This window comes from Diabrotica virgifera, chromosome 7 (genome assembly GCF_917563875.1).
Source record: "Diabrotica virgifera virgifera chromosome 7, PGI_DIABVI_V3a".
Lineage (NCBI taxonomy): Eukaryota > Metazoa > Arthropoda > Insecta > Coleoptera > Chrysomelidae > Diabrotica > Diabrotica virgifera.
In genome coordinates, this window is record NC_065449.1 from 8682147 (window position 1) to 9702405 (window position 1020259).

At 32.9% G+C, this 1020259-nt stretch overlaps 12 protein-coding genes across 18 annotated transcripts; 4 read left to right on the forward strand and 8 right to left on the reverse strand.

Moving 5' to 3' along the window:
- Nucleotides 1-7718: 7718 nt before the first annotated feature.
- LOC126887684 (uncharacterized) lies at nucleotides 7719-9461 on the reverse strand. Its single transcript, XM_050655330.1, has one exon. The coding sequence runs from the start codon at nucleotides 9454-9456 to the stop codon at nucleotides 8401-8403; it is 1056 nt and encodes a 351-aa protein (XP_050511287.1). The 5' UTR covers nucleotides 9457-9461; the 3' UTR covers nucleotides 7719-8400.
- Nucleotides 9462-10243: 782 nt separating this feature from the next.
- Nucleotides 10244-53614, reverse strand: LOC114339857 (scoloptoxin SSD14). Of its 3 annotated transcripts, none has more exons than XM_028290550.2 (10): nucleotides 53465-53614; nucleotides 39123-39262; nucleotides 38078-38298; nucleotides 36501-36696; nucleotides 31738-31938; nucleotides 24109-24340; nucleotides 17845-18035; nucleotides 15456-15696; nucleotides 13840-13956; nucleotides 10244-10584 (listed from the first exon to the last, which is right to left on the reverse strand). In XM_028290550.2, exons 2-10 carry the CDS (start codon nucleotides 39251-39253, stop codon nucleotides 10420-10422), a joined length of 1695 nt encoding a protein of 564 aa, XP_028146351.1. In that variant the 5' UTR covers nucleotides 39254-39262; nucleotides 53465-53614; the 3' UTR covers nucleotides 10244-10419. The 3 variants fall into 3 exon arrangements, with proteins under 3 accessions (XP_028146351.1, XP_028146356.1, XP_028146343.1); XM_028290555.2 differs by lacking the exon at nucleotides 53465-53614 and adding an exon at nucleotides 43784-43941; XM_028290542.2 differs by lacking the exon at nucleotides 53465-53614 and adding an exon at nucleotides 40740-40870.
- A 30045-nt stretch (nucleotides 53615-83659) lies between these two features.
- Nucleotides 83660-621564, forward strand: LOC114339845 (putative uncharacterized protein DDB_G0282133). The gene is made up of 7 exons (XM_028290534.2): nucleotides 83660-84038; nucleotides 88978-89283; nucleotides 102096-103898; nucleotides 575999-576183; nucleotides 607056-607413; nucleotides 609905-610086; nucleotides 612013-621564. Exons 1-7 carry the CDS (start codon nucleotides 83698-83700, stop codon nucleotides 612282-612284), a joined length of 3447 nt encoding a protein of 1148 aa, XP_028146335.2. The 5' UTR covers nucleotides 83660-83697; the 3' UTR covers nucleotides 612285-621564.
- Nucleotides 621565-623885: 2321 nt separating this feature from the next.
- On the reverse strand, nucleotides 623886-651056 carry LOC114339822 (probable leucine--tRNA ligase, mitochondrial). The gene is made up of 11 exons (XM_028290509.2): nucleotides 650718-651056; nucleotides 650448-650663; nucleotides 648729-648952; nucleotides 646055-646569; nucleotides 640689-640881; nucleotides 639605-640110; nucleotides 636704-636895; nucleotides 634912-635144; nucleotides 632923-633150; nucleotides 631225-631495; nucleotides 623886-624027 (listed from the first exon to the last, which is right to left on the reverse strand). Exons 1-10 carry the CDS (start codon nucleotides 650802-650804, stop codon nucleotides 631253-631255), a joined length of 2637 nt encoding a protein of 878 aa, XP_028146310.1. The 5' UTR covers nucleotides 650805-651056; the 3' UTR covers nucleotides 623886-624027; nucleotides 631225-631252.
- Nucleotides 651057-653206: 2150 nt separating this feature from the next.
- Nucleotides 653207-660650, forward strand: LOC114339831 (U4/U6.U5 tri-snRNP-associated protein 2). 2 transcript variants are annotated; one of them, XM_028290526.2, is made up of 8 exons: nucleotides 653207-653546; nucleotides 653603-653638; nucleotides 653711-653962; nucleotides 654127-654302; nucleotides 655185-655410; nucleotides 656472-656758; nucleotides 659418-659608; nucleotides 660382-660650. In XM_028290526.2, the coding sequence occupies exons 1-8, from the start codon at nucleotides 653501-653503 to the stop codon at nucleotides 660626-660628; spliced, it is 1461 nt and encodes a 486-aa protein (XP_028146327.1). In that variant the 5' UTR covers nucleotides 653207-653500; the 3' UTR covers nucleotides 660629-660650. The 2 variants fall into 2 exon arrangements, with proteins under 2 accessions (XP_028146327.1, XP_028146322.2); XM_028290521.2 differs by having other exon boundaries at nucleotides 653214-653546; nucleotides 653603-653659.
- Nucleotides 660651-662154: 1504 nt separating this feature from the next.
- Nucleotides 662155-689033, reverse strand: LOC114339812 (tyramine beta-hydroxylase). Its single transcript, XM_028290498.2, has 10 exons — nucleotides 688949-689033; nucleotides 682092-682306; nucleotides 681892-682038; nucleotides 674987-675253; nucleotides 674689-674886; nucleotides 674361-674445; nucleotides 674045-674211; nucleotides 671664-671849; nucleotides 670108-670295; nucleotides 662155-662453 (listed from the first exon to the last, which is right to left on the reverse strand). Exons 1-10 carry the CDS (start codon nucleotides 689010-689012, stop codon nucleotides 662216-662218), a joined length of 1755 nt encoding a protein of 584 aa, XP_028146299.2. The 5' UTR covers nucleotides 689013-689033; the 3' UTR covers nucleotides 662155-662215.
- A 39700-nt stretch (nucleotides 689034-728733) lies between these two features.
- On the forward strand, nucleotides 728734-867017 carry LOC114340085 (titin). Of its 2 annotated transcripts, XM_050657199.1 has the most exons (18): nucleotides 728735-728997; nucleotides 783445-783520; nucleotides 789983-790241; nucleotides 791120-800454; nucleotides 804200-805238; nucleotides 805657-805871; nucleotides 806858-806960; nucleotides 807057-807170; nucleotides 810987-811133; nucleotides 811673-811857; nucleotides 834837-834935; nucleotides 834994-835069; nucleotides 837021-837077; nucleotides 849385-849444; nucleotides 852366-852468; nucleotides 859262-859394; nucleotides 864808-864959; nucleotides 865748-867017. In XM_050657199.1, the coding sequence occupies exons 2-18, from the start codon at nucleotides 783461-783463 to the stop codon at nucleotides 865872-865874; spliced, it is 12264 nt and encodes a 4087-aa protein (XP_050513156.1). In that variant the 5' UTR covers nucleotides 728735-728997; nucleotides 783445-783460; the 3' UTR covers nucleotides 865875-867017. The 2 variants fall into 2 exon arrangements, 1 of the variants encoding a protein (XP_050513156.1); XR_007699659.1 differs by lacking the exon at nucleotides 859262-859394 and having other exon boundaries at nucleotides 728734-728997; nucleotides 865748-865918.
- On the reverse strand, nucleotides 729371-740967 carry LOC114339801 (carboxypeptidase B2-like). Its single transcript, XM_028290489.2, has 2 exons — nucleotides 740241-740967; nucleotides 729371-729444 (listed from the first exon to the last, which is right to left on the reverse strand). The coding sequence occupies exons 1-2, from the start codon at nucleotides 740965-740967 to the stop codon at nucleotides 729371-729373; spliced, it is 801 nt and encodes a 266-aa protein (XP_028146290.2).
- Nucleotides 867018-873250: 6233 nt separating the features above from the next.
- Nucleotides 873251-909403, reverse strand: LOC114339790 (eukaryotic peptide chain release factor GTP-binding subunit ERF3A). The gene is made up of 7 exons (XM_028290479.2): nucleotides 909046-909403; nucleotides 900193-900630; nucleotides 899818-900118; nucleotides 895745-896066; nucleotides 887230-887493; nucleotides 883740-883908; nucleotides 873251-880581 (listed from the first exon to the last, which is right to left on the reverse strand). Exons 1-7 carry the CDS (start codon nucleotides 909275-909277, stop codon nucleotides 880538-880540), a joined length of 1770 nt encoding a protein of 589 aa, XP_028146280.2. The 5' UTR covers nucleotides 909278-909403; the 3' UTR covers nucleotides 873251-880537.
- A 1092-nt stretch (nucleotides 909404-910495) lies between these two features.
- On the reverse strand, nucleotides 910496-947832 carry LOC114339782 (ribonuclease Z, mitochondrial). 3 transcript variants are annotated; one of them, XM_050657206.1, is made up of 14 exons: nucleotides 947687-947831; nucleotides 947402-947632; nucleotides 947156-947342; nucleotides 936776-937000; nucleotides 936524-936722; nucleotides 933107-933373; nucleotides 931061-931205; nucleotides 929937-930117; nucleotides 925287-925441; nucleotides 924662-924868; nucleotides 921892-922204; nucleotides 919524-919713; nucleotides 915756-915979; nucleotides 910496-910743 (listed from the first exon to the last, which is right to left on the reverse strand). In XM_050657206.1, the coding sequence occupies exons 2-14, from the start codon at nucleotides 947560-947562 to the stop codon at nucleotides 910567-910569; spliced, it is 2631 nt and encodes an 876-aa protein (XP_050513163.1). In that variant the 5' UTR covers nucleotides 947563-947632; nucleotides 947687-947831; the 3' UTR covers nucleotides 910496-910566. The 3 variants fall into 3 exon arrangements, with proteins under 3 accessions (XP_050513163.1, XP_050513161.1, XP_050513162.1); XM_050657204.1 differs by having other exon boundaries at nucleotides 947402-947832; XM_050657205.1 differs by having other exon boundaries at nucleotides 936590-936722; nucleotides 947402-947828.
- A 6130-nt stretch (nucleotides 947833-953962) lies between these two features.
- Nucleotides 953963-993803, reverse strand: LOC114340076 (putative ankyrin repeat protein RF_0381). Its single transcript, XM_050656032.1, has 3 exons — nucleotides 993578-993803; nucleotides 970474-971714; nucleotides 953963-956917 (listed from the first exon to the last, which is right to left on the reverse strand). The coding sequence occupies exons 2-3, from the start codon at nucleotides 971684-971686 to the stop codon at nucleotides 955704-955706; spliced, it is 2427 nt and encodes an 808-aa protein (XP_050511989.1). The 5' UTR covers nucleotides 971687-971714; nucleotides 993578-993803; the 3' UTR covers nucleotides 953963-955703.
- Nucleotides 993804-997012: 3209 nt separating this feature from the next.
- On the forward strand, nucleotides 997013-1016718 carry LOC114339772 (nucleolar complex protein 2 homolog). The gene is made up of 8 exons (XM_028290459.2): nucleotides 997013-997366; nucleotides 1002298-1002572; nucleotides 1003176-1003365; nucleotides 1003532-1003698; nucleotides 1003942-1004607; nucleotides 1008835-1009050; nucleotides 1016042-1016345; nucleotides 1016445-1016718. Exons 1-8 carry the CDS (start codon nucleotides 997129-997131, stop codon nucleotides 1016636-1016638), a joined length of 2250 nt encoding a protein of 749 aa, XP_028146260.2. The 5' UTR covers nucleotides 997013-997128; the 3' UTR covers nucleotides 1016639-1016718.
- Nucleotides 1016719-1020259: the final 3541 nt, after the last annotated feature.

A 1020259-nucleotide genomic window follows, 5' to 3' on the forward strand; every position in this document is an offset into this window, starting at 1 on the left:
GGTTTTGCTTTAAATTGGAGAAATTGGAAACAGGTTAAAATTGAGTTAAAGATGAATAGACACCTATAATATTGTCAATTATATTCTGGTAATTACTAGGATGTTTTGATTATGAAAAATATTTAGCTATAGGATATTATCCAATTTTTCGTGGTTTTTCTGGGTCTTGATTTATTTCGGTGGTTTTTTACGTTTTTCGTCAATATTTCTAAAACTATGAGGTTTAGAATGAACAACCTTGTATACAAAAATGTTCTACATCAAATTTGAAATAACAAATGCTCGATACATAATACTTCTAAAATGAACGGTTCCAAAGTTACGGAGGTAGTACGAGTATAGTATAATTGGTCCAAAAAAGGGCCTAACCCAGACATCCAAAGTAAAAGTTTTCCTCCAACACCAAATTGTTCTATATGGTCCACATATTGTTCAGTAAAAAGTTACACCATTTTGAGCGTCCCGTTTGGGGGAGATGGGGGAGAAGTCGGTAAATTACTAGTTTTTTACGTTTTTCGTCAGTATTTCTAAAACTACATTTAAGCGTAAACAATATTCTATACAAAAACGTTTTACATTAAATTTAAAACAAAAATAGTTCTATCCATAATTGTTATAAAATCAACGGTTCCAGAGTTACGGAGGGTGAAATGTGGAGGTTTTCGATACTTTTTATATTTTTTGGGCAATTGATGATGATTTTGGGTGGTGAGGTTGACGTTTCTTCAAGGGCTTATCACTAACATACCATCGGCCACTGAAATAGCAAATCCTGTTAAATAAAATTTCTTTCAATCAGTAAAAATATTTTAAATTGCCCAAAAAATATAAAAAGTATCGAAAACCTCCACTTTTCACCCTCCGTAACTCTGGAATCGTTGATTTTATAACAATTATGTATAGGACCTTTTTTGTTTTAAATTCGATTTTTTTTTATTATTATAGGTTATTCACTACATGCAATCAATAAACAAAAAACAATTATAAGCATGTTAGTTGTTTGTTCAAAGGGGTGTTAGTATAAATTTGGATTTGTTATCCAATGATAACAAAGACTCCACTAACCTCTTAAATTATTGAACTGTGCCCTGAACGGGTAAATAGTTCACTGCACTGCACTGCACGACACTTCACTTCACTGCTGCTTAGAACCTATGTGGTAGCTCCAGTGGTTTGTGCCTCCTCAGTCTCCGAGTCTGCTCACTATTATCCAGCAGGTTTAGAGCAAGATTATTAGGGTGGTTTTCTAATTCACTGTCTCCTTTACTGTGGCTACTTGAAGATCGTCTCTGATTTCTCTGTTAGGTATAAACCAAAGTGCATTTGTTATGGTTCGTAGTACCTTCGACTGGAAGCGTTCCAATATCTCTATGTTTGAGTTTGCAGCCGTACCCCATAGTTGTACACCATATGTCCATATTGGTTTTAAGGCTACTTTATACACCAATAGTTTGTTTTTTAAATTAAGCTTTGACTGTCTTCCCAATAGTATTTGCTGAGTTTTAAGCCAAGTTGTTTTCGTTTGTTAAAAATGTGCTTTCTCCAGGTCAGTCCTTTATCCAAGTGCATTCCTAAATACCTAACGCTGTCAGATTGAGGCAGATCTTGTCCATTTAGTGTAACAGGTGGCACTGTACCTTTTCATTTGGTAAATGTAACCTGCACTGATTTTACTTCATTGACTTTGATTCTCCAGTTCCTTGTCCAGTCCTGAATTTTCACTAGATGTTGTTGGAGAATTCTTGCGGCTATGACTGGGTCTTTGTGTTTGACCATTATCGCTTTATCATCTGCAAAGGAAGCTGTGATTGTTTGGTTGCTTACTGGAAGATCAGCTGTGTACATAAGATAGAGAAGTGGACCAAGAACACTGCCCTGTGGTACCCCTGCCTTTATCAATGTGATTTCTGATGTTGTCTGTCCGTACCTTACAGTAAAATATCTTTCTTTTAGGTAGGATTCCATAATAATGTACAGTGTGTGGGGGAGTGATTTTTTTAATTTAAATAGTAGTCCATCATGCCAAACCTTATCAAAAGCTTGACTCACATCTAAGAAAGCAGTCGTGCAGTAACTTCTTTGCTCAAATGCTTCATTTATTTCGTCCACTACTCTGTGAATCTGTTCAATTGTGCTATGATCCTTTCTGAAGCCGAATTGGTGTTCAGTAATCAGGTGGTTTTCTTCTATTATGGGAGTCAGTCGGGTTATGAGTAGCTTTCCTAGGAGTTTACCAAGGACTGGCAGTAGGCTGATTGGTCTGTATGATGTTATTTCATTTATTGGTTTTCCAGGTTTTGGAATAAGTATAAGCTCGGCAACTTTCCATTGGGCAGGGAAGTGTCCTAATCGTAGCACCGCGTTGAATATTGTTGTTACTAGCACAATCCCTTTTCTTGGGAGTTCTTTAATAAGACGGCCTTTGATCAGATCAAACCCTGGAGCCTTATCTGGATTTAAATTTCTTCTGATTGTCTTATGTACCTCTTTGACTTTGAAGAGTTTTGGAATTTGGGACATTTGATATGGAGCTTCAAGAGTTTCTTTGATTTTAGCTTCTATTTCAGGCGTATGTTGCGATGGAAGAGGTTGAAAGACTTCCTCCAGATATTCTCGGAAGGTATTTGCTTTTTCCTCGTCAGTGCGTGCCCATGTTCGGTCTCTTTTACGAATCGGAGGAATTTGTTCATTTTGTCTTTTTAAGTTCTTAACCGCTTTCCATAACGAATAGTCTGTATCTTCTGTACTTGTCAGATTTTCTAAGTATTCGTTAAATGATGCATTCTTTATATTGCTAATAAGCTCTTTCAATTCTCTAGAAGCTTTGTCATAATTTATCCTGTTTGTCGGGTATCTATTACGCTGCCAAATCCTTCGGAGTTTTCTTTTTTCAGCTATTTTCTTTTTTATTATTACTGGGCAGTGTTGATTTTTTTTGTGATTTGATATTTCTGGTGTTGCATTTTTCGCAGCAGTGTGGATGATGTTTGTTAATTGATTTACTGCAGTTTCAATTTCTGTTTTTGTTTTTAATGATATTTTTAAGTCAATTTCTGCATTAATTTGGTTTCTATATTGTTCCCAATTGGTATTCTTGTTGAACAGCATTACAGGAAGTCCTTTTTCTATATTTGTGGCACTAACTTGTGCTATTATTGGTGTGTGATCAGAATAAAGGTCTAGATTTGATTCTACATTTAGGTAACCAGCTCCTATGCCTTTAACTATGAAGAAATCAAGTAGGTCTGGTATTTTAGCTGGATCCTTAGGCCAGTACGTTGGAGTGTATGTGGATAGGTAACTCAATTGCAGTTCTTGGATGATGTTATATAGTACTCTACCTCTACTTGGCGCTGTTAGTCTTGAGCCCCATGCTATGTTTTTCGCATTGTAATCACCTCCTGCTAGGAACCTGTGACCTAAAGACAAGAAGTATTCTTTCATCTCTTGTTTATTTGGTGGGTAATTTGGTGGGAAGTATGCCGCTGATACTGTTAATGGACCTAGCCAATCTTCAATTACGATACTGGTTGCCTGTAGAAAGTTTTTACTGAATTTAGGTAACTCATAGTGTTTAATTTGGTGTCTAATGAGCACTGCCGTTCCTCCTCTGGCTATCCTGTCAGCTTCTGGATGTGCTGTGTGGTACATTAAATAATTTTTAATATTAAAGTAAGAACTACTGTTAAAGTGGGATTCTGATATTCTGAAAGATGTACATGATATTAGAAGAATGTCAATGTCGTTGTGCGCAAGAAATACTTCTACTTCTTGTTTGTGTTTGGCAAGGCCGTTTGCATTTCAAAGGGCAATTTTATACAATTTTAAATTTGATGTAGAACATTTTTATATAGAACATTGTTTACGCTTAAGCATATTTTTAGAACTATTGACGAAAAATATAAAAAAACTACTAATTTACCGATTTCTCCCCCATCTCCCCTCCAAACCGTACGCTCAAAATGGTGTAACTTTTTACTGAACAATATCTGGACCATATAGAACAATTTGGTGTTGGAGGAAAACTTTTACTTTTAATGTCTGGGTTAGGCCTTTTTGGACCAATTATACTATACTACCTCCGTAACTTTGGAACCGTTCATTTTAGAAAGATTATGCATATGGCCTTCTTTGTTTCAAATTTAATGTAGAACATTTTTGTATAGAAGGTTGTTCATGCTAAACCGCATAGTTTTAGAAATATTGACGAAAAACTTAAAAAACTACGAATTTACGGATTTCTCCCCCCTCTCCCCCCAAACCCGCCGCTCAAAATGGTGTGACTTTTTCTGAACATTATGTGGACCATATAGAACAATTTGGTGTTGGAGGATAACTTTCACTTTGGATGTCTGGGTTTGGATCTAGTTATACCATACTAACAGCGGTGCGAGCTGAGAATACCATGTCTGAATATTAAAAAGTGGAAGACCACGTGCATTTACTGCACAAAGGTCAGAGATATTGGTGAGAAGAGCAAATAGCTAGATTGGAATATCAACGAGGAGATTGGCTCGTCAATACAGATCTTCTAAGAGTACGATATCGTTGACATTAAGGGGGATTCGAAAGAGAAATAAGTTCTCCAAATTCTCTCAAGCGCAAATCATCTGTATACCAAGATGCTGTCGTCAACTAAGGCGAGTACACTTTGCCACTGAAAAAAAATCCATATTTTAGATGACGAAAAGTATTTCACTTTGAAAAAATAAAAACCTTATCTTGTAAAAGGTATATTTAAAATCCCTAAAGAGGGCTGTATCACAACAAAACGTTTTCGGAATCAATATTTCATCATCAGTGCTATTACAAGTTTACATGCTTTAAGCCACCAAAATGTGTGGGTAAAAACCTTTAAATTGATATTAAACAGTTGGGGTTACATTATATTCTCTGATTTTAAAGGATGTTAAAAATACTTCCAGATTAACCCCTGGCATCACATGAAATCAACCATATTGGTTGGAAAATTGTTTAAAAAATTGGAAAAAAGTTTAGTTGTCACCTAAACTCTGCCATGTAAGGTTCTACCTACAATTTCCCAACCAATATGGTTGATATCATGTGATGCCAGGGGTTAATCTGGAAATATTTTTAACATCCTTTTAAATCAGATAATATAATGTAACCCCAACTGTTTAATATCAATTTAAGGGTTTTTACCCATACATTTTGGTGGCTTAAAGCATGTAAACCTGTGATAACACTGATGATGGAATCTTGATTCCGAAAACGTTTTGTTGTGATACAGCCCTTTTTAGGGATTTTAAATATACCTTTTACAAGATAAGGTTTTTATTTTTTGTGATTTATGGTATAATAATAATAATAATAATAATACTTTATTCATCCTTACAGATTATTTACATAATATAGGACATGTCAAAGTAAAGAATATAGACATTTAAAAAATAGAAAAGTTAAAGACTACCTATACAATATAAACATACACACAAACATAGAAACAACATACTAAGACATAAATTCCGAGACACTATAAAAACATGACTCAATGAGATAAGTCTTCAATTTATTCTTAAATATTCTAACATCATCTGCCTCACTTTTTATTTTGGATGGGAGCTGATTAAAAAACCTTATGCCGCTATATTCAGGGCTTTTTTCAAACATGGAAGTGTAATGTTTAGGAGCCCTAAAGAAATATTTTTGTCTAGTACGATAATTGTGTACATCTGAATTTGATGTCAATGAATTAATATTAGCTTTTGTGTACAGAATACATCTGTATATAAAAATTGAGGGAACAGTAAGTATTTGGTATTTTCTAAAATGGTCTCTACACGTATGTCCATATGGTAAATTAAAAATCAAGCGGATTATGCGTTTTTGGGCTATAAAAACTTTTGAGACATTTGTTGCACTGCCCCATAGAACAATATTGTATGACAAATGTGAATAGATGATAGCGTAATAAACATTAAGTATCTGTTCCGTTGTGAATAAGTATTTAAGTTGCAAAAGAGCATAGTATCCAGAATTAATTTTCCAACAAACATGATTAATATGTGCCTCCCAGCTCATATTACTGTTAAGATGTAGTCCCAGAAACTTTGTAGTATCAGATAAAGTGATAAAATCGTTGTCGACTTTGATAGAGAAATTTTCCTTAATTGGAGTTTTTATATAAAATTGCATACATACTGTTTTACTCGAATTTACTATTAAGGAGTTTTTTTCGCACCAAGACGTAAACTCATGGGCTAAGGTATTGAGTTTTAACCTCAATTCCTCAGCATTTTCTGCAGATGTCGCTAAAGTCGTGTCATCAGCATATAAAAAAATATTTTCCGTACTCATATATTTGGGCATATCATTGATATAACAAAGAAATAACAAAGGACCCAGTATTGATCCTTGTGGAACGCCAAGATCAACGTCATACAAATCTGATTGATAATGTCCAATTTTGACATACATCTGTCGACATTCTAGATATGATTGTAACCACTTTAAAAAATTACCTCGAAATCCAAGGCCGTTTAGTTTACAAATTGCTACATTTAAATTTATAGAGTCAAAAGCTTTAGTTAAATCAAAAAAGAGGGCTCCAACAAACTTCTTCTGATCTAATGAATTATAAATGAATTTAAAAAATGTTGTTGATGCACTCTCAGTTGATTTACCCGGAAGAAAACCATTTTGATATGAACTTATTATGTTATATTTACTAAGAAATGACAACATCCTTTTATGAATGCATTTTTCAATAACCTTACACAAGACAGTTGGTACGGTAATTGGTCTATAATTTTCTAACATAGTTTTGTTTCCTTTTTTAAATATTGGGGAAACTATACCAACTTTTAAATCAGTGGGAAAAACACCCATCTCCACAGATTTATTTATTAAATCAGTTAACGGTTGAATAATGTATACGCTCATATGTTTAACTAGCTTTGTGGAAATGCAATCAATACCCACTGAATTTACATTTTTTAAGGATGAAACAGCTTCAGCAACATCGCTGTAGTCTATAGGATAGAAGTAGAATGTTTGGCCAACATTTAAAGTCGTATAGTTTTTAAATTGTGAATCCCCATATTTGGTATTTAATGCATTTTTTGAAAATGATGTAAAGAATACGCCGAAAGCATTTGCCATCTCTTTTTTATCGTTTATAAAACTTCCTGAGTGCTCGATTTTTTCTATGTTGTTATACTGTCCTTTTTTTCCAGTTTTTATATTAACTGTTTTCCAAATAAATTTTTGCTTTTGATGGTTATTTTTGTTATGAAAAACATTCTGGAACCAGTGCTTTTTTGCTTCTTGAATTTTATGAGTATATTTCTTTTTGTCTTCTTTATATTTTAAATGTACATCAGGGTCTGTCGAATTTTTTGTCAACCAGAAAAGGTTTTTTAAATCAACTCCCATCTTCAAGATTTCTTTAGAGATCCAGTTATTATTATTATTTTGACCTAATTTTTTTACAACCATAGGACAACATATTTCAATATGATATAATAGAATATTTACAAAATCAGTATAAGCAGAATCAATGTTGTCGAGATTTTCATAAACACCCTTAAAATCCTCAAGATTCAACCTTGTTTGCAATGTTGATATATTTGGTTCAGACAAATTTCTAAATGTTATAGTATCAGTAATGTCACTTGTGTGGTGATTTGCTTTTGAAATTACATTTGGTATTATAAGTTCCAATCCACTATGATCTCCAATATGAAAGTCTCTAACTGTTTCCTCATATGGTAGGGGATAATTTGTAATAAAATAGTCAATTTTAGATTTTGTTGTTCTGCCGTTTTTATCTGTAAAAATCCTAGTAGGTTCTAAGTTTTGGCAAGTTAAATTAAAACTTTCAATAATGTCATTCAGTAAAGACTTTTCCCGAGACACACTCAGATAATTAATATTAAAATCACCACTTACAATAACATACTTAAAATGATCATAACAATAGTTTAACGCTAAAAATAATTTGTTCATGAAAATCTCTACATCACCACTGGGTGCTCTATATATGTTTATCAAACAGTATGTATGTACTTACATTTAAATTGAAGGTTATACAACAACACTCGAAATTAACTTCTTCTGCTAAACTATTTAAATACTTTGGTACTTTAAATGACATTGACTGTCTGACAAATATCAGGACACCACCGTGGATTTTTTCAATTCTATTATATGAGGCAGCTTGACAATAATTCTCAAAATTAATACTATTTACACTTAATTCATTACACCATGTCTCAGTAACACAAACAATATCCGGACAGTTACTATTTAAAATTAGCTCAAGTGCACTTGTTTTGTTAGCTATTGACTGTGAATTTACACAAATGATTTTAAAATGATTATTATTTATCTCTGAACTACTTGCCTGAAATACTGAAATACTTTTTACAGAGGATCCAGTTAAATTGGCACCCTCCTCTTCACAAAAAACTTAGACACCACTGCACCCTTTGGCCAAACATCTTTGTTCCAAGCTCTCTTTAGGTTTTCTTGATTAATGGTGACCTTCATAGAACTATATGCTTCTGGCATTTTTGATTTGTGTACCACACATTGGACTTCAGGAAATGATACAGCTAACATTTTATGTAGGTTATCAGGGGTTGTTTGCGGTTTAAGACGTGTGCCATGCAGAGACACAAATTTTGGGACGGTCTCCACCGATTTTTCCACCTCATTTCCACCAATTAAATATTGACGCCTACGCTTACGACGATTCTGGGTCAGCCACTCACCTCTCATAATTTCATCATTAGTTTCTTCTAAATTTTGTATTTCCAAAAACGTTTGTTGATTTACAGCATCATGGATAGCGTAGCTGACATCTTTCTTGCTAAATATATGCTTTCTATTATTGTTTACAACCTGGTTGTTATCAGCTGTTTTAAGTCGACTTTTAACCTCTCCGATATTATCACTAATGACAGTAATGTCAGGTGAAGTGGACTTGGAATGGCTAGGTTTTGCATCCATATCTGACACTGTGTTACCATTTTTAAAAACTTTAACGTTCATTGACCTTAAGCTTGGTTGGAGGTCACTTAAATTGCCAATGTCAACAGAGGTTTCGCCTGGCAGAGGGGAAAGGGGAAACTGGTTGTTTACGTTTTTTGCTGTATTATTTTGGATTAATTTAATTTTTTCTTGGAGTTCACGAATTATATAATTTTTGTGACTAAGTATAATTTTTAAGTATTCTACTTCCCTCTTTAAGATATGTTCTTCAGAAATATTCAGATCTTCAGTAATTACACTTTCAGCACTAATCTCACTGTCAACCTTTAAATTTGTGTCACAACAGATCATTCCTTCTTCAACAATTCTAACATTTTTCATTCGTTCAGCACAGCTGGGGTGAGCTAATAAGGCACACTTCACACATTTTAGCCCATTTCTCACTTTTTTAGAACACTGAATGCACAAACAACTTAACACATCTTTCTCAGTTGACGCCATCTTTTATACAGGAAGTACAGGAATTTTCCTTGTGATATATTTCACTTTGAGTAATTCTGAAATGAAGGTAAACTATGGATTTTATACGGACAAAGTAGAGGAAAGTTCTGACAATGTTAGATACAAACATAAAGTGAAATTTATATTATAGTAACAGTATATTATTAAAATCGCTTTATCATTTTTTCTCTTCTCTCGATTATTAGTTTTTATTGTATAGTATATAATAATCACTGAATACATAGATAGTAAAAAATAATCCCTTTAATTAGATTAATGAATAATTTACGCGATTATACAAGTAACTGTTATCCAAAAATATTCTGTAATAAACTGAACGGAATAGCCATCTGCCATCTCGTTCGCTGGTGATGACGACATCGCTGTCAACTACTGTTTACGTCTAGTGCATAGCTTATGCGAATAAACTGTAGTAAAGCGTCTAGTAGAATGATGGACCACTTCACCTAATTCGACAGTATAGTTTAGTTGTAATTGTAAGTATTGAGTTGTAATTTATGATAACTATACGTAAGTTAGCGTTGATCTAAATTTCTTCACGAAAAAAAATTCGATAAATATTTTGTGACAAAACTTTTAGGACATACGTTATTTTTTGTGTTTGTATAAGAATGTTTTGAAACAATTTGTAGATCTATTCGAAAACGTCAGCATTTTAATAAAAATTAAATATTTAATTGAATGTTAATATAGATGTAAAAAATATATTGAATAAACTTTTACCGTCCTTGGATTACAAGTCCCCTTGATCAATTAAAAAAGAGTAAACCTGGAAATATTAAATTTATTTTCAAGATTAAAACATTGTTTTTGCTGTTACGTGTTTGTCGTGTATATAATACTTTATTTAACAATTTTTTAATCTTTTAGATCACAGGAATCGCTACATCAATACCAGAAGCTGCCAATCACGAAATTCCATTTAATTATTTTTCAGTTTGGCTAATACACGTACGTTGTATACCCCGGTCGTCTCCTGTCACTCCACGCGCTGATTTTTTCGCCTTTATTTTTTGTCGTGATTCCAGTGACGGCGGCGAATCCATTATCGTCTCGAAACTCGTACTTGTGGCCGATTTTTGCTAATGCATCCACGATGTATTTGGCCTAAAAGAAATATCATTCAAGACATTCAAGAATGTACATTCTTGTAACTCTAGACATTTTAACCTAGACAGGCCAACAAAAAAAAATTTGGTTGGAAACTTTGTTTGACATTCATAGCTGATTTTTATGCACTGGTTCCAAGTACCAGATTTGTACCAAGTCTAATCTTAGTTTTTTGTATCACCCATACTGTTTAAATAGTTTGCTTCCCGTTCGAAGGACCATGAACAGGATCTTAAACAGAAATGTAATGAAGTTCTGGATGTGAATAAAAACCACCAATCTCAATAATGACCCTTTTATTGGCACAAATCCGGATTGTACCGACTTGAAGGATTAGGACCACTTTCGCAATTTTTACCTACTACCCCTGCTCTGATGTGTTGATTATTTTTATAAATGAATTACGAGGTCAAGTTTCACGCTTCAAGACATGTTACAAACATAATTATAAATAAAGTGTGTCACAGCATGACAAATTATGTATAGTCAATGTAGGTGACACATTAATTTACATTATTGAGATAAATAAGATTCTTACACGAGGCATTACAATTCATTGTTTAATTATGATGATATTACACATATATAGTTTAAAAATCCATATACGGTATGTGGCAAAATTATTTAAACGCTATGTTAAATCCCAAAATTTTACACAGTATGTAATTGGAAATAATAAATTATGTCCAATTGCACCGACAAATCAACTATTTTTTGATTTGGATTGTCCGCTTATTTTAAAATATGTTGCACCAACCATTACTCAATTGAAACAGACAGTTTTTGAACTATCAAAAGTAACCAGCCCATTTGCGGTTATTTAAATAATTGACTGTTTTTATTTTGGCAATTCAATTTCACAGCATAATAGGCCTGCATCCCGCGTACCAAAAAAAAGTTGATTAATAGCAAGCTGAAAATTTGTTAATAGCTTAACGGTGTCTAGTCCGACAAACTTTGATATATGGGAACACTGGAACAGGGAAAGTTTTAATTGTGGAACAGGTTAAAAATTTGGAACGTCAGACTACGAAAACATCCCATGTATTTTATCGGACAGAACTTCCAATTGATTTGTTACCCCTTCATTAAATTCTCATTCAAAAATCAGACTGCTATTTATCACCTGTCATAATTCCTGTCAGTTGACATGTTCTACGTGTCGGACTTATTAAAATGCCCAGTTGGTGATAAATACCAGTCTGATTTTTGCACGAGAGTTTAATGAAAGGGTAACAAATAATTGGAAGTTCTGTGCAACAAAATACATGGGACATTTTCGTAGTGTGACGTTCCAAATTTTTAACCTGTTCCACAATTACAACTTCCCCTGTTCCAATGTTCCCATACATCAAAGTTTGTCCGACTAGACACCTTTAAGTTATTAACAAATTTTCAGCTTGCTATTAATCAACTTTTTTCAATACGCGGGATCCAGGCCTATAACCTTGTAAAACTTACTTTAACAATCATCTTTGACAGACCAAACTCGGATTCGAATGGAATAATCTGTACGAATACGATGTTGCCACTTATGCATTGTCGGTTTGTAAACCAACAGTTTTTTAGAATGGTGCAACTCGTTTGAAAAATAATTATTGATCATTGATTTAAATTGTCGAATTGACGGTTAGCAAATCAGTTGTTTTACAGTCTGTTGGTGCAACTGGGCATTAGTGTAGTAGTAATTATGACTAATCAGATGAAACTGGTTTGTACTTCCTTCCTCTTTTTTCTTTGAAGCTTTTGTAGAACTCTGAGTCGTTTGTAGAGCTCCACGCTGAAGTGACCAACAGTAAGTAGTCCCCCATCATATTGGTGGTCCAGCGGCCCTGGTAGCGCTTCCATCAAGTTAATATCATGATAAAAACCCTCATCCTGCTCCTCACTAACGTCTCCCAAATTTTTCGGGAAGTAATCAAGATGACTGTTCAAAAAGTGAACTTTTAGGTTCTTGTTTTTTAAATTTTTAAAGTTGTACTTCTTTCGACACGAGGGTAAATTTTTTATTTTACTGGGCGCATGCGCACACCGACAGTATGGTATAAACGTTATACGGGATCTGATTGGGTGTTAAAATCATCTGTCAAGAATTGTTCAATATGGAGATTTTGGATAAACAAATTAATGTTGTGTAGGTATATTAGTTTTTATTGTTGTGATGGCAGAGAAAAAAGCAAGTTTATAATATTGTAGTTACTTTTTAAATAGTTTTTAAAAGCGACAGGTACGTAATAATTGTAAATGTTTCAGTATCCTAATAAAAAATTTCATAGGTACCTACCTAGGTATTTGGAAAATTTAAAAAGACCCTACCAAAATAGTATGTAATGCTTTGATTTACATAATTTGATTACCATCAAAATTTCTATCAATATTCACCTAATATATTGTTTTCCTACTCTATGTTTTGTTGTAATTTAATATTTCTTTCAATTCTAATTAATTTCAATTCAAAATCAAAATAACTTTGTTAAATTCAAAACCGTCAAAAGTTTAATCCGTTTAGTTAGTTGATCTTCGCATATGATGACACATGGTCTCCGTGGGTAAAAGTTTAAAATGAATGAATTTCAATACTACCTTCGCTGATAAGCGGGTTCGAACCCCAATGGAAACTTTTATTTTTTTAATACATTTAATGATTGTAAGTTTATTTATTATATAATTTTTTTTTCAGAAAATACGTATTTAGTTAAAAAAATTTCCTACATTGTTCAGAAATCATTTGTGGCATTTTTCAATGTGTTTGTTTGTGTGTGTTTTATTCTTTTATTATTTTAATTTTTGGCACTGTTTTAAGTATATTAATTTCGTTGACATCATATAATAGAAGTATAAGTTCTTACGTGCGTACAAAATACACACACATTCATTTTTTTTTACATATTAGCTACAATAATAGTATCTACCATATTTTGGGTCTTTTGCATTTCGCAAGAATTTTGTAACAACTTGCTTGAATGTTACCCATGCTTCTTTCTCATTTTTGGTGGTCTCTGTGAATATATCATAAATGTGATGTGATGCCAACTCTTCTACATGAGCATATAAAAATCACAAAATTTATTAATTTTAAGTATAAATGTAAATAAATGGTAGGTGATACAGCTTAATAAGTGTTTAATTTGCATTTGGCACAATAAAAAAAGGTTTTTATTGTTGTTTTTTTATTGTTGGCCTGTGTAACCAATACAATTTTTTCTTGTCTGTCTATCAATAAAGTTGTTAATGAAGGAAAAAATGTCTCACCTCGGTTTGATATTCGGGTTCGAACACAATTTCCATAGGAAACAGTTGATGGTGGATACGTTTTTCGTAAATTGCCGATTTTAGATCCATACCTAACCATAAGTGCCGAAGAATAACCTAAAACAGAAATTATGTAAAAAATTTTAACGAAAATCATTTAAAAAAATTTCTTTAGGTCCTAATAGGACAGAATAAATTTTTTTTTATTTTTAAAAATTCTTAAAAATTTTTAAAAATTCTTAAAAGTTCTTAAGGTATTAGTACACTTTAGAAGACCAAAAATAAGCATTTTTTCAAGATCTTTTTTCTCAGAACATTTATTAAAAATAAACAAAAAACTTTTTACATATCAATAACTAATTCTTAGAGAGTACAAAAAAATATATATTTTTCATTTATGCACGTACACTAATATTGTAGAGTGCGCCAAAGTCGAGGCCTCCAAAAAAAGTAATTCCGATGGCGGACAGTTAATCTTAGGATTGGGATCTCTGAAACAAATAAATCGTACGGCATTTGAAAAAGGAAGGTTTCTTACTTTACAATTTACCATCGCTAGTGAAAAATTCCGCAAAAAAAAGATTTTACGGAAATTTTAAAAAAATTTGTGAAAAAATCGCCCGGTTTTCTTCAATTTTTCATGGTTAAAAATATTTATTTTTTATTTTTTAGTCATAATATTGTGGTAAATTGTCACGTACGAAACCTTCCTTTTTCAAATTAAGTACGATTATTTTGTTTCAGATATCCCAATCCGGAGATTAACTGTCCGCCATCATTTTTCGGGGCCTCGACTTTTGCGCCCTCTACAATATTAGTGTAAGTGCATAAATGAAAAAAGATATATTTTGAGCGAGTTAAATATATTATTTTTTTCTTTGGAGTTGTATGACTACGGGCCCTTCAAGGCTCATTCGCCGATTCACCAATTTTGCTCATTTATTTTACAATATATTTTCCTATACCTATCTACTTAACATTTTCTATCCTACTTATTCTACATACTTTATAAGGAATGACCACTGCTCAGTGGGAATACCACATCAGGCAAAAACACAGGTTTACTTATATATTGTACGAGTAATAGATTTTAATTTCGGTCTTTACGTTAGTTAGTTTATAATTAGATATTTATATTTTTAATATGTTCTATAAATAATTGCATTAATTCTGTAATATTAATTTGTGATAATATATATGTTAAATTTATTGGGTGTGTTATATTTTATTGGGAGTTAGACATTAATATGCAGAAAGTTCTATGTTCATTTTTAATAAAGGTTTTGAGAAAAAAATTCTTGAAAAAAATGATTATTTTTGGTCTTCTAAAGTGTACTAGACCTTAAAAATTCTTAAAAATACTTAAAAATTATAAAAAATTCTTAAAAAATTAGGTTATTAAAAAGATGATATTGATTCTTTTGAGATGTTTCTGTTTGTGACCATAGTCCTGATTTTACAAAGACTTCCACCGCTTCAGCACTAGATCTGCATAAATCTAAGTGAAGATTGGACAATTTTTGAATCAAAATATGTCAGCTTCAGATAAAATGATGTCACAATTATATATGGTGCGTTTTTTTGTTGTAAATAAAATGTGTGGAATTTTTACCTACCAAAGAAACTGCAGTTGATATTTTCGATCCTCCTGCTCCACCTATAACCATCACCACATTCTTGTTTTTGTCTAGAACAATCGACGGACACATCGATGAAACCGGCCGTTTGCCAGGAGCAACAAAATTTTCGGATGAGGGGGCTAAACCATTCCCATTCGTTAAATTTGGGGATGAGAAATCACGCATTTCATTGTTAAGTATGATACCAGTACTGTCGGAGGCGACGCCTGACCCAAATCTATAAAAAAAATCAATTTTTATCGTTAGTTTAACCCTTAAACGCCCAAGGGTGGGTAAAAAATGTCCACCTAATGCGTACTCCCTTGTAACATATTTATTACGTGTTTAAAAATTTAAAAAAAATTATTTATTGTTAAAAAGACAGCCCTTTATCGAATGTTAAGTTGGTTCTACCGATGTTTTTGAAAATAAAAGTAGCATCTTGAGTTAAATATGGGTGGGCATAAAAAGTACACCCTCGGTAAAACTTGTTACTAAAGGTTTCTATATAATTTCTCGTTGGTAGGAAGATAATCCATATAATTATCGACGTATAATTACATAATCTACATAATTATCCGCCAATGAGGAGGTTGAAAGGAAGAATGTGGAGAAAATCGACAAATCTGAATTACTGGCTTTTACTGGTATGTTAATTTTGATGAACACTGTAATTTTGTTGTTAGGTTTGTAAATCTTTATATTAATATTTTAGAAGATGCTGTATTTATTAAGCATAAGATTCTTAAGTTTAATCAATTTCCAACAACTCTCAATAAATATATTAGCTATTTTCGAGGTGGACATTTTTTACCCAGCCTTGGGCGTACACGGAACCTAAAAAAGGTTGGGCGTTTAAGGGTTAAGGGGGAAAGTATGGTTTGATTATTTTAAAAAATTCGTTTTTTTTTATTATTTTAAATGAACGCACACAACTTAACAATACCCTCTGAAAATTTCAGATTGATCGGAGTAAAATTACCAGAAATACAGTATGTTGAATATCCCTACATTCGACTAGTTTTGCAGCAGGTTCGCGCCAGTGCGCTTAAGTGTAGTGAGAAACGTTCAACAGCCGTTCTCCTTTTCTTTTGTAAATTATTCCGCGATTCAAAAACATATTCCGGTGTGCATCACTTTAACATTTTTGACAGATAAAATAGAACTTGAAAATAAAAGTTGTCAAAACTTTAAACGCGTTTTTCTCAAAACTGCTGTTTTAAAAAGCGATTGATAATGTAACTCAAAAACTAAAGTGCTTTTCATGGGCATTTTTCAGTGCATCACAAATGCTAGAAAAAAAGGTAAGTCGGTGATAATACACATTTATAACATTTATTCTGACAACATTTTAGTTAAATCTGACAGTTGTCAAGTTTCATTTGCAATTTGTCATAAAAACAAATCAATTGTGTTTATTGCATTTATAAAATGGTGATTTCTTTGATTTGTATAGTCTTATAAATTGTACAGATTATATTCGTAGATATATTATATAATTCGTAAATAATTTTTTTTATTATAGCGCCATCTATCGACAACTAGAATAAATGTTATAAATGTCTGTAATCACGGACGTGCCTTTTTTCTGTCACATATATTTTAATGCGTTAGAAAGAAATCGAAAAACTGTGATGCACTGAAAGATGCCTATGAGAAAAAGAATACTTAAGACCATTCCACCTGAAATTTTTGCGAAGATTTTCTATAGACATTTCGTGAGGTAAGGCTTTCGAGATATTTTTTTTCTGCTTATTTTTTGTTTAACAACAATAGATATGTTGATTTTCACCTTTTTACAAAAAATGTCGTTACTTTCACTTCTGAGTGATGCCAAAAACTCAAAAATCGCTAAAACTACGGAAACTCAAAAGCGTTACCTCGAAAAACTCAAGTTAATAAAATCTTCTTGATTTTTTTGTTTCACATGATCCATGACCACTGTGAGTCTTCTGATGTCCACCGCAAAATCCATTTTCTTTAGTTGTCTGTAAAAATTTGATACCGTTGACTTATTTTTCAATATTTTTTCTTGAAATTGTAGAAATTTTTAGAAATTTGTAGAAACTTTTAGGAATTTTTAAAAAAATTTAGAAACGTTTAGGAATTTTTAGTAAAATTTTTTAGAAATTTTAAGAATTATTTAGAACTTGTTAGATAGTTTTAGAAATTTTTAGAAATCTTTAGAAATCAATACAAAAGCTTTTTTATAAAATTGTATAAATCCTTATTGTTATTTTTTAATGCATTTGTTTCTCAAAATATTAAAAAATATAAAAGAACGCATATCACACAAACCTTAAAAACTAATAAATAAAGGTCTATATAGATTTATCCCTATTTAGGGAAATTCCAGTAAATATACAAGAGAGGCATTTAAACTTACAAAAGATTTATCGTACTTGTCACAGCCACGGCATCCCCTTCTGGTGAGAGCACTGAAATATGAGCAGTTCCATGATCCTCTGGCCACGTGTATTTTGCTTTATAATGTTCGGGATCATCATACGTTTTGTTGTCAGATATTAATCTTCGAATTTGCTCTGCGTATTGTTTTGATGTAAAGCTTTCTATTAACTGAAATAAATAACCGACATTATTTTATATTTTTATTTTTTGAAAAAGATAAAAATTATTGATTAAAGATGAAAAATTATTCATGTTCCTCAAACATGGAAGAGTAATCTAATTTTCGAAATATACATTGTTCTGTAACAATATACACTTGCGAGCAAAAAAATCGGCTCAAAAGATAATTAAGTTATATTTTTTGACTACGCTGTTTGGTAAGTGTCGATCGACATAGTATATGTAAAATTAGAAGTAAAATATTGGCAACAGAAGTAATTTTATTCCAATGATACCAAGAGTAACTAAAGAATATAATAAATATAACTTAATATTGTATGTGACAAGACATATTATGAATGAAAGTCGTTACAATTAATGAATATAAAAGTAAATTACCATAAAAAATCAAAATAAATACTGAGTATTTCTTCCTCTGCGTCGTATTACACTTTCCATGCGATCTCTTAAGAACCTTATTGAATTTCTTACTGATTCCTGAGGAACCGCTTCCCACTCTTCATCTAATGCAGTTTTAGCTCCACCACTGTCGACGGGGCTGGATTACGGATCCGAACCCTGTGTTTGAGCTGATCCAATAGGCAACTGCCTGCAACCAATGGTCGGCAACTGCCGACCATTACACAATCTTATTCTTCTACTTTTTTTTGAGTTCACTTTCAATTTAGAGTTGGCATGGGACAAATATACAACAAAGACACAAACTTTTTGCTCTCAGGGGCAACTGCCGAGCATTACACAGTCTTATTCTTCTACTTTTTTTGAGTTTACTGGCAATTTTGAGTTGACATGGGACAAATACAACAAAGACACAAACTTTTTTCTATCAGGGGTAACTGCCGACCATTACACCAATCTTATTCTTCTATGTCTTTTTTGTTGTTGTTCTGAAGCTATTTTCTTGTGGCATTTTTACAATTTTAACTATTTAGAATGGGAAATAAGCCACAATATTATTAAAAAATGATTTTTATTAACGTTTCGACGCCCAAATCGGGTGCCATATGTACCCAAATCATAGTATTTTGTATTTTGACAACGGCACCCGATTTGGGCGTCGAAACGTTAATAAAAATCATTTTTTAATAATATTGTGGCTTATTTCCCATTCTAAATAGTTAAAAAAAGTATTTTTTGTTTACAGGCATTTTTGAGTTGGCATGGAATAAATACAAAAAAGGCACAAACTTCTCTTATACAGGGGCAAAACCTGACCATTACACAATCCCATGTTGTTACCACATATAGGTATAGTGAAAGACCCAGGTGATTACAGAATGTTTATAAAGAAACAAAATATTATATTATTAGTTTACTTAAATCTGAATTCTATTTTCGCGTGTACTTTTGACATATTTTTCAAATTATTTATTATTATATATATATATTTATATTCATTTATTTTATCTATTTATTTTCAATATTTTACTTTCCTCATAACTTAATTTTGTGTATATTCAAAAAATGTATTAAAAGTTTAATAAGAACCAACTGCGGTTTATAAAGAAGGGTTGTAAGGGATATGGGTGTTGGGCACCCATTTTTAGCTAATTCAGTATATAAATCAAAATTTTGCACAGTGTTAATAGGGCATTCAAGAATCACATGTAGTCCAGAAAGCCACTGCGCATCCGCTAGGAAAAATATTTTAACTCGGATTTTTTGCACAATCTTACTCAAAAAGGACTCCTTTTAACAAATTTGCATGTTGCCAGGACCAAAAGGTGGTCAAAAATTTTTTAAACGTTTTTTTTTGTTTTTTTCCTAAAATTATTTTTTTTTGGATCATTCCAAACAGAAAAGGTCTTTAGTGACTTTTCTCTAAAAATGATAGTTTTTGACATATAAGCGATTAAAAATTGAAAAATTGCGAAATCGGTCATTTTTAACCCTCAAAAACTATTTGAAAAACTGAAAATTTTAATGTTGCCAAGTTAGGTAGATATTCTTTAAACATCGATTGATGAAATCCCGAAGAGTTTTTTCCAATACAATATTCAAAACTCCTTTGTTTTTTAATTGCTAATCAAGCGTGCGCGACACTATTTTCCACCGACAGTATGGTGCAAATGAAAGGAATAAATTCGTTATTTCGTAAACCGGCGACTTTAAGGAAAAATCCCGAAACAGGTCGATTTTTATTTTTAAGTTATGATATTGTGGCATATATGGTATACTAGTGACGTCATCCGTCTGGGCGTGATGACGTAATCAATGATTTTTTAAATGAGAATAGGGGTCGTGTGGTAGCTCATTTAAAAGGTTCTTCAATTCAATTCTCTATTCAGTAATGTAAACATTTACATAATTATTTATACAGGGTGTCCTTCTACTTCTTTTTTGTCAAATAATTTACTTTAATAAAAATTTTTTGGATACCCTGTATAAATAATTATGTAAATGTTTATATTATTGAATAGAGAATTGAAGAACCTTTTAAATGAGCTAGCACACGACCCCTATTCTCGTTTAAAAAAATCATCGATTACGTCATCACGCCCAGACGGATGACGTCACTAGTATACCATATATGCCACAATATCATAACTTAAAAATAAAAATCGACCTGTTTCGGGATTTTTTCTTAAAGTCGCCGGTTTACGAAATAACGAATTTATTCCTTTCATTTGTACCATACTGTCGGTGGAAAATAGTGTCGCGCACGCTTGATTAGCAATTAAAAAACAAAGGAGTTTTGAATATTGTATTGCAAAAAACTCTTCGAGATTTCATCAATCGATGTTTAAAGAATATCTGCCTACCTTGGCAACATTCAAATTTTCAGTTTTTCACATAGTTTTTGAGGGTTAAAAATGGCCGATTTCGCAATTTTTCAATTTTTAATCGCTTATATGTCAAAAACTATCATTTTTCGAGAAAAGTCACTAAATACCTTTTCTGTTTGGAATGATCCAAAAAACCTAAAAAAAAACTTTTTTCCATGCAAAAAAAATAATTTTGGGAAAAAACAAAAAAAACGTTTAAAAAATTTTTGACCACCTTTTGATCCTGGCAACATGCAAATTTGTTAAAAGGAGTCCTTTTTGAGTAAGATTGTGCAAAAAATCCGAATTAGAATATTTTTCCTAGCGGATGCGCAGTGGCTTTCTGGACTAATGTTGTAAATCTGCTAATTGACCACATTCACAATAAGGATGTTCTACTATCCCCATTTTGAATAGGTGATTTGGAACTAAACAGTGACCTGTACGCATTCTGATAATAGTTGTTATATGTCTTCTATCTATGTAAGGGACATTGAGATACCAAGGACTATTTGTGAAAACTGGTTGTAGCGGTTGATACCAAATCCCTTTATATTTAAAAGATTCCTTCCACTCTGTTTTAAATTTATCCCAGGCAAACTGAGGTCGAGCTTGTTTCTGACGTGCATTCAATTTGGACCCTGTGTGCTCGTCTGGGTGACAAAATGACAGCCTTAAGTCTTTTCCTAAGTGTCTACTGAGTGACGGTGGCACCTCATATATTCCTCAAGGATTGTTGAAGCTCAACTCAAGACCATGAATCAATAGTCCCTCTCTGTCGTTACACGTCGTCAACATGAACCTGGTCTCCTGGTACGAGGACCGGTAGCTCTACAGTAGACTCTAGCTCTAGCTAGACAGTACTATATAAAATTTATAATCTCACATCTGATTTTTGCAGGATTGTTTGACAAAAATATTTAAAATTGACTGATAATATTGTCTGACAAATTTTTAACGGTAGCCCAGTTGTCGGACGCTCCAATGTTGACGATTTCATTTTCTCTCCGCCCCCTCCGAAAATTCTCCTTGTTAGAAAAGTTGTCCGACTCGACATGAATAACTGAATAAACGGAGTCTCATGAGGAAGGTAATCATGATTTTTTCCATTTCATTGGTCAATCATGATATCCATTTTCATTGACTCTTAAATTTATACTTTTAAGTAGTGTCGTCTACAACTTAAACCCAACCATTGTTTGGTTTTATAATTATTTGCGAAATTACTTCAAACTTCACTGAAGATGGACTGATAAGTCCGAAAAGGTTCGTTCTGAACAACTTTTGTAATCCTCTTTGATTTTTTATTTATTTTGATTTAAATACTTCTTCTTCTCTTCTTCTACGGCACTACAGCTCAAATTGAGCCTTGGCCTCCTTTATTTTTTGCCTCCACCCTTGCCTGTCTGTGGCTCCATACTCGGACTCCTAAAAGGAATTGTGCGTCGCTGTTTACTGTGTCTTCCCAGCGCTTTCGTGGCTTCCCAACCGGTCTCTTTCCTTGCATTCTAGCATTCAGTGCTCGTTTTGGTAGCCTATCCTCTCCCATTCTTATCACATGTCCGGCCCATTGCAATCTTTGTATTTTAATGAAGTCTGACAGGGGCGTTTTCTTATAAAGTTGATAAAGCTCGTTATTGTATCGATTTCTGAAGATTCCGTTTTCCCTCACAGGTCCTAGTATTCTCCTAAGTACTTTCCTTTCGAATGTGTCGAGTTTGTTTTTGGATGTTTGTTTCAGGACCCAGGCTTCACTGCCATAGCATGTTATTGGTCGAATTAAGGTTTTATAGATTCTCATCTTTGTATTTCGGTGGACACTTTTAGACCGAAATATATGGGAGAGGGCAAAATAAGCTCTGTATTAAACTCTGATTTAAATACTTACTTATACCAATTATAATAGAGGTTTTTTACTGCGATGTTTAGTTTTTTAACTAAAAGGTATACAGCCAACGCACAGGAACTATCCCGATTTAGCAGATAAATCATATATCTTTCCTTTCTTATCTTATTCATACTCATATACAGGGTGTAACAAAAATACAGGTCATAAATTTAATTACAAATTCTAGGACCAAAAAAGTTCGATTGAACCTAACTTACCTTAGTACAAATGTGCACATAAAAAAAGTTACAGCCCTTTGAAGTTACAAAATAAAAATCGATTTTTTCCAATATGTCGAAAACTATTAGAGATTTTTTATTGAAAATGGACATGTGGTACTCTATGGCAGTAACATCTTAAGAAAAAATTATAGTGAAATTTGGACACCCCATAAAAATTGTATGGGGGTTTTGTTCCTATAAACCCCCCCCCCCCCCCCAAACTTTTGTGTACGTTCCAATTTAATTATTATTGTAGTACCATTAGTTAAACACAATATTTTAAAAACATTTTTGCCTCTCAGTACTTCTTCGAAAAGTCAGTTTTTATCGAGATATTTTGAATATTTGTCAAATCCACCACATATTTTGTATATGGCTATGAACGATTATGGAGACTTGGTAATAATATGAAAATTTATTTATGATTTACATTTTTAGGTACATTTTGAACCATATTAAAAAAGAAGTAGCATCTCGATAAAAAGTGCCTTCTCGAAAAAAGACAAAGAGGCAAAAAAGTTTTAAAAACACTGTGTTTAACTAATGGTACCGCAGTAAAAGTTTAATTGGAACATACACAAACATTTGGGGGGTTTAAAGAACAAAACCCCCATAGAATTTGTATGTAAACATATTAAAAAAGAAGCCGCAACTCGATAAAAACTGCCTTATCGAAAAAATACTAAGAGGCAAAAAAGTTTTAGAAATATTTAATTTAACTAATGGTACCACAATAATAATTTAATTGGAACGTACACAAAAGTTTGGGGGGGTTTAAGGGAACAAAACCCCCATAAAATTTTTATGGTGTGCACAAATTTCACTATAATTCTTTTTTAAGATGTTTCTGCCATAAGAATGCCACATGTCCATCAATAAAAAATCTCTAATAGTTTTTGATATATTCGGAAAAATCGATTTTCATTTTGTAATTTCAAAGGGCTGTAACTTTTTTTATGTGCATATTTGGACTAAGGTAAATTAGGTTCATTCGAACTATTTTTGGTCTCAGAATATGTGATTTATTTTATGACCTGCATTTTCGTTACACCCTGTATAATTGAATTAGAGACATGTATTCTAACAATATAAACTAGTCATTACTTATGCAGATATAATATAATTCCGGAATCTCACTCGACATTAGTTTAGCAATTCCATTGCTGAGAAGCAAATATATTTCTTACCCCCGTCAAATTCGAGAAGTTTGGATCTCCCATTTCTCCCCTTCTTCCATAAGCGAACTTGAAAGTTTCCACGGTTCTCTGAGCAGCAGTAACGTTGTCAACATCCGAATTAACAAAATCACTTAAGGTATTTAAAATTAGAGCAATTAGGATTCCGCTGGCGGGTAAAGGGGAGGTGTAGAGGGTTTCGTCGTTGTTCATCGGGATTACGATTGGTTCTTCCCAGATCGGTCTAAAACATAAACGATAAACAAATTTGTGAGACGTTATAAATTAGATGTGAGGGAATATAATAATTAACTTTGTGAAGATACGTAAAGAAAGCGAAATATCCGATAATAACTTTGGCTTCATACATGGCAGATCAACAACAAATGCAATTTTCATTATAAGGTATAGGGGAGTGCATTTAGATTTTCACTTCGGAAAAAATCAAACAAGATAAAACTTTTTGTAATTTCATTAAGAAATGTTTAATAAACAACATATCAAAAAGTTCTACTCGAGAAGTGGTTGCTTCATTTTTTATTAAACAAATGAACAGCGAAGTTAGATGTTTTTTTAAATAACTCCGAAAATATAATTTTTAGAAAAAAACTGACTTAACCATTGAAAAATTCAGAAAATTTTACAAAAAAAACTTTACATAAAGATTTTTCTAAAATTAAATCTCTAGCTTCTGTAATTTTTTATTTATAACGCTAAAGTCACCCTTCTCACACATATTGGCGCACTGTAAACTAGCGTTGGAAGAAGTGCACGGTTGAGTTTTTTAAATGTAATTCTTTAACTAATGGATCAAAAGAAATTTTACAAATTGGACATGAAATAAGATGAAATAAGCTATCTTATGGTTGTAATAAATAGAAATAAAATGTATGGACATAAGTACGGTGTGGGCGGAAAGTGAGCCTTACATGAATTTTGTTTAAAAATGATTTAAAAATGTGTAACTAATACAATTTTACTTATAAAACTCTCAAATTTGCACAACTTAACTCTCAATTATCTTACTAAACGATATTTTATTCAAAAAAAATTTCAAAAATTTAATTCAAATAATACGATATCTCAAAAAATGTAATTTTTGAAAACTTCATAGTTTTACAGAATTCCCACCATTTTAAGACGGTATTACTCAAGTTTGAATAAATCTAATACAATTTTTTTGCTATTTTTTTAAAGCCTGGGATGTAGTCTTTAAAAAACACTGAATTATTTTTGTTTAAAAATGAAATAAACAATTTATTTTTGAGAAAACTAAGAAAGATAACAAAAATGTAATACAAAAACCGAAAATTACCAGCTGAAAAAATGTATATACAGAGTGATCAAAACTTTTTTCTGTAAAACTTACCCAAAATACATTTAACAATAAGCTTCAACAATAATAAATGTTCAACAAAAAAATTTTTTTTAGCTCTTATACAGTGTGTCTGCGTAACTTGGAACCTATTGATAACTTTTTTAATATCAGTTTTACGAAAAAAAGTTATTCTTTATAAAATACTCTGCATCGTATATAACATAAGATATATCAAATATCAAATTTTGTTAATTTTGTACGAGGTATGTCAAAAAATATGAATTTCACTCAAGAGTAAAGTACCTTTATATTTCACAATATCGAAAATTTTTATAAAGAAAAGTTGTTTGGAATTAAAAACTATGTTCCAATATGAAATTATATCCTTCTAATCAAAAATTTGTATTTTTTTTAATATTCTTTCTAATACATTTTAATTTTTAATATTATTGTGAAAATTTTTGTTTATTTTTTTTTAAGAATGAAATTCCATATTTGTTTGATTGGATTCTACTTGTTTTTCATTTAAATATCCGCCATTTTCGATCCGGCATTTTGAAATTTAAATTTTTAATTTTTAATTCAGATTCAACAACCTCTTAAAAATAAAGACAATAAATGTTTTAGAAAAATGTTTTTTTATGTTCTTTTTAGAAAATCCGCATTTTGGATCCGCCATTTTATATTTTATAATGTTAAAATTTAAGTTAGGCTTATCAAAGCACTCAAAAATAAATATATGTAGAAATAAATATATTTTGTAAAGAAATTATGATTTTACAACTATTTTTTAAGTTATTTGCCATTTTGGATCTGCCATTTTATAATTTAAATTATCAAAATTTGATTCAGGTTCAGCAACCTCTCAAAAATATCCACATATATGCAAACAAACACGTTTTATAAAAAAATTCGGATTTTACAACTACTTTTTAAGGATTTTTAGGAAAAATCCGCCATTTTGAATCCGCCATTTTGAATTTGCAAATTGTAATGTCAGATTCGGGTTTAGCATAAACAAAACTAAAATAAAAACATTTTTTATCAAAATAAAATGTTGAATTCACCCAAATTCTTAACATTATTTTTACAAAACAATTGTTATTGTTTAAACAATTAATAAACAATTAGCGGCGAAATTTGTGAGTAGAACTTTTTACTTTAACATATTTATAAACTAACAAAAAAGTTTTAGAAAAATATAACCTTGTTTGATTTTTTCCGAAACATTGTATCTTTTCGTTCTAATTGCACTCCTCTAGTAGTAGTTGTTCGTTTTTAATTAATATATTACAAATACGTAGTTTCTCTTTGTTTGCATATATCTGGTGGTCTCACAAGTAAACACCTTTGCCGATTGGGACTCTGAGATCTTACAAAATTAGTTAGTTTTCTCCCAGCAAAAGTATAACCGTTTTTTAGGCATCGATGTCAAATTTTAGCGAGATGCTGCCATTAGTAGATATATTTTGACAGCTGCATATAATTGACTTTTTTGAAACATGATGCATATGAAGAAAAACAATTTTTGATATTTCATTAAACGTTACTATTTAACAAATTAAACGGCAAAGTAACAAAAGAAAAACTGGTTAAATGTTAATGGAACTAATGGTCCAACGAGAATGGTGAACTTTACCGCGCTGAGCAGATGGGAGGTGAATTATAAATTGTAAAATTCCCTCATCCTCCTTAGTCTCAGCATCCGTTATGGCTTGCAAATTGTAGAAGCCTCGGAGGTGTTACCAGAGAAGGTTCCCATTGTTTTCAGTCTGGTAGGATATGGAACAACATTTTTTGGTGTTGTTTTATGTGCTTTAGATTGAAGATTTAGTCTTTTACTAGCAGTTGCCCCTAGCGCATCCCTGCCATTTCGTTCGTTGCAAACCGTGACTGCACGCCGGGGTTTGTCCTAGTTGGGTCAGAGAGCGCAGCATATGTACCTCCTCATGAGAGACTAATAAGTTTCGAAACCGGTAGAGGTGCTTGCTGCACTCTCTGATTGAACTGGAATAATGATGCGTCTGTAGTTTCGTGCTGCAACGAAATTGAAAATGGTCATTCATTTTTTGATAACAAAATATCATTCTAGACTTGCGATCATAAAAAGCGGGTCACTCGATGAATTATTCAAGTTAGATGTCTCGAATTTTCTAAACCTGTTGTCCGATTTGAGTGATTTTTTTTAGTATGTTACAGCCTTATTCTTTAACAATATCGCCATAATAATTTGCTAGACAGGTAAATTGTCATTGTATACCGGGTGTAACAATCATACTGTGTTTATTCCTCAAAGTTCGAAACACCCCGTGGAATGTTTTAGCATAGATACAATATTGAAATTAAAACTCGATTGTAGCCTTAGGCTTTCTTAACATTTTCTTTTTTGATTTATTTGTTTATGTTGGATAATAAAAAAGTTAGGCACCTTAACAACTAACCATATTCTTCATCAATACAGGGTGTTTCTAAATAAGTGCGACAAACTTTGAGGGGCAATTCTGCATGAAAAATAATGACCGTTTGCTTTATAAACGTATGACCGCAAATTCTTCGGTTTCGAGTTACGTGATGTTGAATTTTTTCTTACAAACTGACGATTTATTTATTGCTCAAAAACCGGTTGAGATATGCAAATGAAATTTGGTAGATGTTAAGAGGTAGTTATGGCGTATTTTTTGACATACAATTAAGAATTTTATATTCACCATTGGCGTGCACACGGCACGTATCTAAAATGTTTATACCCGTATGCACGCCAATGGTGAATATAGAATTATTAATTGTATGTCAAAAAATCCACAATAACTGCCTCTTAAAACCTACCAAATTTAATTTGCATATATCTATTGGTTTTAGAGCAATAAATAAATGGTCAGTTTGTAAGAAAAATTTCAACATCCCGTATCTCGGAAACGAACCATTTGCGGACATATGTTTATAAAGCAAACTTCATTATTTTTTCATACAGAATTACCCCTTAAGGTTTGTCGCACTTATTTAGAAACACCCTGTATTGATGAAGAGCATGGCAAGTTATTAACGTGCTTAACTTTTTTATTATCCAACACAAACAAATAAATCAAAAAAGAAAATGTTAGTAGAGACTAAGGCTACAATTGAGTTTGAATTTCAATATTTTATCTATGCTAAAACATCCCACAGGGTGTTCCGAACTTTTAGGAATAAATACAGTATAATTGTTACACCCGGTATACAATGACAATTTACCGGTCTAGCAACAATATTATTATAGCGATATTGCTAAAGAATAAGGCTATAACATACTAAAAAAATCACTCAAATCGCACAACTGGTTTAGAAAATTCGAGACATCTAACTTGAATAACTCATCGAGTGACCCGCTTTTTATGATCGCGAGTGTATTTACACCCTTTGCATGAGAAATATTTTTAGCATAATTTTTTTAACCCTAGAATACGGGACCGTTTTTGCCAAACGTAAATACGGGACTATCGTAAATTTTACTGCTCCATAGAAAAAAGCCTATATTTTTTACTTTGAATTTTTATTCAGTGTATAGAAAACAATTAAGATGCTTAGAATAAAAATAAAAGCATAAAATTATGAAATAAACATAATTTGGGTATTTTTAGGAACATAGGGCACAAATATCTCCTCGGTGTTATCCGCAAATTGGCTTCTTGCACTCCTTGAAATAGTTGGTGGTCATGCGTCTTTTTTTGCCTGGACAGTAGAAACAAGTCTTCCTCATCTTTTTCTGGGTCATATTCGCATCATCTCCTTTAATTATGTTGATGATTTCAGCTATGTCTTGGCGAATATTTTGACGTAAATTTGCGGGGTTCTATCTGTTTATCGCCATGACTATGACTGCTATCGGAGCTATAGGATTCAGTTTCCAAATTGTCCTCTTCCCAGTCACTATCACTATCTTCAAACGGATCTGGATCACTCTTTCCCTTTCATAATACGTGTTGCTTCCTCCTCCAGTTGTTTTGCGGAAAAAAACTTTGTATTTGACATTCTAATATGAAAAGCTCAAACAATAAATAGTATATTATGTAATGAGAAAGAAAAAACAATTTATCTTAATTTTTTGTTACTATTTACTTAAAATCAAAATACAAACAATAATAGCCAACTGATTTATTATATGACATAAACACGGGACTTTCGTAAAATTTACGAACCAAGCGACGAAAAATGGTCTTAGAATTGGAAATTATAACAACCGTCTGCTACATTGTTAAGCTCAATACTAATGTGGAAGGTACTCAATTAAGGAAATCGTTAAACTGAACGAGAGTGGACAAAAATTCCCAATGTATTATGAGCGTCGTGAAATTTACGAATGACCCGTATTCTAGGGTTCCATATTAGTGCAGTCACTGAAGGTGGATATGAGCTATTACCTCCGATTTCGTTGAACCTCCATCGATTTGCATGAAAATTGGTGAGTGGTTAGAGGATATCTCAAGAAACAAAGGTGACATGGTGCCAACTTGCGCTTTTACCCTGGGGGTGGATGCCACCCCTCCTCGGAGGTGAAAATTATTTTATTAAAAATAACCCCACAATTCGGTAGAGAGACAAATTATAAGCAAAATTTGTTATTTAAATTTATTAAAATAAATCAAAACTAAGTTATTAAAGATCAAAGATTTTAATTTTTCTTGAAAAAAATGCATGTTTTTAATTGATTTTTCATAAATAACTCAAAAACTATAAGTTTTTGCAAAAAAGATATTATCAAAATTGAGCCTAATAAAAAATCAAATAAACTCCTTACTAGAAAAACCTTTCAATGTTAACTTAAAGTGAGTTATAGGTAATTTAATGTATATTTCTTTTGTCGAGTACCCAAATCTAAGTATTCAAGCTTAAATACCGGGAAAATGGTGCATTTTATAACATAAACTTGTTAAACATTTGTCAAAGATTATAGAAATATCTATCAAATAAGCCCTCGAACAAGTTGATAACATTAAAATTTATGCACCAAAAATGTTTCAAAATGTATCTTTTAAAAAAATTTCCAAAAAATGTTATTGTTTTTTTGTAAATAACTCCGTTAATTTTTAAGATATAAGGTTCACCTAAAATCTAGTTAAAAGCTGATTCCAAGAGCTATTAAAAACGTCAAAAATAGCCTTTTAAACCTCTTACTTTTTTAAAAATAAAAGGTTAAATGGCCCCGGTTACATGGTTCTCGCAGCAAAATGAAATATTAAACGTTTCTATCTCGGTTATTTTTTTACTTTACGGAAATAGTAAAATGGATAAAGTATTTGGAACAGAAAAAACTAAAATTTAGTTATATATGATTTTTTACGTATATTGAGTATTTTTGGAGTTATTATCAAAAGAAAATAAAAAGTACGATAATTTTAAAAATTCTGATTTTTTAAATTATACCTTTTTTTCAAAAATATGCATTCTAAACCGGTCAAAATTGTTGAAATCATTAACTATGTTAACCTAAAGAAATTATTGTAAGGATTACTACAAATTTTAATTTTTGTGGAAATGGCGTATGTTTATTTTTCACTTTTTCCTAAAAAAAAATCGAAAGGGTTCTCTTATTTTTATCATAACTTGTTTAATTTTGATGCTATTAACTTCTACTGGAGCTCATTTGATAGGTATTCCGAAGTATTTTGACAAGTGCTTAACAAGTATATTATATAAAATGCATCGTTTTCCCGTTATGTGAGCTTGAATACTTAGATTTGAGTACTCGTCGAAAAAAATATACATTCAATTACCCATAACTCACTTTGAAATAACATTAGTTTAGTTTTTTAAGTGGGAAGTGTATTAAATTTTTTATTATCTTTAATTTTGGTAATAATAGCTTTTTTACAAAAGGTTATAGTTTTTGAGTAATACGTGAAAAACAGCTTTAAAACATGCATTTTTTTAAGTAAAAATAAAATTTTTGATATTTAATAACTCAAAAAGTATTGATTTATGTTAATAACTTTATATAACAAATTTTGCTTAAAAGTTGTCCCTCTATCGATTTCTGGTATTATTTTTAATAAAAAAATTTCACCCCCGAGAAGGGATGGCATCCACTCCCAGGGTAAAAGCGCAAGTACACATCATGTCACCTTTGTTTCTTGAAGTATCTTCTAACTACTCACCAATTTTTATGAAAATCGATGAAGGTTCAACGAAATCGGAGGTGAAAACCTTCATTGACTCCACTATATCTCAAATTTCAAATCTCCATGTGAACAATTTACAAATGTCAAAAAATGGAATTTAATTTAAGAAAAATCACGAATTTCCCTCTAATCACCCTATTATTTTTTAATTAGTATCATAAATCTTACTCGTAGGTCCGCATATCATCCTCGGTTATTATTCCTCCTTTGTCTTGTACGTCTTTAACGAATCTTTTTGTTAACGATCCATTATGCAAAGCGTCCCCTCCCTCCTTGGCAATTATTTTTAAAGTATATGCAAATTTCAGCAATTTCACGGACTCTCCCTCTTTGTACGTATCGTTGGTTTGCGAATTGATATAGATCGATCTGAAACAAAAAGAGGAATTTATTAAGAAATCCCAATTTTCAAAAAATAACATAGTTCTTGTATTGTAATCTATTTTAGATATATTTAGAGTTGTTCGTATGAAACAATGTCTATTATAAAAATAATTACTATTTGGTGGCACATTTGCTACCATGGAAGAAGACCGTCGTATCTCCAAAAAAAGTAAAAACGGACTATTTTAAAGAAGAGATTTCAAATATTTAAAATTGTTTAATTATTTTTTTTAATTTTTGGGGTGATAACGTCATAAAGTTAGTTTATGCCTATGGCTGACATATGGCAGAAGTGTCTATATTGTTATTCGAAAAGTTGGTTCGACATTTTGCACATTATTATCGTATTTCAGTTACTTCGCAGGTATTATGCTAAGTTGACGCACTTCTTTTGTGGAACGCTGCATTTTTTTTATTATGTCAGTATTAAAAAAACAAGCAAGTATTATATTTTATTTAAAGAACAATGTACTATTTCAAGATGTGCCATCCTTTCTCAAAAACATAATAGAAAATTATAATATTTTCTGAGGGGAATAATGCATTATTTTAAGTTGTGTCAGTCTTGTAAAGAAAATGAGGGTGTGTTTAAAGTGAGTTGTAGTATTCTTTTGAGATATGACAGTATTTTATAAAATTATTACAACTTTTTGAATTTTTGAACCTAGCTATCTCTACTTAACTTTAGCTCTGCAGTTATTTTCAGAATTTTCATTGTGTGCGATATTAAAATTATCTCTCTATAGTTCTTACGTACAGTGATACCATCACACTCTCCCTCCATGCATTGGCATCCTTTCTTCCTCATGTATCCTATTTATCATTTACCACAACACATTAACCCTTTCCTCTCCTAGAGCTTTCTAAATCTCCACATGCTTTATGCTTTTTTTAAAAAACCATGCGAACTATATCGGGCACAATCAAGGCCACGCCCACTTACTGGTTACCAGCTTTGAGTCATATAGCTCCACCACCCATCCGCCGGGAACATGCCCTTGTCTTAGAATTTACAAAAATCAATACTGATCCTGAGCTCCGCTCCCATGTCGGAACTTCCGCCAGAGACATAAATAGGCTCCGTTCAAGACACCCGCCTCTAAAAACAGCAAAAAGGCTAGTAGATCAAAACTTTAATGTAACTGAACGGTGGAGAGAACAATGGGAGAATAACGCTGCACCAGCTAACTGGAACATGCCATGTATTACAAGCAAACCTGAGGGCTTCAACCAACCGAGACGAATTTGGACCACACTCAATAGAATAAGGACGAACTGTGGCAGATGTTCCGACTCACTTTTCAGATGGGGAAAAATACAATCACCAAATTGCGACTGCGGCGCCGAAAGGCAAACAGTAAAACACATGGTAGAGGAATGCCCGATTAGATCCTATAACGGCAACCCTTCGGATTTCCTGGTTGCTACAAAAGAGTCAATCGAATATATTTATAATCTAGATGTTTGTTTGTAGAATATTTTTGTATTTACTGTTGTTTGTAATTTATATATATGTATATATATGAACCTGTGATGTAGCCATACGCTAAATAAAAATAAATAAATCTCCACAGGTATTCCATTAGGTCCTACTACCTTACCATTTTACATACTATTTAAATCCTCGATAACCTAGCGATGCTGTATAACATTTTCTTCCCATCTAGGTGTTTCTAGCTCTTCATACAGCTTTGAAGACGATCTTTCCTTAGCAGCAAACAACACGCTTTACTTTCTTCTTTGCTACCATATATGTTTCATTATCTTTCTTTCTCTTAGACCTCTCCCCAACTTGGAGTTAAGTTAGGATACACACAGGTGAGCTATTTTCGTCTAGGGATATACCCGACGTACCCAAAACCTATAATTGGTATTCTTTAACTGACTACAAGAATGTTTCTCTCAGTTTTAGGCAATGTCCAAAATACGAGCAGAAAAGACGGACTAACCTCGCCATCAAAGTCACAAGTGAAATCGTAGTAGAAAATTGTTTAAGTAATCATCATTATTAGCCCATTTTGTATCCAGGTCCTATTTGTATCCAGATTGAATGGTCTTGTGCAGTATGAACCCAATTTTTCAACATATTTCATAGATTATCTTGCCATCGTATAGATGATCTTCCTCTATTTTGTTTATGTGATCTTTTTTCCATTCAGTTAAACTGCATGTTCACCTTTCATCCTTTATCCTTGCTACGTGGCCAACCCACCTTTATTTCAATCTGCAAGTCCTCTTCACATCATCTGTAACTTTATTACAGATGTTGTGGATTCTGTTTCGTAGGTATTCGTGTGTGACCTTATCTTTCATTGTTACTCATATCTTTGAACGCTATATCCTCCTTTGAAAAGTAGAAAGAACATCAGAAGAATCCAAAAAGTAAACATCTAGTAAAATTCCTCAAAGGCATTAAGGCAATCGGAACATAATTCGCAAATATTTTACGGCTATCCCTACTTTTTCTGTCTTTACACGGCAAATTACGTGTAGTAAAATTCACACGTATGGATATGTAAACATTACTAGAATGTCAGTCTACTTGAAAATGTCATCATTAACTTAAAGAGATGGCTTTTGAATGTTCTCGGATAACTGTTATTTGTATAATTGCAAATTATTAACTCAGTTAATAAATGTGATAATTTTTTCACTAACTATGTATTCAGTGATTGTACTAATTTATATGTACAACAAAAACTAATACTCAATCGAGAAAAGAGGAAAAGTGTTAAAGTGATTTTTTAATAATATATTGTTACCATGGAACGCATACAATTTTGAACATCTTTAACAACAAAATACTTGGATCACAGAATATATTATCCTGATGTATTCTGTGCTTGGATCTTCCACAAATAATACACAATAAATAACTTTTTATTAAGTTCACGTCTTAAATCATTATTTATCAAATACACTATATTATATCAATATTATTTAATCAACAACTCAAAATATTCCCGATGCCATCTCAAATATTTAAAATTGTCACTGATTGTCACTGTCTGACTGACAATATGCTGACAATATTCTATTCGACTGAGTGCGTTGTAAGACAAAGATAGATTTGAAAAATATTACCACGGACATTGTGTTCATTTTTTTCGAATCCTGAAAAAACCAATAAATATTTTTGAAAAATTTAAAAGCAGAATGAAAGACTAAATTATTACCGAGGGCCGAAAGTCCCTTAGAATAAATTTATTTTGAATTAGATATTTGAAATTAAAAATCACACTAAATTTTCTCTTAGTTTTTCACCCCTGTAACTTATTAAAATAAACATTATAGAAGTTCTCAGAGACTTTCGGCTCTAGCTAATAACGCAATCTTTCATTCTGCGTTTAAATTTTTCAAAAATAGCATTTGAATAGCATTGCAGCCGAAAATACGTACCCATCCCCTTAATATATTAAACACAATTTGTGAGAAAATGTTCGTGAAATTAAAAAAATCTCTAAAAGGACGTATGTATTTATGAATGTCTAGCAGCTACATTACCATTTCTAACGTACATTTATTTTAAACAGCTCTATTTAAACACGCCACATATTCAATTCGAGTACAGCATCGTAGCTAACAAGTTAATACTCGTACACAAACACAAACACAAATAAACGCAGTATCACCCAAACGTAAACAGTTCTCTATTCGGTAAAACTGAATGTGAGCCAAATGCTAACGTTTATTGTATACAAGGCTTTTAACTACCGAAGAGATAATGCTACGAAGACCGTTAAAGTCGCCTTTGAAGCGACTTCCACGACCGTCTTAACGCTATAAAGCACAGATGGTTCAGTTTCCAACTTTGGTCATTGGATTATAATAATTGTGGGATATGGAGTAGAGAAAGTGGTCACTTGAATGCCGAGTTTCAAACATGAACTTTCTGGGTTATTTAGAACGTGGGACAAATAGAGAAATATTTTCTAGAGTCCGGGATACATAATATATAGAGCAGCTGTTATTTGTGGGTCATGACAAAGTTTTAATTTTTATGTATATGCTAAAATGTTTTTATTGTTTTGGGTTACTGTAGACATAAATATTTTTTACCGAAGATTCTGTTGTGTGCTAATAAGGTCTTTTTATTTTTGTGACTGCCGTTCAAATTTTTCTTCCGACTCCCTCCAATTTTTCTTCTGACTTACTCCAATTTTTTTAACTCCATCCAAGTTTTCCTGTCTCCCTTTAATTTTTTCTGACTCCCTGTAATTTCTCGTGACACTCTATTTTCTCTTGTCTCCTTCTAATTTTTTCTTAATTCTCCCTAATTCTCCCTAAAACTTTTCCCTTAAGTTATTTTTTGGATCAAGTGTTATTTTAAAGATATGGAAATTTCAAAAAATACGTAAAAATAAAAAAATTAAGTAGAAATATTAAAGAAATCATTATAATATGACTATAGTTGGATTGAATATTTGAATAATTCTACTCATCAAATACACAAGAAATATTGGAATTAATACATGGGACAAAACATTATTTTCCAGTGATATTATAGTATTTTTCGTTCTCAACATATAAGTGACAATTTTGTTTACCTGAGTGTAGGATCATTGTATAAATATGCCTTTTTTCTCTTATAGACATCGGCTAAAAATTTAGTAACTTTTACTCCTTCAGTGCACATCTTGATGGTCGGTTCCACCAATTTTGCCCATGGTACGCCTCCACCAAATCTTTTATACATTTGCCAGTAGCCTCGTAATTCGCCTGGTACAGCCACTGCTTTACCTCCTAAAATACACAAAAAGTGGTTACATAAACACGTTAAATGCCACACTGCAAACGTTTGCAGTATTAGTTTATGCTTTTTAAATAGTGCTTCTTCAGTTTGAAAACCAATCCTCCTCTTCCTTGTTGCTTTCTTTCTTTAACCAGATATTCACAATAAAACCGTGGACAGCGATGCGAGAACTTGGCTTTCCAAAAAGACTAGTCAATTTGATACAGATGTGTATGGAAGGGTTACGATGTAAGGTGTGATTTGGACAACAACTCTCGGAATCATTTGAAATAAACAATTGACTAAGACAGGGAGAGGCACTTTCACCACAACTCTTCAACTTGGCTCTTGAACACATAATCAGAATTGTAAAACTCGAATAACAGACTACAGTTTTCAACCGAAAGGGATCAAACTTACTGCTGACATTTGCAGACGATATCAAACTACTAGTAAACACCATAGAAATATTCATCTGCTTCGGGAAGAAAGCAGAGAAGATGGGCTCCTAATCAATGAAAATAAAACTATGTATATGAGCCGCAATCGCCGAAATAGAGATGGAATCAGACATGATGACTTTAACTTTGAGCGCGCCAGAGAATTTAAGTATCTTGAAACAATAATAACTGAACACAATAACGGATCACAAGAAATAAACAATAGGTCACAAGTCTAGGAAACAGATGTCTTTATATCCTTCAATACCTTATACAATTGAAATAAGTAATAAGGAATAAAAAGATACAACGATATCTATGTACTGATGTATGGTAGCGAAACATGAATGATAGCGAAGGTAAACTAAAAGCGACTACTTTTTTGGGAAAGACAAATCCTAAGGAAAATCTTTGGGCCTGTGCTTGATGGAGCAGCAGGACAATATGGGATCAGAACTAATAAAGAGCTAGAAGAACTATACCCAGACGCCAACATCATAAAAGAAATAAAGTCCAGAAGACTCCAATAAGCAGGGTGCCTCAGAAGACATTTTGACGAAAAAATAGTAAGTCTGGTATGAGAAGAAGTCTTAACTGGAAGAAGACCACGTGAAAGATCTCAATTCCAGTGGCACTATAATATAGCAGGAGACCTTAAAGTTATGGTCGTGAAGAATTGGATGAAGATTGCTCAAGACACAGAGGAATTTTATCACGTGGGCTAAAACCTACGAAGGGTTGTAATGTACGGAGAAAGTAAGAGCATTACATTTGATGGAAAATAACGAGAATTTAATAGATAATGCGTTGATTTTGACTTTTTTTATCTTGATAACGATGTCTAATGTGGAAATAAACATTGCCATTTAAAAATATGGTTAATTTTCTTGAAAGATCATAAATATGCTTATGCTTGACACTATAAAAAATTCCCCGATGTATTTATGCTTACCCCATTTGGAAGAATCAGGATCACTCAAGTACATGTCACGGTGCGCTGTCCCCGGTGCTGTTTCTCTGGCGTTCATCGTCAACACCTCTCCTGTTGTCTTGTTAAACGTTGTCAACAGAAACCCTCCTCCGAGTCCCATGCTTTGTGGCATCGAAACCCCTTCGCAGAATAGCGATGCGATCGCTGCATCTATGGCGTTGCCGCCTTGTTGAAGAATTGACCTACAAATCAGAATAAAATTTTTGTAATTGTTCTAAAAGTGTTTTGAGTTATTAAACTCTCATTAGGTGACACTTGTAGTAGATCGAACTGAAATAAAATACTCTTTCATCCTTCAATAGCTTCCACTAAGCTGGGATGTGTGGTTCAGCTAATCGGCTATGGAAGAGAAGTGGCCTGATTTGTGTTGTTATGAATAGAACTCGCTGCTAGCGTACTCAGGCATGTTATGTTACTATAACGGCCATAAAGATGAAGATTATTTTATTTCAGTTCGAGAGCTAGTAAAACAAGTCCATCTGAAAATAAGTTGGCCGCCTTTGAATTTTGGTGTTACAGAAGTATCCTATAAATATCATGGATTCAAAGAATGTCAAATGTGGAAGTAATTAGAAGGGTAGGAAATAAAGCATAAATAATATAAACTATCAAAAGACGAAAACTTGAGTACTTAGGGCATGTGATGAGAGGGCAAAAATACTCATTATTGCAACTTATTATCCGAGGCAAAATCCGAGGAAAGCGAAATGTGGGAAGACGAAGAACATCCTGGCTTAAGAACTTACGGGAATGGTTCGAATGCAGTAGTGCAGAACTATTTAGAGCGGCAGTCAACAGGGTCCGCATTTCCATGATGATTTTCAACCTTCTATAGAAGATGGAACTTAAAGAAAAAGAATTTCGAGCTACCACAAGTGTTCCTGATGAAAGCTAAAACATTGAAACACGAGTAGAAAAATGGTGGAGCTGGAATTGAAAATAAATGCAATCAGCTAGTTACATTTATTTGTAATATATTATAAAAGATAAGTTGACCAAAACTTACGCTCCTATTTCTGAACATCCATAACCATTTGTAACGACAGCTCCTTTTCTAACCTTTACTCCATGTCCATATCCTGAGTGGAGCATTGCTAATAATACTACTATCACGTTATTTGTACTAGGGATCTTCATTTTGAGATACTGTAACAAAATTTATTCAATAAATTGATCATAACTACAATTATTGGGGCTGCAGTTTACATTGATAAATATAGTATCAAAGAAAATAGAGAAAGATGTTAGAATTGTTGGAAGAAGAAGAGTATAAATGTGGTAGTTGAGGATAAAGTAAGAATACTAGTTCTTCTTTTTCTTTTCTTTCGCTATATTTTTATTTTTATATATTATTTCATTCAAGCAACCTGCGGCTCTGTTTGCTCTATTCACGCGTCCTTCTACTTCTGTTTCGAGCTTTCCGTAACTAGATAGTGTGATGCATAGATATTTAAACTGTATCACTTGTTCTATTATCTGACCTTCCAGCTCTAATTTACACATTTGCTGTTATAACCATGCAGTTTGTTCTTTTTAAGGAAGTCAACATGTTAAATGTTCTGGTAGTTATATTAAATTGGTGCAGCACACTTTGCAAATCATCTTCACTTTGAGAGATTAGAATTGCATCTTCTCCATAGCAGATCATTTTAAGTTATCTTTCTTGCATTAGGTATCCTTGTTTATGTTTAGTTCTTACTTTTTTTATTATTTCATCCATAATCAGGTTGAACAATAGAGTACTCGGTGAATCACTCTGTCTTATTCCACTGCCAAATTAAATTGGGCCAATTAGTTCTTCTACTTTTACTATTATGGTGTTGTTCTGGTAGATCTTTTCGATCGTTATTCAGAGCTGCTGTCAATAGTCACGAGAGCGAATATGGTAGCCAACATGATAACGAAACTAGCAAAAGAAAAGGTATCTTTTTTGCGTACAATAAATGGATAAAGTCCTTTAATTTGACCCTGTCAAATGCCTTCTTAAGGTCCACAAAACATAAATATGCGGTTAGTTTTATTCTAATGATTTCTCGTAAATATGCCTCGTTATAAAAATAGCGTCGGTGCGTGACTTTTCCTACCTAAAACCTTGTTCTTCTGCTAATGTTATAATTAAGAATAATATCGAAGACAGAAATAAACTTAGTGCTTTACGGAAAAATGTCTAAGGAAAAAAATATTTGTATTAAAATAGAAGGAGAAAGGTGGAAATTTAAGAATATGTGAGTAAAAAGTAGCATAAAATATATATATTCAAGTAATGAGAGCTATTAGTAAGTTAGATATTCTAGTAGAAACTAAAGTTCTAAGGAAAATTTTGAAGCGAAGTGTAACTTGTGAAAAAGTGAAAAATTACAAAAGAAAAAATTCAGTCGGAAATGATTTTCGTCAGTGGAAGAAAATGCAAAGAAGTTGGCTATTAGAATTTATAAAAATCAAGTTCTGAAAAATGGCAAAAAAAAAGAAGAAAAATATATAAATGTAGCACCTACATAATCAAAAAAAGTTCCTATTTGTTGTCAAACTTTGTTAATCACCTGATCGTAAACTGTAGTAAATAGTTTTTAAATATCAATGTTATAGTAAATGATTTAACGTAGAGCAAATATGTTAGACTTACATTTAAATTCGTTGATAATATTATTTGTTGTTTTAAATATTGAACCTATCCACCAATCGTTACGAAATACTAGACGAGACTGACGTGCCGCGAATCGAAGAATTTTAACCTTTAATTTAAAAATTTGCAAGTAAAATTCCGTAATCGTATTTTGTAATAATTTTAGGAAATACCGGACTGATGTGGTTGTCTTTCTATCTCTTATTAGATGTAGTGCAAATATATATGAGATTATTATAAATAACATAAGAATTTATTCATTGTAGTGAGTAATTATTTAAACAAAATAAAAAAATGATTACCAACAACACGTAATTGCAATTAATGCAAATATTTATTATGTATGTAGATTTTGTCGTAAAACTTTTTATTATGTATGTTTGTAGATCTTGTGGTAAAAACTGTATTTTTAGCCCAATAAATGATCGTTTTGGAGTGTAATTTTCAGGGGCAACTCCGAATTACATGAACATTTGGATTTAGGTTCTACTTACCCTCCACTTCAAAGTTGAATTTGTGCCGTTGGTTGCTTTTACTTGGCGGGTGACAGTCACCCCTTCTCGGGGGTGAAAAACGCGTGTTTAAAATAAGCCTGGAAATAGAAAAATTGATAGATTATAAGCAACTTTCGTTCTATAAAGTTTTTTACGTAAGTCAATACTTTTCGAGTTATTCGCGATTGAAAATATTGATTTTTCGACAAAAAAACTACGTTTTCAGACCGTTTGTCGCAAGTAACTCAAAAATTAAATATTTTATCGAAAAAAATATTCTTAGCAAAAGTGTAGATTATAAAAAAATGAAAAAAATGGTCTATCAGTAAAGTCTATACATTGAGTAAAAGCAAAGGTGTAGCTTATGAAAAATACGTTTTATTCGTCTAATTCCAAATCGAATAATTCAACGCGAAATCACCAAAAAATTAAGCACTTTTCGAGAAAAGCTTATTAACTTTTTTAAAGTATGTAAAAAAAGCTTTATATTTGTTTTTTAAAAAAGTTTCTAGCACCAAAAATAAACGAGTTACACTGAAAAAAAAGTTGGCCCCTTTTTTTGGTAAAAAAATCGTGAAAACCTCCCTCTATTTAGCACCCTAAATAAAATTAATCGTTACCGCTTTACCATTTGTTTTAACTGTATGTGTATTGTTTATATGATTTGTAAGTTCGATTGGGACTGGCTGATTGACATAAAGTCCATGCCATAACAAAAAAAAAAGTTTGATTAGTTTGAAGTGCTTATTTTTCAAAAAATTTGGTTTTATAGTAAAAAAAATTTTCTAAAAATTTTTGAAAAATTTCCTTTTTCAAAATAACTTAAAAAGCATTAGTGATAAGAAAAATCTTATAGAGTAAAAAAATGTAGGTTTGCTATTATAAATATGCCAGTTTCATTTGGTTTTTCCGTAAGACAAAAATTGGTTAAGATATGGCTGCTCAAAATTTGCATACACTCGTGATTAGTGACCCGTTCAAGCTTTTTCAACTATAACCCTTTCAAAAATAAGCACTTTAAACCGGTGAGACTCACAGATCATATAAAAAATAGATAAGTAAATAAATTGTTTGTAAAGCGGTAGCGATTAATTTTCATGATTTTTTACCAAAAAAAAGAGGGCCAACTTTTGAGCGTAACTCGCTTATTTTTAATGCTAGAAACTTTTATAAACAATCAAAATACAGCCTTTTATAAACACTTTAAAAAATTTTGAATGAGTTTTCCCGAAAAGTGCTTCATTTTTCGGTGATCTCACCTTGACATATTCGATTTGGAATTAGACGAATAAGAACGTATTTTTCATGAGCTACAACTTTGTTTTTACTCGATTGATAGACTTTGCTGATACACCATTTTTTTCGGTTTTTTATTAGCTACACTTTTGCGAAGGATATTTTTTTCGATCAAATAATTTACTTTTTGAGTTATTTGCGAAAAACCGTCTGAAAACGTAGTTTTTTTGTCGAAAAATAAACATTTTCAATCATAAATAACTCAAAAAGTATTGTTTTACATAAAAACTGTATAAAACAAAATTTGCTTAAAATCAGTCAATTTGTCCATTTCCGGTCTTATCTTGAACGTATGTTTTTTCACCTTTGAGAAGGGGCGACTGTCACCCCCCAAGTAAAAGCAACCAACGGCACAATTTCAACTTTGAAGTGGACGGTAAGTAGAACCTAAATCCAAATTTTCATGCAACTCGAAGTTGAACCTGAAAATTACACGGTGTCGCCGTATTTCCCGTTTATTTACTGGGCTATTTACATTTACGCGGAATTTGTGAAAAAACGTGTGGGAACTCAAATACTTAGTTTCTATCTCATACTAATATCAATTTTCTTTACCAACATGTCCTACATGCAACAGAATAGCGTCAGGAATATGTGTAACTTTGGTAAAAAACACGTCTCCTAGCCCAGATGGCATATAAAGCAGATGCCTTAAAAAAACTTTAGAGAGTATGATTCCGCTGTGTTAATATAATTAATGCCTGCCTCATGTTGAACTACTTTCCTGTCTCCTGGCCTTTGTCCAACACAATCATTATTCCCGAACCAGTGAAGCCCCATGTAACGAGAAGTCGCAAATATAGGTTGTTACAAAATATTATGCAAGGGAAAATAGCAGGCAAACGCAGTCCAGGACGAAGAAGAACCTCATGGTTGAAGAACTTGCGGGATTGGTATGGTGTTGATACAAGCATGCTATTTAGGGTGGCAGTGCTAAAATTAAGATAGCTATGATGGTAACCAACGTTCTGAAAGGACATGGTACATGAAGAAAAAGAAGTGAAGTCCCTAACCAGCACAGAATCCTACAGACCAGTATCTCTTCTAAACACTTTAGATAAAGTCTACGAAAGGATCTCTCAAGGAAAGACTTAGAATTCGTAAAAGAACGCCACATCATCCCAAACTTTCATATATCATTTACGCTTTGTACTATATCAGTTGCAATTAAGCAATTAAATTTATTTTTGTATTCTGTGTACTCTTACAACAAAAAGGAAGAGAAATTATATAGCATAGTATGAGTTTGTTTACCTTTCTTTTCAATAACAAATGTCATGGATCCTTTCTATTTCCACAAATTTCTCTTCAATCTGACCATCACTAAGGATAAATAAATATCCAAAAACAATATGATTTAGTAATTTATATGGTCTTAAAACATTCCTAGAACACAATTTATGTACAATTTTTTTATTTTTATGTGGACATTATTTTGATAAGCAATCAATGTCATAATATGATCGTTTTCATGACGATCTGGTAGCAGATATAAGCTAAGATTAGGTAACTCCCATATACATACGTATAGTCAAATTCTAACCGCAAACACAGATCATCAAAGTTACTAGTAAAACGACCATAAAAAACAGGAATAGAATAGAAATAGCTTCTATAAACTTTTAATTGCAGGTTGGCAGAAAAATAAACGAAAATATTGCATAATATCGTCGCAACTAAATGTTCGGACCAGTCAAGAAATTACTATTTCAATATGGGTTTAAAAGTAAACACAACACAATAAAAGTAAAAGTGGACGATGAATTAACTGACCCAATTGAAGCCGGCAATGGGATAAGACAGGAGGATTCTTTGAGTACTTTATTGTTCAACCTGATTATGGACGAAATAATAAAAAAAGTAAGAACTAAAAAAGGATACCAAATGGGAGAAAAACGACCTAAAATAATCTGCTATGCGGACGATGCAATACTAATCTCTCAAATTGAAGATGATTTACAACGTATCCAATTTCCTCACAAAAGACAAAATGCATGGTTATAACAGCAGATCCAATAAGATGTAAATTGGAGCTGGAAGGTCAGATAATAGAACAAGTGATGGAGTTTAAATACCTAGGCATCACACTATCTAGCTACGGAAGGCTCGAAACAGAAGTGGAAGATCAAGTGAATAGAGCAAACAGAGCCGCAGGTTGCCTGAATGACACAATATGGAGAAATAAAAATATCGGAAAAGAAATGAAAGGCAGAATTTACAAAACAGTCATCAGACCAATAATGACATACGCCGCAGAAACACGACCCGACACAGAGAGGACAAAAAGATTACTCGAAACAGCGGAGATGAAAACCCTTCGAAAAATCGATGGTAAGACTCTATGGGACAGAGCTAGAAGTACAGCTATACGACGGAGATACAAGGTGCATAACATTAATAACTGGGTAAGAAACAGAAGAATACAATGGAATGACCACATAAGCAGAATGACAACAAATAGGATAGTCAGGACAGCGAGAGACGGTTCCCCAATAGAAAGACGATCAGTGGGAAGACCACGAAAACGATGGAACGACAACTTATCAGAGGCACATTGAAAAAACAGACAGAGTCATGTCTATACAAAAAGAAGAAGAAGAAGAAGAAGAAGAAAAAGAAGAAGAAGAAGAAGAAGAATAAGAAGAATATGGGTTTACATCGCCACGCGCCTTTACAACCACGGCAATCCTGTCTGGCATTGTCCTTACTAAGGATTGACATAAGTCAGGGTCTCAACTATCCCATTGTTCACCTAATTTTCTCTTGGGATAGTTGGGACACTTCTCTTGGGATTATTTCATCATTTCATTTTCTGTTTTATCTTATGTTACAATGTCTCAATAACGTTAATATCTGTTCGAATGCCATGAGAAGACTTTGCTATTGTTTTCAAACCATTTTTAGTTGTTTTGCACCGTTCTGCATGAATATAAACTTCAGGTCCAGGTAGTGATCGTGAGACCGATCAGGGAACACCAAATTTTACGAAAACCTCCAAAAAACTAAAGGAAGGATGAAAATTTGGAAATAAGTAGTTGAAATTGTCTATTATATAAGAAAAAGTTTACAATTCTACATCCCCTCCATTTTGCAAAAATTGGGAAATACGGGGTGAAAAATATTTTCTCGGGGGTGAAAAAATATACGTTGAAAATAAGTCCGAAATTGTATAAAATGACTTATTCTAAGTAACTTTGGTTCTATAGAGTTTTTTCACTAAGTTAATACTTTTCGAGTTATTTGCGAGTGAATATGTTCATTTTTAACAAAAAAAAACGTGTTTTTGGACGGTTTTTCGCAGATAACTTAAAAAGTATTTTAGCGAAAAAAATATTCTTAGCAAAAATATAGCTTATAAAAAACTGAAAAAAAAAATGGTGTATGCATGAGGTCTGTAGACACAGCAGACGCAGAGTTGTAGCTAATGAAAAGGAGATTCTTCTTCGTCAAATTCGAAATCGAATATTTCAATTTGAAATAACCCAAAAATTTGTTTATATTATCCATAAGTTTCATTGGTTCAAAGTGCTCATTTTTGAAAAAAATTGAGTTTAATATTGTTCTGAAGCTATTTCTTTGTGGCATTTTTATGATTAACTATTTAATTGTGGCTTATTTCTAATATAAATATAAATTGGATTTAAAATAAAACATTTTTTATTTTGAAAAAAATGGAATTTTTATGGAATTAACTTAAAAATTATTAGTGATACCAAAAATCTCAAAGAGTAGTAAAATGTTCGTTTTGCTTTTCTGAATATTTTTGATTTTTTGTTTTCTTGTTAGACAAAAATTGGTTATGCTATGGCTGTTCAAAATTTGCCTAAACTCGTCATTAGTTACTCGTTCAAGCCATTTTAACTACAGCTTTTTCAAAAATAAGCATTTTGAAACGATGAAACTTACAGATCATATAAATAATACATAAGCAAAGTAACTTGTCAAGTGGTAATGATAAAATTTATTTGTGATGCTAATTAGGGAGTGATTTTCGCGATTTTTTTTAACAAAATATAAAAGGGACCAACAATATTTTGAGCATAACTGACTTACTTTTAATGTTAGAAGTTTTTTTAAAAAACAAAAATAAATCTTTTTTTAAACACTTTAAAAAAGCTGAAATGAATTTTCCCCGAAAAGTGCTTCGTTTTTGGATTATTTCACATTGAAATATTCGATTTGGAATTTGACGAAGAAGAACCTACTTTTCATTAGCTAAAGCTTGGCTTCTACTGGTTCTACAGACCTAATGCATACACCATTTTTTTTCAGTTTTTTATAGGCTATATTTTTGATAAGAATATTTTTTTCAATAAAATACTTACTGAGTTAGTTATCTCCGGAAAACTGTCCAAAGACATGCTTTTTTGTTAGAGATGAACATATTCACTCGCAAATAACTCGAAAAGTATTGACTTAACAAAAAAACTCTATAGAACAAAAGTTGTTAAGAATTAGTCATTTAATTTAATTCCTGTCTTATTTTGAATGTATATTTTTCACCTTCGAGAATGGGTATTCCCCTCCATTTTTGTAAAATGGAGGAGATGTAGAATTGTAACCTTTTTGTTATATATAATAATAGACAATTTCAGCTACCTGTTCCCAAATTTTCATCCTTCCTTTTTTTGATCAGATTGTTCTCTGATCGGGCCATTGGTAGAAAACTATTTTTCAAAAATACTTGATATTCTGCTGCGTTAATTGTGTCTTCCACCACGTCATATCTTCCTAGACCCGCTAATGACATACACTTCCAAACCATAATTTCTTTGGCAAACTCCACAGTTCTTCTTAGGCGATTTTTGTGGAATGCTTTTTCTTCTGATAACCCGTTTTCGAAAATTTTCCACGCAAACATCAAATTTCGATCCGTCACTGAATATGACTCTGGACCAGTAATCAACGGTCCATGAAATCTTCTATCCTAGCAATTGAATTCGTGTCATTAAAAATTTGTAATGGAATCAAACTGCTATCGTAAAAATTGGAGATAACTACACCGATGAAATCTCCATACAACGAGGAGTCAGACAAGGGTGCATTTTGTCGCCAACATTGTTCAATATTTACTCGGACCAGTTATTTAAAAAGGCACTTGAAAGACAGCCACATGGAATAAAATCAACGGGGAACTACTTAATGTGATTTGATATGCAAACGATACAGTAAGTCTGTCAGATAATATTGAAGGTCTCCAAATTCTGCTTGATCGTGTTCACGAGGTAGGAGAGGAAATGGGCATTAAAATAAACTCAAACAAAACCAAATTTTTAGTGTTTAGTCGTGACTCACATCCCGATGCAAAGCTTCAATTAAACGGAGAATGTTCACAAAATGACATATTTGGGAACTGTGATAACGGACCAACTAGATCCAGACATAGAAATAAAACGTAGAAAAGCAATGACTAAAACTACTTTTATGAAAATGAAATAATTTCTTTGCAATAATCACCTCAGTTTAGAACTAAGACAAGGAATGGTTAAGTGCTATATTTGGTCCGTACTCTTGTATAGTGCAGAAGTGTGGACGCTAAAAGTATCGATCATGAACAAAATTGAAGCATTGGAAATGTGGATTCATAGACGAATGCTGAAGATACCTTGGACAGCAAGGAAAACTAATGAAGAAGTGCTAAGGAGGGTCAACAAAGATAGAGAACTGCTAAAGACTGTTAAACATCGAAAAATGTCTTATCTGGGACATATAGTGAGGGGAAGTCGATATAAAATATTACAACAGCTGATCCTTAAAGGCAAAATAGAGGGCCGTGGAGGTGTAGAAAGAAAACAAGTTTCTTGGTTAAAAAACATTCGAGAATAGACTCAGATACCAAATACTGGACAATTATTCCATATTGCAGAAGATCGAGAAGCCTTCGCAATGGTGATCAGGCGCGGCCCCAGGGGTGGGCGAACTGGGCGGCCGCCCAGGGCGGCAAATGTAGAGGCGGCAAATTTTAGAGAAGAACAAATTTTTGAAATTGAAGAAATAATAAACTATGTTTTTAATATTATAAAAAATCAATATTATGAACAAGAGCGACAAAAATGCAAATGTAAAAACCAGAAATAAATAAGTGAAACAAATGCAAGGCTCATTCGACGGGAAATCCACAACACCGCCTTCCTCTTCATCGCATAAGAATAGTGGGATCATAACTACCCGTCCCCACCCCTCCCAGGATTGTTTTTATGGTTCAGGTGCAGTAGAACCGACTGATAACAACTGATATCCGTTGACTTGCGCTTTTCGTAGCCTTTTACCAAGTTTCCATAGATCATACATGTGCCTTTAACAATTTTATTGTGTCTTTGTATTTCGTTTAAGTGTATAGGTTTGTAGGTATTTTTACTGTGTTTTGTTTTTAAATCAATTTAGATCAATTGTTGTACAGTGTAGTTTCCGTACCGGTGTGCGTCAGGATACTATTAAGTGTTAAGTGTAATTAAAATATTTGTGTAAGTGCAATAATGGAGGGTAGAAAACGTCTTTCTGGTAGTTAGTACAGAAAAAAGAGAGCAAAGAAGGAGATTGAAACGTATTGCTTAGAATTTGCCTAAGTGAATTTTTATTATAGTTATACACTCATGCTGAAAATATATTGCTCAACCTAGGGAACATACAGCTGCTACCGCTCCCTTTGAGTCTGATAACATTTACCCAGATCATCTGCATCCACGTCTACTGCCACTCCCTCCCAGTCCAATTACAGTCACCTAGGACTATCATCAGCATCTACGTCTGATACCACCCCCAGTCCAAATTCGGTCACCTAGGACAATCATCAGTTACCTAGGACAATCATCTACGTCAGCTACTGATACCACTACTACTGTCACACTACTGTAACAATGTTATTATTGATTCTGATCCAGTAAAGTGGTCCAATAAAATTAATGATTTTGCTAGAACAACTTTAGTAACAGGAGGCCCCCCGCCAAAATTACCCATTGCAGAGGCTCAGTTGTACCCGAAAGATAATTTAGATCGCAGATTTACAACTAAATATTACAGCTACAAAATGTACAATGGTAAAACTCTTGAGAGAGTGGTTAATTTATTCTAACGCAAACAATTATGTGTATTGTTTTTGGAAACATATGGCTGAAGCTTTGTCCGGCCACGCTAAATCTCCAGCTCATCCACAGTCACAGCGACAGTGGGTAGAACTAGCAATTAGACTAGAGTCAGGCAAAACCTAAATAGACGAAGAAACACAAAAAGTTCCAAATTCAGAAACTCGTCATTGGACAAATGTAATTGAACGACTTATATCAATAATACAGTTCTCAGCACAACAGTGTCTTCCATTGAGGGCCGATTCTGATCAACTTTTTCATCACAACAGTGGTAATATTTTAAATCTTGTTGAGCTCTGTAGAATATTTGATTCTGTTTTACAAGAGCACATTAGGAGAACAACGAATGGTAGTAACAAGCAGCATCACTAATTGGGAAAACGTATTCAAAACGAAATTATTCAGCTCCTCCATGATCAAATCAAAAATAAAATTTTAGATTTGGTACCTACAACCTCGATTCGGATGTGAGTAATGAGTAATGGATGTATAGCAATCTAGTAAAAATTCATAAAAATATTGCAAATATAGTGTTTTTAAGCGTGTATCGTTCAAATAAAGTGGAAAATAGTGTATTAAATAATTCAGCACAAAGCACACATCAATAAAAATACAATCGTGGTTTACGAGTAAGTTGGCGATCGCTAAAGGAAGGTTGTGAGTCATGGGCCTACTAAGGGGGGCGGCGATCGCCAATTTTGACCAGGGCGGCAAAATCCCTAGGGCCGGGCCTGATGGTGATCACCAACGTCGGATAATTCTGATATGGCACGTGAAGAAGAAGAAGCAATTGAAGCGATTTGTTTCTAGCTTCTCTGTTAGCAGAGGTTTTTCTTTTACCTAAAATATTACGAGTAATGAAAAAAATCCGCATTCACTAAGAAATTACGATTCAAAATAGAAACTGGATCCTGATTTGTGTATCGATTTACTGCAGCACTCCCTTGATAAATTTTTTCCTGTTTGTGCGTTCCTCTTTGTTGTATTGTAAAGTGTTGCGACGGCCCAGTTTGCAAATTTTCACTAGTAATCCTCGATCTCTATCAGACACAATTCTGTACATAGTAGAGCAGGTAATAATCTAGTAGGTAATACTAATGTACCTGCAAATGTAGACTTCTTCAAATGCCATCTCCGCGACGAAGTTCGGTAATCAGCATCATAGCTATTCGGACGAAAATTTCTCGTGTTTTTTACCCTAACAATAGTTTTTAATTATCAATTGATGAAATTTAGTGTGTGTTGCACTTCATCCATTTTTGAATAAATTATAGATATAGTCGGTTCGCTAAACTCAGACACATAGGCCAGGGTAATAAGACAAAAATATACCCCGTTCGTGACACTCGAGCAGCCAGGGTACTGAAGCGTTTTTTCGACAAGTAATACCTATAGGAACAAATTGTAACTATTTCCTGCGTAGGATCTGGCGGCCTTTTTTATTTATAAACAATTAACTGTCAAAAAATGGCATTTTTCCCTTTTTTTTTCAAATCAATGGAAAACAGTGAAACTTTTGATTTTTTTAGTACAAAATATTTTTAAGATTATGGAAAAAGTTTTAAAGTGACATATTACAAAGTTTGATATACTCATTTATTGTTAATATAATTGCGAAAAAAGGTCGGAATTGCAAAAAAAAATATTTTCGTAATAACTGCTTTAAAAATTAGTGTACAGGTTTGAAATCTTTGTTAAATGAGGGTTCTTTGGTGCTTAATATGTGATAAAAATTTCAAAGCAATTAATTCAATTGTTTAAATTTTATTCGAATTGTTTATCTCAGTGAGCATTTTTTTTTGCACTAACATAAGTCAGAAAAAAATGACGTTAGAACCATTCCACAGGTGTCAAATGAAAGAGCATTCTCAACTTGGTTTAAAAAAAGCGAATAAAATAATTGTGCAAAAGTACCGTAAATCTTTCCTTATAAACTTTTTGAATAACTTTTTCCAAAAAAATTAACTTTTTTACCCTGTTTTAAGTGCACAACTACCAAGTAATGTTATTTATATCATAATTGATAAAAAAGTGTAATAAATATATATAATTTCTTATATAACAAAATAAAAAGTTTATAAAGAAAGATTTACGATACTTTTGCATAATTATTTATTACTAATAAATGCATTTTTCATTCGCTTTTTTTAAACCAAGTTGAAAATATAGCTCATGCTCTTTCATTTGACACCTGTGGAATGGTTTTAACGTCATTTTTTTCTGACTTATGTTATTGTAAAAAAAATGCTCTCTGGGATAAACAATTTGAATAAAATTTAAACAATTAAATGAATCGCTTTGAAATTTTTATCACATATTAAGCACCAAAGAACCCTTATATGACAAAAATTTCAAAGCTGTACACTACTTTTTACAATAGATATTGCGAAATTAATTTTTTTGCAATTCCGACCTTTTTTCGCAATTATATTAACAATAAATGAGTATATCAAACTTTGTAATACGTCATTTTAAAGCTTTTTCCATAATCTCAAAGATATTTGTACTACAAAAACCATAAGTTTCACTGTTTTCCGTTAATTTGAAAAAAAAGGGAAAAATGCCATTTTTTGACACTTAATTGTTTATAAATAAAAATGGCCGCCAGATCCTACGCAGGAAATAGTTACAATTTGCTCTTATAGGTATTACCTGTCGAAAAAACGCTTCAGTACCCTGGCTGCTCGAGTGTCATGGAAAAAACCTTATTACCCTGGACTACAACTGGCTAGTAATTTTAATGAGTAATTTTGCCAATTTGGTAATAATAGTTAATAATTACTAATAATAGTTAATAACTACTGAATAGTTAGTAATTTTACCAATTTTGGCAAAATTGGCCAAAAACAAAAAAATTACCGGCTAAAATCAGCAACCAGTTGTGTCTGAGTTTAGCGAACCGACTATATCAGAGCTTTTCGCTAGATGTTTGTTACTCATGACTTATGATGAATTAATATCTTCTTCTTCTTCTTCTTTTAATAGGACTATGTCTTGTTTCTTATGTTACAGTCTCAGCTGCGATCCGGATGATGGTTCGCTTGGTGTTGGGCTTCTGTGTCAGGGCCCATTTCTCCATACGTTCAGGGTCCATCCGATCTACGTGGTCTCCCCTATGCGTCGTCGTGCTCTTGTCCATCTCACTACGTCTTGAACGCATAGCTATCTCAATGTGTCTTCGTTATGTATTCTATCTCTGAGTTAATATCAAAATTATATATTTGATACACGGCAACTAGATAATACCGAACATTTAATTGCCACGATATTATGTAATATTTTAGTTTATTTTTCCACCAACATTTGAATAAGAATAATTTATTTCTGAATGTGTCATTAAATAACTTTTACATTAAATAGATAATATCGTGGGCTTACAACCAAAAGGCAGTAAGTCAAAATTTTAACTTTTGGGATAAATGGATTTAAAAGTTTGAACATTAATAATAATTCATACCGACATAATAAGCTATATGAAATAAATATTAAATATTTGAAGATTATTTTAAGCGTATTTCAAATAGCTTATTATGTCTGTATGAATTATCATTAGTATTCAAACTTTCAAATCCATTTATCTTAAAAGTTAATATTCTGACTTTGTGCGTTTTGGTTGTAAACCCACGATATTATTGACAACTAGGGCAAAATAAAATATATAAAAATATATCAACAATAATAGAATCATTTCTAAACTGTTGTCTTTTTTTTTTAGTTTATCACAGAATATTATCAAATATTTCTTTGAAAATCAACGAAAATTATATGAATAACACTTTGTTTTGGCATCCACATTGGAAATTACTAAATTGTTAATTATTAGATAATATAAATATTTATTTAAACTTACCTTTGGTACCTACACGCAAACCTTTAGCGTCACAGACAATTTTGAAACTGAATCGATTTCATTTCTATCCATTCTATTGAAGTATTTCATGAAAACTCCGTCACTTATTAAAGGCAATAAGATACAATACAGGATAGCTATTGAGTGTAATTGCTTGACATTTATTGATTTTATGATTTAAATTATTGAAGGTTACTATGCTACTCACACTACAATCTAGTATGATTTATTTTGATATATTATATTCAAATAAACAAGTTATCTATATACCGTGTGTTATTGCATTTGATCTCCTGTTTTTTTCTTCAAGTCCTGTCAGTTGGCATTGGACGTGGGCAGTCTGGAATGGATATTGCAACCCCGTGGGGAGAGTCATGTGATGTCTGGTAGTTAAATCCAAGAATACTTTAAACATCACATCTATTTTTATAATATAATGTAAACAATTTAAAATTTTATAACAACTAAAGGGTTTTTACCGACATATCTTCGTGGCTCAAACATGTAATGTGACCTGTAATGAGCACTGATTTTTTTCCTGGAAGCCATCTGTTATCAACCGATCGTACTGTAACAACTTGGCTTATTGTACATCTTCCATTCCTTTATGAAACCCATTTCAGAATGATGGAACCCTACACTAGCTTATTCAGGTCTAGTGGGTGGGTGCCATATATATTTTGAGTCACTTCGATGTCTCCAAAAAGTATTTGCCGCCTTAGATCCAATGACTCGCAGTCATGCAAGTTATGGTTGACTGTTTCAGATTTTCTGCTACATAGTCTGCAGCTCAAGTCTCTATTCCGGTGGTGATGTTGATTGAAAACAATAAGAATAATGTAACAAAACGAACGGTAAATATTTTATTTATTTTGGTAACAAAAAATGTGTTTCGCTTAGGTCTCGGAAAAGGGTCGATTGTTAGTGAGAACGGTCGGTGTGTGTGAATCGTTCACATGCTGAGTAGTGACTGAAAAGAAAGCCACAAACGATAATATGGTTGTGCTTCTTTCCTCTGACCAGATGAGCAATAAATCATTTAGGTCTGGCGTATATTTTTGCAGTTTTAAGAAAACAACTTCGAATGCATTAAGTGAGTTGTTGACATAATTGTCTGATATGGTAATTATTTATAGGGGTGCAGTTTGTTAAACCGCACAAACGAAAAACAGATGGTGAAGGATACATTCAGTTTTGTAAAACCATGTCCCTCTTAATACCTGGTTTGTATTTACATGTGAATTTTGAATGACTAATGTTGTTTCGTTTTTGAGAAAAAATAATTAAAAATTAAGAAAATAAAATTAGCAGAAATAGTAATTATAGCGTATCGCTATATCTCCATGAAACAGCCCCATTGTATGCAGGTGTTTCTTAACTGGCGCATGACCAGTAAGGAAACCTGTTATGACTCTGAGCTGATTCCTGCCTGTTTTCAGCAATAATTCAGCACATACCCATCCGATATATTATATCTTGCCATGTGTTTGACCGGGTACACCCTCCCAATGTGAGTTGTGTTGGTTTCGGATCCATAATTTTTCCGGTCCCGGACGATTCTTTTTGGCACTCCCATGGCCGGCTCTGGGCCCAGGTATTTTGTAGTTGGTGCTCTCCTGCCAAATGTACCAGCTCTTCGTAAATGCCCAGATGACCTGGAACTCATACCACTATAACACTGCGACAGTCTGTCGAGATCGTGTCGATGTTCCCACATTAGCCTAGAGTTCACCTTAGGGCTTATAAGAGCTCCAATGTCTTGCAAAATTCTCTTCCTGAAATACAGAGATATAATCTCCTAGACCCTTCTGCAGTTTTAGATCCATCCGTATACCAGAAGTAAGCCTGCAGTCTGGGTTAAGAATTTCCTCTGTCCCATTCTTCGCGTGCGCAAATGCCCACTTGAAAAGGTACTTCAATTTAACTATTCTTCTTTTTTTGTAACTTAGTGTCATCTACATAAAACATAATATTTAACTTAGACAGGCCACAAGCAACAGTTTCATCTCGTACTTATAATTACACTATTTATTCTAAAAATATACACGTTTAAACCATATTTCCGTGATATAGCCGTGCTAAACTTGCCTTTTTCCAAAATTAAATTCCAGATTTCATTTTTCGTATACTCCGAACTCAACTTAATCGCACTTATACACATTTGCGAGAAGTTGTGTTCCCGAAATTCAGCCAGTTCTTTATTTATCCATTCCTGCTTAAAATCTTAATCCCAGCCGCGTAGCAATTTCATTAGTTAATTTGGTACACCTGCTTATTCGGGAGTTACATTATGCTGGAAGTTCTCTTTTAAGCTTCTTAGTTACTGCAGATTTCGATTAGGAGACAGCAAGAGCGATTTAGAAGAGACTGAGAAGGCTGTAAGACGGGCCTTGATACTTAATCGTTGAGATAGGCGAGTAAACAGAAATATTTATAATTTAAATTTAAAAAGTAATTTGCTGTTTTTCAAAGTGCTTTCTATAAATATCAAGACATTTTCCAGTCATTTGAACCAATTTTTTAAGCATTTTCTTTGCTTCTTACGACGTCCAGAAGGTTTTAACTTGCAATTTTTTTGGATCTATGTAAATCAAAATTTGTATGTCGCTTATAGATATAGGTCGCTATTAAAATCTTCGTTGCCATAGTACCAAGATGCATCAACGATGTTTCTTAATACTTTGTTCTGGAATCGTTGAATAACTTCAATGTTATTGGCACAGTCCAAAAGCTGACTACGAGGTTTGAGCATTTTGGAGATCAAAAGTAACTTTGGCCGTAGTTTTGTTTGGTAATAGTAAGCAGTCATTGAAAAAATACGAGGTAATCAATATTTTTCTGGCAAGTTATAAAAGCGCTGAAGAATGGAGAGCCTCCGTATAATTTTCTAAATAGTCTTCAGAGATTTAGGTCGCAATATGCTAGAAAGACGTTGTTTTTGGTGAAAGCATAACATACTGTAAGTTATTAGTCTAAGAGCTAGTGAACCCTCTGACTAACGGTCGTCCTGTAAGGCTAGAAATTTTTCTAGTGATAATTCATAGCACACCAAGGCTAAAAACCATGACCTGGCAGGCATCAGCGGTGCACGTGTATCTACCAGGTGAATCGAAAAGTGCAAATTTAGGGGGTAAAATAAACTTTCTCCTGTAAGGTTTAAATTTAAGTATGTGTTTGAGTAAGTCATTTATAAGAAGTGTGTACAATGACAGGCGATTCTGAAGAGCATAAGACCTTGCCAGGCGAGGGGAAAGATTAGGGGTTTTTCCTAAAATTATTTTTTTTGCATCGAACAATTTTTTTTAAGTTTTTTGAATCATTCCAAACAGAAAAGGTCTTTAGTGATTTTTCTCTTAAGTTAATAGTTTTTGTTATATAAGCGATTGAAAATTTTGAAAATTGCGAAATCGGCCATTTTTAACCCTAAATCGGACATTTATCTAAAAGTTTCAAAGTTACCAAGGTAGGTAGATATTCTTTAAACATTGATTGATGAAATCCCAAAGAGTTTTTTGCAATACGATATCGGAAACCCCTTTGTTTTTTAATTGCTAATCAAGCGGGCGCGACACTGAAGTATAAGTGAAGACGTTTGAGTTGGCATAAATTCATTATCTCGAAAATGGGCAAATTTCAAGAGAAATCCTCAGACAGGTCGATTTTTATTTTTAAATTAGGACTTTTTGGCATATATATGTAATACTAGTGACGTCATCCATCTGAGCGTGATGACGTAATCGATGATTTTTTTAAATGAGAGGAGGGGTTGTGTGATAGCTCATTTAAAAGGTTATTTAATTCTCTATTTACTAATATAAACATTAATATAATTATTTATACAGGGTGTACAAAAAAATTTTTTTTATTAAATTAACTTTGACAAATAGAAGAAATTTTTTTTTGTACACCCTGTATAAATAATTATGTTAATGTTTATATTACTGAATAGAGAATTAAATAACCTTTCAAATGAGCTATCATACAACCCCTACTCTTATTTAAAAAAATCATCGATTACGTCATCACGCCCAGATGGATGACGTCACTAGTATTATATATATATATATATATATATATATATATATATATATATATATATATATATATATATATATATATATATATATATGCCAAAAAGTCCTAATTCAAAAATAAAAATCGACCTGTCTGAGGATCTCTCTTGAAATTTGCCCATTCTCGAGATAATGAATTTATGCAAACTCAAACGTCCTCACTTATACTACAGTGTAGCGTCCGCTTGATTAGCAATTAAAAAACAAAGGGGTCTTCGATATTTTATTGCAAAAAATTCTTCGGGATTTCATCAATCAATGTTTAAAGAATATCTACGTACCTTGGCAACATTGAAATTTTTAGATAAATGTCCGATTTAGGTTTAAAAATGGCCGATTTCGCAATTTTCAAAATTTTTAATCGCTTATATAATAAAAATTATTAACTTAAGAGAAAAATCACTAAAGACCTTTTTTGTTTGGAATGATTCAAAAAACCTAAAAAAAATTTGTTCTATGCAAAAATAATAATTTTAGGAAAAACCCCTAATCTTTCCCCTCGCCTGGCAAGGTCTTATGCTCTTCAGAATCGCCTGTCATTGTACACATTTTTTCTAAATGACTTACTCAAACACATACTTAAATTTAAACCTTACAAGAGAAAGTTTATTTTACCCCCTAAATTTGCACTTTTCGATTCACCTGGTAGATACACGTGCACCGCTGATGCCTGCCAGATCATGGTTTTTAGCCTTGGTGTGCTATGAATTATCACTAGACAAATTTCTAGCCTTACAGGACGACCGTTAGTCGGAGGGTTCACTAGCTCTTAGACTATATAATATAGTGTTTTGTTCCGTTTTCCTTTTCGATGAAACAAATTAATGGAGAAATTGAAGATGACTGATATGTTTTTGTACACACTTATGACAAATAAATGAATGGGAAAAGAATAGTTATTTATGAAACAGTTCGTGAAGTATGCTTTTTGCGAACGCACGCGATGTTTAGAGCAAACATTACGCTATACGTCGCTTAGCAAAAAGTACTTCACGCACAGTTTCATACAATATTTTATCTACGATAAACAAATAAAAAAAATTGTAACACTTCCTCACTGGAATTCATTTCTATTCTACAATTTTTAGAACTTTGACATTTAAAAATTCTAACTTCTTTCAAACTACAAAACTGTCAAAACTTTTGTTGTAATTTATTGCTCATTATGTGACAACGCGAACGTTAAGGATATTTGATAATATGAAAGTGTGTCAAAACAGTGCGAGAAAGTAAGTCCCATTTAAAATATATTGTTATTTCACGCACACTTTAAACCCTTCACGCACTGCTATCTATAATGACAGTTTTCACAAACTAAAAACTTATACATAAAATGACATAGAGTAGGTAAAAGTATTTTAATATAGTTATTTATGATATAAGTGTTAAAAATACAATTTTAAGGCACGCATGTGAAGGTTTGTAGAATGAGCGAAGCGAATTCTGCAATTCACATGAGTGCCTCAAAAATGTAATTTTAACACGTATATCATACAATATTTTTTCTACAAACGTCTTATATGTCAACAATTATAATTTATTCATTCTCAATTACAGGACAATACCTACAAAAACTTTTACTTGAACTTGACTGACATTCCATTTTTATATTTTTCTTGACATTACATCAAAACTGTCAATACTGTCAACCTATACTGTCAATACGTAAATCATAACAACTATAGAACAACATCCACTTTTATTGTTGTATATTTTAACAAATTTTAATAGTTTTTGCTACAAACGTGTTAAAAATACAATAATACAGTTTAAATTAAATTTTAAAAAACCTTCTAAAAAACCTTCTAAAAAACCTTTTTCAAATTGCGCAAGTTGTACTGTTAATATTAATGTTAATAAATGAAATATAAAAAATATTTTGACTTTTGTTTTCAAAATTTGACATTTCAATTTTAACTGCAGTGCCTTAAAATTTTTAAAGCACCCAGTGCTTTAAAGTAACTTTTTTAACGCTCCTATGGAGTGCTAAAAGTTGCATTTTTAACACGTTTGTAGAAAAAAGTGTCTATGATAAAATAATCGGTTACGGTGTTTGTTTAAATGTTACTTTATAAAGTTAACTTGTGGTTAAGAGATAACCAGAAGTTACGTCAAAATATGCGTTTTAGTTTCAGGTCAACGGCGAAGTATGGTTAACTCACAGAATTTTTAACCAGAGGTTGGAGTGGGTTACCCTTATGGGTATACCCAGAAGGGTAACAATTATGAAACTGAAACGCATATTTTGGGGTAATTTTGAGGTTATCTCTTAACCACAAGTTAACTTTACCTTGTGAAACCGGCCGTTATCGTCACTACCACTTACCCCTGTCAGCAATTTTTCAACCGTTACGGCCCTGAATTTGTCCTGAACTATCCTGACCAAAACCATTTAGCCGACGGCTATTTAAGAGAGAAGATAACGACTTTATGTCGATTGTGAAAAACCCCTTTTGTGCCCTAATACAGCCGTACCAAGAGAGTAAAAGAAGGAAATGTCCTATTTACGGGATTACTCGGTTTCCTTTACAGCTCCGTGGTAGACGTTTCTGGAAATGTCGAAGATTTGATATCGACTGTAATAAGGAGTGAAATATATTTGAGTACGTTGGAGGGATTTTATGTCTAATTTGCTGATGCTATCAAAATGAGGAGACGTAGTAAAGTATAGTCAGATTTAAAAAACGGACTCTCTTTTACTTTACCTTTATTACAGTTATGTATACATCTGAAGTATAGAGATAAGAGTAGCAGTCACTACAGTTAAGATTATCGTTTGAATAAGTAGTGATAACCTTTTTTCCCTTTTTATTAGATTTGCTAGTTATAAGGCCTTAATTTGGATAAAATTTAACCCGTATTAAGTCGGCATCCCATGGAGTGTGGCGTAGCATTCTTCGCCAGCTTATGTCGGCAAATCGAAATAGAAAATATATAATAGTTAAAAGAAAAGAGACAATAATAAAATAATAAAAATAGTCGGTAGGCACCCCAGGTTGCTGTGAAATTAATAAATATTTAAAAAAACGAAAAAAACTCCAGGGCATGATCTGATCAACGGGAAAGTACTGCAGCAACTAAATCTAAGGGGCTGGAAATGATTACGTAAGTATTTGATGAAATATTTGGGTTAGGGTACTACCCAAAACAATAAAAAGTTGCTCAAATTGTTCTCATACCCAATCCAGGGAAAAATAAAACTCATGTGACTTCATACAGACCAATAAGCCTGCTCGCTGTTTTATCAAAAATCTTGGAAAAACTTCTCCTTAAGCAATTATCCCCAATCTTAGAAAAATAAAACTAATACCCCAATTAGGGGAGTGCAATTAGAACGAAAACATGCATTGTTTCGGAAAAATTCAAACAAGCCTATATTTTTCTACAACTTTTTTGTTAGTTTTTACATATACATGTTAAAGTTAAAAGTTCAACTCGCAGATTTGGCCGCTAATTGTTTATTACAGTGGAACCCCGATAAGTCGGCCCCCGATAACCCGGAAGTCCGGCTAACCCGGACCGATTTTCATCAGACAAAAATTTAACAAATAAACAATTTAACAATTTTATCAAATAAAAATGTATGTAGGTCAAATAATATTTGAGAGATAATGTGTATTTGTGTAATTTGAACACATATAAGTATGTACAACAGTAAAAATGATTCATGCACACGGCGGCAGGCAGAGCGACAGTCTCAGCTTATCGGAAAGAACAGGCACCTGTCTGTATTCCTTTTCCGTTATTTATGTCAAACTGTCTTAGCATTGTTTAAAATAGACGTGACTATTTAAAAGTTCTTTTTTAAAACAATGGCCTTAGTCTGTTCTTAAATAACAACATTGTTTTAATCACTTCCGTTCTGTAATCGTGCTTCAGATTGTGTTTGCCTGATTTTTGTCTACGTAATGGTAACAAAACTGTAATGTTAACAAAACGTAAAAATGTTGTGACAATGGAAAAGAAACTAGAAACATTAGGTAGGATTGATAAAGGCGAATCTTTAAAATAAATTTATTGCAGCATCATAATATGATATTATGATACCATAGGTCTGGATCCCGCGTATGAAAAAAAAGTTGATTAATAGCAAGCTAAAAATTTGTTAATAGCTTAAGGGTGTCTAGTCGGATAAACTTTGATATATGAGAACACTGGAACAGGGGCAGTTTTAATTGTGGAACAGGTAAAAAATCTGGGACGGTCAGAACACGAAAATGGCACATTTGTTTTGTCCGACAGAACAGACATAAACTCTCCGAACAGAGATTAAACTCTCATGCAAAAATCAGACTGCTATTTATCACCTGTCATAATTCCTGTCATTTGACATATTCTACATGTTCCACTCATTAAAACGCCAATTTGGTGATAAATAGCAGTCTGATTTTTGCATGAGAGTTTAATCTCTGTTCGGAGAGTTTAAGTCTGTTCTGTCGGACAAAATACATGTGCCGTTTTCGTGGTCTGACCGTTCCAAATTTTTAGCCTGTTCCACAGTTAAAACTTCCCCTGTTCCAGTGTTCCCATATATTAATGTTTGTCCGACTAGACACCCTTAAGCTAATAACAAATTTTCAGCTTGCTATTTATCAACTTTTTTTTCGTACGCGGGATCCAGACCTACCATATTATGGTGTCGGTACATCTCTACAGTATGACTGAGTTTTTTACCAAGAAATGAACAAAACTCTACACTCTATACAACTATACGTAATTTAGATGTGTACTGTTCATATGTGTTTCATGTTTTTGTAATTATAATGGAGGTTATTTATTAATTTTTACTATATTCTCCGGCTAACCCGGATTTTCGATAACCCGGATCGGCCGCGGTCCCGATTAATCCGGGTTATCGAGGTTCCACTGTAATTGTAAATATTAATTATAAACAATAACAATTGTTTTTATAAATAATTTTAAAAATATCGTTAAATTCATCATTTTACTTTGATCAAATATGTTTCTATTTTGTTTTTGATTATACTGAATCCGAATATGGCATTGAAATTTGAAAATTCTTATACAAAAGCTCTTATATAGTATGTCTGCTTAGCTAGGACCCACATGGAAAACTTTTTTATTATCAATTTTACGAAAAAAAGTTATTCTTAATAAAATGCTCTGGATAGTCAAAAATCTAAAACTCAACCATCAGATATCAAATTTTATCAATTTTATACGAGTTATGTCAAAAATATGAATTTCGTTAAAGAGCAAAGTACCTTTATATTCCAGAATATCAAAAAATGCGATTATGAAAAGTTGTTTGAAATTAAAAACTATGTCTAAATATACAATTACATCATTCTTATCGAAAAAAAAAAAATTTTTAATTTTTTCTCAAATTACGGATACTCATCATCATTTTATTACAATTATGATAACTATTTTATTATCACTTTTATGAAAAAAAGTTATTCTTCATAAAATGCTCTCACTGGTCTAAAATCTAAGATACAACCATCAGATATCAACCTTTAATTTTATACGAGGTATGGAAAAAATATGAATTTTTCTTAAGAGTTAAGTGCCTTTATTATTCACAATATTTTAATTAGAAGGATGTAATTGAACTTTAAAACAAATTTTTAATTCCAAACAACTTTTCTTAATAACAATTTTCGATATTGTGAAATGTGAAGGTACTTTACTCTTGAATGAAATTCATATTTTTTGACATACCTCGTATAACGTTAATTAAATTTGATATTTGGTGCTCGCATCTTAGATTATATACGATGCAGAGTATTTTATAAAGAATAACTTTTTTTCGTAAAAGTGATAATAAAAAAGTTTTCAATAGGTTCCAAGTTACGCAGACATACTGTATAAGAGCTAAAAAAAATTTTTTTGCTGAACATTTATTATTGTTGAAGTTTATTATTAAATTTATTTTAGGTAAGTTTTCCAAAAAAAAGTTTTGATCACTTTGTATAAACATTTTTTTTAGCTGGTAATTTTCAGTTTTTGTATTACATTTTTATCTTTCTGAATTTTCTTAAAAAGAAATAGTTTATTTCATTTCTAAAGTAAAATAATTCAGTGCATTTTAAAGATTACATCATTAGCTTTAAAAAAGCCCTTATAAAATTGTAATAGATATGTTTAAACTTGAGTAATACCGTCTTAAAGTGCTGGTAATTCTATAAAACTACGAAGATTTCAAAAGTTACATTTTTTGAGACGTCATATCATTTGAATTAAATTTTTGAGATTTTTTTTTAATGAAACATCATTTAGTAAGATGCTTGAAAGGTAAGTTTTGCAAAATTGAGAGTTTTATAAGAAAAATTGTATTAGTTACACATTTTTAAATCATTTTTAAACAAAATTCTTGTAAGGCTTATTTTCCGCCCACACTATACTTATGCCCATACATTTTATTTCTTTCTATTATAACCATAAGATAGCTTAACTATTCTTCTTTCATGTTCAATTTGTAGAATTTCATTTGATCCATTAGTTAAAGAATTACATTAAAATAACTCAACCGTGCACTTCGCTGTACGTTAGTTTACAGTGCGCCAATGTTTGTGAGAAGGGTGACTTTAGCGTTATAAATAAAAAATTATAGAAAATACAGATTTAATTTTAGAAAATTCTTTATAGAAGGTTTTTTTTGTAAAATTTTTTGAATTTTTTAATGGTCAAGTCAGTTTTTTCTAAAGTTTATATTTTCGGAGTTATTTAAAAAAACATCTAATTTCGTAGTTCATTTGTTTATAAAAAATGAAGTACCCACTTCTCGAGTAGAACTTTTTGATATGTTGTTTATTAAACATTTCTTAATGAAATTACAAAAAGTATCTTGTTTAATTTTTTCCGAAGTGAAAATCTATATGCACTCCCCTAAATATCAGTTTGGGTTCAGAACACAACATGGAACAATATAACAAATACATAGACTGTTAAAATACATCAGAAGTGATCTAGAAAATAAAAGGTGTTGTTTTGCTGCATGTCTGGACATTGGTTAGGTCTTCGACAAGATATGGCATGCTGGTATCCTATTTGTGCTAAAGAAAAACTTTCCGCGTCCTTTCTACCAAGTCCTAAAACGGTTTATTTTAAACTGACGTTTCCTAGTCAAGCAGAATATTGAATACACAAACACAAGTCTAAGACCAATAAAAGCCGGAGTACCACAAGGAAGTGTTCTGGGACCAATATTGTACTTGCACTATACTGCTGACCTACCGACAAGTAACAGAACGAGGTGTGTATCTTTTTCGAATGACACTGCTGTACTAGCCTCTCACCATGACACAATCATAGCGTCCAGAACTCTTCAAGGAAACCTTAACAATATCCAACGATGGCTGAAAAAATGGAAGATAAAGGTGAATGAGGGTAAATCTACCCATGTAACTTTCACCATGAAAAAACAAACATGTCCAACTCTGAACGAAACACAGCTCCCACAAACCGACACTGTTAAGTACCTAGGAATCCACCTTGACAGGAGATTTACTTGGTGAAAGCACATTTTCACAAAAAGAAAACAACTAGGAATAAAATTCCGAGAAGTATACTGGATCATCGGTCGTAAATCTCAACTATCACTTGAAAACAAACTACTGATATATAAAGCCATATTAACACCAATGTGGACCTATGGTATCCAACTTTGGGGGACAGCCAGTCAAACAAACATAAAAATACTGCAGAGATTCCAGAACAAACTACTTAGAACAATGCTGAATGACCCTTTCTATTTGCCAAATTATATGATAGACCAAGACCCCAATCATCCATAAAAACAGTAATAACAGAATATTACAAAAAATACTCATAGAGATTAGAATCTCATCCAAACGAGTTAGCAAGCAACCTCATTGATGATCATAATGATGTACGACGCTTGAAGAGATTCGACATAGTAAGAAGATTCGAATAATCAGTAATAACTAAACTTGTTTTAACTTGTTTTAATTTAATTTATGTAAAGAGAGTTATCACTGGATCTCCCTCTATAGGTCAAATTTTCAATGTTCTGTCAAATAATTTACCTATTGTTCTGGGTTAGGGAAATATTGTATGTATAAAAAAATCTCAATTTTCCCAATTTTAATATCCTGCGATTACTTCCGTACAGATCTGTCCCACATTTTTACAAATATCTTGCTTAAACAACAGGCCAACACGTTCGGCCCCCTATTAATCTCCTCCATCCACCTCTGCTGTGTCCACAATGGCACATCGGTTGTGGCTGATGTGGGCTGACAGCAAGGACAAAAGGGAAATGAATTTTTCAGGAATTTCAGCTTGCCCGATCCTGCTATACGATATTTTCCTGTTATGGCTTGTTTCCGACCCATAACGAAGAGGTCATGCTCTGATTAATACAAAAAATAAAATAATAAATTACCTCAGGTTGACGTAAATATATTTTTAATTACTTTTTTAAGGCTGGCGGATGACAATATATTTTTTAACAGAACCGCTTTTTGGGCCTGCTGAAATGCGAAATATATTTATCATTTGATGAATGGGTTTGCTGAACATATTGATTATGTCATCTATTTACTAATTGTATAATTGAAAGTCTTATTTAAAATAAGATTTTTATAAACTCCATTCCTTGAGTACTTCATACAAAAATTGGATGTGATAGTTAATCCTCAACTTTTACTCTAATGTTATTTTCTGATAATGTATTAGTTTAACAAAGAGGACCGACAGTCCATCGTTCAGCTGACTCTTCAGTAGTGGGAAGTGCCAGGCTCATAGGCGTAACCAGGATGATCCTAAGGGGGGTTACAACTACCTGAAAGGGGGGGGGTTACAACTACTGGAAGGTCTCTGAGGGCTATGGTTTTAAGCGTATAGAGCTCAAAGTACATCCCAATGGGGGGGGGAGTTATAACCCCCAAAACCCCCCCTGGTTACGCCTATGGCCAGGCTTGGCCAACTGTCTCGAACTATCCCGTATAATTGATGGATATCATCTCGGATTATCTGTCTGGAGAAAAATTACGGTTGAAAGGCGTCATCATAGACGTTGCGGCTGGTGTGTCCCAAGGCCCTGTTAGCAGCCAAGTAGCAGCACGGAACAGGAATTATAAAGCCTAATATAGGTGGGCCCAAATTAGAAAGGAGGAGGATTCTACACATAGTTATGCAGTCTATCATCCTCTACGTGGTACTAGCCTGGAGTCATCATTCAATCTTCGCTTATCCACTGCTGGACATATACCTCACTCATAATTTTCCATCTATTTCGATCTTGTGCCTGTGCCTCTTGCATCCAATTCCTATCACAACGTTTTAGATCATCAGTCCAACGTGTTGGTGGACGACCTCTGCTTTGGTAGGCATCATCTCTTGGTCTCCATTCCAGTATCCGCTTTGTCCATTTGTTATCTGTCATTCGAGCCACGTGACCTGCCCGCAGTTCCATTTCAGTGTTGCTACTCTCTCTAGTGCATCAGGCACTCCTGTTCTTTGTCGCAGCTGGCGGTGCTGAATATTGTTTCGTAATGAAATGCCCAACATAGCACGCTCCATCGGCCTTTGAGACACTAGGATCTTTTGCACTGTTCTCTTTGTCATGGTCAACACCAGTAAAATACACTAATTAAAGATTTTTCTTTTAAGGCATATTGGTATGTCAGACGATTTGAAAATATGGTTCAGCTTGCCGAAGACTGCCCGGAGTGTGGCGGTAGAAATACAGGCGTTCAAGAGGCTGTGGGTACGCGCGGAGAGAACTAATCTGTTGCGGGTAGCAGTTGCTTCCAGGACTGTCTGCTGCAGTACTGTAGGTGATCACCAGCTAATTCCTCTTACTTGCTGATGAGAGAGAGAGAAAATATATTTCAGAAAGGTACCTGTGTCTGGACTTAGACACAAGCACCGAGAATACAAGTACTTAGAGGACAAAGGAGCTTCCGCAGCTACTCGCACAGGTTCAACTTGCTACTCGTTAGTGTTTCAGTCAGTGAGATAGATGGTAGAGAAGATGGTGACATCATATAAGCGATCGTGGAAGAAAATTCACAACTATGTGAGACAATTGCTGTCGATAAGAGAGAAGAAAAAACGGGAGCTAGATGCATTTCTAGTAAATTTTGAGGAGGCAGAGAGGGAGCTGCTGGAGTAGGACGAGAAAAAAGTTGACAACAGAGGCGTAATGTCTTGTATGAACGAGAGACAGAGGTAGAAATGGCGACAAGCGTGATGATTGGAAACTGAGGTGCAGACGGACAATGACAGCTCTGCCTTTCTCTTGGAGACTGACACAGCGACGGTCGGGATATACAGTCCGTCTAATATACTTACCGTTGCACGTCAATATCTAAGTCAGAGATCTAAGTTGACATTGTTGCCCAATTACAAAAAATTCTTGAATTCATTTTAAATCAAATATATTACATAATTTTTGCGGAAGTGAATTATACAACAAAACAAATTAATATTCAATGTAAATAAATAAAAACTTTAGAAATAGAAAACAAGAATTAAGTTATAATCTTACGTTAAAGTAAATAATAAAAACAGTAAATATAATAAAACAAATACTTATATGCTTTTTCTCATGAGGATCTTTCAGTGCGTCACAGTTTTTCGATTTCTTTCTAACGCATTAAATTGCATGTGACAGAAAAAAACGCACGTCGGTGATTACATTTCGTCAGTGACATTTATAACATTTATTCTAGTTGTCAATAGAAGGCTATAATCGAAAAAAAAATATTTACGAATTATATAATATATCTACGAATATATTATAATCTGTACAATTTATAAGACTATACAAATCAAAGAAAATACCATTTTATAAATGCAATAAACACAATTGATTTGTTTTTATGCCAAATTGCAAATAAAATGTGACAACTGTCAGATTTAACTAAAATGTCATGTCACTAAAATGTATATTATCACGGACTTACCTTTTTTCTATCATTTGTGACGCACTGAAAAATGCTCATGAAAAGAAGCATAGTAAAGAATAAAAACAAATATGAAGTGTCATCACCGCAACTGTCAAATAAATGTTACCAATTTATGCCAAAATATCACCTTCGTTCGATTACAGTTACAGTGTGTTCCGAACAAATGTGCTTCATAAAAACGCTTTATAATCCATTTATACAAATTAAATAAAACATATTATTGCGTATTTCTTTAGGTTAACATTAATCGAAATCTTCAAATATTATTTCTACGCGTATATAATAAAATATGCCTAGTGGCTGTAATTCCAGTGTACTCGGCAAATGGTTCTAAAAAAGGACCCTAAATATTTCATGTTGGTATCATGTGACATCACGGGCTATGACGCCGATGACGTGCAACGGTAAGTATATTAGACGAAGTATATGTATGTATGTATGAGTAGGAAAAAAAGCGAAGGGAGAATCCTGGTTTGACATTGGCGTACGTAGCGTTCGTATGAGGCGGAAAGCTAATGTGTGATGGAGAGCAACTGAGAATCTGGCAAAAGAAGAACATCGGGGAGAAGTTATGCTCTCATGGACGAGTCCACCGCAATGCCCTAGTATGAAAGGGGTGAGTTTAGTTTGGATACGACTCAGGGTCCAGCTGATCGACGTGACTCTGAAGTGGTTTTGGTAAACAAATTCTAGTCACAATCTAAATCCGAGCTTTGTTTTAGTTTATCAACATCTTTTCTTCTTTTAGTTTATCAACATCTCATTTAATTTCTGATTGTCACACTTCTGGTCCAATGTAATGAAAAAAACAAATTAAAAGTAGAGAAAATGGAGACGAATGAAAAAACTTATGTTTGTATTGTGGAGATGTAGAGATGAAGTAGAGATGTTGAGTCCTTGGATATAACACGTCCAGACAATAAAAATACTCGAGTTTTACAGCATTATTTTATTAAAAAAGTACTGATGGAACCCCGTTATCTGAGTTTTAATATTAAGTACGTTTCATCTATTATTTTAATGGCAAAATAACGGGAAAACGAACTATATAACTACACAAATAATTCATTCACTCCACCACTGCCCACATTTCTGTGGTCCTCAACTCTATATTTTATTTAATCAGCTTTTTATCCAGACATTTAAAATTTACTAGGTTCTGCGGGGCAACACGCCTTTAATGCTTTTGCGAAAATCTGATTTTTGCCCTTCTGGCCAGCAACGTAACGGAAACCGCAGAGATGAACTACTTTTCCGCTTATTTTCGAGCAGTAAAGAAAGGGATGAGAATAAAGGGATCGGACATGATTCCTTTCAAACATATTATTAGGCGTGTGACGTCCTAAATGTAGTTTAAGTCCTCATATTTAAATGTAGATAGTAACTTACCGACAGGAAAAGAAACGACAAAAAATAAACACTTTCAGAAACATGCAAAAATAGATAAAAATAAATAGACCATAAAAATAAATGAGACATAAAAATAAATGAAACCAAATCTAAATTCATGGAAAATCGATGGGAATCCGATAAAAAATATAAATTTAGAAATATTATCTTCTTCTTCTTATAACTCCATGACTGCTATCGAACGTTGGATGTCATGTTGGTACTAGATGAATAATGATGTTCGTATCTTTATTTTAAAACAATTATAAAAAATGCTGAGACCCATGAATTTTTAAATGTAATACATGTGCACTTTTTAAACATAAATTTAAATGTAGAGGGTGATTCTCGCAAGTTTAGCACAGTCTATATTCATTATTTTATTTTTAATGAAAAACCCTGTATATTTTTTTATTTTTATAAACAGCCTTACCTTAACAACCCAATCAACGAAGTACATATATCACGTAGGGTCTATTATAAATATTAGAGGGCCAAATTTTTAAATTATACAGTGTAAAAACCACTTAGAGAATGAAATTTTGTCCTTATTTTGAAAGATTATAAAAAGGCTGGGACTCATCAACTTTTAAACCTAAATATGGTCCTTTTACGCATAAATTTACATGTATGGAGTGATTCACTTAAGTCTAAGAGCATAGTTCATCATCTTTATTTTTAGGTAATTAAACACCCTGTATATTTTTGTTTTCAAAAGCTCCTTAATAACTTGATTAACTATTACTTTTACGTAAAATAATTAAGATTTTTACATCATTACATATACAGGGTGTGAGGTTGTAAAAAAAACTCAAACAAAAAACTTGTGAGAAGCGCTTTGACCAGACATGTCTATGAAAAGAATTGGTAGTATAATACAAGCTTTTTTTTTTCATTTTTAAAGAGGGGGGGTCTGGAATCTTCAAAAGACACCTCAGTCCAGAACGCCGCGCGCCGCCTGACTGACCTTAGTGCAGGATTCATTCTTCGTAGTACCAGCGATAGTTCCCGAGGTACTTTAAAACTCTCTCTCGTCGCCGAGGCTACGCCGAATGCCTACCTGCTAAACCAGACCCTCCTCTGTCATCCAGCGCTTCGAAAGCGGAATGGCCGCTGCAAGGTCGACATCGCTTCCGAAGCACTTTACGTTCATTTATCCACAGACTGTAAGCAAGGAGGCCCTTCATTTTCCCCGTTCCCCCTTTTTTGGTCCCAAGATTGGCTTTTTGTTGTTTTTTTTTTGAGCCTCTTTCTCACAGTCTGTCTCATACAATATATCTCACCTATTCGCCTCTTCTCGTCAAAACTTATTCCCTCTACCTTCTACTCACAATATATTTCCCTCTCACCCCTATCGTTGGTAGAGCTGTTTTTCCTCCTCTTCTTTCTTCTTGATCACTACACGGATCTAGTTGTGTATGCTAGTCCAACCAGTTTTATTTTCAATCATTCTCTCAATCATTTCTCGCACTGTCACAAAATTCACACTTGTCTCTCTTTCCATTCTATTTCTTTCTACTATCCATCTGTTGCACTCTAGCATCGTATGTGTAACAGTGTCCGGGTGTCTGCAGTATAGACATTCATCAGTGTCAGCCTTTCCAAACCTAGAGAGGTAGGCTCTAAAACACCCGTATCCTGTGAGCACCTGCGTCAAGAAATAGTCCAGTCGCCTGTGACCACAGTCCATCCAATCTTCTAAGTTAGGGAGCAACATCTTTGTCCACTGTGCCACATGCTCCACGTTGTTCCATTCTTGCTGCCATCTTTCAATTGACCTTTCACTTTCCTGTCTTTTCTCGGCCATAGTGAGCTCAAGGTCTCTTCTCTCATACAGTTCTTTTCTTTCTACTACCAACACATGCAGCGGAACACATCCAGTGATGACCCACAAGGCTGCGGCAGATACAGTCCTGTAGGCGCATGCCACTCGCAGCAGACTTGTTCTGTCCACTCGTGTAATGAGCCCCTTGTAGGCCCGTATCCCTACCGCCTCACTCCAGACTGGTGCCGCATAAGTATAATACAAGCTAGAAACTTGTGGAGAAATGGAATCAGAAAAGCAACTGTCTTATATAGATGAAGGCAGAGAAAATAATAATAATAACATGCATAAAATGTATTATATGGTTTGTTCTATTGTTTTTATTAGCTACTTAATCAGAAAAAGCGACTTGTTATCGATCGTATCTAAAATATGGTTCTACATATAATTTACTTTTGTTTGGTTTAACATACAGCTCAAAAATACCAAAAAAACAAAAGGAAATGCAATCATACAATTATTCCAACCTTTTCAATATTACAGATTTAAACTTTCGTTAATAAAGAGTAAATAAGTAGGTACTTACTTTTTTAGGTAACGATGTAGAATAACAATACTCGTAAAGCCAACTTAACCAAGATTTAACTAATTAACACTTAAAATTCACTACACAACTGATAAAAAAAACATTTGATTTGTAATAAAAATTAAGTATAAACAGAGGGTGTTAAAATTATGAATTTTACTCAAATGATAAATCATATAAGTAGATAATAATGATCAAAAATTATTACTCTGACACGTAAGGTACTCTTAAATCTCTTTTCATAAAATAAACAAAGCTTTTTGCTATAATCAAAACTAGTCGAAATAATATAAGCTTTTTAGGTCTATCTATGTTTTAGTACAATCCAATTTGCTACGGACCTCATTTTTGCTGGGTTTTGTGGACACACCTAAATTGCTGCAAGTATATATTATTATTGAAATTTCTACTGGAGCTATACTTACATTCTGCAGTTTTCCGGGTGTCTACTCTACGTTAAAAAAATTTGGTTTTGAGAAATACTATTGTTTGGACCATATTTCGGCACAGTCGCACTTGTCATTGTCAAGTCAGGTGTCTAGAGAAAATAACAAAAGATAAGATTGCCTCGTAGAACATCAAGAAACACAAAAAGACAACAGTTCTATCTCATCTAGAGAGAAACTGTCAAGATGTCCAAAACTTAACGGCCTACTCAAGGTACATAAGGCAGGATTACCAATGCAGCAATAGTTATTTCTATCGGATCTCCTTTGTTTGAAGATCTGATCAATAGTTAAACATCCACTCCTGAAACCTGCCTGATATTCTCCTAGGAACCTTTAGTTATAAGACTTCAAAGTGTCATGCAAGATATTAAACAGTATCTTATATGCTGTATTTAGGAGAGTTATTCCGCGGTAATTATTGCATTCTAGTTGATTCCCTCTTTGTGTAAAGAGCATATTATGATCTAAGCTCCATTTCTAAGGTACTTGCTCCTCAGACCAAATAGTACAAACTATTTTTTGCATCACATTGGTAATCTAAGGGCTGTATCATCGGCAGATGACACAGCCCTTGGATTACACAAGAGTTAATTGATATATATATACTACTGGTTGAAAACGAAAGTCAAATATTTGGTCTGCAGTTAAACATCTCAAAGACAAAAATCATGATGGGCTCATTGATCACAAACACAGGGTTATCACAGAAAGAAATTAAACGTAGATGTGATCTAGCAAAACTCGCCGTAGTAAAAATGGCCAAAATGTGGAAGAACTCTCAAATTTTACCAACTCTAAAAAGGAGGTTGTTTGTTGGAAATGGTCTGTTTGAGAAGAATGTTACGAATTCCGTGGACTGAGTACAGGACAAATAACTCAATTCTAAAGGAGCTAAAGGTTATCAACCGGCTCTCCAGCAAATCCCATCTCCAAAAATTAAAATACTGGACCTGATATTAAGAGCAGACACAGAAAATATGGGAAGATCTATTAACCAAGGAAAGGTAGAAGGTCCAAGATCACGAGGAAGATCCCTAACCAGATGGATCGACTAGATTACAGGGATATGCAAAATACCTACGCATGAGTTAAAAGAAACGACTAGAGCAGCGGTTCTCAAACTGTGGTACATGTACCACTGGTGGTACATATCATTATTTGCGGTGGTACATAAAACGCAAAAACAGCCAAAATCAGTACCACCATTATACTTAATTAGATTACCTGACTAGATGAGTATTTCAGTTAGGGGGTACCAAAAATATTAAAAAGTATTTTGTGGTACATGACTAAAAAAGAGTTACATTTTTGTGGTACATGACATTACCTCACTGAGTGAGGTAATCTAGGAAGTCATCTTGGAAGCTAATTGAACCTAAATTAAATTTAAAGTACGTGTGCCATGAATATTTTACTACCGTCAAATTTTCCGGATGATAAACGTTGGAATTGCATTGTTATTGCAGATTAAAAAACATAATTTACCGCTTAACAAAATTCGCGTTTGTGTACAATAGGTACGGCAATGCAGCAATAAAAATTAATTTTAATTGAAACGTGCAAGTTACGGAAATGCCAGTTTCATCCCGAATTTCATCGCAGTATAATTTATATTTAATTTATTACATCTACACAGTCACACTGCCACGCCATGTCAAAATTTAATGAAATCCAAAATTAAAACGTTCGTTTATTTTATTTTTCCGCGTTTACTATGCAACTACTTTTTATGAATCGCTAAAGAGTTACTGTTAGTGTTTTTGTTAGGAAGCTGTGGAAATATAACTTTGCACACACTGCTCAGTATGATTGAATTGAAATGTAAATATAAAGATGGTGAACTACAATTTCTTTCCCCTTTTACTGTAACTGTCTTTAAGTCAGATTAAGTATATTATGTATTTGCGGAAAACCTAGAAGACCTACAGCCTATAGGTACTTAAGGAGAACATCACGTTTTACAGTCAACAATATGGACAAAGTATGTATAATCGTAACGAAGACAAAGCTTATAATCATTATCAAGAAAAAGAAGATCAACTATATGTCAACTAAACTACCTAGGCACTATAATAAATGAAGAATGAACCAACGATCAGGAGATAAGACGCGTATCAGAAAAGTTAGATCCACCGTTAACCGAATACCGAATGGATGCCTTTTTCAAGAACCACAGTCCCTCTCTTGGTATAAAAGAAAGAATGTTCCGATGCTATGTCTCCGACTTTTATGGTATTGAATCGTGCTTGAAAGAAGATATCTGAAGAAAGTTGAAAACAATTGAGATGTGGCTATATCGGAGAATACTTGAAATACAGTGGACTGACTGAGTCATGAATAAAGAGGTTCTCAGAAGAATGTATAAGATCCTAGAGATACTGATCACTGTCAAATTTCGAAAGTTACAATACTTCTACTTCTGACACATTGTGCGAAATGCGTGAAGAAAAAATCTGTGTAAGGCCAAGTCCAGGAAGAAGAAGCACATCCTGGTTAAAGAATCTCAGAACATGTTTGAAGACTTCTGTGCTGCAGATTAAAGATTGCGGTGTTGATTCTCAACATTCGTCACGGAAAGACATATCAAGAAGAAGAGGATATGTCTACAAACACATCTCCATATAACAACGAGATTACTACAGTTACCACCGGTTCTCGCATCTTAGCTTCTAACGAATGCCAGGACTTTTCTAGCTTCTAACCAAGTGTTTTACGAACTTACCAATGAGAGAAAAATGACAAGAGCAGAAGAGTTCTGAGGTAGAAAGCGAAAGTGCCTCATGTACTTCCGGAATATCCTATTCCTATAAAAAACAACAACCTATAGAAACAACATTTATCATGTTTAATTAGTACAATTTTTGTTATTTACGTTTTTCTTTTGCCTGTTTTCTATACGTTACATCTACGATTTACGATTCTACGATTACATCTACGATTAAATCTACGATTTACTGGGTAATATCGTTGATTGAAATATTAATATGGGTCCAATACCTCAATCCAATACCGTCCAATACCTCAATCAACGGTAATATTTAGTCATACATATTTGTTATTCCGAAGATCAAGTGTATTGGCATTTTTTTGGTGGTATTCCTGGAAGTCTTTTATCTGTTGATATTGTCATCTAGTATAATTTTGCTATTGTGTTAAATGTGTAGGTATCTTCTGTTAGTTTGTCTATTACTAAGAGACCTGAATCCCGCGTAGCAAAAAAAAGTTGATTAATAGCAAGCTGATTTATTAAATGAAATTTATTAATAGCTTAACGGTGTCGCGTCGGACAAACTTTGATGTACAGGAACACTGGAACAGGGGAAGTTTTAATTGTGGAACAGTTTAAAAATTTGGAACGTCAGATTACGAAAACGTCCCATGTATTTTGTCGGACAGAACATCCAATTGATTTGTTACCCTTTCATTAAACTCTCATGCAAAAATCAGACTGCTATTACTTACCAACATGATTCCTGTTATTTGACATGTTCTTCGTGTTCCACTCATTAAAATGCCCAGTTGGTGATAAACACCAGTCTGCATTTTTCATGAGAGTTTAATGAAATGGTTAAGCTATTAACAAATTTTCAGCTTGCTATTAATCAACTTTTTTTTGGTACGCGGGATCCAGGTCTATAAGTTAGACAAAAATGGACTTAAGCTGTATCCTTTTTTGTGTGCTGTATTTTTATTTTTTTAAACTATATGTGCTTTTTTTAATTACATAGACTATCCCTAATTTCTTTTTTTAAAAATATATATACAGTGATGAGCGTGCTAATAACGGGCAAAATAGCTCAAAAGATGGAAAACATAATAATATGCTTCTTTTCATGAGCATTTTTCAGTGCGTCACAAATGATAGAAAAATAAGGTAAGTCCGTGATAATATACATTTTAGTGACATGACATTTTAGTTAAATATGACAGTTGTCACATTTTATTTGCAATTTGGCATAAAATCAAATCAATTGTGTTTATTGCATTTATAAAATGGTATTTTCTTTGATTTGTATAGTCTTATAAATTGAACAGATTATATTCGTAGATATATTATATAATTCGTAAATAAATTTTTTTCGATTATAGCGCCATCTATTGAGAACTAGAATAAATGTTATAAATGTCACCGACGAAATGTAATCACCGACGTGAGTTTTTTCTGTCACATGCAATTTAATGCGTTAGAAAGAAATCGAAAAACTGTGACGCACTGAAAGATCCTTATGAGAAAAAGCGTACATTGCGAAACAAAAAGAGATGAAACTAGTGAAAGTGGAAATTATCGTTATAAACGTATGAATTAACATTACATTACATATAGTCCGTCCGCTATAACTTTTCCCATGCGGTACGATTCATTTTCAATCAAATTAAGTCAAAACAGAAAGTGAAACGTACGCCGATGTGTGTAGTATATAGTATACAGTATACAAAATGTATATACACATCGACGTTCGTTTCAATTTATGTTTTGACTTAATTTGATCGTACCGGCGGTACGATTCATTTTCAATCAAATTAAGTCAAAACATAAATTGAAACGAACGTCGATGTGTATATACATTTTGTATACTGTATACTATATACTACACACATCGGCGTACGTTTCACTTTCTGTTCTGACTTAATTTGATTGAAAATGAATCGTACCGCATGGGAAAAGTCATAGCGGACGGACTATAGTTTCCCACCTTTAGACGTATCAGAGGAGTATGACAACTGTCACTGTGACAGCAGAATTTTATAAAATACTCCTGTCAACGTCTAAAGGTGGTAAACGTATGTATTGTAATGTTAATTAATACGTTTATAACGATAATTTCCACCTCCACTAGTTTCATCTCCTTTTGTTTCGCAATGTATTATGTTTTCCATCTTTTGAGCTATTTTGCCGGTTATTAGTGCGCTCATCACTGTATAATATAGTTTATCATCACTTTTTTAACATGCAAATGAAAGTTAACATTTAAGCCCAATACTGTCCTGCTTTCACATACAATTTAATCAAAATATAACATAAACATTAATCATAGGCAACACATGTTGTGTTTTGTATCAACGGTTGCCTATAATACAGGACTAAAATGTTAATAGAACGTTATAAAAAAAGTAAGGTCTTTATTAATAATTATACTGTTGATTGATAAATATGCAGAGTAGAACAAAGTAAAGAAGTAAAGACGTTATAGATAATTCCAACATTATAGATTTTAGTATAGAAATTATATTAGTCAGTTTAAGTTAGAAACAAATGAATCATTGTTCTTCTTGAGCTTGAAGCTTGAGACGGAGCTTGAGCTTATTGCCCTAACACCAGAGTAGTTACATCACATCTATTCGCAAACAAACAATTTGTCGGTTTATATGGGTAAACTGTTGATGCATTAGTGGAAGAGATTCCTAGCATCGCCCAAATTAATCATTGTTCTTCGTTGAAAAGATTATAGTAGGTATAAATCCAACAGGAATATAATAACAAAAATACTAAAAGCTTTGAGATTTCCGCTGTAAACTCAAATAAAACTTTATATTTTTTGTATTTGTAGGACGGAGCTTGAGCTTATTGCCCTAACACCAGAGTAGTTACATCTATTCGCAAACAAACAATTTGTCTGTCTCAAATATTCTCGCGCGCTATCTCAGCCGCCGTCCACGGAATAATCTTTTACACCGCAACAATGCTCCGCCTCATTCACCGCCGCTACATATTTCGCCACCGCTGAAAACTGAGAAACGTTGAGCACAATGTATTTTACAAGTGCACAAGAACGGCCATCCAGAAGGAAAGAAGTATTTATTCATAGCGCCTCTACGCTCTGGTAACTCGCTACAAACTATTCCTAGCTGAATTTTGAAATATTAAATCATAGCGGGATACTAACGAGAAATAAAAACAAACACAATAGAATATATTTTATAAAATAAGAAAATCAACTGCACAAGCGAATAGGGAAGTCTTGGAAATGGTAGATTTGATATTAAATCAGATTAGTTTTAAAATATATGCACCTTAAGAATCATCCCCGAACAAACTGATAAATGGCAGAAAGATATATGTAAGTTTTATCGACTTTTAAAAGGCTTTCGACCGCGACAATAGGAAACAAATGTGGAAAATTTTTAGACAGTATGGGACGCGTAGAGAGCTAGACTAGAACACGAGAGAGTGACCACAGAAGAAAGGCTATTGAAAGCGGTGTTAAACTCCTAATTTATTCCTAATCTTGGTAGACTGGATTAGGCATTAGATAGAACTTCTTTAATCAGCTTGAAGATCTTGAATTTGCTAACGACGTCTACCTGTTAATAAAATACAGAACACATGCAAACAAAAACCGATAAGCTAACACAGTACTCCGACATGGTTGGTCTCCAAATAAATGCAGAGAAGACAAATACCTTAAATAACGATAACCCGCAAATACAATAAAATAAAAATAAAAGGCAAAGAAATTGAAGAAGTAGAGAGAGTCACGTATTTGGGAGCAATCATGGAAAGAAAATGAGGATGGATAACTACTGAAGAATTATGGGAAAGAACAACACAAACCAATATAATAACAACAATTAGACAGAAAAAATGGAAATGGATCGGCCATACGTTAAGGAAAGATCCTAGTAACATCACACGACAAGCACTAGAATATCAACCTGAGAGGACCAGAAAGAGGGGAAGACCAGATAATACCTGGAAGAAAACAGTAACCAGAGAACACAACAGAATTGGCTTAAGATAGGGGGAAATGAACAACAAAACAAGAAGCAAAGAAGAATGGAAGGAACTGATACGCATAGTAACCAGAGGATAAACACAAAGAAGGTGCGCTGAGCTGGACACCACCGGTCAAGAAACACAGATGCGCCCAATACTCCTCGACTAGGGGTGATGGTCCGAGAGAGATAGAGAGAGAGAGAGAGAGAGAGAGAGAGAGAGAGAAAGAGAGAGAGAGAGAGAGATTCATCAATTTTCTTTGTTATTTTTCATATACGGAGTCAGTTTTCCTTATGTCTTATTCATTGCACAGCGATAATGTAATATGTTCTAAGCAAAACTAACGGTAACTCTATTGAACTGTTTAGAGCAGTAGTATAAAAGGTGAAGATAGCCGAAATGATAGCCAACCTTCTTAAAGAAGACGGCACTTAAAAAAGAAGAAGCCAAACTATACACATGGAGGTCACCAGCTGACAATAACAACACCGTAGTCAGAAATAAAATAAATTATATTATTACCGTCAACAAGCGATCTAGAAATTCTATATCATCCAAAACTTGTCCAGAGGATACCGGATCAACAGTATTATGAGAAGAAGTCATCTATCAAAAACACAAAATATGGAAATGCCACTGGACTAGGTAATGTGCCCATCAAATTATTAAAATTCATTGATGAAGATGTTATTGATGTAATGGTTGAACTCTTTAGTCTAATGTATCAGACTGCCATAATCCCCAGACAATGGCTACAATCAAAAGTTGTAGCAATTCCAAAAAGTGCAACAACCTGCTCGGATCACAGAACAGTAGCTTCAATAAGTCACACGCCTAAAACACTTTTGAACACAGGAGATTTGTTAAAACTGATGAATGTGGTCGAATCGATGGTAGACTATGGGATAGGGCTAGAACTGCATATACGACGGAGGTGCAAGGTGGACAACATTATTAACTGGGAAGAAACAGAAGAGTAGTATCAAAGTAGATAAAAATAGAGTAATAAAGACGGTTCCCCAGTAGGAAGACGACCAGTGGGAGAACATGACAACGATGGAATGACAACTTACTGGATGCATATTGAAAAGAAGCAGAATAATGTCTACAGGCAAAGGAGAAGGAGAAGAAGAAAACTTAAAATTGTAACTTAATATTTTATGATTTAAGACCTAGTGAGTTAAAAATATAAGCAAAATGGTGGACAAAGTACCGGGTGTCCACTTATATTTTCCCCCATTTTAACTACCTATAACTTCTAAACGGCTCAAGATAGAAATATGCGGTTTTCGCTTAAATGTTTTATTTTAGTAAAAGTTTTGTCTGAATGGATTGAATTTTTTATATCGCTTTCAAATACCAAAACAAAAATGGCGGATTTTTGAAAAAAAACGTTGTTGACTTTTTTTTAATGGAACACCCAGTATATTTTTTGTAAATTGAAAGAAAAGTTATTTACCTCTCCAGCGATATAAAGTTTTTCAAAATCGGTTGTCAAATCACTGAGTAATTAATTTTTAAAATGAGAGGTGCAACATGGATATCACATACCTAAATAACATAATTAAGCAAATTGATATTATGTTATGTGATTTCCACATTGCATCTCTCATTTTAAAAATTAATTGCTCAGTCATTTGACAACCGATTTTAAAATTTTTTATATCAATGGATAGGTAAATGACTGTTTTTTCAAGTTTTTAGGTAAATTCCCATTTTTTATATCGCTTTTAAATAAAAAATGGCGGATTTTTAAAAAAAAAGGTTGTTGACTTTTTTATTAAAACACCCAGTATATTTTTTGTTACTTGAAAAAATGGTCATTTACCTATCCAGCGATATAAAAATTTTTAAAATCGGTTTTCAAATGAGTGAGCAATTAATTTTTAAAATGAGAGATGCAATGTGGAAATCACATGATATCAATTTGCTTAGTTATGTTATTTAGGTATGTGATATCCACGTTGCACCTCTCATTTTAAAAATTAATTACTCAGTGATTTGACAACCGATTGTGAAAAACTTTATATCCCTGGATAGGTGAATGACCTTTCTTTCAATTTACAAAAAAATATACTGGGTGTTTCATTAAAAAAAAGTTATAGGCACAGTGGCGTAGCTAGGGTGGGGCGGAGGGGGCGGTCCGCCCCGGGTGTCACCCGTTCTGGGGTGACACCCGAGAGACCCGATCACAAGAGAATGAATCGTTAATTTGTAACTTTACACTCAAAATAAGATTCGATATTAATTTGTGAACACACGAAACCGAGAAAAGTCAAGGTCAAAGAGGCATTTCTTGGATTTTTCCCATTAAAAAGGAAAAAGCAGCTGATCTAACCGCTTGTTCATATGCAGGCGGTTTGCCAACGTCGACGCCGCGATTGCGTGAAAAACCTAACCGCCGCGATTCAAGTTAACTTAGAAACAAATGCAACCGTTCATCATCGTACACATGCAACCGCGAGTTTACCAGCGTTTAAACTGGTAAATTGCGGCGTTTACGTTGGCCAACCGCCCTATCTGAACAAGCCCTTAGTAACGAAATTCTCAAGAAGCTTGAAATTCATGGTTTAGAGTTTAGATAATTATGAAGTGCCGTTCACAGGGATACGATAATGCAGCTGGTATGAGCGGGGGATATAATGCACAAATGTTGCACAAAATACATTTTGTGTAACATTTTTTGGAACTGTAGATGCAATTTTTTTCTGCTGCCACTAGCTGATGGAAAGTGCTTATTAAACACAGCAAAGCATATGTTAAACGACTTTCCACAATGCGTTGAAGAGCTCACTATGCTGCAGTTAAAGTATGGGCAGAACATTTTAATAGTTTTGTTGTTGCAATTGAAGAATTATATCATCAATAAGAAAATTTAGACACCAGAGGTGCTGCACATAACCATATGCCCGATGTGTGTAATTCTACATTTATTTGTTATATTTTCTTTTGGAATGATGTACTAAGAGATATAAATTTTTGTCAGAATAAATTGCAAAGTAAAGGCATAACTGTTGATCAATCAGCGACCTAAATAGGTGCACTTTATATTGAAGAAAAACGTGGTCATAGTATAGCTGAAGCAATAGATATCTCCACGAAAATATGAGGACGACGGCCTTCCTACCGAAAAACGAATTCAGGACTCGCATTTCGAGCCGAACTTCAAAAGGATATGATGGAATATTTTGACCTATTCAATTTTGAACTTGAAACCGGTTTAAAGTCCATTCATGATCTGGCTTCATTGTTTGAGGTTGTGCAGACACACACTTTGCTTTTCACGAACAGTGAACAGTTGAAATTAGCTGTTTCAACATTTTGTAACTTTTACCATGAAGAGGTATCAGAAGCAGACCTTCTGCTAGAAATACCAACGCTCAGAAGACATTTACAAGCGGCCAATATTACAGCCTCTATTGTGGAATGGGATTTCATGGAATCCCTCCCAAACTTAATGGTCGCATGTCGCATTAAAATTGTATATGACCATTTGTATATCGGTTGCTTCATGTGAGAGAAGTTTTAGTGGGCTAAAATTAATCAATAATAATTACTTGCGGGTAGTAATGGCGCCAACAAGGCTAAATAACGTCAGCTTACTAACTATGATTCTTAATTTTTTCATAATTGACTATTTAGATGGGAAATAAGCCACAATTAAATTGAAAAAATAATTTTATTAACGTTTCGAGGCCCAAATCGGGTGTCGTTGTAAAAATACAAAATACTACTAAATTAAACAAAAATGTTGTTGCTTAGTAAAAAATTCTTCTAATAATTTATTTAATCTGACCCATTTATATCGGCAATTCAGACATATGTTATATATTTTAAAGTAGAAGACTTTAAAATGATATTGCCAATATTTATGAATTGCGTTCCTGGGACGACTTTACTGAAAGATAGTTCATTCAAAATATTATTTTTTCAATTTAATTGTGGCTTATTTCCCATCTAAATAGTCAATTATAAAAATGCAACAAGAAAATAGCTTCAGAACAACATTAATTTTTTCATTATTCAAAATATATCTATGTTTATCGGATTTTCGTTGATTTTACTAATCCTTATTTTTTGGATTTGGGGTGACACCATCGATTACCGCCCCGGGTGTCACCCATGTTAGCTACGCCACTGTATAGGCAGTTAAAATGGGGGAAAATGTAAGTGGACATCTGGTATATAAATCATTTATTTGATCAAAATTAAAAAAGAATGCTGCTCCCTACTGCTAATCATTTTAATTTTTTCATGTAAAATATGCTCTAAAGATCTATTATTAACTATATTCTTCTTTTGCAGATGGAACTATCATATATAGTCATCGCCATCGAATCTAAAATGACGATATAATGGCAACTTTCCACCAAAACCCCGAAGAGGGTCGCCCGCCCGATTCCCCTTCGTGTACAACGCCACTGAAACTGTTAAACCGGAAGTCATGCTCCAAGTCTCCGTGGCACACTAACCCCAGCGACAAACATCCCCCGTATCGTTGCTCCAACTCCAATCCGGTGCCCCCAAACTTCGATAACAGCGCATTCTTTGAAGTGGAGACGAGGCTCGTGGAGGATCTCAACAAGAATGTTCATGTTACTGTAAAGAAGTGTAATAGGATGGAAAAAAGTAGTTTAAAACAAAGTTTTCCGAAATTGCTTTGTTTGAAGAGGTCGCCTGTGCTTTTTAGCCGAAGGTGAGTAGAGGTCTAAGATTTAAATAGATTTTACCTTCATCTTATTTACGTAAATATAAATATCTTACTATATTCATCATCATTATCATCATCATCATTTGGCTCTACAACTATATGTGAGTCTTGGCCGCGTTTTCTATTTCCCTCCATTGTTGTCGATCCCGAGCAGCTATTTCTCATTGCTGTACTCCCATTTTGCGTAGATCACTGGCTACTGCGTCCTTCCATCTCTTTCTTGGGCGACCAACTGACCTTTTGCCATAGGGCCTTTCCCAGAATGTGGCGTTCAGAAGTCTTTCGTTACTCGATCTTAGCACATGGCCCGCCCATCTTATTCGGTTTGCTTTAATGTAGCGTACTATGTTTTCATCTTCATATACTGTCTGGAGTTCATCATTGTGTCTTCTTCTCTATTCTCCTGTTGGAGGTGGTCAAAAATAATAGTGAAGCGCAATACATGATGCTGTTTTCAATTAGCATCTCTAGCCTCTCCTACTTAATTCCTATCGTCACCTCCACGAAGTACGGCTTAGGCTGCACGGGCACATCCCGGAGAACCTGAGCAACCCTGTTGGAAATTGGGTAACCAACCCCAGTAGAAGGCAGGGTCAGGACAGACGAGGAAGGAAGAAATGGTCCTCCGAAAAGGGGGTTTTGCTATGGACCAGCACTCCATATATGGAAAGGGACAAAGAAAGACGCTACGAATCGAATACTATTGCTTCGGAATCTTACTATATTACACCTCCTTTTCCTCATTCCTTGAGCCTTTGTCTGGACATGGTGACATTCTAAGGATTGTTAGCTTTCTGTCTCCATTGGCTACGATTCTGTGCCAGTTGGACGGTTTCCTGTAGGGATTTTCCAACAAGAGTCTTCACTAGATCTACCAATTGTGCTGGAGGTCTTCCTCTAAGGCTTCGGTCTTCAGTCTTCTTCCTTTCCTTCTGCTAGCAATAAATCCCTGGTTCTTGTTCTTCTGGATATGTGACTGAAGTAATTTGGGTATGCTAGGTTTACTTCTTTCCTAGCCTCTCTTTTATATGAAAATCTTCCAGAATTGACAGGTTGGTTCTGTGTTTTGTCCAGCACACGTCATTCTTCTGTAGACCCAGATTTCGAAGGCTTCTATCTTCTAGCGATTTTTTGAGTCCATGTTTCAGTTGCGTATGCAGCAATGTGGAAATAAGGGCATTCAGCAACCTGAGCTTAGTACTCCGTAGTGTTGTTTAGTCTTTACATATTTCTATATATCCTAAGCTTTATTCTGAGGAGCTATCGCCATTGTTGGTGATCAGGATGCCCAAGTATTCAAATATGTGTTCTACTTCGAAATTTGCCACTTTTTATTCCATTCCAAGTTTTATTTGAATCTTCTAATATTTTTGGTTTTTCCTTGCTTTGGTTTTGCCTGCTGTATTGTTCTAGTTGTGTGTAGTTTTAACCTGCAGTTCACTTTTAGCAGCTTATGATGTGATCCACAGTATCCTCAATATTCAGTTGGAACTCTTCTTTTAGTGTCCCTCAAGAAGTAAATTATCGTCTGTGAGCAATTCTTTTGGTTTTATGCAAACCTAAATCAGGTCTTTTTAACGATTTAATCATTTGCATATAACTTTTTTATAAGTTTTGAACATTGTTTCCTGTTCTTTGCCATTTGTTTTCCATTTTGCCATACAGCTTCCTCTCTGCATTGTTACTGTTCCAGGATTCAACCGGACGTACTCTTTCATTTTTCTCTATTGGTTTTTGGCGACCACAATCTTTGCTGGATAGCCGTTGCTGAGCATTAGCCCATTTAAAATTAATTTATTTGTCCTGTGGTCGGTCCATTGCAGACCTAGCGATGGATAAAAAACAAGTAGGTCCTAACTAAGAACCTAATAATATGCTATACGCCTAAATGAAAATGCAGAAAACTATAAAGAGACTGAATTATTCTGTGATATACTAGAAGAAATAAACGATTATACAAATTATGATCATAGGAGACATGCAATAGTGTGAAATGAAGAAATTGCAATTAATGGTATCTATGGGACCGTATGGAAAAATGAGAAATTGTCATTGAAATTTTGTCTAGCTAGACCATAACTTGGCTACCAGCAACACTCCATTTTCAGTTTAAAAAGAGAGGATCACTAGAGAAGTTAGATAATATGAAGATAGGAACAATCAGTAATTTTCTACATCATAGTAAAAAAACCAAAGAAGTGGATAAGATATGAAAGGTAAAGAGGAGTAATGAAAGAATAGAAGAAAACAATTTAACAGTTATTTGTTAATATCAGAATAATACACAAAACAAGTAAGTAAGGTAGGGCTGCTGTATTTCTCCAACTTTCTTTCAATAACATATTTCGGGATTACACTGTCCACCAGTGCCGGATTAACCATTAGGCAAAGTAGGCAGTTGCCTAGGGGCCTCGCGGGGACCAAAACGAAAAAATGTTGAAAGATTCAAATATCGCGCAATACCATAAAAGTTATGGTGGGCGTATAAAGCTACATTACAATGCATACTTTTGTTCACATAGAAAAATATGCTGTGGGGATTCATCGCAAATGAATGCCCTTTGGTAGAAGGACCAGTACTACAGATGGAAACAAGAATCGAAAGTGAGCAAAAAACATAGTAAAATCAAGAGAAAGAAAAGATCCTTAATCAAAATCCAAAACAGAAGCAAAACGTATTTAAACTCAGTTTCACACGGAAATCCATAGCTATAGTGAAGCAGCAACCAATGAAAATGTACGTGATGGAATAGAAATAACTGAGGGAAACATAGCTTCCCTAACTGAAGAAGATGAAAAAACATGTAACGACAGTTCTATTCCAGTTCAAGAAGTTAAAGAACTAGAAACCTAAACTAAGTTAAAAATTGAAGTTAGAGATAAATTGGGTCCTAAATTCGAAAAAAGGCATAGGATTACGGAATACAGTAACTAAAGAAGTAAGGACATTTTGGAGTGGGAAAGGTCTTCAGAATGTAAAAACCTTGATGGAAGTGTTTCAGCGTCAAAAAGGAATTTTGAAGGCAGTACAAGATTTTCATACAATCTATGGTTTTTTGAAAACAAATCAGTAGAACAAAAATTAAAAGAGATTGGCTGACGTATTTTTCCTCAAATAGTATATCGTATTTTGGGTTTGTTCAGTCTGTGTACAACTTTTTTTCATCCTCTACCTACCGTTGGGAAGTTATGATCAAATGCTTAAATGAAACTCCACTAAGCAATCTCATTCGCCACGTTCTAGTCCTTATAAGAACAAGCAGCACATGCCATAAGACCTTTGCCTAAAGGTTAAAACGCTTTCAAATCTGCTCTTCATGCTCTTGCTGAAGACACTAATCAGCAAGCTGAAACAGTTCATGAGGCTAAGTATTTGTTGAAAGAAATGTCAAAAAAGAAACATTCATAATGAATGAGTTTTGGGTAACAATCTTAGAACGCATCAACGCTGTCAGTAAATCATTGCAGAGAGAAGAGATTGAACTTCAAACTGCAGTTCAGCTTCTAAATTCACTTTTGGAGTTCTTAAAATTCCAAAAAGATAATTTTGCTTATTACGAGTAGAGGGCCTGCGACCTACAATACTCTGAATATTCTCTACTATACTCTAATTACTGAGCTGAGTCGTCGCGTCGGTTGACAGTGTACGGGTCAATGAACTCAGTATTTGGTCTTTTGTGTTTTTCCAAAATTGAGTGATACTCAAATAAAAGAGTGTGCTTCAAAACTACATGAAAACTATCCTGACGATATTGAATCTGAACTTGAAAATGAACTAGAATAGTTCAAATATTTATAGCCCAGCTTCAAACTTGCAGGAAAAACAATTTATTACTGCTTCACAGTCATTTTGGGGTATTTCGCAACAGGCGAACGGACATTTTCAAAAATAAAAATTATTAAAAACGGAGAAAGCTAGGTTTCATAAGGGGCCTCATAGCTTGAGTTACCTAGGGGCCTCAGGATTCTTAATCCGGCACTGCTGTCCACCTATGGATAGCTGGAAAGGGATCAATAATAACACTGTATGGCGAAACATATTAACACTTAAAGGTAATTAAGAATTTATTATCAGAAATCTGACCTGATGCAGCCAAAACACAAAGGTTATCGGAAACTGCGAAGATGAAAATACTGAAAATACTGAAAAAGAAAACAAAAAATGCGCTATGAGATGGAAAGAAGGGTGAATGCATCAGAAGAAAATGTAACAACATTTGCACTGTATAAACAAGTGGACACTAAGGAGAAAAAAGAATGGAATAATAATATAAGTAGAATGGAGAAGATGAGACTGGTAAAAATAGCAAGAGATACATCATCAAACAGTAGAACAAGGGTCACTCTAGTAGCAACCTAATAGAGGTATCTATCAACCAACGAACAAGCAGAATTGTTTATAGAGGTAGATGACCAAACATACCAGAAACTTCTACGAAAGAATAGAAGTTCGTGGACCACTGGTGATCCAACAGAGAAGTTTCGGGAAGATGGGCCTGTTCTAGATAGCGTTCCAGGTCCAGCATTACAATATTTATACTGAGAGGAGCGTTTTTCTTGGAGAAGTTCTGGCTAACTTCTGTTGGAGTGTTTTTGCCTAACGTTCCTTATATTCAGTTGCAGAAGATGCCTGTCAGCCTCTCATAAGATGTTAAGTCGTGTCTTGGGCATAAATCGGCTCCCCTTATCATTTACAGTCCTCTTTTCTATACGTTTTTGAATGGCAATTACTTCATTTCCTGATGATAGACCATAACTCAGCTCAATATTCTCTTGGTTGACTGTACTGTGATTCTACCAATGCAGAGATTATCATTTGCATTTAGATTGTTTTATATAATATTTTCTACTTCACAATTGAACATGATTCTTAATGAGTCTTATTAATGAATACAATTCTAAAAATATTCTTTTATATTTTCAGAGATAGTGACCGAAATCCCTTAAAAACCTTAAACGTGAACACCTTAAGAACCGACAACATAAACTACGATCAATATTTGGAAAAAAGTGCCTGCAGTTATCTGAATAGCTCCAATTCAGAAAACGCTCAATGTGATAATTCAACAAATATATCGTCCCCTACTCACGATAATAGTAGATTAGAAAATCGGAAGAAGAATAGAAGCAGTTTTCATCAGAATGTCGAGGAAGCTTTGAATTCCTTGTTGTGGCAACCGTACGAATATCAGGAGACTACTAGGGCTTCCCCTTCGACCTCACCTTTCAGGTAAGTAATTGGAGACATATTATCTTCTTCTTTAAAGAGCACCCGAAGTCCCATTTAACGACAATGTTAACATTATGTCACATTGATCTGTTACCAAAGCACTTAAAGTCCTATTTTTTTTTATTTTGAAACATATTGTTTAGTCCCGCGTAAATCTTTGTAAAGTTAGAGTGAAAGAAACATTTATTTCAAAAGTTTTGAAAATACTCTTACAAAAAAAACCCAGAAAAGTTTATGATTTTATTTTTTAATTTACTTGTTTTTGTACATTTTTCAATAAAACTTCACTTGATATTATCTATCTACAGCTACTGTAAAAATTTGGACCTTCTCTCATCTAAGGATCCAGACATATTTGACATCAAAACTTAAAAACCTAATATTCGAGAAATTGCAAAAACATAAAACACTCCAATAGGCTATAAAGTTATCGCTACATGGTAAGTTGAGTGCAGATGTCCAAAAAACAAATAATTTTGTAACCATAGATATGTTTTACTATAATGTGTTATCGTTGGAAAGAGAAGATTTCAGAGAATAATTTTCAATCATAACCCAAAAAAATTTTTAAAATTCAATTTTTGAACTTTGGTTGTCCTTAAGTGCCATCTCCTTTAAGGGGGAGGGTATGGTTTTAAAATTGATTGGAGCAAAGTTACTAGAGATACAGCATGTTGAACATCCCTACCTTCGACTTACTTTGTTGTGGTTTAGCGCCAGCCCGCTTTAGCGTAGTGAGAGACGTTTAACAGCTGTTCAACTTCTCTTTTGTCGATTACGCCGCGATTCAAAGTCATATTCCAGTGTGCGTCACTTTACGATTTGACAGACAAAAAATAAGATATGAATATTGAAAATAAAAGTTGTCAAAACTTTAAATGCGAAACTGCTATTTTAAAAGGCGGTGGACATTGCAAGTCAAAATGTACTCGACCAATCCCCCTGAAATTTTACCAATTTTCTTTAGACATCTCGTGAAGTAACGCTGTCAAACTGTCAAGATATTTTTTATTTGAAGTTTATATTTTGTTTAACAATAATAAATATGTTGATCTTCACCCTTTTTTACAAAAATTTCATTTTTTTTACTTCTGAGTGATACCAAACACTCAAAAATCAGCGTTAAGGCCATCGGTACATAATTCGCAAATATTTTACGGCTATTCCTACTTTTTCTGTCTTTACACGGCAAATTACGTGTAGTAAAATTCACACTGATGAATATGTAAACATTACTAATAGAATGTCATTCTACTTGAAAATGTCATCATTAACTTTAAAGAGATGGCTTTTGAATGTTCTTGGATAACTGTTATTTGTATAATTGTAAATTATTAATTCAGTTAATAAATGTGATAATTTTTTTACTAACTATGTATTCAGTGATTGTAGTAATTTATATATTATGTACAACAAAAACTAATACACAATCGAGAAAAGAGGAAAAGTGTTAAAGTGATTTTTTAATAATATATTGTTACTATGAAACGCTTACAATTTTGAACATCTTTAACAACAAAATACTTGGATCACAGAATATATCTTGATGTATTCTCTGCTTGTATCTTCCATAAATAATACACAATAAATAACTTTTTATTAAGTTCACGTCTTAAATCAATTATTTATCAAATACACTATCGATATTATTTAATCTACAACTCAAAATATTCCCGATGCCATGTCAAATATTTAAAATTGTCACTGATTGTCACTGTCTGACTGACAGTATGCTGACAATATTCTATTAGACTGAGTGCGTTGTATGACAAAGATAGATTTGGAAAATATTACCACGGACAATATGTTCATTTTTTTCGAATCCTGAAAAACCAATAAATATTTTTGAAAAACTTAAACGCAGAATGAAAGACTAAATTATTAGCGAGGGCCGAAAGTCCCTTAGAATAAATAAAAAGTTTATTTTGAATGAGATATTTGAAATTAAAACTCACACTAAATTTTCTTTTAGTTTTTCACCCCTGTAACTTATTAAAATAAACATTGTAGAAGTTCTCAGGGACTTTCGACCCTCGCTAATAACGTAATCTTTCATTCTGTGTTTAAATTTTTCAAAAATACTTATTAGTTTTCTCAGGATTCGAAAAAAATGAATCCCCATTTGAATAGCATTGCAGCCGAAAATACGTACCCATCCCCTTAAGCAAATCGTAACCAACCGTAAATCACCAAACAGCGTTACCTCAAGAAAATTCACAATGCTTGAAATGTTGATTTCAATTATTTATACCTCGTAGGTACCCCCCTTAGCTAATATTACGGTTATCTTTACCTTTAATATTGCTGCTCCAAACCGCTCAACAGTTTAACAATAATTATTGTACCATTGTCTTAAATGAGTTAGCCAGAATATACGTCATAGGCCTATGCTTCGTCTGCCCAGTATCTTTCTCTTAGGGGAGTGCATATAGATTTTCACTTCGGAAAAAATCAAACAAGACAGAACTTTTTGTAATTTCATTTAGAAATGTTTAATAAACAACATAATATCAAAAAGTTCTACTCGAGAAGTGGGTGCTTCATTTTTTATTAAACAAATGAACTACGAAATTAGATGCTTTTTTAAATAACGCCGAAAATATAAATTTTAGAAAAAAACTGACTTGACCATTGAAAAATTCAGAAATTTTACAAAAAAAGAATGTGTGTGTACTTTGTACGCACGTAAGAAGTTATACTTCTATTATATGATTATATGATTATAAACGAAATTAATATACTTTTTATTTATATTTTATTTAAATATTAAATTAATTTATACTTACTACTTCTCAAACATTTTTATTAAAACAGTGCCAAAAATTAAAATAACAAAAAAATAAAACACACACAAACACACTAAAAATGCCACAAATGATTTCTGAACATTAATTGTCGGAAAAATTTTTAACTAAATACGTATTTTCTGAAAATAAAATTATATAATAAATATACTTACAATCATAAAATGTATAAAAAAAAAATAAAAAAATAAAAGTTTCTATTGGGATTCGAACCAACTTACCACGCGGCTGGTATTTGCGTTGTATTGTGATTCTCTCGCATTAAAACTGCGCCACAGAGACAGCTTGTCATTATGTGCGAAGATCGTCTAACTAAAGAGATTAACCTTTTGACATTTTTAACTTATGTAAATTAAATTATTTTGATTTTGAATTGAAATGATTTAGAATTTTAGAATTGAAAAAATACAACAAAACATAGAGTAAGAAGACAATATATTATGTAAATATAAATATAAATTATGTAAATAAAAGTATTACATACTACTTATGTATTTTGGTAGGTTCAAGGTAGGTATCGGAGCCCGTATAACGACTAATAAATTTCGCAATCACTTGCGTCGTGCAAAGTGGCTATGTTCAAATATCATAACAAAATTTGATCAACTATTTATAAAACACTTACCAGTGAAAGATTCTTTAGCTTTGAATAAGCGAGATCTGCGGCACTCATACTAGGCACAGTTTGATGAGCTTTCACATTGGCATGAAACAATCATCTCTTCTATGTAAATAAGTCCAAAAATATAATATGAAAACTATTTAAAAAGGCAGTATAACCATTAACTAACTTTTTGTTTGTTGTTTCTCTTCCTACAAATTTTAAAACGCAACAAGCATACATTATAACCAAACGCAGTCCCACAGCTGTGCCACAGCTGCCATATTGGATAATTTTTGTCATGTCATTTGAACATCCAATCAGAACAAAGTTATAATACGCATGCGCCCGGTCGCTAGGTTTTCCCATATAAAATTTCACCGTCATTACGCCCGTAAAGAAGTATAACTTCAAAAAAAACCTTATATAAAAAATTTTCTAAAATTAAATCTGTATCTTCTATAATTTTTATTTATAACGCCAGAGTCACCCTTCTCACAAACATTGGCGCACTGTAAACTAACGTACGGCGAAGTGCACGATTGAGTTATTTTAATGTAATTCTTTAATTAATAGATCAAATAAAAATTTACAAATTGAACATGAAAGAAGAATAATTAAGCTATCTTATGGTTATAATAAAAAGAAATAAAATGTATGGGCATAAATACGGTGTGGACGGAAATTGAGCCTTATATGAATTTTGTTTAAAAATGATTTAAAAATGTGTAACTAATACAATTTTTCTTATAAAACTCTCAATTTTGCACAACTTACCTTTCAAGCATCTTACTAAATGATGTTTCATTAAAAAAAAATCTCAAAAATTTAATTCAAATGATATGACGTCTCAAAAAAATGTAATTTTTGAAATCTTCGTATAGTTTTATAGAATTACCACAATTTTAAGACGGTATTACTCAAGTTTGAACGGATCTATTAGTTTTATAAGTGCTTTTTTAAAGCTTAGGATGTAGTCTTTAAAATGCACTAAATTATTTTACTTTAGAAATGAAATACACTATTTCTTTTTGAGAAAATTAAGAAAGATAACAAAAACGTAATACAAAAACCGAAAATTACCAGCTAAAAAAATGTTTATACGAAATGATTAAAACTTTTTTCTGTAAAACTTACCTTAAATACATTTAATAATAAGCTTCAACAATAATAAATGTTCAGCAAAAAAAATGTTTTTAGCTCTTATATAGTATGTCTGCGTAACTTGGATCCTATTAATAACTTTTTTTTATCAGTTTTACCAAAAAAAGTTATTCTTTATAAAATACTCTGCAACGTATATAATCTAAGATGCAACCATCGTATATCAAATTTTATTAATTTTATACGAGGTATGTAAAAAATATGAATTTCACTCAAGAGTAAAGTACCTTTATATTTCACAATATCGAAAATTGTTATTAAGGAAAGTTGTTTCTAATTAAAAAATATGTTTCAGTGTTCAATTACATCCTTCTAGTTAAAATATTGTGAATAATAAAGATACTTCACTTTTAAGAAAAACTCATATTTTTTACATACCTCGTATAAAATTGATAAAATTTGATATCTGATGGTTAAGTTTTAGATTTTTGACTATCCAGAGCATTTTATGAAGGATAACTTTTTTTCGTAAAATTGATAATAAAAAAGTTTTCCATGTCGTTCCTAGCTACGCAAACATACTGTATAAGAGCTTCTGTATAAGATCCACATGGAAAGAAAAGTTTTCCTGTAGTTGGCTGTATACCATCAATCAAAAAAATTGGAATAAATCCTTTGTAAAAGGTATAAAATTTATTAAAATCCCTAAAGGGCTACATCAGAACAAAACGTTTTCGATTTTATTACAAAATCATCATCAGTGTAAGACCTAAAAGTAAGTATGACCTATTTTATTAATGTAAAATTGATATTTAAATTCTGACTAAGGTTTAAAACAAGCGGTTATACTCACAGTCTGGCAAGGGCGGATCCAGGACCGATTTTCGGGAGGGGCCATGAACTTTTTTTGGGGAGGTGTACCGGGGGCCAGGGGGTAATTTTTAAAAATTACGGTTAAAATGGTGAGTTTGAAGGCACTTTTTACACACTTTTGAGTTCTATAAAGACATTCAAAAGGCATCGTTATTAAAGTATTATTAAAGTTGTTACCGATTCATCCACATTTCTTCGGATCCAAGTGCAGTTCTTTCAACAACTTTAATACTATTTTTTCCAATGCTTCTCCTGTCACTCTGTCAGGCCTTGTTCTTCCCCTTTTTCTTGATTTTCACTAATAATTGTTTTTATGTTCTCATACGCCTCAATTAACTTGACAAAGTTTTCACCAATGTTGTTATTGTGTATGTATTTCAAATTTAGATAAAGCTGTTCTACGTGGGATACGTCGCGCGTCGGATATTTCGTCAAATATGACAGAGTAATAATTTGCACTTTGAACCTGATTCATGTTTTGTTCAATTATTTCTTCACAACAACATGTATAATAATTATACATAATTAATATATGCTGCTGTGGATAGGTGTCGTTGAATAGTCTTATCTTCTGATGAGATTTTAAATCTTAACAATTTCCCTCACTGCTAGGTCCAGCACCTTCGTCGAGAAGCAGAAGGCCATCATCACGACAGCCTCTTAGAGGAATATTTTGTCGACCTAAGAACACTATAGACTCTACTATTGGTCGTAGTCTTTCTTTATTTTCTTGTATCTGTTTAGACCTTTGAGGGTCTTTCTGGTTTGACTGACTTTTGCGGGTTGTGATAACTTTGTAGAAAATCCACCTATACCTCAACGCACTCCTTGTGATATGATGTTTTTTCATGGATTTGTATGGATCCGTCTTTGCCCATGAGTTTGGCGAAAGATGTTTAAGGTTTCATGACAAGGCTTTCGGCTGTCATCCCTTTATTATGACCATATTTTTCATTAGAAAAATAAAATTCAATACTTGTAAAACACTCCCTTTTGACTGTTCGAAAATACCAACCAACTCCTTTGTTGTAAGTTCTGGTGATCCAAGTAACGCTTCATTTCTTTTTTATTCTTTGTGTGTATAGAATATGGAAATTGATAGGACTCTGATAGCTGCCAAGATCGTTCTAATAATTGGCACTTATCTATATTTTGATTTATAAAACATCCTATGTCATTCTTGAAACTTCTGTTACTGCTTTTAATCAATTCTAGTCCAGAAAACATATTTATCCCCTGTTTTATACATATTATATATGTTTGAAACTATTAAGAATATTTGAACTGCCAATATTTAAATTTATTTTTTTTTAAATTCTCGGAGGGGGCCATGGCCCCCATGGCCCCCTCCCTGGATCCGCCCTTGCAGTCTGGATGCTAGCTGAGCCACCAAAGAAATATAGGGGTAATAACCCTTCAAATATAAAATTTATGCTTTACAGATGCATATTTACTTAAAATTGCTTGTGATGGGCAAATGGCAACAGGAATAATGCCCTAAGGTAAGGTATTTAAATTCCCAACATGTGGGATGCAAAAAATTGAGTTGTTTACATTTCGATGACTTTATGGCAACTGAATGAAAGTTGAGTGATGTTTCTGAAAGGTGTCATTATCAAACCGAACAATGTGACAATGTGACATAATAGTTACATGTCACAATCAGTTGGCAGAGCTAACACAGGGTAACTATTATGTCACATTGTCACATTGTTCGGTTTGATCTTTGACACCTTTCAGAAACATCACTCAACTTTCATTCAGTTGCCACAAAGTCATCGAAATGTAAACAACTCAATTTTTTGCATCCCACATGTTGGGAATTTAAATACCTTACCTTAGGGCATTATTCCTGTTGCCATTTGCCCATCACAAGGCATTTTAAGTAAATATGCATGTGTAAAGCATAAATTTTATATTTGAAGGGTTATTACCCCTATATTTCTTTGGTGGCTCAGCTAGCATCCAGACTGTGAGTATAACCGCTTGATTTAAACCTTAGTCAGAATTTAAATATCAATTTTACATTAATAAAATAGGTTATACTTACTTTTAGGTGTTACACTGATGATGATTTTGTAATAAAATCGAAAACGTTTTGTTCTGATGTAGCCCTTTAGGGATTTTAATAAATTTTATACCTTTTACAAAGGATTTATTCCAATTCTTCTGTATAAGAATTTTAAAATTTTATTGCCATATTCGGATTCAGCATATTCAAAAACAAAATAGAAACATATTTGATCAAAGTAAAATGAGGAATTCAACTATATTTTTAAATTATTTATACAAAACAATTATTGTTATTGTTTGAACAAGTAATAAACAATTAGCGGCCAAATCTGCGAGTAGAACTTTTTCTTTCACATGTATATAAACTAACAAAACAAGTTGTAGAAAATTATAAGCTTGTTTGAATTATTCCGAAATAATGCATGTTTTCGTTCTATACTAATTGCACTTCCCTACTATAGTTATTTGTTTACCTTTTGTCACCTTTTTTGAAAATGGAGGACATGCATGATAGATTCCACTTATCTGGAATCTCCTCTCCTACTTCAATTTTATTGAACAACAGAACAACACTCGTAATAAAGGAAACAATCCGTGCGCATCTTGTTAATTATAAATGTATGTAAAATATCCTCTTGTCTGATTGAACTGTTATGATGAAAAAGTCTGCATAAATATATCACGTTTTCTTTTAGCAAGAATTTCTACATTTTACAATTACACGTTACAAAACCGCGACCGACCATTACATCATTTCGATTTTCTATAAATTGTTTATTAAGGCCTTGAATCAATTAAGCAGTGCGGTTACCGTTATTAAGTATATACCTAGTGTTAAATAATATGTGTAATGTGTAATATAAATTAAGTATTGTGCGATGGACGCGCCATGCCATGCATTTTAAATCACTACTCAGTCACATTATTTGTTGTTTCATTTCATGGTTATGACATTAATAATAATACAAATATAATATAATAAGTAGACATATAAAGAAATGCTCTACATAGTGTTTCAATCAAAAAGGGAAGATCAGGTTTTTTGCTTTCGTTATAAATACACTTAACGTTTTTTATTATTCTAAATTTTAATACTTACTTATTCCTCTTCACTCTCCAAAGCCAAACTGATAATCGGATATTTCGATTTGTAGTTTGTAGGTACATTTGTATATCTCCCTTGTTTTGGTAAAGAGGTACTAATACACTGCTTCTTCATTCGTCTGGCATTTGTGCAGACGAAGTTCCATAATTCTATTAAATAAATCCATTAGCCAACTTGTTTCTGTCTCTCCTAATGCTCTATACACTTCCCCAGGAATATTATTAAGTCCAACTGCCTTTATATATACAGGGTGTAACAAAAATACAGGTCATAAATTAAATCACATATTCTGGGACTAAAAATAGTTCGAATGAACCTAACTTACCTTAGTACAAATATGTACATAAAAAAAGTTATAGCCCTTTGAAGTTACAAAATGAAAATCGAGTTTTTCGAATATATCGAAAACTATTACAGGTTTTTTATTGAAAATGAATATGTGGCATTCTTATGGCAGGAGCATCTTGAAGAAAAATTATAGTGAAATTTGTGCTCCCCATAAAAATTTTATGGGGGTTTTGTTCCCTTAAACCCGCCCAAACCTTTCTGTACGTTCCAATTAAATTATTATTGTGGTGCCATTAGTTAAATTCAATATTATTAAAACTTTTTTGGCTCTTAGTATTTTTTCGATAAGGCAGTTTTTATTGAGTTGCGGCTTCTTTTTTAAGATGTTTACATAAAATTTTTATGGGGGTTTTGTTCCTTTAAACCCCCAAATGTTTGTGTACGCTCCAATTAAACTATTACTGCGATACCATTAGTTAAACAAAATGTTTTTAAAACTTTTTTGCCTCTTTGTATTTTTTCGAGAAGGCAACTTTTATCGAGATATGGCTTCCTTTTTAATACGGTTCAAAATATACCTAAAAATGTAAATCATACATAAATTTTCATATTACATATTACCAAGTCTCCACAATCGTAGTTAACCATATACAAATATGTGGTGGATTTGACAAATATTCAAAATATCTCGATAAATACTGACTTTTGGAAAAAGTACTAAGAGCCAAAAAAGTTTTAAAAACATTGTGTTTAAGTAATGGTACTACAATAATAATTTAATTGGAACGTACACAAAAGTTTGGGGGGGTTTAAAGGAACTAAACCCCCATAAAATTTTTATAGGGTGTCCAAATTTCACTATAATTTTTTCTTAAGTTGCTACTATCATAAGAATGCCATATGTCCATTTTCTATAAAAAATCTTTAATAGTTTTCGATATATTGGAAAAAATCGATTTTCATTTTGTAACTTCAAAAGGTTGTAACTTTTTTTATATGCACATTTGTACTAAGGTAAGTTAGGTTCAATCAAACTATTTTTGGACCCAGAATATGTGATTAAATTTATGACCTGTATTTTCGTTACACCCTGTATATACGGAGTGTCATATCGGCTGACGCCGCATCCCCACACCTAACCGCCATCCATTTCTATCCTGGGCATCTTCCTCTTCCAAATCTCGGTGTTCCGTGGCCTTCCTTATCGTATCATTCCAGGATGGTCTTGCTCTTCCCCTTTTCTTCCTACCTGGGGGTTTCCATTTCAATAGTTTCTTTGGCCATCGTTGGTCGTCCATTCTAAGTAAGTGACCGAACCATTTTAGGCTTCTTCTCTCTAGCCTGTCTACCGCTGTATTGTGTGCCTGCATCCTTCTTATTTCTTCGTTACGTACTCTGTTCAATCGGGAGATTCCAGCACTTCTACGTATGTAGTCCATTTTTCCACAGCATTGATCCTTTTTCTGAACTCTGCTGTTACTGTCCAGTCTTCGCTTCCATACATTACCACCGATTCCACAAATGACTTCCCTATTCTTAATTTTGTAGTTCTGGATATATTTTTATCCCACCACACGGAATTCAAGCAACCTACAACCTTCCTACTTTGTTCAACTCGCCTTTGGATTCGATTGTGGCCTAGGCCTTCTCTATTTATTACATTACAGCTCCCAGATATTTATCTGCCTTTCCTTTCTTTTTTTTTGAGGTAGTACTTGATTCCTTTCCTCGCTTGTTATTTTGGTGACCATACTATTACTGCCTCCGTTAACTCAACTCATTTTCTGTCAAATTTTTCATTTAATAAACTGTCAAAGTACTTTTTCCATCTCTTTTTGACATCCTTTTCGTGAATTAGTATTTTATTATGTTTATCTCCCTTTTCAACTACTTTCTTGCTGTCCATACAGCTTCTTTCTCCTCTTTTAACATCTACCACTTGATTTTTTGTTGTCCTGTCCGATATTTTGGTTTATTTTCGTTTTTACTTCTATGTCTAGCACGTAGCACAAGCAACTTATGTTGTTGGTTTACTGTCTCACTATTAGTCCAGAAAGCCACTGCGCATCCGCTAGGAAAAATATTCCGATTCGGATTTTTTGCACAATCTTACTCAAAACGGACCCCTTTTAATAAATTTGCATGTTGCCAGAACCAAAAGTGGGTCAACAATTTTTTAAACGTTTTTTTTTTGTTTTTTTCCTAAAATTATTTTTTTTGCATGGAACAAAGTTTTTTTAGGTTTTTTTGGATCATACCTCATACCAAACAGAAAAGGTCTTTAGTGACATTTTTCTAAAGTGATCGTTTTTGACATATAAGCGATTAAAAATTGAAAAATTGCGAAATCGGCCATTTTTAACCCTCAAAAACTATGTAAAAAACTGAAAATTTGAATGTTGCCAAGATAGGTGAATATTCTTTAAACATCAATTGATGAAACCCCGAAGAGTTTTTCGCAATAAAATATTCAAAACTCCTTTGTTTTTTAATTGCTAATCAAGCGTGCGCGACACTATTTTCCACCGACAGTATGGTGCAAATGAAAGGAATAAATTCGTTATTTCGTAAACCAACGACTTTAAGGAAAAATCCCGAAACATGTCGATTTTTATTTTTAAGTTATGATATTGTGGCATATAAGGTATACTAGTGACGGCATCCATCTGGGCGTGATGACTTAATCGATGTTTTTTTTAAATGAGAATAGGGGTCGTGTGCTAGCTCATTTGAAAAGTTCTTTAATTCTCTTTTCAGTAATATAAACATTTATATAATTATTTATACAGGGTGTCCTTCTACTTCTTTTTTGTAAAATAATTTAATTTAATAAAAATTTTTTGGACACCCTGTATAAATAATTATGTAAATATTTACATTACTAAATAGAGAATTGAAGAACCTTTCAAATGAGCTACCACACGACCCCTATTCTCATTTAAAAAAATCATCGATTACGTCATCACGCCCAGACGGATGATGTCACTAGTATACCATATATGCCACAATATCATAACTTAAAAATAAAAATCGACCTGTTTCGGGATTTTTCCTTATTAGAAATTAGCGTGATTAGAAATTAAAAAACAAAGGAGTTTTGAATACTGTATTGCAAAAAACTCTTCGGAATTTCATCAATCGATGTTTAAAGAATATCTACCTACCTTGGCAACATTCAAATTTTAAGTTTTTTACACAGTTTTTTAAGGTTAAAAATGGCCGATTTCGCAATTTTTCAATTTTTAATCGCTTATATGTCAAAGACTATCCACTTTAGAGAAAAGTCACTAAGGACCTTTTCTGTTTGGAATGATCCAAAACACCTAAAAAAACTTTGCTCCATGCAAAAAAAATATTTAAAAAAAAAACAAAAAAAAACCTTTAAAAAATGTTTGACCCACTTTTGGTCCTGGCAACATGCAAAGTTAAAAGGGGTCCTTTTTGAGTAAGATTGTGCAAAAAATAAAAATCCGAATCGGAATATTTTTCCTAGCGGATGCGCAGTGGCTTTCTGGACTTTATCGACTATCTATTTATTACCTTGCAGTCCTTACATTCATGCTCATGGATGTCTTCTTTACTTGTTATGAAATAAGTAATCTGTTTGGGAGTGATTTTGTCCTCTTTTGTAGGTACGTAAAGACATGACATTTTTACACATTCAGGACATTTTTTAGAAAAACATTATTGGCAACTGCTCAAATCGAATCGAACTAAAATAGTGTAAAATTACATTAATTTACTTTCATATTAATTTAACAATAATACTTGTAACCGCTGAGCGTCCTGTCAATTATTAATAAATACATTATAGTTCTGAAATTACCCGTATGTTGACAGTAAAATATTATTTCTGTGTGTATATTTTTTATTACCCAGGTCAGTTAATAATCTAAAAGATAAACTAATTCCCCAGTTTTTAAAACAAAAATTCCGCCTTAATTTAAAATGCAAATTAGTCGTTTCTATTCTAATCTAAACAAATTTTCTTTTCGTTTATTAATATAATACAATTCTCTTTCAGTTCCTACAGTAGTCCATCTTCATCCTATAACGACCTTGAAGAAATCACAAAGAATGATGGTAATTCATGCAGTTTTAGAGACCTACATCTTCAATCCTCGACTTCGGTTTCAGAAATGGTTATTAACCTGCAAGAACTCAACCTGACTGACCAATCAGAGGTTCCCTTTACGTCACATGACCCCCGTACAATTCGTTCAACAACTTGGCTGAGCGAGGTATTCAGTCTAACGGAGTCCGCGAGACAGCGCGTTTCGTGCGATAGCGTTTGCAGTGTTAGTGATGTAAATATAAACTGTTGTGATATGCAAGTTAGTGCACCGTTAAACACGTCCAGTGCGGCCCAGACAAACGTGCTACACATCCACGCTAACGATAATGGGGTGAATAATACCAGTGTTAACGTTAATCAACAAACTGTGTTTCAAAACATTAACGAAACTAACCTAAGTACCGCTAATGTCGTTGGATTACCGAACCATGCGAGGTATTCTTCTGTTCCCGTGAGTACTATTCAAAATAGAGCTACGAACAATAACAATTTAGTACCGAAACACTCGAGGAATGTGTCAGAACCATCCAACCACTTTTTTAAGTGTCAAAATAACAATATTTTGACTCCACAACCAGGAAGTTCTGTACCGATCCAATACAGACACAGTTCACAACTAGATCATTCGAATGTGCAACAAATTAACAATTTTAGAGGTACTTCCGTGCCCAAAAATGTGCCAATTATCCCTCGACACGACATTACCACAGTAACAACTACCACTACAGTCCCTAGTACTCATGTAAACAATTCAAGACTAACTCAGAAGGTTAATACACAGGATATAAGTAATATTAACGTCAATTTTTACAGAGCAGTACCCGTCAATGTCATTTCTTCAGTACCTACGATTCATTGTTTGAATACTTTGAGCAATGTGCAAGGTAATGAGGTATCTAATGTACAGGTACTTCCTTTAGGAAATCCAACGAACGTAGTAACTAGTAGTTCTTTGGTGGTAGGTACTACCCAAGTGATACTGCATAATACTCAAGCGAGTATTAATAATACCAACGATAGACCTACTTTTGTAAACACATCGACTTCTGTTTTACCATCTAATACATTTTCTACGAGTACTGGTACTAACACTGCAACCCACTTTCCCACTCAGGCTTCCACAAGTCAAGTTTTTATACAGAACCACAGACCTAATACCAGTACCGTACCATTTGTAAACATACAGCCTGTTTTAAGAACGAACGTTCAAGTGGAAAGTACTTCTCATAACGCCCAAACAAGACCAGTGAACACTCCTAGGACCTTCACGAGTACTGAAGCTCAAACGGATGAAATATCTATTCTTCCAGCAGCAACGAATGAACAAACCACAACTGATAGGGAACAAAGGAGAAAAGAACGAAGGGAAAGGAGGCACCAAAGGAGACTAAACAACAGATACTCCGTGGATAATGGTACTCAAGTTAGCAACCAGAATGATCGGTTGCCGGATTTGCTCAGCAACCATCTACCACCTCCGTACTCACCCATTACTAGTGCTTCTGGACCAAACATCGGGTCGGTCAGTCCTATGTCGCCGTTAATGACAAATTCCGGGATTTTGCCCCATCCTCACGGTACAGTACTCCAAACGGTTGTTCCTAATAATATAGTGCCTCCCAGTGGATTTGTTTTTCAAGGACCGCCTCCAGTGGCACAGGTGCCTTTAGTACAAGGACCGGCGCAAGTGGCAGTCCCTGTGCCGCCCCCTACTGGATTTAGGTTCCCGTTTCCTGCTACAGGCTTTAGAAGGTAAGACTTTCACATTGATTTTATTATTGTTAGTTCAACAGGTCTTGGAAGCTTCGGACTTAAAGCTTACAGCGATTTCTCTGTTTTCTTGCCTACTTCGTGTTTTTTCCTCTTCTGTCTCCAGCTTCTCCTTATTACACGTAGCATATAAAAGGCGTCCAAAGTCCAAGCTATTTATAGCTAATCTTTTATCTATTTCTTCCATTATTTCTTGCCCCTTGATCAATGTTTCATTTCGTCTGTCGATTTTCCTCTCTTCTTTCCTAACTGCTGTGTGCAAGTTTATCTTGGTTTCCTCTTTCTCCTTGTTTTTATTCGTTTTGTCCCAGACTTGCTCAGTTCTGCCTTTTTACCAAATTACTTTCTTCCATTTTGCATGTATGGCGATACCTTCCTAGTGTATTCTTTCATTAAGTGCTATGGGTTCTTGGTGTAATTTCTCTTTGATTATTTTCTTTCTTATTCTGTCTTGTTTTGTTTTTCCTGCATTAATATTCATTTAGAAACTTAATTTTCGCAAGATTTGATCTACTGCCTTGTTTTGTGTGCTTCTTCTTTTGTAAGTTTGTACTTATCTCCTTCCTAATGTATGTTAATATTATCACTGCGATAGTTTTCTTCTTTTCCTTTCTATTTCATTTTTCTCCAATATGGTTTTGTTTTGTTGGCACAAAGAACGATGGAAAGATCAATGCTCGGGGTGAGGCTTACAGAAAAAAAAAACAAATAAATGGATTAGAAGCAAAACTAAGGTAGAAGACGCAGGAGAACATGCTGCCAAATTAAAATGGAGCTTCGCCGGACACAATGCCCGACTAAAGGATAAAAGATGGAATCATGAAATACAACAATGGAGAGCATGGTCAGGAAGGGGAAGCAGAGGAAGGCCACAAATGAGATGGGCTGATGACATTAAGAAGATTGGAGGACACAACACTGTTATCCACCATCAATATCTCTTTACCATCGATTCTCACTCTCACTTCCTCTACCCACCTCTTCCTTGGCCTTCCTACTGTCCAATGTCCCACCATAGTTCCAGTAAGCGTTCTACTGGGTGTTCTGTTATTATCCATTCTTCTAAGGTGACCTGCCAGCGTAATCTTTGTAAAAATGTTTGCATAATTTGCTATAAAGGGTTCTTTGTAATATTGATACAACTAGAGTTTGAACCTTATTCTCCACATGTCATTGTCACAGATGGGTCCCAGGTCCCAATATCCTTATCAATGTCTTTCTTCCAAAAGCATTAATAAGATTTGTTATCTTTTCTGTCATTATCCATGTTTTCATGCCATATTATATGTTGTTATCGATCGTTTGATAGTTTTATATACTTTGAACTTTACTATCGATGTCTTTGGATCTAAACACCTGTGACAGAGAGCAGTATGGTTTGTTGGCAAGAATTATCCTTTTCCGCATTTCCGATCTCTTATAAAACGCTATATTTTCTTTTGCAGACCATAAAAATCATGTTCCATAACATATTTATCAGCTCCAAAGTATAATATAATATCCTTAGTATTTTTATACTAGGACAATTTTTATTAATATCACATAGTTACTTAAGTATATTTTTTATATATTTTCCTATACTTTAGATGGGATTATGTATTTAGTTATACATATAACTATTCCAGTAAATTGTCAGCTTGTTTATTTATGTTTGTTGATATGCTCACTGTCAACATCTGTTAAGAAGATAATAAATCAGTCAAGTGTGTATAATAAACAAACATGGCGAATGTAGCTACTGGTTGTCTGCATTAATACAAAACTGTAAACATTTACAAACTATAATTTTACCAGTGATATGTTTATATACAATAGAGATCCTTTTTACTCTATTACCTTTAGTATAAACATAAACAACAATTGGATATCATGGGATATTAAGGAATACCTAAGTGGAGCTTGTTGCAAAAAATAAAGTTTTAGATTACCTGGCAATAAACACGACTATCAATTTGTCTTTAACCCGCCGTTACACGCGTCTTCTATTGTGACGTGGTTGCACGCGTATGTGCGTCGCCCTCACCTACATAAGTTCGACTTATTTCGAGGAAGAATGAATGTCAACATGTATAAATATAAAATGGGTTGTACTCACATATTATAGAAAGTCTCGTAAACCAATTTTTTTTATTAATTTAACAAAACAAAAGTAAAAATAACATACATAGATCAAAAGCAAGTTTTACTTAATTTTCAATTTCAGCAAGCCACTGAAGAAATTAACGTTCTTTACGCGAATTCATTTTACTAAAATTACAAATTAAAATTAACAACTGTTCTGAAGCTATTTCTTTGTGGTATTTATGTAATTAACTATTAATATTTTGTATTTTGATAACGACGTCCGAGGTGAAATTCGAAACGTTAATAAAATCAATTTTTCAAGTTAAATTGTGGCTTATTTCCCAATTAGAATAGGTAAATTTAAAAATGGGTTCTTAGCCAGTGGCGCACCTAGAATTTTCGTCTGGGGGGGAGGGGGGATTAGCTTGGGCACTGAAAGTTTTTTGTATTATTTGTGAAAGACAAGTAACATTTTCCTACTTTCTTTTAGGTATATATATTTCTATATGCTCTGGGTGGGATTTTAACCCCCAAACCCCCCGCTCGGTGTGCCACTGTTCCTAACCTAATCCAAACAATACTATTTTAATTAAAATACCTAAATATTAAATAAAAACCTAAAAGTTTCTTTGAGATAACAGAAACGTGATTTCACCGTGATTGCACGCGCAGTGAGGAATTCCCTCACTTGAAGAGGGATGTCTCTTCTTTCAACTATCACACAGCACACTTACCGCCTGAAAGATTCTATAACTTTTTCATACCCTCTCATGAACCATGCTAAAGGTATTCCTGGGTGCTTAAGGTTATCGTATTAGTTTACACAATTTCATTGGTTATAAACAAATATGGTGAGGGATTCCCTCATAGCGCGTGTAATGGCGGGTTAAGTATTTCTCACCAGGTGTCTTTGTTTTGGATGACTATAATTTGCCTTTAGCAAGTCTTTGTAAAACCAATAAAATCCTTTATAAAAGGTATATATTTAGAATACATACCTAAAAGGGGCTACATCACAGAACTAGTTTTCGATTGGTTGACCAATCATCATCAGTGCTTACGTGATCTAACATGCTAACCACCAAAATATAATATTACAAAAATATGTGGGTAAAAACCATTTAAAAGTAATCCGTCAAGGAAACATCGATGAAATATGCGAACAAGCATGGATGTTTAAAATATTCCATGTAATACGCTCTACGTACCATCTCAGCTCTGATTTGACTTGTTCACATGATGACACTATGGTAGCAAGTAATATTGTATTTTGGTGGTTAGAATGTTAGATCACGTAAGCACTGATGATGATTGGTCAACCAATCGAAAACTACTTCTGTGATGTAGCCATTTTTAGGGATTTTAAATATTTATTCTTTTATTCTTATTCTTCTTCATGTGCCTTGTCCATTGCGGGCGTTGGCTATCATCATAGCAATTTTAATTTTGTTTGCGGCGTTTCTGAATAACTTGATCGATGTTAGTCCAAATCATTGGCGTAAGTTTTGAAGCCATGAGTGTCTTCTTCTTCCGGGTCCGCGCCTGCTTTCTATTTTACCCTGTATTATCAGTTGGAGTATATGATATTTATGTATGTATACACCGTTCTTAGGCGTCAACGCCCTTCGGTAGGGATCTATGGAGGAGTATCACCAAGCCGGAAGCCCTTATCCCTTCCCGTACCGCTCCTCCATAGGTCGATCAGACGCCAGTTTATTCCAGACCAAGCCGTAGACTCTATTGAGTTTTATACTACGGCGTTGGCCTTTTATAAATTTCATGACCTAGCTGAGGCTCGAACCAGCGACCGCAAATCCACTAAACTTGTCGATCGACTGAGCCCCAGCTAACTGGACCGTCAAGACCGACATATATACCGTATATGATATTTATCATGTCTCATAATATGACCGAGGTATTCAAGTTTCCGTTTCTTAATTATGAAACAGATTTCTTTTTGTTTTCCCATTCGGCGCAGTACCTCTAAGTTGGTGGTGTGAGTCGTCCAGGATATTTTGAGGATACGTCGATACACCCACATTTCGAATGCCTCCAGCTTTCTCATTAACGTTTCCGTCAGTGTCCATGCCTCTGCGCCATACAGCAAGACTGGAAATACATAGCACTTTAGCAGCCGTATTTTTAGTGGGAGGGATACACCTTTTATAAAGGATTTTATTGGTTTTTTTTTGTATTATATGGTATACAGCCAACTACAGGAAAACTGTTTCCTTGTCATTCTTAACTTTATCTTCATATCCTTTGAGTTCAACTGTATTTGTTTAAATAGTACTCCATGACTGTTATAAATAGTTTTGACGACAACGTATCTTCCTGTTATGGTTTACAGTTTTTCGTAGGTTCGAATAATATTCGCATACCTGACCTGAGGTCTGTTCTGCTTTTTGATAGTGCTTTACGATAGCGACCATTTCCACTATGTCAACTGCTTTGTGGAAGTCAACATATATAAGAACCAAGAGTCAATTATATTCGATAGACTTTTCAGTTAGAGTTTTAAGGTACTGAAGATGGTCATTTGATCCGTGGTCTGATCGAAACCGTGCTGGTTCTTCTTTTGGTACACATCGAGTTTTACTTTCAATCTATTTTCGAGTATTCGAGTAATGACCTTGTATAAGTGGATGAGTAAGCTAAGAGAACTAAAATTTTCAAGATCTACTTCATCTATTTTTATGAAGAGGAATTGTAACTGCGTTTTTCCAGTTTTGTATGTTTTCATTATGCAGACGTACCTATATTGATATTGAAAAGATTGGATTATGTACATCAAAAGTGGATCTCCTAGTCTAATTGCCAAAATAAATACACCATCTTCGTACATATTTGGGGACGAACTTTTCTTGGGCCTGTGTTATTATTATATCTTCACTACTATTTTTCATTTAGGTTGTTTACATCTCTTGTTATTGTGTTCTTGAGTAAAATACTTCGTCTTCTTAAGGGGCTATCCTAGTGTAAAAGTACGAAATTCATATACTTTTTTGGGAATTTCTAAAATTAAAAGTACTATACCAATTGTTTTGAAAATTTGCATGAGCATTTATTATAAAAAGAAGTAGGTACATGTAAAACAATTTTCATAAAAAAATATTGTAAATTAAATGATTTATGCGAAATCAACTGGCACCGTGAAAATAAAAACATAGCTCCACTGCTGCAGTGATTGGGACTAATAGAGATCCTGAAACATAAAATTTCAAAGTTATTATTGAAATAAGTTATTTTCTATGACGTCAACTTTGCAAAGTAACAAGACACTTACTCAACACACACACTATACATTACACCTGAGTTAGTTCTTAAATGTTCCACGTTACCCTTGGCAGATGCTTGAGGCACCCCAGGATGCCGCGTCACCCACTTTGAGAACCTCTGTTCTATACCATTCTATTCCAGTTCTATAAGTAAAGTACTGCTAATATATTTTTCGAAGTCAAATTCATTCGTTGGGCGAACTAAGGTTTCAGTTTTTTACTTTTTTATCATCTTCATTCTTCAGTCTTGCTAATATCGATTTCTACAATGGTAGGGGAGCCCAAGCGGGGATTTTTGCAGTTACTCGAGCGCGTCAGATTATCATATGGGGAGAAACCTGGTACCCTGCAGATGTACCTCTACCATATATTGGCTCTTAACACAGGGGAGTTCGTTAAGGGGGTCCCGAAATAAAAAATCTATCCTTAAAAAAACTCGAAATGGTCAGATTAAGATAAGGTAAATTAAGTACATGCAAAAGAGTGTATATTTTAAAAATCTGACGATTTGGACGGGGCGTAAGGAAATAAGTGAGTCCCAAAGTTTCACAAGGAAAAGCGAATATTTCGCGAAATGAATGACAGATCGAAAAACTAAAAAATACGTGCTCAATATTTTTTAAAAATCTATTGAATGATACCAAACACAACTTCCCACGGAGAGGGGTGGGGGGTAAATTTAATATTTTAATTACGAATCCCGCGATATTTCGCGAAAGGAACATCAGATCGAAAAACTGTAAAATATACTTGTTCAATATTTTTTAAAAATCTATCGAATGGCATCAAACACGACCCCCCGCGGAGGTGGGGTGGGGGGTTACTTTAAAATCTTAAATAGGGGCCCTCATTTTTTATTGCCGATTTGGATTCCTTACGTAAAAATAAGTAACTTTTATTCGAAACAATTTTTCGAACTATGGATAGATGGCGTTATAATCGGAAAAAACGATTGTTGAAAATGGAAAATCAAATTAAAAAATGGCAAGCGCCCACTAAAATGGAAAACTTTACTTAACTTTTTTTGATTTTAGGACCTATTCTTCACAACCCAATAGGTCACCAAAGCGCTCGAGTGACTGCACATTTAGCATACTTTGCTCCCCTACCACAAGTTATTCATACATATTGGGCACATACTTTTAGACAAATCTAGATTTTTGTTAATGAATCGAATAGTAAAAATGAACGTAATGCTTTTCATTGCATCTACCTGACATAAAACCTCAAAATAAAAACCAACAGTGAAAGCTTTCGGAAGTTAGTATTCGCTACGATAATAAAGTAGTAATTTTGCAACATTAATTGTTTTGTAATTTTTAGCTACCAGCATTAAATTTATGACATTTACATTCCGCAAAAGATGTAGGTGGAGGTCAAAGATCGTAGCATCAGATTAACACACTAAGCAAATCCATCTATGTCAAAAAATTTGTTTTCAATCATTTATATCACGTATCTACTTTGATGGACCCAACCCTTCTGTATAACAACATACTTTTGCTATGAGTTAACTAATTTTTTGTTCAGTTTAGCTGTTGGAAGATCAAAACAAATATGACTCATTCATTTTATTATTACTGTATGTACTTTAAATCTAAAAAGATGTTTGCTGCATCAAACGCATGTAATTCATGAGTTATTTTTGATCTTAGTGCAGACGTCAACAGTCTACAGCTATTAAGAATCAGTTGTAATGAACTGTCTACAGGTGCATTTTCGTATATACTTTGGTATTTAACTAGTAAGCAAACAGTCACGTAAACGGTAATAACAACTCTAGTCAGTAAAAAGTTTTCTCGAAATTTTTTTTCTTGGAACATACCTATAGATATTAGTTCCGAGAAATAAGGGAAAAAAAATATATGTCCATGAACCTAGCAGAGCAAGGTTAGCAGAATGGAATCAGACCAAGTGCATAATTAGGTGCTAATTAAGTACCCCGATCGCGAATTTAGTGCTCCTTTTTTTTTAAATTATGACGTGTTCTGCCATGTACATATGAACTCAGCAGAGCACAACCATAAAAAACATCAAATCGAAAAGTGACCAAGCTTATAATTAAGTAGTAATTAGGTGCTAATTTAGTACCCCAATCGCGAATTTAGTGCTCCTTTATTTTTTAAGTTATGACATGTTCTGCCAGGTACATATGAACTCAGCAGAGTACAACCATAAAAAACATCAAATCGAAAAGTGACCAAGCTTATAATTAAGTACTAATTAGGTGCTAATTTAGTACCCCAATCGCGAATTTAGAGCTCCTTTTATTTCTTGCTTTTATACCGTCATATGTACAGTTTTGTAGTGCGGTTATCGAGATACACTACATTATGTCTTTTCTAGATCTTATTAATAATTGCTTTTATTGCAGGTGTTTTTCCAGCAACTGTATTGATGATTTTTTCAACGGCTTGACTTTGTACTGACCTCGCATAAACTTGAATGCAGTACGCGCCAAAATTTGGAAAAAAAACTGAGCATGAAATTCGTTATTAGTGCACTTAATTAGCACCTAATTAGCACCTAAATTTAAGATAGGTATGTTTGGACTTTTTTGATTTTTTGAGGTAGTACTCTAATGACTTCATAATATGTACCCGGCAGAACATGGCTTAAAGGAAAGAAAAAATGGAGCATTTAATTCGCGAAAGGGGTACTAAATTAGCACCTAATTAGTACTTAATTATAAGCTTGGTCACTTTTCGATTTGATGTTTTTTATGGTTGTGCTCTGCTGAGTTCATATATGTACCTGGCAGAACATGTCATAACTTAAAAAATAAAGGAGCACTAAATTCGCGATTGGGGTACTACATAAGCACCTAATTAGCACTCAAATGTGAAATAGGCCAGCAACTCTATTGATGATGTTTTCAACGGCTTGACTTTGTACTGACCTCGCATGAACTTGAATGCAGTACGCGTCAAAATTTGAAAAAAAAACTGAGCATGAAATTCGTTATTAGTGCACTTAATTAGCACCTAATTAGCACCTAAATTTAAGATAGGTATGTTTGGATTTTTTTGATTTTTTAAGATAGTACTCTAATGACTTCATATGTACCTGGCAGAACATGTCATAACTTAAAAAATAAAGGAGCACTAAATTCGCGATTGGGGTACTAAACTAGCACCTAATTAGTACTTAATTATAAGCTTGGTCACTTTTCGATTTGATGTTTTTTTATGGTTGTGCTCTGCTGAGTTCATATGTACCTGGCAGAACACGTCATAATTTAAAAAAAGGAGCACTAAATTCGTGATTGGGGTACTTAATTAGCACCTAATTAGCACCTAAATTTAAGATAGGTATGTTTGGATTTTTTTGATTTTTTAAGGTAGTACTCTAATGACTTCATATGTACCTGGCAGAACATGTCATAACTTAAAAAATAAAGGAGCACTAAATTCGCGATTGGGGTACTAAATTAGCACCTAATTAGTACTTAATTATAAGCTTGGTCACTTTTCGATTTGATGTTTTTTATGGTTGTGCTCTGCTGAGTTCATATGTACCTGGCAGAACACGTCATAATTTAAAAAAAAGGAGCACTAAATTCGCGATTGGGGTACTTAATTAGCACCTAATTATGCACTTGGTCTGATTCCATTCTGCTAACCTTGCTCTGCTAGGTTCATGGACATGTTTTTCTTCAAAATTCCCATCACCCTTTGGAATATTCTAGCATTTATAAAATACTAAAATTAAAACTCAACTATAGCCTCAGGTTTTCTTAACATTCTGTTTGTTGGTTCATTCGTTTATGTTGGATAATAAAAAAGTTAGGTACTTTAACAACTAGACATGTTCTTCATCAATACACGGTGTTTCTAAATAAGTGCGACAAACTTTAAGGGGTAATTCTGCATGCAAAAATAATCAGGAATCAGAATCAGGCTATAACATGTTCAAAAAATGACTTAAATCGGCCAACAGGTTTAGGAAATATGAGACATCAAAAATGACCAAATTTTTAAGTGGGCCGATTTCTATGCACGTAAATTTAGTTAGTCTCAATGTAATAAATTTTTCAGTTATTCTTAGAAAACGGATCATTTAATCTTAAATGACATGCATACATACTCTATCAAATGCCTATTTAAAATCTATGAACATCTGATCAAGCTCACGATCAAACTCTCAGCATTTTTCCATTATCTGTTTTTTATTGTAAATACCTAGTCGATAGTAAAGCGGCCAGGTCTAAATCCGCATTGATAATCATCAACAAATTTCTTTGTGTGTATGTTTTGATTCTTTTTAGCAGGATGTTTGCAAGAACTTTCTAGGTGGTGTCAGTGACGCACCCAAGGGGGAGTTTGAGGGGACCCCAAGCCAAATGAAAAATATAGAAAAGGAAATGTAACTTGTCTTTCACAAACAATACAAAAAAATTTCGATGCTCAGGAGAGGCACCGAAGGTGGAGGGCTTATAGGAGGTGCACTACTGGGTGATGTTAGGAGCGTTATTCCTCGATAGTTAATACATTGCTTTCTGTTTCCTTTTTTGTTGAATATGCTATCAATAACTTTCAAACGGAGTTTAAGACGAAGTTTTTAGTGACTTCTCTATAAACAGAACAATACCTCTATTTAAACTAACATTACCCGATATCTTTTATCTTTCTATCATAATCTAAACATTCTCTCAAACCCATAACATTCACGATATTTATATAATTAAAGTCAATTCCTCAAGTCTTTGAACTGGTCCGCAACAATGGCTCGTTAATGCCTCGGAGGAATTCATATACCTACACAAGAACAAGAGAGCATCAAGCATCTATGACGGAGCTCATGAAATGATAAATCATCATTTATTTTTGTTGTGCCGATGCTGATAACCAACTGACGGGGTACAGCTATACATACATTTATACCATATACCGTTTCTGAAGAACTTGTTGATGTACCTACAGTGGTGCCAGGTGCTCAACAGGTTCAATAGAGGTGTATGTTCGTTTTAAGATTGAGAGAAATCTGGGTTAAAATAATAGACTCACATTCTTTATTTATCGGTCTTTTCTTTCGTAGTGGTAGGTACATCTATACAGAGTGAGCATCTCACTATTAACTTCAGTATTTAATTGCGATACCATTAAGAAAATGAGCTACAGAAACAAAAGATACAATTACAACATCGATGTCACAACTCGGGATATTATGATGATACCGTCACACTGATTAGCAGAAATTTAAATATTTAACAAGAGGACTCATTGAAGTTACATATTTAACGAAGAATCCAAGAGAAGCTTAGCTTATTTTTCTTAGTATGCCTTACTCTTTAATAGTCCAAGTAATGAAGTTTAAAATTGGACAAAACCTCGCAATTTTTACATAATGGATCGACTTGCTTCAAAATTTGAGAATAAGTAGTTGATAGTCCAAGGATCAAAATCTATATGAGGCCGAAAGGCGCTTTTACCATGGGGGTGGTTGTCCCGTATCTCGGGGGTGGAAATTTTTTATTTTATTTTGACCGCAAATGTTGGTAAAAACGTTCATTCTAAACAAAAAACTGTCTATACATTTTTTTGATAAAATTAATAGTTTTCAATTTATTCGCTATCGAAAGCGTTAGTTTTATATCGAAAAAATCAATATTTTTAATCAGTTTTCTGCTAATAACTCAAAAAGTTTTCGTTTTATCAAAACAACTTTACTTAACAAAAATGCATCTTTTGACAAAATAAACGAAACTGTTTTTTTAATTTTCTTTAAGACCAATACTAATCGAACTATACTTTATTATATGTTAGCTATTATTCGTCAAATGCTATATATTGTAGTTTCAAAGTCAAAAGACGGGAAAACTATGTATTTTCGAGGATAACTTGTTCAGACTAATTTAAAGTATTTAAAAATGTCTATCTCCAGGAATAACAAAAATAGTCTCTCGCTCAAACATTAAGTGACTTATAATAAAAATAATGTCATTCCTTTTTTTTTTCAGCGAAAAAATGATCGGAAACTTCCCCCTTCTTACCACCCTAATTAAAATTAGTCATTGACCTTATTTCGTCTTCTTTATTTAGGTATTAGTAAATGGGTTCTAAAGGTTTGACCGGTTCAGAATGATTAGTTTTTAAATTAGCATCAGAGATACGAAAAAATATTTAAATATAAAATTGTAGCTTATTTAGTTCCTAAGAACATTGTTTGCAAAAAGTTTTTCTACGTCAAAAAATGAGTAAGCTATTGACAATTGAAACTTGTAATAACATGCAAAAACCACCTTTGCCAACCCTTTCAAAGTCACCTCTTTTTGCGACTGAGGATTTTAAAAGGATTTCATATTAATAGCCTTATAGATTTTGTAAAAACCTACAAAATTATTTTTTAACAAACTTTCTGGGATAAAAAATAAAAAAGTTACGTTTAAAAAATCAATATTAAAAAAAAAAGGAGAAATCCAATTCGAAGCATAATAATGTAATTTAGCGGTGTTTTTAGTCATTGGCCTTATTTACGCTTCTTTATTTATGTATTATTAATAGATTCTAGAAGTTTGACTGGCTTACAATGATTAGTTTTAAAAAAACTGGAGTTAAAAGCGAATAACGAATTTTTGTAGGTTGGTAAAAAATGCCATTTTCTTCAGAATAGAAAGATTAGCATCAGAGATACGAAAAAAAGTTTAAATATGAAATTGTAGGTTATCTAATTCCCAAGAACTTAGTTTGTAAAAATTTTTTCTACGGAAAAAATTGAATGAATCGTAAATGAGTAAGTATAATATCGAAAAGCATTGATTTTTTCGAATAAAAACTAATACTTTTGAAAGCGAATAAATCGAAAACTATTAATTTTATCAAAAAATTATATAGAACATTTTTTGCTTAAAATGAACGTTTTTATCAACTTTTGTCGTCAAAACATAATAAACAATTTCCACCCCCGAGATGGGGTGGCAACCACCACCATGGTAAAAGCGCCTTTCGGCATCATATAGGTTTTGATCCTTGGACTATCCACTACTTATTCTCAAATTTTCAAGCAAATCGATCCATTGTGTAAAAATTGCGAGGTGAAAAGCTTCGGTTCCTGGCTTAGAACGTTAATTTGACTGCCTTTTCTTCAATGTAAATGGCTAAAAATTAGCACACATATGCATTCGCGGGAACAATACACGAATAGTCACTAAAAAATGTTTTTGATTATTAATTGTTTAAATAAAAAAAAAACGATTTTAACGGAAAATGCTTAAATTCTCTTGTTTTTTACAATGAAGAAAGTTGAAACTTTTACAGATTGTAGTTAATGTTATGAACTATATATAATTTCACTTTTTACGTTAATTGTTTACATTATACTTCATAAACCTAGACTTCCCCTAATAGGTATACTCATTTTTAATTTTATCCTTTCTTGTCACTCCACTCATCTACCTAAGCATTCTCATCTCCGCCACATGCATTCGTTGTTCCTCTTTCTTTTTCACTGCCCAACATTCAGTTCCGTACATCATAGCCGGTTTTATGGCTGTTTTATAGAATTTTCCTTTCAGCTTCATTGGAACTTTTCTGTCACACAACACACCACTCGCTTCCTTCCACTTCATCCATCCAGCCCTAATTCTACTGCATGCATCTCCATCTATTTCTCCATTACTCTGTAATACCGATTCCAGGTACTTAAAACTATTGCTTTTTACAATCAGTTCACCATCCAAAGATACCTTTTTATTTGTAGTAACTCCATCTTTAAATGAACATTCCAAATACTCTGTCTTTGTCCTACTAAGTTTTAAACCTTTTTCCTCCAGAGCTCGTGTCCACTGTTCCAGTTTTTGTTTTAAGTCTCTTTCACTCTTTCCTACTAATACGACATCATCAGCATACATTAAGCACCTTGGAATGTTACCCTGTAGTTTAGCTGTTATCTGGTCCAAAACTAATGAGAATAAATACGGACTAAGCACCGACCCTTGGTACAATCCTACTTTCACATGAAATTTATCAGTCTCTCCCACACCTGTCCTAACACTAGTCGTTACTCCCTCATACATATCCCTCACAATCTTTACATATGCACCACAGGGACTCCTTTCTTATTTAGTGCCCACCACAGAATCTCTCGTGGAACTCATATCATATTCTTTCTCAAGATCAATGAATAACATATGAGCGTTTGTTTCTTTACTCCTGTATTTTCCATCAACTGCCTTATAATGAAAATTGCGTCTGTTGTTGATCTGCCCTGCATAAAGCCAAATTGATTCTCGGATATGTCGGTCTCTTCACATATCCGTCTATCAATTACTCTCTCCCATATTTTCATGGTGTGGCTAAGCAGTTTTATAGCCCTGTAGTTTGTACACTGCTGTGTATCTCCCTTGTTTTTGTAGACAGGTACTAGTATACTGCTTCTTTATTCGTCTGGCATTTGTCCAACTTCCATAATTCTATTAAATAAATTTGCTAGCCACCTTGTGCCTGTCTCTCCTCTCCCAATGCTTTCCATACTTCCCCAGGAATATCATCTGGTCCTAACGCTTTTCCTTTCTTTATTTTTTGAAGCGCTTGAGCCACTTCCTCGTTTGTTCATAATTTCATCCATGATGAGGTTAAACAGCAGCGGGCTCAATGAGTCCTTGACGTATGCCTCTTTCAACTGGTATCGACTGTGCCATCCCATTTGTGCTTTCTGTAATTCCTAGCCTAGTTTTTTGTAGAAACTTTGGTCTGGAGACAAGAAAAACTTGAATTTACATCAGAAAAACTAAATCAAGAGAGCTTGTGTTAGCGACAACAAAATATCAAATAGACACCGAATATTGGTAAAATAATAAACATAAAGAAATTATCAACTTATCCCAATGAGATTGTCGTGTTCATATTGACAATGATATATCGAACTCATCTCCAGATGCCAACATTGGACCAAGATACAAATTCAACATAACATCACCAACACCAACACAGCGAGCATGAGACTTTATGTGGGCCCTTGTACTCCTCTGCATTCCCCAGGCATACGGTACACTATCAATAAAAAGGAATGAATTTCGGTATAAATTCTTTATTTTCTCATTTCTTTGGTTATAATTCAGGATCTGCATTATAGTCATTGTGAAGTTACTTTATATAAAAAAACTGTCTCTGCTGACAGGCAAGTACAAGATTCAATTAAAAACTTAGCTTGTGGTGTAAAGGCTACTTCCGGTGCTGTCCTAGGTTATCTACAGCTCCAGATCTTCTTCGAGAGGCGTCAGGTGGAAATTTGATGTACGGTGGTTTCCTCCGGAGCTAATTAACTGTTCGTCGAACCCATGGGTGACTGTCTCGAGGAAGTGCTACTTTACTATTCACGTGGTTACTTATCTGGGGAACATACTAATCTCAGGCCCAAAACGGACGTGTTAAGGCTAGGGCCACGCTCTTCTCCTGGGTGCCTAGAAGAGAAATCAAGATGTAGATAACCCGCAGCATAAATTTGTGAAGGGCCCCTACCACCCAAGTCAACGAAACCTTAATATTCCCCACCAGCAGCACAGAAAATCATATACGTGACTTCTAAACCAAATAGTAGACCCCAAATGTTTTAATTCGAACACCCCAATTACAAAATACAATTAAATAAATGAATAAAAATAAATTAATTTAATCCCACATATTTCTATAAAATTAACGTAATAAATTAAATTTGAAAATAATTAATATTTAACACAACTGCTGATGCTAATGAATTAGCATTCACGGAAAATAAATAAATAAATACCCCAAAATTATTTTCTTATTGGATGAATCAAATTTACAATACAAATAGGTAAAAATATAAATATATTCTGCAAATTCGAGTTAGTCAATTAATAAAAAATATGATTGGAAAACTAAATGATAGCACCACAAAAACAACTTACCAATTAGGTCTGTAGTTACTTGATGCTACCTACTTGGCGGATATTATAGAAATGAACCAGAAAGGCACCAGCATGATATTTATGAAAGTAAAAGAAATTAATTGAAGGTCAGTATTAGCTGATAACGAAAAAGACACTCTTATTGAAACTGGCAAAGTTGAACGTTTTAAAATTACAAAAAAATTAATGGCTTGATAAATAACTTTGCTTCGGAATAAAATATTTAAAAGAACGACTACTGGAAATAATTAAACGGTTTAAAATGAAAATGACAATATTTTGTCAATAAATACTATTTGAGAGAATGGAAATAATTTTTCTAATTTAAATCGGGCATCACTAACTTCATTTTAAAATTGAAAATGTATATACAGGGTGCACAAAAAGAGTATAGATGGAACGACTAATGAATGTTTGCTAAAAATGAAAAACAACAGCTACCTGGGAGGACCACTAAATGCAGAGTGGGTCTCATTAAAATAAATTCTACAAAGTAGCGGGTTTGCACGCTACAAGATTTAAACAATATAAATGGACTTATGAACTAAAATACCACTTTAAATAAATGAAAATGTGCACTAAAAACATTGGCCTTTCATTCTGAATCGAAACTGACTTGACAGAACGGGATTCTGAGTTACCAACAGACAAATAAATTTCGTATCGACTTCAATACAGAAAATTTAACACAGAAAATAAGCCAGCTAGGTACGTTCACAAAACAACTCATTTCTCTGTAAAAACTCACGATAATTTGTAAAATTTTCGGATTGATTCAATACATTCTTTTAAATTACACGGCGAACCGACTACGATTAGAAATTTTTCGCTTTGATCCTTTGCTGTGCCTTTGAACACAATTGATAAAAGAAAAATCTCCTAAGTATTTAGGTAATTAAAGTTTACTCGATCGTTCGTCAAAGGATTAAAAGTTTTTCAGTTGGATTCTGGAATGAATACATTGTATTAAAACATTCACGAGAGCGATTGCTAAAAGAAGATGTATAGGGTTAGTTTCCGATATGTTTTCTCATTTTGGTTTCGGTGTTTCGTACTTAAACTCTGTATCAGAAAATTGTGTATAGATGAAACGTCAGGTCCAACTGGTATCAATAAAATAAACTGGGAACAAAAATTATAAAAATAATAATCTATATATCTAATCATACAAGAACATCTATCTTTGAACATAGGGTTCCTCCAACCTTCCGTTCATCGTTTTCTATCCTGAAATATTTGCATCTATCTCTGTCCAGCACGTTATTTTATGTCATTTGACCATTTAAATTATGGTTGCCCTCTTTGTTGCTTGTAGATCCATGCTTTTTAATGTGTAAGTAATTTGTTCCATCTGTGGTCTCTTTCACATTTGTTGTATTGTTGTTTCTAAATATGTTGAAATATCTTTTATTTTGAAATGTATGTATAAACATTTTCAATTTTTTTGCAACACGAAAATGCAGCAGCTGCATAATATGTACTCTGGTTAAATCGGAGAGTGCAGGAAGAGTCTATACCGGTTTCGGAGGTTTTTTCCTCCTCATCAGTAGTCCCATACCCTCTTCTCTCCTATTTCCCCAGGCATCACACTTTGGGCCTTTCCGAATTGCAAAGAACGAAATGTCACGGATGTACTAGAGCCATCTACCGAAAAACAAAGTTTATCAATCGAAGTAGCACAGAAAACGACAATAAATATCGTTCCCATACCACCAGATTGACAACAGGTGGAGTACTTTCTTTGGTTACAACCTCCCGAGATTTTCAAAAATTATAAATCATACAAAATGCCGAGGAAATTAAGATGAGAGAATTTTAAATAATTCACATCCCATCTGCTCAGCGCGGTAAAAGTTCCAACAAGAAAGATTCCTTAGGACTCAACAAAAGAGTAAATGAATTAAAATGTATAAACATTTTCAATTTCTTTGCAACACGAAAATGCAGCAGCTGCATAATACTCTGATTAAATCGGAGAGTGCCGGAAGAGTCTATACCGGTTTCGGAGGTTTTTTCCTCCTCACCAGTAGTCCCATATCCTCTTCTCTCCGATTTCCCCCGTCATAGATCATTGACAAACTTTCCAGTTATATGTTTGAAAGTTATGTAAGAGAGCTAGGAACAGAAAGTTGAAAGAAAAAATGGTAACATCTTTGGTTATCTGACGAGATAAAGAAATTATTAAAAGAAAAAACTATTTTTACAAACAGTGACTGACAACTACGCTTGACCAACAGAGAGGAATATCAGAACAAAAAGTAGGGAACAACATGATATTCAATATCATGTTGTTCCCTACAGATATTCTATTTGTTACCATTTTAGTTAGTTACTTTTGCATTTATTTCGCTCTGTATGCTCAAAACATTACACATGTTACGTAAATTACTAGCCTGTCGTTTAGGGCTTTAAAATACAATGTAATAATTCGCCACCCCTATATATGTATTTATCGGCGGCACTAATGCAATGCATGAGATTGGATACAGATTATGACGGATAAATCCATTTTTATTACTTTCTTAATGTGTCCTCCATCCCCAAAATGGAAAATAAAGCCGAGGGGTGTGTTGTGTAAGCAGAGAGGGTGATTTTATTGGTCTACCAAAAAGAGATAAATTGTAAAGATCAACAACGTGATTTATCTAAGCTGAGAATTAGATTAGTGAATTTTTCTTGATGTTTTAATTGTTGCCTGTCGATCCAATATTATTTGTTACATACACCATTCTGGATATCGTCGGCCTCATATGAAAAGTGCCTAACTCCAAATTAACAAATTTTACAGGAGACGAAAAAAACTGATTTAAAGAATGATTTTGACTTAAAACTTTATCTTATTTGACACAGTTACTTAGAATAGTGTCCGTCAGTATTCTCATAAAGATAGATCTATTTTCAAAATAGTATTACTTTAAAAATGGAGTTAGGCATCTTTCATTTTTGAAATAAGGAAAAATTTTTGGAGTTAGGCACATTTAATAACGGAAAATTAAGAAGAAATATGCATAACTCCATAAAAAGTCGCCAAAAAAAACTGTAGAAAATGCTTAAGTACCACAAGAAAAACAAATGTGGGGTTTCAAGGATAATAATGGTACTTAAATGTAGTTAACACAAAATCTATAATAATATGATCAAATTGAACTTACCTTCAATAAGTTTACACTATTTCCATGAAGATATTTTAGCTTATAATAGTTTTCTTGAAGATATAACACAGCAGCGCAGCAAAAGTACATCTAACCTCAATGACAATGATGGATTTTGGCAAGTTTCATGTGATTCACCCAACGCCGTGGAGTTGGGTAGAATTCTTTTTTGTGGTTGTAGCGACATCTATTGACTTTTTTGTCTTGCTATCCATGCGTACCATAAATATTAATCAGATGGCGCAAAAATCTCATTTTTGCTTATTTTGGGACTTAGGCACTTTTCATGTTATGAGGCCGACGATATGCCTGCTTATCTGCGCAAAAATCCATTTCCAGTACATAAAGTACAAGGCTTTTAAAAACACATTTATACAGCTGTATCTTTTTCTGTTTAGAAATCGTTTTGACCAGAGTAGTGAGTTCAGTACACCTATCATTTTTCTTTTTTATACGCAAAGATGGTGATCTAAAGGCGGGATCCAATGGAGTGTGGCGTGGCGCTTCACCAGTTTACGTCGGCAAAGAGAAATAAAAAGTATATAATAGTGAAAAGAAAAGAGAGCACGGGTGGCACACCACGCTACTGTGAAATTAATAAATATCGGTATTAGCTTTTCTTAAGACCTCTTCATTTGTAATATGGTCGACACAGCAATGTTCTGATTGCGCGACATTTCGAAAGCTTCAATAAGATTTAGCGATCTTACTTTAAGTGACCATGTCACGCTACCTTACATTATTATTGACCATATGTAGCATTTGAGGACGCGAATGGAGCCAAAGGAGTTTCGCGCTGATAGAGGTAGTTGTGAATTTGATCAAAGTTTTTCTATTTATTGCTACTCGTATCTTCACTTCTTCGTCGCAGTCCCATGTACTGTTTAAGGTAACTCCAAGATATTTAAATTTCTCATATCTGTCTATAGGTTGGTTGTTTCTTTTCAACTGTGCTTGCATATGGCATTATCTACTGATTATTATCAATAACTTCAATTTTGTGAGCGGTCGTGGAGTAACGGCATATTCGCTGGCCTCATACGCCAGTGCACGTGGGTTCGAGCCCTGCCAAAGACAAACCATTTTCATTTCCAATAATGACACGAGCCGTCTCACCGTGCCTCGGAGAGCACGTAAAGCCGTCGTTCCCCCTGGGCTAGTGTACATCGGCACTAGTTACTTGAAACAGGGTTAAAGATGTAAATGGCGCCGAAACTGTCCGAAAGGATCTCCCCGGCAAAAATGCCATGCGATATTATTATTACCCTCAAGTGCAAAAAAATCGATCCACTAAAAATTTGGTCATTTTTGAAGTTTAGAATTTGCTAAACCTGTTGGATTTAACTGATTTTTTTACCACGTTATAGCCTTATTCATTGACAATATCGCTGTAATAATATTGTTGTTAGACAGTTAAACTGTCATAGTATACGGGGTGTACGAATCAAACTGTGCCTTTTTCTCAAAGTTCGCATCACCCTGTGGACTATTCTATCATTTATAAAATACTGAAATTAAAACCTAACTATAGTCCCAGGTTTTCTTAACATTTTGTCTTTCGATTCATTCGCTTATATTGGATAATGAAAAAGTTAGGTACTTTAACAACTGGCCATGTTCGTCATCAGTACAGGGTTTTTTTGAAATAAGTGCGGCAAACTTTAAGGGGTAATTTTACACATGAAAATAATGACAGTTTGCTTAATAGTCATATGTCCGCAAATGCTTCGTTTCCGAGATACGGGATGTTCAATATTTTTTTACAAACTGACAATTTATTTATTGCTTTAAAACCAGTTGAGATATGCAAATCAAATTTGGTGGATTTTAAGACGTAGTTATTGCACATTTTTTGACATACAATTAAGAATTTTATATTCACCATTGGCGTGCGTACGGGTAATATTATGGGTCATAATATAATACCCGTTTGCGCGCCAATGGTGAATATAAAATTCTTAATTGTATGTCAAAAAATGTGCAATAACTACGTCTTAAAACCCACCAAATTTGATTTGCATATCTCAACTGGTTTTAAAGCAGTAAATAAATCGTCAGTTTGTAAAAAAATATTGAACATCCCGTATCTCGGAAACGAAGCATTTGCGGACATATGACTATTAAGCAAACTGTCATTATTTTCATGTGTAAAATTACCCCTTAAAGTTTGCCGCACTTATTTCAAAAAAACCCTGTACTGATGACGAACATGGCCAGTTGTTAAAGTACCTAACTTTTTCATTATCCAATATAAGCGAATGAATCGAAAGACAAAATGTTAAGAAAACCTGGGGCTATAGTTAGGTTTTAATTTCAGTATTTTATAAATGCTAGAATAGTCCACAGGGTGATGCGAACTTTGAGAAAAAGGCACAGTTTGATTAGTACATCCGCTATACAATGACAGTTTAACTGTCTAGCAACAATATTATTACAGCGATACGCTCTGAGCTTCGCTGGTGGCGCTCCTAGCGGATTACTGGAATTATCTTTCACCTGTAATTTTTAAATTTATTATTTAATTGTTATCGCTTAACATTTACAACGCAAAAAATTAATTAAATTGTAATCGATTTTTTTAAGATTTTGCTAATTATTTTGACGTTCTATTGATAAAATATGAATTTCTTACTTCGGATACTTTCACAATTATCGTGTAGATGGCGCTAAGATTTTTAGATTAAATTATAATTACATATTACGGAACATTAAAAAAACTTAAATTCAGTATTTAAAACGTAAGTATATTTAAGGTAAAAATATATACCACAGCTTTGACCAACTAATATTTTTTATAATTAATGTTTTTAATTTTAATTTTACATTAATCACTTTGACATTTATGTCAAATTTCCGGTAAACGTTTACAGACTTGCCACTACTGGCGCTCGAGAATTTGTAAATATCCCCTCTACGTACGAGCTCACAGCGGATATTGTCAATGAATAAAAACGTGGTAAAACCATCGGTTAAATCCAACAACAGGTTTAGGAAATTCGAAACTTCAAAAATAACCAAATTTTTAGTGGATCGATTTTTTGCACCTGAGTGTACTACTTCAATTTTGTAAATTTTGCGATAAATTTATCATTGGCTTTTCTTTTTATAATCTAAACATCTTTTTATGTTCTGATCGTGATCGTACAAGTTCTTGGATTGTTATGTGGTCCATTTCATATGAAGGTTTTTCTGTACGTTCTATCAAACTGCTATTTTCTGTTCTATTCATTTCGTTTATTTAACTTTTTGTAAGCAAAAGTTTCGATTCCATGTGAATCATTTTAATTTAACTATAACTTTTGGCGTGACTCCTGACGTGTTTACTGTGAAATTATTTTTGTGCATTGTGAGCTTCCCTGTGCATTTATTTGTTCTTCTCTGTGATATTTTGCAAGTAGGTGTAATATGTATTCCGGTAGGTGTGAGTTGACGGAATCAATAAAAAATAAGTGTAACAACGAACAGTAATATATTTATCTATTTGATGGCAACAAAAAGTGTTTTGCTTATATATACATCGCGTAAGAGGGTTTGTTATTGTTTTCGGCCCAGCGAGCGGCCGATGTCTCTGGAGTGTTGTGACCGACTAAGTGGCTGAAAAGAAACCACAGACGGTAATCTGTTTGTGTTTTACCATCTGACCAGATGGGCAATAAATTATTTAGATCTGGCGTTTAAAGGTTGAAACATTTCTGCAGTTGTAGGTTTTCGAATGCATGTCCAATTGTGAATTATTGACATAAGGTCTGATAAGGTAATTAATTTATGGGGAATTCAGTTTGTTAAACTGAACACACCAAAAAATGGTTAAGGATACATTCCGTTTTGTAAAACTGTGTCCCTCTTAGCATCTGGTTTGTATTTTACATGTGAATTTATATGACCCATATTATTTCAAGTATCTCTGTCCCTGGCTGCTCACCTCCGGTTATCCATCCACCTCTTTTTTCTTGCCTAGGATGCAATAAGCAGTTTTTTCAAAAGATATTTTTAAATTTTTTCATTAATTACTTATATCGATTTTCGTTTAAATTTGTTCCACTTATTAATGTAAACGTCTATACCTAATTATGTGAAATACATCTTGCTCTCTTAACCCGTAATTACAGACATCCCAATATTACCACGTAACTACAGATCCCCGGTATTTTTTACCGGTCATTATAAAATAGAGTCAAAATATAAAGTTAATAATAAAAAACAAAAAAATATGCATTATGTGTTTTTCTGGAGTCTCTAGATATGGGAAAAATGGTAAAATGAGTGATTTTAATAATATAATACAAGATTTTTAAAGAATAATCTGTTAAACGAGAATTTTGGTGACATTTTTGGTATATAGAAACAAACGGCCATAAATGCTATGGACAAAAATTTAGACTTTTTTAAACAAATAAACGTAACATAGAATGACAAAGAAAACATAAAAAAGCATTTACGAAAATTTTTACATCCATGAGAAAAAATCTGCAAGGGGTAAAATTATCACAGAATTAAATGGCAATTCCATTTTTGCAAAGTGGCCTCAACATTTTTATTGTCAAATTTAACCTTCATTGAAGGTCCAGGATGACTTCCACAGTCCATTTCTTTACTTTTTTCCTAAAAACACAAAAAAATAATATAAACATTTCAGATTTACAAATATAGTAGGTACTCATATAAAAATACTTACTTAAAACAGACATCCGGTAATTTTCACCGGTTAAGATTTTTGATGTGTGCTATAGAAAAGAAAATATTGAAAATACACACTACACGCTTTGACTAGCATTGTTATATAAACTACCCGAGGAGACACATGAACTTGTAAGTGGTGAGGTTACCATGAAATTCACATTTTGGGAATGCCCTCCGGTAAAAAATACCGGATCTCTGTAGTTAAGGGTTAAGTCTACCTGAATTATTCTACTAGATAATGAAATTCAGGAAAATCCACTGGTTTTCCTTTAGTTTCCGTAGGAAACTATATTTTTACGACTGACTTATGCAATTCGTCCAAGAAATATTCTGTAGAAACTACATATTAACAATTTTTACATAATTTTACAACTCAGGCAAAAGAAATTTTATGGTAAATAAATAGCGAGGGTGTCTTTGTTGCCCTTTTACACATGGCCGAGGTATACCTTTCTATTCCACCCTCCTCCTCCCTCCCTTTCCATCTATTCAGACTAGTCTAGTCAAACAATTTACGGTTCTTTAGAAATTTGGTATCAGCGTGTATCGTCTGGCAGATGGTCAGAAAATTGCACCATGTATAGTAATTATATTGAACGGGAGAGTCAGATGTTCTCACTTTGTACAATTTAAGTGGTTTATTTATGGTTTTCTTTTTTATTTTTTAAATTGTACTGTTAGCTAAACGTTCACGAAAAAGAATTACTGTACTTCACACTACATAGTTATATGGTGGGTTTATTATAAAAAATGTTCAGTAGACATAGCTTGTCTTTCTTGGTTTTAAAACATTGATAGATTTTGCCATTTTGTCTATCAAAACAATCAGATGGATGTCTTAATAGATGGACAACTCTTCCATAAAGGCAACAATGGCCATTGCTTATAAAGGAAGAAAAAAGAGAAGTAAAAGTTGTGCACACATAATTATTGTTGTTTAAACTGTCTCTGTCCCTCGACACCAAACAAAGAGTAATCAAGTAAAAATAGTATTAAAGTATCTGTAATTTTAGATAGTTTCTGAAAACTGGAAACTTCACTCGGTAGTTAATGAATAAATACACCGATTGCACAGTTACTACTAGTTTCGACATCCAGAAGTTTTGACAACCCCATTTGATAAAGTTTGTGCTATTTTTAAGTTTAACTACTTAAAATAAAGTCCAGATCTTCGAAGTGCAAGCAAAATGTTATTCGAAAACATTTCTTTGTTATTTTAACTTCAAAACTTTATTACATACGAGTGCAGTACGAAAAGTTCATCGATTAGAAGTGAAACAATTGCTTTTTCATTAAACAAATAATTTAGAGAACACCGCAAACATGTCACTCAAATCAAATAAAATTTACATGAATAGATTTGTCTCGAAATTACAGTCATTTCATATCATTGCGCCAACTCTGAATTTTGATTAAAAACGGCATAAATATAAATAAATCTAAAATCAAATTGATATGTACGTGAGTAAGAGAGAGAAAAGAGATTCTGTGAAGCGGAAGTTCATAAGTATTTCTTCAGGTCAGGTATTAAGGCAGACGCTTTAATTCCAATTTGCGCCGTTATTAATCAAATTTCAAAGTTAGCGCAATGATATGAAATGATTGTAATTACGAGATGAATCTATTCATGCAAATTGTGTTGGATTTGATTGACATTACATTTTTCATAAGATGTGTGCGGTGGTGTAATTTCTGTTGTTTATACATTTCTTTTCTGCTATATTTGTAAATTTGGTATATTATTCCGATATGGAATAATAGAACAATATATTTCACCTGTTTTTAGGTGATATATTTCCCAGAAGATGTCCACAAAACCGGGTTGCCACCCATTAACTGCTTTTCCACTGTATAAAAAGTGTGTAGACTTTATTTCCAACGTCAAGTTTCTTTTCCTTTTAAGAGCCCGTGCCCTACTTGAAAGCTTTGATTTTTATTTCTGTGTATTTTTAATCCGTTTACAGACGCCTCGATCCTATTCCTTTGCAATCCACTTTTTCCCCCGAGCTTGATATTCGGGAGAAAACGGGTGAATCGTTGAAATTATTCGGGGCCCACAAGTTAGATTTGCTAGGTAAAATCAAACGAAACAGGGTTAAATAAATAATGCAGGATTGGGAAAGATAAGAAGAGGAAAGAGTAGAGAAAAAAGGATAGTGTCTTCCTTTTCGATCCGGCTCGAAGGACCAACAAAAATGGCAGAAGATGATCGATAAAAATGGAGGAAGATGAACAATAAATTCGATCTTTCTACCATTTAGAGCGTAATAAGCAATGTAATAAATTACAATTCAAAGCACCAACCACTAACGTGGGAATAGAATAATAAAAACATTAAGAAATATGTGATTTAATGACTGGCTTTGTTACTACATACATATTACTAAAATAAGATCTGGTCGAAGTTCTTTCACAAAGTTCCTATATATTTCCGCCACTTAATTCACTATCTAATTCATATTAGTCACCGAAACACAAACATAATAGTACTTTTACCGTTTATAAGTTTACACAAGGACATGAACTAAGCATGCTTTCTTTAGTACTAACAAACTTAACCCTTAAGTACTAACATCTTAAATCAATGACGTAAACACTAACTAACCGCCTGACAAACGGGCTTAACATTTTAGTGGTAATTTTTGTTTTTGTTAAATTCTTTAATGCAAAAAAATATCTCAATGACTTACTGAAAGTATTGATTATCTAAAAAATACAGTAATTAATCTAGTTTTTCTGTATTTATTAAAATAAAAAATATTATAACAAGAATGGAAGGATTGTTTGTGTACCTTTTTACTCCTGAAAAAAAGTGTGATAAAAATTAAACAAATTAAAGAATCTTAATAAAAATTTATAATCGAGTTAAACAAAGAGTAAGAAAAATGAAAATAATGTTTTTAAAAAATGTTAAAACAAAAAAAACTGACAGGTACTATAGTTAGTACAGTGTAGCAATGGTAGTCAGTGGCAACATTTTCATCACAAAAGGATTCCACTTCGCTTATGTCGTCTTCTACCTCATCAAACCATTTCAAAAGAGTTTCGTCAGGGTGTTTATTCCCTTATTTGATGTTTTTTTACGAACTGGGGCACATTATGTGTAATGACGAACTGGGCATAAACACTATTAGACGGAAATCACACTTTGAGCCTAAATATCTTTCGAATAACAACCTGCAGCAAATTGCCGAATTCAATACTACTAAAGAACAACCCAACTTGAAAAGTCATAAACGGGTGACCTTCAAAATTTTCTAGGAAGGGAAATATCCCACTTTCGACAAGCGATGCCGTCTGAGAGACGGGGTGTTAGTACTTAAGGGTTAATTAATAATAAGCGTTTGCGAAATATGTAGCTTTTAAACTGTAAGCGAGATACACAATAACTGTATAAAATAAGTGAGAGTTGTAACTCTAAACTAATAAATGCGACGTCCTGACTGGACGAATCCTAACATAATAGTTATTAGCGAAATACGCGAGAGTTTAACTCTAAACTATCAAAGGTGGCGTCGAGCTACTTTGGATTGCAAGTGAATAGTAACACTGGGATACATTTTTTACAGAAATGTATTCAAGGATATTGATTTATTTGCTGCTATATTTGTAAATCTGGTATATTCTTCCGATGTGGGACAACAGAACAATATACTTCACCCTTTTAGGTGATATAATTTCCCAGAAGATATCCAGAAAACCAGGTTGCCACATATTAACTGCTTTTCGACATTATAAAAAGTGTGTACCTATATATAGAGACTTTATTTCCAACGCCGAGAGTTTCTTTTCCTTTTAAGAGCCGTGTGCCCTACTTGAAAGCTTTGATTTTTATTTCTGTTTATTTTTAATCCGTTTACAGACGCCTCGATCCTATTCCTTTGCTATCCACTTTTTTCCCGAGCTTGATATTCAGCGAACATAATGCACTGGCAGCGCAAAATAAAAACGAAACGAAAACGGGAGAATCGTTGAAACTATTCGGGCCCCAGCAAGTTAGATTTTCTCGGTAAAAGCAAACGAAACAGGGTTAAATAAATGCGGGTTTGGCCGCCGGTTTTCGTGGCTCTAGGCACCCTAGGCCTGCAAAGCATAAATCACACCCTCTTTCTTTGGTGTCAAGCGCACACAGATGCACTTTTTCAAAATGCGGTAGTCTTCATAGCTCAGGAAAAGTTATCATTTATCCAGAAGCTACTTAGAGCAGGTACAAGTGGCCTATATTTTCATGATTTTATTACAGTCATGTTCTCTTTTATCTGTTTGTTCAATTTGTGACCTTTTTGTCTTTACAAATCTCTGATTTGATCACATCCATTCTCCGATCTATCTATATGCTTACATATCGTAGCCCATGTTATCCATTTTAGGACGTAGACCGTAGACCTTCCCTTCTTGTCTCCATTTGTGTCCGTCCTTAGCTAAGTTCATCGATATGGAGCCAACGTGCCTCTTCCAGTCACCATCTCATATGTGGTCTTCCTCTGGTACCCCGTCAAAATAGCCCCGTCAAAAAAGCTCCGACAAAATAGCCCCGACATAATATCCCGCACACAAAATAGCTCCGACAAAATAGCCTGCAGACAAAATAGCCTGCAGACAAAATAGCCGCGGAATAATAGCCCGCCGACAAAATAGCCCCGACAAAATAGCCCCGAAGCTCCCTTCAGAATTCATCATGAAATAATCCCTTAAAAATACATTTTTTCGGAAATGGTAATTATCCTCTATTCACATCTTAACTAAATCTTAACCACATTAAATAAAAATGGTCTTTTCAGAGAACTCGAGTCCTTTCTTCTCTGCCTCTTGGAAGTTTGAACATTTAATTTAAGCGAAAATCAATGTTTATTTGTGATATAAACATTTTTTTCTGTTTTCGGGCAACAGTAAAATTCATTTTAAATTAAATAAATTACATACATTCTTCATTTTTTGTCAAATAATCTAAATTAAAAAAATTTTTTTGGACACCTTGTAAAAATAATTATGTAATTGTTTATATTACTAAATAGAGAATTAAATAACCTTTCAAATGAGCTAGCACTCGACCTCTATTCTCATTTAAAAAAATCATCGATTACGTCATCACGCCCAGATGGATGACGTCACTAGTATGACATATATAACAGAATATCGTAATTTAAAAATAAAAATCGATCTATTTCAGCATTTTTCCTTAACGTCGCGGGTTTACGAAATAACGAATTTATTCCTTCCATTTGCACCATACTGTACGTCTGAATGGCCGATATGAATGAGAATGATTAGAAGAATTTTTTTACTGAGCAACAACATTTTTGTTTAATTTATTAATATATTGTATTTTAAAAAAACTCTAAAAAACTTTAAAAAACATGAAGTAAATCTAAAAAATAAAAAAATAAAGTAAAAAATCTAAAAAATCCCAATGGATTGAATAAAATGTGTCCAATTCAGAACGTTTTCAGACCTATCGGTCCATCATCAGTGAATCTACAATAAAATAAGTAATCCCACTATTAAAATTGAAAGATGGTTGAAATTTTGAAAGTTAGAAAAGTGTGGTTAAGATTACTTACGTGAATACTTGCTAAATAGCCCCAGAACCAAACAATGGTTGAATTTATAATTCGATTTACATTATTTAAAAGTAGTATTAAACAGGCTAAACGCCGATGTTACAAGATATAACCTCCGGGAAGCATATTTACAGATGCTAGCGTGTGTAGACACCAGGCTGTTGAAATCAGTTAGGGCTTGGAAAACAGTACATTTACAGATGCTAGCTCGTGTTGACACCACGGTGTGCCGCGGTGTTGAAATCAGTTAGGGTTTGGAAAAACAGTATGTTTACAGATGCTAGCGTGTGTTGACACTATGGTGTTGAAATCAGTTAGGGTTTGGAAAAACAGTACATTTACAGATGCTAGCGCGTGTTGACACCACGGTATTGAAATCAGTTAGGGTTTGGAAAAACAGTACGTTTACAGATGCTAGCGTGTGTTGACACTAGGGTGTTGAAATCAGTTAGGGTTTGGAAAAACAGTACATTTACAAATACTAACAGATTTGGACACCAGAGTGTTGAAAGCAGCGAGCTTTTTTAGTGGTTATACATGCATAGATGCTAACGGTTATTGACATTGATTTTATATACCTACTGCTGTGGAAAAATATTTAAGTGATTTAGGTATTATGTAATAAATAGTTAAACGTTGTTGGCATATAAGCAATAATATATTAACACAAAAAAACAACATTAAAAATAATGTTGTTCTGAAGCTAATTCCTTGTGGCATTTTTATAATTAACTATTTAGATGGGAAATAAGCCACAAATAAATTGACAAAAAAAATTATTTTATTAACGTTTCGACGCCCAAATTAGGTGTCATTGTCAAAATACAAAATACTACTAAATTAAACAAAAATGTTGTTGCTTAGTAAAAAAATCTTCTAATTTATTTAATGTGACTCATTTATATCGGCAATTCAGACATATATTATACATTTTAAAGTATTTTTTACTAAGCAACAACATTTTTGTTTAATTTAGTAGTACATATTATGTATTTTGACAACGACACACGATTTGGGCGTCGAAACGTTAATAAAATTATTTTTTTTTCAACATAATTGTGGCTTATTTCCCATCTAAACAGTTAATTATAAAACATAATACATATTAGATTAATGAGCAGATCCATGCCCTTTAGCGTTAGTTTGGTTCTCTGTGATGTTTCTCATCAGGTTTCTGCTTCTTCTTTTCCTTTTGTTGCCTCGGTTTTGGAAAAACAGTACGTTCACAGATGCTAGCGTGTGTTCACACTAGGGTGTTGAAATCAATTAGGGTTTGGAAAAACAGTACATTTACAAATACATACTAACAGATTTGGACACCAGAGTGTTGAAAGCAGCTAGCTTTTTTAGTGGTTATACATGCATAGATGCTATCATTACTCTTACTATAACTCATAACTATTGACATTGATTTTATATACCTACTGCTGTGGAAAAATATTTAAGTGATTTAGCTATTAATAAAAAAGAATGTGTGTGTACTTTGTACGCACGTAAGAAGTTATACTTCTATTATATGATTATATGATTATAAACGAAATTAATATACTTTTTATTTATATTTTATTTAAATATTAAATTAATTTATACTTACTACTTCTCAAACATTTTTATTAAAACAGTGCCAAAAAACACATTAAAAATGCCACAAATGATTTCTGAACATTAATTGTCGTAAAATTTTTTAACTAAATACGTATTTTCTGAAAATAAAATTATATAATAAATATACTTACAATCATAAAATGTATAAAAAAAAAATAAAAAAATAAAAGTTTCTATTGGGATTCGAACCAACTTACCACGCGACTGGTATTTGCGTTGTATTGGGATTCACCCGCATTAAAACTTCGCCACAGAGACAGCTTGTCATTATGTGCGAAGATCGTCTAACTAAGCAGATTAACCTTTTGACATTTTTAACTTATGTAAATCAAATTATTTTGATTTTGAATTGAAATGATTTAGAATTGAAAAAATACAACAAAACATAGAGTAAGAAGACAATATATTAGGTGAATATTGATAGAAATTTTGATGGTAATCAAATTATGTAAATAAAAGTATTACATACTACTTATGTATTTTGGTAGGTTCAAGGTAGGTATCGGAGCCCGTATAACGACTAATAAATTTCGCAATCACTTGCGTCGTGCAAAGTGGCTATGTTCAAATATCATAACAAAATTTGATCAACTATTTATAAAACACTTACCAGTGAAAGATTCTTTAGCTTTGAATAAGCGAGATCTGCGGCACTCATACTAGGCACAGTTTGATGAGCTTTCACATTGGCATGCAACAATCATCTCTTCTATGTAAATAAGTCCAAAAATATAATATGAAAACTATTTAAAAAGGCAGTATAACCATTAACTAACTTTTTGTTTGTTGTTTCTCTTTCTACAAATTTTAAAACGCAACAAGCATACATTATAACCAAACCATGCACAGTCCCACAGCTGTGCCACAGCTGCCATATTGGATAATTTTTGTCATGTCATTTGAACATCCAATCAGAACAAAGTTATAATGCGCATGCGCCCGGTCGCTAGGTTATCCCATATAAAATTTCACCGTCATTACGCCCGTAAAGAAGTATAACTTCAATAATTAAACGTTGTTGGGATCTAACCAATAATATTAACACAAAAGAACATTATTTATTTTTCCACAGCAGTAGGTATATAAAATCAATGCCAATAGCCGTTAGCATCTATGCATGTATAACCACTAAAAAAGCTAGCTGCTTTCAACACTGGTGTCCAAATCTGTTAGTATTTGTAAATGTACTGTTTTTCCAAACCCTAACTGATTTCAACACCATAGTGTCAACACACACTAGCATCTGTAAACATACTGTTTTTCCAGACCCTATCTGATTTCAACACCGTGGTGTCAACACGCGCTAGCATTTGTAAATGTACTGTTTTTCCAAACCCTAACGGATTTCAACACCAACGTGTCAACACATGCTAGCTAGCATCTGTAAATGTACTGTTTTTCCAAACCCTAACTGATTTCAACACCCTGGTGTCTACACACGCTAGCATTTGTAAATATGCCTCCGGGAACATGGTGAAACCCTATCAGGAAACTTAATCAACCATCTTAGGCCAACGCTGACTACCAAGTGTCAAAAGTGTGTAAGGAACTGTTTGGAGTGACATTGACAGTAGAGAAAAAGGTAGTCGATTTTCAATGGTTATAAGCAAAAGGTCATGATCCAAAACAATGATAATATGATAATGATTTTAATATCTGAAAATGTCTAACATTTTAAATCTATTGTTTTTTGAAAAGAAAATTGTGATTTACAATATTTATTTAGAATATAAGATTATTTAAGTTGACTATATACTATAACATTAAATTGATCAAATTTATACTTCAAGCTCTGTCCCATAGTGTCTGAAGCGTCTAATGAGCTTCTGATTGATGATTAAGGTCGCTGGGTTTAATTAGTTTAAATAAGTGATGAAAGCAAAGCAGTGGACAGTAAATGGTACAGTGGAAATAAGATATAAAGTACTGAGTGTGCAAAACTGAATAAGTATGTGTGTTCGTATGTAAGCATGAAGGAATTCATCTGGCTATATTCATAAATTGTATCAATTGTCAAAGAAGGATCGCACCTACCTTTAAATTACTGTAGTTGGACAGCATCTCCAGGAATAGCGAGGAAACCGCCGCGACGTAGACGGCCGTCCTTTTGATAGGCTAAGGCGATGTCATGTCGTCCGTTCAGCTTATAACTTCGTACTGTCTGATGTTGTCTTTCGTGCGATGTGACATTATGCGTTTTGACCGGATGCGGTGGAAACGCATCCGTTTCCAACGCAACCGGACCGACCTGTCACACTATTGCATTGTCTGATGTTTGTAAGCGCGTAACGATGTCTCAAAACGCATCCGTTTCCAACGCAACCGGACCGACCTGTCACATTATGCGTTTTGACTGGATGCGGTGGAAACGCATCCGGTCAAAACACATAATGTGGCATCGCCCTTCACTACATTAGTCCAAAAAAGCCGAAAAATATGAAAAACGGCATTTTTATTATATTGTTCAGCACTAGTTTTCCTGCACTAACAGCCATATCTTTATACAGAACTTCTTTATTCCTTAGCTTGTTGGGCTCGATGGCAAAAGCAAAGCAGGGAAGTGACCGTCCGTCGTGACGTGGTTTCTGTGTAATTTACTACCTGGTTTTCTTTTATTATATTCTACGAAAATCCCCAAAATAATACGTTTGGTGACTAAAATGATTGATCTCTGTTTGAGTTTTATAATAGAAAACTGTAATTCATAGGGGTAAAGAGTGAAGGGTTTAATAAGAAAATAATCAAAGATAAGAAATTAATTAACCTGTTATTATACATTATATTAGGCAGGTGAATGTTTTTTATCTGTGATTGTTGGATTTGAACGTAATCCTCAATGGTAGTAATCCTCAAATAAACAAAATGAAATTTTGTTTATAATATACCTATCATTGTTTACTACTATACATGATTACTTTTCTTATTTATTCCTCTATAGGTGCTTCGATTTTTTTTTCATTCCTTCGTTCCGTAAACTGTATATCTATTCTGACTCTCATCTTGTTGTCTCGGTAGTCTGTTTCTATGAGTCTTACTCTGTCGAACGCTTTCTTCAAGTAGATAAAAATATACTCGTAAATATTGTTCCAATATACATACAAAGTAAAGCTTTCGTGAATCTGTAACCTACTTTCAGTTTACAAATGACTATTAAATGACATTTTAATTTCAGTAATAAGTAAAGGACATCGTACACATCTTATGGAAAATATAATGTCACTCAAATTCAATAAAATTTATACCAATAGATTCGTTTTAAATTGACGATCAAATCTTATCATTGCGCCAACTCTCTATTTTCAAAAATAAGAGCAGAAATTGATATAAATAAATCTGAAATCAAATGGGTAGGTACATAAGTTAAAGAGAGAAAAAATATTTTAAAATACCCAGATTTTCGGTACTCCATAAATCAGCGGATTAGTTTCACTAATCCGCTTTGGCCCAGCGGGATTTAAGCTGTTATGAATAGCACTCAGAGCAATAATGATTGTAAACTAACATTTTATGGACTCCAAAAATGTGATTTCCATAAACTTTAATTGCAATTTGCGCCGTAATTAATCATAATTAAGAGTTGGCGCAATGATAAGAATTAATCGTTATATTAAAACGAATCTAATCGTATAAATTTTATTGAATTTGAGTGACATTATATTTTCCATAAGATGTGTGCGATGTCCTTTGTGACATTTTTTTTTTATTTCAATTAACGTGTCTCGGCTGCTGCGGCCATTGACACAAGGAACATTACAATAAAATAAATAATTAAGTTAAATTTACAGTAGGTGGTATATTGTCCTTTGCATGATCATTTTTCAGTGCGTAACAAATGATAGTCCGTGAATAAGTCCGTGATAATACACATTTATGACATTTATTCTAACATGACATTTTAGTTAAATCTGACAGTTGTCACATTTTATTTTCAATTTGGAATAAAAACAAATCAAATGTGTTTCTTGCATTTATAAAATGGTATTTTCTTTGATTTGTATAGTCTTATAAATTATACAGATTATATTTGTAATATTATTATCTATTTAAAAAAAAATTATTTTTTTATTATTGTGCCATCTATCGACAACTAGAATAACTAGAATAAATGTTATAAAGATGTCACCGACGAAATGTAATCACCGACGTGCCTTTTTTTCTGTCACATACAATTTAATGCGTTAGAAAGAAATCGAAAAACTGTGACGCACTGAAAGATGATCATGAGAAATACTGTACTTTACAATGTTTAAGGAACTCTATCACATTACACAATTTGTTTTTAGAATTTAAAATAGTACACAAATTTCCGTGGATGCCATATTTGGTCCGTCCTGCTGCGTAGTGGTTGCACTCCACAAGTAAGTGCAGTACACTTAGTCGATTGTTGCAGTGTTGGCAGTCTGGAGGTTCTTCGGGAACCATCAAGGATCCATGGCTTAGGCGGGTATGCCCAATTCTGAGCCTTCTGATGATGGTCTTCGGTTTCCTTTCCATTTTTACCAGTCTAGGTCCTAAAATGCTTGGTTGGATGGACTTTAATTGGGTAGTGCACTTGATCCACTGATTTTGCCACATTGAGGTAGATAACTTTTTGATTTCAGTTGTTATGTCTTGAAACAACTGGATATTTTCATCTGTAAGATCAGAGCGACGTGCTTCCTTTGCTGCGTGGTCAGCATTCTCGTTTCCTTTGATACCAACATGTGACGGATTCCATATTATAATCGAAACTGAAGTATTTGATTTAGCAAGTGCTGTACATTTTTCATGGATTTTAATAACTATTAGATTTGTTGTATAAATTTTTCTAATTGAATGTATGGATGATAATGAGTCTGTGCAAATTGTGAACATTATGTTATCAAACTTGCCTGTATTAATTATATCGTTAAAAGTTTGTCTCATGAGTATCGTTTAGGTTTCCATTTTCTGTGGCATTTTTTTGTGGCATTTTTTTGTGGCATTTTATTTGCACGGGTTTACTTGATATTGCCACAGTATATAGAGGTTCCATATAGAGGTTGTGATATTGCTTTTTGTCACATTTACCACTAAACTAAGGATTCTGCATTAATGTCTCAACATACAGAATTTGAAATCTTAACTGAAATAATTGACAATGAGAACTTTTAATTATTTCTAAAACTGGGCATTATAGTTCGCGTGAATTTCAGCTCCAAAATTAACGTGGAATAAAATAAAACATGAAAATCAAAACATAAATAATAATCAAAAAGAAGCAAATCAGTTCCCAAATATCATAAATAATAAATACCAGATTGAATCGATATATATTTTTGAATGCCCCTTTTTTGTCGATCAGTTTATTTATTTTTACTACAACAAAAGTGTCATACTATTTACATTTTTCTTCTTTTCCAGGTAAGGTTACAAACAACCAAGTCCAGTTTCGTAAGTAAATGTATATTTTTTAAGTTTAGACTGAATATAAAAAAGTTTTTTACAATTATTAAAGTCCATATAAGTTATTTTTAAATTTATTGCTCTATAGGTTTAAGGTTAAAAACCTTTTTCCTTCGCAACAATAATAAGTTTTTTCAAAAGAAATAAGTATTGGTTTGAAATCACATAGTGATTCCCTATAAGTTTACAAAGATACAATGGCATTAATAATGTTACCGAGATCTTCATTAATTTCTTTCTCTATATCTTCTGTTCTGATGTTCCTCAGTTCATTTAATTTAATATTTTTACCGTTTAATACATATCCCCTGTTACTTCTTAAACCTTTATATAGCCATATTATTTCATATCAGCATTTTTTTAGTTGTTTTAACTCTCTTTTAGTTATATCTGTTTTTAATTATGCGTTAGATCACAGTATTACTGCAACAAGTTTTGAAAATATGGGAAAAACATCACATCTAATGATTTTTTAACAAGTATCATCAGTTGAATGGTTTACTTCTTTAACTACATTTTTTTATCTAATAACTACGTTGACCCTACGCGGAATAATACAATAGCAAAATGATATTTTGAAAAGCCTAATGGATTCAACGACCTACTTTTCCTTTTCTAACAAAATCATTGTATAACACACTTAATGAATATGCGTGTCGCATCCGACTGCAGGTCATGTCTCATGTTCAAATGTTAGAACTTTATTACATGTTTCTAACATCGTTGAGTGACATTGTTCATCGGGATTTTAGGTTAAATGATAATTGGTATTCCGTCCAGTTACTTTGTGCTATTAAGTGTTTTACAACAATCACAACAATGCAACCATTATTGGAAATCAGTTTTTATGAGGTGTAATAATATGATCATAACGTCCATTTCGAGTGGGCTGTAGTACCTATACAAAAAGTATTGTTAGAGCATATAGCTATAAACTGTGAATAGCATTCCTATTCATAATTCTCGTATTGTTCAAGCAATCTATATAGTGTAATAGGTAAGATTTGTAGCTTCGGGTAGTTCTTCTTTAAGCTATTAGGCCGGCAGCTGGTTTTTTCTGGTAATTAAATATGTAGTTAAAAATATTCATTTATACTTAGGTAAATACCGTTAAAGCAGGACATAACTTGCATTAATAACTGATGTAGAATAGCTTTTATAATTAATCTTGTTATTGTTAGAATTATTGATACTAAAAGAACTTTATAAAAACACAGTTAGATCTAAAATTACTTTAGGTATACAGTTCAAAACTTTTAAAATTCAGCACAAAATGCAAGCATGTCCCCGTGTTTTTTTTATTTATTAAAAATAGAAAATCTAAAAATATTTTTTTAACCGAGTCTTTTCATTACTACACTTACTACTACACTTACACTTACTAGACTTATGCTTGGAAAATGAATTGCACAACACAACAATTAAAATACTGATACACTTAACTCATTTTCTCCTTCTTCCGTATTTTCTTCGTCACTATCATCGCCCAATTCAATAATAAATTTATTTCCATCATTAATGTGGAAGTGCAGAATCTTCTTATAATATTCTTCCACTTTGATCACTTTGGCGATTCTTTTCTGCCAGTCTACTTTGGTAATATTGGCTACTTCTTTTTTAATTATCTCAATTACCTTTTTGTCAAATATAAGGAAATGTATTTGAACGCCTTATACTTGGTTTGAATTGTCCCCAAATGAACTCAATAGGATTGAAAACACAAAAATAGGGGGGAAGTCTCAATATAGTGTGTCCATGCTTTTCGGCAATACTCTCTAGAGCGTATAATTTTCTAAATTGATTCGTGTGTAGAACTTCAATAAGTTGTTTTTTTGTGTAAAAATCTTCGAAATACAAATCATTTTCCATTAAAAATGTAGAACTTCAATAAGTTGTTTTTTTGTGTAAAAATCTTCGAAATACAAATCATTTTCCATTAAAAAATTTTGCAGGTCAGCTTTCTTTGAAGATGTATTTGGTATTTTGGTGAGCTGTCGGGAATGATAGGAAGCGTTGTCAAGCACTATTACGCTGTTTTTCTCCAAGTTTGGGATCAGCGAGTTTTCAAACCAATCTTCAAAAATGTCAGCTTCCATATTCTTGTGGTAGTCAACGTTACAATCTTCCATTTTCTTCCCACATACAGTAGAGCGTCGATAATCCGAACCCTAGTAATCCGAACGATCGCTAATCCGAACGCAAAAAAAAATTATAAAATTAAAAAATATGATCGCGGACCGAATTTTTGGATTTAATATGACAATATGGGCAAAATATGACCACGGATTTTTGTTTTGTTTATGCAGAAATACATACAATATATTTGTTTATTATGCAGGTGTTTTATTCCTTGTAACTAAAACGTATGTACATATGTACATGTACCTATGTTTATGAGCTTTGTATGTATTTTGAACATATGTTCGATAATTCGAACAATTTGATAATCCGAACTACCCCTGTATCAATTAGTTCGGATTATCGACGCTCTACTGTAATTTTAAAGCATTCGGAACCCATCCCTCACTTCCTCCGCAATGTACAATAATTAGCCGCGAGCCTTTATTTGCAGGCATTTCTGGTATGCACATGCTTGAACCATCTGTCCATCCTTTCTTTACTGTATCGAGGGTATCATACCAAGTTTCATCTAAATAATAAATTCTCCTATTTTATTGCCTATATTTAGTAATTTCTTCTAGGTACATATTGTCTGTTGACTATTCTTTGGCTTTCCATAATTATTGCTTGACGTTTATTTATTTTTTTTTTAATTTAAAGCCCATTTTTTTATCCAGTTTTGAAGAGTTTTCTCACAGCAGTTCATATTTCGACCGGTTGTTTCCAATTTCTTTCTTATTATTTCTATTGTAGGTATTCCATTGCTTTTGTAGCAGTCGTATATTGTGGTTTTCAATAGTTTTACAAGTGAAGGATTTAAAGGTCTTGAACATTTGTAGTCACATCGTTTCTTGCGATGATAGGGTTCATTTTTAACTATTTTATATACAGTAGAAAATGGAATTTCTGTTAAACCAGAGGTGGCTTGTGCCAATAGTGTTTCATCGAAGCCGAATTTCGTACGTAGATTTTTGTATACATTCAAACATACTTGCTGTGTTTCAGCATTTAAATGCATTCGAATCTTCTTTACGGGCACTTTTTTTTAATAATTACATTCACACTAGCACTGGCAATTTCTACAATATCAGCGTTATCGTACGCGATATTTACATTATCCTACGGGCGCGACATCACTATTCACATTAATTAAATTACAATAATCAACACTACACTCTCCAAACGAAATACTAAACCAATATTCAAAATAATTACAGCAAACAAAACACTCGAATCACTACACTGTTACCGAACTAAAACTACTATCGTTTTGCACGAAACTTGTGAATCGATGGGAGGTCTGGGCGTAAAAACACAGATGCGTTCAAAGGGCCGCTTCTTAAACGTTTCACCTGATATCTTTATTTGAAGAATATCATATTTCACCGGCTTAAAGCTATTCCACAATATGTTTTACTTGGACAATACTCGTTCATTCGTTACGTGTGAGACTCTAGACTCTCTAGAGAACTTCTGTTCTGTTCGCTTATTCAGTTGCCAGGTTTCACATCCATACAGTACCACGATTTTAAAAATGCTGTTATAATATAGCTGTGTGTTCTTTTCTTTTGATATGGTTTTTGACCAAAGTAACGAGTTTAAAGCTCCTATTATTTTATTTCCTTTCAAGGTATATAGTGTAGGAAACAGAGGTTGAACCTTGCAAAATGGACACAAGTCCGGTTTTATTTTTTTTCTGGCATATCAAGGGGTGCTTATTATAAGACTAACTTTTTCTGAAAAAATTTCGCCCCGGAACCCCCCTTTTCACCCCTTTAAAAGAGGTAATTTATGGTTTTTGCAGAACGTAGCCCTTCCTGTACCTTTTACAAAAAATTTCTTTTATAGAAATATGAAGAGGACTATATTTTCTACGATTTATTTCCAACAGCATCTCTCTATCATCGACCGTTTAGCAAGGGTGGCGCCCCAAAATTGACAAGTTTTTAAAAAAGATGTTTTAAAAAAAATATATTTTTCCCTAACTGTAACGGAAATTAAAAAGAAATGCTGCGGAGATTATTCACAAATAGATGATTGATTTTTTGGTATAGGTTTCACTTAAGGGTAATTGCCCTTTTTTTAATTACAGGGTGTTACATTTTAAAAAACCCCTTTTTATACCATCTGAACCGTTTATGCTAGAGTAAAAAGACTTTCAGCGATTACCCATGTACTGGTGTTATCTACAAATTTGTATAATGCACCCCCATTTTTTCCCCGGAACCACCCAAAAAAAAAAGAAGAATTAATAAATAAAGTGATTTTCTTGGAATCCTTCACACACAATGCCCTTCATTAATATGCTTCATATATCATTTTCTGCAAGTTATTATTACCCATACATGGACACTAAAAGCGATTTCCTAGTGCAACCCCTGTAGCCAAAAACAATAAATAAAATGGGGGGTTGAATTTTTTTTTTGTTTTTTACTTTTTGATCCATATGGGCATATGCTTCATCAATAGTGCTTTTCAAAAATATATATGGTTATTGCAACATCCCTGCGCAAACCACCCCTATCCTTGAAAATATACTGCAGAAACTACCCCTATCCCTTGGCGAGCATGTTTTTACGATTTTCTCATTACCTATGCATTCTTTTTAAACAAAACTTATACAAGGTTAAAGACCACTATTTACTCTAAAAATTATGTCCTATTCATTTTTTCGTATAAGCAACCGTTACGGCACAGTGGCGCCGTAAACATCATATATGCTTTGACGGGCTCCAGTTTTTGTTTATTTTTTCGTCATCTGTTTGTTTTATTGATAAAGTACTTATGTAAAATAAAACAACACAGTGTAACCTACAAATCATGACCTATGTACATTTTACATTCTTTGCTCCCCAAAGCTACAGTGGTGGCCCAAAATAAATTTTTTCATATTTTCGCCACCTACACGCATTTTATTGCGTTAATGCTACCTTAATAGCACAATATTCACCCCTAAGTGGCCGCTAACCAGTGGCGGATCCAGGGAGGGGTGATGGGGGCGATCACCCCCACCCCTCTCAAACCAAGTGATATTATATTTGAAGATTATAAAAATATTCATTTATTTTTATAGAAATACTTATATTATATTAATATTATTTTTATAAGAATAACTTTTTATGCTTTAGCGACAGTGGCGGATCCAGCATCGTTAAGAGGGGGGTGCCAATTGGTTAAATTTCTATAAAAATTAATGAATATTTTTATAATCTTTGAATATAATATCACTTGGTTTGAGAGGGGGGGAGGTGATCACCCCCATCATCCCTCCCTGGATCCGCCACTGCGTAGCGACCACCTAAGGGTAAATATTGTGCTGTTAAGGTAGCATTAACGCAATAAAATGCATGTAGGTGGCGAAAATATGCAAAAATTTATTTTGGGCCACCACTGTGGCTTTGGGGAGCAAAGAATGTAAAATGTGCATAAGTCATAATTTGTAGGTAACACTGTGTTGTTTTATTTTGCATAAGTACTTTATCAATAAAACGAACAGATGACGAAAAAAAAACAAAAACTGGAGCCCGCCAAAGCATATATGAGGTTTACGGCGCCACTGTGCCGTAACGGTTGCTTATACGAAAAAATGAATAGGACCTAATTTTTAGAGTAAATAGTGGTCTTTAACCTTGTATAAGTTTTGTTTAAAAAGAATACATGGGTAATGAGAAAATCGTAAAAACATGCACGCCAAGGGATAGGGGTAGTTTCTGCAGTATATTTTCAAGGATAGGGGTGGTTTTCGCAGAGATGTTGCAATAACCATATATATTTTTGAAAAGCACTATTGATGAAGCATATGCCCATATGGATGAAAAAGTAAAAAACAAAAAAAATTTTCAACCCCCCATTTTATTTATTTTTTTTTTGCTACAGGGGTTGCACTAGGAAATTGCTTTTGGTGTCCATGCATGGGTAATAATAACGTCCACAAAATGATATATGAAGCATATTAATAAAGGGCATTGTGTGGGAAGGATTCCAAGGAAATCAATTTATTTATTAATTCTTCTTTTTTTTGGGGTGGTTCCGGGGAAAAAATGGGGGTGCATTATACAAATTTGTAAATAGCACCAGTACATGGGTAATCGCTGAAAGTCTTTTTAGTCTAGCATAAACGGTTCAGATGGTATAAAAAGAGGTTTTTTAAAATGTAACACCCTGTAACTAAAAAAAGGGCAATTACCCTTAAGTAAAACCTATACCAAAAAATCAGTCAATTATTTGTGAATAATTGCCGCAGGATTTCTTCTTAATTTCCGTTACAGTTAGGGAAAAATATATTTTTTTTAAAAACATATTTTTTAAAAACTTGTCAACTTTAGGGCGCCACCCCCGCTAAACAGTGGATGATAGAGAGATAGTGTTGGAAATAGATCGTAGAAAATATAGTCCTCTTCATATTTCTATAAAAGAAATTTTTTGTAAAAGTTACAGGAAGGGCTACGTTCCGCAAAAACCACAAATTACCCCCTTTAAAGGGGTGAAAAGGGAGGTTCCGAGGCGAAATTTTTTCAGAAAAAGTTAGTCTTATAATAAGCACCCCTTGATATACCAGAAAAAAAATAAAACCGGACTTGTGTCCATTTTGCAAGGTTCAACCTTTGTTTCCTACACTAATACATTCATAATCAATTTTCGTTCCAAGGTATACATAATCAAAGCTTGGTTCGATAACCATATCATCCTCGTCCATATCGTCCTAGTTGTAACTCATTTTTTTCTCCTCCTATACACACATATATGGTTTTCTCTATATTGTCGTATAGGCCTCATTTTTTGTATCCTCGAAACAGCCGGTTTGTCATATACGTTAGATTATGTTTATCCTGGGCAATCATCACCAGATCGTAAATCGTCGTTTAGCTATATCTCCATGCTAACATGATTTCCGCTATTTATTCAAGACCTCATTTATATAGATTTTAAACAGTGTTAAAGATGTTTTCTGGGAAGAACTATCAAGAGCGACTGAAGGAAGCAAAGGATCCATATTAGTAGCGGGAGAGTAGGGCAGGGAGATCATGAGTACAAAGCAGTAATTGGAATACATGGGGAAAAGAAAAGAAATAATAATGGCAAGAGACTACTTCACCCACTACTGTCAAATACACAATTTAATCGTCACAAATACCTTCTCTGAACACAAAGATATTCATAAGTATACAAGGGAAGAACCAGAGGTGAAAAATTCATAATAGACTATGTGCTGATAGAAAAAGAAAAAAGAAGGAAAATCACTGATGTAAGAGTAAAACGCGGTCCAGATATAGGTAGTGATCATTATTTACTCGTGGCAACAATAAGAGACGAAGTAACAGAGGATCACAACCAAAGAGCAATAACAAAAGAATTTAGCACAATCAAATCATACAGATTAAGACACAAAACTTACCTAACAAATATGTAAATGTTTTGAACGAAGAATTAGGAAGGAAAAATTGGGAAAACTTACAAGTGGATCAGATGTGGCAAACATTCAAAAACACAATTATAAAAACAGCAGAGAGAGTTTGTGGAATACACAAAAGCAACAGTAAACAGAAATTAACAGCATGGTGGTCAGAAGAAATTAGGAGACACACACGCAAGAAAAAGATGTGGAGAAAATATCTAGGTAACCGAACAGAAGAAAATTATAAACAATACAAAGAGCAGCGGAAAAGAGTTAAAAATATAATAGTAGCAGCAAAACAAAAGTCCTGGAAAGATTTTGGAGACAAATTAGATCATGATAACAATCTGATGACATCAGAAATTATTTTATAAGGTCATAAGAGGAATAAGAGGTAATAAACATAAAGAAGTAACATCAATAAAAGATCAAAATGGAGATCTACTGACTGATGAAGTGAGCATTATGAGAAGATGGAAAGAGTATTTCCAGACACTACTACAACATGAACCACACAGCACAAGTGAAGAAGATGAGGAAAGAACGGGCGAGCAAGAAGTTGACTTTATACCAAACATTACAATGGATGAATTAACTGACGCGATTAGGAAGATAAAAAATGGAAAGGCACCAGGCCATGATAAAATTACGGCAGAAATTATCAAAAACAAGTGATATGGGAATACAAAAATTATTAGAAATATTTCAAATGATTTGGAGAGATGAACAAATACCTACAGACTGGGAAATTGGTCTGATTGTACCTATACATTTCATAAGAAGGGCGACAACAAGAATTGCAACAACCATAGACGAATAACTCTATTAAGTACAGTGATGAAAGTGTATAAGCTAATAGTAGAGAGTAGACTGAGAAAAATAATAGAACCAACATTAGATGAATCGCAAAGTGGTTTTAGACCTGGTAGATGTACACAAGATCACATTTTTACGTTGAAACGATATAATAAATAAAAGATTATCTAGGCAGAAAAAGAAGTACATCAGTTTCCTTGATATGGAAAAAGCATTCGATTAAGTACCTAGATTAAAAGTATGGAAAAGTCTGAAGAACAGAAACATACCAGAGAAACTTACACGGGTAACTACATCAATATACAGAGACACTAAAAACCGTGTGATAAGTAAAAATATGATATCCGACCAGTTCAGAACAACTGAAGGTGTAAGACAAGGGGGAAGCTTGAGCCCGTTACTGTTTATTACGTTTATGGACGAAATAATAAAAAAAACAAAAACAAAAGTCAGACCACTACACATAGGGAATGGAAATCTGAAAAGTACAGGGATAGCTGATTGTACATTTGCCGACGATGTAGTAATTTTAGCAGCGACTGAAGACGAGTTACAAAGATGCGTAAAAACATGGAACACAGTTATAAAAAATTATGGTATGACTATGAACAAAGAAAAATCGAAGGTAATGGTAATAGCCAAAGAAAGAGAGGATGTACATGTTCAGATAGATGATACAGAGATTAGACAGGTACAATCATTTGAGTACTTGGGAGTAACCATTGAAGAAACAGGTAAACAGGGAGCTGAGATCAATAAAAGAATTGATAAAGTGAATAGACTGTACCACGCAATAGGAAAAACAATTATTAACAAGAAAGAAATACCGAAACATACGAAAATAAGGGTATTCAAGGCTATATACAGACCAGTACTTACATACGGATGTGAATCCTGGGTACTAAATAGACAACAGAAAAGTAAGATACAGGCAGCAGAAATGAGGTATCTACGCAGAAGTCAAGGAGTCACTTGAAGGGATAGGGTAAGGAACAACTACATAAGAGAATAGGTAACTGAAAATCGAGACAATGATGGAGTATTTGAAAAAAAGACAATTAAGTTGGTGGGGGCATTTACAATGACTACAGAAAGAAGTACCAGTTAAAAAGATATGGGAAACGAAGGTGCAGGGGGAAAAAAGTAGGGGAAGACCAAGAGAGACATGGAACGAAGTGGTGGCAAGGATTCTTGACGAAAAAGGAATATCATGGAACGAAGCAAAGGCTATGGCACAGGACAGGAAGCAAAAGAGATTTGTGTACTGTTAACAGAGCACAAGTTAATACCTACACCCGAGGGGGTAGAAGGTTTAAAGATTATATAATTAAACAGTGTTAGCGATAACCTGCATTCATGTCGTAGTCACTTATTCACCATAAAGCTATCGTATAATCTGTTGTTGATTTTTATGTTTGATTAAGTCACTCTTGATCCTGTCCCTTCTAGTCTCAGCCAGCATCCACCGTAACATTTTCATTTTAGTTATCTCCATCTTCCATCCATCCAATGGCACTACAGCCCAAACCGGGCCTTGACCTTCTTCAGAAAGCTTCTCCAATAATTTCGATTTACTACCTCCATCTTATTTTCCTGTTTCTATTTCAACCTATTTCTCTCTCATACATCTCCACAGCTCGTGTCGTACCTATGTCTTCTCAAGATCTAAAAATATCAAATACCAAATGTAGCTCCTTTTGTTCTCACTGTATCTTTCTATCAACTGTCTTAAAGCAAACAAGGCATATGTTGTCCTTCTTCATGGCATAAACCCAAACTGTTCTTCTCCTACCAATGTTTCTCTCAGCCTTCGCTCTACTTCTCCCTACAAATTACGATGGGACGCTAAGTATGAGAAAATACAAAAAGTCGTCCTATTTAAAAATTATATCTTTGCTTTACAGTGTAGTTATTAATCATCCTGTAGAATTCGTCATATCATCCAAGCCTGCAGAATATCGTTGCCAACATTTTTTCTAAATAGCTTTTTTGGATATTTTGTACCATATTGGTATTGTGTACCATAATATGTATCAAATCCTGAAACCTGTAATGAAAAAGTACAACAGATTGCCCATTACAAAAAAGAAAGAAGTAGCAGAAAAAATCGATTATCGCATATTAACCGTATTGTCCCCGTATACATACCAATTCAATTACCAAAGCACATTTCGCATAATGTATGGGATTAGAGACAGCTTAGTTACCTGCTTAATATGTAAAGGCAAAGATAACTGTATCAAATCACTCACACATTAGCCAAGTGGGCGGTTTATAAGTCATTGTAAGAGAAAACAACTGAATCGATGTCGATGTCATACATTCACATGTTTATGACGTAAGAAGGACACTGTTGAACTGTGGATGACATTTACATTTAAGCCAATGTCCTACGGCAAACGGTTGATTGTTTATTTTTTAATTGTTGGCTATTAAGAACTACTGTGTTTGTGTTATCAAAATTGAATTTTCACATCAGTTTTTCTTCGTATGAAGCAAATTATATAAATTCGTTACAAAGAATGCTGTTCCCATGACAGATAATGAAACTACATCGACAGATAAAGAGCGCGACAAAAACAAAAATTTTCTTTATTTTATGTCCCATGCCGTTGACAGTCTTCACGGCTACTTGTATTTTTGATGCTGCTGCAGTAAATCTTAGCTTGGTGTCCCATAGTGTACTAAAGTTACTACGTATATATCATAAACTGGACATAGACAAATGAAACACAATTTGGGTTTCAAAAGGCCTAGGAACGCGTAAGGCTCGTTTTTCACGTAATTTATTGATTCAAAGGTGCCTGGATGTCAATCAAGATATACAGTATGTCCCTGTAAGTTGTATCCATATGGAAAACTTTTTTATTATTAACTTTACGAAAAAAAGTTATTGTTCATAAAAAGCTCTGCATGGTCCAAAACCTAAGATTTAACCATCAAATATCAACTTTTTTGAATATTATACGAGGTATGTCAAAAAGTTTGAATTTCACTCAAGAGTAAAGTAGCTTTATTTTTCGCAATATTGAAAATCTCTATTATGAAAAGATGTTTGGAGTTAAAAACTATATTCTAGTATGCAATTACATCATTCTAATTGAAAAAAAATTTTTTTTGAAAAATTATGGATTAACATTATTTTCAGTTATTTTAATTCAGATAACTTTTTTATAATTAATTTTACGAAAAAAAGTGATTCTTAATAAAAAGTTTTGCATGATCTAAAACCTAAAATACAATCATCTTATATCAAATTTTATCAATTTTATACGAGGTATGTCAAAAATATGAATTTCGCTCAAGAGTAAAATACGTTTATTTTTCACAATATCAAAAATTGTTATTATGAAAAGTTATTTAGAATTAAAAACTTCTGTTTCAGTATGTAATTACATCCTTCTAATTGAAATATTCTGAACTACAAAAATACTTCACTTTTGATCTAAATTTATCTTTTTTGACATACCTCGCATAAAATTGATAAAATTTGATATAAGATGATTGTATTTTAGGTTTTAGACCATCCAGAACTTTTTATTAAGAATCACTTTTTTTCGTAAAATTAAAGAGTTATCAACATTGAAATAAATGAAAATAATATTAGGTTATCTATAATTTTTCAAAAAAAAAATTTTTTAATTAGAAGGATGTAATTGCATATTAAAATATAGTTTTTAATTCCAAACAACTTTTCATAATAGCAATTTTCAATATTGTGAAAAATAAAGCTACTTTACTCTTGAGTGAAATTCAAACTTTTTGACATACCTCGTATAATATTCATAAAATTTGATATCTGATGGTTGAATCTTGGGTTGTGGACCATGCAGAACTTTTTATAAAGAATAACTTTTTTTCGTAAAATTAATAATAAAAAAGTTTTCCATATGGATACAACTTACAGGGACATACTGTATAAGCATGTTTAATTAACTATAATAAAGCATTCGATAAAGTTCGACATGAACAATTAATGAATGTTAAATCAAAGAAGATCGACAATGACCTTAGGATCATATAATATAATTTATACTATAAGCAGTAGACCAAATTACACGTTAATAAACAGCTTAAAAGGCATGGAGTGTGACAGGGATGCGTATTGCAGCCAATCCTTTTTAATGCATTTTCGGCATACTGACAAAAAGCTCTTGAGTGTGAAACAAGTAATAAAGATAGACGAATAAAGACGAAATTTATCACATATCATAAATCATTTAATATCAAAAACTCCAAAAAATCAACGCGAATATGTTCTTAGAAGGATGATTAATAGACCAGGAAAGATCTGTTTTTAGGTGGATGTGAGAGGTGGTATTCGGATTTTTGCGGATAAAGTTGGTGATAACTTCGTTAATAATAATTGACTTATGCTCCTTCTCAAATATGCCCGGAACATTAATAAAAAACTAAGATATTAAAAAATTTCAAAAAATTTCGTTCTTTTCTACTTTCTTTGCTTATAACTTTAAAACGATTCATTTTGGAACAAAGTTGTATAGGAATAAAACAAAAATAATTAAATTTTCTATCAGCTACGATTGGTTAAAAATGCCTTAATTTATCACCCTTGCTGCAAAATAGCAATAAATATAAAATAAGGGGGCAAAACAAGCCTGTCCTTATTCAATGTTTTTCTATCACTTAGGTTACACTGACTTGGAACCTTCCTAATTCGCTTAGAAAATTTTTGTAATGTGCTAAAACCGTCCACCAAATTGCATTAAGATTGATTTACTAGATTTTGCATAAAAATTTTGCAATCTCAACTTTTTTTTAAAAATTAAATTTTTTTAAAATCTTGCACAACAAAAACTAGAACATACAAAGATTTGTCAATTTTTTTACATATAAAGAAGCACTCCACATATCTAATGCGCTTTACAGAATTGAAATCGGATTATTTAAGCAATGTTTTAAAGTTATAAACAATTTTTTGGCTTATAAACAAATTAGTGCTGTAACCAGGAGGAGATGCTACGGGCTCCTTTATTTAGATGAACTTACCCAAATTTTTTTTATTTATTTTGACCCGTAGAACACGAATTTTTTGGGTAACAGTTGATCCGGATGTCGATAAGATTGTTATAAACAAAGAACTTGAGGAATTACATAACATCGGCTTTTCGCAAAATAAAACATTTTTTTGTATTTCTTGGATAATTCTAAGCAAGAAATGTTCTTACAAGTTTTTTCGTAGGATGCATAGTTTTCAAGATAAACGCGATGGAACTTTCAAAAAATCGAAAAATTGCAATTTTTGAACGCGAATAACTTTTGATTAAAAAATAAAATAGCAATTCTGCTGACAGCATTTGAAAGTTTAAATCAAATTATACCGGTTTTAATTATTTGCATTCCTAAAAATTAATTTTTTTATTATTAAACAAAGCTATTTTTTATAAGCCAAAAAATTGTTTATAATTTTAAAACATTGCTGAGGCCCCTTAAATAATCAAATTTTAATTCTGTAAAGTGTATTAGATATGTAGAGCACCTCTTTATATGTAAAAAAATTAGCCAACTTCTAAATGGTCTACTTTTTGTTCAGAAAGTTTTTAAAAATTTGAACTTTTTTAAAAACATTTAGATTGCAAATTTATTATGCAATATCTATTAGGTCCACCATGATGATTACTACTAGGGGTACTCTATGAGTCCTTAATGCAGTGGTTCCCCGTTGCCTTCTGCATCCTTATGCCGTTGACCATTCTGTAGGGTTCATCCGCCTTCGAGACCGATTTCTCAGTCTCAGGACAAAAGAGTGCCCTAACACTTACTAGCTCATCCACCCGAAGCTGTTGGCTAGTAAGTGGAGATTGCTTATACCGGCAATCGCTCGGTGGTTACCCTCACTTAGTTTAGCCTACAGACCAATGCAGTTGCCCAGGGTGTGGCACGTGGAGCCATAAGTGACAGTTGATTTGAGCCAGTCAGGGTAGCCTTGATGATTTCCAATCTCCGGTAGGAGTGGCACATGAAGAAGAAGATCTATTAGGTCGATTTTAATGAAATTTGGTAGACCATTTAAGTAAGTTATAAGAATTTTCTAAGCGAATGACTAAGGTTCTAAGTGCCACCAAAAGTGGTTAAGAATCATTGAATAAGAACAGGCGTATTTTGCCCCCTTATTTTGTATTTATTGCTTTATTGCAGAAAAGGTAATACCTTAAGACATTTTGTACGAAAATTCAATTATCTTTATTTTATTTCTCTACGAATTTGTTCCAAAACAAATCGTTTTAAAGTTATAAGCAAAGAAAGCAGAAAAAAATCGATGTTTTTCGAAATTTTTAAATATTTTATTTTTTTTTATTAATGTTCCGGGCATATTTGAGAAGGAGCATAAGTCAATTATTATTACTGAAGGTGTCACCTAACTTTATCTGCAAAAATCCAAATGCCACCTTTCACATCCAAAAATAGACGTTTTTTTTTACAGATTAGTCCTGGTCTATAAAGAAATGAAAAAAAAACGAATAAAATCCTTTATAAAAGGTATATTTGTTCAAATCCCTAAAAAGGGCTACATCACAGAACTAGTTTTCGATCGGATGATCGATCATCATCAGTGCTTACGTGAATCTAACATGCTAACCACCAAAATACAATTAGTGGAGTCACTGAAGGTGGATATGAGCTATTACCTCCGATTTCATTGAACCTCCATCGACTTGCATGAAAATTGGTGAGTGGTTAGAGGATATCTCAAGGAACAAAGGTGACATGGTGCCAACTTGCGCTTTTACCCTGGGGGTGGATGCCACCCCTTCTCGGGGGTGAAAATTATTTTATTAAAAATAACCCCATAATTCGATAGACTATCGACGAACAAATTTCAAGCAAAATTTGTTATATAAAGTTATTAAAATAAATCAAAACTTTTTGAGTTATTAAAGATCAAAGATTTTAATTTTTCTTGAGAAAAATGCATGTTTTTAACCAATTTTTCATCAATAACTCAAAAAGTGTAAGTTTTTACAAAAAAGTTATTATTATCAAAATTGAAGCTAATAAAAACGAAATAAACCCCTTACTACAAAAACCTTTTAGTGTTAACTAAAAGTGAGTTATAGGTAATTGAATGTATATTTTTTTCGGCGAGTAAAAAACTCTAAGTATTTAAGCTAAAATAACGGGAAACTGATGCATTTTATAACATAAACTTATTAAACATTTGTCAAAGTACTTAAAAATATCTATTAAACGAGCCCCCGAACATGTTGATAGCGTTAAAATTTATGCTCCAAATTATTTTCAAAATTTATCTTTTAAAAGTTTTTCCAAAAAATGTTATTGTTTTTTTTTTAATAACTCCGTTCGTGTTTACGATATCAGATTTATCTAAAAAAATTTTGAAAGCTAATTCTGTGTGCTATTTAAGCATGTTACACCTATTCTTTTAAACCCCTTACTTTTTTAAAAATAAAAGGTTAAATGACCCCGGTTTCATGGTTCCCACAGCAAAATTTAAGATTTAAACGTTTCTATCTCGGTTATTTTTTACCCTACAGAAATAGTAAAACAGGTAAAATATTTGGCACAGAAAAAACTAAAATTGGTTTATATATAATTTTATACGTATTTTGAGTATTTTTGGAGTTATTATCAAAAGAATATGGGAATTACAATAATTTTAAAAATGATGATTTTTTTAAATTATATCTTTTTTTCAAAAATATGCATTATAAACCGGTCAAAATTATCGAAAACATTACTTATGCTAATATAAAGAAGTTTTTGTAAGGATGACTATAAATTTTAATTTTTGTGGAAATGGCGTATGTTTTATTTTTCACTTTTTCCTAAAAAAATCGAAACGGTTCTTGTATTTTCATTATAACTTGCTTAATTTTGACGCTATTACCTTGCTCTGAACCTCATTTGATAGGTATTCCAAAGTACTTTGGCAAATGTTTAGCAGAAATATTTTATACATTGCATCGTTTTTCCGTTATTTAAGCTTGAATATTTAGATTTGAGTACTCGTCGAAAAAAATACACATTCAATTGCCAATAACTCACTTCGAATTAACATTAGTTTAGTTCTTTATATGAGGAATATATTCAATTTTTTATTATCTTAAATTTCAGTAATTATAACTTTTTTGTAAAAGTTTATAGTTTTTGATTTATACGTGAAAAACCGGCTTAAAACATGCATTTTTTTACGAAAATATAAAATTTTTAGTCTTTAATAACTCAAAAGGTGATGATTTATTTTAATAACTTTATAAAACAGATTTTGCTTCTAATTTGTGCCTCTATCGACTTATGGTATTATTTTTAATAAAATAATTATCACCCCCGAGAAGGGGTGGCATCCACCCCCAGGGTAAAAGCTCAAGTTGGCATGATGTCACCTTTGTTCCTTGAGGTATCCTCTAATTACTCACCAATTTTCATGAAAATCGATGGAGGTTCAACTAAATCGGAGGTGAAAACCTTCAGTGACTGCACTAAATAATATGTGGGTAAAAACCCTTTGCAATTGATCCGTCGTGGGGTAATGTGAACTTAAACATGGATGTCCAATGGTACCTCTAGGTACCATTGAGCTCGAAATTGACTTGTTCACATGTTGACTATATGGTAGCGAAACTGTCTTTTATTATTTATATCAAAATTGCCACAAAATTTTGATGACTGAAAATCTTCATAACAAAATCTTGAATAAGAAGATTCGAAACGAATTTTTTAGAGAAAATTGCCAATTATTCTAAACCAAAGACACTTTTGCTTTTGAACATCCGCGTATCTGTCGAGAACCTGCAGCTGATTTAAATACGCCATTTTTTCATTCGGTTGACACGGTTTCTTGAAAGCCTCGCTTATAATAAAAAAAATCCTCGTGAAAGTGTACAAGTGAGCCCAAAGTTTTGTTTTATCTGGTTTATAAGCATATTATTAACTTTCACTTGGCTCTTCCATGTGGCTGAACTTAAATAAATACAAATATGTTATAAATCTATACGGCGTGTTGGCGCCAACTAGACTGCGAGATGGCAAATGAGCCGTTTTAGAAACGGTGCCACTATTTATTATAGATGGATGCTGCATTTGCGTATCCAACGGATTTCATTACTCGATGACTTTTCTCTACATAAATTTATAATATGTATATGATAGCAAGCTAGTAGCTATTATTATAATGGGTTTATAAAATAATAATTCTTAAGTTGTCTAAATTTACTTGTTTTCATCGTTTTTTTTTATGTTTTATCTTATTGTCGTCGAATTCTTTTAGTCCGATTAGGGAACACAAAATTTTACGAAAACCTCCAAAGAAATAAAGGAAGGATGAAAATTTGGGAATAGGTAGTTGAAATTGTCTATTATTATATAAGAAAAAGTTTACAATTCTACATCCCCTCCATTTTACAAAAATTGGGAAATACATGGTGAAAAATATTTTCTCAGAGATGAAAAAATATACGTTCAAAATAAGTCCGAAATTCTATAAAATGACTAATTCTAAGTAACTTTTGTTCTATAGAGTTTTTTCACTAAGTTAATACTTTTCGAGTTATTTGCGAGTGAATAATAATATGTTCATTTTTAACAAAAAAAAACATGTTTTGGACGGTTTTTCGCAGATAACTCTTTCGCTAATATAGCTTATAAAAAACTGAAAAAAATGTTGTATGCATGAGGTCTGTAGACCCAGTAGAAGCAGAGTTGGAGCTAATGAAAAGTAGGTTCTTCGTCAAATTCCAAATATAAAATTTCAGTTTGAAATAACCCAAAAACGGAGTTATTTTCGGGGAAAATTCATTATAACTTTTTTAAAATGTTTAAAAAAGGTTTATATTTGTTGTTTAGAAAAACTTCTAACATTAAAAGTAAGTGAGTTCGCTCAAAATATCGTTGGTCCCTTTTATTTTTTGCTAAAAAAATCGCGAAAATCACCACGTAATTAGCTTCCCAAATTAAATTAATCGTTACCGCTTCATAAGTTACTTTACTTATGTATTGTTTATATTATCTATAAGTTTCATTGGTTCAAAGTGCTCATTTTTGAAAAAAAATTGGGTTTGAAATAAAACTTTTTTTTTTAATTTTGAAAAAAAATGAAATTTTTTATGGAATTAACTTAAAAATTATTAGTAATACCAAAAATGTCAACGAGTAATAAAATGTTCGTTTTGCTTTTCTGAATATTTTTGATTTTTGTTGTTATTTGGACAAAAATTGGTTATGTTATGGCTGTTCAAAATTTGCCTAAACTCGTGATTAGTTACTCGTTCAAGCCATTTTAACTACAGCTTTTTCAAAAATAAGCACTTTGAAACGATGAAACTTACAGATTATATAAATAATACATAAGCAAAGTAATATGTAAAGTGGTAATGATAAAATTTATTTGTGATGCTAATTAGGAGGTAATATTCGCGTTTTTTTATCAAAAAATAAAAAGGACCAACAATATTTTGAGCGTAACTCACTTAGTTTTAATGTCAGAAGTTTTTTTAAAAAACAAAAATAAACCTTTTTTAAACACTTTAAAAATTTAAACAACGTTTAAACAACATTTAAATGAATTTTCCTCGAAAAAATTTAAACAACGTGGTATGCGGTTTATCAATTATTGATGAACTAATTGAACATGGCGGCCAACTACTTCTAGCAATGTACAATGTCTCGCTTAGCTGTAGAAAACCCCTACATACCAGAGGAGTATAAACAGACTACGAGTCAGTTGGCACTGTTGGCAGAGACATATATGTAGATATCAAAATGTATTTAATGGCAATTGCAAAAAAACAAGAAAATTGTCCTCAGTAAATTCTCCCACCAGTCGGTGCGATTACCTAGCACTTGAAGAGAGTATGTATATCCCATTCCACGAATATACGAACCTCTTGAATTATCGCGACAACGAATATTTTACTGTGCAAAATATGAAGAACGAAAGTAAATTGCAAATTATATTGTAGCCCAGGGCTCATCTGTAAAAATATTAGCACATTTGGACGTTGAGAGGTGACTCAAATTTTTTTGCAGAAATTGCTTGAAAATAAATCAAATAATAATATTTGAGTTATCCTCCCTCTCAAAAAGGTCCGGAACATTGTTTAATAATCAAAATGTCAAAAAATGAAGGAAAAATTCGATTTTTTTCTTCGTTTTTTGATTATAACTTATAAAGTATTCATTTCCGAGAAAAGTTGTACTGACATACAAGTTGCGTAATTAAATTTCCTACAATATAGAATTGGTTAAGAATAATTGCGAAAAAAAAGAATGTGTGTGTACTTTGTACGCACGTAAGAAGTTATACTTCTATTATATGATTTAAACGAAATTAATATACTTTTTATTTATATTTTGTTTAAATATTAAACTAATTTATACTTACTACTTCTCAAACATTTTTATTAGAACAGTACCAAAAATTAAAATAATAAAAGAATAAAACACACACAAACACATTAAACAAGCCACAAATGATGTCTGAACATTAATTGTCGAAATTTTTTTTAACTAAATACGTATTTTCTGAAAATACAATTATATAATAAATATACTTACAATCATAAAATGTATTAAAAAAAACAAAAAAGAAAGTTTCTATTGGGCCTCGAACCAGCGCTGATAAGAGCGGTTGGTATTGGAATTCATTTGCCTTCTCCGCTTAGCCACGAACACTATGTGTCATTATTTACGAAGATCGACTAACTAAACGGATTAAACTTGTGATATTTTGATATTTTGAAAATTGATCAAATTATTTTAATTTTGAATTAAAATGATTTAGAATTGAAAAAATACAACAAAACATAGAGTAAAAAAACAATATATTAGGTGAATATTGATATAAATTTTGATGGTAATCAAATTATATAAATAAAAGTATTACATACTATGTATTTTGGCAGATCAAATAGGTAGGTTTATACCCATTATACATTAACAATTATTACGTACCTGTTGCTTTTAAAAACTATTTAAAAGTCACTACAATATTATAAACTTTTTTGTTTCTGTCCTCACAACAATAAAACTAATATATTATACATTTGTTTACCTTTACCTTTACCTCCAAACCACAGCTGCCATATCGGATAATTTTTGACATGTCATTTGAACATCCAATCAGAACAAAGTTATAATGCGCATGCGCCGGGCTGATAGGTTTTAACATATAAAAAAATCACCCTCTATCGCCGGTAAAGAAGTATAACTTCAAAAACATACAAAATCAAGTATTCGCATTTTACGTTTTTCAACCATTTATGCTACACTTAGGACCTTCATATTTCACCCAGAAAAACTTTATGATATAGTAAACTAACACTGTGAATTTCATTAAGCTTAAAATAAATTTTGCAATCCAGCTTTCGCAAAAAAAATTAATTTTTTCAAAATGTTACAGGACTGAAAATAAAGCAGATAACAAGTTGAAATTTTTTTTGCGTATAGAAGTGTACTGTTCCTTTCATTTTCAATTTTGCAAAATTAAAATAGATTAACTACCACGGCGTCAGGAATTTTCTTAAATAGACATTCATTATTGGTGCTACGCGCAGGACAGCGGAGAGTTTGGTCTTATTGGGCATTCCAATGACCTTTGATAATGATTGATACATTTTAATTTTTATTACATTTCGGTATAAATAAATAAATTTGTTTATTGCAAAATAAAAACACATACTCTATCCTTTGAAATAACACTTTTATTAGCAAAAACATTATTGTTTATATATTTTAACTTAGAGAATAAAAGTTTATTATTTTTAAACATATGCAATTGTTTAAACAATATTTCACAAACAATAATAAAATTAGTTTGATTTTTGTGGAATTAAAATATTAAAATACAACAAAATATAGAGTAAGAAAATAATATATTAGATAAAGATTAGAAGACATTTTGGTGGAAATCAACTTCTGTGAATCGAACACCGCTGTCCTGCGCGTAGCACCTATAATTAATGTTTATTTAAAAAAATTCCTGACGCCGTGGTAGTTAATCGATTTTAATTTTTTAAATTGCAAATGAAAGGTACAGTATACTTCTATATGCAAAAAAAATTTCAACTTCTTATCTGCTTTATTTTCAGTCCTGTAATATTTTGAAAAAATGAATTTTTTTTGCGAAAGCTGGATTGCAAAATTTATTGAACTGATCTTAACAAAATTTACAGTATTGTTTTACTGTATCGTAAAGTTTTTCTGGGTGAAATATGAAGGTCCTAAGTATAGCATAAATGGCTGAAAAACGTAAAATGCGAATACTTGTTTTTGTATTGTCTTTTCGCAATTATTGCTAATTTGCAACAAGGGCGACTATTTTTAAAATTTTTTACCAATTCTATATTGTAGGAAATTTAATTACGCAACTTTTATATCAGTAAAACTTTTCTCGGAAATGAATACTTTTACAGTTATATTCAAAAAACGAAAAAAAAAATCGAATTTTTCCTAAATTTTTTGAGATTTTGATTATTTAAACAATGTTCCGGACCTTTTTGAGAGGGAGGATAACTCAAATATTATTATTTGATTTATTTTCAAGCAATTTCTGCAACAAAATTTGAGTCACCTCTCAACGTCCATCTCAAAACAGATGCGCCCTGGACTATTGCTGTTTATTGGAGAAATTATTAGAGCAAAATACTTTCGTACTTCTTATGTTGCACACTAAAATATTCGTTGTCGCGATAATCCAAAACAGTCGTATATTCGTGGAATACACCATATATTATCTTCAGGTGCAAAACTAGCTCTATGGAGAGCAAAATGGCCTAAACTTCATAGACTGGGGATCGGAACTTACAGGAACAAACTTTAGTTCCCATAGAAATGACACAATTAAGTACCTACCTGGTCACCAAGCATCATGAGCATAACTAAAAATAATATATCGACAGGCAAAAAGATAAAACGGCAATTTAAATAAATCAAGATATATCAAGAACATAAAGATATTGCAATACCTAAAAAACATTTGTTCAAAATAGTTATCTTTCATAATAAATAAATGTAGTTTTATAATGAAAAATTTAAATTAAATATTTATTTACTGTGTAACCTAACAAAAAATGTTTGATGAATTTACATAACTTTTAAGACCGGTGTTAAATATTAAGACCGATATGGTAGATTGATTTAATATGTATATAGTGAAGTAAATAGATATAAGTCATACCAATGTATATCAAGTTAGAAAAATACTCAACCAATAGAGTTATAGCCACTGGGCGATCACTCTTAATGTAAATATTCTGTTCAACAAAAATGCTGAGTGTTTATGGTTTGAAATAAACAGATGGCGTTTGTAACCATATAAAAAAATATGTATATAATCGGGAAGACACAAAGAACAATGGAAGATAGTATAAAGGAGCGACATCTCAATAAGAAACGTCACATAAGCTCAAAACAATAAAAATTCAATACCTGGTATCGATATGAGCGAAAAATAAGATCACATTTTATCTGAAGAGATTAATCTAAAAAAACAACTCCAACCAAACCAAACATTCCAAAAAGGTAATGCATACCTATTCCATTTTATATTAAGGTCAGGAAATTTTTGGGTGTTGTACTAGTGGAGATTTATTGTTTTTAAATATAGTTCGTATTCACTAATCTTATAATCCAAGATTTGATTACCTTATTAGGGTAACTAGAACAAATATTAGAATGGGACAGACATTTCAGAATAAATAAACATCTGTCCCACACGTTATTGACGAAAACTAGAACAACATAGAATCACAACCACATAACATAAAATTCACACGAAATGTGATATATTATGTTACTGTCGGGATTATCTTGAGTTTGGGATAATCCATAAGAAAATACGAAAAAAAAAATATATCTGCCACCGAAACCAACCTAAATTTGCATAACGACCAAATCGGACAATTAAAACCAGCACAAACAAATATTTGATCCCATATGTTCTCATAAGAGCGACATCGTATTTATTAATTTAATCATCATTATGTTATTGTAACACAAAAAAAACTTGTTTTGAAACAGGTTTTAAGCGACCAGTCGGAGATTTACCTTTACCTGCGTGTAGTACACTCTACGAAGAATGTTGCCGTCTCTGTTATAATGTCTTGGTGTATAATTTCTCTATAAAAGATAAAATGGTTCCCGGTGATTGGGACGTACAAAACATTTATTAGGCCAGTGATTAAATACAAGGCAAACATATGTATACATACGCCTTGTTCAATCGCTTCCTTACACAATCACTGCTGGGGTTGGAGAGAAGTATGCTGCGTAAACGAAACTACAAACTACCCAGCTATCCTTCCCGTCTCATTCATCAACTATCGAACATCCAGCCCTTAAATGAGATAGTCCATTGAAATGTTACATTTAGTGTGCATTTCTTAGAGGAGTCAATTTTATTTTTTTAATATGTAGGGGGGTTCAGTAGAAGCTTAAGTTCAAGTTTTTGGGGTTGAGGCCCTTGTCCCCCGGCCGCCATCTTGGAAAAAGAGGTGCAAAGGGCTTTCGCGCTGTATCTCGTAAACTAGCTACCCTACAGAAAATTTAATTTCACATAAAATGAAGCAAATTAAATTTTCTACAATTTTATATCTATTACTTTTTATCGTAAAGTGACCAACAAAAAAGTTATAAACAAAAATAAGAGAAAATTTTGAAAGAATTTTCCTTTTGGAGGTTATAACTTTTTTTACGTTCATTTCACAATAAAATATCATAGCGATTTTGTAGAAAATTTTTCAATAAACAATTTTCACTATAAAGTTGTTTAATTTTATTTGTTATCTAGGTTTTACAGCGCTCCAAACTTGACCAGATTCTCGAATTCTCGTAGAAAAATAATGCTTTTCTATCTATATACAGTCAAAACCGTTTATAACGAACTTCAAGGGACTGGCGGTTTTTGTACGTTGTAGCCAGTGTTCTCTGTAAGCAGTTCTATCTGTTATAACGAACAGGTTGCTATAAACGATATTACACTGGTAGCAACAGTCAGTTCGTTGTAACTTTATGATGCAAAAATGTGTAACTTAATCTATAGGTACTTATAATATGTTATAACATATTACACATATGTTAATATGTTATTAACATATGTGTTTATTGTACTTACGTAAATCTAAATATGTACATACATACATATAATAAATATGAAGATATTGGAATTAGTACAGGTAGTCAATAAACAATACTCATAATTATAACGAGTTCTCAAAATCGTTGTATTATAAAAGTATGGGCATACATACACTATTTATTTTGTATGGGCCCAATTACACCATTGGGCCTTTTGGGCCAAATGGTGTAATAATGTTAACAAAATCTTGTGATAATGGACTAGGAAGTCTAGTGTCTAAAGCTAAAGGACTTACAAGTGAACCCTGCCCGGATGTACCATCATAACCATAAATTAATAAAACCTTCCTTTTCATTTCGTGGTAATATCGGTACCTCGGAGAAGTACAATACAATGCCCATTTTCGTAACTTTACAGGAAAGCAATTTTAAACTTTTTTCAACAGAAAGTGTTATTGCTAAAGTTATTTATTGGAATATGGAAACAACATTATTTTAGGACATTGTCTAATCTATTGTCATTTAAATCATGCATTTGTTATAATTGTTTATTATATAGTGTGTAAAAAGTCATAATTGAAAAAAAAATGGATGTTGTATCTCTCCGAGGTACAGATATGTATGCTGTAACCAATATTTCAACTGCTAGTGTTCCAAGAAATATGTTCGCTTTAACCGATTTGTTCGTTATAAGCCATGTAAATGCTTTTTTTATATGTCATTTCACGGGACCTACTATTTTGTTTGTTATATCCGATTGTACGTTGTAGCCGGTGTCGTTGTAAACGATTTTGACTGTATTAGACGAGCGGCATCAACCGTTATGCCAACCACGAAAATCAAATTTAAGGTGAATGATCAATTTTGGTCTATTTTTATGTTTTAGAGGTCGCTGAATCCGAATATAAAGTTTATTTTTATCTAGAGTTGGTGGAACATGTTAAAAAATAAATTTTATACAAAAATGCCAAAAACCAATTTTAATGATTTTTCAAATTTACCTCGCTGTATCTTTGGTCGCTGCAAATATTTCCTTTTAAAAATTTTACTGTGTCATCTTTGAAGTACGTAGATAACAATGAAATTTGTCCAAAATGTTTAATCACATTAAAAAAGGAGTTGTTAATTTATTAACATTTTGTCATCATATTTCGTTAGTTTCATGTTAACTTAAAAAAGTTGAGTGACAAACTTTGTAGTTTATAATTTTAACCAACACAACAATAAAATATAGTTCATGAAGAAGTTTTTTGGAAAATTTTAAGTCAAAATATATAATAGGATAAAAGTTATGTTACTTCATATACAAGCGGCACACCCCAAAAAACGCTTATATCTCGAGATCCTGACCACGGTATGGTGAATGGCTAATTTTTATCACACTTTATGATTTTGATATCAAAAATCGTTTTTTTGCTCTGATTAAGAATTTTGCATTTTGCGGTTGCGTCATTCTTCTTCTGAAGCGGCGAATTTGTCCTCAAACAACTTCTTGGGCCTTTTCTATAAGGTATAAGTTTTATAGTGGGAAGAAAGGTCAAAAACAGATTAATAATAGCATAGGAATGTTAAAATCATAATAAATTGTTTGAATAAAAAATATATATAGATAGAAAAGTAAGCCTAACTTTTGTTTTTATTGTATCCCTATGAGCATTCGAGAATCTGGTCAAATTTGGAGCGGTGTAAAACCTATATAAATAAATAGAATTAAACAACTTATAGTGGAATTTGTTCGCTGAAAAACCCTCTACAAAATTGCTATAATGTTATTTTATTTTAAAATGAACTGAAAAAAAGTTATAACATCCAAAAGGAAACTTGTTAAAAAAATTTACATATTTTTGGTTATATCTTTTTTGTTGGTCACTTGACGATAAAAAGTAATAGAAACAAAAATTTGGAAAATTTAATTTGATACATTTTATGTTTAATTAGATTTTCCGTAGGGTTGGTAGTTTACGAGATATAGCGAGAAACCCCTTTGCACCCCATTTCCAAGATGGCGACCGGGGGACAAGGATGGCGACCCCAAAAACTTGAACTTAAGCTTCTACTGATCCCTCCTATACATTAAAGAAATAAAATTGACTCCTCTAAGAAATGCAAGGTACGGCCTAAAAATGTAACATTTTAATGGACTAAGAGGCTCATCTCTCCGAATATGAGTAACACAACAAAAACAATCAACGGCCAAAACTTCAGAGCTCAAAACATGACAAAACATCACTGAAAACTGCCTGCTCATCCTTTGGCAATGGATTCATCAGACATCCCAAACGCAACTTCCTTCCAACTAAATTGCTGACCTCAGCCAGCAACAAACTCCCTGATAAACGCATGGACATCCTGGACGCAACTCCACTTTTTTTATCGTGCCACTCGTTAGCAAAAGTTATAAATTAATTTCTGTAAATTGATTGAAAATTTTGACAAAAAAGAGCCCTTTCTCGTCTGACTTAACTCTGAAAATTTGATTCTCCGCAGATAGAAATCCAGCCCACCAACAGACAATGATACCCGGTGCTGGTATAGCAATAATAGACAGTGCCAACAACCAACCAAAACAAACCACATTCTTAAGAGGTGGCGGACACCTAAAACAGATCTAAACTCAATCCACACAAAACCAGACACAGCATACAATTCGACATTGAATCTCGCAATAAGTGGGGGTGTATGTTGAAATGATTGATAAAGGATATTGCTTGCTTACCTTACAATCCATTTGTACTGCATTTGTCAGTCATTTAAAAAAATACACAACATTTAGAATACAATAATTGTTCTCAATCCACAAGGAAGAATTTCCTGTAGCTGACTGTATACCATTAATTACCAGTAAAATTTAATAAAAAAATTTTGGCTTGGTAAAAGGTACCTATAATAGTTTAAAAAGCTCCTATAGGGCTAGAAACATACAAACAAAACGTTTCCACACGTGGTAAGTGGGTCAATAGGTAACAATTAGGTCAACGTAGGTCAACATAGTTGCCTGTCACCTCTTGTAACATAATGACCTAATTGTTGCCCTAGGGCCGTAGCCATAGGAATTTTATCCATCCTTTGGATTTTGCTATGTTGGCATTTACGAGTATATTAGACTTTTAGTCTGTTTTTGAAAGGCTTTGACCTTTGTATTTTTTGGTTGGCTCACCATGTTCTTGTAACACTGATGATGCTCTTGTTACAGAGCGAAAACGTTTTGTTTGTATGTTTGTAACCCTATAGAGGCTTTTTAAACTATTATACCTTTTACCAAGCCAAAAATGTTTTATTAAATTTTACTTGTAATTATTCTCAAGACCAGTTGGTGGATTTGATAGCGCGTCATCTTGATGAAACTATGGATCATGTGACTCTACAAAACTATCATGATATAGATAGCTTATGCCAATTTCTACAAGTGCGGGAAGCACGTAGAAAAGAAATAAAGATGAGGAAAAGTCACAACATAAGTCGAACAACACCACATGAGAATATAATATACGACAATTCAATAGACCACAAGGACAATTTAATAATAATTTTGGACAGAATAGATTCAAGGACAATCATGAATACAACAGATAAAATAGAAATAATGGCAACAGAATAAATCCAAATTGACCCTCCAAAAATTTCACAAACATGAGTGCCGAAAATTTACCAGGAGACAACGGATCTCAAGGGTCGGCTTTCCACGAAGACGTCTACTAAACAAAAATCATAGCGAACTTGGAATTAATTCAAATTATGTATTATATTTATTACAAAGTGACAGAGATACGGTTATGATAAAGGAATAATTAGAAAGGAATAGAAATACCTGGGTGACACCAAAAAAGGTGGACTTGGAACAATCTGGAGGAGTAGAATATAAAAAAGAAACAGAAAAAATAGAACTAATAATGAATTCGGAGAATGTCGGATAGAAGACTATGGAAGATATAAAGAAATATAAAGAAAGTAGATAAAAGAGAATATGTAAGTGAAAAGATAGAAGTGGTTATTTTGCATAAACTAGAAGAAGATAATTATTATGAAATAAATGGTGTGCGCTCATGTGGCAGTGGTGTCTGACCAGTCTGATTTTCCCGTGACAGGGGAATTTTTTTATTATAGAAAAATGGATGACATGCATTGGCGACGAGAATCAAAAATTATGAATTGATCTATTTTTGATTTTTTTAAAATTATTATTTACTCTGGACAAGGAATGCTGACTGGGAGAAGTTTTCAGTATTTGCAAGTACAAATAAGTTTATCATTCATCGGGAAAACCATAGCCAAGGATATTTTGGCAGCCAAAACAGAAAGGAAGGATTGTTAGGACATTTGACTTAGATTTCGTCTAAGTAGATCAAAAGATCTACTAAAGATCAGAGGGTTTTGATATAACAACTAAATTTAAATATAAAAAAAACAAGAACATTTTAGAACAAATTTGAATTTTATTTATTTCCTTCTACTCCTGATCTTATAGAACACTAAACAAAAACGAAGGATATAATAAAATATATAATAAATGGGATATAATAAAAATGTAATTAATAATAATTTGGCATCTGTAATTAAAATTATTAGTACGTTCTTTAAGAGCAAACAGTAGCGATCAACAGGTAGCAACAAAAGCGTTCTAAGATTGCGGCTCTAATTTTGAATATTTTGTCGAGATATTTGGCACACATATTCGTAATATAATAAAGAATGGCGGTACAGAGCCCAATTTCAGAAATATGTTAGTATGTGGAAATTACTCTATAACTAAATAAAATATTGAAAAAGGAGCCTGTACCGCCATTAAGAAAGACAAAAAATACACTTTCTTCAAATAAACTTTTTATCCCGTGCTTAGATTTTGTGTCACATTGGAACTACTAAAAATCTATTTTTTTATAACAAGAAATCGAACGTCACTGACTTGGCAACATTTCGCGCCTATGTGTATAAAAATTTTGTGTTTTTGATAGTATAAACGTCACTGTCAGTGTCGAATTACCGACGCACTGTTGCCTCACTTTTGAAAGTTCGCAGAACTTTCGCAATCTTGGACCGCGTTTGTTGCTACCTGTTGATTGCTACTGTGTGCTCTTAACGGTAAAATATTGCAAAACCTCTAAATTTTAAAGAACCGCTTGGATTGACATGAAATTTGGCAAACACATAGCTAAAAAGTCAAAGAAAAAAAGTGATATTTTGCCGATGTGTGCTTTTGCCCTGGGGGTGAGTTTCGCCCCTTCTCAGGGGTGAAGAAATATACGTCCAAAATAAGTCCGGGATTCGATAATCTGACTAATTTTAAGCAACTTTTGTTTTATAAGGTTTTTTCACCAAGTCAATACTTTTCGAGTTATTTGCGGGTGAATATGTTCATTTTTCAACAAAATAACCACGTTTTTAGACGGTTTTTCAAAAATAACTCAAAAAGTAAGTATGTACTTTGTCGAAAAAAATATTCTTAGCAAAAATATAGTCTGTAAAAAAGTGAAGAAAATGGTGTATGTATTAGATATTTAGACCTAGTTCAAGCAGACTGAACAACCTAGTACAAGCTAATGAAAAATAGGTTCATATTCGTCAAATTCCAAATCGAATATTATAACCTGAAGTAACCAAAAAATTAAGCACTTTTTGGGGAAAACTCATTACAACTTTTTTAAAGTGTTTAAAAAAAGATTTATTTTTGTTTTATAAAAAAATTACTAGCATCAGAAGTAAACAAGTTACGCTCAAAATAAAGTTGCGTCCTTTTTTTGTTGGTAAAAAAATCGGGAAAATCATCCCCTAATTAGCATTTTAAATGAACTTATTTGTTACCATTTCACAAGTTGTTTTACTGGTGTATGTATTGTTTATAAGATCAGTAAGTTTCATCGGTTCAAAGTTTTTATTTTTGAAAGGGCTGTAGTTGAAAGAGCTTCAACGGGTCACTAATCACGAGTGTATGCAAATTTAGAAACACCAAATCTTAACCAATCTTTGTCTTACAGAAAAACAAAAAAGTACAATATATTAAGAAAAGCAAAGCCGACTTTTTATTGTTTGAGATTTTTGGTACCTTTAATAATTTTTAAGTTATTTAAAAAAAAGCATTTTTTTTAAGTTAAATTTTTTTTTTAAAATAAGCACGTTGAATCGATGAAACTTACGGATCATATAAACACAACATAAATAAAGCAACTTGTGAAGCGGTAATGATTAATTTCATTTAAGTTGCTAATTAGGGGGTGATTTTCCCGATTTCTTTTTTGCCAAAACAAAAGGGACCAACTGTATTTTGAGCGCAACTTGCTTACATTTCATGCTAGAATATTTTTGTAAAAAAAAACAGAAATAAAGCTTTTTAAACTATTTAAAAAAGTTGTAATGAGTTTTCTCCAAAAAGTGCCTCAGTTTTTGGTTATTTCACCTTGAAATGTTCAATTTGGAATTTAGCGAATATGAACCTATTTTTCTTTAGCTATAACTCTGCTTCTTCTGAGTCGAGAGACTTCATGCATACATCATTCTTTTCACTTTTTTACATGCTATATTTTTGCTAAGAATGTTTTTTTCGATAATATAGGTACTTACTTTTTGAATTATTTGCGAAAAAAGGTCTAAAAACGTGTTTGTTTTGTTGAAAAATGAACATATTCACTCGCAAATAACTCAAAAAGTATTGACTTGTGAAAAAACTCTATAGAACAAAAGTTGCTTAGAATTATGTAGTCAGTTTATCGAATTCCGGACTTATTTTGGACGTATATTTTTTCACCCACAAAAAGGGGTGAAATTCACCCCCAGGGCAGAAGCACACATCGGCACAATATCACTTTTTTTCTTTGACATGTTAGCTATGCGAGTGCCAAATTTCAGGTCAATCTAAGCGGTTCTTTAAAATTTACAGCAAAAACCGTCAAAGAATGTACTACATATATCCAGATATCTGAATTACAAACATTCTATTTTTTTTTGTTTGTTTTTAATGCTACTAAAATTAATTAAAATAGAAATTTTATTTGATTTTCAAAAATATTTCTTAAAATATGTCTGTGCTTTGTTCCTTTGGTTGACTTCAAAAGAATCTAAGTGCAAAAGTGCATCATTGTAAATCATCCTTTGTCTCAGCAAAAGATGACGCGCTGATTGAACCTCACGTGCTTTTTATGCCTTTTAAGATTTTTCAGATTATACACACGTGTTATGTACTTGTTGGCGTTTCCCACGGTTGGCAACACTGCGGTAAAGTTGTATTCATTCAAAATCACTCCATGAGTCACAGTCGTATGTAAACCGATGTGGATGAGCCCCAACAAACTGGTTTTGTAGACTACGAGCATTCTGCTGTACAGGAATTCTTGTTTGTACTTGTATAGGTATATTAGTCCATATTGTGAGGCAGCTCCCGTATGAAAACTGGTGCTGCTAGTATAGCATGCGGTCTACCCCGAGGATGCGGTCTACCTGTGCATATACCTAGCTCTATTACAGTGTGCGGTGTACCGATCGGAATCTGAAAATTCCTGAAGGATTTTCATAAAATAATGAAATGCAAGAAAACTCTTAAAAAAAATTTTATTTACAAGTAATAATCTGCCCAAAAAAACTCCAGGGTACGACCTGATCAATGGGAAAGTACTGCAGCAAGTAACATGCAAAAGTCTGAAAATGATTACGCAAGTATATAATGCAATATTTAGGTTAAGGTACTACTCAGAAGAGTGGAAAGTTGCTCAAATTTTTCTCATCCCAAAGCCAGGGAAAAATAAAACTCAGCTGACTTCATACAGACCAATAAGCGTGCTACCTGTTCTATCAAAAATCTTGGAAAAACTTTCCTTAAACAATTATCCCCAGTCATAGAAGAAAGAAAACTAATTCCCCAACACTAATTTGGGTTCAGAATACAACACGGAACAATAGAACAAGTACATAGACTGGTAAAACACATCAGAAGTGATCTAGAAAATAAAAGGTATTATCCTGCTGCATCCGTGTACATTGATCAGGTCTTCGACAAGGTATGGCGTGCTGGTATCCTATTTAGGCTAAAGAAAAACCTTCCCCATCCTTGCTATCACATCCTAAAAAGCTATACATATTTCCAACCGACATTTCCTAGTCAAGCAGAATAATGAATACACAAGCCTAAGACCAATAAAAGCCGGAGTACCACAAGGAAGTGTTTTGGGACCGATATTGTACTTGCTCTACACTGCTGTACTAGCCTTTCACCATGATCCAATCACAGCATCCAGAACCCTTTAAAAAGTCCTTAACAATATCCAAAGATGGCTTAAAAATAGAAAATAAAGACGAATGAGAGTAAATCCACATGTAACATTGACCATGAAAAAACCAACATGTTTATCTGTAACTCTGAACAAAACACAGCTCCCACAAACCGATACTGTCAAGCTGTGGCATATACCTAGCTCTATTACAGTGTGCGGTGTACCGATCGGAATCTGAAAATTCCTGAAGGATTTTCATAAAATAATGAAATGCAAGAAAACTCTTAAAAAAATTTTTATTTACAAGTAATAATCTGCCCAAAAAAACTCCAGGGTACGACCTAATCAATGGGAAAGTACTGCAGCAATTAACATGCAAAATTAACATGAAAATGATTACGCAAGTATTTAATGCAATATTTAGGTTAAGGTACTACTAATAAGATACTAAAAATAGAAAATAAAGACGAATGAGAGTAAATCCACATATAACATTGACCATGAAAAAACCAACATGTTTATCTGTAACTCTGAACGAAACACAGCTCCCACAAACCGATACTGTCAAGCTGTGGCGGCTCGTGATTTTTACAATAGGGGAGGCTATAATAATAAAATATTTAGATAAAGTACTAGCAAAAAATGCGCCAAAAAAAATGTAATTTAAGGCCCTATTTGTTTTTGACCATTTTTTATTTACATTTCATAATATCATCATAATTCACAATTTCATAATATATCATTTTAAAAATAGTTAGTCTAATTGTAAAAGTGTAATACCAATAATTGTGTTGTTTATTTGTTAACAATTCCATCTTTGTTAGTAGATATGCATGTAATGTTATTCTTATTTTGCTCATACTTTTGTTTTAATAAAATTGTAGTGCACATCTGATGAAGCGGTGCAGCGAAAGCACCAGTTAACGAAATATTAAGTGACAAAAAAAAAATAGAATTGTTTTAATACAATTAAATACAATACAAATAAATAGAATTTTAATAAATATAATAATACATTTTTATATAACTATATACAACTGTTGCACTGTCATATAGGTTGAAGGTTCACATTTTTTAAGATCCTCAACTGAAATTTAAATTTTAAACGCAGCCTACTGTGAATCCACAAACAACGTAAATTTCCAATATTTTTGTTCGCGTTAGAGATATCGAAAAAAAAAGTTATTTGAACAAGTTGTTCCAAATATTATTCTAACCCCATATACCAAATTTCATCACAAAATTCGCACTTTTAGTTTTTCATTATTTGTAGTCAGGATCCTAAAATTGATTGTCCCGAGAGCGGAGGCTGCCGGTCGGCCAGCCTCCCTTGGTAAATCTCCGGGCAGCGTGTGCTTTAAGCGATAATGCAGCGCTAAGGAGACCGGGTCTCCTTAAACGCTGCTGGGCTGCGCGGAGCATTAGCAAGTAAGGCTTCCCGGCCACATATTTACAGATGCTAGCGTGTGTAGACACCAGGGTGTTAAAACCAGTTAGGGTTTGGAAAAACAGTACATTTACAGATGCTAGCGCGTGTTGACACCACGGTGTGCCGTGGTGTTGAAATCAGTTAGGGTTTGGAAAAACAGTACATTTAAAAATACTAACAGATTTGGACACCAGAGTGTTGAAAGCAGCTTTTTTAGTGGTTATACATGCATAGATGCTAACGGCTATTGGCATTGAATTTATATAACTACTGCTGTAGAAAATATTTAAGTGATTTAGGTATTAATAAATAATTAAATTTTTTTGGGATATAATCAATGATATATTAACACAAAAGAACATCATAAAAATAATGTTGTTCTGAAGCTATTTCCTTGTGGCAATTTTATAATTAACTATTTAGATCGGAAATAAGACACAATTAAATTGAAAAAAATAATTTTATTAACGTTTCGACGCCCAAATCGGATGTCATTGTCAAAATACAAAATCCTACTAAATTAAACAAAAATGTTGTTGCCTAGTAAAAAATACTTTTTAAAAAATGCCATTTGGGCATCGAAACGTTAATAAAATTATTTTTTTCAATTTAAATGTGGCTTATTTACCATCTAAATAGTTAATTATAAAAATGTCACAAGGAAATAGCTTCAGAACAACATTATTTTTTATGTTGTTCTTTTGTGTTAATATATTATTGTTTTTATCCCAACGTTTAATTATTTATTAATACCTAAATCACTGCCCGGTTGCACCAACAGATCTTAAGCTTAAGTCGAGAATATCATAAGAATTAATATAATATAATTATAATATATTACAATAACAGTACCATAATATAATATTAGATATAATTGATAATAAGGTAATAATCTAAAATTATGGTGCAACGTAAGTGATATTCAAGGAGGCCCTATCTATAAGTAGAGCTTAGCTAAGTGGAGCTTAAGATCTGTTGGTGCAACCAGGCATAAAATATTTTTCAACAGCAGTAGGTATATAAAATCAGTGTCAATAGCCGTTAGCATCTATGCATGTATAACCACTAAAAAAGCTAGCTGCTTTCAACACTCTGGTGTCCAAATCTGTTAGTATTTGTAAATGTACTGTTTTTCCAAACCCTAACTGATTTCAACACCCTAGTGTGAACACACGCTAGCATCTGTAAACGTACTGTTTTTCTAAAACCGAGGCAACAAAAGGGAAAAAAAAAGAAGCAGCAACATCACACGAGAACCAACCTAACGCTAAAAGGCATGGATCTGCTCATTAATCTAATATTATTTTTTAAAATTAACTATTTAGATGGGAAATAAGCCATAATTTAATTGAAAAAAATAATTTTATTAACGTTTCGACGCCCAAATCGGATGTTGTTGTCAAAATACAAAATCCTACTAAATTAAACAAAAATGTTTTTGCTTAGTAAAAAATACTTTAAAATGTATAATATATGTCTGAATTGCAAATATAAATGAGTCAGATTAAATAAATTATTACAAGAATTTTTTACTAAGCAAAAAAATTTAGTAGTGTTTTGTATTTTGACAACGACACCCGATTTGGGCATCGAAACGTTAATAAAATTATTTTTTTCAATTTAATTGTGGCTTATTTCCCATCTAAATAGTTGAAACGTACTGCTTTTCCAAACCCTAACTCATTTCAACACCGCGGCACACCGTGGTGTCAACACGCGCTAGCATCTGTAAATGTACTGTTTTTCCAAACCCTAACTGATTTCAACACCCTGGTGTCTACACACGCTAGCATCTGTAAATATGCTTCCCGGCCGGCAGCCTCCGCTCTCGGGACAAACAATTTTAGGACCCTGACTACAAATAATGAAAAAAACTAAAAGTGCGAATTTTCTGATGAAAGGACATCGCACACATCTTGTGGAAAATATAATGTCACTTAAATTCAATAAAATTTATACGAATAGATTCGTTTTAAATTAACGGTCAAATCTTATCATTGCGCCAACTCTTAATTATGATTAATTACGGCGCAAATTGCAATTAAAGTTTATCGAAATCACATTTTTGGAATCAGTAAAAGTGTCACTATTGCTCTGGGTGCTATTCAAAAGGAGCTTAAACCCCGCTGGGCCTAAGCGGATTAGTGAAACTAATCCGCTGATTTATGGAGTACCGACAATTTGGGTATTTTAAAATATTTTTTCTCTCTCTAACTTATGTACGTACCCATTTAATTTCAGATTTATTTATATCAATTTTTGCTCTTATTATTGAAAATATAGAGTTGGCGCAATGATAAGATTTGACCGTTAATTTAAAACGTATCTATTCGTATAAATTTTATTGAATTTGAGTGACATTATATTTTCCATAAGATGTGTGCGATGTCCTTTGCTATATGAGATTAGAATAATATTTGGAACAACTTGTTCAAATAACTTTTTCCGATATCTCTAACGCGAAGCAAAATAGCAAAGTAAACAAATCAGTGTAGCATGTATAAAAAATTTATGGGGAGACTAAGCCTCCCTTGCCTCCTCTGACCAGCCGCCACTGCTGTCAAGTACGGAATCCACCTTGATAGGAGATTAACTTGGCAAAAGCACATTTTCACAAGAAGAGAACAACTAGGAATAAAATTCCGAGAAATGTACTGGATCATCGGTCGTAAAGCTCAACTATCTCTCAGAAATTTTCAGATTGCGATCAGTAGACAGCACACTATAATAGAGCTATATGCACAGGTAGACCGCATACTATAGTGGCATCATTTTTGTTATACGGCAGTAGCCTCACAACATGGATTATTATAGGTATATATCGACATCTTTCATTTCGGATCGAGAATAGCCGTTATTAGACTCTCATTTCATTTGAAGAGGTAAGATTGAGTGTGTTCTTTGTCTGCTTTCCACTAGCTGAAGCTGTTATTGCTATTTATGTACACTTGATCATACATAATATTTGCCTTTTTAATCAAATTTTAAATAACATTTATACATATAGCAAAATACTACTCTTAAATTCAAACAGTGTTTTATTTTGTACACCCTATTTCTTAGCGTCTGTCAACACTAATTAGATTAGGTAAGGTTTTCTAGGGAGTCTACAGCAGAAAAAATTAAAACATAAATTCATTAAAAATTGGTAAATGAAATGTTCCCAAGTTAATATAAAACCATCACCGCTGCGTTTCAAAGGTATCATCTTTTTTGTTTTTCAAAAATGTTTTTTATCTTTTTTGTTTAAAAGGTGTGAGAGTTGTTACCATATAGTAATAGTCCAGGGTAATAAGGTTTTTTATATGACACTTGAACAGCCAGGGTACTGAAGCGTTTTTTCGACAGGTCATACCTATAAGAGCAAATTGTAACTATTTCCTGCGTAGGATCTGGCGGCCATTTTTATTTATAAACAATTAAGTGTCAAAAAATGGCATTTTTCACTTTTTTTTTAATTAATGGAAAACAGGGAAACTTATGGTTTTTTAGTACAAATATCTTCGAGATTATGGAAAAAGCTTTAAAATGACATATTACAAAGTTTGGTATACTCATTTATTGTTAATATAATTGCGAAAAAAGGTCGGACGAAAAATATTTTCGCAATAACTGTTGTAGAAATTAGTGTACAGCTTTGAAATTTTTGTCAAATAAGGGTTCTTTGGTGCTTAATATGTGATAAAAATTTCAAAGCGATTCATTCAATTGTTTAAATTTTATTCAAATTGTTTATCCCAGAGAGCATTTTTTTGCAATAACATAAGTCAGAAAAAAATTACGTTAGAACCATTCCACAGGTGTCAAATTAAAGAGCATGAGCTATATTTTCAACTTGGTTTAAAAAAAGTGAATAAAAATGCATTTATTACTAATAAATAATTATTCAAAAGTATCGTAAATCTTTCCTTATAAACTTTTTATTTTGTTATACTATAAGAAATTATACATATTTATTACAATTTTTTATCAATTATGATATAAATAACATTACTTGGTAGTTGTTCACTTAAAACAGGGTAAAAAAGTTAATTTTTTTGGAAAAAGTTATTCAAAAAGTTTATAAAGAAAAATTTACTATACTTTTGCATAATTATTTATTACTAATAAATGCATTTTTTTATTCACTTTTATAAACCATGTTGAAAATGTAGCTCATGCGCTTTCATATGACACCTGTGGAATGGTTCTAACGTCATTTTTTTCTGACTTATATTATTGCAAAAAAAAATGCTCTCTGGGATAAACAATTTGAATAAAATTTAAACAATTGAATGAATCGCTTTGAAATTTTTATCACATATTAAGCACCAAAGAACCCTCATTTGACAAAAATTTCAAAGCTGTACACTAATTTTTACAACAGTTATTGAGAAAATAATTTTTTCCACCTACCTCTACCGAAAGTATACTTTTCCGGACCTGATTGTAGGGAGCAAAGTTTTACTTTTCTTCCCTAGGGAGGAAAATATTTTTCCTCCCTAGGGAGGAAAAGTAAAAGTGACGTCATGATATTTCATTCATGAAATATAACTTATTGACGCCCTGTACAATATCTGTTTTCTATTACGTAAGTATCTATACATTTTAACGTTTATTTATAAAACACCTTGTATTTTGCAGAATGGTAAAAAACAGTAAATTGTTATTTTGATTTAACAATGTTTACACTAATAACTTGACTTATATTTGACAGTTGACAGCTATATTGTACCTACTTGTTAGTTTTAGTTCTAATAAATTTTGTTGGTTAGTTACATAAATAAATTAAGTAAAAATGAAAAAATGACTTGTTATTTGAGGAAGGGGAAGGTGGAAAAACCATATGTATAACATGGGAGTAAAGTGCCTTTTCCTCCCTTGAATGATTACTGCCCTTCGCTACGCGTCGGGCAGTAAACTTCATTCTCGGGAGGAAAAGTAGCACTTTCCACCCTTGTTATACAAACAGCTATTTTGGCAATTCCGACCTTTTTTCGCAATTATTAACAATCAATGAGTATATCGAAACTTTTTAATACGTCATTTCAAAGCTTTTTCCATAATCTCAAAGATATTTGTACTAAAAAAATCATAAGTTCACTGTTTTCCGTTGATTTGAAAAAAAAGGGGAAAATGCCATTTTTTGACAGTTACCCTGGCCTATAAATATTATAAGTTTACTAAATAGTAATTTCTGCACATACGGGACAATTTGAAAACGATGTAACCTATGAAAGAGTATGTGTTTTTATTTTGCAATAAACAAATTTATTTATTTATATCGAAATGTAATAAAGATTCAAATGTATCAATAATTATCAAAGGTCATTGAAATGCCCAATCAGAGCAAACTATCCGCTGTCCTGCGCGTAGCACCAATAATTAATGTTTATTTAAAAAAGTTCCTGACGCCGTGGCAGTTAATTGATTTTAATTTTGCAAATTGCAAATAAAAGGTACAGTACACTTCTATAAGAAAAAAAAATTTCAACTTGCTATCTGCTTTATTTTCAGTCCTGTAACAATTTAAAAAAACAGATTTTTTTTGCGAAAGCTGGATTGCGAAATCTATTGAACCGAACCTAATGAAATTTACAGTATTGTTTAACTGCATCATACAGTTTTTTTGGGTGAAATATGAAGGTCCTAGGTGTAGCATATTGGTTAAAAAAACGTAAAATGCGAATACTTGTTTTTGTATGGTTTTTTTCGCAATTATTGCTTTTTTGCAACAAGGGTGAATAATTTTTAAATTTTTAACCAATTCTATATTGTAGGAAATTTAATTGTGCAACTTTTATGTCAGTACAACTTTTCTCGGAAATGAACACTTTTAAAGTTATAATCAAAACACGAAGAAAAAAATCGAATTTTTCCTTCATTTTTTGACATTTTGATTATTTAAACAATGTTCCGGACCTTTTTGAGAGGGAGGATAACTCAAATATTATTATTTGAGTTATCTTCAAGCAATTTCTGCAAAAAAATTTGAGTCACCTCTCAACGTCCAAATGTACTAATATTTTTACAGATCCGCCCTGGTCTACTTTCCAAATACCTAATTTCTAAAGAGAATTATGAATACATATGACAAATGTTACCCAGTACTACGGGTAAGAATGAATGTATTTTAATCTTTTAAGAGATTTCTGGAAAATAATTTACCCAAACTTTAAGAATGGTCTGATATGAATTTACATCGTAAAATAAAATCGAAAAGACTAAAATTAACTAAACCATGAGGAGACGGAACATAATGTAAGTTATCTACTCGACTTTTGTAGATTTCTTGTGCAATTTTAAAGCAAATACTTAAAATAACTCAGTTAGAGCAAACATCTCGTTGAATGTGGAACACACTGTACGTCGAATAACTCGGAATAGTGATTGTAGGAGAACGGGTCAGGTGAAAACGGTATTTACCAACGACCCGGCGCTGCGGAATGGATTTATAATCACATTTAGACTCTGTTGAAGGAATAAATTGCATGCTATCAGTATTCACCAGCATAATATATATTCGCCGGGTACATACACAATATGAACCGAATATTGCTCTAGATGTATGCAAGTTTGTAACAACAAACAAACGTTATTTGCTGGCTTATTGAGGTCGATCATTCGTAATTTTGGTGCATCTACGAGAATTATTTCAACAATAACATTTGAGCTATTTATTGTAAAATTAATTTTCATGCTATGATGACTATGCCATAACTAGATGGGCCTACAAGATGGCATTCAACTTTAGAGGTGCTAACAGGGGCTTAAGTGTAAAAAATGCTTAACACTATATTTTGTGACAACAACCAAAATCTAAATAATTGGAAAATGTTAGATAAATAATGTTTCTGATCAGTAAATTTTTTCAGTATCTGAGAAGGTTTAAAACACTTTCTTCAATTTTCGAAGGGGAAAAATGTTGCACACTCCCATTGGTGGAAATTGGAGTAAATTTACTTTTGGACAAACTGGAAATATGGGCTCATGAACTTAATAATAAAATTGATAGAGACGCTACCGATGAGCACTTAATTTACTGCATTCAAGCTGCGAGAGATAAAATACTGAAACACTATAACAAAACTAATTGGATGTATTTTATTGTTGTTATTTTGAATCCTCGCCATAAATTAGAGGCACTTTTCTCTTCATCTTGGGAAAAGCTTCTATAGTCAGAGGCAGTACAAAAATTTGAACAAATATTTGAAGCTAACCACTATCCCATAATGATCTATAGAATCTAATACCAGAGCCAGTACTTAGTCTGAAAAAAGAAGATAACGAATTTGATTTAGATATTACTTACCTATTTAAGTAAAGACACACAAATATCTAAGAATCTGGGTTGATGACAAAAATGACCAAAGCAAAGAAATTAAAGTCCGAATTGAAACTGCAAGGCAAGCATTTATAAAAACGAAGACACTGCTTACAAACAAAGAGCTTCAGTTGCCTCTCAGATTGAGGGCTTTAAGATGCTACATATTTTCTATATTACTAGACGGAATGGAAGCTTGGACATTGAAGAGACAACACATAAATAAAATAGAAGCGTTCGAAATGTGGTGTTACAGAAGAATATTGAGAATTCATTGGGTTCAAATTATTACCAATGTTGAAGTGCTACGACGTTTAAATAAGGAGTTAGAAATTATGAACAGTATAAAAACAAGAAAACTGGAATATTTGGGTTACATTACCAGAGGAGAAAAATATAGAGAGGAGTTGCTGAGAATTATTATGCAAGGAAGGATCCAAGGAAGAAGAAGCATAGGAAGAAGACGCATCCCCTGGCTCCCCTAGAGAATGGTTTAACTGTAGTTCATTACAACTGTTCAGAGCAGCAGCCAACAAAGTGACCATAGCCATTATGATATCCAATATGATATCCGATAGGAGTTGGAACTTTAAGAACAAGAAGACCTATTTAAGAAAGCCGATAATGATAACTTACAATCTTTGAAGTTTGAAATTGAAAAATACTTAAATGAGCCTAGGTCAGAAGATTCTGAGAATATACATACTTGATTGATGGAGAAGACACGAAAATATCTACCCGTCATTATCGAAAATGGCCAAGGATTTTCTCGGAACGCCAGCAACATCTGTACCTGCGGAAATGCTATTTTCAAGAGCAACTTTAACAATAAAAAGCCAAGAAATCAGCTAGGCGTTGATTCCATAAGAAGTGTTATCTGCCTTAATTCATGGCTTATCAATTCCGATTTAAAAATGTGATAAATTTGTTATTTAAAATAAAATCTAGTTTTTATTATTAGGTAGTCAAGATATTTCAAGATTTCTTGTTTTCTTGACAAGAAATCTTGATATTGACATAAGATTTCTTGTCTTGTCTTGAAATCTAAATTTACTTCTTGTCTTGATTTTGTCTTGAAATCAAGACAAGATCTTGAAATTTTCAAGAAGTTGGCGACCCCTAGTTTCTTGTGGTATCTTTTAGTTTTTTTCTTATTGTACGAGTTACTAAAGCATATTCGGTACATCAAATGTTATTATTTAAGGACAGATGTAGTATATGTCCGATTAACTAATACATTTTTCTAAACCTTGGTCCTTCTTGCCATTCCATTGTAGAGGAAATTGTAAAAAAATATGAACCTTCTAGCTCCACCACAGACTACGAAAAAATCAAAAGTATAAACATCATAGTATACACGTTCATTTAAATATGTTCATAAATCCTATTTTCGAATCTACGATTGGTTTGGCCTATGTAAGTTCGGGGGCAGTCGGCACAAGAAATTTCATAAACTTCATGTTGTTCATTTGCTGCGGAATGGATTTATAATCACATTTAGACTCTCATTATCATTCTCTTTGCCTTATCCCTATGCGGGGTCGGCTTCCCTAATTGCATTTGTCCACGCAATTCTATCTTGGGTCATATCAATGTTAATCCCCTTTACCAACATGTTCTGCCTTATCGTCTCCCCCTAGGTCTTCTTTGGTCTTCCTCTCCTACTCCTTCCAGGAATCTGCACTTCAGCTATTCTTCGTATTGGGTGATTAACGGCTCGACGTTGAACATGACCAAACCATCTTAACCTATGCTCTCTAATTTTAGCATCAATTCGTCGGCTTAGAGACACAAAAATATAACTACATTTTTCGTTTTGAAGTTCAATCTACGAAATTGAACTTACCTTAGTGAGTATCGTAGTGAGGAGTTTTCGTAACTCCTCACTGGGGTTTTAAGTGTTCAGAAAGAGGTGTCACTCAAAAGAACTCACTAAGGTAAGTTCAGTGGTGTAGATATCTCAAAACGAGACAAAATGTAGTTACATTTCTGTGTCACTAAGCCGACGAATTGGTGCCACACCTAGACTTCCCCTAATATACTCATTTCTAATTTTATCCTTCTTTGTCACTCCACTCATCCATCTAAGCATTCTCATTTCCGCCACATGCATTCGTTGTTCCTCTTTCTTTTTCACTGTCCAACATTCAGTTCCGTACATCATAGCCGGTCTTATGGCTGTTTTATAGAATTTTCCCTTCAGCTTCATTGGAATTTTTCTGTCACACAACACACCACTCGCTTCTTTCCACCTCATCCATCCAGCCCTAATTCTACTGCATGCGTCTCCATCTATTTCTCCATTACTGTGTAATACCGATCCAAGGTATTAAAACTATTGCTTTTTCCAATCAGTTCACCATCCAAAGATACCATTTTATTTGTAGTAACTCCATCTTTAAACATTCCAAATACTCTTTCTGTCCTACTAAGTTTTAAACCTTTTTCTTCCAGAGCCTGCCTCCACTGTTCCAGTTTTTATTCTAAGTCTCTTTCACTATTTCCTATTAACCCGACATTATCAGCATACATTCAGCACCATGGAATGTTACTCTGTAGTTTGCTGTTATCTTTTACAAAACTAATGAGAGTAAATACGGACTAAGCACAGAGCCTTGGTGCAATCCTACACCTGTCCTAACACTAGTCGTTACTCCCTCATACATATCCCTCACAATCTTTACATATTCACCAGGGACTCCTTTCTTATTGAGTGCCCACCACAGAATCTCTCGAGGAACTCTATCATATGTTTTCTCAAGATCAATGAATACCATGAGCGTTTGTTTCTTTACTCCTGTATTTTTCCATCAACTGCCTTATAATGAAAATTGCATCTGTTGTTGATCTGCCCTGCATAATGCCAAATTGATTCTCGAATATTTCGGTCTCTTCACGTATCCGTCTATCAATTACTCTTTCCCATATTTTCATGGTGTGGCTAAGCAGTTTTATAGCCCTGTAGTTTGTACATTGTTGTATATCTCCCTTGTTTTTGTTGAAATTACATTTAGACTCTGTTTAAGGAATAAATTGCACACTATCAGTATTCACCAGACCAGCATAATATATTATATTCGCCGGGTACATACACAATATGAACCGAATATTGCTCCAGATGTATGTAAGTCGTTGTAACAACAAAAAAACGTTATTTTCTGGCTTATTGAGGTCGATCATTCGTAATTTTGATGCATCTACGGGAATTATTTCAATAATATTGGAGCTATTGTAAAACCAATTTTTACTCAGTTTTTCTAAGAAAATCTTATTATAGAGTTTGATCCGTATCTGTGCAAAAATAATAAGTAACGAGGTGATATAGCTATATTTTCTTGTAGTGTCTTTGATTTTTCGTTCATTGTATGGTATAAGGTAGCTTTATTAGGTGAAGTTCTGTATTGTGCAGTAGAAGTCTGTCTGTCATTGACCACACATCTAAGAGTATTGAAGTGCTAAGTCTGTTCCATTTTGTTCTATGGATGTGAAGCTTGGACAACAAAAATGAAGAACCTTAACAAATTAGAAGCGTTCGAGTTGTGGTGTTACCGTCGCATGCTCAGAATCCCGTGGACAGCACACATATCCAACGAACGTGTGCTAGAGACCATCCACAAAGAGCGAGAATTGATCAACGTCATAAAAATGAGAAAGGTTCAATACTTCGGTACTTCGGTCGTTTAATGATAGAACCTAAATATCGCTTACTCCGGTTCAAACCTTTGGGAAAATATATTTTGTACCTAAACGCAATTGTGCATAGTAATTATAAAGTATTGTTTTATTTATTTATTTTTTCAATACCCGTATATTCGATATTTATATAATCCTTTGTTAATACAGAAATTAATAATGATCGGAATAAATTTCCCCAATAAATAATCCACTTGCGAATCCAACTACTGTTCAATTACCTTTATTCCGGCAAATAAAAATAATTTGCCACAAAATTGTTTCCGTATCATTTTACATACATATTTCATTTGCTATAATAATTTGTTTGAAAGTTTAATATGTACTGTACTAAATAAAGACGAATTTGTTTTCTCTCTGTAATCAATTTGGAATCTTTCACACAACGTTCAACACATGCTGGTCTATTCACCAGCACAAAGAAACAAGTGTTTCTACTTTCACAAAGAATAAAATATGTTTCCATTATAATGTGAAGATTTACTGCGAGAGATTAACGATTAAGTTTGACTACAAATAATATATTTATTAATCAAGTGGATTTAATGTCTTTCAAGATATTGTAACGTTCTAAACATCATATTATGTTAATTTTTATATTACTAAAATAATTATTTTATTCAAATTTCTGTTGATTTTATTCAGTTGTTAACTTTCTGTTTTCTTTTACTATTTTTATTCTAAAAATAGTAGACACTCAACGTTTCTATCCACTAACTATTCTGTTTTTATTCTTTATTCTTCAATCTCAATGTTCACTTATTTCGATTCTATTCCCCTTTTTCAGCCCCTGTATCTATTCCGTAGACATATACAGGGTGTCCAGAAACTCTACCGACAAACGAAGACAGGAGATTCCTCAGATAATTTTAAGACAATTTAACCCAATTCACCTAGTCCGAAAATGCTTCCTAAGGGAGCTAGAGCTCTTTGAAGATGGCGCCATGTAATTAGTTTTTCTTAAATACCTCCAGAACGCTTCTATATAGAAAAACGAAAATTTGTATACATATTTACTTTCTAGAAATGAATCGATTCCATCCATTGCGAATTTCTAGTACTGGTCATAGGCGTCCGTTTTGGGTAGGGCAACGATTATTTTATCGCATAACTTTTTTGTCTTCTACTTTTAAGCATTTTTGATACTGGATTATTAAATTCTGAGGTATTCTAGTACTAAAACGTACTCTTACTTTAAGTCCGTAGGACACACCGTTTTCTAGAAAAATCAATTTGAAAGTTTTTAGTTTTGGGAATTTGAAAAAAAAAATTGAAAAAAATTAAAAAAAAACGATGTATTTTACCAACTTAAAGCAAGAGTAACTTTTAGTACTCGAATATCTCATAGTTGAATAATCTAGTGTCAAAAATACTTAAAAATTAAAGACAATAAAATTATGCTATAAAATAACTGTTGACCTACCCAAAACGGACGCCTATGACCGTTTCTAGAAATTGGCCATTAATGGAATCGATTAATCTCTGGAATATAAATAATTGTACCAGTTTTCATCTTTCTAAATAGTTTTTTTTAATCTTTTTTTTTAATTCAAAGAACGAAAAATTTTCAAATCGATTTTTCTAGAAAACGGTATATCCTATCGACTTAAAGTAAGAGTACCTTTTAGTACTAGACTACCTCACAATTTAATAATTCAGAGTCAAAAATGCTTAAAAATTAAATACAAAAAAGTTAGGCGATAAAATAACCATTGCCCTACCCAAAACGGACGCCTATGACCAGTACTAGAAATTCGCAATCGATGGAATCGATTCATTTCTAGAAAGTATATACGCATACCAATTTTTGTTTTTCTAAATAGAAGCGTTCTGGAGGTATTTAAGAAAAACTAATTACATGACGCCATCTTCAAAGAGCTCTAGCTCCCTTAGGAAGCATTTTCGGACTAGGTGAATTGGGTTAAATTGTCTTAAAATTATCTGAGGAATCTGCTGTCTTCGTTTGTCGGTAGAGTTTCTGGACACCCTGTATAAAAGTCGATACAAAGTTTATTGTTACTTGACAACTCTTGATTTCCGTCTGTCAGTTTCGGTTCAAAAAACTTAAGCAAACTAATAGAAAGGAAATATTTTTATGTATATCTTTCATATATTATTTAAAATGGTGTTTTAGTTCATTTACTAAGAATTTCCACAGTTTTCAGTGTATTCCTTGACTCAACCGGTCTCTCCAGTTCTTTCTGTTTTGCCAGTCCCCTTCCTGCAGATTTCTTCTTTCTATTGCTTCGTCCACTTCACCTCTGAAAAACCTTCGGATCTGCTTCTCTCCTTCTTCCTATCGGACTCCACTCTGTTATCCTGTTTATCCAACGTTTTTTGTCTACTCTTCTGACATGTCCGTACCAGGTTAATCTCTTCGGTTCTATGTAGTCTGTTATATCTGAGTTCAAGTTTTCACATTTTTTTGCATTCTCTGAGAAAATTTGCAATATGTAGTAATGTATATTTTTTATATCATCAAAAAGTAGATTCCAATGAACAAAAATCGCACTGCCTTTAAAAGAAGCAGTGATATTTGTGAGAATTTCCAATTAAAAATCAAAGAGCTTTTTCAATAAAAATAAATATTTAAAAAAAAAATACAGTTTGTTTGGGACGTACAAAAGGGAGTTTTCTTCATATTTCGTAAAAAAATTTGTGGAAGACAAAAATAAAAAATCAAAAACTTGGATATTTTTATTTTTCGCATCTATTTTGAGCGTTTATGTGAAAACAGTGTAAATACAAAAGTTGTAGATCTCTAGAAATTTCCTAGTTTTTCCATTGGAGTTGTAGTTTTGCAGGAAATGGTGTTAAACCGTTTTTACTCTTAAATTTACCCTTCCATTTCCCTACTTCAGGTTGCATGCAAATTATTTTTTCTTTTTTCTTTAATTTTTGGTATATTGTCTTCTTTTGTTATATTTTTTCACCCTTACCTTCAGGTCTTAATTAATCATTAATTTAATATGTAATAATATACATTTATTTTATTTGATAAATATCTACGTATAAAGTACATTTAAGTATATGTTTGTTGAATATTGCTTATTTTATTATTTTTTTTCAGGTAAATATCAAAAATTCTGCATTCTTCAATTCCTTGTGTAAGTACTTACTTTGAATTTAATACCATCAACAATAAAAAAATGCAATGTTATCTACTCATTTGATTATTTATAAAGTCGATCAGATTTATGAGGTAAAAAACAATTAACGAAAATTTCGATCTTTTTGCGAGTAAACTAAATATCCACGAGGAAAATAAACTTCCTGTAGCTGGCTGTATATTATAAATCACAAAAATACCAAGTTTCTTGTAAAAGGTATATATTAAAATACCCTAAATAAGGGTCACAATACAAAACGTGTTCGTCGGATTAAGGAATCCATCATCAGTATTTAAAAGCCAAAATTTGCATGCCTGAGCCACCAAAATGTATTGGGTAAAAACCCTTTAAATGTAAATGATAAAGTTATTTTACTTATTTATATAAAAATCATCTGATGTTAAAGATAAACCTGGATGTTACCCAGGGCAACACAGGACTCTCCCCACGTGGTTGGAACTTTTTTTGGAGAAAACCTCACATATTGGATTTCAATGGCCAACTCCATTTGAGTTGGCCATTGAAATCCAATATGTGAGGTTTTCTCCAAAAAAAGTTCTTATTTCTCTGGACTATTACGAAAGAAATATGTTTTGTCGATATGTTTCAAAGGCATCTACAACTTTTTTACAATAAAAACAACCGTTTTCTGTAGCTTTGCAAACAGAATGCTTTGGCTTACAGCGATTAGATAGTTAGGTTAGGTAAATAAATTTGTTAGGTGATACGAGATCATATTAAAGAGATTTTGTTGAAAAGAACCGACATTTCTTTGTTAGGTCACGTAGTTTTAAGAAAATCCTTACATGTTGTATATAAACCGACGTCCTGGTTAAACTCTAACATCACAGTAAATGCACAACGTAATAGCAATCACGTGACGTACAAGCTTTATTTATAAATACTTTTTCTTTATGTCGCTTTACAAGCGCTCCCGATTACTTTGATAAATACAAAGTTTAGATCTAATTTTAGACACGCTTAGTCTATTCCCCTTACTCTAAAAGCACATCTACTAGTGCTAGACACAAAATTAATCTCGGGATATTAAAAGTGTTGACAATGAGAAGAGAAACACTGAGAAGACTCAAGTTGGTAGATGGCGGCTTTTGGATTTGAATAGAACTATTTTAGTTTTAGTTTGGGGACTAGCGCGTTACCCAGTTCTGTGATTCATTTATCATAGAATTAAAGAAGTCACGTGATGATGACATGAATACAGGGTGAGGCAAATAAAGGGCCTATTAGAAATATCTCGAGAACTAAAGGCAACAGAATCATGAAAATTGGAATAAAGGGGTTTTGAAGGATGATCTATTAAATGAAAATATTTTCATCTCTTTGCAACTTCCGGTTATACCGGAAGTTGCTTATAACTTCGTTTTTTTTAATGGGGCACCCTGTATATTTTTACATTTTTGGATTTTCTTTGATGTCTTCTTTCTTAAAATATCAGGTTTTGTAATATTATACAGGGTATTTTAAAAGATAATTACGTTTTTTTATTAATTTCGTAGCAAAATTAACACCCTGTAGAATTGTAGTAGGTTGACATCTAAAACTCTACTTACGTTCAAATGATTTTTAATATACTCTACTATTGTTAAGAATTATTAGTATAGCTAAATTTTTAATCTTAGTATACAGGGTTTTCGGAGTTTTCTTAAATGGAACACCCTGTATTTTAGTATTGTAATGAAATGATATTTTATGGTACTTTTTTATTTCTTAAGCATTCCCTATACCTAACTGCTTTAATTTGTGCTTAATTGTTAATCGCACCAACAATCTTAACTACGTAGGTATTTTGATAGCTAAACCATTATTGGTAATTTTAAGGACCAGTCTGGATTAATATGTATTTATTTCTGAAAAATTATTTGGGATTGAGTATTTTCACAGCCAACCTAATAAAATTTTACGTATTTTTTGTTGCAATTAATGTTTAGCTTGAATCACCAATAACTCACAAATTAAAGCAGTTAGCTATAGGGAATGCTTAAGAAATAAAAAAGTACTATACGATATAATTTCACTACAATACAAAAATACAGGGTGTCCTATTTAAGAAAACTCAGAAAATACTCATTCCGAGTTTCGACCAACCCTGTATACTCAAATTAAAAATTTAGCTATACTAATGATTCTTAAGAATAGTAGAGTATATTAAAAATCATTTGGACGTAAGTAGAGTTTTAGATGTCAAACTACTACAATTCTACAGGGTGTGAATATTGCTACGAAATTAATAAAAAACGTAATTATCTTTTAAAATACCCTGTATAATATTACAAAACCTCATATTTTAAGAAAGAAGACATCGAAGAGAATCCAAAAATGTAAAAATATATAGGGTGTCCCATTTAAAAAAACGAAGTTATAAGCAACTTCCGGTATAACCGGAAGTTGCAAACAGATGAAAATATTTAATAGATCATCCTTCAAAACCCCTTTATTCCAATTTTCATGATTCTGTTGCCTTTAGTTCTCGAGATATTTCTAATAGGCCAGTTATCTGCCTCACCCTATATATTTATGCTCAAATTGTGTCTTATAATACGAGATCCCACTGTGGACTGGACTCACTTCGTTCATAAATTAGTTAATTAAAATACCATTAGTAATTCATTTTTGAAAAAAAAAATGCAGTCATGCTGCAGATGTATGTTTTTTATATCAAATTAAAGCTAATCTTTTTTCTAATAGGATGATATATAGGGTGTCCCAAAAGTAGCGGAACGGTCGAATATTTCGCGAACTAAACATCGGATCGAAAAACTGAAAAATACGTGTTCAATCATTTTCAAAAATCTATCCAATGACACCAAACACCAATCCCCACTACACCCCCTGAAGGTGTGGAGGGGGGGGGGTAACTTTAAAATCTCAAATAGAAACCCCCAGTTTTTCTTGCAAATTTGGATTCGTTACGTAAAAGTAGGCAACTTTTATTCAAGTCATTTTTTTGAACTCTGGATACATGGCGCTATAATTGGGAAAAACGATTTATCCTGATACCATAGGTAAATTATAGAAACGGTCTAATATCTCGAGAAATATACTTCCAAATAAGAAAACAAAAAACAGATTTTAATCTATTTCGATAGCCTATCGAATAACACCAAACATGACCCTCCTGCAGCCTGGAGGTGGGGTGGGGGTAACTTTAAAATCTTAAATAGCACCCCCACTTTTTATTGCAGATTCGGATTCGCCATAAAAAATTAGGCAACATTTATTCGAAACATTTTTTAAAATTTCTGATAGATGGCGCTAATAAATCGTATTTTTTCAATTAAAGCGTCCTCTATTCACAATTCTAAAAAATGTTTCGAATAAATGTTGCTTAATTTTACCCCCATTTTACCTCCAGGGGGTGGGTTAGAGGGTCACGTTTGGTGTTATTCGAAAGGTTTTCGAAAAAGTTTAACAATCTGTTTTTTAATTTACCTATGGTGTCAGGATAAATCGTTTTTCCCAATTTTATTATAGCGCCATCTATCCACAGTTCGAAAAAATGTCTTGAATAAAAGTTGCTTACTTTTACGAAGTAAAATCGAATTAAACGAATTAAAATCTGCAAGAAAAACTGGGGGTTTCCATTTGAGATTTTAAAGTTGCCCCCCACCCCACCTCCAGGGGGTGTAGTGGGGGTTGGTGTTTGGTGTCATTGGATAGATTTTTGAAAATGATTGAACACTTATTTTTCAGTTTTTCGATCCGATGTTTAGTTCGCGAAATATTTGACCATTCCACTACTTTTAGGACACCTTGTATAAGGTTTCCTATGAAAAAAATGGCCACAGATTAGGGCTGCCAGCTGTTAAAAACGCGAGGTATCAGAGATGAAGTAAAAGAAAGCTAGCACGCAACACCACTGGTTTGACAAGATGACTGCTTTAACAACACACGTTCGCCATCGAACATTGTCAATCAAAACCTATTTAGGAGACTTTCCTACAGATAGAAACTACAACAATTAAAATACTTTAGAATGTAATGTAATAAGATAGGATAAAGACAATATGGAGAGACTCATCATTCATAGAAAGGTAGAAGACCACGAGGACAACCACAAGTCGAGATGAATAGATCCCCGAAAACTGCAAAAAATTATTAATAGAAATTACAAGAGATGGAAAGCTTTCCACCAGGAGATAAAGACTGAAGAAGAAAGCATTATACTGGTCATCATCATCATCATCATCTTTGACTCGAAAATCTTTTGTGGATATTGGTCTGTTATAAGATTTACCCCCATTTGCCACCACAGTTAAAATAAGCAATGGACTAAAACAAGGAGATGTACTTTCACCAAAACTCTTCAACTTAGCTCTGGAACACATAATCAGAAGTACAGGAATCGAAAAACCGACTACAGTATTTTATCACATTTTATCGAGAAGGACCAAACGTACTGTTGACATTTGCAGACGATATCGACCTAATAGGAAACACCAGATTAAGCAGAGACAATGGGGCTCCTAGTCAATGAAAGTAAAACTAATTATAGAGACTATGTGTTTGGTAAAGACAAATCCTAAGGCAGGTCTTCGGGTCTGAGCTTGATAAAGCAGCAGGACAATATAGAATAAAAACTAACAAAGAGCTCGAATAACTACCCAGACGCTAACATAATAAAAGAAATAAAATCTAGAAGATTCCAATGGGCATTTAATCAGAAGACCCTCTTACGAAGAACAGTAAGGATGGTATGTATGGGAGGAAGTCCCAACTGGAAGACCACGTGGACGCCCTGGACTCTGGTGACGAGATAATATAGCAGGAGACCTGAACACTATTGGCGTGGAGAGTTGGATGGAGGTTGCTCAAGACAGAAAATAGTGAAATTATGTTGTCCAGTCGGCTAAAACCCATGAAGGGTTGTAACGTCACAAAGCAAGTAAGTATCATCATCATCATTCTCTTTGCCTTATCCCTATGCGGGGTCGGCTTCCTTAATTGCATTTCTCCACCCAATTCTATCTTGGGTCATATCAATGTTAATCCCCTTTACCAACATGTCCTGCCTTATCGTCTCCCCAAGTCTTCTTTGGTCTGCCTCTCCTACTCCTACCAGCAATCTGCACTTCAGCTATTCTTCGTATTGGGTGATTAACGTCTCGACGTTGAACATGACCAAACCATCTTAACCTATGCTCTCTCATTTTGGCAGCAATTGGTGCCACACCTAGGCTTCCCCTAATATACTCATTTCTAATTTTATCCTTCTTTGTCACTCCACTCATCCATCTAAGCATTCTCATTTCCGCCACATGCATTTGTTGTTCCTTTTTCTTTTTCACTGCCCAACATTCAGTTCCGTGCATCGTAGCCAGTCTTATGGCTGTTTTATAGAATTTTTCCTTCAGCTTCATTGGAATTTTTCTGTCACACAATACACCACTCGCTTCTTTTCACTTCATCTATCCAACCCTAATTTTACTGCATGAATCTCCATCTATATCTCCATTACTCTGTAATACCGATCCTAAGTACTTAAAACTATTGCTTTTCACAATCATTTCATCATCCAATGATACCATTTTATTTGTAGTAACTCCATATTTAAATAAACATTCCAAATACTCTGTTTTGTCCTACTAAGTTTTAAACCTTTTTCCTCCAGAGCTTGTCTCCACTGTTCCAGTTTTTGTTCTAAGTCTCTTTCACTATTTCCTGTTAACACTATATCATCAGCATACATTAGGCACCATGGAATGCTACCCTGTAGTTTCGCTGTTTTCTGGTCCAAACCTAATGAGAATAAATAAGGACTAAATACCGAGTCTTGGTGCAGTCCTACTTTCACCTGAAATTGATCAGTCTCTCCCACACCTGTTCTAACACTAGTCATTACTCCCTCATACATATCTCTCACAATCTTTACATATTCGTCAGGGACTCTTTTCTTATTGAGTGCCAACCACAGAATCTTTGGAGGAACTCTATCATATGCTTTCTCAAGATCAATAAATACCATATGAGCGTTTTGGTCTCTTTATTCCTGTATTTTTCCATCAGTTGCCTTGCAATGAAAATTGCATCTGCATAAAGCCAAATTGATTATCGGATATTTCGGTTTCTTCACGTATCCGTCTATCAATTACTTTCTCCCATATTTTCATGGTGTGGCTAAGCAGTTTTAAAGCCCTGTAGTTTGTACATTGTTGTATGTCTCCCTTGTTTTTGTAGACATGTACTAATATACTGCTTCTCCATTCGTCTGGCATTTGTCCAACTTCCATAATTCTATTAAATAGACCTGGTAGCCAACTCATTCCTGTCTCTCCCAATGCTCTCCATACTTCCCCAGGAATATCATCTGGTCCGACTGCTTTTCCTTTCTTTATTTTTTGAACCACTAGAGCCAATTCCTCGTTTGTTATTCGGGTAACCATTGCTGTTATTGTCTCCGTTAATTCCACAGGCTGTCTGTCAAATTCTTCATTTAATAAACTGTCAAAATACTTTCTCCATCTCTTTTTGACATCCTTTTCGTGAATTAGTATTTTATTATTTTCATCTCGGATACATCCAATCTGATTAAAATCTCTTGCTTTCTTTGCTCTCTGTTTGGCTATTTTATATATCTTTGCTTCGCCTTCCCTGGTATCAAGTTGATCGTATAGGTTTGAATACGCTTCTGCTTTAGCTTTTGCTACTGCTACTTTCGCTTCCTTTTTGGCGACCATATAGTTTTGAAGATCTATGTCCGATCTGGTTTCTTGCCACTTTTTATATAATTTTCCCTTCTCTTTTATTTTTCCTTGTACTTCATTTGACCACCACCAAGTCTCTTTATCCTCAAACTTCTTTCCTGACGTTTTCCCAAGTATTTCAATAGCCGTCTCTCTAATAATATTGGCCATTTTTCTCCAAATTGTGTTAGGGCTTCCTTTCATGTTCCAACATATTTTTTCTACTATTCTTTCCCTGAATAGACCTTCTTTCTCATCTTTTAGCATCCACCACTTGATTTTTTGTGGTCCTCTCCGATATTTTGGTTTAGTTTCACTTTTTACTTCGATGTCCAGAACAAGCAGCTTATGTTGTTGGCTTACTGTCTCACTAACTATTACCTTGCAGTCCTTGCATTCACGTATGTCTTCTTTCCTTATCATGAAGTAGTCTATTTGGGAAGTAAGTATATATGTTTTAAAGGAAAAGACGAAACAACATAATTATACATTCTAGAAAAACAACAGAGATGAAGGTCACACCTTAGATATGAACGATGTGATATAAAGAACGCAAATAGCGGAAGATAGAGAAAGAGATATGGAGGAAGGAGAGGAAAACATATTATGTCCAAGGATGTATGTTATTGACGATTAGATACAAACAAAAAGATAATGTCTGAAACTTTTTTGTATTTTATTTCCAATGATAAATAAATTCCTTGATAAAAATGTTGTACAAGTAATTTCCTCCAATTACTAAAAGAATTTGACCTACTACTTAAAATTACTTCAATAAAGTACATGTAATGTATGTTAGTTACTTTGTACTTGAATATTCATTAGTGAGAATTGATTACGTGAACATACGAATACATAGACAAAATCGAACCTCAAAGTACCAATACAGTGCGAACCATAAATTGATGCATTAACTCCATAGATCAGTATTAATTAGATTTGAGTCACATTAGGAATTCATAATGAGCCATTCTTCATGTTAATTTCATCAAAATTATGTAACGCTGGTTGGTTGTGCCGTTTTCGTTGGTGAGTATGCAAATCAAGCATACATTGGAAGCTTTTGTATTTAAATTTTCGTAATGAAGTCGAATAAGTGTTTTTATTGCCGTTATAACTGAAGCAGTTTAAATGAGTTGATGATGTTCGTTTAATTAAAGTTTAAAATAGAACAGAAAATTGGGACTTTACGCTTTACAGTGCGCCAAAACGCTTTTACGGTTTTGTGACGAGTTTCAGACAAATATCACTACCAATCTTTATCCGAGGGATACCATTAATATTTGACGAGATAGAATATTCTTTTTACCTAATATCATTGTTTAATACATGTTAAAAATAAAGAAACAATTTGCTTTAAGAAGATATCGATCCAGACAGAGAATTAAACACGTCAATTACAATATCTTGTTGGTATTTTATATAGACTAACACTAAACAAAACAAAAATAACACGTGAAGACGCTTCCGTGTGATCACAATCCACAAACTAGGAAAAAAAGCTGCATTTTTCGACAGAACTACAAGCCAATAAGCTTACTACCAGCTGTCAGCAAAATTGATGAGAGAGTAATACTCTCAAAACTCGAAGAGAAAACAGAAAGACTAAAGGTTTTACTAGAAGTCCAATTCAGATTTAGAGCCAGACATTCAAGCAAACACCAGGTAGTGTTATGCTCACAGAATACATCGCAGCAGTCTCTAACGATAGACAGTACACCGAAGCAGTCTTCCTAGACGTCAGCAAAGCATTCGACAGAGTTTGGCACAAAGGACAGAGCTACTCTCCTCTTACTTCGCAAACCAAAAATTCAGACCAAACACCAAACCAAACACATAACCAAGACATTGCAACTAGAAACCTTCAGACAGCACTAGACGCTCTAGAAGGATGGTGCATACAGTAGACAATTACAGTAAATCCGGAGAAAAGCCAAGTAGTGATGTTTAGGAAGAGACTGTTGTTGTATACATAAAAGAAATACCCAGTGCTACGAAACTGCAAAAATAAATGAGTTCCATCGCAACACCAAACTAAAAATAAATTAAATTTTACCGTAAGGTATACCCTGTAGCCAGACGACTTGAACTAAAATGTTAATATAAACGTTTTTAATAGGTACTTTAAGAAAGAAAGTGAGTCTGTGTTTATATTACACACTTTTATACTGCTAAGAGTACCCATACTTTTTTATTTTGAGGACAGTTATTAATAGAAACATAAAAACGCTACAGTATAAAGAGCTAAACAAACGGAAATTGGCAATAGTAATTTTATATTGATTGATAATTTTAATGCTTTTAACTAATATTTTCAGCCCTTTAAATCGTCTTCGTAATCCATTAGCCTTATTGTGCTGCCATGACATGTGACATGGCTTCCTTATTTCTTACCCTTAAAATGCACGTGATACATACAGACACGTTTAGTCGAAAAATTAAACATAATCAATATTTACAAACAAAGCAACCTGAAATCCTTCAAAGAAAAATTAATCTTACACTTTTATCTTAGCGGATGCGTCTATTAATCAAAGTTTAAGGTTAAACAGGTATTTGGGTGCGTCCTGTGCACGCATACGTCATGCCATTAAACGACTAAAAGGGTGGGTGGGTGTACAAAGCACCAGTTTCCGAAACGACTTTTAATAATTGTGCCTCTAGAAAACCTAATCGCTTGGCTGGATTGTTGGTATGTGGTGTAAGCACTTAGAGGAAATTGATGATACTTTTTCTACCATACTTTACGTTTTCTACTTAATACTCGAGTGAATTTATTTATGACTTGTCGTTTGTATTCGACAAATGCACTTAAGGGATAGTCTATGAAATTTATTTTTTCTGTCAACAAACTGAGCATTATTTAAATGAAAAACAACTATTTTCATTTTTTTTTTTATTTTTATCAAGCCGAGTTCATACTTACTTGTTTTTACTACTATTTTAATACTTGTTCAAAAGTTGTCCATCTTCCATAGAAAATTTCCAATTTTTCATCAAAAAGAAAAACAATCAAAAAAATGTTACAAAAAACTTAGGTATAGTTTGTCCTGCTTTCACCGACTGCAAAAACAGTTTTTACCGATATACTGAAGTAACTGAAATAGAGAAAGCATTGGAAGGGGACAAAATTTGTTCAGCAGTATTCCTGGATATCGCAAAAGCATTTGACAAAGTGTGGCACGGCGGTCTATTAATGAAGCTAAAAAAAATATTTCCTATGCAACTCGTTGAAATATTGCAGTCATACCTACACCAGCGAACATTTAGAGTTAAAATGGAAAACGAGTACTCTGAGTTAAAGCAAATAAAAACAGGGGTTCCGCAAGGTAGCGTCCTTGGACCAATACTATACCTTTTGTACACATCTGACATTCCGGAGAGGGAAACATCCAACTGGCCACATTTGCTGATGATACAGCAGTTCTGACAATAGGAGCAACTATAGAGGTATCTACGATTAACTTACAAAATGCAATTAATGGCATAGAAGGCTGGTCCAAAAAATGGCGTATAAAGTTTAATGAACATAAGTCAGTTCATATTAACTTCACTAACAAGAAAATCAATAATCTTCCAATTATCCTAAACAACAACGTTGTTCCTAATAAAAAAACAGCGAAATACCTGGGTTTAAATCTCGACGTCAAACTAAAATGGAAGGAGCACGTTAAAAAGAAAACTGAACAGTTGAAGATAAAGTACAAAAATATGTATTGGCTAATAGGTAGGTACTCTCAACTTTCCATACAGAACAAAGTACTAATTTACCAACAGATATTGAAACCGGTGTGGACCTATGGCCTACAATTATGGGGCTGTACCAAAAAAAGCAATTACCGAAATTTAGAAACGCTCCAGAACCGAATATTAAGGAATATTGTATGTGCTCCTTGGTATGTTCGGAATGACGATTTGCGTAGAGATCTTAAAATCGAATCTATTCCAAATGAAATTAAGAAAGTCGCCAGGAGACATGAAGAGAGGCTCCATAAGCATCCCAACCATGAAGCACTTCAGCTTCTTGTCAACGAACCCCAGATTCGAAGGCTCAAGAGGACTAAACCGTTCGAGCTCGTGTAATGTGTGAAGTTGTGCCGGGCTTAGTTAGTGTTGTGCATTGTATTGTAGCCACAACAAAGACGTGAGCAATTAGTGAAAAGCAGAGTGAGTGCTGCGCTGTGTAGCCACAACAAAGAAGTGGGCATTTCATGTAAAAAAAGCTAGGATGGACCAGGTGACATCTATTTTACAAACATTTTTAGGGAAATTAGGTTAAAGAAAAAATACTGATTAATCTTGTAGATTAGGTGTATTTATATTGTGTAAAAAAAGGATGTGTGTGTACTTTGTACGCACGTAAGAAGTTATACTTCTATTATATGATTTAAACGAGATTAATATACTTTCTATTTATATTTTATTTAAATATTAAACTAATTTATACTTACTACTTCTCAAACATTTTTATTAAAACAGTGCCAAAAATTAAAATAATAAAAGAATAAAACACACACAAACACATTAAAAATGCCACAAATGATTTCTGAACATTAATTGTCGGAAATTTTTTTAACTAAATACGTATTTTCTAAAAATAAAATTATAATATACTTACAATCATAAAATGTATAAAAAAAATAAAAAAATAAAAGTTTTTATTGGGATTCGAACCAGCTATCAGCGCGATTGGTATATTGGGGTTCATTCGCCTTAAACGCTTCGCCACGGAGGCAATGTGTCATTATGTGCGAAGATCGACTAACTAAACGGATTAAGCTTTTGACATTTTTGAATTAAATTAAATTATTTTGATTTTGAATTGAAATGATTTAGAATTGAAAAAATACAACAAAACATAGAGTAAGAAAACAATATATTAGGTGAACATTGATAGAAATTTTGATGGTAATCAAATTATGTAAATAAAAGTATTACATACTATGTATTTTGGTAGGTTCAAATAGGTAGGTACCTATGATACATTTACAATTATTACGTACCTGTTGCTTTTAAAAACTATTTAAATGTCACTACAATTATAAACTTTTTTGTTTCTGTCCTCACAACAATAAAACTAATATATTATACATTTGTTTACCTTCATATTGAACAATTATTTATTATTGACAGATCATTTCAACACCCAATCAGAGCCCGTATAACGACTAATACCATACTGTCGGTGTGCGCATGCGCGCAGATCAATATAAATTCACCCTCAATCTCAATCGCGCCTAAAGAAGTATAACTTAAAAAAAAACCGATATACTGAATATTTGATTACCTATTCTATTATTATTTCATTGACTGCATACTTTCAACAAAAACACTACTGCCAAAGATACTTCTGATTTCCAAAGATAAATATATTTTCAAACAATTTTAGTTTGTGTAAACAAACAAGTAAATGTTTATTATATTCTAACAGAACCAATGTGTTTTCTTGCGAAATTTTTTAAACGCAAATTATAACATATTACAGGGTAGCATAAAAGTTACTGCTTTCTGAATAAAAGCTTTTTTGGCTCGTTACAATATATCGAAAACTCTGTGCGTGGAGAAAGAACCAAAGACTGATGGAATGGCTATTAACAATGTAATCATAATGACCAAAATAATACAGGTATATTAGTAAATTATGTTGTAAAACTCTTGTGTAATGTCCGACAGCTAATTATAATATGTTGTCAATCATTCCAAGCCTCACAAATCGATTCATCCTTCAGATTTCTCGTCATTACATTTACCATTTTCTAAAGAATTCAATTTTAAATTTAAATATCGACTGGCTAACCATAATTTGCTTCGTACAATAGAAAAATTGTGCATAGACGCGGAATATTAACGTAATCACGTAGGTAGAGGTGCATTCATTTATCCCCAACTTCCTCGTTAGACACAAATAATCGAGGAAAAAAAACGAGTGCTATATACTTAATTATTAATCGATAGTGAGGCGAGTGCAAGTGTGCAAGACTGCGTGAAAATAGTTAAGCGCGACTTCAGAGAATTACAAACAAAGATTGGTTTGATGAAGAGATACCATAATGAGTTGAAATTAAAAGAGATAGAAGAGAAGTTCAAAAACAAAGAGGTGAGGTAGTTCTATCAAGAAGTTAAGATAATGGGAACAGGTTACCATAACCACTGTTGTTATACGAAAGGCAAAGACGGAAATTTATTAGCGATCCCGTAGAAATAAGGAGGGAGTGGAAAAAAATTCGAAGAATAATAATTATTAAATGGTGACGTGAAGCACAAAACAGTAGACAACTGAGCAGTTGGAGAAGATGAGATAGTTGAAAGGCAGCCTATACAGAGGAGGAGGTGGTGACAGTAATACAAGAAAGGAAAAACCATAGAAGTCCTGGGAAAATAACATATGCTTAGAAATAATCAAGTTTAGAGGAGATCAACTGAAGAGAAGGATATGTCAACTGATAGTTCAAGTATGGGAAAATTTCTTCTTCAGGTTCCTTCCCCTATCGGAGGTTGGAAATCATCATCGCTATTTTAATTTTATTGGCCGCACAATAATTCTAATGAACTGCAACCGAACCACTCTCTCAAATTTCTTAGCCAGGATATTTTGCGTCGTCCTGAGTTTCTCTTCCCTTGTATCTTCCCTTGCATAATTAACCTAAGTAATACGTACTTCTCGCCCCTCATTATATGACCCAGATATTGAATCTTTCTAATTTTAACAGTTTTTATGACTTGACATTCTTTCTTCATTCTTTGTAACACCTCTATATTAGTTACTTTTTCAGTCCACGATATTCTGTGGATTCTCCTGTAGCTCCTTGAACACACAGATGGTGCAAAAATAATCCTATTAATCAAATTAATGAATAACTTACGCCGTTATACAAGTAACTGTGATCCAAAAATATTCAAAAACTAAATGGAATTGCCATCTTGTGTTGCTGATGACGATCTCTCCGTCAACTGATGTTTACATTTAGTGCATAGCTTATGTGATTTTAGTGTAGGTTTTACCGGCCTTTTGTGCGTATAAATTAATTAATTAAATAAATTAAACCATAATCCACGAGGAAAATGAACTTCCTGTATACCATAAATCACAAAAATACCAAGTTTTTTGTAAAATGTATATTTTAAAATACCCTAAATAAGGGCCACAATACAAAACGTTTTCGGATTAAGGAATCCATCATCAGTGTTTAAAAGCCCTAAAATTAAGTATAACCTAATTAATTTAGAGAAAAGTTGAAAATTGACAGAGGTTTTAAAAACAATAGGCCATACTTACAAAAATTGCATGCCTGAGCCACCAAAATGTAATGATCATCTGATGTTAAAGATATGCCTGGATGTTACCCAGGGCAACACAGCACTCTTCCCACGTGGTTGGAATTTTTTTTGGAGAAAACCTCACATATTGGATTTCAATGGCCAACTGACAACTGAATTCAAAAGCAACCCAAAATGACATTAAGAACTGTCAATGTAACCTAGTTGTGTTATTACTTCAGCCACAACGTTTAAAAATTTTATTTTTATTTAATAACGTTAAACTTTTATTTTTATTTAAAAACGTTAACACAACGTTAAAAAACATTTTATTTTTTAATTATAACATATTAATGGATTATTTCTAAGAAAAAAATTTTTCCACCTACCTCTACCGAAAGTAAACTTTTCCGGACCTGATTGTAGGGAGCAAAGTTGTACTTTTCCTCCCTAGGGAGGAAAATATTTTTCCTCCCTAGGGAGGAAAAGTAAAAGTGACGTCATGGTATTTCATTCATGAAATATAACTTATTGACGCCCTGTACAATATCTATTTCCTATTACGTAAGTATCTATACATTTTAACGTTTATTTAAAAACACTCTGTATTTTGCAGAATGGTAAAAAACAGTAAATTGTTATTCTGATTTAACAATGTTTACATTAATAATTTGACTTATATTTGACAGTTGACAGTTATATTGTACCTACTTGTTAATTTTAGTTCTAATAAATTTTGTTGGTTAGTTACATAAATAAATTAAGTAAAAATGAAAAAATGATTTGTTATTTGAGGAAGGTGGAAAAACCATATGTATAACATGGGAGTAAAGTGCCTTTTCCTCCCTTGAATGATTACTGCCCTCCGCTACGCGTCGGGCAGTAAACTTCATTCTCGGGAGGAAAAGTAGCACTTTCCTCCCTTGTTATACAAATAGCTATTTCCATCTTTTTCGAACATCTTTAATTCTAATATACATATTATTTAAATTGCATACTGTTTTTATCTTTAACATTCAAAATAATTTTTAAACGTTGTGGCTGAAGTAATAACACAACTAGGTTACATTGACAGTTATTAATGTCATTTTGGGTTGCTTTTGAATTCAGTTGTCAGTTGGCCATTGAAATCCAATATGTAAGGTTTTCTCAAAAAAAAATCCAACCACGTGGGAAGAGTCCTGTGTTGCCCTGGGTAACATCCAGGCATATCTTTAACATAAGATGATCTTTATATAAATATGTAAAACAACCATATCATTTACATTTAAAGGGTTTTTACCCATTATATTTTGGTGGCTCAGGCATGCAATTTTATAAGTATGGCCTATTGTTTTTAAAACCTCTGTCAATTTTTAACTTTTCTCTAAATTAATTTAATTTTAGGGTTTTTAAACACTGATGATGGATTCCTTAATCCGAAAACGTTTTTTATTGTGACCCTTATTTAGGGTATTTTAATATATACCTTTTACAAAAAACTTGGTATTTTTTTGTAAATTAAACCATAATTTGCGTCGTACAAAGGAAAAATTGTGCAAAAGTGATATTAACGTAATCATATCGAGTTACACACGACGCATTCTAGTCCAGAGAAATAAGGTTTTTCTCGTGACACATCCCCCTCCAGGCCGAAACCAAATTTTTTGAGTAGTATGGATATCTATATTATTAACCTATATGTTTCCTGCAGCTGATTTTGATGATATACATAGTTATAAACAAATGAAGATCGAAAAACGGTAAATTATCGCTTTTTTCGTCTATTACTAAAAAGTTAAGCACTTTAAACAAATTTGAGAGTAAGAAACTCATAAATCGTATAAAAAACTTCAATATGGCATTCGCTGAATATGTCCAACCTTATTGGTTGCTTAGAAAATTGCAAAATAAATCATAAATATTGAGTTTTTATAAATATTCGTAACTTAGGTAAAAATTAACTTAGAATCTTCTTATTACGCGGAATGCCGAGACTTCTTGTACTTAAATTATATTTTAAATTTCAAAGTAATTGGTCAAATAGTTTAAAAGTTATTTAATTTATTTTTCCCAAATTCATTTTTTTTGCAACACTATAAGTCAGAAAATTATGAGGTTACAATAATACTTCGGACAGTTTATGAAAGAAGAACATTTATACTATTACCTTAATTAAAAATAAATGACAAAAAATAATTTTAAACAGTGTAAAATTATTTTGCAAAAACATGTCCATTTTTTGCTTACTTATAAACAATTAGAATAACTTTTTAACCGTTACCCGTAGAAAAATTATTTTTTCATATTTAGAAAGACTGAATTTTTATACACATTTAGAAAGAAAAACAACTGTTCTAGGACATTTAGGGACAAAGTTAGCCCCCCCATTTTTTTAATTCACATGTTTTTGCAAAATTATTTTGCAATATCTATAATTATTTTTTGTCATTTTTTTTTAAATTAAATTAATACTGTAAATTTTCTTCTTTCATAAAATATCCAAAATATCACTGTAACTATATCATTTTCTGACTTACAGTGTTGCAAAAAAAAATTAATTTTGGATAAACAAATTAAATAACTTTTAAACTATTTGACCAATTGCTTTGGAATTTAGGGTGTAATTTAAGCACCATAAGTCTCAGCATTCCATGTAATAAGAAGGTTCTAAGTTAATTTTTACATAAGTTATGAATATTTATAAAAACTCAAAATTTATGATTTATTTTGCAATTTTCTAAGTAACCAATAAGGATAGACATATTCAGCGAACGCCATATTGAAGTTTTTTATACGGTTTATGAGTTTATTACTCTCAAATTGGTTTAAAATGCCCAATTTTTTAGTAAGAGACGAAAAAAGCGAAAATTTACCGTTTTTTGATCTTCATTTGTTTATAACTATGTATGTCATCAAAATCGGCTGCAGGAAACATATAGGGTATTATTATAGATGACCATATTACTCGAAAAATTTGGTTTCAGCCTGGAGGGGGATGTGTCACCAACACGATATTTTTTTTCCTTATTTCTCTGAACTATTCATTAATCCCCAACTTCCTAGTTAGACAGAAATAATCAAGAATAAAACGAGTGGTATATACTTAATTATTAATCGATAGCGATAGCGAGTCGAGTGCAAGTGTGCAACTCTGCGTGTTGATATAATTTTAGTGCAATTATGAGTTAAGTCTGTGCTAGTCTATAACAAATGATGGAACTTTCTAATTTATTAAGGCTCCCTTTCAGTCTAGAAAGCGCTTTTACACTTACGCCGATACTCTATCAACTTCAGATTATTATCATTGGCGTACTTATTCAATCTTTTTTCTTAAAAATCGCAAAATTCAAATTACATATTATAAATAGTCTGTTCTTTAACGGTAAAATATTGCAAAACCTCTAAATTTTAAAGAACCCCTTGGATTGACATGAAATTTGGCATACACATAGCTAACAAGTCAAAGAAAAAAAGTGATATTGTGCCGATATGTGCTTTTGCCCTGGGGGTGGTTTTCACCCCCTCTTGGGGGTGAAAAAATATTCGTCTAAAAAACGTCAGGAAATGGTTAAACTGGCTAATTTTAAGTAACTTTTGTTCTATAGAGTTTTTTCACTAAGTCAATACTTTTCGAGTTATTTGGCAGTGAATATGTTCATTTTTTCAACAAAATAACCACGCTTTTAGACGGTTTTTCGCAAATAACTCAAATAGTAAGTATTTTGTCGAAAAAACATTCTTAGCAAAAATATAGCCTGTAAAAAATTTTAAAAAATGGTGTATACATCACGTCTCTACACCTAGTAGAAGCAGAGTTATAGCTAATGAAAAATAGGTTCATATTCGTCAAATTCCAAATGGAATACTTTAACGTGAAATAACCAAAAATGAAGCAAATTTCGGGGAAAACTCATTTCAACTTATTTAAAGTGTTTAAAAAAGCTTCATTTTTGTTTTATAAAAAAAATTTCTAGCGTCAAAATTAAACAAGTTACGCTCAAAATAAAGTTAGTCGCTTTTGGTTTTGGTAAAAAAATCCAGAAAATCATCCCCTAATTAGTATCTTAAATGAACTTAATCGTTACGACTTCAGAAGTTTCTTGACTCCTGTATATATTGTTTATATGATCTGTAAGTTTCATCGGTTCAAAGTCCTTACTATTGAAAGGGCTGTAGTTAAAAGGGGTTGAACGAGTCACTGATCACGAATGTATGCAAATTTAGAAACACCAAATCTTGAATCAATTTTTGTCTAACAGAAAAACAAAAAAATACATGATATTCAGAAAAGCAAATTTGACTTTTTTTGTGTTTCGTGATTTTTGGCATCTCTAACAATTTTTAAGTTATTTTGAAAAAAAGCATATTTTTTAAAATTAAAATTTTTAAAAATTTTACTTTGAAACCAAATTTTTTCAAAAATAAGCACTTTGAATCGATGAAACTTACAGATCATATAAACACAACATAAGTAAAATAATTTGTGGAGCCGAAACGATTAATTTCATTTAAGTTGCTAATTAGGGGTTGGTCTTCCCGATTTTTTTTTGCAAAAACAAAAGGGACCAACTTTATTTTGAGCGTAACTTGCTTAAATTTAATGCTAGAAACTTTTTGTAAAAACAGAAATAAAGCTTTTTTTAAACACTTAAAAAAGTTAAAATAGGTTTTCCCCAAAAATGCTTAATTTTTCGATATTTCACGTCGAAATATTCTATTTGAAATTTGGTGAATATGAATCTATTTTTCATTAGCTATAACTCTAGTTCTACGAGATCCGGAGACCTAACGCGTACACCATTTTTTTTTTACTTTTTTATAGGCTATATTTTTGCTAAGAACCTTTTTTTCGACAAAATACTTACTTTTTGAGTTATTTTCGAAAAACCGTCTAAAAATGTGGTTATTTTGTTGAAAAATGAACATATTCACTCGAAAATAACTCGAAAAGTGTTGACTTAGCGAAAAAGCTCTATAGAACAAAAGTTACTTAAAATTAGTTAGTTTACCCATCTCCGGACTTATTTTGGACATATATTTTTTCACCCCCAAAAGGGGGTGAAAGTCACCCCCAGGGCAAAAGCACACATCGGCACAATATCACTTTTTTTCTTTGACATATAAGCTATAAGCATGACAAATTTCATGTCAATCCAAGCGGTTCTTTAAAATTTAGAGCAAAAACCGTGAAAGAATGGACTAAAAGACTTCTTGTTATAAAGGGACTTGTGTTATGCTGGGGCCACAGTAACGTTAACGTCTAACGTCCATTATCGCATTAATTAACACACCAAAAATGATGGAATAAACTGCGCGTTAAAGTGACTGTCCACACTTATTTTAGCGCGTAGTCAGCAGAAAACGCGTTTGTGAATCCAATAATTTCAAGATGGAAGTCGAAGTTGCTACGCTGTTATATTTTTATGAGTGCTAATTATTATTTTATGTCTTGTCCAATGTATAATGTGGCGTGTAAACGGCAAAACGTACGTCTTGTCGAATCGAAAAAATTAAATCCGCTTATTAACAAAACGTACGTTTTGTATGACACACAAAACGTTCAATAAAGGGTCGTTCTCACGCTACTTCTTATTGTACGTTTTGTGTGTCATACAAAACGTACGACAAAACGTACGTTTTGTCAATAAGCGGATTTAATCTTTTCGATTCGACAAGACGTACGTTTTGCTGTTTTCACGCTACGTCTTATTGAACGTTTTGTGTGATAGGACAAATCCTATACATTTTTCGATTCGACAAGACGTACGTTTTGCTGTTTTTACGCTACGTCTTATTGTACGTTTTGTGTGATAGGACAAATCCTATACATTTTTCGATTCGACAAGACGTACGTTTTGCTGTTTTTACGCTACGTCTTATTGTATGTTTTGTGTGTTAGGACAAATCCTATACATTTTTCGATTCGACAAGACGTACGTTTTGCCGTTTACACGCCACATTATACACTGGACAAAACATACGTTTTGTCGTACGTTTTGTATGACACACAAAACGTACAATAAGATGTAGCGTGAAAACGACCCTTAAGACGTAGCGTGAAAACGGCCCTTAACAGGACCCCTTTTTCTTTCGATCTTACCCTTCATAATCAGCTGTAAAGGTGCGTATCCATACAAGGGTGAACCCCGCTCCGTGTAGCAGCTCCACATAGTGGATACGTCGGTGATCGTCGCTCGGCGCTCACCCTCTTCGATTATCAACCGGTTTGCGGTTATGTAAGGAAGCGCATGCCGTATCCATTTGAGCAGCTACACGGAGCGGGGTTCACTCTTGTATGGATACGTGCCTTAACGGAAACATGCCGAGAAACGATTTTGCAATTGGTGCAGTCTCTGAAGGTGGATATGAGCTATTACCTCCGATTTCGTTGAACCTCCATCGATTTGCATGGAAATTGGTGACTAGTTAGAGGATATCTCAAGGAACAGAGGTGACAAGGTGCCAACTTGCGCTTTTACCCTGGGGGTGGATGCCATCCCTTCTCGGGGTTGAAAATTATAATATTACAAATAACCCCATACATAATTCGATAGAGGGACAAATTCTACGCAAAATTTGTTACATAAAGTTATTAAAATAAATCAAAACTTTTTGAGTTATTAAAGATCAAAGATTTTAATTTTTCTTGAGAAAAAAGCATGTTTTAACCGATTTTTCATCAATAACTCAAAAACTATAAGCTTTTTCAAAAAAGTTATTATTACCAAAATTGAAGCCAATAAAAAACTAAATAAACCCCTTACTAGAAAAACCTCTTAATGTTATCTAAAAGTGAGTTATAGGTAATTGAATGTATTTTTTTTTTCGGCGAGTAAAAAAATCTAAGTATTCAAGCTGAAATAACGGGTAAATGATGCATTTTATAACATAAACTTATTAAACATTTGTCAAAGTACTTAAAAATATCAATCAAATGGGCCCCCTAACATGTTGATAGCATTAAAATTTACGACCAAAAATTTTTTCAAAATTTATCTTTCAAAAATTTTTCCAAAAAATGTTATTGTTTTTTTTTTAATAACTCCGTTAATTTTCAGGCTATCAGGTTCATCTAAAAACCGTTTAAAAGATAATTCCAAGGGCTATTTAATCACGTTGAATTTATTATTTTAACCCCCTTACTTTTTTAAAAATAAAAGGTTAAATGGCCATGGTTACATGGTTATCCCTGCAAAATTTAAGCTTTATACGTTTCTATCACGGTTATTTTTTACCCTATAGAAATAGTAAAACAGGTAAAATATTTGACACGGACAAAACTAAAATTTGATTATATATAATTTTTTACGTATATTGAGTATTTTTGGAGATATTGCCAAATGAATATGAAAATTACAATAATTTTAAAAATTATGATTTTTTTAAATTATAACTTTTTTCAAAAATATGCATTCTCAACCAGTCAAAATTATTGAAATCATTACTTATGCTAATATAAAGAAGTTCTTGTAAGGATTACTATAAACTTTAATTTTTGTGGAAATGGCGTATATTTAATTTTTCACTTATTCTTAAAAAATTCGAAAGGGTTCTTTTATTTTCATCATAACTTGCTTCATTTTGACGTTATTAACTTGTTCTGAAGTTCATTCGATAGGTATTCCAAAGTACCTTGACAAATGTTTAGCAGGTATATTTTATACATTGCATCGTTTTCCTGTTATTTAAGCTTGAATACTTCGATTTGAGTACTCGTCGAAAAAAATACACATTCAATTGCCAATAACTCACACAGAACTAGCATCAGTTTAGTTCTTTAAGTGAAGAATGTATTCAGTTTTTATGATCTTCAATTTCAGTCATAATAACTTTTTTGTAAAAGCTTATAGTTTTTGATTTATACGTGAAAAACCGATTTAAAACATGTATTTTTTTTAAGAAAAAATAAAATTTTCGGTCTTTAATAACTCAAAAAGTGTTGATTTATATTAATAACTTTATATAACAAATTTTGCTTAAAATTTGTCCCTCTATCGATTTATGGGGTTATTTTCAATAAAATAATTTTCACCCCCGAGAAGGGGTGGCATCCACCCCCAGCATAAAAGCGCAAGTTGGCATCATGTCGCATTTGTTCCTTGAGGTATCCTCTAACTACTCACCAATTTTCATGAAAATCGATGGAGGTTCAACGAAATCGGAGGTGAAAACCTTCAGTGACTCCATTAAATAGCGAATTAAAACACTAGAATTTTTATTATCGCTCTCTACGCCACTGTATAGATAGAGGATAAGACATTTAAGTATTACGATAATAGAGTAGTGGGCGATCATAACTGCTTTCTCATAATTAAATCGTTAATTACTTCGGTCTTAACCATTAATTCGATTTGGTGAGTTTTTAATCTTAATCAAATTATGGAGTAATATAACTCATCATAACAATGAAAGCTTTAATTAATATCTTATAAACGAGTGTTTAGAAAGATCCACAAGATAACTAAGTAGATAAGTGTACAAATAATACAGAGTGAAATTTATCACACATGGAATGCTCACCTCAGTGTTACATTCTGCTTTTTTGCTCTAATATGTCTCCACAAATAGTTCAAGGAACTTTGAGAAGTCGAGGAATTTCTGTCAATGGATAGTATTTGAATCATCTTTGAGATTCTGTAGTTATATGATGATGCAGTTATAATAGCAACCAACTGGAACGAAAAGTTGTTAAATTGACAAAACTAACAATGGAAAACGTAAGCTCGTGCGTCAGAATTCAAGGAGAAGAGTCAGGCACGCAAATATTGGATTGAAAGAAACCATCTTGAACAGATAGACACAAATTCTCAAATATAGTTATAGTGAGTAGAAGCATGCGAGACGCAGTGCATTGTTTTGCAACGTTTATGAACATTATGGTTGCTAAAAGCTTCCAAAATGATCAGAATTAAAGAATCCAAATTAAGAACCAGGTGCGTTTATAAAACCGCAATTTATTGTGTGTGTTTGTGTTTTATTGGCACTGGTTTTAGCAACCAACCAGCCAGTTAATGAGTTCTGAGTTCTCTCTTTTACAAAATTTGTGCTTAGTATCTACATTTAAAACTATTACTGCTACTAAGTTTTTTACCCCGGTTTTTTTTATTATATTTTTTTTACAAAATTATTTTTTTATTATATTTTTTATTATATTTTTTTCTTTTGTTTTAGATTTTTTTCCTTTCGTTTAGTGTTATGTATATTTTTGTATATGTGTTTTTTTACTACGATAATACATAAACCCGATTCAACACCTAGGACCTCAATTTATTACTTTCCCCAATTTTTTGTTTCTATTTCCAACTTTTAATTTCCATTTTATTTTCTTCCTGGATCAGAAGTGTCTAATTGGCAGGATCGCCATAAAGTATAACGGCCTTTCATCATGTTTTGGGATAATTGGAGTCTTCTAACTGGATCGAATAGCTGGGACTGGATTGGTGGGATGGTTTCCAGTAATAATTATAAATAAATTAGCTTATGATGTTTTATTCAAACACTACATCTCTACGAGTTATACTGCACAGGAGATAACGTACTCAAATGGCCATACATCAGCCCTTAGCGTAGGATAATAATTAAGGCAATAATTAACAATGTTTCTAAAGTTACTGTGTTACCTCGCAACGCTTGTTTTATAATATTTACAAAACGTTACAATATATCGTCCTTATTTTGCCCTTTAATTCGTCCAATTTTGAATATAGACTTCCCCCAGTTTCCTCCATTCGCTTCTGCTTGTCTGGCGTTATAACCTGCGAAGCCCCATTTTAGCCTGGCTGTATGTTGTCCTGCATCTTTGTTTTATTTCTTACCCAGTTGTTTTGCTTTTTGTCTGTTAATTTTACTCCTAACGTTGCTCTCTCCATGGCTCTTTGTGTCTTCATCACTTTATCCATGTCTGCTTTGGTCAAGGTCCATGTTTGGCATGCGTATGTAAGAATTGAGAGTATGCACTGGTCGAACACTCTTTTGTTTTTTATGTTGTATTTTTTTATTCTTTAAGACCCATTTTAATTTCCCAAATCCTGCCCAGGCTAATCTGACCCTTCTTTTCACCTCCACTGTTTGGTTTTCCTTATTTATTTTATTATCTGTCCCAAATATATATAATCATTAAGTAACCGCTTCTATTGTGGTCTATACTACAATATATACTATTTTTAAATAATTATTATACGCAGGAATATTGAATTGATTTATCCTAAAATTATCTAATAAATAATTAATCTAATTTGAGGTAATATACAAGTTGTGATATATATTGGAGATATGCTTGATATCGGTCTTGTTATTGATACAATTTTGCGCTTTCTTTATGTGAATCATATCTAATGTACATATTTTGGCACACATTTTCAGCACATACAGAAAAGTGTATTATGTAATAGTTTTATAATTATTAAAATGCTTGGATGGAAATACCAAACGAACTACTGAAATATTGTGGAGCAGCAATGACAGAACAATTAACAACATTAATTAACAAAATCATAAAACACGGTAAAATACCGGAAGAATGGAGAACGAGCGAACTAATCCTACTATTTAAAAAAGGAGATAAAAAGCAGCCAGAGAACTACAGAGGTATCAACTTGTTAAATACTACCCTAAAACTTACAACTAAAATCTTACAAGACGTAATGAATCAGAGGATAAGTTTAGCAGATGAACAACAGGGTTTTCGTACTGGAAGATCGTGTACAGATGCAATATTCGTCATAAAGCAAATTACTGAGAAATCACTAGAGTATAATAGACCAGCATTTCTATGTCTGATTGACTTAAAGAAAGCATTTGACAGAGTAAGACTCAGGGATGTAATCCACCTTCTGTATAATAGAGAAATCCCTCTAGATATCATAAAAACTATTGAGAACATCTACCAAAATAACAAGATGGAAGTCAGAATAGATGGACAACTTACAGAACCTGTAGATATAGGCAGCGGAATAAGACAGGGAGACTCATTGAGTCCTCTGCTTTTCAATTTAATCATGGATGAAATCATCAAAAACGTCAACAAAGGAAGAGGATATAGAATGGGAAACAAAGAAGTAAAAATACTCTGCTACGCAGACGACGCAATATTGATAGCCCAAGATGAAGATAGTCTGCAAAGATTAGTCCACAGATTTAACATAAGAGCAAAAGAATTCAATATGACAATTTCATCTCAAAAAACTAAAACTTTAGTAATCAGTAAAGAACCAATCAGATGCAAAATAGAAATTGATGGTATCAGTATTGAACAAGTAATGGAAGTAAAATACCTTGGAATTACATTGTCAAGTTACGGAGACCTAGACAAAGAAGTGAGAAATCAAGTACAAAAAGCAAATAGATTGGCAGGATGCCTTAATAACACTATATGGCGAAACCTACATATTAACACTGAGATGAAGTCAAGAATTTATAAAGCCAGTGTAAGACCAATAATGACATATGCATCAGAAACAAGACCCGATACAGCCACAACACAAAGACTACTGGAAACGGCAGAGATGAGAGTACTGAGAAGAATTACAGGAAATACACTGAGAGATCGAAAGAGGAACGAAGATATTAGAAGACAATGTAACGTACAGTGTATAAACGAATGGACACTAAATAGAAAAAAAGAATGGAACAACCATATAACCAGAATGGGGGAGACACGTGTGGTCAAAATAGCACGAGATAAATCACCAATCAGTAGAAAAAGTATCGGCCGACCGCGCAAAAGATGGAGTGACAACCTTCCATAGAGGTATCAATCCGCCAATGAACAAGCAGAATTGCTTATAAAGAGGAAGAAGAAGAAGAAGAAAATGCTTATTGAAACTGGCAAATATCCGAAAGGTTTGAACAATAATAAACTATTTTATTTATAACAGTTCGACAAACCCAGGAATTACACAAGTTTCTATATTTTTTGTAGTATATGTATATAACATATACACACCCAAACTTATATGGAATCACTATGTATTTCAAAGTAATATTTATATCTTTTGAAAAAACTTGTTATTGTTGCGAAGATTAAAGGTTTTTATTGAAAATAAACAAATATATAAGATAATCGGATAGTATGTACAGCCCGGTACGGTATAGATTATTTGCTTGAGTTGCAAGTTGAACGAAAATAAGTAAACTAACTTTTGCGTCCAAAAACGAAAATATGCCTCATGTGGGGTTATAAAACTTACAACGAGGAAAGATTATTGGTCTTGTGGAGAAAGTAATGCTTTCAGATGGACATAGCTGCAGAGCTAGGCGTAATACAGGGCGTTCTGTCCAAAACATAATAGGTCAAAACGGCAAACAGGTGTATGTTCTCAAAAAACTTTTGATAGTGTGTAAAAAATTTCAACACATACCATGCCATCATCAGAGCTTCGTCCTGTTATAAAACCTTCATAGAAGAGCAATTGCTAAACGACACAATGAAAAACATGGATACTGGGCAAAAGCCACAGATATCGGGTATAACAACCCCTTAAAATGAATAAATCACATCTAAATTCTTTTTTAAATTAAAAAGACAACATGGCTGAGATAAACCATTTTGAGTCTTTTGCAATTCAAAACATAATATGCTAGGTAAAAGGAACTAGGAAAGCTAAAAAATAAAGCAAGGGAAAGTCGCCAAAAGTAATAACGGCTCTCCACGATCATTTAATTGTCCAATCAAATCAGCTGGAAGACACCCAACCATTTCTCACCTGCAGCTCCAAAGGCAGCTTTTGGAAGCTACAAGTGTAACTGTTTCAGTTAAAACGATAAGAAGAAGAGTTCGTGCCAAGAAGTATACAGCAGGAGACAGTTATGGGTTCCCGAGTTATCCAGGCAGCACAAGATTAATCGCCTAAATTGGTGTCTTCACCACCAAAACTGGAACATTGGAAATTGACAAATGGTGTTATTTTCAAAAACAGTCAGGATTTAATGTAATCAGATGGAAAATCAGATGACCCACGAAATCGTGTACTTAGAGGTCGAGGAAGACAAGCAAGAACGAAAGCTGTCAGATCTGTTCACAAATATACAAGGGGAAGTGTAATGTTCTGCAGAGGCATTGTGATCCGTAAAAAAACTCCTTTAATTTTCATCCAATCAACTTTAACTGCTCACAGGTATGTTGATAACCTGTAGTCAGGCTCTGGAGAGGTGCAACAGGAGAAAATTGTATTCTATTGCATGATAATGGACCTCTACATACCATTAGAGTGACTACAGACATCATTGAAGCAGAAGCTATCCCTTGTTTGGAGTGGCCTGCTTACTCACCCGAGCTTAATCCTATAGAGTATTTGTGGGATATGCTTAAAAGAAAAATTAGAGCTCGACGGGATAATCCACAAAACACCGCACGGCTAGTAGGGTGGTTCGAAAAAAACTTTTTTTCTTTTTCAGATCGCTATAGTGCGCAAAAGTTGCCATTGGTATAGACTTGAAAAAAGCACTAATTATTATTTTTTTATTAATTTGTCTTCCGGTCGCGCAATGCCATCAAAGTTAGCAAAAATTTTGAAAAACCTTAATTTTTCAATTTTTTTTAAACAGGCCAGCTGGTTTTAATTGCGTTCCTATACCATGAATTAACTACTAAAAGTATGTAAAATCAATATAAACGCACTTATAGTCGATTCGCTAAACTCAGACGTAACTGGCTAGATATTTTAGTCGATATTTTTTTTGTTTTTTGCCAATTTTGCAAAAATTGGCAAAATTACTAAATATTTAGTGATTATTAACTATTTAAAAATTATTTTTTGCCAATTTTGCTAAAATTGGCAAAATTACCGACTAAAATATCTAGAAAGTTGCGTCTGAGTTTAGCGAACAGACTATACCTATTATACATTTGTTTCATATCTTTCGGTCGCGCAACGTAAGACAAAATGAGTAACAGTAGTTTTTGCAAAATTTCAAAGTTTGACTGTTTAGTACAATTTAGTACAGATGCTATAGTTTAATTCAATTACAATAATATATTTAAAATCCAAGCGTCTAAGATACATTTTGATATTCAAGTGGAATTAGGTTGCGCAGCTTCGTCAAAAACAGCAGATTACCTAGAGACGAGGCGAAAGTGACGAATGCCAGCGAAGCTCGCGCAGCCACAAATAGAGATACATGTGGGAAGACCTCTACAATTGAGTATTTGTCTTCTCCGTTACAACGAACTGCCATTCCGCCACCTTTTCCAACACTTAGATGGAAATACGACAGGCACTATAAGATATCCGGACCGATTGGAAAGGCCCTACCTGATTGTGAAAGACTACCAGTTGTTGTTGAATTTAATCGTTGGCATCGCTGAGCGGTGCAATAATGTGGTTCTAATATAGCCCTCTCTGGAACTGTGTCGACACACTTTACTTGAAGCTACGGTCACTAGCTTAACGCATCTTTCAACTGCCTGTGTATGGCATGGCAAAGTATCTATACTCATAACAGGCTTGAAGTCATTGCTCACATACTGTTTTATCTCTTCATTAGTCAATGTTATTAGCAGTAGAGGAGAGTCAGTGTACTGGTATTCCATGTGATAATTTCGTAATACTATTTAGCTTCAAAGTTTAAGTTTGGTGGTTTAAAGATTTTGATAGAGTCACTTTCAGATATTGCTTGCTTTTCCTTCATGATACGCATAAAGCCCAGTCTCGGATATGGTTTCTGTCATCAGCTGCCATAGCCAAAAGTAAATTTTCGGGATGGGCAAAGTAAGCATTCCGTTGTAAAACGGGATCAACAATTTGAATAAGCTCTTCTGGTAAGTACCTTGAATATTCAATGATTTTGTAATCATGTCTAGGCTCATCTGTGAATTTGTGGTTTATTTTTGTGGCAAACCACATAGGCATGTTATAACATTTGAGAATGAATGTGACAATCTCTCTCAGATTTTCAGAAGGGTTGGACACACTGATGTAGAAACGCAAAACTCGGTTTGCAGTAGTAAGCCATCTTGAATGTGACGTTGGGATAGGATCACGTACGCACTACAAAGTCTTCTGAACAATGTCCTGACTTGATGACTTCTGATATCTCAAGCAAGTACAATTATTGGTGCTTGCTAAGAATACGTTTGTCAACTTTTGGAATCTCACAATCAATAGGATTAAAACCAATAAATGGTAGTCTTTCACAATCAGGTAGGGCCTTTCCAATTGGTCCGGAATATCCTATTGGGCCTGTTGTATTTTCATCTAAGTGTTGGAAAAGGTGGTGGAATGGCAGTTCGTTGTAATGGTGAAGAGAAATACTCCATTGTAGAGGTATTCCCACATGTATCTTTGTGGCAGCGCGCTTCGCTGGCATTTGTCACTTGCGCCTCGTCTCTCGGTAGTCTGCTGTTTTTGACGAAGCTGCGCGACCGAATTCCACTTGAATATCAAAATCTATCTTATATGCTTGGATTTTAAATATATTATTGTAATTAAAATAAACTATACCATCTCTAAAAGACGTTTGATTAAATCGTACCAAACAGTCCAACTTTGAAATTTTGAAAAAACTACTAATTTTACTCATTTTGTATTATGTTGCGCGACCGGAAGATATGAAACAGATGTATAATATGTGCATTTATATTGATTTTACATACTTTTAGCAGTTAATTCATGGTATAGGAACGCAAATTAAAACCATCTGGCCTGTTAAAAAAATATATGAAAAATTAAGGTTTTTCACAATTTTTGCTAACTTCGATGGAATTGCGCGACCGGAAGACAAATTAATAAAAAAATAATAATTAGTGCTTTTTTCAAGTCTATACCAATGGCAACTTTTGCGCACTATAGCGATCTGAAGTAAATACAAAAGTTTTTTTCGAACCACTTTAACGGCTAGTACAAGCTGCTTTTAAAGGATGGAGCAACCTACCACAACAAAATGTTGATAATTTGATTAGGAGCGTGCCCACGCAAACTGAAGCTTACATAAGGACTAGAGGTAATAACACTCACTACCACAAAATACAAAAAAAAAAAAAATAAAAACAAGTTAAACATTATTCGTTTTACATTGAAATTTTGTATGCTATTGACTTTAAAACAACTACTTTCAATTTGTTTGTTAAATACTTTATTGTTTTATTTAATTGTTATGTATTTGTTATTAAATTGCTTTAAAATAAATATTGTTTAATTTCATGTGTTCGTTTTTTTAAATTCGCACGGAATAGTAAGAAATATCAGATGATTCCATATAAGTTTCGGTGTGTGTATTATTGCGCCATCATATTATTTAGAATTTCACTTCTTGTGACAAACGGACCTGTGGTCTCACTTCCTGACTCTATTTCAAATTAGCGACCGCACCAACACGTTTTGTTTATTAAATCTTTCAAAACTTCTCATGGATGTGGTTTCTCCAACTTATGTACCGTTCGCACTTAACAAAACAAATTGGCAATCGAATAAAAATAACAAAAAAGGTGATGTGATATTAGAAGCCGTTTAGTTTTTTTTCTAATTTGAAATTAAGTAACTCTATGAGAAACTGCTATAATACTGGTGTGAGCATGTGAGCGTAACGTAAGAAAAAAAATAATTGGTTTAAAGGTATGTATAAGTTAGCGATAAAAGAAAAATCTAAGTGAGAATGATTATTTCATTTAAAATTACAGCACAAATATTTAATTACTGTATAGGAATGCCTTGACGTTATATTTGTTTTAGTTGTTTTGTTGGTTTTTGTAACCATAGTAACCTATGGTTGTGAGACCTGAGTAAAGACGAGAAGACAGGAAGCGCCACCCAAGACCACAGTATAAAGAGGGACAGTAAAACCTCTTCCATATGGACACTTTGATCTCAAGAAGTAATACCGGCAGTACGCAATTGGTAATTCACCAGTGGTGGATGCGGGTTTTCCATGTTAAAATTCGTACGTTTCTATGCGACTAGCAATGCGAGAGTGGGGCAAAAGCGACTGCCAACATTGCGCGGTCGCCATGCGCGACTAAAGATTTTACTTCCAATTTTTCGGAGAGTGGTTCAGTCAGTGGTATACTGTGGCAGAAGGTAGTATTTTCATTGTTTAACCAATTTTTTACTATTGTCGCATTAGTTGGCGCTATATCATTAAGTATGTAATATAATTACGGATCTTAATAGTGTACGAGAAAAATTTTTCCGTATCTCCACGAGATATTTTGTTTTTCCAGGCGCCTTCATACATTTTGTTTCTGATGTAAGTTTAGAATTGATGCATTCAAATAAAAGGTGAGTATGTCGAATGATATAATACCAGAGAATATGTGGTTATTGTTCTCTGATAATACGTTGAATTTCAAAATCTTCTTCTATATTGGCTCAGGTTATTCCATACATCCTTGTACGTCCCTAGTAGGTTAAATCAAAACAGAACACTCTGTGATTTTACTGATTACTGATTTTTAGTATTATACGTAACATCCTCAAATGTCTTTTTGACATTTCACATCATTTCATCCTCAAAAACACTCTGTTGTTTTACTGATTACTGATCTTTAGTACTAAGTAACATTCTCAAATGTCTTTAATAAAACAATATACTGTGTTCAAAAGGTCACATTCTAACCCACTTAAATAAATTATAACTCACTTTGGAGTATTTGAACAAACACAAAAATATATCCATTGAAGTCTCCTCTTCTGTATCAACAGAATAATCAAAATTTTCTCTTTATGCCAAGGTTTTTCACATTATCTGTGCCCTGATACTCCTTTGATGTTTGGCGAAGCTCCAAGTAAATATTTGAATTTGTTTAAGCATTGAAATATGCATATTCCTATCTTACTTTCGAAGGTAAAAGATAAAATAGTACAGTGAAGTGTGGGGTTCTATGAGAAAAAATTAATTAAGGGGATAGGCGCAAAAACTTGGTCCAATGCTATTTAAATGCATTGTCCAATATTTTTGAAAAATTTAAACGCAGAATGAAAGATTACATTCTTTCTACATGACCATACCAGATCAGTTGTCTCCTTTGAATTTCGTCTATGATGGTTGACTTGACTCCCATTATATTTCTGATTTGGTCATTTTGTATTCTTTCAAGCCTTGATTTTCTAGCCGATCTTCTCCAGAAGTCCATTTCCAATGCAAGTAGGCGTCGTTCCAGGGATTTAGTAAGTTGCCATGTTTCGCATCCATAGAGCACTATACTTTTAAAGATGGAGTTAAAAATGAAATGTTTTCTTTGATTTGATAGTTCTTTTGACCATAACATCGGGTTTAGGCATCCTATCACCCGTTTTCCTCTCACGATCCTAAATCACGGATCTGTTTTTTGGTGCGCCCACTCTTGTTGATTGATGTTCCCAAATATATGGTTATGCTCTGTTTTTCTCTCTGTTATGAAATTTATCAGCAAATTATTATTTTGATTAATTACTTAATTATTTTAATTACTGCTTATGTAAAACAAAACCAAATTTAAATTAAATATTCTAATAAAGTTTATTCTCCGGGCTATATTATTTTTGCTGCATTACCTTTGGTTTGTGGCTTCTAGTATCTTTAGTTGCTTACTTCATCCAGGACAAAACAGGAAAATTAAACACACTCAATGTCATATAAATGTTAATAATATTAAGAAGACTAAGTTTTCACTCTAATGGCATATAAAACAACATAATGCTATTCTACACCCCACCAGAATGAAAACAATGGGAACCTTCCCTGGTTCAAGCAAGTTCTGGAAATTGAAAATGGTTATTCATTGTTAATACAGTAGACTCGCGATTATCCGAGGTAACTGGGACCGTGACTACCTCGGATACGAAAAAACTCGGTTAACACTGAGATTGGTTGTGTTGATAGAAAAACACGTAAATAACCATAACTGTGGATATTTTAGTGACAAAACTAATACAGTACTGTCTATAAAAGATAAAAACATTTACCTTATCAATATTACTGTTTAAAAAAGTCTTTGATTGATTTTTGCGTAAGCTTCATTCCTCTTTTTGAGGAGGCGATGTTGCGCCAAGGTTGAAAGTTGTAACTCACCAGCTATGAATTTGCCTCGGTTAACCGAGGGGCTCGTATAACCGAGACTCGGATAATCGCGAGTCTTTTGTAATATTATTTATTTATCCAATATACCATAAACATAAGATTTTAAAATATGCTAAAAATTTAGATTTGTTGCAACTATTTCTCATCTAATAAATTAAGCTTTAATTCTGATATCTCTGTTTTAACAAAAAATAATTATTTAAATAATTCGTTATTTATTCTTACAAAATTTAATAAATTTTACTTTTCTCCTTTTGAATTGATTACTTATTTCTTCTTTAAAATTTGGAATGACTAATTATGTTATAGAACTGTTCAATACAAAAATTAAGCAAATATGGTGTGGATATAAATAAACTCTCTCCGTTTCACAAATGATTTGACTAACCTTTTTGTTAATTCTCTACTTCTTTTCCCTGATTGCGTCGTCCTCGATTCTCCCACACGTACTCTTAGGATGTTGCGAAAGGTCCCTCTCGTCCAAACTGCTTCACAAACAAACAAACAGGACTCGCTCGAATTCTCGACTTAGTTTTCTTTCTGCTCGATATCTTGTGCAAATAGATACCAATCGGCTACTTGTTCTAGACAGAAACAGGAATCTTCCTCGGTCCCAGGAAAATTAACTTCTCAACTCGGTCAACGATTTCGTTTCAACTTGATTCTGCTCGCAAAGGCCAACTTCACCACTTTACACTGACTTCTCACTTTTCGAAAACTGGACTGCTGTCTCCAGATATTCATTACACAGTGCCTATTTTTTCTCTGTCAAAATCAGACTCATTAGAAAAATTCATATTAGTAATGGTAACAAAGCAACTGGAATTATAAAAATAGTATAATGTCAAATTTTTAAGGAAATTTAGTGTCATAGCCGACTAGGTAGAATATTGTGTATGTTTTTATGAATATTTTGCGCACTATCATCCTTTCCATCCATCATTTTCCACCAATCACAAAACCACATCCTTTCTACCCACTACACCCATATTATCATTTCTTAAGAACCAATTTAATTTGTATACAACTTTCCATTTTGTTAAATTCTCGGAAATATCAAATTACTTTCGTTGTTTCAAAATGCTAAACAAAAAGCCTTACATTCTAAACTCAATAAATTTGTTTACCGCTTAACCTTCTTCGAATTTTTTATAAAATGTCTTATTGCTCATTGCAAAGCGAAATATACTGTATTGTCTAATCTGACCGCACCATTGTTTTAAGTCCGTTCAAAAACCCATTAAGAAAACCACCTTCTTAACGATTTCACTTTCTGAGAAAACACTGATTACTAACTAAATTATCCTATTACAATTTTTGGTCTTACAGGGCGATGAAAAGCTATAATTTCGTGGTCTCTGATATAAATTTATTTTCCAATTTTTTCCCAAAAACAATTATACAACATTATATATTCCTCACACTTCTTGTTTGTTTCATGTTCGTTAACTATTAGATCTTCTACTTCAGTCCCGATGCATAAGTATTGCGTTTTGTTTCTATTTACAGAAAGGCCCCACTTTCATATGTTTGAAATAACCGTCTAGTCATGAATTCTAAATCTTCTTTATCTGCTGCTACTATGACTTGGTCATCCTCAAAACGTAGAGTATACAATGTTGTATCGTCGTCAAGTTGAATTCCCATACCTGAACAAGATCTTTTGCTTCATTTAAATAGAACTTAAATATCGGACTGGGACGTTTCGCCGTCGCCGTTTCGCCGTCGCCATTTCGCCGTCGCCGTTTTGCCGTCGAGCCACTTCGCCGTCGGCCGTTTCGCCGTCGAGCCAGTTCGCCGTAGGCCGTTTCGCCGTCGTCATCCCGGCATTGGTTAAGTTTACAAGAACGTGATAACATACTAACTTTTTTTTATACTAAATGTCAGTGTAAATAAAATGCTGATGTTGATAGTTAAACCAAGTTATATTTTCGTATTCAACCATACATTGTTTTCGTCTGAAAAATAAAATATTTACAGTATTCAAAATATGAATATTATCAGATTCCCGGAAATAAACAATATTGAGAAAAGGGATTTCAGTTTCAATTGATTTTACTGTATCAAAAATAAAAAACTTCATTATGCAAAAGTGTTCGAAATATAATCGTTCGAAAACCATTCAAAACTTATATATGTTACAGTTCAAGTTGATTGTCCAGTTGGAGTTGACTTTTACTAGTTCGAGTCAACTCTAACGGCTGGTTTCAGTAAAAGTTGATTATAAATATAAAATGAAGATTTATATTCAACATTTACTAGTAAAAGTAGACTCCAACTAGGAAAAGTATACTCTTCCCAATGCCATTTAGTAAAAGTTGATTCTGATTCACACAAACAGCCGATTCTAGAAATTAAATGTTACTGAATATGTTCAAATTAGTCTAGGCTGTATCGTCGCCCCCGTTAGGTAAATTACTCCGATTCGAATTTTTTGCACAAATTTACTCAAAAAGAGGTCCTTATAACAAATCTACTGGGTGCCAGGCAGTACCTTGATCGATAAATTGTTTTTTAAACAATTTTTTAGACAAATCCACAAAAATAATTTTTTCACTTCGAACAATTTTTTTTTAGATCATTTGGGTTAGTCTGAGCAAAAAAAGGTATTTTGTGATTTTTCTCTAAAATTGATTGTTGTCGAGTTATACGCGATTTAAAATTTGAAAAATGCGAAAATAGCCATTTTCAAGGCTTAATAACTCGGTTAAAATCCATTATTATGAAAGTCAGAAAGTGACCAATTCAAAGTTTATAGCCCCCTCTACAAGATCCAGCAGAAATTTTTGTCACTATTTTATTACTAAGCTTTATCTTTAATTATTAACAATGAGCGCTAAGTGCGTACTAGGCGGCCGTCAATGGTGAGTGCTAAAGAGATGCACCATTCCAGCCATCCAATGGTGAATCTCACTCGCACTCACATTGACGGCGCCTCAATACACGGTTAGCGCTCATTGTTGATAATTAAAAATAATATATTATTAATGAAATAATGACAAAAATTTCTTCAGGATCTTATAGAGGTAGCTTTAATCTTTGATTTTTTTAGTTTCTATGGCATTCTATAATAATCGTATGGCATTTTTGCCTTTCGGACAGTTTCGGCGCCAATTACATCTTTAACCCTGTTTCAAGTAACTAGTGTCGATGTACACTAGCCCAGGGGGACCGACTGCTTAACGTGCTCTCCGAGGCACGGTGAGACGGCTCGTGTCATTATTGAAAATATAAATGGTTTGTCTTTAGCAGGGCTCGAACCCACGTGCATTGGCGTGTGAGGCCAGCGATTATGCCGTTACTCCACGGCCGCTCGCTCGACTTTCACAATAATTATCTTTAACCGAGTTATTAAACCTTGAAAATGGTTATTTTGGCATTTTTCAAATTTTAAGTCGCTAATAACTGGACAACAGTCAATTTTAGAGAAAAAAGGCCCAACGGATCTAAAAAAAATTTGTACGAAGTGAAAAAATTATGTATTTTTGCGAATTTGTTTAAAATCATTGTTTATTGCCAAACTTCACTAAAATCATTCATTGTTGTACTCATTTGCCCTCATTTTCGGCAGTAAAGTAACACTTTGTTGTATTGAAAGAAGAATGTTACTTTACCTGCCGCGATAATTAATCAAATTAACCGAGATTAAATGTAAGTGATCAATGGCAGCAATCGATTATTTATTTAAGTGAAATTAAAATTTATTTACTTTAATTATTAAAAATATTGTACAAAATTTATCTTATTATTAATAAAATTTATGTCAAAAAGTAAAATTCTGTAGTGTTTCGCAATTATATTCATACAAAATAAATCAAAACTTTACAGATTTAGTAATTAGGTAGGTATACAATATTGATAACTGTCGATTAAACATCAAAACCGGCCATCATGCAAAAGTCATCTGTCATTACTGTCATACGAATTTTTTATTTCGTCTAAAATTAAAAAAAATTCCTCAAAGTTGTAAATAAGTGTTAATGTTTTTTATGATTAACGATACAATTTTGTACGCACCACCTCAATACTCTTTATCGAACGCGTCTGTTCCTCTGCTCGTAATATCAGACTCGTTCGATAAAGAGTCACTTTACTGACTGACTTAACTGAAATTGGTTAAACAATTTTTCGACCGCGGTACCGCGTGACACCCTGTGTATTTGTTATAAGGATTGTTATACGGATGTATTTCTTTGAGTAAGTTTGTGCAAAAAATCGAATCAGAATAATTTACCTAACGGGGGCGACGTTACAGACTATACTAATAAGTAGTTGAAACGGTCAAAACAAAGAAACGCACACTCATCAAAAATGCACTTGAGATTCTCGTATAATCAACATTTACTGAATCGATCCAGGAAGAGTCAACTCCAACTAGTAAAAGTTGATTTAAATTTTTAAAATCAACTTTTACTGCTCGTTTCAGTTGGAGTTGACTCCAACTAGTTGGAGTCAACTCTAACTGAGAATCAACTTGAACTGTAACATATACAAGTAATAGCGACGGCGAAATGGCTCGACGGCGAAACGGCGACGGCGAAATGGCTCGACGGCGAAACGGCGACGGCGAAATGGCGACGGCGAAACGGCGACGGCGAAATGTCCTAGACCCCTTAAATATTATTGGAGCGAGGCAGCATCCTTGTAATCCTTTTGTGATTGTGTTTTATACAGTATTCATGTTTAGGCAAAAATCTTTTTTATAATTTTTTCTTTAAATTACTATTTGCTACCTAATTTCACCAGATCAAAATATAACGGCTAAGTACACGGAAGTTGTTGAGTAATTTCGGCATCGCAACAATGTACATATCGCATACCACGGTCGAAAATAATATTTTTAACGAAGATAATAACTAATAATGGTAAACGCTAAACAATTAGGCTCATTAGATACAAGTAATTGTTTGAGCACTTAAAAACATTGCGTCATATTTGATGTAGGTTCAGTTTAGCAGATAAGGATGATAGAAAGCATAGAATAATTACTAAAAATTTGACTTATCCGGTACACTTAAGTGGAAAGGGAAGTAGAAAAATGATAAAGTTGTTCGTATCGTTATCAGGTATCGCATTCTGGAGATATTAAAACAGAAATACACCTATAGCAACTTATAATATATAATGTCTTACTTTCACATAAATTTTCTTCTTTTTCCTCTAAGCAGGACAAAACTTTTATCTAAAACTAAACTAAGTCGTGGAACACATTCTTTTAATAAGCTCCACCAAAAAGTTACAGATAACATAGAAGAAATTTTGAAATCTTGTCAGAATCCATATAGTGCTTCTTGTATGGCTTAATCCAGTTAAGAGCACAGTTAGTTTTACCCCTGTTGAACGGCCTTCACCTCTCCCCCCACTTGCAGAAATTAAAAACAAATATCGCTGATTTACGAGCTATTTATAAGCTTTCATATCTCACAAATTAAAAATTTTGAGCTTGTTACATTCGACAGGAATTTAATATTTTAGTGACTCAGCCGCTCCCCCCCCCCCCCTCACTACTTAAAAATAGATATTGAATCGATATTTGCGACATAATTATGAGCTATTTATGAGCTTTCGAAGTTACATAGTTTCAATTTTTGAACTCAAACCCTTAACCCCCAAACAACACTTTAATTGATTCAACGCAAGAGAAAAATTAAAATACTCGTATATCCTATCGCGGATATAATGATTAGTATGGCGTATAAATTCTAAGAAGAAACTCTTAAAATACACGCACTTCGATTATTGAGCTACAACCCCTTCGCAATGCAAGGCAGGAAGATAAAAGATGGAATGCTGAAATACAAACTGGAGACCGTGGACAGGAAGAAGAGGAGGAGGAAGACCTCAGATGCGATGGAAGGACGATATTGTAAAAGCTGCAGGAACTAACTGGAAAAGCGCAGCCAAGGACAGACGGAAATGGAAAGATTTGGTGAAGGCCTATCTCCAAAGTTGGATAGAAATGGGCTAAAGAAGAAAAAGAAGAGATGAAAACATTCGCAAGAAAACTTCCCCATCATCCCAACTTAAGAGAGTACCATCATCCCAACTTAAGAGAGAACTTGTACTTAAAATGAATAAAATTAATTATTTTTTAATCAACTATTTTCAAAGGGAAATAAGCCACAATTTTACCAAAAAAATGATTTTATTAACGTTCGACGCCCAAGTCGGGTGTCGTTGTCAAAATACAAAATACTAAAATAAACAAAAATGTTGTTGCTAAGTAAAAAATTCTTCAAATAATTTATTTAATCTGACTCATTTATATTGGCAATTCAGACGTATATTATACATTTTAAAGTAAAAGACTTTAAAATGATATCGCCAATATTTATGAGTTGCGTTCCTGTGACGACTTTACTAAAAGATAGTTCATTCGATTACATGAAATCAATCCCAACTCAAGAATATCCGTCACAAAAAAATCATAGCATGTGATATGTCTTTAAAAAGACAACCAAATGCAACGATGTAGTAAAACTCTCGCGTTAAAGATTCTATAGTAAATCACGAGGGAAAACCAGGAAAAAACCTCGTGATACTATCCCGACATCGTAAGTATTTGGTCTTACATTTAATTTACTTTTAAAAAACTAATACCAAATTCTGACTTTAATATGTTTAAATTATAAATAATATTAATAACACATAGATATACAATAAGTAATACTAAAATATAAAATTTGTACCAACTCGATATGTTATTGACTTACTAATCTTGGTATTTTATTTTTGTTGACTTCCTCTTTCAGTATGGGTAACCACATCCTACTGCATTCTACCGAGGAATTTGCGACACAATTGGTTTTATTTAGCATAATTAGAGCCGCTTATTTGTCATACTATGGAATCTCTAACGCGAGAATTTTACTGTCATCGTTGCATTTGGTTGTCTTTTTAAAGACAGATCACATGCTATGATTTTTTTGTGACGGATATTCTTGAGTTGGGATTGATTTCATGTAATCGAATGAACTATCTTTTAGTAAAGTCGTCCCAGGAACGCAACTCATAAATATTGGCGATATCATTTTAAAGTCTTCTACTTTAAAATGTATAATATACGTCTGAATTGCCAATATAAATGAGTCAGATTAAATAAATTATTAGAAGAATTTTTTTACTTAGCAACAATATTTTTGTTTATTTTAGTAGTATTTTGTATTTTGACAACGAAACCCGATTTGGGCTTCGAAACGTTAATAAAATCATTTTTTGGTAAAATTGTGGCTTATTTCCCATTGAAAATAGTTGATTATAAAAATGCCACAAGGAAATAGCTTCAGAACAACATTAATTATTTTTTGACTACGTATCATTTAATAATTTATGAGCTCACAAAATATGCGCATTTTTATTATTGAATTGCAATTTTTTTTGTATAGTGCAGTCATTGAAAGTAAAAATCAACTATTACTTGAGTAATCGTTTTGATATTTCGTTGAGTTTTTATGGCGTTTCGATCCCAAGTAGTTTTAAGTGGATAGTTTCCAAATATAAGCATTATTTTAGTGTTTTTATGCATTTTTTTGTCGATTTATATATAAAATATGCTCTGTACATATTTGCTAGTTCTCTCTATTGTCACACCTTACTGCCTAAGAAATTTCATGGCTAATGAAATTAATGGGATATAGTAGCCTAATGCAGGTATTTTGATAAATATCAAGCGGATACACCATTGTTTCCTAAAAATATCTTTATAATACACCCATAGAGTTTCCATTGCAAGACTGCATAATAAAAATTAATGATGTTTAACAATAGTGTCTTTAAGTATAATAACAATATACCCAATCACTCTGTAGAATGCGGCATGATCAGGTTCTATGGCCTCCCTATACATTCACTTTCCAATCTGCTGAACTAGCAACAAAAATAGAATGAAAAGTTCAAGGTACTCACCAGCAGTACTCGGTGGGTAGTCACTTCAATTAAAAGAAGGATCTACATGATTTCTAATTTCTAGTATGAACGTACCATTCTTTTGTACGAATTGGAATTATAGTCTAGGCGCCAGCTAGGTTATAGCCCCATCAGGGAAAACAAAATTTTACGAAAACCTCCAAACAAATTAAGGAAGGATGAAAATTTGGGAATAGGTAGTTGAAATTGTCTATTATTATATAAGAAAAAGTTTACAATTCTACATCCCCTCCATTTTACAAAAATTGGGAAATACGGGATGAAAAATATTTTCTCGGGAGTGAAAAAATATACGTTTAAAATAGGCCCGGAATTGGATAAAATGACTAATTCTAAGCAACTTTTGTGCTATAGAGTTTTTCCACTAAGTCAATACTTTTCGAGTTATTTGCGAGTGAATATGTTCATTTTTAACAAAAAAAACATGTTTATGGACGGTTTTTCGCAGATGACTCAAAAAGTAAGTACTTGCAAATCACATGTAAGTACTTGTATCACATTGCAAAAAATGATACTTTAGGTACCAGTATTCAAAAATAAACTACATTCATCATCATATAATGATTAATAATCACAATCACCATTCATCATAAAAATCATTCAAAGTTCAAAATCGGTACACCTTAAAAAATGTCTTTTCTCGGCTTTCTAGGTATTATCGAGCAATTTTCTTCATTTTTTTTAATCTAAAGTAACTCGAGTAGTCAATACTTTTACTAAGTCAATACTTTTCGAGTTATTTGCGAGTGAATATGTTCATTTTTAACAAAAAAAACATGTTTATGGACGGTTTTTCGCAGATGACTCAAAAAGTAAGTACTTGCAAATCACATGTAAGTACTTGTATCACATTGCAAAAAATGATACTTTAGGTACCAGTATTCAAAAATAAACTACATTCATCATCATATAATGATTAATAATCACAATCACCATTCATCATAAAAATCATTCAAAGTTCAAAATCGGTACACCTTAAAAAATGTCTTTTCTCGGCTTTCTAGGTATTATCGAGCAATTTTCTTCATTTTTTTTTAATCTAAAGTAACTCGAGTAGAGCCGTCTAAGTAACGCAATACTAAATATCAAGTATGCTTTAGTTTTGTTATAAGGAATTAATTTATTTATAATAAAATAAAATTGCATATTTTTTCCTGTTGTAGACTTTTTAAAAAAACTTACCACACGTGTACCTATTAACGTTCAAAATACAAATATTCTTATTTTTAAGCTGTATAATTGTTTAAACAAGTTAAAAAATTTTGTTATAATAAATAATAGTTATGAGTTACCTATTAACATTTATAAATTATTGCAAAAATAAGGGTTTTTTGCCATTATCTCCAATTGTTTATGTATTTCAAATTAGAAACTTAAGATCTAGAATATTTATTTGAAACATTTTTCTCTAAAATCTACAAGGAATGTTTTATAGGCAAAAACATGATTTTTTACACTTTATAATCGTCTAACAACAAAACAATGTCGGATATTGAAGCAATTGATAACGAAAAAATTTTTTAATGTTCTTTAGTTATGTCGAAATACTGTAAGTTAAAAAGGTGCAAAATAAATTTCTCCTGTTTTAAGATTTTAATATAAATACTATTTTTAGTTTGGAATTATCTTCTATATCAAAATAAGCCACAATCCTTTAGTATTCCCTATTCAGATTCAGGTAGATACATTTTACTCCCAAAATCATAATATAAAAGGACAAAGGACTGGTCATAAAATTGATATCGGTAACTCCGTATTTGCTGGTTCGCACATTGTGTCACAAGCTAGTAAAAGCAAATCAAGAATTCTTGAAAATTGACAAACTCTGTTGCCAAATCTATCCGCTAAAAAATTTTTTCTAATAATTTTCATTTTTCGGTAGAAAAAGAATCGGCAGAATAATTTGAAAATTAAAAATTTTGATTTTTCGGTAGAAAAAAGGAGAATTAGATAGATCGGTAGATTTGAGAGGTATTCGGTAGATCATCTACCGAAAAAACGGTAGCTGTGGCATCACTGGTCGCAAGCCCGCGGATCCTCGTATTTTATCGTCAGCAGCGTTGTCAAATCGTACGGTTTCATTGAATCACCCCTTACATAAAAAAGCTTGGGTGGACCCATTAGAATTGAAAAGGCCACGCTGACTTCTATCTGGCGCATAGACTATATGAAATGAACATACCATTCTTTTGTACGAATTGAAATTATGATAAGCATTAAACTGTTCTTCTTTCATGCCATGTTAGCGCTTTTTTCTTAAATTGAATTTCATTAATATAATAATGGTAGACTTGATTCGTTTTTTTGGTGCTAGGTAGTAAATGAAAGTTATAGCCATGGAGGTATATATCTTGTTTTGTAATATGTATAAATATAGTTATTTTTTAGGTTATTGCGTAAAAGTAACGGTGTGTTGCGTTTTTGGAGAAAACAAAGCACAAATAAGAGAAATTCGTTATGATAATATTATCACATACGGTTATAAATATATACAGGGTGAGTCATGAGGAACTGTACATACTCCTACCTCGTATAGAGGCTTCTATGGGGAATAACAAATGACCATTAAAAAGTGTCTGCTCCCATTGTTTAATAATATACAGGGCGAGTTTCGCATTTTGACAGAAATTTATATTCGTCATAATTTTTGAACGGTCAGATCGATGTGTCTCTTATTTTGGTCAATCGTTACACTATTGCCACCTAATCAACTGATTTATTCAAACTAGAAAAAAATCAGGTCCGGCTTTAAAAAAATTAGTTCGTTTGGGTCTTAGAAAAAATTTCACCCTGTATAAGCTTTTTGAAAACTATAATATTAATTTTACAAATTAGACAAATAGGCAATTAAAGTGGCATATTTATTTTTTCCCCACACGATTACTTAATTTTTTATAAAAAAATCAAATTTCACTAGGAATTAAAAGTTTGGTAAAGTGAACCATAGATTAAAAAAAAATAACTTTTATTACAAAAATTAATTTTTTTTGCACAAATAAGTAATTTATGTTACCATCCAATCAACTGATTTATTCAAACTAGAGAGAAATCAGGTCCGGATTTAAAAAATTATTTCGTTTTGGTCTTAGAAAAAATTTCACCCTGTATACGCTTTTTGAAAACTCTAATATGAATTTTACAAATAAGACAAATAGGCAATTAAAGTGGCATATTTATTTTTTTCCCCACACGATTACTTAATTTTTTATTAAAAAATCAAATTTGTCAAAATCGGAATTTTAACCTAAATATGAAAAAAAAAATGAACTCTCGGTTTAACTCGCTACAACTCTGTTCCATTTTAATATTTTTTTTCTGAAATTTTTACAGCACATACCTCTTACCATTGTGAAGACTATGAAAATTGTTGTAGACTTTCAGTCTTCTTCTTGTAAAAGTTGCAAACTTGTTAATCGCAAAAATTAGGTGGAAAAATTTAAAATTTATCAATTTGATCACTTCTATGTTAAACTATAGAGTCCAAAAGAAGTGTTATGGGAAGTTTTAGATCTAGACGTGTTATAGAAAAAAAAATGGTAAAACGTTTAATTTTAAGAAAAACGTTGTTTTTGTAAATTAATTTTTGTAAAAAAAGTTAATTTTTTTAAATCTATGCAAAAACTTTGCCAAACTTTTTATGCATAGTCAAATTTGATTTTTTAATAAAAAAATAAGTAATCGTGTGGGGAAAAATAAATATGCCATTTTAATTGCCTATTTGTTTTATTTGTAAAATTCATATTAGAGTTTGCAAAAAACGTATACAAGGTGAAGTTTTTTCTAAGACCCAAACAAACTAATTTTTTAAATCCGGGCCTGATTTTTTTCTAGTTTGAATAAATCAGTTGATCGGATGATAACATAAATTAAATATGTGTTAAAAAAAATTAATTTTTGTAATAAAAGTTATTTTTTTTTTAAATATATGGTTCACTTTACCAAACTTTTAATTATTCATAGTCAAATTTGATTTTTTTTTATAAAAAATTAAGTAATCTTGTGGGGAAAAAATAAATATGCCATTTTAATTGCCTATTTGTCTAATTTGTAAAAATCATATTAGAGTTTTCAAAAAGCGTATACAGGGTGAAATTTTTTCTAAGACCCAAACGAACGTATTTTTTAAATCCGGGCCTGATTTTTTTCTAGTTTGAATAAATCAGTTGATCGGATGATAACATAAATTAAATATGTGTTAAAAAAAATTAATTTTTGTAATAAAAGTTATTTTTTTTTTAAATATATGGTTCACTTTACCAAACTTTTAATTATTCATAGTCAAATTTGATTTTTTTTTATAAAAAATTAAGTAATCTTGTGGGGAAAAAATAAATATGCCATTTTAATTGCCTATTTGTCTAATTTGTAAAAATCATATTAGAGTTTTCAAAAAGCGTATACAGGGTGAAATTTTTTCTAAGACCCAAACGAACGTATTTTTTAAATCCGGGCCTGATTTTTTTCTTGTTTGAATAAATCAGTTGATTGGTGGTAACATAAATTAAATATTTGTTAAAAAAAATTAATTTTGGCAATAAAAGTTAATTTTGTTAAATCTATGGTTCACTTTACCAAACTTTTAATTCATAATCAAATTTGATTTTTTTATAAAAAATTAAGCAATCGTGTGCGGAAAAAAATAAATATGTTATTTTAATTGCCTATTTGTCTAATTTGTAAAATTCATATTAGAGTTTTCAATAAGCTTATACAGGGTGAAATTTTTTCTAAGACCCAAACGAACTAATTTTTTTAAAGCCGGACCTGATTTTTTTCTAGTTTGAGTAAATCAGTTGATTAGGTGGCAATAGTGTAACGATTGACCAAAATAAGAGACACATCGATCTGACCGTTCAAAAATTATGACGAATACAAATTTCTGTTAAAATGCGAAACTCGCCCTGTATATTATTAAACAATGGGAGCAGACACTTTTTAATGGTCATTTGTTATTCCCCATAGGGGCCTCTATACGAGGTAGGAGTATGTACAGTTCCTCATGACTCACCCTGTATAGGGGAGTGCATTTAGATTTTCACTTCGGAAAAAATCAAACAAGATAAAACTTTTTTAATTTCATTAAGAAATGTTTAATAAACAACATATCAAAAAGTTCTACTCGAGAAGTGGGTGCTTCATTTTTTATTAAACAAATGAACAGCGAAGTTAGATGTTTTTTTAAATAACTTCGAAAATATAATTTTCAGAAAAAAACTGACTTGACCATTGAAAAATTCAGAAAATTTTACAAAAAAAACCTTCTATAAAGATTTTTCTAAAATTAAATCTCTAGCTTCTGTAATTTTTTATTTATAACGCTAAAGTCACCCTTCTCATACACATTGGCGCACTGTAAACTAGCGTTGGAAGAAATGCACGGTTGAGTTTTTTTAATGTAATTCTTTAACTAATGGATCAAAAGAAATTTTACAAACTGGACATGAAAGAAGATGAAATAAGCTATCTGATGGTTGTAATAAAAAGAAATAAAATGTATGGACATAAGTACGGTGTGGGCGGAATGTGAGCCTTACATGAATTTTGTTTAAAAATGATTTAAAAATGTATAACTAATACAATTTTACTTATAAAACTTAAATTTGCACAACTTACCTCTAAATTATCTTACTAAACGATGTTTCATTCAAAAAAAATCTTAAAAATTTAATTCAAATAATACGATGTCTAAAAAAATGTAATTTTTGAAAACTTCGTAGTTTTACAGAATTCCCACCACTTTAAGACGGTATTACTGAAGTTTGAATAAATCTAATACCTACAATTTTTTTGCTATTTTTTTAAAGCTTGGGATGTAATCTTTAAAAAACACTGAATTATTTTAGTTTCAAAATGAAAAACAATTTCTTTTTGAGAAAACTAAGAAAGATAATAAAAATGTAATACAAAAACCGAAAATTACCAGCTGAAAAATGTATATACAGAGTGATCAAAACTTTTTTCTGTAAAACTTACCTAAAATACATTTAATAATAAGCTTCAACAATAATAAATGTTCAACACAAAAATTTTTTTTAGCTCATACAGTATGTCTGCGTAACTTGGAACCTATTAATTACGTATTTTTTATGGGAAATAAGCCACAATTTTACTAAAAAATGAATTTATTAACGTTTCGAAGCCCAAATCGGGTTTCGTTGTCAAAATACAAAATACTATGAAAATAAAACAAACATGTTGTTGCTAAGTAAAAAAATTCTTCTAATAATTTATTTAATCTGACTCATTTATATTGGCAATTCAGACGTATATTATACATTTTAAAGTAGAAGACTTTAAAATGATATCGCCAATATTTATGAGTTGCGTTCCTGGGACGACTTTACTAAAAGATAGTTCATTCGATTACATGAAATCAATCCCAACTCAAGAATATCCGTTGCAAAAAATCATAGCATGTGATCTGTCTTTAAAAAGACAACCAAATGCAACGATGACAGTAAAATTCTCGCGTTAGAGATTCCATAGTAAATAACTCATAAATATTGGCGATATCATTTTAAAGTCTTCTACTTTAAAATGTATAATATACGTCTGAATTGCCAATATAAATGAGTCAGATTAAATAAATTATTAGAAGAATTTTTTTACTTAGCAACAACATGTTTGTTTTATTTTAATAGTATTTTGTATTTTGACAACGAAGCCCGATTTGGGCTTCGAAACGTTAATAAATTCATTTTTTAGTAAAATTGTGTCTTATTTCCCATAAAAAATACGTAATTATAAAAATGCCACAAGGAAATAGCTTCAGAACAACATTGGAACCTATTGATAACGTTTTTAATATCAGTTTTATGAAAAAAAGTTATTCTTTATAAAATACTCTGCATCGTATATAACATAAGATGAAACCATCAAATATCAAATTTTGTTAATTTTGTACGAGGTATGTCAAAAAATATGAAGTTCACTCAAGAGTAAAGTACCTTTATATTTCACAATATCGAAAATTTTTATAAAGAAAAGTTGTTTGGAATTAAAAACTATGTTTCAGTATGTAATTATATCCTTCTAATCAAAAATTTGTTTTTTTTAATATTCTTTCTAATACATTTTAATTTTTAATATTATTATGAAAATTATTTGTTTATCTTTTTTTTAAGAATGAAATTTCTTATTTGTTTGATTGGATTCTACTTGTTTTTCATTTAAATATCCGTCATTTTGGATCCGCCATTTTGAAATTTAAATTTTTAATCTTTAATTCAGATTCAACAACTTGTTAAAAATAAAGACAATAAATGTTTTAGAAAAATGTTCTTTTTTATGTTCTTTTTAGAAAATCCGCATTTTGGATCCGCCATTTTATAGTTTATAATGTTAACATTTAAGTTATCAAAGCTCTCAAACATAAATATATGTAGAAATAAATACATTTTGTAAAGAAATTAAGATTTATAACTATTTTTTAAGTTATCCGCCATTTTGGATCTGCCATTTTATAATTTAAATTATCAAAATTTGTTTCAAGTTCAGCAACCTCTCAAAAATATCCACATATATTATGTAAACAAACACGTTTTATAAAAAAATTCGGATTTTACAACTACTTTTTAAGGATTTTTTGGAAAATATCCGCCATTTTGAATCCGCCATTTTGAATTTGCAAATTGTAATGTCAGATTCGGGTTCAGCATAATCAAAACTAAAATAAAAACATTTTTTATCAAAATAAAATGTCGAATTCACCTATATTCTTAACATTATTTATACAAAACAATTGTTATTGTTTAAACAATTAATAAACAATTAGCGGCGAAATTTGTGAGTAGAACTTTTTACTTTAACATATTTCTAAACTAACAAAAAAAGTTTTAGAAAAATATAACCTTGTTTGATTTTTTCCGAAACATTGTATCTTTTCGTTCTAATTGCACTCCCCTAATAAAATAATCTATGAATGGAATACATACTAGAAACGCATTCCTCATACTTGTACTTATATTCTGTTTTGAACAATATATAGCTACGACACATGTTGTGATTGTTATTTTTGGTAGAGGTGTCCATGTTTATTGATTTAAGCCATGCCTTTGATATGTTGCCATCTTCATACGGAAACGTCAAAACAAAATTGAAAATGCTTAATTATGACTACGATTAATTCTGCTTTAACCCCATATAACTTAGTATTTAGTGTGTAAAGTTTACGAAGATAAGAAAACCATTAAGAACAAGCTGAAAATGCGAGAATTATCATAACGAAAACTTAGTTTATTTACGTATTTTAATTCATAATATGGAAGGTACTTTACTCTTGATTGAAATTCATATTTTTTTTATCCTCGTATAAAATTAATAAAATTTTATATATGATGATTGCATCATAAATCTTAGACCATGAAGAGCTTTTTATTAAGAATAACTTTTCTTCGTCAAATTAAAAATAAAAGAGTTATAAGTGAAAATGTTGTTGGTATCCATAATTTGAGAAAAATCTTCAAATATTTTTTTCCATTAGAAGGATGTAATTGCACATATCAGACCATAATTTATTATTCCAAACAACATTTCATATAGTCGGTTCGATGGATTCAGACACAACTGGCTAGTGATTTTAGTCAGTAATTTTACCAATTTGGCAAAAAAATAATAATTACTAAATAAAAGACTAAGTTTTCACTCTAATGTCATAAAAAACAACATACATAATGCTATTCTACATCCCACCAGAATGAAAACAATGGGAACCTTCTCTGGTTACACCTCCGAGGCTTCTACAATTTGCAAGACATACGGATGCTGAGACTAAGGAAGATGAGGGAATTCTACAATTTACAATTCACGTCCCATCTGCTCAGCGCGGTAAAGTTCCAACGATAATGGTTCCCTTCATACTCCAATAAGAGTAAATGTAAATCAAAAATGAATAACCATTTTCAATTTCGTTGCAAAACGAAAATACAGCCGAATCATATTCTAGTCCAATCAGAGAGTGCTGCAAGCACCTCTACCGGTTTCGAAACTTATTAGTCTCTCATCAGGAGGCACATATGCTGCTCTCTCTGATCCAACCAAAACAAACCCCAGCGTGCAGTCCCGGATTCCAACGAACGAAATGGCATAGATGCCCTAGCGGCAACTGCTAGCAAAAAGACTAAGTTTTCACTCTAATGTCATATAAAACAACATAATGCTATTCTACATCCCACCAGAATGAAAACAGTGGGAACCTTCTCTGGTTACACCTCCGAGGTTTCTACAATTTGCAAGCCATACGGATGCTGAGACTAAGGAAGATGAGGGAATTCTACAATTTACAATTACATTATCGTAATTACATTAATTATCGTTAAATTACATTAACGTAATTACATTATCGTTGGAACTTTACCGCGCTGAGCCGATGGGACGTGAATTGTAAATTGTAGAATTCCCTCATCTTCCTTAGTCTCAGCATCCGTATGGCTTGCAAATTGTAGAAGCCTCGGAGGTGTAACCAGAGAAGGTTTCCATTGTTTTCATTCTGGTGGGATGTAGAATAGCATTATGTTGTTTTATATGACATTAGAGTGAAAACTTAGTCTTTTTGCTAGCAGTTGCCGCTAGGGCATCTATGCCATTTCGTTCGTTGGAATCCGGGACTGCACGCTGGGGTTTGTTTTGGTTGGATCAGAGAGAGAGCAGCATATGTGCCTCCTGATGAGAGACTAATAAGTTTCGAAACCGGTAGAGGTGCTTGCAGCACTCTCTGATTGGACTAAAATATGGTTCGGCTGTATTTTCGTTTTGCAACGAAATTGAAAATGGTTATTCATTTTTGAATTACTAAATAGTTCATAATTACTAAATAATTAGTAATTTTGCCAATTTTGGCGAAATTGGCAAAAAACAAAAAAATTACCTACTAAAATCTAGCCAGTTGTGTCTTAGTTTAGCGAACCGACTATAATAACAATTTTCATTTCATAACAAATGCACCAGTCCATTTATCATTAGATACTCCCATTAAAGGGGAGACCGTATACTCGTATAAACCTTTTAAAAGTTGTTATAAATTATTGCTTTCAAAATATACTCAAATTGTATATTTGAATATAATATTGATTTTATATAATAATTAAATTCACTATAAAATGTCATTGATATTTTATTAATACTTACTTTAAAATTTAGTTTTGACATTCACGAAGTGTCAAACTCAAATGTAAATAACCTATGCTTTGCTTAACAAATTCAGATTAACAAACTAGCCTACTTACTAGCAACGATTTTAACTGACGTTTAGTGTGTCGGCAGAAAATAAAAGGATTGTGACGTCACATTTTAGACTTTGAGGTCGATTATCTCGAAGACGTTTAGAGATATTGAAATGTCGTTTTCATATTTGGATTCAGAACACAAAACTACATAGCCATCCATCGATAAATCTGCTCTAAGTATTGCAGGAGCGGCAACGCAATATCACACAGACTTTGCGAATTTATAAACGAAAAGTTTTCGTTGAAAATCTAAATGCCGACAGAGGAAAAATTCAAAAAGCTAAACACTGAAACACTAATTCGTAATGAAAATATGATTTTATTTAAAAGAAAAATCCTTATTACATCTACTTTCAACGTTAGAATTTTTAATTAAAAGAGTAATACATTTATTAAAAAAGAAATAAGCCAGAGTATACTCACTTCCGTGCAAATTCTTCTCATAATTTTTCACCACAACAATTTTACATCTCTTCGTATTTTATTTGACAGGAATTTTTCCGCAAATAGGAGAAAAACGCAAAATGTTATTATTTAAAATATTTTCCGGTGATATAGTCTGGGCAAATTATCGAAAAACAAATATTTTTGGGAAAGTTTGCTAGCAGTTATTTTATTGCTGCACTCGAATCGTAAGTTTGCAAATATTAGTAATATCGGGTTGCAAAGTCTGCAGAAAGTGTGCTATTTTGTTTAATGAAAAAATAGGGCTTTGAAATCTTCTTTTTTTCAATTATTGCTCTATAACTCCGAAGATTTTAACTTTAAACCAAAAATACCCAAATTAAAATTCACCGTAAATAAATTCTGCACAGATAAGTATATTTTTGCCGAGACCCTTCGACGCAAATTTTCCTCGGAAAATCCGTGTTTTCCCAACATAATCTTATATTTTCAACTAAAATTTTAGGGAAGTAATTATTTATGAATAATTGAATAACTTAGTTTTTCCGATTTTCGGATTTTCCGAGGAAAATTTTCGTCGAAGGGAATGAGGAGAAAATATCTCTGTGCAAAATTAAATTGCGGTGAATTTTAATTCGGGTGTTTTTGATTAAGTTAAAATCTTCGGAGTTGCAGAACAATAATTGAAAAAACAATATTTAGCGTTAATTTGTTAATAAACAAAATAGCACACTTTTGGCGGACTTTGCAAGCTGATAATACTAATATCGCTTATGGGCTGCAATACCGGCACAACGCAAAAAATCGTGTTTTGAGAGACATGGGTTTAAAGTTTTCATTGCCAAGGAAGATGCATAAAACCTCGTTAGTTTGCTTACACAAACCAAGATTATCTTCAATTTGATACTTTCTAAAGGGTTATTTAATAATATGTGTAAAATTTTGATTTTATTTTTTTTAATTCATCTTTTGGATGCCAGTTTTGAAAAAATGTTTTTAGTTATGCTACTATTGCAGCAAGATCTTTTTTCATTAAATAGTCTAACTAGGTATTATTAACCCATTCACTGCCTAGCTATGAGGATGGAACTCAACTAGGAGCCATTTTGTTGAACGGCACCTGACTGAAGTAACCATATCACGCGCTGGCGCGTGATCGGCAGCAAATGGGTTAAAAAAATAAGATTATAAAATGGGAAACACTAGTGGCACTCTAAAAGTGAGAATAGTGAAAGCCAAATACTTCTGCAACACTGACCCAACTCAGAATGTGCCACTGCTGATGAAAAGAAAGTGCCCTAATCCTGTCGAGCGTTGGACACCAACTGAGTGGTGTCAGTATGCAGCCAATATTTCGAACTTTAATCGAATAATACAATAGTGACACTTCTTAATCATCTTACGACCTAATATTGAATTATGAGTTGTGTCGGTATTGATGCCGAAAATAATGTATCTTTCAACATTAAAACCATCCCTAGTCCAAAACACGTATTTTTTAGTTCTGCCACTATTGCGTCCCATGAGCGATATATGCAATCTTAAGATTCGATTTCAGCAATAAAATAACTACATACTAAACAACTTTTCCTTGTTTTTTCCTAATTTGCCCAGAGTATAATATTTAAAATATTTTCCGGTTTGCCTAGCGAAATTCTTGAAAGTCTTCCTGCCTGCTCATTTCGCTTAATTTCTGTACACTTTTTTTAATTAAAAAAGAACTTAATTAAGCGAAAGTCAAGAATCGATTAGAGTTTGAAAAATCGAAGGAGTGGAAGTTACGCGCCGGAACGAATTTGATGGCTTATCGCAAAGCAGTCCACACACTATCATCTTTATAATATAATAATAATAATAATAATAATAATAATAGGCGAGTTTTCTACAGCTGACGCCGTTTCGCGCTTCTAATTTTCAGCGTTTTCTGTCGAAGCAATCTTCAGTTTTTTTATATTTCTGACGGTAATTGCATCTTCGACATCTCTCCAGGACCGTCTTGGTCTACCTCGTTTTCTTTTAGTGGGCAGAGTTTATTTTTAAACGCTTTTCTTTAGTTCAATCGTTTGTGTCAAATCTTTAGACGTTAATTAGAGTGCCTTTTCTTCAATGCAAATGAATGAAAATTTGCAGACATGTATTCGCGGGGACAATACAAGAATAGTCGATAAAAAAATATTTTTTGTTAATATGTTTGTTAATTGTTTATAAAAAAAAAAAACGATTTTAATAGAAAATGATTCTCTGATTTTTTACAATGTAGAAACTTGAAACTTTTACAGATTGTAGCTAATTATATGAACTATACATAATTTCACTTTTTACGTTAATTGTTTACGTTGTGCTTCATAAATAAACAATAAAGTTTCACATTTTTGCGTGATTTTAACGTAGTCTTAGAACAACCACCGGTAGAGACGTTTCCTGCTACAATTAGAATTCGTTTTGGCGTATTAATTCAAAGTTTGTTACGAACCCTTAAAAATATATTCAACGGTCATTTATAAACAAATGTGTTTCTGTGACCTATGTGCAGTGAATGTTACAGAATGAAGAGATTACAGAAAATGTACAATGTATGTATCAAAAGTTGAAATAAATGCAACAAATGTGTCTATCATGCTAACAAGTGGATTTCTTATTTTTTGGATGAGCCAAAAAGTTTTTTTGTTTGACGGTTCTGTCGGGCCATCTTTTTCTTCTTCTTTTTTTCTCAAAATATATATATTTTAAGCGATTTACAGTGTTTTGTAATTTATTTAAGAAAATTTGCATTTTTTATCAATGTATCAATGAAAAAAATAATGTTTTAATAGAAGGGACTCAAAAATGTGATTATTAGACATAACAAGTTTTTTAATTTAAAACAAGTTTTTGATCAAATTTTAGTGTAGAAAACGTTAAAATACTTTTTTTACATTTTCCTCCATTCCCAAAATACATGTTCTTTTATTTGGCTGAAAATTTGCCCACAAATAGCCAAAACACAGGACTTTAAGTGGTTAAAAGAATTTTTATAATTTTACAATACAAGAAAAGTTACATGCAATAATATCAGAGTCAAAATTATATAGTCAAGTTGGGTTACCATTTGATCTTGCATGCCGAGCTACCCAAGCAAGATTCTATTTTTCCAATCTTTAGGGGGTCATTACTAGTGTAAATTTAAAACTGCGAATTAATTCTGCCGTTGCGTTAGCCGCCATCTTGATTTTAAAGGAGAACCGTTTTTGCTATATTTTCCGAGTTAATTATACTTACAGTAGATGCCTACATTTTTGACTTTGAAAATTCCACGTATTTTTTTGTACTGTAAAACTATACAAATTCTTTTAACCACTTAAAGTCCTGTGTTTTGGCTATCTGTGGGCAAATTTTCAGTCAAATCGAAGGACACATATTTTGGGAATGGAGGAAAATGTAAAAACGTAAAACGTAACGTTTTCTACACTAAAATTTTATAAAAACTTGTTTTTAATCAAAATAACTTGTTATAATGCGTTATAATGACATTTTTGAGTCCCTACTATTAAAACATTATTTTTTCCATTGATATTTTACGATAAAAAATTGCAAATTTGTTTAAATAAATACCAAATCACTATAAAATTTTCGTGGACCCCGACTTAAAACTTGTGAACCCCCATTTTTCTTTCACGCCAACGTAGACCCCGTTGAGTCCATCGTGGACCCCTGGGGCACCTGGACCACTTAGGGAATCACTGTCTTAAACTATCTTTCAATATATTTATGTATGTTTATATGTTGGTAGAATTTTTAGAGTCTTTGTTCATGTAGAAAAGCTCAAGGAAAATCTTGAGAAATATAAGAAAAATACTAAAACATTTTACGAAAGTTCGTAAAGCACGAAGAATGTTGATTACACCTGCAACAGGTACAAAAATATTCGAAGAAAAGGAAGTTTTTCATTTACATATTCCTCTTCAACAATATGCTCAATATAAAATTGGTTGATTAATCATTTACCCAACCTTTTATATTCCGAGGTTAATAAATTACTTTACAAAAAGACAGTTTTCTTTGCAGCATCATCCTAAAAACTGCATTTTCCCGTTAAATGTACTTAAATTGCCGCCCTTGATGGATGTTACCTTCAAGTTGACATCAATTTTTCGCCTATTTACCACTTCTTTGAGCTCCACACCCTCGGCGCGGCGCCGTTGTAAACAAATTTTTGTCTATTTCACCAGAAGCTGTCACCCTCTCTCTAATCCATCCTCTAAAAATACCACCAAGCGAAAGGGATATTTAAAGTTAAACGAAATTTAGGCCAGTCACTACTTACCTACAGTTACAGTTTTACTCGAAAGTCATGTTGACTTTTCTGTATAACTACAATTAAAAATAATTGATGGATTCGACCGTTACTTTATGGAAGTTCATTTTATCTAACAATAAAACACTGAAAACATTTGTTTTCTATACTTCCACAAAATTTATTACAACTATGTGACTACAGCTGTTTCGGCAGAGTGCCTTTCTCAAGTGATTTAGATTACTATTGGTTTGTCTTTTTAAAGCCTTTAACTGAAGAGGTTGAGGAGTGGGGAGCTGCTTGTCTCGAGTTGGCCATTCAGAATTATATCTGTATTTTTCAATTTATTAAATTCCATAGATTGTAATAAAGATAGCTTAAGGCCTTTATTTTGAATATGCAGAATTTGAAACTGTTCATTAAAAGAATGATTATGATCTAGAAGGTGAAGTGCGTATGTATGTAGAAGTGTCTGTTTTTCTATTGTTGAAAGCCCTTTTGTGTTCTGCTATCCGTTTGTCAAAGGTTCTGCCAGTTTGACCGATGTAAGTTTTCGGACAGTCACCACAAGTTAGTTTGTAAACACCACTCTGTAGTTGTTTTCTCTTTCGGCTCTTATTGTTCTTAATATATTTGCTTAAGTTGTTGTTAGTTCTGAAAGCTGGTGATATTCCTTTCTTTTTTTATGTATCTGGCTATTTTTGTTGATATCTTGCCAGTATATGTGATAGAGCAGAAGGTTCTGGGTTCTTTCTGTGGTGGTGGATAGACTAATTTCAGGGCTTTCTTATGGAGTTTTTGGTTTAAAATTTTGTTAATTGTTTGTTCGTTATAGCCATTGTTTACTGCTATTTGTTTAATGATGTTCAGTTCTATCTCGAAGTTATTTTTTGACATGGGAATTTCTGTCAGTCTATGTATCATGCTATGGTAGGCTGCTAATTTGTGTGGTGTAGGATAGGATGATGAATTGTGTATAGTTGTGTAAGTATGGATAGGTTTATGATATACGGAGAACTCATGTTTGTTGTGTAGTCTGGTAATTGTTAAATCTAGAAAGTTTATGGACTTATTCTGTTCGGTTTCATAGTAATATTGAGTTTACAATAGAAACCGAACAGATTAAGTCCATAAACTATCTAGATGTAACAATTTCCAGACTACACAACAAACATGAGTTCTCCGTATATCATAAACCTACCCATACGGACACAACTATACACAATTCATCATCCCATCCTACACAACACAAATTAGCAGCCTACCATAGCATGATACATAGACTGACAGAAATTCCCATGTCAAAAAATAACTTCGAGATAGAACTGAACATCATTAAACAAATAGCAGTAAACAATGGCTATAACGAACAAACAATTAACAAAATTTTTAACCAAAAACTCCATAAGAAAGCCCTGAAATTAGTCTATCCACCACCACAGAAAGAACCCAGTACCTTCTGCTCTATCACATATGCTGGCAACATAACAACAAAAATAGCCAGATACATAAAAAAGAAAGGAATATCACCAGCTTTCAGAACTAACAACAACTTAAACAAATATATTAAGAACAATAAGAGCCGAAAGAGGAAACAACTACAACAGAGTGGTGTTTACAAACTAACTTGTGGTGACTATCCGAAAACTTACATCCGGTCAAACAGGCAGAACCTTTGACAAACGGATAGCAGAACACAAAAGGGCTTTCAACAATAGAAAAACAGACACTTCTACATACGCACTTCACCTTCTAGATCATAATCATTCTTTTAATGAACAGTTTCAAATTCTGCATATTCAAAATAAAGGCCTTAAGCTATCTTTATTAGAATCTATGGAAATTAATAAATCGAAAAATACAGATATACTGAGTTCTGAATGACCAACTCGAGACAAACAGCTCCCTACTCCTTAACCTCTTCAGTTAAAGACTTTTCGAGACAAACAGCACTTTGCCGAAAGGTTTTTTTTAGATCATCTTCTACATCCATTTTCCACCTTGTTCTGGGTTGACTTCTTCTCTAACATCGTCCAATTGTACTTGACAGTAGCATTAATGCTATGATTTTTTTGTGACGGATATTCTTGAGTTGGGGTTGATTTCATGTAATCGAAAGAAATATCTTTTAGTAAAGTCGTCCCAGGAACGCAACTCATAAATACTTGCAATATCATTTTTAAGTCTTCTACTTTAAAATGTATAATATATGTGAATTGCCGATATAAATGAGTCAGATTAAATAAATTATTAAAAGAATTTTTTACTAAGCAACAACATTTTTGTTTAATTCATTAATATTTTTTGTATTTTGACAACGGCATCCGATTTGGACGTCGAAACGTTAATAAAATAATTTTTTTAGTAAAATTGTGGCTTATTTCCCATTAAAAATAGTTAAGCCCTCCTTTATATATCATATTTGTCCAGATACTTGCTTTATATGCACGATGTTATTAAACTTGAAATTAACAACCAACAAAAAGGAAGAATTCACAAACTAATACCAAGAAAAATAATAGTGCGCAAACATTGACCCACTTTTTAAAAAAGTTTGGCTTTACTGACCTATTTCAAGAGAAAAGTTAGTTGGCTAATACCTCTAGCTAGTTAGCGAAAGAAAAATATTCTTTCAGTTTAAATATCTCCCGTTTCTGATAAAGGATAAAAAGTTTTCATATCAAGCCTTATGAAAAACTTTCCAGCGTGATTAATTAGAAAATTTTTAATTTCTACTTTAATCTTTTCAGTTTTAATTAGTTCTATTATATTAATTATTTACTTTTTGGTTTCAGGTAAGAAAGCAGTTCAAAAGACAAAACTATAATGTAAGTTTTATATAATTATTTTCTCTTTTTTTTCTCTAAAATTTGTTCTCCTAAAGTACCAACGGTGGTTTGTAATGGTAGCTTGTGAATTTGCTTCTCAAGCTGTCAAGATTATAATTGATTTGTCTTTCTCTTATATATCGTTAAAATTTCCTTCTTTATAGTCATAGTCTTCCACTACTTATTTGAAGGGTTTAATACACTTTTTATAATATCCAGAGGTATTTTTCTACAAAAAGCACAAGTGTATTTTCCGATTAGTATAGAGTATTTATCAAGTTTCCATGAAATGGAAATAATATGTAATGTAATTGACTTACTGTCATTATTGTCATTTAAATGAAACAGAAAGACATATGACATAACTATTTTTTTAATCGATCACGGTAAAAGACAAAAAAAGATCTGTTGCTAACAGATCTGTTGTTTAGGACGATCAACATTAGGAGTTTTTTAATGACATGGACTATATGTCAATCAGCCAGTCATAACATGACTAATATATCAAGAAGAATAAACATTTAAAGACCGTAAAGTCCATAAAATATCAATAACGAAGAAAAGTTAGTTCAGTTGAGATGTAATTTAAGTACTGAAATTAAAAAGATGAGACTAAGCTGAGATAACCTAATTATAGCTCCCTTTCCACATCATAGGTGTGTTCAAAAACGATCTACAAAAATTTAGCAACAATAACAATAATTTAATAATAATAAACAAGACGGTAAGGTCCTCAAAGTTCCATAGCAAGTTTTTTCTTTGTTGTTGTCTTCAGCGGCTCCCTACTCAATTCGAAAGCTGCCTTGTTATGGACTGTCCAAGTTGCTTACGACATTTTCTCTATATTAGAAGTTACGAATATTTTCTCGAGCTTTGAAGAAGCTGCATTAAATATTGGTCTAAAAGTAAATAAAGACAAGACATAATACATGGTGGTTTCAAAACAAGAAGAATGATGGCGAATAAGGTAAAATGTTACTATTTATTTATTTATTGAAATATACATCCACCAGGTATAAACCCATAAAGGTGTACATAAGAAAACTACATACATTGACTGAACACTTGATGACAAAATATAAAATAGAATAAAGAATAACCAAAAATGTTTCTGTTGTGAATACACATACACAATAATAAACAAAGACCTTAATAAAGAAAAATAACATGGCATCAATTCGATAAGCTATTGCGTATTTCGCGTTTAAAGATGTTAAAAGTAAGAAAAAAAATGTCCACAGATCTTAAGTTATTGACACTTCTGCACATACTTTTTATCGGACAATAGAAATTATGTTGCGAATTAGGCACCGAAATATGAAAAGTTACACCTGAACGTGACACAGCTCGTGGTACATTAAAGTCTACAAGACTAAGCAAAACATCGCTATTAATTAGGCAATTGACAATTTTGAAGATGAATATTAGGCCGTTTATTTCACGCTGCTTACGCAGTGAATGGAATCCAAACTCAGAAAGGAGTAAATTATAGCTATAGCCTCTAACCGGATATCTGTTATATTTTTTGAGGTAACAATATCTTAAGAATCTTTTTTGAACAGATTCAAGATTATAGACAAGTTCTGCATGATTAGGATTCCATACCACGCTGCAGTAATTAAGTTTACTACTAACTAGTCCAAAATATAAACTACGCAAAGCTTCCACAGACGTTACATCTCTGCAGCTTCTAATAATATATCCTAAAGATTTGGTTGCTTTAGAGACCACGGTATTAATATGAGTTGAGAATGTTAATTTACTGTCAAATATAACACCAAGATCTTTAAACTCTGAGGTAGAAGACAGTAAAATGTTGTTGACCTTATAATCGAAATGTATGTTATTGATCTTTCGGGTATAGGACATTACTTTACATTTCTTTATATTTAAGGATAGTTGATTATCGAAACACCATTCATTAATGGCAGAGATATCCTGTTGAAGTTTAACGCAGTCGGAAATATGGTTAATTTTGCGAAATATTTTCATATCGTCCGCGTACAACAGTGTTTCAGAGTCTACGATGGAGCAGATATCATTAACAAAAAGGAGAAATAATAAGGGACCCAGATTTGACCCCTGAGGTACTCCAGACGTGGCAACAAAACGAAAAGATCGAAAGCCTTGATATTCTACGAACAAACTCCTATCAGTTAAATATGATTTCAGTAATATTTGAAAGTTATTGGAAATTCCAAACTGATCTAATTTTGTTAGCAATTTATTGTGTGAGACTCGGTCAAATGCTTTACTGAAATCAGTGTATATGACGTCCACCTGTTGTCTTGAATCTAAAGCTGACGAAACATATTCTGTAAATATACAAAGATTTGTTGCCGTACTCCGAGCTTTCACAAAACCATGTTGACTGCTGGTAATCAAACAACGCACATGAGCATACAAGTAATCTGTCAAGATAATTTCGAACAATTTAGAGAATGCTGATATAAGAGCGATAGGTCGATAGTTAGATATATCAGAGTTTGAACCTGATTTAAAAATAGGACAAACTCTTGTATTTTTCCACGCAGCTGGAAATGTTGTTGTCTTAAGAATGAGGTTAAAAATTACAAGTGGTTCTATGAATGACTCGACGTGACATTTCAGTATCGAAACAGGAAAATTATCAGGACCGCAGGAAAATTTATTTTTTAATTTCTTTGCACCTTCTATAATATCGTTACTGGTAATTTTACCGATATTAAACTAAGAACTTGGATTATAATTAAAATAAGATGTAACAGAAGGAGAGCTATTACTATCAGAAATATAAACACTCTTAAAGAAGTTTGCAAATGCGTTTACTATATCTTGACTCGTGGTAAACTTATCACTACCGTATTTCATCAGACCAGGTATCCGTGATTTATTATTTTTGGCATTAACAAAGTTCCAAAATTGTCTCGCATCTGACTTAAAAGAATTTTGGGATCTTTCAATAAATTTTTTATATTCTAGTTGTATTTCTAATTTAATAGTTCTCCTGAGATCTTTAGCTCGTTGGAGGTAAAAACAATATTTACTTCGTCTATACATTCTCAGATAATGATGTTTACGTTTAACTTTGGCGATTATTTCAGATGTAAACCATGCTGGATATTTTTGAGATCTAGTTGAACTAAGTGGAACACATTTATCTATAATTTCTTGGAGAGACAAACTAAACGAATCTACAGCAGAATCTACATCTGAAAAATGTTTTAAATGACTCCAGTCCATTTCGGTTAAAAGTTTATTAAATTTATTTACGTTATATTTTCTAAAATTAAGACGTTTCTGATTCGGAACAAAATATTCATCTTCTTTGACTTCATACGGAAAATAACAAGTTAAAGCAGGATGATGATAATCAATAGGAACTAAGGCATTGACTTCAGGTGTAACTTCGCAACTAAAAACTGACGGTGTTACAATCAAATCTAATATCTTTCCATGTATATTTTTTATTTTGTTACATTGTACAGAATCTGTATAGTTTAATAGTTGAACAAATCTATTAATTAAAGGAGTTATTTGACTATTATTAACATAATATGCCGCAAGATCTGTTAAATTAAAATCTCCAATCAAAACGACCTCATGAGTTTCATGGAAAGTTTCAATATAGTCAAAAAAATCAGAATACTCACTAAATGTCACGTTAGGTGGGATATAAACTGTTATAAAGAAGATTGGTTTGATATTGGTTTTGAAAACTTTAACACATAAAACATCAATTTTTTCTATAGGAAACACTACACTATGTTGTTCTGAATGACACACGTTATTATTTACAGCAAAAATCACTCCTCCTCCAAACTTGCCAAAACTTCGATCTTTACGATAAACTGTGTAGGTGTCTTCAGGAAATAGTTCACTACTGCGTACTCCATCCCGAAGCCAAGATTCTGTGATTGCAATAATGTGATATTGTGATATTAGGACATTTTGAAAAAATATAGTTGTTTTCGAATTTAGACCGCGACAGTTTTGATAGTATACAAAAAGGCTGTCATTATTTTTCGGTGATCCAGTGGATGATACTACAGGTTTTTTGAGCCAATAAATGGTAGATTATTTTTGTATTTTATAATCAAATTTTTTTCACCTGCTGCCAAACGATCGCTAAGTTCCTTTTTGATTTTTGAAGTATACTCACGTTGCATAACAGTTTGATCTGACCTCATATATTGATGTGATCTTGATTATTGATATGAGATAATATTCTTATATGTTACTTAATTTAATCAGTGTATTAATACTAATCCAATTAATTAACCAGATCACATATCAATATGTTTTCAATCTCAGGGCGAATTATAAATTAATTACTTACTTCCGTGGCTTCTAAATATTTCTTAATGGTTCCTAATCGGGATAGAAAAGAAAAGAGTAAAAAAATACACATATGGGTTACAATTATAATCAAAATATTTTTTATTTTATTTAAAAGGCAATCAATGCTTGATATTTGCTATTTCTTATTATTCTTAAACATAACATTTACAAATGGGAATCTTATTTCCTTTTGGTTTTCAATTGAAAGTTTTTATTAACATTTAACTATTAGGAGTCATTAGGAACAACTCTATTTAAGTTTGATGAAGCTTTTCTGATATTATTGATTATGTTATTCAATTTTTTATGTGGAATTTAATACGAAAAACCCATACATTCATGTCCAAACAAATGAGACTGACCTTTTCCTGGTGAACTGAAAATGTCCTCACACAAAACCCTTTCCTGCTATCCTTGGCTGCGATCAAACCTCGTCCTGGCTTCCAGTGATGTTCTCCTTTGAAAAACTAGCTCGAATAGCTCTCGTTCCTGCTTTTGTCGTGATGCTGTGTTCTACCTTTTTCGAAACTGCTATCAGCTACCGGGACACTCTGGGCTCAAGGAGGTTCTTTTACTCTCGACCTGGCCTACTTCTCGTTCCACGATAGATACTTCACACTCACGGAACTACACCGGCTATCTCACTCCTCGAACACTACCGTCTACTACTCGACTTCACTTCTCGACAGCTCAAAACATTCTGATCTCACTTTGTCATCCATTCCCCTACTTTCTAAATATCCCTTCCAGATTCACAAATCAATCTTCCACCACCAACTCTCATTCGTAATATTCCTCAAAACCAATTTTTAATCTTTCTAAATATGCTTAATGGATTTCAAAAGAAAATATTTAATTCCCATTCTAAAATACTTTCTAACTATTTACAAATTTTAATAACCTATTCTCTCTTTCAAATGAGTCTTATTTAGCATAGGCTAATGATCGAAACCTTCCGCGAAAAACGATAATGAACTATCATCTATTTCACTGAGTTTTATTTGGCATAGGCTAATGATCGACCTTCCGAGAAGAACGATAATGGTACGCGTCATTCACTTTGTTTATCTAAGCACATTGTTCCGAGTTTCGTACGCTTATTCTAATCACTTCTTAAAATTAAATATAACAATTTGTTGTATACAGGTTGTTCTAAATTTATATGCCCGTGGTTGAGAAAATTGAAAATATTTTATATTAAATTGAACTCTGTTTATAATTATCAAAATTTAATTTTCATATCAAATAGAAATATAACAATATATATTCTTATAACAGTCTAGTGATTTGAGTTTGGGATTTAGCTTTAAAAAATTAGTCACTTGATTACTATTCGGAAACGTAACTTTAATTGGACGACATTTATTTGAGTTGGCTGACGGTTGTAGACCTAAACGGGAAACATGTAAACCATTTAATTGCGGATTTCGATTCATTGATATAGCTGTAAACATATTTTCAATATAAGCTTGCAAATGAATTTCAGTTTCAGGAACACCAAATATTAAAATATTACTTTCTTTTCTTTTAATTTGGTTCAACTCTGTCGTTATTTTTATCATATCGAAGGAATCCCCTTTTTTGTTTAAGTCAATTAGGCTTGCCTTAATTGTCTGTATTTCGACTTCGTGGTCAGTTTTTATTTTTGTTATTTCAGTTTTTAGGTCGTCGATCTTTTTCTCATAAACATCAAGTTTGCTATTTAAAATTTGCACTATACCAGCAGAAACACTATCGACGATGGATTTAATAAAAGTTTGATCTTGACAAAGTTGTTTAATAGATACGTCGGCCGCACTTCTTATTTCAAGTTGCTGTTCCCTGGTTAATGGCATTTTTTTACAAGGAAACGATGCTGATTGTCGAAAAAGAAAAAATTAAGTGAAAATTTAGTAGATACTTTTAACTTTTTTAGAAGAAGATTGAAAAAGTTCGAATAATAATATATTAACAACACTTGGTTAATTAACAGTAACACAGCAGGTCAACATACGTGTTCACTCAACGGCGGTCGAACTAAGATAACTACTATAAACGATCATGACTTCGAAGTGTCAAAGAATTTAATTATCTAGGAGCAGCAATCACCGGTGACAACAAAGTAGAACGAGAAGTTGAAACGCGAATAATGGTCGGAAACAGATCTTTCCTTGAACTGGAAACATCTAATGAGATCAAAACTTCCTTCACGAGGTGCAAAAATCCAGATATACAAAACCATAATACGACCGGCGCGGCAGTCACGTATGGAAGAGAAACATGGTCGCTAACGAAAAAAAAAGTAAATAAATTAGTGGTATGGGAACGTAAAATCCTTTGAGTGATATGGCCCGATGCAGAGATAGCGTGATAAACGAATGGAGGCGCAGACACAACAACGAGTTAGAGACTTTCTTGAGAAACGAAAATCTAGTGAGAAATATAATGGCCAATAAACTAAGATGGGCAGGACATGTGATACGCAGTAACGACAGTCGCCTTATAATAAACAATGTGTTTTGGGAAATACCAGATGGGAGAAGGTCTGTAGGACGGCCCAGGTGGAAAAGGTGGGAAGAGGTGGCAGTTAGAGAGGATTTGGAGAAATGGGAGTGAGACAATGGGAAATATTGGCACAGGATCGACAAACGTGAAAGTCAATAATAAAGGCGGAAAAGACTCACGAAGAGTTGTAACGCCATTGATGATGATGATTATATTATTATGATTCTTGTCTATTTTTTGTTTTATCGAATTCTTCAGACAATGAGAAAAAATGGTCGAATTTCAGTCGTTTGCAGCTCTAATAAGAACTCATTTTAGATCTATGATTTTAACATATTCCATAAGGATTTTCTGTAGTCTAAGCTAAGTACACCTTAACTGGCCTAACCCTCCAAAACAAAAAATCTGGCCGATCTCACGCTAAAGTAATAGAATGTGGTTTCTAGATCGGCCGTCTCCTTCTAATGCATGTCAGAACTGTGCTGTGTCTTGTATCTTGTGCCTTCCGGCTACGTTGACCTGACCACAGTGATTCGTTTAAGAGTCAGCAACAGAACTTGAGAAGATGAATATTATCCGTCTGCTTTTAACTATATTTTAGGTGGTTGAACGATTCAATCGGTATTTAGTCTTTAGTGGAAGGTCTTTTCAAGTAGAAAAGTCATAGATATGTGTAATGTACTTTATGTACAATGTTCTGTTAAATACAATATAAATAATTATTATCTAGAGTCTAGAGCAAGGGTGGGCAAAGTGCGGCCCGCGGGCCGCATGCGGCTCTTTATACATTTTTTTGCGGCCCGCGGAAAAAAGTAACTTATTTTCATTTAAAGATTTTTAAAAGTATTGCTAATATTAATAAATAAATATACATAATGCAGCTATTAATTAACACTTTCGCAGCGGGTGATTTTTCCGCAAATTTTCAACATAACGTGGGCAATTATTTGGATATCTGGCATAGAATCTTGTCGGTTCCCTCAATGAAATCCATGAAATTTCAATAAATGGAAACAATATTTTTGTAGTAATCACAAACTGTTTGGAAAATTTTAAATTAACCCGTAGGTGTAACAACTGATTTTTTGAAAACAATTGAGTTTTTTACTGTAACTCGAAAAGTGGAAAATGGCGCTTACCTCCTTTCAACAATATAATCGATTCAATTGAATTATTGAGTACCCACCCCAAGATTCGCAAGATTCGATTGAAGAATATAAATACGTTTATGAACTAAACACCACTTTAAATAGACGGACATGTTGATTAAAAATATGGAGAAAAAAATATTGTCACTTATATTATTTTGGAACTAAACTGACATGACAGATCGAAAGTTAGAGTTGCCAATATAAAGAATTTTATATGACTAGATGTAGGTAGGTAAGTAGCAGAAATATAATATATGGTGTATGAATACGGGGATCAACAAAGAATAAATGAGAATAGAATCGAAATAAATGGAAATTTAAATTGAAGAATGGTGATTAAACAGAATATTTAGTTGATAGAAAGTTTGAGGGTCAACTGTGTTTAGAATAAACTTAGTAAAACAAAACAGAAAGTTACCAAATGAATAAAATTAACAGAATTTGGAATAAAATAACTATTTAAACAAAAATAGCAAACATTTGACGGTTACAACGTTACAATAAATTTTCATTGGGAATACTCAATATTTGGAAGCATTTTGTATTTCCATTTTACATGCGCCGAATGTTGTACAATTTGACTTTTGCTGAAATAATATGTTGGCCCTTGTTTATGAACAAAACTGTAAAAGCAAACCTTCATTCCTCGGGACATTAGCCACTATATCAAACATAACACGAACATTTAATTGCGAATCCAATTGAAGCATTAATGACGTTTCTGTTTAATAGCAGAGCCATATAGAAGGCTTTGTGAATTATTGCAATTTGCGTTTCACTGATTTGCAGCCTGGTCCCTGATCTATCGTAAGCGTTACTGTATAACTGAGCTGTACGTACACATTTTAGCGTTGTGTTCAATTTTTCACATACAAAAAATAATATTTTAATTTTCACTGTATGATTTCAATAATTTTCATCCTCAATTTTAAACTATTCCTTAATGTAACCCTTACTAATATCCTACTACTGATTTTACTTCACTCCCTACTTAACTACATACATTATGCTTAGACATTGCTACAGAATTCTCTTCCTCTATTAATTATCACCCGCCACTGGGACAGTTCTTTCACTGCTTTCTCCGGTTGAAAGCAAGTTTGTCTCCCTCGTGTTTCGTTGGCAACACTGTTGACCAGCAAAGGCAACAGAAGTGCATATACATTCTCTTGTGCTATCCTCCGAAGAGTAAAATCTCTCTCTTGTGTAAGCTTTCGTTGAACCTTTCTCTGGGCATTATGGCTGAACAAACGGTTTTCTGCTCTCTGCAAGAGTGTAAAACGATAACCCAATATAAACAAACCGTTGATCTGTTAAAAACAATTAACTTGTGCGCAAAGCAACCGCCTGTGAAACCGGTATATGTGATGTGATAGAATCGGACTTGTTAAACACTGCTCTCATCTCTGCCGTTTCCAGTAGTCTTTGTGTTGTGGCTCTATCGGGTCTTGTTTCTGAGGCATATCTCATTATTAGTCTTTCACCTACTTTATAAATTCTTGACTTTTTCTGTGTTAATATGCCGGTATCGACGTATAGTGTTGTTAAGGCATCTTGCCAGTCTATTTTTGCTTTTTGTACTTGATCTCTCACTTCTTTGTCCAGGTCTCCATAGTTGCACAGTCTAATTCCAAAATAATTTTCAACGAAAAATTTTCGTTTATAAATTCGCAAAGTCTGTGTGTTATTGCGTTGCCGCTCCTGCAATACTCAGATCAGATTTATCGATGGATTCCTATGTAGTTTTTTCTTCTGAATACAAATCTGAAAACGGCATTTCAATATCTCTAACCCTCTTCGAGATAATCGACCTCAAAGTCTAAAATTTGACGTCACAATCCTTTTATTTTCTGCCGACACACTAAACGTCAGTTGAAATCGTTGCTAGTAAGTAGGCTAGTTTTTAAATCTCGATTTGTTAAGCATAGCATAGGTTATTTACATTTGAGTTTGACACTTCGTGAATATCAAACTAAATTTTATATTAAGTATTAATAAAATATCAATGACATTGATAGTGAATTTAATATATAAAATAAATAAGATGTTCAAAAATACAATTTGAGTATATTTTAAAAGCAATAATCTATTAACAGCTTTAAAAAGGTTTATACGAGTATACGGCCTCCCCTTTGTGATAAATGGATTGTTCCATTTGTTATGAAATTAAAATATAGTCGGTTCGCTAAACTCGACACAACTGACTAGTGATTTTAGTAGGTAATTTTTTTGTCTTTTGCGAATTTTGCCAAAATTGGCAAATTTACTAATTATTTAGTAATTATTAACTAACTAGTAATTATTTTTTTGCCAACCTCAGACACAACTGCCACTAGCCAGTTGTGTCTGAGTTTAGCGAACCGACACTACTGTATATGAAATAATATTGTTTGGTATAAAAAATTATGGTCTGATAATATGTGCAATTACATCCTTCTAATGGAAAAAAATATTTGAAGATTTTTCTCAAATTATGGATACCAACAACAATTTCATTTATAACACTTTTATTTTTAATTTGACGAAGAAAAGTTACTCTTCATAAAAAGCTCTTCATGTTCTAAGATTTATGATGGAACCATCATATATAAAATTTTATTAATTTTATACGAGGTATATAAAAAATATGAATTTCGATCAAGAGTAAACTACCTTTATAGTTCATAACATTTAAATTAGAATGATATAAGATATAATTGCACAATAAAACATAATTATTAATTCTAAACTACTTTTCATAATAGCAATTTTCCCTATTATGAATTAAAAGACGTAAATAAACAAAGTTTTCGTTATGATAATGCTCGCATTTTCAGCTTGTTTCCTATTAATTGTTCAATTATGTGCCATCAATTTTTATTTTACATATACTTGGTTCTTTGCTGATTACTATTATTTTAGTTTTCTGATATGAGATTTTTATATTAAATTCTTTTGCTTCATGTTAAACCTGTTGACTAATCTTTGCAGAATATCTTCATCTTAGGCTTTCAATATTGCGTCGTATGCATAACAGAGTATTTTTACTTCTTTGTTTCCCATTCTATATCCTCTTCCTTTGTTGACGTTTTTGATGATTTCATCCATGATTAAATTGAAAAGCAGAGGACTCAATGAGCCTCCTTGTCTTATTCCGCTGCCTATATCTATAGGTTCTGTAAGTTGTCCATCTATTCTGACTTAAATTGTGTTGTTTTGGTATATGTTTTCAATAGTCTTTATTATATTTGCGGGAACTTCTCAGAAGATGAATTACATCTTTGAATCTTACTCTGTCAAATGCTTTCTTCAAATCACTCAGGCACAAAAATGCTACTCTATTTTCTTAAAAATTATACTCTATTTAGTGATTCGTTCCATTTCTTTCGAAAAACGTTCCCAGTGATCATTTTTTATTCTCCTTACAAGTGCATAATATACAGGGTGTCCAGAAAAGATTGGTCATAAATTATACCACACATTCTGGAGTAAAAAATAGTTCGATTGAACCTAACTTACCTTAGTACAAATGTGCTCATAAAAAAAGTTACAGCCCTTTGAAGTTACAAAATAGAAAAATCGATTGTTTTCAATATGTATATCGAAAACTATTAGAGATTTTTTATTGAAAATGGACATGTATCATTCTTATGGCAGGAACATCTTAAAACAAAATTATAGTGAAATTTGTCCACCCCATAAAAAATTTATGGGGATTTTGTTCCCTTAAACCCCCCCAAACTTTTGTGTACGTTCCAATTAATTCATTATTTTGGTACCATTAGTTAAACACAACGTTCTTAAAACTTTTTTGCCTCCTAGTATTTTTTCGATAAGCCATCGAGATGCGGCTTCTTTTTCAATATATTTACGTAAAAATTTTATGGGGGTTTTGTTCCTTTAAACCCCCCAAATGTTTGTGTACGTTCCAATTAAACTATTATTGTGGTACTATTAGTTAAACACAGTGTTTTTAAGACTTTTGCCTCTTAGTCTTTTTTTTATAAGTCACGTTTTATCGAGATGTAGCTTCTTTTTCAAAATATACCTAAAAATGTAAATGATAAATTCAGATTATTAACAGGTCTCTATAACCGTACTGAACCGTATACAAATATGTGGTGGATTCGACAAATATTCAAAATATCTCGATAAACACTGACTTATCGAAAAAGTACTAAGAGGCAAAAAAGTTTTAGAAACATTGTGTTTAACTAATGGTGCCACAATAATAATTCAATTGGAACGTACACAAAAGTTTGGGGGGTTTAAGGGAACAAAACCCCATAAAACTTTTATGGGGTGCACAAATTTCACTTTAATTTTTTTTTAAGATGTTGCTGCCATAAAAAAGCTTTGAGAGTTTTTTATATATGAAAAAAAATCGATTTTTATTTTGTAACTTCAAAGGGCTGTAACTTTTTTTGTGTGCACTACTGTATATAGGTAAGTGAGGATCAATCAATCTATTTTTGACCCCAGAATGTGTGGTATAATTTATGACCAATCTTTTCGGGACACCCTGTATATTTAGGTTTCGTGTCTTCTTGTGCACTTCTGTACAAAATCATTGAGTTCTTCGCCTTGGTAACGATTCCTTTTATATTACTTTCACTGAGAAGTTCCTTGGCTGAGGCTTAAGATATTATATTAAGATAGTAGAAAAGAAACAGTGCAAGTTTCAATTACCGAGTTTCAATTTCAAAACAGTGAGAGTTTCAATTTCAGTTAACAATAATCTAAATAAATTATCACACAGCTTAAAAAACTTAATTAATTTTTTAAACAATCTAATACAACTGCACTACTATGTATGTACAACCAAGCCCAGATTAGGAACACCAGTAAATTAATAGTTATGAAATAGTGGATATTGCATACCAAATACGTTTGTAACATGGTATAGGTAATAAAAACGTTTCTAATAAAAAAACGTTCTTAGAATCAGATGAGTTGAAGGTGTAATCATAACATCGTTACTATTATTATATAACAAAAGACACGCCTAGTTGTTTGTCAAGGACTTATAATTAATACACGGATTAATAGATACTTTTATGACGGACCATTTTATGTGAGACGCATTTCAAAAGTGTCTTAATTGAAAAACGTTGGTTTTACAAAGTAAATTAAGTGCATTACGTAAACGGATAATTTCATTAATTGAGAAATAGCGAGCATGTAATTTTTTGAACAAAAAAAAAATGATTTATGCGTGCAGTACACTTAGAGAGGAACACGACACGGGAAAGACGTGAAACGAAAAGAAGAGTCGATACGAAAACGACCAAATACTAAGAATGGAGTGTACAGTAAGGGAAAAAACCCTTACTGTATAATATAATATGTATCAAAAATGTATATAATTTTAAGTAATTTAGGTTGATACAAAAGATATTGTTTCTACATACACAAACAAAACGAAGGTTGATTGACGAAGTTTGTTTGTGTAACCTCGCAGAGACTCACGTATAGCTTACTTTTAAAGTCCGAGTTGGAAGAAGAGATAAATATCCCACAGAGGGATTAAATTGAGCATTATAGTATTGTCATTATTCATAGTAAGATTAAGATTGTTACGGTGCTAGTGAGCCGTCCTGCGAGAAGGGTGTCCTGAAAGACTACCCCGCGAAACAGCATCTTAGTAACCTTATGTTGATGGATGTTGTAAATCATTAATAAAGTTATAAGTTAGAGTGAGTGTTTCAACTCGACATACCAACCCTGCTACGTATCATGGCAATTTACCAACTTAACAGGAGGAAGATTTCAATCAAGGTGACACTAGAGGAGCATATAAATTCCTGAAACAACTCAGAGAGGGATATAAACTACGCACTAATCTTTTTAGAAATAGTGAAGCACAAATTATCAGTGACTACGCAACAATTAATGTAGGATGGAAAAACTACCCTTCGAGTCTGCTAACAGAGCAAGTACAAACAAACACAGCACATGCAGTACGTGATATCGAGACAACAGAAGATCAGAACCAGAATAATGAATTAACATACCCACCCACAAGACAGGAAAAAATGGAAATATTTTAGGGCACACACTGATAAATAGATTCCATAAACTAATAACAGATGTGTGTAACACAGAAGAAGTTCCAGGGCACTGGAAAAAAGCAATTATATGCCCAATCCACAAGAACAGGAACAAACAAAGCTACAAAAACTCTAGGGGCAAGTCCTTACTCTGTGTGAGTTATAAGGTGTTTACATGGATCATAAACCGGAGATTCACTTCAGAGTTTCAGAAAACAAATCATAGGATAATGCCAGGACGGATTTAGACCAGGACGGTCTACTATTGACCAGCTATTCAACGTAAAACAAATATTAGATAAAACCTGGGAGCACGAAATAGGTATCTACCAAATCTTTTAGATTTTCGACAAGTCTGTGATATTTTTTTACAACTATCTTTCAGTAAGTCGTCCCAGGAACGCAACTCATAAATATTGGCAATATCATTTTAAAGTCTTCTACTTTAAAATGTATAATATATGTCTGAATTGCCAATATAAATGAGTGAGATTAAATAAATTATTAGAAGAATTTTTTTGCTTAGCAACAACACTTTAGTTTATTTTAGTAATATTTTGTATTTTGACAACGGCACCCGATTTGGGCGTCGAAACGTTAATAAAATTATTTTTTTCATTTTAATTGTGGCTTATTTCCCATATAAATAATTAATCAAGTCTGTGATAGCATAAATAGAGAAAAAATATATTTAGTCAAAATATATTTAGTTAGTAAATTCGAATTGTTATCCCCTGAGCTTTTTAAAATGGAAAATATAATGCAGAGCAGAATGGTCAGTTAGTCGACAAGGTGATCTACAGGGTGATTGATTAGTGGGGTAAATAAAGCCCAATAGATCCGCTACAGTAATAGATAGCAATAAAAGTTAATAACAAAAATTTTAGCCACCTTTGAGCTTCACATTACAAAATTAGTTAGAATGTTACAGGGTGTTCGATAACACAGTGGCAGACCAAACTTATGTTTTTTTTAATTGGAACACCCTATATTTTATTTTATATTCGAAATTCTGTTAACTTCTCCATCACAAAAATATAAAGGTTTGTTATATTATACAGGGTAATTACAAAATTATAACCAATTTTGTATGAAAATCGTAACAAGTTCAACTCCCTGTATAAATAAAAATAAGCACAACAGCAATGCTTCATTAATGCCATATTTTTTTATTTATTGTCAAAATTTTCAAGAATTATTGAAATTGCTAATTTTCTTTATATCTAATACAGGGTGAGTCAAAACGCAAGTACATTATTTTTCAGTAATGTTAAATGGAACACCCTGTATTTTATATCATTATTGAAAAGTAACATTACCGTACTTTAATTTTTATATAACATTCCCTATATCCAAATTTATTAGTTTTCGAAATATTTTCATTTTTCAGAGCAAATTATTTTAGGTGTCTAAATTTATCTAAATTTTAAGTAAGCCATGACCGAATTGACAATTGACGATTACTGATTATCAATCCGGTAATCACTGAAACAATGTAGCAAATAAAGAAATAAAAATAACTTATTAGTAATACATTTTACAAAAAAAAAAACACAACCACAACATGCAGCATTTTTGAAACAATTAACAACTACTTTTTTTATGTAAATGTAACAAATAAAGAAAGAAAATTAGTAATAAATTTTACAAAAAAACACACAAACACAAAAAATACGACATTTTGTGAAGACAATTAAATACTACTTTTGTATGTAAATGTAACAATGTAACAAATAAAGAACGAAAAATAATTGATTAGTAAAACATTTTGTAAAAAAACCTTTTTCAAAAAATCAGAAGCTACTTTTAATAAAATATTTTTAATATTTAATTCATAAGGTGTTATGCTGCCACTGTGTTATCGAACACCCTGTAACATTCTAACTAATTTTGTAATGTGAAGCTCAAAGGTGGCTAAAATTTTTGTTATTAACTTTTATTGCTATCTATTACTATAGCGGATCTATTGAGCTTTACCCCACTAATCAATCACCCTGTATAATTGCATCCACGACTTGTCGTTCACCGTGATAACAATCTTTAGAGAATTAGTTTCTTTTATATCCACACGGAAGGCTTTTATGACCTGGAAACCAGTTTTATGTAACAGAAACCTGTCGATGAATATTCGAAAGAAGGTGCTGAAATGTTATGTGTGGTCTATCCTATTGTATGGTTGTGAGACATGGACGTTAAAAACCACAATGCTAAACAAAATAGAAGCATTCGAATTGTGGTGCTATCGACGAATCCTAAAGATATCGTGGGTTTCGCACACTTCCAATGAAGATGTTCTTCAAATGATGAATTCGGAACGTCTGCTCATAAGCATCATAAAGAGGAGAAAAACAGAATACTTCGGCCATATAATTAGAGGACCTAAATACCATCTGCTTCGCCTTATAATACAAGGAAAAGTGGAGGGAAAGAGATGGATTGGTCGAAAGAAACTTTCATGGCTGCGTAATATTAGACAATGGTGTGGCTGCACAGTAGAAGAATTATTTAGCGCAGCAGCCGATAGAGAGAGATTTCAGGAAATTGTAAACATGATGACGGCTAACGTCTGAATACAGACACGGCACCTAAAGAAGAAGAAGATACCCACAAAAGTGAATACAAATAAAATGAAAGTAAAGATGATTCAGATTTTATTACAGAGCAAGGCCTATTATTGAAGCAGTATTAAAACAGGTCGTATAACTGGGTGTACAGATAATTGAGGATGTCATCGAGGAGGAGGAAATATGGAAACTGATAATGCTTGCTAACAAAGCGTACTTCTCTCTGTCGCAGGTATTTGGATACAAAGACATATATAGGGAATAAAGTTTAAAATATAATAAAACCATCATCGGAGCAATAGCAATATGGCGTAGAAACATGGATCATAGAAAAGACAATAAATTTTATTAGTACTTTTGAAAGAAAGATATACATATCTCTATATAAAGAGATATGTGAAACCTGGATCATGAAGGTTAACATGATGAACAAATTAGAAGCCTTTGAGATGTGGTCGTATCGTAGAATGCTCAGAATATCTTGGGTTCAACGCATTTCAAACAGAAAAGTCTTAAACAGAGTAGGTGAAGATGATAAAAAAGAGAAAACTTGAATATCTGGGGCATATAATGAGAGGTAGCAGATACAAGATGCTGCAGTTAATACTCAATGGAAAGATCGACGGAAAAAGAGGAATTGGTCGAAAGAAATATTCATGGCTCCGAAACCTTCGTCAATGGACTGGCTTATCAGCAGATCAATTGTTACATGCCGCACAAGATCGAGAACGATATCGGCAAATTGTTATGGAAGCTACCCACGCCTAAAAATTTGGGCACGGTACTTAAAGAAGAAGATATAAAGAGGATATTGAGACTCATTTAAGACAATGGTATAAGAAGAATAAGGAATAAGGTTCAACCAGGTGGTATACCAATAATACAAAGAATCCTCTATTAGCAAATTTTGCAAAAATACAAAGATTGTGCCGGAAAGGTCACATTATAAAAATGGATAATGACGGAATACCCAATAGAACGCCTAGCGGAACTATGGTAGGATGTCGGCCAGTGGGAAGATCAAGAAAGAGGTGGATAGACGAAGTGAGAACCGATGATAAAGAGGTATTGAGGGAGGACAACTGGAAAAGAGGAGCCAGAGATAGAGAGAGATACTTGGAGGTGGGTGCTGGGGGAGGCCAGGGATCAACTTGGACTGTAGCGCCATAGGAGAGAAAGAGAGAGAAATAGTGGATATTGCATAGCAGATTCATCTGTAACAAAAAAAAAGAATGTGTGTGTACTTTGTACGCACGCAAGAAGTTATACTTCTATTACATATTATGTGATTTTAACGAAATTGATATAATGTACTTTAAACAGTTTATTTATATTTCATTTAAATATTAAAGGAAATTTTAATACTTACTACTTTCCAAAAATTTTTATTAAGACAATAACAAAAATTTTAAAAAAATAAAAGAATAAACCGCACACAAACACATTGAAAAATGCCACAAAGAAAAAATGATTTCTGAACGATAATAATTGTTGGCAAAAATTTTAAATACGCATTTTCTGAAAAAAAAATATATAGCAAATATACAATCATAAAATGCATAAAAAATAAAAAAAATAAAAACTTGCATCGGGATTCGAACCCGCGAATTTGGGGACGCTTTGATTTGTAATCGAAGCCTAGACTCACTCATCCAATTACACATTATTTGTCATGTGGAAAAATAGGGCAACTGAACGTTTTACTGTTTGACAGTTGTTCTGAATTTACCTAATCAAATTATGTAGTTTGATTTTTGTGGAAGAAAATATTAAAATATGACAAAGCAGTAAGAAAACAATATATTAGATGAAGATTGGTAGAACTTTTGTTGGTAATCAAATTAAGTATCTAAATCAAAGCAGTACATACCTACTAGATAAATAAATCTACGCCAAAAAATCATAATTTAAAAATAAAAATCGGACCTAATTTCGGATTTCTCTCTAAAATCCCCATTCTTGAGAAAATAAATTTATTCCAACCTAATCCAAATGTATAATTACAATATGATTATAATAAAAACTACTTACCAAATTAGAATGAGTTTTCCTTGTCCGAAAGTACAAAAATATATATGAAAACTATTTAAAAAGGCAGTATAACTATTAACTAACTTTTGTTTGTTGTTTCTTTTCCCACAAATTTCAAAACGCAACAACCATAAATAATCAAACCACACATAGAGAAATAAAAACAACATTCTTTTTATTTCTCTATGAAACCACAGCTGTGCCACAGCCGTCATATTGAATAATTTTTGACATGTCATTTGAACATCCAATCAGAACAAAGTTATAATGCGCATGCTCCCGGATCGTAGGTTTTAACATATAAAAATTCACCCTCATATCGCACGTAAAGAAGTATAACTTCAAAAAAAGTTCTTAGAATCAGATGAGTAGAAGGTGTATTCATAACATCGTTGCTATTATTATACAACAAAAGACACGCGGACACGCCTAGTTTTTTGTCAAGGATTTAGAATAATTATATAATTATATTATTAATACACGGATTAATACTTTTTTTGACGGACTTGTGTGAGACGCATTTCAAAAGTGTCTTAATTGGAAAACGTTAGTTTTACAAAGTAAATTAAGTGCATTACGTAAACGGATAATTTCATTAATTGAGAAATAGCGAGCATGTAATTTTTTTATAGTAATCTCGTTTATTAACTCGAGGTAGAAATTAAATAAATCGATCAAAGATGATTAGGTTGGTTCCTGTCGGTCGGTAGAAAGTATAAGTTTTGTAATGTTTATTAGCCAACGAGAGGAAGTACTTAGAAAAAAGCGTCTTATCAGGCTTATTACTAAGGATTTAATTATATACAGGGGCAGAGCACTTTCTGGTCTTTTTCTTCTTTCAAGTATTTTCTCCTTGAACGCAGACAATTAACTGCATGCTCGCTTCTTTAGATTTTTAATGCTGGGAAGATTCATTTGTTTTTGAAAATACTTACTTGCTTTTCCTGATTATATAATTATATGAATAAACTGCTGAAAACAATAATTGATAAATTGTTTTTGTTTAATGCTGTTATGAAGTCGAAATTGGTAGATAAATAAATGCTAAAAGCATTAATAATATCAGATATGCTAGAAAGAGAAGAAATACCGAAACACTGGCATGAAAGCCACATAATACCTATTCACAAGAAGGGTGACAAACAAATATGTCGGAACTTTAGAGGAATATCGTTAATTAATACAACATACAAGATTATATCCATAATACTGTAGTTTAGAAGACTAACTCCATACGCAGAGGAAATAATTGGCGACTACCAAAGCGGATTCAGACCGGGAAGGTCGACTATAGACCAGATCTTCGTCCTACGCCAGGTGTTGGAAAAAAACTGGGAATTCAACCGCGATGTACACCAAATCTTCGTGGACTTCAAACAAGCTTACGATTCTGTTAGCAGAGAAGCATTTTGGGAGACTATGGTAGAAATTGGAGTACCTGGAAAACTGGTACGATTAGCAAAGGTGAGCACTGAGAACGCTTCCGCACGAATCAGAATTGGCAGCACCACGTCGGAGGAACTCCTCATTGACACCGGACTTAGACAAGGAGATCCTCTCGCCCCCTGCTGTTTAACTTCGCAATGGAACATGCAGTAAGGAAAGTTCAGCCACAACTGACAAACGGATTTGCCGCCCAAGGATCAAAAATACTATTAGCCTTTGAGGATGACGTGGACACAATTGCACAATCCACCAGAGATGCAAAAGAAGTTTTCACCCTATTCGAGAACGGAGCCAAGGAAGTTGGTCTTAAGATCAATGAGGACAAGACCAAGTACATGGTGGTTACGAAGAACCCAAGACCAAGGGTTAGACAAAACGTAACAATTAATGAACACAATTTTGAAGTCGTCAAAGAATTTAAGTACCTGGGTGCGATCATAACATCTGAAAATAAATATGAAAAGGACGTGGCAGCCAGGATCATTGCAGGAAACAGGGCATATTACTCATTAAGGACCCTACTTAAATCAAAAATACTCTTAAGACCAGCAAAAATAAGAGTATATAAGACAATAATTCGTCCCACAATAACGTATGGAAGCGAAACATGGACTCTGAATCAGCGAGAATCAACAAAATTACTGGTACTTGAAAGAAAAATATTACGGACTATCTATGGGCCTTGCAGAAAAGAGACAACAGGAGAATGGAGAAGAAGACACAATGATGAACTCCAGACAATATATGGATAAAGTTAGGTGATAACTTCGTTAATAATAATTAATTTAGGCTCCTTCTCAAATATGCCCGGAACATTAATAAAAAAAATATAATATTTATAAATTTCAAAAAATTTCGTTTTTTTTTTTCTACTTTTCTTGCTTATAACTTTAAAACGATTCATTTTGGAACAAAGTCGTATAGGAATAAAACAAAGATAATTAAATTTTCTATCAGATGCGATTGGTTAAAAATGTCTTAATTTATCACCCTTGCTGCAAAATAGCAATAAATATAAAATAAGGGGGCAAAACAAGCCTGTCCTTATTCAATGATTTTCCATCACTTAGGTACACTTGGAACCTTCCTAATTCGCTTAGAAAATTTTTGTAATGTGCTAAAACCGTACACCAAATTTCATTAAAATTGACTTACTAGATTTTGCATAATAATTTTGCAATCTAAACTTTTTTCAAAAAATTAAATTTTTTTAAAATCTTGCACAACAAAACTAGAAGATACAACGATTTGTCAATTTTTTTACATATAAAGAAGTACTCCACCTATCTAATGCACTTTACAGAATTGAAATCGGATTATTTAAGCAGCCTCAGCACTGTTTTAAAGTTATAAACAATTTTTTGGCTTATAAACAAATTAGTGCTGTGGCCAGGAGGGGGTGCTACGGGCTCCTTTGTTTAGATGGACTTATCCAAGTGTTTTTATGTATTTTGACCCGTAGAACACGAATTTTTTGGGTAACAGTTGATCCGGATGTCGATAAGATTGTTATAAACAAAGAACTTGAGGAATTGCATAAAATCGATTTTTCGCAAAATAAAACATTTTTTTGTATTTCTTGGGTAAGCAAAAAATGTTCTTACAAGTTTTTTCGTATGATGCATAGATTTCGAGATAAACGCGGTGAAACTTTCAAAAAATCGAGAAATTGCAATTTTTGAACGCGAATAACGTTTGATTAAAAAATAAAATAGCAATTCATTCTGCTGACAGCATTTGAAAGTTTAAGTCAAATTATACCGGTTTTAATTATTTGCATTGCTAAAAATTAATTTTTTTATTATTAAACAAAGCTATTTATTTATAAGCCAAAAAATTGTTTATTAATTTAAAACATTGCTGGGGTCCCTAAATAATCCGATTTTAATTCTGTAAAGTGTATTAGATAGGTAGAGCACCTCTTTATATGTAAAACAATTAGCCAACTTCTAAATGGTCTACTTTTTGTTCAGAAAGATTTTCAAAAATTTGAACTGTTTTAAAAACATTTAGATTGCAAATTTATTATGCAAAATTTATTATGTCGATTTTAATGAAATTTGGTACACGATTTAAGTATGTTGCAAAGAATTTCCTAAGCGAATTACTAAGGTTTTAAGTGCCACCAAAGTGGTTAAAAAATATTGAATAACAACAGACTTTTTGCTCCCTTATTTTGTATTTATTGCTATATTGCAGAAAAGGTAATACCTAAAGACATTTTTTACCAGTCGTATATTATACAAAATTCAATAATTATCTTTATTTTATTTCTCTACGACTTTGTTCCAAAACTTTGAAATTTTTAAATATTTTAATTTTTTTATTAATGTTCCGGGCATATTTGAGAAGGAGCATAAGTCAATTATTATTACTGAAGGTGTCACCTAACTTTATCTGCAAAAATCCGAATGCCACCTCTCACATCCAAAAATAGACGTTTTTTCGCAGATCCTTCCTTACTGGTCTATTATTTCGTGTGTCTGATCTGCGTTTGATACCTTTGGTTTTACTGTTTTTCTTTTGAATAATTTACTTATTCTTCGTTGTGTCCTTGTAATGCACCCTGTAAAATAGAATGTAAATACTCTTTTCGATTCTTATTTAAAGGCGTATCTTCCAAGTAATTCAAGTAATCCATGCAAAAATGATTTAATTATTACCATTTTGAGTTTGGTTCAAGGTCTGTTGCTTCGTTTTCTAGGAACTTAGTCATTATCACCTAAATAAAGACAATACTTAGTATTACTCCAAAGAAATATTATCTGCACTATACAATTAGTTCATTACTCATACTGTTATCGCGAATCTCGTAATGAGCAAAGGTAAATATTAATATTCTAAACGACAGCATCTCCTATAATTGTAGATTCAGGTATCTTGTAATTGTATTTTCAGGTAAGCCTTTTAAGAATTCCGTCGGCAATAATATAAACAAGGTAATAGGCAGAGGCAGTACCGTAAATATTTTGAAAGGAGATGGATTTTTAACAATAATTGCAAAATGAAATAACGAAATACGATGAATACTGTGGAGTTTGTAATCAGACGATAAATGGACACCAAACCTATTATATCAAATATAATATGGGCCATTCCACGAACATACGCCTGTTTTGGATTACTTCGACAACGAATATTTTACTGTGCAATATAAGAAGTACGAAAGTAAATGGTACTAATAATTATTCCAATAAACAGCAATGTAATTTGCAATTTACTTTCGTTCTTCTTATTTTGCACAGTAAAATATTCGTTGTCGAAGTAATCCAAAACAGCCGTATGTTCGTGGAATAGGGTATATAATATATTATATCAAATGATAAAAATGTAGACATACAGACAAGCCGATCAGCAAAGGGATAAATACAAAAAATATAATGATAATTAGAAGAAAATTAAAAACGAAACGGAGTGCTTTAGTTGATTTTACAAGGAAAACAAAAGGAGACTAGGAAGAAGACAAACTTCTTCTACTTCTTCATGTACTATGTCCCTTTAGAACGTTGTTTACCATCATAGCTATCTTATTTTCTTCACTGCCACCCTAATTGCCTGCCATTTTCCCTTGCATGCTATTTTGTAGCAACCTATATCGGAGTAAACGTTAAAAAGCAGGGACGACAAGACACATCCCTGCCCTACTCCTTTTTTAATATTAAGAGCGTGTGATTCCAAACCGTCTACTAAAGCTGATGTTGTTATATTCCAATACAAATGTGCAATTATCCAAACATCTCTGCCATCCAAGCCAATATCACAAACTTGCTGGCATCAAAGCCTAAAAGCCTGACATGTACACAACAACACTAAATTGGTAGTGGTCAATATCCAATACACAAAAATTTGCTCATTATTTATTGCCTTTATTTAGGTTGGTTCCTGACTATTTTTCAGCACCCTTTTATTTTATACCTAGATTTTCGTTTTATTCTTTCATCAATATTTTATAGCCGATATTGATTGGCTTCACGCTGAGACAATCCCACCCAACACTAATCAAGTATGTACGTCTATGGAACCTTAAGAAATTAGAAAGGAATTGTCTGACGATACAATATTCTCCTTTAGATGCACACACCCACTTGTATAGAATATGTAGATGCCGATATTCTGCTTGAGCCTTTTACATTACTGGCATTTTGCAATACGACGGATTAACTATGCTCGACCGAACGCAGTAAAGATTTTGTAAATTTTTTATACTTATGACGAAACTCGCTCTGACCCTAAGGACATGTACTATATCGCTTGACATTAAGTTTTATATATTGTAGGACATGTATACATTTGTTATATATATTTTCGCTTTAATATGTATTGCTGAAAGTGACTTTATATCAATAAAACGTGGACAATAACTAAATGTGAACCATTTTTGTTCAGGTTTCTATTTACTATACAGGGTGTCCCGAGAAGATTGGTCATAAATTATACCACACATTCTGGGGTCAAAAATAGTTCGATTGAACCTAACTTACCTTAGTACAAATGTGCTCATAAAAAAAGTTACAGCCCTTTGAAGTTACAAAATGAAAATCAATTTTTTCAATATATGGAAAACTATTAAAGATTTCTTATTGAAAACGGACATGTATGATTTTTATGTCAGAGACATCTTAAAACAAAATTATAGTGAAATTTGTCCACCCCACAAAAATTTTATGGGGATTTTGTTCCCTTAAACCCCCCCCCCCAAACTTTTGTGTACGTCCCAATTAATTCATTATTGTGGTACCTTTAGTTAAACACAATGTTTCTAAAACTTTTTTGTCTCTTAATATTTTTTCGATTAAGCAGTTTTTATCGAGATGCGGCTTCTTTTTTAATAAATTTACATAAATATTTTCTGTGGGTTTTGCTCCTTTAAACCCCCCCAATGTTTGTGTACGTTCCAATTAAACTATTATTGTGGTACCATTAGTTAAACACAGTGTTTTTAAAACTTTTTTGTCTCTTAGTCTTTTTTTGATAAGTCACCTTTTATCGAGATGTGGCTTGTTTTTCAAAATGTACATAAAAATGTAAATTATAAATAAATTTTCAGATTATTAACAGGTCTCTATAATCGTACTTAACCATATACAAATATGTGGGGGATACGAAAAATGTGCAAAATATCTCGATAAACACTAGCTTATCGAAAAAGTACTAAGAGGCAAAAAAGTTTTAAAAATATTGTTTTTAACTAATGGTAATACAATAATAATTTAATTCGAACGTACACAAAAGTTTGGACGGGTTTAAGGGAACAAAACCCCCATAAAATTTTCATGGGGTGCACAAATTTCACTTTAATTTTTTTTTAAAATGTTGCTGCCATAAGAATGCCACATGTCCATTTTCAATAAAAAATCTTTAAGAGTTTTCGATATATGAAAAAAAATCGATTTTCATTTTGTAACTTCAAAGGGCTGTAACTTTTTTTGTGTGCCCTATTGTATATAGGTAAGTGAGGTTCAATCAACCTATTTTTGACCCCAGAATCTGTGGTATAATTTATGACCAATCTTTTCGGGACACCCTGTATAGGCCAGCTAGAAATCAGCATGAATCTTTAGCAAACAGACCGTTACTAAAAAACGACAAATTATATAATAAAATACTTCTTCTTCTAAAGGTGTATCTTCTAGTGATCTTGGCGATCACATTGACTCATCTTAGTCTATTCACAACAGCTCGAAATACATAGATCAGTTGACGTTAGGTTAGACAGTTCATTTCCTAATATTGGCCAGCCAGGATTTACAGGTGGTTTATCCGTTGTAAAGATAATTCACATTCTATCCTCGCAGTGTCTTAGCATATGTTCTCCAGCATACTTTATGTCTGCACATCTGCATTATGTGTGATATGCATTGAAGTTCCCTGCTAGTACAACAGTTTATGTGGAACCCATCATCTCGTTGGTTACTTCGAGAGCTAGATTGTATACATGCCTTTCCACCTATAGGTAAACAGGAAAAATGTTATTATTACCTATTTTAATACCTACATTTTTAAATCTTTGAATGTTTACTTCTACCTGACTATTTAGGTTGTTCTTGATGTATATTATTGCCATTGCTACTCGTCTGTATTGCGCTGTATCTTTTCTTCCTAGTCAAAGTTTGATATCCTTGGTATTTGTATGTTGGTCATGTTAACGTTTTTGAAATACAAAAAATAATGTTGGGATTTTGTCTTATGACCACCTTTTTTTGTAGATCCTTAGACTCCGTGGGACTGTTGATTTTCAGTCTTTTAATTGACATTGTATATTTCTTCGCATTTTACGAAGACCATAGCTTTACTCGCAAATGAGTTGGCACGTAGAAGTTCTTCTTTCATCCCTTCTAGTAGCAGTAGCTGTGATATTTACTTATTTTTCCTGATGAACTGTTTAATTGTGTTCTAATTTCTTGTGGCTTCTGCGCCTTTGCTGTTTTAGGCATGTGATAATTGAATTTGTTGTGCTGAAAACCGATTGTTTTCGGTACTGGACTGTTCCTCTTGTTTCTGTCCGCTTGATTGTCTGTGTTTTTTGCACATTGAATAATTCCTGTGATCTTCGCAGTTGCAGCATTTAATTTTGTACTGCTGACCTTTTGGTAATGGGCAGTTTTCCGCCTAATGATTTTCAACACACTTCATACATCTTGGTGTTTTGAAGCAGTTCTGTGCACTATGACCACAAGTTTGGCAGTTGTAACACTGCGTTTTTTGTGGATGACTGTATGAGTCCTACTACTTTACTCTGATAGTTTGGATTCCATTGATATTCCACAAATGAAAGCAGTTAAAAGCAGGGCACAAAATATCCATGATATTTATATAAATATCAAAATATATATATATGATATATATCCGATATATATCCAAAATGTGATATTTATATGTGATATTTATGATATTTTGGAAAACATTTCAATAGAGAAACTAAATTGACCAAAATAAGACTCTAAATGTAGAATGTAACAGTATAAAAGATATATTTATACTTAAAAAAAAATACAAAAATATAAACGTACGTATAGTAGTATGTTACATAAACTGAAAACAAAATGATACGAGTATCCAAGTAACAAATAAATTAAGTAAAAATATTGAAAACATTAATTTAAACATTCCAAAATAACTTAAAATTCTGAACATTTAAAAAATAAAATCAAGATTTAGAAAATTAATTAAAATGATGGTTTAACATCGGAAGTGTCTGAATCAAAACCAGTAAAGCACCCAAGACTTAATTCTGCCTCTTCATTTTCCCTTCTTTCAGTTTCTTGTTCAGGCCAAATCCATTCCAAATTGTCATGTTTTTGGTATAAAGAACTGTTTAAATATTTAAACATGAATACAAGTTTAGCAGCCTTTTCGGTTCCTAAATTATTTCGTAATTTGGAATGCACCGTAAGTCCAAAGCTTGAAAAGCATCTTTCAATGCCTGCCGTTGAGGCTACTGCTGTAAGTAATTGATTAATTCGTTCGATAAATATGTTTTTATCAGGCCAAGCAGATTCAGCGATTGGAAGAGACTTCCGCCGTAATAATGGAGATGTTTTTTTGAAATTTGGACCATACATGAAAGACGGAAAAGGTTTAAACTTACAAACGGAGCCATTACAAACGGAACAAAATCTGTGTTGGTTGAATTAAAATATTCATAAGCCTGTTCTTTTTGTTCGGCAGTAAGTCTTTCTCCCAAAAAACGATGGTCTCAGTACGTTTGCCAAAAAATGAGGCAAACTTAGAGCCATATTCCTCCTTTTGTAATAAAAGTTCTTAATTTGAATTGGTTTGATCACTCAGATATTTTTCCAGTTGAATCCAAATTTCTACGGCGACAGCAATTGTCGTTGATTTTAACCTTCTTATGTAAAAATTAGTACGAAATAAAGTAAATATATATCACGATATATATATATATATATATATATATATATATATATATATATAGACAGGATGTGTGATCACAACTGACCAGTTAGGCACTAAATTGCTAATATAATTGGGTGTGCAGTTGAATAGGGAAAAAAGAAGACCATTAACGTGTTCTCATTTAAACCAATGCATTATATTTCGTACATAGTCATGTACATCATCAGATGCTAGGCTACAATATACAAATAGTGAAAAAACAATCCAAATGTTACAAAATTTGATGACTTACTTTATAGAGACAGGATTGATGTTGGATAGAATAACTTTTTCCACTTCATGGTTTTGTACATGTACATACGAAATTACGTCTCAAAAAACCAAATCGTAAAAAACTCGTCACAGGATAAAAACAGATTTCTATATCTTCGAAGATGTATATTTAAAACAGTTTAAAATTAATAAATATGTAGGTTGACTATATTGACATTATCGATGGTTTTGCCTTATTTTATCAGAATTATTAATAATTTTATTTAATTTTGTACCAGCTTCTTGTGTCAACCTCTAAACGTCAACCATATGTACAGTAAATAGAATTTATAACAATATATAAAATTAGCAGAATTGATAACTGCAGAAATATTGTATATATATATTGCAGAAGAAGACCATGTTATTAATAAAAGATCAGACATTCAGAATCTCAGTGAAATCTACTCTTTTTTGTTAATGTTAGAGAAAAACAAAACTTTTAATGTTTCAGATACTTTTCTTGAATAAATAAAATTAACAATAACATCTACATGTTATCTAACATTTAGAGTTTTTTCAGAGAAAGTTTGAGTTTAGGGTCTTTCAAATTTGAACATCAATAATTTTTAATAATTTTTTCCACAGACCACTATAGTCAGAAATATTAAAACAATATTTCTGCAGTTATCAATTCTGCTAATTTTATATATTGTTATAAATTCTATTTACTGTACATATTTCAAATCTCTTTACGTTACACAGTCACAAAGTTGTCAGTTTCTTGGTGCTCCGTGTGATTGTTGACAGGAGACAGATATAGGAAGCCCTCTGAGTTCTGAGGTGGTCTCTCTGTCTTGCTGTCAGTGGTCACATGGTTGACGTTTAGAGGTTGACACAAGAAGCTGGTACAAAATTAAATAAAATTATTAATAATTCTGATAAAATAAGGCAAAACCATCGATAATGTCAATATAGTCAACCTACATATTTATTAATTTTAAACTGTTTTAAATATACATCTTCGAAGATATAGAAATCTGTTTTTATCCTGTGACGAGTTTTTTACGATTTGGTTTTTTGAGACGTAATTTCGTATGTACATGTACAAAACCATGAAGTGGAAAAAGTTATTCTATCCAACATCAATCCTGTCTCTATAAAGTAAGTCATCAAATTTTGTAACATTTGGATTGTTTTTTCACTATTTGTATATTGTAGCCTAGCATCTGATGATGTACATGACTATGTACGAAATATAATGCATTGGTTTAAATGAGAACACGTTAATGGTCTTCTTTTTTCCCTATTCAACTGCACACCCAATTATATTAGCAATTTAGTATATATATATATATATATATATATATATATATATATATATATATATATATATATATATACATAATATAAATATCATGATATATATCAAGATATATATCGTGATATATATCAGTGGATATATATCCTCGCGCCCTGTTAAAAGCGAATATTAGTTATTATATCTAAAAGAAATTGTTAGGAACAGGGATAATAATAGGGAAGAAAAAATAATTCTGCTACAAACGTATTACGAGCCATGAGAATGGCTTATAAAGATTGACGAAATACGGCGAAATAAAGCTTGACGAGTTGGTACTATAAAAAAGTGTTCTGTATACTGTGGTTTTTCAACGTCTTAAACAGAAACGCTAAAATTGAATATATTTCTGTTTCACCTCGTCTACAGTATCAAAAACGAATAAATAAACCTTAAAGAAATACGCAAGCAAGAATTGGGACGTATATCATTAAATAATTTACATACATTAGAGATAATTTGAAAATAGCCAAGTCCGAAATTCTCGAAGACAAATTAGACGAGTTGGTTAAAATGAATGAAACGGATGTACGTGGGATTCCAGCTGGAGACGTTCGTCATTTGTCACCTTAACAAGAGTTCCTGCTATGATTTCGCTTCACATTTAATAATTCACGTCTTTCCTGCGAGAGGGAGAGAGAGAGAAAGTGGAGGTAGGTAACAGAGCCGCTTTAGATTTATGTCAAAATGCGGAACATCGACAGAGAAATGTTTCATAAATTATTTAATGGTAGAATACACTTTCTGAGATTAAAAGAGATCTGCTAATTTTGTTATAGCAGCATTAGCGCTTGACGAAACGCTAATGATTTAAACATAATTAGGAAGAGTGTTTTTGAATCCAGATTGAAAAATATTGTTCCAAGTATAAAAGTTCAAAAAGGTAAAAAAATATGTTGACTTGACACGGACAGGATAAAGATGTTCAACAATTTACAAACTATAGGGCAATAAAACGTCTTAGCTACATACTTTAACCCTTAACTACAGACATCCGGTATTTTTTACCGGCGGGCTTTCCCAAAATGTGGATTGTGGATTTCGTGGTAACCTCACAACTTACAAGTTCATGTGTCTCTGTACCTCTCGGGCAGTTTGTATAACAATGCTAGTCAAAGCGTGTATTGTGTATTGTCAATATTTTCTTTTCTGGTACACATCAAAAATCTTAACCGGTAAAAATTACCGGATGTCTGTGTTAAGGGAGTATTTTTATATGAGTACTATATTTGTAAATCTGAAATGTTTACATTATTTTTTTGTGTTTTTGGGGAAAAAGTAAAGAAATGGACTGTGGAAGACATCCTGGACCTTCAATGAAGGTTAAATTTGAAGATAAAAATTTTGAGGCCATTTTGCAAAAATGGAATTGCCATTTAATTTTATTACAATTTTACCCCTTGCAGATTTTTTTTCATGGATGTAAAAATTTTCGTGGATGCTATTTTATATTTCCTTTGTGATTCTATGTTACGTTTATTTGTTAAAAAAAGTTTAAATTTTTGTCCATAGCATTTATGGCCGTTTGTTTCAATAGACCAAAAATGTTACCAAATTCTGGTTTAATAGATTATTCTTCAAAAATCTTGTATTATATTATTAAAATCACTCATTTTACCATTTTTCCCATATCTAGAGACTCCATAAAAACACATAATGCAAAACGTTTTTGTTTTTTATTATTAACTTTATATTTTGACTCTATTTTATAATGACCGGTAAAAACTACCGGGAGTCTGTAGTTACGTGATAATATTGGGATGTCTGTAGTTAAGGGTTAAAATAGCAAAAAGCACCGTTAAGATATGCACATGTGACGTTAGAAGCCTTTCTGCCTCCGGTAAATTTGAAAATCTTGCTCAGGATTAGCTGCCAAACGCTTAAAGCAAGCTGTCAGTTATTGGTGTAAGCGAATTACGATAGTCTCGTTCAAGAACATACAGACACAAAGATGATATATTGTGTGTGGGGATGATAACGACGAACTACAACATAAAAATGGAGTAGGAATATTCTTAACATCGGAATAGGGCTTTTCAAAGCTTCTCATTTGTTTCGAGCTTCTGTCATATGTCTTATATTAATATTATATTCGAATTATCTGACATATGACAGAAGTTCGAAACAAATGATGAGCGTTGAAAAGTCCTATTGGAAAAATATGTCCTTAATTTTGTCCCCATAAGTGGAAAAATAACGCTCTTACTTATAGGTACACGTCACACCATTTAATAGTAACATAATACAAATATATGCCCCCACTGCGAAAAGAAAATATAACAATGAAGTAGAAATTCTGTATAATAAGCTTATTGCGACATTAAAAAGTTAAAATCCAACGAAATCGCGTATATAATGGGAGATTTTAATTCCAAAATTAGTAAAATTAAGTGAAGACCTGTATAATAAGAAAGGCAGGACATGTGATACGCAGTAACGACAATCGTCTTATAAACAATGTGTTCTGGGAAAGGCAAGATGGAAGAAGGTCTAGAAAATCTAGCCATCCAGAAGGACGGCCTAGAAAAAGGTGGAAAGATGCAGTCAAAGAAGATCTGGAGAAAATGGGAGTGGACAATGGGAATTAGAGACACATGACTGACAAACATGAAAGGCAATAGTAAACGCGGCAAAGACTCACAAAGAATTTTAACACCATTGATGATGATGATGATGTAGATATAATAAGAAAAACACTAATATGATAGTTGTAGATAATGCAGGAAAGTTATTGTTGATGAAGGAGAAATACTTCAAACATGGAGTAATTATATAAATGAATTGTTCCAAGATGACAGGCCAAATATATAGAGCAACGTAAATCAGGAAGGACATGAAATTTTAAAATCTGAAGTTTATCGTGCAATAAAATCAGCCAAAACCAAGAAAGCAGCTGGACGATACAATGTCTCAGCTGAACTCTTAAAAATGATACAAAAAAATCACATCAGTGCTCTAGTGAAACTTTTTAATAACGTGTATATACTAGTGAAATACTTGAGGAATAGCTAAGTCTGTTTTCATAACAAATAAGAAATCAAATGAAAAAGACAGTTTATGTTTCCTTTCGATTCAGAGGCAATGCACAATCTCTAGACAACTGTTTCTGTCTTACATACTTCCTCAGTAGAGCTGCGTGCATCCCTCTTATAGAAAAGCCTCAGCCTCAGATAAAAAATTCACCACTATTAAAATAAAAATTAAAATAGCAAATAATTATTTAAATCTGAAAACTTTTCTTGTTGGAACTTCTTTCTGGTACATCCTTAATCTCTGCTTTCTACAATTATTTATAAGAACAAGATAAGACGAAACAAAAAATTATTGCGAAAGAGACCTAGATGAAACCTAATTTGGATTTAGGAATGCGCTGGGTATACATGAGGCACTTTTTGGCTTGTGCTTATCCAAAAATGATGCGATCAACGTATAGATATTTATGAGACTTTCATCGATTACAAAAACGCTTTTGATAGGGTACAGCATGGAACGGTTTTGAACATATATTAAGAACCAAAGTTATTGATGGTAGAGACCTACGTATCATAGACAACTTGTGTTGGAAGGGAAAGCAGTCACATGAATCGATGGGAGATTAAACGACGAATGTTACATTCAAAAAGACGTCAGATAGGGCTGCATTCTATCCCCGCTGTTGTTTAATATCTACTCTGATATAATGTTCAAACAGGATTTGCAAAATAAAGACTTTGGAGTGAAGAGCAATGGTGAACAGTGCTCGAAAACCTCACGACAATGCTTACCTATAAATGGATCAACAAAACATTGAGAGAGTCACTCACTTTAAATATCTGAGTTGCTGCACTATATACCAACTAAACTCAAGTAAAGAGGTCCAAAGCAGAATTAAACCAGCTCAGACAAGGTTTCTATAAATGAAATCACTCTTCTGCAACCACAGCTTAAACTTAAAATTACGTCAACGAATGACCAAATGCTATATTTGGTCAGTGCTACATGAGACCGAGACCTGAACTTTGAAGGCTGATACTTCCTATACAGCATATGCCGTTCATGAGTTACTGGAAACTATTAAAATAAAAAAATTGTATACCTAGGGCATGTTGTTAGAGGAGACCGCTACAGAATCCTTCAACTTATCATGAAAGATAAAATCGAGGGCCACAGAGGAATTAGTAGGAAGTAGATATCATGGGAGGTATCAGGATCATTATCACTACCTATTATAATCAGATCAACGTCTTTTCAAATGAACTACATATTGAGAGGGGCGTCAGGCAGGGCTGTGTCCTGTCTCCTACCTTGCTCAATTTCTATTCAGAGGAAATAATCCAGGAAGCACTAGAAGAACTAACAATGAGAATAAAAATAAATGGCCGACCAATCAATAATATACCGTTTGCCGACGACACTATTTTATTAGTGGAATGTCTTGAAGATTTACAACAAATGATTGATAGAATGGTAAAAGTCAGCGAAGAAAACGGACTGTCCCTAAACACAAAAAAGACACAATTTATGGTAATAACAAAAGCCCAACAGCACCAAGAAAGCACCAATACATGGAGAACAAATCAAAAAAGTTGAAAAATATAAATATCTTAGTACAATAATTAATGAAAATAATGAATACACAGAAGAGATTAAAGCAAGAATATGACAGCAAGAAATACTTTCAACAAACTGAAAAAAGTATTTTGTAGCAGGGATATTACAATTTCTTTAAAGATAAGACTTCTCTTAGCCTTCGAGTTATGAGCCTACAGAAGAATATTAAGAATAAGTTGGGTGGTTAGAATCAGGAATGTCGAGGTGTTGAGAAGAATGGGAAAAAAAGAGATTTTAAATACAATTAAAGTTAGAAAACTGCAATATCTTGTACACTTCGCGTCATATAAAACTGGTACACTTTTTTTCCCAATGTAAACCTGTGTTCAGACTGACAATTATTGTTCGTCAATCACTTCGTTGTTGCCATCACAGATAACGGAATTGCACTAAATCTAAATACAAAGAAATAACGTTTAAAATGTATATTTCGAATTTAATTTTTAATTTTTCCCGTGTGTTTTATTTATTCTACACAACTTAATGCAGTTTTGTCCTACAATTTACGAGAAACCAATTACACCTCTCGATTTGACTTTAAACATAATAATTTAAAGTCATGTCAAGATTTATTATCTATAATTATTTTTGAATTGAAATATTTTCATAAATTATAATAAAACACGAATCAATGTGTGGATACTTAATTGAGATGACGGAAAATTACAATTGTTTTAGTTTTTAGTATATTAAAAAATGCGGTCGTCCTGTCACACAGTTTTTTTTTTTTTCTCTGATTCTGGCTTTGGTTTAGAACTAGAACCTTTAGCCACGTAATTGTATAACTTATCACTAAGTCAGGGGAGTAATGTGTAGTGTGTGTGTTGAGTAAGTGTCTTGTTACTTTACAAAGTCGACGAGTTTGATATAATATTCTCGTTGAACTGGCAACGTTGCCCTAGAAATTAGAATGACACTTGTGACAAGATCAAACACAACTTGAAAAACACGATTTTCGGTTATAAGAGTTGTACCAGTTTTTTTTGACGCGAAGTGTACATGTCATGAAGGGCGAGCATTATAACTTGTTGCAGTTAATAATACAAGGAAGAATACAGGGTAGAACTAGTCGTGGAAGAAAACGCATCTTCTGGTTAAACAATTTGAGAGCTTTGTTCAACAGAACTTCTGCTGATCTCTTTAGAGCAGCGGTATCGAAAGTGCGAATTCCCATGATGGTTGCCGACATTCCTATAGGAGATGGCACATGAAACAGAAATATATCATGGCTCAAGAATATTCGCGATTGGACCTGAATACGCAGTGCTGAACAACTATTCCAATCAGCTGAAGACCGTGAATATTTTGTCAATGTAATTGTAATTAGAGGGACCTAATATGGCACCGAAAGAATACGAAACGGTAATTTTTTAACTTGACCAGCTGTTTTGTTCGAGTTAGAAATTTTTTTATTATCATTTCTCATTATCTCATTTGGCACATAATAATTCAGATATGATTAAATCCTTTTTTTTCCTTTTTTTTTTTTCTAGTAGTAGGTACCCCCAAAAATATCATATAGTCGGTTCGCTAAACTCAGACGCAACTGGCTAGATATTTTAGTCGATAATTTTTTTGTTTTTTGCCAATTTTGCAAAAACTGGCAAAATTACTAACTATTTAGTGATTATTAACTATTTAGTAATTATTTTTTGCCAATTTTACTGAAATTGGCAAAATTACCGACTAAAATATCTAGAAATTTGCGTCTGAGTTTAGCGAACAAACTATATAAAGGTTTTTTCGTAAATATTGACACCATGGACGCATTTGTAGACAGTTTTGGGTAGTTCTTAAGATTCGTAGATCCAATCAGCGAAAAAGAAATTTTCAGCAACAAAAAGTTTGATTACGTGGTATTTGTGGGATTCCTAGATTGCTGATAAAGAAAACGCCTTATAAGAACAAAAGTTTTCATAATTATTGTCTTCATAACATTCTAAATTATATTATACAATATTTATAGACAATAAGATAGAAGTATTACATCAAGATTATTATAAAAAGTATCGTTTATTAGCTATTTGTGACCTCGTTTCATTATGTTCGGACAAAATGCTGCATATAGTTAAATTTGATTGGTCAAACACCATTTTCAGACAATAAAACACTGCACTGTAGAAAAGAGTGGGGATAATGGATAACTGGAGAAGTACTTAATGAATGCAACAAAATAACGAATAATTTACCTTAACTAACTACAACACATTAACCACAATGAATATCTGAAGAATGGAAGAATGTATTTAGTACAAGTTCATATCCGTAAAATCTCTAAACTTTATAGTATTTCTAAGAAGAGACTTTTTACTATTATGTATGTTCTTAGTTTTATCGGCCCCATAATGTATAATACCGTTTTAGTGTTCTTCCGTAGATAAAATTTTTAACGAAGGTATTTAAAAAGTTCTTATCATGCAACAACTGTTTAGAGTTGGTTATTTTTGGTTATAAAATTTCTGGGAACACAAGTAGCAAATGCAGAGATTATGGAAGAAAATACGGTAACATACGGGACGGAAGTTTTGGGCAAAATGGTAAAAGGTAAAATGAAAAACGACATCATATTTAAAAGTTTAATATCATTGAATAAATGTATGTACAGGACTACCGGTTGTCAATTTGAAAACTTCCCTCCATTAGTGTCTTCATTCCCTTAACTTCTTCTTCTTCTTCAAGTGCCATCTTCGTTCCGAAGGTTGGCGATCATCAGGGCTATACGTATTTTCGAAACTGCTGACCGAAACAATTCGTTGTTGCTACAGCTATGCCATTCCCATATATTCTTTAGCCAGGAGTTTCGTCTTCTTCCTATGGATCTTTTTCCTGCTATCTTCCCCTGCATAACCCTTAACTAATATATGAAAAATCGAAAAGGCAGATGCATTTTGTTTTCAGGGGTGAGCCGTTTCTACAGTGAGTAGCCCAATGTTCTTAAATCTGGCCATTATGTTATCTCTTCATCGCATTCGTGGACGTCCTAAAGGCCTGCTCGCTGTAAGGACTCTCTTAGATTAGGGTGACCAAATCATAAACTTGAAAAAACGGGACACATCCAAGGAGCAGTGGCGCACCTAGAATTTTTCTTTGGGGGAGAGGGTTGGTTGGGCGTCGATTTTTTTTTATTGTTTGTGAAAGACATGTTATATTTTCCTACGATTTTTTGTATATTTTTCATATGCCCTGGGGGGTTTAACCCCCAAAACCCCCCTGGGTGCGCCACTGCCAAGGAGGGTTTGGAGCGATACCCAAGCAGGTAGGGGAAATTAAAACATGGTCTTTTAGCTAATTTGGGACCTATAAATCCTTTTTAATTTACTTTTGAATGCGTAATTTACGTACAATCAAGACTGCGAAACAGAAAACTATAAAACTCCTCCAGAATGGCATGGATCAACAACCTGTCAGACCAAAACAGGGAAGAATACAAAATATCGAGAAACAAAGCCAACTCAACAAATAAAAAGAAGAAAAATGACTGGTTTCGCTGGAGGATATTGAAAAAGGCAGAGAAAATTATCAAATACAACAATAATTTTACAAAAAGTCAAAGCAGCAAAAAATAAGCCCAGCATTAAAACAAGAGGACTAAAAAAGCAAAAAAGAAAAACCTTGTTTGAGGACAGACAGATCAGCAAAATATGGGAAGAATATTACGAAAAAATGGTATTCACTGTGAAGGAAATACACTGCGATGAAGAACTAAGGCCGTACAAGATAACGACGAAGGAAAAATTTTCACAGAAGATGACATGACTGTGGAATAAAATACGGAGGAAGAGAATTACGTAAAGGAATAACCAGCTAATACAACAAATATGAACAAAACAGACTACCAGCCGATTGGAACGCAGGTATTATAGTAGGTACCTATATATAAAAAACGAGTTCTAGAGGAGTGCGAGAATTACAGAGCAATAACTTTATTAAACAACACATGTTATAACATTCTAGAAAATATACTAAACATAAGACTTAAATCATGCACTGAACGAATATTAGGAAAATACCAGAACAGGTTTAGACCGGGGGAGGTCGACGATTAATTCCATACATACAGTGGAGCAAATAATTCAAAAATCGAGAGAATACAACAGAGAAATGCACCTAACATTCATGGATTTCAAAATCGCTTTTGATACAACCAATCGGACAAAAATGATGGATCAGCTAGAGAATGTTGGAATCCCAGAAAAATTAACACATGCTAACAGTGAGCCTGAAGAACACCAGAGCAAGGATCAGTTACAACGGAACAACTTCTAAGGAGATTAATGTACACAAAGGTATGAAACAAGGTGACTCTATCTCTCCGACAGTATTTAATCTGATATTGACAATATTAGATATTGACATAATCTGTAATCATGAGGATGACAAACTTGCAAACAAAAACATTATTACAGATCAACTTCAAATAGTAACATATGCAGATGATTCAGTCATCACAGCGAAGACGAAGATAACACTTGCAGTTGGAAAATTACATAAGGAAGCGAAGAGAATAATAGGACTAGAGATAAACCAGCTCACAGCAAAATACATGGCGATAGGGAAAGATGACCCAACTCAGAAATATCTAATAACACAGAACCATAAATTTGAAACTGTATCCATCTTTAGCTACTTAGGAGTAAAAATTGGGAAAACCGGAAAAAGAGAGAACAGAGGAAAGAATTCTGAAGGACAGAAGAACATCTACACGGTAGAAATCTGCTGAGAAGCAAAACTCTAAGTATAAGATGAACCTATATAAGACCTTAATAAGACTTGTTGTTACATATGGGATGGAAACAACTACGATTAACAAGAAAGAGGAAGATAGCCTTCTGAAATTTGAAAGAAAAATAATGAGAACAATACTGGGCCACAATGTAACAAAAGAAGGAGACATAAGAATGAAAACAAACGCAGAAATTGAAGAAAAATTAGTGATTTGTCTAGTTTTAACTCAAATGTATAGTATACATAGATTTCAAAAGTTGTACAAACTACTGAATACAGGCGATATTTGAAAGTCGACCACAGAGCGATAAACCATCAGAGAATCACATGTCAGAGTTCTAACATAACTAAATTCCCCTTAGAATACCTTGTGATCAAAATTCTACTACTAATCTATGTTTTGATACAAAATAACCACGTGGATTTTAGTTACTACATCAGCAAAACAGTTCGGAAACTACATTTTTCTTTATTTCAACTCCGGGTAATACCTTGCTCCAACAACTGACTCGAACTTCTTGCTAGAAGCTGTTTAACCGCTTGCGACGTGTTTTCATAAAAGTTTATCCCGAATTCATCCCTATTTTAATATAAGTTCGGAAAGTAGGTCTGTCGGACGTCCCACAAAACTCCCAACTTATTAGCAAGTTATCCTTATGGTAATCACTGCAAAAAAGCAGGAATTAAAAGTTCCTTTTTGTCTTTTAGCTGCTCATTGTAGGATGAGTTTTTTGCTGTTTTATTTAAACGTTTATAGTTCCAATAATCATAAAGAATGGAAGAAATGTTGATGGGTTTAATGAACGTTGGTGATGCATAATTTCATACTTTTGTTACTTCCCCCTCTCACATACAATCCGTCCAATATACTTACCGTTGCAGGTCATTATCTACGTCAGAGATCTAAGTTGACATTGTTGCCCAATTATAAAAAATTCTTGAATTCATTTATTTTAAATCAAATATATCACATAATTTTTGCGGAAGTGGATTATACAGCAAAACAAATTAATATTCAATGTAAATAAATAAAAACTTTAGAAATAGAAAACAATAATTAACTTATAATCTTACGTTAAAGTAAATAATAAAAACAGTAAATATAATAAAACAAATACTTTTAATAAAGAATAAAAACAAATATGAAGTGTCATCACCGCAACTGTCAAATAAATGTTACCAATTTATGCCAAAATGTCATCTTTGCTCGATCGCAGTTGTAGTGTAATCCGAGCAAGTGCGTTTTAAAAACGCTTTATATTCCACCTATACAAAATGAAATGAAAGTTAGGGTATATTTCTCTAAATGTACATTAATAGAAATCTTCCAATATTATTTCTACGCGTATATAATAAAAAGGGGCCCTAAAAATAGGGTCGGCGTAGCTCAGGCGTTAGTGTGCTTGACTCGAGTGCTGGTAGGCTGGGGTTCAAATCCTAGCGCCGGCAAGAACAACTAGACATTTTTAAAAATGTCTATAGGCCACAGGTCGACTCAGCCTGAATAAAATGAGTACCTTGGGTAAAACCAGGGGTAATAATAGGCGGTTGAAGCGTAGCCCTGGCCCTGTTACCTTCCTTGTATACCGTAGGCCCTAGATATAGCAGACTACCCTGCTATAATAATCCCAAAGCCACGAAAGCGGTATAAAACGGGAGACTATTATTATATATAAAATATGTCCAGTGGCTGTAATTCCCATGTACTCGGCTAAATGATTCTAAAAAGGAACATACCTACCGCCTAAATATTTCGTGTTGGTATCATGTGACGTCACTGGCTATGACGCGGATGACGTGCAACGGTAACTATATTGGACAGACTGTACATAATTTTGTTTACAGCAGCTTTGAATGGTTCTACTTAATTTTGACTTAAGTCGGCTGAATTAATTTTAATGACTTCACTTAAGTCGGCTGAAACTTAAAAAGGAGAAGTACTCACAATGAATTAGATAGAGCTATTAACAATGTGTTGACCTTCTGCACTGTCAAATTCCTTATGATTAAGTCTGGAGTACACGGGATTTGCTGGGGTAGCGAGGGGTACGGGTGTTAATTTTAGAAGAAATTTGCTTGTTACACAAGTTAAATCTTGAATCCTACAATACAGAACAATGAGATTCGTATAGACGGACAAACGAAAAATAAAGTAAATGTGTAAAAAGTGAAAATGAGAAAAATAAAGATGATATGTTAAGAAATAAATGCATTCCACTTGCCAAATTACAAATTGTTCTTTAGTGTTTCTAAATTCTGCGTTTTGTTTATAACTCCACATAATTTTACCGACTAATCCTCAAAGGATGTCACAAATAATTATAGGATTAATTGATTCGCGTTATTTTAGCAGTACAAACCCCAACGGTAGAGGCGCTGTTGCCATTATCAAAGCAGTTCTGATACGAACAGTTATTGAAATAATTTCCCTAAAGATTCATATTCGAAAATGACGATTCAATTAAAATTAAATGTGAAAATGTTGACGTTGACCTTTTTGTTTTGCTATTTTATTTTAGTGAAAAATTTCAATCTCCGACACCCTATAAACATAAAATTGCTATTAATTTACTGTACAGCCACCTTTATTTGCTTGAAAATCTGGAGGTCAACCGTATGCTATATCTAGTAAGGTTGTTTGTTATTCATTCTGTCGCGCATTGTCTCGATGTTCAGCAATAATCGATTTCTGTGGCTTTTAGTATTAATTTGCTCTATCTTGTTTGTTATATTTAACGATTTCATTGTCTTATGTTATGGTACTACGAACCTGTACCACCCTTGATGTTTCTGTTTCGTATTGCATGATTGTGTTGCGTTACTTCTATTTCTAGTATTATTCTCTATTTATGTTTAACAATGCATCTTATGAACCTTCGTCTCGCCTTGTAGCAGTTTCGCGCCAGCTTGCTTGAGCGAAGTGAGGAAAATTTAACAGCTGCTCTTCATCCCTTTTGTAAATGACTTCGCGATTCATAAACATATTCCGGAGTGCATCACTTTACGGTTTGACAAACAAAAAAGAATTGAAAATAAAAGTTTTCAAAACTTTAAACGCGTTTTCAACTGCTTTTTTCAAAGGCGGTGGACATTGTAATAGACCTGGATCCCGAGTACCAAAAAAGCTGATTAATAGCTAGCTGAAAATTTGTTAATAGCTTAACAGTGTCTAGTCGGACAAACTTTGATGTATGAGAACACTGGAACAGGGGAAGTTTTAATTGTGGAACAGGTTAAAAATTTGGAACGTCAGACTACGAAAACATTCCATGTATTTTAATTTCTTTACTTTATATTTATTTTACTTCCAAAAATCAGACGGGTGTTTATCACCAACTAGGCATTTTAATGAGTGGAACACGAAGGACATGTTAAATGACAGGAATCATGTAGGTTAGTAATAGTAGTCTGATTTTTTGCATGAGAGTTTAATGAAAGGGTAACAAATCAGTTGGATGTTCTGTCCGACAAAATACATGGGACGTTTTCGTAATCTGACGTTCCAAATTTTTAAACTGTTCCACAATTAAAACTTCCCCTGTTCCAATGTTCCCGTACATCAAAGTTTGTCCGACTAGACACCGTTAAGCTATTAACAAATTTTCAGCTTGCTATTAATCAATTTTTTTTGGTACGCGGGATCCAGGACTATAACTCAAAAACTATTTAACCGATCCACCTGAAATTTTCACATGATCCAATGAGGAGTTTAGATGTTCACCGCAAAATCCATTTTTTTTTTGGAGGTGTGTAAAAATTTGCCACTGTTGGCTTATTTTTTTAAAAATTCTTTGAATTGTACTGAATATGTTTATTTAATTTAGAAATAAAATAATTCTACCATAGTTAAAAAAAAATCATAAAAATGTGCTCGAAATATTTATTTTCAAACCACCACCCCCCCCCCCCCTTAAACAAGTGTTCTGTTACTCTTTTTGCCATTAATTGATTTAATATTGTCAAAAATCTGGTCTTTTCTTCTGTGATTGAGTGATTCAAGCTCTAGTTCAGAGAAATAAGGAAAAAAATATTCTGTTGGTGACACAACCGCCTCCAGGCCGAAACCAAATCTTTTGAGTAGTATGGACATCTATATTATTAACCTATATGTTTCCTGCAGCCGATTTTGATGATATACATAGTTATAAACAATTTATGAAGATCAAAAAAGGTAAATTTTCGCTTTTTTCGTCTATTAAAAAAAAGTTAAGCATTTTAAACAGATTTGAGAGTAATAAACTCATAAATCGTATAAAAAACTCCAATATGGATTTCGCTGAATATGTCTATCCTTATTGGTTACTTAGAAAATGGCAAAATAAATCATAAATTTTTAAGTTTTTATAAATATTCATAACTTATGTAAAAATTGGCTTAGAGCCTTCTTATTACAAGGAATGCTGAAAATTCTGATGCTTAAATCATACCCTAAATTTCAAAGCAATCGGTCAAATAGTTTAAAAGTTATTTATTTTTTTTATCCCAAATTAATTTTTTTTGCAACACTGTAAGTCAGAAAATGATGAAGTTATAGTAATACTTTGGATAGTTTATGAAAGAAGAAGATTTACACTATTAATTTAAAAAAAAATGACAAAAAATAATTATAAATATTGCAAAATTATTTTGCAAGAATATGTGAATTAAAAAGGGGGGGGGGTAACTTCGTTCCTAATTGTCCTAGGATAATTGTTTTTCTTTCCAAATGTGCATAAAAATTCAGTCTTTCTAAATATGAAAAAAATAATGTTTCTACAGGTAATGGTTAAAAAGTTATTCTAATGTTTATAAGGAAGCAAAAAATCGACATGTTTTTGCAAAATAATTTTACATTGTTTAAAATTACTTTTTGTCATTTTTTTTAAATTAAATTAATAGTATAAATGTTCTTCTTTCATAAACTGTCCGAAGTATTACTGCAACCTCATAATTTTTTGACTTATAATGTTGCAAAAAAATGAATTTGGGATAAACAAATTAAATAACTTTTAAACTATTTGACCAGGCTATTTATTTATCTCACCAGGGTCAGGAATTTTTCGTTTATTATAAATTAATAAATGAAAATAGTTTCTGTCCTTGTGGGATCGGTACTTACCGGAGGGACCGCAGACGTTCGGATACAATTAGCGTCTCTTTGCAAAGACAATGACATCGACTTTGCAACGTAACAAGACACTTACTCAACACACACACTACACATTACACTAGGCACCTAATTGGAAAAATTCATACACTACCATCACCATGCCAATGGCCATTAGTTGTCGAGGTATTAGCTAAATAAAAAAAAACTATTTGCCCAATTACTTTGAAATTTAACATATAATTTAAGCAGAAGTCTCAGCATTCCGTGTAATAAGAAGGTTCTAACTTAATTTTTACATAAGTTATGAACATTTATAAAATCTCAAAAGTTATTACTTATTTTGCAATTTTCTAAGCAACAAATAAGGATAGACATATTCAGCGAACGTCATATTGAAGTTTTTTAAACGATTTATGAGTTTCTTACTCTCAAACTTGTTTAAAGTGCTTAACTTTTTGGTAATAGACGAAAAAAGCGAAAATTTACCGTTTTTTGATCTTCATTTGTTTATAACTATGTATATCACAAAATCGGCTGCAGGAAACATATAGGTTATTACTACAGATGTCCATACTACTCAAAAAATTTGGTTTTGGCCTGGAGGGGGATATGTCACGAGAAAAATCTTATTTCTCTGGACTACTCACACATATCGCTCATCCGGAATAAAAGTGACAACTAAAAATGCATAATTCCAGTTATCTTGTTTAATTGACTCCAAAAACCTATAGGTAGGTACCTCTACCAGGACTTTTACCAATGTTCATTCGTTTTTAATTTATTTAGCAGTTACCGTTTAGAACTGGCTTTAAATTAAGATCTTACGTCTGGTGTTTGTCTTACCCCGTTCTATTTTCCAACCGTTAACAAATCTTTGACAAAGCGATATCGTGTTATAAAGAAAATTACAAGGATCAAACCGAATCTTCCAACATGGAGCACGATTTTAATAAAAGTGTCTTTAAAACGATATTGAATATTGTTATTTAGACTGAAGAGAATGGATGGAGACCATAAATTACACGCATTCTTTTGTGGAATATAATTTAAGTCCTACGCATTGTGTTACGGTTTTCAAGGTATTTTTTGATTAAAAAAAGGAGAGCAAAAAAGGCAATTATTAAATTTTTTGAATAATATTTAATAAATGGGCACGCATTTTCCCAAGAAATTATAATTGGGTGAATTGTTTCGTCTATTATATAGAGTTTCTTACATTCTCAAATTTTGATGAATTTATTACAGTTTACACTGTAAAAGCTATATTTTAACTATTCTAAGTAGACCGGGCAGTATCGTCGCCCCCCGCTAGCGAAATTATACCGATTCGATTTTTTTGTACAAAGTTACTCAAAAAGACGTCCTTATAACATATCCACAGGGTGCCGGGCGGTGCCGTGGTCGAAAAATTGTTTAAACAATTTTTTTAAACCAATTCACAAAAATAATTTTTTTATTTCGAAAAATATTTTTTTAGATTAGTTGGGTCATTGTGAGCAAAAAAGGTCTTGTCATTTTTCTCTAAAATTGATTGTTGTCGAGTTATATGCGATTAAAAATTTGAAAAATGCGAAAATGGCCATTTTCAAGGCTTAATAACTCGATTAAAAATTATTATTATGAAATTAAAAAAGTAACCAAATCAAGTTTCAAACCCCTTCTTCAAGGTCCTGAAGAGATTTTTGTCATTATTTTATTACAAAGCTGCTATTTTTAATTATTAACAATTAGCGCTATAGTCCAACTGTATCATCGCCCCCGCTAGCGAAATTATTCCGATTCGATTTTTTTTGCACAAACTTACTCAAAAAGAAGTCCTTATAACATATCCACAGGGTGCCGGGCGGTGCCGTGGTCGAAAAATTATTTAAACAATTTTTTTTAAACAAATTCAAAAAAATCATTTTTAGATAATTTGGGATATTCTTAGCAAAAAAGGTCTCTTGTGATTTTTTTCTAAAATTGATTGTTGTCGAGTTATATGGCCATTTTCGCATTTTAAATCGCGTATAACTCGACAACGGGTCCGGTCCTGGTAAAGAGACAGTGAGGTCGATTTAAATCCGCTCCGCAAAAAAACTTCAAATACGGAAGCTTTGCGAGCAGAAAAATCACCAAATTATTTGCAAAGTGTAAATAAGTGAGTTAAGAAATTTACAGTGTAAATTTAAAAAGAATATTGAAAGTAAGATCCATACATTATTAATCTAACCTAGTTTTAATAAAATTATATTTTAACTACTAACAGTAAAATAATTACAGTCATAGTCAAGTTTTTTGGCACTGATAAGAAGTCAAGGTCCTATGGGTGGACTAGCCGAAGCTGCTTTCAGCAGTGGTAATTACTAATAAATTGATTTAATTATAATTAAGGTACTTCGGTATCTATCTATCGAAAAATACAGAGTTGGCTTTCTGAACGAAAACAAGAAGATATTGAAGAATAAGAAGATATTGAAGAATAAGAAGATATCGAAGAATAAGAAGATATTGAAGATAAGAAGAAGACATTGTTGATAAATCTAGTTTATTCAAGTGAACATTAATTGTTGATATAAATAAATAAATAAGATATTAAATGGTATTTAAATAGTTTTATAATTAAAGTAAAAAATTGAATAATATATAAATATTTTGTAATTAAAGTAAAAAATTTAATTAATTTGATTTAATCAAGTAGGTTTTAATTTGATTTAATATTTGTGTTTATAAATACATACCTACTTTAATAATTTGAATAGGAAGAAAGATGGCGGATGGTAATGATAGCATTAATGAGGACGGTAAAAGAAAAAGCAAAGAGGAGCCAGATATATTTAGCAGGAGTAGAAAAGTGAACCGAACACCAGACAGGTCGAAACCATCAACGAATGAAACCAGCAGCCAGAACGAAATGATGGAACTAATGAGACAATTAGCAAGCGATAACAAAAAGAAAAACAAGGACCTGGAAGATATAAAAAATACAATGGGTAATATGATTGAGGAACTAAAAGAAATTAGGAAGGAAAATAATGAATACAAATTGCAAATGAAAGAAATAATAAGAGAAAATGAAAATCTAAAGAAAGAAATGGCTACGATGAAACAAAAAATAGATAAAATAGAAATAACCTTGGAAGCATGTCAGAAAGAAAAGAAGAAAAATAACCTAATAATGAGAGGCTTACCACTAGACACAATAGGAACAGAGCAAATAGAGAACTTCATAGAAGCAAAAATGGGAGTAAAATCAGAAATAAATAGGGTACAAAAGATAAATGAAACAATGTGTGTTATAGAATGTAAAAAATTCGAAGATAAAATGAAAATACTGAAAGCCAAGGGTAAACTAATGAGCTATAAACAACATAGAGTATATATAGAATGTGACCTAACATTAAAAGAGATAGAAATACAAAGAAACCTTAGGAAGATAGCAGCAGAGGAAAAGACTAATGGGAAAAGGACAAAAATTGGATATGGATTCATAATTATTGAAGGCATTAAGTGTAAATGGAACCAAAAAACAAGCCGGATAGAAAAAGTAACATACAATACAGAACCAACTTGTTCAAAAAACTAGCTGTAGAAAACACAATGATGGACCGAGAAACAAAACAGGCAAAGAACAGGGACATGACCAGATTTAAAGATAATAACACAAACGTAAGGAAAAACAAATTGAAGTACAACTTAAACATAGAAAAGAACAGAACAATTTTGAAAATGGCATCATGGAATGTAAGAGGTATAAATGGGAAAGAAATAGAACTGGGGGAAGAAATTAGAGATAAGAACATTGAAATAGTAGCTATAACAGAGACAAAGAAAAAAGGAAGAGGATCAATAATATTAGAAAACGGAATGTTACTAATATACAGTGGAGTGGAAGAAACGAAGAGAGCTCAGGCAGGAGTAGCGTGCCTGATTAAGAAGGATAGTATCAACAAAGTGAAAAATTGGATATATTACAACGAACGTATACTAAGAGTAGACATATATATGGATACAGAGGAATCCAATACAAACCTAATCATATGCTATGGACCAGATGAAGACGCAACAAAAAACGAAAAGAATGAGTTCTGGGACAAATTACAAGAAGTGATAAATGATTGTACAGAGAAAATGGTGATCACAGGAGACATGAACAGTAGAGTGGGGAAAGAAGCAGAAAAATGGAACAATGTCATCGGACCGTATGGGGAGGAAAAAATAAACAAAAATGGAAAATTACTACTTGAATTCTGTCTAGACAATAACCTGGTGATTATGAACACACACTTCCAACATAAAAGGATACACAAGATCACAAGAGAAGTCAAATCAAGAGACGAACAATCAATTATAGACTATACTATAGTGCAAAAAACAGAGAAGAACTGGATAAGAGACGTAAGGGTGAAAAGGAGTTATGAAATTGGTAGTGACCACTATCTACTAGAAACCACATTCAAAAGCAAAAGAAAAGAAATAAAAAGAAATGAGAACATAAACAGAGAACACAAAGAAATAATAAAAATTTATAAACTAAGGGAAGAAACAACGAAAATAAGATACACAGAAGGGCTAGAGAAAGAAATAGACAATGAACATATAATAACAGAAACAATAGAAGAAGAATGGGGAAAATTTAAAAATGCGATGATAAAAACAGCTAAATCAATATGTGGAACCACAAGAAATAACAACAGAGGGAAACGAACGTCTTGGTGGAACGATGAAGTGAAAAGAGAAATAAAAGAAAAGAAGAAATTATGGAAAGAATACATACAAGACAAAACACAACAAAAATATGAAAATTATAAGAGAAAAAGAACAAAAGTTAAAGAGATAGTTAGGAAAGAGAAAAAGAAAAGTTGGGAAAAATTCGGAGAAAAAATGGAAGAAAACAGCACAGAAAACGTAAAATTATTTTATAGAACACTGAAAAACCTAAGAAGCAACAAAGAAACGAAACTGAAACAAATAATGAACAAGGAAGGAATAATAATAAATGACGATAAAACAATAATGGAAAGATGGAGGGAACATTTCCAGCTGTTACTGAATGGAAATCAAGTGAACACAATGGAGAAGGAAAGCCACATAAAGAGAGTATCCATAAGAAACACGGAAAATCCAGAAACTATAGAAAAAGAAGAACTAGAAGAAGCAATAAGAAAGATAAAGATTGGAAAAGCACCAGGAAGCGATGAAGTAGCACCAGAAATGATGAAATATATAGGAATAAAAGCAAAAGAAAAATTGTTATACATATATAACCTAATATGGAAGAGAAAAGTAATACCCAGAGAATGGACAAATGCAGTAATTATACCTATATACAAAAAAGGAAACACAAGAGACTGTAAGAACTATAGAGGTATATCACTACTATGTGTAGCAGCAAAAGTATACGAAACCATAATAGAAAGGAAAATCAGAAAAGAAATAGAACATAAATTAGAGGACGTACAAAGTGGATTCAGGAAAGGACACAACACACAAGACCATATATTTACCATGCAACAAGTAATAGAAAAAGCATTAAAGAAAAATAGAGAAATATACCTGAGCTTTATAGACATGGAAAAAGCCTTCGACTCAGTCAAAAGAAAAGATATATGGGAAAGCCTAAAGAAGAAGGAAGTAAGCGAAGAACTGATAGAAGCAACAAAGAGTATATACATGAAAACAACAAATACAGTAAGAATGTTAAATATACAGTCAGAACCATTTGAAACAACTCAAGGAGTTAGACAAGGGGGAAGTCTCAGCCCAGTGCTATTCATAAATGTAATAGATGAGATAGTGAAAGAATGTAAGAAAACTTTCAAGAAATACTGCATCGGTTGGAACAGAATGCAAATGATAAACGCTGAGATGTGTATATTTGCAGACGACATAGTATTAATTGCGGAAACAGCAGAAAAACTGAAATACAACTTAGAGAAATGGAACCTAGAAGCAAGCAAATACAACTTAAACGTAAACAAAGAGAAGACTCAGATAATGAAAATATCAAGGAAACAAGGGACGGAAGATCAAATAGAAATAATGATAGACCAACATCAATTAATACAGACAAATTCATACAAATACTTAGGAACAGTAATCAACAACAAAGGAGACATAGAGGACGATATTAACAACAGAATGGAAAACACAGGAAAACTATTCCAAGCACTAAATAGAGGATTCCTTAATAACAAAGAAATATCAACAAAGACCAAGATGACAATATACAAAACAATATATAGACCTACGGTGACATATGGAGCAGAAAATTGGATATTAAACAAAAGACACCAGAGCAGAATACAGGCAGCAGAGATGAAATACCTCAGAAGAACGATAGGAGTAAAAAGAACAGATAGAATCAGAAATGAAGAAATAAGAGAAAGACTCAAAATCAAGCCGATACTCGACTCAATCAAGAAGAAAAAATTGGCATGGTTCGGACATCTAACCCGGATGGACAATGATAGACAAGTGAAAAGAGTGTGGGAAGCCAAACCAATAGGTAAGAATAGAAGAGGAAGGCCCATCAAAGAATGGAACAGTGACATTTCGCAGATACTGCAGAGTAAGGGTAAGACTTGGCAGGAAGCAACACAGATGGCATCCAATAGGAAGGAATGGAGAAAGTTCGTTAAGAGCTAGGACAATCCAGAAGATTGTAAAATATTGTAATTTATTGAATTGTAATTTAATGAATTGTATTATAAATGGCCCTACACCGAAAGGTACTAATGGGTCTACTGATTAAGTAAAGTAAAGTATAACTCGACAACAATCAATTTTAGAGAAAAATCACAATAGACCTGTTTTGCTCAGAATGCCCATATTATTATCTAAAAAAAATTGTTCGAAGTAAAAAAATATTTTTGTGAATTTGTTTAAAAAAATTGTTTAAACAATTTTTCGACCACGGCACCGCCCGGCACCCTGTGGATATGTTATAAAGGACCCCTTTTTGAGTAAGTTTGTGTAAAAAAATCGAATCGGAATAATTTCACTAACGGGGGCGACGATACATCCTGGATTATAGCGCTAATCGTTAATAATTAAAAATAACAGCTTTATAATAAAATAATGACAAAATTCTCTTCAGGACCTTGAAGAAGGGTTTTGAAACTTGATTTGGTAACTTTTTGAATTTCATAATAATAATTTTTAATCGAGTAATTAAGCCTTAAAAATGGCCATTTTCGCAATTTTAGAAAAAAATGACAAGAGGCCTTTTTTACTCAAAATGACCCAATTTATCTAAAAAACATTGTTTGATATGAAAAAATTATTTTTGTGAATTTGTGTAAAAAAATTGTTTAAACAATTTTTCGACCACGGCACCGCCCGGCACCCTGTGGATATGTTATAAGTACCTCTTTTTGAGTAAGTTTGTGAAAAAAAATCAAATCGGAATAATTTCGCTAGCGGGGGCGACGATACTGTCCGGTCTAAAGAGAGGACAAATGAAATAGTCGGTTCGCTAAACTCAGTTCGACACAACTGACTAGTGATTTTAGTAGCTAATTTTTTTGTTCTTGGCCAATTTTGCAAAAATTGTCAAAATTACTAACTATTTAGTAGCTATTAAATATTTAGTAATTATTTTTTTTTTTGCCAATTTTACCAAATTGGCAAAATTACTTACTAAAATCACTAGCCAGTTGTGTCTAAGTTCAGCGAACCGACTATACCGTTCCAATTTTAAATGAGAAAAGTGGTCAAGTGCCCTTTTAAAAGGACTTGATGTTTCCTCCATCAATTATCATGTTTGCACTGTTTTTATTTTTTTAAATTATTTTTAGTATTCTAATTTTTTGTTTTTTTTTTTGTTTCAGGTAAGAGAGCAACCCAAAGAAACAATAGTAGCGTAAGTAAAATATGGGTGTTTTTTTAAAGTACTTATAGAGCTTTTAAATGGAGTAAAACAAACATAATTTTTTTTTAAATTGCCATGAAATTGACTTTATTCGAAAGCTAATTTTTAAACTATGCGGTTACCAAACGTTTTCTTCAATAAATCAATTGTGAACGAGCTATGTGACATAACACTCCGTCTTGTTGAAACATCATCACAGCTTCTGCACATCATGGTTGTTAAACTGAGGAATGATAAAGTCAGTACCTAATCATGGCTTTATAGCGGTCACCATTCACTGTTCTGGCCATCACCGTTTTTGAAGAAGTATGGACCAATGATTCCACCAACTCATAAAGCACACCAAACAGTCAATTTTCTTTACGTAATGGTTTCTCAACATACACTTGAGGATTATCTTCACTCCAAATACGGCAGTTTTGTTTGTTGGTGTAGCCATTCAACCAAAAGTGAGCTCCATCGCTAAATAAAATTCGCTTATGAAAACCGGGATCAACGGAAATCTCATTTTTTACGATTAGTACATTCTTTCACGGTTTTTGCTCTAAATTTTAAAGAACCGCTTGGATTGACATGAAATTTGACACAACGCATAGCTGACATGTTATAGAAAAAAAGTGATATTGTGCCGATATGTGCTTTTGCCCTGGGGGTGACTTTCACCCCCTCTTGGGGGTGAAAAAATATATGTCCAAAATATGTCCGAAAATGGATAAACTGACTAATTTTAAGTAACTTTTGTGCTATAGAGTTTTTTCGCCAAGTCAACACTTTTCGAGTTAATTGCGAGTGAATATATTCATTTTTCAACAAAATAACCACATTTTTAGACGGTTTTTCGCAAATAACTTAAAATGTGAGTATTTTGTCGAAAAAAACGTTCTTAGCAAAAATATAGCCTATAAAAAAGTAAAAAAAAATGGTGTACGCATTAGGTCTCTGGACCTCGTAGAACCAGAGTTATAGCCAATGAAAAATATATTCATATTCACCAAATTTCAAATAGAATATTTCGACGTGAAATATCCAAAAAATTAAGCACTTTTTGGAGAAAACCTATTATAACTTTTTTAAAGTGTTTAAAAAAATATTTTTTCCTGTTTTTATAAAAAGTTTCTAGCATTAAATTTTTATGCAAGTTACGCTTAAAATAAAGCTGGTCTCTTTTGTTTTGGCAAAAAGAAATCGGGAAGACCACCCCCTCATTAGCAACTTAAATGAAATTAATGGTTACCACTCCACAAATTATTTTACTTATATGATCTGTAAGTTTCATCGATTCAAAGTGCTTATTTTTGAAAAAAATTTGGTTTTAAAGTAAAATTTTTAAAAATTTTAATTTTGAAAAATATGCTTTTTTTTTCAATATAACTTAAAAATTGTTAGAGATACCAAAAATCTCGAAAAACAAAAAAAGTCAGCATTGCTTTTCTGAATATCATGTATTTTTTTGATTTTCTGTTAGACAAAAATTGATTTTTGGTGTTTCTAAATTTGCATACATTCGTGATCACTGACTCGTTCAACCCCTTTTAACTACAGCCCTTTCAAAAATAAGGACTTTGAACCGATGAAACTTACAGGGAAAAAACATTTGTATAAACAGTACAAACACGAGTCAAGAAATTTGTGAAGTCGTAACGATTAAGTTCATTTCAGATACTAATTAGGGGGTGATTTTCCCGATTTTTTTACCAAAAAAAAGGGACTAACTTTATTTTGAGCGTAACTTGTTTATTTTTAATGCTAGAAATTTTTTTTATAAAAAAATGAATCTTTTTTAAACACTTTAAATAAGTTGTAATGAGTTTTCTTCGAGATGTGCTTCATTTTTGGATATTTCACGTTAAAGTATTCCATTTAGAATTTGACGAATATGAACCTAATTTTTCATTAGCTATAACTCTGCTTCTACTAGGTATAGAGACGTGATATGTACACCATTTTTTAAAAAATACTTACTATTTGAGTTATTTGCGAAAAACCGTCTAAAAGCGTGGTTATTTTGTAAAAAAATAAACATATTCACTGGCAAATAACTCGAAAAGTATTGACTTAGTGAAAAAACTCTATAGAACAAAATATACTTAAATTATTCAGTTTATTCATTTCCGGACTTAATTTGGACGAATATTTTTCCAAGGCAAAAGCACATATCGGCACAATATCACTTTTTTTTTGACTTGTTAGCTATGTGTATGCCAAATTTCATGTCAATCCAAGCGGTTCTTTAAAATTTAGAGGTTTTGCAATATTTTACCGTTAAAGAACGTACTAGATGTCTCTGTGGATGCGTATTATCACTTAGAGTAAACGTAGTGCGAAAACGTTCCATGATTAATTGAACTCATTCCTTTGATCTTTAATGGAAGATTATGTTTACCATAAAATAGACGTAGGGTGCGATATGTATTTCGAACAGAATCATGATTTTCAAAATAAATTTGCACAATTTGGAAGTGTTTTTCAGGCGTCACACAGTGGTTCCAAATGCTGAAAACGTGGTCATGAGGCGAAAAAGAAGTCCCTATTTAGGGATTTTCATGTTTACAATTGTTTTCTCATACTATCGTAGAGTCCTAATACGTAGGTATGAGGATCAGACTGGATGTATTCTGGTTCACAGCTCAGGAACAAGCGAGCCATGTCCGGGGTTATTTTGGCCGGCGTAGAAAGTGAAAAAGAACGCGTATATTGAAAACGCTGTAAAACATTTTGTAGTTTCTCAATTTTATCGCTGTAAAGCAGATTCTTCTTTTTTAAGTATGTACTAATGTAAGATATAAGTTAAATCAACATTTATTAACAAAAAATGCCTTAAATTTGTTAATGCACAAATAGTGAAAATATACTAGAAATAATTAAAATTTTGTAAAGATGCATTCAAAAAGTACAAAATTCTGCATAATTCTGCGACTAATGTTTATTTATCTTAAAATATATAGTAAGGAGATACAGAATCGCTTTGGTTTAGCTGCCTATAACTGCCTATGCATTGCTGGTAGTTGTTTAAATACAAAAGTGGGAAATGACGTATCTTACATGATTCTGGCGATTCTTGAGTATTCTTGAGTACATAAGTAATAGGTTCTAAATATTGTACTTCAGAAAGAAAATGTATTGGTAATCAGCAGTTTCAAAAGTCCCTTATAATATAAAATTTTAAACAAAAATGCGGTTAAAATAAAATTTTCGAATTTCTTTCGTCCATACTGGATCCGCCATTTTGTTTAAAAAAAAGTAATGTCAGATTTGTAATCAGCTACCTTAACCTACCAAATTTGATAAAAAATCTTCCTTTGTGATTGATATTTTCAATTTTTTTCCGCCATGTTGGATCCGCCATTTTGTTTTTCAGAAAAAATAATGTCAGATTCGTAATCAGCGATGCCAAAAACCCTTAAGAACGAAAGTAATTCCAAAATGTATAAACAATATACGCTTTTAAAGGTTCATGACCACGTTTTCGGCATTTGGAACCACTGTGCGTCAGTCTATTCATGCTGAAATTCCAAACCAAATTAAACATAAATCAGTTACATTTCTTTACCTCTAAAAAACACCCTTTATTTAGTTTATTATTATTTTTTTAAGCTTTCTTTTTTGTACTAAACACAAAAGCCACTTAAAAGAGGTTTAATAAAACCTTTGTTGTACAAAACGGGGGCATTTTAATCCCCCTCTCGAAAATGGTAACATTAAATGTGTATGACCAATAGGAGCAAAAACCAACTGTTACTGTTTTGATATTATTTCTCTATTAATTTGTTATGTCATCATCATGAATAGCGTTAAAACTCTTCGTGAGTCTTTGCCTCGTTTACAATTGCCCTCGTTGGTTGTCGAGCCTGTGCCACTATTTCGCATTGTCTCACTCTCATTTTGACTCGCTTTACAACATTTCCCATTGTTGTACCCCAATCCTAGATAAATCAGCTTCAACATCATCTTTCCATCTTTTTCTGGGAAGGCTACCGATCTACCGTCTGGTTTCTCAAAGAACACTGTCTTTAACACTCTGTGTATAATCTCCGGCTCAGCTCAGCTCCGGGAGACCTTAAATGTCTACCTAATGACGTTGCTTTAGTGACCGATTCGTTTGATAGTTGAACTGATAATCATGATGATGCTACATGTTGATTGTTTGAAGGGAATCGAAGGAATATATTTAAAAGCACATCTTGATTGTTTGACTTGACTCGAATGAATCTAAAGGCACATCTTTACTGTTTGAATTGCCTCGATGGAATGTATTTAAAAGCACATCTTGACTGTTCGAAATGACTCGAAGGAATGTATTAAAGCCACTTCTTGACTCGTTGAATTTACTCGAAGGAATGATTCTAATGAATGCTTTCTCTAAGCGGCAAGATGAATTGGGTCATAGCCCACGCGACTATCAAACAAAGGTTTTTATTTAGTCAACAAATTAATATGCAATTGCCCAAAAATATTGTTTACGATTTGCAATTAGTGAACTAAATTAGAAGTCGGCACATGTAATTATACAATAACAAATTTCGTTAGTGTGATATACGGGGTGATAAAATATTGTTTAATATCGAGTTTGAATGAAGAATATTTGAGAATAAACACTCTGTCTTCTTCTGATCTTACCACATGACCTGCACATCTTATCGGGTTAGTTTTTATAATATGTCTGCCGATGTTTTCAGTACCATACAGAGTCACCAATTCAGCATTGCGGCACATCTAAAGCATATGAAGCACTTAACAAAAATAAAGTTTGCTTATGCGTATTTCTTGATTTGGCCAAAGCTTTTGACACTGTTAGTCACAATAACCTCTTACAAACCTTAGAGAAAATTGGTATAAGAGACAACTGTTTACAATTATTTAGAAGTTACCTCTCTGAGAGACAACAGGTAGTAAGGGTCTCCGAAGTAATAAGTGGACAAAGAAGTATAACATATGGAGTGCCACAGGGAACAGTATTAGGTCCTGTCCTGTTTAATCTATATATAAATGGATTATTTTCACTACAGAGTACAGGGCACATAATTGGGTTTGCTGATGATACAGCTATTATTTATGATGCTGAGAATTGGTATGAATTAAAAACAAAAGCAGAATGTGATCTACAACTAATAAAAGAATGGTTTGACTACAAAATACTAACAATCAATTTTAAGAAAACTGTTTATCTACCAATATTTAACTCTAACTTGACCACTGATCTTTTCAAACCCCTTCAAATATCACATAATAAACAAAATTTTTATATTAAACCCGTAACAAATGTTAAATATCTAGGAGTTTTTATAGATACACATCTAAAATGGGACTTTCACATTAAATATATCATTAAGCTACAGTTTATCGTGTATAAGTTTAAACATCTTAAAAAACACATACCTAATATATACCTTCGCACACTATATTACGGACTAGTATAAAGTCATCTCCGTTATGGTATACTGGCTTGGGGAAGCGCCCTAAAAACACACATTCTCCCACTGGAAATCATACAAAGAAGATTTCTGAAAATTATTATGTCTAAACCAGCGGTTCTCAATCATTTTGTGTCATGTACCACCAAATACTTTTATTATTTTTAGTGTACCACCTAACTGAAATCCCTATCTAGCTTCTTCTTCTTCACGTGCCATCTCCGCGACGGAGGTTGGCAATCATCATGGCTATTCTGATCTTAGATGCTGCTGCTCTAAACAGTTCGGTTGATGTGCATCCGTACCATTCCCTCAAGTTACGCAACCACGAAATTCGTCTCCTTTCTACACTTCTCTTTCCCTGGATATTCCCCTGTATAATCAACTGAAGTATGTTGTATCTCTCATTACGCATAACATGCCCCAGGTACTGCAGCTTTCGTGTCTTGATGGTTTCCTATATTTCCAGTCTTTTGTTGACTCTTCTCATGACTTCGTTCGTATCTAGCTAGGTGATCTAATTAACTATAATAGTGGTGTTGATTTTGGCTGTTTTTGCGTTTTATGTACCACCTCAAATAACAATATGTACCACCAGTGGTACATGTACCACAGATTGGGAACCGCTGGTCTAAACCATACACCTACTCTACAGATATATTATATAAGGATAGTAATATATTTGACTTGAAACAGTTATACTTTCTTTGTGTGTCTTTAAAATATCACACCATGAAAACAGACAACAATTTACCATCACATGAGCATGATTCAAGAGGCAAACACCTTTATATGATTCCGAAAATGACAAAGTCCTTCTGTCAAAGAAGTTTTCTATTTCTAGCCCCAAAAATATATAATCATATCCCCAATGATATCAAAAATACTAAGAATGTTCTTCTATTTAAAAAGAAATTAAAATCATTTCTGATGGAACAAACAAGAAATTTTTGTGACATCATTATAGTAGCTTAAATTTACATACATTAAAAAACAAAAAAAAAAATAAATGAAACTCTTGAGTCACTACCAATTTTTATACCTATATTTCAAATTTTATATTGTTTTAAACTGATTTATTTTGCTTATTATTTTTATCTTATTTAATAAAACATGCGTATATACACCATTCTTCAAAAATATTACTAACTAATTGAGCCATACATAATTGTTAAAAAAAAATTAATTATTCGTGCTTTATTGTTAAACTAAGTATTTATTTTATTGTTTTCGTTATATTATTTATTCTACGTATCATATTTACTAAAACATAACTGTATTTACAATTAAAAAACAACGTACCTATCTATTTATTGTATTATATTATATTGTATTATGTTGCTATTTATGTTATTTATGTTATTTACGTTAATATGTTATTCTTTATTATTTTATATCATATTTACCGAAACAGGTGTATCCACACCTCTCGGAGACCTTCGGGTTAATTTATTCACTTTAGCTGTAAATATCTAAAAAGATTGTACCTATTATTGTTGAATAAATTATTATTATTGTCCACTCTCCTGTTAAATCATCTCTTTAAGGGCCAAATGTCATTCTGAGAACCTTATAGTTCCAATCCTTCTACCCATTCTTAATGGGTAGAACCCATTCCTCTATAGTTCATACATGATTACTTGTTCTCTTGCTTATGTATTGGTACAATAATACAACCTCATCATTCTTTCGGTATTACTTCTTGTTGCCAGACCTTTTTCATTAATATTGATTCATTTTACTTATAAGTTTATGACTATTCATGATATTTCTAATGTCTTCTAGTCTTGGTGGGGGTCATTTTCATTGTTTTCGTCGTTTTCATGAGTGACATTCTTTACATTCAAAAGCTCTTTAAAATATTCATCCCATCTTTTTATCATATGGATTATCAAAATGAAAGATTCTATAATGACAAATGACTATTACTGATATTGGTATATTTTTTACCATACCTAAAGGGCTACAAGCGATGTCGTATCCCACCTAGATTAACCAACCTTGTGTGTATCAGAGTTGAGACCACGACTAAATTGGGATATTGCTATCGAATCGAAATCTTTTGTTATCGCAAGTTTAGTCCCGCTTTAAGAACGATCAAGATCCTCATACACAATAGATATTTCTTCTACCTGACAAAACACAGACTATTTTTGAATCTAGTGTTTAAACTTTCATGTATAAAAAGAGGACATCTGCCTTTCGACCTTATCAAAAAACACCAAATAATAAATATGCAGAACAGAATATTATTTTATCCAATTCATAAAATTTTTTATAGTAATAGGTCTGGTGTGAGAAGAAACATCCATTCTTGATTAAACAATAAGTGATGTCACATAAACATAAGGAAAGAAAGGAAAATAATCATTTACAACACAGTCCTAAAGTGGATCTGTAATGCTGAAAACTTGAAGATGGGCAGAATACAACAAAAAATATTCAGTACTATGGGAATTAATGTATGGAGAAGATTATATAGACTAGACTACTAGACTATCAAAAGGAAATACAATTTAAACCGACCCAGTAAAAGAAATTATTGAATGTGAAAAAATAATTATATAGGAAAAACAGCAGCTGAAATGATACGAATGGAGAAAAATCTACTACTAAGAGCAGTTTTGAATTAGAAATCCGCAGAGAGAAGAAAGCAAGGAAAATCGAAAAAAAGTTGGAAAGCCAACATCGGAAAAAGCAATGAACACAACAAATTTGGACGAAGAAATATACTGGGATAAATAGCTACACAGAAGAAATTTCGAAAACTAACAGCGACGACGTGGTAAAGTTTTCAGCTTCAGTTTTGAGCAAGCTTGACAAAATACTTTTCCTCCATCCATCCTTAATCCAGAATATGGCTGAATCTAAGCATTTAGTTTGGACATCGCGATATAAACAAATTAACGAAGTCACGAGTTACGTAATAAAATAACATGATAAATGCACTTTCAAAATTTGCATGAATACACAGGTTTACACTGTTTTTCGCGTAAACCATAAATGAAACTAATATAAATTTTGAAGATTCACACAGATACTTATTCCTAAAAGCTTCATCGACATTTCGGCTCCTTTTAGACATCGGAAAAACCCTTCCCGCTAAAATTGTTTATGTATGTTTCATTTTGTTTGTATATTAGGGTTGTGTACTATGTAGTTTATCTAAAATATGTTATTACAACATGAATAAAAAATTTCGAGAGAAGTTCGACATATTCAGAAAATATTGGCATTATGTATACAGTTTTTTTTTTTATAAAAATATATGCAGATACATACAATTTCTTGTAAAAATATGAAATTTATGTAAAATATGTCAGGTATGCAAAAAAATGTATTTTTGCATATCGTATCTGTGAAATTAAACCGGTATATCTGCAAAAATTCAGTTTTCGAGTTCTTGGTGTCAAGAAATTTCTTTTTCCCTTCTATTTTTATGTCAAACCGCCATATCATATAGTCGAATAAAAATTCGTCAGATGGCGTTGGGCCGGTATGCATTTACGTGAAAATGGCCATTTTGTTTATCAGAAGACAGATCTAGTGCGCAATACGCCAGTAGCTTCAAAGCCTTCAAGGAACAAAGACGTCCATCATGTAAGTAAAACTGAATTATCTGACAATAGTACATTTCTATAATTACCCAGATATGACTTATTGGCAGATAATCCGGTTTGTACATAACATTAATGCGTTTTTAGCAGCTACGACTAAAACAAACCTTCATATTGTGACATTAGTCCTGTCGCCAGTGGGGGTACAACGGCTTCCTTAATTCAGATGGAATTATCCAAGTTTTTTTATGTATTTTGACCCGTAGAACACGATTTTTTTGGGTAAGAGTCGATCCGGATGTCGATAAGATTGTTATAAACAAAGAACTTGAGGAATCACATAACAGCGATTTTTCGCAAAAGAAAACATTTTTTTGTATTTTTTGGGTCATTCTAAGCAAAAAATGTTTTTACAAGTTTTTTCGTAGGATGCATAGTTTTTGACATAAACGCGGTTGAACTTTCAACATATCGAAAAATTGCAATTTTTTGAATCCGAATAACTTTTGATTGAAAAATAAAATAGCAATTCTGCTTACCGCATTTGCAAGTTCAAGTCAAATTCTATCGGTTTTGATTACTTTCATTGCTAACAATTATTTTTTTATTGTTAAGCAAATCTATAAACACATAGTGATTGAATGATGTTTTCAATGCATTTCTCATTTGAAATCGAACGAGTAGGCGCGCATACAGACAATTTCTACGTAGATTACGCATGCATTGGGCACGGGAAACACTATGTGTTTATGGCTTTGTTTAACAAATAAAAACTTAATTTTTAGCAATGCAAATAATCAAAACCGATAGAATTTGACTTGAGCTTTCAAATGCAGTAAGCAGAATTGCTATTTTATTTTTTAATCAAAAGTTATTCGGGTTCAAAAATTGCACTTTTTTGATTTTTTGAAAGTTCAACCGCGTTTATCTCGAAAACTGTGCATCCTACGAAAAAACTTGTAAGACCATTTTTTGCTGAGAATCACCCAAAAAATACAAAAAATGTTTTGTTTTGCGAAAAATCGTTGTTATGTAATTCCTCAAGTTCTTTGTTTATAACAATCTTATCGACATCCGGATCAACTGTTACCCAAAAAATTCGTGTTCTACGGGTCAAAATACATAAAAAAACTTGGGTAAGTCCATCTGAATTAAGAAGGCCGTTGTACCCCCCCCCCTGGCGACAGGACTACATAAAAGCAAACATTAAACTGAAATTTAAAGTCATACTGGCATATCTGCATATTTCTCTTAATTTAATCACTTTCGGATTTATTTGCAACTTTCGGATTTAATCACTTTCGGATTTATTTGCAACTATGTGCTACTTCAATAAGCAGTAATTGTCTAAATTCTATTCATGCATAAGGTAGCGTTGAGGTGAACCAAACTGACGTTAAATGGAAATGGAAACACAGTAACGATATATTCCTGTCTCTACTTATAATATAGTTGGAAAAGTAAAATTGTTCTTTAGCTTGTTTGTATATCAATACCATACACTTGAAGAACAATTTCATCGTTTAATGAAAACTTCAACCCCTTGTATACAGATACTATATGATTATTATCTACCTGCTGAACAGTATCCCACGGTATGGTTTTATATTAGTTCCGCCCACATGTACCTCATGTAGACTGTAGACGACACCCACCAGAAATAAATTAAAGGAGATTCCTAACGATTCAGGGTCTATAAATAGGCTAATATTTTTGTATAAGTAAATACAAACAAGAGATGAAAGAAACGGTAAGGAATTTTTTGTTTATTAACTGACACATTTGACAAATTTGTTTGATAACTTCCTAATTATTTATTTTTTACTTTTAATATCTTTCGATTCGATTTTTATCTACATTTATAAAAAATAGCTATAAAAAATATCTCGTCAGCAATATTATAAATATGTTTTTTTGTCTTGAGATTTGGATTTTCATAAGGTTTAGTACCTATCCGATATCTACGATGTCATCGTTTCTAAATATTTTGTTCTTACACTTATTTTCATTAGAAATATTTTTGCTAATTATAAACTCACAGAAATATGAGTTCAGACCATTTTCCAATCTTTTTCATGGTGAGCGATACTGATCCTCAGAATCAATCTTCTCTGCTTCGTTCCGAGCTTCCCTACATTTTTTTGTGTATTCTTTCTTATATCTCAAAAAGTCCGGCACGACGCGACTCCTAAGTACAGAGTCCTCTGAGTTATGTGGGCCTTTACTTACATGAGAAAAGTAATTTCTAAATTGAATTGAAAAAATCCTTTTATATTCTTTTTCTATAGTATTAATAAGAAGTTATTTACAGTAAATTCTTTTGATATTATTCGTGTGCACAGCACATTTTATACGGAAATGTCTGTTTGCCTAGCAGTTTTACATTTTTTGCTCATCATTAGAGACAGTTCCAAAGGTTATGAAAAGATTTAGATTTTCGAAACATATTTTTATTTTATATTTACCTGCGAAATATTTGTTATAACCAGATTAGTTATGACCTAAAATTGATTTTGATTCTAATCAGTGAGCTCGGAGATTAACATAACCGTAAAAACCGTAGACATTTATTGAATCCCTCATAACCTGCACTTGGGTTTTTGAAGATCCGAAGAACCTACCCGCCATTGAACAAGCAACATTGCTTATATAAAGGAAGAAGAAGATGAAGAAGTTTATATTAAAAGATTCTTCTCATGTACCCTATCCCTTCAAAACGTTCGTTACCTTCATAGCTGTCTTAATTTTATTCACTGCCACCCTAAATACCATACTTGTATCAACACAATACTAATCTCCCAAGTTCTTCAACCATGAAGTCTTTCTTCATCCTGGACTAAGTTTGCATTCTATTTTCCCTTGCATTTTGTAGAAAACCTATATTTGGGACCTTTCCTTACATGTCCGAAAAACTCTAGCTTTCTCTTCTTGATGCTTTTTATAATTTCAGTAGTAGCTGAGACGTTCTAGTATTGTGGAGTTTCAAATCTTCTCGATCCAAGAAACTTTTAAAATTCCTCTATAGCACAACATTTTGAAAGCCTCAAGGCGATTTCAATCAATTTTATTCACAGTCCAAAGTCCAAGACTCGCCGCCATAAAGTAAGATCCAGAACACGTAGCAGCGAAGTAGGCGGATCCTCAATGCCAATTTTAGGTTTATGTTACATAATATCTTGGACTCTTGGACATCCTTCTAAAAGCAGCTCTAGCCTGCTCTATTCTCGATCTAATTTCACCGTGACTCTTTGCGTTATAATTTAACTAATATATAAATTAAACAATTTGATTAACTTGTTCAAGTTTGGTACTATTTACATATATAGACGGTTTTATATTCTGTTGTTTACTTATTACGAGTATTTTGGTTTTCTGTATGTTCAGCTCTCAAAGACACTATCAAGTAATGTTTGCAGATTTTGAGTAGAAGCTAGAAGTACGGTGTCGTCGGCATATAGCAAATTATTGATGACTTCACCGTTCACAATTATTCCTTCTTATTGTTCAGAAAGTGCATTTCTGAAAATTCATTCGGAGTAAACGTTAAAAAGTAGGTGCCACAAGTGGCATCCCTGTCGTACTCTTCTTTTAATAGTAAAAGCCTCTTAGATTCCATTACAAATTTGCAAATATGAGAACATATTTGTTGTATAAAATCCAACGTTTCTTAGAACTTCGATCAATATAGAGTCCTTAACAACAAACACTTATACGAGTCCTTTAAGTCAATAAAACAACAGTACATGTCTAAAGATATATTACGACATCTTTCAGCAAGCACGTTCATCCCAAACAAAGCCTAAGTAAAACACTGAATAAGGAAAAAGAAGGGATGTCTAATTCACTAACTTTTATAATATTCAAAATAAGTGTCTTGTAAGTTTTTGTTTTCTCTTTTGTAAACTTTGTTTAAAATCCTCACGCGCTCCATTTTAGATAAATTGTTGCGTTTGTAATAAAGTGGCAAAAAGTCAGTCGTGATTGCAGACATAAACCTCGATGGAGTATCTGCGAGCCGTACACAATTACAAACCCATAAAAAATCCAATTTGGGTCTCGCCGTGGAAACAAAGAAAAATGTCACTGAAAATTGAAGTCTTTGATTAAAATCCGTTTTTCTGTTGGTTTCTTACTCACGATTCTCACACCGGATTATTTTTTTACGGAGATTAAAGCCATTTCTTCGGCTAATGTGCTTTTTAAGATTTGATCAAATGCCCCAAGATACGATTTTCTATTCAATCGGAACAAATTGCGATTGAAACAAATCGTATTTGAAGTTCGATTGGGTTTTGAAAGTGTAGAGTAATGCACGAAGAAATAAAAAATTTTAATTTAATTGATATTGTTTCCCATTTGACACTATCAATAACTTTATTATGTTTTTTGAAGTGAAAACTTCTTTAGTGACATTGTGCACTTTTGGATAGTGAAAAAGCATTGAATTCGCGACCGTCCTCGCTTCGCCGAAATAAATTCTTTACGTATATATGTTATAGTCAAAGCCCGAATTTCAGGCACTCCTAGGTTTGACTAGGCAATCCTCAGGTCTGACTGACGGTCTTAGTCAAAGCCCGAAATAAATTAGAATTTCGGCCTTTGACTAATCAAACATAGGAGAGACTAAGTTGGTCAGGCAAAGGTCGAAACTTAATTTTATGAAATCGGAGTTTGACTAGTCAAACCCCGATCAGCTATTAAAATGACGTAATTTGTTAGATTAGGTTTAAATAAAACTTTATTTTCTAATTTTAATGTTTATTATTTTTATATTGTCGTAATTAAAATAAAAAAAGTAGGGTTTATTCTAACATGTTGAGGCATTATAGCATTTAGAGTTGCATAATACGTTAGACCCTTTACACTCACATAATTTTGAAGAGCATTTCTTATTGCAGTAACATTTTATAAAGCCTCGTCCTCAAAATTTAAAACCTTTTGTACAAATTTCTCTTTATAGAGACAGCTTAACATCTGGAACATCTTCGAAATTAAGAAAATTCTCTTTGCATTCTCTTTTCATTCTCTTATTTGATTTTTTGAAAAACGTAATTTGGTTTGACTAAGTATATGAATTTTATTTTAGCACAAACAGATGGAATTGAAATGTCATCGTCAACTGTAAAAGAAGATATTGCAATTGGAGAAAAAACTAAGGATCGGCATAATACTTAGGAAGCCCCTGAACCGTCGTCACTAGGAGAGGAAGAAAATTGTCAAACAAGTGCATAATTATTGGTAATTAGGTGGTACATGTTGTGTGCGCTGACAGCACACTTAGTGCATACTATGAAGGTTTTGACAGAAAAGGTACATGCATGCGTTGTGCACAGACAGAAAAGATTAAAATAAATAAAGAAAAGGCGATTAAAGGTCTTCATGCCCAGGATAATGCTAAGAAACAATTAAGTGAAAAAAAATTACCTTAAATTTCTATCGGAAAAACTGTAACAATGCCTTTCTTTAGCTTTGATAAAGCCAAAGGAGATTCTCGAAAATATTTTGGATATCATACAAGATAAAGCAATTGACGTTTTATATAGAGTTGATACGAAATTAGAAACAATAAACACATTTTTTTCAAGAAATCAAATAAGAGAATGCAAAGAGAATTTTCTTAATTTCGAAGATGTTCCAGACGATAAGCTGTCTCAAAGAGAAATTAGTACAACAATTCTAAATTTGCAGAACAAGGCCTTATAAAATGCTACTGCAATAAGAAATGCTCTTCAAAATTATGTAAGTGTAAAAGATCTTACGTATTGTGCAACTCTAACTGCCATAATGCGACAACATGTGAGAATGAACACTATTTTTTTATTTTACCTAATTATTAAATTATTAAATCTAATCTAACAAATTACGACATTTTAATAGCTGATCGGGGTTTGACTAGTCAAACCCCGATTTCATAAAATAAAATTTCGACCTTTGCCTGACCAACTTAGTCTCTCCTAGGTTTGACTAGTCAAAGGCCGAAACTGTAATTTATTTCGGGCTTTGACTAAGACCGTCAGTCAGACGTGAGGATTGCCTAGTCAAACCTAGGAGTGCCTGAATTTCGGGCTTTGACTATAACATATACACTCCGCCAAGAAAGTATCGCATCACCTTAAAAATGTGACATTTTTAATGTCTCATATTTCCTAAACCTGTTCTTAGATTTTAGTGATTTTTTTAGTATGTTATAGCTTTATTCTTCAAGAATATCGATGTAATAATATTGTTGCTAAACAGATAAGTGTCATTGTATACCGGATGTAACAATGATAGTGTGTTTTTTCCTCAAAGTTTGGAACACCCTGTGGAATATTCTAACGTATATAAAATATTGAAATTAAAACTCAACTGTAACCTTAGGCCATCTAAACATTTTGCTTTTTGATTCATTCGCTTATGTTGGATAATAAAAAAGTTAGGTACTTTAACAACTAGCAACGTTCTTCATCAATACAGGGTGTTTCTAAATAAGTGCGACAAACTTTAAGGGGTAATTCTGCGTGAAAAAACAATGACCGTTTACTTTATAAACATGTGTCCGCAAATGCTTCGTTTCCGAGATACGGGATGTTGAATTTTTTCTTACAAACTGACGATTTATTTATTACTCTAAAACCGGTTGAGATATGCAAATGAAATTTGGTAGGTTTTAAGAGGTAGTTATTGCGCATTTTTTGGCATACAATTAAGAATTTTATATTCACCATTGGCGTGCATACGGATAATATGACCGGGTAATATGACCCGTATGCAGGCCAATGGTGAATATAAAATCTTAATTGTACGTCAAAAAATGCGCAATAACTACCTCTTAAAACATACCAAATTTCATTTGCATATCTCAACCGGTTTTAGAGCAATAAATAAATCGTCAGTTTATAAGAAAAAAAGAATGTGTGTGTACTTTGTACGCACGTAAGAAGTTATACTTATAACGGAATAAAACACACACAAACACATTGAAAAATGCCACAAATGATTTCTGAACAATAATTGTTGAAAAAATTTTAATTAAATACCTACGTATTTTCTTAAAAAGACTATATAATATACTTACAATCATAAAATGTATAAAAAAAATTAAAAAATAAAAGTTTGTATTGGGGATTGAACCCACGTACATTGTATTCAAATTCCAGCACTTTTAGATATCGGCTACGGGGACATAATATGCATCTTACTGGAAGATAGAGCAACTGAACAACTTGACAGTTCCGAATTTAACCACATTAGTTTGATGTCTACGGAATTCAAATATTACAACACAACAAAACAGAGCAAGAAAACAATATTAGATGAATATTTTTAGAAATTTTGTTGGTTAGGTAGGTTTATTTTACATACATACTAGGTAGGTTTATTTTACATTTTCCAAATAGGTTATGTAATTTTTTATTGCGATACTGAAACATTTACAATTAAGTACTTGTTGCTTTTAAAAACTATTTAAAAAGTCACTACAATTATAAAATTTTTTGTTTCTGTCCTCACAACAATAAAACTAATATATTATACATTTGTTTACCTCCATATTGAACAATTATTATTGACAGATCATTTCAACACCCAATCAGAGCCCGTATAACGACTAATACCATACTGTCGGTGTGCGCATGCGCTCAGATTAATAATAAATAATCACCCTTACTCGCGCCTAAAGAAGTATAACTTCAAAAATTCAACATCCCTTATCTCGGAAACGAAGCATTTGCGGACACATGTTTATAAAGTAAACGGTCATTGTTTTTTCACGCAGAATTACCCCTTAAAGTTTGTCGCACTTATTTAGAAACACCCTGTATTGATGAAGAACGTTGCTAGTTGTTAAAGTACCTAACTTTTTTATTATCCAACATAAGCGAATGAATCAAAAAGCAAAATGTTTAGATGGCCTAAGGTTACAGTTGAGTTTTAATTTCAATATTTTATATACGTTAGAATATTCCACAGGGTGTTCCAAACTTTGAGGAAAAAACACACTATCATTGTTACACCCGGTATACCATGACACTTATCGATTTAGCAACAATATTATTACATCGATATTCTTGAAGAATAAAGCTATAACATATCGCACCCTCAGTGCAAGACTGCAGTAACTCAAAATTTTATGAAAATGAAGTAATCATGGAATTCGATTGTAAACATGTATATCTATCACCTGTAAAACTTTAGTAACTTTCAAATGCCTAATGGGCTGAATATTACAACAACAGTTTAACTATTTTGCGTTTTTGAACAATAAGTTCCGTGCAAAGCTGTTGTAACTCTAATGTAACAGAGTTACAACAGTTTTGCACGGAACATTGCAACGGATTCGATAACAAGCAATAACAAGCAATAAAAAAGTAAGATATTTGTTATTTTAATATCTATATCTGTGGTGTTTAATTTTAATATACGTAAGTCTACGTAATCCATTAACGGCTGAGACAATAAACAAAGATTTTCGAGACCAATCTATTCATGTAAATTTTATGTCCTTTGTGTGATATTATATTTATTTTCCATGATAAGATGTGTGCCATGTCGTTTGACCATTTATTTGTTAGATTGGATTAAAACCACATAAATTAAGACTAATTATTTACGACCAAAAAGTATTTTTTCTCATGAAAGGAAAAACAGTTATCTTAAAACTTGTATATTGACAATACTGAGAGGTCAAAAATATCTATTCTCAGAAAACTTGTCAAAGAACAGCCAAAAATTCAAATGGAAAAAAGAAAGATTTGGTATACTTATGCTTGTGCCATTCGGGTATGATACCAACCAGAAGCCCACCATAGTTTTTATAAAAATATTTTGGTACAAGATGATGTACGAGAAGAGGACAACAACTACGGTAAAACCTGCCAGCAACGGCCACTAAAAATGAAAGAACTATTGGCCGATATAGAAAGGTGGCCGGTATTGCCAGTTTTTGTAGTCTAGATATACATAATTGGTTTGGGAAATTTTTAAACTGGCCGTTAGTACAGGTGGCCGATGTTGGCAGGTAGCCGGTAACACAGGTTTTACTATAAAAGTAAATGTGTCTACACTTTTTACAATTTTCTCCGTGCAAAACTGTTGTAACTTTGAAATTCTAATACTAAATATGTAGTGACTAACAATTTTTTCCGTGCAAAAGTGTTGTAACTTTGAAATTCCTATTTTTTTTGCATTAATATTATTTTATTTAAATTTCTATTTTTGGTTAATGTAATATAGGCTGAAAAGCATGCAAAATCATAATTAAATGTTAATTTTTCTTAAAACTTGTGTCTTATTTCACCGATATTAGCACGAAAATAAACAAAATCGTCTTTATCTCGAAACTTACTTATTTTGACTTACTGCAGTCTTGCACTGAGGGTGCGATATTAAAAAAATCACTAAAATCGAACAACAGGTTTAGCAAAATGTGAGACATTAAAAATGTCCCATTTTTAAGGTGATCCGATACTTTTTTTGGCGGAGTGTATATTATGTGTATGAATACAGTGATGAGCGCGCTAATAACCGGCAAAATAACGCAAATGATGGAAAACATAATACATTGTCAAATAAAAAGTTATGAAACTAGTAGAGGTGGAAATTATCGATATAAACGTATAAATTAACATTACATTACATTACATAGTGTCCCACCTTTAGACGTCTGTAACAGGAGTCTTTTATAAAGTTCTCCTGTCACAGCGACAGTTGTCATACTTCTCCGATACGTCTAAAGGTGGAAAACTATGTAATTTAATGTTAATTTATACGTTTCTATAGATAATTTCCACCTATACTAGTTTCATCTCTTTTTACTTCACAATGTGTTATGTTTTCCATATAAAGACACAGTCTGTTGCTCGAAGAATAATTGTTTTGCGGCATTGTGTATTTCTTCGTCCTACTGAAAACGATTACATTTTTAACGTCTTTTTTAGTAACTCCATTTTAATCCGGTCAACTTAGACATCAAAATGCTTGGCAAATAACAAAAATTGCCGGAGAGCCAAATTTTGGTGGAGAGCTAGGGTATACCATAACAAATAAAGTTTAAAAAGTCCCCATCGATCCCATGTGTGCGTCAAAAGTTATTCGGGGTCAAAGGTCAAAGTTTGAGATTTTTTGGGTTTTTTTCGAAAACGGTAAGTTTTATCAAAAAAAAACCTCAAACCAAAGTTGTAGATCTTAACATTCTCTACAAAAATTGTCCTTACAATTTTATTCCAAAAGGGTCGTTTAAACACAGCGATAAATCAAACAACTTATCAAGGTCAATCGAGTAGTTGCAACTTATCATTGTGTGTAAACGGTGCATCGCACAACTTATCAAAGTTGGAGTTGGGTTGAAGGTGGTATCGCATTGAATCGCAGCGTCTAAACAGTGTTTCAACTTGTCATCACAACTAGTTGCTGTGACTTATCGTTGTGTTTAAACGACGCTTAAGGAAGCTCGCATACCAAAAGCAATATCCGAACGATATTTGTAACATGCAACATCCCATATAGTCCAGACTATATCGTCGCCCCCGTTAGGTAAATTATTCCGATCATTTTTTTTGCACAAACGTTTTTTTTTTAAAGAGGTCCTTATAACAAATACACAGAGTGCCGGGAGGTGCCGCGGTTGGAAAATTGTTTAAACAATTTTTTTAACAAATTCAAAAAATCAATTTTTTCACTTCGTACCAATTTTTTTTAGATTCTTTGGAATATTATGAGCAAAAAGGGTCTCTTATGATTTTTCTCTAAAATTAATTGTTGTCGAGTTATACGCACTTTGAAAATTTGAAAAACGCGAAAATGGTTATTTTCAAGGCTTTAACTCTGTTAGGAATTATTACTATGAAAGTCAGAAAAAGACTAAATCAAAGTTTAAAGCCCCCCCTACATGATCCTGAAGAAATTTGTGTCATTAATTTATTACTAAACTGTTATTTTTAACTATTAGCGCTAACAGCGTATTGAGGCGGCCGTCAATGTGAGTGCAAGTAAGATGCACCATTGGTTGCCGGAATGGTGCATCTCTTTCGCACTCACATTTCGCACTAGTAATACATTAATGACACACATTTCTGCAAGATCATGTAGGGGGGGGGGCTTTAAATTTTTATTTAGTTACTTTTTGACTTTCATAATAATAATTTATAACCGAGTTATTAAGCCTTGAAAATGGTCATTTTGGCGTTATATTATATATCTTAGCTTAGCTATATCTTAATCTTAGCTTTGATTCCAGACCGTACTGGAGTAAAGGGGAATACAGAGGCTGATAAATTGGCAAATATAGTCGAGACTTTAAACGTTTCTGCAGACATTGAAATAGTATATAAATTTGAAATAGTATATAAATTTCACTTTTTACCTTTTATTAAAAACAAAATTAGTTTAAAAGACAAAACAGTTTAAAACTAAAGTGATTTTTCTACAAACCCTTGGTTCCACAAATTCACATTTGTAGATCGAAGGCACTTGACATCAATTATTAGAATGCGAACGGGTCAATGTCTCATACCAGATCATTATTGGTTTAAAATCAATTGTAGTGATACTCCTTTTTGTGAATGTGGACAAAAGTATAACTCATTACTTGAATGCCCAATCAACAAAATAAATCAACTTGACCTGTATCAGGAACTTGTTAATATAGGAAGTCCAACCCCCATTTCAATATAAAATCGTCTACATAATATTAATGACCAAATCTTAAGAACGATCAATCAATTTATAATAATATTTCAAATTAAAATATAAAATAGTTATTTGACAATCATAATACAATGAATTTAACGAAGGGAATATGGAAAAATCCAGACCCCTTGAAATGAGTATTCCCTTCCAATTGCAGTCTAAATACGAGAACTGGCCAAGTACCTAAGAAGTGGAGGCCAAGAAACTAAAAGGAGAAGAAGTGATTTTGGCGTTTTTCAAATTTTAAATCGCGTATAACTCGAAAACAATCAATTCTAGAGAAAAATCACAAGAGACCTTTTTTGTCCATAATGACCCAAAGAATATAAAAAAATTTACGAAGTGAAAAAATTGATTTTTTGAATTTGTTTAAAAAAAATTGTTTAAACTATTTTCCGACCGCGGCACTTCCCGGCACCCTGTGGATTTATTATGAGGACCTCTTTTTCAGTAAGTTTGTGCAGAAGAAAACGAATCCGAATAATTTACTTAACGGGGCCAACAATACAGCATGGACTAATACATATCAGCGGTTAATTTATGTCTTCAATGCACTTAAACTACCTAGAATTCTTTGAAACACCATTCGGGATCGGATTCTCAAAAAAGGGCAGTATGCCGTGTGGCGAGTGTGCCGTGTCAGAACCTCAGATGTGTGTATTTGGGATTGAGGGCGTACAATAAGAGGGATAATAGGGCATTATAATTTTTGAGATAATAGGTTTATTGGTCAATTATCGGTCAATTTTTTACAATAATTTGTTTACTTACATAAACTTAAAAAAGTCTTAAAAGCATAAACATGATTGTTGACTTATCTATATAATGTTTACAGATTAATATTTACAAGTAGTAAATAATTTTATATATATATAATCTATATCCCAGGCAACCAAACGACGTTTTTATAACGTAGATAACACGTCATAAAAATGACCAATTGACGTGTTTCTATGACGTAGTACTGACGTTGAAAATCACGTGTATTTGTCTCATCGATTTGACGTCATAATTGTGACTATTTTAAAACATCGTATCTACGTTTTTTTCACGTCGGTAAAATCACGTCTTTAATACTTTCAAAAAGTGACCTCTTTCAGATGTTTCAAAATAATATAAAAAATAGGTACATAACATGAAACCTATAGGCCTACGTCCCATATGTGTCGAAGATATAAGTACTACCACTTGTTTAAGATCGCTTGTGCGCTAGGCTAGAAGCATCATTAATTCTGCATGATTGTACCAGCCCTCACATTTTAGAATTTTCACTAGTTATATATACCTACTTACTGTGTCAAAACTGAAACAACATATATATGAAACTAATAAATAATTTATTAATAAGTTATCCAGCATACTAATATCTTAATTTAACGCTGTCTTAATATCTTCATTTAACGCTTAATTAAAAACAAATAAACATAACCTCAAATAGTTGTCAAGAAGAATTACTGCATTAAACTAACTCACTGAGCAAAAACACATAAAAATCGCTTAATTTACACGTTTCTTCAACTAAATATCTAAATGAAAAGTCTTATTTTATCACACAAGGCACAAACCACGTAAACAATAAATGAGAAATTTCTTATGAACATTTAGCGTTATCTATACCCAAACGAAATTGTTTGGAGTCAATACAAACAAACAAGCTCCTCCCAATTTTGTGACGTCAGACTTAGGCTGTCTGAAATTAAAACGTTTTTTAAACGTAATTTTAACGTCATTAATCTTACGTATTTAAAATCACCTACAAAAGACGTCTATATGACGTAATGTAAAAACACGTGTTATATTCAACCAAAAACTGACGTTTCCTCAACATTATATGACGTCACTTGGTTGCCTGGGATCTAAACCTTTCTTAAGGTGTTTGAAAAATACATTTCATGCATCTATATCATATACAAATCGTCTCCACTCTTGCTTATTCTTGGACCTTCGTTTCGCTTCAGTCCAAGTTGTATTTTTCTTCAGAATTCTTACCACTTCATCGTTCCAGGTTTTCTTTGGTCTCCCTTTTTCTCCCTTGTTTTGTACTTTTGCCTCCCATACGCGTTTTACTTGTCTATTGTCGTCCATTCTACACAAAAACCAAAAGGATTTAAGCTTGTTCTTATCTAGTATTTGTGTTTTTCGTTCGACTTGTAGTTCTTCTCTTACAGTGCTGTTTCATATTCTATCGCGTCTTGTAATTCCTTTTACTTTTTATGAGTACTTAATGTCCATTGAGTTTATTCTATTTTTCGATGATTGTGTTAGCACCCAGCTCTCACTACCATAGGTGGGGATCGGCCTGAAGATCATTTTATACACCCCATCTTTGTCCTGCTGCTTACTTTTTTCTTTCCAATGAATGCTCTGTTTAAGCTGTAGTACATTCTGGAAGTCATGGTTATCCTTTCGTTGACTTATTCTTCTGATTTTCACACCCAGGTATTTCTGTATATGTTGTTACTTGTTCTAGTTTTTGGTTATTTATTTCTATATTTACTTGATTATCCTCATTTCCCATGACCATTATCTTTGTTTTCTCCGTGTTTATTTTCATATTTCTTTCCCTAATAATACAAAAAAATAATTTTTTATACAAATTAAGTTAAGTGATATTTTAAAGTTTATGGGCAATTGATAGTCCGTTCGCTGACGGTAAAATAATCCAAAACCTATAAATTTTAAAGATCCGCTTAGACTGACATGAAATTTGGCATATACATATATAGGTAGCATGGGGGCGAGTTTCAGATTCTCGAGGGTGAAAAAATATACGTTCAAAATAAGACCGGAAATGGATAAACTAACTAATTCTAAGCAACTTTTGTTTCATAGCATTTTTTCATTAAGTTGAAACTTTTAGAGTTATTTGCGAGTAAATATGTTCATAAAAAACACATTTTCAGACGGTTTATTGCAACTAACTTAACAAGTAAGTATTTTATCGAAAAAATAACACTCTTAGCAAAAATATATCCCATAAAAAAGGGAAAAAATGGTTTAAGTATGAGATTACCTAGTAAAAGAAGAGTTATAAGTAATGAAAAATACATTGATACTCGCCAAATTTCAAATCGAATACTTCAACGTGAAATAACCAAAAAATAAAGCACTTTTTGGGAAAAACTCATTAACACTTTTTTAAATTATTTAAAAAAATTTAATTTTGTTTTAGTAGCAAAAGTAAGCAAGTTACGCTCAAAATAACGTTGGTCCCTTCCTTTTTTCGTAAAAAGAAATCCTCTTTAAATTAGAGAAATACTCCTTAAATTTTTCAGAATAAAGGTTTAACTGTCCTTTTAAAACAATTGCTGGACTATGAATTATGTTAAATGCATTCAGCGGGTGAATCCAATACCGACGCATTTTACTTTTTTTTCTCTGACGTCTTTTAAAAACTGCCAAGTTACAATAACGTCTTCTTCGCTTGAAGACATTTCAAATACTGATATACTTACTGAAGTTCCGAAATTGGCACGCTCCTGTATTCTACATATATAAAATGTGTGATGCGAGGTTATCTCTGTTGAGTATAAACAGATGTACGCTATTATCAACTGTGCAACATTTTACGTATGAATTTTATTTTATGTGTTGCATTTGGTCTGAGAGCTTCCTAAGGAAGCTCGCATACCAAAAGCGATATCCGATCGATATATGTATCACGCAACATCCCATATAGTCCAGACTATATCGTCGCCCCCGTTAGGTAAATTATTTCGATCCGTCTTTTTTTGCACAAACGTTTTTACTTAAATAAAGGTCCTTATAACAAATACACGGTGCCGGGAGGTGCCGCGGTCGGATAATTGTTTAAACAATTTTTTTAAACAAATTTAAAAAATCAATTTTTTCACTTCCTACCAATTTTTTTAGATTCTTTGGGACATTATGAGCAAAAAAATCTCTTATGATTTTTCTCTAGAATTAAATTGTTGTCGAGTTATACGCGATTTAAAATTTGAAAAACGCGAAAATAGTTATTTTCAAGGCTTTAACTCTGTTAAAAATTATTATTATGAAAGTCAGAAAGTGACTAAATCAAAGTTTAAAGCCCCCTTACATGATCCTGAAGAAATTTGTGACATTAATGTATTAAAAAGCTGTTATTTTTAATTATTAACAATGAGCGCTAACAGCGTTTTGAGGCGGCCATCAATGTGGGTGCGAGTAAGATGCACCATTGGACATGCATCTCTTTTGCACTCACATTGACAGCCGCCTAAATACGCTTTCAGCGCTCATTGTTAATAATTAAAAATAACAACTTAGTAATAAATTAATGACACAAATTTTTTCAGGATCATGTAGGGGGACTTTAAACTTTTATTTTTTCACTTTCTAACTTTCATAGTAATAATTTTTTCCGAAAATCGGTCAGAAATTTAGATATTTTTGAAAGAAACGTTCGATATTTCCTTATACTTAGCCATTGCCTGGAAATGAAAAATAACTGTACGGAAATGTTATTTTCCACCCACCTCTACCGAAAGTATACTTTTCCGGACCTGGGCCCGGATTACGTACACTCGATACGCATTGTATCCGCCATGTTTTACTGTAGCGCCTTATGGGAAAACATGGCGGATACGATGCGTATCGAGTGTACGTAATCCGGGCCCTGATTGTAGGGAGCAAAGTTGTACTTTTCCTCCATAGGGAGGAAAAGTAAAAGTGGCGTCATAGTATTTCATTCATGAAATATAACTTATTGACGCCCTGTGCAATATCTTTTTTTATTACTTAAGTATCTATACATTTTAACGTTTATTTATAAAACACCCAGTAGTTTGCAGAATGGTAAAAAACAGTAAATTGTTATTTTGATTTAACAATGTTTACATTAATAATTTGACTTATATTTGACAGTTGACAGTTATATTGTACCTACTTGTTAGTTTTAGTTTTAATAAATTTTGTTGGTTAGTTACATAAATAAATTAAGTAAAAATGAAAAAATGACTTGTACTTTGAGGAAGGTGGAAAAACCATATGTATAACATGGGAGTAAAGTGCCTTTTCCTCTCTTGAATGATTATTGCCCTCCGCTACGCGTCGGGCAGTAAACTTCATTCTCGGGAGGAAAAGTAGCACTTTCCTCCCTTGTTATACAAATAGCTATTCCTTACTATACATAAGGAATAGTATATTGTACAACAGGGAGAAATATGTCATTTTCTCATGTGTTGTATACTGTACTTTTTCTATGGATGCGGTTGTGTCATGACGTCATCAGTTTAAACTTCAAAATTGAATAATTTAGGTGCTTTTACGTATACTATATACATAAATTGAAATAAAATACATATACATGTAGTTATTTAATATTCTTAAAATTTATATACTTACCTTATTTATTTAAAATTCTAATTAACAGTTATTTTCGAACAGTTTTGAAAGGTAATTCCTGGTAAGTTTTGCTCCAACACATTTTATTTGACAATATTAAATTGTGCTTGTATTGTGCATGTTACCATGGAAACGGCGATCATATATCGTCGCCTTAGTACTATAACTTAATAACTCCAAAATTGATGTTTTTGAGATAACTAATTCACAAGATGTATTTTATTTGCCTCCATATTGTGTAAAAACTTGATAGCTCGCTCCAAACGGGTTAAGTATTTATTTATGATTGACGAAAGTTGATAAAACTCAAATGCCCCTAACATTCAGTGCTAAAAGTTGACAAAGATAAGTTATCAAGCTATTATTTAATCGAAATAATCGTGAATACGACATACACTGAATGCTATAACTAGATAACTCGAGTTATCTAGTTGTAGCACATGTTTTTTCTGAAACCATTGAGCTTACCACATAATTGCTATCTGTTTATTCGGTTCATTTTAATGCAAGAATTGTTAGCAGATCTGGTAACCCCAATGGCAGGGGGCTAATTTTCAACAAAATAATGTATAAAATATTAGTTGTGTTAAAAAGTTCACTTACATGCAACTTGACACAACATGCGACATTACCAAATGTTAACATTATGGTAGTGCTAAAAGTTGATAACTTTAATTTTTCATGGTTTTTTCCATATTGGAAAACAAATTTGCACCGTATTCCTAAATAGATCAGTTGCCAAAAAGTTAAGGAACAGTATTTGAGAGCCGCAGAGGGAATTCCGTATTTACCAACATCATGGTAGCAGCACAAATATCTTTAAAATCTTTAAACCCGTTTATCTCAAAACTACTAATTTCGTGTTATCAAGTTATAGTATTAAGACGACGATATGGAAAACCGTACGAGAACCCGCGAGAAAAAATATTTCCCACTGCAATGGCCGACTTTTCTCACTGCATGAGAAATTGTTCGTTTTGAATGTATGTAAGTAGTGAGAGAAGTTGCACATTGTATAACATCCATAGAAAAATATTTTTTCCTTAGAGCAGATTCAGAACAAATTTATTATAAGTACTGTCAAAAATAAGCAAATACGTCAAATTTGACAATTCAATATTTTTGTTTCTATAGTTACAAAACATGTACTTGGTGGCATCACGAATATTTGAGTCAGAATATGTCTATTTGAAAATTTTAACATATTTATTTTAATATAATTTAAATGTTAGATTTTCGAAAAAATAGTATGTATACCTTGCAGGAAAAGCAACATTCCCGGACTCTGTATTCCCTTGTCTCGGCTTGCGCCTCGACAGCAATCTTTACATCGTCCGGTAATGTTAAGCTTTTCCTACTAGGTACACAATGTACTATTAACCGAGTTATTAAGCCTTAAAAATGGCCATTTTCTCTCGTTTTTTAACTTTTAAATCGCGTATAACTCGACAACAATCAATTTTAGAGAAAAATACAACCGACCTTTTTTGCTTATAATGACCCAAAGACAAAGAGTTTAAAAAAATTATACCTACGAAGTGAAAAAATTGATTTTTTGAATTTGTTTTAAAAAATTATTTAAACAATTTTCCGACCGCGCCATTTCCCGCCACGCTGTGGATTTGTTATAAGGACCTGTTTTTGAGTAGGTTTGTACAAAAAAACGAATCGGAATAATTTACCTCACGGGGACGATGACACAGTCTGGTCTAATATGTTTCAACGGTTAACAGGCATCCCTTGAACGTACTTAAACTAAAATTCCTAGAATTCCGATGCAACGGCGATCGGATTCTCAAGAAAAGGGCAGTAAAGAGTGCCCAGATGCCAGATGTGCAAATGTGTGTGTTTGGAATTAGGGCGTAGAATATAATTAGGGATAACAGGATAAATTTATTTAAGTTTTGAGATAATAATACGTTTATTTAATTCAATTTTTTACAATGATTTGTTTACTTACAAAATAAACGTAAAAAAGTCTTAAAAGGATAAACGTGCTTGTTGACTTATCTATCTAATGTTTACAGATTAATACCTATTTACAGTTTTTTGACAAATCATTTTTTTAGAGATTCTAACTATGTTCGACCGCAGACGTTCGGATACAATTAGCGTCTCTTTGCAAAGACAATGACGTCGACCTTGCAAAGTAACAAGACACTTACTCAACACACACACACTACACATTACATCTGAGTTAGTGATAAGTTATCCAATTACGTGGCTAAAGGTTCTAGTTCTAAATCAAGGCCAGAATCAGAGAAAAAAAAACATGTTATTTTCTAGTATAATTTAAATTTATTAAATTGTTACACAGATCCCATTTTTCTTTAGTCCAAGTAGTAAATAATTTTATATGTTCATAATAATCTAAATCTAATAATAATCTAAATCTTTCTACTTAACGGTGCAAGGTGTTTAAAAAATACATTTCATGTATGTATATCATATACAAATCGTCTCCACTCTTGTTTATTCCTAGCCCTTCGCTTCGCTTCAGTCCCAGTTGTGTTCTTCTCTTACAATGCTGTTTCTTATTCTATCGCGTCTTGTAATTCCTTTTACTTTTCTTGGGTACTTCATGTCCATTGAGTTTATTCTACTTTTCGATGATTGTGTTAGCACCCAGCTGTCATTACCATAGGTAAGGATTGGCCTGAAGATCGTTTTATATACCTCTATCATTGTCCTCATCTTGCCTCATCCTTGCCTCATCCTGCTGCTTACTCCTTTTTTTCCAATGAATTCTCTGTTTAAGCTGTAGTAGATTCTGAACGGCATGGTTATCCTTTCGTTGACTTCTTCTTCTTCTGATCTTCCTCCATTTTATATTTTCACACCCAGGTATTTATATGTTGTTACTTGTTCTAATTTCTGGTTATTTATCTCTATATTTACTTGTTTATCCTCATTTCCCATGACCATTATCTTTGTTTTCTCCATGTTTATGTTCAAATTTCTTTCTTTAATAATATAAAAAAAAACAATTTTTATATAAATAAAAATTTGTGATATTTTTAAAGTTAATGCTGACGGTAAAATATTGCAAAACCTATAAATTTGTAAAGAACCCTTTAAAATAACATGAAAATCTGGCATAGACATATGTAAGTAGGTAGCATGTGGGGCGAGTTTCATCCCTTCCCGAGGGTGAAAATTATACGTTCAAAATAAGGCCGGAAATGGATAAACTACGTAATTTTAAGCAATTTTTGTTCTATAGCATTTTTTCACTAAGTTAAAACTTTTCGAGTTTTTGAGAGTAAATATGTTCATTAAAAAAAAACACATTTTTATACGGTTTCTTGCAAATAACTCAAAAAGTAAGTAATTTTATCAAAAAAAAAAAACACTCCTAGCAAAAATGTTCATGTCTGTTCATGTAAAACAATTGCTGGACTATGAATAATGTTAAATGCATTCAGTGGGTGCGTCATCGACGCATTTTTCTTTCTTTTCTCTGACATCTTCTTAAAAATTGCCAAGCTACAATAACATCTTTTTCGCTTGAAGACATTTTTCAAATACTGATTGATATTCGGAAGTTCCAAAATTGGCACGCTCCTGTATTCTACATAATGATAAAATGTGTTATGGGACGTTATCTCTGTTGAGTATAAACAGATGTACGCTATTATGAACTGTGCAACATTTTACGTATGAATTTTATTGTATGTGTTGCATTTGGTCTGAGAGCTTCCTTAGGAAGCTCTCAGACCAAATGCAACACATAAAATAAAATTCATACGTAAAATGTTGCACAGTTGATAATAGCGTACATCTGTTTATACTCAACAGAGATAACCTCGCATCACACATTTTATATATGTAGAATACAGGAGCGTGCCAATTTCGGAACTTCAGTAAGTATATCAGTATTTGAAATGTCTTCAAGCGAAGAAGACGTTATTGTAACTTGGCAGTTTTTAAAAGACGTCAGAGAAAAAAAAGTAAAATGCGTCGGTATTGGATTCACCCGCTGAATGCATTTAACATAATTCATAGTCCAGCAATTGTTTTAAAAGGACAGTTAAACCTTTATTCTGAAAAATTTAAGGAGTATTTCTCTAATTTAAAGAGGATTTCTTTTTACGAAAAAAGGAAGGGACCAACGTTATTTTGAGCGTAACTTGCTTACTTTTGCTACTAAAACAAAATTAAATTTTTTTAAATAATTTAAAAAAGTGTTAATGAGTTTTTCCCAAAAAGTGCTTTATTTTTTGGTTATTTCACGTTGAAGTATTCGATTTGAAATTTGGCGAGTATCAATGTATTTTTCATTACTTATAACTCTTCTTTTACTAGGTAATCTCATACTTAAACCATTTTTTCCCTTTTTTATGGGATATATTTTTGCTAAGAGTGTTATTTTTTCGATAAAATACTTACTTGTTAAGTTAGTTGCAATAAACCGTCTGAAAATGTGTTTTTTATGAACATATTTACTCGCAAATAACTCTAAAAGTTTCAACTTAATGAAAAAATGCTATGAAACAAAAGTTGCTTAGAATTAGTTAGTTTATCCATTTCCGGTCTTATTTTGAACGTATATTTTTTCACCCTCGAGAATCTGAAACTCGCCCCCATGCTACCTATATATGTATATGCCAAATTTCATGTCAGTCTAAGCGGATCTTTAAAATTTATAGGTTTTGGATTATTTTACCGTCAGCGAACGGACTATCAATTGCCCATAAACTTTAAAATATCACTTAACTTAATTTGTATAAAAAATTATTTTTTTGTATTATTAGGGAAAGAAATATGAAAATAAACACGGAGAAAACAAAGATAATGGTCATGGGAAATGAGGATAATCAAGTAAATATAGAAATAAATAACCAAAAACTAGAACAAGTAACAACATATACAGAAATACCTGGGTGTGAAAATCAGAAGAATAAGTCAACGAAAGGATAACCATGACTTCCAGAATGTACTACAGCTTAAACAGAGCATTCATTGGAAAGAAAAAAGTAAGCAGCAGGACAAAGATGGGGTGTATAAAATGATCTTCAGGCCGATCCCCACCTATGGTAGTGAGAGCTGGGTGCTAACACAATCATCGAAAAATAGAATAAACTCAATGGACATTAAGTACTCATAAAAAGTAAAAGGAATTACAAGACGCGATAGAATATGAAACAGCACTGTAAGAGAAGAACTACAAGTCGAACGAAAAACACAAATACTAGATAAGAACAAGCTTAAATCCTTTTGGTTTTTGTGTAGAATGGACGACAATAGACAAGTAAAACGCGTATGGGAGGCAAAAGTACAAAACAAGGGAGAAAAAGGGAGACCAAAGAAAACCTGGAACGATGAAGTGGTAAGAATTCTGAAGAAAAATACAACTTGGACTGAAGCGAAACGAAGGTCCAAGAATAAGCAAGAGTGGAGACGATTTGTATATGATATAGATGCATGAAATGTATTTTTCAAACACCTTAAGAAAGGTTTAGATCCCAGGCAACCAAGTGACGTCATATAATGTTGAGGAAACGTCAGTTTTTGGTTGAATATAACACGTGTTTTTACATTACGTCATATAGACGTCTTTTGTAGGTGATTTTAAATACGTAAGATTAATGACGTTAAAATTACGTTTAAAAAACGTTTTAATTTCAGACAGCCTAAGTCTGACGTCACAAAATTGGGAGGAGCTTGTTTGTTTGTATTGACTCCAAACAATTTCGTTTGGGTATAGATAACGCTAAATGTTCATAAGAAATTTCTCATTTATTGTTTACGTGGTTTGTGCCTTGTGTGATAAAATAAGACTTTTCATTTAGATATTTAGTTGAAGAAACGTGTAAATTAAGCGATTTTTATGTGTTTTTGCTCAGTGAGTTAGTTTAATGCAGTAATTCTTCTTGACAACTATTTGAGGTTATGTTTATTTGTTTTTAATTAAGCGTTAAATGAAGATATTAAGACAGCGTTAAATTAAGATATTAGTATGCTGGATAACTTATTAATAAATTATTTATTAGTTTCATATATATGTTGTTTCAGTTTTGACACAGTAAGTAGGTATATATAACTAGTGAAAATTCTAAAATGTGAGGGCTGGTACAATCATGCAGAATTAATGATGCTTCTAGCCTAGCGCACAAGCGATCTTAAACAAGTGGTAGTACTTATATCTTCGACACATATGGGACGTAGGCCTATAGGTTTCATGTTATGTACCTATTTTTTATATTATTTTGAAACATCTGAAAGAGGTCACTTTTTGAAAGTATTAAAGACGTGATTTTACCGACGTGAAAAAAACGTAGATACGATGTTTTAAAATAGTCACAATTATGACGTCAAATCGATGAGACAAATACACGTGATTTTCAACGTCAGTACTACGTCATAGAAACACGTCAATTGGTCATTTTTATGACGTGTTATCTACGTTATAAAAACGTCGTTTGGTTGCCTGGGATATAGATTATATATATATAAAATTATTTACTACTTGTAAATATTAATCTGTAAACATTATATAGATAAGTCAACAATCATGTTTATGCTTTTAAGACTTTTTTAAGTTTATGTAAGTAAACAAATTATTGTAAAAAATTGACCGATAATTGACCAATAAACCTATTATCTCAAAAATTATAATGCCCTATTATCCCTCTTATTGTACGCCCTCAATCCCAAATACACACATCTGAGGTTCTGACACGGCACACTCGCCACACGGCATACTGCCCTTTTTTGAGAATCCGATCCCGAATGGTGTTTCAAAGAATTCTAGGTAGTTTAAGTGCATTGAAGACATAAATTAACCGCTGATATGTATTAGTCCATGCTGTATTGTTGGCCCCGTTAAGTAAATTATTCGGATTCGTTTTCTTCTGCACAAACTTACTGAAAAAGAGGTCCTCATAATAAATCCACAGGGTGCCGGGAAGTGCCGCGGTCGGAAAATAGTTTAAACAATTTTTTTTAAACAAATTCAAAAAATCAATTTTTTCACTTCGTAAATTTTTTTATATTCTTTGGGTCATTATGGACAAAAAAGGTCTCTTGTGATTTTTCTCTAGAATTGATTGTTTTCGAGTTATACGCGATTTAAAATTTGAAAAACGCCAAAATCACTTCTTCTCCTTTTAGTTTCTTGGCCTCCACTTCTTAGGTACTTGGCCAGTTCTCGTATTTAGACTGCAATTGGAAGGGAATACTCATTTCAAGGGGTCTGGATTTTTCCATATTCCCTTCGTTAAATTCATTGTATTATGATTGTCAAATAACTATTTTATATTTTAATTTGAAATATTATTATAAATTGATTGATCGTTCTTAAGATTTGGTCATTAATATTATGTAGACGATTTTATATTGAAATGGGGGTTGGACTTCCTATATTAACAAGTTCCTGATACAGGTCAAGTTGATTTATTTTGTTGATTGGGCATTCAAGTAATGAGTTATACTTTTGTCCACATTCACAAAAAGGAGTATCACTACAATTGATTTTAAACCAATAATGATCTGGTATGAGACATTGACCCGTTCGCATTCTAATAATTGATGTCAAGTGCCTTCGATCTACAAATGTGAATTTGTGGAACCAAGGGTTTGTAGAAAAATCACTTTAGTTTTAAACTGTTTTGTCTTTTAAACTAATTTTGTTTTTAATAAAAGGTAAAAAGTGAAATTTATATACTATTTCAAATTTATATACTATTTCAATGTCTGCAGAAACGTTTAAAGTCTCGACTATATTTGCCAATTTATCAGCCTCTGTATTCCCCTTTACTCCAGTACGGTCTGGAATCAAAGCTAAGATTAAGATATAGCTAAGCTAAGATATATAATATAACGCCAAAATGACCATTTTCAAGGCTTAATAACTCGGTTATAAATTATTATTATGAAAGTCAAAAAGTAACTAAATAAAAATTTAAAGCCCCCCCCCCCTACATGATCTTGCAGAAATGTGTGTCATTAATGTATTACTAGTGCGAAATGTGAGTGCGAAAGAGATGCACCATTCCGGCAACCAATGGTGCATCTTACTTGCACTCACATTGACGGCCGCCTCAATACGCTGTTAGCGCTAATAGTTAAAAATAACAGTTTAGTAATAAATTAATGACACAAATTTCTTCAGGATCATGTAGGGGGGGCTTTAAACTTTGATTTAGTCTTTTTCTGACTTTCATAGTAATAATTCCTAACAGAGTTAAAGCCTTGAAAATAACCATTTTCGCGTTTTTCAAATTTTCAAAGTGCGTATAACTCGACAACAATTAATTTTAGAGAAAAATCATAAGAGACCCTTTTTGCTCATAATATTCCAAAGAATCTAAAAAAAATTGGTACGAAGTGAAAAAATTGATTTTTTGAATTTGTTAAAAAAATTGTTTAAACAATTTTCCAACCGCGGCACCTCCCGGCACTCTGTGTATTTGTTATAAGGACCTCTTTAAAAAAAAAACGTTTGTGCAAAAAAAATGATCGGAATAATTTACCTAACGGGGGCGACGATATAGTCTGGACTATATGGGATGTTGCATGTTACAAATATCGTTCGGATATTGCTTTTGGTATGCGAGCTTCCTTAGGAAGCTCTCAGACCAAATGCAACACATACAATAAAATTCATACGTAAAATGTTGCACAGTTCATAATAGCGTACATCTGTTTATACTCAACAGAGATAACGTCCCATAACACATTTTATCATTATGTAGAATACAGGAGCGTGCCAATTTTGGAACTTCCGAATATCAATCAGTATTTGAAAAATGTCTTCAAGCGAAAAAGATGTTATTGTAGCTTGGCAATTTTTAAGAAGATGTCAGAGAAAAGAAAGAAAAATGCGTCGATGACGCACCCACTGAATGCATTTAACATTATTCATAGTCCAGCAATTGTTTTACATGAACAGACATGAACATTTTTGCTAGGAGTGTTTTTTTTTTGATAAAATTACTTACTTTTTGAGTTATTTGCAAGAAACCGTATAAAAATGTGTTTTTTTTTAATGAACATATTTACTCTCAAAAACTCGAAAAGTTTTAACTTAGTGAAAAAATGCTATAGAACAAAAATTGCTTAAAATTACGTAGTTTATCCATTTCCGGCCTTATTTTGAACGTATAATTTTCACCCTCGGGAAGGGATGAAACTCGCCCCACATGCTACCTACTTACATATGTCTATGCCAGATTTTCATGTTATTTTAAAGGGTTCTTTACAAATTTATAGGTTTTGCAATATTTTACCGTCAGCATTAACTTTAAAAATATCACAAATTTTTATTTATATAAAAATTGTTTTTTTTTATATTATTAAAGAAAGAAATTTGAACATAAACATGGAGAAAACAAAGATAATGGTCATGGGAAATGAGGATAAACAAGTAAATATAGAGATAAATAACCAGAAATTAGAACAAGTAACAACATATAAATACCTGGGTGTGAAAATATAAAATGGAGGAAGATCAGAAGAAGAAGAAGTCAACGAAAGGATAACCATGCCGTTCAGAATCTACTACAGCTTAAACAGAGAATTCATTGGAAAAAAAGGAGTAAGCAGCAGGATGAGGCAAGGATGAGGCAAGATGAGGACAATGATAGAGGTATATAAAACGATCTTCAGGCCAATCCTTACCTATGGTAATGACAGCTGGGTGCTAACACAATCATCGAAAAGTAGAATAAACTCAATGGACATGAAGTACCCAAGAAAAGTAAAAGGAATTACAAGACGCGATAGAATAAGAAACAGCATTGTAAGAGAAGAACACAACTGGGACTGAAGCGAAGCGAAGGGCTAGGAATAAACAAGAGTGGAGACGATTTGTATATGATATACATACATGAAATGTATTTTTTAAACACCTTGCACCGTTAAGTAGAAAGATTTAGATTATTATTAGATTTAGATTATTATGAACATATAAAATTATTTACTACTTGGACTAAAGAAAAATGGGATCTGTGTAACAATTTAATAAATTTAAATTATACTAGAAAATAACATGTTTTTTTTTCTCTGATTCTGGCCTTGATTTAGAACTAGAACCTTTAGCCACGTAATTGGATAACTTATCACTAACTCAGATGTAATGTGTAGTGTGTGTGTGTTGAGTAAGTGTCTTGTTACTTTGCAAGGTCGACGTCATTGTCTTTGCAAAGAGACGCTAATTGTATCCGAACGTCTGCGGTCGAACATAGTTAGAATCTCTAAAAAAATGATTTGTCAAAAAACTGTAAATAGGTATTAATCTGTAAACATTAGATAGATAAGTCAACAAGCACGATTATCCTTTTAAGACTTTTTTACGTTTATTTTGTAAGTAAACAAATCATTGTAAAAAATTGAATTAAATAAACGTATTATTATCTCAAAACTTAAATAAATTTATCCTGTTATCCCTAATTATATTCTACGCCCTAATTCCAAACACACACATTTGCACATCTGGCATCTGGGCACTCTTTACTGCCCTTTTCTTGAGAATCCGATCGCCGTTGCATCGGAATTCTAGGAATTTTAGTTTAAGTACGTTCAAGGGATGCCTGTTAACCGTTGAAACATATTAGACCAGACTGTGTCATCGTCCCCGTGAGGTAAATTATTCCGATTCGTTTTTTTGTACAAACCTACTCAAAAACAGGTCCTTATAACAAATCCACAGCGTGGCGGGAAATGGCGCGGTCGGAAAATTGTTTAAATAATTTTTTAAAACAAATTCAAAAAATCAATTTTTTCACTTCGTAGGTATAATTTTTTTAAACTCTTTGTCTTTGGGTCATTATAAGCAAAAAAGGTCGGTTGTATTTTTCTCTAAAATTGATTGTTGTCGAGTTATACGCGATTTAAAAGTTAAAAAACGAGAGAAAATGGCCATTTTTAAGGCTTAATAACTCGGTTAATAGTACATTGTGTACCTAGTAGGAAAAGCTTAACATTACCGGACGATGTAAAGATTGCTGTCGAGGCGCAAGCCGAGACAAGGGAATACAGAGTCCGGGAATGTTGCTTTTCCTGCAAGGTATACATACTATTTTTTCGAAAATCTAACATTTAAATTATATTAAAATAAATATGTTAAAATTTTCAAATAGACATATTCTGACTCAAATATTCGTGATGCCACCAAGTACATGTTTTGTAACTATAGAAACAAAAATATTGAATTGTCAAATTTGACGTATTTGCTTATTTTTGACAGTACTTATAATAAATTTGTTCTGAATCTGCTCTAAGGAAAAAATATTTTTCTATGGATGTTATACAATGTGCAACTTCTCTCACTACTTACATACATTCAAAACGAACAATTTCTCATGCAGTGAGAAAAGTCGGCCATTGCAGTGGGAAATATTTTTTCTCGCGGGTTCTCGTACGGTTTTCCATATCGTCGTCTTAATACTATAACTTGATAACACGAAATTAGTAGTTTTGAGATAAACGGGTTTAAAGATTTTAAAGATATTTGTGCTGCTACCATGATGTTGGTAAATACGGAATTCCCTCTGCGGCTCTCAAATACTGTTCCTTAACTTTTTGGCAACTGATCTATTTAGGAATACGGTGCAAATTTGTTTTCCAATATGGAAAAAACCATGAAAAATTAAAGTTATCAACTTTTAGCACTACCATAATGTTAACATTTGGTAATGTCGCATGTTGTGTCAAGTTGCATGTAAGTGAACTTTTTAACACAACTAATATTTTATACATTATTTTGTTGAAAATTAGCCCCCTGCCATTGGGGTTACCAGATCTGCTAACAATTCTTGCATTAAAATGAACCGAATAAACAGATAGCAATTATGTGGTAAGCTCAATGGTTTCAGAAAAAACATGTGCTACAACTAGATAACTCGAGTTATCTAGTTATAGCATTCAGTGTATGTCGTATTCACGATTATTTCGATTAAATAATAGCTTGATAACTTATCTTTGTCAACTTTTAGCACTGAATGTTAGGGGCATTTGAGTTTTATCAACTTTCGTCAATCATAAATAAATACTTAACCCGTTTGGAGCGAGCTATCAAGTTTTTACACAATATGGAGGCAAATAAAATACATCTTGTGAATTAGTTATCTCAAAAACATCAATTTTGGAGTTATTAAGTTATAGTACTAAGGCGACGATATATGATCGCCGTTTCCATGGTAACATGCACAATACAAGCACAATTTAATATTGTCAAATAAAATGTGTTGGAGCAAAACTTACCAGGAATTACCTTTCAAAACTGTTCGAAAATAACTGTTAATTAGAATTTTAAATAAATAAGGTAAGTATATAAATTTTAAGAATATTAAATAACTACATGTATATGTATTTTATTTCAATTTATGTATATAGTATACGTAAAAGCACCTAAATTATTCAATTTTGAAGTTTAAACTGATGACGTCATGACACAACCGCATCCATAGAAAAAGTACAGTATACAACACATGAGAAAATGACATATTTCTCCCTGTTGTACAATATACTATTCCTTATGTATAGTAAGGAATAGCTATTTGTATAACAAGGGAGGAAAGTGCTACTTTTCCTCCCGAGAATGAAGTTTACTGCCCGACGCGTAGCGGAGGGCAATAATCATTCAAGAGAGGAAAAGGCACTTTACTCCCATGTTATACATATGGTTTTTCCACCTTCCTCAAAGTACAAGTCATTTTTTCATTTTTACTTAATTTATTTATGTAACTAACCAACAAAATTTATTAAAACTAAAACTAACAAGTAGGTACAATATAACTGTCAACTGTCAAATATAAGTCAAATTATTAATGTAAACATTGTTAAATCAAAATAACAATTTACTGTTTTTTACCATTCTGCAAACTACTGGGTGTTTTATAAATAAACGTTAAAATGTATAGATACTTAAGTAATAAAAAAAGATATTGCACAGGGCGTCAATAAGTTATATTTCATGAATGAAATACTATGACGCCACTTTTACTTTTCCTCCCTATGGAGGAAAAGTACAACTTTGCTCCCTACAATCAGGGCCCGGATTACGTACACTCGATACGCATCGTATCCGCCATGTTTTCCCATAAGGCGCTACAGTAAAACATGGCGGATACAATGCGTATCGAGTGTACGTAATCCGGGCCCAGGTCCGGAAAAGTATACTTTCGGTAGAGGTGGGTGGAAAATAACATTTCCGTACAGTTATTTTTCATTTCCAGGCAATGGCTAAGTATAAGGAAATATCGAACGTTTCTTTCAAAAATATCTAAATTTCTGACCGATTTTCGGAAAAAATTATTACTATGAAAGTTAGAAAGTGAAAAAATAAAAGTTTAAAGTCCCCCTACATGATCCTGAAAAAATTTGTGTCATTAATTTATTACTAAGTTGTTATTTTTAATTATTAACAATGAGCGCTGAAAGCGTATTTAGGCGGCTGTCAATGTGAGTGCAAAAGAGATGCATGTCCAATGGTGCATCTTACTCGCACCCACATTGATGGCCGCCTCAAAACGCTGTTAGCGCTCATTGTTAATAATTAAAAATAACAGCTTTTTAATACATTAATGTCACAAATTTCTTCAGGATCATGTAAGGGGGCTTTAAACTTTGATTTAGTCACTTTCTGACTTTCATAATAATAATTTTTAACAGAGTTAAAGCCTTGAAAATAACTATTTTCGCGTTTTTCAAATTTTAAATCGCGTATAACTCGACAACAATTTAATTCTAGAGAAAAATCATAAGAGATTTTTTTGCTCATAATGTCCCAAAGAATCTAAAAAAATTGGTAGGAAGTGAAAAAATTGATTTTTTAAATTTGTTTAAAAAAATTGTTTAAACAATTATCCGACCGCGGCACCTCCCGGCACCGTGTATTTGTTATAAGGACCTTTATTTAAGTAAAAACGTTTGTGCAAAAAAAGACGGATCGAAATAATTTACCTAACGGGGGCGACGATATAGTCTGGACTATATGGGATGTTGCGTGATACATATATCGATCGGATATCGCTTTTGGTATGCGAGCTTCCAGAGTTACCATTCCTGAGATATCGCGATTTTAAAAGTTACTTTATACATTATATGCACATATAAGCCACGTATATAGAATACATATGTGACCCTTAAGACAAGTATAAATGCCTATTTTTGTCTCTTTTATATAGTATATTATACTATTCTGAAAATATTTCTTCAAAAGGTAATCAGTCCCAAACTGAATTTCCTCTATCCACGTGGCCTTGAAAAACATTTGGCTACACCATTGTTTAAAAAAGAACAGATTGTCTATTATAGGCAATGGCTATTGAGTATGAATTAGCTCCTTACCCCTTATCACTTTTCGATGCAGCTGGAATGCGCAAAACAACAAAGTCAGCAATTTATGATTGCTTTGAATCGGTCAATACTGAGGTTGATCGTAGAAACGCTACTTACATTATTGATGGAGGGTACCTACTACATCACGTTGTGTGGGATCGAGAAGAAACCTTTAGCGCTATTTTTGATAAATATGTTCAGTATCTACGCAGACATTACGGGCTTACAGTGACAGTAGTATTTGACGGCTACAATGACTCTACAAAGAATATTAAAGCTGCAGAACAACGTCGTCGAACTACAAAAACATCATCGGGTTCCGAGATTATCTTTGATGAAAATATAACAGTTCCAGCGAATCAACAACAATTTTTCGCCAACATTAATAATAAATCTCGTTTCATTTCCACGTTAACTGACAAATTAACAGCTGCGAATATTGAAGTGAAACAAGCTAAAAAATGACGCAGATGTCCTTATAATTGAAACAGCAATTGAAAAATTTAAGGCAACAAACACAACAATTGTAATTGGTGAAGATGTTGATTTGTTGGTACTGATTACTGCAAGGACTCCAGTAGATACAGTTATTTATTTTCTGAAACCTGAAAGGGCTCAACAGCGAACAGAGATATAATATATTCTTCGAATAGTTTATCGGCTTATCCCAAATGCCAAAAGTACATTTTATTTTTACATGCGATAACCGGCTGCGACACTACGTCCGCAATGTACAGAAGGAGCAAAACGTCAGTACTTAAATTATTCGAAAAAAAAAAGATTTGACTGACTGCTGTAAAGTTTTTACAGAACTTGATTCTACACCGCAAACAATAATTACGGAAGGAATTCGCTTTCTTCTTGCGGTTCATGGAGCTCCAAAAAAATTATTTGTCTTGATAAATACCGATACTTAACTTTTGTAAAAAATACGCGAAACAAGAAACAAGTACAATTATCATGTCTTCCTCCAACATCAGCATCTGCTTTTCAACATTTGTATCGAGTATATTATCAAGTTCAAACATGGCTAGGCAATGAACTGAATCCAGAAGACTGGGGTTGGAAATTAATAGATAATACTCTGGAACCGATTAAAACCTTACTCCCACCTGCTCCAGAAAAACTCCTTAACACTATTTTTTGCAATTGCAAAAAAGGTTGTAGTGCCAAATGTGGATGTAGAAAAGTCGGGTTGCTGTGTTCTCTAGTGTGTACCAACTGCCAAGGTCAGTCTTGCTCAAATGTCCAGTTTAGTACAACAGAGGAAGACTCCTGTGATTTTAATGAAGAGACCAATGACTCAGTCACATTTGAACAATTTTTGAACATCCAGCAAGAGGAAGAGGAAGAAGATGAAATCGACGAAGACTTGACTGTTAAAGTAGACTTTCAAGAATATGAATCTGATTAAAATATCTAAAGAAATCAAAACAATAGTTAACCTAATAATCAATAGCAATATCAATAATCAATATCAATAATAAGGTAATATCTAGAACTTGACCGGTATTGTTTCCTTAAATTATCCTAAAATTGTCAAAACAGTTAGTGGAGTAGGCTTACAGGGGAAACCACGGTAAAAAAACGCGCCGAGTACACTACCTCACAGGTGGTGTGGAAACGTGTGCATATCATGTATAATGTGACTCTTTGAATCGCGATATCTCAGGAATGGCAACTCTTAGGAAAAAAATAGTAAGGACTATTTTTGTAGAGAAATTTAAGATCTATAACTTTGGTTTCAGGTTTTTTTTTGATAAAACTTACCGTTTTCGAAAAAAATCCAAAAAATCTCAAATTTTGACCTTGGACCCCGAATAACTTTTGACGCACACATGGGATCGATGGGGACTTTTTAAACATTATTTGTTATGGTATACCCTAGCTCTCCACCAAAATTTGGCTCTCCGGCAATTTTTGTTATTTGAAATGTCTATATAGACCGGGTTATTTCTTTCATTGTAGATTTTCTTTCACTACTTTGGCTCATTGTGGTGCAGAAGAATGGCACCACGTGAAAGGTTATCTGGACGTTTCTGTTTTATTGCAAGATAATATAAGATAATGATACCTAGGTTCTTCGCCAGCATTTATTAACGAAAGAAATTCATTCAAGACATTCATAATGTCACCGAGGTATTCTATTTTGGCTGCTTTTATTGTGATTAACAGATGTTTTTCTTTTTGTATTCATAATAAAACTGATTAATAACGTGGTCGATATAAAGTCGTTCACAATTTGACGATAAAGCCAATATTTGCGACATTTCGAAAGCCTCAATTGTCTTGCAGGTGGCTTCTGTGAGAGTCCACGACTTAACTCCGTACAGAAGTATAGGAAATAATAATATATAACATCGTAGTATGCTTCTTTTCATGAGAATTTTTCAGTGCGTCACAAATGATAGAAAAAAAGGTAAGTCCGTGATAATATACATTTTAGTGACATGACATTTTAGTTAAATCTGACAGTTGTCACATTTTATTTGCAATTTGGCGTAAAAACAAATCAATTGTGTTTATTGCATTTATAAAATGGTATACTCTTTGATTTGTATAGTCTTATAAATTGTACAGATTATATTCGTAGATATATTATATAATTCGTAAATATTTTTTTTGGATTATAGCCCCATCTATTGACAACTAGAATAAATGTTATAAATGTCACCGACGAAATGTAATCACCGACGTGCGTCTTTTTCTGTCACATACAATTTAATGCGTTAGAAAGAAATCGAAAAACTGTGGCGCACTCAAAGACGCTCATGAGAAAAATAATAACTTGATTTTTATGGGTATTGATAAGTCTGGACACTTCAATAGCTTAGCCATTTTTTGAAATACAGATCTTGAGATTCATTGACGTTCGTATCAAGGTAGGTATACGTTTTTTACTCTTTCTATTTGTTGACCGTTCACACTGATTCGTCCAAATTGCTGTTCCTTCCTAGAGATCATGATACGTTTTGTTTTATTAATGTTTAGTAAAAGTCCATATTTATAGACGGAGAGCTAGAGCCGAAAAATCATCGTCATAAGTAATATGGAGTTTTTCCTGTGAAATGTGTCCATTGTATATTGACAATTATGACCCCTTTCAGGCTGACACCTCAGTGGATACAGGACGTAGCAATCAGGGATGAAAGGGGAAAGTTAGTGCAGTCATTAAAGGTTTTCACCTCGTATTTTGTTAAACCTCCATCGATTTGCATAAAAATTGGTGACTAGTTAGAGCATACCTCAAGAAACAAAACTGATTTGGTGCCACTTGCACTTTTACCCTGGTAGTGAATACCACCCCTTCCCGCGGGTGAAAACTATTTTATTAAAAATAACCCCACAAATCGATAGAGGGACAAATTTTATGTAAAATTTGTTATATCATGTTATTAAAATAAATCAATACTTTTTGAGCGTGACCCGTCAAAATAGCCCATTCAAAACAGCCCCGTCAAAAAAGCCCCGTCAAAATAGCCCGAACACAAAATAGCCTCGACAAAATAGCTCGCAAACAAAATAGCCCCGACAAAATAGATCGCACACAAAATAGCCCCGGTCAAAACAGCCCCGGCTAAAATAGCCCCGGCTAAAACAGCCTCTTATAAACAATTACATAATTATTTATACAAGGTGTCCAAAAACTTTTTTTTAATTGAAATTATTTGACAAAAAAGAAGAATGTATTTAATTTATTTAATTTAAAATGCATTTTACTGTTGCCCGAAAACAGAAAAAAATGTTTAAATCATAAATAAACATAGATTTTCGCTTAACTTAAATGTTTAAACTTCCAAGAGGCAGGGAACACAGGACTCGAGTTTTCTGAAAAGACCATTTTTATTTAATGTAGTTAAGATAAACATCTGAATAGAGGATAATTACCATTTCCGAAAAAATGTATTTTTAAGGAATTATTTCTTGATTTCTGAAGGGAGCTTTTTTGTCGGGGCTATTTTGTCGGGGCTATTTTATCGGGGCTATTTTGTCGGTGGGCTATTATTCCTCGGCTATTTTGTCTGCAGGCTATTTTGTCGGAGCTATTTTGTGTGCGGGATATTATGTCGGGGCTATTTTGTCGGAGCTTTTTTGACGGGGCTATTTTGACGGGGTACCCTTTTTGAGTTATTAAAGATCAAAGATTTGTCTATTTAAGAGCATATGCGTGAAGTTAGGGATGATAAAAAGAACATGTTAATTAATTGTATGTTAATAAAATATTATTTTTATATTATTTCGATATTTAATTGAATTTTTTTTCATTATAAACTGAATATGTCCAGAAACTGGGGGTGTCCAATAATGGGTACATTTGACATATTCGAATACACTTTTGCTAAATTGATAATATCGAAATAATATAAAAATAATATTTTAGTACCTAACATACAATTAATTAATATGTTCTTTTTATCATCTGTAACTTCACACATGTGCTGTTAAATAGACAAATCTTTGATCTTTAATAACTCAAAAAGTATTGATTTATTTTAATAACATGATATAACAAATTTTACTTATAATTTGTCCCTCTATCGATTTCTGGGGTTATTTTTAATAAACTCGTTTTCACCCCCGAGAAGGGGTGGTATCCACCCCCAGGGTAAAAGTGCAAGTTGGCACCAAATCATTTTTATTTCCTGAGGTATGTTCTAACTAGTCACCAATTTTCATGCAAATCGATGGAGGTTTAACCAAATGGGAGGTAAAAACCTTTAAAGACTACACTAACTAACTAAAGAGGTCATAATTATCAATATACAATAGACACATTTCACATGCCAAACTCCATATTACTTATGACGATGATTTTTCGGCTCTAGCTCTTAGACTATTAGATTTACTTCTGTGATTTTATCCATCGTGTCGTCTGCTTACCCTATATTATTGATACATTCTATTATTGATACATTCTCCGTTAATTCGAATTCCAGCTTCAACATCATCTACTGCTTCTTGAAAAATTTCCTTAGAGTAGAGTATAGGTTGAACAGCAGTGGTGATAGTATACATCCCTGTCGGACCCCACGTTTGATTTTGATATCGTAGAATCTGTATAAAGTATAAACAGTTCATATAATTACGATAGTTAAAGATAAAATTTTTTCGGAATTAAACATTAACTCCAAAAATTTTAAAAAGTTGAAAATAATTGCATAAACTCTTTATGTTTTTTAACTATTAAAAACAATATAACAAGCCCCGTTGTCTCTTTCACTTAAAACTTAAAAAGTCACGTCTTCCAAGATTACTTTTTCGACCAGGATGAAAATAACAGTCCCTCGGGGAAACCCCAAAAGTTCCGCCGTTGTCGTATCCCTGGGCAGCAATGTATTAATAATTACATATATATGTCGGTATATTGTACGTGAGAGATAACTAAAATTTGTATGTACAGAGGGAGCACTCGAAGCCCTTTTACCCTTAAATACAATTTGTTGTTGACCCAAACAAAGTCAAGACAATTAGTCTGCGGAATATAATGGAGTTGCTACAATACGTTAACTCGTTTGTGGCGCTTCTGAAAGCAATTAAGAACTTTTCAACAGGTGTCGACCAAAGAAAGTTGAACAAGCTGTGGAATTTTTGCATGAATTTTGCATCTTGTTTAAAGTTATTTTTTAATGTTTTAATGGTTAACCTTTTCGAAAGGGATTCCCTTCTAAGAGACCTGCAAAAAGTTCCTTAAAGGAACAGAGTATAATAATTAACCAAAAATTATTTTTCATTGATATTGCTTAACGACGCGCGACGTTCTCGACGCCTTGACACAATAGACCAAAAGGCAGTGCTGAAAAATCTCTTTGAATTTACTAAAGCTAGATTTTTCACAGTTGATTACTGTGATTGTGTAGAGAAACATACTGCGGTCGGTCAACCGAAACGTAGAACAGGGGTTACTGAGAGGGTATCAAAGTTGCTTTCCTACAAAGGTAATTAAATCCATTTACTAAGGCTGAAAATCAGTACACACATTCTAAATTAAATATAAATAAAAGTTATTATAGTCGGTCAGCTGTATGACGGGACAGCTGGGGCCGGTCGGTCGGCCCCAATAGTCGATTGAGGAAATGAAGCATTTTGGCTCGCAATTTTTTCGTCCAGCATGGATTTACTTCAAATTTTCACAGAAGGTAGGGAATAGTCCAAGGATCATTTTCTATATCGTGCCGCTATCATACGCTAAAACCTTGGGGGTGGTTGTCACCCCATCTCGGGGGGTGGGATTTTTTTATTTCATTTTAACCATGTAATTCAATGGAAAAAGTGATTCTAAGAAAAACATGTTTTTTTACATTTTCTTCGTAAAACTAATATTTTTCGAGTTATTCGCGCATGAAAATATCAGTTTTTTGACGAAAAAATCAACTTATTTAGAGGTTTTTTTTTGAGAACACCTCGAAAAATATTATATATATTTTTGGCGATAAAAAGTTTCTTCAAAAATGATTTCGTAGGATTTTAAACAGCTATAAGACTATAAATTAAATTACGTAAGATCCTGTAGTTTCTAATTGGGGCGGGTTTAAAGGGCTCGAATAAGGGAGTGTTTGCTAGTAAATAGAGGATTTGAACAGCTATATCAGTCTAACTGTTCACTGTAATGAAAATCTATGCACAGGGTAATTTTAGTCATTAAAAAAGCTACAATTTAGTAGTTTATAATTATTTTCGTATCTTCAGTATTTTCGGAGATATTTTGAAGTAAAAGGTGAAAAATACCAAATTGCAAAAAATCAATTTTTCTGTAAACTCCAATTTTCCCAAAATTAGGCATTTTAAATAGGTGAAACTCCTTGAGTGTATTGATAGTATAAATATAAAAGGAACTACAGAAAGGTGAAGACCAATTTTGAATTAGGAAGGTAGTTAGGGGGTTGTTTTCACTGATTTTTTCGTAGAAAACAGCAGGTATCGACATTTTTTTGATTATAAGTCGCTCAATTTTCATGCTAGAAACTTTTTATTATTTTTTTGAAAAGTCTAATTGTATGCTTGAAAAAATAATATTTAAGTTTTCCTCGGAAAATGCCAATTTTTCCCATTATTAGGCTTTGAATATTTCAAATTATGCATTTGACGAAAAAAGCTAACCTTTAACATGCCGGATCTCGGTTTGTATTGGTTTTAAAGATATTATTAGAAAAGAATTTGGTTTGTGTTACTAAAAGATACAATTTTGATATCTACAGTTTTTTTGATTAAATGCATATTTTTCGAGGTATTAACTCGAAATTACGAAGAAAGTGTAAAAACATTTTTTCTTAGAATCACCTTTTCTATCGAATTACATGGTTAAAATGTAATAAAAAATTCCCACCCCCGAGATGGGGTGGCAACCACCCCCAAGGTTTTAGCGTATGATAGCGGCATGATATAGAACATGATCCTTGGACTATTCTCTACCTTCTGTGAAAATTTCAAGTAAATCCATGCTGGACGAAAAAATTGCGAGCCAAAATGCTTCATTTCCTCAATCGACCATTGGGGCCGACCGACCGGCTCTGTCCCGTCATACAGCTGACCGACTATAATAACTTTTATTTATATTTAATTTAGAATGTGTGTTCTGATTTTTTATTACCTTCGTAGGAAAGCAACTTTGATACCCTCTCAGTAACCCCTGTTCTACGTTTCTCCTGACCGACCGCAGTATGTTTCTCTACACACTCACAGTAATCAACTGTGAAAAATATAGCTTTAGTCAATTCAAAGAGATTTTTCAGCGCTGCCTCTCCGCCTACAAGTAGAAAGTATTGAAATTAGAAGTTCAATAAGCTGATTGGTCTGTAGTTTTTTAAGTGCGCCTTGTCTCCTTTTTTGTGTAGTAAAATTGTTACTGCATTGTCCCATGTTTCCGGTATGCAACAATCTTCTTCTTAAAGTTCCCTTTCCTATCGGAGGTTGGATATCATAATGGCTATGGTCACTTTGTTGGCCGCTGCTCTGAATAGTTGTAATGAACTACAGTTAAACCATTCTCTAAGGTTTCTCAGCCAGGAGATGCGCCTTCTTCCTATGCTTCTTCTTCCTTGGATCCTTCCTTGCATAATAATTCTCAGCAACTCATATTTTTTTCCTCTGGTAATGTGACCCAAATAATTCAGTTTTCTAGTTTTTATACTTTTCATAATTTCTAACTCCTTATTTAAACGTCGTAGCACTTCAACATTGGTAATCCTTTGAACCCACTGAATTTTCAATATTCTTCTGTAACACCACATTTCGAACGCTTCTATTCTTCTTAAGTGTTGTCTCTTCAATGTCCAAGCTTCCATTCCGTATAGCAATATAGAAAATATGTAGCATCTTAGAGCCCTCAATCTGAGAGGCAACTTAAGGTCTTTGTTTGTAAGCAGTGTCTTCATTTTTATAAATGCTTGCCTTGCAGTTTCACAATCTGTTAGACAGACGTTAAACAAAATTTTTATTTGGTTGAAAAGAGCACGTCCGCCCATGTTAATAGCTTCTATTACGACTCCATCTTCTCCTGGTGCTTTGTGGTTTTTCATCTTCTTCATCACGTACTGGATTTCGCTTATCTTTGGCATGAGCTCTGAACTCTGGTTGATAATTTTGTGTGATGCGGCGGCTTCTAAGTTCGTTTGATCTTCTCTTTGGCTTGTGTATAGTTCTTGATAGAAGTCTTTAACTATGTGTAGTAGTTCCTCTCGATTTGGTGTTGGGACTCCTTCTTTGTTCTTTAGTTTGTGTATTTTACATTTTCCATTGTAATCTAAATCACTTGAGAAAGGCACTCTGCCGAAACAGCTGTAGTCACATAGTTGTAAATAATAAATTTTGTGGAAGTATAGAACACAAAAGTTTTCAGTGTTTTATTGTGAGATTTTCCATTGTTTAGCCGTCTTCTCAGGACTTTCAGACTTTTATTCTCTTCTATAGTTCGGTGGACCTTTTTATTCTGAAATTTCCTCAAATCTTTCCTTATAGGTTCTGATACTTCTTTATTTATTTTTCGCAGTTTTTCTTCGTCAATGCTTTCGTTTCCTTTGAGTTTTCGTCTACTTTCCATTAGTTGCTTTGTTTCAGTGGTAATTTTTTACATCTTGGCGTCTTTCAGGGCAGCATTTGACTTGGGCCTCTCGAATAACTTTGATCTCTTTACTTGGAACTATTTGTTCTGTGACGTAGCATCCCACATGTTTAATGTGAGTAGCTCAATACAATGTTTTGTTTATCCTATCTGTAGATAAGCATTTAGTTGGTCTCTTTATTCCTGTATTTTTCCAACTGATGGAAAAATACAGGAATAAAGAGACCAACGCTCATATGGTATTCATTGATCTTGAGAAAGCATATGATAGAGTTCTTCGAGAGATTCTGTGGTAGGCACTCAATAAGAAAGGAGTCCCTGGTGAATATGTAAAGATTGTGAGAGATATGTATGAGAGAGTAACGACTAGTATTAGGACAGGTGTGGGAGAGACTGATAAATTTCATGTGAAAGTAGGATTGCACCAAGGCTCTGTGATTAGTCCGTATTTATTCTTATTAGTTTTGGACCCGATAACAGCAAAACTACAGGGTAGCATTCCATGGTGCCTAATGTATGCTGATGATGTAGTGTTAATAGCAAATAGTGAAAGAGACTTAGAACAAAAACTGGAACAGTGGAGACAAGCTCTGGACGAAAAAGGTTTAAAACTTAGTAGGACAAAAACAGAATATTTGGAATGTTCTTTTAAAGATCGAGTTACTACAAATATGTAAAATGGTATCTTTAGATGGTGAAATGATTGTGAAAAGCAATAGTTTTAAGTTCCTAGCGATCGGTATTACAGAGTAATGGAGAAATAGATGAAGATGCATGCAGTAGAATTAGGGCTGGATGGATGAAGTGGAAAGAAGCGAGTGGTGTGTTGTGTGACAGAAAAATTCCAATGAAACTGAAAGGAAAATTCTATAAAACAGCCATAAGACCGGCTATGATGTACGGAACTGAATGTTGGGCAGTGAAAAAGAAAGAGGAACAACGAATGCATGTGGCGGAAATAAGAATGCTTAGATGGATGAGTGGAGTGACAAAGAAGGATAAAATTAGAAATGAGTATATTAGGGGAAGTCTCGGTCTGGCACCAATTGCTGCCAAAATGAGAGAGCATAGGTTAAGATGTTCAACGTCGAGACGTTAATCACCCAATACGAAGAATAGCTGAAGTGCAGATTCCTGGAAGGAGTAGGAGAGGAAGACCAAAGAAGACCTGGGGGAGATGCTAAGGCAGGACAGGATATGTTGGTAAAGGGGATTAACATTGATATGACCCAAGATAGAATTGTGTGGAGAAATGCAATTAGGGAAGCCGACCCCACATAGGGATAAGGCAAGGAGAATGATGATTTGTAGATAAGCATTGTCGTGAAGTTGGCGACTAAGTATAATAAATTTTGTCTGAGAAGCATTCACTTTTGGACCCATTTTTCTTCCTGTTATATTACGTAGGTAATGACTCTTAAAGGCCCTAGAGTCTAGAAACTATTGCATAAGATAACAGTACCGTCAGCGTATCAAAGATTATTATCTAATATTAATCAATTCACAAATGATTTTCACTTCAAAGTATTTATCTTGCAAATCCTGTGTGATAATTATTGCCGAGTAGATATTAAATACCAGCGGGATATAATGCATCCCTGTCTGACACCTCTTTGAATGTAACATTCGTCGGTTAATCTCCCATCGACTCGTACGACAGCTTTCTGCTACAGGTATAACTTTTCTATGATACTTAGGCCGATGCCACATTATGCGTTTTGACCGGATGCGTTTCCGCCGCATCCGGTGAAAACGCATAGTGTGACAGATCGGTCCGGTTGCGTTGGAAACGGATGCGTTTTGAGTCATCGGTACGCGCTTACAAACTGCACCAGACTAAACGCATAGTGTGACAGGTCGGTCCGGTTGCGTTGGAAACGGATGCGTTTTCAACGCATCCGGTCAAAACGCATAATGTGGCATCGGCCTTAGATCTCTACCGTCAATGTCTTTAGCTCTTAATATGTTCAAAAGCTTGCCATTCTTTACCCTATCGAAAGCATTTTCGCAATCGATAGAAGCCACATAAATATCTTTACGTTGATCGCGGCATTTTTGGAGAAGTACAGTTAAACCAAAAAGTGCCTCTCAGGATAACTAGCGCATTTCTAAATCCAAACTAGGTTTCAGTTAGGTATCTTTCGCAATGACTTATTTTTTTTCCATAAATAACGCCAAGAAAAATTTTCGTTGTGTAGCCCATCAAACTAACGAATCTGCATTCGTTGCATCTTTTAGGAAATGCTATAAAAACAGACTTGACTTAGGCCATTCTTAAGCCTTAAATAAAGCACTGATAATAATATGGTCCTCTCGTATTATTTTTAAGAGTTCGGCTGGGATGTTTTCTGGATTATGATTTACTGAGGGAAATTTTGTAAGAAAACGTCAGGCAATTACTGAAATTTCCAACTGATAAAAGAGGTAGTTTAAAAATTATCGTTATGATTATCCACAAGGAAAAAGTTTTTTCTTCACGTTATGATTATTATATTATATTTACATTTCAGATAGAGTACATAACTTGTTTACTACCTGATTAGCACTTTAGACACTTCAGCATGCTGTCGAACATCAAGAAACACATTATAAATCCCCGCCAGCTTATCTCCATGTCCAATTAATCACTCAATTAGTGTATGTATGTCCATCCACGTATAAATTGCTTGTAATCCAATCCTACAAATCCTCCAATTGATATTCTACTCAAATTACTACGACCATAAAAATAACCGATGTAGGTAGCTTTATATAACATTCAATTACATAAAAACGAATCCATAAAAACATGCCTACATACGAAGAATGAAAAAAAACAGTACCCACTGAGGTGAACAATTCAAATGATAATTTGCGTAATATTATCGCGATATTGCCACAAAAAGTATACACTTTTTCAAAAGACTTCCGCAAAAATGAATAATCAACCTTATTTAATAACTAATGAAGGTGTATTATTCGGATTCACAAATAAAACACATTTCCAGTGAAAGTTTCTTGGTGAATAATATTAAGTGTAGGTAGGAAAGAGTTGGGCATATTTTTCAAAGTTAGGATGTGCATGTAAAAAAGATTTCTTTCTGCTCTGTTGTTCCGACAAGATGAAACTTTTAAGAGCATTGGCGCAAAATTTTGAGCCAATGCTTATTCTAAATTATTTAAATTCATTTTTTTTAATTCTGAGAAAATTAAAACTAAGTATTTTTGAAAAATTTAAACGCAGAATGAAAGATTACATTATTACCGAGGACCGAAAGTCTCTTAGAATATATTAAAAAGTTTCTTTTGGATGAGAAATTTGAAATTCAAAATCACACTCAATTTTCTCTTCTTTTTCACCCTGCAACTTTAAATAAACATTATAGGAGTTTTTAGGGACTTTCAGCTTTCGGTAATAACGTAATCTTTCATTCTAGCTTTTTAGTTTGCTCAGGATTCGACAAAAATTAATGCATTTAAAAAGCATTGGCCTGAAATTTTTTGCCTACGCTATATAAGTAGGATCATTCAACCGTCTGGACTAACAGTAATATCTTAACCTGGAAGAATGATTTACAAAATGACGAATAAACGTTAATCCAACCAAATCAACACATTACAACACAACTTTTACAATAAGACGTGCTGAATGCCCTAATGCTAAAATAAATTGTATTATTCTACCAAGAAAAATGAGGTTAACTAAAATTTACCAATTCTTCTTTTTAACGTTCCCTATCAAACTCCATTGCCGTTGGCGATTAACATGGCGAAACTGTCTGTATCGAGCTGTCCTAAATAGTTTCTCTGCTTTCTTTATGTCTGTCCACTCCTTGATATTTTTTATTTTATTTTATTTATTTATTATTATACGGGATAACCCCATTAACAGAAAAATTACAGTTAAATATTAATACATTTCCAAAAGGTAATAATAAATTCAATGTGTTAAATATGACTTAATTAATCTAAAAAATAGAGAGTTAGAAAAGTATAAAAACACTGAAAAATTTCATATGTCACGAAAATTAATATATAACATAAATATTGACTACAAAAAAATATACAACATACAAACATAACACTTAAGAGTATAAAAATAACATCACAGAGCAAGAGATCTTTTTAATTGATTTAGAGTTATATTAAATAAATCAAGTTCGTAATTATTTAACAATCCCATATACCTATCAAGTGGGTTGTGAACGCCATACAATGTTCTATGGAAAGGTATTTTAAACATATTATGGTAACGGAGAGCTTGATAAGGAACATTAAAATTAATCTGACTTAAAAGATTGGGAGAATCTATAAGTCCATTTATGATCCTAAAAATGAAAACAGCACCTGCTAAGTCACGGCGTACCTTAAGTGGAGGTAGGGACAACTGTTGTTCAAGAAAAGAATAATCGTGATTGACAATGATAGTTTGTGTATAGTAAGCACATGATCTCAAGAATCTATGTTGTATTCTCTCGATAGTATCAATATGAGTCTGGAAATAGGGTGACCAAACCACAGAACTGTACTCCAAGAGGGACCTTACTAAGCTACAGTAAACAAGCCTAGTAGATTCAATAGAGAAGAATTTGCAATTTCTTGTAACAAATCCCAAAAGTTTAGATGCCTTCACAGATACAGCATTTATATGCTCCACAAAAGAAAGCTTCTCATCCAAAACAACACCCAAATCCCTAACGGAAGATACATATTCAAGTGGCTGATTATTAATGATGTAACCTGATTCAATTCTACTGACTTTCCGAAAGAAGCTTATAAAACAGCATTTCCTGGCATTCAAGAAAAGTTTGTTTCGAACACACCACTCCTGCAGTCTATCAAGATCCTCCTGCAACAACGCCTGGTCCAACAAACCATCCACAGGTCTCCAGAATTTCAGATCATCAGCTAGCATTAAGCATTTACTATTCAAAAAGCAATTATTTATATCATTAACAAAGATGATAAAAAGAAGCGGAGAAGTATGGCCACCCTGAGCAACTCCGGAGCTTACTGTAATAATGTCAGATAAATAGCTACCAATCTTCACTCGTTGAGTACGCCCCGATGAGGAGTTCTTAATCCACTCGACAAAGTTAACATCAAAACCCACAGACACCAGCTTTTCCAAGAGTATCTGGTGATCAACACGATCAAACGCTTTCGAAAAATCCGTGTATATGGCATCTATCTGTTTACGATCCTCCATTTGACACAATAAGTCAGACTGATACTCGACCAAGTTCGTCGCAGCAGACCTTTTTATGCAAAAGCCATGCTGCGAATCGGAAATTAATCCGTTACATAACCAAGAAAGCTGCTTGGCCACCAGGCTGTCAAAAAGCTTGGGTATTGCAGACTGAATGCATATGCTGCGATAATTTTCAATGTTATCCTTTTGCCCATTTTTATAAACAGGTATAACGAAGCTCTCCTTCCAAGCAGCCGGAAACATAGATGTCGCTAAAGACCTGTTAAACAGTAAATGCAAAGGTATGACTAGAGTACAGACACACTTTTTCAAAAGATAATTAGGCACACCATCAGGACCAGCTGACAGCTTATTGGGAAGATCACTTATACTGTCAAAAATTTCAATTATGGATATCGCAGCAGGTCTAATACATGTACTTACATTGCTACCATTGCTTACATATTCTTCAACCAAGAGGCCTGTTTTCTACCAATTCCTCTGCGTCCTTCGATTTTACCCATTATAATAAGTTGAAGAATATCATATCCGTCTCCTCTTACTACGTGTCCAAAATAAGCCATCTTTCTACAATTGATGTTATCAAGCAGCTCACGAGTAAAATTGGACTTGACCAGAAAAACTGACAGACACGGCGTAATGCTATTCTCTCGTCTCGAGGAGTGAAGCCAACATAAAACGATTCACACAGCTGTGTGTGACGTCAGTTTACGGCAGAAAACGTTAGAGATTAGAAGTGTTTATAGGCGTTGTAAATTAAAATAAAGTATATTTTCTACATCCAGTAACAAATCAAAATATGTAATATATTTGATCCTCCACATATGTTACAACTTATTCGCAATACTTTAGGTTATTTAGGTCAACAAGCATGTCCATGCTTTTAAGACTTTTTTACGTGCATTTCATTGTAATATAAGTAAACTGAAATTGTAAATTATTGTAATAACTATTGATTTGAATAAACGTATATTATATTACAAATTTTTTTTACGGGAATAATAAAGCGATTAACTGGAAATATTTGGAAGAATTAGTAGACATTCAAGAAAAGGAAGGTCTTCATCTTGCAACTAGGATAACCCGAAGGCATTTAAATTGGTACCTATAAGGAAAAAATGAAGGTGAAATTAGCTGCCCAAACGTTCAGCCAAAAAGTTGCTAAGGCAATACATTATTTGAGAAATAAAAGCTCAAAAGAATTTGTACGTAGCGAAGCTACTCAAAATTTCATTGAACAAATTAATGATATTTTTGATATTTTAAATAGCCGAAATTTATTGGCAAAACACCTAAAATCCAGTTTACAGCAGCACAATAAACAAGCGATTTTTCAAAAAATTTAAGAATCTGTAAAATATCTTAGATCACTTAAACGTTCCAACAATGGTGAACCACTATAATATCCAAGCCAAAGAAAAACGGGTTTTATTGGTATGATCGTTAGTTTAAAGTCACTAATGGGAATTTGGAAAAATTACTTGGATGATATGGATGGAGGTCTGAAGTTCTTTCGGTCTATAAACTTTCTCAAGATCACTTAGATGTTTTCTTTAGTTCTATTAGGAGTCATGGAGGTTACAACAACAACCCAACGGCAAAACAATTTAAAGCTGCATATAAAAGACTCTTAATTCACACAAGTGTTACAGGATCTACCCAGGTTAATTGTATAGAACAGACACCTTCCATAATTTTAGCAATGAGCACAACATATACTGTGAAAATGAAAACAGATGATCATCAACTCATTGACAACTTTATAACTGATGAAAATAATAGGGAAACAGTAACTAGTAATCATGATTATACTGTAAATAATTTAAGTTTTTCAAAAATATTGTCATCTTATGTTTGTGATGTTGTTGACTATATCGCTTGGTTTGTAGTGAAGACAGTTAAGAAAACACCCTTCTAAAGACGTTATTCATATTTGCAAAATTGCTGAAAGCGAAATTAGATTTACCTATGTACAATTCAAAATAATTGAACGATTCTAAATTAATGAGAAGATATGTACATACAAAGAACATATGTTTGATCATGATTTTGAAACAAACCATTTGTTTAATCTAATAAAGATAATTTGTTTCCATTATTGTAACATCAGATTGTACCACGAAGGTGAAAAACTAAATAATGTAATAAGAGTTAGAAGTAAGTTAACAAAAGCTATTTTGTTTTGTGGTCAATAAATTAATAGATTTTCTACATATTTTTTCACCTAACCTGAAACTTCCACCCAAAAGAAAATTACTCTCTTTCAAATTTATTTTTGATTATCAAACAAGAAGAGATATACCAACGATATAATATGTACCTACTTTTAAATAAAACATTTATTTTTAGAAAATTACTTAAGTCAAAAATATTTATTAATTTACTTTGCTAAATTATTTATCTTCCATATTTTTTACAAAATATTGAAGTTATATTAAAATTAATCTAAAATTGGGTAATTTTATTAGTGCTTTGCTAAGAATCCAAACGAGTTCTTGCCGTATTGTGACGTCACTTTCGCGGAAGGTGTTTGCTTCAACGGTTCGGTACAAGGCGTGTCTAAAGGAATTTGATCTCTTAAGGCCATGGGTACATAATTCGCAAACATTTTACGGCTATCCCTACTTTTTCTGTCTTTACACGGCAAATTACGTGTAGTAAAATTCACACTGGTATGGATATGTAAACATTACTAGAATGTCATTCTACTTGAAAATGTCACCATTAACTTAAAGAGATGGCTTTTGAATGTTCTTGGATAACTGTTATTTGTATAATTGCAAATTATTAATTCAGTTAATAAATGTGATAATTTTTTCACTAACTATGTATTCAGTGATTGTAATAATTTATATGTACAACAAAAACTAATACCCAATCGAGAAAATAGGAAAAGTGTTTAAGTGATTTTTTAATAATATATTGTTACTGTGGAACTGGAAGGTTTACAATTTTGAACATCTTTAACAACAAAATACTTGGATCACAGAATATATTATCCTGATGTATTCTCTGCTTGGATCTTCCACAAATTATACACAATAAATAACTTTTTATTAAGTTCACGTCTTAAATCAATTATTTATCAAATACACTATACAACAATATATATCAATATTATTTAATGAACAATAATATATATTTTTAAAAAATTGAAACGCAGAATGAAAGACTAAATTATTACCGAGGGCCAAAATTTCCTTACAATAAATAAAAAGTTTATTTTGAATGAGATATTTGAAATTAAAAATCACACTAAATTTTCCCTTAGTTTTTCACCCCTGTAACTTATTAAAATAAACATTATAGAAGTTCTAAGGGACTTTCGGCCCTCGCTAATAACGTAATCTTTCATTCTGCGTTTAAATTTTTCAAAAATACTTATTAGTTTTCTCAGGATTCGAAAAAAATTAATCCCCATTTGAATAGCATTGCAGCCGAAAATACGTACCCATTCTCTTAAGGCCTGCCACATTTGTCAGCATAGCCGGACATGGTATTTTTAGCGTACGTCTGTGTAGCCACATTTCAAAGGCCTCGGTTAAACACTATGTATGTTGTTTTTGAACAGTTTATGTTTAGGCCAAACTCTCTTTCCACTGTGTCAATGGTATTATAATGTCTTATTGTATTTTTCAGAATTCCATTAATTTTCACGCCATGCCAAATTATTCAGCGCTTTTTTAAATATTATATCTGAATATAAAAGGAACAACAGTGGGGGCAGTGTACAACCCTGTCTGACACCTCTTTGTATTTTACATATTTCTGTTGATTTTCTATTTATGCAAGCTGTCGCTGTTTGACGAAAGTATAATTTTTCTATGATTCGTACGTCCTCACTATCAACTCCTTTATCCTTTAATATATTATTAATTTGTGATGCTGTATTCGATCAAAGGCCTTTTCATAGTCAATGAATACAGCAAAGACGTCTTTCTTTTGATCTCGGCATTTCTGCAATAATACATTTAGTGCAAAGAGTGCGTCCCGGGTTCCCAGTGCATTTCTGAAGCCAAATTGTGTTTCATCCTGATTTTCTTCACATATATAGTCGGTTCGCTAAACTCGGACACAACTGGCTAGTGATTTTAGTCAGTAATTTTGCCAGTTTAGTACAATTGCCAAAAAATAATTACTAAATAGTTAATAATTACCAAATTGTTAATAATTTTGCCAATTTTGTCAAAATTGGCAAAAAAAATACCTACTAAAATCACTAGCCAGTTGTGTCTGAGCTTAGCGAACCGACTATATCTCTAATTCTACTGTGGATGATACGTAGAAATATTTTCAAAGTGTGGCTCATAAGGCTTATCGTTATAATATAATCGCTACAGTGTTTCGGACGTTGTTTTTTTGGTAAAGTTATGAATTCGGACTTTAACCAATTTTCAGGGATATCAACAGTCGAATGAACATCATTGAAAAGTTTGACCAGAGTTCCAATGTCTTCCAAAAATATACCAATTACAAAAAATAACGTTTCTACTTCCTTATTATCCTTTATAAAAACGTTTCCATTTTTAAATTCCATTTTTTTGAGGTATATTTTAAACCACATTCGCCGAAATCAAGATCATTGACCGTCGTTCTAAAAATACAACTCCCTTCTTCTTCAACTTCTTTTCGTTTTTAATTATTCCTATTGAAGTAAGCGACAGATTTACACTGTTGATATTTTCCTTAATTTAACCCCTTAATATCTCATTTACCGCAAGAATAGAATGCTCGAGCAGAGCACAAGAAGTTTGTTGTTTTGTCTCTCGTTTTATTTTGTCGCTTCCTGAGTATTTTTAGCCAACTCTAAATTTAGGTCCGTCTGGCAAATACGCAGGAATCTATCTCACGTACAAATTTATTTGGGAAGTTCTTTATAGATAAAGAGTGAGACATGTTTGTGATCAAGTACATGCTTCTCCCACTTATAAAAACGCTTTAGTCTTTCTTTAGATTTACCGAAAACAAGAGTAATAGTGAGTTGCGAGAACAGTCAATTATATCATAAATATCCCACTTTGCTCTAATTATAACGAGTCATTTAAAAAATGTAATTAAAGTATGCCTTCTTCCTTATTTTGAGTATTATTTTATTTATTTCTTTATACAGGGTGTCCAGAAACTCTACCGACAAACGAAGACAGGAGATTCCTCAGATAATTTTAAGATAATTTAACCCAATTCACTTAGTCCGAAAATGCTTCCTAAGGGAGCTAGAGCTCTTTGAAGATGGCGTCTTGTAATTAGTTTTTCTTAAATACCTCCACAACGCTTCTCTTTAGAAAAACGAAAATTGGTACGCGTATTTATCGTCCAAAGATAAATCGATTCCATCCATTGCGAATTTCTAGTACCGGTCATAGGCGTCCGTTTTGGGTAGGGCAACGGTTATTTTACCGCATACCTTTGTTGTCCTTAACGTTTAGGCATTTCTGGATTATTAAATTTTGTGGTATTCTAGAACTAAAAGGTGCTCTTATTTAAGTCGGTAGGACACACGGTTTTCTAGAAAAATCGATTTGAAAATTTTTCGTTTTTACCACTGAAAACACGTAGCAACGAAGTAGGCAGATCCGCAATGCCAATTTTAGGTCTCTATTACCAGAGAACGACAGTTCTTGCCAGTGGCGCACATCAACACTCCCCTACACGCGACACTATATATACACGAAATTTTCGATTTTCTAAATCTGACTGAATTGAAAATTGGGCCAACTCCCATCTTAATGTTCAGGAAAAGACTCGCCCATTCATATGTCAACCATCCATTTTGGTCCACGGGTGTGGATTTTACGGCCCTTCCTATTTAAGGTCTGTTTTTCGTTCTCGTCCCCAAAACTTCCAAAATTTAACTCCGGCCTTTGCGGCTTCTGATAGTACTGATCATTACCTTTCTAACGCATGTCTAATTTTGAAAATCGGTTATACCATTCAAAAGTTACCGAGCTCAGAAATATGACTCAATTTTTATTTAAAAAAGGGAAAATGTTTGTTGATATGTATGTATGTATGTATGTATGTGGAAAAGTTAAACCGTTCTGAATTTTTTTTCTGTGTTTGAAGAGGGGGTCAGGGCCAATTCAGAACCGATGTAGTTTGTGACTTTTGACTACCCATAAGCCAGCCATAGGACTTGGTAGGTACAAAACGGCATATTTCTGGGGGGTATATATCTTCGGTTCAAGAATAGACAGGAGAACCACAAATACACCAAATCAATAGTATTGAGTTAAGCTTTCAAATAGTGTCTAAGTCGCCAGGATCAGACATACACACGGCTCAGTATAGCCGAAAAACTGAAAAACTAAACTTTGAAAATTTTGGTTTTAACGGTTCTAACGGTGTATTAATACCTCATATCCGGGAAAATTCGAATTTTTAAGTTATAGGCTTCATAAGTATGACCAAATCTATTTCTTATGGGAAAAACGGTTTTTCAAGCTTAATAATTCCTGTAATAGCTTCAGTTATCATACTTGACCTTAAATTCATCAGATACTACTTGTCAATACGTTTCAAACTAATGTTTAGAAGTTTAGAAGTTATTAAGCTACAAAAGTATAATCCAATTTACGATTACTCCCTAAATGGTTTATGTAGTTGTAGTGGTTACGACGCTAAATTTGATCTGACAACGGGCAATTCGAGTTCATTTACCGGCCATCCCAATATTTTTTTTAAATCTATTTCGAATAGAAAAAATCTAGTGTACGTTCGATGGACACTAGATCATTTGGGAGATAGTGCGACAAAGGCGACTATTTATAAAGCTTAACATGTAATAGAGAACCACTGTATTTAACTTCATACATTTAATTTATAAATAACTTTGAAAAACTCCTGATACAAGAATAAAAACCCGCTAAACGCCGTAAAAATGAGTGTCGCATACAATATTCCAGCTACAAAATATCTGATATGAATAGTACGTGGCGCGAAAATGTATTTTCATTTTGATGCAAAACAAAATTCTAGTTTTATTTTAAAAGATTTTTCAATAATATTGCCTAAATTTGAAGTAAAAGGCGCCACAAAAGAGTAACTTTGATACAGTTTGAATTTTGAAACTCTTTTGTGGCGCGTTTACTTCAAAAGCAAATATTATGGAAAAATCCTTTAAAATAAAAGTAGAATTTTGTTTTACATCAAAATGAAAATACATTTTCGCGCCACGTAATATTCATATCAGATCTTTTGTAGCTGGAATATTGTATGCGCCACTCATTTTTACGGCGTTTAGCGGGTTTTTATTCTTGTTATATAATACATTGAACATTCTTCTCAAAGCGTATTTGGCCTGATCAATTCTGGATCTAAGTTCACCATGACTTCGATCAAGGTAAACAATTTGATCAACAAGCTCATGTTTGGTACTATTTAGACAATAATATAGACAGTTTTATATTTTGTTATTTAAGTATTACATACTAGTATTTTGGTTTTCCGTATGTTCAGATCCAGACCTGCTGCCTTACAGCTCTCAACAACTCTGTCAAGTAATTCTTGCAGATTTTGTATTTTAGTCCAGTCGGGTTAGACGAATAACAGGCCTAACCTTGCATTAGGAGCTGCCCCAAATTTTATTTTTCTAATCTTTAGGGAGGGCTAATATTAGTATAAATTTAAAATCTCGACTGAATTCCATCGTTGCGTTAGCCGCCATCTTGATTTTAAACGAGAACCGTTTTTGCTCAATATCTCCGCCATTTTCAATTTTTTGACAAAAAGTGTTGAAACTGAAATTGTTGAAAATGCGGTTTTCTATAATTTCATTTATTATAATTTTTTTCGTGCGGTTGATATTTTCCGAGTTATGAGGAGAAAATAGTGACAGTTGGAGCATAACTATTGAATTATTAAATTATCTCGTTTATTATTAGTTTTACAACAAATATGTACCCATACAAAAATAAAGAGATTTAAATTCTACATAATTTTGATCCCCTTCATTTTTTGCTAAAATTAATATTTAAGGTAGTACGTATGCGGTAATAGCGCGAGCGTAAGACCGGATTGATTTTATAGCAATTGTTTTTGTTCAATATCTACGCCATTTTCAACTAAAATTGTTCAAAATATAATTTCCTACAATTTCCTTTCAACAATTTTTTTCATGCGGTTGATATTTTCCGAGTTACATGGGAAAATAGTAAAAAGTGGTGGGGAGAGCATAATTATTGAATTGAATTTTGTTTCCGAGCTGTCCCAAATTTTATAATTCTATCCTTTAGGAGAGATCAATAGTAGTGTAAATTTAAAATCTCGACTGAATTCCGCGGTTGCATTAGCCGCCATATTGATTTTAAATGAGAACTGTTGTTGCTTAATATCTCCGTCATTTTCAACTTTTCGACATAAATGGTGGGAAAGAAAATTGTTGAAAATGCAATTTCCTACAATTTATTTGGCACAATTTTTTTATACGATCAATATTCTCGGATTTAAGGGGGAAAATAATGGAAGCGGAGGGGAAGCATAATTATTGAATTGTCTCATTTATTATTAACTTTACGACATAATTGTACATAAACAAAAATAAAGAGAATTATATTTTATAAATTTTTGAAACTTCCAATGAAATATCAACCAAACTAAGTATATAAAAGACATAAAAAGACATTATATGCATTAAGTTCACTTAATTTTATTATATCCCGGTCGATATTTTAAGTTTTATGTCAGCTAATATATCGTGATGTTTCAACAATTTTTTTTTTAAATTTTGGACCCTGTTGGGGGGAATTTTCCCATTTCCCCCCTTGTAGACCCGCCACTGGTACTCTCGAAAAATTGTAGTAAATCGTAATTGCAACAATTTCAGTTCTTACACTTTTAGTCGAAAAGTTGAAAATGGCGGAGATATTGAACAAAAACAATTTCTACAAAATCAATCAGGTCTTACGCTCGCACCTTTACCACATACGCACTACCTTAAATATTGATTTTATCAAAAAAATGAACGGTATCAAAATTGTACAAAATTTAATTCTCTTCATTTTTGTATAGATATGTATTTGTTGTAAAACTAATAATAAACGAGATAATTCAATAATTAAATAATTATGCTACAACTGTTACTATTTTTCCCTCATAACTCGGAAAATATCGACCGCACGAAAAGAATTATAATAAATGAAATTATAGAAAATCACATTTTCAACAATTTCAGTTTATACACTTTTTGTCAAAAAATTGAAAATGGCGGAGATATTGAGCAAAAACGGTTCTCGTTTAAAATCAAGATGGCGGCTAACGCAACGGTGGAATTCAGTCGAGATTTTAAATTTATACTAATATTGACCCTCCCTAAAGATTAGAAAAATAAAATTTGGGGCAGCTCCTAATGCAAGGTCAAATGCTATCCCGACTGGGCTATTTTCCATAATTCAATTCGGAGCAGAAACTTGGACGACTCGAACACAAGAACGCCAAAGAATTGATACCTTGGAGATGTGGTGTTGGAGAAGAACACTGCACATTGGACATACCTTGGACGTGGTTTGCAGAGGTAATGTAAATTTAAAGAGATTTGTTTTTGGAAATATTCCCGGGAGAAGACCAGATTGACCTGACCAAAGTCAGAATTCAGCGGGGACATTCATTCTGAGAAATCCTTAGAGAAGCTGAAGATAATTGATATTTGAAGAGTATTTGAGAAAATCACGATCCTCAGTATTGGAAAAGCGACAAGTGAGAAAGAGAGAGAGGAGAGATGGAAAGAGAAACAAATATTAAACTACAACTGAATTAGGGGATGACTGTGACTATAAACAGATGAGGAATTTGGAGAAAAAATAAGAAATTAACAAAAGTACTTCAATTCCTTACTAAATACTAAGTTGTATACTCTATATCCTGTATATCAAAATAAAAAACAATATAGACCAGGGCGCATCTGTAAAAATATTAGTACATTTGGATGTTGAGAGGTGGCTCATATTTTTTTGCAGAAATTGCTTGAAAATAACTCATATAATAATATTTGAGTTATCCTCCCACTCAAAAAGGTCCGGAACATTGTTTAAATAATCAAAATGTCAAAAAATAAAGGAAAAATTCGATTTTTTTCTTGGTTTTTTTAACTTTAAAAGTATTCATTTTCGAAAAAAATTGCACCGACATAAAAGTTGCGTAATTAAATTTCCTACAATATAGGATTAACTGAAAATTTTAAAAATTGTCACCCTTGTTGCAAAATAGCAATAATTTCGAAAAAACCATAAAAAAAAACAAGCATTCGCATTTTACGTTTTCCAACCATTTATGCTACACTTAGGACCTTCATATTTCACCCAGAGAAACTTTATGATATGATAAAACAACACTGTAAATTTCATTAAGATCGGTTTAACAGATTTTGCAAAATAAATTTTGCAATCCAGCTTTCGCAAAAAAAATCATTTTTTCAAAATGTTGCAGCACTGAAACTAAAGCAGACAGCAAGTTGAATTTTTTATAACATATAAAAGAATACTGTACCTTTCATTTGTAATTTTCAAAATTAAAATAGGTCAAAACGACAAACAGGTGTATGTTTTCAAAAAACTTTTGATAGTGTGTAAAAAATATTTTATTATCAGCTAAGTACTTTCGACACATAACGTGTCATCATCAGAGCTTCGTCCTCTTATAAAACCTTCATAGAAGAGCAATTGCTAAACGACACAATAAAAAACATGTATACTGGGCAAAAGCCACAGATATAGGGTATAATAACCCTTTAAAGTGAATAAAATCACATCTAAATTTTTTTATTAATTAATAAGACAACATTTATTAATTAATAAAAGAATTTAGATGTGATTTTATTCACTTTAAAGGGTTATTATACCCTATATCTGTGGCTTTTGCCCAGTATACATGTTTTTTATTGTGTCGTTTAGCAATTGCTCTTCTATGAAGGTTTTATAAGAGAAAAATCACTGGGAAAATCCCAATAGTTGGCTGTATACCATAGTTTAAAAAACCAATACAGAAGTAAAAACTTCGAGATGTATTCTGGTATAAAATCGTTTATTTAAAAACTATAAAATGTCATCGATTGCAGAACGTTTTCGTTCTAAACAGAACATCTTCAGTGCATCCTGTCGAGTATTTTGAAACTAGCACACCGTAAATAGTGTTAACATCATCATATATGGTTTACATAATTTCCTGATATGGTACCTAGTATCTTCGAGCAGGGAACCATGGCACCCTTTTAGCATGTGTTCCACTTTATCCATTAACATCGACTTGTAGTCATAACATTTTAACATATTACATTATGTAAACCATATATGATGATGTTAACACTATTTACGGTGTGCTAGTTTCAAAATACTCGACAGGATGCACTGAAGATGTTCTGTTTAGAACGAAAACGTTCTGCAATCGATGACATTTTATAGTTTTTAAATAAACGATTTTATACCAGAATACATCTCGAAGTTTTTACTTCTGTATTGGTGTTTTATAAGAGGACGAAGCTCTGATGATGACACGATATGTGTCGAAAGTACTTAGCTGATAATAAAATATTTTTTACACACTATCAAAAGTTTTTTGAAAACATACACCTGTTTGCCGTTTTGACCTATTTAGAAGTGTGTACAAGTCTTGCAGTCTTTTCCAAAATTAAAATAGGTTAACTACCACGGCGTCAGGAATTTTTTTAAATAAACAATAATTTTTGGTGCTACGCGCAGGACAGCGGATACGTTCGCTCTGATTGGTCATTCCAATGACCTTTGATAATGATTGATAAATTTAAATTTTTAGTACATTTCGAAATAAATAAATAAATTTGTTTATTACAAAATAAAAACACATACTCTGTCCTTTGAAATAATACTTTTTTTAGCAAAAACTTTATTTGTTCATATATTTTAACTTAGAAAATAAAAGTGTACTATTTTTAAACATAAGCAATTGTTTAAATAATTTTTCACAAACAATAATCAAATTAGTTTGATTTTTGTGGAATTAAAATATGAACATACAACAAAATTTAGAGTAAGAAAATAATATATTAGTAGATAAAGATTGGAAGAAATTTTGGTGGAAATCAACTTGTGTGAATCAAACATCGCTGTCCTGTACCAAAAATCGTCGCGTAGCACCAAAAATTACTGTTTATTTAAAAAAAATTCCTGACGCCGTGGTAGTTAACCGATTTTAATTTTGCAAATTGCAAATAAAAGGTACAGTATTCTTCTATTTGTAAAAAACTTGATATCTGCTTTATTTTCACTCCTGCAACATTTTAAAAAAGAATGTGTGTGTACTTTGTACTGACGTAAGAAGTTATACTTCTACTACATATTATCTGATTTTTAAGACAATACCAAAAATTTAAAAAATAAAAGAATAAAACGCACACACACATTGAAAAATGCCACAAAGAAAAAATGATTTCTGAACGATAATAATTGTTGGCAAAAATTTTAAATACGCATTTTCTGAAAAATAAATTATATAACAAATATACTTACAATCATAACATGCATAAAAAAATAAAAAAATAAAACTTGCATCGGGAATTGAACCCGTGAATTTCGTGGCGCTTTGATTCGTAATCGAAGCGTAGACTCACTCGTCCAATCCCACATTATTTATCATGTCGAAAAATACGGTAACTGAACGTTTTACTGTTTGACAGTTGTTTTGAAAATTAAATTATGTAGTTTAAATTTTGTGGAAGAAAATATAAAAATATAGCAAAACAGTAAGAAAACAATATATTAGATGAAGATTGGTAGAACTTTTGTTGGTAATCAAATTAAGTATGTAAATCAAAGCATTACATACCTACTAGATAAATAAATCTACGCCAAAAAATCATAATTTAAAAATAAAAATCGAACCTAATTTGGGATTTCTCTCTAAAATCCGCATTCTTGAGAAAATAAATGTATGTATTTCAACCTAATCCAAATGTATAATTACAATATGATTATAATAAAAACTACTTACCAAATTAGAATAAGTTTTCCTTGTCCAAAATAGTCCAAAAGTCCAAAAATATAGGCATATGAAAACTATTTAAAAAGGCAGTATTACTATTAACTAACTTTTGTTTGTTGTTTTTTTTCACACAAATTTTAAAACGCAACAACCATAAGTAATCTAACTACAGCTGTGCCACAGCCGCCATATTGAATAATTTTTGATATGTCATTTGAACATCCAATCAGAACAAAGTTATAATGCGCATGCGCCCGGTCGCTAGGTTTTACCATATAAAAATTCACCCTTTATCGCCGGTAAAGAAGTATAACTTCAAAAATGAATTTTTTTGCGACAGCTGGATTGCAAAATTTATTTTGCAAAATCTATTGAACCGATCTTAACTAAATTTACAGTATTGTTTTATCATATCATAAAGTTTTTCTGGGTGAAATATGAAGGTCCTAAGTGTAGCAAAAATGGTTGAAAAACGTAAAATGCAAATATTTGTTTTTTTATGTTTTTTTTTTCGCAATTATTGCTATTTTGCAACAAGGGTAACAATTTTAAAAAATTTTAACCGATCTTATATTGTAGAAAATTTAATTACTCAACTTTTATTTTTGTGCAACTTTTCTCGGAAGTGAATAATTTTAAAGTTATAATCAAAAAACGAAGAAAAAAATCGAATGTTTCCTTCATTTTTTGACATTTTGATTATTTAAACAATGTTCCGGATCTTTTTGAGTGGGAGGATAACTCAATTATTATTATATGGGTTAATTCCAAGCAATTTCAGCAAAAAATTAGAGTCACCTCTCAACGTCCATCTCAAAACAGATCCCTACGTATTTTATCATAAAAATTCCTCAGATTCCAACCATATGTTGCACATCCCAAAAATAATAAGCTGTTCTCGAGGGAAATTTTTACCCTTCGCAGCCAGACGCACGCCCATATTCGAATAATTATTAATAAACGACCATCCGGGGAAAGGGCTGGATGTATCCCGCAAATTTCGCCGATATGTTCACTATTCGCGCCCAACTTGACCTGTATCATGTCATAATTTAGTGAAATGTCCCCCACGAGGAAAATGTTTCATTTGCCGAAGCACGGTTGTTATACGGTTGACAGCGGCAGCTACGCCGCCTCCCTGAGGGGCCTGTTAACGCAACCCCCGAGCAACGACGGCCTATGATTAACTCAAAAAAATTCAATACGCCGAAACCGTTCCAGCGAAAAAAAACACCGCAAGAGTGAGAGGTTTTATTGAATTTTTAGTTCGTCGAAGATTTATGGGATCGATTCGAGAATATTTCAAAAAAACAAGTAAGTAAGTAAGCTAAAGATTTTCCATACAAATATAGTATTTTACCAAATTTTCAATGCATCAAACTCCTTTTTTCCTGGTGGCAACAAACCTACGAGTTGGTTTATTTGGTTTACTACTTCAAGTTTTTTTCACACTTCCAAGTCGTTCCCATTCATTTTAAAGCAGTATAAAAACGTTCAATAGGTTTATAAATGGAAGTAAATAATCTTTAGTGTCACTTGACCCACCTTTTCCTTTAAGATTCTTGAATAAGATGCTACCTCGTTTAGAGTGTTGACCGAATATCCACCAAAACAAGTATACATATATGTATCCACATAAGTATCACCACAGCAATATCCAAGCAAGTATCCACCAAACAGTGTAAGTAGCAATAGAAATCTTATTTATTAAGATTAATATTATTACAAAAATGATTAAAATCGCCAGGCTTCCGGGTTGAACCACGTCAATTGCCAATGTGCCGAGCTTTCGACATACTCTCTGATGTCTTCATCAGGGTTTTCGGGGTCTCAGTCCCCTGAGCTCACAGGCACCACACTCTTCACTACTAGTGCAGTGCAGTAATTTTAATTCACTACTAAATTTGATGCGTTTTACATGTCTGCTCAGATGGGGTCAGGAATAAGACTAACTACTTGAATACTGGGGGGTCGAAATGGGGCTAAAGTAGAAGAAGCAGACACTTATAACGTTCTTTTGCGAGACGGCAGCTCAGGGGTTATTCGGTGGCGGGTCGTGGAATCGTTAGGGAGATGGGAGGGTTTTAGAGAAGACTAACTACCATAACCAAATAAGCAAAGGATACTTACACAGACTTGAGGACTTTCCTACTATTTAAAATATGACGCCGTTTGGAATAAATCCTCAAATTCACATATTGGGTACTTACTGGACACATTACGGTACTTACGGATACCAATTGGGGGGAACATTCATCTGAGATTCCTCTACACTCTTTTGGGTCAAACTGGGCTACTCTTTAACATCTTTCTTTAGCTATCTTCCTTTAGCAGAACCGGACTTACAGCCATATTTTCATAACAAGATTCCCACTCACTCCCACTTCTTATTTGCAAAGGTAGACTTAAACTTGTGAAATCAAATATGCGCAGAATTTTATGAAGAATACGATGATCGTGCCATTTTGTTCCATTTTGTGCCATTTCCAGTGCCATTTTGTTTGGAAAATTTTGTAAAATTTTGATTTTTTAATTTTTGATATTCAATTACGCCCTCTAGCGGTGAACCTACAATTATGAAAATAATTTCCAGGCTTTTCCCGAGGCAATTTTTGTTATAAATATTTTTTTCTCAAAGTTGTACTATAAACGGTTCCTGAGTTATGGCCGAGAGCCATTCTTATTGGGACTTGGGACACCCGGTACATAAAAAATGAACTTTACAGAGCATTCTCTAAAGTCCGAATAGCTATGGTGACTGCCGACCTCCGTCGCTGAGATGACACTTGAAGAAGGATTTTGTAGTGACAACGAGAAAAGCCAAAAAACTGCCTGGGTGATGTGCAATTAGATCTATAGGTACTAGGAATAAGGCTATGGCGAAACTTTCTCTGAATAGGGAACGCTGAAAGATGTTACAGAAAGCCAATGCCCATCAAAGGTTGTAAAACTTTTAAGAAGAAGATACTATGGTTATGTATACATAGGATGTACTCTCATTAAACGTTGTATAATGCTTATCTTTATTACATCCTTTTAGAAGGCAAAATTATGCTGGTTCATGGCAGACTGCTAAAATTTCCGGCGTTTTGTTATATTATATTATATCGTATCTATATAATTATGAAACAATATCTTCGCCTCGGGCATACACACTATTTGGGATGTGGTGTAGATACAAGGTTATAGAAATACCTCGATTTTAAATATTTTAACAATTATTCAGTACAACCTTCAAATCATAAAGTAATATCGTAAAACTGTTGGTTCGTGTCTTTATTTTTTGGCCTCTGCGTAATTGAATGTTTGATAGTATAGTTTGTTTTGGTGTTTTTACATACCAATGGTACCAGCAACCTTCACGTACGATTAGCTAATGGATTACTTACGGCAAATACAGCGTTTTTGCCCAATACATCGTCCTCGATGTTTAGTTTTCTTTTTGGATGTCAGTACTAGCTTTTTACAATTGCAATCGGATGAATCCAAGGTTGAACTAAAGTGTGGAACTTAGAAACTTATAGAGAAAAATAGCGCAGTTGTTTAATTAACTTGATATTTAATTTATTTTATTTTTATGGGCCTCAAATCATTACAAAAAATAGTTAAACAACTAATTAAAGAGGCAAATGTAAGAAAAAAAAAGTGACTACTCACTTTTCAAATAAATGTGATCTTCTTCTTAACGTGCCCTATTGTGTCCTCGACGTTGGCGATTAACATGGCGAAACTGTCTCTGTCTCGAGCTATTCTAAATAGTTGTTCTGCTTTCTTTATTCCTGTCCCCTCCCTGATATTCTTCAACCAAGAGGCCTGCTTTCTACCAATTCCTATGCGTCCTTCGATTTTACCCATCTTAGTAAGTTGAAGAATATTATATCATCTGTCTTTACTACGTGTTCAAAATAGGCCGTCTTTCTATATTTGATGTTATCAAGCAGCTCAGGACTAGCTCCAGCTAAGGACTGCCACATTTTTCAGCGTAGCCGTCCATGGTATTTTCAGGGTGCGTCTGTGAAAGGCCTCGCAACAGATTAATGGTGGATATTTTTAATGTCCAAGCTTCGATACCATACAAGAGGACTGACCAAATGTAACATTTAATCATGCGCTTTCGAGGTTGAAGTTGCAATTTACCATTACAGAAGAATGACCTCATTTTTAAAAATGTCGTACATTCTCGATTCTACATTTTATCTCTTTATCTGGATCTGGTTGTTCAGTAATATGGCAACCAAGATATTTAAAACTGGGTACTCTTTGAATTATATGACCATCAATATAAATAACCGTGAATCTTGATGGGCCAAACGGCTAAATACCCTAAATACCATTTATTTTGTTTTTGAACAGTTTATGTTTAGGGTGATACAGTAGCGATCAACAGGTAGCAAAAATGAGTTCCAAGATTGCGGCTGTAATTTTTGGCTGTACAGAGCCCAATTTCAAAAATATATTAATATGTGGAAATTACTCTGTAATTAAATACAATATTAAAAAAACGAGCCTGTACCGCCATTAAGAAGAACAAAAAAATACACTTTCTTCAAATAAACTTTTTTATCCGATGCCTAGATTTTGTGTCATTTTGGAACTACTAAAATTTTTTATTTCATTAGTAGTTCCAAAATGACACAAAATCTAGGCATCGGATAAAAAAGTTTATTTGAAGAAAGTGTATTTTTTTGTTCTTCTTAATGGCGGTACAGGCTCGTTTTTTTAAATATTGTATTTAATTACAAAGTAATTTCCACATATTAATATATTTTTCAAATTGGGCTGTACCGCCATTCTTTATTATATTACGAATACGTGTGCCAAATATTTCGAAAAAATATTCAAAATTACAGCCGCAATCTTGGAACGCGTTTTCGCTACCTGTTGATCGCTACTGTTTCCTCTTAGGCGAAACTCTCTTCCCACTGTGTCAATGGCATTTTTAAAAGGTATTGCAATCCATTCATATCATCACTTAAAATAACTGTATCGATACGAATGTGATCACGAAAAAATAACTATTCTCTCCTTTATTTATGTTTTTAGTGTGTGTTGTTCTCCTTTTAGGGTGTGTATGGTTATTGGATTAGTGGTATTTTCTTCCCTTTTTTACTTTATCTGCTGGTTTTTGGGTATCACTTGCCGAGATATGCCGCAAAATTGGCATTCCAGTTACAGCTTCCACTAATTTTGCGAGGAACCATTTACAAATCAAACGTACAATTTAATATTAAATAGTGTTATTGGTACTAAAGATTGGTACTTAAGAAGATTAAGTACCTACTTCTATTGCACTACGAGATGAGACACTGCGAGTACTTTTATCTCATATTAGGAGTATTACGAGAAGACACTAATAGAGAAAGCTAGCGAATACCATATAGATCTACATTTAGCGTTCGTTGACTACGCAAAAGCATTTGACAGCGTAGAAATGTGAGCAATAAAAAAAGCTATAAACAACTGTAGAATAGATTCCAGATACAGAATGCTAATACATAATATAAGAAAGCAACAATGACAGTACAATTGGAAGAAACCACAAAACCCATACCAATTAACAGAGGAGTGCGACAGGGAGATGTTATTTCTCCTAAACTATTTACATTAGCACTGGAAGATGTTTTCAAAACAATGGAATGGACAAACATGGGAATAAACATAAATGGAAAGAAACTAAACCACCTAAGATATGCAGACGATGTAGTAGTAATAGCATCAAGTTTTGAAGAACTACAAACCATGCTAACCGAACTAGCAAATGAATCCGAACAAATAGGTCTGAAAATGAATTTTACCAAAACAAAAACAACGACAAACACACAAGATAATAGAAACGTAATACTAAACGACACCAGAATAGAAGCGGTTAATGATTATATATATTTGGGACAGATAATAAAAATAAATAAGGAAAACCAAACAGCGGAGGTAAAAAGAAGTGTCAGATTAGCCTGGGCAGGATGTGGAAAATTAAAATGGGCCCTAAAGAATAAAAAATACAACAATACTTAAAAACAAGAGTGTTTGACTAGTGCATACTCCCAATTCTCACATACGCATGTCAAACATGGACCTTGACCAAGGCAAACATGGATAAAATAATGAAGACACAAAGAACCATGGAGAGAGCAATGTTAGGAGTAAAATTACAGACAAAAAGCAAAACAACTGGGTAAGAAATAAAACAAAAGTCAAAGACGCAGGACAACATATATCCAGACTAAAATGGAGCTTCGCAGGTCATATCGCTAGACAAACGGACAATAGGTGGAATAGCACGATACAACAATGGAGACCATGGACAGGAAAGAGAGCAAGAGGACGACCCCAGATGAGGTGAGGAGACGACATTAAAAAGATAGGAGGAGCGCACTGGAAACAGAAAGCACTAAACAGAAGCGAATGGAGGAAACTGGGGGAAGCCTATGTTCAAAATTGGACGAATTAAAGGGCAAAAGAAGAAGAAAGAAGAAGGAGTATTATTCGACTGTCTTGATGATAAAACTTGAAGCGTTTGAGATGTGGCTTTATAGAAGAACGCTGAGAATATCGTGGACAGCAAGAATCACGAACAAGGAAGTCCTAGGAAGAATGAAGGAGGAACCGGAGATTGTGTTTACCATCAAACGCATACAATTGCAGTATCTGGGACACGTTATGAGAAATCAGCACCGTTACTCCCTGCTGCTGTCCATATTGCAAGGTAATTAAAGGTAAGCGCGGACACGGTAGAAGGAGAATATCATGGCTGCGGAATTTGAACATGGTTTAATAAAACTCAACGGAACTGTTTCGAGCCGCAGCGAGCAAGAGGATGATGGCCAATATGATTTCCAATATCCGCAACGGATAGGAACCAAAAGATGAAGAAGAAGTCTTTATGATATGCTTTTCCGTGACTTGACGAAAAGGAAAGCTAGCTCCTGTCAGCAGATATGGGAGTTGCCGTATTGTGTTGTCCGTACTGTCCTAAATCTATTCACAAGAGAATAATAATGTGATATAACAACAGGATGTACATTGTCATTGTACTTCTCTGAAATTAGCCGGCTGGGTATGTCTCAGATTAAAGTGTACGGATAGAACTAACATTGTGAATGTTTGGTGCCTAATTTTGTAAGAATTTCTTAACAACGGGGGATATACAAGGAATAATTATTCTTCTCCTTCTCTTTTTTTTCATCTTTCTCTCAAAATATCAAAGCTCGTTTCCTTATAAAATCAGATTCATAAAAGCTAATAGATGTTTCGTTTTCCAAATGATTGGTTTCGATTCAATGTAAACGATTTATTTGAAATAAACGTCGAATTTGAATGGAAAATGGAAGCCTAAACGTTAATTTAGAAGCGGATACAATACGAAAACAATTCGCTCCACTAAACTTTGAAAATCATTAGTTTACAGCCGCGTATTTCAGTTCCTCAATATTAAAACATAACTATGATAAATTCCACCATAAACACAATACCCTTAATTACGGAGAACAACTGAAACTAGCCCAATACCTCTCACAATATTTACTAAAGTTGGAAAACTAATCTGATAACAACAAAACGGGTGAATAGCTACAACTCGAGAGCGAATTCTATATTATAGTACAGTCACTGAATGGTTTGACTGTACAATCACTGAATGCATGAACTACAGAGGAATTTCACTGATCAACACTACGTATAAAATATTGGCTTCGGTATTATTAAAAAGATTACTACCATACGTCGAAGAAATAGTTAGTGACTACCAGTGTGGTTTCAGGCGTGGAAGATCGACCATTGATCAAATATTTACAAGACAAATGCTTGAAAAGTATTAAAAGTATTGGGAGTATAATCAGGACGTTCATCAGATCTTTATAGACTTCAAACAGGCTTATGATTCAATTAAACGTGCAACTTTATGGAAGGCAATGATCGAGCTCGGCGTACCCAAGAAACTAACTGCGGTAACACAAATGTATGTAAGTAACTCCTTTGCACAAGTTAGAATAGGGGAAAAATATCAAATGCTTTCTGCGTAAATTCTGAACTGAGACAGGGAGATCCGTTGTCCCCATTGTTGTTTAACCTGGCCTTAGAATATGTTATGCGAAAAATTTATCCAAAAATCAAACCAGGCATAACTGCTCGGGGAGCAAAAATCATACTCGCTTTTGCCGATAACGTAGATCCAGTGGCACGATCAACATTCGAAATTAAAGATATTTTCTCGAGCTTTGAAGAAGCTGCATTAAAGATCGGACTAAAAATAAATGAAGACAAAACAAAATATATGGTCGTCTCAAAACGAGAACAACGGCGAATAAGGCAAAACATTACTATAAACGATCATAACTTAGAAGTGGTTAAAGAATTTAAATATCTATGAGCAGCAATCCCAAATGACAACAAAATAGAGCAAGTTGAAACGCGAATAATGGTAGGAAACAGATCTTTCTTTGCAATGTAACATCTAATGAAGTCAAAACTTCTTTCACGAGGTGCAAAAATCCAGATATATAAGACCATAATACGACCAGTAGTTGCGTATGGAAGCGAAACATGGACGGTAACAAAAAGAGAAGTAAATAAATTGCTGTTGTGGGAACGTAAACTCCTTCGAATGACATGGGCAGGGCATGTGATACGCAGTAACGACAATCGCCTTATAAACAATGTGTTCTGGGAAAGGCCAGATGGAAGAAGGTCTGTAGGACGGCCTAGAAACAGGTGGAAAGATGCAGTCAAAGAAGATCTGGAGAAAATTGGTGTGATACAGTGGGAATTAGTGGTACAGGACCGACAAACATGAAAGGCAATATTAAACGCGGCAAAGATTCACGAAGATTTGTAACGCCATTGATGGATGGACTGAATGGTTTCACCTCCGTATATATCGGTTGGTGGAACAATAAAATATGTGCCTTAAATATAGTAGTAATTATTTAGTACATATATGTTTACCGATAAATTTTTTCTGGAGCAAAGATACGTTTCAATAGGAACAAGCCTAGTATTTCGAATTTACAGTATTTGCTGGAAAACATAAACACTCATACCAAAAGTATGGTCTAAAACTGAACATCAAACAGACTAAATTTATGATTGTAACAAAGAAGCTATACACATACACCAATGTGAATTTAACTATTAATAATAAGCAAGTTGAAAGAGATACGTCCTACAAATATTTAGGGGTTTGGTTCACTGATACTAATGACCAGACAAGAAAAATTAAGGGATATAAACCTAAACTTAAGAACGAGAATGTTGAAGGTGCTATGTTTTCTCCGTTCTACTGTAGGGCATGGAAGCTTGGACACTGAAAAAGATAAACATTAAAAACATTGAGACATTTGAGATGTGGTGCTACAGGTGAATGTGAAAAATACCATGGACAGAGAAACAAATCAATATGTTTTGCTGAAGATGGGGAAGGAATGCGAAGTCATAAAAACCATACAAACGAGAAAACTGGAATATCTAGGCCATAAAAACCATACAAACGAGAAAACTGGAATATCTAGGCCACATAATGAGAGGAGAAAAGTATTCCCTGCTAAGACTCATAATCCAAGGAAAAATCTCGGGAAAGACAAATATGGGACGTAAGAGGATTTTCCGGTAGCGAAATTTACGGGAGTGGTACGGGTGCAGTTCAATACAGTTGTTCAGAGCTGCAGCCAACAAAGTTAAGATTGCTGTGATGGTAGCCAACCTCCGATATTAGACGGTACTGCAAGAAGATGTTTTGTATCTCATGAAATTTCTTTATTTTGGTAACTGTTACTATGACTGTGTTATATAGGGTGAGGCAGATAACTGGCCTATTAGAAATATCTCGAGAACTAAAGGCAACAGAATCATGAAAATTGAAATAAAGGGGTTTTGAAGGATGATCTATTAAATGAAAATATTTTCATCTCTTTGCAACTTCCGGTTATACCGGAAGTTGCTTATAACTTCGTTTTTTTAAATGGGACACCATGTATATTTTTACATTTTTGGATTCTCTTCGATGTCTTCTTTCTTAAAATATAAGGTTTTGTAATATTATACAGGGTATTTTAAAAGATAATTACGTTTTTTTTTATTAATTTCGTAGCAACATTCACACCCTGTAGAATTCTAGTAGTTTGACATCTAAAACTCTACTTACGTTCAAATGATTTTTAATATACTCTACTATTGTTAAGAATCATTAGTATAGCTAAATTTTTAATTTTAGTATACAGGGTTGGTCGAAACTCGGAATGAGTATTTTCTGAGTTTTCTTAAATGGAACACCCTGTATTTTTGTATTGTAGTGAAATGGTATTTTATAGTACTTTTTTATTTCTTAAGCATTCCCTATACCTAACTGCTTTAATTTGTGAGTTATTGGTGATTCAAGCTAAACATTAATTGCAACAAAAAATACGTAAAATTTTATTAGGTTGGCCGTGAAAATACTCAAATAATTTTTCCGAAATAAATACATATTAATCCAGACTGGTTCTTAAAATTACCAATAATGGTTTAGCTATCGAAATACCTTCTTAGTTAAGATTGTTGGTGCGATTAACAATTAAGCACAAATTAAAGCAGTTAGGTATAGGGAATGCTTAAGAAATAAAAAAGTACCATATAATATCATTTCATTACAATACTAAAATACAGGGTGTTCCATTTAAGAAAACTCAGAAAATACTCATTCCGAGTTTCGACCAACCCTGTATACAAAATTAAAAATTTAGCTATACTAATGATTCTTAACAATAGTAGAGTATATTAAAAATCATTTGAACGTAAGTAGAGTTTTAGATGTCAAACTACTACAATTCTACAGGGTGTGAATGTTGCTACGAAATTAATAAAAAAACGTAATTATCCTTTAAAATACCCTGTATAATATTACAAAACCTTATATTTTAAGAAAGAAGACCGCGAAGAGAATCCAAAAATGTAAAAATATACAGGGTGTCCCATTTAAAAAAACGAAGTTATAAGCAACTTCCGGTATAACCGGAAGTTGCAAAGAGATGAAAATATTTTCATTTAATAGATCATCCTTCAGAACCCCCTTATTCCAATTTTCATGATTCTGTTGCCTTTAGTTCTCGAGATATTTCTAATAGGCCAGTTATCTGCCTCACCCTGTATACGGTGTTACGCTGTTCGCAATGCGGTCCAGCCTTAAAATGCGACGGTGTTACGATACGAAGTTTTGTGCATGTCTGTACGCACCTTAATAGTTTTTTTATTTTTACCTTCATACACTACTGTACTATTACTAACTTGTTTATTTCGTTCCCAACTCTAGAGCAGATTCTACATTACGAACTTGGCTATTTCGTTCCGAAATAACATTTTCTGGAAGAAGCATAAGAGTTATTCAAACTTTCGACTCGGATGAGCTAAATTTTCAACGACTTGACGAAATATGTGGGGCGTTTCATATCACAACTTTCTTATTTAATTTCGACGAAATTCGGAAAAGATAGACGGTTTCGCGGGCGGAGATATTTTAATTAAAGTGATGTTGTTTCCTGGAAAATGTACAAATTAATGAACGAGATTTCAGGTTTAAGACAAGTACAAATCGATACTACCTATTCATCTTTTGGAAATTAGGTTAAAGTTATATGATCGTTCTGATAATGTTTAATATCGTTCTTGTCAATAATATAAAAATATGTCATGATGATGCCCTCAGAACGTCGTTGTTCTTTCCCCTGATCTCTCTCTCTCTCTCTCTCTCTCTCTCTCTCTCTCTCTCTCTCTCTCTCTTTCTTTCTTTCTGTCTCCCTCTCTTCCTCTCTCTTTCTCTCTCTACCTACTGCCTTCGCTCATTATGAAAGAAATTCACATCCCACTTCTTTATTGGCAGACCTGCAACATCTTTAAGTGAACCAGGTGTAACTGCTACTCCAGTAAACCATCTGTCTATGTACCAGCACCTACTTGAAGTCACGCAGCATATATGGCAGCGTTGAAGCAAGGAGTATCTGGAACGTGTGGAGAATCTTCATCTTGGTAACGATGGAGTAGCTCGAGTTGCTTCTATACACTCCACAGATGGAATGATAAAGAGACCATTTTTAAAAATTTGTCAACTACTATTAGAAGTGCAAAGAAAACATTTACTTTGTTATTTCTTGGAAAATTCCTCGAAGGGTTAGGTATATTAGGTGTGAAAAAAATTGTTATTAGTACAGACTTGATTGAAATATATTAAAGACTTAATTCTTTGAATGAAATAAAAAGGGAATTTGAATCTATGGTTGACGAGGAATTGCTAGAGAATGAATTTGAAGTACGAAACAAATTCGATGATGAAATTTAAGATCAGGTCTCCTTTATAGAAGAATTTTTAAGTAAGCACAAGTTAATCAAAGTTTAATGTTGAGGCTGCAAATACGGAGTTAGCTTTAAATAATGTACGTTTACCAACAATTAATTTACCCAAATTTAATGGGGTGTATTCAAATTGGCTTGAATTCAGGGGCATGTTTAGGTCATTAATTCTCACCATCTGAAGACAATAGTTTCATGATCTCTTGCTGCAGTTCTTTTTTATGCTCAGAACTTGCCAGTTCTTTTAGCTATTATTTGGTCTTCTTCTTCTTCTTCCGTTTGTTTGGTAGTCGAGTGCCTGTCAGGTAATGTCCTTTAGCCCCTAAAATTAGGTGGCTTAACCACATAAAGTACAACAGAAGATGTCCCATTACTCAGGGCAAAACGTTCAGTAGAAAGCCTCCCCATTTGTCATTGGTGATATTGTTGCACTTACGCGACTCTTTATAAATATGAAATAAGTATTACATGGAAATTATTTCTATGTCGTACTTAAAACCCCATCTAATTAGAAAAATCATATTAGAAAATCGCATCACAATTGCTTAAGAAGAGCATAAATGGCGCTCTCATCTATAGTTCCGCCGCTGATGTTCGTCTCCACCTATATATCCGGCTTGCAATCACTCTGAGATGATCTATCGACAACTTCAACTGATCACTTTTGTTTGTTCCTGGTCTGCTGCGAGATAGTTATCTCTTTGATGCGGGGTAGTAGCTGCTACCCCGTAGAAAACAAAAGTTTTCAGTGTTTCATTCTTAGAAAAAATGAACTTCCATCAAGTAACGGTCGAATCTAAATTCTATCTCTTTATGTAAATTCTTATATTATTTAGTTTTATGAATTTGTTTTGTCCATGCTTTAGCGCCAATATCTAATACAGCTTGTTTTTTTTTCAGGTAAGGTTTTCTTCAATTGGTACGCTCTATGATAAGTATCGTAAGTATTTAGAACATTTTTATAAACATAAATAAACACTGTAACTCTGGGATCATATAAAAATTGTAAACTGTTTTACAATAACTGAAATCTGGTCTCAAAACACTGGTTTTATCAGTGAGTAGCTATCAGTGGAGCTACTCTCTGCTGAGCTCTTTTCCCTTTTGTTCTTTAGTATCCCACTGTGAAAGTAATTGAATCATACTTGTATCTTAAAAAAAAGACTTAATCATCTACTTTATTTGTTACACTCTGTACATTAAGTGAAACACAGAACAAGTTTCTTTATTACTGATACAACTATATATTATAAGTATAAAGTTTGGAGTAGAAAACGCTTTGTAGTTGCAATGTTGTAACAGTACATTAATCTACAAAGGAAGTTAGAAAAAAAAACTCTATTTTCTACATCGCAAACCCGCCTCTGTACCGAGTTTGTGCTCAAAAGCTAGGTACGGTATTTTATTTGGAGAACAGCCAACGAAATTTATCAGAATTTGCGTTTCAGCGGTCAAAACTAGTGACCATTTGGCCGTAACAGACTCTTGGTAAATATTTGGAAACGACTTTTCATCATATTCCTTCTCCTCTATGGAAATTCGAACTTCACCGTCTAGTGCACAAATTTCGACTCGAACGTGGACGTTCATTCAAATTTATTGACAACCTGACTAACGAATTTGCTTGAGGTTTTAGTTATGCGCGGTCCAGAGGACCGCCAGAGCGTTTTGCTTAGACAAACGGTTGGAGTTTGTCTTGTAAGCGTATGTGGAGCACTTTGGGAAAGTTTGCATTTTACGGCCATTCAGCGAGCTATGTAGGTGAACTCTTAAAATCGTTCGATTGCGGTTTTATGAGTTTATATACGAGGATCTTTCCATAATTACTTGATTTTTGAGTTTTTCTTGTAATATTTTCCATATGTCTCTGGTTTTTCCATCCTGTATTAGATTTTAATTTGCGTTTTACGCATATTCAAAAGAGACCACTTAAAATTTTCAAACTAGAAGGCATACTCTAAATAATGTTTATTTACACAGCCTAAATTGCATTGAGTAAATCGCGTCCATCTACTTTATTGTCAGTGGCGTAACATCCCTTTATGAACCAAAGCCTTCCGAACAATCCTCCATTCGCCCCTGTCTCTGGTAGCTCTTCTTCATGCTCTAATTGCAATAGATTTTAAATCATTCTCTAGGTTTTCTTGGTACCTAAGTCTCGGTCTTCCTCTTGTTCGTTGTCCTATCGGCCCTTTTCGGTCAAAAACTTTTCTGACTATGGCATCTTCCTCTCTCCTGATTACATGCCCTATCCATTTAAGGCGTGCTACCTTAATGAATTTTACCTCAGGTTCTCCAACACTTTTATACAACTTAAAGTTGTAACGCCTGCGCCACAACCTTGTTCTTTTACCTCTCCAAAGAGTATCTTAGGATTTTTCGCTCGAAACGTTTGAGCAGTTCATGGCTATTCTTATAGTGGTACGCTTTAATTACTATTTTTGCTAATTTTATTTTCTTAATTTTTGATAACTTTTCTCAAAACGAAACGGCATTGGTCATTTAAAATCCACATGTGATATACAGACCATATGCCGTTGATTTCGAGAAACGAAAGGTTATCCCTTAAACAGATTGTGTAAGATTAATGTTTCTTTCAAGGAAACACTAATAGGTTACGATGCCCCAGATCGCCACACTCTATATGTTCGAGATATAAGCAAACACACCGCTTGTTCACCCAAAATAAATAAATATATTACTGTTCGTCGTTACACTTATTTTTATTATTTTTAATTAATTCCGTCAACTCACACCTACCGGAATATTCTGTTTAAGCGACCAAGTTTCTGAACCATATGTTAGCACTGTTCTTTTTAGTGTTTTATAGACAGTCAATTTAATTTTTCTAGGTAGTTTTGAGGCCATCTGTCTTCTTAAACCATAGTAACACTTATTAGTGAGCACTATTCCTCCTTTAATTTCTTCACTGACATTGTTGTCTTTAATTAGCAATGAGCCTAGGTATATGAAGGTGTCCAGTTCCAGGTCGTCAATTATTATTCTTGTAGGTGTCGGGTTGCTTGAACTAGTGCAGCACATATATTTGGTCTTTTGAAGATTTATATTTAGTCCCATACTAATATTTGCAAACGACTTTTCGTCATATTCCTTCTCCTCTATGGAAATTCGAACTTCACCGTCTAGTGCACAAATTTCGACTCGAACGTGGACGTTCATTCAAATTTATTGACAACCTGACTAACGAATTTGCTTGAGGTTTTAGTTATGCGCGGTCCAGAGGACCGACCGCTAGAGCGTTTTGCTTAGACAAACGGTTGGAGTTTGTCTTGTAAGCGTATGTGGAGCACTTTGGGAAAGTTTGCATTTTACGGCCATTCAGTGAGCATAGATGTAGGTGAACTCTAAAAATCGTTCGATTGCGGTTTTATGAGTTTATATACGAGGATCTTTTCATAATTAATTCTTTTTTGAGTTTCTCTTGGGGCATTTTTTTCCATCCTTAATTTGCCTCTTATAAACATTTAAAAGAAAACACTTAAAATTTTCAAACGAGAAGGCATACTCTAAATGTTTATTGATACAGCCCAAATTGCCTTGGGTAAATCGTGTCCTTCTCTTAAATCGTGTTCTTTGCAAATCTCATAAGTTCCTATTTAACACATTTCGAATTAAACAAAGAGAAATCTGAAGAACAGAAGCACTGTAATAGATCTCTTAGGGCTCGTCCATAGTTCACGCTGGTTTCCGAGTCAGACAGCCAGAGCCGAGTCAGTGTGCGAGTCGGCCAGGCCCATTTAAATACGAAGGTTTTAGCTACACTAACTGGCTGTCTGGCTGGGAAACCAGCGTCCACTATGGACGCGTCCTTATGCCGGAAAGCAGAATTCTGGTAACAACCTGAAATCCGAGCCTTTTATAATTTGCAAGGCAAACGGAGCGATAAATGATAGATATGGGGGAATCTACAATATATATTTCATACTCGTTTATTTATTCCTCACCCGAGGACTCCAATAGGAGCAAACTTACCTACGTCAACGGATCGGATGGTGGTGGACTCTGAAACAAATTAAATCTTAAGCTGCCTCTCATTACCTTAGTTTACCGACATTTTAAGTACTACAAAGCAAAAACTCGTTGGATCTTTACCTAGATAAATAGATGGGTGTGGAATGCATATTGTATATTCCCTCATGTCTATCATTTATCGCTCCGTTTGCCTTACAAATTATAAAAGGCTCGGATTTCAGGTTGTTACCAGAATTTTGCTTTCCGGCGTAAGAAATCTATAGTGCTTCAGTTATTCAGATTTCTCTTTGTTTAAATAGATGTCGCTAATGCTTCAGAATTGTTTGTTTGTACAGCCAGATGCTTCCATAGAGATGGCTACTGTGTTTCTGTGATTTCGCTATTGTCAGTCATTCTCATTTTAGATCTTGAGAGAGTCAGGTGAAATTGAAGAGTCAGGCTGGTACAAGCTATGTAGTTGCTTGAATGCACCTTTGGCGATGCAGTGTATATTTGACAGTTTTTTTGTGTTTTAATTTATGGAAAACTATACGCAATACTTAGAAAAACCGAAATAAAAAAAAACAGCAAGGATCCCAGTCAAAAGACATTGCTAAGAGAGCAAGCTAGATAAGCTGATAAATATGATACAGCAAGCAACGAGAGAAACACAAAAATTAACAACAGTGGTCACGGAGAAAAGAATATAGGATGAAACATGCTGAAAAACCACAGCCTAAATATCGCAAAGTCCGACTCTGTCGTATCGATAGAAAATTCGACGTAAAATAGCACCCGAGGCGTTTCTCATAGATCACCCGTGAAAGCGGAATGATTAATATTCTAAGAAATGCTAGACGCCTAAGTGGGTAATTAAGCTATTGCAGTCAGTAAAACTACAAAGAGATTTTAGGGCTCGGAGACAGACTTCCTAGGAGTTATTTACTTTGAAACAGGATATGTCTCATAAAAATAAGAATAGGAAATATTGCTAAGTGTTTGAATGATAGAAATCTAAGAACTCCACAGAATTGCAACGCAGTAACTTTCGTGGAAATCCTTAAATGGTTACAAAAAGGACAGCGATGGTGATTGGCCGAAAAAGAAACGTATGACCATAATAAGGATGGTCTAAGTATTATTTTCCAACTATGTGATTGGTAGGAAAATGTTCGGAATGATGACTATCGGTCAAATTAGGTGATAGCTGTGAAAAAGGGAGGTGAATTTAGAGAAGAGAGACATCTTGTCCGAGATTAGGACAAGAAGAATTTAATTAAGTTCTAGCGGCGATGCAGTGAAGACATGCATTTTTTCTTGTCTGTGCCTAAATAGGCAAAATGGGATCTTAAAGATTCTGTCGTGAAAATCGCAAGTACGATATGTTGTCTTAAATACCATACCTGTATATTCTCTGTGTTGTGTCCGGTACAATAAAGGAATAGTTTTTCCTAGTACGGCGTGTAATATGTTTCGTGCAAACAGAACTTAATTCAACTTTTGCGGATAAGATTTCCGTTTAATATGTCTCGTGCAGACCGAACTTAATTAAATCTTCGTGGAACGCGGTTCCGTTTTTTTTTTAAAGACAATGGTCTAAATAAAGTATGTTTTATTATCAAGTCAGTGAGAAGTATAACTAATAATCATGAACGCAGTTATTTTCTTTTCATAAAAGAAAAAACTATGGAATTTTTATTTTTCGTATAATATAATAACAATTATGTAACAGTGCTTTAAATCTAAAATTGTAAAGTGAAAGTGAGTTCGCCGCATCCACCACAGCTCTTGCGAGCTAACAAGATTCCAGCAGCTCATCAACAACAGATCATCACCAGGTATTTTGCAATAAACTGTTTCGTTCCTTTTTTCTTTTTTCGAACTTTTAAAATGAAACGCGAGAGACTTATTTTTTTTTACTTTTCTAACCAACTCAGTTTTTTTTAACAATTTTCTATCTGAATAAATGATAACTATGTTTTAAACTTATGTCGTCTTTTTCTGTTCGCACAATCCATCTATGTTCCTTGTTGTATTAGGAAATGCAGACGACCACAGACACCAAGGGTAAGTACCATTACTATTCAAAGGGATACCATTTTACGTAACATTTTTGTGATTTTTATATAGATATATAGCATTAGATTCTGATCTATTAATGGCGCCCAAAAAAATTAATAATTTCTTTTCTTTGGCTTAAATATTGTTGTAAGAACCCACAGCTTAATTCTCTTGATGACTTGAGCTACCGAGGTGCTAAAAAAAATTATGTAGCACGAATTTTGTCAAGTTTATGTATATTATTATGTTTAGCTAATTTGTCGTGCTTCAAGGAAAGAGCGTGGACAGATAAAAAAGGAAAGGAGAAACAAAGAGATGGAGGTGGAGGTAATAAAGATAGAAGAGGCAATAAAACTAGCTAACAAAACCTGTTTGTTTAAACTGAATCACAAAAAAGAAAGGTCCTTAAGAGGAAGATACAAAGATAAAATCAATCATAAATATTGGCAATATCATTTTAAAGTCTTCTACTTTAAAATGTATAATATATGTCTAAATTGCCAATATAAATGAGTCAGATTAAATAAATTATTAGAAGAATTTTTTTGCTTAGCAACAACATTTTTGTTTATTTAGTAATATTTTGTATTTTGACAACGGCACCCGATTTGGGCGTCGAAACGTTAATAAAATTATTTTTTTCATTTTAATTGTGGCTTATTTCCCATATAAATAATTAATCATAAAATCAATCATATACTGATCCAGTCAAAATGGAAAAGTTGGCTACAAGATGTTAACGCCTACGAGGAGCAGATGTGGGATCAGACCATATGCTAATCAGGGCCAAAATAAAGATAAATTTAGCCTGAAACAAAAACCGGAAGATAAATAGAAGAATTAGATAGAATGTAGAAGCTCTTAGCTCTAAAACAAGAAAAAACAAGAATCGAATTCACAGAAAGACTGAACTTGTTCCTGTCTCTTCTACAACTGTCCAGACCTCCCCTGGAATATCGTATGGTCCAATTATTGCTTAACCTGTCTTTATTTTTTGAAGTTCTTCAACATCTTATTTATTTTTTATTTTGGTGGCCATTGCAGTTACTTTTCGTTAGCTCAACTGGGTTTAAATTTAAAAATATATTTTTCTTTCTTTGTTCTATGATTTTCTATTTTATATTTTATATCTCTTTGTTTCACCTTTCCTGGCATCTAGTTCATAATATTGATTTGCATTCTACTTGGGCTTTTAAGAGGATAGGCGCAGACTTTCGGCTCCTCTGCTATTTACATGCATTCATTTTTTTCGAATCCGGAAAAAACTAATAATATTTTTGAAAAATCTAAACTCAGAATGAAATATTATATTATTACCGAGGGCCGAAAGTCCCTTAGAATAAATAAAAAGTTACTTTTGAATAAAATATTTGAAATTAAAAATCACACTAAATGTTCTCTTTTCTCACCCCTGTATTTTATTAAAATAAACATTATAGAAGATTTCAGAGACTTTCGGCCCTCGGTAGTAACGTAATCTTTCATTCTGCGTTTAAATTTTTCAAAAATACTTAGGTGATAGTTTCTCAGGATTCGAAAAAAATGATTGCATTTGGATAGCATTGCAAACGAAAGTTTTCGCATATCCCCTTAATATTTTTGATTTTTTTATGACCGTATAATTTTGAAAATTTGTGTTTAACCCATTTTTGCCACTGTATGGTACATTACATGTCAAATCACTCAGGCAAAAAATTTTGGATCTCCGATTTGTCTGAAAATTGGTATATAGCTTCTGCGGGACGTAAAAATAAAGTCCACCATCAACAATAAATTGAACAAGAAATTGACAAAGTTATTCAAGGTCAAATTTGACTTATACAAAACACCCAATTTTGCCGTGAATAAAAAGAAAAAGAAATTTGACAAAATAAAACATATCCAATTGTTCTATTTCATCAAATTCCTTAATTTTCTTTTACAAACCATACATTTTGTACACGTTAAATTTGGCCTTGAATAACTTTGTCAATTTCTTGTTCAATTTATTGTTGATGTAAAGTGGACATAAGATATTTAAGGTCAAAAAATTTTCTTCTTCTTTTTTTCTCAAAATGTTATTTTATGCGATTTTACAGTGATTTGGTGTTTATTTAAACAAATTTGCATTTTCTGTCGTAAAGTATCGATGAAAAACATAATATTTTAATAGAAAGGACTCAAAAATGTCATTATATGGCATTATAACAAGTTATTTTGAATCAAAACAAGTTTTTGATCAAATTTTATAGTGTAAAAAACGTTAAAATACCGTTTTTTTGCATTTTCCTCCATTCCCAAAATACGTTATCATCGATTTGGCTGAAAATTTGCCCACAGATAGCCAAAAGATAGGACTTTAAGTGGTTAGAAGGATTTCAATTATATTACAATACCAAAAAAGTTACATGCAGTAATATCAGACTCAAAAGTATATATTAGTCCAGTCGGGATAGCATTTGACCTTGAATGCCGAGCTGCCCAAAATTTTATTTTTCTGATCTTTAGGAGAGTCAATAGTAGCCTAAATTTAAAATCACGAATGAATTCCTCCGTTACGTTAGCAGCCATCTTGATTTTAAATGAGAACCTGTTTTGCTCAATATCTCCGCCATTTTTAAATTTTCGACAAAAATGGTAGGAACTGAAATTGTTTCAAATAAATCGTATTTACATATTACAATTTCTTTTTAACAATTTTTGTCGTGAGGTCGATATTTTCGAGTTAATTGTACTTACAGTAGACGCCTATATTTTTGACTATAATATTGCATGTAACTTTTTTGATATTGTAATATAATTCAAATCCTTCTCACCACTTAAAGTCCTATGTTTTGTCTATCTGTGGGCAAATTTTCAGCCAAATCGATTATGATGTATTTTGGGAATGGAGAAAAATGTAACAAACGGTATTTTAACGTTTTCTGCACTATAAAATTTGATCAAAAGCTTGTTTTGAATCAAAGTAACTTGTTATAATGCCATATAATGACATTTTTGAGTCCCTTCTATTAAAATATTATGTTTTCCATTGATACTTTACGATAGAAAATGCAAGTATAAATAAACACCAAATCACTGTAAAATCGCATAAAATAACATTTTGAGAAAAAAAGAAGAATATTTTTTGACCTTAAATATTTTATTTTTACGTCCCGTAGAAGCTATATACCAATTTTCAGACAAATCGGAGGTCCAAAATTTTTTTTGCTCCAAAATTGAGTGATTTGAAATGGAATGGCCCGTATATATTATTTTTTCTTCTCTTTTTTTTTCTCGAACATCAGTTAACCATCACCAGGTCTTTTTATTCTTACATTTTTTCAAGTTTTTTCAATAGCAGTATTTATAATAATACTGGCCATATTTCTCCAAATTGTAAAAGGATTTCCTTTCATCTTCCAACACATTGGCCCCGAATAAATCCTATTTCTCATTTTTTATATATTATTTTTTCTTCTCTTTTTTTTTTCTCGAACATCAGTTAACCATCACCAGGTCTTTTTATTCTTACATTTTTTCAAGTTTTTTCAATAGCAGTATTTATAATAATACTGGCCATATTTCTCCAAATTGTAAAAGGATTTCCTTTCATCTTCCAACACATTGGCCCCGAATAAATCCTATTTCTCATTTTTTATATATTATTTTTTCTTCTCTTTTTTTTTTCTCGAACATCAGTTAACCATCACCAGGTCTTTTTATTCTTACATTTTTTCAAGTTTTTTCAATAGCAGTATTTATAATAATACTGGCCATATTTCTCCAAATTGTAAAAGGATTTCCTTTCATCTTCCAACACATTGGCCCCGAATAAATCCTATTTCTCATTTTTTATATATTATTTTTTCTTCTCTTTTTTTTTTTTCTCGAACATCAGTTAACCATCACCAGGTCTTTTTATTCTTACATTTTTTCAAGTTTTTTCAATAGCAGTATTTATAATAATACTGGCCATATTTCTCCAAATTGTAAAAGGATTTCCTTTCATCTTCCAACACATTGGCCCCGAATAAATCCTATTTCTCATTTTTTATATATTATTTTTTCTTCTCTTTTTTTTTTCTCGAACATCAGTTAACCATCACCAGGTCTTTTTATTCTTACATTTTTTCAAGTTTTTTCAATAGCAGTATTTATAATAATACTGGCCATATTTCTCCAAATTGTAAAAGGATTTCCTTTCATCTTCCAACACATTCTATTGGACCCGAATAAATCCTATTTCTCATTTTTTATATATTATTTTTTCTTCTCTTTTTTTTTTCTCGAACATCAGTTAACCATCACCAGGTCTTTTTATTCTTACATTTTTTCAAGTTTTTTCAATAGCAGTATTTATAATAATACTGGCCATATTTCTCCAAATTGTAAAAGGATTTCCTTTCATCTTCCAACACATTGGCCCCGAATAAATCCTATTTCTCATTTTTTATATATTATTTTTTCTTCTCTTTTTTTTTTTCTCGAACATCAGTTAACCATCACCAGGTCTTTTTATTCTTACATTTTTTCAAGTTTTTTCAATAGCAGTATTTATAATAATACTGGCCATATTTCTCCAAATTGTAAAAGGATTTCCTTTCATCTTCCAACACATTGGCCCCGAATAAATCCTATTTCTCATTTTTTATATATTATTTTTTCTTCTCTTTTTTTTTTCTCGAACATCAGTTAACCATCACCAGGTCTTTTTATTCTTACATTTTTTCAAGTTTTTTCAATAGCAGTATTTATAATAATACTGGCCATATTTCTCCAAATTGTAAAAGGATTTCCTTTCATCTTCCAACACATTCTATTGGACCCGAATAAATCCTATTTCTCATTTTTTATATATTATTTTTTCTTCTCTTTTTTTTTTCTCGAACATCAGTTAACCATCACCAGGTCTTTTTATTCTTACATTTTTTCAAGTTTTTTCAATAGCAGTATTTATAATAATACTGGCCATATTTCTCCAAATTGTAAAAGGATTTCCTTTCATCTTCCAACACATTGGCCCCGAATAAATCCTATTTCTCATTTTTTATATATTATTTTTTCTTCTCTTTTTTTTTTCTCGAACATCAGTTAACCATCACCAGGTCTTTTTATTCTTACATTTTTTCAAGTTTTTTCAATAGCAGTATTTATAATAATACTGGCCATATTTCTCCAAATTGTAAAAGGATTTCCTTTCATCTTCCAACACATTGGCCCCGAATAAATCCTATTTCTCATTTTTTATATATTATTTTTTCTTCTCTTTTTTTTTTCTCGAACATCAGTTAACCATCACCAGGTCTTTTTATTCTTACATTTTTTCAAGTTTTTTCAATAGCAGTATTTATAATAATACTGGCCATATTTCTCCAAATTGTAAAAGGATTTCCTTTCATCTTCCAACACATTGGCCCCGAATAAATCCTATTTCTCATTTTTTATATATTATTTTTTCTTCTCTTTTTTTTTTTTCTCGAACATCAGTTAACCATCACCAGGTCTTTTTATTCTTACATTTTTTCAAGTTTTTTCAATAGCAGTATTTATAATAATACTGGCCATATTTCTCCAAATTGTAAAAGGATTTCCTTTCATCTTCCAACACATTGGCCCCGAATAAATCCTATTTCTCATTTTTTATATATTATTTTTTCTTCTCTTTTTTTTTTCTCGAACATCAGTTAACCATCACCAGGTCTTTTTATTCTTACATTTTTTCAAGTTTTTTCAATAGCAGTATTTATAATAATACTGGCCATATTTCTCCAAATTGTAAAAGGATTTCCTTTCATCTTCCAACACATTCTATTGGACCCGAATAAATCCTATTTCTCATTTTTTATATATTATTTTTTCTTCTCTTTTTTTTTTCTCGAACATCAGTTAACCATCACCAGGTCTTTTTATTCTTACATTTTTTCAAGTTTTTTCAATAGCAGTATTTATAATAATACTGGCCATATTTCTCCAAATTGTAAAAGGATTTCCTTTCATCTTCCAACACATTGGCCCCGAATAAATCCTATTTCTCATTTTTTATATATTATTTTTTCTTCTCTTTTTTTTTTCTCGAACATCAGTTAACCATCACCAGGTCTTTTTATTCTTACATTTTTTCAAGTTTTTTCAATAGCAGTATTTATAATAATACTGGCCATATTTCTCCAAATTGTAAAAGGATTTCCTTTCATCTTCCAACACATTGGCCCCGAATAAATCCTATTTCTCATTTTTTATATATTATTTTTTCTTCTCTTTTTTTTTTCTCGAACATCAGTTAACCATCACCAGGTCTTTTTATTCTTACATTTTTTCAAGTTTTTTCAATAGCAGTATTTATAATAATACTGGCCATATTTCTCCAAATTGTAAAAGGATTTCCTTTCATCTTCCAACACATTGGCCCCGAATAAATCCTATTTCTCATTTTTTATATATTATTTTTTCTTCTCTTTGTTTTTTCTCGAACATCAGTTAACCATCACCAGGTCTTTTTATTCTTACATTTTTTCAAGTTTTTTCAATAGCAGTATTTATAATAATACTGGCCATATTTCTCCAAATTGTAAAAGGATTTCCTTTCATCTTCCAACACATTGGCCCCGAATAAATCCTATTTCTCATTTTTTATATATTATTTTTTCTTCTCTTTGTTTTTTCTCGAACATCAGTTAACCATCACCAGGTCTTTTTATTCTTACATTTTTTCAAGTTTTTTCAATAGCAGTATTTTTAATAATACTGGCCATATTCCTCCAAATTGTAAAAGGATTTCCTTTCATCTTCCAACACATTCTATTGGCCCCGAATAAATCCTATTTCTCATTTTTTAGACCATTTGATTTTTTGTGGTTCTCTCCGATAATTTGGTTTAATTTCATTTTTTTACTCCGATGTCCAGCACAAGTAACTTATGGTATTGGCTCACAGTGTCACTATTACCTTGCAGAAGATTTAACTAATGTTAAATTGGAAGATGATTCAGATTAATCGAGATGTTTACAATTAAGACAAACTGTATATCCCCCAAGACTACTTACCTCTCATTGCAGTATAAATTACAATTACTCTCGTAATAAAAAAGCAGCACTTGAAAAAAATCTAATTATTTTCTTTTACTTTTCGACTGCCTTTCGCTTAGCCTTCGGCGCTCATGCAAATCCTGAAATTGAACCTGATTTTTTCTAATTTTTCATTTCGTAGTGATTACGCAAAGCTCTTCTCTTCTCTAAGAAATTACAATATTTAGTTGATTGTTGAGGTGTGTTTCAGTTGAGCTTAAAGCTAAAAGCTTTGAACGGTTTGAAAAAAGAAAGCGATGATAAATGCCTCATCTCGAAGAAAATTGTTTCAATGGAAAATAGAGCAAATTCAAATAGTTCAGCATCAGGTAATGAAAATTTTTGATAAAAAATAAAAGTAAATTGGAGACTGTTGTTTCCTATTGCTGGTTGGAATTATTTTTTTCTTTATAACTGTTGCTTAGGTCTCCGCAGATTAATTTCATCAATTTTGAGGTCACTAAATTTCCTTCAATCTCCGTTAAAGAATGGTTAAGTGCTATTACGGGCCATATTGTTATACGGCATGGAGACATGGACGTTGAAAATATCTTCCATTAATAAGCTGGAGGCTTTCGAAATGTGGACCTTTCGAAGAATGTTCCCCATGCCATGGGTGAGAAACGAGAAAGTTAAGAAGAGCAAAATCCACGAGGAAAATAAACTTCCTGTAGCTGGCACAAAAATATTAAGTTTTTTGTAAAAGGTATATATTAAAATACCCTAAATAAGGGTCACAATACAAAACGTTTTCGGATTAAGGAATCCATCATCAGTGTTTAAAAGCCAAAATTTGCATGCCTGAGCCACCAAAATGTATAGGGTAAAAACCCTTTAAATGTTAATCATAAAGTTATTTTACACTTAGTACTGAGTCAACTTAAGCCAACTGAGTTGGCCATTGAAATCCAATATGTAAGGTTTTCTCCAAAAAAAGTTCCAACCACGTGGGGAGAGTCCTGTGTTGCCCTGGGTAACATCCAGGTTTATCTATAACATCCGATGAATTTTATATAAATATGTAAAATAACTTTATGATTTACATTTAAAGGGTTTTTACCCTATACATTTTGGTGGCTCAGGCATGCAAATTTTGGCTTTTAAACACTGATGATGGATTCCTTAATCCGAAAACGTTTTGTATTGTGACCCTTATTTAGGGTATTTTAATATATACCTTTTACAAAAGACTTGGTATTTATTTTTAAGAAGAGCAAATACAGAGAGAATTGCTCAACTTGATCAGGGCACGAAAAATTAGATACCTGGGTCATATCATGAGAGGGGAAACAAACGCCATATCTCAACTAATTATCCAAGGAAAGATTCAGAGCAAGAGAAGAATGGGTCATAAACAAATATCGTGGCTGCGAAATATAAAGAACTGGACAGGCATAACTAACACTGGTGAACTCTTGCATGCCGCAAAGGACATATATCTTATTCAAAATATTTATTTATAAATACATGTACACAATGTTATGTTTCAATTAGTTTCTACATACAGGGTGTTTCATTAATAATTGTCCATATAGTAACTGGAGAAACCTTAGCACAAAATACGAAGATTTAACCTAAAACACTTAAATAAAATGTGGTTCCTTACTGAGTTACAGGGTGTTTTATCTAAAAATTTAAAAATTATTTTTGCTCAGCATTTTAAAACTACTCGACGTATCATTTTCATACGTGGCAGGAAGTATAGGTACTGTACAAGCTACTAAATTATGTTGAACAAACGTTTCTGGCTATTATCAGAGGCGTACGACGGGGTAAAGTGAATGGTTGACCCTTTCCAAATTCTACGCCACTGGCGAAATTGCCATTTTAGTTCAATTTTTGGATTTTCCAATACTTTCTATGAAAATAATATACTCTTCATTCGTAACGATAAAGTCATTAGTTTTCGAGATCTTTGAAGTTAAAAATGAAACGACACAGTTATTTTGATTAATGTATTGTGTCGCTTAATTTTTAATTTCTAATATCTCGAAAACTATTCATTTTATCGTTACGAATGAAGAGAATATTATTTACATAAAAAGTATTGGAAAATCAAAAAATTACACTAAAATAGCAATTTCGTCAGTGGCGTAGAATTTGGGAAGGGTCAACCAGCCACTATCCCCTGTCGTACGCCTCTGGTAGGAGCTAGAAACGTTTATTTGTCTTAATTTAGTAGGGTGTACAGTACCTACACTTTCTGCCAAGTATGATAAGGATACGCCAGATATTTTTAAAGTACTTGGTACAAATAATTTTTAAATTTTAATCATATGAATCATATAAATAAATTAATCAAAATAACTGTGCCGTTTCATATTTAACTTCAAATATCTCGAAAACTACTGACTTAATCGTTACCAATGAAGAGTATATTATTTACGTAGAAGATATTGGTAAATCGAAAAATGACACTAAAATAGAAATTTCTGCAGTGGCGTAGAATTTGACAAGGGTCAACCATTCACCATCCCCTGTCGTACGCCACTGATAGTAGCTAGAAACGTTTGTTTATCATAATTTCGTTGAATGTACAGTACCCACACTTTTTGCCAAGTATGAAAAGGATATGTCGAATAGTTTTAAAATGCTGAGCAAAAATAATTTTAAAATCTTTAGATAAAACACCCTGTAACTCAGTAAGGAACCACATTGTATTTAAGTCTTTTAGGTTAAATCTTCGTATTTTGGGCTAAGGTTCCGCCAGTTACTATATGGACAATTATTAATGAAACACCCTGTATATACATTATAAATCTATCAGTAGAATTAAAAAAAAATAACAAAATTAGCTGTTGTTGTTCGTAAAAGTTATTGATCGATTGCTCAAATTACATAGATATTAAAATTAAGACAAGCACAAGTAACAGTACTTAGGCTGATATTGGCACTTAACCCATATGAGTCTCTATCTATACCCTAACTCAGTGGTCGGCAAAGTGCGGCTCCGGAGCCGCAGGTGGCTCTTTAGCACCTTAGGTGCGGCTCTGGCACAAATATCCACGAAAAGCGCAATCATATTTTCATTTAAAAAAGTTTAGTAGGAAAAACATTACCTACATCTTATTCTGATAAATTAGCTATTATCAAAATTACAAACTTGGCATTTTTCAAAAATCCTATTAACGCTACGATAATCGAGTTGAAATTTTCTCCTTTTGAAATGAATTGGCGCTCTAAATTCGAACGTCTTTGTGTTGAGTTGGAAATATTGGAGAAGAAAAAAATGTTCACAACACAAGTGATCTGCTTTGAATGACCTGGAGAAGGAAGACATGACCATTTTCAGCGCTTGGAATAGTATTCCTGATTCTTATTCAGACGCACCACTTTTGTAGCTGCCACAAATATTGACGAGAGTTTACACTTTACACGGTGAGCACGTAAAATGAATTTTGATTCCGAAAGATTTTTAATTGAATTCCAAAACAGACCGGCTATATGGGATACAAGAACCCGAGGGTATAGCTAAAGCATTGAAAGGAATAGCGTGCGACGAGATCTTTGAATTATTTGGATTTTAAAGAAGGTAGCCCTATCGAAAAGAATAAATCCGGTAAGCAATATTTTCTCTATTTATATTTACATTTTATTATACATTCTGACGAGAAAGAAGACTTTCCTCGTCTGAATCCATCATTGAACTGAACAAAACAAATACTCACAATCCTGTTTGTTTATTTATGTTAAATAGTGGGGTCCCATCCTCTGCCAAAAAAGGTTTTATTGTTTGTTGTAGAAAACAAAACGATAAGATATCAGTTAAAAGAGGGTTGCAAGTTACCATGTTTATATATATATTTAATGTCATCATCTCCTTTAAAATCAGGACCTCGTTCACTCAGTTGTAATCGGAATCTTACTATTTGTGTGTGTTTTTTGTGTTGAAAATTGTATCTAACTATTTTACGGCTGTAGAATATCAGGTGTAGTGGTTAATTTTTTATGTGCTTATTTCTGTGATATAGCTGCTTTTGTCTGGTTCTTCTTAATTCCATTTATGGAGTTTATTGGCATTTTTTTAAAAGGGTAGAAATTATATAAAATATTTAAAACTATGGACATTACAAACACTGACTTTGACGAGTACACTGTTTTAAAAGATTATTAGCCGGCAAGTTTTTAATCATTTGAACAAGCTTACTTTCTTTTCTCACTCATTACATTAAACGCCGCATCCTTCCAAACGATCCACTTCGCAGCTTAGTCGCCGGCTCTAAAAAATCGCCTGTTACAGCAACTCTGTGGATCCACAGAGTAGCGCTGCCGAGTGGCCTGTCTGGTTTGGCCCTAGTAAGACCGGGAGATATTATACAGAAGTTCAGCCACGATTTTCTAAGTCCTGCCTTTTGCAATGCTGGAAGGGTAGACGATGTACTTACAATCTGTGGAAACATCCACAAATTTCCTGTGACATTTTCCTGTAAAAATTAGATTTTCCCAAAAAATAAAAATAGGGTTTTGCGATGAATTTCTAAGTCCTGCCATATCCGTAGATAGACAGGATACTATCGATTTTATGAAGAAAATTTTTTGGGCAGGAGGGTTGCAAACGGGGTAACGGAGTATATATGTATAAAAACATGTAAGGAAAATAATGAAATTTTCATGATTTCCTAGGTCCTGCCAACTAAATATACTAAACATATTTATTTCAAAATATGTAATCAAAAAAAATATTGGCATGACGTCTCCTAATGTTTAAGTATACTTGTCCCTTGGAAAATTCTGCGGAAAATTTTCACCCTGATTCCGTGATTTTCTTAGTCCTGCCTTTAAAAAGTTATAATACTCAAATACAATCAATGCCTTTTCGGTACTCGGCAGGAAGGTTAAACGGTTCTTGTAAGACGGCAGGAGTCCTAGATTTGTAAGAAAATTCGTGAAAAAGTCAACGATTTTCTGAGTCATGCCATTTTGCACATGTTTCAAGAATCTTAATATAAGTCTATTTACAAAGAGGCAGGATGGTTTTATGGTTATTTTGTATACAGGGTGGGGCATTAGTGTGACAAAGTCCAATTACTCGTTTGTCGTAAGATATACGAAAAAAGTTATTTAGGTAAAACATGGGCCACAGATAGGACTATGATTTAACAGTATTTTCTAATATACAGGTTTTCCCGTACACTCGTTTTCACAGGGTGACACAAATTTATGTTTTTTTAAGTGGAATACCCTGTATATTTTTACATTTTTGGATTCTACTCGATGTTCTCTTTAATAAAATATAGTGTTTTGAAATATTATACGAGGTAGTTTAAAATAGTAGTATACGAGGTAGTATACGGGGTTGGTTGAAACTCGGAATGAGTATTTTCTGAGTTTTCTTAAATGGGACACCCTGTATTTTAGTATTATAATAAAATGATATTTTATGGTACCTTTTTATTTGTTAAGCATTTTCTATACCATATTTATATACTAATTTCGGCAGTAAATTGATACAGACAGATTACTCAGCTGGTTTTTGGGGTTTCTGAACAAGAATGTCACATTAGAACAGATCTTTACCTAGTGCTCGGGGTGACTAATATACACGCCATATTCTTAAATTTCGAGGCTTTCAGACACTAAAGTGATGCAAGTAGATTACTCGAGGAGTTTTGTGGTTGCTGAACATGAATACGCCATCAGAATCGACCTCCAAAAACTCTCTAAATTCGAGATCAGTCACCCTGGGCACCAGGTGCTCCGAGGGTCGGTTGTAATGTCATATTCGTGTTCGGCCATCCCAAAAACCCTCGAATAATCTGTTTTCTTTAATTTATTGCCGATATCCCACGAAACTACAGATGACGTGCCTTAGCAGCAACTCTGGGCACTAGGTGATTCGGAGGTCAGTTCTGCTTGCGTTAGTTAGTTACAAAAGCAGGTCCGCCTTTTTTTCTTCCAGAGATAAATCGATTCCATCAATTGCGAATCTCTAGTACCGGTCATAGGAATCTTTTTTGTCTTTCCCTTTTAGGTATTTTTGACACTAGATTATTAAATTGTGAGGTATTCTAGTACTAAAAGGTACTCCTGCTTTAAGTCAATGGGATGCACGGTTTTCTGGAAAAATCTGTTTTAAAATTTTTCGTTTGTTGAATTTGAAAAGAATTTTAAAAAAATTTAAAAAAAAAAACGGTGTATTTGCCGACTTAAATCAAGAGTAACTTTTAGTACTAGAATACCTAATAATTTAATACTCTATTCTCAAAAATGTCTAAAAATTTAAAGACCAATAAGTTATGAGATAAAATATCCGTTGATCTACCCAAGACGGATGCCTATGACCAGTACTAGAAATTCACAATTGATAAAATCGATTCATCTCTGGAAGAGAAATAAACGTAGCAGTTTTCGTTTACCTAAATAGAATTTTTCTAAATTATTTTAAACTCAAAAAACGAAAAATTTTTCAAATCGATTTTTCTAGAACACTGCGTATTCTTCTGAGTTAAAGAAAAAGTACCTTTTAGTACAAAACTATTCCAGAATTTAATAATCCAGTGTCAGAAATGCTTAAAAGTTAGACAGAAAAGTTATTCGATAAAATATCCGTTTCCGTACCCAAAACGGACCCCTAGGACCGGTACTAAAAATTGACAATTGATAATTGACATTTGACAATTGACCTCTGGAAGATAAATAAGTGTACCAGTTTTCGTTTTTCCAAATAAAAGCGTTCTGCAGCTATTTTAAAGAAACTAATTACAAGACTTCGATATGCTTCTTCTAGACGAAGCATATCGAAGTAGATGTCGTCCGCCAACCAGATGGTCTGATGACATCAAACGGATCGACAGAAACTTGATGCAGACAGCACAGGACAGAAATGCATGGAGAAGACTGAGGGAGACCTATATCCAGCATTGGATAGATCCGGGTTGAATTATGACGATGATGAATTACGAGACCTCATCTTTAAAGAGCTCTAACTTTCCACGGAAGCATTTTTGAACTAGGTGAATTGAGTTAAATTTTCTTAAAATGATCTGAGGAATCTCCGGTTTTCGTTTGTTATGAGAGCTTCTGGACACCCTGTATAATGGGTAGGTAAATTCCCTACTATAACCAATAAATTGTAAAAATTGTTTATTTACTTTTATTGCGTTTACTTAGATAAAAAAAGAGTGTGTGTACTTGTGTACGCACGTAAGAAGTTATACTTCTTTGTCGTCATAAAAAACAATTTTTTTATATACCTCATACAAAATCGGTAATATTTGCTATAAGATGGTTATATTTTAGGGTTTAGATCGTTCAGAACTTTCTATAACTTTTCTTTCGTAAAATTAATAACAAAAGTTATCATAATTGAAATAACAGAAAATAATGTTGATTATATATGTTGAGAAAAATTTTTAATTTCTTTTTCAATTAGAAGGATGTAATTCCATATTAGAATATAGTTCTATTTCCAATTAACTGTTCATAATAACAATGTTCAATATTGTAAAAATAAAGCTACTTTTCTCTTGAGTGACATTCATATTTTTTTGACATACCCTGTGTAATACCCATAAAAATTTACTATCTGATGGTTGAATCAGAGATTCTAGATATTGCAGAACCTTTTATGTAGAACAACTATTTTTCGTAAAATGAATAATAAAAAAGTTTTCCATATTATGGTTCCAACTTACAGGGACATACTGTATATTATGACAAAAATATTTTTAAATCTGTAGGCAAGTCAAAAGTGTAAACTCAACCTTAATTTAACAAGAGTTATAGTCGGTTCGCTAAACTCACGACACAACTGGCTAGTGTTTTTAGTAGATATTTTTTTTGTTTTTGGCCAATTTTGTGAAAATTGGCAAAATTACTAACTATTTAGTAATTATTTTCTTGTCAATTTTACAAAATTGGCAAAATTACTTACTAAATTCACTAGACATTTGTAGTAACACTGGTGGTACTATTTATTTTCTTTTAAAATATCATACAATATACAGGGTGTAACAAAAATACAGGTCATAAATTAAATCACATATTCTGCGACCAAAAATAGTTCGACTGAACCTAACTTACCTTAGTACAAATGTTCACATAAAAATAGTTACAGCCCTTTGAAGTTACAAAATAAAAATGGATTTTTTCCAATATATCGAAAACTGTTTGTGGTTTCTTATTGAAAACGGATATGTGGCATCCTTATGACAGGAATATCTTAAAATAAAATTATAGTGAAATTTGTGCACACCATAAAAATTTTATGGGGGTTTTGTTCCCTTAAACCCCCCCCAAACTTTTGTGTACTTTCCAATTAAATTATCATTGTGGCACCATTAGTTAATAACAATATTTCTAAAACTTTTTTGCCTCTTAGTACTTTTTCGAAAAGCTAGTTTTTGTCGAGATATTTTGAATATTTGTCAAATCCACCATATATTTGTATACTGTTACGTACTGGTAATAATACGAAAAATTATTTATAAATAATTACAGTTTGAGGTATATTTTGAACCGTATTAGAAAAGAAGCCACATCTCGATAAAAGATGCCTTATCGGAAAAATACTAAGAGGCAAAAAGTTTCAAAAACACTCTGTTTAACTAATGTAACCGCAATAATAGTTTAGTTGTAACGTACACAAACATTTGGGAGGTTTAATGGCACAAAACCCCCATAAAATTTTTACATAAACATATTAAAAAAGAAGCCGCATCTCGATTGAAAATGATTTATCGAAAAATTACTAAGAGGCAAAAAACATTTAAAAACATTGTGTTTAACTAATGGTACCACAATAAGAATTTAATTGGAACATACATAAAAGTTTGGGGGGTTTAAGGGAACAAAACCCCCATAATATTTTTATGGGGTGCACAAATTTCACTATAATTTCTTTTAAAGATGTACCTACCATAACAATGCCACATGTCACTTTTCATTAAAAAATCTCTAATAGTTTTCGATATATCGGAAAAAATCGATTTTCATTTTGTAACTTCAAAGGGCTGTAACTTTTTTTGTGTGCCTATTTGTACTAAGGTAAGTTAGGTTCAATCGAACTATTTTTGGTCCCAGAATATGTGGTTTAATTTATGACCTGTATTTTTGTTACAGCCTGTATTATTTACAAAAGTATATACAAATCCGGTATAATATCCCTACTTTATAGCATTTTCAATATCTTCCGTAAGTCCAAACGGTGAGCTTAAATTTTTTTTCCAATGCATCCAACTTTCTTTGAAGCGAAGCTGAATTGTTCAAATATAAAAAAAAACTCTCCTGCAGTGTTGTCCGTATGAGATGATATGCCAGTCTCTAATGCATCATTGTCCTCTATGTTTACTTTTAGATTTATCTGTATAGCCTACAAAAAAAATTAATCCAATTTAAATTTTAGATCACAACTACAACTGATATGAATAACATTGTAACTCCACTTATAATGTTTTTCAACTATTGCTTAAATGATATCTACAAAGGACAACTTTCATTTTGATCTAAAAACTTTTATCCTATCTTATGTACCTTAATATAAAGTTTTTTAATAAAATAACCTCATTGTAAGTGCAAATTTTGAATCACTCAGTGGAAAAACTTTGTAACCAATGTTACAATACTATAAATTTCTATTATTGATGAATATTTTTATAAACACATTGTAACATCTATATAATTTACGAGTGAACTAACTTCCACTGTTATATCTGATGTTCACAGTGGATTACATGTTCAAGAAGCATCAACAGCGAAAACCCCTTCCTGCATCAAAGGCATTAGTTTATTATTAGATACGTCTGCTAAGTAAAAATTCCCAAAGAAGAAAAATCTTGGAAAGGAGAGACAAAGAGATCCAAGTGTTTTCAAAATTAATATTTTGAAGAAACTGAGGAACTCTGACCAAGAATACACTAGAAAAACTGTAAAATTAACGTAAATGAGAGAATCGGGACCTCGATGTAACGATAAATGTAACATTAAATGTAAATCGAAATTATATAAAAAAAGAATGACTCAATTCATTTAATAATTTTTGGGCAATAGCTGATCATTATAAACAGAGTGATTTATGTAGAGTTTGTAGAGCATACTTATGCAGATATAGTCCGTCCGCTATAACTTTTCCCATACGGTACGAATCATTTTCAATCAAACTAAATCAAAACATAAATTGAAACGAACGTCGATGTGTATATACATTTTGTATACTGTATACTATATACTACACACATCGGCATACGTTTCACTTTCTGTTTTGACTTAATTTGATTGAAAATGAATCGCACCGCATGGGAAAAGTTATAGCGGACGGACTATTCTCAACCAATAGTGAAAAGTTAAATGAGTCCACGTAAAACTGGTAAATATGAATATAATTTGCAGTTAGCAGAACACTGACACCAAGTTTGTAAGAAACATTTTTGATACTTTACCAGATAATATAATATGGTTAACTACGCTATTCAAAAAAAGTGGCATTGCAGCTCGACTTAAATCAGAACCATTAATGCTAACAACAATGTGATACATGAAAGCGAAAAGCTGAGGAAAAGTTATAAAATATGGATTAAGCAAATTGTAGCTGGAGCATCACATGAGCTAATGGTTTATTGCATATAAGGAGACAGTCTGTTACCAACGCACTGTACTAAGCTGAGAATATTTTTTAACAAAAAATCAAAATATTAAATTATTCTTCATTATTTATTTTTTTTTTGTTATATCCACTTGAAAAAGCATAAGATAAATGTGTTTATTGGTTTTACTCACTCTCAATTTACTTCTTTCTTTTCCAATCTCCTCGTTCTTTCAACATCATGTTACCTATGCACTTTTTTGAGGCTTGCGTACCATTTCCTGTGATGGAACTTGATCAGGATGATTTTCGTCCTCTAAATAAGCTGGTTCGTCTAAAATTAATAGATTTATGTAAAATATTGTTATGTGAATGTATGAGATAGCCACTTGACACGATGCAAGTAATTGCGCAGTTTCTTGCAGCAATTGAAATTGCATCGTGTCACACGAGAATTGCACAGAAAAGGTGCAATTACTTGCAGCAACTTCTTGCTGCAAGAAGTTGCAGCTAAATAGAACATGTTCATGCAATTGTTATATATAACACATATTATAATTTTCTCAATAATCTAACATTTTTAATCTAATATCTGATAACTCTACTCAAAAAATCACATTTAATTTATAAAAACAACATAACCTAAAATTTATGGTTAGGTCAAAGTTTCTGTCTATTTCATATCAGCTTCTGTAATTACTTGTACCCTGTAATCATTTTATTGCAGAAATCTAGTTGCAAGTTGCAACTGATTGCAGAAGTTTTTGCTGCAAGAACTTGTGCTATAAATTTCGCAATTACTTGCAATGTGTAAAGTGGCTCAAATGTAGGAACAAAATTTGTTTTAACTTATTTTCAAAACACTTACCTGTAATCATTGACAGTAATAAAAGACTCCAAGTACTGGATCCTCCGAGTCTTTAGTTTTGAATAAGTGAGATCGTAAAATCGTCCGGGTTGATTGATGTTTATCCACAGTTCTCTAGTGTAGAGAATCTCTACATTACCTCTACGAGCCAATAGGTTTTTATCAGTAATTTTGCGATTGAAAATCGCACTCACACAGTTTGGGCTTCCACAATGACATGCAACAAGCATGTTAATAAGTCCAAAAATATAATATGAAACTATTTAAAAAGGCAGTATAACAATCACTCTATATTTATCAATCAACGACATAACCAAACCCAAACCACAGCCCACAGCTGCGCTACAGCTGCCATATTGGATAATTTTTGACATGTCATTTGAACATCCAATCAGAACAAAGTTATAATGCGCGTATGCGCCTGGCCGATGCGTATGAGCCTGGTTTTAACATTAAAAATTCACCCTCAACGCGCGTAAAGAAGTATAACTTCAAAAATATGATCTAATCACTTAAAATAAAGATGTTACAGTTTGCTATTAGATTTGAAAAGTGTGTAAAAATTCCGAGACATTATTCAGGAAAATAATATTTAATAGGATACGATTGTTTTAATGATATACAAATTAATTTTTTGTATTATTCATCTTTGCGGTTATCCTGCCAAGTTGTAAACGGTTTTAGATTAGTGTTTTTTAAGCATACTCGACATGGTATGACTCAGAAAATTGTGATGATATGAATATGTTTGTATAACATCCTGAAATAATTTTACACACACAATTTAATTTTTTTATACGAAATAACTATACAACCATCCTGCCTCTTTGAAAATAGATTTATATTAACCTTCTTGAGATATGTGCGAAATGGCATGACTTAGAAAATCGTGTAATTTTCCACGAATTTTCTTACAAATTTTTTAACTATATATAGTAAAAAAGGTGTAACTAAACATCCTGCCATTTTGAATAATGTCTACTGAAATTATTTATTTTATAACAAAATTTATTTTATGACTTAGAAAATCACGGAACCAGAGTGAAAATTTTATACAGAATTTTCCAAGAAACAAGTGCAGTTAAACATTAGGTGACGTCATGCCAACATTTTTTTTGGTCATTTTGAAATAAATATGATTAATTTATTAAGTTGGCAGGACTTAGAAAATTATGAAAATTTTATTATTTTCATTACATGTTTGTATATCTGTATACTCCCTTAGTCCTTTTGCAACCGTCCTGCCCAAAAAATTTTCTTCATAAAATAGATAGTATCCTGTTATTCTATGGATATGGCAGGACTTAAAAATTCATCGCAACTCCCAATTTTTTTTTCATGGAAAATCTAATTTTCACAAGAAAATGTCACAGGAAACCCGTGGATTTTTCCACAAATTGTAATGTACCTTCTCTAACCTTCCAGTATTCCAAAGGGCAGGACTTGGAAAATCGTGGTTGAACTTCTGTTAATATCTCCCGGTTTATAGCTGTCAGCGTTTACCATCGTGTCGTCCATGTATCAGATTATTCCGTCATTAACATCCTCTACTGTACCTGGAAAGATTTCCTAAGAGTATATATTGAAGTTGTAGAGGCGATAGTATACATCCCTGTCGCACCCCACCTTTGATTTTTATATTGTCTGATTGTCCTGCCTCTGTATGGATAGACGATGTTTGAGTCCAGTAAAGATTGCTAATAATTCTTTAATCACAGGTGTTTATTCCAATAATTCTTAATATCTCCATCAGCTTGTCGCACTTTACTGTATCGAACGCTTTATGGTAATCAATGAAGCAGGTAAACAATCCACCCAGGATAGTAGTATTAGCTTCTCTTTATGTCAAAAGAATTGTTTACTTAATTTTCCTCAAGTGCGAAGATTTCCTTGATTACCCAACTGTGTTGGAAATATATGGAAAACATGAAACAAAGATAACTATAAACATCCACTGTTTACATAAAGGACAATTTACATAATAGGACACAGAAAATATCTTTTATATCATACAAAAACTGGGAAGAACGCCTCTGATATCGATCAAAATACACAATGTACATGTTGGCTGCTTGGCTGACATTTGATATCTACTTTACAAAACGTGCTGCACTTTGCATTGTTCACTGAAGCATTTTAAAGTATATCCTTTCAACAAGTTGGCAATTGTGAAAAACTTTAAACGGTCCAAATTTCAAGATTTCGTAAGAGAATGTATACAATTTGTATCTGGCAAAACGAAACTATGTAACGGTTATACAAAACAAATACATATGTATTTAGAAACAAATATTTATTTTGAAAAAGGTTTAAAAACGTTTTTTCATTCCCTCTGTCATTTTTCTGCTTTGAAGTTCTCGTGATAGTCCAGAAGGGGACACATTTAGCCTATCCCTATATAAAAATTTGGACAATGCCGTAATTCTTCTTCTGTAAGTGCCTTGTTCTCCCAGAACATTGGCGATCAGTAGCATAATCTTTACTTTGTCCACAGCTCACTTAGTGTCGTGATGCTGACTCTATCTATACCACTGCCGGAGATTTCTAAGCCAGGATGTTTTTCTGCGCCCGGGGCTCGCATTTAAACATTCCTTATATGCATTTGGCACCTAGCACTTTTCTATTGGTTCTTTGCAGCACGGGTCCATATTTCAACCAATAGGCGGCGAGGTGCCAAACACGTATACGGAATGTTATTCGGTGCGAAACTCATATACGGAATGTTAAATATTCGTAGACCGAAAAAGACAACTTTTTATTAGAGTCAGTTAAGGTTGATATGAACCCTTAATTAATTTGTTTCTGATCCTAGAGATGGCTGTACTGTAGCATGTTACTGTGGTAACATTTTCAACTTAATTGTAGATTTCTACATGATGACTCTGTAATAATGTAGAAACCTGAACACTATTCTGTCCTTACACCCATTGGCTCAATTGGCCCTGTTGCCAAATTGTTTAAGACAGTAATTTTATCAAGGCCTAATAACAAAATGTAATGTTGGCAAGAAACATTTAGTCCATGACGTGATGCCGCTCCCGTCTAAAAAAATTATGGTTCGGTTTCTCTGCGGATTCCTATTCAGAAATGTTCTCTTTAAGGAAATATGAAGTGCGCAGGGCGAAATTTTTGGCCAGAAATTGTTTAAAATGTTTTTTTAAGAAATTCAAAAGATCACCCTTTTTGCTCCGGAACATATTTTTTTAGGTTTTTTGGGCCATTCTAACAAGAAAGGTATGTTGCCATTTTTCTCAAAAGTTGATAGATTTCGAGTTAAGGGCGATTTAAAATCTGAAAAATGCGATAATACGCATTTTCGAAGTTTAAAAACTTAGATTTATGTATATTAATATATCTGAAATAGCCAAGTGCTGGTATTAAAGTTTAAACATTTTTTTTTCAAAATTATGAAGAGTAGTCGGTTCTGTCTTAAATTTAGACCGTTCTTTTTAAAATGTATCAAAGAATATATAGTGAGTAGAAGTTTACGGCCCTGTAACGTTTTAGCATAGGATTTTGCGTTCCAACTGAGTAGGTGCTATGGAGGTGCATAGATCTGACAACGTCCGTAGTCACCGTCATCTCACAACCGCCCGCTCTGCGGCCGTAACATCCCTCGTCAACAAGCCTCCTTATAAACGTGACCATCTGTTTCATATAAAAGCTTTCTCTATGAGCTATATTATATTCGTTCAATTCGTTGATGTTATTATGCGTCCATCCAATTTTAATGCCGATGCGGCAGGTTCTATTTCAACAATCTTCTATTTTGCACGGGAAAATATTTTTTCAGGTTTTTAGGGTAATACTAAATAAAAAAGTTTGTTTTCATTTTTCTGACAAGTTCACAGTTTTTGAGTTATAAGCGATTTAAAATCTGAAAAATGCGAACATACGCATATTCGAGTTAGAGGCTTGAAAACTGATAATTATTATTATTTTTGTAGTTGACAAGTGCCTAAAATCGAAGCTTAAACATTTAATTTTAAGATTTTGCTGGGTAACCGGGGCTTATTTCAAAAATAAATCGTTTTTTACTTGTTAATTATGCGCGTTAAAAATAAAATTTAATAGTTATTTATGATATAAGTGTTAAAAGTTTAAAAGTACACGTTTAAGGCAGGCATGTGAAAGTTTGCAGAATCAGCGAAGCGAATTCTGCAATTCACATTAAAGTGCCTTAAAAATGTACTTTTTAACACGTATATCATACAATATTTTTTCTACAAACGTCTTATATATCAACAATTATAATTTATTCATTCTCATTTACAGGACAATGACAATACCTACAAAAACTTTTACTTGAACTTGACTGACATTCCATTTTTATATTTTTCTTGACATTACATCAAACCCGTCTATATTGTCAATACGTAAATCATAACATAACAACTATAGAATAACATCTACTTTTATTGTTGTAAGTATATTCTAACAAATTTTAATAGTTTTTTCTACAAGCGTGTTAAAAATGCAATAATACAGTTTAATTTAAATTTTACAAAACGTTTTAAACTACCTTTTTCAAATTGAGCAAGTTGTACTATTAATATTAATGTTAATAAATGAAATATGAAATATAAATATTTTTACGTTTCACAATTTGACAATTCACTTTTAACTGCAGTGCCTTAAAAATTTTAAAGCACTAGTGCCTTAAAGTAGCATTCTTAACGCTCGTATGGAGTGCTAAAAATTGCATTTTTAACACGGTTGTAGAAAAAAGTTATTTAAACAATTTCTGCCCAAAAATGCCGTCCGGCACCCTTCTCATAAAGTTTAAAGGAGACATTTTTGAGCAGGAATTCCAGAGAAACTGAATGGGAAGCATTTTTCATGCGGGAGCTACCAGACAACCGGGACTACTTCTCTTTAAATTTTGTATATTATTATTACCATAGTTTTTTAAACAATTTATTTATTTATTTAATTAGTTACAATGTAACAATTACATACGCCAATCATATCGCACGACAAAATTATGGAAAACCAACAACCAACCTACAGTTTACAGGACTTAAGCAGTCACCATATGTAAATGAGGGAAACTCCTGGAGTTGGCCGAAGAAATCAATATTCACCTTATTCATAGTCTAAAAGATAAAACTACTTTCTTTTATAGGAGATGGCGCAAAGGCGCAACCTCGATCTATGCTGGGTTTCGAGTAACTCACAGTTGCAACTACTCCCAAGCTTCCGAACCGTACTCCATAGTTTCCCCCCCTCAGCCAACATCGACCAGTCATAATCGAAATAGATTCAGAAATATTCAGATTGAGTTACACTAAATACCAATTACCAATCTTGTGAATTTGTTTAGAAACATTGTTTAGACAAATTCTGCCCAAAAATTTCGCCGGCACCCTTCTGATTTATTTAAAGGGGACATTTTTGAATAGGAATCCGCAAAGAAACCAAATCAGAATTTTTTTCAGACGAGAGCGGCCTCACATCATAGACTAATTGCATATTATGTTTCTCGGTAACTAAATATTCCAGTTGTTAGTCATCTCTTATCTCACACTGAAAAATGGTAATAAAATTTTATGACCGCTTGCAATCTTGTAAAAATGTATTAGCACAAATTTTGTTTATACATAAACTTTTTAACACGTTGACGGACAGTGCGTCAAATGTATAAGCAAGTGTTGTGACACTATATGAATTTTGCAAAGTAGAATATACACTGGCGCGCAAAAAATGTAGGTCACTAGATGAATTATTTGATGCCTCGGATTTCCTAAACCTGTTGTCCGATTTGAATGATTTTTTTAGTACGTTATAGCTTTATTATTTAAGAATCTTAATGTGTTAATATTGTTTGCTAGACAGGTAAATGTCATTTCATACCGGGTGTAACAATCATACTGTGTTTTTCCTTAAAGTTCGGAACACGCTGTGGAATATTATAGCATAGATAAAATGAGGCGCTCAGAGCAACAGTGGCCTAACAAACATCCCACAATTTTACCAAAACGATATTATTACATTAAAGTTATTCTTTATTTAAGTGTTTTCAGATGCAGACTAGTTCAAGCAATGGTTGCTTCAGCCACCCTGCATCTGAAAACACTGAAGTAATGCATAACTTTAATGTATTAAAAGCATTTTGGTAAAATTGTGGGATGTGGGTTAGTCCACTGTTGCTCTGGACGCCTCAAATATTGAAATTAGAACTCAATTGTAGCCTTAGGCTTTCTTAACACTTTCTTTTTTTATTCATTTGCTTATGTTGGATAATAAAAAAGTTAGGTACTTTAACAACTAGCCATGTTCTTCATCAATACAGGGTGTTTCTAAATAAGGGCGACAAACTTTAAGTGGTAATTCTACATGAAAAAATAATTACCGTTTGCTTTATAAACATTGTCCACAAATGCTTAATTTCCGTGATACGGGATGTTGAATTTTTTCTTACCAACTGACGGTTTATTTGTTGCTCTAAAACCGATTGAGATATGCAACTGAAATTTGGTAGGTTTTAAGAGGTAGTTATTGCGCATTGTTTGGCATACAATTAAGAATTTTATATTCGCCATTGGCGTGCATACGGGATGTATCTAAAATATTTATACCCGTATGCACGCCAATGGTGAATATAAAATTCTTAATGGTATGTCAAACAATGCGCAATAACTACCTCTTAAAACATACCAAATTTCAGTTGCATATCTCAATCAGTTTTAGAGCAAGAAATAAACCGTCAGTTGGTAAGAAAAAATTCAACATCCCGTATCACGGAAATTAAGCATTTGTGGACATATGTTTATAAAGCAAATTGTCATTATTTTTCATGTAGAATTACCCCTTAAAGTTTGTCGCCCTTATTTAGAAACACCCTGTATTGATGAAGAACATGGCTAGTTATTAAAGTACCTAACTTTTTTTATTATCCAACATAAGCAAATGAATCAGAAAAGAAAATGTTAAGAAAGCCTAAGGCTACAATTGAGTTCTAATCTCAATATTTTATCTATACTATAATATTCCACAGAGTGTTCCGAACTTTAAGGAAAAACACAGTATGATTGTTACACCCGGTATAAAATGACATTTACCTGTCTAGCAACAATATTAACACATTAAGATTCTTAAATAATAAAGCTATAACATACTAAAAAAATCATTCAAATCGGACAACAGGTTTAGGAAATCCAAGGCATCAAATAATTCATCTAGTGACCTAAATTTTTTGTCCGCCAGTGTAATAGCCAAATTGCTAAATTTGTTTTGTGGAAACAATATGTTTTTTGTAAACATGTGGACGACGACCATGGATGTCGTATTATATTTCATATGCATCCGTAGATGTAATGTGACAAAAAATCTACAAAAATCTACCGATTTTTTGTCATAACTCGTTATTTTAAAAATGTCGTCTATAGACGTTCTGTTCATCAACGTGTTAAGAACTAAAAATATCTGAGAGAATAAAGTCAATGTATGATAGAAAAAGAATAGAAGAAAAGAATAGGATTTTGATTTTAAATTCGGCAAAATATGTTTAAGCAAGGCGAAAACATCGTGTTTCTTGAGAAAAATATTCCCATGAGATCTTTTTGCGTAATCAGTTTCATGAGATACCGCAGAATAAGGTCCAAAAAGGTTATAATAAAGATATTAAAAATGATTGTTAACAGAAAAAAATACTCAAAACTATTTCACTAACACCAAAACTAGTTCTTCTCTGTCTTGCTCGTCGATTTATTGCATTTCGATTTAATGTCCATGATTCAGCTCCTTAGTATTAAAGCACACTGTGTATGGTTTGTTCAACAGTAAATGGTTTGAGTTCAATTAGTGCGGTCGTAAATATTATTAAATTTATCTGACCTGGCCCATTGTTAAGACCCACCCGGAGCGATAAGCCACCGAGGTAGACAGAGTTGGTCTTTTGCAATTAACACTGACTAGACGGTACTCCCATAATAAAGCCTAAAATAAATTTTACCTGAAACCGGGCCTTTTATACTATTATCGGTTAATCCGGTCTGTTTATAGTGGTAACTAATTAAACTTAACCATTTACTGTTTAACATACCATATACATAACATATTATAATTAGCCTTATTCTGAGGGCCAATATCAGATCTTTGCTGCATAAAATCTTTTTCATTTTCACGAAGTTGGCACGTGCTTTTTCAATTCTCTCTCTTATTTCTGGAGTATAATCGTTATTTTCTGTGATTACCATTCCCAGTAAATATATTTTTTACTCTCTCAGACTGCTGGCCGCCTACCGTTAATATTTCATTTGTATTGTTGTTTTTGCTGTACAATGGGGCATTCGATTCCATAGAACTCTGGACCGTATTAAACGGAATGAATAACGCAAGGAAGTCATCTAAGATTTGCCGATGACATAGTGCTCATAAGCAACAATACAGAAGAACCAATCTACATACTAAAGATGCTTAAACATGAATCTGAGGAAGGCGGTTTAAAAATGAATTTAAATAAAACAAAAGTGATGACAAATCAAAATATCAGAATCGACTTAGTTGGAAGTGAGATCGAAAGTGTCGAAGAGTCACATGATCAAACTAGACAAACAAAATCAAACGGACGAGATAGCTATAAGAATCTGAATTACTTGGGCAGCAGTTGCAAGACTCAGTGATGTGTTGAAAAACAAAAAGATACCAATAAATCTAGAAAAAAGGGTACTCAACAGTTGTATTCTACCAGATAAGACTTATGGAGTGGAGACCGTGACACTTACAGGGTTATTAGCCAATATATTAAGAACAACACAGAGGGCCATCGAACGAGCTATCTTAAGAGTATCTCTGAGAGAACATATTCGAAATGGGACGTACGAAACAGGACGAAGGTGGAATATGTTATTGGAAGAATTGCGCAAATGAAATGGAGCTGGATAGGACAGTACACGTGCCACGGCAAAACAACGAAAGGTGGACGAGAAACATTTTACATTGGAGACCACGCGAGCATAGTCGTAGCAGAGGAACACCACAAAGACGATGGCTAGATGACTTCAAAGCAAAAGTGGGGAGAAACTGGTACCAAATAGCACAAAACAGAGAAGAGTGGAGAACTCATGGGAGGCCTTTGTATAGGAGTGGATGCAACCAGGCTAAAGAAGAAGTTATTGTTTTCTTTAGGGACATTCACTTAACAAGCTACATGTTTTTATGGATTCGGCTGCCTCTAGAGATGTATATTCTCGGGATGAATACAGTCACTTAACTTCCACAATATTATTGTCACTTACTGACCCGTCCGGACAAGGTCGTAAAAACCCATAACCTTTTTCAAACACAGAAACAATCCACACTGCTTTACTATATTTTTTATTTTGATAGCAATTTCTGGCTGTTCTTCGTTTCTTATCAGATAAAACAATTGTTCCAGATATCGTTATCGCGTTTCCTCTTTTTACTTCTTTATCGATGATTATTCTGCCGCGCCGTTTTCATTTTCTAATATTCCATAATCTTTCTATTCCTGCTCTTAAAGAAACTGTTTATTAGATTTTTTTCTTTCTCATTTAATTTATACCGATCCAGATTAGCTCCATATAACAGTTTTAAGTTCTACTTCCATCAGACTAATCAATACGTTTATTTAACATACGTATTATTAAGTGACAACACATTTTTCTTTTGTCTTATTTATTTCTGTTGTTTTCGTACAGAGAAGAAATCAATATAGATGTAAGATTTTTAAAATTGATTGTTACCTATTATTCCTTGTATATTGATCCTTTTTTATTTTTAATATGAAGGTGAAAATATTTTTAACCTCTCCTCAATTAATTTTAGAAGTGGTTATTTACTGCTCTTACTCCATATCTATTTACATATCGTCCAATTGTTTTCCCTTAAATTTAGCTCACCACAAATGCAAAAAGTAATGGACAATGAAAATTTTAAAGATAAAGTAATAATTTCAATTAAAATCTTTAATAAACATAAAAGTGCGACAAAAGAGAAATACCATGGATGGTATTATTAGAAACACTATTTGACAAATGAAGACTATGCTCCAATTCCAATTCAAAATATAGTCAAATACAAAGCTTCAGAGATACATGAAAAAATGCAAATAAAAAAAGACAACTTTATGGTACTTAAAAACATTAAAATGCCAATTGCCAACTAGGGTTTATATATCAAAATCTAATACGGCCAAGGGGACTGAAAATATTTCAACAAAAGTAGTTAAATTAATTTCAGAAGGTCACGTTGATGCGTTATAAATAGACGTTATAGTAGTAGGCTTATATTACCTACTAACATTAAAACATTTTGTTGTACAAAGTAATTGATATGGCAACGCTGTTAGGATAAAGTTCTGTGTGACGCGATTGAAGCAGAAGGCACTGCTATCTATCGAACATAAATATTACCGATGGTGTAGATGGCGCAATGTCATGGCGGCACAAATTCTTAGCGGCAATTCAAGATATAATTCTTGTTTAACGAGATTTTTCATATGTTTAGGAAAAAATATTCAACATTTTATTGGAAATATTTTCCATTGTTACAGTTTTATATATGTTGTTATTGAAATTTTATCCAATTTCTTACCGGTAGCTTTATTATAAGCCGAAACATATTATTTTTTCCTACTGTGGCAAAACTATACATTCAAAAATTTTAAAAAAATTCATAAGTATTTCCTAGGATTATATCTTTATGCTGTAAGAAAATTAACAAAATTGTATGTTTAGTTTTCCCGCTTTATACTTGAAAAAAATGAGTTTTTTTGAGTTTTTTCGAAAACGAAAACATGAAGTTTGCTCAAAATTTGTCAAAATACTTCTAGTGATCACATATACCTTCTCAATTTTTTTCAAATTTTTTGAATGTGTAGTTTATTTTTGGGGGGGTTCAGATCAACCTTAAAAGGAGATTGATTAAAATACTTGTTAATGTACTATTAAATAAAAATAAAACAATAATTATAGTATTTGGAATGTTATTTGTTGCGCAATTCATAAATGGAATGGTATAGATTTGGGACACATTATTTCTTTATTTGGCTAAGGTTTCACTTTCGCAGAATTTTTAATGACTTGCACGTGTTGTTTAAGTGGTATGTTGGGATCTGCTTAAGCTATTCAATTCTGTTGAAGTTTAAACGGCTCACAGACGATACAATTTATCGTCAAACCTAGTGTGCAACTCAAGCCGTGTTTAAACTTCAACAGAATTGAATAGCTGAAACAAATCTAAACATACTAATACTAAACAATACGTTCAAGTCATTAAAAATTCTGCGACAGCGAAACTTTAGTCAAATAAAGAAATACTGTCTCCCAAATCTATACCATTCCATTTATGAATTTCGCACCAAATAACATTCCATATAGGTAATAATTGTTTTATTTTTCTTTAATAATACATTAACAATACAAGATCGAATTGTATGGAGAAATGCAATTAGGGAAGCCGACCCCGCATAGGGATAAGGCAGTGGCGGCCGGTCAGGGTCGGCAGTGCCGACCCACACATTTATAGATATAGATTTTTTTAATATTATCTGTGAAGTAAAAAAAATCTGTCAGATAATACAGACTAAATTTTATTCATGGTTTTTAAAAGGATTTGATCTATCCGAGCGTTAAGTGATCCCTGCGCATAACAGACTTCTCAAAAAATGAATGATCCGAGCCATTCATCTGACTTTTCGGCTAGCCGACCCCAACTCATCCGTAGCTTGACGATTTACACGTAAAACTCAACGAAATAACAAGTCGATGAGCAAGCAAACATACATTCTTTCCGTAGGCATAAGCGGCAGGTACGGCCCATTTAAGTCTGCCGGTCGGTGTTTCATTTGGAAGCATCGGCAGAAATTGTCAAAAATAATCACGCTGTTTTACGTCGTTTAATTGATATTGTAATTTTTTTAAGTTGTCAGGAATTATCATTTAGTGGACACGATGGATCGAAGCATTTGTTAAAAATCAAAGTAATTATAGAGAATTAATAAAATTGTTTTAGAAATATTTACTTTCTGATTCGAAGTGTATTCGTAATACAGAATGAACTAATACATATAATCAAATAGTTACATTTTGAATAACGTTATTGAATCTGAGATTTAGAAAACAATTTGCTTTTCGCTGGAAGTAGATGAAACTTCTGATTATCATGTCATTCACAATTATCAATTATTGTTGTTCGATACGCGTTACGTGGTAATATTTATGAGAGGTTTTTAGGTTTTAGAGACGTGAGTAAAAGCAGTAAGGCAGAATATATTTTTGGTGTTTTAAAGAACAGATTAAAATTTTTTGATATCAAAAATAAATTGGTAGGGCAAACTGGGGCAATCTTATGACGGGGTTGCTCTGATGTGTGGTGAATTGAATGGTCTCCAGGCAAAAGTTAAAACTATTGCATCACAAGCTTTATTTACTCACTATTATGCGCATATAATGAATTTAGTTTTGCATGATACGTGTAAAAAAATAAAGAATTTCGTCTTTTCTTGCCAGTTTAGCTCACCTAAACGGACTACTGTTTTAGAACAAATTTGTTTCGACGAAAAAAGCAAACAGTTTGTCAGACGTGAAATTTTAAACCTCGGTTAGTTTTATCTAAGCAGATTATCTCTGGTAGTTTTAATATCTGTAGCAGATTTTCGTGAACAGCTTTTGGAAGTTTTTAATTTTATTATCGAAGGTGACGATTTTGAAAGTGGCGATACCCCGATCCGTGAAGCAATCGGTTTGAGAACTTTATTAAATAATTACTCTTTTAATATTCTTTTAAATATTTTTAAGACAGAGTTTGCCCAAGATTATCATTGTGGTTCAAAGTCAGTCAACTGACATTATTTATTCCAAAAATAGAATAAGAAAGCTGGTGCAAAATCTCAGAGATTTTCGTAATGATAGTAGTTTCCAATATATACGCAGTGACGTTTTGGATTCGCTTGATATTTCCGAACCATCCCAAAAAAGACAACGACATGATACATATCTCGAAAAACGAGTAGGTATATCTTGAAATTTTGGATACCTACTATTATATACAAATAGATACTGGTTTTTCGAATTTTGAAGATTTGCAAATTTTTGACCTTGGCGATTCAAAATTTAAAAGTTACCTTTGCCAAAGAATTTCCAAGATATTTATTATTACACGTTAGGTAGGTACTTCAAAATTTGCCGATCCAAATATTTTTAGAAAGTGGGATAAAGTACAAAATATGTATGTATGTAGTAAGTACTGCAATTCATTACAACAAACTGTTCATCAATTTTTTTATTACCACCAATTTCTGCCTCAAATAAGCGGGATTTATCTTGTCTCAAAAGAATCAACACGTATTGTCGAAACACCATGAAACAAGAGAGAATGTCAAGTACATCAAATAAAAAAATACAAAAAACAACAAAATCTCCTAAGATGAAAGCCTTTTAGTTTGATGGTATACTTATATGAGGAGACAAAAAAACCTTGCCGACCCTGTCTCTAAGGCCACGAGCCGCCACTGGGATAAGGAAAAGAGAATGATGATAATAATACATTAACAAAATATTTTAAAATCAGTCTTCTTTAACTGGATTTAAAAAAGTCGTCTTTTTTAGTCTACGAATAGTTAACATCCCGCATATGAACTTCGTAACAAATAACATTCCAAATACTACATATAATTATTGTTTTATTTTTATTTAATAGTAAACAAGTATTTTAATCAATCTCCTTTTAACTGACTCTAATAAAAAGTTGTCTTTTTCGATCTACGAATATTTAACATTCCGTATATGAATTTCGCACCGAATAACATTCCGTATACATGTTTGGCACCTAGCCGCCTATTGGTTGAAATATGGCCACGTGCTGCAAAGAACCAATAGAAAAGTCGTAGGTGCCAAATACATATACGGAATGTTTAGATGCGTCCTTGGCCGCTCTTCCCTCTATATTTCTTTGGATAATTACATGTAGCATTTCAAATTTCGGATTTCTCATCACATGGGCAAAGTACTCTAGTTTTGACGAAGTAGTTGTCAATCCTAATAGTAAATTATTAATATTGAAAATATTAAAAATATTACTAAAAGATTTTTAAATTGAAAACTTATTGGTGCACTTTCCTGGTGACACCTCCAAGACTTCTACAATTTGCAAGTCAAATGGATGCTGCAGTGAAGACGAGAGGGAAGGAATTCTACACTATGCAATTCACATTCCCCGTCTGCAGCTGGTAAAGTTCCAACGGAAAAATGCACCTAGTTACTCTACGGAGTAATACGACTATAAAATAAAAATGTATACCATTTTTATTCAGTTGCAATGCGAAGGCAAAACAATCTTACTTTTCAATTAGAATACGGAGTGCAGTCCAGTCCCTTGAATCGCGATTTTCGGCTCTTATTGGAGCCTTCATCGGAAGGAACGTAGGCACTGTTCTCCATATTTTAACTGATTCGTATCGAGAGGTTCTCCCACCCATTGCAACTGAAGTGGGAGAACCTCTCGATACGAATCAGTTAAAATATGGAGAACAGTGCCTACGTTCCTTCCGATGAAGGCTCCAATAAGAGCCGAAAATCGCGATTCAAGGGACTGGACTGCACTCCGTATTCTAATTGAAAAGTAAGATTGTTTTGCCTTCGCATTGCAACTGAATAAAAATGGTATACATTTTTATTTTATAGTCGTATTACTTCGTAGAGTAACTAGGTGCATTTTTCCGTTGGAACTTTACCAGCTGCAGACGGGGAATGTGAATTGCATAGTGTAGAATTCCTTCCCTCTCGTCTTCACTGCAGCATCCATTTGACTTGCAAATTGTAGAAGTCTTGGAGGTGTCACCAGGAAAGTGTACCAATAAGTTTTCAATTTAAAAATCTTTTAGTAATATTTTTAATATTTTCAATATTAATAATTTACTATTAGGATTGAAAACTACTTCGTCTTTCAATGCCAGATGGCGCTAGCCACCTACTATCATCACTTCAGTTGCAATGGGTGGGAGAACCTCTCGATACGAATCAGTTAAAATATGGAGAACAGTGCCTACGTTCCTTCCGATGAAGGCTCCAATAAGAGCCGAAAATAGCGATTAAAGGGACTGGACTGCACTCCGTATTCTAATTGAAAAGTAAGATTGTTTTGCCTTCGCATTGCAACTGAATAAAAATGGTATACATTTTTATTTTACTTTAGTTTTCTTCGTTTTATGATTTTCAGTACTTCTCTTTCTCTGTTTAGCCGCTGCATTATCACTTGATTTGCTACTTTGTTCATCCACGATATCCTCAATATTCTGCGGTAAGCCCACATTTCAAAAGCCTCTTGCACATCTTTCCGTCAGAGTCCATGCTTCCATTTCATAGAACAAAATGCTGAACACATAGCAGCATAATAAATGTATTCTTAGCGTAATTACTGTCACGAAAGAGATAATAACTGTATTATGTAGGTCATATTAATTGTGGGTCATACCGAAAGAGGGTATTAAGTGATACATGGAGGACTAAACTTATTAACCAGGAAAATATTCACATGTCAAAATTATATTTTTTACTGTGTTAAATCTGTAATAAAGGCTGTATGACACTATACATTTTCTTGTATCATTTCTAATATCGTTTCTGATATGTCAAAAAAATGCATAGTGTCATACACAGATACAAGAAACGATATCAGAAACGATACAAGAATTTGAGTCAGACACAGATTCTTGTACAAGAACTGCGCCAATTTCTGCGCAAAGAGCAAAAACGTAAAACCTGCTGGTAAAACATCTAAAATGTCATAATTACTTACTCATAATGGCGGCTGAAATGAAAATGGGATCATGTATTGATGAATTTATTTGTGTTTTTGTAGGTATTATTTATAAATCTTTTATTGATACTTAATATACCGTTTGGTATGAACTACTGTTCTACTAATAACCATATATTTAGCTCCTAGTAAAGTTCAAACTATAAATTTAGGTTTCATGGTGCATAATTTTTTAATAGACGAAAATACAATAGTTCCTAATTTGGATCAAACTGAAGATAATTCTAATACAAATATTTTAGCACAAATATCAAAACAAAATAAAAACACAAATAATCAACCTCAAACAGTCAACGTAAAATTCTGGTTAACATTAAAATGTTAATTAAAAGTTTATAAATTTTATAAAATCTTTAAAATCAGCTGTAGCTGTAGATGCAGTACTACCATAACGTGACACAGGGTGACAAACAAAATTTCGACCAATCACGTGCCGAATTTCATACAATTTTCGATACAAGAACTTGCATAGTGTCATACAGGGCACAAATGTACGTACAAGAAATGATACAAGAAAATGTATACAAGAAACGATATCAGAAACGATATTAGAAATGATACAAGAAAATGCATAGTGTCATACAGCCTTAAAACCCATAATTTTAAAGAAGTACCCGGCCAACCCTGTCCTGTCCAGTACCATTTCATCCCTCCTATTTCTTACCCTCTCTCCTCACCCTTACAGACAGACAATAATACTTGGACACTTGGAATCGCGACAGAAGAAATTTTTCTGTTTTCTCTACGACCTTTCGAAGGGTCAACTTGGGTACCGTTCATCTCTTTTGTTACTCCCATTGATGGGAAACTATTCATCAAAAAGTATTTCATAGAGGAGTGGGGAAGAGGCTAGGAGAGTCTGAGCCTTAGTACCTGTTGATTATTTCGTAGCAGCTGCAATATCCTTTAGTCAATATTCGAGATACAGAGCAGTGAACAACATCATCATTCATAAAAATACACGTGAACACTGAGTTACTTGGTGAAGAGTCAGTTTTGAATCGTTTAGTTAGGTTTACCAAGCGAAGAATTGACAATAAATACAAAAAAGAAGAGGTATACTGAGGAAAAGTTGGCAGGCAGGCATAAACAAAGCCATGGATGAAAGAGGTCTGCAAGTAGATCAATGTGCGGACAGAGAGGAATGGCGAATGGGTATCGGAAGACGGAAAATGTTGTAAACCGATGTATAATATAAATGTAAGGTAAGTTCAAGGTTTTTATACCTTTAAATTGAAGTTTTCTTATCTGTAAAAATGACATATACTAATCTATTATCTCCCAGTTCTTGTAGCGAAAGTTTTAAGACGTTGTTATGTAAAAAAAAATCGATAAATCCACTTTCAGAACTGAAACTATATACGTATTCGGATAATCGTGCACGCTTTAGTACCTTGGTCGTTCGCTCAAACAATATCAATAACCAACTCTCGACATAGTTAACGAGTCGCAGGCTTTGCAATTATTCGAATTTCGGTTGGATCTAGTGTCACGTTTTAGACTTTCAGTCTTTCACGTTTCGGTAAAATGCGCAAAATGCCGTTAAGATAATTCTCTATTACACAACTTCATAAACTTGCGAAATATTTCCATAAGGCCGTTCGATTCAGGGACGTACAGAGAGTTTTTACTGGGTGAGTCTTTGCTTTAGATACATTATGTTTATTATATTTTGATTCATAAACTAACGAGTACGATAATAGTTTTGGACAGAACAGAAAACATTTCTTAAGAGGGATAGTTCCCTGCGTTGGCTGTATTATACAGCCAACCCAGGGAACTATCCCTTTTAGTTTATATATGACAGTATGATCAACTTGGCACTACAATACTTGCGATTAGCCACACAACGGAGCAACATAAAGCTGGACATATGGTTCATATCCAGATGTTTACATAATAAAGTCTTCCCAACATTCTGTAGAGTTAGAACATCCAATAATGTACATTCCAACATCAGGATCTCCTTGAAGTATTGTAGTGCCAAGTTGACCATACTGTCATATATATAAACTAAAAGGGATAGTTCCCTATGTTGACTGTATACCATATAGTTAAAAACTCTAACATGAAGTAAAACCACTTCTATGTAATAGGTATATTTAATAAAATTTTAAAAATCCCAATGGATTGAATAAAATAGGTTTATTCAGAACGTTTAAGGACCTATCAGTCCATCATCAGTCAGTGAATTCATATATACTTGCTAACTAGCCCCAGAACCAAACAATGGTTGTACTTATAATTCAATCTACATTATAGTGTTGTACTTGGCAGACCTCGTTGGCCCAAGATGGTTGTTAGGGTTCTCGTTTAGAGTTTCACTATGTTCCAGGAGGTATTCTTTTAACATCGGCGTTTAGCCTTTCCAATTTTACAACACTATATTGTAGATTGAATTATAAGTACAACCATTGTTTGGTTCTGGGGCTAGTTAGCAAGTATATATGAATTCACTGACTGATGATGGACTGATAGATCCGAAAACGTTCTTCAATCTATTGGGATTTTTAAAATTTTATTAAATAAACCTATTACATAGAAGTGGTTTTACTTCATGTTAGAGTTTTTAAAACATTTCTTGTTCTTCTTTAAGTACCGTGCCCCAATTTCAGGCGTGGGTAGCGTGGGTTTTCTATGAAAATTTGGCGATATCGTTCTTGGGCTTGCGCGGCATATAATAAATTCATCTGCTGATAAGCCAGTCCAATGACGAAGGTTTCAGAGCCATGCATATTTCTTCCTACCAATTCCTCGTTTCCGTCGATCTTTCCGTTGAGTATTATCCTGTATCTACTACCTGTCATTATATGCCCAAAATATTCAACTGTTCTCTTTTCTATCATCTTCATTGTGTCGTTTCCCGGATTGGGGCAACTGCAATCTTTGTGTGAGATATTTAATGTTCCGCATCTACTGCAGATAAGTATCGGCGTTGAACGGCATGTATTAGGAAGCTCGCATACCAAAAGCGATATCCGATCGATATATGTAACACGCATGTTGTCCCATATAGTCCAGACTATATCGTCGCCCCCGTTAGGTAAATTATTTCGATCCGTCTTTTTTTGCACAAACGTTTTTACTTAAATAAAGGTCCTTATAACAAATACACGGTGCCGGGAGGTGCCGCGGTCGGATAATTGTTTAAACAATTTTTTTAAACAAATTTAAAAAATCAATTTTTTCACTTAGTACCAATTTTTTTAGATTCTTTGGGACATTATGAGCAAAAAAATCTCTTATGATTTTTCTCTAGAATTAATTGTTGTCGAGTTATACGCGATTTAAAATTTGAAAAACGCGAAAATAGTTATTTTCAAGGCTTTAACTCTGTTAAAAATTATTATTATGAAAGTCAGAAAGTGACTAAATCAAAGTTTAAAGCCCCCTTACATGATCCTGAAGAAATTTGTGACATTAATGTATTAAAAAGCTGTTATTTTTAATTATTAACAATGAGCGCTAACAGCGTATTGAGGCGGCCATCAATGTGGGTGCGAGTAAGATGCACCATTGGACTGCCGGAATGGTGCATCTCTTTTGCACTCACATTGACAGCCGCCTAAATACGCTTTCAGCGCTCATTGTTAATAATTAAAAATAACAACTTAGTAATAAATTAATGACACAAATTTTTTCAGGATCATGTAGGGGGACTTTAAACTTTTATTTTTTCACTTTCTAACTTTCATAGTAATAATTTTTTCCGAAAATCGGTCAGAAATTTAGATATTTTTGAAAGAAACGTTCGATATTTCCTTATACTTAGCCATTGCCTGGAAATGAAAAATAACTGTACGGAAATGTTATTTTCCACCCACCTCTACCGAAAGTATACTTTTCCGGACCTGATTGTAGGGAGCAAAGTTGTACTTTTCCTCCCTAGGGAGGAAAAGTAAAAGTGACGTCATAGTATTTCATTCATGAAATATAACTTATTGACGCCCTGTGCAATATCTTTTTTTATTACTTAAGTATCTATACATTTTAACGTTTATTTATAAAACACCCAGTAGTTTACAGAATGGTAAAAAACAGTAAATTGTTATTTTGATTTAACAATGTTTACATTAATAATTTGACTTATATTTGACAGTTATATTGTACCTACTTGTTAGTTTTAGTTTTAATAAATTTTGTTCGTTAGTTACATAAATAAATTAAGTAAAAATGAAAAAATGACTTGTAATTTGAGAAAGGTGGAAAAACCATATGTATAACATGGGAGTAAAGTGCCTTTTCCTCCCTTGAATGATTATTGCCCTCCGCTACGCGTCGGGCAGTAAACTTCATTCTCGGGAGGAAAAGTAGCACTTTCCTCCCTTGTTATACAAATAGCTATTCCTTACTATACATAAGGAATAGTATATTGTACAACAGGGAGAAATATGTCATTTTCTCATGTGTTGTATACTGTACTTTTTCTATGGATGCGGTTGTGTCATGACGTCATGAGTTTAAACTTCAAAATTGAATAATTTAGGTGCTTTTACGTATATTATATACATAAATTGAAATAAAATACATATACATGTAGTTACTTAATATTCTTAAAATTTATATACTTACCTTATTTATTTAAAATTCTAATTAACAGTTATTTTCGAACAGTTTTGAAAGGTAATTCCTGGTAAGTTTTGCTCCAACACATTTTATTTGACAATATTAAATTGTGCTTGTATTGTGCATGTTACCATGGAAACGGCGATCATATATCGTCGCCTTAGTACTATAACTTAATAACTCCAAAATTGATGTTTTTGAGATAACTAGTTCACAAGATGTATTTTATTTGCCTCCATATTGTGTAAAAACTTGATAGCTCGCTCCAAACGGGTTAAGTATTTATTTATGATTGACGAAAGTTGATAAAACTCAAATGCCCCTAACATTCAGTGCTAAAAGTTGACAAAGATAAGTTATCAAGCTATTATTTAATCGAAATAATCGTGAATACGACATACACTGAATGCTATAACTAGATAACTCGAGTTATCTAGTTGTAGCACATGTTTTTTCTGAAACCATTGAGCTTACCACATAATTGCTATCTGTTTATTCGGTTCATTTTAATGCAAGAATTGTTAGCAGATCTGGTAACCCCCATGGCAGGGGGCTAATTTTCAACAAAATAATGTATAAAATATTAGTTGTGTTAAAAAGTTCACTTATATGCAACTTGACACAACATGCGACATTACCAAATGTTAACATTATGGTAGTGCTAAAAGTTGATAACTTTAATTTTTCATGGTTTTTTCCATATTGGAAAACAAATTTGCACCGTATTCCTAAATAGATCAGTTGCCAAAAAGTTAAGGAACAGTATTTGAGAGCCGCAGAGGGAATTCCGTATTTACCAACATCATGGTAGCAGCACAAATATCTTTAAAATCTTTAAACTCGTTTATCTCAAAACTACTAATTTCGTGTTATCAAGTTATAGTATTAAGACGACGATATGGAAAACCGTACGAGAACCCGTGAGAAAAAATATTTCCCACTGCAATGGCCGACTTTTCTCACTTCATGAGAAATTGTTCATTTTGAATGTATGTAAGTAGTGAGAAGTTGCACATTGTATAACATCCATAGAAAAATATTTTTTCCTTAGAGCAGATTCAGAACAAATTTATTATAAGTACTGTCAAAAATAAGCAAATACGTCAAATTTGACAATTCAATATTTTTGTTTCTATAGTTACAAAACATGTACTTGGTGGCATCACGAATATTTGAGTCAGAATATGTCTATTTGAAAATTTTAACATATTTATTTTAATATAATTTAAATGTTAGATTTTCGAAAAAATAGTATGTATACCTTGCAGGAAAAGCAACATTCCCGGACTCTGTATTCCCTTGTCTCGGCTTGCGCCTCGACAGCAATCTTTACATCGTCCGGGAATGTTAAGCTTTTCCTACTAGGTACACAATGTACTATTAACCGAGTTATTAAGCCTTAAAAATGGCCATTTTCTCTCGTTTTTTAACTTTTAAATCGCGTATAACTCGACAACAATCAATTTTAGAGAAAAATACAACCGACCTTTTTTGCTTATAATGACCCAAAGAGTCTAAAAAAATTATACCTACGAAGTGAAAAAATTGATTTTTTGAATTTGTTTTAAAAAATTATTTAAACAATTTTCCGACCGCGCCACTTCCCGCCACCCTGTGGATTTGTTATAAGGACCTGTTTTTGAGTAGGTTTGTACAAAAAAACGAATCGGAATAATTTACCTCACGGGGACGATGACACAGTCTCGTCTAATATGTTTCAACGGTTAACAGGCATCCCTTGAACGCACTTAAACTAAAATTCCTAGAATTCCGATGCAACGGCGATCGGATTCTCAAGAAAAGGGCAGTAAAGAGTGCCCAGATGTGCAAATGTGTGTGTTTGGAATTAGGGCGTAGAATATAATTAGGGATAATAGGATAAATTTATTTAAGTTTTGAGATAATAATACGTTTATTTAATTCAATTTTTTACAATGATTTGTTTACTTACAAAATAAACGTAAAAAAGTCTTAAAAGGATAAACGTGCTTGTTGACTTATCTATCTAATGTTTACAGATTAATACCTATTTACAGTTTTTTGACAAATCATTTTTTTAGAGATTCTAACTATGTTCGACCGCAGACGTTCGGATACAATTAGCGTCTCTTTGCAAAGACAATGGCGTCGACTTTACAAAGTAACAAGACACTTACTCAACACACACACTACACATTACATCTGAGTTAGTGATAAGTTATCCAATTACGTGGCTAAAGGTTCTAGTTCTAAATCAAGGCCAGAATCAGAGAAAAAAAACATGTTATTTTCTAGTATAATTTAAATTTATTAAATTGTTACACAGATCCCATTTTTCTTTAGTCCAAGTCGTAAATAATTTTATATGTTCATAATAACATAATCTAAATCTTTCTACTTAACGGTGCAAGGTGTTTAAAAAATACATTTCATGTATCTATATCATATACAAATCGTCTCCACTCTTGTTTATTCTTAGCCCTTCGCTTCGCTTCAGTCCCAGTTGTGTTCTTCTCTTACAATGCTGTTTCTTATTCTATCGCGTCTTGTAATTCCTTTTACTTTTCTTGGGTACTTCATGTCCATTGAGTTTATTCTACTTTTCGATGATTGTGTTAGCACCCAGCTGTCATTACCATAGGTAAGGATTGGCCTGAAGATCGTTTTATATACCTCTATCATTGTCCTCATCTTGCCTCATCCTTGCCTCATCCTGCTGCTTACTCCTTTTTTCCAATGAATGCTCTGTTTAAGCTGTAGTAGATTCTGAACGGCATGGTTATCCTTTCGTTGACTTTCATCTTCTTCTGATCTTCCTCCATTTTATATTTTCACACCCAGGTATTTATATGTTGTTACTTGTTCTAATTTCTGGTTATTTATCTCTATATTTACTTGTTTATCCTCATTTCCCATGACCATTATCTTTGTTTTCTCCATGTTTATGTTCATATTTCTTTCTTTAATAATATAAAAAAAAAAACAATTTTTATATAAATAAAAATTTGTGATATTTTTAAAGTTAATGCTGACGGTAAAATATTGCAAAACCTATAAATTTGTAAAGAACCCTTTAAAATAACATGAAAATCTGGCATAGACATATGTAAGTAGGTAGCATGTGGGGCGAGTTTCATCCCTTCCCGAGGGTGAAAATTATACGTTCAAAATAAGGCCGGAAATGGATAAACTACGTAATTTTAAGCAATTTTTGTTCTATAGCATTTTTTCACTAAGTTAAAACTTTTCGAGTTTTTGAGAGTAAATATATTCATTAAAAAAAACACATTTTTATACGGTTTCTTGCAAATAACTCAAAAAGTAAGTAATTTTATCAAAAAAAAAACACTCCTAGCAAAAATGTTCATGTCTGTTCATGTAAAACAATTGCTGGACTATGAATAATGTTAAATGCATTCAGTGGGTGCGTCATCGACGCATTTTTCTTTCTTTTCTCTGACATCTTCTTAAAAATTGCCAAGCTACAATAACATCTTTTTCGCTTGAAGACATTTTTCAAATGCTGATTGATATTCGGAAGTTCCAAAATTAGCACGCTCCTGTATTCTACATAATGATAAAATGTGTTATGGGACGTTATCTCTGTTGAGTATAAACAGATGTACGCTATTATGAACTGTGCAACATTTTACGTATGAATTTTATTGTATGTGTTGCATTTGGTCTGAGAGCTTCCTTACGGTTGTGACCCCTCTTTTCCAGCAGCATGTTCGTCGAAGTTGAATAGTTTGTTTCCTGATGTTGCCTGGGACATTCTATTAAAACGGGAGCTTCTTCTTTGTGAGGTGTTGTCTACTTCTATTTTACTTATGCTACTTTGAATCGTTTCGTATTCTTCAGTCTGGCGTATGTCTTTGACGGACGTGACATCTTTTTCCTTGATGTATAATTTGTAATTTGGGTGCATGGTTTTGTAAATCCTTTTTAATTCTTGTGTTTTGTCCATTTTGCCTTACCTTCTGATTGGCGTTTGAAGCTCTAATAGAAAATCTTTAAACCATTCGTTTGTTTTCTGCGTTCTCGTTCTGATTTGGTCTTCCAAATCGTCTAACCAGTTTGCTAATTTAAAAGCCAAGTTAAAATCCTCGTAAAATTGTTCCAGTTTTCCCAGGAGTCGACGTTGTTTCGGAACCATAGTATCGCTTTTCCCCTAAATACTTCTGGTAGCGCTTTCAATAAAGCATCGTCTCGAATCCGGTAACAGCTTTTTAGTTCGTATAACCTCTCCAAAAATTCTGTGGGGTCCTTGGATATGTCAAAATGTAAGCCCCATTTTCTAACTGTGTCCATTATTTGACTGTGTTCATTCTCCGTTTGTGTATCGTCTGTTTTAGGATCCTTAGTTTCGATATTGGTACCTGTGCCGGTCTTTTTTGAGCGTAAGTGTAAGACCATTCTTCATTCTAAGATCGTCTAATTTACCTGTCGTATCTAAGTTAAATTCTGCCATAACATTGCTTAATTCCTCTTTCTTTAATTTATATGCCCAGCCTACCGTCTCATCCGCTATTTCTAAGCCTAACGCAACTTCTGATTCCGCCATATTTATTATATATTTGTTTAAATGCCTTAAACCCTGTTAAAATAAATACTCGGGCGCCAATGTAACGAGGTCGTTGCGCTGTTGCTCCAGGTATTAACTAAATCAGTCGATGAAAAGAGTTCGCTTTTTAAGACATTTTTATTTAGAATAAAAAAATACAAAAGATAAGATAATTAGCCTTAATTACTCGTTAATTCCGTTAATAAAATATATTTATAATCTACGCATCGAGCTGTCTGTTCGGGCCGACGTGACGATATTTTGTACATGAATGAACGATTTTGACGATCGCGTGAAATAGGAATTGCTTTTATTAATATGACATGAATGTATAAGGAAACGGAAGAAAAGCAATCTCGCTCAGCTCTCCAAATGAAAGGACATATTAGGGATATACGATCACCGCTCGTATAAGGATAGGTAAGAAGAAAACTGAAGAATTCGCTCAGCTCGCCAAAACGACAGCGGAAAATGGTCGGAAACTACTACCTACATAAAGTCACCTCTTATACCTCGCTGTTGTTTATTATTCTTCGATCAACGTTCCAAGAATAATAATCAACTAGGCTTTTCGATCCGACTTTTATATCGTCCAAGAGGGTACAAAAACACGTTTTACTTAATTCACTGGCGTACTCTAGACGATAAAATTATATTACCGTCACACATTAAGTTACCTTCGCCTTGAACCACTGTGTTTGTGACTTCTCTGTTTGAAATGCGTTGAATCCATGTGGGGTGGCGATTGGGCTATGCTGGTCTATTACGCAATCGAATTTAAAGCGGACTGTATGGAAATAATAACAAAAAAATTCTTACCTTATTTTAACTGGTAGGTCGAGAAGTCTTCAGTTATTAGTAAGGTGAAGGAAGGAGGGAGAAAGGGTTAATTTATTTTTTACTATAACTGAAACCGGCGTTTTTTGGCGACACTTGATAACTACAGGAAACGACTTAACAATTCAATTTGTTCTTACTTACTGACGACCACGACTAGTTAGTACTAACGAAAGGTAATTAAAGAGAAAACAAAAAATTTAGTACAATATCTGGGCAAGAAAATAGGCCAGGTACTTCGAATGAAATAAATTTAATGAGGCCAAAACATCCTGCCCCCCCGAGTTTATTTTTAAAATAAACGAAAAATCAACGAAAACTAATTTAATTTTAATATGCTAAGTCTGCACATGAACCCATCACCCTAAACTAAATTTTTAACTATCAAATAAAATAAAAAAATCCTCTCCAGTTTATTGACTGGGTAGAGGACACAGTTTAACGACTGGGCGCATGTAACTACCGTGCTTGGTTCGCACTTTTACGATTCGAACAATCCCATCTTTTCCAGGATACAAAGTCTCTATGACTGCCAGAGGCCACTGTAAAGGTGGGATAGTTTCATTTTTTATTATAACTACCATTCCCTCTTTGGGAGGGTTCGAGTTAGTGTTCCATTTTAAACGAGACTGCATAGAAGACAAATATTCTGAATGCCATCTTTTCCAATAATGTTGAACAATGCAATCTAATAATTTATATCTTTTCAAAGTACTCATATTTTTATCAAGATCAATATCCATCGAGGGTAATGACACTAAAGGTTCTGTACATAAAAAATGCGATGGAGTCAGCGCGACTGGATTTTCAGGGTCGTTACTTTGAACACAAAGAGGACGCGAATTCAAAAGACACTCGATTTGTGTCAGAACAGTTAAAAATTCTTCGTAAGTAAGGATTTGATTCCCCACAACTCTATTTAAATGAAGTTTTACACTTTTTATATTGCTTTCCCAAATACCACCGAAGTGACTGCCATAAGGTACGTTCATTTTCCAAGAAATTTTGGTATTATTAAGTTCCTGTTGGAATGCATCTTTATAAGTTTTTGAAGTAGTTAATTGATATATTTCATCGAGGACTCTCTTGGCACCCACAAAATTTGTGCCATTATCTGAATATAAAACCTTACAATTTCCACGACGAGATAAAAATCTTTTGAAAGTGGCTAAGAAACAATCTGTAGAGAGCGAGGAGGCTAATTCAAGATGTATGGCTTTCGTACTTAGACAAACAAACAAACATACGTAAGCCTTTTGAGTTTTTACGCCACGATATTTTCCTATAGTAATGGAAAACGCACCAGTATAATCTACACCAGTGTGTAAAAAGGCTTTTGCCTGATTGACTCTTACGGCGGGTAAGTCAGCCATCATAGGATAGGTAGGTTTAGGATTAAGACGAAAACAACGATTACATCTCCAAATTCTATTTCTGATGGCCTGACGACTAGATAGTATCCAATAATTTGTTCTCAGAAGATTTTGCAACAAATACGCTCCAGCATGTAAATGCAATTTATGGAAATAATCTATTAACAAAATGGTTAAAGGATCGGCTTTGGGCAACAAAATCGGATGTTTTTGTTCAAAACTACATTGGGAGTTGGACAAACGTCCACCTACTCTAATTATTCCATTTTCAATAAATGGATTCAAACGACGTATGGAAGATTTTACAACGAGATTTTGAGAAAGGGCTTTATATTCTTCAGAAAAATGCTTTTGCTGGACAGCTCGAATTAATTCAATTTCTGCAATTTTTAAATCAAATAGAGATATCCGTTTATTTAAAGACAATTTTCTAAGAAATCTCAATACGTATACTGTGGAATTTAAAAGTTTCGACCAACTGGAAAAATATTCAATAAGAGTATACAGCGGAGAAATTACACGAGTGACATTACCAAAGAAGGTTTGTGATCTATATTCAGAATCACAAATCATAATTTCCTGTCCGTTGACAGACTGAATAGGCCAATATTCTGGCTCCAACAGTAACCAATTTGGACCAGTAAACCATGTGGAATGGTTGACTAACGAAGAAGGAAACAAACCTCGAGAGGCGCAATCAACAACATTTTCCTTTCCAGGAACAAAAAACCAATACTCTGACGGAACCATCTTATGAATTGTAACAACTCTATTTTGAACAAATATTTTGAGATTTTTCTCTGAGGACTTTATCCAATTTAATACAATCATGGAATCACTTAAGGCAAAAATTTTATCAATATTATGTCTAGGAGAATAAGTTTCAATAGCATGTGAAAGAAGCTTTGAGAGAAGAAGCGCTCCACAAAGCTCTAATCGAGGAAGAGTTATTTTAGACATTGGAGATACTTTAGATTGAGAGTACAGTAAAGTAACTTTAACTTGACCTCTACAATTAACAACCCTGGAATAAACAATGGCTGCGTATCCAGCAGCACTTGCGTCTGAAAATCCTACAAAAGACAACGACGAATTAGGTGTAACTGCTATATGGCGTGGAATTTGTATTTTGTATAGAACATGAAATTCATTTTGAAACTTTTCCCATGCTATTTCGATTTCTTTTGGTACGGTACTATCCCAATCTACCTTTAGAGTCCAAAGTTTCTTTATCCAAATTTTAAGCAAGAGGGTTATAGGAGATAGGAATCCCAAGGGATCAAACATACGAGCAACAAGTGAGAGCATGTTTCTTTTTGTACAACGGGTCGATGAGGGTATTTCTAACCCAAAACTAAAATTGTCACATTTTTCTTCCCATTGCAATCCTAACACTTTGGAGACTGACTTATCAAATTGTTTGGTTTTGACCAATTGAAGGGGTTCGGGGATTGTCGATAGTAGATCGTTCGAGTTCGACATCCATTTGGTTAATTTAAAACCACCTTTTTGAAACAAATTCACTAACTGAGTGTGTGTAACTATAGCTTCAGAAACATTTGGAAAACTGCTAATAAAATCGTCTACATACATATCTCTTAAAATTGGGATGATAGCATCAGGAAAACTTTTAGATTCGTCATTACATAATTGTTTTATTACCCTGAGACTAAGATATGGTGAGGCTTTTACTCCAAAAGTTAAAGTATTTAATTGGAAAATAGAAATAGGATCATTGGTATCAAATCTCCACAAAACTCTTTGAAACGAACAATGAGATTCAACCACTTTAACCTGCCTATACATTTGTTTCAAATCAGCGACAATTGCGATTGGAAAAAGACGAAAATTCAACAATATTGTGGTAGGATTATTTTGTAATTTTGGACCTTTATAAAGAATTTCATTTAATGACGGTCCTTTACTAGTTTTCATAGAGGCATCAAAGACTATTCTACAAGGAGTGGAAGGGCTATCTGATTTAAAAACACAATGATGGGGAATATAATACGACAACGAATCAATGGTTTGAATGGGAACTAAACTCATGTGCTTTTGGTCTAAATAGTCTTGAAAGATATCACAGTAAAGTTTTCTAAGTTCTGGGTTTGGTGCTAGGCGATTTTCTAAGGACAACAATCTATTTTTAGCAAGAACAAAAGAATCACCCAGTACATTAGGATCATTTTGGAACGGCAATGAAACTGTGTATCTACCATCTGCATCTCTACATACATTTTCTAAAAATAAATTTTCACAAATTTCATCTTCTGATGAACTATTAGTAACAGTGGGCAAATCCTCTAATTCATACATTCTTTCGACCAAGGAATCTAAATTCAACAAAGGGTTACAGACGAAAGACAAATATGTGTGGATTTTTTCAAAATTTGGTGCAGCTGAGCCCATGACTACATAACCTAAACTAGTCTCAATAGCTGATAGAGAATCTTCGCATGACACTCTATTACAACCAATGATATTTGAAAAGACAGATAAGCCTAAAATACCATCTATCTTGCCAGGAAAAAAGAAATTCGGGTCAGCTAATTTCAAGTGTTCTATACTGTTAATACAGTCTTTGTCAACTGGTTGATCTGGCAACTTATTAGAGATTGTGTCTATAAGCAACACTTCTATAGGATATTGTATTTTTTTATCAAAATGGGAAAAGATAACAATGTTGGTTTTACCTACTATCGGGGTGGTTGATCCTCCTATACCAGAAACTGTCAAATTTAATTTCGAATAACTTAGGCCTAATTTTCGGGAACAATCAAAAGTAAGAAAATTAGCAGAAGAACCACTATCTAACAAAAATCTAACCTTGTGAGCACTACCCCATTTATCAACAACTTTAACCATTATTGTCCCAAACAGACTAACCGAACTCGATTCTGATTCATTTGGGATATTTTTAGAATGGCGGACATGTAAACTAGAAGGATTATCAGAAGAACCAGAGGTAGGCTCAGTACTAGTGGAGGGAAATGGAACATTCTCATTAGGCCGAGTAGTATTTGGCTTATGCAACTTGGAATGGTGCCTAGCTTTGCACACAACACAAGAAAATTTTGACGGACAATTGGATACTCGATGCTTTGAAGAAAAACAATTTAAACATAAATTATTTTCCTTCACTAATTTAAATCTGGATTCAAATGGTAGCCCTAAAAAGTGCTTACAGTCTTTAATTAAATGTGGGCCTTTTTTACAAACAACACAATCTATGGAGGAATACGTATTCTGTTCTTGCAAATGAAACGATTTGTTCGGTTTTTGAAACGAAAAATTATTTTTGGAATTCCTTGATCTATCATTTTTAATAAGAGATTTACTACGTTGGCGTAAAAATTTCAATAAATCATCATAAGCGGGTAAATCATTATTATTTCTTATTAAATCAAATGAATCTATGGTATCTTGTGGTAATTTTAACATAGCTAAATAAGTTAAAATATGATCATCTAAATTATCGAGATTTAATCGTTTTAGTGCAGAAACATTAGTATCAAACTTTTCCAAAAATCTTTCCAAATATGATGGATTATTAGATTGCAAACCGCGAAAATTAACAATTCGATCCATATAGAGATTAAACAAATATTTTTTATCATTATATCTTTCAACAAGCATATTCCAAATAATGTCATAATTATTAGGAATGGGTTCTATTGAGCTACAGCTTTTCAAGGCTTTCCCGGAAATACAACTCAACAAATACTGTAGCTTATCGGACTTGGGATATTCTATTTTGTTATGAACAAATTGTTTGAAATTTTCATAGAAAACAGGCCACAGAGATATATCTTCACCATCAAACTTAACTAATTCAAATTTGGGCATTTTAATAGTAGAATTATTAGTACTATTGGGATTATTACTCAAAACAGCAGGTTTATTTATTAATAATGAAGCTAAATATTCAATATTGGAGTAGAGATCATAAAATGCATCTAAATGCGTATGGTATGCAACGCCAGCATCTGGCTCCATCTCTTGTTTTAATATAACGATATCTTGAACAATTTCCTCATATTCTGATAGAGTTTTTTCGAAAGTACTATATCTAACTGCAAAGTTACGCATTTTTGAGGCATTTTCTGGATCTTTTTCTAAGGCCGACCCGGCATCGTAACATAATTGAGCCCTACGAAAGATAGTTTCACGTTTAGAGCATAATCGCTCCAATTTTAGTTCGTTTTGACTTTTAGGCATGTTTAATAATAAATATTGAAATTCTTTCAAAAAATTATCAATGATGAAGAAATAAAATGGAACAAAACCCAAAATATGTCAAGAATAGTAGTTAGGTGTATATATTTTTTCAACAATTACTAAAATTTTATTAAACTAAATCCAAACAAATTATTTTTAGGTTTGCAAAATATCCAAATCAAATATATTTACTTAATCAAAATCGATTTCACTAAGCGATGGGTTCAGAAGCAAAAACACGAATTCAATGTTCCAACTATAGTCGACCGAAGAACAAGGTTTTTCGATACACGACAAAAAAAGGGTACACTACGAATATACTATACCGATTACAATTATAATTTTAAATAAATTTATCCAATGCGAAAAATACGATAGATCAGATCTTGAACCGGCAAAGCAACAACGAAATTGATTCAAGACGATCCGGCTAGAAGGCCAAACTTATGGGGTGGCGATTGGGCTATGCTGGTCTATTACGCAATCGAATTTAAAGCGGACTGTATGGAAATAATAACAAAAAAATTCTTACCTTATTTTAACTGGTAGGTCGAGAAGTCTTCAGTTATTAGTAAGGTGAAGGAAGGAGGGAGAAAGGGTTAATTTATTTTTTACTATAACTGAAACCGGCGTTTTTTGGCGACACTTGATAACTACAGGAAACGACTTAACAATTCAATTTGTTCTTACTTACTGACGACCACGACTAGTTAGTACTAACGAAAGGTAATTAAAGAGAAAACAAAAAATTTAGTACAATATCTGGGCAAGAAAATAGGCCAGGTACTTCGAATGAAATAAATTTAATGAGGCCAAAACACCATGATATTCTGAGCATTCTACGATATGACCACATTCCGAGAGTTTCTAATTTGTTCATCATGTTAACCTTTATGATCCAGGTTTCACATCCATACAGTAATACAGGATACATATAACATTTTAGGAACGTGATTTTTAGTTGTAATTTCAGCGGAGAACTCCTCATAATAGATCTAAGTTTCATAAATGCTCATCTTCCAATTTCTATATGAGTTTTAATTTCTTCATCCGGATTTAGTGTCTCGTTTATCCAACATCCTAGGTATTTAAAATGGTTAACTTTTGTTTTCGGTTCATTACTGACAATTAGTTGCATAGGGCCGACGAACGTCTTCTTTACTAACCACAAGTAACTTTGTCTTTGTTGTATTTATGTTAAGTTCGTTTATATAAGGAATTGTGACCTCTAGTGACTCGATATATAAGGAATTGAAGATCTTCGATACTTTCAGTCATAATCGAGGTGTCATCTGCATATAAAATGTTAATAGTTTCTCCCCCAATTCGAACTCCACATTGCCCTTCCAAGGTTTCATTAAAAATTATTTCTGAGTAAACGTTAAACAGAGTTGGGTATAACACACAACCGTGTCTGACACCCCTTTGAATGCAAATTTTGTCTGTTGATGGTCAGATAATACCAGAGCAGTCTTTATTCCGAGCTGGAAAGTTTTGTTGCAGTTGAAGCACAAATCGTGTACTACATCGAGAATACCTTTAACGAAAATAAAATAACGGGTGCATCGTGCATTGACTTTGATTTGTCATTGACTGTCGATTATGACAGTATTAACCACCAAAATATACGAAATGACCAAGGATTTCAGTCTGATGTGTCTTCAGAATCTTTGGAAATTCAAGTCTGCGTCTATCATCTGCCAACCAGGCAGCCAGAAAAAAGGTAAACATGGAGAGGAACACTGCTGGAGAACTGTCCAGAACCAAAATACGTGAGAGTAAAATTGGACTGCAGTCTCACATTTAAATGTGACTGTGAAGACACAAAAGCAAATATTTCCTTAAGAAATAACACAATACCTACATAGCTGACTGGAACAAGTTGGGGAGTTCGGCCAAGTGTGCTAAGAAGACCAGCTATAGCTTTGTGTTTTTCTACAGTAGAATATTCAGCTTCAGTTTGGAATCGCTTAGCTAACACTCGTATGTTGATCACGCTATAAACCATACGGTCTAAATATTATCCAGGGGCATGAAATCTACTACAGTTCATCATTTATACCATTTGATCGGAATTGCTCCCCCAAACATTAGAAAGAAAAGTGATTTCTGAGCTCTAGAAGAAGAATCAAGAAAGAGCAACGAAGGCACCTATCAAACTTGTAGATAGGGCTATAAAGAAGATGGCAACTGCGTCTGCGGTGAAGTGGAAAATCCTAAACATCTATTGGTTTGAACTAACTTGATTTAGTCGTGCACTAACCTGGACCTAATGGAAGCTAATGATGGGACCATCCAAGTGGCGAAACATTGTATAAAAAAATGATCCGGACACGGAAAATCAAGTAACAGATCGAATAGAACAACTCAAACATTAATTTGCAACATTCGTGAAAAAAATTATACATACTTTTTGCCTAAATTACTATTTTATATTTAACAATTCGTTCATTACATATCTGCATTGATTATAGACACGGATCCGTGTTTATAATCAATGATATCTGTCAACTTTTGTAAAACGTGAAATACACAAAAAAGACATTTGTATACAAAAACAGAGGAATTTACTCTGATAATTGAATTGCGTGCTTCACTTAAGGTCGTTTCTATAAGAACTTAAGAACAGAGTGCATGAAAGGTCAACTTAGTATGATTTTATTATACCTAGAGTTAAATTGGTATTGCCTAATCGGGCAAACTACAAATAATGACCTTTTTAGAGGAAACGTAGATTCCTTGTTAAAAAGTAAAAAATTTCGTCCAAAAACTTGTATATTACTTTATAATGACCTCCGTTTGAAAGTTTTTACTTTACTACTTGTTCTACGATGATAGTTTTATTCACGCTACGAATATTCGAAATACATTATACAGAGTGGAAAGTAAAAGTAATATGTAATGTATTTTTTTTTATTTCCATCTATAATTATTCTTCTATCTACATTTCGGATAGGTAATTTTTTTAGTTTAATGATTCTCTGTTTTGTTCGTTTTGATCGTTGTGATCAGAAGATGATGCAGAACTTAAGTGAAAATATTGCATTTATAAATAAGCATCATAACTTAGAGTTATAAAAATGTCTTGTCACAAACTTAGTCAACATATTCAACCCATATTTGACAAACAGAAACTTTCAGGTATCATTTAATCAAATGATATGTAGGATGCAAGCAGTTGCAAGACTGGAAATTCACCAGGAGAGAATCTCAGAGAACACAGACGAAGGAAAATCAAAATACACATGGAGAAACAACCTATAAGAGAAAAGATCGGGATAGGAGGAAACAAGATCCAATCAAAGTAAGTCGTCAACTAGCTAGGAGCCTATCTTGACAAAAGACTCAAACTTAACCAGGAACACTAAGGAAATCAAGACAAAAGCATCATTGGGAAAGAGATTGATAAAACTTACATCTTCAGAACCAGACCGCTCTGGCAAGACATCGAAAAACGTTAGAACGGTTATGCTGTATGCAGTACCAACATGAAATTTCATGGCAGAAGTCATGGAAGAAGCTGACAAGAACAAAGACGGCGTGCTATAGACTGATCGATGGATCTCTATGGCAAAACAGGGTTACAAATGCAACCATTCAAGAAAGGATCCAATGCACAATGCTCCAATGTACGTCCTAGAATATTGCAAGGCCGTGATTTGCGCAATCTTAGACTTCTTACTGTCAGAAATAGACTGGACAGTGTACATTAACTAAGAGATGATTCAATTGCAGCTTCAGGGAGAACAGTTAATCAAAGATTAAAGATGTGGTGTTACCTTTGACACACAGCCTAAAGCTCCACGCTTAGAATGGTAGAGAGCTCGGCAAAACTGGAAAGATTTATGGAATTTTGTCTACTTCAGTGATGAATCTAGGTTTTTCGGTGGATCTGATGGGCACATAAGGATAAGACGTTTTCGAGGTGAGAGATGAGATATAGACTTAAATGTTGAACGTCATACAGCAGGACAACCAAACATTATGTTATTGGTTGCTATATGTATCGGAAGCAGTTCATATCTAGTTCTTATTAATGCTATTCTGACAGTTCAACGATATATTGATGAAGTACTGCAACCAGTTTTACATCCCTATCTACAAACCATTCCAAATTAAATCTTTCAATAAAATAACGTAAGGTCTCATATTGCTTGTGAATCCATGGAGTTTACACATAAATCTGGAATAGAGACTTTGGAGTGGCCATCAAGATCAGCTGATTTGTCACTGTCACCCGTCGAACATGTGTGGATATGGTAGGTCGAAACTTCAATCGGTTGTCACGTCCTGCAGCAAACTGAGAAGATTTGTGACATGCCACAAGAGAATCTGTATGAGTGTTCCGAAATATTATATAGACCACTTAATTCGATCAATGTCCTGTGGCGAAACGCTTTAGTTGGTATTTTTGCTAATTTTATTTTTTAATAACTTTTCTCAAAACGAAATAATATGGGTCATATAAAATTCACATTTAATATACAAACCAGATGCTAAGAAGGGCCCGTTAAGTTTTTACGAAACGAAATGTATCCCTAACCATATGTTTTTGGTGTGTTCGGTTTAAACAAACTGAATTCCCCATAAATTAATTACCTTATCAGACCTTATGTCGATAAGACACTTTGGAAATGCATTCGAAGATGTTTCTTAAAACTACAGAAAGGTTCTGAGCTTTTAAAACGCCAGATGTAGTAATTTATTGCCTTTTCTAGCCATATTGTAAAACCGCAAACATGATGATAATAGTGTTGTGGTCTCTGTAGTATCGTCACGGCAGGCAGGCAGTTCAGACGCACCCTCGCTACCCTCAAACAATAAACAACCCTCTTACAATTTGAATAAGCGCGCCTTTTAACCAAAAATAAAATAAATATTACTGTTCGTTGTTTACACTTATGTATTTTTAATTGATTCCGTCAACACACCCACCTTCGGAACAGTCCCATAAAGTATAGAGTAATTGAGTCTATAGAAAATCAAGGAGGAGTTACTCATTATTAATTTTTTTAAGAAAATGATGTTGCAAATTATAATGTTTACTTCCATAAAAAATATTTGCCCTTCTAGGTGTTGCATTTTTGACCGCAAAGTGTCAAGAAATACAACAATTAAATCAAAATGATTGAAAAATAGTTTTTTTACTACTCACAAATCAAAACAATCTTGAAATCGTTATTTATTAGCATCCTCTTTGTAGCTCTGTCCTAGTAACACACTTCATTAATTTTTTGTACCTTCCCTTCTTAATTCAGTCGTGATGATATCATACAGTTTATTTATTCACATTCTAATTTGTGCTCTAACAATCTGTTTGTTGTGATAATTTATTGTTGCTTGGAGGTAAAGTCGAGAAAAGTGGACTTGAAAATGCTAATTCATATTAATGGTGTTTTGTAAAATGATGAAAGTAGCGGGTACTTTGTATATCTTAACATTATTATATATGTACTAAATTTACAATCAAGATGCAGTAGAAATAAACAAAGCAAGACACGTTAAATGCTACTAATTAGGAGCACTCCCGAATTATAATTTACAATGTATATACATTATAAATCCCAAATCATGATTTCCAAAATTTATACATTGTAAATTATGATTCGGGAGTGCTCCTAGTAGCATTTAACATGTATTGGTTTGTTTATTTCTACTGCATCTTGATTGTAAATTTAGTTTAGATTTAAGTAACATTTTTTGTACTAATTCTTAATAATAATTTCTTAATTTGTGGATTTTTGAATTGAGATCCTTTTTTATCATTGTTTAAGAGTAATAGATGCCCTGGGGCTGTGAACAAAATAATTAAGGCTTAAGAAATATCATGTAATACAAAAATAAGAAATAAATTTAATGAAAAATTTTTCTTTATAAAAGGTATATTTATTTAAAACCCTTTGAAGGGCTACAAATATCACAGAATGTTTTCGCTCTCTAAAAAGAGCATAACCAGTGTTACAGGTGTACAGCATTTATATTAGCATCCAAAAAATTAAGAACAATTCATATCGATTTAATTTTTAAAGGTCTTACACAAACATTATTGTTTATGGTAGAATAATTAGGTGACATTGATGTCACAATGTAGAGCACTCCTTTCGAGAAAGACCTAGTCAGCGATTTTGATATTATTAATATTTCACGGTCGATTCGGTGTCGGCAATCATAATAAAAACAATTACGAGTTTATTTATAGATACGGAGAATGTATTGGAGATCATTCTTCTTTATTCTTTATTCATTATTCAGACATCAAGTAGTTAGAATATAGACTTTGTCCACCAACTCGTTACTGGTATATTTACTACTACTACTATCGGTTTACAGCGTTCTCCGACGCCTTACGACTCCTAACCGCCATTCTTCTCTGTTTAACCATAGACCTGGAGGGATTTCTCTTTCCTCTAGTTCTTTTTCAATTCCCTTCCTCCAGCTTCTTCTCGGCCTTCCTCTTTTTCTTCTCCTTTGTGGTGTCCATGCCAGAATCTGCTTAGGGATCCTGTCATCTGGCATTCTCTGTACATGGCCGTATCATATTAGTTGTTTTATTTTTATGTCATCAATTATTGTATGTGTGACTCCCATCTTTTGTCGTATTCTCTCATTTGGTATCCGATCTCTTCTTGATTTACCTGCTGCTCTTCTTCAGAAGTCCATTTCTGTTACTAGTAGCAATTTCTCCGTTCTTTGTTTCAGTGGCCAAACTTCACTACCATATGTGATTATACTTTTAAGTATGCTATTGTATATGAGCTGTTTGTTCGCTTTAGATATTGTCTGGTCCCACAGAATGCCGTTCATCATGGATATGGCTTTTCTACCCTGTATGTTTGTCTTTTATAGCAGCATCGAGTGTTCCATCTTGAGTTATCTTCATGCCCAGAAACTTGTATTCATCGCAGTGTTTAATTTCTAACCCATCGTCTAATGTAATGGACTGCTTTGTTCCTCCAATACACATGGCTTTAGTTTTCTTAATGTTGACTTCGAGACCCCATTTGTTATATTCTTCTATTAGCTTCCGGGTCATGTAACTCAGGTCGTCATGATCCTGAGCAATCAGAATTTGGTTATCAGCGAAACATAAGGTGTATAGTGTTGTGTCGTCATTGAGAGGGATTCCCATGCCACTACATTTTCTGTTCCACATCTTGAGTGCTTGTTCCAAATAAATTTTAAAAAGGGCAGGCGAAATACAATAACCCTGCTTCAATCCTTTCGTGACCTTAAATCTCTTAAATTATACTGGTATATTTAGTGTTGATAAATAAATATATATCTGGTAATAGTGTTCGAGTTAATCAACCCCATCGTAGGGGGTAACTACCCCCGCCACCATACAGGCTTGACATGCCGAGCCACCCAAAACAACTTTCCTGGAACAAAATTCTGAATGGTCGCATTAAGATGATCGATATCCCTATTTTTGCCGCTTATAGACGTTTATGCCATTATGTTAAAGATTATTAGCCATGTCATAAAAATGTGCTAACAATAATTTTCAAACGGAGTACATACCACACCGACTTCGTATTTTAAAGTCCACTGTTTTATCAGACTGCCAACGTCTCTCAAATATATTTTAATACAGACAAGAACAACAACAAACAACAACACAGAAAACTCATAAATCGGCTCCATAATTATCCCATATTTGGGTCCCTAGGGAGAAACCTCGAATTCCAATATTTACTCCGGTATACAATACAGCATGGTAATATGAAAAGACATAATTTCGGTGCCTTTCTCATAAAAATGATATATGGTTCCTATAGAATACAGAAATAACAATCAAAATTTTGTAGCTCAGATATATACGAAGCTGCTGACACTGATAAATATAAATTGTATGTTGATTTCCACCCCACGCAAAACGTTTTACGGGTTATGGGTACGCAGAAAAGACGACAACGACGACAGTCTTTATATATACAGGGAGAATTGAGCAGAACGATTAAAGGGATACACAAAAAGAAAATGTACAATAACTGTAGTTTACTTCAGGAATTTGCGACCATTTTGGATTAGAGATGAAAGTTTTGACTTAACGGATGCAATACTGGTTTTCTACTGGAATGCAATATAATATGTCTCTTTTCCTCAGTATCGATGTGTTTTATGGATTTTGTACCATCTTCCTGCCAAATCCGTCCTTTTAGAAGGGATTAAAATTTCCAATCAACATAAAATTTCTGTTTTATATTGTCTGCATTATCTGCTATTTATCGGCCTTTATGCTTTATAAATTTGTAAAAAGCTCAGTCAATAGATAGTCGTCACCTGTCTATAAAATTTCTCATTGTCAATTACTTAATATTTTTCCTACTGTCTGTTTACACCTTCAATCATAATGACCAGAATTGTTAGTGTCGTAGTAATTCTACTAATATCGATAAAAAGCTATAGTAAGTGACTCGATTTTTTTTAGATGGTTCTGTACTATTTAAGTTCAAATTTGTATTACCAGTCGTTTCCAATGTAGTTTCCAACTCCTTACATAAGTCTCTGGTCTCTGGTGCTAAAATATAAACCTGCTTTCATATTTAAATAAGAAAAATTTAAATATTATTCACTATGTGCAAACTTAATTCATAAACTGACAAAGTCTCGTCCATAACGGAAACAAGTCCAACTTTCTTCTGACTTTTCTTATCTCGGCCAAACGGCACAACACTGTACTGTATTTCTATTTTTAGTCCATGTTGTAAGGCTGCTCCCTTATGAAAAAATTTCTGATTGTGTTTCTTTGTGAGTGTCTGTTCAAAAATGTCGCCTTTAACCAAATCAGGACAGAAATTATCTAAACAATTTTTTAAAATAAATTCAAAAGATCACCTTTTTGCTCCGGAACATATTATTTAATTTATTTTTGGGCAGAAATTGTTTAAACAATTTCTGGCCAAAAATTTTGCCCGGCACCTTTATGATATATTTAAGGGGACATTTTTAAACAAGTATCCGCAAAGAAACCGAATCAGAAATTTCTCAATTTCATCATCAATTTCTATTTTACGTCTGATTGGTTCTTTACTCATTGATTACTATTGTTTTAATTTTCAGAGATGAAATTGTCATATTGAATTCTTTTGCTGTTATGTTAAATCTGTGCACCAATTTTTGCAGACTATCTTCATCTTGGGCTATCAATATTACGTCTATTCTAATGAATGTTTCTCGTTTTTCTAATGAAAACAAATATTTATTGTGATATAGTTAATCTATAATTGAATCGGTCATTTTGAAAAGGGGTCATCTCGACTTTTTTGACATTTCCACTTTTTGTTGAATTTGTATTTATTACACATAGACACGTCTATTCCATATGAAAACGGATCAAACCACAAGCACAGCATACCCCGCAAACCAGTTCAGTTTAAAAAGGGGTCATCTCTTTTTAATAAAATTGCGGTTTCTAGTTCTTTTAAAATTTAAAAACATTTTTAAAATATTCATCACCTTGTATTTAGCTGTTTAATGTGTGTAATAAACAATATTCACATTATAATAACAATTTTTTTCTTTTAATACCTGTTCATTTAAAAAACAGGTCATCTCTTTTTAAAAAATTGCGGTTTCTAGGTCTTTTAAAATTAAAATAAAACATTTTTAAATTATTCATCAGCTTGTATAGAGAATATTAACACCAAAAAAATACATAAAACAATTATTTTCCTAATAGTCTTAAAGATAAAAAGTTTTTTACCTCTCCTGTAAAATTTAAAAAAATAATGTGTGTGTGTGTGTGTGTGTGTACTTTGTACGCACGTAAGAAGTTATACTTCTATTATATGATTTCAACGAAATAAATATACTTTCGAACAGTTTATTTATACTTTATTTAAACATTAAACTAATTTTTACTTAGTACTTTGCAAAAATTGTGATTAAAGCAATACCAAAAATAAAAAAAAAATAGAAAACACCCGGATTCAAACCGGGGACCTCTTGATCTCCAGTCGAACGCTCTACCACTGAGCTATACTCCTTTTGTTTGTGCGGGTGCGGACTACAAGATTTAGCAGACATAGTGTCAAATAGACCAAGTGAAGTATAAAAATACTTGAAATATTACTTATTATCTTTTTCCCGAGGTAGACAAATCCAAAGATACAAAAATGATAGTAAACTTATATTTACTAAAAACACTAACATATTCTTTCCACGCCGTTTTTGGACTAATATACAGGGTGAGTTTTTAGTGCAGGATCGGTCGATAACTCCATTATGGTATAAAATATCGAGAAAAGTTATTTAAAAAAATGTAGGCAATGGTATTCTCCACGCTTGGAAAATAGGTATGTCCATTTCTACAAGGTGATCAGTAACTGCGTGGTATATCAAACATATAATTTTTTAAATGGGACACCCTATATATTTTTTCATATTTATATTCCCCTCATAATTCTTGTTCATATAATATATGGTTTTGCATTACTATAAAGAGTATTTAACAAGTTATGACCATTTTTATTTCGAAATCACTATGAGATTAACACCCTGTATATAAAGAAGTATTTCGTATACAATAATTTGTTTTATGTAATAAGATAAACAATATACTGTAGTTTTTAAATTAAGTCCAATTCACATCATTGACGAATATTTGTATACAGGGTGAACTACAAAACCAAATTACGATTTTCTCTATTTTTTTAAATGGATCACCCTATATTTTATTTTTCAACAATATTGTATTTAATATATACTCTTTTATTTTTATATAGCATTCCCTATATCTAAACTGATTACTTTCCGAGATATTGTTAGTTTTCTTCAAATTTCGGGAATACATTCAATTTTTCTAGTAGAAATAAGTTAGTATTGAGTGATAATTAAACAAAATTATTTTTATTAGGTAAATAACTAACACAAAATATAAACCATAGCAATATGCAGTGAATATACCAATAAATGTGATATTAAGAAATTATCATATTTCCCTAATATACAAGAATCGTAAAATTCCTACAAAAAAAACTTTGTATTGTATATAATAATATAACAAGATTATTTTTATTCACAAATAACTTACATGAAACATAAATCAAAACAATATACAACTGATGTAACAGTTTTTAGATTGGTATATCAACAGCATTCTAAGCCAATAATTTTTTAGTAGAACATTCATTTTTATAAGCACTTTTAAACTGCAAAACAAAATTACGATTTTCTCAATTTTTTTTAATAGATCACCCTATATTTTATTTTTTTTTGAAATATTGTATTTATGATACTCTTTCATTTTTATATAGCATCTCCTATACCTAAACTTATTAGTTTCTAAGATATTTTTAGTTTTCTTCATTTGCCGGGAATACATTCAATTCTTAAAAATATAAATAACTTAACAAATAAGTATTATGTAATAATATAACAAATATTTTCATTCAATAAATAGCTAACAAAAAAATAATAAACCATAACAAAATTTAATGAATGTACCAATTAATGTGATGTTAAGGATATAAGTCTAAAGTAAATGTTGAAAATGACCACTTTCAACGTCTATGCAATTTTGTAACCGATATTCAAATGACCGAGCCACATTTCTAACATTTTTGTAAGTCAATATTATTAAAAGCTTCTTTTATTCTATTTTTCATATCATCAAGCGTTGTTGGATGCTTCTGGTATACAAGGCTTTTTATATAGCCCCACTTGAAAAAAATCAATTTTGGAAGAACTGGAGCACCGTCGTATAAAAACCTCAACCGTCAAAAAATGTGGACCAATCACATAATCTCTAACAATCTCACCTTAAACATTTATAGATCACCTAGTTTGAGTGTTAACAAAGTAGGGATTTCTTGATGCGTATTAATGAAATGTAATATGAAAATTATATTATTAATAACTGCGGGTCATAATCTGCAATTAGGAATGTGTTACTAAAAACTTCTTGGCTTAGAATGCTGTTGATATATTAATCTAAAAACTATTAAATTAGTTGTATATTGTTTTGATTTATGTTTTGTGTGAGTTGTTTATTAAATAAAAATAATCTTGTAATTTTATTATACACAAGATACCTATATTTTTTTTGTAGGAATTGTATGATTCTTGTATATTAGGGAAATATGATAATTCTTTAATATCACATTTATTGATACATTCATTGCATATTGCTATGGTTTATATTTTGTGTTAGTTATTTATTGAATAAAAATAATTTTGTTTAATTATCATTCAATACCAACTTACTTCTACTAGAAAAATTGAATGTATTCCCGAAAGTTGAAGAAAATTAAAAATATCTCCGAAAGTAATAAGTTTAGATAAAGGGAATGCTATATAAAAATGAAAGAGTATAATAAATACAATATTTTTGAAAAATAAAATATAGGGTGATCCATTTTAAAAAATAGAGAAAATCGTAATTTGGTTTTGTAGTTCACCCTGTATAAAAACATTCGTCAATGATTTCAATTGGACTTAATTTAAAAACTACAGTATATTGTTTATCTTACTACATAAAACAAATTATTGTTTATAAATTACTTCTTTATATACAGGGTGTTAATCTCATAGGGATTTCGAAATAAAAATGGTCATACCTTGTTAAATACTCTGTATAGTAATGCAAAACCCAATATTATATGAACAAGAATTATGAGTGGAATGTAAATATGAAAAAATATATAGGGTGTCTCATTTAAAAAATTATATATTTGATATACCACGCTGTTATTGATCACCCTGTAGAAATGGGCATATTTTCCAAGCGTGGAGAATATCATTGCCTACATTTTTTCTAAATAACTTTTTTCGATATTCTATACCGTAACGGAATTATCGACCGATCCCGCACTAAAAACTCACCCTGTATACATAACTTAAAGCATTTAGCAACGAACTCCATACTGTCTGTGTGCGCATGCGCGCAGAATAATAAAAATTCACTCCTAATCGCGCCTAAAGAAGTATAACTTCAATAACTTCAAAAAGTGGAGATGACCCCTTTTCAAAATGACTGATTCACTTAAATATATGTAGTATTTTGGCACTTCTAATATTTTTGGATTTTGTAGTCCAGTATTTGTAAGATCTAATACTACAGCCTCATAACATGGACTATTATAACTTTTCTTTTCTCGGCCGAACTGTACTGTATTTTTATTTTAAACTTTTTGTTTTAAGCTCGCCGATGCCTGGTCCAAACGGGGAACTATAAACCGACAACTTTATGGCTTTCCGCGTAGTTATTTGACACAAGATTCAATTAATTTAAGTACTTCTGGTTGTGTTTGTCATTCCCGCAGGTGACATAAATAAAATGGCCAGGAGCAAGTTCCCTCGAACTTTTTTCCGGACACGGTCTTTTTGTAATATTTATCGGTGGAAAGTGGTGACGGGAATTTAGTGGCGATACGTTGGTTTTAATCTTTTAGCTCGTTGAAATATGGATAGAACGTTTAGTGGCTGTTAGTTGGAAATCTAGAAATACACACGCAGAAAAGGGTACCTCCCGTTAAGATAGCCAACATGGCCTCACTTCTACAATTAAATTTTTTACATTATATGTGATTAAAAAATACTTCCCACCCCCTTCCCCCTCAATCCACTATCAAAAAGGTCATTTTTTTAGGGGGGAAGCAATCAATTTAAAAATTTCGAAAAATTCACACGCATACATAGGCTTTTACAAAATATGTCTTTTTATAGACTAGTAGGTTGAGTATACCTAATAGCCCGATCAGGGAACACAAAATTTTACGAAAACCTCCAAAAGAATAAAGGATGGATGAAAATTTGGGAATAGGTAGTTGAAATTGTCTATTATTATATAAGAAAAAGTTTACAATTCTACATCCCCTCCATTTTACAAAAATTGGAAAATACGGGGTGAAAAATATTTGCTCGGTGGTGAAAAACTATACGTTCAAAATAAGTCTGGAATTGGATAAAATGACTAATTCTAAGTAACTTTTGTTCTATAGAGTTTTTTTACTAAGTCATTACGTTTCGAGTTATTTGCGAGTGAATGTGTTCCTTTTTAACCAAAAAAAAAAAATGTTTTTGGACGGTTTTTCTGAGAGAACTCAAAAAGTAAGTATTTTAGAGGAAAAAATATTCTTAGCAAAAATATAGCTTATAAAAAACTGAAAAAAATGGTGTATGCAAGAGGTCTGTTGACCCAGCAGAAGCAGAGTTGTAGCTAATGAAAAGTAGGTTCTTCTTCTTCAAATTCCAAATCGAATATTTCAATGTGAAATAACCAAAAAACGGAGCACTTTTCGGGGAAAATTCATTACAACTTTTTTAAAGTGTTTAGAAAAAGGTTTATTTTTGTTTTTTAAAAAAACTTCTAGCATTAAAAGTAAATGAGTTACGCTTAAAATATTGTTGGTGCCTTTTATTTTTTGGTATAAAAATGGCGAAAATCACCCCCTAATTAGCTTCTCAAATAAAATTAATCGTTACCGCTTCACAAGTTACTTTACTTATGTATTGTTTATATTATCTAAAAGTTTCATTGGTTCAAAGTGCTCAGGTTTAAAAAAATTGGGTTTAAAGTGAAACATTTTTTTAATTTTGAAAAAAAAATGGAATTGTTTGTGGAATTATGTAACTTAAAAATTATTAGTAATAACCAAAAATCTAAAAAAGTACGTTTTGCTTTTCTGAATATTTCTGATTTTTTGTTTTCTTGTTAGACAAAAATTGGTTATGCTATGGCTGTTCAAAATTTGCCTAAACGCGTGATTAGTTACTCGTTCAGGCCATTTTAACTACAGCTTTTTCAAAAATAAGCACTTTGAACCGATGAAACTTACAGATCATATAAATAATACATAGAAAAAGTAACTTGTGAAGTGGTAATAATAAAATTTATTTGTAATGCTAACTAGAGGGTGATTTTCGCGATTTTTTTACCAAAAAATAAAAGGGACCAACAATATGTTGAGCGTAACTCACTTACTTTTAATGTTACAAATTTTTTTAAAAAACAGAAATAAACCTTTTTCTAAACACTTTACAAAAGTTAAAAATGAAAAAATGAATTTTCTCCGAAAAGTGCTCCGGTTTTGAGTTATTGCACATTGAAATATTCGATTTGGAATTTGACGAAGAAGAACCTACTTTTCATTAGCTGCAACTCTGCTTCTTCTGGGTCTACAGACCTCATGTATACACCATTTTTTTCAATTTTTTATAAGCTACATTTTTGTTAAGAATAGTTTTTTCGCTAAAATACTTACTTTTGAGTTATCTTCGAAAAACCGTCCAAAAACACGTTTGATTTTGTTAAACATGAACATATTCACTCGCAAATAACTCGAAAAGTATTGAATTAGTGAAAAAACTCTATAGAACAAAAGTTGTTTAGAATTAGTCATTTTATCTAATTCCGGTCTTATTTTGAATGTATATTTTTCACCTTAGAGAGGGGGTTATTCCCCTCCATTTTTGTAAAATGGAGGGGATGTAGAATTGTAAACTTTTTCTTATATATAATAATAGACAATTTCAACTACCTATTACTATTTTCATCCTTCCTTTATTTTTTTTGGGGTCAGATTGTTCTATGATCGGGCTATAACATCAAAATGCATTTTTAATTGTTTTTTTTTAAAGCGTTTTTTAAAGGCTGCATATCTATTTTTTTATGTTTTTTATTTGATCAAAAACTATGTGCGTCAGCTTCAAAATTCTGAAAACTGGTTTTTACGGAATTTTGATGATTTTTCCCATTTTATAGACTGCAAAATAGATCAAATTAAGGTTTTTTTTATTAATTTTTATATAATTTGAAGTAACTGTGTCCTTTGGGACATTTAAAAATGGGAGAAACATATTCAAACCCCCCAAAAACATGGTGGTTTGAAACGTCTTTTTTAGAGAATTTGAACATGTTTCCCCCATTTTTAAATGTTTAAAAACCTTGATTTTATCTACATATTTTGAAGTCTATAAAATGGGGAAATTGCCAAAAAGGAGACATATAGTTTTTGATAAAAAATAGAAATTAAGAAAATATTTCTAAATTTTCGTATTCCGTGTTTCCGTTTTTCCAAAAAAAAAAAAAATAATAATAAAAATTCATTTTGAACTCTCAGCCTAGAGAGAGATGTTTTGGAAATGCGTCAATTTTGCGTGTGAATTTTTTGAAATTTTAAATTGATCGCATCCCACTTAAAAAACATAAAAACGAAAAAAATTACATTTTGGGGGAGGGTAAGTTGGGGTGGGAAGGCTTTCATAGTTGATAAAGCCATGCTTTCAGTTGATAAAGTTCAAGTATATCAAGTTATATATTTAAGTATATCAGGATATCAAATTCTGATTATTTTTTGTTTTTGCACTAATGCAATTGGTAGATTATATTGAATAATAAAATACTTTGGTTTTCAAATTTTGTTTGTTTCTTGGATTCTTCTTCGCAAACTTTCAACTTTCCATAAAATTTCGTCCTATATTTCATGTTTATATATTTGAAGTACCGGCTCTGTGCAGCTCTGGTATTTGGCAACAAATGTGTGTCCATTTTCATTTAAATTTCATCAGAAAAATGCACTTTTTAGTTTATTGCATTACGTCGTCGTACACATCATTTATTTGCCGACGCTTTACATGATCACGAGATGAATACGTTGCCTAGAAAAGTGGCATATAGGCCTGGATCCCACGTACCAAAAAAAGTTGATTAATACCAAGCTGAAAATTTGTTAATAGCTTAAAGGTGTCTAGTCGGATAAACTTTGATGTATGAGAACACTGGAACGGCGAGTTTTTAATTGTGGAACAGGTTACAGGTTTCGAACGTCAGACTACGAAAACGTCCAATGTACTTTGTCGGACAGAACTTCCAATTGATTTGTTACCCTTTCATTAAACTCTCATGTAAAAATCAGGCTGCTATTTACCACCAACTTAATTCCTGTCATTTGCCATGTTCTACGTGTCGGACTTACTAAAATGCCCAACATTTTTGTCGGACAAAATTTTTTTCATATATTATACAGGTGTGGTAATCTAAAAACTGCATATAGCACGCATAATTGGTGCGAAAAGAATAGTATGAGGTTGTTCTTCTAACAAAGAGAGACCGAATATATCACGAAATTAGTAACGACATACGAGCTTGTTTTTAACTCCCGTTAGATGGAATTTTAGTTTTGTCAAAGTGACATTCAGTTTTGATAACGAAAACGTCAAATAAACGTTTATTTTTTAATTAGTAATAATTCTGGTTTTTTCGCAAAAAAGCAGATTAAAGACATTGATATTGCAAGTTAGGAAAATGGTAACCTTTACAACTGAACAAAAAATTTAAATTATTAAATGGTATTATTGTGGAAGTAGTGCCGACGATATAATCGGTACTCTCTATTCGGTAGGGATACTAGTCCTGTCGCCAGGGGGGGTACAACGGCCTCGTTAATTCAGATGGACTTACTCAAGTTTTTTTTATGTATTTTGACCCGTAGAACACGAATTTTTTGGGTAACAGTTGATCCGGATGTCGATAAGATTGTTATAGACCAAGAACTTGAGGAATCAAATAACAGCGATTTTTGGCAAAACAAAACAATATTTTGTATTTTTTGGGCCATTTTAAGTAAAAAATATTTCTACAAGTTTTTTCGTAGGATGCACAGTTTTCGAGATAAACGCGGTTGAACTTTAAAAAAATCGAAAAATTGCAATTTTTGAACCCGAATAACTTTTGATTAAAAAATAAAATAGCAAGTCTGCTTACCGCATTTGAAAGTTTAAGTCAAATTATATCGGCTTTGATTATTTGCATTGGTAAAAATTTATTTTTTTATTGTTTAACAAAGCTATAAACACGTAGGGTTTCCCGTGCTTTTACATGCGTTTTAACGCATGTAACGTAGAAATAGTCTTGATTGCACTAGTACCTATTCTACCTACTCGTTCGATTTTAAATGAGAAATCATAGAAACATCACTCACGCACTAGTTGTTTGTAGCTTTGTTTAACAATAACACAATAAATTTTAAGCAATGCAAATAATCAAAACCGACATAATTTGACTTGAACTTTCAAAGGCGCTAAGCAGAATTGCTATTTTATTTTTTAATCAAAAGTTATTCGGGTTTAAAAATTGCAGTTTTTCGATTTTTTGAAAGTTCAACCGCGTTTATCTCGAAAACTGTGCATCCTACTAAAAAACTTGTAGAAATATTTTTTGCTTAAAATGACCCAAAAAATACAAAATATTGTTTTGTTTTGCCAAAAATCGCTGTTATTTGATTCCTCAAGTTCTTGGTCTATAACAATCTTATCGACATCCGGATCAACTGTTACCCAAAAAATTCGTGTTCTACGGGTCAAAATACATAAAAAAAACTTGGGTAAGTCCATCTGAATTAACGAGGCCGTTGTACCCCCCCTGGCGACAGGACTATACACCGGTCACGGATTAATAAAGAAACAAACGAATCGGCAGGTCGATTGTAATATTTTAGGTATACCAGTAACATAAGCGTAGATCTCGGGTGCGTAGAGGGCCAATATCTATTTAATTATTGAATTTTTAGTAATTTTTTGATTAAAATTTAATAAACAGGATAATTTAAGGAAAAATAATAAGATAAATAATAAAATACAATGCACCCTTGTTAGAAATACCTTTCTTAGCAAAAACTTAATACTAACTTAGGAGTAAGATTATGCAAAACACCTGACTAGAACATTTTCCCGAGCAGATGCGAAGAGACTTCCTTGACTAAAAGAACAATTAGGATTTACCCGCAAGTAATATTTTAAATACGAAAAAATATATAGATTAGTGCCGATTCGATATGCGGTCTACCATCCAATATGCGGTCTACCGCAGAGTAACTAATTCGTTATGTGGTCTATCACAGAGTAGTTATTTCGATATGCGGCCACCACTAAATAATGTTAATGCATTCAGTAAATTTTGCAACTACTCGTATATACAGTATGGTGCAAATGAAAGGAATAAATTCTTTATTTCGTAAACCGATGACATTAGGGAAAATCCCGAAACAGGTCGATTTTTGTTTTTAAATTATGATATTTTGAATGAAGTAAAAGACAGACGTACTCTCAATCATTTATTGTAACTTCCGACGACCGGTTTCGCTCTCTAAAGTATGCAGAGCATCTTCAGGTCAACGGTTACAAGTAACTAAATGATTCGGTTACAAGGAGGTACTACCTCAGTATTCATTAACATGATATATCTGCTTAAGTTATGCTAACGGGATATGGTGGAATAGACGGAGAATGTTGCAAAGGTAAACAAGTTTATGGAATTTGGGAATTTTTGAGGGTGAAGAGATAGTTGGTGAAAGACAACCAACAAATCTGTACCGGTTTTAAAGATTTTTATTTCTATTTATTAAAAGATTTTTGTTTTTATTTATATTTATTAAAGACTTCTATTTATTAGTGTATGTGTTAGTGTAAGACTAACAACGTTTGGATCAAAACGGGTCGATATCTAATATGTATGTTAGATGTGGACGTGCAGCTGTAACCTAAATTGTTAAAGTCAATACTCCTTGATATTTTAATGAGAGGAGTAGTGGTCGTAAAAAGAATGAAAAATCGGAAAGCTTAAAAATTGTAGCTAAAAGGATATATTAGCAGTCATATAGTAATAACAGTAATAAATGTGAATTGATAGACAACAATGTAGGTACATGAAATTGAGATATAAATTAAAGGGTGAGAATTAGAGTAGAAAAGAAAAGAAAGGAAGGGATTAAAATTCAGTTGAAAGTAATTGATTGTAAATTGAGACTATGTATTATTGATATAAGCAGTGAAGAAACATTAATAAACTATTGAAACAGATAAAAGAAAGGAATAGTAATAAAATATATTTTGGGGGTATACCTACATTGTGTTTTAAAATCTGTCAATAAACCCATTCAACATATGATATTTTGGCATATATATCATACTAGTGTCGTCATCCATCTGGGGGTGATGACGTAATCGATGATTTTTTTAAATGAGAATAGGGGTCGAGTGCTAGCTCATTTGAAAGGTCATTAAATTCACTATTTAGGCATATAAACATTTACACAATTATTTGTACAGGGCGTGCAAAAAAATTTTTAATGAAATTATTTGACAAAAAAGAAGAATGTATGTAGTTTATTTAATTCAAAATACATTTTACTGTTGCCCAGAAACAGAAAAAAATGTTTATTTCAAAAATAAACATTGCTTTTCGATTAAATTCAATGTTCAAGCCAGCTCCCGCCAGCCACCTGTTTCTTAGGAAGTTTGAACATTTAATTTAAGCGAAAAACAATGTTTATTTGTGATATAAACATTTTTTTACTGATTTCTAACAGCAATAAAATGTATTTTAAATTAAATAAATTATATAGATTCTTCTTTTTTTGTCAAATAATTTAAATTAAAAAAATTTTTTGGGCGCCCTGTATAAACAATTATGTAAATGTTTATATTAATAAATAGAGAATTGAATGATCTTCCAAATGAGCTAGCACACGACCCCTATTCTCATTTAAAAAAATCATCGATTACTTCATCACGCCCATATGGATGACGTTACTAGTATGACATTTATGGCAAAATATCATAATTTAAAAATAAAAATCGACCTGTTTCAGGATTTTTCCTTAAAGTCGCCGGTTTACGAAATAACGAATTTATTCCTTTCATTTGCACCATACTGTATAGTATCAAAATAAAGCTCATTTTTTGACCTAGGTATTTTAATTACGGTACTGTCTTGGCATTTTAATTATTCAAGTGAAAGTACTTAATTACCCAAATAGGTGCAAAACCAAATTAGAGAAAGTATGACAAACTAATGCAATTTTAATAGGTAATTTAACTAAATGGGTCGACAAACAAATCAGGAATGCTATAAGAAACTATAAGGACATTTGTTATCTTCCAGTTGAATTTATTCTGTCGAATTGGTAACGCCTTATATTGTTAATTTTGTGAGAATCTGTTCGTGCTGTTTAACCGAAAATGCCAAGACGTGTTTTAGATGTAGATACTCTAATTTGTAACCTACATAAGTACTTTATTGCGGAAAAAAACAATGGTGGTCCTTTAAAATCGGTAACGTCTGTACAACAACGCGTGTGCGATGCTTTAGAAATTAGCGAATCAAAATTAAGATCTACAATTAAAAACGAGAATAGTGAAGTGCCGGAAAACGATCACCACCATACTCGCCTGTTATTAAAAACGAACAATATGTTAGAAGGACGAAAATTTCAAATTCGTAATATCATATATCAAATGCGTGCAAATAAGGAACATGTGACTTTAGGTACAATTTTACTTAAGTTAAAAGAGAGGAAATTTGGTGACATCGGCAGAACAAGTTTATGGCAAGTCCTACATAACATAGGATTCAAATTTAAAAAAGAGGATAACAGAAAAGCGCTTTGTGAAAGAAGTTCTGTTGTACACAAGAGAATTGAGTTTCTGAGAAAATAAATATAACATATTTAAAGAAGAAGGGTCAACTTTTGTATATTTAGACGAAACATGGATATTTTCTAAGGGTGCTACCAAGAGAATATGGCAAGATGACAACATAAAATCGATCAAGCATGCTAGTGGAGAAGGGAAGCGACATATAATTCTGCACGCGGGAGGGAAGACAGGCTTTATAGAAGGTGCTGATTTAATATTTTCGTCTACATCAAAAAACAGTGACTATCGTGACAATATGAACACGGAAATGTTTGTGAAATGGTTGCGTGAAAAACTTCTTCCCGGATTAAGTGAGCCCAGCGTAATTATTTTAGACAATGCGCCTTATCATTCAGAAATACTAAACAAAAGTCCAACAAATTCGTGGAATGTAGATAAGATTAAAGAATGGCTAACAAATGAACGCATATCTATTCCACAGCATATATTAAAGTCTGAGTTGTTACGTTTGGCAAAAGAACATGCAAAACCAAAAATCTTTGTGGTGGATCAGGTTACTGAAAGTTACGGGCATCAAGTTTTACGTCTTCCACCATACCACTGCCAGTTTAATCCCATCGAATATATATGGGGAATAGCAAAATAATATTACGACAACCATATTGGGCCTAATGGGTATACAGACGAAGCGGTTTGGGAAACTTGGCGAGAAGCACTTTCAATTGCAACTCCAGAAGTATGGCGGAACTGTATATACAAGTGCGAAAAATTAATTGAGGATTGGTGGATTCGTGAAAATAAAATTAACGAAATAAGCCCAATCATAATAACAATTAACGGTGACGACAGCGATGATGATGACAGCGATGGCGATGATAGTGTGAACAATAACGACTAAATCATTTTAGTAAAAAAAATTGGTACGTATATTGACTTAATAATATTTAGCATTTTACTTAAATATTTGATGTTTACATAATGCCCTGCTGTAGGATTTCCGGATCCTTTTCAAGGCGTGATTTGTTTGAAATCGAAACTATTTGTAGATATTGTAGGTACATACGTAATATTATAATATTGTTTTTAATAATTTTTATTTTCGGGAAAAATACCCCATTATACATATAAACTATAAAATATACATGACTAACATAGAAAACATGCGATCTGATAAAAGAATAAAACAAGCTCAAATTAGTTTACAATGTCATATAAACGCTTTTTACACGCGTCAATTGACTTTAATTTAAAAACATCCAACGTCAATATATCACTTAAATTGATTGTGACTTTATAGAAAACCATTTTAGAGATTAAATTAAAACATCAACAATACAGCAACGTTTAGCCTTCTACCTTTTATAAGTTATAATTTGTTTTATTTTTATTATATTGATATTCATGCAACAATTAATATTAGGTATATTGATTTTTGGCTACGGATAATGAACTGTTATAAAGAATCACGAAATTATGTCGTTTAGGCTTCTGAGGCTATACAAACACCTAAAATTTAAAATTATTTGATTTATATAAGAACCTCCTCAAATAAAAAATTACTGCGCCCATGTGTAAATAGTTAAACTACAGCGGACCAGTAAATTCGTTCATTTCTTTCTTAATCCATGACCGGTGTAAGTCTACCGAATAGACTTTAGGTTTGCATTTTCATTCGAAGGCCCTGTACCAACAAAATCTACAATTCACAACATTATTTTTAAATTTGAAAAAACTGGTAGTATCAAGAATTGCAGAAAATGCATGGATAGTGATGAAAATGAAAATCAACCAGCTCGTGCAGTTAATGAAGAACGAGAACAGCGTGAAACTGACGTATATAGTCTAGCTGAAATCAATTTTCCTTGTAACAGCACCTTAATTTCAGGAGAAACTGGTGTTTAGGCTATTGATTATGTTCAAAATAAGAGAGCTAAAAGGAACTACAACGTTAACGGGGTTTTATTATTTCATATGGTCAATGGACATCTATATATGAAAAAACCGCGGAGTGCTACCATTTAAAGGGGTGCGTTTTTGAGAAATGTGTGAATTAGTCCCTGGGCACAGGTTACATTAGCGTGAGTTCTATGCACTTTTGGTACAAACACTTCTAAAGGAAAATTGTTCCAGGATAAATTTACTATCGAAATATCATATTTTTAAGTCAAAAGTATTTTTTTTTTACAAAAATACATTCAAAAGATAAGCAAGAAAAAAACACAAAAGAAAGTAATTTTGTTTTTAGCCCCATAATTTCTTTCCACATGGATATAGGTATAGGCATTGCTTCAGCAAAAAATAACTTCCGTCCTTCCTTTTTAAAATGACGTTTGGTAGAAGACTCCAGGATTTATAGTTTCCAAAATAGAATTTTTCAAAATTTGCCGCTCACAGAATTTTTGAGAAATTTTCCCCATTATTTCGCAAACATTGTTCTGTAACTTTTTTCTACGCATTTCTAGGTATATGCAATGGTACATTTAGTAAAAAGAGAAGTCAATTGCCTTTAAAATGGTCCACTGTGTAAGGTCGTACGACTATTTTTAAAGAAGTTATGCTTTTTCAAGCTTTTATACTTTTAATGATTCTTGATATATTTTATCATTATTTTTTTAAATTTCTCATTATGACTTTTTTTCTTGTACATTTAAGTATATACATTTTAGAATAAAAAAAGCTTATTTTCTTTACTTTAAAATGTTGTATTGCAATCACCTCTAGCACTATTTTTAAACAAGATATCCGTGGGATATCCAAGGGATCCGTAATTTGAGAAAAAATTTATTTTTTTTTTATTTTTTCAATTAGAAAAATATAATTGCATATTGTAACATAATTTTTAATTCTAAATAACTTTTCTTGATAACATTTTTCGATATTGTGGAATATAAAGGTACTTTACTCTTAAGCTAAATTCATATTTTTTAACATACCTCGTACACTATTGATAAAATTTTATATCTGATGATTACATCTTAGGTTTTAGACTATGCAGAGCATTTTATAAAGAATAATTTTTTTCATAAAGTTAATAATAAAAAGTTTTCCATATGGTTCCAACTTAGTGGGACCTATTGCATGTGTATATGTCAAACTATGAAAAAGCATATCTTGTTTAAAAATAGACCTAGAATTTTTTACAATACACCATTTTAAAGTAAAGAAAATAAGCTTTCCTTTTTATTGCACAATGTGTATACCTAAGTATACAATAAAAAGTTATAATGAGAAATTTAAAAATAATCGTAAAATATATCAAAAATCATTAAAAGTATAAAATTTTGAAAAATCATATCTTACTTAAAAATAGTCATACAGCCTTATACGATAGACCATTTTAAAGGTAATTGACTTTGCTTCCTACTAAATGTAACATTGCATATACCTACGGTGACCATATCTTTTTAAAGAAAAAAAAGTACAAAAAACAAAAATGTATTAAAAACGCAAAATGTAGTTATCTTGTTATTGGAGAAATATAACTTTTTGGCATTAAAAATAAATAAACTATGTAGCTAAACATAAAAAATTTTATCAATTAAACTAAACATAACACATTACATTAACTTTGAAAAAGTTACAAGCCTGTAATTAAGAGCTTTTAGATGAGGGACCTGGAATAGCCTCATCTTCTTCCGGTTTTTGCATCATTCATATTTTTCTGAACTTAAAATTAATTTAAGAAGGTCCGGCTTCGACTGAAGTAAATGAAACATTTCATACAAGGCTCATCAAAATTTGCGTACACCAGCATCGCTGCCTTGAGAGTGGATATGGACATTTGTGACTTTTCCGACGTCCAATAATGATTATTTATTACAGACAATAAACGCTCGATAGCCGCACTAGTACCCGGAAGACAAAAAATAACTTCGCATAATATTTTTAAGTTTTTCAGTTTGAATTGATCTACACACTTAAAAACTTTAAGCCATCGATGCTGACTATTTTTTCTTCTCTGTTCCACTCAGCAATTTTTTTAATTGTAGCCACGTCTTTCAAAATTTCCAGTTCGTCAAAGAGTTGATCTTCGTTTAACATGGTTGCCTTGATATACAATTTAAAATCTTCGAGAGAATAACAAATATCGTTCCATGTTATTTCACTTCTTATGCGAGCTCCACACTCTCGCCGAAGTCGATCGAGGTTCAACAAGTACGAGAGTGTAGACGGCCACCTTGTATAACTTTGCCTCACTTCGTTCTACTTCCATTCTCTGTCGGTCTGGTCAAAGGGATCTTTGTCGGTATTGCACCGCTCTTTGTCGGTATCGCACTTCCTCGCGAAGTAGAACGAGTGTGTAGAGAGGGTACTTTGGACTTCGGTCAACTTTGGCGAAGTAACTTCGCCGAGAGTGTGGAACCCGCTTTAGATCTATGCTTTTGAATAGTTTAAATTCATGAAAATTTGTACTCCAGTTTTCTAAGTAGGTTACACATTTCGTGTAAAAATGTCTCACACACTTAAAATGTTTTTAAAGATCATTCATAAACGCATTTGCCAAACACTTGATATGGATATTGAAGGAACCCACTTTGGATTTACACTACTAATCCAGAGATGCTTGGATGTAAACCAGGAATGTACGTCTGTTTCATAGATTACAACAAGCCTTTCGATAAAGACCGCCACAAACAGCTAATGGACGTCCTCAAAGCGAAACAATTATTACAATACAATGACCTTTGAATTATAAAAAATCTATATTATAAACAGCAGGTACACATACGCATTAACGAACACACATCAGAAGAGTTCGAATTTAAAAGAGTAATGCGACAGGGGTGTGTATTGTCACTACTACTATTAAATGCATACTCTGAAGAAATTATGAAAAAAGTTCTTGAGGGAGAAACAGCAGGAATAAAGGTACCTAAATGGAACGCCAATTAACAACATTAGATATGCGGACGACACTAACATAATAGCAGACAACCTCCAAGACCTCCAAAATCTAATGAACAAGATAGTTGAGTATGGAGAACAATATGGATTATCAGTAAACATCAAGAAAACTAAATTTATGAGGATATCAAAAACCCAAAATAATGATTAAAGCCTGACAATTAAAGGTAAAACTTTAGAACAAGTTGAAGACTACAACTATCTTGGCACAATAATTAATCACACAAACGATTACTCCAATGAATTCAAAGTTCAAATAGAGAAGGCAAGAACCAACTTTAATAAAATAAGATAATTAAGACTTGAGAGTTAGGCTGGCAAGGTGTTATATTTTCTCGACTCTGCTTTACGGGATAGAAGCATGGTCAACTAACGCGTCGACTACTAAAAAGTTGGAAGCATTTGAACTGTGGGTAAAGGTACCTGAACATAGCATAGACCGAGCCTGTAACAAACAACGAAGTCGGGAGAAGAGTCAACAAAAGAATGGAAATATTGGAAACCATGTATGTATACAAAAGAAAAATATACAAAGAAATTTGTTTAAAAGTAGTAAAAGATAAAAATATTCATTTCTTAGAAAAAATAAGTACATTCGCGTGTCCTTAGAAAGGTTTTAAAGTACATTAGGACAATATTTAAAAATAAGTACTGTCCTACTTAAATAAGTACATATGGTCACCGTACATATACCTAAAGCTGCGTAAAAAAAAGTTAAAGAACAATGTTTGCGAAGTAACAAGGAAAATCGCTCAAAATTGTTGTGAGTGGCGAAATTTGAAAAATCATATTTTGGAAACTGTAAATCATACAGACTTACACCAAACGCCATTTTAAAGAGGAAGGATGGAAGTTTTTTTTCTATGAAGTATTGCCTATACCTATATCCCCGTGAAAAAAAGTTGTAGGGCAAGAAACAAAAATGCTACCTTTCGTGTTTTTTTCTTGCTTTTCTTTTGAATATATTTTTGTAAAAAAAAATATTTTTGACTTTAAAATGTGATATTTCGATAGTAAATTTAACCTGAAACAATTTTTCTGTAGACGTGTTTGTACCAAAGGTGAATAGAACTCACTAGGAAGAATTTCCTGTAGCTGGCTGTATACCATTAATTACAAGTAAAATTTAATAAAAAATTTTGGTCTTGGTAAAAGGTATATTATTTTAAAAAGCCCTATAGGGCTACAAACATCGAACAGAACGTTTTCGCTCTAAAAAGAGCATTATCAGTGTTGCAAGAACATGGTGAGCCAACCAAAAAATACGAAGGTCAAAGCCTTTCAAAAATGGGCTAAAAGTCACATCAAAATGCTAACATAGCAAATTCCAAAGGATGGATATAATCCCTAAAGGGATTATATCCATCCTTTGGAATTTGCTATGTTAGCATTTTGATGTGACTTTTAGTCCATTTTTGAAAGGCTTTGACCTTCGTATTTTTTGGTTGGCTCACCATGTTCTTGCAACACTGATGATGCTCTTTTTAGAGCGAAAACGTTCTGTTCGATGTTTGTAGCCCTGTAGGGCTTTTTAAAATAATATACCTTTTACCAAGACCAAAATTTTTTATTAAATTTTACTTGTAATAGAACTCACTCTAATTTGCCCTGTGCCTAGGGACTAATTCACCCTTTTCTCAAAAACGCACCCCTTTAAATGGTAGCACTTCGCGGTTTTTTCATATATAGAGTTCCAGTGACTCTATGAAACAATAAAACCCCGTTAACGTTGTAGTTCCTTTCTAAAATACATAATCAATACCCTAATTAGTGCTAGAACTGCACGGAACATTTTAAAAAGTAACAAGTACCATTGCTACAAATTGCAAAAGACTCAGGAAATTTTCCCTGCTGATTATGAACGACGGATGGTGTTTTGTGAGGACGTGATGGAACGCACTAATCGTGACGAAGATTTCATGACAAAAATCTTGTTTACGGATGAGTCTTCTTTTTCTTTAACTGGCCATCACAATCCATCTGTTACCGTACGGTACACGGTCCTCTACAAAAAATAGGCACATAAGTGTTCCTTACAAAACACAATACCGTCAAAAAGTCAACGTCTGGGCTGGTATTTTAGGTGACAACGTGATTGGCCCTTTTTTAATTGAAGGTACTTTGTGTCGTCGTAAATACCTAGATCTCCTAAGAAATCACATAATTCTAGCAGTTCGAGCATTACCTATCAATATGGATGAAATTTGGTTACAGCAAGACGGCTGTCCAGCTCACAATGCACGGGAGGTGTTAGATTTCTTAAACATTACGTTTCCAGATAGAGTTATTAGCACAAAAGGTACCATAAAAATGCCACCTCGCTCTCCTGATCTGGCACCTTTGGACTTTTTCGTGTGGGGTTATGTAAAGGAACAAATTTTCCGGCATGAGCATGAACGTGCCAGAAATTGAGACGAATTACGTCAAAAAATCATCAGGCCTTTCAAAGCATAACACCCGAAATGTTGTCGAACACCCGAAGGCAATTATACAATAGATTGGGCTTCTGCTTGGCTGAACGTGGTGGTCTTCTTGAAAATTTAATTTAAAATGTTTTAATTAAAATTATTATAAAATTGTTGTTTTTTAAAATAAAATGTTTTAATTTATGATGTTAAGAATTTATAATTTTATTCTTTATGAATTGAGATATTCAAGAAACTGTTGAATTAATCCAAGATATGAACCTGCTTTTATAATCTCTAAATCGGATCGTTGTAATATTTTCCCAGACCATCTATAAAATAAACTTTCTTTCGGCAACAGTAAAGACAAGACTGCCAATAGTGCTTACGGGTCTATCACAGACATGCGGTTACAAGTTATTCTCTCGGACATACCAGTCTATATAATATTTTTTCTTAGTTTATTGCATTGTCTTAATGCCCTATAGTCAGATAATTTTTTTCCATACCTGTATAAAGTTTGCTATTGAATAAATTTAAAAACAACCTGCTCTGTTTTCACAACCATAAACTTGTCAGCAGGATGACACGTTCCACAATTAAAACTTTCCCTGTTCGAGTGTTCCTATACATCAAAATTTGTCCAACTAGACACCGTTAAGCAATTAACAAATTTTCAGCTTGCTATTAATAAACTTTTTTTGGTACGCGGGATCCAAGCCTAACAGCCAATTCCCAATTTGCGTCCTACATTTTGATAAAAATTTCACGTCAAAAACGATGGAAGTGTATATATTTTTATTGAAAAATTTCGTTTCGTTTTGAAGTTAGAGCGAGGAGTCTGTATATTATTTTTATTTGGTACGTTTGATGTGTCACAATGTCCGTATAAAAGGATATATTGTCGAATAAGGTCGTCTTGTCGAAATTCAATAATGTTCTTTTTTGAAGTCATGTAAATGGCTCTTTTGTAACTTGCTAAACATACGCCTCCTGAGTTATTTCTTTTTGTATTTAATTACATATTTCTTTTCTTGGTCTCCACTGTAAACATTCTGTCGATATATTGATGAATTTTTGTGAATTTCTTTGTATTTCTTGCAGTACAATCCACATCGCTATTTGATCCACAGCAAGGTGGATCAAATAGCGATTTCCGAAGTGACAATCAAAACGTCAAATAAACTTATTTTAAAGTAAAATTGTGGCTTATTTCCAATAAAAATAGTAAATTGCATTTCTTGCTCTGTAGATATTTCTATAACTATGTTATTATATACAATGTCATAGTTTGCTTTTATTAGGTATACCTTCTTCTTTTGGTTCCTATTCGTTTCTAATATTGGCGATCATTCTGGCTATAATTATTTTATTAACTGATGCTTTAAATGGATTAGTTGTTGTAGAGAACCATTTCCTCGGGTTCTTTAACCATGATATTCTTCTTCTCCCAATTCCTCGCTTTCCGAATACTTTGCTTTGAAGTATTATTTTCAGTAGGCTGTTTCTCATTATGTGCCCGAGGTATTCCAATTTTCTCCTGCTAATCGTATACATCACTTTTTTCTTTCCCCCTTCTTCTTAGTACGGTCTTGTTGGTTATGTTGTCCGTCCATGATATCCTCATAATTCGCCTGTATAGCCACATCTCGAAGGCTTCAAGTTTTTTTCTCCATCGCTTCAATGAGTGTCCTGAATTCAATTCCATAGGTTAATATTGAGAAGATATAACATGGCAGGAGCCTTACTTTATCTCCAGATTAAGGTTGTGGCTTTTAAAGGGTTTGGCCATGTTGTTGAATGCACTCCATTTTTCTCTATTATTATTACACCTACTTCGTTTTTATTTATCAGTTCTGTAAGATATTTTTGCTCATTTTTCATTATTTTTGTTGTTGATTTGAGGCAGTAGACTGCCTCTCTCAACTAGTCCTCCATTTTAATGTTGGCAGTTTGGTTGGAATATAAATTATAATATGATTCTCAAGTCTCTATCATCTAAGCCTGCTTCTTTCAAGATGGTTGTGAACTTATCATGTTTTACTCTATCAAATGCCTTTTTGTAGTTTATAAAACAAATATATATGCCACAGTTGACATCCCTGCAACTCTGCATAAGCACTTGTACAGCGAATAGAGCCTCCCGGTTACCTGAATCATCGCGGAATTCAAATTGTATCCATGATATTTTTTTATCTTCGCATTTTTTATGTATTCAGCTGTGTGTCACTTTTAAAAACATTTTAGGTAAGTGGCTCATTAGGCGAATTGTTCTGTATTCTTTGCATGGTTTTGCATTTGGTTTTTTGTATATAGTTACGAAGGTCGACTTAATCAGTTTGGGGAATTTTTCCAGTTATGTATTGTTATGATCTGCTTCTTATTAATTTTATATTAATTATTATTTATTTGATTAATTATTTAATTGTCGCAAATCATACATAAAAATTGAATAAAAAATCTCAGGGTGCCTTTTTATACTATTAAAAAAAATCCAAATTATCTTACGTTATACTTATCTTCTCTTGTGGGTTCAGTATCTCTCAGTTGATCCTAATCGGGATAAAATAGGGAAAAGAAATAAAGCAAAATATTAAAATAAAAATACAGAATTGTCTTTTATTTATCAAATTCAATACTCTGAAATCTATCGAATCTAAAAACCTGTGGACACAGATGTCCGAATGAAATTTTTACCACTTAAATTTATTATAGTAAAAAAAAAACAATTTATCGGTTTGTTCCCGATGACTTTGGTAAAACAAACTAAACAAAACAAATTTATGTATTCGCAAGATTACCTATATTTACTATTGACTTTTTGAAATATTGGAATTTTAATTCATATGCTTTTTACTCAAAAATTTAGTTTCCGAATAAAAATCTCTTTCACATAAATTGACTGACCTTTTGCTTCACTCACTCTGATGTCTTCTCGTGACCCAAAAACAGCTCTCCCTCGTTGACTATGTTAAAGGCTACTCATCAAAGCCCTCTCCGTTGTCCAGCTTCAAAACTATCAGCATACCAGCACCAATTCTCCAACAAGCCGGGTCTCTTTTGACACGTACTCGATTCAAACAAAACTCCAAAAATTCTCTGCTCTCCTTCTCACAATAATACAGAATCAAAGAGTTATTTCGTTTCATTTTGATCTGTCTCTCGTTCCACTTTTCAACACTATTCTCCACTATCAAACAGCCACTGGTATCTGCTAACTATCTATCCACTTAACACGTCGAACCGCTCCTTAGCGATGCCAAAAACATAATGCCTTCCTTTTCAAACTCTCTCAATCATTCTAACTACTTTTCCCCTTCCACTTTGCCAAGCATCAGAAACCTCGACTTTTCCATTCGACAAACAAAACAGTCATTTTCAAAATTATTCCGACAATCCTAATTACTTTCGGAGAAACTCTCCAACATATACTCGTGTTGAAATAAAGATATTAAAATTCCAACTTTCTTTTCAATTATCAATTTCGAGAAATTTATAATTACCTATACCCTAAACAATCTTTTTCCATTTTAAATCTAAATACATCGTTATTTTCACTTTAATTATTCACAAAAGTCTTTAATGGTTCATCGGAAAGCTCATTAAAAGAGAAATCTACTTACATCCAAACTACATTCTAAGAAATATCTACAGCTCAATATACAGGGTGTATCAAATTTATGTGCCCGCGTTATTAAAAAAAAATTTAATTAAATTTTTATTTTGCCTTTGATTGATAGAATTGAAAACACAATAATATAAATATATATTTTGATAGATATAGTAGTTATCCACTGTTATCCCCGTTCATCCATAAGTTTTAGAAATTCTGCATAAAACTTGTCAGGCCCTACAGCTTTATCATCTTTAGGGTAAGAACAGAACAGGTGGGTCGCGGTGGAGGTGGAGGTCACGGTCGATGTCGACATCCATGTAAAACAAACACATTGTAGCGAATGGAAGAGAACATAGTAAGTAAGCCGCGGTGGAGGTCTAGTGCGATGCCTTCCAGAAGGTTTACATCGATGCTTTTGAAAATAAAATTAGTTTGTTTTACATGGATATCTACTGCGCGGCCTACAAGGATGCTTCCCTGTGATTGGTCCGTTCGAAGCCAAGTTGTCATTACCTGCGCTATCTGAGTTGATACTTTTTATATAATCCCTTTTTTGTATTCAGTTTATTTTTGAATTTCTAAAGTAGTTAAATCCAGTAAATTTTTGAAATATGAAGGACGATCTGATTATTTACAGCTGACATTTCGTCACTATCATCACTTGACTGACACAACATCGCAAAAACACAGTCTTTTTGTCATTCAAATTTCATTAAACTATTTCACTTGATAGTGGTTTTAGCTCGACTGATAGCGCAGGTGACCTCCTTGCTATGTGCTGTCGAAATCGACCGCGACTTAACTAGTAGCATCCACCGCGACCTACACCTCCACCTCGACCCACTTGTTCTGTTCTTACCCTTAGTTTTTTTTTTGAGTAACTGACGTGACTTTTTTTTTGGCAGGGTCGTGTTTAGCAGGTCGATGTCTTCGAAGGTATTTTGCTTATCATATGCAAAATATACGTCTATATATTTCTTCCAAGTGTCTAATTTTTCTTCCACACCTAATAGGTTTGCCTTGGTTATTTACTCGTTAGGCTTGTAGCTTATTTAAACTTTTTTATTATTTCTTACTGTATTATTTCTCACTGTATCATATTTTGATGGGGGGCAAAGGAATAGAATATGAAAACATGGAGTTATTTTAGGGTATTAGTACTTGATTTTACTGTTTTTTTTTGTTTCATGTAACATTTTACAAAACTTTACAGAACAAATTGTAAATAGCCAACTGTCATCATCCAAACACTATATATCACTAACTATGGTAAAAAGTGCGTGTAAATAAACGATATTCAACGGGATTGTCGTGTAATAAAGTCAAAAATGGAATTTTCTGGGCTTCGAATGAAATATGCTCAAATATAGTTCCAACCATTTTCATGCTACAGAATCGTTTGCAAAATAAACAGAATAAAACAGACTCTATTTTTCAGTCAAATTTTGTTGTATTTTGTTTGGAGGTTTAATAAATGACTTTTGGTGCAGGAAATATTTGAGTTTTTATGTGGTTTTCCATGTTTTTGGACATTCCGAAAATTTATTTGGTTAGTAGTTTATTGTTTTACAAAAAGAAACAAAGAAAGGAGTTATATAGCTCTCTATTGAGCCCAGAATGTGTTTAGAAATATATTATAATATAACACAAATAATAAGAAATACTTAATTCTCGAAAGTGATTTATTATACAGGGTGTCCCGAAAAGATTGGTCATAAATTATACCACACATTCTGGAGTCAAAAATAGTTCGATTGAACCTAACTTACCTTAGTACAAATGTGCTCATAAAAAAGTTACAGCCCTTTGAAGTTACAAAATGAAAATCGATTTTTTTTAATATATCGAAAACTATTAAAGATTTTTTATTGAAAATGGACATGTATCATTTTTATGGCAGGATCATCTTAAAACAAAATTATAGTGAGATTTGTCAACCCCATAAAAATTTTATGGGGGTTTTCATCCCTTGAACCCCCCCCCAAACTTTTGTGTACGTTTCAATTAATTCATTACTGTGGTACCATTAGTTAAACACAACGTTTTTAAAACTTTATTGCCTCTTAGTACTTTTTCGATAAGCGAGTTTTTATCGAGATGCGGCTTCGTTTTTAATATATTTACATAAAAATTGTATGGGAGCTTTGTTCCTTTAAACCCCTCAAATGTTTGAGTACGTTCCAATTAAACTGTTATTGTGGTACCATTAGTTAAACACAGTGTTTTTAAAAACTTTGTGGCTTCTTTTTCAAAATATACCTAAAAATGTAAATTATAAATACTTTTTCAGATTATTAACAGGTCTCTATAATAGTACTTAACCATATACAAATATGTGGTGGGTTCGATATGTTCAAAATATCTCGATAAACACTGGCTTATCGAAAAAGTCCTAGGAGGCAAAAATGTTTTAAAAACAGTGTGTTTAAACTAATGGTGCCACATTAATAATTAAATTGGAACGTACACAAAAGTTTGGGGGGGTTTAAGGGAACAAAAGCCCCATAAATTTTTTATGGGGTACACAAATTTCACTTTAATTTTTATTTAAGATGCTGCTATCATAAGAATGCCACATGTCCGTTTTCATTGAAAAATCTCGTAAGACTTTTCGATATATGAAAAAAAATTAATTTTCATTTTGTAACTTCAAAGGCCTGTAACTTTTTTTTGTGTGCACTATTGTATATAGGTAAGTGAGGTTCAATCAACCTATTTTTGACCCCAGAATCTGTGTTATAAGGGCCTAGCCGGGTAAGATGGTGAAAAGTGCCCCCAACTCAATTTAAATTCCATATAGGTCAATTTTTAGCACATATAGAGGAACTCACTTTCTGAAATTTTTAGCCCCCTAGGTGGTCACGTGACCCCCCTAGAGCCTAATTAGGCTTTTTATGTTTTTATTTTTTATCTCAGCAGCGTCAAGAGCTAGCCAAAAACTTTATTTAAAAAAGTTGTAAGTTTTAAAAAGATCTATATGAAAAATTTTTCTTTTTATTTTTTGGCGGGAAATTAGAATTTTTAGAACAATTTTATACTTTTAAATAACTCTGAAAAAAAAACTAAGACACTCGTTTTTACGAAAATCAAATATAACGTGTATTTTTGCACAATATTTCACCCTGAATTTATTCAGATTTTTAAAATTGGTGAAACGTACCTTTAAAAATAAAAAACCGCATTTTTTCGGTTTTTTTTTCGTTTTTTGATACAATCTTATACATATTTTTCAAAAAAGGTAACACCGTCACTAGAATAGGTAAAAAACTGAAAAATAATTGGGGTTTGCTTTATAAAATTTTTTTGTAACACCATCCATTTTCAAGATACAGGGCGTTGAAGAAAACAAAATTTTACACATTTTTTACGATTTTGCTGAAACTACTGGCAACATTGTAATAAAACTTGGGGGGTTTTAAGAGGTAGTTATTGTGCATGTTTTGACATACAATTAAGGATTTGATATTCATCACTGGCGCGCATAGGGGTAATGGTCTGAACTTTTTAAAGAATAAAGATAGTACGCCACTGACATATTTTAAATTAACAATCGTTTTTGAATTCCTCATTCAATTTGTGACAAAAAATATATCTTCTTATTTTTTCATACGACGCGCCATTTTTATTCAAAAAATAAAAGATCTTAATCCTTACAAAGCATTCGAACTTCTAGTAGTTTCTACATCTACATAATACAATAATACAATAATATAATACAATAATACAATAATAATGTATAATACAATAATATAATATAATAAACTCGTACATCCATTATAAAAATTAATTCGAATACTTTGGAAGCGTTAAGATATTTTATTTTTTGCAACAAAACGGCGCGTCGTATGAAAAAATGGAAAGATATATTTTTTGTCACAAATGGAACGAGGAATTAAAAAATGATTGTTAATTTGAAATATGTCAGTGGCGTACCATCTTTTCTTCTTTAAAAATTTCAGACCATTACCCGTATGCGCGCCAATGATGAATATAAAATTCTTAATTGTATGTCAAAAAATGCACAATAACTACCTCTTAAAATCTGCCAAATTTTATTGCAATGTTGCCAGTAGTTTCGGCAAAATCGTAAAAAATGTGTAAAATTTTGTTTTCTTCAACGCCCTGTATCTTGAAAATGGAAGGCGTTACAAAAAAATTTTATTAAGCAAATCCCAATTATTTTTCATTTTTCTACCTATTCTAGTGAAGGTGTTACCTTTTTTAAAAAATATGTATAAAATTGTATCAAAAAACGAAAAAAAAAACCGAAAAAATGCGGTTTTTTATTTTTAAAGGTACGTTTCACCAAATTTAAAAATTTGAAAAAATTCAGGGTGAACTACTGTGTAAAAATACACATTATAATTGATTTTCGTAAAAACGAGTGTCTTAGTTTTTTTTTCAGAGTTATTTAAAAGTTTAAAATTGTTCTAAAAATTCGAATTTCCCGCCAAAAAATTTAAAAAAAATTTTCATACAGATCTTTTTGAAAACTACAACTTTTTTAAATAAAGTTTTTGGCTAGCTCTTGACACGGCTGAGATAAAAAATAAAAACATAAAAAGCCTAATTAGGCTCTAGGGGGGTCACGTGACCACCTAGGGGGCTAAAAATTTCAGAAAGTGAGTTGCTTTATATGTGCTAAAAAGTGACCTATATGGAATCTAAATTGAGGTGGGGGCACTTTTCACCATCTTACCCGGCTAGGCCCTTTATGACCAATCTTTTCGGGACACCCTGTATATCCATAGCTACTTACCACGTGTGGGAGTCATATGTTGCCCTAAGGCCATATCCATATCAATTATATCCATCCTTTGGATTTTACTATGTTTAAACTTATATAAGACTTTCAGTCTATTTTTATATTTGTATTTTTGGGTGGCTCACCATATTCTTGTAACACTGATGATGCTCTTGTTACAGAGCGAAAACGTTTTTTTTTTATATTTGTAGCCCTTCTAGGGGCTTTTTAAATTAATATATCTTTTACCAAGACGAATTTTTCATCAAATTTACATTTCAACTTCAACTTGTTTCAGCATCGTTTTGATATATTAATAGGTGTTGTTCAAAAAGCTTTAGTATTACCGATTTTAAAGTATTTGTGCATCTATTTGTTGAACATTTTTAATTTTATTATTTATTAAATTTTAATGATCTACTGTTGGCTGAAATTATAATTGGAAAATGTACATCAGATCAAATCGAAAAGCTCATTAAAATGGAAAATAATTTAATATAAAGGCCAGCCTTCGTTCAACATAACATAAATATGTTTTCAGATTTTATTGTATGTTGTTGGGTATAAAAGAGTGTTTGATGTTGCTGTATAAATAATACCATTTTTCGTTGTGACTAGAAAAAACATATTTACAACTACGATAAACTTAAATATTCTCTAAAATCTCTTCAATAAAAGTACGAAACAGAACATTTACCAAAATAGTGGCTACTGTCGATATTATATTACATAGTGATCATCCGCACCATCAGTCTGATGAGCCATATTATACTAAAAATATGGAAAAAATCATCGAAAAATGCAGTTTCTTTGAATTCAGAGTATGTTTCGGTCTGAAAATGGCCACCATGACTCTGCTATTGAAAAAAAAAAACGAAAAGAATAGATGAAAAATCGTTCTTTATTCACATGCAGTTGAGGCCACGTGCTAAAACATGGAAAAAATATCAAATAATTTCGGCTTGGAAAATGGCAGACATAATCAGGGTTAGAAATAACAAAAAAAAATTATCAAAAATCAGTTGAGTTTATATGCTAAAAACAAGAGAGAAACAAAAAAATGGGCTTTTTCGAATTTAGAAGATTTTTCGGAGAGAAAATGGCAAATCTAACTCCTGCATTCAAAATAACGCAAACAACAAATACACGAAAAATAAATTAATATTTTAAAGTTTGTCAAAATTCATCTAGACAACCTAAATTTTTTTTTAAAAATTCAAACACTTTCCTGAATTCAATTTTAATTCAAAAAATCTGAAAAAGATTTGACAGTAAATCAGAGTGTTTGTGGGCATGAAAATACATGTTCATGAATTTGTTCAGATTTTTTAAACAAAGGATCGCTCAAAAAATATTTTTGTCGAAAAAAACATTTCAAAAATCTATCGAAGCACATCAAACACAATCACCCCACTCCACCCCCTGGAGCTGTGGGATAACTTACATTTATTGCAGACACATTTTAGAATTGTTGATAGATGGCGCTAATAAATCGTATTTTTTCGATTAACGCGCCATCAACAATTTCAATAAATGTCTTGAGTAAATGTTACTTATTTTTCACGAGGAATACAAATCTGTAATAAAAAATGGGGGCCCCTATTTAAGATTTCAAAGTTACCCCTGCCCCACCACCAGACACCAGAGAGTGGAAGTGGAGGATAGTGTTTGTTGTCATTCGATAGGTTTTTGAAAAATATTAAATATGGTTCGGTTTTTCATTTGGAAGTGCATTTCTCGAGATATTAGACCATTTCTATTATTTACATAGGACATAGGGTATCACAATTAAGTTACAATTAGTTATGCTACAATTTCACAGTATCACGATAATCGTTTTTTCCGATTATATCGCCATCCATCCACAATTCGAAAAAATGTCTCGAATAAAAGTTGCTTATTTTTACATAAGGAATCCAAATCTATAATAAAAAATGGGGGTTTCTATTTAGATTTTAAAGTTACCCCCACCTCACCTCCAGGGGGTGGAGTGGGTAGTGGTGTTTGATGTCCTGCGATAGTTTTTTGAAAAATATTGAACGTGTTTTTCAGTTTGTCGATCCGATGTTCATTTCGTGAAATGTTCGACCGTCCCACTACTTTTGGTACACCCTGTATAATACCAGCCCAATCGGGAGACGAGACTATTATAGACGGAGAGCTAGAGCCGAAAAATCATCGTCATAAGTAATATGGAGTTTGGCATGTGAAATGTGTCTATTGTATATTGACAATTATGACCCCTTTCAGGCTGACACCTCAGTGGATACAGAAAGTAGCAATAAGGGATGAAAGGGGCAAGTTAGTGCAGTCATTTTAAAAGTTTTCACCTCCTATTTTGTTAAACCTCCATCGATTTGCATGAAAATTGGTGACTAGTTAGAGCATACCTCAAGAAACAAAACTGCTTTGGTGCCACTTGCACTTTTACCCTGGTGGTGAATACCACCCCTTCCCGCTGGTGAAAACTATTAAAAATAACATGTTATTAAAATAAATCAACACTTTTTGAGTTATTAAAGATCAAAGATTTGTCTATTTAAAAGCATATGCGTGAAGTTACGGATGATAAAAAGAACATGTTAATTAATTGTATGTTAGTAAAATATTATTTTTTATATTATTTCGATATTTAATTGAATTTTTTTTTCATTATAAACTGAATATGTCCAGAAACTGGGAGTGTCCAATAATGGGTACATTTGACATATTCGAATACACTTTGCTAAATTTATAATATCGAAATAATATAAAAATAATATTTTAGTAACATACAATTAATTAATATTTTCTTTTTCTCATCCGTAACTTCACGCATATGCTCTTAAACAGACAAATCTTTGATCTTTAATAACTCAAAAAGTATTGATTTATTTTAATAACGCGATATAACAAATTTTACTTATAATTTGTCCCTCTATCGATTTGTGAGGTTATTTTTAATAAAATCGTTTTCACCCTCGAGAAGGGGTGGTATCCACCTCCAGGGTAAAAGTGCAAGTTGGCAACAAATCATTTTTATTTCCCGAGGTATGTTCTAACTAGTCACCAATTTTCATGCAAATCGATGGAGGTTTAACAAAATAAGAGGTGAAAACCTTTAAAGACCACTAACTTTCCCCTTTCATCCCTTATTGCTACTTCCTGTATCCACTGAGGTGTCAGCCTGAAAGGGGTCATAATTATCCATATACAATAGACACATTTCACATGCCAAACTCCATATTACTTATGACGATGATTTTTCGGCTCTAGCTCTTAGACTATTACTCCTTGAACTTTTCGTCCGAATCAGAAAAGAAGGAATTCAAGGGAAATCGTTTTATTACAAATAGAGTCCTCCAGGACCTTTGTAGTGGATCACTCGAATGCCATTCCACACACGTTTTCTCTGCAGTTGTAAACAAAGAAATTTTCGACTCTCTCTGGAGCGACAATTGAGTTTAAATAAAATGTGCTTAACTAACGAGTCTTCTTAATCCATAATTCATCATGGTCGGTGTTTTAGTTGCTTAATGGGGTAATTAGTACCACTCAATTGGTTGGACAGCGTTAGACCAATCATAATTAGACTCAGATCGTAAAATTTAAATGTTTTTAGGGTGGATTATAGTAGCAAGTTATATTGTTAAGTGTGGCCTCTGTTGATTCAGTGATCGTGCAGCAGGTAAAACGGGAAAAACATACAGGTTAATCTTTAATTAATAATTATTTTATATCTGTATAAACATTTTTAATAACGCATAATAAAGCTAAGTTGAAAGCAAATAGCCCAACGCCACAATATTTGGACTGGCTTGTTAACCTCTAGCTCATTTAGCGTTACCCATGGTTCACATGTAGCGCCCTCTCTTCTTCTTCTTCTTCGTCAACCATTTTCCATCCACTTTGAATGTAAGCCTCTCTCAATTGCTTCCATCTTTCTTTATCTTGTGCCAATGTAATCCACTGTTTGACTGTCACTGCTCTTATGTCATTTACCATCTCTTTTGAGATCATCCCATGCTTCTTGTCGTTCTTCTTGGTATCTTCTTCTTATACTTGTTGTAGATCTGTCGATCTGTTAATTCCGACGTTGAAGTATTTCTTGAGACGTAGACTGGCTATGTCTCCATCTTTTTGGTGGTCTCCCCGGTGGACGCTTGCCTGCTGGTTTTCCTTCTAGAGCAATTCTTGGTAGTCTGTGATTCTCCATTCTTTTTACATGACTGAACTATTCTCTTCGTCTTTGCCTGCTCCATCTGACTCCATCTTGCACGCCACATTGTTCCCTGATGATGTTGTTTCGTATTCTATCTCTTCTTGTCTTCCCTGCTATTGCTCTTAGTGTCTTTATTTCGGTTGTTTGTAGCATGCTTTTGGTTTTATTGGTGTCTTCTCTTGATTCAATGCCATAGGTCATAACAGGTCTGATGCAAGTTTTATAAATTCTAACTTTGCTGTCCATTCTCATATATGGGTTATTCCAGAACACATCTCTCAAACATCCGGACAAGACAGCGGCCTTGTTAATTTGTCCTCTTAGGTCTCTGGCTGGGTCATGATAACTTGATAACTCTACACCTAGGTATTTGAACTGGTTTAGCTGTTCTATGGGTTTCCCCTCTACCACGAGCTTGCATCTAATTGAGTCTTTCGCAACGGTAATGCATTTTGTTTTCTGTGTGGATATGTTCATGTTGAGTCGTCGACATGCTTGATAGAATCGATAAAGTTGTCTTTGTAGGTCATCCTCGTCCTCTGCAATCAGGGCTGCATCATCCGCACTGATTCCACTGTGGCCGAGTCTGTATCCTAGTTGTAGCGATTCCACATCTTATATTATTTCATTCATTAGCATATTGAATACAAATGGACTGAGGCTATCTCCCTGCCTGATTCCTCCTGGTGTTGGTATGTTGGCTGTAGCGGTGTCGTTTGTTTTAATTTTTGTCGTGTTGTTATTGTTCATTTGTTTTATGACTTCAACAATGTTTGCCGGTATCTTTTTTTGCATAATTTTCTTTATTATACCGCTAAGTCTGACTCTGTCAAATGCTTTCGTTAGGTCTACGAAGCATCCTTGGTATCCATTCTAGGATTCTCCGTGTCCATCTGTTATCATATCTAGCTACGTGACCGGCCCAGCGCTGTTTCATTTTTGTAATTTCTTCCCTTATCTTCATTCTACGTCTTATCTAGTGTCTCAGTGACAAGCATGTTTTGTTCCATTTCCCTTTGGCCTGTTTCTAGCTTTTTAGCAGATTTTCTGGTAAGGATCACTGTTTCCAAACCGTAGGTACAAGCTGGTAATATGCATAGGTATAGTCTTTTTCTTTAAATTTATAGGAATATAGTGTTTTTTAAGATACGGTGGATGATCATATCATATTATTAGAGCTACCTCAGAAAATTTTACTGCGCTCCCTGTTCTAAGTGAAAACTGGAATTTACCAGCTGAACAGACGGGGTCGTGAATGGTAAGTTTTTGAATTCCCTCTTGTCTTCTTCGCTTCAGCATCCATCTGGCTTGCAATTTTTAGAAGCCATGGAGGTGGTACCAGGAAAATGGTCCAATAAGTTTTCAATTAAATATCTTTTAGGAATATTTTTAATATTTTTCAATATTATTGATGTTTCTATTAGGTTGAAAACTTTGCCTTTCAGTTACCAGATGCCGTTAGACACCTACTCCATAAACGTCAGTTGCAATGCGGCGATAACCTTTCGTAGATTTGTCACTTCGGGCAGAGAGCAGCAGACCTACGCCTCTCTGATGATGACTCCAAATAGAGTCGAAAATTGTCGATTTAGAGTGCTGGTTTGGGCTCCCTGTTATAAGTGAAAAATGAGACGGTTTTGTCTTCGCATTGCAACTGAATAAAAATGGAATTTTTATTTTACTTTTACTAAAATTTTAGTTTTGGAAATGTTTAGATATAAAACGAACATTTCGCTATGGCGAACTACCGCATTTATTATATTTTGTATTTCTTGTGCGTTGCTTGCTACGAGGACGGTGTCATCGACGTACCTGATTTTGTCTATGATGGTTCCGCTTCCTCTAATCTTGGTTCCACCTTGGACCTCGTCCAATGCTTCTCTGAATATAAACTCCGAATACAGATTACACAATAGCGGTGATAAGACGCAACCTTGTCGCGCTCCTAGTCGAATTTGTATATCTTCGGATGTTGTGCTCTTTATTTCATTTATTGCTGTTTCGTGCCAATATAGTTCTGAGATAATTCGCAAGTCTTGTTCGTCAGTTCCAGTTATTCTCAGAATTCCGATCAACTTTTGATGATTAACACAGTCAAATATTTTTCGACAATCAATAAAACATCTATACACATCTACATTCATGTCTCTGCATCGTTGTGCTAATACGTTTAAAGCAAAAACAGCTTTTCGTGTTACCAATCCGTTTCGAAATCAGTATTGAGCGTCACTCATCTGGAACTCACACTAGTCACACTTCTTGTAAATTCGTATATGGATAATTCTGAGAAATTAAGGACATTAAACATCAAGCTTAATATTCGATATCATCGCAATGTGAGGAATTGGATTTTTTGGTAATATAATGAATGTTGATTTTAGCCAGTTTGGTGGTATTTTACACATACGTTTTTAATTGCAACTTGTTCATCCTTTAATTGTCATGTACGTCGTGATTTTGATCTGCCCAGCCTTTGGGTTAGAATCTTCTGAGCATTTGATATATAAAACTCAATATAACACATGCAGGATCCCCTTTACTTAGCCAATATTGTCGTTTTGTTGCCCTCCCTCAAAACACACGTTATTCAATGGCGTTTTTAATAATTAACTGCAGATATAACAAATATGTTAAACACCAATGTATACATTAACAACTGCAACACAATACATAATTGAACATAAGCCAGGATAATGGGATAAATGAATATAAATTTAAATTGTTTAGACACACCACACAACTACATTAGCGCACTTCACAGCCGAATAAACCGGGCAGCAGCCAAATAGAAAGTGGCGCGAACAATTTCCAGCTTATTGCACACGCTGATACAGCAGCAAATTTCATCGGGGCTGATATCGGTCGCCAATATTTGGCGGACGAAAAGTTATGGTTGGATTAAAGGTGGACGGCGAAACTAGGACACTGTGCGGAAAATTGTGGATTTATAATTAGCATAACGGTATACGTGACGATTGTTAGATTCGTCATATGTGAAATTGGGCTTTACCTACATTCCGTGATATCGATATTTTGCAAAATAATCCCCTTTCGTTTTTTTTACCAAAATTTTATCGTTTTAACAGTACAGTATAATAATTTTGTGAAGTGATTAATTATCGAACAATATATAGACAATCAATGCAAACCAATCTGCTAAAACAAATTAAATCTAGGATTATAGCTACAGTGATCCTTCTTTCCATCAGAAGAACCTAAAAACCCTATCTAACCTCTTCATCGGCAATTCATATCCAAAACACTTTACACATTACTAATTTAAAAATAGCTTTTAAAACTGCATTAACTTTGAGATCTATTTTCTCCAAAGTTAAAGACAAGAAAGATATTAAAAATTGTTCCAACGTTGTCTATTAAATTCCTTGTAACAACTGTAATCTACTATATATCGTCGTACTCTATGCACGTACTCTTGGTAGTCGCTTACTGTCTCACAAGAGTGATTGAAGGTTGTACCCCGAAAGGTCAGCTTTTGCAGAACATGTCAACAAATATCATCACATAATGAGTTATGATTCAGTTAAAATTTTGGCTACAGAATCCAATTATATTAAAAGATTGTTTTTAGAAATGGCATTACTATCTCAAAACTCTAATTCAATGAACAGAAGGAGTGACATTAATCAATTAAGCACTATTTACTCCTACCTATTATATTTGGATAATCGTAATCATTCCAATTATGTTTCAACAAATGATTCATTGTAATTTCAAATGTAAAGTGGTAGAGCACGATATTTGGATTGTAATTGTTTCCTTCTCCTTCGTGAACTGTATTATCTAGGTCTGGTAAATTTGATTATCGTAAACTAACACAAAATTGATAAGATAAGTAAGATATGACAATCCGTTGAACACACAACTGATAAGAACAGGATACTTACCATTTCTGTAGTTTCCTGATCTGGGGCCCCAGTCACTTCTGCTTTCCTCCATGCACACCAAAATAGCAACTTTCGATAATTTATGGATCACACCGATGCTATGGTTGATTTTTGCCGAAAATTTTGATTACTTTGAGGGATGTAGGATTTGTCTCTCTTCGCCATTTGGGAATTGCTAGTATAGTCTTACGCATATGCGCAATAACGATTCTTCCGTACGCTGTACGAAAAAAAGAATAAAAAAATTTACAAGACCTTACGCCAATTTTTGTATCATTTAATGGTGCTCCTTCTGAAGTTGTGCTCATCCAAAAACCCAAACAGACTGTTTTTTTCGCAACATTTTATCTCAGGAATTCCACCATTTTAGTAACATTTTTATTATTTTGGACACGATATTTTATTTATTATTCTCTGACATTTCCCTACCCATACTTCCAGTTTTTTAAAGTATCTTATGCCTGGTTGCACCAACAAATCTTAAGCTCCAGCTTAGCCCAGCTCAGCCTATAGATCCATAGTTTTCGATTTTTATCTAAGCACGTCTTAACCGAGACGAAGTTTAAAATGCAATCCACGTGGCAACCCATTGTGGCAAGCTGAAAATTGATCTAAGACTCGATAGTGCAACGCGTATGTTTAGTAAGCTGAGCTTAAGTCATGTCTTAAGCTTAAGATCTGTTGGTGCAACCAGGCATTAATAAATATTTCCCAAAATTTGATAATATAATTTAAACAATATTTATTTACCTAATAAAGTTCTAGATTTTTTTGTAAATTTGTTTCAATATTATAAAATTACCAGAGAACGGCAGTTCTCGCCAGTGGCGCACATCCACACTCCCCTACACGCGACACTATATAATATATACACGAAATTTTCAATTTTCTAAATCTGACTGAATTGAAAATTGGTCCAACACCCATCTTAATTGTTCAGGAAAAGACTCACCCATTCATATGTCAACCATCCATTTTGGTCCACGGGTGTGCATTTTACGGCCCTTCCTATTTAGGGTCTGTTTTTCGTTCTCGTCCCCAAAACTCCAAAAAACTTCGAAAATTTAACTCCGACCTTTGCGGCTTCTGATAGTACTGATCATTACCTTTCTACCGCATGTCTAATTTTGAAAATCGGTTATGGTTATACCATTCAAAAATTACCGAGCTCAGAAATACGACTCAATTTTTATTTAAAAAAGGGAAAATGTTGGTCCATAGTCCATATGTATGTATTGTTATATTTCTATTTGATATGAAAATTAAAATTTGATAATTATAAACAGAATTCAATTTAATATAAAATATTTTCAATTTTCTCAACCACGGGCATATAAATTTAGAACAACCTGTATACAACAAATTGTTATATTTAATTTTAAGAAGTGATTAAATAAGACTCAAGTGAAATCGTTAATAGGTCATTATCGTTGTTCGCGGAAGGATCGGTCATTAGCCGATGCTAATTAAGACTAAGTGGAAATAGAGAATAGGTCATTAAAATTTGTATATAGTAGAAAGTAATTTTAGAATGGGAATTAACTATTTTCTTTGAAATCCATTAAGCATATTTAGAAAGTTTAAAAATTGGTTTTGAGGAATACTGCGAATGAGAGTTGGTGGTGGAAGTTTGATTTGTGAATCTGGAAGGGATATTTAGAAAGTAGGGGAATGAATGACAAATAGAGATCAGAATGTTTTGAGCTGTCGAGAAGTGAAGTCGAGTAGGAGACGGTAGTGTACGGAGAGTGAGAAAGCCGGTGTAGTTCCGTGAGTGTGGAGTATCTATCGTAGAACGAGAGGTAGGCCAGGTTGAGAGTAAAAGAACCTCCTTGAGCCAAGAGTTCCCGGTAGCTGATGGCAGTTTCGAAAAAGGTAGAACACAGCATCACGACAGAAGCAGGAAACGAGAGCTATACGAGTTAGTTTCAGAGGAGAACATTACTGGAAGCCAGGACGAGGTTTTGATTGCAGCCAAGGATAGCAGGAAACGGGTCTTGTGTGAAGACATTCTCAGTGCACCAGAAAAAGGTCAGTCTCATTTGTTTGGACATGAATGTATGGGTTTTTCGTAGTAAATACCACATTTAAAATTGAAAAAACATAATCAATAATATCAGAAAAGCTTCATCAAACTTAAATAGAATTGTTGCTGATAAATCATAATAGTTAAATGTTAATAAAAACTTTCAATTGGAAATCAAAAGGAAATAAGATTCCCATGTATAAATGTTATGTTTAAGAATAATAAGATATAGCAAATATTAAGCAGTGATTGCCATTTAAATAAAATAAACAATATTTTGATTACAATTGTAACCCATATGTGTTATTATTTTACTCTTTTCTTTCCTATCCCGATTAGGAACCATTAAGAAATACTTAGAAGCCACGTATGTAAGTACTTAATTTTATAAAAAGCCCTGAGATTGAAAACATATTGATGTATGATCTGGTAAATTAATTAGATTAGTATTAATACATTGATTAAATTAAGTGACATATAAGAATATCATCTCATATCAATAATCAAGATCACATCAACTGTCGTCCAACGTGGAGGGCATTGTTAAGTATTTCTAGTGGCAAATTTGAAGGATAGAAAGAGTAAAGCCGGTATTTGAAAATTTATATGCCTGTGGTAAAAAGTGAGATACTTACATTTGATAACATAAAATTTTAGATCTCTTTAGGTACAAATTTTACATAACTGATTTAATATTTTATTTTTACGATATTTACATTTGATATATTTATTGACAATTTATAATATTTGGGTGAGAAAAAGTCGTCTTGGTAACATACTAGTAAAATTTCATATTTGGCGGGGACAGTACTTCTTGAAAACAAATGTCTGTGACAAGAAGCCAAAGCAAAGACAACAAAAAACAAAAAGAACATTCAGACCAAGAAGATATTTTAGACACGACAATCATGGCATCAGAAAATCAGGAATTATCAGGAATAGATAAACTATTACAACTGATGCAACTCCAGTCACAAAAACTGGATGACAATCAAAGAGAAACACAACAAAAAATGGATGAAAATCAACGTGAAACGAAACAAGCCATGGAAGAAACATCAAAGAAAATGGATAAAGTGGATCAAAAAATGGATGAAACACAACAAAAAATGGATGAAACACAACAAAAAATAGATGAAACACAACAAAAATTGGATCAAAAAATGGATGAAACACAACAGAAAATGGATGAAACAAAAAGAATAATGCAAGAAAATCTGAAGGAAACAAAACAAGCCATAGAAGAGAACAACAAGAAAATGGAGGAACGCATAGAAAAGTATGAAATGAAAATTAAGGATCACATGAAAGAACAAGAAGTGAAAATTCAAAATAAAATAAAGGAGATAACGAATTGCCAGAAAAAAGAAATGGAAAGTTTGGAAAACAAGTTGCAAAACGCTATTCAAGCAGACATAGAAGAAGTGGAAAGAAAGATTGCGGAAATCAATACTCAACAAAATGTCGGAGAAAGAAGAGAAATGGTTATACATAGCACAGATGACGTGAGGATAAGGTTTGGCGGGGACGTAAGAAGATTACACCCAGTGCCGTTCATAAATAGCCTGAAAAAGAAAATACAACACATCGGAAATTTCGAAACAGCAAAAGAAACTATCAGAAATCATCTAAAATATGAAGCAAGCCTATGGTTCGATTGCAAAGAAGAAGAATTTGACAGTTGGCAACAATTTGAACAAAAATTTTTGAATTATTTCTGGGGAAAAGTCCAACAATTGGAAATTAACAAGGAATTGCAAAATGGGAAATACAATGATAGGATGGGTATATCAGAAAGGACATATGCATTACAAATTTACTATAACGCAAAACATTTACAATATAATTACTCATCGGAACAATTAGTCGAACTGATTGCAAGACATTTCGAAGAAACGCTGGAAGACCATATCACATTGCAAAACTACAAAGACATAGATAGTTTATGCCAATTCCTACAAATAAGAGAATCACGTTTAAGAGAAAGAAAATCAAGAAGGTCGCGAGAAGATTACAGGCCCCGAGAAACACAGGATTACAGAGATAGAAATCAAAATAGGAGGGAATATACAAGACGAGATATTAATCCCAGAAGGGAAAACGAAAATAGAGACAACGGAAGAGGAAATTATGAACAAAGAAATAGGCAATGGAATGAGGACAGAAATCGAGAATACCAGAATAGAAACACCACACTCGCAAATCAAGAAAACAGAAATAATGGTAGACAAAATGAACAGGGATATCGAGAAAACCGAAACAGATCCGACAGACCAAGAGAAAATAGAAGAGAAGTAAATAATACCCAGACAGATGAATATGACGGAGAGAGACATTATGACGAAAATATAAACTACGATGAGCAACCGGCGTTTTTTCACGACGGCGCTCACTAAAAACCAAAAATCAAACAGGAATCTTTTGTAACCCCAAGGAGTTTATTAAATTGGCAAGAAACAACGAAAAGAAAAATGGAGTTAATTTAAAATTTGTGGATGGATTTATCAACGAGAAACCAATTAAAATTATGATAGACACTGGATCTGAAATAACATTGGTCAACAGAAAACTAATAGAAGAAGTTAACTTAACAAATTTAATTTACAAAATACCTAGGGTAAATTTAGTGGGCGCAAACAAACGGACATTGGCAACTATAAATGAAGGCATACGAGTAATGGTACGACTGGGTAAGAAGATGTATGCACTACAATGTGTAATAATGCCAAACATGTCACATGACATGATAGTAGGAGTGGACGAATTGGCAGAAAAACATGTAGTGATAGATTTTAAAAATAATACGATGAATCTAACAGAAGAAAAAGAAGAAGAACAGAACAAGGAACAGGAGAAACAAAATACGGACGAATCAGGTAAATAACAAACAGTGGAAATGAATTTGGCAACGAAGCAAGGACAAAGAAGAAAAGGGAGAAAAAGTCAGAAAAAGACAAAAGAAAATGAAACCTGTGGCTCCTCAAAAGAAGAGTTGAGCCCAGAAGAAGAAAAATTGAGAGTATCAAAAGCAAAAGAAAACTGGGATTCCTCAAAAGAAGAGATGAGCTCAGGAGAAGAAGAAATAAAGCTAACAAATGAAAGCGAAAAAGATATGATCGAAACAGTGGCATTTGAAGAGGAGGCATATGAAAACGAGGATGCAGAATACACGGTAAAAGAATGTGAAAAATCTGAGGAAAAAGACAGAAGATTGATATGGGAAAAAAGGAAAGACAACATAATAGCCGACACTCTAACACAGGATGAGGACACTGAAAATAAGGAAACAATTACTCTACAGGTGGGACTAATTAGAGTAATACAAGAAGAAGGGGTATAAGACGTAGATTAAAGTAAGGAAATATACAGGGAGTTGGTTTTACCTCGAGAAAATTTATTTAAAATTGCAGATAAATTTTATCGAATACAAGGCGGGGATTTGTTATATTTCTATTTGATATGAAAATTAAAATTTGATAATTATAAACAGAATTCAATTTAATATAAAATATTTTCAATTTTCTCAACCACGGGCATATAAATTTAGAACAACCTGTATACAACAAATTGTTATATTTAATTTTAAGAAGTGATTAAATAAGACTCAAGTGAAATCGTTAATAGGTCATTATCGTTGTTCGCGGAAGGATCGGTCATTAGCCGATGCTAATTAAGACTAAGTGGAAATAGAGAATAGGTCATTAAAATTTGTATATAGTAGAAAGTAATTTTAGAATGGGAATTAACTATTTTCTTTGAAATCCATTAAGCATATTTAGAAAGTTTAAAAATTGGTTTTGAGGAATACTGCGAATGAGAGTTGGTGGTGGAAGTTTGATTTGTGAATCTGGAAGGGATATTTAGAAAGTAGGGGAATGAATGACAAATAGAGATCAGAATGTTTTGAGCTGTCGAGAAGTGAAGTCGAGTAGGAGACGGTAGTGTACGGAGAGTGAGAAAGCCGGTGTAGTTCCGTGAGTGTGGAGTATCTATCGTAGAACGAGAGGTAGGCCAGGTTGAGAGTAAAAGAACCTCCTTGAGCCAAGAGTTCCCGGTAGCTGATGGCAGTTTCGAAAAAGGTAGAACACAGCATCACGACAGAAGCAGGAAACGAGAGCTATACGAGTTAGTTTCAGAGGAGAACATTACTGGAAGCCAGGACGAGGTTTTGATTGCAGCCAAGGATAGCAGGAAACGGGTCTTGTGTGAAGACATTCTCAGTGCACCAGAAAAAGGTCAGTCTCATTTGTTTGGACATGAATGTATGGGTTTTTCGTAGTAAATACCACATTTAAAATTGAAAAAACATAATCAATAATATCAGAAAAGCTTCATCAAACTTAAATAGAATTGTTGCTGATAAATCATAATAGTTAAATGTTAATAAAAACTTTCAATTGGAAATCAAAAGGAAATAAGATTCCCATGTATAAATGTTATGTTTAAGAATAATAAGATATAGCAAATATTAAGCAGTGATTGCCATTTAAATAAAATAAACAATATTTTGATTACAATTGTAACCCATATGTGTTATTATTTTACTCTTTTCTTTCCTATCCCGATTAGGAACCATTAAGAAATACTTAGAAGCCACGTATGTAAGTACTTAATTTTATAAAAAGCCCTGAGATTGAAAACATATTGATGTATGATCTGGTAAATTAATTAGATTAGTATTAATACATTGATTAAATTAAGTGACATATAAGAATATCATCTCATATCAATAATCAAGATCACATCAGTATGTATGTGGAAAAGTTAAACCGATCTGAATTTTTTTTCTGTGTTTAAAGAGGGGGTCAGGGCCAATTCAGAACCGGTGTAGTTTGTGACTTTTGACCACCCATAAGCCAGCTATAGGACTTGGTAGGTACAAAACGGCATATTTTTTGGGGGTATATATCTTCGGTTCAAGAAGAGAGAGGAGAACCGCAAATACACCAAATCAATAGTATTGAGTTAAGCTTTCAAATGGTGTCGAAGCCGCCAGGATCAGACATACACACGGCTCAGTATAGCCGAAAAACTGAAAAACTAAACTTTGAAAATTTTGGTTTTTCGACCATTAATCAAAATGTCCACCTCCGAATTGCGCCAATAACTGAGCGTTTGTAGAAGGACTCTAGGCGAATCTAACGATGTATACCTCATATCCGGGAGAATTCGAATTTTTAAGTTATAGGCTTCATAAGTATGATCAAATCTATTTCTTATGGGAAAAACGGTTTTTCAAGCTCAATAATTCCTGTAATAGCTTCAGTTATCATACTTGACCTTAGATTCATCAGATACTACTTGTCAGTACGTTTCAAACTCATGTTTAGTGATAAAAATCGGTTAAGCCGTTTAGAAGTTATTAAGCTACAAAAGTATACTTAATTCAATTAACGATTATTCCCTAAATGGTTTATGTAGTTGTAGTGGTTACGACGCTAAATTTGATCTGGCAACGGGCAATTCGAGTTCATTTACCGGCCATTTCAATATTTTTTTTTCAATCTATTTCGAATAGAAAAAAAATCTAGTGTACATTCGATGGACACTAGATTATTTGGGAGATAATGCGACAAAGGCGACTATTTATAAAGCTTAACGTTTAATCGAGAAACATTGCATTTAACTTCATACATTTATTTATAAATAACTTTGAAAAACTCCTGATACAAGAATAAAAAGCCGCCAAACGCCGTAAAAATGAGTGGCACATACAATATTCCAGCTACAAAAAATCTGATATGAATATTACGTGGCGCGAAAATCTATTTTCATTTTGATGCAAAACAAAATTCTAGTTTTATTTTAAAAGATTTTTCCATAATATTTGCTAAATTTGAAGTAAAACGCGCCACAAAAGAGTAACTTTGATACAGTTTGAATTTTGAAACTATTTTGTGGCGCGTTTACTTCAAATTTAGCAAACATTATGGAAAAATCTTTTAAAATAAAACTAGAATTTTGTTTTGCATCAAAATGAAAATACATTTTCGCGCCACGTAATATTCATATCAGATCTTTTGTAGCTGGAATATTGTATGCGCCACTCATTTTTACGGCGTTTAGCGGTTTTTTATTCTTGTCAATATTATACTGTAAGCATCACTCGTTACTTCATCATTTTTAACGTTGGCATAAGTTATAATAAAATATGATCTTGAGAATTGTATTTAACAATAACTATCTTTAAGATGTTAATTCCTCCGAAGTCTGTTGTTTATTTACAACAAACACCATAAAACAAAATGAAACTTAACGCTATTGGCTATTGTTATGGACCAGAAATCATATTAAAATAATAATTACTTGCGGTTAGGTGTAAGTCTTGCGACAAAAATAAGACACGACTTGAATCATTCCCAAGTGACTAGCTGCACCTGTTCACTTTAATCAAGATTTTACATTGTCTAAAACATATAATTTAACACAAAAGTTCCATTGTTTTAGAAACTGTTGCCACAGTTTCCATCTATTTTTGTACACGTCAATTTTTACCTCCCAAAAATGAGATCGACCAAACAAATACGTTATATTTACGCTATTAAGCATAAAAAACTATTTCAAAAATAATTTATTGAGTTAAATGTTATGTTTATATGGGATTAAACTATAGTTAGCATTTAGTTGTATCAAAGCTCTAAATAATTTCACCGCTGATATTCAATCTGTACTCAGAGCACATTTAAGAGGCTCTAAAAGATATTGATCAAGACATCTCAATAAATAGAATCCAGCTCAGTAACCTGCAGTATGCAGATAATACAATAGTGTTTTCCAATACCATAGAAGGGCCGCAAAAGTTAACCAAAATAACGGAAACAAGTAGAACATATGGAAGGGACATAAACATCAGCAAAACCAAGCTAATGATCATCGGCAAGGAAAACATAACTAGAGCAAATCTGTATGTGAACCAAATGTGAATTGAATGTGTCTCACAATACAACTACTTGGAACTATAATTAATAAGTCGTGGGACAATACCCAAGAGCTTAGATGTCGCATCGGAAAGGCAAAAAGTGCAATCTTGACTATGATTGATCAAGAGCAATTACTTCACCCTAGAAACAAAAATAAGGCTCAAAAATAAAATAAAAATTCCATTTTTATTCAGTTGCAATGCGAAGGCAAAACAATCTTATTTTTCACCTAGAATACGGAGAGCAGTCCAGCCCTCGGAATCGACGATTTTCGACTCTTGTTGGAGTCTCATCGGAGAGAACGTAGGCCTGCTGCTCCATACTCTAAAGCGCTGGTTTCCTCGAAAGCGGCACCGACAAACAGCGACCGTAGTACTGCGATGAATTACGTCAGATTACGGTGAAAAATTCAAGGTTCTTCACTGCGGCAATGGAATGTGCAAGCTCAGCAAGTGGTGGCTTCCAGCGCATCCTTGGAAACCAAAGCTATTATTTTGCATGGTACAGTTTTTTATGATGTCATTCATCGCAGTGTTACGATCGCAGGTTGTCGGCACCGCTTTCGAGGAACCCAGCTCTTAAGTGACCAACACCGAGAGTTTATCCCCCACACCGCAACTGACGTGAATGGACTAGGTGACTAGCGCCATCTGGCAATTGAAAGATGAAGTAGTTCTAAGTGAAAAATAAGATTGTTTTGCCTTCGCATTGCAACTGAATAAAATTGGAATTTTTATTTTATTTTTATATTGGTCGTTACTTCTTTGAGTAACTAGGTCCATTTTCTGTTGGAATTTACCAGCTGAACAGACGGGGTCGTGAATTGTAAGTTTTTTGAATTCCCTCTTGTCTTCTTCGCTTCAGCATCCATCTGGCTTGCAAATTTGACTTTTTTTCTTTTCTGTATTTTAAATATCGTCCTGAAAAGACGATTCAAAAACAGTATCAATTCATGTATAGGTGTACACATGAATCAGCTGTCAGAGGCATGCCGCATGCAACGATGTAATGATGGCTGATAAATGTTTTTTTTTTCGGGTTTTGGAAAATTGCCCGTTTTTCACTGAAAAGTCCCGAATTTCAGGTATTTTTTCAGCCTTGTCCCGAATTCGACTGAATTTGAGTTGGTCACACTAGCATGATGCATCTCTTTTCTTTTGAGTGAGTTCTCACTTAATTTTTTACGCAGATGGCAAAAGACTCAAGCTATACAGGGTGAGTCATGAGGAACTGTACATACTTCTACCTCGTATAGAGGCCCCTATGGGGAATAACAAATGACCATTAAAAAGTGTCTGCTCCCATTGTTTAATAATATACAGGGCGAGATTCACATTTTGATAGCAATTTATATTCGTCATAATTTTTGATCGGTCAGATCGATGTTTCTCTTATTTTGGTCAATCGTTACACTATTACCACCTAATCAACTGATTTATTCAAACTAGAAAAAAATCAGGTCCGGCTTTAAAAAATTAGTTCGTTTGGGTCTTAGAAAAAATTTCACCCTGTATACGCTTTTTGAAAACTCTAATATTAATTTTACAAATTAGACAAATAGGCAATTAAAATAACATATTTATTTTTTCCCCACACGATTACTTAATTTTTAATAAAACACTCAAATTTGACTATGAATTAAAAATTTGGTAAAGTGAACCATAGATTAAAAAAAATTAACTTTTATTACAAAAATTAATTTTTTTAAACAAATATTTAATTTATGTTACCACCCAATCAACTGATTTATTCAAACTAGAAAAAAATCAGGCCCGGATTAAAAAATTATTTCGTTTTGGTCTTAAAAAAAATTTCACCCTGTATACGCTTTTTGAAAACTCTAATATGAATTTTACAAATTAGACAAATAGGCAATTAAAATGGCATATTTATTTTTTCCCCACACGATTACTTAATTTTTTATTAAAAAATCAAATTTGTCAAAATCACAATTTTACCACAAAAATAAAAATAATTAAATAACGTTTTTTTTTAAATTAAAAGTTTCACCATTTTTTTTTCTATAAGACGTCTAGATCTAAAACTCCCCATAACACTTCTTTTTTCTTTGGACTCTATAGTTTAACATAGACGTGATCAAATAGATAAATTTTAAATTTTTTCACTTAATTTTTGCGCTTTAACTTTGCAATTCACAAAGCTGCACCTTTTATTTTTAAAAATTCATAACTTTTACGAGAAGAAGGCTGAAAGTCTGCAACAATAATTGTCATAGTCTTCACAATGGTAAGAGATATGTGCTGTAAAAATTTCAGAAAAAAAATTTAAATGGAACGTTGTAGCGAGTTAAACCGTGATTTCATCTTTTTTTTTCATTTTTAGGTTAAAATTCCGATTTTGACAAATTTGATTTTTTAATAAAAAATTAAGTAATTGTGTGGGGAAAAAATAAATATGCCATTTTAATTGCCTATTTGTCCAATTTGTAAAATTCATATTAGAGTTTTCAAAAAGCGTATACAGGGTGAAATTTTTTTTAAGACCAAAACGAAATAATTTTTTAATCCGGGCCTGATTTTTTTCTAGTTTGAATAAATCAGTTGATTGGGTGGTAACATAAATTAAATATTTGTTCAAAAAAAATTTATTTTTGTAATAAAAGTATTTTTTTTTTAGTTTATGGTTCACTTTACCAAACTTTTAATTATTATTCTTAGTCAAATTTGATTTTTGTTTAAAAAAAAATTAAGTAATCATGTGGGGAAAAAAATAAATATGCCATTTTAATTGCCTATTTGTCTAATTTGTAAAATTCATATTAGAGATCTTTAAAAAGCGTATACAGGGTGAAATTCTTTCTAAGACCCAAACGAACTAATTTTTTAAAGCCGGACCTGATTTTTTTCTAGTTTGAATAAATCAGTTGATTGGGTGGTAACATAAATCAAATATTTGTTAAAAAAATTAATTTTTGTAATAAAAGTTATTTTTTTTTAAATCTGTTTTACTTTACCAAACTTTTAATTCATAGATTTTTATATAAAAAATTAAGTGGGGAAAAAATAAATATGCCATTTAAATTGCCTATTTGTCTTATTTGTAAAATTCATATTAGAGTTTTCAAAAAGCGTATACAGGGTGAAATTTTTCCCAAATGAACTAATTTTTTAAAGCCGGACCTGATTTTTTTCTAGTTTGAATAAATCAGTTGATTAGGTGGTAATAGTGTTTGTAACGATTGACCAAAATAAGAGACACATCGATCTGACCGTTCAAAAATTATGACGAATATAAATTTCTGTCAAAATGCGAAACTCGCCCTGTATATTATTAAACAAGGGGAGCAGGCACTTTTTAATGGTCATTTGTTATTCCCCATAGGAGCCTCTATACGAGGTAATAATATGTATACAGTTCCTCATGACTCACCCTGTATTTGACGAGTAGTATTTTATTTAGCCTTAAATAATGACCTTATTTGTTGTTACATAGAAACTAACTACACATACGTAAATTTTACTATCTGTGAATTGACGTTTGTTTTTTTTTTCAGGTATGGTTTCACTCAATTTGTATACATTATTGTAAGTATGTACAAAATTTATATAAAACTATAAATAAGTTAGCAATTTGTACAAAAAGCTTATAATATAGTTTTGAGGCGCTTGATTCTTTTGAAATATTTTTATGTTGACTTCGAAACTTAAGTACAGTAACATAAATTTGTAAGTTTCTTTAGCATGTAGAAAACATTGAAGAACCATATCTTTCTTAAAATTAGTCCTAGAACCTTGAACAATAGACCATTTTTAAATGTAATTGATTTTTCTTTCTATTTATGTATTATTGCATATTCCCAAAATTACATAGAAAAAAGTTATATAACAATGTTTGCGAAAAAATAGGGAAAATTTACCCAAAAATGGTGTTAGTGGCGAACTTCGAAAAATCTTTTTCCGAATAGTATAAACCCTAAAGACTTCTTTCAATCGTCATTTTAAAGAGGAAAGGCGGGAGTTTTTTTCTGTGAAGTAAAGGGTATACCTACCTATAGTTACATCCGTGGAAAAAAGTTAAGGAACAAAAATAAAAATAACATCTTTTGTGTTTTTTTTCTTTGTTTTTTTAATATATTTTTGTCAAAAAACATTTATTTTAGCTTTAGAAGGTAATATTTCGGTAAGAAATTTAATGTTGAACAACTTTTCTGTAGATTTATATGTACAAAAAGTGCATAGAATTCATCCTAATGCACTCTAGTGCATAGGGTCTAATTCACCCCTTTCTAAAAATGCACCCCTTTAAATGGCAGAACTACACGTTTTTTTATATTTGAGGGTCCATTGACCCCATGATACAAAACCACACCTTTAACGTTGTAGTTCCTTTATACAGTAGGTATACAAATATTAGTAACCTATATTCTTCACTTATAGGTCTGGATCCGGCGTATGAAAAAAAAGTTGACTAATAGCAAGCTGAAAATTTGTTAATAGCTTAAGGGTGTCTAGTCGGACAAACTTTGATATATAGGAACACTGGAACAGGGAAAGTTTTAATTGTGGAACAGGTTAAAAATTTGGAACGGTCAGACCACGAAAACGTCACATGTATTTTGTCCGACAGAACTTCGAATTGATTTGTTACCCTTTCATTAAACTCTCATGCAAAAATCAGACTGCTATTTATTTTATCACCTGTCATAATTCCTGTCATTTGACATGTTCTACGTGTTCCACTCATTATAATGCCCATTTGGTGATAAATAGCAGCCTGATTTTTGAGAAATGAGAGTTTAATGAAAGGGTAACAAATCAATTGGAAGTTCTGTCGGACAAAATACATGTGACGTTTTCGTGGTCTGACCGTTCCAAATTTTTAACCTGTTCCACAATTAAAACTTCCCCTGTTTCAGTGTTCCCATATATCAAAGTTTGTCCGACTAGACACCGTTAAGCTATTAACAAATTTTCAGCTTGCTATTAATCAACTTTTTTTCATACGCGGGATCCAGACCTATTATCAATGTACTGTTCAGCGAAATAAAAAAATATTTTTGTTCGTAAATTCGCTTAAACAAAACTTGAAAATTTCAAAATAAGCAAACCATATACATAACTTTATATTCATATTCTTAATAGTTTCCTCTCAGCTGCAGCATCTCGCCGTTGGTACTTAATGTTTTTTACTAAAATTCTCGTTGGCGGTCTTTTTTTTGTGCCCTCTGTGAGAGTCGTCGTGTAATTAAACCAATTTAAATGATAAAGAAAGACGAAGAGATTCTAACAAGTGCCTGTTGGTGCAGCGTAAAAGCTAAAACACTTTAAAAACTTCCTTTTATGCTTTTTAACTGCAGGGGTCTAATTTTAACATAACCGCTTAATTAGTATACAAAAGACTTCTTTAGGTGTTGTAGAGTCGGCGTAAAGTAAAAATCGGCGGACGTCATCATTTTGCCTTCTAGAGCGAGTGGGTGTAAGATTCGTGATTGCGTGTTAAATGCGTTTAGTTCTGATTAATGGTATTTGATTCTGATGGACTATTGTTGTGGCTTCTTAGGCGAGGATATGAAGCTCTAAAATCGCCTAAACCTCTAACTTTTTTAAAGTAACACGGGTCGTTATGAAACCTTTTGCATTAGATTCGAGAGAGCTTCAGGAAAAAAGTTGACCTATTGGCAAGGGACAAATGAAAACTTTATAGACCAGGAACCGAACCGCTTTTCAAAAAATCAATGTTTTTCGATATTTTACTCATTTACGATTCACTCAATTTTTGCCCTAGAAACAATTTTTTCAAACTAATTTCTTAGGAATTAAAAATACATTACAATTTCATATTTAAACATTTTTTCGTATCTCTGATGCTAATCTTTCTATTCTGAACAAAATGGAATTTTTTACCAAACTACAAAAATTTGTTATTTGTTTTAACTCCAGTTTTTTAAAAACTAATTATTCTAAGCCAGTCAATCTGGAATCTATGAATAATATATAAATAAAGAAGAATGAATAAGGCCAATGACTAAAAACACCGCTAACTTACATTAATAAGCTTCCAATTGGATTTCTCTTTTTTTAACCGTAACTTTTCCATCACCTTGCTGGGCACAACTCTTAAACTCTTAACAAAAATACTTGCCAATAAAATAAATGAAGAATACACAATTAGTGAGGAACAACAAGGTTTTCGGAAAAATAGGTCCACAATAGACGCCATATTCATATCCAGACAAATTGCTGAGAAAGCACTGGAATATAATAAACCTGCATTTATGTGCTTTATAGATCTGACTAAGGCCTTCGATTGTGTAAGATTGGAAGATGTGCCAAGATTGCTAAAGGAGAAAAATCAGCCCAAGATGATAAGGATAATTAAAGACATTAATACGAAGAACAAAACCAGAATAAAAGTTGAGAATGAACTAACATCGGAAGTAGAAATCAACTCGGGAATCAGACAAGGGGGTAGATTGAGCCCATTGCTTTTTAATTTAGTCATGGACAAAATCATAGAAAACAGTAAAGGTACTGGAAAAGGATATAAGTTGGCGGAAAAACAAATAAAAATCCTCTGTTATGCTGACGACGCAATCTTAATCTCCGATAACGAGGATAACCTACAGCGAATGGCAAAAACTTTCAATACAGTGGCGAAGAAGTACAGCATGCAAATATCAACAGCCAAGACAAATATCTGGGAATCGAAATATGTAGTTATGGAGATGTTAAAGAGAGCGTCCGAAAGCAAGCAAATAAAGCCAATTACGTGTCAGGATGTCTGAGGGATGTCATCTGGAGAAACAAAGATATGAGGCTGGAAGGGAAACTACGCATATACAAATCATGTGTAAGACTGATCATGACGTATGCGATAGAAACAAGATGTGACACAGTAGAAACCAAGAGGATACTGAGAACATCAGAAATGAGAACGCTGAGGTCAATAACTGGGAAAACACTGAGAGACAGAATACCGAACGACAGAATAAGAGATCTCTGTAACATACAAGATATAGTACGGTGGGGAAGACAGAGACGACGAGAGTGGAATCAGCATGTGACGAGAATGGACAGCGAGAGAATAGCCTGTATAGCCAGGGATTCTAAGCCAACAGGCAAGAGACCAATAGGAAGGCCCTTTAAAAGGTGGCGAGATAGCTGGCAGTCAACATTACAGCTACGAATACAAGCTCAAAATCGGTAAGGAACAGGCCAAGCGGCCTATTATAAGAAGAAGAAGAAGAACTTTTTTATTTTTTATCCTAGAAAGTTTGGTAAAAAAGAATTTTGTAGGTTTGTGAAAGATCTATAAGGCTGTTAATATTAAATGCTTTTAAAATCAGTCGCAAAAGAGGTGACTTTGAAAGGGTTGGTAAAGCTGGTATTTGCATGTTATTACAAGTTTTAATTGTCAATAGCTCACGCAATTTTTACCGTAGAAAAAATTTTTGCAAACAAGTTCTTGGGAATTAAATAATTTACAATTTTATATTGAAATATTTTTTCGTATCTCTGATGCTAATCTTTCTATTCTGAAGAAAATAGCATTTTTTACCAAACTACAAAAATTTGTTATTCGCTATCAACTCCATTTTTTTAAACTAATCATTCTAAGCCGGTCAAATCACTAGAACCTATTAATAATTCATAAATAAAGAAGACCAAATAAGGTCAATGACTAATTTTAAGTAGGGTGGTGAGTAGGGGGGGGGGACGAAGTTTCCGATCACTTTTTCGCTGAAAAAAATAGGGACTGACATTCTTTTTATTATAAGTCACTTAATTTTTGAGCTAGAGACGATTTTTTTTTATTTCTTGAGATATATATTTTAAATATGTACTTTAAATTAGTTTGAACAATTTATCCTCGAAAAATGCATAGTTTTCCCGTCTTTTGACTTTGAAACTACAATATTTAGTAGTTGACGAAGCAGAACATATAAAGTATAGCTCGATTAATCTTGGTTTTAATAAAAATTAAAAAAAAAACGGTTGTGTTTATTTTTTCAAAAGGTACATTTTTGTTAAGCACAGTTGTTTTGATAAAACGAAAACTTTTTGAGTTACTAGCAGAAAACTGATTAAAAACATTGATTTTTTCGATATAAAACTAACACTTTCGATAGCGAATAAATCGAAAACTATTAATTTTATCAAAAAAACGTATAGAACATTTTTTGCTTAGAATGAATATTTTTATCAACTTTTGCAGTCAAAATATAATAAAAAATGTCCACCCCGAGATGGGGTGGCAACCAACCCCATGGTCAAAGCGCCTTTTATAGATTTGGATCCTTGGACTATCCACTACTTATTCTCAAATTTTTAAGCGAATCGATCCATTCTGTAAAAATTGCGAGGTTTTGTCCTATTTTAAGTTTAATTTCTTGGAGTATTATTGTTGTAGGCATTTTCCAAAGTGCATCTCAAAGTGTTCAAAAAATAAAAATTCACAACTCAGCAACTAATCATCGAAATGAGTTCAATTTTCACATTTGGGGGGTTTTTGAGGTCGCCAAACACGAATATGTGGTCGGCGAAACTGTAAGAGGTACCTAGTGCCCAGTATTCTGGTATTCACGTGGTCTCCTGGAGTTTTATGGAAATTCATTATGAAAATCGTTGAAATTTGTTATTCCGAGCTTTTTGAGGTCGTTAAACACGAATTTAGCTGCGGCCATGCTGTACGAGATACCTGGTGTCCGGCATATAAGTCATTTTCTGCAGTTTTATGAGAATTCGTTATGAAAATAGTTTAATGAAAAATGATGAAAAATTGAAACATGAAAAATTTATTATCTCGGGGTTTTTGAGGTGGTTGAACACGAATATGGGTCGGCGAAGCTGTAGAGATACCTGGTGCCCGGAATGTATCTCATCTCCTGGAGTCCTGGAGTTTTATGGAAATTCATTATTAAAATCGTTGGAACTTGTTATCCCGAGGATTGTGTGGTCGATGAAAACGAATATTACTTCGACGATGCTGTACGAGGTAACTGGTGCACTGTATCTACATCGTCTCTGGGAATTTTATGTTTTTATTTATTTTTACGATGTAGATACCGGGCACCAGGTACCTAGTACAGCATGGTTGATGCAATATTCGGATTCGGCGACCCCAAAAACCCCGATATAATAAATTTTAGCTATTTTCATAACCAATTTCCATAAAACTCCAAGAGACAACGTAGATACCGGGCACCAGGTACCTCTTACAGCTTCGCCAACCCGATATTCGTGTTCAGCTACCTCAAAAACCTCGAGATAACAAGTTTAAACGATTTTCGTATCGAATGTTCATAAAACTCCAGGAGATGTTGTAGATACCGCGCACCAGCTATCTCGTACAACTAGTGTTGCCCAAAATAGGTCTTGGTCTTGCAGTCTTGGTCTTGTTCTTGCGTTTTCGCAAGACCAAGACCAACAACGCCTAATTTTAGCAAGACCAAGACAAGACTTACCGTGCAAGACTTAAAACTGTAGCCTCATATTTTCTTAACATTATGTTTTTTTATTCATTCGCTTATATTGGACAATAAAAAAGTTAGGTACTTTTTTAACTAGCCATGTTTTTCATCATTATAGGCTATTTTTAAATAAGTATGGCAAACTTTAATGGGTAATTCTGTACGAAAAGTAATTACAGTTTAGTTTCAAACAGTGCGTTCAAACCTCACCCGGTGTCAGTTGTCTAGGTCTAGATATTTATTAATTTGGCTAGTCTTTACTATGGCTATGATATTCAAGCTTAAAATGTACCTCTCTATTACGTTGTTCAAAGATATGCAACAGGCTGATGGGCAACTGCGAGACTTGCAAGACTCTTGCTGCAAGACCAAGACCAGGAGCGCAATACCAAGACCAAGACCAAGTGCACTGGCGCAAGACCAAGACTGTGTAAGTCTCGTCTTGGTCTTGCATTTGAGCAACACTAGTAGAACACCTTCGATGCAATCCCCGATATAATAAATGTCAGCAATTTTCATAACGAATTTCCATATAACTCCAGGAGATGACGTAGGATACAGGAAACGAGACAAACAGAGATAACCCCGAAGAATAGAGGGCTTCCAACGAGGAAAAAAATTAATATATAAAATACATACAATTAGCAACAGTTAGGGAACAATCCTTCTAAACTGATTACGAAGATCAACTATTTCCTCATATTTGTTGTGAATTTTCACATGGATCTTTGTCCATCCTACCATGATATAGGTATTTTTCGTGTTAAATTAAAATATGCGGCCAGGCCCTGTAGTTACTGTAAAAAATTCAACATTTCTCATCGGAATAAAAAACAATTTCAGTACGAACATTTCCGTTAACTATATAATTTCGTTATATTCGAAATCGTGGCTCGTTAGAAGCAACTGTCGTGCATTGTGTAAAAAACGCGTGTTGTAAATATTTTCGTCAAACTTTACTCTTTTCCGGGCAGATGTCTTTTCCCACACAAACATTCCCATGTACGCGTTGCTCGACAAAACAAAACGGGTGATAGGTTGTATATACGCGTTGTTCTATACAGGTGAGCCTTAAGTGATTCTTGACATCGGTCAAGGTCACCTACCTAGCGTGACCTTGTCTCCTTATGTACAATTGTTTTGTACGATTTCAGAGGCGTGCAAATTATATAGATGTCACAAGGGGTATTACAACTTATATACGTAACATACATGCCCTCATATTATATCTCCTATCTATGCTTTCTCAAAATCAACGAATATCATTTGAGCTTCTGTTTCTTTATTCCTGTATTTTTTCATCACTTCCGAATAATGAATATTGCATTTGTTGTTGACATGCCTTGCATAAAGTCAAACTGATTATCGGTTATTTCGATCGTATACGTTTATCAATTACTCATCTCTCTCATACTTTCATGGTGTAACTAAGTAGTTTTATAGCCCTGTAGTGCAGTCTGTACATTGTTATAGTATATCTCCCTTGTTTTTGTAAACAGATACTAATATACTAATATACTGCTTCATTAATTGTCATTTATGTATGAAAAATATAAATATTTGGGTACAATAATTAATGAAACTAATGAGTACACAGAAGAGATTAAAGCAAGAATAGGACAGGCAAGAAATTCTTTCAACAAACTAAAAAAAGTACTCTGTAGCAGGGACATTACAATTTCTTTAAAGATAAGACTTCTGAGATGCTACGTGTTCTCCGTATTATTCTATGGGTTGGAGGCTTGGACATTAAAGAAGGATGTTTCGGACAGATTAGAAGCCTTCGAGTTATGGGCCTACAGAAGAATATTAAGAATAAGTTGGGTGGATAGAGTCACGAATATCGAGGTGTTGAGAAGAATGGGAAAAGATAAAGAGGTTTTAAATACAATTAAAGTCAGAAAACTGCAATATCTGGGACATGTTATGAGGGGCGAGCGTTATAACTTGTTACAATTGATAATGCAAGGAAGAATACAAGGTAGAAGGAGTCGCGGAAGAAGACGCATCTCCTGGTTAAACAATTTGAGAGCTTGGTTTAATTGCACTTCTGCTGATCTCTTTAGAGCAGCGGTATCGAAAGTGCGAATTGCCGTGATGGTTGCCAACCTTCTTAGAGGAGATGGCACATGAAGAAGAAGAAGTTATAGCCTTTATATCAATCAAATTATAAAAAGGCCTCGAAATGTATAATCAATATTTGGCAAATATACTCCATAATCCTGTGATATTGTACGCATCATATTGGATGGTAAAGGAAAATTAATCTTGCCTAAATCTCCTTCAATTCTAGGTGTATTCATCTAAGCCAGATGCGAAAAATGAGAATCGACTGAACAAACTACTATTAGTGGAGTCACTGAAAGTGGATATGAGCTATTACCTCCGATTTCGTTGAACCTCCATCGATTTGCATGAAAATTAGTGAGTGGTTAGAGAGAATATCTCAAGGAACAAAGGTGACATGGTGCTAACTTGCGCTTTTACCCTGGGGGGTGGATGCCACCCCTTCTCGGGGTGAAAAATTACTTTATATAAAATTAACCCCATAATTCGATAGAGGGACAAATTTCAAGCAAAATTTTTATATAAAGTTATTAAAATAAATCAAAACTTTTTGACTTATTAAAGATCAAAGATTTTAATTTTTCTTGAGAAAAATGCATGTTTTTAACCAATTTTTCATCAATAACTCAAAAAGTGTAAGTTTTTACAAAAAAGTTATTATTATCAAAATTGAAGCTAATAAAAAACGAAATAAACCCCTTACTAGAAAAACCTTTTAATGTTAACAAAAAGTGAGTTATAGGTAATTGAATGTTTATTTTTTTCGGCGAGTAAAAAACTCTTCTGAAATAACGGGAAATCGATGCATTTTATAACATAAACTTATTAAACATTTGTCAAAGTACCTAAAAATATCTATCAAATGAGCTCCCAAACATGTTGATAGCGTTAAAACTTATGCTCCAAAATTTTTTCAAAATTTATCTTTTAAAAATTTTTCCAAAAAATGTTATTGTTATTTTTTTAATAACTCCGTTCGTGTTTACGATATTAGGTTCATCTAAAAACTGTTTGAAAGTTAATTCCAAGTGCTATTTAAGCACGTTTAATCTAATCTTTTAAACCCCTTACTTAAAAAAAAAAGGTTAAATGACCCCGGTTGCATGGTTCTCACAGCAAAATTTAAGATTTAAACGTTTCTATCTCGGTTATTTTTTACCCTATAGAAATAGTAAAAAAAGTAAAACATTTGGCACAAAAAAAAACTAAAATTTGGTTATTTATAATTTTTTAAGTATATTGAGTATTTTTGGAGTTATTATCAAAAGAATATGAGAATTACAATAATTTTAAAAATTATGATTTTTTAAACTATATCTTTTTTTTTTAAATATGCATTCTAAACCGGTCAAAATTATCGAAAACATTACTTATGCTAATATAAAGAAGTTCTTGTAAGAATTACTATAAATTTTAATTTTTATGGAAATGGCGTATGTTTTATTTTTCACTTTTTCCTAAAAAAATCGAAACGGTTCTTTTATTTTCATTATAACTTGCTTAATTTTGACGCTATTACCTTGTTCTGAAGCTCAGTTGATAGGTATTCAGAAGTACTTTGACAAATATTTAGCAGGAATATTTTATACATTGCATCGTTTTCCCGTTATTTAAGCTTGAATACTTAGATTTGAGTACTCGTCGAAAAAAATACACATTCAATTGCCAATAACTCACTTTGAACTAACATTAGTTTAGTTCTTTATGTGAGGAATATATTAAATTTTTTATTATCTTCAATTTCAGTTACAATAACTTTTTTGTAAAAACTTATAGTTTTGGAGTTATACGTGAAAAACGGATTTAAAACATGCATTTTTTTACGAAAAAATAAAATCTTTGGTCTTTAATAACTCAAAAAATGTTGATTTATATTAAGAACTTTATATAACAAATTTTGCTTATAATTTGTCCCTATATCGACTTATGGTATTATTTTTAATAAAATAATTTTCATCCCCGAGACGGGGTGGCATCCACCCCCAGGGTGAAAGAGCAAGTTGGCATCATGTCACCTTTGTTCCTTGAGGTATCCTCTAATTACTCACCAATTTTCATGAAAATCGATGGAGGTTCAACGAAATCTGAGGTGAAAACCTTCAGTGACTCCACTATATCTCAGTATTTATCTCCTTGATGCATTCCAGTCCAGTGTGATATTAAACGCCAGAATCTCAGTTGAGCATACAAAGGTAAAATCAAAGAGATAAAAGAAAAACCAGGCATTTTCCCAAATAATCCGTTAGTTAGAGACATTGTCATTAAAATTTATAAATGTAATTAAGATGTTAAAAACCACTGTAAGGCCTGTAACCACTACCACAAGAGGCTGAAGAGGAATCTGTGCAGGTGGAAACAATTACAGTAGAGCCTGTTGTAGGCCCTAAAAATGAATAAACTGCAAAATTAAGACCGTACACATGAATTTCCAGCACAAAAACATCGACATTATCTTGCCAAAAATAGCTCAAAAGAACATTGATAAGGTGCTTATGCAAAAACCACGTATAAGGGTACGGAATTATCCTAAAAGGCAAAAAAAAAACTTTCTGCTTCTTCCCCGGTATCCAGTTGCTGGTATAGATTTGTAAACACTTCTGCTTTAGATTTTGCTACTTTCGCTTTAAATGAAGAATTATAACTATTTAGGGACAAACATTAGTGAAACAAACGATTATACCAAAGAAATCCGAATTAGAATAGAAAAGGCTAGAAGTGCATTCACTAATATGAAACAAATATTATGTAGTAGAGACCTCAGCCTAAATCTGAGAAAACGAGTACTAAAATGTTATGTATTTTCTGTTCTTTTGTATGGTGTGGAGACATGGACTCTCAATAAACAATGCCTCGATAGATTGGAAGCATTTGAGATGTGGACGTATCGAAGAATGCTGAGAATCTCCTGGACAGACAGAATAACCAATGAGGAAGTACTAAGGAGAATACAGAACAGCAGGGACATACTGGATTCCATCAAAATAAGAAAACTTCAATACTTGGGTCATATAACACGTGGTGACAGATATGAACTCCTAAAATTAATTATGCAGGGAAAGATTCAAGGAAGGCTCAGCATAGGTAGGAGAAAAATCTCCTGACTGAGAAATCTCAGAATGGTTTTGATGCAGCTCAACTGAACTCTTTCGGGCTGTAGTATCAAAAGTGAGAATAGCAATGATGATTGCTAACCTTCGTCGCCGAGATGGCACGTAAAGAAGAAGAAGATTTTAGCTTTCTTTCTGGCGACCATATAGTTTTGAAGCTCTCTCATCTTTTAACGTCCACCAAAGTTTTTTTTGGGATCTCTGATGATATTTTGGTGTAGTTTCGCTTTTTTACTATGTCCCGCACAAGCAACTTATGTTGTTGGGTCACAGTGTCACTAACTATTACCTTGTAGTCCTTACAATCACATATTTATTATCTTTTGCAAGAATGTGTCAAAAATCTCCATATCTAATGTTGTTACGCGGATTCTTAAGATTATATAAAATATATTGGTACGTTTAATGCAATTTTTTAATGCATACTTATATGTGGTTGTGTGGTTGGAATATTTACTCCGAACCACACCTGTGGTTGGAATATTTCTGCCACCCAATTTGATATACCTTATAAAATTACCGTATAAAATTACCCATTTATTATCATTCAACAACCCCGCAAATTAACACTAACCCAACCGACCCGAACAAAAATCTAAAAAGAAATAAAAAGGGGCATTATGGACCAAACAATGTCCATTGAAAAAAATCCTCCTCGCCTTGTTATGATGAGAAAAGAACGACCAGCAACGGAATGCTTTTGTTTCGTTTACAGAACAAATGAATTCTTAATTATTTATAGCGTGTTGTTTTTAGCGTTTCCACAGAAACGTTTCGCATTTGTTTTATATGCCTAGTTATAATTATAGGGTATAAATATGATGATACAACTGTCGTTTATGGAATAGATACGACGCGTTCAATTAACTAAGAGAAAGATGTGCGTGTGGCATGAGCGTACTATTCGATTTTTATTGGTTTATTGGTGTTTACTACTTGTAAGTAAATCGTTAAACTAAATAATAAAATAAGTTATACACGAATTAAACGGATTGAACATGGATATTGCAATGATCACCGCAAGAAAACGAAAGGGTCAAGGATCAGAAGACATTGGAGAATTCGATTTACCTCTAGAGTAAGGTTCTAGACTAGAGTATTCCCTTCGAAGGATAAAAGGGCTCAACAGGTAATAACTCTACCGATACGCAAGAAACTTCGGAAATGCATGACTATATCGGAGGCCATCTGTGAAAGACTGATGAAAATGAATCTAAGAATTAGAGGACTAAAGGACACACAATAACAATTATAGGAGTATATGCAGTGGATGATAATGCATTTGTCAGCGTTAAAGACGATTTCTTTCAGAAACCACACTCAGGAGTTGTCAAAGTCGGCAGAGATCGGGAAATCACAATCATGGGAGACTCAAACAAGAGGACAGGTAGAAAACAATCTATTACAGTCATAGATAAATTTGGTGAAGACACCCTAAATGAAAATTGCCAACGGATTCTTTCAAAACCTAGATATATATATACAAACATATTAAAATATGCCTAGAGGACAGCAATACAAGCCTTTGGACACCAAATTCAGAACCAGAGAAGACTCCCGCATTGATGAGATGAAGAAATAGAAAACATCGATGTCAAAACAAACCTTCATTTTCTTGTGAGATCGCACATACCAAGGATGTTTCACCCATTCACCCTCTCGACCCATTATCGCAGTTTACAGCGATGTCGATGCTAGAACAAAATAGTTTGTTTTACATCGCGATCGAGCTGTTTATCGCCCCATGTAAATTACAAGTTTATTGGTGGTTTTCAAACAACGGTACATTCGCGTCTGAGTGGTGTTTCTTAAGCTCTTTAACCCTTTGTGGCCTAATGGCTCCACGGTGGAACCACCTTTAAACAAATTTTTTCCTACTGCCCTAGTAATCTTACGCTGGCACCACCGGACGGAATGCAATGTATACGTCTTGTATTTCACCGATCACGAGATTACAAAATTCTAGGAGCAATTATGCATAGTTGTATTTACATCACACATTTGGCGCGCTAACAAGTGGATGAACATTCTTCTACTGATAAAAGATATGTATTGTCCTTTTCATGATCATTTTTCAGTGCGTAACAAATGATAGGAAAAAGGGTAAGTCCGTGATAATACACATTTAGGACATTTATTCTAACATGACATTTTAGTTAAATCTGACAGTTGTCACATTTTATTTTCAATTTGGATTAAAAACAAATCAAATGTGTTTCTTGCATTTATAAAATGGTATTTTCTTTGATTTGTATGTATAGTCTTACAAATTATACAGATTATATTTTTCAATATTATTATCTAATTAAAAAAAATTATTTTTTTATTATGGCGCCATCTATCGACAACTAGAATAACTAGAATAAATGTTATAAAAATGTCACCGACGAAATGTAATCACCGACGTGCCTTTTTTTCTGTCACATACAATTTAATGCGTTAGAAAGAAATCGAAAAACTGTGACGCACTGAAAAATGATCATGAGAAATACTGTATTATGTTAATTTGTTGATAAATAGATGTATTTATATATTACCGTATTGAGACTAGATTGTAGATTAAATAAAATTAAATAAAAATATTAAGAATAATAAAACAAATAATAAATAAATACTTTTTTCTATGGATGCTATACAATGTGCAACTTCTCTCACTACTTACATACATTCAAAACGAACAATTTCTCAGACAGTGAGAAAAGTCGGCCATTGCAGTGAGAAATATTTTTTCTCACGGGTTCACTGCCGGTTTACATACATAGGATCGCCATTTCCATGGTAACATGCACAATACAAACACAATTATTTTTGTCAAATACAATGTGTTCAAACTTGTCAAAACTTATCAAAAATTACCTTTTAAGACCATTCAACTGTGAATTATAATTTTAAATAAATAAAGTATATAAATATTAAGAATATTAAATACCTATGTGTATATATGTATTTTATTTCAATTTAGTTATATAATATACCTAAAAGCACATAAATTATTTAATTTTGAAATTTGAACTCTTGACAAAAACGCATCCATAGAAAAAGTACAGTGTACAACACGAGAGAAAATGACATATTTCTCTCTCGCTTGATTTGCGGCACTCGCCTCGTGGAGAAATATGTCTTTTTTCTCTCTTGTTGTACAATATACCATTCCAGACACTTTTAAGCATGTGAAAAAAACGTATCTCTATCATCATCCATAACCAGTTGGCGTATTCCTATCACTTATTGGCCGGAAAAGATTAAAAATAACTTCCTAATAACATTTATCTACTGGAAGTTTTGCAGCTTCACCAAATTAAATCAAAGTTGTTAAAATAAACTTTATTAAAAGCAAAGTTCATTTCTCTTATGCGCTTTAATGGAATATCGTTATATAATCTAAAACCTAATAATGTGAATGGATTCCCAACTTTAGGAGAGTAGACCAGTCGTCTGGCGGACCACTAAACTTCGTTAAAACAAACACTACATTGAAAGTCGCGATTTAAAAGTTAGTTTTATTAAATTTGGTGTAGTTAATGGAGGAAATAAGTTAAGGACTATTGTCCTGCTGCTGGAACAGTTATTGGTTTGATATTATTAGTCACGGGACGCATTAGGTGGATTTCTGTAGCGAATAGTTGTCTTTTTCTTAGTGTTATCGAGTGTTTTTATTGCCGTAAGGTTAGATACATATGCTCTTCTCTCTGACTGAACCAGGGTAACACTCCGCTTGCTGTCACGGATTGCAACGAACGAAATGGCAGCGATGCCCTAGCGAAGTCTGCTAGAAAAAAGACTAAGTTTTCAATCTAATAGCACATAAAACATTTAAATGACAACAATGGTAACCTTCTCGGGTTACACCATCCGAGGCTTCTAAAATGCAAGCCATGCGGATACTGAGACTAGAGGAAGATAAGGGAATTTTACAATTTATAATTCACATCCTATCTGCTCAGCGCGGTAAATTTCCAGCAAGAATGGTTAAAAAGCTCCGAACCGGTAGAGATGCTTGCTGCACTCTCTGATTGAACTAGAATATTATACTGATGCAGTTTTAGACGAGGACTAATCTGTAAAAAAACGTCTTTTTTGGATGTGAGAGGTGGCATTCGGATTTTTGCAGATAAAATTAGGTGACACCTTCAGTAATAATAATTGACTTATGCTCCTTCTCAAATATGCCCGGAACATTAATAAAAAAATTAAAATATTTAAAAATTTCGAAAAACATCGATTTTTTCTGCTTTCTTTGCTTATAACTTTAAAACGATTCGTATTGAATTTTGTATGATATACTACTGGTCAAAAATGTCTTAAGATATTACCTTTTCTGCAATATAGCAATAAATACAAAATAAGGGGGCAAAATACGTCTGTTGTTATTCAATGTTTCTTAACCACTTTGGTGGCACTTAGAACCTTAGTAATTCTCTTAGAAAATTCTTATAACTTACCTACTTAAATGGTCTACCAAATTTCATTAAAATCGACCTAATAGATTTGCATAATAAATTTGCAATCTAAATGTTTTTAAAAAAGTTCAAATTTTTTAAAATCTTTCTGAACAAAAAGTAGACCATTTAGAAGTTGGCTAATTTTTTTTACATATAAAGAGGTGCTCTACCTATTTAATAAATACACATTACAGAATTAAAATCGGATTATTTAAGGGGCCTCAGCAATGTTTTAAAATTATAAATAATTTTTTGGCTTATAAACAAATAGCTTTGTTTGATAATAAAAACATAAATTTTTAGCAATACAAATAATTAAAACCGGTATAATTTGACTTCAACTTTCAAATGCTGTCAGCAGAATTGCTATTTTATTTTTTAATCAAAAGTTATTCCCGTTCAAAAATTGCAATTTTTCGATTTTTTGAAAGTTCCACCGCGTTTATCTCGAAAATTATCCATCCTAAGAAAAAACTTGTAAGAACATTTTTTGCTTAGAATTACCCAAGAAATACAAAAAAATGTTTTATTTTGCGAAAAATCTTCCTCAAGTTCTCTGTTTATATATCAATCTTATCGACATCCGGATCAACTGTTAATAAAAAAATTCGTGTTCTACGGGTCAAAATACATAAAAAAAACTTGGGTCCATCTAAATAAAGGAGCCGTAGCAACCCCTCCTGGCCACAGCACTAATTTGTTTATAAGCCAAAAAATTGTTTATAACTTTAAAACATTGCTGAGGCTGCTTAAATAATCCGATTTAAATTCTGTAAAGTGAATTAGATAGGTGGGGTGCTTCTTTATATGTAAAAAAATTGACAAATCTTTGTATGTTCTAGTTTTTGTTGTGCAAGATTTTAAAAATTTTTAATTTTTTAAAAAAGTTTAGATTGCAAAATTATTATGCAAAATCTAGTAAGTCAATTTTAATGAACTTTGGTGGACGGTTTTAGCACATTATAAAAATTTTCTAAGCGAATTAGGAAGGTTCTAAGTGTAACCTAAGTGATGGAAAAACATTGAATAAGGACAGGCTTGTTTTGCCCCCTTATTTTATATTTATTGCTATTTTGCAACAAGGGTGTTAAATTAAGACATTTTTAACCAATCGTATCTGATAGAAAATTTAATTATCTTTGTTTTATTTCCCTACGACTTTGTTCCAAAATGAATCGTTTTAAAGTTATGAAAAAGAAAGTAGCAAAAAATCGATATTTTTCCAAATTTTTAAATATTTTAATTTTTTATTAATGTTCCGGGCATATTTGAGAAGGAGCATAAGTCAGTTATTATTAACGGAGTTATCACCTAACTTTATCCGCAAATATCCGAATGCCACTTCTCACATCCACCTAAAAACAGATCCTTCCTGGTCTATTTCGGGTTGCAACGAAATTGGAAATGTTTATTAATTTTTAAATTTCATTTTATTTTTGTTATTTATTTGAATTTATTTTTATTTAAATTAAATTTGCTTTTAACATCTGGTGTCTAATAGAGCTACCCGTCATAACTGTGTATTTTTGTTAAGGCCATTAATGCTTTTTCTATACTTCCTAGTGTGGCAATTGTTTCTGACAGATTTCATCCGCTTAAATTTCCGCGACTGGCCTGATATAGAAAGTTCATCTGAAATTAAATAAAGCCCTAAACGTGCCAGTATTGCCAGTAAAATTTGCCCATAAAATGTGAAAATGAAAGAAGTAACTGAACCGAGTTGTCTGATGGTTTCCTAAATTGAAAAACAACAATATAATAGAACACATAAACGATACAGTGGTGGCGATAAAATGAGGTAAAGTACTCATAGTTTATTACGGTTTTTCAGCTGACTATATTTGATTTATTATTTGCTAGATATTATATCTTCTTCTTTTTCGCTTGAGGCTTAAAAGGGATCCTTGTGCCTGGTGTAAAGGCTTTTTATGCAATATTATCATAACAGCACTATTTCATTTTTCTGGTGTAATTCTTACAAAGTGGCAGGCTCCCAGTTTTATCATTTTTTGTACAATGCCATCTGGTTCAATGACTGGTGTTCAGAAGATAATATGCAATATATGGTTCTTGATGACTACGTAAACGCTTCATATTATTGTCGGACATCCCATATTCATGGAGAAAGCTGTATTTATGTGAAAAGTGGTCTTAAATATCAACCGGTAGATATATCTCGTTTTAGTGAAGAAATGATTTGTGAGTGTTTTGCCATAGCTTTTGTGAGTTCAAATCGCAAAGTGTGTGTGATAAGCATTTATAGGCCTGCAGGAGGCAACGTTGATCAATTTTTTATTAAATTACAACATATTTTGGAATTTTGTAGCAATTCTTATCAAGACCTTTTCGTATGCGGAGATTTCAGTGTTGATTATTTGTCAAATTCTGTGCAGAAACAAATCTTGCATGATGTTATAGTTAGTTATAACTTGAAAATTACTTCTGTGGACCCTACGAGGATTTTCACAAATAAATTAGGACATACATAATCCACTAAAATTGACTACATGTTAACAAATGTTAATATTGATTTTTGTAAATCTAATGTATACGAGGGTCATTTCAGCGATCATAAAATTTTTACAATTACAATTTGAATCCAATAATGTAAATTTTCATAAAACAGAATGAAGGATACATTGTTATCGCGATTTATCAGATCATTGCTTATTTCAGTTTCAAAATGCATTGTCTTTACTTAATTTTGATGAAGTGTATAGTCAAAATTACATTAATTTGGCCATGAACGAGTTTGTAGATATAATTTCTTTTAACGTGAATGTTTATTGTCCTGTGAAAACACGGAGAAGTAGTACTAAAAACCGTAAAAATAAATGGGTAACCGCAGAAGTAAAGAAAGCCGGTCATCATGTAAAAAATGTGTATTGGTTGGTTATCTAAAAAACTTCAAAATAATAATTCTCAAAAGGCATATAAAGAAGCCAAAAGAAATTATAATAAACTTATTAAAAATGGAAAAAAGCAATTTAATGAACAGCTTATCATACAATCAGATAACACATCTAAGACAACATGGAATTTGGTAAATAAAGCAACAGGTAGAAAACAAAAAAATGTAATATAACTCTCAGCTCTGACGGTGGCGATATTACATCTTCTGAGGATATCGCTAATGTTTTTGCTGAATATTTTGCAACTGTAACTGAAAATAATCTTGAATCATATATTTTGGCTTGTCTAGATCTACAAAATGTACTTGTTCTAAAATTTCGGACAAAACTTTTTTCTTTACACCCGTTACATATCAAGACGTTGAATACGCAATTATAAATCTTAAAAACAAGTCCAGTACTGGTTTGGACAACATATCCACAAAAGTCGTAAAATCGGGGATATTTTCCCTATCTGCTCCTTTGAGCTACTTAATTAATTTATCGGTTGCTAATGGCAAATTTCCTGACGCACTTAAAAGCGCAAGAGTGCAAGTGCTAACCAATAATTATTACATGTACTTGCGCTGGCCAATTTTTTGTATGACACGGTGACAGGAAAATACAGCGTGTTTTATATGTTCGTTCATGGGTATTCTTTCATTTTTCCTACTGTATACAGATTATAATCTATTGTGTTAAGTTGTGTAACACACAATGTAGAATATGGTATAACGATTTGACTTTTGTTTCTTGTATTGCACTGATGTTGATCAGCATGTGTTTTTATATCTTGTATTATTATTATGAACAGTTAACAAAGTTTCAAATATATATATTGAAGGTAAAGGAAGAATGCCATACTTTTTAAACAAGGGATTACAGCTGGCGCGATATTCTGCTTAGTCAATAATTCGGATTGCTGCTTTTTGAAAAGTGAAAACTTTATATGCATAGGACGAGTTTCCCCAAAGAAGTATGCAATATGTCAGGATACTATGAACCATTCCAAAATAAACTGACCTAAGAATATCTCGACTCACAAAAGTAGCCAATTTGCGCATGGCAAAAATCTGTGAGGTGAGCTTCTTACATAAACCTTCAATATGGTGCGACCAGTTCAACTTTGTATCCATAGTAACACCTAGTAACTTTACTGGTTCAGATGGTTTAACCCATCTATCAAAACTAAATACTATTGTCTGGGTTTTCTGCTCGTTTAACGTAAGTTTGTTACAGTTAAACCAGAATTTAGATTTTTTTTAATATTTCCTGACTGATAAGGTTGTGTCATCTGCAAAAAGAACACAGTTGGTGTTATCCAACGCACTTGGTAAATCATTTATATAAATCAAGAATAGCAGAGGTCCCAAAACTGATCCTCGTGGTACTCCGGTTGCAACTGGTACATGATTAGATTCTTGATTATTAAATACAACAATGTGTTCTTCCTGTAATATATGCTTTTAAAAGGTCGTATATGGTACCCCTAATAGTACTCCAATTTTATCAATAGTGTTTAAATATCCACACAATCAAAAGCATTTGTAAGGTCACACAGTAAACCATTAGTAGGTTCACCTGCATCAAGACCGTGAACAATATGTTCTATTACTTCTAATAAAGCTTCAGTTGTTGAGTATTTTTTCTAAAACCAAATTAAGAGCTAGATATAATTGATTTGTTATCCAAATAATTTGCTATACGATCTTTAATTAAGATTTCAAAAATTTTACTTATTATTGGTACTATGGTAATAGGTATAGTATAGTTGGTGGTTACCTCTTGTATCTCAGTGTTAGCGTCATCGTAGAACCATTCAACTTCATCGTCTGTGTAAGCACTGGTAGGTACGTATACCTGGATGATCTCTAATCGAATTTGTTCGTTTACTTTGTATATAAGATATATAACTCCATCACTTAAGCTTTTAATTGTAAGCTTAATATTCTTTGTGTGTTTTTGTTTACCATAAATTCGACGCATGAAGCATGATCACAGGATTCCAGAGCCCAGTGCGCTGGAAAGAGAAAATAAACAGATTAAATTGAGGTATGTCGTCATAACATATAAAAACCAGCACCTATAAATAAATATTTGACTTATGTGAATCCTATTGTGAATTAATTACATATATATATATATATATATATATATATATATATATATATATATATATACATATATATATATATATATATATATATATATATATATATATATATATATATATATATTTATTTTTAGCATCTTATGACGTCCCCCCATGTTAAACCGTAGTCTCTCGTGGCTTCCAGGTCTTCGTGAACTCCGATATACGGTTGCCACGAGGACTTTCCCTAAAATGTATCGCAAATGAAAGGTACCACTTCCTACAATGCTTACACAAAATATTGGCCGGACGTCCTCAGTCACGTTATCTGTATAATAATATACACATTACTTGGAGCAATTGCCGTCAGGCGCGCCATGTTCGCTTGCTGTATATCTAAAATCACTTTAACGGTTTTGATGGCATCCAAATATATATTTATTCAGTTTGCGGTTGTAGTGGTCTCCGTATATTTAAGTTTATGTCCTCATGGCTTCCACTGCGCTGTTGTCACCTCAAATGTTGGAATTTAGACTTCGGATATTTTTATAATTGATTATTGTAGTATGTTGAAAAAAATATTGTTGTGATATATTAATGATATTTTTTTGTATAATTAACAATGTATTTTTTTTTCACTGCAAAAATAAAAAATTAAAAAGTATGTTCATTAAAATTGATGAATTTATCATAACCAGTTGCCGAATCTGCTGGTCTAATTGCTCAATTGTAACATATTATAGAAGTGTTAAAATTGAATTCTTAATTTTTTATTACAAAACTTTTACCTCGACAGCGTAGGGTACAAGAGGACGGCTTAAGTAAAGTAAGTACAAAATTTTTAATAATATAATTTGTTCAACTAATTGGTGCAAAGGTGTCTGGAAAATAATAAAAATGTTTAAAACATTGCTTACTTATTTCATACACTCAATGTATTTTTTTATGTAAGGATATAGAAAATAATATTTTGAAAATTATTTAAAATATAGTAGTAAGTCTTAAATTTCACATTACATAAAGTAGTTAAGTCTGCTAGTCTACAAAATTAAAAACAAATAGAATACATACTTAAAAAAATTAAAGCACTCATGCCATACCAAACGAACTACATTCTTACATATTTTAAAAAGAAAAATCTTTAATTTTGCCTAACCCGACTAAACTATCGGCAGGTAAAAAGTCTGCAGTATGCGGGGGCCCTACTGTTGAAATAGATTAGAAAATTAAAATAAACTTATCTACCATTATGAAATTCTAATTTGACACAAAAAACTGTATCCTGGATTAAGAACAAGTGTGTAGAATACTCTCGTGAATTAAGAAGCGTTTCTACTGTAGGGTGACCATATCATAAATTTGAAAAAAACGGGACACATCCAAGCAGCAGTAGCGCACCTATAATTTTTCTCTGGGGGGAAGGGGGTTGGCTTGGGCGTCGAAATTTTTTTCTATATTTTGTTAAAGACAAGTTACATATTCCTGCTATTATTTATATATTTTTCATATGCCCTGGGGGAAAGGGGGTTTAACTCCCAAACCCCCCCCCCGGGTGCGCTACTGCCAAGAAGGGTTTGGAGCGATAATACACAAACAGGGATTGAAACACCGTCTTTTAGCTAATTTGAAACCTATAAATCCTTTTCAATTTTAAATGTGTAATTTACGTACGATCAAGACTGCGAAACGCAGAAAACTAAAAAACTACGCTAGAATGACGTGGATAAACAACCAATATATCAAAACAAAACAGGGAAGAATAAAAAATAGCGAGAAACACAGCAAACTCAACAAATAAAAAGAAGAAAAATGACGGGTTTCGCTGGAGGACATTAAAAAAGACAGAAAACCATCAAATATAACAATTTACAAAAAAGTCAGATAAAAAAATACGTCCAGCATTAAAACAAGAGTACTAAAAAACTAAAAAAAAAAGAGAAACCCTGTTTGAAGACAAACAGATCAGCAGAATATGAGAAGAATATTACGAAAAAATGCTATTCGGTATGAAGGAAACAGATGAAGAAGAACAAGATAACAACGAAGTAGAAATTTTCACAGAAGAAAACGTACAAAAACAAATATTAAAAACATAGAAAACGGAAAAGCAGCAGAAGAAAATGAAATAAGAGTGGAAAAAAATACAGAGGAAGAGAATTACATAAGGAAATAAACCAGCTAATACAACAAAAAATATGAACAAAACAGACTACCAGCCGATTGGAACGCAGATATTATAGTAGGTACCTATATACAGTAAAACCCTGCAAATCCTAACTAATTGGGGGGACAGCCTGTTCGGATTCCGAAAAGGTCGGATTATCCGAAAGTTAGCCTAACTAATAATTGAAAGTTTACTTTGTCGTTGATTTTGAATCGCTGTGCCTGTCTCTCTCCCTCTTCCACCCATCTCAGATTGATGTCACTGAAGCAGAGCCAGTGTCATCATTTGTGCTTAGTCGTTAACTCCATGGCTTGATTTCTAATTTGAATAAGCTCCATTTTTCCCCGTTCCCCTATACAAGATGGATCAGAAAACTAAGAAGAAAGTGTAATTACAGAATGGATTGAAGCTGACGACAAAGGGAGCGAAGAATTTAGGGATGAATACATTGTAGACTTGGTTCAACCTCAAGGCAACCCTAATGACTAATGAAGATGAAGAAAGCGAGGAAGAAGTTTCCCTGTCATATTAAGTGTCACACGCAGATGCCACTAAAGCTCTGGGTGTGGCTCTACGTTACGTGGAGCATAACTCTGCTGCATTACCAGTAGATGTAATGTTTATGTGTAAATAGAATTAGAATTAAACAATGGTTTCGAATTCACCTGTATAAGTTGCAAGTTGGGAGGGTCAGGTAGTAAAAAAGTTACGAATTGGCCGGTGTACATTTTGATTTGAAAAAGTTTGTCATTAAGAGTTACGAGTTGGCGCGTGTCCATTGGAAGAAGGAGAATGTCACGGTTAAAGAATTTAAGGGACTGGTTTAGATGCAGTTCTATAGAACTCTTTAGAGCAGAGGTGGATAGATTAAAGATAGTGATGATGATATCCAACCTCCGATTAGGAGACGGCACTTGAAGAAGAAGAAGATATTAGATTTTACTGATTATGCCGCCCCCTTGTGATGCCGCCTGATGCGGCTGCCTCACCGCATCATAGAACGGCACGGCCCTGAAAATTACAGTCTTTTCGTTTAAGTCGCTACAGGTAAAAATAAGTAATTAAATATCTTATATCAGATAGAGTATTCATTTTTAGTAGATGAACAAAGGTTTAAAATGGCAGTTTTTGAATTTTGGTACGATTATTTGTTGCTTCGGAAGTTGCAAAAATAAACTTTTGCAAAAATAAACTTAAGACTGATATTACATGAAAAATTGGGTCAAACAGTCCATGTTCAGTCCAGATATAACAAAAAATTTCAAGGTGATTCGTCAATTAGTTTACATTTTATTCAATTTGTTTAATAAAAAATCCTTTTCTCTGCAATGATAAAGCATGCTTTTCTTCATAAAATAATAATGATACAGCAATTTTGTGGAAACTACATGAAAGAAGAATACTTATGTTTTCAAAGTTTTTAAAAAAATAATAAAAACTCATTTTTATCATTCCGAAAATATTTTAGTAGAGTCATTTTTGGCTTATAAACAATTTGAATAACTTTGTTAGTATTGACTGCAAACTAAATTAATCGACTAAGGGATGGAAAAAACCTACCGGTTATAACCTAAACCAAGTTTTTTTTAATTCGAAACAACCGGTTTTACCGGTTGTTTTTTTGTCCCGGTTATAACCGGTTTTTTTCTTTTTAAAGTAATAACCATTGAAAAACCGAGTAAGTTGCCTGTGGAAAAAAATTAATTTAGAGAAAAATGAAGAAATTTCTATATATTTTCGATCTTAATCATATAATATTATAAATAATAAATGCGAAGTAATTAACCCAAACAACCATAATTCAACTTTTATTTACTAATAGAGAACTGGACGAAAGTGTCACATCAGCTTTTATGAAACAATTTTGAGAATAGTTATTTAGATTAATAAATATTTCAAAGACTGGTGAAATGGTGCATGTGATGATAATATTTACATAAAAGAATGTGATCTGCTTGAAATCGATATTCCAACCATCATCAGCTAAAAAATTGTTTATACTTGAGTACTTGAGACTTGAGACTCTTGTATAATGTGAATACCGAAATACGATTAGGAATCTCCATTATGTAATTTTTAAACAATAAATAATTCTTACGAAATAAATGGTAGGTATTATACAAACGTATTAAAAAATATTACCTACTGAAATTTTTTGATGGCAATAGAGAAGTAAATACTGAATTGGTTTATCGAATTTATTTTGTAAAATACCTATAAGTCATTTGGACATTTTTTAAAACTTGATAGATCCAAGGGACATTTTGATAGATCGATAGGATCATCACTTTTGGGAATATCCCAATTATTGACAACGCAATATACCCCGACGCCGTCTACAACGAGCGACGAATCAGAGATTGGGGTACTCTGGCCCATTTTTAGGGTAACTTGAAAGCGCCTGGGAAAATTTTTATAGGTTGAATTGGTTGGGGAATTTTTCGGGAGTAAAATTGAGCAAACTAAAGTGCAATATAAATGTAACATTATAACTTATTGAGTATTTGCTTTTGATTAAAAAAAACCGAAAACCTGTTTTTGGAACAACCGATTTTTTGACCGGTTATAACCGCCAGGTTAAACCGTAAGTTAAAAAAACCGGTATAACCAAAAACCGGTTTTTTGTTCAACAAGCGCCATCCCTAGACTTTAGGATTTAAAAAGCTGGTACTTTTACATTATTATTATATTATCGGTTTATAACGTTCTTCGTCTTCCCATACCCGTTCGCCATTCCTCTCTGTCTGTACATTGATCTACTTGCAGACCTCTTTCATCCATGGCTTTGTTTATTCCTGCCTGCCAACTTTTCCTCGGTCTACCTCATCTTCTTCTATCTTGAAGTTTCCATTTTTGCCCTTGTTTTGGGATTCTGTCTTCATGCATTCTTTATACGTGACCAAACCATCGTAGTTGTATTTCGTTGGTTTCGTCATTTATTTTATGTGTGACCTTCATTATTTCTCGTATCCGTTCATTGGTGACATGTTCTCTTCTTGATCTTCCTGCAGCCCTTCTCCAGAAATCCATTTCGGTGACCTCTAACATTCGTTTTGATTTTTCCTTCATATGCCATACTTCGCAGCTGTATGTTATAATGCTTTTCACTACGGCGTTATAGATCTTTTTCTTGTTTTGGTTGTTTACCTGCTTGTCCCAGAGTACTGAGTTTAGGAGCCTAATTGCTTTCCTGCCCTGAGTGTTTCGTTCTTTAACGGCTCCGTCTAGTGTTCCATCATTCGTGATTTTCATATTCATACCCAGGTATTTATATTCGTTACATTTACTGATTGTTTCTCCTCCTTCTATAGTCGAGGAAATGAAGCATTTTGACTCGCAATTTTTTCGTCCAGCATGGATTTACTTGAAATTTTCACAGAAGGTAGGGCGTAGGGAATAGGCCAAGGATCATTTTCTATATCATGCCGCTGTACGCTAAAAGCTTGGGGTGGTTGCCACCCCATCTCGGGGACGGAAATTTTTATTGCATTTTAACCATGTAAATCGATGTAAAAAGTAATTCTAAGAAAGAAATGTTTTTTACATTTTCTTCGTAAAACTAATATTTTTCGAGTTATTCGCGCTTGAAAGTAACAGTTTTTCGACGAAAAAATCGACTTTTTTAGAGGGTTTTTTGAGAATACCTCGAAAAATATGCATTTTATCAAAAAATACTGTAGATATGAAAAATTTATCTTTTAGTAACACAAATTACCCCTGTAGTTATCACATTGTTTTCGATGTGTACTTTTACATAAATGTTAAAAAAAACTTTTACCTTGATTAATTACGGTCAAAGTTAGGCACTTTTTTTTATTTAATTCACAGCCAGTTTCTTTATAACAATTAAGAAACCTAACTAGCGCTATTTTAAAGTTCAAGGTATGTATATAGTTTATGTGTAAAAGTTTGAGTAAACTTGAACAGAGTTGTTAATATATCTTTAAAAATGACGTCCTAACGAAATCGACTCGTGGTCTGTGGAGCGGAATTATTAAAATCCGTGCACTCAAAAAATGAAATTAACTTTTCAAAGATATGTAGCGCTTAATATCTCCGGAGTTTGTTGATGGACTTTGATCATTATTTTTTTAATTTATATATACCTGTAGTTTTGTAGAGTATGTTATGTACATATATAACCACCTAACAACACAAAATGTTATGTATACATATACAAGTATATGTATACATATATAATTTCATAAAAATCGTTCAAGCGGTATCGGAGGATTATGGCAACTAACATTACGACAGGAGAATTTTATAGATGTAAATAAATAGATAACTATTAAAAAATAGGGGTTGGTGGTAGAAAGGTGAAAATTAAGGGTTGTATATATTTTTAATGGTACATAATATAAAATGAAGGTAGACAATTTTCTCCAAAACAATAAAAAAGTGGCAGGGGGCAACCCCCCTTATAACGTATGGGTGTAAATAATAGATTACCACCTATTTTCAGTCCTACAGAATATACGTGTAAAATTTCATAAAAATCGGTCAAGCCGTTTCGGAGGAATATGATAACTAACACTGTTACAGGAGAATTTTATGTACATAGAAGTAACTGTGAATTAAATAAGTAATAAAAGTGGCTAACTTTGCTCGTAATTAACCTAGGCGAAAAGTTTTTTTTTGAAAATTCGTGTAAAAATATCAGCTTTTCAAATCCCAACGCAGATTTAGTCAATATGTTAATATGGTTATTAAAATTGTTTAGAAGCCAAAAATGATTCTAATTTCGTAAAATGTTTTCAGAATGCTAAAAATGACTTCTTATTGATTTTTTAAATAAGTTAAAAATATAAGTATTCTTCTTTCCTGTGGTTTCCACAGAATTGCTGTATTATTATAATTTTCTGAACAATAACATTGCAAAAAAAGCTCTTTGTGATAAACAAATCGAATAAAATTTAAACTAATTGACAAATCGTCTTCAAATTTATTGTGCATTATGGACTGTTTGACTCAACATTTCATGCAATACCAAAGTCTTAATTTCATTTTTATAACAATTTTTTTATAAGTTATAACAATTTTTTTATTTTCGAAATTTAGTTTTATTTTGCAATTTCCGAAGTAACAAATAATCGGATCAAAATTTAAAAAATTTTAAACCTTTGCTTATCTACTAAAAGGTGAATAATCTAAATAAGATATTTAATTACTTTATTTTTACCTGTAGCGATTTAAACGAAAAACTGTCATATTTGACCCTTATTTGTTAATTACTAAAATTCTCGTCCGAACTGTGACGGGCATTGTTGTATTTATAATGTAATAGGTATAACTCCAAAAAACCCATTTGCAACCTGGCTGGTCAAGTGTCCCGACAAAAACCTTATTTTTCTGGACTATTGCAACTAAGAGAAGAAAGAAAGAAACTTAAAAAAAAATGTTACAAAAAGAAGCAACCGAAGAAGGAAAAAGCAGTAGAAAGAAAATACAAAGAAAAAATATAGCGGTTAAAAAGCAAGCCAGGAAAGACAAAAGATACTATGTATATGATATGGTAAAAATGTCAGAAAAAGCTGCGCAAGAAAACGACCTGAAGATACAGTACAATATCATCCGAAATTTGACAGGGAAAACACTAAACAGTAATAAACAAATCAAAGATAAACAAGGAAATATAATTAAATCAGAACATAAAATAATACAAAGATGAAAACAACACTGCGAGGAAATATACTTGAAACACCAGATATAGACGAAGATAACGTAATACAGGAAATAAACATTAGAACAATTGAAATTACGAAAGAAGAAATACAAAACACACTGAATCAACTAAAAAAATGGCAAAGCCGCTGAAAGCGACAACCTACCGATAAATTTAATAAAGGCGGGCGCAAACAAATTAGTAGAAATGTTACACAAACTCAAGATATGGGCCGACCAGGAGCTCCCACAGAAATGGAACGAGGGTGTAACCATTAAGACACCAAAAAAGGGCGATTTAAATAAATGCGAGAATTGGCGAGCAATAACACTGCTAAGTGCCACATTCAAAATAATGTCAAATATCATATTGAATAGACTGAAGCCAGAAATAGACAAGAAACTAAGACTAAGAAGCAACCAAGAAGGCTTTCGCGCAAAACGCTCCACTATCGACCACATTTGTACTCTATCAGCACCTCTGTATCTTGTACCTGTACCGCTGTATCTCCTGTACTCTATAATTATCTTGGAACAAGCTAGTGAATGGCAAAAAAATATAAACATAATGTTTACTTTGACTTTGACTTTGAAAAGACATTCGATAGTATAAACAGAGAACAAATGTGGAAGATTCTAAAACTATATGGACTACCGATAAAATACATCAACTTAATCAGACTATTTGACAAGAAATATACAGCCAGACTAAAACATGCGGGAAAAATGGTAGTAGATGTAGTTATACAAAGCGGAGTTAAGCAAGGATGTGTGCTATCCCCGACAATATTTCTAATAATAACGGACTGGATCATGCAGAAAGTAAGCAATAATAAAACAGGTATTAGATTGAAATTGCATGACTAGTTGGAGGATTTGTAGTTCCCAGATGACATTTTTCCCCTAACCGAACATAGCAGCCATAAGCAAAAGAAGCTTGCAAAATACTTCAGGGTAATGGGCCTGAAGATACAGACAAAACAAAAACAAAACTTAAAAAACAGCAACCAAGAAACTAAAATTAAAATACAAGGAAGACAAATACAGGAGGTAGATAACTTTACATATTATCTGGGATCAAACATGGAAAAAAGGCGCTAGTAGATCAGATGTAGAAAAAAGGATAATAAAGGCACAATATGCACTCATTATATATTCATAATGCATTAAGGAAAATCTTGAACACACGCGATATATCAGAATTAACCAAAATCAAAATATTTACAGGAAGAGACAGGAAGAAACAACTAGCAAAAAATTAAAAACCTTTATAAATAAATCGTCGAGGAAAATCCTAAAGATATACTGGCCAGATAAAATAAAAAACATAGATCTACGGATAAGAACAAAACAAGAGAAAATAACAGTCACGATTAAAAATAGGAAATGGAAATGAATTACACGGACTCTGAGGAAGGATCGAAATAATATAACCAAACAAGCACTCGAATACCAACCAGACGAAAGAAGAAGAAGAGGAAGACCTGATAATAGCTGGAGAAGAACTGTAATAAGAGATCATGAGAGAATTGGCCTGAGATGGAGAGAAGTCAAACAGAGAGCGAGAAACAGAGAGCAATGGAAAATACTTGTATAGCAAATTTCGAAAGAATAAAACAGATAAGGATGCGCTGGGAAGGGATTACAGGAAGAGAGAGAGAGAGAGAGAGAGAGAAACAGTACCGATTATTATCAAAATAAAATTTAATAATATACCTAACCTAACTTATCGAGAGGCTCTTCAAACAATTATTAACTTTAAAAAATAAAAATTTGTCAAGGGTATATAGTGGTATTGTTAAGTATATTACAATATAACTTATTCCATCGAAATCTTCCGAAATCCATAATCTTCTTCCATCGAAATAAAATAGAAAATCTAAAAGTTTAGAAAATACATCATTCATAACTACACCCAAGAAATAAGTTTTTCTAACCTGATTTAAGAGTATAAAAAAACGAAAACAAACAATTTACAGCAAATACTTATCGTATATCCGAGCAAAACCACCTAATTGGCAAAAGTTATAAATAGAATTTGTCTGGGTTCTACAACTAAATTTGCACTTAAACACGACCAAGGTTAAATATTTTACTTGATATTATAAGTACGTTGTTGCCAGTATAACGGATGCCAAAGCGAGCGCTAACTGTATGAAATTATTCTTGTTAATATACACGCTGTATATTGATCGGAAGTCACGAAGAGTCAAAACTATACAGAAGCCACGAGGGACGCAAATACAATATATATATATATATATATATATATATATATATATATATATATATATATATATATATATATATATATATATAAAACAAGGTTGAAATATTGGGGTAGCAGCAATATAGAAGTCAAACTGGGGACTTAAAGTACACTATTATCCAATATTCAAGCTTTCGGAAATGTTTATTTACGAAATATTGAAAAATATCGAAAGCTTGAATATTGGATAATAGTGTACTTTAAGGCCCCAGTTTGACTTCTATACCCAAAAATAGAGAAATTCGTATTTCCTAATAAGTCAATTAAGATACTATTTGTATATATATATATATATATATATATATATATATATATATATATATATATATATATATATATATATATATATAAAGTAATTAGGTAATATTGACTGATACTATGTAGATTATAGTTTTGTTTTGGGGTTGCAGTCATTTATTTTTTAGGGGCAGGATAAGTAAAACTCTGTGTTATTACCTAGCTTTCGCAAAATATATTTGCTTCTTCAGGGTAAGCTGAAATGAGTATATTATAAATACAATGAAATTAAGTTAAAATACATTGTATAAAAAATAACAAAAAAGACTTACAACTTGAGGTTATTCCTAAACATTTTCACAAAACATAGTATATATATAATTCTTATTATAATGTTATGCAAATAGCAATGTTTTAATTTTCAAAAATTCGATTTAATAATTTAGTTTTTAATTTTGATTAATGCCAGAAAGACACTCGAATAATGTCAAAAAGACACAAAAATCTGTTTATTTTATTTTAAGTTGAAAAGTTAGTATTAGATTATTTTAATTAACATTTATAAAATAAACAACACTTTAATTTATTAACAAAACCATAATTGGCAAACTAAATATATGTTATATCCTCTATAATTTAAAATATATAATAGTTTTTAATTACTCACTAAATAATCTAATACTAACTTTTCAACTTAAAATAAAATAAACTACTAATGCACATAAATATCTGCAATAAATATCCTCTATAATTTAAAATATGTAGTAGTTTTTGATATTTTGATTACTAATTAAATAATCTAATACTAACTTTTCAACTTAAAATAAAATAAACAGATTTTTGTGTCTTTTTGACATTATTCGAGTGTCTTTCTGGCATTAATCAAAATTAAAAACTAAATTATTAAATCGAATTTTTGAAAATTAAAACATTGCTATTTGGATAACATTATAATAAGAATTATATATATACTATGTTTTGTGAAAATGTTTAGGAATAACCTCAAGTTGTAAGTCTTTTTTGTTATTTTTTATACAATGTATTTTAACTTAATTTCATTGTATTTATAATATACTCATTTCAGCTTACCCTGAAGAAGCAAATATATTTTGCGAAAGCTAGGTAATAACACAGAGTTTTACTTATCCTGCCCCTAAAAAATAAATGACTGCAACCCCAAAACAAAACTATAATCTATATATATATATATATATATATATATATATATATATATATATATATATATATATATATATATATATATATATATATAGTCTTTTGAGTCCCTTTTACTTTTCAGTGTCGAGACTGACACGTCTTTCACGTGTGTACAAATGTTGACCATTGTTTCCTATTGTATGCTAATCTGCTTGCTTTTGCTATTGTTTTCCCCTTCCTTTGGATGATTTTAGCGACTGCTGTATCCCAATCTTCTCTAGGTATTCCTCATAGGTTTTCCAAGTCTATGAAGGCCATATATGTTTTGTTTTTAGACAGTAAAGTTTTTTCAATTATTTGTTTTACCTTGAAAATATGGTCTTGTACTCCACGTTCCTTTCTAAAGCCGCTCTGTGCTTCACTCAAAGTAGTTTCTGTAATGTTTCTCAGCTTTTTTTCTAGTACTGTTTCACTTTGAGTGAAGAACATAACAGTGTAATTCCTCGATAGTTGTTACAATCTTTGGGGTCTCCTTTCTTATATATCGGCAATATTACTCCTATCTCCCAGTCCTTTGGTATTGTTTCTTGTTTGCTTGCTTCTTTGAATATTTCGGCTAATTGTTTTACACCTTTCATTCCCATGTACTTCAGCATTTCCGGTGGTATATGGTCGTGTCCGGGTGCCTTTCCGATTTTAAGTTTGCCTATTGCTTCTATTGTATCTTCGATTGTTATCTCGATGCTTGTTCTCTGTTCTTCACTACCTGTCGCATTACTGTTTTCTTTATTCCTTTCATCTGTTGCCGCCATCTTTCAATAATTTCTTCTTCTTCTGTGGTTATTTTTCCTTATTTGTTTTTAATTCTCATATTTTCTCAGCGATTTTAATGTGACTAAATATATTTGTAAAATAAATATACCAAAAACGGATTCATTTTATTAGTAATCTTTCTCGAATCCTTTTTTTATAAACATACCCGCCGATGTGCTAGAATAGAACACACAGAACTGGCAACTTTATTTATTTCCCATCTACTTGTAACCTAAATATGTAGGTAGGTATACCTGAACTTCAGTGTAATAAGCTTTAAAAAAGTTATTGCCGAGGAGGAAATTGTTTTTCCGGCAAATAAAGAGAGAGCACGTTATATTGAAATCAAGAATGCTATGAGGGCAAAAATGTGCATATTATAGGGTCTTGTGGGAATGACGTGGCCTTAAATTGAATTTGCTTGAACGTATCCGGGACGCCTTGTCCTGGATTATTTTCTGTCTTTTGATGAGGTATAAATAACATTTTTTACCAATCAAGTTGAGTACAAGTTGAATCGAGTATAATACAATACAACACAATAAAAGTAAAAGTAGAAGAAGAATCAATTCACCCAATTTAAGCTGGCAATGGAATAATACAGGGGAATTCCCTGTTTGGGCACTGTTTGGAATGAACGTACTTGCTCAAAGATGTCGAGATATATCTGTAGACATATACTGTTGTTTTATTGACTTCCAAAAGGCGTTTGATCGTGTTAAGCACTCTATATTGATCGAAGCTCTAAAAGACATTGGCTTGGACGGCAGAGATGTTCGAATAATTGCAAAATTATATTGGAATCAAACAACATCAGTTTTAGTAGATGGTGTGAAATCACAGGCTCTTAATATTAAAAGAGGAGTACGGCAGGGGATGCCTTGTGGAATCACAGGCTCTTAATATTAAAAGAGGAGTACGGCAGGGATGCCTCTTGTCACCCCTGCTTTTCAACGTTTACTCCGAAAGAATTTTCAGAAAAGCACTTTCTAAAAAACAAGAAGGAATACTTGTGAACGGTGAAGTCATCAATAATTTGCGGTATGCGGACGATACAGTACTCCTAGCTTCTACTCAAGAAGATCTGCAAACACTACTTGATAGTGTCGTTGAGAGCTGTAGGGAGGCAGATCTGGATCTGAACATACGAAAAACCAAAATACTTGTAATAAGTAAACAACAGAATATAAAACCGTCTATATAATATGTAAATAATACCAAACTTGAGCAAGTTGATAAAATCGTTTACCTTGGACAGCAATTAAATTGTAACGTAGAAAGTCACGGCGAAATTAGATCTAGGATAGAGCAGGCTAGAGCCGCTTTTAGAAGGATGTCCAAGGTGTTATGTAACAGAGACCTGAAATTGGCATTGAGGATCCGCCTACTTCGCTGCTACTTGTTCTCGGTCTTACTTTACGGTGTCGTGTCCTGGACTGTAAATAAAATCGATCTAAATCGCCTTGAGGCTTTCGAAATGTGGTGCTATAGAAGAATTTTAGAAGTTGCATGGTGGAGAAGATTCGAAACTCCACAATAGTAGAACGTCTCAGCAAGACTACTGAGATCATAAAAAGCATCAAGCAGAGAAAGCTGGAGTATTTCGGACGTGTAATGACAAGTCCCAAATATAGGTTGCTACAAAATATCATGCAAGGAAAAATAGCAGGCAAACGCAGTCCAGGACGAAGAACGTCAGGTTCAAGAACTTGCGAGATTGGTATGGTGTTAATACAAACATGGTATTTAGGGTGGCAGTGAATAAAGTTAAGATAGCTATGATGGTAACCAACGTTCTGAAAGGACATGGTACATGAAGAAGAAGAAGAAGATTCCCTGAGCCCTCTATTGTTCTTACCCGATCATGGATGAAATATTAAAAAAAGAAGGACTAAAAACGGATACCAAATCGGATAAAAACAACTATAAATAATCTGCTACGCAGACGATGCAATAAAGATCTCAAAGTGAAGCTGATTTACAACGTATTCTGCACCAATTTAATATAACCACCTGAAAATATATTCATTTCCCCAAAAAAGACAAAATGCATGGTTATAACAGCAAATCTTCTAAAATGTAAATTAGAGCTGGAGGGCCAGATAATAGAACAAGTCGTGGAGTTTAAATTTCTAGGCATTACACTATTTAGCTATTACTCTGGGCTAATTAGCAAAATACAAGGAAAAGTTATTTACCAGCAATTTTATTGCTGGAATCGAAACTTATGATTGTATACATTAATAATATAGGTATGCAAAGTCCGCAGAGAGTGTGCTACTTTCTTTATAAACAAAATGGCCCCCGAAAATCGTGTTTTTTCAATTTTTGCTCTATAACTCCAAAGATTTTAACTTTACACCAAAAACACTCAAATAAAAATTCACCGTAACTAAATTCTGCATAGAGACATGTTTTTCCCGATTTACTTCGACGAAAATTTTCCCCGGAAAATGCGGGGTTTTCCAACAAAATCTTTAATTTTCAACTAAAATTTTAGATAAGTAATTGTTTATCAATAATTAAATAACTTGGTAATATAAAAGCTCTTTTCGTATAAATTATAATTCCAGAAGCCGATGGAAATTCAATGAACAGTTTAGCAACAATTGAATTGTTAATTAAAAATTTACGGTCGCTATAGTAACCACAATAATTATGATACATAAGAATAACCATGATTTTTGTATAAAAAGACACTGTACCTATCTAATGTACTTTACCGAATTGAAATTGGACTATTTAAGCGGCCTCAGGAATATTTTAAAACTATAAACAATTTTTTGGCTTATAAACAAATAGAATATCTCGGGAAGTATTAAATTAAATTAAATCATGAAAACGGTATTGGAAAAAAGCGGCAAGACGCTTCACCTAACAGAAAAAACGTTTAATTGTGATGAGTGGTTCCTGAGATACAACCTGTCAAAGTTGACCGGCATTTACGGTAAAGATATAAACAATAGGTTAATAATTTTCGAACCATCACCTTTTTCTTTTTGTTCTCTTTCTCCACACCAATTTTCATTTCTTTAAAATACTCATAACATAAGTAAATATTATTATAATAAAAACTATCGATATTACGAGTGAAAATTACCAAAAATAGCAAAATTCCAATCAAAAATTAGGTTGAAGAAAATGTAATCTCAAAGTTCAAAATCGGTATACGTTAAAAAAAAAATGCATTTTCTCGGCTTCCCATGGAGCAATTTTCTTCATTCTTTTTTTGTTCCCAAGTAACTCGAGTAGAGCCATCTAACTAACGCATCATTAAATGCCAAACTTGCTTGTGTTTTGTTATAATAGATTAATTTATTTATAAGAAAATAAAACTACATATTTTTTCTAGTTGTAGACTTTTTTTAGATAAACTTACTACAAGTGTACCTTTTAACGTGAAAAACACAAATATTCTCATTTGAAAGCTGTATAATTATTTAACCAATCTTTATTTAAACAAATTAAAAATTTTTGTTATAATAAATAAATTAATTTATTATAACAAAACAAAAGCAACTTTGACAATTAATAATGCGTTAGTTAGATGGCTCTACTCGAGTTACTAGGGAACAAAAAAAGTGAAGAAAATTGCTCCTGTCACACAACACACCACTCGCTTCCTTCCACTTCATCCATCCAGCCCTAATTCTACTGCATGTATCTCCATCTATTTCTCCATTACTCTGTAATACCGATCCCAGGTACTTAAAACTATTGCTTTTCACAATCATTTCACCATCCAAAGATACCATTTTATTTGTAGTAACTCCATCTTTAAATGAACATTCCCAATACTCTGTTTTTGTTCTACTAAGTTTTAAACCTTTTTCCTCCAGAGCTTGTCTCCACTGTTCCAATTTTTGTTCCAAGTCTCTTTCACTATTTCCTACTAACACGACATCATCAGCATACATTAAGCACCATGGAATGTTACCCTGTAGTTTCGCTGTTATCTGGTCCAAAACTAATGAGAATAAAAAGGACTAAGCACCGAACCTTGGTGCAATCCTATGGACTATTATATATGGAGCAGATATTCTTTAAACATTTCATTCGCATCATTTTGCAGCTATAATTTATAATTACCCACCGTAATAAACTGACTTTTTGTTCCTAGGCATATATAATGAATGTAAATCAATTAATAATCGCATACAATTAATTAAACCCAATCAATTACATCGACCTATTAATAGCCCTTTTGATGGTCCCGTTTTTGTTCTGCGTTTAAACCAACCTGACACGTCCCAAATGGAATGGACGACCGACGTAGCGTCTTGCAGAACTGATTTCCATAATTTCCTAATAGATTCATTTGTTTTTGCTAGCTTATCTACTGTCCTAAAGGCGACTAAAGTTAGGTTAAATCCAATTAATGGACCGGGTTATAACATTCAAACCAGAGATGTACTCAGGATAATTGTAGCTTTGAAGGCGGTAAAAATTCTCAGCAATTCTCAAGATTTTCAAAGGTAGTATAAGTAACTCAAGAATAAAAATGTATTTATCTTAGCGTTTGATATAACATTATTTTGAGTATTTTTTTAAATAGAAATAATTATACTACTGTAGATCAACATCGAATAAATCGCTTAAAGCAGAGATGTCCTGTCCCCAAGACAGCCAGACCAGAAGTGATGATTTTTCCTTAAGTTACCAAAGCAACAAATAACCACTTTCTCTAATTCCATCGAAATTGAAAAAGGGTACTAAAATTTATTTTTATTAGAGAAAGGAGGTGTGTCTAATTTAACGCTTTCGAATTTACAGCACCAGCGGTTTAAAGGGATGCAATTTTTCAATAGTCTTAAAAATATCACAAGGAAAAATTCCTGTAACTGGCTGTATACCATAAATCACAAAAAATAAAAACCTTATCTTGTAAAAGGTATATTTAAAATCCCTAAAAAGGGCTATATCACAACAAAACGTTTTCGGAATCAATATTCCATCATCATGAGTGAGCGAAAATACCTCAATTGTTAATCGTCCTTATTAATACACTTGTTGGTTAAATAAATATTAACAACCTCCTCATACAAGGATGTTTAAAACAACCTCAACTGTTTAAAAACAACTCAAGGGTATTTACCCGTATATTTTGGTGGCCTAAAGCATGTAAACCTGTGATAACACTGCTGATGGAATATTGATTCCGAAATCGTTTTGTTGTGATATAGCCTTTTTATGGATTTTAAATATACCTTTTACAAGATAAGGTTTTTATTTTTTCAATAGTCCTTCCTTCGAATGGAGATACGTTATGCTGTTATAAGTTATCAGAGGCCGTTTAGAAATTGCAAGGCGACATGGACCTCAGTACTAAAGTGTTGTGTATTATCTTAGAAAACGAGTACTAAAGTATTATGTATTTTTGAAGTTATACTTCTTTACGCGCGATATGAGGGTGAATTTTTATATGTTAAAACCTATGATCCCGGCGCATGCGCATTATAACTTTGTTCTGATTGGATGTTCAAATGGCATGTCAAAAATTATCCAATATGGCAGCTGTAGCGCAGCTGTGGTTTGGACGGTTGACGGTTTGGTTATGTATGGTTGTTGCGTTTAAAAATTTGTGGGAAGAGAAACAACAAAGGTTAGTTAATAGTTATACTGCCTTTTTAAATAGTTTTCATATTATATTTTTGAAGTTATACTTCAAAATGTTTTAATTTATGTATGTATCAGTCCAGAAAAGGTGTGGAAAGAATATATTAGTGTTTTTAAATATATTTTTGTACAAATGTGTTAAAAATGCAATTTTTAGGACTCCATTGGAGCGTTAAAAATGCTACTTTAAGGCACTAGTGCTTTAAAATTTTTAAGGCACTGCAGTTAAAAGTGAATTGTCTAATTGTGAAACGTCAAAATATTTATATTTCATTTATTAACATTAATATTAATAATACAACTTGCGCAATTTGAAAAAGGTGGTTTAAAAGGTTTTTATTATAATTTTGGGTCTTTGGATTTGTCTTCCTTGGGCGTAAAATAATAAAACATCTATTTTTATATTTCACTTGTCACCGTGATGTATAATTATGTATATCTGAAAGGTAAGTAGCATGCCGCTTGATGGCCTTGTTGTTAGAACATTGGACCAGAGATCAAAAAATCGCCAGATTGCGGGTTCAAATCCCGGACGATTCATATTTTTTTCTTTTTTTTTAATATTTGGCATTGTTAAGTTTTGGTTCATTTTTGGTAATTATTGTTAATTTTTTGTATTGTAACTGTTAAGTAGGTATATTTATTTCGTTGAAATTATATTATAATAGAAGTATACCTTCTTACGTGCGTACAAAGTACACACACATTCTTTTTTTGTTCTTTTGTATGGTGTGGAGATATGGACTCTTAATAAACAATGTCTCAATCGATTGGAAGCCTTTGAAATGTGGACATATTGAAGAATGCTGAGAATCTCGTGATGACAGATATGAACTCCTAAAATTAATAATGCAGGGAAAGATTCAAAGAAGGCTCAGCATAGGTAGAAGAAAAATGTCCTGGCTGAGAAATCTCAGAGAATGACAATCGCGTTTTTTGGCTTATTTCAGATGCCCCTGAAGAAGTTCTGAAAGCGAAAGTACTTGTGCAAGATTTAATAAAGAAGTGTGCTCGTAATCAGTGGCGGTTCTAGCCCGGGGCAGCCCCCCCTCTGTTTTTACAGGACTTTTGTACTATAATCTTCGTTAAAAAGGCAGGTTATTTTGTTTATTTACCGGTTGTGTTCAATTTTCATTTCACAATACATTTGACAACACTGGCAACAACGCTTAAAATGTGTGTAAGCAACAACGCTTAGTAGTGCAAGACTACAATGTACCTACCACGTACCTAATAACTAATAACAAGAAAATAAAATGCCATTAACATTACTTACGTCAATTTCCTTAAAGGTATTATCAGGTTTTAGGTTGCTTCGAAATGATTTCAAAGGAAAGAAAACAGATTTTTATTTTGTTTTACTTACACCAAACATGTTGTAAGTATCCTGAGCTTTCAAAATTGGTCCAGCTTTTATTTACATCACCTGTAACGAGTGTTGTAGCTGAAAGAAGTTTTTCCACGATGAAAAGAGCCAAACCTTATCTGCGCTCTACCATGACTACTAATCGACTGATGACCTTTCAATAATATCGATAGAAAGAGAAGAAACTGAATGGTTGATAAACAATCTAGACCAAATTATAGACATTTTTAGTAATGTTGACAAGGTTGGCAACCAGCACGGCAATTCGCACTTTCCATACCGCTGCTCTAAAGAGATCAGCAGAAGTGCAGTTAAACCAAGCTCTCAAATTGTTTAACCAGGAGATGCGTCTTCTTCCGCGACTCCTTCTACCCTGTATTCTTCCTTGTATTATTAATTGTAACAAGTTATAACGCTCGCCCCTCATAACATGTCCCAGATATTGCAGTTTTCTGACTTTAATTGTATTTAAAACCTCTTTATCTTTTCCCATTCTTCTCAACACCTCGATATTCGTGACTCTATTCACCCAACTTATTCTTAATATTCTTCTGTAGGCCCATAACTCAAAGGTTTCTAATCTGTCCGAAACATCCTTCTTTAATGTCCAAGCCTCCAACCCATAGAATAATACGGAGAACACGTAGCATCTCAGAAGTCTTATCTTTAAAGAAATTGTAATGTCCCTGCTACAGAGTACTTTTTTCAGTTTGTTGAAAGCATTTCTGGCCTGTCCTATTCTTGCTTTAATCTCTTCTGTGTACTCATTAGTTTCATTAATTATTTGACCCAACTATTTATATTTTTCAACCTTTTTAATTTGTTCTCCATGTATTGTTATGCTTTCTTGGCGCTGTTGAGCTTTTGTGATTACCATAAATTGTGTCTTTTTTGTGTTTAGGGACAGTCCGTTTTCTTGGCTGACTTCTACCACTCTATCAACCATTTTTTGTAAATCTTCAAGACATTCGGCTAATAAAATAGTGTCGTCGGCAAACCGTATATTATTGATTGGTCGGCCATTTACTTTTATTCCCGTGGTTAGGTCTTCTTGTGCTTCCTGGATTATTTCCTCTGAATACAAATTGAACAAAGTAGGAGACAGGACACAGCCCTGTCTGACGCCCCTCTCAATCTGTATTTCATTTGAAAAAACGTTGTTCTCTTTTACCACAGCGATCTGATTATAATAGTGACTAATGATCCTGATGTCCCTCATATCTAAGTTTTTCAATTCAAGTACATAATTCAATAAGGCGGCTATGTCTGACCTTATCGAAGGCTTTGTTGTAATCCAAGAAACACATATATACTGGCTGATTAACATCCATGCACCTTTGCACAAGTACATTTACAGCGAACAGGGCTTCCCTCGTTCCCATTGCATTTCTAAATCCAAATTGCGTGTCGCTATGTCCTGCTCAAGTTTGTTACGTATTCTCCGGTGTATAATTTTTAGAAATATTTTAAGTGTATAACTCATTAAACTTATTATCCGGTGGTCTTTGCATTCTTTTGCATTTGGTTTTTTTGGCAGTGTTATGAACGTTGACAGCAGCCAATCTCTGGGAATGATTCCTGTACTGTATATTATATTGTATTAAATAAGTCGACCAATATTTCAATTTGCTGTTCTTCTATTAACCGTATTATGTGTACAGGTATTTGGTCAGGTCAACAAGCAGTAAATCTGTATAAAATTAAATGTATTATTTTCAATGTGAATTGATGGGAATTGATGTTTTTGGAGAAGGATTGATAGTTTTCATTGATCAATTAATCAATTTTATTTCATAAATATGCTGAAACGGATGGAATTTCGAAAATTCAATTAGTAACTATCTTTTTGTAGAATTTATTTTTTGAATGTTTACATCCCCTCTCAATGATTGGGGTTTTTGAGAACCAAACGAAACCACCGGTCCTTCAAAATCTATTGTGACTTGCCCCCCAGTTTTTTTGGTCTAGAACCGCCACTGCTCGTAATCTGTCTTTTATTTGTAAAAAACAAATACTTTATTGTCTGCTATATAGAGTAAAAAGTGCCGTAAAATGAACTGCCCCAGTCCAACACTGTCCATTGGTCCAAATTAAATTATTGTAAACGAATTAGTTCAGCAAAGGGGTTAATATATATTATACGGGGCGCCCGGCTGATCAATTCTAATTTGCAAACTAATTTCCTAATAATACTGGGCGCTAAATTTCACTAAATTCGGTTTACTTTGCCATTAGATTTTCATTATTAGATTCAGATGATTAAATTGTGGTAGGCTTTGGTTTAAATCACGCCGGGGTAATTTGGATTAGAAGGGCCGTTGGTAAGTACGAACAACTAGACTTTATTGAAAGGCACACTGGGTTTATGACGCTTTTCAACAAAGGAGATGATGCTGTGGTCCATAATAAACATGATAAAGTTAGACAATGCGTGATAAAGTTAGACAAAGAAACACTGAGAGTAATTTTTTTTTATTTATTGCAAATTTGAGACTGGACGTCAACATTTCGTTGGGCTGAAAAGTTCGTAGACTAACATTACATAGAAAGTTATAGAAACGGTTAAAAAGTTATTCTAATTGTTTATAAGTAAGCAAAAAATCGACATGTTTTTGTAAAATAATTTTACACTGTTTAAAATTACTTTTTGTCATTTTTTTAAGTTAATACATAGTATGAATGGTCCTCTTTCATAAACTGTCCAAAGTATTACTGTAACCTCATAATTTTCTGACTTATATTTTATATTGTTGCAAAAAAAATGAATTAAATAACTTTTAAACTATTTGACCAATTGCTTTAAAATTTAAAATATAATTTACGCACAAGAAGCATCATCATTCCGTGTAATAAGAAGGTTCTAACTTAATTTTTACATAAGCTATGAACATTTATAAAATCTCAAAATGTATGACTTATTTTGCAATTTTCTAAGCAACAAATAAGGGTAGACATATTCAGCGAACGCCATATTGAAGTTTTTTATATGATTTATGAATTTATTATTCTCAAATTTATTTAGATTACTTCACTTTTTATTAATAGACGAGAAAAGCGAAAATTTACCGTTTTTTGATCTTCATATGTTTATAACTATGTATATCATCAAAATTGGCTGCAGGAAACATATAGGTTATTAATATAGATGTCCATAGTCCATAAGTCCATACTACTCAAAAAATTTAGTTTCGGCCTGGAGGGGGATCAGTCACGAGAAAAATCTTATTTCTCTGGACTAAAGGTAATATCCTCTCCAGCATGATTTCTAGTTCAAAATCCTAGTTCTGCATATATTGCTTGTTTATATCCTTTCAAATTCCTTACTTGTCGGTATTTGTTCCCCATTTCATTCTTTTTTTATTTATTTTTGCTTGGTCTGTCTTACCTAAAAACGGAAGATAATTTAAAACCATTATTAAAACCCCCAAAAATGTCAACCACTGTGTTTAAACAAAATACTTGCACATGAATGCTTGATTGATTAATTTGATAAACACCTCTATATTCATCTCTTCTCGAGCGTATCAAATTGATACGGTTTGCTGGAAGTCATATCGAGTTTTGGGCACCGAACTTTCACTGATCTTCACTGTGACTACTATAATTTTACTAATTGTTCTAATCAGCGAATAATTTCCGACTAATAGAGAGTAATTCGGAGAGAGAGAAATTATTTAGTTGAAAGTTACGTGGATTTCGCAATACAAGCACATGGTCTTTAATCAAGAATGGCAGATATTTTTTATGATATTAATTTTATGTCTAGTTATATTTTAATGCCAATTACGCCTTAATAAGGGTATCAACCAACATCTTCTTCTTGGGGAACCGATCGTCTCTTCATGTCACTAATCGTCTTTCTATTAGGAACCGTCTCTCGCCGTCCTTACTGCTCTATTTGTTGTAATTCGGCTTATGTGGCCATTATATCTCTACAGTCCCTGTCCATATATTATTATGACCACTTATGAATTTTTACAAAAATCAACTATTCCCCTAGGTACGTTTTGTTTAAAATATGATTTTTAAATTTAGTTTTGTTATGCAATGTTAATGTTATGCATTAACTATAATATATTTAATAATAAACAGCAATAAAATATTTGAAAATATTACATATTTATATATTTTTTAATATTTTGTTCAACTTCTGACCTTAATTAAATGGAAAATATTTGGGAGCTTTTAAAACGAGAAATTTCGGATGAAAAGGTCACTAACGAAATTGTTTTGATTAAAGAACTAATATATCGTTGAAACCACTATGACAAATTAAAGCAAAAAAAATTTAACTTCACTCAAAGTATGCCAAGACGGGTAATAGCGGTAATCAAAGTTAGAGGGGGCTCAGCAAAATATTAAAAAAATACAAATATGTGATATTTTCAAATAGTTTATTGCTGTTATGCTTATAATATATTTAATAATAAACACCAATAAAACATTTAAAAATATCACATATTTTTATTTTTTCAGTATTTTGCTGAGCCCCTTCTAACTTTGATTACCGCTAGTACCCGTCTTGGCATACTTTGAATGCAGTTAAATTTTTTTGCTTCAATTTGTCATTGTTGTTTCAACGATATATATTAGTCCTTTAATTAAAATAATTTCGTTAGTGACCTTTTCATCCGAAATGTCTTGTTTTAAAAGCTCTCAAATATTTTCCATTTGATTAAGGTCAGAAGTTGAACAAAATATTAAAAAAATATAAATATGTAATATTTTCAAATATTTTATTGCTGTTTATTATTAAATATATTATAGTTAATGCATAACATTGGATAACAAAATTAAATTTAAAAATCATATTTTAAACAAAACGTACCTAGTGGAATAGTTGATTTTTGTAAAAATTCATAGGTGGTCATAATAATATGGCCGGGGGCTGTATGTAAAGAAGTAGAAGACCTCCAAAAAAAGCATGACAGTTTCAACCACAGTATAAAGAGGGACAGTAGAACCACTCACCGAAAAATTGGAAGTAAAGTCTGTAGTTGCGCATGGCGACCGCGCAATATTGGCAGTCGCTTTTGCCCCACTCTCGCATTGCAAGTCGCATAGAAACGTACGGATTTTAACAGGGAAAACCCGCATCCACCACTGGTGAATTACCAATTGCGTACTGCCGGTATTACTTCTTGAGATCAAAGCGCCGACAGAGGAGTGATTTTACTGTGGAACCTCTGTATACTGTGGTTTCAACCTCCACAAGAAACTTAAATATACCTCCGGAATTAGAAAACAGAAAAATGCTCACGTACTTAAAACCGCAGATGGAAAAATTTGTGATCACGAACAACAGTGCAAAGAATGGGAGAGACACATCAGTGATCTTTTTGACGATGCTTCTCGAGAAAATGCTCCAAATACTACCTGTGACAACCAATTAGACAGAGGTCCCAGTATACTGAAGTCAGAATCCATAAAAGCAATAATACAACAAGCCAAAAACAATAAAGCACCTGGACCATATCAAATCCCTGTTGAGCTACTTAAACTTTTAGATGAGGAAATCATTACCTACTTGACTACTTTCTTTAACAAAATTTACAACGAAGGAAAAATACCAGATGATTGGTTGGAGTCACTGTTTATAACATTACCAAAGAAAAGCAGGCCCACCAAATGCAGCGATTTTAGACTAATCAGTTTGATGAGTCACACACTTAAGATACTTTTACGTATTATACGAAACCGAGTATTCCTTCTGTGCGAAACTAGAATGGGTAATAAGCAATTTGGATTTAGAAATGGTCTAGGAACTAGAGAAGCACTATTTTGTATGCGCATTCTATTACAAAAAAGTTGTGAATTTCGAAAGAACGTCTATGTTTGTTTCATCGACTTCGAGAAGGCATTCGACCGAGTACAACATAATACACTTTTCGATTGCCTGCAGGCAGCAGGACTTGACCACTACGATATAAGACTGCTGAAATACTTATATTACAATCAAGTAGCCTCTATCCAAATTGGAGACAGTCGTACTGAAAAACTGCCGATAAAACGTGGAGTACGACAATATTGTGTTTTATCTCCCACCCTTTTTAATCTGTACTCTGAAGAAATATTTAGGGAGGCTTTGGATGACAGACAAGAGGGAGTAAGGCTAGGCGGAGAAGTAATCAACAATATTAGATACGCTGACGATACAGCCATTCTTGCTGAAAATTTACAAGATCTTCAGACACTACTAAATCTAGTCAGTGAAGCAAGTTATCGGAGAGGCCTTAAAATCAACATTTCAAAAACAAAGTGGATGGCAGTTGGAAAGATTATTATAGATCAAGGTCAGCTTTCTCTTGATGGAGAGGAGTTAGAACGGGTAAATCATTTCAAGTACTTTGGCAGCTGGTTAAATGTAAATTGTGACTCTGATGAAGAGATAATAACTAGGATCGAAATATCACGGAAGGTTTTTATGACCTGGAAACCAGTTTTATGTAACACAAGACCTGTCGATGAATATTCGAAAGAAGGTGCTGAAATGTTATGTGTGGTCTATCCTATTGTATGGTTGTGAGACATGGACGTTAAAAACCACAATGCTAAACAAAATAGAAGCATTCGAATTGTGGTGCTATTGACGAATCCTAAAGATATCGTGGGTTTCGCACACTTACAATGAAGATGTTCTTCAAATGCTGAATTCAGAACCTCTGCTCATAATCATCATAAAGAGGAGAAAAACAGAATACTTCGGCCATATAACTAGAGGACCTAAATACCATCTGCTTCGCCTTATAATACAAAGAAAAGTGGAGGGAAAGAGATGGGTTGGTCGAAAGAAACTTTCATGGCTGCGTAATATTAAACAATGGTGTGGCTGCACAGTAGAAGAATTATTTCGCGCAGCAGCCGATAGAGAGAGATTTCAGGAAATTGTAAACATGATGACGGCCAACGTCTGAATTCAAACACGGCACCTAAAGAAGAAGAGGTCTTTCTATTCTAATCTTATGTTTATTACACAGTTATTAATGTTCTGCACCTTGCATCTCCGTCGTATATCTGTACTTCTAGCTCTGTCCCATAGAGTCTTACCATCGATATTTCCAAGGGTTTTCATCTCTGCTGTTTATAGCATGCTTTTTGTCCTCTCTGTGTCAGGTCATGTTTCTGCCGCGTATATCATTATTTTTCTGATGTCTGTTTTGTAAATTCTGCCTTTCATTTCTTTTCCGATATTTTTATTTCTTTATTTTGTTTTTTTCAGGCAACCTGCGGCTTTGTTTTCTGTATTCAGTTGATCTTCCACTCCTGTTTCGGGCTTTCCGTAGCTAGAGTTCCGTTGGTGGTTTACGGAAACAATTAAATTAAATTAAAATAAGTGTAAAACAACGAACAGTAATATATTTATTTATTTGTGGTAAAAAGACGTGCTTCGTTTATATCTCGTAGGGGTTTGTTATTTTAGCGAGGGTGTGACTGAACTGCGTGCCCGCTGTTACGATACTGACCGAGACCACAACATTATTATGTCATCATGTATGCTGTTCTACCATGTGGCCAGAAAAGGCGATGAATTACTAAATCTGGCGTTTTAAAAGCTGAGAACCTTTCTGTAGTATTTAAGAAGTTGACATAAAGAGCGTGGCAAATCTGGCAATTTGTGTTTTCCTGAAAAAAACATTAATTTTATACAATCTGGTTTTGTATTTTAGGAACGAAAACACATGTGAATTTAACATGAGACGTATTCTTTCGTTTTGAGAAAAGTTAATATCTAAAATTAGCAATTAAAAAAATAATAAATGAAGCGTGCTGCTATATCATGCTTTTTTTCTTTTTTGGGGAATTTAACGTGTTAAATTTTGTAGCGGTTATTTTAAATTGGTGCAGCATACGTTATAAATCATCTTCACTTTGAGAGATTAGTATTGCATCCTCTGCATATCAGATTATTTTAACTGTATTTTCTCCCATTTGGTATCCTTTTTAGTTCTTACTTTGTTTATTATTTCATCCATGATAAGGTTGAACATTAGAGGACTCAGGGAATACCTTACAGTATTCAAATTTGACCTAAAACATGTCTTAAATAAAAAAAAAATATAATGAAAACTATAATACTATCACAAAATAGCTTCTTCAGAATTCATTCTAGGGGTTTATAATGACAAACGATATAAAATTTTAGAGTAAATATACAGGGTGTAACAAAAATACAGGTCATAAATTAAATCACATATTCTGGGACCAAAAATAGTTCGAATGAACCTAACTTACCTTAGTACAAATATGCACATAAAAAAAGTTATAGCCCTTTGAAGTTACAAAATGAAAATCAATTTTTTCGAATATATCGAAAACTATTGAGTTTTTTTATTGAAAATAGGTATGTGGCATTCTTATGACAGGAGCATCTGAAAGAAAAATTATAGTGAAATTTTTGCTCCCCATAAAAATTTTATGGGGGTTTTGTTCCCTTAAACCCCCCCAATCTTTTCTGTACGTTCCAATTAAATTATTATTGTGGTACCATTAGTTAAATTCAATATTTCTTAAACTTTTTTGGCTCTTAGTATTTTTTCGATAAGGCAGTTTTTATCGAGTTGCGGCTTCTTTTTTAATATGTTTACATACAAATTTTATGGGGGTTTTGTTCCTTTAAACCCCCCAAATGTTTGTGTACGCTCCAATTAAACTATTACTGCGATACCATTGGTTAAACACAATGCTTTTAAAACTTTTTTGCCTCTGTATTTTTTCGAGAAGGCACCTCTTATCGAGATATGGCTTCTTTTTTAATACGGTTCAAAATATACCTAAAAATGTAAATCATACATAAATTTTCATATTATTACCAAATCTCCATAATCGTACTTAACCATATACAAATATGTGGTGGATTTTAACTATTTAGAATGGGAAATAAGCCACAATATTATTAAAAAATGATTTTTATTAACGTTTCGACGCCCAAATCGGGTGCCGTTGTCAAAATACAAAATACTATTAATATGAACAAAAATGTTGTTGCTTAGTAAAAAAATTCTTCTAATAATTTATTTAATTTGACTCATTTATATCGGCAATTCAGATACATATGATACATTTTAAAGTAGAAGACTTTAAAATGATATTGCCAATATTTATGAGTTGCGTTCCTGGGACGACTTTACTGAAAGATAGTTCATTCGATTACATGAAATCAACCCCAACTCAAGAATATCCGTCACAAAAAAATCATAGCATGTGATCTGTCTTTAAAAAGACAACCACATGCAACGGTGACATTAAAATTCTCGCGTTAGAGATCTCATAGTAAATCACGAGGGAAAACCAGGAAAAACCTCGTGATACTATCCCGACATCGTAAGTATTTGGTCTTACATTTAATTTACTCTCAAAATTAATACCAAATTCTGACTTTACTATAATTTTGTTTAAATTATAAATAATATCAATAATACATGGGTATATAAGTAATACTAAAATATAAAATATGTACTAACTCGACTATTGACTTAATAATTGTGGTATTTTCTTTCTATTGACTTCCTCTTTCAGTATGGGTATCCACATCCTACTGCATTCAGTGGAAAAAATATCACAGTGTTTACCAACTCATGAAAAAGAACAGTATAGGGTACTATGTAAACTTGAATTGGAAAAGACAAATCAAATTGAACAGAACATCAGTAAAGAGGAAATTAAAGCTTTAAAAACTTTAAAAAATGATGACTCCATAACGATCCTACCAGCGGATAAAGGAAATGCAACTGTAATAATGGATAAAATACAATACGAGGACAAAATTACAGATCTAATTACAAATGGACCTTATACCAAATTAACGAAGGATCCAACGAAAACACTGGAAAACAAAATCTATAGAACTTTATTCAAATTTAAAAATGATCTAACATACTATCAAATAAAATTAATTACACCTCATTACAGTAAGTCACCACATTTTTATGGAGTACCGAAAATTCATAAAGCGAACATGCCACTTAGACCCATTTGTAGTACCATCAGTTCTCCTTGTAGTGAACTATCAAAATTTTTATTAAACATTATAAAACCATTTGCTAATAATGATGACACATTTATAAAAAATACAAAACATTTTGTAAACAAATTATCAACTATTGAGTTTAATCCAAATAATATTTTAGTAAGTTTTGACATAAACAGTTTATTTACAAATGTGCCATTAGATAAAACTTTAAACATAATCAAAACGAAATTAGAGAATGATGATACATTGACAACTAGGACAAAACTAAATGTATCAGCTATAATGGAGTTATTGACATTATGTACTAATAATACCTATTTTCAACTAAATAATGAATTTTATAAACAAAATTTTGGTCTAGCAATGGGCTCCTCTTTATCTCCATTATTGGCTAATATATTTATGGAGGATTTCGAAACTAATATCATTTCTAAACAAAATTTAAAACCCACTGTATGGTGGAGATATGTAGATGATGTGTTTTCAATATGGCCTCATAGATCAGAATTGTTGGATACATTCCTGAATATTATAAACGATCAAGAAGAGACAATAAAATTTACAATGGAAAAGGAATATAATAACACCCTGCCTTTCCTCGATGTTTTAGTCTTAAAGAAGGATACTGGATATGAGACTCAAGTGTATAGAAAACCAACACATACCAACAGATATCTCAATTACAAATCAAATCACAACATCAACGTTAAAAAGGGAATCATAAAATCCTTATATGATAGAGCCAAAATTACTTGTTCTAACGAAAATTCCTTTTTAGAAGAAAAACAATTCTTAACATCTGTTTTATTAAAAAATGATTATCCTTTATCGTTTATAAATAAGGAATTGTCAAGATTGGATCGAATGGAACAGAACAACATAGAACGGGATCCTACAACATTCACAAGAAATAATACGAGGAAAATATCAATACCATACATAAAAGGACTATCCGAGAAACTTAAAACAATAGGAAATAAATTCAACATTTCAACAACATTCAAAACAACCAACACATTGAGATCTATTCTATCTAAAACTAAACCTAACAATGAACAAGAAAGGACAAAGAATTGTATTTATAAAATACCTTGTGAATGCGAACAGTTTTATATAGGTGAAACATCAAGACCATTAAACGTTAGAATAAGTGAACATCAATCTTATATTAAAAATAGAGAATTTGATAGATCTCAAATATGTCAACACGCATGGGATAATGAACATAGAGTTCAGTGGAGAGATTCAAGTATAGTCCTGAAAGAAACAGATAGTAAAAAGAGAAAAATCAAAGAAGCGGCTCTAATTATGCTAAACGAAACCAATTGTGTCGCAAATTCCTCGGTGGAATGCAGTAGGATGTGGATACCCATACTGAAAGAGGAAGTCAATAGAAAGAAAATACCACAATTAGTAAGTCAATAGTCGAGTTAGTACATATTTTATATTTTAGTATTACTTATATACCCATGTATTATTGATATTATTTATAATTTAAACAAAATTATAGTAAAGTCAGAATTTGGTATTAATTTTGAGAGTAAATTAAATGTAAGACCAAATACTTACGATGTCGGGATAGTATCACGAGGTTTTTCCTGGTTTTCCCTCGTGATTTACTATGAGATCTCTAACGCGAGAATTTTAATGTCACCGTTGCATGTGGTTGTCTTTTTAAAGACAGATCACATGCTATGATTTTTTTGTGACGGATATTCTTGAGTTGGGGTTGATTTCATGTAATCGAATGAACTATCTTTCAGTAAAGTCGTCCCAGGAACGCAACTCATAAATATTGGCAATATCATTTTAAAGTCTTCTACTTTAAAATGTATCATATGTATCTGAATTGCCGATATAAATGAGTCAAATTAAATAAATTATTAGAAGAATTTTTTTACTAAGCAACAACATTTTTGTTCATATTAATAGTATTTTGTATTTTGACAACGGCACCCGATTTGGGCGTCGAAACGTTAATAAAAATCATTTTTTAATAATATTGTGGCTTATTTCCCATTCTAAATAGTTAAAATTGTAAAAATGCCACAAGAAAATAGCTTCAGAACAACATGTGGTGGATGTGACAAATATTCAAAATATCTCGATAAAAACTGACTTTTCGTAAAAGTACTAAGAGCCAAAATAGTTTTAAAAATATTTTGTTTAAGTAATGGTACTACAATATTAATTTAATTGGAACGTACACAAAAGTTTGGGGGGGTTTAAAGGAACTAAACCCCATAAAATTTTTATAGGGTGTCCAAATTTCACTATAATTTTTTCTTAAGATACTACTGTCATAAGAATGCCAGATATCCATTTTCAATAAAAAATCTTTAATAGTTTTCGATATATTGGAAAAAATCGATTTTAATTTTGTAACTTCAAAGGGTTGTAACTTTTTTTATATGCACATTTGTACTAAGGTAAGTTAGGTTCAATCAAACTATTTTTGGTCCCAGAATATGTGATTAAATTTATGACCTGTATTTTCGTTACACCCTGTATATGTCAACTATATTAATGTATGTTTTAATACACACACACACACACACACACACACACATATTTTTTTTGTAAAAAATTGGGATTTATTTTTGTTTTTCGAGTTCAAAGACTCAATTCAGTTTCAGAGGAAATAAGGAAGTTCGAAAAACTTCGACTGCCAAAATATTTATAGACAAAACGACGGAAAATATTTATTTATAAGTTTGTTTTGAATATGAGAATTCATTTTTAACATATTTTATTCAGTTTTGTCACAGACATTTTAAATATATTAGACATTTTAAATATATTGACACTCAAGTTGTTTCTTTGTGTAATTTTTTGCTGAGAGATTTATTTGTTCGGTCGGTATTCATAATTTCTTTTTATTTGTGTTTTATTCCCTTGGGAGCAGATGATAAGTATAAATGCTTATATAGGAGCAATCATAAACTCTCTTCTTCTTATTCTTCCTTTTGTTTTTGTGTAAACATTTTTTGTCTGTTTTTTCAATATGCCTCTCCTATTGGGGAACCGTCTCTCGCCGTCCTTACTATTACTCTATTTATTGTCATTCGGCTTAATGTGGTCGTCTATTGTACTCCACATTGCATCTCCATTGTATATCTGTACTTCTAGCTCTGTCCCATAGAGTCTTACCAATCGATTTTTCGAAGGTTTTTATCTCTGCTGTTTCTAGCATGCATTCTTTTGTCCTCTTTGTATCAGGTCGTGTTTCTGTCTGGTATGTGGTATGTCATTATTGGTCTGATGACTGTTTTAATAAATTCTGCCTTTCATTTATCTTCCGATATTTTTATTTCTCCGTATTGTTTCATTCAAGCAACCTACCAGTCTATTTTCTCTATGCACTTGATTTTCCACTTCTGTTTTGATCTGTGTGTAGCTAGATAGTGTGATGCATAGATATTTAAACTCCATATTAACTCCATAACTCCAAAATATAACTCAATATTCACAAATAAGAAGATAATTGTGTTCATTAGATTGCGGTTCAATCTTGAACATTGAAAGCCCAACCCCCAAAAAATTAGAGACATTCTAAATGTGGCTCTACAGATGTATTCTTAAAATTTCTTGAACGGCTACACAAATGAAGAAGTATTAAGGCGCATTGAACAGTTGGTCCACTTACCTTTTGCATTGCATGGCGAGATGGCCATAATGCCACCATTTAAAGCACTTCATTATAGTCTTTCAACCGAACTTATTTGGCAGTTGACTCAGTCAATCCTGATCTTGCCGTATTCACCTCTTTTTTGCTATTGGTACTGCGAATATAATTAATGCAATCTGAGTCTCTCTATAGTCTTTTCGCAATAATATTATTGCGTCCTGCTGGATTTGGTACTCTTTTCTAGCCATATTTTGTAGCACTATAAGTATTTCCTCCTTCGTCACCATAATATTCAGATCTCGAATTGTCAGATTTTTTGGCGATCCTTTACTGATGACAGTAGCGTCATTTTTAGAAGTTTTCTTTGACCCTAGACCTTCATCATAGTCCTTGGGATAATCAGCAAGTCTCAAGTAACTATCCTCTCAATTTTATCAACTGTGGAACTGATCTGTTCGTCAGGTGACTGTTCGTTACTCGGTCAAGTAAAACTTTTTTTTATCTCAGTATTCCTTTGTTAGAACAAGTTGCCAAAAACCTGTCTTTTCGTCTTCCGAGTGTTCCATAACCTCCTTGTCTCTTCTTCTTATTTTTCTTGTTTTCCCGTTTCTGGTGGAGTCCCTTGCATTCTTTTAATGACGGCGTGTGCTGTCTTTCTTTGGTGGCTGACTCGGCCTTGGTGTCCATGGTAATTCAGTGCAAGTGCGAGCAAGGCACTGTTGAGGGCGCTACTTCTGATATTTTATGGGAAGGCTGTGATTTTCATTTCGGTTGTCATCAATTTTAGCTTGTTAAAATGACTAGCAATACCGACAGTCTTAGTCTTGATTTCCTTGTGGACGTTTACCTTACGTTGGATAAACTCTTGTAACCTGATGATAAACTCCTCAATATGCTCCCACGCCTACCACCTCTTTGTATCAGCACTTGTTTTCAAGGCGGTTTTTTTGGACTTTATGTTCGGTTAAGTATCAAACGTAAAAATAGGTAAAGCTGGAGGGGATGATGACATAGACCCGGAAATGGTCAAGTACATGGGAGAAGAAGGGATAAACTGGTTGTTGAAAATATACAAAGAGGCATGGGAAAAGCAGCAAATCCCAAAAAACTGGCAAAGTAACCTTATAGTGCCAATATACAAAAAGGGAGAACACGTCAACTGCGAAAATTATAGAGCAATATGTTTATCATCGGTATGTTTTAAAATATACACGAAAATAGTAGAGAAGAGGCTAAGACAAGAGGTAGAAAAAGAACTGGGAGAAGAACAAGCAGCGTTTAGACCAGAAAGACAGACAAACGATAACATTTACATCATTAGACATATAATAGAAAGAAGTATTGACTCGGGGGGAAAGCTCATTCTAGCATTCATAGATCTAAGGGCAGCATTCGACTCTATAGAAAGACAAATTATATGGAAATGCTTGCAGAACATGAAAGTACCAAGTACACTGATAAAAATAATTGAAAATATATACGGAGCAGTAAAAGGACGTGTACAGATAGCAGGAGAAAGATCTGAAGAATTCAATTGGGAAAGAGGTATCAAGCAAGGAGACAGTCTTAGTCCGCTACTATTCATAATAGTCATGAATGAATTGACTAGAAATACTGGAGAAAGAACGAACCAAATACAGACAACAATAGGATACCAAAGATTACAGCCAATAAAAATAGAAGCCCTATTGTATGCGGATGACATAGTCCTTATAGCAGATTCCGTGACAAAAATGCAAAAACTCATAAATATATGGACAGAAGAAATAGAGAAATTAAAAATGGAAATAAACATCGAGAAAAGTAAAATAATGGTCATCGGCGAAAAGGAAGAAAATGAAGTAATTATAAAATGCAAAAATACTCAACTGGAAATAGTTACAGCATATGATTATCTTGGAAGTATTATTACCAATGATGGGAAAATAGACCTCGAAATAACAAACAGAACTAAAAAATCAAATAAACTGTACTACGCACTAGCGCCAATTCTGAGGAAAAAAGAATTGTCCCACGAAACAAAAATTAAAATATATAATACGATTGTGATACCGACGATACTGTATACAAGCGAAAATTGGACTTTACAGAAAAAGCATAATAGTAGGATAAATGCAATTGAGATGAGACATTTACGTGCTATAGCCGGAAAGACCAAATGGGATAGAATAAGAAATGAGACAATAAGAGGGATAACTAAACAGGAACCAATAATGAATAAAATAATAAAGAGGCAATTAAACTGGTATGGACATCTGATGAGAATGAAACCTAGTAGACTAGCAAGGAAAATTCACGAAACAAGGAATATTACAAAAAAGAAAAAAGGCAGGCCGAAGAAAAAATGGATACAGCAAATAGTAGAAGCAGGAAAAATCAAACAGAAAACGCTAGAAGAAATGAAACTAATAGCACAGGACCGAAAAGAATGGAAGAGATGGGTGAATATGTAGCTAAATTAAACCCAAATCCGACACCTGAAAGGGTATAAGGAAGGGGAGAAAGAAAGAAGATGTTCGGTGTTACCTGCTATTTGTACATTTCACCATGTTACTCCCACGACCATCTGGGGAAAGATGGTTCACTGCTGCAGATTATGCGTAGGCAGCTTTTAAAATGGAGAATCGCCATGTACCCCAAGTGAAATGTTCGTGACTATGTATCGTCTGGCCATATAGTCTTCGGCACGGTGTTTCACACTTTGACTGCCGGATTATTTATCACAAGTTTACTCCTTCGTTCTTTTTGCGTGGCAGGTTGTCTCCTCAGGATCGAGGATAGGTAACAAAAACAGGTGAAAGTAAAAGGGTAAAAAAACATAAGCTGACGACAAACGTGTGAGTTGTATGGCTCAACGATCTTTCACAGGGATGTAAATGACTTAAAATTAATGAAGACAGTTAAAATAAGAAAAAGGGTGAGAAGAAAAAGGAAACCTAGGTTGAGTAATATCACAGATAGGACTAACAGTAAATGTAGAACAAATATTTCACGTTGAAATTATAGGAAGGCGTTTGAAAAAGCCATCTGCAAATTTCATAAAAGTTGACACGAGAAGAAAACTATTAAATAACTTCGTCATATAGCTTTTTACGAATCTGCAGAAGCCATATCGTCCTAAAAGCAATACATAACAGTCGAATTGACTGTCGAAACATAAATCTTAGAGAGGAGCTATAAAGAAGCAGATATGTAGTATTATAAATCGCTTAAAAACCAAACACACGCAAATTTTGTATTTCTAACGATGTTAATTATTTCCTTCCTCTAATTAAAAACTTGCGAATAATTACATACTTTCCCAAATATAATTAGTTTTCATATTTCCTTTACCGATTTTATTACTCAACGCAACGGCTAATTCTATTGGTAATATAATCAGCGATGATTGAGCGTTCAGACAATCGAAATAATAGACATTTTTATGCGGCAGTAAACGACTAATTGGAAAAAGTGTGAAAGTGGAAAGCGTTCTACGGTATCGTTGAAAAAATTGTCACAGCTTTATGCTCGATGGTTTGGTGAAATAGCACTGTTAAGGTGCATTGAATCATTGAATGCTGGTTGTTTTTGGGCCATCGAGTGTCGTTTTAAACAAAAATGTTCTCTATGAATTATTCTTATTATTATTGTTTGCGGCGTTTCTTCTGAATAACTCGATCGATGTTAGTCCAAACCATTGGCGTAAGTTTTGAAGCGTTTGCTTTCTATTTTACCCTGTATTATCAGTTGTAGTATATATTTATCATGTCGCATAATATGACCGACGTATTTAACCCTGGAATGCTACCTGGGGTACACTTGTACCCCAAACGTGTTTAAAAGTTACACCAATCTGCAGGAGTGGGGGCTGCGGTCATGACGGCAGTTTAGATGTGATATTGATAACGCACTGTGCATTTTTAGTTCTTGAGATATTTGAGGTCCGGGGTATACGTGTACCCCAGTGTAGCAGAATAATATATTTTTTTGTTCTGACATGTAAGTTCAATTTTTTGCTAAACTTAATTTTATTTTTTTAATCACTCTAAATTTGATCGAAAAATTTCGAAATTTGGCTTGATAGATTCCTTTATTAATATACTTCCTAAAATGTAACTATATCGATGAACACTGCGCAGAATAAATTAAAAAATGTAAAGAAATAGGCCCAAAAATGGGTTTTTATTTTTTTAATCACTCTAAATTTGATCGAAAAATTTTGAAATTTGGCTTGATAGATTCCTTTATTAATATACTTCCTAAAATGTAACTATATCGATGAACACTGCGCAGAATAAATTAAAAAATGTAAAGAAATAGGCCCAAAAATGGGTTTTTATTTTTTTAATCACTCTAAATTTGACCGGAAAATTTTGAAATCTTGGCTTGATAGATTCCTTTATTAATATACTTCCTAAAATGTAACTATATCGATGAACACTGCGCAGAATAAATTAAAAAATGTAAAGAAATAGGCCCAAAAATGGGTTTTTATTTTTTTAATCACTCTAAATTTGATCGAAAAATTTTGAAATTTGGCTTGATAGATTCCTTTATTAATGTACTTCCTAAAATGTAACTATATCGATGAACACTGCGCAGAATAAATAAAAAAATGTAAAGAAATAGGCCCAAAAATGGGTTTTTATTTTTTTAATCACTCTAAATTTGATCGAAAAATTTTGAAATTTGGCTTGATAGATTCCTTTATTAATGTACTTCCTAAAATGTAACTATATCGATGAACACTGCAGAGAATAAATTAAATAATTATATTATAATTTCAATCAAATTATAATCATTATAATCTCGTACATCATGTTAACCTTCGGATAACCAAGGGGTAAATTTGTACCCCAGCGTATGTTTATAAAAAGCATAATAGAAAGACGCGTCGTTGGCCATTATGCCTTTTTTACAATCTGCTCAACATTGTGGGATATAACTCGATGATCCTTTTACGTGGTTCTAATGCGCCAGAAAAGGAAATTCTTGTCAACAGAAGAGCTTACCTAAAAAAACTGGCACTTGATTTAGTGAAACCTCAAATGGAAAGTCGTTTGGAATGTTCGACTTTGAGGCGTGAACTTCGCGAAACTATTTGCAATGTACTAAAAGTACCTAATCCAGTAGAAGTACCAACAAGACCGGTTGCTACCACAGGCAGATGCACATTTTGTCCCAGAGGCGAAGATCGGAAATCCAGAGTTAGCTGTGCCCTATGCAAAAAATTGATTTGTTTGCAGCATCAAAAAAATATGCCTAACTTGTGGATAATAATATAATAAAATATTTTTGTATACAAAATAGACTCTTAACATGTGTTAACGATTGTTTTTGTCATACGTTCTTAAATATACATATATAAATATTTTCAGGTCGATTTTATTTGGGGTACCACTGTACCCCTGTGTAGCAGATTGAGTTTAGAAAATAAGTGTAGCAATCCAGAAGTTTATTTTTGTTCTCTCATTCGGCGCAATACCTCTACGTTGGTGGTGTGAGCCGTCCAAGATATTTTGAGAAAACATTGGTACACCCACATTTCGAATGCCTCCAGCTTCCTCATGAATGTTTCCGTTATTGTCCAGGCCTCTGCGCTATACAGCAAGACTGGAAATACATAGCATCTTAGGAGCCGTACTTTTAGTGGGAGAGATATGTCGCAATGGGTGAATATATTTCCCATGTTGTTAAATGTTGCTCTGGCCTTTTCAATTCTAGATCGTATTTCGGTTGTTTGATCCCATTTCGAGTTGACGACTGTTTCAAGGTAAATATACGAGTCAACGTGTTGAATTAACTGGTTTTTTTATTTTCAATTGTCTGACAGATTTTTGAGTTTTGCAGACCAGCATCCATTTTGTTCTATTTATGTTGAGGTTAAGTCCTCTTTCTTCACTCGTTCTTTGTACCCTATCCATAAGATGCTGAAGTTCATCGATACTACTGGCAAGTATGACTGTATCGTCTGCATATCGGATATTATTTGTCAATTCTCCATTGATTTTTATGCCTTGGTTTGCTTCATCCAGTGCTTTTTTAAAAATTTGTTTGGAGTAAATATTAAAAAGGAGAGGGTAGAGAACACATCCCTGTCGCACACCTTTTCTGATGTCAATGCTCTCTGTGGACGAATTGCCAACTTTCACCCTGACTGTCCGATTCCAGTAGAGACTTGTCACAATTCGGATGTCCTTATCATCAATTCCTATGTTTTGTAGAATTTCAATTAGTTGGTCATGTCTTACATTGTCAAAGGCCTCCGAGAAATCTACAAAGCACATGTAGACATCCTTGTTCATATCTCTACACCTCTGTACTAATACTTTCAGGCAAAACACTGCCTCCCTTGTGTTAAAAGCGTTCCTAAAACCAAATTGTGACTTATGATTTATGGTAAAACAAAAAGAATAATTGAAGTCACACTTTATATGAAAAATATTGCAACTGAGAATTATATACTGTTTAAAGATGTAATGCCATAAACTAGTCACGAAGAATTTCAAAATTATTTGGCATTTTCGTGTTGACAAATGTTGCAGTAAGTATTTTATTATATTTCCATTTCCAAGTGCTCTGTTGTGTTGGTTTCTTTAATATAGGACGAAAGATCTACATTTTTTATTCAAGAACAAAAAGTAAATCGACTGGCAGGATGCCGTAATAACACTATATGGCGAATCCGACATTTTAACGCTGAGATGAGAAGAATTCAAGAAGATGTCAAGAATTTGTAGTCATTGTAACGCCAACAATGACAGATGCATCAGAAACAATACCCGATACAGCCACAACACAAAGACTATTGGAAACGGCAGAGATGAGAGTATGTACTGAGAAGAATTACAGGAAATACGCTGAGAGATCGAAAGAGGAGTGAAGACATTAGAAGACAATGTATAAACGAACGTACACTAAATAGAAAAAAAGAATGGAATAACCACATAAGCAGAATGTGGGAGACTTCTCTTCCTCTATATTTTCTCCTTCGTAAGGATTTAGTGGCGTCATGTAAGTCGTTTGACTATTTCTGTCCAATTCTCTCTCTCCCGTGCGTGTTGTTTTGCTTCGGAGAATGAGTAACCAGTCATGTCCTTTATTTGGTCCGACCATCGTAATGGAGATCTTCTGCCCTCTACGTTGCCTTCAACTATCATTCGTTCCATGCCTTCTATTCTTCTAGTTATATGTCCAAAATATCTCAGTATATTTTGGTTGATAGTTGCGGTGAGTCTAGTTTTTATGTTAAGTTTGGGGAAGTTTTTATGTTATGTGGGAGACACGTGTGGAAGAGATAAATCGCCAATCGGCAGAAGAACTATCGGGCGACCGCGCAAAAAATGGAGTAACAACCTTCACATGGAGTGAAGAAGAATGATTTAAGGATCTGTTACAAAACTCGTATACACTGAAACTCTAAAAATAAATAAGAAAAGTGATTTTTTCGTGAGACACCAACAACAGTCAGAGAGCAACAACAGACAATAGCATTCCTGTATAAGGACCGTTGTAGTCTTCTGCTGCAAAAACTATGCTATCACGCATTTTCAAATCGAGTATAAACAATTTAATTATACAGTGAGCACGTAAAAGTTGGAATTAATTCATTTTCTCGAGAATGGACGATTTTGGAAAAAAATCCTGAAACAGATCAATTTTTATTTTTAAATTACAACGATGATTTTTTTAAATAAGAATAGGGGTCGTGTGATAGCTCATTTAAAAGGTAATTCAATTCTCTATTCAGTAGTATAAACATTAACATAATTATTTATACAGGGTGTCCAAAAAAATGTTTTTTGAATTAAATTTATTGAAATAAAAAGAAGAATGTATGTAATTTATTTAATTCAAAATACATGTTACTGCTCTCAGAAAACAGAAAAAAATGTTTATTTAAAAAATAACCATCGCTTTTCGCCTAAATTAAATGTTCAAACTGTCAAGAGGCAGGTGGGTGGCTGCATTAATATTGAATTTAAGCAAATACAATATTTATTTATTAAATAAACATTTTTTCTGTTTTCTGAGAGCAGTAAAATGTATTTTGAATTAAATAAATTACATACATTCTTCTTTTTATGTCATTAAATTTAATTCAAAACATTTGTTTTGGACAACCTGTATAAATAATTATGATAATGTTTATACTACTGAATAGAGAATTGAATTACCTTTCAAATGAGCTATCACACGACCCCTATTCTAATTTAAAAAAATCATCGATGACGTCATCACGCCTAGACGGGTGACGTCACTAATATCATATATATGCCAAAAAGTCGTAATTTAAAAATAAAAATTGACCTGTTTCGGGATTTTTTTCCAAAATCGTTCATTCTCGAGAAAATGAATTTATTCCAACCTTTACGTGCTCACTGTATATTTATAAAACAATTTCTGTTTATGTACGTTTAGATGTCTGCACTTTAGTGTACTTTGGGTATCGATTATAAATATGAGTAGTTTACTTCCATGATGTTTCCTACTTTCCAATAACAGTATAAGTTGTTTAGACGTACGAAATTTGTGGTAATTTGTGCTAGTGTTGCTGTGATAGATCAATTAAGCCAATTAATCACATATCTTGTACCTATACCTCCAAATGCAGTAAAGATTGTTCGAATTGCGATTGAATTGTTTCAATTGCAATAGATATTTATTTATGAAGAGGCTGCTAATTTCACCACCTGTTGAGTCTCGTCGATTATTTACCAGATTTACCCATTCTTTTTAATTTTGGCTATCATTTGTTTCTTATAATCCCTTCTCTATAGTACTTTTGCTATAGTAGTATACTTTTCTATAGTTTCTATAGTGTGTATTTGTTTTCCTTTTCTTTGTTTTTCTGAAGCCTTTTTAGTTGTTATTATCGTTATCCTCAAGATCTTTTATTCCTGATGGAATGTTTGCCGCTCTTACTTGAGCTCTTTGATTCGCTTATTGCGGTGAATCACTCCGCATTCTTCTTATGTATCGTCAAAGCTTGTTGTATGACTTGGCTTTCGTTACAATTTTCTTCCACTCATTTCGATCTGTGCGTAGTTCCCTCCATTTTCTCATTTTCAGTATTTTGATATCTCTAGTGACCTGGTTCTCCCATCTTTCTCTAAACCTTCCCCTGACCTTTCACTTTCTGGCTTCCATACGGTGACCTTTTTAATCAGTAGATTTTTTTCCTTCTCTCTATGTGTCCCAGCCATCACAGTCTCCGCACTTAGATCTTCTCCCTTCATTGTGTCTCTTATTTTAGGTTCATTCTTCTTCTCATTTCCCGTTTTCCATTCTTATCTAGATTCTAATTCTTCTGAAGATTTTTCTTTCGAATATTCTTAATATTTCTTCATCTTTATTGTGGGGTACATTGTCTCAGCTGAGTTTGTAACTACTGGCCTAATTGCAACTCTGTACGTTTTTAGTTTTATTTCTGGATAAGTTTTTTCCTTCATTAGCCTATGGTATCTCCAGTATGTTCTCTTGTCTGTTATTATTCGCTCCATTACTTCTTCACTTCTTTTATTTTTGCCATTTACAATAACTCACAAGTATTATTTAAATTGTTGAGTAGGTACTGTCCAAAGTGTAGCTTTCCTTCTATTGATATCTTGAATAATGTGGTTGACAGGGAATTGACTTGCCATACTCCTGTTTCTATTACAATAATTGTGTTTGTGCTATTTTCTGTTGTTATTTTAGCTCGGGATCCATCCATAGTCATTTTTGTTAATCTGATTAGCTTTGCTGGTATATGTTGATTTTTCATTTCATCAAATAACTTATTTGTTTCTATACAGTCAAATGCTTGTCTGAAGTCTACGAAGAGTGTGGAGGTATATGTTATGTTCATAGCATTTCTCGATTGAATGATCGCATCTTTAGCTGATCTGCATTCCCTGAATCCTTGCTGGTAGTTCTCAGTTTTTTTCTCTGCGAATCCAGTGAACTTTTGTGTTGTACCCAATTCCTTTATAGTTGTTACAGTGTGTTACTTCTCCTTTCTTAAATATTGATAGAATTTTTCCTTCTTTCAAATCCTCGGATATTTCTCCTGCTTCTGTCTTCTGTTGTGCATTTTTTCTCCTAGGGGCTTTCTTTGCGTCTGTGAAACTTTACTTTAGCCTTTTTTTTAGTTTTGAAACTAAAGAATACGGGTCCTAAATAACTCAAACTATCATTTTGTAATCCAAAGTTATCATGTTCTTTTAGTCCACTAAGTTTTTGATTTCTTGTTTTAAACACCAGATCACTAGCATAATAATTAAAGACCCTCTGTTGTCTGTGTTAAGATCAACGTTAAATCCACATCTAAACCCCATTTTTATCCATTCTATTCGTAACACATCCCAAAAATCATCACAATGTATAGAATTTCGTCTTGAGAGAGTGTTTTTAAAAAAATAAAACTGATGCTTTACAACAGCAGCAAAATCGTTAGAGCCCATGAAATGAAACGATAATAAACGAATTTCCAGTCGGTTGGAAAACTTAAGTTGAGTTATTAATTTTCCAAAGTTATCACGTTCTTTTGGTCCACTAAATTTTTGACCTTTTGTTTTAAAATACTAGATCCCTAGCATAATTAAAAACCCTCTGTTGTCTGATACAGCTCTTACAAATACACGAGTTTGTAGGCAGTGCCTATCTTGGAGCAAATCCTTGTTATTAATTGGGAGTTGGGTTATTAATTTTCCAAAGTTCCATGTTCTTTTGGTCCACTACATTTTTGACCTTTTGTTTTAAAACACTAGATCACTAGCATAATTAAAAACCCTCTGTTGTCTGATACAGCTCTTAAAAATACACGAGTTCTTTGCAGCAAATCCTGAACTATCCAAGCGTTCAAGTGTTAAGATCAACGTTAAATCCACATCTAAACCCCATTTTTATCCATTCTATTCGTAACACATCCCAAAAATCATCACAATGTACAGAATTTCGCCTTGAGAGAGTGTTTTTTAAAAAATAAAACTGATGCTTTACAGCAGCAGCAAAATCGTTAGAGCCCATGAAATGAAACGATAATAAACGAATTTCCAGTAGGTTGGAAAACTTAAGTTGAGTTATTAATTTTCCAAAGTTATCACGTTCTTTTGGTCCACTAAATTTTTGACCTTTTGTTTTAAAACATTAGATCCCTAGCATAATTAAAAACCCTCTGTTGTCTGATACAGCTCTTAAAAATACACGAGTTTGTAGGCAGTGCCTATCTCGGAGCAAATCCTTGTTATTAATTGGGAGTTGGGTTATTAATTTTCCAAAGTTCCATGTTCTTTTGGTCCACTACATTTTTGACCTTTTGTTTTAAAACACTAGATCACTAGCATAATTAAAAACCCTCTGTTGTCTGATACAGCTCTTAAAAATACACGAGTTCTTTGCAGCAAATCCTGAACTATCCAAGCGTTCAAGTGTTAAGATCAACGTTAAATCCACATCTAAACCCCATTTTTATCCATTCTATTCGTAACACATCCCAAAAATCATCACAATGTACAGAATTTCGCCTTGAGAGAGTGTTTTTTAAAAAATAAAACTGATGCTTTACAGCAGCAGCAAAATCGTTAGAGCCCATGAAATGAAACGATAATAAACGAATTTCCAGTAGGTTGGAAAACTTAAGTTGAGTTATTAATTTTCCAAAGTTATCACGTTCTTTTGGTCCACTAAATTTTTGACCTTTTGTTTTAAAACATTAGATCCCTAGCATAATTAAAAACCCTCTGTTGTCTGATACAGCTCTTAAAAATACACGAGTTTGTAGGCAGTGCCTATCTCGGAGCAAATCCTTGTTATTAATTGGGAGTTGGGTTATTAATTTTCCAAAGTTCCATGTTCTTTTGGTCCACTACATTTTTGACCTTTTGTTTTAAAACACTAGATCACTAGCATAATTAAAAACCCTCTGTTGTCTGATACAGCTCTTAAAAATACACGAGTTCTTTGCAGCAAATCCTGAACTATCCAAGCGTTCAAGTGTTAAGATCAACGTTAAATCCACATCTAAACCCCATTTTTATCCATTCTATTCGTAACACATCCCAAAAATCATCACAATGTACAGAATTTCGCCTTGAGAGAGTGTTTTTTAAAAAATAAAACTGATGCTTTACAGCAGCAGCAAAATCGTTAGAGCCCATGAAATGAAACGATAATAAACGAATTTCCAGTCGGTTGGAAAACTTAAGTTGAGTTATTAATTTTCCAAAGTTATCACGTTCTTTTGGTCCACTAAATTTTTGACCTTTTGTTTTAAAACATTAGATCCCTAGCATAATTAAAAACCCTCTGTTGTCGGATACAGCTCTTAAAAATACACGAGTTTGTAGGCAGTGTCTATCTCGGAGCAAATCCTTGTTATTAATTGGGAGTTGGGTTATTAATTTTCCAAAGTTCCATGTTCTTTTGGTCCACTACATTTTTGACCTTTTGTTTTAAAACACTAGATCACTAGCATAATAATTAAAGACCCTCTGTTGTCTGATACAGCTCTTAAAAATACACGAGTTCTTTGCAGCAAATCCTGAACTATCCAAGCGTTCAAGTGTTAAGATCAACGTTAAATCCACATCTAAACCCCATTTTTATCCATTCTATTCGTAACACATCCCAAAAATCATCACAATGTACAGAATTTCGCCTTGAGAGAGTGTTTTTTAAAAAATAAAACTGATGCTTTACAGCAGCAGCAAAATCGTTAGAGCCCATGAAATGAAACGATAATAAACGAATTTCCAGTCGGTTGGAAAACTTAAGTTGAGTTATTAATTTTCCAAAGTTATCACGTTCTTTTGGTCCACTAAATTTTTGACCTTTTGTTTTAAAATACTAGATCCCTAGCATAATTAAAAACCCTCTGTTGTCTGATACAGCTCTTAAAAATACACGAGTTTGTAGGTAGTGCCTATCTTGGAGCAAATCCTTGTTATTATTTGGGAGTTGGGTTATTAATTTTCCAAAGTTCCATGTTCTTTTGGTCCACTACATTTTTCACCTTTTGTTTTAAAACACTAGATCACTAGCATAATTAAAAACCCTCTGTTGTCTGATACAGCTCTTAAAAATACACGAGTTCTTTGCAGCAAATCCTGAACTATCCAAGCGTTCAAGTGTTAAGATCAACATTAAATCCACATCTAAACCCCATTTTTATCCATTCTATTCGTAACACATCCCAAAAATCATCACAATGTACAGAATTTCGCCTTGAGAGAGTGTTTTTTAAAAAATAAAACTGATGCTTTAGAGCAGCAGCAAAATCGTTAGAGCCCATGAAATGAAACGATAATAAACGAATTTCCAGTCGGTTGGAAAACTTAAGTTGAGTTATTAATTTTCCGAACCGAAAATCTCATTTTCAGCGATGTGAACTCAAGTATGATGGCAGAAAACAAGAAGGACTAGTTTCCACAATATAAATTTATCAAAGCATGAAGCTGTGACAACTCGTTTACTTTTCTATTTTTAAACGATTTTATATAGAAAGTGTTCACTTTTTAGTTAAAACATTTATATGCAATTGTCGGTTTTGCGGCATCGATCGCAGTGGAAGTATTTTTAGTAAAAAGTCATAAATGACGTGTTCATATGGTTTAAAGAGGAAAAATATTTATAATACTAAAATATGTGAAGAAAGTTGCGACGTAAAAATATAAAATATGAAAGTAACAATTTGGCAGTTCATAAATCATCTTCTGCAAAGCAAACACTAACCCCTTCTGGCGAAATATTCTGTTAATTGGCGGGTAGGCATCGAAGCTTATTGATATTCCAGAAATCGCGTCGACTGCCATCACGACGGCTAAGGCACGCCGTGCCCGTCAGGTCGTATTGGAAAGATCTGCCATGGCGTAACGACTTATTGCAAAAATGTCCCTTTACATAGGGACAAAACCCCTTACTCGTCAGAAATCTGATTCGAAGTACGGTGGTACCGTACCTTGACATATGAGTTTAATTCGTCTCGTAATCTTGCTCGTATGTCAAATTGCTCGTATCTCAAAACAATTTTCCTCATTGAAATTAGGGCCGTCGCTACATAATTCGCAAATATTTTACGGGTATCCCTACTTATTCTGTCTACACGGCAAATTACCTGTAGTAAAATTCACACTGTTATGGATATGTAAACATTACTAGAATGTCATTCTACTTGAAAATGTCATCATTAATTTAAAGAGATGGCTTTTGAATGTTCTTGGATAACTGTTATTTTTATAATTGGAAATTATTAATTCAGTTAATAAATGTGATCATTTTTTCACTAACTATGTATTCAGTGATTGTTGTAATTTATAGGTACAACAAAAACTAATACTCAATCGAGAAAAGAGGAAAGTGTTAAAGTGATTTTTTAATAATATATTGTTACTATGGAACGCTTACAATTTTGAACATCTTTAACAACAAAATACTTGGATCACAGAATATATTATCCTGATGTATTCTCTGCTTGGATATTCCACAAATAATACACAATAAATAACTTTTTATTAAGTTCACGTCTTAAATCAATAATTTATCAAATACACTATATATCAGTATTATTTAATCAACAACTCAAAATATTCCCGATGCCATGTCAAATATTTAAAATTGTCACTGATTGTCACTGTCTAACTGACAGTATGCTGACAATATTCTATTCGACTGAGTGCGTTGTATGACAAAGATAGATTTGGAAATATTACCACGGACATTGTGTTAATTTTTTTCGAATCCTGAAAAAACCAATAAATATTTTTGAAAAATTTAAACGTAGAATGAAAGACTATATTATTACCGAGGGCCGAAAGTGCCTTGGAATAAACAAAAAGTTTATTTTGAATGAGATATTTTAAATTAAATATCACACTAAATTTTCTCTTAGATTTTCACCCCTGTAACTTAAAATAAACATTATAGAAGTTCTCAGGGACTTTCGGCCCTCGCCAATAACATAATCTTTCATTCTGCGTTTAAATTTTTCAAAAATACATATTAGTTTTCCCAGGATTCGAAAAAATGAATCCATTTGAATAGCATTGCATCCGAAAATACGTACCTATCCTCTTAAGTGAAATGCTATTAATCCGTTCCAGCTCCAAAAAACTACCTTAGTTGTTTTTGTTAAATGATTTCGAATAAGAAAAATGTATTTACAAGAAGAAATATTTATTTATAAATAACAAATTACAGATTCTGTAAAAACATAAAAGAAAAACGCAGAGAAAAAAACGATTTTTTAATCATTTTTAAATATTTTTCATTAATATATCCGACCTATTTCAGAGAGAGACAGGGAGAGAGAGGTCAATAATAATTATTATTTAAGTTATCATACAAATTTTCTACACATATGTCACCTCTCACATCCACCTCAAAACAGATCCGCCCTGGTCTATAAGTGAAAAATGAAAAAATGAACTGCGGTCAAAGTTTTTGATGAATTTATTTATTATTAACCGTTAAAAAGAGGTAAACATTGTAAAATGGAATAATTGTTTTGCAAAAATGATTTTACAATTTTTATTTTGCGTCAAAATGAGGCTTTTGTGGTGAACAACATGTGATGAAAAAATTTAAAACGATTCCTCGAATAGTTTGTTTTTTAACAATTCAATTTATAAAGAATTCAATTTGTTTATTACAAATTTGTGAGAATTAACAAATTTTTACAGCGCAAGAATATAAAAAATAATAAATCTAGAATAAAAAACAAGTAAAATCCTTTATAAAAGGTATATTAAAATTCGCTAAAAGGGCTACATTACAGAACTAGTTTTCGATCTCTTAACAGATCACCGTCAGTGCTGACAAAATGCTGACATGCTAACCACCAAAATACAAAAATATTCGGGTAAACCCCCTTTAAAACTAGAAGGGCTCTGGAACATATAAATGAAAGAAGAAGAGTTGTTTTATCAAACAGAATCGTGAAAGTAACGTAAAAGTAGGGTTCCTGTTTAAGATTTTAGAGTTCCCCCTCCCCCCTCCACACCACTCATTGAGGGTGTGGGGGTCGTGTTTGGTGTCATTCGATAGGTTCATTTGGAACAACGTTTGAATAAAATTAGTTATGCTTTGATTCAAAATTTCAGTATTTTTAAGATATTAATAAAACGACGTAAGTCACCTAAGATTTATTTCACATAGAAAGAGCTCCTTTACAAAAAAAAAAATAATAAAAATTCGGAATGTTCTAGATTCATCGAAATGTCCGAAATGTGTATGTAAATTCTAGAACGTTAGACGTTAGACAAAGTATACCGGGTGGTGAATTGGAACACGGGCCATAGGAAACTCAATGTAAAATTCTAAACTGTTAAATTCCTGCTTCCCTAATTATTTTACAGCAAAAGTCATAAGAAACTATTTGTAGAGAATTGAAATCTGTATTGAAAACAACTGTTAATATTGTTCTACGAACAATAATTATTCAAAGTTTTGTAAAAATATAATACAATTTTCAGAGAAATACGCCAAAGTTACGCTACACACAGTGCAATAATGTGTATAAGATTGCATTCGGTGACAATGAATTTATTATATTAACAATTTGAACTGTCAATTTCTTTATTTATTTTATCATTTATTGTTTAAAACACAATAAAGTTGATCAGGTACGCTCAGTTAAGGAGAAAGTATTAATAATAAAGATATTTTCTTCAGTCAATAGTGTGCTCACTGTCAACTAAATAGTAACGTGTGGCCTAACATGCTCACACATATTCTCCTTTTCATGAACATTTTTCAGTGCGTCACAAATTATAGAAAAAAAGGTAAGTCCGTGATAATACACATTTATGACATTTATTCTAACGTGACATTTTAGTTAAATCTGACAGTTGTCAAATTTTATTTTCAATTTGGAATAAAACCAAATCAATTGTGTCTATTGCATTTATAAAATGGTATTTTCTTTCATTTGTATAGTCTTATAAATTGTACAGATTATATTGATAATAGTATTATTTTATTTAATAAATAATTCTTTTTTGATTATGGCGCCATCTATCGACAACTAGAATAATCACCAAACTAAAATAATTACCAAAGTATTCACAGACGTGCCTTTTTTTCTGTCACATACAATTTAATGCGTTAGAGAGAAATCGAAAAACTGTGACGCACTGAAAGATGATCATGAGAAAAAGAATACCTACTGCGGTAAATACATTATATTTTTCAAAATTTTGGAATGTGTTTAAATCGTAGAACAATTGTAACTTCTGTTTTTAATACAGATTTCAATCCTCTACAAACAACTTCTCATGACTTTTGATGTAACATAATTAGGGAAGCAGGAATTCAACAGTTTAAAATTTTACATTGAGTTTCCTATGGCCCGTTTTCCGATTCACCACCCTGTACCTGTATAAATACGAAGTTGACAGTTCAAGCACAGTATTCGCCGTGTGCAAGTACTTGGAGGGGATACGAGAAACGATCGTGGCGCGAATAGCGGAGAAATCTTGCAACTCTCTTAAATAATTAATTGTCAATTGAAATTGTCAAATTGACGTATATTTCATATCTACTGCCAATGAAGAAGAAAAATGATATGTTGCTCCACAGTATTGATATGATATGCAATTCGGTATTATATAAAAGTAAATTTAATTAATTGTATTTTGCTTGTAGTAGTGCATTTTAATAATTAATTTTATTTACTACATACAATTGTTTACCTTTTAATAACATAGCCTTAATATTACTTTTTCTTCTTATAATTTTTTTGGGCTATGGCCTTGACACTTGTCCAGTAACCAAGACCAATATGATTGGCAGATTGGCTAATATAATTAAAAGTGCGAAAAATGTTGCCGAGCTATGAAACCAGGTGTCGCTTTTCCGAACTTGCACGGTCCCAATAATACTAACGAATCAGTGGGGTCACTCACTTAAGGCCGGCCATTGGTAATGTTATAAGTATAGCCGATCCCATCACCTTTATAAAGTACACCACTCATAATCTAGAGCATATATGTATACCGAAAAATGCTTAACCTACTAACAATATATGTCGCTAGTTCCAGCCATATTTTTGTTATCCTACGTGTTGTGTATTGTTTATAAAAAAATGTGAAAGTTTTGCTTTTTTCTCAATAAATATAAGAGCGTTTATATCTAAATTACTTAAGTATTTAAATGAATTTCATGATAAAATTCCGTTTAGCACTACAGTAGAAGTAATGGAAGGATATAACGTTAAAAAAATGTGAATTAATAAAGTACTTTTTGCGTGGTGTACTTTTAAAATCAATTTCTGAAATTAATAGAAATTGGCATGTGAAACGTAAATATTCGACATATAATACGAATACAGTATAGGAATCTGTAAGAATCTAAGCTCTGTTAATGTAGCCATTATGTATAAGATGGCGCTACGAAAAATATTATATACATGTGCAAAATTCAGGAGCGGTATGGCCCGTTTGAAACTTTCCTTTGGAAATTTCGGTACTGTATAGAGAGTAATACCGTTTTGAGGGATGCGGGTGGTTCATTATTGCGTACTTGGAATAATATCAGGGCCCCGTAACCGGGCGTGCAACGCGTGCGGTGCACGCGTGCGTAACCCCAATGGGGCGCCAAACCGAAGGATTGGTAAATAAGAAATATTTATTTTAAATGAGATAATCATTTTTTATATACAATTTTATTTATTTCATGAACAGCTAGAGAAATCTCAAAAATCAAATATTGTGTTATTACTGAAAAAATTATTATTATTCCCGTCCTGAAATGTTGAACGTACTCCGTCTAAAATATATTACATTTTATTGTCCCTTCCTAATTTTTTTCTTTGAAGTATGTAGATAGATTGAATTACGCTTGCCATATGAAAATCAAACATCAAATCACACTCCTTGACGACTAGAAACATAAATTAGTACCCATAACGCAACTTAGCAGTTTTACTCCTATAAAGTGAATCTTTTACTCTAATGATAATTACCCTTAAGTAAACACATACTCTATGAATTATGATTATGTATTTAACTTGGGTATTACCTTTTCCCGTAAAATTAATAATGTATTAATAATAATTAAAATTAATAATTAATAAAATTAATATGAAACCATATGGTTGCTAGTTATGCAGACACCCTATATAAAATTTGTTTGAAAACTTTGATATAACAAAATATTATTGTTTATTTACTTGAATGTATATTTTTAATTTAATACACAGGGTGCTTCATTCATGTTGCAAAAAAATTTAAGGGGAAAGACGCAAAATGTCGCCTCTCAAAATTTTCCTGTGTTTTAAATGTGTTCATTTTTTTCGAATACTGAGAAAACTAATAAGTATTTTTAAAAAAATTAAACGCAGAATGAAAGAAAACGTTATTGCCGAGGGCCGACAGTCCCTTAGAATAAATAAAAAGTTTCTTTTGAATTAAATATTTGCAATTCACTAAATTTTCTCTGTTTTCACTAAGTTTTCAGGAGAAGTTTTTTCAGGAGAAGAATAGGAGAAGTTTTAATTGTAGAACAGTTTAAAAATTTGGAACGTCAGATTACGAAAACGCTCCATGTATTTTTTCGAACAGAACTTCCAATTGATTTGTTACTGTTTCATTAAACTCTCATGCAAAAATCATATTGCTATTTATCAAAAATATAATTCCTGCCATTTGACATGTTCTTCGTGTTAAACTTATTAAAATGCCCAGTTGGTGATAATACCAGTCTGATTTTTGCATAAGAGTTTAATGAAATCGTAACAAATCAGTTGGAAGTTCTGTCAGACAAAATACATGGAACGTTTTCGTAGTCTGATGTTCCAAATTTTTAACCTGTTCCACAATTAAAGCTTCGCCTGTTTCAGTGTTCCCGTACATCAAAGTTTGTCCGACTAGACACAGTTAAGTTAAAAATTTTCAGCTTGTTATTAATCAACTTCTTTTTTGTACGCGAGATCCAAGCCTATAATTCAAATTTAACTTATAAATAAGTGATTTTTACTCAGGTCAGCCGTTATGATGAAACATTTTATTTTAGGGAATATAGTATGGTATAGTTAGACCCATACCCAGACATCCAAAGTGAAAGTTATCCTCCAACACCAAATTGTTCTATATGGTCCACATAATGTTCAGAAAAAAGTCACACCATTTTGAGCGTCGGGTTTGGGGGGGAGAGGGGGGAGAAATCGGTAAATTCGTAGTTTTTTACGTTTTTCGTCAATATTTCTAAAACTATGCGATTTAGCATGAACAACCTTCTATACAAAATTGTTCTACATTAAATTTGAAACAAAAAAGGTCCTATGCATAACCCTTCTAAAATGAACGGTTCCAAAGTTACGGAGGTAGTATGTTATAATTGGTCCAAAAAAGGCCTAACCCAGACATCCGAAGTAAAAGTTTTCCTGCAACACCAAATTGTTCTATATGGTCCACATATGAGTGATCGCGTCTAACCTTAATTTATACCGTTTTTTTTTAGTTGTTATATGCATGTTTATCCGATTTTTTTGCCGGTACGGCGAGCTCTATTTCAAAAATCTTCTAGTTTCCTCCAAATAATATTTTTTCTAGATTTTTTGTGATATTCTAAATAAAATAAGTTTCTTGACATTTTTCTCCAAAGTTAATGGTTTTAAAGTTATAAGCGATTTAAATCCGAAAAATGCCAAAACGCATTTTTGGATTTTAAATCGCTTATAACTTTAAAACTGTTAACTTTCGAGAAAAATGTCAAGAAACTTATTTTATTTAAAATGTCCCAAAAAATCTAGAAAAAATATTTTTTGGAGGAAAACTGGAGATTTTTGAAATAGAGCGCGCCGCACCGACAAAAAAATCGGATGGACATGTATATTTAACAATTAAAACACGACGGTTTAAATTAGGGTTAGACACAATCACTCTTTAGAATCTTCAAGCTGAATGTTTAAACTTCAATTTAAGAATCTGGCAACCTCAAAAGTTCTAATTTAAATATGAGTTTTTAGGCCTCGTAAATGAGTATTTTCGCACTTTTCAGATTTTAAATCGCCTATAACTCGAAAACTATCAATTTTTGAAAAAAATTACAAGATACCTTTCTTGTTTAGAATGACCCACTAAACTTAAAAATATATGTTCCGGGGCAAAAAAACGTGATCTTTTCTATTTGTTTATAAAAATTGTTTAAACAGTTTCTGCCCAAAAATTCCGCCCGGCACCCTTCAGATTTGTTTAGAGGGGACATGTTTGAATAGGAATCCACAAAGAAACCGAATCAGAAATTTTCCCAGACGGGAGCGGTCTCACCACATGGACTAAAATAGATTTCTCCAATACTTTTGGTTTAGATTTTACCACGAGATACGAGCACAGTATTTATCCAAGTAAAATTTTCAGCGAGACCCCGTCCTTAAACCGCCTACTAAAAAATTAAAAGTTCGCACCTGATATATAAAACGATTTCGAGTCATCTTAGCGAGGCCGCACCTGCATACTCTCTGTACTTAACTAAACTATCGACTCACTAAAAATTCTGCCGTTTGCGGCCTCGCTTAGATATCTATTGCGTTATTTCTCCGATAGAGGCAGCATCTCTCGGGAAAGAATCTTTTCTCTCTGTTGCGCCGGCATTTGGGGACCTCTCTTTCATACAACGGCCGGCCTTAACGATCCCAATAACTGAGCGGGACAAGCCGAAGCGAACCGACTACAAGCACAACCAGATTGTCGATCTTTCGATGTATTACGCGGTACGAACGAATGATCATTATAAGTACAGTGGAACCCCGATAAGTCGGCCTCCGATAACCCGGAAGTCCGACTAACCCGGATCGATTTTCATCAGATAAAATAAAAATGTTTTCACTTTGACTGAGTTTTTTTACCAAGACATAAACAATAATGTATAAAACTGTACGTAATTTAGATGTACAGGACATAAGTATTTCATTTTTTTGGCAATTATAATTAAGTTTATCTGTAAGAGTACCGTATTTTATTAATTTTTACCATATTCTCCGGCTAACCCGGATTTTCGATAACCCGGATCGGCCGCGGTCCCGATTAATCCGACTTAACGAGGTTCCACTGTACATATTTTAGAACTTTAAAACTTCTAAAAATCGTATAAGTTTTAAAAGTATTTAAAACATTGTTTATTTTAAATCATTGTTCATTATCACCTAATATATGTATTATTCTGAAGCTATTTCTTTGTGGCATTTAACCTATGTAATTTATTATTCTAAATGGGAAATAAGCCACAATTTAACTTATATTAATGATTGTACATATTATTAACGTTTCTACTTCCACTTCGGACGTTTTTAATAATAATTGTTTTCAGACAATTGTTGTGGTTGTGTTTTTTTTTGTAAAATTTCCACAACAATTGTCTGAAAACAATTATTATTAAAAACTACTTGTATATTTAAACGTCCGAAGTGGAAGTGGAAACGTTAATATCTACAATCATTAAGTTAAATTGTGGCTTTATTATTTCCCATTTAGAATAATAAATTACATAGGTAAATGCCACAAAGAAATAGCTTCAAAATAATATATTAGGTGATAATGAACAATGATTTAAAATAAACAATGTATTAAATACTTTTAAAAGATTTTTAGAAGTTTTAAAGTTCTAAAATATGTACTTATAATGATCATTCGTTCGTACCGCGTAATACATCGAAAGATCGACAATATTCACTTCGGCTTGTCCCGCTCAGTTATTGGGATCGTTAAGTGGGTCACTCTCGATTTTAACGGTTCCAATTTTGCAATCCACTCCGGTGACAAAATTTTGTATGCGCGACGATAACGACCAATCACGACAAATGCGCCACGCTAACGACGAATCACGGCAAACGCAGGAAGCCGTTAACTGTCATTCATCTGCGTAAAGAACTAAAATTTTTGATAGTCGGTGACATTGTCATCAAAATGGAACATAGAAAACAAAGGATTTTATACAAAATCCCAAAAAAATTAGGACAAATAACGAATAGGTATACCAAATGAAAACAGGACCATCAACGAATATTGGTACGACATACAAAACTCAATTTTAAAGGAATTCGATAACACTTACAATATTTGCAAACATGAGCCCTCCCAAGTTCTCTTGAGCTAAATAAATAATGTTTTAATTGAAAACATACTGTACATGTACATCGTGCATCCACTATTTAATGAAAGAGTACCTAATCTACCGATGCAGAATGTGTAACGAGCGCTAAAGCATTCGTTGAAATAACAGTAGTTCTAAACTACTTTTACATCAGTCACACTTTACCGAGAGAGACAGTCCATTTATGGTGCATGTCTGCGATTTGAAACGACGCTAGCAGGCTGGTTCTTTCTGGTGCTCTCTGAAGAAACGAAAGTGGGGCAAGTAGAAACAAAGATAAACGCCCGACCTGTACTTGAATGATATCTACGTGCAGTTGGTGCATGGACTGTCCTATTAACCTGTGACCTGTCGGATAGATTTCGATCAATCATTTTTTCTTCGTTTACGTTTATGTAACTGCTAGTGGTGCAACTTTCTTCTGGGAATACATCTGCATAAAAATGATTTTGACTTCATGTTCGCACTTGCAATAGAACCCTTCGCAGGCAGAAATTAAGACATTTTTTAAGTTTCCAGTATCACTTTTTTTGTTTTTCTTCGTGTAAAAAGTAAAAATCTTCGATTCAAGTAAATGGATAATTGTAAAATGTACATACAGAGTGAGTTTTATGTATGGAAACCCTCAATTATCTCGAAAACGGCTTGCACGATTTTTATAGATTTTGTTGGGTAGGGGTTTTCCAATGCGGCCGAAATTATAGTGATAATTACATTGTTGTCAGATCTTCCGTTTTTCTGAAAATGTAATTAACTTTCTTATTTCAATTAAAACACCCTGTATATTTTTACGTATTGAAGTCCTCAAGAAATACTGAATATTTTTCATGTTATATTCCCTATACCTAAATGCCATAGTTTCGGAGTTATTGCTACATTTATTAAAAAACCATTATAAACCAATAATTATAAAAATCAATTTTTTCGGCACGAGTAGACATTATTTTACGTTCTTTGGACCATTAGAAACAAAAAAAAGGTCTTCTGTAATTTTTTTCTAGTTAATCGTTTTCGAGTTATAAACAATTTAAAACTGAAAAAAAATCGAATAATGACAATTTTCAAGGTCAAAAACACAATTCAAAAACATTCTTGAAACTGCGAAGTACACGAATTCAAGTTCAAGCCTTATTTTATCATTTACCAATTAGTAATTTGAGCTCGTTTCATTCTAAAATACTGTCTTTAGTTGTTAATGCAGCCCGTCCTCTCATAGGCGCTTCATTGACAATTAAAAAAAAAACAATGTTAGAATAAAACGAGCCAAAAAATTGTATAACGAGTCCCTAGAAGAAGTTTTCTTGAATTTGGGTACTCCGCAGTTTCAAAAATAATATTTTTGAAGTTATACTTCTTTACCGGCGATAGAGGGTAAATTTTTATATGGGAAAACCTAGCGACCGGGCGCATGCGCATTATAACTTTGTTCTGATTGGATGTTCAAATGACATGTCAAAAATTATTCAATATGGCGGCTGTGGCACAGCTGTAGTTAGATTATTTATGGTTGTTGCGTTTTATAATTTGTGTGAAAAGAAACAACAAACAAAAGTTAGTTAATAGTTATACTGCCTTTTTAAATAGTTTTCATATACCTATATTTTTTGACTTTTGAACTATTTTGGACAAGGAAAACTCATTCTAATTTGGTAAGTACCTAGTTTTTATTATAATCATATTGTAATTATACATTTGGATTAGGTTGAAATACATACATTTATTTTCTCAAGAATGCGGATTTTAGAGAGAAATCCCAAATTAGGTTCGATTTTTATTTTTAAATTATGATTTTTTGGCGTAGATTTATTTATCTAGTAGGTATGTAATGCTTTGATTTACATACTTAATTTGATTACCAACAAAAGTTCTACCAATCTTCATCTAATATATTGTTTTCTTACTGTTTTGTTATATTTTTATATTTTCTTCCACAAAATTTAAACTACATAATTTTCAAAACAAGTGTCAAACAGTAAAACATTCAGTTACCGTATTTTTCCACATGATAAATAATGTGCGATTGGACGAGTGAGTCTACGCTTCGATTACGAGTCAAAGCGGCACGAAATTCAAGGGTTCAATTCCCGATGCAAGTTTTATTTTTTTATTTTTTTATGCATATTATGATTGTAAGTATATTTGTTATATAATTTTTTTTCAGCAAATGCGTATTTAAAATTTTTGCCAACAATTATTATCGTCCAGAAATCATTTTTTCTTTGTGGCATTTTTCAATGTGTTTGTGTGCGTTTTATTCTTTTATTTTTTTAAATTTTTGGTATAGTCTTAAAAATCACATAATATGTAGTAGAAGTATAACTTCTTACGTGCGTACAAAGTACACACACATTCTTGTTTATTTGTATTTTTGAACCTTGAAAATCGTCATTATTCGATTTTTTTCAGTTTTAAATTGTTTATAACTCGAAAACGATTAACTTTAAAGAAAAATTACAAAAGACCTTTTTTTGTTCCCAATCATCCAAAGAACGTAAAATAATGTCTACACGGGCCAAAAAAATTGATTTTCATAATTATTGGTTTATAATGTTTTTTTAATAAATGTAGCAATAACTCCGAAACTATGGCATTTAGGTATAGGGAATATAACATGAAAAATAATCACTATCTCTTAAGGACTTCAAAACGCAAAAAATATACAGGGTGTTCCATTTGAAATAAGAAAGTTTATTAGATTTCCAGAAAAACGGAAGATCTGACAACAATTTAATTATCACTATACTTAATGGTTCCTCATCTACCATTAGGTATCGAGGGAAAAAATGTTCATGAATTTTCTCCATTCTTTTCTGTTCTTCGCCATTTGGAAATACTAAAAGGATGGGACCTGTAATAATACCAAAAAAAATATGAAATTTGAATATGTTTTACTTACCTTGTTTGCTTTATTTTTTGTCGATCTATCACCACTTCGACTGGTCTTTTGCGATTATCTGTGTCTTTTCTTCATTTACATTTATATTGTGTTTTTTGATTCTGAGTTCAATTTTTCTAGATTGAACTTTAGTTTTCCTGCTGTTTCGGCGAATAGTTGGTACTATGTCCAATGTCCATTCTATTCCATCCTATACAGTATTTTTTAAAGATTTTCTTACATTACATTCTTTCCCTATCTTATCTATTACATTCATAAAAAGTACTGGGTTTACACTACCTCCTTGTCTAACTCCATGTATTGTTTCAAATGGTTGCGATTGCATATTTTGTGTTATTATTGAATTTACTTTTTGTTGCTTTTATCAGGTCTTCGATTATTTGTTTCTTTTTCGGGCTCTTCCATATAGCTTTCCTTTTGATTGAATAATAATAATAATAATAATAAATGTCTTTATTAGTATTCCAAAAATTATACAACAAAACAAAAATATTAATTGGTCTGTAGGGCGAGGTTCAGCTTGTACATCATTGAAGGACAGCAATGTACAGCTGCTCTTCCACCTAACCCCCATTTCCTAATAGAATGGCGAAAAACTATATTTTGTATATAAATATACTTACATATACTGATACTACTAGATAGTATGCAAATTAGGTACTCTAAAAATCGTAGGCTTGGCATTACTGCTCAGATAACAAATATTTAAACATTTTTTCCTTAAAACTATGTCCGGATAATGTACGAATATCATAATCAAAATTATTCAAATGACTCGCAATTGAAAAAGAAAATGAGCGTTTGAAAAAATGCGTTACGTGACGTGGTAAAGAGAGAGTGTTCCTATGTCTTAGATTAAGGTTATGGACATCAGTTCTATAAGTTATTCTATTGTATAGGTAAGGAGGTACCCCTTCCCGAAGAATCTTATGGTAGAAACATAAAGCATGAAGTTTTCTGCGGTCTTTCATGTTTAACCACTTATTTAAAGTAAAAGTATGGCTAATACTTTGATACTTTCTAATTCCAAAAATTAATCGCAAACAGGAGTTTTGTAATTTCTGTATTCTCCTAGAATCAGTCTCAGTAAGGCATGAGTTATAAAGCACATCGCAATAATTTAATTTTGATAAAATTAAAGATTCACACAACAAGGATTTGGTAGCACTGTTTAATATATTACGACTTTGGTATAGAAGCTTAAGTACCCCGTATGCTCTTTGTAAACAAAGACTAACATGGTGTGTAAATCTTAAGTCTTCAGCCAACCAAACCCCCAGGTTTTTTACCTTTTTGCTAAAAATTAAGTTACCATTTTCTAAAAGCAGTTTATTTGAGTAAGTTTCTAAAAATATTTTTCGATGAGAGGATCTACCAAAAACAATAGCCTGAGTTTTGGACGCATTCAGTTTTAGGCAATGATTTTGAGAAAAAATCTGCATATTTAATAAATCATAATTTATTGCATGAACTGCTTGTTCACACTCGTCTAAATTAAATGACATATAAAGTTGTGTATCATCAGCATAGTAGTGTTGAGTGCAAGACAAAAAAGCAGAAGGAAAATTTGATGTATACACAGAGAATAAAATGGGACCTAGTATCGATCCTTGAGGAACACCATTGTTAAGTTCTAAAAAAGAAGAAATTTCTTGATGAAGTTTTACAGCTTGATATCTATTTGATAGATAAGATTTCATTAACTCGACTGCTCCTTCATCTAACCCAGAGAACTGTAGAATATAGGATAATAAATCATGGTTAATTGTATCAAAGGCTTTCGAGTAATCCAAAAGAATTAGAATTGATATTTTATTTTGATCATAAGCTTTGAAGATGTCATCAGTAATGTTTACTAAAGCAGACAGACAACTATGCCCAGACCTGAAACCAGACTGTATAGAAGGAATAATTTTATTCTTATTTAAGTGAGTACTTAACTGATTTTCAATTACCTTTTCTAGAATTTTGGATAATGTTGGCAGAACACTTACAGGTCTAAGATCATTTAAACTATTAGGAATTTTAGTTTTAGGTAATGGAATAACATGCGCACGTTTCCAGTTATTAGGAAAAACAGAATGTTTTAAACAAAAGTTGATAATATGCGTGATATACGGAAGAAGATAGGGAATACACAACTGTAATGTTAATATGTTAATACCATCATGTCCAACAGCTTTACTCTTTATCTTATTTATTATATATAAAATGTCAGTTTCAGAGACTGGTTTAAAATTCTTTCGATTTCTTTTTCCGTGTCTATAAAACGTATGGATGCTTCTTTACTTCTCTTCTCCTATTATCTAAAGCTTTTTATCTTACCTGTTGCATGGTGAAGAAATGGTCTCACTTTTTTCTAAATCCGCTTTGTACGTCCTTTAGTTGATGTTCTTTTGATTGCTCTTTTGATTTTTCTTTCTCTTATTATTTCGTATACGAGTAGTTTTGCTCCTGCACATAATAAGGATGTGCATCTATAGTTTTGACGTATATTGTATTTTCCTTATGTGCACTGATTTGACCATTCTCTTTGCAATATTTTTTCTTGCATGTTAGATTGTGGATGTTCTTTTCTTCACTTTTTCTCCTATATATTTTAACATTTATTGACTAACTTCATCCCTCCCGGGAGCTTTCCAAGTCTTTATCTTTCCTATTGTTTCCTCTAATTCTCCTTCCTGTACTGTATAGCTTCTGTTTCCTCAGTGTTGTCCTCTGATTCGCCAATTACGTAGTTTTCTTTTTTTCTTTGCTTTTTCTTGCTCTCCGTAATGTTAGAAATGTTTCGTAGGTGTTTCAGTGTTCAGTGATAAAACAATTTTACATTTTCTTTGCTGTTTCCTTTCATTTTTTTTCTCCAAAGTAGTACCAGCTTTTTCTTCTCTTTTGACTATTTCTTTTTAACTTTTATTCTCTGAATTTTATATATTATTTCATGTTTTTGTCAAGATTTGTCTTTTATATTGATAAATCTACCTGATGAAAAAAATCCAAAATTTTTAGGCGAACAAAGACATCTATAGACAGATGTGGTTGTGTTAATCAAGCAGACGTTTTTTTACATATGTGGTGAAATGAATATTTTTACAGACATCAGAAAATCTATTTTCAACCAGATATTTTAGATTCCGCAAAAGGGCAAATACTGCATTGTGAAGAAATACCGATTCCAACATTCTGCAGTGTGATGAATATGACAAAGAAAGAGATTGGGACGGAATATTATTCCAATATTTTTTATTCGGACCAATACAGGGTGATTGATTAGTAGGGTAAAGCTCAATAGCTCCGCTATAGTAATAGATAGCAATAAAAGTTAATAACAAAAATTTTAGCCACCTTTGAGCTTCACATTACAAAATTAGTTAAAATGTTACAGGGTGTTCGATAACACAGTGGCAGACCTAACTTATGTTTTTTTAAATGGAACACCCTATATTTTATTTTATATTCGAAATCCTGGTAACTTTGTATTTACAAAGTTATAACCAATTTTGTATGAAAATCGTAATAAGTTTAACTCCCTGTATAAATAAAAATAAGCACAACAGCAATGGTTTATTAATGCCATATTTTTTATTTATTGTCAAAATTTTTAAGAATTATTGATATTGCTAATTTTCTTTATATCAAATACAGGGTGAGTCAAAACGCAAGTACATTATTTTCTCAGTAATGTTAAATGGAACACCCTCTATTTTATATCATTATTGAAAAGTAACATTAACGTACTTTAATTTTTATATAACATTCCCTATGCCCAAATTTATTAGTTTTCGAGATATTTTCATTTTTCAGAGCAAATTATTTTAGGTGTTTAAATTTTTTTAAATTTTAAGTAAGCCATGACTGAATTGACAATTCAAGATTACCGATTATCAATCCGGTAATCAATGTAACACTGTAGAAAATAAAGAAATAAAAATAATTTATTAGTAATACATTTTACAAACAAAAACACAACTACTACATGCAACATTTTTGAAACAATTAAAAACTATCTTTTTATGTAAATGCAACAAATAAACAAAGAAAATTAGTAATAAATTTTACAAAAAAACACACAAACACAAAATACAATATTTTGTGAAGACAATTAAACACTACTTTTGTATGTAAATGTAACAATGTAACAAATAAAAAACGAAACATAATTTATCAGTAATACATTTTGCAAAAAAACATGTTTGAAAAAATTAGAAGCTACTTTTAATAAAATATTTTTAATATTTAATTACATAAGGTGTTCAAACACATTATTTATGTACGCCTAAAAACGATCATTGAATGAGCTACTTACTCTACGGAGCATTTGTAAATTAACACATCGAAATACACTTTGTATTCTATTTTTCATCTCATCCCTTGTTGTTGGAGGTATTTTATAAACTTCATTATTAACGTAACCCCAAAAAAATCAGTCCAGTTTATTAAATTCTGGTGATTTGGGTGGCCACGCTACTGGACCATTGAAAAATGAAAATATCTCGAAAACTAATAAATTTAGACAGGGAATGTTATCTAAAAATTAAAGTACGGTAATGGTACTTTTCAATAGTGATATAAAATACAGGGTGTTCCATTTAAAATTACTGAGAAAATAATGTACTTGCGTTTTGACTCACCCTGTATTTGATATAAAGAAAATTAGCAATATCGACCATTCTTAAAAATTTTGACAATACGTTAAAAAATATGGCATTAATAAACCATTGTTGTTTTGCTTATTTTTATTTACACAGGGAGTTGAACTTGTTACGATTTTCATATAAAATTGGTTATAACTTTGTAAATACCCTGTATAACATAACAAACCTTTATATTTTTGTGATGGAGAAGTTAACAGGATTTCCAATTTAAAATAAAATATAGGGTGTTCCATTTAAAAAAACATAAGTTTGGTCTGCCACTGTGTTATCGAACACCCTGTAACATTCTAACTAATTTTGTAATGTGAAGCTCAAAGGTGGCTAAAATTTTTGTTATTAACTTTTATTGCTATCTACTACTATAGCGGAGCTATTGAGCTTTACCCTACTCATCAATCACCCTGTATAAAGAAAATATAAAAAGATAAAACACCCAGTATCTTTGTTATTAACGATTTAAGACTCATTAAGTATGGGATTTTGGAGATCTGTAAGTGTCCCCTTTTCACTGTTACTTTCCCAAAGAAACACCCTGTATATTATACCGATATTAATTTATTAAGAACGTGTTAATAACCCTGCCGCCACCTGTTGAAAATCTACAATACATATATGAATTGTCTGTATAATCAATATAATATAACAAAATGATTAATTCCAAATAACAAACGAAATACCAAATATCAAGCAAAATGAAATAATTAAGAAACCATCCCATAGTATGCGTGTATACTACATAATTACAAATACTTCCTCTAACCTTTCTATGAAACGAAAAATTCATTTCATCCCACATCTGCTTCCACCTACCTCCAACTAAAATTTAATAAAATCATGCGTGTTTTTTTCAGGGGCAGATTCTCCGAGGACCCTCCCAAAGGTTGCTGCGGAATCCTGTCGTGGAAGCCGGGCTCGCTGAGATGGTTCATAGCCCTCATAGCTCTAGTCGCCGTCTGCTGCGTGTTGGTGGGCACAGCTCTGGGCGCCATGAGGCCTTCCGGAAGAGACCATCTCACGGTCTCTCTACTAATGATAGGTGAGTTTAAATTTTATTACGCACCCTTTGTTGGAATATAGATATGCTTTCAAAGGTGTTTCAAAAGGAAATGTAAGGGTCCGGGCCAACGGAGTGTGTTGAGACGCGCTTCATCAGTTTACCAATTTAAACGTTGGCGAAGAGAGATAGAAAATATATAATAGTGAAGAGGAAAGAGAGCACAGTTGACACCCCACATTGCTGTGAAATTAATAATAATTAAGTATTTAAGTGCTTTGTGATAAAATCGGTCGGACCATTATGTCGCCCAAGAATATCAAGGTACCGGCCAGTGTTGATATTAAAAATATTAGTAGGTTGGTTAATTCACACCATGATAAAAATTACAACACAACAATCGTTAGACAACAAAATTACCACGGCACAATTATGCATCATTTACCGACAAACGATGGGACATGGCAAGCCAGTCCGCTCTAGCCATAAACGGTCATAAATAAGGGGCTTGTTCTTTGTCCAAGGATGGTAAATCACAAATTTCTGAGGGAAATAACGCTATTTCACATTGCTTTGATTCCCGTCTTCAGTTTTTATCTTTTTCTGTTACATTTTTCTATATCGCAAAGCGCGCCTCAACACGCTCCGTCGAAATCCTCCATAAGGGTTGTGTTGTGATGTATAAATCATTATGGTAAGGGAGCCCAAGCGGGGATTTTTGCAGTTACTTGAGCGCGTCAGATTATCATATGGTGAGAAACCTGGTACCCTGCAGATGTACCTCTACCATATATTGGTTCTTAACACAGAGAAGTTCTTTAAGGAGGGACCGCAGACGTTCGGATACAATTAGGGTCTCTTTGTAAAGACAATGACGTCGACTTTGCAAAGTAACAAGACACTTACTCAACACACACACTACACATTACACCTGAGTTAGTGATAAGTTATCCAATTACGTGGCTAAAGGTTCTAGTTCTAAACCAAGGCCAGAATCAGAGAAAAAAAAAGTTCTTTAACCCTTAAACGCCCAACCTTTTATAGGTCCCAAGTAAGCCCAAGGGTGGGTAAAAAATGTCCACCTCGAAAATAGCTAATATATTTATTGAGAGTTCTTACAAATGTTAGAAATGGATTAAACTTAAGAATCTTATGCATAGTAAACACAGCATCTTCTAAAATATTAATATAAACGATGTACAAACCTTACAACAAAATTACGATGTTGAAAATGTTTCATGTACATCAAAATTAAAATACCAGTAAAAGCCAGTAATTCAGATTTGTCGATTTTTTCTACATTCTTACTTTACGTCCTCATTAGTGTGGCGAGTAATTATGTCGATTATGTAATTATACGTTAATAATTATGTGCATTAAGTTTTTGCCAACGAAAAATTATGTAGAAACCTTTACCCAAGGGTGGACATTTTGTGCCCGCCCATATTTTAAATTCAAGATATTACTTTTATTTTTAAAAATATCGGTAGAACTAAATTAACATTCGATAAAGGGTCGACTTTTTAACAATAAATAATTTTTGAAAAATTTTGGAAGACGTAATAAATATGTTATAAGGGAATACGCATTTGCTGGACATTTTTTATCCACCCTTGGGCGTTTAAGGGTTAAGGGGGACCCGAAAAAAAATCTATCCTTAAAAATACTCGAAATTGTCAGATTAAGATAAGGTAAGTTAAGTACATGCAAAAGAGTGTATATTTCAAAAATCTGACGATTTGATCCGGGCGGGCGTAAGGAAATGGGTGAGTCCCAAAGTTTCACAAGAAAAAAGCGAATATTTCGCGAAATGAATGGCAGATCAAAAAACTAAAAAATAGGTGCTCAATATTTTTTAAAAATCTATCGAATGATACCAAACACGACTTCCAACGGAGAGGGGTGGGGGGTAATTTTAATATTTTAAATACGAATCCCGCGATATTTCGCAAAATGAACATTAGATCGAAAAACTGTAAAATACACGTATTCAATATTTTTGAAAAATTTATCGAATGGCACCAAACACGACCCCCACGGAGGTGGGGTGGGAGGTTACTTTAAAATCTTAAATAGGAGCCCCCATTTTTTATTGCAGATTTGGATTCCTTACGTAAAAATAAATAACTTTTATCCGAAACATTTTTTCGAATTATGGATAGATGGCGTTATAATCGGAAAAAACGATTGTTGGAAATGAAAAATTTAAAAAATGGCAAGCTCCCACTAAAATGGAAAACTTTACTTAACTTTTTTTGGTTTTAGGACCTACTCTTCACAATCCAAAGATTCTCATAACGTTTGAGTGACTAGACATTTAGCATACTTTGCTCCTCTACTATAGGTTTGTATCGTGGAGCAGTGTCACTTTGACAATGTACAAAACAAGTTACAATTTACAAAATCATTTTTCTTTTATACACTTCTCGCCAAAATTAACGCAGTATTTTAGAAACCCTGGCAAATCAAATATGTAGCTTTAATGTTTCGATCTTTGAGATTAGCTTATTGTTACTTCGGTTATATTGTAACATTTATCGAAAGTATGGTAAAAACGCTGATGTTTTTATAATTTTTTGCAAGCAAATTAAAAACAAGCTAGTGCTTCATTTTAATTCGAATTTAGTTGGGTTGGTGTATGTTGTTCTGGCGTGTTTTTCCTTCGAAATGAACCACCAGCAGTACGAAATCGAGATTTGTCAAAAAGTGACTGTATTAGGGTCGATTTCTCATACCTGCGTTAATCTATGGTTCTGTTGAACCGGGTTCACAGGTGATCTCCGGTTCTGTTTGGAATGCATTTCTCATTGCGCGTTCATGTCAGTGCTCGTTCTACAGCTTTCGAGAAATGCCAATAGATGGCAAAAGGCAAAAAACTGTCGCCATTTTGAACTACCTTTTTTATGCTGTTTTTGAATAAAGTTAAATTTAAGTATTTATAGTCAAATAGTCATTTTAATAATTATAAATAAATATTATAAAAACACAAATAATGTTATGGTTTATCGTTAGGCTTAATATAATAAAATAGGATATATTTATATTATGACAGCGTTTCGTGTTAATACAACGCATGCGTAGTCCATGAAATCATCTGAACTGAGTTCTGAAATCTTTGAACGGCCGAATTCCACCGTTCAAGCATCGTTCAAGTTTAAACTGCCATCGGTTGAACGGGAATTGAGAAAGACGATTTTGACTTTAAACTGACGTTTACTAAAAGTTCAGGTTAAACTGGAGTTGAACTCGATATGAGAAATCGGCCCTTAGAATCTTTACTCTTCGTAAAGAAGGATACCGTCAAATTGAACTCGCTGAACGGTTTAATTTCACTCAGTTAACTATTTAAAGAATCTTAACACGTTATACTGTTACCCAAGGGCGAATATAAGGGGGGGGGCGAGGGGGCCCGGGCCCCTCCCGAAATAAAAATAAATAAATGAAAAATGGTTGATGAAGTTAAAAAATACAAGTTAACACAAAATATTGAAGTGGATGGAGATTGATTGATTTTATGGAGATTGATATATACTGTTTGTTGTGCATGCTGGCTGTTCGGAAGGATTTATCCAAGGAGCATAACTGGTTTATAGAGCCTACACTACTATTTTATAGTGGAGATTATCATTGTCAAATGAATTCCAAAATTTTTGAAAAATATGTAATAGAAAAATTGTTAAGACATTAAACAAGAAAAAGGGGAAAAAGCTCGGACTCGGAAGTAGGTGCTAATTATGGTAACCCCTCACTTACGTCCGTGCATTATTCTCCCCTTCCTTTTTTGGGATCTCCCTAAACGGCAACTTTGCTCAGAGTCGTTCTTAACGGAGCCAGTACATTTTACTTACTACCGCTTTAATTTTAGCGATGTGGCAACGCTGTGCGGAACGTTCTCGGCGCATGCTGTGTTGATTGTTTTCAGAGAAGCGTCAGTTACAAACTGCAATTAAGTGGTGTTGAGTTTGCTTTATTTGTTATTCGTTTGTTGTTATCCGTTGTTATATAGTTCAGCTCATTTCGTTATGAAGAGACAAGCTTCAATTGAAACCTTTTTTACGAAAAGGCTAAACGTAAGTGAACCTAGTGAAGTTAACTGTGCCGTTAGCAATGATGCTGCGTCTTCTGTTGTTGCTACTACGAGCACCGATCCATTTCCAGTAGCAGAGGACCGTAACCAGTTAGGCTTATTACAAGTAAGAGCAAACAAATATGATATTGGACACTATTGTCAAATCAACTCTACTCAAAGCTTAACAAATGAAGAAAAAAATTCACTGTTAGAAAATGTTTGGAAACCTCCGATTGGATATAAATTTCCTACTATTTCTAGTTCAAACCATGCTAGATCTTTTCAAATGAAATGGCTAGAAGAATTTAAGTGGTTAGCATATTCCGAGGAAAAATCTGGGTCATTTTGTAAATACTGCGTAATATTTTCTCACTCCGAAACTGTAGGAAAAGGAGACCACCAAATGTCAGGGGCATTGGTAAATAAGGCTTTCACTAATTTGAAAAAGGCAAAAGAAGTATTTGGTAAACACGAAAAATGTACATATCACAAACGATCAATTTTGGTAGCTCAAAATACAAAATCTGTTGTAACTAAAAAATCGGAGAGTGTTATCAATCAACTAAATGCTCAAAGAATAATAGATATTAAAGAAAACAGGAAAAAGCTTATTCCTATAATAGAAAGTATAAGATTTTGCGGGAGGCAACAAATAGCACTAAGAGGCCACCGTGACAGTGGACGAATAGGCTTAGAAGAGCCAGAAAAAAATGATGGAAATTTCCGATCTTTGCTCAGATACAGGGCTAACAGTGGAGACAATGATCTAAAACTTCAATTATTGAGCAGTGGTGGTAAGAGTATGTACACAAGTTCTTTTATTCAAAATGAACTGATTAGCACGTTTGGTCATTTGATTCAAAGTCAGATTGTCACAAATGTCAGAAAATCTATTTTTTACTCTGTTTTGGCAGACGAAACAACTGACATTAGTCAAGTTGAACAGTTTTCTCTTTGTGTACGGTATGTCGACGACTCATCATATAAAATCAGAGAAGATTTCCTGACTTTTGTTCCAGTGTATGACGTTACTGGGGCAGCATTAGCTAACACAGTTTTGGATACCTTGTCAAGCTTAGGGCTTGACCTGAACAAATTGAGAGGCCAAGGGTACGATGGTGCTTCCACGATGAGAGGGCCCTTCAGAGGGGTGCAAGCGTGCATCAAACAGAAACTGCCTCTAGCGTTGTACACACACTGTTCTTCACATACCCTAAACTTATGTTTATCAGATGCAAGTAACATACCTTCTATAAAAAATTGCATGGGCGTTATTAAAGAAGTCTGCGCATTCTTCCATAAGTCAGCCAAAAGAACTGAAGTATTAAAATTAACCATTACTGAATGTTGTCCTGAACAAAAGAAAAAGAAACTTATTTCTTTATGTGAAACAAGATGGGTGGAGAGGCATGACTCGGTGCTTTTATTTAAGGAACTATTGGAACCCGTCAGTCTTTCCCTTTTGAAAATTGAAGAAGAATCAAGTGACTCAGCGCCTAAGGCACACGCTCTAGGTAGTTCTATCACTCAATTTCAATTTCTTGTAAATACTTTTGTTTTGAGCCATATGCTGTCTAAAACACATAACTTATCTGAGAATCTTCAAAAAAAGAACTTAGATCTCACACAGGCTGTGAAAAATGTTTCGAATGTCTTAGATCTGCTTTCAAAAGAAAGGGAAAATGCCGATAACAACTTTAAAGTCCTGTATAGTCAAATACAGGAGCGGGCTGACAAACTTAAGATTAAAGAGGAGGTTCCTAGAATTTGCCGCCTTCAAACAGCCCGCAACAACGTTCCATACAGTACCCAAGAAGAGTACTATCGCCGAGCTGTTTATTTACCTTACCTAGACGATTTTTGCAATTCGCTGAAGGAACGCTTTGAGTCTCACAAGGAAACAGTTGCATCCTTACAAAACATCCTTCCAGAATTTTGTATCAAAACTGATTTCTGTGCATTGGAACCTGCTTTCAATTCCTATGAAGAGGATTTGTCCCATAAAGAGGTTGTGGAAAGCGAGTTCATGCTGTGGAAAGAAAGGTGGAGCCAAGAGAAGTATGAAAATCTTCCCAAGTCAGCCGTAAGCTCTCTTGAAAAATGTGACCAAGATTTCTTCCCAAACATTTATGTTCTATTAAAACTGCTAGCAGTTCCGCCTGTTTCTGTGGCAACCGTGGAAAGATCGTTCTCAAGTTTAAGAAGGCTAAAAACATACTTGAGAAATAGCACTTCGGAAAATAGGCTTAATGGGCTAGCGTTGCTTTCAATCCACAGAGACTTTGCAATAAGCAATGAAGAAGTTCTTGACAAATTTGCGAGTGTACCAAGAAACCTTGATTTTGTGTTGTAAACTTAAAATATAAAAGTTGTAATAAAGTTGTAAACTTAAAATATTAAATTAAAATAAAAATATACCAATTCTTTAAATTTTTTTTCGTGGGAGTATACCCGAACCCCCTCTGCTTATTCCATACCCCCCCGGATTCCCCGGTTATTGGCCCCCCCCCCAAAATATTTTCCTATATCCGCCGCTGCTGTTACCGGAAGTAACTCGAGAAGACCCGGTCAAGGTCGTAGAAGGGTTACATTTCCTAATCAAGACCGGTTTTTGACACTTCGTACACTGACACAAAGGTTTGTTACCAGTACTTCTGTACAAAATGAATTTTTCGTTTGTAATAACTTTAAAATCATCCAAAATACGACAAGGCAAGTCTTGCCGCAAACGACCTTCGCCTTGGAAGGACACCTACTGGCCCATTATTGACTAGAGAAGGCTAAATATTGCATTTTGCTCGTAAACGTGTTGTTTGGAATAATGACGATTGGGGAAGAATATACAGGGTGTCCCGAAAAGATTGATCATAAATTATACCACAGATTCTGGGGTCAAAAATAGGTTGATTGAACCTCATTTACCTATATACAATAGTGTACACAAAAAAATTACAGCCCTTTGAAGTTACAAAATGAAAATGAATTTTTTTTCATATATCGAAAACTCTTAGAGATTTTTCATTGAAAATGGACATTGTGGCATTCTTATGGCAGCAGAATCTTAAATAAAAATTAAAGTGAAATTTGTGTACCCCATAAAAAATTTATGGGGGTTTTGTTCCCTTAAACCCCCCCAAACTTTTGTGTACGTTCCAATTTAATTAATAGTGTGGCACCATTAGTTAAACATACTCTTTTTAAAACATTTTTGCCTCTTAGGACTTTTTCGATAAGCCAGTGTTTATCGAGATATTTTGAATATTTATCGAATCCACCACATATTTGTATATGGTTAATTACGATTATAGACCTGTTAATAATCTGAAAATGTATTTATAGTTTGCATTTGCATTTTTTTTTTCTTTCACTCTCACCCACTCCGATTTGAGGAGCATACACATACCATTCAACTTCTTCTTATATTAGGCCTCTTGACCTGTTCTTAACCGATTTTGAGCTTCTATTCGTAGCTGTGACTGCCAGATATCTCGCCACCTTTTAAAGGGCCTTCCTATTGGTCTCTTGCCTGTTGAATTTCAATCTCTGGCTATACGAGCTATATTCTCCCGCTGTCCATTCTCGTCACATGCTGATTCCACTCTCGTCTTCTCTGTCTTCCGCACCGTACTATGTCTTGGTATGTTACACCATTCAACAATTACTGTAAATATAAATATACTTGGTATAAAAATAATCACCTACACGTATAAATATAAGAAACCCAACAACAAAAGGAAATCTAATGTGACTACATACGAATTTCACACCGGCCTAATCTAATTCTGATATAGGTGAAGCGACATCCTGAATACGAAAACCGTCCCGCTCCCAAATTTTCTCTTTTTTCTCATAATTACTTATTCCCACAGGTAAAGCGATACGACGGAAAGATAATTGTGACATACGGTATGCATGCAGGTTCTGAATTTTAATTTTTATCTTTATGACACATCTAGGAGACGCTCTCACACGAAAATTATACCCGGTTTTGCCGAAGTTGTTGAAATTTCGGCAGTAAACGCAAACTGGGCATATTAAGATAAACGTTATGCATTGTCCTTGTTGTTTTTTTGCTACCTTCATGACTGAGTTGTTAAAAAGTTAGGTTTTATTGTGTAATAAGCACGTCACCAGCGGACATAATATTTAGAAGAGACGACTTCGTTGATAAAGTTATAATGTAGGAACTTTGAAACGTTTAAAAAAATTTTTCGAGTAAATTAAGTCGAATCAGAAATATAACCGTGCAATATTACTTCAAAATAACATGAAAATACAGAGGAAAATTTAAAAATTTGCCCCAGTTGTTGCAGTTTCGCTACTTTATATAAAATTGTTCAAATATCAACATACTTTTTGCTAGTTTTGTTTCTTCTCGTATAGTTAGTCAATATTTCGCTGACCAAAACTGTTTCGCTGTTTGTTACTACAATGTTGTCAAACAATGCACAATAGTGCAACGGATGTCTTTAGTTGAAATTCGCTTTAGTTGAAATTGCCGATCGCTTGGATAGTTACACACACGCGTCGCGTCATACTCGAAAAACAATTGTTTAACCCACCTCCATTCACACACCAAAAAATCACTTTGTTCCTGGCTTGATGAGAAGACAGTGGTGTCTTTTCCTGAGTGGTAGCAGTCGTTACCTTCCATATCTCACGTGGATATTCAAGGTTTGTGTAAAGTTTTGTTGCTATCGTATATCAAGTATTTACCGTCCACTTGTTAGATACTTTTGTTGCGAATTTATATTGTTCTGCCGAACTATTTCACATTATGTCTTTATTATTTATCTTGATGACACATCTAGGAGACGCTCTCACAGGAAAATTATACCTGGTTTTGCCGAAGTTGTTGAAATTTCCCTCCGGAAAGGAAATAGAATAGAATTTGGAAAGGGTCAACCTTTTACTGTCCCCTGCCGTACGCCTCTGGTAATAGCCAGAAACGTTTATGTATCATACTTTAGTAGGGTGTACAGTACCTACACTTTCTGGCAAGTATGATAAAGATATGTAAAATAGTTTTAAAGTACTGGATACAAATAATAGTTTTTAAATTTTTAAATAAAACACCCTTTAGGTAACTCAATAAAACAAGCTATATTTTATTTATAGCCCGATCAGGGAACACAAAATTTTACGAAAACCTCCAAAAAAATAAAGGAAGGATGAAAATTTGTGAATAGGTAGTTAAAATTGTCTATTATTATATAAGAAAAAGTTAACAATTCTACATCCCCTCCATTTTACAAAAATTGGGAAATACGGGGTGAAAAATATTTTCTCGGAGGTGAAAAAATATACGTTCAAAATAAGTCCGAAATTGTATAAAATGACTAATTCTAAGTAACTTGTTCTATAGAGTTTTTTCACTAAGTTAATACTTTTCGAGTTATTTGCAAGTGAATATTTTCATTTTTAACAAAAAAAAAACATGTTTTTGGACGGTTTTTCGCAGATAACTCAAAAAGTAAGTATTTTAGCGAAAAAAAGATTCTTAGCAAAGATATAGCTTATAAAAAACAAAAAAAAAATGGTGTATGCATGAGGTCTGTAGATCTAGTGGAAGCAGAGTTGTAGCTAATGAAAAGTAGATTCTTCTTCGTCAAATTCCAAATCGAATATTTCAATTTGAAATAACCCAAAAACGGAGCTTTTATCGGGAAAAATTCATTACAACTTTTTTAAAGTGTTTAAAAAAGGTTTATTTTTGTTTTTTAAAAAACTAACATTAAAAGTAAGTGAGTTACGCTCAAAATATTGCTGATCTTTACTTGCTTAATCACAAGTTACTTTACTTATGTATTGTTTATATTATCTATAAGTTTCATTGGTTCAAAGTGCTCATTTTTGAAAAAAATTGGGTTTAAAATAAAACATTTTTTTTAATTTTGAAAAAAAATGGAATTTTTTATGGAATTAACTTAAAAATTATTAGTACTACCAAAAATCTCAAAGAGTAATAAAATGTTCGTTTTGCTTTTCTGAATATTTTTGATTTTTTGTTTTCTTGTTAGACAAAAATTGGTTATGCTATGGCTGTAATTAGTTACTCGTTCAAGCCATTTTAACTACAGATTTTTCAAAAATAAGCACTTTGAACCGATGAAACTTACAGATCATATAAATAATACATAAGCAAAGTAACTTGTCAAGTGGTAATGATAAAAATTATTTGTGATGCTAATTAGGGGGTGATTTTCGCGATTTTTTTTAACAAAAAATAAAAGGGACCAACAATATTTTGAGCCTAACTTACTTTAATGTTAGAAGTTTTTTTTTAAAAACAAAAATAAAAACCTTTTTTTAAAAAAACAAAAATAAAAACCTTTTTTTAAACACTTTAAAAAAGTTGAAATGAATTTTCCCAGAAAAGTGCTCCGTTTTTGGGTTATTTCACATTGAAATATTGGATTTGGAATTTGACGAAGAAGAACCTATTTTTCATTAGCTACAACTCTGCTGCTACTGGGTCTACAGACCTTATGCATTTTTTTAAAAAATTTTATAAGCTCTATTTTTGCTAAGAATATTTTTTCAATAAAATACCTACTTTTTGAGTTATCTCCGAAAAACCGTCCAAAAACATGTTTTTTTTTTGTTAAAAATGAACATATTCACTCGCAAATAACTCCAATCCAAATTTTCGTCGGTTTAAACTAAATGTAGCGAAAAATAACAGATTAAAACATAAATTGCGATAACGCTTAAGTAGATACACATAAAAGTACGTCGCGTCGGAAAAAATGGCGCCAAAGGCGCCGTTGCGACGCTTTCAGCGGACAAATGAACATCGAGTAAAAAGAGAGGACTAAAGAGTTATTTAAAACTTGCTAGCATTTCATACACTTTGTACTAAAAGGAAAAAATACTGTGATTGTGATAGGAATACAGAGAAAGCAATCACTAACTAAATGAGTTGCAGTTTTAAAAAGTGAAGTTATGTGAAAAAAGTTGCATGTAAAATAAATGATTTGCTTTTCTAGGGGCTGCCAGATACACGTTATCGTTTAGATAAAGGTAGATAGATTATTGTTATTTCACTCTTCCTTGCTTACCCTATGTTGGTAAAGTTTCTAGAGTATTTTGTTTTAATGGATATATTTTAGTCTCAGCATCCGTTATAGCTTGCAAATTAGGTTTCAAAAAAGGTTCCAATTGTTTTCAATCTGGTGGGATGTAGAGTAATATTTTTGATGTTATTTTATGTGCTATTAGATTGAAAACTTAGTCTTTCACTAGCAGTTGCCGCTAGGGCATCCCTGCCATTTCGTTCGTTGCAATCCGTGACTGCACGCCGGGGTTTGTTTTGGTTGGAACAGAGAGAACAGCCTATGTGCCTCCTGATAAGAGACTAATAAATTTCGAAACCGGTAGAGGTGCTTGCTGCACTCTCTGATTGAACTAGAATATGATACGGCTGTAGTTTCGTGTTGCAACGAAATTGAAAATGGTTATTTATTTTGATATATTTTTAATTTATTTGAAACACGTGCTGAAGTAATTTAATGGAATAAACAATAGAGATGTACAAAAACGTTAAAAATACCTAGCAAATGTATACCTAGTTTCAAATGCAGTGGCGAGAATTTCTCAGAACACTAATCCCTAACCTAACGAAACAGTGGTGTTTCAAAAAATGACTTATGATTTGCAATAGATCAAATTAAAAAAAAAGGTACAAAATAGAGACAATTTATTAAAGAGTAATATTAGAGATAAAAGACGGACAAATAACAGGTGCATACATTGCTACGCTTTGGAAAGCCTCACACAGATAGCTTCCCCCTTGTTCGAAAATAATAGAATGTTTTCATTTTCTCACTAAGAACACTTTTGAGTGTTATTTTTATTATTTTATCTGTTACTACTTAGCTCAATTTAAAAACAATGAAATTTGTACTTTTCTTCTATTTTGGCACTAATAATTGTATATCTCTCTAAACGAATGTAAAATACTTATATTATCAGTTAAACCGTATTTTTGGTTGTCTTCGACAGTGCTTCAAATATAGGGAGACTCATTATTTGCTGTTAACTTTCTCAGCACACCGAACCGTTTGCATCAAAAGCTTTCATCTCTAATCCAACAAATTCGCAAGTTCGTGAAATATACTGTACTATAGAGGAGCTTTGTAGCTGTCAACGACCCCCTGCCATTTAAAGTCATCCATATTTCCCTACTTACGTTAAAGGGACGCTGCGAGAGAGGGACAACTTTCATAACAGATAAGGAAATCCTAAAGAATTTCAACTTACGACTTTAAATGCGAGTTCTCGATCACACAACTATAAATTTACGTCAGCAGACATCGCGACAGTAAACTATGAAATGAGCTTAAATCGGGGGTTATCTTCTATTTATATAATTGTCAAAATCAAACTTTTCAAAATCGTTTAAAATAATTATATTTTTTCTATTTATATCTTATTTATACATATTTTTATACATTCAAAGGGGGTGTAATGCTAGCTCGCGTCCGCAGGTAATACTGCACGTGCACCCTGGGTAAACTAAAGAGCTAGCACAAGAGGCGCCAGACAATCTTTCCTAAAGATCTCCTGGCAGATATCACAGTTATTTTGGAATAATCATTAAGGATGACTATGACACAGTTATTGAATGGAGTTTCCAAAGAAGAATTTACAAAAGAAATTGGAACCAATGTAAGAGTTTGCCAATTAAATATAGAAGGTATAAGTAGAGCCAAATGTCAAATTCTACACAAACTATTAAAAGATAACGATATTGATCTGGTCGCATTACAAGAAACGCATACAGAAAACGAATTTCAATTGAGTTCAAGAGGAAAAATCCCCGGCTATGATCTACTGGGTGCTACCTACGACAGAGCCTACGGTGTAGCAACTTACGTACGTACAGACATAGAAAATGCAGCCTTGATTTCTACTTCTACCAAGAACAACATCCACGAGGTAACTGTGAAATGTGATCTTTATTTTTATACAAAAACTGTGATAGAGCCATACGCTAAATAAAATAAATTCTATTTATTGCAGATCGCCAGACTAATTAAAAATTGAGTGATAACATTAACATTCCCAGTTATTTGAACTTGTTTGTTTATATTACTTGGCGGTTTTTAACTTAAGAAAGTGGCTACAGGGCATAAGTATTACGCATTTTTCTAACTAGACTAAATACAAGCAAGTTAATGATATAAAAACTCAAGAAATAATGAGATTGGATACAGTTCTAACGGTTCTAACCAAAAGTTTTAAGGACTAAAAAAATATAATGCCACAGTGTGATACAAGATTTCATAATCAGATTTTAAACCATTCAGATTAATAAAGAAGTCCTACTATAAAGCAAATTTCTGTGGAAAGATGGCGAAACCATATATGGCAGTCTTTGTCTATCAGGTCTAACATCGATAAAATGTCCTTCTTTTCTTTGGATTAATACCCAAGGGGCTATTGTATGAGCGAGGGACAGTTATGGTAGCCAGTGATGGTCGACCTCTTCTTTTTCCCCTTCTTATATCTAGAGTTTTAAATGGCGCTTCATCGTCAAGGGTATACTTAAACTGAATTAGCCCAAACTCCTTGGTATATCTTAGCCATTTAATATTAAGCCAAGATATCTTTTCACCTTTTCAGTATCGCTTGTTCGTTTGACTAGTATGTCACGTAAGAGCTTGGAAAATGCCAGAAACTCTTCTTGTCTAATATCAACCACTGTAAATTTGGATTTGCCCCTAAGCGATCGTACAAACTGAAACCAGTCCCGTGGTACCATTATTTTAAAATCATTTGAAATTTGGTTTTTACACCTTTCAATTCGTGCGTGGTCACTATCACACTCGAGGCGTGTACCTGGCAAAAGAAATTTCTGATCAATTATTTCGAGAGTTGGTTTCTTCTGAATGGCATACAGTAACATAACCGCCATATTAATGTAGCGGTTTTGTCCTCTGCACGTGTCCGAATATGTTGTTACGTGCTGAACGGTCTCTGATAAACTCATTACTTTACTGTAGAGGCATGCGGCAATTTGATCAGAACCTCTGCCTCCAATGACTTCATACCACATAAAGCAAACAGACAATTCAGTGGAAGAACAATCACGTATAGTAAGATTATACACAGATAATAAACGCTTATAGTAGACTATGTTAGTTGATAAATAGAGAGCTGGTAGGACTTGTTGTAAATCGAAAACCAGTACTCTTTTCGTTTCATCATTTTTAGCTATTTCTTTTGTCTTTTCGTTTGCTTTCAAAGGCTTTATTAGCTTCGTTAATGTGGTCGTCCCGTTGTTCATTAATTTTTGCTCTAGCTGCCTCAGTACTAGCATTCTTTTTTAGTGTTTGATATTCGTCACATTTGCGACATTTATCGATGTAGGGCTGTTTAAATTTATACCCCGTACTATTAAATACGTCACGAAAAACATCATAACTAGCAGATTTCTTTAACCCTTTTTTTAATATATCTTCTTGATATTCTTTATGCATTTGAGGGATGGTTAGGTGGCTCGGTAGAAATATTTGATTAGGATTATCTCGCCTTGCATAATGACTTTCATGTCTTGGATATTGATCTATAAAAACAATTTGGTAGATGACAAAATTAAATAAATCAACACGTTGCTTTGAAACTCATCGCGCATTCCACATATAAAGAGGAGGGCAAAACGAAATATGTTTGCATATATGCAATTGCCATCTTTAACAAATAATAATGTTTGGTTTATGAAAAGGAGTAAATACAATTTATGCATTTATATTTAGTTTTGCCAACTTTCAATTAAACGCATATCAACGTGAATAGTGGTGTTACTTTATAATATATCTGCATATAGTATATTGCCACCTCCTCAAGTACCTTACTCTAAAGGTGTTATATGGAGACAAGAATAGGTATAAGATATTATATGGTATTGCCATCTTAAGATGTCACTGTTTTGAATTTATTTGCTTTTGACACCATTAATAACACAATACCTAAACATCTGCAGCATACTTTATTTTGCCATCTTCTAGATCTCATCACTACGAATATGTGGGTATAAAAATCTCAAAATGTAAAAATTTTGACATATTATATGCTTTTGCCATCTTTCCACAGATTTATACCCAGCAAAAAAATTTTGTATCATATTGTCATTTTGGGTTTCCCCCTCGGTACTTAACCTTCCCCTGCAATGACACAATTAGTGACAGACTTGTACAAGCCGTAGCACTTCAGCGACAATCCATTTACATTTTTTGGCTAACCCAAATGCATCCATCCGCTCCCCTGTAGCTGTCAACGACCCCTGCCATTCAAATTCATCCATATTTCCCTAATTACTTAAAGGGACGCTGCGACGACGAGAGAGGGACAACTTTCATTTGCCGCGGAAAATCCGGACTAATTTCGCGGCATATCATGCACCATTATGATTCCCCTGATAAAGCGTTGTTGACTAAATTCGTATCTGTAGTCATGGAGACCACATCCCTGCAATCTACTACTTTAATAATGTGATAATTAAGTTCAGCCCCCGAGGGTCACCTGTTTCCTCACTATATATTTCTGACGAACGTCTACGATGTCCAGTGGCGTCCGTTCAGACAAACGCGAAGTGCATTTGAACGATTTTAAAATTCAGGAATAGCAAAAAATAGTCAGTTGTGCAGAGATAGAAAGATTAGATAAATAACATGACAGCTTTAACATTTACAGAAAAATTTAAGAAACAGCTGGCATTTACAAAAAAAAAATGGGTATTGAAAACATAATGGACAAAAACAACAAAATAATAATTGCAAGTGCAGAGAAAATAAATAGATGGAAAGAATATATAAAAGAGCTATTTGAAGACGACGAAAGAATGGAGACAATAGAACCATAGGAATAAATGGACCTACAATTACAATTCAGTGGGGGAAATTGAAAAAGCTCTAAAACGTATAAAAAATGATAAAACTATGAGACCGGATGAAATATCTACAGAAATTTTAAGATTAATAACAGAGAACCACATGGATATACTAATAGAATTACTCAACGAAGTTTACTATACTCTCTATTTCTTGCAATGTGTATCAGTGATTGTATGTTGTTAGTCCCTGTCCATAGCGTTATTTTTCGGAGACAGGAAATTTTCTGGCGTCCTATTCCTCTCTTGCCTTCAATATTACCCTCGATTATACTGCCCTGTTAAGGTAAAAGGCAGTAAGTGACATTTTTGTCAAAAATGAGATATTAATGTATCCTACCTAAGTAGTAACTGCTCTTAATTTTACAAAGGGTTTGGTGTTTGATGCACATTTATAGTCAACTTATACCAGAACTAGAATGGCAAAAAGCAGTAACTAACAAAGTAGCTCTCAATGTGATGGCAACAGGCAGTATCCAACATAATAAGTAACTAATTACTGCTGTTTGCCTACAAAGAGATCTGGAACATAATTTTTAATGTGAATTTAATGGCAGCTATTTTTCTTCACATTTGTATACAAAGTATGTATTATATAATGACATAAGGCAGTATCTTCTCAGATACTGTCATTTGCTTAAACATCACCTGATTTAACATCCGTTAAAATAAACACATAACAGAAAATTAACTAGAAATTCCGAGTAAATTACGATATAATTGTAGAGGTGTGAGGTGTCCCTACACAAAAGAAACAAGATATAATTTCGCAACTGTGCCCTCTCATACCTGAAAACAGACGGCATTTTTGGCTTTGATTAAAAGAAGATGACGTAGAAGACTTAATGAATTTCGAATAGTTTTTTCTATATTATGTAATTAATTAAGACTTTTTTCTTTTTCTAATGTGAATTACATTTGATTACACTACCGCTTCATTCTGCATTTTTGTTTTATTTTTAAAACCGATATTTACATAAAGCTGGCAATTCTACATTTCTGCTTAAGAAAACAACTTCATTATTAGGGCAAACAGCAGTAACTGTTGAATTTTCAGCCAAAAAACAAGTAACACAATTGTTTGATTTGTCAAAAATTAATACATATTTTTTAATGCTTTTTAACGTTTTTCTGCTTAAAATTAAAGAAATAATAAATTGTGTGAAAGAAAAAATCTTAAATTACAAATAACTCAAAACCATTATTTTGGCACTTACTGCTTTTTACCTTATCACGGCAGTATAAGTTGAAGGAACTGGTATTTTTCGTTTCGCATGATGTGACGCAGATGCGCCGTCTTCATTTTCTTGATGGTTTAAAAAAGTTGGCATTCTTGGTTGACTCTCTTAAGGACATCTACATTTGTGACTTTCGCCGCCAACGGTATCTTTAGTATACGGCTATAAAGCCACATTTCGAAGGCTTCTAAGCGGTTTATATCCCTCGTTTTGAGTGTCCAACCCTCTACGCCATATAGCAGCACCGACCATACGTAGCACTTAGTAAACCTTAGTCTCAGTTGAAGATCGAACTCTGAACAGGTCAGTACCTTCCTGAATTTTACGAAAGCTTGTCGAGCTTGCTCAATGCGATATTTTACTTCCCTGTGCGATGCCCAGTTTTCAAAAAGCCACGTTCCCAGGTATTTAAATTTACTCACTTATTCAATGGGCTTGGTATTCAGTGTTATGGTGGAGTTTTCAAGTGCATCCAAGATTCTGGAGATGATCATGAGTTTGGTCTTTTTGGTATTAATCTCTAATCCCATTCGCTTACTGTATTCTCCGATAATAGTGGCAAGTTGTTGAAGATGGACTATGCTGTCGCAAATTAAGACACCATCATCCGCATATCGTATGTTATTGATCAATACTCCATCCACTTTGATTCCCATCACTGCATCTTCCAAAGACTCTCGAAATATGGCTTCCGAATAAATGTTAAATAAAAGAGGGGAAAGCAATCCCTGTCGAACACCCCTTCTTATATGTATGTGTTTGCGTATAGAACTATCTATTTTTATTTGTGCAGTTTAATACCAGTATAAGTTTTCAATGCATCTCATGTCTTTTTGGTCTATATCAAGTTTCTTGAGGATCTTGAAATAAAATCAGTACATAGCAAAAAACCAGCGAACTGACTGTATTATAAATGTAAATTTTAAATAATTATCGTAAAACTAATTACTCCTTTGTTGACTTTGTTTTTACTGTTACCATCGAACAAATACAATCATCTCTTGGCGGAATCCTTCATTGTTAATAAAAACTGTTTGTTTTTGAAAAAGCATTAATTGGTGCGACGCCATCGACAATTAACTTACGACGGCCTTGTAATGTAATTCTAATGACGACCATTGTTTTGTTACGCCTCTGAAATCGTAAGACTCATCTCCGTCGTCGCGAACATCGACTGCACTTCCTTTTAATTTAGATAAAAGAGAGAAGAACCTAGATCAAAAATAACACAGCCCGTTATAACACCAATATACTTAGATTATCTTTACTGAATTGACGCAGAGCCGTCTCTATAACCCAGTTGTGAAAAATGCAGAAAATACAAACAAGTTGAGGACTCGTGAATGAAAAGTTTTGTGTAAATTGGGTTTGAGTTTTATCGAATACAGCCACATCGAAGGTGTCCCAAAATTCATGAAAAGATTTGAATTTGCCACCATTTGTGCAGTAAAGTGTTGATAACGAAACAAAAACAGTTTGACAGCTGACAATTTAAGGGTAGTAATTTAACTTAGTGTTGTACATAAAAAACAGTGGTGTGTAAACAATATCCAACAAAAAAACTATAGCACTGCACTAGTTACAAATGGGACAAAAATAAAAGTACGATCAGGTACCATTTTCTTTCTTTTTATGATTCACCAAACTAAAATATTCAGCTTATAATATCTGCTGAAGCAGGACAAAAATTAAAAACTGACTGCGAACTGTTGCATTATATTTCCTTCTCCTGCATACTGTAGACTTTTAATAGAAGAAACACTGTTTCTCAATTAATTTATTTGCTTCACTATACTTCGACTGTGGACTTTAATAGAAACACTGTTTCTCAACCAACAAATTGATGAACCATGGACGGCCTCAACTTCACTCTCATAAATATTTAGAAAAGGAAACTATAGTATGTTTCTCGACAATAAAGAATACAAAAGAACTTATACTTTCGCTCGAAGACAGAAACTTTACTAGACTTTTAATGGAACCTGGCGAAAAAGTCGGACAACCAGCCCCTTTAGTAGCTGTACAGGTTAGGAATAATATTTCTCAACGATCCAACGCCAAGGGAGTTTTGCTTATCGAATTAAAGTTTTTTCGATCGTTACACAGCCTCCCCCACGATTTTAACTTGATGCCTACCTCAACCACAGTTTGAAATCGAAATAGGAACCATGCAAAAAATTATAACGATACAAAAAAAGAAGAAGAAGACTTGTTCGTTGCAGTCTTATAACATTCTAACAGACTAAACGTGACTCAGTAAACTAAAAGGGTAAAACTAAACTTCCAGGTTAGAAAACAGTAGCATTTTTTTGGCTTTTGTAACAACACCTGTTTTGTATGATAACAAGAAAGGTACTAAAGTACATTCAGACTCCAGCAAATCAAACAAAAAAGATAAAAGGAACTATATATCTAATAAGTATTGTAAATATTACAATTAATATTAAAAAAGCGCACGGAAATACAGACATATATATTGTAAAGCGTAGGTATAAACAACCCTGTCTTAATCCCCGGTTTGTTTTTATCGATTTTATTTATTTGACGACTTCATTTTAATCTAATGTAATCTCTTCCATAGACTGCTACTACTGCTACTAGTTTTATACTACAGATCCCCATAGTGCTGTATCGATTGCTGTTTGTTAATAATTTGTAAAACCGAGATCACACGGAACGTATATCGGCGGTCTTCGAGAGTTTACGTCGGCGAGAGAAATGGAAAATAGATAATAATAAATAGAGCACGGTTGGTGCATCAGGGTTAAATTAATAAATATTTACTTTTTGATAAATTCAGTCCACCAGTGTTAATGGTAGATATTTCAGTAAGTGGTGTAATTCATACAATGATATAAATTCCAATATCACGTCGTTAGACCACTCCATAGTAAAATTACCACGACCCGGGCCATACCTGCCCTCAACCGCGTTGGAAGGGTTAGAGGAGTAAGTATCTGCTGTGTATCAGTCTACTACTTGCCTTTGAAACATGTTGATTTTTTGTGGTCTGTTCGTTTCAAACATAAATCTATTAAATATAATTAGTTCATGAATTGTTCTTTTTAACTCAATTATTTAGTTTTTTCAACATATTCTGTATGTATCTAAACATTTGAAAGACGGTCCTGACCGTATTCAAGCAAGTGCAGCAACATCTGCACGCAGTTGTTGATCTACGTTTTTTCAAAGTTGTTAGAAGTCCGTCTTGTCGGTCGCAAGAACCGATCTCGGGACACAATGAGTGAAGATCCTCGCCTTTGATTGAACCGAGTCAATTGAAGTTGCTAAGTCTAGCAACTGGTATCTAGTATTAGAACTGCAATTGTGATGGAAATTGTCTACAGATCAGTGTCTCGTGGAAATGGATTTCCACGCGATCTTAAATTAACGGTAAATTACTTGGTTGTACTTTGCGTCTTGTGTGTTGGATATGTATGAGAGTATTCTTGGAGGTTTACGTTACTTTGAGGCTCAAATGGCGTGTAGAAAATTGGTGGAATAAAAACTGCCTATTTTTCTTATAGGTTTCTTGAACTTGTAACCAATTAAAACGACTGTTTATTATTATACTTAGGTTTAAATGGGTTGAATGCCTTTTAGGAACTTTTAAATTTATCAATTTTAATACTACATACTGCCATCAATAAATTTTTGAGTAGATAAACACACAGTTTTATACCCCTAATGCCGCGTCCTAACTAATAAAAATTTGCGTAAAACTAGCTGTTTGTCGCAAATATTTGTTGCTCGAGGTTAATTGTACTAATGTGGACGTGTTCGTCGCATAAATCAGACGCAAAAATTTTCGACGCAAACAACGCACACGCTCCATCGGTTGTCGGTTTTCGAGCTAAGATCAAATGATTTAAGCACCGCGTTCTCACTGGTAAAAATTTGCGACGCAAATTTGACACCTCATTTGTTGTTCTACCTGGTATAGTGACGAAGGAATTATATACGCGGTAGGACAGACAGACGGACAGACAGCCTACGTTAAATTTCTCACCTTTAATACCATCCTTGGATTATAAGCTTTCATTTGATACCTCATTTGTCATTCTACTTGCTATAGTGACGGAGGAGTTATATTCGCGGTCGGACGGACAAGAGGGACGGACGTGGACAATTCAATGTTTTCACATTTTTTCAAAATTGGTGAAAACAACAATATAATAAACTTTACTTAATTGGTGTTTCAAAACTACTTACTTTTAACATTACACAATATTACAAAGTTCCTAGCAAGTTAAACTTCACAATGATTTAAAATAATTAAGTAAAAACCTATCTATACATAACATATTAGAACATATCTGGTTCGTCCACATAAGTAGGAATAACAATTTTTAATTTTCTTGTTTTTGTAAAGAATATTTTAATTCATTTTCTTTTCAATATTATGGGACACCCCGTATATACGAGTAGGCCAATACCTAATTCAGTGAGTATGTATTAATTTTTATCATTATTTTCAAGTAAAAACCTTAAAGTTTTTTGTATGTAATTACCTGCCTACTCGCCTCATTTTAAAAAGACAATTCGCCAACCAACTCTCTTGGTTAACAGTCACTTACAATCATTCCGAAAAGTGTATAGAAACTCAATATAGTCCTCGCGAGTGATTTATACTTTATACTACTCAGCAATAGCAGTACGAAAAATAGCAGGCCTGCTCCAGCTTGTGCAACGAGAAATGACAAGGTAGGAAATATTTTTATTACAATTTACTTTAAGGTCTGGTTTTTTTACTGTTATTTTTTTTTATTCTATTTTAAATTCACCCTATGCTAAACAGTCCACTAATAAAGCTCACTGAGTTAGTAATCTCCTCCAAGATGATTTATTGGTCCTTCGAGCCGGATAGATCCATTTTCTATATTTTTTTCTTGCATTTTTCATTTTTCTAAGAGGGTAATATAGTCGGGGAAAGTTTCTTTTAAACCTGAATTGTTTGATTTTATTGTCATACTTTGCTAATTTACAAAGATCAGAATTAAATTCAGGTTATTTAACCGCATTTCCTTTGACTTTATTTTTTTGTTATTCTTTAACATAAGGCGATAAAATATTCTTTACCAAATTAAAATCACGTATCAATTAGTAAATTGGTTTTTTGTTTGTGCCGATCGTTAGTGGTACCTATACCTCAGTTAATGTTGTTTTTTAAGTAAAAAAGGAACACATTAATGTAAAAGTAATTATTATTAAATTGTCAACGTCGGCCAATAGACAAATTTTGTTATAATAATTATTATACAGGTTGACTCTATTATAGATGAAACTGTGTGTTTATTTTACACAGTAATTTTTATTTAAAGGGTTTATGTTTTATAATTATTTTTTGTCTATAAATATTCAAATAGCAGAGGACATAGTTTTCTATTTTATTAGCACAAAGTTCGGTTGTATTTTATTAATTTTCGTGTGGTGAACCTATTTTATTTCCTAACGCTAATTTCATATTTTTCTAAATTTATTAATTCTACATTTAAATTTACAAAATGGCAGATAAAATTAAAAAATATCAATCTTTAAGACAAGTTGAAGTGCAACAAATGACTGAAATTCATGCTGTTGCTTTAAAGGTAGCTGCTGACGATAAGAATTTTTACCCGGTTTTGGAAGTTATGTATGAAGGATTGGAAAAAATTCCTGACAATTTTTATGATCTTCATAATAAAATAATTATGTTAGTTTCTGAGCAAGATAATGAGGACGCGCTATTTAAAGTCGAAGATGATTGCCGTAGTAATTTTGACAAATTATATTATAAAATTAAATTAACATACGTGCAAGCCTTTAGAAAATCTTCAACATCAAGTCAGCAAACTACATCAACTTCACAGTCTCAAAATCCTTTACCTATAAATTATTTTAATTTACCGAAACCGGAATTGCCATCTTTCAGTGGAAAAATAACTGAATTTAGAAGTTTTATAGATCAGTTTGATGCTCGCGTTCATACTCTTACTTACTTACAACCAATTGACAAATTTAATTTGTTACTATCGTGTTTAAAGGGTGCAGCGCGCGATGCTGTGGATCATATTGACATCACAGCAAACAATTATCCAATTGCCTATGATCTGCTTTGTGAAAGGTTTAATAATGTTAGGGTAATCGCTGCCAATTTATGGAATAACCTTGAAAGTTCACCACAACTGACTTCAGAAGATCCAAAAGAACTACGCAAGTTGTTAGATACATTTTCGAAAAATGTGGCATCTCTAAATAAGCTAGGACTACCCACAGTACATTGGGATTTTATACTTGTTCAAATGATTTTAAAACGATTAACTGTTTCTTTAGTAACACGTTTTGAGCTTTTTCATAATAATTCAACCATCCCAAGCTATAAAAAACTGATTGATTTTTTAAATCAAAGTTGTCTCGCTTTAGATAATATTGATTTTCACACTAAACCAAAATCTAACTTTTCTAAAAAACCTAATTCTTCCAAATCTACATCATTGCTTGCTCAAACAGAACCTGAACCAAAATGTTCTATCTGTAAAACTAATGATACCCATGCCATTTATAAATGTCCTAGTTTCGAAAATGCCTTAGCACTAAGAGACGAACTTATTGCCTTACTTGCCAAAGGAGGTTTTGAGTTGAAAAAATGGTCCAGTAATGTACCCGATTTATTGAAAGGATTAGCTGTATCAGATTTAGCAATAAAACCTCTTACATTTAATGATGATATTTCGTCCAAAACACTTAAAGTATTAGGGTTGGAATGGGACGCTTCTTCGGATACATTTGCTTTTAAAGTTCAAGTTTTAGACTCTTCTTGTACAAAACGTCATCTTTTGTCCAATTTAGCAAAAATATTTGATCCTCTTGGATTTTTATCTCCAATAACATTTCTAATTAAACGCCTTATTCAAAGAATATGGACTCAAAAGATTGGTTGGGATGATGCTCCAACAAAAGAAATTATCCGTTTGTGGAAAAAATACATTGATGATGTAGCATATTTGAGTAAATTAAATTTACCTCGTCGTTTATTAATTGACGATATTTTACGCTTAGAAGTTCACTGTTTTGGTGACGCTAGCGAGAAAGGTTACTGCGCTGTCTTGTACTTTCGATGCTTATCACCTTCAGGCCAACCTTTTGTTTCTTTTGTTATAGCTAAATCTAAGGTCGCATCCATTAATAAGGGACTTACTATTCCCAGATTAGAATTGTCTGCTGCGGTTTTAGTGGCTCGACTAGTCTCCTTTGTTTCTTCTGTTATTAAAGATAAAGTAGAAATCAAGGAAATATACTGTTATTCTGATTCTGCTGTTACATTACGTTGGTTACAATCTTCCCCTCATCAGTGGAAAACTTTTGTGAGCAATAGAGTAGCTTATGTGCAGGAACGAGTAACTTCTTCATGTTGGCACTATGTTCCTTCTGAAGAAAATCCTGCTGACATTGGTTCAAGGGGTTGCTTACCCTCTGAGTTAATTAACTGTTCCAAATGGTGGGCGGGGCCAACCTTCTTACAATCTGATCCGCTAACGTTCTTTGAACTTAATTCAAAGGAGTCTACTAATGTAAATTTGGAAGTGCGGACTGTCGCATTGATTGCTGAAATTCCCAATAATTTTTTAGATATTTTATTGGATCGTCATTCGTCTTTAAATAGGTGTGTTCGTTGTTTGTGTTACATTATTCGTTTTTTCCATTATGTAACCAAAAACCGATATGGTAATCTGGAAATAGGTTGTTTAAGTTTATTGGAGCAACATAACTCCTTACTGGTTTGTGTTAAACGAACACAGCAGATCTTTTTTAATACTTTAATAAATTTTATCCAAGATAAACAGCTGCTTCCAAAAAATTTAAGAAAGCTTTCACCTTTTATCGATGCAAAGGGAATTCTACGTGTAGGTAGTCGCCTAGCTAATGCGCCCATTTCGTATGATCGCAAATTTCCGGCCTTACTTCCTAACAGTTGTAAATTAACTGATATGATTATTGAATCTACTCATCTGCAATATCTACACGCCGGGCTTCAAACTGTTCAATACCTAATTTCTCAGCGTTTTTGGATTATATCTTCCAAACGAGCCATTCGTAGAGTACTGTCTAAATGTGTTAAATGTTTTAAGGTGAATCCTTTGTCCCCAGTTCCGTTAATGGGAAATCTACCGCTAGCTCGAATATCTCAACTAAAACCTTTCAGTAATGTTGGAGTTGATTTTGCGGGCCCTTTTCCTATAAGAGCTTCCAAACTTCGAAAGTCTCAAACTCTTAAAGCGTATTTGTCGCTTTTTATTTGTTTCTCAACAAAAGCTCTTCATTTAGAGCTCGTATCTGATTTATCCACTGACGCGTTTTTAGCTGCGTTTAAGCGATTTGTCAGTCGTAGAGGCCGATGTCAACATGTTTATAGTGACAATGGCACTAACTTTGTTGGAGCCAGAGCAGAACTTAACAGATTGGCATCACAAGCTGCTTCTCATGAATCTATTCAATGGCATCTCATTCCCCCTTCTTCTCCACACTTTGGAGGTTTATGGGAATCTAATATTAAGACGGTAAAGGGTCATTTAATTCGCACAATTGGAGAACAAGTACTAACTTTTGAAGAGTTATATACTATTTTTTCTCAAATTGAGGCCATCATGAATTCGAGGCCAATATGCCCGTTAAGTTCAGACCCAAACGATCTTAGTGCGTTAACTCCAGGACATTTTTTGACCATGGAGCCTTTGAGTGCTCCGCCCGAAGAAACGTTGCTCGATGTTCCGCACAATCGGTTGAATCGTTGGCAATTATTAAATAAGTTGCACCAACAGATTTGGGAACGGTGGTCTAAGGAGTACCTCCAAACTCTTCATCAAAGGGCTAAATGGAATTCTCCGTCTCCAAACGTCCAACTAGGTACCTTAGTGGTAATCCGCCAAAATAATATTCCCCCGCTACAATGGCCTTTGGGCCGTATAATTGAGGTTCATCCTGGATCTGATGGTATAGTTAGAGTGGCCACAGTGAAAACTAATAGTGGTATATATAAACGCTCTATAGTAAAATTATGTCCTTTGCCTTTTGAGCCGTAACAATACTGCGTATTGTGGTGGGCGGTTGTGGTTCGTCCACATAAGTAGGAATAACAATTTTTAATTTTCTTGTTTTTGTAAAGAATATTTTAATTCATTTTCTTTTCAATATTATGGGACACCCCGTATATACGAGTAGGCCAAGACCTAATTCAGTGAGTATGTATTAATTTTTATCATTATTTTCAAGTAAAAACCTTAAAGTTTTTTGTATGTAATTACCTGCCTACTCGCCTCATTTTAAAAAGACAATTCGCCAACCAACTCTCTTGGTTAACAGTCACTTACAATCATTCCGAAAAGTGTATAGAAACTCAATATAGTCCTCGCGAGTGATTTATACTTTATACTACTCAGCAATAGCAGTACGAAAAATAGCAGGCCTGCTCCAGCTTGTGCAACGAGAAATGACAAGGTAGGAAATATTTTTATTACAATTTACTTTAAGGTCTGGTTTTTTTACTGTTATTTTTTTTTATTCTATTTTAAATTCACCCTATGCTAAACAGTCCACTAATAAAGCTCACTGAGTTAGTAATCTCCTCCAAGATGATTTAATATCTAAAATACACAAATGATACATTTCACACACAAATATAATATCACATAAAATTGTAACGTGATAGTAGTGATGTTGAAAAAGTAACTATTCGTTACAAAGTACTGGTTACTTACGAATACCGAAAGTAACGATTACTATACAGAGAGGCAAATCGTTACTTTGATTACTTTGATTACTCTGATTACTTCGTTACTTCGTACCAATCGTACTGGAGCGAGTAACAGCTATTGTATCTACTATGATTACTGTGATTACTCTGATTACTTCATTACTTCGTACCAATCGTATCAGAGCGAGTAACGACTATTGTATCTACAAACAGTACACTTGACTACTTTCTATAAAAAAAAAATACCAATCGTATCCCAGCGAGTAACGGACGGGACCGGTATTTTACTAGTGTTATCGAATGTCGTTATCGGTACGATTACGGGTACTGAAATATAAAAGTAACAAAAATAATCATAGTAACCAAATGATTTTTATCCCTTAAACAGATCGGTGAAGGTCGTTGTTATATCGGAATACTTATACAAAATACCTACCTACTGAGAAATACGATTCTCAATATGATTACCGGTACTCAAATACAAAAGTAACAAAAGTAATCATAGTAATAAAAGTAATGAATAGTTTAAATGATTACTTTATACAAAAGTAATGGTAGGGGAGCAAAGTATGCTAAATGTGCAGTCACTCGAGCGCTTTGGAGACCTGTTGGGTTGTGAAGAGTAGGTCCTAAAACCAAAAAAAGTTAAGTAACATTTTCCATTTTAGTGGGCGCTTGCTATTTTTTAATTTAATTTTCCATTTCCAACAATCGTTTTTTCCGATTATAACGCCATCTATGCATAATTAGAAAAAATGTTTCGAATAAAAGTTACTTGTTTTTTCGTAAGGAATCCAAATCTGCAATAAAAAATGGGGGCTCCTATTTAAGATTTTAAAGTAACCCTCCACCCCACCTCCGCGGGGGTCGTGTTTGGTGCCATTCGATAGATTTTTTAAAAATATTAAATACGTGTATTTTACAGTTTTTCGACCTGATGTTTATTTCGCGAAATATCGCGGGATTCGTATTTAAAATATTAAATTTACCCCCCACCCCTCTCCGTGGGAAGTCGTATTTGATATCATTCGATAGATTTTTAAAAAATATTGAGCACATATTTTTTAATTTTTCGATCTGTCATTCATTTCGCGAAATATTCGCTTTTTTCTTGTAAAACTTTGGGACTTACCCATTTCCTTACGCCCGGCTCAAATCGTCAGATTTTTGAAATATACACTCTTGTACATGTACTTAACTTACCTTATCTTAATCTGACAATTATGAGTTTTTTTAAGGATAGATTTTTTTTTCGGGCCCCCCTTAACAAACTCCCCTGTGTTAAGAGCCAATATATGGTAGAGGTACATCTGCATGGTACCAGGTTTCTCCCCATATGATAATCTGACGCGCTCGAGTAACTGCAAAAATCCCCGCTTGGGCTCACCTACCATAACGATTTATCCCTTAAACAGATCAGTGAAGGTCGTTGTTATATCGGAATACCTATACGAAATACCTACCTACTGAGAAATACGATTCTCGATGTGATTACCGGTACTCAAACACAAAAGTAATCATAGTAATCAAAGTAACGAATACTATAAATGATTACTTTATATACAAAAGTAACGATTTGTAACGAATACTCGAAAGTAACTAAGTATAATCAACATCACTACGTGATAGTATGAAAAAATAGAGGATACGGCAACGGTGTTACAAGCGATGGTCGGATCCAATGCCAAAATCTACACAGACATATTAGGGTGCACTAATATCCAAGATGTCCACAAATGGTACATATTGTCCCAACAAATTTAAAAGCGATATGTGTACATAAATGCGAACCAATTTAACTGTGTCACAACATAAGGTATAAAACAAGTAAGGTGAAAACGTGATATAAAAACTTAAGAAATGATGATTTGTGGTACAACGCTAACCAAAATTTTAAGGTCTAGAATCTAGAAAAATATAATACCACACATTTGCATGTTTTGATAGCCTCCATTTCCTCCATCGTAACTTCTTCTTTTATCATCACTGCCGACTAAAACAAACTGAATATAAATTCACCTAGTATCGAGTTTTTCCTTATCGTCTTCCGGTACACTCAAACGGCATCTCCCAAAAACTTTCAAAAGTTTGTTTATTTTTCGATTATTTCGAAAGATCTGAAGTATCTTCGCCGACGCCGCTCTTCGGCGTCGTTGACAGATTGATTTAGTTTGAAAAGTTTTAACAGGAAGTTTAGTTGAATATTTTAGGGAGTTTAATTTACCCCAATACGAATACAGCAGCGTCGTGGTGCGTCGCGCCAATGTATACAACCGCTCAAGACTTGTCAGCTGAATGTAAACGAGCTGCTGCAAGTTTGCATAGAACAATATCGGGAATTATTGTTCAAGGTGGCAGGTAATTATTAGTTTATAAGATATTTCACTTGTAATAATGTTTTAGACAAAGACGAAGTTCTTGGATAAAACAAAACCACAAAACTCATTAACTACTTATAACTATCAAAATTATTTCTATCTGTTTCATGTGATTGTGAGTGTTTGTATTGTATGTTGTGTATTGTGTGTTGCATATGTATTGTGTGTGATTGAAAACATGTGTCTCGCATTTTCTTGTCCGCTGTTGTTGGTAAATTCGTGTTGTTCACTCCTTTTTTTAGTATTGGCTATCAAAGTCTACTGCATGCTGCTGACGGGTTTGCTACACTTTTTTCTTGGGCACTAAATCCTACTAAATGAATGCAGCGGGCTTTTGTTGCCAAGAAGAAGAAGTGAACATAAAGAATGTACTAACAATAGTGGATAAGAAAATGTGAAACGTAAGTCTTGAATCAGACCCAATACATATGCAACACACATACACAAATAATAAAAACCTTATCTTGTAAAAGGTATATTTAAAATCCCTAAAAAGGGCTATATCACAACAAAACGTTTTCGGAATCAATATTCCATCATCAGGGTTATCACAGGTTTACATGCTTTAAGCCACCAAAATATGTGGGTAAAAACGTTGTTTTTGAACAGTTGAGGTTACATTATATTATTTGATTTTAAAGGATGTTCAAAATATTTCCAGATTAACCCTTGGCATTACATGACATCAACCATATTGGTTGGAAATTTGTAGGTAGGACCTTACATGACAGAGTTTGCTAATTGGAAATTTGTAGGTAGGACCTTACATGGCAGAGTTTGTTGGCAAACTCTGCCATGTAAGGTCCTACCTACAAATTTCCAACCAATATGGTTGACGTCATGTGATGCCATGGGCTAATCTGGAAATATTTTGAAAATCCTTTAAAATCAAATAATATAATGTAACCTCAACTGTTCAAAAATAACGTTTTTACCCATATATTTTGGTGGCTTAAAGCATGTAAACCTGTGATAACCCTGATGATGGAATATTGATTCCGAAATCGTTTTGTTATGATATAGCCCTTTTTAGGGATTTTAAATATACCTTTTACAAGATAACACCTTGAATATCCTATAGTATTTAGATGATAGTTGCTGTTTAACTTGAACAACTGCTGCGTGTTTTTGTCGAAACCAAATTGGTAGTCAGGAACTAAGCAGTTTTATTCAAGGAAAGAACTCAATTTCTGTATTATTAATTTCTCAAGGATTTTAACCAGAATCAGTATCATTTAGTTGTTACAGATTATCTGATACACCTGCTATACAGAAATCACGGACATCTTGAAGTTTTCTTCTCTCTATTGGTCTATATGTAGGTTCACCTGTAGAGTAACTTTTGAGGTTATATCTGAAGTTGATGTTTCGAATTGTTATCACCACTGGCTAGGAACCTTGATCCAAAAAGAAATTGAGTTGATTTTATTGTGCTTGGGAGCAACTCCTTCGGGTAACATCCGTGTACATTTTAAAATGAATTGAAAATATTGTAATTTGTCTTAATAATGAACATATAAACATTTTTATCAAAAAACACCAACACCTTTTAACATAGCGGAAGTAACTCGAATACCAAGTATATTATTGATATTTTTTGTTGCAGGCGTTGGAATAGTTCTGGTCACTGTAAGCGGAGTAGCATGGAGGCTCACCTCGCACGACTCCTCCACCTGCCGATCAATGTTAGGCTTAGGTAGTACCGAATCTGTGGAAGTGTGTACTCGACGTTTCGTCCCCAGGCTTCCACCGGCGTACGGCCGTCCACACCATCCGTACGCCGCCATGATGTACCCCGAGTTTCAATACAGGCCTCCTCCGCCCAGTTATCAGGCTTCGATGCAGGAGTATAGGTTAAGGCTGTTGTTGCTGGAGAGAGGAAATACGCCGCAAATACAGAGTGGGATTCAGAACGCCGTGTCGCCCCCTCCGACGTATAGGAGTCAGTCCGGTAGTTTGTTAAGGTAAGATATTTTACAATTGAATCAATCCATCATCATCATTCTCTTTGCCTTATCCCTATGCGGGGTCGGCTTCCCTATTGCATTTCTACACACAATTCTATCTTGGGTCATATCAATATTAATCCCCTTTACCAACATGTTCTGCCTAATCGTCTCCCCCCAGGTCTTTTTTGGTCTTCCTCTCCTACTCCTTCCAGGAATCTCCACTTCAGCAATTCTTCGTATTGGGTGATTAACGTCTCGACGTTGGACATGACCAAACCATCTTAAGCTCTCTCATTTTGGCATCAATTGGTGCCACACCTAGACTTCCCCTAATATACTCATTTTTAATTTTATCCTTTTTTGTCACTCCACTCATCCATCTAAGCATTCTCATTTCCGCCACATGCATTTGTTGTTCCTCTTTCTTTTTTACTACTCAACATTCAGTTCCGTACATCATAGCCGGCCTTATGGCTGTTTTATAGAATTTTCCCTTCAACTTCATTGGAATTTTTATGTCACACAGCACACCACTCGCTTCCTTCCACTTCATCCATCCAGTCCTAATTCTACTGCATGCATCTCCATCTATTTCTCCATTACTCTGTAATACCGATCCCAGGTACTTTAAACTATTGCTTTTTACAATCAGTTCACCATCCAAAGGTACCATTTTATTTGTAGTAACTCCATCTTTAAATGAGCATTCCAAATATTCTGTTTTTGCCCTACTAAGTTTTAAACCTTTGTCCTCGAGAGCTTGTCTCCACTGTTCCAGTTTTTGTTCTAAGTCTCTTTCACTATTTCCTACTAACACGACATCATCAGCATACATTAAGCACCATGGAATGTTACCCTGTAGTTTCGCTGTTACCTGGTCCAAAACTAATGAGAATAAATACGGACTAAGCACCGAGCCTTGGTGCCGTGGTGCAATCCTACTTTCACATGAAATTTATCAGTCGCTCCCACACCTGTCGTAACACTAGTCGTTACTCCCTCATACATATCCCTCACAATCTTTACATATTCACCAGGGACTCCTTTCTTATTGAGTGCCCACCACAGAATCTCTCGAGGAACTCTATCGTATGCTTTCTCAAGATCAATGAATACCATATGAGCGTTTGTTTCTTTACTCCTATTTTTTCCATCAACTGCCTTATAATGAAAATTGCATCTGTTGTTGATCTGCACTGCATTGAATCTGCCCTGCCATGAATTGAATCAATCCATATGAAGTTCTTTGTTGTTTTTCATTGACTAAGTGTGTATTTTATATGCAGTTAAATTCATTCATGATAAAAGTAAAGCAAGAACACTAATGAAGATAACTCAAGATGAAACACTTGATGCTGCTATAAAAGACAGAAACATACAGGGTAGAAAAGCCATATATATCTATGATAAACGGCATTCTGTGGGACCATACAGTAAAAATGTATGTGGGAAAAAATCCGGATATCATCCGGATATATGAAAAAATCCGGATATCAACCGAATATATGAAAATATCAGGATATGTCTACCACTTTTTTTAGAGACTCTGTAACGTTTTCTCCTTCATCCATTCCAGCAATCAACGCCGTCAATTTCTTTCGTCGATAGACACGTTTTATGGATTCTATAACAACTTGGTCCATACGCTGACAGAGGGATGCACAGCGCTAACATTTGGGGGCAAAAAAAGACACTTTATTTCGCCATCTATTAAATCTTTTCTTCTGGGTCGAGATGAGAGGGTGCTTTGTCCAACAGCAGGCTGCCTTTCTCGGCAGATCCGGACGGTACAAACTCCGGATATGGGGAGATCCGGAAATTACAGATCCGGATGTGAAAGGTTTTACTGTACAAGCTAATTCAAGGCATTTGGCGAGAAGAAACAATGCTAAATGAATGGAAAGAAGGGGTTATTGAACCAATCCACAAAGAAAGGAAACAAAAAGCAATGTATTAACTACCGAAGAATAACGCTCCTAAATATCACCTACAAAGTCCTTGCCAACATCCTGCTAGAAAGAACTAAAACATACACGGAAGAAATCGTTGCGGATTGTCAATTTGGATTTAGACGGGGCCGCTCTATTGTTGAGCCGTTGAGCAGATATTCACAATAAAACAGACAATGGAAAATGTTCGATATTTGATCGTGAGCTTCATCAGATTTTCATACATTTTAAACAGGCATTTGATAGAGTATGCAGGGTTAGATTGTGGACAGCAACACAAGAACTTGGCTCTCCAAAAAAAACTAGTCAATTTGATACGATTGTGCATGGAAGGGTTATGATATTATAAGGTGAGAGGGGTGGTGCACTTCTCTGAAATTGGCGGCTGGGTATACCTCCAGTTAAACCGTAAGGATAAAAATGATTTTTTGGATAAATACATATTTAATACCTTTTTTGGTGAGAATTTCGAACATGTGTATTGTAAAGAACATTTTTTTACCATAGTTTTTTTTGCATATTTTCTCCCAAATTTTAATAAAACTCCTTTTTTGTAGGGCTCCAACCGCTGGTCGGCGAGACGCACAATCGGAATACAGTTGTCCACCGTCTTACAGATCTCAGAGTACCAGGCCGGGTACTTTACAACCCAACTCAGTACTTCATAGTAGGGAGCAATCTTTGAGCCTTTCGGAGTCAAATCACGGAGGATCGATGGTCAACGTAGTCAATATTCTAGGTAAGTAACATTTAACATTCATCATCATCAAAGTCATTAACATCTTGTGGTTCATCATTGAGCTTCAGCAGTTCAGATAGTTTATATAGTGCTAAGTCTTGGCAGACATTGTTGGCCCAAGATGGTTGGTTAAAGTTCTCGTTTAGGGTTTCACCATGTTCCCAGAGGTTTCTATTAACATCAGCGTTTAGCCTTTTCAATTTTACAACATTATAATGTAAATTGAATTATAATTACAACCATTGCTTAATTCTGGGGCTAGTTAGCAAGTATATGAATTCACTGATGATGGACTTATAGGTCCTAAAACGTTTTGAACATATTTTATTCAATCCATTGAATGCCAGCTGGTAGTCTATAGTTGTTATAATTATTTGTTCGATCCTTCTTGTGTAGAGGTATTATTATGGTCAAGTATATTCAAATGGGAAATAAGCCACAATTTTACCTAAAAATGATTTTATTAACGTTTCGACGCCCAAGTCGGGTGTCGTTGTCAAAATACAAAATAATACTAAATAAACAAAAATGTTGTTGCTTAGTAAAAAATTCTTCATAATTTATTTAATCTGACTCATTTATATCGGCAATTCAGACACGTATTATACATTTTAAAGTAGACGACTTTAAAATGATATTGCCAATATTGATGAGTTGCGTTCCTGGGACGACTTTACTAAAAGATAGTTCATTCGATTACATGAAATCAATCCCAACTCAAGAATATCCTCCACAAAAAATCATAGCATGTGATCTGTCTTTAAAAAGACAACCAAATGCAACGGTGGCACTGAAATTCTCGCGTTAGAGATTCCATAGTAAATCACGAGGGAAAACCAGGAAAAACCTCGTGATACTATCCCGACATCATAAGTATTTGGGTTTACATTTAGTTTACTCTCAAAACTAATACCAAATTCTGACTTGATATTTTAAATTTTAATTAAATGTTAAAATTTAAAATATCAAGTCAGAATTTGGTATTAGTTTTGAGAGTAAACTAAATGTAAACCCAAATACTTACGATGTCGGGATAGTATCACGAGGTTTTTCCTGGTTTTCCCTCGTGATTTACTATGGAATCTCTAACGCGAGAATTTCAGTGCCACCGTTGCATTTGGTTGTCTTTTTAAAGACAGATCACATGCTATGATTTTTTGTGGCGGATATTCTTGAGTTGGGATTGATTTCATGTAATCGAATGAACTATCTTTTAGTAAAGTCGTCCCAGGAACGCAACTCATCAATATTGGCAATATCATTTTAAAGTCGTCTACTTTAAAATGTATAATACGTGTCTGAATTGCCGATATAAATGAGTCAGATTAAATAAATTATGAAGAATTTTTTACTAAGCAACAACATTTTTGTTTATTTAGTATTATTTTGTATTTTGACAACGACACCCGACTTGGGCGTCGAAACGTTAATAAAATCATTTTTAGGTAAAATTGTGGCTTATTTCCCATTTGAATATACTTGATTATAAAAATGCCACAAGAAAATAGCTTCAGAACAATATTATTATGGTATTTCTCCAATTTTCAGACAAGGTGCCTGTGTGCCAGATTTCATTACAAATCTGTAATATTCTCACTCCACATACCGAAAGATGCTTGCTTCAAGTCATTAGCGATAATGAAATCATATTCTGCTGTTTTGTTTAACTTGCAACTTCAACCTCGAAAAAAAGTATGTCAGGTTCAGATTCAAAGACCCTGTTTGCGGTGTCTGCGAGAGGAGTGTGATTGTGTCCTTGTTGAAGAAAAATGGAAGGTAAAGGTCTGACATTAAGGTACATACGCCCGCGGTAATCTGATGCGTATTTGCGGTCTTCCCATTTTTGCTTGTGTATACTTGTATATCAGTTTTTCAGTGAGAATGATGCCAAAAGAACACACTTATAACGTTTTCTGAATTTTTTAGGTAGTACTGAAGAAGACATAGCCCTAGACAATATCACGTTAGACTCATTGAAGATGGAGCCAGAGCACGACTTGAACCCCATCAAGATGCTGCTGAAAGGCAGCTCCAACGAACTAGAAGGCAGCAAAGACGGCAACCTCGTCACCATCGTACAAACCAGTGACCAGAGCCCAGTGATAGTGACTGTCAGCGGTAGTTCGCAGATAGATAATAGTAGTAACGTTCAAATTACCGAAATACCTTCAGAAATGGAAATACTAGCACATTTATAGTGTATATAATGACAGAATTTAAATTTTAAACTCATAGTTTTTTGAAATTAGTCATGTTGTTGAAGAATATAAGATCTGTTGAATAACGCTAATTGGTAAGAAAGATGTTTACTGATGTTTTGTGACACACAAGATTATTTATCCTAAATGAGACAATTTGACAACAACAAACAATTATAGCGTACTATTTCACTTAAGATCCTCAATGCCTTACATTTGTCCTTGAAGGCTTTGCTACAAAGGACCACAGAATAGGTTTAATGAATACGGGAATATTCAGAACCAAAAAATTAGGTGCCCAACTAGTCTAACAACAATTTTCATCAGCGTCAGTGACATCACAGCTCATTATGATCCAAAGCTTTCTTCAAAACAATCCTCAATTTACCCCTGTATCCGGCAATTCTTCTCCATGCTCTAACTCCAATAGATTTTTAAATATTCCAACGTGCAATGAAGTAAACACTTCTGTTGTATGTAGGCATATGAATTTATTAAAACTCTTAAAATTTATCCACAAGGAAGTGGAAGTACAAAACGTTTTCGGTCAAACTGACCATCATCAGTGTAAACGTCCAGTGTACAAGTAATTGTAACTAGCCACTTCAATAGGTGTAAAAACCTCTAAATTACATTATTATGAAACAATAAATAAAAAATTATAGAATGAAACAATAATGTAATTTAGAGGTTCTTACACCTATTGAATTGGCTAGTTACAATTACTTGTACACTAGACGTTTACACTGATGATGGTCAGTTTGACCGAAAACGTTTTGTACTTCCATTCCCTTGTGGATAAACTTTAAGAATTTTAATAAATTCATATGCCTACATAAAACAGAAGTGTTTACTTCATTCCACGTTGTTATATTGAAGGTATACAGCCAACTGCAGGGTTTAATAATAATAATACTAATAATAATATTTATTTCGAAAATACCCCCTTTTTAAAGTTTTAAATATTCCTCTTGGTTGTCCAGATATCTAAGTCTAGATCTTCCTCAGGCTCCTTTTTCCATCGGCCCTCTTCTGTGAAAAACTTCTGTGACTGTTGCACCTTTCTCTCGCCTGATTACATGCCCTAACCATCTAAAGCTTGCTACCTTAATGAATTTTACAACGTCAGGTTCTCCGAAACTTCTATACAACTCTTTTATCCCCCAATATATTCTTCTCAGGATTTTTCGCTCAAAACCTTTAAGCAGTTTCAAAATCCACAAGGAAAAGAAAAAGTTTTCCTGTACTTGGCTGTATACCATCAATCACAAAATTGGAAAGAAATCCTTTGTAAAAGGTATAAAATTTTTTTTTATTAAAAATCCCTTAAAAGGGCTACATCACAACAAAACGTTTTCGATTTTTATAAAAAATCATCATCAGTGTTCGATCTAAAAACTTCAATTTATAAACTTCAATGCTCTGACTGTGATGCTACGTACATAGGAAGAACTTGTAGGTCACTAGCATCTCGTTCCCTTGAACACACAAAAAGAGAAAACACTTCCACCTTTTCTCAACATTTAAAACAAAACAGTCATACTCTTAACATTCCGGAAAATGTTTCTCTAATACACAACATACCTCAAAAGAATTTCTTAAGACTGGACCTATACGAGGACTTGGAAATAATTAGAGAAAAGCAAAGAAGCCCTAACTGTGTTAACCGCCATGTGTCTTTCAATCGTGACTTCAATCCTTTACATCGTCAACTTTTTTCTTAACCTAAATTTCCAAACTTCTTTGCTGTTTCCAAACTCTTTTTCATTTATATTAACTTTTCCTCCATATTTACTTATTTAACAGATGACATTTCTAACATCAACTCATTATCCCTTAACTTCTACTAGTCTTCCAAAATAATCTACTTTAACTTTTTCCACAGTTTTTATTAAATCGACCAGTCACAACTCTAACACTATTTGATCTTTTCCACCCAATTTCATAACTTATCGCCATTTGATCAGGTTTTCGTTATAGGTCCTACTAAACTTCAGAAAAATATTTATAAAAGGTTTTTATACTAATTCTTCCACTCTCTTATCCATAGGATGTGGGGTCTGGTTTCTGGGGCGCCCAGCCTTTTTCATCACACCTCATTACAGTAAACAATTCTGATATCAAATCACAAATTATTCACTACCTTCTAATTTTACACCTATTGCTTGTTTTCCAATACACCTTCATACATCCATCCAGTTTTAAACCTTTTCAATTCAACTCGATAACTTGGTATAAAAAATAAAAAATAGAAAAAATCTCTATTTCATAAACATGTTTAGTCCTAGATCCCTATGTTACATAAAAGGACCTCATACTTTTGCCAGGTTATTAGTTCAATTGATATTCTTCTTCACTTCCAATATCAACACTCAGGTACCTATAACCAATTAATTCACATATTATCATTATATCATATCAGTTTCCTCCTGTGACTCATACAACTTATCTTAATTTCAACACTACTTTAATATCAGACTTCCATTTACTACAGACTCTCTAATTTACTCTGCCATTAGTACAATTAAACCAAACACGCCTTTTAATTCATAGTAAATTAAATTTTCAACAGCACAGTTGGACTTACTTCAATTTGAATAGGAACCGCATTCATCAATCTTTGAATTATGTATAGGTGGCTGCATAGATTCTGGCTAATTCTCTATTTACATTATAAAAATCATTTCATAATCCACGTTCATCTTACATATTCAAGGTACTTACTTAAATGTAATTATAGCCACAACTTTGTTGATGTTTGTTATTGCTATGTAAATTTTCATTAAATATTTTACTAACAATTAGTTGGCTGTCGTAATACAGGGTAAATTCCACGTCACGTTGTCCATCTGTCTTTTGACACCTTTCAGAAACATCACTCATTTCGCATTCAGTTGCCATTAAGTCATTGAAATGTGATCAACTCAATTTGGATCCCACGTGTTGGGAAACCTGTATACTTTACCTTGGGGCATTATCCTGTTTGCCATGTGACCATCACAGGCCTTTTTATTGAAGTATGCACTTTTAAGGCATCTATATTTTATGTAAAGGGTTTTTACCCAGATATTTTTCTTTTGTGGCTCAGCTAGCATCCAGTTTGTAAGTATAACCAACTTGCTCTAACCTTTGTCAAAATTTAAATACTAACTTTATATTCATTAAATCGGTTATACTTATTTTTAGATCGAACACTGATGATGATTTTTTATAAAAATCGAAAACGTTTTGTTGTGATGTAGCCATTTTAAGGGATTTTTAATAAAAAAAAATTTTATACCTTTTACAAAGGATTTCTTTCCAACTTTAAGCAGTTCTTTGTTCTTCTGTGCAAGTTACCACGTTGCTGCTCCATATGTTAGCACTTGTCTTATTCGCGTTTTATAGACGATCACTTTAATTTTGCTGCGTAGTTTTGGGGTCATCTGTCTTCTCAAGCCATTTTAACACTATGGCAAGCACTAATTTTCTTTTAATTTCTACGCTGACGTAGAATATTTGGTCAATATCTAATCTGCGACAGAGAAGAGTCCGAAGAACGCATATTGCGTTACTTGTGCAGTATTTTTCTTAACACAAAGCAATTATTCTTGATCAACATACGATAAAAATAAAATTTGTTTTCATTGTTTTAGAAACTGCAGTAGCATCGTCACTTAAACCACTGTAAATAATAAACTAATGATCCGATTTAGCTCAAATTTTGACAGATGACATTTGAATATTGGTACTATGTTGTTTTACTTTAGCGTTATTTAGTGATGCGTATTCTTGTAAGGCCTTGGACTTGATTCATTGGTATGGTAAATAAAAATATGATTTTTAGCGAGTGTGTTACAAAAATTCAGTAAATATGTGATGTACAGAAAATATCTATAGAGATACCTCATCTCTTTGTTAAATATATGCCACGTTTTACTTTTTCTTTGACAGTTGGTACTTCATACGGAAACTATAAAAGAGTTGTATGGAAGTCGTTAATCATATAAAGAAATTCATCGATTCATTTTTATTTTGTCTCTACAATGCAACTTGTTTGGATATAGAACCTTTCGTCTATTTTCTGGTCTTGTTACCTATTTAATTCATTTTTGATCATGTTGTATTTCTTTCTCTCTCTTTGTCGTTTGTCCTTGCTCTCAAATAAAATAATATTGTCTCATTTTCGCGAAATCACGGTTGAGAAACTCAGTTCTTTGCATCCATATAAATTAAAATATGCAGACAATGTCTAACTACAATGGGCAGCAGGTCTCCCCATAGAGTTAATCATCTTCATCTTGATCTGATTGTATATTGTATTCTATTCTTTCTCCTACTTAAACTTCTTTGCTGTAGTTTTATTTAGCCAAAAATGTTTACAAAATATCGTTAATATATTTCTTTACATGGCCCACAGGTCTTCATATCTACTTTATACAAATTTTTGAAACATCTAACCAATATTGGCAGATTTAAATAGTGGGTCGGTGATGAAAAAATCCAATACACACTACAAAAATACAAACAAAAACTTAAAAATGCGTACATGATTGAAAAAGAAAAAGTAACGAATTTTAAACAAATCCATAAGGAAATAGGTTTTCTTGTAGCTGGCTGTATACCATATATCACAAAAAATTTAAGTAAAATCCTTTATAAAAGGTATATAATTTATTAAAATTCCCTAAAAAGGAACAGGATGCTGTTCAACACTGATGATGATCTGTAATCAGATCGAAAACCTTCTGCATATGTAATGTAGCCCTTTTTAGGGAATTTTAATAAATTTTATACCTTTTATAAAGGATTTTACTTAAATTTTTTGACTTTAAACACTTTTCATCAATGCCAACGCCATTTCTAAATGAACGGTCGTTGAAATCCTAAATATTTTTATTTAACAACTATAGACCCGTTCATTTTGCTTGAAAGGCGACAGAAAAAATCAACAATTTTATATTTTCCGTATGAAGTATTTGGTTTATAAATAAAATATTTCTGAAGTAGTGACGATGTGATGAAGATAACTAGAAAAAATAAAATATTGATAAAATTCTTATAAAAAACTACATTTAAAACAGCAAAATGTCTACATGATCAAGTTTTTTGGGTTAAACAAGCAATATCAATAATATTATTGATATTTTTTCGACTTTCATAGTTTGTTTTTAGGATTTTTTGTCATAATATGCTTTTCTGAAGTCGGCAAATAATATTTCAAGTGTCATTATTGATCATCCTATAGGACTTTTCATTCACAGTTATTTGTTTCGAGCTCCTGTCATATGTTGTATAATCCGTGTATATATTAATATTATACACAGATTATGTATACAACATTTGACACAAGCTCGAAACAAATGACAATCGATGAAAAGCCCTATAAAGATTTTACAACAATGATTAAAACTGATACTTTTTGAAATTTCTTTTTTTCTTTCTACATTTACATTTCAATATGATAAATAACAGTGACACAGATAACAAATTAATGACCGTTACTGACGCAACTAAACTTCGCTCATTTTTAAGATGAATGTTCATAAATGAAAGATGGCAAATTACAAACGATAAAGAATCTATCTGATAATGTTACTATTAGATCCGCCTCAACGTTCTTTTCATGATAAATGTTGAAGAATAATAACATGGATGAATCAATTCTTATTTTTTCATCTTTATCCACAGTTTTCTGAACATGTAGATCTATTACAGTATATTACCCTCATGGAATAGTTTATAAGGATGTAGAATAATTACAAAAAAAAAGAATGTGTGTACTTTGTACGCACGTAAGAAGTTATACTTCTATTATATGATTTCAACGAAATCAATATACTTTGAACAGTTTCTCTACTACTTTCCAAAAATTTTTATTAAAGCAATACCAAAAATTAAAAGATAAAAGAATAAAACACACACAAACACATTGAAAAATGCCACAAATGATTTCTGAACAATAATTGTTGCCAAAAATTTTAATTAAATACGTATTTTCTGAAAAAATTATATAATAATAAACTTACAATCATAAAATCTATAAAAAAAATAAAAAAATAATAACTTGCATTGGGGCTTGAACCCACTTCCCGTCTATCCCGCCGTACGAAAGTCGAAGCGATTTCCTACTGCACCACCTTCGCGTATACGTCATGTGGGAATATACACAAACTGAACGTTTACACCATAAACTTTTTGACATTTTGTATATTTAATATGAATTTAATCAAATTATTAGTTTGATTTTTGTCGAACTAAAATAGAGCAAAATATAGAGTAAGAAAACGATATATTAGATGAAGATTTGTAGAAAGTTTGTTCGTAATCAGATTATGTAAATTAAAGCATTGCCATGCCTACTACTAGGTAAGTACATTATTTTTTTACACTTTCCAAATAGGTATGAAGATAATTTTTTATTGGAATACAACTGAAACGTTTAGAATTACGTACCTGTGGCTTTTCAAAACTATTTAAAAAGTCACTATAATTATAAATTTGATTTTATTTCTGTCCTCACAACAATAAAAACTAATATATACAACATTTTTGTTTACCGATAACCTCCATATTGAACAATTATTGACAGATCATTTCAACACCCAATCAGAGCCCGTATAACGACTAATACCATACTGTCGGTGTGCGCATGCGCCCAAAAATAAAAATTCACTCCCAATCGCGCCTAAACAAGTATAACTTCAAAAAAAACTATTCATATGTGCTTCTTTTTCAAAATTTACATTTTAAGTTAACAAAAGGCACTTCTTAATAAGTGACATGATAGCCGATACAGGTGATAAAAAGCAGACAAAGAGGTAGTTAGGCCCATCTTCGCCCTCTCAAGATATATCTTAATAAACAACCGATGACAAATGACAAACGATATAGATTACAGTTGATGACGTAACTAGACATGTCCCATCTTCATTCCATTATAAATTTTGACAAATGACAGCCTAAACCAGCCAACCCATGTTTTTTCGCATCTTTATCTAATTTTTTCTCAACTTTTAGCACTTTTATAGCATATTATCCTATTGAAATGACTTATATTGATGTAGAGCAATTTTGAAAACAACTTTTTGATTTTATATTTACGGTTTGTTTTATCTAAATTTACAATTTAAGACAGATAACACTTGATAAGTTACAAATGACATAAAATGCAGACGACAAAATGACAGATCTGATATCAACGTAACTAAGCTTTATTTTTAAACCAAGAGGAGTAAACTAAAAAGACAGATTCACAACCAAGAAAGTCACTAGAAATATCACCAAATACATCTTCTTTTTTGGTTGATCATATCGGCCTTTGGCGGTAATCCAAGAAATATTATATTATAGAAATATCTTATACTAAGAGTTCTAAAAACAACTGTTTTTTATATAAAACAGACTAAAAATCTAAAAATTAAAGGAATAACGTAGCAAGTACAAAAAATCGCCGATATAACTTAATTAACCTATGAAATGCCAAGTGTCAAAATTTTATAAATGTCATTAGTGTCAAAATTTGATAACAGTGGAGTAAACTTGGCTGAGGTTGGACCAATTACAAACAAGCTTTACAGCGCGGGAAATTTGAATTATTCCTCTTGGTTCAGAAGCAGACTGTAGACTCATTTTGAATCCTATTTAAGACATATGTTAATTATCATTTATGTAGAACAATGTTAAAAGCAACTAATCTTAACATACCTAGAACATCCACAAAAAACTTGAGAATGTAGCGTTTTGCACCTAATCCTTGTTATGTAGCTATTGTAAAAAACATTTTAAAAGAAAATATCATTTTTATAAGAAGTATTAATTGTGATTACCTGAGATTAGAGATTAACAACACAATTATTCAAATGCCAATTGTTTGTTAAAGATATTTTAAGACCGATTTTCAAAAGCTTTCGTTAGCCTTTTACTTTTGAAAGTTGAACGTTAGTGCGGTATTTTTATTGTAAATTGATGTAAGTTATTCCTTTTATTTGTGCCAAATATTCAAATATATATAAAAGATCTTTGGAGAGATTTGCAACACATACTTACAGTGCTAGCCAAAAGCCCCCCCCCCACGCAACTTTTGAACGGTTGTACATATAATAGAAAAAATTTGAGGGAGGACATAAACGGGCGTAGGCTTCTCAAATGGTCATAACAGGTGACATAATAGTGACAGATGACATTACAGAGCTACTTTGACCGATAATTTTACATGGGATCTTATGGCCAGTGATATCTGGCTTGAAAGATATTGACAATACCTATTTAATCATACTAACTTTAATTTTATTTGGGTTTAACACGTTGACGAACAGTGCGTCAAATGTATAAGCAAGTGTTGTGACACTACATATATATTTTGCAAAGTAGAATAGGGAAAAATGCAACGTTTATAGACGTTGTGTCACATTTTATCAATGGAAATTAGACGTCTACAGACGTTCTGTCCGTTAACGTGTTAAGCTGATTTGGATGAATAAATTAAATAAATACTAAAATTGTATTTTCGCCACCTATGGTTATTTGTCAATTTTTCAATTCTCAAACAAAATTAGTATGATCGAAAGGTATTTTTAATACCTTTCAAATGAGATATCACTTGCCATAAAACCATTTAAAATTATTGGTTAAAGTGGCTCTATAATGTCATCTGTCATTATTACGTCACCTGTTATGACTCTTTGAGAAGCCGTATGTCCGTTTTCCCCCCTTCAAATTTCACTAAAATAAATATAAACCTTCAAAAGATATGAGAGGGGAGGGGGCATGTGGGTAGCACTGTATATCACTTTTACATTATATGACGTACTAAAACTGACTTTAAGAGACATCTGACATTTGTATTTTCCCCAAAAATGGCTTTTTTTATACCAAACCGTAGGCACTGAATTACAGAGTTGCCACATCAGCTTCAACTAACTTCTCTGCGCTCCGCATGTAAGTGATACGATTTTTCTTAGTTTCTTTGTGTCGTATTAATCTGATTAAGCTTCGTAAGACAGAAGAACAGCTTTATATCTCTCCAAAGTCAAAAGCGTACGATTTACATCAATTTAAAGCATATATATCATATTTTGAAACGATTTATTTTTACCAATATAAATATCTTTATTGCTACGAATACGAAACATACTAATTAATATTGTTTTAGACCCTATCGTTTTGTTTTTATTATTATTACACTGTTACATTCTGTATATTTGCGATATTATGTGCCTATAATATATTGTAGATAGATATCATAAATAGTCCCTGTATATTATATTTTAAAGTGTATAAATTTTTTTAAGTATTGAAATTTCTGTTTCCTTTCAAACCTTACTTTATCCCTAATTTATATCAGACAAGGAGCATTTGAATTTCATTGAATTTCCATATTCTAAAAATCGAAATTTTTTAAACCAAGAGAGCAGAAACAGCAAATGGTGTGTCCATCCATGAATTATATTGAACGAAATAGTGTAATAATCGATAATTTTTAAGATTTACTATCAAGAAAGCAGAAACAGCAAAGAGATTGTAAATCCATGAATTGTATTTAACGAAATAGTGTACAAATCGACCGGAGAACAGAAACAGCAAAGGGTGTGTCCATCCATGAATTCTATTTAACGAAATAGTGTAAAAATCGACAATTTTTAAGATTAGTATCAGGAGAACAGAAACAGCAAAGGGTGTGTTCATCCATGAATTGTATTGAACTAAAGCAGAAACAGCAAAGCGATTGTAAATCCATGAATTGTATTTAATGAAATAGTGTACAAATCGACAATTTTTAAGATTTGGTATCAGGAGAGCAGAAACAGCAAAGGGTGTGTCCATCCATGAATTGTATTAAACGAAATCATGTAAAAATCGACAATTTTTAAGTATTAGTAGCAGGAGAGCAGAAACAGCAAAGGGTGTGTCCATTTTTAAGATTTAGTATCAGGAGAGCAGAAACAGCAAAGGGTGTGTCCATCTATGAATTGTATTGAACGAAATAGTGTAAAAATCAACAATTTTTAAAATCTATTATCAGGAGAGCAGAAACAGCGAATGGTGTGTCCATTCATGGTGTGTCCATTCATGGACACACCATTCGCTGTGTATTATGGTGTAATGGTATGGTGTATTCGCTGTGCATAATGGTGTATTAAACGAAATCGTGTAAAAATCGACAATTGTTAAGATTTAGTATCAGGAGAACAGAAACAGCAAAGGGTGTGTCCTTCCATGAATTCTATTTAACGAAATAGTGTAAAAATCAACAATTTTTAAGATTAGTATCAGGAGAACAGAAACAGCAAAGGGTGTGTTCATCCATGAATTGTATTGAACTAAAGCAGGAACAGCAAGGCGATTGTAAATCCATGAATTGTATTTAATGAAATAGTGTACAAATCGACAATTTTTAAGATTTAGTATCAGGAGAGCAGAAACAGCAAAGGGTGTCCATCCATGAACTGTATTTAACGAAATAATGTAAAAATCGACAATTTTTAAGATTTGGTATCAGGAAAGCAGAAACAGCAAAGAGATTGTAAATCCATGAATTGTATTTAATTAAGTAGTGTTACAAATCGACAATTTTTAAGATTTGGTATCAGGAGAGCAGAAACAGTAAAGGGTGTGTCCATCCATGAATTGTATTAAACGAAATCATGAAAAATCGACAATTTTTAAGTATTAGTACCAGGAGAGCAGAAACAGCAAAGGGTGTGTCCATTTTTAAGATTTGGTATCAGGAGAGCAGAAACAGCAAAGGGTGTATCCATCTATGAATTGTATTGAACGAAATAGTGTAAAAATCAACAATTTTTAAAATCTATTATCAGGAGAGCAGAAACAGCGAATGGTGTGTCCATTCATGGACACACCATTCGCTGTGTATTATGGTGTAATGGTATGGTGTATTCGCTGTGCATAATGGTGTATTAAACGAAATCGTGTAAAAATCGACAATTGTTAAGATTTAGTATCAGGAGAACAGAAACAGCAAAGGGCGTGTCCATCCATGAATTGTATTGAACTAAAGTAGAAACAGCAAGGCGATTGTAAATCCATGAATTGTATTTAACGAAATAGTGTACAAATCGACAATTTTTAAGATTTAATATCAGGAGAACAGAAACAGCAAAGGGTGTGTCCTTCCATGAATTCTATTTAACGAAATAGTGTAAAAATCAACAATTTTTAAGATTAGTATCAGGAGAACAGAAACAGCAAAGGGTGTGTTCATCCATGAATTGTATTGAACTAAAGCAGAAACAGCAAGGCGATTGTAAATCCATGAATTGTATTTAACGAAATAATGTAAAAATCGACAATTTTTAAGATTTAGTATCAGGAGAGCAGAATCAGCAAAGGGTGTGTCCATCCATGAATTGTATTGAACGAAATCGTGTAAAAATCGACAATTTTTAAGATTTAGTATCAGGAGAGCAGAAACAGCAAAGGGTGTGTCCATCCATGAATTGTATTTAACGAAATAGTGTAAAAATCGACAATTTTTAAGATTTTATCAGGAAAGCAGAAATGACAAAGGGTTAGTCAGTTGACGAACACAATTAACGAAATCGTCTACATTATCACTAAAATATACAGCCGGTTGCCGGTAGAAAAAATAAAAGACAAATAAAAATTTAACGTTTTTTTTGAACTTAGAATATTAAATACAAAATTTTTTATCAGAATATCATATTTGTTAATTCTTCTTAGCGCTTCCGATGATGATATCTAAGACATCCCTATACTCCCATGTTCTGTATACTTATTAAACCTGTAACAAAAAAGGTTATGTTTTTAAGTTTGAACAGTTAAACATTATGTTGAATGTTTTTGTAAGGTTCTCATACCGTGATCTATTTGTTTTACGATATTTTACTGGATTTATACTACAGTAGACTCTCCCTATAACGAACACGGTTATTACGAGGTTTCGCTTATAGCGAGGTACACTAGATGTCCCATGAAATTCCTATTGAACTGTAACACCTCTATAAAGAGACATTTTTGGTTATAACGAGAAAAAATTAAATCGTAAAATATGTATATAGGTTCTCATACCGTGATCTATTTGTTTTACGATATTTTACTGGATTTATACTACAGTAGACTCTCCCTATAACGAACACGGTTATTACGAGGTTTCGCTTATAGCGAGGTACACTAGATGTCCCATGAAATTCCTATTGAACTGTAACACCTCTATAACGAGACATTTTTGGTTATAACGAGGAAAAATTAAATCATAAAATATGTATCTTTATCTGTTTTTAGCGCTGTAATGGCTATAAATAAATACCCCAACTACATGTATACAAAAATCCCTACCATCTGTGCGGTTATCGAGGATAGCGCTGTAATAAAATCCACCGGAATTAATAAACTTTTTCCTGTTCTGTTTATGTATCGACCATGTATCGACCGATATTGAATACATATTGTAAGAAAATTTACAATTTGTGATGGCCAAGCCTTATTGTCGAGGAAACAATATTTAGCATCTTATATTGCTCCGAATGGCTTCACTATAGGAAGTTAATGTTTTAGAAAACTATATACCTATATTCATATGTATGCACATTATTATTGTTGTCTGATATAACGAGATCCGCTTATAACGACGTAATTAGTCTGCCATTTCAGTTCTCATTATTGGGACCGTGCAAGTTCGGCAAAGCGACCCCTATTTCTACGCTCTATACTAAAATTCGCACTTTTAATTATATTGGCCAATTATATTAGTCCTGGTTACTGGATAATTGTCAAGGCCATAGTCCAAAAAAATAATAAGAAGAAAAAATAAGATTCAGGTTATGTTATGAAAACGTCAACAATTGTATGTAGTAAATAAAATTAGTTATTAAAATGCAGTACTGCAAGCAAAATAAAATTAATTAAATTTACCTTTATATAATAATTGCATATCATATCAATATTGTGGAGCAATATATAATTTTTCTGCTTCATTGACAGAAGGTATGAAATATACGTCAATTTGACAATTTCAATTGACAATATGAATTATTTAAGATAGTTGCAATATTTCTCCGCGACTCGCGCAGGGTCGTTTCTCGTTTCCCCTTCCAAGTACTAGCACACCGCGAATAGAGGGAGTCTACTGTATTAATAAAAAAGACTTGAAGTAATAAGATGAAGATGATGAACAAAAGTTTTAGTGAAAGTTACTGAAAATTAACGAAATGAATGCTTACCTTTTGCATTTGACACGATTAAAAGACAAATTATAGGGAAATGCTTGAGGAAAATAAATGTACCAAATACATCAAAAAAAATAAATTATTATAGAAAGTACTTACAAAGAGGTAAAAGAAAGAGTACGAATAACAGGGGAAAGATCGGAAAAATTTAATTGAAAGAGAGGTATTAAACAAGGAGATAGCCTCAGCCTTTTGATATTCATAGTAGTAATGAACAAATTAATAAGAAATGCTAGAATAAGAACCAACCAACTACAGACAATAAATAGAATAGCATAGATTATACAGAAACCATTCAATATATTATGATGGGTACAAACAGAAGAACTAAAAATGAAAATAAAGAAGAAAAAAGTAAGATAATAATAATGAGCGGCAAAGAAGATAATGAAATAAAGATAAAATGTAAAAACTCAGAACTGGAAATAGTTACAACTTCCGAATACCTGGGAAGTGTAATTACTAACGGCGAAAAATAGTCTGGGAAATAACAAATAGAGCAAAGAAATCAAACAAGTTATACTATGCGTTAGCCTGAATACTGGAAAAAAGAGAACTTACAAGAGAGACCAGGATAAAAATATATAACACAATAGTGACACCGATTGTGCCCTATGTAAGTGAAAACTGGACAATTCTGAAAAAAGATAAGAGCAGGATAAATGTAGAGACACCTAAGAAGTACAGTTAGAAAGACAAAATGGGATAGATTAAGCAGCGAGACTATGAGGAGAATGGCCAACTAAGAACCAATAATGAATAAACCAGCAAACAGAAAGATGAACTGGTATCGACATTTGATGAGGATGCGACCCAACTGAATTACAAGAAAAATTAGAAATATGCTTTATTGTCATGAAAAATTTAACAATTTTATAGACAAAGCTTACAAGAATCATAAATAAGAACAATAACAAATAACAAATACAATTTACTAAAATGATATAAATCGTCTATATAAATAAAAATAATGAAGAGAAACAGTAACAATCTATTGCAAAAATTAAAAAAAAATTTGCAAATTGCATAATCTACCTTAGAAATTTAATAAGTTAAGTTAAGCTGCTGCATATGACACTCAAATATAGATTAAGATTATACTTATAAATAAGAATACTGCACTTTCTTAGTTATTGGTTAAGAAACTCTGCTGTTGAATAATATGGTCTTTCAGATAAATAGGCTTTAGTCATTTTACGGAACTTGGGGAAAGATGTTGCAGATTTAAGTTGTAGAGGGAGATGGTTGTAAAGTTTTTTTGCAGAATATAATATAGATTTCTTTACTAACTCACTGGACGGGATCGGTAAATAGATGTCAAAGGTAGAATTTCTGGTGGAATAATCATGTCTAGGTCTTGCTGGAAAGACATGTAGATGTTTACGAATTAAGCAAACAGTTTCTAAAATATATAAAGAAGGTAGTGTTAGAATCCTGTGATCTTTGAAGTAGCTTCTGCAATGTGTTGTTCTTCTGAGGCCAAACAGATATCTTATTGCTCTTTTTTGTATTTTAAAAATAACATCAGATTGGGCAGCCGTACCAGAACCCCAAAAAGGGAGACCATATCGAAGATGTGACTCGAACAAAGAAAAATATGTTATTTTGGAAGAGGCTAAATTCATTTCCTTCGAAACAGATCTTATTGCAAAGCAAGCTGAGGATAGTTTCTTGCTTAACACATCAATATGAAGGGACCATTTCAGATTGCTATCTAAAAAAATACCAATAAACTTTACATAATCAACGATACTGATCTGGCTGTTATGAAGAGGTAAGGGTTGAAGAGCTCCTTTATAGGACAATGCTACTGTTTTATCTACGTTAAAAGAGAGTAAATTTGAATCGGACCAAGATTTTATTGTAAGTAGATCAGAAGTTATAGTAGCATGAAGAGTTGCGATATTTGAGTTGCTCCAAGTGATACTGGTATCATCAGCAAAAAGAAAAACTTTTCCATCGATTTTTAAGCTAGTGATGTCATTAATAAAGATAAGGAAAAGTAGAGGACCCAATACTGAACCTTGTGGTACCCCACATACAACATTTTTGAGACTAGAGTCTGTATCATTTGCTCTAACCAATTGTTTCCTATTATCCAAGTAAGATTGAAACCAGTTCGAAGAAATACCTCGAATTCCGTAGAAATCTAGTTTTTTTTATCAAAATGTCGTGATTCACACAATCAAAAGCTTTGGCATAATCACAAAAAACAGTGGCAGTGTGCAGATTATTGTTTAATGCTTGATAAACCTCATGTAGTACAGAAAACATGGCATCTGTGGTACATTTATTATTTAAAAAGCCGAACTGATTTTGTGATAAAATATTGTTGTCAACGAGAAAGGACATAAGTCGGGCTTTTATGAGTCTCTCAATAATTTTGGAGATTACCGGTAGTAATGCAATAGGTCTATAATTGCAGGCATTTGATTTTTCACCACCCTTATGAAGAGGAATAATGATGGCCGTCTTTAGACACTCTGGAAATTTACCTTTCTCAAAAGAATCATTAATTAGAGAGATGAGGGCTCCCAACACACTGTCTGGGAGATTTGAGAAAATTTTTATGGATAGTCCATCGGTACTACAGGAAGATTTGCTTTTGATATTATTGATTGTCCGAATCAGTTCAGATTTATCAACCGGTCTTATAAAGAATGAATTCGAGACCTTTCCTGAATTAGGGAGATAGGAAATGGGATCTTGTTGTGACACAATAGTTGATGTTATATTTTTACTCACATTAACAAAGTATTCATTTAGATTTTCTGGGTCTGGAAGGGAAAATGTGTGAGCTGTGTGAGTTTTATTACGAAGATCGTTTATTATGGACCAAGTTTCTTTTGCATCACTTTTAGAGCTTCTCAGACGATTTTGATAGTACAATTTTTTAGCTGATTTTATAAGTTTTAAATAGATTGCCCTGTACTTGGTGATATATTCACCGGTGTAACAGAGACGTTGGTAGTAAATTTCTTGATGTACGATATTTTTGGCTGATATGCGGACACCTTTGGTAGTCCAGGGTTTGTGATGTTTTGGCTTAATTGTGATTAAAGGAAATGCTTTATTAAAGATACAGACAAGCTTATTCAAAAAGTCATTGAAATTATTATCGACGTTCATAGAAGGAAAGGGCCACTCAGAGGTTAAGCATAAATTTTGGAATTTACGAAAATTCCGAGCGGAAAAAATCCTGCCTAAACGTCGAGTTTTCGAAGAGTGCTTGCTAAAGATGTTAAACTTCGTATAAACCGCTTCATGATCAGATAGTCCCGCATTAACAGTTGTAGCGCAGACATCACGGGGTGAGAAATCTGAGACAATATAATCAATTATGGTAGATGAAGTTTTTGTAATCCTTGTAGGAGAATCAATGTGCATTGTTAGACCATACGATTCAAATATGTTGACCAGGGATATTTGTGTAGCACAAGCAGCAGCAAATTAATGTTAAAGTCCCCGCATAAAATTTTTCTGCTTTTATGGGGCAGGTCATCTAACAAATTAAGCAGGTTTTGAAAAAATAGTTCCACGGAAGAGTCAGGTGATCTATAAATGCAAATAATATAAAGATTAAAGTTCTTACTGTAAACTAAGGAAAACTCAAAGAATGCTTCGCTTAATAGAAAGTCATATTTTGTTACCAGAGAAAAATCATTATTTGTAGAAAGAATCAGGGCGCCTCCATGCGCTGAACTTTGACGATCGTACCTAGCAATAGTGGAATATTTTTCTACAAAAAAAGGCTCGTTGACTTCAAGCCAGTGCTCAGTAACCGCAACTATCGGAGGAAACCCTAATTCCTCTAGAAATAGAAATAATTCATCAGTTTTATATCTTATAGAACGAATATTAATCAGAACCATGCTAAAGTTGTTATCACTAAAATAATTTGAGGATTCTAGTCCCTCAGAACACGTCGTGATGTTTAAAAATTTCGTTTAGGAGACACAGCGGAATAGTAATTTTGGTGACATTCCCTTGATTTTTGTAAATGGATAATTCTTTCAGAAGCGAGAAAGGACCTAAAAGCAGCAAGATCAGCTTCCACCTCATCTGGACCAATTCCATAGACTTCGTTAAATTCTAGAAGAATTTTTCATAGATCTTCCGTGTTGGTAGGAAGCCCTTCGGAAGCCAAAAACAGTTTAACGCTTGTGTTCGTAAATCCATCGTAAAATACAGAAGCAGGTTGGTCGTGTAGATAAGCAAGATGAAGTTTAATGGCTTTTAAGATATCCGGTTCCCTTAATCTGGCTAGAAGATACCGACTATTAGAGTTATTGGTTAATCTAACTCTTGGTGGAGTCAAAGGATCCAGATTTATAGATGGTTCTAAAGTATCTTTCTTAACGAAATTAATTTGCGAATGGAAAGGATTCTTAGATTTACAAATTTCGATGGCCTGCTTGTCTGAACATATATTTGTGTTCTGTACTTCATCTTTGTTGTTGCATAAACTGGTAACTGGATTTTCCGGGATAACAGGGCTTCTGATATTCTTCGGATTATTATGTGACTCGGATGGTTCGGAATATGAAGATTCAATGGACCATTTAATGATTACACCAGGTGGCCAAATTTCCTTATTAAATAGTAAGTTAATCGATGATCTAGATTTTATGCCTATTTTAAATGAAGAACCAGTTGATATGTCGGCATCTTTAACGAGGGCGTAACATCTAATATATTCTTTGATACCTAGTTTCTCTTTAATGTAGTGTACCACTTGTATAGGGGTGTATATTGGGGTTAAGTTACTAATAATTACAAACTGACATTTATCTTCTGTGTTTTTTGACTTTTGCTCTGGACTTACTTCGCAACATTGAGGCTCTTCAGTTTGGGTACTTGTGGTGGCATAAAATGTTTTTTGTTCAATACCTCTTTTTTTGTTGGTAAGGTAGGTAAATTTTTGGAAATATTGCTCATTTGATTTGAGATTTCACTGACATTTGAAGAAAGCCTTTCTAATCCCACCTTAATTTCAGTAGACGTTGAGTCTTGGATTTGAACCTTTATAGTCTCATCTGAACCGCCGAAAAAAACTGACGATAAATTGAAAATATCATGTTCCATCTGCCTTAAAGATTTTAAAACCTTTTCAGTTCGTCGTCATTTTTTATTAACAAATCGTAAGTCTCCATAAAAACTGGCAAATTATCAGTAAGCTTTCTAGTAACTTGTGTTAAGGCCTCAAAGTTTTCTAGAGGTATTTGATTTCTTGATAGGTTATTTATTTTTTCATCTAAATATCTTAAGCTAGGCGAATCACATAGTGTACAAAAAAATTTTAGATGGGAAAATTTTTGATCCAATAAGGCTTTTGTGAACGACTTGTTTAGGCCTGTACACTTCATACAGAAAGTTCTCCGACAATCTCCATTACATCTTAAATTATTCAATTTATCCGAATCAGAAAAATGCGAAAGACAATTCTCACAGCTGTATGTCATGGTGAAAAATTGTATTGCAGTAATAAACAAGTTCACGAAGCAAAGTTCATAAAAGTACACGAAGCAAAGAACATCATAAAAAGAAAAAGAGGCAGACCAAGAAAAAATGGATAGAGCGAGTAGTAGAGGCGGGAAAGTTAAACAAAAATCACTCGAGGAATTAAAAATAATCGCAGGAAATAGAAAATAATGCAGGATATGGGTGAATGGAAATTAAAATAGCTATTAGTCCAAATCCGACACCCTGATAGGGTAATAGGAAAGGAAGAAAGAAAGAAAAATAATGCTTACCTTTTCCTGTAGTAATCTTCACGGTCTATCAGCTAGCTCGGGCTTCTTCTAATTCAGTAATTTTTGCTTTAGGGGGTGGATGATCAGTTATTAGGTTAAGTATTGCTTCGAAACCGGTACGTAAGGTGAAATTGCTGTCCAGTATATTTCGTGTTCTTAGCGTTGACTGCACTTCTTTTTGTTCTAATGCTAATTTATATGCTGCGTCCTTGGAAAGATCTTCCAGTTGTTGTCTAGACATCTTCAGAACTGCATTCTCATGTCCATTGACCTGTAACGGTAAAAAAATTAAGAAAAAGCGATGAAAAAACCTGACAGAAACAATTAGCTTCAAAATAGAACAAATAAAATGACCTTGAAGATGACTAATAGTAGCCAAAATGTTTAAAAAGTCATAGAAACAACATTACAAATAACTGACAAAATTAACAAATTTGTTTTCCGGTTCTACAAAACTTCACTCTGGAATACAAATGATCTGTTGGAGGAGATCTGTGGTTAGATCGAGTCAGGAGAAGGGAAAAAATGAAACGAAAGGGTGTGTAGACATCTACAGCACGTAGGAACAAGGAATGAGCAACAAAAAGAAGGATAAAAAGAATTAAGTTAAAAATTCGAGAAAGTGAATCTCAGAGAGACAACAGAACGAGCTTTAAGATGGCTAACAGTAGACAAAATGCTTAAAACGTCGTCAAATATTGCAAATAACTAATAGAATTAACAATTTTGCTTTAAGGTTGTCAAAACCTCCAATTTGAAACATGGAAATGGTTTGTTGGAGAAAATCTATGGTTAGATCGAGACGAGAGAAGATAAGAATTGAAGTAAAGGGGTATATAGACATCTAGAGGATCTAATAACAAGGAACGACCAGGAAAAAAGTGGATAAAAAGAAATAAGTTAAAAATTTGGGAGACAGAATATTAGACAGATATCAAAACAACCCTGAAGATGACTAACAGTAGACGAAATGATGAAAAGTCATCGAACGTTGACATTACTACTAGAATTACCAAATAATGTTTTTCAGTTCTTCAAAAGTCCACTCCGGAACATAGAAATATCCTGTTAGAGAAGATCTGTGGTTAGTTCGAGATACAAGAAGGAAGCGATGCGTACTAGAGGACGTAGGACCAAGGAACGAGTAACAAAAAATAGGATAGAAAGAATTAAGTTAAAAATTCGGGAGAGGGAATCTTAGAGAGACAACAAAACGACTTTGAAGATGACTAACAATAGACACAATACTTAAAATGTCGTCAAACGTAGAAAATAACTAATAAAATTAACAGTTCTGCTTCAATCGTCTCCAAAATTTTATTATCGAATCTAGGAATTGAATTTCAGAAGAATTACGACAATATACAGACGACAGATAAAAATGAAACAGGAGGTTGTGTACTTGAAGAAATTAGGTCAAAAATGCGCGAGCGGAGGTGGAGGACAGCTTGAAAGAGGAGATACTTTCGAAAATACCACTCTGAGATATTTTTCTATTTTCAATTATCCAAAGATTCAATCAGTTAATCAATTTCAGATAGGCACAAGGTGCCACAATCTCTACAATAGAACTCGATAGGCAAAAATACTAGATTCGGCCCTAAAATAAGTGCCGAAATCGAAAATTTAATCCTACCTATTATAAATTTATATTTTTTGTTTGTTATATATACAATAATATCTTTGGAGCTTACTTACCTGGCAGATCAACTCCAACATGTAGTCCATATCAGTAACTGGCCAATCTTGCTCAAAAACACTTGTATCCCACAAAAACTCGGAAGTATTCAATCTGTTGGGCGCTGATGTGAAGCCGCTCCACAATTCGGAAGCAAAGCAAGGAGCCATCGGAGCCAACATGATGATCTGTGCACCGAAAGCTCTTTCGAATTGCCTGCTGTGAGCTATGATCGAAGGAGGTACCCTCTGGAAATAAATAGATGTTACAAAGTGATATCTTTGAGCACACTTTGTGTAAGAGCTAGCAACGTTTTCGAGAAAGTATTTTAAGACAGCTAATACTTTCATATATTGTTCCCTATGCTTCCTCGAACACCGTACCGGCCATCTGGCTGCTGATACAGGTTGCGTTCATTACTGCGCAGCACACCTGTACAGGTAAATACAAAATCAGGGTGAAGGATTAGTGTGATAAAGCTTAGTAGATCCGCTATAGCAATAGATAGCAATAAAAGATAACAAAAATTGTAGCCAACTTTGAGCTTCACATTACAAAATTACTTAGAATGTTACAGGGTGTTCGATCACATAGTGGAAGACCAAACTTGTTTTTTTAAATAGAACACCCCATATTTCATTTTATATTCGAAATCTTCTTAACTTCCCCATCACAAAAATATAAAGGTTTGTTATGTTATACAGGGTATCTACAAAGTTATAACCAATGTTCTATGAAAATCGTAATAAGTTCAGCTCCCTGTATAAATAAAAATAAGCACAACAGCAGTGGTTTATTGGTGCCATATTTTTTTGTTGATTGTCAAAATTTATAAAAATGGTCGATATTGTTAATTTTCTTTATATCGAATACAGGGTGAGTCAAAACGCAAGTACATTATTTTCTCAGTAATTTTAAATAGAACACCCTAATTAATAACTTGTTCTGAAAAATGAAAATATCTCGAAAACTAACAAATTTAGGCACAGGGAATATTATACAAAAATTAAAGTACGGTAATGATACTTTTCGATGGTGATATAAAATACAGGGTGTTCCATTTAAAATTTCTGAGAAAAGAACGTACTTGCGTTTTGACTCACCCTGTATTCGATATAAGGAAAATTAGCAATATCAACAATTCTTAAAAATTTTCACACTCATCCAAAAAATATGGCACCAATAAACCATAGCTGTTGTGCTTATTTTTACTTATACAGGGAGCTGAACTTGTTACGATTTTCATAAAAAATTGGTTATAACTTTGTAAAAGCTCTATATAACATAACAAACCACTATATTTTTGCGATGGGGAAGTTAAGAGGATTTCGAATATAAAATAAAATACGGGTTGTTCCATTTAAAAAAACATAAGTTTGGTCTGCCACTATGTTATCGAACACCCTGTAACATTCTAACTAATTTCGTAATGTGAAGCTGAAAGTTGGCTACAAATTTTGTTATTAACTTTTATTGTTATCTATTACTATAGCGGATCTACTGAGCTTTATCACACTCATCAATCACCCTGTACATTGAATTTAAATTATTTTAGGACCAAAAATTCTTTTGTCATTACTTTTTAAACGATAGAAGTGTCTGGCAATTATAGTTCATATTTCTAATAATTTTTAAAAGGTAATGACAAAAAAATTTTCGTCTTGCAATAATTTTAAATTCGATATATTTACCTGTACAAGTGTGCTGCGCAGTAATGAACGCAACCTGTATCAGTAGCTATATGGCCGGTACGGTGTTTGAGGAAGCATAGGGAATAATATATTAAAGAACCAGTTGTCTTAAAATACTTTTTTTCCGACGTTAGCTCTTGGTCCATATCGTGATGCTATTTTGTCGACTTGTGTCATGACATATTTTTCTTTTTCACTTTTTCAAATCTTTGACGATTTTTGGATAGTAAACGTTCCTCATAACCAAATATCAACCTTTGACAGTTAAAATGAACAAAATCAACTAGTTAGATGAACTGTAACATAATCAATACTTACTCTAAGACTATTCGTCAGTCCTTGCTGCTTAGAAACTGCCACACTGATCTGCTGCGTGATTAAATAGTTGTACGAGACCCCTTTTACATAGTAGTTTCTAGAATCGTACATGTAGGTATCGTGAATTTTGAACTGAGCTTCCGGCAAGGGAAGAGGCAGGGTGTTCCTGTGTTTAAGAAATTCTTGCATTGTCAGCCACAGTCTTCTTTGCCAATTTAGAACACCGGGAAAAGCTGCAATACAATAATTTGTCGAGTGAATATTGATCAAAATTGGGTCACACGTTGTCGTGGCAAAATAAACAAAATCATCATGTTTAATATTGGAAGAGCGTAGGTGCAAAATTTCGGGCCAATAGGGCATTACAAAACTTTGACGTTTATGACACTGCTGGGAAGCATTGTATTTATTTATATTTGTACCACATTGTGTTTTTTAAGCTTTATCTTTAATAGTTTTTTAGTTATATTTTCCGAACCTTTTTCTTGTTGATTTTGTGTAGTCCTTAGTTGTAGAATTACTTGAATACTTTATTTAGTTTTAAGCAGTGAACAAATAAACAGGAATGAATATTTTCGAAAGTTGTTGGTAGACAATACATACAGATGTTACTAGTAGGTTCGAGCAAAAGATTGGCAAAATAAATAATATAGATTCCTCTTCCCCCACGGAGTCCGAGTTAACCTACAGTGGAGACAGTTTTCCAAGCGTAAGTAACATGGACATAGTTAGTTATTTAGCATTTTTATAGGGCATTTTATAGCATTTAACCTAGTTTTTGTCTCTCAGATGATAACTTATTTAATTCACTTTTATGCTTAAAATGTAGCACTAATGGTAACCGATAAAACTCAACTTTATCACGGTTTCAATACACAACAGAAATGAGGCATATTATCATTTTAAATTAATTCTTCCAGATATAATTAACAGAATAACATTTATGTTTGCCTCCCAGCCGCTATAAATAACAAGATAGGATCTTCCCGTAGCGCAAATACGTCCGAGTTCGCGCATCGCATGACGTAACTGGAGACCTGAATTTGAATTCTTGTTGTTAGCTTACGACCGCGAACCATTACGAACTTGCAGGTCTCCAGTTACGTCACGACTTCCCTCTCTTCAGGATGCGCAATATATTATCTCGTTATTTATAGTATCATGTCCTATGCTATTTAAATGCATTCATTTTTTTCGAATCCTGATAAAACTAATAGGCAAGTATTTTTAAAAAATTTAAACGCAGAATGAAAGATTACATTATTACCGAGGGGAGAAAGTCCCTGAAAACTTATATAATGTTTATTTTATTAAGTTATAGGGGTGAAAAAAAAGAGAAACTTCAGTGTGATTTTTAATTTCAAATATCTCATTCAAAAGAAACTTTTTGCTTATTCTAAGGGACTTTTGGCCCTCGGTAATAACGAAATCTTTCATTCTGCGTTTAAATTTTCCCAAAATATTTATTAGCTTTTTCAGGATTCGAAAAAAACGAATACATTTAAAAAAACATTGGCCCGATATTTTGCGCCTACGCTCTTAACCTTTTGATAGTTTTTGGTAATATTTTCATCAAGTTCTGAAAATCACTGTAAATTCAACGAGTTTTTGTTGTGTAGGTTAAATTTCTGCAGATTTAGGGAAATTTTCGAATCACGTGATCAGAATACAGCTTCCTGATTGGCGAAAAGTATCGCAAATTCACAAATTTTTCCCCAAATCTACGGAAATTCCAATGAACAAACTGCATATGTCTGTATTAAGTTATGAATGACATACTGGAGATACTCACTGTTATTATTCCAATTCCTATGACTCGTGGGAGCAACATCTGCTAGGACAAGGAGTCGTGTAGTATCAGTTCCGTATTCCCTAAACATATCCTCTGGATCGACACCGTTGTATTTGGATTTGCTCATTTTCTCCCAACTAATGATAACAGGTTCGTTAGTGTCTTTAGTAATAGCTTTATTTCTCTTCAAATCTAAAATTGACCATTTAAAAGTAATGTTACAGTGAAGTTAATTGGAAATAAAATAAAAATAGACGGTTTCGTTTTGATTCAATTCGAGTTTCTTACCATCCTATGACACGTGTTTCTAGGTTTACCCGTTATCAAAGATGCTTTGCAAGAAGACTTAGTTGAATCAAAACGCACCAATTGATTGGTAATATTATAAGGACTTCATTATTAAGGACGCAAAAAAAAGACTGGCCAGCTTTGAGATGTGATGTTATCGACGACTGTGGAATATATCATGGAACTGAAGAAAATAAAAGAAATACTCGACACTATGATAGAAAGAAAAATGAGCTACTTTGGTCATATCTTAAGAAATGAAGAATATGAGTTGATGCGATTAGTTACACAAGAGAAAATGGAAGTTAAAAAATTTGGAGCAGTGGAGTGGAAAAACAACAATATAACACAGTGGCGGCCGGTCAGGGTCGGCAGTGCCGACCCACACATTTACAGATATAGATTTTTTTTAATATTTAATTTAATCAGAGTTGATGTCATTTGTATCTGTGAAATAAAAAAAATCTGTCAGATAATACAGACTAATTTTATTCATGGTTTTTAAAAGGATTCGCCCAATCCGAGAGTTAAGTGATCCCTACGCATAAGAGACTTTTCAAAAAATGAATGATCCAAGCCATTCATCTGACTGTTTTCGGCAAGCCGACCCCAGCTCATCTTGAGCTTGACGATTTACTCGGATTTACACGTAAAACTCAACGAAATACGAGTCGAAGAGCAACCAAACGTATATTTCTCTCCGTAGGCATTAAGCTGCGGGTACGGCACATTTAAATCTGTCGATGTTTCATTTGGAAGCATCGGCAGAAATTGTAAAAAATAATCACGCCGTTTTACGTCGTTTAATTGATATTGTATTTTATTTAAGTTGTCAGGAATTATCATTTACGGGACATGATGAATCGGAGCATTCGTTACATCAAAGTAATTATAGAGAACTAATAAAATTGTTTAAGAAATACGATTTGAAATGTTCCAATATTTTTTTTGATTCAAAGATATTTAGCGGCGTGTCTAAAACAGTACAGAATGAACTAATATAATCAATTAGTTACATTTTGAATAACGGTATTGAATCTGAGATTCTGAAAACCATTTGATTTTTGCTAGAAGTAGATGAAACTTCTGATTATCATGTCATTCACAACTATCAATTGTTGTTCGATAGGCGTTACGTGGTAATATTTATGAGAGGTTTTTAGGTTTTACAGACGTCAGTAAAAGCAATAAGGCAGAATATATTTTTGGTGTTTTAAAGAACAGATTAAAATTTTTGGATATCAAAAATAAATTGGTAAGGCAAATTTACGACGGCGCTGCCGTGATGTCCGGTGAATTGAATGGTCTCCAGGCAAAAGTTAAAACTATTGCACCAAAAGCTCTATTTACTCACTGTCATGCGCATAGAATGAATATAGTTTTGCAGGATACGTGTAAAAAATTTAAAGAATATCGTCTTTTCTTGCCATTTTAGCTCGCCTAAACGGACTACTGTTTTAGAACATTTTGTTTCGAAAAAAATGCAAACAGTTTGTCAGACGCGATGAAATTTTAAATCTCGGTTAGTTTTCACTGTAGCAGATTTTCGTGAACAGCTTTTTGGAAATTTTTTTATTTTATTATCGAAGGCGATGATTTTGAAAGCGGTGATATCTCGATCCGTGAAGCAATCGGTTTGAGAATTTTATTAAATGATTACTCTTTTAATATTCTTTTAAATATTTTTAAGAAAGTGTTTCCCAAACCCAATTGATATTCATTGTTGTTCAAAATCAGTCAATTGGCATTATTTATTCCAAAAATAAAATAAGAAAGCTGGTGCAAAATCTCAGAAATTTTCGTAATGATAGAAGTTTCCAATATATACGCAGTGACGTTTTGGATTCGCTTGATATTTTTGAACCACCCCAAAAAAGACAAAGGCATTATACATATCTCGAAAAACGAGCATATTTTGAAATTTTGGATACCTGCTATTATGCAAATAGATAGGTATTCGTTTTTCGAATTTTGAAGATTTGCAAATTTTTGACCTCTTTGATATTCAAAATTTAAAAGTTACCTTCGCCAAAAAATTTCCAATATATTTATTTACAAGTTACTTAAAAATTATGCTGATCTAAATATTTTCGGAAAGTGGGATAAGTTACAAATATGTATAATTTTATATAGTAAGTACTGCAATTCACTACAACAAACTGTTCATAAATTCTCTTATTACTACTAACTTCTGCCTCAAATGAACGTATTGTTGAAACACTATGACACAAGAGAGAATGTCAAGTAAACCAAACAAAAAAATTCTCCTATGATTATTTAAGCCTTTTAATTAGATGGTATACCTATATGAGGAGACAAAAAAATCTTGACGACCCTGTCTCTAAGGCCACGAGCCGCCACTGATATAACTCTTCAGAATCGCTGCAGACAGAGTAAAATCGGTCGAGATGATCGTCAATGTTCATAAAGGATGGGGCACACAAAGAAGATTAAAAGAATCGGTAATAAAAAGATATAAAAAAAATATATAAACAGCTCCAGATATTCAAGAAAACTAACATTTTTAACACTGTATTATTTATAAATTTACGATATGACTCAAATTAACAGTTAGATATAGGCGATATAATCCACAAATACAAAAACACTTACCTAAAATTTTAACTTCGTTTTCTCGGACATATCTTCCAGTTCCCTTTATTCTATAGCTTCTTCCCATCACCATTCCTTGAACGAGCAATCTCTTGAAGGGTTCCTTTTCTGGCACCAACCCTAAACTGTGCAAGAAATGCATAATAAACCTCGCATAATACATGTGAAGCACAGCGTGTTCTTTACCACCAATGTACAAATCCACAGGTGCCACTTTGTCAATTGCTTCTTTGCTGAAGATTTCCTTTTCGTTATGAGGATCTGGGAATCTTAAGAAATACCAAGAACTATCAACGAACGTGTCCATAGTGTCGGTTTCTCTAGTTGCGGTGCCTCCGCATTTGGGACAGGTTGTGTTGAGCCAGCCTGACAGTTCAGCCAACTGTGATCCAGATTTTTGGGATTCGTGTTTTAGTTCTGGGAGAATGACTGGGAGGTCTTTTCTCGGAACTGGTTGGGGGCCGCAGCTTTTGCAGTGTACTATAGGTATTGGAGTGCCCCAATATCTAAAAAAATTTTTAAATAAAGTACTTAATATGGTACCTACTGGTCAGCAAGCCTTGGTATACAAAAGTTTTTCATGAAGAAAATTGTTTATTTTTTAAAATGTTTATGTTTTAAAATACTCATAAAAAAATACATATGAATGATATTGTGGAGGTACTAAGAATAAAACTCAAAAACAGAACTCCACCAAACCTTGAGTATGTGCCAAAAGTGGCTAATAATACAAGTACGTAACAAAAACTTGATCTTAACAAAACAGCTAGTGGTACAAATTGAAAAAATTACAAAACACACAATATACATAAAACTGGCAAGCTAAATTAAAAAAACTGACAAAACACACAAAATACACCCAAATGGACATCAACTGGTTCAGATGTTGATTTAATCATTAGAAAGAAGCTCACAATGGCAGGTAAAAAATAACAACAACCCATGAACATACTAGATCAGCATATCTGTTTTATTGATCTGAAAACAGCTTCTGGTAAAGTAAAACTCCATAAACTCATCTTAAAGTTGCAGTAACAAGAATTGAATATTATTATAACATTGATACAAACAATAAACCACTCACCTTTGTCTAGATATTAACCAATCTCTAAGTTTAGCACTTGTCCAGTAACCTCCTACCTTCAATTCTCTTGCTTTATTGATTATGTTATTGCGTTTTTGTTCTAATACTGGTTCTTCAAGAAGTTGTACATTTTCAAATGTAATACTGTGTTTCCTTGCAAAGTTTGTTGCTTCTTCTAAAATACCAGGTATTCCTAAAGAACATAAAGAGTGAATTTTGGTATCATAAAATTCTTCAATAAGTTTTAAGAATGCTAGAAACAGCAGAGATGACAACACTCATAAAAATCGATGGTAAGACACTAGGAACAGAGAAGGAAGTACGTATACAGTAAGAGCCACCGTACTAGACACATAGGAACATTGAGCTATTTCAGTCCTGGACCCTTCACTTGTTGCAATGTTTATTTTTATGTCTAGTGACGTTTAGAATGTCATAAAAAGTATGGAAACTGAATATTTACATAGAAAGTTGACAAATCAGCTGATCTAATTTTGACGTTTATAGTTGTTATTTTGTTAAAGTTGTAAAAGTTTTAAAGTATTGTAATATTCTTGGTGTTTGAATAATAGTTATTTATGATATAAGTGTTAAAAGTACACGTTTAAGGCACGCATGTGAAAGTTTGCAGAATGAGCGAAAGCGAGTTCTGCAATTCACATGAGTGCTTTAAAAATGTACTTTTTAACACGCATATCATACAATATTTTTTCTACAAACGTAATTACAGGACAATATCTACAAAAACTTTTACTTGAACTTGACTGACATTCCAATTTTATATTTTTTTGACATTACATCAAAATTGCATATACGGTCAATACGAACTGCAGTGCCTTAAAAATTTTTTAAAGCACTAGTGCCTTAAAGTAGCATTTTTAACGCTCGTATGGAGTGCTAAAAATTGCATTTTTAACACGGTTGTAGAAAAAGTTATTTTAAAACAGAGTAATAATAATATTAACTAATGTATTTTTTATATCGAAAAACAATTATTTTGAATAGTTTCTTGACAGTAACATGATAGGGATGAAAGTCACATCTGAGAACGGACCGGATTAGCCCATAAGCATAGCAATTAGGTACCTACCCATGTGTCTAGTATGTTGGCGTTTACTGTATATGCCGGAGATGCAAGATGGAGAATGTTAAGAACCGGGTAAGAAATAGAAGAGTAGAATGAAATTATCATATAAGCCAAATAACAACAAATGGAGTAGTAAGGACAGAGAGATGGTTACCCAACAGGAAGGCGATCAATGGGAAGGCCACAAAAACAATGGAAAGACAACTTACTGGAGGCACATTGAAACAGTCGGGGTCCTGTCTACACAAAAAAAGAAGAAGAATATTATGAACATGAATCTTGAACCTCACTATTTTTTCATTAAAACAGCAGATTCTATCTAGAAATGTGTAAAATATTTTCTACAGATTAAACGATAAGAAAATAAACCTATGGGCATAAAAATGTTTACCTCTTCACCCAAAATTATTGTTGAAGAGAAAATAATATTTATAGTAGAAACGGAATTCTGTCGAATGCGCAAAAAAGTGACGGTATCAATGTTTGATATAAACGTTTAAGAAATTCGAGAAGCCGCTTTTATAGATAAGAGCTTGCCAGTATTTTAAACATCCCACTAATCATGAAAATTTTAGAACTTTCAGTAAACAACTTTCATATTATTATAGTACAGTTAACAGTATTAGACGATAAAATATTAAGCAAGAAAAATTTAAACTTTTTTGTACTTTTAAGGACCAAAAAGGGCAAGTTCATTAGCGGAATCGAATTCTGGGAGAAAAATTATTCTGCACATCATTTTTGAAACGTTGTTTGGTTAAAACATCTCCTTTTTGTTGGTAAAAAAATATGTTAATTTGTTTGAACTAAATAGGGACCTTGCACATTTTTTTATTACATAATAATGTTCAGTTTTGTATAAAAATGAGATTTCCAAAATTTCAAGCTTCAAAAACTCAAAATAACTTAGAAGTACAAATTTAAAGTCTTCTTTAACTTCTTTATCTTAAAATAGTTCAAACGACCCGTGACGTCACAGAGTTTGACTACGTGGTTCAGTTTACGGTTATATTTACGTATATTCTTCTTCTTCTTTAGTTTATTGGCCTCCACCTACTTGGGTATTTAGCCAGATCGTCGTCGGGGAATAAAGGAAAAATATTTATATTCTAATGACATTTATTGTATATCATTGTAATAAAATATACCAGTTTGTTGAGATTTCAGTTTGATACAGTTTTTGAAGGAAAGGAAAGAAGGTTTACTATTGAAAATAAAACCATTTTGTAAAAGTACAAATTTTCTATGAATAGTTCAAACGATTAAAAACATTTGTAACGTCACATAACTGTATTTTCTACTGACGTTTATAATGTCTAATTTAAAATTATATGTACAATAGGGAACTTGCACATTTTTTTTTGTTACATAATAATGTTCAGTTTTGTTTAAAAATGAGATTTCCAAAATTTCACGCTTCAAAAACTCGTAATAACTTAGAAATACATATTTAAAGTCTTCTGCGGTATAAAATAGTTCATACGACCCGTGACGTCACATAGTTTTAGATTAGTTATTATTATGGTTATATTTCGCTGTGTCTAGGTACACTCTAACGTGTACGCAAATAAAAAAGTTAGGTACACGCGAATTAAACTTGATCAAGCCAGTGACTTCATTATTTAACGTGCGCAGTGACTGACTGTATATTTTGGTACATGTTATTTTGATATGTTTAGTGTTTGTTTGATAGAAAAATACTTGTTAAGGGAAGGGAAGCAGAACTATTTAGATGTTTCAAACTTAATTGTAATAAATCAATGTATATATAAAAGTATATATTTAGGTTAGCAAAATAAATATATGTATTTAGTTGATATGACACGTACAAAATATTGCTAAAATAATTTTTATACGTAAGTTAATTATTATAATCAACTATTCTAAATGGGAAATAAGCCACAATTTAACTAAAAAAATTATTTTATTAACGTTTCGACGTCCAAATCGGATGTCATTGTCAAAATACAAAAATTAGTCAGATTAAATAAATTATTAGAAAAATTGTTTACTAAGCAACACCATTTTTGTTTAATTTAATAACATTTTGTATTTTGACAACGACGTCCGATTTAGACGTCGAAACGGTAATAAAATCATGTTTTGGTTAAATTGTGGTTTAGTTCCCATTTAGAATAGTTGATTACAAAAATGCCACAAGGATAATAGCTTCAGAACAAGTTAATTATTATTGTGTCTTCTTTTTATTTTAATCTTTTACGGTAATACATACTATTTCATTTATAACTAAAAAAAATATATATTAATTTATAGTCTCTTATCTTTTTCGTACTGTTTTAAAATGTTCTTAAACTCATTAGCGGTAGTCTTCAGCGGTATAAAATAGTTCAAACGACCCGTGACGTCACATAGTTTTACATTAGTTATTATTATGGTTATATTTCGCTGTGTTTAGGTACACGCTAACGTGTACGCAAATAAAAAAGTTAGGTATGTACACGCGAATTAAACTTCATCAAGCCAGTGACGTTATTATTTAGCGTGCGCAGTGACTGTATATTTTGGTACATGCTATTTTGATATGTTTAGCTGTGTTTGATAGAAAAATATTTGTTAAAGGAAGGGAAGCAGAACTATTCAGATGTTTCAAACTTAATTGTAATAAATCAATGTATATATTAAAGTATATATTTAGGTTAGCAAAATAAATATATGTATTTAGTTGACATAACACGTAAAAAATATTGTTAAAATAATTTTTATACGTAAGTTAATTATTATAATCTACTATTCTAAATGGGAAATAAGCCACAATTTAACTAAAAAAAAAAGATTTTATTAACGTTTCGACGTCCAAATCGGATGTCATTGTCAAAATACAAAAATTAGTCAGATTAAATAAATTATTACAAAAATTTTTTACTAAGCAACACCATTTTTGTTTAATTTAATAATATTTTGTATTTTGACAACGACGTCCGATTTAGACGTCGAAACGTTAATAAAATCATTTTTTGGTTAAATTGGGGCTTAGTTCCCATTTAGAATAGTTGATTACAAAAATGCCACAAGGATAATAGCTTCAGAACAAGTTAATTATTATTGTGAAAGCTTTAGGTCTTCTTTTTATTTTAATCTTTTACGGTAATACATACTATTTCATTTATAACTAAAATATATATATATATATATATATATATATATATATATATATATATATATATATATATATATATATATATATATATATAATTTATAGTCTCTTATCTTTTTCGTACTGTTTTAAAATGTTCTTAAACTCATTAAAAGAACTAAATAATTGTCCACACTCCGTAGTTAATTTAAAAACAAACACTAAACAAATAAAAAATAAGAAATCACTGACACTCTAACTTTTTTATTTGCGTACACGGTAACGTATACCTAGACACAACCTTATATTTAGGTATATTCTTCTTCTCCTTCTTTAGTTATTGGCCTCCACCTACTTGGGTATTTGGCAAGCTCATCGTCGTGGAATAAGTCAAAAATATTTATATTCTAATGACATTTATCGTATGTCATTGTAATAATATATACCAGTTTCTTAAAATTGTAGTTTTATACTGTTTTTGAAGGAAAGGAACGAAGGTTTACTATTGAAAATAAAACCATTTTGTAAAAGTACGAATTTTTCTATGAATAGTTCAAACGATCAAAAACACTTGTAACGTCACATAAATGTATTTTCTACTGACGTTTATAACGTCTAATTTAAAATTCTGTTTACTTTATTGGAAAAATGTAAATGTAAAACCAAGTGACGTCACGAAGCGTTTTGGACCACCTGTTTTAATTTGAATTTTTAATCGTCTTTAGGGGCCAAACGAAAGACAAACAAAACTTTTTTATCTTTGATACATGTTTTAAATTATGTTGTGTTGTGATTTATAACATTTCTTTCGAATTTAAAAATTTAAACAAGTTCCCTATTGGTGTAGAATGTAAACATACAACCCTATGACGTCACGACGCGTTTTGGGGTGGCTGGTATAAGTTGAATTTTTAGTCGTCTTTAGGAGCCAAACGAAAGACCAACAAAACTTTTTTTATTTTTGATACAGGTTCTAAATTATGTTCTGTTGTGATTTATACCATTTTCTTCGAATTTAAAATTTTATGCAAGTTCCCTATTACGGTTCTGTTGATATCCGAGAGGACTTGGTAGTCACACAATATTGCCAAACTGAATTTTGTTATATTCGGTTTTTTTCTAGCCTATTTCCGAACTTACTATACCTAACATTTATATGATTTTATTCTAAATATCAATACTTACCAATATACGAATCTGTTAATGGTAAAAACTCCACCTCATTAGTAACATAAACTGGTATTTTTTCACAATTGATAGGGTTAATCAAATGTGTCCTTAATCTAACACTTTCTTCTTCTCCCTTAAGCTTAACACCTTCCTTTTTCGCTAATATATTATCACTAGTCACTGCCACGAATTTTACGTTTTCTACATATTCAGGAGTAGAAGTCCATAGAGTCAAAAATTCTTTATTATTTCCTTCAATAGTAAAATCAAAATTGACTCCATCACAGTCTCCAATCCAGTGTTTTTGTAATTTAATTATATCCCTCCAATCTTGCAGAATTGGATCATTTAGACCATCTAGAAGATTCTTGGCAAATCTAGTAGTTCTAACGTACCATTGTTTGAGGACTCTCTTTTCTACTTTTGCTCCAGACCGCCAGGAGTTGCCATTTTCATCTACTTGTTCATCTGCCAGCACTGTTTGATCTACGGGATCCCAGTTGACTAGAGCTTCTTTCTGATACACCAATCTATAAAAATTGGGGTTCAGAAACAGAATAATACGGAAAAACAAAATAAACTAAGTAACTAATAAACTACTAATGATACAATATGTAATTTATTTCAATATTATTGATACAATAATACTACACTTCTATATTTTGTCTTCTATCTCATATGTTATGAATGATAAAATGTACTGTGTAAGCAAAATTGGAAGCAGTAATAAGGAGGACAAATTTCGCAAACAAAAACATTATTGCATATCAACTTCAAGTATAATTGAAAAATTAGATAAGAAAACAGAGAGAATAGGGCTAGTGGTAAACCAGCACAAAACAAAATGCATGAGGATAGGGAAGGATAAGACAACAACCCAGAAATATCTAATAACACAGAACCATAAATTTGAAGCTGTATCCACCTTTAGCTACTTGGGAGTAATCATAGAATAGGGAAAACCGGAAAAGAAAGAACAGAGGAAAGAATTCTGAAAGGCAAAAAACATATGGAATGAATAGAAATCTGCTGAAAAACAAGACTCTAAAATAAGAGAACAAAGATGAACCTTAATAGATAGATAGACCTTAAGGCTATGGGTACATAATTCGCAAATATTTTACGGGTATCCCTACTTTTTCTGTCTTTGCACGGCAAATTACGTGTAGTAAAATTCACACTGGTATGGATATGTAAACATTACTAGAATGTCATTCTACTTGAAAATGTCATCATTAATTTAAAGAGATGGGTTTTGAATGTTCTTGGATAACTGTTTTTTTATAATTGCAAATTATTAATTCAGTTAATAAATGTGATAATTTTTTCACTAACTATGTATTCAGTGATTGTAATAATTTATTTGCACAACAAAGACTAATACTCAATCGAGAAAAGAGGAAAAGTGTTAAAGTGATTTTTTAATAATATATTGTTATGGAACTCTTACAATTTTGAACATCTTTAACAACAAAATACTTGGACCACAGAATATATTATCCTGATGTATTCTCTGCTTGGATCTTCCACAAATAATACACAATAAATAACTTTTTATTAAGTTCACGTCTTAAATCAATTATTTATCAAATACACTATATATCAATAATATTTAATCAATAACTCAACATATTCCCGATGCAATGTCAAATATTTAAAATTGTCACTGATTGTCAGTGTCTGACTGACAATATATGCTGACAATATTATATTCGGCTGAGTGCGTTGTAAGACAAAGATAGATTTGGAAAATATTACCACGGCATTGTGTTCATTTTTTTTGAATCCTGAAAAAACCAATAAATATTTTTGAAAAATTTAAAAGCAGAATGAAAGACTAGATTATTACCGAGGGCCGAAAGTCCTTTAGAATAAATAAAAAGTTTATTTTGATTGATATATTTGAAATTAAAAATCACACTAAATTTTCTCTGAGTTTTTCACCCCTGTAACTTATTAAAATAAACATTATAGAAGTTCTCACGGACTTTCGGCCCTCGCTATTAACGTAATCTTTCATTCTGCGTTTAAATTTTTCAAAAATACGTATTAGTTTTCTCAGGATTTGAAAAAAATGAATCCCCATTTGAATAGCATTGCAGCCGAAAATACTTACCGATCCTCTTAATGGGACCTGTTGTTACATATAGGATGAAAACAACAATTAACAATAAAGAGGAAGATAGCCTGATAGCCTTCTGAAATTTGAAATAAGAATATTGAGACCAATACTGAGAAACAATGTAATAAGAAATGGGGAAAGAAGAATGAAAACAAATTCCGAAATTGAAGAAGAATTAAAGGGTGAAAATATAGTAAGATACATAAAATATCTTGTCTTAAAATGGATAGGTCATATGTCCTTATCCTCTGTATAAGAGATAAGACATGCCCATACTCAGATATGTTGAGAATGATAACTAACTGGACACCTCTATAGCCCAGGTGTAGGGAAAGGCCTAGAGGAAGATGGCTGGATGATGTAGAAGAAGATATATGCACAATGGTTGACTGGAAAGTTCAGTGCAAGACAAGGAAGAAATAGGAAAAGGGTCATGACAGTAGCAAAGACACAAAACAAGCTATAAATGACATAGAAGAGTAATTCACCTCACGAATCCCTAGCGATTCTAATGCTTTATGAATGAATGAATAAGCAAATACTTATTTAGGTACATAAAATACTTACCCTTCATCATACAGTTTTAAAAACAAATCCTGAGTCCATTTATAATAATTTGGATCACAAGTTTTGAACTCCCTATTCCATTCAAAACTACAGTTTAGCCTCTCAAGCTGTTCTTTCATATGTGCTATATTCTGTTTTGTCCAAACATCTGGAGCTATCTTATGATCTATAGCTGCATTTTCTGCTGGCAATCCAAATGCATCCCAACCAATAGGATGTAGGACCTAAAATGATGTTAACCAATTTTTAGATAATTGAATGCCATGCTAGAACAACATTGTAACCGCCAATAGTTTCATATGTGGGTTTTACATGGAACAAAGTTCTATATAGGTACTCCATCTAATTTACTTACCGTTGCACGTCATCCGCATCATAGCCCGTGATGTCACATGATACCAACATGAAATATTTATGCGGTAGGTGTGTTCTTTTTTAGAATCACTCTGCCGAGTACACTGGCATTACAGCCACTAGACATATTTTATTATATACGCGTAGAAATAATATTTAAAGATTTCTATTAATCTTGACTTAAAGAAATATACAATAATATGTTATACCCTTATAAATGTCAAAATTGATTTATTTGAAACGTCACTTCTAAATGTTTAAATCGTAAAATTTATTGTAAAAATAGATAAAACAGAATCAAAAGTCATGGTAATTCTCATCGAAGACAAAGTCCCGCCAGAGGAGCCCATCACAAATTATTCGCAATCCTTTTTTTTTAATTTTATGAGATTTTCGTAGATCGGATAAACAAAATTTAAGAGTAACTGAATTAGTGAGAAGAGCAGCCCAAATTTGAAGACAGATGAGCAAAAAGACTATTTTTTATTCCTTTTTGTAAATTTTAAAATTATTTAGTGTTGTATTATAATCAAAATTGAACCCTCACGCACAAGTTGTACGTACAACTTCAGTGAGGAACTGAGTTTATTTTATATGTACAATGTATTTGCTACAAATAAACTCCATTATTATTATTATTATTATTATTTAATTTGTGTAAATGGATTATAAAGCATTTTTATGAAGCACATTTGTTCGGAATACACGATACTTATAATCGAACGAAGGTGATATTTTGGCATAAATTGGTAATATTTATTTGACAGTTGCGGTGATGACACTTCATATTTGTTTATACTTCTTTACTATAAGTATTTGTTTGACAGTTGTGGTGATGACACTTCATATTTGTTTATATTCTTTACTATAAGTATTTGTTTCATTATATTTACTGTTTTTATTATGTACTTTAACATAAGATTATAACTTAATTCTTGTTTTCTATTTCTAAAGTTTTTATTTATTTACATTGAATATTAATTTGTTTTGCTGTATAATCCACTTCCGCAAAAATTGTGTGATGTATTTGATTTAAAATGAATTAAATAATTTTTTTTAATTGGGCAACAATGTCAACTTAGATCTCTAAGGTAGATAATGACATGCAACGGTAAGTAAATTAGACTAAAATAATGTACTACCGACTGTGTGGAATATTGCAAGACTTTTCTTTATGCATCCTACAGTATATCAGATTACGCTTATAAAGATTTCTTTTTTCAAAATGATCAATTACTTAGGTATAACATGTTTTTTTCATTTTGTCGACAAAATCTGATTTGACGTTTACAACGTTATTCCAGCATAGCATTCAATTAACATATTTGCTGAGAATTGAGATGTGATATTAGAATAGCCCCTTACATTTTTACCATTCAGTCTTTGGTATCTAGCAACTGTGTCACTAATTGTATAAACTCTAACATGCCCCATGTGAAGAGCTCCTGATGGATATGGAAACATTGACAACACATAATATTTTTCCTTATTTGACGAACTGTCTTCAAATGACTTAAACTTCAATTTATCTTTCCAGTGCTTTTCAATTTCATGTTTTATTTCAGATGAAATCTCTTGGTCCTATAAAAAAGATTTTAATTAAATAATTTGTAAAGTAAGTAGTGATTTTTTTACCCATAAGTTTAGTCCTGACAAACAACGATAGCTAACTATCCTCTGTAATGTTTTGTGTGGTAAAAAACATTTTTTTATGGTAAACATTTTTCAAATCTTTTTTTAAATGTTTGAAATTTACTTTTAACATAACCTAACTTTTAACTTACGAACATCATATCATTTAAGTTAAGTTGGCCTTGTAGGTTTTAGGTCTTTAGATAAATTGCTACTGGACCTAAATACGAAAGAAAATAAATTATTTTGTGCAGAATTATGCCTTGTAGTTTCCTCCTGTTATATATTGTGGTAGTTTCCTATTCTTCTAAGATTATGGCCCGATTGTACATTGGTGGCTTAAGCGATCGCTTAGTTGAACCGGGTTCAATTTTGAGCGTCGGTTTAACATCATTCGGGTTGTTCAATGCTAAGTTCAGTTAAGCCGAGGTTCATACAAATTTTGGTTAGGTTGGCAACGTAAGGCATGCGTATTCAAAGCAATTCTCCTCAATTCTTGACATAAATTTTCCCGCCATTTATGTATTATTATTTGGTTTTTGTCAATATAATTCTTTTATTACTGTTATTAGTTTAATCGGTATTTTTTATGGTTTGGTTTATTAGTTTAATCAATTTCCTACGTTAAATTTGTGAACAGACCATTTGAATAGGTATTATAAATATTAGGATATTATTGGAATGTGTTTATTTTCTTTTTGTAAAAAATTGTTTGTTGGTATTTTTTTCTACAATGGACGCAAAAATACCTTCCAATTTCACCTCTCAAGAAGAAATATTGATATCATTGGCCAAACAATACAGCAAAATTGTACAAAATAAAATGAAACAAATGTCAGCCCACAAAATTTTAAAGAAGTTCATCAAAGCCATTGATTGTAGCAGATATTAAGATATTTTTATAAATAAATAGTTGTATGTATTAGTTTAAATTTCTAAATTTTAAATTAACAAAGTATTCATGCAAAAGATTTTCAACCTCTTCCTACGTTTGACAAATTGTATTGCTTCTCATGATTCTCTAGATTTTCTAAATTTTTGGCTAATGCCATTACTACTTCCTCTTCTTCATGTAGTATGGCAAAGGGTTATTAAAAAGCATTGCAATATTGTCTAACTTTGATGTTCCAATTACAGTTGAATGGGTCTACCGAATAACAAGTGCCATGTGATTCGTTTTTAAGAAATCGAACAAAAACTGTTAAAATTATAATAATGGTAAATTTATACATTTTAAGGATTAGTAATTAATTACTTCAGCTTAGTACCATCTGTTTAATTTCAGTACTTAAATTACATCTCAACTGAACTAACTTTCTTCGTTATTGATATTTTATGAAGTTTACGGTCTTTAAATGTATATTCTTCTTAACTAGTCATGTTTTGATTGGCTGATTGACATATAGTCCATGCCATTAAAAAAGGATTAATAATACAGTACAGTTAGTTACAAACTGTATTAATAACTAACCCTTAAATGTATAAATTTACCATTATTCCAATTTTAACAGTTCGATTTCTTAAAAACGAATCACATGGCACTTAACAATTGTTATTCGGTATACCCATTCAATTGTGTCTCTGTATTCTCATTGTGCCTCATTAAATAAAATTTCAGCTTGTGATGAAGGATTGTGTAATGATGTTATTAGGTTTTTCTTGACTCCGTAACCACTATCGCCAACGAAGATACTAATTCAATCTTCACATTCCCTTCTCATAAATATTTAACTGTTTACAGCTATGATTTCAAATTTAATCAAAAATGTTAATATTTGCCTTATTCTAGTGAAGTAGGAAGTAGGTAGGGTAGGTATTTAAATAATTTTAGAATGTAAATTAATTTGTAATCATTATTAAATAAAGTGATATGTACCTATACATAAGCATGGTACAAATATAATTAATTTTAAATTTATTAATAAATTATGTACATTTAATTTAATAGATTAACAAAATCATTTTCTACATTTGCTTCAAAATCATCCACAAGTTGCAAACAGGAGCCTGTTGCTTAAAACTGATATGGGTCCACTTCACTGCATAAAACCTTACATAATTTAGGACAATAAAAACCATGTTCTTAGAAGATACAGCTTGGTTCTTGAAATGTCAATAACAAATTTGCCACTTGTTTTCCTTCTTACCTATCTGTTCGATTTTTTATTCTATTCTATGAGCAATAGTTTCATGCAAATAGTGAACAGCACAGCATCTTAGATATCCAAAATCTTTGCAAAAATTCATTATCATTCCATTTTTCAAAATGATTTTCTCTAGCCCTACACTGTTTTCTGTGTTCTCCTTCCTTCTACAATATTTATCATTTCCAGAAAATCTTCATTACTAGTTAAAATTTTCAGTGAGGTTCATTTTTAAGGTGTAAATATTATGATTTCCGTTGACAATGACAAAAATGTGATGTTAAAAATCCTTGAACCAGCGTTAAACTGCCAAACATCGACCGCTCAGCTGAACCCGGGCTTAAACCGAGTTCAAGAATTAAACTTTGTATGTACAACGCACTTCTTGCCCTGAACTCGGTAATGGCGCTGAGCCGGAGTTGAACTTCGATTGTACAACCGGGCCTATATTGCTACATATAAAAATGCTCAAAAAGATTCAACATAACAAAATTATGAAATATGTAAAGTAGTTCAATTATACCGTCCATGGTACGAAACAGAAGAAATGTACATTTGACAATCCACAGCTTTGACAACTAACTACTGACCAGAATCAACATAACCTCGATTTATTTGTATTTAATTCGTTTGGTTTATAAAATGAGTTTAAAAGATGGACCACCAAGAAAATTAAGAAAACTGGAAGGTAGCGTATGATTTGATATGTTTCTTATTTTTTATTTAATTTATTTCATTTTTCAGATATAAAACCCAATGTCCAACAACCTATAACACAAAGTACTATAGCAGTTCCTTCTGGTGAGTATAGGTATTATTCTGATAACATTATCAAATATAATCTTGTTTTAGGTTCTTCTACAAGACTTTGTCCTTATTTGGATACGATAAACAGACAATATTTAGATTTTGATTTCGAAAAGCTGTGTTCGGTTTCGTTAACCAGAATTAATGTTTATGCCTGTTTGGTGTGTGGCAAATATTTCCAAGGAAGGGGCACTAATACACATGCATACACACATTCTGTAGCTGAAGGACATCATGTGTTTCTGAATTTACAAACCCTCAAATTTTATTGTTTGCCTGATAATTATGAAATAATTGGTAAGAGTTTTATCAGATTCATATCAATATATATATATAAGTATATCTAGGATGAAAACAAGGCTATATTCTTCTTGTTTTTCTTCATAAAGACTAAATAAATGCACAAAAATTATGTAGTAGTATAAAAATATGGTTTTTAATGAATTTCAATTATTTTTCAGATTCTTCATTACACGATATCAAATATGTATTAAATCCAACATTCTCAGAGCATCATATCAAGAATTTGGACGGTAACACTAAATTATCAAGAGCTATAGATGGTTCTCTATATGTACCAGGAATTGTTGGTTTGAACAATATAAAGGCTAACGACTATTGTAACGTTGTGTTACAGGTAACAAAAACTGTCTTATTTTGACGTTATATCTTATTTTCTATAATAAATAGCTGAAACAATATGTCTCATATACTTATCTTTGTGCTCTCTCTCTCTCTCTCTCTCTCTCTCTCTCTCTCTCTCTCTCTCTCTCTCTCTCTCTCTCTCTCTCTCTCTCTCTCTCTCTCTCTCTCTCTCTTTTCTATGGTGCTACAGGCCCAAATCAGGCCCTGGCCTCCCCCAGCATTCACCCCAAAGTATATCTGTCTCTGGCTGCTCACCTCTAGTTAAGCACCCTCAATATTGGTTCTCACTTCGTCTATTTACCTCTTTCTTCATCTTGCTACTGGCTGACATTCCACCATAGTTCTACTAAGCGTTCTACTAGATGTTCTGTCATTATCCATTCTTATAAGGTGACCTGCCCAACTCAATCTTTGTATTTTTGCATAATTTGCTATAGAGGGTTCTTTGTAATATTGATACAACTTGTGGTTGAACCTTATACTCCACATACCAAGTATAAGGTTTATTTCATGATCCATGTTTCTACGCCATTCTATTGGACATATGATAGTTTTATATACTTTGAACTTTATTTCCCTGTGGATGTTTTTGGTCAAATACCTGTGACAGAGAGAAGTGTGCTTTGTTAGCCAGCATTATCTGTTTCCATATTTTCTCCTTCTCGCTACTGTCCACAGTTATGTGAGCTGTTTTATTACCTCAATATTAGCGTCGTCTAATGTCAGATTCTTCAAGTTTAGTTGTTTTCTGGCTTGTATTAGGGCTTCTATCTTTGTGCTGACAGCTTCTATTTTAGTTCCAGTGTTGTATTAGTCATATATATCTTGATATGTCACAGGTTCACTAATATCATTTAACATATTATATTTATAGGGTCTTTCTCATGTGACACCCCTACGCAATTACTTTTTGAGGGAAGAAAACTACAGCAAGATAAAAAGACCCCCAGGAGATTCAGCATATTTGTTGGTGACGAGATTTGGTGAACTTATGAGAAAATTATGGAATCCCAGAAACTTCAAGGCACATGTTTCGCCCCATGAGATGCTTCAAGCTGTTGTTCTTTGGAGTAAAAAACAATTTCAGTTCACTCAACAAGGTACAGACATTCATACTATATGTTTTAGTTTTTGAAGTTATACTTCTTTAAGCGCGATATGAGGGTGAATTTTTATATGTTAAAACCTATGATCCCAGCGCATGCGCATTATAACTTTGTTCTGATTGGATGTTCAAATGACATGTCAAAAATTATCGAATATGGCAGCTGTAGCGCAGCTGTGGTTTGGACGGTTGACGGTTTGGTTATGTATGGTTGTTGCGTTTTAAAATTTGTGGGAAGAGAAACAACAAAGGTTAGTTAATAGTTATACTGCCTTTTTAAATAGTTTTCATATTATATTTTTGAAGTTATACTTCAAAATGTTTTAATTTATGTATGTATCAGTCCAGAAAAGGTGTGGAAAGAATATATTAGTGTTTTTAAATATATTTTTCTACAAACGTGTTAAAAATGCAATTTTTAGGACTCCGTAGGAGCGTTAAAAATGCTACTTTAAGGCACTAGTGCTTTAAAATTTTTAAGGCACTGCAGTTAAAAGTGAATTGTCAAATTGTGAAACGTCAAAATATTTATATTTCATTTATTAACATTAATATTAATACTACAACTTGCGCAATTTGAATAAGGTGGTTTAAAAGGTTTTTTATTATAATTTTGTGTCTTTGGATTTGTCTTCCTTGGGCGTAAAATAATAAAACATCTATTTTTATATTTCACTTGTCACCGTGATGTATAATTATGTATATCTGAAAGGTAAGTAGTATGCGGCTTGATGGCCTTGTTGGTAGAGCATTGGACCAGAGATCAAAAAATCGCGAGATTGCGGGTTCAAATCCCGGACGATTAATATTTTTTTTTTTAATATTTGGCATTGTTAAGTTTTGGTTCATTTTTGGTAATTATTGTTAATTTTTTGTATTGTAACTGTTAAGTAGGTATATTTATTTCGTTGAAATTATATTATAATAGAAGTATAACTTCTTACATGCGTACAAAGTACACACACATTCTTTTTTTGTAAAGTTATTATGTACATATTTTTCTGTAAAGCCACGTTTATAGCTGAAATATTTAAAAAAATCTTTCTTATTCTTTAGGTGATCCAATTGATTTCCTTTCTTGGTTTTTAAATGCCCTCCACAAGGCACTTAATGGCACAAAGAAGAAAGATAGCTCTATAATATACAAATCGTTCCTTGGCAATATGAAAATATACACCAGAAAAATACCATCAACAGATTTAAATGACAAGGAAAAGAAGACTCTTTTAGCAACCCCAGAATATCAGGAGGTCGAAACAGAGTCACCCTTCTTGTATTTGACTTGTGATCTTCCACCACCACCCTTGTTTATTGACGAGTTTAGGGAAAATATTATTCCACAGGTAAAGATAATTTGTTGAAAAGAAAATTTTATTCATTTTCCATACTATATCTACAGCTACAACTATTTTAACACATTCACTGACACATCTTTATCTTCACAAAGTCATGTCCCTTTATAAGTGTGCAAATGCAGTCATGTCCGTAAATGTGTTAAGCACATTTATAGAATATTTATAGAATATAGGCTATAAGGGACACATGCAGGGCGGCTCGTGATAGTACAAGATGGTGAGGCACCTTACATTTGAGGAATAATATTACTACAGTGTTAGATTCTCTTTAATGGCCAGAAGGTCTTTTTTGTGACGTTATAACGTGAGGTGGTCATACAATACATTCTGCGAAATCAGTATTACCTCGTATATAAATGCGTTTTCATCCTGCGATTTTATAAATGAATTTTCAGTTGAGACTTTTGCCATATTACTCAATCGTGTCTGTCCAGTTGTATTTCTGATAAAATTTTAATCCTTTTTAGCGCGGAGAAACTTCTTTCTGCAGAAGCACTTCACTGGCAAACAACACCAATCCATATTAATTTAAAAACTTCTGGCATACAAAGTTTTAAATCATTATCGTGAAAAAAAGTCTCTATCTATCCTCAAAAAAAACGTTATAGTAGAGGTTCCGATATAAGATTGAACTGCACCGATTTGATTAATGGATAAAAATTATTGGATATGTAATGTCGTATGTTACCAATTATACAATTATTATACAATATGAGAAGAGTAAAGTGTTATGTGTGGTCTCTATTACTATATGGCTGTGAGTCCTAAAAGTTAAAACAGTATGACGTCAACAATTTGAATTCATTCGAAATGTGGTTGTACCACCGAATGTTAAGAATAAGCTGGGCCAGCAGAACTACAAATTTTAAGAAGTACTGAAAATAATGAACTCAGGTCCTCCTCTGGTCAATACTATCAAAATTAGAAAGACGTCATTATGGAAGACACATAATGCGTCATAGGGAATTTGAGTAGCTCCAGGTAATATCAGAAATCAAGATCGAAAGTTAAAGGCGTATAGGAAGAAAGAAAAAATCTTGGCTACGAAACATCAGATATTGGGCCCACACAACAGCAAATGACTTAATTCATCAAGCCCAGAACAGACAGAAATTTGTCATATTGACCGCCAACCTCAATAGAGAAGACACTTAGTAGGAGGAGGAACAATTAAAAAAACAAGGGGTGCTCGATCTAATTTTGTTCTGACTATAATTAATTAATAATTAAAAACTAACTTTTTTTATAAACTTTAAAAATATAATTGATCATTTTCGAATTATACACAATTTGAAACTGAAAAAAGAACGAAAGATGACGATTATAAAGGCTCAAAACACACGTAAAAAATATTATTTTTGTAATCATCAAGAACCTAAATTCAAGTTCAAACCCTCTTCTATCAGTTCCTGATAATAATTTTGGCCATATCTTATTCTAAAATGTAGGATAGTTTTTTCATTTTTAAGGAGAAAAGTTCTTTATGGCAAAACGGTCGATTAACAACTAAAAAACAATGTTTTAAAATAAAATGACCAAAATAAGTCCAAACTACTTATCAAAACTGATAGAATAATGGTTGAACTTGTATTGAGGTATGGAGTTCGTAATTTCAAAAATGATATTTTTACTATATTTCGAGCCTTGAAAAACGTCATCTTTCTTTCTTTTTTCAGTTTTAAATTGTTTATAATTCGAAAAAGATCAACTTAAGAAAAAAAATACAAAAGATCTTTTTTGTTTCGAATGATCTATAAAATCTAAAATATCTGACCCGTCCGAATTTTTTTAATTTATAAAGAAAAGTAATTTTTTAATTGTTAATTAATTGTATTCAGAACAAAATTATATCGGGCACCGCTTGTTTTTTAAAATTATTAACAGACTAAATTACATATCCAATCATTTTTATCCATTAAACAGATCGGTGAAGTTCGAGATTATACGCTTAGGTATATCGTATCTTACACTGACTAGTATGGCCAGCCTTCGAGGCTAGCCTCGAAGGATAGTGAAATTTGCGTTCCGAAATTGAACCTCAGTTAGAATTTTGTTGTTGGTTGCCGGCATACATCTGGTCCCGTTGACGAAAATGCCTTGTGTTAGAAACGACAAGAGAGGCATGCTTCATCTGTAATAATTTGAGAGAGTGATAATGAAATGCAAAATACTGGTACGTAGGACGGAGGGCAGAGATCAGGGCCGTACTCATTTTTATGTTTTATCATAAAAATCTATTTAGCAAATTTCAAAGAGTTACTTAAATTGTATTTAAAGAATTGATGACGAAATAACGTAAATAGTCTATTGATATACTGGTGAGGCACTGCCTCACCTGCCTCATAGGACCAGCCGCCACTGGACACATGTGTGCTTAGCTCTGTAAATATTAGCTATTGTTCGTCCGTTATAACTTTTCCCATGCGTCACAATTCATTTTCAAACAAATTAAGTTTATGTTTTGGCTTAATTTGTTTGAAAATGAATCATGACGCATGGGAAAAGTTATAGCAGAAAAACAATATATGATGATTTTCTTGAATTTGAGAACTGTAATGTACAAAAAAAATCACAATTAGGACTTGAATATTGTTAGATATTATTATTTTGACAAAAATTCAATATTTTTAGTAATTTAAATTTCTAGGTTAATTTATATCAACTATTAACAAAATTTAATGGTCAAACTGAGAAAGAATACAAAACTTATAAAGAAAACTTCATGAAACGGTTTGAAATTACGAGGCTGCCACCTTATCTTATCTTGTATATAAAAAGATTTACCAAAAATACTTTTTATGTGGAGAAAAATCCTACGATTGTTAATTTTCCTGTGAGGTAAGTGAAGAGTATTGCTCTTTATGTTGTATGTGTTAAGTTTAATATACAGTTGAGTCCATGGTTCTTTACCCGTGCGTCATTAAAACTTGGCTAGATAAGACACATAATTTTTATCTAGCATCATTGTCTTCCACGCATGAAACTAAAGACAAACCAGCTACCACCTGTTATTAACTAAAGACACATGTTATTTTTATGAACGCTTTAGACTGAGTACATCGAAAAGAGATAGGTACAAAAGAGACGCTTGAAGACTTTTGCAGATTTCAAGTACAATTTGTGACGTTTCTGGTTTTTTACTTGTGGCTGTCAGTTTGTTGAATTATTGCTGTTTTTGTCCTGTTTTGCATTTAGAACTTATTTATATTACACAAACAGTTGTTCTCACAACTAATTTTTTATTGGAGTTTGAAATTTTCTGGTAAGTGTATTTTATGTTGCCATTAATTTACATGTAAAGTTAACCTCATTCATACAGTTAAGGGATGGTTTTGTTTAAATTTCCGCAAAAGTGAAAGAAATAACAAAAAGAAAATATTTTATTGAATTTTTTTAGATTATGCCTGGAAAACTCTTACCTCTCACTTTACACGCATTCTGTCACTTGCTGTTGCATGGAGTAAATTACCGACTTATTTCGTATGCTTTAAATGGTGATGCACGCGTAAAGAACCATATACTCAACTGTATAGATTTTTATATGCATGTGCTTTAGTTTTTCCTTATTCCTTATTATCTATGATGTAGTAAAAACATGTATTATGTTTTAGGAACGTGGACTTTTCTGAATTCCTAACACCCGAAATCCAAGCAAAGCATAGACACACGATATACGATTTGGTAGCAAACATCGTACACGACGGTGAGCCGAATAAAGGAACTTACAGGGTGCACATTTTGCAGAAATCTACCGGCCAGTGGTATGAAATGCAGGATCTGCACGTGACGGATATTTTACCGCAGATGATTACGTTAACGGAAGCTTATATACAAATTTATGAATTAAGAACACAGTAATAAATAAATATTTTTAAGTAAATTTTCGTTGTTGTTTCATTTTTGACATAATTATGTTGAGTTATATAAATTCCTGAACATCAAGACTTTAAAAGAGGTGGGTAGATGATATAAATACACTGGCAGGTGGTAGGCAAACAGTGGATTAGATTGGCGCGAGATAGAGAAAGATAGAAGCAATTTAGGAATGGATGGAAATGGTTGACGAAAAGAGAGAGAGTTATATATGACGTGAGTTCCAAAATATTTCTCCTATTTAGAAATAACTCTAGTTCGTCCTAAATTATACAAAAAAGCATTAGACTTGGACTGGATGAGTGGGATATTGTATTTCAAGAGAAGGAGAGATTTAAAAAAGGCCGAGACGAATTAAACCAATGAGAGTAGGTACTAGATGAATTTCAAGCCATAAGGAAAAACACTGAAGCTGTGTGGGATGAGTGATAATGTCTTCAACTAAAGAATAAAACACCAAGTTGGATCTAGAAAATAGTATTTCCTACATAGTGAATCATGACTGGTGACATGTGGTGTAAAATTCTTAAGGATATACGTGAAGTGTTACGAGAATATGTGCCTTGTGAAAACGACGATTCCAAACATGAATGGAGTGATGTAAGTGGTTGTTTTATGAATTCAAAGTATTTATTTTGTAATACCATTAGGATCAGCATCGTGTGGGAATATCGCCGCGTTAATAGACCAAGCAAAGCAGCCATTATCTTGATTTTGTATATTCAGCGTACTTCCCCTCTTTTCAATTGGGAAAGCTAATCTAATATACGAATACGCTGTCATAGCGCCGCCGCCTACGAAAAGTATAACTCCGAAAAATGCCGTTAAGAGTAGAACTTTCAATGAACGCCGCTAAAAATATTATTTTCGATTATATGACTGTGAAAATTATAATCCCTAATAAAGTGTTAGCGAAAAAAATTATTTTTTGAGGAGTATCGGCAAAAAACATCATTTCTGTTTGTGGGTCCACGAAAATTATAATTATTAAAAAGTTCTCAGAAATAATTGTTTTCGTCGGCAGAAACAGAAACAGAAAGGGAAATCATTGTTTTCGTTGGCATCTATTATGAACTATACCTTTTCATTATAAATATTTTGGGAGTTATAATCTTCGCGGACACGCATATAAAAAAATTGTAATCGCCAATACTTATCAAAAAATTATTATTTTCACTGGAAGTGTATTAGGAATCACATTAATCATAGGTACCAGCGATAGGACTGCACCTGTTGATGTACAAATTCAAAAACATAACTTTATTAGACTCTAATCAGATTTAGACTTTAGTCAACGATTATAAGATATTGCCACATTTTTAGCAACAATAATTGAAGAACATATGAGTCGACTTAAACCGTTATAAGGTCAAGCCCACAATATTTTAAGTGTCTTGATACGTTAGATTCTAAAGGATTTACTAGCAGCCAAACATTTTGGGGGTTCTGAGAAGCATTTGTTTTATGGAGAGGGTTAAAAGGTAAGGAAATAAGAAAATAACTCTGTAATATAAACAGTCATTTTAACTTTATATATTACTTTATATACCTACTCTTTATTGTTTATATTACTTATTTTATAATATTGTCGCATCTTCGCGCAGGTGGACCTAGTGGAATGGACACTTGAGGAACTGGAGCATTTTCCCAATATCCGGGAAATCTGTCACCACTTGACATATTACATTGTATGCTCAATGGAGATTCATTGTACACTTCGTCCAATAACTGGATTCTCATTCGGTTCCATTTTATTGATTTATAGTTATCTGATATGCCTTTGAGAGGTGACGTGTCTTGGTCTTCCCATCTAAACAAACAGAAAAGTTATTAGTATTTGATATATATACAGTCTTAAAATATAAATACACTTAAAACAGACAGATAGATACAGCTATATAACTGGTGGGAATTTACTTTAATCTCCACTAATTGTTGAGAAAGTTCCTTTTGTCTGAGGCTGTAATAGTATAATACTAAAGATTTAACGACCATGGTACTGCGAAAAAGAAAGATTGTCCTTCAATATTAATAGCGGATTTCAAAGGGAGTGGTCAGCATGTGTTTGGTTTTACAATATTGTACTTAAAAGATGAGAGTAAAAAAATAAACGGTTGAGAGAGAACATCTTATAACAGAGATAATGTACAAACAAATACTGCACATGTCTTATGTCTTATCACAGCACATCGCATTTTTTCGTTCGCTAGAGAGGAACGCAGATGCACACTTATAGGGCTTTTCATCGATTATTATTTGTTTCGAGCTTCTGTCATGTGTCACATAATATTAATATGTATATCTACGCCATACGTCTTTGGTTTGTATCATTGGTATATACCAGGGGTGGCCAAACTGTGGCACATGTGGCTCTTTGAATGATTATTTGTGGCTCTCAATAAATGTACCTGAATTACTTTTCACCCCTTATCACCGTTGCTATTCAATTTGACCTTGGAAAATGTAATAAGTAAAATATCATCTGAGCTGACAGCGGGATTTGCGAATCGAGGATCAAAACTATTGTTGACCTTTGCTGATGATCTAGGTGCAGTTGCTCATTCTACAAGAGACATGAGAGAGATCTTTTCACAACTCAAAGAAGAAATGTAGTCTGGGCCTGCGAATAAATGAAGAAAAGACGAAATACATACTAGTAACCAAAAATACAAGTCCGAGAGTTCGACAGAACATAACTATTAATGACCACAACTTCGAAATAGTAAAGAGCTTAAATATATAGAGGTGGTAATCAGAGATGACAACCACATATAAAAGAGGTCGGAGCATGGATAGCTGCGTGGAATAGAGCATTATACTCACTATTATCATTATTAAGATCTAAGCTGCTAAAAAGACAATGTAAATTAAGACTGTACATGCCAATTATTCGCCCAATAGTGATGTTCACTAATTTTTAAATATAGTTAAATTCAATAGATTACAAGGTATATAAAAACGTAACAATCATAAAACTGTTTAAAAATGTATATTTTTTAAGATAAATGAGTTCATAATGTTGATTTTCTTGGAGGCTAGAAAAACGGTACCCTGCAGCGAGGCTACGGTCTGTGACGTCAGCAGTCGTAACGTCTTTGATCGACGACTAGTTTTGTATACTTATTTACTCAGTGTATTTGAATGTGCGCAGTTTTTTACGTATTTAATTATTGAAAATAAAGCCAAATAAGTGGTGTTTTCTTCCTGGGTGTGTAAATACATCAAAAAACAGTTCTGGCAAGATTTTTATTACCGTTCCAGCCAATTTAAAACAGAAAAAGAAATGGTTTGTTGCAGCTAGAACTTAAAATAACTAACTTAAAGAACTAACTTAATAAAATAAACATTATAGAAGTTTTCCAGAGACTTTCGGTCCTTGGTAATAATGTAATTGTTCTTTCTGCATTTACATTTTTCAAAAATACTTATTATTAGTTTTCTCAGGATTAGAAAAAAATGAATGAATTTAAATAACATTGGACCAAGATTTTGCACCTACCCCCTTAAAGAGTAAATGAAAAAGTTTCGGGACCTCAAATTTGTATTCCTTAAACTGGGATATTCCTAAAAACGGGATTCTAATAATACATACAGTAAAAGTAAACCTTGAAATAACTACATGTGGATGTAGGTATGACTTTATATTATATTAAAATCATTAATAATTTAGTGAAAAGATTGGTTGAAATGAAAATGTATAATACCCAAGTTCAAAAATATTTTTTACCTTGGAACAGTTGTCAACTCGAAATACGAAACAACCGAAATAAGATCTAGAGTTGAAAAGGACATAGCAACATTTAACAACATGCATGAGAAATATTTTCACCCATTGCGACATAATATCTCTCCCACTAAAAATGCGGCTGCTAAAATGTTATTATTTCCGGTCTTGCTATATGGCGCAGAGGCCTGGACAATAATGGAAACATTAATGAAAAAGCTAGAGGCATTCGAGATGTGGGTGTACCCACGTATCCTCAAAATATCCTGGGCGACCCACACCAACGTACAGGTATTGCGTCGAATGGGAAAACAAAAAGAAATCTCTTTTACAATTAAGAAACGAAATCTTAAATATTTCGGTCATATCATGAGGCATGATAAATATCGTATACTCCAACTGATAACGCAAGGTAAAATAGAGAGCAAACGCGGACCCGGAAGAAAAGACACTCATGACTTAAAAACTTACGCCAATGATTTGGACAAAAATCGATCGAGTTATTCAGAAACGCCTCAAACGAAATTAAAATTGCCATGATGATAGCCAACGTCCACAACGGACAAGGCACATGAAGAAGAATAAAAATATTTTTAATAAGTACACCTAACCAAGGTAAAGTAATAACCAGCCAATGTATGTATACAATCAATATGCATGCGTACAATGCATGCATACAACTTTCTCTATTTTTTTTTGTGGAGTATTAAGCATTTATTTTTTTAGCTTAAAGAAGGCATGGAAAATTATATGGAATATACACTCAGTAAAGCTGTGGTAGATTTATTTTTTTACAAGATGCCAATAAATCATACACCATTGTTACATCTACACTACAGTCGGTAGTTTATACGAATCGGCTTTCTGAAAACCTTCTTCCATTGTATTTGTTTATTTTTGTAAAACCCAAAATATGTCCTTACAAACAGTCTATCAACTTTAAACTAAACAAATTCACTATAAAACTCCACTTTAACCCTGATAAAACAAGAAAAGAACAAAATAAAATGACCTGAAACGTCAAACAGGTAAACAGTTAACACTATGAGAATGGCGCGCGCTTGGGGTATGCAACTAGTGACGTCAGGCCAATAGAGAAGCGTTCTTGAAACTTAAAATAATGCTAGATTTCTAATAAAGATTTTTTATAGAAAGGCTTTTTCAATTTTGTTGAAATTTTGGACAATTATTCCTAGGGTGTTTCTTAATCGTTTTACATGTTTGAAATGACTTTTTAATTTTTTGTGAACATCCCTATTATTATTATGGAAGTGAAACATGGACTCTACATCAGCGAGAAATAAAATATGCTGCTGGTTTTTGAAAAGAAAGTTCTCCGAATGATATTTGGCCTTCAAAGAGATGAATTGACAGGAGAATGGAGAAGGCGCCTCAAAGCTGAATTGGTGACTGTGTATTCCACTGAAAAAATCGTCAGACATATTTATAACTAAGATAATGGGCAGGTCATGTGGTAAGATCAGAGGAAGGCAGAGTGTTAAAGACAGTGTTTGTCCCAGAAAAAGATGGAAGAATGATGAAGAATCGAAGTATCCTGAATTAGTAAAGCTGCTTGTAGAATTATTTGCATATTTGAAATAACGATGTGAACCATTTTATTTCACTTTAAAATTCGTAAAATCCAAACACTGAGAGAAAAATGTAATACCTTTTTTACACTTTTTAAATAATAAACCATACAGAAGTAAAAACTTCTTTTGTATATTGGTATAAAAAGTTTTATTAAAAAACATAAAAGTCCTCCAAAAGGATTTGCAAAACGTTTTCAATCTGAATCAGATCATCCTCAGTGCCTAGAACGAAGTATTTCCACGTTAAAATGAATGCAAAAGGTTAAAATTGTGACTAGGTTAAAGAAAAATGTGGCAATACTTACGTTCTGCTTCGTAAAAGAAACTAGCAACTTTTTGAAAAAGGTTACATCGATATTAATGGTTTACATAATAATTAAGTGATATTTGTAGCGACTCCAAGTCGATGTTGCAAGATGAAATGTGCTAGGAGTGCTCAAAGGGCAACATGGTTTCCTGCTCGTTAAGAACTTGTGGTTCTTGCCAGTTCAATGGACACAGACCAACAAAAGTGAAGGAGATGACAATCTAATTATCAGACCGAAGTGACATGACAAGATAGGTAGTCAATTTTTGGTTATGAATTTCAAATTATTATTGTTGTTTAAAAATTTTTTTTTTGGATTATATACATATTAGTAACTGTATATTTTATTGTAAAAGTATATAAGGCAACTCTCTACTCTCTGTTACAGAAAGAACTGTTGTTAGTGTTAGGTAGATAAAAACCTAACACCTAAAACCTACCTAACACTAACAACAGTTCTTTCTGTAACAGAGAGTAGAGAGTTGCCTTATATACTTTTACAATAAAATCTAATTATTATAATTTAAATTTCAATTTTATACAGTTACTAATATATAATCCAAAAAAAAATTTTTTAAACAACAATAATAATTTGAAATTCATAACCAAAAATTGACTACCTATCTTGTCATGTCACTTCGGTCTGATAATTAGATTGTCATCTCCTTCACTTTTGTTGGTCTGTGTCCATTGAACTGGCAAGAACCACAAGTTCTTAACGAGCAGGAAACCATGTTGCCCTTTGAGCACTCCTAGCACATTTCATCTTGCAACATCGACTTGGAGTCGCTACAAATATCACTTAATTATTATGTAAACCATTAATATCGATGTAACCTTTTTCAAAAAGTTGCTAGTTTCTTTTACGAAGCAGAACGTAAGTATTGCCACATTTTTCTTTAACCTAGTCACAATTTTAACCTTTTGCATTCATTTTAACGTGGAAATACTTCGTTCTAGGCACTGAGGATGATCTGATTCAGATTGAAAACGTTTTGCAAATCCTTTTGGAGGACTTTTATGTTTTTTAATAAAACTTTTTATACCAATATACAAAAGAAGTTTTTACTTCTGTATGGTTTTTTAACTATGGTATACAGCCAGCTACGGGGACTTTCCCATTGATTTTGTTTTAAATAATAGTCCACAGTACATCGTCCTTTTTGGAAGATGATTACAAAAGTTTTAAAAATGGTTTTAACTGCTTTGTTTGAGCGAGTCTACCACTTTCTGAAAAATTTCAGAGTGCAAGTTGGACGCGTTTCCGCGTCCCCCATCATTAATATATTTACGTTGTCGGACTAACGAAACGCGGCTGTAAATTTGTCGGACAAGAGATCGACAATCTTTAGTAATTAAATGTGAGTACTTTAAATTGAAAATTAAGAGTTTTGTAATAACAAAATTGTAGAGTCCGACACCCGCAAGATGTCACTCTAGCGTGGTAGTTTTGTTTGATTACAAAACTCTTAATTTTCAACTTAAAGTATTTATATTTGTAGAGAGCAGCATATGTGCCTCCTGATGAGAGACTAATAAGTTTCGAAACCGGTAGAGGTGCTTGCTGCACTCTCTGATTGGACTAGAATAATGATGCGGTTGTAGTTTCGTGTTGCAATGAAATTGAAAATGGTTATTTATTTTTTATATTTATATTTAATTAATAAAGATTGTCCATCACTTGTCCGACAAATTTACAGCCGCGTTTTGTTAGTACGACAACGTAAATATGTTAATGACGTGGGACACGGAAACGCGTCCAACCTGCACTCTAAAATTTTTCTGAAAGTGGTAGACTCGCTCAAAAGAAGCAGTTAAGACCGTTTTTAAGACTTACTTAATCATTTTTAACTATTTAGAATGGGAAATAAGCCACAATATTATTAAAAAATGATTTTTATTAACGTTTCGACGCCCAAATCGGGTGCCGTTGTCAAAATACAAAATACTATTAATATAAACAAAAATGTTGTTGCTTAGTAAAAAAATTCTTGAGTTGGGGTTGATTTCATGTAATCGAATGAACTATCTTTCAGTAAAGTCGTCCCAGGAACGCAACTCATAAATATTGGCACTATCATTTTAAAGTCTTCTACTTTAAAATGTATCATATGTATCTGAATTGCCGATATAAATGAGTCAAATTAAATAAATTATTAGAAGAATTTTTTTACTAAGCAACAACATTTTTGTTTATATTAATAGTATTTTGTATTTTGACAACGGCACCCGATTTGGGCGTCGAAACGTTAATAAAAATCATTTTTTAATAATATTGTGGCTTATTTCCCATTCTAAATAGTTAAAATTGTAAAAATGCCACAAGAAAATAGCTTCAGAACAACATTACGTAATCATCTTCCAAAAAGGACTATGTACTATGGACTATAATGTTTAATTGCGGCTCGCGAAAAATTTCTAATTTTGAAAAATGGCTCGGACCATCAAGTAGCTTGGCCACCCCTGGTATACGCTCTGAGCTTCGCTGGTGTCGCTCCTAGCGGTTACGAATTCAACTTTCACCGGTAATTTTTAAATTTATTATTTAATTGTTATCGCGTAATATTTACAACGCTAAAAAGTAATTAAATTGTAATAGATTTTTTTAAGATTTTGCTAATCATTTTGACGTTCTATTGATGAAATATTAATTTCTTACTTCGGATACTTTCACAATTATCGTGTAGATGGCGCCAAGATTAATAGATTAATTTATAATTACATATTACAGAACATTAAAAAAACGTAAATTCAGTATTTAAAACGTAAGTATATTTAAGGTAAAAATATATACCACAGCTTTGATCAACTAATATTTTTTATAATTAATGTTTTTAATTTTAAATTAATCACTTTGACATTTATGTCAAATTTTCGGTAAACGTTTATAGACTTGTCACTACTGGCGCTCGCGAATTTATAAATATCCCCTCTACGTAGGAGCTCACAGCGTATATACCAATAACGTATGACGTAGATATATTAATATTATGTGACACATGACAGAAGCTCGAAACAAATGACTGTGAATGAAAAGCCCTATTGGCAAAGTTGAGGCGAACTTATCTTAATGAGACACTTCCTCTTGTCCTTTTTTTGACATCATAACCCTGGGTGGGTTTTTGTCTGTCTTGCTATGTCCTACCATTCAGATCACCCTTCTGCCCGTCTCTCCCATTGTCTTATATTCATGGTTTTCAGGTCGTCATCCAACCATCTCTTTCTGGACCTTCCTTTTTTTTCGCCTTCCTATCGGTTTCCATTGTAATACTCTCTTTGCTGTTTTTGCATCTTCTTGTGTCTGAACATGTCTCAGCCATGACAGTCTTTGATTTTTTACAAATCTTCCAATATCATACACTTCATGCAATTTATTAACCTCGCCGTTTTTCCTGATTCTACATGTGCCGTCTTCCTCTTGTACCGGGCCATATATTTTTCTCGGTATCTTTCTCTCAAATGTCCTGGGTTGGGCTTCATATTTTTTCATCATTTTCCAGGTTTCACAACCATATAGGTCACTACGGGTCTAATCAATGTTCTTAATGGGACACTTAATAGGACACATGTTTTTTATATACCACAGCGCGTTCACACTTGAAATCAAAAATCTTTATCTTAAAAAGGTACAGTTTGTTCCAAAAGAATCAAAATACAATGTTTAGGAAAACGTGAATCAAAGAAAATTAATTTATATTGTTGTTTTTACAAGAGCACCAGTATTTTTAAAAGCGTTGTACTTTATGGATGTGAAATCTGGCAACTCACTGAGAGAAAGGAACAAAAACAATTTTAATATACTAAAATGAAAACTAAAAAAATATTGTTTTTAAAAACTTACTCGTTCATATATTTAAAAAATGTTTTCAACGCTTGATCACTTATTGAGCTCTTACAGACTTCCAGTTCGCTGCTAGGAAAATAGTGGATGTAGTTAACACACATCTCGTCGCTTATGCTGAACCCCCCAAGAGTTATATTTTCTCTATCTTCTGTGTTGTAGTCGCATTTGGTGATTAAACTATGGCCCTAAAAATCAAACTGCTCATATTTTAAAGATATAGGTATGTTAGGTAATTTCAGGATAAATTCATACTCATATTTGAACATGTGCTTATCACCATTCTATCGATTTTCTAAAATCAAATTCTTGCACAAGACGAAGATGACCTTAGCTTTATGATGAGAAAACTAGAACATGAATATACAAAGAATGGAATGGAAATAAACTTAAAGAAAACTGAATAGCTGACAACGGAAAACACAGAAATAAAACAGCTGGAAATAGACGAAGGTAAACAAATCAAAAGAACAGATAAGTACAAGTATTTAGGTTTCATAATATCAAACAAAGGAACAACTGAAGAAGATACAAAAAATAGACTAGGACAAACATGAGACTGCATACGAAAATTGAACCTGGTACTTTGGGATAAGAACATCAATGTAAAAACAAAAAGAAGAATATATAACACCATGACAAGAAATATCCTGACTTATGGGTGTGGAAATTGGATAAGAAATAAGAAAACCAAAAACAAAATAAGAGCAACAGAGATGGAATTAAAACAAAATCAATGGGAAAGTCCCAGTAGCTGGCTGTATACCATAATTAAAAATCATACAGAACAAGTAAAAACTTCGTTTGTATAATGGTATAAAAAGTTTATTAAGAAACTATTAAAAGTCATCCAAAAGAATTCGCAAAACGTTTTCATTCTAGATCAAATCATCTTCAGTGCCTAGAACGAAGTATTTCCACGTTAGAATGAATGCAAAAGGTTAAAATTATGACTAGTTAAAGAAAAAATGTGGATAATACTTACGTTCTGCTTAGTACATGAAACTAGCAACCCTATAGAAAGGTGACATCGAGAAATATGATTTACATTTTTAAAAACTGATGTTAGTAGCGACTCTAAGTCGATGTTAAACGATAAATTTAAGAGTGCTCAAAGGGCAACATGATTCACTGCTCGATGCTAACGTGTGGTACTTGCCAGTTCCAGAGATGGAATTCCTAAGGAGAAGCTGCGGAGTAACAAGGAGAAGTAGAATAAATAATATACAGATTAAGAAAAGAATGGGAATTAACTCGGATAGACTACATAGAACAGAAGGGATTTGACCTGGTACGGACATGTCAGAAGAGCAGACAAAAAACGTTGTATAAACAAAATAACAGAGTGGAGCCCCATAGAAAGAAGGAAGAGAGGCAGACCCCGAAGATCTTTCAGATATGTAGTGGATAAAGCAATGGAGAGAGGAATCTGCAGGAAATGGACTGGAAAACCAAAAGAACTGGAGAGAACTGTTAAGTGAAGGAATACACAATGGCGGAAAAATTAGATGTTGGAAAGAACTTTGCGAAACTCTTGAAAATAATTATGAACTTACCGGTAGAACTTTGACAGGTCGTTTAAGTATTCGTATTTCTTGGAAATGGGTACTAAAATGGTTGTCTCTGTTGAGTTCCGGTAGTTCCCTTCCATGCTCATCAAAGTGTCTGGTGATGACACGTACTCCTGTTAAATGAGTGTGTAATTGGGAGCCAAATATGGTAATACCTTCTGGAGACAGGCTCTAAAATGATTGTCTATTATCTTTACTGTGGTATTAAGTATACAGTGTGTTTACGGAAGTTTGAATCTTAGGGGAACCATTTTTATTATTACCAGAGAACGGCAGTTCTCGCCAGTAGCGCACACCCACACCCCCCTACACGCGACACTATATATACATGAGACACTATATATACACGAAATTGTCGATTTTCTAAATCTGAGGGAATTGAAAATTGTACCAACTCCCATCTTAAAGTTCAGGAAAAGACTCACCCATTCATATATCAACCATCCATTTTGGTCCAAGGGTGTGGATTTTACGGCCCTTCCTATTTAGGGCCTGTTTTTCGTTCTCGTCCCCAAAACTCCCAAAAACTTCGAAAATTTAAGTCCGACCTTTGCGGCTTCTAATAGTACTGATCATTACCTTTCCAACGCATGTCTATGTCTAATTTTGAAAATCGGTTATACCATTCAAAAGTTACCGAGCTCAGAAATATGACTCAATTTCTATTTAAAAAAGGGAAAATGTTTGTGGATATGTATGTATGTATGTATGGGGCTGGAAAAGTTAAACCGATCTGAATTTTTTTTTCTGTGTTTGAAGAGGGGGTCAGGGCCGATTCAGAACCGGTGTAGTTTGTGACTTTTGACCACCCATAAGCCAGCTATTATAGGACTTGGTAGGTACAAAACGGCATATTTTTGGGGGTATATATCTTCAGTTCAAGAAGAGACAGGAGAACCGCAAATACACCAAATCAATAGTGTTGAGTTAAGCTTTCAAATGGTATCTAAGCCGTCTGGATCAGACATACACACGGCTTAGTATCGCTGAAAAACTGAAACTAAACTTTGAAAATTTTGGTTTTTCGACAATTAGTCAAAATTTCAACCTACGAATTGCGCCAATAACTGAGCATTTGTAGAAGGACTCTAGACGAATCTGACGGTGTATACCTCATATCCGGGAAAATTCGAATTTTAAGTTATAGGCTTCATAACTATGATCAAATCTATTTCCTATGGAAAAACGGTTTTTCAAGCTCAATAAGTCCTATAATAGCTTCAGTTATCATACTTGACCTTAGATGCATCAGATACTTCTTGTTAATACGTTTCAAACGTATGTTTAGTGATCAAAATCGGTTAAGCCGTTTAGGAGTTATTAAGCTACAAAAGTATAATAAAATTAACGATTATTCCCGAAATGGTTTATGTAGTTGTAGTGGTTACGACGTTAAATTTGATCTGGCAACGGGCAATCCGAGTTCATTAACCGGCCATCCTAATAATTTTTTTCAATCTATTTCGAATAGAAAAAAATCTAGTGTACATTCGATGGACACTGGATAATTTGGGAGCTAATGCGACAAAGGCGACCGTTTATAAAGCTGCTTAACGTGTAATCAAGAAACATTGCATTCAACTTCATACATTTAATTTATAAGAAAAACTCCTGTAAAAAACCGCTAAACGCCGTAAAAATGAGTGGTGCATACAATATTGCAGCTACAATAGATCTGATATGAATATTACGTGGCGCGAAAATGTATTTTCATTTTGATGCAAAATAAAATTTTAGTTTTATTTTAAAAGATTTTTCCATAATATTTGCTAAATTTGAAGTAAACGCGCCACAAAAGAGTTTCAAAATTCAAACTGTATCAAAGTTACTCTTTTGTGGCGCGTTTTACTTCAAATTTAGCTAATATTATGGAAAAATCTTTTAAAATAAAACTACAATTTTATTTTGCATCAAAATGAAAATACATTTTCGCGTCACGTTATATTCATATCAGATCTTTTGTAGCTGGAATATTGTATGCGCCACTCATTTTTACGGCATTTAGCGGTTTTTTATTCTTGTTAATTTTACGAAAAAAATTATTCTTCATCAAAAGTTCTGCATGGTCTAATACCTAAGATGTAACCATCAGATATTAAATTTGATCAAACTTATACGATGTACGTAAAAAATATGAATTTCGCTTAAAAGTAAAGTACCTTTATATTTCATAATATCGAAAGTTGTTATTGTGAAAAGTTTTTTAGAATTAAAACTATGTTTTTGCATATTACAAAAAAAAGCATATTAAAAAATAATTTTTAATTCCAACCAACTTATCATAATAACATTTTTTGATATTGTGAAACTTAAAGGTACTTTACTCTTGAGCGCCATTGAAGAATAACTTTTTTCGATATACTGACCATCGCAGTGCATGCACTCGTACAGTATCCTGATAAAGAAAAACGACTTTGTTCCGGTGGGATGGCCATTTTGTCCGTATATTCTAATCCGAGTTCTATTACACCAGCATCCATCTTTTTCAAGACCGAAGAAATGTGGAATCTTATACCTGAACTGTCTATTAATCCTGAAAATAATATAATGCCTTTAATAGGTGTTAAAAGCATACCTACAGTATTTAAGTCATGTTGAGCATCATCATGAAGTCTACTGCGTTCTACTATTCTATCATATATTTTCAAATAAACTAGACTTTTAATAAACAAAATGTATTACCTGCTTTAAGGTCTGGGTTGTTATAGTGTACCTCTAGCATGATGTAAGGATTAAAATTTTCTCCACCCAAGGCCAGACTCGCTTCCTAAAACATTAGTCCAAGTTACTGTTAAGAAACTATTTCTCTCTGCCATCTCAGCATTTACTTCTCAGTTTGGTAAATTCAACTATGTATTTAAATGGGACCTACCCATATGCCTCAAAAGGAAAACTTTTGTCAGTGTGGGTTACCTGCATCCATTTAGTGAAGGGCACGACTTGGGCAGTAGAGCCATAGGAGAGAGAGATTATGACTCTGAATGTTTGTGGTTTATTTAATATTACTTACTTTTGGATACGTGAACGGGGTTGCCCCCATAGCCCATGCAGCAAGCACTTTCTTGCACACTTGTGTTTTAGGAGGTCTATCTTCCGCAAAGCAATTTCCGTTATATAAAGGAATTTCTTCATTTGCATCAGCTTGACAATGGAACACTTCCATATGATGGACCACGCCTTCACTACTTTCTTGAATATGAGCTCCATACTAACAAAAACATGAAAGGAAGAATTTTAATAATCATTATTAAGTGAAAAATGTCTGTTTTGTAGCAGAAGCTCATAGAAAGCAAAATTATTCAACTCACCTGATAAATATGATGCTTTTTCCTATATTCTTCTGGTATTTTAACAACACGACACCAGTAGGTTGTTTCTTCAGCAGGTACTTTAACATTGTCATTTAACAAATCAAAAATGTTTACATGTGATGGTAATTTGTAGTTTGCTTTAGTATTTTTTAATAAGTTCACTCTCACCATGCCTGAGTCTTCATGAGACGATGTTATGTTAACACCATTTGCTTTGTAGAGTGTGTGTTGTCCTCTAGACCAAACGACGTGAGTTGTTCCCTCCTATAAATAAAGCAAACCAATTATTACAATTACAATACCTTCGAATTATAACAAATCTATATTATAAACAGCAGGCACACATACGCATTAACGAACACACATCAGAAGAATTCGAAATTAAAAGAGGAGTGCGACAGGGGTCTGTATTGTCACCACTACTATTCAATGCATACTCTGAAGAAATTATGAAAAGAGCTCTTGGGGGAGAAACAGCAGGAATAAAGGTAAATGGAACGCCGATTAACAACATTAGATATGAGAACGATATTATCATAATAGCGGACAACCTCCAAGACCTCCAAAAGCTAATGAACAAGACAGTTGAGTATGGAGAAGAATATGGATTATCAATAAACATCAAGAAAACTAAATTTATGAGGATATTAAAAACCCAAAATAATGATGAAAGCCTGACGATTAAAGGTAAAACTTTAGAACAAGTTGAAAACTACAACTATCTGGGCACAATAATTTGGCACACAAACGATTAGACTTGAGAGTTAGGCTGGCAAGGTGTTATATTTTCTCGACTCTGCTTTACGGGATAGAAGCATAGACACTTCGCGTCAACTACTAAAAAGTTGGAAGCATTCGAACTGTGGGTGTATCGACGAATCCTGAAGATATCATGGACCGAGCATGTAACAAACAACGAAGTTATGAGAAGAGTCAACAAAACAATGGAAATATTGGAAACCATCAAGACACGAAAGCTGCATTACCTGGGACATGTTATGCGTAATGAGAGATACAACATACTTCAATTAATTATACAAGGGAAAATCCAGGCAGTGCCGGATTAACCATTAGGCGGACTAGGCGGCCGCCTAGGGCCCGGACACTTGATGGGGCCCGCATCCCACACAAATGCATTAATTAATATTGAATTGTTTAAGCAGTAATTAAAAAAATTAAAATGTTAAAAAAATCAAATAGGTCTAACTGAGAAAAAAAAGAGGGAATGGTTATTTTGTGATTTCCAATCAAACTCAGTTTTTTGTTTTGTCTTCTGTCAAATATCAGGAAAATACAACCGACTTCAAGACAAATTAAGCAGTTATCTTTAAAGGCATTTTTATATTCCATGTTCTAATCATTCCCTCAATTTGGTAATCAATTTTGCAAGCAAATTTTGCTTAGAAGCTGGTAATTATTTTGGTATGGTACGTTCTTTTTTTCAATTTCTACCCACTGATGGGCCTTATAGGTAAAATATTGCACAGCCTCCGGATTTTAAAGAACCTTTGGATTTGAAACAAGAGCTTGGGTTGACATGAAATTTGATATAAGCGTAGCTAACATGTCAAAGAAAGAAGTTATATTGTGCCAATGTGTATTTTTCCTCTACGGTTGATTCCACCCCTTCTCGAGAGTGAAAACATGTACCATCAAAATACGTCCGGAAGTGGATAAACTGACTAATTCTAAGCAACTTTTGTTCATTAGAGTTTTTTCATCAAGTCAATACATTTGGAGATATTTGCAAGTGAATATCTTAATTTTTCAACAAAAAATAACACGTTCTTAGACGATTTTTCGCAAATAACTCAAAAAGTAAGTATTTTATCGAAAAAATATTCTTAGCAAAAATATAGCTTTTAAAAAATTGAAAAAATGGTGTATGTGTGCAGTCTGTAGACCCAGTACAAGCAGAGTTGTAGCTAATGAAAAGTAGGTTCTTATTCGTCAAATTCCAAATCGAATATTTCAACGTGAAATAATCAAAAAATGAAGCACTTTTCACGAAAAACTCATAGCAACTTATTTAAATGTTTAAAAATGCATTATTCTTGTTTTCAATAAATTTCAACGATACGCTCAGAATAAAGTTGATCCCATTTTCTGGGTAAAAAAAAACTGGTGAAAATAACCCCCTAATTAGCATCCCAAATGAAATTAGCCCTTACCGCTTCACAAGCTACTTTACTTATGTATTGTTTATATGCTCTGTGACTTTTATCGGTATAAAGTGCTTATTTATAAAAAGGCTGTAGTAGAAAGGGCTTGAACAAGTCACTAATCACGAGTGTATGCATTTTTTTTATTTGGCTTAATGCCTCGACAACTAATGGCCATTGGCATGGTACAGTGGATTTTTCCAATCAGGTACCTAGTGTAATGGGTAGTGTGTGTGTTGAGTAAATGTCTTGTTACTTAGCAAAGTCGTCATTGTTTTTGCAAAGAGACGCTAATTGTATCCGAACGTCGGCGGACCCTCCGGTGAGTACCGATCCCACAAGGATAGAAACTATTTTCATTTATTAATTTTTAATAAATGAAAAATTCTCTACTCAGGGTATGCAAATTTTGAAGTCATATTATTTTCTTAACCAATTTTTATCTTCCAAAATAGCAAAAAATCTGAAATATTTAGAAAAGCAAAACCTACATTTTTTTACTCTTTGATTTTGGTACCACTAATAATTTTTAAGTTATTTTGAAAAAAAAGACATTTTTTTCAAAATTTCAAAAAATTTGTTTTACTTTAAATCCCAATGTTTTGAAAAATAAGCACTGTGAACCGGTGAAACTTACAGATCATATAAATAATATACTTATAAGTTTTTTCAAGATTTTCATAAATTTTCAAGATTTTTTTTCCAAAAAAAAAGGAATCGACATTATTTTAAGCTGTACTTGCTTATAATCAACTATTTATAATGGGAAATAAGCCACAATTTTACCGCAAATAAGCCACAAGATTTTATTAACGTTTCAAAGGCCAAATCGGGTTTCGTTGTCAAAATATAAAATACTACAAATAAACAAAAATGTTGTTGCTAAGTAAAAAAATTCTTCTAATAATTTATTTAATCTGACTCATTTATATTGGCAATTCAGACATATATGATACATTTTAAAGTAGAAGACTTTAAAATGATGTTGCCAATATTTATGAGTTGCGTTCCTGGGACGACTTTACTAAAAGATAGTTCATTCGATTACATGAAATCAATCCCAACTCAAGAATATCCGTCACAAAAAAATATCATAGCATGTGATCTGTCTTTAAAAAGACAACCAAATGATAATTTAATTTTGATACTTGAAATTTGTTAAAAAAAACAAAAATAAAACTTTTTGAACACTTTAAAAAAGTTGTGATGATTTTTCACCGAAAAGTGCTTTATTTTTTGGTTATTTACGTTGCAATATTTGATTTGGAATTTGTCGAATAAGAATCTATTTTTTATTAGCTTCAGTTCTGCTTATACTGGGTCTACATACTTCATACATATACTTACCATTTTTTTTAAATTTTGTGTACGCTATATTTTTTCTAAGAATAATTTTTTTCGATAAACTACTTAATTTTGGATTTATTTGCGAAAACCGTCTAAAAACGTGTTTTTTTTTGTTGAAAAATGAACATATTCACTCGCAAATAACTCAAAAAGTATTAATTTAGTGAAAAAACTCGATAGAACAAAAGTTACTTAGAATTAATCAGTTTATCCATTTCCGCACTTATTTTGAATGTATGTTTTTTCACCCCCGAAGGGGTGGCATTCATACCCAGGGCAAAATCACATATCGACACAATACCCCTTTTTTGGTTTTTTCTTTGGTATATTAGCTATGGACTATTAATGAGAAGTTTTTGCGAAATGTAAAAAAAACAACATAAATATCTGTAAATTTGTTTTAAGTAAATGGTCGCTACAAAGGGGCCTACTTCTTATGGCCGCCTAGGGCCCATGATGCCTTAAACCGTCACTGAATCCAGGGCAAGAGAAGTGTAGGAAGGAGAAGAATCTCATGGTTGCATAACTTGAGGGAATGGTACGGATGCACATCAACCGAACTATTCAGAGCAGCAGCATCTAAGATCAGAATAGCCATGATGATTGCCAACCACAGTCTCGCAGATGGCACTTAAAGAAGAAGAATAAATAAAGCATAATTTTATATTCAAACAGTATCTAAGAGAAATTTGTACTTAGTAAAGAAGTATTAAATGTTGTATGTGTGTGTGCTCGTCAAGTAGAGCTGGGTGAGAATGAAATATAAGCTTTCTATGATCAATTAGGAGACATACTGAATCATATTGCATCAGAGGAGGAAGTCATCAGGAGGCCATTTTAATGCACAAGTGGGCAATCCAAGGGATAATATGAAACTATACTTGGAGGACTCGACTAGGCTTAAGAACTAGAAATGAAGCTGCAGATAATGCGCTTGAATTAGCTGACGAATGTTGGTAAAACATGGCAAGAAATTGTTTAAAACCTATGCTGTTGCTAACACAAAATATTATGTTATTTTAGTTTTTTGGCCTCATTTCAATTTCTTCTTTGGAGTAACCATGGCCGCTACTATGCAACACTCCATACCTATCTGAAACTACTTCAGCTTACATTCAGCCTACACCTAAATAAGTATCTACGTCCAACTACAACCACACTACAACTACAGCAACAAGTTGTTTTTTTTTCAACTGTATCAAGCTTACAATCCATTCAACTAAGGGAACCATACATTTTGCCATAAATATCATTTTCACATTTTGTGCAATTTTAGACAGGATTGTTTTTTTTTAATATTAAAATTTTATTTCATTTCATGTTTAATGTATAATAAACAAGAATAAAAAACCGCTAAACCCCGTAAAAATGAGTGGCGCATACAATATTCCAGCTACAAAAGATCTGATATGAATATTACATGGCGCGAAAATGTATTTTCATTTTGATGCAAAACAAAATTCTAGTTTTATTTTAAAATATTTTTTCATAATATTTGCTCAATTTGAAGTAAAACGCGCCACAAAAGAGTAACTTTGATACAGTTTGAATTTTGAAACTCTTTTGTGGCGCGTTTACTTCAAATTTAGCAAATATTATGAAAAAATCTTTTAAAATAAAACTAAAATTTTGTTTTGCATCAAAATGAAAATACATTTCCACGCCACGTAATATTCCTATCAGATCTTTTGTAGCTGGAATATTGTATGCGCTACTCATTTTTACGGCGTTTAGCGGTTTTTTATTCTTGTATCAGGAGTTTTTCAAAGTTATTTATAAATTAAATGTATGAAGTTGAATGCAATGTTTCTCGATTACACGTTAAGCTTTATAAATGGTCGCCTTTGTCGCATTATCTCCCAAATGATCTAGTGTCCATCGAATGTACACTAGATTTTTTTTGTATTCGAAATAGATTGAAAAACTATTGGGATGGTCGGTAAATATACTCGGATTGTCCGTTGCCAGATCAAATTTAGCGTCGTAACTACTACAACTACATAAACCATTTCGGGAATAATCGTTAATTGGATTATACTTTTGTAGCTTAATAACTTCTAAACGGCTTAACCGATTTTGATCACTAAACATGAGCTTGAAACGCATTGACAAGTAGTATCTGATGCATCTAAGGTTAAGTATTATAACTAAAGCTATTACAGGAATTATTGAGCTTGCAAAACCGTTTTTCCCATAGGAAATAGATTTGATCATACTTATGAAGCCTATAACTTAAAAATTCGAATTTTCCCGGATATGAGGTATACACCGTTAGATTCGTCTAGAGTTCTTTTACAAGCGCTCAGTTATTGGCGCAATTCGTAGGTTGAAATTTTGAGTAATTGTCGAAAAACCAAAATTTTCAAAGTTTGTTTTTCAGTTTTTCGGCTATACTGAGCCGTGTGTATGTCTGATCCTGACGGCTTAGACACCATTTGAAAGCATAACTCAACACTATTGACTTGGTGTATTTGCGGTTCTCCTGTCTCTTCTTGAACCGAAGATATATACCCCCAAAAAATATGCCATTTTGTACCTACCAAGTTCTATAGCTGGCTTATGGTTGGTCAAAATTTAAAAACTACACCGGTTCTGAATTGGCCCTGACCCCCTCTTTAAACACAGAAAAAAAATTCAGATCGGTTTAACTTTTCCACATACATACATATCCACAAACATTTTCCATTTTTTAAATAGAAATTGAGTCATATTTCTGAGCTCGGTAACTTTTGAATGGGATAACCGATTTTCAAAATTAAACATGCGTTGGAAAGGTAATGATCAGTAATATTAGAAGCCGTAAAGGTCGGACTTAAATTTTCGAAGTTTTTGGGAGTTTTGGGGATGAGAACGAAAAACAGACTCTAAATAGGAAGGGCCGTAAAATCCACACCCTTGGACCAAAATGGATGGTTGACATATGAATGGGTGAGTCTTTTCCTGAAAATTAAGATGGGAGTTGGCCCAATTTCCAATTCAGTCAGATTTAGAAAATCGAAAATTTCGTGTATATATAGTGTCGGGTGTAGGGAGGTGTGTGTGTGTGTGTGTGTGTGTGTGTGTGTGTGTGTGTGTGTGTGTGTGTGTGTGTGTGTGTGTGTGTGTGTGTGCGCCACTGACGAGAACTGCCGTCCTCTGGTAATATGATTAATTAGTTGTTATCATCTTTTATTTGTCCCTTTAATTTATTTATGTTCAGATTTGCATTTCAGATAAGACGAACTTACACTTGAGAGACTAGAGCTAGTCGAAGCCAAAACAATTTGGGAAGCAATGATAGTTGGAGTTATATTACATTGGCGCCCAACGTGGAGATGATATAAGACGATATCTTCAATTATTAACTCTTACGTGGCTAAACAATTATAATAATAAAAACATGATTTTTCTTACCTCTATAATATAATCGTGTCTGTCACAAGTGTCGAATTGCCTTTGAAATGTAAACTTAACCACATCCTCTTTTCTCCTAATTTTAAACTTGCTACAGTCTTGTTGTTGATCGAGATGTACAACACCGTCTTCTTCTGTGTAAATATCCTAAAAATCTTCCTTTAAAAATTAAATTTCTTTTACTGAATCATTTGACTTACGTCTAGAGACACTTTCTTCTTCAAATTCTTCCATAGTAAGCAGTAATCGGCAGGAAACAGTTGTCCTCTGTCTGAAAATCCAATGGCGAACCAACCGTAATCTTGAGGAATGTGAATTTCAAAGGAAATTGTCTCAGAACTGTAGTCTAGAGTCCAGTATAATTTTACGGAGTTGTCTACTTTTAAACTCACATGGTATATTTCATTACTGTCTCCTAAAATAACATAATATGTTATACAGAAAAAATAATGATTATAGTAAATGCACTAAGTTCATTCCAAAATGGGAAACAAGAGAATGGGAAATGGCACAGTCTCTAAGACTAATAAGTCTAATGTCTTTCCTACAGAAGACATATTAGGGAAACTGCTCGACAGGCATCTCAGTGATGAAATATTGGTACACACTCTAACACATCAAGAACAACATACCTATAAATATAGCAGAAAATTCAACCGAGACAACACTGCACAGACTTGTGATATAGAGGGGGCTTTCGACAACACTTCGATAGTATACATAACCAATGACCTGAGACGTAAAAGAGTCGAGGGTGCTTGAGCTGGATGGAATCTATGCTTAGGAATATAGTTGTTGTAAATACCACCATCCTTGGAGAGACCGTGTTAGCCCGGTAGGCGATGAAATAAAGCAACAAACCTACCAAAGGTTTGCAGTTCGATGAATTTAAATGAAAATTTTTGCTTTCGAATCGTAAGAGCCTAGAAAACTTTGTGAATAAAAATTATGATGACGAAATGAAAATTGCATTATTAAACAAAGAAAATGCATTTTGCAGTGAAGTGATGAAAATAATTAATCTGTAATTCGGAAATAACTGAAGGAAATGAGTTCAATTTTGCTCTCCCTGAGTTGTTGGACGAATATTATGACGGCGATGGTCTACAAGGCGCCTGGTTCCAAGAATGGGCCTCGTCTCCCTCGAATTTTGACGAAATTTAATAAAAAATCAATACAAACTCCCTACTCGCTGGATTTTTGGAGTCGCTGAACACTAATAACACGTCGGCCAAGCTCTCTGGGGTAGCTGGTGGCCAAATTGGGCCTGGTCTCCTGGAGTTTTGTGAAAATTACGTCCTTAATAGGAGGTTTTTGTATTTGATACTACAAGGTGAGGCAAGATTGGGAGCCTGCATAAGAAAACACTCACATAAATTCGCAATGAAGGGACAGGGCATATAAGTATCATAAGGACTATGGCGAAGGATATCTTTAATGCGGAACTGGATCATACGACAAAAAAAAACAATTTTAAGAATTCAAACGGGGTGTCTATTCCAGACAGAAATGGATGGAAAAACAAGGAGTACCACAACCAACAAGATGACAGTTAAATGAATGAATGTATGTTAAGACAAGAGGGAGGGATCCAGTACTTTATTTTATAAAACCCTATCTTATAAAATAATAATTATTAACTCAAGTTTTTTTATTAGTGGCAACACACCAATTTTATTATTTAAATGTTGGGCAATTATTACTCTTTTTGATTTATTATTCTTATATAAGAGCAGATGCTATTCTACGTGCAAGGTCAAGGTGACTTAATGTTATTTTAATTGATATGAAGACCAAACACCTAGAAATAAAATTGATATACACTGCATACTTAATAACTCTTTGTTTTGTACTAATTATCTTTTAATAAATAATATCTCCATTTTTTTGGTAGAATTATTACACAGAAAAATAAAAACAATGGACAAAATGTTTTATATAAAACAGTTATGTCATTCTCATTCATCATATATTAACAAGAGCATGAATTATAATATCTTCTCTGCACTGGTCTCAACTTCATTATATTCTTTGGCCACCTGTCTTCATTCATATAGTTTACAATTCCGTACCATCTCAAATTCTTGGATTCAATGGTGTCAATTATTGTTATTTCCATATCCATTCTTTTCCGTATCTCATCATTTCTTATTTTTTTCCGTATCTCATCATTTCCTATTTTGTCGTGAAGTGTTAGCCTAAAACAACGTCTCCAAAACCCCATTTTCATTGACATCAGCTTCTATTTTAAACATTCTGTCAGTCGACAGACCTCAGCTCCTTAAGTTACGATATTTTCGATTATGGTCTTGTAGATTCTGATTTTGTATCCTTTCCTGTGCCCCACAGCATGAAATTTAGTTGAAGAGGGCTTTGAAGAAAAACTTATGAATAACAGGGACTGATTTTATAGATCTGACAGCAGCTTAGTACACAAAAAGGCACAAAACATTGCTCCACAAATTGTACGAGATTCTCAGTGACCACCATCTAGTTAGGGTCGTGCATTCTTAGCTGCAAAATAGCCGTTCTTTTCGTTCATGCTGGAGGGCAAACTAAGTAGCTGGAAAATTCAAAAGAATGGCCTCCCACAACATGCAGAAATGTAGCAGAGCTTATAGAGAAAATTAAATAAATCGTTGACGAACAGCATGCCCTATAATAGAGCTTGAACGCCACGAAAGCGACTGAAATTCAGGAAAAGCTTCTTTGAAACGGTGCAGGATGAACCTTTTCTTTTCCTCAAGTCCAATGGACTGACCAATCTGTAGACTTAAAAACGTGGAAAATTATGAACAGGATAAGAGCGGAGGTCGCTCCAGTAAACTCGAACATGGCAAAATGAGAGAGAATATTTCAAAAAGAAGTTGAAAAAAGTCAAACGAAGTGGAATTTACGCAAAATGATATTGCTGACTTGTGAATTTTATCCTAAACAATCTGGAGAAAAGAAGAAAAACTAAGTAAATACACAAAAAATTAATGGGAGAATGAAGAGAACTAACAGAAAAGTACGGAAGAAACTTAAAACGATTGAAGAAAGAGATTTAAAAGGCCTTAGGAAGAAAATCCCCAGAAAATATAATAAATACTGTACCTGGTACCTCCAAAATGATAGAAGAGAATAAAAGTTCAAAAGTTCTAAGACAAAACATGTCTTATGGTAGATTAGGTTCAATATGAATGCGTCTTTAACTACCATTTCACTCACAAACACAAGAGGACAAACAGAAACATGCCTGAAATTACTCTGTAGTAGATATGAAATGCACTCGATGTGGAAAGAATACTACCGGGTCAGTAAAATAATGGAATCATTATACTTACACATAAAAAAGGAGACGTATAAGCTACTAATCTATAAGTTTGTTGTTGTTTGTTTGTTCTTGTAACACAAGAGCAAAACAGGATTTAGCTCAGGATTCGGTGCAAATGATCGCCTACAAGCAAGCTTGAAGATAAATTTCTCAAAAACACAATTAATGACAAATTTGGTTCTTAATTCTCAAGTATTGACGTTGATGGAACTCAGATAGAGGAGACTGCTTCCCAAAAATGCTTCTCAAAAGCGTACCATATTTCTCTATATCGATAACTATTTTAAAAATAATGCAAAGTTGTATGGTAGATAAATCATACAAAATCATTATAATAAAATATAGTAAAAATTCTGAGCAAAATAGAAATATGACACATGTTAGTCGTGTATAAATAACTTCTTCCTACATACTTGTATTATCTGAAAGAACCCGGACAATAGTATTTTGCAAGAAGTATTAATGAATCGGATATATTTTATTTTCTAAACAATTCTACAACTTTATTATTGTACGTGGTGTAATACCTTCCTATGCAGATATAAATCGTTGACTGTCACCTGCTTGTCCTGCCTACGACTAATAAACATTTTCAAATTATTCTGTCACTTCCTTTAGATTGTTATTAATAGGCATAATTGTTATTAATATAAGTTAACAGAAGCAAATATGTTAATGTAATAATAAAATATAAGTTCCATATAAGAAAACTAAGATTACTGAAGATGATAAGAACACAAAAAAACAAGAAATATACAGCATTACATTAAAGATAAAAATGGAGAATTAATAATAGAAACAAAATAAATAGTTAAAAGATGTAAACAACACTTAGAAGAACTACAAATAAATATAAACCTACATTAATGAAGAATAACATAATACAGTGGAAGATAACACAGAAAACTCAATAAAAGAGGAACTAGAAGAAGCAATCTTCTTCTTTGGTTGGCAATCATCATTGCTATTCTAACTTTTGACACTACAGCCAGAAAGAGTTTAGTTGAGCTACATCCAAACCATTCTCTGAGGTTTCTCACCCAGGACATTTTTCTTCTAGAAGCAATAAAGACGTTGAATGGAAAAGCTGGCCTGGAGTGGATAGAATAACAACAGAAATTATAAAAACATGGGAAACATGGAGAACAAGTATTACTAAAAATAATAAATAAAATGTTGAAAAATGAAAATATCCCGGAAGATTGGAAAGTGTCACCAATAATACCCATATAAAAAAAAGTAGATAGGAGATAATGTTATAACTACCGAGGACTATAGGGCAGTCAGTGAGGGCATTTGGCTCCGAATTCCATCCTACTATATCAATTTACTTGATATTTTCACAGTAAGTAGGGAATGCTCATGACACAAAGTCTACCCTATGCCGATGTGCGCTTTTATCTTGGGGGTGGTTCCCACCCCTTATCGGGGGTGAAAAATGTTTTGGTTAAAATAGCTACGGAAGATGCTAGAGAACCTAATTTTAAGCAAAAACTGTTCTATAATTATTTTTTGAAAACTCAATACTTTTTGAGTTATTCGTGGTTGAAAATTGGCAATTTTCATTGAAAAATTACACCTTTTCGGACGGATCTTTGCGAATACCTTAAAAACTATGGATCTAACAAAAAAACTATATAAAATATTTCTGTAGGTTATAAAAAAACAAAGAGATTCGTTCCTTCATAAATCTTCTAGTTAAAATACAATGAGGGATATGGTAGGTAAGAAGAGTTTGTTTTTTTGCTGCATGCTCAAATCGGTGTATTCAACTTGAAATAACAGAGAAACTGTCGATTTTAGGTGTATAATGATACTAATAACTTTTGTAGTGCTTAAAAAGACCTTTAAAATGAGCAATACTAAATGTCGATTACATTCAAACTAAGCGAGATATTTTGCAAAAAAGTGGATGACTAATGTATTTTAAGAAGAAATGAGAAGTATATTTAACCCCTCATCCATCATAATTTAAATACATCGTTTTCCTTCTACTGTACTTTTTATTATAGTGTTATTTCTATGTTCAAAAAGTTCGATTGGATTAAAATGAATGGTTTTTGAAAAAAATAAGATCAAATTATAGAGCGCATTTTTAAATTTTCTTAAAAATCTTCCTTCTCCTCCATGCAACTCGAAAAAGATAAGAGATACGAAAAAAAGATACCACACAAAAATGTAGGGCTTTTTTAGATAAAAATTTCCTTTTCATTTTTCATTACTGTATCTCTTATCATTTTCAAGTTACATGGAGAAAAGAAGATTTTTAAGAAAATTTAAAAATGCTCTCTATAATTTGATCTTTTTTTTTTTAAACCATTCATTTTAAACCCGTCCAACTTTTTGAACATAGAATTAACACTTTAATAAAATATATTGTAGAAGGAAAACGATGCATTTACATTTTGGTGGATGGGGGTTAAAAATACTTCTCATTTTTTCTTAAAATACATTAGTTATCAATTTTGCTTGCAGCATATCTCGCTTAGTTTTAATGTAATGGACCTTTAATATAGCTCATTTTAAAGGTCTTTTCAAGCACTACAAAAGATATTAGTAGCATTATACACCTAAAATCGACCGTTTCGCTGTTATTTCAAGTTGAATACACAAATTTGAGAATGTACCAAAAAACAAACTATTTTCACCTACCATATCTCTTTTTGTATTATAACTAGAAGATTTATGAAGGCAAGTGTCTCTTTTTTTTTTATAACCTACAAAAATGTTTAATATAGTTTTTTTAGTTAGATGCATAGTTTTTAAGGTATTCTCAACAACCGTTCAAATAGGTATTATGTTTCAATGAAAATGGCCAATTTTCAACCACGAATAACTCAAAAAGTATTGAGTTTTCAAAAAATAATTATAGAACAGTTTTTGCTTAAAATTAGGTTCTCTAACGAATTCCGTAGTAATTTTAACCAAAAAATTTTCCATCCCCAAGATAAAAGCACACATCGACATAGGGTAGACTTTGAATTAGGAGATAAGTAGAGGCTAGGTCCAAAATTTCATTAAAATCCATGTAGTAGGATAGAATTCGGAGGTAATATCCTATTCTTGCTCCCATTGACTGGTGTAATAAAACTCATCGAAAAAATAATAAACAAACGATTAAGAATAATGACAGAACACACACTAGACGAAGCACAAAGTGGATTTAGAAGTGGCAGAAGTATACAGGATCATATATTTACTTTAAATCAGATAACACAAAAAGCGATGCAAGAGAAAAAGAAAATAGTAGCATTTCTTGGCCTAGAAAAAGCCTTCGATATAGACAGGAACTATGGAAAATACTAAGAGGAAATAAACGGACAACAAGCTACTAAGAGTAATACAAAAAATATACAATGAGCACAACAATAAAAGAAATATGGAAGAACAAAAAATTATAAACAATGAAGTAAAGTATTTAAATCAGTCAAAAAGTTTGAACAGTTCTTACAGCTAATATCATCATCAGAAATGCTAATAAGGTAAATTTTTTAAAAGGAGAGACTTTTGTGAATATTTTTAGGTTTGAATGTTCAGCCCCCTAAAAAAGAGAGTTAGGTAGAATTCAATTTTCTTTCCAATGGTAGCCTAATTAAATATTTTTTGTTTAAAATTACAGAACTTGTCTGCACTGAGATAACAATTTCTAAACTTATTATTAAAATAAAAAATATTTTATTGTCACTTACCACCTGTATACTACTTTTAAATATTCCAATATTCCACAAAATACATACATACCTCTTTGAGCATAAAGAATCACAAACGCACAAAACAGAAACCCTAATCGGGTAGTTTTACCCATCTTTATCCACTAAGACGTTCCATGAAACTAGCGAGGAAAGGTTCCACATTTCCTTAAATATAGAGATGGGGCGCATACGCGAGAATGACATTTTTGAAAACATTTGGCATATAAATAACAATTTTCTACTTTACTAAGATATAAATTAAATATTGAAGTAGTGAGATTGCGAAAAACTAGAAAACATTAGTCAAAAATACAACGTAATTCTAAAAATTAAAATCTTCATCCTTTAAAGCGCAGAACTATTTTTTTCTTTTTAAGAAGAAATTTTTAAAAGTGGAAAATCAAATAAAATGTAGTAAGTTACCTAAATAGTAGAAGTCTTCAATTTTCTCTTTTATAGGGTGGTAAATATTGCTACCAGCAAGGGCGGATCCAGGCAGGGGACCATGGGGGCCATGGTCCCCTCCGAGAATTTAAAAAAGTATAAATTTAAATATTTGCAGTTCAAATGTTTTTAGTTTCATACACATATATGTGCAAAACAGGGGATAAAAATATGTTTTCTGGACTAGAATTGAACAAAAGCAGTAACGAGAATGACATAGGATGTTTTATAAATCAAAATGTTGATAATTTTACAAAGTGCCAATTGTTAGAACAACTTTGGCACTGGCAGCCATCAAAATCGTTTCAATTATTTCCATATTCTATACACACAAAGAATAAAAAAGGAATGAGGCGTTACTTGGGTCACCAGCACTTAGAACAAAGGAGTTGGTTAGTATTTTCTCACAGTCAAAAGGATTGTTATACAAGTATTGCGTTTTATTTTTCTAATGAAAAATATGGCCACAATAAAGGAATGACAGCGCAAAGCCTTGTCACGAAACCTTTAAAATCTTTCGCCTAACTCATGGGCAAAGACGGAGATACATAAGACTTTTAAACAACACCTATCCACAGCATCAACCTGAGCAACACACATTAGTAGTACCAGCAAAAATAAATTAATAATATGTTGTGGTGAAGAAATAATTGAATAAATAATGGATCAGGTTCAAAGTGCAAATTATTACTCTGTCATATTTGACGAAAAGACCGACGTATCGCACGTGGAACAGCTTTCTCTAAATTTGAGATACATAATACACAATAACAAAATTCGTGAAGACTTTGTTAAGTTCATTGACGTTTATGAGAACATAAAAATAATTAGTGAAAATCAAGAAAGAGGGGAAGAACAAGGCCTAACAGGAGAAGCATTGGGAAAATAATTATTGCTTACTTGTTGAAAGAACTGCACTTGGATCCGAAGAAATGTGTAGGAATCGGTACTGACTTTAATAATACCTACTTTAATAACGATAAGTTTTGAATGTCTTTATGGCACTCAAAAGTGTGCGAAAAGTGCGTTAAAACTGACTATTGTAACTCTAATTTTTAAAAATTACCCCCTGACCCTCCGGTACACCTCCCCAAAAATGTTCATGGCCCCTCCCGAAAATCGGCCCTGGATCCGCCCTTGACCAGTAGGAATTTGCGTATTTACCAGCACTGGTAAAGATGATTTCTACCGGAATTTCTATTTCTAAATATGAATTAGCTTGAATTTTTTCTTTTATGGGGTGATAAGTATTGTTAGCAGTAGACAACTCCTACAACTGGAAAATGAGACAAAATCATTAATTATTTATATTATATCATCTCAAAAATAAATCTCATTCATCATCTAGCCTTCGTTTGTCTAGCCAAAGTTGAACATAAGCCTCCCCTAATTTCTTCGAGTTATGTTGGTCTCGAGCCTTTTCCAGCCAATTTCCAGCGATCCTTTTGACGTGATCCTTTTTCATTTCTCATTTCTAACCTTGTTTTTGAGAGGCAGTCCAAGTAACGACCGTTCCATTCTCCTTTGGGCTACTCTGAGTTTGGTTCCTGTGGCTTGGGTTAAGGAAGGTCTGTCTTCTTTTTGATTCTTCTTTGCAGTTCAGCGGTTCTGTTATCTCTAGCAATTTGGATTCTACGATGTATTCGCTTAAAACTGTCTGAAAAATCATGATTAAAGATCTTAAATTGTAATGAGAGAAAATATAACCATTTTCAAAAATAATGTCATACAAGAAACAGACACAAATATATGGGACACTATCTACCTACGGGGCTCCCTCATCCCGCATTTCGATCTCCATCATTTTCGGTCGGTCCGTTCCTTCTCATTATGGCTCTATCTCTCATCATTTTTTCTGATTCCTTTTCTACATTCTAATGCTGGTCTTTTTATCCTTCTTTTAGGTATTCGATAGAACATAGTTTAAGTTAAGGCCTGTTTTGGCCATCGTTCGTCTTTCATTCGCATTACATCTGGGACACGAGATCAAAATAAGCAGAGACATCAAACACCTGAACTATAGAGGCGAATAGGACATACATTGCCAGAATTTGGCAAACTAAGCCATATTCTAAGAAGTTCAATTCCCATGTGTCTTACGCAAAATATTTATAATCAATGTATTTTGCCCGTACAAACTTATGGAGTAGAGATTTTGGAGCACCCACATATGGATACGTACCTTAACACTGACATAAAGATCTGCAAATAAACTGAGAGTTACAAAATGAGCCATGAAACGCGCGGTGCTGGGCGTGAGGTGCAGGCAAAGAGGAAGACGTCACCGAAGAGACAACACACAGGATGGACGGTGAATAAGACAACGTGAAAATAGTAGCGAGAAAGTGGCTACAATCAGCCAATATAGAGAACATTGGAAAATACTGAGGGAAGTCTATGTTGACAAGTGGACACGGTTGGCTAAATGATGACAACGATCTCTAATTAGCCTTCTTCAGTCCATCTTTGGACATAGGCCTCCCCAATCCTTTTCCATTCTTCTCTGTCTGTCGCTACAGTTATCCACCTAGAGCCCACGTGCTTCTTGACATCATCTGACCATGTCATTTGTGGCCTTCATCTGCTTCGTTTATATTCCCACGGTCTCCAATTTATGAGAATTTTGTTCCATCGGTCTTCTTTTTGTCTTATAGTGTGTCTGGTAAATCTCCATTTCAACTTTGCAACTTCTTGTCTAACATCCCTAACTTTGGTGTTCTCTCTTATCCACTTGTTTTTCTTTTTATCCATTAATCTTATGTGCAACATTTGCCTTTCCATTGCTCTTTGCGTTTTTATGATCTTTTCCATGTTTGCTTTTGTAAACGTCCACGTTTGGGAACCGTAAGTGAGAACAGGGAGTACGCATTGATTGTATACCTTGGTCTTAAGATGTTGTGGATATCTTTTGTTTTTAAGGATGTAGCTTAGTTTTCCAAATGCCGCCCATGCCAGTCTAACTCGTCTTTTGATCTCTGCTGTTTGGTTTGGTATTCCTTGTTAAATTTTATAATTTGACCCAGATATATATATATATATATATATATATATATATATATATATATATATATATATATATATATATATATATATATATTTCATCTTATTCGATCCTCATTGTGATGTCCTCTTTATTTTTAGAAATCTTTATTTGTTAGATGAGGATAGTTGTATGACAACTATCCTCATCTAACAAATAAAGATTTCTAAAAATAAAGAGGACATCATCTTATTCGATCCTCATTGTGATGTCCTCTTTATTTTTAGAAATCTTTATTTGTTAGATGAGGATAGTTGTATGACAACGATAATGACGATATAATTAATATAAATATATATATTTTTTTGAAAATGTTTTAATTATTAGATCTAACAAGGAACGTGTAGTATTTTTACTTTGCGTTAACAGGACTAATTATCCAACTAATCTATAAGACACCTGGGGCTATCGCATGATATAATTATATCGTAATTAAAATATACCGACAAAACTGAATTAGAAAATGTGTCAATATTAATTGTCGGGTAAATATCAGTGCCGTATTCATTCTACTCTGCTAGTCTAATTTATATTTATTATCACGTGAACAACGTTATTTACTATTTTTAATGGGAATTAACAACAATTCCAGCTGAAAATTCGTTTACTTGAACGTTTCAATTTTGACTTCGGAAATAGTTATCAAAATATTGTTATTACTCGTTAATACAAAAAAATATTAAGGAAAATTTTACCCAATACTGGGTACTGGGTAAAACTTTACCCATTGGTCCATTTGTATTGGTTCTACCTTTCCCTTTTATGGGTATTCTGTTTGAAGTTCGTCAACGTTTTCCATGCCTCACTTATTTTTGAGCTTCCCATTAAGCTATCCATATTTTTACATGTTTTGCCAAAATTTTTGCGAAAACATTTCGTTCATAAATTAGCAAAAGTGTGTGTGTTATTGCGTTGCCGCTCCTGCAATACTTAAATCAGATTTATCGATAGATTCTGTAGTTTTTTCTTCTGAATCCAAATCTGAAAACGGCATTTCGATATTTCTAACCGTCTTCGAGATAATCGACCTCAAAGTCTAAAATGTGACGTCACAATCGTTTTATTTTCTTCCGACACACTACACGTCCAGCTTAAATCGTTGCTATTAAGTAGGCTAGTTTTTTAATCTCGATTTGTTAAGCAAAGCATAGGTTATTTACATTTGAGTTTGACACTTCGTGAATGTCAAACTAAATTTTAAATTAAGTATGTATCAATAAAACATAAATGACATTTGATAGTGAATTTAATTATTATATAAAATAAATAAGATGTTCAAATACAATTTGAGTATATTTTAAAAGCAATAATTTATTAACAGCTTTAAAAAGGTTTATACGAGTATTCCGCCTCCCCTTTATGATAAATGGACTGTTCCATTTGCTATGAAATTAAAATATAGTCGGTTCGCTAAACTCAACACAACTGGCTAGTGATTTTAGTAGGTAATTTTTTTGTTTTTGCGAATTTTGCCAAAATTGACAAAATTACTAATTATTTAGTAATTATTAACTAATTAGTAATTATTTTTTTTGCAAAATTGGCAAAATTATTGACTAAAATCACTAACCAGTTGTGTCTGAGTTTAGCGAACCGACAGTATATGAAATAATATTGTTTGGTATAAAAAATTATGGTCTGATATGTGCAATTACATCCTTCTAATGGAAAAAAATATTTGAAGATTTTTCTCAAATTATGGATACCAAGAACATTTTCATTTATAACTCTTTTATTTTTAATTTGACGAAGAAAAGTTACTCATAAAAAGCTCTTCGTGTTCTAAGATTTATGATGTAAAATTTTATTAATTTCATACGAGGTATATAAAAAATATGAATTTCGATCAAGAGTAAACTACCTTTATAGTTCATAACATTTAAATTAGAATGATATAATTGCACATTAAAACATAATTATTAATTCTAAACTACTTTTCATAATAGCAATTTTCCATATTATGAATTAAAATACGTAAATAAACAAAGTTCTCGTTATGATAATGCTCGCATTTTCAGCTTGTTTTTCCTAAGATTGCCTTCTGTATCCTCTTCTGTCTTCTTCATCCCCCTGTGGTCAGCCAATTTTGGTAAGCTTTTTTGTTTTCTATTATTATGTTATTCTTGTCGTTTTTGTCTAGCAGTTTTTTGTTTTAATAATTTATCTGGTAATTTTCCTGTCCAATAGCTTCTGCTGTTAAATGTACTTGGGTTTTAGTTTTTCATATCGTTCTTGATTTATTACTCCTTGTATATCTTTCATTTTCGATACTAGTCTCGATTTATAAAGAAACGACATTTTATTTTTATTAGAGTATAGCCCCATTAGCTTACTAAACCACCTATATCTTTACTCGAATACTGCCAGAGATTGGAAGAAAAACTCGATTTCTATCAGACAGAAGAACAAGCAAGGTTTCGACCAGTTTCAATGCATTAAAACTCCAGTCTATCAGATATAATAGACCTCTGGTTCTTATTTTTATTCACTTCCACGAACCATTTGACATGGAGAAAATAGTCGTTATCTTGCACAGTACGACAATGTTGCAACAAAGAAAGACGGCAGGTGGAGAAAAAATTGCTGAGTGGAAACCACGGATGGACAAACGAAGCCGTGGTATACCCTCAACGCGATCGACTGACGACCTCAACAGAGTTGTGATCAATTGGATAGCAGAGACGCAGAATAGAAATATGTGGAAATATCTAGAGGGGGCCTATGTTCAACAATAGACAAATCAGGGCTGATTGATGATGATGAATTACAGAACATAATATAACTTAACTAGAGAAAATAACTTGTCTATAAGATGCTATTTAAACAAATAAAATATGGAGGTAATACAGCCAACAGTATTTCACAATTTGGTATCTCACAATTTTATATTATAACTAAATGGGTTCCAAACATAACACTTTATTCTAAGAATTTTTGGCAACCCCGTAGTTAAACCTTCATTTGTAGGGTCATATCAGATTCACAGTTATGTAAATACACAAAGAAATCTCTTAATACATGAAAACCATATAAAGTTTCACCAAATCATTTAAACATCTAAATTTAAAATGAAGTAGTTAAAAGTATATGAAAACCATCTCCGCAGAAGTGAAAATGAAGTAATGAAGTTCCTCACAGTGGAACGCAAAAGGAATGCAATATAACTGGATGTCACGCTTCGACCTCCATTCGTTTTTAGTGGGCATTACCTACCCTGGAATCTCTCAAAGGGCGAAATTCCACTTCATAAATTTCTTCCATAAATTATCAATACTATTTTGTCGTAAAAATAGGAATAAAATAAGAAGAAGGCTTCACTGTTGGTTGATCACTGTTTCTGGATAGTTTTTTGATAAAGGCTGAAGAGAATTGCACTTCTCTAATTGAAGTTTTAATTGTAGTAGATAGTTTAAATATAATGTGGTTATATGTACAGTGGGATGCAATCTTATGGAATAAATTTATTTTTCAATACAGAAATTGTTATAGAAGAGAGCCGAAATGCGTAGGAAAACATTTAGCAAAAGATAGTGAAAAGCCACAAAATAAAGAGTCTAAAGGTGTACACTGTGGTGGATAATATGTGGGCACTACGGGCTAGTGCCCACCCAGCTAATTGTAGAGGATGCACCACTGATATAGGCCTTCAAAAATAACTAAATAAAAAGAAATCTACTCCCCACCAAAAAACAAGGCAGTAGCAGACATGGAGGATCCGAAACAAAACTAACCAAGAATGGTTAACCAAATCCAAACATATGCCCAAACCAATTTCAGAGAAAATACGCATACTAGGATAACCAAAAGTAAACAAGAATTAAAAGAAATACTTAAAAGGCTAGTAGTGAAAGCGAGAAAAAGTGGGATATACGTAAACGAAGAAAACACCAAATATATGGAATGAATAGAACGAAAAAACATACAAGGGCAATACCTGACAATAATCACAGAAGGAAAAATATATAAATTCGAAGAAAGACGTGAAGTAAGAATGAAGTAAGAAATCCAAGCAATAATTATGGCGGGTATGGCGGGTAAAATTATATTTAGAAGGACCAGGATAAGAATATACTATAAGACACTGTTCGGGAATCCTTATTTATTTCTTTATTTTACATTGACTATCATTCTAATATTTATTTATTTCGGGTAGAATAAGTTTTGATAATTTAATAATTATATAGTTACTTTTGTCTGCCCCCTGTAAAATGATGCAGAATAACCTTGTCTGTGTTCTAATTTAAATAACTGCTCAATGTCAATTTTACTGACCCACAAGTGCAAAAATTCGCTTTGCGCATCGTATACAACTGGACATGCTCCGTTAAGTACCTTTAGGACAAAAAGGTACGACTCTACGACTTCGCTTAAAACCTTCAACGGTGAAAGTACTCCAGAATTCCGAACTTTTCGTGATCTTTGACGGTACCGTCGGCTTGACACGTGCATCGGGAGTTCCATGGAAGAAGTCCATTAATCGTCACCCTTGGGGCTGCAAGCATAACCAAATCGTAATTATTTTCGTATTATTTTATTATAAACCGTATTATTTTAAAATCGACTTTTTTTCAACTTAGTTTTCATATTTTTTGCAGTTTTCATACAGACACTGATAAGACCTATAGCATTATGTATGTCATGCTGCAAATGTGGGAAAGAAAATTGCTCAGGAAAATATTTGGAGGAAAGCTATGGAATGGAATGTGAATAAAAAGACCAAATATAGAGCAACTATATGGAGAAGCGAATATCGTAGGTACTATAAAATCAGGAAGACTGAGATGGTTGGAATATATCCAAAGGATGCCAAACACGAGACTATCCAAAAGGGTACTAAAGGGAGGAATAAGAGAAAAGAAGAAGGAAGATAAGCCCAAAACCAGGTGGAAGAAGGAAGTTGAAAACATAGAAAAACTTAAAATCCCTAATTGGAAAAATAAAACAGCAAATAGGAAAGAATGGAAACGAATAATAAACCAAGTCAAGTGCCTTCTAGACCAGGAGAGCTAAATTATCCTATGTAACGTAGTGAACTATCCTACAAAGTTTGAGTTGCACCGCAAAAGAAAGAAAAAATATTAGGTATTTATCAGAAAGCATTAAATTGATTCAACTTTTTTAAGATTGCATTTTAGAAACCTTAAAAAATTTTCTTAAGCTATTAGGTCATAATTCTTTTTGTATTCTTCTTCATCATTACAAATGACATTATACAATATCGAATCTTATTTCATTTTGTCACATAATTCACGAACCATCAATAAAATATCTTATAGCCGTTGGTTCTCGAGCGGCGAGGACATTAAAAAAGAAAGAAATTCATTATATGTCAGCTTTTCGCGGCAACATATCGAAGTAGGCGACTGCCTTTAAAGGATACATGTCCTGATCAAGTAGGTAGTAATCAGATGACGTCACGACTTGATCTCTGCTTATGTACATACTGAAAATAACAAATGAAAATATCGATATTGTTTATGCGGTTTGTACCGTTTCTGTAAAATTAGTCACTACTGAATAATGGTATCGGATTTCTTTTTACATTTGTCACCGTGCATGCCAAAGAATTACTCGTCTTTATTAAGGATTCAATAAGGATCGCATTAAGAATCCAAAATATTAATACCTTATTGTGTATTATTCAGGTTTGTTGTGATAATATACACTAAATGACAGAAATCGGAACACCCATTATAAATTATTATATTTTGAAAATATTTTGTACAGAAGAAGGCTCAGAATGCGGGATATAAGCCAGATCACTGAACCAGAGGTGCAACCAGGATGATGCTAAGGGGGGGTTACATCTACTTGAAGGTCTCTGGGGGTATGGAATAATAATGATGTTAAGCGTATAAAGCTCAAAGTACATCCAAAAGGGGAGGTTATAACCCCCAAAATCACCACCTGGTTACGCCTTTGCACATGCACTTAACCTACGAATAAAGTGGTGTATAGGCAAAAATGCCAGCGTAGTTCAGACGAAATGGCTGGTATATCCATCGTAGACAAGTGCAATAGACCACGTGTCACATCAGGGTTAGCAAAAGAAGTGCTATGAGTCACTAACTCAAGTTTCGGATGGGTTGAAGGGTTAAAGGACACATGGGAATAAAGGCAACCGCATTACGGACCAACTAGCTAGGTCTAAGACTGTTAGGACCTGGTGATCTTTTTGGCTGGTCAACTACAGCCTCGGCTACCAAACTAAGAGTCACGCAGAGAAGAATGGAGCGGTCAATGTTAGGAATAACTCTGCGAGACAAAATCAAAAACGAAGAAATCAGGAGAAGAACAAAGGTGACTGACTTCATCGAAAGGAATAGCCAGGTTGAAGTGAAGATGGGCAGGACACATAGCCAGAACGACAGATGGGCGATGGACGAAGAGGTTATTGAAATGGAGGCCAAGAGAAGACAAGAGAAGCGTCGGTCGACCGCCTACAATATGGACTGACGACTTAAGAAAGCTAAATAAAAACTGGATGAGAACGGCGCAGGATAGATGGGGTTGGAAACGAGGGGAGGAGGCCTGTGTTCAGCAGTGGACTTTTGAGGCTGGATGATGATGTCGGTGATGATTTTGTTACGGATCCATTCGTTTCTATTCCTGTCTGTAAGTTTAATGTCCGGCATTCGTCTTTTCATGGATTGTCCTGCCTTTGATATTTTTTTCATAACTTTCTTTGTAAACGTCCAGGTCTGAGAGCCAAATATGAGGACAGGGAGTACACATTGATTGAAGACTCTTGTTTTCAGTTATTGGGGGTATTTTAGAATGTATAAGAAACGTTTTATAGACAAACAATGATTTTTTTTTTCACTTTTTATAACTGAGGGTGTTAAAACCAAAGTGGTGTAACTAATTTTTTGAAATGATGTAAGTCTTGCTTTATAATCTTGATATATAGACCTCTTAAAATGAGGAAAAGTAATGTAAGATTTTACTGTATTACTTACTGTAAATACTTATACCACTTTCCTGATTTTCGTGATGACAAGAGGTCTATATAGGGTGGAAGGCACTTATGGAATAAAATTATTTCTGTCCATGTTTCAAAAAATTATAAAAAATGCTGAAACCTGTCGATCTTTAAATAAAAATGTGCACTTTTTAAACATAAGCTTAAACGTACAGGGTGATCCTTGCAAGTCTAACAGACTCCATAAGCTTTATTTTTAATGGAACACCCTGTATATTCTTATACTTTTAAAAGCTTCTTAACGACCTGATTTTAACAAATTATATCATGTAGGGTGTATTATGAATAATAGAGGGTGAAATTTTAAAATTAAAGGGTATGGAAACCACTTATGGAATAAAATTGTTTGTGTCTTTATTTTAAAAAATTATAAAAAATACTGGGACATATCAACTTTTAAATTCTAATGGGCGCTTTACAAACAAAAATTAAAATATACCCTATATATTTTTTTATATTTTTAGAATCTGCTAAACAACCTCATATCAAAAAAGTGTATACCTAATATGTAGGGCCTATTATGAATAATACAAGGTGAAATTTTAAAATTATGTGTAATTTTCGGCAATATATTAAATACCTACATAAAAATTTAAAATTAATAATTTATCATGCTTTAAATAATGGTAAATATTTTAAATTAGCTAAATAAAGGCATCAATTTTCTAAACTAAGTATTAAATCTATTGGGTTTTGTATTTAATGTCTTGACGAAATTTATAAATAATTTCAAAATTTCACCTTGTATTATTCATAACGGACCCTACATAATACACTTGATATGAGGTTGTTTAGCAGATTCTAAAAATATAAAAATGTACAGGGTGATCCATTAAAACTAAAGATCATGGACTATGCTGTACTTGGGTGAATCACCCTGTATATTTAAATTTATGTTTGTAAAGCGCTCATTTGAATTTAAACGTTGACGTGTCCCAGTATTTTTTATAATTTTTTAAAATAAGGACACAAACAATTCCATCAGTGGTTTCCATACTTGTTAATTTCAAAATTTCACCCTGTATTATTCATAATACACCCTACATGATATAGTTCGTTGAAATCAAGTTGTTAAGCAGCTTTTAAAAATATAAGAATATACAGGGTATTCCATTAAAAATAAAGCATATGGACTCTGCTAGACTTGCAAGGATCAACCTGTATATTTAAATTTATGTTTAAAAAGTGCACATTTTTATTTAAAAATCGACGGGTCTCAGCGTTTTTTATAATTTTTTGATACAAGGACAGAAATAATTTTATTCCATAAGTGCCTTCCACACTGTATATCAAGGTTAAACCAAGAGTTACATTATTTCAAAAATATGACTTACACCACTTTGGCTTTAACACCCTCAATTGTTTAAAGAAACTAGCAAATTAGCTATATATCTTCAATGATCTGTCATCAGCTGTCCCTCATATAGGTACCTTTTAGAATCTTTAAAAACGTGTATAAGATATTTTCAGCTGTTTTTTTCTTCACTGGCCACTGGACTATAGGTGATTTAAACAAGCCTGTCAAACCAATCAAAATCTTCCGCAAAAAAAACTGCTTTCATTCATCTTCAAAACGTGTAGGTATAAAAGTAGATAAAAATCTTTTGTGCTGTTTTCATTGCACATGTTGAATACATGAATGTAAAATTCGGTTTTTTACAGAAATAAATATATCGATATGTATTTCAGAGTCACCTTCAGCATGCAAATTCACACTCAACCAGTTTTTTTTTATAATTACAAAGTAATTACATATTTACAAGATACTTTACACCGTCGTTTCCTAGTTTACACCTAAACTGACACGCATGTTAACGTTAAATATAATAATTTAGTCAAAAAGGCAGCCAGTAGGTTGCTTAAAGCATCCAAAATTACTAAGTACCTTTTTCGTTCGCCAATCACTCAGTGTCAAGTGGATCTGTGAAGAGTAGGTCGAATGTCACTCCCCCGCGTTGCTGTTTACTGAATCTACTGTAAATAGAATAGAAGGGAGATTTGCATAAGCACCTATTGTTGTTGATACGTGAACTTACAAGATTTTAAAAAACGACGTTTACATATACTCCGGTCAACTTACACATCCGAGGTTACAAAAATTACCATCAAGCTGAAAATTGGCAGGATTGTTCAAAATACCATCATAAATGAAATCTAAAAAGTCCTCATAAATCATAAATCCGATCCGAGCTAAAAGATTTACGCGAAAGGTCATAAAATATAGTTTTTAGCGATTTTCAGCGAAACGGTAAGTTTTATCATAAATCAAAAATGAATAACTATTTTCAATTTCGTTGCAAAACAAAAATACAGCCGAACCATATTCTAGTCCAATCAGAGAGTGCAGCAAGCACCTTTACCGGTTTCGAAACTTATTAGTCTCTCATCAGGAGGCACATATGCTGCTCTCTCTGATCCAACCAAAACAAACCCCAGCGTGCAGTCCCGGATTGCAACGAACGAAATGGCATAGATGCCCTAGCGGCAACTGCTAGCAAAAAGACTAAGTTTTCACTCTAATGGCATATAAAACAACATAATGCTATTCTACATCCCACCAGAATGAAAACAATGGGAGCCTTCTCTGGTTACACCTCCGAGGCTTCTACAATTTGCAAGCCATACGGATGCTGAGACTAAGGAAGATGAGGGAATTCTACAATTTACAATTACTACTTCTGATTTACATTTACTCTGATTGGAGTACGAAGGGAACCATTCTCGTTGGAACTTTACCGCGCTGAGCAAATGGGACGTGAATTGTAAATTGTAGAATTCCCTCATCTTCCTTAGTCTCAGCATCCGTATGGCTTGCAAATTGTAGAAGCCTCGGAGGTGTAACCAGAGAAGGTTCCCATTGTTTTCATTCTGGTGGGATGTAGAATAGCATTATGTTGTTTTATATGCCATTAGAGTGAAAACTTAGTATTTTATCATAAAATTAGTTCTAACATAAAATATAGATTAGATAATTATCTATAAAAAATGTCTTATTACTTTTTTTTTCTAAGAGCCACAGTTTTTGAGATACAACGATTCAAACAGTTGTAATCGTCATAATATGCGCACACGTTTCCACACCACCTTTGAGGTAATGTACTTAGCGCATTTTTTAACGTGGTTTCCCTAGTAGGCCTATTCCACGGATCTGTTATAATATGTTTAATTTGAAACTATTAAATAATTGATATTGGCAAGGGTTAAAAATCATAAAAGTTATAAAAATCGGTTTAAATTAAAAAAAGGGAAATTTATTAAACTTGTTCATAATGTTCTAATACTTCTGCTTCCTCTTCTCCTTGTTCTTCTCCTTCTTCTTCTTCACCTTCTAGTTCTTCTTCTTCTTCTTTTTGTTCTTCTTCTTCTTCTTGTTCTTCCTGGGTCCAAGTAAATTGCGCCAATAATGACACATCGCATGGCCCCTCGATAGAATCAAATGAATCCTCAATTGTTGGTGATTCAACATTGGAGCACGACCGGTTTTGACAATTAGTGCATGCTACCAAACAAAACAGTCCACTTTTTTTGCAACCACATTTAGCGCTACATTCCTTTTTACAGTTGCAAAAAATTGTGTTCAGGAGTTTTTCCGGCGCAGGTGGGAGTAAAGTTTAAATTGGTTCTAATGAACTGTCGACTAATTTCCACCCCCAGTCATATCTAGCTGATAACCAAGCCACACTTGAACTTGGTAATACACCCGAAAAAGATGTTGATGAGCAGCCGCTGAGGTTGGAGAAAGACAAGATAACTGCACTTGTTTTTTATTTCGAGTATTTTTAAAGAAACATGCATATCGAAACTTATCTGAGCACGTAGTTTTTTTAGGCGCTCCATACATAGAGAGAAGAAAGCTAATTCTGTTGGAAATAACTTCTTGTTGAGTTGAATTAGTTTTTTTTAAAGTTCAGCACATTCAAGTAATATATTAGGTTTAACACGTATTTTCACTCCGGAATGGTACTAGAGTCAAGCCTAATTAATACCTCGAGGATGGCATCTACCTGAAGGATTTCGCAACCTTCAGGAAGATAACGGTGGTATTTGCATAATAGTAAACAAACTATATTTGCAAAAAGTTTATTGTATATTGAACTGTTTATTAGTACTTAGCAATAAACATTTTTCCTAGAACGTTGGCTTTCATTATTATGTTCAAACCCTTCTGAGAAAATAATAGGTAGGGTGATTAGATTAGCCGACGTACAGATAGAACGTGTTTATTCCGACAAAACCCATCTTTACAAATTGAATAAGATGCATAAGTAAGAAGAATTATTATAAGTTAATACTTTGTCATATCAATTTACTATTTTTGTTGGGAATAAGCCGTAAATTTGAAATAATAATTCTTATTATTTTCGCGTTAAATTCACTTTGTAACAATTTTTTGTTGCCACTGTAATATAATACAGGTTATACATTGCATCCCTCATTGTATAGTAGAAACATTATCATATTTATAACATCTTATATTATTATGTGTAATATAAGTTAAGTTGACCGATATAATATTATGTTTACTTGTATTATAGCTTCAGTGATGTACTAATACATATTATGACGATTAGAACTCTTTCAACTCTTTGAATCGTTGTATCACAAAAACGGCGACTCTTGCGAAAAAAAGTAGTAAGATATTTTTTATAGATAATTATCTGATCTACATTTTTTGATATTTAATTTTATGATAAAACTTACCGTTTCGCTGAAAATCGCTAAAAACCATATTTGGTGACCTTTGACCCCGCGTAAATTTTTTAGCTCGGGTCGGATTTATGAGGACTTTTTAGATTTCATTTATGATGGTATTTTGAACAATCCTGACAATTTTCAGCTTGACGGTAATTATTGTAACCTCACTCCTGATTTTGAGTCTAACTAGACCGGTTTTTCTCTTTTTTTTTTAGTAATAATCACTTATTTTACCAATATACTAAGTACATCCTTAGTATATTGGTATTTTTATTTGACGTTTTTCTAATATTCTTGTTTTTTGACTTCGTCATGTTTACAATTTCTTGAAACCTTTCTCTATAAGCTACTGCGTGAAGTGAGCTTAAACAATGTGCAGAATCTGTAGCCATCCCTATCCTATATCCCTCATAATGAATGCTTCTTTTAATCAGGGTTCTCCCCCTCGTCCTGAAAATGGCTTCGGTTACTCCTATAATCAAGAAAGGAAATAAACTTGGAAGGTAAAGTTTTCAATCCTAATAGCAACGTTAATAATATTGAAAAATATTAACAATATTAGGTACTAAAAGATTTTTAAATTGAAAACTTATTGGTCCATTTCCCTGGTGACACCTCCAAGGCTTCTAAAATTTGCAAGCCAAATGGATGCTGCAGTGAAGACAAAAAGGAAGGAATTCTACACTATGTAATTCACAACCCGCGTCTGCAGCTTGGTAAATCCAACGGAAAATGGACCTAGTTACTCTATAGAAGTAATACTAATATAAAATAAAATTAAAAATGTATACCATTTTTATTCAGTTGCAATGCGAAGGCAAAACAATCTTATTTTTCACTTAGAATACGGAGCGCAGTCCAGCACTTTGAATCGACGATTTTCGACTCTTATTGGAGTCATCATCGGAGAGGCCTAGGCCTGCTGCTCTCTACTCTAAGTGACCAACCGAGAAAGTTTATCCCCACATTGCAACCGACGTGTATGGATTAGGTGACTAGCGTCATCTGGCAATTGAAAGGTAAAGTTTTCAATCCTAATAGCAATATTATTACATTACTGAAACATTATTGAAAAATATTAAAAATATTACTAAAAGATTTTTAAATTTAAAACTTATTGGTCCATTTCCCTGGTGACACCTCGTATGCTTCTACAATATGCAAGCCAGATGGATGCTGCAGTGAAGACAAAAGAGAAGGAATTCTTCGGATTGAAAACTTTACCTTTCAATTGCCAGATGACGCTAGTTACCTAATCCATACACGTCAGTTGCAATGTGGGGATAAACTTTCATGGTTGGTCACTTCGAGTAGAGAGCAGCAGGCTTAGGCCTCTCCGATAATGACTCCAATAAGAGTCGAAAATCGTCGATTCAGAGTGCTGGACTGGGCTCCCTATTCTAAGTGAAAAATAAGATTGTTTTGCCCTCGCATTTCAACTGAAGAAAAATGGTATACATTTTTATTTTTATGAAATAAACTTGATTGCAACAATTATCGTCCAATTAGCCTGGTTCCTATTGTCGGCAAGGTCATGAAAGCTATGTCTGAGTTTCTCCTTCAAGAAAATGTCATCCCTCACCAACAGCATGGCTTTATCAAGGGTCGTTCAACGATTACAAACCTACTTCATTGTGTAAACGACTGGTCGCCATATTTAAAAAATCGGCTTCCTGTTGATGTTTTCATTTCTTAGTATGTGACCAAAGTAGCTCATTTTTCTTTCCTTCATAGTGTTGAGTATTTATTTTTCTTTTCTCATCTTTCTTAATATTTCCGTTTTTGTCACGTGTGATGTCCATGACAGTGATGACACCCTCCACGTTCTTCGATAACACCATATTTCAAAGCTCGCAAGTCTTTTTTCAGTTGCGTCCGTAATTGCCCAGACTTCAACTTCATATAAAAGGGCAGAGAATACATAGCATCTCAATACTCTAGTTCTAATTTATATTTTCAGTTTTTCATTGCATGATACTATTTTCATCTCATTGAAAGCGCTTCTGGCCATCTCAATGTATCGTTTCATTTATCATTTATGATATATTTGATTCCCATTAAACCAGTTGTCAAATAATTGGGATTGCATCTGGATGAAAAACTTATATGAAAAACGCACATTAAAACTAAACGTAAACAATTAGACCTTAAACTAAAAAATATGAACTGGCTATTTAGAAGAGGTCTCAGTTATCTCTAAGGGTCGCCAACTTCTTGAAAGTTTCATGATCTTGTCTTGAAATCAAGACAAGATCAAGACAAGACGTAATTTTAGATTTCAAGACAAGACAAGAAATCTTATGTCAAGACCAAAATTTCTTGTCAAGGAAACAAGAAATCTTGAAATATCTTGATTAATAATAAAAACTAGATTTTATTTTAAATAACAAATTTAGCACTTTTTTGAAGTCGGAATTGATAAGCCATGAATTAAGGCAGATAACACTTCTTATGGAGTCAACGCCTAGCCGATTTCTTGGCTTTGTTATTATTAAAGTTGCTCTTGAAAATAGCCTTTCCGCATGTACAGATGTTGCTGGCGTTCCGAGAAAATCCTTGGCTAGTTTCGATAATGACGAGTAGATATTTTTGTGTCTTCTCCACCAATCAAGTATATTTTCTTCTGACCTAGGCTCATTTAACTATTTTTCAATTTCATACTTCCAAGATTTTAAGTTATCATTATCAGCTTTGTTAACCAGGTAAGTAAGTAATATCTAAATCAAATTCGTTATCTTCTCTTTTCAGACTAAGTACTGGCTCTGGTATTGGGTTCTGTAGATCATTCTGGGATTTATTAAAGTAGTTAGCTTTAAATATTTCTTCAAATTTTTGTACTGCCTCTGATTATAGAAGCTTTTCCCAAGATGAGTTCTACTTTTTGCCGAGGATTCAAAATAAGAACAACACAGTATATCCAATTAGTTGTAATATAGTGTTTAAGTATTTTATCTCTCGCAGCTTGAATACAGTAAATTAATTGCTCATCGGTAGCGTCTCTATCAATTTTATTATTAAGTTTATGACACCATATTTGCATATTTCCAGTTTGTCTAAAAGTAAATTTAGTCCAATTACCACCAATGTGAGTGTGCAATATTTTCCCCTTCGAGAATTGAAGAAAGTGTTTTAAAGCTTCTCAGATACTGACAAAATTTAGTGACCAGAACCATTCTGTATCTAACATTTTGCAATTACATATTTAGATTTTTCTTGTTGTCGCAATATCATTAATTAAAACATTTACACTTAAACCCCATGTTAGCATCTCGAAAGTTGAATGTCATCTTGTAGGCACATCTAATTTTGGCATAGCCATCTTACAATGTATGACCTCGCAAGCACTGTTAAGTTTAAGTTGCATTTGCCCTGAGTTTTTGATTTTTTTAACAAGGTATTTAATTTTACTGAGAGGAGAGTTGAAATCTAACATTTATATCATTTTCTACTTCGATCTCATCCTCCAAATAATCAAAATCCTTTTTGATGTCTAAAGTATTTCGATTTGTTTCAAAAATTTTTATAAAATCCTGGACAGCTAAGTTTTGAATATGTGCGAAACATACAAAATGCTTATTTTAAGAGTGCAATTACCTATCAATTTTGAGTTCTTCAGGAACCAAATGAAGATCAAGGACTCCCCCAGTGGCAGTCGAGGCTGTGTTGCTGTGTCGAGCACGCAACGCAATAAAAAGGTCGCCGGGGAATCACTGGACCGGGTAATCAAGAAATTTCAATATCTTGATATTTCTTGAGTCAAGACAAGATATAAGATGTCAAGAAAACGTCAAGACAAGATTTTTTAAAATTGCTTGATTTTTTTTCAAGACAAGACAAGAAGTTGTTGTCAAGACAAGAATTCTTGTCTTGTTGATCCCTAGTTATCTCTTGAAAATAAATTGCTTCTGTACAAAGCTATACTTATACCAGTTTAGTCATACGGAATAGAACTATGGGGCTGCAGTAAACCTTCAAACACGAAGATACTCCAAACATTCCAGTCCAAAATACTCCGTATGATAAGTAAAGCTCCATGGTACGTATCCAAACAGACACTTCACAATGATCTGGAGATCCCACTAATCAAGGACTTAATAAAAAATCGTTCAATTAAATATAAAAATCGCACCACTGATCACACTAACGAATTGATAAATAATTTATTCACCCAACCTCTTGCTGAAAGAAGACTAAAGAGAATATGGCCAGACGACCTACCACAATAATACTTAGAGAACCGTCACTGGACGGTACCTTCTTCTTCTTAAAGTTCCCTCTCCTATCGGAGGTTGGATATCATAATGGCTATGGTCACTTTATTGGCTGCTGCTCTGAACAGTTGTAATGAACTACAGTTAAACCATTCTCTAAGGTTCCTCAGCCAGGAAATGCGTCTTCTTCCTATGCTTCTTCTTCCTTGAATCCTTCCTTGCATAATAATTTTCAGCAACTCATATTTTTCTCCTCTGGTAATGTGACCCAAATATTCCAGTTTTCTAGTTTTTATACTCTTCATAATTTCTAACTCCTTATTTAAACGTGGTAGCACTTCAACATTGGTAATCCTTTGAACCCACTGAATTTTCAATATTCTTCTGTAACACCACATTTCGAACGCTTCTGTTCTTGTCATGTGTTGTCTCTTCAATGTCCAAGCTTCCATTCCGTATAGCAATATAGAAAATTAGTAGCATCTTAGAGCCTTCAATCTGAGAGGCAACTGAAGATCTTTGTTTGTAAGCAGTGTCTTCATTTTTATAAATGCTTGCTTTGCAGTTTCAATTCGGACTTAAATTTCTTGGCTTTGGTCATTTTTGTCATCAACCCAGGTTCCCAGATATTTCAGGTGGTTCCATCCACCTGTTCACTTTCTCGCAGCATAAACGAATGCTGCGAGAAAGTGAACAGGTGGATGGAAAATAATGATCTTGATTGAAGGTCACAAGACAGAAGTGGTCATCCTTAAAGCTCCAAGAAATGGGCCGGACTTGACCTTCCAAATAGGTAGTAGCCAACTAGAGCCGACGAACTGTGCGAGGTATTTGGGTATTGACCTGGACAGAGGCCTAAGATACACGAAACACTTATTAAGAGTGGTTAAGAAGGCAGACGAACGGACGGCAGCTATCCAGAGAATAATACCTAACATTGGAGGGCCCAGCAGCAACAAGAGAAGTTTGTACCTCCAAGTGGTGCAGTCGACCCTTCTATATGGAACCCCCGTCTGGATCAGCGTACTAAAATACCAGAAGTACAAAGATATCATAACAAGGGCCCAAAGGAAGCCTCTTTTAAAAGTGGTGAGCACGTACCGAACCACTTCTACGTTGGCCTTACAGGTGATAGCGGGCACTCTTCCTATTCACCTGTTAGCCAAAGAGAGACAAATGCTGTATGAAGCACACGATGGCCACTTACAACAGGTGAGAAGGACCATACGAGTAAACATGCTAATGGAATGGCAAAGGGAATGGGAGGTACAGACCACGAAGGCTCGCTGGACCAAAACACTGATCCCCGATGTTGTAGCTTGGTACAACTGTAAATTTAAACGGATAAATTACTACTTTACTCAGTTCCTGACGGGTCATGGATCTTTTAGGTCTTACACATATGGCATCAAAAAAACCAACGATGATATATGCACCACGTGTCACGAGAGGGATGATGCGGAACATTGCATTTTCCGGTGCAATGTTTTCGTCGTAGAACAACAAAGGCTGCAGAATAGGTTTGGCGCTATCTCGCCCAACAACATCATGCAGATTGCAATGACCAGCAAAGAGAATTTCGAGTGTATAATCGACCATATAACAAGCATCATGAAAAGAAAGTCTATAATGGAAAGATTAGAACAAGCTGGGTGAGGGAGTCTACCTCCTTCATAGCGGTCAACTGTAAAAAAAAAAAATAAAAAAATAAAAAAAAAAAACTTTATTTCTTTCTTTCTTCTTTATTGTATAAAAATGTATCGAGTTACCTTCTCTTTTTTTTCTCAATGTTCCTTCGCTTGGGAACTAAATCTTTTCCCTACACGCTCACCGCTATTAGGTAAGTGTTGTAGATATAATAAATAGCTCTAAGGGCACCTTTAATCCGGTCTGCGTGGGGTATCCCCATGTTTCGTTCGCTAATGAACTCGTCCAGGGATACCTCGGGTCGAAGAGGGGGTGGTTTTAGTTGGTAGGTGACCTGGCAGGGATGTCCGAAGGGGGCCCTCTGTCACTTAGTTTTGACACCGTGCCGTCGGCGTATGTCTCTGGTTTGGTTGAATCCAACAGTACTAGGGACACCTTCCCTAGTCGATTTACGAATCTTTCCACCTCATTCCAAAAAAAAAAGGTTCCCAGATATTTGTATGTCTTCATTTTTTCTATTTGGGTTTGCTCTATCATTAACCTTGGGATATCATTTCCATGTTCTGTTTTTGAGACAATCATAAGTTTAGTTTTTTTCTTGTTTATTTTTAGTCCATACCGAATGCAATAATCGTTAATTCTATTTAGCAATTCTTGTGGCGATTCCAGGGTGTCTGCCATTATAACGGTGTCATCAGCGAATCTTATGTTATTTACTATTCTTCCGTTTATAGAGATTCCATCACTTAGCTCCGCTATCGCTTCCTGAAATATGGATTTACCGTACAGGTTAAACAGTAGCGGTGACAGAGCACAACCCTGTCTTACTCCTCTCTTTATATCAATATTCTCGGATTCTTGTTCTTCTATCTTTATATTGGCCTTTTGATTCCAATACAGATTGATGATAATTCGTAAATCTCGTCTGTCTATATCTCTGTTTTTCAATAATTCTATTAGTTTTCATGTCGGACCCTGTCAAACGCCTTTTCGAAGTTGATGAAACAGGAATAAATATCCAGGTTCATATCTAAGCATATTTGAGAGAGGACATTAAACGCAAACAATGCCTCTCTTGTTCCAAGTCCTTTGCGGAACCCAAATTGGGTATCATCCATATCATACCATGAAGGGTACCTAACGTATGTTAATTGACTTACATACCATTTACTTATTACTTTTATATAGAGTAGATTGTAAAAATCCAGTGTATCAAATAAAAAAAATTTATCATAGGTATACATATCAATATACAATATACATTGATAGTCCGAACCTTTATTAAACTGATAAACATATAATATTTCACTTTTTCTTGCAGCCGTACGTTAAGACAAAGACGGATTCAAAGAAGAAAAATTACCGTTTTTTAAATAAAAATTCAATAACCAGATAAATTTGTGTAAAAATCCATTTTATAATCTTTTGAGGTAGAATATTTGAAGTTGAAGTGAATGACTGACATAATATTTGAAATTTTTTTAATTCCAAACTCGCCTTCGATAGAACATCGTGATATCCCTTGGAGCAGAAAAACACTTTCTCGTACACTTCAATGGTACGAATATACTTATTGACTGTATTTATTCCAAGCAAAGCAATGTACCGACATTGACCCATAACCATATAAGTCTATATATTTTAACGCATTTCACTTAAGTCATCGGTGTCTGGGTTTTCTCGAGCGACCCTGGCACCATGTGCTTATTCTTATTACATTAGTATTCGTATTTATATCTTGAGCCGCAAGAAATGCGTATAAAGACATTGGCACCGTATGTTATACAAACTAATCACAAGTTTGGTTAATACCTAAGAAGTATTAGTTCTTGGTATCTGCTTCAACATATCAATCTGAAATACTCAATCGTTAAGCAGCTACCAATATGCAAGTTTTATTCATTTTCCCCCAAAGGTAGTCGTTATTCTTTCTATTTATACTCCGTTTGAAAAGTTTTGATAGCAGTTGTTATGTTGTTTAAATACCAAAACAGTACAAATTACTCCATATGTAGACGATGTAGCTATCACTAATTGGAGCAAGTAACGACTAATAGAAGCGTTGAAAGAAATTGATCTTGAATCACGAAAAAGAGGGCTTTAAATAAACGAAACAAAAAAGAAGTACATGACCGTCAAAAGAAGACTTAAATGAAATAATACAATGGTAGGGAAGCCCAAGCGAGGATTTTTGCAGTAACTCGAGCGCGTCAGATTATCATATGGGGAGAAACCTGGTACCCTGTAGATGTACCTGTACCTCTACCATATATTGGTTCTAAACACAGGGGCGTTCGTTAAGGGGGGTGGGGGCAAAAAAAATCTATCCTTAGAAAAACTCGAAATCGTCAGATTAAGATAAGGTAAGTTAAGTATAGTCCGTCCGCTATAACTTTTCCCATGCGGTACGATTCATTTTCAATCAAATTAAGTCAAAACAGAAAGTGAAACGTACGCCGATGTGTGTAGTATATAGCAGAGGTGGCCAAGCTCCTTAATAGCCAGAGCCACTTTTCGTAAGTTAAAATTTTTCGCGAGCCGCAATTAAAAACGTATTCAAAAGGTATGTAAAGAAGGTATGTACAATGTTCTTTAACAGAACTTTTATTTATTGAAAACAGAAATAAAATTACGAAATATTTAAACTTAATTACATTTTTGTCTTCTTTATTCTCCTTCTCGTTGTCCTTATGTCCAATAAGAGAGTCGAACTTTGCTATAATCTATCACTTATCCATCTTTTACCCATTTCTTCCACGCCTTCCGGCCTTCTTCCCATTTCCTTCATCTGTTGCGTCTCTTGGCTCCGATTTCCTGGATTTGTTCCATCCACCCCTTTCTAGGTCTGCTCCTTCTTCTTTTCCCCCTGTCTCTTGGCATCCCCTTTACTAGTCTGTTCTCGTTCATTCCAGTTATATGTCCAAACCAATTCAGGTTTCTTTTTTCAATTTTTTTTCTCTGTTGTTCCCTGTCTTAGCATGTTTCTAATGTTTTCGTTTCTTTCTCTGTTCAACATTTGTTTTCCTTCTTTTGATAATTCTTTAAAATTTGGTGAATAATTTGTGGTAGCACTTCTCAGTAATTCTTTCAGATGCTGGTTAGTTAATACTGATATGTGTTAGGATTTCACGAATTTTAAAATGGAATTAAATGGCCCATACAAGTACGTTGTTTCTAATATGGAAATAATTCGACAAGCATCCTTTTTTAATTTAGAGTATGTACTTGGATTTTGGTACAAATTTCCAAAATTCGGTAATCGGCGTCGACTTATAGTTTTATTTTCGAGCTTGATCTTCTTGCGTCTCTATTAATTTTAATTCACCAGATGTTGTTTGGGTCATATATTGGTAATACATACAAAAATTCAGTATGTATATATTTCAAATGAATTCAGAAAAAAATGAAGAGACGATTTAAAATATTTTAAGTCTTGAAATAAATTTTGGACTTCGGTCAATATTCTTTCAAGCTTTTTTATTTACTCGTTAAGTTTTTCTAGTTTAATATTGTAACAAATTTTTTTAAGTCGAGTAAAATGACTAAATATACAAATCGGTCTAGAGTGGGTTGATTACTGACTTTTATGTCGCGTCACTCTTAATATTCTTTCGAGCAGTTTTCGATTTGTTATATCACTCTTAGCTTGGATGGAAATGGAATTTGTTACAAAGTTGCATTTGGTCTTTCATATTTGTTGTCACTAATTTAAAAGACATTCTGAAACACATATGGAACGATAATAATTTTTTTTAAATAGTAACACAAAATTGAAAATAAGGATCTCGGGTACATTTATCGAGAGCCACAAGCAATTCTTCAAAGAGCCGCATGTGGCTCGCGAGCCGCAGTTTGGCCACCCCTGGTATATAGTATACAGTATACAAAATGTATATACACATCGATGTTCGTTTCAATTTATGTTTTGGCTTAATTTGATTGAAAATGAATCGTACCGCATGAGAAAAGTTATAGCGGACGGACTATATCTGCAAAACAGTGTATATTTCAAAAATCTCAAAAATCACAGTTTCACAAGAAAATAGCGAATATTTCGCGCGAAATGGACGATGGATCTAAAAACTAACAAATACGTGTTCAATATTTTTCAACAATCTATCGAATGATAACAAAGACCCCACGGAGAGGGGTGGGGGGTAAATTTAAAATTTTAAATACGAATCCCGCGATATTTCGCGAAATGAGCATCAGATCGAAAAACTGAAAAATACACTTATTCAATATATTTGAAAAATCTATACCCTCACGGAGACCCCTCACGGAGGTGGGGTGGGGGGTTACTTTAAAATTTTAAATAGGAGCCCCCATTTTTTATTGAAGATTCGGATTCCTTACGTAAAAATAAGTAACTTTTATTTGAAATTTTTTTTCGAATTATGGATAAATGGCGCTATAATCGGAAAAAACGATTGTTGGAAATGGAAAATTAAATTAAAAATGGAAAGTCCCCACTGAAATGGAAAACTTTACTTAACTTTTTTTGGTTTTAGAACCTACTCTTCACAACCCAATAGGTCTCCAAAGCACTCGAGTGACTTCACATTTAGCATACTTTCCTCCCCTACTACAATGAAAATAATATCGCAGTGGACAACTGTAGCATTCAACGTGTGGATGTCTTCATATATCTGGGCACAAAAATCAATGAGAAGAATTCCGTAAGTAGCGAAATCAATGCACGTATTTTCCATGGGTAATATATATTATATACTATGCTAATAGAAGATTGATGACATTGAAATTATCAGACAAGAGAACCAAAATGACTGTCTACAGAACATTGATAGACCCGTAGTAACCTATGATTGTGAAACCTGGGTAATGACAAAAAAGATGAAGCTCAACTCGTAACATTCGAGAGAAAGATTTTGAGAAAAGTATATGGCCCAGTGCAGGAAGAAGACGGCATATGGAGAATCAGGAGAAACGACGATGTTAATGAATTGAATGAAGGGGTATGGTATTGTGAGATTTGTGAAAAGTCAAGGACTGTCATGGTTGGGACATGTTCAGAGACAAAACGATAAAAACAAAGAAAATATTACAATGGAATCTGATAGGAAGAAGAAAAAAAGGAAGGTTCAAAATGAGATGGTCGGATGACGTGGAAGATGATCTGAAAAGCATGAATATAAGACAATAGAGGAGAAGGGCATGAGAGAGATCTGAATGGAAAAACATAGCCATTCAGGCATAGACTCATAATCCAGGGTTCTCATACTAAAACAAGAACAAGAAGTTGTTATGATGCAGCTGGTAAGTAATTTTCCAGAATTTTTACCTCTTATTTCATTCTTTTTCTTTTTCTAGTGTCTTAAAGATATATTTACTTTTTCTTCGTCCTAAATATTGCTTATAGGCAACTTCGAATCAACTAGCACTGCTTCGAAGATAGTCCATCTGTACTAAATCCAAATTTCTCATCGTTTCATCATTTATAGTAAACACTTCACTTCCATAAATCACTAAAGAGTCCATAAATCCTCTTTCAATCCTAATCTTTATTTGCTCTGTTATATGTCGGTATGACATATAAGAATATGTCCCACCATTCTGAATTGAGACTTCCAAATACTTTCTTCGAACGCTTTCCTATGATTTGTTATGTAATAAAGTAATTATTAACCCAGCCCCTCTCCTCTCGAATCTGAAACCACTTTGATTTTCACTTATTTTTAGTACTATTGCCATTTCAGGTCTCTTTTATTATTTTCTTGCAAACCAGTCTACGAAGAGTGCTGTAACCAACAATCATCTATATATCGCAGGATCACTTCCTTTTGCTTTCTTGTATAAGGAAGTTATATTCCTACTTTCTGTTCACAGCTTTTCATGAGATTTCCAATCTTAACTCGAAATAACGCTGATTCTCTGGTCTGATCATGTTCAACGTCGAGATGAGATCACCCAATACGAAGAATTGGTGATCTGCCGGTTCCAGTAAGAACTAGGAAACCTGAAAGAAAGAAGACTTGGGGGAGACGATATGACCTAAGATAAAAACTTATGGAGAAATGTAAGAGAAGCCGACCCCGCGTAGGGACAAAGGCAGAGATAATGATTATGATATCGATAGAACTGAATGAAGACTTCTATTCTCCAATATCGTGCTATAAAAGAATAATGATGATGAAAAACAGAAGAAAATGGAAAAAAACAATAAAAAGTTAAGACAGTACAGCTAAGGGAAAGACACATATACTTTATTGCTGAAGATTAAAAAAAATTTTACAAATACACCAATCTAGTCTATAAGGGCAATATTTTTAAATTCATCACCTTCAAGGGGGTGGACGCAAAATTTCGCGCCAATGTGTTTTAAAAGCATTCATTTTTTGCGAATCCTGAGAAAATGCACAAGTATTTTTGAAAAATTTAAACGCAGAACGAAAGATTGCATTATTACCAAGGGCCGACAGCCCCTGGAAACTAGTATAATGTTTATTTTAATAACTTAAAGGGGTGCCAAAAAAGAGAAAATTTAGTGTGATTTTTAAATTCAAATATTATAAGAAAATATATAATAAGAAACCTTTTGTTTATTCTAATCTAAGAGACTTTTGGCCCTCGGTAATAATCTAATCTTTAATTTCGCGTTTAAATTTTTCAAAAATATTAGTTATCTCAGGTTTCGAAAAAAAAATGAATACATTTAAATAGCATTGGACCAAAATTTTGAGCCTATCCCCTATTACAATGAAACTTCCTGCGGTTTCAGTTCACCTTAAACAAGTTAATAAAACGCTTTTCATATTCCATTTTTAGATTAACTAAATGCAATACCCATGACCTTTGCCATAAATACGTCGAAATATTTTACGTCTTTTTTGGCCAAGAAAAAACAAGTATATCTCACATAGGAGCTGACATTATCTTAGTAAATTAAAGCTTACGAAAAATATAAATTAAAAACATCCTTCAGATGTTTTATGATTCACCAAACATAAGAATAATAATTAGTATGCACGTAACTACGGGGGCGATTTAAGAAGTAACGAATATAATTTCACGGTGTTAATTTGTTCAGTTGAAGAAATTTGGAGACAACAGAGGAATTGAGAAGAATATATAGACCTAATAGATTTTCACAAGAGCTTTAACCTTGTAAACATCTTGGAAACTTATGCTCAAAATATACGCTACATATCTCTTGTCAAAATCCATTATCTCTATCCAGGAACTTCATACACTACAAGCAAACCAAATAAGATGAACGGGACTGGTACTAAGATATTGTGAATCGAATTTGAACGTTATGATAACCTCGTGTAGGCTTTCACCTCTTCAAAGTGTGGGTGCTGCTCTCTTTTTTGCTGGGGCTTGGAATGCGGAAAAGAAATGTCAATTGCAAGTTAGGAGAGTGGCAGAACTGCTAGTAGAGTAGAGAAGTTGAAGGTGAGCAAGAAACTAGGAAACTAAGAAATTTATTTTGGAGAAGAAGCCAACACAAACCACGAGTAGAAAGGCACCTTGGATGTTACCAGCTATACATTGGAACGGCTCTTGAATCAGCGTTTTTGGCTTGTAGCTTAATGTTATCTGCGATATCTAAGGGGAGTTTCTTCTAAGATGTCGTGATATCATTATGAAGTTCGTTGCCAGCCAAGTATAGTTGCCAGTTCGTTACCAGCCTTGACTGAGAGGAATGGAACTTTTTCCTCGAGGAGCCTGGTTAGTATGTGTTCTAGGCGCTGGTAATGAGTTTTCAGGGCCTCTTAAGCTTTGCTGTTGGAGCTGTCTAACATGCGTAAAACGTATCTTTTGTTAAGAGAATGAATTATGTCCTCTATAATGGGAATATTAGCAAGAGGGTGGTTTAATCAGAGTTGCAATCTCAAAAGTGAAAATAGCTGTGCTGATTAGCAACCTCCTTAGAGGAGAGGGTACCTAAAGAAGAAGAAGGTGGTTTAATACTAACGGATAATATATACATTTCCTTAGTATTTTTCTTTCGTTAGCCAAAATGGTGTTAACTTCTCTATTGTTAAGTGAGTAATGAATGATTTGTAAATGTGTAGGAAAGATTTAGTAGCAGTATTTCCAAATTTGACAAACCATCCAGGTCTGGCTATTCTCTACCCAGGCGATTAGTTCTTTTTTCACTGTTTCTAGAGGGTGTATCTGACATCGATGGTTCAGTTAAAAGTTCTCCTAAAATGAACTCGTAAATATGATACCGAGGGTCTGAATTCCAGTCTCTCTCCAAGGTGCAGAGAAAAAAGAAAAGGTGGGACAAGTTCGGAGATTAAACAGTAAAGAAAATGTAACATTGTTTTATAGAACACTGAAAAACCTACGAAGCAATGAAGAAGCAACAACAATGTGACCAAAAACGGAACAATTCTAACCGACGACAATAATATAATGGAAAAATGGAGAAAAAAATTCGAACAATTGGCGGATCAGTGGAAAATCTGAGGAAACAAAAGATATACAGGAAGAAGAACTAGAGGAAGCAATAGGAAAAATAAAAACTGAGAATATTCCTGGGAGTAATGAAGTTAGTCCAAAAATGTTGAAATATATAGGACAAAAAGCAAAGAAATGGCAGTGGCAATCATTTGAAACAACGCAAGGAGTTAGACAATGAGTTAGTTAGGCCAGTACTTTTTATATATGTAATAGATGACTTTGTGTATTTGCAGATGACTTAATAAGTAGTATACCTACGCCAAAACAGCAGGAAATCTGAAATCTAGATGTTAGTCAGGGGTAAAAAAATACAATCTAAATGTAAATAAAGAAAATAACATATAAGGAAAATAACAATAAAAAGAGGCACGGAAGACCTAATCAAAGTGGTGATTGATCAACAAAAAATAAAGCACACGAACATATACAAATAGGTACCTATGAGCAATAATAAATAACAGAGAAACGATCTCAACAGACTAGAGAATACAGAAAAACTATTTCAGAAACTAAACAGAGGAATCCTTAATAGTAAAGAAATATTCAGAAAAACTAAGATGACAATATAAGAAACAATATATGTAAAATATCTTACATATAGGCCAACGTTTATATACGGGGCAGAAAACTGGATGTGAAAGAGACGACACCAGAGTATGATACAAGCAGTAAATATCGAGATGAAATAATTCAGACGAACGATAGGAGCAAGAACGACAGACAAACGCAGAAATGAAGAAATAAAGCACGTACTAAAAATTAAACCCTTGCTTGGTTATTAAAAACATCGACATAGCAGAGATATTAAACAGTAAGGATAAATCTTGGCAAAAAACAACACAGATGGGAAGAACAGAAAAGATTCGAGAAATTTCATCAAACGCTTGACGCACCTCCCTCGACACTTAGTAGAAGAGGAATCCTACAGGCTGCTGCTCTGTGCCACGAGCAGAGTCTTCGAGTCTTACAGTTGCCATGATGATAGTCAATCTTCGTTGCAGATGTTACACATAAAGAAAAAAGGCTGACACAAAAACCCCTCAAAATAATTATATCAACCAATTAAGTACTTTCATGAAAGACATCTTATGTTTCACTTCGGTTCAGAGATGATCACAGGGCCGTAACTATCATTGGAGTAACCGGGGCAGTGCCCCGGGGCCCCTGGCCAAGGCGGCCCCGCAGGGGCCACCGTTTGTTTGGTTCTGCATAGATTTTAACGAGGAAAATAAAAATATGTATTTTAAAAGCCGATCCCAACGAAATATGTTCAAATGACTCAATTTTAAAAAGACCTTACAGGACACCTTATACTTCAACATAAGGTTTTTACTTGGGAAAGGTAATTTTTCACTTGGGAAATTGGTCTTTTCGACTAAATTGCAATTGGAACAGAACAGGGGCCCCTGAGGCCTTAGCTAATCTGGGGCTCCCGAGACCATAACATAAAAATTTAAATTATTACTTAGGAAATTACTTATTTCGGCGTAATAAAACCTAAAATACCATTGGAAGAGGGGGCTCGGGCTGAGCTGGGGCCCCCGAGATCTTTCATAAATATATAAATTGTTACTGAGGAAATTAGTTATTTTGACGAAATAAAAACTAAAATGCAACCGGAATAGGGACCCCCTGCCCCCTGTCCCAGCTACTTCGCTCATGGAATGCGCTTTCAAGGGGTTAAATATCAAAAAATTTTCCGGACCCCCTTCTGCTGGGGGGTAAATTCCCTTAGAACCCACGGTAAGGGGTCCCAGATCAAGTTTGCCTCGGGGCCCCCAACATCGTACTTACGGCCCTGGATGATCAATCATTCCCTTACGTACGTTTCACTCTCTCCTGAGATCTTCAGAGTAGCTACGCTATATGACCTCTGAACCGAAATGAAACATAAGCTGTCTTTCATTTTTCATTATACTCATATTTTGAGTACACGGAACTAACTTTCGTTCGAATTTTTTCTTAGACGAGTAGACGGAATGTGATTGTTTATTGTAGAGCCCCTTGTAGAGAAGTTCAGATTTTCTTCAGACTTCTTATTTCTTTAAGAACTTTCACCTTTTCCCCCGTACTATCTCACTACGACTAATCTCCCAGTTATTGTTTTAAATCTTTTTAATTCCTATTTTAATTGAAAGGTGGGCGCCGGAATAATTAAACTTAAATTTATAGCCATCAAATCTGTCCGTGGACTATGTAATCTTGATTTGTGAAATCTATTTTTTATCTGCAAAAGATGAAATGGGAATAATGCCAATCTCCTGTGGTTTGACCCAGAAAAGAAAGTACCTACATATAGTAACTTTCTTTCTTGTGGGAGTCGATCTTGGAGTTACAGTTAAGTTCATGATCATATTTAATAAAATATGGCAAATCTCAATATACAGTGAGTGGTACTAAAATATTTGACTGTATAAACTTCTGCAAAAACTTATAATTGTTAAGAAAATATTGTGCATTGTGTTAGTTTTGAAAAAAAAAGTGCACTGAGGAAGTTATAGAATAGTACCGGAAAAATGAAATCCAAGGTGCGAACCAAAACTACCAAAACACCAAGGAAACTGATCTCAAGAGTTCAAACAGGCTATTAGTGATAATAATAATAATAAAGGACTTTATTTAAGGGGAAAAACTTACAATCAGTTACAATAAAAAGAACGTTCCCTATCATGTCCTGGTTTGGCGCAAGTCTAGCTCAAGGCTACCCAACTGAACCAAACCAGAACCCTAATACATTTCTATTTTTTGTCACTTAAAGATATGTTTCACAAAGGTTTTATGTTAATGTTAATTTATACTGATAAAAGAAAATTACGGATTGACAATTAATAATAACATTGAATAAAAATATTTGATTTGGTCTACAAATTAGCCAATAAATTAAAATTTAATAATTTAGTTGATTTTTTAAGATTTAAGAACTGTTAACTTACTTATTACGACATATTTAACAGGTATTTTTTATATTTTACTTTAAAGGTATTTATATTTAATTTGAGGAAATGATTAGTAGACCGGGCAGTATTGTCGCCCCCGCTAGCGAAATTATTCCGATTCGATTTTTTTGCACAAATTTACTCAAAAAGAGGTCCTTATAACATATCCACAGGGTGCCGGGCGGTGCCGTGGTCGAAAAATTGTTTTAACAATTTTTTTTAAACAAATTCACAAAAATAATTTTTTCATTTCGAACAAATTTTTTTTAGATAAATTGGATTATTCTGAGCAAAAAAGGTCTCTTGTCATTTTCGTCTAAAATTGATTGTTGTCGAGTTATATGCGATTAAAAATTTGAAAAATGCGAAAATGGTCATTTTCAAGGCTTAATAACTCGATTAAACATTATTATTATGAAATTCAAAAAGTCACCAAATCAAGTTTCAAGTCCCTTCTTCAAGGTCCTGAAGAGATTTTTGTCATTATTTTATTAGAAAGCTGTTATTTTTAATTATTAACAATTAGCGCTATAGTCCAGGATTTATCGTCGCCCCCGTTAGTGAAATTATTCCGATTCCATTTTTTTGCAGAAACTTACTCAAAACGTGGTCCTTATAACATATCCACAGGGTGCCGGGCGGTGACGTGGTCGAAAAATTGTTTAAACAATTTTTTTTAAACAAATTCGCAAAAATAATTTTTTCACTTCGAACAAATTTTTTTTAGATAATTTGGGACATTCTGAGCAAAAAATGTCTCATGATTTTTTTCTAAAATTGATTGTTGTCGAAATATACGCGATTTATAATTTGAAAAATGCAAAAATGGCCATATAACTCGACAACAATCAATTTTAGAGAAAAATCACAAGAGACCTTTTTTGCTCAGAATAACCCAAATTATCTAAAAAAGATCGTTCGCAAAAAAAAAATTTTTGTGAATTTGTTTAAAAAAAATTGTTTAAACAATTTTTCGACCAGGGCACCGCCCGGCACCCTGTGGATATGTTATAAGGACCTCGTTTTGAGTAAGTTTCTGCAAAAAAATTGAATGGGAATAATTTCACTAACGGGGCGACGATGCATCCTGGACTATAGCGCTAATTGTTAATAATTAAAAATAACAGCTTTCTAATAAAATAATGACAAAAATCTCTTCAGGACCTTGAAGAAGGGATTTGAAACTTGATTTGGTGACTTTTTGAATTTCATAATAATAATGTTTAATTGAGTTATTAAGCCTTGAAAATGGCCATTTTCGCATTTTTCAAATTTTTAATCGCATATAACTCGACAACAATTAATTTTAGAAAATAATGACAAGAGATCTTTTTTGCTCAGAATAAGTCAATTTATCTAAGAAAATTTTTTTCGAAATGAAAAAATTATTTTTGTGAATTTGTTTAAAAGAAATTGTTTAATATATTGTATATACTCTGCGTCACTATAGTGTCGCATGTAGGGGGGTGTGCGCCACTGGCTAGAACTATCGTTCTCTGGGATATTTGTGTACTCAGCATGTAAATTCAACATTTCAACGGATATGAAGCACTCAGAAATAGAAACATTTGTATTTATTCATCTCATATTCTATTCCATCTAATCTTTTAATCTTATTCCTTCAGATATTGGGTCTATTGAATATAAATAAATATTTGCTTTTATTTCCTCGTATTTAAGTATTTACTTATAGTAATTGAATAAAGCATTAAAGAAATGACTATTCAATTAGTATTAAGTAAACACTTAAATATTTGTAAGTAAAAGCAAATACTTCTTTTTATTCAATAGACCCAATAACACATTATACAAATGTTTTATTTGTTCGTTTTCTTACACTCTCTTTCAGGTTTCCCTAGCTGGATTCTTGTCTTGGCCTTTTCACTTCTTCTATAATTTTGTCTATTACTGAGTAAGTATCTATTTGATCTTAATTTTCATTTTATTTTGTTAGTATTAATGCTATTAATTATCTTTTTCTGCAATCACTAGATAAAGAAGACTTTTTCGCTTGTTAATGGCAACGAAAAGTTGACGTTTACTGAGTACCGTCACTTTATCGCTCTAGCAAGTTTGATTACCGCGCGTCGTCCGTAGCAACCATACAACCATACAACATACAATACAAACAAATTGAAAATTCAAACTGAAAGATATGTATAAAAGTTAATGTTATGACATTATAATGACAAATATAAAATAGTTACAATAAAGTTAATGATTTAAAAATAGTTTCATTTTATTAAGTGATTGTAGAAAAATGTTGTATGCATTAAAAGTGCAAAGTGACATTATTGCTGTCGAGTACATAATTACCGCTCTCCGATACGCGTCGAGAGGTAACTATTACTCTCAAGCAATAATAGAGAGATTTTGCACCTCTTATTTTGCAATTTCGTTATGGTTATCGTTATACTACGTCTGCGCAGTAGCGAATATATGATCCGTTATCGTTATTAAACATAAGGGATTCCGTAATTTACGAAGGTTTAAAGTAGTGCTTATCGTTATCGTTATAGTAATGGTTAAATTGCTTTGTTGCCAGAATGTAAAAAAAATCAGTAAAATTACATTTACATAGATTCTAATTTTGATGACCTATAAATTAAAATATCAAAAACTGTTCAAGTATATGCTTAAAATTACAAAACGTTGTGAAGTGAGGTTATGTTTAGATAACGATAACGATGACACGAAAAACCTACTTGACAGGCTGCAAAAACTCAGCTTTTTAACGTTGTCGTAATCGTTATGCTTAATAAAGTTAACCATAGCGGAACCAAAATCAGCGGTTATTTTAAGAGGTGCAAAATCTCTCTAATGTATCACTTTTCACTCTTAATACATAAATACATAACTATTAACATTCTGTTGTAGTACTATTTTTTAAAAAGTTGCAGATTCCAAATACAGTCTACTGAAAATCTACCCTAATTATTTCTTAAAAATTATACTGGGAATTTTGAAAAACGTGACTATTCTTTGCGTTGGAAGAAAATTAAAGGATTTGCCATACAACTGCAAAAACTGTATGTGTGAAATGGAGCAAACAATTTTTACATAAAATGCATACATGTAACATTCAAGATTCGTGCAAAAATGCCATAAGTTTAAACTAATTAACAATTACAATGAATAAATTATATGTTATTTATGATACAGCTGCATTAGAATAAAAAAATAGATATTCAGTGGTATAAAAGATTAATTAGTAAGATTAATAAGATGATTATAATACGAGTGTGATTTAGAATCTACTTAAAAACAACAAATTAGTAGTTTTAAATATGCAAAACAATGAAAATGGGGAGCAATTTTCTTCTGTTGTTTTAAACCGATGTAACTTAAATAGATCTTTAGTTTTGAACCTATTTTAAACTTTAAAATATTTTTTGGTATTTTTCATGCGCTATACCGATCGTCTTTATTATCGACATATTGTGTGAAATGAATAAAGATATGCCCTTCTACAAACTATCCCGCAAGATAAAATATTTGGAAAGTGAGGTCCAAGAAGAAGAAGAACATCCTGGTTAAAGAACCTCAAAACCTGATTCAACCCAATATATGTGATGTGCAGCTTTTCCGCACTGCTGCAGACAAGATAAAGATTGCCATGATGATCACCAACATTCGTCACGGATAAGCACACCAAGAAGAAGATCTAGAAGATTTTTTTATCGGGAAAGAGCTCCGAAAGAGCAAGGTAATGGTTTAAAAATTATCACCCTATTGTTTATGGCTTCGTTGCAACTACTGGTCAACTTTAACCGGTTGTAGGTATATCACCACTGCTCGTAATTCCACTGTATTTTTCTTTTAAAAGAAATCTCTTTCCGGGTCTTTTCCAACGCTGTTTTCCAAGATCCTATAACTTAAATAATAGAAACTAAAAGAAAACTATGAGCACTATGCCGTCACTTTTTAGTGGCACCTGCGTCGACAGTGGCGACGCCCATTAAAAGGTACCCTCTCTTACTACCAGAATTCAATTTTTTTCATTTTTTTAAGTTCTATGTGATTAAAAATAAGACTCAGCGTAAGTTTAACCCACCGCCCCTTTTCCCTTCCCATCGAAAATTTCATTTTTCGTTTTTTATTTTTTTAGGTGGGATGCAATCAATTTTAAAATTTCAAAAAATTCGTAGGCATAGTTGAGGCTTTTACCAGGGGAAAGGGGCGGTGGGTTAAAATTACGTTGAGTCTTATTTTGAATCACATAAAACTTGAAAAAAATTGAAAAAATGAAACAAATTGAATTCTGAGAGTGAGGGAGGGTACCTTCTAATTTATTTATCCCGTACATAAGTGAAAAGTTTAATGCGCCACTGTCAACGCATGTGCCACTAAAAAGTGACGGCATAGTGTTCATACGTTTTCTTTTAGGTTCTACTATTTAAGTTATATGGTCTTATCGTGCCTAAAATGATTAGCAAATTTCACCTATACCGGATCTTAGTCTATAGCAGAATCTGCTATATCTGCTATCTAATCTATATCTAATATCTGATATTAACATATTCTATTTGATTACGAGCCAAAAAATTGTTTTCAATTTTAAAAAATTTCTGAGGCCTCCAAAATAATCAGATTTCAATTCTACAAACTTACGTTAGATACAGTTGAGTCCGCGAGTCTTTACCCGTGCGTCATTAATGCTTGGCGAGATAAAACACATACTTTTTATTTAGCATCATTTTCTTCCACGCATGAAATTAATGACAAACCAGCTGCCGTTTGTTATTAAGTAAAAACACATGTCATTTTTATGAACGATTTAGACTCAGTGCATTGAAAAGAGATAGGTACAAAGAAATACGATTGGGGATGTCTTAACATATTGTAAGTATGTACAATTCCTGACGTTTTGGTTTGTTTACTTTTGTGGCTGTCAGTTTGTTGAATTTTTTGCTGTTACTTTGTCGAATTTTTGCATTTTGAAGTTTTTTTATAGTATACAAACAGTTGTTTTCACAACTAATTTTATATTGGAGTTAGAAATTTTGTAATAAATTTATGTTATTTTACGATAAATTTTGACAACGTACAAAGCTAACCTCATTGTTGACACAGTTGAATGCTTGTGTTTAAGGTTCAGCCAAAGTAAATCAAATAACAAAAAGAAAATATGTTATTGAATTCTTTTATAAATTGTTTATTTATTTATTAATCAATGATAATAAAATAATTTATTAAGCTACTTCAAATGTAGCTGTAATTATGCACCAAAATTTTAAAGCAAAACTTAGATTTGACATTCTATTTTTTTGATAACGTCAAATTTTATACTATAACCCGTGATCGGAATAATATCCACTTGCCGTTGCGATTAGTAAATTTCCGACTTATTTCGTATGCTTTAAATGATGACGCACGGGTAAAGACTCGCGGACTCAACTGTATATGGAGTGATTCTTTTATATGTAAAAAAACTGGCAAACTTTAATATTAATTATTTAAAGACCATTTTCCCAGTCATTCAGTTAAACTTTTATGCGGTTTAGTTTTTGTTGTGCAAGCTTAAAAAAAAATAATTGCAAAATTATTATGCAAAATCTATTGAATCGATTTTAATAAACTTTCGTGAACTGTTTTACTATATTATCAAGATATTCTTATTTTTATTGCATGGAACAAAGTTTTTGTAGTTTATTTGGATCATTCCAAACAGAAAAGGTCTTTAGTGACTTTTGTCTAAAGTTGATAGTTTTTGACATATTTGAAAAATTGCGAAATCGTCCATTTTTAACCTTCAAAAACTATGTGAAAAACTTCAAATTTAAATGTTGACAAGGTAGGTAGATATTCTTTAAACATCGATTGATGAAATCCCGAAGAGTTTTTTGCAATACAGTATTCAAAACTTCTTTGTTTTTTAATTTCTAATCACGCGTGCGCGACACTATTTTCCACCGTTGCATGTGTATACAGTATACAGTAGTATGGTGCAAAGGAAAGGAATAAATTCGTTATTTCGTAAACCGGCGACTTTAAGGAAAAAACCCGAAACAGGTCGATTTTTTTTTTTTTTAAGTTATGATATTGTGGCATATATGGTATACTAGTGACGTCATCCGTCTGGGCGTGATGACACAATCGATGATTTTTTGTAATGAGAATAGGGGTCGTGTGGTAGCTCATTTGAAAGGTTCTTCAATTCTCTATTCAGTAGTGTAAACATTTACATAATTATTTATACAGGGTGTCCAAAAATTTTTTATTAAATTAAATTATGTATTTGACAAAAAAGAAGTAGAAGGACACCCTGTATAAATAATTATATAAATGTTTATATTACTGAATAGAGAATCGAAAAACCTTTCAAATGAGCTAGCACACGACCCCTATTCTCATTTAAAAAAATCATCGATTACGTCATCACGCCCATATGGATGACGTCACTAGTATACCATATATGCCACAATATCATAACTTAAAAATAAAAATCGACCTGTTTCAGGATTTTTCCTTAAAGTCGCCGGTTTACGAAATAACGAATTTATTCTTGTAACTGGTTACGAATTTATTCCTTTCATTTGCACCATACTGTCGGTGGAAAATAGTGACGCGCACGCTTCATTAGCAATAAAAAAGCAAAGGAGTTTTGAATATTGCAAAAAACTCTTCGGGATTTCATCAATCGATGTTTAAAGAATATCTATCTACCTTGACTACATTCAAATTTTCAGTTTTTCACATAGTTTTTGAGGGTTAAAAATGCTTATATGTCAAAAACTATCAACTTTAGAGAAATGTCACTTAAGACCTTTTCTGTTTGGAATGATACAAAAACCTAAAAAAACTTGGTTCCATTCAAAAAAAATAATTTTAGGAAAAAAACAAAAAAAAAACGTTTAAAAAATTTTTGACCCACTTTTGGTCCTGGCAACATGCAAATTTGTTAAAAGGGGTCCTTTTTTGAGTAAGATTGTGCAAAAAATCCGAATCGGAATATTTTTCCCAGCGGATGCGCAGTGGCTTTCTGGACTAGTAGGACTTTGCTCCAAAATGAATCGTTTTAAGCAATCAACAAGGAAAGTAGAAAAAAACGTGATATTAGTTATTAATTATTTTTACATATTATTTTGATTTTTTATTAATATTCCCGACCTATTTGAGGTTAAGGTATAGATTATGGGTGGAAAGTATAGATTATTTAAGTTATCACACAACTTTTTCTGCAAAAATCAGAATGCCACATCCATCTCATCTCACATCCCACCTCAAGACAGATCCTTCATGGTCTATTAATAATAATACTTTTACGTGTTTTTTTTTACAAAAACGGATTTCAATTGAATTAAATACTCAATATTTCCTAAAAACCATAAATAATAATAAATATATTATATTTATGTTTGATCTTAATCCATAAGCGTATCGGCGGTATACCAGCAAGAGTGACGTGTCTTGAAGTGGTAAGTGGGGGCACCGAGTGATGTCTACAGTAGGTGTCTGGTCAGCGGGTTTGTGGGATGCCCACCTCAAGATATGAGATGTCCCACCTTCGCGGTCCATTATAGAAAATAACACAGTCGATAGCCGGCAACTACGCGTATTGTACACACGGGCGATAACAATAATAATAATAATAATTGAAAGAGACAGTTGCTTCGAATTTTTGGTGTGTCCTTTGTGGTTCTTATTACTCTGCTATAGACTTTATTACTGGCAATTTTTTTTATTAATCTTGTGCTGAGAAGTTGCGAGGTGAGTGAAGATTATTTTTTCGTTTTTTATATTACGATTATTTTATAGATACCTATACAATTATGGTACCTACTCGTCTGAAAATTTAAGATTTTTATTCTTTTGTCTTTTTTTAAATATATTTTCAAGAACATTAAATTCTTCCTTTAATTTAGTTCAATTTTTTCAAAAATGTTTTTGAAACGTTAAAAGTGAAGTTATTTTTCAATCTAAGCCGCTTTTAGACAAAACCCCCTTTCATACAAGAATATACAAATTTACTGCAAACTAAAAAATAGTAAAAATTTTATTTCGGTGATGATTAATAATTTTAGTCGGTTATAATATTTTAGAATAGGGTTGGTTTTCTGTTTAGTTTTTGCAGCTCTAGTAATTATAGTAGTGGAGGAAAGTATGCTGCAGTTACTCGAGCGTTATGGGAACCTATTGGGTTTTGAAGAGTACGTCCTAAAACCAAAAAAAAAGTTAAATAAAGTTTTCCATAAAGAGGGGACATTCCATTTTTTAATTTAATTTTCCATAATCAACTATTCTAAATAGGAAATAAGCCACAATTTAATTTAAAAAAAATGATTTTATTAACGTTTCGACATCCGATTTGGACGTCGAAACGTTAATAAAATCATTTTTTTTTAGTTAAATTGTGGCTTATTTCCCATTTAGAATAGTTGATTACAAAAATACCACAAGAAAATAGCTTCAGAACAACATTAATTTTCCATTACCAACAATCGTTTTTTCGGATTATAGAGCCATCTATCTATCCATAATTCGAAAAAAATGTCTCGAATAAAAGTTGCTTATTTTTACGCAAAGAATCCAAATCTGCAATAAATTTGGGGGCTCCTATTAAAGATTTTAAAGTAGCCCCCCACTAAACCTCCGTGAGGGGTCGTGTTTGTTGCCATTCGATAGATTTTTCAAAAATATTGAATACGTGTATGTTGCATTTCTCGATCTGATGTTCATTTCACGAAATATCGCGGGGTTCGTATTTAAAATTTTAAATTTACCCCCCACCCCTCTCCGTGGGGGGTCGTGTTTGGTATCATTCGATAGATTTTTGAAAAATATTGAACACGTATTTTTTAGTTTTTCGATCTGACATTCATTTCGCGAAATATTCGCTTTTTTTTGTGAAACTTTGTGACTCATCCATTTCCTTACACCCCGCTCAAATCGATAGATTTTTGAAATATACACTCTTTTGCATGTATGTACTTAACTTACCTTATCTTAATCTGACAATTTCGGGTTTTTCTAAGGATAGATTTTTTCGGACCCCTCTTAACGAACTCCCCTGTATTAAGAGCCAATATATGGTAGAGGTACATTTACAGGGTACTCCTACAAGGTTTCTCCCCATGTGATAATCGTACATAGAAATCGGCCCACTTAAAAATTTGGTCATTTTTGATATCTCATATTTCCTAAACCTGTTGGCTGATTTATATGGTTTTTTGAACGTATTATACCTGCCTGATTCTTTAGCAATACCACTGTAATAATAGTGTTGCCAAACAGGTAAATTTTCATTGTATACGGGCGTACCAATAAAACTATTTTTTTTCTCAAAGTTCGCATCACCCTGTGGAATATTCTATCATTTATAAAATACTGTAATTAAAACCCAGCTATAGCCTCAGGTTTTTTTAACATTCTGCTTTTTGATTCATTTGTTTATGTTGGATAATAAAAAAGTTAGGTACTTTAACAACTAGACATGTACTTTATCAATACACGGTGTTTTTAAATAAGTGCGACAAACTATAAGGGGTAATTCTGGATGAAAAAATAATGACATTTGGCTTTATAAACGTATGTCCGCAAATGTTTCGTTTCCGAGATATGAGATGTTGAATTTTTTCTTACAAACTGACGATTTATTTATTGCTTTAAAACCAGTTGAGATATGCAAATGAAATTTGGTAGGTTTTAAGAGATAGTTGGGTTTTAATTTCAGTATTTTATAAATGCTAGAATATTCCACAGGGTGATGCGAACTTTGATAATAAAACACAGTTTTTCAGAAAATCGCTTAAATCGGCCAACAGGTTTAAGAGATATGAGACATCAAAAATGACCAAATTTTTAAGTGGGCCGATTTCTATGCACGTAAGTTTATAAGTAATTTGTTAAAAATTCCCAATCTGTCACTATAGTTTTTTTCTTGTATTTATTTTATACTTCGCTTAATACGACTCTTCTGCTTCTTTCACTTTTGCCCTCTCTTGCATTTCCTTGTTTTTTCCAAGAAGAATTTTACACAAAAATTTTTTTACTTTTGTCACACACCACAAATTCATAATTTCGACCACCAAGGTAACTAAATTATCATGTTCAATTTTACATAACAAAAAAAATTAGCGTACTGCTATTTATAGACAACAGTCACAATGAGTGATTTACATCAAATATTTATTTTGCTTCATGCATCTGCACAATTTGATCTTTTTTTGCAGAAACGTACAATGAGCGGAAATATAAAATTGAATGGACAGAGCGCTACAAAAAAAATGCGTTTATTGTCTTAATTAAATACATAGTAGAATTTAAGATTTAATGAAATAAAGCCAAAATAGATTTTATATAATATAAGCATAGGGAATAAGCAAATTACAATATCTGGACCATGTCATGAGAGGAAAGAGATATGTGTTGCTGCACATCATTATACAGAAAAAGATAGTGAGCAGAAGCTGCATGGGAAGATGATGTATATCCTGGCTAAATAATTTGAGACCATAGTACAACTGTAACTCTGTTGAGCTATTTAGAGTAGTATGAATGTTACGATAGAAGAGGTTTAACACGAAAGCCTGCTTGGTTGATTCTTAGTTTCTTGTTTAGCTTCGACTTCAGTCTATTCAATATGCTCTTGGACATTATTTTTATGTGGTACTGAAGTAGTATTCCTAGCCAATTCTTGCATCTACTTAGATCACCTTTTTTTGGTATCTTAATAATTACACCCTCGCTCCATTCCTTTGGTAGCTCCTCGTCGGAAAATATAAAGAGTTTGTTTAAACATTTCTACTGATTCATTTGAGTCGAGCTCTATTAAATCTATCGGCAGGTTGTCACTTCCAGCGGCTTTGCAATTTTTTAGTTGTTTCAGTGTGTTTTGCATTTCATCTTTCGTAATGTCATCTGCGCTAACGTTTCCATCCATCCATCCAATGGCACTACAGCCCAAATCGAGCCTTGGCCTCCTTCAACAAGCTTCTCCAATCATTTCGATTTACCGCTGTTCTTTTCCATGAACGCGTTTCCAGGAAGTTCCTGGCATCCTCATCGACTTCGTCTTCCCATCTCTTTTTAGGTCTTCCAACAGGCGTTTTTCCCTGTATTCTTGCATTTAGCAATTTTCTGGGGATTATATTCTCATGCATGCGGACCACGTGCCCTGCCCACCGTAATCTAATCTAATCTGCGCTAACGTTTAACTCCTGTATTTCCCCTTCTTCGTCTATATCTGGTGTTGCCTTTTATTTAGAGTATATCTCTTCCAAGTGTTTTGTCCATCTTTGTATTATTTCATGTTCTGCTTTAATTATTTCTCCGTGTTTATATTTGATTTGTTTACTACTTTTTAGTTTTCCCTGTCACAATTTGTATGATGGTGTATTGTGTTCTCAGATCGTATTCATGCGCAGCTCTTTCTGACATTTTCAGCATATCTTTTACGTAATTCCTTTTATCTTCTACTATATTTTCATTTTTGTAATCTCTTTCTCGCACTTTTCCTTCTTCTGTTTCTTCATTTTGTAACATTTACTTCGATTTTCCTTATTGCTTCTACTTATTAGTTGTAATGTGACTCGGGTTATCAATTTTCTGTTTTCTATTTTTTTCATCTCTATCGTTTCGCTTGCAGTTTTTGACATTAGCTCCTTAAAGTTCTTCCATATTTGCTCCACTGTTTTCTAATTTTGGGGCACTGCTGTTCGGTTTGTTTTCAGTTGCTTAGGAATTCGATTCTTGTTTTTTATGAATGATAATATATAATGATAAACGCTCTTCTATCCGACCATTTTAGTACTCTAAGAATTATCTCGAAACAAGCTAGCGAAGGGCGAAAAATATAAATATAATGATTATTGACATCGAAAAGGCCTTCGACAGTACAAAGAAAGAGCAAATGTGGGAGATTCTGAAATTATCTGGACTACCGATGAAATACATCTAGGGACATGACATAAATTTACACCTACTATTATTTATAAACTACCAGCAAGCAGTTGACTCTGTAAATACACAAAAACTCTTACTCGAAATGCAAAACATGAATCCGATAGTCTAGGTCTAGGTTATACTCGTAGGCGTGGCCAGTTTTTTTGTCTACGTTTCAATGATGAAAATATGCATCAGTTAAATTTAAATGATTCATTGCTACTAGCCTTTCAACTGGAAATATACAGCCTTAAGGTATATAGTGCGTCCATAAAGTAACGCATAAATTCATTATTTCGTAAACCGGCGACTAAGGAAAAATTCCGAAACAGGTCGATTTTTATTTTTAAATTACAATTTTTTGGCATATATATCATACAAGTGACGTCATCAATCTGGGCTTGATAACGTAATTGATGAATTTTTTAAATGAGAATAGGGGTCATGTGATAGCTCATTTGAAAGGCTATTTAATTATCTATTTACTAATACAAACAATAACATAATTATTTATACAGGGTGTCCAAAAATATTTTTTTAATTAAATTAATTGAGACAAAAATAAGAATGTATGTAACTTATTTAATTCAAAATTCGTTTTACTTTTGTCAGAAAACAGGAATACATGTTTATTTGACAAATAATAAATATTGGTTTTCGCTTAAATTCAATGTTAGAGCTGCCACCCACCTGCCTCTTGGAAGTTTAACATTACGCTTAAGCGAAAATCAATGTTTATTTTTTAAATAAAACGTTTTTATGTTTTCTGGCACCAATAAAATATATTTAGAATTAAACAAATTACATACATTTATCTTTTTGTACCAATTAATTTAATTTAAAAAAACATTTTTTAGACACTCTGTATAAATAATTATATTAATGTTTATATTATTGAATAGAGAATTACATACCGTTTCAAATGAGCTATTATATGACCCCTATTGTCATTTAAAAAAAATCATCGATTACGTCATCACGCCCAGATGGATGACGTCACTAGTATGATATGTATGTCAAAAAATCGCAATTTAAAAATAAAAATCGACCTGTTTCAGGATTTTTCCTTAAAGTCTCCGGTTTACGAAATAATGAATTTATGCGTTACTTTATGGACGCACTGTATATCTAAAAACAATAGCAATCTGATCAATGGCGAGTGACATCATAAATCTTCTGCATTCCCAGAAACAGACTGCCCTTCCACTTCCTTCTAAATACCCCTTAGAATTTCCTTTTTGAGAGAATGTACAATATCATTTTGAATGTAGTTGCTACAATAGCGCCCCTCGAAATTTAGTGTGGGTTCCTCGGACCCTTCCACGCCTATGGCTATGCTATAACCAAACCAATTGTATTTTTTTTTCTTTTGCCTCTTGAACATGGACTCATATTTTGCAAGTAATTTATGACTTCAAAATTAAACTATTTCTATATCTCGCATTGCTTAATTAAATGATTTCATATGACTGACTAATAACGTGCAAATAAAACACTGTTATCCTTGAATACTCCGCTGATTTTACATAACCCGATCTTTAAAACATTATTTTATAGTTCTTGTTTTATTAAACACATTCCTATTTTGTGCAAATGCATGTGCCACCTACGGCCGCCAATTTTGTTATTTCAGTTCTATTTTAAGTTTAAGTGCAATAAAGAACAATATATTTGACCTATCACCTATTAAATAGGACCTTCGCCAATAAAAAAATAATGGAGACCAGCCTGAATATACGATTTCAAATAATCCCATTAATAATAGTTTAATTTAAAGAAAGGTGATAATTAATAGCAAATTAATAGCGGTATTATGTGTGGGATACATTGCGTCGTTTCTAGATTTGTTGCTATTTTATCTGGCCATCATATCTAATGTACCTAATACCATAATTTAAACAATTTAATTAAAACTTTATCGTATTTAAAGGGTTTTTACCCACTTAACTTGGTGGCTCAGACATGTACTTTGACTTGAAATAAGTAATGATGATGGAATTATTATGTTCAGAAAACGTTTTGTGATGTAGCCCTTTTTAGGATTTTTATAAATATACCTTTTACAAAGGAATTTAACTATTTTTGTGATCAATAGTATACAACCAGCTATAGGAGTTTATTTCCTCGTATATCTCATATTTTCATCTAAACTTGATATAAAATTTGTTCCAACCTGTACCAAATACATGCATATGTTACCGGCCAAACCCGATTTCAGGACAAACTAGTTTGGCCTAGGCCAAACTAGTTTTATAAATACACACACTTCAGGCGAATCTAGTTTGGCCTAGGCAAATCTAGTTTGGTCTAGGCCAAACTAGTTTATCCTGATATAGTAAAGACTCACACTTTAGGATAAACTAGTACGGCCTAGTCTAAACCAATTTAGCCGAGTCGAAAGTAATTTAGCGAACATGTAAGGACTTTTTCCACCTACCTCTACCGAAAGTATACTTTTCCAGGCCTGATTGTAGGGAGCAAAGTTGTACTTTTCCTTCCTAGGGAGGAAAAGTAAAAGTGACGTCATAGTATTTCATTCATGAAATATAACTTATTGACGCCCTGTACAATATCTATTTTCTATTACGTAAGTATCTATACATTTTAACGTTTATTTAAAAACACTCTGTATTTTGCAAAATGGTAAAAAACAGTAAATTGTTATTTTGATTTAACAATGTTTACATTAATAATTTGACTTATATTTGACAGTTGACAGTTATATTGTACCTACTGGTTAGTTTTAGTTCTAATAAATTTTGTTGGTTAGTTACATAAATAAATTAAGTAAAAATGAAAAAATGACTTGTTATTTGAGGAAGGTGGAAAAACCATATAACATGGGATTAAAGTGCCTTTTCCTCCCTTGAATGATTACTGCCCTCCGCTACGCGTCGGGCAGTAAACTTCATTCTCGGGAGGAAAACTAGCACTTTCCTCCCTTGTTATACAAATAGCTATTACATGCGGGGGACTTTTACATTCCCAAATCACGTCCCAACAGAGATGGCAAAAAAATCATACATCATTGTATTTGATATGAATCATTGAATGAAGATATTGATACACGCTATAATTCAATATATTCTTGTATAATTAAATAATATAAAAAATAATAAATAAAAGGATGAGGTTTTCTCCAAAAATTAAAAGAAAGATACACTTACGAATAAAATCGAGTACGAATTGATATTGTTTTCACCAATTTTGAAAAAATGTGGAAACGTTGAACTATCCACGTCCGTCTGTCCGTCCGTCCGTCCGTCTGTCTGTCTGTCCGTGAACTCAACTCCTCCGTCATTATACCAGGTAGAATGACAAATGAGGTGTCAAATGAAAGCTTATAATCCAAGGATGGTACTAAACGTGAGAAATTTGACCTAGGCTGTCTGTCCGTCCGTCCGCGAATATAACTCAAGATTATTGTTTGTTTGTTACGAATAATTATAATTTTAATAAAATGATTATTTTTTCAAGAATAAAGTATTTTATTCAATTTATTATTTATATTAAGCCGTACTAGTTCGTAGTTCGCTGAACTACTTTCTTCTTCTTGGCTTTTTCCCATTATGAGTTTGCCGTTTTCGTCTTCCATAGCACTCTATTCTCCCAGTCGCCATCTCCGAGGTCTCTATCTATCATAGCATTTCCTATGTGAGTTTTCCATTTCACAGCAAGTCTTCCTCTCCGCCCTTCTCCCCGCGGGTGCAATCCAGTAATATCCATAAGGAAAAATTTCCTGTAGCTGGCTGTATACCATTAATTACAAAAATTGAAGAAAAAATCTTCTGTGTAAAAGGTATATTTATTTAAAACCCCAATAAAGGACTACATTAAAAGACAGAACGTTTTCGGTCTAAAGAGAGCATCATCAGTGTTCTAAGCAAGCTCTACATGCTAAGCCACCAAAAATACATGGGTTAAAACCCTTAAAATGCCGACCAAAAAGGTTGGCTTTTACCTTTCTCTTTGTGAAGACAGAAATCAACTCAACCACCCACATACACATATAGTCATATGATGCTTTGAGGTATATCTTGTTTAAATTTCACCCATCGCCAGGGTTTGATATATAATATGCCAATGTAAGATTTTGGTCGGCATTTTAAGGGTTTTAACCCATGTATTTTTGGTGGCTTAGCATGTAGAGCTTGTTTAGAACACTGATGATGCTCTCTTTAGAGCGAAAACGTTCTGTCTTTTAATGTAGCCCTTTATTGGGGTTTTAAATAAATATACCTTTTACACAGAAGATTTTTTCTTCAATTTTTCAATCCAGTAATCTTTTCGGCCACCTGTGCTCCTGCATTCTTTGTATATGCCCGTACCATTTCAGAGCTCTACTTTTACTACCACAACTTTTTGTAATTGAGCATTCTACTTCTATTCTGTTTCATATTTCCTCTGTTCTTATTCTATCCTACCTGATGATTTGTAGACACCTTCTCATAAACTCCAATTCAACTGTTCGTATTTTATTTCGTATTATTGTTGTCACTGGATATTCTTCCGCTCTTGTAGGATAATAATAATCAGCACTATGCCCTGAAAAATCCTTTTTTGTTTTCTTTAGTTAGAGTGTTCTTCCATATCACTCCATGGAGTGCTTTCGTGACTTGTTTTCCCCGTACTATTTTCATTTCTTTATCTTTTATACAAGTGCCATCTCGGTTTATCATTTACCCTAAATACTTAAAAGTCTTACAACTCTTAATAGTGTCTTCTAAACTTACGTTTAAATCAGCAACCAATCTGTAATCAATTATGTACTTTCGACTAGATTAAATTGGTTTAGTCTAGGCTAAACTGGTTTATCCTGATATAAAAATATACACTTCAGGATAAACTACAGTGGAGCCCCGATAAGTCGGTCTCCCATAACCCGGAAGTCCGGCTAACCCGAAACGATTTTCGTCAGATGAAAACCGAAACTGACGTAAATTTTTTACCAAGAAATAAACAATACTGTATACAACTATACGATACGTAATTTAGATGTACTGTGCATATGTATTTGATGTTTTTGCAATTATAATGGAGTTTATCTGTAAGTATACAATATTTTATTAATTTTTATCATATTCTCCGGTTAACCCGGATTTTCGATAACCCAGATCGGACGCGGTCCCGATTAATCCGACTTATAGAGGTTTCACTGTAGTTTGGCCTGAAGTATTCGTCTTTATATCAGGATAAACTAGTTTGGCCTGAAGTGTGTGTATTTATATCAGGATAAAGTAGTTTGGCTTAGGACAAACTAGTTTGGCCTACGCGCGATAGGACAAACTAGTTTGGCCTAGGCCATACTAGTTTATCCTAACGCGCTTAGGACAAACTAGTTTGGCCTAGGCCAAACTAGTTTATCTTGAAATCGGGTTTGACCGGTAACACATACATTAATTTAATATACTACACTCTGAAGAAAAGAAGACTCTTTTACATATTCCAATATCAAATAAGATTTTCTCTTCTTCTAATCAAAGGCGTATCCAGGACCGATTTTCGGGAGGGGCCATAAACTTTTTTTTGAGAGGAGTACCGGAGGTACGGGGGGTAATTTTTAAAAATTAGGGTTACAATAGTGAGTTTTAAGGCACTTTTCACACTCTTTTACCGTGTTTACCGTGTTACACACGGTAAAAGAATGTGAAAATTGCCTTAAAACTAACCACTCCTGCCGTAGTACCGATTCCTACACATTTCTTCGGATCCAAGTGCAGTTCTTTCAACAAATTTAATACTATTTTCCCAATGCTTCTCCTGTCAGGCCTTGTTCTTTCCCTCTTTCTTGATTTTCACTAATTATTTTTAGATTCTCATAAGCGTCAATGAATGTGACAAAGTCTTCACTAATGTTGTTATTGTATATGTATCTCAAATTTAGAGAAAGCTGTTCCACGTGGGATACGTCGGTGGTTTTGTCAAATATTATTTGTTCAATTATTTCGTCACCACATCATGTTATTAATTGATTTTGACTGCTGCTACTAATGTATGTTGCTCAGGAAGATGCTGTGGATAGGTGTTATTTAAGAGTCTTATCTCCTGATGCGATTTTAAACCTTAACAATTCCCCTCATTGTTAGGTCCAGCATCTTCTTCCAGAAGCAGAAGGCCATCATCACGATGGTCTCTTAGAGGAATGTTTTGTCGACTATAGACCCTACTATTGGTCGTAGTCTTTCTTTATTTTTTTTGTATCTGTTTAGACCTCTGAGAGTCTATCTGGTTAATGATTGACTTTTGAGGGTTGCGATAACTTTGTAGAAAATCCAGCTCAACCTGAACTCCTTGTGGTATGATGTTTTTTCATGGGTTTATATGGCTCCGTCTTTGCTCATGAGTTTGGCGAAAGATGTTAAAGGTTTCGTGACAAGGCTTTGGGCTGTCATCCCGTTATTGTGACCATATTTTCCATTATAAAAATAAAACACAATACTTGTAAAACAATTCCTTTTGACTCTGGGAAAATACCAACCAACTTCTTTGTTCTAAGTGCTAGTGGCCCAAGTAACGCTTCATTTCTTTTTTATTCTTTGTATGTCATAGAATATTATGGAAATTTATATGATTTTGATGGCTGTCAAGGCCGTTCTAATAATTGGCACTTTGTAAAATTATCAACATTTTGATTTATAAAAAACCCAAGTCATTCTTGAAGCTTCCGTTACTTCCTTTTTTCAATTCTAGTCCAGAATACATATTTATTCCCTGTTTTGTACATACATACATATATATGTGTTTGAAATTAAAAAACATTTGAACTGAAAATATTTGGATTTATATTTTTTTAAATTCTCGGAGGGGGCCATGGCCCCCTCCCTGGATCCGCCCTTGCTTCTAATTGCGCTACAACCCTTTGTGAGTTTTGGCCTGCTTAACAATGGTCTTCCATTCTTCCTTGTCGGATACTTTCCTTTGTCACTGCCTGATGTTTATGTTTTTAAGATCCCCCTATACGTCGTCTATCCATCTTTTATGGGGCCTTCCTCTGGTTCTATTTCCTTGAGGCTTCCATCTCTTATCAAATATCATACAAACAAAACTCAGATAGACTTATTTGCACTTACTTTTATTAGGTTTTAGTTTATTATAATGCATATATACATTTCTTGCGAGAGATTTAACACAGTTAAAAACATCCTCACCATAAACCAAAACATCCCGTATACTGGTCTCTTGTTCGTTATCTTTAATATGAAATATATACGTAAATTTTATATCCCCGCAGTGATACTTCAAAAAGTCTATAACTGATCCAAAAGTTAACCCACAAATTGTGTACAGTGAGCCAATCTCAATCTTAATGTTTCTTAAAACACGTTGTACTGATTGCGCCATTGTTGCAAGTTCTTCTTCATCGTTAGACACTTCAGAAGAAGAACCAAAGGGAAAAACTAATGATGATCCCCCTTCTTGTAAAGAAATGAACAGTTTCACATGTTTTTGCGTGAGAGCGACTGCTTTGATGATAGCATTAGTAACAGGTGAAGAAAATCTTAAGTTTATCTTCCATTCTTCAAGAGCGTCCACAAAGTCTTGCGTGGTAACGCCTTCTAAAGCCTTGGCACCAAGAATTATCGGAAAATTGTTAGCCAAGTTTACAGGAACTGTCCCATTTAGATCAATATTCTTAATAATCCTGTCGTAAGCATCTGGATTAGAACATGGAAGAATATAATAGTCCATAATCTTCACAAAGCTTTGATTTCTGGTTAAAAAGTTTATAAGATACAGCGCGGAAGCAACTGCTAATATGTTGGATCCGTCAGATCCAGCTTCTACCAACACAGCCATTTTTTCTCGATCTTTTAAATTGTTTGTTATGATAGCCATGTATATAGATCTTTCTTCGGTGGACTTACCAATCTCTTCAAGGTGAAACTTCTTACGAAATCTTTTTTGCACACTCTTTAGGTATTCCGTGATTTCATCGTAAGTTAAAAATTTCCGGAAAAATTTTTCACAAGTTATGGGGCATCTGAGTGTGGTTACGTTTTTTGGATTAAATGTGTATTTGGTAGGTTTTAACAGCTTACTTTTAATCTGCTTAGGTTTTTGTGCCTTCTTTGGGGTACGAGTTCGTTTTTTTCGTGCCATTATATGACAAACCGATAATTACTTCAAAATTTTGATTGACGTTTATGATTTTGAGATTAAGGTTAACATAGATGTACATTATAGAGCATTCCAGGACTTTGAGGTTTATGACACTGCTGGGAGACAAACATTGTATTTATTTATATTTGGACCACATTGTGTTTCTTCTCAAGTTTTTTACCTTTAATAGTTTTTTAGTTATATTTTCCAAACATTTTTTTGTTGATTTTGTATAGTTTTTAGTTGTAGAAGTACTTTTACGACTTTGTTTAGTTTTAAGTAGTGAATAAATAAATATGAGTGAATATTTTCAAAAGTTGTTGGTAGAGAATACATATGTTGCTCGTAGCTACAAGCTAAAGTTTGTTAAAATAAATAATATAGATTCATTTTCCCTCAAGGTGTCTGAGTTAACTATCAGTGGAGACAGTTTTCCAAGCGTAAATAACATGGACATATGTAGTTAGTTATTTAGCATTGTTATAGGACATTTTATAGCATTTAACCATTGTTTTTGTCTCTCATATGATAACTTATTTAGTTCAGTTTTATGCTTAAAATGTAGCTAAAGTTTGTTAAAATAAATAATATAGATTCATTTTCCCTCAAGGTGTCTGAGTTAACTATCAGTGGAGACAGTTGTCCAAGCGTAAATAACATGGACATAGTTATTTAGCATTGTTATAGGACATTTTATAGCATTTAACCATTGTTTTTGTCTCTCATATGATAACTTATTTAGTTCAGTTTTATGCTTAAAATGTAGCACTGATGGTAAGCGATAAAACTAAATTTTATCACGGTGACTTCGTATTCCACACTTCAATACACAAGAGAAATGAGGCATATTATCTTTTTAAATTAATTCTTCCAGTGTAAGAGAAATTAATCCTTGAACAACACAAAATTATAAAGAAACGTAACTAAAATGGTCTAATAAAGCACATTAAGAACTAACAGAATAACATTTATGTTTGCCTCTCGGCAGCCATATAGTTTTAATTTTGACAGCATGTTGGAATGCCCTATTAACCGGCCGTTTTTTTTTATAAATAAAATTAGTTTTAGACCAGGACGGATCTGTGAAAAAACCTCTATCTTTAGATGTGAGAGATGGCATTCGGATTTTTGCTGATAAAGTTAGGTGACTACTTTAATAATTATAATTGACTTATGCTCCTTCTCAAATATGCCCGGAACATTAATAAAAAAATTAAAATATTTAAAAATTTCGAAAAACATCGATTTTTTCTACTTTCTTAGCTTATAACTTTAAAACGATTCATTTTGGAACAAAGTTGTAGGGAAATAAAATAAAGATAATTCAATTTTGTATAATATACGACTGATTAAAAATGTCTTAAATAATTACCCTTTCTGCAAAATAGCAATAAATACAAAATAGCAATAAATACAAATAGTTTTTCAGCCACTTTGGTTGCACTTCGAACCTTCGTAATTCGCTTAGAAAATGCTTATAACATACTTAAACCGTCCACCAAATTTCACTAGAATCGACCTAATAGATTTTGAACAATAAATTTTTAATCTAATTTTTTTTAAAGTTAAAATTTTTTTAAAAATTTCTTAACAAAAAGTAGACCGTTTAGAACTTCGCTAATTTTTTACATATAAACAGGCGCTCTACATATCTAATAAACTTTACAGAAATAAAATCGGATTATTTAAGCAGCCACGGCAATGTTTTAAAGTTGTAAACAATTTTTTGGCTTATAAACAAATAGAATATCTCCGTTACTATTATATTAAATGAAATTTACAAAACGGAACTAGAAAATACTTGGTACAACGCTTATCTTAAAAGTAAAAAAGTTGAATTGTGAGGACTAGTTCCTGAGATACAGCCGGTTAAAATAATGGTAGGGGAGCCCAAGCGGGGATTTTTGCAGTTACTCGAGCGCGTCAGATTATCATATGGGTAGAAACCTGGTACCCTGCAGATGTACCTCTACCATATATTTGCTCTTAACACAGGGGAGTTCGTTAAGAGGGGCTCGAAAAAAAAATCTATCCTTAAAAAAACTCGAAATTGTCAGATTAAGATGAGGTAAGTTAAGTACGTGCAAAAGAGTATATATTTCAAAAATCTGATGATTTGAGCCGGGCGTAAGGAAATGGGTGAGTTCCAAAGTTTCACAGCAAAAAAGCGAATATTACGCGAAATGAATGACAGATCAAAAAACTTAAAAATATGTGCTTAATATTTTTTAAAAATCTTTCGAATGATACCAAAAACGACTTTCCACGGAGAGGAGTGGGGGGTAAATTTAATATTTTAAATACGAATTCCGCGATATTTCGCGAAATGAACATCAGATCGAAAAACTGTAAAATACACTTATTCAATATTTTTGAAAAATCCATCGAATGGCACCAAACGGGACCCCCCATGGAGGTGGGGTGTGGGTTACTTTAAAATCTTAAATAGGAGCATCCATTTTTTATTACAGATTTGGATTCCTTACGTAAAAATAGGTAACTTTTATTCAGACCAAAACTTTTATTCAACAAAAATGACCAGAATGAACCTTAGCGTCTTTACTTCCTTCTAGGCATGGATCTTCACTAATTTTTCCTTTTGTTCATTCTTCGCCTTTATTTGACAATCCTTACTTATATGCCAGAGATTCATTTTTTTTAAATACGCTTTTTTTACGCCTATTCGTGGTTTCTATTACTTGCAAATCAAGCGAATGATAAATAAAAGATGACAAGGGGAGGTCAACATATGCACCTCACTACCTGCCTATTCATCATGGCCAAATTAGAAAACATCTACCAGAACAATACAATAAAAGTAAAAATGTAAGATGAAGTAACTGACCCAATTGAAGCTGACAATGGTGTAAGACAGGGAATTCCCTGAGTCACTTGTTGTTTAATCTGTTCATGGATTAAAAAATAATAAAAAAAATAAGAACTAAAAAATAATACCAAATGGGAGAAAAACAACTTATAATAAATAATCTGCTATGCAGACGATGCAATAAATATCCTAAAGTGAAGATGATTTACATTTTACAACGTATACCGCACCAATTTAATATAACCGCCAGAATATAACATCTTAATTTTCCCAAAAATTAGTGAAAGAGAGGACAAAAAAATTGCTCGAAACAGCGGAGATGAAAACCCTTCCAAAAATCGATGGTAAGATACTATGGGACAGAACTAGAAGTACATATTATATGCGACCAGAGATTCAAGGTGAAGCAGTGGCGGATCCAGGAGAGGTCGATGGGGCTATCGGCCCCCCTCTCAAACCAAGTTATATATAAAGATTATAAGAACATCCATTTATTCAATGATTTTTCATAGAAATTTAGCCAATCGCCCCCCCCCCCTCTTGACGATGCTGGATCCTACTGGATCCGCCACTGAGGTGAATGAAGAAAATTAATAACTGGGTAAGAAACTAGAAGAGTAGAATGGAATGACCACATAAGCCGAATGACAATAAATAGAGTAGTAAGGACGGCGAGAGACGGTTCTCCAATAGGAAGACGATGGAAAGACCGAAAGACCACGAAAACGATGGAACAACTTACTGGAGGCACATTGAAAAAACAGACTCATGTCTGTACAAAAAGAAGGAGAAGAAGAAGAAGGAATTTTCCATTATTTGCCGAAGAGCGGCAACTTAAGATCTCTCTTTTTTAAATCCTTGTTAAAATGTACCTGTAATAATAAATATAATGTGTTGTTTTATTGAACTTAAATATTTGTTTTGGTGTAGCAAAATTTGATATTTCCGTTTCTGCAATGACATATCGGGTTCGCAATGTTGTAGTGATTCACAGAAAAGAGCTAAGTACACGTAAACAAGTACTTATTCATGTACAGCACATTGCAATATAAGTTGTCCATATGTTAATTCTTATTTTTAAACACGAGTGGTTGAACGCAGAATACGAAATATCTACAAACACCTAAGAAAGCCGATGCAATTTGAATAGAAACCTATGCATCTTTTACGAATACCATAAAAATGTAAAAACAAGGAATATTTTTACAAAAAGTAGAGCAAATATGGAGAACTTTTCTCTTCCTTTTGTAGTAATATCTGGCGGTTGTATTTTGTATTATTTTTTGAAGTTATACTTCTTTAGGCGCGATTGGGAAAATGTTGAGAGTGAATTTTTATAAAAGCGACAGCATGAAGTACGCGCATACCGACAGTATGAAGTTAATTGCTAAATCTTTCAAGTTACGTATGTATCAATGCAAGTTCCTACGTAAAGTGCGAAAAAATACACTCACCGGCACAAAATTCCGCCACCCAAAATTTTTGATTAAGTTTGACAATTTATAACTTTATTATTTGTACTCCGATTTTCAAGATTCTTGCATCAGTTTGTAGGTACATGTTTTCATGTCGTTGGGTGAATAGAAACGTTGTATTTTCTCCTAATTTTAAAAATTCTGTGGAAAAATTGGAGGGCTGATTTTTGTTACATACTCCTTTTGTATTATCCTGGAGGTATCCCCAAGATTTTGTTTTTTGAATTATCCGAATATCTCTTTTCTTTTAAAAGCTGTAAATAAATACACTGATTTGAAGGTTTACTTAATTAAAAATATCAATCACACTAAAATTAACAACACAAACAAAATTAACAACAAAAAAAAAACAATTCAATAGCGGGTATGTCCACCTCTTGCAGCAACGACTGCTCGCAATCTTTTTGGCATCAAATAAAGATGTGTTATCCTTGCCTGGGGAATAGCCCGATATTCCTTTGCCAGGGCTATAACTGTACCAAATTTTCTGGAGGCCTAGGATGATGGCGAATAGTTTTTTTTAATTCATCCCATAAATGCTCAATAGGATTGAGATCTGGGCTGAATGCAGGCCATTCTAATTTTATCAATCCAACCTCTAAGAAATGTATGTTTATGAGTCAATCAGTGTTTTTATTTACAAAAAATTGAACAGCTCTTACAAGAAAAGAGATACGCGGTAAATTCAAAAAGCAAAATCTTAGAAATATCTTCAGGATAACACAAAAAGGAGTACGTAACAAAACCAACCCTCCAAATTTTCCACAGAATTTTTTAAAGTTAGGAGAAAATACAACGCTTCCATTCACTCCCGTATAATGCCATCTAAGCCAAACATTTTTTTCTTACTGAAATAATAAAAATCCACACCAAAACATGTACCTATAAAATAAACTGATGCAATAATCTTGAAAATCGGAGTACAAATAATAAAGTTATAAATTGTCAAACTTAATCAAAAATTTTGGGTGACGGAATTTTGTGCCGGTGAGTGTATATTGGTATTTTTAGTAAATATATTTATTACAATTTTTGTGTCTTTAGATTTGTCTTCGTTGGAAATAGGATAATTTAGTATTAAAATAGGATGAAAAAAAATTAAAAGTTTGTGTAGAAAATCTGACGGTTTTTAGATTTTCTACGATTCCTCAAGGGAAAAGTAATTGCGGGGAGGCTACAGTTCGTAAAAAATGACATATTAACGTTATTTTAAATTTTTGGTAATATTTAAAGTATTCAAATTAGTTTAATATTTAAATAAAAATACAATTAAACTGTTTAAAATATATTTTCATATTTCGTTGAAATCAGTGTGCAAGTACTTGGAGGGGATACGAGAAACGATCGTGCGCGAATAGCGGAGAAATCTTGCAACTTTCTTAAATAATTCATTGTCAATTGAAATTGTCAAATTGACGTATATATCATACCTACTGTCATTGAAGAAGAAAAATTATATGTTGCTCCACAATATTGAGATGATATGCAATTATTATATAAAAGTAAATTTAATTAATTGTATTTTGCTGGCAGTACTGCGTTTTAATAATTAATTTTATTTACTACATACAATTGTTTACCTTTTAATAACATAACCTCAGTCTTACCTTTTCCTCTTATAATTTTTTTGGGCTGTGGCCTTGACAATTATGCAGCAACAAGGACTAATATAATTGGTCAATATAATTAAAAGTGCGAAAAATGTTGCTGAGCTATGAAGTCAGGTGTCGCTTTTTTGAACTTGCACGGTCCCAATAACTTACGTGCGTACAAAGTAGGTACATACACTCTTTTTTTTTAATATTCTGGTGCGGGAGCACGCCAAATAGAATTCTATTTTAGTGACGTCACGTTGCCTAGCAACCGTCCATTCTCCCATTATAAAATTCTATTTTGTGACGTCAGCAAAATAGAATTCTATTTGGCGTGCTCTGGGCCCAGGGCCTATTTAAGGCCATGGGTACATAATTCGCAAATAGTTTACAGCTATATCTACTTTTTCTGTCTTTACACGGCAAATTACGTGTAGTGAAATTCACACTGGTATGGATGTGTAAACATTGTTAGAATCTAGAATGTCATTCTACTTGACAATGTCATCATTAACTTTAAAGAGATGGCTTTTGAATGTTCTTGGATAACTGTTATTTGTATAATTGCAAATTATTAATTCAGTTAATAAATGTGATAATTTTTTCACTAACTATATATTCAGTGATTGTAATAATTTATATGTACAACATACTCAATCGAGAAAAGAGGAAAAGTGTTAAAAGTGATTTTTTAATAATACATACATATATTGTTACTATGGAACGCTTACAATTATTTTGAACATCTTTAACAACAAAATACTTGGATCACAGAATATAATCCTGATGTATTATCTACTTGGATCTTCCATAAATACCTAATAAACAATAAATAACTTTTTATTAAGTTCACGTCTTAAATCAATTATTTATCAAATACATTTATCAATATTCTTTAATCAACAATTCAAAATATTCCCGATGCCATGTCAAATATTTAAATTATTTAAAACTGTCACTGTCTTGTCACCATATTCTATTTGACTCAGTGCGTTGTATGACAAAGATAGCGAATGTTCGATTTGAAAAATCACCACTGACATGGTGTCCATTTTTTTCGAATCCTGAAAAAACTAATAAATGTTTTTAAAAAATTTAAACGCAGAATGAAAGACTAAATTATTATCGAGGGCCGAAAATCCCTTAGAATAAATAAAAAGTGTCTTTTGAATGAGATACATATTTGAAATTAAAAATCACACTACATTTTCTCTCAGTTTTTCACCCCTGTAACTTAATAAAATAAACATTATAGAAGTTTTCAGGGACTTTCGGCCCTCGGCAATCAGAGGCGGCTTTACCTATTGTGCAGGGTGTGCGGTGCACACGGGCGCCGGGATGTTGGGGGCCCCGAGCGCCAAAAAGCGGGTCGTTTACTTTGTTTCAGTATAAAATATGATTTAAAACGATTAATGAAAAATTACATTGGCACTTGGAACGATTTATAGATTGCCGTCCGCCCGACTGTCAATCGGGCAAATGAAAACCAAAGTAATTATACATCAGAACTCCTCTCTTCAACGTCGTCATCTATATTCTCTTCGTCCTTGGTAGTGGAAGCAGACGAAGAACCTTCTTGTGCCGAAGCGTTCCTGGAGAATATACTTCAAGATGATATAATGAATGATCTTGCTTTATAGCCACAGATTTTATCCGACATAAAGAGGATATTTTTAATGGAGCGTGGACCAGTACAAGTAAAACAGCGTTCCTATCCTTCGAATAGTTCGAAAAGATCTTTTTCAAATACGTATTATACTAAAAAGATGTTAAATAATGAAACTGTTTTAAGAACTAGGCTGGTTTTCTCTAAATCGACTGATTGTGTTTATTAGTTTTATTGTAAACTTTTTCATACTGATGTTACACCTTTTAATGGTAAAATGGGTTACAAAGATCGGCAGCATTTGTCTATAGCTTTAGAGCGTCATGAAAAAAGCTTAGGGCACCGATCATGTCTTAAGAAACAAATTACATTAAAAACCATTCTTTTAAAATGAAAGTCGGTAGATTTTTTGAATCAAGTTGTAATTGAACGAGAAAAAAAACGTTGGGTGGCAGTACTTGAACGAATAATCAACATAATCCATCTTTTAGCGAGGCAATATCTGGCTTTACAGGGAAAGTCTGAAAAAAATTACGATTCTGATAATCGTAATTTTTTAAAGTTGATTGAATATACTTTTAATTTTGATAATGTGCTTGCGGAACATATTGCTCTTACTCAAAATTCTGAGTCACGCCTAACTCATTATCTGGGCCATAATATTCAAAATGAAATAATAAATTTATTGGGAGAAAGAATAAAAAGAACTACATATTACTTTTGAATTAAAACAATCAAAATATTTTTCAATTATTTCAGATTGCACTTCAGGTATTGCTCACGAAGAACAAAATATCGGTTGCCATACGGTACGTTCTTTTAAATGCAAGTAGCAATAAGGCTGAAATAAAAACATATTTTCAAGGTTTTTTTTTCTATTACAGATACTACTGGTCAGGGCTTAACTCAATTTTTGTTAGAATATTTAATCTCCATCGAAATTGACATACCAGATATGCGTAGTCAAGGTTACGATAATGGGTTAAATATGAAGGGGAAGAATATAGGTTTACAATAACGAATTTTAGACTTACACCCGCGTGCATTTTATGTACCTATTATTTTTTTAAATAATCACAAACTTGTTATTTTTTATTCATCTAAAAATCTAACCTATAGTTACTCATTTATAGGTTTTTATTCCTAAAAGTACTATTTACTAGTGCACTTAAACCTGTCAAATTTCCTCAACCAATTTTCAACCATACCTCATAGATAAAAAAGTTCATTTTTAATTAAATATTTTTAACAGATGGGTAGGTTGTTCTGACGCCGTAAATACCTAGTGGCTCCCGACATCATTTAATATTGCACTATTTGCATCTGGATTTTTGTTTATATTATAAGCGTACCTAATACCCTCTAATACCCTATGTACTAGTACTAAGTAGGTACCTATTCGACTATTCCATTTTGACAGCACGTCTACCAAAGGGCGCCAGGGCATCAACTGCACACGGGCGCTACTTGGGCTAGAGACGCCTCTGTCGGTAATAACGTAATCTTTCATTCTGCGTTTAAATTTTTCAAAAATACTTTTTAGTTTTCTCAGGATTCGAAAAAAATGAATCCCCATTTGAATAGCATTGCAGCCGAAAATGCCTACCGATCCCCAAGTGGAACGGAAAGGGGGTTCGGACAAAAAATCACCACAAATTATCCCTGGACAAAAAATCCCCGGACAAAAAATCCCCCCAAAAAATCCCGGACAAATAACCCCCACAAATTGTTTTGGACAAAATATCCCCACAAAAAATCCCGGACAAAAAATCCCCAAGAAATATTTGCTGCCGAATAGTTCTCTAAAATTTTTTCACAAATTTCGAATTCCAATTCCATGCTGAAAATTTCAAATTTTTCATGACAAAAGAGTGTGAGTTTTTTCAAAAATCGTGGAAGATATGGGGAATGAGCTAAATCCCCGTTTTCATGTCAGGCGCTTAACACGCGTTTTGATAACGCGCGATTACAACTACATACATTTTACTGAAGACCGTTCACATGCTAACGCGCGTTTTAGGTCATTAAGACGCGCGTTAGCATGTGAACGGTCTCAAGTAAAATGTATGTAGTTGTAATCGCGCGTTAAGCACCTGTCATAAAAACGGGGCCTTAGCTCATTCCCCATATTTTCTACGATTTTTGAAAAAACTCACACTTTTTTGTTATGTATAATTTAAAGTTTTCAGCATGGAATTGAAATTCGCAATTTGTTAAAATTTCAGGAAAACTTTTAGAGAACTATTCGACAGCAAATATTTCTTGGGGATTTTTTGTCCGGGATTTTTGTGGGGATATTTTGTCCAAAAAAAATTGTGGGGATTATTTGTCTGGGGATATTTTGTCCAGGGATTTTTTGTCCAGGGATTTTTTGTCCAGGGATAATTTGTGGGGATTTTTGTCCGGGGTTTATTTGTCCTAGCTTCACGGAAAGTCAATAGGTAATTATTATTATTGAAGATATCACAATATCACACAACTTTTTCTGCAAAATCCACCTTTCACATCCACCTCAAAACAGATCCGCTCTGGTCTATTTTGTGATAGGTATTACGTAGTTTTTTTTAATACTTTTCGCAACTCAAATCAAAAATCTAATTTTCGGAGGATTTGTTAATACTCTTTACATTAATTATTTCTAGGGATTATAGTGACAGTCCCAGTAGCTTTCTTAATATTCAACAGTCGTGATCATATTACAAGAATATAAAACTTACCATTTGAATATTTCAGCCATAAGTAGCTAGTTTACGTATCTAGATTTATAAGGTTTAATTCCGAAGGTCAAGATTGTTTTCGTTACAGACACGAAGACATTACATCACTTTTAAAACTGAGAATTTAATGTCTTATTTGGCTATACAACTTTTTAATGAAGCACTTTTCTATACACAACCATATGTCGCTAATCTTCCTCAGTTTCACCCAAATAAAATTCCAGAAGTTACATATTTCACAAGAAAATGAACTGATTAATATTTAATAACACAGTATTGTTTTTGGCCGGTCTTTATTGGTATTCTAAGGTCGATAGTCGAAAAAATGCACCGTAAAATGCAGACTTTACCCCAATTGACCTAATATGGGTAACACCTTGTATGGAATGATCGGCGTTGATCAAGGTAAGGTACTTGGTAGATGTAACTTTGCATCGATGAAAGTACCTACTTGTTACATGTTAGTTTTAATAAATAACTAGGTATTGGCTTATTTATGCAACAGGTATGGCCTTATTGAGAAGATATATTCATGGATTATGGATTATAAGTATTTGGGAATTTACGTAACAAATTAATAAGAGTAAAATAAGCATGTCATATCATCAGAATAGAAAATATCTTAAGAGCTTAATTTTGAGTTGGATATAAAGTTAATTTGTATATTTGTATATTATTAACGTGTAGGTACGTCATTCATAATTACTATACAAAATAATTAAACAGACACACTTTTTGATCACTGACAGATCAATATGAGCACCTACTAAAACATGATATAAAAATAGTGGTAGGGGAGCCCAAGCGGCGATTTTTGCAGTTACTTGAGCGCGTCAGATTATCACATGGGGAGAAACCATAATTGGTTTTTAATACAGGGGAGTTCGTTAACGGGGGTCCCAAAAAAATCTATCCTTAGAAAAACTCGAAATCGTCAGATTAAGATAAGGTAAGTCAAGTACATGCAAAAGAGTAATTTCAAAAATCTGACGATTTGAGCGGGGCATAAGGAAATGTGTTAGTTACAAAGTTTCACATAAAAAAGCGAATATTTCGCGAAATGCACGTCAGATCAAAAAACTAAAAAATACGTGTTCAATATTTTTCAAAAATTTATTGAATGATACCAAACACGAACCGAAATGGCTTCGGACCATTTTCTGGTCAGAACTATATATGGTATAGTGCAAAAAGATAAAGAACTGAGAAGAACAAATCCAAAGAGGAAAAATCGTTATGATATAAAAAAGGTTAGCGAAATATAACTAAAAAGAAAGTATATTAATGAAGAGCTATTATAGCAGAGGAAAAGAAAGATTAAGACAATTGGTATAAAAACAAATAATATTAATCAGAGCCGTGCGGTACACCTTTCCAATATGATGCAAGTCTTCGAAATGCCGCGCCCTAAATGTTATTGAACATTAATACTAGTATTTATTTTTATTAAATGAAATTACATAAAATGAACGAAAACTTATATTTTAAAAACAAAACATACTTTAAATTAAATGAAATAATATGTATTAACATTAAATAACATTTAAGAAAATTACAATTTTATCCTTTTGATTTTAATTTTGGCAAACTCGTCAATCAGATTGGTGTAGTCTAAAGTAGCAGCTAGTGAGGATTCTATTGAAATAAGTGCTAATTTTTTTAGTTTTGTTTGTCTTATGGAGCTTCGTAAATAGTTTTTAATCATTTTTAATTTTGAAAAATTTATTTCCCCAAGCTACCGAGACAAAGTGTTAATAAAATTCTTAGAGCTGGTACTTTCTGCATCTCGCATGACAAACCGGGTTTTAATCGGAACAGATAATACCGGCCCTTAATGATACAACTATATTTGGGTATAAAGAAATTAGGTTATTTTGGCACAAATAGTTCAAAACCACTAAAGTTTTCATGGAGTATGATATCATTTGGGATAAATCATGCAATAACTAGAAAATCATTTGCCTCTATATCCGATTCTTTTTCTATGAGAAGTATTGAACGAATATTTTCTAGTATTTTTCTAGTATTTTATCATCTTTCCATTTTCTTATATTTCCATCAATTTAAAAATATCATATAAAAATTTAAAATTCTTATTATGAATTTATAAAAGCGAAAATCGATCAAAGAATCAAAGGCAATGTTTAAAATATAGATGAAAAAATTTACTTTAAATTTATCTTTCTCTGTTGAGAGCTAATCCACAGATCAAATTGACGCATTTTTCTCCTTGTTTCAATATTCCTTTTCAGCAGGAAATTCGAAACTTGTTTACAAGATTTTCTGCAATTTCATTATTAGTAATTTTCATTTGATCATAGCCAAATTTTCAGTAAATTTTCATTTTTTCCATAGTTTCTGATATTTTTACACAATCTGACAAATTTATAGTTACATGTTGCAACATCTTCGAGACTAAATTTATATAAAATTAAGAATTTTATATTAAATAAAAATTGCATGCCAAAGAACTACAACGCATATAAATTTATAATTTTTAATATTTATTACAAATCGTCGTGCTTTGACTTTAGTTTCTGAATTATTGTTGACGTCTTCTATTATTTCGAATAAGTCATGTATTTATGTATTTCACAAAATTGAAATCTTAGAGGTTTCAATGCATCTATTCGAATTAACCATCTAGTAGTATTCAACGGTTTTAGTTTTAGTTGTGAAACATGTTTTTTTTTCAGAACTTCCCAACGCTTTGTAAAACCAGAAAAAAAGTGTACAGTTCTTGTATAATACAAAAAAAGTTTGTTGTTTCTGTTGAAGAAGACGCTGTGTCATTTATGACTAAGGTGGCATGCGCAGGGCACGTAAAACGCCCTCGGATATTTTTCAAATATTCTGTTTTGCCCACTCTTTCTTATTCCTTTCATATTAACCCCGTTATCATAACCTTGTCCTCTGAACCGTTTTAAAATCAAGGACTATTTTTTCCAAATTTGTCAAAATAAGTTCTGTTAAACCTTCACCAGTTAAATATTTTCGGGTGACACTTGGTCCTATATATACATTTAATTATTGAATGGCTCAATTTGTATTTTGATTTTACTGATTATGCCGCCCCCTTGTGATGCCGCCTGATGCGGTTGCCTCACCGCATAATAGCACCGCACGGCCCTGATATTAATGGTGTGAACCAGAGTTACAAAGCGGTTATTTTATCAAAAGATAAAAAAACTGAAAGGGGACACCAGAATTACAATTTATACATGACAAAAAAGATGCAACAGTCATGATTGAATAAGAATCAGTGATATGTATTGTATGGGAGAGACATTTTAGTGAACTACTGAATGGGCAAAATGCAGATAAGAATGAAAATTTCCTAGAGTATAGAGGATGATGGCATAATAATAGAACTAGGTACCTAGTGAAGAAGACATTAAAAGTATAATTAACGGGCTCAGAAATAACAAAAGACCGAGAGAAAACGAAGTAGCTGCGCAAATGGTAAAGAATGGAAGGAAAGAACTACAAAAAGCATGTATAGCCTTATCAAGAGGATATGGGAAAAGGAAAATATGATGACAGAATTGAGCTAAAGCTTTCTTATACCCCATATACAAAAAGAAGGATATATTGGCATGTGAAGATTACAGAGGTGTTGCTCTGTTGGATACTTTTTACAAGGTGTTAGCCAGGATGCTAAGATAGAGACTCAACAGATTTGCTGAAGATAAACTAAGTGAGTATCGGGACAGTTTTAGAGTTAATAGATCAGTGACACATCAGATTTTTACACTAAGGGACATCCAGACTACCTGATATGAACACAAGGTAACCCTTCATGCGTTGTTCATAGGTTGTAAATAAGCATTGGATAGGATAAGAAGGAATAAAATGTATGAAGCACTGAGCTCATTGGGCATACCCGCAAAATTGGTTAGAGCTAGATTAGATTAGTAAGGATGACTCTGACTCTGAATAGCACACGAAATCATTAATATGGAGAGGATTCTCATCGGATGAATATGAACTGAACATAAAAGCGAGATCCGTTATACATGGTGCTAAAAAACAATTTTTATGCTAGTAATTGTCAAATATACATCATCATCATCATCATCATCATCATCATCTTGGTGCTACAGCCCTTAGAGGGCCTCGACCTTCTCAAGCTTTCTACGCCATTCTGTTCTGTCCCTTGCTTGCATTTTCCAGTTGCCGACTCCGATCTTCTCGGCATCCTGTGTTACCCCGTCCATCCACCTCAGCTTTGGTCTACCCCGTCTTCTTATTTCCACGGGTTGCGCTGTTAGAATCTTTTTATCATGTTCGATTCAGGGGCCCAGCCTACATGTCCTGCCCACTGCAGGCGGTTTCGCTTAATTATAGTGATAATATCTTTTCCACCAAACGTATGCTTCTAGATATTCTGCAGTTCAAAGTTATATCTACGCCTCCATATTCCGTTCTCACATAATCGCTCCGAATATCTTACGTAGCACCTTTCTTTCAAAAATCGACAGAGCGGATTCATCTGTTTTAGTTAGCGTCCATGCCTCTGATCCATATGTGAGAACGGGGACTATCAATGTTCTATACAGCCTTATACGAGTTTTTTTAGACAGGCGTTTGTTAGCTAAGTACTTTGATAGACTATGATAACACCTGTTTGCAATTATTATTCGTCTTTTTATTTCCTCTGATGTGTTATTATTGGGGTTAACCGATCAAAATATCTTATCAAATATACAGTACCCACAAAAAATAATACTTTGTGTGGTGTAGTACCTGCTTTCTCCTGGATCATAAATTTTTGTAAATACGGGTACTAAATAATTAACGTTTGTTTTTATACTTAATAAAGTACTTAATAAACAGTTAAATGGATTTCCCTTATACATTTTATTTTAATTCAAATGGTTTTTGTTATAATAATTGATAAGACTAAATAGTTTATTTTGTTAGTACGTTTAAACATATATCAAAGTTAGTGGTGTTTGAAATACCGTTAAATTTTACGTGATATAAACATACAATATTTTGACAAAATTTGACAAAACATCTTTGTTTAGGAGAAATATTGTAAGTACTTTATCTAAAACATACTTTTTAATAATTACAAATCCAGAGTTTTCGAATCTCACCTGGGTGGAGTATTTTTCATTTATTAAAAATTAATAAATAAAAATAGTTTCTGTCCTTTTGGGATCGGTACTCACCGGAGGGACCGCAGACGTTCGGATACAATTAGCGTCTCTTTGCAAAGACAATGACTTCGATTTTGCTAAGTAACAAGACATTTACTCAACACATACACTACACATTAAACTAGGTACCTGATTGGAAAAATCCACTGTACCATGTCAATGGCCATTAGTTGTCGAGGCATTAAACTAAATATAAAAAACAGAGTTTAACTAACATACCAAAAAATTTTAACCAGAATACGATATAATTCAAGTCTAATACATTTAGTTTCATTGTGATTGTTATATTATACAATACATCATATAGGGTGTTTCAATTATAATTGTCCATATAGTAACTGGAGAAAACTTAGCACAAAATACGAAGATTTAACCTAAAGCCCTTAAATAAAATGTGGTTTCCTTATTGAGTTACAGAGTGTTTTACCTAAAAATTTAAAAACTATTTTTGATCATTTTAAAACTATTTGACGTATCCTTTTCATACTTGGCAGAAAGTGCGACTACTATACACCCTACTAAATTATGATAAACAAACGTTTCTAGCTATTGTCCGGTTACAGATAAATGAGAAATTTAAAGAGATAGACCAATTGGTGTACAAGTGGTACGAAACAAAATATATATTAAAGATATATTTTGTTCGGTACCACTTGTACACCAATTGGTCTATCTTTTTAAGTTTCTCATTTATCTGTAACCGGACAATACTACCAGCGGCGTACGACAGGGGATAGTGAATGGTTGACCTTCCTCAAATTCTACGCCACTGGAGGAATTACTATTTTAGTGCCATTTTTAGATTTTCCAATACTTTCTAAGTAAATAATATACTTTTCATTGGTAACGATAAAGTCATTAGTTTTCGAAATATTTTAAGTTAAATATGAAACGGCACAGTTATTTTGATTAATTTATGACATATGATTCATATGATTAAAATTTAAAAAAATATTTGTACCCAGTACTTTAAAACTATTTGGCGTATCCTTAACATACTTGACAGAAAGTGTAGGTACTGTACACCCTACTAAATTACGATAAATAAACGTTTCTAGCTACTACCAGAGGCGTACGACAGGGGATAGTGGCTGGTTGACCTTTCCCATATTCTACGCCACTGACGAAATTGCTATTTTAGTTTAATTTTTTGATATTCCAATACATTTTATGTAAATAATATACTCTTCATTCGGAACGATAAAATGATTAGTTTTCGAGATATTTGAAATTAAAAATGAAGCGACACAATACATAATCAAAATAACCGTGTCGTTTAATTTTTAACTTCAAAAATCTAGAAAGATAATGACTTTATCGTTACGAATGAAGAGTATATTATTTTCATAGAAAGTATTGGAGAATCCAAAAGTTGGAACTAAAATAGCAATTCCGCCAGTGGCGTAGAATTTGGAAAGGATCAACCATTCACTTTCCCTCGTCGTACGCCTCTGGTGATAGCCAGAAACGTTTGTTTAACATAATTAAGTAGTTTGTACAGTACCTATACTTTCTGCCAAGTATGAAAAGGATACGTCGAACAGTTCTAAAATGCCGAGCAAAAATAGTTTTTAAATTTTTAGATAAAACACTGTAACTCAGTAAGGAATCACATTTTATTTAAGGGTTTTAGGTTAAATCTTCGTATTTTGTGCTAAGGTTTCTCCAGTTACTACATGGACAATTATTAATGAAACACCCTGTATGCTTTCATCCATTGCGTTAATTCTACTTTTTCCCTCTAGACCAATTACGGATATTTTTGGTGCCTCTATCGTCGAATTTTTCCAAATTTATTCGATGCATCTGTTTAAAAAAACCTTAATAATCGCTTTGAAATGTATTTTATAGAAATATTAATTATAATACACAATTAATGTCTGTTGTTAAATAATGAGAGAGATGAAATGAACATGCTCCTCTCAGGGGCGTAACAGAGGCCCCCGTATCATGAAGCTTGCGGGGGGCCCCAATATGTCAGGGGCCCCATCTTGTCGTCTATGTAAAAATGTGTTATTGTTATTGTGTATTTTGCGCATATGTACGTAACGTTTTTAAGCAATGCAGTATTGAAAATAAAGTTGCCCATCAGATAGATACAAAATGTATGTATCGTTTATTAATTTTCTTTCTATTTTATTCTATTCCAATAAAGATGAAAAATTTAAGTTGTTATAAACAGTGCATGAATATACTAATAGCCCAGTAAATGATCGTTTTGGAGTGTAATAAAATTATCACCGTCACGACGTATTGCTTGGCAATTTAGAATTTGATTTTACTTATCCTCCACTTCAAAGTTGGGGTTGTGCATTTGGTTGCTTTAACTTGGGGGGTGAAAGTTACCGCTTCTCGGGGGTGAAAAATATACGTTTAAAATAAGTCCGGAAATGGATAAATTAACTAATTATAAGCAACTTTTTTTCTATATAGAGCTTCTTTATTTAAGTCAATACTTTTCAAGTGACTTGCGAGTGAAAATGTTTATTCTTCAACAAAAAAAACCACGTATTCAGGCAGTTTTTCCCAAAAAACTCAAAAAAAGCGAAGAGACCAAGAGGAAGACCTCAAATGCGCTGGAGCGATGACATCAAAAGAGTCGCAGGACCAATGTGGAAACGCCTCACACACAACAGAGATGAATGGCGAGAAATGGGAGAGGCCTTTATTCGACAATTCGAATAGAAAAAAAAGGCTATAAAAAAAACTCAAAAAATAAGTATATTATCGAATTAAATATTATCAAAAAATTACCGACAAAATATTTTTAGTAATAATGTAGCCTATAAAAATAAAAAAAATTATGTAAATTCATGAAGTCTATCGACAGAGTAAAAGGAAAGTTGTAGCTCATGAAAAATTGTTCTTATTCGTTCAATTTCAATTCGAATATTTCAACGTGAAATAACCAAAAAATGAAGCACTCTTCTGGGAAAACTCATTGGAACCTTTTTTAATGTTTAAAAAAGAGCTTTATTTTTATTTTTTATAGCATTTTATAGCAAGCTTGTAGCATCAAAACTACTTGAGTTACGCTCAAAATAAAGTTGGCCCCTTTTCTTGCTGAAAAAAAAGTGAAAATATCCGCCTAAGTTGGATCGGTTCGAAGTTCTTATTTTTTTAAAAAATTTGTTTTATAGGAAAGAAAGTTTTTTATTTTAGAAAATGCCTTTTTTAGGAAAAAAGTAAAAATACCTAAAACTTTTTGTATACCTACACTTTAAAAAAGTTTTAATGAGTTTTCCCCGAAAATTGCTTCATTTTTTGAGCTACAAATTTGCAGTTACTTGGTCGCTAGACTTCATTTTTGTATAAGCTACATTTTTGCTACTTACTTACGAATACTTACTTTTGAGCTATTTTTGAAAAACTGCCTGAAAACGTGGTTTTTTGTTGAACAATGTTGAACATTTTTACTCATAAATAACTCGAAAAGTATTGACTGGACCACTTCGATGGTGATACTGAAAATACACGGTATCGCCGTATTTCACGTTCATTTATTGGGTTATAACACATATAAGTTTTTGTTACACATGTCGCATTTAGTACTTTTTTAAAGGGGGCCCCATTTCCAATACTGCGGGGAGGCCCCGACGGATTTTGTTACGTCACTGGCTCCTCTGATTCCAAATGCTCAATTCGTGGCTTCATATTAGTGAAGTAGAGCCTTAAATCTTTACGTTCAACGATTTGCAATAAATATATTTCTTTTTTGTCGTTTGGTAACCGCGCTAGAATCCCTTTCTACTAGACAGGAAGATGGAAAAATATCAAAACTCAAAAAAAAATCGTTTTTGCGACAATGCAAAACGCAGGATAAAAATCAGGTATAGCTATATACTAAGGATTTCTACAATTATCACTGTATTCCTTCACTCAATGGTTCTCCCCAGTTCTTTCTGTTTTACCAGTCCCCTTCCTGTAGATTTCTTCTTTCCATTGCTTCGTCCACTTCATCTCTGAAAGATCTTCGGGGTCTGTCCCTCTTGTTTCTTCCTATTGGGCTCCACTCTGTTATTCTGTTTATCCAACGATTTCGGTCTGCTCTTCTGACATGTCCGTACCTACCAGGTTAATCTCTTCTGTTCGATGTAGTCTATTATATTTGAGTTGATTTCCATTATTTTATTAATCTCTTTTATTTATTCTAATTCTTATTGTTGCTCTGCAGCTCCTTCTTAGGAATTTCATCTCTGTTGCTCTTATTTTGTTTTTGGTTTTCTGTTACCTGCCTATAATTAGTCATAAAGTATGGAAGTGAGACTTGGATACTGAACTAGGGTTGAAACATGCCCCAAAAGAGGGTGACATTTTTATCAATGAAAAGGGAATAGAATTTTGACAAGACGTTGATATGTCATATAAGGGGATGTTACACAATGAAGAACATGGCCTAGTAGCTCAGAATCGGAAGAGATGTGGGGTGGATTTTTAAGGGGTGTTATTAGTATACTCTTATTAGCTTAGAAAAATAAAAAATTAGAAAAATCAAAATAAGGATGTTAAATTATAAAATAAAATATTGGGCGCCACTGGTTACCTTATGGGAACCAAAAATTATACAAAAAAGGAATATTAAAAGAAAGATAGATAGCTAAATCAAAATAAAACAAAAACATTGTCAAATGAAAAATATATAAAATACTTTAAATTTACAGCAAATATGGCGTGACTTACCTTGTCCACTCTATACTATACTCGGCCAATTCTTTACTGTTCTTACGATACAAGAGAGAAGGAAAAAAGAAATAATAAGATTGTATTTAGCAAATTTAATATTATTTATTTAGACAAAAAAAATGAATTTAAATTTGTGATCTCTTATGGTCTACAAATAGAGATCATGATTACCAAAAAAAATAAAATAAAAAGTTTACAAAATATACCTTGTTTATCAGTCCTTTTCTTCTTGGTGGTTGTTAAGTCCAAGACACGATTTCACTTCACAACAGTCACTAAATCGATACAACAAAGGTACATTAGGTTATCCATAGTTCATTAAAAAAACTCCATAGTTCATCAAAAACTTTTATAGAAAAATTCAGCATTGTCAAAATAAATTAGCACTTACTCAAATAAAAATATTAAAAAAAAAGAATCTTGTTAACTAGTTCATTAACGGAAACAAAAAATACTAGCAAACTTTAGGTTTAAACTGTAATGTTGAACTAGTAACATCAAGAGAAAACTTCTTAACTTCTGCTTGCATATAAAGAAACATGGTACCAATAGTGGTACAAAAATATCGCATTCGCTTAAAAACAGCTGAACGCAGTGGCCTGCAGCTTGCTTAGGCCATATTAGGACAAACACTAACTAAACACAAATACTTCTGCAATAAAATTGCAAAAAACTTAACTGGAACTGCACTACTAATTTTGCCGGTAACCGCATCTTGGCGGCCCGAGGCACCGGCAAGATCTTCTTGTCGATAGCTCTTAGCTCTTACTCCTGAACACGATGACAGCCTTAATGGAACTGAATCTACTTTCCTCTGACTTTAACCAAAACGCCCTTTCCAAAATCATCACACGATCTTTTCCATCGACAATCCAACGACCAATTACAGATTCAAAACACTCAATCAATCAAATCTCAACCAATAAGAAGTTGCAAATTACGCCTCGAGTTGAATTCTCTAACGCATACCAAAACAGCTCGACCAATCACAAAAAAAAACAAACAGGCAGATCTCAATATTTCGTACCGCTTATTTTTCTCACAAAAAAAAACGCTGACCTGGACGTATTCACAGCTAAGGCCCGTTCTCATATGCGTCATCAAAAAGAACACTCATTGGATTATATAAACACACTCAGAGCCTCTTACATGCAACGGTATGCACTATGTAAACAAATCTGCATCAAAATAACATATTCCGGTCAAAGAGTCGCCAAAAATACATTTAGTAAAAGATTTACGAGTCCCAATTCCTTTGCGGTACGGAACATATCGAGGTCTCTCAGATAAAAGATATATCGATATCCATGGGAACACAAAAACCAATCCAACATTGTGAGAAAACGAACTACGTAATACTCTGAAACGCAACACATGATTACCGGACTTAGTATACAGGATGGAGCAAAAATATAATGACTTTCGGACCGTTGTAGGGTGACACAACGAAATTTTACTCTTATAGCACAGGAGATTCTCCGGTGTTGTAGAGGCGAAATAACAGGGGAGTGGAGACGAAGATATAACTAGGAACTCCAAGCACTAGGTATATCTTATATTGTAAGTACTATACATCAAGGCAAATCGTATAAGATGGACAGGACATGTACTGAAAATGAATGACGACAGACTACTAAATACAACCTTCTGGGAAAGGCCCGATGACGGACGAGAAGATCAGTGGTTGTCCAAGGAAAAGATGGAAGGATGCAGTAACAAGTGACTTACATAAGATGGTGGTAAAACAATGGGAGATTATTACATAAGATCGGCAGGACTGGAGAAAAATAGTAAACGTGGCCAAGACTCACTTAGAGTTGTCGACCCGAGAAAGAAGAAAAAGAGAAAGTTCCATATTTTTACTAAAGTGACAGTGTAAATCAGCGGTGCTCAAAGGGTCGATCGCGATCGACCGGTCGATCGCCGAAGATTTTGAAGTCGATTGCGATTAATGGAAAAAAAAATAAAAATGGAAAAGATATATATTATGTCGGCTTTCAAAGTCCAGTTGTCACGTCCAACGGTTACTAGATATATTGAAATCATGAGCAAAGACTTGGAAAGCAAAGTTAAAAGTGATATTATGAAGTGAATATAGGTACTTTTCTTTGCAATTTGACGAGTCAACCGATATGATTGATATAATACCTCACAGTTACGTATTTTCATTCGGATGGTATTTTCAGATATGTTAGCTAAAGAAGAATAATTGTTGTCAATGCTGCCTCGGAAAGAAAAAACTTGCGAAGAAGATATACCCAACCGAAATATACCGATTTACAAACTACAGTTCGACCTTATTCACTTTGTATTTGAGATTTGGATACGCACTCTTATTGGCGTTCGGTTTTCCCACGTTTTCTGAATATTATTTTGCTAACTAAAAGAAATAGTTAAGCCTCGACTGGCGGATATACAAAGTGGATTTAGACCATCACACAGCGTACAAGATCATATATTCACACTACAGCAAATTACTGAAAAAACACTGTTAAAAAACGATACACTGTACCTGGCGTTTTTAGATATGAAAAAGGCGTTTGACATGGTCAATAGAGAAGGAATATGACAAAGCCTGATAAACAAGGAAGTAGATGAAGAACTTGTAAGTGTAATAAAGAGTTTGTATGTCAACACAAAAAACCAGGTCAGGACAAGTAACTTAATCTCCGGCGAATTTTCTAATAACGACGGGGTTAGACAAGGTGGAGTGTTGAGCCCACTGTTATTTATTTCCGTTATGGATGAAGTTATTAAAAAGTGTTGGAAAAAACTAAAAAATGCGCTATAGGGTATAGAAATTTGCAACAAATAAAAATTGAAGCCTGTGCATTTGCTGATGACATTGTATTAGTTGCAAGAACTGAAAAGGCTCTCGCAGATAACATTAGAATCTGGGCTGAAGAACTAAAAAACTACAACTTAATAATAAATATGGAGAAAACTAAAGTAATGACAATAGCAAACAAAGAAGCAACTGTAAATATTGAAATCGAAGGGCAAAAAATCGAGCAAGTAGACCTCTTTAAGTATTTGGGAATAATGTTAAACAACAAAGGTACACAAGAAGATGAAATTGGAAACAGAATAAAATTGGCAACGAGAACTTATTACTCACTGTATAAAAATTTCCTAAACAAAAAAGAAATATCGAGGAAAACCAAAATGACAGTATATAAAACTGTATATATGCCAATTACAATATATGGGGCAGAAAACTGGGTACTTAATGACAGACAAAGAAAAAGATTACAAGCTACAGAAATGAGATACTTAAGAAAAGTGGTGGGAGCAAGAAGATTAGACAAAAGAAGAAACGAAGATATAAGACATGAATTACAGGTAAAATCGCTCAACGAAAAAGTTGAAGAAAAGAAGTTAAAATGGGCTGGACACATGATAAGAATGAGTGGTGAGAGACAAGTGAAAATGACATGGGAGGCCAAAGCAGCGGGTAAAAGCAGGAGGGGCAGACCAAGGAAAAGCTGGAACACTAGTGTAAACGAAATACTCAAGAAAAGAGGAACATCGTGGCAAGAAGCAAAAGTTTTAGCAGCAGATAGGAAGAAGTGGCGTAAATTTGCAGAGAGTATTATATAAAGGAGGAATCCTCGACACCTAATGGTAAAAGAGGCAACCGATTATGTATGTATGTATGTATGTATGTATTTTGGTACCGGGCAGGTATTTTACTTGGCGAGACGTTACCAAAATAAAATTTAGAAAATTTGGAAAAACCGAACGTCACCACCTGTGCGCATCCAAATCTAAAACACAAAGTGAATCTGGTCGGACCTTAGTGTGCATTGCAATATATGGTGCACCATCCATGACTGGCATTAACAGTAGATGCGTTGCATTATGTCGAGCTAACGATGATTTCCATAGTTTTTTTCATTTCATTGCACCATTCATCAATAAGTTTTGTCTTCCAAAATTTTAAATATGGACGACGTCATGAAGATGACAACAAAAATTGTGACTTCAATTAGAGCACAAGGCTTGGAACGACTTCTTTTTAAAGCGTAATTGGAAACCAACGACTCTGCGGAACACACTAATGTACTTCTGCATACAGATGCGAGGTGGTTGAGGCGTGGAGGGTATTTAGAGAGGTTCCAGGAATTACTTCCCGAAATAATTTCTTTTCTCGAAAAACAAGGGGACGGCACTCATCTACTTCAAAACGAAAAATGGCTCAGTGATCTGGCTTTCGTATCACATCGCACACATCTTATGAAAAATATAATGTCACTCAAATTCAATAAAATTTATACGAATAGATTCGTTTTAAATTAACGGTCAAATCTTATCATTGCGCCAACTCTTAATTATGATTAATTACGGCGCAAATTGCAATTAAAGTTTATCGAAATCAAATATTTTAGTCAGTAAAAGTGTCAGTTACAATCACTATTGCTCTGGGTGCTATTCAAAAGAGCTTAAACCCCGCTGGGCCTAAGCGGATTAGTGAAACTAATCCGCTGATTTATGGAGTACCGACAATTTGGGTATTATAAAATATTTTTTCTCTCTCTAACTTATGTACGTATCCATTTGATTTCAGATTTATTTATATCAATTTCTGCTCTTATTATTGAAAATATGGAGTTGGCGCAATGATAAGATTTGACCGTTAATTTAAAACGAATCTATTCGTATAAATTTTATTGAATTTGAGTGACATTATATTTTCCATAAGATGTGTGCGATGTCCAAATCATTTGAACCTCCTTAATTTGGAACTATATGGTAAAAATAAAACAATTATCAATATGATGAGCGCAGCACATTTTTTTGTCAACAAATTGAAATTATTGATTAATCAAATGAACAGAAAGGATTTAAACAACTTTCCATTGTTGAAAAAGGGTAATCGCTCATTTGAATTAAGTATGTTTATTACGAGACGGAGCTGCAAGCAGTTCATAGCGAGGTTGAAAGACGCTTCGCTGATTTTAAAAAACTTACTGATATTGTAACATTCATGTCTAATGCATTTTCTTGTGAAGAGATTCAAAATATTGCCACTGAAATTTCCATTACTTTAAATATGGAGATCATTTCCGCCCAAAATGAGGTACTGAAAATAATTTCTGATATACACCTTAAACTCAGAGTGACCGATACGGAATTTTGGTCTTTCATATCGTCTGACTGATATCCGTATTTGAGGTAAGTAGCTCTGCAGCTCACATCACTCTTTGGATGTGGTACTTGTGTGTGTCTGCGTCAACATCCAACTAAAATTAGATGAGAAATATGACTATTACAACTCTCTGTAGTTACAACATTAAACAATGTGCAATAAAGTTTTTTATTTTCAAAATTGTTTTTTTTACTAGCAGTCGATCGCTGGACGGTTGCAGTTTATGTGGTAGATCCCAGGCAGTATAAGTCTGAGCACCACTGGTGTAAATCATATTCAAGGCATACTCTGTTATAACTTTCCCTTTAAGGTGTTCTGCAAGTGCGAGAACTTGATGATACAGAAATTTTCCGGATGAAATCCTCTTTGGATGATGATGCATTTGTCACAATTTATTTCTCTTTAAACACTGTCTCTTGTACACCTGACAGAGCAGGGATATAACTAGATCTTTAACTATTAAAATTATGAGATTTTGCAAGTTTCATACCACGTTTTCTGTAGTTAAAAAATTAAGTTTTTACCCTTACCCCTTTGCCAGATAAGTTCACGCCTATATCCAAACGTTTTTATTTTATAAACTGTTCTACTTTACCAACTAGATAATTTTTTCTAGTGTATTTTTACATCCTTTCCTGCTTTTTAAATTCACTCCATACACACACAATTTGATTGAAATCTCTTGCATTTTTGATTTAGGTTTGAATTTCCAATTTCCTTTCAAGACATAAATTATAAATATTTTATGATTATAAACAATCAAAACCTCCTAAATTCAGGGTTTAATATTCTCATATATTATTACTATTATAAGGATCTCCCATATATCAAACAATCTTTTATATAAGGTAATCGGCAAATAAAACAATTCACTAATTTAAAAATGGCAATAATAATAAAATACGGAGAAATGGTCGGCGATCAGTGGGAGAAACAACCGAACAACTATACAAGAAATAACAAAATGATGTCATAGCAATGGTGAGTAGGTGTTATGGCTGTTAATGATCAACAAATTTATATTATAGTGAAGGTGACAATGCAGCTGGGATTTATATGTATATGTATATTATATAAAACTAAATCGTTGTCGTGTGGGAAATTAGTTGATTTTAAACAACAATTATTTCTTCGAATAGTCGTATAACATATCATTATATCTTTTTACTCGTCACATTACCGGTAGTAGATAAAGCTAAAAGCTCGGGATCGTTTGGAAAAATATTCCAGTTAAATTTTTTTTGTATAATCACTTTTCTGAAATACGTACCCTAGAATAAGGTTTAAGAGGCCACCCATGCGAAAAATGGTCGTAATTTATTTAAACAGTCGCGGATTATGTATCTGTCCCAAATACTCGGCCAGAATAGGCCAGGGTAATAAGACAAAAATATACCCTGTTCGTGACACTTCAGCAGCCAGGGTACTGAAGCGTTTTTTCGACAAGTAATACCTATAGGAACAAATTGTAACTATTTCCTGTGTAGGATCTGGCAACCATTTTTATTTATAAACAATTAACTGTCAAAAAATGGCATTTTCCCTTTTTTTTTCCAGATCAATGGAAAATAGTGAAACTTATGATTTTTTTAGTACAAATGTCTTTGAGATTATGGAAAAAGATTTAAAATGACATATTACAAAGTTTGATATACTCATTTATTGTTAATATAATTGCGAAAAAAGGTCGGAATTGCAAAAAAAAATATTTTCGCAATAACTGTTGTAAGAATTAGTATACAGGTTTGAAATTTTTCTCAATTGAGGGTTCTTTGGTGCTTAATATGTGATAAAAATTTCAAAGCGATTCATTAAATTGTTTAAATTTTATTCGAATTGTTTATCTCAGAGAGCATTTTTTTTACAATAACATAAGTCAGAAAAAAATTACGTTAGAACCATTCCACAGGTGTCAAATGGAAGAGCATGAGCTATATTTTCAGCTTGGTTTAAAAAAAGCGAATAAAAAATGCATTTATTAATAATAAATAATTATGCAAAAGTATCGTAAATCTTTCCTTATAAACTTTTTGAATACCTTTTTCCAAAAAAATTAACTTTTTTTTACCCTGTTTTAAGTGCACAACTACCAAGTAATATTATTTATATCATAATTGATAAAAAATTGGGCGAATTTCTTATATAACAAAATAAAAAGTTTATAAGGAAAGATTTACGATACTTTTGCATAATTATTTATTACTAATAAATGCATTTTTTATTTGCTTTTTTTAAACCAAGTTGAAAATATAGCTCATGCTGTTTCATCTGACACCTGTGGAATGGTTCTAACGTCATTTTTTTCTGACTTATGTTATTCCAAAAAAAAAATGCTCTCTGGGATAAACAATTTGAATAAAATTTAAACAATTGAATGAATCACTTTGAAATTTTTATTACATATTAAGCACCAAAGAACCCTTATATGACAAAAATTTCAAAGCTGTACACTAATTTTTACAAGAGATATTGCGAAATTATTTTTTTTTGCAATTCCGACCTTTTTTCGCAATTATATTAACAATAAATGAGTAATCAAACTTTGTAATACGTCATTTTAAAGCTTTTCCATAATCTCAAAGATATTTATACTAAAAAAACCATAAGTTTCACTGTTTTCCATTGATTTGAAAAAAAAAGGGAAAAATGACATTTTTTGACACTTAATTGCTTATAAATAAAAATGGCCGCCAGATCCTACGCAGGAAATAGTTACAATTTGCTCTTATAGGTATTACCTGTCGAAAAAACGCTTCAGTAGGTACCCTGGCTGCTCGAGTGTCATGGAAAAAACTTTATTACCCTGGACTAGAAGGCAAAAACGTCTCTCTGGAGCAAGCCAAATGAGTATAAGAGGCAAAAATGCCTGCTAAGACATGGACCATAGAAAATCTCAGAAAATCCGGAAGTATCCCAAAACGGGAGTATCGGCAATGGCCGAGAGTAAAAAGAGACCTCAGGAGAATACCATTAACTTTTTCCAAGCAGAGTTGTTAAAAACCAAGGAGATCTAACGAGCAGACTAGGTCATATTTATAGCAACGTGACAAAAGTATTCAGAATTATGGTGGCACACAGACACCAACCTGATAATCAACTAGATCGGGCTCAAGCAGACCTGATCATTAACAAATTGAAATAAGCAAATTTTCAATCCTAATAGTAAATTAATAGTATTGAAAAATATTAAAAATCACTAAAAGATTTTTAAATTGAAAACTTATTGGTACATTTTCATGGTAACACCTCCAAGACTTCTATAATTTGCAAGTCATATGGATGCTGCAGTGAAGACGAGAGGGAAGGAATTCTACACTTTGTAATTCACATCCCCCGTCTGCAGCCGGCAAAGTTCCAACTGAAAGATGCACCTGGTTACTCTACGGAGTAATACGAAAATAAAATAAAAATGTGTACCATTTTTCAATTGCCAGATGGCGCTAGCCACCTATTATCATCCATTTGGTTGCGATGTGTGGGAAAACCTCTCGATGCAATTTAGTTGGAGCATGGAGAACAGTGCCTACGTTTCTTCTGATGAAACTCCAATAAGAGCAGAAAATCGCGGTTAAAGGAACTGGACTGCACTCCGTATTCTAATTAAAAAGTAAGATTGGTTTGCCTTCGCATCGCAACCGAATAAAAATGGTACACATTTTTATTTTAAATTGAAATAAGCTGAATAGGCTCTAATCGAAGGTCAGAATCAACTTCTGCAGTTCCACAAAACACCGTCTAGTGAAGGGACACAAGGGCGAATTCTGCTAACGAGAATACAAAATAATTGACTACCGAAATGGTATGGATTATGGAGCGACTGTGGGAGGGAACAAACTTGACTAATATGCCCAAGCGCCCCATGATCCTAACCCGCATTCCCGAGAAAGAGACTGATAAATCAACCATCAGGACGCGCTAAAAAGCTTCATGCTTCAAATCAAGACCTTACGATAGAAGACTGGTTGTTGAAAAAAAAACGGAAAATCGGGGAGGACGCGTAAACAGTAGTATACACCATTGAAAAGGTATCTTATAAAGTACTGAGGCAGCTCGTTTGAAGACATATTATAAACTTAAAAGGTATCCTTCAAGACAATCAGAGGCCTCGATGGTTCCAATCAGAATCCTGCAAGCGAACCTCCAGCATAGTAATAGACCAAGAGAGAGCGCTGAAAAATCTCTTTGAATTTACTAAAGCTAGATTTTTCACAGTTGATTACTGTGATTGTGTAGAGAAACATACTGCGGTCGGTCAAGCGAAACGTAGAACAGGGGTTACTGAGAGGGTATCAAAGTTGCTTACCTACGAAGGTAATTAAATCCATTTACTAAGGCTGACAATCAGTACACACATTCTAAATTAAATATAAATAAAAGTTATTATAGTCGGTCAGCTGTATGACGGGACAGAGCCGGTCGGTCGGCCCCCAATAGTCGATTGAGGAAATCAAGCATTTTGGCTCGCAATTTTTTCGTCCAGCATGGATTTACTTGAAATTTTCACAGAAGGTAGGGAATAGTCCAAGGATCATTTTGTATATCATGCCGCTATCATACGCTAAAACCTTGGGGTGGTTGGCACCCCATCTCAGGGGTGGGAATTTTTTATTACATTTTAACCATGTAATTCGATGGAAAAAGTGACTCTAAGAAAAAAATGTTTTTACATTTTCTTCGTAAAACTAATATTTTTCGAGTTATTCGCGCTTGAAAATAACAGTTTTTCCACGAAAAAATCGACTTTTTTAGAAGATTTTTTGAGAATACCTCGAAAAATATGCATTTAATAAAAAAAACTGTAGATATCGAAAGTAGCACAAATCAAATTCTTTTCCTATAATATCTTTAAGACCAATACAAACCGAGAAACGGCATGTTAAAGGTTAGCTTTTTTCGTCAAATGCACAATTTGAAATATTCAAAGCCAAATAATGGAAAAAATTTGCATTTTTCGAGGAAAACTTAAATAATATTTTTTCAAGCATACAATTAGACCTTTCAAAAAATAATAATAAAAAGTTTCTAGCATGAAAATTAAGCGACTTACAAAAAAATGTCGGTACCTGCTTTTCTCTACGAAAAAAATCAGTGAAAACAACCCCCTAACTACCTTCCTAATTCAAAATTGGTCTTCACCTTTCTGTAGTTCCTTTTTTATTTATATTATCAATACACTCAAGGAGTTTGACCCATTTAAAATGCCTAATTTTAGAAAAATTGGAGTTTAAAGAAAAATTGATTTTTTGCAATTTGGTATTTTTCACCTTTTACTTCAAAATATCTCCGAAAATACTGAAGATATGAAAAAAATGATATACTATTAAATTGTAGCTTTCCTTATGACTAAACTTACCCTGTGCATAGATTTTCATTACAGTGAATAGGTAGCTAGATATAGTTGTTTAAAACCTCTATTTACCAGCGAACACCCCCTTATTCGAGCCCATTAAACCCGCCCCAATTAAAATCTAAGGCATCTTACGGAATTTAATTTACAGTTTTATAGCTCTTTAAAAATCCTACAAAATCATTTTTGAGGGGTCTCATTACTGTGAGTGTATCAAAGTTGCTTTCCTACGAAGGTAATTAAATCCATTTACTAAGGCTGAAAATCAGTACACAGTGAGATATAATATTTTTCCAAAATTAAGCACTTTAAATAGGTAAAACTCCTTAAGTGTATTGATAATATAAATATAAAAGGAACTATAGAAAGGTGAAAACCAATTTTGAATTAGGAAGGTAGTTAGGGGTTGTTTTCACTGATTTTTTCGTAGAGAAAAGCAGATACCGACATTTTTTTGATTAAATTCGCTTAATTTTCATGCTAAAAACTTTTTATTATTTTTTAAAAGGTCTAATTGTATACTTGAAAGAAGATTATTTAAGTTTTCCTCGAAAAATGCAAATTTTTCCCATTATTTGGCTTTGAATATTTCAAATTATGCATTTGACGAAAAATCCTAACCTTTAACGTGCCGTATCTCGGTTTGTATTGGTCTTAAAGATATTATTGGAAAATAATTTGGTTTGTGTTACTAAAAGATACAATTTTGATATATACAGTTTTTTTGATTAAATGCATATTTTTCGAGGTATTCTCAAAAAACCCTCTAAAAAAGTCGATTTTTTCGTCGAAAAACTGTTATTTTCAAGCGCGAATAACTCGAAAAATATTAGTTTTACGAAGAAAATAAAAAAAAACATTTTTTTCTTAGAATCACTTTTTCCATCGAATTACATAGTTAAAATGTAATAAAAAATTCCCACCCCAAGGTTTTAGCGTATGATAGCAGCGTGATATAGAAAATGATCCTTGGACTATTCCCTACCCTCTGTGAAAATTTCAAGTAAATCCATGCTGGACGAAAAAATTGCGAGCCAAAATGCTTCATTTCCTCAATCGACTATTGGGGCCGACCGACCGGCTCTGTCCCGTCATACAGCTGACCGACTATAATAACTTTTATTTATATTTAATTATTTAGAATGTGTGTACTGATTTTCAGCCTTAGTAAATGGATTTAATTACATTCGTAGAAAAGCAACTTTGACACCCTCTCAGTAACCCCTGTTCTACGTTTCGCTTGACCGACCGCAGTATGTTTCTCTACACAATCACAGTAATTAACTGTGAAAAATCTAGCTTTAGTAAATTCAAATAGATTTTTCAGCGCTGCCTCTCCGTTTATAAGGCAGCTTTCAATGCAACCTGTTCAAAATGCTTTACTTTTATTGAAACACGAAAGTTGGCCCTAAATTGTTAATAATTTAAAAAATATATCGAGGTCCATAAAACTCGATAAAACTACCCAACAGAGTATATTTTACCTTATTTCTCTGGACTGATATCTTTGCTTTACCTTCCTTAGTACAGATTTTTATGCCCTTCTGCTTTAGCTTTTGCTACTGTTACTTTCTCTTCCTTTTTCGCGACCGTATAGTTTTAAAGATCTGTATCCGACCTATTTTCTTGCCATTGTTTATATACAGTATGTCCCTGTAAGTTGTATCCATATGGAAAACTTTTTGAAGTTATACTTCTTTAGGCGCGATTGAGATTGAGGGTGAATTTATATTGATCTGCGCGCATGCGCACACCGACAGTTTGGTATTAGTCTTTATACGGGCTCTGATTGGGTGTTGAAATGATCTGTCAATAATTGTTCAATATGGAGGTTATCGGTAAACAAAAATGTTGTATAATATATTAGTTTTTATTGTTGTGAGGACAGAAATAAAATCAAATTTATAATTATAGTGGCTTTTTAAATAGTTTTGAAAAGCCACAGGTACGTAATTCTAAATGTTTCAGTTGTATTCCAATAAAAAATTATCTTCATACCTATTTGGAAATTGTAAAAAAAATAATGTACTTACCTAGTACTTGCTACGCTATACCCCTAGTAGGCAATGCTTTAATTTACATAACCTGATTACGAACAAACTTTCTACAAATTTTCATCTAATGTATCGTTTTCTTACTCTATATATTGTTGTATTTTAATTCGACAAAAATCAAACTAATAAAAATTCATATAAACAAAATGTCAAAAAGTTGTTCAGTTTGTGTATATTCCCACATGACGTATACGCGAAGGTGGTGCAGTTTGAAATCGCTTCGACTCTCGTACGGCGGGATACACGGGAAATAGGTTCAAGCGCAATGCAAGTTATATCATTTTTTTATTTTTTTATAGATTTTATGGTTGTAAGTATATTATTATATAATTTTTTTCAGAAAATACGTATTTAATTAAAAATTTTGGCAACAATTATTGTTCAGAAATCATTTGTGGCATTTTTCAATGTGTTTGTGTGTGTTTTATTCTTTTATTTTTAATTTTTGGTATTGTTTTAATAAAAATTTTTGGAAAGTAGTAGAGAAACTGTTTAAAGTAGGTACATTGATTTCGTTGAAATCATATAATAGAAGTATAACTTCTTACGTGAGTACAAAGTACACACATTCTTTTTTTATTATTAATTTTACGAAAAAAAGTTATTCTTTATAAAAAGCTCTGCATGGTCCAAAACCTAAGATTTAACCATCAAGTATCAAATTTTTTGAATATTATACGAGGTCACCTGTCATAATTCCTGTCATTTGACATATTCTACATGTTCCACTTATTAAAACGCCCATTTGGTGATAAATAGCAGTCTGATTTTTGCATGAGAGTTTAATCTCTGTTCGGAGAGTTTAAGTCTGTTCTGTCGGACAAAATACATGTGCCGTTTTCGTGGTCTGACCGTTCCAAATTTTTAACCTGTTCCACAATTAAAACTTCCCCTATTCCAGTGTTCCTATATATCAAAGTTTGTCAGACTAGACACCCTTAAGCTATTAACAAATTTTCAGCTTGCTATTAATCAACTTTTTTTTCATACGCGGGATTCAGACCTATTTGAGGCAAAGGCAAGTGATTTAGCTAATAGATTGATAAAGTTTTTTGATTCTTTGAAGTCTCTATCCGTTTTCATTCCTTTCTTTGTATATTCTTCTCTCTTCTTTCATTTTTTTGTACTCTGTGGTAATACTGTCGTATCCTGTATTCGTCTAATATATTTAAATATAAAATATCTCAAGGCCATGTTTATTGGCTTCATTAATATTAATTGTGCAGATTTTAATATCGCTTGGTTTCTACAAACCTGGACAAAAGTTTTTTTATAAACTATACAAAAATATTGATATATTTTTATCCTAAAGGTTAGAGGTCTCGGAAATAAAATGTCGCACGGATTTTTTTATTATGACAGATATAAAAATGTAGTTTTGGTCATAGAAGTTATCAAAATAACATAAAACTGTTGCTAAACGTAATAAATAATGAAGTCGATATGTAAATTTATGGAAAGGTATGCGCCTACTTGTTTTGTATACCGTACGTCCAAAATTTGTTTTATCATTTTATTATAAGCAAAATATCGAGTTGATTTCTTAAATCCTTCAAAAAATCATTTATTCAAAGAGAAATCCCACAAGAGCAAACTGGATTTACCAAAGGTAGAGGTACTAGAGAACACCTGTTAAATATAAGACAGATAATCGAAAAATCTAGGAAATTCAATATTCCACTGTACATATGCTTTATAGATTATCGTAAGGCGTTCGACAGGGTCAAGTGGAGACACTTATGGCAAATACTAAAAGAAGTGGGCGTACCCCAACACCTTATTTCGCTTATAACTGAACTATACGAATACACTACTGGATCAGTTAAAGTGCTTGACACACTTTCAAACGAATTTCATCCAGAACGGGGTGTCAGACAGGGATGTATACTATCTCCACAATTATTCAATATATATGGAGAGAATATTATGAGAAGAGCACTTGAAGGAGGGGAAAAAGGGCATCTCAATAAATGGTCATAAAAAAAAACAACCTACGTTTCGCAGATGACACAGCCCTTCTTGCAAATAGTCAAGCAGAGCTGATTGATCTTATATGACTGGTTGAAAACGAAAGTCAAATATTTGGTCTGCAATTAAACATATCAAAGACAAAGATCATGATAGTGGATAGACTACATAACAATCATCCACATATAACCACAATTGATCGGTTTGAGGTTGTGAGCTCATACTTATATCTGGGATCATTAATCACAAACACAGGGTCACTACAGGAAGAAATAAAACGTAGATGTGATCTAGCAAAAGTCGCCACAGCAAAAATGACCACAATATGGAAGGACTGTCAAATTTCAAGAGCGTTAAAGATGAGGTTGATCAACTGCTTAATATTCCCAATACTGACTTACGGATGTGAATCTTGGACCCTGAGAAATTCGGAAAGAAGAAAGATAGACGCCACTGAAATGTTCTGTTAGAGACGAATGCTACGAATTTCTTGGACCGACCATAGAACAAATAATTCGATTTTAAGAGAGCTAAAAGTTAGCCAACGGCTCTCCAGTAAAGTCCATCTCCAACAATTAAAATACTTTGGACATGTTATGAGAGCAAACACAGAAAACATGGAAAGGCTCATTATACAAGGAAAGGTGGAAGGCCGAAGATCACGAGGAAGATCCCCAACAAGATGGATCGATCAGATTACAGGAATATGCAAAAGACCTATGCATGAATTAAAAGAAATGACCAGAGACAGAGATCTTTGGAGACGGACAATACACGACATTACATCGACCACTACACTCCCTTCGGGGGGTCAGGATTGAAGAGAGAGATAGACAATGAATTTCCCACATGTGGCATTCAGTGAGTGCGAAAGAGACTTCTGCTTGCAGATAATTATGGAGGTCAATTACGGTCTAGTTAAATTAGCGGTTTAAGTACATAATTGGAAATTCTCCAGAAAGCTTTTCCCGACATATACAGCGAGGGGAAAATTATAGAATAAATTAATTTTTTCGCGAATGTACAATTTTGAAGACAAATCCCAAAACAGGTTGACTTTTATTGGGACCAATTTTCTGGTAAAGCCTTCGGAGTCTCTATAATTTGCAAACCATACGAATACTGAGGCAAAGAAGGCTAGAGGAGATCTGAGAATTTCATCTCACTTCCTGCCTGATCAGCATGGCAAAAATTCCAACGAAAACTTGGTCCCACGTACTCAGTTAGGACTGCAGGGCCGCCGAGAGGGATGAGCGGGCCCCGGTAAGAAGTCACGAGCGGGCCCCCGGCAAAAAGTAAAGAGCGAAAAGTTGTTTAATTTTTATAGAAATAATCACTAATAAATAATCAAAAACATTTCAAATATAAATTTTATTAAATTTGGATATTTATAATAGTAAAAATATTTATATTCGCAGATATAAATATATATCGCAGATATCGCAGATGTTACCTGGGGGATATATTAACAAAATATTTTAAACACCCACACTTAATGTAGCATTTTAAACCGATGTTTCCTTGACGGACTACTTTTACTGGACTTTGACCCACATATTGTTGTTAAATAATATCTTGGTGGTTAGCATGTACATTGCACGTAAGCACTGATGATGACTGGTAAACCAGTCGAAAACTAGTTATGTGATTTTGATGTAGCCCTTTTGAGGGTTTTTAAATATACCTTTTATATAGGATTTTACTGTTTTTTGTATTACATGGTATACAGCCAACTACAGGAAAACTTTTTCCTTGAGGATTTTTATATATAACAAAAATAACCACCACAAAATGTGACAAATTGGTTCTTTAACCTTTTTCAAAGTCGTTACTGAAATGACTCGAGAAAAATGCAACATAGTCACATGCTGACTAATTATTTAAACAATTTACATAAATTTAAGGTGTACCTGCCTACGCATATTTGATTTGTAATTTTCATACCAGCCGGCAAAATTTTTACATTTATTTATAACCATGGAGATGGAATACCTGACAATGTTTTGAACAATCTTTTTTGTGAATGAAGAGTAGGTAAAATTTTCTAAACGATAATAGGAAAAATGTGTTTGAGTCTTTCAATTCAAAAATTTGTTAAGAATACAACAATGGTGATTATTTTTTTCACCTGTCCAATTCTGACGTTTTTGCTTTTTCAGCCAATCACCACGCGTCGTTCTAGCCAATCATTGAGTGTAATACTGATAAAACAGCCTCTTCCTTGATAAAACAGTCTCTTCCCTGATAAAACTTAAGGTACCCTAAATTTCACATAATACGTTACGAACGACATTGGAAAATCTCATATTAGTTATAAAAATTGTGTTTTTTATAATTGTTCATTTTCGATTTAAACAGTTTTTTATGTATTAACAATATAATAAATAAATTGGTTCATTTTTAAATCATAAAATAATTTATCTATAACCTACTTAAGACATTGATCCTAGTTGTCTTAAAAATATTTCACAGATGCCCGTATTTACTAATAATACATATTGGTTCACAAAATAATCTTTTCAAATACCACTCGTCCTCTAAATTTTGCTTGATAAATTTTTTCGTTTTCATACTTAAACTTCTTTATTTAGGGTAAAATCACTCAAACAAACCGAAATGGATAAAAGCACTCGTCCTTCGGACTCGTGATTTTATCATTCGGTTTGTTTTCGTAATTTTACCAAATAAAGAAGTTTTCGTGAAAACAAAAAAATTTATCGATAAAATTTAGAGGACTCGTGGTATTACCTTTGATTAATAATTACACTTTTATAAAAATGAATTTTTTTATAATAAAACCTTTTTATTATTTATAGGAAAGAATATGAAATAATTTAACGATAAAGGATTTAACGATAAAATGCTTAAAATTCCAAAAATTGCACTCTAATAAAAATAGTTATTTATGAAACACTTCGTGAAGTATGCTTTTTGTGAACGCACGCGATTTTTAGAGCACGAGCGACAACGGAGCGAGTGCTATAAATCGCGTAAGTTCGCAAAAAGTACTTCACGCACAATTTCATACAATATTTTATCTACGATAAACAAATAAAAAAGCTGTAACTCTTCGTCACTGGAATTCATTTCTATTCTACAATTTTTAGAACTTTTACATTTAAAAATTCTAACTACTTTCAAACCACAAAACTGATAAACTGTCAAAACTTTTGTTGTAATTCATTGCTCATATTGTCATCACCATGACAACGCGAAAGTTAAGGATTGTCACCATGACAACGCGAAAGTTAAAAACAGTGCGAAAAAGTAAATCCCATTTAAAATACATTGGTACTTCACGCACACTTTAAATCCTTCACGCACTGCTATCTATAATGACAGTTTTCACAAACTAAAAACTTATACATAATATGACATAGAGTAGAAAAAGTACTTTTTATAATATCACGGTTTTGTTATTGTACATGTACATATGTAGGACACAACATATTTGGAAAGAATAATTAACTTATAAAATATGAATTTTTAGTAGGTGTATTAACTGTTATTTATAATTATGATTCCAAAAATTACACTAGTATAAAATAGTATTTTTTTAAATACCACTGTTGTTTAAAATGGTATATATAATTTTAAGTATATAAAGTTTTAAATATTTATTAAAACAATTAAAAAAAGATACGCAACAGCCGGGTTCCAACTGGGGACCTCTCGACCTGCAGTCTAATTCCACTGAGGCATCATCAATTTGTAGATATCGATTTATTGACGTATGTACTTTAAAATATCATTGCATTAGTCACATTTTTAAAATAGTTTGAAATTAAAAAAAATCGATTTATCCATTCAGTGTGATTGGTCATTAAAGCTTTGTAGATCCGTTATCAAGATAAGTAATAGATAGTACTAAAAGTTAATAACAAAAATTGTAGCCAACTTTGATTACAGATTGATAATAATCAGTAATCGTAAATTGTAAGTTTTAGACAATTATTCAGTCATGGCTTACTTAAAATTTGGAAAGATTTAGACCCGTAATTATTAATAATTTGGCTCTGAAAAATGAAAATATCTCGAAAACTAATAAATTTACACATAGGGAATGTTATACAAAAATTATAGTATGGTAATGGTACTTTTCGATAATGATATAAAATACAGGGTGTTCTATTTAAAATTACTGAGAAAATAATGTACTTGCGTTTTGACTCACCCTGTATTCAATATAAAGAAAATTAGCAAAACAAACATTTACGAAAATTTTGACAATAAATAAAAAAATATGACGTCAATAAACCATTGACCTTGTGCTTGCTTTTATTTATACAGGTAGTTAAACTTGTTACGATTTTCATATAAAATTGGTTATAACTTTGTAAATACCCCGTATAACATACCAAACCTTTATATTTTTATAATCGAAAAGTTACGAAGATATCGAATATATAATAAAATATAGGGTGTTCCATTTAAAAAAAAAAACATGTTTGGTCTGCCACTATGTTATCGAACACCCTGTAACATTCTAACTAATTTTGTAATGTGAATCTCAAAGTTCACTACAATTTTTGTTATTAAGTTTTATCGCTATACATTACTATGACGGATCTACGGAGCTTCACCCCACTAATAATTAATCACCCTGTATAATAGCAGTTAAATATTGCATTGTTAGCTAGTTCTAAGCTATCCTGAAAATTTCAGGTGTCTAGGTAGCCTAGAACTATTTTTAAAATGGATTACAAAATTTGCGGAGTCCGTGACACCAACCAAGCCAAGTATATAAAAAGGTTTTAAAAAATAATAATGTCAACATCCGTACCCCAGGTACCTATCTGGTTACCCCATCATCCAGCCTCAGCTTACGTGAGGAAGGGGCAGCGTTGCCAGATGCGATTTTCTAAATCCCCCACTTTTAAACTAAAATTCCCCCAAATTGAAGCTCAAATCCCCCAAATTTAAATTTTTGCCGCATTTTAATAGCTTTGTTCGCGGAGACAGTCCTTGACTAGTTTCTGACTCATACGCATGCGCAGTTCCGTTTTCAAGCCCTTAAAAACGGAGCTGCACATGCGAATCAGCAGAAACCAGTCATGGACTGTCTCCGCAAACAAAGCTAATGAATTAATAGTAGGCGCGTTCCAAGTGACATGAAAACCGTCCTTCGTACTGCCCTCGTCATGCGCATTATAAAAAATGCATTCCAAGCGAACATGAACGATGATTCGTATCGTACACTGTGTTGTTCCAAGCGATCCATGTACCGCTTTGAAATCGGTAACTGAACGGCCCTTTTGATACATGCCTTCAAGCAGAAACCATTTGTACTGACTTGCGCAGTTAGGATTGTTTTCATTTTTACTGGTCACTGCCATGGTCACTGCTATGAGATCAGCTGATGATTCAATAATAGAATAATCCACAATTTACGCTAGTACTCAAATGTAGAGAACAGTAAACCAAAATTATACTACTTATCAACAGAGGACGCTGAAATAATTCATATGTTCTATCATCCTCGATTATATGAGAGTAGAATATACAGTTCTTTCTATGTACATTCACAAATTTAATTTACCATGAGCGTTAAAATTATCCATAATTCTTCCCCCAAAAATCCCCCAACCATTAATTCTTCCCCCAAAAAATCCCCCAACCATTTCTGCTTATAAAAATTCCCCCAGACGCTTTCAAATTACCCCAAAAATGGGGGGAAATACCCCAATCTGGCAACTCTGGGAAGGGGATCAGAAGCGAGTGGGGATCGTTCTTTACTCCACGTAAGACAGACTACGAGGGGAATTAATTACCATTGTCTAAGAAATATTAGGATGTTATATGTTATGACTAGCAAGAAATATTGCAATATTAACTATATATAGCAAGAAAAATTGTAAAAATATAAAAATGAAAAAAAATCAAACAACATAACAAAGAAAATGGTCCAAAATATGATGAATCCATAATATAAAATAATTCATAATTCATAAACTGACAGAACATAATTGACTAGCATCATCTTTTTTTTTTAATTAATTGTAACAACCGTAAGATATTTATACAGTATGTCCCTGTAAGTTGTATCCATATGGAAAACTTTTTTATTATTAATTTTACGAAAAAAAGTTATTCTTCATAAAAAGCTCTGCATGGTCCAAAACCTAAGATTTAACCATCAAATATCAAATTTTTTGAATATTATACGAGGTATGTCAAAAAGTTTGAATTTCACTCAAGAGTAAAGTAGCTTTATTTTTCACAATATTGAAAATTGCTATTATGAAAAGTTGTTTGGAATTAAAAACTATATTCTAATATACAATTACGTCCTTCTAATTGAAAAAAAAATGTTTTTGATAAATTATGGATAACATAACATTATTTTCAGTTATTTCAATTTAGATAACTCTTTTATTATTAATTTTACGAAAAAAAGTAATTCTTAATAAAAAGTTTGGAATGGTCTAAAACCTAAAATACAACCATCTTATATCAAATTTTATCAATTTTATACGAGGTATGTCAAAAAATATGAATTTAGCTCAATAGTAACATACGTTATTTTTCACAATATCGAAACTTCCTATTATGAAAAGTTATTTAGAACTAAAAACTATGTTTCAGTATGTAATTACATCCTTCTAATTGAAATATTCTGAACTATAAAGGCCCATTTATACATACCCGGGCCGTGTCCGTTCCGGGTCAGTGCCGAGTCCGGGTATTTTTAATGCAATATTTATATACAACCGGGTTGTGGCAGTGTGCGTACCGGGCCGAATAAGAGAGGAAAATGTTATTACATATCTCTGTGTAAAAGATAGTTGAAAATATTTCGGCTTGGGTAGAAGATCTCACCTCACAATATCTATTGCTTGTCTGTTTTCCAGCAGTCGCGTTCACAAAACAATAAAATCGTGTTTATACAAGTCCCTGCGATCCGTGTCATTTTCGTGCATCGCCAGTGCCGACAGCAAAAATATCGGCTGGGATTAATTTCAGACCGGGCCCGGACGGGCCCCATACGGGAAACGCCAATGTATAAATATGCTCATAAGGGTACATATTTTTTTTTTGGACCGAGCCCTGTCTTAACACGGAACGGACACGGCCCTGATATGTATAAATGGGCCTTAAAGGTCCTTTACTTTGATCTAAATTTATCTTTTTTGACATACCTCGTATAAAATTGATAAAATTTGATATAAAATGGTTGTATTTTAGGTTTTAGACCATCCAGAACTTTTTATTAAGAATCACTTTTTTTCGTAAAATTAATAATAAAAGAGTTATCAGAATTGAAATAACTGAAAATGTAAGTTATCCATAATTTATAAAAAACATTTTTTTTTTCAATTAGAAGGATGTAATTGCATATTAGAATATAGTTTTTAATTCTAATTTAATTTTAATTTTTTACATACCTCGTATAATATTCAAAAAATTTGATATTTTATGGTTGAATCTTAGGTTTTGGACCATGCAGAGCTTTTTATGAAGAATAACTTTTTTTCGAAAAATTAATAATAAAAAAGTTTTCCATATCGATACAACTTACAGGGACATACTGTATAAAGAATTAAGAATTATCATTTTATGAAAGCTATTAAAAATATTTTTTTTGTTACAGGTGAAAGCATAAGGCCATGTCGGCCGATACCCACAACCTCTCTCACATTCAAGACGAGGATGTTCTTCGTAAAATGGTAAGATTCGATCTAATTTCATTTTCTTCTTCTTTAGGTCCCGTCTTCTTTTGAAGGTTGGCGATGGCGATCATCATGACTATGAGACTATGACCATTTCTATTTCATTTTAAAAGTACCTAATGCCCCCCACGAAAATGTAAAATTGTTTTATAGAACACTAAAAAGACCTACGAAGCAATAAAGAAATAAAGCTAAGACAAATAATGACTAAAAAAGAAACAATATTATTATTAACCCTCATAGTCCTGTCGCCAGTGGGGGTACAACGGCCTCCTTAATTCAGATGGACTTACCCAAGTTTTTTATGTATTTTGACCCGTAGAACACGAATTTTTTGGGTAACAGTCGATCCGGATGTCGATAAGATTGTTATAAACAAAGAACTTGAGGAATCACATAACAGCGATTTTTTGTAAAACAAAACATCTTTTTGTATTTTTTGGGTCATTCTAAGCAAAAAATGTTTTTACAAGTTTTTGCATAGGATGCATAGTTTTCGAGATAAACGCAGTTGAACTTTAAAAAAATCGAAAAAGTGCAATTTTTGAACCCGAATAACTTTTGATTGAAAAATAAAATAGCAATTTTGCTTACCGCATTTGAAAGTTCAAGTTAAATTCTATCGGTTTTGATTACTTTCATTGTTAAACATTGTCATTTTTTTATTGTTAAACAAAACTATAAACACATAGTGATTGAATGATGTTTTCAATGCATTTCTCATTTGAAATCGAACGAGTAGGCGCGCATAATATAGACATATTCTACGGAGATTACGTACATTAAAACGCATGCATTGGGCATGGGAAACACTATGTGTTTATGACTTTGTTTAACAAATAAAAACTTAATTTTTAGCAATGCAAATAATTAAAACCGATAGAATTTGACTTGAACTTTCAAATGCAGTAAGCAAAATTGCTATTTTATTTTTAAGTCAAAAGTTATTCGGGTTCAAAAATTGCACTTTTTCGATTTTTTTAAAGTTCAACTGCGTTTATTTCGAAAACTATGCATCCTATGCAAAAACTTGTAGGACCATTTTTTGCTGAGAATCACCCAAAAAATACAAAAAGAATGTTTTGTTTTGAGAAAAATCGCTGTTATGTAATTCCTCAAGTTCTTTGTTTATACCAATATTATCGACATCCGGATCAACTGTTACCCAAAAAATTCGTGTTCTACGGGTCAAAATACAGTAGAGCGTCGATTATCCGAACGTCGATCAACCGAACGACCGTTTATCCGAACTCCCGACTTGCGTAAAAACTCGATTTTTACACAAGACGGATAAAAAACAAAAGACGGGCATTAGTAACTTTATGTTCTGGCTTAATTCGTCTGACGGATCCACAAATCGTAATACGATAAAACTTGCCTTAAACACGCGATGTAGATGATGCTGTATATAAGAGGTTTACTGAAAAAAAAAACCGGGGGAGAACATATTTCTCCTTCTTAGATCCCAGGGAGTTTTAACTTTGTTGCATGTAGTTTGTGATACTAAATTGACACCGAAAATCAAGTTTCATATTTTTTAATCCATTCTGAAATACTTTGCCAGATACACGGTTAAAAAACACATAACCCAGCCACTCGTAAACGGGTAGGATTACTTCGGTAGAAGAAAATTGAAGATTTTTTAATGATTAAAAAATCTTAATTTTGTTGCAAATACAGCACTTTTTTGTTTAATTTCTATCCTATTTGTCACTAAAGATATACATGTATGTATGTAAGTATGTAAAGATGTATGTAAATAAGGCTTTCATTCGCCTATGGATAAATAGTATTGCTATATCAATACAATTCGATTATCCCAAAAAAATCAATTTTCCGAACACCCCTGTCCCCCAATTAGTTCGGATAATCGACGCTCTACTGTACATAAAGAAAACTTGGGTAAGTCCATCTGAATTAAGGAGGCCGTTGTACCCCCCCTGGCGACAGGACTATCAGTCGAATTTCTAAAATAAACTGTGACACGTACGACAATTTGAACTTTTGAACCGTTTTATAACTTTTCCAGTAACTGTTGGTGTTGATTAATGGGTTATTTTTCGTTAAATGATTGTACTAGTTAACACAATGTAAATATTACTAATTGACTTGGTAGATATCACTATATATTTAAACTTAAAAAAGTGCAAAACACTTTTATTACCACAAATTCTTTTGGGGTCACGTGATAAACGGATAAAACTCTGAAATTGATTACAGTTACATAAATAAACAAATATAAATATTTTGGCAGGTTTATCATAAAATAACCTTTTTTATTTTGCTGATATTAAGTTAAAGAGCTGTAGAACTGCACGACTAATTTGTTCTTCTTTGTTCTTACTTTTCGTGTTATCTTGTCCAAACATTTGGCTATTATACTCATCTAGCTAACTATACGTTACCCCAACGTATTTATCATATTATAAGGATTATAGAAATCTTTCATTTGTCTTCATTTGTCTATGTCTGCTCTTGCTAAGCACACGGAATATATTCAAATGCGTTTAAAACAAAAAAGAAACTACACATACTATCACCAATATTATAGTCTAAGAGCTAGTGAACCCTCCGACTAACGGTCGTCCTGTAAGGCTAGAAATTTTTCTAGTGATAATTCATAGCACACCAAGGCTAAAAACCATGACCTGGCAGGCATCAGCGGTGCACGTGTATCTACCAGGTGAATCGAAAAGTGCAAATTTAGGGGGTAAAATAAACTTTCTCCTGTAAGGTTTAAATTTAAGTATGTGTTTGAGTAAGTCATTTAGAAAAAATCTGTACAATGACAGGCGATTCTGAAGAGCATAAGACCTTGCCAGGCGAGGGGAAGATTAGATTAGATTCCTAAAATTATTCTTTTTGCATCGAACAAATTTTTTTTAGGTTTTTTGAATCATTCCAAACAGAAAAGGTCTTTAGTGATTTTTCTCTTAAGTTAATAGTTTTTGTTATATGAGCGATTGAAAATTTTGAAAATTGCGAAATCGGCCATTTTTAACCCTAAATCGGACATTTATCTAAAAATTTCAATGTTGCCAAGGTACGTAGATATTCTTTAAACATTGATTGATGAAATCTTGAAGAGTTTTTTCCAATAAAATATCGAAAACCCCTTTGTTTTTTCAATTGCTAATCAAGCGGTCGCGACACTGTAGTATAAGTGAGGACGTTTGAGTTTACATAAATTCATTATCTCGAGAATGGGCAAATTTCAAGAGAAATACTCAGACAGGTCGATTTTTATTTTTGAATTAGGACTTTTTGGCATATATATAATACTAGTGACGTCATCCATCTGGGCGTGATGACGTAATCGATGATTTTTTTTAAATAAGAGTAGGGGTTGTGTGATAGCTCATTTGAAAGGTTATTTAATTCTCTATTCAGTAATGTATACATTAACATAATTATTTATACAGGGTGAAAAAAAAATTTTTCTTCTATTTGTCAAATTTAATCAAAGTTAATTTAATAAAAAAAAATTTTTGTACACCCTGTATAAATAATTATGTTCATGTTTATATTAGTGAATAGAGAATTAAATAACCTTTCAAATGAGCTATCACACAACCCCTACTCTCATTTAAAAAAATCATCGATTACGTCATCACGCTCAGATGAATGACGTCACTAGTATTATACATATGCCAAAAAGTGCTAATTTAAAAACAAAAATTGACCTGTCTAAGGATTTCTCTTGAAATTTGCCCATTCTCGAGATAATGAATTTATGCCAACTCAAACGTCCTCACTTATACTACAGTGTCGCGCCCGCTTGATTAGCAATTAAAAAACAAAGGCGTTTCCGATATTGTATTGCAAAAAACTCTTTATGATTTCATCAAACAATGTTTAAAGAATATCTACCTACCTTGGCAACTTTGAAATTTTTAGATAAATGTCCGATTTAGGGTTAAAAATGGCCGATTTCGCAATTTTCAAAATTTTCAATCGCTTATACAGGGTGTCCCGAAAAGATTGGTCATAAATTATACCACACATTCTGGGAACAAAAATAGTTCGATTGAACCTAACTTACCTTAATCCAAATGTGCTCATAAAAAAAGTTACAGCTCTTTGAAATTACAAAATGAAAATCGATTTTTTTCAATATATCGAAAACTATTAGAGATTTTATATTGAAAATGGACATGGGGCATTCTTATGGCATGAACATGTTAAAACAAAATTATAATGAAATTTGTCCACCCCATAAAAATGTTATGGGGGTTTTGTTCCCTTAAGCCCCCCCAAACTTTTGTGTACGTCCAATTAATTCATTATTGTGGTACCATTAGTTAAACACAACGTTTTTAAAACTTTTTTGCCTCTTAGTATTTTTTCTATAAGCGAGTTTTTATCGAGATGCGGCTTCTTTTTTAATATATTTACATACAAATTTTATGGGGGTTTTGTTCCTTTAAACCCCCCAAATGTTTGTGTACGTTCCAATTAAACTATTATTGTGGTACCATTAGTTAAACACAGTATTTTTAAAACTTTTTTGCCTCTTAGTCTATTTTTGATAAGTCACCTTCTATCGAGATGTGGTTTCTTTTTCAAAATATACCCAAAAATGTACATTGTAAATAAATTTTCAGATTATAACAGCTCTCTATAATCGTACTTAACCATATACAAATATGTGGTGGATTCGACAAATATTCAAAATATCTCGATAAACACTGGTTTATCGAAAAAGTACTAGGAGGCAGAAAAGTTTTAAAAATATTGTGTTTATCTAATAGTGCAACAATAATAATTTAATTGGAACGCACACAAAAGTTTGGGGGGGTTTAAGGGAACAAAACCCCCATAAAATTTTTATGGGGTGCACAAATTTCACTTTATTTTTTTTAAGATGTTGCTACTATAAGGATGCCACATGTCCATTTTCAATAAAAAATCTCTATGAGTTTTCGATATATGAAAAAAAATCGATTTTCAGTTTGTATCTTCAAAGGGCTGTAACTTTTTTTGTGTGCACTATTGTATATAGGTAAGTGAGGTTCAATCAACTTATTTTTGACCCCAGAATCTGTGGTATAATTTATGACCAATCTTTTCGGGACACCCTGTATAACAAAAACTATTAACTTAAGAGAAAAATCACTAAAGACCTTTTCTGTTTGGAATGATTCAAAAAACCTAAAAAAATTTGTTGATGCAAAAATAATAATTTTAGGAAAAACCCCTAATCGTTCCCCCCGCCTGGCAAGGTCTTATGCTCTTCAGAATCGCCTGTCATTGTACACATTTCTTCTAAATGACTTAATCAAATACATACTTAAATTTAAACCTTACAAGAGAAATTTTATTTTACCCCCTAAATTTGCACTTTTCGATTCACCTGGTAGATACACGTGCACCGCTGATGCCTGCCAGGTCATGGTTTTTAGCCTTGGTGTGCTATGAATTATCACTAGAAAAATTTCTAGCCTTACAGGACGACCGTTAGTCGGAGGGTTCACTAGCTCTTAGACTATTATACAACATATGGTCTGAATATATAATGAGAAAAGTACTAGACGAATGGAATGGAGGAATAGCAGTAGCCCGAACCCCAACAGCTGAATTAATTAAAATTTGGAAAGACCAAACAATAACAAGAAAAACTCAGGTTTGTCAGTGCCCTTATTTCTGTCATTGCTACGCACGCAGCTAAAACATGGACTCAAAAAAATCTAAGAAAAAATTGGACTCGTGTTTTGAACAGAACACAGAATCAACCTATCAATTCTTGAAGAGCATCATATAAAAGACAGGCTATTAAAAAAACTAAACCGAGCATACCTCAATTACTTCGGCTGCATGTCCAAAAGAATGAGGACGATGGAACTATGTATTGGTAATAAAAGAAAAGGTGGAAGGCCAAAGACCAAGAGAAAGATCTTTAACAGGATGGGTAGCCTAAATGAAGACTGTGGTGGGAAAATTCCTACAGTTGAAGCCTCCATCTGGACAGGATCACAGCCAATGGAGACAGCAAGCTAACAATATTTACAATGTCACTAGCTCCTGGTAAGAGCTCAAGGAATGAGGACCGCAAGCACGCAAAAAACGGGGAAGACCAAGCAGAAGCTGAAGAAGAGGAGTAGTCAGGGAAATTGGAGACAGCAACTTAAATGAAGTCGTATGGAAAGATAGAGATGGATGAAGACGTATAGAGATGGATAACGAGTGGGTATCTGAAGACGTCGTAGAACATTGTAAGTCGGTTCATATATAGGTATTTGAATACAGTTAATATTGACTTTTCAAAAACACACGCTACACAGTACAATAATAATATACATTAAATATATTTAAAGACAACAGGGTCAACACTCCAGCTTACTATTTCTGTTCTTTTCTCCTCTACGTCAAATAGCTTCTTTCACAGCAAAATTCAGTAGTTTTTTTCCTAAACATCTCTCAGCTATTGTAGTCAGTTTAACACTTAATTTTACTTTTTAGTGGCAAGATACTGAAGATTTCGGAAAGAAAAAGGAAATAAGATCGCACATGTATAAACTACGGGAACAACGATTGAGGGAGTTTTATAACGGCAGCGAGATCACAGAATCCAGATCGTCAAAAACTACAGGAAAAGTGACGCAAAGCTCTACTCACGCCGATTCACTCGTCGATCAAAGCTTTCAGAGCTTTAAGAGCAAAGAAGTCCGAGATTCAGGATCAGGATCACCTACAAGAGATATACATTACAAAGTACCAGGTAAGTCGCAATAATATCACAATATACAGTCGGAAAAATGAAAGAATACCCATGAACGAACATATAAAACACGCTGTATTTTCCTGTCACCGTGTCACACAAAAAATTGGCCAGCGCAAGTACATGTAATAATTATTGTTACATGTACTTGCACTGGACAATTTTCTTTGTGACACGGTGACAGGAAAATACAGCATGTTTTATATGTTCGTTCATGGGTATTCTTTCATTTTTCCTACTGTATGTATCTTGGAAAAAATCTAAGACACACAAAATCTATTCTCTACTAAGTTATTTGGAATACCTTTCCCACTATTCAGGTTTTATGCTCTGTATTATGTCTTCATTCTTTCTTTTCTCAATTTTTCTATCAATTTCCAGCTTTCTGTGCTTCTGGTTCCTCTTAGATAATTATTTATTCGTTGACAGTTTCTTTCCCAGGACTGGTTATTCTTCTTAAAAATGTTTCTTTGTATGTCTGCTTGTCTTTCTTTAATATTATTTTGTCTTGTAATGATTTGGAATTTAAATATTGTTGGTATAATTGTCTTTTATATTTTATTCCTTCTTCTACTTCGCTATCTCACCAGTATCATTTGTTTACCTTGGTTTTTAAGTAGTATTATCCCATTGCTTCAAATTCTGCTTCGTGCAAACAGTTTTTTTTATATGCTAGTATAATTGATCGATATTTTTAGGGGCGGGAATTTATAGGTCCTTTCTTCATCTAGGCTTTTTATGTTCTATCTTCGTCCATTCAACGTTTCTTTCTTGTTTATGTCTATATTTGTTTATCTCTCTTATCTCTTGTCTTCATATTGGGGAGTATATTTTTCTGTTTTAAAATTTTAAATGTATCTCACTTTTTCTGTTGACAGGTTCAAACGAATGGCAGATTGCATCGAACAACGAAATTAGCAAAGACGGCAAAACTAGAATTCACTCCACAGTAGCGTCGGTACAAGGCACCCAAAAGATAGATGGGGGCCAAATAGATTTCAAAGGCAAGAATGAAAATACGTCTAGCGTCTATCACCACGCCGATGAAAACTCGGAAACCATGAGAACCCAAAGTAGCAGCCATAGCTCGACTGCTTCCCGTATGGTACAATCTCACACGGTGCCTTCAGAACAAATAGAGTTACCAAGTAATCTTCAAGGGGTTACCAAAGTGATACGTGAAACTAAAACGTTACCAGATGGTTCTAAAGTTACCACAACCAGGTACGATACCACGAGTGGTTCTTCTCACACCACTAACCAATCTGCTCATGTACGGACTTCGCAAGAATCTTCTTCCAGCCGCCAGGTGAACGAAAGAACGTCTGAAAATGTTGTTTCTGTAGATAACAAAGAAGTAGCGATACCTAGTAATCTGCAAGGTATTACTAAAGTCACAAAGGAGACTAAAACACTACCAAATGGTACAACTGTTATTTCTACCAGATACAACACTACCAGTGACAACATACAAACAGGGCATATTAAAACTGCCCAAACTTCATCAACAACTCATATAACAGGAGAAAAACAAGCAACTTTAAACATTTCAACGCAAAACAATGATAACATCACTACCAAGACAATTAAAGAATCTAAAATTCTTCCTGAAACTTATACAACAACATCTGTAACAAATCAAGTTACTGATATAAAAGGTTCTGCTCAAAATCGACCTCAAGTACCAGAAAACCTTCAAGGAGTAACTAAGATAACTAAAGAAACAAAAACATTACCAGATGGTTCTATTGAGACAACGACAAAGTACCATACAGTTAGCGGTACCACTACACATACAGAAGTTATAGGAACTGGGAAAATTTCTAAAGAGCACAGCTCAGTGACAAATAAATCTACTAAAAGGTTCGAAGAAAGTGTAGATAATCAACAAAATTACAAAACTGAAAAGATACACTCAGTAAACAACAAAATAACGGATAATAAAGACATAATAAGAACTAATGTTACCAGTACCCAAGAGGACAATAGGAAAAATTTTGTTGAAAATAACACCAAAGTGACTAATGTTAACGAAAACATAAATATAACCAGAGTAAGCACTGATGACAAAGATACTAATAAAGTATATAGAGTACCCACCAAACAACCGGTGGAACCCAGAGAGTGCGAAAATATTGTAACAAATCAACATAATAGAAGAGAAGAAATAACAACTGACAATTTTATAAACACAGAACGTAGACAAGAAGTTTTAACACGGGACAAGTACCCAGAAGAAACGCCTAAAAATAAACCAAGTGCCCCGAGAGATATAAGTCCCACCAAGCCAACAAAAACTTACTATCAACCTAGTAAGCCAACAGATGAACCTAGAGAAAGAAGTCCCACCAAACCAACAACAACTGACTATCAACCTAGTAAGCCAACGGATGGACATAGAGAAAGAAGTCCTACCAAACCAACAAAACCTGACTACCAACCTAGTAAACCAACGGATGGACAGTACGAAACGACTTATAGAACTGACTACACCAACAGGAAAATAAGCGTAGAAGTTAGTCCTACTCATGATGCATTCGCAAGGTCTTTAAGGTCTGTCTCACCAGACCGAGTACCTAGCAGAGGCAGTCATAGAACTAGTAATTCTTCAATACCTGAAAAAATGAGACACCCCTCAAGAATATCTCCAGAGCGTACTCATAAAAATCGAGGTGGAAGTCCTACAAAAAGCAACGATAGATTTTCTAGTACCGACACTTATATTTATAATAAAAGGAGAAGTACTGATGAAGGGCCGAAAACAAAGTCGCCTTCTCCAAAAAGATATGGTAGTACCGATACATTCAGAAAGACAGAAAGTCAAGAAACGATTACAATTTCTAAAACATCAAGACATGATGTTACTAATACTACATCTAAAAAGAAAGACATTAAGAGGACAAGTCAACATTCCCTACCAAGATCAAGGTCGCCCTCTCCTAGAAAACCTTCTGAATGCAGAAAAGAAACATATGAAATTGTAACTGACTTGGACGAAGACGTAACTATAACCACAGAGAAGCAGAAAACTGGTTCCAGACCTAACACTTTAGAGCTTTCGAAGAAACCTAAAAAAATTACTGACCGTTCACCGTCTTCTCCATTATCAGACTTAGGATCCCCTAAGAAATCACCTACAAAAGATCTTAGAAGAACTAGCAGCTTCAAATCGCCTACTAAAGATCATTCTCCAACTAAATATCCAACCGACAGTTACAAGGCTCCAAAAGACAATCTGCCAAAATCTCCAACAAGGAACCGTCCAGAGGATCGTCCTTTAAAGAGAACCGATACATATGAAGAACGGTGTCGGCAAATACTGGGGATAACAGAAGTAACTGACAAAAGAAGGAGTAGTTTGGAGAGATCATCAAGTAAAAGAAGTTCTTTTAGAAGAAATACTTCGACAAATAGTGTGGACACAAATGGAAGCACTAGTCCTACTAAGGACAAACCTAGAAGTCCAACTAAAAGCCCCGTGAAGGAGAGGCCACAGTCAAGAGATTATGAAACAACCGATATTTCAACTAGAACAACAACAGAGACAACTACTACAAGTATTGAAGGAAAACCTCGAAGTCCATCAAAGAGTCCAGTAAAAGAAAGACCACTATCCAGAGAATATGACGATAAACCTAGAAGTCCAACGAAAGAAAGACCACGTTCAAGGGATTTTGAAACAACTAATATTGTCACAACAAACAAAATCGTGGACACGAATAAAATACCTAGACCTGCTGAAGGAAAACCTGGACCAACAAAGAGTCCAGTAAAAGAAAGACCACTATCCAGAGAATATGACGATAAACCTAGAAGTCCAACGAAAGAACGACCACGTTCAAGGGATTTTGAAACAACTAATATTGTCACAACAAACAAAATCGTGGACACGAATAAAATACCTAGACCTGCTGAAGGAAAACCTGGACCAACAAAGAGTCCGGTAAAAGAAAGACCAAGTTCAAAAGCTTTTGAAACCACTGACATAGTTTCAACAACCACAATAGTGGATACAACTGAAATCACTAGACCTACTGAAGGTAAACCTAGAAGTCCATTAAAGGAAAGACCTGTTTCCAGAGATTATGACACCACAGATATTACTACAACGACTAACACCGTGGACACAACTGAAATCACTAGACCTACTGGAGGTAATCCTAGAAGTCCGATGAAAGAAAGACCACGTTCAAGAGATTATGAAACAACTGATATTGATACAACGACCAAAACAGTTGACACAACTGAAATCACTCGTACACAAGAGAAACATACCGACATTTCATCAACCAAAACAAAGGACATAACTGAAAGCACTGAAACCATTAGACCTACTAAAGAAAAACCTAAAAGTCCTGTAAAGGAAAAACCACGTACCAGAGATACTGAAACCCAAGACATTGTGTCAACCACCGAAACAGAAGAAACTACTATTATCACCAGTGACCTCTATAAACCTAAAAAGAGACCACAAAGTCCAACTAAAGGAGAGAAACCCGAATCAGTCCAAAAAAGGCCTGATAAAAAGGGTCCAAATAAATACCCTGACAACGAACATACTACGAATGTCCAAAAAACTACAGAACAAGTTGACGTTTATAATAAGGAAGAAATTATAATAACTGATGAAGAATATAAAACGCCACATCAACCAATAACAAAACCAAATCAAAAGACACATCCACAGACAACTGTTGATCAAACAGACCAAACTATTTTTTCCAAAACCTCGAAAGAAAACATTTCTAGAAAAGACATTAAAAATGTGACAGAAGACATCACAGAACAACAAGAGGTAGAAATCGTTACCAGGAAACCTATAAACGAAACTGTTGATGATAGTCCTAAAAAGAGAGGACCTGGCATTACTGAATTCCCATCCCAAAAGAAGCCACAGAAACATACGCCTACGAATTTAATTCCGTCTAAAACAGTTGATACAACAGAAGAAGACAATGAAGTTGTTACTGAAGAAACAACTATCTATGATGACAATAAACCATCCAGTAAAGGTCCATATACGAAAGAAAGACCAAAGACCACAACTGATAGACACAAAACTAGCACAACAGAATTCATAATGCAGGAAAAATTAAGCACAGACATAAACTCGAGTACTGAAGTTTTAATCGATGAATCAGAACGACCAGTACCTACCAAAAAGACACCAAAAGTCAAAGAGACCCGCCCTCAAAGTACACCATCGGGAAAACCAATTACATCAACCACATATACTGAAAATGTACTTAATGTGGAAGAAATTGTTGATACTAATACGTTAGAACGCAAACCATCAAAGCCTACAACTACAGACGACAAGCCAACAAAGAAAGAACTTACTGAATATCCAGCACAATCCAAATTGAAACCCAAAGACACTACTACAAAGATTACAACTACTGAAATCATCAATAAGGAAACAACAAAACCTGGTGAAAAGAAAGAACCAACAAAAAAGACACCAATAACCGAGTTTCCATCTCAAATTCGCAAAGAACCAAAAACCACTACTAAAACTAGCACTTCAATAACTGAAGATATCTCCGTAGAAGAAATAACAAGGAAATTCACGAAGCCTTCTCCTGGAAACAAAAAACCAACCAAACAGGGTCCAGATACACAGGAAAAACCTTTAAAACCAAATAAGGAAACAGTAAAGACAACAGAGAAAGAAAAAATTATCAAAACTAGCAAAGACAAGGTTACTGACGAAGAAGAAACCATCATTGATGAATTAATAGTAGTGGATGATTCTGATGTTCCAAAAGTTACCATCGGTAAACCGATTCCTAAGGACGAAAAACCTAAAAAATTACCTAAACAACATGCTGTTGATAAAACAACAGAATATTCAGATGACGATGTTGATTTTACCCAAGAAGTTATAGTTACAGATGAATTTGAAATTGTAAATATTCCAAAACAGAAACCCAAGCAGGAAATCCCTCAGTATACTTCACAAACTAGAAAACCCATCACTAAAAACATCTCTAAAGAAAATATTACCCCTACAAAGGAAAAATCATCAAAAGTTAAAAAACCTACCAACAAAGAACCTACTGCTACAGAAAAATTCTTTGAACCTATCGATTATGCGAATATGGTACCTGTTGAGGAACCATTGATGATCAAAAAAGATATAGACACAAGTTGTCCTCATGATATTAGGTACGCATCGAAAACCACTAAAAACTTTATCGAAAAAGAACAAAAAGAAATCAATGAAAATGTAAATTTACAGAGAAGACCTGTTAAACCAGAAAAGGAAACTCCTTTGCATAAAACGCAAATTAGTACCACAGCTAAGAAACCTCAAAAACAACCTGAGAGGAAATTAGATAAACCCAGTACAAGAAAACCGGTCAATGGTATAACTGAATATCAAGATCAATACTCTCCTAATCTTAAACCAAAATCAACTCCTACTAAATCGAAGACCATAGAACCAACAACAGTATTTAAACCGTCAAATAAAATAAATTCTATACCTACTAAACCTACTACAAAGGTTCAAGTTAATGGGTTCCATAAGCCAGAAAAACCCAAAACACCTCAGGACACAATAAAATCTTCCACTGTTGTCGTAAATACAGTGAGGGTACCAAAACAGTCTGTTGTAGAAACAATAACAACAAAGAAGACTACAAAAACCATTAACCTAAAAGAAAATGAACCATCCGAGCCAACAAAGTTAAGAAAACCATTACCAAGCAAAGGTCCTGTAAAGCCTTCTGCTAAACCATCGCATCCCGATCATTCAACCAAAAAGCATCTAGTTACGACTACAATAACACTAAAGACCAATACTCAACCAGTAACTACGAAACCAAAAGTATCAAAAACAACAACTACAACGGTTACAAAGTCACAAAAGAACAGGGTTGTTGATTTGAAACAAAAACGTGTGAATGAGTATGTTTCAACTGATACTGACGAAGAAGAAACAATAGAAACTGTCGATGTAACGAAAAGAAATGGTACCAAAAGACAACCAGAAAAATGTATAACAACGAAAACCGTTATCATAAACAACAATACACAACCGAGGCAAATAGTGGTAGATCTACAACGTTCAAAGTCTTCGAGAGAACCAACACCAGATAAAATATGTCCAGTGCCTACAGAGTACGGAGGCTATGGATCACCAAGATATCCTGACGAAATTGAAGAACCCGATGATGTTAACGTAAGGAAACCACCGAAGAGACTTTCGGACATACCTTTATTGGAATCAGAAGATGTTACCAACTTTAGCAGAATAACAGAAATCTCAGACACTAAAGTAGTTACTGATATCGATAAAGTAGAAACAACAGACGAGAGTCTCTTGAGCGTTAATAGAAAGATCAATTTGTTCCTAGACACTGCTGATAAACTCACCAAAACTGGTAAAGGCCCATCTGGTCCAGCTCCTAAAGTAGAACGACCCAAATTGGAAGTTACACAAGATCTGGAATCAGATGAGTGTCTTTTGAGCGTGTCAGAAAAGGTTAACAAGTTCATAAACACTGCTGATCAATTTATGAATGTTCGGGATTTGCCAGAGAGACCAAAAAGTCCTAGGTGTAAGTTTAATAACGATAAAATTTCTTCTAATAACTTTATTACCACCGAACAAAAGACAATTCAGAAAGAAAACCTAACTAATGAGACTCGAAAAGTATCTTTAGAAAATTTAAACACTGTCGATACCTATAGAAAATCTGCGCCCACTGATATTAAAAAAGAACCGAAATCTGTGACTAGAGCTGAAAAACCAGGCGACAATAAACCTGTGGACAAGAAACCTAGCAAATCTCCAGTTAGAGAGAGCCAGAAAACACAACCAGAGCTTGTTGATCAAAAGTATCCTAATTATAGTACTATAACTAAACGAGTATCTTTAGAAAATCTTGAAATTCAAACCAGTGTTAAAAATACAGAAGATATTCGCAGAAAATCCCCTGAAAGAGTATCACCAACACATACCAAACGTCCTTCAGATAGAAACGTATCTCCTGAAGATACAAGAAACAAACCAAGTGAAAGATCGTCTCCAGATCGATTATCGCCCACAAGAATTACTCCCAGTCATCCTGGAACACCAAATAGGCGTCCACCGAATGAATACACGTCAATTAAATCCATAAAAACCCAAGACGTAAAATCTACGACCAAAGAGGTCAGTACTACTCCAAAGAGTAGCAAAAGTAAACCAGCGGAGGACAAGAAAAATATTCTAAGTACTACCGGTCGTCTTAGGAGTACAGAAAGTATTAAGAAGGCTAGAGCTCTCTTTGAAAACATCAACAAGGAAGCAGAAAAAGCAAATAACAAATCTCCTATTTGTACTAAGAAAGAAACTGTCGTTAGGAAACTTAGTTATTCGAGTGAGGATGACTTAAAACAGACTAGAACTACAAAATCTAGATCTAACTCACCTGACAAACCAATAGGAGATGTACCTCATTATATGTTACCTTTAGATAGACCTTCCAAACCCAAATCGGAATCTCCTGAAAGAAGGACTTCAAGACCAAGATCGCCTGATGGAAGTGAGTCTGGTGGTATTCCCCATTATATGTTGCCATTGGACAGACCCAAGACTCATACACCTAGATCTAAATCTCCTGATAGAGATAGCTTAAGATCCTGTTCTCCGAATGTCAGACATGAAACTGGAGAGGTTCCTCATTATATGCTACCTTTAGATAGAACCCCTGAACCAGACAGAGAAGTTCCAAGGCATAAACAACATCTTACACGGACTGAACCAGGTGTTACTCCACACTATATGTCACCTTTGCACAAACCTAACACTCATGTCCCAAGATCTAAATCTCCTGATAGAGAAAGCTTAAGATCCTGTTCTCCGAATGTAAGACATGAAACTGGAGAAGTTCCTCATTACATGTTACCTTTAGATAGAACCCCTGAACCAGACAGAGAAGTTCCAAGGCATAACCAACATCTTACAAGAACCGAACCTGGTGTTACTCCTCACTATATGTTACCATTAGAAAATCCTAAGGCTCATATACCCACTGAACCAGACAGAGAAATTCCAAGGCATAAACAACATCTTACTAGGACAGAACCTGGCGTCACTCCTCACTATATGTTACCACTAGAGAATCCTAAGGCTCATACACCTAGATCCAAATCTCCTGACAGAGAAAGCTTAAGGTCCTGTTCTCCGAATGTGAGACATGAAACTGGAGAAGTTCCTCATTACATGTTACCTTTAGATAGAACTCCTGAACCAGACAGAGAAGTTCCAAGGCATAAACAACATCTTACAAGGACTGAACCTGGTGTTACTCCTCACTATATGTTACCATTAGAAAATCCCAATTCTCATATACCCACTGAACCAGACAGAGAACTTCCAAGGTATAGACAACATCTTACAAGGACAGAACCTGGTGTTACTCCTCACTATATGTTTCCATTAGAGAATCCTAAGGCTCATATACCTAGATCCAAATCTCCTGACAGAGAAAGCTTGAGATCTTCTTCTCCTCATGTTCGACATGAAACTGGAGAAGTCCCTCACTATATGTTACCTTTAGATAGAAGCCAGACGCCCAGTGAGCTAGATAGAGACGTTAATATTCCCAGGCATAAACAATATGTCACAAATAGTACTCCACATTATATGTCACCTTTGCACAGACCTAAAACTCACACACCCAGGTCGAATTCTCCTGATAGAGAAAGCCTAAGATCTTGCTCTCCAAATATCAGACATGAAACTGGAGAAGTACCCCATTACATGTTACCGTTAGATAAAAGGCATATGCATAGTACACCTAGACCTAAATCACCAGACCGTGATACTCCTAGACACAAGTCACCTGAATCTGGTGATACTCCTCACTATATGTTACCTCTAGATAGAGACGCTAGACCTAGCAGACCGAGATCTAAATCACCTGGAGGGGATAGTCCAAGGCATACTTCACCTGACGTTCGTTCTGAAGCCAGTGATGTTCCTCATTACATGCTCCCATTAGACAGAAACGTCCACTACAAAGACAAACCTATCACAACCTCAAAACCTGAGAGTCCCAATAATAAATTTGGTGTTACACTGAAGAAAGTGCATCCTGACAAGCCCGTTACAAAAACTACTAATACTAAAGTGACTACAGAAAGAAAAACCAGTAATGTCGAAAATATAACTGAAGAAGAAATCGAAGATATTTTTGAAATAGAAGTCTTGGAGGAACTGGTAAGTATCAAACATTATATTATCCTAGTAAATAATGACTTGAAAAGAAATGATTATACTTAAAAGTTGTAGATAGATCTACATATTTTCTCAGTTGAAGGTGAGCATTGACATAGAGAGAATAAAAAACAACTACTATATTTGAGATTAGATAAATAGATAGATAGATAGATAAATATATAGATAGAGAGATAGATAGGTAGAGAGAGAGAGAGAGAGAAAGACAGAAAGAAACGATTTATTTAACTTGATGAGAGAGTTCACTGAGTGTCTTAGAGAGTGAATAGAAATAATTGTGATATTTAACATGAGAGAAAGAGAGAGAAAGCGGGAGAGAGGCAGAAAGAGAGAAAGGGAGAGAAATGGTAGTTACTTCCTTAGCTGGGAGTTCTGAGTGAGTTTTGTATGTTTCTATACGTTGATGAAGTTGACATTAAATATACAGGGTATTTCATTAATAATTGTCCATATAGTAACTGGAGAAACCTTAGCACAAAATACGAAGATTTAACCTAAAACACTTAAATAAAATGTGGTTCCTTACTGAGTTACAGGGTGTTTTCTCTAAAAATTTAAACTATTTTTGCTCAGCATTTTAAAACTATTCGACGTATCCTTTTCATACTTGACAGGAAGTATAGGTACTCTACAAACTACTAAATTATGTTAAACATACGTTTCTGGCTATTACCAGAGGAGTACGACGGGGGAAAGCAGGGCCGTGTCGTGCTATGATGCGGCGAGGCAGTCGCATCAGGCGGCATCCCTAGGGGGCGGCATAATCAGTAAAATAAAAAAAAAATTGTCAGATTGTGTAAAAATGTTGTCAGAAACTATAGAAAAGATGAAAAGTTGCAGACAATATGGCTAATGAACAAATGAAAATTTAATGAAATTGCAGAAAATTTTGATATAAGTTCCGAATTTCCAGCTGAAAATTAAATTCGATCCAGGAGAGCTTATTTTAGCTTTAATCTAGGCTTTAAGCTTTTATTTGATTACGAAAAATCTGTGGACGAGCTCTTAACAGATAAAGCTAAATTTAAAATAAATTTGTTCATCTATATTTTCGACATTGTCTTTAAGTGGGTAGGCGCAAAATGTGCTTGCAATGCTTTTTAAATGCATTACTTTTTTTCGAATCCTGAGAAAACTAATTAATATTTTTGAAAAATTTAAACGCAGAATAAAAGATTTCATTATTACTGAAGGCCAAAAGTCTCTAAAAACCTCTATAATGTTTATTTGAATAAGTTACAGAGGTGGTAAAAAAAAGAGAAAATTTAGTGTAATATTTAATTTCAAATATCTTATTTAAAGAAACCTTTTATTTATTCTAAGGGACTTTCCACCCTTGGTATTAATGTAATCTTTTAATCTGCGTTTAAATTTTTCAAAAACATTTATTATTTTTTTCAGGATTTGAAAAAAAAATTAAGGCATTCAAAAAAAATTGTAAGCAAACTTTAATCCTATGCTCTTAATTATTTGATTGATCGATTTTCGCTTCTAGAAACTCATAATAAAAATTTTAAATTTGTATAGGTATGATACTTTTAAATTGAGAGAAATAGATGATAAAACACTAGAAAAGTATTGTATGAATCTTCATTCAATACTTTCAATAGAAACAGAAAGAGAATCTGATATATAGAAGCAAATGATCTTCTAGAAGAATTGCGTGATATATCCCAAATGATACCATACTCCATACTCCATGACACCTTTAGAGCTTTTGAACTATTTGTGCCAAAATGAACGAATTTCTTTATATTATACCCAAATGTAGTTGTATCACTAAGAATTTTATTAACACTCCTTGTCTCGATAAGTTTCCTGGGGAAAGTTTTTCAAAATTAAAAATTATTAAAAACTATTTACGAAGCTCCATAAGACAAATCAAACTAAGTAATTTAGCACTTATTTTAATAGAGTTCTCACTAGCTGCTACACCTATCTATCCCTACTAGACTACGCCAATCTGATTGACGAGTTTGCCAAATTTAAAGTCAGAAGTGTAAAATTATAATTTTTGCAAATGTTGCTTAATGTAATGTTAATATATATTTTATTTAAATTAAAGTACTTATGTGTTGTTTTCAAAATCAAATGTTTTCTTAATTTTGTGCTGTTTCATTTAATAAAAATAAAAGTTAAGTTTCAATAATATATTTAAGGGGCGGCATTTCGAAGACTTGCGTCATATTGAAGGGATATACCGCACGGCTCTTGGGGAAAGTGAATGGTTGACCCTTTCCAAATTCTACGCCACTGGCGGAATTGCTATTTTAATCCAATATTTGGATTCTCCAATACTTTCTATGAAGATAATATACTCTTCATTCGTAACAATAAAGTCATTAGTTCTCGAGATATTTGAAGTGAAAATGCAACGGCACAGCTATTTTGGTTAATTTATTGTGCCCCTTCATTTTTAACTTCAAATATCTCGAAAACTAATGATTTTGTCGGTACGAATGAAGAGTATATTATTTACATAAAAAGTGTTGGAGAATGGAAAAATCGCACTAAAATAGTAATTGCGCCAGTGGCGTAGAATGAGAGAAGGGTCAAGCATTCACTTTCCCCTGCTGTAAGCCTCTGATAGTAGCCAGAAAGGTTTATTTAACATATTTTAGTATGGTGTACAGTACCTACACCTTCTGCCAAGTATGATAAGGATATGTCGAATACTTTTAAAGTACCTACTGAATACAAAAGTTAATATTTATGTAATAAGTATGTTTGATTTAGAATTTAAACAAAATTTTGTACCCAGTACTTTAAAAGTATTTTAAATATCCTTATTATACTTGACAAAAAGTGTAGATACTGTACAACCTACTGTTGGATGTTAAATAAACGTATCTGGCTACTAACAGAGGCGTATAGGGAAAAGTGATTGGTTGACCCTTTCCAAATTCGACACCACTGATGTAATTGCTATTTTAACATAACTTTTAGATTCTCCAATACTTTCTATGTAAATAATATACTCTTCATTCGTAACGATAAAATCATAATTGTTCGAGATATTTGAAGTTAAAAATGAAGGGGCACAATAGATTAACCAAAATAGCTGTGCCGTTGCATTTTCAACTTCAAATATCTCGAAAACTAATGACTTTATCATTACGAATGGAGAGTACATTATTTTCATAGAAAGCATTGGAGAATCCAAATATTGGACTAAAATAGCAATTCCGCCAGTGGCGTAGAATTTGGAAAGGGTCAACCATTCACTTTCCCCCGTCGACGCCTCTGGTAATAGCCAGAAACGTTTGTTTAACATAATTTAGTAGTTTGTATAGTACCTATACTTCATGCCAAGTATAAAAAGGATACGTCGAATAGTTTTAAAATGCTGAGCAAAAATAGTTTTTAAATTTTTAGATAAAACACCCTGTAACTCAGTAAGGAACCACATTTTATTTAAGTGTTTTAGGTTAAATCTTCGTATTTTATGCTAAGGTTTCTCCAGTTACTATATGGACAATTATTAATGAAACACCCTGTATATTGTAATTGACTAATGTGAACTTTGATATAGGGAGAATAGGAACAATTCCTTTATTTGAAAAGGGAAAAGAGGGAGAAAGATAAAGAGAGAATCGATAGATAGAGAATCGATCGGTAACTTCTTTAGCTGAGTGTTGATTAAGAGTTTTTGTTCTCTGGACTTTAAGTGGATAGTGTAATTGGAGAAAGTAAATACATCTATAATAAAATTTTGTTTTTTTTTTAGCTCCAAAGAGTAACCAGTTACGAAATACGCAGAGTAATAAGAACCCAAATTAAATTGGTAAAGAAACTAATAACAGAAAATAGGCTAACGATTTATATACAAGAAAGAAAACAATCAAAGATTAGGAAAGACCGTTCAGAAACAATTACCCAAAATGTTGAGTATCATTCAAGTTATAAACAAACACGTAAATCCTCCACAGATCGGACTGTAGAGACTAGAACTCGCAGTCCTCAAAGGACACCAAGTCCAACTAGGCAACCAAAGAATCAATTTTACAGACCAAATGAAAAGAGACAAAGTCCTCAACGAACATCCAGTCCAACAAAACCATCGAACGAAAATAATCTTATAAAAACTACAACAACAACTAATACAACAATCCGAACATCAACTCCAAGGGAAATAGTCAGAAAACCTGGAGAAAGATCTAGTCCAGAAAGACAGTCTCCTCAAAGGCAAGCTAGTCCAACTCGTACTCAAACTACTGTTCAAAGCAGCTACAGGCTTACAAGTAGCAGTGATGTACCCACAACTAAACAAATTACTAGAAAAACAGAGGAGCTACGAAGATTTAGTCCAGAAAGAGTTTCCTTAGTTGAAACTACCTCGAGAACTGAACAAGTACGAAAAACATCAACGGAAAAAAGTACTCTACATACCAAAACTACAAGCCCAGAAAGAAATGTACCTCAAAAGAAGGAACCAAGGCATTCTAGTCCAGATAAGAAGGGTCCTAAAAGTGGACACTCCATTCTGAAGAAAACAGAAGTGCAGCAAAAAAAAGTGGAGGAAAAGAAGCCTGAGTGGGTCACCAACAGGAATCTGAAGAAAGTTACGGGTTCAAACGAACAAGTACGAACTACGAGTAGTAGTAAAAAGACTGTTAAAGAAGAAAAGATTGTCCAAAAGAAGTCCAGTGAGTATGAACCTACTGATTTGATTACGTCTAGTTACGGTGTTGGACCTACTGATGAAAATGGTACTCCCTTATTTGGACTGAAGGCATTGAGACAAACCAACAACGGCACAACTAAAGGTAAGATAGCACTTTTATAGGGTATATTACAGAAATTTTTTCGAATTGTATACAAGGATGGGCATGAGTCAGCTAAGAAATTTGCAAAAAGTCATTATGTATTTACAATAGGTGTTCAGAATGTTCACCGTTTATATCAATTTACTTCAAATAACGTTTTTTGAAGTAATACTGCGAGCAAGCATCATGAGACCTTCATTGATGATATCTAAGTAACTCAATTGTTATCCAATGTTTGAGATCTTCGACGTTGTTGATCTTTGCGCAGAAACTCTGTCCTGAAGCATGTCCCTGATTGAGAAATCCATAGCAGTAAGGTCTGGCGAACTTGGAGGCCACGGGACATATGCCCATCCCAATATAAAACAAAAACTTGTCAAATGGCAAGGCAGGTACAAAGTTTTAATCTCTATTTCAGTTCAAGGCACCTTTATCACAAGTGAATACTACTCAGAAAACGGCCAGGAACCCGTGGGACAAATAAGCGTAACGAATTATTCGACCGACCCGAGAGATTTGAGTACCGAGGAACAAATTCAAAATAACAAGCTAGTAACAAGCGTAACAACTACTCAGAAATTCGGATACGAAGATTCACCTTCGTTAGAGACCCTAACAAAAAATAAACGTCCGGTAAGTTTATCACTTTATTTCGACCCACTCGAAGGCTTTTTCAAAGTCTATAAATGCAATATTGTTTTCTAGGTTAAATTCTCTTCGTTGTCCGAAAACTCTTTTTATATGGTCGTTGCCCAGGCAACCAAATGACGTTTTTATAACGTAGATAACACGTCATAAAAATGACCAATTGACGTGTTTCTATGACGTAGTACTGACGTTGAAAATCACGTGTATTTGTCTCATCGATTTGACGTCATAATTGTGACGATTTTAAAACGTCATTGTACTTACATTTTTTTCACGTCGAGATTGTGACGATTTTCAAACGTCAAAAAGATGACGACTTCTACATGTCGCCGTCGGTAAAATCAAGTCTTTAGTACTTTAAAAAAGTGACCTCTTTCAGATGTTTCAAAATAGTATAGAAAATAGGTAACATAAAAATGTAGGCTAAAAATTAATTTAATTAAACTCGGTAGGTAACATATAATTAGTTCATTAACAGAAAATAAACATCAAAAACAAATAAACATAACCTCAAATAGTTGACAAGAAGAATTACTACATTAAACTAACTCACTGAGCAAAAACGACTAAAAATCTCTCAATTAACACGTTTCTTCAACTAAATATATAAATGAAAAGTCTTATTTTATCACACAAGATACAAACCATGTAAACAATAAATTTCTTATGAACAACAATGAGAAATTTCTTATGAACAACGTTATAAACGAAATTGTTTGAAGTCACACTTGGCTGTCTGAAATGAAAACGTTGTTTAAACGTATTTTAACGTCATTAATCTTACGTATTTAAAATCACCTACAATATACGTCTATATGACGTAATGTTATGTTCAAATACGTGTGTATATTCAACCAAAGCTGACGTTTCCTCGACGTTATATGACGTCACTTGGTTGCCTGGGTGGTACACGTGCTTTTCCGAAAATTATGGAGTCTTTTATTTAATATTAATTATTTTTTTGCTTTTAGACCAAACAAATAGAAGATTCTGTAGCAGAAGGCAACAGAACGTCAAATTTCAAACGACAGAACTCAGTGAAGGCTATTTCTCAGAAATTCATTGATTCGGCAGGTAATAAACTTCTACGAGTTGTAGAGAAAAATTATTTTATATATTTATTAACATACTCTATTTTCTGTTATGTGTAACACTTATTTTTTATTGTAGTGGAATCTTTAAAAAATGAACGGCAAACGTCCTACCCAAAGGCAGGTCTGATTTTGCGCACTTCCAGTTTCAAGGATTCTAAAAACGACTCTAATGAAGAAGATATCACGTCAGGTAAACGTTTTTTTTTTTGTATTAAATAAATATTATCGTAAAATACCGAAAATAGAGAAATACTAGTTGCTTTAGTACACCAGGGAAATAAGGCAAAAATATACCATGTTCGGGACACTTGAGCAGTCAGGTTGCAAATGGGTTTTTTGGGTACTATATACCTAATACATTACAAATACAAAAATGCCCGTCACAGTTTGGACGAGAAATTTAGTTATTAACAAATAAGAGTCAAAAATGAGAGTTTTTTCGTTTAAATCGCTACAGGTAAAAATAGAGTAACTAAATGTCGTATTTATAATATTTTTCTTTTGGTAGGTAAGCCAAGGTTTAAAATAGCGTTTTTTGAATTTTGGTCCGATTATTTGTTGCTTCGGACATTGTAAAATAAAACTAACATTTCGAAAATAAAAAATTTGCTTTAACTTTTGCGAAAATGAATTTAGGACTTTCATATTGCAAGAAAAGTTGAGTCAAACAGTCCATACAATGCAAAAAAAAAATTAAGACAATGCGTCAATTAGTTTAAATTTTATTCAATTTGTTTATCCCAAAGAGCTTTTTTTTCGCAATGTTATTGTTCAGAAAATAATAATGATACAGCAATTCTGTGAAAACAACATGAAAGAAGAACAGTAATATTTTCAACGCATTGAAAAAAAAATCATTAAAAAGTCATTTTTATCACTCAGAAAACATTTTACTAAAATAGAGTCATTTTTTTGCTAATAATAATATTAACTGTAGGCTAAAACTACAATGGAATTTGAAAAACTGGTATTTTTATACGAATTTTGAAAGAAAAACTTTTCGCCTAGGCTAATTACGGTTAAAGTTAACCACTTTTGTTATTTAATTGACGGCTACTTTGTTTATTACAATTAAGCAACCTAACTAGAGCCATTTTGAAGTTAAAGATATGTAGGTTATGTGTAAAAGTTTGAGTAAACTTTGAACCTCAACAGAGTGGTTAATAAAGCTTTAAAAATTACGTCCGAACGGAATTAATTCGTGGTCGGTGGAGGGGAATTACTAAAATACGTGCACTCAAGAAATGAAACTGATTCTGCAAACATATGCTGCGATTAATATCGCTGGAACTTGTTGATGGATTTTGATCATAATTTTTTTAATTTGTATGTACTCGTAATCTTATAGAGTACGTTATGTACACACAACCCCACCTAACATTACAAAATGATAGGGGGAACTCCCCTTATCACTCAGGGATATGAAAAATAGATTACGACCGATTCTAAGACCTACCCAATATACATATATAATTTCATAAAAATCGCTCAAGCAGTCTCGGAGGAGTATGGAAACAAACAGGAGAATTTTATAGATGTAAATATATAGATGGCTATTAACAAATAGGGGTTGGTGATAAAATAATGAAAATTAAGGGTTGTATGTATTTTTTAATTCTACATCATATAAAATTAAAATACATAATTTTGTCCAAAAAAATAAAAAAAAACATGTCAGGGGGGCAACCTTTCTTATAAATTATGGGTATAAAAAATAGATTAAAACCTCTTCAACGTCCTACAGGATAAACGTGTAAAATTTTATAAAAATCGGCCAAGCCGTTTCGGAGTAGTATGGTAACTAACACTGTTACAGGAGAATTTGATGTATGTATAAGAAGTACATAACTGCGAATTAAATAATAAAAGTGGCTAACTTTGAACCTAGCCAAAAGGGTTTTTTCTGAAAATTCGTATAAAAATACCAGCTTTTGAAATCCTAAAGTAGATTTACTCTATAGTCAATATCAACAAAGTTATTCAAATTGTTTAGAAGCCAAAAATGACTCTATTTTACTAAACTTTTTTCGTAGTGATAAAAACGACTTTTTAATGATTTTTTTCAATACTTTAAATACATAACTATTATTATTGCATGTGGTTTCCACAGAATTGCTATGTCATTATTATTTTCTGAACAATAACATTGCGACAAAAAAGCTCTTTGCGATAAACAAATTGAATAAAATTTAAACTAATTGACGAATCGTCTTAAAATTTGTTGTGCATTATATGGAATGTTTGTCTCAATTTTTCGTGCAATACGAAAGTCTTAAGGCCATTTTCGCAAAAGTTATAGCACATTTTTTAATTTTTGAAATTTTAGTCTTATTTTGCACTTTCCCAAACAAAAAAGGATCGGACGAAAATTCAAAAAGTGCCATTTTAAACCTTGGCTCATCTACAAAAAGAAGAATATTATAAATAAAACATTTAGTTACCCTATTTTTACCTGTAGCGATTTAAACGAAAAAACTGCCATTTTTGACCCTTATTTGTTAATAACTAAGTTTCTCGTCCGAACTGTGACGGGCATTTTTGTATTTATAATGTATTAGGTATATAGTACCCAAAAAATCCATTTGCAACCTGGCTGCTCAAGTGTCCCGACAAAAACCTTATTTCTCTGGACTATAGTGAATGTCAAGGTTTACGGTGTCAGTCACCTGAGCCCCCAGATCACTTTACTATACTGTTCACTGCTCACTGCACTATTGCTGCTAGGGCCTCAATGTCGATAGACGTCTGCTGTGGATGTTTTCATCATTGGATCGTTACGAAGTGTCCTGTTTTAGGTGTCTATCACCTCTTCAGTATTTGGTTTGTTTTGTGGAAGGTGGTAGTGGTTTCGTTGTGAATCACTGGTGGTATTCGATGCCTGTGTAGAGGATGTTGTGTCCGCAGAGGAGAGTTGTGTCAGAGGTTGGTTAGAGGAGAAAGTACTTTGCTGCTAGGAACTGGGGACGGGTCATTTATACAGACGATGATGACGTAGTTCACTGACGTGGAAATTAGGTGACGGTTGACAGGAATTGGTTTGGTAGGCAGAGCGGACGTTGTTTTCATTACGAGAAATCTCCATGTCGAAGGCAACCGGGTGTCATCATCTTTATAGGCACATTCGGGCGTCTTTTAATCTCTATGGCTTCTCGGTTTAGTCTATAAAAACGGATCGAGGCTATAATTTTAGAGCTTTCACATTCAATTATGTAATCTGTGTGAAGATGATATTGACCAAGAGCTGAAATTGAATCAGAATTGCGTGAACAGAAATGGAGTGTTTATAAATCCTATTTCGGATTTTACGATTGGTTTTACCTATGTAAGGTTTTTAGCAGTCTGCAGAAGGAATATGAAAGCTTTTATTGAAGGGTAAATATTGTCTTTATTCTTCTTGAATTGAGAATTTTGTCGATTTTATCAGGAACACTTTTGATGTAAGGAAGAAAACCTTTCCCTGAGGGTCTGAGTCTTTGGACTCGGATTAAGAGGGATATTGATATCTGCGGATGCTCCTATTGATGTGATTCTCGTGGTAATCATTTTAGATAAGAGCTTGTTTTAAATAATAGAGCTTAGCGGATCTACTTGCATCATCACAAAGGCGTATTGATCTGGAGACAAGGGTATTAATGATAGAACTAATTTGTGAAGATGGGTGATGGGAGTTGGCATGAAAGTAGCGATTGGAATGGGTGAGTTTTCGGTAACCAAAATGATCAGAACCATGGGGTTGGTTTTTCTTAATAAAAACGTTAAGAACCGGTAGGGATGGATCTGTTTGAATCTTCATCATGAACTGAATACTAGAATTATCATTCAGATGGTTTAATATATCGTAGCCAACCAGTGAGTTTGAGCATTGATTTGGATAGTGCTCGGGTCTCGAAGTCTTCCATACAAATATTGACAAGATGGTAGGGTGCTATAATTAGTACCTAACTGAAATTATGAAACAAAGAAAGTCTGAAATTTACTTCAATATTGAGTTTTTGTTTGTTTTAAGGTATCGTTACTACTACTAAAACATCTAAACAAACCACTACGAAAAAATCTACGAGTGAAGGAGGTGGTACCTTTCTTAGTAACAAATCTACCATTTCCGGTGTGACTGATGTTATCAGCAGAATGAAGACTGAAGAATATGAAGAAGGTAAATATATATTGGTAATACTACGACAGGATTATTTATGTCAAAAATCCTTTAAATTCATATAAAAAGAAAATGTTAGTTGTTATTCTTTCTTGTTTATATTTTATTTCAATGTGGAACTGTTATTGGTACTTCTTCAAATGTTTTTAACGAATAATCACGGTATCTGAAAGATATTATGGGCGAGATGAAGAATAGTATAAACATATGCTCAGAGTATCCTCACTGTGGTTCAGATCTGCAGATTTTGGTGGCTTCAAATAATGTCAATCTCCCCATAAAAAAAATTAACTACTCAAATTTTAACCTTCCTGGTATATATTTTCATTGTTGTTATAACCTACTGAAATGTTATGTATTTACTTATCAAACTCATTATGAATTTTCTAATTGATTTTTAGACCAAATTTACTCCACAAAAGTAACATATCTAATATAGATTAAAAGCAATTTGGTACCACATTAACGACATTTTAATATATTTCGATTTCTAAATTGTCCTATTTGTGACTAAGCCGTGTTCATTCATAATCCCACAGGTGACAGTTCTGAAGACATAGAAGCAAGAAGTTTGCTGAACAAGTTTATAGGATCTCAAGTGATACTTTCAGGAATGGAAAATAGAGGGACAGCGATAACAACAACAAAATCCAAAATTTCAACATCAGAATTGGTACCAAGGACGACGAGTAAAAAAACGATCAAACTGACGACAACTGTAACGGTAAGTAGATTCCCTATTTTATAAGAGCATTTTAATTAAAATTGTACGTACATATTACATGTACGTATCGTATAATACATATGTACGTACCTATACATATACAGGGTGAGTCATAACTATAGGGACATAGACTAAGGACAGGTTATTTGGACCAAAATATGGCTATTGGGCCAAATATGCCTTAATAAAATGTTGCTGAGAAAAAAGATACAGGGTGTTAAAGTTAATTTTTGTTTTTCGTTTTTTGCTAATAGTTTCCCTGTATATTTATAAATTGCTATCAAAATTGGCACAGAGGCATAATCTTAGACAAGAAATAGTATTTTATCTACAATTTTACGTTTTGTCATAGAGGGCGCCACGTGGATCATTCCTGATGATCAAATTGAGTCTAAACTTTTTCTGATGAAACTTTTTAGTAATTTTTATTAGAAAATATGACGTAAACATCATTTTTACGTAAAATTGGTACTCTTTTTTAAACATGATAATTTCAACCGTTTTCGATAAAAACGCAGTCGAACTGCTTAGAGTCTTAAAAAAGGATTTCAAATATTATTTCATTTATGAAAAGTATGCTTTGGACTGTCAGATAATTGTTGTTGGTAAATGTCATTTGTTCAGAGTAAATTATTTTTGATGTGACAGTGTAGTGTAGTGTTGCATTTTTTAAAAGTAATCATTACTTTTTTTATTGAAATGCCTCGTCACAATCATTTCAGTTGCAACTTTGTTTATTAGTTTGGTATTTGATATCCCCTTCTGAGTTCCTGAAATCTTCAATTGCGTTTTTATCGAAAACGGTTGAAATTATCATGTTTAAACAAGAGTACCAATTTTACGTAAAAATGATGTTTACGTCTTATTTTCTAATAAAAATTACTAAAAAGTTTCATCAGAAAAAGTTTAGACTCAATTTAATCATCAGGAATGATCCACGTGGCGCCCTCTATGACAAAACGTAAAATTGTAGATAAAATACTATTTCTTGTCTAAGATTATGCCTCTGTGCCAATTTTGATAGCAATTTATAAATATACAGGGAAACTATTAGCAAAAAACGAAAAACAAAAATTAACTTTAAACCCTGTATCTTTTTTCTCAGCAACATTTTATTAAGGCATATTTGGCCCAATAGCCATATTTTGGTCCAAATAACCTGTCCTTAGTCTATGTCTCTATAGTTATGACTCACCCTGCATACAGGGTGAGTTTTTAGTGCGATATTGGTAGATAATTCCAGTGCAAAATATCCAAAAAAAGTTCACAATCGCACAATCCCTGTTTTTTAAGGATATTACCTTTTATAATATAGGATTTGATACTATACATGGTATTTAACGAGTTAGGAGCTGTTTTTATTTCGAAATCGCTATGAAATAAAACCAATGTATATAAAGAAGAAATAAATAATTATAAGCATTAATTTTACATAATAATGTAAACAAGATTGTTCTGGTTTTAAAATTATTCATATACATATTCATATACAGGGTGAGCTACAAAAGAAAATTCCGATTTTCTCATTTTTTTAAATGTACCCTATATTTTACATTTTAAAAACATTGCATTTATAATTTTTTTTGTTTTTATAAAGAATTTCTTACACTTAAACTCTATATTCAAAGGTATTTTTAGCTTTCTTCATAAATCGGGAATACCTTCAATATTTTTGTAAGTAATTTTGTCTTGTGTAACAATATAACAAAATTATTCTTATTCAATGTATAAATTATACAAAATATCCTGTTTCAAAACAAAACACGTTTCTGGTTGCGCCTTCGTAGTTTCTATTACTTGCGAACCATTCGAATGCTGAATAAGAGAAGGCACGGAGAGGTCTATAATTTGCACCTCACTTCCTGTCTATTCAGCGTGGCAAAATTCCAACGAAAACTTGCACGGTTCCCGGGAAGGGGGGTTATCGTGGGAGGTCTTGTCACTGGGAATTTTCCGGCGGCTACTTATTTTTCAATGATTCTTTAGTCAAAATTCACTGAGAGCGAAATCGCAGCACGTTCTTTTTTTAAGTAAGCGAAAAATGAATTTTTTGTGCACAAAGCTCTACTATTCCCTAAGTATTTTACATGGTTTGAAATTCATATTGTATTACCAATATTTTTTTTCTTTCAAAAACTATCAGAAGTAGTTTTGGGGACATTAATACATTAGCCTGAATTTTTTCAGATTTTTCTGACTACTCTAAGACCAGTTTTTGAGACTTTGAAAATTATTTTTTCACTTTTTTGACACTTTTAAAATTCGCTAGTTCCGGACTAAATAAACTTACGCAGGCTTATGGATATTCATCCAAAAATATCAATTGAGTAGTACACCAGAATGATAAGTCGGTAAAAACCACTTTTTAGTATTCAATTATTATAGCCCAAATCACTCGAAACTTATACTTTGTGAAGTTAACAACTAATTTTTGATACAGCATTTATAAATTTTTAAAATTGATATTTAGTTATTCAAAATCAACAATAATTTAATTTTACACCATGGGAAAAACACATTATGTTTCACAAGAATTAAATAGACTCAAAATTTGTTTGTATTGTCTGGGTAAAACAAAAAAATGTACCCAATCGCAGGTGATTTAAAATAAAAGTTATTACAACTCTCACCATGGTTTAAAAGTAACGTTAATGATAATAATCATCCACTAGGAAGAATTTCCTGTAGCTGGCTGTATACCATTAATTACAAGTAAAATTTAATAAAAAACTTTGGTCTTGGTAAAAGGTATATTATTTTAAAAAGCCCTATAGGGCTACAAACATCGAACAGAACGTTTTCGCTCTAAAAAGAGCATCATCAGTGTTGCAAGAACATGGTGAGCCAACCAAAAAATACGAAGGTCAAAGCCTTTCAAAAATGGACTAAAAGTCACATCAAAATGCTAACATAGCAAATTCCAAAGGATGGATATAATCCCTAAGGATATGGCCCTAGGATAACATATGACTCCCACACGTTGTAAGTGGGTCAAAGGTAACAAATTAGGTCATTGTGTTACAAGAGCTGACAGGCAACGACAGGTTGCCTGTCAGCTCTTGTAACACAATGACCTAATTTGTTACCTTTGACCCACTTACAACGTGTGGGAGTCATATGTTATCCTAGGGCCATATCCTTAGGGATTATATCCATCCTTTGGAATTTGCTATGTTAGCATTTTGATGTGACTTTTAGTCCATTTTTGAAAGGCTTTGACCTTCGTATTTTTTGGTTGGCTCACCATGTTCTTGCAACACTGATGATGCTCTTTTTAGAGCGAAAACGTTCTGTTCGATGTTTGTAGCCCTATAGGGCTTTTTAAAATAATATACCTTTTACCAAGACCAAAGTTTTTTATTAAATTTTACTTTTAATGATAATAGTTTACCTAGTGCTATTTGTTCATCTGATAAAGCTAATACAGTAGAACCCCGCAAATCCGAACTAATTGGGGGGACAGCCTGTTCGGATTCTGAAAAGTTCGGATTATTCGAAAGTTAGCCTAAGAAGCTAACGAAGATGATTTTTAAAAGATTTGGACTGCCACCGATCCCTTTATGAAACTTTATCCGCACGTTTATGCCTCCAATATTCTAACTAAAGCTTAAAAATATTTAGATTTATGAAATAGATCACTGAAATATTAAATCGCTACATAGGCGTAACCAGGGGGCGGTTTTGAGGGTTGTAACCCCCCTCCCCATTGGGATGTACTTTGAGCTCTATACGCTTAACACCATAGCCCTCAGAGACCTTCCACTAGTTGTAACCCCCCCCCTTTCAGGTAGTTGTAACCCCCCCTTAGGATCATCCTGGTTACGCCTATGAATCGCTAACGCTAGTAGTTTTGTTTCGTCACGGGACATGGGAATTCTGCCATGTAAATGATTCATTTAATTTGTAATCTGGATATTGATTACACTATGTTTCTCATGTTTCTTATATTTTTCAATGTTTTCGTTCATAGTACCTATACCATGGGAAATGTGTATTATGCACATTCCTTTATTGATTGTGTTTAAGTTTTTATAAGTATATACTACGTATAAAGTATATAAAGTAAAGTATATAAAGTACGTATTTATTTTTAATAAATTTCACATGTCCAAATTCCTATTAATTTTACATTGTTAAATTTTCTGGTTCTCTGTACATATAATAAGCATCTTTTTAAATTTTTATTTTGAATTTTTAAAAATTTTTCCACTTTCTGTTGGTTCGGATTTGCCGAAAGTTCGGATTTGCGGGGTTCGGATTTGCGGGGTTCTACTGTATTCGTCAAAATGAATTCGATCGATTACCTGAACTTGAGTACTTCTTTTACAAGCCAAAACAAAATTACGCGTAATAATTAAGTGTGTGATTGTTATTTATGTAAACTTGTGCGAAAATCAAAATGCAACTCTTCTAAAATAATTTAAAAAAATCAAATAAAAAAATTAGTGCAGAGAAAGTTTGTGTCAAATGTTTTCAAATAATAGGCAAAAGTATTTTGCACAAGTGCACTTCATGCTCTGAAGTTATGAATTTATATAATAAAATTTCAAGCATAGATATAAATAAGAAAGAACAGATAGTATCGGAGGTAATAAAAAAACAATTATTACCAGCAGATAATGCCACTAAAAAAACAAAAATAATACAACTTTGTCATTGAAAATACCAAACGGTGGTAAGAATTTGGAAATAATTGTGAAGCCAAAAATAAAAGAAACTTTTGTTAGTACAACTGACTTTTGTGATCTTAGTACAGAGTTGGGTTGGATTAATAACGAAACTCGGCAGGTTGCGTCGGCTCTCCGTAAGCGCAGTGGTAACAGAAATATTATTGGATCACATATTGATGAAACTATGATTGAGAAAGGTCATCAAGTGGATGAATTCTTTGCAGTGAAAAAAAAATTCATACTCACACCCGGAAAAATATACTTACTACCTCAAAAGCGTTTAAAAGTGTCAAAAAAGTGAAAACATCATTTTCAAAGCCTCAAAAAGTGGTCTTAGAGTAGTTAGAAAAATTTGAAAAAATTCAGGGTAATGTTTTAATGTCTCCAAAACTACTTTTAATAGTTTTTGAAAGAAAAAAAATATTGGTAATACAATATGAATTTCAAACCATGTAAAATACTCAGGGAATAGTAGAGCTTTGTGCAGAAAAAATGCATTTTTCGCTTACTTAAAAAAAGAACGTGCTGCGATTTTGCTCTCAGTGAATTTTGACTAAAGAATCATTGAAAAATAAGTAGCCGCCGGCAAATTCCCAGTGACAAGACCTCCCACGATAACCCACCTTCCCGGGAACCGTGCTTGGTCTCGATAATCAGTTAGGAGTAAAACTAATACAGAAGAATTATCGCGAGCGAGTTTTCGTTGGAATTTTACCACGCTGAATAGGCAGGAAGTGAGGTGCAAATTATATACCTCCCCGTGCCTGTTTTTATTAAGTATTCATTTGGTTTGCAAGTAATAGAAACGACGAAGCCGTAACCAGAAACTTGGTCTCAATAAAAGTTTTATTTCTCCGGAAATAAAACTTCGAATTGTTTTAAGCAGATGTCGCTACTGCATCCATATCAAGTTATTTTGTCGTGATTCGATACTAGGAGGCTTGATATGTTTCAGTTCATTCAGAGATAGCCATATATATCTTCGGCATACTGCCAAAACCAACCAACTCCATTTTTAAAAGTTTTGAGAAACCCACCTTTAAACTTTAATTTGAAATGAAAAATCGTCTGAATTTAAATAATGATTTAATAATTGAAAAGTATGACAAAAATATTTTTCAGTTATTAAATAATTTTTTTAAATTCAGTCGATTTTCAATTTCAAATTAAAGTTTAAAAGTAGATTTCCCAAAACTTTTAAAATGGAGTTAGTTGGTTTTGGCAGTAAGTCGACGATATATTCTCTGATGATCTGTAATGAGAGTGAAACTAGTACATAAGGGTGTTTATGGCACTCTCTGAACGAACTGAAATATAATACGTCTCTTGATTTCGTTTTACGGCCAAGTCTTGTCTACCAGAAGCCTCCAACAACACCTGATGCCGACACGGCACCAGACTTCGCTATGTGTTATTTGTTATGCGGCTTCGCTGTATGCGCCCAAATATTTGTTCTTTGAAGTGTGTCAAAAATCGACAACTGGACGGATAGGCGTATTTGCAATTCGTGCTTATACGTTATGTGTGCGAATAAACGAATGAACCCTCCATACTTTCCTATGCGGTAGAATAAGGCGCATAACAAATAATGGTGAAGCCCCATTATTGCGTTGCGCTGCGTTGCGTTGTCGCAGCGTTGCGTTGTCGCAGCGTCATTTTCATATAATTTTCCCAATTTATTGATGCTGTCAAAGGAGATATTCAGAGTCTTCTATTAGTCCAGGAACCGAAACATTTCACCTCGCAATTTTTACAGAATGGATCGATTTGCTTGAAAATTTGAGAATAAGTAGTGGATAGTCCAAGGATCAAAATCTATATGATGCCGAAAGGCGCTTTTACCATGGGGTCGGTTGCCACCCCATCTTAGGGGTGGAAATTTTTTATTATATTTTGACTACGAAAGTTGATAAAAACATTCATTCTAAGCAAAAAATGTTCTATACATTTTTTTGATAAAATTAATACTTTTCGATTTATTCGCTATCGAAAATGTTAGTTTTATATAGAAAAAATCAATATTTTTCGATATATAGGTACTCATTTACCATTCACTCAATTTTTACCGTAGAAAAAATTTTTTCAAACCAAGTTCTTGGGAATTAAATAACCAACAATTTCATATAAAAACATTTTTTCGTATATCTGATGCTAATCTTTCTATTTTGAAGAAAATGGCATTTTTTACCAAACTACAAAAAGTCTTTATTCGCTTTTAACTCTAGTTTTTTAAAAACTAATCGTTCTGGGCCAGTCAAACTTTTAAAATCTATTAATAATACATAAATAAAGAAGAATTAATAAGGCCAATGACTAAAAGCAAAGCTACCTTACATTATTATGCTTCCAATTGGATTTCTCTTTTTTTTTCGAAAAAAATATATTGATTTTTTAACCGTAGCCTTTTTAATTTTTATCTTAGAAAGTTTCTTAAAAAATAATTTTGTAGGTTTTTACAAGATCTATAAGATTGTTAATACCAAATCCTTTTAAAATACTCAGTCGTAAAAAGTGGTGACTTTGAAAGGGTTGGTAAAGGTGATTTTTGCATGTTATTACAAGTTTTAATTGTCAATAGCTCACTCAATTTTTAACGTAGAGAAAATTTTTGCAAACCATGTTCTTGGGAATTAAATAAGCTACAATTTAATATTTAAATATTTTTTTGTATCTTTGATGATAATCTTTCTATTCTGAAGAAAAGGGAATTTTTTACCAAACTTCAAAAATTCGATATTTGCTTTTGACTCCTTTTTTTTTAAAACTAATCATTCTAAACCAGTTAAACTTCTAGAACCTATTAATAATACATAAGTAAAGAAGACGAAATAAGGTCAATGACTAATTTTAATCCATTCTGTAAAAATTGCGAGGTTTTGTCCTATTTTAAGCTTCATTACTTGGACTATACAGTTTCTACGTTTATTTCGGTGATGGCGTAATAATAGCAACAAAAGAACACGTTAAAAATCATAAAAAAACCACGCTGCGACAACGCAACGCAGCGCAAAGTTCTGATGCAGCCTCGCTCTAACACATAGCGAAGTGTGGTGCCACCATGATGCCATGTATCTTCTTCTTCATGTACCGTGTCCTTTCAGAACGTTGGTTACCATCATAGCTATCTTAGTTTTATTCCCTGTCACCCTAAATGACATGCTTGATCAATAACATACCAATCTCGCAAGTTCTTCAACCATGAGGTTCTTCTTCGTCATGACACTATGAACAATAGAATAAGAGAAGCTTTTATTAATATTGTCTTAAAAATGTTAAGAAACGTGGCTCGGTTAAAAACGAAAGTGTATCATAAATTAATATTTTGAAAAAATAAAATACAAACTAATTACAAGACGCCATCTTTAAAGAGTTCTAGTTCCCTTAAGAAGCATCTTTGTACTAGATGAATTGGGTTAAATTGTCTCAAAATTATCTGAGGAATCTCCGATTTTCGTTTGTCGGGAGAGTTTCTGGACACCCTGTATATTTTAATGTATTTTCGCTATTTAAAGTGCATATTTTGGGCCCAGCTTAATTTTGCAAATTCTTAATTTGCAAATTTTACAAAAACTAGATATTAAACCGATCCTAACTTTTAGCACATATTTCAGTCGTATTAACCCGGGAGCAGTCGCGCTCACTTCTGTAACGTGAACAGTCGCGTGTTAGATTTTATCTCACAATACGAATTTACAACAAATTTTTATTTTATAGTATTTTTATTTACTTGCTATGTTAGAAATATTATTTCTAACAATTATTAAAGCTAATTGGCTCCCCCCAAAGCCATAAACTCCACAAAAAGAAGAAGAAAAAAATACCTACGCATTACTACATCCTTTCTCGAGGCACTTACGAAATTTTTTTTATAATAAGTCTTTAAGTTATATTTAAGGGATCGAAAAATTTTAAAGGGAACATTCCATTTTTTGCACTTTTTTCCCAATTCTTTTTATTTTTTAAACAATAAACATTAAATTTTCAATTTCTAGCTAATCAAGTATTATGTAAAATTGAAAAATGAAACTTTTTTCTTCTATATTTTTTTGTAGGAGCAATATCTGTTGAGTTACAAACGAAACTATGAATTTTCAGTTTTTTCATATTTCGTTAAATATATTTCGCTTTTTCATGTCACATGTCTACATATTAGGTATTTTCGCATAAAATATGAGCAAAGCAAAAGCAAAAGCAGTACATGTAAACGACTACCTTTCATACATACGCAAGGTTGCCAGAGTCAAACAAAAGCGTGAACAGCGAAAGGCGGCTAATTTTGGACGCCGTGACGTCAGCTTCGACGCTCTCCGAAAACCGTATGGCTAGTGGCTGTGTTCTTTATAATTTTGTGAAGTGAACACCGCAAATTCTTAACACTCAGTCGATTATTTCAAGAAACTTTTACATTTATGTGGATTACTAAATTTATTTCAAGTAAGTACCTACACTTTAGAATTCTTCTGGTACTTTTTTTGTAAATTGATACTTTTAACAGTTTTTTGGAAAAAGCTACCTATCTATTACAAGGTCAGCTTAAGTATAAATATATACAGAGCAAAAATAAGTCTTATGTCGACACTATCACTGTCGAACAGTTGTGGACTTTTTTGGATTTTTGTGATTTTGCGGGTGCATGTCTACATTTTTGGAAATTTCACTCAGTTTTTTAATTAATTTTTTTTATTATATGTGTATGTATGGTAGTTTTCTTAGTCAGAAAATAATTTTAATACCTTTATTAAGAAAATACAAGCTTGTTCTCTATTACGAAATATGGGCAACATTATCAAAATTTTTTCTATCCAGTATTGCTTTCTTGTTCTTCTTCGACTTTTACCCCATTATAAATTCGCCGTTTTTGTCCTCCACAGCACTCTGTTCTTTCAGTTACCTTCTTTAAGGTCTCTATCTCTAATAGCATTTTCTATGTACGTTTTCCATCTTGTGGTAGGTCTTCTTCTCCGTTTTCTTCCCGGCGGGTCCCCGTCCAATATTCTTTTCATCCACAGGTATTATTCAATAGTTTTTTGTAGTTCCCTTCTTGTGATTTCCGTATTTCTTCTTATTCTTTTATTATTTTCCCTCTTTACTTTTAGACAAAGCTAGTATAGGGTATAGGTATCGATATACTACATTGTACAACATGGACAGCAAAATAATAAGAGATTAAGGAATAACGAACTAAATGCATGGAAATGATGTCCATCATCATCATCATAATCATCAGTGACATCACAGCTCGTTATGAGCCAAAGCCTTCTTCAAAACAATCCTCCATTTACCCCTATCCCAAACAACTCTTCTCCATGCTCTGATTCCAGTAGATTTTAAATCGTCCTTTAAGTTGTCTTGATATTTAAGTCTCGTCGTCCTCTGGATCGTTATTCGATCGTCCTCTTCGTCCAAAAGCATTTCTGACTGTTGCGACTTCCTCTCATCATCATCATCATCATCATCAATGGCGCCACAACTCTTCGTGAGTCTTTGCCGCGTTTACTATTGCCTTCCATGTTTGTCGGTCCTGTGCCACTAATTCCCATTGCACTTCTATTTTCTCTAGATCTTCTTTGAGTGCATCTTTCCACCTTTTTCTAGGCCGCCCAACATACCTTCTTCCATCTGGCCTTTTCCACAACGCATTGTTTATAAGGCGATTGTCGTTACTGCGTATCACATGCCCTGCCTATCTGAGTCTACTGGCCTTTATATATCTGACTAGATTTTCTTTTCCGAATAGAGACTCTAGCTAGCTCGTTATTGTATCTGCGCCTCCATTCGTTTGCCACGCTGTCTCTGCAACGGCCATATATAATTCGAAGGATTTTACGTTCCCACACCAGCAATTTATTTACTTCTCTTTTTGTTAGCGTCCATGTTTCGCTTCCATACGCGACTGCTGGTCGTATTATGGTCTTATATATCTGGATTTTTGCACCTCATGAAAGAAGTTTTGACTTCATTAGATGTTTCATTGCAAAGAAAGATCTGTTTCCTGTCATTATTCGCGTTTCAACTTCTCTCTTACCTTAATGAATTTTACAACGTCAAGTTCCCCGAAATTTATAAACAAGCCAAGGTTGTAAGGCCTGCGCGACAAACCTTTTTCTTTTATTCCTTCATATATTCTTCTTAGGCTTTTTAGCTTGAAACGTTTAAGCAGTTCTTGGTATTTCTGTGTGAGTGACCACGTTTTTTACTTCATATGTTAGCACTGATCGTATTAGCACGTTACACTTTAAATTTTATGGGAAGTTTTAAGTCCATCAGTGTTCTTATGCCATATTAACACTTATTGGCAGCCACTATTCTTCTTTAATTTCTTCACTGACGTTGTTTTTCTTTAATCAACAGCGAGCTTAAGTATGTGAAGGTATCCACACCTTCCAGTTCTAAATCGTCAATTATTATTCTTTTATGTGTCTAGTTGCTTGAGCCAGTACACCATATACTTTGTCTCTTGGACATTTATATTTAGTCTTATTCGCTATGAAAGTACCCTTAATGGCCGAAATACATCGGTCAGAGACTCTGTGAACCTTGCTATGATGTCGTAGTCCACTTCATATTCGACAACTTCGATTTGTTTAAGATAGTACTATATATTATGTTAATGTGAGACTCTCGAATTACTCCTTCTAGAGCAATATTGAATAAAAGACATAATAGCCCATCACCCTGTATTAGTTCATTTTTACAATGGAAAAATTATATTGAAGGTCATACACAAAAAGAGTACCTTGAACACATGGATAGGGATGAAAGTACTAAAATAACAAAAGAAGATTTTTTTTATATGGACTGAATACATTGGAAGATAAAAAGTGCTAGGCCCTTAGAAACTACCAGCGGAAACTTTTAAACTTATGAATGAAGAGCAGGTTCAGTTATGGTAGATTTGTCTAACATAATATTTATATAAATCATAAATCATTTGTCTAACAGCATTTAGGACCTGGCCTCAAAGGACCTTGTCTTCGATAGTCTTGACTATATTCTTCCACTTTTTTCGGTCCTTCACCTGTTCTCTCCCTTCAGTTCCTTGTTCCCATTTCTACTATGTCAGTTTGGATGGCATAAATCAACTTCCGTAAAACATGTACCCACTCTCTATGACTTGATTTTTCTATATTATTTTGAGTCTCTTATTATACATCTCGTTTAGCTCCTGATTTGTTCTTCTGAACCATTCCCCGTTAGTCTCCTTTACACCACCAAAAATTTTCTCAAGATTTTCCTCTCCCAAATTTCTAGTTTTTTGTTCTTTCTTAGTCATTGTCAAAGATTCACATTCATCCAACACAGTTGGTCTCACCATGGTTGCATAAGTTCGAATCTTTGCTTCTCTAGATACGTTTTTGCCTTCAATAGTGCGTTTAAGGATCCTACTGCTTTGCTAACTTTCAACAACCGTTTATCTATTTCTCTCTCTTCGCATCCTTGTAACGAGGTCGTTGCGTTCTTGCTCCAGGTAACTAAATCAGTCGAAGAAAAGTTCGTTTTTAAGACATTTTTATTTGGAATCAAAACATACAAAAGATAAGATAATTTTAGCCTTAATTACTAGTTAATTTCGTTAATAAAATGTATTTATAATCTATGTATCCAGCTTTCTGTTCGGGCCGATGTGACGATATTTTGTACATGAATGAATGATTTTGACGATCGCGTGAAATAGGAATTGCTTTTATTAATACGACATGAATGTATCAGGAAAGAGAAGAAAGGGAATCTCGCTCAGCTCGCCAGATGAAAAGACATATTAGGGATATACGATCACCGCTCGTATAAGGATAGGTAAGAGGAAAACTGTCGGATTCGCTCAGCTCGCCAAAACGACAGCGGAAAATGGTCGGGAACTACTACCTACATAAACTCACTTCTTATACCTCGCTGAATTCTTATACCTCGCAGAATAATAAATTCTTCGATCAACGCTCCAAGAATAATAATCGACTAGGCTTTCGATCCGACTTTTATATCGTCCAAGACGGTACAAAAACACGTTTTACTTAATTCATTGGCGTACTCTAGACCAGAGTTTACCAACCGGTGGGTCGCGACCCACTAGTGGGTCGCGGGCAGATTTCAGGTGGGTCGCGGTGTGGCTCTTACAGTAGCTGAATAACGCACATATCTATCTATCATCGTGGGTGAGAGATGGGTCGTGAATATGAAAAAACATCAGAAGGTGGGTCGCCAGACATAAAAGCTTGGGAACCACTGCTCTAGACGATAAAATTATATTATCGTCACATCCTTTATTTGTAACTTTTACTCCAAGGTACTCAAATTCTATTAACTTCTCCAATTAATACTCTCTTTTAGTACTTCGAGCGATGCACTTTTTTTTCATTTTCCCCTCTAATTACCATATAAGTGGTTTCTTCTGAGTTTATAGTTGTTGTTTTTCACATTTTTCGAAGTTATATTCTTGAACGTGTCGGAAATACCTAAGTCATCTGCGAAACCTATCCACTGTTGTCTTTTGTTCATAATCGTGCCGCTTGTCTGGATCTTGGCCCCTCTGATTATTTTTCCTAGTAATGGCTTTTCTAAAAACTAAAATTATCCAAAGCAGAGTCAAACCCGGAAAATCACACATGTAGATTTAAAAAAAACTGGTGTTTTTTGGAGCGTCATTCCAAACATCTGTTTTCGAGTATTAAAAACAGATCAAATCAGACATGTTGCTGCAATTCCAATAAACAAACACGTAAAAGTATTATCTGCAAATTTCATTTCCTATTATTTTATTGGTTGAGTTCGGAAGATTTTCATTTACTAGGCTGGATCCAAATTAAACAAGCTATTTTCGTCCCGTACGAAAGTTCTTCTTAAGTTTTACGATGTAAAATTTATATTTAAATACCGTTTCAGCAAAAAGTTGAGAAAGTTGATTACGGTTACGGTACAAAGTAAATATAAGTGCTGGTTGGTTTTTTTCTAGTAGTCCGGGAGGTAGCGTCAAGTTTGACCGGGGCATTTTAGCATGGCTCTTTTTTTATATAGTCAGTTATTCCAAAGCTTATTAACAAATAATGATGTGTCAGCTGGCCCAAAACCGGGGCTTTTAGGCAAGAAAAGGTAAAATATGAAAGTAGATGGAAAAACCCTACAACTTATATGTCAAATATTTATCTCCGTGCCTTATATCCATAATGGCCTAGTGTCGTATGAATAATAAAAACGTGGTATTATAAAAACAATTATTTTTCAAATCGAAATGTCAATTTTAAAAACAAAAAGGATTTCCGACGCCGTGAATCAAACCCGACTCGCCTGGGTGAAAGCCAGGAGCCAGAAATTCTAACCACTAGGCCATTACGGTGTAAGGCACGGGGATAAATATTTGACATATAAGTTGTAGGGTTTTTCCATCTAATTTCATATTTTATTTATCTTTTCTTGCCTAAAAGCCGCGGAGTCGCGCCAGCTGACAGACATTTTCGTTATCAAACAGGTACTATCTACTAAAATAAATTCATAGAATTCGTGCTAAAATCACCGTAAAATTTTGACACTACCTCTCAGACTATAGGTTTTAAATAATACATATTTTGTTTGTGTAGATTTTTAAGAGGATGGGTACGTATTTTCGGCTGCAATGCTATTCAAATGGGGATTCATTTTTTTCGAATCCTGAGAAAACTAATAAGTATTTTTTAAAAATTTAAACGCAGAATGAAAGATTACGTTATTAGCGAGGGCCAAAAGTCCCTGAGAACTTCTATAATGTTTATTTTAATAAGTTGCAGGGGTGAAAAACTAAGAGAAAATTTAGTGTTATTTTTAATTTCAAATATCTCATTCAAAATAAACTTTTTATTTAATCTAAGGGACTTTCGGCCCTCGGTAATAATTTAGTCTTTCATTCTGCGTTTAGATTTTTCAAAAATATTTATTGGTTTTTTTCAGGATTTGAAAAAAATGAACACAATGTCCGTGGTAATATTTTCCAAATCTATCTTTGTCATACAACGAACTCAGTCGAATATAATATTGTCAGTCAGACACTGACAATCAGTGACAATTTTAAATATCTGACACGAATCGGGAATATTTTGAGTTGTTGATTAAATAATATTGATATATAGTGTATTTGATAAATAATTGATTTAAGACGTGAACTTTATAAAAAGTTATTTATTGTGTATTATTTATGGAAGATAGCAGTAGAGAATACATCAAGATATATTCTGTGATCCAAGTATTTTGTTGTTAAAGATGTTCACAATTGTAAGCGTTCCATAGTAACAATATATTATTAAAAAATCACTTTAACACTTTTCCTTCTTTTCTCGATCGAGTATTAGTTTTTGTTGTAGGTACATATAAATTATTACAATCACTGAATACATAGTTAGTGAAAAAATTATCACATTTATTAACTGAATTAATAATTTGCAATTATACAAAAAATAACAGTTATCCAAGAACATTCAAAAGCCATCTCTTTAAGTTAGTTATGACATTGTCAAGTAGAATGACATTCTAGTAATATTTACATATCCATACCAGTGTGAATTTTACTACACGTAATTTGTCATGTAAAGACAGAAAAGGTAGGGATAGCCGTAAAATATTTGCGAATTATGTACCCATGGCCTTAAGTCAGTTGGTTCCGTTTTTTTTTTGTTTTGTAGTATGTATAGATTGGGCTGTTGTCAAATATCCAAATAGCTATCTGGTTTATGTCTCAAATATTTGCTCAACGTTTTAATTTTTTACTTACATAATATTATGCAAATATAAACTTATAAGTTTTAACAATTCTGCCGTATATGATTTTCAATAATGATTTAGGTGTGAATCATTGAAGATATCATCGGTCTGTGACCTGAAGAGGTTGTTGCACTTGATTGTTTGGGGATTGTTACAAACGTCGGTATTGATAGCAGCCATTGTGCGGGGATTGTGACGCGTGGCTACTGTGATATCATCTACGGTTAATCTATGCTTTTGACTCAGTATAATAGTGTCCTAATAAGTAAGTGACCTCTTTAGTTCAGTCGTTATAGACGAAAATGCCACCGAATCTCTGAAAATCATACGAACAAGATGAATTTTGGGACAAGAGAATGTCAGTTTTGGGACACATAGGTGAGATTTTTGAACAAGAATGACCATAATCATAATTCTAATAATGATTAGAACTTTTGGTATAGAATAAACTGTTTTTTGAGAAACAACTCTTGAAGCGACTGGCGATTGTGAATGTCAGTTACGCGCGCGAAATAAATTTTTTATCGCTGGCCAAAATTCGATATCTTTTGATCAGAGTATCCTATCGACAAAAATCAAATCATATTTTAAAGGTGAAGAGTGCGGTTTCTATAAAGCTGTTAAATAAATAAATGTTGCACTATTTTTGATGATTCTCATGAGATCAATAAAATTTATCAATTCCATTAACCGGTTACTATGGAATTTTCCTAACCTTTGTTAAGTATATATCTTATTCTACTGATACTTTTTTCGCTATTCTAAATATAATTTCCTAGATGGACTCCGAGCTAAAGTAACAGCTGAAGGCAGCACAAACACAATTGCAATAAGACTAAGAGTACAAGGCGATTCCCCGTCATTCAAAATATTAAACAAATCAGTAGAAGGAACAGTCAAAACATTCCTCAAATAGAAGCAGATGACATAGTTCTTATGGGAAGAAATAAGGAAAGATTAAAAGAAGCATTCAAAATCCTGGCGAACGAAGCACAGAAAAGAGGTCTAGAAATTAATGAAAGAAAATCAAAATATCTAATCTACTCTAGATAATAGAGAAGATAAAAGATGAAAAAAATCAAGATAAAAACTTCATTTTTGGAGAAGTTTAACAATTTAAATACTTAGGTGTAATTGTGAAGAAGTAACGGAGCGAATACTAGTAGGCAACAAAACATACTGGAGATATCGTAGGCTAATGAAGGACAAGAACTTATCAAGAAATTGAAAACTGAGAATATACAGAGTTGCAATCAGACCAGTAATTACATACGCAACTGAGACAATATGCCTCACAGATAAAGATAGTGGAAGATTGAAAATATTCGAAAGGAAAATTTTGAGAAGAATTATGATCCCGATATCAATGGAAAACGGAGAAATGAGAGGAAGAATGAACCATGAAATAAAAGACATAATTAAGGGAGAAAATATAGTTAGATTTACTAAAGCGCAAAAACTGAGATGGCTGGAAGTCATAGAAAAAAAGAAAAATGATCTACTGATTAAGAAGGTCACCAGATGGAAGCCAAAACTTAAAGACCAAAGAGAAGATTTAGAAAGAGGTGGGAGGACCAGGTGATGAGAGATATCAAAGGCCTGAAAGTGAAAAATTGGAGGGACGTATGCACAGATCGAATGCCTATGCACAAACCTTGCAACTAGCGCCCTCTATGAGAGCAGTGGCGTAGCTAGGGTGGGGCGGAGGGGGCGGTCCGCCCCGGGTGTCAACCTTTCGGGGGTGACACCCAAGAGGCCCGATCACTAAACGAATCGTTAATTTGTAACTTTACTTACTTTACAATCAAAATACAATTGGATATTATTTTGTGAACACACGAAATCGAGAAAAGTCGAGGTCAAATAGGTATTTCTTGTATTTTTTACGTTAAAAGGAAAAAAGCAGTTGATCTAAGTAACGAAATTCTCAAGAAGCTTGAAATTTATGGTTTAGATTTAGATATTATGAAGTGCCATTCAGAGATATACGATAATGCAGCTGTTATGAGCGGCGTAGTTACATGGGGGAATACAAGCTATTATTAAAACAAAAAACAAAAAGGCCTTTTTCGTTGGATGTATTGATCATTTAATTAATTTGTGTTGCCAGACCTCTTTTGCACAAAATTCATCTTGTGTAACATTTTTCGGAACTGTAGAGGCAATTTTTAATTTTTCTCTGCTTCCACTAGCTCCTGGGAAGTGCTTACTAAGCAGAACATTTTGATTGTGCTGTTTCAAATGAGGAATTATGTCATCATTTCTTTTGGAATTATGTACTAAGAGAAATAAATTTTTGTCAGATTGAATTACAAAGTAAAGGCATAACCTTTGATCAATCAGCGACCAGAATAATAGGGACACTTCGTCTTTATACTGAAGAAAAACGTGGTCATAATTTAGATGAAGCAATAGATTTTGCCACGAAAAAATATTAGGACGACGAAATTCCCATCGAAAAATGAATTCGATGTAAACAGGCTATGGATGGTGAGTTAGCTACCGATACAGGACTCACATTTCGAGCGGAACTGCAAAAGGATATGCTAGAATGTTTTGACCTATTCAATGTTGAATTCGAAACCAGATCAATGTCCATTCATAGATTTTGATCTTGTGTCTTGCTTTGCTTTTCACGAACAGTGAACAGTTGAAATTAGCTGTTTCAACATTTTGTGACTTTTAGGTATTAAGTATAAAGAGGTATCAGAAGCAGACCTCCTGCTAGAAATACCAAGGTTCGGAAGACAAGCGGCCACTATTACAGCCTCTAAATGGTTAGCTGTAGACTTTATAAAATTCTTGTGGAATGGGATTTCATGGAATCCCTCTCAAACTTAATGGTCGCATTAAAATTGTTTATAACCATTTGGGTACCGGTTGCTTCACGTGAGAGAAATTTTAGTAAGCTAAAATTAATCAAGAATTACTTGCGAGCAACAGTGGCGCAAACAAGGCTAAATAACCTCGGTTTATAACTATCGAACATGAAGCAACACAAAACATAAATATAGAAAATGTGATTTCAGATTTTGTCGCTACTAAAGCTAGAAAAATTTTTTTTTAATCATTCTATTATATTCAGTATACATATAGTTAGTTATACATAGTATGTATAGTTATATAGGTACTATTTACTACAATTTCATTAACAAAAATTTTTAATTTTTTCATTATTCAAAATATACGTTTATCGGATTTTCGGCGATTTTAACAATCTTTATTTTTAGTATTTGGGGTGACACCATTCATTACCGCCCCGGGTGTCACCCATGCTAGCTACGCCACTGTATGAGAGTCAGATATAAGAACAAATTCATGGGATGTATCAGCTTCCAAAACGGACACGCCAGGTTTTCTCAACACGACTCTACCTTATCGGCGGAGTCTACGAAAAGTGTACGGTAAATTGAAGCTGTAATTACAAAAAAAAAAGAAATATGTATGTCTTTGTACTCACTTCATAACGCTCAAAAAATTACAGGATCTGGATTTCAATGCATTTTTTTTATAATTATCGTATCAAAGTTACGCGTGAAGTTAGTCGTATGGATGACAGTTGAGAAAACGTGGGGGACCCTTCCAAAACATTTTTTTTTCTGATTCTGGCTTTGGTTTGAACTAGAACCTTTAGCCACGTAATTGTATAACTTATTACTAAGTCAGGGGAGTAATGTGTAGTGTGTGTGTTGAGTAAGTGTCTTGTTACTTTGCAAAGTCGACGTCATTGTCTTTGCAAAGTCGACGTCATTGTCTTTGCAAAGAGACGCTAATTGTTTCCGAACGTCTGCGGTCCCTCCGGTGAGTACCGATCCCACAAGAACAGAAACTTCCAAAACGTATTCGTATAAAATTTCATTACAATGTTGCCAGTAGTTTCGGTAAAATCGTGTAAAATTTTTTGTCTTCCATGCCTTTTATTTTGAAAACATATGGCGTTGCAAAAAATCTTTTACAAAGCAAACCCCAATTATTTTTCAGTTTTTTACCTATCCTAGAGACGGTGTTACCTTTTTTGAAACACCCTGTTTATATAAGTATTTATGAAGAATTGCTCAATACAGAATCGCAAATTGTTGTAAGTATTTTAATTGGTGTCAAACCAGCTGAACTTTTTGAATCGGACCGTGGCATGCGGAACAGCATTCTGAAACTCTTTCGTCGTGTTGTTGTTGCACCTTATTCTAAATATACCTACAACTGCCGAGTGTTTGCCTATTCCAATTAAATAAAACGATTTTAATATTAGGCAAAGCAAACAACAACAGGTTTATTTCCAGGTGTTTTGACGCAAACAACGCGCGAATCAAGACGTGGCTGAACATTTTCTTCTTCTTCGAAAGGAATTATGCTTGTTCTAGAATGAAACACCGGTCCATTACTGCACCAAAAAAGCCTGAAAACGCCTAATTATCTTCTTCAATATGGAGATTTCAAATTTGATGCTTGCAATGTTGCCAGGTTTACCATTTTTCTGATACCATTAGTCACTTCAGTTGTTTTAATACAACACTGTATATTGTATTATTATTTACTCACTTAAATACGAGTTTAACCATAATATATATAACACTTGGTATTTTATTTTGTCGCGAAGGTCTTAAATAAATTAAACTTTTGGTGCCAAATAATTTTGAAGTAATTCAATAAACACAGAATGCTGTTATTTTGACATTAATTCATAAAACTAACAATACCATGACGTTTATTGAAATGTTTTGTAAAATAAATTATACAGGGTGAGGCAGATAACTGGCCTATTAGAAATATCTCGAGAACTAAAGGCAACAGAATCGCGAAAATTGGAATAAGGGGGTTTTGAAGGATGATCTATTAAATGAAAATATTTTCATCTCTTTGCAACTTCCGGTTATACCGGGAGTTGCTTATAACTTCGTTTTTTTTAATGGGTCACCCTGTATATTTTTACATTTTTGGATTCTCTTCGATGTCTTCTTTCTTAAAATATAAGGTTTTGTAATATTATACAGAGTATTTTAAAAGATAATTACGTTTTTTTATTAATTTCGTAGCAACATTCACACCCTGTAGAATTGTAGTAGTTTGACATCTAAAACTCTACTTACGTTCAAATGATTTTTAATATACTCTACTATTGTTAAGAATCATTAGTATAGCTAAATTTTTAATTTTAGTATACAGGGTTGGTCGAAACTCGGAATGAGTATTTTCTGAGTTTTCTTAAATGGAACACCCTGCATTTTAGTATTGTAATGAAATGATATTTTATGGTACTTTTTTATTTCTTAAGCATTCCCTATACCTAACTGCTTTAATTTGTGCTTAATTGTTAATCGCACCAACAATCTTAACTAAGTAGGTATTTCGATAGCTAAACCATTATTGGTAATTTTAAGGACCAGTCTGGATTAATATGTATTTATTTCTGAAAAATTATTTGGGATTGAGTATTTTCACGGCCAACCTAATACAATTTTACGTATTTTTTGTTGCAATTAATGTTTAGCTTTAATCACCAATAACTCACAAATTAAAGCAGTTAGGTATAGGGAATGCTTAAGAAATAAAAAAGTACTATAAAATATCATTTCACTACAATACAAAAATACAGGGTGTTCCATTTAAGAAAACTCAGAAAATACTCATTCCGTGTTTCGACCAACCCCGCATACTAAAATTAAAAATTTAGCTATACTAATGATTCTTAACAATAGTAGAGTATATTAAAAATCATTTGAACGTAAGTAGAGTTTTAGATGTCAAACTACTACAATTCTACAGGGTGTGAATGTTGCTACGAAATTAATAAAAAAACGTAATTATCTTTTAAAATACCCTGTATAATATTACAAAACCTTATATTTTAAGAAAGAAGATATCGAAGAGAATCCAAAAATGTAAAAATATACAGGGTGTCCCATTTAAAAAAACGAAGTTATAAAGAGATGAAAATATTTTCATTTAATAGATCATCCTTCAAAACCCCTTTATTCCCATTTTCATGATACTGTTGCCTTTAGTTCTCGAGATATTTCTAATAGGCCAGTTATCTGCCTCACCCTATACAGTGCTAGTCAAAAGTCCGTACCCCCCCTCTTATCTTTTGAACGGTTTTACCTATAATAGTGAAATTTGGATGGAGGAAATTAACTGACGTAAGCTTCTTAACTAGTTATGACAGGTGACGTAATAGTGACAGATGACGTTACAGAGCCACTGTGACCGATAATTTTAAATGGGACCTTATGGCAAGTGATACCTCGTTTGAAAGGTATTCAAAATACCTACTCAGCCATACTAATTTTTTTGTGTTTTAGTTGATTTTGATTTTGGTGAATAAATTAAATAAATATAATATTGTAGCTTCGCATTTAATTAATAAAAATTCAAATGTACGCCTATGGTTTTTTTGTCAAAAAAGTTGACGTTTTTCGATTCTCTAGTAGTTTTTACGTCAACGTCAACCTTTTTGACAAGTAATCATAGGCGGAATTTTGAATTTTGAATTAATTAAATGAAACTACAATTTTATATTTATTTCATTAATTCGTCAAAATTAGCTTAAACTTAAACAATATTAGTATGACTGAATAGGTATTTTCAATACCTTTCAAACGAGGTGTCACTTGCCATAAGGTCCCATTTAAAATTATCTGTCACAGTGGCGCTGTAAAGTCATCTGTCACTATTACGTCACCTGTCATGACTAGTTAAGAAGCTTACGTCCGTTTATTTCCTATCTCCAAATTTCACTATTATAGGTATAACCGTTCAAAAGATACGAGGGGGGGTACGGACTTTTGACTAGCACTGTATATATATAACTAAAGCTGACAGTTTTATATGTTTTTAAAGCTCTGCAATCAAAATGGTTTCTAATGAAAAAGAGTGAGTTATTGTTTTAATCATGCGGGGCTAGGGCGATAGAAAAAGATCTTATAGCCATATGAAGAAGCCAACTTGTTCAACAATATTTTCCAAAACCATTTTTTTGGTTTTTCCTATGTCGATCTCTAGTCCTTATTTCCTGTATTCCTCTATTAGCTTTATTGTTCTTGCATTTCAGTTTCCAATTTTTCAGAGCTTGTTCCAAAGATATTTTAAAAAGTGTTGGAGAGAGGCAGCATCCTTGTTTGAGCCCTTTATTTGTCAAAAACCCTTCGATGAGTTTGCTTCCTTGTTTAGTTCTCGTGGTCGTGTTGTTATAAAAAATTTTAATTATTTTTATGATTTCTATCTTTATATTTGTATTCTCCATTGCCTCCCATAACTTTACCAAAGGCACACTGTCGTATGCGTTTTTCAAATCAATTTATACGAAATGAATCTCTTGGTTGACCGCTGTTTTCTTTCCCATGACCTGTGTGATTGCAAATAGATGATCAATTGTAGATCTTCCGGGTATAAATCCTGCTTGTTCTTCTGCCTCCATTTCCTTGTACTCGTCTTCTATTCGGTTTATAAGATCTTTCCGTATATTTTGCTGATTGTTGGTGTAACGGAAATACCCCTGTAGTTGTCACATGATTGTCACATTGCATGAAATAATATTAAAATACTTATGGCTACAGCCAATATTTAATGTGTCTTTTTTCTTTGCTCCAGGAGGGTGGAAAAACTAAAACCAAAACCTTAGTCTTTCAAAGTCCCATCACAGAAGAGGAATTAGAAAACATCTGGGACGAAAAAATTCTTCGATTATTGGTAATTTACTTGAATATAATTATTAAACACAACAAACTAATATTTCTTTCTTTTAAAGCTTGAACAAAGCACAGAATACGAAGAAAGGCGAATCATCAGGAATAGGTTACGCAGCGTAATGGCAGAACAAGAAGGTAAGTCCTTTAGCATTATTTTTGCTTTTTTTTTTATGATTTCATACATTAGACAAGAAAAAGAGGTATTATTTTGAGTAATTTTCCTTTGTCTTCTTTTATTTAGATACCCAGGTAGATATATATGTTCTCATTTGTCTTCCTACGAATTCTGAAACCATTTCTGCTATGGCATTGTGCCAACAAGTTAGTAATCTTGGTCTAATCTATCTTCGTTTGCAATTATTTAGATCCAATGTGTATCGCAGTCATTGTATGTTTACTACGTTGCCATCACCATGAGTTGTCAATCATTTCTTTATTTAAAATATAATTTTTCATCAAATATATCATTAGCATCCCTTCTAGCGAGGAAAGGTAGAGCTGATTTAAAAGTTCTTTGGCCTCATCTAAGCTATCAGCTATTAGTACAATATCATCTGCAAACCTCAGATGGCCAAGCTTTTCTCTGTTTATGTTTATGCCCTTATCGGTCAGTTTTGCCCTTCAACATATACAGTGAGGACGTTTGAGTTAGAATAAATTCATCGACTCGAGAATGAGTGACTCGAGAAATAGGTCGATTTTTATTCTTAAATTATAATTTGTTGACACATATATCATACTAGCGACGTCATCCATCTGGGCAACAACCTTTAGAATGAGCTATCACACGACACCTATTCTCATTTAAAAAAATCATCGATTACGTCATCACGCCCAGATGAATGACGTCACTAGTATGATATATATGCCAAAAAATTATAATTTAAAAATAAAAATCGACCTATTTCGGGATTTATCTCCAGAGTCGCCCATTTTCGCAAAAATGAATTTATTCCAACTCAAACGTCCTCACTGTATATTCCACAAAAGGGATGTTAACAGTTTCGGCGATATGATGTCCCCCTGACGTACTCCACGTTGTATTGAGAATTACTCTAATGGTAGGGAAGCAAAGTATGCTAAATGTGCAGTCACTCGAGCGTTGTGGGGATCTATTGGGTTGTGAAGAAAAGGTTAAGTAAAGTTTTCCATTTTAGTGGGGACTTTCCATTTTTAATTTATTTTCCATTTCCAACAATCGTTTTTTTTAGATTATAGCGCCATCTATCGATAATTCGAAAAAATGTATCGAATAAAAGTTACTTATTTTTACGTAAGGAATCCAAATCTGCAATAAAAAATGGGGGCTCCCATTTAAGATTTTAAAGTAACCCCCATCCCACCATTGTGGGGGTCGTGTTTGGTGCCATTCGATAGATTTGTCAAAAATATTGAATAAGTGTATTTTTCAGTTTTTCGATCTGATGTTCATTTGGATTCGTATTTAAAATTTTAAATTTACCCCCCACCCCTCTTCGTGGGAAGTCGTGTTTGGTATCATTCGATAGATTTTTGAAAAATAGTGAGCACGTATTTTTTAATTTTTCGATCTGTCATTCATTTTGCGAAATATTCGCTTTTTCTTGTGAAACTTTGGGAATCACCCATTTCCTTACGCCCCGCTCAAATTGTCAGATTTTTTAAATATACACTGTTTTGAATGTACTTAACTTACTTTATCTTAATCTGACGATTTCGGGTTTTTCTAAGGATAGATTTTTTTCGCCCCCCCCCCTTAACGAGCTCCCCTGCATTAAGATCCAATATATGGTAGAGGTACATTTTCAGGGTACAATGTTTCTCCCCATGTAATAATCTGACGCGCTCGAGTAACTGCAAAAATCCCCGCTTGGGCTCCCGCTTGGGCTCCCCTACCATAACACTGGCTGTTGCGATTTGGAATATGTGTTTAATTATATTTATATACCGATAATCAATTCAGCATTCTGTCAATGCTTACTTTTTTTGTTGATTTATGATGTCAAAGGCCTTTTCATAGTCCACAAATATTAAACTTTTTTATGTTAAACCTTTTCAAATGCCTGTTTAAAGTCTATAAATCTAATATGCCACTTTTAAATTACAGCTTGTGCAGATCTGGTACAGAAGGCAAGCCAGGAACAAGCCAGCGGAAAAATAGAGGGTGAGTCACTTCTTCTTCCTCTCCTTCAAGGCTTACTAGAAAAAAAAGAGCCCACCACCGATTCCGGTACAGAATCTGGCGAAGACCAACGGAACGGTCTGATCGCGGAAGTGCAGAATGCTTTAGATAAACTATCTCAAAGCTTGTGTAGCGATTCCACGGAGATAACTCCAGAAAGACGCAGCTCTTTGTTATATTTGGTAACAAAACTCCAAGCTGGACTTTCTTCTGCGGTGCCGAAGCTAGAACGAAGACTTTCGAGCGAGCCTGGAAGATTCAACAGGCGGAAGAATCGGCAGAATAGGCATACAGTTGGAGTGAGCTCAGAAGAGCTGGCAGATGCAAGAAGGTTAATGGAAGAAATTGCAGGACACAACAAAACACCCTCTACTTCTCTTAATATACAAAAGCAAAACTCAGAGAGTAGTGTATTATCAAATCCTCATAACATTACATTCGTAACCAAACCAGAGCCTGAACAGGAGCTCAGTAGACTCAGCAAACAAAATTCGGACAGTAGTGTAGCTAGTAATCCTTCCATTAACAAATATGGCAGACAAGGTTCCGTAAAAAATACAACCCCAAAGCCTTTTAGTAGTGCTACCAATAGTATTTCAAATAACTCATCTACTGCTCAAACCCCAGACTTTTCAGATCATATAGATGGATTTTTTGGTGAAGAATCTTGTGAAACACAAAAACCTACAATTAAAGAAAACTATCCTGAGTATTCTACACCTACAACTAAACTATCTGGCGAAACACAAAAACCTACAATCAAAGAAAACTATCCTGAGTATTCTACACCTACAACTAAACTATCTGGTGAAACACAAAAACCTATACTTAAAGAAAACTACTCTGAGTATTCTGCACTTACAACTAGACCAACTGCATCGGAACATGACAAAATTAAAGTAAACGAAGTTCGCGGACAACAAGAAGACGCAAAGACATTACAATATAATCCCATATATACAAAACCTGACAACTTCAACTACAACCAACCTCTGGATCCATCCAGAGAACAAAAACTTCGGTTCAACTCAGATATTAAAAAGCAGAAGATGAAAAGGGCAAACACCATAGACATTCCGAAACCTCTTCAATTTTACGAAGAATCTGATGATTCGGATGGTGAAACAGAAGCACAGCAACATAAGAGTAACTATTACGCTCTTCGCGGACCTATCAGAGTAGGCAATCCTGTTAACAAGAAAACAGTTCCCGCTTTTGAACCTAAGACAGTTTCGGATCAAAAGTTCTTGGCATTTTTGAACAAAAATAACCAAATTCCTGAAGAACAACCTACTAGAACAGCTGCTTGGACAAACCAGAAAAACAGGACAGCAGTATGGGAGAATAAATTTGGAAACCTCAAAAGCAACTTCGAAAATGTTAGTCGAGTACCAAGTAGTACTGTTAAGAGCTTTTGGAAAACCCAAGATGACGCTATAATGTCTCGTACCAACCAAATGGGGCCGAAAATCAGTAGGCAGAGTGCTAGAAATTTGCAACAAATGTTTGAAGATAAGAGAAGGGAATCTCAGGAAAGGGTGGTGGCACCACCGCAGGTTCAAAGAGTCTCGAGGGAGATAATTCCCTCTCGGGACGACCAAAACGCAATTACTGGAAAACTATCAGTAAAAACGGAACCTGAGAAGAACTATAGGCTGATACCTGCTCCGTTACCAGTAAATAAGTTCTCCCATGCTCCCCAGTCTGCGTTTAAACCTATATCTAGAAGGCATAATAGTTTTGAACAACCTACTATACAAGAACCCCCCAACGAGGAAGTCAGTGATATATTGAAAACTAAAATTAAGGAAAATAACAATTCTTCTCTGTTCTTGTATAGTCCTAAACCCCTACACGATTCTGAAGGCAACTCTCCTGCTTTATCCCCAATCAGTAACAAACCATGGTTAGCTAACGACAATGGAAGTAGAGTGCTGAGCATAGCTGCAAAAAGATTTGAAAACAGTCCTCAGCAAAATGATGTAGCCTTGGTCAAACCAAGGAAGCTTAGCAAAGAATTTACTTCAGCTTTCGTCGCCCCGCAAGCTCCAAAGGAAAAAACAAGTTCTTATCTTGCACGTGGTGATACTAAAAAAAGTTCAGTGAGAAAACTAAGTGATCAGTACGATAATTTAGGAACTAAGACTCCAGAATATACTAGCCATACTAGTGTGACATACCAACCAAGTGGTATCTTGAAAAACCATGACTCATTTTTAGTAAAGCAACAAAATAGTGATTATAGCAGGCCCAAATTTCCGCCTAACAGTCCTAAAGAGTTAAAAACATCGCCCTGGCAACAGAACTATCAAGAAAAAACCAATATTCAAAGTTACAGACAAGCAGAAAAGCCTTCAAAACATATTATAAATGCTCCAATCCAGGTGCAATCCAATTCTCATCAAAATTATCAACGTATCAATGACACCAATCAACACTATCAACAAACAGAGAAGACTGCACAATACAAACCACAAGCTGTATATCAACATGTACCTGGTAAGGATACTACCAGTCCTCAAATTGAGGATGTCTATACATCAACACTAACTTTAAATCCAGCACCAAAGCAAGGATTACAACAAACGGAGCCTGTGGTGAGTCCTCCAAAATACCAAACTCAACTTTCAAACGAAAGCGTTCACGAGTATACAGCTATAAGCAGTAAAGTGATGGCAGGACCTGTTAGCCAACAAGCTGTTACTGTAAGACAAAAATCTCCGATGACCAGAAATGAACATGATATGTCTGCAGCATTTAGTCTAAAGAACACGCTTAGTAATATTAGTAAAGGTGAAGATAGATCGGCAAAAACTTCTCCACAGCCGACATCTCCTCAAAGAAGGTCATTTGCCTCTCCAGAGCCACCTAGAGTGGAAGAAAGGAAAGAACAAAAGAACATTCCAAATAAACTATCATCCAATAGTTTTACTTCGAAAGTATCAGAACCTAAAACGATTTTGAACAATGTGCCGAGTCAAGGTGAAAACAAAGCATTTGGAGTTGTGAGACCGATGCAGCAGCAGCAGCAAAAGCAGCCTACAATGGGTCCTGTATACAACAACGTAAGCAGGATTCAACAAGCCGCAGCTCAGAATCAACAGTTTGTTGAGTTTAATGAAAAAGGGCAAGGAGTTATAACTAGCAAATTTCATATTCCTATCGTCAATGTTGAACCAACTTCCCCAGGTATTAAGTCTCCTATTTTGTCTCCTCTTCATGGCAGAGCTTTAAGCAAGTCAGACTCGTGGCATCAGATCTGTATGGCTGGTCAGTCACCTCCTAAATCTGTCTCTCCTCGCAACGTTGTTAAGTCAAAATCTAGTCACAATCTTGCGGTGCCACAAAGACAGTACGAAGCTGGAATATCAAAGGCGGAACTGTTATCCAAAAAGAGAGTTATGGAGGTTTACTTAACTGGAGGCAGTAAGTCGCCTCAACAAACGTCGCCTACTAAAAGTGAAAAGGTTGTGAAGAGCAGTATAAACAGGATAAAAACGTCCGAAAAACAATCTGCGTTTAAGTCTACTGGTTTATCCAGAAGTAGAACTCTGCCGGATATAGTATGCCCTCCGATGCTAGACGAAAGCAACGTCGACCAAGCCTTCGAAGACCTCTTCAAGTCGAGTTCCTAGGAACCAAACGAACCAAGCGATCAAACTTCCGTGTTCATTCCAATTTTATGTAAAGGTGTTTTTTATGATTTAGGAATAATAACTTAGTCAATTTGCTGAAAAAAAATACCCTGTCGAGTTGGACTTTTTTATGCCTAGAGCTAGAAGAATTCGAAACGATGGTGTGTGTGGAGGTGCGCACACCATGACTTTTGTTTGGAGATCTCAGATGCTGAACGACGTCAACGATAAGATAAGAGGGTGAGGCTTGTGTTGGTGTGCGCACCCTTCCTAACAAAAACACTCCCCACCTGCTGCTCTTGAATAGCTCCAAAGCGATTGTAAATAATACCAATGCACTAATTGTCGACACACATTTTCCACGTTAGTTTTTAATACTCAGTTACCTTAGTCTATTAATATTTTTAACATAACCTCACATATTTTTATAAAAACATTTAATAGCTTTTATAGGTACCAATATTGAAAGCGCTTGGTCTTCCCGTTTTGGGCCATACTGTTTTCCCGTTTTTAGACATCTACACCGCCCAGTATAGCCCGAGAACTGAAAAATTGAACTTTTCTTCAAAATTTATAACTACGAATTGCGCCAATAATTGAGCATTTGTAGGACTCCAGACGCGTCTAACGGTGTATACTTCATATCTGGAAAAATTCGAATTTTTAAGTTATAGGCTTCATAGGTGTGATCAAATCAATTTCCAATGGGAAAAACGGTTTTACTAGCTAATTAATTCCTCCAATATCTTCAGATATCATATTTGACCTTGGTACATCAGACACTACTTGTCAATACCTTTCAAACGCATGTTTAGTGATCAAAATCGGTTAAACCGTTTAGAAGTTATTGAGTCCCAAAATTGTACGAACGCGCACTCACACTAAAGCAAATTAAACAAGGAGACAGGCTCGTGATTACACGTTAAGCGTTATAGTCCACTAAACCATTATCGCCGAAATGGTCTACTGGTTACGACGCTAAACTTGTGATCTGGCAATCCCATCGTTCCAATGAGTTCGTTTCACAGACATCCCAATATTTTTTCGTGTACGACTTTGTGTAGTTAGTCTAAGTAATGAAGCTTAAAATAGGACAAAACCTCGCAATTTTTACAGAATAGATCGATTTGCTTGAAAATTTAACAATAAGTAGTAGATCATCCAAGGATCAAAATCTATATGAGGCCGAAAGGTGCTTTTACCATGGGGGTGGTTGCCACCCCATCTCGGGGGTGGAAATTTTTTATTTTATTTTGACCGCAAAAGTTGGTAAAAGCATTCATTCTAAGCAAAAAACGTTCTATACATTTTTTTGATAAAATTAATAGTTTTCGATTTATTCGCTATCGAAAGTGTTTTAAATCAATGTTTTAAATCAGTTTTCTGCTAATAACTCAAAAAGTTTTCGTTTTATCAAAACAACTTTGCTTAACAAAAATGTACCTTTTGAAAAAATAAACAGAACAGTTTTTTAATTTCTTTAAGAACAATAGTAATCGAGCTATACTTTATTATATGTTAGCTCTTCTTCGTCAAACTCAAAAGACGGGAAAACTGTGCATCTTTCGAGGATAACTTGTTCAAACTGTTTTAAAGGATTTAAAAATATCTATCTACAGAAATAATAGAAAAGTCTGTAGCTCAAAAATTAAGTGACAAGAATGTCAGTCCCTATTTTTTTCAGCGAAAAAGTGATCGGAAACTTCCCCCTACTTACCACCCTAATTAAAATTAGTCATTGACCTTATTTGGTCTTCTATATTTATATATTATTAATAGGCTCTAGAGGTTTGACCGGCTTAGAATGATTAGTTTTTAAAAAAATGGAGTTAAAAGCAAATAACGAATTTTTGTAGTTTGGTAAAAAATGCCATTTTCTTCAGGATAGAAAGATTAGCATCAGAGATACTAAAAAATGTTTCAATATGAAATTGTAGGTTATTTAATTCCCAAGAACTTGTTATGAAAAGAGTTTTTCTACGACAAAATTGAGTGAATCGTAAATGAGTATAATATCGAAAAACATTGACTTTTCGATATAAAACTAACACTTTCGATAGCGAATAAATCGAAAAATATTAATTTTATGAAAAAAATGTATAGAACATTTTTTGCTTAAAATGAATGTTTTTATCAACTTTTACGATCAAAATATAATAAAAAATGTCCACCCCCAAGATGGGGTGGCAATCACCCCCATGGTAAAAGCGCCTTTCGGCGTCATATAGATTTTGATCCTTGGACTATCCACTACTTATTCTCAAATTTTCAAGCAAATTGATCCATTCTGTAAAAATTGCGAGGTGAAAAGCTTCGGTTCCTGGACTAAGTTTCTCTATATCAGCGGTTCTCAACCTTTTTTACTCAGCGACGCACTAACGTACTCCTTACAGATTCGCGACACCCTTATATGTACAAATTTTTGCTAGTGGTAGGTAAGTACAGATGAATATATTAGAAAACATTTACAGATTGGCACTTTATTGATTGATATAACGTGGTATATACCTAATAGTTAAAAAAATGGTTGAATGCATGATTAGTATATTATAACAAGTAAAAAAATATAAATAAAAATATCGTATTTGTAAATCTCGCGACACACCTGATAGGTTCTTCCGGCACACCAGTGTGTCGCGACACGGTGGTTGAGAACCGCTGCTCTATATCGTAATTAATTAATTCATTAACGATTACTCCTGGTCCCCTTGATTTTCTGTTGTTTAGAGTTCTTATTTACTTCTCTTAATGGTAGCTCAAACCGTTTTTCATTTTGATTTCATTGTATTCATATCCTGTCCTCTATGAAATCTGGGCAGTTTTTTGTGGTAGTTCTTTACTGTATTTTCCCACTCTTCTGATACATATTGTATTTGGATCTTTTCATTGGTATTTTTCCAAGATTTCAAAATGTTCCAGCATTCACATTTCCTTGTTCCCCTGTGTATTGTTCAACTTGTGCATTGTTTGTTTGTGCTTGCTTTGTTTTACGTCTCTGTTTTTCTCTTTGTAATTCGGTATGTCTTCTGATGACTGGATGTTCACACTTTTCATATAAAGAATTTTCTTTTCTTCGATAATTTTTTTGGATTTTCTCTTATTTTTACTTTGTGTTGTATATTTCTTTTCTAAATTAAACATCAATTAATATTATAAAACGAACTTTTTCTTCAATAAGCATCTTTGAACATTTTGAAACGTAGAAAATATTCTTAAATAAATATTATGTTATTATTGTAACGACTTTATCATAACAATTTACAGATTATTTGAAACGATTATTTTTTTGATATTATATATTGATTTTTAGATATCTTACAACTACTCATACATACGCTTTTTATTTTTATTTTAATTTAAATACACATGTATGACGTGTATCTGCTTCTTTTAAACACAAAAAGTTATTGAATGAATATTTCCTTATGATTTATTAATTAGCTATTTATTAATTATTATTAGACTGATTTATCATGTTAAATTGTTGCTCCTTTTCCTGGCTAGACCTCTCCCACATTTGCTTCCTTCCACGTGTCTCATCCTTTTTCTAAAAATTCTTCTATTTTATTCATATAGTCCCTTTTTAGCCAAGTACAACGATTCCAACGATTTTCCAACTTCTTTATGTCATCCGAATAAACGATTCTCGAAGCTCTGCAAGATAGGTATGTATTTGTTTCGTCAATTTATCTCTTCATTCGTGATGAATTTTTATTTACGAGCCATCTCTTCAGATTTGGGAACACGTAATAACCCCTTCTTCTTCTTAAGGTGCCGAGACCTCTTGTAGATCGTTGGCTCTCATGTTACCCAGCATATTAGCAATCACTGCCTTATTTACAGCCGCACGAAATAGTTCAGTGCTAGATTTCCCAAACCATTGGCGTAGGTTTTTAAGCCAAGAAGTTATACGGCGGCCCACACTTCTTTTTCCCATTATTTTACCTTGCATGCCAGGGTGAATTATGTCATATTTTTCAAGGTGACACATTATATGACCAAAGTATTCCAATTTACGCCTTTTAACCATGTTCACTACTTCATAACTTTTATTCAAACGTTGCTAAACCCTTTTGTGTCTGGCTAAATCTCCAAATCAGGAGACTTAGCCGTATGAGAAAGCAAATCAAAGCAAAGTCAAATGCTCTTGTGAGTCGGTGCATTGTCTTGGAGAAACGACCCTTTTTTCTTCTGTACATGAGGCTATTTTATACTGTTCCTGCTTCAGTTTGTCCAATAATGTACAATAAAATTGGCTATTGTCTATTGATAGTTTCACCTTTTTCAAGATAGTCAATTAAAATTATGCCTTTGCAATCCCAAAATACAGTGGGCATGACCTTTCCGACCCATTGTTCAACTATTTGTCTCTTCAGAGCACTTTTGCCGGGTTCAGTCCACTGCCGAGCGTTCATTCTATTCTTTGTTGTGTAGTAGTGGATCAAAGTTTCATCAACGGTTATCAATCTACGCCAAAAGTCCGACGGATTGCGTTTGATAAGGTCCAAACATTGCTAAGAAGTGGTCACACGATCATCTTTTTGGTCAATGGTTAGCAAACACGGCACCCATCAGCTGGATTATGTTTTTCACATTCAAAACTTCGTCCAAAATGACTAGTACGCTCTTTACTAATTCCTATTGTGGCCTTCACTAATTATTTTGAGGGTTCTGCAAAACCCGCTGCTTTATATAGATTTGAGATTGGCGTTGATTTCATGCACCCCGTTACTATCCTGCATGTCCCATTTACTTTCTTCTTCATGTACCATGTTCTTTCAGAACGTTGGTTACCATCATAGCTATTTTAATTTTATTCACTGCCACCCTAAATAGCATGCTTGTATCAATACCATACCAATCTCGCAAGTTCTTCAACCATGAGGTTCTTCTTCGTCCTGGACTGCGTTTGCCTGCTATTTTTCCTTGCATGATATTTTGTAGCAACCCATATTTGGAACCTCTCATTACATGTCCGAAATACTCCAGCTTTCTCTGCTTGATTCTTTTTATGATCTCAGTAGTCTTGCTGAGACGTTCTAGTATTGTGGAGTTTAGAATCTTCTCCACCGAGGAAACTTTTAAAATTCTTCTATAGCACCACATTTCGAAAGCCTCAAGACGATTTAGATCGATTTTATTCACAGTCCTGGCATGTCCCGCAACCCAGCCAGGACTCGACACCGTAAAGTAAGACCGAGAACAAGTAGCAGCGAAGTAGGCGGATCCTCAATGCCAATTTTAGGTCTCTGTTACATAACACCTTGGACATACTTCTAAAAGCGGCTCTAGCCTGCTCTATCGTAGATCTAATTTCGCCGTGATTTTCTGCGTTACAATTTAATTGCTGTATTTTGGTTTTCCGTATGTTCAGATCTAGACCTGCCTCCCTACAACTCTCAACAACACTATCAAGTAGTGTTTGCAGATCTTCTTGACTAGAAGCTAGAAGTACTATATCGTCCGCAGTACTGTCTCATTTAGCGCAGTATCGACTTGTTTGGTGTGGGCAGATCTGCCCCAAACGGGGCACGCATATTCAGCAGATGAGAAACACAATGCCTGTGCCGTTGTTCTTAAGACGCCAGGATATGCACCCCATTTACTTCCCGTTAGCTTTCTGAGTATGCTGTTCCTAGTTGTTACTTTCCCTCTCGTTTTTATGCAATGTTGTCTGTAGGTGAAGGACCGGTCCAGAATTACTCTAAGATATATAGGTTGATCTGTATGTTCTGATATAGGTACCTATTACCATTCCACGTAATTTGGAGTTTTCGCTTGGCGTCCTTTGCGCGAAGGTGGAGGCGCAGACTTGGGTTCTGGAGGAATTGGGTCTGGGGGAATTCTGCAGGTAGTACGCTGTGATTGTTTTTAAGGCATTTTGGAGTATATCCTCCACTTCTTCAAAATTATTTCCTTGTGCTTGGTTTCAGTGGGCGTAGGTTGGTCGATGGTATATATTTATATATTGAAGAGCATTGGTGCTACAACACTTCCCTGTGGAAGTCCGTTCTTTTTAACTCTCCACCTACTTACTCTGCCGTCCAGTATAAGTAACGAAAAAATGACTGTTTTGGCCCCAATCGGCAAAGGAGGTTACTTATCAAACCACCAGATAGATACAAAAGTGAGGATATTGGAATAGAAATGGAAAAACTATCAGATAATTTTCTCATTACTGAAAATCTAAGATTTCTACCATTTACTGAACTGTTCTGTATATACAGCATCGCACTTTCACATGATTTACAACGCATAACGATTTTTGGGGTTTCTTAAGGTCAGTTTATTTTAAAACTAAATTTTTGCGTTACTAAAAATAGCGAAATGAGCTTAAAATTTTCAAGTTCACAATTTGCCAGCACAAAAACGATACAAAAACTCGCTATTTTTAAATCTACTATTTTGTATGTTTGGACAGATGGTTTGTGTATATTTGCGGGCCAAATAAGGGGATCGTAATTTTTTGAAAATTTCCGGGAAAGCGCAAATGATTTTCCTTGAAAGATAACATGACAAAACAAAAAGAAAGATGAAAATAGTTTACTATTGGTTAATGGCTTTGTTCTTTATTGTTTTAAATAGCAATGTCAACTGCTTTTTTGCTTGAAATATTATATGAGTATTTCTGAAGGTTATTACAGAGACTAATGTTAGTGTCGGTATCCCATATTTCTACTCCTTTATGTACAAACCGAGACTTAGAAAATTCGTAGCCAAAAATCTTATAATACTACATTTCTATAAAACATCTAATCCTCTATACCAGTGTGCGACCCCAGGGGGGTCGCGAAGACGTACTCGGGGGGTCGCCGACTGAAAGAAAAAGTTGAGGTTCCTAAAACACAATTTTAATGGGAAGGATGTGCTTGGTTGTTTTCTAAAAGTTTATCAAATTGTGGCACTATTTTTGGAAGGTCGCTAATCAAATCATTTTCTAATTGCAGTATATTTCTCATTTTAGTTTTAATGTCTAACCATTGAAGAAAATGTCAGTTTACACAAGTCTGAAGTTGCGCATTGCACTAATAATTTAAGAGCTTCCCTTACGTCGACACTTTGCGAATTGCTAAATCTTGAAGACATTCTTTCATTTTTTTGTTGACATCAGTCAGATCTACTGATATTTCCAACAAAGATTTTAGAATCCATCTACGCCTATTGTCAGTTTCAGAGTGCAACTCTGGAAAGTATGTCAAAAGTTGCTCTTGTAAATTATGGAAGCTCTGTATAATGCAAGGAATGTGAGCCGATACTGCAAACTTTGGTGTGTTGCATTATCTTCAACAATCTTCTGAACACATGGAAAAGACTCAAATATTTTGTTTTGCAGAGAGGTTGACCACAAACGAACTTTTGCGTGAAATGCTTTTACTTTATCTTTAGCTGTTAAAATATTCTCTTCTCCTCCTTGAAGGTTCTTGTTCAAATTGTTAAGTGACTAAAAAGATCTGCCAAAATGCTAGTTTCAACAGCCAATAGGGTCAGAAAAACCGTAAACACATTCAGATTTTGCATCTTGTAAGAACATTAACAATTTCAGCTCTCAGTTCTAGAACTCTTATCAATACCTTTCTTTTGGATAGCCAACTGACCTCTGTGTGATAAAGGAGATTTTGATAAGGCGAGTCCATATCTTCACAAACGATTATGAATAGCCGGGTTTGCAAAGCTTTACCGTTGATAGAATTTACAATTTTTATTAGCTCCTTGAGCACGTTATTTATATCAGAAGGTACTACCTTAGAGTCTGTCGATGAAGAAAACAGTGTATCTAGGATATGTTTGGCATTATTGATTTTATTTTGTAATGAGCCCGCTATTTTTGCCATTCATAGCTTTAACGTCATCTCTAGCAATAGCGATATATTTTTCCCAATCAATATTGTAGCTACAAGCGCTTCCTAAAAACATATCGTACAAATACTGGCCAGTAGTGTTTGCAGGAAGTGCTTTGCAAAATATGATTTCTTCCATTATATTGTCATCTGCTTCAAAGCGCACAAATACTGCAAACTGTGCACAGTCGGAAACACCTGTAGATTCGTCAAACTGCATAGCAAAATGTTGGCTGTTCTTTAATTTTTGGCCCGCGTGAATAAAAGATAAATGTACCAAAATAGGAAAAAATCATTACCTAACGTATGTAGTTTTTAATTAAATTATTTCTTTGGCTTGCTATGACACCAGGGGGTCGCCAGAATATTTCTACCTGTAAAGGGGTCGCAAAATCAAAAAGATTGAAAAACACTGCTCTATACTTTAATCACAATAAACAAACCAAGACACGTTAAATGTTACGAGGAGCACTGCCAATTCATGATTTACAATGTATAAACTTTGTAAATCATGATTTGGGAGTGCTCCTCATAACATTTAACGTGTCTTGGTTTGTTTATTCCCAGTGCATCTTTATTGTGATTATAGTATAGATAAGATTCTTTATCTCAACATTAATATACCTAACCTAATTTTGTTCTTTTTTTACTAATGTTATTCTTACTAACATTCGTTTTTTTAACTGATTTATTTTACGTTGTTTTTATTGCATTTTTTAATTATTTAGTCGACTAACTTTACATTTTTCCTCATTTTTGAATAACCAAAAGTTGTTAGTATAATAGGAGTCTTAATTATTTTATTGTTATTTTCAGAAAGCGTGACTGTTGAAAAATCGTCGAGTGAGACACCGACAACTACTACTACAACCAAAGGTAATATTTTACACACAATACGTTTAGTTTTAGATTAGAGCTACGCGACTGAAGGAAGCCCTAAAATCGGCAACATCGCTTATGAGAATGAGTTGCATTGCCACTGTAAAATCGACGAAGGACTGAATAAATCTCATTGGCATATTAAGCCTAGACTCGGCATACTCACCAAAAAAGCGTAACGCGAAAACAGCATGGAAACAGTCGATCGGTGGTCTATCTATCTCTTTTAACCCAAGCGATCCGGCGCATGTGACTGACAAAGATGGCTAGACTACTCAATCCTATGTCGACGTTACACCTTGATGCATTGAGTGGCATATCCCTAGCCAAGTCTATCCTTTTACATGTCTCTGATAAATCCGCGCGACTCAAGTATGGGAAGCGGGGAAGCAGTGTTGCCATGTATTGGGTGTACTCCTATATCCTATATCTAATTTAAAAGTAAACACACGGTATCTAGATTCGTATTTTAGTCCAGTCGTCAGAGATTTGGACTCTAAAAACGGGACGAATAAGCTGAATTTTCTTAAGAATGTAAATTTTGGGACTCCAAAAAGATGCAAAAAGTTTGCCATTCCTACCCCTGTATGTTTCCCTAAATAGGGGAGTGCAATTAGAACGAAAACATGCATTGTTTCGGAAAAATTCAAACAAGCTTATATTTTTCTAAAACTTTTTATGTTAGTTTATATACATGTTAAAGTAAAAAGTTCTACTCGCAGATTTGGCCGCTAATTGTTTATTAATTGTTTAAACAATAACAATTGTTTTGTATAAATAATTTTAAAAATATCGATAAATTCATTATTTTACTTTGATCAAATATGTTTCTATTTTGTTTTTGATTATGCTGAATCCGAATATGGTATTGCAGTTTGAAAATTCTTATACAGAAGCTCTTATACAGTGTGTCTGCGTAGCTAGGAACCACATGGAAAACTTTTTTATTATCAATTTTACGAAAAAAATTTATTCTTAATAAAATGCTCTGGATAGTCAAAAATCTAAAAGTCAACCATCAGATATCAAATTTTATCAATTTTAAACGAGTAATGTCAAAAATATTAATTTCGTTAAAGAGTAAAGTACCTTTATATTCCAGAATATCAAAAAATTATATTATGAAAAGTTGTTTGAAATTAAAAACTATGTCTAAATATACAATTACATCATTCTAATCGAAAAAAATTTCAATTTTTTCTCAAATTACGGATACTCATCATCATTTTATTACAATTATGATAACTATTTTATTATAACTTTTACGAAAAAAAGTTATTCTTCATAAAATACTCTCCCTGATCTAAAATCTAATTTTTCTTAAGAGTTAAGTGCCTTTATTATTCACAATATTTTAATTAGAAGGGTGTAATTGAACACTAAAACAAATTTTTTAATTCCAAACAACTTTTCTTCATAACAGTTTTCGATATTGTGAAATATAAAGGTACTTTACTCTTGAGTGAAATTCATATTTTTTGACATACCTCGTATAACATTAATTAAATTTGATATTTGATGATTGCATCTTAGATTATATACGATGCAGAGTATTTTATAAAGAATAAGTTTTTTTCGTAAAACTGATAATAAAAAAGTTATCAATAGGTTCCCAGTTACGCAGACATCTGTATAAGAGCTAAAAAAATTTTTTTGCTGAACATTTATTATTGCTGAAGCTTATTATTAAATGTATTTTAGGTAAGTTTTACAGAAAAAAGTTTTGATCACTTTTATAACCATTTTTTAGCTGGTAATTTTTGGTTTTTGTATTACATTTTTGTTATCTTTCTTAATTTTCTTGAAAAGAAATAGTTTATTTCATTTCTAAAGTGAAATAATTTAGTGCATTTTAAAGATTACACCCTAAGCTTTAAAAAAGCACTTATAAAACTGTAATAGATCTGTTCAAACTTGAGTAATACCGTCTTAAATTGGTGGTGATTCTATAAAACTACGAAGATTTCAAAAATTACAATTTTTGAGACGTCATATCATTTGAATTAAATTTTTGAGATTTTTTTTTTGAATGAAACATCATTTAGTAAGATGCTTGAAAGGTAAGTTGTGCAAAATTGAGAGTTTTATAAGAAAAATTGTATTAGTTATTGTTTAAATCATTTTTAAACGAAATTCATGTAAGGTTCACTTTCCGCCCACACCGTACTTATGCCCATACATTTTATTTCTTTCTATTATAACCATAAGATAGCTTAATTATTCTTCTTTCATGTTCAATTTGTAAAATTTTATTTGATCAATTAGTTAAAGAATTATATTAAAATAACTCAACCTTGCACTTCGCCGTACGTTAGTTTACAGTGCGCCAATGTTTGTGAGAAGGGTGACTTTAGCGTTATAAATAAAAAATTATAGAAGATACAGATTTAATGTTAGAAAATTCTTTATATAAGGTTATATAAGGTTTTTTTGTAATCTTTTCTAAATTTTCCAATGGTCAAGTCAGTTTTTTTCTAAAATTTATATTTTCGGAGTTATTTAAAAAAAAACATCTAATTTCGTAGTTCATTTGTTTTATAAAAAATAAAGCACCCACTTCTCGAGTGGAACTTTTTGATATGTTGTTTATGAAACATTTCTTAGTGAAATTACAAAAAGTTCTACCTTGTTTGATTTGTTCCGAAGTGAAAAATCTATATGCACTCCCCTAAAAACACCTCTCGTAAGGTGGGGTGGGCGGGTACGGAAAATTGGCACTTTTTTTGTAGAATAAACCGTTACCTCAGAAACAGAGCTTGAAGCGACCGACGATTTTGAGTTTTGGCAAAAAATATGAGTAATTTAAAATATGCCTATAATAAACTATTAACGTTTTACATCCATAAACCATTTTGTTTATGGATGAATTTTCCTTAAATCATAAAATATCTTATTTAAAAATTTGTTTTTCTGTTTAGTTACGAAAATTAGTACCCAACAACAGGTAACCAAAAAGCCTCTATCGCCATTCGCTAAATTTCAACAATTGGACAAACAAAACAGTACCACTACTCCACCAGGGTAAGTTTGCAATTCAAATTAATATTTAAGAAGTGTGTTTAACAGTTTTATACTATCCTGATCCTATTCTTATCCCGAAAATTGTAATAGATTGATGAAATAAGTTTTGAAATTTGAAATGAAATAAAATCAACAAGGTTAAAGAAATCAATATTAGACTTACTCACAATCGGCCAATAAACAAGCAAAATTGCTTATATATAAACGAATAATCCAATCATAGCCATCTTAATATACTAACTTTGGCGGATTTAATGTTAATTAGCTCTAGGGAATATTACAAGAAAAATATTCAGTATTTGTTAAGGATTTCAAAAAGAACAAAATATACAGAGCGATTAGGTACTCGAAACAACAAATTTCATTATATATCCAGAAAAACGAGAAATCTGACAGCAATGTAAATACTACCGTAAAATCGGATGTATTAAAAAACCTTTACAGATCAAAATGTATATGTCTTACAAGCACTTTCTGAGATAATTGTAATTGAAGCGTACCATACGTATTGCATGACTGAGAAGATAAAAATTGGCGGAGAAGTGCGGCAGGGAGATAATTTATCGCCAAAACTATTTATAACAGTCCTGGGGTACGCAGTTAAACGATTAGAATGGGACTCAAACGGTATTAGTATCGATGGAAAGATATTAAATAATCTCTGATATGCCGAAGACAGAAGACATTAGTCTCATAACAGACGACTTTGGAGAAACTATACTAAATTTAGAAACAAGATGCAGTAGAAGTAAACAAACCAAGACACGTTAAATGCTACTAGGAGCACTCCCAAATCATAATTTACAATGTACATACATACATTGTAAATCCCAAATAATGATTTCCAAAGTTTATACATTGTAAATTATGATTCAGGAGTGCTCCTAGTAGCATTTAACGTGTCTTGGTTTGTTTACAACTAGTGCATCTTTATTGTAAATTTAGTATAGAGTTATGCTACAATATCTACAGCAAGTAACAGAGTGAGTTGGTTTAAAGATAAACTACGGGAACACAAAAATGATGACCAATCTCGTCCCCAAATAGCCAATAGAAATTGAGAAATTGCCCATAGAACTTTTTTTGCCTACTATATCTCTTTTTATATTATAACTTGAAGATTTATGAAGGAACGAATCTCTTTGTTCTTTTTTTATAAGCTACAAAAATGTTTTATATGTTTTTTAGTTAGATGCATAGTTTTTCAGGTATTCGCAAAAAACCGTCCGGTCATTTTTCAATGAAAATGGCCGATTTTCAACCACGATCAAGTATCGAGTTTTCAAAAAAAAATTATAGAATAGTTTTTACTTAGAATTAGGTTCTCTAGTCACTTCTGGGTTATTTGACTAAAAAATTTTCCACCCACTTGAAGGGGTGGGAACCGCCCCCGAGATAAAAGCGCCATAGTATATAGGGTAGATCTTGAGCTATTCCCTACTTACTGTGAAAATATCAAGTAAATCGATGTAGTAGGATGGAATTCGGAGCCAAATACCCTCATTGACTGCCCTAGCAGTCTTTTATTTAAACTCGACGTCGACAAAAAAACTACATTTCAATTTTATTAATCAAAAAACTACTATTATACTAAAAATAGCCATAATGCGCGTATATCATTCTAGCCTACACGTTTATGGCTGAGAATTATATGCGTTGAACTTTTTAAATTTAGCGTTTAGCGAGCATTCAAGTGCAAGGTTATTTCAAAATCCATTTATCACTTTGATGTTTCAAGTATCTTTTTGTCTAGTCAGGCCATTTACTTCGAAAGTAATGGTTGAACGATTATGACTTTATATACGGAGGTCGTTCAAAATAATTCTAGTGTTAAAAGCAACGAGAAACCTAAAAGTTTTAAGACTTCTTAACTCGGAAACAAATTCTAATCTTCACCTGTACCCCATCCTTCTACTAATTTGCAAGGAAAAAGGGCGATAAATGAATAGACGTGTGGAATCTAAAATATGCATTCCACAACACACCAATTTATCAAGGTAAAGATCAAACGAATTTTTATTCCATTAGTAACTTTTTTGACAACTACTGCTGAAAACTGTTTAAGCCAAAAGGATGATTGACCGTGCTTTCGCATTCCTTAAGCATACTGAACATCAGGTTCAAGTCAGCTTTTGCCCCGCAAAACTCTACGCTAGGTTTCTGTCCTCTCTGAACTTGCTTTAGGACACCTGCGTTATTGTTTGGTCGATTTACCACCCCGGACAAACACTCAGCCTGATATCGTCATCGTATTGAATCAGGCTAGAGGTAAGTTGACGTTCAAAACGAAGCACACGAACGCTGGCAGAGTATCCAAAAGGCAAGCCTTTATGGCAACCACAAAACCGATGAACGAGACAACGCAACGAAACGTCACTCCGTGTCCTTAGCTCAAGACTCAAGACTACCGTGACAGTCGCTGCCTCTGGAGCGAAAAATGCCCGCATTTTGCCTTACTGAGTAACTAAAGAAACGATGAAGCAATTGATACACTCAGAGACTCCTAAGAAAAGATAACAAGATCCAGATCACAGTTTAATGCTAAAGGATCAGTTAATTCACAGACAAGATTTTGAATGCGCGACGCTAATAACCAATCACGGCAAACGTAGGATTCCGTTAGCTGTCATTCATCTGCGCGAAGGACAAAAATTTTTGATGCGCCCTCACCAAAATGGTACATAGAAAACAAGGGATTTTCGAGGAGGGACCCTACTGATTCTTTAGCATTATCACAGTATAATGCTAAAGAATCAGTAGGGTCACTCCTCGGAAAATCCTTTGTTCTTTATGTTCCATTTTGGTGACAATGTTACCAAATTCATAAAAAAATTTAGTCTTTCGCGCAGATGAATGACAGTTAACGGCATCCTACGTTTGCTGTGATTGGTCGTTATCGTCGCGCATTCAAAAATTTTGTCTCCGGAGTGGATTGCAAAATTGGAACCGTCAAAATTCGAGAACGAGCTAAGTGATTCTTTAGCATTATACTGTGTCCAGAGCAAGAACTGACCAACATTCAGTTCATGAAGAACATATTTTATTTCTTTAGTGTTTTAGTACATTGTTGTCTGTTCGGTTGGTCTGACTGTAGTATTTTAATTAACATAGTTCTTTTACCAGTTACTTTATTTTAAACAAAACAATTTAATGTCAATTCTTCATGTGACATCAAGAATTTATTAGAGTAGCCACATAAACACCTTTAAAAAAAATTGTAAATAAATTATAGGTACAACATAATGTAGGTACACTAGAATCACTATAAATTAATTTTAAATGCACTCTTACTCCTAAAACTCTCTTAAGAGGAAACAGTAGCGATCAACAGGTAGCGAAAACGCGTTCCAAGATTGCGGCTGTAATTTTGAATATTTTTTCGAGATATTTGGCACACGTATTCGTAATATAACAAAGAATGGCGGTACAGAGCCCAATTTGAAAAATATATTAATATGTGGAAATTACTCTGTAATTAAATACAATATTAAAAAAAACGAGCCTGTACCGCCATTAAGAAGAACAAAAAAATACACTTTCTTCAAATAAACTTTTTTATCCGATGCCTAGATTTTGTGTCATTTTGGAACTACTAAAATTTTTTATTTCATTAGTAGTTCCAAAATGACACAAAATCCAGGGATCGGATAAAAAAGTTTATTTGAAGAAAGTATATTTTTTTGTTCTTCTTAATGGTGGTACAGGCTCGTTTTTTTAATATTGTATTTAATTATAGAGTAATTTCCACATATTAATATATTTTTCAAATTGGGCTCTGTACCGCCATTCTTTATTATATTACGAATACGTGTGCCAAATATCTCGAAAAAATACTCAAAATTACAGCCGCAATCTTGGAACGCGTTTTGGCTACCTGTTGATCGCTACTGTATCACCTTAAAATGTCTTCCCTTTAAAACCTGTGTTTAACTCCTCTAAAAAAACAGATGCATTACTTACGTTTTTTAATGAAGGTAAAGAAAAGATGTAGTTTTGAAATATATAGTTTCAATTTAATGAAGGTAAAGAAAAGATGTAGTTTTGAAATATATAGTTTCAATTAAGAGAAGGAAAAGGTAGAATGAACCTTTTGGGTGCTACTTGCAGTGTTATAAATATACAGGTTGCCAAAAAGTAGCGGAACATTCGAATATTTCGCGAAATAAACATCGGATTGAAAAACTAAAAAATACTTTCAATATTTTTCAAAAATCTATCAAATGACCCTAAACACTACCCTCCACTCCACCCCTGGAGGTAGGGGGGGGTAACTTTAAAACCTTAGATATACCCCCGTTCTTAATAGCAGATTTGGATTCCTTGCATAAAAATAAGCAACTTTTATTCGAGACATTTTTTTCGAATTGTGGATAGATGACACTATAATCGGTAAAAACGATTTATCGTGATACCATAGGCAAATTAAAGAAACGGTCTAATATCTCGATAAATACACTTCCAAATGAAAAACCAAAAACACGTGTTTAGTATTTTTCAAAAATCTATCGAATGACACCAAACAGGACCCCCCACTCCACACCCTTTAGGTGGGGTGGGAGTAACTTTAAAATCTTAAATAGGAAACAAACCTCGTTTTTTGTTGCAGATTTGGATTCCTCATGAAAAAATAAGTAACATTTATTCGAAATATTTTTTAGAATTGTTGATAGAGGGCGCTATAATCGGAAAATGCGATTTATTAGCGCCATCTATCAAACAATTCTAAAAAACTGTTTTGAATCTTATTCTTTTATGAGGAATCCAAAACTGCAATAAAAAACGGGAGTTCCTATTTAAGATTTTAGAGTTACCCCTCACCTCACCTCCAGGGTGTGGAGTGGGGGGGTCGTGTTTGGTGTCATTCGATACGTTTTTGAAAAATATTAAACATCTGTTTTTTGGTTGTTCATTGGAAAGTGTATTTCTCGAGATATTAGACCGTTTGTATAATTTACCCAGGGTATCACAATAAATCGTTTTTTCCGATTATAGAATAGAGCCATCTTATTGACAATTCAAAAAAATGTCTCGATTAAATGCTGCTTATTTTTACGAACGGATCCAAATATGCAATAAAAAATGTGGGTTCCTATTTAAGATTTTAAAGTTACCCCCACCTCACGTCCAGGGGGTGGATTGGGGGATCGTGTTTGGTATCATTCGATAGATTTTTGAAAAATACTGAACAGTTATTTTTCAGTTTTTCGATCCGATGTTCACTTCGCGAAATATTCGACCATTCCGCTACTTTTGGGACACCCTATAATAAAATATAACGTTAAATTATTCATAACAAATTAAATTAAACATTAAAAAAACATAAAACATTCAAATAGAGTACAAACGTATTTAAAAAATTTTGCTTTAGAGCGTAATTTTAGATATTTGGTACAATAATAGCTGACAATTATTGTCATTATAAATTGAAAATGGTTGTGATAAATAAAAATAATCTTTATCCTTGTGGTATCTGTACTCACCTGAGGGACCGCAGACGTTAGCAATAAGCGTCTATTTGTAAAGACAATGAAGTAACAAAACATTTACTCAACACGCACTATCACTACAATATTTTATAATCTGAATGAGACTGGCTTAAATTATAAATATCTATGCCATTAAAAAAAGTTCTACGAGTTTTCAGGTGAAAAAACAGACACCACAGTAAACAAATATAAACGCATAATACGTTCGGGTGAAGATAGCCGCAAATGAAGCTCGACAGAACAAAAATTTGTATATACAGTGTTGTCATGTCTTTAGAATGTATACAGGGTGTTTCATTAATAATTGTCCATAAGTCCATATAGTAACTGGAGAAACCTTAGCACAAAATACGAAGATTTAACCTAAAACACTTAAATAAAATGTGGTTCCTTACTGCGTTACAGGGTGTTTTATCTAAAAATTTAAAAACTATTTTTGCTCAGCATTTTAAAAGTATTCGACGTATCTTTTCATACTTGGCAGAAAGTGCGACTACTATTTATACACCCTACTAAACTATGATAAACAAACGTTTCTAGCTACTACCAGAAGCGTATGACAGGGGATAGTGAATTGTTGTCCCTTCTCAAATTCTACGCCACTGGAGGAATTACTATTAGTGCCATTTCTAGGTTCTCCAATACTTTCTACGTAAATAATATAGGTATCTACTCTTAATTGGTAACGATGAAGTCATTAGTTTTCGAGATATTTGAAGTTAAATATGAAACGGCACAGTTATTTTGATTAAGCTTTTAAAAAGTACCTACATTTTTATTAAATTATTTTATGGATTCGGCAATTTTTTATTTTATATAAGACACGAACGAATAAATATTTGTTTCTTTCGATATTAATTTTAATCAATTATTGGAATTTCGTTTGGCTACTTGATAGTTAGCCGGATAGATTTCCAAATGGATTACTTACAATAGTTGTTCGGATCGAACGTTTTCGGACTTATCAGTCCATCTTCAGTGGATGGGTTTAAATTGAAGACTGCATACTTAAAAGAATTAAACGACATACAATCGATGAAAATGGATATAACTATCCGGGAGCAGTATCTGTCCCCTACTCGAAATGGCAATTATTACATCTGTCTTGGACTTCAATAGAGTTCAGGCTGTTTTGCAGTCCAAGACATAATCAAAATATTATAGTATAAAGTATATAGTTCAAAAATACATCCTTTCTTCACCCTCTACGTAACTCTATACACCACACCTATTTTTTCATTTTTTCACTTAATACGCTTGTTGCTTGACATTCTACACTCTATTAATTCCCTTCGCTTGGTCTGCAGTACCCCCGGTACCCCAAAGACTCCTGGAAACGGCCCTCTCTTTAAATTTACCGATCCTGCACTCAGCCTTTCAGCGGCTACCATCAAGGATCGTCTCTTGTATTGGTGTAAAGTGAAGACTAAGGAGTATGAGGTATGATTTTTTAACAGGTGACAGTCTTATGGTGTTGCGCAGCTTGTGTAAAATAGATATGCCTAACTGCTGTGTTGTATTAACTTTTTTAAGGATTTCGCTAATATGAATGTTAATGAAGATGTTGAGGTACTTTCAGTACCATTAGATTTGTTTTTGAGCAGAATATGGGAGAATAATCTAGGGGTTTAAGATTTTTTTAGAAGATATAATTTAATTGTTCTATAAAGTAAGTTATTCTCAGCTGGAAATGAATTTAGAAAATTGATCAACTACAAAGTTAGAGATAGCAAGACAATCGTTTGTCAAAATGACAAAGTTCCTATGCAGCCGGGACATAAATATAAACTTAAGAACAAGAATGTTAAGGTGCTATGGCTCTCCGTTCTGCTGTACGGCATGGAAGCTTGGACACTGAAAAAGATAAACATCAAAAACATTGAGGCATTCGAGATGTGGTGTTACAGGAGAATGTGGAAAATACCATGGACAGAAAGAGTAACAAATAAAGATGTTTTGCTGAAGATGGGGAAGGAATGCGAAGTCATAAAAACCATACAAACAAAAAACTGTAATATCTAGGCCACATAATGAGAGGAGAAAAGTACTCTCTGCTAAGACTCATAATCCACGGAAAAACCTCGGGAAAGAGAAATGTGGGACGTAGGAGGATTTCCTGGTTGCGACATTTAAGGGAGTGGTATGGGTGCAGTTCAATACAGTTGTTCAGAGCTGCAGCCAACAAAGTTAAGATTGCTGTGATGGTAGCCAACCTCCGATAGGAGACGGTACTGCAAGAAGAAGAAAGTTAGAGAACTTTTGAAAGGAGAAGACATAGTCAGATTTATCAAGGCACAGAGGCTCAGATGTATGGGACATATAGAAAGGAGAAATCCAGAAGCAGTTATCAAGAAAATCACCAATTGGAGATCAGTATTAGACAGACCACGAGAGCGACCCAAATCCAGATGGGAGAACCAGATAATTGCGGACTTTAAGAAGATGGTAGCTAGAGAATGGATAACCATAAGCAAAAAACAAGAACAAATGGAGAAATATTGTAGAAGACGTCACGTCACACAACCAATTTTGAAGTCAAAATGTTAATGCGGACGAGCCAATGTTGGAAGAGCCAAACAGGACGATAATCACTCCGCCAGGATTGTATGTAGATGCAATGATGATGTTGAAGTTATTCTTGAAACTTTGGAAGAATTCAAGTACATATTAAGCAAGATTTTTAGTTCAATATATCTATAAATTTAAGATTTGCTGATGACATTACACTTATAGCAGCAAATGAGCAAGAAATGGTTGATCTTCTGCGAAGAGTTGAGTACGAAAGCAATAAAGTTGGTCTGAAAATCAATAAAGCTAAAACAAAAATAATGGTGGTCGACAGATTCGATACTATTCAACTGACTAACATGTTACAGGAACACCAGATAGTAAACACCTTTGTCTATCTCGGGTCTAGTATAACTACCGATGGTAACTGTGAAGCAGAAGTTCGGAGACGTATTGGTATGGCAAAAAATGCGATGAGTCGCCTAACTAAAGTTTGGAAACACAGATCTATCTCTCAAAATATCAAGATGAGACTGGTGAATGCCCTTGTATTCTCAATATTTCTATACGGAGCAGAGACTTGGACTCTTCGCACATGCGAGCGCCAAAAAATTGATGCCTTTGAGATGTGGTGCTGGAGAAGAATGCTGCGCATACCTTGGACAGCTCATAGGACAAACGTTTCCATTCTAAACCAACTCAATATTAAAAAAAGGCTGTCTACAATATGTCTGCAACGAATTCTGCAATTCTTTGTGGTCACGTAGTTCGCAGAGGTGACGACAGTTTGGAGAGATTAATTGTTTCTGGAAACGTTCCGGGGAGAAGATCAAGAGGCGATCACCAACTAGATGGTCTGACCAAATAAAGCATTCAGCTGGAAACTCATTCTGCGAAGCTCTTAGAGCGGCTGAAGATAGAGACCAATGGAGAAACATTGTTAGGAATATTGGAAGAAATCACGATCCTCAGTAATGGGGAAACGACAAGAGAGAGAGATATCTATAAATAAAAAGTTTAAGAGTCGGAAATAATAGTAATTTTGCAAAAATATTTTTAATTTTAGAGAATTTTTCTTTGTCATTTGGTACTCGTATCATCATTATTTTGTGACTAATTTAGATATTATTTTATATGGGATTTAACATTTTTATGGGAATGACAAAATGAATAAAATTGACAAAAAATGATAAAACTAACTAAAGTATGACAAAAACACGATATATATATCAGCAAAATTACTTTACAGTTATAAGACTATTAGTGCAAATGAAATTGATAAAAACAGAAGCATATGAACATGTATTCAAGGCCAGATGACTGATGCGTTTATGATAAGGCAAGGACTGAAACAAGGGAAGAAGAATGAGCACCCGTCCATACTGAATGAAAAAAGTTATAAGAAGAAATTATAACGAAATAAGAAGAAAAGTCACCAGCAACAGAAAAGAACAACTAGTAGAAGAGGAGGCGAAAGACGAAAAGCCTTAAAGAAAGAACTAACCAAAGAAATCAACAGCGAAAAGAAAAGGTGCTGGAAAGAACTATGTGAAAGCCTTGAACATAACATCTGGAGGAATGCATACAAGATTGCAAGCGAAAGAAGTCAAAGGAAACACCTTTAAAATAGGGGACAACCGCAGGAACCAACTAGCAGAAGCAATGTTCCCGCAAAGGCGGAGGAAACCTTACAAATAATACTCACAGAGGGACCAAATCATTGCTTCACAATAGAAGAGATAATGGAAGCAGGAAAGGCACCTGGACCTGACAGAATTGCACCGGAAGTATTAAAGACCATTATTGAGGAAAAGGCTGAATGAGTGAAAAACATCATGGATAATCTCCTTAGAAGACGAAAATTCCACACGGTATGAAAAGTGGCAAACCTTGTCCTCATTCCTAAACCTGGAAAATAAGTAGAAGAATCAGGTGCTTTCAGGACAATATACTTGCTAAATACACTAGGCAAACTATTTGAAACCCTCATAAAGTCAAGGCATGAAAACGGGGGCCTGTCGGACCACCAGTATGGGTTCAGAAAATTTAGATCTGCCATTTAGATCTGGGGAAAATCATTAAAACTATTAGAAGAAATAGAAATATCCCCATACCTGCACAACTTCGTGAGGATTGTTTCACAGGCAGAAGCATTAATATAACTAACAATGACACAACAATTAAGACATCATAGATACCAAAAACCTCCTAAAAATACGTTCATGAAAGAAAAAGGACAGCAGTAGATCTAGATCTTTGGAGAATACACTTGAAGGGGACCAGGCCCTTACTATGGCAAGGCAATATAGCCCGATCAGGGAACACAAAATTTTACGAAAACCTCCAAAAAAATAAAGGAAGGATGAAAATTTGGGAATAGGTAGTTGAAGAAATTGTCTATTATTATATAAGAAAAAGTTTACAATTCTACATCCCCTCCATTTTACAAAAATTGGGAAATACGGGGTGAAAAATATTTTCTCGTGAGTGAAAAAATATACGTTCAAAATAGGCCCGGAATTGGATAAAATGACTAATTCTAAGCAACTTTTGTTCTATAGAGTTGTTTCACTAAGTCAATACTTTTTGAGTTATTTGCAAGTGAATATGTTCATTTTTAACAAAAAAAAACATGTTTATAGACGGCTTTTCGCAGATAACTCAAAAAGTAAGTACTCTAGCGAAAAAAGTATTCTAGTAAAAATATAGCTTATAAAAAATTGAAAAAAATGGTGTACGCGTGAGGTCTGCAGACGCAGTATAAGCAGAGTTGTAGCTAATGAAAAGTAGGTTCTTCTTCATCAAATTGCAAATCGAATATTTCAATGTGAAATAACCAAAAAACAGAGTACTTTTCGGGGAAAATTCATTACAACTTTTTTAAAGTGTTTAAAAAAATGTTTATTTTTGTTTTTTTTTTAATTTCTCAACATTAAAAATAAGTGAGTTATGCTCAAAATATTGTTGGTCCCTTTTATTTTTTGGTACAAAAATCGCGAAAATCACCCCCTAATTAACTTCTCAAATAAAATTAATCGTAACCGCTTCACAAGTTACTTATGTATTGTTTATATTATCTATAAGTTTCATTGGTTCAAAGTGCTCAGTTTTGAAAAAAATTGGGTTTAAAATAAAACATTTTTTTTAATTAAAAAAAAATGGAATTGTTCATGGAATTAACTTAAAAATTATTAGTAATACCAAAAATCTTAAAGAGTAATAAAATGTACTTTTTGCTTTTCTGAATATTTTTCCTTTTTTGTTTTCTTGTTATACTAAAATTGATTATGCTATGGCTGTTCAAAATTTGCCTAAACTCGTGATTAGTTACTCGTTAAAGCCATTTTAACTATAGCTTTTTCAAAAATAAGCACTTTGAACCGATGAAACTTACAGATCATATAAATAATACATACATAACGTAACTTGTGAAGTGGTAATGATAAAATTTATTTGTGATGCTAATTAGGGGGTGATTTTCGCGATTTTTTTACAAAAAAATAAAATGGACCAACAATATTTTGAGCGTAACTCACTTACTTTTAATGTTACAAGATTTTTTAAAAAACAAAATAAACCTTTTTTTAAACACTTTAAAAAAGGTAAAATGAATTTTCCCCGAAAAGTGCTCCGTTTTTGAATTATTTCACATTGAAATATTCGATGTGGAATTTGATGAAGAAGAACCTACTTTTCATCAGCTACAACTCTGCTTCTACTGGGTCTACAGACCTCAAGCATACACCATTTTTTTCGGTTTTTTATAAGCTATAATTTTGCTAAAAATATTTTTTTCACTGAAATACTTTTTGAGTTATCTCTGAAAAACCGTCTAAAAACATGTTTTTTTCTGTTAAAAATGAACATAATCACTTGCAAATAACTCGAAAAGTATTGACTTAGGGAAACAACTCTATAGAACAAAAGTTGCTTATAATTAGTCATTTTATCCAATTCCGGACTTATTTTGAATGTATATTTTTCACCTTCGAGAGGGGGGATTCCCCTTTATTTTTGAAAAATGGAGGAGTCGTAAAATTGTAAACTTTTTCTTATATTTATAATAATAGACAATTTCAACTACCTATTCCCAAATTTTCATCCTTCCTTTATTTTTTTTGGGGTCAGATTGTTCTTTGATCGGGCTAATAGTGCCATTGGAAGTAATGAATGTCTACTATAATTTATAATATGGTTGCTAACACTGGCCTATACTAGCATTAATCGACAAGCTAATTATTTTGCGTATATTTTAGGCAGCTAGTTTTGTCTTTTAGCAAATTTTAATATCACACTCATTAAATTATTTACTAATTTGTTTGTATTTGTTATTTTCTGTTTATAGAACGTTCAACTAGACAACTTCTCCACCAGCTGGGCGGACGGACTTGCATTTTGTGCCCTCATCCACCATTTCCTGCCAGACGCCTTCGACTATCATGCGTTAACGCCAAAAGAACGAAGACACAATTTCGAACTTGCCTTCAAAGTTGCCAGGTAATTATTGCTTCATAAAGAATGTATCAGCCACAGACAATTCCCATGCCATATTGCAAAGTTACTCACACTATTTCCTTCATCATTTCTTATTTCCATCCCAAAACCTGTATGAACTCTTTCTAATTCCTGCTCTTTCTCTACAAATACTTCAATTCAAATCACCTCCAATAAAATACATTTCGTCTACATGAATTTAGAGCATCTCGCAATCAAAGGCAATCCAAAAAATTCTTCCTTTTTCTGTTCTTCACACCCTACCTGTGGGGCGTAGGCACATATTATGTTCACGTTGAAATTGCCTGCATTTAGTTGAACACTCATCCCATCACTTCTTATTGTTATCCTGACAAGATGTTCCTTTCAGTCGTTGTTCAAAATATTACCTATCCCATTTCTGCCATAACCGACGTTGACCGTTGTAATTCCATAGACATAATATTAACCATAGATCAGGCTAGGTATATGCCACTCAATGCATCGGGGTGTAACACCAATATCAAGTACAGTGCTCTGGCTATCTTTGTCTGTCATACGAGTGTGAGCGTATCTACCAAGAGGTGGGAGTAATGGAACGACACAGACACAGAGTTACAGCGGCAGCGGCCATCATCTGCTAGGCTAGAGAGAGAAAGCTAAGCGCCAGTAGAGAGAGATAGATAGACCACCGATGAACTGCTCCGCGTTACGCTATTTTTCGTACCTTGCCTAATCTATGTATTATTATATCTAGTATGTGTAATTCTCTATTTATTATATTTATGTAACCTCTATTTTTTCTTTTTCAGTGACAAGGCGGACATTTTTCCTCTCCTTGACGTTGACGATATGATGGCCACCAGAAGGCCTGATTGGAAATGCGTCTTCACATATGTCCAGTCCATTTACCGACGCTTCAAAGATGAAGAAATCTAAAAATATTTACAATATTATGTGTTTTGTGTTTGTTTTTGTACAAATGTAGATATTAGAAGTTGCCGTCAAACATTATTGGTAAAATAATAAGATACAAAAAGAGAACAGACCGATAAAGAGAATATTTTGTTGTGAGGTGACAAAAAGAAGTATTTCTAAAACTACAAGATAAAAACAGTTTAGTCTTGAATCTTTAGCACTATCAGACTACAATTCGAGAATATTTGACAATCAATTCTAATCTGAACAAAAATCCTTGAAAAATGGTATGCGCATGCGCACATGCCTTGAACTTGCTACAGCATTGCTTCTGCGAAGAATCGTTTCAACTCATATTAGATGATGGACGTTAAAAAAACTGTGACAATGATCTAGAGTTCTAGAGAACCAAAAAAGCAAGATTGAGGTAAAATAAGACCCACAAAATTTAGGAAATAGGAAAGTAAATTCACAAACTGTATTAAGAGGGATTACCATCTTGAAAAGTATTTGGAAAACTGGAGGTATAAATTCCTCTAAGGATAACTGTGCTGAAAAAGATCTACAACATCGAATGTGTTGTTTATCTTGTTAACTTTTAGATAACTCGCATAAAATATTCTCATTATCAGTCTTATCTTTAGTAGTCTTTAAAAAAATCAGTCAAACTGATCAAAATTGTTGTACTAGATGGTAACCATCTTTAAACTTTAGCTAGAAGGAACTGTTACTGTAACGCTTACAAGTCGTTTTACTTGCTCTGTGATTTTCAGAAGCATTTCGATAGAGATCCGATCTCTATTCATTGAAAAAGTGATATTTCTTTACCGTTTTTTGTACCTTCATCTGCCCAGCTGTTTCTGTAGTCTGTAGGATACGTAGCCCGTACAAAAACATTTTTTTGTTGTACGGGATTCACTCAGCATTTAATAATTTTCGCTTATTTATTCACATTTTCTATTCATAGTGGGATGTTGCTTGAATTGAAATTGTCGCTCTAACAAAACAGTTGAATGCGTTTGTAAAATTTGTTGTAACATTATTTTGAAGCTATATTTTTATTGTCTTGCATTTTTGCACGATAACATTGTTTGTTAAGCACCTTTATACTTAATTTTAAGATACTATTTATATGAGACTTTAACAAATAAAATTTTAAAAGTTGTCGCAGTTTATTTTTCTCCCCTGATGTCGACTCACAATAGGATTAACCCTTTTACTGCTACATTTTTTTAAGACATGATCAGGTGCTCACTTCCTACTGGCAATGGTAGTTTGAATGTGCATGTGTCACAGATCCGTGCCACGCGCACTGTCTGAACACTCAGCCTGACACGGATCACTGCCGTACGCAGTGAAAGAGTTTTAACAGCATTGCAGGTTCTCAGACCGCAAGATGATACGCAGCTTTGTGATGTGACGCAGGGTGAGTCACGGTGAATTTCTGTAAAACACAGAAATGATACTAACACCGCAATTTCCCGCGCAGGGTGATGTGATACAACTTTCACGATCCGTGACCCTACACTACACAGTTCTCATTCCGCAGGATGCAGAATGTCACGCAGTGCCCGATTAAGAATCCTGAGGCCCCTGGCAACCCAAGCTATGAGGCCCCTTAAGAAACCTAGGTTTCTCGTTTTTAATAATTTTTATTTTTGAAAATGTCCGTTCTCCTGTTGCGAAATAACCCAAAATGACTGTGGAGCAGGAATAAATTGTTCTCCCTGCAAGTTTGAAACTGGGCTATAAAATATTTGAACTGTTCTAGTTCATTTTTAAGTTAAGATTCAATATCATCAGGATAGTTTTTATGTACTTTTGAAGCACACTCATTTATTTGAGTATCACTAAATTTTGGAAAAATACAAAAGACAAAATACTGAGTTCATTGACCCGTGCACTGTCAACCGACGACTCAGCTCAGTAATTAGAGTATAGTAGAGAATATTCAGAGTATTGTAGGTCGCAGGCCCTCTACTCGTAATAAGCAAAATTATCTTATTGGAATTTTAAGAACTCCAAAAGTGAATTTAGAAGCTGAACTGCAGTTTGAAGTTCAATATCTTCTCTCTGCAATGATTTACTGACAGCGTTGATGCGTTCTAAAATTGTTACCCAAAACTCATTAATTATGAATGTTTCTTATTTTTTTGACATTTCTTTCAACAAATACTTAGCCTCATGAACTGTTTCAGCTTGCTGATTAGTGTCTTCAGCAAGAGTATGAAGAGCAGATTTGAAAGCGTTTTGACCTTTAGGCAAAGGTCTTATGGCATGTGCTGCTTGTTATTATAAGGACTAGATCGTAGCGAATGAGATCGCTTAAATCATAACTTCCCAATAGTGGGTAGAGAAACGGAGAAACGGGTACGGAAAGCCAATTTAGGGAAAATACGTCAGCCAATCTCTTTTAATTTTTGTTCCACTGATTTGTTTTCGAAAAACCATAGATTGTATAAAAATCTTAATAATGCCTTCAAAATTTCTTTTTGACGCTGAAACACTTCCATCAAGGTTTTTACATTCTGAAGACCTTTCCCAATCCAAAATGTCCATACTTCTTTAGTTACTGTATTCCATAATCCTATGCCGTTTTCCGAATTTAGGACCCAATTATTTATCGTTAACTTCAATTTCTAAGTTAGTTTCGGTTTCTGGTTCTTTAACTTCTTGAACTGGAATAGAACTGTCGTTACATGTTTTTTCATCTTCTTCAGTTAGGGAAGCTATGTTTCCCTCAGTTATTTCTATTCCATCACGTACATTTTCATTGGTTGCTGCTTCACTATAGCTTTGGATTTCCGTGTGAAACTGAGTTTAAATAAGTTTTGCTCCTGTTTTGGATTTTGATTAAGGACCTTTTCTTTCTCCTGATTTTTCTTGTGTTTTTTTGCTCACTTTCGATTCTTGTTTCCATCTGTAGTACTGGTTCTTCTACCAAAGGGCATTCATTAGCGATGTATTCCCACAGCATATACTTTCTATGTGAACAAAAGTATGCATTGTAATGTAGCTTTATACGCTGTGAGCTTCGCTGGTGTCGCTCCTAGTGGATTACTAATCAACTTTCACTGGTAATTTTTAAATTTATTATTTAATTGTTATCGCTTAATATTTACAACGCAAAAAAGTAATTAAATTATAATCGATTTTTTTAAGATTTTGCTAATCATTTTGACGTTCTATACGCTGTGAGCTCGTACGTAGAGGGGATATTTACAAATTCGCGAACGCCAGTAGTGACAAGTTTGTAAACGTTTACCGGAAATTTGACATAAATGTCAAAGTGATTAATTTAAAATTAAAATTAAAAACATTAATTATAAACAATATTAGTTGGTCAAAGCTGTGGTATATATTTTCACCTTAAATATACTTACGTTTTAAATACTGAATTTAAGTTTTTTTAATGTTCCGTAATATCTAATTATAAATAATCTATTATAATCTTAGCGCCATCTACACGATTATTGTCAAAGTATCCGAAGTAAGAAATTGATATTTTATCAATAGAACGTCAAAATGATTAGAAAAATCTTAAAAAAATCGATTACAATTTAATTACTTTTTTGCGTTGTAAATATTAAGCGATAACAATTAAATAATAAATTTAAAAATTACCAGTAAAAGTTGAATTAGTAACCGCTAGGAGCGACACCAGCGAAGCTCAGAGCGTATTGATAAAATATGAATTTCTTACTTCGGATACTTTCACAATTATCGTGTAGATGGCGGTAAGATTAATATATTAATTTATAATTAGATATTACGGAACATTAAAAAAACTTAAATTCAGTATTTAAAACGTAAGTATATTTAAGGTAAAAATATATAACACAGCTTTGACAAACTAATATTGTTTATAATTAATGTTTTTAATTTTAAATTAATCACTTTGACATTTATGTCAAATTTCCAGTAATCGTTTACAGACTTGTCACTACTGGCGCTCGCGAATTTGTAAATTTCCCTTCTACGTACGAGCTCACAGCGTATACGTCCACCATAACTTTTATGGTATTGCGCGATATTTGAATCTTTCAACATTTTTTCGTTTTGGTCCCCGCGAGGCCACCTTTGGGGCCGAGGCCCCTAGGCAACTGCCTACTTTGCCTAATAATGGTTAATCCGGCACTGATGTCACGGTGTGTTGAGGTAAGGTCCACGGACTCTGCAGGCATGAAACACGGCACATGAGAACAGTAGGCGCAAACTGACGACTCACGTGAGTTTCTCTTGTACTCCTAGTGATTTCATCGATTCGTAGTCAATTTTTTTGAGATGGAGTTGTAGGATTCATAAATGTTGTTTTGTAATCATTTTAGTATAAAAAATTGGTCGGTTATTGTTCTTCCCTGTCTGAAACCAACCTGGTATTCTCCTATTTATCTCTGTTTCGTAGGTTTTTATTCTAGACCAGGACCAATCTGTAAAAAAACGTGTATTTTTGGATGTGAGAGGTGGCATTCGGATTTTTGCAGATAAAGTTAGGTGACACCTTCAGTAATAATAATTGACTTAATTGCCCGGAACATTAATTAAAAAATTAAAATATTTAAAAATTTCGAAAAACATCGATTTTTGTCTGCTTCTTTGCTTATAACTTTAAAACGGTTCGTTTTGGAACAAAGTCGTAGAGAAATAAAATAAAGATAATTGAATTTTGTATGATATACGACTGGTCAAAAAGTCTTAAGGTATTACCTTTTCTGCAATATAGCAACAAATCCAAAATAAGGGGGCAAAATACGCCTGTTGTTATTATGTTTCTTAACCACTTTGATGGCACTTAGAACCTTAGTAATTCGCTTAGAAAATTCTTATAACTTAATTAAATGGTCTACCAAATTTCATTAAAATCAACCTAATAGATTTTGCATAATAAATTTGCAATATAAATGTTTTTAAAAAAGTTCAAATTTTTTTAAAAACTTTCTGAACAAAAAGTAGATCATTTAGAAGTTGGCTAATTTTTTTACATATAAAGAGGAGCTCTACCTCTCTAATACACTTTACAGAATTAAAATCGGATTATTTAAGGGGCCTCAGCAATGTTTTAAAATTATAAACAATTTTTTGGCTTATAAACAAGTAGCTTTGTTTAATAATAAAAAAATAAATTTTTAGCAATGCAAATAATTAAAACCGGTATAATTTGACTTAAACTTTCAAATTCTGTCAGCAGAATTGCTATTTTATTTTTTAATCAAAAGTTATTCTCGTTCAAAAATTGCAATTTTTCGATTTTTTGAATGTTTCACCGCGTTTATCTCGAAAACTATGCATCTTACGAAAAAACTTGTAAGAATATTTTTTGCATACCCAAGAAATACAAAAAATGTTTTATTTTGCGAAAAATCGATGTTATGTAATTCCTCAAGTTATTTGTTTATAACAATCTTATCGACATCCGGATCAACTGTTACCCAAAAAATTCGTGTTCTACGGGTCAAAATACGTAAAAAAAACTTGGGCTAGTCCATCTAAATAAAGGAGCTCGTAGCACCCCCTCCTGGAAACAGCATTAATTTTTTTATAAGCCAAAAAATTGTTTATAACTTTAAAACATTGCTGAGGCTGCTTAAATAATCCGATTTCAATTCTGTAAAGTGCATTAGATAGGTGAAGTGCTTCTTTTATGTAAAAAATTGACAAATCTTTGTATGTTCTAGTTTTTGTTGTGCAAGTTTTTAAAAAAATTTAATTTTTTTTAAAAAGTAGATTGCAAAATTATTATACAAAATCTAGTAAGTCAATTTTAATGAAATTTGGTGGACGGTTTTAGCACATTACAAAAATTTTCTAAGCGAATTAGGAAGGTTAGAAGTGCAACCTAAGTGATGGAAAAACATTGAATAAGGACAGGCTAGTTTGCCCCCTTATTTTATATTTATTGCTATTTTGCAGCAAGGGTGTTAAATTAAGACATTTTTGACCAACCGTGTCTGATAGAAAATTTAATTATCTTTGTTTTATTCCTATACGACTTTGTTTCAAAATGAATCGTTTTAAAGTTATAAGCAAAGAAAGTAGAAAAAAAAACAGAAATTTTTTGAAATTTTTAAATATTTTATTTTTTTTTATTAATGTTCCGGGCATATTTGTGAAGGAGCATAAGTCAATTATTATTGTTGAAGTTATCACCTAACTTTATCCGCAAAAATCCGAATGCCACCTCTCACATCCACCTAAAAACAGATCCTTCCTGGTCTATTCTACTTCTTATAATTTTTGCTAATACTTTATACACTCACCAGCAAAATTAACCGTCCACCTTAAAAATGGGTCATTTTGATGTCTAAAATTTTATAAACCTGTTGTCCGATTTAAATGATTTTTTTAATGTTATACTCTTATTCTTTATCAATATCGCTGTCATAATATTGCTGCTAAACAGGAAAATTTTCATTGTATACCGGGTGTACCAATCAAACTGCGTTTTTACTCAAAGTTCGCATCACCCTGTGAAATATTCTAGCATTTACAAAATACTGAAATTAAAACCCAACTATATCTTCAGGTTTTTTTTTAATTCTGTTTTTTGACCCATTCGTTTATATTGGATAATAAAAAAGTTAGGTATTTAATAATTGGCCATGTTCTTCATCATTACTTAATCAATACAAATCTTATTCTAAATAAGTGCGACAAACTTTAAGGTGTAATTCTACATAAAAAAATAATGACCGTTTGCTTTATAAACATGTCCGCAAATGCTTCGTTTCCGAGATAGGGGCGTTGAATTTTTTCTTACAAACTGACGATTTATTTATTGCTCTAAACCGGTTGAGATATGAAAATTAAATTTGGTGGGTTTTAAGACGTAGTTATTGTGCATTCTTTGACATACTGTACAGGATTTATATTAGCATCAAAAGAAATAAGAGTAATCCATATCGATTTAATTTTTAAAGGTCTTACACAAACATTATCTACAAGTATTGTTTATAGTAAATAAATGGGTGACATTGATTTCGCGATTTTGATATTATGAGTATTTCACGGTCACAACGGTGTCGTCAATCATAACAAAACAATTACGAGTTTATTTATAGAGACGGAGAAAGTAAAGCAGATTATTCATCATTCATTATTTAGACATCAATGTAGTTAGAATATAGACTTTGTCCACCAACTCGTTACTGACGTATGTAGTGATTAAATAAACATAGTATGAGTATTTAGTGTATTCCTGATATCCAACCCCTAGCAGAGGGACGTTCATCCCTTACAACAACCTATTTTATTATATTACATTTCAGAATTTTATATTCACCACTGGCGTGCATACGGGTCATATTACCCGTATAAACACAAAGTTATAAAATGTTGAATTCAAATTTGATACTTACCTCAAAACTAATCGCACATCCCTCATACAGTAAAACTCTAACTACAATTTGACATTTTATTGAATATATAAAATTGATAGCAACATTTCCTTGCTTACAGTAATAAAAGACTAAAAAACAAACTTAAACAAAAAGGCTAACTATATAATTTGTTTTTTAGGGTTTCGTTACAAGACTGTAACTCATAAACTCTTCAATATTTACACTGAATTCCTCGAAAAAGCAACTTTTTTATCAATTACGTTTGAATATTGGCTTAAAAGGCATTTTAAAATTTTATGTAATGTCCACACAATATTAATAAACCCGGAAATTCTTAGATGAGACCGGAGTATCGTTCAAAGCGAAATATACGCAGAAAATTATCCGCAAAAATATGAATATTAAGAGATCAAAATAATATCAATTACTTTTTCAATATTACCACGAAATAATATGTTAAAGTAGTACCAGGTATCTAAGGGCCGGTTGTTCGAACGCTAATCAACATTGATCACTATCAAATACTTAATTACTGTCACAACTGTCAATGTCAACTTTGGTTGGGTTGCCGAAAACATAATTATTGATGACAATTATGAAATTAGTTAATCAATTATGTTAATAATTGTTATGTTAATTGACTAACTAATCTCATAATTATAATTAACTATGTTTTCAGCAACCCAACCAAAGTTGACATTGACAGTTGTGACGGTAATTAAATATTTGATAGTGATCAATGTTGATTAGCGTTCGAACAACCGGCCCTTAGAGACTCGATATTCAGCTCTTGGAGCGAATATCAGCAGTTGGAGGTGCGAAATTCTATAAGCAAGAGGTCTACCTGTTTTATGAAATGATCCCTTGTTTATGTATATTTGACACCTCCAGCAAAAGCACCCCGTTGAGCTGAATATTAACGAGTCTCTTAGATATCTGGTAAGGATATACATACCTAAATATCACAAGTTTGGCATATGACATGCAAGAGATATTTCAATTTTGAAAATTCAGACGCAGAGAAGTTGCTGTCAGCTTTTACGCATGCGCCTTTACATCTACATCTATCAAGAAGAAAGACAAAGGCCAGTATGGCAATATTCGACAACTTTTACGTTTGTTTGAGCAGTTAAAATGCTCTCGGTCGTTTAAAAATGCCGCAAATGTTTTTTCTTAGTACTAGATATGTGAAAGTGTCATACAATAGATAAAATTATGCAGAAAATGTTAAGAATAATGGAAAGGTACATTAATATGTTTAGATGCATACAGTCTTTCGCCTAAATGTTCATGATGAAGAATGAAGCGGATAAATTTCATTCATAACAAGATTCGAAATAAAATGTATACGAAATTATTGAAAAAGAACATAAAGACAAGTTTTAAAAATATTTTGATCAATCATGATTGAACACAACCCATGTGAGTAATAGAGTACCTAAAACTTACCCTCGTAATATGGTATCCGTTTTCGTATTTGAAGATTTGCTGATTGAACATTGACAAAAAAATAATAAAAAATAACAAACACTCATGTGCTGCTCGCCCATTTCAGCGTGTAGACAGAATACTCTGTATGAAAATGTTCCTCAAGAGCTAATTAATATAAAGTTTCCATCGGATCATTTGGGTATGAGATATTTTATGTGAATAGCACAATCCCCCACCTACACTCCCGATTTAACACCCAGTGACTACTACCTGTTTAGGTTTTCTTTAAAACAGGTATTACCGGACATTTTTCATTTTACTCTCATAATACTGTACTACGAACACGTCTTTTACGAAATAAAAAGTGTTTGAGGAGTCAATGATTCTATACAGGGTATAAATATAGGATTTTTACTATTGCGAACACGTCAACTCCTGAAGGGATGGGTAATAGCCAACGAAAATGTATGAAAGTTGATATTTTTACTGAAAATGGATAAAGAGATCACATTCAGAATTAAAAAAAAATCATTTTTTTTACTATGCCGAAAACTATTCACATGACCTATACAATATGGTATGACTGGTCTTTATCGCTGAATAATTTTCATCTTACGCTCGTAAAATCATCATATTATATTGGTTATCATCGAAGTTTTGCTCATCTGGTCACGTTGTTTACTAAATAAATATATGAACTGATCCAGAAAGCAAAAGTTGTATGCAGTGTATTTATTCAGTTATCACTCTGAGTATAGTTTTTACCTTACCCACGGTATATGATATGGAATGGAATGTTGGCGATCATCATGGCAATCTTTATATTATCTGCATCAGCGCGGAAAAGCTGTACGATTCAGCTTGTACATGTGTGAGATTGTGAATACAATATCAAGATTGTATGCTTGTGGACTGTAATTAGGATTGCTAGGTTCAAAAGGGAATATAAAATATAAGGTTTTATGCAGACAATATTGGTATGTAGATAAAGTGTCTTACCAAGTTGTGAAACATTGTCCGGAACACTGAAGCCGGTCACATACGAGTTACTATTTCCGTTTCCGAGACTGTTTCCGTACCACGTGCCTCGCGTTTTGACTGTTGTGAAGTCGTGTATGGCGTCACTCTCGAATTACTGTTGGTGCACGTATTGCTATTGTTCGTTTCAGCCAAAAGAACGGCTTGACCGTCAAGAGATGAGCGGTACCGACTTGATCCGTCGAAAAATAGAGAAGAGAGAGAATTTCTTCTGTCCCGAATCCAAGTATATTGTCTGTCTGGTTAGGAGAGAGGGTAAGAAATAGGCGGGATGAAATGGTACTATTGAACAGGGTTGGGTTGTAATTATTTAAAATTGAGGGGTTGTACTAAGAAATGTCTTTAAAAAAATATTCTTTGTTCTTGTGAGGTCCTCCTAATTTGTGAATTGGTCAGTCCACAGGGTTTTAACTATTACGAAACATTTTTGCTGATGTTAACGTATTTTATTAAATAAATATCATCTGAACTTTACCCAATGTTGAAGTTTGTGCCTAAGGTATAGAGTTTAGTCTCATCCTGGTAATGTTAGTATTGCTTTTTTATTGCCCATTGAAGGTCTGCACACAATGAGTCTTTAGGCTCCTAGGGAATAAATTACCTTTCCAAATCAAAGATCAGAAATCTGGTATATATTTTAAAGACTTTCGGAATTTGATAAAGGGAACCTTGGAAATGATCTAGGATCTAGTAGATTCAATTTTGACCCGCTTCCTTTTACCGTTCGAGACAACTGATCTAGACAAATTTACCAATAACCTAGCAATGTAAATGAACCCAAAGTTTTGTGTTGTTTTCTGGCCTTGGTTTGGAACCTTTAGTCACGTAATTACTATCACCAGCTCAAGGGAGTAATGTGTAGTGTGTGCAGCCGCGGATCTAGAAATTCATAATAGGGGGGGGGGCAGACTTACCTCAAATATTATATTTTCCAGATTTAGCCATACGAGTCACACTTACTCTAAGGATAAAATACACTATATAATCCCAGATACCTACGGTATCAAAAGGATTGATAGACAATTCACGACTATTAATCTCACTGGTCGTTCTTTACCATAGATATTAACCTTTCTACCATCAATAGGTAGGTACGCATGGATTATCTAGTAAAATACAGATTTTTATGTCTTTATTGCATCGCAAATTTGAAACGTGACTTTTCATGAGATAAGGTTTATACACAGTGTAATTTATTTGCATTTTAAAATATCATTGTTGTTATTCTTTGAATTGAGAAAAATATTTCCGTTGTTTATGGTTCCACCGGTACCCAAACAAATGCGCCTGAAGATTATTTTTCAGAGAAGGGTGTTTTATTAGATTTTATGGCTTCTTTCAATTCTTTGGAAGCGGTTGTCGTGTAATTTAGTGTTGTACTGATGGCTTAAAGTTTAGAGTAACAGAAAAAAATAATAAATAAAAAAATACTTATAGACTAAATACAATAGGGGGTCCATGGACCCGTTGATCCCCCTGTATCCACGCCTGAGTGTGTGTGATGAGTGATGTTTTGTTACTTAATAAAGTCGACTTCATTGTTTTTACAAAGACACGCTTATTGAATCCGAACGTCTACGGTCCTTCAGGTGAGTACCGATCCCACGAGGATAGAAATTATTTTCATGTATTAAATGTTTTAATAAAGAAAAATTTCCCATCGAGCCGGGATTCGAACTAACAATTTTTGTATCCAAAGGTAGGCTCCCTTACCACTGCGTTACGGAGGGGTTAGAACCCAAAATGTTACCAGTAGTATTTAAAAAGTAAATGAGATTGATGCCGATACTCAACGACAAAACGTCTTCAAAATAGGCCGTAGGAAAGAATAACACTCGCTGATCTCATCTAAAAATTGGTCTTAAAGCACCTTTAATGAAAATTGTAAATAATCGGTTTGAAACGTTTCAATATTAACATTATAAAGACACCACACAATTGCTGAGTGATATCAAAGAGTTTGTTAAAGTGAAGACATATGGAAAACGTCGTTTTTAATAAAATATATAACTTCTTTTCAGTATGTGGTCTATATCTTTCTTGTTAGAAGAGGTGAAGACACCGATTTTGTTGCCGTAGCGTCCAAATACCAAAAACAAGAGTAAAAATGTGTTTTTTTCCAGTGCTTCCTTCGAACTGGTTTTTTCTGTGCTTCCACGAGCAGATAGAGATAACTCATTAAGAAACCATTGCAGTTAAACATAGGATGTATATGTTTAGTAAACTTTTATTCGGAAAGATTTCCGCGGTTCATACAATGAAACTTAAAGCTAAAATCAATATCAACAAAAGAATTAATATTAAAATTAAACTCAGCAGGTTTCCGGGTTGAACCGCGTCGTTGGTTTCTAGGCCGAGCTTTTGACGTCCTCTCTGCAGTCATCTTCAGGGCTTCCGGGGTCTCAGTCTCCTGAGGCTCCACACACTACTCAATGCAATACTATGTAGTACTAGTATTGCAGTGAGTAGTGAGTGTAGTGTCTGGAGCCTCAGGAGACTGAGACCTCGGAAGCCCTGAAGATGACGTCAGAGAGGACGTCAAAAGCTCGGCCTAGAAACCAACGACGCGGTTCAACCCGGAAGCCTGGTGAGTTTAATTTTAATATTAATTCTTTTGTTGATATTGATTTTAGTTTAGTAAACTTTGTATATACTCAACCGTTCTCTCCAGCTCTTTCTGTTTTGCCAGTCCCCTTCATGTAGATCTCTTCTTTCCATTGCTTCATCCACTTCATCTCTGAAAAATCTTCGGGGTCTGCCTCTCCTCCTTTCTATCGGGCTCCACTCTGTTATTCGATTTATCCAACGATTTTGGTCTTCTCTTCTGACATATCCGTACCAGGTTAATCTCTTCTTTTCAAAGTAGCCTATTATATCCTGTACATATCCCTTTTTCTTTGGAAGACTCATTTGGATTTGTATTAAGGCGTAGAGCAAGAGACAATTTTCAAATCGGCGCCCGACAATTAAGAAATTGGGCAATGTGTAAACAATTTTAAAATTGGCCATCCACCATTTTTAAAAGGGTCCTCGACCAATTTAAAATTATCCAGCACAATGTGGCAATTTTAAAGAGGTCCTCGACAATTATAAAATGGCTCGTTACAAAGTTATACTTACAATTTTAAAATGGGTCATTACAAAATTAATATTATCCGATAAAAAGTGGCTTTCAATCAAGGCATTTCAGTTTTTTTGTCCACATTGTAGATTTCAATCAAAAATAAATATTTCTTTATCATTCTTCTTCTCTTATTCTCCTCATGCGCTTTCAAACAGCTTTGAACTATCTAGAGATGCCTATTTTACAGTTTTTCGCCACTTTTTTCACGTTTTTGTATTTCCTTCAGATTTATTTTCATACTTTTTATACTCTTATTGTTTTGAACATCATTTTCGTTGCCATTTATTAAGTAGTACTTTCCAACATTTGACATTGACATTTTTTAAAATGCTAGTACCATCTTTCTCCCACTAGGTAAAATTCTTCAAGCATGAGTACCTTTCAACGGGCTAGCGTTATTTTTAATTGTTTTGACTGTCTTTTTGTATTTTTAAAAGCGTTGTGGTACTTTTTGACACTATTTTAACTGCTTGTAGTACTTTTGGACAATTTTTAATTGTTACAATAACGCTAATGACACTTTTTTAAATTCTGATATAATCTTTCCACCGCTAGTATATTTGTAGTACTTTTCAAAACATTTTTCAACCTTTCAACCGTTAGTAATGATTTTCAACAGTTTGTAGGACTTTTCAACCATCATATCAGCTTGTCAATCGCAGCAGTAACGATTTTACTACCGCTAATAATGTTTTTCAACAGCTGGTAGTACTTTTCAACCAGCAATGACACTTTTTTAGATGCTAGTGATATTTTTTCACTGTTCGTAAAATTCTTAAAAGACTAACAGTACTTTCCAACAGTTTATGGATTTTTCAATCTAGTAGCATCATTTTTCAAAGCTATGCATTTTTCAATAATGTTAGCAATGTGCTAACATTATTTCAACCACATTTGAGACTTTTCAAATTGCTTGTAGTATTTTTAGGCTCCGGTAGTACTACTCAATTGCTAGTAACACTTTTTTCACTGCTAATAACGTTTTTTAAAAGCATTTAGTATTTTTCTACCGATAGTACTATTCTACAATCGTTGGTAGTATTTTTCAACCGGTTGCTAGCATTTTTTAACCCATGGTGGTACTTTTTGACCGCTATCGGTACTTTTTGACCGATGGTGGAATTTTTGACCGATGGTGGTACTTTTTGACCGATAGTGGTACTTTTTGACCGATGGTGGCACTTTTTGACCGCTGGTGGTACATTTTGGCCGCCGGTGGTACTTTTTGACCGCCGGTGTTACTTTTCAGTGAGCTAGATTATAGCAAATCCCAGGAAACAAGAAAAATATAGCCGTAACCCCATCTTTTAACATCACATTGTAACAAATCCGAATTTTTCATATGGCTCCAACTTAGAAACGGAAATGAAATAGTCCTCTCGAAATATCAAGCTTAAAAACTTCCAATGCTCAATGATAATTATATACACAATAAAAATTATAATTAAACCAAATTACCAAGATAAATATAATAATTACAAATTTCAGGATTAGTTACAACTTGTTGAAGCACCTCAGTAGTAAAACAGTAGTTTTAAACGCGTTAAAATGAAGAAAAAAAAAACGAAACGGGTATCAACAACATTTTTTGACCGGCAGAACTTTTGTGTGGTGTTCACTAAATGTCGACAGGTTTTGTTTTTTGATGTATACAATTGAAAAATGTCCATTAGTTTTCAGTTCGTGTTTCAATTGGGATGAAATATAATTTTATGGATCTATGACAGTCTCTCTTTCACGACACTACAGCCGCCCTACTCCACCAGCTTCAGGACCTTTCCAATGGCAATTGTCCTATCTGGAAGAAAAATTACAATATTTACTATAGAGAAAAATCGTTCTTTCTATTGAGAGTACTTAGTACAATTAAAATTGACGATAAATACCAGCAGCTGACGTAATAAAACCATAACAATTAAAAGCGGTGTTGTCACATTGTCTAAAAATACAAGTAATAAACGAAAAGTAAAAGATAGAAAAAATAGTGAAAATAAAAAGGCAATGAAATAAATAAAGGGCTATTATCCCAGAAAGACGAAGAGAAACTAGGAATATAGCAAGTATGACAAACTACAAGAGACGCGATAACTCTAGCAAATGATTATTATTATAAGAATTGGTTTGATGAATAATGCTTTAAAATAGCAGAGGAAAAGAAAATATTAAAGCAATTGGCACTAACAAAGAAGAATAATGTGACAAGAAATAAAGAAATAATACATGGTCTACTCACGAGTGAAGAAGAATCAGTGATAAGTATATGGGAGACACACTTTAGTGAACCACTGAATGGGCAAAATACAGATGAGAATGAAAATTTCCTTATTGAAGCTGACGGCATAATAATCGAACTGCCTAATGAAGGAGAGATTAATGGGTTCAAAAATAACAATAGACCGGGAGAAAACGAAATACATGCGGAAATGCTAAAGAATGGAGGGAGAGAACTACAAAAAATGATGTATAGCCTTATCAAGAAAATATGGGAAGAGGAAAGTATGCCCAAAGTTTGGACCAAAACGTTATTATGTCCTCATATACAAAAAGGGAGATAGATTGGCATGTGACAATTAAAGAGGTGTTACTATGTTGGATACTTGTTACAAGATATGTATTAGCCTGGATACTGAGAGAGAGACTCAACAGATTTGCTGAAGATAAATTAGGTAAGTGTCAGTCCGATTTTAGAGTTAATAGATCAGACCGATAAGATTTTTACACTAATAGTATGATACAATTGATCCAAAAGATAGCATAACCCAGACATCCAAAGTGAAAGGTATCCTCCAACACCAAATTGTTCTATATGGTCCACATAATGTTCAGAAAAAAGTCACACCATTTTAAGCATCGGGTTTAGGGGGGAGAGGGGGAGAAATCGGTAAATTCATAGTTTTTTACGTTTTTCGTCAATATTTCTAAAACTATGCGGTTTAGCATGAACAACCTTCTATACAAAAATGTTCTACATTAAATTTGAAATAAAAAAGGCCCTATGCATAATCCTTCTAAAATGAGCGGTTCCAAAGTTACGGAGGTAGTATATTATAATTGGTCCAAAAAAAGGCCTAACCCAGACATAAAAAAGTAAAAGTTTTCCTCCAACACCAAATTGTTCTATATGGTCCACATACTGTTCAGTAAAAAGTTACACCATTTTGAGCGTCCGGTTTGGGGGAGGTGGGGGAGAAGTCTGTAAATTAGTAGTTTTTTTTACGTTTTTCATCAATATGTCTAAAACTATGCTTTAGCGTAAACAATGTTCTATACAAAAATGTTCTACATAAAATTTAAAACAAAAAAGGTCCTATACATAATTGTTATTAAATCAACGGTTCCAGAGTTACGGAGGGTGAAAAGTGGAGGTTTTCGATACTTTTTATATGTTTTGGGCAATTGATGATGATTTTGGGTGGTGAGGTTGACGTTTCTTCAAGGGCTTATCACTAACATACCATCGGCCACTGAAATAGCAAATTTTATTTACAAAACACAATCCTGTTAAGAAAATTTTTTTCATCAGTAATAATATTATGAATTGCCCAAAATATATAAAAAGTATCGAAAACCTTCACTTTTCACCCTCCGTATCTCTGGAACCGTTGATTCTATAACAATTATGTATCGGACCTTTTTTGTTTTAAATTTTATGTAGAACATTTTTGAATAGAAAATTATTTACGCTAAAGCATAGTTTTAGAAATATTGACGAAAAACGTAAAAAAAAACTACTAATTTACTGACTTCTCCCCCATCTCCCCCCCAAACCGGTCGTTCAAAATGGTGTAACTTTTTACTAAACAATATAGGGACCATATAGAACTATTTGGTATTGGAGGAAAACTTTTACTTTGGATGTATGGGTTAAGCCTTTTTTTGGACCAATTATACTATACTACCTACGTAACTTTGGAACCGTTCATTTTAGAAGAATTATGCATAGGACCTTTTCTATTTCAAATTTAATGTAGGACATTTTTGTATAGAAGTGTGTTCATGCTAAACCGCATAGTTTTAGAAGTATTGACGAAAAACTTAAAAAACTACGAATTTACCAATTTCTCCCCCCTCTCCCCCCAAACCCGACGCTCAACATGGTGTGACTTTTTTCTGAACATTATGTGGACCATATAGAACAATTTGGTGTTGGAGGATAACTTTCACTTTGGATGTCTGGGTTTGGGTCTAGTTATACCATACTATAAAGGAAATCCAGACTATAGTATTTTTACTACAAAAGCGATATTACGTAGGTCAAAATTTTTGACGTAAGAGAACTGTCAAAACATTAGAATGTGACTTTTCATTATTGCCATGTTTATTTAAACATGGCAATATCGCTTTTGTAGTAAAAATACTATACCTGCTATGAACATAAGGTAACCAACCCTTTATGCAAAGTTTATAGATTTTAAACAAGTGTATTATAAGATAAGAAGGTATAAAATGTATGAAGCACTGAGCTCCTTGGGCATACCCACAAAACTTGTTACGTTGAATGATTCTGAATAGCACACGAAATCATGTAGTATAGAGAGGATTCTCATAGGATGAATTTTAAGTGAACAGAGGTTTTTTAGACAAGGAGATCCGTTATCCACGGTGCTTTCTAATTTGGTATTGGAAACAATATTCAGAAATAGCCGAGTAAAAGCGACCAGATCCACCTTCAACAATCAATATCAATGTCTGGCCTGAGCTGATGACTTTATTAATCTAATGAAAACAAGAAGACAACCAAGAAATGTTATAAACAGATTAGAAAAAGAGGCAACATTTTTTGACCTAGAAATAAACCAGGAAAAGTCAAAATTTTAGAATTTCGTAACAATGATAACAAACATTGATACCGCCACTTCTTTGCGCATTCTGGCCGAATTACGTTTCTACTATAATTGCACAGTAAAGAATGGGAAAACATTTTTTAAAATACTATTTAACAAAAGAGGTACTCACTTTCATCTCGTAACGTAAATCTTCCCATCTGAGGCATCGACTTAAATGGTTCTAAGCAAATAACACCTGCGCATTCAATTCTCATAATAGCTACTTGATCTTGCTTCACGAACCTTGGACGAGTTTTACTTTTTTCACCAGTTTTTTTATCTACCAAACAAATTAAGGCCTGAAACAATTTAAGAATTAATAAATTAATAAATGCTCCACAAAAAGTAATAAGTATGCAGTGTCACCAACATATGAATGGTTCTCTCAGATGTTTCATGAGGGTAGCTACATGAACGTTATTTTAAAGTCACGAGTCACTATAGAGTTGGGTTATACTGTTCCTTTTAACGATTCAGTTCAGCGGTACTGACTCGGTGTGGTATTATAATATCACCCTGTACAAAATATGTTTAAAACTCATTCAAAGTCATTAATCCATGTAGTATCTGTTCTTGTATCAATAACCGCAAGTAACATTGAATTGTCATGTTTTGTTATTATTTAAATGTGTATATAAACATTAACTCGGTGGAGAAAGATTATTGTACTCAGTATTTAATTATTGTTGTAGTAGGTCGTTACTGGTAAATGTAAACACATTGTTATGGTTAGTCATTGATGGAGGTGATTGTAAATATAATGTATTTGAACCAAACAATAGAGTTTTAATTAATTGGGACCTAGAAGGCAGTAACATCACACTATTTAATACATGGCGATCCTGCCAGGATATGAAGTGATGATTATGATGTTATATGAAATGATATATGAGATAAATGATATATGATTGTTATATGAAATATGTATATGAAGATGAATTATGTACACTGTAGAAGTGCTATTATATGAAGAAAAATGAATTATATGAGTTGTAGTACCAGACAAGAAGAAGAAGAGAAAAAAAGATAATTTTTTTATTAAAATATGTGGGAAAAATGAAAGAAGAAACATAAAATTTTCAGAAATGTCAAAATTAAGAATAATATACTAATCAAATAAGTAGCTAATCATTGAATTATGTCTAAGAATTAAAGTTGTAAATTTTTTTTTGCTCTAAAGTATGTAATGTAAATTATAAATAACTTATTTTTAAATGTATATAATGAATTCAGGTTAAATTTTCGTGGAAAATGGAAGTATTTGGATTAAGGATAGACAATATCTTACAATAAGTTTTAGTAGATAGTAAGCAAAGGGACACAGAAAGTGAAATTTTTAGACGTTCAGAAACATAGATTAAATATTTATTATAGGTACAAGAGAGATATTGAAAGTTTTATAGAGACATTTTAGAAGTTTTTAGAGAGATTAAATCTTTATTATAGCTACAAAAGAGTTATTAGAAGTGTTTAGAGAAATATTAGAAATTTTTAGAGAGATTACATTTTTATTATAGGTACATTATTTTAAAGTTAGTAAGGCGTATATAAATAAATCAAAATAAGACTGAAATAATAAGATGAAATAGTAAAGTAACGTTAAATTCTTTTTTTATATACCATTTAATAGAAGTTTAGGTAATATTTAGCTTAGCTTAGGAAGTATTAAATTCGAGATTTTATTACAATTAGATTAGTTACGGCTTATAGGCACTAAAAGACTATTTAAAAGTTAGGATCAATTTCATTCACTGTGGACACTGTTTTGATGAAGTGAATTAGTGAACGGGAAAAAGGACGAAAAGACACGACGTGAAAGTACGTGAACTAGTAATAGGTTATAAAATACCAGTTTAGTATAGGGAAAATATGAACTTTTGTGTAAAATAGGAAAAAGAATATACATATTTAGGGAAAAATTGATTGATCTGAAATGTAATGTTACAGTAAGTTAGCATAGTTAGGAAATTTAATTTTTCAAAATAGTATTAGGTAACCATAAACATTTTTGTAAAAGGGAAAGAGGAGCATCATATTTTAAAAATATGTAATTTTAACAAAACGGGGAGGTGTGGTATTATAATATCACCCTGTACAAAATATGTTTAAAACTCATTCAAAGTCATTAATCCATGTAGTATCTGTTCTTGTATCAATAACCGCAAGTAACATTGAATTGTCATGTTTTGTTATTATTTAAATGTGTATATAAACATTAACTCGGTGGAGAAAGATTATTGTACTCAGTATTTAATTATTGTTGTAGTAGGTCGTTACTGGTAAATGTAAACACATTGTTATGGTTAGTCATTGATGGAGGTGATTGTAAATATAATGTATTTGAACCAAACAATAGAGTTTTAATTAATTGGGACCTAGAAGGCAGTAACATCACACTATTTAATACATCGGGATCCAGGATTTTAGAACCGAATAAAATTTGCGCTGTTCATTCAACCTAGTTTTGTAATAGCAATACACTAGAAATTTGTTCAAAAAATATTTTTTTCTATGACCGTTTAATAATATGCTCATTATTCACTATTTTTTAATAGATAATAACACCCATTACTTTACCTGTAAGTAATAGTTCATTACTCACGGGCTGAAGTTACTCACGGGTCATTACTCACGGGTTGAAGTTAGCTGGCAATAACTTCCCAAAATAACAATCCCTCTACACACCTCTAGTTATTTTTTTTCCGCAGTTTTGGATCATTTTTGAACTGTAAAATGTAATTTTCAGGATTTTTTCTTTAAACTGTAATACTGTAGAATCCATAACTTGACAAAAGTAACTAATAATGGTTTTTAAAGACAGAACATTGTCAATTTAACGTAAAGTTCCTTTCAGCTCCTGGAGGCAAATACCCAAAACTAATTTTGCTGTCATTGTTGTAAATGCGACATAGAGTTAGACTAAAATGTCCCTTTCAATGATTCGGATCCATGGCAATAATTCAAATCTGGAACAATTCCTTCATTGCATCTAACCAACTTACCATTGAAAGTAAACTTACTGAATTGAATATATTGATATTAACGCACCCTACGTGCGATAGATAAGCAATAATAATACGATAATTCATAGACCACTTTGGTTTAAGATGACTTTTGAGAGGATCATTTATAAAATGAAGACATTACGAACAAAAATTTCAAAATTTAAAATAATTTCAACTGATCCAGCCGCTAAAAAAAATAAGAGTTACGTCGTTACTTTTTAGGATTCAACCGATTGGATAAAGACTCAGGCCGATTCTTCGAATTGTTCTTTTTATTCATCAACATTACAGATTACCATGAATAACTGCATTGTAATAAAAAAAACATCGTGACGTTGATAAAGAACTATTTGTAAATATTCAAATTCTTGATACCGGTTGTTTAAGATTATGGGAAGATTACTTAAAAATTTGTTCCAAAATAACGGATCACTCCACCCTCCTCTAGATATTTTTTGTTACCATCGTTCAAAACAGTTTTTTCTATCTACAAAGCGTAATTCTCATGTTTCTTCTTCTAATAAAAGTTAGAGGAAGCTTCTTGGTGTTCATAATTGAGAATATGTAAGACAAAAGTCATGAAAACAATAAGATCATGTAAAAAAATCTACTTACTTTAACGGTGACCTCTTCTGCCGCGCAATGGATGTGCATCACCGCACTGTATCCCGCGCATATGATAGATCTGTGTTCTAAAATAACCAATTGAGCATCAAAGATTCGTCCAGTGTGAATCGGATTGACGGAATCGCAAAGAACGAATCCCGGACTGACATCCTCCTCTTCTATGCCTTTTACTTTTATTTTGACGTTTTCTCCGGGCACTACTCGACTTACCTCGTCGTCGTCCGAAAGCAACATATCCACCGTTACGGGCGTCTAGAAAAAACAAAAAAGGCAATTTAGTTTACAAAAAATATCTCTAAATCGTCAACGTAATATGTAATACCCTTTTGGAAATGCCATCAAGTTTAATTTTCCTGGTAAAAAATTCATTTGTGTCCAATCCCCTTTCATTTGACGCCTCACACCTCAAAATTTGTCCAATAACAACTAAGATATAACGGCCGTCTGTACACGCCACCATGTTTGTTTTTTCCATAATATAATAATCGCGATCCCCTCCCCTTTCCATCGATACCTCATACGTCATGATATGTTTAACTGTTCCCAAGATGACTTTCAGACCAATTTGCTATTTTGGACCTTGGCATTTTTCAATGTTAATCTCCATACGGTTTGTGCCTGATGTGATATAGCTGCATAGATAGAATTTTTCACATTAATGTAAAAAAGTGTTTAATTTTAGTCTTACATTTAATCTGTTGGACAAGGAAAACATTACCTACTTAACCACTTTCTTTAACAAAATTTACAATGTAGGAAAAATGCCAGATGATTGGTTGGAGACACTGGTTATAACATTAGGTACCCAAAAAAAGCATGCCTACCAAATGCAGCGATTTTAGACTAATAGTCTGGGCTGATTATCGGAGAATAGGCCATTTTTGGGAAAAGTTATTTACCAGCAATTTTATTGCTGGAATCGAATTATAAGATCCTATATATTAATAATATATGTATGCAAAGTCCTCAGATAGTGTGCTACTTTTTTTATAAACAAAATGGCGCCCGAAAATCGTGTTTTTTTCAATTATTGCTCTAGAACTCCGAAGATTTTAACTTTACAACAAAAACACTCAAATAAAAATTCACCGTGATTAAATTCTGCATAGAGACGTGTTTTTCCCGATCTGCTCCGACGAAAACTTTCCTCGAAAAATTCGGGTTTCCCAACAAAATCTTTAATTTTCAAATAAAGTTTTAGATAAGTAGTTATTTACCAATAATTAAATAATTTGGTGACTTAAAAGCCTTCTTGGTTTAGATTATAGTTCCAGAAGCTGGTGAAAATTAAACGAATATTTTAGCAACAATTCAATTATTAATTAATAATTTACGGTCGCAATAATAACCAAAATAATTATGATACACTGATCAAACTTTGAAATCTTATAAAGATGAGATGCCTATTTAACATTTTGTCGACAAAATATAAATTTTTTATTTTTTTGCATAATCTTTAAATGTTTAAAAAAATAGTTATAAACAAATTAACGTTTCTCAGAAAGTTTTTATTATATTATAATTTTAAAAAATAGCTAAAATGCGCATTTCAAATATCTTGAAAATGAATGCTTTAAAACTTTTTTGCAACCATTTGCAAAAAAGTTATGAAACAGCAAAGTAAACATACGATTACTACGGTGTTAATAATTTTTTTAAATTCTTTCAAAGCGTAGAAGTGAGTTTAAAGTACAAGCTAATTATTTATAAAACAATATCGATTATCAGCTTAATGGTTATATTTTAATTAAAGATTATAAATATATTTTTTTGTAATTTACACGCGCAAAAGAAGAATAATACAGTACCGTAGCTACCCGCCCACATACACAACTCGCGCGAGTTTAAGCGTGTCAGTCGCTTCGAGTGAACATTTTATCTCCGGCTCTGTATAAAGCCTACTTTCGCGCTAAAAATTACAAAAAAAGTATTTTTAATCTTTGATTAAAATATAACCATTGCACTAATTTTTGACATTCTTTGTGAGTAATTAGATTGTACCATAGACTCACTTTTAAGCTTTGAAACAATTAAAACAAATTATAAACAATGGAGATATCGTATATTTATTTTGCTGTTTCCTAACTTTTTTGCAAATGGTTGGAAATTTTTTTTAAAGCATTCATTTTCAAGACCTATGAAATACGCATTTTAAGTATTTTTTAAAATTAGAATATAATAAACAATTTCTAAGAAATGTTAATTTGTTTATAACAATTTTTTTAAACATTTAAAGATTAGGCAAAAAAATGAAAAATTTATATTTTGTCGACAAAATATTAAATAGGCATCACACCTTTATAATCTTTCTAAGTTTGATCAATGTCTCATGATTATTTTGGTTGATATTGCGACTGTAAATTGTTAATTAACAATTGAATTGTTGCTAAAATATTCGTTTCATTTTAACCGGCTTCTGAATTTATAATCTATACCAAGAAAGCTTTTATTTCACCAAGCTTGATAAATAATTACTGGCCCAAAAAATTTATTTGAAAATTAATTCTAGATTTTGTTGGGAAAACCCACATTTTCCGAGGAAAATTTTCGTCGGAGCAAATCGGGAAAAACATGCCTCTATGTAGAATTAAATTGGGGTGAATTTTTATTTGAGTATTTTTGGTGTAAAGTTAAAATCTTCGGAGTTATAGAGCCATAATTGAAAAAAATACGATTTGTCGGCGCCATTTTGTTTATAAAAAAAGTAGCACACTATCTGCGGACTTTGCATACCTATATTAATAATATATAGGATCTTATAATTCGATTCCAGCAATAAAATTGCTGGTAAATAACCTTTCTTTGTACTTTACTAATTAGACCAGCGTATTATAACTATTTTTTTTCAAAATTTAAAGATTATGCAAAAAAAAAGAAAAATTTATATTTTGTCGATAAAATATTAAATAAGCATCTCATCTTTATAATCTTTATAAGTTTGATCAATGTATCATGATTATTTTGGTTATTATTGCGATCATAAATTGTAAATTAACAATTGAATTGTTGCTAAAATATTCGTTTAATTTTCACCGGCTTCTGGAATTACAGTCTATACCAAGAAAGCTTTGATGTCACTAAATGATTTAATTATTGATTAATAATTACTTACCTAAAACTTTATTTGAAAATTAGAGTTTTTGTTAGGAAAACCCGCATTTTCCGAGGAAAATTTTCGTCGGAGCAAATCGTAAAAAACATATTTCTATGTAGAATTTAATTGCGGTGAATTTTTATTTGGGTGTTTTTGTTGTAAAGTTAAAATCTTCGGAGTTATAGAGCAATTGAAAAAAATACGATTTGTCGGCGCCATTTTGTTTATAAAAAAAGTAGCACACTATCTGCGGACTTTGCATACCTATATTATTAATATATAGGATCTTATAATTCGATTCCAGCAATAAAATTGCTGGTAAATAACTTTTCCATGAATATTGCTAATTAGCCCAGAGTATAACCAGTTTGATGAGCCATACACTTAAAATACTTTTATGAATTATACTAATCCAAGTATTCTTTCTGTGTGAAAGTAGAATCAATAATAATAGTCGAGGAAATGAAGCATTTTGGCTCGCAATTTTTTCATCCAGCATGGATTTACTTGAAATTTTCACAGAAGGTAGGAAATAGTCCACGGATCATTTTCTATATCATGCTGCTGTACGCTAAAACCTTAGGGGTAGTTGCCACCCCATCTCGGGGGTGGAAATTTTTTATTACATTTTAACCATGTTAATCGATGTAAAAAGTAATTTTAAGAAAAAAATGTTTTTTACATTTTCCTCATAAAACTAATATTTTTCGAGTTATTCGTGGTTGAAAGTAACAGTTTTTCGAAGGAAAAAACAGTGAAAACAACCCCCTAACTACCCTTGTAACTAAAAATTGATCTTCGCCTTTCTGTAATTCCTTTTATATTTATATTATCAATACACCCAAGAAGTTTGACCTATTTAACAGGCCTAATTTTAGAAAAATTTGAGTTTAAAGAAAAATTGATTTTTTGAAATTTTGCATTTTTTATCATTTTCTTCAAAATATCTCCGAAAATACTGGAGATACGAAAAAAATGATAGACTACCAAATTGTAGATTTTTTAATAGCTAAACTTTCCTTATGCATAGATTTTCATTACAATGAACAGTTAGCGAGATATAGCTGTTTAAAACCTCTATTTACGAGCAAACACCCCCTTATTCGAGCCCTTTAAACCCACCTCAATTAAAAATTAAGGGATCTTACGGAATTTAATTTACACAGTCTTATTACTCTTCAGAAATCCTACAAAACTATTATTGAAAAAACTTTTTATCGCCAAAAATGAAGGAGCTATGTTTATAAAACTAATTTTTTTTTCGAAAAATTCGAATAGTCCCCTTATTTTCCTTGATTTTTCCTTATCTAAGGAAATTGATAAAGGCATTTTCAATGTACCTATATAATACCACAGAGCCGGTTCGTATACTGGATGACTAAAAAACTATTTGTATGTGTATTTTTATATATTTGTAAATTCGTTTTTTTTGTGTAAATAAATGTTTTTGTAATTCTTTAATTCTACTTTTTTCTGTATAGATCTATTAAATTGTCTACTTATAAAAATTGCAATGTTATTAAGGGTGGTTTTCAAGGGTTGAAATATTATGATATTATATCCTAAAGCATAAAACAATCATTAGTTAACCAGTCAAAACCAAATTTTACCTATATTAAAGTTTACAATGTTTTTATATAATTTTTGACAATAAGGGTAGTTTACACCCCTAAAAATAATCAACGCCCTTGAGCATGATATAGAATATGAAGTACAGGGTAAGATGATCCTAACCCCAAATTTTTATGTAAATTGATGCCATCCTAAATTATTCTTTTAGGATAAGTAAACTTTTCATATATAGCTCCAACAAGGGTGGTTTTAAGGGTTGAGATATTGTGATATTATATCTTAAAGCACAAAACATACATTATGTAACTAATAAGAAGCAAATGTTGACAATATTAAACTTTAAAATGTTATTTTATAATTTTTTACAATTAGGGGTGGTTTTCACCCTTAAAAAACCAAAAGCGTACAACGGCTCAATATAGAAAATGAACTAGAGAGTGAAATGAGCCTAATCCCAAATTTTTGTACAAATCGATGCTGGACGAAAACATTGCGAGGTTTTGCCATTTTTCCAGCTTCATTTCCTCGACTATAAGCAATTTGGATTTAGAAATGGTCTAGGAACTAGAGAGGCACTATTTTGTATGCGGGTTCTCTTAAAAAGAAGTTGTACATTCCAAAATAATGTTTATGATTGTTTCATTGACTTCTAGAAGGCATTCGAGCAAGCTCAACACTATAGATACACTTTTCACTTGTTTACGAGCAGCAGGACTAGACCATTACGATATATGACTGCTGAAATACTTATATTACAATCAACTAGCCTCTATCCAAATTGAAGATAGTTGTACTGAACAACTACCCAACAATATTTAGAATATGACATGTTTTTTTGTCACCCATTTTTGTTAATCTTTACTTTAAATAAATCTTTAGAGAAGATTTGGATGACAAACAAGATGGAGTTAGGCTAGGCAAAGAAATAATCAATAATATCAGATACACTGACGATACAGCCGCTCTTGCAGAAAATTTATAAGATATCTAGACATTAGTAAATCTAATGTAATTAGTCAGTGAAGCCAGTTATCAGAGAGGCCTTAAAATTGACATTTCAAAGACAAAGTGGACAAAGGTCTGCTTTCTCTTAATGGAGAGGAGATAGAACTTGTAAACCATTTTAAATACCTTGGTAGCTGGTTAAATGTAAATTGTGACTCTGATGAAGAGATAATAACCAGGATCTAAATATCACGTAAGGCTTTTATGACCTGGAAATAGCGTTAGCAGGTGTCGCGATTTGCGCGGAACGTCCCGATTTTCAGGGGTCTGGGGACGCGTACCGATTTGTACCTGATCGGGACACTAAATGTCCCGATTTTTACCCACGAAAACCAATTTCAGGACGACTTATACAGTGAATTTTATAAATATGTTATAAAAACAAGGCACTCCTAAAAGCGGCAAAATCGAATGAAAAATATAATTTTAATAAAAAATAAATTACTTAATCTACGATTTTTTTTTTGTAATTTCGTCTTATTATTATTATTATGTAGGATTAAATACAGATTATAGAAACACCTTGTAGTCCAGTAAATGAACGGTAAATACGGCGATACCGTGTAATTTTCAGGATCAACTCCATGAAAATTTGGACGGCTTGTGCCGTTGGTTGCTTTTACTCGGGGGGCGACAGTCACCCTTAGTTGGGGGTGAAAAACCGCGCGTTTAAAATAAGTCCGGAGATGGATAAATTGACTAATTCTAAGCAATTTTAGTGATATAGAATTTTAACTTAGTTAATACTTTTCGAGTTATTTACGATTGAAAATGTTTATTTTTCGACAAAAAAATCACGTTTTCAGGCGATTTTCACAAATAACTCAAAAAGTAAGTAATTATTTGATCGAAAAAAATATTCTTAGCAAAAATGTAGCATAATATAAAAAAAAAAGAATGTGTGTGTACTTTGTACGCACGTAAGAAGATATTCTTCTATTATATAGGTAATTTCAACGAAGTAAATATACTTAACAGGTTATTTGTATTTTATTTAAAAATTAAACTAACTTTCTTATCTACAACTTTCAAAAATTTTTTATTAAAACAACCAAAAATAAAAAAAAACATGAATCGCCCAGGATTTGAACCCGCGTCATTCCAATCTCGGAGCTAACGCCCTACCAACTACACCAGCGAGGTTCTTCTAATTGACATGTAAGCTTCGGATATAATTACACAACACGGCGACAAATACATAATATTTTATTATTTTACTACAGAGAAACACAAATCCAAAAACACATGAATTATAATAAATAATACAGATACATAAATACATATCTTGACAAGATTAGCAAGGAACTACATGCAGATTTATGTACAATTTTACCCTCAATCGAATCGCGCCTAAAGAAGAATATCTTCAAAAAATGAAAAAAATTGTGAACTCGTAAAGTCTATAGACCCAGCAAAAGCAAAGTTGTAGCTCATGAAAAATACGTTCTTATTCGTCAAATTCCAAATCAAATATTTCAACGAGAAATAACCAAGAAATGAAGCACTTTTCGGGAAAAACCAATTAAGAATTTTTTAATAAAGCATTATTTTTATGTTTTAAAAAAGTTTCTAGCATCAAAACTAAGCGAGTTATGATCAAAATCAAGTTGACTCTTTTTTTGTTGGTAAAACAATCGTGAAAATCTCCCCCTACTTAGCACCCCAAATGAAATTAATCGTTACCGCTTTACAAACAATTTACTTTACTTATGTATTTTTTACATGATTGAAAGGGCCTGAACGAGTCACTAATCACGAGTGTATGCAAAATATGAACAGCCATATTTTAACCAATTTTTGTCTTACAGAAAAACAAAATGAATCTATCATATTTATAAAGGCAAAACCTACCTACTTTTTACTCCTTGAGATGTTTAGTATCCCTAATACTTTTTAAGTTATTTTGAAAAAACGGCATTTTTCAATATATTAGGAATTTTTTTTTTACTATAAAACCAATTTTTTTCAAAACTAAGCACTCCCAACCGGTAAACCTTACAGATCGTATAAACAATACACATATAAAGTAAATGGTAAAGCGGTAACGATTAATTTTATTTACGGTGCTAAATAGGGGGAGATTTTCACGATTTTTTTTACCAAAAAAGGAGCCAATTTTATTTTGAGCGTAACTCGCTTAGCTTTAATGCTAGAGACTTTTATATAAAACAAAACTAAAAATTTTTTTAAGCAATTTAAAAATTTTAATAGGTTTTGCCCGAAAATTGTTAAATTTTTTGGTTATTTCAAGTTGAAAAATTCGATTTGGAATTTGACGAATAAGAAGAGTAGGTTTGCTTTTTTTGGTTTTCTGGCAAAACTTTGCTTTTACTGGTTTTATAGACTTTCTGAACATACATTTTTTTTGCTTTTTTAAAAGCTACATTTTTGCTAAGAAAAATATTGACTTAGTTTAAAAATTATATAGCACAAAAGTTTTTTGGAGTTATTCAGTTGATATATTTTGGGACTTCTTTAAACACGAGTTTTTTACCCCCGAGAAGGAGTAACTGTAGCTGTCACCCCCCAAGTAAAAACAACCAACGGTAGAAATTCAAGTCTGAAGTAGACAGTAAGTAGAACCTAAAACCAGATTTTCATGCAATTCGGAGTTGACTCTGAAAATTACACTTCAAAACGGCATTTACTGAGCTATATTTGTTTATTTGTCATGATCTACAACCCTAAATCCCGATTTGTTTTTGCTTATGTACCGATTAAAAACAAATCGGACCTGGTAACACTACCTGGAAACCAGTTTTATCTAATAGAAACCTACCTGTCGATGTATAACAATATAAAATTAAATAAAAACTAGAAGAATGAACTTACCCTATTAGGCATTATGAGCATCGTCTGTCCTTTCTTACACTCTCCAGATTCAACTTTACCCATGAGAACGGTGCCCATGTCTTTGTATTTGTCCACGATGGGCATTATAAAAGGTCCGTCCACCTTTCTACTCAAAGACGGCAAACTATCTATAAAAGGTATAAATGCTTCTCCTCTGTACCAGGTACAGATCGATTCGTCTACTTTTTCTTTCAAACCTTGACCCGTCTGGCCGGAACAGGGCAGGAAATATAAATCTTTGTTTAATATAAAACCTAGTTTCTTAAGATAAGGGAGTATTTTGTCTTTGCACTCGTTGTACCTGGAAAGAAAGGAGAAAGTGAAAAATAACATTCATATAGATAGACACATTACGATGGCTTTACGCCTTCACTCCATATATTGCTATTCTGCGTTTCGCAGTCACTTTGCAGTGCGAGCAGCATATATCGATATAAAACTTACGGAACCTTGCAGCTCAGTGTTGCCAGTTTTAAGTAGACGAACTTAAAAGTCCGTCTAAATAGAATATTCCAGAAGTCCAAAACATCTTGATTTGAAAATCTGTGGGTTTTATTATTTTTAACTAATTCATAGATAGGTACTATGAAAGATATTTATTTATTTATTATTTATTGACGGACCGAAGTCCATTAGTACATAATACAATTAAAATGTCTCACAAACTAGAAAAACAATTCAAAATAAGATCTAGTACAAAATTGGTAAATACATAATAAACAATAATAAAATTATTTACTCTCATTTAACAATTGAGAGCTAGTCCTATAATATAAAGTAATAAAATCTAAATATCTAAAACATTTTGCAATTGACAAATACAACTTATCTTAAAGACAAGAACAGTAATTGACAAATCAGTCAATATAAGTTAAATATAAATGTAATTGTGTGGAAAACGCAGTAAAGTCGTTCATAAAGAAATCAAAATGCGGAGATAAGGTGTATTTATAATATATTAACACTGATCTTTACTTCTTAGAACAGAAAAATGTCAATTGCTTAAAATATATCTCTTGGCAACACTGTTCTTCGTAAGAGTCTGTACTGAAAGGTGACCGTGAAACGGATGATAGTCTAGACCAGGGCCCGGATTACGAACACTCGATACGCATCATATCCGCCATGTTTTACCGTAGGGAATGATTACGAAACCTCTTTCCCTACGTTGTCGATGCAAGTCAACTCGAAGGCACTGCTCGATACCAATGACCCTATCGAGTTGCCAACTCGAACTATCTATCTCTCTTTGATAGATCTCTGATCTTCTATAACACTTTCTCTCTTGCCGGTCAATGTATAAAAATTAAGAAAAGTGAATACATAACGACATAACCTACTTACTTCATACTTTGATTTTTTCAATTTAAAAATAATGTAAATAGTTAATAAAACGATATTTAGATTATACGATTTTGATAATAAATTCTCATGTTTTGAACATTCAAAAAATATATTGTTTAAATCCCCCAGAGAGGTGTTATTACACTCATTACACTGACAGGAGTTCTCTAATACTTATTCCTATTTTAAAAAGATGTGAACGAAACGTCCATGATTAATTGTTATCCTTGTAATATTTGCAGAGTAAGATTTAATGGCGAAAAGGTAAGATAAGGAATGCTCTGAGACAGAATTCGATGAAGGGAATAGGTAGTTAGCAGTGACCATTACGAACTTTAGTAATATTTTTTATATAACGTCTCCCATCTTTCACTGGTCATTTAATCTTTAATAACGGTAAACAATCATAATTATTCTCAAATTCTACTAAGTTCAAAAATCATATAATTATATATCTTCTAGGTATACGTTATCACTGAATCATCCTTAAAATATAAAATAAACGTTTATAATAATTAAAAAATAACAAGTTTATATTATATTCTATAATAATTGAGGTTAATGAGAGAAATTCCTTGGCATATATCGTGCAAATCATTGCATTAGTTCGAAATATTATCCCGTAGGTTAAAAAATACGATGGTTGCCGATCATTTTCTGACAGTCTACTCAAACCCAGTTCGTAATCACTTTTTGGCTTCAATACGTATTCGCATCGAGTTTCCTACGGTTCGTTTTGCGATCTCGCATCGAGTGTTCGTAATCCCGGCCCTGATTTGTAGATAAAAATAATATTATACAGGGTGGCACATGTTAATTATACAGGGTGCTCCAAAAAAGAGTGACATATCAAAGTTACATTTTTTCTTATAGATATTTGATGACATTTTTGAATTATCCATCAAAAATTCATTAGGTGTTTTGATATACAGTAGAGCGTCGATAATCCGAACTAATTGGTACAGGGGTAGTTGGGATTATCAAATTGTTCGGATTATCGAACATATGTTCAAAATACATACAAAGCTCATAAACATAGTACATATTATGTACATACGTTTTAGTTACAAGGAATAAAACACCTGCATAATAAACAAATATACTGTATGTACTTCTGCATAAACAAAACAAAAATCCGCGGTCATATTTTGCCCCCATATGGTCATATTAAATCCAAAAATTCAGTCCGTGATCATATTTTTTAATTTTATAATTTTTTGCGTTCGGATTAGCGATCGTTCGGATTAGCGATCGTTCGGATTACCAGGGTTCGGATTATCAACGCTCTACTGTATGTATTTATTTTGATTTTTCTAAAAATGTAAGGTTTTGATTGCCCAGAGCAAGACAAGAGTATTTCCCTGGTGTAAGTTGGGCGAATTATCCCGAGGGATATAAGCCAATAAAGGAAGAAGAAGAAATGTAAGGTTATAGAAAAAATTAAATAGGTACCTACGAATCTAAGAAGCATAGAGAATTTATTTCTTGAGCCTTAACCCGGCATTTGTCGCTAGGTAGGTTGTTACGCAAGTGGTCGCGCGTGAGATTTTCTCTCACATATCCAACTTTTGCCTTTCTTTACAAAATTTTACAAAAAAGATGTTTCATCAACGATAAAGCCATTTGCTTTAAAAAGACACGTTTCTGTTTTATTATTATCTTTATATAAAATGTGACTATTGATGCTGCCAATATTTAACATTGAAAAATATATGGTAAGTGACCATCGTGAAACAGAATATAGGATTTCATATCATCGACCACATCCACGGCGCCTTTTATTACATCATAAAAGGATATTATTTTAGGTTTTAAGGGGGAAAATAAAATTAATTTTTATACACAGTTGGTGGCGCCGGTGGTCGCTTGATGAGAGAATCTCTCACATGAAGCACACTGATTCAACAATACGGTGATACTAAGTAAATTGAGTCACTACCTGAGCGGACGAGTCTAGATTGTCGAGGGAGGATAGTTAGGAGACTAGAAGGAACTACAGCGCATATAATTTCCCAGAAAAAAAGTTGTGCGCAATTTTCTGAAACCGTGAGAGAAAATCTCATATAGCCACCACTGGCGGGTTAATGATAGCCTATAACATATTTAAACAGATGTTTATTAGAAAAATTATTTTACAGAGTGGTCAAAATATTAGATTGTTCTATTAGCAAGTTCAAGCTGTAATTGACTTGTAATGTTTCATTTAAAATAAGTACGTTATTACACCTTAAATTTGCTAATAGAACAATTTAATATTTTGACCATCCTGTAAAATTTTTGTTATAGTAAACATCTGTTAAAATATGACAAATATTCGAGTATTAAGACCCTCGAAAAAAAGATTCTTAGATATGTATTTAATTTTTTCCCTAAAATGTTACATTTTTAGAAAAATCGAAATAAATCAAAACAGCATGTATTTAGGTATAGAGAACACTTATAAGTATAACTTATTTTTTAAGTTCCATTCAAAAATGTCATCAAATATAGGGTGTTCCATACGAAAAAATATAACTTTGATATAACAATTTTTTTAGGAGCACACTGTATAATTCACATTATTTATAAATTAAAGAAATAATGGCCTTGTATACCTCCATGAAGAAAAAAAACTTATGTTATTAAGTCATTTTCCATACAGAGACAGAGGAGAATAGGATGGGCCACCCTGTATATCTAATTTATGGTAATAGCAAACTCTCACTTACCTAGCTTCATCCCAATTAACAGTAGGATCGTCCATTTTGTTTACCAGCACCACAAGGTATTTCACGCCGGCCGTTTTGGCCAACATGGCGTGTTCCCTCGTTTGGCCACCTCTGTCAAACCCAGTTTCGAATTCACCTTTTCTAGCGGAAATAACTAGCACTGCTAAATCGGCCTGAGCGGCTCCACCGATCATGTTCGGGACGAAACTCTTGTGGCCGGGAGCGTCCAAAATGGTGAAATGTTTCTTCTCTGTTTCGAAAAAGGCACGACCAACTTCGACGGTTTTTCCCTTGTCTCGTTCTGGAAACGAAAAAGTCAGATTAGCGGTTATACGACTTGTCAATAAAAAATGGTCCAATAAACAACATTCTTACCTTCCTGATTCGTATCCAATGCCCAACTCAAATACCAACTCTCTCTACTCTTCTCCCTAGCCTCCCTTTCATACTTTTCTAATGTTCTCTTGTCTACCATCCCCGTCAAAGCCATAATCTGCCCCCCAATGGTACTTTTACCAGCATCTACGTGACCTATGAACACCACGTTAACATGTTCTTTCTTTTCTTCTTCTGGTTTCTCTTTTACTGTTATCTTCTTTTTAATCTTTATGGGAGCTTCCTCCGAGGAGGGTTCTTCGTCTTCGTCGCCTTCAGGGGTGGTAGCGGGGGGAGCCGAAGCGGAAGTGCTGTCTTCATCTGCCACATCCTCCCAAGTGCCGCCTTCGCCGCCAGGGGACGCGTCGCCGTCTGCGGGAGGAATGGGTGGTGGTTCCTTGACTTCCACACGCTCTGTAGATTCATCAGGAACGTTTCCTGTAAGAGAACAAATAATGTTTGAGAAAGTTTCTTAGATTAAATAGAATAGGGAACTTGCACATTTTTTTTGTTACATAATAATGTTCAGTTTTGTTTAAAAATGAGATTTCCAAAATTTCACGCTTCAAAAACTCGTAATAACTTAGAAATACATATTTAAAGTCTTCTGCGGTATAAAATAGTTCATACGACCCGTGACGTCACATAGTTTTACATTAGTTATTATGGTTATATTTCGCTGTGTCTAAGTACACTCTAACATGTACGCAAATAAAAAAGTTAGGTATGTACACGCGAATTAAACTTGATCAAGCCAGTGACTTCATTATTTAACGTGCACAGTGACTGTATGTTTTGGTACATGCTATTTTGATATGTTTAGTGTTTGTTTGATAGAAAAATACTTGTGAAGGGAAGGGAAGCAGAACTATTTAGATGTTTCAAACTTAATTGTAATAAATCAATGTATATATAAAAGTATATATTTAGGTTAGCAAAATAAATATATGTATTTAGTTGATATGACACGTACAAAATATTGCTAAAATAATTTTTATACGTAAGTTAATTATTATAATCAACTATTCTAAATGGGAAATAAGCCACAATTTAACTAAAAAAATGATTTTATTAACGTTTCGACGTCCAAATCGTGTCATTGTCAAAATACAAAAATTAGTCAGATTAAATAAATTATTAGAAAAATTTTTTACTAAGCAACACCATTTTTGTTTAATTTAATAATATTTTGTATTTTGACAACGACGTCCGATTTAGACGTCGAAACGTTAATAAAATCATTTTTTGGTTAAATTGTGGCTTAGTTCCCATTTAGAATAGTTGATTACAAAAATGCCACAAGGATAATAGCTTCAGAACAAGTTAATTATTATTGTGAAAGCTTTAGGTCTTCTTTTTATTTTAATCTTTTACGGTAATACATACTATTTCATTTATAACTAAAAAAAATGTATATTAATTTATAGTCTCTTATATTTTTCGTACTGTTTTAAAATGTTCTTAAACTCATTAAAAGAACTAAATAATTGTCCACACTCCGTAGTTAATTTAAAAACAAACACTAAACAAATAAAAAATAAGAAATCACTGACACTCTAACTTTTTTATTTGCGTACACGGTAACGTATACCTAGACACAACCTTATATTTAGGTATATTCTTCTTCTCCTTCTTTAGTTTATTGGCCTCCACCTACTTGGGTATTTGGCAAGCTCATCGTCGTGGAATAAGTCAAAAATATTTATATTCTAATGACATTTATCGTATGTCATTGTAATAATATATACCAGTTTGTTAAAATTGTAGTTTTATACTGTTTTTGAAGGAAAGGAACGAAGGTTTACTATTGAAAATAAAACCATTTTGTAAAAGTACGAATTTTTCTATGAATAGTTCAAGCGATCAAAAACACTTGTAACGTCACATAAATGTATTTTCTACTGACGTTTATAACGCCTAATTTAAAATTCTGTTTACTTTATTGGAAAAATGTAAATGTAAAACCAAGTGACGTCACGAAGCGTTTTGGACCACCTGTTTTAATTTGAATTTTTAATCGTCTTTAGGGGCCAAACGAAAGACAAACAAAACTTTTTTATCTTTGATACATGTTTTAAATTATGTTGTGTTGTGATTTATAACATTTTTTTCGAATTTAAAAATTTATGCAAGTTCCCTATTAAATGAGGAATTCAAAAATGATTTTTGATTTGAAATATCTCAGTGACATACTATTTTTTTAACTAATTTCAGACCATTACCTGTATGCGCGCCAATTGTGAATATAAAATTCTAAATCTATGTGAAAAAATATGCAATAACTACTTCTTAAACCCAAAAAATTTCATTTACCTCAACCGGTTTTAGAACAATACATAAATCGTCAGTTTGTAAGAATAATTACAACACCATGTATCTCTGAAATGAAGCGTTTAGACTTTAGTTTATAAGTATAGGACTTATAGACCTTAAAGTTTGTAATATGTACTTATTTAGAAACAACTGTATATGCTGACCAGATATTAATTATCATATTTTTGAAGAAAATTTTGCAGATTTAAAATCATAATCATCTGCTACCAGCTCTTTGCAGTCTGAAATGCAAGAAAATTATACATCCATCTAAAGGAGGATTCTATCTATCTACCGGCAACAGAATATCATTATCCAAAGTAACAGAGCTAGAGCTATTTAGGGCATTCAATGAGGGTATTTGGCTCCGAATTTCATCCTACTACATCGATTTACTTGATATTTTCACAGTAAGTAGGGAATAGCTCAAGAAACAAAGTCTACCCTATGCTGATGTGCGCTTTTATCTTGGGGGTGGTTCCCACCCCTTCTCGGGGGTGAAAAATGTTTTGGTTAAAATACCCACGGAAATGACTAGAGAACCTAATTTTAAGCAAAATAAGTTCTATGATTATTTTTTGAAAACTCAATACTTTTTGAGTTAGATAAAAAAGATAAAAAAAGATCAATACTTTTTGAGTTATTCGTGGTTGAAAATTGGCCATTTTCATTGAAAAATGACACCTTTTCAGACGGATTTTTGCGAATACCTTAAAAGCTATGCATCTAACAAAAAAACTATATAAAATATTTCTGTAGGATATAAAAAAAAAGAGATTCGTTCCTTCATAAATCTTATACAGTGGAACCTCGATTATCCGTCAGGGCACCGGACCAAGGGTATGACAGATAATCGAAAAGACGGTTAACAGAACATTAAAAAAATATTTTATTTGACAATATAAGAGGGATTTAAGTTAGTACAGTCGAATCAATTTGATTTAAAATATTCCGAAATCATTGTTTGTTTTATTGTTACTTCACATTTTGCAACGGCTGAGTTTCTTAATAGACAGAAAATCATCAAATCTAATAATTATTGTGCCGTGCGTTTTTATTTTCGGCTTGCGATTCTAAAAATATAACTCTAAAAGCACGGTATCATTTAATATTACCTATTTAAATTGAAATTTAATCCAGAGCCCTGAATAAGAGCAACAATTATTTACATAAAAAATGCGGTGGTGGCATAACTGCAAGTGTACATTTCAACGAATTTCGTTTGGCTTATCGCAATGCTCAAACAAAATGAATTGATGACTAAATTTTTACCTATGTAGTCAATATAACTTATGTATGGACCCTGATGGTTAACAGAGGTGACAGTTAATAGAGAGACGGATAATCGAGGTTCCACTGTAGTTAAAATACAAAGAGGGATATGGTAGGTAAGAAGAGTTTGTTTATTTGCTGCATGCTCAAATCGGTGTATTCAACTTGAAATAACAGAGAAACTGTTGATTTTAGGTGTATAATGATACTAATAACTTTTGTAGTGCTTGAAAAGACCTTTAAAATGAGCAATACTAATTGTACAAAAATGCGCTCTATAAATACAAAAATGTCGACAATAAGTCGATGTCACAAGAAATTAAATTGCAACGGTATTACAAAGTGGTCTTCATCTTGGCCTCAAACTGACAGCCAAGATGAAAACTTGAGGCCAAGATGAAGACCACTTTGTAATACCGTTGCAATTTAATTTCTTGTGACATCGACTTATTGTCGACATTTTTGTAGCCTAAATGGCATAATTATTATTACATTAAGGTCTTTTGACCTAAATATGTAGCTAGTTCCAACTACTTTGGATCTGAAGTTTCTACCACCTGATGATGGACTGATTGGTCCGAAAACGTTTGTGATTTTATCCATCTTGGATCATTTTTAGAAAAAATTTTTTAATAAATTATATACCACCTACCTACATGTGAGGTTTTTAAGTTTTTATTATGGTATACAGCCAATGAGAGGAATCTTTTCCTTTATATATTATGTTTAAATGAAAATGGCCAATTTTCAACCACAAATACCTCAAAAAGTATTGAGTTTTCAAAAAAAAATTATAGAACAGTTTTTGCTTAGAATTAGGTTCTCTAGCGAATTCCGTGGTAATTTTAACCAAAAAATTTTCCACCCCTAAGAAGGGGTGGGAACCACCCCCAAGATAAAAGCACACATCGGCATAGGGTAGACTTTGAATTAGGAGATAAGTAGAGGCTAGGCCCAAAATTTCATTAAAATCCATGCAGTAGGATAGAATTCGGAGGTAATATCCTATTCTTGTTCCCATTGACTGGCGTAATTGGAGTCATGTCACAAAAATAAATCCAGAATAACACTTCTAGAATTCAAGGAAAAAACTAACCTGAAAAAAAAAATAGAAAGAAACACATCTGGAATACAGTAGAACGTCGATAATCCGGACCGTCAATAATCCAGATTTGTATCCAGCAAAAATATCTGATTCTTTTAAAATAAATTAAGAACTTCGCTGCGAAAAACGAACCTCTACCGCAGTTCAAAAATATTTTACACATTTTTTTAAAATCCCAAATAGTGTCTGATGTTTTTACTGTACACATGGTGCTATTATAAATTAATTACAATACAGTGTCTAAACATAAAAAAATGTATATCTACTCTATGTCATATTATGTATAAGTTTTTAGTTTGTGAAAACTGTCATTATAGATAGCAGTGCGTGAAGTTTTTGACACACTTTCATATAACCAAATATCCTTAACTTTCGCGTTGTCATGGTGATGACATAATGAGTAATAAATTACGACAAAAGTTTTGACAGTTTTGTGGTTTGAAAGAACTTAAAATCTTTAAATGTCAAAGTTCTAAAAATTGTAGAATAGAAATAAATTCCAGTGACGAAGAATTACAATTTTTTTATTTGTTCATCATAGATAAAATATTGTATGAAACTGTGCGTGAAGTACTTTTTGCGAACTTACGCACTTACGCGATGTATAGCACTCGCTCCGTTGTCGCTCATGCTCTAAACATCGCGTGAGTTCACAAAAAGCATACTTCACGAACTGTTTCATAAAAAACTATTTTTGATTAATTTCACCTCTAGACACTTTACTGTACAAGAGAAAACATAAAATTTTAAAACGTTTGTTGTACTTTAATGTGTATACTGGCTTTTTTGAGGTAATTTCGATAATCCGGGTAATTTGATAATCCGGATGGGGTCCGGTCCCAATTAATCCGGATTATTGACGTTCTACTGTACAACATATACACTGCGACCTGTTCAGACTATTGCGGCCCTGGATTACGTTTTTTAGCCTGACCCTTCCTAAAATCTCAGCTTGGATGTGTACCAAGAAGCTTTAAATTTCATCTAAATTCATTCATACAGTACTGTTAGTCAAAAAAAAAAATTGAAAATAACAATCTAAAGACATACTAAGGTGAACTAACAATGAGAGTAAGTATTTACAAGACCTGCACCATTTTCTATCACATCTATTTAATGAGTACTTAAAGACATTTGTAAATAAATATATAAATTCTTGTTTTATATGTATTTTTAAACTCTTAAAAAGATATCTTTGCTGCAATATTGATAACACAAAGTGGTTTGAACCAGATCAAAATAAACAAGAATTTAAAAGTTATGTGAATGTATGTGATGTTTTATAAGTGTAGAAGCTTTCATAGTACACTGAATTAAGGGGTTACATAGGTCTTGCGGGTAAAAAAAGTGACTTTTTAAAATAATTATATCTCGAAAACTAAAAATCATTTTTATTTATAATTGGAACATATAAAAGTATAGTACTTATTTAAGGTACTCTTAAAAAAATTTTCAGCCAAAAATATTCATTTGTGTGCCGAGTTGACTGCAATTTTTCGTCAACAGCCCTTTTTTTTGCGGTGGGCAGCATAACTGAGTCCAGTCTCATCTGAAATCAGAAAATCAAAAAGTTTCTTGTAGTTTATACCTCTGCTAGTGAATGAACGAAGAAATCTTTATTAGGTGAAGTTGTTTTTGTTTTATAAAAAAAAAAACTACTTTAAAAATGGTCATTTCTGAAAAAATGAGAAAAATTGAGGTCAAAAATGTGTTTAAACTTATGTAAAATCTTCAAATTTCATTTTTTTTATTTCTTGGTTCATTCACTAGCCAGAGGTATAAACTACAAGAAACTTTTTGATTTTTTGATTTCAGATCAGACTGGACTTAGTTATGCTGCCCACCGCAAAAAAAAGGGCTGTTGTCGAAAAATTGCAGTCAACTCTACAAAAATGAATATTTTTGGCTGAAAATTTTTTTGAGAGTACCTTAAGTACTTTACTTTTACATGTTCCAATTATAAATAAAAATAATTTTTAGTTTTCGAGATATAATTTTTTTTAAAAAGTCACTTTTTTTACCCGCAAGACCTATATAACCCCTTAAATAAAATCAAAAATAAGATGATGATGAAAAACATACACTTTGAATAAACTGCAATTCTGTAGTGATCTTTGTTGCAATATTGTTAAATGAAGTGGTTGGAAACAGATAGAAATTAACAAGAATCTAGAAGTGAATGTACGACACATTTTTTTATAGTAGAAAGTTTCACAGTAAAATGAATAAAATTTAAAGTAAAAATTACAGTAAGTCATTTCAATTACCTACGGTGCCACTTTTTTCATAAAAATAGAGATATTGATTACAAATTTGAACAAGACCAAGCATTGCTGAGGTTTAGTAGTAATTAAATTATAATAGTGATTAAAATATACCTGTGAATCAAAGAAAAGTTTCCTACATCACATTATTTATTCTCTTTAGTGATGTATTGCAATACTAGTAGTCAAAGACTATTAGAACTCTAGAAAATATAATACATAATATTTACCTTCATTTAAACTAATTTCATTGGATCTTTACCAATTCTGAAGAGAGGCATCCTTATTCAAATTAATACTGTTATTAACACTGTTTACTCTTGCATACAAATGCAAATTATCTGCAAATTATTTGCAAGTTATTTGCAAAATTATCTGCAAATAATAAAAATTTGGAAAACTGAAAATCCAAACCAATGTAGTTTATAAACAGATTAAAAGTCAAAGGTGAGATCCCTGAGGAACACCATCATCATCAAGGCTGTTCATTCCATTATTTGGAATGTTTGCCACTCTTATTTAGAGTTCTCTCATTCGCCTATTGAGGGTTATCTGCAGTGAATCTCTCCTCATTCTTCTTGTGTATTATCAAAGTTTGTTGTATGACTTTACTTTCGTTACAATTTTCTTTCCCTAATTTTGATATGTGCATAGTTCCTCCAGTTTCTCACTTTCTAGTTGGGGTTTTAACATTACACTTGTTACGGGATTTATGTTCTGGTATGACAAAGTTGTTTTTCCATTTGTTTGGAAAAATTCCAGTTACAAGTGACTAATTTTTCCATTTGTTTGGAAAAATTCCAGTTACAAGTGACTAATTAACATGTGTACGGATGTATGAGTTAATACTTATACTCTGAACTGAAATTCATTTTCATTGTAGAAGTGCATATATCCAATTGCATATATGAGAGCCGTCCACATATTGGTGGAGACACTATGGTGGCTCATATCTCACATGTATGCCATCGACATGTAAAGTGTTAAACAATATACAAATAATCATTAAGAGGACAATAATCAACATTTTTAAGGTCCAAGTATGAGTCAGTGTATTAGAGCCTGTTAAAAGTAGTACCTAAACAAATATCACTTTCGATTGCAGTGTGATGCAATTAGTAACCTTAGATGTAATAAATTCTTTCTAAAACATAATTAACAGCAGCTGATTTTGATACGAGGCATCTACAATTGAGAAATTCCACAAAAAGTACTAAACGATTAGATGTTCATCCATATGGTACAAATGTCATGTTGAACAAACAATGGAAAAATACAGAACACTGTACCTACTGTAGTAACAATATAACTTTTCTTAATACAATTCAATTTATTTCAAAATTTTCTTACCCAACATACTTTTCGACAAAAAATCTACCTATGTGTATGGTTCTACTGAGTTATACAGCACATAAATGTTTGCATAGGGTAAAATCTTACAATTAGCAACTGAGTAGTACTACACCAACAGAATTTTCAAGATTTTTTGTTTTAAAGTAATTATTTCACAATTTATATTTAGATCACTTTCAATATAGATGTTTGAACTTATGTTAAAACCAGATAAATCTGGTTATCAGGTATTGGTAATGTTATTTTCATACAATCTTGTACACTCCCTAATTAGAAAACATTATGAAAATGACTCTTTTAATTGTACTTTTGACGAAAGGTGTTAAAAAGTCATGAGACTTTGTAACAGTAAGTGAAATTGGCCTGTTCCAAAAATAATAACTACATTTATATAATATGTGGTGTATTAGGCTGATATTACGGGGCTAAAGGAAATTGAGCTAATAAAGTCAATTACAAGTGAGGAAAGCCGAAATTTAGGTGGGAACCAGGTACCAGAGGGGGGTGTACTTATAACCTAAATATGATTAGTATTATATGACTTACCATTTATAAGATTATGTTGGGGTGAACTATTAGATCCTTGGGAATTCGTCGGGGAAGAGGCCTCGACTACTTCTGGAGCTTTTGAAAAGGAAAATGAAGGCACAAATTCGACAGCGTTAACATTCAACGTGGAAAACGTAGCTGTCACATCTGCAGTATGTTGTGGCGAATTATTCGTCGATGTAGAATCGGCTTGAGATTCCCAACTGTCGGGGGCTGTATTATTTGACATATTGTGCACTTAGTTTCAATAAATTACTAAAGAGTTAATAAAAAAATCTACCATAAACTCAACGCTGCTGCAAATCGTCGCACCGCGTGCGTTCTTCCACTTACCACCGATCTCTCACAATGGCCGAACGTCATCTGTCAATAGTGTCATTTTGAATCGCTACCAGTTAAGAACTTTAGAAAAAGGAAATCACCAAGTCACTATTTAAAAAAATAAATAAAATAACGTTTTACATTAACATTTTAAATCTTCATATGTATTTACAACTATGTACAGCAGTTTAGAATTTCGCGATTCATATTTACATTTATTTAAAATTAGTTTGTATTTCCCGCCTTTTTTCTTTTCCATTTAAAATAAGTTCATTGGCGTACCTAAAGTTACTTTGTATAAAGTAATTTACAGTATTCGTTACTTTGATTACTTTTGTATTTGAGTACCGGTAATCATATCGAGAATCGTATTTCTCAGTATGTAGGTTTTATTTTTATAATCTACATCGGCAAATCGCGTAGATCTAGATAAAAATATAGGGTTCTCGCATTCGATCTTTGTTAATAACATATATTACATATTTTACGTATACCATTATAACTCCCTCTGTTTCATCTTCTATCTTCTCCTCACCCTCATACCCTTAAAACGCTCCATACCGATAACACTCGTAAAATACCGGTCCCGTCCGTTACTCGCTGGAATATGATTGGTAGAAAGTAATCAAGTGTACTGGTTGTAGATGCAATAGTCGTTACTCGCTCTGATTCGATTGGTACGAAGTAATCAGAGTAATCAAAGTAGATACAATAGTCGTTACTCGCTCCAATACGATAGGTACGAAGTAAACAGAGCAATCAAAGTAGATACAATAGTCGTTACTCACTCTGATACGATTGGTACGAATTAACGAAGTAATCAGAGTAATCAAAATAACGATTTGCCTCTCTGTATAGTAATCGTTACTTTCGGTATTCGTAAGTAACGAGTACTTTGTAACGAAGATACTTTTTCAACATCACTACAATCCGGGCCTTGGACACCTTCAGCAAGCTTCTCCATTCATTTTGACGATCTACTTTTCTTTTTATACAATTACTGGATCACCTTGTATAGAATTTTTGTAGTGATTTGATGTATGACAACGTTAAAACGCCTTTCAGCCGATTAAAAACAGCTGCGATTGTAGGTCTAATAATAAGGTAAGATGAGAAACAAGTGAAAAATTATTTATTAAATTTATTTAAAACCTATAAACAATTATTTACAACGAAGATAACGAAGCAACGTAAATTCTACGTCGTGACCTGTTTCCGCTTTAAATTATTATCAACCGTTTTCTTCTCTTTCTCTCTCTCTATCCTCAATTGTCTTTTCACTGCCTTATTTTCCAATTCTTCGTAATGCTCTGCGAACATCAGCCTCAGCGCTGGATATAATTCTGGAATGAGGGGCAAATCTGATAAAGAAACCTATAACAAAAAGAAACTATGATGTGTACAAATATAGCAACATTATACATTAATCTCAAGTCGAGACAGAAACTCAAAAAATTACAGACAACTAAGCCTGTTACCACATCTGTACAAATACTCCGGTCAACTTACGCATCCGAGGCTACAAAAATTACCATTAAGCTGAAAATTGGCAGGATTGTTCAAAATACCATCATAAATGAAATCTAAAAAGTCCTCATAAATCCGACCCCTGCTAAAAATTTTACGCGGGTCAAAGGTCACCAAATATGGTTTTAGCGATTTTCAGCGAAACGGTAAGTTATATGGTAAAATTAGTTCTAACAAAAAATGTAGATTAAATAATTATCTATAAAAAATGTCTTATTACCTTTTTTCCTGAGAGTCACCGTTTTTGAGATATAACGATTCAAAAAGTGGTAATCGTCATAATATGCGCACACGTTTCTACACCACCTTTGAGATAGTGTACTTAGCGCGTTTTTTTAACGTGGCTTCCCCAGTAGGCCTATTCCACGGATCTGTTATGATTCTGTTTAATTTACAGCTATTTAATAATTGATATTGGCAAGGGTTAAAAATGATAAAAGTTATATAAAGCGGTATAAATTAAAAAAACGGAAATTTATCAAACTGGTTCATAATTTTCTAATACTTCTGCTTCCCTTGTTCTTCTTCTCACTGTTCTTCTTCCTCTTCTTCATCTTCTAGTTCTTTTTTTTCTTCATCTTGTTCTTCTTCTTCTTCTTGTTCATCCTGGGTGCAAGTAAATTGTCCCAATAATGACACATCGCATGGCTCCTCGATTGAATCAAATGAATCCTCAATTGTTGGTGATTCAACATTGGAGCAAGACCGGTTTTGACAATTATTAGTGCATGCTACCGAACAAAACAGTCCAACTTTTTTGCAACCACATTTACCGCTACACCCCTTTTTACAGTTGCAAAAAATTGTGTTAAGGAGTTTTTCCTGCGCAGGGGGCAGTAAAGTTTGAATTGGTTCTAATGAACTGTCGACTAATTTCTATCCCCAGTATTTTGGATCTACCTGATAACCAAGCCACACTTGAACTTGGTAATATACCCGAAAAAGATGTTGATGAGCAGCCGCTGAGGTTGGAGGAAGACAAGATAACTGCACTTGTTTTTTGTTTCGAGTACTTTTAAAAAACATGCATATCGAAACTTATCTAAGCACGTAGTTTTCTTAGGCGCTCCATACATAGAGAGAAGAAAGCTAATTCCGTTGGAAATAACTTCTTGTGGAGTTGAATTAGTTTTTTAAAAAACTTCAGCACATTTAAGTAAATCTTGTTTTTCAAACATTTTAAAAACAGTCGTTTTAACCCTCCTGAAAAATGCAGATGTCGTATCATAGCCATTTATTGCGTGTAAAAATAGTATATGATTTTGACATTTTGCAAAAGTAGATAAACTTTTCGACGAATATATTTCCGATTGGTGTTGAGCTTTTCCAGGTTTAAAAAAAGATACGTTTTTTCGACTGGAGTTCTACCAGTGAGTAATACGAGCAAGTCTACATCTTCACCTACAACAATAGTTGTATTTGTTAAATTGAATTGCTCTATGGCTGTTTCAATTATCATTACGTCAGATATGTTTTACCGATATATTTTCAGCAATAAACTTATCTTTCAGCATTGAAATGAATCGAGATTTGTTGTGAGTATTTGCAAGAAATTTCTGTTGAGTGTTAGATACTGTCATAGATTGATCAAATAAAATATTAGAAGATGAAGATGTTGCTGAAGTTCTACGACGTTGTTCTGCAGCTTTAATATTTTCTCGTAAAATCATTATAGCCACCAAATAAAGTTGTCTTTTATTATGTTCAAACCCTTCTGAGAAAAGAATAGGTAGGGTGATTAGATTAGCCGACGAACGTGTTTATTCCGACAAAACCCATCTTTACAAATTGAACTAAGGCGCATAAATAAAAAGAATTCTTATTATTTTCGCGTTACATTCCCTTTGTAAAGATTTTTTTGTTGGCACTGTAATATAATACAGCGGATATTGCATCCCTTGGTAGACCGCAAGCTGTATAGTAGAAACATTATCATATTTATAATCTTATATTATTATGTGTAATATAAGTTAAGTGGATAGAATATTATGTTTACTTGTATTACAGCTTCAGTGATGTATATACCTGGTGTACTAATACATATATTATGACGATTAGAAGTCTTTCAACTCTTTGAATCGTTTTATCTCAAAAACAGTGGCTCTTAGGAAAAAAACTATTAAGATATTTTTTATAGATAATTATCTAAACTACATTTTTTGTTAGAGCTAATTTTACGACAAAACTTACCGTTTCGCTGAAAATCGCTAAAAACCATATTTGGTGACCTTTGACCCGCGTAAAATTTTTAGCACGGGTCGGATTTATGAGGACTTTTTAGATATCATTTATGATGGTATTTTGAACAATCCTGCCAATTTTCAGCTTGATGGTAATTATTGTAGCCTCACTCCTATTTTTGACTCTAACTCAGGGGTTCCCAAACTTTTTTGTACCACGCCCCCTTTTGTTGAAATGAAAGCTTCTCGCGCCTCCCCTTTACAATAAATTGTACGCGCCTAAATAGGAACAAAATCAAAATAAATAAGTATTAGCTTGAAAACAAAACATTTATTTATTCTGTCATAAGATACTATAATATCAGTTTCCATAAAATACAAAAATTATTAATACAAGAAAAATATATTAGGTTGGTTAGTGAGATGGATGTGCTTTCATTTTATTTACTAGTATGCCTATTCGTGGCTGAGTTTTAGTAAGCTCACAGCACAAGTCACTAGCAACATCAAGTTTATACCGATACTTTGTTTTAATTGCCACAAGTGTTGAAAATCGCACAAATAGTTACTTGAAAAAGGCAAATATAAATGAAGAGCTTCCCGTGATACACTAAGATACACTTTGAAATATTTTAACCAAAATGAAGGTTTGTCCATTATAACAAAGTATTTGGCAGAGGAATCATTCAAAAAATCATTTGGATTTATTTGCAAAGCATCTTCTTGAAGTGATTCAGGCAGGGAGTCTATGTTGACATGGATTGGTACAGTTGACATGGAATGGATTCTGTAAATAAAATTGTCACAAGTGTTTGGGAAGTATTTCGGAACTCTTCAATTAGGCTCTCCAAATGGTTTGATATTTGGATTTTTAAACTTGGTCCTTCATAAATGTCCTTGAAGCGTGTTTCTTCTGAGATTGGCTCTACTTTAGAGAAATTTTAATAATTTCAGGGGTTTGCTGATATTTTACGCCTCCAAAGTTGAGTAATTAAGCCTCCATCACAATGAGTAACTACTATATTTGAGTTTCCACCCTGCAGTTTTAGGTGAAGGCTGTTCAACGAGTCAAAGATGTCTGACAAATAGGCCAATATTACTTGGGTACAATGTTTTTTGAAGGCCATGTTTTCCTCATTTTGCTTTTGATGTTCCAAGGTGATTACTTCATCTTAAAGGTCAAATAATCTTGCCAACATGTTTCCTTTTAATAGCCATCGTACTTCTGTATGAAGTAGCAGTGTTTTGTGATCACTTTCTAAATTTTCAGGACCAATAAATCCTTATGCAGTATACTGCAGTGTGAACAATCGGGGACTCAGGAAGGTCGATGACACCAGAGTTTTAAACAGTCGAGTATTCAACACACTGTTTTTTATGTACTTCACTACTTTAATACACAACTTTAAGACATCCCTAAGTTCATTTGGAAGGGTTTTTGCTGACAAGGCTTGTCGATGTATAAAACAATGTATCCCAATCACATCAGCATTTTTTTCTATTACTAATTACAAATAGCCTGAACGAAAACGAAGCATTGAAGTTGCGCCATCTGTACATAAACTGATCAGTTTTTGCCAAGATAGTTCATGTTTGTCAAAAAACTCTCACACTGCTTTCATAACATTAACAGCTTTTGTCGTGGTCTCCAGTCTCCAACTCTGTAGAAAAGAGTAGCTCGTCCTTCATTCTTTCGTTCTGAATATACCGAACATAAACAATTAACTGATAACATTGTGTTATGAATATGATAATATGATAATTATATGTTAGTACTCTCGTCTAGCTGAATAGCAAAAAATGGCGATTATTTTACTGCATCAACTACCTGGTTTTGTATGTCTTCGGTCATATATCATCAATGCGGCGTTTCACAGTATTGTCAAAAAGAGGTATTTGAGATAACTTTTGCTTACTCTGCGTTACCAGATACAGTTTAACAAGCGGTTAATTTTGAATTTTAGAAAAATAACTAAATTTAATTTAATGTTCAACTTGTCTCGCGCCCCCCCTGATATGTCCTCACGCCCCCCCAGTTTGGGAACCCCTGCTCTAACTAGACCGGTCTACATTGTGTTCTGTGCCAGTTTTAGTTTTCGTGCATACGTATCAGTTATGTGCGCATCTCACCGGTAAACAAGCTATTGTCCTTTTCATGAGCATTTTTCAGTGCGTAACAAATGATAAGAAAAAGGGTAAGTCCGTGATAATACACATTTATGACATTTATTCTAACATGACATTTTAGTTAAATCTGACAGTTGTCACATTTTATTTTCAATTTGGAATAAAAACAAATCAAATGTGTTTCTTGCATTTATAAAATGGTATTTTCTTTGATTTGTATAGTCTTATAAATTATACAGATTATATTTGTAACATTATTATCTAATTAAAAAAAATTATTTTTTTTATTATGGCGCCATTTATCGACAACTAGAATAACTAGAATAAATTATGTAAATGTCTGTAATCACGGACGTGCCTTTTTTTCTGTCACATACAATTTAATGCGTTAGAAAGAAATCTAAAAACTGTGACACACTGAAAGATGATCATGAGAAAAAGAATAATGTGTGTCGTGATGCTTTGGTCACTGGTCCTTACATCTCTCTGTCATTGTAAAGACAAACAATTTTACTTACAAAAATCTTGGATGTTAATAAAAAAAATACTAACCTGCATATTATCGAAAGCAATGCCTACATTGCTGCTGAAATTGTCGTTAAACCTCGGCAATTTGGCATAACGTTGGCTAAAATGTGTGAGAATTATATTCTTGGCAAGCATTTTGTTACCCACTTCTATGGCTTGTGATGTTGTGGAGTGCATTTTAATCACAGCTTCTTGTTCTAGTTCATCTTCCATTGTTGCTTCGTGAATGAGAATGTCACTGTTGTGCCCTAACGAGAATTATTATAACATTTTATACAGTGCTTGCCAGAAGTCCCCTCCCCCTCGTATCTTTTGAAAGGTTATATTTATAATAGTGAAATTTTTAGGGAGAAAATAAACGGACGTAGGCTTCTTAAATAGTCATAATAGGTGACGTAAAATAGTGACAGATGACATTACAAGGCCACTTTGACCCATACTTTTAAATGGGACCTTATGGCAAGTGATATCTCGTTTAAAAGGTATTGAAATTACCTATTCAATCACACTAATTTTGTTTGGGTTTAGGCTGATTTTGATGAATAAATTAAATAAATACTAAAATTATAAAATAAAAAATAAAAAAGAATGTGTGTGTACTTTGTACGCACGTAAGAAGTTATACTTCTATTATATAATTTTAACGAAGTAATTGTATTCTATTTAAATATTAAACTAACTTTCTTATCTACCACTTTCAAAAAATTTTTATTAAAACAACTAAAAAAAAATGAATCGTAGAGGATTGGAACCCGGGACGTTTCGAACTCTGACCGAACGCTCAACAACTAGACCACCGAGGTCATGTGATTGACACGTACGTTTCGGATATAATTATGAGTGCAGCTGATCTCACTACTACCAACTTTGTTAAATTTCGAAACAGTAATTTCACTTTTATTTAATAATGGTACGGTAAACAATCCTCATTTTTTAATATGTTATTCCTTACAAAAATACCTTTAATATAAGCACAAACAGTGCTGTTTTTGTGACGGTACGCGCCGGTACGCCGTACCGGCACCTTTTGGGAGAAAAAATAAAAAAACAACCAAATTATAGACAAATTCCTGAATTTTTTCCTTCCTCCCAAATAGCTTTAAAACGCCCTTATTGAGGCTAAATTTAAAAAGTTTTCCCGGGGGCAAACCCCCCTTGTGAACGCTTCCCAGACCCCCCGGAACATAGCGTACCGGAACCTCTATTGTTACAAAAACAGCACTGAGCACAAATAATTAAAAATCGTAAATTTGGGTCAAAAGTTATTAACTTTTTAAGAATTCCCATAAGAGCCCATGTTAAAACTTAACTTTGACCCTTAATAGTAATTAAACGGCACGGTAAAACATTTTTTAAAAAATCAAGTCTTAGTTTTTTGAAGTAAACTATAACATACTAAAATTTCATGCAAATCCTTAATTCTTTGCCGAAGGTGTAGAACGTCATTAAACTTGTGATATTTTGAAAATTGATCAAATTATTTTAATTTTGAATTGAAATGATTTAAGTGCACTTTACATCAACAATAAATTGAACAAGAAATTGACAAAGTTATTCAAGGCCAAATTTGACGAGTACAAAATGTATGGTTTGTAAAAGAAAATGAAGGAATTTGATGAAATAGAACAATTGGATATGTTTTATTTTGTCAAATTTCTTTATTTTCTTTTTATTCACGGCAAAATTGGATGTAGAATTGTGTTTTGTATAAGCCAAATTTGACCTTGAATAACTTGTCAATTTCTTATTCAATTATTGTTGATGTAAAGTGGACTTTAGAATTGAAAAAAAATACAACAAAACATATAATAGTAAGAAAACAATATATTAGGTGAATATTGATGGTAATCAAATTACATAAATAAAAGTATTACATTATTACATACTATGTATTTTGGCAGATCAAACAGGTAGGTTTATACCCATGATACATTAACAATTATTACGTACCTGTTGCTTTTAAAAACTATTTAAAAGTCACTACAATATTATAAACTGTTTTGTTTCTGTCCTCACAACAATAAAACTAATACATTATACATTTGTTTACCTTTACCTTTTCCTCCAAACCACAGCTGTCCTACAGCTGCCATATTGGATAATTTTTGACATGTCATTTGAACATCCAATCAGAACAAAGTTATAATGCGCGTATCCGCCTGGGTGATGCGTATGCGCCTGGTTTTAACATATAAAAATTCACCCTCATCGCGCGTAAAGAAGTATAACTTCAAAAATGTATACCATTTTTATTCAATTGCAATGCGAAGGCAAAACACTCTTACTTTTCAATTAGAATACGGAGTGCAATCCAGCTCTCTGAATCGCGATTTTCGATTCTGATTGGAATCTCATCGGAGAGAGCACAGGCTTGTTCTCCATATCCTAACTGACCAGCACCGAGAGCTTTTCCCACACATTGCAACTGAAACAAATAGGGTAGGTGACCAGCGTCATCTGGCAATTGAAAGATGAAGTTTTTCAATCCTAAATAGCAACATCAAAAATATTGAAAATATTAAAAATATTACTAAAATATTTTTAAATTAAAAAACTTATTGGTACACTTTCCTGGTGACACCTCCAGGCTTCTACAATTTGCAAGCCAAATGGATGCTGCAGTGAAGACAAAGGGAAGGAATTCTACACTATGCAATTCACATCCCCGTCTGCAGCTCGGTAAAGTTCCAACAGAAAATGCACCTAGTTACTCTACGGAGTAATACGACTATAAAATAAAAATGTATACCATTTTTATTCAGTTGCAATGCGAAGGCAAAACAATCTTACTTTTCAATTAGAATACGGAGTACAATCCAGCTCTCTGAATCGCGATTTTCGATTCTTATTGGAATCTTATCGGAGAGAGCGCAGGCTTGTTCTCCATATCCTAACTGACCAGCACCGAGAGCTTTTCTCACACATTGCAACTGAAACAAATAGGGTAGGTGACTAGCGTCATCTGGCAATTGAAAGATGAAGTGAATACAAATGGTATACATTTTTATTTTATAATCGTATTACTCCGTAGAGTATCTAGGTGCATTTTCCGTTGGAACTTTACCAAGCTGCAGACGGTGATGTGAATTGCATAGTGTAGAATTCCTTCCCTTTGTCTTCACTGCAGCATCCATTTGGCTTGCAAAATTGTAGAAGTCTTGGAGGTGTCACCAGGAAAGGGTACCAATAAGTTTTTCAATTTAAAAATCTTTTAGTAATATTTTTAACATTTTCAATATTATTGATGTTGCTATTTATGATTGAAAATCTTCATCTTACTAAAATTATAGTTTCGCAGCTAATTAATAAAGATTAAAATGTCCGCCTATGGTTATTTGTCAAAAAGTTGACGTTTTTTAACTCTTTAGTTGTTTTTATGTCAACTTCAACTTTTTGGACAAATAACCATGGGCGTAGGGTTGAATCTTTATTAATTAAATGCGAAACTACAATTTTAGTATTTATTTAATTTATTCCTCAAAATCAACTTAAATCCAAACAAAAATAGTATGATTGAATAGATATTCTCAATATCTTTCAAACGAGATATCACTTGCCATAAGGTCCCATTTAAAATTATCGGTCAAAGTGGCTGTGTAACATCATCTGTCCCTATTAAGTCATCTGTTATGACTATTTGAGGAGTCTATGTCCATTTATGTCATCCCTCCAAATTTTACTATTATAAGTATAAACGTCTAAATATCGAGGGGGGAAGACTTTTGGCTAGTACTGTATATTCATACAATAACAAGAATAAGTACAAATACAAAAACACTGTTCCACACTTACCCAACTGTACAAGGTTTTCTGAAGGCATCGTATCTCCAGAGTAGGTGATTTTAATGTCATTCTTACATGTCAAAGACACTCCGAACGCATTTGGACAATGTTTGACAAGACAAGTATTTATATCTTGTAAATTAAGTCTAGATAATATACTACTTTTAATTTGATTTGTCGACACAGGGTTATTGATGTCCTAAAAAGCACAAATTAAAAAAATGTTGTTAATTTTGACTATCTCAAATGCTATCAGTTAAAGAATTCAATTTTTTTCATTTATTTTATGTTCTCTGTGATTAAAAATAAGAGTCAGTGTAGTTATACTAATAGACACTAATTTAAATCTGAAACTTTCCTTATTAGAACATCTTTCTGTTAACATCCTTAATCTCTGCCTTTTACAATTTATAAGGCAAGGAGACGACGAATGATGGAGACGAAAGGGATTCTACAATATGTTGTCACATACAGCTTTCATTCGTCAAGGAAAAGGTACGAAAAAAGGTTCTTAGTATTCACAATCTGAGTAAAGATAAAAGTGAAGTGAAATACAATTTATGTTACACATCTGAATCGAAATGAAATTCTCTCCATACGAAATCGAAAATCTCTTCCAATCGAAATGAAATGCTCTCCATACTTCTCCATTCCTGTAGAAGTATGGAGAGCATTGGGAGAGACAGGAACAAGGTGGCTAACAGGTTTATTTAATAGAATTCTGGAAGTTGGACAAATGTCAGACGAATGGAGAAGTTAGCCACACCATGAAAATATGGGAAAGAGTAATTGATAGACGGATAAGTGAAGAGACCGAAATATCCGAGAATCAGTTTGGCTTTATGCAGGGCAGATCAACAACAGATGGAATTTTCATTATAAGGCAGTTGATGGAAAAATACAGGAGTAAAGAAACAAACGCTCATATGGTATTCATTGATCTTGAGAAAGCATATGATAGAGTTCCTCGAGAGATTCTGTGGTGGGCACTCAATAAGAAAGGAGTCCCTGGTGAGTATGTAAAGATTGTGAGGGATATATATGAGGGAGTAACGACTAGTGTTAGGACAGGTGTGGGAGAGACTGATAAATTTCATGTGAAAGTAGGATTGCACCAGGGCTCGGTGCTTAGTCCGTATTTATTCTCATTAGTTTTGGACCAGATAACAGCGAAACTACAGGGTAACATTCCATGGTGCTTAATGTATGCTGATGATATCGTGTTAGTAGGAAATAGTGAAAGAGACTTAGAACAAAAACTGGAACAGTGGAGACAAGCTCTGGAGGAAAAAGGTTTAAAACTTAGTAGGACAAAGACAGGGTATTTGCAATGTACATTTAAAGATGGAGTTACTACAAATAACATGGTATCTTTGGATGGTGAACTGATTGTAAAAAGCAATAGTTTTAAGTACCTGGGATCGGTATTACAGAGTAATGGAGAAGTAGATGGAGATGCATACAGCAGAATTAGGGCTGGATGGATGAAGTGGAAGGAAGCGAGTGGTGTGCTGTGTGACAGAAAAATTCCAATGAAGTTGAAGGGAAAATTCTATAAAACAAACTTAAGACCGGTTATGATGTACGGAACTGAATGTTGGGCAGTGAAAAAGAAAGAGGAACAACGAATGCATGTGGCGGAAATGAGAATGCTTAGATGGATGAGTGGAGTGACAAAAAAGGATAAAATTAAAAATGAGTATATTAGGGGAAGTCTAGGTGTGGCACCAATTGATGCCAAAATGAGAGAGCATAGGTTGAGATGGTTTGGTCATGTTCAACGTCGAGACACTAATCACCCAATACGAAGAATAGCTGAAGTGCAGATTCCTGGAAGGAGTAGGAGAGGAAGACCAAAGAAGACGTGGGGGAGACGATTAGGCAGGACATGTTGGTAAAGGGGATTAATATTGATATGACTCAAGATAGAATTGTATGGAGAAATGCAATTAGGGAAGCCGACCACGCACAGGGATAAGGCAAAGAGAATGATGATGATCTGAATCGAAATGAAACATAAATTGTCTTTCAGTCCGCTTAGAAATATATTCTTTGGATAAATTACACAAAATAAAAAAGTAGAACTGCAGTCATCTCCAAAAAAAGTTACAAGCTTTTATCGAAAAAAAAAACCGCATTTTTATGTTAACAAAAAAAAAATAAGTCCTAACTATGCGTGTGATTTTTTTTTAGATTTTTAAAATGGTGCAATCTACCGAAAAAAGACCTTTTTGGGGGCAGAGAAGTGTAGCAGACTAAAATTGAAGTCCTATTTTTTAATCACATAGAACGTAAAAAAAATGAAAAAAATTGAAATATTTGAGTGGGAGATGATTGGCAAAGTGGTAAGATTTCCCTATTTGTTTCAAACACTTACCAAATCACTATTACCGACCAACTCAAACTCAGACCGGATATTCTCAAAACACCTGTCGTAGAAATTGAGCCACGCCATAATTTGTTTGGGCGCGAACAAAACAACTGGACTTTTCTTCGCTTTCAATTGCCGAATGGCTCTTTTTCGCCCTTGTAGCAATCCTATAAGTCCTATGTGATGATCGGCGTGCAAATGTGAAACGTAAATGGCATCGATATTGGCTAGGACTTGCGAAGATAGTTCTGGTCCGAAGAAACGGATTAGTTGGCCATAGGTTCCTTCACCGCAGTCCATTATAATGTTCTGGTTCTCACTGAAATATTGTACTTTTATTAAATGGTAGTAAAGAAGACGAATGTACTAAAAATGTAATTTTGGTAATGCCTAGATTTTGGTAATGCTAATACTACTAAGTGAGGCTGATCATCCCTAACAACACAAAACATTCCAGGAATGTACTATCAAAGTTCTATTAACGTTTGAATGTCCTGGACATTCAAGGAACATTCGGTGAACATCTGATTAAATTATTGGTGGAATGTTACCACAAGACATTCTATGAACATACTACCAATGTCCTATATTTTAAGAGAGGCCATTTACTATTCAATTTGCGTTCATTTTCAAATTTGCCGCACGTGTATCTATGTATTAGCATTAGGCAATCCAAACCACGCGACTTATTTTTTGACATTGTTTTTTGTGACGTATTTTTCATTGTTTATTGTCGTATTTTGTCTATTTTGGATTCATTTGGATTTTGTTTGCTGTATTTTGTGAACATTATAAACTTTACCACAATGCAAAGTGATTATTTAAGAAAATTATTATTGAAAACTCCACATGTTGGAGAAAGGTACGGGAAACAATTTTTATTTACCGTACTGTTCATTTTTCCCTGATATTTATCAATATTGATGAATTTTGCAAGCAATAACATTATTTCTTTTATTGTTTTAGATATTTATTGAAGCTGAAAATAATTGGGGATTTAGATCCATACACAATTCAGTCAGAATTGGATTTTACAGTAAAGTGCATTCCACCAAATTACTATTAAAGATATTTATACATATCTGGTGGAGTCTCACAGTTACTACTCTAAGCAGCAGATGAAAGCATACAAAAGCCTTCAGGCACATAAATATTTTACAGCCGGATTTGTTTTTAAAGTTGAAGTAAAGTTGGAAGTCACGAGCAACAACTTCTTAAGTACCTACAAGAATATTGAGGAAATCCAGCTCCTCGATACTACTGGGCAAACAGAAGATTGAAGAGGACAAAGCCTTTTGAACTAGTTTGAATGATAGGTGATAGTGAAAAGCAGAGCATAGTGCTTATGTGCCTGTGTATGTTAGAATAGTGCAAGATCTTGTTCGATTAGATAAGAGACGCTATGGGGTAAGCTCTTCATTTTAAGGAACAGTAGTAATTTAGGTTAAATTAAAATTGCTCATTTGTCAGTTATGACCAGATTGTAATTGTAATGTACAATTCAATACAATGAATCATCATCGTAGTGATGATTATGAAAAATAAAATATATGACAAGATTTTGTGCAATAAAAATGTTTATATTTATCAAAGATGTATTATTTTGTATCGCCACAAGACATATACTTCTGGTAGATCGTCGGTGATGTGACAATACCTCCTATCTGCTTTTTCATGAATTTTATAGGAGACGAAAAACCATTTTTAGGGTCATCCCCTGTTTTCACATGTAAATTTTGACATGTTTTGTAGTAAATAGATAGTTGAATTTACTACAAAACATATCAAAAAATATCATATGAAAATAGGAGGTGACTGTAAAAAAAGTTCTTAGTCTCTCTTACAAAACTCATGAAAAAACAAATCGGAGGTATTATGTCACATCAGCGACTATATCCAGGGAATGTATAAAAAATATATTGTGAATGTCCAAAGAACATTCGTAGACATTCATGGAATGTTCCAACCAGACATTCAAGGAACGTTTAAAATGCTGACAAAGGACTTTCCTGGGACATTTAGGGGACATTCTTGTGCTTTTGAGGACATTCCAGGAATGTTTTCAATATCCTGTGTGTACATTCTAGGAAAATACATGGAATGTTTGGTGTTATTAGGGATGTAATCTCCGAATGGAAAAGTTTCTTCTATCGGATATTAAACCGCCGTGACGAAGAATAAAAAGAATATTATATTGTGAATATGCCAATAAACAAATAAACAGAACAATAAATAATGGACACCACTTAAGACCTCAAGAACAATAATAACTCTAGAGCAAATGGGTTAAGTTCAGAAATGTTTAAAGTAGGTAGAGAGACAGACAGCTATTAGAAAAACAACTAGATAAACTAGGAAAAAGAAAGAAAAAAGAAAAGAAATGGGAAAAAAGAGAAAATCTCAGCACAATAATTCTGACAAGGAGCAGAACAACAACATTGTTGGGAGAATATCGAGCTGGGTTCTGGATCAACAGATCTGATTGAAAGGAATTCATACAAGCTGTTATGAGTATAAAATAATAATTGTTCGAAATAATGAGCCATCTGGATATGCCAAGTTGATAAGCTAACAAATATGACCTTAAGTAGAAACAAAAATGAAGTTATGTGAAATGTGTGAAGTAAAAGGGGACTACGGCAAGGACACGCACTATCAAAAACGTTGTTCAATTTACTTCTGGAAACGATAATATTAAACTGATTTATGACGAAATTGAACAATTTTTAGCAAGCAGCACCCAAGCTTAGCTGAATATAAAAAATAATGAACTTACTTAAGGGCTAGTAATATACCACTAGTGTTTCTCGTTTTGTTCGGTATACAAGAGCCGGTTCCCAAAAATATAATCTTCGGAAATTCATCTCTAGACACCGTTTTGGAATTCAAATTGGATTTGAGGGTTTCTAAAACGGTTTTAAAATCGGCAACATTGTAAGTTTCTTCTAAATATTCTGTAGGGTTGAGTCGTAGTTCCAAACTCCTGAAATATTTAAAATTATACTATTATAAACTATTTCCTTGTGGGATGTGGGATTTCTATATAATATACTGTATTTAACGGGAATTAACGATAATATTAATTGGAAATACGTTTATTTTGACGTTTCTATTTCTAAGTAAGCAATATACTGTATTTAACGGGAATCAACGATAATATTAATTAGAAATACGTTTATTTTGACGTTTCTATTTCTATTTCCGAAATTTCGAGAACGATTTCCAAAGTGAAAACGCAATTTTTGATTGAAATTGTTGTGAAATCTCGTTGAGTCTAGTAGATAATAGTCAGTGATGTTAAATTTTGTCGACCATTTTTAGTATTGTATAGTATATTATCCATACATCGTTTAGAAGTGAATATTTAAATGACTTAATAGTTATAATATATAACTTCTTACCTGTCCAAACCTCTTTTGGGTCTCAAATGATAGGCACAAAACGTATCTGGAGTGATGTACAAAGAAGGACTCTCTGACAATTTGGCCGTATTTAAATTATTTTCTAAATCCTCGACGAGATCTTCCATTTTTTGTTTTTTCCGGTCACTTTCGCCCTGTAAATATCACAAAAAATAAATATCACAAAAAAAATCCAATTAGGCGTAGAGTCCAGTTAAAATCGAGCAAATTTTATAGGAAGATTTATAGCGTATATTACGGTCGAAAAGATCAAATACGACAATTGAGGCGCTCAGAGTAACAGTGGCCTAACCCACAAATTGAGCATTTTTAGATTAATGTATTAATAAAAGCAGCAACATTAAATCTTAACGGAATAACAACGGTCTATGGTTATTTTCATGAGGATTTTTCAGTGCGTCACAAATGATAGAAAAAAAGGTAAGTCCGTGATAATATACATTTATAACATTTATTCTAACATGACATTTTAGTTAAATCTGACAGTTGTCAAATTTTATTTGCAATTGGGCATAAAAACAAATCAATTGTCTTTATTGCATTTATAAAATGGTATTTTCTTTGATTTGTATAGTCTTATAAATTGTACAGATTATATTCGTAGATATATTATATAATTAATAAATAATTTTTTTTCTATTATAGCGCCATCTAAACTAGAATAATCACCGAACTAGAATAATTACCAAAGTAATCACCGACGTGCCTTTTTTTTCTGTCATATACAATTTAATGCGTTAGAAACCAATCGAAAAACTGTGACGAACTGAAAAATGCTCATGAGAAAAACACAACCTACCTCTATATTTGGCTAAATGACGCTACCTAATTTGTAGCGCCATACGATAAGCACAATTAGTTCAAGTAATGAAGCTTCAAATAGGAAAAAACCTCGCAATTTTTACAGAATGGATCGATTTGCTTGAAAATTTGAGAATAAGTAGTGGATAGTCCAAGGATCAAAATCTATTTCATGCCAAAAGGCGCTTTTACCATGAGGGTGGTTGCCACCCCATCTCGGGGGTGCAAATTTTTTCTTATATTTTATTCACAAAAGTAGGTAAAAACGTTCATTCTAAGTAAAAAACGTTCCATACATTTTTTTGAAGTTATACTTCTTTACCGGCGATAGAGGGTGATTTTTTTATATGTTAAAACCTATCAGCCCGGCGCATGCGCATTATAACTTTGTTCTGATTGGATGTTCAAATGACATGTCAAAAATTATCCGATATGGCAGCTGTGGTTTGGAGGAAAGGTAAAGGTAAACAAATGTATAATATATTAGTTTTATTGTTGTGAGGACAGAAACAAAAAAGTTTATAATATTGTAGTGACTTTTAAATAGTTTTTAAAAGCAACAGGTACGTAATAATTGTAAATGTATCATGTGTATAAACCTACCTATTTGATCTGCCAAAATACATAGTATGTAATACTTTTATTTATATAATTTGATTACCATCAAAATTTCTATCAATATTCACCTAATATATTGTTTTTTTACTCTATGTTTTGTTGTATTTTTTCAATTCTAAATCATTTCAATTCAAAATTAAAATAATTTGATCAATTTTCAAAATATCAAAATATCACAAGTTTAATCCGTTTAGTTAGTCGATCTTCGTAAATAATGACACATAGTGTCCGTGGCTAAGCGGAGAAGGCAAATGAATTCCAGTACCAACCGCTCTTATCAGCGCTGGTTCGAGTCCCAATAGAAACTTTCTTTTTTGTTTTTTTTAATACATTTTATGATTGTAAGTATATTTATTATATAATTGTATTTTCAGAAAATACGTATTTAGTTAAAAAAAATTTCGACAATTAATGTTCAGACATCATTTGTGGCTTGTTTAATGTGTTTGTGTGTGTTTTATTCTTTTATTATTTTAATTTTTGGCACTGTTCTAATAAAAATGTTTGAGAAGTAGTAAGTATAAATTAGTTTAATATTTAAACAAAATATAAATAAAAAGTATATTAATTTCGTTTAAATCATATAATAGAAGTATAACTTCTTACGTGCGTACAAAGTACACACACATTCTTTTTTTTTGATAAAATTGATAGTTTTCGATTTATTCGCTATCGAAAGTATTAGTTTTATATTGAAAAAATCAATGTTTTTAACAAGTTTTCTGCTAATAACTCCAAAAGTTTTCGTTTTATCAAAACAACTTTACTTAACAAAAATGTACCTTTTGAAAAAATCAACAAAAACGTTTTTTTAAATTTTCTTGAAGACCAATAGTAATCGAGCTATACAGTATGTTGGCTCTTCTTCGTCAAATGTTAAATATTGTAGTTTTAAAGTCAAAAGACGGGAAAACTATGCATTTTTCGAGAACAACTTGTTTAAACTAATTTAAAGCATTTAAAAATATCTATCTCCAGAAATAAAAAAAGTCTCTAGCTCAAAAATTAAGTGACTTATAATGAAAATAATGTCAGAATACACACAAAATAATAATGTTAACCAGACGTGCCAGCTCCCACGTCGCATAGGATTAGCCTGGGCAGCGTTTGGTAAGCTGAACTATGTATTTAAATCGGATTTAAACATATGCCTGAAAAGGAAAATCTTTGACCAGTGTGTGTTGCCTGTACTTACTTATCGAGCGAAAACATTATGGACCAAGTCGGAAAAAAAATTATTTTAAGACAACTGGTTCTTTAATATATTATTCCCTATACTTCCTTGAACACCGTACCGGCCATCTAGCTGCTGATGCAGGTTGCGTTCATTACTGCGCAACACATTTGTACAGGTAAACATATCGAATTTAAAATTATTGTAAGACTAAAAATTATTTTGTCATTACTTTTTAAACATTATTAGAAATATGAACTATAATTGCCAGACATTTTTGTGGTTTAAAAAGTAATGACAAAAAAATGTTTCGTCCTAAAATAATTTAAATTCAATATACAGGGTGATTGATGAGTGTGATAAAGCTCAGTAGATCCGCTATGGTAATAGATAGCAATAAAAGTTGATAACAAAAATTGTAGCCAACTTTTAGCTTTACATTACGAAATTAGTTAAAATGTTACAGGGTGTTCGATAACATAGTGGCAAACCAAACTTTTTTTTAAATGGAACACCCTATATATTATTTTATATTCGAAATTCTCTAACTTTCCCATCACAAAAATATAAAGGTTTGTTATGTTATATAGGGCTTTTACAAAGTTATAACCAATTTTTTATGAAAAACGTAACAAGTTCAGCTCCCTGTATAAATAAAGATAAGCACAACAGCAATGGTTTATTGGTGCTATATTTTTTTGTTGATTGTCAAAATTTATAAAAATGGTTGATATTGCTAATTTTCCTTATATCGAATAAAGGGTGAGTCAAAACGCAAGTACATTCTTTTCTCAGAAATTTTAAAAGGAACACCCTGTATTTTATATCACCATCGAAAAGTATCATTACCGTACTTTAATTTTTGTATAATATTCCCTATGCCTACATTTGTTAGTTTTCGAGATATTTTCATTTTTCAGAGCAAGTCATTAATTAAGGTGTTCTATTTAAAATTACTGAGAAAATAATGTACTTGCGTTTTGACTCATCCTGTATTCGATATAAAGAAAATTAGCAATATCAACCATTTTTATAAATTTTGACAATCAACAAAAAAATATGGCAGCAATAAACCATTGCTGTTGTGCTTATTTTTATTTATACAGGGAGCTGAACTTATTACGATTTTCATAGAACATTGGTTATAACTTTATAACTTTGTAAATACACTGTATAAGATAACAAACCTTTATATTTTTGTGATGGAGAAGTTAACAGGATTTCGAATATAAAATAAAATATAGGGTGTTCCATTTAAAAAAAAAACATAAGTTTGGTCTGCCACTATGATATCGAACACCCTTTAACATTCTAACTAATTTTGTAATGTGAAGCTCAAAGTTGGCTACAAGTTTTGTTATTAACTTTTATTGCTATCTATTACTATAGCGGATCTATTAAGCTTTATCACACCAATCAATCACCCTGATTTTGTATTTACCTGTACAGGTGTGCTGCGCAGTATGCAGATGTACGCAGTACAGATGGCCGGTACGGTGTTCGAGGAAGCATAGGGAACAATATATGAAAGAATCAGCTGTCTTAAAATAGTTTCTCGAAAACGTTGCTAGCTCTTAGACCATTAACACTCACAAAAAAGGTAGTGAACAAGATTCGCATAACTCAGAGGGCTATGGAGCGCCAGATGTTGGATGCCTCCCTGAGGGACCGAATCCCAAACGAAGAAATACGTCGTAGAACAAAAACAACAGACGCTGTCGAAAAAATCGCGTCGCTAAAGTGGAATTGGCCAGGACACGTCGCCAGATTGTCAGAAATCCGATGGACAAAACATATTGTCGAGTGGAGGCCACGAGAGGAAGCACTACGGAGCAGAGGACGACCACCAACCAGATGGGCTGACGATCTGAAGCGTATTGTCAGCAACTGGATACAAGCCGCACAAAACAGAGAAAGATGGAAAGAGCTGAGGGAGACCTATGTCCAGCAGTGGACACGTACGGGTTGATGATGATGAACATATGATGATGGTTGATGATGATGAACACAAATATGAAACAGATGAAAAGACTTACCTCGACTTCTCCTTTTGGTAGCAAAGTCCCCTTTTCTCCCAACAACGGGAAAATATCATTCGATAACAAATTCAGCTTGTACTGAATCCTATGAACGGCCTCGCTTCCCATACATGTATTATATTCGTTCAACATTAAGTGTGTGGTACTGGCAGGAAAATGCTCCATCCAAGCTTTATACCTAAACAGAGGTTATGGGAGGTTAAGAAGCACATGCGAAGGAGCTTTTCATACAATCTGTTCCTTTACAGTTGAGTCCACGGTTCTTTACCCGTGCGTCATTAATACCAGACGAGATAAAACACATACTTTTTATCTAGCATCTTTGTCTTTCACGCATGAAACAAAAGACAAACCAGCTACCGCCTGTTATTAAGTAAAGGCACATGCTATTTTTATGAACGCTCTAGACTCAGTAGGTACATCGAAACAAAATAGGTACAAAAAAGACGCTTGGGAACGTTTTCAGATTTTATGTACAATTTGTGACGTTTCTGGTTTGTTTATTTGTGGCTGTCAGTTTGTTATAATTTTTGCTGTTTTTTGTTCTGTTTTTGCACTTAGAAGTTATTTATATTACACACAACAGTTGTTTTCACAACTAATTATATTATAGTTTGAAAGTTTATGCCAATTTTATGGTAATGTATTTTATTTTGCCATTAATTTACACACAAAGTTAACCTCATTCACACAGTTAAGAAATGGTTTTGTTTAAGTTTCCGCAAAAGTCAAAGAAATAACAAAAACAAAATTTTATTGAATTTTTTTATCACTAATGATATTAATCACTGGTGATATTAAAAGAGTTATTTATTAAGCTACTTCAAATGTAGCTGTAATTCTGCATAAAAATTTTAAAGCAAAACTAACATTTTACATCCTATTTATTTGATAACGTCAAATTTTATAATATAATCCGTGATCAGAGCAGTAGCCACTTTCTGTCATTTGCTGTTGCGTGGAGTAAATTTCCGACTTATTTCGTATGCTTTAAATTATGACGTATAGGTAAAGAACTATGGACTCAACTGTACATCTCTAGGGATGGAATAAGTATTTTTTCTCATAAGAAACTAAACTTTTTATGTGTAGAGGAAAGTCTTAGGAAATAATATACTAACCTGGGATTCTCAACTACATCCTTCGGTGTAAAGTGTACAATTAAACTAGCGATTTGAGTCTCGTCTTTGTTGTATTTTTGATGATTTGTGATAATTTGACTGTTTTCTAACGAATCTAAATAGTCTACGGTGGGGCAATCTAAGACTAAAAATAAGAAAAACAGTTTATACGACCTCTTCTTTTAAATTTATAAATAAGATGATTAATAAAATTCACAGTTTATACAAGGTGTCGAGAAACTCCCTGACAAACGAAGACCAAGATCATTTTAAGACAATTTCACCCAATTCACCTAGTCCGAAAATGCTTCCTAAGATATGCCTAGGACTAGAATACCTCATAATTTAATAATCTAGTGCCAAAAATGTTTCAAAATTAAAGACAAAAAGTTATGTGATAAAATAACCGTTGCCCTATCCAAAACAGACGCCTATGACCGGTACTAGAAATTCGCAATTGATGGAAAAGATTTATCTCTGGAAGACAAAATACGTGTACCAGTTTTCGTTTTTCGAAATAGAAGCGTTCTGGGGGTATTTAAAAAAACTAATTACAAGACGCCATCTTCGCTCTAGCTCCCTTATAAAGCATTTTCGGACTAGGTGAATTTGGTTAAATTGGATTAAAATTATCAGTAGTAATTGCACGAGAGCTCTAAAATTATCGATTTGTTTCCTGAGTGACATTTTGACAGTTTTAATTTCACGACCCGAAGGAGAGTGAAATTATGTCAAAGTGGCATAAGGGATTTTTTCCTTATTCCGCGACGATGAGCTGGCCAAATACCCAAGTAGGTGGAGGCCAATAAACTACAGAAGAAGAAGAAGAAGGCACGAGGGCAACAAGTCGATAATAATTTTAGAGATCAAGTGTAATTCCCTGAGATTATTCCATGAATAAAACTGTCTCTTTAAATTAAATCATTTTAACTAATATTTTATTGATATCTTCACCGAAATATTTGCTAAATTTGTTTCTTGATGTATTCTGTGACAAGGTGTAAAACATTAATTGTCGTTAATGTCACTGAATGTTCATTTTGCGTAGTAACGAAGGGCATCTGAAGTAATGCTTGACGATGGGATATTATCAAAAATTATCGGGTATAATATCACAAGAGAGTGAGAATAAATTGACAATAATGCGACACTTTTTCGAAAATTTGTTGTCTGAAAATAGACACGACAGCCCCCAGGGCTCGAGTGGCTATTGCCCAATGACAACAAATTTGAGAAAAAATGAAGCATTATTTTCTTATTTATTCTTACTGTCGTGTGATATTCGTAAGATTATTTTTTAATATTTACATATAAAATTCAAGTCTTTATATAAAAACAGTCAGTGACATTGATCCCAATTAATGTGACACACATATTTTCTTAAATGTGACAGTTGTCAAAACTAGGAAACTGGTTGCAATTAAACAGAAACAATCTACTTAAAAAAATTCTCACGGTAATTTTCTACAGTAGATTATTCCCAGTATAATAATAATCTGATTGGACAGAATTAAACACGTGATCAAAAATCTTACTATATGATTGGAAGTTAAAATCATTAAAAAATAATCGCTGTAATTTTTATTTCTGTACTTTCTATTGGTCAGAATCTCCTATGAATGAAATAATCTGAGGAATATCCAGTCCTTGTTTGTCAGAAGAGTTTCTGGGCACCCTGTATATTATACAGGGCGTCCAGATAATATTAATATTATTAAAAATGAATAACCATTTTCAATTTCGTTGCAAAACGAAAATACAGCCGAACCATATTCTAGTCCAATCAGAGAGTGCTGCAAGCACCCCTACCGGTTTCGAAACTTATTAGTCTCTCATCAGGAGGCACATATGCTGCTCTCCCCGATCCAACCAAAACAAACCCCAGCGTGCAGTCCCGGATTGCAACGAACGAAATGGCATAGATGCCCTAGCGGCAACTGCTAGCAAAAAGACTAAGTTTTCATTCTGGTGGGGTGTGGAATAGCATTATGTTGTTTTATATGCCATTAGAGTGAAAACTTAGTCTTTTTAATATTATTAACTTACCGATAAAAACGAGGCCAGGATCATCAGGTTCACAAACATCTGCCGATCGGACGACAGTACCATTTGGTAGAGTCACATCTTCTCCATTTTTGAGTTTGCCGAATACGGGTCCCGGTTTTATTCCCATTTGGACGCACTTTTCTAAATTCAACGCTCCTGGTCTGGGTTGTAATTTGCACACGTAAGCCATAGAGATTCCTTGTTCTTTGGTACTTTCAAGCATCGGATGAGGTTGTGGCGCATTGTTTAATACACGGGTACCACTTTCTAAAACATGTTGACACATTAACAGCCAAATTTACTCAATAACATATCACGCTGGTTATGTTTTTAAATCGGAAAAGTCAGGATTAAGAGGCTCTATGTTAACACATGTATCTCATAACATATATAAACAATTAACATTTTTAGTAAACCTTTCACTTCAGGAAGGGATTTTTCCTCAAATTCTAAATACTGCTTTAGTTGTGCCTATACATAAAAAAGGTGACAAATCAAAATTTGATAACTATCGAGGCCTATCACTTTTATCTGTGTTTTCAAAAAAATATGAGAAGGCATTTCACACACGTCTCCTCTCGTATATTAACAAGCACAACATTATAGAAAAGTCTCAATTTGGTTTCCGTGAAGGTATAAGTGTGCAAGATGCACTACTTGCGCTGTGCAATCATATTTTATCGAACTTTGATAAGGGTAATAAAGTTATCTGTTTGTTTTTTGACTTAGCACGAGCTTTTGAAACTGTAAATCATCCAATACTGCTGGAAAAACTTCATAGTGGTGTTAGAGGAACTGCGTTGAAGTGGATCCACTCCTTTTTATCGAACAGGTTTCAAAAAATCAAGGTCAATCTGAATGGAAATATAATATTTTCTTCAGAAGAAAGTGTCTTCTCCGGAGTTCCACAGGGAAGTATCATTGGCTCTCTTTTATTTTTGATTTTCGTCAATGATTTAAATCAAATGATAAACGATAGCTCAACATGTTTGGTTCGGAATCCATTAGAAAATTTTTCTGATGCAATAAGCCTTCGAGTAGAAAACGTGGAACAGCAATCTGGCTGTTATGTCACTCAATTTGCTGACGATACCACAGTTGCACTAAATTCCAATAATTTTTTTTCATGTAGTACAAAAAGCAAACTGTCTTGTAAAAAGTATGACTCATTACTGTTTAAATAATGCCCTAATCTTAAATGGATCAAAGACCAATATGGTAACCTTTTCACCTTCTACTATGCAGATGAGTCCATTAGTAAAACTTGACAACGGGTAAGTGGTAAATAGCCACTCCACTAAGTTGTAAGGTGTTTACCTGGATTCTAATTTGTCTTGGAGCTCTCACGTTGATTATGTAGTGGGAAGATTTTCTGTGCACTGTTATGTTCTATGGCAACTTAGGAATTTTGTCTCCCTAGATATTTTAAAACTTTACTATTTTGCTCCTGTACAGTCAATTTTGCAATATTGCTCGGTTTGTTGGGGAAATTGCTCGCGAATTAATGAAGTGCTTGTTCTTCAAAAAAATTATTCGTACCATGACGTTTAGAAGGCGCTTGGATTCCTGTAGTCCAGTTTTTAAACAATTAAATATTTTAACTGTAATTTCGCTGTATATTTTCAGTTGTATTGTTTATGAAAAGTCACATAGATGCAATTTTATTTGCAGAAATGATGTTTCCTTAATGAGTGGCTACAATTTTCGTTAAAGAAATGATTTGGTGACCCCTGTTCGCCACTTGATCCTTGTGGGCAAGGGTCCTTACCCAACATGCGTTCGTTTGTATAATAAATTACCTAATTATGTTAAAGAGTCAAATATTTATGTATTTAAGAGAACAGTTAAGAACTTACTTCTGGTAAACACTTTCTATTCGTTAGAGGAATACTTGCAGGCATCTTTTTAGCAATTTGTATGTTTTTGTGTATATTTTATATGTTTTTATGTTAACTGTTTTACAGTTGAGTCCGCGAGTCTTTACCCGTGCGTCATTAATACCTGGCGAGATAAAACACTTACTTTTTATTTAGCATCATTCTCTTCCACGCATGAAATTAATGACAAACCAGCTGCCGCCTGTTATTAAGTAAAAACACATGTTATTTTTATGAACGATTTAGACTCAGTGCATTGAAAAGAGATAGATACAAAGAAAGACTATTGAGGATGTCTTCACATATTTTAAGTACAATTTATGACGTTTTGGTTTGTTTACTTTTGTGGCTGTCAGTTTGTTGAATTTTTTGTTGTTATTTTGTCGAATTTTTGCATTTCGAAGTTGTTTATAATACACAAACAGTTGTTTTCACAACTAATTTTATATTGGAGTTAGAAATTTTGTAATAAGTTTATGTTATTTTACGATAAATTTTGACAACGTACAAAGCTAACCTCATTGTTGACACAGTTGAATGCTTGTGTTTAAGGTACCGCCAAAGTGAATAAAATAACAAAAAGAAAATATGTTATTGAATTCTTTTATAAATTGTTTATTTATTTATTAATCAATGATAATAAAATAATTTATTAAGCTACTTCAAATGTAGCTGTAATTAAACACCAAAATTTTAAAGCAAAACTTAAATTTGACATTCTATTTATTTGATACGTCAAATTTTATACTATAACCCGTGATCGGAATAATATCCACTTGCCGTTGCGATTAGTAAATTTCCGACTTATTTCGTATGCTTTACATGATGACGCACGGGTAAAGACTCGCGGACTCAACTGTATGTACCTACTTATAGTTTTTACTGATTATATATAGTATTTGACGCATTTCAATATTTGTAAAAGTCAGATGAAATAAAGAATATTGATTGATTGATTGCTACGGCAGCGCGTCATCAATATAATTTTTTCGAAAGTTCTGCGAACTTTCAACTGTGCGGCAACAGTATGACAGTGACACTATACCACAAATTATACTATCAAATACACAATACGATAATGCACAATATGGTGATAACAATAATTAGTATACTCATAGGCGCGCTAAATGTTGTCAAGTCAGTCAAGTTTGATTTCTTGTTATAGATAATCGATTTTTAGTAAATACAATGTGACACAAAACCTAGGCATGAGATAAAAATAGTTGAAGAAAGTGTATTTTTTTGTTCTTCTTAATGGCGGTACAGACTCGTTTTTTTAATATATTATTTAATTGTAGAGCAAAATCCATATACTAACATATTTCTCAAATTGGGCTCTGTACCGCCATTCTTTACTATATTATGAATATGTGTGCCAAATATCTTGACAAAATATTCAAAATTAAAGCTGCCATCTTGGAACGCATTTTCCGCGCGCTGATGTTGACTCTTAACTACTAAGGAGTTGGACCACGGGGTTAAAATAAGGAAATTCTTCATTTCGAAAGACATTTGAAAAGGGAATAGGGAATTGAATTACCAATACTAGAGGAATGGGAACGGGATCGATTTCGTTTGTTATTCTTAAATTTTCCACATATCTTACTTTCATAAGCATAATAGTCAGTGTTATCCTCATACGCATCTATAGAACTTGCTCTAGAATTATTCTTCGAATCCTTAGAATTCCGTCGTTTCTTTCTACTTCTTTCACTTCTGGTGGATGTAGAAGCGTCAGCCTGAAAAATACATTTATATAAGATTTTAACTGTAAATTCCAGCACATACATACCTGGTCCGCTACCGCTTCTACTTCACTATCCTTCACCTTTGAATCGCATTCTCCTTCTGAGCTGTCTGTCGAAGATTCATCCATTTTATTTGGGTTCCTGACAAGAGGAGCATACTTTACTGTCATAACATTATCGTCGAAGCCGGTATCTTCGGTGCATTCAGCCATATGGATTTTTAAGTCTCTTAAGACAACAAAACGTTTTGTAGCGTAAAAAACTTCATTCTAAAAGAATTTACTAGTAAACTATTTACAAAGACAAGATATTGACCAGATACACCATGTTTTACTAGAAAGGAAGTACCCAAATAATTTTGTAAAAAGCTACAGAAGCTACAGATCAATAGAAATATTAGAAAACATTTAGCAGTGTTGACATGGGTAGTTAATTACAAACTTGAGCCGCTCTTTTATAAGCTACGTTCCCTGTAAACGATTACATTCATGATATATGAAAAGTAATTCTTTTCACAAATATAAATAATTACGATCTTGAGAAAATCAAAATTGTTTGTTAAGAAAATCAATCCCCACTTCAAATTATGTCATATGATGTGTGTTTATAATAAGTATTGAGTTTCCTTTTCTATCTTTATTTCGTTTATTACTAGGTATTTGGGCACAGTGTCAATATTGTTTTGTTGTTAATAAAACTAGGAAGAATAATGGCACCACCCAAATGCAGTGTTTAGTTGCATTTTAATAAACTTAATAAATAGCAATCTTGCTGCCATTTTTGTTCCGAAGTTTTGAAAACATTAATCAATTTGTATGTCCACTTAAAACATGGTGGAGCTCTTAATCAAATAAACCAGAAAGACACCAACAGTATGAAAAATAGTGAAGACCATGCATAGTTAAGCAATGCAGTGACTGATAAAGATAAAACTGAGAATCTAAAGGTACACTGAGCGGCACAAAAAATGGCCACCCCACAAAATGGGTAATTTTTGATGTCGTGAATTTTCTAAATCTGTTGTCCGATTTAAGTGATTTTTTTAACATTTTATAGCCTTATTCTTTAACAATATCGCTGTAATAAAATTATTGCTAGACAGGTCAATGAGCATTGTATACCGGGTGTACCAATCAAACTGTGTCTTATTCTCAAAGTTCACCACACCCTGTGAAATATTCTAGCATTTATAAAATATTGAAATAAAACCCAACTATAGCCACAGGTTTTTTAACATTCTGTTTTTTTGATTCATTCGCTTATGTTGGATAATAAAAAAGTTAGGTACTTTAACAACTAGCCATGTTCTTCATTAATACAGGATGTTTCTAAATAAGTGCGACAAACTTTAAGGGGCAAATCTGCATAAAAAAATAATGGCAGTTTGCTTTATAAACACACGTCGGCAAATGCTTCGTTTCCGAGATACTGGATGTTGAATTATTTTCTTACAAACTGACGATTTATGTATGTATATAATTAGAGATATCTCTAATTATATTAGTATGCTTTGTTTTTTGTTTATTGTAAATTTTACTCCCTTGTTAATTGTTCTCTTGTCTTCCTTTTTCTTGTCAAATTTTGTGAAATCCACACATAACTTGGCATTCTTCTACAATCAAGGTCTATGCTGTGTTGACTCATTCATTTGATGACATAAAGCTACATACAAAACGAAGGAATCTAACATAATTTAAGACACCAGGGTACAGATTGACTCTGTTGTGCAATTCAGTATGAAATTAAAATAGATGTAATGTGGGGTAGCCTTTTTGCTGCGCTACCCACATTAAAGAGCTGAATTGTTATTTCAGGCCTTACTGCAAAGGACTTGAGGACTGTGTTTCCATTAGCGATGGTTCTTACAGGCTGAAGAATGGATGAGGTCACAGAATTTAGAGCAAAGAAAGATTACACAACTTTTTTATTTGCGATTGTTATATTATAATTAGATTTAAAACGTGAGGCTCAACATGGCCTTTTGCACTATGATTTATGATGAATCAGAAAACCTTTTCTTTCGTGATCATTTGAAAATAGAATTAGTGAAAATGCCCGCGTTTATAAGTGAAAACTATCGCGGACCGCGAGAGACGATCTAGTCTGGTGTGAGTAAGAATTACTACTGCGTTGTTTTACATATATTTTTTATTAGCCGGAGGCTGACGAGCTTACAAGAAATTAGAGCAAATAATGATTTTACACTAAGAAAAAGATGAATGTAAATTAAAATTAAATATTCTTATTATTTTATATATTTTAAAATTAATATTATGTTTCTGGAACATATACTGCCCGCGTTGAAGTATTTACTTCAAAATGAAAGAAAAAGTGATCTGAGAAAATAAGTAAACTTAACTTTAAAGTGATACAAGAAATAATTACATATTCTTAAACTAGAGCAATACATATAAAGATGTACTTAACAACAATTAAAATTTTAAGTTTCTACTTTGTCCACAGGAAGAGGACAGAGTTTTGTAATAGGTCTGTTAAAATATCCATCCCTAGTCTTTATTCTAACACTACGGACCTTACCGTCTTTACCAGTAAACAATTCTACAACTCTTGCTAATGGCCAGTGAAGGGGTGGAACTTTATCTTCTTTTAACAGAACTAAGTCGTTTACTTCAAGGTTTTTCTGTGGTGTTAACCACTTGGGGCGATTCTGAAGTTGATTTAGATAATCAATTTTCCAGCGTTTGGCAAATGATTGTTGAATCTTAGTGTAGTTTTGCCAAATCGTTAATCTATTGTCAGGTATTTCTGTCACTTCCTCTTCAGGGAATGACGTAACTGGTTTTAATATTAGGAAATGTCCTGGAGATAATGTGTCAAAGTCATTCGGATCATTTGACATAGCACAAAGAGGGCGTGAGTTTAGTACTGCCTCTATTTGTGCGAGAACTGTGCTAAAGGCTTCAAAAGTTAAAGTGGTATTGCCTAAAAGTCTCAAAATGTGATATTTGGCGCTTTTTATGGCCGCTTCCCAAATTCCACCTTGATGCGGAGAATGGGCTACAATGAATTTCCATTGGATTTCAGAAGAGGAGAGAAAATTTAGTATAGACTCAGAAGTTTCTTTTTGTTTAAGAAATAGTGCTACTTCCTTCAACTGATTTCTAGCTCCTAGAAAATTAGTGGCGTTATCTGAGTAGATAATTTGTGGGCAGCCTCTCCTACTAATGAATCTTTTTAAAGCAAGTAAGAAACTTTCAGTAGAGAGACCTGTGACTAATTCAATGTGCACTGCACGAGTAACCATACATACGAACAACGCTATGTAAGATTTTATTTTTGGGGCCTTTCTTAAATTAGAACTTTTTATAAGAAATGGACCACCGAAGTCTAGTCCAACATTGGTAAATGGAGGGGAGAAACATGAACGTTCCCGTGGTAAGTCAGCCATTAACTGTGTGGCTGTCTTTGCCTTAAATTTAAAACAATCGTGACATTTGTTAATTATTCTTTTTGTTTCCTTAAGACCATTTAGACACCAATATCTCAAGCGAAAATTAGAAAGTGTATTTTGAGGGCCTGCATGACATAATCTTATATGTTCTCTATGCAGCATTAATTTTACTATGTGATTATGAGAGGGTAGAAGTAATGGATACTTCTGGTCATATGGGACGTCTGAGTATCTTAGACGACCACCTACACGAATCATTTGCTGATTATCTATGAAGGGGTTAAGTTTTAAAATTGTCTTATTTGAAATTATTTCCTTATTTTCCAGACAAGAAAATTCTCGAGAAAAATGTGCTTTCTGCAAAAGTTTTATTATTAAATTTTCAGCATTTTTTAATTCTGAAACAGAGAAGGGTCCAAAACATTTTTCATTTGGAAACTTGAAATTGTGAATGTACCTGAGAATAAGTGCGATACTGCGTTGAAATTTCGAGAAATTTGAAAATTTGAGAGATACATTTTCAATGAAACTTGTAGTGTTTTCTTGTGCTACATGAACCATTTTCTTTTCCTCCGGTATTTTACTTACCTTTGGTTTTGAGTCATAACTAGATAAATCTAAGTCATAATTAAGTAGAAATGAGGGACCTTGAAACCAAAATGTTGAATTTACAAGTTCAGGAGCTGATAAGCCTCTTGACGCAATATCTGCGGGGTTTTGTTTTGACTCTATATATCTCCATTTAAACTGTGAGTTTCCTTGTATTTCAGAAACTCTGCTTGCAACAAACTGTGGCCATCTCGAGCTATGTGAGCCTAACCAAGCAAGTACAATTTTTGAGTCCGTCCAACAGTTTATTGAATCTATGTGAGTTAATTTATTATTAAAAATTTCAATTATTCTTTTAGTAAGCTTGCTGCATAAAACAGCACCCATAAGTTCTAACTTAGGTAAAGTCAATGTTTTTAGTGGAGATACCCTACTTTTAGAGGTGATTAGTGTGGAAGAGACGTTTCTAGAGCTATAAGTTACTCTAATATATATGCAGCTAGCGTATGCCTTTTCACTAGCGTCGGAAAATGCGTATTTTTGAATACTACATATATTATCTTCAATAAAGAAAGGTCTATGAATTTTTAAGTGTTTTAGAGCTGAAATATCTTTGAGAAAATTTAACCATTCATTTAAGAGTGTTGGATCTAAGCTTTCATTCCACTGAATTTTTGAAAGCCAAATTTTTTGCATTATTATTTTTGCAGTCACTATTACAGGATTAATTAATCCCTTGGGGTCGAAAAAGCTTGCGATTATTGAGAGCACTTGTCTCTTAGTGTAGGAATCTTTTATTCCAATTTCTGGTACTGAAATAGAGAAGCTATCTAATTTAGAGTCCCAACAAAGACCTAATATTTTATTAAAATGATTTTCTGGAGATATAACATATGTATTGTCAGTTGAAAATTGTGAAATATTTTCCAAAAATTGTTGAGAATTTGAACACCATTTGTGAAGAGATATGCCTGCCTTTTGTAGCAGTGCAGTGATTTGCTCATGCGCAAGTGTGAGTGTTTCAATACTATTTGTACCATATAATATGTCATCAATATAGCACGAATTTATGAGCATATCATGAGCGAGAGGATATTCTTCCTTATGCATGTTTGCGAGTTCAATTAAACATCGTGTACTGAGAAAGGTAGCTGGTTTCGTTCCATAGGTAACCGTTTCTAATTGTATACATTTTAATGGCTCCGAGGGAGAGTTACGCCACAAAATGTTCAACAAGAAAGTTTGGTTGGGGTTAATTCTGATTTGTCTAAACATCTTTTTTATATCAGATGTAAATACATACTTGAAAAGTCTAAAATTGACTAAAGTGTCAAATAGTTCTGGTTGTGTGGTATAACCCTTTAACATAATGTCATTAAGGCTAAAACCAGAAGTGGTTTTCATCGATGCGTCAAAAACTACACGCAAACGAGTTGTGAGAGAAGTGTCCTTTTCTACACTGTGGTGGGGTAAGAAATATTTGTTTTCTGAGTGTATATTTTGCAGAGACAAAGGAACATAATTTGCATGTCCTAATTCAACATATTCATCTATAAAAGATTTATATTGTTTATATAGAGAATTATTTTTTGAAAATTTGTTTTCCAAATTTAGAAATCGCTTTCGAGCCATTTGGAAAGAGTCACCCAATTTATTATTTTCATTAGGCGTGCATAGGGGTAAATCTACTTGAAACTGTCCATTCGGTAGGACTTGTGTGGTGTCTTTAAATATTTCCTCAGCCTTTTCATCGTCAGGGGTTAAGCGTTTTATTTCGGGAACTTCTTCAATGTCCCAAAATTTTTGGAGAAGATTATTTACGTTGTCTTCTTCAGTGTGAGATTGAATAAATAGGGAAATATTATTCGAGAGTGAATAATTGCAATTTGAGTGAGAATGCACGTTTTTCTTGGATGAATTTTGTGTAGATAGGTTGCCAAAAAGGACATATCCTAAATGAGTGTTTTGAAGCACTGGAAGACCTGCTCCAATATGAATTAAGCCATCTTTTAATAAATCACAGTAGATTTCTGCACCTAATAAGAGGTCGATTCTACCTGGGGAGGAGTAAGAGGGGTCACTGAGCTTTATGTCAGCTGGTATTTTTATTTTGCTACGATCTAGAGGTACCTGTGGTATTTTGCACGTGATTTCATCCAAAACTGCACATGATACTTTAAATTTCATATCTTTGTTTTTATATGGGAAAAATTCAATATTTACCATTTCATTTGAGATGGAACAATTTTGAGAGATTGTGGATATTTGTAATTTTTTATTAGTAGTAGTGTAATTTAGTTTATTTACTAAATCTTTTGTTACAAAGCTTGACTGAGATCCATTATCGAGAAGACATCTCGCGTGTACAGGTTGTCCACTTTTAGAGTAAATTGTTACCAGCGCTGTGGCTAGCAAAACTTCGGTTTTTGGAGTGAAAGTTGAGAGAGAAGAGATGCAAGATGAATTTTGACTTGGTGAGTTTGAGAGTTGACAATTTTCATTTGTCTGAGTGCTTAAGTGGGTAGAAGTGTTTGGTGATTCATTATATGAATGTGGAGTATTGTTTCTTTGAGTGACTTGGGCATTATTATTCCCTTGAGGAGCATTTAAATAATTTTGAGAGTTATGTGGTGTACTATGGCGAGTTTGTGAATCACCCTGTATACTTGAGGGTGATTGAGAGGTTTGTGGTGCATTAAAGCGCGTTTGTTGCCTATTGGGGTGACTTTGATTATCGTCATGTGAATTTGAAGCAGTTTGATTGTTTCGAGTGGGAGAGAATGAATTATTTTCATGAGTGCGAGAAAAATTGTTTTCATCATGGAGGAGTGTATTGTGTTTTTTATTGCAAATTTTACATGTGTATTTAGATATACATTGATTAGTAAAATGCTTAGTGCCAAAACAGTTTTTGCAAAGCTGTGCTTGCTTTACAAAATTAAATCTTTCTCGAGAATTTGAGTCTTTAAATAAGTTACACTGATATATTTTATGACCAGTTTGTTTACAAAATATGCAATTTTCATATCTAGATTTATTATCATTTATAGTGGATATATGAGCAGTTTTTTGAGTGGTTTTATTATTGGACTTTGACTGAGTGTCAGAGTAATTAAGTTTTTCTAAAACATCGCATCTTTTTTCTAAAAAGTCAAAGAATTGTTTAAGTGTTGGAACATTCCTAGAACCTACTTCATATTCGAAAGCCTTGTGAGAAGCAAAATCTATTTTTTCTAAAAATATTTCTATTAAGAGCGAGTCCCAATGTTCAATTGGAACTTCGAGGTTACCAAGAGCTTGAAGCGTTTGCTTCGTTTGTACAAGAAAATCTCTTAGTACTTGTGGAGTGCATTTGACTAGAGATGGAGACTTTAGCAACTTTTTTATAAGAGTACTAATGACTCGTGATTTGTCATCATATCTCTCTTTTAGAGTTTTTATAGCGATAGCAAGATTAGCGTCTATTACCTCTAAACTGCTAATTAAGTTTAAAGGTTCTCCTTTGAGAAATGATTTTAAGTATATAAATCTTTGTATATTATTTAAACTTGAGTTATTTAAAATTAGAGTTTCGAATAGTTGAAAAAATTCATTAAATTGAGAAAAATTGCCGGTAAAATTTTTTATGCTTATTTCAGGCAGCTTAGCACTGGAAACAGTATTATTGTTTGAACTACGTGCTTCATTTTCTGTTGAGTTTAATTCTATTATTTTTCTTTGTAAACCTTTGAGTGCGTTAAAGTATTTTTCTTCCACATTTGCTCGATCAGTTGCTTGCTGTTCGCTGTCATCAATCTGTTCAATTTGTAATTGAATCTCTTCATATTGTGTGAAAAGATTGCAAAGTTTTTCTTTCCTATTTTCGAAATCCAGTATGTCGTTTTCTGTGTCTTTTTTGGCTGTAAGCCATTTTGAGATACGTGTAATTGAGGATTTAAGTGATTTTCGCGTTTTCTTTAAACCTTCCATTTTTTATTTAAAGTGAATTTATTCCGAAATAAATACCAAGAGAGTGAACAATTTTGTTCAGTGTAATTGTCTTTTATATTTTAAATTTATATTTAATTTAAGAGAATCTTTTAAAACAAAATTTAATAAACAAATAATGTTTTTCATAGAGAGCGTTACGCGAGACAATCGGTATAGTAATAATGAAATGCCGGTAAATACAATACTTTTCAGTGTCAGCTATCTTTAGCTATAATAAATACTGAGAAAGATCTGTGTCAAATCAGAGAGCCATTAGTTCATAAAAATCTGAAAATACATAAATAAATGCCGAATATTTACTACATAAATACGTGACTAAATACACCAATATGGAGCGTTTATATAATGCGTAAATTAAAAAGAGTTATGACCTCACCAAAAGTGTATCCAATTGCACTTCACTTTCGGTTCGCGTTAAAGTTTCTGGGTCTACAGTACCGCGTACCGCGCACTTTTTACAAACACGTGTGTCTTATCTGGAGCAAAGCGAAGGCCGAACGCCAACTTTAATGGCTGTGTTTATGAAATATTTCCTGGAGAGTCCATTTTTTTATATGGGGTAACGGTTAACGGGATACCGGCTTTTGCAGTTCCTGTGCCTCTTCGGCGGTGATTTTTTGCTTCTTTGGTACCTCCTCCTTCTTTCTTCAGTCCTGTTTATCAAAGAATCCGGCTCGAAGGACCACTAATGGGGTAGCCTTTTTGCTGCGCTACCCACATTAAAGAGCTGAATTGTTATTTCAGGCCTTACTGCAAAGGACTTGAGGACTGTGTTTCCATTAGCGATGGTTCTTACAGGCTGAAGAATGGATGAGGTCACAGAATTTAGAGCAAAGAAAGATTACACAACTTTTTTATTTGCGATTGTTATATTATAATTAGATTTAAAACGTGAGGCTCAACATGGCCTTTTGCACTATGATTTATGATGAATCAGAAAACCTTTTCTTTCGTGATCATTTGAAAATAGAATTAGTGAAAATGCCCGCGTTTATAAGTGAAAACTATCGCGGACCGCGAGAGACGATCTAGTCTGGTGTGAGTAAGAATTACTACTGCGTTGTTTACATATATTTTTTATTAGCCGGAGGCTGACGAGCTTACAAGAAATTAGAGCAAATAATGATTTTACACTAAGAAAAAGATGAATGTAAATTAAAATTAAATATTCTTATTATTTTATATATTTTAAAATTAATATTATGTTTCTGGAACATAATGTTTTTAGGCTTAATTTTTTTCGGCTATACATATTTTCAAGGTTTATGAGGTTTTGCACATCTATCACATATTTTCACAACATTTTGCAATACATTATATATACAATCGACTCCCTCTACAACGAAAACTGAAATAGCAGACTTATTACCTAGTTATAAGGCTATCTTGTTATATCAGACAGCAATATTGGGTACTAGTTAAATTTTAATATTGACTTACAAGCTTTCTTAGTTTAAAAGATATGTAAAATTAACGTTATAAACCAACAAAGTATAAAAGTCATAACGAACCAAAAATCTACTTTCGAGGTTTTGCAGTTTAACCGTCGATATACTTTAATGGTACTAGTTAAATTTTAATATTGACTTACAAGCTTTCGTAGTTTAAAAGATATGTAAAATTATAAACCAACAAAGTATAAAAGTCATAACGAACCAAAAATTGACTTACGAGGTTTTGCAGTTTAACCGTCGATATATAGTTTTCTAAAACATTAACTTAATATTGTTTGAATTGTACTTTTGAAAAAAGTAGGTAAATAAACAGGAAGAAGTTGACAGGTGATTGACAAAAGTTGATGAAGTACATCCTGGCCTCTGGAAGCACACAGATTTTATATTTTATATTCATTTCTATAACAGGCAGCTGGGTATTTATTTTTAGCCATCACCGGTAAAAACAGGTAAAGAAATATGTTTTGATCTCAATTTCCCTCGTTATAACCAAACATGGAGGTGTTATAGTTCAATAGGAATTTTGTGGGACACCTAATGTACCTCGTTATAGCAACATCTCATAATACCTGTGCTTGTTCTACAGAGAGTATACTGTAGTTGTAGTTAATTTTGTAAGCAGATGTTGAAATAAATCTCTTATTCCAGTCTTATGTCATTTACTATAATGTAGGATTCAAGTAACAAAAAGTAAAACAAACCTAAAAATTCGAAATAACATTATCAAATATTGCCTCAGAATTTTTTTTTCAATTGCAATACCTCTGGTTGGTATTCAAAGTTCTAAAACTGTTCTCTTGTGGCATGTTTAATTTAGCATTATATTTATATGGAATTGAGTCACAGTAATTGGAGTATTGAAAATTACATTTTTAATTAACTACTGTTTGACGTTTTGATTTCCACTCTGTGGAAATCTGTTTCAACTTTTTTCACAACATTTTGCAATACGTTATAATGTATGGATCAATTTCATCACTATCTTATTAAACTGTAACAACGATTTACTGAGTACTTACCAGTCCTGGGGGTCCGTGCAGTGTTATCTCAGGAACCCCAACATCCTGTATCGTTAACGCAATACCAGGCAAACCCCCAATATTGTTCCACACTGGCTGTGTAACGAAAATATGCTCTAACTTAGCTAACTTCATTTTATGTTCATGAGCTAGTCTTTGAGTCCCTTCTCCGCAATTAAACAAGTATCTACAAGCATGTTAAAGTACACTTAGAGCAATAAAAGGATTATTTGGAGAGTACTTTACCTGCTTTGGTCAGAAAACATATACAAAGCTCTGGGAGCACCTTGGGCCCCTGTACCGAGTACCTGCAAGGTAACTTTACCTGGAACATACTTCGAGAGTTTTTCTTTGATCTTTTTCCTCTGCTTTTGGGCTTCGTGTATGTGAACAGGTTCTTTGGGCATGTTCTTGAGTAGGTTAAACAGTTTCTTGTTAGAATATTGTGAATAGTTAACAGTTGGGAGTGACAAGTGGCTAAAACGGAACAGTTTAAGGACATAGAACATTAGGGTTGGAAACTTATATTACTATAATGGAAAAAATAAAAAATGAAATGGGCTTAGCACTGAAATTTACTATTTTCAAACATTGCACATGGTGACATTTAATGACGTATGACGTACACGTGCGACAACTTAAAGGAAAATTAAACCGAGCGATGTGAAGTTAGCTTTTTGAAGCCAATCCGAAGCATTGGAAAAACACTACACACAACCAAACTTATGACATGGAATCATATTTGCATTTTGATAACAAAAAGTAGATAATGATATCTAAAGAAGAAGTCTGATAAAGGAAAAGAAAAAGCCAGTTCGTCACAATTGAATATGACGTCCGAGAATTGGCATCTGCATTACTTTTCTCAGTACCCAAAACTCTTCAGAATATGAACACATGATTCTACTAGCTGCAATTTCCAATACACATAAATGATTGGGTTTTGTTTATTCTCATCAAAGATTTTGAGACGCAATTCTAAAGTATTTCTCTTTGGAAGAATTGTAAGATGCCAATTAAAACCTTATACAGGATGAGAAAACAAAAATGCTACAATAGATACACACAGTAACCATAAGAACCAAGCGACTGTCAAATAAGTAGATAGCAATAGCAAAGTGGACAGGAGTGGAATCACTTTTCACACTTTGAAACTTGAAGATTTCAGTCAGGTAAGAGGAGAAAGAAAAGCAAAGTTGTTCACTAATCCATATATTATTGAGACGTTTCGTTCCGTGTTTACAGAACATCATCAGTCCATATATGTGAAGAAGTTATAAAATATGTTATATAAGCATTAAGTCTGAAGAAGGGGATGGTCCTCCAATTAGTCAATTTTACATAATAAAATGAAAAATTTGAAAACTGTATGAAAGCACGAAGTTGATTTTTTTTTAAAGAATTTAACATGAGTGTGAAAAATGAAATCTCCAAAGTGGGTGTGAACAAACCACTTGGATCAGTGAATTAATTAATAATACATAAAATTAGTTATAAGTTAAAATAATGTAAGTTACTTGTAAAAAACCTGAGATGCAAATTTTGTTGGCATTTACAAAACGAAACACATATATAGACCCCGAGACACGTCACGACACTAATAAACTGTTGCACTTGTATTATTTAATGGAATGGTTGAATCGTAAATATTAACCAACTTAAATCATTGTTAAAGTATATCCCTCAGATCATGGACTGCTTGCGGGCAACCATATGATCTGAGGGATATACTTTAACAATGATTTAAGTTGGTTAATATTTACGATTCAACCATTCCATTAAATAATACAAGTGTAACAGTTTATTAGTGTCGTGACGTGTCTCGGGGTCTATATATGTGTTTCGTTTTGTAAATGCCAACAAAATTTGCATCTCAGGTTTTTTACAAGTAACTTACATTATTTTAACTTATAACTAATTTTATGTATTATTAATTAATTCACTGATCCAAGTGGTTTGTTAAAGTATATCCCTCAGATCATGGTTGCCGGCAAGCAGTCCATGATCTGAGGGATACGGAGTCCATGATTGGACTGCTTGCCGGCTATCATGATCTGAGGGATATACAAATTTAACAATGATTTAAGTTGGTTAATATTTATGATTCAACCACTCCATTTAATAATAAAAGTGTTAATTATGGTCTAATACAAGTGCAACAGTTTATTAGTGTCGTGACGTGCTTCGGGGTCTATATGTGTTTCGTTTTTAAGAGCGAACAGTAGCGATCAACAGGTAGCAAAAACGCGTTCCAAGATTGCGGCTCTGTTTTTGAATATTTCCTCGAGATATTTGGCACACGTATTCGTAATATAATAAAGAACGGCGGCACAGAGCCCAATTTGAAAAATATATTAATATGTGGAAATTACTCTGTAATTAAATACAATATAAAAAAAACGAGCTTGTACCGCCATTAAGAAGAACAAAAAAATACACTTTCTTCAAATAAACTTTTTTATCCGATGCCTAGATTTTGTGTCATTTGGTATCAATGAAATAAAGAATTTTAGTAGTTCCAAAATGACACAAAATCTAGGCATCGGATAAAAAAGTTTATTTGAAGAAAGTGTATTTTTTGTTCTTCGTAATGGCGGTACAGGCTCGTTTTTTTTAATATTGTATTTAATTACAGAGTAATTTCCACATATTAGTATATTTTTCAAATTGGGCTCTGCACCTCCATTCTTTATTATATTACGAATACGTGTGCCAAATATCTCGAAAAAATATTCAAAATTACAGCCGCAATCTTGGAACGCGTTTTCGCTACCTGTTGATCGCTACTGTTTCCTCTTAAACGCTTTTATTTAGTTCAATAGTTTGCGTCAAATATTTAGACGTTAATTTGACTGCCTTTTCTTCAATGCAAATGAATGAAAATTTGTAGACATATGCATTCGCGGGAACAATACACGAGTAGTCAATAAAAAATTTTTTTTCATGTTTATTAATTCTTTAAATAAAAAAAAACCATTTTAATGGAAAATGCTAAAATTCTCTTGTTTTTTACAATGTAAAAACTTGAAACTTTTACGGATTGTAGCTAATGATATGAACTATATGAACAATACATAATTTCACTTTTTACGTTAATTTTGTTTACGTTATGCTTCATAAATAAACAATAAAGTTTCAAATTTTTTGCCGATTCCGACTACTTTTCATGTTAGTACATCATATGTTTTATACATATTTTAATAAACATAATGATATATTTTAATGTTTGAAAAGTGTAAGACTAAAAAGTAAAAAATAAAAAAATATGAAAAAAAAATTTTTAAGAAACGCTTTTCTTTAGTTACTAGTGACTAAAATCAAAAATATTATAAAAAAATCAACTAAAAAGCAAAAAATAAAAAAAAATTGAAAAAATCTAACACATTCGTTAAAGAAAAGCGTGGGGAGAAAACCGTTTATTCGATGAACACGCGCCACGCTTTTCTTTGACGAATGTGTTACGATTTTTTTATTGTTTGATTTTTAGTTGATTTTTTTATAATATGTATTTTTGATTTTAGTCACTCGTAACTAAAGAAAAGCGTTTCTTAAAAATTTTTTTTTATATTTTTTTTTAAATGTCAACAAAAAAATTTTGCATTTTAGGTTTTTTACAAGTAACTTAAATTATTTTAACTTATAACTAATTTTATGTATTATTAATTAATTCACTGATCCAAGTGGTTTTTTCACACCCACTTTAGAGATTTCAATTTTCACACTCATGTTAAATTCTTTAAAAAAAATCAACTTCGTGCTTATACAGTTTTCAAATTTTTCATTTTATTATGTAAAATTGGATCATCCCCTTCTTCAGACTTGATGCTTATATAACATCTTTTATAACTACTTCACATATATGGACTGATGATGTTCTGTAAACACGGAACGAAACGTCTCCAATAATATATGGATTAGTGAACAACTTTGCTTTTGTTTCTCCTCTTACCTGACTGAAATCTTAAAATTTCACAGTGTGAAAAATGATTCCACTCAGGGCCCCCGTAACCGGGCGTGCAACGCGTGCGGCGCACGCGGGCGTAACCCCAAAGGGGCGCCAAACCGAAGGTTTGGTAAATAAGAAATATTTATTTTAAACCTTAAGTAATAACATCTTAAATCAAATGACGTAAACACTAACTAACCGCCTGACAGACGGGTTTAGCATTTTAGTGGTAATTTTTGTTTTTGTTAAATATTTTAATGCAAAAAGATATCTCGATGACTTACTGAAAGTATTGATTATCTAAAAACACAGTAATTAATCTAGTTTTTCTGTATTTATTAAAATAAAAAACATTATAACAAGAATGAAAGAATTGTTTGTGTACCTTTTTACTTTCGAAAAAAGTGTGATCAAAATTAAACAAATAAAAGAATCCTAATAAACATTTATAATCGAGTTAAACAAAGAGTAACAAAAATGAAAATAAAAAGGTTTTTAAAAAATGTTAAAACAAAAAAAACTGACAGGTACTATAGTTAGTACAGTGTAGCAATGGTAGTCAGTGGCAACATTTTCATCACAAATTGATTCCACTTCGCTTATGTCGTCTTCTACATCATCAAACTATTTCAAAAGAGTTTCCTCAGGGTCTTTATTCCCATATTTGTTGCTTTTTGACGAACTGGGGAACATTATGTGTAATGACGAACTGTGCACAAACACTAACACCCCGTCTATTAGAAGGAAATCACACTTTGAGCCTAAATATCTTTCGAATAACAACCTGCCACAAATTGCCGAATTCAGTACTACTAAAGAACAACCCAACTTGAAAAGTCATAAACGGGTGACTAAATCCCATCAAATTTTTTCAATTTTATATGAGATATATGTAAAAAATATGAGTTTCGATCAAAAGTAAAGTGCCTTTCTAGATCACAATATATTTCAATTAGAAGGATGTAACTGCATATAGAGACACAGTTTTTAATGCTGAACAACTTTTCATAACAACTTTTCAATATTGTGAAAACTAAACGTACTTTGCTATTGACCAAAATTCATATTTTTTGACATACCTCGTATAAGATTCATAAAATTTGATATTTGATGGTTGTATTCTGAGTTCTAGACAATGCAGAACTTTTTATGAAGAATAACTTTTTCTCGTAAAATTAATAATAAAACAGTTTCCCATATGGTTCCTAGTTATGTAGACACCCTGTATAAAATTTGTTTGAAAACTTTGAAATGACAAAATATTATTGTTTATTTACTTAAATGTATATTTTTAATTTAATATGCAGGGTGCTTCATTAATGTTGCAAATAATTTAAGGGGAAAGGCGCAAAATGTCGCCTGTCAAAATTTTCAATGTGTTTTAAATGTATTCATTTTTTTCGAATCCTGAGAAAAGTAATAATTATTTTTAAAAAATTTAAACGCAGAATCAAAGATAACGTTATTGCCGAGGGCCGACAGTCCTTAAAATAAATAAAAAATTTCTTTTGAATTAAATATTTGCAATTATTAAAAATCACACTAAATTTCCTCTTTTATTTTCACCCCTATAGTATAAAATAAACATTATAGAAGTTTTTAGGGACTTTCGGCCTCAGTAATAATGTTTCATTCTGGGTTAAAATTTTTCAAAAATATTTATTAGTTTTATACAGGGTGAGTGGGGAGGAACGCACCAAACGTTTTAAGACTGTATAATATACGTAAAAATAATCAAAAATAACTCATATGTTGTTATTCGATTTTCATTTGTTTCCGAGATATGGGGTGTTAAAATTTTTCTTACAAACTGACAATTTATTTATTGCTCTAAAACCGGTTCAGGTATGAAAATGAAATTTGGTTGGTTTTAAGACATAGTTATTGCGCATGTTTTGACATACAATTAAGAATTTTGTATTCACCATTAGCGCGCGTACGGGTAATAGTCTGAAATTTTTTAAAGATAAAAATGGTACGCCACTGAAATATTTCAAATTTAAAATCTTGAATTCCTCGTTCAATTTGTGACAAAAAATATATCTTCCCTTTTTTTCATGCGAGGCTTCGTTTTGATGCAAACAAATAAAACATCTTAACGCTTACAAAGTTTTCGACGAAGTTTCTATATGAACATGTAGAAACTGACTTATTTCGAATACTTTGTAAGCGTTAAGATATTTTATTTTTTGCATGAAAATGAAGCGTCGTATGAAAACATGAAGATAGATTGTTTGTCAGAAATTGAACAGGGAATTCAAAAATAAATTTTTAATTTGAAATATCTCAGTGGCGTAGGTACTATTTTTTTTTCGTTTCAAAAATTTTAGACTATTACCCGTACGCGTGCCAATGGTGAATATAAAATTCTTAATTGTGTGTCAAAACATGTGCACCAACTATGTCTTAAAACCCACCAAATTTCATTTGCACATCTCAACCGGTTTTAGAGCAATAAATAAATCGACAGTTTGTAATAAGAATTTTAACACCCCGTATCTCGGAAACAAATGAAAATCGAATAACAACGTATGAGTTATTTTTTATTATTATTCTATTTATTTATTTTTGATGATTTTACGAATATTATACAGTCCTAAAGTTTGGTGCGTTCCTCCCCATTCACCCTGTATAGCAGATTTAAAGGGCGCTAAAATATATCCCTCACGCGGGCCAATCAGCCTTGCGGGGGCCCTGATTCCACTCCTTTCCACTGTCCACTTTGCCATATACATATAGTATAATATGTACAACGATTTAATTTAAAAAGTTGCATGTTGAAACTGTTTTAATTCAATAGCTACGATGTCTATATATGAGGGTTACTCAATAAGTTATTTAAAAAAAAGTACAAAAACAAGTGATTATTCAAGTATTTTATTTTTCAACATAAAAAATTAGATTTGCTGATCAGTAGTGATGTGGGAATATTCCCAGTGGGAAGGAATTTAAAAAATGGGAATATTCCCTCGGTCATTACATCTTCACAAAAAGTGGGAATTTACTAAAAATCCTGCTTATTTTTAGCTCTAGCTCTTTTTTAGGATGTATGTGTGATATGTTTCAACAACATTGTACTTTTTCATCTCAAAATAATTACATAGGAAGGTACTACAGCCTTGTCAATGGTTATTAGGTCTGTTTTTAAAGCAAGTTTTGAGTCATTATCAATTTGCCTTAAATGTTAAACAATCAAACATAGTAACATTTTACAAGCAATATTCGATGAAATTGCATCCGAAGAAGATTTAAGGACCGAATTTTTTTGAAGTTGCCAGGAAAGACCCATTGGGGAAGTCATCTTTTTTGCTTACAGAGTTTACAATCAAATAAAGTCGTGCTACAAACATTAGCTGTTAGTGAAAAAGCTGAGTTGATGATGGACTTGATGACTCTTTTGGACTAGAATTGAGAAATTTGCTCGAACCTATTGTAGACCTCATTACTGTGATTGAATCCAATGAACCACAAATTCACAGAGTTGTGAGAAAGTTGGATGATCTGGAAAAAATTATAGCCCTAAACTTGATCGCTTCACCTCTGCAGAAGGCTGGGGAAAAATCACAGCCTAATTCAAGGAGAGAAAAGATTTTGGAATTGGAGATATTCACTTGGCAGCTATTTTGCTAGATCGAAATATGCAGGGCACTTCACTTGATTCAACGCAGCTGTTAGATGCCATGGGCTTTATTTGCGAACGTGCTCAAAACATGAATCTTGACGTAATGAAAGTTAGAAGAGAAAGTTTGGCCGATTATAGGGACGGCTTTTCTCGAGAAAGTTTATTTGGGAGGGAGTTGGTGAGGACGCAACTTGGCCTCTTTTGTGCTGGAGGGAACTCCGAGGTACTTGTGATTTAGGCGATGTGGCAATAAGGATTCCGAGTGCACCTGTCACTTCTGCCGACACTGAAAGGACATTTAGTACCTTCTCCTGGATGCACTCTAAAAAGAGAAATCGTTTATCATCAGAGCGAGCAGCCAAGATTACCTACCTTGCTTACAATTGGAAACTAATGAACAGCACTTCAAAGGAAGGTTCTTTAAGCTGAACGACGTCCACCGATGGTAGGGATGGACCTGACGAAGAGAAGGTCGACGACGAGGTTGTGCAAGATGAAAGCCATGAGGATGACAAGGATTGTGAAGAAGAAAAAGAAGAAGAGGATGATGATGATGACGACGACGGTGGATATCAAATAGATGTAAATGACAGCGGGAGTGAATAGACTCTGATATTTGTTATGTCACTATTCGTTTTTATATCAGTAATTGTTATTTTTTCTGTATAAGTCTTTTCACTTACATATTATATTATTTGTATTTTTAAACTTGAGAAGTTGCTGAATTATTTTCTGCCTAATTTTCATCATATTAAAATATGAATCCAACAATAAGTTTCCATTTAATGTAACACATAACTATTTTTAAATAAATTTCGGTGTCAATTATAAATTCCCAAAAATTCCCGGTAAGATATGAATTTTGGGAATATTCCCTCGAGAATTAATTCCCGGGAATTTTACATCACTACTGATCAGTATCATATACCTAAAGCTAGATCAATTATTTCCAGTTTGACAATATGTACAATAATTATTTGTCACACTTGTACTGGTTCGAAATAATTAAAAATTTTTAAATCATCATCAGATAAATAATTATATATTTTTCTCCGAACTACTATCGGCAACAACGGACTAATACGATTCATAACTGCATCAGCTTCATAATGCAAGCGCAGTATAGACTTTCCTTTCATTATGTTTTCAGTAAAGTACCGTTTGTATATAGGAAATTTTTCCTTATAAAGTAGTGCGTCTAGTTCACTAACTACGTCCGCATTGCTGAGATAAGCTGCTAATTTACTTTTGTTACTTTCAAGGCATAATTGCCTGTATGATATATTGCTCTCAGCTATTTTATAAGTCTCCATTAGTTCTAGTTCTGATTTGCATGCATCCCAGAATCTCGAAAAGTCCCCACTGTTATGACGCTCGGATATAGGTGTGTTGACGTTTAAGTACAAAATAAGACTGATTAAAAACTTTGAGAAATCAGTGAAATCAAAATATGCTAAATCTAAAATATCATTTTCATCATAATTTGTACAACTCTTCACATCAGCTCCATTTTGAAGTAATAATTTTGTAAGGACCTTATTGCGACGTTGAAAACAAATATGCAACACTGTGCTTCCGAAGGGATCGCGAATTTTGACATCTGCCCCTCGATGTAATAATAATTTCACAACATGCACCCGATTAAAATCAGCAGCACAAAACAAAGGAGTACGGCCTCTTACATTTTGCAAATTAATAGCTGCACCTGCATGTAATAACAGTTTGATAATACCCAAGAAGCCTTTTTCACAAGCCACATGAAGAGAAGTATTGCCACACAAATCCTCTGCATTTACATTTGCTTTCTCGTCTATTAAAATTTTGACAATATTCTCATTTCCACATTTAACTGCAATTAGCAATGTCGTGTCTCCAATAGAATTCTCAGATTCAATATTTGCTTCATGTTTTAATAATACTTCTACAACAGTACAATGATCTTTCTCTGCAGCTATACATAAGGAAGTGTCCAAATCTGTCTGCTTTATTAATTTCTCGTTTTTTAGTAATATGCGGAGAATAGAAACGTTACCATAATACGCAGCACAATTCAGGACGGACCAGTAATTTCTACGATATTCAATTTTAATTTCATTTGCGAAAGCTGATTCTATTTCATCACTTATAAACCTTCTATGTCTAATTTCTGATATCAAGGATGCAGCATCTGCTCCAGTTACATACATTATCTGAGCTGCGTTTAATCAACCAATCCTAAAAAAATGTAATGATGTATTTTCAAAAGTTAAAATCTTGTTAAATATTAAAACAAAACACAAAACAAAATTAACAAGAAAACAATTCAATAGCTGATATGTCCACCTCTAGCAGCAACGACTGCTCGTAATCTGTTTGGCATCGAATAAAGATGTGTTATCCTTGCCTGGGGAATAGTCCGATATTCCTCTACCAGGGCTATAACTGTACCAAATTTTCTCGAGGCCTAGGAGACGGCGAATAGCTATTTTTAATTCATTCCATAAATGCTCAATAGGATTGAGATCTGGGCTGCATGCAGGCCATTCTAATCTTATCAATCCAACCTCTATTTAAGAGGATGGGTACGTATTTTCGGCTGCAATGCTATTCAAATGGGGATTCATTTTTTTCGAATCCTGAGAAAACTAATAAGTATTTTTGAAAAATTTAAACGCAGAATAAAAGATTACGTTATTAGCGAGGGCCGAAAGTCCCTGAGAACTTCTATAATGTTTATTTTAATAAGATACAGGGGTGAAAAACTAAGAGAAAATTTTGTGTGATTTTTAATTTCAAATATCTCATTCAAAATAAACTTTTTATTTATTCTAAGGACTTTCGGCCCTCGGTAACAATTTAGTCTTTCATTCTGCGTTTAAATTTTTCAAAAATATTTATTGGTTTTTTCAGGATTCGAAAGAAATAAACACAATGTCCGTGGTAATATTTTCCAAATCTATCTTTGTCTTACAACGCATTCAGTCGAATAGAATATTGTCAGTCATAGAAGTAACAAGGACAATTTTAAAAATTTGACATGGCATCGGGAATATTTTGAGTTGTTGATTAAATAATATTGATATAATATATAGTGTATTTGATAAATAATTGATTTAAGACGTGAACTTAATGAAAAGTTATTTATTGTGTATTATTTGTGGAAGATCCAAGCAGAGAATACATCAGGATAATTCTGTGATCCAAGTATTTTGTTGTTAAAAATGTTCAAAATTGTAAGCGTTCCATAGTAGCAATATATTATTAAAAAATCACTTTAACACTTTTCCTCTTTTCTCGATTGAGTATTTAAATATTTATTGCTTATTTCCTGACCGTGAATTTTTAAAATAGTTGGTTTTTAATTCCTGGGTTTGCGGTCTGTTATAAATAAAACACTTGATTTTGCTTAGACGTTTCGGCTATTTGCCATTTTCAATAAGCACTTACAAGAGATCAAATTACATAATATTATGTATATAAAATATGTTTGTTAACAGTGTAATGTTTAATTAAAAGTGCTTATTGAAAATGGCAAATAGCCGAAACGTCTAAGCAAAATCAAGTGTTTTATTTATAACAGACCGCAAACCCAGGAATTAAAAACCAACTATATTTAAATATACATATATTTTTATTTTGTTCTACATAATTATTACAATCACTGAATACATATTTAGTGAAAAATTATCAGTAGTAATTGCACAAGAGCTCTAAAATTCTATATTAATTTTAGAGATCGAGTGGTTGTGAATATTTCATGAATAAAACTGTTCAAAACCAAAATTTTACTGTAATTTATTTATGTAAGTACAAATTAGTACCAATTAAACACACAGTTTTTATAAATGGTCCAAGAGCTGTGAGACATTTTTGAGTAGGTATTTTAGGCAACCTGAAAATTTTTCAGGTGACTCTTCCATGATAGCCTAATACAAAAATGCCGGTCTGGCTGGAGGGTAGCGGTTATTTTCCCCAAAAATCCCCCCCAAAATTAAACAAAAGGGTAAAAATTGTTATTACAAAAAATATCACTGGAGTGACTTTAAAGTAAATTTAAATATTCAAATATAAAGAAAATAAACAGGCCAGGCGATTCGAGGGCGATTTTAACTGCAAGATACTTGCATGGGCGCCCCAGGATTATTTTCAGGGGATTCATCTGAACTTCAGAAGAATTCATCTGAATCTGTACATACTATTAATGAGTATAAAATATACAACTATACATGCATAGCTATGTGCATTCCTTCCGGACAGGGAGGTGCAATTGTTATTTTGACAGGGTATTTTTTAATATTAAAAATAAATATTCTAAAAAAGACAGGTTTTTTTTGTGAAATTTTCCAACTGCCTGGTGATCAAACAAATTACGCGTGCATATAGATGAAAAGCGCTATAGGTAAGCAGCAGTGTGAGAAAGAGCGTATACCGATAGCTGTTTGCGTCCTCTGTTGTAGCTGAGCGAGTCCGTCCGCTCGAGAAAAATCTCGTGATCTGGAGATATCCATGTTGTTGTTCCTCGAAACGTTAGAGTAATTATTATATATTATAGTTTTTTAAGTAACTTTTTCTTAATTAAAGAAAAATAATACGTACTATACAATACATTTTGCAAATATGATAGAAAAACACAAATTTATTATTATAAATATATAGGTAGAAAATTATAAAACTATAAACTAAATTAATTCTGTGTCCGAATCTTGTACTTCTTCTTCAAACTCCTCATCTGAGCTTAAATATTCATTCTCTTCTTCTTCGTCAGACTCCCCTCGAGACTCAGATTCCTCTTCTACATGATCTGTAAATAGTTGTAATATGTAGTTAGAATTAATTAAAAATTAATTAGTAATTAATTAGTTGAGTTGCTACGTATTCTTTGTCCTTTTATACGGAGTCGAAGCCTGGACAATCACGGGCGCATCTGAAGAAAGACTTGCCGTTGTTGAGATGTGGAGTTATCGAATAATGTTAAATATATCATGGGCACACGTAACAAATACGGAAATTAAGAAAGATAAAAGGCAAAAGAAATACTCAACACTATGAAGGAAAGAAACATGAGCTACTTTGGTCATATACTAAGAAATAAAAAACGTGATGTGATTGGTTATATAAGGAAAAGTAGTAAGCATTGGTTATATAAGTAAGAATACGTAGCAACTCAATCAATTAATCACTAATTAATTTTTCATTAATTCTAAATACATATTACAACTATTTACAGATTTGGTAGAATGGTAGAAGAATCTGAGTCTCGAGAGGAGTCTGACGAAGAAGAAGAAGATAATGTATATTTGTTTTAGCTCATTTTTCTTTCCTTCATAGTGTTGAGTATTTCTTTTGCCTTTATCATCTTTCTTAATGTTTCCGTGTTTGTTAAGTGTTGTGTCCATGATATTTTTACATTATTCGATAACACCACATCTCAACAAGGGTAAGTCTTTCTTCAGATGCGCCCGTGATTGTCCAGGCTTCGACTCCGTAATTTGTTTGATCAAATCTCAATTGGAAAATTTCCCAAAAAACCTGTTTAGAATATTTATTTTTAAAATTAAAAAATAAACTGTCAAAATAACAATTGCACCTCCCTGTCCGGAAGGAATGTACATATCTATGCATGTATAGTTGTATATTTTATACTCGGTAATAGTATGTAAAGGTTCAAATGAAATCTTCTGAAGTTCAGATGCACCCACTGAAAATAATCCTGGGGCGCCAATGCAAGTATCTTGCAGAGTTAAAATGGCCCTCAAATCGCCTGGCCTGTTTATTTTCTTTATATTTGAATATTTAAATTTACTTTCAAGTAATATCAATGATATTTTTTGTAATAACAATTTTTACCCTTTTTTTAACTTTGGGGGGGGATTTTTTATTGAAATAACTGATTTAAATTATTAATATAGACTCGCTATACTCACTACATCTTAATTTTTTTAGATATTTTACTTGACTTCATTTATTATGGCTTGGTACTTGCTAATTTGCTTATAACACCTTTTTCATTTTATTTTTTTAACTTTTATAACATATTAGTGGCTAATAAGTTAATAAAACATGTTTATTTATATTCTTGTGTTACTCAACACATTATTTTGTTTTTTAAACAAGTAGATCACAGAAAATTTTTAAGGGGTGCTGTTAGCACCCCACGTGACAGTTGGCGCCTTGCAAAGCCACGTGGCAGGTGCCGGGTTAACAAATTTTCAGCTTGCTATTAATAAACTTTTTTTTTGGTACGCGGGATCCAAGGATATTGCGATTTATTTTTAATAAAAAGATTCCATTCAATATTTTATGCAATATTATTGTTGACTTCATTCTTTCAATATTTAATTGTGGCTCCCATGTAGGGTATTCTTAATGAAATGCAAATCAGCTGCTGGGATCAACACCGATGGGGAAATGTTTAAATCATTTATGTTTTGGGCAGGAGCGTCATTTGAAATTTTGCTAGGGGTGGAGGCAAACATTATACAAAATTGATCTATTTTTTGTAAATTTTAGTCATTTTCAGGGTAGGGGGGGCAAATGCCCCCCTGACCCTATCAAATGACGCCCCTGGTTTTGGGAAAGATGTATTGATTTCAGATAATATTCAGGAAGCACAATATACATATATTATACCTACACACCGGCACAAAATTCCGCAACCCAAAATTTTTGATATAGTTTGACAATTTATAACTTTATTATTTGTACTTCGATTTTCAAGATTCTTGCATCAGTTTGTAGGAATGTACTTACATTTGGTTGATATGTAGATATATTTTTATGTCAGCTACTACGCCAGTTTATGGAAGCAAGAATAGGATATTACTTCCGAATTTTATCCTACTACATGGATTTTAATGAAATTTTGGACCTAGCCTCTACTTATCTCCTAATTCAAAGTCTACCCTATGCCGATGTGTGCTTTTATCTTGGGGGTGATTTCCACCCCTTTTCAGGGGTGGAAAATTTTTTGGTTAGATAAATACGGAATTCGCTAGAGAACCTAATTCAAAGCAAAAACTGTTCTATATTTTTTTTAACTCAAAACTTTTTGAGTTATTTGTGGTTGAAAATTGGCCATTTTCATTGAAACATAACACCTTTCCGAACGGTTTTTTTTTCAATACCTTAAAAAATATGCATCTAACTAAAAAGATTGTATAAAACATTTTTGTAGGTTATAAAAAAACAAAGACACACTTGCCTTCATAAATCTTCTAGTTATAATACAAAAAGAGATATGGTTGGTGAAAAAGTTTGTTTTTTTGCTACATGCTCAAATTGGTGTATTCAACTTGAAATAGTGAAACGGTCGATTTTATGTGTATAATACTACCAATACTTTTTGTAGTTCTTGAAAAGACCTTTAAAATGAGCAACATTAAAGGTAAATTACATTCAAACTAAGCGAGACATCTTGCAAACAAAATTGATAACTAATGTATTTTAAGAAAAAATTAGAAGTAATTTTAACCCCTATCCACTAGAAAGTAAAAGCATCATTTTCCGTCTATAATACCTTTTATTATAGTGTTATTTCTATGTTCAAAAAGTTGGACGAGTTTAAAGTGAATGGTTTTTGAAAAAAATTAGATCACATTATAAAGAGTATTTTTAAATTTTTTTTAGTATTCCTTTTTCTCCATGTAACTTTAAAATGATAACAGATACAGTAATGAAAAATAAAAAACGAAATTTTTATCTAAAGCACTCTACATTTTTGTATTATATCTTTTTTTCGTATCTCTTATTATTTTCGAGTTACATGGAGAAAAAGAAGATTTTTAAGGAAATTTAAAAATGACCTCTATAATTTGATCTTACTTTTTTCAAAAATCCCTAATTTTAAATCAGTCCAACTTTTTGAACATAGAAATAACACTATATCTAATAAAAAGTATTTTAGAAGGAAAACGATGTATTTAAATTCTGATGGATGAGGGGTTAAATATACTTCTCATTTCTTCTTAAAATACATTAGTCAATTTTTTGCAGCATATCTCGCTTAGTTTGAATATAATCGGCATTTAATACTGCTCATTTTAAAGGCATTTTCAAACACTACCAAAATTATTAGTACCATTATAATACACCTAAAATCAACCGTTTCTCTGTTATTGCAAGTTGAATACACCGATTTGAGCATGCACCAAAAAACAAACTCTTCTCACCTACCATTTCTCTTTTTGTATTATAACTAGAAGATTTACGAAGGAATGTAGGTATCTTTGTTTTTTTATAAGCTACAAAAATATTTTGTATAGTTTTTTTGTTAAATGCATAGTTTTTAAGTTATTCGCAAAAATCCGTCCGAAAGGGTACCATTTTTAAATGAAAATGGCCAATTTTCAACCACGAATAACTCAAAAAGTATTGAGTTTTCAAAAAATAATTATGGAACAGTTTTTGCTTAGAATTAAATTCTCTAGCCTCTTCCGTGGCTTTGGGGTAGACTTTGTTTCTTGAGCTATTGCCTACTTACTGTGAAAATATCAAGTAAATCGATGTAGTAGGATGGAATTCGGAGCCAAATACCCTCATTGACTGCCCTAACACAGTCTAAACAACTTTTAAATTATACATTGAATATAAAAGATACAGTCGGAAAAATGAAAGAATACCCATGAACGAACATATAAAACACGCTGTATTTTCCTGTCATCGTGTCACAAAGAAAATTGTCCAGTGCAAGTACATGTAATAATAATTATTATATGTACTTGCGCTGGCCAATTTTTGTCTGACACGGTGACAGGAAAATACAGCGTGTTTTATATGTTCGTTCATGGGTATTCTTTCATTTTTCCTACTGTATATAGGCCTGGATCCCGCATATCAAAAAAAAACTTTATTAATAGCAATCTGAAAATTTGTTAATAGCATAACGGTGTCTAATCGGACAAACTTTGATGCACGGGAACACTGGAACAGGGGAAGTTTTAATTGGGGAACAGGTTACAGGTTTCGAACGACAGACTACGAAAATGTATTTTGTATTTTGTCGGACAGAACTTCCAATTGATTTGTTACCCTTTCATTAAATTCTCATGTAAAAATCAGACTGCCATTTACCACCAACATAATTCGTGTCATTTGACAAGGTCTACTTGTCGCCTTGTCGGACTTATTAAAATGACCAAGATATTTGTCGGACAAATATTTTTTCATATGTTATATAAGTTTGCTATTGAATAAACGTAAAAACAATCTGCTAGTTTTCACAATCATAAACGTGTCAGGATGACGCGTTCCACAATTAAAATCACGTTACACAATTAAAACTTTCTCTGTTCCAGTGTTCTCATACATCAAACTTTGTCCAACTAGACACCGTTAAGTTATTAACAAATTTTCAGCTTGCTGTTAATAAACTTTTTTTGGTACCCTGAATCCAAGGATATTGCGATTTATTTTTAATAAAAAGATTTCATTCAATATTTTATGCAATATTATTGTTGACTTCAATCTTTCAATATTTGTGGCTCCCATTTAGGGTATCCTTAATGAAATGCAAATCAGCTGAGATCAACACCGATGGGGAAATGTTTAAATCATTTATGTTTTGGGAAAGATGTATTGATTTCAGATAATATTCAGGAAGCACAATATACATGTACACACCGGCACAAAATTCCGCAACCCAAAATTTTTTATTAAGTTTGACCATTTATAACTTTATTATTTGTACTTCGATTTTCAAGATTCTTGCATCAGTTTGTAGGTATGTACTTACATTTTTTTATGTCGTTTGTTATTATTGCGGTAACAAAAATTTTTTGCTAAGATGTATTATACGGGGGTGAATGAAAGCGTTGTATTTTCTTTAAAAAAGAATGTGTGTGTACTTTGTACGCACGTAAGAAGTTATACTTCTATTATATGATTTAAACGAAATTAATATACTTTTTATTTATATTTTGTTTAAATATTAAACTAATTTATACTTACTACTTCTCAAACATTTTTATTAGAACAGTGCCAAAAATTAAAATAATAAAAGAATAAAACACACACAAACACATTAAACAAGCCACAAATGATGTCTGAACATTAATTGTCGAAATTTTTTTTAACTAAATACGTATTTTCTGAAAATACAATTATATAATAAATATACTTACAATCATAAAATGTATTAAAAAAAACAAAAGAAAGTTTCTATTGGGACTCGAACCAGCGCTGATAAGAGCGGTTGGTATTGGAATTCATTCGCCTTCTCCGCTTAGCCACGGACACTATGTGTCATTATTTACGAAGATCGACTAACTAAACGGATTAAACTTGTGATATTTTGAAAATTGATCAAATTATTTTAATTTTGAATTGAAATGATTTAGAATTGAAAAAATACATCAAAACATAGAGTAAAAACAATATATTAGGTGAATATTGATACAAATTTTAATGGTAATCAAATTATATAAATAAAAGTATTACATACTATGTATTTTGGCAGATCAAATAGGTACCTAGGTTTATACCCATGATACATTAACAATTATTACGTATGGGCCATTCCACGAACATACGCCTGTTTTGAATTACTTCGACAACGAATATTTTACTATGCAACATAAGAAGTACGAAAGTAAATGACGCTAATAATTATTCCAATAAACAACAATGTAATTTGCAATTTACTTTCGTTCTTCTTATTTTGCACAGTAAAATATTCGTTGTCGAAGTAATCCAAAACAGGCGTATGTTCGTGGAATATGGTATACCTGTTGCTTTTAAAAACTATTTAAAAGTCACTACAATATTATAAACTTTTTTGTTTCTGTCCTCACAACAATAAAACTAATATATTATACATTTGTTTACCTTTACCTCCAAACCACAGCTGCCATATCGGATAATTTTTGACATGTCATTTGAACATCCAATCAGAACAAAGTTATAATGCGCATGCGCCGGGCTGATAGGTTTTAACATATAAAAAAATCACCCTCTATCGCCGGTAAAGAAGTATAACTTCAAAAATTCTGTGGAAAATTGGAGGGCTCATTTTGTTACATATCTACTCCTTTTGTATTATCCTGGAGGTATCTCTAGATTTTGTTTTTTAAATTATCCGAATATCTCTTTTCTTTTAAAAGCTGTAAATAAAAACACTGCTTTATTTAATTAAAAATATCAAACGCACTAACATTAACAACACAAAACAAAATTAATAACAAAACAATTCAATAGCGGATATATCCACCTCTCGCAGCAACGACAGCTCGCAATATGTTTGGCATCGAATAAAGCTGTGTTATCCTTGGCTGAGGAATAGCCCGATATTCCTCTACCAGTGCTATTATAACTGTACCAACGTTTCTGGAGGCGTAGCACACGGCGAATAGCTATTTTTAATTCATCCCATAAATGCTCAATAGAATTGAGATCTGGGCTGCATGCGAGCCATTCTAATCTTATCAATCCAACATCTATTTAAGATATTTATGTTTATGAGTCATTCAGTGTTTTTATTTACAAAAAATTGTACAGCTGTTACAAGAAAAGCGATATTTGGATAATTCAAAAAGCAAAATCTTTGGAATATCTCCAGGATAATACAAAACGAGTATGTAACAAAATCAGCCCTCCAACTTTCCCACAGAATATTTCAAAGTTAGGAGAAAATACAACGCTTCCATTCACCCCCGTATAATGCCATCTAAGCGAAAAATGTTTGTTACCGAAATAATAAAAAACGACACCAAAATATGTACCTACCTATAAACTGATGAAAGAATCTTGAAAATCGGAGTACAAATAATAAAGTTATAAATTGTCACATTTAATCAAAAATTTTGGGTGGCGGAATTTTGTGCCGGTGAATGTAAATGAGAGCTATTCAATGAATTATGTCAAACAAAGTACAAAAACAAATTTATTAGATTATTAGATCAATTATTTCCAGTTTGACAATACAATAATTATTATTGGTCACACTTGAGCTGGTTCGCATTAATTAAATTGTTGAAATCAACATCAGATAAATAGTCATATAATAGTCATATTTTTTTTTCGAACTACTATTGGCAACAACGGACTGATATGATTCATAACATCATCAGCTTCATAATGCAAGTGCAGTCTAGAATTTCCTTTCATTATGTTTTCATTATGATAATATTCAGGAAGCACAATATGTATATGTACAGTTGAGTCCACGAGTCTTTACCCGTGCGTCATGAATACCTGGCGAGATAAAACACATACTTTTTATTTACAAATTAATGACAAACCAGCTGCCGCCTGTTATTAAGTAAAGGCACATGTTATTTTTATGAACGATTTAGACTCAGTGCATTGAAAAGAGATAGGTACAAAGAAAGACGATTGGGATGTCTTCACAATATTTTAAGTACAATTTCTGACGTTTTGGTTTGTTTACTTTTGTGGCTGTCAGTTTGTTGAATTTTTTGCTGTTATTTTGTCCAATTTTTGCATTTTGAAGTTTTTTATAGTATACAAACAGTTGTTTTCACAACTAATTTTATATTGGAGTTAGAAATTTTGTAATAAGTTTATGTTATTTTACGATAAATTTTGACAACGTACAAAGCTAACCTCATTGTTGACACAGTTGAATGCTTGTGTTTAAGGTTCCGCCAAAGTGAATAAAATAACAAAAAGAAAATGTGTTATCGAATTTTTTATAAATTGTTTATTTATTTATTAATTAATGATAATAAAATAATTTATTGAGCTACTTCAAATGTAGCTGTCATTATGCACCAAAATTTTAAAGCAAAACTTAAATTTGATATTCTATTTGATAACGTCAAATTTTATACTATAACCCGTGATTGGAATAATATCCATGTGCCGTTGCGTTTAGTAAATTTCCGACTTATTTCGTATGCTTTAAATGATGACGCACGGGTAAAGACGCACAAAATTCCGCCACCCAAAATTTTTGATTAAGTTTGAAAATTTATAACTTTATTATTTGTAGGTACTCCGAATTTCAAGATTGTTTTATCAGTTTGTAGGTACATGTTTTCATATCGTTTGTTATTATTCCGGTTATGTTGTACTTTCTCCTAACTTTAAAAATTTCTGTGGAAAAATTGGAGGGCTGATTTTGTTACATATCTACTCCTTTTGTATTATCCTGGAGGTATCCCTAAGATTTTGTTTTTGAATTATCCGAATATCTCTTTTCTTTTAAAAGCTGTAAATAAAACCACTGCTTTGAAGGTTCACTTAATTAAAAATATCAAACGCACTAAAATTAACAACACAAAACAAAATTAACAACAAAACAAAACAATTCAATAGCGGGTATGTCCACCTCTAGCAGCAACGACTGCTCGCAATCTGTTTGGCATCGAATAAAGATGTGTTATCCTTGCCTGGGGAATAGTCCGCTATTCTTCTACCAGGCCTAGAACTATACCAAAGTTTCTGGAGGCCTAGCAGACGGCGAATAGCTATTTTTAATTCATCCCATAAATGCTCAATATTATTGAGATCTGGGCTGCATGCGGGCCATTCTAATCTTATCAATCCAACCCGTGATACAATAACAGAAGATATGACATGGAGTAGGTAGGCGGGGCCAACGTAGCTACGTCACTCTGTGAGTAGATCAGCATTATATTCAGTATTGTCGTATAGTAAACGCTGTTTATTTTTGTGTTTAAGGTGAATTTTACTTATAATTTGTTACACTTTTATCAAAAATATTAATAAGTAATATTCATAGTTAATGAATATAATATATTCATAGTTAGATTGAATAGTCCTTAGGAGGTGTGATCATAAATATAATTAATGAATAAGAGAACTTAAGTAATAAAAAAATATAACTGATGGGCTTCATGACTATCGCAGCTTTATCTTTTTTTATCATTTAACACATTACAATTTTATTGTTACCTTTATTTCGTCGTCAGTACATGTATTATACAGGGTGTATAATACATGTATTATATATTGGGTGGAAGGCACTTATGGAATAAAATTATTTCTGTCCTTGTTTTAAAAAATTTAAAAAAACGCTGAAACCCGTTCATTTTTATATATAAATGTAGGCTTTTTAAACCTACATTTAAATTTAAACAGGGTGATTCACGCAAGCCTGGTATAGTTCATAAGCTTTATTTTTAATGGAACACCCAACACCCTATATATTTTTATATTATTAAAAGCTACTTAACGGCTTGATTTCAACGACCCATATCATGTATGGTGTATTATGAATAATACAGGGTGAAATTTTGAAATTACAGTGTATGAAAACCACTTATGGAATAAAGTTGTTTGTGCCCTTATTTTAGAAAATGATAAAAAACGCTAGGATACGTCAACTTTTAAATTTAGATATGCTCTCTTTAAACATTAATTAAAATATACGGGGTGATCCACACAAGTCTATCATAGTCCATGATCTTTAATTGTAATGGAACACCCTGTATATTTTTATGTTTTTCGAATTTGCTAAATAACTTCATCACAAAAAAGTACATTTATATATAAAATTTTAAAATTATATAGGTTAAATTTTCGTCAAGATATTAAATAGGTACCTACATAAAATTTTGAAATTATCTAATAATTTATCATACTTTAAATAATAGTAAAGTATGTATATAATAATGGTATTTTAGCTAAATAAAGACATATATTTTCTAAACTAAGTATAATTAATATTTATTTTTTTTTTGTTTTGTATCTTTAATGTCTTGACGAAATTTATGAATAATTTAAAAATTTTACCTTTTCAAAATTTCACCTTGTATTATTCATAATGGACCTGAATAATACATTTTTTTTGAGATGAAGTTATAAAGTAGCTTCTAAGCACATAAAAATATACAGGGTGATCTATTAAAAATAAAGCTTATGGACTCTGTTTGACTTTTATGAATCACCCTGTAAATTTAAATTTGTGTTTAAAAAGTGCAGATATTTATTTAAAAATCGACGAGTATCAGCGTTTTTTATAATTTTTCGAAACAAGGACATAAATCATTTTATTCTACAAGTGCCTTCCACACTGTATAATTAGACGTATGTTACCTAATAATAAAAAAATCATGTTTCTGATTGATTTTTATTATTAGAATATGTTCTCAATAATTATATTTGATCATACTAAAGAAAACAGCACTTCTAGAAAGTTTCACAACTGATATTAAAAGCTAAAATCTCCTAATCATAATGGCAATGCATTCGGAATTTAAAGGGTCTACTCACAACGTGACGTCATGCGCGACCTGAACGAAATTAGGAACGCTCCATATCATATCTTGGGTTATTGTATCATGAATCCAACCTCTATTTAAGATATTTTTTTATGTTTATGAGTCAATCAGTGTTTTTATTTACAAAAAATTGTACAGCTGTTACAAGAAGAGAGATATTTGGATAATTCAAAAAGCAAAATCTTTGGAATATCTCCAGGTTAATACAAAAGGAGTATGTAACAAAATCAGCCCTCCAATTTTTCCACAGAATATTTCAAAGTTAAGAGAAAATACAACGCTTCCATTGACCCCCGTATAATGCCATCTAAGCGAAAAATGTTTGTTACCGAAATAATAAAAAACGACACCAAAACATGTACCTACCTATAAACTGAAGAAAGAATCTTGAAAATCGGAGTACAAATAATAAAGTTATAAATTGTCAAACTTGCTCAAAAATTTTGGGTGGCGGAATTTTGTGCCGGTGAGTGTATACGAGGGCTATTCAATAAATCATTTAAAACAAAGTACAAAAACAAATTTATTAGATTATTAGATCAATTATTTCCAGTTTGACAATACAAAAATTATTTGTCACACTTGTGCTGTTTCGCATTAATTAAATTGTTGAAATCAACATCAGATAAATAGTCATATATTTTTCTCCGAACTACTATCGGCAACAACGGACTGATATAATTCATAACTTCATCAGCTTCATAATGCAAGCGGAGTCTAGACTTTCCTTTCATTATGTTTTCAGTAAAGTACTGTTCGTATATAGGAAATTTCTTTTTATAAACTAGTGCGTCTAGTTCACTAACAATGTCCGCATTGCTGAGATAAACTGCTAATTTACTTTTATCACTTTCAAGGAATAATTGCTTGTAAGATATATTGCTCTCAGCTATTTTACAAGTCTCCATTAGCTCTAATTCTGATTTGCATGCATCCCAGAATCCCAAGAAGCCTCCGCTGTTGTGATGCTCGGGTTTAGGTGTGTTGATATTTAAGCACAAAATAAGTCTGACTAAAAACTTTGCAAAATCAGACATTTCGTAATCAACATGTGCTAAATGGAAGATATCAATTCCATTTACATTTCTACCATTCACATCAGCTCCATTTTGAAGTGATAATTCTATAAGGACTTTATTGCGACGTTTAACACAAACATGTAACACTGTGTTTCTAGAGTTATCGGGGATTTTGACGTCTGCCCCTCGTTGTATTAATAATTTCACAACATTCACCCGACTTAAATCAGCAGCACAAAACAAAGGAGTGCAACCTGATGCATTTCTCCAATTAATAGCTGCACCTGCATGTAATAACAATTTCACAATACGCAAGAAGCCTTCTTCACAAGCTATATGAAGAGAAGTTCTGTCAAAATTATCCCGTGCATTTACATATGCTCCCTCTTCTATTAAAATCTCGACAATATCTTCATTTTCATATTTAACTGCACTTAGTAATGGCGTCTCTCCATCATTATTCTCATATTCAATATTTGCTTCATGTTTTAATAATAATTCTACAACACCACTATGATCTTGCTCTGCAGCTATATGTAAGGAAGTGTCCAGGTCCCTCTGGTTTATTAATTTCTCGTTTTTTAGTAATAAGCGGAGAATAGAAAATCTATTATAATACGCAGCACAATTCAGGACAGACCAGTAATTTCCACGATATTCAATTTTAATTTCATTTGCGAAAGCTGATTCTATTTCATCAGTTAAAAACCTTCTATGTCTAATTGCTGATACCAAGGATGCAGCCTCTGCTCCAGTTACAGTCATGATCTGCGATGTGTTTAATCAATCAGTCCTAGAAAAAAAATTAAATGATGTACATACTTTCAAAAGTTCCAATATTGTTAAATGTTAAAACAAAAAACAGTCTAAACAACTTTTAAATTATACATTGAATATAAAATATATATAGGTCTGGATACAGCGTACCAAAAAAAAGTTTAATTATAGCAAGCTGAAAATTTGTTAATGGCATAACGGTGTCTAGTCGGACAAACTTTGATATATGGGAACACTGTAACAGGGGAAGTTTTAATTGTGGAACAGGGCTTCCAATTGATTTGTTACCCTTTCATTAAACTCTCATTCAAAAATCAGACTGCTATTTACCACCAACATAATTCATGTCATTCGACATGGTCTACCTGTCGGACTTATTAAAATGCCCAACATTTGTCGAACAAATATTTTTTCATACAGCTATTGTTGTACAATAGCTGTATGCTAATGTATAATTGCTACAAAAGCAAGATTACCTAGGTCAAAATTTTTGACGTATGAGCACTGTCAAAACATTAGAATGTGACTTTTCATCATGGCCACGTTTATGTCATTACTTGTCAGAGATATTTTTCTTTGTTTTTGTTTACTATAAAAATAATATCTATCATTATTTATTCTAATTAATGATGTCAATTGGTTTTCATTACTTGGCGGTATACGCTGTGAGCTCGTACGTAGAGGGGATATTAACAAATTCGCGAGCGCCAGTAGTGACAAGTCTGTAAACGTTTACCGGAAATTTGACATAAATGTCAAAGTGATTAATTTAAAGTTAAAAGTAAAAACATTAATTATAAAAAATATTAGTTGGTCAAAGCTGTGGTATATATTTTTACCTTAAATATACTTACGTTTTAAATACTGAATTTAAGTTTTTTTAATGTTCCGTAATATCGTTGATTGAAATAAACGGTAATCTTAGCGCCATCTACACGATAATTGTGAAAGTATCCGAAGTAAGAAATTCATATTTTATCAATAGAACGTCACAATGATTAGCAAAATCTTAAAAAAATCGAGTACAATTTAATTAATTTTTTGCGTTGTAAATATTAAGCGATAACAATTAAATAATAAATTTAAAAATTACCGGTGAAAGTTGAATTAGTAATCCGCCAGGAGCGCCACCAGCGAAGCTCAGCCACGCTGTGAGCTTCGCTGGTGTCGCTCCTGGCGGATTACTAATCAACTTTCACTGGTAATTTTTAAATTTATTATTTAATTGTTATCGCTTAATATTTACAACGCAAAAAAGTAATTAAATTATAATCGATTTTTTTAAGATTTTGCTAATCATTTTGACGTTCTATTGATCAAATATGAATTTCTTACTTCGGATACTTTCACAATTATCGTATAGATGGCGGTAAGATTAATATATTAATTTATAATTAGATATTACGGAACATTAAAAAAACTTAAATTCAGTATTTAAAACGTATTGTATATTTAAGGTAAAAATATATAACACAGCTTTGACAAACTAATACTTTTTATAATTAATGTTTTTAATTTTAATTTTAAATTAATCACTTTGACATTTATGTCAAATTTCCAGTAATCGTTTACAGACTTGTCACTACTGGCGCTCGAGAATTTGTAAATATCCCTTCTACGTACGAGCTCACAGCGTATAGGTATAATCATTAAAATAGATTATTTCACAGCTCACAGCATAATTGACCGCAACCAGCAACACTAAACCACACTGAACTGCCATTTGCGTTTGAATGTATGAGTAGTGTACGAATGTCTATTAAATTATTATTTTTTGGAATATTGAACTTGAATAACTGTTTTAGACAATTTATATCATTGATAATAATAAATGTTTTTGGTTATTTAATTAATATAATTCTAAAATTCTCAATGTAATCGCGATTACGTTTTTTTTTTATTAAAATACCATGTGGACGCTTGTCCTGGAATAAGAGAGATAAAGATTTTCATAAGTATTACAATAGGTAGAAAATATCCAATATCGAACTGGGTCAAGATTGTGTAATATCGACTAACATTTACCTTGATTGTTTATTTAAATATTTAGTGTACGAATCTTTGAGCCACGGGTGCTGAATAAGCAACCCGTGTATTTGTAAAAATAACATAGTTCGATTGTCAAAAATAATACAATGAAAAGATTAGAATAAACTTGGTGTTCGTCGAGGTAAGATGTTTCATTCTCCCTTAACTACTTAACATTGAAAAGAACCTGAAGATTAGAACCACTTTAGTTACCATTGCATTCCACGTATATTACATGGCGGTCCAGAAGGTCTTTGTTAAGTAGTTATTGTACTTAGTTAAGTGTAAATTTTAAGAAGAAGTTAATTAAGAAATAAGAAGATGGAAAATAAAAGAAAAATTAAAATAAGGGAAACTTAAGTTAGAAAAAGTTAAGTAAATCTAAACTAAAACAATGGGAGCGACGAGAAACTGGAAGAAAAAAAGAAAATTGGGGTAAAGTATCTATCCCCCATTTTTATTATTAGATGATAGATGGAATTTGCGATGCCCACCAGACTAGACATTGGAGACACGTCGACATGGACGAAAATTGGGAATTCTGGAACCATGGAACCAGCCGACGCGGCGTCAGGAGGACGCACATCCACGAAATGGACAGTGGTGGACAAGGACAAAAGTACGTGATGTGTGAGTAATTTGACTATATTGTATTTATTGCTTTAATATTTCTCATATATTGCATATAGCCTAACATAAGAATAATTTTTATTTTGGAATGCAATAATTATTATTAAATTAGGTCATCAATTAAATTTTCGAGTTTTTACTAAGTACATATATAAATATATTCAATAATTTAGATTTAGATGGTTTTTGATCAACTACATTGATACTTGATATTAAGTTTTATTGTTAACGAAAATAAAATGTTATTTTGCAATTCTTTTAATAGAAAGAATGCAACTATTTGATGATACTATGATACGTAAAAATAATGATTTAATTTTCAATTTTTTTCTATCAAGCAAAATATGCCATTTAAAGATTTTTATTTGTGCGAAGGTATATTTATATTTACATATTTTCAAATGTTGACGTTATTTGACCGTGAAAACACGGATAAAGAAATACTATGATAAGGAATTTTGCTGACAGAAGATATATACACGATTTAAAATTACGAATTGTATTATTATACACTAGAAAAAGGTGTAGAAACAGTTTTATAATAAAACAAGATACCTATTGAGAGTATAATCGAAAGAATTATTATTTGGATTATTTATAAGAAAAGGAAAGAAAATATTTTTAAGAAGTTGGAACAAAATGGAAAATCCAACATAATGGACAAGAATAATTTCGACGGAATATTGAGTTCCCGAATAAACTCAAGGATTAAGAAGCAAGATTTAGAGATTTTTTTATTTACCGATGATATGACAAAGAAATAAAACCTAGAAAGGAAAAAATATAGCAAAGAAACTATGAAAAATTATGTAAGACTGAAATGATCGACAATTGATATGATTTTAAATGAATCGATTTTATAATTACAAAGAATATTATCCCATACAGTGACTAACGAAGATTCAAACAGCATTCATAGATGCAATCGGAATAAACTATGAATATTTTGACAAAACGAAAATTTAAGGACAAGTTAGTAAGATGTTACAAAAAAAAAATGAAATACTGAATGACATAAAAGTTATTGATAAAATAATGAAGTACCTATCTAAGGAGACATTATTTTGAGACATATGCATATTATATATAAATATACTTTAAGTTTTTATATTAGAAATATATTTAAATATTTGAATGAATAATATAATTTATGTAAGGCTTTATAACAGGTATAACTAGAGAAATAGAGATAAGACTATTGTGTTGTGACGGTATAATATAAAGTGACAAATTGCGCGAATAAGTGAGAAAAAACTATTATTTAGTAGATAGCACCAACTCATATTATTTATTTAGTGTATATTTACAAGTTTTCGTTCCTAATCCTTTTTAAGTAAATATTTTATGGGTCCGCGGCCCAGACACAGAAACATTAGGATTAATTATATTTTTAGCCCAGAGACAGATTTAATAGTAGGATTTAAATTTTTTAGCCCAGAACCAGACTTAGGTATTAGGTAGAACCAGTATTAGGTATTCAGCGATGGTAGCTGAGCATTTCTGGTGAATTTTTTTAACAGAATATAGTCTATTTTTATTACCACTTTCTTTCGAATTTTTTCATTAACGAATACTGAAGTTTTTAGATACCGATAACAATCCTTTTTGTTTTGATTTAGTTTTAAAAATTTTTAGATTTCGATTTTTTAATATCGGTCGAATTTTAGTACAAATATGATGTTTAATGTTTTATGATAAATTATTGAGATAACTGATTTTTTTTAAATATATTAAAAGCATAATTAATTTAAGACAATCTAGACAAACCAAAAAAAAACACACTCTTGTCAAGAAAAAGGCACAAAATGAAGATCAGAAGATTTTAGCATACCCAGTTTTTGTTTTGAAGTAATCCTATTCTCAACTAAGGGGGAGCACTAGGTTCAGACAGGAATTTAGGGATGCGAGAAGTAGAAAAAGATTTTTTAAGCGCACAACTATCCATTTTGTCTTTTTGGAACTAACCTTCTCACGACTAAGGACGTGCAAAAGGACCGGAAGCAAAGTCAAGGGTATAAAGTTGCAGGAAAATACCCACCAAGTAGGTAAGGGTTAGAAAATGAAGAATTTTTAAAGTAAATGATATATAAATATATAATTATGAAAAATGATATGAATATGTATGAAGGAAGATATTATATGAAATATGAACTAAATGATATAAAGAAGAAATATGAATAAGAAGAAGATTTATGTTTAATAGTACACTATGAAGAAAGTACTAAGTATAAAGAAAATAAAGAAAAATATTATTAGTGTGAAGTAGGTACCTGACAAGAAGAAAAAGAAAAAGTAGAAGAAGAAGAAGAAGAAAAAAGAGAGAATTTTTAAAAGCAGAATATGTAAAAATTTGAGAACATCAAAAGAATTGTCTTATAAAAGTCTAGTAACAGAATAAGAATTAAGAGAGTAAATTAAATTTTAAGAGTTTAAGCTGTAATTTCTTTTTAAATCTTTGAGTTAAAGTAAAGTATAAAATATAATTTCTGAGTGTAGAATTTCGCGAGTAATAAGAACAGAAATATGTAAGAATAGACAATATTTTACATTATCGAAGTTTGTGTTTGTAAATTATGTATATGTATTTATGTTTAGGTTTAATTTTTCAAGGTAATGTTTGTGTTTTATTGGCGTATAGAAGTGAAAGTGTAAAGGCCGCGTCTCACCATCAAATAATTTGATCAAACAGTTTGAGCAAACTCCGGAAGTACGTCAAAGTGACGTCACAATTGCAGTTTTTTTGAAATTCTACAAATCTGTGCTCTCACTATCAGTCTAGTTTGATCAAATTTTTTGTATTGTGTTGTCTAACTTGTTTGTACTTTATTTAAAATTAAAATTTTTCATTATTATCCACAATGAACACTCAGGATGTGACGTCACTAACTGTCACTTTGTGTCACTAACTGTCAAGTTTGATCAAATTGTTTGATGGTGGGACGCGGCCTTAAAATAAGCAAACTTGTACATAGTTTCACTTTCATTTGGATAGGTCAGTATAATAATATGACACAATTTTGACGAAGTATAAAAAATATATTTGTTAGTAAACACACCGTAAAATTTATCCTTATACCAATTAAGATTTTTTTTCATTTCGTAAATCAGATAATAAAAAAAAATCTTAAAGAGAGGAAGGATGGTGTCCTGGAATAAGAGAGATAAAGATTTTCATAAGTATTACAATAGGTAGAAAATATCCAATATCGAACTGGGTCAAGATTGTGTAATATCGACTAACGAATCTTTGAGCCACGAATATTTAGTGTACGAATCTTTGAGCCACGGGTGCTGAATAAGCAACCCGTGTATTTGTAAAAATAACATAGTTCGATTGTCAAAAATAATACAATGAAAAGATTAGAATAAACTTGGTGTTCGTCGAGGTAAGATGTTTCATTCTCCCTTAACTACTTAACATTGAAAAGAACCTGAAGATTAGAACCACTTTAGTTACCATTGCATTCCACGTATATTACACGCTTATACAAGATCGGGCAGTTCCGTGTTGGTGTCGTATTTTAGCTGTGCTACACAAATTTTAATTCTAGAGTTGATGTTATGGAATATCATTATTTTCGTTAACATTAACAAATATTTTGGAATATGATTAATATATTTCGGCAATTTATGAAATCCGATTGACATCATTAATTAGAATAAAGAATTATAGATATTATTTTTATAGTAAACAAAAACAAAGAAAAATATCTGACAAGTAATGACATTAACGTGGCCATGATGATAAGTCACATTCTAATATTTTGACAGTGCTTTTACGTCAGAAATTTTGACATACGTAATCTTGCTTTTGTAGTAAAAATACTATATTATATAAAGTGTGCTATTGAATAAACTTAAAAACAACCTGCTATAGTATTTTTACTACAAAAACGTTATTACGTAGGTCAAAATTTTTGACGTAAGAGAACTGTCAAAACATTAGAATGTGACTTTTCATTATCGCCATGTTTATTATAAACATGCCAATAATGAAAAGTCACAGTCACAAATGTTTTGACAGTTCTCTTACGTCAAAAATTTTGACCTACGTAATAACGTTTTTGTAGTAAAAATACTATAGTTTTCACAATCATAAACTTGTCAGGTTGACACGTTCCACAATTTTAAAATCACGTTCCACAATTATAACTTCATCTGTTCTAGTGTTCTCATACATCAAAGTTTGTCTGACTAGACACCGTTAAGCTATTAACAAATTTTCAGCTTGCTATTAATAAACATCCACGCGGGATCCAGGCCTAATAGTATTTATTGGGATTTATTTTTAATAAAAAGGTTCCATTCAATATTTTATGCAATATTATTGTTGACTTCAGTCTTTCAATATTTGTGGCTTCCATGCAGATGCATGGATGCAGATTAGCTGGGATCAACACCTATGGAGAAATGTTAAATCATTTATGTTTTGGGAAAGATGTATTGATTTCAGATAATATTCAGGAAGCACAATATATACTCACCGGTAGGGATGGGAAAAACCTACCGGTTATAACCTAAAACCGGTTTTTTTACTTTGCAATAACCGGTTTTAGCGGTTGTTTTTTTGTCCCGGTTATAACCGGTTTTTTCTTTTTAAAGTAATAACCGGTGAAAAACCGTACAAGTTAAGTTACTTCTAAAAAAATAAGGAATAAGAAAACATTGTTGTTTAAATTCTTCGTTAATGCCTCTCGCACTCACCGAAATATGTTTAAGAAATGTGATAAGCTGAATTGGCTATTTTGATGAACTTGAGAATTATTAGCATGTCTTGCTTGTTCAATTGGGAAATCCTAGTTAAAAATAGATATTATATTAGTATCAATCAGCTGTGCAGTCATAGTTGTATTATAATTATTGTATAGATGCTATGCCTACACAAATGAGAATATAGTTATTTTCCTAACTAGTGCGGAAAGTGATACTTTCACGCACGAGACTGCCGTTGACCAGAACGACGCGATAGCCGAGTTCGGGCAAGCAGTCGAGTGCTGGGAAGACACTTTCCTCATGAGTTAGGAACAATATTTTTTCTAGGGCCGTACGTTTGGAAAAAAGCCACAAAAAATAGAGTTACATCAATTTTTATTTAGAAGTGAAAATACACAAATTAATTCTTTGACAAGGTTGTCAAAACCAAACTTTCAATATAATGGGTTACCACGACGACGATATTGGTTTGCATGACGACGATTCAAAACCATTGTAATTGTCTACTGATCTGACTCTTAAACATTATGTCAAAATAATTTTATTTCATCGAATTATCAGTAGTAATTGCACAAGAGCTCTAAAATTATTGAATTTTTTTCGAGTGACACTTTGACAGTTTTAATTTCACGAGCCGAAGGCGAGTGAAATTATGTCTAAAGTGTCACGAGGGCAAAAATTCTATATTAATTTTAGAGATCGAGTGCAATTTGTTGCGATTATTTCATGAATAAAACTGTTCAAACCCAAAATTGTATTGTAATTTATTTATGTAAGTACAATTAAACAAACAGTTGTTATAAATAATAAGTTGACGGTTGAAAGTCATCACTTTTATAATTTTTAAAACATTAATTGTCATTAATGTCACTGAATGTATTTTTTCGTAGCAACGAAGGGCACCTAACGTAATATACTTGACGACGGGAAATTATCAAAAATTATCGATTTAATTTAGATTTCTGTAGCTTTCTATTGGTCAGAATCTCCTATGAATGAAATAATCGCGCTAATTTCATTAAAACATGTACACAATAAGATAAATTTGAAATAAATTAGTAAATAATATCTAAATATTAGTTTATTGCATGTATTATAATATACTATAATGCCATATTACAAGGTATTTCACTGCTCTGGAATCTGGAATCACTTAAAAAAATGAAAAAAATAAAATTATTTTGTGTCTGTTGTGTAAAAAGGATTTTTTTTTTCGAAAATACAACAAAGCAATAACATTTAGGACAGTAGTGTATCCAGTTCAGAATTTTAAGAATGATTTTATAAGTTTTACTATTTTTTATTGGGCCCGAAATTTTCATTGCGTTAGTTTATTATAAAGGTTGTAACAAAAAGGTAGGTCATAAATTAAATCACATGTTCTGGGACCAAAAATAGATCGATTGCACCTAACTTACCTTAGTACAAATTTGTACTTAAAAAAAGTTACAGCCCTTTGGAGTTACCAAATGAAAATTTATTTTTTCCAATACATATCGAAAACTATAGGGATTTTATATTGAAAATGGACATGTGGACTATCACAAACTACATACCTAAAGTGCAATATAAATGTAACGTTCTAACACTAACCTATAGGGTATTTATTGAATATTGATTCAAAAAACCTAAAACCGGTTTTTGGAATAACCGGTTTTTTGGCCGGTTATAACCGCTAGGTTTAACAGTAAGTAAAAAAATACCGGTATAATCGAAAACCGGTGTTTTGTCAAGAACCGCCATCCCTACTCACCGGCACAAAATTTCGCCACTAAAAATTTTTGATTAAGTTTGACAATTTATAACTTTACTATTTGTACTCAGATTTTTACGATTCTTCCAGCAGTTTATAGTTTGATGTACTGATACCGTTTGTTATTTTTCTGGTAAGAAAATTTGTTTGCTTAGATGGCATTATGCAGGGCTGAATGGAAGCGTTGTATTTCCTCCTACCTCAAAAAATTCTGTGGAAAAATTGAAGAGCTGATTTTGTTTGATAGTCCTTTCATATTATCTCGGAGGCATCACTAGGATTTTGTTTTTTGAATTAACCAAATATCTCTTTTCTTGTATGAGCTGCACAATTTTTTGTAAATAAAAACACTGATTGACTCATAGACATAAATATTTTAAATAGAGGTTGGATTAATAAGATTAGAATGGTCTGCATGCAGCCCAGATCTCAATCCTATTGAGCATTTATGGGATGAATTGAAAATAGCTATTCGCTGTCATCCTAGGCCTCCAGAAAATTTGGTACAGTTATGACCCTGGTAGAGGAATGTCGGGCTATTCCCTAGGCAAGAATAACACATCTTATTTGTTCGATGCCAAACAGATTGCGGGCAGTCGTTTCTGCGAGAGGTGGACACTGGACATACCCGCTATTGAATTGTTTTGTTATTAATTTTGTTTTGTTAATATTAGTGCGTTTGATATTTTTAATTAAATAAACCTTCAAAATAGTGCTTTTATTTACAGTTTTTACAAGAAAAGAGATATTGTTCGGAAGCTATTTCTTTGTGGCATTTATGTAATTTACTATTCTAATTGGGAAATATGCCACAATGTAATTTAAAAAATGATTTTATTAACATATTACCAAATTGTAATTGCACAGGACAAGGAAGATCTGGAATATATGGCAAGGAAACTAATAGAGGAATATAGAAAATGGGGCCTGGAGGTGAATACCAGAAAAACACAATATCTATGCGTAGGACGGGAAGAAACGGAGAACCTGAACCTGGAACAGGAGACAATTACAAGCTGCAATGAATACATATATCTGGGAATAAAACTAACTAGTACAGGACGAAACGAAGAAAATATTAAGGAAAGGATAGTAAAGGGAAAACAGGTGATAGGAGCCCTGAATTCGGTACTGTGGCAAAAAATATAAGAACAGAAAATAAAAAACGAATTTACAACACAATATTAAAACCAGTGTTAACTTATGGAGCTGAAGTCTGGCAATTAACCAACAAGTACAAAGATAAATTACTAGCCATTGAGATGGATTTTTGGAGAAGGTCAGCAAGAAGATCTAGACTAGAACACATAAGAAACGACGACATTAGACAACAAATGGAAATAGAAAGAACAATCATAGATGACATCGAAAGACAACAGCTAGTATAGTACGGACACGTAAGACGAATGGATGAAAGGAGAATCCCCAAAAAAGGGTTAGAATGGACCCCCACAGAAAAACGAAAATGAGGAAGACCAGCAACTACATGGATAAAGGGCATCTCCAAGGCGATGTCTGAAAGAAATCTAAGAGAGGAAGACTGCCACAATAGAAAGGAGTGGCGATTAGGAACGGAAAGGCGTTAAACGCTATAAAACCGATATAATATATATTTTATTAACATTTTGACTTCCACTTTGGAGGCCATTATCGAAATACAAAGTGGAAGTATAAACTCCGAAGTTTATATTTATATAAGTTAATATTATATTTATAAGTCCTCCAATGTCCTCCATAATATATGAAAAAATGTTTGTCCGACAAATATGTTGGGCATTTTAACTAGTCTGACGCGTAGAACATGTCAAATGACAGGAATTATATTGGTGGTAAATAGTAGTCTAATTTTTGCATGAGAGTTGGATGGAAGGGTAACAAATCAATTTTATTGGAAATTCTGTTTGACAAAATACATGGGACGTTTCTGTATTCTGACGTTCGAAACTTGCAACCTGTTCCACAATTAAAACTTCCCCTGTTCCAGTGTTCCTGTACATCAAAGTTTGTCCGACTAGACACTGTTAAGCTATTAACAAATTTTCAGCTTGCTATTAATCAAATTTTTTTTGGAATGCGGGATAAAGGAGTATTGTCTTTTAAACAATACTTTGTATTTTTCATAATTTATTTATTTATTTATTAACGGTTTCACCATTGTTAAAAAAAGTAATACAATTAATTATAAAATAGTTGGCATAGTTAAATTCTAACATATACAATAAAAAACAATATAAAACGTGTTAAAAATATGATGTAACACCATAAACAAACTAAACATGATCAACACAATTTAACAATTGCCTAAAAGAATAAATTGAACTAAAAAATGGATCAACAGTATATGTGTTAAAGTGCCTAAGAGCTCTAGTCATCGGATCATTTCTACCATAATTAGTACAGTGATACTCAATAAAGAAGGATTTCGTAAGTTGTAACTGGTTGTATTAATTCGGATTTCTGAAAGTAATTCAGGACAGTTAACAAGGCCGTTAATTAGTTTATAGATAAAAAGCATTTCTAGTTTTATTCGTCTAGTTACAAGAAGTGACAAATTCAAATGCTGAAGGACATCATTGTTAAAATTATTGAGAATCTGCAATTTAAATCTAGCATATCGAGCAAAACGTACTTGGATATTCTCAATTAAGACTTTGTCAACCTCATAAAACCTATAATGACGTATGCGGCAATCGTGTGGTGGCTCCGGGCTAGTCAAGGTCAGTCAAGGTCCAGTTGGCTCATCTACAGCGGTTGGCATGCGTGGGCATCACAGGGGCCATGAGGACCACTCCCACAGCAGCTCTTGAGGTTCTGCTGGATTTACCTCCTTTACATCTCATTGTAGAGCACGAAGCCATGATGGCAGCCTATCGTCTCAACTGCTCTGGATATTGGTTGGGAACGAATGGGCGGATGAGCCATTGTGACATTTGGAGACAGGCTATCGAATGTTGTCCTGTGCTTTCTATGGTACAGGACAGCATGTCCCCTCAATTTGATTTCTCATCCTCCTTCTTGGTCCAATTTCCTGACCGGGATGAATGGGTAGAACGAGAACCTACACTAATCTGTCGGAGTGGGCTCACCTGGTTCACAGATGGGTCCAGAACAGACGAGCGGGCAGGTGCTGGAGTGTATGGAGGTGGAGACGGATTTGAGTCTAGCCAGGCTCTCGGCTCTCATGCATCAGTCTTTCAGGCCGAGATCTTTGCGATCCTGGCACGTACTCAAGAGATTACAGATAATGCTTGCTCAGGCAGGACCATCTCTATCTGCTCTGACAGCCAGGCAGCGCTAAGGGCTCTGGAAGCACCCAAGATCAGCTCTAAGCTGGTTCTTGAGTGCTGGATGATGTTGCTATAACCAACAGGGTTAGGTTGGTATGGGTACCGGGACACACAGGTGTGGAAGGTAACGAACGGGCTGACGCCCTGGCAAGACGGGGCTCATCCTCTCTGCCTGTAGGACCCGAACCTGTGATTGGAGTGCCCTTCAGTACTGGTCGGGGTAGTCTCAGGGAGCTTCTTCTGCGGAGGTTCCAGGACTCCTGGGCCAGTTGTGGAGGTATGAGACAGGCCAGGCTCCACATAGTGGGGCCATCCAAAAGTCTTACAGCCCAACTGCTTCTTCTGGATCGTAGAAGATGCTCCCTGGTGGTCGGTATGCTCACCGGCCACTGTAGACTCCGACGGCACCTTCATCTGCTTGGACTGGCGGATGGCTCATGGTGTCGTCTATGTAACTAGGAGGAGGAAACCTCCTCACATGTCCTCTGGGAGTGCCCGGTATTGGCCTATTGGAGGTGGCAGATCCTGGGATCAGCATATATGCAGCCGAGCCAGGTGAGGGAGTTGTCTTTCAAGAGACTTGTGGCTTTCTGTGAGGCCATAAGGTTTCTGGGGGACTAGCACGGGAGCTCGGTGCAGCCTGGGCCCCATAAACGCCGAAGACCAGGTTCTTATGGACCTGATCTGATCAGCAAGATAGGGGTGATACAATGGACCCGCCGTAGGAGGTCTAAGTGTCTGAAGGGCTCACAAGTAGGCCCTGCCCCGATATACCATTACCATTACCTTGTCAACCTCATAATAAGGAGACCAAATAATGGAAGCATACTCTAGGGATGATCGAACTATTGAACAATATAAAACTCGAAGAACGGATACAGAAAAAACTTTTGTATTCCTTTTTACAAAACCTAGAGATCTGTTAGCATTAGATGATAGAGCATGCAGGTGAGATTTAAAATTTAATTGTTTATCAAAAATTACTCCTAGATCTCTCATCTCATCAACTCTAGACAACACATTTATACCAATATTATATTCATACAGATCTGAAGTGTTAGTTTTTGAGAAACTAATAATATGACACTTGTCGATATTTGATAATAAATTGTTTGAAATAGACCATTATATACTTTATCCAAGTCATTTTGCAGAATTTTACTATCCAATAATGTATGTTTATTAATAGAAATAGAGAAGTAGAAATAGGGGTAGGCCGAAGGATGGGAGAAAAATAGGCTGAGCAACTTAGCAACGGTTGGCAATGGATAGGACTGACTGGCGTAATAGACTTGGGAAGGTTGAGGCTCTTTCATAGAGCTGTAGCACCGTTGATGATGATGTTTATTAATTATCTTTTTGAAATATATGGTATTAGCGGTGCGCAAGTACTTGGAGGGGATACGAGAAACGATCGTGCGTGAATAGCAGAGAAATATTGCAACTTTCTTAAATAATTCATATTGTCAAATTGACGTATATTTCATACCTACTGTCATTGAAGAAAAAAAATTATATATTGCTCCACAATATTGATATGATATGCAATTATTATATACAAGTAAATTTAATTAATTGTATTTTGCTTGCAGTACTGCATTTTAATAACTAATTTTATTTACTACATACAATTGTTTACGTTTTAATAACATAACCTGAATCTTATTTTTTCTTATTATTTTTTTGGACTATGGCTTGACAATTATCCAGTAACCAGGACTAATATAATTGGCCAATATAATTAAAAGTGCTAAAAATGTTGCTGAACGTAGAAACCAGGTGTCGCTTTGCCGAACTTGCACGGTCCCAATAACTAGACCCAAACCCAGACATCCAAAGTGAAAGTTATCCTCCAACACCAAATTGTTCTATATGGTCCACATAATGTTCAGAAAAAAGTCACACCATTTTGAGCGTCGGGTTTGGGGGGAGAGCGGGGAGAAATTGGTAAATTCGTAGTTTTTTACATTTTTCGTCAATATTTCTAAAACTATGCAGTTTAGCATGAACAACTTTCTATACAAAAATATTCTACATAATATTTGAAATAAAAAAGGCCCTATGCATAATCCTCCTAAAATGAACGGTTCCAAAGTTACGGAGATAGTATATTATAATAGGTCCCAAAAAAGGCCTAACCAGACATCCAAAGTAAAATTACGTATTTTTTATGGGAAATAAGCCACAATTTTACTAAAAAATGAATTTATTAACGTTTCGAAGCCCAAATCGGGTTTCGTTGTCAAAATACAAAATACTATTAAAATAAAACAAACATGTTGTTTTATTTTAATAGTATTTTGTATTTTGACAACGAAACCCGAATTGGGCTTCGAAACGTTAATAAATTCATTTTTTAGTAAAATTGTGGCTTATTTCCCATAAAAAATACGTAAGGAAATGTTGTTTTATTTTATTTTATATCAACATGTTTGTTTTATTTTAATAGTATTTTGTATTTTGACAACGAAACCCGATTTGGGCTTCGAAACGTTAATAAATTCATTTTTTAGTAAAATTGTGGCTTATTTCCCATAAAAAATACGTAATTATAAAAATGCCACAAGGAAATAGCTTCAGAACAACATCCAAAGTAAAAGTTTTCCTCCAACACAAAATTGTTCTATATGGTCCACATATTGTTCAGCAAAAAGTTACAATAATTTGAGCGTCCGGTTTGGGGGGAGATGGGGGAGAAGTCGGTAAATTAGTGGTTGTTTTACGTTTTTCGTAAATATTTCTAAAACTATGCTTTAGTGTAAATTATGTTCTATACTCAAATTTTCTACATAAAATTTAAAACAAAAAAAGTTCAATACATAATTGTTATAAAATCAACGGTTCCAGAGTTACGGAGGGTGAAAAGTGGAGGTTTCCGATACTTTTTATATTTTTTGGCCAATTTATAATATTATTTTACTGATGAAAGAAATTTTTTTGTAAATAAAATTTGCTATTTCAGTGGCCGATGGTATGTTAGTGATAAGCCCTTGAAGAAACGTCAACCTCACCACCCAAAATAATCATCAATTGTCCAAATAATATAAAAAGTATCGAAAACCTCCACTTTTCACCCTCCGTAACTCTGGAACCGTTGATTTTATAACAATTATGTATAGGATCTTTTTTGTTTAAAGTTTATGTAGAACACTTTTGTATAGAACATTGTTTACGCTAAAGCATAGTTTTAGAATTATTGACGAAAAACGTAAAAAACTACTAATTTACTGACTTCTCTCCCATCTCCCCCCAAACGGGACGCTCAAAATGATGTAACTTTTTACTGAACAATACGTGGACCATATAGGACAATTTGGTGTTGGAGGAAAACTTTTACTTTTGATGTCTGGGTTAGGCGTTTTTTGGACTAATTACACTATACTACCTCCGTAACTTTGGAACCGTTCATTTTAGAAGGATTATGCATAGGACCTTTTTTATTTCAAATTCAATGTATTTATTTATTTATTTATGGGCGAACCCATTTTACAAAATAAGTACAATTTTTAAACAAGTATGATAATTTAAAAAAATACAATTAACATGTTAAAGGTTTAAAACAAAATACAACATTTATAAGCTAAAAATTACAAGACAATTAAACATGAAAGTATACAGACAAATAATATAAATAATAAACATAAAAAGTAGGTACCTACATCTGATAATAACCGTCGTCAAGTGATATTTGACAATACGGCCTTGAATCTATTTAAGCTGTAGGAAAAGTCGAGTTCCTGAAATTAATTTGCAATTCTTTGGCTTCGAGATAAGAACGAATAATGAGCATAATTTGTTCTATGCATTGGTACAGAAAATGAAACCAATTGTCTTGTCTGGCGGTTGGGAACTGCGAAATTAATTTTGGCGAGCATATCTGGGCAGTCAATTTGTGAGTTAACCAGCTTAAATAATAGACTTAAGTCGTGATGTAATCGACGGCTTTTTAATGTATTAATATTTAGCATCTGTAAAATATCGTCATAATGCATATACTGGCCAAGTTTAAATGCAACATGTCTAAGGAATTTATGTTGCACATTCTCAATTTTATCAATATACAACTGATAATAGGGAGACCACACTGAAGAGCAATATTCCAGATGAGATCTAATCAACGAACAATATAGAATCTTTAATGGTTGGATGGACGTAAAATCAGAAGTAACTCGTTTGATATATCCAAGAAGCCTCAAATATTTGTTAATGATGGTTTTAAAGTGCTCATGAAAAGTTAGTGAGGTATCTAGCCATATTCCAAGATCTTTGATTACAGTTTGTGATGAAAGAACAGATGTATTAATGCTGTAATCATATAGTAAAGGGTTATTAGTTCGATAAAAACGCATGACATGACACTTACTTGTATTCAGTTCCATACCATTATTGATGCACCAACTTTGAAGTTTAGCCAAGTCGTCTTGTAATTTTTCAGCATCATCACTTGACCTTATTACAGAAAATACCTTTAAATCATCAGCAAATAGGAGTACCACACCATGGTGAAAGCTTTTAACTATATCATTAATAAACAGATTAAACAATAAAGGTCCCAAGTGGGATCCTTGTGGTACACCAGAAGTTACAGAAATTTCATTGGATTTAATACTGTTAAAACGTACAATTTGTTTTCTATTGGAAATATAATCTGCAAACCATTTTATTAACGATCCAGTGATACCAAAACTTTCAAGTTTAGTTAATAGGAGCTCATGATTAACCCTGTCAACTGCTTTTGATGTCTGTATAAATAGCATCAACTTGATGACCTGCCTCCATTGCTTGTGTTATATAACTAATAAAATATAGAAGGTTGACTTCTGTAGATCTGCCACTGCAAAATCCATATTGTTGAGACGCTATTTTGTGCCTAAATACTAATGATAGATGTTCTGTTAATATGGCTTCAAACAGTTTGGGAATGGTGCTTAGTATAGATATAGGACGATAGTTCTTTATATCATGCTTATTACCGCTTTTATAAATTGGTGTTATATAACTCAATTTCCAGTAACTTGGGAATTGTCCTGATGATAATGACTCATTAAATATATAATATAAGGGACGAGCTAATACAAAACTACAGTATTTCAATAAGATACGAGGTACTGCATCAGGACCTGGACCTTTCCGTGGTTTCAGATTAGTTAGATGTTGATAGACTTCGGAGATGCTAACAGAATAATTAGAAACATTCTGATCACTATCAGTTACGAGTATTTGATGTTGACTTATATTATCCTTACGATACACGGATAGAAAATGAGAAGCAAATAGATTGGCAGATTCAGACATAGAATTAGACCTAACATTATCAAGGAACATTTCAGACGGTAAAGAATTCTGGTCCTTATTGGCATTTGCAAATTTCCAAAACAACCTACCCTGTGTAGAACACTGGGCATCACTCACATACTGATTATAGCATTGTTTAGAGTTAGAGAGTACTTTACAATGAGATCTAAGACACGAAAATTTGTCGTAACTGTCTAAATTCAACAATGTCTTATGTTCTTGGTGTGCCATTTTTTTTGTATAACTAGTTCCCGTAATTCAGGTGTAAACCACGGAGGAAATTTCTTAGCAGAATTTTTTTTGATGGGGACATGAATCTCGATTATTGAATATAATAGACTAAGAGCCGCTATAGGTGAAATTTCTTAATCATTTTAGGCACGATGGGACCCTATAACTTACAATAGTAGAACCTAAAAGAAAACGTTTGAACACTGTGCCGTCACTTTTCAGTGGCACATGCGTCGACAGTGGCGCATCAAACTTTCCACTTATGGACGGGATAAATAAATTAAAAGTTAACAGAACTTACTAACAGAATTAATTTTTTTTATTTTTTTAAGTTCTATGTGATTAACACATAGGATTGATCGTGATTTTAACCCACCACCCCCTTCGCCCTGCCCCCACCATCAAAAATTTCATTTTTCGTTTTTATTTTTTTTTGGTGGGATGCAATCAATTTTATAATTTCAAAAAATTCACACGCATAGTTGAGGCTTTTATAAAACATGCCTATTTTTTATAGACCCATAGGTAGAGTGTACATAACCTCAAAAAATTAAAAGAAATTTTTTTTTTTTCAAAAAAGCGTATAACTTTTTTTGAGGAATAGCTGCCGGTCTAATTTTTTCTTAATCTTGTGTGTTTTATGAAACACTATATTTTAAATTTTTTTCAGATTTTTCCGTAAGTCTCACCACCTTCAAAAATCCGAAAAACTGTTTTTTTTGGGGTTTTGGGGGATTTTCCCTATTTTATAGACTTCATAATAATATTATATAATATATTATATCAAATCAATTTTGTTTTTATAGGTTATATGTAACTTGAAGTAACTGAGTTCTTTAGAATATTTAAAAATCAGAAAAACACGTTCAAACCCCCCAAAACCCCCTTAAAAAACAGTTTTTTGGATTTTTGAAGGTGACCAACGTTACAGAAAAATCTGAAAAAAAATTAGAAATATAGTGTTTGATAAAATACACAAGACTAAGAAAAAATTAGATCTGCAGCTATTCTCCAAAAAAAGTTATATACTTTTTTTCAAAAAAAAAATTAAAATTTTTTTGAGGTTATGTACACTCAACCTACAGGTCTATAAAAAATAGACGTGTTTTATAAAAACCCTAAACTATGCGTGTAAATTTTTTGAAATTTTAAAATTGATTGTATCCCACAAAAAAAAAAATAAAATCGAAAAATAAAGTTTTTGATGGTGGGGTCAGGGAGAAGGGGGTGGTGGGTTAAAATTACGATGAATCTTATGTCTTAATCACATAAAACTTAAAAAAATGAAAAAAATGAAATTCTGGTAATTAAGGAGGGTATTTTTTAATTTATGTATCCCGTCCATAAGTGGAAAGTTTGATGCGCCACTGTAGACGCATGTGCCACTGAAAAGTGACGGCACAGTGTTCAAACGTTTTCTTTTAGGTTCTACTATTTAAGTTATAGGGTCCCGTCGTGCCTAAAATGATTAAGAATTTTCACCTATAGCGGCTCTTAGTCTATAAGACATTGTAAAATATATTAATCATTTCATCTAAAGACTTTCCCAACAGCAAATCATCCCACAAAACTGCACCTAAACAATCATTAATAACTTCAAAGTTTGCATTTTTAAAATCGTAATAATATTGTTCAGGAATGTTATCAGTGTTAGTATTTTTAAATCTTAAAGAAGTTACAAGTGGAGGGTGGTGATTATCGGGGTTAATGAGATCATCTATTGATTTTGACACTATGAGAAGACTTTGCGAAAATACTAAATCCAATAGAACACCTCTCTCATTCACAATATTCGAGCACTGAAAAAGATTATTGAATATATTTGATAATAAATCAATAGCATTAGGTTCAAGAAGATTAGCTTGTACATTAGGTGTAGCTTCAGATGCCAGATTATACATTCGCCAGTCACAATTAGGAACATTAAAATCGCCAAATATATGAAAACAAGCTTTAGAATATTCTTCGGTAAGTGTGTCTACATCCTGACAAAATGTTTCAAATACATCTAATGATGCCTTTGGCGGTATGTAAACACTACTTATCACTTGAGAACAATTATTACCAACTACAAAAAACAAGTTTTCAATAGTTTGAGAAGTGTCCAACTGACGGCTTGTGAGAGACTTGTGAACTGCAATTAAAACTCCACCGCCTCTTTGTAAGGTACTCGTATCTGCGGAACGATATCTTCTGTATACATTATAGTCATCGAAACCTAATTCTCCATCATGAAATTCACCATTTAACCAAGTTTCAGTAAAAATAATAATAATATAATTTGTTGTGGAAATGTTGCGCTTCAATATAGATAATTTGGTCCGTAGTCCTCTAACATTTTGATAATAGACACTGTAATAGCCATTTGATGCATTATAATCTGTTGTGGAAATGCTGGGCTTCAGTATAGACAACTTGGCACGTGGACCTCCAACATTTTGACCACAAATATTCAGTTCGTCAGAATTGACACTACCTAAAAGTCATTCATTTGTATGTTAACCGCCTGCATTGCGGTCTTGACACAAACTCTCTAGCTGTGACCCTAACAGGCCATGCATCTGGCTGCAGCATAGCTTCAAAGAATGATTGACGAATACCAATTTTAAACGAGCAATAGTAATCATTAGATGTCAATGCTTTAACTGAAAAATCTTTCTTCAACAAGGAATGTTTTTTACTATGTAATCACTCACCTGATGCTCAGATACACCAGGGCTAATATTATTTAACCCATTCGCGGACACGCTGTCATTTTATACACGTATTCTTATGGAGTAAATGACTTCATATGCAGTCATGACCGCGAATGTGTTAAGTGAATAAATCTCATTCGCTCAACTCCAGCAAAATCAGCATCAGCAATGGTACCAACAACCTCTGCAAAAGTGGAACGTTGTTTTTATGATTAACATTGGGTGGTTTCTTAGAACTAGTAGTCCTATATTTAGCTTTTTCATGTATGGAATCAGTTGGAATCCCCGAGACATTTTCGGCGAATACAGGTGGTGCTAGTGGTGGACAAGGAACTGAAGGGGATAGTACATCTGGGTCCTTAGCCAGCGATGTCGCGTTTATGTTTAACAAGGACATTGAACCGCTACACCCATTTAATGTATGAATCATCTGAATATTGCTCTCACGAAGTATCATTTTTCAACTCTTCAACTGATTTTTGATAGCCAGCGTTCGTCGAATCTAGTAAAGCCTCAAAGTGCTTTTGGAGTGCCTGAAACTTACCATCAATAGCAGGATTGAGAATGGTTGCAGATGATTGACAGTTATCACATTCAAACTTCAATTTTCTAGTGCTAGCAAGTTGCAAAACTCTTATTTCCAACATGATTGACAAAACTGGGTATTACAGAGATCGCATCTAATTTTTTTTTTGTATGTAGAAACATTGTAATTGTATTTTTTGTAAATGTAGAACATTTTTGTATAGAAAACTACCAATTTACCTGATTTCTCCCCCCCCCCCCCCAAACCCTACGCTCAAAATGGTGACTTTTTTCTGAACATTATGTGGACCATATAGAACAATTTGGTGTTGGAAGATAACTTTCACTTTGGATGTCTGGGTTATGCCATGTTTTGGATCAATTTTATCATACTAATACTTTTTTTATTTTCTTACTCTTGGGTGTATTAAGATTTATAAGTATTTTTTATAATAAATAAAACTTCTCTTTATTCTATGAAGACTTGTTTTCGGGCGTAGGGCGTAGAAGACTCTGCACTTACACAAACTAAGCAACTTTTAATTAGGGCCGGTACTTTCTGTTCCGAATTAATGCCGGTTAGAGGAATTTTGTCAGAGAAAATTCCGGGGTTTGATCGGAACAGATAGTACCGGCCTTTAGACAATCGACTGAGTAGGTATATTATAGAAAAACATATTATTTATTGCGACTTTTTTGATAAAAAGATCATTCAACCTACCTCTATGCTGTTGATATTTATGATTAGCGAAGATGTAACCATAGATGAGTAACGCAAATAATAGACACCAATATAATTTATTATTGCATTAACTGTATATTATGATTATGGCACAGGCACATTATGCAAACAAAGCAAAACAAAGGAAGCCGGAAGCCCCACCCTCTTAAATCTATTATCTATGAAAGGAAAGGAAACTTGGGAACAAATAATAACAATAACAAATATAAAATTTTAAAATTATTGACCATGACCACAGAACGAACAATGTGACCATAATGTGACGTGTGACGTGAAATGGTGAAATGCTTGTGGCCTGTACAAGGATCTACAGACCGAGCGAGTCTCATAAATTGCACGGCTTCGAGCCACGCTTCACGCAACCTTATTTGCGTACTTGTATTTTGAGTTGTGTGGTCGTACTCTGGTCGAGTGGAGTTATAATTTACCAAATTTAAAAATATAATCGTTTCTACTGATACATATGTATACTATAATATAATATATTAATGTTTTTAACATTGTATTTCAATATACTTTGTTTTATTAATAATAATATTACCTAAGTATTGCACCTTGTTCAAAAAAAGTTCAAGATAAATACCGCGGTTTTTTCATATGAAAATGCAAAGCAAAATATACAATTTGCAGAGTATGTAAATGCTTGTTTTTTGATAAAATAATACAAATTGTATGTAGGTAGGTAGAGTAGCAAAGCGTTGAGTAGTTATAGCAAAAGTAGCTACGCCATCTGAGACACGATAAGGATGAAATTAGTTTTATATTTTCTTTTCTCATGGAGCATGCATGATGGAGAGTTTTTTAAAATACGTAACAAAGCATGTTGTTTTTGTTTTATTCGTTCTCTGGATAAACTCTTTATAGAAGTTGAGGCTAATTTTAATAGTTTTATTTTAATTAAAATACAAATGTATTGTTACAAACTTATCCGTCATTCAAAAACGTAATAATATCTTATCAAAGTCAATAGTCAAAAAGAACTCTTCTTCTTTTTTATAATCTTGTTTAAGGTAGGTAATACAACAGTTTTGTTATCTATGTTGCAAATATGTTGTTTTTTTCAAATTACAAAATATGTTGTTTTCAATACTAAGTACCTAATTGTTGTTATTATTTACTGAGCATTTAGAATTTTGACTAACGCTCGATTTCATAATAAAGTTAAAGTGTGTGTTACCTTAAAAAATGCAATTCTTACAGTAAGAAAACTTTAAATTTAAAGTCCACTTTAACTTTATTGATATAAAATCGAGCGTAAGAAATTTTATAAACTTTGGAAAATAGCATTTCAAAAAAAGTACTGTAAGTATGCTGTATTTTTTATTTTTTCTCAAAAAATAAAACAAAACTTATTTTAAAACATATATACTGAACTGATACACATAAAAAAATAAATTATTTTTGAATTAAAACTTTTGCAGCTAGCATATTGGCTTCTTCTGAGGACGACTTTTGCAATTTTGAACTTTTCTTTCCCTTTTTAATTTTTTTTGTTGGAAAAAATTTCCTTTGGGGTATAATTTTTTTATTGGAGGGTATTCTGGATATGGATGGCGGAAAACCCAAATTGATATCTTTTTGATTTCTTATAGCATCTATGGTGGGTTTTATCGGGACTACAAGAGTTTAAATTATAAACACAACACTAAATAAATAATTTCTCACAGCGGTCAAAAACCACACACTTAAAAGTTTTAGAAATTCCCACCACAGAATCACACAGAATCAAGTTACTTAAATTTTCAAACACCTCACCTGACACAGTGTCTCAAGTACGATTGCGCGAAGCCGTGCAATTTACGAGACGCGCTCTGTCTGTAGATCCAAGTGTGGCCTACTTTGTCGAATACAAGGACATACAGACCGAGCGAGTCTCGTAAATTGCACGGCTTCGAGCCACGCTTCACGCAACCGTATTTGCGTACTTGTGTTTCGAGTTGCGTGGTCGTGCGGAGTTATAATTTACCAAATTTAAATAATATAAACGTTTCTACTGATTCATATAATATACTATTAAATTTTTTAATATTGCTAATATTATTAAAGTTTTTAACATTGTATTTTAATATAATTTTTTTATCAATAATAATATTACCTAAGTATTGCACCTAGTTCAAAAAAAGTACAAGATAAATACCGCGGTATTTTCATATGAAAATGCAAAGCAAATAAGCAAAATATACAATTTGCAGAGTAAATGCCTGTTTTTTTGATAAAATAATACAAATTGTATGTAGGTAGGTAGAGTAGCTAAGCGTTGAGTAGTTATAGCAAAAGTAGCTACGCCATCTGTAAAAAAGGTATTCTATATTCATCTCGGTAAACTCAAACCGTTATCGAGATAAACGCATTTTAAATCTGAGAGACAACATAATTTTTTGCATAAGTAATATCATTGTAGTTACACCCGAAAAATATCTTAAAATCAAAAAATTTACAAAAATGTATCGCAAATTTCTTCAAATGGAATTTGCGATTGCGATACAATGACATAAATATGAGAACTGGCACAATTATTATGGTTTCATGTTTATTTTTCGGGTCTAGCTACAATGATATTATGCAAAAATTATGTTGTATCGCAGATTTAAAATGCGTTTATCTCGAAAACAGTAGTTGAGTTTATTAGTGAGATGAATGTAGTATACCTTTTTTAAGTAAAAGTAGTGAGAGAACAAAAGTTTTTATTCAAAAAGTAAATAGAATAGGAATAGGGGATAAAAGTTGAACGTATTAAATGAGCGCTGAAAGACGTATATGTGGCGCCCTCTGGGAAATACATCAGTTTTGGTGGCGAATTTAGATTTCTCATCCCAAAAAACCCCCGCTTACCAAATTTTGTGTTGTTATCCCATGCCTTTCGGGAAATATTCAAGAATAAATAAAATAAAAGTTTAATTCTTGACACCCTATTTCGGTTATTATTAACTTTTATGTTATGCTAAGGTAAGTTAGCTAAATCCACCTATTTTAAGCTTAGAAATCTACGGTTAACTTATGGCCCATTCTTTACCAAACACCCTGTATAAAATATGATATTACTTGGATGTTTTCTTTTTACATGTGCCGTCAAGTTAGTAGATTTCGAAAAGTTTATGTTACACTTAGTACAACGACAACGTTTCATTTTCTACTTACAACAAAAAGAACACTTTAAAAATAAAACAAGAGTTTAAATTATAAACACAAAACTAAATAAATAATTTCTCACAACGGTCAAAAACCACACTTCAAAGTTTTAAAAATTTACACCACATATTTATCAAATTTTTAAACACCTTACGTGTCTCAAGTACGATTGCGCGAAGCCGTGCAATTTACGAGAGGCGCTCGGTCTGTAGATCCAAGTGGAACACATGGAACTTTGAAACAAGAAACAAAGCAAACTTCACACCGGTCTATACATGTGGTATTTGATGACAGCAAGCCAATTATAGGTTAGATATATGTGTATCTGTATGTGTATGTAATAAGTCTGTAAAATCACATTCTATAAAAAATAATAATCTGTTTAATATCTTTCATAAATAATGGCTGCATTAAAACTGAAAAAGAAAGAAATGAAACAAAAAAAGGTCGCAAAAGATCCCAAAACAAAGAAATCTACCAAGAAAGTGATAGGGTACTCAAAGAAATCAAAAGAGAAGTTAAAAATTAAACAGAAACCATCTAAACATGTTGAAAAAAATATAGATGTAGAGGTTGAAGAAGACTCAGACGATTGCAACATTTGGGAAATGGATGAAACATTAAATGACAGTGATCAAGGTAAATATTACAGTTATATTGTAGCCCAACAATATTTACAGGGGCGTCAAGCCCCGAAAAATGACTGAAATTTACAAAAAATACATCAATATTCATCATAACATCATATACAGTAGACTCGCGATTATCCGAGGTAACTGGGACCGTGACTACCTCGGATACGGAAAAACTCGGTTAACACTGAGATTGGTTATATTGATAGAAAAACACGTAAATAATCATAACTGTGGATATTTTAATGACAAAATTAATAGAGTACTGTCTATAAAAGATAAAAACATTTACCTTATCAATATTATATATATATATTCGGTTTTATAACGTCTTACGATGTTGTCCGACTCCCAAACGCCACTGTATTCTGTCCAGAGTTAGGTCTTCATTTAGATTTCGAGCGCTAATCGCTTTCCTAACTCCCAGATTCCAGCTCTGTGGTGGTCGTCCTCGTTTTTTCTTCTCTGGGGGTTGCCACATCATAGTTTTTTTAGGCAATCTTTCGGTTCACATGCCCATACCATATGAGCTGTTTTCTTTCAATATCCTCAACTATAGTGCCCTCTACACCCATTTGTGCCCTCTACACCTTATCAATATTACTGTTTAAAAAAGTTTTTGATTTTGCATAAGCTTTATTCCTCTTTTTGATTTTGAATCGGCGATGTTGCGTCAAGGTTGAAAATTTTAACTCACCTGTTATTACTTTTGCCTCGGTTAACCGAGGGGCTCGGATGACCGAGACTCGGATAATCGCGAGTCTACTGTATAATGTATTGTATATATAGTGCTTGCCCCCCCCCCCCCAAACAAAATTTCAAATGACGCTCCTGAATATTTATTAAAAAAAAACTTTTACTTTATTTCTGACCTGACTGGTAGATGATTGTTATTAAATGCCTTTTTTTTGTGTTTTATCTTGCAGGGAATTTGTTCTGTCTTGAGTCGTTGCTATTAATTATTACTTACTTAAGCTCTCCTCTTTTATCTTAGGTTCTCGAGGTAAGTGGAGAAATCAGACGTCTCCATGCCTTTCAGTCAGTAGCTAATCTCTCTGCCTTTCTCCACCTCCACCCAATATTTCTTTTTGCTAAAGCCTTTCCAATATCTGCGATCCGTGTTCTTGCTGGCCTGCTTTTTTGTCATTTTTTATCTGATGCAACTTTCCATACCTTCTTTACAGTTCTACTTTCACTCGTTTTCACCATATCGCTGAACCACAATAACTGTTTCATTTTAAGTCTCTCTAATTCCGCATGCTTGAATTTTACATGAATTTTGTTCTTCCACTCTCCACGTTTCACTACCATAGAGTAGCACCAGCCCATATACGGGTTTAAATACTTTCATTTTTAGTTCTGTTCTGTTTATCTTATTCTTTTGCAATTTCGTCCATTAGAGTGATGAATAACGAATGAATTAGGACAGCACCTTGTCTTACACCTGACCTATATACAGTAAGTGCCACCCTACTAGATACATAGGCACATTGAGCTATTACAGTCCGGGACCCTTCACTTGTTGCAATGTTTATTTTTATGTCTACTGACGTTTAGAACGTCAGAAAATGTATAGAAACTGAATATTAACATAGAAAGTTGACAAACAATAGATCAAGCTTATCTAAAGCTTATCTTTTGGTTATTTTAACATGTTTCAAATAAACACTTTACCTAACAGTCGTAATGTCTTTCTAGATTTAGTATTTACAAATTTAAACAATGTTGATGTAGTTATTCCACTTGATTCGCTATTTGATAATAGTATCCATCATTCGCCTATAGTTGTAGAATTAACTGGTTTTGAAAAGCATTATCAACTGAACTACGAGGAATTTTATTATGATTTTAAAAATGCAAATTATGTCAGATTAAATGATTACTTTGCAAGTATTAATTGGGACTTACTTATCAGATGATGTGAATTACAGCTTAGCAGTATTTTATGATTTTATGTATACAGGTTTTGACTTATTTGTTCCGATCAAAAAATTTAAAACAACGTTTCCGATTTGGTTTAATGGTAAATTAAGGAAGTTGATATATTTAAAAAAGAAAATACATAAGCAGTATAAATTATTTGGTAGAAGGGATGATTATTTAAGATTTTCTCAGTTAAGAGATGAATGTAAACAAGTCTCCTCTCAATGTTATACTAACTATTTGAATAACATTGAGAATGGGGTTCTATCTAATCCTCGACATTTTTGGAAGTATATCAATAATAAACGTAAAAGTTATAATCTGCCATCTAATATGTCCTACGGTGATAGTACAGGTGATAATGCTCAAGACGTAGTTAATTTATTTAGTAAGTTTTTCTCAACTACATATTCTAATTCTAAAGTTAATCAGATCCCAATTTTTAACTATCAGCAGAGTGTAAATGTGAATAATTATAGTATTGGGCTCTCAGACATAATTGATAGTGTTTCAAAGATGCCTTGGAAATTATCGCTTGGACCAGATTGTTTGCCAGCTTATGTTCTCAAGCATTGCATTTTTACTCTCGTAAAACCTATCTGCTACTTATTTAATTCCTCATTGAGTACTGGCATCTTTCCTGATTTTTGGAAAACTAGTTATTTAACACCAATTTTTAAGTCTGGTAATAAAAATGATGTTGAAAATTATCGAGCAGTTTGTAACCAATCTGTATTACCCAAACTTTTTGAGTGCCTTGTAAATAACTCGATAGAGTTAACCATGATCTGCTTATTGCTAAATTAAAAGGCTATGGATTTGGAGGTAAAATAATTGAGTGGATAGGTAGTTATATATCTGGTAGATGTCAGTATGTTAAATATGGAAACTGTTTATCTCAACGAGTATCTGTAACCTCAGGAGTTCCTCAGGGGTCTCATATTGGGCCTCTCTTATTTAATATATTTGTTAATGATATATCCTCAGTGATTAAAAGTAGTAATTTTCTAATGTTTGCTGATGACCTTAAAATATTTCGAATAGTAAATAACCTAGTTGACGCCTCTTTGTTACAGAATGATATTAAAAGCTTAGCTAGTTGGTGTGAGGTAAACATGCTATACTTAAATATAAAAAAATGTTTTAAAATTACTTTTGGAAGATCAAGAGAGTTTGTACATTATGATTATTGTATAAATAATGTACCATTAGAGGCACGTCATAATATTAAGGATTTAGGAATAAATTTTTATTCTAAATTAACTTTTAAATATCACATTAACGAAACTTCAGCTAAAGCTTTAAAAATGTTGGGATTCATTCTAAGAAACTGTAATCAGTTTTCAGTACAAACTTTAAAAATGTTATACTTTAGTTTAGTTCGATCAGTTTTGGAGTATGGTTCTCTCATTTGGTCTCCTTCATATAATAGTGACATCTACAGTATCGAGAGAGTTCAGAATAAATTCTTGAGGGTATGTGCTTACAAGATTGGTTTTATTAGAGAACAATACACATATGATGATATACTATCAATACTAAATATCTCACCACTACATCATAGAAGGTGTCAAGCGGATTTATGTTTCCTTTTTAAGATTATAAATGGATATGTTCAAGATCCAGAGTTACTAAGTTTAATAAGTTTTAATGTTAATACTAGAAGAACTCGTAACACTGAGATTTTCAACATTCCATTCCACACTACAAATTATGGTCAAAATGAACCCATTACAAGAATTTTACGAATTGCCAATGAGCACAGCAATAGTTTAGAGTTATTTGGAATATCTATAGCAACATTTAAGAAATCAGTTGAGAGATTTTGAGCATTATATAACTTAATAATAACTTAAGCTACTACTTTTATTGAATTTTGTTTAATTTTAATTTTGGTTTGTTTTTTTTAACGCAACCTATTGAACCTATGCTTTGTAAAGGTTGACGTCGTATTTTTGTAAAAATGGTGTATCTCTAAAAATAAATAAAAATAAATAAATAAATAATTTTGACGTTTATAGTTGTCATTTTGTTAAAGTTGTAAAAGTTTTAAAGTATTGTAATATTCTTGGTGTTTGAATAAAGTTATTTTACTACTAATATACTATTAATTAATGTATTTTTGTATGGAAAAACAATTATTTTGAATAATTTCTTGACAGTAACATGACAGGGGGAAAGTCACATCTAACAATGTACCGGATTAGCCCATAAGCATAGCAATTAGGTACCTATAGTATTTTTACTACAAAAACGTTATTACGTAGGTCAAAATTTTTGACGTAAGAGAACTGTTAAAACATTAGAATGTGACTTTTCATTATTGCCGTGTTTATAATAAACATAGCAATAATGAAAAGTCACATTCTAATGTTTTGACAGTTCTCTTACGTCAAAAATTTTGACCTACGTAATAACGTTTTTGTAGTAAAAATACTATACCCATGTATCTAGTAGGGTGGCGCTTACTCTATACTCTCTACTGCTTGGCTTAACTTCGGTTTCACATTTCTACAGTTTAAGGGGAACTGAGCAAAATGCAAAATTTTGACGCATGTTAAAATTTTCAATGTGTTTTAAATGTATTCATTTTTTTTTCGAATCCTGAGAAAGCTAATAACTATTTTTGAAAAATTTAAATGCAGAATAAAAGACTACTTTATTACCGAGGGCCAAAAGGCCCTTAGATAAAAATATAAAGTTAAATATAAATATAAAGTTTCTTTGGAATGAAATATTTGCAATTAAAAATCACACTAAATTTTCTCTTTTATTTTCACCCCTGTAACTTATTCAGCTCTTCAGCAACTTTCAGCCCTCAGTAATCATGTAATCTTTCATTCTGCGTTTTTAAACTTTTCAAAAATATTTATTAGTTTTCTCAGGATTCTAAAAAAAGAATGAATACATTTAAAACACATCGAAAATTTTGCATTTTGCTCTGTTCCCCTTAATATTTCCCAGATCTTGTTACGTGGTGCAAGATCAAATTTACAATTTTTATTTACATTTCAGATGCAACTGTAAATGATGATCAGGAGAACATAGAAGAAAGTGATGAAGAAGATTCAGCAGAAAAGCACAAGAGGGATTTAGAAAAATTAAAAGAAAGTGACCCAGAATTTTACAAGTTCCTGCAAGAGAATGACAAGAAATTGCTAGAATTTAATTTATCAGACGAGGAAGATGGGGAAGCAGGTGAAGAAAAAGAAGGTGATGATGATGAGGATGATGATATTCATAAGCCTAGTGATAAACTGTCAGTAGCAAGTGATGAGAGTGATTTTGAGGTAAATTTTTGTTTTTTTTTTAAGCAGAAAGTGATTTGTATTTATTGTTTCGTTCTATTTTCTTTTTTATTTCACTTTTTATGTACAGTAGAACACTGATTATCTGTGCTCATTGGGACCGGACGTGGCACGGATAATTGAGAAGCACAGATAATCCGAACATTTATTTCTTATATATTAATACATATGTACCATTTATCCAAAGTCAATTGAAAATTCAAATTTTACGAGGAGGTTCAAATATATCATTTAACGGATCTGTTTTCTGCAAGTGTTCTGTTCAATTTTCAATTGACTTTAAATAGACAGTATGTATATACATACAATATGTACCTACCATAAAAAGATAACAGAAAAAATAAATCTTTCATTATAAGTCTCCCTCTCGGCATATAGAGTTTCCCTTAAGTGATTTACTGTGACACTATTTGGATAAAATCTCAAAAATGCAATTTGAGTAATAATAGAAAATCATAGCACGGATAATCATCTGCAGCCTGGATAATCCGCAGCCTGGATAATCCACACATGGATAATCGGGGTTCTACTGTACTATTTTTTTACATCCATGTAAGTATATTTATTATCTTTTTGGCTTTTTAGGATGAAGATAATGATAAGCCAAAAGATTCAAGAGTGATAACTCTTAAATTATTAAAACATTGGCAAACAGAAATTCAGACAGATAAGAGTAACAAAACAATAATTGCAGTGACACATGCCTTCCATGCTGCTCTAAGAACAGTTGTAAGCGAAGAAGAAGATCAAGAACCAGCTGAATATAAAGTTGAAGGTAAACTTCAGATAGTTGTAAATGAAAAGATAGAATTTATTATTTTTGTTAAGAATGAGCCACAATTTTACTTTAAAATTAAGTTTATTTGACGTCTTGATTTCCACTTTGGAAATTGTTATCAAAATACAAAACATGTGAATGATAGACACATATTTTATTTTAGGTTCTGCTGTTTTCAATGGAGTTATCCAGCTCTGTGTGCTAGAATTGGGCCCAGCAGTAAGAAGATTTTTAGGTCTACAAGTTAAATCAAAGCAACCTCCACATAAATGCAAGAAGTTTATAAAGATAAAAAAGTATTTGAAGGCATACTTTACAGATATATTGAAGGTATGTTATTGATATGATACAAAATGTTCTTAGAAGACTACAAAAATAGTCTTCATTCTCACATGTATCATTTAGATTTTAGATAATACAAAACAATCACGTTGCAAAAATAAGAATGAATTGAAGAATCTAATTTTTAGTTTGTGTCTATACATTTGTCATTAGGACTATATGTTGTCTTTAATATTATTGTATTTTTGTATTACTATAATACTGATTTAATGCTTTTTTGTCTATTTCTAGCTTCTACAAGGCGTTACATCGTCAAATATACAAACAGTGCTTTTAAAGCATCTGCATTATATGTCCTCTCTTTTAACTTCATTCCCACACATAACCAAATCCATAGTGAAGAGGCTAGTAACTTTCTGGGGAACCGCAGAAGACTCCGTCCGAGTAGTAGCATTCTTCTGCATCTTAAGAATAACCAACAACCAGCAATCAACCATTTTGGACACAGTTTTGAAATCGATGTACATGACTTACGTCAAGAACTCAAAATTCGTCAGCTTCAAGGGCTTGCCTGTGATTAACTTCATGAGGAGGTCTTTAGTTGAAATGTTCGCTTTGGATGTGAATTTTGCCTATCAACATGTGTTTTTGTACATTCGACAGTTAGCTATACATCTACGAAATGCCATAACTGTGAATAAGAAAGAGAATATACAAGCTGTGTATAATTGGCAATTCGTAAATTCGTTGAAGCTGTGGGGAAATCTTCTAGCAGTGACTTACAATAAGAAGATAATGCAACAGTTGGTGTATCCTTTGGTGCAGATTTGTATAGGTACCATCAAATTAATTCCAACTGCACAGTACTACCCTTTAAGGTTTCATATAGTTCAGATTTTAATGGATTTGTCGAAAGAAACAGGGGTTTTTATTCCTGTATTGCCGTTTTTGTTGGAGGTAGGTTAAATTCTTTAGTGTTTTTATGATTTATTTGTAAATTTTTGGTGGGAATTAGCCACAATTTTACTTTAGAATCAAGTTTTTTTGACGTTTTGATTTTCACTTCGGAAATGTTTTGTAGTTAGATAACTATTTCCGAAGTAGAACTCAAAACGTCAAATAAAGTGTATAGTTACTTGATACAATTATACTCGATATAGAACTCTATACTCATACTTACCTTGATGAGGTTCAATTTAAAAATGATTTGGCTATCATACAGGGTGATTGATTAGTGGGGTAAAGCTCAATAGCTCCGTTATAGTAATAGATAGCAATAAAATTTATAACAAAAATTGTAGCAGATTTTGAGCTTCACATTACAAAATTAGTTAGAATGTTACAGGGTGTTCGATAACATAGTGGCAGACCAAACTTATGTTTTTTTAAATGGAACACCCTATATTTTATTTTATATTCGAAATCCTGTTAACTTCTTCATCACAAAAATATAAAGGGTTGTTATGTTACAGGGTATTTACAAAGTTATGACCAATTTTGTATGAAAATCGTAACAAGTTCAACTCCCTGTATAAATAAAAATGAGCACAACAACAACGGTTTATTAATGCCATATTTTTTTATTTATTGTCAAAATTTTCAAGAATAATTGACATTGCTAATTTTCTTTATATCAAATACAGGGTGAGTCAAAACTCAAGTAGTAATGTTACAGTAATGTTGTCAGTAATGTTAAATGGAACACCCTGTATTTTATATCATTATTGAAAAGTAACATTACCGTACTTTAATGTTTATATAACATTCCCTATGTCCAAATTTATTAGTTTTCGAGATATTTTCATTTTCAGAGCAACTTATTTTAGGTGCCCAAATTTATCTACATTTTAAGTAAGCCATGACTGAATTGACAATTGACGATTACTGATTATCAATCTGGTAATCAATGTAACAATGTAGCAAATAAAGAAATAAAAATAATTTATTAGTATTTATTTGTATTAAAATAATACATTTTACAAAAAAAAACACAACCTCAACATGCAGCATTTTTGAAACAATTAAAACTACTTTTTTATGTAAATGTAACAAATAAAGAGAGAAAATTAGTAATAAATTTTAGAAAAAAACACACAAACACAAAATACAACATTTTGTGAAGACAATTAAACACTACTTTTGTATGTAAATGTAACAATGTAACAAATAAAGAACGAAAAATAATTTATCAGTAATACATTTGGCAAAAAAACATGTTTCAAAACATTAGAAGATACATTTAATAAAATATTTTTAATATTTACTTACATAAGGTGTTCAAAATTACCTCCTAACACATTTTATGCACTCCTAAAAACGATCATTGAATGAGCTACTTACTCTACGAAGCATTTGTAAAATAACACATCGAAATACACTTTGTATTCTATTTTTTATTTCATCCCTTGTTGTTGGAGGTATTTTATAAACTTCAATAATTAACGTAACCCCAAAAAAATCAGTCCATTTTATTAAATTTTGGTGATTTGGGGGCCACGGTACTGGTCCATTGAAAAATGAAAATATCTCGAAAACTAATAAATTTAGACATAGGGAATGTTATCTAAAAATTAAAGTACGGTAATGGCACTTTTCAATAGTGATATAAAATACAGGGTGTGCCATTTAAAATTACTGAGAAAATATTGTACTTGCGTTTTGACTCACCCTGTATTTGACGTAAAGAAAATTAACAATATTAATCATTCCTGAAAATTTTGACAATACATACATAAAAAAATATGGCATTAATAAACCATTATTCTTTTGCTTATTTTTATTTATACAGGGAGTTGAACTTGTTACGATTTTCATATAAAATTGGTTATAACTTTATAAATGCCCTCTAACATAACAAACCTTTATATTTTTGTGATAGAGAAGTTAACAGCATTTCGAATTTAAAATAAAATATAGTATGTTCCATTTAAAATAATGTGTAATGTGTGTGTACTTTGTACGCACGTAAGAAGTTATACTTATAACAGAATTAAACACACACAAACACATTGAAAAATGCCACAAATGATTTCTGAACAATAATTGTTGGAAAAATTTTAATTAAATACGTATTTTCTTAAAAAAAATTATATAATAATATACTTACAATCATAAAATGTATAAAAAAAATAAAAGTTTGTGTTGATTGAACCCACGTACATTGTGTTCAATTTCCAGCACCTTTAGATACCGGCTACCGGGACATATTATGCATCTTACTGGTAGATAGAGCAACTGAACAACTTGACAGTTCCGAATTAACCACATTATTTTGATGTCTACGGAATTAAAATATTACAACACAACAAACAGAGCAAGAAAACAATATTAGATGAATATTTTTAGAAATTTTGTTGGTTAGGTAGGTTTATTTTACATACATACTAGGTAGGTTTATTTTACATTTTCCAAATAGGTTATGTAATTTTTTATTGCGATACTGAAACATTTACAATTATTATTACGTACCTGTTGCTTTTAAAAACTATTTAAAAAGTCACTACAATTATAAACTTTTTTGTTTCTGTCCTCACAACAATAAAACTAATATATTATACAACATTTGTTTACCTCCATATTGAACAATTATTATTGACAGATCATTTCAACACCCAATCAGAGCCCGTATAATGACTAATACCATACTGTCGGTGTGTACAATCGCGCCTAAAGAAGTATAACTTCGAAAACATAAGTTTGGTCTGCCACTGTGTTATCGAACACCCTGTAATATTCTAACTAATTTTGTAATGTGAAGCTCAAAGGTGGCTAGAATTTTTGTTAATAACTTTTATTGCTATCTATTATTATAGCGGATCTATTGACCTTTACCCCACTAATCAATCACCCTGTATAGTCAATATCAGATTTAAATCTAATAGAGCATTTATATGACACTATAAAACATCTCATTCGGAAAAGAAATCATATTCCTATGAAACTGGGGGGGCTAAAAATAGCAGCACAAAAAATTTCACTTCACATGTTATAGTCCTGTCGCCAGGGGGGGGGGGGGGGGGGGGAACAACGGCCTCTTTAATTCAGATGGACTTACCCAAGTTTTTTTATGTATTTTGTCCCGTAGAACACGAGTTTTTTTGACGGATGTCGATAATATTGTTATAAACATTTTTTTTTGTATTTTTTGGTGATTCTCAGCAAAAAATGGTCTTACAAGTTTTTTCGTAGGATGCATAGTCTTCGAGATAAATGCGGTTGAACTTGCAAAAAATCGAAAAAGTGCAATTTTTGAACCAGAATAACTTTTGATTAAAAAATAAAATAGCAATTCTGCTTACTGAATTTGAAAGTTCAAGTCAAATTCTATCGGTTTTGATTATTTGCATTGCTAAAAATTAAGTTTTTATTTGTTAAACAAAGCTGTAAACACATAGTGTTTCCCGTGCCCAATGCATGCGTTTTAATGTACGTAATATACGTAGAAATTCTGTATGCGCGCCTGCTCGTTCGATTTCAAATTAGAAATGCATTGAAAACATCATTCAAGCACTATGTGTTTATAGCTTTGTTTAACAATAAAAAAATTAATTTTTAGCAATGAAAATAATCAAAACCGATAGAATTTGACTTGAACTTTCAAATGCGGTAAGCAGAATTGCTATTTTATTTTTCAATCAAACGTTATTCGGGTTCAAAAATTGCAATTTTTCTTTTTTTTTGATAGTTCAACCGCGTTTATGTCGAAAACTATGCATCCTACGAAAAAACTTATAAAAACATTTTTTCCTTAGAATGACCCAAAAAATACAAAAAAATGTTTTGTTTTGCGAAAAATCGCTGTTATGTGATTCCTCAAGTTCTTTGTTTATAACAATTTTATCGACATCCGGATCGACTGTTACCCAAAAAATTCGTGTTCTACGGGTCAAAATACATAAAGAAAACTTGGGTAAGTCCATCTGAATTAAGGAGGCCGTTGTACCCCTACTGGCGACAGGACCATTATATGCAACATTTCTGTCCCTGAGTATATTTACCAATGGATCGGTGCGTTTTGGTTCAATTCAGTCTTCTTTCAAAGCCTCTTTGATAACGGGTAAACATAGAAACACGTGTCAAGGGATGGCAAGAGACTTAAATTGAATCAAAACGAAACCGTCTATTTTTATTCAGATTATAATTATTTTGTTTCTGTATGTTATATTATGATTAACATGTTTTTAGGTGCTGACATCTTTTGATTTCAATAAGAAACACAAAAAAGTGTCAATGAAACCACTACATTTCACTTGCCTGCTGAGACTGTCAAAATCGCAACTACAAGAAAATGGTTCCAAAGATATGGTTATAGAAACAGTCTATGGAATGTTGCTGGAATACCTAAGTGCCCAATCACACACTCTTGCTTTTCCAGATATGAATTTAATTTCAATTTTACAGGTATGTGTATTCTACTTTAAATATATAGATCTTCTTTTGGTGCCTATTCGTTTCCAATATTGGCGATCATTCTGGCTATAAAATTATTTTTGTAAAGACTGAAATAGTTTTTGTACACATTTATGAATACTGAAAGACAGCGTACTTTTGAAGTGTGTAAAATATATAAATCCAGCTGAGCGCTTTCGGCTTATAAAGCCATCTTCAGAGCTATGGTCAGTAATTTCAAAATACCACTATGAAGAGAGAGGGATCCCATGTAAGATTTAAAAAACTTCTACTTATGAAGTTTTTTATTGGTAGAAAAAAACCCTGTCTGACTTTTGGAAAAAATTGTCTACTGGTGTTGTCGGTTGTTGGTTGGAACATTAAAAAACATCAAATACGGACATAAAGGACTCTCACACAAAAAATACATTACAGATTACATATATTTGATCATGGTAAGGTCAAAAAAACATTACCATCAGAAGCGTACGTTGACAGCATGCAGAATCTTACCAAATTGGATTTGGATCATATCCAAATAAATGGAGAGAAAGTGGAAATCATAACCATGGCATCTACACTCCTAGTGGAGTGATTACTGCCCTCATTGGGCTGTCATGGGGAATCAGTCAGTATTAACATTTTGGTTTTACAATTGGTTGTGTGACTTGGTGTCTTCTACAATATTTCTCCATTCGTTGCTGTTTCTGCTTAAGGTTATCCATTCCCTAACATCCATCTTCTTATGGTCCGCAAGTATCTGGTTTCCCATCGGGTTTTTGGTCTTCCTCATGGTCTGCCTGATACTGGTCTCCATTCAATAATCTTAGTGGTAACTGCTTCTGGATTTCTTCCTTCTATATGTTTAATCCATCTGAGTCTCTGCCTTGATAAATCTGACGATAGCATCTCTTTTCAAAGGTTATCTTACTTCGTAGTTCATCAGTTTTCTAAATTATATACATATATGTATCGGTTTTAAACGTCTTTCGACGTTGTCCGATACCCAACTTCCACGTCCTTCTATCATCCCATTGGCCATCTCTAAATCCCTTGTACTCATTGCTTTGGTTACCCCTTCTTTCCATGTCTGTTTGGGTCTTCCTCTTTTTTGCGGTTTGGTGGTACCCACTTTTTTTTTAGGAGGTGGGAATCTTCGCAACACCGTCTGGGAAGGTGTCCCAGATGTGTCGGATTCAGTCCGTCCTACTTCATCTCGACGGGCCACCTACCGACTAAACCCACCCCCTCTTTCTCCAGCCGACGAGTCTGGAACCGCTCTTAGCGAGCATGTCTGTCGACCTTACTCCTAACTCCCCTCTGGCACTCTTCGCGTGCATTCCATGGATTGGATGGCCTCCCGCACAAGCCTTGCGCCAGACCGGCCGGTGAAGCGACCGTCCACGCGCAACCCATGTGCGGGCCGGGCGAGCAGTGGGCCCCTCATCTATGATGGAACTAGCAAAACAAAACCAGTTGGCAATTACGAGTAACACCAATCATTCATACATTCATCAATTCACACTCGCACTCGTACCCATTTACTCTAGGTTAAAAAGGGGAGGCAGTCAGCGATGTGGGATGTAAAATGTCCTCCCCCACTAGCTGCCCCAGAACAGAACAAACAAAAAATAACAACGAAACAGAAAATAGGCATAACGAAAACAATACCCAAGACAGTCGGCATGGACCAGATGTAGAGAGTCTTCCCCATACTGGCTCTCTGTTACGACGTGCACTAAATAAATAAGTAAATAAATGAATAAAATTTGTTAAAAAAGAAACGATATTTTTTTTAGAAATAAACGGTTTGTTCTAGCATCAGTTTCAAACGGTTTGAAACCATCAGCGAATAGTGGACCAGCGCGAGTAGAGGGGATAGTACTGGTGACTGTATTACGTTCTCTCACTGACCAACTGTTTGCTGACGGTTTCTGACTAGTTTGACTGTTTGCTAGAACAAACCTAATATTGATTACATTAATAAATAATTAAAATAAATAAATAAAGCACAATAAAATTAATAAATAAATAAGTAAAATCAGATAAAAAAAAATAAATAAAAAAAAATATAGGCAGACAGCGAAGTTTGGATGTAAAGTGTCCTCCCTCCGCTGGCTGCCTTCTACGACACAAGACACCGTTATAAAATAAATAAACGCTCATCCCGCCTGCAGTCGCCTCTCTTTTTCTTTTTCTTTTTCTGGTGGTACCCACTGCATAATCTTTTTGGGTAATCTTGTGTCTTCCATTATTTGAACATGACCATATCAAATCAACTGTTTCCTCTCAATGTCTGTTGTTAAGTAACCATCTATTCCAATTCGTCGTCTTACTTCCTCATTTCGAACTCTTTCCCTATGGGATATACCTAACGATCTTCTAAACACATCCATTTCTACAGCTTCTAATTTTTTCCTGTTGTTCTCGGTTATTCTCCAAGTTTCTGCTCCGTAAAGTAGGCTGCTTTTAATAAGTGTTTCATAGATATTGTATTTTCGCTGTATTCCTATTTCGGAGCTCCAAAGTATTCCATTTAGGTAGTCAGTTGTTCTTCTTGCTTGTGTTACCCTTTTCTTTATTTCCTCATCGTCTCTTCCCGTTCTATCGAAGGTTACTCCCAGGTACGTGTATTCACTACAGGATGTGATTTCTTCATTATCCTCTAGTTCGATATTAGATAACTCAGCTCCTATGGGTAGGTATTTAGTTTTTTCCACATTAATTTCCAAGCCCCGCTGTTCATATTCCTCCTTTAGTTTTCTTGCCATATCTGTAGATCGTCTTTATCATTAGCTATGATGACTTGGTCATCAGCAAATTGTAAGGTATATAAACAAACCTCTCGGAGGTCCATACCCATACCGTGGCATTTACGTTTCCACTGGTTTAGTGCTTTTGCAACATATATCTTGAACAAAGTTGGTGAAATACAGCAACCCTGGCGCAGACCCTTGTTAACGATGAACTTTTTAGATAGTTAAGTATTTTCTATGGGAAATAAGCCACAATTTTACTAAAAAATGAATTTATTAACGTTTCGAAGCCTAAATCGGGTTTCGTTGTTAAAATACAAAATACTATTAAAATAAACAAAAATGTTGTTGCTAAGTAAAAAAATTCTTCTAATAATTTATTTAATCTGACTCATTTATATTGGCAATTCATACATATATTATACATTTTAAAGTAGAAGACTTTAAAATGATATCGCCAATATTTATAAGTTGCGTTCCTGGGACGACTTTACTAAAAGATAGTTTGTGTTGTTACCCATACTGAAAGAGGAAGTCAATAGAAAGAAAATACCAAGATTAGTAAATCAATAATACCGAGTTAAATAGTACATATTTTATATTTTAGTATTACTTATACAGTGCTAGTCAAAAGTCCGTACCCCCCCTTTTATCTTTTGAACGGTTATACGTACAAAAGTGAAATTTGGAGGGAGGAAATAAACGGACATAAGCTCCTTAACTAGTCATGACAGGTGACGTAATAGTGACAGATGACGTTACAGAGCCACTGTGACCGATAATTTTAAATGGGACCTTATGGCAAGTGATACCTCGTTTGAAAGGTATTTAAAATACCTATTCAGCCATACTAATTTTTTTGGGTGTAGGTGGATTTTTATTTTGGTGAATAAATTAAATAAATATAATATTGTAGTTTCTCATTTAATTAACAAAAATTCAAATGTCCGCCTATGGTTTCTTTGTCAAAAAATTTGACGTTTTTCAATTTTCTAGTAGTTTTTACGTAAACTTCTACCCTTTTGACAAGTAATCATAGGCAGAATTTTGAATTTTTATTAATTAAATGCGAAACTACAATTTTATATTTATTTCATTTTTTCATCAAAATTAGCTTAAACTCAAACAAAATTAGTATAAATGAATAGGTATTTTCAATACCTTTCAAACGAGGTATCACTTGCCATAAGGTCCCATTTAAAATTATCTGTCACAGTGGCGCTGTAAAGTCATCTGTCACTATTACGTCACCTGTCATGACTAGTTAAGAAGCTTACGTCCGTTTATTTCCTCCCTCCAAATTTCACTATTATAGGTATAACCGTTCAAAAGATACGAGGGGGGGTACGGACTTTTGACTAGCACTGTATATCTAATATTATTAATATTATTTATAATTTAAACATGTTACAAGTCAGAATTTGGTATTATTTTTTGAGAGTAAATTAAATGTAAGACCAAATACTTATGATGTCTGGATAGTATCACAGGGTTTTTCCTGGTTTTCCCTTGTGATTTACTATGAAGTCTCTAACGCGAGAATTTTACTGTCATCGTTGCATTTGGTTGTCTTTTTAAAGACAGATCATATGCTATGATTTTTTTGCGACGGATATTCTTGAGTTGGGATTGATTTCATGTAATCGAATGAACTATCTTTTAGTAAAGTCGTCCCAGGAAGGCAACTCATAAATATTGGCGATATCATTTTAAAGTCTTCTACTTTAAAATGTATAATATACGTCTGAATTGCCAATATAAATGAGTCAGATTAAATAAATTATTAGAAGAATTTTTTTACTTAGCAACAACATTTTTGTTTATTTTAATAGTATTTTGTATTTTGACAACGAAACCCGATTTGGGCTTCGAAACGTTAATAAATTAATTTTTTAGTAAAATTGTGGCTTATTTCCCATAGAAAATACTTAATTATAAAAATGCCGCAAGGAAATAGCTTCAGAACAACATTTTTAGATATTGTGTTGCCAATTTTTACTTGTGATGTAGAATTTTCATATAGATTTTTTTGAGGCTTTGATTAGAGTGTAACTGATGTTAGTTTCTTGTAGTGATTTCCACAATTTAGTCACAGGAACGCTGTCGTATGCTTTACGGAGGTCAACAAACATGAGATGGGTTGCTGATTGGGTTGCTCTTGATTGGTTGCTGATTTTTTTCAATTAATTGTTTTAGGCAGATGACATTATCTGTGCAAGTCCTTCCAGCGCGGAAACCAGCCTGTTCTTCTTCTTGTTCCCTATACTCCATCACAATGAGATTTCTAAGAATGCGCCCGTACACCGGGCTTAGTGTACTAGTTACCGATAATCCTCTAATTTGAGCAATCCAACTTATTTCCTTTTTTATGAATGGAAAAAATATAAGCTACTTTCCATAAACTGGGTCAAACCGGTGCGATACCGTTTATATATTTGTTCATACACCAAGTAAGTGCTTGAAAGAGTTTATCTGTGCCACATTTTATTAATTCGGCAGGAATACTTTCTGGCCCTGGAGCTCTACCATTTTTTAGTTCATTTACAGCTTTCTTCACCATATCAACTCCCACTACTATCTCTTCGGCTTAAACGAATACTTCTGTTGGTGATTTTGTGGTAAATTCGGCTCTACTTTCTGTTAGCAAACTCTCGTAATATTTTTTCCATTTTTCTGTTGGTATTAACTGAATAGAAGTAGTATTTCTTTCTGTGTTCTTTATTTTGTTTAAAAATTTCCATGTCTCTGAACACTTCCTTCCGCCTATGTAAGTGTCGATCTCTTGACATTTCTTATCCCACATTTCTTTTTTGCTGCTGTTACTGCTCTTCTTGTTGTTCTTCGTAGGTCCAAATATTTGTCTTTGTCTACTAAGTAGTCTACTTGATGTTTACTACTTAGCCACCGTGCGTACACGTTTTCTAAATTAATTATTACCTAAGTTTAGTGGGCCTGCTATCTTCCGAATGATTTTCCTCTCTAGGATCCTCCATCTTTCTGTGTCAAGCACATTACTTCAACACCATATGTGATTACTGGTCTAATGCTGCTCTGTAAATTTTCAGTTTAAATATTCTGAGTAAGCTTCTTAACTTTGAGCAAGTTGTATTTCCAGTAGGTTCTGTTTTCTGCCAGAATGCTTTCATTGATTACTATGTTCGTTAGTATTACCAAGTTTCAAACTCATATTCGCCTTGTCACATTAACTGTATTTTTTTCTTGAGCATACTAGGTACTTTGTTTTACTTTGATTTATTGCCAAACCTCTCTCGAATGCTTCCTTGCAAAACTTCGTAAATTCTTACTTTAAACTGCTTAGGTTTCTACTAAATCAATGTTACAAATTGTACCTTTTATTTCGGTAGCTTGTATTGTTCCTTCTATAGCGACATTAAATAGTGAAGTTGATAGAGAGTCACCCTGTGATACTCAGTTGATATTCTATATTTTTAAAGATGCCGTCATCTGTTAGTATTGCTATTGTCGATCCTTCCATTGTAATTTTAGAAAGTGGAAATGTTCCGATGGTGGGGTGTTGACGGAATCAATTGAAAATAAGTGTATCAACGAACATTAATATATTTATTTATTTTGGGTAAACAAGCGTGCTTCGTTTATTATCTCGTAAGGGTTTGTTAGCGAGGGTGTGTCTGAATCGTTCGCCTGCTGTGTCGATACTGCCAGACCACCACACTCTATTATGTCACCATGCTTGCGGTTTTACAATATGGCTAGAAAGGCATTAAATTACTACATCTGCGTTTTAAAAGATGAGAACCTTTCTGGATTTTAAGAAGTTGGCATAAAGAGCGTGGCAATCTGGCCTCGAAATCTATTAGTGTTTCCTTGAAGAAAACATTACTTTTATACAATCTGCTTAGGGATACATTTCGTTTCTTAAACTTAACGGCCCTTGTTAGCATATGGTTTGTATATTAAATGTGAATTTTAAATTACTAATGTTATTTTGTTTTGAGAAAAGTTATTAAAAATTTAGCAAAAATAGTAATTAAAGCGTATCGCTATAGAAATATTGACTATTGATTAAAATATTGGACCAATAAGGCTTTTCATCGACTGTCATTTGTTTCGAGCTTCTGTTTCGAACAAATGACTGTTGTTGTTGAAAAGCCCTATGATTGGTCTGTTTGAATCAGGTTTTTACTTACAGTTTTCTGTCACAGTTGTTATTTTTATGACCATATATGGCTCATACATTTGATTTTTTTAACTAGTAAATTTTTTAGATCAAAAAGTTCCTCAAATCTTGCAAAAACCCAAACTATTCCAGAAAACTGAAGCAAGTGTTAGAAAAGATCGAACAAAATTCAAAATACATAGAAAATGAAAGGACAAAACTCAATATCAACATAAACGATTTTAAACAAATAGAAGGATGGGAAGCGCAGATTAAAGAAAAGAAACCACCATTGACAGTGTACTATGAGAGTTGGGATAAATTGAGGGTAGTTAAGAAGAACAAACAATTGACTAGTAACGATGAATTGGCTGATTATAATCTACCAACACTAAAAAGGACTAAAAAAGATGGTGAGTGTTATTGGTTATTGAATAAATAACATTTAGTTAACATTTTCTTATATATTTTTTGAAGTATATTGAATATAATATCTTTAAAAAAATTTTTAGCAAAGAAATCTGAAGGACCTGTTGAGCTGTTCCCTAGCGACTCTGAAGAAGATGACGATGATGAAGGTGGTAAACGAAAGCGAGGTAAAAGAGGAGGAAAGAAGCATAAAAAGGCAGCTCCATCTGGTCCTGTCGAGCCGGAAGATGATGGAGAAAAGGATATAGTGGAAGATATTGAAGTAGACGATTGGTGATTGATTTAACTGCATAAATATTGGAATTGTTGAAATATTTAATGTAAATCTTTTTAAATTAAACCTATTAAGAGTTTAAATAGTGTTTATTTCAAAATATATTTACAGTCGGAAAAATGAAAGAATACCCATGAACGATCACATCAATCACTTATTTTGTATTTGCTGTCTTTTTCTATAACAAACGTTTGTTATTTATAAAAAAAGACAGCAAATACAAAATAAGTGATTGATGTGATTATGGTGGTACGGGGGTTGATCACTCCCGATGGTGGGTTGATTAGGTTGAAACACTAATTACCGGAATATATTTATTTAAATCACTATGTACGACAGTAACTAGTTGGTGCAATAGATGGACAACGTCTCTAGTCTAACCACGTCGGTTTCTGAATAATGAATAATCTCTTTCTTTACTTTCTCCGTATCTATAAATAAATCGTAATTGTTTTGTTATGATTGAGTATACTTGAATGTGACCGTGAATTACTAATAGCAGAATAATTGCTGACTTCGGTGTTTTCAAAGTTCGTGGCCTAGATTGCAAAGCCAGTGTCACCTATTTACGAAATCCAAACAATACGTGTAAGTAATATTTGCTTAAGACTTTTAAAAATTAAATCGATATGGATTAACTCTTATTTTTTGGATGCTAATATAAATCCTTTACATGATCGTTCATGGGTATTCTTTCATTTTTCCGACTGTAGTCTACCATAATGAAAAGCGAATTAGTCGTACGAGTCGATGGGAGATTAAGCGACGAATATTACATTCAAAGAGGCGTCAAACAGGGATGAATTCTATCCCTACTGTTATTTAATATCGGCTTGGATATAATTTTCAAACAGGCTTTGCAAGATAAAGACGTCGGAGTGAAAATCAATGGCAAGTTGATCAATATTCTTAGATAGGCTGACAAAAGTGTTCAGGGACTTCAAGGGTTATTGAATTGCCTAAGCAAGACAGGAAGAGAAATTGGTCTAAAAATGAGTGCTTCTTAAGACAAATTTAATGATATTTAGTTGCCAACCTAACGACAATGCTTCCCTACGGATAGATCAACATAACAGTGAGATCGATTACCCATTTCAAATATCTAGGATGCTACATTAAACACCAATGAGACATAAGTAAAGAGATTAAATGCAGAATTGAAGCAATTCGCAATAGAGGAAACAGAGGTTGAACTTCGCAAAATGGACACGAAGTCCGGTTTTATTTTTTTTTTCTGGTATATCAAAGGGTGCTTATTATAAGACTAACTTTTTCTTAAAAAATTTCGCCCCGAAACCCCCTTTTCCATCTTTTTAAAGGGGGTAATTTGTGGTTTTTGCGAAACGTAGTCCTTCCTGTATGTTTTGCAAAAAATTTACTTACTAGTAAAATGAAGAGGACTATATTTCCTAGTATTTATTTCCCGACAGCATATGTCTATCACCGACCGTTTAGCGGAGGTGGCGCCCCAAAGGTAACAAGTTTTAAAAAAAGATGTTTAAAAAAAATATATTTTTCCCTAACTGTAACGAAAATTAAGAATAAACCCTGGGGAGATTAATCACAAGTAAGTAGGTGATTTTTTGATATAGGTTTCATTTGAGGGCCATTGCTTAGTTTTTAATTACAGGGTGTTACATAAAAAAAAACCCTTTTTATACCATCTGAACCGCTTATGACAGGGTAAAAAAACTTTCAGCGATTATCCATGTACTGGTGTTATCTATAAATTTCTATAATTCACCCCCATTTTTTTTCGGAACCACCACCACAAAAAAAAGAAGAATTAATAAAGAAAGTGATTTTATTGGAATCCTTCACACACCATGCCCTTTATTAAAATGCTTCATATATCACTTTGTGCATGTTCACCTCATATTACTCATGCATGGCCACCAAAAGTGATTTCTTAATGCAACCCCTGTAGCCAGAAAAAAATAAATAAGGGGGGGGGGGTTGAAAAAAACATTTTTTTTGCTTCTTGACCCATATGGAGATATGCTCCATCAATAGGGTTTTTCATAAATATATATGATTATTGCAACATCCCTGCGGAAACTCCCCTATCCTTGAAAATAAACTGCAGAAACTACCCCTATCCCTTGAAGAGCATGTTTTGACGATTTTCTCATTACCTATGCATTTTTATAAAACCAAACTTATACAGAATTAAAGACCACTATTTTCTCTACAAATAAGGTCCTATGAATTTTTTTGGTATAAGCAACCGTTATGGCACGGTGGCGCCGTAAACCTCAGATATGCTTTGGTGGGCTCCAGTTTTTGTCACCTATTCATTTTATGGATAACATACTTATGAAAAATAAAAGAACACATTGTCTGCTACACATTATGACCTATGGATATTTTATTTTCTTTGCACCCTAAAGCCACAGTGGTGGCCCAAAATCAATTTTTGATTATTTTCTTTATTAAGTCTCCTTTTTTGGGGTGGTTCCGGGGAAAACATGGGGGTGCATTATACAAATTTGTAAATAACACTAGTACATGGATAATCGCTGAAAGTTTTTAACTCTAGCATAGGCGGTTCAGATGGTATAAAAAGGAGTTTTTTAAAATGTAACACCCTGTAATTAAAAAATTTGCAATTGCCCTTAAATGAAACCTATACCAAAAAATTAACCACTTATTTGTGATTAATTGTCGCTGGGATTCTTCTTAATTTTCATTACAGTTAGGGAAAAATATTTTTTTTTAAAAACATCTTTTTTAAAAATTTGTCAACTTTGAGGCGCTACCCCCGCTAAACGGTGGGTGATAGACATATGCTGTCGGGAAATAAATAGTAGGAAAAATAGTCCTCTTCAAATTACCCCCTTTAAAGGGATGAAAAGGGGGGTTCCGGGCCGAATTTTTTTAAGAAAAGAAAAAAAGAATGTGTGTGTACTTTGTACGCACGTAAGAAGTTATACTTCTATTATTATGATTTCAACGATTTTATTTAAATATTAAACTAACTTTCTTACCTACCACTTTTAAAAATTTTTTATTAAAACGATACCAAAAATTAAAAAAAAAAAAGAAAATAAATCGTCCGGGATTTGAACCCGGGGCCTCTCGACCTCCGATCACACGCTCGACCACTATATTACCTTTGCTTTGACAGGTTACAAGATTTCTCATACATACTGACAAATTTAATAGACCAAGAAGTGAAGTATACAAAAATACTTTAAATATACTTACTATTATTAGAAAATATCTTATTCCCGAGGAAGACAAATCCAAGGACACAAAAATTATAATAAATAATACAATTTTGTTACATATGGCACTGAGACCTGGACTCTAAAAGTCGATGTGATCAATCGCATAGAGGCGTTTGAGATGTGGTAGCATAGAAAAATACTCTGAATACCCTGGAGCGATTCACACCAACGAAGCTGTGTTAAATAGAGCAAATGTCGTTCGTAAGAGAACGAAGAAAGACTGTTCTGTGTAAGAAAGAAATTTGATTCAACAGACTAAAGTAGATTACAGGATAATTATTCAGGAAACTTTAAGTAAGGTAATACATATAATCATTCCGGCGTATTAACAAAGAAAACCTGTGTTGTGATGAATACCTATAATGCCAATAAGGGACTTTGGACTCTTGGTAAT

Excerpts from the sequence above, each read along its gene's own strand:
- LOC126887684 (XM_050655330.1), bottom strand. The coding sequence starts at position 9,456 with ATGGCGTCAACTGAGAAAGATGTGTTAAGTTGTTTGTGCATTCAGTGT.
- LOC114339857 (XM_028290550.2), bottom strand. The coding sequence starts at position 39,253 with ATGAAGATCCCTAGTACAAATAACGTGATAGTAGTATTATTAGCAATG. Across the intron at positions 24,341-31,737 it reads GATGATATGCGGACCTACGA|ACCGATCTGGGAAGAACCAA; the intron begins GTAAGATTTATG and ends TTTATGTTTTAG. Across the intron at positions 18,036-24,108 it reads ACTTCTCGAATTTGACGGGG|TTAATAGAAAGCTTTACATC; the intron begins GTAAGAAATATA and ends TATTTATTTCAG.
- LOC114339845 (XM_028290534.2), top strand. The coding sequence starts at position 83,698 with ATGGCAACTTTCCACCAAAACCCCGAAGAGGGTCGCCCGCCCGATTCC. Across the intron at positions 84,039-88,977 it reads CCTGTGCTTTTTAGCCGAAG|AGATAGTGACCGAAATCCCT; the intron begins GTGAGTAGAGGT and ends TTATATTTTCAG. Across the intron at positions 610,087-612,012 it reads CAACGTAGTCAATATTCTAG|GTAGTACTGAAGAAGACATA; the intron begins GTAAGTAACATT and ends TGAATTTTTTAG.
- LOC114339822 (XM_028290509.2), bottom strand. The coding sequence starts at position 650,804 with ATGTTTACCATAAAAAAATGTTTTTTACCACACAAAACATTACAGAGG. Across the intron at positions 648,953-650,447 it reads AAAGACTGAATGGTAAAAAT|GTCCTACATCCTATTGGTTG; the intron begins GTAAGGGGCTAT and ends ACATCATTTTAG. Across the intron at positions 633,151-634,911 it reads GACTGACGAATAGTCTTAGA|AGGGTACCTCCTTCGATCAT; the intron begins GTAAGTATTGAT and ends ATTTATTTCCAG.
- LOC114339831 (XM_028290521.2), top strand. The coding sequence starts at position 653,501 with ATGAGTTTAAAAGATGGACCACCAAGAAAATTAAGAAAACTGGAAG. Across the intron at positions 653,963-654,126 it reads TGATAATTATGAAATAATTG|ATTCTTCATTACACGATATC; the intron begins GTAAGAGTTTTA and ends ATTATTTTTCAG. Across the intron at positions 656,759-659,417 it reads GGGAAAATATTATTCCACAG|GTTAATTTATATCAACTATT; the intron begins GTAAAGATAATT and ends TTAAATTTCTAG.
- LOC114339812 (XM_028290498.2), bottom strand. The coding sequence starts at position 689,012 with ATGGGTAAAACTACCCGATTAGGGTTTCTGTTTTGTGCGTTTGTGATT. Across the intron at positions 675,254-681,891 it reads GACACGATTATATTATAGAG|GAGGGAACAACTCACGTCGT; the intron begins GTAAGAAAAATC and ends CTTTATTTATAG. Across the intron at positions 674,212-674,360 it reads CAACCCAGACCTTAAAGCAG|GATTAATAGACAGTTCAGGT; the intron begins GTAATACATTTT and ends TATTATTTTCAG.
- LOC114339801 (XM_028290489.2), bottom strand. The coding sequence starts at position 740,967 with ATGGCTGTGTTGGTAGAAGCTGGATCTGACGGATCCAACATATTAGCA. Across the intron at positions 729,445-740,240 it reads TAAACTAAAACCTAATAAAA|GACGTACTCTTCAAAACCCA; the intron begins GTAAGTGCAAAT and ends TTTTGGTTTTAG.
- LOC114340085 (XM_050657199.1), top strand. The coding sequence starts at position 783,461 with ATGTCGGCCGATACCCACAACCTCTCTCACATTCAAGACGAGGATGTT. Across the intron at positions 790,242-791,119 it reads TATACATTACAAAGTACCAG|GTTCAAACGAATGGCAGATT; the intron begins GTAAGTCGCAAT and ends TTCTGTTGACAG. Across the intron at positions 805,239-805,656 it reads CAACAACGGCACAACTAAAG|TTCAAGGCACCTTTATCACA; the intron begins GTAAGATAGCAC and ends TCTCTATTTCAG.
- LOC114339790 (XM_028290479.2), bottom strand. The coding sequence starts at position 909,277 with ATGTCAAATAATACAGCCCCCGACAGTTGGGAATCTCAAGCCGATTCT. Across the intron at positions 900,119-900,192 it reads ATTGGATACGAATCAGGAAG|AACGAGACAAGGGAAAAACC; the intron begins GTAAGAATGTTG and ends TTTCGTTTCCAG. Across the intron at positions 896,067-899,817 it reads GTTAATTGGGATGAAGCTAG|GTACAACGAGTGCAAAGACA; the intron begins GTAAGTGAGAGT and ends CTTTCTTTCCAG.
- LOC114339782 (XM_050657204.1), bottom strand. The coding sequence starts at position 947,664 with ATGTTCTATGTCCTTAAACTGTTCCGTTTTAGCCACTTGTCACTCCCA. Across the intron at positions 922,205-924,661 it reads GGTATATTACTAGCCCTTAA|TGAGAACCAGAACATTATAA; the intron begins GTAAGTTCATTA and ends ACAATATTTCAG. Across the intron at positions 915,980-919,523 it reads AGAAAACCTTGTACAGTTGG|GGCACAACAGTGACATTCTC; the intron begins GTAAGTGTGGAA and ends AATTCTCGTTAG.
- LOC114340076 (XM_050656032.1), bottom strand. The coding sequence starts at position 971,686 with ATGACTGTAACTGGAGCAGAGGCTGCATCCTTGGTATCAGCAATTAGA. Across the intron at positions 956,918-970,473 it reads ACAGCACAAGTGTGACAAAT|CTCAGATAATGTATGTAACT; the intron begins AATTTTTGTATT and ends GATTAAACGCAG.
- LOC114339772 (XM_028290459.2), top strand. The coding sequence starts at position 997,129 with ATGGCTGCATTAAAACTGAAAAAGAAAGAAATGAAACAAAAAAAGGTC. Across the intron at positions 1,004,608-1,008,834 it reads TATTGCCGTTTTTGTTGGAG|GTGCTGACATCTTTTGATTT; the intron begins GTAGGTTAAATT and ends ACATGTTTTTAG. Across the intron at positions 1,016,346-1,016,444 it reads AAAAAGGACTAAAAAAGATG|CAAAGAAATCTGAAGGACCT; the intron begins GTGAGTGTTATT and ends AAAAATTTTTAG.